The sequence below is a fragment of the Macaca mulatta genome, chromosome 2 (assembly GCF_049350105.2).
Source record: "Macaca mulatta isolate MMU2019108-1 chromosome 2, T2T-MMU8v2.0, whole genome shotgun sequence".
Lineage (NCBI taxonomy): Eukaryota > Metazoa > Chordata > Mammalia > Primates > Cercopithecidae > Macaca > Macaca mulatta.
Window position 1 is genome coordinate 117686683 of NC_133407.1, and position 1153433 is coordinate 118840115.

The 1153433-nt window shown below is 41.9% G+C and overlaps 2 protein-coding genes and 3 long non-coding RNA genes across 9 annotated transcripts; 3 read left to right on the top strand and 2 right to left on the bottom strand.

Moving 5' to 3' along the window:
* The first annotated feature begins 18431 nt into the window (after positions 1-18431).
* Positions 18432-959495, top strand: CACNA2D3 (calcium voltage-gated channel auxiliary subunit alpha2delta 3). 5 transcript variants are annotated; one of them, XM_015130679.3, is made up of 38 exons: positions 18432-18720; positions 19392-19473; positions 216099-216215; positions 290000-290059; positions 395343-395505; positions 456086-456217; positions 465770-465830; positions 465924-466074; positions 477918-477992; positions 521681-521770; positions 531170-531283; positions 648392-648470; positions 659971-660104; positions 707091-707108; positions 727211-727282; positions 728934-729014; positions 736205-736279; positions 761318-761401; positions 768749-768820; positions 769080-769141; positions 770526-770593; positions 775048-775093; positions 775250-775347; positions 777745-777838; positions 781114-781209; positions 786708-786829; positions 789669-789749; positions 859961-860022; positions 861331-861375; positions 874593-874655; positions 877678-877748; positions 894287-894362; positions 897285-897337; positions 898846-898901; positions 907644-907755; positions 958400-958512; positions 958734-958816; positions 959080-959495. In XM_015130679.3, exons 1-38 carry the CDS (start codon positions 18599-18601, stop codon positions 959170-959172), a joined length of 3276 nt encoding a protein of 1091 aa, XP_014986165.1. In that variant the 5' UTR covers positions 18432-18598; the 3' UTR covers positions 959173-959495. The 5 variants fall into 5 exon arrangements, with proteins under 5 accessions (XP_014986165.1, XP_077849296.1, XP_014986166.1 ...); XM_077993170.1 differs by having other exon boundaries at positions 958400-958510; positions 958729-958816; XM_015130680.3 differs by lacking the exon at positions 707091-707108.
* LOC144339250 (uncharacterized) lies at positions 604382-628208 on the top strand. The gene is made up of 2 exons (XR_013414075.1): positions 604382-605192; positions 626588-628208. It is a non-coding gene; the product is annotated as an uncharacterized LOC144339250 (long non-coding RNA).
* On the bottom strand, positions 784940-791212 carry LOC144339249 (uncharacterized). Its single transcript, XR_013414074.1, has 2 exons — positions 789371-791212; positions 784940-786917 (listed from the first exon to the last, which is right to left on the bottom strand). It is a non-coding gene; the product is annotated as an uncharacterized LOC144339249 (long non-coding RNA).
* LRTM1 (leucine rich repeats and transmembrane domains 1) lies at positions 808214-817927 on the bottom strand. The gene is made up of 3 exons (XM_028844256.2): positions 817773-817927; positions 814555-815151; positions 808214-808859 (listed from the first exon to the last, which is right to left on the bottom strand). Exons 1-3 carry the CDS (start codon positions 817777-817779, stop codon positions 808426-808428), a joined length of 1038 nt encoding a protein of 345 aa, XP_028700089.2. The 5' UTR covers positions 817780-817927; the 3' UTR covers positions 808214-808425.
* A 96418-nt stretch (positions 959496-1055913) lies between the features above and the next one.
* Positions 1055914-1066805, top strand: LOC114676142 (uncharacterized). The gene is made up of 3 exons (XR_003726994.2): positions 1055914-1056157; positions 1064313-1064422; positions 1066687-1066805. It is a non-coding gene; the product is annotated as an uncharacterized LOC114676142 (long non-coding RNA).
* Positions 1066806-1153433: the final 86628 nt, after the last annotated feature.

Here is a 1153433-nt window from a genome sequence, read left to right on the forward strand (position 1 = left end):
ACTGGTTAAGATTTCCAGTCCAAAGTTAAATACAAGTGGGAAGCCTTATTCCCAGCTGTAGGGGGAAATTATTCAATGTTTCACCATTAATATGATGCTATCTGTAGGTGCTTTTGGCAGATGATCTTTATCAAACTGAGGACATTCGCTTCTATTCCTAGTTTTAAGCTATTTTTAAAAATCTTAAATTTGCATTGAAGTTTTCAATTTTATTTTGCATATATTAAGAGGAGCACACCGCCCCCCCCGCCCTTATTCTGTTAATATGGTGAATTGCATTGATTTTTCACAGGATGAAACAATTTATGTTTCTATTATTTTTCAAAAGATAAAACCACTCTTGGTCATCATGTATTACCATTTTTTATATATTGCTGATTCAACTTGCTAATATTTTGTTCAGAGTTTTTGCATTTATGTTCATAAGGGATATTGATCTGAAAGTTTTTTCTTGTAATAATCTTGTGAGGTTTTTGTATCAGTTATGCTCATCTCATCAAATGAGGCTGGAATTGTTCCTTCCTCCTGTATTTTCTTAAAGTGTTTGTGTCTATAATTATTTATTTCTTCAATCTTTGATAGAATTTACTGTGAAACTACATGAACCTAGAGGTTTTTATTTGTCTTATTAAAATTTAATTAATTTTATAGATACAGGGTTTTTATATTTTCTTTCTCTTCTTGTTTCTATTTTGTATGAAGTTGTGTTTTTCTTTTCTTTTTTTTTTTTTTAAGATGGAGTCTCACTTTGTTGCCTAGGCTGGAGTGCAGTGGCGCAATCTCGGCTCACTGCAACCTCTGCCTCCCAGGTTCAAGCAATTTTTCTGCCTTAGCCTCTCGAGTAGCTGGGATTACAGGCGCAGACCAGCACGGCTGGCTAATTTTTGTATTTTTAATAGAGATGGGGTTTCACCATGTTAGTCAGGCTGGTCTCGAACTCCTGACCTCGTGATCTGCCTGCCTCAGCCTCCCAAAGTGCTGGGATTACAGGCATAAGCCACTGTGCCTGGCCGAAGTTGTGTTTTTCAAGGAATTTGTTCATTTAATTTACATTGTTGGCCGGGCGCGGTGGCTCACGCCTGTAATCCCAGCACTTTGGGAGGCTGAGATGGGCAGATCACAAGGTCAGGAGATTGAGACCATCCTGGCTAAGACAGTGAAACCCCGTCTCTACTAAAAATACAAAAAATTAGCCGGACCTGGTGGTGTGCGCCTGTAGTCCCAGCTGCTGGGGAGGCTGAGGCAGGAGAATGGCGTGAACCTGGGAGGCGGAGCTTGCAGTGAGCGCCACTGCAGTCCAGCCTGGGCGACAGAGCGAGACTCTGTCTCAATAAATAAATAAATAAATGAAAATTTACATTGTTGAATTTGGATTTGGTGGCATAAAGTTTTTCATAATATCCACTTACCATTCTTTTTTTTTTTTTTTTGAGACAGTCTGGCACTGTCGCCTGGGATGGTGTGCAGTGGCACGATCTCAGTTCACTGCAACCTCTGCCTCCCAGGTTCAAGTGATTCTCCTGCCTCAATCTCCCAAGTAGCTAGAATTACAGGCACCCACCACCACGCTGGGCTAATTTTTTTTTTTTTTTTAGTAGAGACGGGGTTTCACTATGTTGGCCAGGCTGATCTCGAACTCCTGACCTAGTGATCTGCCTGCCTTGGCCTCCCAAAGTGCTGGGATTACAGGTGTGAGCTACTGCATCCGGCCCACTTATCGTTCTTTTAATGTCTATAGGCTTCATAGGGATTTCTCTCAGCTCTCTCAGACCTTCTACCCTAACCTTAGACTTAGGAGAGTAGTTACATTTTCATGATGAATGCCTGGAGTCCTTTAAAGTAGGGGTCTCCAACCCCTAGGCCATGGACTGGTCCTGGTCCATGGCCTGTTAGGAACCAGGCCATACAGCAGGAGGTGAGTGGCAGGCGGGAGAGCATTACGGACTCAGCTCCACCTCCTGTCAGATCGGTGGTGGCATTAGATTCTCATAGGAGTGTGAGGCCTATTGTGAACCGCACATGCGAGGGATCTAGGTTGTGTGCTCCTTATGAGAATCCAGTTAATGCCTGATGATCTGAGGTGGAAAAGATTCATCCCCAAACCACTCCACCACCCACAGGTCTGTGAAAAATTGTCTTTCATGAAACCGGTCCCTGGTGCCAAAAAGATTGGGGGCCGCTGCTTTAAAGGTGTTTCTCAGAGTTATCTGCCCTGACACCAGCCTTTGGCGGACTGCTGCCTTGTAGTTGGGGAAAGTCTCTGCCTTGCAAATAGAGGAAGACCCTGTTTGCAATGGAGGGATGTTTGTCAACAACTTTGCCTTATCCCCAGCCTTTAGTACACCACCGCCATGTGCTCAGTGCAGACTGTGGGAGAGACTCAGCAGGTGAGCGGAGACTTGCTTTATTGCTCTATGAATGGGTGTGCTCAGAATTCTAATCTATCATGCCAGTTCTCATGCAGCCATCAAAAGTTCAGATAGTTTCCTTTTATCTCCATCTAAGATGAATGGATTTCTTTTGTACCTGCTTCTCCACCAAAGGTTTTGTAAGTTTCCAACTTGTTCTCTCTCTCTCTCTCTCTTTTATGAAACAGAGTCTTCTCTGTTGCCCAGGCTGGAGTGCAGTGGTATGATCACAGTTCACTGCAGCCTTCACCTCCCAGGCTCAAGCCATCTTCCCATCTCAGCCTTCCAAGTAGCCAGAACCACAAGCATGTGCCACCACACATGGCTAATTTTTATTTTTATTTTTTGTAGAGACATGATCTCCCTATGTGGCCCAGGTTGGCCTTGAACTCCTGGGCTCGAGTGATCCTCCTGTCTCAGCCTCCCAAAAGTGCTGGGGTTACTGACGTGAGCCATCACACCTGCCTGTTCCCATTTTTTATTGTGACAGTGATGGTCTTTTGAAATGATAACTGGAAGTCTGTTATTTGTCATTTGACTTTGCTTAAAATATTTTTCAGTAACCATACTTTATGTGATTTAAACTTCTCTATGTAATTTAACTTTTTTTATGACTTCTAGATTTGAGGTCACAGTTAGATAGGTGTTTCTCATTCCAAGTTTTAAAAGGAATTCTCTCATGTTTTCTTCTAGTATATTTTTGGTATTTGTATTAGGGAAAGGGAATTGTTTCTTTATATTCAAATCTTATATCCAAATGAATTTTCCCTGATGTGGGTGTGGTATAAACCAAAATTTAACTTTTCCAGATAGATATCTAATCGTCTCAACACCAAGCACAGTTCTTTTCCATTTTCACTGAGATTCTCCTTTAATCATATATTAAAGGCCTGTATGGTATTTATTGGGTTTATTTCAGGATTTTCTGTGCTGTTTTTGGTTATCGGTTTGTTTTTTGCTCTAATAATCTGTTCATTTTCCAGTATCACAAGGTTTAATTATTGACGCTTTATATTTTAATATTTGTTAGGTGTGCTGTCAAGTCAAATCCATGGCTGTAGTCACCCTAAAAGCAGCAGCAAGGGAATTCCTACGAGGGACTGCCTGAGATGGGGCCAGTTGGGATTTCAAAGAAAGAAGCACTGAATACTAGGATGATCAGTCCAGAGCATTCATTAGGGGAACTTGCGTATAGAGGAGTCTGCTGCAGATCCTCGAGTCAGACAGTGAGACAAGGGATGTTCTACCTAGGTGTGTATGCCTTGAGGGGGTCGGGTTATGGGGTTTTATATGAGAGTTTAAGGAATCTGGTTCAGGATGGGGGCTAGTATCTACATGTTTCGAAAAGGGTTATGTTTTCAGTGTTTTTGAGCAACAACCTGAGCAGCTTTATCAGTGCCCGAGAATGTTCCAGGCCCCTGGATGGGTTCAAGCCTGCAGGGAACATGCAGTCGGCCAGGTCACAGAGTGGTCAAGGCACTCTGCTTCCAGATCAGGACACAGAAGGAAAGTGTATGTGTGCCGCAGGGAGCTGTGTGGGGTTCACTGGGGAACCTATAGTAGGCAGTAGGCCTAGTCTTCCATTGTTACATTTCTTTTTCAGGATTTTCCCAAGTATGTTAGTTGTTTTTTCCATGTGAACTTTAGAGTCGTGTGTTCTAAAGCAAAGTTATTGATCATTTTTATTAAATCATTTTAAATGTAATTTAGAGATCACTGATATTATGTATATATTATCTAAGATAATGATATATTTCCTTTCATTCAGGGCATCTTTTCTGTCCTCTAATGGTATTTAAAATTTTTCGTACACATTTCTTTTAAGTTTGCCTCTAGGCATTTTGTCTTTCTTGTTACTACTACAGTATATGAGGTATTTTTTTCCCATTATATCTTCTAACTAGTTGTGGTATATATATGTATACATGAAAGCTATTAACTTCCACATATTCAGTTAGCACCACAATATCTGTTTAAATTCTCACACTGGTTTTTCAGTTGATTCTTTTTGATTTTCTAGGTGCACAATTAGACAATCTTCAAATAATGATAGTTTTATCTCCTCTTTCCAATTTTATGACTTTAGTTTTCTTTATTTTTTCCTGCTATCAAATTACATAGACTAGTACATTAAGTAGGTACATCAAGTAAGCACGTTATTTTATGTGAAATGATGAAGAGCTAGTTGGCATCCTTATATTGCACTAGTTTTGATCAGAATGCTTCTGGAGTTTCCTCATTAAGCATTTCAAGCTGAGATACATTTATGCTATTACATTAAGGGAGTATTTTTTTGAATCCTATATTATCATGTATTTTTTTGATTCAAGAATAGTTGCTGTCTGGTTAAAGGGAATATGACATACCTTAAGGGACTGATGAGAATCCAAGCTCTCCTTGCTGGGCCACAAATCATAATTGAGAGTTATGCCTTGGGAAGGTAATATAGATTACTTTCCTTATAACTATGATTTTACATTTGTTGAAGCTTATTTAATCTTTAACTGCCCATCCACTTAGCCTCATAAGACCTTTCTTTTTTATAATAATTATTGTTTTAAAATTTAGACATTGTACTGTTTATTTTTATAACATAATAAGTTGCATTGTTTAATTTACAATGTGTTATATTCTGTTAAGATATAATGAGAAAATAGTGGTGGTTAATAAAGAAGATGTGATAGATGTTGTCATTCAGTGTGCCATTTAAGATTAATGTGCATCATCATATGAATTATAGATATGCAATTCCAATGTATAATTTCAGTTGTGTTGTATATTCTGGGTTGTAATCATCACATAACTCAGTGTATCTATATATATTTATAAGTTTATATGCAAAAATATAAACTTGCAAAAGCAAAAACCAAACAATAAAAAAATTTTTAAAAGAATAGTTGCTGAATTTTGACAACTCTCTCTTCAGCATTTATGGAGATAATCTTATTAGTTTTCTTTGTTAATTATTAATATTATTTCAGGATGAATTATATTAAAAGATTTCCTACTATTGAACCATTCTTGAATTTTTGAATCAATCTTACTTCGTCATGATAAATTATTCTTTCAATGTGTTGCTAGATTCTATTTGCTAATATATAATTTGGGGATTTGTAGCACCGTAAGTGAGATGGGTCTATAGTTTTTGTTTTGTCTGTAGGCATATGTGTGCTTCCTTTATAATTTTTTATAATGTTTCTAATCATTAGTTTCTGCCTTTAACTTCACCTAGTCCTTCATTAAGCTTTCCTATAGTGCCCTTTTTCTAAATTTTGGGGTCAAATGTCTATTCATTGGTTGTCTTTTATCATTTTTATTGCTATAAACATTTAAAGATATGAATTTTCCTCTGAGTACTGCCTTAGCTGCATAACCTTTTATTTAGTCCTTAAAATATTTTTATTCCCTAGGAAACCTGCAATTTCTGTTTTGCATTATGATCAGAAAATACTGTCTATAGTGTTCATTTTTGGAGCTTTATTGAAATTTCTTTATAGTCAATTTCTGTGTTACACAAGCATTTGAAAAGAATAAATGTTCTCCATTTTTAGGGCAGAGTATTAAAAATATATCAATCAGATCTATCTCATTAATTGTGTTATTTAGAATTTCCATATTATATTTTTTGGTCCACTGGGTCTAACATGGTGAGTTCGTCTTTCCCAGTAATAGCATTTCTATTTCTCTAGTTTTTATGTCTGTTGTTCTACAGTATTTGATAAATAAATATTTATAAATATTATATCTTCATTGTAAACTCCATCATTTTAGTTTATTATTTTCCTAACCTAAGCTTATCTAGGTTTCAGCCACCATTTTAGTATCATAAAATGTTTTTCTTTGTCTTTTTAAATGCTTTTTGGCAGTAACTTTACCTTGTTTCTTATTTAAAATTACAATTCCTCCTTTCTTTTTGTTTGCATTTTTTTGGCTTTTCTTTGCCCTTTCTTTTTCCTCTGTGAATGATCTTGTTGAAAGTATGCTCTTTGTAACAGAACATAGAATAAGGCTTTACTTTTTGGTATTCAATTTGAAATTCTTTGTAAAAAGGAGAATTAAGTGAGACTCTGTTTCTACAAAATAAAAAATAAAATAATTAGTCAGGCATGGTGGTGTGCACCTATGCTACTCAGCTGGGTGCACCCACCTGAGTGCACCCAGCTACTCAGGAGAGTGAGGTGAGAAGATCGCTTGAGCCCTGGGAAGTCAAGGCTGCAGTGAGCTGTGATCTCGCCACTGCACTCCAGCCTGGGCGACACAGCGAGACTGTCACAAAACAAAACAAAAAGAATTAAACCCATCAAAAAAATTTTAATCTTTTTGGTCTATGTGGTATTTTGTTGGAATAAATCTTTCAGTATATGGGCTATTTTTGTTTTGTTTTGTTTTTTGCTTTTTTTCCTCTCTGTAATTCTTTCGATGTTTAGGAAGGTATGGATTTTTGTTCTGATAGTTTTAATTTCTATGATACTCTTAATTCTTTATTTCTTTGAGCAGTATCTATTTAACAATATGTAATGAGCTATGATAAGATTAAAATTCTCTCTCTCTCCCTCCGTTTTTCCATCCCATACCTAACTTTAGACAACAATGCCATCTTTTTTAGTGTTTAACATTGTGCCGTGAAATAATAAACTTTATAGAATTTAAATGATATCTTTTTTTTTTTTTTTTTGAGACGGAGACTCGCTCTGTCGCCCGGGCTGGAGTGCAGTGGCCGGATCTCAGCTCACTGCAAGCTCCGCCTCCCGGGTTTATGCTGCCTCAGCCTCCGGAGTAGCTGGGACTACAGGCGCCCGCCTAATTTTTTGTATTTTTTTAGTAGAGATGGGGTTTCACCGTATTAGCCAGGATGGTCTCGATCTCCTGACCTCGTGATCCGCCCATCTCGGCCTCCCAAAGTACTGAGATTATAGGCTTGAGCCACTGCGCCCGGCCTAAATGATATCTTTTGACACTTAGCTACTTCAGATGTGACAATCAACAACTTATCTTGCTCCTACCTTCTTTTCCTCTTTTACGTTTCCATATTTTAGATACCTTATCTCTCTGCATTGTCTAAGTAATAGTTACATTCTATTGTGTTCCCATAATCCACATTTGTTTGGTCTTAATTTTATACTGAAATACATTCATCACTCACCTACAGTTCTTTTGCTGCTGTTCTCCAGGCATCTCTTGTTGAGCTAAAATTTGTGTTTTTATAGCCTTTGCAAGAAGATCTCATGTATAGAGCATTATCTGAGATTTTCCTTGTTTACCACTATTTGTTTGAAGCCTTTACAGTAGAAAGTTAGTTTGATTGGATATAAAATACTTACGTCACACTTTTTTTTTTTCCCTTAAGAATACTGTAGGAATTACTCCATTATCTTTTGGCCTTCAATATTGTTATGCAGACTTCTGAAAGCCAGCCTGATCTTCCACTTATAAGCAACTTGGTACTTTTGCTAAGCTATCCAAAGGATTCTTTCTTTATCTTTAAAATCCAATTTCTTTCTCAAGGCTAACCATTCAGGATAAGCTTTCCCTAATATACAGCATGTCATTTCTCTATGTAGAGTCATGTTTTCTTATATTTCCATGAAATTTTCTTGAGTTATATCTTCAAATATTTTCTATATTCTTATTATCTTGGTTTCCTTCTTTGAAGACAATCATGCATATATCAAATGGCTTTGGCCTGTCCTCAATGTCTCATTTTCTAGCTATTATTTTAACTGTTCCGTTATTTCCATTTTATTTTGTTTGCTTTTATAGTTTCTATTCCCTTAGTTTTTTTTTTTTTTTCTGGTAGTTATTCTCCATTTCATCCTTTCCAATTTTATCTTTCTTTCTTTGCTGATTTCATCAGTTTTGTGTAATTCTTCCCAGATTCCACCAGCTTCTGTGTCATCCCCTCCTGTGCTGTCATCTTTGAGTTCCTGCATTTCTGTGTTGTGATCTTTCATCAGTGAGGAGGATTGCTTCTTATGCTCTTAAAGTTGGTGAAATCAATGGTTACAATTTTTGTCTGCTCCATAGTAACATTTTTTTTCTGATGAGTGTTCTTTGTTCTTTGGTAAGTGTTGCTATTCTTTTTATTTTATTTATTTTTTATTTTTTTTATTATACTTTAAGTTCTAGGGTACATGTGCATAACATGCAGGTTTGTTACATATGTATACTTGTGCCATGTTGGTGTGCTGCACCCATCAACTCGTCAGCACTCATCAACTCGTCAGCAGCTATTCTTTTCACATTAAAAATATTTACTGTACTGATGCTGGGCCAGTTGTTTCTCTTCTTCCTCCTCTTCCTTTTTCTCCTTTTTTTTTCCTCATCTTCCTCCTCTTTCTTCTTTTCCTCCTTCCTCTTCCTCCCCTTCCCTGTTCTCGCTCATTATTGAACTTCTTGATTTCCTAGGTTACTAACTTTGCAGGAGCTTTAAGTATGTGCATATGGATAGGACACAGTACAGGGGAACAAGCTGAGCTAGCCTTCCTTCATAACCCACAGACTTCCTCCTTTTCTGCTGTCATGACAGTGTCTCCAATGATTCTCCCACCTCAGCCTCCTGAGTAGCTGGGACTACAGGCGTACACAACCCCGGCTAATTTTTGTATTTTTTTGGAGACAGGGTTTCACCGTGTTGCCCAGGCTGTTCTCCAACTCCTGGGCTCAAGCAATCCTCCCACCTTGGCCTCCTAAATTGCTGGAACTACAAACATGAGCCACCACACCTGGCCAAAATTCAGCATTTAAAAAATAGTTGTTATCAGTGAAAACAACTCAATGAAGGGAAGGCTGCAAATGCATGCATTGTAAGGAGGTCAGGAGCCACTGCCTGGGCCATACCACCTGGTTTGGGCCTGCTAATGTGGTCATGTTTCTCAGTTTAAGAGACATGTATCACTTCCTGCTGATGGGACATCCACTCCAGCCCTAAAGAGCGACCTCTTCCCCTGCCTTGCTCTTTAGCTTCCATAGGTCTTCCTTTCCTACCAGGTTATGATTTTAGAAACAGGTGATCACATGCAAACCATCCTTTTGAAACATCTGCATTGTTTGAATGTTTCACATATTAATACCTCCTGACATACCATCTTCCACCCTACATGCTTTTTGTAAAGATTCCTCTGACAGCTTCAAAAACAGCGTTTGATGTGGCGTTGTTGTAGTGTCTTCCTTTTCCCTCCTTCTCCTCTTCCTTCAACCGGCATCCTCCCACAGGGATGTAACTGAGGATTCTCTTCAAAGAAACAGTTTCCCAGGTTCTCTTTTTCTTGGCAAATCAAGTGCTTTGGTAAAGGGTCTGTGTCTAGGGTAAGCCATAGCCTAGGAAGAATGGGAAGAGGCAGGACCTGAGCAGAAAAGAATTCCAATCTGCTAACCTCCCGCTCTTCACCCCTTCATGCAGTTGATGCTTATTGAGCTTCCACAACATTTAAGGCTTTGCTAACCCATTATGGTCATGTGATGAAGAAGGTGGACACATCCCATCCAGTGGGGGAGACAGTGTAAACAAATAACAAATAAATCAGTAGTGATAACTGTAAGGAAGAAAAACGAAGTAAGGTAACAGTTCAGAGGAGTGTGTGTGTGTGTGCTTCTTTTTCACCTGGGGTGTTCAGGAAAGTTTTCCCCACACAGGGGACTTCTGAGCAGGAATCTGAACTCAGTGAGAAACAATGTGGAGGAAGAGCAATCCGGGCAGAGGGCACAACACAAGGAAAGACCCAAGGTGGGAACAAGCTTGGCTTGTTCTGGAAACTCCAAGGAGAAGGAGGCTGGAGCACAGCAGGCAAGTGAGAGAGGGAGGGACAGGGAAGCTGCAGGGGTTAGCCAAGGATCTTGGGTGCTCTGGTAAGGAGTCTGCATTTGAATTTGAAACAGAAGCCATTGGAGGATTTTGAGCAGGGAATTCTCAGGATCTGATTTTTGTTTTTGAAAAGATGGCTCTGGTTACTGCGGGAAGAAAGATGTATTTGAAGGGGAAAAAGGAGGAGGGATGACCCAGTAGGAGTCAGTCACACAAGTATAGGGATAAAATGATAAAGGTCTGGGCCAGGCCACAGTGGTAGGGGTATGGAGGGAAGGGTTCCCTGTGGCTTTGGCACGCCCAGGCAGAGTGAGAGCCAGAGCGGTAACTGGGTGCTGAAACGCTTGCTGTGTTTGCAGGATGAAGGCAATAAATAATATCTTTTGAATACTTAGCTGCATTATCCCATTTCATCCTCCTTAGGTTCGTGTGGTGTCAGTTCCTTGTTATCTATCCTTTGCAGTTGAGAAAAGGGTGTTCAGAGAGGTTAGGTAACTTCACCAACATCACACAGGTAGGATGAAGGTAAGCCACAATTTGAACTTAGGTTTGTGTGACCCCAAGTCCATACTTCTGTAGGCTCTACACCTGTAAGAGAAGGCTTGTGCTTACAAAAAGTCCTCCATGGCTATGGGCATGAGAATCCTCCCAGAAGCTGATTAGAAATGTAGATGTCCCTCTGCCTCATGCCCCGATTTGGACTTCCTGAATCAGGACCTCTCAGGGTTTGAGAAACACTTCTGTAGGGGATCAAGGATTTTAAATGTCCTTCACTTTTCACTCTAATGTCCACTCCCTCCACTCTAGCCCACGCCCCACTAGCTAAACTGTTACAAACACTATGAAAAGCTGTATTCTTATTGCTTTGAATAAGTAATATATTCACATAGCTCAAAAAATCAAAATGAGGCCGGGCATGGTGGTTCACGCCTGTAATCCCAGCACTTTGGGAGGCCGAGGCGGGCAGATCACGAGGTCAGGAGTTCGAGGTCAGCCTGACTAACATGGTGAAAACCCCTCTCTACTAAAAATAGAAAAATTAGTCAGGCGTGGTGGCTCGCGCCTATAATCCCAGCTACTCAAGAGGCTGAGGCAGGAGAATCGCTTGAACCCAGGAGGCGGAAGGTTGCAGTGAGCTGAGATCACACCACTGCACTCCAGCCTGGGTGACACAGCAAGACTGCATCTGAAAAAAACAAAATAAAACAAAACAAAAAAAATTACAATGATATACATAGTAAACTGTCACTCTTACTCCTGTCTCTATCTCCTTTGTTCTCTCAATCTCTCAACATGGAATAACTATTAGCAGTTTCTTGTATATCTTCCATTGTTCCTTTAAGCAAATACAAAAATGTCTTCTTATTTTTTCCCCTTCTGACAAAAAAGTAGCATGCCATATACACTGTTATGTACTCTGCTTCTAAAACAATTAATATATCCTAGTGATGTTTTCATCTCTGTGTGTAGAAAGCCTCCTCACTTTTCAAAAACAGCTGCATAATATTGTATTGTGTAGATGTATCAGTTTCTTTAACCAATCATATACTGATAGTCAGCTGGGTTGTTTCCAGTCTTCTGCTCTTGAGGATAGTGCAGTGATGAGTAACTGTATATGCATGTCATTCAGTAACTGGTATCACCCAGATCTCACCTTGAATTGTAATAATCTCCGTGTGTCAAGGGAGGGACCAGATGGAGGTAATCAGATCATGGGGGCAGTTTCCCCCATGCTGTTCTCATGATAATGGGTCTCACAAGATCTGATGGTTTTGTAAGTATCTGGCATTTCCCCTGCTTGCACTCATTCTCTCTCCTACCACCCTGTGAAGAAATGACTTCTGCTGTGATTGTAAGTTCCCTGAGGCCTTCCTAGTCATGTGGAACTGTAAGTCAATTAAACCTCTTTTCTTTATAAATTACCCAGTCTTGGGTATTTCTTCATAGCAGTGTGAAAACAGACTAATACAGTAAATTGGTACCAGGAGTGGGGTGCTACTATAAGGATACCCAAAAATGTGAAAGTAACTTTGGAACAGGCAGAGGTTGGAACAGTTCAGAGGTCTCATAAGAAGACAGGAAAATGTAGGAAAGTTTGGAACTTCCTAGAGACTTGTTGAATGGTTTTGACCAAAATTTTGATAATGATATGGACAATGAAGTCTAGGCTGAGGTGGTCTCAGATGGAGATGAGGAACTTGTTTGGAACTGGAGTAAAGGTCACCCTTGCTATGCTTTTGCAAAGAGACTGGCAGCATTGTGCCCCCAACCTAGATCTCTATCGAACTTTGAACTTGAGAGACATGATTGAGGGTATCTGGCAGAATAAATTTCTAAGTGACAAAGCATTTAAGAGGAAGCAGAGCATAAAGTCTGGAAAATTTGCAGCCTGACAATGTGATAGAAAAAAAAACCCCAATTTTCTGAGGACAAATTCAAGTCAGCTGCAGAAATTTGTATAAGTAACAAAGAGCTGAATGTTGATAGCCAAGACAATGGGGAAATATCTCCAGGGCATGTCACAGACCTTCACAGCAGCCCCTCTCATCACAGTCCCAGAGGCCAAGGAGGGAAAAATTGTTTTGTGGGCCAGGCCCAGAGACCCCCTGCTCTATGCAATCTCAGGACATAATGCCCTGTGTCCCAGCTGCTTCAGCTCCAGCCATGGCTAAAAAGGGCCAACATACAGCTTAGGGCCGTTGCTTCAGAGGGTTCAAGCCCCAACCCTTGCTGCAGAGGGTTCAAGCAGTTTACATGTGGTGTTGGGTCTGTGGGTCCACAGGAGTCAATAATTGAAATTTGGGAACCTCTGCCTAGATTTCAGAGGATGTATGGAAATACCTGGATGTCCAGGCAGAAGTTTGCTGCAGGGGCAGAGCCCTCATACAGAACCTCTGCTAGGGCAGTGTGGTAGAGAAATGTAAGATGGGAGCCCCCCCACAGAGTCCCCACTGGGGCACTGCCTAGTGGAGTTGTCAGAAGAGGGCCACTGTCCTCCAGACTCCAGAATGGTAGATCCACTGACAGCTTGCACTGTGCACCTTGAAAAGCTGCAGACACTCAATGGCAGCCCATGAAAGCAGACAGGAGCGGGGTTATACCCTGCAAAACCACCGGGGTTGAGCTGCCCATGGCTGTGGGACCCCCACCTCTTGCATTAGCAAGATCTGGTTGTAAGATATGGAGTCAAAGGAGACCATTTTGGAACTTTAAAGTTTAATGACTACTCTACTGGATTTCAAACTTGCATGGGGCCTGTTACCCCTTTATTTTGGGCAGGTTCTCTCATTTGGAATTCATGTATTTACCCAATGCCTGTACCCCTACTGTATCTAGGAAGTAACTAACTTGCTTTTGATTTTACAGGCTCATAGGCAGAAGGGACTTACTTTGTCTCAGATGAGACTTTGGACTTGAACTTTTGGGTTCATGCTGGAATGAATTAAGACTTTGGGGGAATGTTGGAAAGCCATGACTGCATTTTGAAATGTGAAGACATGTGATTTTGGAGGGGTCAGGGGCAGAATGATATGGTTTGGCTCTTATGTCCCCACTCAAATCTCACTTTGAATTGTAATAATCCCCACCTGTCAAGGACAGGACCAGGTGGAGGTAATTAGATTATGGGGGTGGTTCCTCCATGCTGTTCTCGTAATAATGAGTGAGTCCCACAAGATCTGATGGTTTTATAAGCATCTGGCAATTCCCCTGCTTGCACACATTCTCTTTCCTGATGCCCTGTGAAGAGGTACCTTTTGCTATGATTGTAAGTTTCCTGAGGTCTCCCCAGCCATGTGGAACTGTGAGTCAATTAAGCCTCTTTTCTTTACAGATTAACCAGTCTTGGGTATTTCTTCATAGTAGTGTGAGAACAGACTAATACAGTAACTGTAAGATAAATTTCCAGAAGAGGAATTGTTGGGTTAAATGTGAAAGTATTTGCCATTTTCCTCCTTTTGAGTGAACCATTTTGCTTCCTCATCAGCAACATCTCAGCCTTTTAGCTGGTATTCCTTTCACAGTAGATATTTACCCAGATAGACCCAACACCCCCTTTACTATCCTGACATGAAATTCTGAGACAATATAACCTAATTAAAGTCAGAGTTTTAAAAAGACAATATGATGCCTTATTTGGTAATAGCAAAGAGAAGTAAAATAAAAGTAATTTATAATAAAATAAGAAGTATTTAACTATGTGAAATGCTTGTACCAGATTTAGCTACAAGATCTAATGACGTTATGAGCTGTTTGTGCTTGTGTGCAGACTAAGTGTGAATGCCACACCCCAAATGCAGACTGATTCAGGTGTGTGTGTTGGTAACTCAGGATCTGTGAGCACAGTTGCTGTTGGAGATTTTCCAAAATGAGAAATGGCAACAACAATAAATCAAACAAACCTCAAGCAACCAAACAACTTCTTGGTAAGGTTCTGAACAAAAGAGAAGACAACCATGCCTCTATTTATAATGTAATTGCATTCCTGGAAAATTTATTAAAGCCATGCAAAAACTCCTCTTATGTACAAAATAGCTTTTAGTGCTAGATTCAGATGGTTATAAATGGGGTTTTTCTCTTACCTGAATGTTCAGTGGGGTACTTGAAAGTCCTGGTATGGGTCTGTTCTGCCCCTATCCACTAAATGCCAGTAGCACCCCAAGTCATTATGATAAACAGAGAAAATCCCAACTAGCCCAGGCATAGTGGCTCACACTTGTAATCCCCGCACTTTGGGAGGCTGAGGCAGGCACATTACTTGAAGTCAGGAGTTCAACAACAGCCTGGCCAACATGGTGAAACCCTATTTCTACTAAAAGTACAAAAATTAGCCAGGCATGGTGGCAGGCCCCTGTAATCCCAGCTACTTGGGAGGCTGAGGCATGAGAGTCACTTGAACCTGAGAGGTGGAGGTTGCAGTGAGCTGAGATTGTGCCACTGCACTTCAGCCTGGGCAACAAAGCAAGACTCTATCTCCAAAAAAAAAAAAAAAAAAAAAAAAAGTCCCAGCTGTTCAAAATGCCCCCAAGGGCAATGCCCTCTTGCGCACCGAGAACCACTGCTCTAGGGGCTTCTCCAGAATCCCTTTCATATGCCAGGATTAAGTGAATGCCTCTAGAACATTCACTTCTGTGTCATCATCTTTCACTTCTGTTCAAACACCTCCAGCAGCTCCTCATTATTGCAGGACAAAGTGCGACATCCTCGGCTAGGTGGGACGGAGTGCATAGGTCTACCAATGAAAGTTTTATTTCTGTGGATTCCATGCTTCAACTAAGAGTTGGGTGTTGAAATGTAAGCTTTTGGGTGAAAATGGCAAGTAGCACCCAATGCCCTGGTACCGCATATGGCTTACTGGAAGGTGCTCCTAGTTCCTTATTCTCATGTAGCTGCAGGAACTCCCTGGTTCAAAGTGAGGAGATTCTCTTTAAGGGGTGTCTGTCTTTGGATAAGTGGCTAAATCCTTCTGGGCCTCAGTTTTCCTCTCTGTTAAAATAAGACTGCAAGACTAGATCGCTTACAGATCCCTTTCAGCACTGATTTTTGTGATTCTGGAAAGAATATTACAGTGTGTAAGTGGTAAGGCCCCAAATCTTTGGACACTTTGAGTTCTGAGTGTATTAGTATTAGATAAATATTTTTTATTTTTGATATACTAGGAAATGGTTAGCAGGATCCATCTTAAACGTAATGTGCATAATGTTCTCCCTAAGATAGCCTGTGTTACAAATGCTCAAAACACTGTCCTCCTGGGACTGGGACTTCCTGTGCCTGGCCTCTCATGCCTACTCTCTAGTTGCCCTGAAACAACGGCGAAATTCACCTGTGTCAGGTTGGCAATGCACAGTGACTTTATTATGAAATGTCTTCATGACCTTGGTGCCCAAGTGGTCTTCAGTATATAGTCCAGCAGTCAAGCGGTTGCTTAAATATGACTAAGCTGTATGATCTTGCCATGCCTCGATGTTCTTATCAGTTAATAGGCATAACAATAGTATGGGTGTCACAGGTACTTTTTCTTCATACACAGTATTTTTTTCCCCTTGTCAAAGTGTATAACTGTACACTTACCATTATGGTTTTTGTAGTAAAGCCTGTCCTCCTTGTAGTGTATAAACTCGGTGAGGGCAGGTCACCTGATTTGTTCACTACTGGCTTCCCAGCATGTCCTACTGTACCTAGCAATAGAAGCTGATTGACAGTTATTGACTGCATGAATGAGTGAAGGCATGAAGGGCTGTCATCATATAGAAAACACGTAGGCAACGGATGGTCTTACTAAGAGCATGCACTCACTCTTAGTTCATTCACTATGCTTTCATTTAGGAAGAACGATCCCGCTTTCTGACAGGAAAACACTTTTTCTCCTAACCCCCAATTTGAGGGTCCAACTCCTGGGACCCCTTGCCTCGGGGGTCAGGCCGCGCTTGGCTCGGTTTGGAAAGGGCTGGCATGCTTCCTCAGGCGGAGGGTATGCACAGAAGCAGAGAGTTCATTATAACCGGTTAGTCATCCAGAGAGGCTGTAGACACTGCCGTGGGCGGGGCGCACCTGGAGCTCCTGGAGTGGGGCCTGTTCCCTGCGTCGCCCCCCAATGTGGGAGCGAGACCTGCTAGAGCCCAGGGGAGGTCGAGTCTGCCCGCACTCGGGAAAAGCACCAAGAGCCTCTCGGTAACAGTCCTTCTCCCTTGCTGCCAACTCTGAGATCAAGCCCAACATCTGCAGGGGTAACTTTTTCCAGGAAGAACTGGAAAGGAGAGCCGGCCCGGATCCTAGCCGGACACCACCTGGCGGAAGCTGGAGCCCGCTCCTATTCACTTCCCTGCAACCTGAGGGTGCTGAGACCGAGGGCGGGTGACGGGGCAGAAAGCAAAGCCTCGGCTGCAGAAAGGCATGCAAATAAGAACCCAGGCGTCTGATGCGCTGGGAGCTCCGGCGATGTTAGGAGCGCGCTCCTTGCTAGGGTCACCCGAGTTGCGCTTGGCCCGGCAAGGATGACTCAGCCTCACTCAGGTCGGTCTTTACCGCCAGCCCGCGCGAGGGCTCCACAAAGTTCCCAATCACACCCCAGACCACGCACGGGGGAGAGGGGTTTGGCAAGCTAGGTCCCGGGGTGGGGGCAGCGGCGAGAGAGGCGGGGGAAAGCCTGGTTCCCCGGACGCGCAGGGGTTTCCCCGGCTTCCTTTCTCCTCGCCCCTGCCTCTGCGGGCGGCGAGAAGGTGCCTCCTCCGGCGCTCACTGCCTCCTGCCCAGTGCGGTGGGCGCCGGAGTGGGGAGCAGTCAATCCCCCAGGCTCGGAGAAATCTTTTATCCCGAAATTCAGGGTGTCCCTCGGTCAGGATTAACTCGGCGTCGCGATGGCTTCCTCCCAGCCCTGACATCCCGGTCCCGCCAGTCGCCGCAGCCAGGCAGACTCCCAGGGCAGCAGCCGCTAGGGAGCCCCGGGGCCTGGGTCGGGCACGCAGTGGGGCGGCTGCGCTGCGGCCAGGTGCCGGGAACCCCGCGCTGGTAGCACCCCCATCCGCACCTTCCTCTGTTCCGCGCCGCGGCCGGAGTCGCAGCTGCGGGCGGTCACGCAGCGCAGCCCTAGTCAGAGCCCCAAGCTCCCACCCAGTCCCATCCCCGGCCCGCTCCGCCCCAAGTGCGATCCCGCCTTCCGCCGCGAGCCCGTGCTCCTTTCTCAGATTTCTGCTTTTTCCCCAGGTCCCTCCCCGCAGGAAAATCGCGCGGTGGGGGCGGAGGGCGCGCCCCCTCTAGGCTCCGCTGCCCCCGACCCCGCCCGGCCCAGGGGCGGACTGGGCGCTCAACGCCCGCTCGTAGCAGCCGCCCGCAAAGTGCGGAGCGCCGCGCCCTGCCCTTGGCCTCCCTCCCGCGCCCCAACCCCCACCCCGGCTAGGGTCGCCCCGGCCCGGGGCCAGCCCGAGAGTCGCGCCCGCGGTGGCGGACTGCGGAGTTGTAAAGAACTCAGCGGCCGCAGTGGCCCGGGCGGGGCAGGGCGCGCTCCGCCGCGGCCAAGGACACTGGAGTTTGCAAGTCCCCGCCCGCGCGGCGCCTCCCGCCCCGCCGCCCTCCCGCCGCGGCCCGCCGGACTCCCGGGGGCCGCTGAGGCGGGGCCGGGCGGCCGCCGCTGCTAGAGGCGCGTCTCGCTGCCTCCTCCCCCGCCCGCCTCCCTCCCCTCCTCTCCTCCCTCCCTCCTCCTCTCCGCCCTCCCCGCCGCCCCACCCGCTCCTTTTTCTGCTCCCCAAGTGAGCCGGGCGCGCGAGAGGCAGGCGGGGCGGCGCGGAGCGGAGCGGAGCAGGCAGCCCCGCGCGCTCGCCCACCGCCCGCTCCGCGCGGCTCCCCGCGGCCGCTCTCGTCGCCGCCGCAGCGGGCGCGTCGGAGGGAGCTCAGCATGGCCGGGCCGGGCTCGCCGCGCCGCGCGTCCCGGGGGGCCTCGGCGCTTCTCGCCGCCGCGCTTCTCTACGCCGCGCTGGGGGACGTGGTGCGCTCGGAGCAGCAGATACCGCTCTCCGTGTAAGTGCCGGCTCCTGCGCCGCCCAGGGAGGGGACCCTTCCGCCTGCGACCCACTGTGCCCAAGTTTGGGCGCCTGCAAGTGCGGCTGGGTAGGACCCGCCGCGGGCGTCGGCCTCGCCGCTCGCACCTGCCTTTCGGGACCCGCGTCGGGCGGCGAGGCCGGTGGGATGCTCTGGCCCCTGCCCGCAGGTTGGCGAGTGAGATCTGGAGATGCTCACCTCAAGTGACGGCACCAACTTTGGAGCCTGGTTACCGAATCCAACTTCCATGGGCCGCTGAATTTCCCCCCTTTGCTCTCCTGCCGCCCCACTTCTTTTTTGGGAGGGGGGATGGGTGGATTTCTTCTGACTGCTATTTGCCAGGTGATGCCCAGTTTAGGGGGTCGAGTCCTCGGGCAATGATTCAAATGAAACTCAGTGGTCTTTTTAGAGAGCCTGGGAGACTTTGTGCATTCTTAACTCCGCGACCCCCCTTGGGCCCCCTCCCGCGCTGCGCTTTGCAGTTTGGTGCTGGCAGTTTCTACCAAGGCGCTTTTTTATCTTTTCTTCTTTTAAGAAATGTTACATCGCCCTGCTCCTTCAGCCATAGCCCCATGTGTGCGTGTGCGTGTGCGTGCGTGTTGACTGTGACACGGGTGTTACATTTCTTCCTGTGCCCCTTCTCCCCGTAGGGTGAAGCTCTGGGCCTCGGCTTTTGGTGGGGAGATAAAATCCATTGCTGCTAAGTACTCCGGTTCCCAGCTTCTGCAAAAGGTAAGGTTTCTGTGGTGGCAGGAAGCGATGATTTTTCCGGCACAGAAAATGGAGGCAGATTTAGTTTTCCAAACAAACGTGAGCCCCGAGCAGCATCAGTTATCAGAGGAGTCTCTGATCCCCGGGTTTCTTGGCATTGTACTGTACAGTGATTTCTTCCTACCAACCGGTTATTTTTAGATGACACTTGATTCTAAACACAAAGAAAAGCAGGATACTCACTCGCACTGTCCTGGCTGGGGCTCGGAAACTGAGTGTTTTTGCATGGCTCTCGTCTCCGTGTCGGTATTGCTGTTTCAGTGCCAGAGCAGATGCTCCTCGGGCCAAAAAATGCTAACTTCATCCAAGGGGCAGACTCAGTGCCTATTTTGTGATGCCTTTCACCTTTCATTGGAGGCGTGGGGTTCAGTGTATCAGAGAAAGACGCTGCACTATTGTTTGTCATCCCTGCAGTTGTACAATCCCATTATTCCCCAATCATCTAGACCCAGGGCTGGGATGCATTACATCATTACAGATAAGGAGAATGAATGTGGTTATCTTTCCACTCAGCTGCACTGCCGGGTAATAACCTATGAGAGTAGTCCACAAACTTAAGAAATGGGTCTGCATCCATGTAATTCTGGAGAGTAATAAGAATGGAGAATTGATTATTAGGTTCTTATCAGAAGCTGCATCAATTTTAATTCAAACAGGCAGCATTTTAAGCATAAGCTTAAAATTACATTGTGAGATATATGGTCCTTCGTTCTCCCCTTCAGAAAATAAAAAAGAGAAAAAAAAAAAAAAAAAAAGGACCGGGGAGGAGAGATTAGAGGCGTTCAAAGAATTTCAAGTTTGCAGATCAACAGGATTAATCAAAATATTCTCTTGATGATAGAAAATAAAATTGGCCTTTAGGGAATAATTCTCTGAAAATGGGTACAAATAGCTTAAATTGTTAACTTTTAAAGATTTTAAAATATGATTTTTGGGCCAATGTACCATATGTGTTATGCATGCTGCCTGGTAACCAAGTACGTATTTTATTTATGGCATTCCCCTTCAGAGAGTAGCATTTTTGGGGACAGCGTATGAAACAGTTTGCCACATGAAATCCAAATATCGTAATAAAGCGTTGGCCCACCATGGAATGATAAAAGTTTTTCTGGTTTAAAAATCACCAATAGCCTTATTCATTGAAACCTTATTCATTGAAAGATTGTTTGCTCAACTCTGTTGTTTGGGAAGGTGTTCTTGAATTATAGGCAGCTGGTAAACAGTTGAGGCTGTGAAATGCCCTTCTGGAAGATGAGAATTTACATACCTGTGGCCCATCTCAGCACTTACAGGAATTGCATAGGAATTGCCTCTTTCCCTAGTACCCTTTTAATCTGGACAAGTCTGTCTTCTGTTTTGGCATTTTGCCCACTTGTCAGATGTTTGATGTGATGAATTCTGGACTGTAGCATTGCCTGTATATTTTTCTTATGCTTTTAAAGAAGATAACATTTTGTATAACTTTAAAGAAATATTTCTCATCTGCATGTTGTAGTTGTAGCAATTCTAAAAGAATCCCTTCAGAGCCTGTTAATATTTTTGGTTTGTGCTTTCGTATCTTTTATCTCAAATTTTCTAGGAACACACAAAATATGTTTTTTTCTTTCTCTTTGAAGTTACACACACACACACACTGCACAAAACTCCATCAACCCTATTATTTGGTACTCTATAACAGCAAATTGGAAAAAGCTGAAATGCTTCTCTTACCTTCTCATCAGCATCCTTTCTGATACTGAATTCACTAGCCTTGCTTTGCTTTTGTCATGTTTGCAGCTTGACAATTGTGTAATTATTTCCAGCTGTTTATGGCTTTGTTATCATTTCTTGCTGCTGCCTGGCATTTTGTAATCTGATGCGAGGGAAAGGTGAGGTGTTGCTTGGCATTGCGTTCCGGGGTGGGTGTCTACCCTAGTCCTTGGTTTGGAATCTGCTCTGGGGGTCCTGAAATACTCACGGCTTTGGGTTACTTGGCAGGGACTTTCCATAAGTGATGGGGGAGCATGGTAGACACCTCAGGGAGCATTTTTCAGCTATCTTTGGGCTGTTTTGGTCCACTATCCCCCGCAAATGTTTCTGTATTTTTAAAATTAGCAAAGAACATTGGTTTAGAGAGTTCAGAGTATGAATGGGAATAGATCTGAGTGCTCAGAGTGTAGGAGACATAACATCGTTTGGAAAAACAAGGGGATAATTGCTTCTCTTTTGCTAATTCTCAAGTTTCTGGCCATTTGCATGAGGAATTACTCTTCAAAGTCAGAACTCGGTGCACGCTGCCATCATATCACTGTGTCCTTAACAATTAAGATGCTTTCAAAATGAGTTAGAAAATTTGGCTGGAAAATACATTAACACTGTATTAAGGGGACTCAAAGATGGCAATACTATGTTGTATAATAGAGTGTAATTGCTCTTTTAAGGCATGGATGTTTAAACTTGATTTTCAGTTAAGTAAGGTGTACTGTATACCACCATATAATTTTATGTATTTTGTGTAGTTTCACTAACTGACACTTCATGTTGTGAATCAATGTATGTTCATTTTTAGAATGGAAGTTTAGTCATTTTTGCCCTAAGGCATACACTTTACAAAATAGTTATTGTGAATATAAGTTAAATAATAATTGGCCATGCATCTATTTTAAGGTGTTTAGAGACTGGGAAAACTGCCATTTTGGTAACATGTTTTTATTAGGTGATCTAATTTGAGGTAGCAGTATTGTTACTGACTTCATCAATGTAAACACAAACATTTAGCAATGTACCTTGTCATGGCTTCAGAAATAAGAGTATTTTATCAGTTGTTTCTGTATTTAATACCATGGCTTTTGCCACTTTAGTCTATTATAATATATTAGGTATTCAATGCCAGATATCCCCTATATTTTTTTCTTCTGTCTTTACTGAGCACAGGAGTAGCAACCTGTTAGGTCCTTAGAAATAGGATAGTTTTGATTTTATAAAACGCAGTAAGCCATCTTTTAGGAAATTTGTTTTCAGTACAGAGTGGAAGACTGTGGGACTTGTCTATGGGTGCTGGAGTTCATCTTGAGGGGTTTTAGATGGTGTGAGAGAATAGCAGGCCCCTGGAGGACCGTGCTGGTGTGCCGCTGTATGCCTGTGTGCTGCCTTGCTAAGCTGGCAGATACTGCAGGGGTTTCCATTCACTTCAACTTTTAATTAAGTTTCCGATTTGACATATCCATGCCAGTCGGTATTCAGCTGCCTCTATCTTGCTTCATTTTCCCCAAAGAATGGACTTTGTTTGGTTCTTTTGGGGAGGCATAGTTTCATTACCGCTGTATTTTGGGATTCAGTGAGAAGCATTCTAGTAGGTCTGGGAACCTAGGCTGTTAAACTCAGTCTCCACACCTCTAACAATCACAATCAAAGGCATTAAACTGGCTGATTCTCATTTCATCCTCCTCAGGGATAATTGGATAGGAGCTGGGTTTTTCATTCTATTTAGACCTGCATTCAGGGAACCAATGTTCACAGGAATGAAGGGTTCCAGTTACATTTTCCAGAATCATGATGGTAAATACACAATGGAAATACAGGTAATGTGTGTCTCTGCCAGTAACGCTGGAAAAGAATTGACATTTACCTTGGACGCCTCTTGGAGCCCTTACCAAACACGCACGGCTTGGAATGCGCAGTTCGTTTTTTGCATTATCAACTATTTATTGAGAGGGCAGCTTTAATATATGAAGTTGATATCTCTTTCCACAGGACAGAGTCAGCAAAGTAAAAGGTTGGTGCTTTAAGCCATTTTTATAATTATGACTTTTCATCAATGTGGAAATCGATGGACTTTTAAATAATTGAATAGGTGTATTCACTTATCAGGAATTAGGTAGCAGTGCTGCTCGTGGGAAGCCCAGCACTCTTCAGCTTGCTCTTGTGGGGGAGGCGCTGTTTTGCTAACATTTTTTGTTGAATAAACACAGTTACTTGCCGTCCTGAATGATAAACGCATTCAACCTGTGCTGCTGATGCTGTAATTCATAGCATTACTTCAAATACTGGACTTTTCCTTAGCAGGTTATTTTTAAAAGTCTTGAAATCTCTGAAATGACAGTTTTTAATCGTTCAGGGCAGTTTATTGGTCTCACTAACACAATCACCCAGACAGTAGCAGAGCAGGGCAAACCAATGAGCATTCAGTTTCTGCCTCTTATGCATATATCTCATTGCACTTGTAGAGTTACTCATGGCCACTTGCTAACTGTCTAAGCCTCTCTTGCTCATTTTTTTTTTTCTTTTTCTTTCCTTGTTTTTTTCTCCTTAAAAGTTCTTTTCTGCCAGATACATTTCTACTTTGCCTTTGCTCCCATTAGGAACTGCTGCGGCCTGTGTTACTCAGGAGATTGACAGATGCTACTCAAAATTAAGGGAAAATGAAAATACAGGCATGGTTTTCTGGTCAGAGGCAAACATCAGCTTTTTATTCCCATGTGGGTATAATTTTGATTGATTAGCATGGTGATCGCATGCTGATTTTAATTAATTAATTGTAACACTAGTGTAATTTTTAGGCAAATACATGAATACCAAACCACCTGATAATTCTGAAATCCATTGGGCCTGAGCCGACAGTTACTGTTTCCAGTTTTTGATGAAGACTTAGCCATATGTCAGCATGAGCAAAAGTAAAAGAAATGCGAAACCATCACCCCTGGCACCTGTGGCCCTTCCAGGTGTTTCATCGCCCTAAAGTTTGACACACATATTCTTGGAGGTGCAGGTTTGGGATTCTAGCCTTCATCAGCCTTGGATTGATCTCCACTTGGTGTTTAGTGTTCCGACTTACACTGATCAGTCCGTGGTTTGGTGCGTTGGGCCTACCTAAAGAAGTGTACATTTTCACGAAGGAGTCTATTTCAGGCCTGTCGTGAATCCTGATTTACCATCGTAGATGCTATGATGCCAACAAATGGGTTTTTTCTTCACCCCAGCACATCTCCCCTGTCAGATGTGAGCAGCAGCTCTTTCAGGGGTCCCTCCGTCTTTTTTTAGTCACAGTGCTTGTTGGTACAGTCTTCGGGTTGAGACCACAGCATCTTCTACACAGGGAGTATTAGCAGATTGTGTGTTCCCTGGGACACTGTGATTTGACTTAGAGGTTTGCTGTGACCAAAACTGAGAAAAAAATAAAACAGATGTTATAAAATGCCAGCCTATGAATTAGCATATGAGATTTTTTTCCCCTTTAAATGTAATTTTTATACAAGAGACATCACGGCCTAGGTTTCATCTCGAGTGATTGCAGTGAAGCTTTTGTGTATCATTCAGTGAATGGAAAAGTTCCTAATGTCAGGCTTCTGGTAAAACTGACAGAATCCTTATCAGCCCTTTTTGGTCCATTAAACAAAATTTTGCTTCTCCTTTAAAGGAAGAAAATGATATGAGAAAGAGGAGGATGCTGGGTTTTTTTTTTTTGTGATTTTACTAAGTATTTAGTGACCAACAGACTCTGTCTGAGGTGGTTGTTCTGTAATGTAAAGCTGGACTCTAGGGCCCCTCGACAGCCCAGCACTTTGGCCTGTGCTTACAACTCACCCTTGGCAGATTAGGCGTTTGTATAACTGACGTGTTTTAGGGGATTTCTGTGTGCGTAGCCAGCATGCCTACTTTTCAGAAGGGAATTGTTTTTTACAAATACATATTTGAAAAGAGTCCAGTTCATTTCTAATAAATGGTAAACACTTCAACTTCCATTTGCTTTGAACAACACTCATTGGGTGCTCATTCCAAGGCTGCTTAAGGCATTAAATTTATAAGGTGTATTAAATTTATGTGTTGTATAGCTTTCTAGTTTCCCCAAATCAACATTATGAAAATAAACAACTCAGAAACCAAACTACTAGTGCACATTTCAAGGCCATATTGGAAAGGAAAGCATTATCTTTTCACAAGAAATGGATGGCTGTTCCTTCACTTTGTGCACTTTAGAGTGTTTATCTTGGCACCTGTTATTGGAAAACAGTACCCTCCCAAGGTTAAAAGGGCTGTTATGCATGTAAATGATCTGGACAGGCAAGGTGGGCAAGGCTGTAAATGCTGTGGGTTCACAAAACAGACCTTGAGTTTTCCATTTTAGGTGAAACAACTGCCAGTGGATATTCGGGGCCCGCACATGCCGTTACCATAATACTTATTAAGTGTGTGTATGTGCGCGTGCCCGTGTGAATAAAAATGGATGCTGTTCATCACAGAACGTGCCAGATAATGCTTGCTGATGGGGAAGACTGTTCTTGTCCTCTTGGGTGTTAGAGAGGCTGACTTGAGAGAATGAACCAGGGCAGTAGGACAGAACTGAGTCACTCAGTCCAACAGGCATGGATTTGTTCAGCGTCTGGGATTTTGTAGGCAGTTGGAATCTGAGGACTTGCTGAGATCAGAACTGGCTGCGTAATTTGTGGTCCCCAGTGCAAAATGCAGAATCCCTTGTTAAAAAATTATTTAAGAATTCCAGGATGTGGCAGCAGAGCCTCAGACGAAGTGCGGGGTCCTGGCCAAGCCTCCTGTGGGACAGGCTGTCCTTGTTTTGGCTTTCTCTTTTTCCTGCTGGATAGCTCACCCTCTCAGCTGTATTCATTCTAGGAGGCTTCCTTTGCCCACCTTTGTTCCATCTCCAATGAAATCATTTTCTCATTTTATGAGTAACAGGTTGAGAGCTTGGAGCATTTTCAAAGATTCACATCTTTGGAGATGCTGTGTTGTTAAAGGAAGGGTCATTGGCCTTAAGCGGTGGCATCTCTCTTTTTGTCTTTTCTGTGTGCATTTCCAATGTGGCCCTGGGCAAATTGCTTAATCTAATAGTAAAAACAGGTAGCACTCACACTGTAGTTTCTGCATTCCAGGTACTGTGATAAGCCCTTCACATACGACATCTCATTAAATTCTCCCAGTAACCTAATGAGGCAGGGACTACCATTCACCCTGTTTTACAGATTGAGAAGCCAAGGCTTGCAGAACTGAAGCAGCCTCTCCAAGGTGACTGAGCTGGGCTTCCAGGGTCTACACATCTGGCCACAGTGCTGTACTTTCTTGTCTTTGCATGATCCTTTTTGACCTCAGTTCCTATTTGAAAAGAATGTGCATAATACCTGTGTTTTTGATCTCACAGGTGTTTGGAAGGATTAAATGAGAAACATCTGGGATATTAATTCAGAAACAATTAAAGCGTGGGTTAACAGCTGAGACGGCATAGCCTTGGAGTCAGATGGGCTTGGATTTGAGTCCCAGATCTGACATTTCCTCTTCTGCATTGCCTTGTAGTTTAACATTTCTGAACCTATACCCTTAAATGAGAAAGGAGACCAGACCAGTACCTTCTATCGTATAGGCTGTGATGAAGGTTAAATGAAATAAAATATGCAAAGCACTTAGCACCGTGCCTGGCACGTTGCCTCCTGCCAGTGAGTTGTTGTTGTCATTCCTAGTTGCAATATACAAATACAAGCTCTTCAGATAATCTTCATTGAGCTTCTGTGGGGCCTGGCTGCATACATACCTGTGGACTTGGTGAATGAGCAAGTGCGTGAATGGGTGCCAGGCATTGGCATGTAGGCAGATGATCCCCAGCTGACCCCTGATGAGAGTACTTCAGAGCAGGAGGAGGGCTGCAGTGGCGGTGGCCTCTGTCAAGATATGCACCCTTCCCCTCGAGATCAGCTCCCTTCTCCCTGAGCATGGGGGGAGATGTCCAGAGAAAGCCCATCACCCAAGGAATTGGGGTTGCCACGTCTGCCCCACAGCCCAGAGTGAGGTCCTTATGCCAAGGGAGATCCCAGTATACCCAGCCATTTCCCCTGCTGTGGGAGCGTGTTCAGAAGCCAGCTGCAGGTGACCTCTAATCCCGATGCCCCCTTGGGCAGCATTTCAGTTATTTAGGACGATGTGTGGCACATGGGAAGCCTTGGTTCTCAGGCTATCCTCTCATTCATACTGTCCCACTTCGTTATTAATGAACAAGAGAGACTTGGAATTTTTGTCACTTTGATCCCATAATTAGTTCATAAAATTAAGGCAGTGTATGTTATGCACATTTAATGTGGCAGGGGCACAATGACAAATGCATTTATTATGTCCCCAGGGAGGTGGATTTTTTTTTTGCTTTCTTTCCCAAATCCTCCTAATCTTGTCCCTTGCACAGCAGAAGTGGGCAGCTGTAAGATTAAAATTTGCTGTTGCTGTAACATTGTGCTATAATTTGTGAAGCAAGGTGAAAGTTGGAAATATAGGGCAGGCGTTTGACTCTTTGTACATGTGCCATCCATAACGCCTTTTCCATTGTATTGTTTGAGGCAGAGGTGGAACAATATTGTAAAAAGAACAATAGATGTGGGAGACAGTAAATTCGCTGGATGCAGGTAATCTTCAGGCACAAGTCATAACATCCAGCTTTACTCTCAGCCTCCTACTGGTTTTCATTATTAGTGAAATGTCTATTAGTGCAACATGACCGCGTCATGTACAAACAGCTCAATGGGCATAGGCTTTTGCCCCGCTGACATAATAATAGTCATTTGACTTCTGGAATGGTAATGCCAAGTTTGGATATTCTTTCCTCTTGACTTTGGCCTGGGCCCCTGTTGGAATGCTATTGTCATCTGCCTTTATAATACAGAATTCACACACCAGCTCAGACAACACACTTCAGACAAATCATTATCTGGCAAGCAATAAAGGGTGTTTGTGTGCGTGCATATGTGTGTTTTATATACATGGGTTATTTCCCTTTGTTAGTAAATACTGGTAACTAATTAAAAATCCCAGAGTGTGTGGCCAAGTTTGAGTATTTCAGAACATCAGGAGCCACCTGGTCGCCCTGGAGTAAGATGTAATCCTCTCAGGAGAGGGCTCACAGCTCACTAATCTTTTGAAAAAGCCAACAGTACACATTTCCCAGAACGGGAATTTCAGAATTATAGAGCCATAGCTGGATTTTCTACTTGAACAGCGAGGTTTTCAGTTCTTTGCTTGAAACAAATGCTTTATGAATGATAGGAAAAATATATATAGACTTAGAAAGCAAAGGATTGACTTTTAAAAATCTACTTTTAAGGGAGGTGGCTGGTCTTGGGAAGGCAAAACTGTGTAGAGTTGAGGGTCTGAATCTGAGTGATGACAATCTGGGTTTGAATCGAGATGCTGCTGCTGACTGGTCATATGACCCTGACAGGTCAGTTGCTGAGCCTCAGTGTTCACCTCTCTCAAATGGGCACAATGGTACTAACTTCTAGGGTGAGTTAGATGCATGCAGGACGCTTGGCAATAAGTGACTCATGGGAAGTGTATAGAAGAGGTAGACTCTTGTTGTTGTTATTATTCTCAAGGAGTTGCTTCTACATACCAGCAAGTGTTGGTTGCTCAAGACAGTAGTTTGTCCACTTTGGGGGTTGTTAATGCCAAGCCATCTGGAGGCCTTGTTTTGAGACCTCCATCAAAGCTGCCTGTGACTCAGCTCTACAAGGGATTTTAGGCAGTAATAATAATAACAATAATAACAATGATGCAGGTGTTTTATTTGTGTTTTATGATGTGTGCTTTATGACATATCATTTAATTTCTCATAGCAACCCCTGAGGTTGGATCTGTTATCATCTGCATCGGTTTTAGAGATGCAGAAACGTCTTTAACATGTAAGACAGAGGATGTCACTTTGCCCAAGTCTACATGGCTCCACGAGGCAAAGGCAGACTGAGTCCGCAGCATGTGAATCCCAGTTCAGGTGCCTGGGTTGTTGTGGGGTCAGAGGAAAGGTATTTGGGGGATTTCTAGGACCAACCATTTATCCTTTGCATTGGCCTTAGTGTGGCATTGGCTCATCAGAGCATTTGGTGGAAACTTCTCCCCTGCCCTTAAAATTGTCCCCGTTGGAATTCGTAGTCTTGTTGCTTGGTCCTTGTCATTTGCTTTCATAATGCAAATTAAAAGAACTTAAAAGAGGCAAGAACTGGACCCTTAAAACTGGGCAAGAGGAGGGCTGGTGAGCCCTCTAGCTTTCTATACTTCTCCCTTTTTGTCATAATAATCTGACGCTGCTTATCTTTTAGTTGCCCTTGAGGGTCAGCCCTCCCCTCATGTGTTCTGACTCCTAAGATGCCTTTCTGAGAATCTGATTGAATTTGGTTAAGTTTTCCTTTGTGTATTCCCCATTATGGTAATTGATGATGGTATAGGAAAGCCAGTGTGGGCTCTGAAACTCTGAGACCAGATGGATCTGGCTTTGAGATCTGGCTGGATTCTTAGTGTTCAGGTCCTCAAGTTCCTTACCTGTAAAATGGGGTCATGGCAGGGAGGATTAGGTACGGAGGCATGTGACAGTCTTAGCACAGAACTGTACACCCAGGAAGTGCCCAGTAAATTTTAGCTCCTCTGTTTTTGTTATTCCTGTTCTTTGTCTGTCTTTCCTAAATGTTTATTGGTGCTTATTTTTTTTTCTCTTGATGAAGCCACAGTTCTGTTTTTCTGTACAATCGACAGCTAGCTTGAAAGCCACAGCCCTGGACTCACTAGGGTCAATTTTATTTTGCTTGGAATGAGTCTTGCAGGGCCTTCTGTGCCTCTGGCAGGTCTGGGGTTCTGGGTTGTGTGATATCCTGTGAACCCCTTATCTCCTTTGGTGGTGAGTGGGAACGGGTGAGGAGAAGGCTGATAAATTAGACCTTAAATTCCCCCAGGGCATGTTTGCTCTTTCTGACCTGGAGAGGGTCCCCCTGCGGCACTTAGCACAGAGCTGTCTATGGGGTGGTCTTCAGGGGTTGTTTGTATGTGGCCAGCACGAAGGTACGGATAAACAAAGGGAGGAATAGCTGCCCAGCCTTTTCCCTGTCCTTGCACGCTAGTGATGGAAATCAGAGCACTGTAGAGCACAGGCAGATCACCAGGTCCTTCACAGCCCTTTCCCTATTTACTCTCCAACGCCAGGGTTTTATGAGTCCCAGCATCAGGCATGGATGCTGCAAAAAATGGGGGCTGCCTTCCAGCTACAACAATCCAGCCCCAAAGCCCTGCAGGCAGGTCCCTTGCCCACAACCCTTGCAGTGCCAGCGGGGACTGCCAGACAACAGGACAAGCTGGTCCTCGGTTCTTTTAGCTGGCCGACCCCCTCCTTGCCCCTGGGAGCATCCCTGCCCATCTGGGTCACCACGCTGGAGGCATGGTAGAGTCTCCCCCAGAAGCATCCAGTTGGGCTGAGGGGTCCAGGCGCCTCTGCAGTACCAAGCTGAGCAGCTGCTGCGGGAGCACCGCAGTGCTGGGCGGGTGCACGAGGAGCACCAAGCGAGACTGATGGGGCCGCCGCAGCCGCAACCATCAACCTGGGGGAGGCAACTCGGCAAAGGCAATTAGGAAGCTGCTGCAGCTAATTCCATAAAGCGCTCGAGCACCACATTACCACTGATATTAGGGAGAAATGTGAATTTTAATTTCTGTTCCCTTCGCCTTCACATGGGGTTGAGGCCCTGCAAGCATCAAGATGTGTGCGTGGTGTTTGCTGTGATCTCACCTTCTCAGGGAGGTGCTTCTTTAATTTGTTTGTTCATTTGTCGTTTACGTCACTGGGGCTGAATTTCTGAGTCTGTGCTTTGGAGGTTACTGGGAGCTGCATAATCTGCCCACTGCAACATACCTGCATCATCCACAGAACGTTGCTTGGGTGATCTCACTGCTGCACCCTGCGTGGGGCCTGTCAGGCACCTTCACGCAGGAGGAAATCTTTAAGAGTGGCCATCAAGTGAGTTTGGGTTGTTTTTATTTGCATTTGCATTTGCATCCTGCTACAGTCACAGTGGTCTGCTCTCTTCCCCAGGCCCAGCCCTTGGATGTGCTAAGAACCTGCAGCAATGCACCCCTTGAGATGAGGGGAGACAGCTGCTGGGAAGTGGGAATTATATGGATTTAATGGGGATCAGTTTTGCCAAAAGACATTTCACTTCAGCCTCTGCCGCCTTGAGATATCAAGACCGAATAGAATATTGTGTTGTGAGGCTTTCGGAAGAGTCTTGCCTCCAGCGCCTCCCTGGGATGTGACTCCTTCGTGGAGCTGTGACTTCTGCTAAGCAGAGCATTTTGTGCCCTGAGTGAGCAGGATCTGATGCCCACCTTGCACCTTCCTCCTGAGCCTGACCTACTCATTTAGAAGGGGATGAGAGGACTTCGGAGAGGGGCAGGTCTTGGGAAACGGCCCCTTCCTCTGTGAGTGTGTGTCGGGGCTCAGTGGCCTGCCCCTGGTCTCACAGTGAATCAGAAATGGGCCGGATCTCGAACGCTGAAGTCCTAACTACCAGGCTTGGGTCCAGGCCAGTGTATTGAGGCCACCGATGGAAGAAGGGTTTCACGTCCCACAGTGGGCTTCTTGGAGGACAGGGGGAGGCAGCCCTGAGCCCCATGGCTTGTCTGCTCCCTGTCCCATGCCTTTCAAAGCTACCCAGCTGGTCTCCACTGGAAATCTGTTCTAGTTTATGCAAAAAGGTGTGTTTGTGAACTCTCCTCAGATTCAATTGCATTTGAGCCTGAATTTCACCTAGAGAAAATGTTCCTCCAATGCATCTATTTTTAACAGCCAAAATATTTTGTCCCAGTGTGTCATCAGGGCACATTCCCCTTATTAACATTATCTGTATAAGTGAAGCCGAAAGGAGACAGAACAATTAGTCAAGCGTTTACTGAACACTAATAACCTCTCTGGAAACCTGAAGCCTCCAACCTTCTTCTTTTCCTCAGTTGAGGTTCAGATCATCAAATGCTTTCTTTTGGGTAGAGTATCATGGTTTTAGGGGAATCTGTAGCAATCTTAACAGACTTCCAAGCATACATTTGCTTTTGTCTAAATGTTGGACATCCTTTTCTTTCTTCCTTCTCTCACTTCTTTCCTTCCTGCTTCAACAAACATCCATTGAATACTCAATGAGGTGTGCAGAGCTATGTTGGGCACCCAAATCCCTTTGCCGCTGCGTCCACCTTTCCCATCCTCACCCTGAGTGCTTCAGTGACAGCACACTGCTTGAGTTCCCTGCACACATCCGGCTGTGTCACGCCTCTGTGCCCATGCCCGTGCCGTTGTCCTGTTACACTGCCAACACTGCTGTCCTTGTCTGGCTTCTAAGCCTCAATTCTACAGGACGTCAGGCTGTAGAAATGTTACCTGGGGAGCTTGTTAAGATGCAGTATTTCAGGAGCCTGCTCCAAGAGACCCTGGCCCAGTAAGCTTGGCCCGGAGCCCCAGAACCTGCATGTGAACAGACATCTCAAGTGACTCTCATTTGGTGGTCCGTGGACCACGCTTTGAGAGACATTGTCTACATGTTGTCTCTGGGAAGGCTTCTGGCTTTCCCTAAAGAGACTCAGTCATTCCCTCCCTTCCATTCTGGCCTATGCACATCTTGATAGCTGGCCTGTGCACCTCTTCCCTCCTGGCCTGTGCACATCTTCCCTCTGTGATTTTGTACAAATCCGTGTGCTTGGAGGCTGTGTTGTCCTGGGCCAGAGGCTGGAGCTGCTCTTCCCCTGAGCCAGGTCTGAAGCATAGGCTGGCACAGGGTATAGCCTTCTTCAATGTGGGTGGCATGAATGGAGATTTTCCCTGCCATAGTAGTGAGGGCTTTGGAGCAAGCCATACATTTTATCTTTTAAGTCCAAAGGTACCCAGATACACGTCTGCTTGTTGAAGCAGTTTATTTAGAAATCACTGAGCACAGTTGAGTGGCCATTCTCCAATTTGTGAGATGGAGAGAAATTTGTTGACCTGTCACCGATGGCTTTTCTTCTTACCAAATAGGTTACCGGGACCTGTGGTTACTAGCCCTTTAACAGAAAATTGTTTAGTGAACATCAGTTTGAAAGACGCCATCTGCTTCATATAAAAGACTGCTCCTAATCTCCCTGGTGCAAGAATTGCTCCCTCCGGGGCCTTTTGGGCACAAAACTGTGTTTTTTTTCTAAGTCAGTGCCTTTCAAACTTCTTAAACTGTGGCCCGCGGTAAAGAATACATGTTACATTGCAACCCGTTACAACCTCACATGTGAAACATGTTTCATGAAACATCACTTAGCCTTATTCTTTGCAGTGTACTTTATTATATTCTATTCAACGCAAGTCGACTAGACTGGACTCTGTTGTACTCTATTTTACACTATTCTACTCTACTCTGTTTTCTATTCTGTTTATTTTAGAAGGCTGACTCTGACCTATAAATTGATTTCACAACATAATAAATGTGTTAGAAAAACCCATGCTCTAAATGTTACCAGGGTAAATTATAAGTCAGTTCAGTGATTGTGGGAGGTGCAGCATTGATCTTTGAGACCCGAGCTATGTTGTCCCCAGTAATAATGATCAGTGGTGATAGCTAATGCTTATCAGCCAGTCACAGTGCTATGCTGTCTGTATAAATTTCATTTCACCTCTGCCTCTGCAACAATCCCATGGGACAGGTGCTCTGATGGCATCATTTTCCAGAGGAAGACACGAGTTTATGGAGATGATGTGACTTGCCCAAGGCAACACAACTAGTAAGTGGTGGCATTGATTTGTGAATCCAGGGCTGTCTGAACATGAAGCCTGGACTCTCAACTGCATTTGCATTTGCCTCTTCCTTTGCCAGCAGCCACTTTAATTGGTTCCAAGTGTTAGCACTGGGCTGTGCAATGTGGAAGGCCAGAAAGAGGAAATTTGGAGATGGCGTGCTGGGGAGCAATGGGGAGGAAATGTGAGAGAAAGCGGGGAGAGTGGAAGAGGGCAGTCTGTGAAGCCTGGGGTGAGTGGTGGTCCTCAGAGCATCTGGTATTTTGTCTCTAGCACCTAGAGAACCTGCAGTGTTTTTGCATCTCTGTTATAGTGGCTGTCTCCTCCCTAAAGCACACACTGCATCTGCTGTTTGTCACTGTACTTGCTGGACAAATATTTGTTTTCACATCTCCTTCTCTGACCAGGGGTCATCGTTTTGAGGCCAGAAATGATGGCTTGCACTTCTTGGGATGCCAGGACCTGGCCCAAGGAGATGTCACCAGGGTTTGGTGACTGAGTGAGTGTATGAGGACATCCTTTAAGTTAATCCTCATAACTAGCCCCTGAGTCATATTCCATCTTCATTCTGCATTTGGGGAAATTGAGCCCAAGATCATGAAGTTAGTGATGGGAGAGCCAGGTGAAGGATCACCATCCCAGGTGAAAAGCTGACTATTATATTTGCATGTGTTTGTTTTTTGTTTTCTGAAGATTAATTTTGTCTTCTTCCACTTCCTCCTGAGGATTTCTCCTCTTACCATCTGGATCTGGTTTTCTGTATTTGATCCCTTTCCTTTTTGTTGTTTGGGCGGGATGTGGCTGGATCAGAGAGTCACTGGGCTGGAGAGGGCAGAAGTCTGGCCTGGCGTCTGGCTGTCCAGGTTCTAGCTCTGGCCTGACTCTGCTGAGCTGGGGGATCTGGGGCAGCTCGTTGCCTCTCCCTGGGCTTGCCTGCAGTAGAGCTCAAAGGTCAGCACAGTTCCAGAGGACAGCAGATCCAACCTCATTTCCCAGTGTGTTCCACCATGAGATGGGTGGCACTTGGTTCTGGCTTTCTTCTTTTCACTTTGTCCCAGTGTGCCCCCATCCCACCCACACCTGTTGCCCTGCAGCTGTCTGCATCAGGTGTCTCTGTGAGTGGAGGGAGGCATGCACGGGCTGCTGTCCCCACCTTGGGGTGCTGTCCAGCAGGCGCAGCAGACTCACACCTGCCCACGCTGTGCAGACAAGGCAGACTTAGCTGAATGGCCAAGAGAAGACTAAAGTCACATTCATGTCAGAGCAGGGAGACATGACATAGCATTTTGGCAAATTCTTCTCTGCATTTTTGCTGACATTATCTCCCAGGAGCCCTTGTACCATAGCCTCATTCTTAGAGTTGTGTATGGGTATGGAGTCATCCTTGAATGTAAAAGGCAAAAATAAAAGGGACTAAAATGTTTGACATATGATGAAGTTCTACGGTATTTTAGACGGTGAGTAAATTGGTATTTATATAACCTGGTATATTCATTTCCCCTGATCCACCCTCCCTTGAATGTTGACTTAATAACATGCCTGACTAAATGACGTTAATTGCTTTAAACTGCCAAATTAAAAAAAAAGCCAGCATTCATTCAACAAGTGTGGTGTGTTCACAGCCCAGACTGGAGGCAGGGAGGAGAACTGAGTTCTTTCTGGGGAGGGAAGGCTGAGATGTAACCTGAGAGGCTTAGGAGAGGGGAAACGCACATTTCAGGAACACTGGCTGCTTGGGCCAGACATAAGCAATGGAGCTGAGGGGTGAGGTTCCTGAAACTGAAGCTGGTCGTGGGTTGGAATCCTGGCTCCACCAGTGGCTTTAAAGCAATTTCTTAGCTTCTCTACTTCCCATTTTCCTCTTCCTTAAATGATTCCTATTTCATTGGATTGTCACGAGGATTAAATTGGATCATGAATATAGACTTTATCTCGGTGTCTGGCTGCCGTAGGAATTCAATGAATGGCAGCAACTATTATTTTAATTCTTGGCATCAAAGGTGAGACATCTCCTTGGGCTGGGTCCTGGCATGCCATCATTCCTGGCCTCAAAAAGTGACCCCTGGTCAGAGAAGGAGATGTGAAAACAAGTATTTGTCCAGCAGGTACAAAAACAAATACCAGATGCAGTGGGTGCTCTAAGGAGGAGGCAGCCACTATATCAGAGATGCAAAAACACTGTAGGTTCTCCAGTGCTCAGCAAAATACCAGGTGTTCTGAAGACCACTGCTCTCCCTGGGCTTCACAGACTGCCCTCTTCTACTCACCCCACTTTCTCTCACATTTGCTCTCCATTGCTGCCCAGCATGCCACTCCCAAATTTCCTCTATCTGGGCCTTTCACATTGCATTGCCCAGTGCTAACACTTGGTACCAACTAAAGTGACTGCTAGCAAAGGAAGAGGCAAATGCAAGTGCAGTTGAGAGTCCAGGTTTCATGTTCAGACAGCCCTGGATTCACAAATCAGTGCCACCACTTATTAGCTGTGTGGCCTTAGGCAAGTCACGTCACCTCCCTGAGTTGCACACCCACCCTCTGATGTCAGTGGTACTGCCTCATCCAGAGAATGTTGGTTCCCTAGAGGAAGACCTTTGTTTGGTTGGTCCTGGGCTCTCAGTTGCTACTGCCTTCGGAGTTTTGGCTCCTGTAATAGTGTCTGTCAGAAAATATTTGTGGAATAAATGAATGAGTGAGTGTGAAGAATGAATGAACACTTTACCAGCTGAGAAAACTGAGGCTCAGAGAGGTCACTGAGATCAAAAGAGACAAAACAAAGGTCTGCCTGGTCCTCAGCCGTGACCCTCAGCTAGTGGGGGCTCATTGGCGCCTCTCTGTGGTGCTATCTAAATTTCCAAGAGAAACACTGTCTGTGATCTGCAGGTGAAACCTGTGTGTGTTTGTGTGTGTGTGCACGCGCGCGCGCACGTGCATGCCTGAGAAGATGTGTCATATTAGATGTAGACTCATGGTTGTTGAGATGATCAGTTCTCATTCTTGGGTGAAATGGCATACTGGTAACCCTTCTCTCTTTGGGGGAAAATGTTCCCTAAAAGCTCTTATGTGCTGAATTAACCACTGAGTCCCTCTAGGATGTCGAAACAGCCCATACCCAAGGCTCCATTCAGAGTGCTTTTTCTGGGACTTAGTAAGGGAAAGGGTTTTCCATTGAGCTCCCTGTGTGTGTATCATCTTTGCCTTGTTTATTGCAATAGTGACTTTAGCCTCCCAGCCAACCTGTCCAAAACCTTCATTTTCCGAAGGCTATGAAACTTTGCTGCTCATCTGCTTTCTCAGGTCCTGTTTTGTGGGCAAGAATGCTGGGTTAAGAGAGGAAGAGAAGGAGAGGCAGAGGGGCTGAAGTGTGAAGAAGAGCACTTTGTGTTCTTTTTTAAAAAGTCCTTGAACTCAGTCCTTGAATAGTGCAGTATAAATTTGAGAGATGATGGCTATTAATACTTTGCTTCTTGTGTAGCAGCTTTTAATCCAGGATGTCAAAATACATCAATAACACATTCTTTTTCCATTTCTCCACTTCATTTGTAGGGAGGAACTGGAGAGCATCTCCAGAGAGAATGTTACTGCCTTGGTCCCCGGCAGAAGCATGAGAAAACAACCTGAATTTGATAGTTTTATCCATTCATTCATTGGTTTATTCAGCAAACATTTTTGCATCTTGCTACTCTGTCCAGGTATCATGCCAGCTCTTGGATTACAAGGACAAGCAAAATAAGATGGCACCCTCGTGGAGATTACAATCTCATGTGGGAATCAGACATATCTCAAAGAATTAGACTAATGCTTGCAAGTCTCCTTGCAGTTCCATGGAGGAATGCTGATAGCTCATGACCTGAAGGCCTGCTCTGGTCTGGGTTCAGAGGAGGCTTGCCAAGAGCATGATCCTCTACTGAGACCAGAGGGATGAGGAATTACTGTGACAAAGGTGGAAGAGGGGTCCCTGGACCCTTTGTGGTCCTGTGACCCTTTCCTGTCCTGGCCCAGCCTCACTCTCACTGCTCCTCCTTGTGTGAGTTCAGGGACTTATCCTGTACTTTCTTCTTGGCCCTTCGTTCTCTTGTTTCTACTGCCCCAGACTCCCTCCCTTGCCCCTATAGCAGCTTGTTAAATTCTCAGTCTTGCTAGCCTGATTCTTTATTTCAGCAAAGAACTTTTCAGTTCCTGCTATGCCATGGGCTCAGTGCTGGGCTCTCAGTTGCTACTACCTTCAGGAAGCCTTTTCCAACCTCTTCCTCTTTGTACCTCACTTTATTGATTGTAGATGACCTTGATTTCTAGTTACTGTTGTACTATCCTTGGGCCCTTTCCTCAGCTCCACAAGTGTTTCAAGGCCCTTTTCTCATCTTTGTTTTCCTTGTGGCTCCTTAGGGCAAAACCTAATGATGGTAATGATGATGATGATGATGATAATGATGATGATACACTACTACTTGTTGAACATTTAAAGTAAGCCCACATGGCATTCAGAATACCTAAGACATATTACCTCACTAAATTCTCACAACCCTGTGAGCACGCTACTCTATTACCATCCATATTTAACTGATGAAGAAGCTGAGGCATGGAGTATGTTAATTAGCTTTCCAAAAGCTACTTGGCTAGGAAGCGATAGAGCCACGATTCCACACTGGGCATTTTGACCCCAGTGTCTGTGTCTGTAACCACTATACTATACTTCCTTTCTCTCATGGCCTGCATTTGTGGAGTTGTATCTGTGAAAATGATTTTGCTAGTTAGGAACAGATATAAGCCATCCCTCTCCCTGAGTGTGCACAAGTACAACAACCGTGAGTGATAAGGAGTAACTAGCTAACACTGGTCCTCCAAGTACAGTGAAAAGCAGGTTGTGACTAGGTTTCTTTGCTCCAGAATTTGTTCCCATCACAGGAAGTAGGTAGCAAGGCTGAGGCACACACCGATTATACCAGCAACAACTGCTTGGTTCTGGCCAAATTCTTTTGTCCTAGTTGCTTTTCTTTCCAGGATTGAAGAAACTCCCAGGCCAGTTGTCATGTAAGTGGCTTCCCCTCAACACAAATGCTGAGTTCATTATTGCAGGTGGGGATTCTTTGTGTGATGGCACGGGCTTCAGAAGTGCTAGAGACAAGAATTTCCTTGTGTTCATGTATAAATGCTGGATGACCGCTGGGAAGAAATAATAACTATGATCAACTTGAAGGTTTTAAAATTATAAAGCATTGCCTATTCACTATGGAAAATTTTGGAAATAATGGATAAATAAAAAAGCAAGTAACAACAAACTGCTATTCCATTATTCTGGCCTTGTCATTGTTAATTTTTATTATTTTTATTTTTATATTTTTGAGACGGAATCTTGCTCTGTCGCCCAGGCTGGAGTGCACTGGCGCAATCTCGGCTCACTGCAAGCTCTGCCTTCCGGGTTCACACCATTCTCCTGCCTTAGCCTTCCAAGTAGCTGGGACTACAGGTGCCCGCCATCACGCCTAGCTAATTTTTTGTATTTTTAGTAGAGATAGGGTTTCACCGTGTTAGCCAGGATAATCTCGATCTCCTGACCTTGTGATCCACCCGCTTTGGCCTCCCAAAGTGCTGGGATTACAGGCATGAGCCACACAGTGCCTGGCCGATTGTTAATATTTTGATACATTTCTGTGAGTCTTTTTTCCTTTGCTTATGTGTGTGTGTATTTGCATATATGTATATGTACTTTGCATAAATGGGATCATGTTGTATCAGCTATGTTATAATGGCAAGATATTTTAAAGCAGATTCGGGCAGTACTGTAGGGATCACATAAAATACTTCTTTTTCATGTGATAGAAAAAATTCATCGTCTTCTTTGAAAAATTGGAATGTACCAGATGATACAAAAAGAAAAAACTTTCCAAATCTGAAGATGCAAGAATATTCACATTAAAATTTTGCAGCATTTCTTTTAGGCTGCTGAAAACTGAAATCAGATTGTCAACATAAAGTAATTTTGCATTTTCCCTCAACTTTATGTTATGAGCATATCCCCTATCAGTATTTTCCAAAATGGTTTGTGTTCTGGCTGCAAAACATTTCCCCCTGGGCATGTTGTGTGGCTGTGTCCCCTTGCCCCAGTGTGGAGCATGAAGGCTGTTGCCCAGGTTTCCCCCGGTGTAAACAGCGCTCTGATGAACATCTTTTCTGTCTCTGTCAGTTTGAGTCCTGATTATGCCCCTCAGAGCATCCTCATAAGGGGGTTCACTGTGCCAAAGGTGTGAACTTCATCAGCGCTCTCCATTCTTGCTGCCCTTTGTGTGTGTGCATTGCATGTGCATATGTGAAATTCTCCTCTTTGTTTCTCCCATAGTATCCAGTTCTGTGCCTGGCACAGGCTTGCCTGGGAGACCAGACAGATTTGGTTGGATCAAATGGCCTTTAACTCTTCCTTATATATACAAGATAATCAACATAAGGTGCAAAGCCAGGCTCTGGGGCCAGGCATACCTGGGATCAAATGCTGGCTTTGCTGCTTACTAGCTGTGTGGATTTGAGCAAAGTACGCAACTTATTTGAGTTTTAGTTTGCTAAGGGAGAAATAATATGCACTTATGGAGTTAGGATTAAGTGAAATAATATATGTCAAGTGCTTAGCAGATAATTGAACACACAGGGCTCAATAATGCCAAATGTTATTTTTTTAATTTTTACTGTTTATTCCAACCTTCAGGCTTTAGGACTATAGGGATCCCATTCATTTAAAAAAACTACTGCTGTTTTTAACAAACAGAATTTTAAAATATTCTAGAGATTAGTTTTGTGTTTAACTGCTCGCTGTGGTTTAGAGAGAGGTGTTAGGGTGTCAGGCTTCAATTTAAATATCGCTTTATAGGATCCCTGAAAGACTTTTAGATTTTAGATTGGCTCCTACCCTAGAAGACTGGCATGAAAAAGATAGACCAAGATCTCAGTGTTGGCTGGGACAGAGCAAGCTGTCTCCTTAAGCTCCGAAATGCAGTTGTTTTAGCAGTCTCATAAATTAAGGGTAACAGTAATAATAGGAATTAACAACAGCTAATTCAAATGCGGTAAGTTGCCAATTATGTAACGGTGTCTAAACCCTGGCGTACATGGAGATATCTGAAGAGGCGAGGTTGCACTGCGCAGTGTTAGGGGACCAGGGTGTTTTGATACCGGAAGCACCCTGGATGCGTGTGTGTGGATGTTTGGAGCCTGGTTGCCAAACCGCAAGCTGTTTGCTGCTAGCTTGAAAAATGGAGAGCTCTAGACACTGTAAAGAATTGTAGTTTTTTTCTTTTAGGGAAGCGTCCCTCTCAACCATTTAATATCACTAAGATGTCTAAGAAAGAAGAAGGATTTCAGGTACTTTCTGAATGGCAAGCTTGTTGTACATAGCAGAGCCTAGCCCTGCATGGCATATGCCCACATCCTGGGGGCTCCAGGATCTAGGTTTCTCCAGGCTGAGTCTGCCCTGTGCCCGTCTCTGGCACTGGTCATCCTCAGTACCCAGTGCAGGGCGCAGCTTCCAGAGACTGCATGAAGTCGACAAGTGAAGTAGACCAACAGGCAACTTTTTGATAGGGAGACCCCTGTCTGCTTTCAATTATGGAAGAGTCTCCACTTTTATCTTTTTCAGTATTGCTTCATCATTCCCTCTCTTCTCTCCTGGATGGATGTTGGGGCTTTTCATTTTAGCCTCCATGTCTCTTAACATCGCTTTCATATTTTCTCTTTATCTTTCTGCACTGCATTTTGAGGGGTTTCATCAATTTGCCTTTTTTCACCTAATTTTTCTTCAGGTGGGCGTAATCTCACTATTTTTACTTGTTTCTATATTTTTTAAAACCTCTATTATATTTTTCACTTCTATAATTTCTATTATGGTTGTCATTGTGTTATTTAAATAGGCCTTTTTTCTTGGTTCTCTGTTCAGGATGGGACAGCCCTCTTCCCTGCTATCCTCATTCCTGCAGCCTTGACTTCTGCCCTTGACCTGGTGTTGAACCCTAGCCCTAGGCTTTGTATCCAGTACTGCTACTTCTGGGACTTTCTGGAAGGCGCTGGTCCCTGGGTGTAACTGTGTTATGAATTTGTTGGCTAACTTCCTTCCAGTCTGTGACCTCCACTACACTCTAGGTGACCTTGGCCTCTAGTTCCCGAGCACAGGGCCTGATGCTGAGACTGGCTTGGTACATCCAGGGATAGTGGGGACAAAGGCAGGCCTTCTGGGAACAATGCTGTTCTCTTTGCCACTGCCAGGAGAGCAGGATGCTTAGTTGCAGCTGATCAGCTGGGTCTGCCCAGCCCTGCCCATACAAGTTCACTGGCAGGGGAGCAGTGTTTGTGTCCTCTCTCCCTCTTCCTCTGTAGAGGTTGGTGCATGTTTCCATTCCATGGGCTGATATAGAAATGTGGGGAAGAGGGGGGTGGCCTGCTGTGTCTCTTTGATGAGTGAGCTCCACCAAGTTCCCCACACATCCAGCTGGGCCCATGGAAGCTACAAGGGAGTGTGGTCTTTCTGAGCCACATGTGCACAGAATGTCTTAGGGGTAGACCCTGAGGCAGTCTTCGGGGTGTCAGTGTTAGGGCCCCTCTATCCCCACCGGCTCCTGGGCCCTGTTTCCCGCCTGCTATTGCCACACTTTGTCACAGGGTGGCAGCAAGAGGCAGACGCGGAGGCTGCACAGGGCTCTGTCACAGCTGTGGCCACTGCCAGGCTGCATGCCCGGCCTTCCTGGAGCTGTGGACAGATGTCCTGGCCAAGGCTGCGGCTGAAGGCCTTTTCTTACCTGCATGAATGGTTCAGCAAAGAGGGAAAATTTCCCCTTCCAGTGAATGAGGCTGATAGTATCCCTTGGTTTCCAGTTAGCCTTTTCTGAATCAGAAACCATACCTTTTTCAGAGGAACAGTGCACGCCTACCAAAAAAGATGAAAAGTAAATGTCAGAATGAGAGCTGGGGGTGAGGGGACAGCTGGGAATTCCCTCTGCACTGCCTGCTGGCTGTCACTTGGGCGTGTGGATTTGCTCTTCTGGGCCTTAGTGTCCCCATCTGTAAAATGAGGAGACCAGTCACATCCAAGTCGTGAGGCTGACGTGCAAAGTAAAGACCTTGAGTGTCTAAGGCCATCAGCTTGGCACAGAGGAAGTGGTGGCTTTTCTGACTTTAAAAACCAGTATTTGGCATATATGGAATTAGCAGACGAAAGGAATCAGAGGAGCCCTTGCTTGGAGAATTTCCCACTAATCTCTGGTAAAGGAGGGACCAAAACAGACCGCTTTCTTCTTCCCTCCTTTCCTTCCTTCATTCCTTCTTTGCTGTTGTCAGTGGTATCCCACAGTAGAAATGATGACAGACTTTGGCTCTAAACAACCTGGGTCAGAGTCTGACTCTTCCATACTCTGTGTGACATTGGGCAAGTTATGTAACTTCTCTGTGCCTCTGTTTCCTCCTCTGTAAAATGGGGATGCTTGTGAGATTTTGGTGAGGATTACAGTGTTAGTGTAGATAAAACCTGGAACATGGTAAGCACTGTAGTACTATTTGCTTTTATTGTCCTGCTTGACTCTCTGTTTGAGAGCCAAGGTGGGCTTTTCCAAAGGCTTCAGAAATAGTTATGATGGGAAGGTTTTTTTTTTTTTTTTCTTTTTGAGACAGAGTCTCACTCTATTGCCCAGCTGGAGTGCAGTGGTGCCATCTCGGCTCACCACAACCTCCACCTCCTGGGTTCAAGTGATTCTCCTGTCTCAGCCCCCTCAGTAGCTGGGACTACAGGCGTGCGCCACCACACCCAGCTAATTTTTGTATTTTTAGTAGAGCAGGGTTTCAGCATGCTGGCCAGGCTGGTTTTGAACTCCTGACCTCGTGATCCACCCGCCTCGGCCTCCCAAAGTGCTGGGATTACAGGTGTGAGCCACTGCGCCTAGCTGATGGAAAGGCTTTTATGCCACTGGCTTCCATGATGGCCCAAACATGCTCCTTGAGATGCCCACAGGCTCTTAGCTCCAGATGTCTCCTTCATTCTTGCTACCCTTCCAAATGCTACACACAGTGCTGGGATGCAGAGACCCAGCTGCGGTCCCTCCCTTGAAGAGCTCACAATGTGGAGGGATAGACACAGAATCAGACTTCAGAATGGTCAGAAACGCCTCCCAGTACAGGCTGCAGACCTAGGAAGAGGAGCCACTTGGTTAAATTTTGGGAGGCATCAGGGTGCAGGAGACCTCAAAAAGGAGGTGACTATGGAATCAGAACTTGGCGCTGGAATGGGCTTGCCAAGTGAAGAACGTGTTCCCCACTGGAAGGCAGCTTGGACAATAGCATGTGGCGGGGGGTGGGGGTTTGCAGTCTCACAGAGTCAGTGTGGCCTGAGCCCTCATACAGGTGCAGTGAAAAAGGAGATGGAGTTGGCCAGCAGGGCAGGAACCAGTGGACCACAGGTGGCTGTGTTTCCATGTCAGATAAGAAGCTTTCACCATGGATTGGGTGGAGGATAAAGGTAGGATCTGACCAGTTTTGTGCCTTAAGAAGACAACTCAGGCCGGGTGCACTGGCTTATACCTGTATTCCCAGCATTTTGGGAGGCCGAGGCAGGTAGATCACTTGAGGTCAGGAGTTTGAGACCAGCCTGACCAACATGGTGAAACCCTGTCTCTACTAAAAATACAAAAATTAGCGGGGTGTGGTGATGGGCACCTGTAATCCCAGCTACTCAGGAGACTGAGGCAGGAAGATCACTTGAACCTGGGAGGCAGAGGTTGCAATGAGTCAAGATCACGCCATTGTACTCCACCCTGGCTGACAGAGCAAGACTCCATCTTAAATTAAAAAAAAAAAAAAAAAGACAGCTCAAGCACCAACCAGTACAGATCACAGGGAGAAGTGAGGGATCCTGAGGGGAGCCAGACAGTCCAGTGGTGAAGGTTTTATACCAGGACAGTGAGAACTGGCAGAATGGGCACTGGGGAGATGTTCTGGAGGTAGAATTCATACTTGTCCCTGATATTTGTGGCCTCAGGGAGGGAGCAAAATCGAGATGTCATCAACCTGTGGCCCAACCCCTTTCTTGGCCATCCTCCTGGCCGTAATCACTATAGCAAGGGGTCCCATGTACACACACACACACACACACACACGCGCGCGCGCGCACACACACACACACACACGTGCGTACGTGTGGAGCCCTCAGCCTGCATATATCTATGCTACCACCACAAGCCACCTCTTGGCTACCTTGGTCCTAAGGTTGCACACATAGGCAGTGTTGTCTGCCCTCAGGAGGACCACCTGGGAAAGGGGCTTGCACAAGTCCTAGAAGCAAGCTCAAGGCAAACATTTGGTTAGGGACTTTCAGGATCCCTGAAAGTACTCGGAGTGAGGCATAGATGGGGAAGAGTGTGGGTTCCGGGTTGGCATGTCCCCTTGGCCCACAGATTCCTCCTCTCTTTGAGAGGATGTGGCTGGAGGAAGGAGACAGGAAGACCCTCTGATGCCTGGAGCCCAGGGCAGGGCCTTCAGTAGCTGGGTGGTCTCATCAGCCAAACAAGGAACACATGATGAGGAGTAGCTTGTAGGGCGAGGACAGCAAGCTTGGTCCCCAACGTGATGTGTTTTGGGTACCCACAGCTGTGTACCTCCAGGTTCTCTGGGATTTAAAGAAGTTTGGTTAGCGGGAAGATGGACAGTGTCTGGCTCTTGAATGAGTGCTGCACTGTGTACTATTTTAGTAGCAGAGAGGGCTCTCCTGAAGGATCTCTCTCTCTCTCTCTCTCTCTCTCTCTCTCTCTGTCTCCCTCTCCCTTCCTCCCTCCCCTCCCGCTCTGTTTCTCTCTATCTCTTTGTCTCTCTTTCTGTCTCATATGAAAACATATGCAAGCACACACAAGGACTGGTAACAGATTTGACCTTCTCTGGGAAAGTTCAGTTTTGGGGATTTGCTTCCCTCCATAGAAGAAAAAAAAAAAAAAAACCCAAAACTTCTGGTGGTCTCTAGGGAGACAAAACAAAAAAAAATGAAAAGCCCCTAGAACTCCAGTTTTAGGATGCAGTTTGCCTGCTGGGAACTGAATTTGTCATTTTCTAGTTTTTCCTTTTCAGTTTCTACTTTAGATGTTAAAGGTCTAAGTAAACTTCAGGAAATACTTTGGGGATTTTGAAGGAGAAATATATGAAAATGAAAGGCACAATGGAATCTTTTCATTCCAGGAGCAGGAGTATGGAAATGAATGAAACCCAAGTGGCTCTCCTCAGCCCCCTTCCCTCTCCTGAGAAGGGCAGGGGCTCCACAGGCCTGGACGCCTCATTCCTGTCTTGATTCTTCACCAGTGTACCTATGCAGTCTAAGCTTGGGGACATACTGGTATCTCTGGGAGCCATTATGAGGGCTCACCAAATAACTTGGGATATGGTAAATCCTCAATAAATGGTAATGTCATTATTATTTCTATTATTATAATTACTATAATTTAATTCCTTTAAATGGTAGAGCCATGGTCAAATTACCCTGGGAGAGGCATAAGTCATACATGAAAACAAAAATACTGCAGAGGAATAAACAAAATGATAATTACAATTGAGCCAGGAGGATTGGGATGTATTCTAAGAGGAGGTAACTCTTGGTGTAGCTGTAGAATTGGTGCTTAATACATGGTGGATGGATGGATGAGTGGGGGTGAATGGAGAAAGGGACAGAGAGATGAGTGAATGGGTTGGATGGATGGGTGAATGGATGGGTGGGTGGATGGATAGAGGAATGAATGGATGTAGGGATGGATAATGGATGGATGGGTAAATGGATGGATGAATGGGTGGATAGATAGATGAATGAATGGATGTAGGGATGGATGGATGGGTGAATGGATGGATGGGTAGATGGATGGATGGGTGGATAAGTAGATTAATGAATGGATGTAGGGATGGATTAATGGATGGATGGGTGAGTGAATAGATGAATGAATGGATGTAAGGGTGGATAATGGATGGATGGGTGGGTGGATAAATAGATGAATGAATGGATGTAGGGATGGATTAATGGATGGGAAGATGGATGGGTAGATGGATAGATAGATGAATGGATGAATGTAAAGATGGATTAATGGATGGATAGTTGGGTGAATGAATGGAATGGATAGGCGGATGAGTAGATGGATGAGTAGGTAGAGGGATTGATGGTTGGGGGAGGGAGGAAGAAAGGGATGGGTGAATGAATTTCCAAATGGAGATACTTCAAATAACTGTGTTTTTCTGCTCTCAGGAGCCTTGGAAAATTATTGGCTGTACTCCTGGGCAGTTGTTCTACCTCCTCACCTAAGTCCGTATATCTACTTGCTTTACCAGTGCTGGGTCAGCGAGCAAGGTCACCAGGGTACCTGGGGGCAGTGTGACCCCCATTAAGAGGGATGTTTTGTTGGAACAGTGCTGAGAGAATGATGTGTCCATGGACCCAGGAACATACTTGCCCCAGCACTTGGCATACTTATTCTTCTGTGATCCATACTGTGCTGCCTGCTCCTTAAGCCCTTCCTGTGTAGTCATACACAAAGCTACCTTCAGCCACCTTTTCTGGACTCTATCTCCATCCCTCTGCCTTTATCTCTCCCTGCCCCCAAGGAGAAACCCTGTTTTCTCAGCTATCCTCTTTCCCGCCTCTTCATTGTTGCCCATACTGTTCCCTGCTAAATCCTTGCAGAGCTGTTACTATTTCAAGCACCTTTGCAGGTCCTGCTCAAATGCCACCTCTTCTATGAAGCCTTTGCTAAGCTCCTTGAAGGGGTTAGGAATAGAAACATGTTTATGCTACTGTGATCCTGGTGTACACCATTCCCACAGGCTCTCCAGAATGTTGATCCAAGATTGACTTGTGTTTGGTTATCTGTGCCCTTTGGTCTCTCTTGGGACACTGAGCTCCTTCCTAGAGGTCAGGGACTCTCTGCTTCAGCTCTGTCTCCCATGTAGCCTGGCATCAACATGTAGTGCTTAATATCCCAGAACATTCTCATCTCAGAAGCGGGGACATTGTGCTGTGGCTGAGTTTATACTACATGCCACACCTGTGGATTTCGATCGTTGGGTGTGTGCCTGTTTCTTTAAAAGCTGCATTTCTATTGGCAGATCTTCTTATTTGATAGGGCTTTAAAATGATGCTCACTTTAAAAAAAAAATCCATGAGTGACTTTGTCTTCTCTTCAAAATCTTTGATTCAATGCATGTGAGCCCGTCTTGCACAGTCAAGCAAATAGTAGGTGCCTCAGATATTTCTAAAGGAATAAATGGATTTTTCTCAGAAGCCGTTCATTTGTCCAGCTCATGGTCCAGGGAGCAGTGGGCTGGGAGATGGACGCACTGAGTGGTAAGTGAATTAATCGAGGCCCCAGAGAGGGAGAGGCAAAGGCAAAATGAAACCACAGAATGCAATTGTCCTATCTTCCCTTGTTAATTTTTAATAGTGTTTATGGGACAGTAACACATGGGGAAATATTTTAGAGACATTTATACATATTTTAAAGTATGACTTATGATTGATCTTTTTAATACCAGAAGAATTTGTATTTAAGTGTGAGAAAAGAACTTTGTGGCTGTGTGACTCAGGGCTTATTCTTTGTGAGAAGATTTCCAGGGCAGCCCCTCTTCTTTTTGAACTTCTGGAAAGCAAGAGAGGTCCCCTGGGAAGGAGCTTTCTCTAAGTTGGATGCATACAGGTGACACTGTGATGTGGGCAGGAATCCAGGGCTTGGGAGAGCTTTATCACACTCGCTTCCTCATTGTATTGTGTAAATGATGAGCCACAGGCCCACTGAGACCCCAGTCTCTTTTTGGAGAAGAATGCAGACAGATTCTTCTATATTGAGGACCCATGGTGCAGAACATGCAGGGCACAGGGTATCAGGTTATAGAGACAGTTGGTAGCTCTGTGACCTTGGGCGGGTTAAGTCACTGTTCTGGGCCTGAGTGTCCACGTTTGCAAAAAACCTGACAGTGATCTCCTGGGGAAAGGTAAGATCATATGTGAAAGCTCTGACCACAGCAGTTGTTAGAGGAAAAAGTCAATGTCAGCAGTCTGCCTGAATCCTTTACTTGAAGACAGTGAAAGGAGACAGTTAGGAAAGGAGAAATGCACTTATATTTATTTTGCAGCAAAAATAAATAAATAACTGAGAAATGGGTGACCCCTGGGCTTGTGGGCTTATGGAATAACTCAAACCTTATTTATTCAGTCAACATTTGTTGAGTATCTGCCATGTGTTAGGTACCGTGCTTATGTTATTGTTTATGAATGTTGAACAAGACAAATACGGCCTCAAGGAATTGAGTTTGGGAGGAGGACTGGATGGATAGATGCTAAAGAAATAATACAACAAATGTATGGCTGATGAAGAGAAACCTTAAAGGAGCTGTGGCCCATCTCATGAACTTTTAAACATGACTCACAAGAAGTATATTTGCGTAGAAAATTGGTGTGTGTGTGTGCATGTGTGTAGCAATGGTTTTTCCTTGTATGGGCATTGCACTGGTATTTTTATTTTACTATTTTTTAAATGGAAGTTCTAACCCACTATTATTTTTTAAATGAAAGTTCTATTGCCTACTATTGGGTTGCCACTTGCAGTCTAAAAGCTTCTGAAGAACAATTCTTTTTTTTTTTTTTTGAGACAGGTTCTTACTCTGTCGCCCAGGCTGGAGTGCAGTGGCGAGATCTTGGTTCACTGCAAGCTCCGCCTCCTGGGTTCACGCCATTCTTCTGCCACAGCCTCCTGGGTAGCTTGGACTACAGGTGCCTGCCACTACGCCTGGCTAATTTTTTTTATTTTTAGCAGAGACGGGGTTTCACCGTGTTAGCCAGGATGGTCTCGATCTCCTGACCTCGTGATCTGCCCGCCTCGGCCTCCCAAAGTGTTGGGATTACAGGCACGAGCCACCGCGCCCAGCCCTGAAGAACAATTCTTAACCTTTCCTGCCACAGTTCCGTTGGTGCACTTCTCATAAAGTGAAATGCAATATAAAATCCTTCAGAGCTTCCATTTTGGGTAGCATTCACTCCCTGAATAATTAGAGTCTGAATAAGGTGGTAGACTATAATCAATAATTGAATTCTAGACCTAGTCCTCGCTTTTTAGCTGCAAAATATAGGCATTTGTATTGGCACGATTGCTAGGATTTATATGCATATTTTTAACTCCCAATAATAAGTGGACAAAATGACTCTCTCTAGCTAATTTTAATGCTCTTTTACATCCAGATACTTATTTTATTTATTTATTTATTTATTTATTTATTTATTTATTTATTTTTGAGACTGAGTCTGGCTCTGTCGCCCAGGCTGGAGTGCAGTGGCCGGATCTCAGCTCACTGCAAGCTCCGCCTCCCGGGTTTACGCCATTCTCCTGCCTCAGCCTCCCGAGTAGCTGGGACCACAGGCGCCCGCCACTTCGCCCGGCTAGTTTTTTGTATTTTTTAGTAGAGATGGGGTTTCACCGTGTTAGCCAGGATGGTCTCGATCTCCTGACCTCGTGATCCGCCCGTCTCGGCCTCCCAAAGTGCTGGGATTACAGGCTTGAGCCACCGCGCCCGGCCTCAGATACTTATTTTCTTTCTTTCAAACTCAAACACCTTTTACTAAGGTCCTACTATGTATCAAGTATTTTTAAAAAAGAGAAAAAACATAGCCAATGTTTGTCTAGTATTTGTTATGTTCAAGGTACTGATCTCAGCACTTAAATGTAATAACTCGTTAAATACTCACAATAACCTGATTAGGGAGGTTCTCTTATTATTTCCATTTTATAAATGAGAACCAAGGTTCATGGAGGTTAATTAATGGGCCCAAGGTCAAGTGATGGAGTTACATTTGAATCCAGAGGTCTCGGGCTTAGGAACCTGTGTTTTTAAATTGTGGGCTTTGTTAGCACATAGGTTAAAACAGTCTTTTCCATGCCGCAAATGCCCCTTACTCTTTTCCCCCCCTCGAATGATTATTGTTTCCCCAATTATAGCCATAATATGCCTGTTTAATTTTTTCTTTTGCAGGTAGCTTGTCCCAAGGACAGGCATCAGTGTCTGAGCACCTCTGCTTTGATCCAACCTCTGGGCGGATTTACCCAGTCTGCCCTTGTAGAGTCTGGCCAAGTGAGGTTTTGTCCAACCAGATTGTGAGATAACATGGTGTGATGTTGTACAGCCACCTTTAAAAAATCCGTGATCTTGTTGCAGATGTACAATTCTGTTCCGTCAAACAAACAAACAAAAAACCTGCCAGCTGCAATTGCCTCTTTCTCCTTCTGTGAAGTCAGTGTCATGTTTCCTACGTTTCAGTCATTCGGTTTTACCTTCATGGTTTTACCTGACACTTATTATTTTTCTGTAAATTGACTTACTTAAAAAAAAACTTCAATAAAATTATTTAAATGAAAACCTTGAATCAGTACTATAAATAAATGACATAACCATTATCACCTTCCATGGTAGAAGTAATTGCTATGAAAACAAAACGAGAACATTAAATCCTAGCTGGTTTTGTTTGCCTGCTGATAGCCATTAGCTCGAGGTCTGTCCTCTCTCTGTAAAATGGAATGTTGGAGAGGTGGTTATAGTGGTCTGGGTTTAGTGGTCCATGGTTTAGTGGTCAGTATGCTAGGCTATGCTGCAGTAATAAGTACGACATTGAAATCTTGTGACTTACCCCAGCAAAGCTTTACCTATGGGTCACACAAAGCCTGCCGGGCTCAGAGTACTCTCCAGGGTCGTGTCCATCCTGAATCTCCACTTAAGGCTGCAGGCTATATTCATTCTGGCTCCATCACCACATCATACAGCTTGTCTGGTGGCTGCAGAAAGGGAGGAGAGGCTGAGAATGCACCATCTTTACCTGCCTCGGCTCAGAAGGGACCACCTAACTTCTGCTCACGTCTATATGGCGTAGGTCTAATGTGAAGGGACAACGCTGGGAAATAAAGAAGAACACGTGAGTATTTTGTTAAAGGTAACCTTAAATACTACATCGAGATTTTGTTTTATTTTGATTTTTTTTTTTGTATTTTTCTCTTAACATAAGCAAAAGCATTGAAAACAAGTTATAAAGAGGAAAACTCTCTCATCGTGTAGATGTATGTTATTTAGTGTTGGGCCTGAGAACTATTTGCCATCAGCTCTCATGTTCAATCTGCAGGAATCTGTGCTTTAGCAGGTGCCAGCACCAAACCTGTGACCATGGGGCCATTGAGGAAGGTCATTCAGGAGCAGGGCAACTTCCTGGAACAAAACTTCAACCTGAACAAATTTTGTTTGTTTTGGAAAGGGATTCCTCCCAGAACGTTGATTTACCAGGGTTTAAAGATGCATAGAATGTCACTTTTATTGTTTTCATGTGATCTTGGCCTTGCCAACTGAGGTTTTACCAAACACGTTATTCTCTTTAGGAACATGCTAATTTTGTTTTTTGATGCTATAGCCTGGTTTATGTGCAAATGTTAGATCTCCCCAGCTAGAAGAAAGCTTCATGAGTATAGGAAACCCTTCAGCCTTCAAATTGCCCAGGGGTTCAGTCACCAGCAGTAGATCCTGAATTGGTGATCTGGGTGCAAATAGTTTATTTATAAGGCGAACCCACGAAACACCAGCAGGGAAGTAGGGAAGTGAGACAGGGACAAGAAGGACATCAAGAAAGCATATGCTATCAAGCCAGTTATTGTTGTGGACAACTGGAATTGTCATTTTCTAGGGAACTCTGGGAGCCCCTGTAGCATATACACCATGGAATTATCCCACCTACGGAGAAGGGAGCTGGGGCCTTCATACACTAATGCCACCAGTGACTGGATGAGAGCTGCTCCTGGGAGGATGTTCCTCAGAACTTCCTGCCCAGCTGGAAGGTGAGCGGATGTGGAGTGGAGCACCAATTGCATCTGCTACACCCATAGTGCCTGTAGGTCAGTTTTTTTGACTCCCCTGGGAGCCAGACTCCATGATGGCCCTCATTCTCTCCTGGTCTTCATGTTCTTGTATTGTCCTCTCCCACTCTGAATCAGGGCTGGTCCTTCCTGGCAGAAATGATGATGTGTGACTTCTCAGTCTTTGTCTTTGCCTTCGTGGAGCCAGCCACCATGTCATGAGAGGCTCATGTGGTTAGAAGCTGAGGCCCTAGCCAACTGTCAGCACTAACTGCTAGCCACATGAGGGAGCCACTTTGGAAGTAGATCCTCCAACCTCATTTAGCCTTTAGTTGATGGTGCTCCTAGCTGAGGCAACCACATGAGATACCCAACGCAAGAACTGCTCAGCTAAGCCCTTCCCCAATTCCTGACCCACAGAAACCATGTGAGATGAGAAATGATCATTATTTTTTTAAGCTACTAGTTTTTGGAGTGACTTGTTGTACAGTAATAGATAGTACATTAACTGTATTAGTCTGCCAGAACTGCTATAACAAAATGCCATAGACTGGGTGGCTTAATAAGCAACTAGAAATTTATTCTCTCACAGTTCTGGAGGCTGGAAGTCCAAGGTCAAGGTACCCTCAGGATTGGTTTCTGGTGAGGGCTCTCTTTCTGGCCTGCAGACAGCCACCACCTTTTTGTGTCCTCACATGGTCTTTCCTATGTTTGCAGGTAAAAGAGAACTCTCTGGTGTCTCTTCTTGTTCTTATAAGACACCAGTACCAGTAGACAGCTTAGGGCCCCAACTTTATGACTCCATTTAAACTTAATAACCTTCTCAAAGGCCCCACCTCCATTACCACTGGGGGTTAGGGCTTCAGTGTATGAATTTTGGAGTGTGTATAGGGGGACACAATATATCCCATAATGCTCACCGAAGTCTTGGATGTTTTGGAAGTCAACAGAGGTCTCCAGCCCCTGTGCTTGGGTGACTTCCTCTTTAAGTGAGGGGTAACAAGTCAAACAAAAATGTGACTTTGGTGGGAACATAAAGAAGAAACGGGCCGGGCGCAGTGGCTCATGCCTGTAATCACAGCACTTTGGGAGGACTAGGTGGGCAGATCCTTGAGGTCGGGAGTTCGAGACCAGCCTGACCAACATGGAGAATCTCCATCTCTACTAAAAAAATACAAAATTAGCAGAGCATGGTGGTGCATGCCTGTAATCCTTGCTACTTGGGAGGCTGAGGCAGGAGGATCGTTTGAACCCGGGAGGTGGAGGTTGGGTGAGCCAAGATGGCGCCATTGCACTCCAGCCTGGGCAACAAGAGCGAAAACTCCATCTAAAAAAAAACGAAACAAAACAAACCAAAACAAAAGAAGAAACAGGGATAAATTATCTGTGCAAAGACTCTTTTAGTGAGCAGCTTCCTTGTGATGATTACATGCAGAAGTTCTTTGGGGGAGGTAGGAGAAGCAAGAAACAAGATATAATTTTAAAAGGAGCTGCACTGTTTCAGAAGGAAATTGCCACCTAAGGTGGGAGGCATTGCAGCTTCCTGGTGCTGGAAGCACTGAAGATTGCCCTGTCTCCTGTGTTGCCTGTAGTCTCTGGCCTTAGTTCCTGCAGTCTGGCTACTTAGAGCTTTGTGTTTCTTTAGCAGGGGTGGGAGGCATTAGGAGCCCCTGGCCCTGTATTCCTGTGGCATTTTATTTGTCCTCTCTAGGGGGTGTATTTTCGAGCAGCAGCTATGAGGTCACCCTGGGTGCAGCCAGATCCCCATACCTGCTAATTTAGCTCCTTTGTGAACTATTTTATTTCAGATGCCTTCTGTGGAAATTTTGTTCCAGACTGACTTGAAAATGTTTTCAGTATCGATTCTCTCTTTGAACAATATAACCAGGGTTTGCCACTTGTGGGGGAAAAAGGAGGTCATCTTGAGCTTTAAGAACGGTATGAGGTGAGCTTCCTGTGTCCAGCCCACCCCAGTCAGAACAGTATGAGGTGAGCTTCCTGTGTCCAGCCCACCCCGGTCAGAACAGTAGGAGGTGAGCTTCCTGTGTCCAGCCCACCCCGGTCAGAACAGTATGAGGTGAGCTTCCTGTGTCCAGCCCACCCTGGTCAGAATTATGCCATGTGTCTTCTCTCCAGGATAAACCGACTTTTCCATTTTACATAAAATCGAATCTCTTAAATAACAAAGAATACCGTAGATACTGAACTGGCCTCTCAGGACTAGATGGACACCCTTAGTTTTTCATGGCTAATAACTGTTTTTTTCCATGGTCATGTTCCCACATGGACTTCACCCACAGTGCTTGTTTCTGTGTTGTTTGAGGTAGTGGGGAGAGAGCACTTCCTCTTGGGAAAATGATTTTCAGTTGTTCACTTAGCAAACACTTTTGATCCTGTTTTGCTTGAAACTTTGTATGCCCATCTGCATACATGCAAAAGAAATAGGCTCTCTGGGTCCTTCTTCTGTGATGATCATAAGTTTACAAATATTTCATTTGTCCTACCTCTGTGCCCATGAAATTGACTTCCCCGCCCTGCTGAAATTAAGTATTGTCGTATGACTTACTTTGGCCAGTGGAATATGAGTGGGGGTGATCTGTTTTATCTCCTGGAAGAAGCCTCTAAGAGTCACGTGTCTGTTCACACTGCCCAGCAATTGTTTTGTTTCAAATGCTAGAAGCTTTACCTCCCCTCCAGTTTCAATCATCCTTTTGAATCCAACCCTCTTTAAATTATTATTGTTTGCCTGTATCATTTATTTTCTGTTGGGATTTTGATTGATTCAGTCATCATAAAAACAGAACATGATCATTCAAGATAATTTAGAAAGTGGGGATGTAGAAATAAGTTTAAGAAAAAGAAATCCATAGTTTTATACCCAAACATCACTGATACTGACATGTGGTCATTTTTTTTTCCTTCTTGACTTTTCCTTGCTCAATACATTGTGCTTTAATTTGGTTGCAGTCATTTGGTATGTACAATTTTAGGTGCTTTCTCATGAACATTATATTTTACATGGTGTTATTACACATCATAAGGGTCCGTTTTAATAACTGTATAATAAATGATGCAGTTTAAGGAAAAGAATTCTAAACTTTAATATCATAAAAATTATATTCTGCATAGCTGAAATATATCCTGTGGTACAGGAGGGCGTAAATAAAGAAAAACAAATTCAATGAACCTTTCTCCAGTGCCTCCCGTGTGCCAGGCTTGTGTTGGGTGCAAGATACAGAAGCAATTATGACAGAACCACCAAGGTCCCTTGGGCTTAACACTGGTAAATGTTGATTTTGTATCTATTCCTCTTGGATTTGGTTGGATTTGTTAGCCACACAATTTTTTAAAAATCTAATTTGACCAATGAAATTTTCCTCTTTTGAAAACTAATACACAGAAGATTGCTCTTTTCCCTGGAGAGGATTCAAGCTTTTGCAATTTGGGGGAGATAAACTTTATTACAAAAGAAGGCAAAATTATGAATAGGAAAGAAATCACAACACATTGTTTAATCTAAAAGATAAAAGTATCATTTATATAGCAAACATACTACGAACATCCAGAAAATAGCATACAATTATTATTATTTTATAAATTGTTTTAATTAACTGCCTGGCAAGCTCTATAATCTTGTTTGTTTCTTCTAGTTTTTGGCTGAATGCTTGTTGATCTACTCTTCATATGATGATGATTTTGTAATATCGTTTTCTATGGAAAGAATAGGAAGATGATTCATTCTCTTCTGGCAGTGGTTTTCCACATGGTTTGCACAGGAGAATATTTTGGGAACTTTTAAGAATCCTAATGTTCAGATGCTCCCTAGGCCCATTAAATCAGAATTGCTGGGGCTGGGTGCAGTGGCTCATGCCTGTAATCCCAGCACTTTGGGAGGCCGAGGTGGGTGGATCACCTGAGGTCAGGAGTTCGAGACCAGCCATGGTCAACATGGTCAACATGGCAAAACCCCGTCTCTACTAAAAATATAAAAAATTAGCCGGACGTGGTGGCGGGCGCCTGTAATTCCAGCTACTCGGGGGGCTGAGGCAGAAGAATTGCTTGAACCCAGGAGGCGGAGGTTGCAGTGAGCCAAGATCGTGCTGCTGTACTCCAGCCTGGGCAACAGAGGGTAACTCTGTCTCAAGAAAAAGAAAAAAAAGGAATTGCTGAGACCCTGACATCAGTCAGAACCCCAGCTCTAGAATGGGTGATGGAAGTTTGATTTTTATTATTGGTGGTTTAGAAAAGTTTCTTTTAGCTTCACTACTTGTTACTGGCATTGTCATATGTGTTTTTAGGCTTGTCAAATCTGGGAAAACCTCTCTCCAATTTCTTTCAGAAGTAAGCTGTGAGACTTTACATTGTTTCAAGTTTTCTGTGCAGTAACTAATCTTAAATGTTCTTTGAATGGAAGACACTCATTAACCAATTTGTAATGTGTCCTCATTTTCTCGGTATTTTATGAGTTTTATGTTATTTTTCATTGAGATCAGTATTTTGTGTCAAAGGAGTAAGAAATTAAATTTCCTGAAGACATGGGATTGGATGAGACCATTTTGCCGAAAGAAGAACGTGAACAAAGGCGAAGTCCAGCAGGCGAGTCCAGTGTGGGGAGGCAGCCAGGTGCCAGGTTTGCAGCTGCGGGAATGCCATCGAAACGGGAGCCTGTGTGCAGGTGGGAAAGGGCCGTGTGCTGGCAAGTGTTTAGTAAGGGAGCAGTATGTTCATGAAAGACAGTGTCATGCCATGTTGAGATTATTCCCTTCACACACGTAAGAGCTGTGTGAATCCCACCTCTGCCAATATTACTAACCAGCAATGACCATACGGGGAAATAAATCGTACAGATAGCCCTCTGCACCCAAACCCAACCCATCTCCACTGAGCTTCTCCTTTGCAAGATCCTTACACTGCTATGGCCACACCAGTGCCACCTGCTCAAAAGAGAAGCATGACGGGCAAGTTGGGGTAAAGGAGACAGCAGTCTTAGCCAGTTGAGATTAAAATATCTTACTTTTGTTAATTTTACAAAAACATAGGCCTGTGAACACATGTTAGGTCCCCTTGGAGGGGCACCTACCAGGGAGGATCCCTGAACTGTGAGTGTTTTTAGTGTCACAGTTAACCCACCTTTGCTTCTGCGTATGAATTAGTAACTGAATGGCATAGTGTGCTGGGAAAGCTCAGGCTTAAGTGACAACAAGAGAGTTGCTGATGACAAAGTTCTAGGCCGAGAACCTTAAAAAGCAGTACAAACTTGTGTGCCCTTCTCAGCATGTTCATTGTATTTGAAATGACTGTTGCTTTTTTAGGTAGCAGCTTCACAACCTGTTCAATATCATGATATGAAAAGCATCACTCTTAGGTTGCCATCCTCTTTCCGTTGTATACCTTGACAAGAGAGTCCTTTAGGAAATACAGCAAAAGCTGAACAGAAGCCGGCCTAGTTACGGGTTCTGAGTCTCCTCATTTTCTGACACAAAACAGCAATGATTGCTCCTTGGGGAATGACCACTGTGTGCATTTATGCCTTCCCAGCCATATGTGCCAAGGTTTAGCAGCTCATAATCTGGTTTCACATTCCTGGTCTTTGCCATTTCTGAGATGTATGGAGCCCCATGAATCCTAGAGGGGCTTGGGTCATGGGCAGTGCTCTTCCCCACGACTTGTTTGAGACAAGGCAAGAGATGGAATTTAGCCTCAGCCTGAAGGCAAGGACACTGGGCCGGAGCCTGTCCTTCACTCAAGGATATTTGAGTGCCTGCTCTGTGCCAGGTTTGGGTTGTGTGTTGGGGATAGATATGTTTCAGTCACTCTTGCTGAGTAACAACATGCCCCCAAACTTCATTGTGTAAAACAACCATTTTGTTGTGCTCATGGATTCTGGGGTCAGGAATTTGGACACAGGAGGGGTGGCCTGTGTCTGCTAAGACCTCATCTGGGATGATGAAGGCTGAGGATGACTTGATGGCTGGGGATTGGAATCATCTAGAGACAGCTTTGCTCACATGCGTGTACTGGAACCTCAGCTGGGCTGTTGGCTGGAACCCTATGTGGGGCCTTTCCATATAGTCTCTGTCTAGTATGGTTTGGGCTTCCTCATAATGTGATGGGTGGGATCCAAGAGTAAGCATCCCTAGAGAACAAGGAAGAAGAGCTCGCTTCAAAAATCACCTGGCATCACTTCTGCCATCCTGGTTGAGTCTGTAGAATTCCACCTAAATTCAAGGTAGGGAAGTGGTATGAGTTTAAAACTAACATGTAGAATGGGAAATATTGCGTCCATTTAGGAAAAAAATGGAATCTCAAAGCATCCCATATTCTGCCCTTATGGAACTAATAACCTAGTAGGGAAGACAGTCCTGCCCCAGATCACTCAACAGGTATCTATTGAGCACCTGTAATGTGCCAGATTCTGTCCTAAGGATTCAGAGATACATAAGACAGATGGAATCCCTAACGATGGAGCTTGCCTGCTGGTACAGAAATGGATGAGGAGTAATGAAATTAACATATAATGTAATTTCAGGTAGTAAGTGGTATGAAGAACAATAAATAGGGTAAGGGGATAGAGAATGGTAGGAGGTGCTGCCTCAGACGGCGCAGTTAGAGAAGCCTCACTGATTGGTTACATTCTAGGCAAAGGGAAAAGCAAGTGCAAGGTCCAGAAACAGAAATATTCTTGGCATATTTGAGAAATGGTCAGAAGACCAGTGTGGCTGGAGCAGAGCCAGTGAGGAGGAGTGATTGAAAATGAGGTTGGAGAAGCATCAAGGGGTCAGATGATGTAGGGCTGTGCAGGTTGTGGTGATGACTTTGGATTTGACACTAAGTGCTTATAAGAGCCAGCTTTTGCTGAGTTATACTGCAGTAATGACCAAATCTCAGTGTCTGACAACAGCTAATTGTGATAAGTACTGTGAAGGAAAATCTCAAGGGAAACCTTAAGGAATGGCTACCTACAGTCCACCTTTTAACCAAGACCCACATGGTTGCATGACCTTCATGAGTTGGCCATGGCTCTTTTCCACGTCCCTTTCGTCCCAGGACTCTGGCTGAAGGCCATGCCATTCTCTGGGAGACCGCTGTCCTTGTAGCGGAAGGAAAGGGTGATGGTGGAATCCATAATGGCTTCTAAAGTTGCTGTTTTGAAGTGCGTGTTTCACTTCCTGCTCGCATTTCATTGGTGAAAATAAGTCCGCTGCCTGATAGCAGCGGAGTGGGGGTGATTAATTCTCTCACAGGGAGGGGTAGAAATCAGTTAGGTGCAAGCAACAGCCTCTACCTGTGAGCCAGTGGAGGCTTTTGAGTGGGTAATGACATAACCTAGTTTGCATTTGCAGAATATCCCATGCAGAAAACAAATGTCACACTGCAGCTGAAAGGACAGTGAGGAGGGAGAGGGCCATGGTGCCTTGGTCCCCAGAGTGACGGCATGCGGAGGCGTCAATGCATCTACCTCCAGCACCCCAGGCATGATGTCAGGTGCTGCAGGAGGTGCACCCCTTCTCACACAGACCACATGGTCTTGTCAGGCACAAGACCTAGGGAACGGCTCATTTCAGTACAGTGTGGTTGGTTCCTGGAGAGGGAGAGGGATCAGCCCAGGGGCCAAGCAGCCCACTGCGGGTACCTAACGCAGTCAGGAAGGTCAGGGAAGGAGATGGCCAGCCCCTCGGTGGAGATTGAACATCAAGTAGCAGGTAGCCAGGTGAAGAGGAGATGCTGGGGAGACAGGGGGAGGCCACTCCTGGCTGAGTGACCTGTACCTGCAAAGACTCTCAGGGGAGAACGGCTTTCTGTCACTGTTTCTGTGTGTGAGGGAAAGCAGAGGGTAGGCCCAGCTGTCCCCTGACTTCCCTGTGGGGCCTGGCTGCACGTACCCCCGCTCCCCAAACCCTCCAGGAGTTCTCAGTCTCTCCCTGGATCTTGATTCCACTGGCATGAAACCTGTGAGTCTCACCTTGAGAATCCTCCCTCTGCTGCTGCAGGGTGGGACCAGCAGTTCCCTGCGGTGGCAAGGGAGCTGTTCACACACTGAGTGAGCGGTCACAGCTGCCCTGAGCTCCACATTCTCCTCCTCAGGGGACTCCCTTGGAATTACCTTTGTCGTTTTATTTTCTCAACCCCTGTGTTTCCTCTGATCTTACTTATCTCTGGTCTTTTTGTCCAGACAGCTCTTAAGCCTTGGGAGGAAGCTTTTCCTCTGATCCCTTTTTAGGCCATTATCAAGTTCAGGGTGGGAGGGTAGAGTCACTGTTTTTCCAGGCCTTGCTGCATCCCTTAAAGGCCTTTGGAGGGGGCGCTTTGTGACCAGCGGGGATGGGGGAAGGATGGCTTGGTGCATCTGTCCTCACCCACTACCCTCTGCCCGCTCCTGCCTGCTCTTCCTCTGTGTGGCATATACAGTACTGCCCCCCTGAGCAGGACACTCCTCAGCGAGAGCCCCAGGCCTGACACTTCCAGGCTGTGTGGCCTTGATCAAGTTAGTTTCCCTTTTGTGATTTAGATTCCTCTCAGGCTCCTTGTGCAAACTCAACAGAAGAAAGTCTGCAAAGCTCTTAACCCAGGGCCTGGGCCATGCTAGGGGATCAGTAAGCAGTTTCTGCCACCTCTGTTACTGCTGCTTTCGCCTTTCCTTGTGGAAAAGAGAGAAGGAGCCAGAAAACTTGGGTTTTAGCCCCAGCTCTGCCTTAAGTAGCTAAGTAAACGTGGGCAGGATGCTTGACTTCTCTGAATCTCATTTTTTTTTTCTGTCAAACAAGATGAATGAATGGGATTGTTCTTTTTTTAATGGGGACTTAAATGGTGTGTAGGGGGACAGTTCTTTGTGTGGGACTGTGCACACTAAATGCCAGTTATCCCCCACCCATTGTTACAACCCAAAGGACCCTCCACCAAGTATTTCTCCATGTCCCTATGGGTTGGTGGTGGAACTGTCCCTGACTGAGGACCACTGAACTAGCTTACCCTAAACTTCACTCCTGCTGTGATGTCCTGTGTGGGAGGAAGAGTGAGGACGCAGTGGAGCAGGTAGACAGGGATGAGTTCAACAGGGCCCTCTGCTTCTGTGATGTTGGGACAGCTTCACTTCCTCTGAATTAGAAGCTTCTTGACCTCCACATATTGAGGAAGGAAGGGGTTTCTAACAAATGAAGAAACAAGCTGGGTACAGGCTTATGCCTGTAGTCCCCCTTTGGAAAACCCAGTTGGGAGGATTGCTTGAGGCCAGGAGCTTAAGACCAGTCAGGCAACATAGTAAGACCCCATCTCTAAAACAAAAAAAAGAAAAAAAGATTAGCCAGGTGTGGTGGTGCACACCTGGGGTCCCAGCTACTCTGGAGGCTGAGGTGGGAGGATTGCTTGAGTCTAGGAGTTTGAGGCTGCAGTGAGCCATGAGCATGCTACTGCACTCCAGCTTGGGAAACAGAGTGAGACTTTGTCTCTAAAAACAACAACAGCAACAACAAATGAAGAAACAAAGCTGATCTTGTGCTCCGGATCCCTCTTTGTCCCCTAGTCACATCTTATCGTTAATATATGATACCATGGGATGGTGTAGAGGCGACCATATGGTCACCAGAAATACACATTTGACCTCCAGTGGTGTAACCTGAAGTGTGCCATCCAGAGAAAGGAGTCTCAAAGGGAGGTGCCTTAGGCATGCCAATAAAAGAGGAGCCCAGACATGGGGAGAGTACAGCTGTGTGCCTGAAATACTTGTTGCCCTGTGTGCCAGGAACCCATGAGGTGGGTGGGGGCTTTGTTGAGATGGTTGGGCTTCGCTGCGAATATCCACGTAGAGCTGGCTGTGTTTCCTTTCATACTGTTTCAGTATTTCAAAGAGGAAATCCAAGGTTGGAGATGCAACTCTTGGGGACTTTTCTTTTCCAGTGGATGCTCTGTGGTCCTGAAGACCACTGGCAACCTAAGTCCATCATGTTCCTTTCCCATTTATTCTCCCGAGGCTGACAGCTCTAAATTATAATGCTCCTTGCTGAATACCATTAATCTTAAGCAAGCAACTTACTGCAAGTTATTAGCTGCTCGCCTTGAAATCCTTTGAATAAAGAAGAAAATTACCCTCCTGTCCAGAGCCCCTTGTTAATTGAATATGTGGTAGAAGAATACAGAGAGTGTCATTAACTTCAAGATATAAAGGTTTGTTGCCCCCTTTTTATTTTTATTTTATCCTTGGATGTTCATTTAATGAAATAAATTTGGTAATGTGGGGAAGATAATGTGGGGGAAGATTTTCTTTTCTTCCCCAGTAACTTTAATCACAGTCATCTTAGGTAAAAAGGTGTTAGTGATGCTATTGCCCGTGTGGTGCTTAATTTATAGGAGATGCATTTTGAAGAGTTTGTTGCACTTACCAGATAATTTTGTGAACCTTTTGGAACACTATAAATGAGTTTTTATGAGACTTCCATAACAATATTCGGCGTATCTCTTTGATGTGGAGAGAAGAAGATTGCAGACTTCATGGTCTGAAAAATTATGACATCTTTATTTACATTGGACTGATGACAGATTTCAGGTCATTTTTCCTATCAAAGATATCCTGATGAAAGTTAATATTTTGGGGAAGATTTTATGAGTTATAATATTACCTGGATTACAGTTTTCTTGAATTACATAAAAAAGTCCCTTGAGATTGTTTTAGGGAAAAGGATTCCACTTGTCTTCAGGTCTTGGGGGAAGCATCTTACTCCCTTTGTGGAATAAGAATTTCTATGTACAGAGTGTCCTGCTGATTCCTCTGCTTGCACTTAATTCCCTCAATCTTGCATTCTTACCGAGTTACTGAGTTATTCTGTCGAGTTATTGAGACAGCTGTGTTCCCCACTAGGTCATAAGCTCTCCTGGGGTGTTTAGATATTCCCCAACCAGGTATACAGTTGACCCACAGTAAATTGTTGTCAGTCAAGCTGTGTTCAATGGAAACATGTATGATTTTGCTAGCCCTGCAAAGGCACTGATTGGACCTGATACCCTCCGACTCTGATTAATGCCTCCCCAGCCTTCTGCTTCTCTCTCCAAGACATAGCATCTTCCAGCAGGTTCCTTACACCCCTCTACCATTTGTCATTGCCATACACTGCAGAACCTGGGAATTTGTAATGACTAAGCTCAGGCTTCGGAGATAATGTGTTCAACTTCACCAGCTCCCGTGGAGTCTTGGTGAGGTCAAGGAGAACCACATTTGGATTTTTGGGTCTTTGATTTAGTACAAAGCCAACTTTTAGAATCAGAGAGTATGAGAGGAGGGGTTGGGGTCTAGAGGTCATCTTGTTTATCACCTTCATTACTTGGGATACAGAGGAATGGATACCCAATGTAGTTAAGATGGACAGAGCTGCCTGGTGGGAAAGTGAGGTCCCTGTCACTGGAGAGGCTCCGGCAGAAGTGGAATGGAAGTCAATTTGGTGGTGACTGTTGTAGGAGGCTTTAAGTCTTGGGACAAGGCAGACTTAAGGGAGCATTAGAGCAGAAGACCTTAAAGGGCTCCCTATAGATTCTTATTTTGTCTAATTCAAGGGTGAGTGCAGTGTTTACAGATTCTTCTTAGCTTGTCCTTTTTTCTCCATAAATGACAGTCCCTTCCTTGTCATTTTTTTCCCATAGGTTCTGCTTCTTCAGTCCACTGTCTTCTCATTTTTGCCCTAAGCACTTTCCTTCACTCCTTTCTGCTCTGTTTTTGTCTACATTTTTCTTTCTTTCCTTTCCTTTCCTATATTTGACTTGTTAGTGAACCCTTCAGTAGAGCCAGCACAGGGCTGTTCTATTTGACTCCTTGTGATTGAAGGAGGAGATCTTGAGAAGAGGAACAGTAAAGTGACTGGTGGAAATGAGGTCAGTGGGAGCCTCTGCACAGAATCTGGGACACTAGGTTCTCCAGAAATGCTTATGGAATGAATGAGTTTGTAACTTCCATTCGCTTGGGCTAACATGATTTCATATTTGCATAATGGTGAGTAGGTTGTGTTTGGTAATTCCTGCAAAAATATCATTGGAATTTTCTACCTGATTGGAGTGCTTATCTTTTAAAATGCGAAGATAAGTAAACAGCCCCACAGTGATGTTGAATAAGTTAGGGTGATTTTGGGGTGGGGGTTGTTCGCAATTTTAAATGGGGAGCCCAGATCTGGAATTCACTTCCCATGATGCTGTGGGTACTGAGGAGCCACCTTAGGAGACCTGGATTAATTCTATTTATAGTCCAAATGAGATTCCCAGAGTGTTTGCCAAGGTCAGCTGACTTCTCAGCATTCCTGCCACTGTTACTGTGGCTGGCCTAGGAGCATGGGACCAGGCCACACCATTAGGGCAGGCTTTTTGACTCTCTGAAGTTTGTTTATGCAAATGAATTCACGATTGATGCAAATGGGAGAGATGGAAGGCCTCTTTAGGTGGTCTGGACCAGCATTCCATGGAGTCCAAAGGCTCAGCCGAACCAATTTGCAGGGTCTCATCTGTTTCAACACTCAGTGCTGGGAAAGTTGACCTGTAGGTGCCGCATCCCAAGGGTTCCGTTCTGAACTCTCACTGTCCTACATGGAAGAACTTCTGTGCACGGGCCTGAAATTCCCTTGCTGCACCATTTTATCTTTCTCGGTTTTATTCTGTATTGCATGGTGCTCAAAACGGTGAGATTGAAATGGATGTTTGAGGACACTGAGAATATGAAACGTGCCGTCAAAACTGGCAGGGGAATGTTGCTTATCCTGCGTCTGCTTGTGAGCTGTGTTAGTTGTGACACGAGAGACCCCAAGGGTCGCTGGTTTTAAAAGCACAAAACTGAAAAACTACAGAAGAAAACAAACAAACAAGCAGCTTTTCAAATTTCTTCAAAAGTATCAAGGCTGAAATAGGTTCAGTGTCTGGTCTCGAACCCGCAAAGAAAGTAACAGCCTGTGTGAGTCGGGTCTGTGCCTACCACAGGGCTGTGGCCTGTGCCCACAGACCCACTCAGCTCATGTAAAGGGATTTTTTTTGGATATAGTCCTTTTTTTCTGGGCTCCAGAGATTTGAAAATAAAGCTTCATGGTCCATGGAAAGGGATTGGGAACCGAGTTACATTTTGCTCGATGGGCCATAGACTCTTTGTTTTGATTCTGTTTCATGCATTTATTTTACAATTTATTACTGCAGTTCAACTGCACACAGACAATTGCCCTCATAGAGCTCATAGTCTAGTAGGAAAAACAGAAAGTAAATAAATAAATAAATAAATATTAAATGGTGACTCATGCAATAAAGACAACAGAGAACAGTGATAGAGAGTAGTGTGCATGCGTGCAAACATGCGTGTGTGTGCTTGTACATGTATGTGTGTGTGCGTGTGTGTGTATGCAAGTATGCGTGTGTGTGCAAGTGGGCGTGCGTGTGTGTGTGCAAGTGGGCGCACGTGTGTGTGTGTGTAGGTGGTGATGATGGATCAGGGAAACACTTCCTATATAAGGTGGAGAAGAAAGGCGTCTCTCTGAAGAGGACACATTTCAGCCAAAATCTGAATGGTAATGATTTTTCCAGGTCAAGAGTGAGGGGGAAATGGTTGAGCGTGGTGGCTCACGCCTGTAATCTCCGCACTTTGGGAGGCTGAGGTGGGCAGATCACCTGAGGTCCCCATCCTACTAAAAATACAAAAATTAGCCAGGTGTGGTGGTGGGTGTCTGTAATCCCAACTACTTGGGAGGCTGAGGCAGGAGAATCACTTGAATCTGGAAGGCACGGAGGTTGCAGTGAGCCGAGATTGTGCAGTTGCACTCCAGAGGGTGAGCCTCTGTCTCAAAAAAAAAAAAAAAAAAAAAAAAAAAAAAAAAAAAAGGTGAAGAGGAAAGGATTGCCTAGGAATAGGCCATTCTAGTGATAGGTACCCAGGCGGCTCTGCCAAGAGACCCAGAGAAGACCAGGATAATTCGCCCTTGGGGACAGTTGACCTTCAGAGAGAGGCTTCCACATCAGACCCAATAGGAGCAGAAGTTTGTGGATTCCCAGTACAAAATAAATTACTGAGTAAATGTCAACATATAATTAACAATCAGTGTATATAATAAACATATTCTTGATTCAGACGAGTCTTAATGGCTACATTTAGGGCCACTCGGAAGCACGGTTTGGAATGCCAAAATATTGCTGCTGTGGACCTCCTCTGTGTCGATCATTTTGCCCTTACGAGGGCCAAGAGATCTCCCTTCCTCCTTTACTGCCTCCCTCCCTCCCTCGTTCCCTCCTTCCCTCCCTTCCTCCCTTCTTCCTTCCTTCTTCCTTTCAGTTCAGCAGTATCATCCAAGGGCAGATCAGTGAGTAAACCCTTCTTCTATTGGAATCAATTTTGTTCAGTAAAAGCTTTTTATATGAAGTCTGGCAAGTGTGCATTTTAAAGCTTCTATTCTGTTTAAGAAACCAAATTTTCATCAAACTTGAACTCAGCTGGAAAGATGAGTAGATTTTATTATTTTGCCATGTCAATAGATTCCAGTCATTCTCTAGGCTTTGTCAGATGTTTTAAACTAAAAAAAAATGACAGATGGAGTAATTTTTGTGAACCTTACACTGAATCACCAGAGGCCTTATGTACTGATGGAGAGAGCCTGGACAGGGGCCTGACCGTCTAACTGGGGGAGGAGAAAGCATGTGGACCAAATGTTCCTGAAGGACCTTACACATCTGGAACTTTGAAGATTCCCTATTTTAGGTACTTTCACGGAAGTTTCATGGGCCTTCTGTTTACATTTTAAAGATGATGACTTTTTTTTTTTTTTTAGGAATAGCTAGATGATCGGGGAAGTTGCTTACTGAGGCTTTGTCATGAGACATCAGTTACTTTGCTGTGCCAAAGTGATCTTGATGGGTTACTGTGAGAGGAGCCCAAGGAAGAGCTTTGATGATTCTTAAACCGAATACTCGAGTGCTGTCAGGTACAGACTGCCCTGCAGTCTTTGTGGTTGCAGTTTTCTTGGGTAGCAGGGCTGACCTCTGGTGGTGGCATGATTCACTCTGGAATGCATTCAGAGCCATTGGAGGTCATGCTGCCCTAAGTAAATCACTGTCACTGAGGAAGGGCAGGTTGTTTACAAATACCCAGATTCCAAATATGAAATGTTTTATCTCAAACACTATTGGAAAAAATTATAATCTAAAATGATGATTAATTAAAACAACTCAGATGTCTCTTGACACTGAGAAGCACAGATGATTAGGTAAGGTGGGACTCACAAAAAGCTTAAAGGCTTAAACCGTTCAAGCTACCAGCCAGAGTGTGAGCTGCAGAGTTCTGGCTCAGTTCAGAATGTTTAGCTAGCAGGAGGTCTGCTTCTCCAGGACCATGGTCTGTGGCTCAAATGGCATGCCACTTCCATGGGATATCTTCCCACTGAACTTTGGATTATTCGAGGCTGAATTCCTTGATCTCTGTCTTTCCCCATGTCTGTCTGCCTGCTCCTTCTGGCCATTTTCCTCTGTCTTCTGTCCTTCTGTCTGTCTGCCTCTCCGACATTCATTCCTGTCTCTGGATATCCTTCTTTCCTCACCTGGAGCCTACGAAGGTCTCACTCTCTCCTTCCTCTTCTCCCAATCTCTGGCCATCTCCTCTAAATGGCCAAAGAGAAAGCTCTCATTTCCACGGATGGCCTGACCATGGAGCTGTCGAGCATTTTCCTTGCCAGCGCTCCTTTGCACAGCCGAGCAGTCCTTTGTAATGTTTGCCCTGCAGGTCTGCCCTGCCAGTGCCTCCTTCAGGCATTCACCACTCCATTCTCCCCTTCCAAACCCAACAATGCTGTTTACTCTCCATGGGCTGCCAATGTAAATCCACATTGAAAGGTGTTCATTTGATTTGGCAGAAAATGTGTTATTCATATTAGGCCTGTGCACTTGTTTTCGGTTGAGCGTTTGACATGTAGTCTTTGGCAAGCCCTGGTTGCTACACACAGCACTGCTGCAAGCTGCTTGCATGTGACAGTATTTTGGGCTTTTCCCCCCTCTGGAAATGTAGACTCTCCCTAAATCTAAAGACTCCCTCTCCCTTTGTTGTATGTTAAAAGGTGGTCTCACTTCCTGAATGGCCCACTACTTGTAGGTGGAGATGATGTAAACCCAGCTGAGCAAGTGCAGGCCTAGAACCCAACACTAAGTACATGGAGAAGGTGACTACTAATTCTATATAACATATTTTGTAGAGTAAAACCTTAGTTCTAGAATAAAAGTATGTGAATTAGATTGAAACATGAAACTCTTGATATTTGGTCATTTTTGACTTAACAAAACTGACCCTTTCATATGATTCAACCTACTAGTATTGAATGACTAGAATGCAGGGCGGACATTGTTTATAATAACTCTTTGCTTTCTGTTTTATTGATTCATTTATTCAAACCACATCTGTTGATCATATTTTCTATGCTGAACATTTTAGTAGGTATTAGGATTACAAAGATAAATCAAGTTTCTTTCCTTCTCTCTAGCCAGGAAGACCAACACTCAACCAAATCCAAAACATGTCAGGTGCTTCAAGAAGGGCCTCTCTGAGAGTGCTGAGGGCAAGATGGGGTGACCAGCTATCCTGGTTTGCCCAGAACTGTCCCAGTTTTAACACTGAAAGTCCTGGGCACTAAAAGAACTGGGACCAGTTCACACTAAGGGATGGGGGCATTTATGGCTTTTTGTAAAAATAACAGCTCTGTGACCTGAAACGAAGCCCATTCCTCCACCCTGGGAGAGGCAAGAAGTACATCAGCAATATAAAAGCTCTGTGAAGTCTCAGAGTGGAGAAAACTGTTTAATTTGTTTAACCAGAATTTCTCTGACTTATTTGATCTTGGAACCTTTTTTGTGCTTAACATCTTGTGAACATCTTTGGGTCCTCCCCTCTTTGTCCTTTGGGGAAAAATTACATCACTCTCTATCCTAAAGTGTACATTATTACCTTGTATTATTAGCCTTATCCATGACTTGGGCAACAATTAGTATTAAAATAGCCCATCACAAGAAATTTAATAATAATGCAATTTTAAAAGGTTTTTCAGAAGGTTGCTAATGTGCTGTGGAGGGTTATGAGTTTCCACAAGGCTGCTTTTTTTCTGGCTGACACACACAGAACCAGGCTGGTTGCTCACTCTTTCTGCAAGTGCATTTTTTGCACCAAAGGCAGAAGCAAGTTGTTATGGAAACGGAAACAGTCACCCCATCTGAGAACAGCACCTTGTTAATAATTAGAGAACATGGCTGAGCAAACTTCAGTGGAAATGGTTAATCTTTGCAAAGCACAGGTACATCTAAAAGACTGAACAGGTGTTGTTTGACCTTTGCACTTTCCAGCCCCAGAAAATTTTAATTTAGAAATTGCTGAAGAAGCTCAGGCTTTGAGTCTTTACTTACTTTACAAAAAGAAGTCATCCTTTAATATAATGGTAATTGCCTAATTTAAAATTTTAAAGATCTCTCCTAAGCTTATAGCATGTCAGCGTGGTTTGTCAACCCCTGTGAGCTTGTTAAAATGCAGATTCCTGGGCCTCTCTCTGGACCCACTGGGGGATGGTTTTGGAATTTGACTGCTTAACAAACTGTCCAAATGCGTTTGGTGCTAGCTAATTGGAGCTGGTCCTTGCTCTAGGTTAGGTGTCAGTAAACATTTTCTGTAAAGAGATGGGTGATAAATAGTTTAGGCTTTGCAACTCTGTGTCTTTGTAGTATGACAGCTGCCAGAGACAGTACATAAAGGCAGGGACATGCCTGGGTTCCAGTACAACTTCATGTGCAAAAACAGGCAATTGTAGGAAACTATGGCCCAATGGAGGAATTTGGCCATTGTTTGCTGATCCCTACTGTAGGATGTGCTAAGTGCTGCCGAGTTGTTGGGGCTTCCATTTTCACAAGTATTTGTGTTAAAAGCCAGCCACCCACACAGACTCCCCCTTCAGTCCTACCCAATGACAGGCAAAAAGAGAAGATGCCTTTGCTGGGTAAGGGGAGGCAGTTTCGAACGATTGTGTGGCAAACCATTCTTATAACCACAGTTGCTGAGATGAGTTTTAAGTGGGTTGGGATCTTCTTGCCACCTTTCTTAGTTGTGGATGAGGTGATTTCCTGGTTTGGGGTTATTACAAAAGTAGAATGATGAAATTGAATTATCTTTTTTTTTTTTTTTTTTTTTTTGAGACGGAGTCTGGCTCTGTCGCCCAGGCTGGAGTGCAGTGGTGCGATCTCCGCTCACTGCAAGCTCCGCCTCCTGGGCTCATGCCATTCTCCTGTCTCAGCCTCCCAAGTAGCTGGGACTACAGGTGCCTGCCACCACGCCTGGCTAATTTTTTGTATTTTTAGTAGAGATTGGATTTCACCATGTTAGCCAGGATGGTCTTGATCTCCTGACCTCATGCCTCGGCCTCCCAGAGTGCTGGGATTAGAGGCGTGAGCCACTGCGCCCAGCCTGAACTTGAACTATTTTGAAGACAAATCTCAGGTTTTTCTGAAAGGAGGAGATGGACATTTGGGAGTGGCAGTGTTGGTGGAGGCATTGATTTTCGAGGTATTGTTCCCTTGGTTTCTGCCTCATTTGCTGCTATGGGACTTTTGGTTGAGCTTCTGCTGTGTCTGGGGCTAGGGGCGTTCAGGTGAGGCATGCCCAGCTCCATCCGCACAGTTGGATTTGTGTCTATCCTCTGACTTCCCAGGACATTGAAAGTCTCTTCTTTGAGAATTCAGACAATTCAGTGACTTAAGTTTTCCTTGCCATTTTCAAGTGCCACCGTAGCACTGACTGTGTCATACACATTGTAGCTGGTTTTTCATTGCTTTTAAAATGCTTTTGAAGTGAAAGAGGGCCCCGTTGTGTAAGTGTTCATAGTTAGCATTAGCAAATGGACTTGGAGGGGCCACAGGGAATGTTTCCTCTGGCCCTCTGAAGATTTGCTGAGAAATCAACTCTCAAGAGGCAGATTAAGGGCCGGCGCAGTGGCTCACGCCTGTAATCCCAGCACTTTGGGAGACTGAGACAGGCAGATCACGAGGTCAGGAGGTTGAGACCATCCTGGCTAACACGGTGAAACTCTGTCTCTACTTAAAAAAAAAAAAATTAGCTCGACGTGGTGGTGGGCACCTGTAGTCCCAGCTACTTGGGAGGCTGAGGCGGGAGATGGTGTGAATCCAGGAGGCGGAGCTTGCAGTGAGCCGAGATCGCACCACTGCACTCCAGCCTGGGCGACAGAGTGAGACTCCGTCTCAAAAAAAAAAAAAAGAGGCAGATTAATTGGAGAAAGTGCATACACATTTATTTCATCATTGTTTTATGTTGTACAGGAGCCCTCGGAATGAAGACCCAGCCCCCAGTGGGGTGCAGAAGCTGATATACCATCTTGAGGTTACAGAAAAGATAGAGGCTTGGCAAAACAGGTCATTGGAGGCGAAGAAGAGGAATTTTGTGGTGCAGTAAATGATTACTAGGGAGAAGTCAGTGGGCTTGAAGAGCGCACAATGTCTGGGACAAAGTCTTTTGGGCCCAAAGAGTGGACCGTTGTTTGATATAGAAGTCTGTCCAGGTATGTTGGCAGACTGTAGTCTTCCTTCCTGAGATATGGGTTCAGTTAATGAAAACTCAAGGAAGGAACTGGAGGGAGTTGTTTTCTTCTTTGGTATATCCAGACTTTAGGCCGATAAGGAACTTCAGAGAATGCTGTGCATTGCCTAGCTTTGGGGGTCCTTTTCAGTTCAGCTCGCACAAAGCACTGTATTTCGGGGTGTCCATTTCTGAACCCCAACACACTTTTTCGTGTTCTATGGTGTTACAATGGCTGTGGAGTTCATTTGTCCTAAGCGTGAACATCCAACCAGATTACTGGCTTTTCTTCTTTCCTTGCTCCAGGATTCTGTTTTTCCAAATGGTTTGCTTAGTTTCAAATTTCCCTTTTATGTGTTTAAGGAACAAACGGTTCTCCTGGACCACAGCCATGAATGCCCTGACTCATTCTGCCTTCGATGTGTTTCTTTTCACATCCTTGAAGCTTTTCTTTTTGTGTGGCAGCAATTCCTTGCTGTTATCTTATTTTCTGATTTCTTTTGAAGGGATAATGATGGTGGCCAATTTGTGCCTTTTATAATGTTTTAATTCACGTGTGCTCCTACTAAAGCTGATGCTGGAAACAAATGGTATGCACACCTGAGTTGTTCTGATTTAGCCTTAAAATCTGTTTCCCGCACGAGTCTGTATATTGTGGTGTCATTAGCTTGTGTAGCTTTTTGATGTCATTGTCATCTCACTGTTAGCAATACAAAAACATTTTCTTTTGGCATATTTATATCCAGTTTCAAAACTACCCTGTATTTATTCGTTACCAGGTAATTTATAGTCTTCCTTTGTTGATTTTTTTTTAAACCTTGGCTTTTAGCAGTGCATGAACTTTGCCTAACCTACCGCCAGAAAGTGTTGCTTTCTCCTTTGGTTGAGGTTGGGGGAGTGCTCTGGAGGTGTTGCTGGTGATTATTTCAGGCAGTCCAGTGTGGGATTAGGGAGCTGGAGTCAAAAGTTAGAAGGGCCGGGGTTTCCAGTATAGTCCCAGACATCCTGGCTGGGTGGCCCAGAATCTCAGGCTCCTTCTCTGCAACTTGCAGATGATAGTAGGTTACTGGGAGGCAGCTGTATCAAATGCGTGTGAAATGTTGAGCTTATGCCTTCCAAAGAGTGAGTCCCCCATAAATGGTAGCTGTTAACATGATGCCAAGGAAAAGGTGGGTAAATCCATTGTATCTGCTCCACAGCATGAGTCTCTCCCTACAAACTCCACCTCTCCCAGCTCCTTAAGCATAAATACCATCTATCTAACTATGCCAGTTTTCATGAGCTCAAGCTATTTTTGACCTAAAATGCTGTGACTCGTTACAATTTCAGCCTTCAAATTCAGGGTTTTTTATCTGTGGCTCGTTATTTTGGGTCTTAGACCGATGTTATTTTACAAGAAAAATTTGGCAGGACGTCTTCAGTTTCCTCAGTTTCACTCCTAGTAACAGAAATGGTAGGTGGAACAGTCACATTTCAGGACTAGGTTGCTCCCCATCCAGGAGGGGTTTTATCCTCTCAAAAAGCCAACTCCTCGGGCTTTTTAAATGGAGTAGTTCACTTTGGAAGACTGTTGGCTTTGGCGAAGTATCCTGCCCCCACACTTGTATCCTGCTGTTATGAAGCTTCCTTACGAGTTTCATTTTTAGGAAACGTCTTCTTTAGTGAAAACCATCATATATGGTGATGATGCTGTTTCAAAAGTTGATCAAGGGCCTGAGACAAATGCTGTGTGATGGGTGCGGAGTGCTCTACTTCACGCTCTTCTGATTGCTGCTGAGGCGACGTTTTCTTAATTTCACTGGTTTCTGTGTGGTTGGATTCCTACTTCTTTGTCCCCTATATTTATCTTTAACCTCAAGTGAATGTTGCTGCCTTTGTTGTTCATGAGCAATGTACGCTCTTGAATTCCAGCTCTGTGAAATTGGTACAAAATGAGGTAAGGATAATTTTTTAAAAAGGATTACCTTGTTCAAAAATATTACCTTATTTTCACGGACCTGTCATCTGTTTCCATGGAAATAGAATTAGGAGATGGCTTCTGACGATCATTTTCAAGGCTGGCTCCTGATCCCCACTCCAGTTTCCATAGAGATGGAAGCAAAACTAGCAGAAGACAAGGTAAAAAGGAGTCTGTAAAGTAGTAAGCTGGAGAGCTGCCCTGCAGAGAGGAGCTGTCCAGACCCTTCTCTGGAGGTTACTGTATGGTCAGTTTGGTCATGAACCCTCAGTGATGCTAAGACTTGCTGAAAGCTCAGGGGTTAGTACTCAGAAAATAGCCTTTGCCTTAAGATGAGAAGCTCTGCTGTTCTCCATTCTTTTTTTTGTCTTTTAGAGTTGGCTTTAGATATGGCTTTACCCCTCCTGGGTACCTGCCTTGGCCTCCTTTCTGGAGTTGTCTCCAAGGCAGTTGAGACAATCAGGTATTGATTGCCTAGTCATTTTGGTAACTCTGGTCTCCCAAGGTGGACAGGAAGATGGAAGCCAGCTTTTGCCTACCCAGAGAGTCAGCCTCCCCGAGTCTCCACACTGGCAGAAGCCTTTGGATTTTCTGTCTGCTTTAGTAAGCAGATACACGAAGAAAAAGGCAAGGTTGAGTGGCATCATCACCAACTGAACTGTGTTTTGCTGTTTCTGAGGGCTGTCTTGGTTGTTTGCCTGGAAATTATGAAATTGGCTTTATACTCTTACTTAAATCCAGCCAGTCTGCATCTTTAACAGAACAGTTGGTCAGATGCTGGCTAATTGATACCATTAACAGAAATAATCTGTCAAAATAAAAACTGATGTCCTTTGAAGAAAGCAGTTTTAAAATAAATAATGATGGAATGGGATGGATGAATGGGATTTTCCTCCTTTGGATCCAGGGCTTTTGGTTCTGGGCTACAGAGGGGCAGAGTCTGGGACACAAACAGATGAGGCTGCCTAGTGAGGAGTTGGTTTTCGGATCTGTGGAAAGCCTCTGTTTGGAAGGCACTATAGGTGACAGCCTTGAAGCTTCATTTGCATAGCAAACATGTTTCTTTAAATTTAGCATCTATATTGATTTGAGTTGGTGGCTGACGGTACCCAGCACTGCCTCTGCCCACACCATCAACCTTTTTGGGAGGAGAGGGGTTAGTAGTGGCTTGAAGCCCTACCTTGAGAGACTGTACATAGCTCATCCTGAGAAGGTCCTGTGACCCTTATCAGAGGCCCGGTACCTTTTTGATTTTGAAAGAGGAAAAATGGGAAAGAGAAACAGCCATGACTTTGCTGAAGATTAAACTATTTGACTCAAAGTAGTAATGTGACCACTTGCATCGTCTGTCAATACCTCAGAAGTTGCCTGTGGGTTACTGACATGCAGAAAGATCTGGAAGGCTGGGCCTTTGGGCAGTCTTGCTCTCTTCTGGCTCTCCCAGAAGAAGCTGCTTCTGCAAGAACTCTGTAGCTACTCTTGGGAAACCTTTCTCCTGCGACCCAGCTAGATTCTTGGGTCTCTTGGTGTTTGGCTGAGATGTTCTAAGGCAGCTGTCTATATCCTCATGCCTCCTGCCCAGTGGTGGAAGAAACGCATAATTGGGGGAATTTTGCTGGGATTCCCTGCAAGGGACTGAATGTTTATGTTCCTTCAAAATTCATATGTTGAAGCTTAATTCATATTTATATGTTGCAACCAAATTTGTATTCATATGTTAAAGCCTAATCCTCAATGTGATGGTAGTTGGAGATGAAGCCTTTGGGAGCTAATTAGGTCAGGAAGGTGGAGACTTCCTGGTGGGATTAGTGCCCTTATAAGAAGAGAGATCTGTGAGGACACAATGAGACGGTGGCTGTCTACAAACCCGGAAGTGAGCCCTCACCAGGAACAGAACTGACCAGCGACTTGATCTTGGACTTTGAGCCTCCAGAACTGAGAAGTGTATGTCTGTTTTTAAGCCACCTAGTCTATGGTATTTTGTTATGGCAGCAGAAACTGACTAAGACATCTCCGAAAATTCTTCAGCAGGGTCTGTGGGTTGAACCCCTTTGTGGCCAGGGCTATCAGTGTCTATGCCTTGGAATTTCTTAGCCTTCGCTTCTGAGAAGGTTTCTTTTCTTCTTCTTTTTTTTATTTTTGCATTTTATGTCTTAGCTAATGTTCTTTTTTTGGTTTTCTTTTGTCTTTTGCCTTTTTTGTTAAATCTTATTTGGAAAGAAAAGGAAAATATTCGAGAAATGTGAGTGTAATATGATGAATGACCTTAGCTTGATGTAGTGACTCTACATTTCTGAAACCCTTGCCCAACAGTGCCAGGAGGTGAGTGGAGTACGTGAGGCTCTCAGTTGACCAGGTGGGAACCATGCTCAGGCCCATCTGCTGTGCACTTGCTGTGTGCCGTGTGTGACACCAAGTGCATGACCTTACTTTGTTCTTACAACAACCTGAGGAGGGAGACCTAGAGTGGGCACACAACAAAGATCTGTTGACTGAGTAAATGAGTGCTACCATCTGCATTTCACAGATAGGAATCTGAGGCTCATGACTGATGTCAGCCCAGCTCTATGAACCCCAAATCCCATACCCAACATCTCTGAGATACATGAACCTACTGCTGAAGCTAAAGTCCCACCTGGACTTCCCTTAGTCCAAGGAGGCCCAGGCCACAGAGCTGGGATTAGTCACTTCTCCCAACTGCCAGCCACTGCCCCCAACCCCAATCATTGTTAGTAGCTATATGTGTAGTTTCTGTCTTGTCTTCCTTGGAGGCCCAGGTCATATGTTGCCTATTCTTCTGAGTCTTCTAAGAACCATACCTCTCTTCTGCCCTAACAGGCCTGGCTGTTGTCCTGCTGATGTCCTGGGATGTACTTGGTCAGTGACCCTAGAGTTGGGCATATTGCGTGCACTAAGCCTGTACTTGCCTGCTCAACCTTCCACCCTGGGCAGCTTTTGAGGTTAAGGGCTATGTCTTGCTCTCTACATCCAGTGGGTGCTCAGTAAACATTTGCAGAAGGAGGCTACCTGATAAATGTTAACTTTCAGTAGATGTCTGAGCTGGTCGACCATCTGGTTGGCCTTGTCATGATGAATAACAAAGACTTCTTAAGGTTCCTGCCCCCCACCATATATAACAGGAGGCTTCTCTCTTCTCTGTGACTGGTGGATGGTTCTAGCCTGAGTGGAAACAGCTGACACTGAGAGTATTCACCCTTCACTTATTGTGAAAAAGGGTTTGGTTGCAGGGTCATTAATCAAGCTGTCAGGTAGAACATGAAGGTCTTATTTATTATATAAGGAGGTACTTTATAAAGAAATTGAGCTATGGTGATGAATAGATATTGGACACTAATTATGTTGCTGCTATTAATCAAGATATTCATATTTAGCAGTAATAACAACCGTGAGGGGTTGTAAAAGTAAATAAGCTTTCCCAAGGATGAATTGTACCATTCAATGATTAACCTCTCATTATGAACATTGGCTACTTACAAATTAGACTTGTAGAAAAGTTAGTAATAACCCTGCATTCAGACAATAGTTATGGGTAGGCATAACATAAGGAGACATTACTAATTATTTTCAATTAATTCCAAATATATTCTTGGGTTTAAAATGTGTGTGACTATTAAAATCTGTCCTAATGTAGACCTCCATTAGAAAATTTAAAGATTTTTTTAAGAGCTCAGAGAGTTAGTGACTTGCTTCATTTTCACAGCTGACAGGGGCAGCCAGGATTTGAGCCCATCACCTATACTTACAATTTTTTTTGAGGTGCTTTAACATAAATTATTTCATTTACTTTTTAAACAATTCTTGTGAGCTGGCCAGATTGCACATGCTTCTTATTGAAGAACTAATGGGTCACTGTTTGACATAGGCTTTGGAGTTGATTCCCTGTTTTGGCCCAGTTTTCTTGTGATAGGACCCCCTCATGGCATGATTGTAAGGGAGAAATGAAACCATGGGTGTCCTGGGAGAGCCTGACACATAATAAGCTGTCAGAACACATGAGCTGTTTTTAAAATTATATTCATAATGGTTTGAAGCAAATACCTAAATTTGGAAACTGGTTTTGATACTTTTAATAATCCGGTGGGCTTGAAATGTCGATAAATACACCCTTCTGGAAATGTATTTACAGGCAACAATATTTATCAAAGTTAGGTTTTAGATTGCCCCGGAGCTGAAGTTACAAAGTAATTTTAATGCAAAGACTTGTGTTGTCTGTGCTAGGACTCATGAAAAATGACAGTGTTTTGGGTAAGCCACTTAGCAGTGCAACCTTGTCCAGCACTCAGCGAGAACTCATCAGCATTCAGGAATCCTGTCAGAATAGAAAAATCCTTTGGCTTTAAATGAGATTTTGCTTGATTGGTATTTTTATTTTGGAAATCCAATTTGAGCTTTTTGTCTCACTTGATAATGAGTTTTTTGATAAATATCGTCACCCTTTATTGTAAGCATAAAGAAGAGGTAACAAATGGCTTTCTGCAGTGTGATACTGTAATAAATAAAATCAGATGCCGGGAGTCCACTCGTCACTGGCATAAATAAATGCATTCCTCCTCATTGGGCAGACAGGAACAGGATGTTGATTCTAAGTTTGTAAAACTTTGATTTCCATTCCTTCGAAATATCCAACGAATGGCTTTATTTTCACATCTAATATTTCTTATGTAGTCTGAAACAAATGTTACTACGTTATTTGATTTAGAGTGACTACATTAGATAACTCTACCAGTTAATTTGGTTGGGTTTTACTTTGCTATGGCTGAGTGCTCTACACTTGCTGTGGTTAGTGGTTGGGAAAGTGGGCCCTGGGCGATCACTTCCTCTCTGTGGGTTTCCACTGGGATGGCAGAAACTGCTTATCATGCCACAGGCTGGAAAATAAATCCTAGAAGCGCCATATAGCTCAAGTGACAATTTGAAAATAACAATCAGAGCCATGAATAGAAGCCGATGCACAAATTCAGTTAACAAGCAGAGGAACTAATCTATCAGGCATTGGGTGGAAAGTCTATTTCTGAGTTTATTTCACAGCACATTATGACAACATTTCTTTAAATCACAACTCGTCCCCATGTAAAAGATATAATCTACATATTCCTGTGGAAAATAATCAGAGACAAGGCTTTACTGTATTTGTCATCTCTGAAGTTGACCACGTTCTCCCCCCACCAAATATTTTTCATGCTGTGAAATGTAATTTACTTGACCCCAACAAAATTGGAATAAAACCCATCACAATTACCAGTGGGTAAGAAAGTGGAATTCAATTTGGGAGAATCGGGGCATAAAGAAAATCTTTTTTTTTCATTTTTTTATTTTTTGCTATTCGGAAAATATATGGAAAGAAATGCAGAGAGACTTTGAAATTCCATAGTAGTTTGCACCTAATTCTGGTTGATAGGGTTTTAGCATTTGGAGTGGTAGGCAGCTGTAGGGTTTGTGGTGGCCTGCCCCCTTGCAGGCTGAGTGGGAACTGGGGCCTGTGAAGAAGAGGTGACCTGTTTAGTGTCACATAACTGATTGGTGGCAGGGTAAGATCTGCATCCTGGCCCATATACTTGGGTGCTTTTTGCCAGTGTGCCTTTTTCCTCTCTAAAACTTTTGCTTTCAGGAAGCCCATAGATTGAAACAAAAGAAAATCTGTGTATTGTGTTCTCTCAGTTTCTAGGTTCACATTTTCCTGAGTTTAAGAAGAGCCTGGCCGGGTACGGTGGCTCAAGCTTGTAATCCCAGCACTTTGGGAGGCTGAGGCGGGCAGATCACCTGAGGTCAGTAGTTCGAGACGAGTCTGGCCAACATGGTGAAACCCTGTCTCTACTAAAAATACAAAAATTAGCCAAACATGGTGGCGCATGCCTGTAATCCCAGCTACTCGGGAGGCTGAGGCAGGAGAATCACTTGAACCTGGGAGGCAGAGTTTGCAGTGAGCCGAGATTGTGCCACTGTACTCCTGCCTCAGCAACAGAAGCGAAACTCTTGTCGGAAAAACAAAAAAAAAAAAAGAAGAGCCTTACTTTCTTTCATTTGAAGGAAAGTGGAATTGCCTTGACTGTGGAATCAAAAAGCAGGAATCACCTGCTTTTTCCAGGGCACACATTGCTGTGCATTTGTGATGGTCTTTTTGAATGAGACACAGCTGTCCCAGGTCAAGCTTGAAGGCAGGGTAATTGTCATGAGCACAAGAACATGTTGTTTTCTATCTCTCTGAGTGCAGGAAATAAGTACTCTTACAGAACTGGGAAAACAGAGTGATCAGCGATTCAGGTTGATTGGGGAAAGCTGGAGCCCTGGGGGTTCTGTCTGAACATTTGGCGCACACTTGACAAACCCTTCAGGGTGTGTGCTGCCTCTGGTCATTGCTGCAGCCCCAGACTACAGGTAGGCAATGTTTATATAATTGAGTGAATAGTAGCCACTTCCTATGTTTGTTCACTTACTCTGTGCTAAGGCCTTAAGCCCTCCCCCGTCCTCCCATCACCAATTTTAGAGGCATAGAAATGAAGTATTAGAGAGCCTGGGTCACTTGCCCAAGATCATGAGCTTAGAGTCCTGAAGTCTGGGTTTGAACCCAGGCTGTGCTTAGCATTGGCTTTAGGAGAAAAGGACATTTGTCTCACCCACCCCCAGAGCATACATAGGCCTTGGTGCAGTCCCCACCTAATTTTTCCCTTGCCTTCATGGCTGGCTGACACGTGAAATGGGCCATCCCGTGGGGAAGTACTTTATGGTTTATGTGGGTTATTATCATACTCGATGGCATTGAATCCATTTGGGGACATGAGCTTCTTGAGTTCTCATCTCTTGTTGGTTTGCATTTCTTTGTTTTTTCTTTGATTCAGAGTAGTGAATGTGGGTGAAATGGAGGGAAGTTTCCTCTGGAACTGAAATTCTGGAGTTTTCTGGAGCGAACAGTGGAATGTTGCAATGTTTATCTCGGTCAGCAACATTCTGAGGTGAGAACCCCAACCATTTCTAGTATTAGCGAGAGTAATGGCTTCTCAGTGACCAGGGACGTAGGCTAGGTAGGGAAGCCCTTATGGGAGGATTCATTTGGCATTGTGTGACTACCCCAAAGGTCTGAGCCAAAGGTCCTGTGCCTTAGAAGTGGGAGGGGTTTGTGTATGGTTCCTGTAAGTTCTGTTCATAAATGCTGAATTTCTTCTGTTGACAGGACAGTAATGAACCCATTGGTTAGAAGGTGAAGTAGTGGAAAAATCTGTTTCAATACCATAAGTTGTGACTGTTGTACTTTTCAGATTGCAGTTCTTCTAAATGGCTTAGAGAAGTTTCCAAGCTCTGCTTTGCCCTGACACATAAGCTCTTTCAGGTACAAAAAGAAATACTTACATCAGAATAGAACTTTTTTTTTCTGGCAGAAGAGGAGTTTTTGGAGCACAAAAAGGTTTTGGAGCAAAGAATTTTGAGAAATTCTACTTTAATTTTTTCCCAAGTATTTGCATATTAAGGGCTCTTAGAAGTCCTTAAAAAGAAGCCTGCTTAATTTTACCCTGGCATCTCCCAAACTTATTTAATATCTAAAATTTTAATTTGTCTGCAGCACACTTCTAGAATGGGGCTTTAGATTTTTAGAGGTCAGTAACATGATATCTAAAGGTTAAATTATGTTTATTCATGAACATATTATTCTATAGATTCAACACTAAATCCTGTAGACCAAGGGATCAACACACTTTTTCATTAAAGGGCCAGATAGTAAATATTTTGGGTTCTGTGGGTCACAAAGTCTCTGTTGCAAATACCTAACTCTGCTGTTGTTATGTGAAAGCAGCCATAGACAATACTAAATGATGGACATAGCTGTGTTCTAATAAAACTTTATTTACAAAAACAAGCAGCAGTTGGATATGGCTTGCAGGTCATAGTTTGCCAGTCCTGTGTTAGATCTGATGACTTGGTCTGCTGATCACACTGCTGCATATTCCATGCTGTTCCTCTGGATGTAATGCACACCTCCTCTTTGATTCAATAACCCTTACTCAGCCTCCCTAAGTTGCCTCAAGCATCCCTCCCTCAGAGGTCTTCTTGCATTCCAGGACAGAATGTGGTTTGCTCTCCCGTCCTCCCCCAGGTCTCTATTGTATCCTCTGTTCCATCCCTAAGCAACTGTGCTTCCATCAGTCCTTTCCTTACTAGCGCTGGCACCAGCTTTGAGCTCTTGGAGGGCAGAGACCTTATTACTAGTCTGTATCTCCAGCCCGGAGGATGGGCATGAGGGTGAGGATGGTGTACCCAGCAAGTCGCAGATATTCACTGTGAGCCTGGCGAATGAATATGATGTTGCAATAACTCGATACAGTGTTGTGTTTTGTTTGGATGAAATTTTAGAGTTAATAGTAAGTATAGCAGGAGGAAGTGTTCTTTTCAAATAGTAATTTCAAGTATCCCCAAAGACACAGATCGGTTGGGTGAATCTAGGGATGAATTCCACATCCTCCCAAGATATATGCATCTTGGGTGAAGAAAGGAAGAAATGAGGCTACTGTGCACTGTGGTAAATTATGCATGTAAAACAGAAAAGCTGGGTGAAAATGATAATTTAGGGGGCATTGGGAAAGTATTTGAAAGATCTGAAGGCGTATTTTTCTCTTTCTTTCTTTATGTATTAGAGATTAAATGATATAGACCTTTTTCTCTTTTCACCCAGGCCTTTAAAATATTTTTTTTCTGGTAATTTCTCTTCATACTACATGACTGCTCTAATTACATGTCTAGTTTTAAGATAATAGAACTGCATTTTTAATGTGCTCTCTGCTGTATCTGGATTTATGATATCTCTCCTTCCTTATTCTTCTGAAAAAAAAATTAACTGAGTTAATATTAAAATAAAGTAGGTGAATTAAAAGGGAATGAGCCTTTAAAATCTCAGATCCAACCCAGATGCTCACCAACGGCAAGACTCTCCATCTCTGAAGCCAGGATAGCCTTGCTCTTGCCTTCCTCCCTGATGGGAAGCCCTGCCAAGCTCTAGGTGTGGCCATGACCCTGAGTTGGCCTAGTAAGGAGGGAAAGGAAAGGCTGGCCTGATTTTCCCAGAGGTCTGAATGCCATTCATCTACAAGAGACACTGTGACCACTTTTTCTGAGTCTGCTGCTGGGAATCGGGTAATCTCTCAGCATTTTGGGCTCCTGCTGCTGCTGTCCCTGGGAGTGCTGCAGGACGTGGTGACTTTTAGAGTCTTGCGGGGAGAGCAGGTCCTATGTTGATGCCATTGCTGATGAATGGAATGACCTTGGAAGAGTCACCTGACATCTTGGCCTTCAGCCTTCAGATGACTCTTTCTGTGTCTGGAGGGATTGATAGGCCTCCTGGGCTCTCTTAGATGTTAGCAAATAAAACTTCATATACTCAGTTGAATACCACCATGTCTGTCTCTTGCTTTGATCTTATAGCAACTGGGTAGACAGAAACTACAGAGATTTTAAAGGCTTGACAATTGAAATAATTGAACACCACACTTGTGTTCTTAATTTTTTTAAAATACAGGCCCTTTCTTCAAGGAGAGCACATCTGAATAAAGGAAGTAGACACACAAACCCAAAACTGCAGGGCTGGAGGGTAACGGGATCTATGAAGCACTGTGGAGTGTGGAGGAAGGCATCACTAATTGTCTGTCTTGAATGGGGACTGGCAGTCAGGAAGGGCTTCTTGGGTGAGGTAATGATTGACTAGGGCAGCAGTCTCCAACCTTTTTGGCACCAGGGACCAGTGTTGTGGAGGATAAATTTTCCATGGATAGAAGGGGTGCAGGGATGGTTTCAGGATGAAACTGTTCCATCTCAGATCATCAGGCATTATTTAGATTCTCATAAGGAGCTTGCAACCTGGATCCCTCACACGCACAGTTCACAATAGGGCTCATGCTCCTGTGAGAATCTAATGCTGCCGCTGATGTGACAGAGGTGGAGCTCAGGTGGTAATGCTCGCTTGCCCTTGCTCTGTGGCCTGGTTCCTAACAGGCCACAGACCAGTACTGGTCCATGGTCTGGGGGTTGGATGTTTAAGAATGACCCGATGTTTATCATACAGGGATGGAGGGTGCCAGGAACTCTGATCAAAGGGAGTTGAACTCCCAAATAACTGTCAGGTCCCCAGACAGAGCATCAGGGGATCAACATGGGTATGTACTCCCCCAATCAGCTGCTCAAAACACTCCAATCTAGCTGTGGAACATACGTATACAGAACTCATTGTATAGACTGTTAAGCATAGGTCATGGTTGTGCTTTTTCCATCTTTTCTATTGTAACTCACTGTTATCGATTTAGAAACTTAAAAAAATAATAATAAAAAATAAAAACAACCGAGTAGCAGGAGAGGCTGTGCAGGAATTACCCTGTAAGGAGAGCACAGCCGAGGAGAGCTGTAATGATTCAGCACCAAGGACAGCGACATGCAACCTGTCCAGCGTCAGGACCTGGTAAATCCTTCCTTGGTGGTTCATGGGTGCTGAATGTGGTAAGAATGGCGTTGTCGGCAGAGTCTGTGTTCATGAAGTCCTTAGGACTGCACCCATGCCACGCTTGACCAGCCTAGGCTACGATGCCTCTTGACTAGTGACCAAGTGCCTCAGAGTCCGTGTATTCCTGTGATAGACCACTTGGAGTTGGAATCCAACCATAGGGTTGCTCCTGCTGCTGGAGCAAATGGGAGGCCATATTTGCTGGGTTTCCTGACAGAGAGTTGCCTCATGGCTGTAGTTTACTCTCAGCTCTTTTAGGAGAGATTTTCATGCATTTTTCAAGTCAAAGATAATGAACACAGGACCCCTTCTCTAATAGATCCACAAACCCCAAACTTCCAAATGGATATACATATTTTGCTTATCATTAGAATGGCATTAGTGGTGATACTAGCTGCCAAATTCTGTGGAATATGGAGTGTCACTCATTTAGTACTTGGCATACCCCTCTGATACCATTTGTGGTGTTTGTCCCCAGCATCTCAGGATAATGGATTTGGCCTTTGACTGACTTTGACAAGTTCATGGAATTTTCCCCACCTCACTCCTGCAATGCATCCAGCCTGAGTCAAAAGTGAAGCTATGGGATCTAAGCCTCAGGCACAACTCTGCATATTTTATTACAAGCATCAGCTAAAGTAACCCCTGCTTGAGAGAAATGAGGGCTGGAATTTATTGAAGCAATTCTTGGACTTTGTGGTTATAAATCCCAATCTTTTCATTTCTACTTGGCCAGGGTATTGACCAGCAAGCTTTTATGTAAGAACTTAGTTCCTAGCGGGACCCAGTGTGGGGAGCCATATTTGCTTGGATAGTCATAGCTGAAAGGATTTAAGAAGAGGCTTCCTATGAAACCAGCCCACTGATACTGTGTGTGGCATCTCCGATTGTGAAAGGGCTTGGGTGCTCCATCCGTTAATTAAGGTGCATAACTCTCCTCCATGGTAGATAGTCTTAAGACCATTTAGGGACAGGACCAAAGTCAAACACAAAGGCGGAAAGTGGTCTTGTGGCTCTCCAGACAAGTTTATTCCTTGCTATACCGTCCTTCCTTGTCCTTTGAGATCTAGAGCCCAGGAGGTAGGATGGTGGGGTCATCACCGTGTGGTGCTAGTTGAATATGCTGCGTGAGGTGGGACAGACTGGCAGGCTGGGCTTCTCGGGATATAGGATTGGCAAATTGCTGGGATGAGGGATGCTTGTTGCCTAGCTTCCAGAGAAAGTTGTCTGGAATTCTGATAGTTTGGAGAGGTCTGCTGGGAGTTCCTTCCCACTGGATTGGGCACCATTCACCAGAGGCCTGGTCTCAGCAGTCAAATCCCACACACAGGCCTGTCTTCCCCATCAGCTACCATTCAAACTTGTAGTGCCTTCACCTTAGATTGTTTACAAAAGGAATTTTTTTCTTATGTCATTAAAGTTAGTGAATGCACATAATTTTCTACTTTAAAAATTTTAAGCGTCACAACCCATCCTCATAAATGCTGTTTGCCCAGTTGTCTTAGTCTATTTGGGCTGCTGTAACAAAATGCCACAGACTGAGTAGCTTATAAACAACAGAAATTTATTTGTCCCAGTTCTGAAAGTCCAAGATCAAGCGAGGGCCTGTTTCCTAGTTCATTGATGGAGCTTTCTAGTTGTGTCCTCACACTGTGAAAGGAATGAGCTGGCTCTTCGGGGCCTCTTTTATGAGGGCACTGATTTTATTCCTATGGGTGGGGCCCTCATGATCTAATCATCCTCCAAAGGCCCTGCTTCTCAATACCATCACCTTGGGAGTAAGGAATTTGACATGAATTTTGGGGGCACACAGACATTTAGGCCATGCTCTACGGTATTCCTTACTGGAAGCAGGGTTATTAGAATGTGTCAATGGCAGGTGAGGTGAGGTACCCAGAAAGGGTGAATGTTTCTTAAATCTGCTTTCCTCTATAGAGGGGAGAGATAATGGAAGAACACAAGTTTAGGACCTACTGATGGTGGCTAAAAAGTTGTGCTCTAGGTGAGTGGTGTCTCACCCTGCCACCAGCACACACACCACTTTCCACCTTCCCCAAATTGAGAGTTTTAAAACCTCACATCATTGTACCTTTGATTTTTAGCCCCAGCTGAAATCTGTAAGCATGCCACTATCAGAGTTTCTGTCTATAGAGACCTTTGAACATGAGTCTTAAAGTACTCCTGCTGTTGTGCCTTCCCATCTCTTTCACAGTGACGCCATTGGTAGTGAGCCATTTTGCTTCCAGAGAAAGTAAATCTCTTTTTTCAATCTCTCCTTATAAGATTATAAGTAAAATACTCTAGATGCATTTTACAACCATTAGTTGCAACTGCAGAAGTGTTGAGATCCACTGGACAGAACACAGGGTTGGGGTCTGTAGAGCTGAATTCTAATTCTGACTCTGCTCCCTGGTGACCATATGATCTTGGACCAAACCTCTTTGGGCCTCTGTGTTCTCATCTGTAAAATGGGGATATCTGTCAGGAAACAAAAAAAGAAAGGACCCCCCCCACCCCCAAGAACTGTCATAAAAATCAAGTGGGATAATACTAGGACCTGCCGTCATATATGGTGTTGAGTTGCTGCTTGATCAATGTAGGTGGAAGCAAAAAAAAAAAAAAAAAAGGTGCCTTTCTTGAGTTGGATTTGTTTTAATCAGTCATGCACGATGAACCCACTCAAAGTTTTGAAGAACTCGTATGAGGTCAAAACACATTCCTGCTCTAGGGAAATGGAGATTAACCCTGAAGCTTAGATGCAGCAGCCTTTTCCATTTACTAAAAGAGAAGCAGAACTGGAGTGGCCTCAAAAAGTGGGGACAATGTTCTGGGACAAGCATGTAATCTTCAGTGACTTTTTGTGATGGCAGATCACATCAGAATAATGATTTTAAAATGAGTATGTTTCTGCCTTCTGGCCATATTTAATGTTCTAATGCCTTTTCTTTTAAAACATCATCAACAGCATCATCATCATCATCATCATCATCATCATATCTAATTTAGTGTTTTCAGTTTCATACCCATGCTGAGCAGTCCAAACCCCTAAATGGATTTGTAATCTAGTACCCAGGGAGTGCCTTGGAATGCCATGGGCTGTTTTTTGTCTGTGTTTTCAAGTTGAACCAACCGAGTAAATGGAAATCAGTGATACGGTCTCTTCTCATGTGTGTGCCTGGTGCTGGGAGTGGCATATTCAGCCTCCCTCATGGACAGTTTGGCTTTGAAGAGCTGAGCTTGGTGTTAGGCAGGGCTGGGTTTGGGCGTCAGGGCCGTGCAATTGGGGCGAGTTCTGTAGCTTCTTCTGGCCTTTCTTTTCTAATATTTGGGAATAATGATAGATAATGAGCCCTACCTCCACAGGGCTGCTGTGAAGAGAGAATGTACACAGAACCCAGATCTGGTAGTCAATGAAGGGCCCCGAAAGTGTTAACTGTTGCTGTTGTTGATTGTATTGCATAACAACACCAAATCCACCATGTCTCCCCTGAACTGGGAAGTGGGTGGGGGGTTCTGAGGATGCCTTGGCATTGAGGTGGTTTGTTTGGAGGAGGTTTGGGTTTATTTGGGACCTGCCAGCTGCCTTCTAGCACATTCATGGTCTCCCTGCAAGTTTTCTTTAGAATGTCTTGTGCCATCAATAATGAGGAAACCTGGGATGCAGTGCTTTTTTTTTTTTTTTTTCTTTTTAATTCCCTGTCAGTCAGCAGTGCCAACTGAATCAAGAGTGGGTGGCCCTTCATCCTCCCACTTCCAGAAAGTTCTTTTAATGACTGCTTGGGGGTGGAGGAGAAGACTTTTATTTTTAGCACAAGTGATGTGTTTTGACAAGAATATATCACTGTGGAGAGTTTATGCGAAAGGGGAAGCGCTTGCAGTTACAAATGGAGCTTGCCTTTCTTTCTGCAAACAGGGCATTGATACTTGAGTTTCACCATGCAACATGCAGGTGACAACATATAATTGAGGCAGGAGTGGTGTGACATGCACAGTATTCTGTGGTATAAATGTGGAAACCATAGAAGTAGCCAAACAGACTCTTGGGTTATTGAAAACTCAGACACCTAAGGGAGAAGGTAGTTGTCCACAGAGAGTATATGCTGTAGAGCACTGGAGGTTCAAGGTCTTGGATGGAGCAGGGAATGAGCACAAGAACCATGAAGCAGTCTTAACTCCCTACATGCTTTTCCCATATGTGGTGCGTGTATGTGTGTGTGTGTTTGTATTCATGCCATGCTGGCTGTAGATTGTTCTCTGGGCACAATCGATGCTGCTTTCCAGGTGATTCAGCCCAGCAAACGAGCCAGGGGTTACTAATGGCACTGCAGGTGGTGCAAGGGAAAGCGACTTCAAATGCAGCAGGTGTCATGGAGCTAGCAGAGCTGCTCATTCCTCAGGGACAATCAGATCATGTAGGAGACCCATGACAGGGAGGAAGAATTTAAGAATTACAACGGCAGTGAAATAATGTTAACTGCAGCCCTATTCGACTGCACAGGCTATCCTTCAAATGTCTTTTCCCCATGCCTGGGATGAGGAGGCTGTTCACGATTATAGTTTTTCAGCATGTAACCTTGGCCAGGCACTCTGCTAAATGATTCACTTAATCCTCACAAGAACCCTTGGAGAAGGGGACTTTTGTTATTGAACCCCTTTTACAGGTGAAGGCATGAGGCTCTCATGGTGAAGTGACACTCCCCGGTTATGTGGTGAGTTGGAACCTGGGTTTCAGCCCAGCCCAGGTTCAGGTTTCAGCTGAATATGTCCCTATTCCTTACAGTCCATGACTATGGCTGTGGGACGATTGAGGCTGCTTCAGGTGACCCAGCAGCAGAGTCATGCTGTGACCAATTATTCAGTGAGCAAAAGCAGGCAGAAGGGCTTTTTGCTCATTTTCTTGCAAATTGCATGTTGTAGCCAGTTCTTTTCCCAGGGTTCAGTTTTTCTGGAATTAGTTAGGGCTTCTCCTCTGTCTCTGACAGTGGCATTGGATACTATGATAATAGTAAATATTTGAATCCTAATTTCCAGGTGCTTGCTAAAATATTTTCAAATATTATCTCCTTTAATCTTCGTAACTGCCCTATTAAGCAGGCACTATGATTATTCCTAGTTAAAGGGGTTACTTGCCTGAGGTCTTGGGACCAGTGGGTGGCTGTCTAACCTGGGCAGCCTATCCGTAGAGCACTCACCGATGACCACTAGGCTGTGTCAGTCTCAGGAGGGATGAGCTTGAATGAGCTTGTTGCAGGAAGAATATTCTCCTTCGAGGCTAAATTACGACGTGTTGTTGAGAGTGTCAGCTCCACGGCCTGAGAGACCTAGGTTCTAATTCATTTCCTTAACTTATGGACCTTGTGGCAGTGGGCAAGTCATTGCTTCTCTGTGCCTCAATTTTCTCACCTGCAAAATGGGGAGAACGCTATCTACCCCACTGGGATGTTGAGAGCTCAGGGTCTGGCCCATAGTTGGATCTCAAACATGGAAGCTGTCGGAAAAACAAATAATGCATGTTCTCAGTCATATATGGAAGCTAAAAAAAATGGACCTCGTGGAGGTAGAGAGTAGAATGGTAGATACTAGGGGCAGGAAGGGTGTGTAAGTGGTGGTGGGGGATAAAGAGAGGTTAGTTAATGGGTACAAACATACAGTTAAAAGGAATATGTTCTAATGTTAGGAGAGTAGGGTGACTATAGTTAACAACGATGTGTTGTATATTTCAGAATAGCTAGAAGATAGGGCTTGAAATGTTCCCAACACATAGAAATAATAAATATGCAAGATGATGGATACCCCTAATACCCTGACCTGATCCTTACACATTCTATGCATGGAACAAAATATCACATTTATCCCATAAAATGTGTAAATATGATGTATCAATTAAAAATAGTAAAAAAAGAGTCATAATTGAGAAGCAGGGACATGATGATGGGACCATTTCCTTATGGCCAAAGTCAGAAACCAGCCCCAGATCTCCCTCCTGCCTGTCTCCCACCTCCTTGTCTTTCCAAAATTCTCTCTGGAATCTTCCTCCTGGCTCTTCCTTCCTCTCCTCTTGATTACCATGTGGATGGGGCCTGTCTTAGTCTGGCTCTGCTGCTATAACAAAATGCCTGAGTCTGGGTAATTTATAAAGAACAGAAATTTATTTTCTCATAGTTCTGGAGGCTGGGAAGTCCAAGATTAAGGCACTGGCAGATTTGGTTTCTCGTGAAGATGTATTCCTCATAGATGGCACTGACTGGGTGTCCTCACATGGTGGAAATGTGGAAGAAAGTGAACCCACTCCCTCAAGCCCTTTTATAAGGGCTCTCATCCCATCCTATGAGGGCAAAACCTTCATGATTTAATCACCTCCTAAAGTGTCCACCTCTTAATACTATCACAATGGCCATTACATTCCAATACATGGATTTGGGGGGACACATTTAGATCATAGTAGAACCCTCAACACTTACGTCTTCTGTGAAAGGGCCTCCTGCCTGGCTTTTCTCTCACTGGTTGTACCTACTCTGATCTTTCTCATATGGCCACCCATCCAACTTGGTCACTCCCATGCTAAGTCTTACATGATACCCTTTCAATTACAGCCAGCCCTTGAACCTCGGAGGACATCCAAATTGTTTGAGGGAAGTTTCCTAATATGCACATTCTGGAGTCCCACCTCCCAGAGGTCCAAATCATTTGGTCTTGGTTAGGCCCAGGAATCAGCTATCTGGCCGTTGTCCCAGGGCATTCTGATGCGTGTGATCTGGAGCAAAACTCTGACTCCTGAGAATCAAGTCAAGTTCCTTAACATGCCTCCCCACCCTGGCTTATTTCTCTGTCTGTGCCTTTGCTAGACCACCAGCTCTGTCCTAAGCTCACTCCCACCTATCTCTGCTTTCCTTTACACCTGGCTTCTCTGCGTTAAGCTTTAGCTCAGAGAGAGCCTGACACAGAGATGCAATGATAGACACAAACATCATATTATCTAATATTTACTGAAGGTATAGGTGTGGTGGTCAAAACTTCTACAAGTATTAAGGCACTACCTTCTCATAGCCCTGTGAAGTTGATACAGTTATAGTCCCCACTTTTGTAACTGTGGAAAGTGGGGTACAAGGAGGTTGACTAAGTTGCCCAAGGTCCTATGGGGCTAGTGAGCTGAAGAAGCTGCTCAGGTAGTCCACGTCTAGGGAGAGGTGGGGATGGTGGTGGTGGCAACCTTTCTTTGGACTTTTGTGGTGCAGCCTTGGGTTTTCACAGGTTTGGTGCACACTGTTGGTGTTTAGTGTCCAGGCTTAGGGATGCCAAGCATCCTTCAGTGTGTACAGCAGCCCTGCTTGTGGAGAATTGTCCTACACCCCTCATGAGTAGCAGAGATCCTGCTGGACATTTTTGCAAGTGAAAACCCTGTTCATAATTATTTGAACCCAGAACCTAATCTAAACACACATTTTAGAATTTCATATTTTTAATAAACACTGAATTTTCCAAGAGCACAACTGCCATTGATCATTGAGCTAGTGTGTTGGAGGAGTCACATCACCGAGGACAATGTTGGTGGCCATCAAGATAGGCTTGTGTGATTTGCATTTGTAGCTATTGAATTTTCCTGATGCTCTGTAGAGGCAGAAGCATCTGACTGTTTCGCCATGGCTTTCAGTATTGTTATGTCTAAGCATTTGTCTACTGAAATACCTATTACTTTATTATAAACCATTTGCCTTTGATTCTCTTTTATATAAAGGTTGGACATACTATTGATTAAAAAATATTATATGTTGATATTATCTTCATTTCAGGATAGTAAAGAAGATGTCACAAAGTGATTGGTTAAAAAGGCAGTCTTCATCAGATGAAGAACCACTCTGTACGAAATAAGGCCTCTTAAGGGGCAGGAGGGCAGTGAGTTCTGGGAAAGACACCTGATGGATGGATCTTCACAGGGAAGCTGTTAAGTTAAAACTTGAGTCTGGAATGCCTTTGCTAGACCCCAGCTTGCCTCCTGCCCGCATGTCACAGCCCTCCCATTTCTCTTTGAGATGTTAATTTGTTGCTATGAAAATTATCTTGTCACTGACAAACGGAATCTGGAAGAATCAGCTCTTCTTATAAAGTGGTTCCTATGGTATCTGCAGGGCTTTGTCAGTTTGCAAGTTATGAATATTTATGTTTCAGAAAAAAATCCTCATTTAAATTGCGTTTTCTGTAATTTCCCACTTAATTTCACACAGAAAATAATGATATTTCCAGCCTTTGCCTAGGTGAATGTCTTTGGAGATGGCAGTTTTTGCACATGGGCTCAAGGGGCATTGGAATTTACTGAATTCCAAACGCAGATGTGGTTCTGCTGCCCTGCAATTGCTTCTATGTAAAATACTGCATGCGTCCAATACATTATCGATGGAAGATAAATGCCAGACATGATTATGGTAAATTAGACCTTTTGCATTATTTATGAGATCCAATGTAAAATGTGTTTTACTTTCCCCCACTAATGTTTATATAAAAGCTATAATAGGACTTTTACTAAACAATTTTAAAATTTATTACACAAAGGGACAAAAGTTTTTCTTAAATTTTATCTTCAAAATTTAAAAAGAGATGGCATCTCCCTTTGTTGCCCAGGCTGGTTTTGAGCTCCTGAGCCCAAGTAATGCAATGCTCCTGCCTCATCCTCCAGAGCAGGAAAGGGCCAAGTTTTAAAAGACTGTTCTAGTCTCAGTTGTCCCTATCTCCTTTGATCAGCTCTTCAAGCGGAAAAGCGGAACTACGGAAAATGTCATGGGACACGTATTGGGTGGGCCTGAGAAGGGCCTTGGAGAAGTCGAGGCTTGGCGGGTGGCAGGAAATGTCTTCCTCGTGATCTCAAGTCTGCTGCCATAATATTTAAGCATCTGAAGGAAGATGTTGATGACCTGCTTCAAGTCCTCCTCTCCTTTCAGTTCTCAGGAAACTGTACTGCCTGACTTCAGTGTGGGTCCACCTCTGGCATCTTTATAGTAGCAAAACTTACCTGAAGTGTGTTTTGATTTTTGTTTTTGGTACCATCTTCTTTCTCTGGTTTGGTACTGATCTCTTGAGGGAAGCTGGGAGGATGTACTTGCAGGTAAAATTCCTTCCCTGAGCTGTGTGTGTTGGTTTCTCACAGCCAGTCATCATAATATCTCACACTTGTTTAGGAACTTGGCACCTTTTAGGAACTACTTCTGTGTGTGAGCGCCTTTGATCTGCAGGCAGCTGGGAGCTGCTGTCCTGTGAGCTGTTACAGGCTGTGAGGGGAACTGAGTGGAACAGTCGCCGATCCTTTCCATATTCTTCTCTCCATTTTTTGGTTTTCTGCACATCCTTTGAAGGCTACGTCTGAAATTCCTCCTTCCCCATTTCCTATCTCCAACCTGAAGTTAAAAGTTTCTAGCCTTTGGGTGTTAGAGACCACTTGGGGGCTGCTTTCTCTGTGAGGTGAAGCATCTCTGCTGGGGCTTTGATTAGGAAGGTGATGTTGTATGTGTCTTTGGACGTGATGAAAGTAAAAACAGCATGCGTGAAGTTCCAAGGAAAGTGAGAGTCAGAGGCCAGATTGCTGCCTCGTTCTTATCAGACTTGGCTTTTTTTACCTTAAAAGAGCCAAAAGGCTGGTTCTGTTCTGTTCTTGTGCATAACAAGGATGGGAGCAAACCACTGTCTGTGTGTGTCTTGTCTTTGTAATACCTAAAAGGGCCCCCATCCTCTAATAGGCTCCTTGTGGCTCTGCCAATCTGAGGACAAGGCCTGACGCAGTGAACCCGCCATTGCCTGCAAGGCCTGACTCCTGTGTGCCAACTTGAGCTTTCTAAGGGCAGTTTCATGGATCTTGAACCTTCTTCCTAGGAGCCACCTAGGGACAACAGCCTGATGTGACGCCAGAGCTTCTGGCTTCTTGTGGCCCCGAATATTTCCGTAAACCGGCTGGGATCTTTTGGCCAGGCTACCTCAACAGAGTATTGATGGGCCAGCCGCTCTGTGGGGCTCTGTTAATTTATGCCATTTGCCCACTTTTTATGCTTCAGTTCCTGTATGTTTGGACAATGAAATTAAATTGGGCAATTTTTAGCACATTAAACAGCTTTGTTCTCCTGCTTTGGCACTGAGCCTCATGTGGAATTGTTTAAAAGGAAGACACTCAGCTCGGGAGCACTGTGGGATTCAAGGTTTCCTATCTGTGGATTCTAGGCCATGCCACTGCCCCTCAGGGCCCAGGGGGTTACTGCCTCTCTGGGTTTGCCTGGTCGCGTCCTTGCAGCCCCAGGCTTTAGCTGGACCTCCCTGCAGCTAGACGCTGAGTGCATAGGTCTGGTTGGCACAGGTCATTCTCAGAAGCCTTTGTTCTTCCACGGATTTTTCTGGACTGAGTAATGGCTGTGGCTGGGAGTTCCTCGATATCTTGCTCCTTACATTTGTTGTGAAAAAGAAGGCTGCTGGCCTGAGGACATTTATTCCATTTGTTTTCTTCCTGTCCCTGTCTCTTTTCTTTTCTCATAATTTCTTCCTTGTAAACCCCTTATTTCTGGCCTTCACTTCTTGTTTTCCTTCTTCACCTTCTCCTTGACTCTCCTTCTCCCAAGGCTAATGATTGTATGCCCTATTTCAGTATAATTTTTGTTTCAACCATTTTTATTATATCTTCAAACATATACAAAATATAGACCAATAAAACACCCAAATTCAATAGTTACTAACTCTTTGGCAAATCTGGTTCCATCTGTATCCCTACTGCCCTCCTACCCTGTCCCTGTATAGTTTTGAAGCAGTTGTAAGGCATCTTGTCAGTCTACCTCTCTAAAAGAGGACTCTTTCTTGTTTTCTGTTTTTAAAATTTTTATTTATTTATTTTTGAGACAGGGTCTTACTGTCACCCAGACTGGAGTGCAGTGGCATGGTCTTGGATCACTGCAACCCCCACCAGGCTCAAGTGATCCCTAGCCTCCTGAGTAGCCGAGACCACAGGCATGTGCTTCCCGCCCCCTTAGCCTCCCCCTACTAATTTTTTTTTAGTTTTTTTTTGTAGAGACAGGATTTTGTCCTGTTCCCCAGGCTGGCCTAGAACTCCTGTTTTCTTCTTTTTTAGATGAGAGAATCTTAAGGGAGAACATCCTAGAGCCTTTGCTCTTCAGAGGCCCTTAATGGTCATTGAAAGAACATTTATCCAAGTGCAGCACATGAGGTAATAGCATGCAATAGTTAAAAATAGTATTTTGTATTTGTTTCCCTGAATACACTCGATTTTATGGCAAATTGTGTTGCTATTCCATATATGATATAAAGGTAAAGATAGGTAAAGAAAGGGAATCAATTTTAAAATAAAAATATTTGATAAATACAATATTTGCCAGGGTCAGAAAACTGTGATCTCAGGGTCAAATCCAGCCCACTGCCTCTGTTTTAGTAAATAAGGTTTTATTGGAACACAGCCTGTCATTTGTGTGTGAACTGTGTATGACTGCTTTTGTGCTATCCTGGCAGAGTTGAGCAGTGGGATGGAGATTGGCCTACAAAGTGGAAACTATTTACTGTCTGGCCCTTTACAGGAAAAGGTTTACCTATGGCATAGGAGGTCTGTGGACAGAGCAGGTATCATGACCTTGGCACATCAGTGGCTGAAGTCTGGAAAATTCCAGTCAGACCCAGCCTCTTGCTTTGTAGCTGATGTAGCTGAGATAGCTGAGATCCAGGCAAAGGAGGAGGTTGCCCCTGGTTACACAGCCCGTGGGTGGCTGGGTCCATCCTGAAGTCCCTAGTGCCATGCCCCAGGCTCTGTGCTAACATCTCTGAGTGTTACAGATTGGGTTTAGATTTCATGCTGGGTAGCTGTTCCAGAGCAGAAACAATTTGTGGTTTTCAGTAATTTCTCACAAAATGCTCTGTATTAAGTTTCTGTTGCCCCAGCCCCTTAAATTATTACACCAACTAGGAGAAAAGTAATTTCAAAGAAAAGGAGGATATTTGTGAAGTGGAATAATTTACCATCAAATAAAATACACCGAGAGCTTCCTAACATAGAATGCTGAGCTGATTTTTCTCTGTGGTATCAATTCTATCTCCAGCTTTAGTGGTGGATATCCAGCTGGGAGGAAAGTATCTAGGTAAAATAAAATGCAAACGATCTCTAGCATATATTTGTGATTTTCTCATTTCAGTATCCATTCCTGCCGTAATTGCCAGAGTAGAAACAAAGCTGCAGGGAGAACTGTTCTAGGGTATTTCGTTTCATAGCATTTGATTACTTAGGATTGAATAGCTTTGAGATTATATTGACCCTGTAGACTTGTCTCCTGTTTCCCTATTTTCTAAACATTTTAGACAAGTGCTTGGGGAAAATAGGAACTTTTTTGTTGTTGAGATTTTAAGACGAAAATGTTTCTTTATTTATGGTTCAAAATTGTTATTATTATATTTTGTGGGAGAAGCAACTTGCTAAAATGATTCCGTGGCTTACTTAGAACTACATTGTCCAATGCAATAGCCACAGACCCACACATAATGCTACTGAGCCCCCGAAGTGTGTGTGGCTGCTCTGAAATGAGACGCTCTGTAAATGTTAAATGAACCCTGGGTTTTGGTGACATAGTACAGCAAAATGAATGTGAAATCTTTCATAATTTTGGAATATTGATTATATGTTAAAATGATCACATTGTATATATTGGATTAAACCACATGTATCATTGGAATTATTTGCACCTGTTTCCTTTTACCTTTTAAAGCAGCTACCAGAAAATTTAAAATTGCACATTATAGTTAGCGTTTATATATACTTTGAAAAGTGCTGAGTATTGAGATGAGATAATTAAAGAAATTTTAAACAATTAGAGCCATGATGGGAAAGCTTGGCTTATTTGAATAGGAATATTGCTCTAATGTTGGAAGTTACGGTAACAAAAGAAACATAGCATTAACTCAAGAACTGTTGACTGATGGAAAGAACATTTTGTGTAGACTCCAACCCTTACGGGTCGTATTCAGTAAATGTTTACACCTTGAGGTGTCCTCAAATCACTTACAGGGAATTGTAAGATTATTTAGTAAATAGTCTACAACTGACTGTTTGGTAGAAGATTTGAGTTTGAGCCTCATTATATATTATACCCCAAATAAATTCTAGATAAAAAAAATAAATGTAAGGAATGAAATTATTGAAAGACTATATCATCATCTAGCCAAATGTGTATTTGATTTTCAATTTACAAGCAATAGAAGAAATTATAAAAGAAAACATTGAATTGACAACAGAGAAATCAAGTTTTATTCTTGAAAAGAAATTTGATAAAATAAGTTGGACAAAGGTATAAAAGCAGAGAACTCGTCCCAGCGATTCCTGACCCTTGACCATATACAGTTCAGAAAATGACATTTAATGCACATCAGAACTCTGTGAATTCAAATGAACTTATTCCTGCCAGTTTTCTGTTCATTAATGGGGTTGCCAGATTAAACACATTAAACTATGGGGCACTCAGTTACATTTGAATTTCAGATAAACAACAAATCATTTTGGATATAAACATGTGTCATGCAATATTTGGGACATACTCTTACTAGAAAATACTATTGTGTATATGAAATTCACATGTAATTGGGCTCCTGTGTTTTATCTGGCACCCCTAGCCTGGGAATCCACCCTACAATGTGCAGAATGGGAAGGGAAGCGTGGGAGTTGAGTAGTCATGTGACTGTACTTGGTGCAGGAGGGACCTGGGACCAGCTGCCCTGAAAAATAGGCTTTCAACCAATTGTCCCCTTTGACCCTGCAACTCACTACTGGCTTCTGAAATGTGGGGCACCTCTGTGTCCTAAGCCTGTTCAGGATTCTGTGAGGTCATCTGGCTCTCTCATGCTGCAGGCAGTTAGACTGGAAGAATCCAGCCCCAAGTCCCAGTTACCATGTCTTCTTCATGCCATCTTCTAAAATGCATGCATCTCGTTTGTTGCAGTTGCTTCCCCATTCCTTATACTGTGAGTTGATATACCCACTTTCTTCCTTCACTGTTTTCTAAAATGTCATTTTAGGGAGAGGAGAAAAGTGCTTGTGGTCTATTTACTATGATTAATAGAAAGGCAGCCTTAATCAGGACACATATTTTAATTATCCAGTTAATGCATGGATTCATTTTGGTTGAAAGAGAAACAATATATACAAAGTGAGAGTTCTGTTGATTCCTCAGTTGCTGGCAAAAAAACTCAGGAAACTGGGGATAATAGACATAGGTAAGAAGACTATATATGTCCCAGGAGAGTTCCAGTTTATGTCTGATGTCCTGAAAGTTATTAATAGTTATTAATTGTAATTATCAGTAGTGTCCCTCCTCTCCCCACTACTTGACTCTCCAAAGAGTCCATGTTTGGACAGGAAATTCTGCTGTCAGCGAGGCTTAGGGGAGCATGGATATTAAGTGCAGAAAGTGAACTCGCTGGGTCAGGGTTGGGAGGATTTTTCTCTGGAGAAAGCGACTGCATCTGGGGATCATGGCTGCTGACACACATGTAGAGCTTCTAGTCAGCTTTGGCTGCTGTGATGGCCAATGCTGCATGTCGACCATGTGGTACCCAGATAAGCGTGTGTCTTTATTTTATTTATGTTATATTTATGTTTATTTCTGCACGTGTCTTTGACAGGGTTTTTGGATGAGATTAGCATTTGAATCAGTGAACTCAGTAAAGTAGGTGGCTCTCCCCAATGTAGGTGGGCACCATCCAATCCTTTGTATGCCTGAACAGAACAAAATGAAATGGGAAAGATCCCCTTGTCCCCCTCACAGGGCGTTTGATGGGGGTGTGGCTCGCTTCTTCAGTGCCCCGCTGCTCAAACCACTAGGGGAGCATACAGACAGGAAGGCTGTAGGGCTCCGACCTCACGTTAGTATCTAGGGGTGAATGTTTACAGCCGAAGCCCCGGTGGGCATGTGTTATAGGGTGCTCCTTTAGTTTACCATCTATAGGCAGCTTGTGTTAGCTCAGTTAGACCCCCTACCTTGTCACAAGGACAAAGGGCTTTCTTTATCCTGGGTTCTTGCCTTGGTGTACTGGAAGAGTCTGATCATACATGACTTGGAGAATGAGAGCAAAGTTTTATTGAGTGAAAGTAGCCCTCCGCTGATGGGGCAGCCAGAAGGGAGATGGTTTTCCCCTGGAGGTGGGCCACTGGGTGGGTCCAGTTCTCCTTCAACTGCCCCGGCCAACTCCGCCTCATCCCACTGGTCAATGGCCTGCCGGTGTGCTGGCATCTGTCGGTGTGCTGTTCTGCCGACTTACTTCCTTGATGTCTTCTCGCTGTCTAGCTGCTTGCGTCGTCTTCTGCTGATGTGCCTCTCGATGTCTGGCCGCCTGCGTGTCTGCTTGCTAGGGTCTCAGATTTTTGTAGGCCCATGATGGGGGTATGGCGGGCCAGGGTCGTCTTAGAAAATGCAATATTTGAACGTGAAAGCAGGAGTGCCTATCCTCACCTAGGTCCGTGGGGGTAGCCAGGGACCCGCCCTTCTCTCCTCTGCACTTGCCTGTATGCTCCCGTATCAAAAAGGCAGAATAAGGAGGAACTCACCCCTTTTTTCTTGCCTCACTGTTTGAGCTGAGACATCTCATATCATTTTCTTTGGCTTGTGGATTGGGATTTCTACCATAGGGCCCTCTGGTTCTCAGGCCTCCAGACTTTGTCTGAATTACCCCACCAGGTTTTCTGGGACTCCGCTTTATAGATGGCAGATTGTGGGACTTCTCAGCCTCCATTATCACATGAGCCAATCCCTCATAATAAATCTCTCTCTCTCTCTCTCTATATATATATATATATACACACACACACACACACACACACATATATACACACACACACACGTTCACATATGTATGGAAATATTATATGTGGTGTGTATATACCATATATATCACCATATGTATATGGCTCTGTTTCTGTTTTCTGGAGAACCTTGGCTAGTGTAGGTGCCCAGTCCTATGTGCACAAACATCAAGGATAACCAGACCTTGAGGAAAGCCACCAATGTGAAAGAGAGAGGTCAGAACAACCAGAAATAAGGAATTCCAGAGAAATGGAGACATGGGGCCGGGCACGGTGGCTCACGCCTGTAATCCCAGAACTTTGGGAGGCCAAGGTGGGTGGATCACGAGGTCAGGAGCTCGAGACCAGCCTGGCCAATATGGTGAAATCCTGTCTCTACTAAAAATACAAAAAAGTAGCTGGATGTGATGGCACGCGCCTGTAATCCCAGATACTTGGGAGGCTGAGGCAGGAGAATCACTTGAACCCAAGAGGTGGAGGTTGCAGTAAGCCGAGATTGCACCATTGCACTCCAGCCTGAGTGACAGACCAAGACGCTGTCTTGAAAAAAAAAAAAAAAAAAACAGAAAGAAAAAATAAAACAAAAGAAATGGAGACTTGGAAAAGAAAAAATTGGAAAAACCAGCTCCTCAAAGATGAAAGAATGTATTGCAGGTAAAAAACAAGAACGGAAAGCTATTTAAAAAAAAAAAAAAACAGAATAAGAAAAAGGACTTGGAAATGAAAAGTGACCACTATATTATAAAAAATCTAATAGATGGTCTGGAGATAAAGTTAAGAACATTCCCCATAAGTAGAATAAAATAATGAAGACATGAAATTAGGTAAAAGATGAATAGGAAGCCAGGAGATTGATCTAGGTGGCATGACATCTGAGTAACCACGGCTATGTGAGGACAACAATAGACGGGGGAAAGTTATCACAGATAGAAAAAACAGCCTTCCAGAACTGATGGAATGTCAAGATGGGGAGGACTCACCTAGTGTAATGGGGGATGGGATTGGGTGGGTAGCCCCTATATTTAGTAGTGAGATTCAGAACACCAGGGATAGGAAGACAATCTTGAAACTTGCAGATAAAGAATCAGGAATTGGATTGGCATTAAAGTTTTTGACAGTATGCTGGAGCTAAGAGAAAATCTAGGACGGTATTGTCCAATCTAGACTTCTGCATCCTGAGACTCTCAGTCAAGAGCAGGGGAAGAGTAATGAGCCAACTGGAGCATGGGATCCTTCTCCTTTTTCTTTTTATTGAGTGAAGGACATTGGATCTAGGACACAGATAATCCACTGTATGCCCTGGGAAGTCCCCAGAAAGAGAGCTGGGCAGTAGACCCCATTCTGGGTAGAACAGGAGGAAGGAAGTGAAGTCTCCAGGAAAAAGGAAACGTAACTGGTAGATCGTCTGATATATTTGGGCAGTGATATTTCTAGGTTTCAAATAGATTTGTTACAGAAGCATTAGTGATAAGAGCATAATTTAGCAAGTGAAAAAATATAAATATAGATACAAATTTTTTTTTTGAGATGGAGTCTTGTTCTGTCACCCAGGCTGGAGTGCAGTGGCGTGATCTTGGCTCACTGCAGCCTCTGCCTCCCAGGTTCAAGCAATTCTCCTGCCTCAGCTTCCCAAGTGCCTGGCATTACAGGTGTGCACCACCACGCCAGCTACTTTTTTGTATCTTTAGTAGAGATGGGGTTTCGCCATGTTGGCCAGGTTGGTCTCGAACTCCTGACCTCAGGTGATCCACCCGCCTTGGCCTCCCAAAATGCTGGGATTACAGGTGTGAGCCACTGCGCCCAGATGCAAGTGAAAATATAAAGCAACTCATAACACTAGGAAAAACAAAGTTGTACAAGAAAGGAAATGTAACTATGGCATACTCCCCGGCTTAGCAACGAAAATTTCTGGCCAGTGTTTACATCATTGGATGTTTTGAAAATTATGATAACTCTGTTGGGGAGATGGCGGGAGAGGAAGTAGGGCGTTGTCGTGAGAGCTAAACCTTCATTTACCACAACAGGCATTACTTGATAATGCCTATAATTGGTGATATGCCATATTAATATTTATTATATTTAGCAACTTGGAGGCAAACACCAAGGTAAGGAGCTGAAAGAGTTGAAAGTAGTCCCTCTGGGGCTGGAATGGGGTGATACTGAGTCGGGGGAGGAGGGCACAGAAAGGGAGGTAAGAAAGGGCTGGGGTGGAGGATGTCAACGTAGTTATGTTAGGGTTGCCAGGTAAGGTGTAGGATGACCAGTTAAGTTTGAACTTCAGATAAACAGTGAATATTTTTAAAATTTAAGTATGCTCATTTGATATTTGAGATGTGCTTACATTAAAAATATATCTGGTGTTTATTTGAAGTTTAAATGTAACTGGGCACCCTGTATTAGTTGCTTAATCAATTTGGCAAGCCTGTGTTATATGTATGTATTACCTTGGTGAAAATAAATAGAATGTATAATTATTTATACATAGAAAAGGCTCGAAGATGATGTATCTTAGTTGTGGGCACTTCTGGGGTATTTCATTGGGAAAGAGGAGTGGTCTCAAATTCTCTTTTCACATTTCTAGAAATGTTCTGCGCCAAGCATATATTAATGTAAAGGTAAAGAAAGAGTCCTAGAAATTCTGAACAATGATAGTGCTGGCTGAGGGTGCTGAGGCCATGAGACATTGAGAAATGGTGGCTCTCTCTGTATGCTGGGGGGTGAGGTCAAACAGGTTTAACCCAGGGGAAAATTTTGAGCTGAGCTCAGATTACTATAAGGTTAGAAGATAAAACTCTATTGAGATGGTGTTTAAAAGAGTACTAGAGACTCTGTGTCCTGGGAGGAAGGTCTGATTACTACTGGCTTTTCCAAATTATAATGGTTCTCTCCCTACACGCATTCTCCTGAGACATATTGATCAGCCTTAAAAACTCAAGCAGTGAAACCCTGCCATGACCCAGCCTTGAGAGGGTGAGGCTAATGCTAAATTATGTAGCAGCCATGTTGCACTAAGCTATACCAGTAAGCTTAGTTTGGTATACCAGTAAGTTATACTAGTAGGCTTACTTTTATGCCAGTAAGCTATACCAGTAAGCTTGGGGTTTTTATTTCCTTCCTACATTTCCTTTTCCTTTTTCCTTTATTTAGGGGTTTGGCTACTTCTGATAAAAGAAGATTCATATAATAGCTGAATTAGTCTGGGTAACTAACTCTGATTGTTGAAACAAGTAACCCCTAAATTTCAGGAACTTAACATAATACAAATTTATTTCTTGCTCATGACCATCTGATACAGTTCTCTTCCAAGGAGCGACTTGGGGACCTGGGCCCCTCTCATCTGTAGGCTCCATTCTTCCCTAGGGACTTCCTATAGTCCCTGACAGGGTATACTCTGCCAGTCAGCCATGAACAGTGACTAGACACAGGGTAGGTGATAATGTGGTAGGAGCCAGGCCTGCTTCTGCTGCCACTCACTGGCCAGAATCCCTTCATTTGGCCTTAACTTCACTGCAAAGGAGGTTGGGAAATGTAGTCTTCTTGGGTGCTCAGATAGAATGGGCCATCTAGGCAGTGTCTGCCACAAGAGCTAATATGTGCTGAGTGCTCATTGTATGCATGGCAACAAACTGGTTTACATGTACAGTCTCATTAATGCTGGGAGATGCATGCTAGGGTCTTCATCTTCCTCATCAGAAAAGTGAAGCTCAGAGATATTGCCACTTGCCAAGGTCACACAGCTAGCAAGTGGCAGAGCTGGGCTTGCCCGTGACCTGGAACCACTGTGTGCTCTGTGTGATTTGACACCACTGTAACCTGGGTGGATACATTATGCTTTTAAGAGCATTTAAGACCAAGTTGAAAATCTCTCTTGGACCTATTGGTAGATTTTTTTTTTCATCTTGTATCTGAGGCTTGGAGCGATACATTTCCCTCCCTTGCACAAATCTGCTGCTAACCTTCCTGGATGAATGGATGTTGGTGTAAGATTCCTGGTAGCAGTCTTCCAAGCCAGCAGAGAGGAGAAACGTGCGTTTGTCTGAGTTACCTCAGGAATGTCAGGGACCGGGCTCTGTGCACATTCTACCATATGGGGAGCGGGCCATGGAGCGTGGTCACTAGGGAGTGAGGAGGGTGCTTATGGCAGGAGGGGAAAGTGATGAATCTTTTCTCTCTGTCACTTCATCATGGGAGCCGTGAGATAGGGCCACTTGTCAGCAAGCATTTCCACAAGATTACTTTGGATTAGCTTTCTCGATGCATCTGTTCTCATGATACTTATCCATTATCCGGAAAAGTGATCTACAGCCCAGCTGGCTGAGTGACTGCCTCGGTGTGAATCCTACTTCCTATATCCCCTGCCACTTGAGTCCAGTGATTCATGGCCCCTTTGGAAGTTTGAACAGCTCAGTGTTGTCGATTTGATTTTGTGATACGTTTCTTACTTTCTTCTAAAATGGGTGAGTAGTGAGTGTGTTCTGGTGCTCTGTTTGTTGTTTGATCTTGTTTATGGAACTGCCTTTTTTTTTTTTTTTTTTTTTTGAGATGGAGTTTTGCTCTTGTTTCTCAGACTGGAGTGCAGTGGTATGATCTCAGCTCACTGCAACCTTTGTCTTCTGGGTTCAAGTGATTCTCCTGCCTCAGCCTCCTGAGTAGCTGGGATTATAGGCTCCTGCCACCATGCCTGGCTAATTTTTTTGTATTTTTAGTAGAGATGAGGTTTCCCCATATTGGTAAGGCTGGTGTTGAACTCCTGACCTCAAGTGATCCGCCTACCTCGGCCTCCCAAAGTGCCAAGATTACAGGTGTGAGCCACCACACCCAGCCAGAACTGCATTTCAAGATGTGGGTTTGCTTCAGGTACCTCCTTGGTAGAGCTAATTTCCAGTAGCCCTGGGCTAGAGGGCACTTATGGTATGGAATTGTCGGTCTCTGAGTGGCTTCTGCCTTGGCCCTGGAGAGCCTGCAATTCTGACAAGAGACTAGGGAGGCACTTCTCCCACTCCCCACCCCATTTTCACCAGGTAGTGGGTGTCCAGGCCTAGTCCCTATGTAGCCTTGCTGGTGCCAGCCCCTTATCACTCTCAGGTGTCTCTCTTCTTGATGGAGTATAGCCATGCTGCTTTTGTTTTGGACAGGCACATCCAGTTCTTGTCTATACGGGTCTGCTTTCCTTGTTTTAGAGCATCACTGTGTAGGTGGTCATTAAAAAACTTTTTTTTTCAATTATCACAATATATTTGGTGTTGAGAATGTGGTGAGTAGGTATATTAGTCAGTTTTCATGCTGCGATAAAGACATACCTGAGACTGGGTAATTTATAAAGAAAAAGAGGTTTAATGGACTCACAGTTCCTTGTGCCTGGGGAGAACTCACAAACATGGTGGAAGACGAAAGGCACATCTTACATGGTGGCAGACAAGAAAGAATGAGAACCAAATGAAAAGGGTTTCCCCTTATAAAACCATCAGATCGTGTGAGACTTACTCACTACCGTGACAACAGTATGGGGGGAGCCACCCCCATGATTCAGTTATCTCCCACAGGGTCCCTCCCACAACATGGGGGAATTATGGGAGCTACAGTTTAAAATGAGATTTGGGTGGGGACCCAGCCAAACCATCTCAGAAGGGAAGTCTCAGAATGTGATCAGTTCGCTGGAACCAAGGACTCACACGATTTTTACAAGATTTCAAGATATGCGTTGAAATAATTGAAGACCCCAGAGGATGAAACAAAACAAGATTGGGAGTTCATTTGTGTCCTTAGAAGAGTTTTTCAATAAAGTCAGTTGTCCAGCCAGCCTCACCCTCCTGGCGCCTTGTGTCTGATAATCTTGCTGCAGACTCACACTCTAACTGGGGCTGGGTCTCATAGATGTGAGAAAACTTTCCACAGAACTTTTAGCTAATGAAAATAGAGGTCAAAAGTAATTATCCCTGTACTGATTCTGTAAGGAGTGAGGCTGAAAGGAGTTCACGCATTAAATTACATTTTCAGTGTTCTGTTCCAAACGTATGCTCCTTTACAACTTTATTTAAAGAAAAGCATAATGTGAAAGGCTTTTAACTCTGATGGAAGACAGACGGGAGCGGTAGTCAGTAATGGTGGAATCTCTCATCTCATTGTCTGCTCCAAGAACAAAGATTTTTCAAAACCTGGAGTCAAGCAGTTCCCTTGGATTACATTAATGGAACATAACCTTAATAGCCTCCTCCAGAGGGTGTTCTAAAGTATACGTTGGCTCTCTCGAAACGTCTTTGATCTTAAACTTTTTATTATTTTGCTGTGTAAATTTTCTGTGCTCTTTTTGCCACCACCATGTCATCAGATATCTAAGCAGTTTGTTTAGAAATCAGAATTCCTTTAGAGACGAGTGTTGCATGTGTATCTCTTTTAGTTTATGGGGATTTTTGAGAATGGATTTGGGGTAGATTTTACACATATTTATAGGGCATCTACTATATACTGTTCCAGGCCTTCAGGATCTCTCAGAGAACAGAAAAGAAGATCCATACCTTGGCGGGGCATATATTCAGTGAGGGGAAGGCAAGAAGCATGATAAGTAAGAAAACACAGCGTTTGTTAGAAGGTGATAAGTGATAGGGAAAAAGGTAGAGCAGTAAGGAGGACGTGGGGTGGTGGCGAGAGGGGTGTATGAGCCCAGAGGTGGCACCTGTGGCCCAGCCTGTGAGCTGCGACTTTCTATCATGTCAAACTAGGATGATGAGAAATTACATCTAAGGTTTGGGAACAATGAGGTGGCCTTCTTTTAAAAAAAAAAAAAAACTGTCCAGTAAGTTTAACCAAACAGTTCTTAGTTAATAAGATTGCCTAGTGTACGTCCTTGTAGGAAATTAGCAAATCTACTTTAAAAATCTATACACTGTGCAAAGTTGTGTGTGTGTGTGTGTGTATGCATGTCTGTAAGATAGTTCATACTGGTGTAAGAAAAAATATGTTTAAAAATCTGGGATTATGTGTGAACTTGGTAAGGCCACCGGCCTTCTGCAGACTTAGTTTCCTCATGTGTCAGACAAGGATTGGGTGCTGGAAGAGTAGATGAGGTAATGGACTTGGAAAGACAGTGAAATGCGGGTCATCACGTCCTGGAGGGAAGTGTCCTGGGATTGGCAATAATTCTCACAAGCCCTTGGGAGAGTTTAGTAAGTGTGTGGAGATTTGGTCTCCTCAGCCTTCTGTTGTTCATTGCTCCCCTGAAGGGTCTGCCATCCAGGTTTACTCTTGTGCCTCCCTGACCTGTGCTGAGACTGAGTCAGGCAGAGAGAGGTGGTGAGTTCTGGTAGTCCTTGGTAATGTGTAAAACACTCCAGGCTGCATCCTGAGAAGGGGGACTGGGTATGCATGTTTTAATGGAGGGATATGTTAACTGGACTGGATATATAATGACAGGGTGTACATGAATATTATTTAACTTTTAAAAGAGGTAGTATATATATGTTTTAAGCATCAAACAGTTAGGAAAAGGAACATAGAAAGCTCATCTCTCATCTCTTTTCCCTTTGTCCAAGTCTCGTTCTCCATCCAGATAGGTAATAATTGATATTAGTTTATTTATCCTTCTGGATATATGTATATGCAAAGACAAGCCACTACTAATATATATTCTTATTTCCCCCCAGCACACTATACATGTTGCTACAAGCTTTGCTTTTTTTCCATTTAAGAATACATTTGGAAGTCTTCCAATATCAAAGCAAACACTTCCTTGGTTCTTTTTATAGCTGCACAGTAGGACATTGTGTGTATGGTTGTTATAATATTAACCAGGTCCCTTTGAGAGTCCTGTCTTGTGCTGTAATCCACAGTGCTGCCGTGAATACCCTGCACATACATCATTTCACCTGTGGGCACTTTTATTTTAGGATAGATTCCTGGAAGTGGAAATGTAGGGATGAAGGCTGTGTGTGTTGGTAATTTTGATAGATCCTGCTAAACTGACTCTTAGATGGGTTGCACCAGTTCATACCCCTACTTTGGAACCTTACCCCTGAATGACACCATTACCTGCTCCTTAACTACGTGTATCCTTTAATGCAGAACTTAGACTCATATTTTTTATAAACGGAATACTTTCTTCCTACTATTCTTAATTGCTGTCCTTAGTTGACAAGGACTCAATACTTTCATTTTATTGTTCTCTGCTGTTGGCTGCTTTACCAGTGTACATAGACATCTATGAATTAATGCTTTGTGAAAGGGAAACTGTTATTTAAAGATATGTAAGAGTCATATTATAAAAATATAGTATAAAATGTAACTTTCACTGTCCTTAGTTTTTTATATTTTAGGTTTTTAGGTATTAGAATTGTTTAAAAAATAGAGAGCAAGGTGCACAATGAAGCAAAGGCACAATTGAAACAAGATGAGTTTATTTAGCTAGTAAGACTGCAGGAAGGTACAGAAATCTCAACTTTACCCACCTCTCTCTTGCCAAGAAACCCTGAGACACCTTGAGGAACTTAAGGCTCAGGAAATGCAAGAAAAATCTTGACCAATAACTAGACTAGTTTAGAATTGTGAACCCAAAAGTATCTGAGACAGGTCTGAGTCAATTTAGAACATTTATTTTGCCAAGGATAGGGACACACCTGTGACACAGCCTCAGGAGGTCCTGATGACATGTGCCCAAGGTGGTCGGGGTACAGCTTGCTTCTACACCTTTTAGGGAGACATAATACATCAGTCAATACCTGTAAGATGTACATTGGTTCTATCTGGAAGAGCAAGGCAACTCGAAGTGGTGGGACAACTTGAAGTGGTGTGGGGAGGGAGCTTCCAGGTTATAGGTAGATTTAAACATTTTCTGATTGGCAGTTGGTTTAAAGAGTTGTTATTATCTAAAGGCCTGGAATCAACAGAAAGGATTGTCTGGGTTATAATGATAAGGAATTGTGGAGACCAAAGTTTTACCATGCAGATGAAGCCTCCAAGTAGGCTTCAGAGAGAATATGTTGTAAATGTTTCTTATCAGACTTAAAGTCTCTGTTGATGTTAATGCTGGTTGGCTTTTCCTGAATTCCAAAAGGTAGGAGGGTATATTGAGGTGTGTCCGACCCCCACTTCCCATCAGGGCCTGAATTAGTTTTTCAGGTTAACTTTGGAATACCCTTGGCTGAGAGGGGAGGGATCCATTTAGATGGTTGGAGGTGGGGACACCTTAGAATTTTATTTTTGATTTACAGATTAGGAATGTCTGTCCTGTACTCAGAGCTGATAGAGGGAGAGGAGGGTTCAACTTCTGCCTTCAGGCTTCAGTTTCCTCAAGTGTGAACTGGGGATGCTGACAAGACTTGCCCCACAGGACATTTTAGAGGATTAATGAGATGATGCTGGCATGTGGCGGGTACATTCCTGGCCTCTGGAGGCCCCTCAGGGCTCCTAATTGCCCTTCTCTGTATGTGAGCTCATATATTTCCATGGTTCCTCACAAGTAGCCTTTAATCTGTGCACATCAGGTGGGCTCCTGAGCTGATGAGCCAAGGTCAGAATCTCCACTGTCAATTGTTTGTTGTGACCAATAAACCAGATGACCCCCCTTCAGTGACTGGGAAGGGGCCTGGAGCTAACGAACGCTTCCACAAATGGCTCTTGATCACTGAAACTGGGTCAAATTTCTTTTCTTTTGGAAAATGCCCAGGTAATTTGCTTCCTGAAAACCTAGTTTATTTTTTTTAACCTTTTTTGAAAGGCGTGTTAATAGGATAGTTTAAATAGAAATAAGAAAACCTCTTTTCTCCAGGCCTTCTCTGGTTGTTTTAATTAGTATATTTCTATAATGTTAATGTGGCTATTCACCAGTATGACTTTGAGCCATTAAAGGCCACCCCTCCTGCCTCAACCCCCAGGGAACATCGATAATACAGGAACAATTGCTCCCTGAATATTCTTCCTTGGTTGCAGTTCATCATCCTTTACTGGATGTCTCCATCAGTGTCTGTCTGGGGAAGATAACAGTTCCTTCTTTTTTTTTTTTTTTCCTGTGGTCCTCACCCAAGGAGCATGCATTTCCTTGCATTGCTCAAGGGATGGTGGCTGAATTAAGGAATTCCTTGTGGCCTGCCACCTTCAGGTTGGTGAATGCAGGGATGAGATGTGGAGCCACTGGTCTCATTTGACATCACAGGGTACAGAGTAAAATAGCATATTGTGCAATTGTCAGGTTTTCTTCTAAGAATGGGAAAAGATAAATATGGGGATTCATAATGCAGAACGACGGGGATGGAAGTAAAAATGAATCAAATGAGGGAGATTATTTATGTTCACTTAGATTGTTGGGGAGAAAGCTTATGGCATTGATACCTCTGGCCTGGAGTCCCTCTTGAACACCTTGCTGATAGAGCCCATTCAGTAGGAAAATACGGGGAGGAAAGAGGCCCAGGAGTCAGTTGAGTGGCTGGTCCACCACTGGGTTAACCCTACCATAGTGGGAATGCCCTGAACTTTGGCATTTTAAGTGGAAATATGGGGATGAAGGCACTTGCTGAGATCCCTTAGATGCTGGAGGTCAGGTCTTGTTGGCATGGGGCCTTCAGAGCATCTCCTGGGGACTCATAAAGACCACAGACCCCTCTGACAGGAACAAAGCTGGCAAATTCTCATATTCCAGACGACTCTCACTGAATTAATCAGTTTATTAGATCTACCACTGACCATGCCTCAATATCCAGCATTTACATTTTGTCAGTTACAAGTGTTTCCACATACCATATTCTTAATATTTTCAAGACCTTTCTTTTGATTGGTAAATACACAGAGGAGCTCTAAAATTGATCTTTGCATCACAGCCTTTGAGGGAGACAAGCAGAGGCCCCTTCTCCCTGGCCCCTAAGGGACAAGATCTAGAGCCAAAGGGCAGGACCTGGTTAGTACACAGTGGGCTGTCCCATTTCAAAAAAGTGGGCTGTCTACCTTCAAAGGTAGGTTGAAGAAGTGAATAGATTTTGTCTCCTGTGGCCCCCATCACTGGTGATTCAGTGCTTTTTGCTGCAGGTCGCGTGAGGAACTGACAGCGAGGTGTGGTTGGTGCTCCTGTTGTTTTAAACAGCTCAGTTAGGTGCTGAGGCATCCTGCCAGGGTGTGGAGAGGATGCCCCAGCACAGCCAGGAAGAGGCAGCTTTGAAATATCACTGTCCCATGCCAGTGTCTAGAAGTGACAACGTCAGACCAAAATGGTAACACTGGTGTTTTTATGTCTCGTCACACCAAAATACTGGTAGTAAGGGCAGAGTGAGAAGTGCTCACCATGGTTCTTCCCATTTGGATTTCAGAGGTTGAGAGCAGCAAGGGCTGAGATACAACACCCAGGCCCTTTGCCCTTTGGCTGGAGTCTTTCCAGTAAGCCTAATAGGGGAAGACAGTCTTGAATAAAGCAGAATACCCCGGAGTAGGGGTCCTCGGATGTGACATCTTCCAGGCATCAGTCAGCTGAGATGTGGCTGTGACCTACCTCATCCTGTCCTCTCCCGGGCCCTATTGTCCACACTCTCCAAGTTGATGTCAGCTTCTCAGGAGAGTAGCCATGGGAGCCTAGGGCCTCTTAGGTTGAGGAGACAGAGAAAAGTTCTGTCCCCATTTTATCTTCATTCAAATATCCTACCCCCCGGCTTTATTAAGGTATAATTGACAAAATTGTGTATATTTATGGTACACAATGTGATGTTTTGATTAATCTGTGTATACATTATGAAATGATTAAAGCAAGCTCATTAACATCTCCATCACCTCACGTACTTCTCATTTTTTTTGTGGTGAAAACATTTAAGATCTACTGTTACAGCGTTTTTAAAGCATACAATACAGTATTATTAACTATAGTAGCTATTCTGTGCAATAGATTTCCAGAATTCGTTCGCCTTAACTGAAACTTTGAATCTTTTGACTGTGTACCAGTCCCCTCATTACCTATTAAAATTATTATGCACATGTGGGTTTGGCCTTTTGATTTTAGAAGCCAAGATCTGGCTTGTCTTTGTTGTCTGGGTTTGCCATGCATTGCCCAGGAAATGTCCTCTTTTCCAAGTGAACGGAGCTGGTGAGGGTGGGAGGTGGGGCCATGCATCCTTTACTTTTTCATCTGTCACTCAGCCTCAGTACTTAGAACAGGCTTTCACATGGAATTTCCAAAGTCACCGGCTCACAAAATCACCCTCGTACTCTGGGTGTGAAATTTATTTCCTCTGTTCTCAGTTGCTGGAAGAGAAGTAAGGATAATGCAGGGAGGCATTCATGCCTGGAAACATATCCCATTCAAAGGCTAAGCTCTTTATTCTGACCTTTTTTTTTTTTTTGTGACTTCAAATATCCTTTCTCTTATGGAACGATCATGATTGTGGAAGGTATGCGTGTGTATGTGTATATGTGTGTCCTCTTTAATGTTCTTACTTTGTTAAATAAAAACCCAACAGTCTTGTGTTGCTCCCCCAAATTAGGTGATCACTGCTCTTGAATGGCTGAGCCCTTTGAGAGCTGTGTGTTCTGTTCCTATGTATCCTCTGACACTCAGCCTGCAATTGTAGTTGAATGTGTGTGGGGGGTGGGGAGCGACCAGGCAGAAGCACAGCTTGAGAAGCCTGACACCCACTCTTTGCAGAGGGTATTTTACAACTAAGGAAGCACAGGCTTTGAGAGATGGAATCTTTGTATTCTGAAGTACCAAGCTTTTTGGTATTAGTCTTGCAATAATATACTTCACGTTTCAATGATGTTTAAAAGTGCATGTTTTGATGATCTTTAAGTATTCCAGGTATATGTGTGCTTTCTATAATAATAAACAAAAGCCAATACTTGCATACTGGTTGAAATCTGGTGCTTTTTAAAGTTTGCATGGACGGGTTGTCATCCAGTTGCCATCCAGCTGTCCACCAGGTGTGTTAGGGATGGGCTGTGAGCACCAAAGTGCAGGCCTGTGGTGGAACTGATAGAGCAATATTCACATTTTAAACTAATTAGATGAGGAAAAAGCATTTCAAAGAAGGCGTGATGGCTTCTTGCCCTCCAGCTGGAAGGTGGCACAGCATAATTGGAGTTAGAAAGCTTTTTACCATCAGTGATTTAACTGAGCACACTTGAAGGACACCCAGGAGTAATGCATTAACTGTTTTGTTTTTGTCAAAAATAAGCCCAGGTGGAAGACAGGCCTCCTCAGCCAGAAAGTAAACCATCCTAGTAAGGAGAAATCAGGAAACAAGCCGTCTAACTCTTATTTTTTAGAGCACCTGCTTGTGTGTGCTTTGAGGATGCTGTGGGGCCAAGTTCAGCCAGGGCCCCTTGTTTTGTGGAGCTTCTGTTTGGTGAAGGGAGAGAAAGAAGAACTAAGTAGAACTCAAAGAGTAATTCCAGGTGGTGACAAGTGCAAGGAGAAGGTAAACTGAGGCAGTGAGTGCTGTTAGATGGTGCGGGGCGGTGAGAGGCAGCCCCCTGACTGAGGAAGGCCCACGGGAACTGAGAGACAGGAGCAGCCCAGGTGAGCAGTGAGCAAGGGAGAGGACTGCAGATAGGGCCTGGGAGGGAGGCAGGAGTGCACTTCTGGTGTGATGGCGAAGCAGCCGGAGGCGTGTTCAGCAGAGCAGTGACCTTATGGGGACAGGCAGGGTGTCTGGGCCCAGGGGGGCTGGCTTGGGAGCCTCTCCTGCCTCCTTCTTCCTGCAGCCTCAGCCAGGGGCAGTGTCCCTTCCCCTGGGTTCTGTCTGAGCTGCCTCCCACCTTGCCCTGGGCTAGGGAGATGATGGACACTGTAGTAGGCTGGACATGACCACCTGGAGATACCACGTCCTAATCCCTGGGATTTGTAAAGGTTATTTTATTTAGAAAAAGTCTCTTTGCAGGTGTAATTAAATATTGTGAGATGAGGAGATGACCCTGGATTATTTAGATGGGCCCTAAATGCTCTCACAAGTATCCTTGTAAAAGAGAGGCAGAGGGAGATGCAGACACACGGAGAAGAAAGGGATGTGAAGACAGAGGCCAAGATCGGAGTGAAGTGACTCCAGCCGAGGAGCGGCAGGGATGCCAGCAGCCACCAGAAGCTGGAAAGGGCGAGGAATGGATGCTTCTTTGGAGGGAGCCTTTGGAAGGAATGTGGCCCTGCTGACATGTTGATCTAAGATGCATGGCCCTCAGAATGGGGAGATAAGAAGTTTCTGTTGTTTTATGTCAACAGTTTGTGGTAATTTGTTACAGCAGCCCTAGGAAATTAATATACGCCCGAGACAGAGAGAGAGAGAGAGAGAGAGGTGTTAGAGAGGGAGAGAGGTGTGTTAGAGAGAAAGAGATATGTTAGAGAGAGAAGTGTGTTGGGGGGTGTTTTAGAGAGAGGGATGTTAGAGAGGTATGTTCGGGGGAGAGAGAGAGGTGTGATAGAGAGAGAGGTGCATTAGAGAGAGAGGTGCGTTAGAAAGAGAGGTTTGACTCCCCAAACTCCTGGAAAGCCCAAGGGTGATGGAGACCACCCTCCCACTTTGTGGGACTGTCCCCTTCACATCTCTCCTCTTTATGCTCCAACCAAGCCTGGCTTACAGCAGGGATCTCCCACTGTCACATCCAAGGGACTAGACTGGCCACCCCTTGTGGATGAGGGTGGTGCGCAGGTGGACTCTGACCACCTACACTGGCACATGCATAGGGCAGCTACATCCCTCTCAGCGGATGCTGCCCTGTGGGATGTGGGACCAGTGGGGTCAGATGTCTAGTTTTCTCAGACAAGCCTGAAAAAAATGGTTTGTTTTAAAACATGACCTGTCTCAGTATTGAAAGCTGGCTTAAGTTTTTAAATGTGCAGGTCCAATTTGACCCTAGGGTGAGGTGAAGCGTTCTGTTTTGTAACTTCTGTCTTACAGTTTTTATTTCTCCTAGATGTTAGCCTATTAACCCCACCCCCAACACATTTGTATGACTTGGAACAGGATTTTAGTCAGTGTGTTAGTCAGTGTGTTCTTTTTGCTGCTGTAACAAATATCATAAACCTAGTGGCTTGAAGCAACATAAATTTATCATTTAGTAGTTCTAAAGGTGAGAAGTCCAAAATTGATTTTATATAAGGACTGAAATCAAAATGTCAGCAGATCTCTGTTCCTTCTGGAAGCTCTAGGGAAAAATATATTCCTTGCTTTTTCTAGCTTCTAGAGGCTGTCCTTGGCTTGTGGCCTCTTCCAACAGTGGCATTACACCAGCCTCTGCTTCTCTGTCCTTCACTGTCATCTCCCTCTCTCTTATAAGGACCTTGTGACTACATTGAGCCTACCCAGATAATCCAGGATAATCTCCCCATCTCAAGATCCTTAATCCCATTTGCAAAGTCTGTTTTTTTCATGTAATATTACTTCACATATTCACCAGTTCTGGGGGTTAGGACATGGACATCTTTGGGAGTATGTGGTTCTCTCCACAGTTAGTGACCCATGTTTTCCTGTAGATCTCATGCCTTGCATATGAAAACCTCTTATGGCAGCCCTGTCTCCCTCTTACCCACTTCAGTGGGTGCTGGAGCTGCCTCGTACCAGCTCTCAAGAGCTGATCGTGCTTATCTTTTCCCAATTTTGCATGCAGTGAAGTGACTTCATGTCAGTAGCTTGAAGGTGGCCAGAGGGAAACTTGGAAATCAGCAAATGCTATGGTTCAGGGCTTCCTACCCCTCCCCCAGCTCTTTAACCTGGAAGAGCTGGACGCCATTGACTTGCACCTATTCATTTGGGCTGGGATTCCTGCCTTTTGGGATATCTGCTCTGTTTTTCTAGGGACTGCCATCTCATGTTTGGAGAGATGAATGTGGGTGTCTTAGAAGCATTATGGATGCCTCCTTTTGGAGACCTTTATTGACATCTGCCTGAATTCTGTAGGTTTGGATGGTGAACCATGTACCCCTTGGTTTTCCCTTCCTTCAAAGGAAGCTGGGGGATTTTTGCTAATTTCTACTTGGCATTACAATCTTTTATTTTTTTTTCTTATACAAGGGAAGCGTTACTTATGTACTGGCTTTCAGCAAATGACCTCCCTGCATAAGCATTTGGGGCTTATTTCCTGTATATTTCAATGTTAGGAGACCTTCCGTATCCCTCTCCGTGTTTTGACATGGATAGATGCGTGTTGGTGCATTTGTGTGGGGGATGTAGTCCTGTTGAAAGCTTGGTGGTTGTGCTCACTCATCATCTCCAGAGCCTGGTAGAATAGGGTATATCTTGAAACATGCTAACAAGGTGGTGGCAATTAATTAAGAATTCTTCTTAATTAAAAAAAAAAAACCACTATCTTTCCTTACTAACCGAGAGATACTTGTAGAATAAATCTTCAATGAAAACCTCAAGCCTGTTTTTGCACTTGGCATTTTATTGTGCCAACTGTGCCTTTTGAATCTCTAAAATTGTGTTTGCTCTTCTGTTTCTTAATGGAATTTCAAGCAACGTTTTGATTGAGAACTTCCATACAAAGGACTATTTAAAATATGACAAAATTGCAGTTTTTCCTTTTATGTCAATAATTGGTTAATTGTTTCTTGGTGCGTGCTAAGAAGGTGTCTTCCAACTTCATTTCAGTAGGGCCGCTCTCATAGGACCAGTATTTTTCTCGCATGGATGCAAGCGTGTTTGAGACATAATTGCTCTTATCAGTTAGGTTTTCAGTCGAGTCTTATTAATTGTGTGATTATTATCTAACATTCCCTGTATAGAGAAAGTTTGTTAAAATAAGTTTTTAAAAAATGAAAATTGACCAACATATGACTGAATTTACAAAAGCTCAGATGCTAATGTAGCACTAAAAGAATGACAGATGATCAGCCTAGAAAATGAAGCCACACTCCAATGTGACAGCTGGGTCCAAAAGGGCTCTTTAGTTGGAGGACTAGCAGGGCTCAGCATGTGGACTTCTGCCTTAGTACTTTTCCCACCATCCCAGCAGCCTCTTCCAGGCTGGGCGGCCTGGAGCCTCAGCAGCCACACACATGCTGCTTCCTCTGCATGAGGCCCTTCCTCTAGCTGCAGGTCTCAGCCCCCGTCGTCCCTGTCCCAGGAAACCTTCCCTGGCCACTGAACCACTTGTCTCCTCCTGTAGCTCTGGTTACAACCATGACACGTTTGGGCTGTCCCCTATTCTTCCCTGTCTGTTCTCCAGAGCCGGGGCTGAGGGTGTCCTGCTCAGCTGTGCTGTTGAACCCAGCACAGTGCTTAGCCCAGGTTCTTAGGGGTCATTCATAGAGTGCGTGACAGAGTGACTTCCTGCCTTTCCTGCTGCTGACCCTAGGCTCATCTAAAATGCTGAGGTATTGTGCTGAATTTGCCTATGAGGCCTTGGGTGGGAATGGAGGGAGTGAGGAAGTGGGTGGCTGGCTGGACGTGAGGAAGAGTTTGCTGTTCAACCAGCAGACATTTATCCTGTCTCCTCCATGCCAGGCACAGGCAAAGCGCTTTGAGTGCATTTCCGCATTTCATTTTCACAACCACCCCAACAGGTAACCTTTAATTTATGCTGTAGATATTAGCATCTCCCTGTGGCAGGCATTTTGTTGAGTGCTGGAGATACAGTAATTAAAATCCATGAGTCCTTGACTTCACGCAGCACATGCTCTAAAACGTTCAAATGTTAGAGGTGAGAAGGTGGGATTGTGAGAATGGTACCACCATGACTAAGAATTCCAATTATTTAGTTTCCACTTCAGATTACCAGCATATTTTATGATTATAGTTTATTCTACTTTGGATGTTTAAAGTTGGTTAATTCAGCCTCTTTCACAATTATTTTCACTAGGTACTGTCATAATTTTGAATATCTAACTTGGTAGCTTGCCTTTAACGAGAACCATTTGCGCTTGTTCCAAATGTGAACATTACATCTCTGAGAGAGTTAATCCAAATTGAAATCTGCTGAAATGCATTAATTATTAAATTAACATATTATAGATTAGGTCATTGTTTTGGGGAAGGTTTGCTAGCGAGATTTTTGTAATTTTTAAATTCCCATGCCAATACCCAAATTCACAGATGCTAAAGTCTTTCATACGAATTGGTGTTATATTTGTATATAACGTATGTACCTTGTCCCATATACTTTTTTTTTCTTTTTTATTTTTATTATACTTTAAGTTCTAGGGTACATGTGCACAATGTGCAGGTTTGTTACATATGTATACATGTGCCATGTTGGTGTGCTGTACCCATTAACTCGTCATTTACATTAGGTATATCTCCTAATGCTATCCCTCCCCCCTGCCCCCACCCCACAACAGGCCCCGGTGTGTGATGGTCCCCTTCCTGTGTCCAAGTGATCTCATTGTTCAGTTCCCACCTATGAGTGAGAACATGCGGTGTTTGGTTTTCTGTTCTTGCAATAGTTTGCTGAGAATGATGGTTTCCAGCTGCATCCATGTCCCTACAAAGGACACGAACTCATCCTTTTTTATGGCTGCATAGTATTCCATGGTGTATATGTGCCACATTTTCTTAATCCAGTCTGTCACTGATGGACATTTGGGTTGATTCCAAGTCTTTGATATTGTGAATAGTGCTGCAATAAACATACGTGTGCATGTGTCTTTATAGCAGCATGATTTATAATCCTTTGGGAATATACCCAGTAATGGGATGGCTGGGTCAAATGGTACTTCTAATTCTAGGTCCTTGAGGAATTGCCACACTGTTTTCCACAATGGTTGAACTAGTTTACAGTCCCACCAATAGTGTAAAAGCATTCCTAGTTCTCCACATCCTCTCCAGCACCTGTTGTTTCCTGACTTTTTAACGATTGCCATTCTAACTGGTGTGAGATGGTATCTCATTGTGGTTTTGATTTCCATTTCTCTGATGGCTAGTGATGATGAGCATTTTTTCGTGTGTCTGTTGGCTGCATAAATGTCTTCTTTTGAGAAGTGTCTGTTCATATCCTTTGCCCACTTTTTGATGGGGTTGTTTGTTTTTTTCTTGTAAATTTGTTTGAGTTCTTTGTAGGTTCTAGATATTAGCCCTTTGTCAGATGAGTAGATTGCAAAAATTTTCTCCCATTCTGTAGGTTACCTGTTCACTCTGATGGTAGTTCCTTTTGCTGTGCAGAAGCTCTTTAGTTTAATTAGATCTCATTTGTCAATTTTGGCTTTTGTTGCCATTGCTTTTGTTGTTTTAGACATGAAGTCCTTGCCCTTGCCTATGTCCTGAATGGTATTATCTAGGTTTTCTTCTAGGGTTTTTATGGTTTTAGGTCTAATATTTAAGTCTCTAATCCATCTTGAATTAATTTTTGTATAAAATAAGGAAGGGATCCAGTTTCAGTTTTCTACTTATGGCTAGCCAGTTTTCCCAGCACTAGCCAGTTTTCCCAGCACCATTTATTACATAGGGAATCCTTTCCCCATTTCTCGTTTTTGTCAGGTTTGTCAAAGACCAGATGGTTGTAGATGTGTGGTATTATTTCTGAGGGCTCTGTTCTGTTCCATTGGTCTAGATCTCTGTTTTGGTACCAGTACCATGCTGTTTTGGTTACTGTAGCCTTGTAGTATAGTTCGAAATCAGGTAGCATGATGCCTCCAGCTTTATTCTTTTGACTTAGGATTGTCTTGGCAATGCGGGCTCTTTTTTGGTTCTGTATGAACTTTAAAGTAGTTTTTTCCAATTCTGTGAAGAAAGTCATTGGTAGCTTAATGGGGATGGCATTGAATCTATAAATTACCTTGGGCACTATGGCCATTTTCACGATATTGATTCTTCCTATCCATGAGCATGGAATGTTCTTCCATTTGTTTGTGTTCTCTTTTATTTCATCGAGCAGTGGTTTGTAGTTCTCCTTGAAGAGGTCCTTCACATCCCTTGTAAGTTGCATTCCTAGGTATTTTACTCTCTTTGAAGCATTTATGAATGGGAGTTCATTTGTGATTTGGCACTGTGTTTGTCTGTTATTGGTGTATAAGAATGCTTGTGATTTTTGCACATTGATTTTGTATCCTGAGACTTTGCTGAGGTTGTTTATCAGCTTGAGGAGATTTTGGGCTGAGACGATGGGGTTTTCTAAATAGACAGTCATGTCATCTGCAAACAGGGACAATTTGACGACTTCTTTTCCTAATTGAATACCCTTTATTTCTTTCTCTTGCCTGATTGTCCTGGCCAGAACTTCCAACACTATGTTGACTAGGAGTGGTGAGAGAGGGCATCCCTGTCTTGTGCCAGTTTTTAAGGGGAATGCTTCCAGTTTTTGCCCATTCAGTATGATATTGGCTGTGGGTTTGTCATAAATGGCTCTTATTATTTTGAGATGTGTTCCATCAATACTGAATTTATTGAGCGTTTTTAGCATGAAGGGCTGTTGAATTTTGTCAAAGGCCTTTTCTGCATATATTGAGTTAATCATGTGGTTTTTGTCTTTGGTTCTGTTTATATGCTGGATTACGTTTATTGATTTGCGTATGTTGAACCAGCCTTGCATCCCAGGGATGAAGCCCACTTGATCATTGTGGATAAGATTTTTGATGTGCTGCTGGATTCGGTTTGCCAGTATTTTATTGAGGATTTTTGCATCGATGTTCATCAGGGATATTCGTCTGAAATTCTCTTTTTTTGTTGTGTCTCTTTGGTATCAGCGTAATGTTGGCCTCATAAAATCACCATATACTTTTTAAGTCATTTCTAGATTACTTATAATAACTAATGGAATGTAAATACTGTGCAAATAGTTGATACATTATATTTTTTAGCTTGTTTTTAAAATTATTATACTATTACTTTTTATTTTTTTTCCTGAAAAAAATACAGTTTTTTTGAGATGATGCATTCTTCTGTCATCCAGGCTGGAGTGCAGTGGTGCAATCATAGTTCACTGCAGCCTTGAACTCCTAGGCTCAAGTTATCCTCTTGCCTCAGCCTCCCAAAGTGTTGGGATAACAGGCGTTAACCACTGTACCTGGCCCTCAATATTTTTTATCAGTAGTTGGTTGAACTCACGGATGCCAAACTTGCAGATACAGAGGGCTGATTGTATTATACTTACTTATTATTTAGTTAAAAATTTGTATTTGTGAGAGTTTTTCAGATAAGCAGAACCAATATAAGGAATGGGCTTGTGCAGTTATGGACGCTGAGAGATTCCAAGATCTGCAGTAAGGAAGCTGGGGATCCAGGATAGCTGATGGTGTAGTTTCAGTCTGAGTCTGAAGGCCCCAGAACTAGGAGAGCTGGTGATGTATTTCTTTCTGAATACTGGTAGGCTTGAGACCCAGGAAGAGTTGATGTTTCAGTTCAAGTGTGAAGGCAGGAATAAGCCAGTGTCCTGAAGGCAGGAATAAACCAGTGTCCCAGCTCAAGGCCGTCAGGCAGGAGGAGTTTTCTCTTATTCAGCCTTTTTGTTCTATTGAGGCCTTCAACTGATTGGATGAGGCCTATGTACATTAGGGAGGGCAATCTTCTTTACTGAGTCTACTGAGTCGAATGTTAATTTCATCTAGAAACCCTCACAGACACACTGATAATGATGTTTGATCAAATATCTGGGTACCCTGTGTCCCAGTCAAGTTGACATATAAAACTAACTATCACAAAATTGTTTCTAATCCCACTGCAATGTCTTTATTGACCTTAGGGTCGTTTATAACACTCAGTTTCTAAACATTTGGGGAATTTTCTGTTTCGTAAGTTACTGATTGCTACCTTAATATCACTCTGATCAAAATTTATTCTGATTTCAATCCTTTGAACTTTGTGAAATTATGATATAAATGAATAGCTTATTGACAACTTTTCTGAGTCCCTATGTTTATGTTTTTTATTTTAAGCAGTACATGGTTAAGTGTTGATTTTTAAGAAATCTATAATATTTTTAACTTTTAGAGAATTTAATGTACTTATATTTAATGGAATTACTGATATGTTTGAGTTTAAATGTCATATTATTGTTTTTCATGTGTCCCATATGTTCTATGTTGCTTTTTCCTCTCCATTCTTGCTTTGTTTTGGATTAATTGAGCATTACATTTTTCAAATTTGTTTACCTTTACCACCTTGTTAATTAAATCTTATTTTATTCTTTTGATGCTTACCCTAGATATTACAGAGTGCATATTTAACTAGTTTAAGGTACTTTTACCACTGTATTCATATGTTGTTCAACAATGGGCATATGTTCTGAGAATTGTGTCGTTAGGTGATTTTGTCATTGTGCAAACATTATAGAGTGTACTAAACCTAGACGGTAGAACCTGCTGCACAGTAGGCTATAGTCTATTGCTCCTAGGCGACAAACATGTATAGCACGTTGCTGTATTGAATATTGTAGGCAGTTGTAACACAATGATAAGTATTTGAATATCTGAACATATCTAAATGTAGAAAAGGTACTATAAAATATGGCATAAAAGGCAAAGATGGTACACATGTATAGGAAAATTATAAATGGAGCTTGCAGGGCTGGAACAAGGCAGTGGGGTGAGGAGTGAGTGAATGTGAATGCCTAGGACATTACTGCATACTACTGTAGACTTTATAAATACCGTACATTTTATACAAAATTATTTTTCGCCCAGGTGCGGTAATCCTAGCACTGTAATCCCAGCACTTTGGGAGGCCAAGGCGGGTCAGGAGTTCGAGACCAGCCTGACCAACATGGTGAAACCTCGTCTCTACTAAAAATACAAAAATTTGCCGGGCATAATGACATGTGCTGTAATTCCAGCTACTCAGGAGGCTAAGGCAGGAGAATTGCTTGAACCTGGGAGGCGGAGGTTGCAGTGAGCCAAAGTCAAACCACTGCACTCCAGCCTGGGTGACACAGCGATACTCTGTCTCAAAAAAAAAAAGAAAAACTTTCTACCTTTAATAATAAATTAGCCTTAGCTTACTGTAACCTCTTAAAAGCTTAAATGTTTAAAGCTTTTTGACTCTTGTAATAACAGCTTAAAACACAAACCTATTGTACAGCTGTAAAAAATATTTTCCTTTTTATATCCTTACTGTATATGCTTTTTTCTATTAATTTTTTTTTTACTTAAAACATTTTTTGGTTTAAAAACTAACATAAACACACACATTGGCCTAAGTCAACATGGAGTCAGGATCATCAAGATCACTGTCTTTCACCTCCACACCTTATCCCACTGGAAGGCCTTCACGGGCAGTAACACCTGGAGGGCTGTCCTCTTCTGTGGTGATGATGCCTTCTTGTGGATACCTCCTGAAGGACGTGCCTGAAGATGTTTTCCATTTAACTTGTTTTTGTTTTAAACTAAGTAGAAGAAGTACACTCTAAAATAACATTAAAATTGTATAGTAAATACATAAACCACTAACATCATTATTTATTACCATTATCAAGTATTATGTACTGTACGTAGCTGTATGTGCTGTACTTCTATGTGATTAGCAGTGCAATAGCTTTGTTTACACCAGCTTGACCACAGACAGGTGAGAAATGAATTGCACTACAATGTTACAACACCTGGGACGTCACTAACTGATAGGAATATTCCAGCTCCATTATAATCTTATGAGACCACCATCGTATATACCATCTCTTGTTGACTAAAACGTTATGCAGGGCATGACTGTATATGAATATGTCAAGAACCTTGGAACACTTTCACTTCTTTTGCCTCTCTTGTCTTTTGTGGTGTTGTCATGTATGTCAGGTCTCTCTTGTTTTAAATTCCTATTAGATATTAAACTTTAAGATATAATTGTTCTTATTTCATACAAAGTGTGTTTAGATTCACCTACACATATACCTTTTTGATTGCTCTTTATTCTTTCTTATGTTTCAGATTTTCATAAGGGATAATTTTCTGCAAATTTCTATGGCGATACTTATGTCAGTTAAAAAAAAAAATCTGCCCTGCTTAGATTCCCGAAGCTTCCTGAATTTGTGACTGAATGTCTTTTATCACCTTTTGAAATTTCTTAACCACTGTGGTTTTAAAAAGTGCTACCTACCGGTTCTCTTTCTCGTTTTCCCTCGTGGGACTCCATGAAGTTAAACCTTTTCACAATATCCTCTGTATCTGTTTTGCAGTTTTCTATATGTTTTCCGTATGTTATTTTTATTGTGTGTTAATCTGAATATTTCCTGTTGACTTATCTTTTAGTGCACTGACATTCTTTAATATTGTATCTGATTTACTGTTAAACACATCTGTTGTGTTTGAAACCTCTTAATTTCTCAGTTCCAGAATATATTTGGTTTTTCTTACAGACAACAATTATTTGGTGAAATTTACAATCTTATTTTTTTGAACCTATTAATTATAGTTATTTTAAAGTCTGTGTCTGATGACCTCAAACCTGTATCACTGGGGTTCTGTTTCTATTATGCTTTTTTTTTTTTTTCCCTCTTGGCCCTGTGTATTGATACGCTCAGCAATTTCAGACTGAATGGTGGACATTGTACTTGTAGAGGCCAGGGTCTCTGCACTGATATTTCTCCAGAGATTATTTTCTTTAACTTCCGGAAAGCACTTGGAGTAGGAGCAGTGAGTTCACCTTCACCGGATTGGGGACTGAACTGACAGGAGCCTGGGTGTCAGTCTTTGTATGGCTGGTCTGTTTCTGATTTACCCTTACCGGTAGGGTGTAATTCTTCAGTAGTCCAGACTGAAAGCCTGGAGCATTTACCAGCATTTCTCAGTGTTATTGGCACTGAACTCCATTGTTTTTCTCCCCGGCATCGTGAGACTGATGATAGGTCTGTTTCAGTTTTCTGCCTCTTGATAGCTACTCTCAGTTAAGCTGTGCTGCCTCTCTAACCATGATACTTGTCCCAGGTAAGTATCAAATCCCAGGAAGAGGGAAATGGCTCAGACTGTGAGGTTATCCTCTCTGCAATTTCCCGTCTCCTGCCTGCTGATGCTTTTTTTTTTTTTTTTTTTTTTTTTTTGGAGACAGTTGCCCTGTTACCCAGGCTGGAATGCAGTGGCGTTATCACAACTCTGCAACCTCCCTGGTTCAAGCAGTTCTCCCACCACAGCCTCCGGAGTAGCTGGGACCATTGGCATGTGCTACCGTGTCCAGCTAATTTTTTATTTTTTGTTGAGACAAGGGTCTTGATATGTTGCTGAAGCTGGTCTCAAACTCCTGGCCTCAAACAGTCCTCCCACTTCTGCCGCCCAAAGTGTTGGGATTACAGGCATGAGCCACTGTGCCTGGCCTGCAGTTCCCTTCTTTTTAGGATATTTGCCCCTTGATTCCTGGCTGCCTTGGTAGCTCTGAACTCCAATTCCCATCTTCCAACCCTGCTAGTCCTGTAACACTGCTGAAAGCTCTGTTCAGCTTCTCAGCCTTCAGCCACGTGGCTTTGATTTATCCAGTGCCTCAAAGAGGAGAACAGTGTAGAATGTTGGGTTCACCTCAGGAAATTTCTGTTTGTTTTTTTTTTTTCCAGAAATTTGGCCTCTCAACTCCTGGCTGCCTTGATAGGTCTACAGTTCCTCCAAATACATATTATCTGTACTTGATCTAGCATTTCTAATTGTTCTCAGTAGGAGTGTTTGTCTGCTGTAATCTAGTCCATCATTGCAGTAAGCAAAATTCAGGGATAGCTTTTACTTTTAGTAGGAAGCAGCTACGTTTTGTAGAGAGAGCTCTGAGCTCAAGTTAAACAGAATGAATCTCCTTTGTCCTGGCAGACCTGCAGGGTCATTGTGAAGATGGCAGAACATGATGATGTGTAAAATCTGCTAGCAACATGAATAGAACAGTACAAATGTTACGGAACTCACAGTTGAAAATTAACCAAGGTCTTGGGGCTAACAGTATGTTGCTGTGTAGGGGCTGTGTTTTCACATTCGGGATCTGGGTGTTTGGAACCGGGAGAAATGTCCGGCACCGGGATTTTGCTATGTGCTAGGCCCCTTTTTGTGTGCTTCCTGGGGATAAGCTATTAGGCCACATTTAGTAGCCTCCTAAAGTTCACTAGTTTACCCAGCTCACAGTGTTTCATTTGTCCATGAAGTTGTTCACTTAGGGACAGAAGAAAAAATGACAAATTTTTAGTCTTTTAAAAGATTAAAATTTTGTTTTTTGGTGTTCCTCGGGAGAGTGAAGAATGGAGAAATTTTGCAAGGGGACAAGACAGAGCCAAGCATTTCAGCTATTATCCATGGCTTTTTTTGGGGCGGGGGGTGCAGAATCTTGCTGTGTCACCTAGGCTGGAGTGCAGTGGTGTTATCTTGGCTCACTGCAACCTCCGCTTCCTGGGTTCAAGCAGTTCTTATTAACGCAGCCTCCCGAGTAGCTGGGATTACAGGTGTGCACCACCACACCTGGCTAAGTTTTGTATTTTAATGGAGACAGGGTTTCACCATATTGGCCAGGATAGTCTCGATCTCCTGACCTCATGATCTACCCTCCTCGGCCTCCCAAAGTGCTGGGATTATAGGTGTGAGCCACCACACCCAGCCTGTCCACGTCTCTTTTGGTCACCTCCCTGCTCCCTTTCACCAAGCTTGACAGAAGCTGTTCTTCTGAGCTACCCAAGCTCATGTGAAGCGGAACTGACTTGCATTAGAAAGCAAGTGGAACTCCTTTCTTGGTTGAGTACTTTGTCCTACCATGTTCTTTGCATGGTCTTGGTCCAGCAGAGTTCTGTGGATCCTCTTCTATTTCAGTTTAATGTTTGTGTTTAAGGGATGTTGTGTGACCCTTTCCAAGACCAAATTTCTGCCTTGTAGCTTAGACACTAGGGACAGTAGAATAGTGGACTTTCAGAACTGCCAGAGACTTGATCCATTCTCCTGATTTTATAGATTAGAAAACAGGCCTGTTCAAAGGTTCAGTTTGGCTGCCTTCACAGGATGGTTTAGCAGAAACCTGGAATCAGATCCTGAATGTGCCACTTAACTGTGTGCAGTCTTATAGAGACGTCTAGCCTCCGAGTGAGTTTTGATTGTATGGCCTGTACAAGAATAATGAGAAGGATGAGAATGATACCTGCCTGTCAATGAGAATTACACAGAATGCATATGAATCACCTAGGCTGGGCACCACTAACTGGTGCTAAAAAGATTAAACAAATGTTTATTGACTTGCCAGACTGGGGTGGGAACATGGGCCCTGTCTTTGAGGAGGTGGCCACAGTCTAGCAGTCATCTCTTTAGCAAGTTCTTGAGGATTCTAGTCTTTTATTTCACACATGAAATTCAGACCTTGAAGTCAGAACCCTGAGAACAAGGACTTGTGACCGATTTTATCTGCAGCTTTATTCTTTCTCCCATTATTGCTCTCAGCAGGCCCCTCCTGATCTCCACCAAGGTGTGCACTATGGAAACTGGATAATAGCCTCAGTCTGAATTGGGAGATGACAGAATCACTGTTTCACAGAGGAGCATTACTGCCTATATTGTCAAGCATGGAGTCTGGGTTTTCAATTTGGGCTTCAGACGTGCCAGAGCAACACAGTGCCCTGCCGCTCTTCTCTGCACAAGCAGCTCACATTTGTTTTCATGGAAGACCCTGAGATCTTTCCCGAGGCCAGTTGCACCAGCGCATTTGTGTGTCTTAGATACCTCCAGGGCGCTGTGTGTCTCCTGTGGAGTCAGAGCTTCCTTTATGCTGTGTGGAAGATTCTGGAATGAACGCAGATGTTTCCTAAACCAACAACACTGCTGGCATCCAGTCTGGGAAAGCTTGATTTTCTTTCTTTCTTGTTTGGGTGCTTTGTTCTACAATGGTGATTCTATTTTCCCTGATCTTTGTAAGGCCTCTAGGGCTCCTGGTTTCTATGAACTTGAATGTATTTCAGCTAATTACATTTTTTATTTTTTATTTTTAGTAGAGACAGGGTCTTTCCGTGTTGCCTAGGCTGGCCTCAAGTGATCCTCTCACCTAGGCCTCCCAAAGCACTGGGATTATAGGCATGAATCACCACACCCAGCCGAAAGTTTCTGATAAGTTAAGAAACCTGTATGGAATTTGCTATTCGGTCCCCCTTTTTTTCTTCTCTTACTCTGTTTTGCTCACACGGCAGTTCCCCAGTTATACAAATGCCAGTTTCCCCCTAGAGTATCTGTTGTCCTGGCAAGCTTTTTATGTAATGCACCTAATTTACTGTTCTGGGGCTGTTTTGTTATATCTTGTTCAGGCCACTCATTTCAGTAGAAAGGGAAGTTTTGGTATTTGGACACCTGCAGGTTACAGAGGTCTTCCTTCCCTTCTTATCTTCTTGTAACTTCTTGTCATCTGTGTTTTTGCCACCGCAACATACGACGCTTCTAAATCACCCAGGGCAGGAGAAGGAGCAGCCGTGGGAAAATGTTATGCAAGTAGGAAGCGTTGCCAAAGGTAATTTTAAGTTTAAACAAAAAAGGAAAAAAAGTAAAACAAAAAGAAAAAAATAGACTTACGCACAGTGCTATTAAGTCATTTAATTGTTTTTTTTTTCCTTCTGTGTTTTAAGTATTTTAAAGCCATTAGCATTCCTAGTTTCTGGTTTTAAAAGCAGACATGAATTTAAAAGGCAGCATGGTTTTATTACAGGGCAATTATGCCAGATTTCGTTTTTTTCTTTGTTCTTGCTGGCAGAGTATTTCCTAGCTTCTTATTTAAGCTTCCTAAAGATGAAGATTTGAAGTTTGTGTAATTCTCCTTCTCGACTTACCTTACCCGTATCTGAGAAGATGTTTCGCAAACCTCATAAGAATTATGTAAGGTAATACATGTTTGAATTGGTAAATTGTGAGGGTCATTAATTTCTGAAAAGGCATAATAATTTCTGTAGATAATTTCGAAGAGAATATGATCTATGAATAAAAGGCTTGTCTCAGCACGTGCATAGTTTCTGAGCCAGAGTTAGACACGGGGGATTCTAAAGGCAAACTCTGTTGGACTCTGTGGGAGACAGGTTGCAAATGTTGAGCTTCATTAAGCATGTTATACTTACAGCTCAAGAAATGCAGTAATTTGTGTGAGAGATTATTCAGGCCACATGTCACCTCCACAGTCTTATAAAATTCCTTTTATTTTGCTAAGGAATCTAGATTTGACATTTTTATTTCAACAATATTTTATGTAGGTAGATGTAGATAAATCTCTTTACAAAAGGAGGAATTACAAATGCTAATTTATTAAATTGAGCTGTAAACATTTTCTCTGCTGCTCAATAGGACAAAATACATAAAGATTAATTAAATTATCAAAAATTTCCAAGCTTCTTTTTAATTGTGTAAATGGGGTCTATTGCCAAAAGATATCCAGCCCTGGTAAACATGATAGATGATGATGGGGACACACAGTGACTCGGATGGACTCCATTTCCAGGTTGTGCCTGAGTGTGTTGGCCGCAGGCTGTGGTTTACAAAAAATATCCCCTCTGCTAACATGTGAGCCAGGGTGTGTGGTCGTCAGCAGTTTGCTGCCATGTCTTTAGGGTGCTCCAGGGAGAGGATGAGGGCAGTGCTTTGGGGCTGGGGATAGGATCTCTAGGAAGTGGGTGGCTCAAATGTTATTACTGCCACATGTCTGAGTGTTTCTGTTTGGTGAAATCCAGGGGAGCACCTTGGCTGGGTAGAAGTTCTTAAGCAGGAGTTACAAAGCCTGCCTTCTGGTCCTCACTCTGCCAGCTAATTGCATGGAAGCACAGATCCACCATATCTGCAAGATGGGGCAGTGTTACTTATTTCTCTCTTTCAGGGTAAATGTGAGGTGCTCTTTGAAGTGATGATTGTTAGAGTTCCTTGAAAAACCTAAAGCAATGTATTAGTTAATATGTCGGTAAATTCATCAGATAACTCTGAGCATCTGCCAAAGAAACAGGCCCTGTCCTGGGCCAGCCTTATGAGCATTAGGCTCACACATGTACATAACCATGTTTAGTCATGCCATAAGAATGCTTTGAGGTGCTGCTAGAATGCCACCTTGGAGCTGAAAGGGATTTTTGCCCAGTTTGTTCACCCATATATTTCTAGTGTGTAATAAACTATTATTAGGTAATTTTATAAAAATTTGTTGAATGAATGAATGAATGGTTTTCACAAGTATTACAATAAATAACACATGGTCTTGTCAAGGCCAAGGTTATTGATTTCATGTTTGTCATATTCCACTCCGTAGAGGGAGACAGCTGCTTACTGTCCAGCAGCTGCATGGTGAATGGAAGGGGTGGTCCTGCGGCAGGGTGGGAGGGGAGTTCACAGGAACCCAGGCAGCAGGGCCAAGGCTATTGCACTGGCCCTTGGCGCAGCTGCCATTGCTTGTTCCCACATGGTATGGCTAAGCTCAGCCCCCGACTCTGGAGTCCATTGTCTCGTTATTTAAGCACAGGCATGTTTCACAGGAATGACCTCCTCTGTGGCCTTGGGGGCAGCCCCAGCTGTGTAAACACATGTGTATGTGTGCATATACTTTATATATATGATACACAGGTGTGCTGTGTGTGTGTCTGTCTAACATGAAGAGCTCAGCTGCAGATTTTCCCATCCTGGATCAGTCACTATTGCTGGCTTTATGCTCTCGGAATAGTTAATGAATCCCTTGAAGCTTGAGGGTTTTCAGCTACAGGGAGGTGATGATAGTACCTAGTTTATAGGGTTATTGTGAGCATTAAATGGGTTGTGCTCACAAGGGTTCAGAGTGGGTTGGGTGGTAGTATTTGTAAGAGTATGAGTGTCAGTTGTCACTGCTCTTATGTCAATACCACTTATTGTAGGATTACTATACTGGGCCCTGGGCTAAGAACCTCATGTGCATAATACTAATTTTAATAACACAACTATGAAGTGAGTTTTTAAACTCAAAAGAAAACATGTGACTTGCATGAGGGTTTTTGTTGCCTTGTTTTGGTTGAAAGAGCGTCCTGAGCCACACCCCTACTTTGAACACATTCCCCAACTCCACCATGCTTCCAGGGTCTGCTCCTTTTTTACCAGTTTAGGTTTTTCCCTGTGTGGCTCTTTGTAAGTCTTTTCCTAATATTGGATAGCCCATTCCTTGAATTGCAGCTGTAGAACACATGAACATTTTGATTTATGGTGGCACAGGAATCTATAACAAAGTTACAGACTTTAAATTATGTAATCTGAGTAGAAAGCCATATTGTAAACTATGCCCTTATTGTTTGCAAAATCTCACGCCCATCAATTGCCTTGGAGTTTGATTGATCTCCACTGGGTGCTGGCTGTCTGCAAAATGTTGTACTGGCATGATTAGTTTAACCCATCTCTACTCCCAAGGAGTTGTCAGTCTACTGTGGAGACAGCTAGCCAGATGAATAGTTATACACAATAAGGTGAATGCTCTGACAGTATCAGAAAGACAAATATGGTGGGCTAAGGAGAGGAAGAGTGGTTGGATGTGTTCAGGAAGGCCCCTCTGAGAGGGAGGCATTTGAGTAGAAACTGGGTGTTCTTTCTTCATTCACTCCACTTTTCTTCTTAGCACTTAATACCATCTGGTACTTTTATCTTCCACTCCCTTCCATCCCCAGAATATCAATTCTGTGCAAACAGGGGCTTAGTCTGTTATCATTTACTCTCGTATCACCAGGGCCTGGGTCGGGCTGGCATGATGTGGAATGAATGAATGATAGATGGAGCCATTAACTGGGAGCCACAAAACAGTCACCCACAGACTGTGGGCTGCATAGAAAGGGTTACCAGTTAAGCAAGGGTGAGCACCACACAGAGGTCACAGAGAGCCAGTGAATGCCACAGGGACAGTTCATCCGAACGCATAGAGCCTCCAGGCACCATAAGTGGATGCGTTCCGAGCACATATTTTTAAATGCTGCCTTGCCTTTTTGGCTTCTATGTCCTTCCACACCATTGGAAACACATCCAAGGACATAGCACTGGTGAAGTGGCACAGTGACTCTTTGTGCCTCACTTTCTGAAGGAGTATAGGAACATTCATTCTTTGGGACTGAACTCTTATAGCATTAGGCAAATGAGCAATCTGAACTACTTGGCATTCTAATCCAAGGAGGAGTTGCCTGCAAGCAAGAAATCTGAATCCCTTCACAGGTCAAAGAGAAGTTGGGGATCCTTAAGCATGGAAGGTTTAAAGTTTCTATTTGGTCATCATACAGTTTGTTTTCAATTGTCTTGTAGGGCTGCATTAGGAATGATTTTATCTAGAAGACAAAGGATACTGACTGTTGGTCAACAGTAAAACCAAATAAGTTTTCATGAACATTAAAAAAATATAACCTGGAAGACAGCCTGGGCATTCATCCTGGATATAGGAATGGACAAAGATTTCATGACAAAGACAGCAATAGCGAAAATTGAGAAGTAGGATCTAATTAAACTTAAGAACTTCTGCACAGCAAAATAAACTATCAAAAGAGTAAACAGACAACCTGCAGAATAGAAGAAAATATTTACAAGCTTTGCATCTGACAGACGTCTAATATCCAGCATCTCTAAGGATCTTAAATTTACAAGAAAAAAACAACCCCATTAACAAGGTGTGAACAGACACTTCTCAAAAGAAGACATACATGCAACCAACAAACATGAAAAATAGCTCAGTATCGCTGATCATTAGAGAAATGCAAATCAAAACCACAGATACCATCTTACACCAGTCAGAATAGCTATTATTAAAAAGCCAAAAAACAAAAAACAAACAAAAAGAAACAGATGCTGGCGAGGTTTTGGAGAAAAGGAAACACTTATACACTGTTGATGGGAGTGTAAATTAGTTCAACTCTTGTGGAAAGTAGTATGGCAATTCCTCAAAGAGCTAAAAACAGAACAGCCATTCGACCCAGCAGTCCCATTTACTGAGTATCCAGAGGAATATAAATTATTCTGCCATAAAGACACATGCATGCAAATGTTCATTGCAGCGCTATTCACAATAGCAAAGACATGGAATTAACCTGCATGCCCATCAATGACAGATTGGATAAAAAAAATGTGGTACATATACATCATGGAATACTAGGCAGCCACATAAAAGAATGAGATCATGTCCTTTGCAGGAACATGAGTGGAGCAGGAGGTTATTAGTCTTAGCAAACTAACACAGGAACAGAAAACCAGATACCACATGTTCTCACTTGTAAGTTGGAGCTGAACGATGAGAACCTACTTACACAAAGAAGAGAACAACAGACACTGGAACCTACTTGAGTGGGGAGGGTGACAGGAGGAAGAGGAGCAGCAAAGATAACTATTGGGCACTGGACTTCATACCTGGGTGATGAAATAATATGTACAACAAACCCCCATGACATATGTTTGCCTATGTAACAAACCTTCACTTGTACCCCTAAACCTAAAATAAAAGTTAAAAAATTTCTGGTCTTCCAGATCTTGGTTTCTAATACCATTTTCCAATAAAAGGAACCAGGACTACTTGGAGAAATGGCTGATTCTAGGATGAGGGCAGGGAATTTATGAATCTGGGGCATTCATAGTGTCCTAAAGTAAAAATGTGCTCAGCAAACCAGGCAAACACAATGATTAGTGTGTACTAGAGGGACAGAGGAGTCAACTGAGAAGGATCCTGTATTAGTCCATTTTCACATTGCTATAAAGAGATACCTGAGACTGGATACTTTATAAAAAAAGATTTTATTGGCTCACAATTCCACACGTTGTGCAGGAAGAATGATGCTGCATCTGTTCAGCCTCTGGGGAGGCCTCAGGAAACTTACAATCACAGCAGAAGGCAAAGGGGGAGCCAGCACTTCACGTGGTGGGAGCAGGAGCAAAAGAGAGAGATGGGGGAGGTGCCATGCACTTTTAAACAAGCAGACCTTGTGAGCACTCATTCACTGTCACAAGAACAGCACCAAGGGGATGGTACTAAACCATTCATTAGAAATCCTCACGCCTGTAATCCCAGCACTTTGGGAGGCCGAGGCGAGCAGATCACAAGGTCAGGAGATCGAGACCATTCTGGCTAACACAGTGAAACCCCATCTCTACTAAAAATGCAAAAAATTAGCCGGGCGTGGCGGTGGGCGCCTGTGGTCCCAGCTACTCGGGAGGCTGAGGCAGGAGAATGGCGTGAACCCAGGAGGCGGAGCTTACAGTGAGCTGAGATCGCGCCACTGCAGCCCAGCCTGGGTGACTGAGCGAGACTCTGTCTCAAAAAAACAGAAAGAAATCCACCCCTGTGATCCAATACCCTCCCCTCAGGCCCCATCTCCAATACTGGGGATTAGAATTCAACATGAGATTTGGTGGGTACAGAGATACAAACCATGTCAGCTCCCAGTGGTCAAAGCTGGAACAGTTTGAGCAACAAAATTAAGTGGTATTAGATTGTAACCCAAATTATAAAATAAATACTCATGATATGTATAAATAGGGGGACAGCAGACAAGGAATTGCAAATAATTTAAGTAGATGCTCTGGCCTCGAGGAGGTGGAGTATAACTCCCACTCCTCAAGTGTTGGCTGTGCACAGTGACTTTCTTCCAAAGAGTGCAGCATGGAAAGGAAGGGGGAAAAGAGTGACTTGACAGTGGAGAAACATGACAACCACCACCTCAGCCAGGTGATCAGAGTTAACATTTATAGTGAGAAGTCATGTTTATAGCATGCACCCTTGATAAGATGTGATAAGAGTGACACTTTACCTCTGTGGTCTTCCTCCCCAAAAGCCGTAACCTCAGTCTCATGAGAAAACCATCAGACCATTCCCATTTGAGAAATACTCCACAAAATACCTGACCAGTACTTCTCAAAACAGTACTGCTCAAAGCAAGCAAAGTCTCATAGAAACTGTCACAGACAACAGGAGGCTAAGGAGACATGACAATTAAGTGTAATGTGATATCCTATATGTGATCCTGGAACAGAAAAATGACATTAGGAAAAAATGAAGGCTATCTGAATAAAGCATGAACTTTAATTAATAGTCATGTATTAATATTGATTCATTAGTTGTGACAAATGTACCAATAAATGTAAGTGGATAATCACAGAGGAAACTGGGTATGGGATATATGGAACCACGCTGTACGGTCCTAGCAATTATTCTGTAAATCTAAAACTATTCTAAGATAAAAAAAAGTTTATTGAAAAATACATACTGAACTAAACTCTGGAATTATTGTCACTTTTGACTTAACAGCAAGACTCCAAGTCAACATGCCAATATGTGTTCTGTGGATGAAGATTGAGGCGTGGGTTAAAAAATCTTAGCTCAACATATAACAACTCTGTGCATAGATGTTGTCAAAGATGTAGAAGATTCTTGCCGGGGTCATCGGGTGACTCTTCAAATAATGCAAAGCTCATTTGAAATACCACTGTTCCAAGGGGGCCAAACCAAACAGGCCACACAACATGGTGGTCAAGCCGTGCTGCCCTGGGTTCATTCCAGCCCTGCGCCATAACTGCCAAGAGATTTTTGTACAAGTAGTTTACACCCTGAACTTCAGTTTCCTCATTGATAACATGAATATCGTAGTATATCATGCCATTGGCAGTGTCAAGGTTAAAATGAGGGTGATAGTGTCTGTAGAGCACTCAGCACAGTAGTTGGTACTCATTAGGTGTTCCCTAAAGGGCAACGTTGTTGTCGCCCGAAACGTCTTTTTTTTTTTTTTTTTTTTTTTAACATGCAAAACACATTCCATTAAGACAAGTCTAATGACTCTGCTTAATGGCAGTAGATGATGCCAGTGGCTACCTTGGTTTAATTTCAAGGGTAGGAGGACATTCTTCCCCTACAAAGTGTCTGTTATTAACACCTCTTGCAGTTCCCCCTTGAAGAATTAACTGTGCTAAATAATTTGTGTTAAATATGACCATGTCTCTTTCAAGTTGCTCATGTCCCTAGAAGGAATAGCACATCCAGTGTGAAGCGGCTTATACGGTTTGCCATGCAGGGGAGCCTTGAAACAGGTACGGCAGAGGCTTGGAGAGGGAGAAAGGGGCTCAGAGGAGAGGGTCAAACTTAGTTTACTTCCCAGACCCGCCTAGATCTGCCTGAGGATGGCCCTGTTGCTCTTTATCTAAGAAAAATTAGTATTGTATATTTCCTGCTAAGCTAAGTATCCACGCAGTTCGGATTTATCTGTATTGTACAAATGAAATACAGGTCCAAAGCAGTTTTATAGATTTACATGGTAAAAATGAATCTTGACCCAAGCAGCTGGATCCCTGGGACTTGGCTTTTATGAAGAGGAATGTTAGCTGACCCACCAAGACTTCGTTTAATGTGCTTAACTTTTTAATTGCCTTTTTTCTGCATCTCAGGAATTATTACATCAATTTCATTTACCCAGATTGAAAATCCAAGTGCTTGTGTTGTCAGCATGTGCTGCACCTCTGCATGCTGACTCAGGCTCAATTTCCCCTTGGCTGCAGTTTTCATCTTTTCGCTTTTCTGTTGCAGGATTTCTTCAAAGTTATGTGAGTTCTACAAGTTCCATAGGTAGAGAAGTTTAGGGGAAAAAATGGTTCCATGGGTAAATAAGTTTAGGAAATGTGAAACCAAGTTAAGCAGGCTTCTTTACTGCAGGACTTTTCAGAGCCTTGGTTTTGCTGACGTGCTTTGAGTCTCTGGGAGTGGTGTGGTATGGCTCATCTCCCAATTCCATGAAACCTGTTTTCTTGCAGCAGCCCTTGATGAAGAGGAATTAGTGTTCTGAGGTGCATACTTGAAAAACACTGCTCCATACATTTTTCCAATTTCTTCACATTCATCAGACTTGCCTTTCTATGTCCCCACATTGTCTGCAGCATAATTTGCATGTTATTAAATTTTTTCTCCATATCATTTTCCCTCACTGCCTCAGCATATGTTTGTAACTTTTTTAATAGCATGGCTGCGCCTCTGTGGAACCTTGGGTTTTATTTTAGTCACATAATCTATATTGGCATTGAGTTATTAGTGAGTTGTCAATCACCTGTGCATATTAAGGAGGCAGAAGCAAATTGTGGCTGAACCCTGAGGTAGAGCAAATCACCTCAATGATTATGCAAAAACACATCCAATTTGGCTCCTATAATTGCTTTCTATGGCAGTCCCACTATGTGGGCTTATTTTAATAGAAAAACTTGAGAGATTAATGCACTTGCTAAGGTATTTTCCTTCTGTCATCATAGAGCTTCTTATGATTGGGGAGAAAGCAGTAAATCTCAAGTTATCTGGTTTTTAGGTTGTCAGTTTTTATATGTGACAGTACCTGGCAGAGAAGTGGATACAATTAAGCAAATATGCCCTGTTTTTCCTGAGAAAAGGACAAATGACACAAAAGGTCATTTCCAATTTAAGTCTAAATAATGTAAAAGAGAGGCTTTGCAAGAGCTGCTATGAAGACCCCTAAGCAGAAGGCAGTTATCTCCCTAATGCAGTTTAAAGTGTCCGTGATGGGGCCAACTGAGACATGGTACAGTGATTCACATCCTCTGTCTTTCCTCCTGTGGGTCAAGGAAATTAATTTGCTCCTGCCTCCAAAAGTGCTATTGACCAAAACCATAAGCCATAGCACTAGTAAACTCATTTGAGGTCTTCAGATTGTTTTGAGTATTTTATTTATTAGCAACATATAAACCAACAGATGTGTTTATTGTTGTAAAATGTAACCATACTGTGGAAGTGATGTCCATAAATGTATCATTCTTCCTAATGATTGTCAAAATATTATTATTTCATATGTAAAAAGAAGTGGGTGTCTGGCCCTGTGGCTAGAATATAGGACATAAGGCAGTATTGTGTCAACTAAGTCCCAGCTCTGGGGTAGGACTTGGCTTGAAGTATTGCCAGGGCCTTTCAAAGGCTCTTGAAGAACAGGAAGAATTAGGCATTGAATTTTTGAGTTGCTTTGCTTTCAACTCTATAAACAAGAATGCAGTTATTGTATTGGTTAAATGTGTAAACAAATCAGTAAATATTTATAAGGTTAACCACTATCCCAAAGGAAGGGTATAGAGCAATGAGCCTAACCTTTTTAGCCTTTAGAAATGTTATAATTCAGATGGAGAGACAAGATATAAATTCACGGACAAAGTTTAATGTCAATTTGAGAATCAGGGAATGCTGAAGCAGCTCAAGATTTTCAGTAACTGTATTTGAAAAGCTCTGTTGTATCTGTTGTGACCCTTGTTGCCACGTGAGGTGTCCAAGCCAAAAGTGTTGGGTCAGAAAAAGGGAGATCATTGTGTGCTAAGGGGGTTCAGGAGGAACAAATGTGGTTCTACTGGGTGCCATGGTTCAGAATCATCACTTCACTTCCTAAAAAGCAGACAATCTGAGTTTGGCTCAAAAATATACTAGCATGGGAGATAATAAGAGTGTAGTGGGTAAATATCATGGCTTCACACAAGTCAATCTTATGTGGGATTTTGGGCAAGTTATTTATCTTAGTTTCTAATCTTCTCTTTACTCATCATTAAAATAGTTACGGTTAAAAAATGAAATGACTACAATAACTATCAACCTAGTTTCTATGAGAATAAAATCAGATAATACTTTTAAAATAAAATCACTTTACACTAGGCTAGACACTTGGTAAAGTCTTGCTAAGTATCAGCCGCTGTAATAATCACTGCAAATGACACCTGTGGAATCTTATTTCAGGCCAGGAATAAAGTTTGCATAGGGAATAGAAGAATATAGTTACATAACTTAATTTCTTTTTTTTTTTTTTTTTTTTTTTGAGACGGAGTCTTGCTCTGTCGCCCAGGCTGGAGTGCAGTGGCCAGATCTCAGCTCACTGCAAGCTCCGCCTCCCGGGTTCCCGCCATTCTCCTTCCTCAGCCTCCCGAGTAGCTGGGACCACAGGCGCCCGCCACCTCGCCCGGCTAATTTTTTGTGTTTTTAGTAGCGACGGGGTTTCGCCGTGTTAGCCAGGATGGTCTCGATCTCCTGACCTTGTGATCCGCCCGTCTCGGCCTCCCAAAGTGCTGGGATTACAGGCTTGAGCCACCGCGCCCGGCCACATAACTTAATTTCTAATGTGAAATATCATTTTGGCATTTATGACAACAGCGTCTGGGGTGGTCCAAAGTGTTAAAGGGGCCCTCTACGTAAGAGGGAGTTAGGAATGGTTAACCCATCAAGACAGGAGAAAAGAATTAATTGGTGATGGTCATATTAGGTGTATTTTTGTTGTTGTTGTTGTTGTTGTTGTTGAAGTGAAAACATCCCAGATAGGAGCCACCAAAGGGGCTGGCAGATCCCACTGGTTGGTTTTTGGAGGTCAGAATCCCAGCATTTGGGTTGAAAGATCAGGGATGAAAAGCAAGTCTGTTTCCTTCCAACCTACCCAAGAGAACAGTAATTACTAGATATAATAATGCTTGTCAAAGGCGGTTACTGAAAACCCTCTGCTGCTTCAGCATAATCAGAGAGACAGAAGTTGCAGGATGATTTTCCTTGTGAGAGGCACCTACTTGGAATGCTAACTAGGCAAAGTAAAAGGGATGTGGATCAGCATCCAACATCGCCTGCATTTTCCCCTAGTAAGTGAGGATGAGAGGAAGGAGGAGGAGGAAGAATTTATTTGACTTGTCTGTTTATGGTTCATGATGTGATTCCCCAAATTGATTTCAGGCTCTTCTTAATTCTTCTCGTCCGCTGGTTTTGTAAAGAGATGCTTGGAGGGACCACAGCAAAGTGAAGCCTGGCTTTTCCCAAGAGGGAAAGTTAATATTTCAAGAAATTTTGGAGATGTTGTCATGCAGGTACTTGGAAATATCTTGGTTAAAAAAATATTTACCAAGGCAAAACATACCTTAGGACCCAGTGCCAGTGGGATCAAAGTAAAATATGTTATCATCCAATTCACTGAAAAAACTATCTAAAAATAAATTTTGGAGTTTTGTTTTGTTTTGTTTTGTTGTTTTGAGACCGGGTCCCCCTTTATCTCCCAGTCTGGAGTGCAGTGGTGTGATCTCGGCTTACTGCCATTTCCACCTCCCAGGTTCAAGTGATTCTCCTGTCAGCCTCCCGAGTAACTGGGATTACATGCCTGGCTAATTTTTGTATTTTTAGTAGAGACGGGTTTCACCATGTTGGCCAGGCTGGACTTGAACTCCTGACCTCAAGTGATCCACTCACCTCAGCCTCTGAAAATGCTGGGATTACAGGCGTGAGCCACTGCGCCTGGCTAGAGTCTTCATACTTTTGTCTACTTTTGCTTTCTTTTGGGTGCCCTCAAAATAGAACTTGAATCCAGTGGCAAATTGGCCCAATAGCCAAGAGCCCTCTTGGGGTCAGTCTGTATCTTTGCTTTTATTTGCTGCCAAACATTCAGTTTCTAAGAGAAATATAAACACTTATCTAGAAAAATCTCAGTGCTGGCCGGGCACAGTGGCTCAAGCCTGTAATCCTAGCACTTCGGGAGGCCGAAGTGGGCGTATCACGAGGTCAGGAGATTGAGACCATCCTGGCTAACACGGTGAAACCCTGTCTCTACTAAAAATACAAAAAAAAATTAGCTGGGCGTTGTGGCGTGCTCCTGTAGTCCCAGCTGCTGGGAAGGCTGAGGCAGGAGAATGGCGGGAACCCGGAGCCGAGATTGCACCACTACACTCCAGCCTGGGTGACAGAGTAAGACTCTGTCTCAAAAAAAAAAAAAAAAAAAAAAAAAAGGAAAAATCTCAGTACTGGCCTGCACATGACTGGGCTCCCTGCCTGTTGGGCGCTGTTGTAAGCACTTCCTGAGCAGAGCTGTATATAATCCTTATAGCCTACAGAGCGGTAGGTTCTATTAGTATCATGAGTACCTCTGTTAGAGAAGAGAAAAGCTAGCACAGTGAGCTGGGCGGAGCTGGGATTCATACCCAGGCCATCTGGCTGCCTCCGGAGTCCACAGTCTAAGAAAGTGTATTAATCAGCAAAGGGACTCTCTGGTAACTTTGAGATGAAGACACAGCCTTCGGAGCAGAATCTCTGCAAACCGGGTCTTCTGGAGACCAATTCGGGTATGCCCAACTCAAATTGCACACAAGAGACTATTGACTGGTATGTGGCCTGCATGCTGGCTCACGTGGCTGTAGTCACATGGAGGTGGGAAGTGGAGGGGTGGATGCCAGACTGGCAATATCAGGGAAGCTCCTGTGGCATAGGTTGCCAGTGGAGGATAGGGATTAAGAGCTTGGCCTCTAGGACCATAGTCACCAGTCACCCAGCTTCCAGTGCTGAGTGTGTTGGTGGTGGTAACTGGTACATAGTTCCAACACAGTTGCTTTCTGTGTGATCTTGGGTAAGTTACTTCAACTTCCTAAGCCTCAGTTTTTCCATCTAAAATATGATGATGATAAGATCTGTGACATAGGGCTGCTGTGAGGATTCAGTGAGATTTGTATAGTAGTCCCTCTTTATCCAAAGGGAATACTTTGTTCCAGGACCCCCAGTGGACCTGAAAACTGGATAGTACCAAAACCTATATACACTGTGTTTTCCTGTACATACATACATACTCGTGATAAAGTTGAATTTATAAATTAGGCACAATAAGAGACTGACAATAACTAATAATAAAATAGAACATGCTGGGCACTGTGGCTCACACCTGTAATCCCAGCACATTGGGAGGCTAAGACAGGTAGATCACCTGAGGTCAGGAGTTCCAGACCAGCTTGGCCTACATGGTGAAATCCCAGCTCTATTAAAAATACAAAAAAAAAAAAAAAAAAAAAAAAAAAAAGGCAGGTGTGGTGGTGTGCGTCTGTAATCCCGGCTACTCGGGAGGCTGAGGCAGGATAATCACTTGAACCTGGGAGGTGGAGGTTGTGGCAAGCTGAGATCACACCACTGCACTCCAGCCTGGGGGACAGAGTGAGACTCAGTCTAAGATAAGATAAGATAAAAGTCAGCACCACTACTCTCGCACTTTGGGGCCATTATGAAGTAAAATAAGGGTTACTTGAACTCAGGCACTGCGACACCTCAACAGTCAATCTGCTTGCCCAGGCAGCTACTGAGTGACAAATGGGCAGGTAGCATATACGGTGTGACTACGCCGGACAAAGGGACAATTCAGGTCCTGGGTGGGATTTCCTCATGCAACTTGGAATAGTGCACAATTTAAAATGTATGAATTGTTTATTTTGGAATTTCCCGTGTAATATTTTTGGTCTGAGGTTGACTGCAGGTTGAAACCACAGAAAGCAAAATCATGGATAAGGGGGACTACTAAGAAGATATTAGCACAAGGCTTGGAACATGGTCAGTTGGATGGTGGAGGTGGTTGCTTTTGTTTTGCTGTTGCTGCTCAGGCAAGCAGGGAATTTTGAAGATGACTGACAGCAAAGTACCTTTAACTACTTGTGAAAATATGGAAGAGCTCTGTAGAAATTACTCTTCTCAATAGCAGAGATACAGGAGGAGTTTTGGGTCCGGGTGAATTGCACAGTCAGCCTCAATAGTTAGCCTCAATCTCAATTTCAGATCATAAACCATGTGTCCCTTGATTCCAGATCTCCTCCAAGATTATACCTTCTGTTCCCCCTCCCCAGCTCCCATGTGCCTTTTGCTTCATCCTGTGTTCTTGTGGAGTCCTGGAAGCCCAAGGCTGGAAACTACCCAGAAAGACAAGGGGTGCTATGGGAGACCCGCGATTGCGTGGGCTGTCAAATGTTTGCCAAACGGCAGCGGATGCCAGAAGAATCGGCCAAAAATGGAATGGGTGCCCTTGATTATATTTAGTGTGTAGTCTTCTGCAAATTCACATGTTTCCAAATTATTTTCAGCACTCTTTTGTTTTGTTTTGTTTTTGGTCCTTAGCTATTCATGACTTTCCTGATCTCCAAGCCCAGTTAGTGACCCACCTCCACAGCTTGGAAACCATGTGGGTTCGGCTATTGTTCATGTGTCTTTAACTTTGCAGCACACATGAGAATATTCCCTTTGTTACACTCATTCTTAAGGCCCGTGAAGCATTTGATAGTTCTTACTAAAACAGATCAGTTGTTAAGAATCAAAAGAGGAAAATCAAACAAACGAACAAAAACAAAACAAAACAAAATAACCCCTCCCTGCTATACATACAGCGCCTCGGAGGAGGCTGGCCAATTACCTGGCTCCAGGCTCCAGACTTAAAACAACTGAGCAAAAAAGTACCCGTGCTCTAACCCAGCCCTGCCAATTGCTAGCAGTGTGACTTCAGACACGCCACGGATCCCTCTGAGCCTCATTCCCCTTAGCTGGGAGTGGGTAGTGACACCAGCCTGCTTTCCTCACTGGATGAATATGGAGATGGAAATTAGAATGCATCTGCAGGCCCTTTCTGAATTGCAGAATGTTAGTCTGTAGGGGATACAGATATACAGGGAGTTTCCTGGCAGATACAGGAGTCCTGCTCCCCCGTCCTCTGCTGGAAACAGACCTGACCACTTGATGATAGCACCTTCTCCCTCAGAGCCTAGTAATGCCCCCTAGTCCTTCTCAACATAGAGCGACGTTGGGAGGAATTGGAGAAGTCCCAGTATCCAAGTACCACAGCAGTGAGGCCTTGGAGCGCCCAGCCTTGACAGTCTCCTCCCACTTTCTTTTGGTAGAAGTGGCCCCATGGCTATAGATGAGCAAAACTAGTCTGGGGTGGTGTGAGGTAGTGCCCCAAATCTGTGGCCTGGGAAGAGCAGCTGAGGAACTGCAAGCAGCTGGGGTTGGAGGTGATCTTGAAAAAGGACCTTTCCCCTTAGACTTTAAACTAATAGCAGTTAGTTGAATGAGACTGCATATGTGCAAACTGTCATCTATGAAACACAGTAATATTTGTTGTTATTAAATCAAAATGTCAAATGCCTTATTAGCTTTAAAAATGACATCATTCGTGCTGCAGACTCGCTGGCTGAGGAGTTCCCTGTGGCAGGAGCCAGGGTTCCCACTGTGGCCCCTTGGTGTGGGATAATGCCTGGCTCATAGGTAAGGGCTCAGGGTTTGTTGACTGATTGGCTGAAGGAAAACAAAAAAGGAAGCGTGCATTGAATATGCCAGTAATTTTCAAAAGTAAGTGTCCACATCCAATATCCAGTCTTGTGTGTATGAGATCACGTGTAGAGGTGTTTAGCAAACATTTTAGTATTTAAATCAGCCAGCAATTTGCAAGACTTTAGCTTCATTGTAAGCAATAATATATTTGGAACCTGTGTTTACAGTACTATCTATACATAGGTTTAAGCCTCATATAAATATTTAACAATACAATTAAAAGGTCATGCTTGTCCATGTAACTTCTAAAATCCTCTTGTTCATACCCTCTGGGATCTACTGAAGTTCTAGTAATTATATACTTTTGCCTTTTATGTGGAGGCCAGAACAAGAACTCAAGAAAAATTTAGATGACATTTGAGCAGCTTAAAATGTGTTGGGTGGGTTATAGCTAGGGTACTCTTTTGTTCTGATTTACCTAGGACAGTGCCAGTTTATACCTGTTGTCATAATTATTAATGTCACTCCCTTTCAATCTCAACGGTGTCTTTGGACAATATATTATATGGTCATTGTCATGGCCCACAAGTACATGGTCATAGCCTACAAGTATTAATAGCTGGATTGGAATAGCACACAGTCTTTTAATCTTTTTAAATTTTTTAAAAATTTAATGTTAAGTTCTAGGATGTCTTTTTATTTTTATTTTTTAACATTGTATGCAATTATGTATGTGTATGGGGGTGTGTATGGGTGTGTGTGTGTGTGTGTGAGAGAGAGAGAGAGAGAGAGAGAGAGATTGAGAGAGAGCGAGAGAGAATGAGAATGATTATTCCCTGGGGGACCCCCTGCTTGGACTCATCAAAAGGTGGCTTTTCCCGGACAGAGAAAACAGTCCTGGCTCTCACGGTGGCTCATGTTCAAGGGTTGAGGCTTTTGACCTGAGGCCAGGCCTGCTCTCCCACCATCCATCCAGAGCTTGGTGTTCTGGACTGCCTTCCACTTCACAGACTTGGCACTGGCACTGAAAGCACCTCGTGCTAGAGCATGGGTTCCATCAGTCAACTTTGGACCCTTGACATAACGCAGTTGTTGCTTGGTATAATGCGGGGTTCGAGAAACATAGCGTCTGTTCAGAAGGCCTGCCTTTGGGGAGGTCACACAATCTCTCTCAGTCTCTCACCAGTGTCATCATGAATGAATACTGATTATGGAAAATAGGCTCATCTAAACATTAAAAATTGTCACCAGTGCCCCCACCCCTTGTCTCATCTTCAAATGAAAATGCAATGCAAGAATGATTATTTTTAAAAGAATGTATTGTCAAGATTAATTTGGAGTTTGCTTCTCTATCATCATTATCATCTGGTATTCCCTGGAGTTCCAAGCAGTCTGCCCACTTAGGCCTCCCTAAGTGCTGGGGTTACAGGCGTGAGCCCCTGCCTATCTACATTATGAGAGCATGTAGCTATTACATACTATACTCTCCCTTATAATCCTCATTTAGTCTTAATGTTACAAACATCTATATATTTGTTGATCACCACCAGACATAACCTCTGTTGTTCAGCAATTGTGGTTGTTTTGAAGCTTACTCTCTAGTATATTTCTCAGAAATGGCTTGAAGGAACAATATTCCCTGAGTTCTTATATGTTGCCTGTGTCCTTTATTCTTGAAATTAATTAAAAAGTCCATGGCTCATATTTTCTTTCCTTGAGGATCTTAGATAGATTCCTCTGTTTTCTTTTTGCTTACATTATTTTTTAAAGTCTGATTATAATATTTTTTCCCTTATAAGTCACATGTTCTTTTTGCCTAGATGCTCAAACAATTTTTGCTTCTCTTTAAGGTTTAGTAATAAAAGTGGACATGTGGGCCGGGTGTTCACGCCTGTAATCCCAGCACTTTGGGAGGCCGAGGAGGGTGGATCACCTGAGGTCAGGGGTCGAGACCAGCCTGGCCGTCTTGGTGAAACTCCATCTCTACTAAAAATATAAAAATTAGCCGGGCATGGTGGCGGGTGCCTGTAATCCCAGCCACTTGAGAGGCTGAGGCAGGATAATTGCTTGAACCTGGGAGGTGGAGGTTGTAGTGAGCTGAGATTGCGCCTTTGCACTCCAGCCTGGGCAACAAGAAACAAACTCTGTCTCAAAAAAAAAAAAAAAGAAAAAAGAAAAAAGAAAGAGACCCAGGATATCTCAGAAAGCAACTCTCATAAATTTGTTAACACTACATGAGAACAACAGAAGAGGGAGCTCTGAAGTGAGAAAAGCAGCTGTGAACCAGCCTTGTTCCTAAATGTTTAGGAAAATTAATTTCACATAACAACAAAGTGTATAAAGGAATGGGGGTGTGAAACACCACACAAAGACAAAGTAAGTTGGAAGGAAGAATGAGCAGACTAACCTCTCTACATCAGCACAACAAAGAGACATACCCACAGAACAGATTAAAACCATACCCTGCTCCGGGTGTGGTGGTTCACGCCTGTAGTTCCAGCACTCTGGGAGGCCCAGGTGGGTGGATCACCTGAGGTCAGGAGTTCAAGATCAGCGTGGCCAACATGGTGAAACTTGGTCTTTACTAAAAATATAAAAATTCGCTGGACATGGTGGCACATGCCTGTAATCCCAATTACTTGGGAAGCTGAGGCAGGATAATTGCTTGAACCCTGGAGGCGGAGGTTGCAGTGAGCCAAGATCACACCATTGCACTCCTGCCTGGGCAACAGAGCAAGACTCCATCTCAAACAAATAAAAAATAAAAATAAAACCATATCTCACTATTGTCAAAATGAACTAAAACGTTAAGAAAGTGATACAAGATATGAGAGAACAATCTAAATCAAAACAGAAGAATCTCGGAAATGAGGTGACAGAAGTGAGGAAAGCATTGGAAATAAAATATATTTTAGATATAAAGATTAAACTAGAAGGAACACAAGAGCAAATAAACACAACAGATAATGCCTTAAAATAAATAGAAGGTAAACATTAGGAACATTGTAAATATAAAAAATAGACAAAGAATTCAAGAGAAAGGGACACGCTATTGAAGATAGGCAGAGGAGAGCTTGACATATGACTAGGCATATGTCAGGTACTAGGCACCCCTGAAAAAGAAAACTAAAGCAGGAAACCACAACTAGTACTTGATCTGCAGTTCAAGAGAAATCGCCTGGAATGGAAAGGAGTTGAAATTCCACATTGGGATGTCACATCTGAGAATAGTGACCCACAATGCCCAGCACCCAAGATGTACTCCAGCCTTGTTTCATTTGATCACTGTTTATATCTGCCGTGCCTAGTACCATGCGTGGTGCATGGTGGATGCTCAAACTACAGACCAAATATATTAATATTTGGCAAACAAAAGATTCTTGAAAACACCTAGGAAATGTAACAGTCTTTCCTTATGTAACAATAGTTAATTTTCCTTAACTGTGGCTGTTACCCTGGATAAGAATGGGAATGTTATTTCAAGCTGTTACGGACTCAGCTGTGTCCTCCCACCTCCAAAATGTGTAGGTTGAAGCTGTAATTCCCAATGGGGGAATTAGACTTATATGGTGGTAGGGTCTTTTAGAAGGTAATTAAGGTAAAGTTATGGGCTTGGTGGCTCACACCACTCATGCCTGTAATCCCAGCACTTTGGGAGGCTGAGGCGGGGTGGATCTCTTGAGGTCAGCAGTTCAAGACCAGCCTAATGAAACCCAATCTCTACTAAAAATACAAAAATTAGCCAGGCGTGGTGGCGTGCTCCTGTAATCCCAGCAACTTGGGAGGCTGAGGCAGGAGAATCCCTTGAACCCGGGAGGCAGAGGTTGCAACGAGTTGAGATTGTGCCACTGCACTCCAGCCCGGGTGATGAGCGAAACTCCATCTCAAAAAAAAAAAAAAAAAAAAAAAAAAACTAGGGAGGCCCTAATCCTAATCCAATAGGACCAACGTCCTTATAAGAAGGGGAAGAAATACCAGAAATCCACAGGTGCAGGGAAAAGACCATGTGAGGACACAGCAACAAGGCAGCAAGCCAAGGAGAGAGGCCATCAGAAACCAACCCTGCTGGCATCTTGATGTTGGACTTCTCAGTCTCCAGAACTGTGGGAAAATGTATTTCTGTTGTTTAAGCCCCCCAGTCTGTGGTACCTTGTTATGGCAGACCTAACTGACTAATACAGATTTTAAGGTTTGGGTCACTCTAGCAGATAAAGAACTATGACTAGTTGAGGTGCTTGCTGAAGGCAAAGGGAATACAGAATGGGTAGTGGAAGAAGGTAGTTGTTACTAACTGTGACCACGTGATCAGTTACAGAAATGAGGACTGTAATTGTCATGAATATTTTCATATTTGGTTATGAATATGTATGTGTGCAAGGCAAATATCTTTGGTTTCCTCCCTCTGTTATCCTCTTGTCATGTAATGTAAGATGTATTAAGTTTATATCATAGTATTTAAGTTACGGGATATCAAGGAGAAGAATAAACAGCATGCAAAGACTTTGCATCCCTTTCTGGTGTTGTTTTTGGTTCTACACAGGTTCGTTTTTATCATACTAGGAAGAAGTATGACCTTGTTGTTGTTTCCGTTTGGAGATTAAGCATGGTTTACAGAGATGCGTGTGGGTGCCAGGTTGACAAGGACTTGTGATGGTTAACTTTATATGCCAAATTACAGGACGTTCTTGGATGAGATTAATATTTAAATTGGTGAACACTGAGTAAACAGATTGCCCCTATAATGTGGTGGGTCTTGTCTAATCCATTAAAGGCCTGAGTAGAATAAAAAATCTGGCGTCCCAGAATGAGAAGGACTTCTCCAGCAGACTGTCTTTGAACTTTGTCCACATCAGTGGCTCTCCTGGGTCTCCAGGCTGCCAGGCCACATTTAGACTTGCCAGTCTCAGTAGTCATGAGAGCCAGTTCCTTAGAATAAATCTCTCTGTTTACGTATACACACACACACACACACACACACACACACACACACACACACACACACACACACACACACACATACACACACACACCCCTCATCCTATTGGTTCCGGTTTAACCCTAATACACAATATTCAACATTCTATACCAAAATTCTATTTTTTTTTTTTTTTTTGTGTGAGTGGGACTATTTCCTTTTTTGCCTTTTAATAATATCAAAGTGGTTCATTATGACCCTCAATAACTATAGACAACTCTTTAGTTACCTTTTTGTTTGAAAACAATTATGCCATGATGAAACTCTTGCTATCATGGTCTCCCCTGTGCTTTCAGTGGGTGGTAGAGCAGCCAAGAGTCCTCTGAAAATGTAGTGGGCAAATTCATTTGGTAGGGTTCTCCAGAGAACACTGTTTTTCTCTGAATCATTATGTGCTTTTGGGATACACTATTCGTGTGAAGTCTGATAGACTTGATGGAAAGTAGCTGTGATCAACTAGCCCAGTTAGTGTCATTGCCACAGTTTTCTCTCCTCCTTGATTTCAGGGCTGGTTGACTTTGTTCTAATGTACATGCTGGGATTTTCAGGCAAAACCCTGATTTTGTGGTCAGTGGTGAACATGTGGTTGATAAGTGACAAACACAGAACAATAAATCTGGCAATGTATTATCTACTGGACAATTGATGAGAGAGTAGATTTTAAGTGTTTTCACCACAAAAAAGTGATGATTATGTGAGGTAATGTCTGTTAATTATATAGTCTAGTCATATATATCTTTATCAAAACACCATGTTATACCCCATAAATGTATACAATTTTTTACTTAAAAATTAAATACTTTTTTTTTTTTTAAGGAGCAAGGACTTGCTTTGTCACCCAGACTGGAGTGGAGTGACATGATTATAGCTCACTGTAGCCTCAAACTCCTGGGCTCAAGCAATCCTCTCACCTCACCCTCCCGTGTAGCTGGGACTACAGGTGCATGCCACCATACTCGGCTAATTTTTGAATTTTTTTGTAGAGATAGAGTCTAGACTTGTTGCCCTGGCTGATCTCAAACTTCTGGGCTCAAGCAGTCTTCCCTCCATGGTTGCCCAAAGTGCTGGGCTTACCTAAAATAAATAATTTTAAAAAAGAACAATAAATTCATTGTATTTACAAAGGTGATAAGCCTGCAACTCCTAGGGGGCTTACAATCTAGGAGAGGAAAGACAAGAAGCAAATGAGCAAGAAAATATCAGACAGTGGTAAGAGCTGGGCAGAGAAAGAGGCAATGTGCCAGACAGCACCTGGGTAGTGACTTGGTTTGAGTGTTCAGCAAAGGTGGCATTTAATCTGAAGGCCAATGACAGGAAGGAGTAAAGATCTGAGTAAAGAGCATTCTTGGTAGGAGAAGCAGATGGTGCAAAGGCCTCGCAGTAGCACTAGCCTACAGGCTATGAGCACTGATAATCTCAGCCATAGACTCTCAGGGGAGAGTGGTCAGGGGTTATGCAAGTGACTTAGGCAGGGTCAGATCAAGTAGGGAGGTCAGGAGGAAGTTCAGCTTGGTTTAGTGCCTGCTTGACACTGATCTTGCTCCAGTGTTTTGAAAAGAGGTATGGGGTGAGATGGGGTGAGAGAGGGAAGCAGGAGAGCAGTGAAGCGTCTTCTGCAAGAGTCTTCCGCAAGAGTAGACTAAGGCCACGTTGCTGGAGGTGGGAGAAACAGAGTCAGTCTCTATCATAGTTGCAGGGTACCTCCAACTCTTTTATTAAAGTCTGTGTATTTGTATTTTAAAGTTAACAGATACAAGTATATCTGTATAACTGTTTTAATTTGAAGCCATAGATGATTTTGTTTTGAAGAAGATGACAAACCCAGGATTCCTTTTGGAAACATTATTACTGTCATCTGCCACTGTTTTTTGAGGATCTGCAGACTGTGGCATTGTAGTGAGTGAGAATGAGTGGGAATCTGAAATGTCAACCTATTTTGGTCAAAAGGGCTCTAGGAGCCTTCTCCTCTATACCAGTTCCATCTCGTCTAGCTCTTACGGTAATTTCACAAATGGTGTAACTTCATTGCCTTCCTAAACAGTGTTTACTTCTGGCCCTTGACATCTGTATCTTCTCACTTGAATCTAAATAAATATTGTTACCTTGGAACAAGAGTAAGAACTGACATAGAGCAGCATTAGTAATAACTGACCTGGTTCCCAGGGGCTAGTTAGATAAATATCAAAATGATACTGTCATAAAACGATTTCACTTAAAAGACAGAGTGATAGTGTGAAACTTGAAGACCTGCTGGGTTATAGCGAGGTCCTGGTGTTTTACTGTTCCAGCTTGCCTGTTGAAATCTGCTTGGTTCTAGTATTTATATGTTTATGTAATTTTTTATTCATGCAGTAATCGTTTTTTAGAAATTCTCCTTAATTGAGCTCCCAAGATACCACTATGTTAAGTATCTGGATCCCAGTGGTTCCAATTTCTCTTTTTGCAGAGCTCCTTTTTTTTTTTGTACAATACTTTCTCTGTCCCTCTCATTCCCTTTGTACTGGTTTGCTGAAACATAGGTAGATCCTTGAAGGAAAAATCTTTGTTTTCTTGCAGGATGGGCTGGTGATGAGATTGTCAGAAGTCTAGTCCTAGATTTAGGTTGGGCTTTTTGTACTGCATTTCGCACCAGAAATTATTTATAGTAATTTATTCATACTATTGATATACATGGACTTACTAGTAGAAAACAGCAGCCCTACTCATTACAGAAATGTCATGGGAGCATGGGATCAGTTGTGTCTCATTTCTGTGGCAAGGAAAGTAGGCTGGTGTCTTAGCTCACGTCCAGTAGGTTTTATTTTTACTCATTCTTTCCTTTGTTTTAGAATTGTTTAGGGACTTCTGTAAAGACTTTAACTGGTCAGTGATTATGTCACTAGGACTCAGTTGCAGTCCCTTAAAATTAGACATGTGCACACTCTGTGTGAGGACTTCGGTTGTCTCTCTCCTGTCTCTGGTCTCTGCAGGCTGCCTGCCCTGGTGCATGGAAGTGCCTTTGTGTGCTCTCTGCTCTGTTCTCCCCAGGGACCAGCCATATGCTATACCTCCCCTGCCGTCTCCCTGTGTCCCCCCAGGTTGTTTGTGGTTGGGCATCTGGTGAAAGCCCGCAGCATGCTTCCTGTGCTCCTACCATCCTAGAACCTGCGGTTGACCAAGGGCACCGTGAGGGGGTGTTGAGGTTGGGAAGTACAGAGGTAGCAGAAAGAGAAGTGCAGCAGGAGGATTAAGCCCCCAGGAAACATAGGCCATCTTTGCTTTCATCAGTCTTGGTCTTCATCTTAAATCATTTCCTGGCTTTAGCAACCTGCCCATACTTTCAGAGACTTTGCTGGTCTTTTTATTTTTTTTATTTTTTAAATTTATTATTATTATTATACTTTAAGTTCTAGGGTACATGTGCATAACGTGCAGGTTTGTTACATATGTATACTTGTGCCATGTTGGTGTGCTGCACCCATCAACTCATCAGCACCCATCAACTCGTCATTTACATCAGGTATAACTCCCAGTGCAATCCCTCCCCCCTGCCCCCTCCCCATGATAGGCCCCGGTGTGTGATGTTCCCCTTCCTGTGTCCAAGTGATCTCATTGTTCAGTTCCCACCTATGAGTGAGAACATGCGGTGTTTGGTTTTCTGTTCTTGTGATAGTTTGCTAAGAATGATGGTTTCCAGCTGCATCCATGTCCCTACAAAGGACACAAACTCATCCTTTTTTATGGCTGCATAGTATTCCATGGTGTATATGTGCCACATTTTCTTAATCCAGTCTGTCACTGATGGACATTTGGGTTGATTCCAAGTCTTTGCTATTGTGAATAGTGCCGCAATAAACATACGTGTGCATGTGTCTTTATAGCAGCATGATTTATAATCCTTTGGGAATATACCCAGTAATGGGATGGCTGGGTCATATGGTACATCTAGTTCTAGATCCTTGAGGAATCGCCATACTGTTTTCCATAATGGTTGAACTAGTTTACAATCCCACCAACAGTGTAAAAGTGTTCCTATTTCTCCACATCCTCTCCAGCACCTGTTGTTTCCTGACTTTTTAACGATTGCCATTCTAACTGGTGTGAGATGGTATCTCATTGTGGTTTTGATTTGCATTTCTCTGATGGCCAGTGATGATGAGCATTTTTTCATGTGTCTGTTGGCTGTATGAATGTCTTCTTTTGAGAAATGTCTGTCCATATCCTTTGCCCACTTTTTGATGGGGTTGTTTGTTTTTTTCTTGTAAATTTGTTTGAGTTCTTTGTAGGTTCTGGATATTAGCCCTTTGTCAGATGAGTAGATTGCAAAAATTTTCTCCCATTCTGTAGGTTGCCTGTTCACTCTGATGGTAGTTTCTTTTGACTTTGCTGGTCTTTTAAGGTCAGTGTTTGATTTAATATTCTTACTGAATCATTCTGTGCCCATTTTGTTTACATGTGGCTCTGAAATTGGCCCTTTAGTATTAAAGATTCAAAACTGCCCTGAGTTTAACCAACTCTTTCTTTTGCTCAGATCATCTTCATTTTAAAATACTATAATGACACTGTATTTTTAATTAATGAGTCTTGTGGTGTTAATTCTTTCTGAGAGCAAGAGAGTATGGGTGAGTCTCTATTAGTGTGTTCTCACCTTGCTATAAAGAAATACCTGAGACTGGGTCATTTATAAAGAAAAGAGGTTTAATCGGCTTTTGCATCTGTAGGTTTTACAGGAAGCATAGCGGATTCTGCTTGGCTTCTGGGGAGGCCTCAGGAAATTTACAGTCATAGCGGAAGGCAAAAGGGGAGCGGGCAGGTCACATGGCTGGAGCAGGAGCAAGAAAGAGAGTGAAGGGGGAGGTGCCACACACTTTCAAATGACCAGAGCTCATAAGAACTCACTATTGCGAGGACACCACCAAAGGAATGGTACTAAACCATTCATGAGAAATCCACCCCCGTGATCCAATCACCTTCCACCAGGGCCCACCTCCAACATTGGGGATGAAAACTGGACGTGAGATTTCGGTGGGACACAGATCCAAGCTATATCAATGTCTATTCCTGTTATATATGTTTTGATTTGGAGGAAGTGTTTGTGAGTTTGTGTATACATGTGTGCCTTTTGGAAGACTTCATGGGTAGTGAAATTAGAATAATCTACCCTCTAATCCAAGGACTATGTCATTCCCTGTTTTTTTTTTTTTTTTTTTTTTTTGAGACAGAGTCTCACTCTATTGCCCAGGCTGGAGTGCAGTGGTGCCATCTTGGCTCACTGCAACCTCTGCCGCCTCGGTTCAAGTGATTCTCCTGCCTCAGCCGCCTGAGTAGCTGAGATTATAGGCGCCCACCACCATGCCTGGCTAATATTTGTATTTTCAGTAGAGACGGGGTTTCGTTGGCCAGGCTGGTTTTGAACTCCTGACCTCGTGATCCATCTGTGTTGGCCTCCCAAAGTGCTGGGATTACAGGCGTGAGCCACTGCGCCCGACTGATTTCCTGTGTTTCTTACAGTGAGCAGCTGGTTTAGGTGTTGGATGGGCTCAAAAATATGTATTTTTTCCATTTCCCTAGAGAATGTTGATGCTCATAGAGACCACTTGAGAAGCACTGCTTTGGGGAGGGATGCTCTCCCATCAGATGGCAGCTTTGGGTTTGCCAGTGGTGTGTTTGATCTCTGGAGGATCATCTTCCGTTTCCAGATAGGGTACTGAAGACAGAGTGGTTCATTATCTCACAATCCAGCGCTTCCTCCCTACCCGTCCATTTCCCTTTCAAGGGGGCTGGCCTAGGGACCAGTGAGAACTCAGTCAATTAGCTTCTGATAAATTGTTGTTTCTTTTTAGAACAATACATTATATTAACTCTGTAGGAGTGCAATGAGGTATCCACCAAATGCAATCTTCCGGTAGCTTCTTTTGGTTATGTTTGTGTGCCAGCCTGTATTGATGGGTGAAGCTAGGGACATGGACAAATTACCGAACCTTTCTGAGCTTCAGTTTCCAAGTATGAAGATGAAGATAATAATGCCTAATACATAGGGTTCTTCCAAGGATTAAATGCTAAATGCTAAGAATAACACTTAGCATGTCGTAAGTGCTATATGAGAGCTAGTTGTTATGAGTATTATTGTTGTTTTTATTATTGTTATCAACCTATTTGAATCAAAGTAAAACTCTTCCTTATCAGAAATTCATAGGAATCAACAAGGAAGATATGGGAAAATGCTGTTCACAGCAGCGTGTACACACTAAGGGAGTCGGTGCAATTTCTGGGATGAGCGCAGTCCGTATCTGCAATGTGGAGGCTTTATCAGTGGAATCTACTGTGAAGAGCATTAATAGGACATCTTCCTGTCCTCCAGCCCCAGCTCAAAGGTGCTGCCAAATGCAGATAAAAGCACTGGAGTAACCTCAGTTGACTATTGTCTACCTCCTTAATCTCACCATCAGTGAAATTAATATTTGGTTGCTGAGGGGAGAGACAAACATCTGTAACATTTCCCGTGTGGATTGGCTGTTTGGTTTCTATTGCACACATTTTTCTCTCAGGTTAAAAACTGTTGAAACCCGATTTCCCTCTCTTAAAAATGGAATCATGTTTGATTTTACGGCAATGTTTATAGAGCTAAGGAGAGTTAAGAGTCATTCTGGCGTTAAAACTGTCTAAGCCTTTAAATAAATATATTGTTGTTATCTTGAAACTTTCCAAACTGAACTTGGAATTCACTCAGGCATCTTATAGAGCTTTGATACATCAGAGGGGGACAGTAATGATCCTGTAAATTCCTAACAACATGGGACCACTCTTGCAGCTTGCAAAGAACAGAATGAAATGCGGCATAAAGATTTGCACTGGCAAATGTCCACACAAGTATTAATCTACTTGCTACTTGAAGTAAGGTCCCAGTTACAGAAGATTTATTTTGAAAGAATTTTGTGTATCATCATCCTCTCTCCTCTGAATGATTGCATTCACCTCCTAACTGGTTCATCTTTCACAATTCCTGGGCTACCTTTCCTAAAACTGTTCCCATCAGCTCAGTCCTTTGCTTACAAGTCCAGCATGAGACTCCCATTGCTGATAACAAAAGTTCAATCTCTGGGCCTTTGTATTCCAGGTCCTTCCCTGTCTGCTTCCCACCCTACTTTATTGTTCTCCCCATATTCCCTGCTTCAGGCCTTTGCTTATATTATTTACTCTACCTAAGAGCCTCTTCTTCACCTCTGCTGCCACGTACTCTGGGAATCTCTCAAATCATCTCAAATGTCTTCCAGTAAAGTCTTTTCTAAACACATTACTTCCAGAATTAATTATTTTACCCCCTTGTATAGAAATGGATACATGAGGTTAATGAAGTTAAGTAACTTATCCAAGGTCACAGATCCAGTAAGTGTCAGAGTTGGGGTGGGCAATGAGACACATAATGAAAAAAAAATGCAAAAGCATAGTTGGAAAAAGGATGTCATTGTTAAATTTAGGGACAAAAAATTGGCTTTGTGAGAAATGAACCACTGGACTGTAACCTGAGAAAAGGTTGTATACACAGGATCTTGGAAAGGGAAGGTCCTTGAACCTGAAATTGGTGACACTTTTTCTGGGGGACCTGAAATCTTGTCACTAGGAAGGTGTGTGGTGTGGTCAAAAGTGCTATGTGAAGTCTTGTTGTGCCTGGAAGAGGAAGTCCTCAGGATTGAATGCCTCCCCTTTCTCTGACTGCTGATTAATATGCCTAGCGTTCCATTATTGGAACACTAAGCATGCAGGAATTATTTCCATCCTACTGCTCAAGGTCATCACCAAGATCTGATTTTCAGAATTCAAAAAATTGCAACCTCAGGCATAAATGGGCTAGGGCCATGTGATGAGGAATATGAGCGGCTTTTGTGATCTCATGATGTATAGGGGCTGTCCTGGATATGGCAGACCCTGATTATAAATCAGTAGGCATTTGAGTGAGGTAAAAAGAAAGCAAGTTTATTTGGGTCGTGTACTATTGTAGGTCTCCCCAAGTTTATGCTGCTTCGCAGAGAGTCCAGATTTTTCTGTACGCACTAGAATGTGATGAACGACACGCACCCGAGAAGTTCACATTAATGGCATTGTGTTCTCTGTTACTGACACCATCAGCACTGAAATAAAGAATGTTCTTCTCTTGTCAAGACCATTGTAAGGAGCTAGGCTCCGTCTCAAAAAAAAAAAAAAAAAAAAAAAACAAAAAACCAAGAAAACCAAAAACGACCACTGTAATTTACAGAACAGCCTCTACAAAATAAGCTGTCTTCTTTCCAGTGCACTTTCTTATCCAGAGGGTCTGTAGAAAAAAATAAGGAGCCTCTCTGATTAACAGGACACAATAAAAGTATGGAGGGTAGTTTTCCACATTATTTGTCCCACTTTTTGGGTCAGTGTTGGCACTTTATAAATCTGCGTTTGGCCCTTCCTTCATCCACTTGGACTGACTTTCAGGGTACAGTAAGCAGGGTCTAGTTATGACCAGTGAAGCAGAAATGCAGATTCAATGAGTAATTATTAAGAACTTTCAGAATATTAGCTGTTTCACTTGCTGCAGTGACTAGTGATGGAATAGTCCATTAGACATTTCTGTTCCTAGCAACTCCTGAGAATTGATTCCAATCTGAAGCAGCCAACCGCTTTGATCAATACCATAATTACTCTTATTGATGGATTGTTTTACAATGGTAGCCATCAGAGCAGTCCGTCAGCTCAGAAGGCACCAGAACTGTCCCCTGCAAGCTGTAATGTACGGCAAATATCTGATTCAAATCAACTTACTATTGAGGCCAGGATGACAAGCGTGAAATTAATTGTTCCACTTCATGTAAGACCTGCATTCTTCTTTTGAGAGAGTAATTGGTTGCTGCATGTAGCGTGAGAGCTGGGGGAGCTTTGCCTCTCTGCAATGTTTATGGACTTATTTTTTCCCCCACCAGCTATTTTTTTTTCCCTACACTTTTAGGTGTCAGCAGTGTTGCACAGCTGCTGTTCCTGCCGTTGTTGTTTTTTTGTACGTCTTGTCATGTCAGAGAGGATGGTTTTCTTCTAGAAAGGTTGATTGCAGACAGAGTAAATTTTTTTCATCTGAAAAGCTTATTTGTGAAAGAGGGAGTTTGCTGGCCAACATTAAAGCAAGAAAACCTTAAGAGTGTTTCAATGAGTATAAAAAAATAACTGGGCAAAGGGCAGTGGGCCCCCTGTTCTTCCATGGTTGCAATAGGCTAAGTTAGAAGGTGTGATCGTCTTGCTGAGCATCTTCCGAATACAGTTGCTTTCAGAAGCTTGTTGATGGAGAAATAATGAGGGAAATCCAGGTAGGAAGTTGAGAAGGACAATCGAAGAAATTAGAAAATGGGGATAGTCCAGTAGTTCCTGGTCATTGACCATTACGTTGGATAAAATCAAGATCCCAATAGAACTTGAGAGAAGTGTTTTAAGGTATTTTTATAAGTAAATACAAGTTCATAGCTGGTGCTGGAAGATAAAAGGGCTGTGGAAACAGAGGAGCATCAAAGCATAGTAACCATCATGGCCTCAGGGCTTTCTGAAACCCTGGGTTAGATGGCTATCCTAGTGGAGGCGGGGCTTTCTAGCACACCAGTACTTCTAGGAATGCTAATACTTTTTGTCTTAATATTTATTTATTATAGCATTTCGAAGTTGGGCCCTGTGAGAATTGATTATGGGAAAAGGGATTCTGTGGACAGTAAATTCCATATCCAGCCAGTATTTATTGAGTGCTTGCTGTGTGTAAGCACTGTTTAGGTCCTGGGGGTGACCCAAGTAAATGAGACTCTGAACCCTGAAGTTTACCTTCTAATGAAAAGCTTGAGAAGACAAACAATAACTGTATACTCAAATCTGTAAGGCAGTGTCAGATAGCGTTAGGGATGGTGGATGGCAGAGGATGGCAACCTTGTCTGATGTTGGAGAATGAAGTTCAAGTAAGAGTAAGGAAGGTAGATTTGACTTCAACCCAGCTCATAAGCCTGAAGCCATCTTTACCATTAAACTTAGTTTGTCTTTGAGCTGTTCTAGCAGCAGAGCTTTCCTTTATACTTTGGAAGGAAGAGATTTGATGCTATCAGCCTTCAGTGCAGGAAAAAGATCCAGCATAAAATACCTCGCTGAGAATGTTGGGGATGGTTTTAGAGGTAAGTGATTCTATTTCTACTTGGTCATGTAAGTGTTTGAAAGTATTGATTGAACACTTTCATAATACCTGAAGGGATCAGAAGTGATTAATAATAAATAACCTATGATAGCAAAACTCAGAGAATTTTAAAGCCCCAGACAGTGCTGGCTAGGGAGGAAGATTCTGTATTACTCAGTTGCACGTGATTAGATACAGCACATAACCTTGTTAACTCATGTCTCTGCCATGCTGGACTGAGGTAGCTGAAGTATTAACCTGATCATCATAATTTCCTATCTCCCATTTTCCGGTTTCTTTGGGGGAAACTTTTTCTCCTTCCATTTGATGCTGGGGTCCCATAAGCTTCAGCCACAATATGGGCAGGGGCCCAAGCTTGGCCCACCAATGCCTGACGTTACCCTGGAGATAGAGTTGGCTAAAAAGTGGGCTTGTGACTCAGGCTAGGCCAATCAGAGCCTTCCCTGACTTCCCTCCAGGAGCTAGTAGGAAAGATGTTATTTCCACCAGGTTGGCTAAGCTGATAGGATGAGAGTCTGGCATGGTGACATGGACCTAACTGGCTTCTGGGATGGCTGCTGATGAAAGGAAGTCAAGCAGAGCTGAGAGTTTTGATAAAGAGAAAAACAAACACAGCAGGTGCAGCTCTGATCCACAGTTGTGAGTTCTTAATTCTTTAGGTTTGCTTGTTTAAACAAGTATACAGATTTAATAGGAAAAAAAAAAAAACCCTCAGAAAAAGAAAATTTGAGATGTACTTCCACTTAATTAAGCCACACTGGTGAGATTTCATTTCTGCTGGATGGAGAGCCAGATAGAAATGCTTTTACCATGCAGTGGGATTGAAAAGAACTCTTCCAGAAGGGTACAGCTGAGCCAAAAACCAAGCCGCTTGTTCCTAGGACTCATGAGGCTCATACCATCGTCTCTGTAAGCACACTTATCATGACTGGAAGATCCCCTTAAGTAACTTTTATGATGACAGCATTGTAAATATATATCATAAAGACTTTCCGTGTAGGAAACATACAAAATTAAACGTCCATTTAGTTGAAACAGAAGCCTGCCAATACATTTATGTGGCTGCAAAATAGGGATTTCTGAGAAGAGTGACAAAATTTGCAGCTGCTGAAGCAAAGCCCTGCATTCTAGCCGTTGGCTTTTGCAATGCTCAGGAATTTTCAGGCGTGTTTATGGACCAGCTGCTCTGCTAAGATTCCATAATGTATGGGCAGAGGAAACTTGAATAAATATGTTTCCTCCTCCTCCTCCTCCTCCTCCCTGGGAATTCAGAATCTTTAGCCCTAACCTCTAAGAATTAAACCAAACAATGTTTGATGTTTATAGACGTGGAGTCAGCTATTTACTTAGCCACTTGAACCATTTGTCAAATGGAACAAGATGTGACAAATTTGTCTACTTTCTAAACAGAAACTGTATTTGTTTTATTGTGCAGAGATGTCACGCTTTGGAGCCTCTTCTACTGATCTCTTTTTTCTCTAGGAACTAAACCCCTAGAATTGACTACCTCAAATTCTTACCTTGGTTTTCAAGGCTACAAGGATGTGTCTCTGTCTTAATCTATTTTCTGTTGCTATAAACAGAATACATGAGACTGGGTAATTTATAAAGAAAATAAACTTATTTTTTACAGTTTTGGAGGCTGGGAAGTCCAAGGTCAAAGGGCTGCACCTGGCAAGGGCCTTCTGACTGTGTCCTAACATGGCAGAAGGCAGCATGCGGCAAGACAGAGGGAGCACGTCAGTTCAGGTCTCTCTTCCTTTTCTTGTAAAGCCACCAGTCGTATCATTAAGGTCCCATCTTGATGACCTTATCTAATCCTAATTACTTCTCAAAGGTTTCACCTCCAAATACTAGCAACATATGAACTTGTAGATTACATTTCCAACACATGAGCTTCGGGGGACACATTTAAATCATAGCAGTCTCCTTCCCCTCATGTCTCCTACTGTTCTCCCTAGTGCTCAGCAAGGCTGCGGCCATGCTGGTGTTCTTTCTTTTTTCCTTAAACATGCCAACCCCTTTCTGCTCAGGAGCTTGAATCTCACAATCCCTCTGCCTTGAGTGCTCCTTCCCTACTTTGCACACCTGGCTCATCACTCCGGTTTCAGCTCAGATATCATCTCCATTAGAGGAGCTTGCCGCAACCAGGTAATCTAAAGTCTTCTGCCCGGTAACTGTATCATGTGACTCCGCCTTATTTCCTCCAGATCAGCTTGTCTGAACTCTGAATTCATTTCCTGTTTGTGCCCTCTTTCTCCCCACTAGAATATAAACATCATGAGAATGAGGGAATAGTCTGTGTTATTGCCTGCTGTATCTTTGACACCTATGTCCTGGCGCATAGTAGATGCTCAGTTTTATTTCTATTAAGAATAAATGTCTAAAGAGCCTATGCATTCCTCAGAGCCATGGCACCATTTAAGTAAATTAAGCAATTTATTTTAGCGTCTCTCTTCATCTTCTCTATTATACAGGGTAAGTGGAATGGAATATTCACATGGATGCTTTGATTCTCATTTCATCCTTACAATACCTTTGGGAACTGAGGATACTCAAGCCCATCTTCTCTCCACATCTGGTGTCCAGTTTTATTTTGACACCCAGATTCCTTCTTGGCACCTGTTACCATGGGGAGGAGCTAAATTTGTAATTATGTATTGACTATCTTCTTCCTCTACCAGACACTTAGTCTTGGTCCTAGGATGGCTTTTATTAACTGCTGAATGCTTCCAGCCTGGCAGAGTGCTTGGCATGCAGTGGGTGCTCAAGGTGTTGGGGATAATCCTGAGGGCGGAACCCCTTATTCTGCCTGGTCTGGGCATGGGATTTTAGAGCCACAGAATCTCGCTATCTGAACAAATATATGCTTCCCCATGGCTGGAAGAACACTAAAATTCCTCATTCACGTGTGCCATTGAAGGGATAGAAGGAGACATAAAGTCTTTCACACCCTTAGCACTGGCAGCTCAAGTTCAGAAAGATCTCTGGTCTTGTGTGTTCAGGGATACAAAGTCATTCTACCTCTTACTACCCTTGGTGTGTCGAGGGGAAAGTTAGGATTATGATCCAAAATATACAGTTGTACTTTGAAGGACAATATGCTAGAGTGTTTGAAATCAGGTCAGTCCTGGAAAACATGGGATGCGTGGTCCCCATACCTCCCCTACTGGAATTGCACAGATTCCCCCATGGTGCCTGACTATGTCCCATCCTAATAAGCCAGTGAAGGCAGGAGGCTCTTTGCAGCCCCACGTGTGTCTCCTGGGGGCTGTGAATGCAGTTGGGGATAGGGGGTTTGGGGGAGGGAGCAGGAGTTTTGATTTTTTGCTGCTGCTCTCTAAGGCATTCTTCCATATTTCAGTTTAGCACATTCCCAGAACCCATGACAGGCTGCATAATTGCTGGACCGACATAAATCTATAGCAAGGATGGGTAGATTTTTGCTGATGTGTTTGCTTTGGCGGCAGGGCTTGGTAGACCATGTCTGCGTATCGTATCACAAACTCAGGCTGTGGTGGGACAGGGTAAGGAAAGCTATTTATTGTGTCTCCAAGGTCGTGATGTGAGATGGAGGAGTCGTAAAAGAAACACCATTGAGGCAGAGAGATTTCCCAAAGTGGGGAAAGTGGAAAGATGAAAGAAAACATTTCCTCCCATGATGGACCCACAAGAGGAAAGCTCAAGGTCGAAGGCAGGCATTTATTCCTCTGCATCACAAATATCTTTAATTTAAACATGCTGGTTAAAACTCAGACTTTGGGAGTTTTTCCCCATCGTTTCAAAGTTATGTAATTAAATATGCTCAGTGTTTCAAAAGAGATACAGAAAAATGAAAGACCTTACCAAATTGCTTAAAGAATTTTGATATATATTTTTTTAAATCCGTTCATTCAATCTGCAGACATTTGCTGAGCATCCGTCGTGTGATTAGCACTATGATTGGAGCTGGGGGACACCGGGGTAGTGAAAAGGCAGATGGTTCCTGGCCAAGCGGAACCTGTGGTCCAGCCAAGGAGAAGCCATTACTCAAGTAATTATGGTTTTCTCCTTCCAGCAGCCGCATGGCAAGCCACCTCCCAGTGCTGGCAGTGGAGACGATGTCTCTTTTTTCATTTCCTTTTTGTTTTTATTTTCGGTATACCTTTGACAAGTTTGCTTTAAATTTTTAATAATTATTGAAGTAAATAATTCAGGAATCTGCTTGCTGATAATTAGAACTTTACAGATCAGGATTTGGCTCTTGTTGATTCCCCCTACCCCAGGTAATCTCTGTGATGGATTTATAGTGTGACTTTGCAGAGAAATTTTGTTATACTTCTACGTGTGTGTGTGTGTGTACCCATAGACAGCTTCTACCACTGTTCTAATACAAATGAAGCGCATGCTATGCATCTATTATTGTGCAACTTGCTTATTTTATTGCCTAGTACCTTTTTATATTAGTTTTTGTTGATAACTATTAAGGTAGTTGGTTAACTTTTAATTACTGAAAGTTGTGCTTATTCACAGTCCTATTTGGAAGCTTTTATGGTGGCTACTGTGTAGAGACTTGGAATAGTAAAAATTAATAGATAGAAATAGTGTACATGTATTAAGTGCTTACTGTTTACCAGACAGTATTCTCTCACATGGATTGTATCATTTAATTATGAAAGCATCTCAGTGGAGTAAAGGCTATTTTTATTATGATTTTACAGAAGAGGGAGTCTGAGGCATGAAAAGATAAAGTAACTTGCCCAGGGTCACACAGTGAGGAAGTGATGCCAAGATTTGAAGTGAGGTGGTGCAGTGCCAGAGCCCAAGATCTGTTGGTTCTCTTAACACCTACGATTTCTGGGATATTAGATGGTAAATTCAATATATGAAGCAGTGTGTGACACGATGGTATGTGATTCACTGAGGGGCCAACGGGGCTGGTTTGTGGGTTTCTCGGTTTATTGATACAGCAAACACGTGTTGCGCACCTTTGGTGTAATGGAGTCTCTGCTAGTCCCCAGCAACACAGCAATGACATGGAACACACAGCCTTGCCTCATGAAACTCACAGTGAATGATGATAATGCTGAATACCATCTACATAAGGCACACATGATGTCTGTACCTGGCAGGGCTGGAATCTCATCCCCTGTGGCCTTATATGGTCTTTGGCCTATGTTTTGTTTCCTTTTTTTTTTTTCCTTGCATTTTAGGTGGCATTTGTTAAACTGCATTATTAATAGGGGTCCGTTGGCATAGTTGGAGGAAAATACGCCATCTCGTAGTGACAATGTTGCCTTCTATGTTATGTCTAAACAGGCAGAAGGGAGAGACCCAGCAGCATGTCTTGAATGCCAGTGTTTTATCCCCACTTGCTGCCCAGCCACAATATGGCAAATTTGCTATTCATCCAGCCCAATCATAATTAGCATAATCGGCTCTGGTGCCCACCCAGATGTGGTGGGTGGTGTCCTCGGCTGATTACAAAGATTGCAGCCCAGCATTTTGGGTAACTGCTCTTACTTCCTGTCCTTGTATCACTTCTGTGGGCTGATTTTTCTGCTCTTGTGTTGAAAAACGAAGTCATGGAAAGGTTCTCTTATATTTAATGTGTCTTGTGTAATGATGAAAGTGAAGCACAGTGTCTGTGATTTTTTTCTTTCAAAATCAGGAGACTGGTTAAGGACAGAAGGAAGTGTAAGTCACTCGGCTTTGAACTCTAAGCTGCATTCGTTTTGCTGAAGGCTCAGATCAAGGGAGCGTGCTCATCTCTTCTTCTTCTTTGGACCTAGAATAATCTTCCAGCTTAGCACTGGAAGAGGTTTAATGTCTCATTCGTTTCTTTTTCTTTAATTTTTTTCTTGGCTATTAACAGTAAAATAGAAAGGGAGACATCGATGATGTTGGCCAGACTTTTTATCCGCTATTTAGGTTTGTAATAGACTCAGTGCAGCTGGTGGCTTTATATTAGCTGCTGCGAGAGGTACAGGGTTCTTATTTATGTATCATTTATTTTGGAAACACTTAGGTAAATTACATTACAGCCTTTTACTTTTTAGTCAGTTGAACCAAACACTACCAAGTTTTCTTTCATTGCCAGAAAAACCACATTTTAAGAGATGCATTTGGTTTTTCTGTTCTTGTGATAGTTTGCTGAGAATGATGGTTTCCAGCTTCATTCATGTCCCTGCAAAGGACATGCACTCATCCTTTTCTACGGCTGCATAGCATTCCATGGTGTGTATGTGCCACATTTTCTTTATCCATTCTATCATTGATGGACATTTGGATTGGTTACAAGTCTTTGCTATTGTGAATAGTGCTGCAATAAACATATGTGTGCATGTGTCTTTATAGTAGAATGATTTATAATCCTTTGGGTATATACCCAGTAATGGGATTGCTGGGTCAAATGATATTTCTGGTTCTAGATCCTTGAGGAATCGCCACAATGTCTTCTACAGTGTTGAACTAATTTACACTCCCACCAACAGTGTGAAAGCATTCCTGTTTCTCCACATCCTCTCCAGAACCTGTTGTTTCCTGGCTTTTTAATGATCACTATTCTAACACAGGAACGGAAAACCAAACATTGCATGTTCTCACTCATAAGTGGAAGTTGAACAATGAGAACACATGGACACAGGGAGGGGAACATCACACACCGGGGCCTGTCGGGGTTGGGGTATAGGGGAGGGAGAGCATTAGGGAAATACCTAATGTAGATGACGGGTTGGTGGGTGCAGCAGACCACCTTGGCATGTGTATACCTATGTAACAAACCTGCACATTCTGCACATGTACCCCAGAACTATATATATATATATATATATATATAGAGAGAGAGAGAGAGAGAGAGAGAGAGAGAGAGAGAGAGAGAGAGAGAGATGCATTGTCCTTTTAAATAACACTTTTACATTTTGGTATGCATATGAAGGCAAACAAACAAACAAAAGGAAACAAAGTATATCTTTTTCTTTCGAGTTAGAACCCACTACTTGAAGGAGTTTTAAATTTCAGACGGACTTAAAGCCTTTTGAGGTTCAAGTTTAGTGTGCCACAAGCAGAACAGGCAGTTTCCTAGTTCAAAGAGGGAGGAACATTTTAAGACTTATAAAATGCTCAAAAGCCTACTTGGGTATCAAATAGCTTTCAAAGAAAGCATTTGATGGATGAAGGACACAAGGATTAGAAAAATATGGGCCAATTTTTTCTTTATATAATCACATTTAAAAGCAGTGGAAACAGTTCTTAGGTCTAGGGACTTAAATCAGTGACTTGGAAGTTTTTGGTTGTTGCCAAACCCAGAAAATGCCTGGTTTGGCCTGAAGAAGTGAGAAGTCCTTTACCAATCTCTGCTGTGCATGAAACTAACATGAGGGATGTTGGAACATGAGATCTTAGTGATGCTTCTTAGAATTGGAATTGGGTAGTGTGCTACCTGCCGTCCATAATAAATTTACAGATATTTTTCTAGTTGTTAGACAACTGAAATGGAAAATAAGGTTAAGAGAAATATGATGGGGCATCAAGGAATCATTTAAGAACTCTGATTTTCTGAGTTCGTGTGTTTTGGATTTTGGAGTTTTGTGTTGCCTGAAGTGAACTCTGCCCTGTGGAAAGAGAAAGGTGTTGGGTTATGGTTGTGGAGAACACAGGGCCCTCTTGTTGCATGGGTATCTTAGGAACACAGGCCCCGACCTGGCTTACATTAGGGTGTCCATGTTTACACCAAGGTCTTTCACGTATTCATATTTGCTGATGAGTAAGTGGGTGACTAAATGAATGAATGATTTCAGTAGCAGCCTAGTTCATGCAGAAGGAGAGAATTCAAGGCCGGAGGGAGTGATCTCAGCAGGTGGTGTATGCCCTTTCTTACTTTAGATTCCAATTTGGGAAGGGCCCTGCTGGCAGAAGGGCAAGGTGCTGACACTGGGTGTCAGCATCTGCCAGGTCTCTGCCAGCTCTTGGTTGCTAGAGACTGGCTCACTCCACCATCACTCAGGTGGCCCTTGGCACCCAGTCGGCAGAAGCTCGGGCACATGTCAGTGGTTTACAGGAGCAGGCAAAGCAGGCCCTCTTAGGGAGAGCATGGAGAGGACAGTGGCTTTTTTTTTTTTTTTTTTTTTTTTAAAACAACACTTCCCTGTCTTTTGTTGACTTTACCTTGGTGTGCCCTGAGCATGGAGCTCGGCAGTTTGTATACATTTTACTGTGAAACGGGGGGAGGGTATAGCTAGCATAACCAGGATGTTATTTTAGTCACTGGGGCTTAAGGCTGAGGCAGTGAGAAGAAATATGAGTTTTATTAAAAAGCAAATATTGCAGATGGTGTTTAGACATTTCCAAGTGTTACAGTGGGACTCAAATAATAGAAGTTTGAGAAACACCACTTTTGTGTACTCATTTGTACTCAGTGTGTTTCTGTCTTTTACAATTGACATTGTGTCTTGCAATGTGATGTTTGAGGTATGGAAAATGTACTCAGCCTCCTTAAGTAACCCTTTAGAAATGCTCTTTAGTGAAAGTGACTTGCTGAAATTGCAAAGGAGGCTATGACAAACCAGAACCTCCTGTTCTGGGTAACTCGTTACAATTTAAATACATGGGTTTAGAGGGATAATAAGTTCTCCATTGGAGGTGCAGGCTAGATTCTCTCTTCCAGTCACTGAGATGGGTGCTCATCAAGTTTCAGAAACATGTTACTGTGTAGTAGATATCCAGTACTTCATCTTTTTATTTTAAGAGAGTGAAAAGTATCCTTTCTGAACCAGACAGAAGTTAGTCATTGTTTTTCAGAACCTCAGAGTTGGATGTAAGTCTAAATTCGTTTGATGCTTTTCATACTGCAGGCTGATGTTAAGGTAAGAGAACACCCAATCCCTGGCTGTTTTAAGCTTTTCTTGTGCTATATATGACTGAAAACTTAGAAGATATTTCCTAAGTGAAATATAGAAGATGAGGTACCTGTGATGTTTTGGTGGCTGTGGGACAGGATATTCTAAGTGATTTTTCCAGAGCCCACTGCTGAGTTATTTTTTCCATCCTAAACACTTATGATTTTTCAGGGATTTGCAATTCATCCATATAACGATTTCTGGGCTTAAGCTAATGGCACTAAAACATTTCAGCCTGGGAGCAAGTGATGTTTTGGGGGTGTTTTTTTGTAATGTTTAAAATATGAATCTCTTTGGTTGCTCTGAGTTAGAATTGATGAAAAAATAAAGAAGGAAAAGCAAAGAAGTTAATGGTCTGAAACCTATGGTTGGTATGTGGTTCATATTCAGAATCAGAACAGCGTGCTGGTTTTGGCAATTGGGAATATTAATATTCTGAGCTGTGGCGTGGAAATTTGAAAAACAGGTTTAAAGAAGCAGCTCATATGACACATTTTTAATGGGAAAGAAGCCGCTGCCCACGTGAAAGAACTGCTTGTCTGTTCTGGGTCATACAGCCTTCGTGTGATGGCCATTCAGAAGTCATTCCAGCTCTGCCGACAGCATGTCCACTGGCCGCCATTGTGCGCTGTTACCACCCGCTGGCCACTGCCCTGAGGTGTGGACCCAATCTCATTTTGCCCTCACTGAGGCTCTGTGAATTAGGGGAAATTATTCTTCACCATTTTATTTATTTTTTATTTATTGAGACAGAGTTTCACTCTTGTCGCCCAGGCTGGAGTGCAGTGGCGCAATGTTGGCTCACTGCAACCTCCGCCTCCTGGGTTCAAGCTATTCTCCTGCCTCAGCCTCCTGTGTAGCTGGGATTATAGGCGCCCACCACCACACCTGGCTAATTTCTGTATTTTTAGTAGATATGGGGTTTCCTCATGTTGGCCAGGGTGGTCTTGAACTCCTGACCTCAGGTGTTCTACCTGCTTGGCCTCCCAAAGTGCTGGGATTACAGGCGTGAGCCACTGTGCCCAGCTGCCACTATTGTAGATATGAGAAAACTGAGGCCTGGAGAAGGAAAGGGACTTGTTCAAGGTCACCCAGCTAGTAAGTGGCAGAGGCGGGACTTGAACCCAGCCCTCCCCTTGTCTTCTAACCATTATGTCATAGGAAATAGGAAGCAGAGCACTTGGGAACAGTCACCTTGAAGGCAGATTAAGTTTGGTTCTGAAACTTAGTGGTGTGAGAATCTTCTGGAAGTTTGCGGCTTCAGAAGGGAAAGCAGTGGATGGAGAATCCCATGGAATGGGATTAGGTTGCTCTCCTTGTTATTTTTGGGCCAGGAGGACCTGACCTGGAGAGAAGAGTTCCTGTTGCTTGGTTTGGTTCTTTGCCTTTGGGATCCACTGACCCCATGCTCTGCTCAGCAAGGAAAACAGAGCGGTGACTGGAGCAGCCAAACCACAATTTGGGTTTGAATGATTGGTACAGGTACAGGTGAAAGAGGCCCCACCTGGATTTGAATTCCACTAGTGGAACCTTTTCTATTTCAGGGCTGCCATCCAATCTTGGAATTCTGTGGATATCAGAGGGGAGGAAATGTTGCTGGATCTCCATGTGTGTGGGCCCCTCTTTTATGATTTAGCATTTCTCCATCTCTTGCAGCCTTTTCCTAATTTATTTTGTTCTGGTGTGAGTTTTCTCTTTCTTCCATCCCTTTGTTTCATGCCTGTCTTCCTGTGTTTTAAAGGGGAGTAAAATAAAGAAAAGAGCACCTACTATGTGCTGCATACTAGGAGCTGGGGATGCAAAGCTAAACATTGTGGACCCCACCTTTGGGACTGCACATTCCGAAAGTGAGGCAGATGTGCCCACACGTGATTGGTGTGCTGTGATGGCAAGAGTACCAGCCACCATCATTGTGTAAAGCACGTAAAGAAAATCGTGCAAGGAGTAGAGGAACCTGGGCACCTAGGCTGGAGATGCAGACAGTGACCAGGGAAGATGTGGGGAAGGAGGTGCTGTCTGGTCCAGGTGTTCAGAGATGAATGGGAATTATCTTGGCAAAAAGGAGATGGATGAGTTTTTTAAAGCAGCTTTATGGAACAGTGTTAGGGATGGAAATCACTTGTTATTTGTTGTTTGTTTCATGAATTTGATTGATCAAAGACTCTTAAAAATACATAAAATACCTAAAGTGTCTGACACTTGAGGAAAAACCTTAATACATGGTCTCTGTTGTGTTGTCATTATTTGGCAGTAATCATAATAACATTTAGCAGATTTTGGCCCTGGGCAACAGACAAATAAAAGCTTTCCTTGACTTGTTGTACCGGAAGCTGAAGCAGCTAGTCTGGGTTTGAGCATGGGCAAAGCCATACATGAACACCATCTCATTCAGATCTTGTGATGCTTGAGCGTGAAAGCGTTTTTTTAAATTCTTCTCATGTTCAGCGTTTTCCTCAATTGTTAAATTGTTAAAGCAGCCTTTAGCAAACTTATCTATATGTTGAATTTGTAAATATAGAAGAGAAAAAGTTTCTTTTCTCTGTTTTAACAGACAACACTGTTTCATAGTTTCATTTTGGAGATTATTTAGCTTTGGCTATTGTTTTAATCTTACAAGCCTTGCCTTATATAAATATAGAACAGAAATACTATATAGCGAGTGTTGCAGGAATTAATTGACCTGGTTTACGCATTTGCTTGACACTGCTCTTGAATGTACCCCACAAGTTGGCTTCCACCATTGCCACCATTCAACAAGATGTTGACAGTCTTCATTCTTGAACCATAGCTTTGTCAGCCATCCATAGGAGACCCATTTCAGCTGCTGATGGTATTTCTACTCCTGCATAACAATTTAGGAGAAATCGAGTGGCTTTAAACATCTGCCATTTATTATCTTACAGTTCCACAGATTGGAAACCTGGGTGGGCTCTGCTGAATTCTATGATCATCATTAGCACAAGGCTGAAATCAAGGTGTCATCTAGGTTAGCTCTTATTTGCATGCTCTGGGAAGAATACTCTTCCATGTTCATTCAAGTTGTTGGCTGATCTCAGTTCCTTGCAGCTGTAAGACTGAGGTTTCTATTTTTTGTTGGCACTCAGTCCAGGGCATCTTGCAGCTCCTTCACGCTGCCCTCGTTCCTTTTGACACAGCCCCCATCCATCTTCAAAACAGTGCATTGAGTCCCTCTCAAGCTTCAGCTTTCTCTGATTTCCCTTTTTGTCACCCATTGGAGAAAGCTCTCTGTTTTTAAGAGATTTGTTTTATGTATTATTTTTATATAAAATCAGGAACAGTAAGTTTCCAAGAGATGTTGGAAAGAGGCAGGAGGGCTGCATCTCATTTACATTTTTAGAAGGAATTATTTCTAAGTGACAGCTGTTGGTAACAGAATGACAGTGAACTGGAATTGAGAGATGAAGGTTCAAGCCCTGATTTTGGGACCATGTGTCTGGAGAGCAGTGGGCACATTTTCTGGGCCTTGATTTCACCACCTATAGAATGAGACAGCTGGACTCTTGGGGTCATACTGTTTTTCTTTTCTTTTCTTTCTTTTTTTTTTCTCTTGTTCATGTGCTCTCACTCTGCCTTCCCCTCAGAGACCTTGCTCATCAACCGTCCTCTGTTCCCTGCTGAGCCTGGATGCGGTCCTAGAATCCTTTTGACATGGCCCTCCGGGAAGTCACCACCAACCCACTGGAGTTGGCACAGGAGATGAAAACTGTGTGTCATCCCAAGGCTCGAAGGGCCCGTTTCATCCTAAATGCTGTGATTCTCGAAATGAGAAATTATCATCTTCTTTGGCCAAAAAGACATCTATAGAAGAGCCAGTTGGCCTTTCCTTTGCTTGTCATACAGACATCTGGGGAGTGGGTTCAGTTTTCAAGCCACAAATTGAGGTGTGCAGAAAAAGTCACTTTCTTCTAATCGAACTTAATTTCTAGTTTGAGCCCTTGTTCTGCCAAGTTGTTGAAGTGAAATCCATGGATTTGTGGTGCTCTCTCTGGCTCTCCCTGGAGTTGTATGCAGTTCCGAGGACGCACGTAGAGCCAAGGCATGGTGGTGGAGGGCCCCTGGTGCTCTGCTGTCACCTGTCAGTGATGGCGTCTATGGAGACACCCTTGCTCCCAGTCACCTTTGATTTTGTCTAGGAGAAACTGGGCTGTGCTAAGTAACAAATTCACCCCAAAAGCTCGGTAGCAAATATAAAAGTTACTTTGTTGCTTAGGCAAAGTCCCCAGTGGCTGGGGCAATTCTCCTGGGAGTTGTTTATATAGATAGTGATCAGGGAGCTCACTGTTTTCATCTTGTTATAGATAGTGATCAGGGAGCTCGCTGTTTTCATCTTGTTTTAGTGTGAGGCTTCTAGACACCCAGACAGGGAAGAGAGGACTGGAAGTTTCTTGAGTGGCTCTTAGGTGCTGCGTCTGGATGAGACACTTACCTTCCCACATCCGTGGACTACAGCTGGACATGGGCCCCCCACCCCCTGGCCACAAGGAAGCCGGTGTGTTGGGAGTGACACATTAGGTGGGCATTACCAGTCACTTCTACAGTTGATTCATTTTGAGCCACTTTGTTTTCTTCTACATTTCGCCTCACCTACCTCAAGGCTGGAGCAGGTTAGCTAGCTCTGTGTGCTTCATTCCAACTGCCTGCAGCCAATGAGAGAAGCTTTCCATTCTTCCTGGACCTTCTGGGCTTAGGAAAGCTGTGGGGCCATCTATGGCTCTTTAGGCCACCTATTCCACATGCATGTCTTTAGCATCAAATGTGCTGGTTGTGGGAGGACCATGGGACCTTACTGGCTTCCTACCCTGCTTGGAGAACAGAAGTTGCAGGTGATCCCTGTTTTCAGGTTCGTTAAACCTATCATGGGGTTCTCCTGTTGCCCTCCCAGGGATGGGTGATGAGGACGCAGGGCTCCTTCCCACAGATGCTTGTCTCAGACACAGCTGGGTCTGGCTCCTTGGCTTCCCCTGAGAACTCTTCCCGAGCCGTGTGCTTATGACATTGCTTCACTTTTGTGATATTGCTTCATTTTTGCAACATTGCTTCACTTCTGTCATATTTTATTCATCAGAAAGAAGGCGCCAGGTCTAACCCACACTCCTGAAAAGGGGATTGCACAGAGGCACAAAGACCTCTGGTGTTTCCAGTCTGGGTAGACTGTCTCTCACCGCTGGGGCACTGGTGGGCACCTGTGAGCTGATGAGTGGGACCAAATGGCTCTGGCCACCTTGGACCCCATTCTTCTCAGGCTTTGTCTCTCCCCGAGCCCTGCACTTGACAACATTAAAAGCCATGCCTTGGACCCCCTTGTTCTGAGTCCTGTCATGGGCTGTGAGGACTGGTTGTCACTGTTCCTGGTGAGTGGATTGTCACTCGGCTCCAGCTGCACATCCAGCTCTTTCCCTGTTTTGCTCATGGTAAATGCATCACTCGAGAAGGGAAGGCGGATTTATGCAGTTCCACGTGCCCGATACAAGGATATCGTTTGGTGAGGAAACTTGTTGGGGAATGTGTGAAGGCCCTGAATTTGTTCTTTCCTCTCATCCAGCTGTGCTTACTGGCTGGAGAGAAGGGTTTGGATTTGTCTCCTTACTCTTGGCTGCTGGGCCCTTCTTCCTTTGTCGGCTGTTCAGAAGTGGGAAAATACATATTTTTTTCTCCCTCTCCTTCGCTTTCTCTTTGTCTCTGTCTGTCTCTCATGCACACACCCTCCATCCTCTGATCCCATTCTAGCTTCTCTGCTTTATTTCTCACTGATTGCTTTAATGCATCAATCACAGATAAACTAAATCATTTTCTGTTCCTTGCATTCTGGCTCTTGGGTGGTCCTAGTTAACCAGCTTTTGTAGGGCAACATTTCACCTTTGGTGTGATTCACATTAAAGGTGAGACTTGGACACTGTCTGAAGTGCAGGCAGTTTACTCTGGCAGCACTCTCACAACACGGACAGCAGGAACAGGCTGGTGGCCAAACCCAAGGGCCAGATGGCCACCCGACTGGGAGGGTCTCCATCTGGCGACCATTCTCGGAGTTTGAGGGATTCTTCCTCCTTTCTTACACCTGTACTCAGTCCAGGTCAGTTCCCAGGTATTTCTTTCATGGTGGGGCTTTAAGCTACTCTGGTAAGGGTGAGCGTTGTTTTAAGGTTTCTGAAAGTTGCATCTGTGCTAGATGGCCTTATTTCTAGGGCAACTAGGATTTTGGGGTCCAGTTGTCATAGAGACCCAGTAATCCCTGGGGGAGGGCTGGAAATCCCAGGTCAGGTTGCGTCATACTGCTAAGTGTGTAGGTCCTGTGAGATGTTTGAGTGGGTGTATGACTGTCATTAATCTTATAGCCATGGTATCTCTCATAGTATACTATAGTGTCTTTGTGTTAGTCTACTGGAAATGACCTTCTCTTATGACTCTAACATTTACCCCATTCTTTAAAAAAAAGTCTGCTATAAAGCAATATTTACAAACAGAAAACCTGGAAAATATACAAATATATATTTATCCATTTGTAGAATGATTTCTATGCATATATGTATAAGGAATACGGAAATGTATAAAGTAGAAAGCAAAACCCCATAACTTTATCACCTGACTGTAATCATTCTGATTCATTCTCATAGCTTATTTTTCTTTCTTTCATTTTCTTTTCTTTCTTGCAACTCTCTGATATGATGAGAGATCCTTGAGACCCACTTCAAGTGCAAGTCTCCTCAGACACCTTTTTATATAATTATTCCTAGCCAAAAGAGATGGTGTCCTTCTCAGTACCCCTAGAATGTTAGTGCTCCTGCTCATCACTGTGCGTTTGGGGTCACTGTATTAGTTATCTACTGTATTGCAAATTACCCCCAAAATTATCTGTTGTTGTATTGCAAAAGTTACTCTTGCAAAATAGTGGCTTAAAACAGCAGCCATTTACTATCACACAGTTTCTCTGGGTCAGGAGTCTGTATCCAGCTTTACTAGGTCCTCTGTCCAGGATCTCTGACAGGCTACACTCAAGGTGTCAGCAGACTGCGGTCTCACCTGAAGGCTTGGCTAGGAGGGGAACTGCATGCAGGCTCATGTATGGGCTGAGGGCTTCCAGGCCTTGCTGGCTCCCTCAGACCTTTGCCACATGGGCCTCTCTGTTGAGCAACTCGCTGCATGGCAGCTGGCTTCCAGCAGAGTGACCAGGGGAGACAGCAAGAGAACCTTTTTGTAATCTGATCTTGGAGGTGACATTGCTTCACTTCTGTCGTATTTTATTCATTCGGAAGAAGTCAGCAGGTCTAACCCACACTCATGGGAAGGGGGTTGCACAAAGGCATAAAGACCAGGAGGCAGTGATCACCGGGGTCCATCCAAGAAGTTGCCTGCCATAGACAATCCTGCTTATGAGCCTACAGTGGACTGCATGCCATCTTGGGCAGAGCCCTGCCTTGTCTTTACATGTCTAATGAGATCGTGTATCTTGTGCCTGATGGGCACTCAGAAACCCACTTTGCTGTTCCCTCTTTTGTCTCCCATAGCATGCACCCTCCTCTTGGCAGCCTCTGCCCCCGCCCACCTCTGTGCCTTTGCTGGATAAGTCATCTCATGCCTTCAGGTCTCAGGGTGTGCACCCCTCCCCTATGCAGGGAGTACTTCTTGACCTCTTTTATGCCATCAACCACTTTGACAGTCTAAAACTTAGATTTCTTTCTAAGAAAAAAAATTCAAGTTCAAAAAATATTTAAAAGGCATAGAATTATAAGGAAACTCGATTATAATGAAATACAATTATCAAAATATAAAAAACCCAGATTTGTGATATAATAATATACGTGCTTCTTTAGTAATACCTTAAATAGCAAGATGTGCAGCAGTCTTAATTTCAAAATAGTGATGAGGATGAATGCTGTTTTGAGATACTGACAGGCACTAAAAAGTGATAGGAAAGTATCTGATTTCTTTTATTTTGAGATGAAGTCTCACTCTGTCACCCAGGCTGGAGTACAGTGGCATGATCTTGGCTCACTGCAACCTCCGCCTCCCGGGTTCAAGCAGTTCTCCTGCCTCAGCCTCCCAAGTAGCTGGGATTATAGGTGCCTGGCTAATTTTTATGTTTTTAGTAGAGATGAGGTTTCACCATGTTGGCCAGACTGGTCTTGAAATCCTGACCTCAGGTGATCTGCCTGCCTCGGCCTCCCGAAGTGCTGGGACTATAGGTGTGAGCCACTGCGCCCAACTGGAAAGTATCTGATTTCTACTGGGGGTAAAGTTGCAGGTTCTTTTAATACTGATTTTATTTGTTTTTAAAAACTCAAAATTCAAGGAAATACTACAATTCAGTGAAAGGTTATTAAAAATCAAGGTTGGATTCTTTCTCTGACATCCTGAACCCCTGATTGAATGCCCCTCCCTGCAGGGATGGGTTGGCTGCCCACTGTACCCCGAGCCCTCTACTCTTCCCAAATGAATGTGCCCTAGGCCCTCTCCCACTGCCCCCTTGTTGAGGAGTGAATCGTCAGCAGGGTTCACACTGGAAAGATGAAGATGGGATGAGAGAGAAGAAAGAGCAGTTTGATAAGAAAATGAGGAAAGAGGCCAGATGCAGTGGCTCATGCCTGTAATCCCAGCCCTTTGAGAGGCTGAGACAGGCAGATCAGTGGAGACCAGGAGTTCAACACCAGCCTGGCCACCATGGCGAAACCCTGTCTCTACTAAAAAAACCCACAAAAACTAGCTGGGCGTCGTGGCACATGCCTGTAATCTCAGCTACTCGGGAGACTCAGGCAGGAGAATCGCTTGAACTTGGGAGGTGGGGGTCACAGTGAGCCAAGATCATACCACTGCACTCCAGCCTGGGCGAGAGAGCAAGACTCCATCTCAAAAAAAAAAAAAAAAGAAAAAAAAAGAAAGAAAATGAAGAAAGAGAGAGCCATTAGAGAGAGTCCATGCTGATTGTACAAGAGAAGTTTGGTATTTTGAGGCAGAAAAAGGAGGAATTGGGGAGGGGATGAGAGGAGGAAGCAGAGTGGCAGGGCTGGTGTGGGAGAGAGGATGGTAAAGAAGTTTTCCTGTGTGCGTTTCTTCCGGTTTAAGGTAAAGATCCAAATTGTTTATTTTCTGGCTACCCAACTGTTGTCTAAACCCATCTCTAGTCTAGAGCTACACCCTGAGGCAGCTTTCCTTGATCTAATTGCCCACCGATGACCAATGACGGATGACTGATGACTGTGCACTGTGGTTGTTTATGTAGATGGGGGTTGATGAGCTATGGCCCACTGCAGGCATGCTGCTTCTTGTTGTACATCTCCAGTTTTCAAATTCAGGGCCTATCCTCCTTCAGATGTTGTATTACTGGGCCCTGGTCCATGGCATGGAGGTGGCACATAATGACACAGACCCAGTGTACCATCCTATCCTTCAGGCCTGGGCCAGAGAGGCCCCCACATGCTGCCCTGCAGGACTGGGCTGCTGCCATTCGCATGAATGTCTGCCCTTTCCTCCCTTTTAAAAATCCTCCCAGTGCCTATGTCCTGAATGATATTGCCTAGGTTTTCTTCTAGGGTTTTTGTGGTTTTAGGTCTTATGTTTAAGTCTTTAATCCATATTGAGTTAATAAGGAAGGGGTCCAGTTTCAATTTTCTGCATATGGCTAACCAGTTTTCCCAATACCATTTATTAAATAGGGAATCCTTTCCCGGTTGCTTGTTTTTGTCAGGTTTATAAAAGATTAGATGGTTGTAGATGTGTGGTGTTATTTCTGAGGCCTCTATTCTCTTCCATTGGTCTATATATCTGTTTTGATACCAGTACCATGCTGTTTTGGTTTCTGTAGCCTTGTAGGATAGTTTGAAGTCAGGAAGTGTGATGCCTCCAGCTTTGTTCTTTTTGCTTAGGATTGCCTTGGCTCTATGGGCTTTTTTTGGTTCCATATGAAATTTAAAGTAGTTTTTTTCTAATTCTGTGAAGAAAGTCAATGGTAACTTGATGGGGATAGCATTGAATGTATAAATTACTTTGAGAAGTGTGGCCATTTTCATGATATTGATTCTTCCTATCCATGAGCATGGAATGTTTTTCCATTTGTTTGTGTCCCTTCTTATTTTCTTGAGCAGTGGTTTATAGTTCTTCTTGAAGAGGTCCTTCACATCCCTTGTGAGTTGTATTCCTAGGTATTTTATTCTCTTTGTAGCAATTGTGAATGGGAGTTCACTCATGATTTGACTGTCTATTATTGGTGTATAGGAATGCTTAAAACACCAAAAGCAATGGCAACAAAAGCCAAAATTGACAAAGGATCTAATTAAACTAAAGGAGCTGTTGCACAGCAAAAGAAACTGTCATCAGAGTGAACAGGCAACATACAGAATGGGAGAAAAATTTTGCATTCTATCCATCTGACAAAGGGTAATATCTAGAATCTACAAGGAAGTTAAACAAATTTACAAGAAAAAAAAAACATCAAGTGGACAAAGGATATGAACAGACATTTCTCAAAAGAAGACATTTATGCAGCTAACAAACATATGAAAAAAAGCTCATCATCACTGTTCATTAGAGAAATGCACGTCAAAACCACAATGAGATACCATCTCACACCAGTTAGAATGGTGATCATTAAAAAGTGAGGAAACAACAGGTGCTGGAGAGGATGTGGAGAAATAGGAATGCTTTTACACTGCTGGTGGGACTGTAAACTAGTTCAACCATTGTGGAAGACAGCGTGGTGATTCCTCAAGGATCTAGAACCAGAAATACCATTTGACCCAGCCATCCCATTACTGGGTATGTACCCAAAGGATTATAAATCATGCTGCTATAAAGACATGTGCACACGTATGTTTATTGCAGCATAATTTACAATAGCAAAGACTTGGAACCAACCCAAATGTTCATCAGTAATAGACTGGATAAAGAAAATGTGGCACATATATACCATGGAATACTATGCAGCCATAAAAAAGGATGAGTTCATGTTCTTTGCAGGGACATGGATGAAGCTGGAAACCACCATTCTCAGCAAACTAACGCAGGAACTAAAAACCAAACACCACATGTTCTCACTCATAAGTGAGAGTTGAACAATGAGAACACATGGACATAGGTAGGGGACCATCACACACTGGGGCCTGTCGGGGGATAAGGGGCAAGGGGAGGGAAAGCATTAGGAGAAATACCTAATGTAGATGATGGGTTGATGGGTGCAGCAAACCACCATGGCACGTGTATACCTACGTAACAAACCTGCATGTTCTGCACATGTATTCATTCCAGAACTTAAAGTGTATACACACACACACACACATATGTACATACACCACACACACAAAAATGCCAGTATTGATAGCCCAGCTACAGAGCTGACAAGAATCAAATTAGCATTCTTTAATGTACACGGATCCTGTGACGATACCTAATTCACTGCTATAAATGGACTTGTTTCCTCAATTCCCCAAAGCTTTGCTGCGCCTTTGTGAGGCTCCAGCGATGGAGAGATTGGCTGTGTCACTTTGATGACTCATTTAATTCCCAGTTGCATGAGTAGGATACACAAGTCCAAGCAGGGGTGAGGTGCGGATTCTGACTAACGGATGGAAAGAATTGAAACATTGTGAGTGAATTCAGTGACACCTTTCTGCCACTCATGGCTGCAGGCAGGTGGGCAGCAGTGACCTTCACTGTGTGTGTGGGAGTGAGGACCAAATGGGATGGCCCCACTAGAATGGATGCCCAAGGAGAGCTGAGTAATTTCCCTAGGGACTGAGGATTTATTAACTACTGGAATCCTGACAAGCTCCCTCTCTGTCTCTCTCTGGTACTATGCTCTTCCCAGAGATGACCTTGGTTATGCTGAGACTGCACTTAGCTTGCACTTTGAAAATGTAGCTTTCACTGAAATGCCTTGTCTGCCTGTGGCACAGGAAGGTTGGATTTTCAAGAACTTTCCATCTCTGTCTCCCTGTCTGTTACTGGAGAGCAGTATATAGTGCCAGCAGCCCTGGACCTACAGGCATGAGTGTCTGAGCAGAGCTCTGGGTTAGTCCTGATAATTGAAACCAGTTTGAGTTCTAGCGTCTTGTGCACAGAGCTCTCTCTGTCCTCAAAACGAGAATGGAGGGCCTTGTCTTAAGGGTTCGGGCTTTGAGTAGCTGCCTCAACCCCATGTGGTTGGTAGACTGTGATCGGTATAGGACATGAGATGTTGGTTTCATTGTTGGTTTTGGTGTAGCCTGCATCATTTTTACATGAAGTAAAGGTTCCCTAAACTGCATTTTATACCCTGAGTTTTCAGCGGTAGAGGCAAGCCTAGGCTGGTTCCACCTGTGGAGAATTCCAGCAATGATTTCTTTGATACAACTAGGCATAAGTGAAACCAACAAGGATGACTTGTTCATTCATTTAATACGTATTTATTAAGCACCTATGAGTCTTAGACCCAAGCTCTTTGCTGGTGGGGAGTAGGCAGAAACCCAAAAAAGTTCCTGTGTTCATTAAAGTTCTAATATAGTGTAGAGGGGACAGAAGTATGAGGGGCTAAACACTGTACTAAAAGAGGGAGAGTAAAGGAGTGTAGTCAGGGCAGGCCTCAGGGAGGAGGTGACACGAAAGCCTAGACTTGATTCTCCGCCACGGTCTGGAGCATGCCTGCCACGCAGCCTCGTATAGTTTCCCCCTCGAGTTTAGCAATAACTACCCTCCCAGACCCTGTTCTCTCTTGTGCACTTTGATCTCTTGCCTTTGAGCCTTTGCATTGCTGTTCCCTCAGCATCGTTCATTCCCTCTTGCCATCACCTTTCTTAGCTAACAATTCCTCCTCCTTTTTGGGTCTCAGTTTAGGCATCCCTTCCTCTGGGAAATGCCTTTAATGCTCAAGTCTAGGATGGAGCCCACTCCTGGAAACTGCCCACACACTCTATACTTCCCTTGCTGTGCTGTTGAGCACGCTACTTTCTTGCTTTCTTCCTTTATGAGGCTGTGAACTCCCAGAGACCGAGGACTGTGGCTATTTTGTTCATTCCTCTGTCTCCAGCATCCATCCTAGAGGCTGGCACACTGGTTTGTGTTTATTGAATGGTTTCACGTGCAAATCAGTACTGGCCGAGGCCCTGGCTCCTAAACAACCTGGAGTGGGGAGGAGGAGGGTAGCGCCATAGGGAAGTGTGGGAAGCAGACAGTGTCCACAGGTGATTCACTCATCTCCATTAGGCATAAGGTGATGTTGAGCAAAACAGTATCAGGAACAGGGCTCCTGCCCTCCCTTGCCACTTGGAAACCATGATTTATGACACAGGAAGTCATCACTCTATTTTTATGTAGATTCTTGCTCATTTTATGACTCACTGTCTCTTCTACTGTGTATCCACCTTGCCAAAAAACACAAGGCTACCTGCCTGTGTCAGAGCAGGTGGGAGCTGGGCATAGAGGCCTGGTAAACCCTCCTGGTGGCATAGCAGATCATGAGGGGAGGAGGTGATGGGCTCTGAGGGGTGCAGGCAGACTCCAGAGCACACTCAAACATGGCAGCTCTGTAATGAGGTGATCCTTCATTCCTTAAACCACTGAGCGAGAACTGTGCGAACAGATGTGTGCCCACCATGGTCACGTGGAACACCTCGGAGAGCCACAGAACGGCCAGTTGGTGCGGTTATGTTTTATTGATGTCATCCTGCCTCTGCACATTCTTGCTGCGAATCAATAAATTATATTTTATTGTATAGAATTAAAGCTGAAAATGATACAGCTTAAACTCTGTATTCATGCAGAATGTTAGGAGGTGAGCTGGATCTGAATCAGTGGCATTTCCTAGCAGTTACGAATGGATGTTCAGTCTCTGTGGGTTTGATGTGACCAATTGACAGGAGGTTCTACTGCATTGTACTGATAGGAGTTAACACTGCTCAGCAAATAGCACAGAGTGGAGGCTTCCTTATGTGTGTTAAAGCAAACTGTTCATTGCTCCCTCTCTCCCAACATTTATAGTATTAAAAAGGGAGTTTATTGCTTAAGTGGTCTCAGCAAATCAAAGCATGACCAACCAGAGCAGTGATGACAACAAAGTATATACTGACATAGAAGGCTTTTCTTCACATAATTTGTAAAAGGCACTTCTTCATAAAATGGTAAACATATGACAGAATTCCAGTTTATTAAAATGTATGTTCAATGTTGAGAAAAAAATATTAAGCTGGGGGTTTTGCAGGGTAGGTGGGAATGGAGAGTTGGTGGAATTGTCACTGAATTTTCTATTTCAAATATCTGTAATGTTTTTCAATGAATATTAAGTTTTGTACTAAATTAACATAGGTATATAGATGCTTTGGAATTGAATAAATATAAGCTTGTGATGCCACTTTATAAGACTAAGTTGACATGCTAACAGGCCCTTGGATAGTAGCCATTAGCTAAACAACAAACCATTAGGCATGAAGAAAGATGTGTCAAGGTAGGGACACCAGAGTACTATGTAGATCGTTCTGGCTCTCCAGCACCCTCATGAGTGGTTACATGTGCTTGTGGAGTTGAGAAGTGGAAACTTAGAAGTCTTCATGTTACTATCATGTACATTTCTAGACATCTAGCCTGATCTAGGAAAAGAAGAGACTGTACTTAGTGATGTTACTGTCCTTGTGATTCTGAAGTCACCAGTCTATGTGCTGGGCTCTGGGAATTTACAGTGTGGTAAGACGACATTAAAGCAGATAAATATATTAAGTGTTTTACAAGTTGTGATAAGTATTATGAGAAAGAGCACAGGTTTCAATGTGAGAGAATAAAATATGTCACTTTGTCTAGGAATTAGCCCTCTAAGAAGAACATAAACTTTTAGTTTTGGCTTTTTTTTTTTTTTTTTTTTTTTTGGTCATCAAATACAGTCATTATTATTTGAATCACAAACCCTATCATAGTAGTTAGCATTGTTTGTGCTTGTGAATAATAAAAGTCTGTTATCAATAGGAAGAAATACATGAGAAATAGGTCTTTATTCTTGAAGGTACATTTCGTTTTTGATGAAGCAGTTTCGTGCTTTACATGATCCTAAAAGAATTTTTACTTTAAAAACAAGAAAGAGAGATTGATTTGAGTTTTGAGCTAGCAGGACTTTCAAATGTGATTATAATTATAGGCTACAAATTGCAGAATTTTAGTGAGAAGTAATGTTGTCCAAAGAGAATTGATAGGGAAGGTGGTGTCAGTGAAGCAGAAAAGATGCCAGTCCTATTGTACCAAGTTCTACTTTCTGATCCTGGCAGGGACGCCAGCTGTGGACTGCCCTGGGGTAAAATCCCTCCCCTCTCTAGGGTCAGAACTCTTTTTCTAAATGGGAAGAAAGAGACTTTAAGGGTCCTCCCTCCATGGATATCTCATGATGCTGTGAAATGTTTTTGGTCACAGAATATAATGTGAAGTTGCATTTCTGTGCTCTTTTATCAAAATATTAAACATCAGAACAAGATATTTAATGGGCAAATGTTTTGCGCTTAGATACCTAACAGTAAAAGCAGATAAAATTCTTCAGGAAGTATTAACAACAAGAGGAGGAAATTGCTTTAGAGGCTTACTCTGTGTTTCTGGCTTTCATTGTAGAGTGATATTCTGGGGATGTGATGTAATCGGTGAGGTCAGAAAGCAAGTGCAATGTGTGTGTATGTGTGTAATTGCACAAGTTGGGATATCTCACTGGTGAATCACATTCCCTTTGTCCACTCAAAACCTGATAATGACAGTGTTATTCATGGCCTTCTGACACCAAAGGTGTTTCTCTGTGTAGACAGAGAAAGAGGCTGCTGATTTTTTTAAAACTACTACTCTGTCCCAGCACTTTGGAAGGCCAAGGAAGGTGAATCACTTGAGGTCAGGAGTTCGAGACCATCCTGGTCAACATGGTGAAACCCCATCTCTACTAAAAATACAAAAATTAGCCGAGTGTGTAGCATGTGCCTGTAGTCCCAGTTACTCAGGAGGCTGAGACACGAGAATTGTTTGAACCCGGGAGGAGGTTGCATTGAGCCGAGAATACACCACTGCACTCCAGCCTGGGTGACACAGTGAGACTCCATCTCAAAAAACAAAACACAAAAAATAAAAACAAAACAAAACTACTACTCTGATATATGTACTTACATATTAAAACATTTTTCCCTCTTAAATGGTCAAAATATTTAAAATGGTACAATTAAGTTTTGTACTGATGTTAATCTTTTAGTTTTGTAGCTTAGTTTTAATTGTATATTTGTTATATTGTTAGTTTTGTATTTGTTACATTGACAAATACACCACAGTAACATACAATGTTAACTTTAGGAGAAGTTGGGTGAAGGGTATATGGGAACTCTATTCCCTTTGCAGCTTTTCTGTCAATCTGGAATTATTTCAAAATATACCTACTGAAGGAAAAATTTTATTAAAATGTCTTAATTTTAAGGATGATATCTAATATACTCTGAGCAGTAAACATCTCTGTCTTGATGAATAGTGTGAGGATAAATGGTAAAAAATGAATTTTGTTGAAAGAGAACTCCTTCGGTACCAGTACTTCTTAATAACAATAGTCATCAGATTACCTGCTGCAATAATTTTCTTAAAGTCGGGGTCAGAGTAGGATATTCATTGCAGCTTTGTTTACAGGAATAAAAGATATTCTAAAATAAGGTATTGGCTACATAAATGACACCCCTTCAGTGTCCTGGAATGCTGTAAAGCAATAACAATGATGGTGTCCAATATATTTGACATCCATAGTGCTTTCGATATGTGGAAAAGTATGTCATAAAGGAGTATATAAATATGTAGCTACATACACAGGATGGATGGAAAACATCGTGGCAGGTTGCATACCAAAATACAAATTGTTGCTTGTAACTAGCTTGTGGGTTATGAGTGATCCTTATTTATGTTTTGCTTATGTCGGTTTCCTACTTTACCTATCATGAACAGGTATTACTTATTTAATAAAGAAAAAAATAAAAATTAGCATCCCCACCATCACCACACACATTTAAAAAGCAGTTACAGAAATCATTAATATCCTTTTTTTCAGATAGGCAATTAAAATGGTATGTCCATATGTAAATATTGTCTAAATTTTTTCCCTTAAAAGTAACCCTTATGGTTAGTTTTTCTTGAAATGCATCATCTTTTTACCTGCTCCTTTGATTTTCATTCATATTGCTGAAAGTGTAAATCACAGTTCATCAGAACCTGTTGTCGTTTTTGCTGTTGATGTTTTGTGGTACTGAGTTATCTGAGTCTGTAATCTTTTAAAAGAAAAGGTAAATGTTAATTACTATGGATTAGGAAAAAGTGTACCTCTCTCCAGCAACACAGAACAGAGCCTGGCGGGAGCAGTTGGTTTTCTGAAACTTTTATTCATAATGTATGCTATCTATTTGATAAGGTTTAGTGGTAGGCTTCTGACGTTGCCTAGAACCCAAACTGTGATCTTGGAGCAGGGGATGTCTGGTGGAGATAGTTACTCTGGGAATGAGAATGCTGAACAGATTTAAAGGGAAGTCTAGGGAAGGAACATTTACATTGATTCGCTCATTCATTCATTTATTCAACTACTGAGTAAATTTCTGTTAGGTGCTGGACACTGTGCTAAACATTATGAAATGTAACACTTACAATCCACTAAGGGAGCTAGCATGCAGATATTTAATGGTAAGTAATTATTGACCAAAAAAATAAAGTTTAAAAACAGCATTAGTTTGATGGAAAGCCCAGAAACAAACCCTCACAAATCCAGTCAATTGATTTCCAGCAAGTGTGCCAAGACCTTTCGGTGGGGGAAAGAAAAATCTTTGCGACAAATGGTGTAGGGACAAATGCATAGCCACAGGCGAAAGAATGAAGTTGGACCCCTACCTCATACCATGCACAGAAATGAGTCAGAAAACCTAAATGTTAGACCAAAGGCCTAAATTTAAGGGCTAAAACTATAAAGCTCTTAGAAGAAAACATAGATGTCATATTTTATGACCTTGGATTTGGCAATGGATTCTTAGATATGACGGCAAAAGTATGAGGAATGAAATAAAAAATAAATACATTGGACTTTATCAAAATTAAATTTTTTGTGCTTTCAAGAACACTATCAAGAAAGTGAAAGGTAACCTAGAGAAAGGGAGAAAATATTTTTAAATTATATCTGATAAAAGACTTGTTTCTAGAATATACAAAAAACTCTTACAGCTCAATGATAAAAAGACAACACAATTTAAACATGAACAAAGGTTCTAAATAAACATATATCTTCAAAGAAGATATACAATTGGCCAATAAGTGCATGAAAAAGTTCCTGAAATAATTTGCCTCAGGGACAGGTAAATTAAAGCCACAATGAGATAATAACACTTCACATCCGCTAGGATGACTGTAACCAAAAAGTCAGATACTAAGTGTTGGCAAGGATGTGGAGGAATCAGAACCCTCGTATGTTGTTGGTGTGAATGTAAAATGGTACAGCTGCTGTGGGAAACAGTTCAGTAGTTCTACAAAAAGTTAAATATAGAGTTACCATCTGACCCAGCAATTTCATTCCTAGGTATGCACCCCAAAAGAACAGAAAGAGGAGACTCAAATAGAGACTGGCACAACAATGTTCCTAGCACGATTATTCACAATAGCCAAAGGTGGAAACAGCCCAAATGTCCATCCACAGACGAGTGAAGAAACAAAATGTGATATATGTATACAACGGAATTTTCAACCTTAAAAAGGAATGAATTTTTGATACATGCTACAACATGGATAAGCCTTGAAAACATAATGCAAAGTGAAATAAATCAGACACAAAATGACAAACATTGTGTGATTCTACTTATATGAAGTACCTGGAATAGGCAAATTCATAGAGACAGAAAGTAGAATAGAGGTTACTAGGAACTGAGTGGAGGGGAGAATGGGGTATTATTTTTTTACTTTATTTTTTATTTCAGTAGGTTTTTGGGGAGCAGGTGATGGTTGGTTACATGAATAATTTCTTTTCTTTTTTTCTTTTTCTTTTTTTTTTTTTTTTTGAGACAGAGCCTCGCTGTGTCTCCCAGACTGGAGTGCAGTGGCGTGATCTCGGCTCACTGCAAGCTCCACCTCCAGGGTTCACGCCATTCTCCTGCCTCAGCCTCCCAAGTAGCTGGGGCTACAGGTGCCTGCCACCACACCCGGCTAATTTTTTAAATTTTTAGTAGAGACTGGGTTTCACCGTGTTAGCCAGGATGGTCTCGATCTCCTGACCTCGTGATCTGCCGACCTCGGCCTCCCAAAGTGCTGGGATTACAGGCGTGAGCCACCACGCCCAGCCGAATAATTTCTTTAGTGGTAATTTCTGAGAATTTGGTGCACCCATCACCTGAACAGTATACACTGTACACGATGTGTAGTCTTTTATCCCTCACCTACCTTACACCCTTTCCCCGGAGTCCCCATAGTCCATTATATCATTCTTATGCCTTTGTGTCCTCATAACTTAGCTCCCATTTATGAGTGAGAACATACCAAGTTTGGTTTTCTATTCCTGAGTTACTTCACTTAGAATAATGGTCTCCAGTTCCATCCAGGTTGCTGCGAATGCCGTTACTTCATTCCTTTTCATGGCTGAGTAGTAGTCCATTATATATATCACATCCATGCAGTGGAATACTATTCAGTAATAAAAAGGAACAAGCTAGAGGCATGCACAACACCACAGATGAATCATGAATGCATCGTACCGAGTGAAAGAAGCCAGACTCAAAGGGCCACATTTATTTTTATTTATACGACATTCTGGAAGAGGCGGAGCTGTTAGGACAGAGAAAAGATCTGTGGTTGCCAGAGGTTGGGGTTGGGGAATGATTGATTGCAAAGGGGCTCCTTGAGGGAATTTTCTGGAGTGATGAAATGGTTCTGCATCTTGGTTGTGGTGGTGGTTACACAACTCTGCATTTATCAAAACACATTAAATTGCACACCCCAAAGACTGCATGCCTAAAACATTTAAATGCATGCTTGGGGTAGAGGAAGGCCCCCAGAAAGGAGGGGGAGAAGGAGAAATTTTTATTTTAAAAATTAGATGTTTTGAAAACTTGTTTGCATTATGATAAAGCTGATCCCGTAATTTGGAAGCAGTATGAAATGGTAGAATAAAGAAACTGGGTTTTTGTACTTTCTAACAAGGGAAACCCTGATATTCGCCCGTGCTTTGGGAAATGATGAGTAAGAAAAACCAAGTAACAGCTGCCCCACAGTGACCATCTCTGCCACCCTGGGCTGTCGTTGTAGACACTGTCTTTTCGGGGGCCCATTTGCACCTAGTCTTGTCCAAGGATCAAGGAAAGTATTTCTGCCGCTTTCCAAAGAAGCCTCGCGTAACAAATGGGTATGCAACAAGGCATTTTGAGGGAACAGGTTCAGTTTAGGCCCGCTGGTGACGAGAAGACGTCTGTGCTGTCCCCATGAGCTGTGCTGCCCACCAGCTCTCTGCTTGTCCTCTCCTTCGAGTGGTTGCTCATTCTTCCCTTTCATTTGCTGCTGGAGCCACTGTGGGAGGAAAAAGAACAGAGAAGGAAAAATGCCAGGAGAAACCTTGCCTTTGTGCATGAAGCTGGTGGTGTGGGGAGTGCGGGGACTTGTTCCCATGCTTTGCATGAAGTCTGTGATCAAATCTAAAAACAACACACATGTGAGGTTCCAGGCCTTGGTCATTTTATAGATTTTCTGTCACCCTAGCGTTCTCTCCCTCACCGCACCTTGACGGGCATTTCCTGTGCAGGGTGGTGCTCATTTAGGGAAAAAAACAAATAAATCCACGCAGTAGATAGAGCTGGAGATTACCTGGACTCCTGCTGTGGAGCATGGTGATCATTGGCTCTTGCCCAGTGGCTGGTGGCCTTTGTGGCTTCTCTTGCTTTAGAGAAGTCAGGGGTTTGAAATGTGGGGAGAGACTGCATGTGGCTTTGTCTCCTACTTTGAGTGAAGCTACGCCAGATCATTGCCTTGCTTCTACCTCTTTTTTCGTGTTTGTCTACCTATTCATTCTCCTCCACCTATTCACTCGGCAAGTCTTTTGAAGAAATAAATCCATTTTGTACCAGTCAAAGGCTGCATGGATGATGAAGGGGAATGAGGAACAGAATGAGACACATCTTCAGTAGAGACACACAGAGAAGAGGCGATTAGAAAACCCTGGAAGTGTGGCGAGAGCTATGCTGAGAAGAGTTGGGGATGCCAAAGGTGCATGGAGGTGGTGAGGTGCGGTCTTCGAGGCTGGGGGTTCAAGAGGGTAGACCTGACTTGTAGGAGACAGGTAGGAGATGAGGGACTGTGGAGCATGGAGAGCTCTCCAGATGCCATGAACTCTGTGGGGCCTCTGTAAACCAAAGGTATCTGAAACAGGTCTCAGTCAATTTAGAAAGTTTATTTTGCCAAGGTTAAGGACGTGCCCATGACACAGCCTCAGAAGGTCCTGACGACGTGTGCCCAAGGTAGTCGGGGGCACAGCTTGGTTTTATACATTTTAGGGAGACATGAAAGATCAGTCAAATATACGTAAGATGTACCTTGGTTCATTCTGGAAAGGCGGGACAATTCAAAGTGGGGAGGAGGCTTCCAGGTCATAGGTAGGTAAGAGACAAACGGTTGCATTCTTTTGAGTTTCTGATTAGCCTTTCACTGAATGCACAATTTACAGGAATAGTCACTTGTGTTTTAGGTAGTCTAGCTTAGTGGAATAGTAAGGCAAAGGAAGCAATCAGATATGCATTTGCCTCATGGGAGCAGAGGGATGACTTTGAGTTGTGCCTGTCCTTTGTCCACAAAGAATTTCCTTGTGAGAAAACTGTGAGGGATCTGTAGCTTTCTATAAATTTTTGTAGTTATCTTATTTCAGAATAGAATGGGAGACAGGTGTGCCCAATGCAGCTCGCAGCTTCACTTTTCCCTTTGGCTTAGTGATTCCGGGGTCCTAAGATTTATTTTCCTTTCATACCTCCCTTCCCAAGTTCAACGAATGACTGGGCTTTGACAAAAGGGGAGGGAGTCCAGGGTGCCTGGAGCATGAGGAGAGGTTGGCAGGGTTCAGTTGGAGGCTGTCCCTCGGGCTGTGTCCGCCTTTGGCCAGCCTTGGAAGGGGATGAACTTTTGGGTGCACGCCCCAGTGGCTTTATGAAGTGAAAACTGGACATGGCAAGGCTGGGATGACATTTGGAAGACGCCTGGGCACTGGGGTAAGAGATAGATGTGAATTGAATTTGGCAGTCGGAATGGTCAGAGGTCAGTAGATTTCAGTGAAATCCAGTGGGAGAACCAACCAGGCCTTTTCCAGAGGATGATTTTTGCTTTCTTCCTCTCTCTTCTCCTCCTTTTCTCTCTCCCAGCCACCCTGATGTGTTGGTTATGTAGGAAGGTACAATTGGACTTGTTGCTTTCTCATTTCTCACCCTTGGCTCCCATCACATAGACCTAGGTCTGTTGGAGAGGTAAACTTACTAACCTAAGATGAATGAGTTTGGCCACAAGGAGTTCTGCATTTCCCAGGATAACATTTGTCTTTATTTTAAATCGTCAAAACAGCATTTAAGCAAGAACAGGGATCCGTGCTCGCTTTTATTCACTGTGTTTTCCAATTGCTCACATTATCCTCTAATAACGGGATGTGTACACGATATGATATAGAGGCCACTGGGCTGCAGAGTAGTCATTAGCTTTCCCTCAAAAATAAAAAGAGAGGCTGCCATTTGAATAATGATCCCTGGCTGTTTTCTTTGTACACGGGCCATTTCCTTAATTAGGTTTCAAGCTTCATCTCTCTTGTTTTTAGCTAAAAAGCCAACTGAGAGAAGGAGACAAATTGTATTGTGGGAAAAAAGAGAGAAATGTGTTCATGCGAAGTAAGGGGCAAATGAATAAAACGGGAGATTAGTGGACACCCTGATGTTCAAGCTGAGTTTGGCAGAGCTGGGCTTATGTCTGATTGAGCTCAGCATCTTTGGAGGTCAGGGGGACCTTTCTGTATACCTCAGGGAATACCTCCTCCACTTCCTACCTAGCGCTTTTCATCCAGGTCTCAGAATTTGTCTCTAGGGTCACCTTTCCCTTCACTTTACCTTGAAATGACCTTGGCAGCATATCTTTTAAACATGCACTCTTAGGAGTCAGACAGCCTGGATTTAAATCTTTCCCTTCTGCAAGCCAGCTCTGTGACCTTGGGCAAAGCCTGCCATTCCCTGTAGCCCCAGGTTGTCCTTTGGTGAAATGGAGCTGATAATAGTAGCTACTTCACAGGGTTGTTGTGGGACTAAACTACTTCATTTTTACGGGACGGGCTTGAGACAGTTCATGGGTTAGGGTGAATGCTCACTTAAGCTTAGGGCTGCTGTAGCTGCTGTGGCTGTTATCCTTCTTATTATGATTAGCCCCTGAAGGAGAGTCCTGGTGGGGAGTGTAGGACAGATGCAGGATTGTTACTTCATAACCCAACCCGCAGTTAGGAAAAGCAAGTCAGCATGCGGGGGCCATAAATTACAGAGAACATTGACAACCTCGTTTATATTTCCCCAGAATGCCATGTTTTCTCACCTGTTTTTAACTTCTGAGCTCCGTGAGATCCTGGAGATGGTTCCTATTTTGAGTCTGCTGAATATAGTGGCAAATAGCTTTGAATTTAGACTGAGACCTTGGTTCATAACCTGTTCCACCTTCTCAAATCAGGGTGCTTTGTGTTTTAATGTTGGTTCCCCCCCCACCAAAAAAAAAAAAAAAAAGGCTGAAGAAATGGTAACACCACTAAGCAGCTTTCCTGACCTCCCTAGGCAGGAATTCTTCTTCCTCACTCTCTCAGTGAGTGTCCCCTTACCCCCATTTCCAGCTGCCTGGTGCATGGGGGATATGGAGATGAGACCCACAAGTCTTTCCTTTTAAACTCAAATTGTGGTCCATGGACCACTAGCATTAGTATCACACAGAAGTTGTTAGAAATGCCAAATCCCCAACACCACCCCAGATCTGGATCAGAATCCAAATTTTAACAAAGCCCCTCAGGAGATTCATATGCATATTAAAACATGCCAAACTCTAGGATATCTCACTCCCATTGGGAAGATGAACCAGTGTAAGCCAAAGAGTATATACCAGTGAGGTAGACCAAAGTGTCGCCTCGGGCAGTGACCCTTGATCTGGGTATTGATGGATGAGTGGGAGTTGACTAGGAAGAGGGGAGAGTGAGGGCAAATAGAAAGATGGACTTCTACATGAAAGAGTTGGAGGTACAAAGCCAGTAGTGGCAAAATAATGTGACCTGCTTTTACTTTTCTCAGCTTAGTATTTATGGCTTCCAGGATCCTTTCCAGCACTCACACGGGACATGTGCCGCATTATGAGAAATAATTTTGAACAATGCAGAAGTGCTTTGTTTCCAAAATTCTTATATGTGAACTGCAGATTCATAAAACTGACAGACAATAGTTATTAGTACTTTGCAATGAGTTTGCTTCACTTTCAGATTAATTCCTTAGGATTCAGAAGGAAAGAGTAGGCCAGGTGCAGTGGCTCATGCCTATAATCCCAGCTTTTTGGGAGGCTGAGGTGGGTGGATCATTTGAGCCCAGAAGTTCAAGACCAGCCTGGGTAACATGGCAAAACCTTGTCTCTACAAAAAAAGTACAAAAATTAGCCAGGCGTGGTGGTGCATGCCTGTAGTTCCAGCTACAGCTACCCAGGAGGCTGAGGTGGGGGGATCACCCAAGCCCAGGAAGGTTGAGGCTGCAGTGAGCCATGATCATGCCACTGCACTCTGGCCTAGAAGGAAAGTGGAGGCCAGGTGCAGTGGTTCAAACCCGCTACTCAGGAGACTAGGTGGGAGGATTGCTTGAATCCAGAAGGTCGAGGCTGCAGTGAGCTGATTGCACCACTGCACTCTAGCCTGAGCGACAGAGCAAGACTCTGTTTCTTTAAAAAAAGGGAAAAAAAAGAGGAAAGAGTATGGATGGCCTTTGAAATCTTCCATCTGAGTCTGGATCCACAGTCTGCCATTTGCAAGAAGAAACGTGGGCCAGTTCGTCGCCTCTGCAATCTCTAAGTTTTCATTTGTGAGATGTACCTTTTGATACCTCACTGGCTTGTTGTGAGAACTTGCTTGGTTTGTAGTGGGAGTCATGAAATTCATGCATCTTGAACTTCAGATGTGTGGTTCCAGTATTTTTAAAAAACCAGTGCTTTGTAGCCTAATTGAAACATAGCAGAGGCAGGGAGGAGGGTACAGGGCCCCACACCACGCTCCTGGTCCAGGACTGTGTACCGTGGCACTACAGGGCCCCACACCACACTCCTGGTCCAGGACTGTGTACCGTGGCACTGGGACTCCTCAGAGAGTGCCAGCCCCGCTCCCCTGGCCTAGCCTCTCTCTCTTCTCTTGGCAAGGAGAGTGTTTGCGCAAGTCAACGTGCTTCTTCAGCTGGCCTGTACATCACATTTTCAAAGTTAATTTTCACTTTTGGTGTTTGGTTGATGTTCCAGATTTTTCCTTTTGCTTTCCTTTTTTTCTGGTTAACCTTTTGTAGCCCATCACGGTATTTTATGAAAGATGAATGGATTAAAGGAAGCGTAATGATAACAAGGAAATGGAACAGCTAGAAAAGCATTCAATTAACGAGAGAGCCCACGGAACACAAAATGAATGCAAGAAAAGGCAGATAAATTCTGGGCTCCTTTATTAAGTAGAATTCACCTTGAATTCAGAAAAGGGAACTTTTTCAGTAAAGGATTAGTGACAAGATTTGAAAAGCGTCCCCCAGGGAAAAAGGATTAACAAAAGGAGACATTATAGAATGAAATAGAAGTGAATTAACAAATCGATTTTCTGTAAGGGTTAGGGGACACAAGATTTATTTGGAAGATAAATATTTGGTAACTGAAACCTCTAAGCGTTTTGTTGCTGGTTTTTACCCAGTGAATCTGTGTGTAGTGAAAATCTTATGGCTGATTAAAGTGGAATGGTGGAGACCCCATAACAATGCTGTCAGACCTCCTTCTCTCTCAGCATTTGCTGCTCAGATGAATTTTTCCCCTCCTTTAGTAATTCAAAGGACTTTCTCTCTAATCGAAGAGGTTAGTTTAAAAGTTAAATGAGAATTTGGAACCAGAAGATAAAATCATTATTTTTAAACAGGGGAAGTTCTTTCTTTTAATAAGGCCTTATATTAGATATTTCTTTGTTTAACTTTTTAGCTTCCTGTGCTTCACCTGAGTTCCATGAAAGCATTTTTGTTGTTCACAGAGGAGTGTTTTGGGACTTGTCTTGTTGGTTGACAGCAGCACATGGCAGTTTACCTGGTGGAGGTTTCATAGGATGTGATGCCCCGTCACCAGGTGATGGACTTGATGTAGGAAGTGCCACCAGCAGTCTCTGCCACGTGGCCTCTTCTCCCAGATGGCCCCTTGCCATTCCAGAGGGTGTTGGGTTTCATTGTTTGACTCATTAATTTACAAAGGATTATTGATTTTCTAATGCACTATAGCTTCTTCGCCTTCAGGATGTAGGCTGTGCTGCTGAACGGAGAGGGGTGGAGCTTGTTAGCCCGTGACTTAATTCTAATCCGGTCCACTATTCGTCTTCATTCATGCCTTTTTCTCCCTGTTTCCTTCTGTTAATATGGGAAGTGGATATCTGATTATATGTTTGACTTTTGACTATGCTGCTTTCAGAGCATAAGTATGACCAATAATGTCATTGTCACCAATTCTGATTTTGGATGATCCATTGGGTCAGTGGGGTCTTTTTATTTTATTTTATTTATTTATTTTTGAGAAGAAGTCTTGCTCTGTTGCCTAGGCTGGAGTGCAGTGGTGTGATCTCTGCTCACTGCAAGCTCCGCCTTCTGGGTTCACACCATTCTCCTGCTTCAGCCTCCTGAGTACCTGGGACCACAGGCACCTGCCACCACGCCCGGCTAATTTTTTGTATTTTTAGTAGAGACGGGGTTTCACCGTACTAGCCAGGATGGTCTCTATCTCCTGATCTCGTGATTCCCCCGCCTTGGCCTCCCAAAGTGCTGGGGTTATAGGCGTGAGCCACCGCTTCCGGCCCATCAGTGGGGTCTTTTTAAAGTAACTTAACCATGCTGGGTGTGGTGGCTAACATCTGTAATCCCAGCACTTTGGGAGACTGAGGTAAGAGGAGCACTTGAGGCCAGTCATTCGAGACCAGCCTGGGCAGCAAAGCGAGACCCCATTTCTACCAAGAATTTGTTTTAAAAAATTAACTGGGCATGGTGGTATACATCCATAGTCCCAGCTCCTCAGGAAGTTGAGACCAGACGATCATTTGAGCCCAGGAGTTTGAGGTTGCAGTGAGCTGTTATTGTGCCACTGCACTCTAGCCTTAGTGACGGAGTGAGAACTCTGTCCCTTAAAAAAAAAAAAGAAAAAGAAAAAAGAAATGGTAAGTTAAGCCTGAGTGACATAGTGAGATCTTCTCTCTATCAAAAGAAAAAAAAAATTAACCAGGCATGGTGGTGCAGACCTGTAGTCCCAGCTACTGAGGAGGCTGAGGTAGGAGGCTCACTTGAGCCCAGGAGTTCGATGTTACGGTGAGTTATGACTGAGCCACTGCATTTCAGCTTGGTCAATAGAGCGAGATCCTGTCTCAAAACAAATGAATAAACAACAAAAAACAAACAAACAACAACAACAACAACAAAAACAAGCCGGGGATGGCGGCTCACACCTGTAGTCCCAGCACTTTGGGAGGCCAAGGCAGGCGGATCACTTGAGCTGAGGAGTTTGAGATGACAATGACCTATGATCATGACACTGACCTCCAGCCCGGGTGACAAAGTGAGACCCTGTCTCAAAAAAGTAAGTACAATAAATTACAATGATTTCATTCAGGGATAGGGAAAAGAAAAAGGAAACATATTTAACACACATGTAGGTAATAATTTTCATAGGAAATCATTTAATATTATGAAAGTTGCAATTAGTAGTTGGATTTTCCAAAGAAAATGTAGTTATCCTACCTATTGAAATAGTCCATGATTTCCTGTACTGGTTCTAGTTTTCCTTGTTCCCAGATTTTATCCTATCCCATGAAACACAGCAGGCACATGTGCACACATGGACACACACGCACATAACACACACTTGTCCCAGATTTCTTTGCGAGGGAGGAGGAAGAGAGTAGATGATTCCCTTGAAACGGTGTTGCTTTTAAATTAACCAGTGTTTGGAAAAGTGACACCTGTGACTCAGGCAGCTACGTGTCTCCCACCTGACCGTTGTTTAAGATACCTTATGTAGGTCTGATGTACATTATAGAATATATAATTTAAGAGAGGGAAAATAAAGTACTTCTCTAAAATTGAACTACAAAAGCCTGTCAGACAATTATACAGGAAACTTTAAACAGTTCTTGCCTCACGTTGTCACTTTTCTGATTCCTGATCTAGCATCTGCAAGTTAGCATTGGTGTGTAACAGCACCAAGCCGAGATGTACTGAAAACCCTGAGTCTTGTTTTCAGTTTTGCACCAAAGCTAGGTACTTCAGTGACACATTCTCCTCTCACTGGTAAAATCTTTCAGTCAAGGCTTCTTGCCTTACAATTTCTCCACCAGAATAATTCCAGCATCTCTGAGGTACAGTAAAATTGATGTGTGGCCTCTAGGATTGTTAAGTCTCTGTGTGATTGCTAAGGATTGAAGATTTGGAAGTGGTTGGTGTTGCTCAGGGGTCTGTATTTAAATACCCTTTGTTTGTGGAGGGGACTTTCTATCTTATCTTTCAGGTATTTGGAAGGTAGTGTTTTTCAGGTGAAGGAGTTACTGAGCTTCCATGGAAAAATTCAGCAAGGTCCCAAGTATAAGATGGAAAGAGCGCTTGGTGGATCTTCTTCTAATTCTTGATCTGGAGTTTGGTTTTCCAGACTGTTTGCTGAAAGCATCACTGCAGCTGAGCATGCATTCCTTCTCCACGTACTCTCACCTCCTAATTGCCTGTGAATAATTGTAAACAGTGAAAATGAGACTGCCTTTCCCAAAGTCTGATTAGCAATGAGGAAACCATGCCCATGTCCCAGTGAGCTTCAAGATGGGTTGACGTTTACTGCCCATCCCTGTGACCTCACCCTCTCCTGTCTGTCCACTCCTCCTTCATCTGTTTCTCTCTTCTTCCTCCTCCATCCAGTTGTACATGGAGGCATCTGCTTGGGGCTTTGGTCCTGGGACCTGTGATCTCTCCTCCCTGCTCTCATCTCCTCTTTCCACCTGTTGCCCTCTGTTATTGAGGGTGATCTTATTCCTTTTCACGCTACTTTTACTCCACGATCCTCCGAGTGTAAGGTGTGGGCACATGACATTTTCCATGCCTGGGAGTCTCTTGTCTCTGGTCTTTCCCTCTCCTATGACCTCATCCTTTCAGTCGTGGTAACAGCAGTTCCTCAGAGAGGCCTTTGCTCTCCATCTAACTTGATTTTTGTTAGAATCACAGGACTTGATGTTATTTGTCATGGTGTATAATGACATGTGTATTCTGTGCTTTTATTTAGTTGACATCTCCCCAGTAGATTCTAAGCTCTGGGTGGATGGACAGCACATTGTTTTTCTTCTCTGGAGTAGTCCTACCACTCAGCATAGTATCTGGCACATAGTAGGTACTTAGGAATTATTTATTGAGTAAGACATCAGTGGTTGACTTGATTCTATAGTCTTTTCTGACAACGTCAGGGCGTTGTTGAAAGTGAAAATTTTCTTCTAATTGTATTTAATTTCGTGATGGAAATTGTTTTGCTGGTTTGTTTACTAAGAAGAAATTAATTCAGAAGAGTTTCTTGTTCAACTGGACGAGTGCATATATCAGATCTCTCACTGGAGCCATCTTCAAAAGCCTATTTTTTCCAGCAGAGTGTGTTTGCACATATGCACTGTGCTATGAAATCTACGACTGGAGTCTGTGAGTTTGGTGGCCTTTCCGAAGTTTCAAAGCATGTTACCTCACTGAGGGTGTTAACTCTGCGAGCCTCAGTTTTCTCATCTCTCAGGAGTTGTGCCTGTCTGAGGAGCCGTTGTGAGAAGGCTATGAGGCGTGAAAACACTTAGGGGAGACCTGGCTCACAGGACATGCCCAGCTGTTATTAGCTGCTATCATGATCGATTAGAAGATGGATTTGGTGTGCATCTGCTGTCAGCCTCGTCAGTGACTTTTTTTCTTTTCTTTTTTTTTTTTCTATTGCTCAGTCAGTGCTGCTCAGCGGGAGGGATCGCCTTGTGGGGCTGCAAGAACCTCTCCATGGAAGAGCCCAGGGGCCACCGTTTGACATGCCTGGGACAGAATTTCAGCTTCCGGAGGGACACTGGGCTTGAGTCATCAGGGCTTGTGTTATATGCATTCAGTATAAAATGATTCTCCAACCCAGATTTTCTCAACCTCTGGACTCTTGACGTGTTTGGCCAGATAATCCTTTGTGGCGGGGCCTGCTCTGTGCTTTGCAGATATTTAGCAGCATCTCTGACCTCTGTTCACTGGATTCAGTAGCAAGTCCCTTTCTTCTCTTGAGTTGTGAAAACCAAAAATGTCTGCAGACACTGCCAAGAGTCCCTGCAGGACAGAATGGTCCTGGTTGAAGGCTGTTGCTTTAAATGAACCTCCCCTCTTCCTGGAGAAGCCCATTGCTTTATTGTCTTCACTACACCCACCCCATGGGTCTCAGCGTGTTTGTACGAGGGCCCTGGGTTGTCGGAGCCTTGCACGTCGCCGTTTGTATTTTGGTGGGCTGAAGGATGAGCTGTTTTGTGCTTAAACTTCCTAGGGAAATAATTTGAAAATAGATCCCTCAGGCATGTATAGGATGACCTCACTTTGATTGTAAAGAAACAATTACACTTATAATCTTACGTTTAAAAAAAGATCTGTAAAGATATAAATTGAGGAGTAAACTGTGGTATTTGGGAGAACGAGGATTAACATTTTTTCCCCTTCTATTTGATTACATCTACCATCTGATTGTTTTCCCTACAGTGAGTACATTTTGCTTTAGTAAGAAGAAAAAAGTCTCATTTTACCTTCCAATGTCTTAGGGGAGTTATCAGGGAGGTCAGGACATGGGCTATCGAATGAGCCTGCCTGGATTTGAATCACATCCTTACTTTTCTATTTTTCTCCATCTTAGGCTTTATGTTTCCCAATTTAAAAGCAATGTCACATAACAAATTTAGAAAACTGGAAAAAGTCATCCACAATTCTGCCACCATACACAGGCGCAATTGGAATTTTGTTGTGGTTCCTCCAAGCATCTTTTGCTGTTTTTTTTTTTTTTTTTTTTTTTTTTTAACATGGCTTTAATTATAAACACAACACACTTGTATAATTTGCATCTTTACTTAGCATTATTTCATGAGCAGATTTCTGTGACAGTACATAGTTGCATAGACATTGATTAAAATATTTATTTTGACATGGTAATATAGCAGCTGTGGACAAAGGCCAGGCTTGTTTGATGGGTTGTTTAATTCATGTCTTGAACATAAACGTGAGTCAGTTATACTCCTCTTTGCACATTATGAGACAAGACACTTATTATATTTTTATAACAGTGATTACTAAATTTCTTTGAACTTGACACTTTATATATTTTTAATCACACAAATAATACATGAACCTATGTTCTTTGCGAAGAATTTTAATAACCTAGTGGTACATAGGGAAAAAAATTATAGTTCCCATTAATTCTACTCTGTGACCTGTGGCCTGAAATAAAATTGCTTCCAGCTTAGTGTTTACCTTTCCTCAGTCCATTTGAGAAATCATTATTTATTGACACAACACCCAGAGAAACTCATACACTATAATTTATGCGTAGAGAACAGAACTGTCTAGTGGCATTGTTTCAGGAAATGTCCAAAATTTTATGTATATGTTTAACGTGCAGAAACCTTAAATCCCATGATGAATGTATACTAATAATCAGACAGTACACACGACTTAGTGACATAGACCAGCATTCGTCCATAGGCGTTGCCTGTCCCGACACTGTGTAGGAGGCAGTGGCAGATCACTGTTCACACACTGAAGGACTTTTTCCAGCACCTCTTGGAAGTGCACAGAGGTGCTTAACCTGTATCTACGGCCTTGGGAGAATTCAGGGGACTATAAATATAGATGAGAAAAAAATGACATCTTTTACTTTCACTAACCTCTAACCAAAATTTATGACTTTCTTAACTTACAAATGTAGATGACAAACCACAGCAGTGCCTGTGACTTTGTCACCAGCAGAAATCACAGATCTTTTCCTATGATGTCGTGGCTGATGTGGATATCTCCTTGCTGTTGCTCATCCTGGACACTGGTGATTAGGACTCTAGACTCACCACTAGATCTCATTGTTCAATGCACCCATGAAGAAACACCTGTGTTTCTGCATCACAAATGCACGTTTTAAACACTTTTGAAAACTGAGTTTTAATAGAATGAGTTTCTTTCCTATATGTCTTCTTTTTCGCATTAAGAAAAATCATTCTGAGGAAGGGCCCATGGGCTTCACTGGATACCAGAGTAGCCTGTGGCCTACCCCACCCCCCACCCAAAGCTCCGAAAATCTCCATTAAAGGCACATTACAGCATAATAATCAGGAAGATGTGGATGAATTGATCAATTTTCTTATATTTTCCTAAATAGATGTTAGGAGAAAAAAATATTGGTAGCAAGGTGATTTTATGTGTGTGTATATGAGAGAGAGAGAGAGAGAGAGAGAGAGAGAGAGAAGTATTAGTTAAATTTCTTAGTATTCTAGGATTCTTCAAACCACCATAGAAATGTCCTTATCTTGAGAATAACGTGTGGACTTCTATTAACTTCCTCAACTCCAGGTTTCCATTTCCATGACTACCAACCTAAAATGTATGAGGAATCAAGTGCTTTTGGTCACACGTGGGGTCTGTAGGGAAAAGCAGCTTTGAGTTCCAAGCCCTTGCATGGCTAAGGAACTGTGAGTGGAGAGAAGGACCTTGGCTCTGCTTCAGCTGGCTGGCATCTTGGTGAGCCAGGTGGGCATCTGTTCCTTATTGGCTCTGGCTGGCCACTGCCCTCTCAGGGCCTCAGGCTCATCCTCACACCTCATGAGGGAGATCATGGCGGTGCCTGATTGGAGGCTGAGTGCGTGGTGCCTGGAAGCAGCCTGGTTGCTGCCCAGCACATCAGTAGTTTCTGGGAGATGCGAGGCTGTGTTACTGTGTAAGTTAATTTCCTCAGGAGAAGGAGGATATTTAGAGACATTTTGTATCTAAGCCCCAGCATGTTCAAAGAACTGGACTCAGTGGGAGATTTCATATAAAAACACAGATTTCTGGCTTCTCGTCACAAACGGAAGATCGGGTAGCCGTGGCGTGCCCCCCGCTCCGCGGACACAAAGATTAAAGAAACCAAGAAGTGGCTGACTTCTTAGGGTGCGACGGAAGCTCTGCCGTTTGATGCCAACTCTAGACTGGCTCAGTTCCTCACCTGTTATGACCTGTCTGGCCTCTGAAGGCGTTTGAGTTAGTGGTGTCTGAAATGGATTATTTCTGGGTTCTTTTGTATTTGAATACCCTGATTTTAAAGATGTTGGGAAAAAGTGCTGGTGCGGGGCTTGGTGAAATATGTCAGAAAAATCATTTGATTCTGAAGTTGGTGACACTGAAATTTTTAGAGGGTTATGATGGTGTTTTTGCATCTCAGTGTAGGGATGGCTCTGATGTATAATAATACCCCCATTTTTAGTACTGTTTATGGTGATTCAAATTGGAAGGTCACCTGCTGCAATCTCCTGGAGGACCCGTGGGCTGCTGTGGGCAAATGGGAGGCAACGAGGTGTTTCCATAAAGGATGCTGATGCTGCAGGTCATTTTTCTTAGCCTCTGATATCGGCAGTAGGAAATTCTATGTCAGAATCTCCCCATATTTTCACAGAGGAAGCTTCGCAACGTGGGAAGGAAGACTCAGCCATCACCTATTCCCCAGTGAAAAGCTAGGGTCCAGCTGTGCCGTAAACCAGCGACTCTGTATTCAGTTTGGAGGTGATAGAGTTAAAGATTCATTCAGATGCAGGTTCCTGACTCTCATTCTGACTTTTGGCTCTGTAACTACAGAAACCATTTGAGCAGCTGCAAATAGTATTAGCTTTAAGCTTGTTACGGATCTTGCAGACTCATTCATTGATGGCCTTCGATTTCCAGGACATCTTGGATATAGAATTTAAAAGACTTTAGTTAAGCCAATTAACTTTTGTGGCGCCTGGGCAACTAATATTGTGTGCTAGAGAAGGTCATTGGTGTTATTCAAATAGCAGTTTTATTTGAGCTGGGATTAAGGAAGTCAGACAAAAGGTCTAAGAATTGTTTATAATGTATTCCTTTCTGTGTTGCAGTATCTTGGCCTTTAACATCTGATTCTGACCATAATTACACATACAAGTGCTTGGGTTATGTTATTCTTTCTGTAGATTGTGACTTGATTGCACCAGCTCTCAAGTATCCATCTTGCAGATTGTTCCCAGCCAAGTTTTAATCTGAAGTTTCATATGGCTGTGGTTTATCAAGCTTTTAACACAAGGTGTGGTGGTTAAGAGCATGAACTCTGAGGCTGCACTGCCTGGGTTCAAATCCTGGCTCCCCTGGTGATTTAAGCTGCTGTTTCCATAGTGTTGACTTTGAGCCATGGGTTCTATTCCTCAGGCCCTCCTTCGTCTGATTGGACTATGTGTCTAATTACTGCCAGTGGACCATGAGCAGAGCTGATAAGGGTCACGTCCAGGCTAAGGAGTTCAAGAAGCAGGTACACCTTCTCCACTCCCTCTCCCACTATCTGCTGGCTGAATGCGGAAGACTCCAAGGCCTGAGAGGAGAACGGAGCTGTTGGATGGGAGGATCCTGGGTCCCTGAGTCACTATGTGGAAGGCTACCTGATGAAAAGAACTTCCCATGGATGGTTACATGAGCAAGAAATAAACCTTTATTGTGTGAAGCCACTGAGATTTGGGGGTTATTCTTATAATAATGGCTAGTATCCCCTTAACTAATAAACTCCTTGCTAGTGGTATAACTTTGGGTAAGTTGCTTGATCTCTCTATACCTTAGTTCCCTAACCTATAAAGTGGGGGAAATAGTGTCTCCCCAACCCAAAGTGAATGCTCAGTAAATGCTGGCTGCTCTTACTAATAATATATTATTGTTATTGTGGTCATTCCTTCTGATTTTCTGGGAGCAGGAAAGGTGAATTATTTTCAGTTGGAACATCAGAAAAATGTGTTTGAAAAAAGTAGGCTGCAGAAAGCAATCCATATCAAGTAGTGCAGGCTTTGTACAGTAACATTTTATTATTTGCATTTGTGCTGTAGTTAAATTTGTTGGTGTGCATAAAAGACACTCATAAATGCATACAAAGAGATATTTCTTGTCTAGCATACATGGACTTGTAATTATTGTTTTGGCTTGTGGGGTTGTGAGGATGTATGTATAGCATAAACATTCTCATTTCAGAGCCTCAGATGCCCATGCAGGAATCTAGAGAATACTTAGGAATTGGAATTTTTAAAATAAGCATTGAGACTGTTGGATTTTGTTTAATAGACAGATTAATTCCCCAGTTTTAAAGCATTATGTGATGCCCCCATACGAGGGCAAGGATGGTTGTATCAATAGCTGTTATAGTAACTTGCCTCTGACTTAATTTCCTTTATCTAAAACAGGAATGTAATGCAGTATTCACACTCAGTTTTATACCATAGAGCTACAGTTTATGAGAGGCATTCGTCCAGTTGACTGTGTTGAACAGGAAAAGCTTATGAGACCTATCAAGATTTTTTTGAGTATAGACAGTAAAACAGGAGAGGAGAGATAGCCATCTTTTAATCCAGAACCTGACAATCTGGAAGTAGTGGAAATCTGTCAGAGACCCCCCATGGCAGAACCAGCTGCTCTGGGGCACAGCCTCCCTGGAGCTCTGGGATTTAGTTGGGCACTCTAAAGAGCTAGTTGGGAGCGTGGGCTCTGGGGGCACTGGGACTGGGACCCCCGATCATTCTACTGACAGTGCTCTCCTGAGGGGGTGCCAGAAGGCACCATGGAAAGTCATTTAGACCGCACCATTCCTCTCGTCTAGCTGGAAGTTCTTAAAAGCACGCTGAGGAAACTGTTGCCTTCAGTGTTGGTTCATTTCCATGCTTCTCACCCCACCAAGGAGGCGCTGCTTACAGATCGCGTTCTGAATTCCTCAAGCTGGATCCATTTGCCACGTTGAGCCCTGCAGAAGTAGGGGCTGAGCCGCTCCCTGCGTCCTCTCTGCTTCCTCTCTGCTTGCTCTTCGGGTTGCAGTTCAGTGCTCTGTCCTCTTCTCTCTCTTCATCATTTCTAAAACAGTCTTTTGTTCAGATTCAAATTGTCTCTTGTTCCTGTGGCTTTGACAGAAAAATTGCATTCCTCAAGGATTGTCCTCAAACTTCACTAGATCTGGAAGAGTGCAGCATTAACAATGGGTGTTTTTGACCTTGGAGACACTTGATTGGAATACCTGTGTGAAACAGAATTATTCACACAATGGGGCACTTTTCATTTCAGCTAGAAAAGTGTTCTTCTGTGGCTGAGAGTTCCATGAAGTCAGTTTTGTTTTTGTGATGGTTAAGAAGAAGTGGTCCTAACTTCAGTTTAAAGGATTTGGATGTGTATTTACTTGAAAACATAATTGCTTTGGAGTATTGTGTTTTGAAGTGACACCTTTGTATGCAATAACTGGGTTGAGAGGAATACTAAGTACATTTATGTCATAAGAAAATGACACTGTCTGTAAGGAGAGACTGCAAAATTATACATTAGTTTTTATTGCAACATCTTTAGTAACATATCTAAAAATTGTCTTCCCTCTGCCCCCTCAATGCACACATACAAATATGGACTTCTAGCAACCAATTTCTGCCAGAATAGAGTCCTCACCAAATAATTATTATTGAAGAGCCCTTGGAACCTTGTGAATGTATTAGAAAAATGCCATCGCCCAGAGCAACATAGGGAGCTAGTTGGTCTGTTAGGTTATAAATGTTGGTTGCATGTTTCATCTTATTGTTGAGGCAAAAGAATGACCTTTTCCAGAAATTTTAGAACAAATATTGAGATTTATTACCTTCTCCCATCGCCGTCATCATTTGTGAGTATTTTACTCTGTGTTCAGCACTCTGCTGCGTACTTTACACACTTCACATCATTTGATCAGCTCCAGAGCAGTGTGAGGGAGGTCTGGTCTCATCCACTTTACTGTCAAGGAAAGGACCCTGGTGGAGGCTCATCATCTTGTTACGTGGCTAGTACATGGTAACATTAGGACTTGAACATGGAACATCTGGCTAGAGAGTCCCTGGTCCTAGGCACCATGACAAACTTTAAGCTGGTGTTAGGACTGCTTGCCCCTAGCAAGTGCACCTTGGTGATTCTACTGTGATTTGAACCCCGGCCAGTAATTCTAAGCCAAGCAGGATGCTGCTACCAGGCTCCAAGTCAGTAGCACAGCAGCAATACTGACACAAATTCTTTCCACTGGACCCATTGTGGTCAGCTATCTTCACTAGGAGTAAGTTGAGGGAGACAAAGTAGGAACTACATCACTCTGTCCCCACTGGAGGGACATAGGATGAGCTTACATCTTACATGTAACCTAAAGAGACTGTCCCCTGTTTCTCTTCTCCCCTCCGCACCTCTCCTTGCTGCCCCTTTCTATCAAGCCTTGGTCCCAGATGTCCTACCTCATAATGACTTATGACCATCTCATTACATTACTAGGGTCCTTCATAGACTACGTCTTCCAGGAAGCAGGGAATCATATATGCTGCATAGGCATCCCCTTTTCTGGGAACTTTGACTAATCCATCATTTTACAACCCTTCCTGTGATCCTCTTTCTCCCTGGTGACTGTGATGGCCGGTCCTTCCTGTCCCTGGCCAGAGCACCCTTGCACATCTGGCAGAAGTAACATACCTGCATTGCAGACCAGTGTGCCCTCCAGAGGAGGCACACAGACCAGCTGTGCAGGATATGAGGGTGCAAGTTTACATAGAAATGATCCATGCAGCTCTGCGTCAACTTATTTTTAAATAAAATGAACCAAAAATAAGCCTCCTTTTACCCCAAGGGAACCACATGTGTTTGTCAACACATTCCCCCCATCTCCCTACAGCCTGGCACATGGTAAATGATTTGTAAATATTTGTTGAATGAAAGAAAATAGCAACATTTTCAGTTTAAGTTTGTTTTTTGTATTGGCATAATCCCATCTTAAATGATTGGGTTGATGAATTTATCTCTTGCGCTGTGGCTATTTCAGAGCTTGAAGGAATAAAAAGACCAAAAAAAAAAAAAAAAAAAAACCCAAAAACAAACAAAAAACCTTAGGGTGGGAACGTGAGGCTTCTTTCACTCTTACATAACAAAGCGACTTAAAGGGCTTGGACTATCTCTGGGTTGCTATCCCAGTGTCAGGGTTATTGGGGGATCTGGATTCGAGGATTTTAAGGGAAGTGCCAGAGGCTTGGGAGAGTGACAGAGAAGCAGCCCATTGGTTTCAGGTCGCAGACTTCCAGGCAAATGCTCTATGTTTTCACTTGGGGATGGGCAGGTCCTTGCTGTGTCATCTCCCGCCAGGGCCTTCTGTTAATCCTCATGCAGTGATTTAATTATGCCGACTCTAGAGGTGTAATTTCAGTTTTTGATGAGAAAATTTAGCCAAGAGACTGTGTTAACATGCACCCACTCTTTGGCTAATGCTGCTTCCTGCATTTGTCCTCTGCAGAGGGTATTTTTTTCCTGGTGCCAAGTGCACCCAGAGCCCCTCTTCCATGTTTGGCTTTTATCCTAATTAATTCTGATTGGCCAGAAGTCTCCTGACTGGAGCTCCCTCTCTGGGGGCTGTTCTAGGCGACTCACTTTTAGATACACCGTTCTCACATAGGAAAAAAAACGACCCAGACGTATGAACAACATTAAGTGTTCTGACAGTGAAGTAGTGCTTTTCTCTTGGTGGTGTTTGTGTGAAATGATCTGGCAAAATAGATGCTGCAGAAATAATGCATTTCTGTGTCTCCCTTCTCAAATGATAAATGTTCTTGGCTCACCACAGGATTTCTTGCCAAATGCTGATTCTGCTAACAGAAGGGATAGAAGCTTCAGAGGCTCTTTTGTGACAGAGAGAATACAAAGTTTCTCAGGCTTGCCTTTCTTCCACGTCACAAATGTGACACAGAATGTGTTTTGCCTAGACCCTGGGCCTGGCTAAATCCACAGGCTGCCTTGCTGGGGCATCTCTGGCTACTGCACCAAGCCAGGGTTAGGCCCAGCGAAGACACCAACATCATCCACCACCCTGTCGGCATTTGTCTGTTACATCGAGAGCTTCAGTTTAGGAATATGAAAACACAATGCTTGCTAGAATCCTCTGTAGCCAGGAATGTCAAGAGGGAAAAATAAGGCAGCACTAGGCTTGGGGGTAGTTCATTATGTGCAGGCACTGTGCTGGGGGCTTTGACCGACCTCATCCTGGTAAGACTGCAGGGCAGCCCTGGATGACGGACATCATCATCTCTCGAGTTCTGGATGAGGAACCTGAGGCTCAGGAGGTTAATGGCTTCCTTAAAGTGACCCAGCCAGCTGGCACAGAGTTGCTGTTGTCTGGCCCCCAGAGCCCTTCATGTCTCTCGAGGAGCCCTGCCTCTCATTCCTCTGCCTCTTGTGGCCTCTCCCCATTGCCGTCTTTCGAGTCCTGGCCACTGCAGCCTCTGACTTCTTTGTCTCCATCCAGTTTTGCCCCCTTTCTGTCTATTCTGCACACTGAGGTTATTCAAAAGCACATACCTGATCACTGATGTGATGTGTTCTACCCTCAACCCCAATGGTGGCTCCAGTTGTTGCCTGTCCCCACAGCCCCACCCACCTCCCCACATCAGGATGGGGTCCAAACTCTTACTCCTAGCGCACCACCCTTGATGACCTGGCCTCTGCCCACTTCACTGGCCTCATCTCTTACCAAAGTCATCCGCCGTGGCCATCGATGCCCCAGTGTGGTGGGACAGTGAGCACTTCCTTGAGCCCCGGGAATCTCTCCTCTGGACTTTCCTCCTTGCTGCTCCCTCTTCCTGGTGTCTTCATCCCGTGTTGCACCTCCCACCCCACCCCCAGCCTTGTCATCCTCAAAGAGTTCTGCAAGATGGGAGTCACTGCCCTGACTACCCTCACCAGACCTTCCTTGATGCTGCATCTTCCTTGCCTGTTTCCTCCTCAGAATATCCTAGCCATTAGCAAAGAAAGCAAAGCTTTCTTTAAATTTTTTTTTTTTTTAAATTTTCACATGTTTTTGGAGAGCAGGTAGTGTTTGGTTACATGAGTATGTTCTTTAGTGGTGATTTGTGAGATTTTGGTGCATCCATCACCCAAGCAGTATACACTGAATCCAATTTGTAGTCTTTTATCCCTCACCTGCTCCCCACCCTTACTCCTTTTCTCCCTGAATCCCAAAAGTCCATTGTTTCATTCTTATGTCTTTGCATCCTCATAGTTTAGCTCCCACTTATGAGTGAGAACATATGATGTTTGATTTTCCATTCCTGAGTTACTGCACTTAGAAAAATGGTCTCCAATTCCTTCCAGATTGATGTGAATGCCATTAATTTATTCCTGTTTAAGGCTGAATAGTATTCCATCGTATATCTGTACCACAGTTTCTTTATCCACTCATTGATTGACGGGTATTTGGGTTGGTTCCACATTTTTGCAATCATGAATTGTGCCACTATAAACGTGTGTGCAAGTATCTTTTTCATAATGACTTCTTTTCTTCTGCGTAGATAGCCAGTAGTGGAATTGCTGGATCAAATGGTAGTTCTACTTTTAGATCCTTAGGGAATCTCCACACTGTTTTCTATAGTAGTTGTACTAGTTTACATTCTCACCAGTAGTGTAGAAGTGTTCCCTTTTTACCACATCTACACCAATATCTTTTTTTTTTTTTAAATTTTTTTGATTATGGCCATTCTTGTAGGAGTAAGGTGGTATTGCATTGTGGTTTTGATTTGCATTTTTCTGATCATTAGTGATGTTGAGCACTTTTTCATGTTTCTTGGCTATTTGTATATCTTCTTTTGATAATTTAGACCGCAGGCTTTCTTAAACATCACTTTACTCGTTATTATGTGCTTGGTGTCTAGCACCCTGCCTGGCATGCCAGAGACACCAAGTGTAGTTTGCAGAACAAATAAATGGAGTGCTGGAGACAGGATGCAAGGCCATCCTGGCTCAAACCTTTCACCTGGTGCCATAGTCATTGCTTCCATTTTTGTTTTCCTCTCCGCCTTCCTTTTGTGTTTACAGGGACCTGTAATACTTTCTTAACTCCTTTTCCCAGTTGAAGGATGACTACTTTTACATGAAGCAAAAGTAGTTTATAGTGGCATCCTTGAAGCTATAGAAAATAAAAAGCCCCATTGCCTGCACAGCTGTGTGGAGAGGCAAACTCCAGGAGGAGAAGGGAGAATTTTCGGTATTTTTCCTCCAGGTCTTTCTTGGTACTTAGGGAGCAGAAGCCAGTTGGGAGCCTGCATGTGGCCATGGAGTAATTTCCAACTGAGGTTCCAGGGCCGCCTTCAGAATGGGCTTGCTTTTCCCTCTCCAGGTATTTTTGTTGTTGACAGCTGTGTCTGCTCCTTGGGGGAAGGCTCCAAGCTCGCCCCACAGAGGCCCTGTGGAGGAACCATCAACTCTCGTAACTTCACATGTGCCCTGGCAGCCTGGAGTAGCCGTTAAACCGCTGCGGCCCCGATTAACTGCTGATGTCTCCAGATTTTGGTATTTGCCTCTCTTGCCAAGTTCAAGTGACTGTTGGCTACAAAATCAACAAAACAATTGCTTTTATGGTAGCAAAATGGGTCCTCTGAAACAAGTTTGCAAATTTTTAGACCCTCAGTCACCTACTCCTCCACTCCCTTCCCCACAAGGTCAAAAGATGGACAGTTAGAAGAAAGACCCTGCTAGGTTTAGACCCTCCAACGAGTTGACCTTCAATGCTGGGTGACCCTCTCTGTGCCTCAGCTCTCCACCTGCAACATGGGGGGTTGTGAGGATTAGACAAATTAATAGGTGAAAAGCTTCTGGCGCCCTCCTGGGCCTGTGATACACATAGGACTCATTTTACTGACTTTCTTAGACTCTGGTAATGAAGACATGTCACTTAACTACAAAGAGTCTAATTGGGACCACATTCCCTTAAAGGAATCTGTTTATTAGCTGCCCGTCTTCTGTTCTAAATGTAACTACAACTTATATATATATTTGAATGTAAAATAGTTATTGAAAAATTAGAAAATACAGGTAAGCAAAAGAAGAAAGAAAAGAAATCACTTGTGATTGTACAGCTGGCTGTGAACACTTGGTGTATGTCCTCTTAGCAGTGTGTGTGTGTATGTGTGCATGTGTGTGTGAGATTAGTGATTTAAAACAAAAAGTAAGCGGTTACTGTCATATATTGTGACACTGTTTCCTGTATTCTTTGACACAGTTTGGGATGGCTATATAGAATTCTGTTTTACTGGAGTAGCTCCCGTCCAGTTACTGGAGGTCAAATTGCTTGGTTTTCTACTGTAGGTACCTTTTCAATGATTTTGATATATATCAACATCTTAAGTTACTAAGGGCTTTTGATTGATTAATGACTATCACTGGGTCTCTGTTCTTCAAAATCTTTTTTTTCCAGCAAAGTGAAAATTTCCTGGAAAGCGTAAGGCATTATATTATTCTGACCTGATTCCAGCAGGCATTAACATGTCTTGGAAGGCCAGAGTGCTTTTTGCTTATGAGATAACTTCCCCAGGATGATAAGAAAGTAGTATATTCTTGGCTCATTTGCAGGGAACACCTGTTGGTATGTGGCCTGAAGGGTGGGTACTCAGACTAGAAGAGGAGTGGAACCATGAAACTGCTCAGCTTATCCAGATCTGGAATCCACAGCTTGGCAAAGAGCTTTGTGCTCAGATTAGTTAGTGATGTTACAGGCACCAGTAGTCCTGGGAGACTGACAACCTGCCATAAAGCCAGGGGCTTCTGTTCACAGAGCAGGCTCAGAGGAAGTGGGATTAGGAAGATCTCATTGAAAACTTGGTGGAAAGTCAGAGTTACCTAAATCGATTCCCTTCTAGAAGCCTATTGGGAGAGAAACACATGCAAGTAACAGATGTGGGCCAGAATGTTGGGGCCTGGTTTAAAACCAAAAACTTCAGATAAAGATGAATTTTGAAATCCATTTTATTTTTCTTTATCTTAAGTCTCTAGATTACCTTAATTACAGAATTTAGACATTCATTTCACTGACTATAAATGTTAGACTGCATTAGTTTCATTTGTTTTACCCAGTCTTGAACTTTGCGTTTTTGGTGGTAAATCAGCCTTGGGTATAAGCTGGGTTTCAATGTTGGTTTTTGGAGCACATCTGGCGGGCAGCAAAGATCTCCTGGGAATTTTAGCTCCAAAGATTTTGGCTTCCATTTGAACTTAGGGATAGTCTCAGTGATTGTCATTGAAGTTTTATTCACATACCAGAGCACGCTGTTAGCTTGAGCCAGGGTTGGGCTGGCCAGAGCCCCACCTCCCAGGTCAATCCAGTCAACCTCCCAAGGTAATAGGGATAGGTAAAGTCACTCTTTGCCTTACTGTGTTTGGTGTTGCTCTAATAGAATACCGTAGATTGAGTAATTTACAAGAAAAGAGATCTATTTCTTCCAGTTCTGGAGGCTAGGAAGTCCAAGGTCAGGGGGCCTGAATCTGGCAAGGGCCTTCTTGCTTCATCATCCCTTGGTGGGTGGTAGAAGGGCAAGGGGAGCCAGAGAGCAAGAGGGGGCTAAACTTGCTTTTTTTTTTTTTTTAATTGGGAGAACCCACCCCTGATGGTTAATGTGGGTTCTTTTCTATTCCCTAAGCATCTCAGCTGGTTTGAGAAATAAAGGGAAAGAGTACAAGAGAGAGAAATTTAAAGCTGGGTGTCCGGGGGAGACATCACATGTCGGCAGGTTCCATGGTGCTCCCTGAGCCATAAAACCAGCAAGTTTTTATTAGCGATTTTCAAAAGGGGAGGGAGTGCACAAATAGGGCGTGGGTCACAGAGATCACAAACTTCACAAGGTAATAGAGTATCACAAAGCAAGTGGAGGCAGGGCGAGGTCACAGGACCGCAGGATGGGGCGAAATTAAAATTGCTAATGAAGTTTCAGGCACGCATTGTCATTGATAACATCTTATCAGGAGACAGGATTTGAGAGCAGGCAACCTGTCTGACCAAAATTTATTAGGCGGAAATTTCCTTGTCCTAATAAGCCTGGGAGCCCTACGGGAGACTGGGGCTTATTTCATCCCTTTGGCTTCGACTGTAAAAGGCGGCCACCTCTAGGGGGCATCTATAGACCTACCCTCAGGGCACATTCTCTTTCTCAGGGATGTTCCTTGCTGAGAAAAACAATTCAGCAATATTTCTCCTATTTGCTTTTGAAAGAAGAGAAATATGGCTCTATTTCGTCCGGCTCACTGGCAGTCAGACTCCAAGTCTTAGCTCCCTTGTTCCCTGAAGATTGCTGTTATCCTGTTCTTTTTTCAAGGTGCCCACATTTCATATTGTTCAAACACACATGCTCTACAAACAATTTGTAGAGGGTCCTGAGGCAACATTCATCCTCCTCAGTTTACAAAGACGATGAGGTTAAGAGATTAAAGACAGGCATAGGAAGTCACAAGGGTATTGATTGGGGAAGTGATAAGTGTCCATGAAATCTTCACAGTTTATGTTCAGAGATTGCAGTAAAGACAGGCGTAAGAAATTATAAAAGTATTAATTTGGGGAACTAATAAATGTCCATGAAATCTTCACAATTTATGTTCTTCTGCTGTGGCTTCAGCCGGTCCCTCTCTTCGGGGTCCTTGACTTACCACAACATTTTTTTTTTTTTTGAGATGGATTTTCACTCTTGTTGCCCAGGCTGGAGTGCAGTGGTGCAACCTCAGCTCACCGCAACCTCCACCTTCCAGGTTCAAGTGATTCTCCTGCCTCAGCCTCCCCAGTAGCTGGGATTACAGGTGCCCACCACCACACATTACTAATTTTTTGTATTTTTAGTAGAGACAGAGTTTCACCATGTTGGCTAGGCTGGTCTCGAACTCCTGACCTCAGATAATCCACCCATTTCGGCCTCCCAAAGTTCTGGGATTACAGGCATGAGCCACTGCACTCGGCCCCAGACTCGCTTTTATAACAAACGCAGTTTCTCCATAACGTACCTACTCCTGCGATAACAACATTAATCCATTCATGAGGGCAGAGCCTTCATAACCTCATCACCTCTTATTAGGCCCCATTTCCCAGTACTGCTGTATTGGGGATTAAGTTTCTAACACATGAACTTTGGGGGACACATTCAAACCATAGCAGCCTTATAGAACCATAGGAAAATGCAGCTGTGTCCTTCCTTGCATCTCCCTTGCATTGTAAAATTGCAATTACTGGGCAATAGGCTTCATCCAGAGAAGTCTTTTGTGTCTGCTGTGGGCCGTGGGAGCAACCACAAGGACCTGTCCTTGCTTCCAGGGCCACACAGTCTATGATGCCAGGAGAGAAGAGCACAGATGGTTTTGGGGGCTGGGGTGGAGCATGAAGCCTTTATGTGTTGGAGAACAGGACAGCTTTGGTGGGGAGAGAGGAAAGTCTAGATTAAAGGAATAAATGGTTTTTCAAGTGATGTGCAAGAGAAACTCATAAGATTTCTATGGATGTTTTCAGAGAGTGGGGGGAAACCTGGAACTACAGCTCATGATCAATTGTAGGACCATGTAAAGCGGTTCAAAACATCTAATAAGCAGTGTAGCAGATGTCAATCTTGGTCTAGACTCACATGGTCCAGAAATACAACTTCTTAATTTTTCCAGGATCAACTTAATGCTGAGAAACTCCAAGCTCTTGGGTCTAATATTCAGGTCAGAGGCTCTGGTGCCCATTTTGAGGATCTCTTCCCACTTGCCCTCTGCCAGTGAATAGGGGGGTGCTGGGGAGTCCATGTCTAGGTTCTTACCTGCCTGTAAGGGTAAGAGGAGTATCTTTGTTTTTTTTTTTTACTGAGACAAGGCCTTACTGTGTCACCCAGGCTGGAGTACAGTGGGATAATCATAGCTTACTGAAGCCTTAACTTCCCAGGCTCAAACAATCCTTCCACTTCAGCTCACCAAGTAGTGGGACTGTAGGCATGTGCCACCATACCTAGCTAATTAAAAACAAACAAAAATATCTGTAGAGACTGGGTCTCACTAGGTTGCCCAGGATGAGAGAGGGGTATCTTGCTGCTCCTAAAACACATGGCCAGATGCCTCCAGCCTCATCTCCAGGCTCTAAGGATTTTGTTTTAGTTTAAAGATCTGAGGAATTCTCTCTTTATATTCGTTGCTTTCCTTAGAGTTCCTCCCTTTGTCCTCAAACAGTAATCTCATTTCAGGATACCCAGTATTACTGCCTCAAAAGACTTGGACATTTGAGCAAGGAAGGGAAGTGTTTTGTGACACACACACACACACACACACACACACACACACCCCCACACCCATCCTTGAGTCAAGGAGAAACTGAGCCTTCCTGTTTACATTTTGAAGGTATAGGATGGGAGGAATGAATGGAGAGAAAATATAAATTTATATCTCAAAAATTATTCTGCCATTAAAATGTAACACATTTTCGTTTTCACAACTAACTCTTAAGGTCCCTAGAGCCGAGATAAGATGTGGAGCCCCTTAATTTCCCTGGGTAAGAGCTTGGGGTGAGAAATTAGTAAACTGATTCAGAGTTTCCCCACAAATAAGAGTAAATATATCTTCCCCAGCATCTTTAATTCTCCAGCTCTTTGATAACCAAGTAAATGTCATGCATTCATGTTGACATTAAAAGTGTTATAAACTTCATTTGGAAGGTTCCTATTAATAAACAATATTTGCTTCCACTAGGAACAAAATTAAATATTTAGTTAAACCAATTTTTGGGTCTCAGGACCCCTTTACACTCTTATAGAGTCCTGAGGACCCCCTGAGAGCTTCTGTTTATGTGGGTTACTTATATCTATTGATGTTTACCATATTAGAAATTAAAACCAAGAAATTCAAAAAGTGATTAATACAAGGATAAAAAAACTCATTACATGCTAACGTATATATTATTATATATTTTATGGAAAATAACAATACTTTCCAGAATAAAAAAATTAGAGGAGTGGCTGTTTTTCGTTTTGCAAATCTCTTTAATATTTGACTTAAGAGGAAATAAGTGTATTCCGTTATCTGCTTCTGTGTTCAATCTCTTGTGATTGGTTGCTGAAGAAAATCTGGCTTCACGTAGACATGCTGTTGGAAAAATGAGGTCTTCTTGGACCCTGAAAGGGTCTGAGGGACCCACAGGGATCACTTTGAGATCTGCACATTTAAACAGATAAACTACCAGGGTATGTGATGGGTTTTAAATGAAAAATTGTCTTTATTGAGAATTTGAGTCAACCATGGGTGAAATCACAGGTGTGTTTTACGTCACGTGTCTTGAACGTTGCCCTCTCTTCTTACAGAAATACAAAGAGTATGAGAAAGACGTTGCCATAGAAGAAATCGATGGCCTCCAACTGGTAAAGAAGCTGGCAAAGAACATGGAAGAGATGTTTCACAAGAAGTCTGAGGCAGTCAGGGTAAGTGCCTCTGGTTTGTGCCCTGTATCGCCTGAAGACACAAAGGCAGCTTCAGGGGATGGCATTGATGAACCAATCTCTCAAAGATAAAAGTTGACTCACTCATCTATTACGTAAATACTTTTATTTTTACAGTCTGGTTAGCCAGAAAAAGCAGTCACTAGGGGCAAAAACTGCCCTTTTCATAGAGAGTTCCTGTGCCAGTTTTATTCTGACAAATTTATGCCTTTAGCCAAGTTGCCACTAATTGTACAGCCGTACAGCATGGGCCTATAACTGTGTGATGCGTACACTAATGACCAAAAACCATTCAGAGGTACACTAGGGTTCAACTAAGCTCTAGTCTGAGCGTTTTCTTGTATCACTGTGTTTAGTGATTTTCTCAAATGGTTGCATAACATTTCAATCTATGAGTGTGTCATAATTGGTATAACTGTTCCTATATATTTGGATGTCTGAGTTATTTGAAAGTTTTTATTGGCCGGGCGCGGTGGCTCACATGGGTAATCCCAGCACTTTGGGAGGCCGACGCAGGCAGATCATCTGAGGTCAGGAGTTCATGACCAGCCTGGCCAACATGGTGAAACCCAGTCTCTACCAAAAATATAAAAATTAGCCAGGTGTGTTGGTGGGTGCCTGTAATCCTAGCTACTTGGGAGGCTGAGGCAGGAGAATTGCTTGAACCCAGGAGGCGGAGGTTGCAGTGAGCCAAGATCACGCCACTGCACTCCAGCCTGGGTGACAGTGTGAGACTCTGGCTCAAAAAAAAAAAAAAAAGTTTTTATTTAAGAGATGTGGTCTTGCTATGTTGCCCAGGCTGGTCTCAAACTCCTGGACTCTAGTGATCCTCCCACCTCAGTCTCCTGAGTAGCTGGGGCTACAGGTATGTACCACCAGCTCTGGCTTGCTTGCACGTTTTGACGTAAATAATGCTGCAGTGAATCTTCTTGTATATTCACAATGGACCAACCAACCGAGCACCTACTACGTGTGAACTGTTCCTTTAAGGACTATATATGTACTCACTTATATTATCCTTGTAACACCTCCATGATGTGTATTACTGTTATCCCCATTTTATAAAAGAGGAGTCTGAGAGGAAGACATTGAGTAGCTTCTCCAAGGTCACGTGAGGAGTGAGAGAGAGCTCCAGCCATAATAACCCCAGAGTTCACATTCTTTTCTGCCTCCTTGCCTTCAGTATCCTGGAGTGTATGTGTATTTCCTTAATGTGAATTCCAGAACACAGAAGACAGTTCAGAGGCTCAGAAACAATCTTCAAGGTTCTTTATGCATATGAAAGCATTTCTGTCCAGATAAGGTTGTGCCAATTCACAGCTGCTCCAGCGGGAATGGTGTGCACGTGCTTATTCTCTGAAATCCTTGCAAAAAAAAAAAAAAAAATACTGGTAACAGCATTGTCAATTTGAGAGGGGGACATATTGTTTTAGCTTGCATTTCTTTGTGAATCACAGAATTTTAGAGGAGAAAAAGGCATAAATATCTTTAGGTTCTGCTTCCACAATTGACAAAGTAGCCCTGGTGTCTGGAATTAGGGGAGCATTGGGAGGGGCGGGAGGAGGGGGCCATGCAGCATGCTGCCATGACACAGAGGTCCGGCCAGCACCAGAACCTAGACCTCACCTCCTTGAGGCAGTGGGTCCGTGTGGTCAGTGAGACATGGGCTCTGGAAGTAGTGGAACTGTCCCGAATCTCAGTTCTGCCCCAAGATGGGAGACCAGTGAGCAAAGCTGAGTAACCCCTGTGAATCTCTTTTTCCTCATTTATCAGCCTGGCGGCATTAGGAGAAGTCAATGATGTAATAAATACATGCTTACGTTTATTGAGTTCAGATGCACCAGCCCCTGTGCTAATCACTTTATGTGTATCATCTCATTCTTGCATCAACACTAGGAGTGAGACACTGTTGTTATCGTTGTCTTAGAAATGACCAAACAGGCTTGACAGGATGAAGTCATTTGCCCAGGTCACATGGGCAAGGCTCAGCAGAGTTAATTTTTACACCTAGGTGGTGGGGTTGCAGCACCTCTGTATTTATGTAAGGTGTTTATTTAGCTCAGTGTCTGGAAAACAGTAAATGTTCTGTAAATGTTTGCTGTTACAGCTGGTTAAAGGGCCTTCCAACCTGTGAACATCTGATAGGAGGTAGTCTTGGAGCTTCAGGAAGCACCTGGATGATGACAGGAGGGAACATGAACTGGGTTTAGCATCTTCGTATTGCCTAATTTTAAAACCTTTTTGTGTTAAATTAGTGAAGTTAAAAAAAAAAAAGACAATTTGATATGGTGGGTGTAGTTCCTTTGAGAAGAAAAAATAAGTTGCTCTGTTTAAATTGAAATGTTCCCAGGATAAAGGCAGCCAGATTCCTTGCAATGCGTATTCTATGTATTTTAAAATAAATGCACAGGCCTTCTGTAATCACGCTTGATGCTCAAGCCTGTAACATCTTGGTTAATTGGTCCAGTGTTACGTGGATTTCCCCATGCCCGTCTTTAAAGAGAGTTTGTATGTCACATAGGGGTTTAGTCTGGGGACAGTAGAGATGGGCCTGGTCCTCACTGTGAGCCATGTGGCTCTCTTGTTAACAGTCAAGACCCATATGCCATTTGGAATGAGATATCCCTTTGGAGGCCAGGGGAGCAGTGAGTGTGACTTTTTTCATATTTTAATGATACCTTGATTCTCCATTAGGAAAAGTTGCTGTTTGCCTGTGAGATTTGTGAACATTTGAAGAGCAAAGACCTCAGGTCCAAATTTGCCCATGGGTTTGCAGGGGAGTCATTATTTGTAGCCTTGCACTGGAATGCACCACTGTGAAACAAGGTGAGGTCCTTTCCCATGCCACCCACCTGACAGTGACTCCACCCCCCTCTTTTCTTTTTTCTTTTTCTTTTTGATTTCTTTTTTTTTGAGACAGAGTCTTGCTCTGTCGCCCAGGCTGGAGTGCAGTGGTGCGATCTCAGCTTACTGCAAGCTCTGCCTCCCGGATTCATGCCATTCTCCTGCCTCAGCCTCCCAAGTCACTGGGACTGCAGGCACCACCACCACGCCTGGCTAATTTTTTGTATTTTTGGTTTCACTGTGTTAACCAGGATGGTCTCTATCTCCTGACCTTGTGATCTGCCCGCCTCAGCCTCCCAAAGTGCTGGGATTACAGGCGTGAACCACCGTGCTGGGCCCCCACCCCCCTCTTTTCTAATCGCTCAGGAACAGAATAGATTTTAGGTTTGGCCCTATCACTCTGATGCTCCACACCTAGGAATCTTCCATTTCCAAGCCCCCCTCCCACTTCCCAAGCAGTTGGAGTTGGGTCCCAGGTTCAGGTGCCCCACCTTGTATTTCCTAGTGTGAATCAGTGGTGACTTGAGGGACATGTGTAAGAGAAACCTGGTTCACAAACAACCCTGATTTATTAACATTTCCATTGATGTATATAAAATATTTATGAGTCTGGCAGTAGCAATTTAGGAAACTGCAATAAGAACACCTGTAGTCTGTGAAAGTAGGTTCAGTTAGTACTGGGGGGGAAGAAATGGAGTACTACAGTAACCCCATCCTTTAATGTAGCCTGTCATCTCCTGCCTGTTAAACAATGTTGATCTCTTTCTCTGTCTCTTCTGGCTTGATTTCATCATTTTCCTCCATCACTTTTCCCAGTGATTAGTTGAATCAGAGTGATTTTATCATCCTCATCTCCTATTTGAATTACTCTCCACTATGCAATTATCCTATCACAGAAAGTCCTATTTTCTCCCCGTCAGATGTCTGAAGTAAATGTGAAACCTAAAGTGGCCTGCCCATTACATAACCCCTGTCATCTCATTGGTAATGGACTATATGTAACTTTTTTTTCAGGCTAGCAAATTATAAATAACCTTAGCTTCAGTAATTTCCATTAACATAATGATGCCATCATTATGGTAGCATTTCTTAACTAATATTTTCTAACTCTTTTTAATGCCATTGGTGGTTTAAGTAATTTTTTCACACCCACACAGGTTATTTGATACGGCCATGCGCCTGCTTGCTTTTGTGTATAGCAGTTGTGCCCTAGGCACCATCTCTCACCTTCATTGTTCAGACATATTTATGCTACCAAGCCCTCAATTAATATTGCTAAGCAATTTGTCAAGTTTTAAGTCCCTATGAATGGACAAGAAATGGAGTCCATTTGCTTTTAGTTCATCAGCATTTCAAGGGAGAGATCTCACATGGTGGACGTGGAGGGAAGGGTATGGACCAGTCCTCTGCCAACTGTGGATTCCCATCAGCCCATTCCTAAGTGACACCTGGAAATGCTTGTCTGTGTCACAAGTCAGAGCTCATCTTTGATATTGATGGAAGGCAAAGGGGAGACACCACTCCCCTTTCTCCTGAGTTGCTGTTGTTGAGAAATGGACCCTGATTTGAGGGGAAGGAGAAGGCAGAAGGGTTATATTGCATGACCTTGGTTATATGGACAGGCTGCCCCCAGCCTTTCCTTTGTCTTTCAAATTCGGCCCTTCATGGGGAGTATCACAAACTATCGATCAACTGGAAGCGTCATTTGGGGCTCCAGGGAACTCTGAGCAGGCACAGCCAAATGGGAAGAGAATCTGTAGGAAGTAACTGCGTAGCCACGGATATCTCTGATTGTAAGGATATACTTTGAGGACCAATTCCATCACAGCCAGGGGGATGTCATGATCCTGTAATTTTGGTGCGGTTTGTATCACTGAGATGAGCAGCACAAGAGAAAAGCAAGTAAACCAGGAAATAAGAAAAAGGACTTTGGTGAATTTATAATTTTATACTAGTATTCTCCAGGATGGTTTTCTAAAGGTGAATTCCTCAGAGTGGATTTTGCCTTTGGTTGCACCGAACAGCTCTGGGGTGGGCACTGCCTTCATCACACTGATTTGAGCTGGACTTAGGACGTCCTCCTGTTTTCCCAGGTGTTCCTGGTTTCAGGGCCAGACGCTGATTCAGAGGACCTTAGATGTCAGGCTATGCAGACTTCAGACCTCCACAAACTTCAACAGGTTTCAGAGAGGGAAGGGGCACTGGGGGGATTATAGGATAGTATCTGTTGTGGTAGCATTTCAAGCAAAACGTTACAATTAATTAGACGTGTCTAAAAGAATGAACTCTTCTGGGGAATGTGAAGAGATAGAAAACACAAGTTGTAGCTAGACCCACTCCATGATGAGCCAATTGTTTTCAAACCTTGGGTAAGATATTTAATAAATTTTGAAAGCACCCAGAAACTCACACCTGTAAATAAGCTTAATCTTGTTTCACTTATTTTTTTGATTTACATTGATAAAATGATAAATCAGGCCCTCGAAAAGAGTGTTTTGCTTAAAAATAAATACCTTTGCTCGTTGGGAAGAGCTAAAGGAGACTAGATTTTATATTAAATTTTCCCCCTTTCCTATAGTTACCTGCTGTTCATTGTGGAACTGATTCCCATTATAGCTGTACTGTGGAAAGTAATTGCTGTTGTACAGTAATTCAATTTCAGTGCATTCACGCATCAGTTCACCGATAGGGGTTTATCTGGAGAAACCTGGGACTTGAAAGCTTTTTATCAAGAAATTCCACATGCAGCAAGACATTTTTCCTAGGAAACGAATATCAGTATTTGCATTTAATAAACATTTACCTTCTCAGAAAAATGGATTTTTCTCTCTGCAGAAGAGATTTACGCCAATCTTCCAAAAAGCTAGAGGGTACTATTAAAGCAACTTTCTTGAGATGTTTTTTGACTGGCGCCTGTCTACGTACGTATGACTATAACATACATCAGTTTTATGGAAATATATACAGTGAGGCATGAAAACCAGGATGCGCCCAAGTAAAGCATACTCCATCCCCAAAATATAAGCTGTATAAGGAATTAATATCTATAGGGACTATATGAATACTTCTGGTTTAAAAACTCATCTGATCTATAGACATTGTGAAAATTGTGTTTGAGGCATACTTTCAAAAGGATTACATTGGAAATGAAATAATTGATTCTGTTTATCCATTTCAAAGTTAAGGAAAGGTTCTTAAGACAGAACTGATTCTTTTCTTTACATGTTAAGTCCAAAACAAGTTTTGGAGGTTTTAGGAACTGAATATAGCCTAACAGTGCCAGGATCACTTTAAGTTCTCAGGCAGTGGAGGTATATATGGCTGTATAGATCTAAAAGATTTTTGTTTTCTGTCTTGTTTTCATTTCTGATCTCATCTCAGAATTTCAAGGCTTGTACTTTGAAAGAGCAGTACATTTGTTTCAGAAAAAAATAATGTTTTCTATTTTGAGTCGCAGATAGAGGGAGGAGACTATTAATTTTTTATGTTGATGTATCTTGTGGTCTATTTGTTCCCTTTTTTTGGTAAACTGGGTTGCTTGCAAAATCGTACATATATATGTAAGGAAATTTAGAGCAGAAACCTCAAACCAGAAGAATCTTAAAAAAGAGCAACAGTCTGCATTCACCGGTTTTGATGAGGTCAGCGAACCATCTTTGGTTAATGGCTGAGAACAAAACCACATGGAACTGCGTGGTCTGCGTGGGTTTCACCCCAAAGGGGCCTGGGGTTTCCGCTAACATGCTTCAGTTTGAGCCAACCTGAGCCTCACAGCTAGGCCCAGAAGACTGCTCTCCCTCCCACGTTGAGAGGAAGCAACTTGTCCACCCCCTTGGGGGTATACGCTTACCAGTATATAAGCGTATATAAGGGAAGGAAGGGGAACTGCTGGACAACTTGTAAGTGCAGTTTCATGTCTTCTCTTCTCAAGCTCTCAGTTTTCTATCAGCCTCACATCTTCAAAGTTGGCTTGACTTGGTGGACCATATCGTGACTTTCCTGCTTATTCTGGGGGTGTTGGCCTGTAGAAAGCATTCTCCTTTGCGGGTAGAACCGTTGCATCAAACCCTCCTCAACTTCATGGTAATTTGTTTCTTTCCCAAATAATTGGACTAAACGCTTTCCATTTGTAGAGCTTTATGGAAGTCTTAGTTTTGTGTTTTCTATGTCTACCATAGAAGCACCCATGTGTTTTTTAATGCTTTTTGTTCTTACTTGTTATAAAAGTAATACATATTCATCATAAAAGAAAAAAGAGTGTGCAGAAAATGAAAAGGGGGAAAGAAAAGATCACAGCATGAAGAAGTAAGTATCAGATGGTACTTAATGTCTGTCAATACCTTTGTTTTTCAGCATCTTAGTTTCTGTCCCTACAGGTTTTTTTTTTTTCTATTTGTGCATGAGTATATAGATATATGTGGGTATATATAAACTTTTAAAACATCGGATTATTCTTTCTTGTAACAAGCTTTTTAAAAAATTACATGTTGGGAACATGTCAATGAATATAGATTTCTATTATTTTTCACAACTGCTTTCTGGATGTTCCAATCAAACAGATCTCTCTTAGTGAACATTGATGGCATCTGTAGTGCTTCACTGTTATAAGCAATAATTTGATAAACTCTCTTGCAAAGAAACTTTTGTCCATTTATTTGATGCATTTATTAGGATGTATTCCTAGAAGTGAAATTAAGACTTTGGGTGTATCTTGCCAGATTGTCCTACAGACAGTGCTATGCCTGCCTATGTTCCCACCTGTGTGGTTGGAGGGGAACTAGTTCCACATTGTCCTCCCTAGTATTTGACTATTATTAGTCTTTTGGCCAACTATTGTATCTCAAGATTTTTATTGTTGTTGTTTGTTTGTTTGTTTTGAGATGCAGTTTCACTCTTGTTGCCCAGGCTAGAGTGCAGTGGCCCAATCTTGGCTCACTGCAACCTCCGCCTACCGGGTTCAAGCAACTCTCCTGCCTCAGCCTCCTGAGTAGCTGGGATTACGGGCATCTGCCACCACACCTGGCTAATTTTTGTATTTTTAGTACAGATGGGATTTCACCATGTTTGCCGGGCCGCTCTCGAACTCCTGACCTCAGGTGATCTGCCCACCTCAGCCTCCCAAAGTGCTGGGATTACAGGCGTGAGCCACCATGCCTGGCCTCAAGTTGTTTTTTCTTTAATTACTCACTGTTTGGCACAGTGGGTCCCTCTGGCTCCTCATCTGCCTTGCACCAGGGTTTGAGGAAATTACACCATGTCACACAGAACATGGGCTTGCCAAAACAGAGAGATGGCCCAGGTGCTGATCGCCATCCTCCCACAGAGAGGAATGTGGGTAGAGGCACTCTGCTGGACGTGCTCGGAGGGGCCCTTCCTTTCTCCTCCCTTTCTGGACTGTATGATAGGAACAGTCCTGGGGAGGAGGGACAGGCTAACTAGCACTACGCTGCCTGGCTTTGGGGTGCCAGCTGTTTGGAGGAATCGGCTGGGAGCATTGGTGGTTCAGTACCCGGGGACTGTGGTGCGCAAGGTGTTTCAGTTACTGAGGGAGAAAGTCAGGAGTTGCAAGAGAATTGGAGCTTGGTGCAGCCCCTCTCACTGGGAAAGGGCCCTGTTCCCAGCTGGCTCATTGTCTGAGCACCCAGATTGAGCACCAGGGTCACTTTGATTGACTTTTCTGAAAGGTACTATGTAGTTAAGTTGACCATCTTTTTACATGTGTATTAGCCATTTCTTCTTCATTTCTATTTTTTATTTTCGTACACTGCCTAGTAATACCCTTTCCCCTTGTTTAACTGTACTATTTCTTTTCTTGTCCCAACTTGCCTTTACTCTGGCCCCAGTGCCTACTACAGTGCTTCATACTATAGTTATGTGCTCAGTAAATGTTTGTGGATTGACTCACAGGCCTTTGTCCTGGGGTCAGGATAACTTAAAGTGAGAGTGATATGGGTGGTATGGGCTACACCGCTTCCCTTTGGCCAGAGAACTCCTGAGTGATAAAGGCGAAAAGCCAAGTATTCGAGCCCAACTGCAAAGCAATTGTGGGATTCATGGGCTTTCCAGAATCCTCCACTGTTGGCTCCAAGCGAATGAACCTGGCACAGCAGTGTGGCACCAAGATGTTGGTCCCAGTTCTGATTTTTCAGAGTGTTATGTTGTTGGTGTTCTACACCAGGCCAGGTAGAAAACAATGCCACTTAATTTATACTCAGACCAGGCAAAAGCAATCTTAAAAGGTTTGTGGGTGGGAGGAAATTACGGTGGGTGAATTACTGATGCGTCACCATCAATAGATCCAAATGATAGAAGAAAGCCATAATAATAATAATAATAATGATAATAGAAGACCACTGTCTGTAATTTTATAAATTACCAGCAACAAATTAAAGGGTTTCAGAAATATTTTGAATGCATATTTAGTCTATTTAACTAGGGATGTGTTGGTGGCATTGGTTGTACTTTTTTGGTCTTTACTCAGTTTCCCATATGGAGGTGAGGAGCAGCTGGTCCTGCAAACAGAGTGAGATTATTTACATTTTCTAAATTAGGTTATGAGGGGAAAATGAAAAGATAGTTGGGAATTCATTGGCGTTTCATTGACACTGCATTTAGTGGAGAGATGACAGCGCTTGCGAGTAATCAGAATCTTTGTTAAAAATCAGCTGGGGTGTCATTTATTGCACATCCCAGGCTTACTGGCAGCCTGAATAGATGAACATGCAATGCTTTGTACTATCAGGGGTAAATGTGGATTTTTTGTTCTTGTGTGCTTTTTAATTGATTTGTGTGTGTGTGTGTGTGTGTGTGTGTGTGTGTGTGTGTGTGGTGTCACTTGGGAAGGAAAATCAGATCCTTGGGAATATACTTAGAGAGCCTCCCCTCACTGCATCCAGTGACTCTGGAGCATTTCGTGAGGCTGTAAGGCTGTTTGATGGGATTTATAGAGAGGAACTTCTCTAGGATCTCTGCAAAGCCCATGATGGATGTTGAAAGCAGACTCCTCATCCAGGTCACAGTTGGGAGTTGCTCATAGACAGCCCCACTCCAGCCAATGAGCAGGAGTCTTCCTACCTCAAGCAGGTGTCTCTGCAGACACTCAAAGACTGCTAACCCTAGCCCAGGTTGCGACCCTGATTTGACTAATGCAGGAATTGCCTTAGTGAAAACTCCAGGCTGGGCAAAGATTCTGGTTCTCAGCACTTTTACCCAGCCATGAATAGATGGATACCAGCTGCATAGAGATGATGGCAGCAGCTCCAGTCTGACTGGAGCACAGTCAGACTCATAGGGGAGTGGAGCCCTCCAGGCAGCCTCTTGGCCAGCCAGTGGGTGGCCTCTGTTAGGATGCCTTTTGAGCCAGGCAGCCTGTCTGCAAGAGGACTTCCCTTCAAAGGGCTCAGTGGATCCATTCCCTTGGTGTGCTGGGAGTCTGTCATTGCAGTCACTGTGGCCATGGTCTGGGGACAGTGCATCAGGCTTGCTGTGGTCCACATGGGGGAATTAGGGTTGGCCTCTGAGACCAGATGTGGTAGAGATGATTTTATTCTAGGGAAGTATGTTGGGTACACACGTGTTCGTAATGGAGGGGGTTGGCAGGAGTGTGGGGGTTGGAGGTTGACACATGAGCATTCATTCTCATGGGAATTTCATCATTGGAGATGGGGAAATAAAAAAGAATTAATCACATCAGAATTGTAAACCTGTGTCCCCCAGGTCAATCCTGGTTGTAGATACCTTTTACTTGGTCTGTGTGGGCTTTAAGGGGAAAAAATGAAATCACATATAAACATATGTAGTGATATTAAAATATCCAGATTTAAAGCTTGGAAAATGGAGACGTGTAGCCATCCTGGGCCCCCATGTCCATAGAACAGCAATCAACATCAGCATGAATGTCTCTGTTGGTTGATTTCCATGCAGCTCCCTAGTCGTTTATTTGCTACTCCGGCCCTGAGGAACATTGATTTTGCAACCCCTGCGTTCGTCAGATTAGGGTTAGCAGAGTCTTTGTGTATGTGAAGTAGGCAGCATACTTATAGCTTTCATAATTCCCCCACAGAAAGCCAGCTGGAGTCGTTGCCATTGTTTTCATCATTGATATCATCTCTGTTGTCATCATGATCATCACATTACTGAGTGCTTCTTGCTTGCCAAACCACTTTGCTATGCTTTGCATATATATTATCTCATTTAAGTGATACTTGTGAAATTGGATTTTAAAAATTCTTGGCTGGGTGCAGGGGAAAGACCATTTAAAGGTTTAAGGTAAGAGTATGCATTATAAGGGGACGTGGAATCTTTCTTTTTTAAAGTTCCTGAACTATCAAATGAGACTGAGATTTTCTTCACCTTTAACATTTGAGGATGTTTAGCTCTTGTTCAGCCCTCACCTATAAAAAGTTCTATTTGTTTTGTTGTATGTTTTCTCCCAATCTCAAAAAGGTTTGATTCATGTAAATAATTCCCAGTCTGGTCCCATTCATAGAATCGACAAACAAAAATCAGAGCTATCCCCTCCCTCCCTCAATTCGCCCTGGTCCCCAGCATACACTTTCCTGTAGCATGGACTGAGACAGTATTGGTCACGTGGAGAAGGGGATGAAAAATGCTCAAAGTGGCTACATTTGAATATGTGGCACTTATCTCTTTGCGCAGGCACCTTATAGAAAAAAAATTCATTAAACTTCGTTCTAGAAAAAAGAGCATTAAGCCTTCATCAACAACCGCACAAAGAGCTCACCATGGCAGGAATGGGACAATAAAGGAGTTATTTTAGCAGAATTAACAGGAAGAAATTAGCCCCATGTATCCTTCCTTTTTATCACAGTGTGGTGCATTTACATATTTTGAAATTTCACATTTGCATAGTCAATGATTTTAAATTAGATTCTCACATCTCCTCTCTGATGTTTGTCATGTGTACAACTTGTCTTAATAACTGAGTTGTTAGCATTTAAAAAGCAGTTATCTTATTATTGGCACAACCTTGAAACATGGCATCCAGCTACCCTTGCAATTTTTAAGCAGCTTTACTGAGATATAATTCACATATGTAGAGGACACGTGAGCATGCATGTGTACTTACTTATATGCCACTTTGAAACACATCCAATGTGTAAATCAAGTTCAGGTTCTCTGATTTATCTGGTAACCACAGCTGGGAATTGGATGGGGGAGTGATGCTTTGAACTAATGCCTGTCGGGAGTGGGATGAAGTGCTTATTTCTTTGAGAATTCCTGTCATTTCAAAGAGGAGAAATAAAAGCTTGAGAGTAGGGGTGCAATTTATGTGTCTTCTCTTCCTGTCCTGAGCTACCTTCATTCGTCCAAGGCCAGTGTGTGGGTGGGGAAGCATGCTCCCCTCACCTGCCCTGTCTTTCCTTGACCACCTGTCTGCTTTGTGGGCTGTAAGTTGTATCAGCCTGGGGTCTACGGGTTGGCTACTGTTAAGATCTAGATTTACAGCTGGCTCCCTCCCCACATGAAGTTTATATGCTATTAAGGGAGACAGGAAGGCTTTGAAATCGGGAGTCCTGGCCATGCCACCCAGAGAACCCAGGGAGTGAAGCCAAACCAGGTCCTGAGAGGTGGCAGAAGCAGAAGGAACAGCACGTGTGAAGCTGGAGAGGAAGTAGAATGTGGGATCGGTTGAAGGCATTGAGAGGAGGATGGAGTGGAGAGAGAGTTTGGAGAGGAGAGAGCAAGACAAGGGGTTCCCCCCGACTATGCTGTGAGGGCCCTGTGGTGTGGTGGGATAGAGGCGATCGATTTCATGTGTTTATTTGAATGTCTCCCTCACCACTTCCCAGGCCAGTGGTTGGTCCATTTAACTCTGCTCCCCAAGTTTCCCCGAGCAGTTCACACACCTGACTTGGTGGGTGCTGGGCGTTCACTGGAAGAGTTCGGGTGTCATTTTAAGAATACAGGAAGCGGTGGCAGGGTTTGCATTTCTGTGTCTACACTGCTCATTGGCCGCCTCCCCTTCCCTTTGTGTCTGGGGAAAAGCTGCCATGTTCCCTACTTTTCTCTGGGTATTGATTTATATGCACCTGCCCACCCTTAGAAAGTATGTCGCCTTCTCAGTGATCATAGGCTGCGGTGCCCTGTGATGGCTCCTTTGTTGCCTGTTCCTCTCTTCCAGCCAAATGCGCTCTGGAGACTGGAGAGCACAAATCTTTTGTACAGCCCACTGAGAGTGAAGCCCCCGGGCAGCACTCAGGAGGAGGGTGCTGGGAAGTGCAGCCACCTCTATTGTGCTGGGAGAAAGCCTGAGAAGCCTGTGTTTAATGGAAGCAAAGAGCCTGCTTTTTAATTTTCAGCTACATTTAGCAGACCAGTTCAGGATTGTCCTGTTTAGGGAATCTCCCCCGACATTTGGACACTTCGTGGGTGGAGGGGACCTCCTAGGAGCCAGCCCAAGGGGGATAGTCACCTGTTAATTCTCCGAGCTTGTGTTCCATTGGGTCTCACCTCTCTGAAGGTAGTTATAAGGAGACAGTGCATAATTTTGCTTACTTTCAGCAATGGTGGTGACCTCCAAGCACGCTCCCTTAGCCTGCTTCATTGGCCCCAGCAATTTAAGAAGGCCAGCCATGGGAATTACTTCCTCTTGTAGAAGTGGAAGTGCAGGGACTTTGGCCATGCCGTTTGTTTTATATGTAGACTTTTTAAAAATTATTTTTATTTTTTTTAAGACAGAGTCTCACTCTGCTACCCAGGCTGGAGTGCAGTGGTGTGATCTCGGTTCACTGCAACCTCCAACTCCTAGGTTCAAGTGATTCTCATGCCTCAGCCTCCCAAGTAGCTGTAATTACAGGTGCTTGCCACCATGCCCAGCTAATCTTTGTGTTTCCAGTAGAAATGGGGTTTCACATGTTGGCGGGGCTAGTCTTGACTTCTGACCTCAAGTGATCCGCCCACCTTGGCCTCTCAAAGTGCTGGGATTACAGGCTATTTTGTGTGCAGACTTTGATGCCCTTAGATGTTCAGTCATCTCTTGGGAAACAGGTTCACTTTGGAAGGGAGTGAACTGGGCTTTGGAGCTAGTAAGACCGGAGGTTAGCCATTATCCACTGACGGTGAGACCTGAAGCTCCTTGAGTCTCAGTTTTCTTGTCTGTGAAATGGACGTGTTCTCATGTTGCAGGGATTGTGACTCTCTGGATACGGCAGGAATGGATTTGAGGCTGGCTGCCTCAGACTAGCCCTGAGCCCAGGTCACACGATCCCTCCTTGAGATGGAAGCAGTCACACAAGTGACCTCAAAACTAACGTGAGGATCAAATGAGCACACATGGGCCTGGCTTGAGCCCACAGGTTACATGGCAAACACTTTGTAAATGGTCATTTATTTTTATTTGTAAATGTAAATAGTACCTTTTACAACCAGCAAAGTAGAAACAGGCTCTGGTTCGGGCACCAAACTCACTCAGCTCAGATCCTGTCCCAGTCATTTAATAGCTGAATAATCTTGCCCAATTTATGTAAACTCCCTAAGCTTTAGGAACCTTAACTCTAAGATAAGGGTTAGAATACCTACTTAATGGAGTTATTTTGAGGGTCAAATGAGAACATTGATGTAAAGTGTTTTAGCCTAGTGCCTGGCAAATAGTTCTACTTCCTAAAGACTAGTTACTATTATTGTGGTCTAATTATTAATATAATCATACAGAAAGTATGGATATGATAGAACACTTAATAGGAATATTTGAAGAGGTTTTAAAAATTCAGCTCTGGCAAATACTACTATTACAGGACAGGGGTCCCGATCCAGACCCCAAGAGAGGGTTCTTGGATCTCGCTCAGGAAAGAATTCAGGGCTAGTCCATAAAGTAAAGTGAAAGCAACTTTATTAAGAACGTAAAGGAATAAAAGAATGGCTACTCCATAGTCAGAGCAGCCCCAAGTACTGCTGGTTGCTCATTTTTTGGTTATTTCTTGATGATATGCTAAACAAGAGGTGGATTATTCATTCCTCCCCTTTTTAGAGCATATAGGGTAACTTCCTGACATTGCCATGGCATTTGTAAACTGTCATGCTGCTGGTGGGATTGTAGCAGTGAAGATGACCAGAGGTCACTCATGGCCATTTTGGCTTTCATGGGTTTTGGCCAGCTTCTTTATTGCACCCTGTTTTATCAGCAAGGTCTTTATGACCTGTATCTTGTGCCAACCTCCTGTCTCATCCTGTGACTTAGAATGCCTGACTGTCTGGAAATGCAGCCCAGTAGGTCTCAGCCTTGTTTTACCCAGCCCCTATTTAAGATGGAGTTGTGGCCAGGCACGGTGGCTCACACCTGTAATCCCAGCACTTTGGGAGGCCGAGGCAGGTGGATCGTGAGGTCAGGAGATCTAGACCATCCTGGCCAACATGGTGAAACCCTGTCTCTACTAAAATACAAAAAATTAACCAGCTGTGGTGGTGCAGGCTTGTAGTCTCAGCTACTCAGGAGGCTGAGGCAGGGGAATCGCTTGAACCTAGGAGACTGAGTTTGCAGTGAGCCGAGATCGTGCCCCTGCACTACAGCCTGGCGACAGGGCAAGACTCTGTCTCAAAAAAAGAAAAAAATGCTTCTGACACTACTATCTCAGGGAGGTAACCTAGAAGAAACTCTGCCTCCTCGGAATCGCAGGAGACTTGTCTACAGGGCAGCCCCAGTGGGTTATGGAGAGCTCCCATCTGTGTAGTCTTCTTGGGCATGGATGCCCTCCTGCTCTGCACAGGCTGACTTCCTCATCTGGGCTGACATCGGCTGGGCAGGGTCCCTGAGATGGACGAGGAGAGGAAAGTGAGGGTGGAACAGGCCTTGCATTGCAGTGTCTTCCTTGGGTACAGAGGAGGGGCTCCAAGGCTCTGCTTGGTCCTCTCACTGCCCTTGCTTGTTTGAGAGAAGGAAAAGCTGCAGGTTAAATGAATGTTTAGAGAGGAAAACTAGATTGGTAGCCTGAGCTTATTGGCCCCAGCCTGTCAGTGGAATGCAGGATGGTGTCCAGTGTGAGTGAGCTTCAGGCCGGTCCTTAATGGAGTGATGTCCCTGTGGGAGCCCAGGGGTCACACACTCATAGCTGTCTGACAATTTTAACAGTTACGTGTAATTTACATTAGAACAAATATAACTTCCCTTTAAAGCAAATGCATTTATTATATAAGCTGATTCAAAGAAACATAGTAAGTAAAGGTGAGGTGAGGAGGCCAGTTGCAGCCTGGTTTTGGAAGGCAGCTAGAGACTCCCTAGAATCCATCCTTAGGGAAAGGGACAGTTCAGGTGTGCTGGATGTGGTCACAAAAGCAGTGATCACATGGCAACCCACACTGATCTTGAGCGAAACAATGCATAAGAAATAACATAAGATTTATAGTACAGTAGCATCTGTATAAATTAAAAGCATATAAAACAGCCATATCCATTTTCTACAAACACATGCGCTGTTAAGGAGTCCATTGAATCCATTAGAGTGGGTGCAAGTGGGGGAGGGGAATGAGAGTAGAGGTCAGGGCTGAAGGAGAAAATATAAATCAAGATGGGGCCTTGCATGGACCAGTGATGATGATGTGCTAAGAGTATGAATAGCTCAAGTTTTTGTATACACACAGACATGGAATGAGACATAGACAGACAGACAGACAGAAATCCGCACACAGGGTGGTAGGCAGATATGGAAAATGGTGATGGTGTTATGCTGATGTTTGAGGTTGGAACAGTAGTGTACAGGTGGAAAGATAACATTTACAGTGAACTTTTCTTAACTGCTTTCCTTGTACCTGGCTCCCCACCTTGTGCCTAAGACACATCTTTGCATTCCATTTTCTCAACAACCTGGTGAGGTAGATGGTATTATTACCTCCTTTTGACAGATGAGGAAACTGAGCAGGTCCAGCATCACAGAGGGAAAGCTTGGCAGAGCAGATGCACGTCCAGTCTGTCCAGCTCCAGAGTCTAGATCCATCAGTGACATGGCTGCACAGCCTTCTTTGTCTTAGAATTCCTTTAAAATGGATGTACTTTTAACACCCTTTTTAATACCTGCATTGCTTAAGTTCTGCTGTCTCTACATTAGTGGAAAACTGAGTTGTCCTACAGTAGTTGTAGGCCCCGTCGAGAAGACTAGACTGGTCGTTTTCCAGTGGAGGGGGATTTATTGATGCCGCCCCTTTGCCACTCCTGATACTTGATTTTGTGCCTCTAAAGTTCCACGTCTTTTCGCTTTGTTTCTTTCTTTGTGTCTTTCGCTGCATTACCCCTATGTCGTTCCCTCCTCCTCCCCATTAATGAGCCAGCTGGTCAAATAGCCTCATTTCAAACAGCATCTTCACCCTCCCTTCTTACAATAGGTGGTTATATAACATTGGCATTCCATGTATGTATCTTCAAAGTGATTTATCAGAAAGATGCACAACTCCACAGGAGGCGGCTGAGTCACCTGGAATGCTTTGTAGTTTATTTCATTGTCCACAGGGGTAGATCAAGTCATGGACACCCCCTTTTTGGTTATTAAGACACAGGCTAGCACTTGCATCCAAAACGTTTGAGTGCCTTAAGTGAGCGCCTCACTTGTCTGGCTCAGTGGCTGTTGGCAGGGCTGTGTGAGTGCTCCCCGAGGACAGACAACACCAGTAAATCTTAATCACTATGGAGCACTATAGAAGAAGTAAACAGTTCTGAAACTGTGCTATAAATTGTCATCCAGTGATGATTCTGTTTTATTATGGAGGTTAAATTACAGCAATCACTGGCGCACAAAGGCGCTGCAGTAAGAAAACATTTGGGAACAATGTTTTTCTCCTATGGCTTGGGTGATGGGTGCACAGGAATAAAATACCATAACTTGTTTACCATGGGCCACAAAGGAAAATATGAACTGTAACCCACTGCCACATGTGTGCTCTTTTTCTTTTTTGAACCAAGCAGGTTGTGAGCATGTTGCTGTTGCCACAGGAAAAGGTGATAGATACACTTGACTTGAAAACAACTTTTAGCTATGTTTTTCTTCTTTTTATAGCTTCTCTTCTTCTCCCCTCCCTGTGCATGTCTGTGTGTCTATTTGGGTTAGGATGGGCTAGGAGAAGATGAGCCAGAGAATGACACCTGTCTTGAGCAATCAGTCGCTTACAGATACTGTCTTTCTGGCATTCCCCAGCGTGCCGTCCGAAGGGCTTGTTGCTTATGGGCCACTTGATTCATTGGTGAAGAAAATGGGCTGTGGGACCTCCTGGATCCAGGTTCAAGTCCTGACTCTGCCTCTTGATCTCTGTGTGACTTAGGGAAGGTCATTTCTCTCTCTCAGCCTCCAGATTGTCCGCTGTAAGATGAGAGCAGCGACTGCCCTGGCTCATGGGGCTTGAGGAAGGAATGGCCTGTAAAACATGTGTCCCAATTCTGAACACACACCAAAGCTCATTAATTCTTTTCTCTGGTTATCATTGTGCAGCCACAACAGCTATTAGCAGCATCACCACAGATATTCCAGCATCCCATTAGCCAGGTTATTTTCTCTAACCCTGGGATTATTTTGCAGTCTATGGAATGTATACATCAAAGCAACCAGTATTAATTCTGGAAATTTGGTTTGTTACTGCAGAGAGCTTATCATCCTCCATGATATCTGACTTATTTACAATGAAATCAAAATTCATTGGCAAGGCCATTGAATGGTCCTGGCCACACCTGCCTCTCCCAGCCCCTCTTCTGCTGAGTTCCCCCGGGGACCTCCCTCAAGCTCCGTGAACGTGCCAGCCTATTCTCTCTTCTAGGGTGCCCTTGCATGCACTGTTCTCTCTGAGTGGGATTTTCTTCACCAAAATCTGGTTCCTCCTTGGTATTCAGGGTTCCCCTTGGATTCTTCTCTTTGGGGCAAATTTCATTCCTTGGCCCTCTTGCCTAAGGTAGAACCCCTTTCACCCTACCCCAAATATCCCCTTCACTCCCCTAACACCTCTTGCAGCGGCCACTGTTCCCCTATCATTTTCTCTCATGTTGTCTTGTTTATATCTTTTCATCATAGAACTTATCTAAAATTACCTTTTAAGATATCTGGCTCTCATTTCCTCTCCCACTAGAACTTTAGCCCAGTGAGGAGAAGGACCGTGTGTGTTTAGTCCACCCAGGATAGTACCTCCTGTAGTGCAGACACCCAGGAAGTTCATGGAATGAGTGAACGATCAGTTTTTCTGATATGCCAGAGATCTGATCAGAATATTTTACCTACAACAGCATTGGAAACTCGAGTAACTTAAATAAGTTTTCTTTAATTAATAGCCTTTTAAAATATTAGGCAACAGCACTATTCTTTGTGAGTGAGTTACAGGATGCACTCTAGTGGGTAGAATTAAAACTGCTAATGGTACCGCTCACTCCTGTTAATTACAGGGTGGAAAGTCATAGGAGGTTTAATCATCAGACCCTAATTTTCTTGTGACTTTAAAGAGTAAATATTTATTGAATAACTAATTATGAATTTTACATACATTGATTTAAAGATGCTGGAGTTATTTCTTGGAGAAAAGATTTCTCCAAAGGTGATGAGTCATAGTGGTTATCTCACTTTTCAGGATGACAAAGGGCAAAGAAAAGCGACAGTACTCAAAGAGAAATGATTTTAGAAAACGTAGGTTATGGGCAAGTTTATTCTATTGTTTTTGAAAGAAATTCTTAGAAAAATATTGCTTCTACCAATGCTATTTTTCAGGTTTGTGCTGATAATGTTTCCTACCCACAACATTTTATTATGAAAATATCCAAACATGCAACACAAGTGAAACAATTTTGCCACACAAACACCCATATACCCACCATTCATTTCTGCCATTGATATTAAGTGTCCTCATTTTCTCACTTATCTGTCCATCTCTCTATCCTTCTAGCCATCCATTAATATATCTTATTTCTGGTGCATTTCAAAGTAAGTTGCAGACTTGTTACAGTATTTTTAACAATCCATTTGTCCGTGAAAAGGAAACATATTTTGTAAAGGTCAGGCTGATATAAAAGCCTAATATATTTGAAAAGAAATAAATACAAAATAAAACAGAAAATGTACCTTCTTCCAGTAGTTCAAAAGAATGGGAAGCAGAAAGGTTCATGGTGCTGTCCTGCCAAGTGGTGTTCCATGGTATGGATGTACTGCAGTGTATTTTTCCATTCACCAGCTAATGGACATTTAATGTAATGTGACTGGTGAAGTGGAGCTTGTTCCAAATAAAGTGAGCTTTTGGATTTCTGTGTTTCTCTGGTAAGAGATCCTGTCCTTTATATACAGCGTTCACTGTTCACTGTTTTCCATGGAGATCTGTCCCTTCCTGATCCCCAGTCCACAAAACTTGGATGGGGCAGATCCAGGTGTGGGCATGAGGCTGAGGCTTGTCTAATCAGAGGGTCCCCATACTCCTCACCACAGGGGTATGGGGCCAGAGCCGCTCTGGTCTCATCACTGACCTGATCTTGTCTCTTTCCATTTTCTCATTTACTCACTGCTCCCCACTTCCCTGCTCTGAAGCTTTGCACCTGCCGTCCCCTCACCTAGACTGCTCTTCCTCTAGATGGCCATGTGGCTTGCCCTGGACTTCGTTCTGGTCTCTGTTCAAATGTCAGTTCTCAAAGAGACTTTCCATGGTCACCTTCGCTAAGATAACTCTCTGGCTCTTTTCGTCACATGAGCTAATACTTCTATGTTGCTTAAGCACTTTGAGTTCCATTAAAGAAGTCCGGGTGAAAATGCTGCATTTGTTCAAACTGCCTTCAGTGTTTGTTCTCTTTATCTTCCAAGTTTCTCAACCCTTAGACTCTACCAGTGGCTGAACAGTCATCCTGATAGTAGAGCCTCCCAGGGTAGATCCTCTGAGCCAGTTCCTAGGTTCCAAGCTTTACTGCCCGTCTACTCCCAGCTAGGTAACTTGGTGGAGATTTACTGGGAAGCTGTGCCCAGAGACTATGTGACCTGGAGATTTGGCATAGAGATAAACTCAAAATTGTAGCACTCCAAGGGGTCAGGAAGGTTGGTTCACCCTGGCATCTGGTATACATAGGATGGCATTACACAGAGAATTTAAAGCTTGGGAGCGTGAGTTTGGCATTATTACTGCTCCTAGCATCCCCTTCTTTCCGAGCTCAAAACCCTGAGAGATTCTCAAGTGTTAGTAGCATATCCAGCAATTGATAGCTACTAGGTATTTAGAACCTTCCCCACTTCATCCATCCGCTGACTCTTACAGTAGATCCAAATCTTTATATTATCTTAGCTCCTGCTATGATACTTCCATAGTGTGTGTAACTAACTGCACTCCTTCAAGCTAGAGTGAGGTTTTTTTGTTGTTTTGCATTCTAAGTACTTGGCGTAGTGCCTGGGTCAATAATGATAGTACTTGTTGAATTAGTAGAATAATATATAACATTTATTAAGTGTTTCCAGTAACCAGGCATGGTTCAGATTTTGTTACATGTACAAGTTTATTTAGTCTTCACAACATTAAGGGGTAGATGTTGCTGTCTCTCCATCTCGTAGGTGAGGAAACTGATTCACAGAGCTATTAAGTTATTTGCCAAAGATTACACAGCTGGCAAGTGGGTGAGCTTGGACTTGAGCCCATCAATATCTATTTAATATTTATTTTAATCATATGTAAAAGTACCATAGCAATAGTATAATGTTACTGTCTCACCTAAACATATATTAGAATGTTTGTAATAGAACACCATAGGCCACTTATCGACTGGACATTTATTGGACCATGTTTGCATGTAAATATAGGCATTAGAGGGATTTAAAGATGAGTAAGGCAGCTTCAGGATCAGAGAAACTCCTACTGTTGAGTTAGTAATAGAAATCTACACAAAAAGCAGTCCTATGAGGCAGTGGATCTGAGTATGATTCTAAAGGCATAAGATTCTGTTGAAGTGGTGGAGATTGATGCTGGTGTGTGTGCATGGAGAGGGCAGGTGCAGGCTGGTTGGTAATGTCGGGAAGGATACAGTGGGGTGGGTAGGAGTAGGGGAGATCACCTCAGGTACAGAGTGATTGCTGACTTAGGAGCAGAACATCTTCCTGTGTGAAGCTGATGCTTCAGAGCTTGGAGTCTTGTGTTCCCCTCCAAACCAGTAGATTAGGTGACAAATCATTGATAAGAATGGCACTGCACAAATTACCGACTGGTTTAAACTTTGAAAACACCTCCTGAGTTTCAGGAGATAAAACTGACATCAATAACGAGAGTGTCTAAGGTGGTCAACAGCAACTGGTTTGAAGGTGATGAGATGTGTGATTTACCACTTGCAGAGGTGGCGAGATGCTTCCTGAAGCCTGATCTGGGCTGTAGCCACCCAGCCATAGCTCTCGAGCTGTGCGGGACTTGGCAGGCAGCCTTCTCTGAGCAGGAAGCACCAGCCTCAGAGGAGCATGGGGCCCGGGGAGGTCTGCCCTGGGTAGTTGCACAGAGTTTGCACGTTTGTGCCAAGACCCCTCATTTGCATCACAGGCCAGTGTGTGGGCAGACACCCTCACACACTGAAAACAGTTTACTGTCCTTGCTGCCCAAAGTGACTTTTCTTGAACAGTGAGCAGTTGAAACAGATTTATTGCATTAAGCAAGTTTTTAAACGTTTTTTTCCCTCTTGGGAAAATGTGTTTAACCTAGAGAAGTGCTTCTCGGCCTTCAGTGTGTTTAAGGCTTCCCCCGGAGGAGATTATTAAATGCAGATTCCTGGGCCCTACCCTAGACAGTTGATTCAGTAAACTTAGAGGTAGGCTGGAGAGTTGGAATTTTTTTTTAAATTTATTTTGTTAAGAGACAGGGTCTAGATCTGACACCCAGGCTAGAGTATAGTGGCACCATCATAGCTCACTGCAGGCTTGACCTCCTGGTTTCAAGGGATCCTCTCACCACAGCCTCCCAAGTAGTTGGGACTACAGGCATGTACCCCCACGCCCAGCTAATTTTTTGTAGAGATGGGATTTCACCATGTGGCACAGGCTGGTCTCGAACTCCTGAGCTCAAGCCACTCTCCTGTCTTAGCCTCCTACAGTGCTGGGACTACAGGCATGCACCATCACACCAAGCTAATTTCTTCATTTTTTTTGGTCTTACTATGTTGTGCAGCCTGGTCTTGAACTTCTGGGTTCAAGAGATCCTCTTGCCTCATCCTCTCAAAGTGCTAGGATTACAGGTATGAGCCACCATGCCCCATGGAGAATTGGAATTTTAAATTCCCCATCCCCTATAGCCCAAGAGGTCATGGGATCTCATTTAGAGAGGCCTTGAGCCAGAGTAGTGATTTCTTTTTTTTTTTTTTGAGACGGAATCTTGCTCTGTCGCCCGGGCTGGAGTGCAGTGGCCGGATCTCAGCTCACTGCAAGCTCCGCCTCCCGGGTTCACGCCATTCTCCTGCCTCAGCCTCCCGTGTAGCTGGGACTACAGGCGCCCGCCACCACGCCCGGCTAGTTTTTTTTTGTATTTTTTGGTAGAGACGGGGTTTCACCGTGTTAGCCAGGATGGTCTCGATCTCCTGACCTCGTGATCCACCCGTCTCGGCCTCCCAAAGTGCTGGGATTATAGGCTTGAGCCACCGCGCCTGGCCCAGAGTAGTGATTTCTAAAGAAGGACATAGGATACATCTCTGCACTGCAGGGAGTAAATATTGAAATATCTCTTTTAAAATGCCTATTTTTGTTTAAGTTTAGAGTATACGTGATAGAGCAGTAGTATATTATGATAATGTCCATAATCATGATATTTATACAGTATAATATTGTACATAAATATATCTTATTTGTAGGCATATGCTGACTTTTTTTGCTGATAGAAATATGCATTTTTAAAAATTCAGAGACAGTTTAAAGGAAGTTTTTATGAGTTATTTTGCGGCAAATTATCTCACCATGTCACAGATAATTAGAGGAAGTAGTGATAGAGTATTACAGTCTGCTTATTATTAGGGACTAACAAGCATCATTATTAAAGGGCACTGCTGAGTTAGGTTCCCGCAGCCTCTCTCTCACCTCTCCCGTAGGCTCCCTCCTCTGTTCCAGGGCACCCTGCAGTTACAGCAAGGAGTGCTTCGTCACCTGGTGTCTGGACTTCTGACTTGATTAGGAGTTCTTTGAAGGCAGAGCAGTATGTCTTTGTGCCGTTGGTGTCTCTGCTCCCACCTCAGTGCCTGGTTTCCCAAATGTTTGGTGATTGAATGAGGGAGGGAGGGAGAAAGGGAGACCTATCCATTGCTTTCTAACATTGTCCTTGGCATGCTGGAAACCATAAAGTAAAGCAAATTGTTTTCTGGCAATGAGAAATCATTTATCCCCATACAATTCTTTTCTGCCTCATATGCCATCTAAGCAGAAGGTTTATATTCCTCAGGCAACTTTTCTCTGGATGGAGACAGACTCACAGGACCTGGCTTGAGTTCCAGCTTGGCTGCTTATTAGCTCTGTGACGTCTGTGTAGAAATTGATTCTCCTCTTGGGTGGGGGAAAGGGAGTGTCTCAGTTTCCCCACCAGTACAGTAAATGAGTTGGAGTGACCCAACTGTCAGAGGTATGTGAACCAGAGCAACTCCATCTTAGGAGCTCTGTAAAATAAGGCTGAAACCTAAGGGCTACCTTCCTAGACGGTTAAGGCATTCTCAGTCACAGGATGAGATAGGAGGTCAGCACAAAATACAGGTCATAAAGACCTCGCTGATAAAACAGGTTACAGTAAAGGAACTGGCCAAAACCCACCAAGACCAAAATGGCTACGAGAGTGACCTCTGGTCATCCTCACTGCTGCTCTCCTACCAGCGCCATGACAGTTTACAAATGCCGTGGCAACATCAGGAAGTTATCCTATATGGTCTAAAAAGGGGGGACATGAATAATCCACCCCTTTTTTAGCATGTAATCAAGATATAACCATAAAAATGCGCAACCGGCAGCCCTCGGGGCTGCTCTGTCTATGGAGTAGCCATTCTTTTATTCCTTTACTTTCTTAATAAACTTGCTTTCACTTTGCACTGCAGACTCACCCTGAATTTTTTCTTGAGTGAGATCCAAGAACCCTCTCCTGGGGTCTGGATCGGGACCCCTTTCCTGTAACACAACCTCCAGCTGTGTCTGTTTTTCCTTCATAATTTTGCCTTATCTGAGTAGTACCTGTAGAAATGTTTAACAGAATGTTTTTCTTTACGTTTTCTTCTTTTATTCAATTTATTTTTTAAAGCAGGCTTTACAAACTACTGTCGAAGGGAAACCAGCTGGGCATAGAAGAAGATACCTAAGAGGGAGAGTAAATCCAAAGAGCCTTGCTCAATTTTGGCTCTGCCATGGACTGCAAGGCTTTCATCGGAGACCGGTGGTGAGAGGGCGGAGGAGCTGGGATGGGAGTTCCTGAGAGGCTGAGACATTGTTTTTCCTTGTCTCAATTAAGAGGCATCAAGGAGAACAGGAAAAGGAAGACTTTTTTTCTCTGTGAGGCTCAGTGTCACTTAATGGGGTGTCTAGCGACTACCTCTTGTCACTCCCCAAAGCACCTCTAAGCCTAACATCATCTCCACTGGCCTCTGCCTTTGCCATGGAAGATGCTAAGTCTTTGCAGTCTTAGACAGGACATGATTAGTTCCAGGTCTCTCTTGATGCTTTTTCTTTCTTTCTTTTTTTTTTTTTAATTGCGTGTGTAGAATCTGAATCAAAGTTTTGAGGGAAATCAGGTGTCGTTTTCTGTTAAATACAGGGAGCTGGAAATATCCCACTTGTGTCATGGCATCTGTCCTCCCATGCCAGGATTTATAGGTTGCTGCCCCTGAACCTCGGGACTGACTGGACCTTGCGTGGGGGCTGGGGGTAAGGGAAGAGGGTTGAAAAAAAGTTCCCATCCTCAAGCAGGAGGAAGCCATATCCTGGCTCAAGGTATTCGATGTCCCTGCCTTGAAGTTGGGGTGTTGTTAGTTCACACCTGATTCTTGATGATTCATTTGTAAGTGTCACTTCTTGAGATGACCGTAAAACATGGCATGGAGGTGATGAGATGGATAATAGGATACAGAAGTCTCCGCCAGAGCAACCTGGCCCACCACTGTCATCCAGTGTCTGGTCCAACTCAGCACCAGGGAGCGCAGCTGTCTGAAGAGATCCTTTTGGGCTGTTGGAATAGCCAGCATCCACGAGAATGACATGGAATTGATTACTCCTTTCGAAAACCAAATAGCCTTTGCCATAGTTACCTGTCTCCTCTTCATGATATGTAGATGTTAATTGTATTTGGGATCTCTGTGAATTTGTTTGACATGGCATAATTGTTACCTGTTATTCTTCTCATGTGGTCTTAAAAATTAATATACCTTCTTGGGGAAACAGTTTTAGGTTTACAGAAAAATTAAGCAGAAAGTACAGAGAATCCCCATTTACTTCTTTCCTGACCCCTCCCGTTTCTCGCATTATTAACATCTTACATTAACCTGGTACATTTGTTGCAATCAAACAAATACTGATATAATACTATTAACCAAAGTTTATAATTTCCATTAGAGCTCATTCTTTGTGTTGTTTAGTTCTAAGGGTTTTAACAAATGTGTAATGTCCTGTATCTGTCAATTACAGTATCATACAGAATAGTTTGGCTGCCCTAAAAATCCGCTGTGCTCTTGGCAACCTTTGATCCTTTTACTGTCTCTATAGTTTTGCTTTTTCCCTATAATTTTAAATAATTGGGATAAAATGTATACAACAAAGTTTCATTTTAACCATATTCAGTTTTTGAGTATACAATTTTAAGCATACGGTTTCAAATGCACATGTATTTTTAATGGATTTAGATTTGGGCAAGTGGCTAACTGTGAAGGTTACAAACGTGATGAAGAAAATGACAAAGCCAGACATATTGTTCATGGCGGGGGCCAATTGCAGTGTTGATGGAGTCTTGACCACAGGCAGCACTGTGCTGCATATTTTATATGCAAGGGCCCTGTTGGCACCTTATGCCTGCTGGACAGGCAGATGTTGTTATTACCCCCTTTACCCCTCACACATAGGAAGGAGCTGCAGGGCGGGAGTGGCTGAGGCCATCAATGAGAAAGCTTTGATTAAACCCCCATCTGCCCAACCCAAAATTTCCGTCTCTTCACCTGTGCACTTTCCTGCTGGCATGGAGACTTGAAGAAGTGTTTTAAATGCCCTTTGGGGGTGTAGGGGAGCTGTAGTATGAATTCCCTTTCATTTTGGAGACCAGCTGAAGTGGGGATCTTTACTCTGCCTTATTAATAAGTTCTTTAGATGGCAACTTAAGATGATGCCTCAGCTTTCTGCTGCTCATGTTTCTATCAGATTTGATGGATGCCTTGTAATGAACACCCTAAATGCAGAATCTACTTATTTCTATATGAAACATCAGATGTCTGTGGGATACAGAGAAAAGAATGAGATTGTGCTGTGTCAGGACCAAAATAACTTATGTTGGTTGACTTAAAAAAAAAAGAAAAAACCACCATGGGCTCCTTCTTCATAGAAGGCTCCTTTAGAGTCCAATTGCCAGGTGACCCCGTGGATCTGGTGAGATGATTCCAGGCTCCTGTCAGTCCTATCCCCAACAGAAATGGTGCTTCCTTGCCTGGGACCCACCGTGCATGTACAAATGACCTCAGTTTCCTTCCATTTGCTGACCTATTTGTGGGCCCTAGAAGGCAGGACCCTCCCATGGGGCTTGGTACACCATAGGCTGTTAATAAATGTTTATTTAATAAATGCACTTGTATAGGGCTATCTGATTTCAAAGCAGGCCCATATACAGAAAGCCACATCATACATTTATTTGACTCCTATGTATTTATGTGAATACAAAGAAGTTAATGTTTCTTAAAAAAATTCTAAGATTATTCTGCTCTTGGGTTCATTGGAGTGATGAGTTGATTGCATCATAGGTTTAATCCAGAACACCCAAGGTGTCAGAGAGGAAATAAATGTTCACTTCTTGACGGTAATCCAGTTTTCTAACCTCTCTGCTGCCCTTTGAATGGATTCAACATAGTCAATTATCATTCCTTTTGGAATTTGGCCCTTGTTGCTCTCAGCCTGAGTAGGTATTGATACGTTTTGGTGGAGTTCTTTTTGATTTCACTGGCTGGTATTGTAGCTGAAAGAGCTGTGATCCATGATTTATTGAAGCATTTTAACTGCAAGATAAAATATTTTTTAATTGACAGAATCTCCATACTCAAGTCAAAATGGGTAATTTTCTTATAATTTTATTGCTGATGTTCTGGTGTCTACAATATTGTGTTTCAAGTTAGAAAATGCATGATACTGTGAACTCAGCGGAGACAGCTATTTCTTTTTAAATGGAAATTCGAAGCACACTAGCAGGACTCTCTCGTTCACAGAAGAAACACTGCTGTTTCTTTGGCCGTAACTCACGTTTTTCTTATTCTGGGGATTATTGCAAATGGCACTAAAATTATTTGCTCATCTTTCTTTTCTGTCAAGAAGAGAGATGCTGTGTCAGAAACACACATAATTGAGACTGCTGCTTTTTTATTTTTATGTTTTGAGATGGAGTCTTGCTCCGTCACCCAGGCTGGAGTGCTATGGTATGATCTCCACTAACTGCAGCCTCCACCTCCCAGTTCAAGTGAGTCTCGTGCCTCAGTCTACCCAGTAGCTTGGATTACGGGTACGTACCACCGTGCCTGATTTTTGTATTTTTAGTAGAGACGGGGTTTCATTATGTTGGTCAGGCTGGTCTTGAACTCCTGATCTTAAGTGATTCTCCCACCTTGGCCTCCCAAAGTGCTGGGATTACGGGCGTGAGCCACTGCGCCTGGTTGACTGTTATTTTTTTGATTATTAGCATCCTGCAGTAGGAAGTGAGAGACTCTTGGCTGTGTCCCAGGGAGGGAGAGAGAAAATGGGTCTGGGGTGGTGGAAAACTAAAGAAAGGTATTTCGGGGACGGGGTGCTGAGTTTCTGAGCTGTTCTTGCAATTGCAGCTCTCAACTCCATAGTCACACTGTGGGATTCAAGAACAGGGACTTAAGAGGGTGGCATGAAGCAGAGCAAGAGGTGCCCACACACCCCGAGCCTGCTGAGACTGGGGATTGCATGCATCGTGGCCTGGCCTCCTGCAACCATTCGTTCTGAACGTTGCGCTTTCTCATTAGGAATCTCTCATTATGAGACATTCCTGAGAGGCGGCTCTTTTTAGGAATTCCGAAGCAAAGACTTCATCGAGCCCATCAGCAATACCAGCCCCATCTGTCACACCTCCTCACCACAGCCCTTAATGGCTCCCCTGACTCTGAGCCAAGCTGTTTGCTCCTTATCTTTTTGGAGCATTGCTGTGTTTATCTTTATTTCACTATGCTCCTTTAATTTTTGTCTGTCTAACTTTTCATTATTTGCTTCCTTATCTATACAATCTCCCACAAGCTTCTTTTTTCTTTTTAATTAGGTTTAAGCCTCATTGTACACAAAGCTTCCTGAAAAATCACTCTCCCCTCCGCCAGGCATCCATCACGTCTTCACATGAGAGCAGGCCCATCTTGGCTTTCTTGGGATATATCCGATCATGACTTCTTCAAGTTCTTAACTCAGTGTTTAACCTCAGTCCTCTTTCCTGTACCTGAGCATCAGGAATCTGGGTTCTTGTTCTCATTGTTCAGAGTGGTTGCTCACCTTCTATGTGTCTGGGTATGCTGGCTGCCATGACGTAAATTCTCTTAAACACATTCCTTGGACAGAGAGCCCATTTGTTCAGACACTGGTCATGCATTTGTCTTGTGTTTTGGCTACTGGTGCCTCTTTTGACATTTTATGTCCAAAGTAGGTAAATTCAATTATGCCTTCAATTCTGGCTGCTGATCATGGAAGACATCACTTACCTCCCAGTGGGCAGTGTTTCCTTCCCTCTTCCAGTTCAAATTCTGTTCTTTCAGAACTTGTATTGTGAGGGCATTTGAATGGGGAGTGTCTCCTCCTCTTTTTTTTTTTTTTTTAATTAAAAGCTATTAAAATAACTGTATTTTCTTGCTGATAACTCCAAATGGGTTTCTAGTTACACAGTGTTACTTTAGTTCTTATGTGTTTATTTAAATGGATATTTCAGATAAGTATAATATATTTTCTAATGGAGATTAATCACTTTTTCATTTTTTTTTTAATATTAAGCATCTATTGCGTTTTAGGTTCTATGCCAGGTCCCAAGATAGAGAGGTGAAGAAGACAGATAATGGCCTTTCTCTCTCTGGGCTTAAAGTCTGAGTGTCAGTGGGAGTGGAGAGGTACTACTGACTACTTTAGGATTAGCTTTCAGAGGCTTTACTGACAAAAGCGTAGGCTATTTTAGGTTCTTCTAAGCTAACTGCAAAATAGTTTACACTTTCACATTTTGTACATGCTTTATTGGAGCGTAGTTAGAAACATCTAGGAGTTTCAAGATGATGGGCTCAACTGTTCTGTTATCAACACCAGGCACATTGTATCCTCTTGCTGACAACCCAGGCAAATGCTCCACAAGAGTGAGCTTTCCAGATACTCGAAGCATCAACCTTGTAAAATATTGTGAAGTTTGTGGGACATATGTCTTCAATGTGTTCTCTACCTATCTGCTTACCTGAATGGTATTATAACTTATCATTTCTTTTGTGGCTCTGTCTCACGGCTTTTAACACTCATTGTGACACAGTCACTTGGTAAGGGCATACAGAGGCTGTTTGCTTCTGGGTCAGATGTTTCTAGGCTGCTTGGATTTTGGGATCTTGAGTCTGAATTTTTTTTTTTTTTTTTTTTGAGATGGAGTCTCACTGTGTTGCCCAGGCTGGAGGCGCGATCTCAGCTCACTGCAACCTCCACCTCCTGGGCTCAAGCAATTCTCCTGCCTCAGCATCTCAAGTAGCTGGGATTACAGGTACCCACCACCATGCCCAGTTAATTTTTGTATTTTTAGTAGAGTGGTGGTTACCCCATGTTGGCCAGGCTGGTCTCGAACTCCTGACCTCGAGTGATCCGCCTGCCTCGACCTCCCAAAGTGCTGGGATTACAGGTGTGAGCCTCTGTGCCCAGCCTTGAGTCTGATTGTTACACATTTTTCTGTCTCTTTTTTCCTTGTCAGCCATTGGTGGCTTCCCGCTGCTGCTTGCTGCCATTTTAAATTTTGCTGCATCTAAATGTGTTGTGACTTGGGAAGTCATATAAACAAGATTGTTGGAATGGTGTTCAAACTAATAGTCAAAGTGTTTGTGTTCTCTGTTCTTGTTGTCAGCTTTGTCTCCATGTTTGAAGGTTCTGAGTAACTAAGGGTAGTTGTGTTGTAATAACTTGAAAGCATGCTTCATTCAGTTCAGCAGTTTATATGGTTCCACTTTGTGTTTATAAGGTGAGAAGCTCCCTTTCTACAAGCCAGATGGTAACCTCCTCTTTAGACTCACTGCACTACCAAGCGCATTACTCTTTGCTAAGACAGTTCTTGGAACCCCTGCACTGGCCTCTCTGCCTGCCACCCCATATAATAGCAGGGCTGTGTCCTGTTGCCAGGTAACTTTTATAAAGCACATCCTACTTTTATCATTCATTGCTCAGCTGTCTCTCGGCCTCCTGGTGCCTTATGCAATAAAATGCATATGCCTAATCATAGCATTCAAAGATCTCTGCAGAATAGTCCGAAGCTACTCATCAGATTCATTTAAACCCAAGTTGGATACTTCCTCTGCAGAATCTGATTTCTCCTTTGTAGCACTTCTCTCAGAGTCTGCAGCAAATTCTCCCTCCTGGTCTTCATGACTCTTGGCGCTTTGCTTTTGACGACCTGTACTGCATGGATGCATGGATACATTTGCTTGTGTTATTTCCCCAGGTGATGATAGGCCAGGGCATTCTTATTTGTTCTTATAATCCGCTTGGACTTGGTGCAATGGAAAGTCAGACAGCAAAGGGGTCAGAGCATAGCAGGTGTACCTGATTTCTAGTCCTGAGTCTGCCTCTCTGTCCATCACTGTGCAAGCTAACTTTATTCCTGGGGGCCTCTACTGAGTTGTTTATAAAATAAAGGTGGTAGTAGCACCTACTTCATAGGATTTGTGTGAGGACAAGAGTCCTAGGGTACTGGTACAATTAAAGACAGTGGTGTGGTGTTGATGGTTGTGTATTATTAGTCCTCCTTGGAGTAGTAGTATTATTACCCCTGCAAGATATTCAATAAATGCTTGCTAAAGTGAACTGAACCTTAACAGTTTGCTCTGTGCCGATCACAGACATCAACCTGGGAAAAGTCAGTTGTAACTCAAGAGGTCACAACAAGTAAATCAGTGTGTGAAAAAGTCACAGACATAACAACGGCAGCTCCTGAGGTTTGGAAAGGCCCTTCCCAGTCGCATCAGGCACTTCTGGTCCCCCAGGGAGCAGTGGAGCCCACGCTGGATGGCACAAAGCCCCGGCAGTTTGGGGTGCTTCCACAAATTGCAGCATGCTCCCAAATGTCACCTTCAACTATGAGTAGACAGGCAGTGGGGCTTACTTTATTCAAGGAAAATATATACCAATGTTAGTGACAATTAACTTCCAGAAGTTTTGGGATACAGTCGTGGTCATAAATCTTGGTAAGTTCTGACCAATAAATTTGGTGGTTTTCTTAAACAATTTTTTTAAAATTTTAATTCTTGTGGGTACGTAGTAGGTGTAAATATTTATGAAGCACACGAGATGTTGTCATACAGGCATGCAGTGTGAAATAGGACATCATGAAGAATGGGGTATCCATCCCTGCAAACATTTATCCATTGAGCTGCAGACAATTCATTTATACTCTTTAAGTTGTTTTAAAATGTATAATCATTATTGACCATAGTCAGCCTGATGTGCTGTCAAATAATAGATCTTACCTGTTCTCTCTGTTTTCTTTTTTTGTACCCATTAACCATCCCTGCTTCCCCCACTAGCCAATTTGGTGGTTTTCTTGTCACCTTATGTAAGTCGTGCAGTCTTACTGGTAGAGCTATTCCCTCAAAGTCAGAAATAGCAGGATAGTTAGGGAAGCAGAATTTCTTCGTAGCTCTGAAAGAAATGCAGAGATGGAAACGTGAAATCCTTGGGACTGGTTGATGTCTTCTTATGGTTTGTAACCAGCAGCTGAGTGCAGAATCTCTGAGCCGGATTAACATGGGTTTGAATCTCACCTTAGCCCCCAACCAGCAGTGTAACCCTGGTTCAGCAGGTTTTGGTATAAGAAGGTCCAGGAATAGGACCTTTTTTTTAATAAAAGTATTTTTTATACTTTTTATCGCTGTGTTTTCCAGGTGGTTTTGATTATCATTGGAGTTTGGGAACCACATCTCTAAAGCAAGGCATTCTGCTGAGTTATCTAGCAGTTCCCACCCACCCCCTACTCTTTCCCAGTCATGCAGTAGCACAGAGTGATGTTTGAAAATGCCAGCCTCAGCCCTGCATCCTGAAATGACCTTGTGGAAACATTCCCTTGTCTCCTGGTGGGCTTTAGGGAAGGCAGTAGAGTAGGGAGATGAAATGCCAGAGAAATTGGCCAAACCACCTCCCTGCAGACTTGGGCTTCTTGCCACCTGGTCCTGGTCTGAAAGTTAGGCCAGTCAGCCTTGCTCCAGGAGAGGTGCAGAAGCCTCAGGAAAGGCCCCTCGGGGTGATGCTTGGTCCTGTACTGAGGAGAACTATTCTTCCATCTAGAAGTTCTTCCTGGCAGGACAGCTTTTTATCATGTTTGCCCAAGATTCCCATTACTCTTATTTGCCTTCTGTGTATAGCTTTGGCCATTATTTTCTTTCCCCTTTAGTGTTTACTCTGTCAAATATTTAAGGGCAGTTATCATGTCTCTTTAGCCAAGCTATACACATTCAAGGTCCTTTCAACTTCGCACATAAATCTCAGCCTTCCAGCCCCTCAACACCTACCCATACGTGCTGTGCAGTGTTTGCTTTGGATCAGATCTTGGAAGTGGAGGAATTTTTCTCCTTAGAGTTATTGGCATCAGTGTGCACTTTATGAGTCTGCTGCAAACACCCTCACACAGGGAATTAAGGAGACACGATCCAGTTTGCTATTGTTTTAAGGACAGCCCAGGGCCTTTTTGCCCTTCTGATGATATCTCTTTAAATTGAATTTGAGATATGGGCAAAAGTCAACAAGGACTAGTGTTTCAGTTACTTTAAAGCTTATAAAGTATGAGGGATTTTTTAAGGCCTAAAACCAAAAAAGGAAAAAAATGCAAATATAATTAAAAAAATGGCAAACAGTGCTGTGGTGAGCTGCAAGTCAAATGAGGTTCTGGTGGTTTTCATTCCAAGGGCCCCTCCTGAGTGTCTCTGGGTCTCTTTGTTGTGTGGTCAGTTTTCTGTCAGTGCTCTCACTTCTAAGCAAAGCCAATTAAATGAATGCAAAATTAGCCAAAAGGAAAAAAAAAACAGGCAAAATGATTTAAGTATTCAATTTAATTCCTCTTGTCATTCTACCTTGAGGCTGGAGAGTGGAATCTAAGACCATGTCTGATGGACCCCTTGGGCTACTTGGTTCTCATGTGTCTCTCCCTGGGCTTGAGTGGGATTCTAGCATTTACTGATACATATATTTTGTACAGCATAGTCTCTAAATGTAAGCCAGTGACTGTAGCTTTTGCTCAACAACAATAATAAAAACAAAAACCTTTTGCAACACCAGAGAGGAAAATGACTGTGTTGGATGTATTGAAGGATGGCTTATGCATTTTTATTCCTTCAACAAAATATTTATTGTGGATTTTCTCTGTCCTGTTTATATATCTTGGCACTTGAGATACCATTGTAAACAAACTTTATAGTTACAGCATGTGTGTGTGTATGGAAAATGGTAAGTATGCTTCAGAGAATGGAAATGACACAAGAGAGTGAGTGGGGTAGCCTCTTCAGAGTGGGAGATCAGGGGCCGTCTGTCTGCAGATGTGACAGTTTGACAGTGGGATCTGAATGGCCTGAAGGACGAGGCTGAGGAGATGGACAGGGCTGGATTATGTACAGCTTTGAGGCTAAGGTTGGGAATGTAGATTGTACTTGAAGTGCAACTGGAGGCCACTGAAGTGTTTCCAGCAGGAGGAGATGTGATCTGATTTCCGATCTGGGCACTCCGGCTGCTGTGTAGAGACCGGTCTGTAGGAGCTAGGGTGGAAATAAAGGCCAGCGAAGGGGCTCTGGCACTCATCAGTGAAGTGATCTGAAAATGGGGTTGCATCAGTAGAGATGGAGAGAGGTATGGTCAGGATATATTTGAAGTTAGAGTCATCAGGATTTGTTCATAGGTTGGCCACGGGGAAGCATGTGTGGGAGAGAGAGAAACGAATGATGCTCCTAAACATTGCTCTACAGCCTTCAGTTCTACTGTGGCCATGTTACGTTCGAGATGTCTATTACACATGTACCTGGAGATGTAAAAGATGCCATTGGATCTGTGAGGCCTAAGCCCAGGGCAGGAGTCAAGGCAGGAGATGGAGGCCTTGGAGGATTGACGTAGGGATGGTATATTAAGTCATGTGTCTAGGAAGAGGCTCCAAACAGGAAGAGAGAAGAAGAGCCCATTTGGACTGCATGCCCAGTTCACAGCATCAACTCGAGTTAGTCTGGAGACTCCAAAGTGCAAGTGCATGTGTAGCCGAGCTCTTCACTGCTGATTTCACTGATTGCTCTGAAGGCTGGTTATGGGGCCAGTGACCATGGAACTGCTAAGTCCTTGGTCAGTAGGGTATTTGGAGGTCCCCAGGACTGTCTGGACCAACCACATCCTGGATTGATTTTCTTGCGAATTGCAGACTTCCCGGCTGACGTAATCTGTGATGACAATCCCGCAATGTTCTGATTGGTGGGGTCGGGGAGAGTGGGGGCGGCTCCCACAGTGAAATTTGGACAGCTTTTGACGGAGCCAGGGTCAAAAATGTAGGTTAGTTCTCATTCACCAAAGAGAGAACTTACGGAAGAAAACTGAGTTGAACTTACGGGGTGGTGTTTCAGAATTATCCTTTTTGGCCCTCTCTGTGTGGGCTGCTATTGTCCATCTGAAACACATCGTTGTTGTGTTATATATGAATTAAAAACTGTTTTTCAGAGTTGCTTTTTCTCTTTGCTGAGAACTTCCAGAGTTCTGTGCCAACAGGAGGCCTCAGGTCACTGCAAAGACACTGCTGACTCAGTTTTTTGTACCTAATGAATCTTTATTGGCACCGAGGTCTAACCTTGACACAGTGTGGTGAGTTATGCCTTGGCAGCCACTCTTAGGCACTGCATTCCTGTCCCTGTGAAACTCTTTATAAATAATATGGGCTGGCTCACAGACGCTACCAGCACACAGAGCCTTCGAGTAGTCTTAAAAAATGGGAAGTAGATGGGATGGTGGCCTTAAAATATAAGGAGTGTTCGGCGTTAAGTGTTGATGAATATCACTCTAAAAATAGTGAACAATTTTTGTCAGTGCGGTTTATTGAAAATGGGCCGTATGAGTCTATAAAGTCTGTAACAGTGGTATTAATTTTAAAAACTTGCATTCCTCCATCATCAGTGTTTTTTAAAAAGCACTTTCAGGACTGATAAACATTCTTGATTCAGACTCTCTACCAGCACTTCCTCGTTTTAGCTTCTATGTCACTCTTCTCCCTGGGTTTTCTGGCAGGGAAAATTCTTCCTGGTACTTTGCAAAAATACAGTTGTATGAAGCTTACTTAGGGCCTTTGTTTTGCCATTTTGGAGACATATGTAGGATCCCCTCCTTGTGGGCTGCCATGACTGGGGGCTCACCATGAAAGGTGACCACACATGGCTCCTCCCTTAGCTTTGGTTCCTCTTGGGGTGATGTGATCGTGGTTGTTGACACCCTAGTCTGTGCCACACTGTGAGCTCTGCAAGTGCATCTTGTTCGCCACTCTGTTATCCGTGGCACCTTGTTGCCCAAAGCATAGGAGGGACTTAATGCGTATCTATTAAATGAATGAGACATGGTCAGTGGATACAGTTAAACTTAGAATAAACAAGTCATTGTGTGGACTCGAGCATATTGAATATCAAATCTTGCCTTTTGAAACACAAGTGCATTCCCAAAAAGCTATCATAAATTGATGTGATCACATTCACATCTTTTTTATTGAAATATAAAGTGCTCAACACCAGTTGCTGGTGAGGATGTGAAGCAATAAGAGCTCTTGTTCATTGCTGGCAGAAATGCAAAACGGTAACAGCCACTTTGGAAGACGACTTGGCAGTTTCTTATAGGACTACACATATTCTTACCATATGATCCAGCAATTGAGCTCTTTTGTATTTACCCAAATGAGTTGAAAACGTATGTCCAAAACCTGCAAGCAAATGTTTATAGCAGACTTATTCACAATTGCCAAAACTTGAAAGCAACCAAAATATGATTTAATAGGTGAATGGATAGGCAAACTGTGGTACTCCAGACAATGGAATATTACTCAGTGATAAAAAGAAATGGCCTATCAAACTATGAGAAGACATGGAGGAAATTTGAGTACATACTGCTAAGTAAAAGAAGCCAGTGTGAAAAGGCTACATGCTGCATGATTCCAACTATATGCCATTCTGGAGAAAGAAAACTGTGGAGACAGAAAAAAGATCAATGGTTTCCAGGGGTAGGGGAGAAGCAGAGAGGAATAGATAGAACACAGGGAAGTTTTAGGGCCATGAAACTACTTTGAATGATACTGTAATGTTGGACACATGTCAAAACCCATAGAAAGTACAACACCAAGAGTTAGCCCTAATGTAAACTATGGGCTTTAATGAATAATGATGGCTCATCAGTTGTAACATATGTGCTACATTAATGCAAGATGTGAAGAACAGGGGAAATTGTGTGTGTGAGGTGCAGGTGGGTGAGACAAGGTGGTATATGGGAGTTCTATTTTCTTCTCAATTTTTCTGTAAATTTAAAATCTCTCCAAAATATAAAATTAATTAAAAAGTGCTTTAGAAACAGCCTGTTTTGTTTTAACCACTAGGTTTATTTAAAAAGTATTATTTGTCTCTTAATTGAGAATTCATCCAGTTGTTGCTTTGTGAAGAAGAATATACAATTTTGTTTAAGGAAAGGACACCACCTCCCTCTGACTGCAAGGAGGTCCGGTTGTGACATTTTGGCATTAACATTCAGCATTCAAGTGAATCAAATCACTGGGTTCAAATGAACCACTCGATGTCTGCATGCCCAGGTTTTATCATCTGTAAAATTAGGATGATAATGCCTGAGGATACTTAAAATCAGAGTCCTGTGGAGGGAGAACTGGGGCGCCTCAAGGCCCTTGAGCAATCTGCCAGGCTGAGAGACGTCCTAGCGGGAGCTGCCTGGGCGAGGCATCTCCCTGCTGGCCATGGTTTCTTATCTGAAAAATGATCATGTTGTTCTCTCCAGCCCTGGAGCTTTGTAATTCCTATTCTGGTACTTAGCTTGGGAAATTGTCTATGAATCAAAAACACAGCAACTTGAGTATCAACCAGATGCAAACTAGAAGGCCAGTATTCAGTTATTAAAAGTCAAAACGTAGAGGGAAAAGTCCAGGAAGCAAATAGGATAATTAATTTTAATGGTTTATACTTGATATTTGTTGGCTGTGTTCTAGGACAATTTTTTTTTCCTTCCACCCTCCTTTGCTTCCTCCCATAAACACTTCCCACGTCCTTCCACTCAACCACCCTTTTATGTTGCAGGATATGTGAAAGGATATTATTATTATTATTATTATTTTTGAGACGGAGTCTCACTCTGTCGCCCAGGCTGGAGTGCAATGGCCGGATCTCAGCTCACTGCAAGCTCCGCCTCCCGGGTTTAGGCCATTCTCCTGCCTCAGCCTCCTGAGTAGCTGGGACTACAGGCACCCGCCACCTCGCCCAGCTAGTTTTTTGGATTTTTTAGTAGAGACGGGGTTTCACCATGTTAGCCAGGATGGTCTTGATCTCCTAACCTCGTGATCCACCCGTCTCGGCCTCCCAAAGTGCTGGGATTACAGGCTTGAGCCACCACGCCCGGCCGAAAGGATATTATTTACTGGATCTCCAGTAAATAATATAAGGCGCAGGGAGAGATGACGTAGTATATTTAGTATTTCATAACTATGCATTATGGGAGAAATGACCTTTTATTAAACAAATGTATTGCACTAGCTTAGAGAAACAAATAGAACATGGCTTCAGGGTCTATCCTCAAAATAGGTCTGTGCAAGCTCCCAAGTTCAAATGGGAAGTAACACTTCCCCAGGATCATGTTGCTCACCTTCAAGTAGGAATAAATGAAACTCTAGAAGATAATTGAGTTATTATTTCAAATATTCCCTGAAAACAAAGGTCTGGGAGATAAACTTTTGGGAGAGCCTGCTTAAATGTTGAACTGGCCCCTGCAGTATGAATTTGTCAGGCATGGGTGGAGGTCAGAGTGTGTGTTTTGGCATAGAGATAGAAAAGTCCCTGGCATGTTGACAATGTGATGACCAGGTCAAGTGAGTGAGCTGGCAGGTCCTAGACTGACACTAGGAACCCCACATAGCTTAGGCCTGGATGACAAAGGGTAATTTACGTCACGCAAGAAACCAATGTATCATATGGGAGTTCTCCAAGATATTTCCTCTGGAACACAAGTTCCAGGCGATACTCAGTGGAAATCAAGGGTTCCATGGTCAAACATATTTGAGAAGTGATTCTTGCTCCTTCATTATAGTTGCGTGACATCGATTAGTGTATAATTCTCAGATGTCTTGCAGTGAAGGAATCTGCTTAACTTTGTTGAAGCTGAAGCTGGCACTTCCCAAGCACTTAGTATTTGAAGATAGTATATATACCTTTTGCTTCACTTAAATCACCCACGATTTTCCAGACTAGCGAATTTCCCTGAAGAGATTTTGGGGCACTTCTCCATGCCATGAGGCCATCTAAGGTTTGGCAAAGGGGGTCATGCTCAGACCTCTGTTGTAGAGTTTCTGTTGGCAGGTGGAGGATATAGTAGGTGAATGACATGTATCAGGATGCCATTATAAGAACAAAAGGCAATGGCAACAAATTATGAGGATGCCAGGTGTGTTTTCAGCATCCTAGGCCAGGAGTTAGCAAACTATGGCCCATGGGCCAAATGTGGTTGGTCCCCCACCTATTTTTGTAAATAATGTTTATTGGAATGCAGCCATACCTTTTCTTTTATGTATCATCTTTGCACTGACACTGCAGAGTTGGCCGGCAAAGCCAAAAATATTTACCGTTTGGCTTTTTATAGAAATATTTGCTGACCCCTGCTCCAGGTAGTTGGTTGGATTGATTTCAGTCAGGCCAGAGTAAGAGAATTTTCTGTGTTATTCAGTTCTAGTTTCTTCAGACAGATGAATGAAAAACTATGTATGCAAACAAAATCGCAAATACTAAATTCTAGGAATCAGTTCTGACTTGAATTTTTAATAAAAGTGACAGAGACTGGGATTGTCAATCTGCCTTTTCAGCTCTAAACATTGCAGAGAACTGAAGACCTGTTTTCATTCCTGGTGGGCTCTGTTATCCCTCTTGTGGCAGGACTCAGGCTGCAGGGGTATCGAGAGGCCACCTTGTCCTGAGTTTTGGGCACTTAAGCTATCAGTCTTTACCTTTGGCCTGACCCTGGGCTATGTCATGACCCAGTAGGAATCTGGCTGCGGTTCTTGGCTCCTCTGTGCTCAGTTTCCTCTAGACATGTTGATACTGGCAGATGGTGCCTGCCCTGTCCCTTGGAGAGTAACTTTCTACACATATTTCTTGGGGCACATGTATTTATATACCATTCATAATGTAAAGTCTTGTGATGATAAAATATGTGGTTGCCCTGAAAAGTAGAGAGGGGCCGTTCAACTCCATCACTCCCAGAAGACAGATTTATATGGTCCAATCAAGATCTTGGCTGGCTAACACCCGGAATGTGTTTTATTTGGTTTTTCTATGTCTCATCCATATGGCTTTAAAAGATTCGAAAATGTAGCGTTTCAATGGTGTTAGAGTGTTTGAGTCTATAAAGTAAAAATTTCAAAAAAGAAGACCTTAAGAATGGTTAATATTTGTCACTGCACTTGTGGTAGCAAGTGTTAAAAAATTCCATACTTTCAGATAGCTGCACACAAAACATAAAAATGTAATATTTCTTAGCTGTGAAACATGCCAGTGAAAATGTTTACCATCTAATCATGAGTTGACTGTTGTTTTTATGGAAGGTTAAGTACCAAGGGAAGAATTCCACAGCATACCAAATAGGTGGTCATAAATGAAGTGGGCAGGTTGGTGTGGAACCTGTCAAGTGGGTTGAAGATACTGCATACCTGACTAAGGAGCTCTGGGTATCATGCCCAGGTCAAACAAAGCAGGCTAGCCTGGTGGACTGTGTGTCCTAACATCCCCAGCATGATCTGTCTGGTTTTTGATACTCATTGCAAAGGAAGTATCTAAGAATGATGAATTTTAGGCCCAGTTCAGCCTCTCAGATTTTGCTTATGAGCATATTCACTTTATTTTTTTTTTCGTTTGAGGCTCAGAAAATACCATTTACTTTGTGATTTCATGATGGGCAGAGACCTGCATTACAATCAGCGACATCCATGATGTTTGCAAAATTTGATTTTTTTAAACAGTATGAGGCACCTGTTGTAGCTAAAGAAAGCTTTGCATTTAAAAATGAGGCAGCTGTAGATGATGTTTAAAGACTAGGCTTGTGGTTGACTGTGAACTGACAGGTTTGGTGACCTTGGGTGGGGTCTAAGCCTCAGGTTTTTTGTCTGATATAATGGGAATGATAGTAGCTACCTTACCAGCCTTCTAGGCTTGTGAAAGTTATCCAAAGAGAGAGACAGGAGAGGATCTAAGAGATGCAAGCTAGTGGTTGAAGTGACAGACAGCTCCCTCTCTGCAGGAAGTCTCATGAAGTCTGGTGGAATTTTATGCGTGTGTGTGTGTGTGTGTGTGTGTGTGTTTGTACATGCATACATTTTACTCAGCATGCAGATAGGCCTGTGTGGGTTATGAAAACTAACCACCAACATGAGCGTAACAGCTCCTGGGAGCTGAGTGATTATGATATGCTCAGCACTTCCCATAACTGATTTCTCGTCTTTGCAGCAACACCACAGTTAGTAGGCATGGCACCCACCATAACAAATCACCACGCGTGTAGCAGCATAAGTCAATGCTGGTTTATCATCATCATCTCTAGTTCAGAGGTCCAGGCACAGCAGAGCCGGTTTTCCTGCTCTGTGTCTCACAAAGCAGAAGTCACAGTGTCGGCGAGGACAAAGATCTTGTCTGAGGCTCAGGGTCTTCTTCCAAGCTCCTTCAGGTTGTTGGCAGAATTCATTCCGTTGAGGTGATAGGACTGGGGTCCCCATTTTCTTACTGGCTATTGGCCAGGGTTTTGTCTCAGCCCTCAGAGGCTGTCTTCAAGTCCTAGTCATGGGGCTCTCTCACCGTATGGCAGGGAATCAATGGCTCCCATTTCTGCTTATATAACATCTTATATCACCTAATTGAGGGAGTGGCTATCCCATCATATTCACGGGCCCTGCCCACACTCCTTGGGAGGGGTGGCACATATTGACCAGGGGCATGGGGATCTTGGCAGACTGTGGAAGAGAATTCTACCTACCATACATCCTCGTTCTGCTTATGGGGGAAAATTTGGAGAGGTTATATTCCTAGCCTAGAGTCACAAAGCCAGTGCCGACAAAGCAGGGATTTGATTACTACCAGCCTTCCAGGCATGGTGCACCCCCATTTTATAGTATTGAAAGCATTGAGTGGGGACAGCTGAACAGCGGTGTGTGTCAAGCTTTGAGTCAACTGCAGCAGAGACCAGAACTTCTCAAAGTGTAGACCATGTACAAGTGTCAGTTCAGGAACTGTTGATATCGCAATGAGATAGGAACAGAAATTGAGTATAAGTGTTAAATATTTATAACAATATGACAATGTGCAGCTGGGTGCAGTGGCTCATGCCTGTAATCCCAGCATTTTGGGAGGCTGAGGCAGGTGGATCACAGGGTCAGGAGATCGAGACCATCCTGGCCAACATGGTGAAACCTCATATCTACTAAAATACAAAAAATTAGCTGGGCATGGTGGCGGGCACCTGTAGTCCCAGCTACTTGGGAGGCTGAGGCAGGGGAATTGCTTGAACCCGGGAGGCGGAGCTTGCAGTGAGCCAAGATCACGCCACTGCCTTCCAGCCTGGGCGACAGAGCAAGACTCCATCTAAAAAAAAAATGACAATGTGTGACATCAATCACTTTTGCATTTTATGGAAGTATTGGACTACAGAGCGTTGGAAAACACACACATACACGATGGGACAAAACAGAACAGAAAAAAACAAAAGCTGGCCCTTAACCACTTACAGTGCAAGCTGTCCTGGTGTCAAGAAGTTTTTCAATGCCACCGTCATCGTATGGGGCCCCAGTTCCTTGCACTCTAGAGTGAGTATATGATCCACCTGGGGAATATTCGAATATTGTCACAGTGGCCTCCTGGGTTAAAATAATAGCTGAGGTCTTTAATAACTTTTTCTGGTCAGTTGATCTTGCACATTTTTTTCTTGTTAGGCCAAGCTTGAGAACATCCAACCTAATTTTCCCAGGATTTTGAGCACCCTCTGAATCTGAATATTCAGAAACCCCTAATGAGCATGACTGTGTCATTGTTTATTGAGTTTATGAAGAAGCTGTCTTACTGGCCTGCCAAGCAGTCACATTTGCTTGGCCAAGTTGTCTCAAGGTTGTTTGGGTGGCAGGTCACCAAAACCCACAGGAAGCAGCATTATGACAATGAGGATTTGTTGGTGAAGTAACAGAGGTGTGTGATGGAGCCTGATGAAGTGAGGTTGGGTCCAGGGAGTGAACAGGATCTGAGGAAGTGGCCCTGCCCACTGGGTTCCTTCTCTTAGCACACTGGCCTTCTCTGGGCCTCTGCATACCACCATCACCGATGGCTGCCACTGTCTTCTGTTACCGATGGCTGCCCTTACTTCAGATATCCCACAGAGACTGATGGACATCTCTAACCTCCAATTCCAGATGGGGAAGAGTATCTGAAGAGACCGGCTCGGTTAGATGTCCACTTTTGAGAACATGATTGGTTAGGACATTATGGCGCCTGAGCCCCTGCAGGTGGGTTTTTAGCCAGCTCTCATAGAGGGGCAGACCCCAGAATGTCCATTAAAGCAGCCGATGTGTAGAGGACACATTAATATTCTCTCCATGTAGGGTGTGTTGATTAGCTTCCTAAGAAAAATAATTAGTAAAGACCTTTTTGACACTTTTGTAGCTCAAACATTGTCTGAAACATGGCGCTGTTTTCGTTAAGACCAAATATCAAAACAACAGGGACATATAATTTTATCTCTTTGAAAAATCTCTCCCTTCAGAATAGAAAGACCTTGAGCAGTATCTAATTATTCTTGTACCTCTTAATTTGATAGTTTGAAAAATGTTTTGTAGGCTTTAAGAACATTTATGGAAATTTCCTGTCCCTGCCACATATCAAATTGTTTAAATGATGGACGGCAATTTTATATCGAGCTATGATAATAGTATCTCATTTACTGCTGCTTCAGTGATTTCCTTTCCTCTTAACACATGTAGGTCAAGTTACTCCTTCAGCCTAAAAAAACTGTGAACAAAAAAGGATGGCAAATGGAAGAAAGCCAGTTATACAACAATTTTAGACTTTCGAAGTAAGACCGTTGCATTTCCCGTATTACTTTTCACTTGATTATACTGACTCTCTTCAGCTGTTTATTACAATATAGACCATAACTCACAGACTACACTTGTTCCAAACTAAATATAAGTGCAAAGAAGCGGAAAGAGGAAGGAGGTGAATGAAAAGTAGCATTTTTGACATCAATGAATAACCGTCAAGTAAATAATCATATTTAGCTTTTCGAAGCATTATATTTGACTAATAACATTTTGAACTCCTCTTGTCAGAGAAACTCAGATTTCTTAGTATGTACCATCTCATGCGTTCTCTTTATTTTCCATGGTAGATTGAAGACAAATTTTATGCTATTTCTGTCAGATAGGAGATAAATGGGGAAATGAAATGGTTGGCAGCAATCGCTGAGTTTTGTCATCTGAAATTGGATAGTAAAACTTGTGTTTCCTCAAACCTGGCTCAATTCACCAGTTCACTTTGTTGAACCATTGACATGACTCACAAATTAGACCTTTTGCTTCAAATGAAGTGGGGACCACTTCAAACATCCTGCAGTCCTGTCATCTTTGCTGAATCTTTAGTCAACAGACATTTCAGTGACTTCCAGGCTCAAGAAGCTCCACTCTGTGGCCTAGACAAACAAGTTCTGGACTTCAGATGGCTTCTATTCCAGCAGATAAGATGTGTCTATAAACCTCTCAAACTCAAGGTAGAAAATGTGTCGTGACATGAGGAATACACAGGTAAAGAAGTCATGAGGAGGAAGCCATTAATTCAACAAATGTGTTGAATGTGTGATGGAGATGGGGAACCACTGGCTTTTTCCTTTCCTCCTTCCCTTTCTTCTTCCCTCCCTCTTTCTCTTCTACATTCCTCCTATTTTCACTGAGTAATGACTGTATGCCAGGGGTTGGAGAAACCCAGGTGGATAATACAGTTTATCCAGCCAGGCACACTGGCTCATGCCTGTAATCTCAACACTTTGGGAGGCCAGGGCGGGCGGATCACCTGAGATTGGGAGTTTAAGACCAGCCTGACCAACATGGAGAAACCCTGTTTCTACTAAAAATACAAAATTAGCTGGGCGTGGTCGCACATGCCTGTAATCCCAGCTACTCGGGAGGCTGAGGCAGGAGAATCGCTTGAACTGGGAGGCGGAGATGGCAATGAGCCAAGATCATGCCACTGCACTCCAGCCTGATGACAGAGCGAGACTCCATCTCAAAAATAAGATAAGATAAGATAAGATAAGATAAGATAAGATAAAATGCAGCTTATCCTCCCAGAGTTCAGCACAATAAGAGAGGGATATACCATGGAAAGATAGGAAGATGCATTCATTGTTGAGCAGACACTGATGGAGCACCAGTATGCAGGCAGTACTCACCTAAGCCCAAGGTATCCAGGGATAGAAGGAGGGAAGGGTCTGCTTTGCAGCTGATGTTTGCAATATAATACAGATGAAGCATCTCTCTGATACAGATTTGTCAAATGTTGCAATGCAAGAGGTCCAGAACCCCAGAGTAAAGAGGCATTTTTCTGCTTTGGAGTATTCAGCAAAGTTTTCATGGGGCAGGGGATATTTGATTAGGGTTTTGAAAGAGGAGTAGGAGCTTGCCAGGCAGGGATGAAATGAGTCTAGTCAGAGACACCACATGTGGAAAAGACATACGTGCTTATTGTGGGTTTGAATAACATGCAGTGTTCAATGATGATGGCATGGGACTGACTTTTCCCACTACTCTACACTTCATCTAGAAAACCTCTTGAAATGAAAGAGAAGTTAGGCTTTCTTTTTGAGAATTAATGTCCCCAGGGCTAGAAAATAGTTTGCTCTGAAACTTGGAAAGCAAACGTAAAATACATTTTTTTCTCTGATCAGAAAATGTTTAAACCCATTAGGATGCAAAGATTAGGAGCTTAAATTGGATTCGCAGGAGATGTGCCAGCTCCACATACGTACTAGATTATTTTTTTGAAATGATGTAGGCACTTTGCCCGTAAACTAGAGTAGGGTTTCTTTATACAACTGAAAAACCAGGAGAGAAATCTTTGAGAAGAGCCTATGCATTTCACTTTGGAAATCACTGGCTTAAATATTCAGTAGACCTGGTTCCTGGACTTTGAAATCAGTTTTTCTTTACTTTTCTCTTTTTCCTTCTTTGCCCAGATGCTTCTTGATGAGAAAAAGGCAACTGTTTGCTTAACTCCATGTATATTTGTGTTATCCCAAATGGTTCTGCAGTAATGGTTAAAATTTTTAGAAATGGCTACAATGTTCATAAAGAGAAAAGCAACCTTAAATGGGAAAGGTGTTCCACATTCAAAGCAGAGAGCAAAGAAAACAAGGGAGACAAAGCAAACACATTTTGCACATAAATGTTGTGGCGGGAATCCAGGCACCTGCCAGGTGGAAGTTGTTAGGAGTGATAAAGTGATTATTGACTTCAAATCTGTCCATCGTTGCCTGCTCACATTTGATAAACTGCCAACTCTAATTCTCTTAGTACCAACTTACCTTTTCTAGTAATTTTCCACTCCCAACAGCTTTCCAATCATGTTTCTTAGAGTTTTTTTTTTTTTTTTTTTTTTTTAAACTACAGGATTAACCAATATTTCTGTGTGCTAAATTTTGTTCACTGGACTCACTTGATCCTCCACTAAGGAAGAGTTTTCTTTTCAGTTAAATTACAAAAAGGCAGACCACTCCTGTGAATGGCAGCTCTGCCCCTAGCCCCCTTAGGGGTATGGGGATCCTCTGGCCATCGTCACTTAAATGTCCCTGTCTTGTTTCAGGTGCCCTCCACCTTATGGGATGGAGGAAGAAAGCCAGCATTTAGAGAAAGGGAAACTGAAGGGTCTAGGTCTGACCACCCATTATTTAATCACAAGAAGTGGTTGTCAGATGTCCCTAGTTCAAAGGGAGTGCAGGGCTCATGAGGAATGAAACCATCAGAGTGGTAAAAACGCCATGGGGGAGTTAAGGCAAGAGGGAAGCACAGGCTTACAGGGTCTTGAAAGAGCCCTGACCACAAACTCTGCCCCTTAATTGAGTGCCCAGTAGAGCTCATCCCAGATTTTTGGTAGTCCTTGCCTTCTCACATGAACTTATTTTAAACTGGGACAGGACCTTGCTGCACCATCATGTTTTCCCAGAGTTTTTTGCGTTATATTCCTTCCTCCTGCCCCTTTGGATTTTTTTAACACTCCTTTGCTCTTTCCTGGCCCCTGACCTTGTGAAACGTTACCTGCCATCTGCATGGCCTAGAGCCTTGCCCACCTTGTCCTCTCGTATTTTGTGTATCTGTCCTGTGATTCACCGTCACTGTCTGCCTGTGGCTTATAATATTAGTTATCGCAAAGGGAAATGCACTGTTGGTGGCTTTCATTGAGTTAGCTGCACCTTAGCAGCTGTGACTTATTAGCATAGATTAGGCGGTTTGTCTTAATGAAGTATTGGTAAATGAGGGTAATTGTATAAGGAACAAGATATTATGAGAATATATAGCTGCAAGTTGGTATTCTGGATTTGACCTATTTTTTAAAAACAGTTATTATTTTAATGCTTATTTAAATCTACATCTGAGTTTTACCTGTAACATTCGTCGTACCAAGTACGCCTGTAATCTCAGCACTTTGGAAGGCCGAGGTGGGAGGATCGCTTGAGCCCAGGAGTTCAAGACCAGCCTAGGCAATATAGGGACTTGTCTCTACAAAAACAAGCAAACAAACAAAACTCAAAAACAAATAGTAGTTATTTGATTACCTATTTGTCTCCTTTACTATTTTGTGCAGTCTTCAAAGGGAGATCTTACTAGTCTTTGCTTAATAAATAATGTTTGAACTTAACTACCATGTGAGAGAAAGAAAGAGAAGGGGAGAGGGGGAAAAGGGGGACAGAGAGAAAGGAGGGGGGGGAGAGAGAGAGAGAGAGCGAGCAAGAGACTGAGCACAGAACAGAGACACAGAGGGAGGGAGAGAAAACCCAGGTAAGTCACTGATCTTTTCTGCTTCATGCAAACTTGAATTTCTATTATATAACTGGCATATATAGTGTAATCAGTTTAATAATCAGCATACCTCCTGCCCCAAGGTAATATTTGGAAGTAGGGTTCTCTTATAGCCATCCTTCTTGCTGTGTTAATCACCTTGCTTACAATCCCCCCAAATAGTGAAAACTTAATTCATATAATTGAAGTAATCACAATAAGTATGCATATATTAGTGTCTCAGGGATCTGACAGGTCACTGTAAGAGTTGTTGAGTTTCGTTTGTTTCAGGCTTGAGACCTTATGAAGGAGCATTGTCTTCTTAAAAAAAAAAACCTGTAAAATAATTTAATGACACAAACCTATAAAAAACGAAATAAAACAAAACAGTGGTATAGAAGAGGACTAAGTTCATTCTTCTGGTGGGTGGGATTTGCCTTGACAGTGATAGGGAGCCGTGGCTGTGCAGGCAAGCCCCCTGCATGTGCTCAGTGGTGTGGACACTGCTGTAAGTGACCGCTGGCGGGCCTGAGGAACTGGATAAGTCAGGGCCTTGACTTCTTCATAATCTCTTTCCCATTGTCCAGCTGCTGTCCCCACTGGACCACCAGCCTCTGACCACCCTGGGTCACCTTTCCTCTGACACCTCTTTTATTTAGGATGAATCTCAGGCCTTAGACTGATGGTCCAGGCTGGTCCCAGCTCTCCTCTCCACCCTTATCTCATTCTCTGCCCAGACAGGTATGCCCTCCATTCCCCGAGGGCATGTTAGCCTTTCCTACCTAGGACATCTGCCTTCTTTCCTCCGAACCTGCATCTGAAAGTTCATTCAGATTCTGTCTCTTCTGTGGTCTTCCTGGCCTCAGTAGTGGAAAGTCATCACTTTCTTGTTCAACCCTTATACCCCTAATAACTCGGACCTCTTATTTGAAGTCTGGCAAATAGCACTAGGCATAGTTATTATATTCATTATTATTAGATGTGACAAAACATTCCTACAGTACAGACTGTGATAAGTAATTTATAGCTCCCTTCTGTGTGTGGCCATGTTTCTTCCGCATAGTAGATGCTTAATAAATATTTTCTGACTAATTAGCTTCATGCCCCTTAAGATTAGATGTTCTTAATTAAACATATCTTCATGTAGCGTATGAGCAATGGGAAAATGGTTTTTGGAATGAGGTGGGCTATAAACAGTAATAAATTATTATAAGCCTTTCAAAATGTTGCAAATCTATAATCTTTTTCTCCATTTGGTATTTACTTACCCTAGCAGTGAGAACTCTTTTAATTAGCAGTATTCACATTTTAGCTTTGGATTGACCTAGAATTCTGCTAGATGCCATCAGACTTACAATTCTTAGATGCCAGTAGTTGAATATTCACCATGCAACACACTTCTAAGGATTTAAAAATTATGTTTAACTTACTTTTATCTCAATAATATTTATTTGGCGTTTCTTGTTCACAGTTATTGCAAATGACAGTAATTCAGCTAGTTAATCTGAAATGGGTCGTTGTGCTAAAGACACATAAAAGATGCTAATTAAGAATCCAATCCATATATAAGGAATGCTTAAAGGAGATTTCAGTCTCTCCACAGATTTGCCTAATCTTCTGGTGAGCGGATGAGAACTTTTCTTCTGTTCGTGTTGACTGGCTGTCACAGCGGCACATTCTGTGGAGGTGGATTGTACCCACTAAGTTATTGGTGGCCAAGGACTCATTGTACCCATTAAAGAACACCAAACAACATTCTACTCTAATATACTAAAGACACTTTTTTGGTAACAGTTTTATTGAAATATTCACATACCATACAATTTTCCCATTTAGAGTATATAATTCAGTGGGTTTTTTTTTTTTGGTGTATTCACAGTTGTACAACCATTACCACATTCAGTTTTAGAATATTTTCCTCACCCCCGACTAAAAAAAAAAAAAAAACAAAGAAAACCAATAAATACACTTTAACATTTATCCTTCAATCTCAGCATTCCTCCCAGCCCTAGGCATCCACAAATCTTTCTGTTTCTATGGATTTGCCTTTTTTGGACATTTCATGTAAATGAAATAATACAATACATGGTCTTTTATGTTCTTTGATTTCTTTCACTGAGCCTATGGTTTTCGGGAGTCACCTGCACTGTAGCACATCTCAGTACTCCACTCCTTTTCATTGCTGAATGATAGTCCATTGTATGGATACATTCCATTTTGTTGATCCCTTCATCAGTTCTTGGACATTTGGGTTTTTTCCACTTTTTGGCCATAATGATTGATGCTGCTTTGAACATTAGTGTATATGTTTTTGTTCTCATTTTCCTAGGAGTTGAATTGCTGGGTCATATACTAACTCTTGTATTTAACCTTTTGAATAAGTTTCCAAAGTGACCATACCATTTTACATTATTAGGAACACTTTACTATGAGAAAATAGGATAATATTGTACATAAGTGGGTTTCTACATTTGAAAACTACTATATTAAGTCACATTTCTGAATGTCTTCCATTGATTTTTTTTTCTAACAACTTTATTGAGGTATGTAGTTTATATATAATACAATTTTCTTATTTTAAGTATACAATTCATTGATTTTAGTAAATTTACCAAATTATATATGATTTTAGTAAATTTACCAAGTTGTTCCACACTGTGGTCATGGATGCACATCACATTGCATGCGTTTTCCTCTCTCCAATTTTCATCCCTCCAGTAAGATCTCTCCTCCTTTTGACATTTATTTGATCTATTCATACTCATTTAAATTTATGATTTTTTAGCCCCAGTAGAAGCTGAGCCAAAGGACTCAGAAAACTTTGTGGTCATCAAACACAAAATCAAGAAACTTCTATCACTTTATTTTTTGTTCAAGTATTGAGAGGTTCACACTCTGATATCTTCAATTTTGAAATCAAGAAAGCTCCAAGAAATTGAAAGGTTTTTAATAACATGTTTGGTGGAAAAACCTGGCCTGAACTGACATGTGGATATGTATAATATTTATTTATTATATTTAATATGAATAATTATTTGTCTACTATAGAAATGTTAATATTTGATTTTAGGGTGCTGGCCCCGACCTCTCTGGGGATGAGTTGTAACAAATACGTGTCATTTTACCTTTCTAAAATCCAAATAATCCTGACCTAGAGTAGCATGCCTGGCCCTAAGGGTTTCAGAGATGGGCTTGTGGGCATGGGTTTGGTTTTCTTAGCCAGCACCTCAGAGCGAACAAGCCATCAGCTCCTTTGGACTGTTAAGGGGAAACTTAAAAACTTAAAAGCCACTAAAGTTCAAATCTATTTTATGAATTAACTCCAGCTATGTGGAATTGCTGATATTCAACTGTTTTAACTCACAAAGTGGCATTTTTGTTGGGTTTACCATTTCTCTGTGTGTCTTTTTCACAGTGAAAGAAGAGGGTGGGTGGCAGAGAGGGGAGCATGGAGTATTGTGCTGGAACCAAGACTCCACTCTGGTCATGTCAGAGCCTTGGAGAGTTGCCAGAGTCCCCACTGCAGGATGTAGGGTGAGGAGGGGAAAATACAAGCAAAACACGATGGGCCTCCAGAGCCATGCACGGGGTGCAGATGAGCATTGTATAGACACCAGAGAATTTCAGTTTCTACTGTCAGCTTACTTCTGTGTAAAATGGGTTTAGTCCTTCTTCATTAGCTCTGTCTTTTCTTTAAAAAAAAAATCCTCAAATGTTTTATCACTCACATGTGTTCATACATCTGCTTATTTCTTTGTGATTTTGAAATAAAGTTATAATTAGGGTTGACAAAGGAGAAAGAATTGAAGCTGAGAGAGTCAAGTGTATGAATAACGTTCCATAAAAATTCAAACCCTGTGTGTAATTTCAGTTCATTACCTGGGCATTAAAAATGGGAGAGCCAGCTTATCCTTTAAGCTAGCTTCTCATCCTTGGAAATTTAAAATGCTAAGTTTGGTTCCAGAGGGTGAAAATGTCATTCCTTGAATTCAAGAGGAATGTATGAGAATTAGAATGGAAAAATAACAAAAGTGAGTTTCAGGCACATACATTTCATTCATAACACAGGCCCTTGTTTGACTCAGCCCCCTGGGGCTCAGAAGTTCATGTGCGCCCTATCATGCCAGTGTTGATTCCCTTGTTGCCCCATGTTTCAAGTTGGAACAGTCATCTTTTGAAAGTGTTGGGCAAAGTTTAGAGTCTTGGCCTCAGGATTTTATTTCTGCACTGGGGGAGGAAGGCTTCTTCTGAGGACCCTGAAGCTACCAGTGTGGTATTAATAGAAACCAGGGACTTGCGTAAAATGTTCAGGGACCAAAGTCAGGGGAATAGTCTTATTTTTCATTATTTGTTCTTGATTTCATTTGGAATAAGCTTCACATGTAAGTGCATGTGGTTGACTTTCCCTTGGAGAAGTAAAAGCCTGCTTGGTCCTGTTACACAGGGTCCTTCAGAAATCAGGTGACTCAGGTCATTTGGATTTTATTTTCAAGGCCCCTGGTATGTTATGAATGAACAAATGACAAAACAGTTGAAAACTGTGGTTTTTTTTTTTTTTATACTTTAAGTTCTATGCACAATGTGCAGGTTTGTTACATACGTACACATGTGCCATGTTGGTGTGCTGCACTCATTAACTCTTCATTTACATTAGATATATCTCCTAATGCTATCCCTCCCCCCACTACACCCCACAACAGGCCCCAGTGTGTGATGTTCCCCATCCTGTGTCCGAGTGATCTCATTGTTCAATTCCCACCTATGAGTGAGAACATGCGGTGTTTGGTTTTCTGTTCTTGCAATAGTTTGCTGAGAATGATCGTTTCCAGCTTCATCCATGCCCCCACAAAGGACATGAACTCATCCTTTTTTATGGCTGCATAGTATTCCATGGTGGGTATGTGCCACATTTTCTTAATCCAGTCTATCATTGATGGACATTTGGGTTGGTTCCAAGTATTTGCTATTGTGAAGAGTGCTGCAATAAACATATGTGTGCATGTGTCTTTATAGCAGCATGATTTATAATCCTTTGGGTATATACCCTGTAATGGGATGGCTGGGTCAAGTGGTATTTCTAGTTCTCAATCCTTGAGGAATCCCCACACTGTCTTCCACAATGGTTGAACTAGTTTACAGTCCCACCAACAGTGTAAAAGTGTTCCTATTTCTCCACATCCTCTCCAGCACCTGTTGTTTCCTGACTTTTTAGTGATCGCTCTTCTTACTGGTGTGAGATGATATCTCATTGTGGTTTTGATTTGCATTTCTCTGATGACCAGTGATGATGAGCTTTTTTTCATGTGTCTGTTGGCTGCATAAATGTCTTCTTTTGAGAAATGTCTGTTCATATCCTTTGCCCACTTTTTGATGGGGTTGTTTGTTTTTTTCTTGTAAATTTGTATAAGTTCGTTGTAGATTCTGGATATTAGCCCTTTGTCAGATGGGTAGATTGCAAAAATTTTCTCCCATTCTGTTGGTTTCCTGTTCACTCTGATGGTAGTTTCTTTTGCTGTGCAGGAGCTCTTTAGCTTAATTAGATCGCATTTGTCAATTTTGGCTTTTGTTGAAAACTGTGGTATGTTTTAAATATATACATTTCACAAATTTCTGCTTTTTAACAAAGCATGCCTATATTATATATGTAATTGGTCTCTTCCTAAGCAAATTAAGGATACAGTAGAAAGAAATTATAATGCACTGTAGGCTGTGTGGTCCAGGAAAGGGATGCAACTTTAAACAACTTTTCCTTCCAGTGCCATGGTATCTTTATGACTATATCTGTAATCCCTTCAGGAAATAGTGTGAAAAGTCTAAGTTTAAGGTCCTTTGAATTGGAGGCTTGGGCTCAAAGGCTTTCGGATCCCTAGGAAGGATCCTGGAGTTGCCCTGAGCTGGGTCTTCTGGGAGCTTCCCAGGGCAGTTTTTATTACTACCTTCATTGCTATGAGCATGTTTTCATCTTAAAGCCTTCCTTCACCTTGCATTTTCTTTCTGCTATGGCCCAAATCGGTTTCTCAATATAAGAATCTGGATATTTTGTCCCAAACTTCCATCCGTCCCACTGTCACTGCTCTCTGCACTTTGGCCCCCGCCCCGTGCTCTGAAGTGGTTCTTACACAGGTACCCTGTGGATCACTCAGTCATGTTTGATTAGAAAACAAAAACCCTTTAGGTTTTACTTTTTAAGGAATATCTTTAGGCATTTCAAGTAGGCAGGGGTTTAATAAAGGGAATTAAAGGCTTATTTGATAGAAAAACTGAGGGATGAGGGTCAGGGACCTGCTGTATGAGTTGACAGATCTAGGAAGTGCTGCGGTCGCAGGAAGCCACCACCAACGATCTCCGGTGTCTGCAGCACGAGTGGGTAATTCGTGGGAGTGTGTCTGAATGACTGACCAAAGATGCCTGCCATCTGCAGATGCCCACGTACATGCCCATCACTTCCGCTGGAGAATATTGGTTTCTTCTCTTTCGGTTTGCAGCCCTCTCAAGAATCTGACCTGGAGCCCTGCTGGCAAGGGAGTCAAGAGCATGTGGTGGTAGGCCTCCAGCGCTACCGTAGAAGGCACAGCTTAGATGGTACTGAGAGTCGGCAGGCACTCTCCAACACACACCCTTAGTCACAAGATTGAATGGACTTCACTTTTAAAAACTTTCGATGCTTTTATTGCCTGGTCTTACTATGAGATTTTATCATACCTGCTAGCCCTTCTTTCATTTAGTGTTCCTCCTGAGCTCAGCTCCTTCTCTGACTGTTGCTAGACACCCCCGGGAGGCAGCACCAGGTAGTGAGTAAGGACAGCAAACTATAGGTTGGTGCAAAAGTAATGACCTTTGCACCCACCTAATAGTTCCGTCACTCTGCCTTTTCCCTTATTCTCTATATCCTACTGGCCTCCAAGTCCTGTAGATTCCTCTTCCTAAATAACTTTCAGATGCTCTGTCTTCAATCTTTCTCCTTATTGTCTTGGATCACCTTTTGCTCATTTGAGAACATCTAGATAACATCAATAATCAATAATATTTTACTGCTTAAAACTCTTCAGCCTCCTTTCTCACTAGCTCCCCAGCCCCGACACAGGCTCCCCTCCACATAACCTTCATACGCCGAGCCACTCATAATTACCTGAACATGTCATGCCCTCTTTTGCCTTCTTTTGCCACTGCACTTGCAGTTCCCTCATCCTGGAAGGCCCTTCCTTTGTTTCCTGGGCTGGCTCTTGTCTTTCAGGTTTCAGTGTAGATGAGAAGCCTTCTTGTACCATCCGTGAGGAGCCTCCTTGTGCCCCGTAAGCCTGGTCTAATTTCTCCCTTGGTGTTCTGTAGAATTCCTTGCTTCCTCCTGTTAGAACCTTTATCATGTTGTGTTGCAGTTGCCTGCTCGTTTCTTTCCCACCCTGGACTCTAATGTGCTTGAGGGCAACAGCTGTGTCTTATAAACCTTATATTCCCAGACAAACACAGTGCCTGGCACTCAGTAGGGTGAATAATAGATATTTTTTTAATTTGTCCAACTGCATTTTGAGCACTAGTCATATGCTCAATGCTGCTTCGAGCACAAAGTGTGTCAACGTTTTGTTAGGGGATGGGGGTGACATCCTTGAGGAGGAGTCATTTGAGCTGCAGAGTGACCAATGAGGGGCAGCCAAACATACAAGGATCTAGGACAAGAGTATCCTTGGTCAAGAGAACAGCAGGATGACAGAGACAAGTTGATAGTGGTCTGGGGCCAGAAAGATGGCTGGGAGTTAGGATCTGAGGGTACTGGGCCAGATCAAAGGACCTTATTGGTCATAGTCATAATTAGTGGGAAGTCACTGGTGGGTTTCAAACAGGGAGCACTGCCATCAGAATTGTTTTTAAAAGGCTTTTTCTGGCAACCATGTGGAGAATGGCATCCAGGGCACTGAGTGCAAACTGGACACTTGTTAGGATGCTGAGGGTTTCCAGGGAAGAGATGGCTGTGGCTTTACTAGGAATGTAACAGGGGAGAGGATGACAAAAGTAGTGAAGCATGGGGTGTATTTTGGAGGGAGAGCCCACAGGAATTGCTCATGGATTAAGGTATTTGTGGAATAAATGGCATTAAAGCAAGTGGTCTCTCTGCCTCAGTCTCTGTTTCAGGTTTATCCTCTTCTAAGTTTTTTCAGCACTGCTACCAGATTACTTTTGAAGATGAATTAAAGTTCAGGTCTGATCACGTGGGTCCTATGCCCCGTGAGACCTCCCGCTGCATGCAGGCCACACACAGTACTCCTTAGCCTAGCTCAACACCCTTGCTTATCTGAGCCCCACTTGCCTGCCCTTTTGCACTCTCCCCCCTTCCCATTCCACACCTGCAGCTCTGCAGACAGGAGAGACTAGGCAGAGGAGGCTCCCACCCTGGAGCCTTTGCTGCTCCTTCGCCGTCACCTCTCTCGGTCACCTGGCTGACTTCCACTCATCCTTTAACCCCAGCTCACTGTTGCATCATTTATGAGCATTCCTGCACTGGTGCTCTATGCCCTTGGTTTTCACAGCGCTATAACCTCTCTTCCCTTTGGTTTCCCTTTGGTGTAAAGTTAGGATGGCATCTGTGCTTTGTTTTATAGAGCGGTTGTGAGGATTCACGGGATTCGATGACTAAAGCATGTAGGACAGCTTGACACATAGTCCAGGGAGTGTGAAGCTCAATACTTGCTCTTATCATCTTGTGTGGCCCTCCTAGCCCACGCCACGTTATCTAATTATTTGCCTCCCCTCCCAACTAAACTGTGTGAGAATGCCATTATCTTCATAGCATCATCCCCTAGCGTAATACTTCCCACATAATTAATCATCATCATCATCAGCAATAAGAGATAACATTAGTGGACATTTACTCTGTGCCAAGAACGTTGACTCAGAGAGGTATTATAAAGTTGCTGGAGACAGGATTTGAATTCAGGTTGTCAGACCTTGGGGCTGTTGCCTGGACCAACACAATATGTTCCTTCCCAAACCGAAGTTGCCTGGTAAGCATTTGGATGGATAGTTGGAAGGAAGGAACAACAAGGGAATTGGAACAGATTTTTCTCTGCTTCAAATTTATATAAAAATCCATCTTGAGAAGGTAAAGTCTGAATGGACATGGAAATTGTTAGTGTTATTTCGTTTTCAAGGAGAAAGAAAAATTTTCTTCCCTGGCCATAGTTGGGGCCTGGGGTCTAGGAGCTGCCTGCCACACTCACCATCCTGTCCAGTGTCTCACAGGTGCCATCTGTCAAAGGAGCTTGCTTTGGCAAACAGTTTAATTTCTGTGTTTGTGCCATTCTGAGGACATCAGTCAAACCCTTCCATAAAGGCCTTTGCCTCATTCCATTTTCAGCCTCACTGATCACAGATTTTACCTCTGGAGCTGAAAAAGAGAGTGGTGAATTCTGAAAACCTGCCCTTAAGGAGCAGATGCATAGCCTTGTGTTTTCGAACACAAGATTTGGAGTCCTTTTCTTGGCAGCAGAATTAACTTTCACATAACCTCCATGTAACTGTGAACTTGGGGAGCTGTTCCAAGTTCTCTGCATATGAGAGCCAACCGTGGGAGGCAGTGACTCTGTGAAGTTTCCTTGTTTCAATCAAGCTGTTTTATGCTGGAAAATCTTGTCTCTTCCTCTACCCTGTCTTAATAATATTTTACACTTGTGTGGAATCCTTTTGGAAATTTTTGTATATATGTTCTTACCAGATTCACACACTGAGGTACAGACTAAAGGTTATATTATTTGTGTCCATCAGATTAGAAAACCCAGGACTCAGTTAAGACTTACCCAGAGTCGGTGAGTAGGAAGACCTGGATTCAAACTCTTGTCCTTGATTTCTGAGACCTGTTCTGACTCTACTGTAACAAAATGTACCCCAAACTTAAACTTCTTGAGGCCTAAGACTCAGTTATGTAGTTATTGGGGTTCCGTTCTTGGTGATGTTCTTGTTACCTAATAAGTTCTCAACAAGTACTTGCTGAGTTAAACAGAAGTGATAGAAAAGTGATACAACCAGGAATGGGAACTCTCTGTAGGACAGATTTCCTTACCACCACCAACACCTTGTCATGTTGGCTGTGACTTATCTGGGGCAGATGTCCCTGTCTTCCTTGGCTAGTTGGGCAGTACCTTCAATACTCTGCCATTGTGAGTTCTAGTCAACACCTTCTGAGTAAGCCCTGGAAAGGTATAATTAAGGGCTGAAACAGAATTTTATTCACCGCAATCAGAGGCCTCGGTGATAGGAAAGTTTCTTTCATTTTGGAGAACAAATGTTCATCCTTCAGGTCAGCGGTCCCCAACCTTTTTGGCATCAGGGATCGGTTTCATGAAAGACAGTTTTTCCATGGGGGAGTGAGGGATGGCTTTGGGATGAAGCTGTTCCACCTCAGATAATCAGGCATTAGTTAGATTCTCTTAAGGAGCGGAGCGTGCAGCCTGGATCCCTTGCATGCGCCGTTCACAATAGGGTTCGTGCTCCTATGAGAGTCTAATGCTGCTGATCTGACAGGAGGCTTAGCTCAGGCAGTGATGCTCGCAGACCCTCCACTCACCTCCTGCTGTGCGGCCCAGTTCCTAACAGGCCACCGACCAGTACTGGTCCGTGCTGGGTTTGTGGGCTCATGCCTCAGATGACATAATGTCATAGTCCCCGTTCATTGTGGACTATCCCCTTGAGAAGTTAAAGATAGTTCCATTGTCCACAAAGGATATAGTGCAGTTACCTCAGAACTGAAGGGTCCTGAGGGGACTTTTTAAGTTTCATGGTTAAATAGCCTTGATTTTGATAATCAACTCTAAAACATTCCCAGGAGAGCTAAGTAAGCAGAAGAACGTTATTTAAAACACTGGGTCATTTGGAAAAATTCCTTGGGCTGAAATCAAAGGTTGTCTCTTCTTCCTACCTCTCCCTGAGCTGCCTTGGCCCTCGGGCAGCCCTTTGAATAAAGTTTGGCTGTTTCCATCTTCAGCAGCTCTGCAAATGTTGCACTTTGGCAAATGCAGGCTTAGATGTAGAATGTGATGGCTTTGGTTTGGAAATTGGCCATCCACACTGATAACGGGTATTAATTTAATCAGCCTCAAATTGATGACAGGTATCTCTTGTGGAAACAAAGATAATTTGTTATTGATTGTGATCGTGTCTTCTGATGTAAACTCCAGGCTTATTTTGTCTTGTAGAAGGCCAGTGTAGCCTTACACAATCTGACGGAGACAGGAAAGGGGAGGGGTGAAGGAAGGGAAGAAAGCTCCCCACACACACACACGATGTGTTTGCTCTATTGTTCTGTTACCTGCTTTCTCTAGAAACTTCATAGATTCGCTTTTATAATCCACTTTGAAATGTTTGCCATTGTTAAAGCAGAAGCAATTTTTGCAGCTTTCAGGCAGAAGGTCATTTTATACAAAATGTTCATTCATGTGCAACAAAGCTTATTTCTTCTACAGGAACAAAGAAATAATGAAGCCTCCTTAAAAGCTGTGTTTCTCCAAAGAAATGATCATCTTGATAGTTGGTGATTTATATGTGCCATTTCTATTGGAATCGAAAAATAAAAACATTTGTATCAATAAGGATTACTGAATATTATTAAGGTTTCAGCTATGACTCTAACTGCAGTTGCAGCATTGCAGGGTGGCAGGGAAAGGTGTGTTGGCTTTCTTCTTGTCTAACTGTGTCCATTTCTGCAGGTTTTTCATTTTGCCTTGGTTTATTACCTGATGGTCATCCAGTCATTGATGTAGCCTCTGTGTAGGTCCCGGAGCACTAGCTGTTTCCAGAATATTTCTCTTAATTGCTGTTTCCAGAACATTTTCATACCTCCAAAACTTTGTGTGAAATGTTCCTATTGGCTTGAATGTTCTTTCAGCACTTCTCTTTCTCCTGCATCCTTCCTGTTCTCCTTCAGAGCTCAGCTTAAATGTCATGTCTTCTGGGAAGCTTCCTTGGCTTCCTGACAGCATTCTTTGTCACTTGTCCCTTCTCATTGAAATAGCTATTTTCCTTGTGTGTCCCTCAACATTCTGTAAACCATCTTACGTTTTTTTCATGGATCACTGTTGGTACCCATCCGACACTTCAGGAAATATTCATCCAATTGCTCTAGCTACAAAGCAGCAAAGATTAATCTGCATTGTTACAGAGTGATAAAAAAAGCTCTATCCCAAGGACAGAGGGAAAGGAATCTCAACACCAGAAGGAATGAAAATGTAAATCTGAACAACTTAATTTCTCCAACGTAACAGTTCTTAAATGGATGATTTCTGACCCTTGGTACAAGACAAGAGTTTGAAATAAGTCCGGGAAACAAATCAATCTCATTTTGCCAGGGTTCCTGGAAACATCTTTTGATGTGCTAAGTGCCCTTAATGAGGGTAGAGATTTTTCATTTTAATCTGTGATTGATTGAGTTTGAAATCTGTGACTGTGGAGAGGACTTAGATCTCCTCTGTCTTCACTTCTGTAGACTGTCAGCACGTCAAGTTCAAGCCCTGCTGTGTAACACGCTGCTGGGATAGCATTAGTCCCAGGTACACACTGATGGACAAATGGTGTAACTCTTTCTCCATCAAACTCTTGCCCTTAAAGCAAAAGCCACTGAATCTAGGGTAACAGTTTAACCATGCCGCTCTGGGTATGGTTGTGATAGTAATTACTACTATTTCTTGACTGCTGTGGCCATTTTTCTACACATTGAACTCTTGTTGATTCAAAGGAAGAGTCATGTGATCTCTAACTCTGGTATTAATGACAATTCAATAACTAACTACAAGATAACCCTTTGGGTAGCCCAAATCCATGTTCATGATTATAGATTGGAGTTCCCCCCATTTGAGCTTAAACCTTAACTGAGAAAGAATTATGTATTCTTTCCAGAAAAAAGGCAGTAAAAAGCCTGGTATGAGTATTCAGTGTGTTGTTGCAAAACATTAAATGAAAACCACTAGATGTATTAAGTGCTTTGAAATCTTTATTAAATTCCAACAGCCCATTATAACAGCATTTTATAACCCAAAGCTTTTTAGCTTTAACATAAGAAATAAAAATAACTTTTTACATTGCGATTCCATATGGTTTTTATATTTCTGTTTTGTTTTGAGGATTTTCATTCATAATTGTCCCTTCCCCCCATTTTAGGGATTTTTGTTTGAAATTTTCTTTATTTGTACACAATTTGTTCATTGTGATGAAATCAGGAGTCCAGCAGTTAAGTTACTTTGGTAGTATAGTACCATTTTCCATTACCTTCCCACCTCTCACCGCGTATTTCTTTCTCTCCTTTCTCCACTTGTTAAGCCAAAATGGCCAGGAACAAAAACATGAAATACATGAGGACAAAAGAATCATTTTCTTCTTCTGATCCAGTTTTTACTTAGACATAGTGTCCGGTTTTCCCCTTCTGGCCCATGATGGAAAGTTTGACCTCTACCATGTCTTCAACGCTAGTCCTGATTTAAGTGTTGTGGGGAGGAAATGGGACACTGTGCATTCTGTAATGTTGTGTGGATATATATAGGGTCATTGTAACAAGAAATAAGATGTGATTTTAAATGAAATGCTTTAATATCCCTGCTATTCCCCTTGGCAGCTTCGCCTTCACCAAAGCTATAAGTACTATCTGTGGTCTATGGCTTCCAGCATTGTCTATTTATAAAGATGGCTCTTGTTTGTATTTATTTCACTAAAAGGCATGAGTTATATAGAAATATAAAAAGCCAGTGAAATGTGCATCAACTCATGAATTACGACCTTTTACTTTATAGGTGCTTTGTTCCAAGTCCAGGATGTATATTCCAGTGTAGTGTTATCATTTTTATTGAGTAAGGAAAAGCTTTGGCATTAAACAAGGGACAAAAGATTTGTGGACAATACTGCTGTTTTCTCTTACCTCAAAGCTCAGTTCTGAAGGCTGGAGTCTTCAAAGCCATTTTTGTTTCCAGTGTTCACGTTTAATTAAAAACCACATTCACAATTGTATAATCCCATCTGTGGACCTAAAAAAGGAATTCATATAAAAGAAAATTAACATTATTATTAAAAGTATACTGCCTTTATAACACGTATAATAGAGTAACAGTTTTCCCCAGGCTCACTGGCAGTTTCTTATATAATAACTAAAATATTAGCAAATTTAATGGATTTTTCTTACCTGCAAATTTGTTTTAAAAACATATTTCATTGGATTTAGATGATTATAATGACATTTGCTAAGGAAAGAGACGTCAATAATAGGCTGTTACTTTCTATTAGCAAGCATCAGAAATTGAAGTTTTATGGTCTTGACTTTGTTAGATGATGAATCAATGTATTTTAATTTTATTAACTGGAGAAACTTGGCCAGGCACGGTGACTCACGGGTGTAAACCCAGCACTTTGGGAGGCCCAGGTGGGCAGATCACCTGAGGTCAGGAGTTCGAGACCAGCCTAGCCAACATGGTGAAATGCCATCTCTGCTAAAAAATACAAAAATTAGCTGGGGGTGATGGCGCGTGCCTGTAGTCCCAGCTGCTCAGGAGGCTGAGGCAGGAGAATGGTGTGAACCCGGGAGGCGGAGCTTGCAGTGAGCTGAGATCACGCCATTGCACTCCAGCCTGGGCGACAGAGTGAGACTCCGAGACTCCGTCTCAAAAACAAAACAAAACAAAACAAAACAAAACCAAAAAACAGTAGAAACTTCTGTCCCCATGAATCTGTTTTCGTTTTTTTTTTTTTTTTTTTTTTTTTTTTTTTTTTTTTCTGAGATAGGGTCTCGTTCTGTTGCCCAGGCTGGAGTGCAGTAGTGTAGTCTTGGCTCACTGCAGCCTCTGCCTCCTGGGCTCAAGTGATGCTCCCACCTGAGTTTCACCGCTAGCTGGGACTACAGGTGGGCGCCACCATGCCTGGCTAATTTTTGTATTTTTTGTAGAGATGGGGATTTGCCATGTTGCCCTGGCTAATTTGGAAGTCCTGGGCTCATGCGATCCGCCTGCCTCAGCCTCCCAAAGTGCTGGGATTACACCACACCCAGCCTGTCTTAGGTAAATCTATGGAAGATGGTTTCCTACTTAAATAACATTTCTTTTAATTTGTTTAGCTTTGTGAGAGTGCTTTCAGAGGAAAGATTACTGTCCTTTGTTCTTTCCACAAGATGCATAGTTCTTGATGATGTGCCATTTTTCCTGACTGTCTTACACAACAGCTGAGCCTGTTTGGGGAGGGCATCCCCTGAGTTCACCCAGAAAATGTAGGCCTGTCTCCCATTGGCATCAGAGGGCAGGTTGGGACAACCTGGTGGGTGCTGTGTACAGGGCGTATCCATTCGAAGAGCGCTTTTCTGGGATACCCATTTGCTTCGTAAGAAACAACCATTACGTGTAGCTGCCGGTTGATTATCATTTCTTGAATCATGTTTCCTAAAGCTTTCTAGTGAGAATGATGGAAAAAATATCTTCATGGATCAAGAAAGAAATATGTGGGGTAAATTAAGTTTTAAAAAAGGCATGCAGTGCTTGCTTCAGCAGCATATATACTAAAATGGGAGCAATCCAGAGGAGATTAGCAAGGATGACATGCAAATTCGTGAAGAGTTCCCTATTAGGAAAAAAAAAATAAAAAGGCATGCGGCAAATTTAACTTGAACATGAACATAAAAACTTGCTAGCCGGTCAAATTCTCATGTATTTACTTCACTCAGCACAGAATGCAGTGTTCTGGTTGCTCTTAGTAGTTACTTCAATATTATCAGATGCTTTCCAGTGTTACCTTCTTATATTGTTACCTACTTTGTATTGCAGTGTTCATTGTTGAAATATACTTTGTTTTGCTATATAGGAATAGGTTACATAGTTTGCATGACTGTGCAGTATACATATACATACACATACACACATATGTAAATACAATATATATGAAATACATTTCATGCATACTGTTTTGTGATGATTTCAACTTGCCTATTATTTTCATCCTGTTCTCTTTTTTGTTGGTCCTACACGACTTTATTATTATTTTTACCTTTCCAATTCTTTACTTTTTTCAGTATTATCTGTCTTGATAATTGTGTAGTTTTACTTTATCTTTTGATCATTTAAACATTTTATCAACTTTTTTTCTCTAGATTCTCAGTGTGTAGACACCATTAAAAATCTACTTTTGTGTGTTGAAATAAATAAATGCTCAAAATGCATGATTTGTTTTGATAATGTAAGTATTCAGACATGCATAATATTTATACACATTCTGTAAAGCTCAATATATAACTGATTTCATGATACATGCATAGAAATTCCAAATCTATTACAAAGATTGAGAGAATATGCTCTCAGAAACACATAGTTTTCCTTCATTTTATCTATCACTGCCTGTCACTCATCTGTCAGGATCCACAATATTTTTGCAGATTGTGCCATGTGATCCCAGAAGGCTGACAAGCTTCATTGACTAGGGTGATTCTAGGAAGACGGTGACCCAATGAACGCGTGGGGCCCACTTACCTGATCTTTGTAGATTGTTCCTCTTCTTACTTTTCTGTTTCTCATCCCTTCCATCTTATGTCTTTTTTTCTGTAAAGAATTTTATGTCTTAAAGTGACAGTATTTTAGGTAGGAATACATAAGTTTTGTTTTTTGTTTTTGAGACAGAGTCTCACTCTGTCGCCCAGGCTGGAGTGCAGTGGTGTGATCTTGGCTCACTGCAGCCTCTGCCTCCTGGGTTCAAGTGATTCTCCTGCCTCAGCCTCCTGAGTAGCTGAGACTACAGGCATGTGCCACCACGCCTGGCTAATTTTTATGTGTTTTGTAGAGATGGGTTTTTGCCATGTCGTCCAGGCTTGTCTCTAATTCCTGACCTCAGGTGATCTGCCCACCTCTGCCTCCCAAGGTGCTGGGATTACCGATACGAACCCACCATGCCTGGCACATAGATTTTACAAAGTTAAATAAGAGTTGAGAAACCTTGGAGGTTTAATCAAGCGTCAGGAGTGAGGTGAGGAATGGGATGAATGTTATTTTTATTTTATTTATTTTTTTATTATTGTTTATTATTATTTATTTTGAGAACCAGTGGTTCTCAAACTTTAGTGACATCAGAACTACCTGCAGGGCTTGTTAGACCAGATTGCTGGTCCCCACCTCCAGAACTTTTGATTCGGTTCTGAATCAGAAAAACCCAGAAAAAAAATGGGATGGGCATTTCTACAAGTTCCCAGGTGAAACTGATCCTGCCAATGTGGGACGGCACTTTGAGAAGCACTGCTCTGGGGTCACCACTTTTTGTATTTTCAGGTGAGGAAACTGAGTCTCAGATAGAGGAAGGGTCCTGCTCCAGATTTCACACCTGTAGTGAGTTAGCATCTAGAAGAGGATGAGGACCAGGTCTCCTGGCTCTAGCCTCTGATGTTCTCTGGGGATTGTTCTTTGACCAGTAAAGGAAAAGCCCTTCCTGACCTTCTGATCAACTGAAGATAGTGTGGGAAATCACGTTTCCACCCTTCCCAAATTCCTGTCTGTGGGCAGCACTGTCTCCCGCTCGCCTGTCTCTTCCTTTGTATATCCTGTGGAGAAAGTGGGCTTTGGTGCTCTATACTGCTGCTTAAAGTTACCCGAATATATTTCAGCCTCTTCACTTCCGCATCCAATTCAATAATTATTCATGGGACATTTGTCTGTCGATGTGTGACCATTTAGAGATTAATATTAATGCCATCGTTTTTCACACGTGGCCTATTAAACTCAGGCCTACATTATGTCAAGAGAAAGCAAGTTAGAGACAGCATAGGATACAAGAGTGACCATGAGAAGATAGAAATGGTCAAATTTTTGCTTGGATCTAAGATTTTCCTTTTAGTTTGTTGTAATTTCAGTGAAATATTATTTCACCACATGAGTTTTGTGCAATATCCACTAGCCTGTATTTTCAAGGTGGGAAATATCTTCTTGTTGGCAAATTCAAATTAAAGTAAAAATGGACTGTCGAGGCGGAGCAAGATGGCCGAATAGGAGCAGCTCCAGTCTCCAACTCCCAGCGCGAGCGACACAGAAGACCGGTGATTTCTGCATTTTCAACTGAGGTACTGGGTTCATCTCACTGGGGAGTGCCGGACGATCGGAGCTGGTCAGCTGCTGCAGCCCGACCAGCGAGAGCTGAAGCAGGGCGAGGCATCGCCTCACCTGGGAAGCGCAAGGGGGAAGGGAGTCCCTTTTCCTAGCCAGGGGAACTGAGACACACAACACCTGGAAAATCGGGTAACTCCCACCCCAATACTGCGCTTTAGGAAACAGGCACACCAGGAGATCATATCCCACACCTGGCCGGGAGGGTCCCACACCCACGGAGCCTCCCTCGTTGCTAGCGCAGCAGTCTGTGATCTACCGGCAAGGCAGCAGCGAGGCTGGGGGAGGGGCACCCGCCATTGCTGAGGCTTAAGTAGGTAAACAAAGCTGCTGGGAAGCTCGAACTGGGTGGAGCTCACAGCAGCTCAAGGAAACCTGCCTCTCTCTGTAGACTCCACCTCTGGGGACAGGGCACAGTAAACTAAGACACACAGACACCTCTGCACAGACGCAAACGACTCTGTCTGACAGCTTTGAAGAGAGCAGTGGATCTCCCAACACGGAGGTTGAGATCTGAGAAGGGACAGACTCCCTGCTCAAGCGGGTCCCTGACCCCTGAGTAGCCTAACTGGGAGACATCCCCCACTAGGGGCAGTCTGACACCCCACACCTCACAGGGTGGAGTACACCCCTGAGAGGAAGCTTCCAAAGCAAGAATCAGACAGGTACACTCGCTGTTCAGAAATATTCTATCTTCTGCAGCCTCTGCTGCTGATACCCAGGCAAACAGGGTCTGGAGTGGACCTCAAGCAATCTCCAACAGACCTACAGCTGAGGGTCCTGACTGTTAGAAGGAAAACTATCAAACAGGAAGGACACCTACACCAAAACCCCATCAGTACATCACCATCATCAAAGACCAGAGGCAGATAAAACCACAAAGATGGGGAAAAAGCAGGGCAGAAAAGCTGGAAATTCCAAAAATAAGAGCGCATCTCCCCCGGCAAAGGAGCGCAGCTCATCGCCAGCAACGGATCAAAGCTGGACGGAGAATGACTTTGATGAGATGAGAGAAGAAGGCTTCAGTCCATCAAATTTCTCAGAGCTAAAGGAGGAATTACGTACCCAGCGCAAAGAAACTAAAAATCTTGAAAAAAAAGTGGAAGAATTGATGGCTAGAGTAATTAATGCAGAGAAAGTCCTAAACGAAATGAAAGAGATGAAAACCATGACACGAGAAATACGTGACAAATGCACAAGCTTCAGTAACCGACTTGATCAACTGGAAGAAAGAGTATCAGCGATTGAGGATCAAATGAATGAAATGAAGCGAGAAGAGAAACCAAAAGAAAAAAGAAGAAAAAGAAATGAACAAAGCCTGCAAGAAGTATGGGATTATGTAAAAAGACCAAATCTACGTCTGATTGGGGTGCCTGAAAGTGAGGGGGAAAATGGAACCAAGTTGGAAAACACTCTTCAGGATATCATCCAGGAGAACTTCCCCAACCTAGTAGGGCAGGCCAACATTCAAATCCAGGAAATACAGAGAACGCCACAAAGATACTCCTCGAGAAGAGCAACTCCAAGACACATAATTGCCAGATTCACCAAAGTTGAAATGAAGGAAAAAATCTTAAGGGCAGCCAGAGAGAAAGGTCGGGTTACCCACAAAGGGAAGCCCATCAGACTAACAGCAGATCTCTCAGCAGAAACTCTACAAGCCAGAAGAGAGTGGGGGCCAATATTCAACATTCTTAAAGAAAAGAATTTTAAACCCAGAATTTCATATCCAGCCAAACTAAGTTTCATAAGTGAAGGAGAAATAAAATCCTTTACAGATAAGCAAATGCTTAGAGATTTTGTCACCACTAGGCCTGCCTTACAAGAGATCCTGAAGGAAGCACTAAACATGGAAAGGAACAACCGGTACCAGCCATGGCAAAAACATGCCAAAATGTAAAGACCATTGAGGCTAGGAAGAAACTGCATCAACTAATGAGCAAAATAACCAGTTAATATCATAATGGCAGGATCAAGTTCACACATAACAATATTAACCTTAAATGTAAATGGACTAAATGCTCCAATTAAAAGACACAGACTGGCAAAATGGATAAAGAGTCAAGACCCATCAGTCTGCTGTATTCAGGAGACCCATCTCACACGCAGAGACATACATAGGCTCAAAATAAAGGGATGGAGGAAGATTTACCAAGCAAATGGAGAACAAAAAAAAGCAGGGGTTGCAATACTAGTCTCTGATAAAACAGACTTTAAACCATCAAAGATCAAAAGAGACAAAGAAGGCCATTACATAATGGTAAAGGGATCAATTCAACAGGAAGAGCTAACTATCCTAAATATATATGCACCCAATACAGGAGCACCCAGATTCATAAAGCAAGTCCTTAGAGACTTACAAAGAGACTTAGACTCCCATACAATAATAATGGGAGACTTCAACACTCCACTGTCAACATTAGACAGATCAACGAGACAGAAAGTTAACAAGGATATCCAGGAATTGAACTCATCTCTGCAGCAAGCAGACCTAATAGACATCTATAGAACTCTCCACCCCAAATCAACAGAATATACATTCTTCTCAGCACCACATCATACTTACTCCAAAATTGACCACGTAATTGGAAGTAAAGCACTCCTCAGCAAATGTACAAGAACAGAAATTATAACAAACTGTCTCTCAGACCACAGTGCAATCAAACTAGAACTCAGGACTAAGAAACTCACTCAAAACCGCTCAACTACATGGAAACTGAACAACCTGCTCCTGAATGACTACTGGGTACATAACGAAATGAAGGCAGAAATAAAGATGTTCTTTGAAACCAATGAGAACAAAGATACAACATACCAGACTCTCTGGGACACATTTAAAGCAGTGTGTAGAGGGAAATTTATAGCACTAAATGCCCACAAGAGAAAGCAGGAAAGATCTAAAATTGACACTCTAACATCGCAATTAAAAGAACTAGAGAAGCAAGAGCAAACACATTCGAAAGCTAGCAGAAGGCAAGAAATAACTAAGATCAGAGCAGAACTGAAGGAGATAGAGACACAAAAAACCCTCCAAAAAATCAATGAATCCAGGAGTTGGTTTTTTGAAAAGATCAACAAAATTGACAGACCACTAGCCAGACTAATAAAGAAGAAAAGAGAGAAGAATCAAATCGACGCAATTAAAAATGATCAAGGGGATATCACCACCGACCCCACAGAAATACAAACTACCATCAGAGAATACTATAAACACCTCTACGCAAATAAACTGGAAAATCTAGAAGAAATGGATAATTTCCTGGACACTTACACTCTTCCAAGACTAAACCAGGAAGAAGTTGGATCCCTGAATAGACCAATAGCAGGCTCTGAAATTGAGGCAACAATTAATAGCCTACCAACCAAAAAAAGTCCAGGACCAGATGGATTCACAGCTGAATTCTACCAGAGGTACAAAGAGGAGTTGGTACCATTCCTTCTGAAACTATTCCAATCAATAGAAAAAGAGGGAATCCTCCCTAACTCATTTTATGAGGCCAACATCATCCTGATACCAAAGCCTGGCAGAGACACAACAAAAAAAGAGAATTTTAGACCAATATCCCTGATGAACATCGATGCAAAAATCCTCAATAAAATACTGGCAAACCGGATTCAGCAACACATCAAAAAGCTTATCCACCATGATCAAGTGGGCTTCATCCCTGGGATGCAAGGCTGGTTCAACATTCGCAAATCAATAAACATAATCCAGCATATAAACAGAACCAAAGACAAGAACCACATGATTATCTCAATTGATGCAGAAAAGGCTTTTGACAAAATTCAACAGCCCTTCATGCTAAAAACGCTCAATAAATTCGGTATTGATGGAACGTACCTCAAAATAATAAGAGCTATTTATGACAAACCCACAGCCAATATCATACTGAATGGGCAAAAACTGGAAAAATTCCCTTTGAAAACTGGCACAAGACAGGGATGCCCTCTCTCACCACTCCTATTCAACATAGTGTTGGAAGTTCTGGCTAGGGCAATCAGGCAAGAGAAAGAAATCAAGGGTATTCAGATAGGAAAAGAAGAAGTCAAATTGTCCCTGTTTGCAGATGACATGATTGTATATTTAGAAAACCCCATTGTCTCAGCCCAAAATCTCCTTAAGCTGATAAGCAACTTCAGCAAAGTCTCAGGATACAAAATTAATGTGCAAAAATCACAAGCATTTTTATACACCAGTAACAGACAAACAGAGAGCCAAATCAGGAATGAACTTCCATTCACAATTGCTTCAAAGAGAATCAAATACCTAGGAATCCAACTTACAAGGGATGTAAAGGACCTCTTCAAGGAGAACTACAAACCACTGCTCAGTGAAATCAAAGAGGACACAAACAAATGGAAGAACATACCATGCTCATGGATAGGAAGAATCAATATTGTGAAAATGGCCATACTGCCCAAGGTAATTTATAGATTCAATGCCATCCCCATCAAGCTACCAATGAGTTTCTTCACAGAATTGGAAAAAACTGCTTTAAAGTTCATATGGAACCAAAAAAGAGCCCGCATCTCCAAGACAATCCTAACTCAAAAGAACAAAGCTGGAGGCATCACGCTACCTGACTTCAAACTATACTACAAGGCTACAGTAACCAAAACAGCATGGTATTGGTACCAAAACAGAGATATAGACCAATGGAACAGAACAGAGTCCTCAGAAATAATACCACACATCTACAGCCATTTGATCTTTGACAAACCTGAGAGAAACAAGAAATGGGGAAAGGATTCCCTATTTAATAAATGGTGCTGGGAAAATTGGCTAGCCATAAGTAGAAAGCTGAAACTGGATCCTTTCCTTACTCCTTATACGAAAATTAATTCAAGATGGATTAGAGACTTAAATGTTAGACCTAATACCATAAAAATCCTAGAGGAAAACCTAGGTAGTACCATTCAGGACATAGGCATGGGCAAAGATTTCATGTCTAAAACACCAAAAGCAACGGCAGCAAAAGCCAAAATTGACAAATGGGATCTCATTAAACTAAAGAGCTTCTGCACAGCAAAAGACACTACCATCAGAGTGAACAGGCAACCTACAGAATGGGAGAAAATTTTTGCAATCTACTCATCTGACAAAGGGCTAATATCCAGAACCTACAAAGAACTCAAACAAATTTACAAGAAAAAAACAAACAACCCCATCAAAAAGTGGGCAAAGGACATGAACAGACATTTCTCAAAAGAAGACATTCATACAGCCAACAGACACATGAAAAAATGCTCATCATCACTGGCCATCAGAGAAATGCAAATCAAAACCACAATGAGATACCATCTCACACAAGTTAGAATGGCAATCATTAAAAAGTCAGGAAACAACAGGTGCTGGAGAGGATGTGGAGAAATAGGAACACTTTTACACTGTTGGTGGGATTGTAAACTAGTTCAACCATTATGGAAAACAGTATGGCGATTCCTCAAGGATCTAGAACTAGATGTACCATATGACCCAGCCATCCCATTACTGGGTATATACCCAAAGGATTATAAATTATGCTGCTATAAAGACACATGCACACGTATGTTTATTGCAGCACTATTCACAATAGCAAAGACTTGGAATCAACCCAAATGTCCATCAGTGACAGATTGGATTAAGAAAATGTGGCACATATACACCATGGAATACTATGCAGCCATAAAAAAGGATGAGTTTGAGTCCTTTGTAGGGACTTGGATGCAGCTGGAATCCATCATTCTTAGCAAACTATCACAAGAACAGAAAACCAAACACCGCATGTTCTCACTCATAGGTGGGAACTGAACAATGAGATCACTCGGACTCAGGAAGGGGAACATCACACACCGGGGCCTATCATGGGGAGGGGGGAGGGGGGAGGGATTGCATTGGGAGTTATACCTGATGTAAATGACGAGTTGATGGGTGCAGCACAGCAACATGGCACAAGTATACATATGTAACAAACCTGCACGTTATGCACATGTACCCTACAACTTAAAGTATAATAATAATAAATAAATTTAAAAAAAAAAAAAAAAAAAAAGCAATCACTGTAACTATTGCAGAGCCTTCATCTAGATATGAGGATACCAGTTAAGTTTGCTATAATTTTCCAAGTTCAAATCTAAGATGGTGTCATTCTCAGCACACCATGAAATTCAGAGACAGCCTGAACATCAGCAAACCCAGAACAACCCAGGTGCTATCAAGAATCCAAGAGTCATAGATTCCTAAGACTTTATGATCAACAAAGGTCATGGAATGTTTTTATTTAACTATATAAAATGTTCAGAATTCCTAATTTTGGAAATTTCATGAGCTTCATATTTAGTCCAAAGACAGCTGGGAAAAAAACTTTTCATTAAAAACCCTTTTCACTGTTGGAAATTTGAAATGTATTGTACAGGAAAGCAAAGTGATATTTACCTATGTACATGAAGTAATAAAACTGTTGAGATTAAAAAAAAAAAAATAAAAATAAAGTAAAAATGATTTTGATTGTTGAGTAATTATCTAAATGAAGGCATCATGAAATGGGTTTCATAAGACTATTAATGTGTTGAACTTCGCTGGCTGAGAAGAATAACAAGAATTGTGTTCTTGTGGGTGCTGAGTATTCGTTTAAGTGATTGCTTTTTTGAGTTGCAGATTGTCACGGTGGCATTGATGGACCATAAAATGCACATAACTGTCACCTGATAATTACATATTAGAACTGGGTACAGAAAGAATTGACCTTGAATGTTTGAGGGAATTAAAATAAGTACTCTTTTCCAAAATATTGGGGAAGAAAGCTAGCCCACTTAAAGTTAGACTCAATTCAAGGCAATAAATCTTGACTAAGGGCCTTCTGTACCTAAGAATGCACTATTCTAGGTGGGTTTTGGATCTGCATTGGGCCTTAAGGGCCAGTATCTGAATTGTTATGTAAATGGATGCAGAATACGTGTGCATTTATAAATGTGTACATAACAATAAATATTTATTGGAAGAATTATTGATTGAATGATGAAGGCAGAAACCAAATGTTGACACTGATGTGATTATTTTCAGTTTCATGGGAGCAAAGGCATCAGGTCACAATGTATGAACCATGATATAATCTGTCACTTTTGGTCAGCGGGGAGATGGGGTTCAGGCCACAATTCTGATCCTTAATGCTTGTCTTCCATTTTTTTTTTTTTTTTTTTTTTTTTTAGCGTCTGGTGGAGGCTGCAGAAGAAGCACACCTGAAACATGAATTTGATGCAGACTTACAGGTAACTGATTATAGTTTGAGTTAAATTGTTTTGTGTGTTTCATGCCAAAGGAGAAGTACCAGGTATACCAGGAATACTGATTTTTCAGTGATTGGGAGGGAAAGACTTTTGTGAGGATGGTATAGAGTTCAGTAAATGTGCCTATCTTTGACAGGATTCTTAAGCAATTGTCAACCACTTTCTAACAATGACAATTATAATGGGTGATGCCAAACACTCACGTGTGTGTAATCAGATTTCAATAAACTATTCCCCAATTTAGGAGGAGTTAACTTGGTCAACTGACAATAATCACCAGATCTCTCAATGGTAAATTGATAAGATAGCAGAATATATCCAAACCCCACTTGGCTGGCTGCATTTTGGAATGCAAGTGACTGAAAGCAATACTGTGATGGATCTATCCTTGACTTGATTGGTAATAAAATTTAGAAATTAAATCATTCACTGATTTGAGATTCAAACATCCATCTCATTAATTTCTTGCAGTAGATCTTGCACCTGATCATGACATAACTATGTCTGATTGAGAAGGATTTTGATGTTGATGTGTATAGAAAACATAGTAAAGAGCAGCAAGTGAATTAAATAATACTTGGAGGTTCCAGCTGGGTGTGGTGGCTCACGCCTGTAATCCCACCACTTTGGGAGGCTGAGGCAGGTGGATTGCTTGAGGCCAGGAGTTTGAGACCAGCCTGGCCAACATGGTGAAATGCCATCTCTACTAAAAATACAAAAATTAGCTGGGCATGGTGGTGGACACCTGTAATCCCAGCTACTTGGGAGACTGAGGCAGGATAATTGCTTGAACCTGGGCAGCAGACGTTGCAGTGAGCTGAGATGGAGCCACTGCACTCCAGCCTGGGTGACAGAGTGAGAGTCTGTCTCCAATAAATAAAGAAACAAATAAATAAGTAAGTAAGTAAAACTTGGAGATTCCTTTGGGTCTCCCTGAACGGACTTTTATCTAAATTGGCACTTTGAGTTTTGTGACCTTTCCTCACCACTAGGAAAACAGAAGGAGCAAATCTTAAAGTTTGAACTTTGCTAGACGTATTTCTTTTAATGGCATGTGGTCACAGTTAGGAAATAGTGTTTACTTTCCTATGTTTCCATTTATATGGGAAATATAAAGGCAGACATAAATCATTAAGCACAAAAGAGATGGCAATACCAAAGCCGGCCGCCGGCTGCATGTCTCTCTTGAAGATGTGTCCTTATCATCACCCTCATCTGTGTCTTTTGCTTTGTGAATAAAACAATGCATATTCGAGTGAGGTGATCAAGGAAAGTTTAATTAAGGAAATATTTTCAAAGGTGTAGTCAGGGTTAAGTGAAACCAACATACAATGGTGTTCAAATAAACCAACAGGCAGTGGTGGCATACCCCAGAGCTAGCCGTACTTCTGGCCTGACGAGAGGAAAACTGGGGTTTCCAGAACTCAGGGAAGATGGCTACATGGAAAAATGATTTGATAGAGGAGTATGACCACCCATGGTGAGCTGGAAAGGGTGAAATTTGGGATAATGATACCCCAGTACTCTCTTGCTTTCTTATTTCTTGCCAGTACTCACTGTTGGCTGAATCCAGCTGTTGGTATGGTTGATGTAGTTCAGTTCAGAGATTGAGCTGGGTGAGGAAGGTTGAAGATGGTTCTGGAGGGGCAAACAAAAAACATCAAGTCCATCATCCACAGTCTTTTTAGGCATAATACCCAGCATTTGAAACAAATAGAGCCAGAGGTATAGCTAAGCATAAGAGGGAAATGAGGAGAAGCTCTGGGGATGGTTAGAACCATTGGGAGAGGAGTGGGCAGCTGGCCCAGCTCTTTGAGCAGAGCTGCTGAGAAGGGACAGAAGATAGTGAGAAGAACCTTGAATATAGCAAGAAGTACCTCACCTTCCTAAAGCCATACTCACTTCTCACACGATTGCTCCACAAAGATCTAGGGGCCATTTACTGGCCACATTTGTCTTCATTGAGCCTGATTTTCAGAGAGTTTAGACTTGTAGAGTGGGCCAGAAGGAATTTAATGGCAGCATCAGGAAGCACTTTGGCAAGTATGAAGATTATAAGGACCTCTTGAGTGCATTGCCCCGAGAAACTGTCTCACTTATCTCAGAAGTTCCTGAAGGCTTTTCAGGAATATTCTGATTTTAAGTGACAGAAACTCAACTCATATCAACTTAGCGTGTAACAATGAATAAAATAAGAATCCATGAGTCTACCTGATAATAAATAAACAGATAGATAGATTAAAAACTAGACAAATGGGCCAGGCTGGTGGCTCCCACCTGTAATCCCAGCACTTTGGTAGGCCAAGGCGGGCAGATCAGGACTTTGAGACCAGCCTGGCCAACATGGTGAAACCCTGTCTCTGCTAAAAATACAAAAATTAGCCGGGCATGGTGGCAGGCGCCTGTAATCCCAGCTACTCAGGAGGCTGAGACAGGAGAATTGCTTGAAGCCGGGAGGTGGATGTTGGAGTGAGCCGAGATCACGCCAATGCACTCCAGCCTGGGCTACAGAGAGCGAAACTCCATCTTAAGAAAAAAATAGACAAATGAGGAGGAACGTCTTAGAAGGCAACTAATGCATATAGAAGAAATGATTGAGTTAGAAAATTATGGTAATTAACTGAGGCAAGAATCTTAAGTGGATGCTAAAACTAGTTGGCAAAATTTTGGTGAAGAACAGGACACTTCGGTCTCAGACTGTTTGCCCACAAGTTACTCATCAATTACAAAGGGAAAAATAGCAATTTTATTGTGGAGAAACCTGATAGACACCACCTTAAATAAGTAATCGAAGTTAATGTCACCAATAATGAGACAAAGTGACATCAAGTGCCTCCAGATGTGATGACCCAGAAAAATATAACACACTTATGTACAATTCTTGCCCCAAATGTACAGCCTGACTGTAATCATGATGAAACATCAGACAAATCTAGATGGAGGAACATTCTACAAAGTAACTGGCTGGACTCATCTTCAAAAATGCCAAGATCAAAAAGGAGGAAGAAATGTTGAGGATTTGCTCCTAATTCAAAGAGATGAGGACACATAACTACTACATGCAATGTGTGATCCTGAACTAGAAAACAAAGTTTTAACATGGAGGGTTCATTAGAAAACAATGATGTATTAATGTTGGATTGTTGGATTTTCATCCCTGTACCGTGATTATGTTAAGGAATGTCCTCATTCTTTGATTTTTTCTGGCTTCACTGGTTCAACAGGAAGGAGTGAGGGTGTAGGAGAGAGTGAGAAACATTATTGGAAGTGATGACTGTTTTGTAAAATCTGTTATTTATGGCTCATGTGGTCAGTTTTACTGAGAGATAAGGGTTGGTGGGATGGGGCATGGGAAGGGATGATGTGGTTGACTTTTGGGGATTACTTATCCTTCAGTCGATGAAAAATGTTTTGTGGTTTTAGTTCAGCTAACACAGAGACATTCTTTTTTTGTCCATCTGAAGCTATTGTTATTTTCCAAGAGTGTTCTGATTTCCTGTTACGGCAGTTTTACAGTAAAATTCTGGTGTAGCACAAGTGATTCCCTCTGTCGAAGGGGGTGCTGTGACTGTGAAGGCAGCATTGGCATCTCTCTTGAAAAAATGAGGCACCAAGAAAAGAAGTCTCTAGTTTTTGTTCTCTTGGGAACAAGGAAAGGGAGCTAAAGTTTTCCTCCCCAGTCACCTGTTCTGTACATGTACAACAAAAGCATCCGAGGGTACCATTGTGGTCTGAACAGAAGAGTAGATGTTGAAATCCTCTGTTGATATGACAGTGCCATTCACACTGGTGCTCCGACCTCAGTGAACTCTTCTGTGGGTCAAGGTAAACCACATGCACTTTGGTGGAGACCTGTGAAAGAGAGACCTTTGATAAAGTAGATATGCATGGAAGAATTTGTCTTGGCTTAGATGAAGGTTTTGAAGCTACTGAAGCTTCTCTGCTATTAAGTGCACATCTGTTAACAGCGTGGGTGTCAGCCCCGTTGCCATTACTGAGGTAGCAGGTCTGTGTACCGGCTCTGAATTTATTACTATCATGGTCCATTAGAGCTGATCAATTGTTAATCAGGGTTCTGCTGACCTCTCAGCAACCCCTGGCAGATGATTGTTTTTATCAAAAAAATCTCAGACTGCCATCTGCTCACTGTGAAATAACGCTGAGAAGGAACCTACCCTGTTAGCTCAGGAGGAGTACGAGCTGGAAGTCTGTTTTCATACAGGAAGAAAAAAAGAGATTTTGCAAAATGTCCTAACCTGTGTAGTTTTAACTCACATTTTTCTTAGCTTCCTTCTTCCCAAAACAGAAAAGAGATGAGGGATCTGCCCCTTCTCTCACTTTAGACTAGAGACGTTGCATCATTGCAACATTCATGTGCTTCAAAGTGAAGAATTTGCTTTTCATTGGTAAAATAATCAGAAGTTACAAAAAGTTATACCTCCTTTATTATCACGATTTTATTTTCCATTTAAATTTCCCCTTGCAGTCTCTTCGGAGTTTAACTTTTCCCCCATTACCTTATGGCTTTGACATCTACAGCCCCGTCTGTAAAGTCTTTAATACGGCATTAGATTGTTAGTTCTTAACAAAAACTGTATTGGGGCAGAGGCAAAATATAGCTTCTGAAGGATAGGATGTGTGAACAAATCAAAATGCAGACTCCTCCACAGAAAACAGATGTGCTTGGCCTTCATTGGCGGGGTAGCTTGCTTGCTTGCTTGCTTTTTTTTTTTTTTTTTTTTTTTTGAGACAGAGTCTTAATCTGTCACCCAGACTGGACTGGAGTGCAGTGGTGCGATCTCAGCTCACTACAACCTCCACCTCCCAGCTTCAGGTGATTCTCGTGCCTCAGCCTCCTGAGTAGCTGGAATTACATGTGTGCACCATGACACCCAGCTACTTCTTGTATTTTTTGTGAATACAGGGTTTCACCATGTTGGCCAGGCTGGTCTCGAACTCCTGGGCTCAAGTGATCTGCCTGCCTTGGCCTCCCAAAGTGCTGGGATTACAGGTATGAGCCACCGTGCCCAGCCTGGCAGGGTAACTTTCTTGTGGACACTGGTGCCAGTTCAGCTGTCTGGTCCCTCTTTCTGGTGGCCTGTGGGTTCTAGATTGGCCTTCTGTTGGTGTAGTTCTTTATTCCCTGATATCTTCACTGGGTCAATTTTCAGTCATAATTGATAACAGAGGCCTTGTTATAACAGCATCTCTCTCCTTTTTTACTTTATACTGTGAATTAACATAGGCTTTTATTGAAAGATTGGTAGTTCCAATGAGAACAGAGCTTAAAAAATACCTTTTGTCTCAGTTATTACATGTGATTATTTTAGTCTCACCCTTATTATTTTGATGGCAACACCCAATTCCAGGTGGAGGAGCAGGAGACCCTAGCTTTGAATACCCAGCCATTGATGAATTTCCAGAAAATTAAGTCTATATATGTTCTAGTATAATTCAGAATGCCTTCCCCCTCGTACATACTCTTTCTGTTTGAGTTTTTCCACTGGCAGTAAAGAAGAAAAAAAAAGTCCTTTTGACAGTTTACTAAAAACCTGCTTATCTTTGAACCACAAACATATTTTCTTTGAAAGCTGTCTCAAATAAGTGCCAATTGCACAGAGCGGGTGCACAGAGAGAAAAAAATATATGGTTTTGAATTGTGTATCCTGCAGAAGCTTTTTCTATTACAAAGTTTTCTATAATAGTTTTTCTTTGCTGTTTTGTAAGTAATAGGGAAAAAGAAAAGTGTGGTGACATTCAGAGGGATAACAAGTATGGGAAGGGAAAGGAGCTGGCAGCATGCTTCCTCCTGGTCCTCACCAAGCTGGAAGAGCCTACCTTGCAAATGTAGTGGGCTGATTTCAAAGTTGGGGTGGGGGCTTTGGAGTTGAGGTGGTATAAAGACTGCTTGTGAGAAACCTCTGAGATAAGATGACTTCTGATACTTCCTAGAGCAGCTTACTCTACCTCCTTACCTGTTAAAATGGGAGCTTTGTGTTGAAGGAAACCCAGGAAAGGAGAGAAAGGGCAGCTCAGGAGCCCCAGCACTCAATGTAGAACTTCTTTCACCATCCACTAGGAAAAGAAAGCCTTTCTAGGAAAAAGGATTAGCAAGGACAATGAGAGAGTGATGTCAACAAGATGACTGGCTAGAAGCGCTTAATGCTTGTCCTCCACTGCCCTGCAAAGACAGCCACAACAATGAATAAACTGCTGGATTTTGATGAAAATAATTAAACAGGGCTGAAGTGCATCAAAGGAGTAACAGACACCCTTTAGACCACAGAAACCAGGATGGACACATAGAGAAGGGAAGTGCCTCGCTTCTGCTACCCCATCCCCAAGGTGGGATCAGTTCAAAACCAAGGAGTTGCTTCTCTCTGTGGGAAAAAGGTGAGCAAGAAGACTCCTGGAAGCACACATCATCGATGTGGACACTTGTAGTGCTCTCCACTGGGGACTCCTGCCGAGGGGCTCAGGTCAGCTGAGGGAGCTGGTTGGTGTCCACCCGACTGCACTTTCTCCAGAGAAGCAGCTGACACTGTGTCCTGTGCCCTGTGACCCATATGGGTACTGCACTGCACCATCTTTGAACCTGAACCACTGCTGGAGTGTGTCTGGCTCTGGTGCAGTTAGCCACAGCACCCTTTCATCCCTGAGGCTTTGTTGCCACCGAACCACCATTACCTGCTGGCTCACCATGCCTAAGCTGAGCTGCTGCTACACCCTACCCCAGGGGCCAAGCTGGTGTGGAGCTGCTCTACCTGCCCCTCCCAGTCACTATTGTGTTTCGCCCCTCAGAGCCTAAGCTGAAGCAGCACCCTGCATCCTGGGGAATCGGTGCCTTGTCTGCCCAGAGCAGTAAGGCTCTCTGTGCCTGAGCTAAAGAGGTACATCAGCTTCTGGGGAAATGGAGCCTTAGCCAGACTGAGCAGCTGCACATCCCTGGGCTGATCTGACATGGTATCCCACATCCCAGGGAAACAGGGTGTTGGTTGAGCTGGGACACCTTGCCCTGCTGGTTGAAGAACTGTAATACCCTGCTTCCCTAGAACTGGACTAGCCTTGCAGGGTATGAGACACCCCTCTTCTTGGGAAGTGTAGTCATCACTGTGGTGTTCCCTGCCTTCCAGGATGCAAGCAGCAGCTAGGCTTTGCCATTTTGGGTACCTTGTTGCTGCTGCATGTGTCCATACAGGGTCTGGGATGCTTCTGTCTCTCACCATATGGGGGGTCTAGAGTTACCACTATGAGGTAGGCACTTCATTCACTGGGGCCTGAATTGCCACTGTGGCTGTTGGCACTGGTTCCCAAATTGCAGCTTTACCTTGCTCTCTGGGCTCAAATCGTCAAAGTACCCCTTCTTCCTCAGGGAAAGGCCAGTTCTGTGTCCTGTCCCCCGGGGTCAGAGTCACAACTACAACCCAGCTCCCGGGGCCTGCCTCAGCTGCTTGGTTGTGCCTCAGAATCACAGATCCTGGTGTGTAGGCAATCTGCCTCCAACCCTGCCTTGGAGAATGAACCTTCATCTCAGAACCCAGGTGCCAGAACAAGCTCATGAAACCCTGAACCCAGGACTCCTGCTCCATGGATATTCTGAGAACCTGTACCCTGGAACTCAGTACTGCTGCAGCTGCTTGAGGGCTATGTCAGACCTGACATCAAGAGAGATCTCATCTAAGACTCACTGTTGTATGGAAGGAAAGAACAGAAGGACATCAAAAGCCCTTGTCACCAAGGACCCTGACAACCTTTGCTACCACCACCACTGCCCCAAACTCCTACATCCTAGTCTACTCAGACACCCACAGTCATTGCTGACATTGATCACAGCTGAAGAAGATTCACAGAGGATTTACGACTGCTTCTACTAGGAACTTAGAGTCACCATGCCCTACCCAATTGGCACAGTAAGACCCATCTGCAAGTGAAAATCTTTCCCTATAAAAGCCACTCTGTAAAGTTTGGAAGAGGTGATTGTTTCACCAGATGTGCAGACATCGGCCGGGCGCGGTGGCTCACGCCTGTAATCCCAGCACTTTGGGAGGCCGAGACGGGCGGATCATGAGGTCAGGAGATCGAGACCATCCTGACTAACACGGTGAAACCCCGTCTCTACTAAAAATACAAAAATTAGCTGGGAGCGGTGGCGGGCACCTGTAGTCCCAGCTACTCGGGAGGCTGAGGCAGGAGAATGGCGGGAACCTGGGAAGGCGGAGCTTGCAGTGAGTGGAGATCGCGCCACTGCACTCCAGTCTGGGCGACAGAGCGAGACTCCGTCTCAAAAAAAAAAAAAAAAAATAATAGATGTGCAGACATCAATGCAAGGACACAAGAAACATGAAAAAGCAAGGAAACAGGACATTGCCCAATTAACACAATAATTCTCTAGTAACTTACTCCAAGAAAAGAAAATTTATGAATTTTCTAAAAAGGAATTCAAAATAATGATTGTGAGGAAACTCTGTGAGATTTGAGATAAGACAGATAGGCAATTCAGTGAAATCAGAAAAAAATTCATGATCTGAATGATAACCTCAACAGAGATAAATATCATTAAAAAGAACCAAATAAAGGCGAAAGATTTATTCGATCTGAAGAGAAACATGGATGTAGCTGGAAACCATCATTCTCAGTAAACTATCGCAAGAACAGAAAACCAAACACCACATGTTCTCACTCATAGGTGGGAATTGAATAATGAGATCACTTGGACACAGGAAGGGGAACATCACACACCGGGGCCTATTGTGGGGAGCGGGGAGGGGGGAAGGATAGCATTAGGAGATATACCTAATGTAAATGACGAGTTAATGGGTACAGCACACCAACATGGCACATGTATACATATGTAACAATCCTGCCTGTTGTGCACATGTACCCTAGAACTTAAGGTATAATAATAAAAAAAATAAATAAAATAGAAGAATGTTACTTAGCATTGTTATTAATAAAGTATTATTCTGTTCTTAATAATTTTCTTATAGACAAACCACACCAATAGAACTAAAGAAGATACGTTCTTTCACCCGCATACTTGTTCATTCAATGTACATTTATTCCAAATAATCTTCAAAAAAAAAGTTCTCACACATCTTTGGATATGTAAGAAGTAGGGAAAGTAATTGAAAAAAAAAAAAAAAAGAACCAAATAAAAATCTTGGAGTTGAAGAATTCAGTGAATGAAATAAAAACTATAATAGAAAACTTCAATGGCAGACTAGATCAAGCAGAAGAAAATCTCTGAACTTGATGATAGGTCTTTTTAAATTACCTAGTCAGAGGGAAACAAAAGAAAAATGAACGAAGGAGTGAAGTCTGTAGAACTTATGAAATGCCATCAAGTGAACAAAGATTCATATTAGGAGAGTTGCAGAAGGATAAGGGACAAAGGTAGGAAGAGAAAGCTTATGAAATAATGAAATAATTGCAGAAAACTTCCAGATTCTTGGAAGAGATTTGGACATCCAGATCTGTGAAACTCAAAAGTCCCCAAACAGATTCAACCCAAAGTTGTTCTCTCTGAGGTACATTATAATTAAACTATCAAAAGTCAATGACAAAGAGAGAATTTAAAAAAGAACAAGAGAAAAGTGTCAAGTCACATATAAGGGAAATCATCATTAGAATGTCAGTGAATTTCTTAAGAGAAACGTTACAAGCCAGGAGAGAATGGGATGAAAATTTTAAACTGCCGAAAGGAAAAAGAACATCAGCCAAGAATACTATACCCATTAAAGCTGTCCTTCAGGAATAAAGGAGAAACAAAAGTCTTTTCTAGGCCAGCAAAGTTGAGAGAATTTATCACCACTAAACCTACCTAACAAGAAATACTTAAGAGAGTTCTTTGAGTAGAAACAAAAGGTTGTGAATTACTAATATAACAACATATGAAAGTACAAAATTCAGTGGTAAAGGTTAAGTCCATAATACTTCATTATTGATATGATACTCTGTAAATCATGTATATCTTTAGTATAAAGGTCAAAAGTCGAAACAGTCAAAAATAATGATAGCTACCATTAATTAAGAAATACTTAATATAAAAAGATGTCAATTGTTACATCAAAAATATAAATTGTTGGGAGAGGGCAAAAGTCAAGAGTTTTTATATGAGAATGAAATTAAGTTGTTATCAGCATAAAATATCCTATTATAGCTGTATGATGTTTTGCATAAACCTTATGGTAACTACAAAGCAAAACCTATAGCATGTATACCAATGATAAAGAGAAAAGAATAAAAATTTAGCACTACAGAAACTTACCAGATTACAAAGATAGAAAACAAGAGAGGGAGAAGGGAACAAAGGATTTATGAAGCAACCAGAATACAATTAATAAAATGGCAATAATAATTCCTTACCTGTCAATAATTATAATGAATATAAATGGATTAAATTATCCAATCAAAAGACATAGACTGGTTAAATTGATTAAAAAAATAAGGTCTAACTATATGCTACCCAAAGAGACCCATTTTAGCCTTAAGGACACACATAGGCTGAAAGTAAAGGAATGGAAGAAGATATTCCATGCAAATGGTAACCAAAAAAAGAGCAGGGGTGGCTATACTTATACTGATAAAATAGATTTTAAGTATGAAACTGTCACAAAAGACAAACAAGGTCACTAATGATAAAGGGCTCAATTAATCAAGAGGGCATAACATCTGTAAATATATATGCACCCAATCTGAGAGCACCTAAGACAAATATTAATTGACATTAAGGGAGAAATAGATAGCAATACACTAATAGTAAGGGACTTTAATATCCCACTTTCACAGATCAAACAGATGAAAATTAATAAGGAAATACTGTAATTGAACTGCACTTGAGAAAAAAATGGACCTAACAAATATATACAGAACTTTCCATCCAATAACAGCAGAATATACATTCTTCTCCAGTGCACATGGAACATTCTCCAGGACAGACCATATGGTAAGCCACAAAATAAGTCTTAACAAACTTAAGAAGATTGGAATCATGTCAAATATTGTTTATGACCACAATTATATCACACTACGAATCAACAACAGGAATATTTTTGGAAAAGTCAATAATATGTGGAAATTAAACAACATGCTCCTGAACAACCCAGTGGGTCAAAGAAGAAATCAAAAGGGAAATTTAACAATATCTTGGCCAGGCACAGTGGCTCACACCTATAATCCCAGCACTTTGGGAGATGGAGGTGGACAGATCACTTGAGGAGTTCGTGACCAGCGTGGGCAATAAGTGAGACAATATCTGCAGAAAATAAAACATATTAGCTGAGCTTGGTGGCACACGCCTGTAGTTCCAGCTAATCAGAAGGCTGAGGTGGAAGGGTGGCTTAAGCCTGGGAGGCAGAGGTTTCAGTGAGCCAATATTGTGCCACTGGACTCCAGCCTGGGTGATAGAGCCAGACCCTATCTCAAACACACACACACACAGACACACACACACACAATAAAATAAAATAAATAAATAAAAATATCTTGAGATGAAAGATAGTGAAGACATAACATACCAAAACCTATGATGCAACAAAAGTGGTTCTGGGAGGGAAGTTCATGACTGTAAATGCCTATATTAAAAAATAAGAAATAGTTCATATGATAATAAGAAAGATTTCAAATAAGTAGCCTTCCACCTCAGATAAGTAGCCCAACATTACACCTCAAGGAACTAGAAAAAGAAGAACAAGTTAAACGCAAAGTTAACAGAAGGAAGGAAATAATAAAAATCAGAACAGAAATAAATCAAATGGGGATAGAAAAACCATAGAAAAAATTAACTGAGTTTTTTTTTTGAAAACATAAACAAAATTAACAAACTCTTAGACTAAGAAAAAAAGAGAAGACTCAAATATATGAAATCAGAACCGAAAGTGGAGACATTATAACAGAAACCTCAGAAATAAAAAGCTTCATAAGGAGCTATTGTGAACAATTATATGCCAAGAAATTTGATAACCTAGAGGAAATGGATAAATTCTTTGTAAAACCAAGGTTTTGCCAAGGTTGAATCAGGAAGAAATAGAAAGTCCGCACAGAGCAATAACAAAGAGATTGAAGTAGTATTTAAAAACCTCCTAACAAAAAAAGCCCAGGACCAGATGGCTTTACGGCTGAATTAAACTACATTTTCAAAGAAGAATTACTACCAAAACTTCTTAAACTCATCCAAAAAATAGAGCTGGAGGGAATACTTCCTAATATGTTTTCTGAAGCCAGCATCACCTTGGTACCTAAACCAAAGACACCACAGTAAAGAAAACTACAGGTCAGTATCAGTATCTCTGATGAATATTGATGTAAAAATCATCAATAATATTTTAGCAACTCAAATTCAGCAACAAATCAAGAAGATTATGATCACAATGAAGTGAGCTATATCCCTGGCCATGCAAGACTAGTTTAGCATATGCAAATTAACCAATGTGATACTTGCATTAACATACAAAACCACACGATCATATAAACTGATGCAGAAAAAGCTTTCAACAAAGTTCAACATCCTTTCTTGATGAAAACTCTTAACGGTTTAGGTATAGATGGAAGGTTTCTCAGCATAATAAAGTTCAGTTATGAAAAACCCACAGCTAGCATCATAATCAATGAGGAGAAACTGAAAGCTTTTCTTTTAAGATCTGCTGTAGGGTAAGAATGCCCACACTTGCCATTTCTATTCAACATAGTACTGGAAGTGTTAGCAAGAGCAATCAGACATAAAAGAAATAAAAAGCATTCAAGTTGGAACAAAATAAGTAAAATTATCACTACTTACAGACGACATGATCCTTTATGTAGAAAACCCCAAAGACTCCACCAAAAAGCTGTTAGATCTCAATAAAGTCGCAAGATGTAAAATAAAGATACAAAAATCTCTTGTATTTCTATACACAAATAACAACCTAGATGAAAAATTCAAGAAAAAATTTCATTTCTAATAGCATCAAAAATAAAACCAGATGAAATACTTAAGAATAAATTTTACCAAGGAAGTAAAAGACATACACTGAAAACTATAAAACATTGATGAAAGAAATTGAAGAGTACACTGAAAACTATAAAACGTTGATGAAAGAAATTGAAGAGGACACAAATAGATATTTCATGCTCATGAATCGTAAGAATTAATATTGTTAAAATGTCTATACTACCTAAGGCAATATGTATAGATCCAATGCAATCCCTATCAAAATCCCAATGGCAATCTTCACAGAAATGTAAAAAAAAAAAAAAAACAACCTAAAATTTATGTGGAACCACATTAAACCCTGAATAGCCAAAGTACTACTCAGTAAAAAAACAAAACAAAACAAAAAACAAACAAACAAAAAAACAGTTGGAGGCATCACATTTCCTGATTTAAAATTATATTATGAAGCTATAATAATCAAAACAACATGGTCCTGGAAAAAAGCAGACACATAGACTTGTGGAATAGGATAGAGAGCCCAGAAATAAATCCAAACATAGGTGGTCAACTAGTTTTTGAGAAGGGCAACAAAAATACACAATGGGGAAAAGAATAGTCTCTTTAATAAATGGTGCTGGGAAAACTGGATTTCCATGTGCAAAAGAATGAAATTGGACCCTTATATACAAAAATCAACTCAAAATGGATGAAAGACCTAAATGTAAAACCTGAAACCATAAAAGTCCTAGAAGAAAATATAGGGGGTAAACTCCTTGACAGTGACCTTGACAGTGATTTCTTGGATGTCACACCAATAGCTCAGTCTACAAAAGCAAAAATAAATAAATGGGACTACATCAAACTAAAAAGCTTCTGCACAGCAATGGAAACAATTAACAAACATATTGGGAAAAATATTCACAAATCATGTATCTTCTAAGGGTTAATATCCAAAATTTATGAAGAACTCATACAACTCAATAGCAAAAAAACATGTAACCCAATTAGCAATGTGCAAGGGACATTAGTATACATTTCTCCAAAGATGACATAAAAATGGCCCACAAGTACACAGAAAGGGGCTCAGCATCACTAATCATCAGAGAAATACACATTAAAACTACTGCGCAATATCACTTCACACCTGTTAGGATAACTGTTGTCAAAAAGACAAAAAGATAAGTGTTGGTGAGGGTGTGGAGAAAAGGAAACTCCCGTACGCTGTTGGTGGGAATATAGATTGGTGTAGCCATTATGAAAAACAGTATGGAGGTTAGTAAACAAATTGAAAATAGAACTACTGTATAACCCAGAAATTGCTCTTCTGGATATATACTCAAAGGAAATGAAATCACCACCTCATAAAGATACCTGCAGTCACATGTTCATTGTACCATTTTTCACAATAGCCAAGATAGAGAAACAACCTAGGTGCCTGTCAGTGGACTAATGGATAAAGACACTGTGTGCATATATATATGTATATAGTGTGTATGTGTGTGTATATATATGTACACTATATATATTTCAGATTGAAGAATACTCCATTGTGTATATACACACACATTGTACAATGTGTGTACACATATATGCAATGGAATATTATTCAACCTTAAAAAAGGAGGAGGTCTTAACATTTGCTACAACATGGATAAACAGGGAGGAATTATGCTAAGTGAAATAAGCCAGACACAGAAAGAAAAATATTTCATGATCTCATTTATGTGTGGAATATAAAAAAACAAAAAAAGGTTAGATATATATAGAGAATAAAACATTCATTACCATGTTCACGATGGGAGAAAGGAAATGGGAGTTGTAGGTCAAAGAATACAAAGTAGCAAATATGTAGGATGTGCAAGTTGATCTAATGTGTAACATGAGAACTATAGTTAATAATAGTGTATTGTATTCAGGACTTTTGCTAAGTTAGTAGACAGATTATAGCTACTTTTGTCACTGGGAAGGGGGATAGGTAACTATGTGAGCTGATGGATATATTAATGTGTTCCACTATAGTAACCATTTTACTGTGTATATGTGTGTGTGTGTGTATATGTATATATAAAATACTTTAAATATACACAATAACATTTATGTTTTTAAAAAGAAAGGACAATGGAACAGCGAACTGCAGAGCAGAGCTGTCACCTACCTATACAGCATTTTTCTGCTGGAAAGTAGGGCTTTAGCCTTGGGGAAAACTGTATATTGTAAACAAGAGCAATGGAAGGGTTTAGCAGAACTACTTCCTGAGTGGAGGAAATGACTCTTCTCACTGGGGGTTTTCCTGAGTTCTTACTGAGCTCCAATCTGTCAGTCTCCACTTTGAGCAAGGTGTTGAGCTCCTAGCTGTGGGGCGATGGGAAAATGCAAGGAAAATCCAGGCCCAGAACTGGAATTGGTGTTTTTCACAGAGATAGGGAATTGGCTTTTGTGCAGTACACAAAATAGGGGTCACATCTGTAGGAGAAATAAATGAAAAGAGAAGGAACTTTCACATTTTTATGTTAAAATAACCACCCCCACAATCATCTAACTGATGAAAGCATGCCTATTGCTTTTGTTTTTTAATGCATATCAGCTTGGCAGGTGGTCACAGTGTCTTCTTCATCTTAAGATCTTAGATTAGATGTTTCTTAGTTAGGACTTGCCACATGTCATTTATTCATAAGACTAATGTATGAATAGTTTCCAAGGAATCTTTAAGCGTGATGATTACATCACACACCGGGGCCTATCATGGGGAGGGAGGAGGGGGGAGGGATTGCATTGGGAGTTATACCTGATGTAAATGACGAGTTGATGGGTGCAGCACACCAACAAGGCACAAGTATACATATGTAACAAACCTGCACGTTATGCACATGTACCCTACAACTTAAAGTATAATAATAATAAATAAATTAAAAAAAAAATCAAAGCTACTTCTCAGTTGTTACACACACACATCTGATCCAAACACATACTATCATTTCATTTGAGCAGGCGTTATAACTTGTTAATAAGGCCAGTGTTATGACTTTGAGCTTTGTGTTAACCAGTTATGTTATGCTCATGACCTTGACTATTGGTCAAATGAGAGTGGAAGAAGGGGCAGTGGGTGGAACCTCAGCTTGATCCAATAGGGAGAGCCTTGGCCTGGAGGTTAAGAAATTTAGGATCTAGTAGTTTCAATCCCAGCTGGACCATTTACATGCTCAAGGATCTGCTGCTGTGGCTTCTTTTCTCATCCGTAAAAGGATGCACTTATAATATCTAGGTGATTTCTTAAGATCTCATCCATCCCTCACATACTACGATTCATTCAGCCAATAGTTATTAATGGCCTCCTGTGTATCAGGCACTGTACTATGAATATGGCCCTGAGCTGGACAGAGAGATGCTGTCTTTCTTCTCCTAGAACTTACCGTCTAATGAGAGAGACAGATATTAAAGACATGATGATGTAAGTAATCATTTAAATAATTTAAATCAAATTTCAATTGTGATAAGTGACATGAAAGAGAAGTACAGGGTATTTTCACAGTGCATGACAAGGAGACCTCACCTGATTTGGGAGTTCAGGGTACCTTGGAGAAAATCCCCAAAGGGCAAGTCTGGATTGAGTGGAACTTCTGAGAGCTCCACTCAATATCTCCAAGCACAGAGAACACATAATATCTTAATTTTCCACAAGTGCAAAATTTAAATTGTCTAACAGACCAGGCAAAACCAAAATGGAGTCAGTCATGCTAAATGCCACATAATCAAACTGAAACTTTAAGGAATCAGACAGATACCCTGAAAGACTAGTTTTTTCCCTGAAAACAGAACATTCCAGTCTACCTGAGTTAGCAAAAATAGGAAGACCCCTCTGCTTTAACTTTTACCAAAAATATAACCTGTAGTAACCTGATGTTAACCAGTTGCCTTTTTTTCTATTGTTCTGTCTCCTTTTTCTCATCTTACAAAACTTATTGTTCTTCCATTGCCCAGTGAGAGCTCTCATTCTATTTTGTAGAATGGAGACTAGCCTGATCCATGAATTATTAATAAATGCCAAGTCAATCTATAACCAAATTTGTTGTAATTTTGTCTTTTGACAACTCTAATTACACTTTATTTTTGCTTCTTTAATGATGCTTATTGCTTCCTATCTTGTTAATTTTATTCACCTAAGTGTCCGTTTGTTGCTTAATTTAACATTTATTCAGAACTAAGTCCAGTTATAGGTTATGGGACTCCCACAAACTGAGAGGGGACCCTACCTCTCCAGGAAAGTTCTGTCTATTAGATAGGCATGTAAGCAAATGGCTATAATATAACATGAACAGGAGCTAACCAATTAAGAGCATCATGTGAGCTACATGAGGGTAGGACTGATTGTTCCCCAACCTTTATTCATTTATGTATTCTTTCAATAAATACAGATATGCTTCATTTTATTGTGCTTCGCTCTATTGCCCATCACAGATGCTGTGTTTTTACAAGTTAAAGCTTTATGGCAACCCTGAGTTGAACAAGTTTACTGGTGCCATTTTTTCGAACAGCACATGCTCTAGTCATGTCTTTGTGCCACACTTTGGTAATTCTCACAATATTTCCGACTTTTTCGCTATTGCTATATGTGTTATGGTGGCCTGTGACCAGTGATCTTTGGATGTTCCTATTGTAATTATTTTGGGGCATCATGAACCACACCCATATAAGATGGCAAACTTAATTGATAAATATTGCATGTGTTGGACTGTCCCACCAACCAGTCATTCCCTCATCTCTCTCCCTCTCTTCAGACCTATTTCCTGAGACACAAGAACATTGAAATTAGGCCAATTAATTAGGCCTACAGTGGACTCTAAGTGTTCAAGTGAAAGGAAGAGTCACATGTCTCTCACTTTTAATCAAAAGCTAGAAGTGATTAAGCTTAGTGAATGATTAAGCTTAGTGAGGAAGACCCATTGAAAGCAGAGATGGGCCAAAAGCTAGGCCTCTTGCACCAAGCAGTTAGCTAAGCTGTGAATGCAAAGGAAAAGTCTTGAAGGAAATTACAAGTGCTCCTGCAGTGAACACAGCCTTATTGCTGATATGGAGAAATTTTAGTGGTCTACATAGATCAGACCTGTCACAATACTTCCTTAAGCCAAAGCCTAATTTGGAGCAAGGCCGTTACTCTTTTCAGTTCTGTGAAGGCTGAGAGAAGTGAGAAAGCTACCGAAGAAAAGCTTGAAGCTAGCAGAGTTGGTTCATGAGGTTTAAGGAAGGAAGCCATCTCTATAACATAAAAGTGCAAGGTGAAGCAGCAAGTGCTGATGTAGAAAGTATAGCAAGTTATTCAGAAGGTTTAAGATCTAAGATAATTGATGAAGGTGGCTATAGAAAACATGTAAGGCTGGTGCAACAGCCTTATGTTTGAAGAAGATACTATCTAGGACTCTCCTAGTTAAAGAGGAGAAGTCGGCTGGGCGTGGTGGCTCATACCTGTAATCCTAGCACTTTGGGAGGCCAAGGCAGATAGATCAAAAGGTCAGGAGTTTGAGACCAGCCTGGCCAACATGGTGAAACCCTATCTCTATAAAAATACAAAAAAAAAAAAAAAAAAAAAAGCCAGACGTGGTGGCTTGCCCCTGTAATCCCAGTTACTCAGGAGGCTGAGGCAGGAGAATTGCTTGAACCTGGGAGGCAGAGGTTGCGGTGAGCCGAGATCTCACCACTGCACTCCAGCCTGGGCAACAGAGCAAGACTCTGTCTCAGGAAAAAGAAAAAAAAAGAGAGGAGAAGTCAGTGCCTGGCTTCAGAGCTTCAAAGGTCGGGCTGACTCTCTTATTAGGGGCTAATGCAACTGGTGACCTTAAGTTGAAGCCAATGCTTACTTACCATTCTTAAGTTCTTAAGAACCCTAGGGCCCTTAAGAACTATGCTAAATCTACTCTACCTGTGCTCTGTAAATGGAACAACAAAGCCTGGATGACTGCACATCTGTTTGCCGCATGGTTTACCGAATATTTTAAGCCTACTGTTGAGACACACTGCTCAGAAAAAGGATTCCTTTCAAAATGTTGCCTCTCATTGACAATGCACATGGTAACCTAAGTGCTTTGTTGGAGATGTACAAGGAGATTAATGTTGTTTTCATGCCTGTTAACGCAACATCCATTCTGCAGTCCATGGATCAGGGAATAATTTCAACTTTCAAGTCTTATTATTTAAGAAATGCAGTTAGTAAGGCTGTAGCCACCATAAATAGTGATCCCTCTGGTCTGGGCAAAGTAAATTGAAAACCTTTTGGAAAGGATTCACCACTCTAGATGCCACTAAGAATACTTCTGATTCATGAAAGGCAGTAAAAATATCAGCATTAACAAGAATTTGTCAGAGTTCTAAGCCTCATGGATGTCTTTGAGGGGTTCAAGACTTTAGTGAAGGAAGTTACAGTAGATGTGGTAGAAATAGCAAGAGGACTAGGATTAGAAATGGAACCTGAACATGTGATTGATTTGCTGCAATCTCATGATAAAACTTTAATGAATGAGAAGTTGATCCTTATGGATGAACAAAGTGGCTTCTTGAAGTGGAAACTACTCCCAGTGAAGATGCTGTAAACATTGTTGAAATGACAAGGAGGAATTTAGAATGTTTCACAAAGGTTCTAAAGGATAAGGCAGCAGCAGTGTTTAAAAGGATTGACTCCAGTTTTCAAAGTTCTACTGTGGGTAAAGTGCTATCAAACAGCATTGCATGCTCCTGAGAAATCTTTTGGGAAAGGAGGAGTGAATTGATGAAGCAAACTTCATTGTTGTCTTATTTGAAGATATTGCCACAGTCACTCCAACCTTTAGCAACCATCACCCTGATCAGTCATCAACCATCAACATGGAGGCAAGACCCTCCACCAGCAGAAAGTTTATAATTCACTAAAGACTCAGATGATCTTTAGCATTTTGTGTCAATAAAGTATTTTAAAATTAAGGTATGCACATTTTTTAGACATAATGCTATTGCACACTGAATAGACTATGGTATAGTATAAACATAACTTTTATGTGTACTGAGAAACAAAAAAATTCATATGATTTGCTTTATTGCAATATTTGCTTTATCGTCGTATTTTGGAACTACACCTGCAATATCTCTGAGGTATGCCCATATTCACTGAATACCTGTTACAATCCAGACATTGTGCTAAACAAAGGCAATAGAAAGATCCAAGTGAAACAAAAAACAGAAAAGAGCCAGGATATCACCTGTTTGATGTACAGTTACACAAACTGCTGCTTAGCTACAGTTTTGATGAGTGTTGCTTTTTATTTTATTTTGTAAAATTTGCATACAGTACAATGTGTAGGTCTGAAAACTTGAAGTTTGACTTGATAAGGAGAGTTCCTTTCTGCCCTCTTTGCTTTCAGCTTCCTTCTGTCCTCCACAGTAAACCATTCTTGTGATTTCTCACATCATAAATTAGTTTGATATATTCTTGAACTTTATAAAAAATATAATAGTATAGTACATAGTCGTTTGTGTCTGGTTTCTTTTATTGATCATGATGTCTGAAATTCATCCACAGTGTTGGATGAATTCCTCCTCCTTTTCTGATGTAAACATTGGGTGCTGTACATTTCCTTCTAAACAGTGCTTTCACTGTATTCTCCTTTCTCTCATTTTAATATATCCTGTTTTCATTGTCTTTCAGTTCAAAATATTTTCTAATTTTCTTTGTTAATGCTCCTTTTTAACCTGTGGTATTAAAGTCTTCAAATATGATTGTGGATTCATTTATTTGTTTAGTTCTAATGGATTTTCATTCATGTATTTTGAAACTCTTTTTATTAGGTGTTACACATTTAGGATTGCTTTGTCTTCTGGTTAATGCTATAATTTTATCTTTTAGATTTTATCTTTTATCATTAAGAAATATTCTTATTAGTGTGGATATTCCTGGTTTTGCAGCACTAGCTTTTATATGCTGTATCTTTTTTCTGTACCTTTACTTATAACCTGTCTGCAATTCTGGTCTTGTTCTTTTTTTTTTCTTTTTTTTTTTTCAAGTCTGAGAACCTCTGCCTTTTAGTTGGATGGTTTAGTCATTTACACTTTATGTAATTATTGATATAATTGGATTTGCCTTCTTATTTACTTTCTCTCTGTTTTTTGTTGTTGTTGTTGTTCATTTCTTTTCCTGTCTTCTTTTGAGTTAATTGAATGTGCTTTAGCACATCATTTATTTTCGCTATTGGCTTTAAATCTACCTTAATTTTTGGTATTATGTATCTTTTATATATGTTATAAATCTCATAATGTAACATTATTTTTGTTTTGCTTTTGATTTTGCTTTAAATGGCTGTCTTCTAAAGAAATTAATGTAAAGACATAGTAATATATTTACCTGCATATTTACCATTTCTGACACTCTTCATTCCTTCATATTGAGTTGAGTTTCCATTTGTTATTTCTCTTCAGCTTAAAGAACCCCTTTCAGCAATTTTTAATTTTTGCTTTGCAAGTCTAGTAGCAATACCACTCAGCTTTTGTTTATCTAAAAATATCTTCATTTTACCCTTATTTTGGAAGGATAATTTTGCTGGAGATAGAATTGTGAGTTGACAGCTAATTTTTTTTTTCTTTTAGCATTTTAAGGATGTAATTCCATTCTCTTCTGATCTTTAGGGTTTTTGATGATGTATCCACCAACATTTGTATCTTTGTTCTCCTGTATTCAGTGAATCATTTTTTTCTTCTGCTTTCAAGCATTTTCTCATTATGTTTGATTTTTAGTGTACTACACAGTGTGATAAGGATGTTTCTAGATGCATATATATATATATATATATTTATTTTTTTTGATGCTTGTTCTGCTTGGAGTTTGCTGACATTTTAAAATATTCTAACTATATTTGGAAATTTTAAAATAATTATTTCTTCAAAATTTTACTTGCCCTTTTCTCTTTATATTTTCTTCTGGAACTTAAATGACATATATGTTAGATTGCTTAATATCCTCACTGTGGCTCTTTTTATTTGTTTCCAATCTATAATTTATCTATAAGTTTATTAACTTTTTCTTCTTTAGTCTCCAATCTTCCATTAAAATTATTAAATTATTTAGTGACTGTTTTATTTCATATATTGTATTTTTAGTTCCTGGATTTTCATTAAATCTTTTTTTTTTTTTTTTTTTAGTTTCCATTTCTTTGCTGAAATTCTCCATGTATACACTGATTTTTTTAAGTCTTTGAACATACTGACAATAACTGTTTTAAATTCCTTCTCTGGTAATTTCACCATCTGGTTCCTTTCTGTTTCTTTTTACTGCTTTTTTCTTTTTAAGTCACTTTTTTTTTTTTTTTTTTTTTTTGAGACGGAGTCTCGCTGTGTCGCCCAGGCTGGAGTGCAGTGGCCGGATCTCAGCTCACTGCAAGCTCTGCCTCCCGGGTTTTTACGCCATTCTCCTGCCTCAGCCTCCCGAGTAGCCGGGACTACAGGCGCCCTTTTTTTTTGCCTCTTCACTTGTCTAGTAATTTCTTGTAGTATACTAGACGTTGTGTTACATGTTTTACTGATTTGTATACATTTACTTATAAGTTTCATCCATGTAATGTAAGTTTAAATCAATTAAATTTATACTAGGAAATAGTTTAAATCAATTAAATTTATACTAGGAAACAATTATTAAAGAGATGAAAAGGAGAGAATGATATATTACATAGCAGGGCAGCCTCCAGTGGTTTGATCTTGTACATTCTAACATTATATCAGCAGTGAGAACAGCATTGATTTATTCATTCCAAAAGAACTACACAAGGTCATCTTCTAGCTAAATGAGAGAGAAAAATGCATTTCTGTTACAGAATCTCAAAATGTAAACATTGTTTCTCAAAACCTTATAACTTTGACAACTTAATTGTATTAGTGCCATCCCCTGTTCTAAATCTGTATTAAGGTATTGATATTAACAAGTTTAAAGACAAAAAGTGCAACTTTACAGCAATGATAATTGATAAGGTTTTGATTGAACTGTCATTTTATTTTACAATTTAGAGGGAGAAAATACCATTATTTGCTTCTTCCAAAGTTGTCTTTTATTTGCCTGTGCAAAGTTTCCACATGAGTGACCTTCTTTTTTTCTTTGCTGCTTATGTGTTTAGAAACTCTGGTCTTTTTATTTCTAATTGCATGGATAATGAACAACTTGGAAAAACTCCTATATGTTTTCCCCATTGCCCTAATTTTTCTTGTTCCAACATTTTTTTTCTGTTGTGACTATAGGTCTTAATTTGTGGGTAATGGTGGCTACAGAAGTCTGAATTGTTCGTTTAGAAAGTGAATTCTTTCCTACCAAAGTCTTTGGCTCTTTTATGATTCTTTTAACTTTTTTTTTTTTCCAAACTGGGCTTTCTCAAAGCCTGGGGATATTTATTTTAAATAAATAGTTGTTTCAAACACATTTGTTTTAAATAATTCATTTTAAAAACAATATGTCAACAATTTCAATTTTATTAAATATTTCAACGAACAATTACTTCTAACGTTTATTTTTATTGTTTTTACATGCGCAACGTGATTGTGGTGTTTCAGACGTCAGACATTTTGTAAAGGGGGCATCTGGGGACACCAGAGCATTCTTGGCATATCCAAAATTATGGTAGATAAACCCTTCATGGTTCTGTTAATTATAATATTCAGAGTCCCACAGTACATTTCCATAAAACTTAGTGTTTCTTTCATTAAGATGGCTGACTGCAGAAATCATTGGCAGACCCCAGAAATTACCTCAGCATGTTTCTCCAGAAAATTCTGTGGCAGTAAGGGGAATGCCCTTAGGTTGTTGATTATTCACTAAGAATCTTGTGATCCAGGGATTTTCCAACTACTATTTAATTTTTAAATTAAACCTTGAATCTGGTGGCAATCCAGAAAGTAGACAACTCACCATAAATTTTCTACTCTTATTTATGTCTGTTAATTTACCTGATAGGAATTAGAGTTAATTATTTTCTACTTTCAGGTTATTTTGTGATGTAGATTTTCATAATATACATATCTCCAAGCATATGCCTGTGGCATGGTAATCCTAATTTCTTCCAATTAAAAATTATTGTATGACTAGCAACTTTAGGATATTTCTCTTTGTTGGTTAATAATACTAATAGGATATAGTAACACTGATAAGAGTAATAGACACCATTATTGATAATGTATTAAGTACAGGCAGTGGTATAAGTCCTTCACAGACATTATTTCATTTATTCTTCTCCATATAATCCTATGGGGTAGGTACTATTTTACATATGGAGAAACTAAAGATTGAGAGGCCAAGTGATGGACCCAAGGTAAGACAACAGTGGATGGACGAATCACACCCAAGTCTTGCTGGCTTCAAAGACCAGTAAGCCGTATTGCCTCTCAGGACCATAGATTGTAACACTGACCTTACTTTTCACCGGACAAAATTTTGTGAAGAAATAAATTGAAGATGAAACTTAGGGATTATTTGAAAGGTATGTCAAGTAATTCAAAAATAAATTTTCTAGAATGGTCAATTCTGACCCAGAAACACATGAAACAAACAAACAAACCCTCTAAACTAGATATAATAATTTAGTAAAAATGATTAAACATTGCTTTATTATTATTACAAATGTATACTTAAGGGAAACAATTTCTCATTTGGCAATTGGATCTATTCTCCACATAGCACGTGTAATCTTTTAAAACACAAATATGGTCAAGCACTTACTTGTTGACGCTTGCATGTTGCTTACACTTAGAATAAAATATTAACTCCCAGGTCACTTGCAAAGCTCTGCACACTTGCCCAAGATTATGCAGTGGATTGGCAGCTACCTCCAATGTTTTCTCGTGGTGTCTGCTCTGCTCCTGTCTCATTCCCTACCGTTTCTGGAGCCCCCGATAGGATTTTTTTTGGTTCCTTTTCTGTCTCCTCCAGCAAAATATAAGCTCTGTGAGAGTAGGCACCTGACTTCTAGTAGCATGTCCACAAATGTTTGTTAGAATCTGTTACATCCATAATGGTGACACAGTTAAAAGCCACAGGTGATTGGTTATCATCAGAGTTGTGAATTGTTAGTAATTCATGAAATTGTCATCTGTTTATTTCAATTAGAAAAAAAACCTGATTCTTTCTTTAAAAAAATACTTATAGCTTAATCATGAGATTCAATTATTGCTGTAAAATTCAACATTTTCATATACTGACAGGAGATCATTAGTAAAACAGTTGGCTTTTGTTGTTACTGATAATAAATTAATGAGTTTGCTGGTTTTCCTCATCTAGATGATATTTTTCTGCCACTTTATATGCAATTATAAATATATAACTATACCAATTAATTATGATCAAGGTAATTGATTGTATTTAATGGCTATTATATTAAATTAATATTTACCAGGTTATTTTATTAAACAGATCTATGCTTATAAAGAAAACATTTTTTAAATTGGAAACAAAAATTGCAAGGGAAATACACTCATACAACTCAAGTTTCCACTGTCAGGCAGGTGTCCACCCATCTCCACAGTCCCATACTCAGAGCTATAGACATAGTATGTCTTTGGCAGGCCGTCTCTTTAAAAATACAGGTAGGAATTCAGAGGGAGGCATAATCGGCTTCTAAGGATGAGTACTTCATAGCAAAAATTGTGTATGTGTTGAGGTCGTGCCTGAATATTTGTGTCAACCAGAAGGTATACTTCTAACATTATCCTCTTGGAATACCTTTAAAAGCCTTGAGAGTCGGTCTTTCATGGAAAATCCTAGATCTGACATTTCACTTGTTTACAGCAAAATAAAACAACAACAGCACAAACAATTGGGAACACAAAGCAACACAAAACGGACTTTCCTATGCTGGTAGTTATTAATGGAGGGTAAAATAATAATTTTCTTTTTTGGAGTATTTTCTTTAGTAGCCAGAGATTCTGAAGTTTTACTAATCAACTCTGTGAACTTGGGCAAGTCATATGTTCTTTCAGACTACGAACTGGGACTGGTTTATTTTCTTTCCTGATATAGAATTATCAAGTCTTTAAGATTCTGATCTTTTACATGGAAAGGATAGCAGCTATTTTTCTGTAGGTTGTGTGCTCATTCTTTTAGGAAATCTGGCAACTTCTACAGATACAGCATTATCCTAAGGGAAATAATGTCTGAGAATAAGATTATCTATTCTCTCCCCACCCCCTCAAATAAACATAAACTTTCTACTTTAAAATCGAAACAGGTAAATTCCAAGGAAAGGTTGATTGGATCATTCACACACAGATCCTGCAAATAATTTTATTATTTTAGATGACAGGGGTTCATGTTTGGTGTGTGTGGGGTGTGTGTGTGTGTGTGTGTGTGTGTGTGTGTGTGTGTGTGTGTCAAGGTTTTACTCCTGTCACCCAGGCTGGAGTGCAGTGGTGTGATCATGGCTCACTACAGCCCGGACCTCCCAGGCTCAGGCGATCCTCCCATCTCAGCCTCCTGAGTAGCTGGGACTATAGGCACATGCCACCACACCCAGGTAATTTTTACATTTGTAATAGGAGACATGGTTTTGCCCTGTTGCCCAGGCTGATCTTGAGGTCCTCAGCTCAAGTGATCCATCCACCTCAGCCTCCCAAAGTTCTGAAATTACAGGCATGAGCCACTGCACCCAGCCAAGGGTTCTTTTGATTAATATAAAAGGATTTTTTTTTGGTAATTTTAAGAACTTAACTTTCAAACTGCAATGTCTGTTTTACTCCAGATGTTAGTTTGCTGTCTAGTTGAAGATATTAATATTCAGAGCCAGATTAAACCTTTGCTTTGACTGACTTGGAAGTAATTCTGTCCTGCATATCGATGTATTCATAATCTCTCCTTCCTCAAAAGTTTCAGTTTCACCATGAAATGTTTTTGTGTGTGTATTTTAAAGCCGTTTGTCTTCTTGTTCTGTTTGAGATTGGCTGAAATGTAGAGGTCACTCTGATTAAGAGGAGGAAGCCTGGGCCAGAGGAAAGAGAGGAATTATAGCTTAAAGGCAGTATTTTTTGAAATCCAGGTCAAGAAGAATGATGAGCCACACACAGCTCTTGTCTGGTCAGAATGCCTCTTCGATTACAAGGAAATGAAAGAGGATTCCTTATGTCTGCCTCTGCTGTTTGCTGATTAATGTTCTGGATGAGGTAGATATTCACTGTTGAGAAAATGTCTTCTGAAGACAGAAAGACACAGATCTGAAACCTGGCTTTTTTTCTCACTAGTGGTGAGACTGGGCATATTTCTTATATGCCCTGTTTGTATAGTTAGGAAGAGGATACCCTCCCTACAAGGTGTCAGGCCCCCACAGGCCAGTTGATCTACATGAAGTATTAATATTTAGTACACTCTTTGGTAGAGAAGATGATCCCGATTTGGGTAACCTTTATCATTATTGTGGTCATTATTTTGACCCATACCCTTGAAATACAAAGATGTTGATTATAATTGCGTATTTAACCTCTACCTCCTTTGTGGACTGTGGCCTCCAGGGACCACATCTGCTTTCAGCCCTGTCAGCAGAGCTTAAGTACACAGCTGGCGTTCAATAACTATTTGAAGGATTGAATGGCGCAACGAAAAAGTGAAGGATCATCTCAAGAGTTAGATACGCAGTAGGATGAGAGTTAAAATACCATCTGCCAAAGAGAAAAAGTGACAATACTGCCAGCAGAATTGGGAGTCACTTCTGCAGTAGGAAGGCTGTTCGGTCTCGAACTTGAGCCATGTCAAGCCTCTTTGGACCCTTGTGGCCCACAGGATGGGGTATCCTGTGTCCACAGAGGGGCTGTGCTCAAACCCTTGGTCACACCTATACCCTCCTGGGTGTGGGTGGCAGACAGAAGCCCCCATCTTACTAGTCAGAGAGAACAAAAGACCCGGAACAGTTTCCCTGTGCAGTCAGCCAGTTTTGGAGCACCAGGCTAGCTGACTGCTCAGTTTCATTTTCTTGTTGTTTTACACAAGTACCTTTATATATGAGTAGAGAAACGCAAACAAGAGACTGCTGCTAGGACACCTTTTATACAGTTCTTCCAATTTCATTAATGGCCTTGAAGGATATCCCTCTTATAATTGCCACAAGTATCCTGCTTTTATTATTAAATACCAGTTGTTATATTCTATACTTCTTTTTGACTCTGTGTGCCAGTTTTTTCTGGGACCTTCTGAATTAAAAGTGACATTTAACTGTAGGGCAGGTAGTCTGAGAACATACTGTCCCACCGAAGTTTCCAGGAGCACCTCCATGCTCTTAGACATATCTTAGCAGTTACAGATGTCTGGAATCTGGGGCTTTATTCATTCAGCTCTTATTTTTTTTTTTTTGATATGGAGTCTCGCTCTTTTGCCCAGGCTGGAGTGCAGTGGCACAATCTCGGCTCACTGCAGCCTCTCCCTCCCGGGTTTAAGCAATTCTCCTGTCTCAGCCTCCTGAGTAGCTGGGACTACAGGTGCATGCCACCATGCCTGGCTAATTTTTGTATTTTTAGTAGAGATGAGGTTTTACCATATTGGTCAAGCTGGTCTCAAACTCCTGACCTCAGGTGATCCACCTGCCAAGGCCTCCAAAAATGCTGGGATTACAGGCATGAGCTACTGCATCCGGCCTAATCAGCTTTTTTTCTCTTCTCTCTTCTCTTCTCTTCTTTTTTGTTTTCTTTTCTTTTTTTGAGATGGAGTCTTTCTCTGTCGCCCAGGCTGGAGTGCAGTGGTGCAGTCTTGGCTCATAGCACCCTCCGCCTCCTGAGTTCAAGTGATTCTCCTGCCTCAGCCTCCCAAGTAGCTGGGACTACAGGCGCATGCCACTACACCCAGCTAATTTTTGTATTTTTAGTAGAGATGGGGTTTCACCATGTTGGCCAGGATGGTCTCAATCTCTTGACCTTGTGATCCACCCATCTTGGCCTTCCAAAGTGCTGGGAGTACAAGTGTGAGCCACCACACCCGGCCCCTATTCAGCTTTTAAAGACAACATTACTGTCAGATTAAAATCAGCAAAATTCTCTTTGGTTTACTGTCGTCTATATTGGACTTCATATGCCCCAACTTCAGCTGCAGGTTTTGACTTCGAATCTCAGTGACATCCCTGCCAGGTCCACTTCCAGTCTCAGGTTATCATTTGAGAGGAGTTACAGGATCTTGGCTCAGAATCACAAGGTGTGCCTTACACTTTAGACTGTTAGGCAGCATTCGGGGGTTATGATGATCAAATTTAATCCTCAGACCAATCTCAGGGGAGGAGACGTACTATTATTGCTCGTACTTCATAAGTGACCAAACTGACACCCAGAGAAGTTAAATAAATTACCAAAGTCACAGCGGGGGAAGTGCTGGACCTGGGATGCGAAATTAGCTGAGTTTGTTGTTGTTGTTGTTTTTTCTTGTGACCAGTGGGTAAACATTAGGCTTTCTGGAAAGCAGCTTTTGTTGATGAATATTTGCCACATTTTTCTTTGATCTGGTAGTGATGGGAAGTTGTAATAAATTTGGAAAACAGACTATCAAAGGTACAGGTTGAATTGAGTCAGGTAGGCGGCGTTTCTGTTTTCTTGCTCTATGGGGTTACAGCATGGTGTCCCGTAGTATTCAATGCTATTGCTCCTGTGTTTCCTGGTCACCCTCTAAATATGCGTGATGCTCTTTCCTGGAAGTTTTGCTCTGAGATGAAGCAAGAGGCACCTGTGGTCAGATGCTGGGGCAGTGAATGTGTTTGTCGTGTGTGAGAACATATCTATAATTGGCAGCATTTCTATACCAAGGGCCTTGTGTGCTTCTTACTGTAGAAGACAAATCTTTCCCTGGGTGAATATCTTTGTTTATTGTTTTCTTGGATGTACTTGCAAAAGAAAGGTTCTAGAATATTTTCCCTGAGGAGGAAAGATTCTAGAATATTTTTCCTGAGACTTGGACAGTCGGAGGTGCCTTGATACAGTCAATCAGACACACTGTGTTCTTGTGTTTGCTTTTGCTTCCTCTGCTCTTTTTTCTATTATCTTTCATCTTAATAGACTAAAGAGGGGAAAAAGGCAGAGCAGGTGACACCTGCTCCTGGGCCAGGAGGGCCTCAGGGGTCCCTTGGGAGTGTCTGCGGATGGGATTCTGTATATCCTTCCAGCGTGGCAGCAACCAGCTCTGGATTTGAAAAGTTGACCTGGACTTCACAGAGGGGTGGGGCAGCGGTTGTTGGCATGTTTGCTTTTTCTGGGAGAGGTAACTGTTTCCTGCTGCACGGTTATCCTGTTGAGGGTTGGGAAGCAGGGCACGTTGACGATAAGAATTTAATGAATACATATGAGAAGAGGAGATTCAAGCCACTGAGCAGTGTATTGCCCTAGGCGACTGCACATTTCAGGATGGTGAGATATTTAAGGGAGTATATTTCAGATCATCATGGAAGAAAAGATGTGCAAGAAGTGTTGGGATAAGAGCCCTTGTCCTTCCCTGTGTTTCCAACAGCAGGTGGGCGGTCCACCACACCGAGAGCCTTATGAATCACCTCTCAGTTTTGTCCATTGTCCTTGTTTTTATAATTCATTTGTAGCTTTAAAAAATATGATTAGGTCTGCCCTTGTGCTCGTTATTCCACGTGGCAGAGAAGACGTGTTTTAATTTATTCTTTGCGTCTAATTGTAGTGTCTGCATGTCAGGGTTCACTGGTTAGAGAGAGAACGAGCCCTGCTTTTGTAAAGCAGTTAATTGAACCTGGTAATGATGATTGCCTGCAGTCCCCTGGGGTGGTTCTGGTCCCTGGGCTTTACCCCTCATGGTGGTTTCCAGCAGCTAATGTGCTGTGACACTGAAGATTTTTCTAAAGGTAACAGCAATAGCAAATTGGAGCTTGTGTACTACAGACCCTAATTGCAGTAGTGTTAGTAACCTTTTCTGAGTTTGTATGCATCTTTGATGCTAGGGACATTTGAGGAGCATGTTTCCAATTTTGAAATGTTTAAGAAAATGTTTGGAATACAGGAAACAGACATAGGACCAGTATGAAGGATATAGAAAGAACCCCTTCCATATCAATAACAACGTCAAAATAAAAACTCATCAGTATCAATCTGCTGCAAAGAAACAGCAGAAAAATAGGTAACAGATACGAAGAGTGAGTTGACAGGAGTGGAATTATATGGACAAAGAAAAGATGCTCAATCTCACTAGTAATCAGGGAAAAGTAAATAAAGGCAGCACCATTTTACCAATCAGTTGACAAAATAATGAAGGTGGTGATGATGATGATGATGATGATGATGATGATATCAAATGTTGGTAAGGGCCTGGGGAAATGGGGTTCTTGCTGGTACAGCCACACTGCAGATCTGTTTTGCAGAAGCTTTTAAAACTAAAAACGCACAGACCCTACGCACCAGCAACTCCACGCCTTGCAATCTGCCTGCAGAAACACTAACACATGTGCACCAGAATGCAGTGTTGTTTGATTTAGCAAAAATTGACTAACTGCCTAAATGTTTGCCTGTGTGGGAAAAGCTAAAGCAACTGTGGCCTATCCATGGAATGGGACAGCAGGCAGAAACGTTATTCCTTCTAGAATGAAGCAATTCTACAGGTAATGGCTGGGATAATGCCCAGAGAATATTGTTAACTTTAACAGGCAGAGGCAGGATTCAGAATTATTTGTACAATATGATATAATGCAAATTAGAAGGGAAACTGATCTTATATATTTTGCATGAATAGCTGTATACGTCTATCATGAGATAGGAAAAAGTCTGTTGATGACATCTGGGAAGGGCCTGGAGTTAGCAGTGGCGCCAAAGGGGATATGTGCCTTATTTGGATGCTTAGATTTGTGTAAGGAAATTATTTGGGGGTAATCAAAATTGAATTTAAAACATTTTTAAGATAAAAAGAAGAAATGAATTAGAGGGTAAACATTCATTGGTGTCTACAACTTGTTTACAATAGTTTGCAACTTGGCATTTTTTTATTTAGGCCTCAGGATCCTGCCTGGGGTTTTGGGGAAAGTCAACTGAGACCTGTGTGCCTCCCTGTCCTTTGCACCCTCAGTCCCTAGTACCATGCCTGGCACAGAGCTGGTACTGATTCACTATGCTCTGAATTCGTATTGAGCTTGGAGAGCAATGCTTGTGTGGAGTGCTTTGTTGACTGTGGGCTGCAGGCATGTGTCAGTGATCAGTTATCATCATCTGCCTTATAGTCAGAAGAGTGCCCCTGGCTTCTGATTCTGGAGAGTGGACTCTGTACATAGGCTCTGGTGTTAAGCCTCCCTTGTTTTCCTGAGTAAAAAGTGCCTTAGCCTGTGTCACAGTGGGGATTCCATCCTTTCCAGCTTGATGCTTTTCTCTCTGACCTGCCTGGAGCGTTAGGAACTAGGCCCACTTCATGGGCCTGTGACATGCCTGGGAGCACAGGCCCCATATTCAGGAGGGTGCCATACTGGGTTTAATGCTCTTCTGTTGCCATCTTGAAATTCTTTTTTTTTTTTTTTTTTTTTTTTTTTTTTGAGACAGGGTCTCACTCTGTCACTCAGGCTGGAGTGCAGTGGCATGATCACGGCTCACTGCAGCCTCAAATCCCTGTGCTCAAGGGAGCCTTGTAGCTCAGCCTTCCCAATAGCTGGTACTATAGCTGCACACCACCATGACAAGCTAATGTTTTCTGGGTTTTTGTTTGTTTGTTGAGGTGTGTGTGTGTGTGTGTGTGTGTGTCTGTGTGTGTGTTTGTAGAGACAGGGTCTCACTTTGTTGCTCAGGCAGGTTTAATAATTTTTGAACAAGGGGCCCTGTAATTTCATTTTGTACTCGGCCTATAGATTATGTAACCAGTCTTGGTTAGAGTGAGCTATGGGACCTCCCCACAGCCAGGCTGCGAAAGGAGGCAGGAGCCCCTGGGGTGCAGGTGCAGCTGTGAGGAGAAGCTCCTAGCTCCTGGCTCTATGAAAAGCAAAACGTGCTAATGTTGATTGAGGTACGAAAGAAGCTCTTTATGACAGCATGGACTTTCATGTTTTTCAAAGGAGGCCACGGAATCTGTTGGTGTTTTTGCCCTGAGGACAAGAACCACTTCCTCCTTTTGTGCCTGGATGTACATTAGCCGATCACATTTCCTGATGGGCCTGAGCCTCTCTGAAGGAAAGCTTTACTACGTGACTTCTAGAGATGACGAGGCTTTTATCCTCTAATGAATGACTGTTTTGCATTCCAGTCAGCTTCTGAGCTGTAGATGGAGCCAGGACCTGGGGTGGGCTCTGCACTCTGGGGACGGAGCAAGTGACCAGGAGGCAGCACTTGGTCTGCTGTGGTCCATTGCACGTAGATTTCTCCGCACTGCCTCTGCTTATCCTTGCCATTCTCTCCCTGCATCCCTGCATCCTCCCATCCCCACATCATATATCTCCCATATCTGCATCTCTCACATCCTCTTCATCGCTGCATCCCCACATTCCTGCATTCTCCACATTCCAGCATCGTATGCATACCTGCATCCCCAGATCTTTCTGATTCCCGTGTCTCTGCATCCCTGTGTCTCCGCATCCCGTCTGCTTTGCTCACAGAGCTGGACCTGGGGGTACAGAAAAAGAGAAGAAGGACCCCCGACCTGTTCTGTCTCCTCCTTGAAGCAGCTTCAGCTAATGAAGGAACATGGATTTAGAAGTCAGAAAGGACTGGGTGTGGTGGCTCATGCCTGTAATCCCAGCACTTTGGGAGGCTGAGGTGGGCATATCACCTGAGGTCAGGAGTTCGACACTAGCCTGGCCAACATGGTGAAACCCCACCTCTACTAAAAATACAAAAAAAATAGCCAGGCGTGGTGGCAGGCACCTGTAATCCCAGCTACTCAGGAGACTTAGGCAGGAGAATAGCTTGAACCAGGAGGTGGCAGTTGCAGTGAGCCAAGATAGCACCATTGCACTCCAGCCTGGGTGATAAGAGTGAGACTCCATCTCAAAAAGAAAAAAAAAGTCAGAAAGATTTAATGTCAAAGACCAGGTGGCCATTTAATAGCCGCACAAATTCTTAGGCAAGTTACTAACTCCTCTGATACACAGGTTAAGGATAAAATGAGAAAGGAATCTAAAGGCTTAAAGTTGTTGAAGCATCTTCCCACTCTGCTGTTCATCTCCTTTTCTGGAATTTTCCACGGTATCCCCGTTGTCCCCTCTCCAACCCTCAGCTCTACCCCACCTGAACACCTGAGGATGCCAGAAATGGCCAAGGCAGAGTGGGTTCGGATTTTCTTCTGAAATGTAGATAAATCAATGAACTCACCTTTCTCTCGTGATCACTTTTCGGGGAGCTCAGGTCTTGCTTGTGTCAGTGAACCAGCACTGAGTTCCAGACTCCTCGGAAGCACCAGGCCCTGGCTCAGGCCCTAAGACTAGAGAAGGGATGAGTCCCCTGCCCCGGAGCGTCCCACTGCTCTGCCTTCTGACCAACAGAGTTAAGCTTTTGGAGGTCTGGCTCAATGAGTGATCTTGTTGCCCTTCCACAGACCTAGAGGGGATGTACACAGATGGGCTCTTTGGTAGCCCAGATTTCATCAGGGCAGTTAAAATCTGCATACTCATAGCCTCAGAGACATTAGCCACCTGTATGGTGCATTGGAAGTTGGTTGGTTTAGATAAGAGTTGAGTTGTTCCTCCTGGTCAGACAGTTCAATTTCATAACTCAGGTGTGTGTCCTGGAGAATTTTTCAGATAGGTATCATCTCTGGCTTGTATAGTGGTCAAGAGAAGAGGGGCGGGGCCCTTCTGTATCATAGATTCGCTGGTTGGAGAGAGCTGGTAGACACATTATTATTTTATTCTGAAGGTACAGGATATTTGCAAAGTTTACTTCAGGCACCAAACACTAATTTGAAATATATACATATGTTTAAGAATGCCATAAAATAGCAATAATTTTTATAGCTCTAAATTATGTTGTTGTTCTTTAGCCTTCCATCTTTGTTATAAACTGCACTTTAGAGATGTGTCATAATATTTGCCTTTCCACTCCTTTTAATGGGTGGGGATATTTTGGAATCAATTACACAGTGCTTTTGTTTCTCACATTAAATTTACCACCAGTTATTCCCTTAAATATTTTGAATACTGAAAATAATTTCTTAGGTGACATTAATTATGATGCACCTCCCTACTGAGCTATTCTTCCCTGGCAATATTAATGATAGTGTTTCAGCATTCCTGACTGGCTCTGTCATTAATCCATCATAAATACCAGCCCGAATTAGTGTGCACAAGTGAACTCAGTTGAGCAGTGAAATGTGTGTGCCACAAATAGAGGATAGATGCTGTGTCTGTCCCCTGAGGAACAACTGAACTTGTCAGCTGTCAAATCTGAATTCTTAATAGTTTTGTGTAAAAATGCATTCTTTGATTGTTTTTTCATTTTACAAAGTAATTTGTAACCACAGTTGGTGGTGATGTCTGTTTATAAAGTCTTATCCTTTGATTTCTTTCCATTCTGTTAAATCAGAAAATCCTTTCTAGATTCAAAGGTAATATGCTGTTAATGTGTCTGCTTGTACTGTTTCTGCCTTTGTGTCTTCCTTGACCCTTCCGTTTCTTTTCTCTCTCCTTCTCTCTTCCTTTCCTTCTTCCTCCTTCCCTCCCTCTCTCTTTTCTACCCACAGTTCTTTCTTTGTGTTCTGCGTACCCTTTCTGTGTTTTGGACTGCATTACCAGAAGGCAAGAACGAGACTGTTTACTTGAGTATATGTTTACTTGAGCATGAACTGGGATGCTCTCTGCCTGGTCATTTGGTGGTGTAGAGTGCCAGAAAGCCCTGCACATGTAGGTTATCTATACTTATCTGTTGATGGATAACATTTTTCATAAAACACAATTTTCGAAATGTGTTAACAGAGAGCAGAATTTAAATTAGCAAACATCTCGGACACACAGGCTTCTTCTTCTTGGGTCTCCCATCCAGAAAATGGCCGTTCATTTGGTTAAGATGTGCCGGGAGGGCCTCCTATATGCATGACATCATGCTTGGGGTGCATTCCCAGTTAGGGATCCAGGATTATTTATTTTCAAATTAAGATACTTTTAAAAATGAAAGAGGAGCTATTGATGATTATTCTTGGACAAGAGTTAGAAGCCAGAACTATCCTAGGCAAATGGTAGGATCGCCAGATACAATATAGGACACACAGTTAAATCTTAAATGTAAATTTAACTGTGCCTCCTGTATTTTTATTTGCTGAATCTGGCAACCTTATTTGCAGTCATAAACACATGAGCCATGCTCCCTGCCAGTGCGGAGTGTATAGTCTAGTAAGCATAACCCCCTCAGGCTCTATGCTGATTATCTAACATGTCACAACAGGATTCACAGGTTAATAACATCCCCAAGGTCAGACAGGTAGGACATGGTATGGGGAACAAGGGTTCAGGACCTGGACCAGAAATCCAGCTGCCTACAAAGCCCTTGTTCTCTCTGTGATATCCTCCTCCCTGACCAGCACTGTGGTAGCAAGGAGCATCTTTTGCAGGCTTTTAAGAGATTCTGCAGGGAAGTTAAGAGCCCTCAACATGATTTCTCCACTGCTAGATTTTCCAGGCAGCAGGAGGCCACCAGCTGTTTTCACTGTATCAAACCCAAAACATGTCAGGCAGAAAAAATGTCAAATCATTTTGAAAAATGTCTGAAGCATAATGTGCTTGACAGGGGTGAAATAGCATTGGCCATAGTCACGTAATTACTACCTCAGTGTTTGTTTACCATGCAGCCCTTTCTTCTTCCACTCGAATTAAATCAATCTGAGCAACAATGTGTCTTTATAAAACCCAGGTCTCGGCGGCACACAACAGTTAGACTTTCTCAGGTTCTTCCTAAGCGTGAAACTTGCCAGGTTGACTAAGCAACTTAACAGTTTCTTCCATGTTCATATCTTTAGACTAAACTCAGACAGACTTATTGAATTAAAGCAAATGAAGGTCACCTATTTTTTTCTGCAAACAATAAATGTTAAGATAGGATGAGGCACTGAGGTCCGAGATCTGATTTGAATTTAAGCTACAGCCAGACACCATAACATGACCATCCACTAGATGTCGCTGATGATTCGCACCAGTGCAGCTGCGAGTCCACTTATGGATGTTAAAAAAGTCTTTAAAAATGTTGGACCAGAGTTAAAAAATCTGGAACTTCGATATATTTCTTCTTCTTTTTTTCATCTTTTACTTTTAAATATATTCTTTGTGCCCATCCAAATGGGCCTTATTTCTGCTATCAACGATCTCTTTCTACCTTTCAAAATTTAGCAAAAAACAAATTAAAGAGGGTAACAAAAGTCTGCCTTATTTAAACCCTCTCACTCTTTGTGTCTGTTGCCTTTCTTCCGATATTTTTGTGACACGCCTCAGATGTCATTTCCTTGATGCGTTTGGTTACTCTGTATTAACATAATTTATCTAGTTACTGTAGAGTTCCTATATCCAATGAAGTTGATTTTCCTTTTTACAGATTTATACTTGATTTATTGTGAGGAAGGAAAAATCTGTCTTACTGTTGGGACTTTGCCCTTGACACTAGGAGAGATCAGATGCCTATTGTAGCCCAAGGAAGGTGAATCTTTGGTCAGCCATTATGGCTTAAAGACCCAAGCTGGTGCGATGTACCTGAAGGAAGATGCGATGGTTTGGGTTGGGGGTTATAAAGCCAGCACTCTCTGGTATATGGAATAAATTCTCAGTTGGGCAACAACAAAAGCAGAAAGACTGGCAGCTGCTATAGATTTCCACTCTTAATGAGCTACATTTTTTCCCCTAGAGCATGGCTAATATGGGATAGGATCCTCAAATTTAAAAAAGGAATGTTAAAAGGGAGCGAGATTAGCTTTAATCAACTAAAAAAAAATCATAAAACTAATTTGCAGAAAAACTTGAGACCCATGGAAAGTTCTCTTGTAAATATTATAATGGCAAGCAGTTTTTCCCTTTCCTTTCCATTTCTTTTCTCCTCGTTTCCTTCTTTTCTTTCTTTATTCCCTCCTAATTTTCAAATGGCAAACCTCCTGATTTGGCGAGGAGGGACTGGGTAGGTGAATGTCTCTGTATTTGATTGTGAATTTGGGCTAGATCCTGTTTTCACAGGAGAATGCTGGTATTTGTAGCACCCTCTTTAAGAGTGGTCTTAAGCTTCTCAGCTGTGGCTGAGGTTTCAGTGAGAGTTGAAAAGACTGGCAGATTTCCTAGGGGTTATATCATGATGGTGCTCTACAGACAACCGGATTGTGAATGGCACTTCGCCAGACTCTACTCAAGTCTCATGCCTACCCTTGGTACCCAGCAATATGAAGCCCCTAAAATGTGAAGTACTTGTCTTTTGCCACAGATTTTTCTCAGATGTTGGAATAGCATTCACTTGAGGTAATTTCTCTTTTATTTTTATTTTTGAGGTAATTTTTAAATAGTCTTCTATGGATTTCATTATACTGCAGAAAATTTAACATCCATGAAATAAGAATAACGTAATCGTAAGAGGTTAGATTTCCCAGTCATTGGGGGAAAAAAGGCTCCAATTCCCTGATTATAATCTAACAATCTGTTTAGAACAACAGGGAATGAATGCCCTATAAATGTGTACTTGACTATATTGGAGATGGAAATTGGAGAAAATGCCGCATCAAAACACAAAACACTTTCTGAGTTCCACCATAGTATGAATTAATTATATTTAATACGAATTATGTCCTTGCTGTGCAACAACTTTCTATGTAAATTGTGGGAAAAATGTGAAAACATTTCCAAGCCCCAAGCAAGTTTTACAATAAGCTGATATATGCAGATTTGTTATTATTTGCTAGGTGTCTCTTTCAATACAAATTATTCTGTGCAGATTTATCAAAATGTTGTATTGCTATTTTTTACTTTCAAAAATGTTCCTGATATGTTCCCTCCCGTGCAATCAAAGTGTTAAAAATATTGAGGTTGGGTCAGTAATACAGCTTTCATTGAGTTGTTGGGCTTGTTCAGAATTCTCTGTGTGGATGTTATGAAGATTGCCAGTGGATTATTTGGCTTTTGTAATTTATAACTCTTTGTCTCCAGAACTGACATTTGGAATTGATACCATCAAGTAACCAGTTTTATATCTTTGATTAAAGTTGCCAACTCAACGTATGCAGAAGTTGGCTTAATCCCAGATGTGATTTGGTTGCTTGATGGGTTTTGAGTATTCTGGATCCTTTGGATATGTCTAGGGTCTGCCCTGCACTAAGCTCCAAACCATGTGTATCCATGAGTCTCCTCCAGACCTGCAATGACTTTGACTTTTAGACTATAGTTAGTGCCTTAAATACATGAAGATTTTGTCATTAGAGGGTTTCTCTACATTTATTTGATTATTATTGTGGAAATTTGCTTGATAACGAATTCTTTAGTGCAGTAACTGATAACAGTTGACCCTTAAACAACATAGGGGGTTAGGGGCACTGACTCCTGCACAGTAAATAATTTGAGTATAATTTTTGACTCCCCAAAAACTTTACTACTACTAGTCTCCTGTTGACCAGAAGCCTTACCAATAAACAGTCGATTAACACATATTTTGTGTGTTATACGTAGTATATACTATATTCTTAGAATAGATTAGCTAGAGAAAAGATAATGTACTAAGAAAAATCATAAGGGGCCGGGCACGGTGGCTCACGCCTGTAATCTCAGCACTTTGAGAGGCCAAGGTGCGTAGATCACAAGGTCAGGAGATCGAGACCATCCTGACTAACACGGTGAAATCCTGTCTCTACTAAAAACACAAAAATTAGCCAGGCATGATGGCAGGCACCTGTAATCCCAGTTACTCGGGAGGCTGAGGCAGGAGAATCGCTTGAACCTGGGTGGCAGAGGTTGCAGTGAGCCGAGATTGTGCCACTGCACTACGGCCTGGGCAACAGAGTGAGACTCCGGCTCAAAAAAAGAAAAAAAAACAATCATAAGGAAGATAAAATATATTTGCTATTAAATGAAAGTGGATCATCATAAAGGTTTTCATCTTCATTGTCCTCACATTTAGTAGGCTGATCAGGAGGAAGAAGGCGGCTTGATCTTGCTGTCTTGGGGATGGCAGATGTGGAAGAAAATCCACGTATAAGTGGACCTGCTCAGTTCAAACCCATGTTGTTTAAGGGTCAACTGTATATATGTATATTTATAAAAATGTATGGTTGTGAAAATGTGGCTTTATTTTTATTTATTTATTTTAGACAGTCTCGCTGTGTTGCCCAGGCTGGAGTGCAGTGGCGTGATCTTGGCTCACTGCAACCTCTGTCTCCTGGGGGGATTCTTGTGCCTTAGCCTCCAGAGTAGCTGGGCTTATAAGCAGTGCCATCATGCCTGGCTAATTGTTGTATTTTTAGTAGAGATGGGGTTTCAGCTATGTTGGCCAGGCTAGGTCTCGAACTCCTGTCCTCAGGTGAACCACCGGCCTCAGCCTCCCAAAGTGCTGGGATTACAGGCATGAGCCACCGCACCTGGCCAACTTTATAGCTATATTAAAATATAAATTTCTAACTTTATCAAAATATGAACTTATAAAATACATTGATAAAATTGGTTGTTTAAACCTAATGTCCATTCACAGAGGCTCCTTAGATAAATTTCAGCCATAAAAACTGTAAGGGTCTATCTGTGGTTGTAATGGTGGAAAAAATATACATGCTATGTTTTCAGGCAACATGAAAACAATCAAAACTGCAAAATGCTTTGTATTTTTGTGGTCTCATTTTCATTAATGTGTGTGTTCATAGATATATGTCTAAAAGCCTATAAATCACCAGAATAGTAGGATTATAGCTATTTCAACATTTTTGATCCTTCTGAACCTTCTAATTTTTATATTATTTTTATTGTCAGAAAATAAATAAACTCTTTTCTCTCTGGGATAAACAAAGGTCTTATTATTATTATTATTTCAGATCTCTCGACTCACTGTGTGTTTTCAGATGCTGTTATCAATATATAAGTAGAGCAAAAAATGATTTTATAATGAGGTGAATTCTAGAATACAGTGTTTTTCTCCAAAATATTATAATTCATTTTAAAGAAAGAGGAAACGAAAAACATGCTCTTTCCCTAATTATCTGTGATTTTTTTTCCCTTGAAAGCAAAAGTACTGACATCGTATTCTAAGTGTTCAGTGCCAGGAGACCCATTTGATGTGTTTCTCCCCACCCAGGCTTGGTTAGGATTCTGTTAAGGTTTTATTGAAACACTACAAACACATTAAGAATGGGAGGCTTTCAGCATATGCATATTGCTGCTGCTCTGTATATATATATATATATATTTTTTTTTTTCTTAATCCCTGCAGGCATTAATTTTAAGAAAGCCTACTGGATTCAATTTATTTTAATTAAAATATAAAATGAATATGGAGTAAATGTTGACACTTTGGACAGTTTCCCTAACATGCTGTCTGCATTGTATCTTCTGAGTTCCAATCTCCATGTGTTTAAGTGAAGACCCAGGATGACTGGGTCTTGCTTTGATGTCATAGCCTTTTTCACCATGCCTTTTGGACTTCGGTCAAAAAAAATTAAGTGGTGAAATTCTTTTTTTAAAAAGTTCAAAAGTTTTAAATTTGGGTAGGCTAATACATTTTAATCAGAATATTATGGAGATGATATGATTCCAAGCAAAAAATGAACACACATCTACTTGCCAAATGAATAAGAAAATGACTCTCTGTTGAGCTCAACATTCCAACACTGGAGGTTGGAAGAGGAAGGAGCACAGGTAGCTCATTTGGGACCATGACTGTTGCTTATTGCAGTTATGACTAGCAGGGGATTTATGTACTTGTCCAATGTCTAGGTCTGTTTCCAGGGTAGATTCTATCAGGATGGAGACAGCATCTGTTGTCTTCTTCGTTGATGTAACTACAGGGACAAGCCAGTATCTGCAGCTAAATAGACATTTGATAAATAAATAAATATTGAATACATGAATGTATTCTGGAAATAGAGCTTTCATCTTCAGATATGTCTGTCAAGAATTAGCTTTCCTTTGATCAAGTATTCTTTTGGCTTTTGTAAAATTGAAATTTGAATTGTACAAAGTAACACTTGAATCCATCCTCCTTGAAAACCGTTAGAACATGACTGATAGTTCTAGTTCCAGCGAAGGAGGAGTATCTCCATTACCCCTTGCTTCTGCCTCTTGTAACTAAAACCATTGAGACATGACATAACAAACGAGCATGGGAAGACTTTGAAAGATGGGAGAAGACCGATGGCCTGTGGACCTTTGCACATGAGGGAACAGCATGGCCGTGGGTCCTCTGAGTTTCCTTGTTACTTCTTACACATTATGAACAGAGTGCTCCAGAAGCCTGCCACCTGGGCCTCTAATGGGTACAGACTGCAAGAAAAGCCTGTTCCTCCTAGACAAAGGACCAGGAAAAGGGTAGCCTAATAGCATAAAATATTTTGGGTGATATTCACCCAATAGCAGCCAAGTATCAATGGAAGTACTAATTCACCAACCCCGTGAAATGATCTTCGCATGCTCCTAACTAGCAGAAGCAAGCAGCATTGCTTCCATTCCCCCACCTGGTGGTGTCAGCGGAATTGAGCAAGGAGCTAATCTGTTCCCTGCCTGATGGAAGCAGACAGTGCTCAGGTTCTCCCACTGGGTGGTGTCTGCATGGCTGAGCAGGAACCCAGTCTTCCATTTCCTGCTTGGTGGAAGTAGGCAGCGCTCCTGTTCCCTTGTCAGAGTACTGTCAGTGGAGGCCACTAGTGAAACGAGCCTCCACCCCTGCCTGGCATCAGCAAGACTGAACAAGGCAATGCAAGTTGGGGGTAGTCAGCTTTCTATTTTCTTCCACTCTAGTGGTCAGCTGAGCTTACATTCCCACCCAGCATCAACAAGACTGAATATGGCAATGAAAGTTTGGGCTATCAACTTTCTTTCTCCTACGCCAGTGAGGAGCTGGACCTCCACACACACCCAGCAGCAGTGACACTAAATGGGATGTTGTAAAGCAGAGGTAGTTATCATTTTGATTTTGGCCCACTTCCAGTCCTCCACCAGTGTTAGTGGGGACCCATCTGGCATCAGTGAGACTAATCAAGGTTGTCTTGTTCAGGGCTCTTGGGTGGTCCTAGTTAACCAACCTCCCCAAGGACGACATTTCTTCCTTGGTTGATTTGCATCAGAGGTGAGTCTTAGGTGCTGCCGTCTGATGCGCAGGCGGCTTATTCTCACAGTGCTCTGACAGCATGCTCAGCAGTAGCAGGCTGGTGGCCTGGGCCAGACAGAGTCAGGGGTCAGGCCCGCCCAACCAGGAGGGTCTCCATCTGGAGACCATTCTCAGAGTTTAGTGGATTCCTCCCCCTTTCTTGTATTTGTATTCAGTCCAGGTCAGTTACCAGGTGTTTCTTTCATAAAGAAAGTTTAAGCTATTCTAGTAAGGATAAGCCTCGTTTTAAGGTTTATGAAAGTTGCATCTGTGCTAGGTGGCCTTATCTTTAGGGTAACCAGGACTTATAAGTCCAGTTGTCACAGAGACCCACTAATCCCTGGCTAGGTTGGAAATCCCCAGGTCAGGTTTCATCATATTCTAATGGACATGTAGTGTAAGCCCAGCAGGATGTTTGATTAGGCCTATGGCTGTCATTAATCCTATAACCACACTGTGCCTTTTATAGTATACTACAAAGTTGATGGGAGGTAGGGCTACTCAGCCTCCCTAGCCCCCATGTGAGTGGGACCCACTGGGTTTCCGCTCTACCTGGCATCAATGAAGTGGAACAAGGTAGTGGGAAACAAACAGTCAGCACTCCACTCCCTTGCCCTTTGGGGTCGGTAACTCACAATGGTCTTAGTTCTGCAGGGAGAGAAGGAACTTCCATATGCATTCTGCACCAACAAAGACTGTGTCATCTCCCCAGTCCTGCATACCTCTGGTGTCAGTGGAGTCCCATGGGGAGCTGAGCTTTTACCTGAACTCAGCTCTAATGGAGAGTTGAGCTTACACCCCTGCAACTCAGGGAATGTGAATTGTAGCCCCACGTTCACTGGGAAGATGTTAGCAGGGCTGAGGGGAGAGCTGAACTTCTACCCCATTTAAATGGAATAAGACAGTGTGACCCAGTGCTGCACTTTTGCTAAGGTAGTGTTGACAGGGCCCAGTGGGAAGCTAACATACACTCCCACCCAGCCCTTCTGCTACACCTTGGCAGGGGGAATGCCTGCAAAATGAAGAGATCAAATAGAATCCGAGTCCCATAATGTAATATCCAAAATGTCCAGGATATAATAAAAATCACTCACCATACCAGGAATCCAGAGAAATCATAACTTTAATAAGAAAAGACAATCCACATGAATCAGTAATGAATCAGATGTTGGAATTATCTAACAAGAATTTTAAAGAAGCTATTATATAAACACTTCAAGAAGCAATTACAAATTCTCTGCAAACAAATGAAAATTAGAAAATCTTAGCCAAAAATAAAAGTAATTTTAAAGAGAACCAAGTAGAAATTATAGAAATGAAAAATACAATCACCAAAATTAACAAAAATCCTCACAGGATAGACTCATTAGTAGAGTGGAAATGACGGAGGATAGAATCAGTGAAATTGAGAACAGATCAACAGAAATTATCCTAGAATTTACTCAGTTTGAAAAACAGAGAGACCTAAGGGATCTTTGGAATAATAACAAAAGAACTAGATTCACATCATCTGAGATCCAGAAGGAGAGAAGAGAATGAGACCAAAAAAGTATGCAAAAACATAATGGCTAACCAGACATACGAAAAAAACTTATCATCACTGGTCATTAGAAAAATGCAAATCAAAACCACAATGAGATACCATCTCACGCCAGCTAGAATGGCAGTTATTAAAAAGTCAGGAAACAACAGATGCTGGAGAGGCTACGGAGAAATAGGAACGTTTTTACACTGTTGGTGGAAGTGTAAATTAGTTCAACCATTGTGGAAGACAGTATGGCGATTCCTCAAGGATCTAGAACCAGAAATACCATTTGACTGAGGAATCCCATTACTGGGTATATACACAAAGGATTGTAAATCATTCTACTATAAAAACACATGCACACATATGTTTATTGCAGCACTATTTACAATAGCAAAGACTTGGAACCAACCCAGATGCTCATCAATGATAGACTGATTAAAGAAAATGTGGCACATATACACCATGGAATCCTATGCAACCATAAAAAAGAATGAGTCCATGTCCTTTGCAGGGACATGGTTGAAGCTGGAAGCCATCATTCTCAGCAAACTATCACAAGAACAGAAAACCAAACACTGCATGTTCTCACTCATAAGTGGGAGTTTAACAATGAGATCACATAGAGGGAGGGGAACATCACACCCTGGGGCTTGTCAGGGGTGGGGAGCAAGGGGAGGGAGAGCATTAGGACAAATACATAAGGCATGTGAGGCTTAAAACCTAGATGATGGTTTTATTGATAGGTGCAGCAAACCACCGTGGCACATGTATACCTATGAAAGGTATACATATCAGAAGAAACAAGACAATTATACTTAAAAAGTGGAGAGGTTTAAGGGACCTAAATGCAAGTAAGGCTTCTGCACTTCAGTAGAAGTGGTAGAACATCTGTAACAGTAGGCTCCAATGAATTATGCATACATATTGTCATACCTAGAGCAACCACTATTTCAAATTGGTAATTCTCTTTTTTGGCATATTTCAAATCATGGTAATACACTTGTATTCCTTCCAAAATGGGTAGTATTGGCTTGTGAGGATTTTACCTAAATGGTTACATACTCTACGTGGCATTCTGCAATTTGCTTTTTTATTCAATAGTTTTTCCAATGAGCCCTCGTAATGACTGTGTTTGCTACAAATGCACCACTTTATTTTTCTGTCCCTTTATTGAGAGACCCTTTCAAGACATTTTCCCAGACTTAAGCCATTACAGGCAATGCACAGTGGGCATGCTTGTTGAAGGCTCCTTGATTCCATGTGTGTGTTTTTGTTTTTGAATTTTTCTAATTAAAATAAAACCCCTTGGGTATTTTCCCCTGTGTTGTTTCCTTGGCTCATTCTGGCCCATCTGTTAAGTCAGATTCTTACAGCTCCCGTTTAGCAGGAATAGCTTTTCTGGAAATGTGAGCTCTAAGAGATTCAGATGCATTCCTGCATCATGGTAGGCCTTCAGCCAAGGGGTCCCGATATTGCCAGTCATTCCTCCTAGACTTCAAGGGTGTTAGAGAAATCTTTTCATAATGTCCAAGGAGCCCTGATTACCTACTGATCCATATCCTTGAGGATGCCTGGGGCCACAAGGAAATTTGCTTTGTTACTGTCTTCCTTTCTTTACTCTCTGTATTCATTGCAGCATGGTTGAACATGAACTCTTGCACTTCTCTGGTCAACCATGATGGTTAGGAAACCAAGTGGATGGTGACCAGAGGTGCCAACACTGCAGTCAGGTAACAAGGAAGACAGGCACTCATTGACTGAGAGTGTTTGCAGTTGGTGCACCGTCACGTGGCTGGGGGTGGGCAGGCAGTATGGATGCTTAGCAGTTCATTAATGAGGTAGGGGGATGATGCATAGAGATATTTACACAGTGTATATATGAGTTCTGTAGAGGCTTGTTTTAATGCAAATATTAGAAACAACTAGAGTCATAAACAATGAGTAATGATTGAATGGCTCACTAAAGTTTCTCTGAAGATGAAGGCTTGTTAACTCCATGAGAAGGGTTATAGAAGTGGGGAAGAGTCACTCCTTTATTATTACTATAATACTCTTTGCATGAGGAAAATTGGTTGGTTTCTTTTTTTTTTTTTTTTTTTTTTTGAGACAGAGTCTGGCTCTGTCGCTCAGGCTGGAGTGCAGTGGCCGGATCTTGGCTGACTGCAAGCTCTGCCTCCCGGGTTTATGCCATTCTGCAGCCTCAGCCTCCGGAGTAGCTGGGACTACAGGCGCCCGCCACCTCACCCGGCTAGTTTTTTTGTATTTTTTAGTAGAGATGAGGTTTCCCCGGGTTAGCCAGGATGGTCTCGATCTCCTGACCTCGTGATCCGCCTGTCTCGGCCTCCCAAAGTGCTGGGATTACAGGCTTGAGCCACCGTGCCCGGCCAAAATTGGTTGGTTTCTAAGTGAATCTTTCTTATAGCTCCCTTGTGGGCTACTTCCTACGTATGAAATAATTCATTTTAAAATGATATGTAAAGTATGTAAAATAATTGTAATAGAATTACATAGTGAAATAATTTAGAAGCCGATGTGTAAGGGGTTTTAGTTACTAATTTGTATTTCATGATATGTGTTAGGATGGGTGATTTACCTTTACCGACCCAAATAAGGACCACGAAGACTTTTACAAATAATTGTCAGTTCCAGAAACCTTTCTGCAAAAGTATTGCTTTGGGAAATCAAGATGACCTCTTATGGCAGATTTCAGAGCAACTCCCTGGGAGATGGAAAAGCTCTTTGAGAAATCAAAGTGTAATTAATGTACATTTCTTTGTTTAAAGGAATGACTGAATTGAATTATTATTAAAAGCATATAAGGTGGCCTGTCTTTTGTAGCAAGGGCATTTAGGTGACTAAATTATGATAAAGGGAGTATTGTATTTGTCAGCTATTATCACTCTAAATTTGCATAAAAGTAATCATAATAGTGAGAGACATTAAGTGCATTAATTATCCATTAAAAGGGTAATTTAGCAATCATTAAGAGAGGCACTGATAGATTGGTGATCATCTTTACAAATGATGTACTTGATCTAAGCTGTATATAACACCAAAAAGATTAATCTGCCATTTTTACTTTGGTAGAATATGCATTTTGTGTTAGTTTTCTGGAGGCTTCTGGTAAGAATTGAAGATTGGAATGAATGAGCAAGCATCCATTTTGTGCCTCCTGTAACTTTGCAGAAGATATGTGGGAGTACAAGTGCCCAATCAGTGGACCAGGTGTGGATTGATCCCCTTGGCTGGATGGGTCCACATTTCCACTTGCCATGTTGAGAAGTCTTGCCATTGTCTGAAGATCAGCAGCTATAAAAGCAGCCTCACTGCCCTCCTCAGTGTCCCTATCCCACTGATCCTATGGCAGTTGGGGGTGCCCACCTCCCATCTTCAGGATATCACAGCTAGCAGCCTAGAGCCACGTTTGTCCAGCTTGTCTCATGTCTTCTTTTGAAATGTTTTTGTCTCCTTTGAGGTTACTGTGCTTACAAATTAAGGAAACCCACTCAAGCTAGCCTACATAAAGGAGGGTGTGTGTGTGTGTGTGTGTGTGTGTGTGTGTGTGTGTAGATAGAGAGTTACCTCATGGATCTCAAGGGCAGCAGAATAATCAGGCCTCCTGAGGACTTCGGGCAGGGAAGAAGAGAGTTCTTAGCAACCAAGGCAGTCTCTCTCACCCACGAGCACCTGTGGCTTTCCTTTCAGCCTCTTTGCAGACCTGGTTTCTCTGCTGTGCCAGGAATGTGACTCCTGCCCCCTGAATTTCTGTGCCTTTTTGAGGCCAGTGCTGGCAGCCCGTGGTCTGGAGGGTTTGAGTCCCACTCCCAGATTTTTAGGAGAGAGAAACAGTGGCTGACTGTGTTTTCGTCATGCTACCACCCCTGGTTCAAGCAGCCATGGCCGGGGACAGGCTTGTGTTATAAAACGTGCCTTGGGGGAGGCAGTCACAGAGGAGGCCTGCCGGTGACCTCTGGGAAATACCCTTTCCTCCTGATGGGAGACTGAGTCCTTCCCACACATTAGGAAAGGACGAACCAGCCCTCACTGTTTTCCTTCCATCCCATCTACCCTCTCTCCTCTTCCCTGCCCCACAACTGTCTGAAGTGCTTCTCCAATGGGACATTTATATTGTGTCACCATCACATTTAATAAGCTGCGGTTGTTCTGATACTCTGATACCCACAAATCCTAATGTCCTGCTTGCATTCGGATGTTTCTCTGACCTCGCCTGGCCAACCTCACATTCAGTCCCCTCTGGACCATCACAGCACCCAGCAGGGCTGGCTGGTTGTGCCCTCACCCTTTCCTTACCCACACCCTTAACCATTCCTTGACTGGGATGCCCTGATCTCTCCCCTCTCTCGTAAAGGAGATCCAGCCAAGCCCAGTGGACCTGGGGTTAGCCCCGTAATGTAGGAATGGTTATACCTACCTTAAAGGATTAGTATAAACGCCACCAAGCTCTGACCTTCCTCCTGTGGGCTGACAGCTGTGTTAGGAAGGATATAAGCAGTAGTAGTTGGTTTTCTTTAAGGCTCAGATGAAACTCACCCACCCGAGGAAGCCCACCCTAACCATGTTCTTCTTTTCTATCTTCAAACTGCTTTTATTACCAAACAGCTATTCTGTAAGATGTACTGGTTGTCCTGAGCTCCCTTTCTGATTTGCAAACTTTTCAAGGGTAGGAATGGTGTCTTCTATTTCTTTTAACTCACTGCACTCAACACTCATTTCTTCATCATTAGACAAATGTGATCTAGTGCAATTCAAAAAACATTTCTAAGTGCCTTTTATGTGCCAGATATCGTTCATTGAAAAGATTATCCATTACCCAACAAGGGCCCATGGGCAGAATGAATAATGAAGAATGATATATTTGATTGGCATGGAAATGGCACAGAAACTGTTACTTTCAAGTCTCTACTTATGCATGGTTTTATACTGGCTCTTGAACAAAGAAAACCACAAAGACCTGTTTTGCTCAAATACGCTTAAATAATTTAAAAGTTTTTTTTGAGATGGGGTCTTACTACTATGTTGCCCAGGCTGCTCTGGAACTCCTGGGATCAAGCGATTCTCCTGCCTCTGCCTCTTGAGTAGCAAGGACTATAGATGTGCACCACCATGTCCAGCTCATATGCTTAAATTATTGATACAGACTTAAGTGGTGGCCACACCTAGTGCTCTCTGTAGGATAATTCACAGTACCCATTCCAATCCCCTCCTCCCCTGCCTCCTTCCCTTTGATCTCTCAGCCTCCCTTGCATCTCTGAATGCTCATGTGGCCTAGTTCTAGCCAATGAGATGTTGGCAGAAGCTTCTAGAGAATGCTTCTTCCATCACATAAAAGCATACATTTTATAAAAAGGACTCTTTACTTCTTCTCTCTTCTTTTGGCCTGGAGCACAGATGCTGTGCTTGGATATGTAGCAGCCATCTGCTACTATGAAGATGAAAGCCACAGACTAAAGATGGTGGACTAGGAAGATGGAAGCTGGTACCTCAATGATGTTCTTCAACAGCTCCGCCTTCCCTTAACTGCCCACTTCTGAACATCATTATCCATGAGAAAAACAACGGTCTTACTTGTTTAAGCCACGGTGGGGTGGGTTTTGTGCTCCTTGCAGCTGAATGCGCCGTCAGTGGACTGACGTTCTCATAGCAGCGTCAGATCTTCAGCTGAAGAGTGATAAGAATTAATGATGTGTGGTTCATGTAGCTTAATTCAGTTGCTCCCTAAGTTAGTCTTTATGCATTCGTTAATCCAGTCAACCATCGATGTGTCCATTCAATATGTGTGAACAGGCCAAGGGTCCTCCCTATGTACAGCACTCAGCAAGGTCTTCTGAGCAACAGAGGGGTCCCATCGTACCCGTTGCCAGCCTCTTCACGAGTTGCTATTGAGATGAGGGTCAGAGACTAAATGGGGACAAAACTCAAGATTTTGATTGCTTATGAAACCCATTCCACCATTTGGTAGTCTCTTGGGAATTTATGCTCCACATCTCTCTGGGTCTGCCTTGTCTGTAGAAATGGCTGTTAATACCTACCTATAAGAAAGGGCTAAATGGAACATGTAAAGTTGTGATATACAGGAAACTCCTGGCTCACAGTAGGTGCTGAGTAAAGTTAATGGAGAAAGTAGCAAAGGGAAACTCTTGCAGAACAACACCCTGAATAAACTTCTCTTATTTTATTGGTGAAAGAGACAACATATAGTTGGGGGATAAGGGGCAGCTTTATATGCCAGAAGCAGCCTCTGGGGAATTCAAGCTAGACCTGGAATTCTTCCATACAGTCAGCCATTTGCCTTTTCCTGTGGTTGTTTAGTTTTGTCATATGAAGTGTATGCATGTCTGTGTGTGGTGGGGTGGTGGGTGGGCAGGCACAGTAATGAGACAAAATTCCCTTTAGGCGGCATCTTAGATTGTGGTACATTTGTTGTAAAACTCGTGATTGGCAGGCTGCAGTTTCTGTATTTGGATCCCCACGTAAGTTGCTCCTTGCCCATAGCTGTTAATTCTTTTGGGTTTCTTCACTAGGAAGAATTAGGGAGATGGGACGGGGAGAGGACCTCCTGGATTGGGGATGCTTTCTTCCTCTCACCTGACATGTCCGCTGAGTATTTTCCTGGAGGAGCAGAGACAGATCCTTGGCCGACCAGCCTGGCTTCGTGCTCTGCTTCCCATCTGCAGACATGCCAGCGGGGATTTGGCATTCCTTCCTCACCGGGTCGGCTACATTGTGTTCAGCCTTCACATTCGTCTCTTGCCATGTCTTGTCTTGAATGCAGATAGAAAAACTTGGGAAGGAAAACAACGTTCACAGTTTCTTCCTTTGATTTGAGTCATCGGTCATAGATCAAAGTGACCACAAAGTCATCTTTGCTTTATAGAGTGCTATTGCAAAACATGCTGCTGTTTTGTTTTGTTGGGAAGAGCAGGGGGAGGATTTGGCTTTTATTTACTCTGATTCTCTTTGCTTCTGGACTTCCTCATTGTGTTGCTCAACATTTGCAGCAAACTTGAAAGCACCAGGGGATGGCCGCCATATCCCGGCAAGGCAAGGAAGGAGTGGAGACCCAGGCCACATTTAGTTTATCAAAGGCAAAGGGTATGATACTGCATTTCTCCCTTATCTATTTCCTTCTTCCTTTGAGCACTTGTCACTGAATTTCCTTGGTTGAAAATATTAACCAAGGTGCCCAGCTTTCTCCTAGCCAGAGAGGCCCTGTGATCCAAACCCGGCCTGTTAGACTCTCCCAGGACTTTAATTTGAGGAAAATGTCCCAGACACCTTTTTTTCTAGCATCTTCCTTACCACGTTAATGAACAGTTCCTGCTTACTTGGAAATTCAGGGTGGCCCTACTCCCTTATTTCTCAAGTCTTGGTTCTCCAGCTTTGTTGATTCTGTGAGGTCCCCTGTATGTTTTTAAAACATTCCCTCTTAGTTTAAGTTGCCATAATTAGTGTCTTTTGCTTGCAACCAAAGAACCCTGGTGATGCAGTGGGCCTTTTCATAAAACGGTCTATTTTTGGTTTCTTGTACTTTTCTCTCATTTCACCCATGGATGACTACCTCCTGATCTGATAAAGAAATCAAGGAGACCACATAACATGCGTTAGGGCCATATCATGCCTAACCTCTCCTCTCTAGAGGCACACTCAGAGCTGCCAGCAGCATGTAGCTCTCACTTTTCTCCGTTTTAAGTTAATGGTTGGTCTGAATTTTGAGGCCCTCAGAGCTGTCTACTTCCGAATAACAAGATTGTAGGAGCTTATGAGTCTTTACTCAGAACTTGGCTCATCACTCAGTACTGCTTTTAGAATTTCCTTATTAGAAAACCAAATTCCTTTTACTATTGCTTTAGAGATAAACATCCTCTTTCTTGGAGAAGGCTCTACCTTTCCAAGTGCAGCTAAAATTCTACACCCTCCATGAAGCCATCTTCTCCTCATTTCTACCCTCTCCTAACCCCCTTAAATAGAGTGAACCTCTGCCTGCCATGAGGGAGTCTCAGTCTGAACTAAATGTATCAGAGAATGCAAACTCCAAAGCCCGCCTGTAATGGGCAGGTTGCAGATGCAGGTCAAGTCAACCAGGTGTCCAATGACAAATGGTAGTGACTATGAGCCTCGGCTCAGGGATATAGGCAGGGGATGGGGCTGAGACAACCCCTCTCCAAGGTGGGCCACCATGGCTCTGCTTTAGCCATTGCCGTCCTGTGGAAAGCTAGGTCCACTGTTGCCACAGCTGGAAACCCAGATTTGGAAACAAACCATCTCATTTATTTAAAAAATGTTGACAGTGAATTGAAAGCTAAAACACCGTGCATGCAAACTTCACTACTCAGGCCGAGCAAAACATTCCTGCAACCTGAGTTCAGCCTGGAGTCTCAAGAATTCTTGACATTGAATACTCTTAGGAAACCAGTTCTGAGCTGTATTAATTCATAGATAAAAGCAACTTGTAAGAGAGCGTTCATAGAATAAATAAATATGTTTATGTACATGTGTATATACATGTTCATACACTTATTCTATGTATACTCTTTATGTATACATATCTACACACACACACATGCACACACACATACACATTCATATGATGGGAAGAAGGAGAAAATGGAGCATTCATATCTTTATTGCCAGTGATTATCTCTAGGAGGGGAGGAGGTAGGGAGTGTTGGGGACTTCCAGATTTTGCATCACATTTCTATAATGTGTGAGTTTTTAGTTATAGACATACCTCATTTTGGTAGTCAGGAAAAACAGAAAGGATCCATCCAACAAAAACAGAAAGGAGGGGATGGGCCAGCAGTTCTGTGCTTATGTGGTTACTTCCAGCCACTCCTTGTCCTAGGAGGGTAGATGTTTATAAGAACTCTCATGAACTTGTCTCAGAGCTCCCTGAAAGAGGAACTGCTTTATTCCTGTGGTCTCTCCAGTGCCTGTCCTAAAAGATGCCCTAGCATATAGGTGACCGTTGGAGTGTGGGCTGAGTGGCTTGAAAGAATGGATGAAGCAGGTGTACATAGCTTTGGCAATGAGGAATCCAGGAGCAGGTTGGACTGCCTGTGGGTTGCATCCACACATGTTCATAGAAGAGGAGAACATGTGTTCGGGAAGATGTCTTCTCGCGTTTTGCTGGACGATGTCTTTCCTAACCTGTACTTTTACAAGAGGCTTCAATTTCAACAACCTTCATGTCTCCTTACTGATATGCGGTCTTCCTTTAACATCCATATGTGATCAGAATCAGTGCCTTTATGTGTTCAGGTTCTCAGTTTTCAAATGTTGGCCAATTTGGTCAAGAACTTTCATGGGGGAAAATCCACAGAGCACAGAGAGGGAGGACCTCTCTCTGCACAGATGGGTCTATGAAGCCTCCCAAGGGATTTGCTTAGATAAGGACCCACAGGTGGTGAGGGGCAGAGGGAAGAAAAGAAGTGAGGTATCTGGCACTATGCTGCTGCCTTTTCTTTAAAAACTTTCAGAAAAGAACAACGAATAATATAACAAACATCAAGATTACCACCCAGAATTAATGGGTATTCACCTTTTATCATTTTTGCTTTTTTTGTGTCCTTTTGTTCCCTTAAGGAGTACTGCCTCTTTTTGACCAAATCATATTTGGTGTATAGTGCTAATGATGGGATTCCTAAATGACATCTAAGCAAGCCTCATGACCATGGTGTCTAATCCCTCTCAGAATCTAGCCTGAGGATGGTGTTTTCATCTCCCTATAGCGCTGGCAGTGCATGATATCTGACGTATCTGCCCCAGCATGCCCTTCCCTGGCCTCCCCCTGCTCCCCACTGAATTCTCCGCACCTCTGACTCTCCTGGAATTTCTGAGGCAGTTGGTAAATGGGCACCAAGTGAGTGTCTCTGAACTCTCCAACTCTCTGACAAAGCCTTTTCCATATTGCACGTCTTCAAGGTGGGATCCCGGAGGAGGGTACCCTAGAAGGAGCGTTTTTTAAGTGAAGCATTGACATCTTGTTAGCTACATCATAGGCACTTTTTTCAGCCAAGGAAACTGTCCGTGTTTTCAAATGTTGTGGACCAGGCATTATGAGCTCAGCTTCCTTTGATCAGTGTTACACAACTTTTCTGAGTGCTAATCTGTTTCAATTCAAAATAGATGAAAACTGCTACATGCATGGCAGCTGCAGGTTTTTGCTTTTCTTAAAAATTATCTATTTTAAGTAAAGAAAATCTGAGAAATTATATTGTGATGGATGAAAGTATTAACGATGAATTTGTTGCCAAGAAGATTAAAATTGGGAATGTACGAAAAGAAAAAAGAAGAAAAATCCTGGAAAAGCAAGTTGTCTGAGGCAAACATCAGGAGTTTCAAGGCTATTTCAGGACTGGTTCAAGTCTAAGAACCTCAAATGTCTGTGAGAGGAAGTTTCCAGAAACTAAACTATTTCCAGTGTTTTGTTTTTGTGTCAGTCAAACGTAGTATACACAGGGCTTGGAGGCCAGACCACAGAAGTGGTCTCATGTGGTGTGGCAGGGCCTCTGTGGCCTCAGAGCCAGGCAGAGCTTTTGTTTATTTAGATTTTTCTTGGCCTCGAGTGATGGCAGGAGGACAGTCATCTGTTGCTCCTGCTGACATTCAGGCAGGGACCACTGGTTCTGTTAGGCCACAGTTACACGTCAAAGCAAATACAGGCCAGAGAGCCTGACTTTCCTGTTCTTTTGAAAGTGATGCTTTGGCAGTGGGGGAAGAAAGCTACAAGGATTAGTCTTGTCTTGACATGTATTGCTGTGAGCCAACCTTTGGGCTTTTTTAGATGACATTTCTGGCCATTCCAGGATGGTAATTTTAATCTTGTCCTTGGAGTCTTGGTAATGGATTTATGTTCTTCAATAATACTTTTTGGAGAGAGTTCCAGAAAGAACTAACAATAGAAAAACCCTTATTTAGTGATAATATCAGTGGGAAGTGACAGAAAACTCCACACGACGTAGCACAACCACAAGGGAATTTACAAAAAGGTTCAAGGAGACATCTGGCTTCAGTTAAGGATTAATCCAGGGGCTCAGATGACACCAGAATGCTGCTTTTCTGCATCCATAGTTCACTCCCATCTTCCTGGGCTGGTCCATTCTCAAGCAAGCTGAGGTGTTGCAGTGCCAGCCTCACATCCTTCCAGATCCAAGCCCGGTGGGAAAGAAGAATCTGCCTCCCTGGCAGCTTCACACAAGGGTCTCCAAACTGAGGCTCATTGCCTCTGAATGGCCTGAAAAATTATCTAAGACGTATGTGAAGCTCAGAGCTAATGGGAGTGAGTAGGTGAGTACTGGCTGCTGAGGCCTGTATCAAGAGCAGGAGGGGGAGCCATCTCCTGTAGTCCCGTGTTTTAGACCCTGTTTGATCCAGGAATCCAAACAACGTCATCAGGACCTGAGCACTCTCTCTCTGTCTCTGTTTCTTCCTCCCCTGGGTTTCAGATAAGTTATGTTCCCATCAGTTCCCCAAATGAAGGTAGGAGAGATCTGGTTTCACCCAAAACACTGGAGGATAAAACAGAGGTAGGGTGAGGGATGGCAGAAAACCCAAATCTGTAAGTGTCCCTTACAAAAAAGTGTCAATGTACTAACAAGTGGAAAAACGAGTAAGTAGAGCTTCATGTTTTCACCAGTGTCCTCTGTCTCCCCCTCTGTGGGCACCAATACCCCATAATTAAACCACTCCAGGCCTCTATTGTGCTTGTGAACCCAGTGGACCCAGCTGTCTCTGTTGTCCAGAACTCTGGTCTTTGTGACAGGTGCTCCACTTATGCATTATTTTATCATTACAGCGTCTCATTTTCACAACTGCAAGGCACATTGCAGAAGAACATTTGGCAGGAGAGCCATACGTCGTTTGTGCAGAGATAGGTTCATCTGTTATTTTGTGTCTCTTCATGTCTTGGATTGACTCAAGATGAATCCAAAAATGGAACCATATAAGACTTTGTCTTGAATTTATTTATTTTAGAATGGTCAATGTCATTCAATCAACCCTCAATGAAAGACAAGAAATCCAAACTACTTTTTAATGTCATCATTGAACTGTAGTTTTAAATCTTCAGTTCTGTAGGCTAGGTTGCAATAATATGGAGTAAAGAAGCTGGATCCAAGAATCAACATGTGTTCTGCCACTAATCACACTCCATTAATACCTCTTATAGAGTGAATGGACAAACCACCAGAGAGAGAGAGAGAGCTCTGGCTTCATTTGATACAAACAGCATAAAAGGAAGAGAATTGCTCTTGTTGACTAATATTGAAGAATTGGCTAAATACAGGAATTTATCTCTATGTGTAGCTGAATATTTAGGGTTAAGACAAGTTTACTCCATTTAAGAACATGATGTGTTCACTTCATGTTTTCAATGAAAAATATTTGCTAATTTGGTGTTTTAAGTTTTGTTTCAAATGCAGTTTTCTTTACGTTAATTAAAATATAACCTCATTTGCCAATTTTAAGTCATTCTGTGATATGGTTTGGATCTGTGGTCCCACCCAAATCTCATATTCAGTCATAATCCCCAATGTTGGAAATGGGGCGTGGTGGGAGGTGATTGGATCCTGGGGGAGGTTTTTCATGGTTTGACACCATCTCCCTTGGTGCTATTGTTGAGATAGTTCTCGTGGGATCTGGTTGTTTACAAGTGCGCGTCACCTCCACCTACCTTCTTGTTCCTGCTGTGCCATGTAAGATGCCTCACTCCCCTTTTGCCTTCCACCATGATTGTAAGTTTCCCAAGGCCTCTCCAGAAGCAGAAGCTGGAAGGATAAAAAAAAAGTCCACTATGCTTCCTGTACAGCCTGTAGAGAAGCAAGGACCATTTAAACCTCTTTTCTTATAACTTACCCAGTGTCAGGTATTTATAGCAATGTGAGAATAGACTAATACCCTTTGTTTCTAAATAAATATATGTCCACAAGCTCTACTATTTGTCCTCTCTTTTGGGCATTTTTTATATAAATGTAATAATTGGAAACACCAGTTGTTTTTGGAAGAAATAATTATAATATTTAACCAATGTAATCCTTTTCTCACTCTTTGTAAGCTAAGTCAATCTACAAATCAGGTTCATGGTTCACAGTTTGCCACTGACTGGCTCTGGGGAACTAGGTGTGTCTCTGCCTATTATTAGCTTCCTAGGGTCTTCATAACAAAGTGCCACAGACTCAGTGGCTTAAAAACAACAGGGATTTATTATTTCATGGTTCTAAAGGATAGAATTCACATTCACAGATACCTAGGGTTAAGACTTCCACATATCTTTTTGAGGGGACACAATTTAGCCTACAACATATTGCCTTTCGGCCTCCCAAAATTCATTTCCTTCCTATGTGCAAAGCACATTCAATCCCAATATCTCTTCAAATCTTAACCCATTCCAGCATTGACTCTTAAGTCCAAAGTCTCTGCTCTAGTTTGAATGTCTGTCCCCTATGAATCTCATATTGAAATTTGATCCCCAATATTGGACGTGGGGCCTAATGGGAGGTGTTGGGGCCATAGGAGAGGATCCCTTATGAATAGATTAATGCCCTCCCTGGTTCAGGGGAGGGGATGAGTTCTCATTATTAGTTCTGGTGAGTACTGGTTGTTAAAAAGCACCTGGCACCTCCCCAACCCTCTCTCTCTTGCTTCTTCTCTCAGCATGTGGTCGCTGCACACGCTGGCTCCCCTTCACCTTCCACCATAGTAGAAGGAGCCTGAGGAACCTCTTCTTTATAAATTACTCAGCCTCGGGTATTCCTTTATAGCAACAGTAAGTAGACTAAGACAATCTCATGTAATTATAATCAACTCAAAAGGTCCCACATCTCATCTTCTAAGTCGTTTATTCACGTGTTAGGGAGACTCAGTGTGGTGCATCCTGGGACAAAATTCCTCTCCATTTGTGGATCTGAGAAACAAGTTATCTGCTTTTGAAATACAATGGTGGAACTGGCATAGGATAGACATTCCTACTCCAAATGGGGGGAATTGGAAGGAATAAAAGAGTCATGGATACCAAGTATGTTCACAACCCAGTAGAACAAGCTCTACTAGGTTTTAAGGCCTGAGAATAATTCTCTGTGGTCAAGGCTCCACCTTTTGGGTACCAGGCGCCAACCTCAGCCTCTTGGCTCTGCCTTCTCTGGCTTCTGAATCTGTGCCCCTGACTTCAGAGTCATTCTTCCTTCATTTTATCCTGTCTCTGTCCCTTTCAGTCTGGGCTGACAGCATTTCTGCTGATATAATAATCTCTTCTTTTTTTTTTTTGGAGATGGAGTCTTGCTCTGTCACCAGGCTGTAGTGCAGTGGCGCGATCTCGGCTCACTGCAACCTCCACCTCCTGGGTTCAAGAGATTTTCCTGCCCGAGCTTCCCAGGTAGCTGGGACTACAGGCACGTACCACCACACTCAGCTAATTTTTGTATTTTTAAAACCTTGTCAGTCTTCTACAAATGTCAAGTGGATTCATACCATTAGACGGAAAGATTCTTCACAGATTTTTCCTGGATAATCCCATCTCTATTCCTGGCTTCTCTTTAGGTGATTGATTGGGTCCACGAGTCACATGCCTAATCTCTCCAGAGGAAGTGTGTACAGTCACACTCTTGGTATTCTCTCCAGAGTATGCTGTCGCATTTTTTGCTAACTGGATAGGCTGAAAATTTTCAAAATCACCAAGTGTGGATTTCTTTTTGATTAACAATGCCATCCTCCATTTATCACTTTCCTCTCACATATCAATATAAGCAACAAGGAAAAACTAGGCCATACCTTCGGCACTTGGCTTTCAAATCTCCTTCAAGTTCATCACTTGTAAGTTCTACTTTCTACCCAGTGGTAGAACATAACTCAGCCAAGTTTTCTACCAGTTTGATACCAAGGCCAATTTTATGCCACTCTGTATCTCAATAAATACATACACACAAGCTCTAGGATTACCTCCAGTGCCCTTTCCTCGTGCATCCTCCAGTGTCTAACAACCTTTCCGCCAGTGTCCAATAACATGTTCATAATTTCCTTTTAGGGCTTCATTAGAAGTACCTTTAAACTTCCTTTTTCTAGCAGCATTCTGTTCATGAAAATATATTGTATTAGTCTGTTCTCATGCTGCCAATAAAGACATACCCGAGACTGGTAATTTATAAAGGAAAGAGGTTTAATGGAATCACAGTTCAGCATGACTGGAGAGGCCTCACAATCATGGTGGAAGGCAAAGGAGAAACAAAGGCACATCTTACATGGCGGTGGGCAAGAGAGCTTGTGCAGGGGAACTCCCGTTTATAAAACCATCAGATCTCATGAGACTTATTCACTACCATAGGAACAGTGTGGGGGAAATTGCCCCCATGGTTGAATTATCTCCACCTGGCTCTGCCCTTGACACATGGGGGGCATATTACAATTCAAGGTGAGATTCGGGTGGGGACACAGCCAAACCATATCATATGTGTCTTCTTTAAGATGATAGTAGCTCTTTCTACAGTTTTCTTTCTGCTCACACTGGAATTTTCTTTAATGTCTGTATTTCTCCCAGCAGTCTCTTTAAAGCAACCTAGGCCTTTTCTGTCTTGCATCTCAAAATTATTCCATTACTCAATCCAAAGCCACTGCCACATGTTTAGGTACTTGTCACAGCAGCACTTCACTTCCTAGTACCAAAATCTGTATTAATTTTCCAGGGCTTCTGTAACAAAGGACCACAAAGTTGTGGCTTAAAACAACAGGAATTTATTTCATGGTTCTGGAGGCTAGATGTCTGAAATTGAGATGTCAGCAGGGTGATGCTCCCTCTGAAGTTCTTGGGAAAAATTATCCCTTGCCTCTTCTGGCTTCTGGTGGTTGCTGGCTGTCCTTGGCATGCCTTGGCTTCCTGCTGCATTACTCTCATTTCTACCTCCCTCTCCATGTGGTCATCTTCCCTCTGTTTTTGTCTGTGTCTCTGTGTCTTCTTCTTTTTTCTTTCTTTCTCTCTCTTTTTCTTTCCCTCTCTCTTTTTCCTTCTCTCTTTCTCCTTTCTTTTGACAGGGTCTCTCTCTGTCACCGAGGCTGGAGTGCAGTGGCATGATCATGGCTGTCTGTAGCCTCAACCTCCTGGGCTTAAGCAGTCTTCCTACCTCAGCTTTCCAAGTTGCCGGGACCATAAGTATGCACCACCACACCCAGCTAATTTTTTGTATTTTTTCTACAGATGGAGTCTTTCTATGTTGTCCATGCTGGCCTTGAATTTCTGGGCTCAAGTTAATCTGCCTGCCCTCTTTAACCTCGCCAAGTGCTGGGATTATAGGCATGAACCCCTGCCCCCAACCTTCTTTTCTTGTAAGGACAGCAGTTATATTGGATTTAGGGCTCACCATAATCCACTATTACCTTTAATTGACTTTTTGCATCTGCAAAGACCCAGTTTCCAAATAAGATCACAATCACAGGTACCTGCGGTTAGGACTTCAACATATCTTTTGAGGGGACTTAATTCAACCTAAACCACCATCCCTCTGAGGACTTTCCATGTCCACATTCATGCAAACAGTTATCTTTTTGATTGTGATTGACAGAAACACAACTCAAACTAGCTTAGGCAAAATGAGCCTGTTTGGCTCTCATAACTGAAATATTCATGGGTAGTTCAGATTTCAGGCATGACCCAGTCCAAGGATTCAAACAATGTCTTGCTCTTGCTCTCTCTCTTACTCTCTCAATTCCTTCTTCCTCTGTCTTGACTTTACTCTTATGTTAGTTGTGTCCATGTGGTTGTCCCCACTAGTTTCTCAACTGCTTATATGCCAGAGGAAAGGACCTGTGTTTTGATAATATTTGCACAAAAGTCCTGGGCCCTCCTGTTATTAGCTCCAGCTGTGCAAAGTACCTGTCCCCTCTTGTTGGGGAGATCAATTTTATTGTGTGGTTTATGCATAAGTCACATGTTCTCTACTCGATCCAGAGGTGCAGTCAGTGATACCCAAACCACATGAGCTAAAATCATGGAAATTAGGGTATAGTTAGTGAAAGAAGGGGGAGAGCCTGCTGGGCAGGCTAGCACAGATGTCCTTCTAAATTCTTAGGTTAGAAGGGTTGAACTAGCAGGTCTGTAATATGGGTTCTAACAGTGCTGTGAATCTGCAGGCACCCTCCACTGATTCTTGGCCAAGTAATTGTATATAGTAGCCTTAACTGATCAGTGAAACACTATTTCATAAGATGTTTCTTTTTAAATTTATTTTTTGAGGACTCAACTTTAGTAAAGTATACTTTGCATGAATAAAATTCATACATTTTAAATGTACCATTTGATGAGTTTTGACAGATGCATTCCTTTATTTAGCCAACACCAAAATCGTTACAAAGGACATTTCCCTCCCTCACCCACAGAAGTTCTCTTGTACCCCTGTGTAGTCAGTCTTCTCACCCCACTGCCTCACTCCTGGCAACCACTGATTGGCTTTTATTATAGCTTTGCATATGGTATTTCAAAAATTATCATTTATAATTGACACATAATAATTGTACATATTTAGGGGGCACCATGTGATATTTCAATACATGTGTACAATGTGCAATGATTAAATCTGGATAATCAGCACATCCATCACCTCAAACATGTGTCATTTGTTCATGTTGGAAACATTCAAAATCCTCTCTTCCAGCTATTCAAAAATACACAATAAATTGTTAATTATAGACACCTTACAGTGCTATGGAACATTGGAACTTATTCCTCCTATATGGTTGTATATTTGTGTCCATTAACCAACCTTTGGCTATCCACCTCCCTCTTTCCCCACCTCTAGTAACCATTATTCTACCCTTTGCTTATATGAGATCAACTTTTTTAGCTTCTACATATGGATGAGCATACACAGCATTTGTCTTTCTGTGCCTGGCTTATTTCATTTAACATAATGTCCTTCAAGCTCATCCATGTTTCAGCAAGTGACAGAATTTCGTTCTTTTTTAAGGCTGACTTGTATATAAATGTGTATACATTCCACATTTTCTCTATTCATTCATCTGTTGGTGAACACGGGTTGCTTCCCTATCTTGGCTATTGTGAATAGTGCTGCCATAAACATGGGAGTGCAGATATCTCTTCAACATACTGACTTCCTTTCCTTTGGATATATACCCAGTAGGGGGATTGCTGGATCATATGGTAGCTCTATTTTGAGTTTTTTTGAGGAGCCTCCGTATTGTTTTCCATAATGGCTGTACTAATTTATATTCCCACCGACAGTGTATGAGAGTTCCCCTTTCTCTGCCTCCTCATTTGTTATTTTTTGTCTTTTTGATGATAACCATCCTGAAGTGAGATGATATTATGGTTTGGATTTGTATTTTCCTGTTGATTAGTGACGTTGAGCATTTTTTTTTAACACACTGACCATTTGTATGTCTTCTTTTGAGAGATGTCCACTCAGATCATTTGCCCATTTTTAATGAGATTATTTGTGTTTCTAATGTCTGAGTTTTTTGTATATTCTGAATGTTCATCCATTTTTAGATGAGTAGTTTGCAGATATTATTTTTTCCATTCTGGAGGTTGTCTCTTCACTCTATTGATTGTTTCCTTTGCTGTGCAGAAGTATTTTAGTTTGATATAATTCCATTTGTCTATTTTTGCTTCTGTTGTCTGTGCTTTTAAGGTCTTTGCCATAAAATCTTTGCCAGATCAATGTCCTGAAGCATTTCTCCTGTTTTCTTCTACTTATTTCATAGTTTCATGTTTAAGATTTAAGTCTTTAATTCATTTTGAGTTGATTTTTTCTATGTGGTGAGAGATATGGGCTTAGTTTCATTCGTCTACAAATGTATATCCAGTATTTCCAGCACCATTTATTAAAGAGACTGTCCTTTCCCTAGTGAATGTTTTTGGCACCTTTGTGGGAAATCAGTTGGCTTCATATAATTGGATTTATTTCTGGGATCTCTGTTCTAATCCATTGGTCTATGTGTCTGTTTTTATGCCAGTACTGTGCTATATTTTGAAGTCGGAGAGTGTGATGCCTCCAGCTTTGTTCTTTTTGCTCAGGATTGCTTTGGATATTCAGACTCTCATATGGTTCTATCCAAATTGTAGGATTTTTTTTCTGTTTCTGTGAAGAATGTCATTAGTATTTTGATAGAGATTGCATTGAATATGTAGATTGTTTTGGGTAATATGGTCATTTCAACCAAGTAATTCTTCAGTATATTCATGAGCCTAGGATGTCTTTCCATTTTTGTGTGTGTGTCTTCTTGATTTCTTTCATCAGTGTTCATAGCCTTCCTTGTGGAGATCTTTTGTTTCCTTGGTTAAATTTATTCTTAAATATCTTATTTATTTTTGGTACCTATTGTAAATAGGATTGCTTTCTTGATTTTTTAGTTAGTTTGTTGTTGGTGTGTAGAAATACTACTGATTTTTGTATTAATATATTGATTTTGTATCCTGCAACTTTACCAAAATTGTTTGTCAGTTCTAAGAGTTTTGGTGGAGTCTTTAGGTGATTTTTCTATATATAAGATCATCTGCAAACAGATTCTTTTGAAAAGTTTTGCATTTGTATTCATTAGGGATATTGGCCTATGGTTTTCTTTTTGTTGTTGTTGTGTCCTTGTCTGGTATTGGTAACAGGGCCTTATAGAGTGAGTTTGGAAGTGTTCCCTCCTCTTCATTTCTTGGAAATAATTTGAGAAGAATTGGTGTTAGTTTTTCTTTAAAAGTTGAGCAGTGAAGCCACTCGGTCCCAGGCTTTTCTTTATTGGGAGGTTTTTAACTACAGCTTTAACCTCTTTGTTTGTTATTGGTCTGTCTGAGTTTTCTACTTCTTCTTGGCTCAATCTTGATAGGTTGTATGTGTCCAGGAATTTACCCATTTCCTCTAGTTTTTTTCCAGTTTTTTGGCCTGTAGTTGCTTATAGTGGTCTGTAATGATTGTTTGTATTTCTGTAGTATCAGCCATAATTCTTTTTTTTGTTTCTCATTTTGCTTACTTGGGTCTTTTTTAAAAAATTAGTCTGCCTATTGGTTTATTAGTTTTGTTTATCTTTTTGAAAAGCCAACTTTTCATTTTGTTGATTTTTTGTTCTGTTGGTCTCAATTTTATTTATTTCTTTCCTTGTCCTAATTTGGGGTTTGGTTTGTTTTTCTAGTTCATTGAGGTGTATAATTAGGTTGTTTATTTGAAATCTTTCTAGTTTTTTTGATGTATGCATTTATTGTTATAAACTTCCCTCTTAATACTGCCTTTGCTGTATCTTATAGGCTTTGGTATATCGTGTTTCTGTTTTCATTTGTTTCAATAAATTTTTAAATTTCCTTCTTAATTTCTTTGTTGACCCATTTGTTGTTCAAGAGCATGTTGTTTAATTTACATGCATTTGTATAGTTCTGAAAGTTCTTCTTGTTACCGATTTCTAGTTTTATTACATTGTCATTAGAAAATATACTTGATATGATTTTGATTTTTAAAAATTTGTTGAGACTTGTTTTATGATCTAACATATGGTCAGCCCTGGAGAGTGTCACATGTGCTGATGGAAAGAATGTGTCTTCTGCAGCTGTTGGGTGAAATGTTCTGTAAATGTCTATAGGTGTACTTGGTCTATAGCACAGCTTATATTGGGTGGTTCTTTATTGATTTTCTATATAGATCTGTCCAGTGCTGAGAGTGGGGTTTTGAAGTCCCCAAATTTTATTGTATTGGAATCTATATATCCTTTGAGATCTAATAATATTTGCTTTACAGATAAATATATATGCACACAACCATATATACATGTGCTCTGGTGTTGGATACATACATATTTACAGTTTTTATATCCTCTCACTTAGTGATCCCTTTGTCATTATATAATGACTTTCTTGTCTCTTCTTATAGCCTTTGACTTAAAGGTCTTTTTAAAAATATATAAGTATAGGTACTCCTGCTCACTTTTAGTTTCTATTTGTATGGATATCATTTTTTCTATTCCTTTAAATCTGTGGGTCTTTACATGCAAAGTAAATTTCCTGTGGGCAGCATATAGTTGGGTTGTATTTTGTATCCATTCTGCCAGCCTGTATCTTTTAATTGGGAAATTTAATTCATTTACATTCAAAGTTATTATTTGTAGGTGAGAACTTACTCCTGTCATTTTGTTAATTGGTTTTTGATAAGTTTTTTTATATCCTTAGTTCCTTTCTTTCTCTCATTGCTTATCATTGCAGTTTGATAGTTTTCTGTAGTGATAATGTTTGATACTTTTCTCTTTCTTCTATGTGTATTTGCTCCACCAGTGAATTTTGTACTTTCATGTGTTTTCATTATGATAGTTATTGACATTTCACTTCCATGTGTAGCACTCCTGTAAACATTGTTTTGTAAGATTGGTCTAGTGATGATGAATTTCCTCAGGTTTTGGTTGTCTGAGAAAACTTTATCTTTCATTTCTGAAATATAGCTTTTGGGTATAGTATTCTTCGCTAGCAGTTTTTTTTTTCCTTTTACTACTTTGAATATATCATCCAATTCTTTCCTGGCCTGTAAGGTTTCTGCTGAGAAATCTACTGTTAGTCTAATAAGGGTTCCTTTATATGTGATTTGATGTTATTCTCTTGCTGTGTTTAGAATTCTCTCTTTGTCTGTGACTTTTGACAAATTGACTATAGTGTGCCTCAGAGAGGACCTTCTTAGTTGAATCTATTGGAGGTTTTTGAGCTTTCTGGATCTGGATGTTTATCTCTCTCCCAAGATTTGGGATGTTTTAAACTGTTATTTCCTTAAATATATTTTCTATGCCTTTTCCCATCTCTTCTCCTTTTTGAACTTCCCTAATGTGAACATTTGTTCACTTTATGGTATCCCATAAGTCCTGTAGGCTTTCTTCATTCTTTAATTTTTTTTTTCTTCTTCTCCTTTTTTATGGTCTGCCTGGGTTATTTCAAAAGATCTGTCTACACATTCAGATGTTGTTTTTCCACTTCATCTAGTCTGTCATTAAATTCAATTGCAATTTTTATTTCATTCATTGAATTCTTCATTTCCAAGATTTTTTTAATGTAATCTAAATCACTGTTGAATGCTTCCTTCAGATCGTGAATTGTTTTCCTGATTGTATAGAATTCCCTGTTTGATTATTTTATATCTCACTGAGTTTCCTTAAGATCATTATTTTTGAATTAGAGAAACTTAACAAGCAAACACATTCACATTACTTTATTACAGTAATCACTATAATTGTTCTTTTTATTAGTTATTGTTAACCTCTTAGTGTGCCTAATATATAAATTAAACCTTATTATATGTATGTATGTGTAGGAAAAACATAGTGTATACAGGGTTCAGAACCCTTGTGGTTTCAGGCATCCGCTGGGAGTCTTGGAACATATCTCTGTGGATAAGAGTGGTCTACTGTACTCTTAGTTTCTGTTCTGGGAGGTAAACTGCTCAGTTATGACCACATCCAAGTGCATACACTCCATTTTGGAACCCTCTAACACAATGCAAAAGTAATTGCCATGGAAAGAAATGGCCAAAACTGCAATTACTTTTGCATCAACCTAGAGATGTACTACTTTTCTATTGTTACATAACTCGTCAAGTAGTTTCAGACAACACTGATTCATTGTTTCACAATTCTGTAAGTCAGAAGTCTGGGTGGGCTTGGCTGATTTTTCTGCTCTGGATCTCACAAGGCTGAAGGTAAGGTGCTGGCTGGGCTCTTAATCTGGAGATCTGGAAAGATTCACTTCCTAGTTCACTGAGGCTGTTGAAAGAATTCAGCTTCATATGGTTATGGGACTGAGGTCCCCCCTGCCTTGCTGGTTGTCCTTGTCCCTTGCTTGTCCCCTCCACCTTCAAAACCATCAATCGTGTGTTGAGTCCTTCTTGTGTTTTGAATCTCTCTGACTTTCTTTTCTGCCGACAGCCAGGGAAAACTCTGCTTTTGAATTGGGTTCCCATCTCCGCATTTTAAGGTCAACTGACTCAAGACTTTAATTTCATCTGCAAAATACCCCTAGATTAGTGTTTAAATAATCAAGGGATAGGAATCTTGGATGGGGTCATTTTCAAGAATTCTGACTACCACAGTGGGTGTTGTATAACTTTTTTTTTTTTTTGGTGTTGAATCAAGGAGATAATTGGAAAAAAGATACTGAAAGAAGTCTCAAATTAATTGAGTTTTACACTGTTAAATTCAGGATTCTTTCTATATGATATCACTGTTATGCTGGTTATACCACCCATTGTTGTAAAGAAACCCACAAGCTAACAGAGAAAAGGAAAACAAAACAGTAATTATGCTGATGTTGTTGCCTTTTTTATTTTTGGAAGGAAGGAAAATTTGCTGATCTGAGCCAAGATTTTCCCCTCGATGACTGGCGCTGCTCAGTAACATTACAAGTGTTATTCATATATCGTGTTTATTTCTTTCGGGGGCCTGGGCAACAAAGTTTCTTACTTTTTAAAAAAAGAAAAATGGACTTAAACATGTGGAAAAGTTTAAAAGAAGAAGCTTAGTATGACTGATATAAAAGAGTTGTAAAAAGCGACCAATCTCATTATAATGTTGTGATTTCTAGGCTGCGTTGATTTTTGTTAGTTGCCTAACACTGTATAATTATAAGTATAGCTAGAAAAGTGGATGTCCTTCAAAACTTTGGTACAGTTGGTTGGGATTTTGTAGGCAATCCAGTGTTGAAAGGTTTGCTTCATCATTTTGTGGTGTTATCTTTGGGTTGAAAAACAAAGATCATTTAAAAAGAAAAGTTCAGACGGTCCTGCTGAGTTCTGCTGTACTGTGGCTTGTAGCCTACTTGCTGTAAGTACCATTCAGTTCTCAGTAGTAAGAATCAACTTTAAGTTACTTTTAAACTTAAAAGTAAATTTTTTTTGGTATGTTGTCTTTGAGTGAGAAGACCAGGATGGGATTTTTTCCATATCAAATAAACAACAATAGGGGTCCTGGCTGGCAAAAGGATATATATCATTGCCTCAGTTGATCTATCTCCAGGAAAATAAGTTCAAAGCAAAGCATCAAATTGTCTGAATGTGGGTCTAACCAACTGGGACTGGCAAGAGGCACCAACTCTGTGGGCTGCCCTTGACAGCCCACATGGGCTCCCTTCTGTGCTGTGAACTGTAAAGTGTGACCAGGGAACTGGGAAGAGTCTTGAAAATACATTAGTGCTGCCTGAACCCACTTAGGCTTCTGGAAGTGGAAAGGACACAGTAAAGGAGAAAGAGAAGCTCAGGGATTGCCAGGTAACAGATAGGGAGTCAGCAATGATGGGTCTCAAGTCTTAGCTTGAATGAGACTTGGGCAAGCCATTGTGAGACTTGGGGCAAGTTGCCTCATTTCTGTGAGTCTGGTGTCCTCATCTGCAAAATAGAGATAATATCCTGTCATTTACAGCAACATGGGTGAATCCAGAGGACATTATATTAAGTGAAATAAGCCAGGCACATAAGGAAAAATACTGCATGATTTCAGTCATATGTGGAATGTAAAAAGTTGTTCTCATAGAAGTAGAGAGGAGAATAGTGGTTACCAGAGGATGGGGAGGGTACAGGGGAAGGAAGAGTGGGAAGAGATTGGTTGATAGGTACAAACTACAGTTAGGAAGAATAAATGCTTATGTTCTATTGCATAGTAGGATGATTAGAATTGAGAATAATGTATTCTATATTTCAAAGTAGCTAGAAGAGAGGTTTTGAAAGTTCTTATCACAAAGAAATGATGAATGTTTGAGGTGATGAATATGCTAATTATGCTGATTTGATCATTACACAATGTATGCATGTATCAAAACATCACATTCTATTGTGTAAATATGTACAATTATTATGTGTCAATTGTACATTTTAAAAAAATGAGACAAAAAATGGAGATGATGATAATAGAAGTACTGCCTAGGCCTTTGGATGTTTCTATGAAGTGATACATAAACAGCATGTAGCAGGTTCTCTTGGAGGTGGCTGGCAAGATGGCTGAATAGGAACAACTCCAGTCTGCAGCCCCCAACGAGATCAACACAGAAGGCTGGTGATTTCTGCTTTTCCAACTGAGGTACCAGCTCATCTCATTGGGACTGGTTGGACAGTGGGTGCAGCCCATCAAGGGTGAGCTGAAGCAGGGTAGGGCGTCACCTTACCCGGGAAGTGCAAGAGGTTGGGGAACTCCCTCCGCTAGCCAAGGCAAGCCTTGAGGAACTGTGCTGTGAGGAACGGTGCATTCCAGCCAGATACTATGCTTTTCCCACAGTCTTTGCAACCTGCATACCAGGAGATTCCCTTGGGTGCCTAGGCCACCAGGGCCCTGGGTTTCAAGCACAAAATGGGGCGGCTGTTTGGGCAGACACCAGGCTAGCTGCAGGAGTTTTTTTTCATACCCAGTAGCACCTGGAATGCCAGCAAGACAGAACTGTTTATTCCCCTGGAAAGGGGCTGAAGTCAGGAAGCCAAGTGGTCTAGCTCAGCAGATTCCACCCCCCATGGAGTCCAGCAAGCTAAGATCCACTGGCTTGAAATTCTTGCTGCCAGCCCAGCAGTCTGAAGTCTACCTGGGATGCTCAAGCTTGGTGGGGGGAGGGGTGTCTGCTATTACTGAGTAGGCGGTTTTCCGCTCACAGTATAAACAAAGCTGCTGGGAAGTTCGAACTGAGTGGAGCCCACTGCAGCTTGGCAAAGCCAGACTGCCTCTCTAGATGCCTTCTCTCTGGGCAGGGCATCTCTGAAAGAAAGGCAGCAGCCCCAGTCAGGGGCTTATAGATCAAACTCCCATCTCCCTGGGAAAGAACACCTTGGGGAATGGGTTGGCTGTGGGTGTAGCTTCAGCAGACGTTCCCGCCTGCTGGCTCTGAAGAGAACAGCAGATCTCCCAGCACAGTGCTCAAGCTCTGCTAAGGGACAGACTGCCTCCTCAAGTGGGTCCCTGAACCCTGTGACCCCTGACTGGGAGACACCTCCCAGCAGGGGTCAACAGCCACCTCATACAGGAGAGCTCTGGCTGGCATCTGGTGGGTGCCCCTCTGGGACAAAGCTTCCAGAGGAAGGAATAGGCAGCAATCTTTGCTGTTCTGCAGCCTCTGCTGGTGATACCCAGGCAAACAGGGTCTGGAGTAGACCTCCAGCAAACTCCAGCAGACCTGCAGCAGAGGGACCTGACCGTTAGAAGGAAAACTAACAAACAGAAAGGAATAGCATTAACATCAACAAAAAGGATGTCCACACAAAAACACCATCTGAATGTCACCAGCCTCAAAGACCAAAGGTTGATAAATCCACAAAGATGAAGAAAAACTAGCACAAAAAGGCTGAAAATTCCCAAAACCAGAATGCCTCTTCTCCTCCAAAGGATCACAACTCCTTGCCAGCAAGGGAACAAAACTGGATGGAGAATGAGTTTGACGAAATTGACAGAAGTGGGTTTCAGAAGGTGGGTAATAACAAACTCCTCTGAGCTAAAGGAGCATGTTCTAACCCAATATAAGGAAGCTAAGACCCTTGACAAAAGGTTAGAGGAACTGCTAACTACAGTAACTAGTTTAGAGAAGAACATAAATGACCTGATGGAGCTGAAAAACACAGCACGAGAAGTTCGTGAAGCATACACGTGTATCAATAGCCAAGTTGATCAAGTGGAAGAAAGGATATCAGAGATTGAAGATCAGCTTAATGAAATAAAGCATGAAGACAAGATTAGAGAAAAAAGAATGAAAAAGAAGGGACAAAGTCTCCAAGAAAAATGGGACTATGTGAAAAGACCAAACCTACATTTGACTGATGTACCTGAAAGTGATGCAGAGAATGGAGCCCAGTTGGAAAACACTCTTCAGGATATTATCCAGGAGAATTTTTTCCCAACCTAGCAAGACAGGCCAATATTCAAATTTAGGAAATACAGAGAACATCACAAAGATACTTCTCGAGAAGAGCAACCCCAAGGCACACAATTGTCAGATTCACGAAGGTTGAAATGAAGGAAAAAATGTTAAGGGCAGCCAGAGAGAAAGGTCGGGTTACCCACAAAGGGAAGCCCATCAGACTAACAGCAGATCTGTCTGCAGAAACCCTAAAAGCCAGAATAGAGTAGGAGCCAATATTCAACATTCTTAAAGAAAAGAATTTTCAACAGAGAATTTCATATCCAGCCAAACTAAGCTTCATAAGTGAAGGAGAAATAAAATCCTTTACAGACAAGCAAATGGTGAGAGATTTTGTCACCACCAGGCCTGCCTTCCAAGAGCTCCTGAAGGAAGCACTAAATATGGAAAGGAAAAATTGGTACCAACCACTGGAAAGACACACTAAGTTGTAAAGAATATCAACACTATGAAGAAACTGCATCAATTAATGGGCAAAATAACCAGCTAGAATCATAATGACAGGATCAAATTCACACATAACAATAATAACCTTAAATGTAAATGGGCTAAATGCCCCAATTAAAAGATACAGACTGGCAAATTGGATAAAGAGTCAAGATCCATCAGTGTGCTGTATTCAAAGGCACACATAGGCTCAAAATAAAGGGATGGAGGAATATTTACCAAGCAAATGGAAAGCAAAAAAAAAAAAAAAAAAGTTGCAATCCTAGTCTCTGATAAAACAGACTTTAAACCAGCAAAGATTAAAAAAGACAAATAAGGGTATTACATAATGGTAAAGGGATCAATGCAACAAGAAGAGCTAACTATCCTAAATATATGTGCACCCAATCTAGGAGCATCTAGATTCATAAAGCAAGTTCTTAGAGACCTACAAAGAGACTTAGACTGCCACACAATAATAATGGGAGACTTTAACATGCCACTGTCAATATTAGACAGATCAATGCGGCAGAAAATTAACAAGGATATTCAGGACTTGAACTCAGCTCTGGAACAAGCAGTCCTAATAGACATCTACAGAAATCTCCACCCCAAATAAACAGAATATACATTCTTCTCAGCACCACTTCACCCTTATTCTAAAATTGACTACATAATTGGAAGTAAAACACTCCTCAGCAAATGCAAAAGAACAGAAATCATAACAGTTTCTCAGACCACAGTGCAATCAAATTAGAATTCAGGATTAAGAAGCTCACTCAAAACCACGCAACTACATGGAAACTGAACAACCTGCTCCTGAATGACTACTGGGTAAATAACGAAATTAAGGCAGAAATAAATAAGTTGTTTGAAACCAATGAGAACAAAGACACAACATACTAGAATCTCTTGGACACATTTAAAGCAGTGTGTAGAGGGAAAGTTATAGCACTAAATGCCCACAGGAGAAAGCAGGAAAGATCTAAACTCAACACCCTAACATCACAATTAAAAGAACTAGAGAAGCAAGAGCAAACACATTCAAAAGCTGGCAGAAGATAAGAAATAAGTAAGATCGGAGCAGAACTGAAGGAGATAGAAACAGGAAAACCCTTCAAAAAATTAATGAATCCAGGAGCTGGGTTTTTTTTTTGTTTGTTTTGTTTTTTTTTTGCGAAGATTAACAAAATAGCTAGACCACTAGCCAGACTAATAAATAAGAAAAAAGAAGAATCGAGTAGACACAATAAAAAATGATAAAGGGGATATCACCACTGATCCCATAGAAATACAAACTACCATCAGATAATACTAGAAACACCTCTACACAAATAAACTAGAGAATCTAGAAGAAATGGATAAATTCCTGGACACATACACCTTCCCAAGACTAAACCAGAAAGAAGTTGAATCCCTGAATAGACCAGTATTCTGAAATTGAGTTTCAGAATACTGAAGTTCTGAAATTGAGGCAGTAATTAATAGTCCACCAACCAAAAAAATTCCAGGATCAGATGAATTCACAGCCGAATTCTACCAGAGGTACAAAGAGGAGCTGGTACCATTCCTTCTGAAAGTATTCCAAACAATAGAAAAAGAGGGACTTCCTCCTAACTCATTCTATGAGGCCAGCATCATCCTGATACCAAAACCTGGCAGAGACACAAGAAAAAAAAGAAAATTTCAGGCCAATATCCCTGATGATCATCAATGAAAAAATCCTCAATAAAATACTGGCAAACCAAATCCAGCAGCACATCCAAAAGCTTATCCAACACGATCAAGTCAGCTTCATCCCTGGGATGCAAGGCTGGTTCAACATACATAAATCAATAAATGTAATCCATCACATAAACAGAACCAATGACAAAAACCACGTGATTATCTCAATAGATGCAGAAAAGACCTCCGGTAAAATTCAACACCCCTTCATGCTAAAAACTTTCAATAAACTAGGTATTGATGGAATGTATCTCAAAATAATAAGAGCTATTTATGACAAACCCACAGCCAATATTATACTGAATGGGCAAAAGCTGGAAGCATTCCCTTTGAAAACCAGCACAAGACAAGGATGCCCTCTCTCACCACTCCTATTCAATGTAGTATTGGAAATTCTGGCTAGGGCAATCAGGCAAGAGAAAGAAATAAAGGGTATTCGAATAGGAAGAGAGTAAGTCAAATTGTCTCTGTTTGCAAATGACATGATTGTATATTTAGAAAACCCCACCGTCTCAGCCCAAAATCTCCTTAAGCTGATAAGCAACTTCAGCAAAGTCTCAGGATACAAAAATGAATGTGCAAAAATCACAAACATTCCTGTACACCAATAATAAATAAACAGAGAGCCAAATCATGAGTGAACTCCCATTCACAATTGCTACAAAGAGAATAAAACACCTAGGTATACAACTTACAAGGGATATGAAGGACTTCTTCAAGGAGAACTACAAACCGCTGCTCAAGGAAATCAAAGAGGACGCAAACAAATAGAAAAACATTTCATGCTTATGGATAGGAAGAATCAATATTGCGAAAATGGCCATAATGCCCAAAGTAATTTATAGATTCAATGCTATCCCCATCAAACTACCATTGACTTTCTTCACAGAATTAGAAAAAACTACTTTAAATTTTGTGTGGAACCAAAAAGAGCCTGTATAGCCAAGTCAATCCTAAGCAAAAAGAAAACTGCAGGCCTCACGCTACCTTAACTTTACTACAAGGCTACAGTAACCAAAACAGCATGGGGCTGGTACCAAAACAGATACATAGACCAGTGGAACAGAACTGAGGCCTCAGAAATAATGCCACACATCTAGAACCATCTGATCTTTGACAAACCTGACAAAAATAAGCAATGGGGAAGGGATTCCCTATTTTGGTGTTGGGAAAACTGGCTAGCCATATGCAGAAAACTGAAACTGGACCCCTTCCTTACACCTTATACAAAAGTTAACTCAAGATGGATTGAGGACTTAAACATAAGACCTACAACCACAAAAACCCTAGAAGAAATCCTAGGCAATACCATTCAGGACATAGGCATGGACAAAGACTTCATGACTAAAACACCAGAAGCAATGGCAACAAAAGCCAAAATTGATAAATGGGATCTAATTAAAGAGTTTCTGCACAGAAAAAGAAAGTATCTTCGGAGTGAACAGGCAACCTACAGAATGGGAGAAAATTTTTTGCAGTGTATCCATCTGACAAACGACCAATATCCAGAATCTACAAAGAACTTAAACAAATTTACAAGAAAAAAAAATTCAAAAAGTGGGTCAAGGAAATGAACAGATACTTCTCAAAAGAAGACATTTATGCAGTCAAGAAACATGTGAAAAAAAGCTCATCGTCACTGGTCATTAGAGAAACGCAAATCAAAACCACAGTGAGATACCATCTCACCGCAGTTAGAATGGCGATTATTAAAAAGTTAGGAAACAACAGATGCTGGAGAGGATGTGGAGAAATAGGAAAGCTTTTACACTGTTGGTGGGAGTGTAAATTAGTTCAACCATTGTGGAAGACAGTGTGGTGATTCCTCAAGGATCTAGAACCAGAAATACCGTTTGACCCAGCCATCCCATTACTGGGTATATACCCAAAGGATTATAAATCATTCTCCTATACAGACATATGCACACGTATGTTTATTACAGCACTATTCCACAATAGCAAAGACTTGGAACCAACCCAAATGCCCATCAATGATGGACTGGATAAAGAGAATGTGGCACATATACACCATGGAATACTATGCAGCCATAAAAAAGGATGAGTTCATGTCCTTTGCAGGGACATGGATGAAGCTGGAAACCATCAGTCTCAGCAAACTAACACAGGAACCGAAAGCCAAATACTACATGTTTTCACTCATAAGTGGGAGTTGAACAATGAGAACACCTGTGCACAGCTGGGGGAACATCACACACCAGGGCCTGTCAGTGGGGGGGTGCCTAGGGGAGCAATTTCATTAGGAGAAATACCTAGTGTAGATGATGGGTTGATGGGTGCAGCAAACCACTATGGCATGTGTATACCTGTGTAACAAACCTTCATGTTCTGCACATGTATTCCAGCACTTAAAGTATAATAATAACTTTAAAAAGCATGTAGTAGACCACCTGGCATGCAAGTACTTAGCAAATGTTGGCTATAATTGAAGAAGGAGCTTCATTAAAAAAGGAAGAAGGAAAGATTAAGAGAGAAATAAGAGAAAGAAGGGGAAGAGGGAAAATGAGACCATCAGGAGCAAACAGAAGAAGGAGGCTGGTCTAGGTCACCAGGATTCAGTGCGCTTAGAAAAATAAATCAAGTTTGAATCGAACTTTTTCATTGTTCAAGTGAAGTTGAGTTCTCGGATATACACTCTCTGTTGCATGCTTCCCTCTGTGATGCTGAGTTTTTATATCATTTGGTTGAAGCTTTGGATATTGGGCCAAAGTAGCTTCCAGAATGCCTCTGTAATCCAGTGGTGATATTAATGAGGCCTAGGAAATCATTTTGTAGCCACTAGTCTTTTCATTTGTAAATTTATTCTACACTGAAGGTGTTAGCATCAAACTTTTCACCCTGACTGAGCACAGACTCTTGGGAGAACTGAAATCTAAGTAAGAGATTACCTCGCGCTGTGGGCAAGTCAGGGATGAATGAAGCAACTTAGGCAACAGAAATTATCCTGGTGGAGCCTGAGACCTGAGACTAAAGGCTGAGAGTGTGCTTCGGTCTCACCACCGAGCTTTGCTGGTGAATTATCTACCACCATAGCTGTCCCTTGTGTGAGCTGCAAAGGAAAGAACATTCTCTGTGTGCAACAGAAAGTCCTGATTTAATCCGGGGCAGAAAATCTCCTAGCTTTGCCAGTGATCTGCTTGTTAGAGAATAAAATAATTGAATTATCTCCCTGGGCAAAATTGCAAATGGCATGGAAAGTCTCAATTGCAGCAAGAGGAAAAACAAGAATAAGGGACTGTTTTGCTTTGTTCTGTGTTGAGTTTTTGGTACTGAATTCCATTTATTTAGAACAAATGAAGAAATCTTCTTTTAAGAAAGTTAGTCAACATACTTGGGAGGTCTCATCAGTTTCTTTGTGCTCTTCTTGGGATCATGGGAGAGCTGCTGAAGTTCCCTTCCCCCAAGATCAACTATTAGTCTCTGCCTATAATGCTGTCTACAATCAACCTTGCCCTAAGAGTCAAACCAAAGTTTTTAGTTAGGGCTTTATTGTTTACAATTAAACTGTTTGCCAAGTTATACTTCCCTCTCCCAGCTTTATTGAGACATAATTGACAAATAAAAATTGTATATATTTAAGGTATACAAAGTGATGTTTTGATATACATATACATTACAAATAACATACCCATCTTCTCACATGGTTACTCTGTGTGTGTGTGTGTGTGTGTGTGACAGAGAGAGAGAGGAAAACACTGAAGACCTCAACACATTTCAAGTATTCAGTGCGTTATTATTAACTATTATCTCCATGCTGTAAATTAGTTCTGCAGAACTTACTCATCATAACTGGAAGTGTGTATCCTTTGACCAACATCTCCCCCTTTTCTCCACTCTTAGCCCCTGGCAACCATCATTCTGTGTTCCTGCAAGTTTGATTTTTTTTTTTTTTTTTTTTTTTTAGATTTCACATATCAGTGAGATCATGCAGTATTTGTCTTTCTGTGCCTGGCTTATGAAACTTAGCATAATGTCCTCCTGGTCCATCCATGTTATCTCAAATGGTAGCATTTCCTTCTTTTTAAAGGCTGAATAATGTTCATATATATGAATATTATTATATTAATTGTATTATTATATAATATTCCTGTGTATGTGTATATATATCACATTTTCTTTATCCATTCACCTGCCAGTGCACGCTTAGGTTGTTTCCATATCTTGGCTACTGTGAATAATGCTGCAGTGATCGTGGGTGTGCAGCTATCTCTTTGAGACAGTGATTTATTCCCTTTTGATATACACCCAGAAGTGAGATTGCGGAATCATATGGTAGTTCCAGTTCTGTGTTTTTGAGGAACCACCACACTGTTTTCCATAATGGCTGTACTAACTTACATTCCCACCAACAGTATACAAGGGTCCCTTTTCTCCCCCTCCTCGCCAACACTTGTTACCTTTTGACTTTTTGATCCTAATCATTCTAACAGGTATGAGATGTTATCTCTTTGTGGTTTTGATTTGCATTTCCCTGGTGATTAGTGATGTTGATCACCTTTCCATATACCTGATGGCCATTTTTATGTCTTCTTTGGACACATGTCTGTTCAGGTTGTTTGCCCATTTTTTAACTAGGTTATTTGTTTTCTTGCTATTGAGTTGATATGAGTTTCTTATATATCTTGGGTGTTAACTCCTTATTGAATATATGGTTTACAAATAATTTTGTGTGGATTTGAGGGCAGTTTCACAAATTTCTGAGACATCAATAACTTTATTTTCTGTTAAAGGTCCAAGTCCCTAGTGTGATAGACCGTGGACCCCTGTTTCATAGCTGGTTGTAAAGAAGCAGTAGATACCATGGTAGTTTCATGGCTGGATACCCTCATCAGTGGGTAGAGAAAGGAGGCTTGGGCTTTCTAGGGAAGGTCAGCAGAGACTAGCCTAAGGCATGACTCATACTAGTCACTGTGGAGATACTTGTTGACCAGTAAATACTATCAAGATAACTTGGGCTTGTAGGAATGATACCAATAGATAATTCTCATGGGGTATTAGCTCATTTGTAAAGTGATGAGATGGGTATCTGGCATAGAGTACCTACAACCTAAGAGGAAAGAACTATCCTTATTTTTTTCAGATGGGGTAAATGAGGCACATAATGAATTAGCAGCTTGGCCAAGGTCGTTGTGGGAAAACTTAGTAAGTGGCCAAGCAGTGATTGGAAGCCATGCAATGTGAATCTAGGGCCTGGATATTTGTCCTCCAGAGCAGACTGCCTCCCATTAAGTGTATTTAAAACTTAACAGTCATCGCTTCCTCCACCCTAGCCTGCTTCTCTTCTTGTGTTTCTCCTCTCTAAGAACAGCCCCAGCACCCACTCACTGACACAAACCAGAAATTTGGGGAGTGTCTTTGATTTGCCATCTCCCTGGGTCTCCACATTAATCATTCCCCGAGTTTTGTCCATTGTTACATCCCCATTGTCTCTCTCATCCATCCATTTCTCTCCACCTCCAAGTCCACTATCTTGATTTAAGTCATCATCATCTCCTCCATGAATCTCTGCCTCCCTCTCCTGGCTTGTCCTCTGACTCCAGGTGTCTCATCTTCCAACCTGATGTTCACACGGAGATCAGATTTCTCCTAGAGAAATTTTTTAGACTTCACACCTGACCCTCACTGAGGTTAAAACTCCTGGTGGATCCTCCGTCCATGGCTGGAGCAGTTTTTCCCATGGTATACCCTCTTGTATTTGATCATTTCATGGGTGGTAGAGAGGAGTTTGGGCAGGATATTCACTTGGGATATTGAACTAACAGTTACTGTCTTTCAATTAAACCCTCTGACAACCTCAGGAGGAAAGTCTTAATTCACTGTTAATATGTCTTCAACATTTTTCTCATTTTTGCTTATCTCCATTTGTAACCAAGACAGAGCAGGCAGCTATAGTTAGCTAAAATTTAATGTCACTGATTATTTTTATTCTAGTTTTATGATTTCTTTTTACTTTATGGTGCATAATACAAGTTTTCCATTTTCTGGGAATGCTACAAAGTTATCTTTTAGAAGGAGTATATTTAAGTTTAAAAATAACAGCATAATAAAAAATTTTAATTAATGAATAGAGCAAGTGATATAATACGGTAACCCTCTTTGTATCTGCAGTCTCCGTTATCTGAGGTCAACCATGGTCTGAAAATATTACATGGCAAATTCCAGAAATAATTCATAAGTTTAAAACTGTGGCCAGGTGCGGTGGCTCACGCATGTAATTCCAGCACTTTGGGAGGCCAAGGCAGGCAGATCACGAGGTCAGGAGATTGAGACCTTCCTGGCTAACACAGTGAAACCCTGTCTCTACTAAAAATACAAAAAATTAGCCGGGCGTGGTGGCGGGCACCTGTAGTCCCAGCTACTCGGGAGGCTGAGGCAGGAGAATGGTGTGAACCCGGGAGGCAGAGCTTGCAGTGAGCCGAGATTGCACCACTGCACTCCAGCTTGGGGACAGAGCGAGACTCCGTCTCAAGGAAAAAAAATATATATCTATCTATGTATATATATCTATATCTATATATATTTCATGTCATTCTAGGAAGTGTGATGAATCTCACATCGTCCAATGTGAATCTTCACTTTGTCAGGTGTACCCATGCTGTCTACACTACTCACCCATTAGTCAGTAGGCAGCTCAGTTATCAGATGTGCTGTTGTGGTATGGCAGTGCTTATGTTCAAATAACTTATTTTACTTGATAATGCTTTACTAATAATTACTTAATTATTACTTATTGTTGTTAATCTCTTACATTGCCTAATTTAAAAATTAAACTTTATCATTGGTATGTATATATTAAAAACCCATCATATGATGGGTGATATGGTTTGGCTATATCCCCACCCAAATCTCACCTTGAATTGTAGTTACCATAATCCCCATGTGTTTTGGGAGGGACCCAATGGGAGGCAACTGAATCATGGAATGATTAACTCCATGCTGTTCTCATGATAGTGAGTTCTCATGAGATCTGATGGTTTTATAAGAAGCTTTTACCCCTTTGCTCAGCACTTCTCCTTCCTGCAGCCATGTGAAGAAGGACATGTTTGCTTCCCCTTCCACCATGAGTGTAAGTTTCCTGAGGCCTCTCCAGCCAAGCTGAACTGCGAGTCAATTAAACCTCTTTCCTTTATAAATTACCCGGTCTCAAGTATGTCTTATTTAGCAGCGTGAGAATGAACTAATACAATACAACTAATACTAATGGTAATAAAATAGGGTTCAGTACTGTCTGTGATTTCAGGCATTTGCTGGGAATCTTGCAACATATCCCCTGAGGATAATGGAAGACTACTTCACAGCGAAAATTGATCATAGCAGAAGAAATACTGAAGTTTTGGAAACTCTAATTATAGGCCTTTCTGGAACCTGCTTCCTGGTTGTGTTGCCAACCTTAACTCTTCCATATTTCCCTTATTTTAAATTGCTACTGAAAACGATGAAGTCCTGAGCTTGGCAGTGGCTCCCACCTTTTTCTCCCTCCCTTCTTGGAGACATAAGAAACCGATAAGAGAGAAGGCTAAACATTAGTCTGTGTGTCCTGCAGCCATAGAAATATCGTGACAGACACAATTTTGCTATACAGTTTCATGGAAAGAAGTTATTTAAGCAGTTATCACATACGTGGCCAAACACTTGAAAGCAAATGATTAAATGATGTATTTAAATGTCTTATAGTAATGCATGCTCAGTGGGCAGCTATTAGTCAAATTTTTATAGGTATTCATTTAATCAAAATCATACCATCTTTTGAATCTGGGAAATCCCGCTGAACTTAGCAGCCTGTTTTATCCTTTTGGAGTTGATTCTGTAAAAATCCAGGAGAATTTCTTCTCCTCTCAGTCTTTAGCCAAAATATGGGAATTGTGGGAAATTGCTCATCCCCAAAGTCCATGTACCTGCACAGGCTTACACAAGTTGAGTCTGTAATAGGACTTAAAACTCTCCTGTTGCAGCACTTTGGGAATCCGAGGCAGGAGGATCACTTGAGCCCAGGAGTTTGAGACTAGCCTGGGCAACATAGTGAGACCCTGTCTCTCTGAAAACAGAAAAAGAAAAAGAAACAAAGAGAGAGAGAGAGAGAAAGAAGAGAGAGAGAGAAAGAAAGAAAGACAGACAGACAGACAGAAAGAAAACTTCCTCCTGAATGCTAAAGATATGCTACAGGTGTTCCTCCTCAAATAACGGCACTGAAATCACTGACCCTCAGGATGTATTTCTTTGATTTTTCATCGTGCCTTTTCCTGGGGTCTGGAGGGAACATACCATTGCTGAGATGGTTCCTTGGTACAGAGCCATATGGAGCTGCAGCCCCTCACCATACACCCCACAGTCACAAGTTCTCTACTTCTTAGATCACTTCATTGTGTTTTCTTACTGCCTTGGGTCATCACCAATGTGATTTTTAGTTTCAGTTACTGAAATGACGGTCTTGTAATAAGAAAAATCATAAAAGCAGGGGTCACAAACAATTTAAAGAATATAAAATATGTATGAAGTTTTTAGTTGAAACACGGGCCTTTCCACAATGTAATGATAGTGGCTGGCCAACTTGGGCTGCCTCCTGATTTCTAGAGATATTTCTATTTCATCTCCATTTGGGGGTTCTTTTGGTGTAACACATGGGTTTGTATTTCCATTTACCACTGTACTGGATGGTGTTAAATTCCTGGAAAGCCTGGGAACAGACTCCAGAATCTGAAATGTCTGAAAGCTGAGACAGAACCCCTGGGGTCATCTGGTGGAAATTCCTTTTTGACAGATGGGGAAACAGAGATCTAGAAAGTTGAAGATTCATTCAGAAAAAGAAAACAATCCATAGAAGAATGTCCAAGCCTTCTCACTTACAGGCCTGAGGTTATTCCTCTCTATGATGACCACAGGAGTCCCTGGGTCCTGGGACGCTTTATAATTCTATATGTCTTTGTCTCTGTTGGGGAGAACCAGCAAGGTTTGGAGATTCCTGCTTCCTGAGGGCCCTGAATTCCATGGAGATGGACTGACTACACTTCTGCTAGTGCTTCTAGGAAGGGGAATGTAGAGGTCAAATATCAAAGAGTGGCCTGTGGCTAGGCTGCCTCTAGGTAATGAAACAGGAAGAACGTTTGATGAGAAGCCACACATGTATTTTGTCTTCCAAAGCTTTGGGACACTCACCAGCTTCCCTCAAACCTTCACTCCCCTCTGATGTTTCATTTGCACAGTCATAGTGGAGTTGTGTTTCCAGTGTGTTCCTGGGATGCCCTCAGGATTTCTTGGAAACCTCAAGCAAATGGTTAATTTGTGTGATCTCCATTTCTAGTCTCTGGAAAACCTGTGGCTAATATTCCACAATGGCCCTGGAATTTGGGGTGACTTCTCAGTGACCTGGCTTCCGTGGCTTCTCTGGCAAAGATCAAAGACTTCAAAACAGTTGGAGTGTGTGAAATGATTGGTAACTGCGCTCAGTTCTTCCACAGCTCTTTGTTCTTGCAAGCCCAGGCTTTACATCTTTTTCCAAAAAGTGTACACGGCCTTCATTTCTCCAGAGCGGTTGAAAAGCTAATAGACATTCTCATTTTATTCCACCCCTGACTACAGGCAACTCTATTGCTAGATGAGTTTGTCTGAATTCCATTTGCTTAGGCCTTATGAAGTGAATAAATTTGAATTAATGTGGAGCTTTCTGAGGAGGGGGAAGATATGCTTTGAGAGGTTAAGCAATGTCTGTGTTAGTTTATATAAATGAATCTTTATGGGTGCAAATGTACTTACACCACGTTACCATATTGGCTCTATTAGTTTATACAAAAATTTCATTAAGTGATGTGAAAATATACATATGGGGATTTCTACAATGATTTTTCCTTTTGAACAGCCAGATATTTATGTTCCTTTGGGTTTCATTGGCACACAAATATATTTTCCTTCTTAAAGGTAACACTTGGAAGAAATATGCATCAAGAAGTATGTATATAACAACTCAAATTCCCAACAAATTACATTTGCTGTATTTGGTAACTCTCTAACAGTGTTTCTTCCATAGTAATTAGAGAAGAATTGAGATGTCATAACTGAAACTGACGCTGCAGACGTAGTTGTTTCTTGGGAGCGGACGAGGGGCAGTGAGAAGCATTTAGCTTTTCTGTAAGTTGAAATTTTTGTTATTGTATTTTTATCTGTAAATGATTAGGAATGGAACTGTGGTGAGTAAACTCATGAATGTTAATATGACTATAGCTTCCGCTTCCATAACACTTAGTTATTCTATCCTTTATTACACTCTTACAGACTTTGATAGTTCAACAATTGGAGCTTTTAAACTAATGGAAGGCTTTCAACCAAGTAGAATGCCTTCATTACTAGCAAGCAGGGAGATCTGAATGTGAATTGAGGTGGTTTAAACCAATTTAAGGAAACATTTTTATAAAAGACTAATACCCATAATTTATGTTTATTTTCAGTTTTCTTTGATTTGAATACATTAGGGCAGGGATTTATATTATTTGTCTTCTTTTCACATGCCTCACCCAGTGCCCAACTGCATTAGTCACGATAGCTCTGATAACAAACAAACCAGAAACCTCAGGGGATTCACACATAGAAGTTTATTTCTTGCTTATGTAAATGCCACTGGGTCTGGGAGCTCTCCAGGCAGTTCTTTTCCAACGAGTGAGTGACTCAGGGACCTAGGCACCTTTCATCCTATAGTCATGTCATTTAGAAAATGTAGCTTCTGGAATTACTACAAGGGGAAGAGAGAATGTGGGAGACTCATAGCCCCCTCTCATGTACTTTAGATGGGAAGTGACACACATCACTTCTGCTCACAACCCATTGGCCAAACCAGTCACGTGCCCAACACCAATTACAAGGGATGCTGGGAAATGTAGCAGAGTGCATGGGACACTCTGTGAGCATTACTGTTCCCACCACCTTAACATGTCATAGGGGCCTAGCAAATGCTAATTGGGAGAATGAATGAATGAATGAATGAATGATGAATCCTTTTAAATGGCTTGGCATTGAGAGCATGCTATTGCTATTTTAAGTTACTTGAAAAAGGATTGAAAATTGCTGGAGGAATATTAACCTTGAGGGCTTTTTGCATAAGTTTGCACTTTTTGTATGCATTTGCTGTAAGAGCTTGTTGCATAAGTCTAAATGCCACACAATGATTTTTTTTGAGGTCCTGATGCACAGAGCCTAAAAAATTTTTGTTTTTGATCCTAAAGGCTTATAAAGCAAATAGCATCTTGCAGTTGATTAGGTGGAAGTGTTTCTTAACCTTCACAGGGTGCATGGTGGGAACGGACCTTGTTAAGGTTACATAGAAGGTTAACCTCCATTGACAAGACAAAATTGAAGTTGTTTCCTCTTGCCACAGAGCAGTTCCCCGATCTGTATTGTCAGCACAGATGAGTTTATTCATTTTTTCCAGAGCATTATCTTAAATGAATTGTTAAGGCACTAAATGGATTTACCTTCTTGTATTATTTTTTATTTTGATGTTTAATTTTTTATCCTATTTATTTATTGTCATATGAAGTTAAAACAACAACCACAAAAATAAATAGGGAAGTCTGAGAGAGAAAAATATCACAGTCTCGCCATCTTTCACCTTGTTTCTTAGTAGTTGTTGAAAAACCCCTAAGGAATGTCATTGCATTGTAATTTCTAATTTTTGTTTCCTTGATTTATGACATCTCATTTTTGTAACTTACTATAATTCAGATAATAGGTCAACTCATTCAAACATATTCAGAACACCTACTAAATACAAGACAATGTATACTATAGGTATATTGTAATAAATGACTGCTTTTCTATAAGATATTGTTAAGTTGAAGTTCTGGAAAGTAGCCCAGAGCAACCCACCTAGAGTAAGCATTGAAATTGTTCACATCAGATTTCAAGCATAGATTCTGTCACCTACTAGCTGTAGGACCTTCAGATGGTTATGTAATCACGTTGTGCTGCAGTTTCCTTATGGGGTGAGATGGGTAGGAGGGTTTGAGTAAGACCTCAAGAGACCCTAAGCAAAGAAACACTATGGTACTCCCAGAATATCACCCTTAATGTAACTTTAAATAACTGGCCATTAAAAAAAAAATGACACAGGAACTACATAACACATTTTTTTCAGATTTTGGAAAACTCTGAATATGTCTAGAACAAATTTTCTTTCTGTTCTATTCTTCTTCCTATTCTCCATGACCCCCTCCCCGCAAACTGCATCAGGTATAGCCTGTTGGAAATCCAGCACTGTACATTAGGCACACCAGTAGTAAGTTTACTTGTTGAGTTATCACTTTTTTTTCCCTTTAATCAGAGAGGCAGCTCTGTGTTGAAGACGCTAGGTAGTGACTGGAAAAGACATTAGGAAAATGTGTTACCTTGGTCACCAGGGATGGGCATCATGACCTTTTGTGATATGCATGCTGTGGCCTTGGTAGTCTCTTGCCCTAATTAACATCCTGTGAGAAATGTGAGAGTACATCACCGGGGCAACTGGACCACTGTGATATTAAGTGTGAGAACATTCTAAATGGCAATAATAATCATTATAATGAGGCTACATATTCTATGTCTATCTTTTAATTGCTTCTTAACTCTTCTAAGTGGAAATGGTGAAGTTATTATGATGTGGAAACTAGGAAGTGATTTATCTCTTACTTAAATTGGACTTTGTGCAGAAACCCTTTTTAGTCTGTTGTGAATTATAAAAGTGTGAGAGTTCCTTTAAAGAAGAACCATCTAGGTAGATAATTTGTTTTTTGTTGTTGTTGTTGTTGTTGTTTTTTGAGATGGAGTCTCACTCTGTCGCCTGGGCTAGAGTGCAGTGGTACGATGTCAGCTCACTGTAATCTCCGCCTTCTGGGTTCAAGCAGTTCTCCTGCCTCAGCCTCTCCAATAGCTGGGATTATAGGCGCCTGCCACTACACCCAGCTAATTTTTGTAATTTTAGTAGAGATGGGGTTTCACCATGTTGGCCGGGCTTGTCTCGAACTCCTGACCTCATGATTTGCCCGCCTCGGCCTCCCAAAGTACTGGGATTACAGGCGTGAGCCACCATGCCCAGCCCACTTAGATAATTGATTTTAAATACAATTTACTACTACTAATAGGCAACACCAAAAATATGGATTTGGCTTAGAGTCAGGGGTTATCATTATGCATGAAGTATAATGCTCTAAAACCCAAGTACCCTGGTTGAGCCCTGTTCTTTCACATTTTGACACTCAGTTTTGGATTCAGATTCATAGGAGAATTTTTTAACTTGAACCAAGGAAGTCTAGTTATCGGACACTAAAGGAACTCACTATAGGATGGTTGGTCTTGTAAGCTGGCTTTCTGGTTTGGACCTGCAAGCCACATGTTCAGATTCAACTTATGGTTCTTGAGTGTGAGCCATGTAGCAATTAGTGTCATTTACACTGATGATATTATATATGATATGTTAACTCAGAAAGTCCTTATGAAAACCCTCTATAGCATGGTACAATAGACACTTTTTTTTTTTTTTTTTTTTGGAGACAGAGTCGCCTGTCTTCCAGGCTGGACTGCAGTGGTGCAATCTCGGCTCACTGCAACCTCCGTCTCCTGGGTTCAAGCGATTCTTCTGCCTCAGCCTCCTGAGTAGCTGGGACTACAGATGTGCACCACCACGCTCAGCCAAGTTTTATATTTTTAGTAGAAACGGGGTTTCACCATGTTGGCCAGGCTGCTCTTGAACTCCTGACCTCAATTGATCTACCTGCCTCGGCCTCCCAAAGTTCTGGGATTACAGGTGTGAGTGCCCGGCCAATATACACCTTTTAAAGTCTTTGACAGACTAACAGTGACCCCCCAGCAGCCCCTTCATTCATGAGGGTGGGCCCCAATAACTATGTATGACTTGACTCCATTGCTTCCTGTCCTGTCCGTGCCACCTGCATTCCTTTCCTAAGATTTGGGAATTGCACAAAAAATTTCAGCCTATTCCGGGCTACTCTTTGAGCAGAAAGACATAGACAGGGAGAAGCTGTGAGTGAGTAGTTCTCTTTTGTTCTATAAACGAATGGGCTAAGTAAGCCAGTCTATAAAGAGAAGACTAGTGCAAACATCTGGAGAGAAGTAGAAAGGAGAGGTGAGAGAACTTTGCCCAGGAGTTGGATGGCTTTTTTGATTCTGGTTCCAGGCCCTTCCTGACAGCTGGTTGCATGTAGTCCTTTGAATTCCATCAAGCACTTCCATATCTTTAAGATAAATTCCATCACTTCCAAAGAAATGTCTTAACTAAAATGAGTAGATGTTGTTGATGCTTTTTCTTATGGGAGAAAAACTGAGATTCAGGGAAGCCAACATAATTGCAAGTGTTCACTGCAGTGGTGCTGAACACTTTGTCAGGACTCCAGCAACCCAAGTTCAATTAGAATAAAAAACAAAAAGAGAATTGATTGACTCACTTATCTAGGCGTTCTAAGATGTGACTGCCTTTCAGTATGACTTGTCAAGCATTTCACCAGAATCATTTGATCAAACTTCAGTCTTCCTTGCCAGCTCATGACTCTGTTTCTGTTAGGCCTTGTTCTCAGAAGAATGATCTCTGTGTGGGGCAAAATGGCCACTGGCAGCCCAAAGCAGCAGCAGCACCACATCTTGTGACCCTTGACACAGGGTGCAGGGACCTCAGTCTCCCAGGATCCCCAGCATTCCCTGGAAAAGGACTCTAACGGGCCAGCCTGGGTCATGTGCTCTTGAGTGGAGTGTGGCTGACAGGGCCGTCTTGATTGATAGTCCCTCCTGTAGTGGAGAATGGGGATTCTGGTTCTGAAACAAGGGAGAAGAGATGCTGAGCAGGCCAAAGCAACCTTATTCACAGCATTTGCCTATTTTTCTACCTGATTAGAGAGAGAAATGCTGCTTAGATGAGTGACGCACTTCCACGTGCTGTTTTTCTCCTTAGGTATTAGTCACCTCCTTTTCCTCCTACTCTAGAGAATAAGTCTTGATACAGATGACTGGGGATGAACTTATTCACATAACCTTATACCCACTATGATTCAAAAAGACAGTCCTGCACTTTGAGAGGCCAAAGTGGGAGAGCCCAGGAGTTTGAGACCAGCCTGGGCGACATAGCAAGACCCCATCTTTACAAAAAATGAACAAAATTAGCTGGGAATGGTGGCATGCACCTGTAGTCCCAGCTACTTTGGAGGCTGAGTTGGGAGGATCGCTTGAGCCCAGGAGGTTGAGGCTGCGGTGGACTGAAATTGTGCCACTGCACTCCTGCTTGGGTGACAGAACGAGACCCTGTATCAAAGAGGGGAAAAAAAAAGACAGTCCTTTGCAAATGTACTTCTGTCATTAGTAGCAGCAAGCATGGCACATCTTACTGTTGCTTGTGGACAAGTCCTGGAGTGGAGACCTCTGCTGTTGGATCCATATTATTAGGATAAGTATGTTGACACAGTTTTTGACACAAGCCTACTTATTCAGATCACATTTGAGGGTCTCCCAACAGCCAGGCCCTAGAGTTCCAACTATGAACAAGATAAAAAAAATTTCTCTTCATAGGGAGCTCAAGTTTCTAATGGAGGAGATGGACAGAAAGCTTAGGAACAATTTTTAGCACTTTAGGTATTGAATGCCATAAAGAAAAAAAAATGGGGTCATGGGCCTGTTGTTCAGTGTGGTAGCCACAAGCCATGGGTGGCTATTTAAAGTAAAAGTAATTAAAATGAAATAAAAGTAAAAAATCAGTTCTTCAGTCTGGTGACCTTTCACATGCTCAGGGACCACACGTGGCTGGTGGCTGTTGTATCAGACAGTGCAGGTGCAGAACATGCCCATCATCATACAAAGTGCTGTCGGATGGGGCTGGGCTTGGCAGTGCAGGAAAGGTCCAGGAGGGTATGTTTAGGAAAGGTCTTCCTGTGGAGCCAGCATTTGTGCTAAGACCTGAAGCCACCTGTACCAAGGTCTTGGGGAAATAGGCTTCCAGGCAGAATGAACAGTAAAGGCAAACACTCTGAAATGATAATGAGCTTTGTCTATTTGAAGATCCAAAGACGGCCTGTGCATCTGAATGAGTAGGAGAGGCAGGAAAGAGCTAGATTAAGCATGACCTTGGTTATTCCATACCAATGGGATGGGTTGCTTAAGCAAGGTAGTTTTATTTCATTTTAAAAGGATCATTCTGGCTGCTATGGGGCAGAGGGAAGCAAGGGTAGAAGGAGCACATAGGAGGACTTCAGAAACCAACTGATGAATGAAAGAACTGATGAAAGGCCCTGCCAGGCTGGGATGTCCATTAGTCTGATGTCTTCTTATGAGGGCTTTTTGGGTCATGATGGAGCCCTCAGGGGGTTCCTAGCTACCTTATGAAACCCCCGCTGCATCATGGCATTAGACTGAACAGCAGCCTGACTAGCCTCACAAGAGCCCAGGCCCTTGGACTCTACACAGTTCCCTTAACAGTTCGTCCTGACTCTCTAGGTCATAGCTTGGCTTACTAATGGCTGCCCTTAGCCCCTGTGAGCTCCTGCCATGTCCTCAGGCCACTGTAGGACATTGCTAAGCTGAGACTCTCCCTTCTTTCTTTCTTCACATTCCTTCAACAGTCTCTACTGAGTACCTGTTCTGTACTGTGTATTGTGTTAGATGCTGAGATTACAGTGGCACAGGAAGAAACGGCTATGATTCCTGCAAACATGTATCTCACACTGTAGAGTAGAGGCCCTATCAAATGAGTAATCACTCAGATAAGTATGTGATGACCCCTAGGATAAGTACTATATGGGACAGGCTCGTGAGGCTCCAAGATCCCGAGTCAAGGAGTTCAGAGGCAGCTGCCGTGGGCACATGATATAACTGAGCTGAATCCAAAGAGGAACCAGGATTGTGTGAGCAGAAGGTGGAGCAGGTGTCCTGGGCAGGGAGACCAGCATGGACAGAGACCACATGCATAGAGAATTATGGTGCATTGGAGCTACCAGCAGAGACCAGGGAGGCTGAATGGAGGGGACAGAGGGGAGGTGATGCTGGTGTGGCTGGCCAGGAGGGTAGAGGCCAGAGTGGGCAGGGCCTCGTCTGCCATGCTAAGGATCTTGTCTTGTGTCCTAAGACCAGTGAAAAGTCCCTGAAGGATTGCATGCAGGGAGATGGCCCACTCAGGTTGGTATTTCTGGAAGCTCACTCTGCCATAAGGAGATGATATTGAGGGGCTCAAAGTGGGTGCGGAGGGATCAGATGTGGGAGATGACTGTGTCTTCACCCTGCCTTGCAGCATTTCCCTCTGTCCTCCGCCTGTCAGCCAGCTCCACTGCAATAGTGACTGCTGCCATTTGTTGGAACCCTTGTAGGTAGGACCACATGAACTTGCTGGTATTCAACACTTTTTAACCCACAGAAGGGTAGTTTTATACAGTTCAATCTAATATTGTGTGCCAGGCACCGAACTGAGTGCTTTTGACTCTTTCTCCATTTATTCCTCTAGGAAACTTGACTATAATATGGGTGGTTATAAACCCATTTGATGGATGCGGAGCTGAGAGGCTATAGATAAGGAGCAGAGCTGGGGTTGGAACTCAGTGTACTGGAGTTAAACACTTCACTCCGTGGCCTTTAGAGTGAAATGCCCAGTGGCCGGCTAGGCCTGCAGAAAGCTGCACTGGAAGGCCTTCGTAAGTGGCTTGTTAAGTAGGCCATTAATACTTGCATTTGAATTTTCTCAGGCTGGAGATTCCAGATGGCTGGGAGAGGGATATTCATTATCTATTTTTTTTTAAAGGAACTATGACACTTGAGGGATTATAAATGAGTTAATGCAGTGTTAATACTTAGAAATATTCTGGAACAGATCATTAAAAAAATCAATTTTCATGTATGAGGAGAAAATGAGATTATTGAGTAGTAACCAGACGACACTGAACCTTTGGAGAGGGGCATGACTTAGTAGTAATGTATGTCACTTCCCCAGAGGACACATACACTGGGAGCTGGGTGTTTGCTTGGCTCATGTAGAACTAGTATTCCTACTAATTTTTATTTTTTTATCTAAGTTGTAAAAAGTTGGCCATCATCCCAGAGCTGGGAAGAAGAAAACAATAAGGAAAAAAGGAGAAAACCAAAACACATTAGGAACCTGCTGCAGGCACTGTGTGCTGACTTTTGTACATTGTATCCCATTCGATCACAGAAAGACCTGAGGAGGTCCCACTTCACAGAAAGAGAAACAGTCCAAGACTCGGAAGTAAGCACGGTTCCATCCCTGCGCAATAGGTTCCCATGCCCAGGCTCTCCGGGCCACTCCAGGCAGGTTCCCACTTCATGAATGGAATGCAGGATTGAATCCAGGCAGAGGAAGGTGTCAACAGAATCAGGAGGTCCACCTAATTCTTCCCCTGGCTTGATCTGACTTGCCAGGGAGAGAGTGAGATGGCTCTTCCTAGCTGGAGGTAAAACACAAAAATGTTTCCCTAAATGGTACAGACAAAGACAGCCATGTCTGTTCACTCATCCTCACGCCTTTCACTGAGGACCTCCGGGCACTGTGCCTGGTGCCAGGACCGTGGAGGTGAGAAAGGCTCCTCCACAGATGCTGGGAAGGACAGATGCTCCAGGAAACCAGGGATGCATAGGTGGCTGCCTGTCCTTAGGGAGCTCACCAGTGGAGTGAATACCATGAAGGAAAGGTCCAAAGAACCCACCAATTTCCCCCATGGGGAGAAGAGTTCAGAGGAAGCGGGGTTGCTGGGAAGGGGGAAGGCGTCAGGGAGAGTGGGAGACCCTTGAGCCCTGCAGGTGTGATGGAGCCCATCACTATGGATTCCTGGTACTGAGTTCTTACTTCTTTTCCTTCTGCTGGATTCTGTGATAGGAGCTGGGCATAGAGCTGTGAAGGAGTTCACAGTTACTCCACTTTACAGATGAGGAGACTGAGGCATGTATAAGGAATATATACATATCTCATTATCCTATCTATATTCTATATTCTCTCTCTCTCTCTCTCTCTCTCTCTCTCTCTCTCTCCCCTATTGGTTCTGTTTCTTTGGAGAACCTTTACTAATAGTCACTTATTGAGTGGGCACTGGCTTTGCTGATGATCATGTATTCTAGATCTATCTGCCAGGCTGGATTTTAGGAGTAGGACTTGTTCTTTGGTTCAGTGGCGCATCACTGTGAGAGAAGCTCAGGTGCACCTCTTAGGGAGTTTGCAGCCAGTTGGCTCTACAGCATGCATACAGGAAACAATGCGAGAAGGTGCAGGAAGAATTTAATTTCCATGTCAAAATGTGTGGAGCAGACTGCTTGCCTAGGAAACAAGCCCTTTGCAGTGGCACCTTGCATTTTTGTTATGCAACTTACCCTGCAGGAAAGGGAAGGAGAAGCTACCCTTGAAAACATGGTGTCTCAGCCTGGGCTGCACATTGAACTCACTTGGGGAGACTGAAAGAATCCTGCTGCTTGGACCCCCATCCAGGGATTCAGAATTCGTTGTTCTGAAATTTGGCCAGAGTTGAGAAGCACTGTCTTAGGACACCGACTTCTGAGATTAGGTGCTCTCACCTGGAAAGAGGGAACCAGAGCAGGGTTCAGAAAATGAGGGCTTGCAGGCCATATCCTGGTAGCTGCCTGTTTTTATAAATAAAGTTTTATTGGAACACAGCCACACCCGTTTTTAAAATGTATTACATTTGGCTGTTTTTACTAAAACAGCAAAATTGAATGTTGCAACAGAGACTGTCTGGCCTGTAAAACCTAAAATATTTACTATCTGGGTGGTTCTTTGCAGAAAAAGTTTGCCAGCCTCTAAACTGGAGAGTAATGTGTTTCGGAGGATGTAGGTGGTGTAGGAGAGGCTGGGCCACCAGTGAGAAGGTAACACCCTTTCCTCTGGTTGAGATACAGACTCAGAAACTTTCTCAACACACACAGGCAGTCACTGCCAGCCCACCAGGGAGGACACTCAAACGGAGCCTTTTTGCTGTCTAGGAGTTCTTCCTGTAGAATCTGAAGCTTTGCTCTACATGGTGATAGGAGCCTAGATGAACTGGTGATTAGGTCAGAGCAGCTGGATTCTACAGGGGCAGAGGGCGGGAGCAGTGGATTCCTTTCTCCGGTGGCACCTCTATCAGAACTGAAAATTACCACTTTCTGTGACAGTGGCCTTAAAGGAGAGAAACTCTGTAGGAAAGAGGGATGCCCAGGTGGCCCTTAGGGAAGCTGCAGAACTGTCAAGGTATCACAAAGGCAGGAACCTTGTTCTCTTCTTCTATGGTGATGGCACAGACTACCAATTCTGGACACTTCTGGAGTTATCTCTACCCTACTACTCTGGACTGACTCCTCTGTCCAAATTTGTGACAGAGGCCGTGCAACGATAGGACCATGGCCTCCTACAGCTTTCCCTTACCCCAGGCTATAGGAGCCATTACTTACAGCGTGAGCTTCCTCACCTCTGAGCAGCTTTCCTGGGCCTGAAGAGTTGATTTCGGAGGCAGTTCTGTGGAGTACAGGTCTTGTGAGAGGCCTGTGGATCAAATGGATTTTGACACTTTCATTTGGTCAGTCCACCAACAACTGATTGCCAGTTGTCACCGCACCAGGGACTGGGAATACAGCAGTGAGCAAACACAGACATGGTTCCTGAAGTTGTAAAACTTGTGTCATGGGGCAGTTGTGTATGGATAAAGGAATCACACAAGTACCGGTAAAGTGAGCCTCATGTTGCTGAAATGGATAGCTACATGCTACATTTTGGGAGTGCTCCATGTGACCCCAAACCCCAAATATTCAAAGTGTACATCATACATTCTCAGAAAGAGTTAAAGACTCTGATAAGTCCTTCAATGAATAAACCTCTTTGCCTTTCCTTAAACTCAGCTCTCCCTGTATTTGCCAAACTTTGTTCATTGAAAAAGAAAAAAGCCTGTTTCCTTGTGAGTATGCTGTAGAACGACTTCCTGTTGTACAGCTCTATCTCTGGACTTGCTGCACCTGGGGCTGCATGGAGGGGGCCCAGAGAGAATGAAATGCCCAGAGAGAATATGCTACTTTAATTTCCATTTACATTTAATGTCATTTTTGTAGTTTCTTTTATTAAGACAATGGCAGGTGGTACCTATGAGTTATAAATAAATACGTATGTGGGAGATAATTGCTCAAAACTGTTTGTTTGTTTGTTTGTTTTTTTGGAGACGGAATCTGGCTCTGTCACCTAGGCTGGAGTGCAGTGGTGCTATCTTGGCTCACTGCAACCTCCGCTTCCCGGGTTCAAGCAATTCTCCTGCCTCAACCTCCGGAGTAGGCAGGGACTACAGGTGCATGCTGCCACGCCCGGCTAATTTTTGTATTTTAGTAGAGACAGGGTTTCACCGTGTTGCCCAGGCTGGTTTTGAACTCCAGAGCTCAGGCAATCCACCCCTCTCGACCTCCCAAAGTGTTAGGATTTCAGACGTGAGCCACCGTGCATGGCCTCAAGAACCTTTTAGTGAAAGGAATGCTTGATCAAAAATGTTTGGAATCCCTGGTCCAGAAAACAATGTCCAGGTGCTTATTCTAGTATTGAGGACCTTCTCTGCCCTGGCCTCCACCTATTTTTGTCTCTGAACTCCCCATTACCACCCTCTCGTTCAGCCAATCTGAGATACGTCCTATTCCCTTCCCTAGTTACCAGCTCCTGTGCCTTAACTTCTCTTGTCTCCCTTCTTATCTTGGCAGGTCCTAGTCCTCCAATTTTCAAGGCCCAGCCTCGTGCATGTTTGCTGAAAATCCCTTCCAGTCAGAGAAGTTTTTAATAATTTCTGTCCCTTGAATATCTCACAGGATCCCGCTGCCTGGGTCGACCAACTACAGCCTGAAGGCCAAATCATTTTTGCAACTTTGTAATTTTCTGGTAAATGACTGGAGCACAGCCAGGCCTGTTTGCTTATGTATTATCTATGGCAGCTGTCATGCCACAACAGTACAGGTGAAGAGCTGCAACAAAGACTCTGAAGCCCAAAATATTTACTGTCTGACCCTTGACAGAAAAAGTTTGCGGCCCCTGCCCTATTTGAATTACTTTTGAATACTTACTCATTGAACCACCTTCTGAGCCTGGGCCTGGGCCAGTATCTGGTGAACAGCATACTTTGTCTCTAGTATTTTATATGTCACATTTTGTGCCCCTGGATTAGTTCTGTTGTGCCCCCATCACACTTAGTAGGTCATCAGACACACCCACAAAGAATTAAATTTACTCCGATGCCATGGAGAGCAAGGATTCAGAAATACTGAGGTGACTTGGACTAAACACGTCTTTTCCTGCATTGATCATATGGACAAAACCACTGAGCCTCATAATTAGAGCAATGCATTCCAAGGACTGAGAAATGATTCTTCTTGTTTGTACTGAATCAGCCTTTTCAAAATCAATACAGAACAGACAAATGGGTTTGGGGAGGAGAAGCAGAACACACAATCGTCCCTGGTAAATGATGAGCGCCATTGAACAAAATCATGCTTAGGCTTTCATCCCTATTTCATTTGCATTCTGGGCAGCGCAGATTATTCAATTAAATGGCAGTTTTGAAGCTGCTTTCAGAGAGCCTGTGCGTGAATCATTATTGCATTGTTCTTTGTCAAGCAGGCTGAGGCTTCATTTTGCTATTTTAAATAACTTCCAGTTCTATGAAATGATGGAGCGAAGGCTTGAGTTTGGAAAAGGTAGATAATCTGTGAAGCGCCTGGGTCTATGGAAGTTTAAGACTTCCTTTAACAGGGTGCTGGATTAGTTCATTTTCACACTGCTATAAAGAATACCTGAGGCTGGGTAATTTATAAAGGAAAGAGGTTTAATTGACTCACGGTTCCACATGGCTGGGGAGGCCGCAGGAAACTTACAATCATGGCAGAAGGGGAAGCAGGCACATCTTACATGGTGGCAGGCGAGAGGGAGAGGGAGACAGAGAGCAAGCATGAAGGGGCACACTTATCAAACATCCAGATCTCATGAGAATTCACTCACTGTCATGAGAACAGCAGGGAAAACTGCCCCCATGATCCAATAGCCTCCCACCAGGTCCCTCCCTTGACACCTGTGAATTACAATTTGGTTTACAATTCAAGATGAGATTTGGGTGGGGACATAGAGCCAAACCGTATCAGGTGCTGTGGGAAGAAGTGCTGCTGATATGTTTCCTAGAAAGCAGACTACTTAAAAGAAGGGGTCCTTCCCATTGGCATCGAGCGGTTTCATGGGCTGGTTAAGGTATTTCTGCACAGTAAGGAGTGCCATTGATTGGTCTTTCAGCAGAAAAGTTTGATTTCTTTTGTTTCTGGGTGACATCTTGCAGTGAATTTTGCTTTAAAAAATGGTTAGGGATGGAATTTATTAACTTGTGTTCTGTTTCTGCAAACTTTTTGAATTAATCAGAAAGAATTGAAAGGTCTTTTTTGACTTTAATTTTTTTTATTGAGGCATGAATTTCTATATGGAAAAATGCACAATTCTTTAGCATGCATTTCAATGAGTACTGACAAATGAATACACCTGAGGAACCCATGCATCACTGAGATAGGGAAATTTGGCCAGGTGCAGTGGCTCACACCTGTAATCCCAGCACTTTGAGAGGCCGAGGAGGGCAGATCACTTGAGGCCAAGAGTTCAAAATCAGCCTAGCCAACATGGTGAAACCCCATCTCTTCTAAAAATACAAAAATTAGCAGGGCATGGTGGCGCATACTTGTAATCCCAGCCACTTGGGAGGGTAAGGCAGGAGAATCACTTGAACCCAGGAGGCAGAGGATTCAGTGAGCCAAGATCAGGCCACTGCATTCCAGCCTGGGTGACAGAGTGAGACTCCATCTCAAAACAAACAGACAAACAAACAACCAGACAGGGAAATTTCCAGGACGCCAGGAAGCTCTCTTGTGTACCTCTCTAGTTGACTCTCACTCTCCCTCCCAGAAGCAACTCCTGAGTGCCATCACTATTGAATGATAATTTTGCCTGTATTAGAACTTCATATGTATGGAATCATGCATATGTATTCTTTTGTCTCTGGTTTCTTTTACTCAGAGTGTGTGTGAGATTCATTTATCTTTTGAATGTATCAGTAAGTGGTTGTTAAGTAGTAATCCGTTACATGAATATATCACAGATTTGTTAATTCTTTTACCTGTTAATGGATATTTGGGTTATTTCTAGTTTGGGGCTATTATGAATGGGGTTTCCATGAATATTCCCACAAATATTTTTGTGGGCATATGTTCTCATTTCCCTTAGGTAAATACCTAGGAGTGGAATTGCTGGGTTGTACGGTAGATATATGTTTAACTTTATAAGAAGCTGCAAAATGTTTTTCCAAAGTGTTCATACCATTTTATATTTCCACAAGCAATATATGAGATTTTTGGTTGCTCCACATCCTTGGCAATGTTTAATATTACCAGAATTTTTAATGTTAGCACTTCTAGTGGGTATAAAATGGCATCTGATTGGAATTTTATTTTGTACTTCCCTGATGACTAATGACATTGAACACATGTTGGTCTGCAAATTGACCATTCACATACTTTCCTTTGTAAACTGTCTGTTCAAATCTTTTGCCCATATTGTGATTAATATTTTCAGTTGAGTTACAGGAGTTTTTTACATATTTTGGGCACAGGTCATTTTTTCAGGTGTGTATATTATGAATACTTTTTCCTGAACAGTGGCTTTATTTTTGTTTTATTACTGGTGAATTTGATGACCAGAAGTTTTGAGTTTTCATAAATTCCAAATTATCCATTTTTAAAATGGTAAGTACTTTCTATGTAGCCTAAGAAATCAGTGCCTTCCTGGAGGCCATAAAAGTATACTTTCCTTTTGTTCTAGAAATATTACAGATTTAGTTTTTACATTTAAGTCGGTCATCCATCTCAAATTCATATGTGTATGATGTGAGTTAGAGAATGTAGTTTTTAGTCATTTGTTTCAGCACAGTTTGTTGAAAATACTGTCCCCACTGAATTACCTAAGCACATTCATTGGATATCAATTGACTGTATATGTGCAGCTTTATTTCTGGACTGTCCTTTGTTTCAGTGATCTGTTTGTCTGTTCTAATGCTAATACCATACTACTTTGATTAATTTGATTTAGAGGAAGGCCTAAAATCAGAAAATGTGAGTCCTTGGGCTTTTTTCTTCTTTTTAAAAATTCTTTTGAAAATCGAGGTTTGTTTTATTTATATGTAAAATTTAAAATCAGCTTTTCAATTTCTATTAAAAAGTCTTATATATATTTTGATTGGGATTTCATTGAATTTAAAGATCACTTTGGGAAGAACTTGCATCATAAAATAGAATTCTCCAATTTTTGAGCAAGCTCTCTCTCTCCATTTATATAAGTCTTCTCTAAGTTCAAACAGAAATATTTTGTGGTTTTTAGTACTTTGTAGTATACAGGCATTGCACATAGTTTAATATACACCTATTGTAGTTTAATTTATACCTATGTTATTCTATGTTATCGTAAATGCTATTATTTTCAACTTCAATTTCCAACTGTTTTATGTTAGTATGTTGAAATAAAATGGATTTTGTGTATTTATTTTGTATACTGTGAACTTGTTAACTCACTTTTAAGTTATATTATGTGAATTCCTTAGGATTTTCTATATAGACAAAATCTATATGGAAAAGTAAAGATAGGTTTTTATCCGTTTTCAATACCTATGGCTTTTATTTATTTATTTGTCTTACAGTATTTGCCAGGACCACCATTACAGTATTGAATAGAAGTGGTAAGACAACCTTGCCTTGCTCTGGATCTTAGGGAGAAAACATTCAGTGCCTCATTATCAGTATAATGTCAGATACAGGTTTTTTTGTAAATGCTTTTCATTAGGTTGAAGATATTTTTCCTTATTTCAAATTTCCTGAGGGTTTTTATGATTAACAAAAATTGAATTCTATCACATGCTTTTTCCTTATCTATTTGATATGATTTTTCTTCTTTGTTCTGTTGATGTGGTGAACTATGTTGATTAATCAAATATTAAACCAACCTGGAATTAATACCATGTGGTCATGATGTATTATCCTTTTATTTATAGGTGGATTTGATTTAAAATTTTGTTAAGATTTTTGTATCTAGGCTTATGAGGGATATTGGTGTATAGTTTTTTGCTTTTTGTTTTAATGTTCTTCTTTGGTTTGGTGTCAAGTTTAGGCTACCCTCATTAAATTAGATGGGAAGTATTCTCTCCTCTAATTTTCCAAAAGAGTCTATATAAAGATTGTTTTTATTTTTTTCTCATATATTTGATAGAATCCATCAGTTAAGGCATGTGAACCTAGCTAGAGTTATTTGTTTGTTTTATCATGGCTATTAATAGTGAAATATTTCTAGGACCAGTTATATTTTGTATTTCTTCTTGTGTCTGTTTTAATAATTTCTGTTTCCCAAGGAGTTTGACATTTAACCTACGATATTGAACTTATTGGCATAAAGTTGTTTGTAATATTCCTTTATCCTTTCATTGTCTGCAAGATCTAGAGTAATGTTTCCTCTTTCATCCCAGATACTGGTATTTTCTGCTTTCTTACTTTTTTTCTTAATCAGTCTAACTAGACTTTCATAATTTTGTTAATTATTTTAAAGAACTAAATTTTGGTATTATTTATTTTTTCCTGTTATTTGTTTTGTTTTAAATTTCTGTACTTACCTCTATTATTTTATTCCTTCTTTTAACATTGAGTTTCATTTATTCATCTTTTTAATACCTTGTTAAGGTAGAATCTTAAGGTAGACTATCTTGAAATTTTTTTCTTTTTATATTATAAGCTTTTAAATGTGTAACTTTTTCTCTAAGCTCTGCTTTAGCTGCATCTCACAAATATTGTATGTTGTTTTCATTATGCTTAATTTCAAAACATTTTCCAATTTCCCATGTCATTTTTTTCTTGACATATGTATTAATAAGCATTTTGTTTAATATCGACATCTTTAGACCATTTCCAGGTATCATCTTTTAATAAAATCTAGATATCAGTGATATTTTTCATATCAATATCATACATTGATTTCTAAATTTAGCCCATTATTATCAGAGAACATAATATGTGGATTTCAGTCATTTTAAAGTTATTGAGACTTATTTGATGGCCCAATATATGATCTAGAAAAGAATGTGTGCTCTGCAGTTGTTAGGTATGGAATTCTATAATTGTTAACTAGGTTAAGTTTGAAAGTAGTATTGCTACAGGACCAACCCCCAGTAAAATCCTGAGTGCTGAGTCTCTGTTAGACACCACTTCCAATGTTTTATTACAACTCATTACTAGAAGAATTAAGTATAATCTGTGTGATTGCACTGGGGCAGAACTCTTGGAAGCTTGCACCTGAATTCCTTAGGACTTTGCCTTATGTACCCCTTCCCTTTGTTAATTTTTATTTGGATCGTTGTACTATAATAATCTTTAAAAAGAACAAACTTTTGGTTTCATTGATTCTACTGATTTTCTGTTTTTAATTTCATTGGTTTCTGCTTTGCAAAATAAAAAATATACATTTTTTCTGCTTTAGATTTGATATGCTCTTCTTTTTCTAGTTTCCTAAAGTAGAAGCTTAGATGATTGCTTCTAGATCTTCTTTTCTCTTCTGATACATGTGTTCAGTGCTATAAATTTACCTGTGAGCTTTGCTTTTGCTACATCCCACACCTTTTGATAGGCTGTATTTTCATTTTAATTTTTAGAAAAATATCTTGAGAATTCTTTTGAAAGTATGTTGTCTAATCTCCAAATATTGTGGTATTTTTTTTCAGCTATCTTTTTTTTGTTATTGATTTCTAGTTTAATTTCATTGTAGTCTGAGAGCAGACACTGTATGATTTCCATTCTTTTAAGTTTGTGAAGATGTGTTTTAGGGCCCCTAATGTGGTCTATCTTGAATGTTCCCAGCAAGCATCTTTACATGCTTAAGAAGAATGTGTATTCTGCTCTTGCTGGATGAAGTATTCTGTAAATGTAAATTAGATCCAATTGATGGTGTTGTTCATTTCAACTATATTCTTACCAATGTTTTGTCTCCTGAGTCTGTCAATTACTGATACAGGGGCATATAAATCTTTAACTATGATAGCTAGTTCATCTGTTTCTCCTTGCAGTTATATCAGTCTTTGTTTCATGTATTTTAACACTCTGCTGTTAGATGCATACTACATTAAGGATTGCTTTGTCTTCTTAGAGAATTGACCTCTTTATCATTAAGTAATGCCTGCCCATCTTATTCCTTGATGATTTTCCCTGCTCTGAAGTCTTTTTTGTCTGAAATTAAACCAACTACCCTCACTTTCTTTTGATTAATGTTAGCATGGTATATCTTTCATCATCTCTTTACTTTTAATATGTCTATGTCTTTATGTTTAAAGTGGGCTTCTTATGGACAAAGTATAGTTAGATCTTGTATTTTAATCTACTCTGACAGCCCCTGTCTTTTGATTGACGTATTTATACCATGCACATTCAAGGTGATTATTGATGTAGTTGGATTTATATGTACCATATTTGTAACAGTTTTCTATTCACTACCCCAGGTCGCTCGCTCATGTGCTGTCTCTCCCTCCCTCCTTCCCTCCCCTACTCCCTCTCTCCCATCCATCCCTCCCTCCCTCCCTCCCTCCCATCCATCCCTCCCTCCCTCCCTCCCTCCCTCCCTCCCTCCCTCCCTCCCTCCCTCCCTCCCTCCCTCCCTCCCTTCCTTCCTTCCTTCCTTCCTTCCTTCCTTCCTTCCTTCCTTCCTTCCTTCCTTCCTTCCTTCCTTCCTTCCTTCCTTCCTTCCTTCCCTCTCTTACTTTTCTTTCTTCTACTCTTTTTCTGCCTTCTCTAGTTTTAATTGAACATATTATATGACTTAGTTTTCTCTCCTCTCTTAGCATATAAATTATGCTTCCTTTTACAGTTATTTCAGTAGTTGCCTTAAAGTTTGCAGTATGCATTTACAACTTATTTAAGTTCACTTCAAATAACTGTACACTACTTCGTGTGTAGTGCGGGTATCTTATAACTGAGTGTCTTGGCCCATTTGTGCTGCTACAACAGAATACCTGAGACTTTATAAATTCTTCTTAATTTATAAAGAAAAGAAATTTATTTTCTCTCAGTTCTGGAGGCTGGAAAGCCCAAAATCAAGGTGCTGGCGTGTTTGGTGTCTGGTGTGGGCTGCTCTGCTTCCAATATGGTGCACTGATACTGTATCCTCTTGAAGGGAAGAGTGTTGTTTCCTCACCTGGTAGAAGATAGAATGGCAAAAGGGACAGACCTTCTGTCTCAATCCCTTTTATAAGGACATCTAATCCTATTCATGAGGGAGGAGCCCTCATGGCCTATTCATCTCTTAATGACCACACCACTTACTATGGTCACATTGGAACACCTGAATTTTGGAGGGAACACATTCAAATCATAGTACAGAGTATTCCATATTCCTCCCTCCAGATTCTTATAACACTGCTATTACTCATTTCACTTGTCCATAGACAGTAATGTATTGAACAAGCTGTTATATGTTAGATTAGTTAAGAATAGCAAAATATCTACCTTCATTTATTCCTGCTCTAACACTTTTTTTTTTTTTAATATAAGACACGTCTCACTCTGTCACCCAGGCTAGAGGGCATTGGCATAACAATCATGACTCAGGCTCTAGTGATCCTCCTGGTTCAGCCTGCTAAGTAGCTGGGACTACAGGCAGGTGCCACCACGCCCGACTAATTTGCCCGACTAATTTTTTTTTTTTTTTTTGTAGAGACAGAGTTTTACCATGTTGCCCAGGCTGTTCTCGAACTCCTGGGCTCAAGCAATCCTCCTGCCTTGGTTTCCCAAAGTTCTGGGATTACAAGTGTGAGCCACTGTGCCTGGCCAAACACTTCCTTTCTTATTGCAGATGACAATTTCTAAACTATATCATTTTCCTTCCTTCTTAAGAACCTTTAATAATTCTTGCAAGGCAAGTCTACTGGCAACAGATTCCTTCATTTTTGTTTGCCTGAGAAGGTCTTTATTTCTCCTTTACTTGTGAAGGGTAATTTCATGGGATACAGAATTCTAGGTCGATGGTTCTTTCTGTGAACACTTTTTAAGTGTTTCACTCCATTCTCTTCTTGCCTGCATGGCTTCTGAAGAGAAGGCTGATGTAATCATTATCCCTGTTCCCCTACGGGTAAGACTATCCCACCCTCTGTCTGGTTTCTTTCAAGATTTTCTCTTTTTCTTTGATTTTATACAGTTTGAATATGATATGTGTAGATGTAAATCTTTGTAATATTAATTGCGTTCAGTATTCTCTGAACTTCCTTGATCTGTAGCTTGATTTTTATCATTAATTTTGGAAAATACTCAGCCATTATTATTTCAAATATTTCAGTTTCCATTCTTCTCAGTCTGGTATCCCATTACACATATGTTACACCTTTTGTGATTGTCTCACAATTCTTGGATATTCTGTTCCCTTTGTATTTTCTCTTCTTTTTGCGTTTCTTTTTGGGGAGTTTCTTTTGACACATCTTCATCCTCTGTGATTATTTCCTTCACTGTGTCCAGTCTACTAATGAACCAGCAAAGGTATTCTTCATTTCTGTTATAACATTTTTGATTTCTAGCATTTCACATTGATTCTTTCATAGAATATCCACCTCCCTGCTTATATTACCCATCTGTTCTTGCATGTTATCCACTTTTTCCATTAGCCTCTGGAGCATATTAATTGTAGTTATTTTAAGGTTCTGCTCTGTTAATTCCACCCACACCTGCCATCGGCCATCTCATGCAGTAGATTTAAGCACAGACTCAAGATAGATTACCTGTATTTGAATTCTGGCTCTCCTTATCAGCTGTGTGATTTTTTTGCAGGATGCATAAATTCTCTATTCCTAAGCGTCCTCATTTGTGAAGTAGGTATACTCATAAAATCCACCTCATAACATTGTTAGGTGAATCAAATGAGTTAACACATGAAAAGCACTTAGAGTAATTTCTGACACAAAGTAAGCCTTCTGTATATGTGAGATGATGATCATATAGCCTTTTGTAAATCATGCCAGCACACTCCCATTTGAGGGCTTTCTCCTTGCTGTTCTTTCTTGGATGCTTCCCTGATGCTCACACCACTGGATTTCTCCCCTCGTTTAATCTCTATGTGAGTGTTGCCGTTGCAGTGAGACCTTCCCAAATGCCATGTATAAACACACAGTCCTTCTGAAGCTGCTAATCCCCTTAACCTGCTGTATTATTTTTCCAAAGCAAGCGTGATGATCTGACATATATTTACCTGTTTTTTTTTTTTTGTTGATTTTCAGCCTCCTTCAACTTGATATAGGCTGCATAAAGTCAGGGTCTCTCTTCAAAATTTAAAGAATTAAAACGTTTTTAGGGCAGTTTTCTCTATATGCACATAAGGAAGTACTGTGTTGCCCCTTGACATTTATGTTTTCTAGGAATATTTAGTGACATTGGAAAATATTTATATAATGCTATCTCACCTATGCAAAAGCAGCCGTGGACAGTACATAAGACATAAAAAGATTATGTGAGCAGGTCAGGGTCCACAGTGTAGGGGATGGCACATGGCCTGTGCCCAGGTCTAAGTGAGTTCACAGCCCTCTTCCCTAAGCCACATGTAATGTTTGTTGACTTTGTCTTTCAGTATGAATACTTCAATGCTGTGCTGATAAATGAAAGGGACAAAGACGGGAATTTTTTGGAGCTGGGAAAGGAATTCATCTTAGCCCCAAATGACCATTTTAATAATTTGCCTGTGAACATCAGTCTAAGTGACGTCCAAGTACCAACGAACATGTACAACAAAGGTAAGACTCCCAGCCGCTGCTCCTTTTAGAAGGTGAAGAGTCAGGGGGTTGAGAAGCAGGGGCTGACTGGTTTGGGATATAGTTTTGTTTTGTTTCGTTTTTTTTGAAAAGCACAGTTATAAGCTGAGTGTGTCAGGTATCAGCTGGAGAGGTGAAGCATGTACCTGTTCTGCCTGGAACTTCTGGGCTTGCTGTTTCTCTGGCTGGTTGTTTACATCAGGCTCTCTAACATGTAGTCCAGGGGTTGGCAGTTTCTATAAAGGACCAGATAGTAAATATCTTAGGCTTTACCAGCCATAGAGTCTGTGTTGCAACTACTCAGCTCTGCTGTTCAGGCACAAAAGCAGCCAAATGTAAATTGTGGGCATGACTGTGTTCCAGTAAAATTTATCTACAAAAATACATGGCTGGATGTAACCTGCAGGCTGTAGTCTGCTGACCCCTGATGTGGTGCCTTTGTTTTCTTCTTCCAATTTGTGGAATGGCATTTAAGGACTGGAGAGCTCCTAGGGGTGCAATGGAAACAGCTGCGGTCTTTTCTCAGAGTATAAGGCAACATGGACCTTAAGAGAATTCCTTATGTCCAGGCTTGTGTGCCTCAAATCCAGTCTTCACATAAACTCTAGAGTTTATTTTTCCCGAAGTTCCCGTCTGCTGATTCCAGTTGGGATTACAGTGGCCAAGGACAGGGCTCTGACATCGGATGGACTCTGGTCAGACAGTGTGTTCTACTTTCTGACTGTGACCTTGGGCATATCACCCCATCTTTTTAGGTCTGAATTTTCTCATCTTACGATGTGAATCATAATCATATCTACCTCATGGGGGTGGTTGTGAGGGCTGAATGGGATGACGTTTATAAAGGGTTTAAGTTGTTTTCAGCATCTTTATCCTATTGTTATTGAGTAGTAGTTTGCTGTGCTTGTTCATACCTAAAAACCTTCTAAACAAAGAACTATCCTCCTAGAAAAATAAGCCAGAGTGTCATGGGATCTTCAAAGTAAAAAATGTGCCACATTGTTTCCCATCAAGGTTTCAAAGATACCAGGGGCCAGTTTCTGTCACAGCATCCAGTTTCCAGATCATACACAAGAGCTCAGTAGTCAAGAGCAAGGACTATGGGTTTAAGTACTGTTCTTCCTCTTGTGGGCTGTGTGATCTTAAGCAAGCAACTTTGCCTTTCTGAACCTCAGTTTCCCTATTTGTGAAATAGGGATAATGATACAGCCTCCCTCAGAGGGTTAGTGAGAGGATATGAAATGATGTATGTATAGCCCTTAATACAGCAGTACCATACAGAAAGTGCACAGTGCATTTTAGCTGTCGTTGTTTTTATTGGAAAATAACATGAATACCAATTGCACTTCTGAAATGTTCTAAGTCACTATTTAAGGAGCTGGTCAGTGATTAAAGAGATTCCAACTAACTGTCTCTGAAACGTTTTTTCTATGTGTGTTCTTTGTGGTTGGATACCTAATGTCTCCTTTCCCTGGTTTACCTGTTATCCATCCTCATGAGTCAGTGGAGGCAGTACCCCATTCATTAACTGTTCTGATAGTTACTGGGGATACCAAGGTGAATCAGATGCAACCCCTCCCTCAAGGGGTTCACAGTTCATTTGGGGAACAGACAAATAATGAGATAATTAGAACACAGTGTATCACATATTGGCCATAGTGTGGACAGCTAGGGGGCAGTGGGAGTGCCAAGGATGGGACCTGTCTACTTGTTCACATGGGCAGGACCACAGTTCATCTTTTTTTCTTTTTTCCTCTTAGAGAAAGTGATGCCAATCTAAATAAATCCCAGAGGGCTCTGGACTGGGGCATATCCTCTACCCTACTCTTTACTTTGGACTCTTCCTTAGAAACAAATGGAACCAAGACATAGAGGGCTGAGCTCAGCTTCGTTCAGTGGAGTTTAGTTCTCCAGAATGATCCTGTCACCAGATGAAATCCTAAATGAAACTGTCCCTTTTTGTGCAATGTGGCCAGAAGAAAGCCATCTTCTTGGCATTAAATATATTCCCAATTGAAGATGAAAAATTAACACGATTTTACAGAGCAATTTCAGACATAAAACAATTCAGAATGATCTTTTAGAATATGACAGCTGCTTCGAGGTTGCTTGAGCCATTAACACCATTATAGAGATTGAATTGCACCTCTAGCTTTCAAGGCTTAATTGTGCCTTTAATGGTAGTAACACGTAAGGGACCTGCACCACCGCTGATCACACACGCTATAGAATCATGCTTATAATGATCCCTAGACAGAATCTTCAGAGATAGTCAGATTTCTTGAGCCATGGGAGATAGATAATGATATTCAAAGTCATCCTCAGCAGCCCTCCTGGGATCTGCCCATCACCTCTGCCCAGTCCACTGTCACCCAGCCAGGCTGCAGGGCATGGACCAGGCCAGGTGTTCTCTCTTGTCTCAGCCAGGCAGTGAATCACTGCCCAAGGGCAGAGGAGAGGCAGGGATTTCAGGCAAATTCCTGTCTCCACTCTACCTAATTCAAACCAGCTCCTAACAGCCTTTTCTTTCTTTTCAAGCTGCAGAAATATATTTTATGTTTAGAAGGCCCTCCAGCTCAGATCTAGTTATTGATGACATGTACTCAAAACAAATGCTCGGAGATTGGTCACTGGCTGTGCTGTTTTTGGGTTAGAAATCTTACCCCCAACAAAGAAAACCAATACGAGGTCATTCTCTCCTTGCTGCTTGGACTTCTGTGGGCATATACAAAGTGGTTTGATACTTGCCTAGAAGCTTCTGTGATCTATGTTCTGGGGTGTCATTTTTAGTCCTAGATGAAGCTAGCTGGTAAACTCTGTTTTCTACACTCTGCTTTCTGCCTCCGTGGACGGGCCTGGCAACTAGGCAGCTCAGCCAGGTTCGTGCTTTCCTCTTTGGCTGAGGTGCCTTTCTCTTGAGCACTGAAAGAGACTGCAGCTTCGAAGTTGGTGATGTGGGCAAGCTGTGCCCAGGGGAACTCAAAGAGGCATATTCATAGAGTCTTTAGAAATGCATCTCAGGGCCCTCAGGGTGCCTGATGCAGCAGCTTTTTTTTATGAAACTGCTTCAGCAGATGTTTGCTGAGTGGCTGCTCTGGCATCCCCAGCCTGTGAGTCTTACTATTTCAGAGACTTTGAAGATGAATGGCTGATACCTTTAGAGCCGTAAATGACTCTATATCCTCTATGAGTAAAGCAAGAGGCAGGATGCTTTTGTGAGAACTGCTGATGATCTGGCAGAGAATTCAGATAAAGCTGAACTCTTTTAAGGACTTTCTCGACCAAAGTGCTATAAATTTTATATATATATACACACACACATTATACACACACACACACACACACACACACACGTACAAGTACATATACACATACACCTCATATGTATGTGCATGTTTCTCTATATGGGCAGGTCTGTGCATGTGTGTTTGTAAATATGTGAATGTGTGTGAAAGAAAATGCTGTGCTCTGAACCTATTCCTTCATTTCCACTTTCCACCTCTGTCCACCCAGGTGAGACCCCGCTTTTGTTCACTGAACACACCTTCCTCTTTCTTCCATTGTATTTTATTTCACTGTTTTTATTCCTATTATCCCTGTCCCTCCTTTCCTGCTTGTCCTAATGCCCATTCTTAGAAACCAGCTCAAATATAACCTCCTTAATTCCTTTTGTCCTGTGTGATGGAAGTGACTTTTGTTTATTCCTCTGCTCTAGCATGGCACTGTTCTGTGAACGCAGAACATGCAGTCTTTCTTTCTCTACTTCAGGTTCTCTGAGGGCAGAGGACCCTGCACACGCAGCCTTGGGCCCCCTTTATCCCTGCCCTCGCTCTTTACAGATGAGTTTTTCCCAGATGTTGGTTGGCGTGGAGACCGCTGGCGCCTGTGCCTCCTGAGCTAGGAGACGTCATCCAGGACTGTGGTGTTTTCATGGTTCTTATAAGCAACAGAAACAGAACCTGGCTGGTGTAAATAGCAAAGAAACTTTTTGAGAGGAGACTGGGTGGCCCACAGAGTCTTCAGGAAAGCTAGAGAATAAGGCCTGGAAACGTCTGGGAATGGAGGGAGACTGGAGCTAGAGTCACACCCAGATCCAACCTGACAAGCACCCACTGCCCCCAGGGTTGCCCCACTCTCACATCTGTGACTGCATACAATACCTGTGCCTCATTTTCCTCATCCATAAGCTGGAGATGACAATCATAGTGAGTTGCCTCGGGGGTTGTGCTGAGGATTAAACACTTAGAGGGGTGCATGGCACATGGTGTCCATCCAGGACTCAAGTGCTGTGATCTGAATGTTTGTGTCCTTCCAAAATTTGTATGTTAAAACCTAATCACCCAGGTAATGGCATTAGAAGGGGGGCCATTAGCAGGTGAGTAGGTACTGTAACTCCAAGACTGAGGGAACTTGTTGTCCAAGTGGGCTGTGGAGTGGGGCAAGTTGGGCAGATCCCAGCTGAAGTGGCAGCAGCAGTGGGAACAACTGCTCCTTTGTGGAAGTCAGAAAGGCAGTTATGGAGTCTGGGAGGGCTGGCCAGGTGGTGAGAGGCTGAGAGGCTGTGAAAGCCATCAGGTGGTCATGAACATGACAGTGACAGGTAAAATATGGCTGACAGCTTTGCCAGGAAGAGAGCCACTGAAGAATACTGTTTCCCAGTCACACTGAAGAAGAGGGAGAGGGAGGAGGCATCCAGGGCCTGGTTTGGAGAAAATCCAGAGAAGAATGGCACACGGGCCAAGACTGGATGGCTAACGTGAGAGTCCTTGGGCCTGGGGCCCTAGAGAGCAAGCTCCAGTGAGCATATCAGCCCCATGAAGGTGGGAACACCAGCATGATACCCAGCACGTGGTAGATGCTCCATAAATGCTTGTTGCAAGGTAAGGTAATGAATATAGGTTACAATTGAAACACTCTTTTCACTTTATTCTTGCACAGAGGAAGAAAAGACATAGGAAGTAACCCAATCTCAATTCCTCTTCTTCCTCCAGTAACGGAGGACATCCGGGAGAAGTAGGCTGAAGTGGCAGAGGTGAAGAGTAGATGTGAATTACAGGACACAGGCTAGACCACTCCTTCATCCTTTAGACTACCCCAGCAGGGCGCCCAGTCAGGCTGGGAAAACTGGGCTGCACAGCTACACTGTGCTCAGGGTCCAGCCCCTGAAAATGTAAAGAGCTCCAGGAAAGGGAAGACCTGTAACCACCACTGCAGAGCATGAGAAATCAATCTGTCTGTTACAATCCAGTAGGTTCTTCTAAAAAGCCCAAGAAAAGAGCAAAAGTCTGTCCTGGCTAACCCGGTGAAACCCCGTCTCTACTAAAAAAATACAAAAAACTAGCCGGGCGAGGTGGCGGGCGCCTGTAGTCCCAGCTACTCGGGAGGCTGAGGCAGGAGAATGGCGTGAACCCGGGAGGCGGAGCTTGCAGTGAGCTGAGATCCGGCCACTGCACTCCAGCCTGGGCGACAGAGCGAGACTCCGTCTCAAAAAAAAAAAAAAAAAAAAAAGAGCAAAAGTCTGATGAGATGGGATTGGGTCCCCTGCTTAGGAGCAGAGTATACAGGCTGCTGGAGGGATGGGCAGGGTTGCTGAATTTGGATTTGTCAGATGTCTCAACCTATTTTTCAAATGTTGAGCTTGATAAAACACAAAATGCATTTTGCCAAGCACTTTTCCCCTTAATTACATGTGTATATTTTAAGGGAAATTTAATCCATATGTTTCTGATTCGTTTACACGGAAATGATTAAAATGTTGTTTTCCAAGAGCTATTTGATGTGCAAGAAGGCTCACAAACCTTATAAAAAGCTGTTTAAAATTTTTTCCTTTCCCTTTGTTTCTTTTCCCTTCACGTGTGTGTGTGTGTGTGTGTGTGTGTGTGTGTGTGTGTGTGTTTGAGAGAGAGGGAGAGAGAGAGCACACGCACATAAGTGAACAAGACTGACTGACCCCAGGATGTCAGAAACAAATTCCAACTCGAAATGGATTTTCTTCTTGGGATTCTGAACTGAAGCATTTGGATTAGGCTCCAATCTTGCTTCCTTGTTGTCTCCCAGCCCTAATGGAATGTGATGGTGATGTGGCCATAACTTGGTATTGGGAGTCAAGATCAGAGGAATTACGCCAGAGCACATTGCTCCGGACCTGGAGAAATAACACTCAAGAACCTCCTCCTGCATGGTTTGTTGGTACCTACAGTCCTCAGCAAGGCCCCGGAAACTTTCCCAAGATGTAGTTTGGATTCCAGGAACCCCTGTTACAGCATATGATCATAATGGGACTGAGGCATTTGGTAAGAAACATACAGGATCGTGCCACTGAAGTAACTCCACAGCTGTCATCCCAAACTACTCATAGTTTTTCTCTTCTAGTTTGGAAATTATATTTTTATATTGCAAAATAACTATCCCTGACTTAAAATTCACAAGTTAAGTGGCTGAGTTCAAATTCTATTGGCAATGCCTCCATACTTCTGCATGTGTATGTGGCACACATGCACATAAACATAGGTCTGCAGAGATGTATATGTGTGTATGTATAGGTTTGTGTCTGTATTTTCTCAGAAGTTGTGTTAGTAGAAGGAAGGTGTGATGTGGCCCTTTGTGGCCCCTCAGTCCTACACTTAGGCTTATGTTTAGCCTGGAAGTTGCGCTTGATGAATGAGTAGGTGGATGGATGGATGGATAAATGGTTGGATGGATGAATAGATGGATGGATACATGAATAGGTAGATGGATGGATGGATGGATGGATGAATGGATGGATGAGTGGATGAGGGGTGGATGGGTGAGTAGATGGATGGATGGATGGATGGTTAGATGAGTGGATTAGTTACCAATAACCATGCTCTGCAGTGAGGACTTTCAGTGCATTATCTCATTGACAGTGACCCCATGTGTTATAGGCAGCAGTGGAGACCACCATTCTCCAAGGCAATTCTTCCACAGCCTCTATTCTAGAGTCAGGTCCAGGGAAGTTACCTGGGGCAAAGCTCAAAGGCATCACTTTAGGTACAGGTGATTCTTTCCCAAAATCCAAGTGAGAAAAGAGTTGATGCTTCCTGCCTAAGGCTCTCTGAAACACTGTTCCTGCCTTCTGGTCCCCTTTTCACCTGGGCCACTGTCCTGTGCCATCCCCATCATCTCTGTTCTTGTCTACCATGGGGCTCTTCCAAGATCTATCAAGGAGTCTTTGGAGAGTGACAGGCCTGCACTTGCATCCAATGCTATGAGTATCAAAGTGGTGGACTAGAAAGAGCATTTCACACTTGGGGCCTCTGTTTCTTCGTCTGTAAGATGTAAATTGTCATTTTGAGCATTAAAGAAAGTGAAGGTGCAGCATCCAGCAGAACACCTGGCACACGGAGGCATTTGATACATATTGATTCCTCACACAGACTCAGCTCCCAGCAAACCAGATGGATTACCCTCACTGCCCTGCCAAAAACATGCAGGGGATGCTCATCCCCAAGCCCAGACCCCTTCCCTTCAGCCCTGTTTGTAGAGTGAAGTGCAAACACGCTTGCAAACCAGCTCTGGTTTACTGCTCTCTTGTCCTGGCTACCCTGTTCCCCCTCTTCCTGGCCATGCTAGACCCCAGGACTCCAGACTCTCTGAAGACCTTTGCTTAGGCTCTGACCTCCTGCTGAGGGTACTGTCCTTTCTCCATTCTGGAAAGATCTGTCCTTTCCCGAGAGCCCAGCTCCACAGCTACTGTGCCTTTCCCTCTGGCCCTAGACCTCCTCTCCAGAACCATCCTCTGCCCCCTCATTTATGCCCCCCTGTGAGGGTGTTGTCTCTCCTTCTGTTAGATTATTCATCACATTGTTCAGCAGTTTCTTTTTCACTGCACTCTCCTGCCTTGAACTTAGGGGCAAGGGCTGTGTTTTTTTCATTCCCTTGGGACCATAGCAGAGAACCTGGAATAGAAAAGTGCTTCCAAGGATGTCGTTGAATTGAGCTGAATCCCCTTATTATAGGCCATCACAAATGGTTGTTTTAGCTGCGTGTTGGTTCTGTCAACTCTTCTTGTATTTAAATTTTGATTCTTGTTTGTTTCTGAAGACAGTAATTTTAGATGTATACCTGATGAAGTAATTATTTTCAGGATCTTCTAATGTGTTTGTATTTTTAATCTCTTTTTTCAAAGGAATGGGAATCCAGATGGAGTCTTGCAGTTGGATAGGAGCTGCACCTAGGCTAGAGAAATTCTGAAAGGTGGTGCCAGGAGCAGTAAAGGACAATGGGAGAGCAGGAATGATTACTAATAGTGTTTTATTTCACCCTGGTGCCCTGACATTTGTGAAAGGTCACAGTAGTAGTAGGGAGCTGGAGTTTGTAGGTGATTTATTTAAAAAAAAATGGCTTGGAGAGGTTTCAAGGTCATTTCTATGATAACTTCACGATCAAGCACTTGCTTTCTGTGTTTTGTCTGGGAAGGAGAAGGGTGGAGCCACCTTCAGCACCTTGAAAATTGCAGCAGCAAGTGTTGCAGCCTGTGGTGGCAGTCAAGTGTGTTCCAGTGGGTGAAAGAGATTAAGAGCCACTGTCCCTGGGCTGACTCAGTTAGTTATATATGCCACAGGTCCTCCTGTTTGAGAAGGGGATTGCCTTGCTGAGGGAAATGCAGGCTAGACTTCCAGGATTTATGAAGCACAGTAGAGACCAGTAAATGGTCTCAGGTGGCTCCCAGGCCTCCTCAGGAATGCTAGCCAGGTGCCCTGGCCAGCCATTGGGCTTGCTCGGGGTGTGTGGTATGAGTGTCAATATAATATATTCTTGCTGCCTCCATGCTGACCTTACTCCCACAAAAGGTTCAGACCATGCTTCTTGCTTATCTGTGCAAAGATAATGATAGCACCTATCTCGTGGGGGCTTTGTGAAGATAAAATGAAACAATGGCTGTTAAGCATTTCAGACTACTATGTAACAAAGGTTTACTGAGAGCCTCAATTGTTAGTATTGTTATAAGAATGATGATAGTGACACTGGGTCCCTCACAGTGGCATGGCTTATGCCTGGGAATATCTCTGATCCTGAGCCAGGTAGCCTTCCTTTTTCTCCTGCACCTTGGAAACCCTTTTATTCATGGCAGTTGTACGTCAAGAAATTCAGTGAAGAGAGGACAATGTGGAGGTAGAGTTGCGGGGTCAGGGGCGCACAAGCACCCTGGCGGGTGGCTCAGTCTTTGATACCTGTACCTGCTCTCCACCCACCTGCTCATCATGCACAGATGTGGTGAACCTCTGTGTGTCCATGTCCTACTTCTTGGGTGACTTTGCTCCCAGGAAGCTTGGTGTCTGTGTCAATGAAAGGCTGTAGGGCTTTGTATTAGTCCATTTTCACACTGCTGATAAAGACATACCTGAGACTGGGAAGAAAAAGAGATTTAATGGACTTATAGTTCCCCATGGCTAGGGAGGCCTCACAATCATGGCGGAAGGCAAGGAGGAGCAAGTCACATCTTACATGGATGGCAGCAGGCAAAGAGAGAGCTTGTGCAGGGAAACTCCTCCTTATAAAACTGTCAGATCTCATGAGAGTTATTCACTATCACGAGTACAGCATGGGAAAAACCTGCCCCATGATTCACTTACCTCCCTCCAGGTCCCTCCCACAACATGTGGGAATTCAAGATGAGATTTGGGTGGGGACACAGCTAAACCATATCAGACTTCAAGTAATGCTGTGCTTTCCTTTTGTTGGGGACTCTTAGAAGGACCTGGGGGCCCTCAGCTGTTTCGAAGCAATAGCTTCCAGGGACATAAAGACAATCTTTTCATTTTTTACACTATTTTATTCTTCCCAAATCCAAGCTGACGGAAACTTCTGTCCAGAGCACACTATCTACTCGTTGACCTTAGAGACACTCACCTGTGTGTTAGTCAACTGATGCCTCCATCAGTTTCTTTTCCTTCAGGTAACATTTTTATGGTGCTTACTATGTTCCAGGCACAATATGATCTCATACAATGCAATCCTACCCACAACTCATTGAAGCAGGAACCATTATTAATTCCCACTTTAGAGGTGAGAAAACTGAGGCTTAGGGACTTGCTCAGAATCACTTGGCTAGCAAAGTGGGCAATCAGCATGCAAGCCCAATGCTTTGGCTTTAGAAGCACCCAGGCTCCACACTGCCTCTCTATACTGTGCATCTCCACCATCCTGATGGCTGAGTTTTCAGCTAGCTATGTCATGCCTGTTTTTTGTTTTGTTTTGTTTTTTGTTTGTTTGTTTGTTTTGAGATAGAGTCTTGCTCTGTCACCTATGCTGGAGTGCAGTGGTGCAATCTCAGGTCATTGCAACCTCTGCCTTCCAGGTTCAAGCTATTCTACTGCCTCAGCCTCCAAAGTAGCTGGGTTTACAGGTGCGCATCACCACGCCCAGCTAAATTTTGTATTTTTAGTACACCATGTTGGCCAGGCTGGTCTCGATCTCCTGACCTCAAGTGATCCACCCGCCTTGGACTCCCAAAGTGCTGAGATTACAGGCGTGAGCCACCACACCCAGCCATCATGCCTGTTTATATGCACACTTTATATGTGCGGCAAGTGGAAGGCCCTGTTTTTGTCAAATTGTGCTATTTTCATCTAAGCATATGAAAATCCATCATAAATGAAAACTAGTCTTATTTTACATAAACACTTCCAATTTCTTCCCTTTATGAAAATAATGTTGCAGCAAAGAGTCGTTTTAAAAATGGGAGGCAAATTCTGCATCAGAATGCCAATGGATACCAACTGCTCACACATAGGGGATATTTCTGTTGGGAATGAGACAGTTCCACATTTAATCCTGCAAACTTGCCATACCAAAATATGTCTAAGAGAAGTGAGTAAGGAGGTGATGATGATTCAGAATGCAAAAAGGCTCTTCTCCTTGCCAGAAAGTTCACTGCAGCGTGTTTAGGAGAAGTGAATTCCTCCACTGTAGCAACTGGAATGGCATTTGCAAAGCTGGGTTCTGTGGGACCCTGCCACCTTCTATTGATTTAATAAATATTCGTGGAGCACCTCTAGCATGCCAGACGCTGCATGGGTGTGAGCAGGTGAGGTGAGAGATGAGCAGACTCTGCCCATGCTCTGTTGGAGGTTATTGGTCAGTGGGAAGGCTGGCAGGAAGTCAGCACACAGCTGGGCATATGATGTACCCGGAGAAAATGCTGTGGAGGAAAGGGTTGTGGTACAGTAAGAGTGTATCTCACAGCAGCTCAGCCTGGGCTGAACTGGAAGGTGGAGGTGGCCATGGGCAGAGGACATTTGGCTCTGCTGCCATCTGAAGGATGGGTAGGAAATAATTTAGCTAGGAGCTGGGGTGGGGTGAGAGGTGGAGAACATTGCAATGGGAGAGAACACACCACACAAGCTATTGGTAAGTAGTCCTTCACAAAATGTTTTGGGATGAAATAAGGGAGGGTGGTGCCTTGAAGAATCTACCACTCATGGCATTCCACTATGTGCCTGAGATGTTCAAGGAATATGAATTTCCACTGTAGAAAAAGCCGTTCATTTGGATGCATCAGCTTTTCGCTCTTATTTGATTATGGCATCCTTTTTATCATGGAACGTCTCAGAAGGTATGGGTGTTTCCTAGGACCAAGAGATTCTGCTGAGCTGGAACTCCCTGTGCTCAAGAGAAAGGTACCAAAGGTGCCCAGAAAGTGACAAAGATGCAGAAGAAAATGCATAGTAAAATCCGTGTGAGTGTGTGTGTGTGTGTGTGTGTGTGTGTGTGTGTGTGAGAGAGAGAGAGAGAGAGAGAGAGAGAGAGAGAGAGGATATAAGTGGTTGTATATGCAGAAGATTTCTGGAGAGATGTTCAGGAAATTAATAGTGCTGACTCTCCACTTTCTACCCTTCTGTTCAGTTTGAATATTTTATGAGGAACATGTGCTGCTTTTTTAGTAGTTGAAAATGAAAGAGCTAAAGAAGTTGAGTTACAGAGCTACCCATCTGCAGGTTAATTGTTCAGAGGACACAGCTATCTGATAAAAGGAAATACATCTACATGTATATTGTTACTTGTTTCCCAGGTGCTAGCTTTATCTGCTTTGTGGTGAAAATGGCCAACAGTGGTTTTGTTAGAGGTAGGAGAACGCCCAAGTAAGTTGTTTCTGGCAGTCAGTGCAGATGCTACCTTTGCAGGAGATTGTGTTAAGTATCATACTGTGTCCTTATGGTGGCAGTAGTTATTTTAAGATGAATGATGTTGGCCTGGGAAAAGAGAAATAGTTTCCCTCTAAAATGATTCTGTGATACTCTAATCATCCGCTGATGGGTGCCACAGACATGGGAATGCCCTGCCTCAAATATGAAGAACATTCTGCACTTGGGAAAAAGATATGTCAGTGCTTCCAAGGGTCACACTGGAAACTGGGATTAGAAGTGAGATTTTCTTGTCTCAGGAAGTGACTGTGCAGTCCCATTTGTTCTCTCACTGACATAACAGAGAACTTTCAAGAGGACTTTGTGAAGCGCCTGTCCCTGGACTTCAGTGGACCCTTGAGACAGGAGAGAGGGGCTTGATGGAGACCCAGGGCTAAGTTGCCAAGAAGAGTGCAGCAGCCAGTTTCCTCTGCTTAGTCCCATTGTTGAAGGCCACATCCTGGAGCCTGACTTGCATCAGGGACATGCGTCATTGGGGGTCTCGGCCAGGGGTTCTTTGTAGGCCATCTTCACTACCTGATGAATGCCTGGCAACAGCACAGGTGGACTTTGGGGGTAAGGCACCCTCTCTTAGGGATGTTCTCTGCGCAGGACCACCAGTTCCTTAAGATGACATTTGAAAGTTCACACCTCAGATAGGTGGGTTTCTAGTATAAATGACTTGATGGCCTTTCTTATTTCTGAAGACATCACAGGCTGCCCTGTGTGGCAGTGCCATTTCATCATCTCCAAAGTGCCACCGTCTGAACTCTCCCTTCATTCTTAAGTGACAGAGGTATTTCTGTACATTTCTGATGTTTTTCTTTTTTCCACCCTCACTTCATGGTGGTAGTTGAGTAGTTTCTACTTCAACAACTGCTGCCGTGCTGTTTCATGCCCACACATGTAGATATTTGCATGTCTCCGCAGGCATAGAGATGCAACACGCTGTCACTTTACCGTCTGGCAGGTGGACTAATCCACATCTTAGAGATCAGTAAAATGGCCTAGAGAGATTGAGGGTGCATAACTCTCAGACTAGAGGTAAAAGTCTCTGGGTTCCAAGTCTGGTTGCCCACTAGTACTTTGAAGCAGAGCCGCAGCGGTTGAATCCACGTGGCCACATCTTTACCCGTGTCTACTTTATTCAAGTCCCAGGCTGGATGTGGGGAAATTGGATCAAACCTGAGTTTCAGAGACTTTTCTGGGGTAGGGTAGGTTTTCATGTTCTCTACTCACTGCTATCAAAGGCAGAGTGAGAGGAGGGGAATTAGCAGAACAAAGTGCACCTGAAACCCAGATGAAGAGATGCTGAAGGGCTGTCTGTTGGGGCTCCAGGCTCAGGACCAGTCGGGGCACCTGTGATAGACCGGCACTAGCGAGATAGTGGAAGGTTCCCCCTGCAGGAGTGGGAGCCCCAGAAAAGGCGGAATTGGGTGGTGGTGATTTGCTTTTTCACAAACCACTTTACAGGAGTCCCTTCTAAGGATCACACGGAATTGGGTGGTGGTGATTTGCTTTTCCACAAACCACCTTACAGATGAGAAGACTGAGGCTCAACAAGGTTAGTTACTTCTCCAAGTGTGAATTTGGATCCAGGTCTGCCTGTCTGTCGTCCTAGCTGCTTTGCTTAGTGAGCAAGAAGCGACTCCCCTTGAGCAGTTGCTTGGCAGAAGCCCAGCCCCGAGGCTGTTCCTCACTGATGAAGAGGAAAGGTTTTCTTGGATCCGCCTGGTCAAAGCCAGATTAGAGTGTAGCCATGGCTAGTTCTTAATGACAGTTCCTGCAGCCCCGGCTGACCTCAGCCAGGAAGCATTGATGTGGGTATGCTAGTGGTTCAGATTTGAAACAATGTGTGTGATTGGTAAATGACATAGCTCCAAGACCCTCTCCCCAGTGCCTCTTGTCCACCCCAGCCCCTCCCCACAACCGAGGAGTCAGCATCGCAGATCACAGGCTGTGCCCACCTGCCGCACAGGCAGAAACACTGAGTATCACCCACGTGTACAGCTGTTGCATTCCTTCAGCTACAACATAATGTGGCTTACTGACAGTGAGCTCAGCAGTAGGTAAATGTGCGTCTTCTCTTCATGCCCTGCAGGGGTTCTGCCTCTTCTCTGAGGGGACTCCTGAGCCTCACAGGGCATCCAGGCCTCAGCTCATGTCTCCTGATGCCCCCATGGCTGCCTTGCCTTGGGCTCACCTTCCTGTTGCTCCAGCCCTGCCTCCCTGCTTGGTCTGCATGCCCTTGGAAGCTGGCTGACCAGGCTTCTGGGGCTGTCTCATAGCCAGTGGACCAGGACCCCACTGGGATGAGGAATGAGCCTAAAGTTGCCATGGGCATCGTAGCACAAGAGGTCAGCCATCTGCTTCAGCTTCGCAGCCCTCAGAACCCCTGGTGCTTGGGGGAGTCATTCTGGGGCTGGGCTTTCCTGGTGTCTTTCTAACAAAGCACAGTGGGCTCCCATAAGTATCGTGAATGGAGTATTTTCAGGGACTGACCACATCTGCAGAGGCTTCTTTAGATTAAAACAGGTTTGGGGATGGGGGTGGAATTTTCGCCTGCTAAATGCAGAGGCGGGACTAACACTGTGTGTCAGGGTGGTTACGTGTGAGGGTTTGGGTCCCATCCCCGCTCCTCCCTTTCCTGACTGTTAGGCTGGACAAGTTAGCCAACTCCTGTAAGAGTTCTGTAAGGCCTGAGACCCCTATAGCATGATGGGGAGGAGTTACCTGAGAGAAAGAATGATGAGGAATGGTAGAGAGACGGTGGGGGAAGTGAGGGATGAGGAAGCAGGGGAGAGAGAGAGAGGGAGAGCAAGAGCGAGCACCTGGGGTTCCCCCATGTCTGAGAAGCACCGAGATGAGGTCACACAGAGTCCTGGAGTCTTCCTCATGCACCTGGTACCCGTGTGACCTGGGCCACTCATCTGGGACCAGCTGTAGGCTCCTCTCGGCCTCAGCCACCCGACTTGTTTTTGTGCCTGGTATTCTTGATAACCTGATTCCAGAAATGCTGTCTGCTTATCCTGACACATTTTATTCTGGAGTTTTGGGTTTCTTTTCCTCTGTAGCTCATTCTAAGGAGTTCGACGAAGGAGATACTACCAGAAGTTGTTTCAACTGTCAAAATATGAAATATCTTTTGACATTTTTCAACCATTTTCCCCCTCCCAGGTGTCACTCAAGTTAATAAAACAGGAAAGAAGACTTGGGATTTGGTGGTCATTTGTTTTACTTATACAGGAAAAGCCATCTTCAGCCTATAAATGTGGATTCTGTATAGAATATTTGAAAATGACATTTAGTGGCTAATGTGAGGAGTTAACAAATGTACGTCCCTTGAGAAAGTGAGGGGAAAAAAGGGACTCAGGGAATGGGGGTGGAAACCTAAGAACCTCACAGGGTGTGGGGGCCCGAGTGCCACCTGCACACGGAAGGCGTGGTGATGAACATGCTCTGTACATGTCTGCCTGCAGGGAGGGGCCTCTAGGTGCCAACTGTCATCAGTTGACAGATGGGTGCCATTTGAGGAGACATGAAATGCCTACACATGTGAAGTCTGCTGAGTGTTGTGAAAGCCAGCCATTCAACACCTGTGGAGTTCAGCACTGAGAAAGGGGCTCCCCAGGGACCTGTTTCTAAGATGAGAGGTCAGTGTCCTGGTGTTAACAGTAATGACTCTTAGCAAGGCAGGGGCTGTAAGAAAGTGGGGTTTACAGAGATATGAGTAGGCCCGAACTGCCTTCCAGCCCAAATGCAATCTGGGGGCCACTCTGATCCCATTCACCCTCCACCATCTCACAGTGCTCTGGGTGACACCAGCGTTTGAGAGGCAGGGATGACTCTTTTCATATAATCAAAATCTATAGACTAACAGCCTCACTCCAGAGTGAATTGGAGATGAAGAAGTCAGACCTTTCAACAGTGTGGTAGGGAGTATTTTCTGAGCCTTGCCTCCTTTTCAGGCAACACAGCGGCAATGATAATATCTTTTCCTATTCTAAGCAGTGCCTTTCCCTAATAAATAGCTTAGTTGTAGGAGATATGTAATATACTTTCAAGTTGTACCAGAAAGAGCCTTATCTCCCATTTCCAGGCCTGTGGCATATATTTCTGTATAATGGATGGCCAACTTAGGAGGAATCATTTCATACTCTGTGTCTGAAGGGATGTGGTTTATACTAGCTCAGCTGACAGAAATCTAAGTCAGATGTCCGGATGACAAAGGATGGAGACCAAGATCTGATTTTAAATGGGCAGTAAGTATTAACTTGGTTGGTTGAAAAGTACAACATTATGCTGGCCCTGAATGGCTACGTTAAGGCCACTGGGGCCAGAGCAGTGCCAGCCAAGAAGTGAAGCAAAGAGTTTGAACACACCTATTATGTCAAGTGTCTGCATTAAGAATAAAACCTCTTAAGATGGCAGATTGCAATATTGTGGAAAGTAAAGTGGCCAGTGGAGACAAAGCTGGTCTTACAAAAGTACAAGTTACGCCTAGTGGTTCCAGTATCCTTCTGTATAGATACTTCGGACTGAAGTTCATTACATGTGCAAAGACTGATATTTAGTGAGTGTCCTAGTGCAGTTCTTCCTGGCCTTTCTCACATTATAACACTCCAGGGAACCAAGATGAGGCAACTCTGTCAGAAGTACTGGACCAGCACCATCTCCTTTCCTGAGAGCCAAAGGAAGAGTGTCTTGGCCCCGCAGTGGGAGGCTGGCTTTAGTGTTTAATCTGAGAAGCAGATGAAGCTGGGTCATCATGCAACTAATTTCTGGATGATACTCAATGTATTTGTCCCAAACAAAACAGCAGTTCTCAAAACCTAGAACTGACTCAGTCCACGGACAGCGTCAGGAAGGAGTAACCTTTTGTGCTGTAGAGAGACAACCTGGGGAGCCTCTGGACACCGGAGATTGAAGCAGAAGCTCTCATCTCAGTCACTTACTGATCAAAATCACTCAGAGAACTGCTGTAATTTTTCCTAACCCCTTTATTGAGATACAATTCACATAGCATACAATTTGCCTGTTTCAAGTGTACAGTTCAGTGGTTTTAGAGTATTCACAGACACTTGCAGCCATCAATCACCACTAAATTTTAGAGCATTTTCATCACCACACAAAGAAACCCTGTACTCTTTGGCTATCGTTCCCTTGTCCCAACATTCACCCACCCCTAAGCAACAACTGATCTTTTTGTCCCTATAGCTTTACCTTTTCTGGATATTTTAGATAAAAGTAATCATATTATATGTGAGCTTTCATGACTGGCTTATTTCACTTAGCACAATGTGTTCAAGATTTTTCCATTTGTATCATATATCAGTATTCATTTCTTTTTATGGCAGAATAATATTCCATTGTACATAAATACTACGTTTGGTTTATCCATTCATCTGTTGATGGACACTTGGGTTGCTTCTAACTTTTTGCCTATTATGAATAATGCTGCTAAGAACACTCACATTTTTGTGTGGATATGTGTTTTCATTTCTCTTGGGTGTATACCTAGAAATGGAATTGCTGGATCAAATTGTAACTCTGTGTTTTACTGTTTGAAAAACTATCAAAGTGGCTGCATCGTTTTTAACTCTCACCAGTAATGTATGTAGGTTCTGATTTCTTATCTGACTTTTTGTTGGAAGGGTAAGAAGTGGTTTTGATTTGTATTTCTGTGATGATTAATGATTTCAAGCTTCTTTTTATGTGCTTATTGGCCATTTGAATATTTGGAGAAATGTCTCTTTAGATCCTTTGTTCATCTTTAATGGGGTTGTCTTTTCATTATGGTGTTGTAAGAGTTTTTTATATATTCCAGATACAAGTCCCTTATCAAGATATATGATTTGCAAATATTTTCTCCCATTCTGTGGGTTGTCTTTTTACTTTCTGGATGATGCTCTTTGAAGAACAAAAGGTTTTAATTTTGATGAAGTCCCATTTACCTATTTTTAAATTTTGTTACTCATACTTTTGGTGTCATATCTAAGAATCTATTGCCAAAGCTAAGGTCATGAAAATGTATTCCTGTGTTTTCTTGTAAGAGTTGTATAGTTTTAGCTCTTACATTTAGGCTTGTGCTCTATTTGAGTTTTTTGTATATAATGTGAGGTAAGAGTCCAACTTCATTCTTTTGCATGTGTTGTCTCCAGTTGTCTCCGCATGGTTTGTTAAAAAGACTGTTCTTTCCTCCACTGAAGCAAGTCACAATTCCCTTGCAGAAAATCAGTTTACCATGGATACACAGCCTTATTTCTGGACTCTCATATCTATTTATTTCATCTATTTTTATGCTAGTCCTGATTGTTATTATTTTGTAGTAAAATTTGACATCAGCAAGTATGAGTCCTCCAATTTTGTTCCTATTTTTCTTTTTTTTTTTGAGACGGAGTCTCACTCTGTTCCCCAGGCTGGAGTGCAGTGGCGTGATCTCGGCTCACTGCAAGCTCTGCCTCCCGGGATCATGCCATTCTCCTGCCTCAGCCTCCTGAGCTGCTGGGACTACAGGCACCCGCCACCGCGCCCGGCTAATTTTTTTTGTATTTTTAGTAGAGACGAGGTTTCACCGTGGTCTCGATCTCCTGACCTTGTGATCCGCCCGCCTTGGCCTCCCAAAGTGCTGGGATTATAGGCGTGAGCCACCATGCCCGGCCTGTTCCTATTTTTCAAGAGTGTTTTGGCTATTCCAGGTCCCTTGCAATTCTACATGTATTTTAGAATCAGTTTGTCAATTTCTACAAAGAGGTCACCTGGGATTCTGATAGAGATTGAATTGAATCTGTAGCTTTTTTTTGGAGAGTATTGCCATTTTAACAATGTTAAGGTTTTAAATCCATGAACATGAGATATATATTTTTTTCATTTTACTTGGATCTTTAATTTTTCTCCAGTTTTGTAGTTTTCAAACTCTTTGTTAAATTTATTAAATTATTTCAAAATGTTTATTCTTTTTAATGATATTATAAATGAAATTGTTTTCTTAATTTCATTGTTGGGTTGTTTATGGCAAGTGTATAGAAATACAGTTGATTTTTATGTATTTGTATTCTGCAATCTTGCTGACTTGTTTATTAGTTGTAATAGTTTTCTAGTGGGTTTCTTGGAATTTCTATGTACAAACTTATGTAATTTGTGAATAGAGATAATTTTACTTCTTTCTTTCAAATCCAAATGCCATTGCCTTAATCTATTTTATGTTGCTATAACAGAATACCATAGAGTGAGTAATTTATATTGAACAGAAATTTATTTGGCTGATAGTTTCAGAGACTGGGAAGTCCAAGATGATGTCATTGGCATGCAACAAGGGACTTTGTGCTGCATCATCTCATGGCAGGAGGCTAAAGGGCAAGAGAGGGTGAAGTGAGAAGGGGAGGGAGCTAAGCTTATTTCTGTTTTCAGGAACTCACTCCTGTAGCAAACCACTATTTTGATAATGGCATTAATCCATTCATGAGGGCAGAGCCCTCATGACCTAGTCCACTCTTACAGGTCTCATGTCTCAACACTGTTGTATTGGGGACTAAGTTTCCAACACATGAACTTTGGGGGACCCATTCAAACCAAAGCACCATTTATTTATTTATTTGTTTGTTTATTTATTTATTTACTTACTTACTGACCTACCTATTGTTCTGGCTAGAACTACCAGTATAGTGACAGTTTTGTTCTTTGACACTTTGAATATGTTATTTCATTGTTTTGATGGCCTTTGTTGTTTCTAGTAAAAGCGTTAAGAGCAGGTACTTCTTTTCTTGTTCCTGATCTTAGAGAAAGCATTTAATATTTCACCATTAAGTGGGATGTTATTATTATTATTATTACTATTTTGGAGATATCCTCTATAAAGTTGAGGAAGTCACCTTCTATTCCTAGTTTATTGAGGGTTTTTTAAAATCATGAAAGGGTTTGGATTTTGTCAAATGCTTTTGCTGCATCTGCTTAGATGATCATGTGGCTTTTGTTTTTTATTCTATTGATTTGGTGTATTACATTAATTGATTTCCAGATGTTAAAACAACCTTGCATTCTAGGGATAAATCTTATTTGGTTATGGTGTATAATTCTTCTTAAGTGTTGCTGGATTTGGTTTGTTGGTATGAGATTTTTACAGTCATATTTATACAAGATAGCTCTATAGTTTTCTTGTGATGTCTTTGACGTTTTGGTATCAGAGTATTATTGGGCTTATAGAAGGTATTGGGAATTGTTCTCCTTTTTTATAATTTTGGAAAAGTTTGTGAAGAATTGGTATTTCTTAAATGTTTGATAGAATTTGCCAGTGGCCCTGGCTTTTCTTTTTGGATAGCTTTTTAAAGTTAATAATTCAATCTCTTTACTCTTTGTTTTCAGATTATCTATTTCTTTTTGGGTCGGTTTTTGTGGTTTGTGTCTTTGTAGGAATTGGTCCATTTCATCTAAGTTATTTATTTTATTGGCATACAATTGTTTTTAGCATTCCTTTATAATCCTTTTTTATTTCTGTAAAGTTGTTAGTAATGTGCCCTCTTTCATTTCAGATTCTGGTAATTTGAATTTTTCTTTCTTTTTGTTGTTTAATCTAGCTAAAGTTTTGTCAATTTTCTTATCTTCTTAGTGAATCATGTTTTGGTTTCATTGATTTTCTCAAATATTTTTTTCTATTCTCAATTTTACTAATTTTCATTCTAGTCTTTATTATTTCTTTCCTTCTTCTTGCTTTAGCTTTACTTTGTTGTTCTTTTTCCAGTGTATTAGGGTGGAAGCTTAGACTATTGCTTTGAGCTTTTTCTTCTTTCTTAATAGAGGCATTTGCAGCTATAAATTTTTCTCTAAGCACTGCTGTAACTGCACTACATAAGTTTTGCTCTCTTGTATGTTTGTTTTCATTTATCTCAAAATATTTTGTTATTTCTCATTTGATTTCTTCTTTGATGCACTGGTTATTTAGGAGTGTGTTGCTTACTTTCACGTAGTTGTGAATTCCCCAAATTTCTTCCTATTACTGATTTCTAATTGTATTGCATTGTGGTCAGAACATACAGTTTTGATTATTTCCACCCTTTAAAATTTATTGAGGTTTGTTTTATTGCTTATCCTATGGTCTGTCCTAGAGAATGTCCCACATGCATGTGAGAAGAATGTGTAATGTAATGTTGGGTGGAGTGTCTGTTGCGTCTAGGTGGTTTATAGTGTTTTGGAGTCTTTTATTTCCATATTAATCTTCTGCCTAGTTGTTCTACTCTGTATTCAAAGTGAGATATTGAAGTCCTCATCAGTCATTGTTTTATTGCCTATTTCTTTTTTCATCTCTGTCAGTTTTTGCTGCATGAAATTTGGTGCTCTATGTGTAGGTGTGTATACGTATATAATTGTTATACCTCCCAATAGATTTACTGTTTTATCATTATAAAATGTTTCTCTTTATCTCCAGTAACTTTTTTTTTTGTTTTAAAATCTGTTTGTCTCATATTACTCTAACCATTCCAGCTTTCTTGTTAATAGAACAAGAAATGTTGCTGTTTCCATAATACACTTCTTTTCATTTTGCTTTTAGCCTGTTTGTATCTTTGAATCTGAAGTGTTTCTCCTATAGATAACATATAATTGGTGCATTTTGTAAAAATCTAGTCTGAAAAATCTCTGCCTCTTGGATTATTTAATTCATTCACATTTATTATTAAGTATGATGTTAGCATAGCATATATTCATATAGCTATAGCACATATGTGATATAGTCTATAGTATATTAAAGAAATATATAGTATATCACATATATATATAATGGCATATATGTTTTAGTTCATAAGGTATATATTTATAGCTTCATTATATTAACCTTATTTAAAAACATATTTCTGAATATTTTTACTTATTCCTGTGGATTTCAGTTACCATCTGGATTTCTTAGCCGCATGTGTCTCTGCTCCCAACCACTTCCTTCATGCTGTTTTTGGCAAATATATTACATCTCTGTATGTTATAGACCCAACCATACATTGCATAATATTGCCTTATACAGTTGTTATTTAATCAATTAAGAAAGGTGAAGACATGTGCATTCATTTTGTTTTTCATGGTTACATATTCACCTTTTGGGTGATCTTGATTTTTGTCTTGTGACTTTGAATTACCATCTTGGGTTATTTGCTCTCAGCATGCAAAACTTCTTTTAGTATTTCTTGTAAGCCAGGTCTGCTAGCACTAAATTCTCTCAGTTTTTCTTTTTCTGTTAATATCTTTATTCTATATTCATTTTTTTAAATAGCTATGCTGGATATAGGATTTTTGGTTGACAGTTTTGTTTTTTGACACTTTGAATATGTTATTTCATTGTTTTAATGACCTTTATTGTTTCTACTAAGAATTCAGCTTTTAATGTTATGCAGTTTCACTTGTAATATTCTTGTGATGCGTCATTGTTTTCTTGTCTGCTTCCAATATTTTTTCCTTGTCTTTGGACTTCAGCTTTTTTTTCTATGATGTGTCTTTTTGTGTATCTATTTGCATTTATATGAATTGGAGTTCATTGCGCTTCCTGGATGTACAGGTTATTATTTTTCAATAATTTTAGAAAGTTTATATTCATTCAATATCCTTCAATATCTTTTTCTGTTTCTTCTCTTTGTTCTCTGCTTCTTGTATTCCCATCACCCTATGTTGGTGAATGTAAGAGTGTCTCACATCTGAGGCTCTGTTCATTTTTTCTGTTTTTTTTTTTTTTATTGCATAATCTCTGTTAATCTATCTTCAAGTGTGTTAATTCTTCCTCCAGTTCAAATATGCTGTTGCATCCCTCTAAAGAATTTTTTATTTCAATTATTATGTTTTGAAGCCCAGAATTTCCATTTGGTTCTTTTTATAATTTCTATCTTTTTATTTAATTCTCTATTTGATGTGATGTCATAATATCCATCTTTACCTCTTTATTATGGTTTTCTTTAATTCTTTGAACATATTTATAATAGCTACTTTGAAGCCTTTGTCTATTAAACAAAGAATAATTTCTGGTCACTCTCACAGGCAGTTTCTGTTGCCTGCTTGTTTTTTTCTTTGTGTATGTGTCATGTTTTCCTATTTTTTGCATGTCTTATAATTTTTATTAGAAACTGGACATTTTAGATAATATATTTTAGCAACCCTGGGTACTGGTTTCATCCTCTGGGGTTCGTTATTGTTATTTGTTTTCAGTGACTGGCTGGATTATTTTAGTGAGGTTTATTCCCTTCTCTGCCCACCTTCCCAGTATGAAGCCCCGGATACTGCTTTTGCTTTTCAGAGGGTAGTGCCTTGAATGGAGCACAGTCAACATGAGCTTGGTCTTTTTCCCTGGCCACACTAACCCTTAGGTACCCACAATTGTTTGTTTTTGTTTTTTTGAGATGGAGTCTTGCTCTGTTGCCCAGGCTGGAGTTCAGTAGCACGATCTCGGCTCACTGCAAACTCCACCTACTGGGTTCAAGCGATTCTCCTGCATCAACCTCCCAAGTAGCTGGAATTACAAGTACCATCACCATGCCTAGCTAATTTTTGTGTTTTTAGTAGAGACAGGGTTTCGCCATGTTGGTTAGGCTGGTCTTGAACTCCTAAATCAGCCTCCTAAAGAGCTGGGATTACAGGCGTGAGTCACCGCCCGGGACCAGGTACCCCCAATTGTTGACTGTTCCTTCTTTTTTTTTAAACAATGCCCTGGGGTATAAATTGCTCCACAGTCTGCTTTAATCAAATCCTTGCTCTTCTGAAGGGATATTTCTCAAGGCCAGTATTTGAGATATGTCCTCCTCCCAGCTGTCTCTTCCTCTAGATCTCTCCAGCAAACTTACCAGCCTACAGTTTAGATTATATCTCCAATGAATCTATCTGTCCCTTCCCAATTGTTTTCCACTACAACCTCCACTGTTTTCCAGAGTGTCCTTAGGCTTGAACTTATCCACACTCAGTTGCAACTGAAGTCAGTTCATTTGGGAAGAAATTTCGAACTATCTGTTTTATGGCCTGCTTTCTCCCAGGCTCCCGTGGGCACAATCTCTGAGCCACAGTTTTGGAGCTGGGGGTGGGGAGAATGGCATGATTCTCTCTTAGTGACATGTATGTTTAGAAGTTGAGTACTTAGCTCAGTGAAGGGGAGTAGTACCTCAAGTCTTCTCAACTTGCCTCTCCTAGTGTGGAGCGTTCGCCCTTCAAGTTTGGGCAAGAGCAATCAGGGTCCCAGTCTTCTCAGAAAGTCATGCCCAAAATAAAGCCTTTGAGTTCAGGCGTTAGGGATGAAGAGAGCCCCCACCTCTCAGCTGTACTTGCCCAGAACTTAGCCTCAGCAACAGGCAGCTGGTGGCAGGATGAGAAATGCCGATGCCCTGTCCCTCCTGGGGTGAATGCCCTCCAGCTGTGAACTTTGGGGAGAGAGAGCCCTGTGTTCTTAGCTGTATCAGCCTAGAGTGGAGTTTGTGTCTTGCCAAACCTGAATGATAGAGGGAGGGAGCAGGTCTTTGTTCCAACACCGTAGTGTCTTGTTGTTCTGACTGAGTTTTAGTAGGTTTTCTTGAATAAATGTTTCTTCATTTGCTATATGCCCTTAGGACCAATTTCAGATACTATAAATTGTTGTGTTTTTAAAATAACTTTCACCAGTTTCACTATGGAACAGGTCTGTGGAGCTCCTCACATTGTTGTGCCAGAAATGTTTAAGTTCTCAAGAAGCTTCTTAAACATGCACTTGCCCTTCCCCACTGTGGAAAGTCAGAAAATTTAAGATGTGGATAAGGCTTGGAAAGACCTAGGAGATGTTGGTGTGCAGCCAGGGTTACGGTTACTACTGTAACATGAGTGAAAGCATAGGCTTTGTATATGAGTCACAGCCCTGATACTTAACAGTTTGCAATATTGGGCACAGAATCAATTACAGATAAAAAGACAAAAAAAATGGGTATGAGAATAGTTTCTACTCCAGAAGGTTGTTGTGAGGATTAAGTGAGCTAACACTTAAAGAAGAAAATATTAAATATTACAATATATAACAATGTGTCACATAATGCTAATAAAATGATGATGATTATGTAGATGTAGTCTTTATATATTGGGTTATTCTTCAATTCTAACCACAACTCGGATGTTCTGGTGTCCTTTAGTATCACATAAAAGCCCAGAGGAAATGCCCCTCTTGTATCTGTATTTATCCTGCCCCATATTTTCCTTTATGATTGAAACACCAAACCTTACTTATTTCTTTTGATTTGTCCCAGAATGAACCTTACTTATTTCTTTTTTGGAAGGGTCAGTGGGTCTGGGCGAACACACATTTTTTTATGCCAAATATGTGTGAACCTTTCCTCTAATTATTCCTCTCCAGGAATTTGTGAGATTATCAAGCAGGTATCAGCTTGTGGGCTAACATTTCTGTCCTTGTGTAATTGCCCCTTAAACATGCAAATTCAGATGGAGCAACCCGTAGCTCGGAGCCCTAATGAAGAAAGATGTGACTTACTAAAAGGCTTTTCCGCCATTGTAGCTCAAAGTCATATTAATGGATATTAGTGTGGGGACTTAAATGGCATGATCCCATGTGGCCATGCTGGTGGAGGGAGTCTTGCTTGTGTCGGGAAGAGCAGGCCTAGAATCACCAACCTGATTAGAAAAAGAAAAACATCTTTAACCCTCCACTGATTCATACCTTTTGTGGTTTCATTATACCAGGGCAGCAAAAGTTCCAGAAGGAAAGTTCAGTGAGCCAGCACAGTGATGGAACTCAGTCCTCTGAAATGACAGCACTGGGGTGCCACCATGATGACACACCATGATGTGTCACCTGCCCAGCTACCTCTAGTGTTTTCTTATTTATAGATGTCCCTCCACACTTTTTTTTTTGTATAAAAGTGGGCTCGTGTGGTATGCATGCCCTTTTCTTAACAGTCGTGTTCGTATTCGTGGTCTTCAACTTGTCATTCTCTCTGTGCCCTGCCAAATAGAGAGGCAAGGGTGCCAGTCTTGGGTGCAGGCAGGCTCCAGGTGGGGTTCTGTACCTGTCACCCACAACCTGTATGCCTCGGACAAGTCATTCTGGGTCCCTGAGCTATGGGGGCCAGGACCAGGAGGCACTGTGCTACAGCCATTACAAATCTGGCTTTGAAGCCCCCAAAGACCTGGATTTGACCCCTGAGCAGGCTGCCATCAGCTGGGTGGACCTGGAAGATTCATCCCACCTGTTTGGCCTTCGGTTTCCTTACCTGTGAAGTGGGGATGACGTTCCTCGCATGTTGCTGTGAGCATTCAGGTTGTTCTGGAGAGGCTCCTCCCTGGCAGAGGTTTACAGGTGGACTGCTCTGAGGCTGGCCCAGTCACTTACTATAGAGTACAACTGGTCTTTGAATTTGGTAAATGTTGAGCTTAAAGAAAAACAAATGGCCGTATTCTTGTCATTAATCATCTTTCTTTATAATTCTTATTATTTTTATTGTTTTTTTATCCAGTTTGGGATGTTCAGTGATATAATTTGTTTATTGCTTTACTTTGGATATTTTAGATTTTGCAAGTTGCTGTCAGGAATTTTAGGAGTGTGTATTTGGGCAGGTGTATTTAGGGTAGGGGTGGGCAAGCAGACAGCTTCTGTGGCTGTAGGAATCTGTGTTGGAAATGGAGGGAGCTTGCTGCCAGGCTCCGTTTGCAGTCCATTGTAGACCCAGTCTTTCAGTATTGGGTGAGGTCCTAGATTCTAAGCAGCTTGCAGGGAAAAGCTGACAGTGCCCAGGGCAACGTCGTGGGGGATGTGAACATCTTAGGCCAGTGGTCCCTCCCGGAAGCCTTCACTTCTTGGGATTCCTTAGCACAGTTCAGTTTCTTTGTTGCTTCCTTCAGTGACACTGATGAGACTATGGGTGCCATCCATGCTACCTCCAGTGCCCTGTTCTTGCATGCACTGTACCATATGTTGTCACTGCTGGGACAGCTCTGCCCGCACTGCTGGTGGAGCTCTCCTGGCCCGGCACTTGGTGGGTGCTCCATAGTTGCTGGTTGAAAGATGCAAGTAGATTTGATGAGCCCCTTGGAGCCGGAGAAGCTGACACTATGTACCTGTGATTAAGTTGAGAGGGAATGGGAAAGGATTGTGTTTTTCCCGCTCTGAAGGGCACTGAGCACATTTGTGTATAGAGCTAATCAGAAGCAAACCTGGGGAAATTTTTCCTTCACTTCCTCACAAGACCAGCCCAGACTTGGCACCACATATCTTCAAAGTAAGATAGGAAAATTGGACTCAACTAATGTAACATTACTATTTTTGAAGGACTCATTATACACCAGGCACTGGGCTAAGTGCTTTAAATATATTATCTCCTTCAATTCTCACAGCAGCCCTCTGAAGATCAGCTCTGTTTCATCCCGCCTCATTTTATAAATGAAGAAGGGAACTCAGAGACGTTGTGTAACTGGCTGAGGGTCACACAGCTCATTTGTATGCTCAACCATATGCAATATTGCCTGAATGTGAAATCCTTTGTAGGAAATGAATATCTGGGAGATTGTGCTTTGTTGGCAGAGCTGAGAAAAGCTGTGTCCTGTTGTGGTCTCTCCCTGAGTCATACACACCGGCACCACTGAGACTGGCCCAGACGTCTCTCAGGGCTCAGGTGGGCTGAGCAGACCAGGGAATACTTTCCTCCCATGCTATGGTTTTGAGGAGATGAATCTTCTTTTGGTTTAAACAACACAGAGTTCAGGACACCCGGAATAAGCCCTTTAAGAGCCTGCAGAAACTTGGGCTGGCAACTGCCATGGCTTTTAAGATGTGACGGTTTGCTCTGTCTTGTGTGTGGTCGAGGATGGATTATCCGAAGCTGTGGGAACAGCTGACATGCTCTAGCAATTTGTTTGAATCTTGTTTCTGCATTTCCTGCTTACAGAAGAGGATTTTTACATACCTACTGATTGTAGATTATCATGTCTGCACACCTGTTGGGGATAAACTTGGGCCGGGACTTCCAGTGCTTCAGAATTGTGAGTAGTCCTGGCCCAGCTGCCTCTTGGAGGAAGTTGATAGGGAAGTATGACGGAAGGATATTCATAGCTCCCTTTAAGTGGCAAATTGAAAAAACCCACTTAATCAAAAAAATGGCTGAGGTTCATCATGTTTCAATCTCGTTTTGAGCTGCCTCTATACCCTCAGAAGATTTTTTCCCCTTCTGCAAGCAGAACTTTTGATTTCCGTCTGCATTTATCAGCTTGCAGTGAATAAGCTTGTCTCTGAGCCTGGCAATGAGAGCCTGGCTATGGAAATGTCATTCTGGTAAGGGCTGCATCTCTTGCCGTGTGGCAGAGTCCAGGAGAAGCAAAATTAATTATGTTTCTGTGACGTCCCAAGTTCGGAACCTCAGAAGTCATCATTCCAAGTCAGAGGGATTGGCTAGTTCCTGAGAAACTTGAATTGCTTGGGTGGAACCCTGACCAAGAGGACTTTGAGGCAGAGGAGATAATTTTAGAAATTTTCAACATTGGCAGAAATAAGAAAGGGATTTTTGTCTGTTCATTTGCCATGTTGTCACTGCACCAGTCACGTCAGTCTTCCTGTTCTAAACATAAAATTCCCGCTGGGGATGGTCAGAGTGCCTGGAGCAAGCAGAGCAGTTGCCTTTCTCATTTCACCCTTGGCCTGGCAGTCGGTGTCTTCCCTCTCCGTGTGCCCACCCTGCCTCTCTGGCCTCATTTTCTATCACTTGCCATCAAGTCTCCACAGTAGAGGGCGGCTTTCTGCCTGACCCCGTGGATGCCCTGCCCATTGGCTTTTTTTATTTGTATCAATGTAGGGGGGGAAAGTGTGGGGAAAAGAGAGATCAGATTGTTACTGTGTCTATATAGAAAAAGGAAGACATAATAAACTCCATTTTGATCTGAACAAAGAAAAATTGTTCTGCTTTGAGATGCTGTTAATCTGTAACTTTAGCCCCAATCCTGTGCTCACAGAAGTGTGTGCTGCATTGAATCAAGGTTTAAGGGATTTAGGACTGTGCAGGATGTGCCTTGTTAACAATATGTTAACAAGTACAGTTTTGCCATGTAGATACATGGAGTAGTGAAGTCTGGGCTTGTAGTATAACCATCAGCTGAATAGTGTACATTATACCCAATAAGGAATTTCCATCCCTCCCCACACTCCAATGTTTCCAGTGTCTATTATTTCATTCTCTGTGTCCATGTGTATGCATCATTTAGCTATCATTTGTAAATGAGGACATGCACTATTTCACTTTCTGTTTCTGAGTTATTCCACTGAAGATAATCGCCTCTAGTTCCATCCATGTTGCTGCAAAAGACATGATTTCATTCTTTTTATGGCTGAGTAGTATTCCATGGCATACATACCACATTTTCTTTATCCTGTCATCCATTGATGGACACTTAGGTTGATTCCATATCTTTGCTATTACGAATAGTGCTGCAATAAACATTTGGATGCACGTATCTTTTTGGTATACTGACTTCTTTTGCTTTGGGTGTATACCTAGCAGTGGGATTGTTGGATTGAATGATAGCTCTATTTTCAGGTCTTTGAGAAATTTCCCTACTGTTTTCCATAGAGGTTGTACTAGTTTACATTCCCACCAGGAGTGGAATAAGCCCTTTTCTCTGCATCTTCACCATCATCTTTTATTTATTTATTTATTTTTACTTCTTTTTTTTTTTTTTTTTTGTGAGCTCTGCCTCCCGGGTTCACGCCATTCTCCTGCCTCAGCCTACGGAGTAGCTGGGACTACAGGCGCCCGCCACTACGCCCAGCTAATCCTGACCTCGTTTTTTTGATGTTTTGATAATGGCCATTCTTACTAGTGTAAGATGGTGTCACGTTGTGGCTTTAATTTGCATTTCTCTGATGATGAGTGGCCATGCCCATTTCCTCCTCGGGGTTTCGGCAGACTTGCCCTCCTCCCTGCCTGACATCCCATCTGTCCTTTCTCCTGTCTGTCTAAACCCTGTCTGCTTTCAAAGCCACCTAGCCTCATTCCTGAAAGCTTCTGAAATCCTGTCAACCTTAGAGCTCTTACACAAATTGGTGGTGGAATGATGCAGTCTGTGCTTTACTGACTTTCTTGCATTGTTCTGAGTGTGCTGGTTCCTAGCTAGGTTGTACCATGGGCTAACATATTTTCTTTTTTTGAGACAGAGTCTCATTCTGTCCCTCAGACTGGAGTGCAGTGGCACGATCCAGGCTCACTGCAACCTCCATCTCCCAGGTTCAAGCGATTCTCCTGCGTCAGCCTTCCGAGTAGCCGGGATTACAGGCGCATGCTACCACACCTGGCTAATTTTTGTATTTTTAATAGAGATGGGGTTTTGCCATGTTGGCCAGGCTACTCTCGAACTCCTGACCTCAGGTGATCTGCCTGACTCAGCTTCCCAAACTGCTGGGATTACGGGTGTGAGCCACAGCACCCGACCATCTGATGTGTTTTCTGTCAAGCATCGTGCTCACTCAAAAGAGGCACTGCATAAATACAACACGATGTACCAGGCTTGAAATATTGGTGCTCTGAGGTCTTTAGGGAGGAAGGGTCATGGTGTGTACAGTTTGTCTTCCAGTGGTTTGAAATGGAAAATTGTGTGTGTGTGTGTGTGTTTGTTAATAGGGAGGGTGTGTAAATGTTGAAGCAAGTGGGATAAAGTGTTGAAAATAGGACAGTCTAGGAGAAAAATCAGAGGTGTTCTTTGTGCTGTTTTTATTCTTGAAGATTTTCTGTGCATTTGTGAATGTTTCCAAATAAAAATGTATTTATTAACCACTGTGGTCATCCTGGAGCCCTCTCTTGCACACACACACATCCTGTCCCACCAGAAGTCTGTCAGCTCCCTCTGCAGGACAGCTTCCATTGCCACCCTCCTTGCACGCTCTCCTGGTGACCACCGTCTTCTCTCACCTGGCTGGCTCTGATTGCCTCTTGAGTGACAGTTCTTCTTGCTTGCATCTCTGTTTCTGGACAGTCTTTTCTCCACATCTCAAAATAGCCAGGGTAGTCTTTTTTGGTTGCAGAATTATGGGTAGTTTTTAATTCTTCTTTTGTTAAAAATGTTAAAATTGGCAAATAATAATTGTGTATCGTTCAAGGTGGTCTTTTTAAAACATGCATCAGATTGCATCACGTCTCCACTCACAACTGTAACCTTCTGATAGAAGAGCTTCCCTGCCCTCCTGCCTTCTCAGAGCTCATTTCCTCCCATGCTCACTCTGTGCTATTCTTCAACATGTGAAGCTCATCACCACATGGGGATCTTCCCATGCGATGCTCCATCTGCCTGGAAGCCTTTCCTGCCATAATGGTATATGACCTCTCTCTCTTCATTCATCCACTTCATTTGTTGAGATGCTACTTCCTCAGAAATGCTATCTCTGACCAACTTCTTAAAAAAAAAAAAAAAAAGCCGGGCGCGGTGGCTCAAGCCTGTAATCCCAGCACTTTGGGAGGCTGAGACGGGCGGATCACAAGGTCAGGAGATCGAGACCATCTTGGCTAACACGGTGAAACCCCGTCTCTACTAAAAAATACAAAAAGCTAGCCGGGCGAGGTGGCGGGTGCCTGTGGTCCCAGCTACTCGGGAGGCTGAGGCAGGAGAATGGCGTGAACCCGGGAGGCGGAGCTTGCAGTGAGCTGAGATCCGGCCACTGCACTCCAGCCCGGGTGACAGAGCGAGACTCCGTCTCAAAAAAAAAAAAAAAAAAAAGATTCTGGCTGGGCACTGTGGCTCATGCTTATAATCTCAACACTTTGGGAGGCCAAGGCTAGAGGATCGCTTGAGCCCAGGACTTAAAGAGCAGCCTGGGCAACATGACAAAACATTGTCTGTACCAAAAATAGAAAAATTAGCTAGGTATGGTGGTAGACCCCTGTAGTCCCAGCTACTCAAGAGGCTGTGGTGGGAGAATCGCTTGAGCTAGGGAAGTTGAGGCTGCATGAGCTGAGATTGCACCACCGCGCTCCAGCCTGGGTGACAGAGCCAGACCCTGTATCAAAAATTAATAATAAAAATAAAATAAATGATTCCTCTCTTCTCTATCATTCCCAATTCTTCTCTGACTTTATTTTTTTGTGGTAGAAATGACCCATTTGCCACTACTGACATTGTTTTATGCTTGCCATCATTCCAGCAGAATGCAAGCTCCACGGGGGAAGGGCTTTGATTTGTTCTCTGCTGTATTTTTATAGCCTGGAACAGTGGCTCACATATTGTGGCCCCAGAACAACAGCATCAGTCTCATCTGGGAACTTGTTAGAAATGAAAATTTCTGGGTCCTCCCCCAGATCTACTGAATCAACTGCTCTGAAGAGAGTGCCCAGCAATCTCTTTTTTTTACAAGTCCTCCAGTAGATTCTGATGCATTTTAAAATTTGGGACTCACCGCTTTAAAATAGTGCCTCAAATAAAGTGAGTTCTAGGAAATATTTAAATGAATAAGCAAATATTCAGTGTCCTTTTGTGTCACATTGTCTACTTTTTTGTTGTTTTCTTGATTCATAAACTTATTTTATTCTATAAAAGCATAAGTTTTTCATTATAACAATGTTCATGTGTCAGTTTTGGACTTTGAGGATTCAAGGTTAAAATATGACTTCTATTTTTATTCTCTCTGTGCCTGCCATCTCCTTTGTTTTATGTGGATGTTAAGCTGTTATATCCTTGATTTACATTTCTAATAATGGCTGTAATTGAGAAAACAGAATATTGAGAACTCTAAATTATTAATAATTATAGAGGTATCACTTCATGCTGTTGAATATTTATTAAGAGAATATATGATAGCAGACTGTGTCCTGAGCTGGCAAACTGGCCCAAGCTGGAGTTCATATCAGGACACATTGTCCAGCTAAAAGTAGAAGCTGCAAGACGGACAGGTCACCTGTCAGGAGGCTGAATAATGTGTGATGTGACTAGAGCCTGTGCTGGTCAATTTGTCAGTGTCAGCTCTGAACTCATTCTTGTCTGGAAAACAGATGAAGTGGCCACCAGGTAGAATGACCCAAAATAAAAGAGGCTAAAAGGTTATTTGTTGGAAAATTAGAAGTTTCAACTTACAGAGGATCTCTTGGAGATTTCACTGCTAAGAGCTGTTTAGACGTGACTGTTTGTGGTTGTGCTGCATGTATTCTATCTAAAAATGTGGGCTTTCCACTTGAATCACCCTAAAGCAGCAAAAAGTTATTAAAAACATCCAGTGTTCAGCCTTGACCTCTAATCCTATGATAGAGAGCTAGTGAAAAACTGCTAGGCTGATATTGGCATGCCTCATACACGAAACAGGTCATTATATGTAGGGGGTAGGGGTGATAAAATAGACTGGCATTTATCAATGTGAAGGTGGTCGTCCTGGGTCGTTGGATAATAGGTTGCCCTTTTCCTTCTCTCTTCCTGCACTTTCTGGATTTTATGCTGTGAACATTTTTGTGGATGTGTTTGGAATATTCATGGTTAGGTTGGAACACTTTCCATTTGTTTATGAATTGAGATTTGCAGAGAGGGAGCAGGACAATCTCAAGGACGATGGGGACCCACCCCACAAGGGATTATCCATGCTCCTCTGATGGGAATTCCTCCAGAAACCAGCCAGGCCAGCAGCCCAGTAATGGGCAAATGTGGCCTCCACAGGGTGGCCGCATGTCCCCATGTCACTCTTACTTCCATGGCTCACTTTTCTGCTGCTCTGTGAGCCAGCTCTGGGTAGGTGGCCAGTGAACAGACTGGCCCTGGGCCATAACCAGCAGGCCCCAAAAGCAGAGAATGCCATGTGCTGGGGGAGCGATCCTAGCCAAGAATGGGGTGAGATGAGGACCCTGGGCATTTCTGAAAAGGATCTTTCCTCTGTCTCTTTCCCTCATTCTCTTCTCTCACTCTGATAGAATAGCTGAAGCCTATTCTCTTGTTATTATTAGAGCAGCTGCCACGCATCAGGTGTTCATGGGTGCCCAGCACTGTGTCACCTTTGGAGAAGCCCCTTCCCCTCTCCCACTCGTGAAATGTGGCCGTCCCCACCTCACCTCGGTAGGGGAGATGCAGTGCCAGGCGCCAGGCAGACTGTTGCACATGAATAAATGCTCGATAAATGGCTGTCACTCCTGTCAATAACAATGACTCTGTCTCAGTCCCATCAGGTAAGTATTGTTATCCTCATTTTACAGATAAGGAAACTGAGGCAGAGAGGGAGAGGGAGATGGAAGAAGGGAGGGACAGACGGGAACAGAGACACACAGAGGAGAGGATGCAGGCAAGTTGATCATCTCACGAAGAGCTCCTCTTTGGCCATGTGTGCGATTAGGGTTAACTTGTCCTGGAACTTGCACACTGACTCTGAGGGCAGAGGCACATTGTGTGGTGGTGAAGCAAGTGGGCTCTGGACTAGAGGGCATGGTGAAATTCTTGCCCTCACCTCTTCATGCTGTAGGACCTTGGAGGACATGTTTCAAACACACATACCCCATCCTTGCTTGCCTCTCTGTGAAATAGGGGTGTAATAGCACTCCCTCATTGGAATCACTTATTTAACAAACATTCAGTGAACACTTACTATGGGCCATGCCCTTGCAGGGAAACAGCCCCACCATGGTTGTATTCAAACAGAATCATGGCAGCAATTATGTTTTGAGTGCCTACTGGAGCCAGGCCCTATGCTGAGCACCATTTCTACTAAGTTACCCTGATGCTCAGGTCACAGTGGGAAGAAGACATGGGATGCACCATTTTACAGGGACTTGGGGGGTTCCTACCTGCTCATGGCCACTGGGGCATCGTCAAGCAGGGATTTGAACCTGGCTGTTTGCTTGCCTTGAGGTCCTCACTCCCTGCGGTTAGGCAGCACCTACACAAACTGTGTGAGACAATGCTTAGGAGGAATACTAGCGGCTCACTCCGGACCTGAGCTGGGCACCATGTCTGTGGGAGAGCTGCACCTTTGCCTTTGTTTCTGGCCCAGACTAGTACCTGGCTGAGACATCCCTGTTGGTTGCTGTCATCCTCCATGCAGACATCTGAGTGGGCTCTTGGCCCCTCTCTGTGACCCACACTGGGACCCTGGCTGTGTGCTCTTCATTCACTAAGATTTTTCACCCAGGAGTGCTCCACCCTGCAGAGTCACGTGAGTGTCCACCTGGGGAGTAGAACTCAGGAGGTGATCTGGGCTCTGGTATCAAACCTGCTGAGAACCAGCTTCGGACAAGTCACATCACCTCCTCAGGCCTTTTAGATTATTCAAGGATCTGCCAACCCTGCCACTGTCCACCCCATGGGCTGCTTCCTAGCACCCTGAGGTTGCTTGACTGAGAGCAATTTTGGCAAGTTAAATGATGTGGATGTTAATCAAATGTCATCATACTATCAGCTGATGAATCCCACACCAGCCTGCTATGAATGCCTTCCCAGGACACTGGACAGCTCTGTTGTGTTGTGTTCTGTTGTGTTGTATTGTGTTGTGTTGTGTTGTGTTGTATTCTGTTTCTCAGTCTCTCTTTCCTCCCTCTCCTCCAGTGTCCCTTGGGGGAGTCCTCATCCATTCATGAAGGAAGCTGTGTTAGGCATGGCCTCATGGCTAAGAGAAGAGAGAGAGCACCTGGGTCCCTTCACAGCCTTGTCCCCTGGCCTTGTGGGCTGTAATGCTCCTCTGACAACGCAAGGGGGATTTGAGGATTCAGGGAAGCAGGGAGAGAGGATGCCAAGCTTCTGGGCATTCACGGGGGCTACTTCAAGGGAAGGCCAGCTTTCTCCTAGCAGACTTAGCCCGTGTTCTGAGGGATTCACTGTCCTCCCATGCTGCCTTGTCTTCATTGCCTTTGGCCCTGGTGCAAAGGTGCAGAGAATTCTGGGGGTGCTCCATTGGGTTCTGTACAAGGTGCATCCATGTGCATGAGAGATCCCAGGCCCACCTCTCTTAAGGGGGCAGGACCAGAAGAGTCCATACTGTATGTATGAATTTGTCTTAGTTTTGAACTTTGGAAATGTGGCCCCAATAATTTACTTATTCTCTCTTTACATTGGTTTCTGTCAATAAAATGTGGTCAAGAGGACTTATCTCGTGACTCTGCTGCTAACTGTGTGACCTTGGACATGTTACCTGGTGGCTTATGTTCAGTTTCCCCATCTGTAAAATGACAATTACATTAATACTTACCCTAGAGTTGTTTTGATTAAATGTTAACATCCATCGCTGTATTAGGATAGCCCCTTGACACATCCTGAATGCTCAGTCGTGTCGGCCGTGTTCATGTTCCACTAGCTTCTAGTGGTGTCACCTTGGGCAAATTACTTAAGCCTTCTATGGCCTCAGTTTCCTCACTTGTAAGTGTGCATAATAGGACCTTTATCATAGAGACTTAAGTGAGCCACAGCATGAAAGTGCTTAGCTGGGCAAATGGAAAGTGCTGCATACATGACCAGTGTTATTTTTTAGGGAGATTTGTTATTGAAAGTGCCCCTATTTTTCCTTCTCCTGTGTTATTTCTTAATTCAAATGCAGCCTAGTGAATAGTTAATGGTGCCTTGCCTAGAACCATCAGTATTCTGTTGCATTTTGAAGGGGTGTGTGTGTGTGTGTGTGTGTGCGCGCGCGCATGTATGCTAAATGTTTACTTTTGCTTTGGGACATTTGTGTGGTGTGTACCCTATTTCCATGTGAAAGGCTGCATCTCTTTGCTTTCCTCTACTTTAGCCTTCCTGACCAAAGTCATGTCAATCTCAGTTGACCAGGTCCTTGTGGACACACACATGCCAGTGCTCACAGAAGTTAAGGGTGAGAATATGTTCTGAATAGTCATCTCTGTTTTCAAAACGTTATGTTTTCAAAGTTGGGAAGCTCAAAGGCTGGGGCAGGCAGCTCACAAATTGTGAGTGTGAGGGGCTCCTCCGCTTGATTAAAGAAATTTCTGAAGAAATGTGTTTAACTGGGAGACTGGTGAGATGTGTCAGAAAGTATTCTCCGAGCTAGTCAGTTTGTGGCCGGGTATTTTCGGACCAGTTTTGCAAAGCTGCTGACGAGCAGGCCCTGCTCCTGGGGTGGAAGAGAGGAATCGCCGTCCGTTCTCCCTAAAAGGAGAAAAATAGGTGAGACTGGAAAGTCTATGGGTAGGAGCGAAATAATCATCAGCTCAGTTTGCAGCTGTCTTGGAAGAGACAAGCTGTTGTTTCTCCCCAAGTGAATTTCTGCAAAGAGCAAATCCTACCAAGTGAGCCTCATCTCCTCTAATCAAGTGGTGGCCGGGCTATTGAATGTGATGATGGTCCTCAGCGTCCCTATCACTTGGCCTGTGAGGCAGAGCTGGAGTCTTGGCAGTTCATGGAAATTATGATCTCCTACAAGAACTTCCAATTCAGTGGCATCCTCAAACCCAGATGCCTCCCTGGATAACGGAGTTTCTCCCCTGGCTAACAGACTGATGACTGATAAATGTTCACCTCAAGTAAGAAACAATAGTGAACTGCGAGGCTGCTGCTAAGCTTTTTAAAAATAATTGACGTACCAAATATAAAGTTAAATATAATTTGCCATTGTCTTCCCCAAGATACCATGGGCATTTTGAATTTGATATTATTTTTCAGAAATAAATAATCATTTTCATCTGCTAATGTTGTGTCATGTTAAGGTAACATGAGAAATCATCAAACGGGACTCATAAGCCAGTCACTGTTCCATAGTATGCATTGGTCGGGCGTATGTATAATGGTCAGGTAAGTATGTAGTGGTTGGGTTCTGGTAGGGCTCTTTTCCTAGTTTGCAGATGGCTGTTTTCTTCCTGTGTCCTCAGACGGCGGTAAACAAGCAGACAGGAAGCAAGCTCTCTTATGTCTCTTTTTTTAAAGGCACTAATTTCATCATGAGTGTTCTACTCTTATGATTTAATTACCACCCAAAGACCCCATCTCCTAGTACTATCACATTGGGGATTGGGGATTATTGTACGTATCCCCACAATCTATGAATCCTGTGGGGGGGGACATAAACATTCATTCCATAGCATAGTGAGCTTATATGAAAAATAGGGCCTTTGCAGAAGTAACTAGTTAAGGATCTTGAGAGGAAGTCATACTGGATTTAGATTGGGTCCTAAATGTAATAACAGGTGTCCTTTTAAGAAAAGGGAGGCCAGGCATGGTGACTCACGCCTGTAATCCCAGCACTTTGGGAGGCCGAGGCGGGCAGATCACGAGGTCAGGAGATTGAGACCATCCTGGCTAACACGGTGAAACCCCATCTCTACTAAAAATACAAAAAAAATTAGCTGGGCGTGGTGGTGGGCGCCTGTAGTCCCAGCTACTCAGGAGGCTGAAGCAGGAGAATGGTGTGAACCCGGGAGCTGGAGCTTGCAGTGAGCCGAGATTGCACCATTGCACTTCAGCCTGGGCAACAGATTGAGACTGTGTCTCAAAAAAAAAAAAAAAAAAGGGAAAGACACACAGAGGCACATAGAGAAGATGGTCATGTAAAGATGGAGGCAGAAATGGGAGTCATGCATTTACAAATCAAGCAACAAGGACTGCCAGCAACCATGAGAAACTAGGAGAGGGGATTAGGACAGTTTCTCCTTGACAGCCTCCAAAAGGAACCAGCTCTGCAAACAGCTTGACTCCAGGCTTCTGGCCTCCAGAACTGAGGAGTAAGTTTGTGTTGTTCTAAGCCACCCTGATGGTGGTAGCTTTGTTATGGCAGCCCTTAGACACTGATTCAGACATGCTACAAAATAACTAGCCAGGGCTCTTCTGAGTCTTGTTAGGCAGTTTCTCAAGTTATCATCACACGGTACTGCCGGAGGAAGTGGTAAGCATCAAGAAAGATCATGAAGGATGAAGAAAGACTAAGGATCTGTCCTGAATTAGAGACTAGAGAGGCAGGCAATGTGTAGTCCTGGATTGAACGTAGGCCCAGACTAAGGACATTGATGAAATTTAAATAAGAGCTGTAGATTTAGGTGATGGTTTCATAGCAGTGGCAATGTTGTGGTTTTGATTCCTGGCTGTGGTTAAGTAAGAGGTTAACATTTAGGAAAGGGTGTGTGTGGGTTTTGGTTTTTTGGTTTGTTTTGTTTTGTTTTATAATTTTTGCAACTTTTTTGATGTTGAAATGTGTATTAGGGTTCTCTAGAGGGACAGAACTAATAGGATGTATGTGTATGTGAACGAGAGGTTTTTTTGGTGGCGGTGGTGGTGGTTGTTTTTTGAGACAGAGTCTCTCTCTGTCTCCAGGCTGGAGTGCGGTGGCACAATCTCGGCTCACTGCAACCTCTGACTCCCTGGTTCAAGCGATTCTCCTGCCTCAGCCCCCCGAGTAGCTGGGATTACAGGCATGCACCACCACACCCAGCTAATTTTTGTATTTTTAGTAGACATGGGGTTTTACCATATTGACCAGGATTGTCTCAATCTCCTGACCTTGTGATCCGCCCACCTTGGCCTCCCAAAGTGCTGGGATTACAGGTGTGAGCCACTGCGCCTGGCCTGAAAGGGAGTTTATTGAGGAGAATTAACTCACACAATCACAAGATAAAGTCCCACAACAGACCATCTGCAAGTTGAGGAGCAAGGAAGCCAGTGGTGGATCAGTCCGAGTCCCAAAACTTCAAAAGTAGGGAAGCCAACAGCGCAGTCTTCAGTCTGTAGCCAAAGGCCGGAGAGCCCCTGGAAAACCACTGGTAAACCACCAATAATCCAAAAACTAAAAACCATGGAGTCTGAGGTTGGAGGGCAGGAAGCTTCCAGCACAGGAGAAAAATGAAGGCCGGCGGACTCAGCGAGTCCACTTTTCCACCTTCTCCTGCCTGGTTTATTTTAGTCGCACTGGCAGCTGATTAGATGGTGCCACCCAGATGGAGGGTGGGTCTGCCTCTCCCAGCCCACTAACTCAAAATGTTCATCATCTTCTTTGCCAACACCCTCACAGTCACACCCAGGAACAATACTTTGCATCCTTCAGTTCAATCAAGTTGACACTGAATGTTAACTATCACAAAATTATTTCCTAATGAAAATTTAAAACAGTATTTCTATTTGTTTATAGGAAAAAGACAAGAGAGAATGAGGTTTTGGGGAATTATCTTGGTCATATTCATTGGAATTACCTTGAGAAGCTAACACGTCGTGTGTCCACTTTTATAGTGAAGACACAGGCTTCACCTGTCCGTTCCAGCCCTTTTCTCTTTACATTTGTGAGGAAGTTACATTTATTCTGATTAATACAGTTCCCTTCAAATACTCTGGGTACTAAAAGTCTCAGTCATGAAAACAGACCCTTCTACTTCTCCCTACTTGAAATGGAATGCTGTACTGCTGCGACAGATCAGAGAGATAGGCACATGGCTTGGTAAATTGATAAATGGAACAAAAAGGTCAGAGGGTGGTGTTAGGTTGTAATAATCCCATCTTAGTACAAACAAAATGTCTTTCCATCGATAGAGGAGGAAGTAAGCTGTTTTACATCAGGACTTTAACAGTGGTTCTCAATTGCATAGGGTGACTTTAATTTTCTTTCTGATCATTTGATTTTTTTAACAGTGGATATTTTTGTTAACCAATTAAGAATTTATCTTTTAAGGGAAAGAATGAAACTATTTTTAAAGGGTGATTTCTACTTCCTGCCCCTCCAAAAAGAGCTCTATGTCTGGTTTAAGATAAAAAGCACTACGTGAAGACTTACTGCAGAATTCTTTTATTATTCCACTCTCCTGCCATTTCGGGGCTGAGGCTTGGCCTCTGTCCCTGTTCTCGGAGGTGGCCAGTGTGACAGCACAGCTTGTGTTTTGGTGGTCCTGTCAGGCTAGAGGACCCCACTGAGGAATAGTCCTTGGCTCAGGACCTCAGTATTTTTTTAAAATACTCTTTGCATTTTCTTTATCAAAAGGTCTGTCTTGTCTTTCTCTTTGGCACAATTAAACAGATTTTAGAATTTGCAGTTGTGGGTCCTTAACATATTCACCCCAAGATGCCTTTGTGCATCTGTTATATATTTCCATATTGTTTTTGCTAATAGTTTTGGAGAGATTTAAAACATTTGAACCTTTTTTTTTTTCTTGCTTTAAAGACAATGTCTGGAGAAAGTTAAGGACCTAGAAAGTTATTAATTTTTTTTGTTCCCCTCATTGTACTGTGTAGTTAGCTGCTTTCAAAACAAAAGGTCTTGTTTTTCTTTGTCCTTCTTTTCTTTATAAATAGGCTTTGGGTTATTCAAGAGGATTGAATTGACCCTCTGGTATGAATTTTTACTGATCCCATATGCTAATTAACTATGTCTTATCTATAATTCAATTGAAAGAGATAATATCTCCATATATAAATGGTAAGTACATAATACATTTTGGAGAGCAAATATTGAATAACTTAATATTGAATTAAATATCTGTTTTAAGTGACATGTTTGCTGTTAAATAATTCTACCTTTTATGGTGGGCTATTATTTTGAAACAGGCTTTATTATTCTATCTTTACATCTTTTGTTATTGTTGTTCATTCCTCCAATCTTCTGATCTCACAGTGACCAAACTAGCCTTTTTGGTTTTTTATGTTTTTAAAGGTACAGATTCTTATTCTGTTACCAAGACTGGCATTGATTCTTATTCTGTTACCAAGAGTGACATGATCATAGCTCACTGCAACCTCCAACTCTTGAGCTCAAGGGATCCTCCCGCTTTAGCCTCCCAAGTAGCTAGGAGTATAGGTGTGCACCACTGTGCCTAGCCAAGTTTCTAAATTTTTGTAGAGGTGGGGGTCTTACTATATTGCCCAGACTGGTCTCAAACTCCTGGCTTCAAGCAATCCTCTCATCTCAGCCTCTCAAAGCATTGGGATTACAGGCATGAGCCACTATGCCTGGCCTCAAGCTAGCTTTTTAAATTTTTACTTTGAAACCCATGACCTGGCATCCTTGCTTTGAGACATTCCATGAGTAACAGAGTTTTCAGTTATTAAAAAAATTATTATATTTTAATTATGTAAATGCCATTGAAATAGCAACTTTAAATTGGCATGCCCATTAATTCATATACAAAATAAAACCAAGCTATTTAAAAATAATCATCAAATAGATCAAATGGTAAAATTGTGGAGGATTAAATACAAAAGGTGAATTGGATATTTGCTGCATAGATAGCATGTCTTGTTTCTAGTTACCTGCTGTAATAAAATTAGTCATCAAATGTGTTTGGACTCTGAAGTGTTACCAAGGTTTGATGTGCTGTGTACTTCTGGCCGTTTAAAATATGTTCCAACTAACAAACTGATAAAATAGAACATCATGATATACAAGTTTTGGCGCCTGTATTGCTAGAAGATCTTTCTGAATTAGTTTATTTTTTCAAATTTGAAAATAATAAAGTTTGAACTACTCAAAATTTTAAAAAATATTTCCAACTCTTGACTTTAAAGCATGTTCTTTTTAAAACAATTTCAGCTAAAATGTCTAAGTAGTTCTGTCCTTGAAGATTCTTGAAGCTCAACTTCCATTTCTGAAGGCCTGTCCTTGTCATATATCATTTTTGTAGCAGCTGGCTTATTCCACTCTTGGTGTACTTCCTGTTAAATATGTATGGCTTGCTGGGTTTTATTTTAGCAGCAGTAACATTTTCCTCTTTTTCATTGTTATTTGTAGCATGTAATCTGCTGGACTTGCAACATTATTTCCCACGAAGTACTTCTTTCTTTGTTTTTTTTTCTTTGCATCCCAAGAGATCTGTGTCTTGCCTTAAACTTTCCTTGCTGGTGACTGATACAGTTCCTTTTATCTGCCATGTAGTTTTAGAATGCTAACAAATTTCTTGTACACCAATATGGTATGGAAGTGCTTCACTTGGGGAATGATCCTGACCAATTTAAATCCCTTAACTGAATTAGTGGCTTGGTTAAGTCCTAGGTCCCTTGGGTTGTATGACCTCTGAGATGACTCTTTGGGTGTTTGTGACATGGAAACTTGGAAGAGTTGTTTATGTTTGTTGACCTTATCTTATTCTTCCCTGCGGTCTTTATTCTAGCACCCTGAATTTCTTTCAGGAACCCATCTTTCAGGGCTGCTGGGCTTGCATTCAGATCCAAGGCTCAATAGGTTTAAGCAGGTCGGCATGCCCCATCACCCTCCTGTGCTGACTGGTTCAGGGATGGGCATACAGTGGTCACAGTCCATGCAGTCAGAAGACATCTGAAGATCCCCTATTCTGCCTCGATAGAGTTAGGAAAAGATGTGATGACTGTAAGTGCTGTGGCAATTTTTGTGGTCCTATAAGGGGAAAGGCTGGAGATGCTGGACAACAGGGGTGGGGTGAAGGGCCTGGATGTGTGAAAGGAAGAACCTGAGCGTGGAGGCAGCCCTGCAGGATGCAGAAAAGAAATAAAGACAGAAACCAGGTCTCCGGTGAAGCCATGGGCAATCTCTGGATCATTTTCCCCACAAAGCCATTTTTACCCCTCATTTTTGTAGTTCCTTGGGCTAATATTTTTAAAGGTATTTTGAGTAGGGTGTGTTTGGTTGCTGACATTGGGAAGACCCCTAACTTGAAGAAGTAGAGAGCACTGACATAATTACAGTAGAAACGCCTAAGTAGCCTCCACCTAAGCAACTTAGTAGATTAATTAATGTTCTTCCTTTCTTCTCCCATTGATAAAACACTTTGGAGGGCTGGTGTCTAGAATGTCTAGACACCATTGTAGACAATCCATGCAGAATGCCTGCAGCTGGTAAACCTCCCCCAAGACTCAAAAGGTCATGATCGTGCATGTGAAGGCTGGCTAATTATTAAAAGAAGGTGTTTAATGTTTTTTGAAAATGACTCCTTGCTATAATCTTTTTTTGGTTAACCAACCAAGATCAACACATGCACACACACACACACAGAGTCAACCAGTTCCATTCTTTATGGAGTGGAGTGGATTATAAATGGAATGCCCATTCATCTTGGTTTGCTCAGGATAAGCCTAGTTTGTACTCTTTGTTTCTATGTGTTAATTAAAAGACTCCCACTTATTCTCAAAAGTGGTCCAGTTTGGATGATCAAACAGTCATCCTGGTTGTAAGTAGCTTAATAGAATTAAATTTGTACTCTTTGATTATTTTTAATGAGCCATTTATATGACAAGAGGAGGGGATCTTCAAGCACTTGTCCTTGCCACTCAGAAGTTAGGAGTTAGTATACAGGAGCTACACAGGTCCATAAACTGAGTCGTTTGGTCTCATTTAATTTGGCTCCACTGCTGTTGTTCAACAAGCCAAAAAAATAGTTGATAAAAGAATTTATAGGGTGAATGAGGTCCTGCACAAAGATGGCTGGAGTTTCCTTGTTAATAGTTCTTGGCTAACATTACTGGAAGTTGGCGTAATTCCTAGCGTGTACCATACCCTTTGGAAGCAGTTTAAACTTCCAGTGGTATAGTTCAGGGAGGTTTACAACCTGTAGATCTTCGCATGAAATTGAGCATGTACTTACAATGTTCTAGCCTTGAGAACCCGGGTCCCTGGCACCATGGCCATCAAAACCACCTCGGCACAAAATTGGCTTCCTCCCTGGAACTCCGGGAGGGGCCGGATCTCGTGTGAGGTTTGCTTGCAGATGATATCGCCCACTTCTTGGAACATCTTTCTGAACTTTCTCAGGCCCATTTCTGACTCCTGCTTACACTCTCCCGTGGGTAGAGAGCTAGAAATGCCCTTTGTTACGTGGCCACATCTACAGTTTTATGTTTTGGGGGCTGAGTGGATTCAGCAATTTGTCAATTGCAGAGCAGGAAGACATAAAGGATGTATTTACACTTTAAAGAAGAACCTCCCCCAACCCTTTTTTTTTTTTTTTTCAGAGAGACAGAGTCTTGCCTTTCTGCCCAGACTGAAGTGTAGTGGCACAAGCATGGCTCACTGCAACCTCAAACCCCTGGGCTCAAGCAGTCCTCCCACCTCAGCCTCCATAGTAGCTAGGACTGCAGGGATCCATCACTGCACCCAGCTAGTTTTCTAAAAAATAGTAATAAATGTAGAGATGGGGCCGGGCGCAGTGGCTCAAGCCTGTAATCCCAGCACTTTGGGAGGCCGAGGCGGGTGGATCACGAGGTCAGGAGATCGAGACCATCCTGGCTAACATGGTGAAACACCATGTCTACTAAAAATACAAAAAACTAGCTGGGCGTGGTGGCAGGCGCCTGTAGTCCCAGCTACTCGGAGGCTGAGGCGGGAGAATGGCGTAAACCCGGGAGGCGGAGCTTGCAGTGAGCTGAGATCGCGCCACTGCACTCCAGCCTGGGCGACAGAGCGAGACTCCGTCTCAAAAAAAAATAAATAAAAATAAATGTAGAGATGGAGTCTTGGCTATATTACGCAGGCTGGTCTCAAACTCCTGACCTCAAATGATTCTCCTGCCTTGACCTTCCAAAGCACTTGGATTACAGGCATAAGCCACTGCACCCAGCCTAAAACCTCATTTTCTTCATACAAGCAATGTGTTCATATGCCACCTGCCCCCCCACACGTTATTCTGGACACTGTTAAGGCCTTGGTGTGGAGTGACTGGGGAGGGGAACTGGGAGGAGCTGAGAAGCTTTGCTGCTCTGAACCATGGGAACTGTATTTCCCCAGTCCCAGCAGGTCATGGACTACACTCAGGACATCTCCAGTCCTGCCCAACACCTGAGTGATTAAGCTTTTCTCTAAGTGACTTACTCTTTATTTTCATCTAAATAAATGTAGCCACATTAGGAGCAAGAGATGTTGAGTATTACAAGTTAGATGTATTGGTTAAAATTTCTCCAACATCAAGAAATGCATAACTACTAAAATCTTTAAAAGGTCCTGTGTTCTACCGGAAATCACTGACACAGGAGGGAGGAGCCTTTTTCCACCCCTGGTTCAAGCAAGAGATCAAGATTTCTTTATTCTACTTACCCCATGGCTATTTGAAGCTCAGACCTCTAGCAGCAGCTCCTTTCCTAGGCATTTAAAAGCAAATTAAGGGACAGATGCCTCTATTACCAGACCTGGCCATTCTGATCCCCAAACCCAGTGTGTTCAGTAGATACCACCTTCTTCCTCACCCTGCCTCTTCCAGTTATAAAAACCAAGGCTCCCCAGCATTTCAAAGGATGACAGGGGATCCCGATCCAGGGAAAAGACTGTGTCTACACCATGTCACCATGACCATCTCCATTCCTACTACCACTACCACTATGGTGCCTGTTAAACCAGTGACAGCAGACCTGTGGGCAGGACTTGAAAGTGCAGCACGGCACAAAGGCATTCCTTTACCCTCCTCAAGGCCCACCTCAAATTCCTGCTGTGTTGGACCTGGCCCTGCAGTGATCCGTCTTCTCTTCTTCCTCACTCAGAGCTGACTTCTCCTAATTCATCTGGTGTTCCTCACCCCAAGCCAGGTTTTCAGGCTGGTGACACTGTGACAGATGTTAAAAGCAGCACATAATGCAAATTCCAGCTATACCTCAGTAAAGCTGTTTAACAAACAGAGAAAATTCCTTTTCCCTGCCCCCTTGGCTCCCCATCCAGACCTTCCTCAGAAGCAGGCTTACGGTTGCATATTGTCTCTCCAGTATAAATCTCATATTAGAGGCAGGAGAGTCAGCGCTTGGCCTTTTGCTGTTAAAAACAAACAACAAACCTGAACTTGCCCCTGTTCCCTTTTTCAAATGTCCATAATTCCCTTATTTCCCTGGGTGCGGTGTCTGGGCCCACAGCAGCTCTGACTATGTAGTGACATGTGATGCTGCTCCCCGTTCCTTTCCCACAGCCCTCTGCTGCCCACGTGCCCCCAGCTGCAGCCCTAGCCTTTCTTTGTCCAGTCTGCGGCTTCTATGTCTTCGCTCCAGCAATATCCCTGACAGCTCCTTAATTGCTACACGCATTTGTACCATTCCCTGGCAATTATATTTCAGACCCTGTCAGGGTACCTGCTAGCCTCGGGGTTGTGTTTATATTAAATATCAATAAAAAGCTGATAGCATCAGCCTAGATGGCAGGCTCACAAAATCATATTTTACTGGGAGCCAGGCCTGTCTGGAAGATGGAAGGAAGGAATGTTTAAATTTCTTTCTCTCTTCTGAAAGGTTACAATGAGAAGAGACTTTCCCCAGTGACTATCAGGAATGGGTTCTTGCTAAATGATGACAGCTGTGTACTCTCTAACTGGATGTTGTCCTTTATTGTAAATGACTTGTCATCTGTCAGTTCTATCCAGAATTGTTTCTTTTGTCCCCCCACCCCCACAGAGCATAGGACAAGACTTCAATTCCCATAGGTTTTTTTTTTTTAAGTTCTGGGTGATGGAATGGCTAAGAGTTTATTTGGCTTTACTTTATGAGGAGGGTTTAGGACAGAGGCCAAGGGTTAAGTGACTCTGAGCCCACCCCGTCTTGCATCCCCTGTCCCCTGCATCCCCTCTGCTGAGGGAGCCGTGAGAGCGGAACCCATGTTCCTCACTGGCTGTGTGGTGTTCGCTTGCTGGGCCTCGGTTCCCTCATCCTCCAGAAATAGTCTGGGCCTTCCCTGGAGCGGTGAGCGTGATGGAGCGTGAGGGGGCAGAGCAGCTGGCACCGTGTGGCACAGTGGCTCCTGCCAAGAAAGCCCCCCCTGGAGGTTTCACACCCCTAAATGTGGGTGGTCAAGAATACCACTTCCCTGTGGTTTCCACTCTTTCACACTGCTGATGATATAGTTCTGTCTATTGGAGACAGACGGGAAGAATGGCTTGAAGGGATTGCATTTTGAGGACAGTTTCAACAGGGGAATCATAGTCCAGTCCGCAAATCTATGACAAGACAGCTTTTTGGGGACACGTTTCCCTGTTGCAGTCAACAGAATTTCCCATTTGTGTGTGATCTAAGGGGCATGCCCCTCCCCTTGGCTCATTTCCCATGGTGTAGTGATTCTGCAGCATGGTTGTCCTGGCTTCCTTCTATGGGGGATTCCCCACATGGATGCTGGGACAGTGCAGAAGACAGCTTCAACAGCTGGCACAGCACCTGCCTTCAGTGCAAAACCTGGACCAACACGTGTTTACTAAGCATATCCTCTCTGTGTCCCACTGGCTTCTCTCCCTCTACCACCCTCATAGAGGCGCCCTCATGTACCCCATGGATGACTGCAGGAGCCTCTAAACACTCCCCTCCACCCTTCCAGCCTGCACCACCCCCTCCCCACTCCACCGCTTGGTTGCTCTCTAAATGGCAAAGGAGGCCTCCACTGCTCTTGAGATTGAAGACAGACTGTAGACCCAGGTCTACAAAGCCCTACTTGGTTCCCCCTGCCCCCATTTCCCACCCCAGCTTCCTTTTTATTTCCTGCATTCCAGGCACTTAGACTTCCTTTGGCTCTGCCAGGACCACTCTACAACCCGCCCACCCCATGCCTGTGCATTCTACAGATTCCATTTTGCAGATTCCATCTTCCCCCACTGGGCTGTGCACTCCACTAGGTCAAAGGCCATGTCTGGTTTTGCCCACTGCTTTGTCTCCAAATCCTAGCAGGTGCCTGGCACACAGTAGGCATTCAGTAAATATTTTCTGAGTGAATGAATAAATAAACAAATGCATACTATATCCAGTATGCGTGCTAAATGCTTTGGGAGATATTAGAAAATATGACATGATTTAATACTCTTTGGGTGGGTTGTTTAATAGTTGTAACAGTTACCAGACCATCCCGGCTAACACGGTGAAACCCTGTCTCTACTAAAAAAAATACAAAAAAAAAAACTAGCCGGGCGAGGTGGCGGGCGCCTGTAGTCCCAGCTACTCGGGAGGCTGAGGCAGGAGAATGGCGTAAACCCGGGAGGCGGAGCTTGCAGTGAGCTGAGATCCGGCCACTGCACTCCAGCCTGGGTGACAGAGCAAGACTCCATCTCAAAAAAAAAAAAAAAAAAAAAAAAAAAAAAAAACAGTTACCATGAAGGAAACAATCAGACAGTGTGAAAGAGAAAGCCTCAGCGAACTTGACCAGTGCAGATGTGGGTGTATGTTGGGAGCTGGAGGGAAAGTGGATTTGTTTTCAAAAGGGGTCCTGGGCCAGATCAGAATGGTGTGAATCCTCAGGCAGTGGGATTAATCTCCCTGTGATGAGTTTTCAAAAACTACTGATGCTTCTGGAGCAGGGTGGGTGCTCTGGCCGTGGTGTTTAGTACAGATTTTCAAGCAAAATGCTTGAGTTCCAAAGAGCTGCTGTGACAGTTTTGCAGCACTGGCATTGTTCCAGTATTTGCTGGTGGGAAAAGGGGGATTCTGAACCTTTCCAAAATGAGCTTTATGTCCTTTCCAGCCAGAGCCAAACCTCAGGAAGGAGTGGGTTCCTCAGCATTTTGTTAGAATGAAAAGGTGACGTAGTGATGGGGAAGTATCATGTATCAAAGGAGGTGTTTTAAATTAGTGAATATTAGCCGGGCGCGGTGGCTCACGCCTGTAATCCCAGCACTTTGGGAGGCCGAGGCGGGCGGATCACAAGGTCAGGAGATCGAGACCACGGTGAAACCCCGTCTCTACTAAAAATACAAAAAATTAGCCGGGCGCGGTTGTGGGCGCCTGTAGTCCCAGCTACTCGGGAGGCTGAGGCAGGAGAATGGCGTGAACCCGGGAGGCGGAGCTTGCAGTGAGCCGAGATCGCGCCACTGCACTCCAGCCTGGGCGACAGAGCGAGACTCCGTCTCAAAAAAAAAAAAAAAAAAAAAAAAAAAAGAATAATTAAATTAGTGAATATTAGCTTAACTACAGTCAATCAAATGCCATTTTAGAAATGGAAGCCTCTTGGAATGTGATTAAGTTCACTCTACAGTATTTTAGCCATGATTTTATGCCTTGTAAATGTCCCCTCTACCAGCAGACCTCAAGTCCAAATGCTGGTAGTGATGCAGTAGTCTCACTGGCCTGCTTTGCAGCAGAGAACCTGGGGTGGATGCATCCAGGAACTCTTGGAGGGGGACTCCAAATTGGTACCCAGTACTACTCTATCTTCATCCATCCTGTCCTCTTTAATGTATGCATATATCCCAAGTATTAAGTACTAAGATGCCCTGTCAGGGCCCCAAGAAAGCCTGAGGGAGCCCCCTCTTCTAGGGGTCACCTACTTATTTGATGATGGCTAGGGGAAGGCAGCCTCCTCTCCCTGCCCTTGCTTTCCCCCACCCTTGTGTACTGTCTGGTAGCCAGTAAATAAAATTCAAGTCTTCTGTTATCTAGGAGTTTTTACAGGAATTTAGCTAACTTTCACCTTGAACAAGGTAATGTACTATAGCAGTGCACTTCAAAGCTTTGGGGATAGATTTCCTCATCTGTAAAATGTGGCTAGGAAAAGTAGTTCTTGACTGCCTGGACCATACATAGTGTGTGGCACATTGTAAGTGCCCCCTAAGTGGTCATCTCTGCCACTATCATTATCAGCATCATCACGATTTCTGTGATACAATTTTCTTCTTAATATTTCTAAAAGAGACTTGTGAATGGTTTATTCCAGGAGAATGAGGAAGAAGAAATGCAAGTTTCTCCACAAAATTTAAAATATATGAAGGGAGAAAGACTATTTAAAGTTGATATATTTATGGCAAAACAAAATTCTAATCATTCACACGAACTCTCACCGGGGAATGAAGCCTGACGTGTAGCATACCTGAGGCAACAGGCTGAGGGAGACTAGAGCATTCTCTGGCATTTGCCAAGCCGTTTGCTTCCCAGCTCCATCTGGAGTGGTTCAGCACTGGGCCATGAATCCTCCTTGTCCCTCTGGTCCCAGGGCTGCCAGAAATTGGCTCCAGCTTTGTGAAGAGCAACCTGCATTTCATGTCTAGCATATCACTAAGTTTAGAGGAAGGATAAATGTTTGGCAAATAAACCTATTTTATAATTCAGCACATATTAAGGACTATTTTCCAATAGATATAAAGTGCTTGATAATTAGCATCAAAACTGTTCATTATTTAATCTATGATCTACTTAGAATGAATGGGAGAGATGTCATTTACTTGCTGAAATGGGAGACATGAAAACTATCCAACCATTCTCATCTTGAATTTGGTCCAACACACCACACAGAAGAAAACTCCTGCATGGGCTTAATCCCCAGACTCCCGTGCCTGCTATAATTTCATAGCTGGGAGGTGCACAGCTTTGAAGGCATTTAGGAAAGACAGAGATGCTTCCTCCAGCCTTGTTCAAGGCAGGCATCTGCACAAGGGCCACACTTTAAAAATCCTGTTGATTCTGAGCTGAGTCCCTTCCCTTCCATCAGTGGTTTTTGGGTAAATGTAGTTTGTCTCTAATTCTGTGTTAGCTTATAATTGTTCGTCCTCACTCAGATTCCCTAGAAGTTGACCCATATTTTGTGGTAGAAAATGGCAAGTTTAAATTAATACAGTTCTGCTAATAAATGGTATTGGGGGAAAAATCAAGTGTATATCAGATGACTGAGGTCTGGAGAGGAAACTCAAGCACTAAGGCATCCATGAAGTTTCTGATTGCCTGTCCTGCAAAGAGGAAGTAGGCCATACTTACTACAGATTTTGGAAAATAAATTTGATTTTGGAGCCATGAATGAGGGCATGATGGACCTTGGCATGAATGGAACACAGATTATGTCTGCTACAAAATGCATTCTTGGCAGGAAACTAGCATATCTGCTAAAATCCTTGCCACGGCCTCCCCACCTCTCCAGCCTTATCCAGTACCTTTCCCCAAAACACCAGATTCTTCCTGACTCAGGGTTTTTTATCTTGCTTATTCACTCTGTGTACAAAGCTCTTGCTAGCCTAGGCATTTGGGAGCTGGTGCCATCTCAGCATTCAGGTCATCTATATGACCTCTGGGAGGTCATCTTTGACCACTCAATTTGGGTAACCCGCTGCCCCACTTTCCACAGCCAGTGACTCTCTGGCTTATCCCATTTTATTTTCATTACACCTATTTCTACTTGAAATTCTCATTTATTTGCCATTGTTTCTCTCCTCCTCAGACTGAAATGTCAACTTCATTGTCTGGTATACTGTTGAATGTCTGATACAGTAGGTACTCAATCAATATTTGTTGAGTAAACAAATGAATGAAAGCGTCATCACAGTACCTTGCCCTGATAATTTAAGGAAGAGAGAAAGAGACTTGCCTAAAGTCTGTCCTGGATACTCTCAGGACAGCTGAACTGCTGCGGGTGGGGAGTTGGGGGCTTCCACTGTTCTGGGACTAGTGATGGGCGCTGGTGGCGTATGCAGTCCTCCCACCACACAGCAAGTTCTGTGCCTTGTCTTAGATGCCTTTGAGGAAGAGCCACTCTCATCTGGCTTCTACAGATGAAGGCACTGGGGCTGAGGAACATTAAGTCACAAGCCCAAGGCCATTAGCTAACCAGTGATAAGTGAGATCTCAGACCTGGGACGCAAGCTCCAAGGCCCGAGTCCTGACTGCCGTGCTGCTGTTGAGGTGCTGCCCAGCAACCCTGATGTGGAGAACATGGTGAAAGTTGGGAGCTCCTCTTGAGACCTTATTTATTTCTTTCTTTATTTTCTTTTCTCTCTCTCTCTTTTTTTTTTTTTTTTTTTTTTTTTTTCGAGACAAGGTCTCACTCTGTCACTCAGTCTGGAGCCCAGTAGTGCAATCTTGGTTCATTGCAGCCTTGACCTCCCAGTTTCAAGCGATCCTTTCACCTCGGCTTCTTGAGTAGCTGGGATTACAGGCGCCACCACCATGCCTGTCTACTGTTTTGTATTTTCTGTAGAGATGCAGTTTTGCCGTGTTGGCCAGACTGGTCTCAAACTTCTGAGCTCAAGTTATCCATCCGCCTTGACCTCCCAAAGTGTTGAGATTATAGGTGTGAGCCAGCGGGCCCAGCCAAGACCTTATTTATTTATTTTCTAATGAATGGAGTAAATAACAACCAGTATTTATGAAGCATTTTGTATGTGCCAGTTGCTGTGCCAAGTGCTTTACATGCATTAATTTGCTTGGATCCATGCGGGCTGACCATCTCAGGCACTGCTCAGGATGGAACGTATAACTAAAATACAGTAATAAGAGGGAGCACCTTATTCAAAGATGCAAAACCAATCTGGAAAGGTATGCGAGAGTGTGTAGGTGTGTGCAGAGAGAACGTTAGCCATGTGCCACACAAGAAGACCCTATGTAGCAATGTGCACACCACAGGCCAGAGCAGTTATCTGGGTGAAAATGAAAAAAGAAAACTACAAAAGGAGTTTGCTGTTAGGTTATATGATGCATTACAAAGACAGATCAGGGTTGTGGGAGGTGCTCTTCAAATATAAATTATAAATTTATCTCAAAGGTGGTGTGGAACTCTTACCCCCCAAACATCTGCTAGTAGTCTGTTTTAGTAAAAGCTGAACATCTGATAGATTCTTGACTGGCACTGGGGGTAATTTCATGTCTCAGAAGGTAGAGGAAACAGAACTGCTATTCCTGGATTATATATTGACCAACATGAATAATAAGTTAATGTGGATTGGATAGGAATGTTGGAGAAAATGACCATGTTATCCTGGAATTCACTTTATTGAGCAGAGTTCTGGGCATTGATACATATACTAGACATTCAGGAAAGTGATTTTAATCCAACTTAGGGCATTACAGGTAGGACCCATTGACAGAGGTCAGGAAGAATGGTTCGCTTAGGAAAATATAATATGGACATGAAAATCTGAATTGTTCCCACAAGAAGAAAAGGGTGAAAGCCTTGAAATATCCTTCGCTGGGTAGAAGCCCTGCTCTTATTAAACTCAGATTTTTAAAAGAATACATACAAACCATATTGTGTAGGATAATTCAGAAAGTACTGGGTTGAACAGTGGTCCCCAAAAGATACGTTCACGTTCTGATCTCCAGTGCCTGCAAATGTGGTTTCATTTGAAAATAGGGTCTTTGCAGACATTATTAATTTAAGGATCTTGAGATGAGACCATCCTGAATTTAGGGTGGTGCCTAACCCCAATGACCAGTCCTTCTGAGACAAAGTAGAGAGAGAGATTTGACATAGACACACAGAGGGGAAGGCCATGTGAAGATGGAGGTAAAGCGGAAATAATGAGGCTACAAGCCAAGGAGTATCAAGGATGGCAGGTGAGCACCTGAGATCAGGAGAGGGGCATGGAACAGACTCTCTTAGAACCTCCAGAAGGAAGCAACCCTGCTGGCAGCTTGGTTTTTAACTTTTTCTATCCCTAATTGTGAGAGAATCAATCTCTGTTGTCTTTAAGCCATCCAGTTGGCAGTATTTTGCTGCAGCTGCCACAGAAAGCTAATTCAGTACCTTAAACCTCTAAAAAGATGAAAGGTGGAGGTACAAGTTGAGGCTCAGATAAATGTGATGCCTGAAGAACCCTAAGTGAAGCAAAGGGGTCTTTTAAACAGAATTTGAAACAAAACACAAACAAGGAAAATGGTTCGTCTGCTACTCCACAGGTTGCTGTCATTTTCACAAGTGACCATAAGAAAACAAATCAGCTCAGCCACCATCGAGGGAACATGAGGCTGAGCTCTGGTCCACACTGCAGCATGACATTTGCCTGCTCCCCATGGGACGGTGGAAGGACCAGGGGACCTGGGTATATGTGGGGCATAGGCAGCATTGACTGTCCCGTGGGTTACTTCATTTCCACTCTCTGTCAGTGATGTTGGGAAAATCATATTTAACTTGTCTATTTTTTTTTAAACTTAAATACTCAGATGAAGGCTCCGTCTATTTTTTCTGTTTTTTCTTTACCTATCTTTTAAATGACTGTCACAATAGACAGCTATTTAAGATTTCCCCTTCTCTTAACATTGCTTGCTAAGCAAGCTTGTGAAATCGATATACTGTGATTATGTTACAAGCCAAGGTAAGCGTTATTTCAAATATTTGATCAAATGGGTGTGTACAACACAGCCCCCATTTTAGGTAGATTATATTTTTTAGTGGTTCTATTTCCAGTTATTCACCATGCCCTTGGAAAAATCGAAGCCCCCTCTTCTTGCAGAGGCATAATTTTAGAGCAAGATTTGGTGTCCAAATGAAGTGAATGAAACATCCTTAGTTTGCTTTGTATTTCTGAAGATGCTCACAGTTCCTCAGGGGGCAATCTTAGATTTCTAGGACCACCTGGAGGTCTGGGCACCAAAGAAACTACACTTAAGAAAAAAGAATTGTCAAAACTGGGCAAATCCCAATTGCCACACTTAAGAAAAAATAATTGTCTAACTGGAAACTGTTTGACTCCTTAACATGTTGAGACAGTGAGCTAAGGAAATGGAATTTTCGCTGCTTTTTGTGGAAGGTTTTTATGACACCGACATAATTGAGGCCATTGATGGAGGCAAGAACCATGGATTTTTCAGTGTCATTATTGTATTTGCATCTTTGTGGATTAATTTAAATGGGTTTTGCCGCTAGGGGTGAGTCACAGTAATTGTTATCAAGCTTAGACAGGAAAAAGAAAGAGCTCCATTTTCCAGGATTGTGAGGATAAAGTCCTCCTAAGATTACTTTGTGGTAAAAGACTGATTGGGTCATTTTCACACCCCCAGGCTATGATGGGGTTTATTACAGTTTACAAGAGTTACAGCATTTGCCCTTGAGATGGAATTCAGAACCCCAGTTACCTCAGTGATCTGAATGAATAAGGCAGGGCAGAGGTGACACAACAAGCCAGGACATCGTGTCTGCCCACTGGCCCTGGTGCCATTTTGTGGACTCTAGAGCTGTGCAGATGGATGTCCTGGGGCTGCCGCTGGAAAGGGGTAGGCAGCTGTGGAGGAGGGGAGGTGCACTGGGGCCATTCCTGAGTGTCCTCGTAAGTGGACCTGACTTATATGACCATTTCTAGCATCATGTTGCTTATTGTTTCCTCTGCAACTTGACGACTGGAGTAACCTCATCCATCCTCACCCTTCCTGTCTGTATGGTATTGATGAATCTCTGGAATGAGGATGTCACAGTGGGATTGCATGACTAGGCGTCCAGCAGGGAACTCTGGTGAGGGTACAGGGCTCTAGGCCAAGGGAACAGCCCCATTGATGGCTGTGTGAGTGCCTCTGGCCATTAGCTGTTTTCTGTTGATTTGTTTAACTTTCTAAACAGTCTCTAGGGTGGGTATTTTTTTTTTCTTTCCGTCTTTTATTTTAGGTTCAGGAGGTACATGTGCAGGTTTGTTATATGGGTAAATTGCATGTCACAGGGAGTTAGCGTACAGATTATCACCCAGGTAATAAGCATAGTACTCAATTGGTAATTTTTTGATCCTCACCCTCATCCTATCCTCCACCCTCAAGTAGGCCCCAGTGTCTGTTGTTCCCTTCTTTGTGTCCATGTGTACTCAGTGTTTATCTCCCACTTATAAGTGAGAACATAGGCTGTTTAGTTTCCTGTTCCTGCATTAATTCACTCAGGATAATGACCTCTGGCTCCATCCATGTCACTGCAAAGTATACAATCTCATTCTTTTTTGAGACCATGTATTCCATGGTGCATATGTATAGGGTGGGTATTATTTTGCCATTTTACAAATAAGGAAACCTCAGATCAGAGGCTTTGGCCCTTAGTAGCTGGATGTTTTTAGGAAAGTACCTTGTTTCCTGGTGCTGTAGTTTCCACTGCTAGAGAGTGGAGGAGAATAAGGGATCCAGCCTGCCTTGGAGGGCTGGGCTGCTGAGGGGGGATAGGAGATAAAGTAAGCACCACGCCTATACCCCAGGAAGGACTCAGTGAAAGTTTCTCCTCCTCCTCCTCTTCCTCATCATTAATAACTCATGTAATCATTCTCAAACTTTTCATCCTGACACTTGACAACTATTTCTCCTCTAAGAATGGAATGTTGCTTAATGTGGCATCATTTTGAAACAGGGTCTTCAGAGGTTAAAAAAGAAAAAGTGAACCATCACAGAGCATCCTCAGTGACCCACATGGCTTCAGCCAGTGTACAGGAAATACTTGTTTATTCTCCTTCTTTGTCTTCACTCTTATTTTTTTTCCAACTTTTATTTTATTTTATTTTTTTGAGACAGAGTCTTGCTCTGTTGCCCAGGCTGGAGTGCAGTGGTGCAATCTTGGCTCACTGCAACCTCTGCCTCCCAGGTTCAAGCTGTTTTCCTCTCTCAGCCTCCCGAATAGCTGGGACTACAGACGCCTGCCGCCACGCCTGGCTAGTTTTTCTATTTTTAGTAGAGATAGGCTTTCACCATGTTGGCCAGGCTGGCCTTGAACTCCTGACCTGAAATGATCCACCTGCCTCAGCCTCCCAAAGTGCTGGCATTACAGGTGTGAGCCACCACGTCTGACTTCAACTTTTAAGTTCAGGGGTACATGTGCAGGTTTGTTATATAGACACACTTGTGTCATGGGAGTTTATTGTACAGATTATTTCATCACGTAGGTATTAAGCCTAGTACATATTAGTTTTTTTTCCTAATCCCCTCCCTCCTCCAAACCTTCACCCTCTGAAAGGCCCAGCGTGTGTTGTTCCCCTTTCTGTGTCCATGTGTTCTCATCATTTAGCTCCCACTTATAAGTGAAAACATGCAGTATTTGGTTTTCTGTTCCTGTGTTAGTTTGCTAAGGATAATGGCTTGCAGTTCCATCCATGTCCCTGCAAAGGACATGATCTTGTTATTCTTTATGGCTGCATAGTATTCCATGGTATATATGTACCACATTTTCTTTATCCAGTCTATCATTGATGGACATTTAGGTTGATTCCATGTCTTTACTATTGTGAATAGTGCAGCACTGAGCATATGCATGGGTGTATCTTTATAATAGACTGATTTATACTCCTTTGAGTATATGCCCAGTAATGGGATTGCTGAGTGTAATGGTATTTCTGTCTTTAGGTCTTTGAGGAGTCGCTACACTGTCTTCCACAATGGTTGAACTAATTTACACCCCCACCAACAGTATACAAGTGTTCCTTTTTCTACACAACCTCACCAGCATCTGTTACTTTTTGAGTTTTTAATAACAGCCATTCTGACTGGTATGAGATGGTATCTCATTGTGGTTTTGATTTGCATTTCTCTAATGATCAGTGATGTTGAGCTTTTTAAAATATGATTGTTGGCTGCATGTATGCCATCTTTTGAGAAATGTCTGTTCATGTCCTTTGTCCACTTTTTAATGGGGTTGTTTTTCTTGCAAATTTGTTTAAGTTCCTTATAGATGCTAGATATTAGACCTTTGTCAGATGCATAATTTGCAAAAATTTTCTCCTATTCTGTAGGTTGTCTATTTACTCTGTTGACAGTTTCTTTTGCTATGTGGAAGCTCTCTGGTTTAATTAGATCCCATTTGTCAATTTTTGCTTTTGTTGCAATTTCTTTTGGTGTCTTCATCATGAAATATTTGCCTGTGCCTATGTCCTGAATGGTATTGTTTAGGTTGTATTCCAGTGTTTTTATAGTTTTGGGTTTTACATTTATGTCTTTTAACCATCTTGTGTTAATTTTTGTATACAGTATAAGGAAGAGGTCCAGTTTTAATATCCTGCATGTGGCTAGCCAGATATTCTAGCATCATTTATTGAATAGGGAATTCTTTCCCCATTGCTTGTTTTTGTCAGGTTTGTCAAAGATAAGATAGTTGTAGGCATGCAGTCTTATTTCTTTGCTCTCTATTTGGTACCGTTGGTCTATGTGTCTGTTCTCATACCAGTACCATGCTGTTTTGGTTACTGTAGCCCTGTAATATAGTTTGAAGACAGGTACTGTGATGCCTCCAGCTTTGTTCATTTTGCTTAGGGTTGCCTTGGCTATTCAGGCTCTTTTTTAGTTCCATGTGAATTTTAAAATAGTTTTTTCTAGTTCTGTGAAGAATCTCGACAGTAGTTTATTAGGAATAGCATTGAATCTATGAATTGCTTTGGGCAATATGACCATTTTAACAATATTAATTCTTATCCATGAGCATGCAACATCTTCCATTTGTTTCTGTCATCTCTGATTGCTTGGAGCAGTGGTTTGAAGTTCTCTTTATGGAGATCTTTCACCTCCCTAGTTAGCTATATTTCTAGGTACTTTTTTCTTTTTGTGGCAATTGTGAATGGGAATTCATTCATGATTTGGCTTTCAGCTTCACTGTTGTTGGTGTATAGGAATACTAGTGATATTTTGCACATTGATTTTGTATCCTGAGACTTTGCTGAAGTTGTTTATGAGCTTAAGAAGCTTTTGGGCTGGGACTATGGGGTTTTCTAGGTATAGGATCATGTCTTTTGTAAACAGGGATAATTTGACTTCCTTTATTCCTATTCGAATGCCCTTTATTCCTTTCTCTTGCCTGATTGCCCTGGCCAGGACTTCCAATATTGTGTTGAATAAGAATTCACGGTTATTTTTTAAAATCTCTGAACTGAAGGCAAGGAGTTATCTTTGGGCTACTGTAGGTGAGGAAAAGAGATTTGCTCATGGGATTCCATGGCAAAAGAGTAAATGATTGCCTGGTATCTGGAGAACAATCTTTGTGTTGTCCTTCTGTATTAGCCTGTTCCCATGCTGGTAATAAAGACGTACCTAAGACTTGATAATTTATAAAGGAAAGAGGTTTAATTGACTCACAGTTCCACATGGTTGGGGAGGCCTCACAATCATGGCAGAAGGCAAAGGAGGAGCAAAGGCACATCTTACATGGCAACAGGCAAGAGAGCATATGCAGGGGAGTACCTCTTTATAAAATTCCTTCAAAAAATGTGTCAGATCTTGTGAGACTTATTCACTATCATGAGAACAGCACAAGAAAGACCTGCCTCACCCTAATGATTCAATTATCTCCCACCAGGAATTATGGGAGCTACAATTTAAGATGAGATTTGGGTGGGGACATAGCCAAATCATATCACCATCCATCCATCCTTCCCTCTATTCATCTACAAGAGTTTTGGAGCTTCTGCCATGTGCTGGTCAAAGGGTACAGCAAAAGACCACAAGAGGTAGTCTGTGCTTTCACAGAGCTCACATTCTGCTGAATAGCAGAATTAGAGAGATTTAGTTATGTAATTTCAATTTATTTATTTTTTTTAAAAAGCAAACTTCTAAGTCAGGGCAAAGAGAAATAGAATAGGGCTATGTTGGTGGCTGAGGTGATTACAGTGAGAGAAAATACAGTTTTCCTATTTTTAATACCAAGTTCTGGCTCAGTAGGGGGAAAAGCAGGAAAATAATGCTAATAAGGTCTCTCTCTGCTTTCTTAAAGAGGATTATGTGATTTTCTCTATGGGATATGTGACATTGAAAGGTACAAATAAAAGGAAGTGTCTTTTAAGTAAGGAATCATAGTTAGAGGCTCCTGGGAGACTAGGAGGGCTCAGGCAGGAGGGGAATCCCCAGCATCTGGAATCCCCGGGAGCTAAATGTTTTTGAGGCTATAACTTTCTTCATAGCCTCCTGCAAGATGGAGTACCTCGTGCCAATATCTGCCAAGCGGTGTGGGAAATAAAAGGAATTTTATTTCACTTTGTTTTCTAATACACCCCTCTCTTTCTCTTTCTTTTTTACAGACCCTGCAATTGTCAATGGGGTTTATTGGTCTGAATCCCTAAACAAAGTTTTTGTAGATAACTTTGACCGTGACCCGTCTCTCATATGGCAGTACTTCGGAAGTGCAAAGGGCTTTTTTAGGCAGTATCCGGGTGAGTATCCCTGCATTGACAATTATGACTCAGATTAATGATAACTGGTAATGAGATATTTTTCTTTAGGGTTTGAGGTTAAAACTTTTCTGCCTTCTCTTAGAAGAAAATGAAAGATGAAGTGCAAACCTGTTGTCAGGGTGCAGGACAGGAGTGGCAAGGTGGCATCCACATGGGCATGCACACACATAGGACGTGATCACAGAACTCTCTGGATCTGCACCTTTCTCAGTAGAATAATTCACAGAGCTGTCACCACATGTGAAGAACTGTGGTGTGAAATGTACCTTATTTAATACTTCCGAACAAGAGTTTGACCTTATTACTAATACCTGCTATTACTGCTGTAATTATTATTATTGGGGAAAAGAGCAATTCATACTTGGGCAATTGAATTCTCACTAACAGGCATAAGAAATAGAGAATTTGAACAGGATTTGTCCACCCCAGAGCCGACTCCCCTTGCAGGAAGATGTTGAAATGGCCCACGCATCGCTGACGGCAACAACCCTCCGCAGAGGGCGCCCGCAGCAGCCCCAGCACCCCAGGCACCCCCAGTGGTGCGTATCTCAGAGGCTGTCCCTCATGCCTTTGGAACAGGTGTTCCTTCTGGAGCCTTCTCAGGCCTCTGCTTTGTGATAGGATTTTAATTCTGGCTTGGTTTGAATTCTAATTAAAAAGGGAAGTTTTAATTTTTGCTTACAAGTTGTGAAAACAGGACTCGGGGCTGCAATTGTGCCAACATCACAGCTGCAGAAATTAACAAGCTCAACCTAAAAGAAGGGGGAAAAAAACCACCCTGCATAATCTTGGAGCAATTAAGTGAAGCCTTTTATGTTTTCATTAAGTAAGACTAGGCACCTGATGGCTTCCCACTTTGAGGCACAGAGACTGCCGGCCTCCGCCTTGTGGAGTTGTTTGCCCCGTGCACAGCATCTGTCCCCCGAGAATTGCCTGCTGGGTCTCTGCTTCACCGGATTACAGAACATTTCCCAAGAGTCATGTTCAGCATAGCACGTGTGCTTCCTCCCAGAGCTCACAGAAATGTAAACAATAAGCATCCTATTACAGATAACGCCATAATAAACAGTGGGCGATTAAAGTTCCAGTGCCACCAAATTGCAATCTGCCTTGATACACTCAACAGAGAGCAAATCTGATGCAGATATTGCTGAAATCAGAGCCTGGCAGAGAGGTTGCTCTGCTTGGAAAGCCCCTGGGTGTCCACCCCTCTCACTATGTGGCATTGTGAAGAGGGCAACACAGATAAGTAGAAACCACAAATCACCTGTTGTCTCCGTCAACAGGGAGTCCTTAATCTATGGTCACTAGGACGTTTGAAAATAAAGGAAATCTTCATAAAAGATTTGTGTAATAGGGGAGATTAATTTACATACAAGGTTTTTATCAGTCAGAACAATTGGTTCAGCCATGCTTACTGTTCTTTTAGGACATTTTGGGCAGGATGTGGCTCTGTAAAATGCCTGCATAATTTCTATGTTAGTGAAGACATGGGCCGCAGTCTACCAAGGTGTTCCAATGCCTTGATAAATGTCATGTGGCCACTCAACTCTGTGCTTGGTTCTAAACACAGAGCATGCCTCTTGCCTCCTGGACATATGACTCAAAGAGTGATCATGAGCATTTTGTCAGGATGTTTTTCTTTTCAGGATGCTTCTTTCCATTGTTAGAGTGGTGTGGGTCAGTGGTAAGTGTGCCTGTTCTTAAGCAGAGGGAGTCTTTCTTCAGTCTTACTGAGTTCTGGCTTTGTACCCAGCCCTGTATGAGGCCCTGAGGATAAAATCATGAACTAGACAGAAGAGGTCCCTGCCGTCATCCAGCTCCCTCTTGTGGGGATATGCGTTTGTCGTGGATTTTGGTTGCAAGTGACAGAAACACAATTCCAACTACCTCCAGCAAGAAGCACACTTACTGGCTCATGTAATTTGAAATCTAGGGAGTGTGCCATTTGGGCGACCGCTGGATTTCAGTACTCAGCAATGACAGACTGGAGCAAAGTCATTTGGAATTTGAATCCTTCCTTTCAGCTCTCATTTCTGTCTTCTTCCATTCTAACCTTATCTCACTGGCAGGTGATCTCCTCATAATGGGGAGCAGGCCTGGCAGGATTTCTCAGTGGGTGTTCCAGGGGAGCAGAGGGCATCTGTCCCAGAAGCTTGGATGAAAGTCCAAGAATTAGCCTGGTCTGAGTCGCATGCCCACCCACCACTGATGCCTGAAGAACGGTGGGTAAGGTCAGCCATCCAATACCCTGGGGACTAGTCAGGATTATTGTGGCTTTGCCTAGACTGGAGTCCCCAAAGAAGGGGGCATCAGTGACTACCACAGGGAGGTAGACAGGCAAACAGATCATCATGGTACAGTGTGTTTCATGCTAAGCTAAGGGAAATAGAAGAGGCTGGGTGATCACTGAGAAGGATTACCAACTCCAACTCCTGGGATGAGAGGAAAGTTCTGAGAAGGAGAATTTTGATAAGCATTAGCCTGAAGGCCTTGGTGTGGTGATGATGTCCATTTCTGCATGGCTTCACACATAGGCCTTCACCAATTCAATGTATGTCCCAAGGGCATGTGGTAACTCTTGTGTCTCTCAAAAGGACTTTATGAGATGGTGGAAATGTTCTATATCCTATCTAATATCACGAATGTCACTGGCCACACAGGGGTAGTGAGCACTTGAAGTGTGCCTAGTGAGGCTGAGGAACTGAAATTTAAATGTTATTTAAAAATAAAATAATTAAATAGCCACACATGGTTGGTAGTCACCATGTCGAATAACATAATGCTGTAGGAAGAGACTTTTGAGTCTGATACCCAGTTTCCAAGGGACCAGCCTTAACTCTCAAGGCTTATATTGCAAAAAGGTCTTACTGAACAGGACTTCGTTAGGCTCTATAGTTCTTCTTTATAAAATGGGAACTCTACCCTGAAATCTTGAACCATCAGGCTTTCAATCCCTATCTCCTCTACTAGAATATTTGTCCCTAAGAGGACAGAGTCATTTGTTTTGTCCATTACTCTGTCACCAGCAGCAAGAATAACACATAGTGGGTGCTCAATATGTGTTTGTTGAATGAATGAATCACCTGTTAGATCAAACTCCACCAGATCTGTTGTCTCCCATCACACCAGTGGCAGCTGCCCTGTCTTTTCAGACAGAATAGAGCTATTGCCTCTTTGGGGAGCTGGTCCCCAGCTGCAGTCTGGTAGAGACTTGATGACTCAGCAAGGAACTGGCATAAATGCGGTACAGAGCCATAGTCCCTTTATATTCTCATTGATCCCTCTCCTCCAAGTCTTCCTAGTACCTTCCCTTTCCACCCCACTACCACCATGTCCTGGACACTGGACATGCCCATCTGTTGGCTATCTCCTCCTGAAGCTTTATGACCATCTCATCCAGTGAGTAGTGTTCTCCAGGCTCCCCATCTCCCAGGAGGCAGAGAATCAAAGGGCTACACAGTCATCCCTTTTCCTGTGAGCCTTGACCAGTTCATCTTTTTCAGCCCTCTGTGGGACCCGTTTTCTACCTGGTTATTGGCTGAGGCCACCAGTAACTGATCTATTCTTCCTGTTCTGGCCAGTTCTTGGCTTTATTTAAAATGATATGGCTGGCTGACAGTACCTACCCATGTACTCTTACCTACATAAAGAAAACTGTGTCTATACATCACAGACAGGTCACTGTCTAATCAAACACAGGACATCAATTAGGTTCATGCATGATTATAAGAAGCCCCAGTCCCTTCCCCAGCATCAGACTGTCACCTTTCTATAGCCATACACAGGGCAGTTTATTCCTGTAGAAGGCTTGGTAATTACAAAGGGCAGTGATTGTCTTATCTTCGCACCATGATTTGGCTGCCATAGGAAGGTGAAAGCTGGTTCATAGCTACAGCCACGATGAGGGAGCTGGACAGCTAAATAAAGAGCTCTCCTTAAGTTTGGACTCATCCATGCTGTTTGCTAGTATCAAGTTTAGGTTCTGTGCACAGCATTACTTTTTGTTTCTTCCCTTGGATGCCTTCCTCACCAGGCTCAGGTTTAGCAATGGGGAGAGTGTGATTGATATTAGGGTTCTCTTCCTTGGCTAGCTCAACAGGACTGCCCCAATAAAGATGATCATAGAGTACCATAATTTACAATTTTCATAGTAATTGTCTTGCTACTTCCTCATTTTTATGGTGCGTAATCTCTCAAGAGACATGGCATCTGGTTGAATAAAGGAGCTCTTTTTAGAGAAATGCATAGGCAGCTTCTCAAGACATTTTAAAGCCAAATTTGACTGCAGCTTGACTCACATTAGAAGCCAGCATGTATTTTTGACCAGATATTTTAGATCTAAAGTTAACTGGAAGGTATGTGTTTCAACTTTAAATTATGGGCCAAGTACTAAATATTTTTTTGAGGAAGGAATTGGGCAGAACTTAGGGATAAACCAGTATCTTCCACCTCTTGATTTTCCTTCTTTCCATATCTTTCTGGACTTTTTGCTTTCAAATAGGGAAGACAAATGCCATGTTTCAGTAAGATAGGCAGTATCTGTTCAGGTGGAGATAGTTTTTTTGTTTGTTTGTTTGTTTTTGTTTTTTTGTTTTTTCGAGAAGGAGTCTTACTCTGTCACCCAGGCTGGAGTGCAGTGGCACAATCTTGGCTCACTGCAACCTCTGCTGCCCAAGTTCAAGCAATTCTCCTGCCTCAGCCTGCCAAGTAGCTGGGATTACAGGCGCCTGCCAGCACACCTGGCTAATTTTTGTGGTTTTAGTAGAGATGGGACTTCACCATCTTGGCCAGGCTAGTCTTGAACTCCTCACCTCGTGATCCACCCACCTCAGCCTCCCAGAGTGCGTGTAATCCCAGCTGGAGATGGTTTGAATGTCGTTGGCAGTGCCACTGATGTTTTATGGAAAACACTGTGCTTTAAAGACAAGGGAAGCAATGGATGAAGATGCCTTTTCTTGAAGTGGAGAGAAAAGGAGAACATGGAGCAGAAATAAAATGACAGGGCAAAAAGATATTCAGATTTTTATTGTGCTATTTGTTGTAGTCCTTCATAGTTCCATTACAGTCTCAAACCTCACTGCCGCACAGAATTATGTTGGGAACATGCGGCTTGACGTTCAGTCTTGTATTAGTCTCTGTTCTCTTGGCCCTACTGTTTATTTTCACAAGCTAAAAGAGAACAGGAAGTCATAGGTTGTCTTAAATGAAATGAATTTTCCTCCAGTGTTAGTTTGTAATGCCTGTGGGAGAGAAACCGTGGGATATAGCAGTGTTGCACAATGATTCAAATGCACTCAAATTTGAGCGTTTGAATCTGTAGCAGAGATTTTGACATTATTTTCAGTTTCACATAGGGATTTGTGTACATGCTGAGGACCTTGTCCTCTGAAAGCTGAGGAAGACTGGCTGGCAATCACTGATGCTGACGATGAAGCTGAGAAAGCCCTTCTGGAGCAGGCGGAGTGGCAGTCTTCTCTGTCCCCGAACTGTAGCATTCCTCTTGTCTCGGGTTTCACACCCCATCCTACCTGAGCGGGATTCCAAAAGGCATACTGGCACTTCGCGAAATGATGTGGCTCGTGGGGGTGCTTCTTGCTTAAGTGATAATTCCTTGGATCTCACAGATTTAAGATGAGACAACTGTTACTCCTCTGAGTTTAGAAGTTACCTGAATATTTTCAAAATATCTGTGTGGACCAACAATGACATACTAAAAAGGTGATACATCCTAGGGGAGACAGTGCCACCTGGGGCAGGGTTTTCTCAAGTTCATTTTTTAAAACATTTTCCTGTGAGATTTTTGGAGGAGGAAGGACTCCATGGTTAAATCATCTTGGTAAATGCTACCACTGGGGTCTCTGTCATAGACATTCAAGATGCACTTGAGCAGGTTAAAGGCCCTTAGCTGTTCCTTACATCATGTAGAAACCAATTTTGCTTTGATTCACTGAACGCTTGTTAGCATCCTGTAGAACTCCTCACAAAACACACTATGGAAATGCTTTTGCAAGGAAGAGAACGATGGCTTGAGAATTGGGAGAGCCCATGTTAGTCCTAACAGGACATCTCAGGAAAATCTGAAGATTTTGGCCCAAATGTCGGATTTGGGCAAAATGACACCCCACTCCCCTGCCACAGACTCATTCAGCCCTAACTCTGAGTCAAAGTATGATGTTCATTGTTACCTGCAGGGCAGCTATGCCTGGAACTGCCTTGAGGTACTGTCTTCTTCCCTGCCCAATGTGTATCTCATATCCTGAGCACAAAGGGCGCAGAACTCACCGTTCCTGCTGCCACCCAGGCTCCTTTCCTCTGGCGGGGACGTCCCCTACACATGGCCAAACCAACCTTCCTTCAATTCCTTGAACAGGACATGTCTTCTCAGCCTCAGGGCCTTTGCACACATTGTTCTCTCTGCCTGGGATGTTCTTCTCTACCTTGTCACCTGCTTTTGTTTAACCCCTGCTTTTGTTTAACAAATCCTACCCATATATAGTGGGTTCAATAGTGTCCTCTCAAAATTCATGTCCACCAGGAGCCTGAGAATGTGACCCTACTTGGCTATAGGGCCTTTGCAGATGTAAGTAGGTAAGTTGAGATGAGGTTCTTATACTGGTTTAGGGTGACCCTAAATCTAATAGGATGGATGCCCTTATATAAGAAAGAGAGGATACACAGACACAGAGGGAAGGCAGCCATGGGAAGATGGAGGCAGAGGTTGGAGTGACACAGCTCTAAATTGACAAACACCAGGCATTGCCGGGAGCTACCAGAAGCTAGGAAGAGGCTAGCAAAGAGTGTCCCTTAGAACTTTTAGATGGAGCTTGGCTCTGCTGACACCTTGAGTTTGAACTTCTAGCCTCCAAAACTATGAGAGAATACCTTTCTATTCTGCCACTTACTTTGTAGTTCATTTGGTCCTCCATACCCGTGGATTCTGCATCTATGGATTCAATCAACTGTGAATGGAAAATATTCAAGAAAAAAATTACAACAATAAAAAATAATACAAATAAAAGCAATACAGTATAACAACTGTTGATGTGTGTTAGGTGTTGTAAGAAATCTAGAGATGATTTAAAGTATATGGGAAGATGCACATAGGTTATATGCAAATATTATACCACTTTGTATCAGGGACATGAGCATCCACAGACCGAGGGTGGGGGTTCTGGAGCAAATGCCCCATGGCCACCAAGGGACAAAGGTAATTTGTTACAGCAGCCCTAGCACAGCAGTGCATCATAATTCTCACTCTCAGCTTGAAGATGTCTTTCTGACGTTAGGGATTAGGGTCGCCTTTATCTACTAACATGCATCAGGTATTTCTCCTCTATGACATCTCCAATACCTGCGACTTCTCATCCAGTGTCTGCTTCCTTACTAGCTATGAGGCTTCCTGAGGGCAGGCAGGAGCCAAGTCCCTCTTTCTCCATCACTGCTCTATGTCCACTGACTGGCAGAGGGCTTGCCAGTTGGATGAAAATTGTGATTAGTAGACAAGATGCTCTGAGGTTGTCCCGTCCGATCCACTTTCATACTGGAATTGTATTCTTTGTTGGTTTTCCCAGCAGACTAATTTCATGTCAGCTTTTCAAAAAGCACCGAGTGGCTGAGCGTGGTGGCTTGCGCCTGTAATTTTAGCACTTTAAGAGGCTGAGGTGAGCCCAAAAGTTTGAGATCAGCCTGGGCAACATGGTGAAACCCCATCTCTACTAAAAATAAAAAAAAATTAAAAATAGCCAAGTGTGGTGATGGGTGCCTGTAATCGCAGCTACTCAGGAGGCTGAGGCAGGAGAGTCACTTGAACTGGTGAGGCTGAGGATGCAGTGAGCCAAGATCACACCACTGCCCTCCAGCCAACAGAGTGAAACTCCATCCTGGGGGCAGGGGGAAGCACCAAGCTTCAGCGTGCCTGGAATGAGAAACAAGCCCATATGCAAGGAAATGGTTTCAGCCTAAGTGTTGGGGCAGTCAAAGATAATAAAATACTTTCTGCTCCCCGCGGAGCACACAGTGATAGGGCTGTAATCTGGGGAAGGATGCCAGAGCCGGAAAATGTTGGTGGACGATCAGAGTATCGGCAGGGATGACCGTGGTCTAAGGTCACTCTCCACAGTTCAGTTCAAGAAACATCCACTGAACACCTCCCATGGGTCAACACATTTAAAAAACAAAAAATAAAAATTTCTCTTTATATCACATTCAAACCAGTTATTTGTGGAATTATAAATTGGAGCATTGCCTAGCCTCACCAGGGATATAACTTCACTGTTTATCAAGACTGTGCCATCGTAATGGTACCTGGCTTTATACAAAGCAGGTGTCAGATTTTTTTTAATTAATTGCATTCATGTCCCTTAGTGTACAACATCATGTTAGTTGTATTTTATCTTTATTACCTAATGACCTCCAATTTGGCAGTAGCTTCTTACACTTCTGTTTTCTGATTTCTTATGGGGAGTGTTTTTAAATTAGACACATGTGCAATGGGAAATGTAGGTACAAGAAGGACAGAACCCAATATCTCTTTGGATTACAGACTACTGTCTCAAGGTTATCTGTGTGATAATTTGGGGATGTTATCTTCAGCAGATGCCTATTATTAGCCCAGTGTGGTCCTTTAGAAAGCTGGCCATTGTTAATCGGAAAAAAGAATCTTAGTGCCACCAGCGGAGTCAGGATTCTCTCCTGTGAAAATGATATCTCTGTTTTTATTTTCCTATCTCCAAAGTCTCTGTTGCAAATCCTCCATCTCTGAGCAGAACTGGTGGTTGAAAACAGTGATTTTCTGTCTTATTTTTAAGCAGCCAATGCCTTTCTTTTCAAATGATATTTTATTCTTAAAAGCTAAGTGGGATATATCCTGACTAGGCTGCAAACCACAAGACTAAGGATGTTGGATCTGATTTTACACATGGGGAAAACTCCCTAGGCTTCAGGAGCTGAAATTCAAACTTTATTATGCAGCATAATGAGAGGCATTTTATTTCATTTCAGTGTGGAAAGCCAGGCCAAAATTTCTGATTTTAAAAACAGGAGTGAGGATGCAACAGACCTGTGTATATCCTTAGTTGGAAACATTGTATCTATGCTTTCAACCCCCCTGCTATAGACATTACATCACCTGGTCCAGGGATGGGGCCAGACTCTGCCCAGAGATCTATGGATGATCCCCCCAGGTCCAACAACTTTCTGGACAGTAAGAAATGACCTTCGCTACCTTGATCCCTAGCCAAGGGAAGGAGCTGGAGTCGCATACTCTCTGGAGGGACAGCACAGTCCTAAAAACATCTCCACTCTCTGCAGGCCTTTGGAGCAGCTGAGCTAGCGCTGTGTTTGCTATAGGGTTATGACCCGAAAGCTCCTGCCTGGATTTGGCGATGGAGCATGTGATGAGCCCCGGAGTTGGTCTTTGCATGTGATTTTTCACCCTGTCCATTCAATCAGCAAAGTAGAGCAGCCTTGAAATGCTATGAATAAATATTTGAAGTTTCTGGGTTTCTCATAACCCCATTTTTCTTCTAGGGATTAAATGGGAACCAGATGAGAATGGAGTCATTGCCTTTGACTGCAGGAACCGAAAATGGTAGGCAGTGGTCAGACCTCTTCGTTATTTCTCAAAGAGATACCTTGAAGAGAAGTCAGGATTCATTTTTACTTAATTTTTCCCTTGACCTAGGTACATCCAGGCAGCAACTTCTCCGAAAGACGTGGTCATTTTAGTTGACGTCAGTGGCAGCATGAAAGGACTCCGCCTGACTATCGCGAAGCAAACAGTCTCATCCATTTTGGATACACTTGGGGATGATGACTTCTTCAACATAATTGCTGTGAGTGCAGCTGTTTTGTGCCTTCTTTGCACTTGGGTTCATTTGATCTTTTGGCAGTGACTGGTTAACATTGCTCTGACTGTTAGATCCAGAGCACCTAGATGCCAGAATGTGAGACCTGTTTAGTCTCATGAAAGTTCACAGAGTCATGGACAGTGGAAGGGCTTTGGGAAATGCAGTTGAACACGTTGCCTGTCTTAACCTACCACATAGCCACACCATCTGAGAGAATGGCACACCAGATGTATTCCTGGGGAGCTGACATTTTCAGATTCTTGGAAAACAGACTTAGCAAGATTTTCACCAAACCACTAGAATTTCTCACATGGAAATTAACTTCCAGCTAGGTTAGCCTGATGATATTGATGATGATAATAATTAATAATAATAATGGCAATGAAGCAACTAAAATATGGAGAGTGGTTTATGGCTCATAGAACACTTTATTTCAACTTCTGGAAAAAAAGGCAGCATTTATTAAATGCCTGATTTTAATAAATGCCTTACTCTTCATATTTTTATTATCTTGGTTTTTCACAGCAACTCTAGGAGGTAGGGGGTGGTTTGGGCACATTCTCAAATGAAGGTGCTGAGATTGGAAGAGTGTCAGTAACTTGTCGAGGTCACAAAGCTGACAAGTGGCAGATGAGGGAACCAAGCCTGAGACAGGGCAGTCGTGTAGCCTGGAAATGACCACTTATTCAGGTCTCTATCTTGTCAATGAAAAGAGTCAAACTCTGCAAAATATTTGAAGAGATTTATTCTGAGCCAAATATGAGTGACCATGGCCTGTTGACACAGCCCTCAGGAGGTCCTAACATGCGCCCAAGGTGGTTGGGCACCTGTTCAGCTTGGTTCACCGGTGCAGCTTGGTTTTCTACATTTTAGGGAGACATGAGCCTTCAGTCAAATACATTTAAGAAATACATTGGTTTGGTCCAGAAAGGCAGGACAACTCAAAGCAGGGGCTTCCAGCTTATAGGCAGATTTTAAAATTTTCTGGTTGACAGTTGGTTGAGTTTCTGTAAAGAGCTGAGGTGAATAGAAAGGAATGTCTGGGTTAAGATAAAGGTTAGTGGATGCCCAAGTTCTTATTTGCAGAGGAAGCCTTCATGTCCTAGGCTTCGGAGAGAATAGGTTGTAAAATGTTTCTTATTGGACTTAAAGTCCGTATTGATGTTCATGCCAGAGAGGTGTAAGGAGGCATGTTCGCCCCCCGTTTCCCATCACGGCCTGAAACAGTCTCTCAGATTAAATTTTAAAAGAGCCCCCGTCTCCTGTGTAGAGGAGGAAGTCCATTCACATGGGTGGGTGGGGGTCTTAGAATTTTATTTTTAGTTTACATTCTCCAGTTCTTTTTCTTCTTCCCACTGATTATTTCGTATGATTTTCATCATGCCCCTTACGTTCCTCCTGCTCTCTTTCCAAAGGCTCATCACAGTGAGCCTGATTTCTGAGTCCTTGAGCACTTAGCCAAGTGCGTGTGTGTGGCGGACACTTGTTCTTTTGCATGAAAATAACACACATCGCATCTATTTGGGAGGTGGAGTAGTTGCTATGGGCAGTGGAGGCAGCATGGTGACGGGGGCAGAGCCTGGGTTTTGGAGTTGGGCTGTTTTGAATCGCATTCACACACATATGCTGTGTGTCTTGGGGCTAATTACTTTAGTCTGGACATCAGCCCTCTCAACTGTGAAGTGGGTGTACTCACCTTGCCCACAGGGTTGCTGCTGGGATCATCTGAGTTGATGCACCAGAGTCAAGCTGGTGCACAGGGCTCCTCAGCCAGTGGTGGGATACAAAAGAAGAGGGTGCTCTGAGAATGCTTACTGTGGTCTGCATGGCTCCCCTAAACCCCTGAGGAGAGTATATTGTCAATGGAGCCTTATGACTGGGCTGCCTTCTGCATGGGCATGTCACCCACTTGTGTTCTCCAGGCAGAGGGCCTGGGCCTCTAAGTGACATGAAGATGGCCGAGGGGATTGCCTGAACTAGTAACCTGTCTATACAGGCCTCTTCTGATCAGACTCTCAGAACAAAAGGTTCTGATTTTAAGAAATCCTAAAGACGAAAGGGAAAAGAAAGAGAACACTAAATTCCTTGGGAGCAGGGGTTAGTCTTGTTCATTCATGTGTGTATCCCCAGCACCTAGGCAGTGCTTGGCAAATAGCAGGAGTTTAAATATTTGTTGAATGAATAATCACCATAACTGCCTCCCATAGAGTGCTCACTGTGTACAAGTCAGTTGCTAAGTGTCCTGTGTGGATTATCTCATTGAACCCTCACCCCAGCCCTGTGCCATGTAGCATGGAGACAGAGGCATGAAGCCGCATTGAGTTACACAGCCAGGAAAGGTGGCATGGTAAAGACTCAGACATGGTCCAGCTTCACCTTGCACTGTTTTCTGAGCAGAAGTGAAGAGGATGTAGTTGATCCACTCAGCCATCTTATCATGAAATTATGTGGCCTCAAGGCATAGTTCTTTGGAAGACAACTTTCAGATAGTTAGAACTTTGGGTTTGCTGCCAAGTTACTATAGTTGCCAGCCTAGTGGTGAGAATGCAAATGTGGCTTGATCCCCACACATCCTGAAGCATTTAAAGATAAGAAGCAGCTAATTTGAGACTATCTTTCTTATTAATCTTTAATTACTCATTACAGAAGAATCAGAAATTCACATAATAAGAAGAGCTAACTAATTACATCCTGCATTCTTTATCAGTCAGGATTTATTGTTCTGTTAACAAAACCAATCGATTGAAATAATCTATGTAAGTTCATTAAGATATACAAACAGTGTCAACTCAATAAAGAAGAGAGGGTGATTAAGATAATTAAAAGTAGACATGCCAGTTATTATAGAACAGTTAAGAAAAAAAATTTTTGCCCCAAATTGTCCCTTTATATAAAGAAACCCATTAAAGATCCCATTAACCCTCACTGTACATCTGTTTGTTAATTTTCAACATAAATAATCAGCTTCAACACTATTTACATAATTATTTCAACAACTAGAAAGGCACTCTGAACTTCTTTATTTGAAGCCTTTATAGTAAAATCATGAACTTTGTTCCTCTAATGGATAAGAGAATGTATCAGATATGTTAGTGAGTTTATATTAGAAGGCCAAGGTCATAAAAGAACCATTAATTAACAGTAGTATTTATAGATTCGTTGCTTTTTAATGCAGGCAACATATGTAAAAATTTTAAACAATTCAGTAATGTTCTCATTTCTCTTTCATTTGGCACATATCCTAAATGTTTCTGTGTATATGAGCACACTGTCTTTTCACAAAAATAGATTCATATTTTAAAGAATATTTAGCAAAGCTTATTTCAATCAAATGTATTTGAATAACAGAGCATTCCATCACATTTTTTACTCAGAAGTGCTACAGTGAGGGCAGCGCATGCAATGCACTGAATGGAATGCATATATTTTTGCAAGGTTGGGTGTGCTTCTATTGAATAAAACCTAGAAGTGAAATTCCTGCACCAAAGGGTATGCATACAGGCACCTACCAGAATGTCTACCAAGCAGGGCATAATGTTTACACACTTACCAACAGTTCGAGGCTTCTAATTAATAGGAGATTCATAGCTGGCAAATTTTCATTTGCATTCCCTTGAATTGTCTCTCCCAATCCTAAGTGTGTTCTGCGAATTTTGCCTTGTTGAATTCTTTTTCTTTTTCTTCCTCCATCACCTCCTCCTGTTTCTGCCCTGACATAGTTGCTGTAGTAGTATGGTGTAGGTTTTCCCTCAGTCTGTTTAAAATGGTCACTTGTCTCCTGTGTAAAGGGCGACCTGACTGCAGGTTCTTAAAGTGCAGGGGGATGAGGTATTTGAAACGCCATCCAGAATGCCCTGCAAATCTGTGTGAGTGTATTGTTATCGTCGGCTGGATTCCATTTACGAAAGAGGACATTATCATTTCACCCTCCATTACATCGTCAGCCTTCCTTTGCTTGCCAGGTAGACGTTTGTGGAGATAGCTCAGTGTTTTAGAGGAAAAGTAAAGAATACAATATTTTCAATGCTGGAAGCCCTTGTGTACTGTAGGTTTTTGTTTGTGCAAATCTAATTCATCATTGCCACTTGATTTTTCAGTGCCATAACGGAGGATGGAGGAAAGAGATTTAAATAGGGGGAAAGACTTCCCTTGGCCACTTAAGTTCGTCTTTTGGTTTTGCATGTTTTATTAAATTCATTGTGAACTGCATGTTTAATATTATACTGAAAAGTTTCTGATCTTGATCTACCCAGAGTATAAACGTAAAAAGATAATGTTAAAACTTGTTTTAGCTTTCATGGGCAAGGTATTGCAAGATCTATCTAAAATGGACAAACTAACTGATTGAATTATGAAAGAATAGTTGAAATATGAGAGTAATTTTGTGCAGTTGAAGTTAAAATTTTAAGGTCAAACCACTGGTGCGTGAAGAGAGATGTCTCTGACAAGAGAAAAGGCGTATTTTTCTGATTCACTTTGAAGTCTAACTTCAAGCCATGCATTCAATTAGCAACATTATCATAAAAATGAGGGTGCTAATTCTGTCCGATGTTGAAATTTGAAAAATGACTTTACAGAAGCTCAAGCCATGCCTTAAATGAGCACAGTATTAACTGGGCAGATTTTGTTAAATCAATTTAAATGCCTCCTGTAGCCCATATTTGTGCCGACTTGAATTAAGAAGAGCATCATTTGTTAGTTCAAGCAAGAACTTTCTGATGCCCTGGTTTTAATTTGCAGATTTTCTTTAGAACTGTTTCTCCAATGCTTTGTCTGCTGTGGATTTGCTTTTTAAAGTAATCGATTCCGTATTAAAAGTATGAGGATAGTATTTTCTTTCAGTGCTCATTTGTTCTGTACTACTAATTGTGTCCAGTTGTGTTTCAAATTACATAAGATGCTTTTGTAATGCAAAAGATCCCTAGGATGGCTTGTGTTGGTGAAAATGTTGTGTTTTCATCTGCTTTATTACATAATCCCGACACGTTTTCATTCAAAGGTTATTTAATCAAAAGTGCACCAGTAAAACTATAAAAATATTTAATGGAGTCCCAGCAATTCTGCATCAGTTTCTTGCATTACATGAGCATGGCAGCATTTAATTCTATGGGTTTTTTTTTTTTTTTTTTTGGCCAAACTTTGGATTTTTTAAAACATAGCCACTTACTTCCTTTACTTTTTGTTTATTTACCTGTTTTTTGAAAGGGATAGAGATTCTCATCTTATTTTTTGTTTCTGTGCCAATTTTTTTTTTTTTTTTTTCTGGCTTTGTTCCTAGTCCTTTCCATCAGGCATTCTTACTTTTCTTAGTAAAAGAGTATGTTCATTCCATCTGAACATAAGGTCTCTTTTTCCTTTTGTTTGTGTGTTTTTGAGATGGGGGTCTCATTCAGGTATCACCCAGGCTGGAGTGCAGTGGTGTGATCACAGCTCACTGCAGCCTCCACCTTCCAGGGTCAAGCAATCCTCCTGACTCAGCCTCCCAAAGATCTCGGACCACAGGCACGTGCCACCACGTCCAAAAGGCAGAATCTCAGCAATTTCGCCTTTTTGTTTCTTTGTTCTATTGATTCATTCAACAAATAGTACTGAGTGCTCTGCATTAAGCATTGGGGCTGACTTCAGACAAGGTGTCTGCTTTCAGAGATTTAGGTTTTCTGTATGTGATCCTTGTGTGGGGGCTACTGGGAAGCAGGTCTCACAACCCAGTGTGGCCAGTGCAGTCTTGGAGAGGGAGTAGCTGGGGGACTGGGTGTCTAGAGCTGGGGTATATGCTGCCTGGGGCTCTGTGGTGGCTTATCAGAAGAAGTAGTGACTGAGTGGACACTTGAAGATAAGTAGGCTAGCCAGACATAGGCAAACGTGGTGGAACAGAGCAGGGAGAAAAGGAGGAAGGAGTCAATAACTGAGAAAGTGCCATTTGCGGGTGTAAGACCCCACCCCAGCCCCCAAGAAGGAGCTCTCGGTGTGTCTGGATCACATGGGAGTGCAGGTGAATGTGGAGGTGAGTGGATCTGGTGAGTGATGGTGAAATGAATGAGACTGGATGGAGAGAGGCAAGCCAGATCGAACCAGTCTGGTGGTTCAGCCAGGTGGAGCAATTGGGACAACCCATGGAGGCAGTGGAGAGACACAAAAATGAGTCTCAGCTTCAGGGCAGGGTGTTGAGATGCTCCCTAAAGCCACTCCCTGCTTAGGGAGGTTCTTTCCTCATCTTCTCTAGGTGACTGATAACCTTCTGTTAGACCTGAAAGCGAAATTGGTTTCATCTGTCAAGTTCAGTTTCTGACATTAGGTGGATTCCTCATTATTATCCAGAGCCCAAAGTCAGTTGTCCTTGGCTCTTTGGCTTTTGGGCCGTGATTCACCTGAGCCAATGTATGCTGGAATTCTACACTAATTTGGAAGCTCCTATGAACCTTGGTGAGAGGGTCTAGCCTATTTGCATTGCTTTTAGATCCTTCTGCAAAATGTTCTGGCTCTTCATTTAATGAAAGTTGCCTTTCCTATTTTAGATCATCATTTAAGATTCTCCTTGATCACTTTGCTGTGTCTGTAAAAGGGGAGATGTAGGGAATGCGCACAGACACTGGGCAAAAGGAAAGAAGAGGCATGTAATGTGTCCCTTGCCTTCAGAGTGGAGAGTTTGGAGGTTGAATGGAGACAGAGGGACAGTTTCCTTAGCAAGAGTTGTGGGATGTAGTCTAATACCTGAGGAAGATTGTGGGTTTGTCTCAAGCCTGTTGTTATTTTTGGAGGGACTGTTGCAGCATCACAGATAAGCACTATTTATCATAAAAAGGAAAGCCAAGGCCAGGTGCAGTGGCTCATGCCTGTAATCCTAGTACTTTGGGAGGCTGAGGCAGGAGGATTGCTTGAGCCCAGGAGTTCGAGACCAGCCTGGGCAACATAGGGAGACCTTCTCTCTGCAAATAATAATAAAAAAAAACTAGCTGGATGTGGTGGCATGTGCCTGTGGTCCGAGCTGTTTGGGAGGCTGAGTCAGGAGGATTGCTTGACCCTGGGAGGTGGAGGCTGCAGTGAGCTGTGATCACACCACTGCACTCCAGCCTGGGTGATACCTGAATGAGACCCCCATCTCAAAAACAAACAAACAAAAACAAACAAAAGGAAAAACAGACCTTATGTTCTGATGGAATGAACATACTCTTTTACTAAGAAAAGTAAGAAAAAAAATGGTTGTCATTTTACAATGATCATCATGAGCAAACTTAGCCAGTGTTTTATGTCCCCAGCACACAGTAGGTGCTTAGGGTAAATTCAGTGAGCAAATAAAGACGTGAAGAGTTCTGTGGCAGATGCCTTCCTACATGGGGATTTGCCAGTAAGCTGGCTGCACCATCTTGGCTCCCTGTCTGCCAAAGACCCCGGTCCCTGGGAGGATTCAGAGGGTGGCTTAGAGTGGGACAATGTGTGGCCAGACATCATGGGCTTGTCTTGGGTATGTAGACAGTGACATGTGCCTGATGACATGGCATCTTGTCCCCAACAAATGCAGATCCCTGCTCTCCAGAGAAGGCCAAGGACACATGCCCCTGTTCCAAAGAAGGGGTCACTTTGCATCACTGACATCACCTTCTTCCTTCATAGCAAGCTCCAGCTCTGGGTGCAGGGTGTTATCTGTTGGTCTTTCCCTCTATGTAGCACACATCACACTCACACATATATTCTCTTTCTTTTTTGTGCATTTGTGCCTATGCGCCTAGATGCCTTTCTCATTCTTATGTGCCAGGTTCTGTGTTGACTGTTATTTCATCCTCACAGTGAGCTCATGAGAGAGGTGCAGTTAGAATACCTGTTTCCCCAACACAAAAGCTGGGGCCAAGGTCACCCAGCAAGCATGTGGCAGAGTCAGGATTTGAACCCAGGCCTGCCTGCCTCAGTTGCTTTAGCTCTACCGTTCTACCCTTGTGAGAATCAGAAAAGGAAAGCCAACCAGGAAGGAAGCAGGGAGAAGAAAGCCTACAGCGTCCGAGTCCCTGTGTGCTACGTGGCAGCTTCTAAGCTCTTTAAAGGGTGAAAGCCGTGTGTCCATTTCCTCACCATGTGGTTGGTGGGCTGGACTGGACCCATTTCCAGGGCAGCCTGGGCCCACTCCTCTCTCCCTAAGAGACTCTTCCCATTTCCCAGAAATTTGCAAGAAGGACTAACCACTTGGGCAGGAAGGGCAAAGGTTAAGTACTTCTTTAGGGTTCAATCCTGGTAGTGCAGGGGAGTAAAAACAAATTGTAGAAGGAAATTGCATCTAACTGGTGATGATGTACATAGTATCGTTTTCTTCCTTAGACTATTGATATCAGATTATTTCATTAGGGATCAAGGAGAGCTATTTATAAGGCTGTTGTGTCTTAGGGCAAGAGGTGACCAAATCTTGAGTTGTAAATATATATGGCCCTTCCACATCATCATTTCACAAAATAGAAATCTAGAGAACATACATAAAAATGCAGAAGCTGAAGGATTTCCAAATAAAGGACTGCGAGGAGTCTGGAAGCAGTTCCGTGTACAGGGCATCCTTGGGGTCCGCCTTGGGAGGAGCTGTTGGGTAGTGAGAGGAGCATGCACAGCTAGCAGGCCTCCTTGGTACAGCTGCCTGGTGTGCAGTTCCCTTACACACATGGCTGAGCCCGGCTCCCTCTGGTGATACAGACCAGATTGCTCGGCATAGCTTTATCCTGATGCAGTCAAGGGAAATTAGTCAACTGCAAGCTTGGATGATGCCACTAACAAGCTGGCTGGGATTCAGAAGAGTGGATTCCTCCACTGAGGCCATAGCACACACAGTCATGGCAAGCATGGTTTTGATTACTGCACATGTACCTCCCTGATGAGGTCAAGAACTCCTTGGTCTTCTTGACTTTTAAATCCCCTCTGGAGCCCCCACAAGTATAGACTTTTATATTAGCAAGGCAGTTTCAGGTCTGTTGCCTCACTCAGTTTCTGCAGGGGCCCCTAGAGGGAGACTAAAAGGTGAATTAGTATCTTCTTATGCATAAGATTCTGGGATCAGAGTGGCTTAGCAGCTTCCCCAAGGCCACACAGTGAGTACATGGTAGAGACAGGACTTGGACCCAAGTGACCTGACTCCCAGCTCAAACTGTACAACCCCAGGAATCAACTTGGAGAGTGCGTATTAGGTAGCATGTCAATGAAGTGATTCAGTTTACCTGCAAAATGGAAGAATGAGAGGAAGTAAAACCACGGTGGGAACCTCAGGAAAGTTTTGGGCTCTAGGTTACAGAACAGGTGAGGAAAGGTTGGTTCAGCATACAAACATCTGATAATGGCATGTAAGAAACCTGGAGGAGGGTGGCTGCAGCTTTTGCACAGTAGCTCAACGTTGTCTTCGGGGGCCCACACTGGCTCCATCTTCCTGCTCTGTCTTCCTTGGGCTTTGCATTCCATTCTTTGTCTTGTAACCTCATAGTTGCAAAATGGCTGCAGCACCTCCACAATAGCATCCCAAGCAGGAAGAAAAGAGTGGGTATAGATGAGTTTTCCCTTAATGGCAGGAAAACATTTCATTGAATCTGCCCATCAAACTTTCCCTTATGTCATGATCATTTGCCCCTAACTGCAAGGCAGGCTATGAGAGGTTGTGTCCAACAGAGGGGAACTGGATGTCTGTGGCTGGCTAAGACCCTTTGTGGTTCAGGCCTTAGAAATCGGTGTACTGTCACCCTAAACCAAATGAGTCAGCAAGGGAAGTGAAGGAGAAGGGAATGGCTGTTTTCTCAGCAACTTCCAGGGTCAGTCCAACAGAGATTGAGAGCTTTGGAGGAGTTTTCCTTCATATTGAACTGTGCAGTTGCTTCTTGGATCCTGAGATGATGTTCTGTTTGTTGACTAAAAGTCATACTTCCATTTCTTAATGGCTAATGTCATAAATATATTTTTTTCTCCATGCCTCGTTAGAGGATATTTAAGCCCTCAAACCATTGGGATATTTTTTCAAACGCTTTTTATATGACAAAAAGATGAAGATGAAGGGGCACAAGGCTAACTGATGGGGAGATCTGGAGGTTTCGGGGCCAGAGAGGATGAGTTGGGGGCATTGAGGTGCTGTTGTCAGTGGCTGTGAGGTCAGACTGCCTGGATTTGAATCTGGACTCCACCACCCTCATTTACTCTCTGGTGTCTTTGGGCAAGTCGATCATTTTTGCTGTGCCTCAGTTTCCCCATCTGTAAAGGGAGAGTGATTGGAGGTGCTTGCCACATGATGCTAAGATAACCTGCAGATGAAGTTTACCTGCTGCCTGGATGCAGTAAGTGCTCAATAACAGTTAATTGCCAAGGTCAGTATGATCACCACTCCTGCTTGCTTAGTGAGGCTCTCTCCATGGGAAACCTGATGCATCCCAGTTGTTCTTGAGCAGCTTTAGGTCTAGCCCCTCTTTGACCTGTCCCTGCGGTGTATCCAGAGGGATTTCTCAAGCTCATCTCTTTATTTCACTCACTCCCTTGCTCATAGCCCTGCATGGTCCTCGCTGACTTTAGTTTTAAAGCGCAAACTCCCTAGGCCAACTTTGCACACGAGTTAGCTGGGTCTGGGAGAGATGGTTCTGTTCTCTTGCCTCAGGAGCTCCGGGCCTCTCTGACTGCTAAAGTAGATATACCATGACACTGTCATCAATCAAATGGTCCTCAAGCACCTACTGTGGGTCCAGCCCTGTGCTTGTTGCAGAAAATACACTGAAGGACCAGGCATGGGCCCTAATGGTGTCATTCCACTTTGTGGTGGGGAATCTGGCCAACAGATAATTAGAATTTACAGGGATTATATAGAAGAGGGACCTAACCCGGTGCCTAGCCTGCACCAGAGGCTGCTTCCCAGAGGAGGTGGGAATAATCTGACCTAGGAGGTGAACAGGAGTCAGCCAGAGAGAAGAGGTGCCAGAGTGAGAGCTCAAAGCAAGGGTCCCAGCATTGGAGGGCCTGAAGGAAAAGAGGAGACATGTCAGAGGACAGCAGGGAATAATGGCTGGCCAGGACAAGTTTTAGGGGAAGGCTGATGAGTAAAGATGCTAGAGTGTCAGCAGGACCAAGGGTCCAGAGCCTTGTAAAGCCCTGGGAACATTCATCTGCACAGCAATGGGAGCTGTAAATGGGATTGACAGGAGGCAACATGATCAGATGTGTAAGGACCAGCCTCCCTGCAGGGCAGAGAAGCAGGCTTGCTGAGAGCAATTAAGATGAGACTACTCACATTTTTGCTACCTGGTTGTGAGCTTTGGGCAAAAAAAAAAAAGGGGGGAGGTCCTATTCTGGATATTCTGGGATTGAAGTGATGGGAGTGCTGGTGTTGACAATGTATGGGAAATTGTGCATGGACAGTGCCCTGATCAGCACCCACATACCCTTGCAGAGTGACCAGGGAACATCAAGGCTTATTCTGTCCCCACTCATGTGTAAGCCACACATGTGTCCCTTGGTTCCATGAACCCAAAGACAGTAGCTGGAGCTGTATCCACGCAACTCTGGGATGCTCTTCAGCTCCCACCAGGACCATGGGCTGTTAACCATGCTCAGGGAACTGCCAGTGTCTGGAGGCAACCCCAAAGAATGGTCAGTTAAAAGGGTGCACCCTGAACCCTGCCATCTAACAGCATGTGCTCTAGAAGTTTCTCCTTCAGTCTGTAGCACATAATCATAGTTGTCTAGAGGGACACCCATGGGAGAGTTCACCTTCTGTGAATAAATGGAGCCTGTGATTGTGCTGCTTTTTGGGTGCGTATCTCCTTAAATTATTAAGAAGTACCCTTCAATTCCTTAATTAAGTGTTCCTTCTTGATTCTTTTCCTTTGCAGTATAATGAGGAGCTTCACTATGTGGAACCTTGCCTGAATGGAACTTTGGTGCAAGCCGACAGGACAAACAAAGAGGTAGGGGCAGCTTCGGGGAGCATTCCAGCCATGGTACACCCCTGTCTCCCTCATAGTGATTGTTTTACAATAAATCTGTCTTATTGAATGCACTGCCTTTCCATTGAGGCCCTTGGAGCCCCCATGTGTAGAATATTTATGAAGAGGCACAAAGAAAATCATGGCACTAAAATAATTACATTGAATTCAGAGGCTTACTAGTTCTGAAACAATTGCATCCACTTTTTGTCCTTGTACTCTAATAAACACAATGCTATGGTGTGCTTGATGCTTACTTTGACACTCTTAAAAGAATATGGCTCTTGCTGAGATTTCAAAGAAAATTGAACCCACTTGTTATTTCCCTTGTCCTTCTCACAGTTGATTAAATGGTCATTGGTATAACTGTTGGGGTAACTTGCCTGCTATTAAAGGTAAGCCTTACAAGGATAGGAATGCCGTCTGCTCCCTACTGTATCCTCAATGTGCCGAGCATTGCCTGTTCCATCAATATTGTGGAACAAAAGGAAGATATGTTAAAGGAGAATCTTACACAGTGGGATAGAGGTTTTCCCCTCCAGTTTTGGAGTATCCTAGGAAAATTTCTAAAGTAGACTTCTGTAAAATAAATCCTGTTTCCCTTTAGCTACCTTTAAATTTGTCGGTACAGCTACCGCAACCACCACTATACCACCACTGCAGGGCCAGTTGAAAATTTCACTTGAAGGTATAGCTGTGGCTGCAGCCATGTCACAGCTTCTGGGACTCACAGCTGCCATTGCCATGTTGATTTTCTGTACCTGACACACAGAGCTGCTCTTCCCCTGGACAGCAGACCTGCATGAGGTAGCTGGGGGCAATGGCCAGGGTAGGCTTTTGTGAGGCACATTCTATGTGCTGGAGAAAATCCCCTGGCTTGTACTGTATTGATGCTATCTTAGATGCAAGTAGTAGAAGCACTTAACTTGGGTATCTTTGAGGAAGTGAACAACAGAGGATTGGGAGAAATTCATTCCAGTTGGAACACAAAGTATAAAGTAAAAAATATACTAGAGTTAATAGCTGGGCTTCAGTTTGAGGGGAAAGAAGCACCATGATAAGCTTCATATTTAGGAGGGAGGAACCAAGTACACTGAAGTTCAAAGAACAAGTATAACCTGAGAATGCTCATTCATGGTATTGTCTAGGCTAAGGTAAGAAAAGTGACTTAAGTCTATAGCCACATTTTTCTAGAGAATTTCCCGTTGTTTGGCCATTGTGTAGGTGAAGATCTCATCCCTATTCCAATATTGTAATATTGTAATATCCTCCAGAGCCTCAAATAGGTGTTCAATCCTGGTGCTTGCAATGTTAAACAGAACAGACACTTAAATGATCAAAGCCTTCCTTCAGATTGCTTCCCAGAGGAACAAAGGACAGTATGATCTTTGGAAATAGGAAGTTTTATGAATGAAAAAAAATCATTAGAGGAAATGGGCTAATTTTAAATTGTCCTTGAATTTATGGATATTGAAGACTGGAATACTTTTGAATTTAAAAACTAATCTGGACTTCTTATTCTGCCAATATGGAGTAACCATATTCCAATGAGGTCCTCACCTTTATAACTAAGAAGCCCTAGACATAACACAACAAGCAAGTATAGGTTGAGTATTCTTTATCTAAAATGGTTGGGACTAGAAGTGTTTCTGATTTTTCAGATTTTGGAATATTTGCATTATGCTTACTGGTTGAGCATCCCTAATCTGAAAATCTGAAATCCAAAATGCTCCAATGAGCATTTCCTTTGGGTATGACCTTTGAGCATTATATTGGTGCTCAAAAAGTTTCAGATTTTGGAGAATTTCATATTTTGGATCTTGGATTTTTGGATTAAAGATGCTTAATCTGTATAAGAAGACTTGAAAAGGAGAAAATGAAATGTCTAGGGGCTTTGGGTCTTAAAGACAAAAGGGAAGTTCCTTGATTTTCCTGTTTGACTCCCATATATCCTGAATAGAGCGTTCCAGAATCTTCTCACCTGGACCAACAATAGGCACAGATTAAAAAAAAAAAAAATAGTCCCAGAAAATCTTGTTCCTTCTAGCCAAAGGACCACAGAAAATCTTTGTGACAACACTTGTTCTACTCTAGCTGAACATCAATGGAACAACCAATCCTACATGATTTCAGTGGGGCCAAATTAGAAGTTGATCTTTTGCCCCACGCATACCCTCTTGGTCCTTCTCTCACCTAGAATGACTGCTAAGAGAAAAGAGGAAATCGGATCCAGAGTCTCATAATATAAAATCCATAATGCCCAGAATGCAATTAAAATGCCAAGAACTGGGAAAATCACAACATGAATGAGAAAAAACAATCAACAGAAGCCAGTATTTACCTGAATTGGATGTTGGAATTACAAAATTGTTTTAACAAGCAATTAGGAATTCTCTTGCAACAAATGAAACAGTAGAAAATCTCTCAAAGAAATAGAAGTTATAAAATAGAGCCAAATGGAAATTATTGAACTGAGAAATACAACCACCAAATAAAAGCTCAGTGATCAGCTCAATAGAGTGAAGATGACAGCAGATAAAATCAGTGAATTTCAGGACAGATCAATAGAAATTACCCAATTTGAACAACAGAGAGAAAATAGACTGGAAAAAAATGAACAGTCTCAGGGACTTGAGGGACAGTAACAAAAGATGTAACATTAATTACATTGAAGTCATAGGAGAGGAGAGAGAGAATGGTACTGAAGAGGTATTTAAAGATGTATTGTCTGGAAACTCCCCCAAACTGGGTGAAAGGCATAAGCATACATATTCAAGAGGTTATGCAAACTCCAAATAGAATAAACCTATGTAAATCCATGCCAAGACACATCAAAAATATAGACAAGAAAAAAATATTGAAACAGCCAGAGAGAAAGGACACATTGCTTATATGGAACACGAATTTGAATTATATAGATTTCTCATATGAAATCATGAAGACAAGAGGTAAGTAGCATAGCATTTTTCAAATACTGAAAGAAAAGAACTGCCAACTCAGGATTCTATATCCAGTGAAAATATTTGTCAGGAATGAAGGAGAAATAAAGGCATTCTCAATGAAAGGAAAACTGTAAAACTGTTGCTTGTAAAACCTACCCTTAAATAATGTCTCAAGGGAATTCTCTAAACAGAAAAGAAATAAAAGAAAGCTTGGAAATTCAGAAAGGAGAGAAGAACATTGGAATGAGTAAGAAAATTACAATTAGAGTATCCTAATTGTCAGGCAATTCTTAAATTATGTTTGATAGTTGAAGCAAAACTGTAATACCATCTCATGTGATACCCAATGTTTATGGATGGAATACTTAAGACAATTATATTTTAAAAGTGTGAAGGATAGAGGGACCTAAATAGAAGGTTTCTATACTTAAGTGGAAATGGTAAATACTGATATGAGTAGACAGTAATAAATTACATATTTATATCTTAATACCTAGAGCAACCACTAAGAAAACAATACAGAGAGTTATTCTTAAGTAACTCATATGAAGGTAAGAAATGAGAAACAGAGGAATTAGAAAGAGGATGAATAGGAAAAAAATAAATTGGCAGACTCAAGTTTTAATATATCATTAATCACCTTATGTATTAGTCTGTTCCCACTCTGCTAATAAAGACATACTTGAGACTGGTTAATTTATAAAGAAAAAGAGGTTTAATGGACCCAAGTTCCACATAGCTGGGGAGGCCTCACAATCATGGCAGAAAGCAAAGAAAGAATAAAGGCACGTCTTACATGGCGGCAGGCAAGAGAGCATGTGCAGAGGAACTGCCCTTTATAAAACCATCAGATCTCATGAGATTTGTTCAGTATCATGAGAACAGCATGAGAAAAACCCACCTTCATGATTCCATTAACTCCCACTGGGTCCCTCCAATGACATGTGGGGATTATGGGAGCTCAAATTCAGGATGAGATTTGGGTGAGACACAACCAAAACATATCACCTGAAATTTAAGTGTTCTGAAGACCACCAATGTAAAGGCAGAGATTGTTTGAGCGGATTAAAAAAAACTCAAAACAAACATGATCCAACCATATGACCATATGATGACTATAAGAAACTCACTTGAGGCCAGGCGCAGTGACTCATGCCTGTAATCTCAGCACTTTGGGAGGCCGAGGTGGGTGAATCACGAGGTCAGGAGATCGAGACTATCCTGGCAGTCATGGTGAAATCCTGTCTCTACTAAAAATACAAAAAATTAGCTGGACATGGTGGCACATGCCTGTAGTCCCAGCTACTTGGGAGGCTGAGGCAGGAGAATCGCTTGTACCTGGGAGGGGGAGGTTGCAGTGAGCTGAGATTGCACCACTGCACTCCAGCCTGGGCAATAGAGCGAGATCCATCTCAAAAAAAAAAAAAAAAGGGAAAGAAAAGAAACTCACTTGAAATACAATGACAGATATGTTGAAAGTAAAAAAATGGGAAAAATATGTACAATGCTAACATTAATTTTAAAGTAGGAGTGATTATATTAATATCATATTAATATCATATAAAGTCTTCTTCAGGGCAAAGAAAATTACTAGAGACAAAGAAAGAGATATTTCATAATGATAAAAGGATCACTCCCATAGAAGAACATTATAATCCTAAGTGTGTTTGGACCAAAATACAATTTCAAAATACACAAAGCAGAAACTGTTAGAGCTGAGGATAGAAATAGACAGATTTACAATTATAGTTGGGACTTGTACATTCCACAGTTACCAATTGATAGGCTACTGTACAAAAAGTCAGCAAGGATATAGAAGAACTGAACAGCACCATCAACCAGTGAGATTGAAATGACATTTATATAGCACTCTATCTAGATAACAGGAGAATACACGTTCTTCTCAAGGACCCATGGAACGTTAAGCAAGATAAAACATATCCTGAGTCATAATAGAAACCTTAAAATTAAATCTTTAAAATTGTAGAATATAATTTTTGATGAAAATGGAATACAACAGGAAATTCATAACAGAAAGACAGCAGAAAAATCCCCAAACACTTAGAAATTAAACAGTATACTACTAAAAAAATACTTGGGTCAAAGAAGAAGTCTTAAAAGAAATTTAAAAAAAATATAAATCTGAATGAAAACAAAGACTACATATCAAAAGAGGTGGAACAAAGCTATAGCAATGTTGGGGAGAAATTTGTAGCACTATATACTTACATATTTAAGTTCTCTAATATTTGGAGTTTCTACCTCAAGGAATTAGAAAAAATCATGCAAAATAAAACTAAAGCAAGCAGAAGGGAGAAAATAATAAAGAGCCAAAGTCAACTAAATTGAAATAGGAAAACAGTAGAGAAAAATCAGTGACACCAAAAGCTGGTTCTTTAAAAATAAATCAGTAAAACTGATAAACCTCTACCAAGACTGATAAAAATAAAAAGAGAGGGGCAGGCGCAGTGGCTCAAGCCTGTAATCCCAGCACTTTTTGAGGCCGAGGCAGGTGGATCACCTGAGGTCAGGAGTTAGAGACCATCCTGGCCAACATTGTGAAACCCCGTCTCTACTGAAAATGCAGAAATTAACTGGGTGTGGTGGCGCACCTATAGTCCCAGCTACTCAGGAGGTTGAGGCAGGAGAATCGCTTGAACCCGGGAGGCAGAGGTTGCAGTAAGCTGAGATGGGGCCACTGCGTTCCAGCCTGGCGACAGAGCAAGACTCTGTCTCAAAAAACAAATTTAAAAAATAAAAATAAAAAAAAGAGGCCGGGCGCGGTGGCTCAAGCCTGTAATCCCAGCACTTTGGGAGGCCAAGACAGGCGAATCACGAGGTCAGGAGATCGAGACCATCCTGGCTAACCCGGTGAAACCCCGTCTCTACTAAAAAATACAAAAAAAAAAAAACACTAGCCGGGCGAGGTGGCGGGCGCCTGTAGTCCTAGCTACTCTGGAGGCTGAGGCAGGAGAATGGCGTGAACCCAGGAGGCGGAGCTTGCAGTGAGCCGAGATCCGGCCACTGCACTCCAGCCTGTGCGACAGAGCCAGACTCCGTCTCAAAAAAAAAAAAAAAAAAAGAGAGAAGACAAATCACCAGTATCAGGAATGAAACAAGATATGCCAGTACTGAACCTGCAGTCATTAAAAGGAAAATAAAATACTATTATAAACAGCTTTACACTCGTGAATTAACGACTTAGAAAAAAATCGATCAAATTCTCAAAGCCACAAACTACCAAAATTCAACCAAGATGAAGTAGATAGCTGGAATAATCCTACAACTATTAAAGAAATTGAACTGATAATTTAAAAGCCCCCTCTCCCCATAAAAAATCATTTTCGGGTCTGGATGCTTTCACTGGAGAATTCTACCAAACATTTAAAGAAGAATTCATATCAATTTTACACAATCTCTTCCAGAAAAATAGAAGCGTAAGGAAATCACCCCAGCTCATTTTATGAGGCTAGCATTTCCCTGACAAACCAAAGATAGTGCAGAAAAAGAACAATATTTCTCAGGAACTTACATGCAAGAATCCTCAACAAAATTTTAGCACTTCAAACCCAATGATGTATATAAACAATAATATGCTACCTCCAGGATTATTTTAGATATGCAAAGCCAATGTAACATCCATCTCGAATCAATCAATGTAATCTGCTATATCAGGCTGAAAATGACAACTCATATGATCATATTAATTGACTTAGAAAAAGCATTTGATTAAAAAACCCATTTATAATTTTAAAAATGCAAAACTTCTCAGTGCACTGGGAATGGGAAGTAACTTCTCCAAATTGATAGAGACCATCTACAGAAACCTACAGGTAACATCAAACTTAACAGTGAAAGTTTGAAAGCTTTTCCTCTTAAAATCAGGAACCGGTAAGGATGTCCACACTGACATTCAACAAAGTATAAGTTTTAGTCAGGCCGGGAAAAGAAGTAAAAGGCATATGGGTTACAAAGGAATAAATAAAACTTCCTATTTTCAGATAACATGATTACGTATGTAGAAAATCTCAAAGAATCTACACACACACAAAAAATATTATTTTATTTGTAAGACACGGGGTCTTGCTGTGTTGCTCAGGTTGGTCTTGAGCTCCTGGGCTCAAGTGATCCTACTGTCTCCACCTCCCAAAGTGCTGGGATTACAGGTGTGAGCCACCACACTTGGCCTCTTTATATTTCTTACAGTTACATGTGGATCTATGATTACTTCAAAATAAAAAGTATAATTAAAAAAAATCTGAAGTAGGTGAGGAATTCTTGAAGAGAAGCTTTACAAATTAATGTGAACAGTTGTATAATGTGTGTTAGGTTGCTTTAGTTATATAAAAAAGTACTGATTGTGGTTTACTTTCTAATGGCAGGAAGTTTTGATATTCTTACCTTATGGGTCTTTTTATTTGGAGAAAAGCTCAGATGACAAAGCATTTATTTTTTCATTAGTATCTGGGGATATGTTTAAATAATGCTGAGCTTCATTGCTTGAAACTTGAAACCAGTTTCCATTTTTACCATAAATTTAGTGTTAGGTCATATTCATTAGGACTTACTTAATTGCATGTGGCAGAGAGTACCTAATTCATGAAAAGCAAAATGGAAATTTACATCAGCTTCCCTAGCACCAAATTCCTGGGGTGGAAAAGTCTGCACCCAAAACCTTACAAACTGGATGTCAGGAGTCATCCCCTCTCCCCAGCGATCTCCTCTAGGTGTCTTCTGTGAACTCTGATTGGTTCTGCTAAATCAGGTGCCCATTCTGGAGCCATGATTGAATCTCAAGGGGTGGGGCAGCCTAGTCAGCAGCCCAGTTCAGGTGCCTATACCCATGGCTGAGAGGCAGGCCTTTGCTGGGCAGACTTGACTGGTTTTCCAGAAGGAAAATATTCTAGGCAACCATGACAGTGCCTATGAGATAGATGTTCCGTGGAAGTATGAATGAATGAATGAATTTGAGTAGAGAAGCCACCTGGGAGCGGATTGTGGTTGAAAAAAGGTTTTTTTTTTCACATCACTAGAACATCCACAAAACATTTGAAACAAAAGCATCAAACTCATTGCATTGTAATATAATCAGGGCCATCAGAATGAGATTGTGGGTGAAATTATCTGAGTCCAGGGTTGGCAGTTCTCACTGTCTCATTCTGTCTAAACACCCTGCGTGGAGCTTTGAGGCCATTTTCTCACATTCTTTGTGTAATGGGGATGGAGAATTATGACCTTCTGTATAAACACAGATAGAACTGGCAGTGTGATCGTCGATGCTAGTCTTCTGTCCAGAGTTAAATGAGTCTGACTAGAATGTGCCAAATCCTTTGGGGTGTTTCATTCTTTAATCAAAACATTCATGTGCATCCTGACAAGTTCTTATGACAGCCAAATACCCAAGATTCTTTCCTGCCCATACCTTTCATATCTTAGGATTGTTTCCCTGGTGGCCACTGCAGTGTTACTTCAAGTTAATGAAAGGGCGTGAAGGGGCTTCTAGAAGGTGACAGCTGGGATTATGATGTTGTGCACTGACAGCCAATTCAGGTTTCACAATACTCAGGTGACCCCCTGAGAAGTCAGAAGTAGATTATTTAAATTATAACAGCCTTTGATAAACTCCATTTAAAAATTTTGAGGGCATAGTGAGAGAATCTCAGTGAGTCTTAAAACAGAGGAAAAGGTTAGGGTAAAAGTGCTGGCCTTGATCAAACTGAGTTGTCCTGGAACATAGATTTCCTGAGATTTTGCTTGAAATAGCCCACAGCACACCATCCCTGAAAAGTGGGTCTTAAAATTCTGCTAGGTTTTTGGTTTTGTGTTTTAAAACTATTGTTTACTGTCTGGAGAGAGTTTTGCTTTGCTGTTTTATGTACCAAATAACTGACTTTTTTTTTTTTTTTCCCTTTAAGGAAAAAGAAACCATGACAAATTGGGTGAGCCTGGAGTTCAAATATAGAATTGAATGAGTAAACTCTCATCCTAATCTACTTCAGACCTTGTGAACCATTCATTAGACCTTAAAATGAACCTCCTGTGGTCTCTCTTGGGGGATCGCAGGGGAAGGGAGGGAGGAAAGAGAGTGATATGGTTTTTCTCTGATTTTATAATGAAGATGTCCTGAAATCCACTGAATTTCATGGCTCTGTTTAAGATTCATTTGTGAATATTTGTTGCAAAATCAGCCCATCTTAGAAACTCGTGTAACTCTCATCTTCTTTGGCAGTTTTGATCTTTTCTTATGGGATCAGAAGTCACTAAAACTCCATAATCTAACAAAAGTACTTGCCAGAGTTGCTGGATTTTCCCCTGTACTTTTCTTTTAGCCTGAGATTTGTCAATGGAGGCACCCTGGATTCTAAAACTTCCTACCTCCTCTGGCCTTATAGGTATAGAATATACAGTTTGTGAGTGATACTGGGGTGAGGGGTATGTTATGAATCATGAGCAGAAAGTAGCCCTTCTGTACGTGGGCAAATGTTGCCTGCCAAAACACCTAGGGAGATGAAGTTTGCAGAGAGAACAAATACCTGCTTTTATTCAATTCAAAACTAATAAAAGATAGTAAGAAATACCTCATGACATTTAAAAAGACATTAAAAATAACTTACATAGAGAAAAGTTGAGAACAACCTACATGTAAATAAATTCTAGATTCAGTATAATTTAACATAATATGACTCTAAATTATAAGAATAAAGTAGGTTTATATATATCACCACAAAAGAGTGATAATCATATATGGTTAGATAAAGAAATATAAATTTCAGAATAGTATGGTTCACGGCTTCTGTTGTTTGCTTAAAGACAGAAAGAAGGAGAGGAGAGGAGGGAAGGACAGTGGAGGGGAGGGGAGGAGAGGAGAGGAAAGAAGGGAGGGAAGAATAAAGGAACAGAGGGAGGGAAGGAAGATGAAGGATTCAGGAGGTACACTTGATATATTTTGAACTGTTAGAATGTCTTTACAATGAACCCCAAATCCTTTCACAATCATAAATAAAATATTTTAAATAAGTAGTTTCCTAATATTGAAATTAACAAAAATATTTAAAAGAAACTATTTTTGTGGGTCCGTAAATACCAGTTGTTTCCCCTTGATTGTGAGGATATAACTTCTGCTGATTTCCAGGTAGGTTTTCCCCTTTGCACATGAGCTGATTTGTGCTTATAAGCACAGGTAAGAGATACAGCTACATTTTAAATCCATATCACCTTACTGATTTAAATAAATTATAATGTAGCTATCTCACAGTGATTCAGATGATGCATAATGAAAAGTAATTCCCAATTCCTGTGTAGTAGCTTTGTAGATTTAAGGCTACACAAATAATCTAGGGACTGTTTCTATGTAAGATGTAGTGCAGAAACTATGCTCAATTCTTTTTTATCTTGTACTATATACTTATATCAATTTGATGAAATTCGTTTGTTTGAAAATAGCCAAGATACTACTAGGGAACTAACAAGATTAGCCAATATATGCCAATAAATTGTTTGGATTAAAACCATTAATATGATACAAACATTTTTCATTAATTTCCACTTCATTATAGTGTGCTAATTGTGAATTCCTTGTATGAGCCTAGATGTTAGCAAAATTTTTTGTTAAGGGTCCAATATTCTAGGTTTCATGGGCCATATGATTTCTGCTCTAACTACTCAGCTTTACAATTGTAGCATGAAGGCAGCCATGGGTAATACGTAAATCAGTGGGCATGGTTATGTTCCAGTAAAACTTTATTTAAAAAAATAGGTGGCAGGCAAAATATGGCCCATGAGTCTTAGTTTGCCAATCCCTGGTCTAGACTGTGGACAAGACTAGGAGAAGTCTGTTATTAAATAAATAACATACATTAACATCAGGTTAAAATCTTTCTGAAAGGTGAACATGGGAATTGGTAGTTGACAGCATGACTAGATTGGGTAATATTCCTTTACTCTTCTCATTTCAACTCTTTTGGCAAATGAGGATTTGGGCTGGATCTTTCCTTAGACTGTCCTTCTACCTTGAATAAACTTACCAATTAACCAATTTCTGATTTCTCTGTTCATCAGTATTTAATTGGAGGGCAAGAAGACTTGCATATATGTTGTAAATAGAGGTAGAGATAAGAAATAATATCAGTAGTAAATACAGCATTTTGCAATTTAGAAAATACTTCCTATTGGATTCTCATGATTATTACTAGTGTCATTTCCAATCTTTACACCTGAGGTCCTGGGGCCAGATGTATTTGTTGGCTGAGTTGACAGGCGATTGGATAGATGGAGAAGCTGAGAGAGTTTAAGAGACACATGCAGGTATACACAATCAGTAAGTGCCCAACCACATCATGAATACTCACTCATCTGAAGATGTCAAATACTATCCTATCATCTTCACTATCTGAGCAGGTAGAGTTACCTTTGTGGCATGGTTCAACCCCACATCATTCTTCTAAAGTCTTGTCCTATAGAGTAAATTCTAATTCAGATTTGTGTTTTGAAAGAGTATCAATGAATATGATGTGTTGGGACATTTATGTGATAATGTATCCTTATGGAGCTGTGATGCCCATCTTAGTAGAAAGGGCACAACTGCTTACTTGTATGAAATGTGAAGTGAAGACTAATACAATCGTGAGTTCATCCTTTATTTCTACCCATCTGGGAATCTCTCGAGGTTGTTTTATCTTGGAATTCTCTGTGGCTGTACATAGACAGGTCTGCTGAAAGCTCTGTGTGTGTGTGTGTGTGTGTGTGTGTGTGTGTGTGTGTGTGTGTGGTTGTGGATATGGATGGGTGTCCATACTCCTTGGTTCTGCCACTTAGCCAAGGAGACTAATGAAGTGAAAAGCTGGCTTACTGTGGCCTGGCAGTGACCTGGTGGTTGTGCCCCAGCTGTTTCTCCCCAGTTCCTACCAAGGAGATGCTATGGAGACTGAGACTGCTGCTTGTAAACCTTGTCCTCTGGGCCCCCTGCTTTCAGTGCCCATGCCTTTCTTTGCCTGTGACAACCGCTTGGGTCCTAGCAGCACCCATGCCTCACCTGAGCATCCTGTTGACCACATAGCCTGCCCCCTTCCTGAGGCTTCTTCCCTGGTACCCTGTCTTGATATCATTTTTTTGGAGCTTTGGGGTAGCATTAGTGAAACAGAGGTAGATATAAGAAATAATATCAATAATAAACATAGCACTAAAACTGATTTGGTTGATTTGAAACTGATCAAATCCTGAGACTCAGGGGAGTAGTATGTTCCCAGATACACTTATACCTTGTCATACATGTTCACACCTCACATACCCAGAACTCACTCATCCATTCACTACTTGGACTACTACAGAGGAGCAAAGCCATTTACTCTATATAAGGCTCCTTGAATGCTCACTCAGAGCCCATTTACTCTTGGCACACAATTTTAACCAATTTGGCTATTAACTATGAAGGGAAAGCAATTAGGTGAGGAGGGAGGGGAAAGTATCCAGAGACAGCTTTCTCTTTCAGCACTCCTCATCCGAGGAATGGTGCCACCCTGGATCCAGATCCCAAAACCTACACCTACAAGCCATTTTAGGTCCCTTCTTCAGTCTCCAAGTCCATTGATTCTCCCTCCCCAGTAATCTCCAGTCTCCTCCACATCTCTAGTCTAGCTGGACCTCCACAGTTACTGTCATCATTGTCTTCTCTCAGCATCTCAGCTCTAGCCTTGGTGCAGAGTTCCATCCTGCTGGTCCTGACCTGCAGTGCATGTGCTTCCACATGAAGCAGATAGGCCTGGGGAAGCACAGCTGCTTAGAGGACTTCCCTGCTTGCATTTCTTCATCACATTCCCCTTGTTGTTAGCACAATGGCAAACTCCCTATTAGTACCTAGAAGGGGATAAATCCCTGTTTGCCTAGGGGTTAGTCTCCATATGTGTGGGCTCTCAAGGACTAGTTAGTAAAAAACACTGCCTTTCACTCTCAGAAGCATCCCAGCTTGGATGGTTGGATCATTGGGCCCCCTCGTCAAGCCCTGCATGATATGCCTTTTGCATGTGCGTTCTCATCTCTTGCTAGTATGACCTCTTCCCACCCCTGGTCTCCACCAGCTTTCTCTTCCTCTTTCCTGATCCAGCCAAATAAAAATTCCTCTATTCTTGACTTCGTCTTGCATCCTCTTAAAACCAGGCCATTGCATGTGCTCTTTTCCCCTGTCTGGAACATGCTGTTTCTCTCCTTCCTGTTCTCCCACACTCCTACTTTGCCTAGTTAACTCTCATTTTCTGATCTCAGATAAAATAACATTCCCTTTAGAAATCTTCCGTTCCCGCCTAACAAGGGGCTCAGTGGCCCCTGTGGTCTACCCATGAGGCCACATGTGACCTGGTTTCTCACTGCCCTCCCCACCGGCCAGCATCTCATGGACAACATTGTGGTCACCACTGTCTCCATGGCACACAGCATAGGGCCAGGCTCTCTATATATAGAATTGAATGAGGGAAGAAAGAAGCACATCCCAGCCAATCAGTCTCCTGGCCAACCTCATCCCCTACTCCAAGGTTTTCCCTTTCCACCTGAGGTGAAATCTAATTTCTTCTTTCATTCGGGTGAGGCCTTCTTTCATTAGGATTAGGCCTTTTTTCATTAGGGGTGAGGCCTTCCTTCATTAGGATGAGGCCTTTCTGCCTCTCTCTCTACTAGCCAGTCCATGATCTTTTCCTACTCTGGGCACCCCACACCCTTTCCCACCTCCTTAGGGCCTCAGCACCTTGTGAGGTCGCAGCTGCAGGGTTATCTTCCCTGTCTCCCCTTCTCCATATCACCTTGCCCTGATTCTTGGGAGCCCTTAGAAGAGGCATTTCTTTCTTTCTTTTTTTTCCACTTGCTCCTTGACCTCTCTCTCCCATCGTCACCCCAACCTGAAAGTCTCAGTGGGCACTTGTACTCTGTGTTTTCTCTGCTGCATCTGTTAAAAGGGTGTCTAGCCCATTGAATGGGCTTAAGTATTACTGACCACATAGGTAAGTGAATGAATAAGGAAATATTAGATTTCTTTTCCTGCTATAGTTTAAAATGGTCTTGAGGGTAAAAGGAAGAGTGATGGGTGGGAAAACTGACAGCTGAAAGAGTAGGAGCTGATAGTCTGGTGTTTGGGGAAAAGGAGAAAAATAAAACTATAGATAAAACAACCAAGAAAACTCAGAACCCTAGATCCCGAGTTGTCTAGGGTTTTGCTGTGTTATAGCAACACACATATATCCCATTGCAGTTACTGTTCAGCACGACAATTTTTAGTCTTTGGGGTGAATTTAAATTCTCATCAGTAGTCTCTGTTTTGGTGGGAGAAGGTAATTTTAGAAATGGAAATGACTGATGGTTAAGATTTAGGTAACTACAGCTTTGAGTCCTAGCCATGGTGACCAGCCGTGGGCACTGGTTGTGTCACATCACACCCCTGTGAGCTGCCCTTTCCCATCTCTAGAGCGAGGATCAATACCACCTGGGGGCCAGGTGCGGTGGCTCGCGCCTGTAATCACAGCACTTTGAGATGCTGAAGTGGGCGGATCACTGGAGGTCAGGAGTTTGAGACCAGCCTGGTCAACATGGTGAAACCCTATCCCTACTAAAAAAAAAATACAAAACAACAACAACAACAACAACAAACGATGGACTTGGTGATGCGTGTCTCTAATTTCAGCTACTTAGGCGGCTGAGGCAGGAGAGTTGCTTGAACCTGGAAGGCGGAGGTTGCAGTGAGCCAAGATCGTGCCACCACACTCCAGCCTGGGCAACAGAGTGAGACTCCATCTCTCTCTCTCTCTCTCTCACACACACACACACACACACACACACACACACACACACAAACAGAAAAAAATCTACCTTGGCTTCAGATACATGTCCCGATGGACTCTGTTATTAAAGGGGATAACAGCTTTTAGAACATTTTGCCCAGTGCCCAGCATCTTAACAAATGTAATTATTTGCTTAAGTAATAGTGATGATGAATGCTTTATTGAGAGGTGTTTACATCCCAGATGGTTCGCATACAGAAAGACAGAGGATATAAAGGATACAGTGCAGTATCAGAACAAGCCTTTCCCAGGACATCTCTCCCAGGAAGATGAGTCCTTCTGTAGGGAGCTCTTATGTGCATACCTTACTACCAAGTCCTCTACCTTTCAACATGTTTAATGGAAACACCCAAACCATCAAGTTAGAATGTCCTGTTCATGATTTCACAAATATTTAGCTAATGATAATGGGGATTTTAGAATATGGCACAGAAATAGGTCCACACTTTGATTCACGCTCATGTCCTTGGCCATTAGTCAACATAGTCTCTGGGTAAAATGTGACGAAATTACCCAGAGTACCTGGACCACTCTGCAGACCACTCCTGAGACATGTTAGCAAAACACCGTTTGTGAAGCTCTGGGTTTTCGGGGCCAGCATCTAATGTCCAAAGAATTCTGGTTTTATACTAAAATTGATGTTATTTTTATGGCGGGTGACAATGATAGGAAGATATGAAAGAAAATGCAACTAGCAAGAGGTCCCACCATGCATTTTAAAATCGCGCCCTACTGAGTTGCTTGCAGGTGCGGCCCCCTTGGCTGTTCTATTTATAACTGACTGGAACATTGCGAATGTGATCAGGATAACAGGAATACAGTCATGCCGTCCCCTTACGCTCAGGTTGCCACTCCTGACTTTCCAAAGCCTTATTTTATCTTGCCTTTCATTTGTTCATCACATACTCTGAGGGAGAGGAAATCAAACCCTTGGATCTTATATTTTATATTAGATGAAATGAATCCAGAAAGACTTGCTCTGAATAAAAAGCTACTTAGAGAAACCATATTAAATTGCTATTTTTGTAGATCAAAAAATGGTCAAATGTCAGCAATTTCATGTGAATACAGCCTGACAACTCCGTGTTTCTATTAGGTGTTACTATGGTCAGGCCCTTTAATTGGACAGTGACCTCAGGTGTAACACATTAACCCACATGCTCCCCAATTTGTATTGTGAATTCCATTAATAGGGAGCTGAGCATGAGCATACATAAGTTTCTGTTTTTTCTTGCCTGTGCTTCACGTAAATAAATAAAATAAGTAATTAATAAGGGGAGGGGGAGGAAAACAACTCTGGTAGGCAAAACAATGGGCTTTCACATGCAGATTACCCCATCAGTGTGGGAAAGCAGCCTTGTTTCCTGCCCTCGAACTTTAATTATTTCTGCGGATTAAACCGTTGCTTTTGCCAAACCTGGTTAAAATGAGCTTTGAGAAATCACTGAAGCTTTTAGTGCCACGTGGCTTCACTCTGCTCGTTCCTTAGGTGTGGGTCTCTGTGCCAGGACATCTGAGCCTGCCAGGCACACGGGCAGACCCTTGGGGTAGAAGGTGGGTGGCTGCCAGGGTCTCTGCCTCAGCTGTGATCACTGAGCCTGGGGAGGACCATCCAGATGCCAGGCCCTGTGTTCTGCTGGCCAAGGACGCTGGCGGCATAAGTCTGCTGGCACAACTTGTGCACGGCCCCAGAGTTTTCATTTTTTTGCCTGGAACACTTTCAGACTGGAGGTTGGAGCTGAAGGCATCTCCCAGGAAGGAGCTGTTGTCTTGCCCGAACGTTGCCAGTTCTGCGGTTTCAAGCAGTGTTCGACTCACCTTCGTGGGGTCGGGGGAGGTGAAATGGCTTGGGAAGAAGGTCTGAAAAATAGTGGAAGATACCTCTGGCAGCTTTCCTCCCACCAGCCTAAACCCTCTGAGTTTCCCTCACTCTGGGTCATGTTGCTAATTCAGGAGCAGTCTCTTCTCCATTAAATTCATCCACTGCACAAAGCAGAAGGTATTTCTGCTTGTGTAACTGCCTCTTTCTTATCCTTAGAGGGAGAAGATGATCCTCCATCAGTAACACTTAAAAGATTAGCCTTGAGTCTAGCAGCTTTCGTGGGTATTTGCTACAAACTCTTGCTGGGTCAAGCTGGATTGACTTCATTGAACAGCCAGCTGGGTCTTGCAGGAGAACATGCGGCACAGATCAGTATGCCCCGGTTGGAGCTGAGTTCTCATTAGCATTCCACTCGGGGGTCAGAAGCCGAGTTACTGGCTTCTCCTCAAGGACCACTTTGGGGATCTGCAGATTGCTGAGTAACCAAGATAATGTGGTGTGCTGTGAGGCACTGAGGGAGCTGACTTATATAGAGAGCCTCCTGCTGTACTTGTTTTTGGCTTTTCTTCCTCCCCAGTTGTGATGAGCCTCCTGCTCTCTGGCTTCATTATGTGAGCGTCTAATGAGCCGGGAGTGGAAACTGTGGGAGGGAGCAAACATTTCACCAGTGCAGCCTGGACCTAGCTTCTGGAGCCATCCCTGTCATTACACTCCCTGAACCTGCACTTGAGCTTGTTGCCCAGACATTTCTTCACTTTCGATTCACTTTCATGGATATCAAATGTTTTGTTTTGGGTTTTCTCGTGATGTCCGGATCATGTGCCCAAAGTCTTACAGTCGGAATCGTGTGATCCAGAGTGGCTAACCAAGACCACACTCTTGCCACATTTCCATTGTTAGACACATTATGCTGGAGGAGACTTGGTCGACATTTGACTATGCATTTTGACTTATTTACATACTGAAATCCCGTTCTGGTTATCAAGGTGGTGGATGACCAAAACTTGGCTGGGCCTAAGAATCTTAAAGACAACATTGTTTTGTTTTGGTTTTCTTTGTAGAGATAGTATCTCACTGTGTCATTCAGGCTGGAGTGCAGTGTCATGATCATAGCTCACTACAGACTCAAAGTCCTGGTCTCAAGGGATCCTCCTGCCTCAGTCAGTCTCCTGAGTAGTTAGGACTACAGGTGTTTGCCACCACTCCAGGGTAATTTTTGGATTTTTTATAGAAATGGGGTCTTGCTATATTGCCCAAGCTGGTCTCTAACTCCTGGGCTCAAGTGATCCTCGTGCCTCAGCCTCCCTAAGTGCTGGGATTACAGGCATGAGCCACCATGCCCTGGACACGATTTTTAAAAGTATAATTCCTGGGCCCACCCAAAGCCTACTGGATCAGAACCTCTCAGCCTGGAGGCCTAGGATGTTTTTTAACAAGCTTCCAAAGGAATCAGTCTGTTGCAGTCTGTCCACCAACGTACTATTAGACACTATTGGGATCTAGCACAACCCCAAGTCTTATACCCCAGTCACCTGTAAGAAATTCTAGCAATTCTGCTTGAATTTGTTTGAATGTCATTACATGAAACTTCATGAGCATGTGCTTCTGGAGTCTGATTTAAATGTTTGACTCGTTTTTGGAGTTAAAATATTAAATAATTTCATGGTATGATATACCTTCTAAACATGTTTAGACGTCAAACATGATGTTTGACACTGGCTAATTTTAATAGCTAGCACGTCAAACTAATAGTTGTGAAAGACTGTGTGCCCAGTTACCAGTTAAAGAAAAACAATACCATTTTCTTAGTTAAGCCTTTAAGGACACTGGGAAATAAAACCAGGCACTGATAAACAATGGTAGGCATTTATGTAGAGAAAAAAGTGTCCACAAATGCACACAGTCCTCCACCACAGTGCCTGATTCCTGTCCCTGTGTCTGCACCAAGCCATAGTTGCCATCAGGACTGGCTACATAATTTTCAAGATCCAGTACAAAATAAAAATGCAGGGCTTCTTGTCCAAAAATTATTATGAGCTTCAAGATGGCCAACAGCAAGGCCAGGCATGATGGCTCATGCCTGTAATCCTAGCATTTTGGGAGGCCGAGGCAGGCGGATCACCTGAGGTCAGGAGTTAGAGACCAGCCTGGCCAACATGGCGAAACCCCATCTCTACAAACAATACGAAAATTAGCTGGGCATGGTGGCGAGCACCTGTAGTCCCAGCTACTCAGGAGGCTGAGGCAGGAGAATCACTTGTACCTGGGAGGTGGAGGTTGCAGTGAGCCGAGATCACACCACTGCAGTCCAGCCCGGGCAACAGAGCGAGATTCTGTCTCAAAAAAAAAAAAAAAAGAAAAAAAAGATAGCAACAGCAGAGCATTAAACCAAGGGCAGAGGCTTCTGAGCACAGAGCATGTGTGATTATACAGGTCACACACCCATGAAGCTAACCCTGGATTTGGACTCAAGTTTCTTAGCTCTGACAATAAATATGTTCTCTTTTCTACCTGTTTGTGGGATGCCTTCAAAAGAGTACTGACATAATAAAAGAGTCCTGAATGATGATAGAGGTTTTTGAAGTGAGGAGACTGAATTTTAGGGCAGCCTGTCTTTACTGTTTTTTAAACCAGCATTCAATTTATTTCCACTTCATATGCAATGATGTGAAAGTTTTATCTGACCGCTGGAAGAGGCAACATCTTTACCCACACTCCTCACGTTTCAGAAAGGACCTGGAATGGGACCCTTTCAGACACACCCACTTCATAATCTTCAATTCCAGACTTAGGTTGAAGCAGTGCAGTGTCTGCTGTTATTTAGACATTCTCGTCTAAAACTGGGGGGATTTTTGAGTGGTCCCTGTCTATTCGGTGTCACTATCAACAAATGTGTGGAAAGAAGAAATAACTGGAGATGCGGGCGAGCTTCAATCAGCCATGCCTTAATTGGTGAGTCAGTTGCATTGGAGCGCAGGCAGAATCAATTAGGAAGCTGGGCTCAGAGGGCACTGGCCCTGCGGCCTGCCCGGCAGGGAGAGCCAGTGTGAGGCTCCACAGAAGAGGAGGAAGCGCTGTGCCCCACCTTCTCCTCCTAAATAAGCCTCCAGGACTGCTGAGTTGCCCAAAAGTGCTCAACTGTTTTCAGTTCTTGTATTTTCCAAGAGTTCCTACTACCTACCAGGCTCTCTCAAACGCATCTGTCCAACCCCTTCCTTTCTTTCAAGGACTACCCCTCTAGAGTATCCTTAGAGGTCTCTCTGGCTCCCAGAAGACAAGTCCTGACTCAACTTCCTTCCTCTGTGACTGTGTCTCAGCATTAGTCTAGCTTTCTTGAAGGCAGGAACTATCTTTTCATCCATGTCTTCACTGTTCCTGACCTGGGGCAGGCTGTTCATTGTATGGTCCAAACTGGCAAGTTGGATGGTGGCTTCAAGGCTAAGATTTCAAAATGTGGAACACTTTCACAAATACAGACATGCTGGGAAGAGGAGCACATCCACAGCAATGATGCTTTGTCTGTGGAATGATGTTTTCTCATGTTTCAAAAGCCCACCAATTTCTTACAACACAAAACAATCGAGAATGTGGACAAGCAAAAGCAAGAGAATTATAAGTTGCATGTAGTTCGTTGTCACAAAGAACCAACTCTGGTATTTTTGTGTTTATCTTCAAGGCCATCATTTTATCAGATATGCATGCTTTAAAAAAAGAAAAGTTAAATTTTAATTTATCTAAATGTCTTTTTAAAATAAGAGTAAATTGGGATCGCCCTTACAGACCCTGAAATATCCTACTGTATTTTAGTTGGCTACATAGCATTCCAACCTCCTTATTATTGAAAATATAGCTTACTTCCAGGGTTTTTTATTTTTTGTTTTTTGCTATTATAAACAATGCTATGATGAGCATCAGTATATTAATATTCGGATTTGTTTAATTCCTTAGGATATGGGCCTGAAATTGAGTCAAATGGTATTTAACTTTTGCCCACATGTAAAACCTTTTATGTGTATTGATTTGCCCATTCATTCAACAAATATTTGAGTGTTTGTCTGCCTTAGGCTATGCACCATTAGGACTTTAGGAGTATAATGGTGAGCACGGAGATATTAAGTTCGGGTGGAAGAAGATAATAATCAAAGTATTGTTAGACCCAGACTTTAGACCCCAGTGATGCCAGCACTCACACTGACATCCCTCATCTCAGCCCTGCCTACTCAGGGGTCCTTTGGGATGTTAATCAAGAGTGTAAGTTACTTGTATCCAAAACCAAACTCTTGGCCTTACCTCCCCAAATCACACCTTCTCTTAGTCTTCCTCATCTCAGCAAATGGCAGTCCTCCCTTCCAGGACTCAGACGCCAAATCCTAGCATCACCCTTGTCTCTTCTTCCTGGAACCCACATCCCAATAGCCAGCAAGTCCTGTCACCTATGCCTTCAAGAGAGCCAGCATCTGGCCACGCTTTACCCACTCCACCACTCTCACCCTGGGCTGAGCCACCATCCTCTGTTTCCTGAATCTTGGCAGTAACCTCCTAACTGATTGCCCTACCTCTACCTTCCTCAGCCCCCACTTGCTCCCCAGCATCCAGCCTATTCTCCACGCAGGAGACAGAGTGCTGTGTGCCTTGTTAACGTAAACATCAGATCACGTCCCTTATGTAGTCAACATCTCATGAAGGCCGTACTGCTGTAGTAGTTTGCAAGGGCTGCTGTGATGAAGTACCACAAAGTGGGTGGCTTAAAACAGGAGAAATGTATTGTCTCACTGTTGTGGAGGCTGACAGTCTGAAAATCAAAATGTCAGCGCAGCCAAGCTTCCCCTGAAACCTGTAGAGGAATCTTTTTTGGCCTGCTTCTAGGTTTGGTGGTTTGCCTGAAATCTTGGTGTTCTCTGGCTTGCATATGCCTCATTCCTGTCCTCTGGCTTCACGTGGCATTCTGTGTGTCTGTCTTCACCTGGTCATCTTTTCTAAAGACACCAGTCATACTGCATTAGGGGTCCAACCTACTCCAGTATGACTTCATCTTAATGCAGCTAATTGCATCTGCAACAACCCTTTCAGTCCTCCTAGGACTGAGGATTAGGACTTCAGTGTATCTTTTGTGGGGGACACAATTCAACCCAGGCACTGGTTGAAACCCACATGCCTATGATGGTTCTAAGAAGTTTCAAGCTCCTCACCATGCATGAGGTGGCCCTTATCCTATTGTGGACTCACCTTCTAACCCCATCCATTCCCAGTCTTTATTGTTTACCACCATTTCAGACATGCTATGACTTTTCCAGCCGAGGACTTGCTCTGCTGTGCCTCGAATGCTACCTCTCTTCTTAGTGGGACCACTGTGACCACCCAACCACAGCAGCCCGTGCTCCCTGCTTCACTCTTTCTCACCCAACCCACCATACAGAACACTTGCTTCTTATTGTTAAGCTATTTTACTTTAAACATTTTTAAATTTATTTGGTGTCTCTCCCCACTATTGCCCCCACCCACTAGTATGTAAGTTCTATGTGGCCAGAGACTTTCTGTCATTTTCCAGTATATAGATCCCAGAAAAGTATGTGCCAGTCCTTCCATGAACATTAGTGTGAATCCTAGTGCGTATCAGAATTAGAGAAGTGAGTTTGTACTGAAGGCAGACAGGAACTGATTGACAGCTGTGTGGCATGTATAAATAACAATCTATAGGAGAAATCATTTCATATGAATTTGATGATATTTGCTCCAGCTCATTCGAGTGACTTTTCTTCTGTAATGCCTTCAGATTACGATGCAGAGTCCTTTACTAGCAGAATAAATTGAACTTTAATTCTGAGATGAGTACTGAGTCTGATCCATTTCTGTAGCTTAGATGAACTATTCCTTTTTCTTTATTTGAAGGCAGAACGTAGCAATGAATCAGGGGAAGGGGGCTTATCAAATTGCATTAGAATCAGGTAGTATTTTCACTTGACCATGTAATGTAACTTTATATATATATATATATATATATATATATATATATATATATATATATATATAAAATCTGTTAATCGCGTAATAACAACCAATGCGTTCCTCCTGTGGGCTTCTTGTTTTATACTTTCAGGGGATGGAGAGCAGCCTTTCTAGGGTTGAAGGAGTTATTTTCAATGCTATAAGAAGGTGGGAATAGTCGACAGAGGAAGTCTCTTTCAGCACAAGGACCCCAAAGCGCACAAAGCGAGTTGAATTCACAGAGGCTCCCGCTGGCTCCATTCCAGCCTGCATTTGTGATGCTGCAGCCCTGTAAATGTAGCCCTGTGCACACACACTGGAGCACTGTATCCCTGGATCATGGACAAGAAGAAGACATGGCCTGAAGGCTCCACTTCTTTTCACCCCCGCTCTAATCTCTCTTTGCTCAACTCTGATATAAAAGTCTAAATTAACATAATCATAGTATCCACAACCTTTTAAGCAAAATGCACCTATCTCCCAGTCCTGTGCTGCAGATATTCGCTTCGTGCTTGCCTGCATATTCCTCTGAGTCTCTTCAGACGCTCTTCACTACTTCATATGAGTTTTTGGGAAACATATTTTTAGTTTGCCTCAGAAGTGGAGCTGAAAATCTTTTCCATGTAGTCCTTGGAGCCAGAGAAGCAGTAAGTGGACAAAAACCCAATTTTAAGGTTTCCATTTAAATAGTATTTTGCCACTAAGAATGAACAACATTGGGGGATCCCCTGGGCAGAGGAATTGGCACTGTGCAAGGGAAGGACATACTTTCTGTATCTCCAGAGGGCATGTTCATGTCCCCCTAGATCTGTTTCTCCCCACCTCTTGTCCCAGAGGCCATGCAGCACTGTAGTTTCTGACTGTGGAATGGCCCCCCATGTGGCTGGGTGTTTTGTTTTGTTTTGTTTTGTTTTTTGAGGCAGAGTCTCACTCTCTGTCGCCCAGGCTGGAGTGCAGTGGTGCCATCTTGGCTCACTGCAACCTCCACCTCCTGGGTTCAAGCAATTCTCCTGCTGATGAGGCCGGACTCCCTGCGTCATTGCCATCCCCTCATGTATCCCCCAGCAACACTCTCCAAGTGATGATAAATTCCTGTAGTGCTGCTACACAGAACGGCCAAAGTAAAGTAACACTGACAGTACCAAATGCGGGCTAGGACACAGAGCAATTGGGTCTCTCATAGGTTGTTGGTGGGAAAGTAAAATAGTGCAGCCATTCTGGAAAACGGTTTGGCAATTTTCTCATAAATTTAAACATATGGAAACTGTGTGACCTTACCTATGACCCAGCAATCCCATTCCTGGATATTTACTAAAAGGAATGAAAAATTATGTCTACACAAAGACTTGCACATGAATGTTCCCAGCAGTTTTCATTGTAACCACCCAAACTGGAAACAACCCAAGTTTCCTTCAGCAGGGGAATGAATTAACAGGGTATGGTACATCCATACAGTGGAACAAAAAGGAAGAACTACTAATTTTAAAAAAAGCCAGTCTCAAGAAGTTACATACTGTAGGACTCCATTTATATGACATTCTCAAAATAAAATTATAGTGATAGAAAAATGATCAGTGGTTTCCTGGGACTAGGAGTGGAGGGAGTATAGGGCGATAAAGGGTTATTGCAAGGGAGTTTCTTTATGGTGATAGAACAGTTCTGAATCCTGATTGTAGTGGTTGTGACACAAGTCTATTATTGTGATAAAATTTCATAAAATTGTACACACAACAAAAAAATGAATGTGAAAACTGGTGAAATCCAAATGAAGTCTGTAATTAGGTTAACAGTATTATACCACTGTCAATTTCCTGGCTTTGATTATTATACTACAATAAAGATGTTATCATTGGGGGAAGCTGGGTGAAGGGTACAGAACTTTCTGATACTAGCTTTGCAACTTTTATGTCGGTCTATAATTATTTTTTTAAAAGGCTTTAGAAATTCCCCTAATAGCAGCTAATAATTCCTGAATATTTGCTAGTTTTCAGCCCTTTGCTCAGTCTGGCCCTTTGCTTATCTCATTTGATCTTCCCAACAGCTTTGTCTGGTTCATTCTGTTTTGCCCATTTTATGGAGGAAGAGATTTTATGAAAATCACACTCACAATAAAGAGTAGTATGGCTAGGTTTTGCATGCACTTGGCCTGGCTCTAGAATTTGTGTGTTTAACCACTGTAAGGTTTTTCCTCCCTTATCAAGCTTTGAGATACAAAGACTAGTGTAGACCATGCTGTGTGTAGACCACTTTGCTTGAAATCTCAGTGGCAGTGCTGAATGATGTGGCTTTCATTGTTGATGCTTGCCATGATGAACGTGACTCTTGCAGATTTAAAAGTGTCATGGCCCAGCCGGGCGCGGTGGCTCAAACCTGTAATCCCAGCACTTTGGGAGGCCGAGCAGGGCAGATCATGAGGTCAGGAGATCGAGACCATCCTGGCTAACATGGTGAAACCCCATCTCTACTAAAAAATACAAAAAAACTAGCCAGGCAAGGTGGCGGGTGCCTGTAGTCCCAGCTACTCGGGAGGCTGAGGCAGGAGAATCACGTAAACCCAGGAGGCAAAGCTTGCAGTGAGCCGAGATCGTGCCACTGCACTCCAGCCTGGGCGACAGAGCAAGACTCTGTCTCGAAAAAAAAAAAAAAAAAAAAAAGTGTTATGGCCAAATTTCTTTGCACAATAAAGTAATAAGACTGTGTTTAAAAGAATGCACAATCTATTGAAGAAATGTATAACTAGGGACCTTCTTGCCATAGAAGAGGCTTGCAGGGGATAGAGGCTAAGTAGTGTGGGGAGGTGAATGGAACCCATGACGCTGAGGCCATTGAGTTGTGATCTGGAGTCAATACTTGCTAGAGACCTTGAGGAACTTAACCTTTTTCATCTGTTTTTTTAAACTACAACCCAAGGACCTATGCCCCCTGACTGAGCAATTGAGGGAGTGCTATGGACTGAATCATGTCACCCCAACAATTGTAGGTTTAAGCCCTAATCTTTAATGTGGATTTGGAGATGGGGTCTTTAAAAGGACAGTTAAGGTTAAATGAGGTCATAAGTGTGTGGCTGTGAGCCAATATGGTAGCTGTTCTTATTAGGAAAAGAGGCATCAGAGATACACATGCACAGAGAAAAGGTCACTAAAAGACCCAGCGATAAGGTGGCCATCTGTATACCAAGGAAGGAGGCCTCAGGAGAAACCAAAACTGCTGACACCTTTACCTTAGACTTCCAACCTCTAAAACTGTGAGAAAATATAGATCTGTTGTTTAAGCCACTCAGTCGATGATATTTTGTTATGGCAGCCCTGGCAAACTAATACAGCGGGAAACTGAGATAGAATGTAATTGTGTTGGAAAAATCTCAGGTCCTGCTTGCCCATCAAGTGACAAGGATGACTATGGAAACCTGGCATCCAACCATGTTTCTTAGAAAGAACAAGTTCATAGCATGCTTCTCTTTCTTTATTGGCAAAGCAGGTGTTTCTCAAAAATGTGCTTGAGGAAACCATGTACATCATAGTACAGGAAACCATGTACAACATAGTTCTATGATGTGATCTTAACATGTTTGCTAATAGGGAACAGAGTACAGGGGGTTTTGTGGTCAAAGAAAGCTTAAAATGACAAATGAAACAAATTTTAAATATGCTTCTTCACTGCAGGACTTCTCAGAGCTTTTAAAATGTTCATGTATATTATGACTCTCTCCAAGAGTTAAATAATCTATTTTATGGCATTTGCAAAGCTTTTTCTAGGAACACCATTTAATCAAGTAAGTTTTGTAGGTGGTGATTTGGGAAATGTTGTTGTGTACATTTTCTTGGACTGCCATAACAAAGTACAACAAACTTGGTGGCTTAAAACAACAGAAGTATATTGTCTTACAGTTCTGGAGGCTAGAAGTTTGAAACCAAGGTGTGGGCAGGTCATGCTTCCTCGGAAGCCTGCAAGGGAGATTCTTTCCTTGCCTCTTCTAGCCTCTGTTGGTGGCCATCAATCCTTGGCCTTCCTTGGTCTCTAGATGCATGACTACAGTCTCTGTCGCTGTCTTCATATGGTCATATTCTCCCTGTGTGTGGCTGTGTCTCTTATAAAAACGCCAGTCATACTAGATAAGGGGTCCATCCCAGTGACTTCATATTAATTAATTATGTTAGCAATGGCCCTGTCCTAAATAAGATCACATTCTAAGGTACTGGGGGTTTGGACTTCAACATGTCTTTTGTAGAACACAATTTAACCCAAAACACCTGCCAAGTACTTTGCAATGATTGGGATACATGCCTTAAAATTTTACTTGATTATCTTTCATTTTTGCTTCTTTCAGGATAAGCGGCTCCTTTTAATTTTACAATCCTTAAAGCAGAGGATCTTAATTTGCAGTGTAGCAGTAGAATCACAATGCTTTAAAAAAAAAAATCCCATTTCAGTGCCCTACCCACTTCAAGACTCTGATCTGGTGGGAGCTGGGTGATGGGTGTTAATGCAGGTTTGTTTGAAAACTGAAGCATCTGACAGACTAGCTCTGACTATATCTGGCTTCTGTATTTCAGAATTTTCCAGGACGCATGTTTTGGATCTTTTTTACTTTCCTTTTTTTTTTTCTGAGACAGAGTTTCACTCTTGTCACCCAGAAGGAGTGATCTCGACTCACTGCAACCTCCGCCTCCCAAGTTCAAGTGATTCTCCTGCCTCAGCCTCCCAAGTAGCTGGGATTACAGATATGTGCCACCATGCCTGACTAATTTTGTATTGTTAGTAGAGAAGGGATTTCACCATGTTGGCCAGGCTGGTCTCGAACTCCTGACCTCAGGTGATCCACCCGCCTCAGCCTTCCAAAATGCTGAGATTACAGGAGTGAGCTACCACACCTGGCCTGGATTTTTTTTTTCTTTTTTCAAACACCTCTTCTCTAATCCCTGACTTTTTTTCACCAAATGTAGCATCGCCCTCTTTGCAAGTCTGTGGGCAGCATTTATGTCTCAGTCTTATCCCAGAATCCAGGAGAGAATGTGTCTGTGAGTGCTGTATCTGGGGGTTTGTCTTAATTGAGGGACTCAGCCAAGCCTCGTGCAGAAATAACCTTTGAGAGTTTGTGTCAAAGTCAGAGCTCCACCTGAGCAAAGTGTGAATACAGCCTCGCTGGATTGAAATACATGTTACACCTGACTGTACTCTGTGCATATAGTTCTGTGTGTGGGGATGCGTAGGGCTTAGGTATGTTTTTGAGTCACATGTTTCTAATTGTCAACCCTTTCTCAGACTGTATTTGTGCTTCAGGAGGTTATTCGAATGATCTTTGCTGAGCAGCTTTCAAATAACTGTCTCTCAATTTCTGCATGTCAATTTATGTCCCACTTCCAAAGACTCAGACTGTGAATGACTTCTCTCCACAGATAGGGTCACCTTAGCCAGGTGCTCTTTTTTCTTTGTCTGCAAGATCCTTGGTGTGTCACTTATAATCATTCAGCAGTGGAATCATTTTTCTTCTAAAATGCCGACTGGAAGGGCCATTTTGTTAATTTAGTGTGCCTGCTTTTGTGCTCAAATGAGGAGTTTCCATAAAATGAGAACTATGGAATGATGAGGCCTGGGGTCCAGGACTATCCAGGCTCTTTGCTGACTTGTTCTCAGAAAGTGGGTAGAGTGCAGAGAAGAATCTTTTCAAACTTGGATAAGAATTGCCATCTTTAATATGTGACACCACCTTGAAAATTCAGATTTTGGCAGGATGTGGAGAGAGAAGAGTGAAAAAAATTCAGTGCCTATTCCAGAATTGCATATTGGAGTTATGTGGCATTTTCTGTTTTAAATAAATGAATTCAGCATACATACTGTTAAAGGGATGTTTGTTTTATCTTTTGAAAAAGATCATGCATCATATTAACTTGTTCCTGGTGCTGTACACATTCGCACAAGGACTATATTAAAAGGAAGAGATTTAAAGAAAGAATGGCAGTGCCCCCATAGTCTATCCCAGGAGTTGAGATTCACACCAGTTCTGTTCATTCTGCTAGTTGGCTGTCCCAGGGTTGGCTTCCTTCCCCTTCCTCTGCTCCCCTTGGGAAGAGGAAGGGGAAGGAAATGAGGAAGAGAGGGAAGTGAGAGCTTACAGCTGAAAATCAGCAGAGCTGATAAGGTTTGTTCCATAGAGCATGCCCTGTTGGAGGAGAATTTCTTTACCCTAAATGGCCTGGTGTTTCCTGGTCAGACATCTTTGATCTGGGCTGGCTTCAGGGCCTTCTCCTGATTGACTGAGGAAACCCTCTCATGGATTCTCCCTGCTGTTGCTCTGACATTAATCATTTCTTTCTAGACTCATAATCATAGTCTACCTGGAATCAGAAGCAGCCCAAGGACTGAGCAACAGAGAAGAAGGCCAAGTTGGTTTTATGGAAGTAAAGTCAGGGAGGCCCGTGGAAGGCCTGAACCCCAAGTGAAGGACCTTCTCTAGCTCCCGCATTTATTATCTTTGTGAGGAGTATTATCCAGATCTCAGATGATTAGCATATTTTGCTGGTTTCTCTGTGATAGGAATAACGATTTCTTTCTAAAGTTCCTTTAAATTCAATTAGAGGTGAGTAGAGATATGTTAATTATACTCATGAAATCTACCGCCTACCAGGCCGAAAAGTAGATAAGGTCCAGGGCGCTGGGAAGAAGCCCTGATAACTGAGAAAGAACCAGCTCTGGGAAGGGATAAGACCAGCTGATGAATCTGAGGATGCCTACCTGCTAATCACCCCTTTTAAAACTTAGTTTTTCCGCCAGCTGAAATGACCTACCAGTCCATAGTGGCAGACAAGACTGGACCGCCTTATTACCCCCACAGTCCTGCATTGCTGGGATAAGCAGTCTGTGCAGAGGAGGGGCCCCTGTATTTGCTGGGGTTTAGGGATACAGGGAAGGGTTTTGGTGAACTGCTGTGAAAATGGACCACCCCCATGACTAGACATGACAAGCAGCCTGGCCACATTCACAGGTGGATACAAACAATAAATGTCAGGGGACTATCTCCACTCAGTGGATCAGAGTCACAGTGGATGTTTAGTTGACCTGTGACTTACAGCCACAGACGTCTTACAGTGGACGCTATGTTTATTAATTTGCATTTTTACCTGCTAGGTAGACTGTACATTTGCAAAGAGGTGTTTTGCTTCAGAAAAATGACTTGGATATTTTAACAAGCTATATCTTTAATCTTCCAACAATGAATTCAAAAAGGAAAAAAGTTTCTTGTATTGGTGTATCATAAAAGTCTTTGTTGCAGAGATTTCTCTGCTGTTTTGTTTCCCTTGGTAGTGACTGAATCTTAATTTTATGTAATGGGAGCACTCATTTCATGTCCTGAGGATGAAAATCCATGTTTCCATTTCTCGTGAATTACAGCTGTTTGGTTTTATAGCCTGTGAATGGCTCTGGGCCTCTCTTGCCTTGTTCTTTGAGGTCCATGTTTCTGTTTACTCATGGTCCACTGCTGCTAATCTAAGGGTCCCTGAGAAGGCTTTCTATCCCATATTATGAACCTACAGCCTGTCATTCCATCTTACCTCTGAGTCTTAAGGCCTCTTGATCCTTAAACAACCACTGCAGCCAATAACTTAGTGAACACATTAAATGCCTGGAAGTTCCTGCTGAGTCTGGCTCTTTGCTGCATTTCCAGACTCATGGTGTGCCGTGTTCCTTTTTCCTTTCTTTGCTCTGGATTCCATGACTTTGTTACAATTATTTGTATATGCTCTGTTTCCTCCTACCCAAGAGCCTTGGTACCTACAAACACTATTTCTCCACCTACAAATCTCATTCTCTAGCAGCCCTGCCTTTACTCCCAGGCCCTCCTTTAGTGCCTCTGTTTTATACTACCAAATATACTACCAAATCGCTATGAGCCTCTCCCTGATGGTACTTGCTACTCCTTCATGTAGCTGTGTGCTTGTTGATTGAGATCTCTCTCCACTGGCCTGTGAACTCTGCAGGAAGAGACCGGGTCTCCTCTTGTTCAATTGATCAAGCACAGCATGTTGTACTTGGTGGCTTCTTAATAACCATTTGATGACTCAGTGAATGTTGCAAGGATATTGGGATAAAATGTGTACCATGAGGAAAGGGAAGGAGAGTCTTTGGTAGCAAAGATGTGGGGCTAACATAGGCAGACTTCACTTAGACCAGAGGATGTTGTACCTAATGGGTGTCCTTGGAGCCCCTTCCATTGCTGAGGACAGAATTTGAATTCTCACTATAGTACTGGCCCAGGGCAGAGCCTGTCTCACTCAAGCATGAAACTCCTGCCTATTTCATCAAATTGTTCTAATGCCAATCTATCCCTCACCATGTTTCCTGTTCTTGGAGTAAATTCCAGACCAGGGTCTAGCAAGTGCTTCCCCACTGTGTTTACTTGTCACTTTGCCTGTCAGATTTTTGGAGTAAGATTTGCACCACATTTTGTGCAAGCTTCTTAGATGGCCAGATTATCACTTTTCTTCTTTTCCCTTTTACTTGGCCCTCTTCAGTTATTTTTTCTGTTCCTCCTCATTCCCCAGGTGTATGCTCAAGGAAAATAGAGAGGTAATAGAGTGTAAATGGTTAAGAATGGTGAATTTCTTGGTTCCTTAGAGAAATGGCCGATTCTAGGTTAGGGGCAGAAGATGAACAAGATGAGCCTGTAACCTCTTGCTTATTGTGGTAGCAGGAAGCTATCAACTACTGTATGGGGACTTGGTATCAAGCCTGAAGAGAAGTGGCTCCCACTGGCCAAAGATGGGGTAAATTAAACATCCCTCCACCCCTCCCCAAAAAAACACACAAAAATCATCAACATTTAGAAACATACGTGTTACAACCCATGCTGATACTAAAATGATGAAGCAGAAAAGTCACTGATGATACTAAAAAAAAAAAAAAGAGTGTGGGAGATTCTCATTGATCGCCTTTGGAACAATCTTTATTTTGAAAACCAATAAAGAAATGAAGGGCAGCTAACATTTATCCAATTTTCTTCTACAAGTGGTTCTTCAGCTGACTTAATAGTGCAAAAGAGGAAGCACTTCTTTGCAGAAATTGGTTATCTAATCAATGAAGAGAGATAATGAAATTAAAATATCACTATGGTGCAGCTTCTGATGAGTTAATGAATCTGGGCATTGGACATTGATGACTACCACCATTGCAAGGAGACTACTACTCATTTGTTGGAGGGAAGTAAAAACATCACGAATGAATACCAAATACCAAATAAATAAATAATATCAAATAAATAATTAAATATGTAGTCAAATCTGAATCCAGTCAAACTGCCCAATCTCACTCTCCATTTACTAAAATAGAGGGACAGAAAAACATGTTAAATGACACCTCAGGAATACAATCAGTAAAATCTGGATTCTGGAATGCTCTTCATGACCAACAAGTTATTTCAACAAAACTTGTGAGAAAAATAATGGAGCGGGAACTCTAGAATAAGAGACTTAAGAGATATCTCAACCAATCACAATGAGTAGATCTTATGTGAATCCTCATTCAAACTGGGTAACTCTGACATAAAGTGAAACATGTATTGTGGTTTGTTTTTAAAATGTTTACAGATGAAATAATATGATATCTGGGATGTGCTTTGCAATAATCTAGATGAGTATATTAGTTATCTGCTCTAGTGGAACAAATTACCCCTAAAATTAATAGCTAAAACAGCGGTCCTCAACCCACAGGCTGGTCTCTGGTTTGTTAGGAACCAGGCTGCACAGCAGAAGATGAGTAGTGGGCGAGTGAGCAAGCATTACCACCTGAGCTCTGCCTCAGATCAGCCAGCAGCAGCATTGGATTCTCCCCAGGAGTGCAAACCTTATTGTGAACTATGCATACAAGGGATCTAGGTTGTGCACCCCTTATGAGAATCTAAGTAATGCCTGATGATCTGAGGTGGAACAGTTTCATCCCCCGCTACTATCCCCCCGCTACCTCCCCACAACCCGTCCTTGGACAAATTGTCTTCCATGAAACCAGTCTCTGGTGCCAAAAAGATTGGGGACCATAGGCTTACAACAACAAACATTTATTATCTCATATAGTTCCTGGACTCAAGAACCCAGGAGTAGCCTGGCTGGGTTGTTCTGGCTCAGAGTCTCTAGTGAAGTTGCATTCGGGATGTAGGCTGGGGGCTGGTCTTCCGAGGGTTGGCTAGGATGGAAGATCTATGTCTAAGCTAATTCATATGGCTCTTGGAAAGAGACTTCAGTTCCCGGACAGCTGTTGGTTGTAAGCTTCAGTTTCTTACTCCATGGCACCTCCCCAGGGCTGCTTCCAGCAAAGCAGTTGGCTTCCTCCAGAGGGAAGTATCCAAGAGAGATCAGACAAGCAACTGTGATAGAAGCTGTAGTGTTACTTACAACCTAATCTTGCAGGTGGCATACCATCATTTCTATGATATTCTCTTAGTTGCAGAGACCAACCCTAGTGTAATGTAAGAGGGCCCAACACAAGGGTCTGCGTATCAGTGGGTGAGAATCTTTGGAGGCCATTTTGGAGGTTGGTTGCCAAAAGGGACATTGATGTAGATGGTGCCAGGGTATTGATAAAACAAGATTGACTGTAAATTGATAATTAAAATTTTTAATATAAAAAGTTTCTGGTAAAAAAACCACAACTTTTTAGAGACCAAATGCTTGGATGTAAGCCCCAGCTCTACCGTTTATTAGCTGTGAGACCTAGTCAAGTGATGTGAATTCATTCTCTCATTCTTAAAAGGAGGGTAATAAGAGTATCTACCTTCTGTCTGGGGATTGTTGTGAGGATTGAACTGATGAGTGCTCAGAGCGAAGGCTGGTGTGTAGAGGAGACCCGGAGAATATTAGTTGAAGGTAGTAGTCTCTTCCCTTCTCTCTTGGGCACTGTCTTTCTGCTGGGCCTGAAAACATGCCTGGACCTGGACCACCTATTTTCTAGAAATGCTTTTTTCTAACTTTTAAGAAGTGTATTGTGATTTTCCCTGGGAAAAGCTACCATTTATTTTTTATCTGATCTTCTCACTACATGTATGTCTGCCCCCACATGCTGCTAGAGGAAATGAGTGCAGTGTGAGTGTGCATGTGGAAGTGCACGTGCTTGGGGACACCTTTGCTCCCCTGGCCTGTATCTGCATGTTTTTCTAGAATATGGACCTTGCTACTGTCACTAAAAGGCTGTACCTCTTCTGAGAAGCTGCTTATAAGTCAACTATTCTTAGCTGTCCAGCACCCTTCTCTCCCCTCCTTTCCATGAAATCCCTCTGTCCTTAGAAAACCCATTTGGCGAAGTCAGGTAGGACTTTCCCCATTTCTTCTCACCACAACCTCAAGTTCAGACGTGGCCATGTGATCCAGACCTGAGTAAGTCAGAGGTCCCATTCTCTGGCCACCTGATTGGCTCAGGCCCAGACACACAACCTAAGTTGGCCTGATCAGAGTATTTCTGGGGACTTTTCTGATAGCAATATTGCTGAAACTGCTCTTGGGCAAAGTTGCCAGATTTTGCAAAACAAACAGGGCACTCAACTTTAAATTTCAGATAAACAAAGAATATATTTTTATTATATTCATTGTTATGTATCCAAAATTCAAAGTTAATTGGGCATCCTATATTTATCTGGCAACCCTAGCTCTTGCCAGTGGGCAGGCTGAGCTAGGAGGATGTGAGACCACTGATGTAGGCAGCTGTGTGCTCAAGAGCTTGCTGGGGGGGTGAAACCAAGTAGAGCCAGGAGATATAATAGAGAAGAGAGACTGAGCCCTGAGGCCCTCACTGGCTCCCCGTCCCTTCCTTCACTGACGCAGCTGCACTTCCAGTCTTCTCGTTCTAGGAGCCAATTACTTTCCTTTTTCTGTATGTAGAGTTAGGGTTTTTTAATAGACTAAAAATACAGTGCCATAAGGCATTACAAGCCACAAGTGCCCTACTAATAAGATTTAGTGTTTACTGAGTGCCTACTATATGCTGATCTCTGTATGAAGCACTCTGTCTACATTATCTCATTAAGTCCTCATAGTCACTGTGCATGGTATAAATGAAGAAATTTTTGGCTCAATTGTTTGTCTTCCATGAGGTTGTTATAATTATCTTACTACACATATGCACTATAATGTGAGTACAAAGATGTTTACTGTAGTAATGTTGAAAACATAAAATACTGAAAATTTAAGTTTTCACTAGTAGGGGACTGGTCAAATTAATGTTGATACATACATACATACGTACATACATATATATGTATATGCACACACACACACACACACACACACACACACACACACACACAGTGCCTTACAGGGTATTTGTTTACTCAGAGACTTGAATAAGAGTGGAAGAAATTCAGACAATTAAGTTTAATACCCATATGTAATTAAGCTTGGCAAAATACAGAGATCATTGAAACAAACACATTTTAATTGAATATAAGTTTTATAAATGCTACAAATCTTCCAAGTGCTCATACAGAAAATGTCCAAATTTAATTGTCCCTGGGGTCACATTTCTTTGCTGAGCTGTCCCAGAAATGAATGTAGCAACCACTGAGTGGGCAGTATGACTCCTAACCTGTGTCTCAGCACACACTGCTCCCCCATCCTGGGCCGTAGCTTTGCATTGAGTGCAAAGAACTGTAGGTGTGACTGTGAGGTGATGGTTTGATGCAGATGAGTGCACTGGCACCCACAGCACTGGTCTGCATCACATTCCCCCTGGGTGCTGACTATCAATACACACCTCTTCTGAGCTGAAGCATTCTCAGAGCTGGCACTGTGTTTGTAATGAACTGAAACTGACTTCTGTCTACCCTGGCACGCCGCAGCCACTGAAAACATTCTTCCTCCAAGAAACACATTTGAATCAAGTCAAGATTTCATGAAGTTCATAAAGGATAAATGGAGACCTTCGGAAATGTCAGAGAGACATGAAGGGTGAGGCCTACTGTGTACACACACTGCCATGCTATGCAGAGACACAACACAGGCCTCCTGTCCATGCAGCACTGGGCTTCAGCTTTTCCCAGGCTTTCAGGGGTTCACAAAGCCTAGTTTCCTAAGATGCACTGACAAGTCCATGTGACCTCACAAGAAGGAAGATGAGCTCTTGTTATGGCTCCTCTTGGAGCTGGCCTTGCTCACGGGCATGGTAATCATCATGTCCCTCCTTCTCAGCAGTTACTTGGAAATGTGCTGTGCTTTGGTGGAGGGACCGTTCCACTTTAGGTATTTCCCAGTTGTAGAGAATTGCCAATTCTGAGCTCATCACCATCATCTGCGTGAAATAATTAGTGCTTTTGCCATTGAAATGAGGATGTAGCTAATCTGACTACCTGGATGAAATAACATTCATTGTTCACACAGGAGATCTATCTTTTCTCTAATTTGGCACTGGCATTAAACAGCTGCTACCTTCAGACACATCAATTTGTTACACACACGTGAAGGAGAAATGGGGAATGGCTCAGATGCCGTTCTATCAGTGTCTGTACTGTCTCCCCCGAATTGCAAACAACTGGGTCTGCCTCCTTCCTACCAGCTTTCTTCAGCCATTCTGTTTTCTTCTTTGAGAAATACCATGTCACTTCTTCCCATGGGAATCAAATGACAGTCTGATTTATTGGAACCCAGGCTTGGTGGTAGCCATGTCATAAGATATGTGCCTTATCTATAAAATAGATTGGCTCTGCACCACCCTAACATCCCTGAGAGATTTGCCCCAAAGAGGCTCTAAAAGTCAGCCAAGGGAGTTCTCAGACTAAACAGGAATATGGGAGACTCATCCCAGGTTGAGGTTAGGGTTGGGTGTGCGTGTGTTGTCAGGAGGAATTAGATCAAGAGGAGGTGTCCAGATTTATATCAGATAATCTTGTGGGGTAATATCCAAATCAGCGGGGAGGACAGGTGTGGGCACACTTTGAGCCTCTGATAAAATGGGCTTCTGCACTTTGGGCTTGGAACACAGTAGTAGTGGGACCACAGAACCCTGTGAGCCTTATCTGGAAGTCTCACTGAGGAGTTTGGCATCAGAATAGGCGGCTGTTGGGATCCTGCTCATCATTTAGGCTGATAGGAGCCACATCTCTGTTTTAGGAGAAAGCAGGCAATCCTGTATCTGTTTACTGATAGAACTGAAAATGAAAGAGGCTCTACAGAATACTCTTACCTTTAGTGCCTTAATTTTAATTTTACAGTCAGCTTAAGCTACCTGACAGCCACAGTGCAAAGTGATCTATTAAAGTGAAGTCCATTTGAGACACCTGCACTGTAGCAGCACACCAGAATTCTGTGCTGCATGCGAATAGGGTGGCAGGGAGCCACAGACACCATCTTTCAGGTGTCTCCTCACAGGCATACTCCGTTGCTTCATGGGATTTCATTTACAAATCACAGATTCAAAAATACAATTATAAAGAATTTCAGGACAATAGTAGCAAAGCATTAAATCAAACACTGAGTCCTTCTGAAAACGGGACCCTGGGCCACTGCATATGTCACATCCCCTCAAAACCAGCCCTGCACAGGATCTTAGCTTTGCACACGAACCGAAAGTCTCTGCACCCACCTGCATGCTGTACTTTATCAGGGACATAGAAAGCTGGGCCCTGGGCGCTGGGAAGGGGCCCTATTGCATAGAAATTCAGATATGGGACTCAGCACTTTGAAATCCACTCTGCTGCCTTGAGCTTTCTAGTGTCCTTGGCCTACATGTAAAATAAGAATGTAATAGTACCTTTCTTTTAGGGGTGTTAGGAGGATCAAGCAAAGTAATGTACAAAAAGCATGAGGTGCCTAGCATACAGTTGTCACTCTGCCAGTATTGGCTGCCCTTGGAGGACTTGGTGAGGCGATTTCTGAAGCCTTCCCAGGGGGAGCTGCTGCAGCAACCTTTGTCCACTCCTAATGGGTACGAAATTCATGTCTGCACTATTTGAATGACCCTGATGGGTGTCATTGATAGATGGCCATTAGCCTTCCTTCCAAATAGCGGCTGTACTCCCAGCCAGGACCACCAGCTCTCAAGGGCTTGTTTTGTCCACTGATGTCCATTTGACACCTTGCTCTTGATTGGAAGGACTCAAATGTGTTTATTATAATTACATAGACAGGAAAGAACATGATTGCTATGATCACAGAGAGTCATCAGTATGATTCAACTAAACTGAATGCTGGTGAAGGAGAGGCTTATTTTACCGGGATCCTCCGCTGGCCTGAACGTTGTGGCTGTTTGTCAGAGATAAGCGGATGTGGCTGTGCTGCTGGCATTCGGGCACAGGGAGTGGTGCCGTCGGCGTGGGCTCATCTCCCCAGGCGTTAAGCTGCACTAATTGCTTTGGAAGCAAGGGTTTTTCCTGGGCAGCAGCATATGCTGCATGCGTCGCCTGAAGCAAAGATAAAGAGCCACCCTCCTCCTCCTTTATTGAGGTTTAATAATAAAATGGGACTGTCACCATTTCCAATAAACAGTTTATTTTAATTGAGAAAAACAATGAGAACTGGCCACCTTTTGGTACACAGCTGTTGAGCGTCTCCCTGACTTGGGTGATCTGGAGCCTTCTGTTCTGTAGCTGTGCCCTTGAGGTACTCGGGTCCTGGGGTCAGTGAAGTCAGCTACATGTCTCTATCCATTTAAGCAAACCTGGCCCTTAAAAGGCAAAATAAGTCCTTTTCTAAGGTCTGTTAGATTATAAAGTTGCAACCCAAGAAGTGGCCATAGAAAATGCTGGAGATGTAGTCTGTTTTAATTTTCACATGTTGAAGACAGTCCTTTCTTTTAGTGAATACGAAATGAAAGTCTCACTTTTTTTCCTGTCACCAAAATTCTTTCAGATGACTTTTTTTTCAGGTCCCCCAGGGAGAAGTCAACCCAGTATCCCCAAGTATCAGAGGGAAATGAAGGCACAGATAAGGCAGTGTCTTACTCAGGCTTGTAGAGAGGGTGAATGTCAGAGCAGGAATTGGAAGTCCTGCCTGCTGTTCAGAGGCACTGATGCTCTCGCTGCCCCACCCACTACTCGGGTGCTTTCTCATCCCCATTTCACAGCAGGCAAAATTGAAGCCAGAGAACTAAAGCCACTTGTCTTGGGGGTTCAGTTGGTAAATGGTATAATCAGCATTGGAACTCAGTCTCCGGACCCCCAGTTCAGTTTTTTTTTGTTTGTTTGTTTGTTGTGAGATGGACTCTCACTCTGTCACCCAGGCTGGAATGCAGTGGTTCAATCTTGGCTCACTGCAAGCTCCGCCTCATGGGTTCATGCCATTCTCCTGCCTCAGCCTCCCAAGTGGCCGGGACTACAGGCGTCCGCCACCACGCCCGGCTAATTTTTTTTTGTATTTTTAGTAGAGATGGGGTTTCACTGTATTAGCCAGGATGGTTGCGATCTTTTAACCTCATGATCTGCCTGCCTTGGCCTCCCAAAGTGCTGGGATTATAGGCGTGAGCCACCGCGCCGGCCAGTTTTTTTTTTTTTAAACCTGAGTTCATAGGGCGTGTATACCAATTGCCTCCACACAATAGCAATGATATGATGGCAGTAAACATAACAATTTCTGGATCTTACAATGACCACAACTGGGAGTAGAGAAGAAGAAATCTGTAGTGATGAAGATGATGCAGGGCAGTCAGCCAGGCCCCTTCCTTCACTTCCAGACACGACCCTTGGGGTGCACATGGTTGGGGTTGATCATCAGCAAAATCACAAATTCCTCCGTGCCATGGGTCGTCAAAGCACCGGCTGTTAAAGCCTTGAGCACTGAGAGCCTGCTGTGTATAAAGTGCTGTGTTCAGTCTAGCACAGGTGCGGTAAACGGATCGCACCATATAATGGCTGTGATTAAGAAGGGGAAGAGGGGCATAGAGGAGAAGAGGAAGATCATTTTAATGCAGGGGAAGCTTTCATGAGGTATGGTTTCGGTAGCCAGGGTCATTGGTTTAGTTGTGGTAATCATAAGGGATCTTTTCAATTGAGTGGCCCACATCAGCTAAAACTGGTTAAGCAGAGGAGCAAAAGTGTTGGTTCACTTACCTAAAAGGCCAGACATGCCTGGATCTAGGGGCTCAAGCCTTGTTGTCGCCATCCTGTCCTGGCTCCTCCATGTGGGCTTTGCTCTCGGCAGCTGTTACCTTCATTCAGGTGAGCACCTCCTGTGCCGTGGCAGGATGACTGCTGGCAGCCCTAGGCTTCCTCTCAGCAATCCGCATGAAAAGAGAGAGTCCTTCCTCCCACATGCCAGCAGAATTCCAGGAATTGGCTCACTGCCCATGCACGACTGTGGCCCTTGGGGTGGAATTCATAGACTGGAAAGGTCTGATAAATCGTCCCACTTCTTGATTTGGGAGGGCGGGAGGGAGAGAGACATTAGCTTCTCTCAAATCATGTGAATTATGGGTTGGTGGAAGAGAAGGAAAATCAGAAGAAGGGGAATTGATGCTGGGCAGGCAAAACTCGCACATGTCCCTGGGTCCAGGCCTTAGACCTTCCTCTGACTCACCAGTAGTCCATGGCTTGAGGGAAGGAAGGTCCATTTTAACCCCTGTCTCTGGGTCAGTGCAGTCCAGTCGCACTTTCTGCAGTGATGGCCATGTTCATTAATTGGCAGTGTCCAGTGCAGTAGCCACCAGCCAAATGTGGCTAATGAGCACTTGAAATGAGGTTAGCACTACTGGGGACTGTATTTTTAATGTTAGGTAATTTTATTGATAATTAAATTTCAATGTAAGTTCTATGTGTGGCTCAAGGCTACCTAACTGGACAGAGCAGCTCTTAATGGAGGACACATCATGGGAGATAGTTCCCTGGGAGACAAGAGCTGGTTTTGTGTAGGAGAGTTGGGCAGAGGGCTAAATGCAGCTCCGAAGACGAGGTTGGTGATCTGGGTCAGGGTGTGGAGGAGGAGAAGAGGGAGTTTGGACATGAGAGAGAGAGGAGAGAGAAAGGAACACAGAGAGTCCTTTATCGGTGGCATCATTTGGGAGTCCTTAACTTGAGAAAATAGTTTTTCCATCTAATATATGTACCAGGAAGAATCAAATTCACAACTGACGTTGTTATAAAAGCTAATTAAGGGGAACTCCGTAACATGTTGTTACATTTGATCTAAATGTCCAACTGTAAAACATCAACCATTGCCTGAAGTGCCACATAAGCTACACATAGATGAAAAGAAAAATTAAATATTGTGCAGGTTATTTTAAAAAATGCTGTGTAGGCTGGGCCTGGTGGCTCACACCTATAATCCCAGCACTTTGGGAGGCCGAGGCGGGCAGATTACAAGGTCAGGAGATTGAGATCATCCTGGCCAACACGGTGAAACCCCGTCTCTACTAAAAATACAAAAAATTAGCCGGGCATGGTGGTGGGCGCCTGTAGTCCCAGCTACTCGGGAGGCTGAGGCAGGAAGATGGTGTGAACCCGTGAGGCGGAGTTTGCAGTGAGTCAAGGTCACGCCACTGCACTCCAGCCTAGGGGACAGAGTGAGACTATTCTGTCTAAAAAAAAAAAAGAAAAAAGAAAAAATGCTGTGTTAACTTGCATGACTGAGTACAATTAAAGGCATTTGGCGGAAATGACATCAGGCAAATAGAATAAACTTGTAAAGGCAGAGTCTGGCCACAGCTTTGTGAATCTAGGGCCAGTTAATGACCAGCCTCTCAGTGAGCTGTGTGATAGGTGTTTCATCATGCTCCATATCCCTAGGTGGGTGCAGGAGGGTGTGGGGACAACCGCGAGTTGACACTTTCAGAGCCTAAGTCCTCATGGTGGTCACAATCCTGATTTCCACGGGGGGATGGTTGTTGATGAAGGCAGACTCCCGTCCTGCCCAACTGCAGCTGGGATGCCTGGCTTCCTTAGACTCGGTTAATTGCCTAGATTTGTTCACCAAGCATTCCTGGAGGACCTGCCATGCACTTGGCATCCTGATGGGCCTTGAGAACGGGGCAGGAAGAAAAGAGAAGCACAAAGCTTGGCTCCTGGCCCTGAGGTTTGCCTAGTTCCCTGGCCCTCAGCATTCCCCTCCCCCATCACTCAAGCCGTTTGATCATCCCCTGAAGACTTAGCTCCCACCCAGGAGCAGAGATTAAAGTGAGCATTCTGGAGCCAGACTGCCCAGGTACATGTCAAGCCCATGGCAAGTGCCTGGCATACAAGATGCTCAAAAAAAAAAAAAAAAAAAAAAAAACCACAACTTTTATTTTGCTAATTTAGAGAAACAACAGGTATACAGCAGAAAGAAGAAGGGCATTAGAGTAGGTGAAGCTGACCTGGATTGAAACCTGGGCCAGGCAACTAGGTGGTGTGTGTATTTGGACACAGTTCTTAGCCTCAGTCTCTCTATCTGTAAAGTGGCATGATGGAACCTCACATGATTGTCATGAAGACTCAGTTGCACTGTATTTTTTTAAGGGCCTAACACCAGGCAGACTTCAATAATGGTGGCTGCTCTGATGGGCCAGAGGGCAAGCAAGGTTGCTATGAAAGTGGAGCGGGCCAGGGAAGAGGGTCTTGTGGGTTGTATATGTGCCCGAGGTGAGCCACCAGTTTCAAATTCAGCCTCAATTCATGTTAGGCCCAGGTGTCATTCAAACCTTTTTACCATGAAGAACCCACCCAAACTTTGGAGTTCACATTGGCACCATCTTGCTGGCAGATCTTCTGTCCATCTCAATGACTGGGGGCTCCTACTGCTTCTAAGGGGACCCAGGGAGAGACAGAACAGCATCTTAGAACAATCAGCATGCCCTAAGATTTGTGTCTATGATCCATTTTGATTCCATGATCATTTTGGGGGTCCTAAGGCAGTGTGGCCCGTTAGACACATCATGAATGGGTTTCACCATCTGAGTGCTGATGGCATGCTTGGGGCATTGTTGGGTCTTAGGGCGTGGTAAGAGAAAGAAAGCCCTCCTTAGTAAGTAAATCATAGGTGGATATTTTCCATGAGCTCATTCTTCCTGCTCCTCTCCCTCCTGGTGACTCCTCCAGCCAGTTTCCCCAGCGGACAAAAGTGGGGATGCCTTTGGGGAGAGAATAATCCATTTCAATAGAAAAAGCAAGGGGTTCAGAATGCAGTGACTGGAAAGCAAAGCCAGGCCGTGGTGCCACCGTGGGTGTGGGCTTTGGGTGTGAGCTTTTGAGTCACTCATACATGCGTGTATTCCTGGACATGCATTGTGTGCACTGACCTGTTCCTGGGCATGAGCCTGAATTCGCTCTTGCACCTTTGTCGGGAAACAGAAATGTGTGTGGTTTGCATTTACTTTCTTTTGTCCCCTTTAATCTCCAGCTGATGCTGAGCTTCTGCAGAGCAAGAAGGGTCTTAGGGCCTACTCTGGAAGAACCTCACTCCCGTTCTCCTTATTCCTTGGAGCTCTTTTGGATTTCTAGCCTGTGTCTCTGTTGTTATAATTGTAGTTTTCATGTTGTCATCCAGTCTTTATCGCTGCTCCTTAGAGCTATCTACTGAGAACTTTCTGTGTGTATCATACTATGGTAGATATGAAGACAGAGTAATGCTGTATCTTAAGAAATGTCACAGTCTTGGGTGGCGATGGAGTTTAATTATGCAGTGCTCAGTGAAAGGTGGATCTGAGTACCTGATGGCAGCATGGAGTCACAAAGGAAGCATTCTAGGCTAGTCGCAGAGGCTAATGGTCTGAGAAGAGGGTTATGGCCATATGAGATTTGAAAAGTAGATGGGAGAGAGTGTGGCAGGAGAGCCAGAGAATGGATTGAGAGTGGGTTCCCAGTGGAGGGGTGCATATGCAGAGTCCTAAATGTGATCAGGAGTGGGAGAGTAGGGGTAGGAGAGAAAAAGAGTCACCAACAATGAAACTGGAGAGGAAAGTGGCAGTTTTAGATGAATTAAATACTTTTCACCAGAGTTCAATTGATTTTCTTCCTAAACTGTAACTGAAGCTAAACCATGAATATTGAAGGTGAATTTTACATTGAGTAAGTTCTTATGTTTTGAATGTAGAAGGAAAAAGTAAATTATGACTGGTTGGATCTGAGAATCATTGGTCTTGCCATGGCATACATCTAATTCATTCAAGGTTGGTGTTTCACATAACAGGACAGACACTAATGGATTTTCTGCTTTGTTGTTTCAGCACTTCAGGGAGCATCTGGACAAACTTTTTGCCAAAGGAATTGGAATGTTGGATATAGCTCTGAATGAGGCCTTCAACATTCTGAGTGATGTAAGTTCCTCTTTGATTTGCCTGTCCCATCCCCTGGAGAATAGATGGGTGTTGTTTTAAAAAATTGTGGGCCAGGCTGGGCGCTGTGGCTCAGGCCTGTAATCCCAACACTTTGGGAGGCTGAGGTGGGCGGATCACAAGGTCAGGAGATCGAGACCATCCTGGTTAACACAGTGAAATCCCGTCTCTTCTAAAAATACAAAAAATCAGCTGGGCGTGGTAGCAGGTGCCTGTAGTCCCAGCTACTCAGGAGGCTGAGGCAGGAGAATGGTGTGAACTTGGGAGGCGGAGCTTGCAGTGAGCCAAGATTGTGCCACTGTACTCCAGCCTGGGCCACAGAGGGAGACACCTTCTCAAAAAAAAAAAAAAAAAAAAAAAAAAAAATATATATATATATATATATATATATATATATATATATATATATATAAAATAAAATGTGGGCCAGCTGTGGCTGACACTGAGCAGATCTGCAGGCATGGGATGGGAGAGTGAGATTGGCTGGCCATTTAAGTCATCTAGGGAACCAGGTGCCAGCCAGTGAGGTCAAACCAGAGCAGAGTGGGGAAGAGAGAGTGCTAGGGTATGAAACCATGGAAGCAGCAGGAGCCAAATTGAGTAGCGTCGTAGAGACACTAATGAGGGCTTTGACTCTGTGTGGAGTGGAAAGCCACTGGGGGGTCTAGGCAAAGAATGACATAATCTTGAACTCAATAGCATTTTTTGGGCTGCTGTATTTAGAAGCAACTATAGGAGGGCAAGGACATTAAGTTATCTGGGTAAAGAAAATGGTGATTTGGACCAGGGAGATAGCAATGAAGATGTTAAGAAGCAGAAAAATAAAAACCACTCAAGGTATTTTAAATAGTAGGAGTTTAATTCAGGCAATTGATGGCCTAAGGGATGGAAAAGCTGAGAAACCAGAGAATGAAGCAATCCACAGATTAGCATCAGCAGGAGGTATCTCCTCTGTAGGGCAGGGGGTACAACAGGCAGGAGGGGTGACATCAGAGCCGAGTCACTGTGGCCATTCAAATAGGAACAGAACTGGGGAGGAGGCTACCCAAGAAGAACTGTGACCATAGAGGGAAGGATCTGACCTGTGGAAGCTGGAACTATGGAGGAGACACAGTTATAGCCAGAAAATGCCTATCCCCTGAGAGTGTACAGAAATTGCTTAGAAATACCTTGATTCCTTCCTTGCTTCCTTTCCCCTTTATGTGATCCTTGTCAAAACTGATGGGGAGCTTGAGAGCTGTGGTTTGCAGGAAGAAGGCATGGGATAGTCTGAGAACAAACAGGCACTACATGGAGCAACATCACCTTGAGGTGTCAAGCAGGAGCTGGGAGACCAGCAGAGGCTCCCAAGGCCTTGCTGCTGTTGGTCTCCGGGCGGCTCTGTAGGTCAGGCTGTTGTCATTTTGCAGGTGAGCAGGCAGAGGCCCAGGCAGGTGAGTCATTCACTCCACAGTGCATAACTTGTATTGTGGGTTAGTTACACCTGACTCCAAAACTTGAGTTTTTACTGCTCAGCTATACTGGCCTCTCAAGAAAGGCTAGGCCCTAATTTCTAGACTCTGTTTTACCAATAGTACCTGTTGCCATGAAGGTGACTATTTAGATCTCAGTCCTGAGCCAGCGTCATGACTGCAGGGGAGAAGAGAAAAGGAGAGAAGGTGCCAAGTCAACTTCCTCAGTACAAATTCAAAGCCCCTGTCACCTCATGAGCTCCAAGGGGCTGTTGGCTACAAGATGTAAACACTTATGTAAGAGTCCGTGTTTTGGACAGTACCTCTCTGTTGACAGCAAAGTAATAGTTTTAGTGACACAGCCAGCCAGGACAGAGGACTAGGCTGCACTTTAAATTCTGGTTTGAAACCTGGGCAGGTGCCTTCTTAGGGCTTGGGTCTCTGCATCTCAGCAGGCTCTTTCCAGGTAGTGATATTGAAAAGACTTGTCACAATTTGACAAGTCACTTTCATTTTATCTCAAAAACCTAGTGGTCAGAGCCGGGGGAGACTTCTCTGACCTGTGGAGTCCCTTGTTTGGAAGGCTGCCCTGCAGTGAATTTCTGTTTCCCTGTTCTCTGGCCTAAGTGGTGAAAGAGAAAGGGTTAGGAGATGGTTGTATGGTTAAGTCTGTGGTCCCTGGAGTAAGGCAGGCTGGGCTGAGAAGCCTGACTCAGCCAGAGTTTGCTGTGTGGCAAAAGTGTGATTCAGTCTCACCCTTATTTTCTTCATCCGTATAATGGGGATAGGAATTGCCCTGCACTGGCCATGTAAATTGCAAGGCCCCAGGCAAAATGAAAATGCAGGATTTCTTGTTGAAAGTGATTGAGAATTTTAAGGTAATGGCAGCAAAACGTTGAACCACGTGTGGAGCTTTCTCAGTGTGATCTTGTGCAGCTGTGCATGTCACACACCCATGAGGCGGGCCTGGTGGTCCCTTTCTCCTGGGGTTGAGAATCAGCCTGATGACGCAGGACCTGGATCCCATTCAGCAGTGCTGAGCTGGGTGAGAAGTGCCCGCTGTGACCACTGAGACCCCAGGTCTCTAGACACAGCTCCCACTACAAATGCTTTGGTTCTCCTTGCCCAAGTCCTCAGGAGTGTCTGCTGCCCTTCATCTTCCTCTGTTTTCTGTTCCTTGCCCTGGTACCCTTTCTCTGTCTATCCCTTCCATCTATCACCCTTGTTCTCAGACCCCTCTAAGACATTATTTCCCATAACATGCCCAGTTTAATGCTGCCCTGCCAAGGTACTCCCACATGGGGGTTGTGGTCAAGGTGGGGAGATGCCATCCTTCTCTTGCAGACTCACAAGATACTTGTGCATATCAAAGGCCTTGAGAAGTCCTGCAGTGAACAAACCTTTAAAAATGTGTTTACCCACACTTACTAACCCAGGAACACTTTATATCATATCATCATCTCCATATTGGCATCTTCTAGAAGTTACAGCTCACCAGCCATATTTTGGGGCATAATATCATTATATACTCCAAGAAGGTGTATTCACACTTTCACAGGGACTACTAAGGCCGAGAGAAATCACCAACACCTAGTGGACTTTTTTTACCCTGAATCTTTGTGAAGGAAGCATTTTTGAACAGGAAAACCCTCCATACCCTTGTAAAAACACCTCTGGAGTCTGGTCAGTCAGATAACCAGATAAGTTGAATGCAGATCTTGGAAAGCAAAAAGCAGAATAAATGTTTTTTAAAAAACACAATAGGCCAGGCGCGATGGCTCACACCTGTAATCCCAGCACTTTGGGAGGTCGAGGTGGGTGGATCACCAGAGGTCAGGGGTTCGAGACCAGCCTGGCCAACATGGTGAAATCCCGTCTCTACTAAAAATACAAAAAAAATGAGTCAGGCGTGGTGGCAGGCGCCTGTAATCCCAGCTATTCGGGAGACTGAGGCAGGAGAATCGCTTGAACCTGGGAGGCAGAGGTTACAGTGAGCCGGGATCATGCCACTGCATTCCAGCCTGGGTGACATAGTGAGACTCCATCAAAAAGAAAAAAAAAAAAAAGAACACAACGATAAATGTTACAGAATGTCACTGCTTGAGATTGGTTGGTGGTTAGCACTATATTTGAGTGCACATTTATCTCATAGGGCAAAACATTTCATATCATCTCTTGCCAGTGGGCTTTTAAATAGCTAAACTCTTTGACAAACACAGAGGTGGTTAATCTCCCATGAAAATGAAGCTTTATCTATTAATATTTTCTACTTCATCAATATAACCTTTAAGTGATATTATTATCTTCCCGTGTATTATGCCTGCCTTTGCAAGTCAATATGAAATAAAAAGTTACTTCTCTAACACACATGCACACGCACACACACGCGCACGTGCTTAAAATTGTGATTGTGGCTGGAGCTTAGAATGGTTCAGAGGTTACTATAATTAAATGGAGTTAATTCTGTCTTACAGTTACCTGCATTTCAGTTTCCGTATTTGCTTAGATGACTTAAAGGCTTGCAGTTGTTGATACAAATGGCTTTGAAAGGAGCATTCAAATAAACTTCTAAGCCCCTTCGAGCTATTGATCTCTGCTGCATTCATTAGATTCTGTCAGAACACAGAGCCAGTTTGCTACAGTAGTTAGCATCTACCTTGTCATGTGACAACTGCAATTATCGTTTTTGGCGATGAATGTGATCTTTGCAGTGATTACCTTTTAAAATTTTTTCTTAGCCAATTAAATAAAATTCGGTGACATTTCAAAGACTGTTAATCACAACCAAATGCTCTAAATGTCAGGATGCATTGAAAATTTCACTGCTAACTGATGAATCACTGAGCTAATTGTAGTTCATCATCAGGCCCTTGTCATTGTTATTATTATGGAAAACACTTTCATCACTCTCGCTATTCAATAAAAAAAAAGTTTTAGACAAATATGAAGAGAAAAGATATTACTCATCAAAGCATTTGAATTTAATTGCATTCTTCAAAATTCACCAACTACAGATTGCAGCAGAGAATACCAGGGACTCAACCAGAGAGGAAAGTAATGTTTTTAAATAAACAGCTCCTGGCAGCTCTTTATTCGAGTCCGCATTATTCAGATAGCTTCTTTTCTCCTCTCTTTCTTTCCATGTGTTTGGGAAAATTTTTCCAGGATATTTTCAAATGAGTTCATGAACAATGATGGCCCTAGAGCATTCTGGGGTTTTTTTCCCCCTCTGAAGCTTCTGTGACCTGAAGCATAGATTACTTTTATGCCTTGGCTTGTTGCTGGATTTATTTAATGGTGCGAAGGCTGTGTTTAATGCAGTCTCCCCAGAACATCTCCAGAACAACCTGTTGATGAGACCAGGCTACAAGGCTGTTTTTTCTTCTGCAGTAAGGACAGAGTCTTAGCAGCTTCCCAGAGTTGGAAGGACGGAGTCCAGATATTTATTGACACTGAAGTTTGGTTGAAGATGGACCTTTTAATGGGAGAGGAGGGAGGGGGCTTGGCTAGGATCAGGTAAGAATCCTAATCTTTCTGTTGAGGGTTGGCGAGCATAGCAAGGGAGACATTTTGAGGTCAGGGGTTCAGTCTTAGGGTGTCAATGGTCCTTTGATGCTTTCTATGGAAGAATTGATGGGTCTTTCAAGAAGTTCCTGGAATAAGCAATGAGGTTATTTGCAAGTTTGACCTTCCTGGGCAAGCATTTTCTGAAATAGTAAGTTACGTTGATAAAGACAGTAGAATAGTGGTCGCGTGGAAAGCTTTGTGGTGTGATAACTGGAGTTTCCAGGTGTTTCTACCTACTAACACGACAGTCTCATGGGCTGTGTCTGCTCATTAACTCAATTGCACATGTGCAGTCAGAGTTGCAGGGGTGGCTCCCAGGGCCAGGACTAACATGAGGAAAGTGTCTGGGGCACCACATGTAAGGAGCACGCACCCTCAGGCTCACGGCCCTGCTGACTCCCCTGTGACCCTGAAACCCTAAAAGGGATAGAGGAAGTAGAGGCAAGAGGAGGAGATGAACACTTTTGGAACCCCACCACCTATCCATTTGCTCACTGACGTTCCTGTATTACCGAAAGGCCATATTGTGTGCTAAATTGGAGAGTAGATTCTAGAGCTTGATGGTCTGGATTCAGATCCCAGCTATGTCAGATAGCAGCTGTGTCACCTGGGGTAAGTTAGCTCATCTCTCTGTGCCCTAGTTTCCTACCTGTAAAATAAAGATAACGATAGTGTTGCAAGACTTTTCCTTAGCTCCGCTAAAGACAGGATCCTTGTCACATGACCCTGAAAATTTAGGCTTGCAGAAGTTTGAAGAGTAAGAAAATTGGGATTTATTGGACAAAAAGGGAAAAAAGGGAAACGGGTACTAGTCCTGCTAGTACATGCTTCTTCCCACCTCACAGATTGAATTCCAGGTTCCTCACAGGAAGAGGAGGGACCAGGCTCCACCCCGCTGCAAATGACTCACACTTCTGTGGCTCCATCACAGTGCGCATTCTTCCCAGTGTGCAGGCTGGTTGGAGTTTTACCAAGGAGCCCCTCCCACCTGGCTGTCTCAATAGTACCTACCTCAGAGGCTAGTAAGGATTAAGTAAGTTTGTGTTAACACATGTAGCCTGGCATATAACAAACATTGAACGTTTAACCTGTGGTGTACCAACCACCTAAGGAGGTTGTTATTATCTTGTCTGTGGAAGAATGAAAGCTCAGGAAGGAAGCTTATCCCAGGCACACAGCTGTGTTGCTGAGATGACACCAAGTGCTTTCCTCTATGCCCTGTTACCCCGTGCATGATTTGAGTTGGCTTTGCTGTGTCTCAGTATGGCCATAAGGAAATTCCACTCATCCATTTATCTATTTATTCATCTATCCAGTTATGTATGGTCTTCTCTCAAGTTACTGCAACTTCAGACTCCACATCAGATGTCTAAGTGCATGAAGACTAGGCATTAATATCTTTAATTTGAGGCCGGGCGCGGTGGCTCACGCCTGTAATCCCAGCACTTTGGGAGGCCAAGGCGGGCACATCATGAGGTCAAGAGATTGAGACCATTCTGGCCAACATGGTGGAACTCCGTCTCTACTGAAAGTACAAAAATTAGCTGGGCGTGGTGGCGCTCGCCTGTAGTCACAGCTACTCGCGAGGCTGAGGCAGGAGAATTGCTTGAACCCAGGAGGCAGAGGTTGCAGTGAGCCGAGATGGTGCCACTGTACTCTAGCCTGGCGACAGAGCGAGACTCCGTCTCAAAAAAAAAAAAAAAAAAAAAATTAAAAAAATCTCTATCGGCCGGGCGCGGTGGCTCAAGCCTGTAATCCCAGCACTTTGGGAGGCCGAGATGGGCGGATCACGAGGTCAGGAGATCGAGACCATCCTGGCTAACACGGTGAAACCCCGTCTCTACTAAGAAATACAAAAAAATAGCCGGGCGAGTTGGCGGGCGCCTGTAGTCCCAGCTACTCGGGAGGCTGAGGCCGGAGAATGGCGTGAACCCGGGAGGCGGAGCTTGCAGTGAGCTGAGATCTGGCCACTGCACTCCAGCCTGGGCTACAGAGCGAGACTCCGTCTCAAAAAAAAAAAAAAAAAAAAAAAAATCTCTATCTATCTATCTATCTATCTATCTATCTATCTATCTATCTATCTATCTATCTAGATAGATAGATAGATAGATAGATATATTTAATTTGAATGCTTTATCAGCTCTCATTCACCAGTGGCCAGCCTGCAAAGCCAAGAGTAGCCACCATCCCTCCCCAGTGTCATGGTTTAGTAGATTGAACTTGCCAGGCACACTCCCACTGAGTGCCTTTGCACTTAATGTTTGCCCTTCCTGGAATATCTTTCCCTCAGATACTCACATCCTTCAGGTATAATTCAAATGTCACCTTCTCAGTGGTCTTCCCTGACTATGGTTTCTAGAGTTGCCCCATTCCATTTCCTGTCCTTCTTTGCTTTCTTCTTTCCCCACCCTTAACATCACCATTATCAAACATACAACGTAGTTTACTTATTTACCTTGTATTTGTGTGTCTTCCCAAAGAGAATACGAAGCTACATGAGAGAACGGATTTTTGTATGTTTCATTCCTAGTGCTGTGTGGGCACTTAGCAAATAATTTTAGAACAAATGAATACACTTTGCAGATTTTAATAGAGAAGGTTTTTACTTACTGAAGGTTGAAGATTTTTTGTGTGTTTCCCATCTCTCAGCATTGACATGTAATTGTGGGGTTTTTAAAGGACTTGGTGTTACTTTCAATTTGCATCATTAATAGCATTCATTAAGGGAATTTTTCACCCCGATTCCAGGGAAGGACATTCTTCTGCTCTGGCAACCATATTCAGTCACTCTAGCTGCCTACCGCCCACAAAGACTGAGAGCTTCTAAAATCTTATATAAAGCTGAAAGTTGAAGAAGTCCAGGGCTTTACATACCAGTGAGCATAATCTTAGAACTTCAGCATGCCATGCATACCAACATATAAACTAATACGTAAGTTTACATGCCAACAATATAAATTTGAAATGAACCCCTATTAAGAAAATACTTGGGCTTCTCAAGTGAATTGTCATGTTACTGACTTTATATGCCTAAAACCTCCTAGATTTTATTATATGCTGCATTCTGTACTCATCAGATCCACTCAAACTAGCCTCTTTTAGATTTTTGAAAGAGATACAGTCTCTTAGGTAGCCTGTTGCTTGTATAATGTGTCCCTAAAACATTTCTGTGCCAACTCCTTTGGGCTTATTTCCTAAAACACAGCCCATGCCTGAAGGTAAGAGAGGTTGTGCAATCCTAGACTCTTCTTTCCCACCTCGTGTATTTTTTGAAATCCCCCTGTGATTTGTATTTAGATCTATTGGGGGGGAAAAAAAAGCCAAGCTCGATAAAGTATTAAAGATGTGTATTCTGCGCCAAATATGAATGACCATGTCCTGGGGTACAGCCTCAAGGGTTCCTGAGAACATATGCCTAAGTTGTCGTCATGTTACAGCTTGGTTTTACACATTTAAGGGAGACAGAAGTTACAGGCAAAGACATAATACATGTAAAGTATACATTGGTTCAGCCTGGAAAGGCAAGACATTTCAAAGGGGTAGGGGACACTTACAGGTCATAGGTGGATTCAGAGATTTCTGACTGGCAGTTGGTTGAAAGAATTAAGCTTTGCATAAAGAGTTGAAGTCAGCAGGAAGAAATCCTCCAGTTAAGAGGGGTGTGGAAGCCAGCGTTTTGTTATGTAGATGAAGCCTCCAAGTGAGAATAGATGGCAAATATCTCTTTTCAGACCTTAAAAGATGTTAAACTCTTAGTTAAATCTCTCCTGGATTAGGAAAAGACCTAGAAAGAGAAGGAGATTCTCTAGAGAATGCAAATATCCCCCCCAGGAGAAGACTTTATAGGGCCATTTCCAAATAAGTTAAATAAATATATTTTGGAGCAAACTACCTTGATTTCCTTCAGGGCCTGCTATCTGCCTTTCAATGCTATGCCAGAGTCAGATTGCTACAAAGGGTCTGTTTTGTCAGTCTTATGATTGTGATTTTAACATTAGTGCTGATCAGTTCTCCCAAAACTCCAAAGAGAGGGGGTATAGCCAGGCATGTCTGACCCATCCCCCACTTCCTGGCATGGACTGAAGTGCTTGTTCAGATTTCTTTGGGATTCCCTTGGCCAACAGTAAGGTCTGTTCGGTTGGTTGGAGGGCTTAGAATTTTATTTTTGGCTTGAAGATCCAATTTGTCAGAGCAAATACGGTGATCTGTGTGGAAAGACTTTTTGTGTAGGTTGTTTTGGTGGTGGACAGTGTGCTCTTATTTTAAAAGGCTTTTTTAGCCCATGGCCTCATGTCTCTGATTTTTCACTGATACACAGAATTATCTGATGTGTATACCATTTTGAACTTATTTCTTTCCCTAGTTCAACCACACGGGACAAGGAAGTATCTGCAGTCAGGCCATCATGCTCATAACTGATGGGGCGGTGGACACCTACGATACAATCTTTGCAAAATACAATTGGCCAGATCGAAAGGTAAGTTGATGCTGATCCTGTCTGTGCAGTGGACTCCATTGAGAATCTTTACTGTAATCTCCAGCTTGTCCATGAATATTTGCCCCATGTAGACTTAATCTCATAATGATCTATGTGTCTTAATTTAATTTAATTTAATAATTGTCTTAATACTTAATTTAATACTTAATTTAGGAGAGCTAAATAATTAAACATGAGGCCAAAGTACATAAGAAAGCGGCAGTCTTTTATTGCAAATATGCACACACTCTTGGGCGAGGTTCTCCGGTCCTCAGGTATGGGGCCAGGGAAGTCACGCTGGCGCTCTCGGGTGAGGTTCTCCGGTCCACAAGTAGGAGGGGCCAAAGAAGTCACACCGGCTCCTGCCGGCAGAGGACTTTTATGCATTGGTACTGGAAGGGGGAGGGCAGTGTGCGGGATAAGGGCGTGATAGGGGCGTCTCCATAGGCGTGGCCAGGTAAGTTTCGATGTCTTCGGATTGATGTCACCTGGCGCATGCTCGGTTGATCTGCATCTTCCCAGGCGTGGGCTGCATTTTCCCGCGCGCGGGAAAGTTGGTGAGGAAGAACCCGGAAGCAACATGGATTGTGCCTTCTTGTTCACCTTCCTCCATCTTGTCCTTTCTCCCTCACCCAAACACTATGGTTTCTCAGCCTTGTGTTTTTTGGTTGACCAAAACTGAATACTGGCTTTTCTTGTCTTCAAAAACGAAACTTTTGGAGGAGAGAAGAAACTTATAAAGACATATGGGACTTATTCCGTGAAAAGATGCATTGTGAAGTGTGCTTCATCCATATTGGGCTGTGCTTTTTTTAATTTTTATTTTCCCTCGAGGCAGAGCTGCATGTTGAGCCCCACATGCAGAATTGAATGGTGAAATCGGCCATGGTAGCCCTACAGGCCTCTCCTTTACATAATGTGTTTGTATAGTTCCTCCCACGGCCCCCATTACCACCCAGAAACCTCTCTATCCCTCACTGCTGTTCCCCACCATTGTCAGAACTTATCTGGAGAGTTCCATGACATTCTTACACATATACATTCTCTTCTTTATGAACTTCCATGTGAGGGTGCAGGTAATAAACTCACATAAAAACCCAATACGATTCAGCATTGTGTTAAAGTGAGATGATGAGCAATGTCTGAGCAGTCATCTTTCTCCATTATTTGGAATGTTAGCTATTCAGTAGAGAATTGTACCATGCTGTAATTGACAATCTTCAAGACTGTAAAATCGGGAAATGAATTCAGGAGAGAGAAAAATGATCTCAAGGCTGGAATGTGATTCCTATAAAACAGTAGTTCTCAAACTTGAGTGAGCTTCAGGATCACCCAGAGGACTTGTTCCTCTACAACTTCTGATGCAGTAGATCTGAGTGAGGCTGAGAGTTTGCATTTCTAACTAGTTCCTGAGTGCTGCCGAGGCTACTGGTGGGGAACCACACTTGTGGAACTACTGCCACAAGAAATAGCCCAAAGAGTAGGGTTTGGATACTCAGCAGGCTTTGCCATATTGCTGCCCTCTATTGACTTTTACAAGGACCCATTTCCTCAGCTGAATTCAGTGCACAGGTGTGTGTTTCTTGGTTCATATTCTGTCTTAAAAACTGTCAATTACCAATCAATATTAAAAGTCAAGATATTTGTATTAGTCCATTTTCACACTGCTATAAAGAACTGCCTGAGAGTGGGTAATTTATAAAGAAAAGAGGTTTAATTGACTCACAGTTGTGCATGGCTGGAGAGGCCTCAGGAAACTTACAATCATGGCAGAAGGGGAAGCAGGCACATCTTACATGGTGGCAGGTGAGAGAGTGAGTGAAGGGGGAAGAGCCTCTTATAAAACCATCGAATCTCATGAGAATTCACTCACTATCATGAGAACTGCTCCCATGATCTCATCACCTCCCACCAGGTAACTCACTCAACATCTGGGGATTACAATTCAAGATGAGATTTGGGTGGGGGCACAGAGCCAAACCATGTCATTATTCTATAACGTTTTAAAGTTGTAGTTTCTCTCATAAGGAGTTACACCTGCCACTTTGGGGCCAACATTACTATGTGACAGGGCTGCTGATGGAGCTGAGCAGCAGCTGTCCCCATTAGGCAGCAAATGCATGCGTCCTTTGAACGTGACCCTCATCACCACTCTTCATTTCCTGTCAGCCCACTTCACTCATATGGTTTCCCTCCCACAGGTGTGGAGTTCCTGACCACTGCTCTAGGGGAACAGGTACTTGCTGTTCCCCAGCCTCTGGGGATTTGTTCCCTTCTTTTAGGTTTGCCCTGAGCCTTCCCTCTTCTCCTCCAGCCAGAGGCCATTTGTCCTTGCCTGAGCCCTAAACTCAAAACTCCCTAGGAACTGTCTTAAGGAAGTATAGCTTTGTGTCCAATACGATAATTGTTTCTGGACCTGTCTTTCATCTTCATTCTTTGGTGATTCCAAGAGAACAGGTTCTCTACTTCTGAGCAATCCTACTGCCTTTCACTATATCCCATCCTGCCAAGAAGTGTGGCGTAGAGGGCCTAGGGTACCTGCCTGAGCCCTTCCCCCTAGTGTTTATGTCCTGTGTAATCTGTTCACCTTCTGTGTGGGCAGGACCTGTGGCTTGTTTTTAAATCTACAGGATCTGTGGCTTTTAACCGATGGAATCTCATATAGGTGAAGGGTTTTGTTTCAAGTCAGCTGATTTTTTAGTTAATCAGAAGGGATATTATCTTGGGTGTGCTTTCTTTCTTTCTTTTCTCTCTCTCTCTCTCTCCCACCCCTCACCCCTTCCTCTCTCTCTCTCTCTCAATCTTTTAAGTTCTGGGGTATATGTTCAGGTTGTGCAGGTTTTTTATATAGGTAAACATGTGCCATGGTGGTTTACTGTACAGATCATTCTATTACCCAGGCATTAAGCCCAGCATCCATTAGCAATTCTTCCTGATGCTCTCCCACCCCACAAAGGTGCCTAGTATGTGTTGTTTGCCTCCATGTGTCTATGTGTTCTCATCATTCAGGTCCCACTTATAAGTGGGAACATGCGGTGTTTGGTTTTCTGTTCCTGCATTAGTTTGCTGAGGATAATGGCTTCCAACTCTAACCATGTCCCTCCAAAAGATGTGATCTTATTCCTTTTTATGGCTGCACAGTGGTATATTTACCACATTTTCTTTATCCATTCTATCACTGATGGGCATTTAGGTCAATTCCATGACTTTGCTATTGTAAATAGTGCTGCAGTGAACATACCCATGCTTGTATCTTTATAATAGAATGATTTATATTCCTTTGGGCATATACCCAGTAATGGGATTGCTGGGTCAAATGGTATTTCTGCCTCTAGGTCTTTGAGGAATCACCACACTGTCTTCCACAATGGTTGAACTAATTTACACTCTTGGGTGGGACTTATTTAATTGAGAGTCCTGGAAAGAGGAACTGGACCCTGCACGAGGGCAAAGAGACTCTTCCTGATGGTGTGATACTATAGGCAGCCTTGAATGTGAGATTGGCCTCCAGCTGACAGCCAAAAAAAGCCTGGACCCTCAGTCTTGTAGCGAAAAGAAATGAATTCTGCCAATAATCTAGGTGAGCTTGGAGGCAAATTCTTCCCTAATCAAGCCTGCAGATGAAAATACAGCCCAGTTAGTACCTTGATTGCAGACTTCTAGGATCATGAGCAGAGGACCCAGCTTGTTTGTGCCCCAACTCCTGACCCACAGAAACTGTGAGATAATAATAACTGTGCTGTTTTAAGCCACTACATTTGTGGTCATTTGTTATGTAGCAGTAGAAAACTAATACAAGAAGCAAGGAAAAGGGAGAAAGGGAAGGAAATAACTTACATAGCAATGCTATAAAGCATCCCCAAATCTAGTGGCTTAAAATAACAATAATTTATTATTTCTTGTGATTCTGTGGGTTAACTAGGTGGTGGTTCTATTTCACGTGGTGTCAGATGGGGTACCTGGTGGAGCTAGGAGCTTGACTGTCTGCCTCAGTTCTCCTCTCCATGGGCTTTCTCTCCGTGTGGTGTCTCATTCTCCAGGGCAACCCTGTGTGTCCACTGTCCTCAGTACAGTAGCCTGGATTACCTTACAGTGTAGCAGCTGGGTTCCAAGAAAGGGAAAGCAGAAGGAAGTTGGTGAACAGACCAGGGGAGCATTTGTGAGTGTCATTTGTAAAAGCCCCTTTCCATCCAACAGGGCCTTCCTCCAAGCAACTGCTTAATAAAGCATTTTAGAGTGAGTTGGAAGAAGGAATGCATTATTGGTGATTTAACTGTGAGCCTATGAAGGCAGCATCATGATTGCTTATGCAATGTGTCCCTTGCCAGTATTTCATTTCTGAGAACAGAAATGAGGAGTTATTTATTCATTTATTGGATGCCATTTACTTTTGCCTAATATCCATTGGTTATGACTTAACAGCAGCTCTTACACACTTGGAATAAAATATGAACTCCAATATGAGAGGAACTCGTTCCAGGACCTGCTCAAGAAATAAAGCTGCGTTCACTTAAATTAGAAAAATGGCTATGCCCACCATCTATGTAGTTGCTCTTCCAAGTGAACTAAAAAAAGGAAAAATCATGGAATTATTTATCATTACCTCCCCCTGATGCACAAGACAGAGAGGCAATAGCCGGATAGGTAAGAAAATAATTAGCCAGGTTATTTAAAGGAGAGGTTGGCAAACTGTGGTCCATGTGCCAAATCTGGCCCATTGCCTGCTTTTGCAGCTTATGAGTTATGAATGATTTTCACATTTTTAAATGTTCAAAGAAACAATATTTCATGACATGAAAACATTATATAGAATTCAAATTTCAGCATCCATAAGTAAGGTATTATTTTGACATAGTCACACCCATTTGTTTACTATTTTCTATGGCTGATGGCAGAATTGAGTAGTTGTGACAAAGATCAGATGGCCCGTGAAGCCTAAAAAATTTACTATCAAGCCCTTTAAGAATATGTTTTCCCACTGCTGATTTAAAGGAGCCTTTGAAAAATTTAGACCAACCAGCGTATTGCTGAAAGTCATTGAGATACCCTCAGAATTTCATGACTCTGCTGAATTCAACAGAAGATGGTAATGACGGTTTCTCCCTATTTTTCCACTGCTTTTTCTACTTGAATACACGATTATGTTAGTCCATTCTGCATTAGCATAAAGGAACACCCGCGGTTGTTGTAATTTGTAAAGAAAAGTGGTGTATAGGGCACATGGTTCTGCTGGATGTACAAGAAGTATGGTGCCAGCACCTGCTCTGCTTCTGGTGAGGGCCTCATGCTGTTTCCACTAATGGCAGAAGGTGAAGGAGGAGCAGGTATGTTACATGGTGAGAAAGGAGGAGGAAAGAGAGAGAAAAGGGGTGGGGCCAGGCTGTTTTTAACAATCGGCTCTCACATGAACTGTTAGAATGAGAACTCAATCATTACCATGGGGCAGCACCAAGCCAATCATGGAGGATCCACCCCTATGACCCAAACGCCTCCCACCAGGTCCCACATCCAGCATTGGTGGTCAAATTCCAACATGAGATTTGTAGGGGGCAAACATGCAAACTGTATCAGTTACACTAGCCAGATAATAAATGATGGAGGGCTGGGAGACTTGATGCCAAATACTCCTTTTCATGCTGTAGCTTCTCTTACCAAAATGTTTAGCAGCCCTTTCTCCTTTTCTGTAATGAGTAGTTCTCTTTTCTTTCACTCTCTCCTTGCTTCTCTATCAATGCTACCATCAAGACTGGGATATCTTACATGGTGATGGGGTTGACTAGAGGTAGAGTAGGCTGCAAGGCTGCTCAGCCTTGGCCTGGAATGTTGGAATGTAGGGTCTTTATAAATGCTAGACTTGACTGCCCCTTGAACCCGGTTTTGGTGGTGACACGGACACAGGACAGAATTTCACAGCTTTCAGGTCACTGTGGTAACAGTGAACAAACACCCTGGAAAGAATTAGGCTTCCTCTGCGGAGGCTTGGGAAATCAGAGTCTCCCTATCTCAGTCAGCTTGGGTTGCTATGACAAAATATCAATGACTGGGTGGCTTATAAACAACAGGAATTTATTGCTCACAGTCCTGGAGGCTGGAAGTCTGAGATCAGGTTGCCAGCATGGTCAAGTTCTTTTTGAGGCCCCTCTTTTGGGTTGCAGACTGCTGCCTTCTTGTGGTACCCTCACATGGCATTGAGTCGAATGAGGAAGCAAGCTCTCTTGTGAGTCTTATAAGGACACTAATCCCATTCATGAGGGCTCCACCCTTATGACCTCATCTAATCCTAATTACTTCCCCAAAGCCCCAACTCCTAATACCATGATCATGCAGGCTAGGATTTCAACATACAAATCTTTGGGAGACACATTCAGTCCATAACACTGTCTGTTACTGTGGGGGCAGAGTTGAGCTATCCATAAATTAATAACCCTTATTTTGCCTTGTGTTACACTTTAGAGAGTGAGAATTTGACCTGTAACTGTCAAATAAGAGAGCACATCCTAACTTGTTTCTACTGTAGGTAAAATAATGACATACTGCCTAGGTGTGCAGGTGGATGGTGACTCATCCACACCTGTTAGATTTCACTGCATGAACTGACCCTCACCTGCTTCTGATTTGAGTCACAGAAGCAGTACTAGAATGTTCTATCTACTTCTTCTTCATTTCCCTGAACCTGAATTTTCCTCAATTAGCTAATTTTTCTTCTTCTTCTTTTTTTTTTTAAACAGAGTCTTGCTCTGTTGCCCAAGCTGGAGTGTAGTGGCAACATGTTCTTGAATCACTGCAACCTCCACCTCCTGGGTTCAGGTGATTCTCCTGCCTCAGGCTCCGCAGTAGCTGGGATTACAGGCGTGTGCCACCACACCCAGCTAATTTTTATATTTTTTAGTAGAGGTGGGGTTTCACCATATTGGCCAGGCTGGTCTTGAACTTCTGACCTCAAGTGATCCACATGCCTCGGCCTCCCAAAGTGCTATAATTATAGGCGTGAGCCCTCACGCCAGGCCTACTTTTTATATTTTTTATAGAGATGGGGTTTCATCATGTTGGCCAGGCTGGTTTCGAACTCCTGGTCTCAAGTGTTTCACCTGCCTAGCCTCCCCAGGTGCTGGGATTACAGGCCTGAGCCACTGTGCCTGGCCCTCAATGAGAGAATGTTTTAAACCAATTTCTTATACTCCAATTTATAAAACAATACTAATGATAGCTAATTCCTACTGAATGCTGAGTGTCAGAGACTGTTCTAAATGCTCCATATGTATCTAATTCTCACAGAAACCTCATGAGAGGTATACTCTCGTTATCGCCTTTCACAGTTGAGGAAACTGAGGCATGAAGAGGCTACATTCAGAATTCCCTGACTTGCATTTGGTGGACCTGAAATGACCACTCCAGCACTCAAATGCTGAGCCTAGACCCTTAAGCAGGATGCAGACATCTTGAGAGCTAAACGAGGTAAAATGACCATAGGTCAGAGGAAGAGCTGTCCACACTCTATACATTGTCATCGGGACAGTAAGTCCATTTCTTTGGCCTCCTGCCCCCAAGTACAGGAGGGTCTGCAGAATGTCAGGAACTCCGTGATCTCAGAACCCACTGGGGCTACAGTCAGACAGCAAATTGTGGGGCCTCAGGATGAGGCTCTCTAGATGTGATTAAATGATTTTCCTCTTCTAAAAGGACAGGAGAACGTCAAAGGTGAATGCAATTTCAGTGCTGTGTACTGTGCATTTTATTTTCAGTTATCTCGAGAAAAAAATAAAAAGGCAAGGATGGTAGCTTTGAGGCCATGTGAGAGGCTCAGGGCTGCTGGAGGATCCTTGGTGACCTGGTGGGGACTGCAAGGAGGGCAGAAGCAGCTCTTGGTTTGAGGATAAAGGGATGCCCTTGATCATGGAATGGCTTGGGGGACCTGGCTTGGAGCACTTTTGGAACCTTGTTGGAAATGACTGTCCTTTGGGCTGGTGTCACATGCATCTCCGAGGAGGAGCTGACTTGGGGGTTTTGTGCCCCAGGCCTCCCCCGCGGTATAACTTGGAGGATAAAGCCTCAATCCAGCCTTACCCTAGTGGCCTCTGGGGTGCTGGAAGGCTTAGTGCTGCCTTGGCGCCTCTGAGGTTGTTTTCTAAAGTTCAGGAATCCCCTCTCTCCTGATCGTTCCATGGGGCATGTGCCATTCTGAGGGCCAGAGTTCCTGAGCTGATTCAGGGGTTATTCTTTTAAGAACCCAGCCTTTCAGTCATCTTAAGCAATTTGGGAGGAAGGCTTTGTTCTTTCTTCCCCATTAAACTGCATTGTTCTCTTCTCTGACTTTCAAATCATTTTACATAGCATTTTCTTTGCTGGCAGAGGGAAAAAAGGGAAGGAGGTAGCCGTCTTAGGGTAATGCATTCATGCAACAAGTATTTATTGAGGGCCCTCTGTGTCTTGCAGTCCATTGTAATGAAGCCCAGAAGTAGGGGGCTAAGACACCTCCCATGAAATCACATAGGACAAATAACAGATCACAGGTAACAGCAAGTGAAAAGATCAAATCATTTAATCATAAGTCTTCTGAACAAGACAAACAAGAACCTGAGACAGAGAATGGATAATGGCAGGTCTCCTAGACAGGGTGGTCAAGACAAGCCTCTTGGAGGAGAGCATGTGTGAGGGAGAGGAGCTGGATGGGGAAGGTATTCGTGGCAGAGGGAACAGTAAGGTGGATGTGTATGAGGAGCAGGAGGAAGTGCAAATGGCTGGAGCCCAGTGGACATGGGAACAGGGTGATAGGGAGGCTGGCAGCACAGGCAGCAGCCAACTTCTCTGGGCTTCAGTGGGCACAATGAGATGTTGGGGTGTGATCCAAGGGGGCAGTGAGGAGCCATGGGAAGGTTTTTTTTTTTTTTTTTGAGACCAAGTTTCACTGTGTCATCCTGGCTGGAGTATAGTCATGTAATCATGGCTCACTGCAACCTCCGCCTCCCAGAGTCAAGCGATTCTCCTGTCTCAGCCTCCCAAGTAGCTCGGATTATAGGCGGACACCACCACACCCAGCTAATTTTTGTATTTTTAGTAGAGACAGGGTTTCGTCATGTTGGTCAGGCTGGTCTTGAACTTCTGACCTCAAGTGATCCGCCTGCCTTGGCCTCCCAAAGTGCTGGGATTACAGGTGTGAGCCACCGTGCCTGACATATGGGAGGCTTTTGAATGGAGAGGAGTGAACTGACTGTTTTCAGAAGTGCTCTCTGGCAACTGTGTAGGGAGTTGGCATAGGAGACATGGACTTGCTTGGGCTGCATGTACCGATGGTATTAACTCTCCTCATCACAATTGATTAAAAAGGGTGGGGAGTGTAGGTGGTAGACCCTTTCACTTCTGTGAATGCTCCAAGATGCTCCTATTTCTCACTGCTATTTCATTCCAGGGGTCTCTTGGGTACTGACATTTCTCTCTTCTCTTTTTCCCTCCTTTCCTCTTCCTCTTTATTTCTCCTTCTCTGGCTGAAGTCACATTTGGTCCAAAAGTTTTGAGTGAGTTTGTGTCATTGCTGTGTTTTTTCAAGGGTGATAAATCCTAAAGCTGTCTCAAGAAAATAGGAACACTCATTTCTCATGGTCAGTCAACGGCATGACAGGAAAAGGCATTTTCAGTCGCTGTGGTGAGAGCTCATGCAGGTCCTCCCTGCAGCCGAAGGGGGAGTTGAAATGGTTCGTTGTCTCCGGTTTATTTTTAATTACTTCTGCTGATATTAGACATCTTGTGACTCCAGCAAGAAGAACATGACAAGTTAGGAATGAAGCCACTGATGCACGGCTGCTGCCAGCCATTGAAAAATCGCTTCATGTCAAGGGCCCAAGACAGACACGTGGTACTTCCCCTGTCATAGAAAATGTGGTTTCTCTCCCTGGGCTTGGCATTGGGGCCTTGGGCTCCATCCAGGTGCTGCTGACCTCAGAAAGAAGGTGGAAGGACAGTGTGCATTCTCTTCAGGTGACACCCACCATCCTCTAGTAAATGGCTATCTAGGTAGCCACTCTTAAGGGAAGCCTCCTCCTCTCCTGGTGTTGGGGAAGAGTCAAACACTCTGTTGCTTTAGCTCACTTAGTAATGCTTAGCCCCACCCAATGGGGAGCACTTCCTGTAGCATTCTTATTTTGCACATGAGGGAGCTCAGAGGATTTAAGTCCCTTGCCACTGAGCTCACAGCAATGAAACTGGAAGTCTCCAGTTTCATATCCATATCCAGCTGTCTCCATATCCACTACTCTCAAATTGTAGCACGTTGGAGTCACCGAGGGGTTGGCAGTGGGGGGACTTGCCAAAAGTGATTCGTGGGCTCCATTTTCTGCAGACAGGACCCCAGAATCTGTGTTCATAGGTGGCTCATAGACCATGTTTTGGGGTTATGAGGGAGTTTAGGGTGCCTTCTGGGACTTGGCAAAGAGTATTTGTCCAAGCCGGAGCATGTCCAGAAATGCCATTCAGTGTGATTATATTCCCAGTGAATTGGGCAGGGTCCAATTAGGGACAGGCACCTACCAGTTATTTGAACACAGAGAATTTAATGTTACAAATTGTAAATCAAGTTTTGATGAGATGAAAGGAAAAAAGAGAACTCTAGGTTATCTTGGAAGTAGCAATTGCAGGCAACAGCCACCACCTTAATAGTTGGTATGGGAGGAGGGGCAGAGGAAAGAAAGAGGTTATTAAAATTTAGAAGCTTGGAGGAGAAGCTCTATCAGGCTAGGACCCAGACCTCTCAGAAGGGCATGCCGGCTGGCAAGTGCTAAGGTCTCTGAGCTCAGAGGAGGGTCCTGTGAGGGTGAGAATCAGACTTTTTAGGAGGGAGTTCTGGGGTCCCTGAAGGAGATGCAATGAGACTGATTCTGTGAGTGTCGGGAGAGCTACCAACTAGATTAATTTACTGCTACTGGAATGAGCTGTCCATGCTGGAGTAAAGAAACCCTGCTAGGATGAAGGCGTTCGGAATGAGAATCCAATGGGAAGCAAACAGAAAGGTCCATCTCCTTCCTCCATGGATGCAACATCCTCCTATTGACCTTATTGGCCAGACCAGGCAGACCCTAGCCAGGAACAGCTGGCAAAGCAAAAACATGGTTTGCAGAGCCCCAGTGCCAGCCCCAAACCTAAGGGCCAGCCTCACAGAGTCTGGTCCAACGTGTGCTTGGTGCTGGACATGTTAGCTTACTGGCTGGAATATCCAGTAATGACTGGACGCTTGCTGCATGAATTCTGTATTATTTGCAATTTACTGATATGTCACGTTCTTATTTCCTAGGTTTTTATTTCTCTCGGACTATTGAGTAGGGCTCTTGCGGATATGGGCGGGAGGTCTGTGCTGCCTAATGGAAAAAGGGTAGTGTCTGGATGCTGACAATTTCTCCATCTGTAAAATGGGGCTAATTATACACACCTGGCAGTATTGTTAAGAATTAAACAAAATGATGTGCTCCCAACTCAGTGCTGGGCACACAGCAGGCACAGTCCACGATGGCTATATCATCATCATCGTTACCATAATTTTCAACTGCTCACATTGTTAAAATCTGTCTGCTGTAGTTAAAACATAGTTGTACTGCATGGATTTGGATGTGGGAAATAGAAGGTGCTCTTTTATCCCTGAATATGGATTAGTCTTACGTGGTCTTTTGGTTGACTTAGAAGAAGATTGAGGAATTCTACTGCATTTCCAAAACATACCCAGGTTTTTCTTTTTCACCTGTTTCATGAATAAATATATGTGCAGTATCCATTTTACCTAAACTCCTGGTATCTATCAAAATATACTGAGAAATATTTGACCATTTGGTGTCCTTAATTAATGATAAGTGTTAGCTAATGTTTATCAATTCAAATGAGTTTCAAGAAACAAGAGCCTGTCTGTATTAGTGAAATATAAAAAGGAGGTTTGAAAAGTAGTGTCACTTTTATATTATTTGTCCATTTTCTAGAGTAGTGATCAAGGCTCACACTACCTGGGTGGGTATCTAGGCTTTACTATTTCTGATCTGAGTGACTTCAGGCAAGTGATTTCCTCTCCTTGTGCTGTAGTTCCCTCATCTAGAAAATAGGGGACAAGAACCATGTCCCCATCTTGCAGGGTTGTTTTTGGGCAGATTAGTAGTGCCCAGTGTCTACTGAGTCCTTGTGGGGAGGCAAGTGCATGGTGAACTTTAGCAATGGAGAACATTATGACCCGGGAGACGCTGGACCAGGATCAGCAAGTGCCTCTGAGTAGGCAGCCTCAGGCAGCCTGTGCTGCTGTGAACACAGAGAGGATACAGACTTGGCATGGTAGATTTGGGAATGTGTATGGTCTGATGAGTGGGTTTCAAAGCACTTAATTCTCCTAAGTGACCTTGCATTATTTTCTTATCTCATTCTCTCCCTTGGCAAAACTCTCCCAGTAAGTGGTTGAATGGGAAGCCTCGCTGCAGCCTGTTTGTGAGAGACCATAGACTGTGAACTGGCTGGGACCCCAGTGAATGGTGGTCCCCTCCAACAGAGGCTCCTTGTCTGTGGCAATCAGAAACTGCCCAGTGGCATCCCAGGAGAGCCAGCCTGGCTGAGCCCCATCCTGGCTGAGCCCCATCCTGGCTGAGCCCCATCCTGCCTGTGCCCCATCCTGCCTGTCCATGAACTCATTAGGTGAGCTGTGCCTACTTTCCTGCCATTTCCTTTGTAGGATAGGCCAAGGAGGGGAGCTGAGCAGCGCTGAGAAGAGGGCAGGGCAGCCTCTCCCAGATAGGAAGAGCGCCCAGTGTGCAGAAAATTAGGGGCCCACAGGCCTGGCCCTACTCCCTGATATGTGCACATAAGGTGCAATCAAATTGCATGACTTCTCAATTCTCAGATGCATTTGTTTCACCAGAAGGAGGCAGGCACCCTGGCCTGTTCTCCACAGAGCAGTGGAGAAACCCTTCCCCAGTTAGAAATAGTACACAAAAATTGCACATAATTATACAGTTGGTGCATGTGGATGTATGTATATGCTATGTTATGATCACAGCCCAGGTGATAAACATATTTATCACCTCCAAAAATTTCCTTATGTCCCTTCTTTTTTGTTTTGTTTTTGTGATTAGAACACTTAACAGGAGATCTAATCTCTTACCAATTTTTTGGGTGCATAGTACCATATTGTTAACTATAGGCACAATGTTATACGGCAGTTCACAGGAACTTTCTCATCTTGTGTAACTGTAACTTTATACACATTCAACAACAGCTCCCCAATCTCTCTCCGCGCCGGCCCCTAGTAGCCACCATTTTGTTACCTACTTGTATAACTCTGACTATTTTAGATGCCACGTAGATGACAAATTCCACAGTATTTGTCCTGTGACTAACTTACTTCACTTCGCATAATGTCTTCCAGGTCCATCCATGTTGTAAATGGTAGGATTTCCTTCTTTCCAAGGCTGGATAAGATTCCATTGTATGTATATAAGGTCAGGCACAGTGACTCACATCTGTAATTCCAGCACTTTGGGAGGCCAAGGCAGGTGGATCATTTGAGGTTAGGAGTTCGAGACCAGCCTGGCCAACATGGTGAAACCCCATCTCTACTAAAAATATAAAAATTAGCCTGGCATGGTGCCGCATGCCTGTAATCCCAGCCACTCAGGAGGCTCAGGCGGGAGACTGGGAGGTGGAAGTTGCAGTGAGCTGAGATTGCCCCACTGCACTCCAGCCTGAGCAACAGAGTGAGTGAGACACCATCTCAAAAAAGAAAAAAAAATTCTGTTGTATGTATACACTAGATTTTCTTTATCCGTTCATTTGCCAATGAACATTGCATTGTTTCCATATCTGGGCTGTTGTGAATGGTGCTGTGGTGAACATGGATGTACAGATACCTCTTCGAGATAGTGATTTTATTTTGTTTGGACATATACTAAGAAGTGGGATTGCTGGATTATATGGCAATTTTATTTTTTAATTTTTTGAGGAATCTCCATACTGTTTTTCATAGTGGCTATACCAACTTACATTTCACCAACAGTGCACAAATGTTCCTTTTTCTCACCAACACTTGTTATATTTTGTCTTTTTGGTAATAGCCATCCTAACAAGTGTCAGATGGTATCTCATTGTGGTTTTGATTTGCATTTCCCTGACGACGAACAATGTTGAGCATCTTTCCGTTTACCTGTTGACCATTTATATATCTTCTCTGGAGAAATGCCTATTCAGGTTCTTTGTCCATTTTTAAAATCAGGTTATTTGTTTGCTGTTGAGTTTTAGGAATCTCTTATGTTAATGGAAATTAACCCCGTATCAGATAAATGGTTTATAAATGATTTCTTGGAGATGATACCAGAAGCACAAGCAACAAAAGCAAAAAATAGATAAATGGGACTACACCAAACTAAGAAGCTTCTGCACAGCAACAGATACAATCAACAGAGTAAAGAGGAAACCTATGGGATGGGAAAAAGATGCTTTGAAAACTGGAGGCTTCTGATACCAAAGATTCCCCCAAACCTCCAGTGACTCCCCGCTCAGTGCGGAGTTGAAGTCAAAGTCTCAGTGGGAGTCAGCAAGGCCTGGTGTGATGGGTCCCTGTTCCCTGCCTTCCTCTCAACTGCTGCCACCTCATGCCCTCTGCGCAGCCCACTGTTCTCAGGCGTGCAAAATACACAACTACTTTGGGGTCTTTGTGCTCCCTGTTCCCTCTGTCTGGGGCACTTTGCCCCCAGATTGCCACACTGACTTACTCTAACTTCCTTCATGTCTTTCACTTAGGTACCACTTTTTCAATGAGATCTACCCTACTAGATTTAAAGTTGTCCCCTGTCCCCTGATCTCCAGCTATCTTAGTCACTGCTTTTCTTTTACTGAGAGTAAAAGAAAATACTTTTCATCTTGTAAAAAATTAGATGAATAACACAAGGAAGTAAATTTTTGTTATGTCATCTGCTAGAAGTGGAACACTTTGTGAGCTGGGCACTATGTTTGTTTTCTCCCAAGTGCCCTGAGTGGTGCCTGGCACACAGTGTACGTTCAGAGAGCCTTTGGCAGGAGGGCATGAATGCCTGCTGAGCACTTTCCCATGTTTCCCACGAGCATCACTTCATTGATCCTCCCAGCACTTTTATGATGTAGATATTTATAGTATGTTCCTTTTGTAGGTGAGGAAACCGAGTTGAGAGCAGGTTAAGTAACTTAACTCCAAAGCCCATACCTTTCACCTGATCCCCAGTCCCTCCTCCTGGTCTGAGACTCTGAGAGTAGACAGAGATCATAGAAGTCTGCCTACGGCTTCCCTGTTGAGCTTCCTTGGGAATACAGAGAGCATCCAGGGACCTGGGGAGCGTTGCCAAGAAGCGTGTCCTGAATTTTGAATGGTGCTGGATGCACTTTCAGGAAAACTGCCACGGGGACAGAGAGGGTGACCTTGGACAGGAAAGGCTTTCAGGTGGTAGAATTTCCTAGCATCTTGAACATCTTCATAGTACGTAAAGCAGTGGTGATAATTGCTGTCATTATCTCTGCAGTGTTTGTCTTCTCTAGTAAACAACAAGATCAGTTCCTGTTTTGTTCTCCCCCAGAGCTTAGTGCCTGGCACAATGCTAGATGCCTAGGTGGTGCTTAGTAAACATTTGTGGAAGGAGATCAGAACAAGCAGATTTAGGTCAAAGCATGGTATCTGTATCCTCCCTGCAAGTCCCCAACTGCCTTGTGTATTTAATGGCATAGGCCAACAAAATAATGACTTACCCTTTGAATTCGATCCTGACAACCCAAAGGGAATGATTCCCAACTCAAAATCTGACCTAGTACTGATTACTTTTTCCATGTCATTGGGTCCTCATCACAGAAGAGCCTTTTGCTTTCTCTTTTTTTGAGACGGAGTTTTGCTCTGTTGCCCAGGCTGGAGTGCAGTGGTGCAATCTCGGCTCACTACAAGCTCCGCCTCCCGGGTTCATGCCATTCTCCTGCCTCAGCCTCCCAAGTAGCCAGAACTACAGGCGCCTGCCACCACGCCCGGCTAATTTTTTGTATTTTTAGTAGAGATGGGGTTTCACCGTGTTAGCCAGGATGGTCTTGATCTCCTGACCTTGTGATCCACGCACCTTGGCCTCCCGAAGTGCTGGGATTACAGGTGTGAGCCACCGTGCCCGGCTGCTTTCTAAGCTAACTTTATTGGTGGAGAAATCACATTTACACCTCATAAATGAAGCTCCTTGTTCCAGTAGATTTTGGGAAATCCTGTATTCTCCATAGGCTGGCCCTTACATTCTCTCTTCAAACATCTGGAGATAAAACCTGAGGCTCCCAATGCCAAATGGTTTTGGCCATCAACTGATTATCTGCCCTATTTACCTTACCTTAATCAGTTCCATAAAAATATGAAGGGAGGAGATTTATAGGGCTTAATGAACATGGTCCATGACTGCAGCCCCGAGCGCCAGGCCCTGGCTCCTCTCAGACCCTTCCCTCAGCCCAGAGCCTCCCACAAGAGCCTTTGTGCTCCCTCCCTCCCAAGACCTCCATGTGAAAGTCGAGCTTGGTTCATTGTTCGCTTTTTCCTAATGTGAAAATAGATTTTGTTCTATTCTGCTCACTCCTCGGGGATTCCTATCTAGAAAAGAAAACAGTTGAGGTTGGTGACTAATGGGCCTCTTTGGGGGAGGCTTGTATGAGCTGCATGTTAACTGTCCAGAGTGAATCCTGCTGCCTGCCGCCTGCCGAGCCTTACTGGGAAGCAAAGAGGCCCGTGTGGAAATCCGTGCTGGAATGTGAACTGAAAGTGAGATGTCGAGGGAGGATTAGCCAAACGGCCGGGAAGCCTTCTGAGGCCCTGCCAGACCCCGAAACAGATTTCCAAGGTGTGCTTGGATCTGGAGAGGGTTGGGTGACAAGTGTCTAGAGCCTTCTAGGTCAAAGCCTGAATTTTTAGCCCTTTCAACCCTTGTTTCTATGAATCTGACCCTCAAAGCCCATGAAAACTGTAGGGTTTTTAAGATTTGGATCACTTTAATTTTGCTTTCACATGATGTGTTTCTGTGCCTCGATGGGACAGAAACAAAAAACTGATGGTTTTAGAATTCAAAGAAGACTGTTCCGGTTCATAACTCCAAATGGGAGGATGTCTGTGTGAGCCAAGGACATACTTATTGAAATGTGTTTTGTCTCCACAGAGTAATTACCTTAACCCTCCTAAAGTATTGACCCTTTCCCTTCCTCTCGACTTAGGAAAGGGGCTATGTGCTCTTTTCATTAAACAAAACTTACAGGTACATTAAAAAAATCCAGAGAGAGTCCTCTTAGGGTTTGACAGCTGGCTCGCTAACATCAGAAAAAAGGGGTGTAGTGCAGATGCTGGGGTGTGGATCTCTGTTTCCACCTCTTGTAAGCAGAACACTTAAAGATTCCCAGTTTCCTGTTGCTGCAGTAGATTCACCAGAGGTGGTAAAAGGCTGACTTAGCAGTCTCTCCAAGCTCTCAAGAAAATCCCAGAGGAACGGCCCTATGGTTCACACAGACATCTCACAGGTGTGTGTGTGTGTATAAAAAATATAACTCCACATCTTCAGCGAAATATCTCCCCTCGATCACCACTTCTTTTCCTGCTATAGGCTTTCATAGTATCTGCTGTTAATATTTTCCTTAATGACACCATCATTTATAGTTAAAATTAGATATTAATTTTGGGGTTTCTCTGATTATCAACTCTATGCATCGTAAATTACATAAGGGCAGATATCATGTTCCTCTGGGTCACCAGTGGATGCCCAATGCTCAGTTTGTTAGCACATAATAGCTGCCTGATATGAAGTTGCTTCTGTGTGTGTGTTTGTGTGTGTGTGTGTGTGTGTTTTTTTTATAGATGAATTGGCGGGGGTGCTGGGAGCCTGTATGCTACTGCGGACTGAACACAAAGCATGTGCTTGCAGCGTTGAAATAACTCAAACTTTCATGGATGGAGCCTGACACTCCCTGGACTGGACTACCTGTGATCCCTGGAAGGCTAGCCTTGTTGACCAACACAAGGGAGAGTCTAAAGTGACTAATCTATTAGGACTAGCCACAGCCCTAATAGATGGCATTCAGTCCAGCAAGGTTTAGGCACCAAGTGCCTGACTTTGAGGACTGTGAAGGGCTTAGGAAGACCTCTTGGACAGGAACAGCCAAGAATTCCCTTAAGGTACTATTGGTGGCCCCATCCATACCTCGTTCTCCAAAGGCCCTCACCTCCTCCACATCTGAGCCCCTTCCTGCTCCCTCAGTCTCAGGCCAGCAAGTGTGTCTGCTGGGCTTGCCTCATGGTCTCAAGGATCTTGCTGCACTTACTTCTCTCCTGGACTCCAGGGCTGTTTAGGTCCACCTGGCTGGTGCTGTTGGTGGGAAGTGTAAGTGTACTTAGAAGAGACAGGAAAGGGAAATACCTTCTCAATGTTAATGTGGAAGAGGACATTCGGTAGGAATAACCAGGAGTTGGAGAGTCTTACATTTGAAGGTCAGAGAAGCTGAGTTTGATGACCAGCTTAGGCTTGTACTGTGTGATCTCAAACAAGCCACTCAATTTCTCTGGGCTTCTAATTTGTAAAACAGCCTTGCTGATAGTGGCTCCTTGTCAGTTTTGTGGCAGGAACCAAATGAGCAATAGCATGTGGCAGTCAGTACCTTTTGGTCCAGGAACCAGTGAGGGAAATGGGATAATATTCTTGAGGAGAGAGAATAAGGTGAATGAGTCAGGACACTCCCAAAAAGACCTTGATGGGATGTGAGGCCTCAGAATGTGAAAGTGCTTCAGAGGAACCCTCCAGAGCTCTCTGGAAGGATCCCTCTCTGTCGTCGCTGCGACTGATGTTTTCAATGACTTAGTTGTAGAGTTTACATCCAGAACTGACTAGCCTCTCTCTAGTTGTGTGGGAAGCTCTGTGGATGTTGGTGTCTTTGAGCCAGAGAGGGGGTTTGGCTTGTTCTAGAGGCAGTGTGGCACCTGCTGTTGTCTTCAGCCCTGTCTGGACCCCAGGGGCAGGTTGAGCCACGGTGTCCACCCCTCATGCCCTCATGGCCCTGGGCCTCTCAGTTATCTATGTGGTGACTTGGCCTTCCAGGCACCAAGACTTTGATCCACCTGAGTCAGGAGGTTTGTGTGAAACCCTTCCTGGTTTTCTTTTTTAAAACACAAATGGGATCTGGAATTGATCCCAGATAAGACATCTGCCTCTTAATTTCACTTCAGAGGGGCAGGATGACAAGAAAGGCGATGAAGACAACTAAATGCATTTATGATTTATGCCCCCTGTGATAAATCAATGAATGATTTCTCCCCAAAATGTGGTCACTGCCTGACTAACTCATACCAGCTGACACATCTGTGAGATGCACCAGCGGATGGGGGCTGAGCCCCTTCTTTGCCATGTGCACACCAGTCCTGGAACCCAGCACCCTGAGGACTGGGGCTTGGATGTGTGAGAGAGGGGGTCGTCTGCATGCAGTGTGGAAGATGGCTACTTCACTGCCACCTTCTCCTGCCTGTGTTTTCCCTTCTTGCGTCCTGATGGTGCAGTCATGTTCAGCCTGTCCTTGGTTCATCTCCAGCATTCCTTTCTGTGCTCGCCTTCATGTGTGGTGAGTTAGATTTTTCCATTCCCTAAAGGTGATTTGAGCAGGCCCAGTTCTCACCAGAGTCCCTCAAAGCAAGTGGGGAGAGTGGAAAATCACATTAACTCTTTCATTAACTCCAGCTGTGCTGAGCCAAATTGGAGATGGCAAAGAGGTTGCATTCCCAAGGGCCAGCTTCAGGCCTTCTGGGGTAGCTTTCTGGATTGCTATCTTAGATAGACTTTTTAGGGCCAGTCTGGCCAGTAAAGGGACTAGTGAATATAATCTGCCCTGCACAGCAAGGACAGTGGTGGCCCTGTGCCATGGGTAAGGCCAGTAGTGGCCCTTGGACAATGGGTTTACCATCCGTTTCCCCATCCGTTTCCCCGAGGTCTCTTTGTGTCCTGGATGCTTGACCTTGCATTTCTGAACTCAGAAAGCCATATCTACATGTTCCAAAATACTCTGTCATTTGAAATTTTCAGAAATCTGTTGAACCCTATTTTGGCTGCTTGGCAGCTACACAGCAGCTGGATTGCTTACTCCTCACCACCACTTCCCCCTTTTCAGCATCATCTGAAGCTAATTTATCCAGGAGTAACTTGGTTTTTGTGGGGAAATGTCACATTTTATTTTATAAGTTAACTGCAAATGAAACCGCCTGGTTCTACCTCTCATTTTCCTCTTGGTGAAAAATGTCTTTGTTCCACCATATTTTTGCCTTTCTTTTCACAAACTCGAGAAAGTCTTTGGCAGGTGCCAAAGCCATTTCATGGGCCTAAGACTGGGTGGTGAGACCCCCTGTAGATGGGAAAGGGCTGAGTAGGGGGACTCAGAGGCTGGTGCTTTCTCTAGGAAGCAAGCAAGGTTGCAGGAGCTCATCAAGGAGGGAGCATGGGGTAAACCTGTGGCTGGAGGTGGAGGTGCTGGCAGTGTGTTGGTACATATGGGGCTTTAGCTGGAACCCCTGATTCTGGGACCAGATTGCCCTGCTCCATGCAAGCTATGTAGAGAGGGAAAAATGAGCCAGCTAGTAAAGGTTCATTTGATGTTTCTGCTGTTCCTTCGTATTACCATTGTTCCAGCCAGAAATAATATACCTGCAGCTGTGTTTCTGTAGGACAATGGGGACATCTAATAATACATCGGGCTGACCTAAGCTGCCTTTTCTCCAGCAGTGTCCCAAGGGGAAGATATATACTCCACCTTTATGTTATCCAGGGGTACTAATCAGAAACCATTGCTGTGGAAACTACGTGTCGTGTTTGGTTCCCTTCTAGCAGGGAATCGTAAATTAAAAGGGAGCTTGATAGATTCCGCTTAATGCCAAAATGAAATCCTCACATACTTTGCTGGATATTACACAATTAGTTGACTTCTCAAAGGAGTTCTAATTATGCCTATGGAATAAGCTCAAGATAATGAAATGCATTCGTCTTTCTGGCAAAGCCGTCTGTCGCATAGCATGGAGTGCCGAGTCAGTTCTCCAGGGTTTGCCTTCTCGCTCAACGAACGAAGCTTTATTTACAGCCACAGAACTTGGAAATGAAATACGAAGTTATTTTATAATGTACTTATTGTTTATTTCCATTAGGAAAAACAGTTTTCCTCAGCTCCATATGCTGTTAAATGACCACATGTACAGTAACTGCACTAATCCCAAAACATAAAGATTTCTGCTCCTGAATGCATTAGACGGCTCATAATACCACAAAACCGGCCAGAGATAGGAAGAGACTACTGACAGGGGCCAAAAGGAAAGAGTTCTTTGGCCCCAAATTTTATGAACTGTAACATTAATACTCAGTAAGAGTATTACTGGGTGGGTGGGTACATGAATGGATGGGGGAGAAGATGGGTTTTTTTTTGAGACAGGGTTTGCTCTGCCACCCAGGCTGGAGTGCAGTGGATCACTGCACAATCACGGCTCATTGCAACCTCAAACTCCCAGGTTCAAGCGATACTCCTACCTCGGCCTCCTAAGTAGCTGAGACTACAGGGATGTGCCGCCATGCCCAGCTGATTTTTTTGTAGGGATGGACCATCTCACCATGTTGCCCAGGCTGAGAGTGAGTATTTGAATGGATGGATGAATAATCAGGGAGGGGTATAGATGGAACAGAACTAACTCAGAAAAATCTACCTTTGGATATATTATCCAGTATTTGATTGCTAGAGAAAATGATGAGGAAAAAGAGGGTTTGCCCCCTAATAATTCCTTATTTATAAAAGGGAAACTCAAGAATCTTTTAATTTCTCAACCAACAACTTTAAAAGGTAACAGCAAAGAGATGTAGGAAAAGTTGACTTGGAGGAAAATAGAAATGTCTTCAAAGATAGTCATATTCTAACAGCTTAAAATATGAGATAAAGTATAAAATAAAAATATATTCTTTATAAATAAGTCATTGGTGACCTAACACACTTAGAACAAAGCTCTGCCTAAATTTCTCTTAGCAGTAGATTGTTCCCTAACATATTAGCAAATGGAACCCAAGCCAAGAAGGAACCATTCAGAATGGCGTTCATGGAGTTTTACTTCCTCAGTTTCTATATTTAGAAATGAAGACGCTCTGTGTGCAGAGATCTGTCCAACCCCATTGCTGACATAGCGATAAAGAAAAGTCAGGGATGCCTATTAATTTCCCCCCTCTAATGTAAGGACTCATTAATCTCCTCTGATGGCTGCAGGTACCAAAGACATTTTTTACTGTGAGGTCACTTCCTCTCCAAATTTGTCCTTTAAAATATATATAGAAAGAAAGACCTTAAAAGATGTTAAACCACATTTTTCTAAGACAAAAGATCACTCTTATTTTGTGGCATGTGATTCAGGGTGACTGGGGGATTACCTGGTAGTATGAGGGGAACTTGGACCTGTATTGTCCCTTGCATGGTTGGAAATACTTTGTGCTATCAAATTCCTCTGTCTGGCTTGTCACCTGGGGCAGCAGAATCCTTTCAAGACTCTGCCCAGGTGGATGGCTGCTGAATTCTACTAGAACATTTGAGGGCAGTTCTCTGGCTCTAGGGTTGGATTTTCCTCCTATCAAAAGAGCCATTCATGAACTCTGTTGACCAAAAAGTTAGTTCCTTCATATTTTTAGCAGAAGCAGCTCACTCTAGCTTAAATTTCCAAAGATCAGGTCTTCTCATGTTAGTTACTCATCTGTATTCTGGCTGGCATAGCATAACTGGTGCATTAACACTGTTTGAAAACCCTGCTGATTGGATCATTTATAAGACATTCACGTAAAAGGACCCCACCTTGAACTATCTTTTTTCAAATGTAATGTTGGAACCCTAGGACCTCAGGATTTGAAGAAAACATATAAGAGTGAACTATATGAATTGGTTTTCAAGACTGACTTATGACACCTGCAGGTCAGTTTTGTGCATGTTGGATCCATAATCTGTAACCACCTTCCAAGGCAGAGGCTGGAAGGAAGTGGCAAGAAGAAGGTCAGATGCCATTTGTAGTGGATACATCTGCTTGCCATGGTTAGATAAACAGAATTTGATTTTATTCCTGTTCCATCAGAGACAGCATCCCTGCCATCACTCAAGCCAGGGTATTGAACCTTGAAAACTGATACATTGCCTATCATCACACAGATCGCTTTCTGCTGAGTTAAAGAAAAGACACAGTCTAGTTTGTTGGAAAATGGTGATGAATATTTGGACCACATGTTAAAAGAGTTAAAATAAGGTCAGGTGCCGTGGCTCACGCCTGTAATCCTAACATTTTGGGAAGCTGAGCTAAGGAAATCGCTTGAGCCTAGGACTTCAAGATCAACCTGGGTAACATAGGGAGACCCAGTCCCTACAGATAATTTTTTTAAAAAGCCAGACATGGTGGTGCATGCCTGTTCTCCCAGCTACTTGAGAGGCTGAGGCAGGAGGATCACGTGAGCCTGGGAGGTCAAAGCTGCAGTAAGCCATAATTACGCCACTGCACTCCTGCCTGGGCTACAGAATGAGACCCCGTCTCAAAAAAAAAAAAAAGAAAAAGTCAAAATAGACATTTTTATATTTGAATTTTATGTCAACATTCAATGGCAAAGAAGCAGATTTGACAAAAAGAATTTTCTTATTCAAAAATTCAGAAGGCTATTTATTATAACTTTGCTGTGTTTAAGAAAAACTATTTTAAGAGCAAATATCAGTAGGCCTTGGGATACAAGACTAAAATAAAAAAGCAAACCCTCTGAGCATGGGAGAGAATGCCTTAAATATTAGTAAGAAGTTAGGCCTAATTTTAAAAATTGGGTTAATCAGACATACAGTGCTTTGAGTTTTTTCTCTTTTCTCCGCACTGAGTCATTAGAGTATGTCTGAGAGGCAAAAGACCTGAGCCTTCATTCTCCATATGTACAATAACATTTAATCAAGTGCAAGCAGCCCTGCAGAGTTCAGGAGTGCTGCTGGAGCTAGGATGATGGGTCTAATACTCTAGGGACCAAAAACAATGAAGCTGACATGTGGGTTCACCTCCGCCATTGTTCAAGGAGGCATCCGTGGCCTTTTGCTGTGTTTAATTACAGTGGCAAAATCTCAGTCACTGTTTACACAGGCTTATTGCTCAGGTGTGGAAATGCACTCTAGGCTCACTTTTGGCATTTGCTTTGTATCAGGGAGTTCTTAGTCTCTTGAATTAAAAATATATTCATTCCATACCTTCTGGTGTTACAAATGTAAATATCTTCACCAAACCTACAGGGATTGCCGTAGTGGTAGATGGGTTTGTTACTTCAGCCACTTCACACAGGGGACAGGGATCCTGTGGGAACCAGTCAATTCTGTGGTTTCTGCAAATGTTCCTTCAAGATGGCAGTGGTCATGCAGTGTGCAAGGCCCTACAGTGTCCAGGCATCTAGTCTCTGTCAGGGCTGACCTCAAATGTGGGCTTTTCCTGCTCCAAGGCACAAGTGCCTTCTGTGAGATGGCATTTTTTGACGCTGCTCCGCCCCCCACAAAGTTCCTGTTACTCCACTGGAGACATACACCTTCCACATTTCAATAGCCTAGGTCATGTTCCTTTTTCATGTTTTCACATGGGATTGTATTCCTTTCCTTCTTGGCATTTACCTCTGATTCTTACATTCTCATTAGAGATGTCTGATTGTTTGGCTGCTTCCTGAAACTGTGAGCTCCACAGCCGAAGAGTCAGGGCTGGCTTCATGAGCATGCTACTGTGCAGTTACACAGGGTTCCACATTCAGAAGGGCCCCAGGCTTGGCTTCATGCTCTGCTATTTTCATCTTGAAATCCTTATTACTTTTCACAATTTCATTTTGCAAACCACATAGTCAGTCCTGGGTTGGGGCCATGTCTACTTCTATTGGATGTCCAGCACATGGTGTGTGCTCATGGAGCATTGTGTAGAGGAATGTTTCAGTGACAAAAGATGATCTCTTTTCATGAGGGCATGAAGCATAAAATCTCTAATACCTAATATCAAGTCAGGATGTTACATGTTTTCCTGGTGGTTCACGACTTAATCTCATTGTTTTCATAAAGTTTGGCAAATGCAGCCAAAATTGAATTAAAGAGACTTGCATATTATGATCTAAGAAAAAGAATTGGTTGCAAACTATAGGAAGTATAAAAGTGGACTGGTCTGTTGTTAATTTTTTGTTCTGTATTTAGAACCTAAAGGATGATGTTTAGAGAGCAAAAATGTTAATCGTCTTATAAAGAGTGCTAGACACTAATGAGCTGGGGCAAATACTGCATTAGACAAAGTATCCCTCAAATGACAGAGGAAGTTGGGACAATGACTGGGGCTCTTTTTTTTTTTTCTTTTTAATTTTTAATTTTATTTTTAAATTTTAATCTATTTATTTATTTTGAGACCAGGTTATGAGACTGGCTAATTTTTGCATTTTTGGTAGAGATGGGGTTTCACCATGTTCCCAGGCTGGTCTTGAACTCCTGGGGTGAAGCTGTCTACCCTCCTCAGCCTCCCAAAGTGCTGGGATGACAGGCATGAGCCACCATGCCCATCCTAATGACTGGGGCTCTTCTGAAATACAAAATGTGTTTTCCATTGTATTAATTCAGGACCAAGGAAACACTGAAACAACAAAATGTCCAGTTTGATTTCCCATCATTTAGCTGGGGAAACCTTGCTCTCCCCCACAGGAAGCTTGGCCAAAAAGTCTGCTGTAGAGTTCATCGAGGAATTGCAAGGCTTCGCAGTTCTATGCAGCGTGCCCATACGTTTTCTGTCACTTGTCTGATTTGGACATACATTTTCCCATTCTCCCCTGCCCGCCCAAAAGGTGACTGCCGCAGATTGTGAAGTTGGCAGGATTTTCCAGGCTGTGTCGGCACAAGCTGTTAATAAATTAGGTGCACAGAAGTGTGTTGGCAAGGCGTTTCCTCCTGGAGTTCATAGGCCTTCCAGAACATTTATGTCTCATTACAGCCCGTACAGCAGTTTATGCCCTAATAAATCAGAGAAGCTTTGCAGAGATGGGCTGAACCATAATGAATCTTTCTGTTGGCATTTTCCCTTTACAGGCGCAAATAATGGAGCAAAACCGCCCCATCTGGCCACTCTGTAAGAGAGAACTCACAGGGGGAAGCTGTTTTCTCAAGCATGACAAAAGGTCATCCCAGGTAGCAGGAGTGAGGGGAGGCAGCTAGGGCTGAGTGACAAGGCGGAATGAAGCCATTTATGAGCCTTTATCACTGTGATTATAGGCATTAGCTGGACTGTCAGGGTCCTGTTCTTTCTTCCTGTGATAGGTCTTGGTTTTTTTGATTTTTCACATTTAATTTTCAGACCTGTTTGTTGTCTTGCAAATAGCGCAAGCAGACACACACCCTCAGCATGGGGTGTGGACCTGCTCACTTTGATTTCTGTTTTATTACCTTGATAAGACGCATTCCTGGCTCACTGGGAACGGCTCCTGAGCAGAGTGAGGGGAATCTGCCCATGAACCCCAGACCAGCTTCTCTCTCCCTGCCTTCCTTCATGCATGTGAAGGCATATGAGAGGAAAGCAAAGTTAATATGGAAATTATTAATAATAATCTGGTGGTGGACAGAAATGTATTTTTTGAGCTAGGAAATCAACTTGTCTAGTGGAGGTTTACCAGTTGTAAACAAACAAACAAAAAATATAAATCATTTTAAAAACCGCACCTAGAAAGAAGCAAAAATTTGTTTTTGGTGCTTCACGCATTTTCACAAGAAGGCCCATCCTCCATTTTGGAAGTTAACATATATTAATCATTTCCTTTGTATCTAGTAGCTGGGGTCTCATTTCATTGGAGAAAAATTTAAATCTCATAAGTCAAAGAAACTATCTGATTGATTCCCTCCATTTCCAATCTAGCTGGTCTGCACTCCTGCCCTTTGCAGGGCTGAAGGGGAGCTTCAGAGACACTTGGGCTGCTTGGTTGTGCTCACAGAGAGGCTCTTGGGAGCCCATGAGAGTGAAATATATCCAGCCAGATCTATTTCTATTCTGTAAAGGCTTGGCTGGTGCCTCTTCACTAATCACTTTGCTGTTGGGAAGGCAGAGGAGAAAGCAAGTGAGGGAGTACATGATTTATCAAAAGTGACAAGGAGAACAGAGCTCCTCTATCAGCCCTCAGCTGCCTTCCTATTTATATAACACCTTTCCTTCCAGTGTTTCGCCCAGCAGATGGCCAGGTGAGGTTCGTGGTCTCTGCAGGGAAATACAGCTGCTCCAGGGCAGTAATGGGGGATCTTTTCGGCTCTCTCCCAGCAGAATTACGCAATAGTCCATGGAGGGAGGGGACAAAGTCATTCCCTAGATGAAGCAGCCCTGGAAATGTAGACTCAAAGCCAAGTGCTGCTTGCAAATTGGGAGGTTGCCAAGACCTAGCACCCTAAGACTCAGGGGTTAAAGTAGAATCCTGGAGGAGTTAAGTAATTGACCACAAGTGGGTCTGCCCGCATCTGCCCCTGCTGTAATGGGAAAGTCAGTGAGACTTGATGGGGTCACAAAAGCACAGCAATGTGTTGACTGAGATGATTGTGCTCTGCCAAGGGAAAGAGTCTGCCCTTCAAAGGGATTCTCCAGGTGTACTCTGAAAGTTCCCCGTTGTCCTACTTTATCAAGATCCAAGAACCAAAGGAGGTACTTGCCCCGCTTGAGATTTTTGCTCTGGGGTTGAGCATGTGAGTATCAGGAGACCTCATTTGGTACAGGATGTTGAACACACACAGCTGCTTTTTTAAGGTTTCCATTTGAAACTGGTTGAGCCATAACAGGTAATTAGCACCTTTGCTGTTGGATCAAGCGGTGCTTTTATTGGTTGGAGTTTCTTAATCAGGCTGGCTGCTTTGCAGTTTTTGGGAAGAGAATTTAGAGGGAAAGCAGGAATGCTGTATGTCTCAGAGGATGAGGCCAAGCTGAGAAAACAACCAGAGGGTCTGAGTTCAGTGCCCCAGACCCTCAGTGCCATATTCTAATCCCACCCTGCAAGTAAGTTCTAACCTCACGTTGTCCTTTTTCTTTCTCTGAGATCATGGGTAGACGTCAGAAATGGTTCTTGTATCCATACTTCTCTAAAGTGTGCTGATGAGGACTCTGGCCTCATTTTAGGGGTCGTTTCCAGAATGAAAACTAAAGATGAAATGGATTTGTTGGGAATAGTTTGTGCCATTGTGGACCTGAACACGTTGGTTGTTTAACTCAGCATCACATCTATGGATTAGTCAGGACTGAGGAAATGTCCTGGGAGCAACTTGTTTGGCTTTGCCAAGATGTCAGCTAAGCCACTTTCAAATTAGGTGACCTTGTGCAAGATGCATAAGGGATCTGTGCTTCAGCTTTCCCGTGTGTGAGTTAGGAATGGTTGTGTTCACTCTCTTTTAGAGTGGTTGCAAGGATTAAAGCAGATAGTGCCTGCAAGCCCATAGCATGGTGGCTGGCACGAGTAAATCCTCAGTAGATGACTGCTGTGATACCAGTGACAACGATTATGATGATGATAACGACAACGACATTGTTACTTTGGAAACCCAGAGTCCAAACACGTAGAAGCTAGTTCAGGAATGACAAGTAAATCTAATCTCACATGCCAGCTTCTGTTGATGGGGCGACTGTGTTGTACGAGATTCTGAGGCTACACATGGGCTCAGGGAGAGAGTGCTAAAGTCCTTTAGGGATATTTGTCTTTGGAGATGGAATCAAGGGTGATGCCACACATACTTCTGTCTTCAACAGCTGTGTAATCTGGGATAAATTCACCTCTCTTAGAGTCTAGTTTAAAAAATCCATATAATGGGAAATTTGGACCACATCAGTTTTCTTGGAAGTATTCAGCCAAATGTTAAAAAGTGTTGGGGATGGGTGTAGAAAAGATTATTTGAGTAGGAAATGCTGTAACAGAACAAGTTAAGGCAGGCTTCTTCATTACAGGACTTCTCAGTACCTTTAGTGTGCTGGAAAATTCCAAGAGAATATGTCATTCTTCCCAAAGTTACCTGATCAGGAAAACATTTGTTTTGCAAAGCACAAGTCATGAGGCTAGTGTTGCACAGAATGGATTTGGAGAAAGATGATTTTCAGGATCTGTTTTTCTCTCCAAATTAGTGAAATCTGTAAGTCTCAAAAACTTAGAGTTAATGACTGTACTGCCTCACCATGAACTTTTCACATGTTATCAAAAATAAAACTCCTTCTTTCAGGGCAGACTTAAATTACAATCTTTTATTATTTGAAACAGCTTTGAAAAATATCAAAGGTAGTATCTGGTAGGACACTAATCCCCAACATTTATAAACCATCCTGAATCTCAGCTTCAAGTGCAAGTTATTCTGATGAGTTTGGCACAACCTTTGGCTAAAAAGCTTCTTTCTCAATGTTTGACCTTCCTCTGTGGACTAGGGTGCAGTGAGGACCTGTGAGGTGAAAGGCCCTTCACTCTCTCCTCTCCACCCTGGAATCCAGCTGCCCCTTCACCTGCCAGCCTGCCTAAGAGGCAGAGGAAAGCCTTGTGTGTCTCTAGACTTAAACCGCCAGCAGCTGTGTCTTCCATGGCTGATGAAGCAGAGCAAGGGAGGCAGCCAGGATAGCCTAGGAAATCTCCAGGTTTGTGTTGATTTCTCATTTGTCATTAATAGTAATAGATAACATTTTACTTTGCATGGCATTTGTCAGCTGTCATCCCTGAAGGCTGTTGAAACTATTTGGGAGCAGTAATAACACTCTAGAATAACTTTGGGTAATTGTTCTCTTTTAGCCAGCAAAAGCTTTGAAGATGCTTGGAACACAAATACGGTCCCCAGGGTTCCTTTATTCTGCTGATGATACAGAGCAATATTTTTTCAAAGGGGCCCCACAGAACTTCAGCCTCATTCATTCATTCATTCATTCATGAAGGAGTTAAAAGAGGGGAGAGTGTAGGAAGTTAGAGTGAGAAGGGAAAGGAGGATGGAAGTTTGAGGAGAGAAACAGGTATAATTGTTGTGTTAGTAGAGCTGGGAAGATAATTGAGCAGGGAAAAGTAGAAGGATGACCAGCAGTGGGGAGGAACCCCTGGAGATTTTTAATTATAAATTTTAAGTGGGATTGGCCAACAGGGTTGTGTGTTTTTCTCTAGCCATATTTAGCTGCTTGGGTACAGGTACAAAGGAAGTAGAAGGTTGGGTTTAAAGAGTTGGGGTTCAAGCTGGATGGAAGGAGAGTTAATAGAATGGAGCGTAGATTCAAAAGGAGTGAGCCTTGGAATCTGAGGTGGGTAAAAAAGAAGTGAGGATAAGAGAGAGGTGGTAGACAGTGGAGGATCAACTATTTTGAGGTCCCAGTGTATGGGAAGTGAGCTGATGGTCTGATAGCTGAGTTCAGAAAATTAAGATTTTGCAGGAAATGCAATATTGACAGTGACAATGCCTCGGCTATAACCATGGGAGTAGGCAGTGGAAATGGTGTAGAGGACACCATTATTGAGAGAGGTGGTGTTAAGGAACTCAGAGGCTAGGATTTTATTATCACTAACAATGAAAACAGGAAGAGAATAGAAAGAGTCAGTGAGCCCACTGCTGAAGTATTCATGAGTGATTAGGAGGTCAGGAGACAGCAGCAACAAAAGGGCCATGGTTAGTTTAGCCTGACAAAAAATGCACCACAGGATCTGGCCTTTTTCACAGGAGGAAAGGGACATTTTTGGATTTGGCAATAAGTAGCAGAGAAGATACTCCCTTGAATTTACAGGCTGCATGGTATGCAGGGTTTGGGAGATAGGGCCATCACTTGATAGGAATGGAGGAAGCAGAGTTTTCTAAGGACAGACAGACATGGACAGCCAGATGGATCATGAAGGTGAAGATGAAGTTGAGGGTAGAGGTGGAAGATAAGGTGGATTTTGCTGATACTGAACCAGGAATGACAGAGGACACACACAAGGAGTTTGGGACAACAGAGGAAGGGCTGGACAGAGGCAGTCATGTGGGGATAAGGATCTGGGTGTTGAGGGCTGACCTGAAGGGCCTGACCTTTTCTGTTGACAGAGGAAAAAAATGGTGAAAGCCTCTCCTGGCCTCTAGGGAAGGGTGGTCAGTCAGTCTTCATCTTCTCTTCCTGAAGTTCATGGCTTAGGCAGTGGGCAGGGATGAGTCTAGGACTCATTTCTGCTCACTACAATGCTGACGCAGAGGGAGGAACCCCAGAGGATGAAGGCCATTGTGCTGCTGCACATTCCTGGGGTGCCACTCACATTGCAGTCTGTGTAAATGCACCCCCATAGTTGTGCTTGAGGTAAACTATGAGTAAAAAGTCTCAACAGTCAAAGAAGTTTGGGAGTGCACCAGTGCATCCCTCTGAAGAATGACCAAAGTAAAGGCTCTGAGAGACCTACAGCAGGCAGGCCTGTTCAACTTTGTTTGCCTCAGCATTTCCCAAACCTGGCCTCTCCATTCCTGAACACCATCCCTTCCAAGATGGTGTCCTGCACACCACTTCCACTGCCTACTGCCATGGTTATATCCTTGCCCTGGGATCATTTTATGTTTTCCACAGAATCCCTTTGATATTCTGCAGAGGTAGCCTTCTTTGGAACATGCTTGTGTAAGTGCTGGGTTTTCATTTCAGTGTGATCACGAGCTGACCACCCCTTACTTCCCTGAGCCTCCAGTTCCTCATCTTTGGTAACATCAACCACCCATGGTTGTTTTGGGAATCATGCATTAACACAGTTGAAAGACCTAACACGATGCTTGGCTTATAGCAGGTCCTCAATAAACCTTAGCCCCTTTCCTCCCCTTTCCCAGCAGTTCCTTGTGTATCCAGACATTGAAACTTAAATGGCAAACTCCATGTTAAAGGAGCCATGCTCTTTACATATAACAGAGCTGACTCAAGGAATGGGTTTATTGCCAGCTGTTTACACCTGGTGGGACATGTCACTTAGCATGGTGCCTTGGTCTCGATAAGACCTCTGTAGGCTCTGACTAAGTACCTGGGGACTGTTGGGTTGCTCAGACCCTCCTGTTACAGGACATTTATTATGGGGTTGTATGCAGGGGTGTGTGCTGGGCCGCTACCTGCTCGGCTGTGTACAGGGCAGAAGGGTTCAGATAAATGAGCCAGTGAGATGGCATCTGGAAAAATGCCCTTCTGCTGGATCTTGGTATCCAGATCTTTGGAACTGCCCTTCCCATGGGCTGGCAGGAATCCCAATGAGCAGAGACTCAATCCGCTTTCCCTAAGGAGCACTCCTGTAGTTCTGTCAGTCGGGGAGGGTCAGAGGTGCACTGTCAGCTGCCTGCCAACGAGAGGGGAGAGTGGCTTAATTAAACCTAAAAATAAACTTCAATTTAAATTGTTCTTGTAGGCAGAAGAAAGATAGATTGGCCTGGGCTAAGAATTTTGAGATCATCTCCCTCACATTTAACTTTGGCCCCCCAAAACAACTGGGGTAAAAGAATTTTTTGGCACCAAGTAGGAAGTCAGATGTCCATACTGCATTAGTTCTGGTTCAGCACATTCAGGGAGCTGGTAATTAGTTACAGCCTTTTAAAAGTCTCTCTTTAAACTCAAATGATGTGTGGCGTTTGAGATTCAGAAAGGAGTTGATATGTACGTGCCCTTGAGCACAGTCTCCCAGTGTTTAATAAATAGATACCCCTGGAACAGAACTTACCTGATTGACTTTACAAGCTTGTTTTCTTTTTTTATGCCCCCAAATATGTAACTTTACGTGCTAAACTTAAAACTGTCATAACAGTACTTGGCACCATGAGCCTTATACCCATTTACTAGAAGGTAACCTCAGCTGGCTTATTTTATTCAAGAGAGTCTGGTTTGGTAGTTCTACAGGAAGAGGGAAAATAAAAAGGAAAGGCAGACCTGAGCATATGTGATATATTCTAAGTTTTCTCTTTTTTTCACTTAAATGGCAAGATTTAGTCAATACTTGAACTAAGGCAAAAATAAGCTATCATCACCTGAACTTACAAATGGTACTTTTCAGTAAAAAGAACAGGTCTTTATTTCAAGACAAACAGATTGAAGTTCTCTTCAAATAAGCATTGTGATTTAACATTCCTTTGAAAGCAATGTATTGATTATGGATATATAGAGCGAGTAGATGAAAATTCGATTAATGCTTGAAACAATAATATTTGAAAAGTTTTTTTTTTTTTTTTTTTTTTTTTTTTTGCGGCCAGCGTACTTACTCTTCTAGTCTATATAACCAGGAATATGTTATAAATGTTTTATTATTATGAAATATTACTATCTTTGCCCAAGTTGATTCATTATTTGGGTGGGAACAGAGTCAAGTCTCTGAACCAAAGAGAATATTGGAATCTTGTTGTAGTGACCATAGGATTAAAGTTTGATTGATTAAGCTGTGGGAGGAGGAGAGAGAGTAATTTTAATCTTAAAAATAGATACTCATCAGAGACAAAGAAAGGGCAATAGACCCACTATTTAGGAGGGAAAGTTGAGTTACCTTTGGAGTCTTGAGGGATACATGTGTGATGAGAGAGAGAAATGAAGCAAGAGGTGACAAATTCACAGAACAAAAATGTCGATTTTTTTTAAAAAGGCACAAGGAAATGATGGAGAGAGTAGTAGATGGGTCTTGTTTTTGGAGACTTCTTTCAAATAGAATGATCTGAGTCTAAGGGGTCTGGAAAAAGTTCCAGGAGCTTACATCCCTGGGAAGGGAGGGAATTTCTAGGCAGTAGGTTTGCCCTCTATTTTAGACAGCCCTTTCTATAATAATTTAGCTTGATATTTCCAAGAGAGAAGTAATGGTGTGGTTATGGAGAAGTTAAAGTGCCTTCTGCTTTAAGAGTTGGTGATTGTATGATTTCAGGTCTGCTGTTTACATAGAAGAAGCTGACAAGAAGGGGGACTGCAAATTGAAGACAAGAGAGAGCTTAATAGGAAAGATAGGACATAGAGGAAATCCTGAAAATCTAACCACACCTGAGGGAAAGGAGCACAATAAGTAGATGATTGGCCGGGTGTGGTAGCTCATGCCTGTAATCCCAGCATTTTAGGAGGCCAAGAAGAGCAGATCACAAGGTCAGGAGTTTGAGGCCAGCCTGGCCAATATGGTGACACCCCATCTCTACTAAAAATGCAAAAATTAGCCGGGAATGGTGGCACACACCTGTAGTCCCAGCTAGTTGGGAGTCTGAGGCAGAAGAATCGCTTGAACCCGGGAGGCAGAGGTTGCAGTCAGCTGACAGTGAGCCGAGATCACGCAATTGCACTCCAGCCTGGGTGACAGAGCAAGACTTGGTCTCAAAAAAAATAAATAAATAAATAAATAAATAAAAGTAGATGATCAAGTTAATTAACTGCATAAACATTTCTTTGTTTGGTAAAATTTGCTTTTTTTCCTCAGGTTTAAAAGTTAAATGACAGTGGATTAAAGGCAGAAACACTGGCGTTATGATTAGGCAAGTGTAGCAGTGGTAGCTCAATGAATGGTCTGAATTGGAATCCTAAGGAATTTTGTTTTCTACAACACAAGATTTCAAAATTCAGGAATAGATTTCTTCTTTGTGGAGAGTGATCTTTCCAAAAAACTAGCTCCTGGATTCACTGATTTTTTGAAAGGTTTTTTGTTTCTCTATCTCCTTCAGTTCTGCTTTGATCTTAGTTATTTCTTGCCTTCTGCTAGCTTTTGAATGTGTTCCCTCTTGCTTCTCTAGTTCTTTTAATTGTGATGTTAGGGTGTCAATTTTAGATCTTTCCTGCTTTCTCTTGTGGGCATTTAGTGCTATAAATTTTCTTCTACACATTGCTTTAAATGTGTCCCAGAGATTCTGGTATGTTGTATCTTTGTTCTCATTTGTTTCAAAGAACATCTTTATTTCTGCCTTCATTTTGTTATGTTCCCAGTAGTCATTCAGGAGCAGGTTGTTCAGTTTCCATGTAGTTGAATGGTTTTGAGTGAGTTTCTTAATCCTGAGTTCCAGTTTGATTGCACTGTGGTCTGAGAGATGGTGTGTTATAATTTCTGTTCTTTTACATTTGCTGAGGAGTGCTTTATTTCCAACTATGTGGAATTTGGAATAAGTGTGATGTGGTGCTGAGAAGAATGTATATTCTGTTGATTTGGGGTAGATATTTCTGTAGATATCTATTAGGTCCACTTGGTGCAGAGCTGAGTTCAATTCCTGGATATCCTGATTAACTTTCTGTCTTGATCTGTCTAATGTTGATAGTGGGGTGTTAAAGTCTCCCATTATTATTGTGTGGGGGTCTAAGTCTCTTTGTAAGTCTCTAAGGACTTGCTTTATGAATCTGGGTGCCCCTGTATTGGGTGCATATATATTTAGGACAGTTAACTCTTCTTGTTGAATTGATCCCTTTACCATTATGTAATGCCCTTCTTTGTCTCTTTTGATCTTTGTTGGTTTAAAGTCTGTTTTATCCGAGGTTAGGATTGCAACCCCTGCTTTTTTTTATTTTCCATTTGCTTGGTAGATCTTCCTCCATCCCTTTATTTTGAGCCTGTGTGTGTGTCTGCATGTGAGATGGGTCTCCTGAATACAGCACACCGATGGGTCTTGACTCTTTATCCAATTTGCCAGTCTGTGTCTTTTAATTGGAGCATGTAGCCCATTTACATTTAAGGTTAATATTGTTATGTGTCAATTTGATCCTGTCATTATAATGTTAGCTGGTTATTTTGCTTGTCTTCCTAGCATTGATGGTCTTTACAATTTGGCATGTTTTTGCAGTGATTGGTACTGGTTGTTCATGTCCATGTTTAGTGCTTCCTTCAGGAGCTCTTGTAAGGCAGGCCCGATAGTGACAAAATCTCTCAGTATTTGTTTGTCTGTAAAGGATTTTATTTATCCTTCACTTATGAAGCTTAGTTTGGCTGGATATGAAATTCTGGGTTGAAAGCAGAATGAATATTGGGCCCCACTCTCCTCTGGCTTGTAGAGTTTCTGCCAAGATATCTGTTTATCTGTTGTTAGTCAGATGGGCTTCCCTTTGTGGGTAACCTGACCTTTCTCTCTGGCTGCCCTTAACATTTTTTTCTTCATTTCAGCTTAGATGAATCTGACAATTATGTGTCTTGGAGTTGCTCTTCTCGAGGATTATCTTTGTGGTGTTCTCTGTATTTCCTGAATTTGAATGTTGGCCTGCCTTGCTAGGTTGCGGAAGTTCTCCTGGATGATATCCTGAAGAGTGTTTTCCAACTTGGTTCAATTCTCCCCGTCACTTTCAGGTACACCAGTCAGACATAGATTTGGTCTTTTCACATAGTCCCATATTTCTGGGAGGCTTTGTTCATTTCTTTTTACTCTTTTTTCTCTAAACTTCTCTTCTCACTTCATTTCATTCATTTGATCTTCAATCACTGATACCCTTTCTTCCACTTGACCAAATCAGCTATTAAAGCTTGTGCATGCATCATGTAGTTCTCGTGCCATGGTTTTCAGCTCCATCAGGTCATTTAAGGTCTTCTCTACACTGTTTATTCTAGTTAGCCATTCGTCTAATCTTTTTTCAAGGTTTTTAGCTTCTTTGCGATGGGTTCGAACATCCTCCTTTAGCTCGGAGAAGCTTGTTATTACAGATCATCTGAAGCTGCCTTCTCTCAACTGGTCAAAGTCATTTTCCATCCAGCTTTGTTCCGTTGGTGGCGAGGAGCTGCCTTCCTTTGGAGGAGAAGAGGCGCTCTGATTTTTAGAGTTTTCAGCTTTTCTGCTCTGGTTTCTCCCCACCTTTGTGGTTTTATCTACCTTTGGTCTTTGATGATGGTGATGTACAGATGGGGTTTTGGTGTGGATGTCCTTTCTGTTTGTTGATTTTCCTTCTAACAGTCAGGACGCTCAGCTGCAGGTCTGTTGGAATTTGCTAACAAGGAATGATTTGGTTAGCAAAGAACAGAGAGTCCAGAAGATGGAGAACACGGGCGCGGTGGCTCAAGCCTGTAATCCCAGTACTTTGGGAGGCCGAGGCGGGTGGATCACGAAGTCAGGAGATCGAGACCATCCTGGCTAACATGGTGAAACCCCGTCTCTACTAAAAATACAAAAAACTAGCCGGGCGTGGTGGCGGGCGCCTGTAGTCCCAGCTACTCGGAGGCTGAGGCAGGAGAATGGCGTAAACCCGGGAGGCGGAGCTTGCAGTGAGCCGAGATCGCGCCACTGCACTCCAGCCTGGGTGACACAGCGAGACTCCGTCTCAAAAAAAAAAAAAAAAAAAAAAAAAGAATTACTTGTCAGCCAGGCAGCCCCTCTCTTGCCCTTTAAGATCCAAACTCCTCTCTGTCTGAGTTCCCTTCCTCTGCGGTCCCATTGGTCCCTTTCCTTAGCCTTCTTAGGGCTCCCTTAGGCTCCATTCTGGAAGGGGAGGGGCCGTGTGACTTTTGAATGCCCTGGGTGTAACAACTGTAAAATAATTAGCTCTTTAGGGCTGCGAAGACTAGCCTGCTCTAGGCATATTCTTGTGTATTACATATTCAAAGAGGCTCTCTCTCTTCCCAAGTCTACTCAAAGCATCCTTTTCTTATCTCACCTCAGATAGATGCCAGAGAGGCTGAGAGAATAGGAAAAAGTTCAGGGCCTACTGAAGCAGAGACTGAGAACTCCATATCCTCTCTGTGTGCATCGGTCCCAGGGAGAGCTGGGGCAGCAAGGGGTCCACACATGGTCAAGCTGCTTGCAGTTTTCCAGATTGTGGTAGGCCTCCATTCTTTGTGCAATGTCATATACCCTCTGCCTGAGATGACCCCTTATCTCTGTGTCACACTCTTACTCATCCTTCACAGCCCTGCTCAGAAGTGCCTTTGTTTCTGGCAGTTGTTGACATAGGAAATAGATTCAGGTCCATGCAGACCATTCTTTGAAAACGTGCTTCCCAGTGGGTTCAAGGTCAGCAAAATGTCAGACCTGATCAGTGTTGAGTAGGTGAATCATTTCTTTCAAAGGCAAAATCATTTCTTATTTTTAAATAAAATGGCAGAGCTACTGTGAATATTTTCCATCGTGAATAAAATTACCTTTTTGGCAATTGCCAAATTTGCAAATTAATTCAAAGTTTGACACTTTTAAAATGCTGAAGCAAATCGTTTTATTGCTTGAACCAGTGTAACAGATCTGAGTGAACATTTTTGTTGCTGTTAATTAAATTCTAAAACCTGTGCTTTATGAAAACCAGTAACAGCGGAGATACTTTTAGTTCTTCTTCTTTCCCATATGAGCAAAATATAATTCCCTCACACAAACAACTTTTGTAAAGGAGGATTGTAGGGCATGGTTGGGGGAGGTTGGAATTGTAAAATAGCCTCCAAATTCATTGAGAAGCTAAAAAAAGAAATGGTTTACTAGGGAAAAATAATCACCAGCTATGTCCCTGGATCAAATGTGTAGATACTTCCAAAGAATATACATTCACCTAATTGTGGAAAAGGAGAAGCTGATAATCTTGCTCAGCTCAACAACACTTCCTTTTTATTCTAAGGTTTTGTTCTCTTGGCTACCCAGATGTTTTTCATTTTTCCGGGTGTGTTTATATGTTTGCAAGTTTCTGAGGCTGTGCTGATGAATGGAGTTTTTATTGAATTTTTATGTAGCTTTCAGATAGTAAAAATGTGCTTAAGCTTCTTCAATATGCCCCCTACCCCCAGCCTGGGTCTTGCCTGAGGAGAGACTTATTCTACTGTCTGGGTATCCTCAGGGTTTCCCTGGCCTGTGCCTCCATATGCTACTATAATTAAGATATTTGCAAAGGGGAAAAATGGCATTTGTGAATGTAGTGGAAGGATCGTGAGCTGCTGGACTCAGTGTTGTTGGTCTTCTCCTTTGATGTGAGAATTGACGCAGGAGAGGCTGTCCTCCCTGAGTACTCCCATTGTGCCATCCTATACAGAGACACTGTTTACTTTCCGATTGCATTCAAGACCTTTGGATGCTTGGGAGGTTTTTCGGGGTTATAGCTATATTGCTACATTTTGAAAATGGAGTTATAATCAATAATGGGTAGAAGTGAAAGAGCCCTTCCTCTGAGCCCTGGTTATTCTCCAGGGGTAGATGAGCACTCGCTCTGTGTGCCAAGTGTGGGGCTGGTCCCGGGGCTGACAACACAGGGGAGAGGTAGACACTTTTCTTGATTCATGGAATGTTGACTCGAAGTGTGAGAACTCTGTTGTTAAGAGAGAGAACATGGCTTTTTCATTGATTATGTAGTGGCTTTTTCCCCTAAAATCTGATAACTATACGTAGTTCCCATTTTTTAAATTTTCCTCTGTGTTATTATCTAAGGGGAGATAGAGATAGAGAGAGAGAGAGAGAGAGAGAGAGAGAGAGAGAGAGAAAGAGGAGAGAGAGGAGAGAGAAAGTAGACAACACCTTGACTTGTGACCATATCTCTCAAGTCCGCTATACCATGTCATCATGTGTGTGGATAGAAAGAATAGTGAGACCAGGCACGGTAGCTCACACCTGTAATCCCAGCACTTTGGGAGACTGAGGTAGGCAGATCATTTGAGGTCAGGAGTTCGAGACCAGCCTGACCAACATGGTGAAACCCCATCTCTACTAAAATTACAAAAAAAAAAAAAAAAAAAAAATTGGCCAAGCATGGAGGTGCATGCCTGTAGTCCCAGCTACTTGGGAGGCTGAGGCAAGAGAATCGCTCAAACCCAGGAGGCGGAGGTTGCAGTGGGCCGAGATCGCATTCACTGTACTCCAGCCTGGGCGACAGAGTGAGACTACGTCTCAAAAAAAGAAAAAGAAAGAAAGAATAGTGAAAATATTAAACAGAGGTGGACATGATGACATATAGGGTAAGATAGAAGGTCAGATCTGTGGAGAAAAGTATTTTAACATTTAAATGCCTATATGATGCAAGTTTTTTTTTTTTCCTTTTTGAGACAGAGTCTCGCTCTGTCACCCAGGCTGGTGTGATGCAATGTCGGCCCACTGCAACCTCTGCCTCCTGGGGTCAAGTGATTCTCATGCCTTTGCTTCCCAAGGAGCTGAGATTACAGGCATGCGCCACCACACCCGGCTAACTTTCTTATTTTTAGTAAATATGGGGTTTCGCCAAGTTGGCCAGGCCAGTTTCAAACTTTTGGTCTCAAGTGATCTGCCTGCCTCCACATCTTAAAGTGCTGGGATTACAGGCATGAGTCACCATGCCCAGTCCCTGATGCAGGCTTTTAATTGGTGGACAACTTAGGCTCAGAGAAAATAAGTGACCTGCCCAAAAACAAATATGAGGGGGACTTGGAATTTGAATCATGTGTGCATGATTGCAAAGTGTGGTGTTTATACTGGCTACCTCCTTTTGTGTCTCATTTATACCAAACAGAACACCACACACACACACCACAAAACCCTAGTAATGTCATGATAACAAATAAAAGTATTTAAATATAAATATGAGAAGGAAACAGAGGCATAATTATATGCAGACTTAAAGTTCTTCTTTATGTTGTATATCATTAGAACATTGAGAGTGAAATCAATAAGGAATAGAATTAGCCCGGGTTTGGTGGTTCATGCCTGTTATCCCAGCCCTTTGGGAGGCTGAGGCTGGTGGATTATTTGAGGCCAGGAGTTTGAGACCAACCTGGCCAACATGAAAAAACCCTGTCTCTACTAAAAATATAAAAATTAGCCAGGTATGGTGGTGCAGGCCTGTAATCCCAGCTACTTGGGAGGCTGAGGCACAAGAATTGCTTGAGCTGCAGTGAGCTGAGATGGTGCCACTGCACTCCAGCCTGGGTGACAGAGTCAAGCTCTGACTCAAAAAAAGAAAAAAAACATTAATAAGGAATAGAATGAAAGAATTACAAGTTCAAAAAGTGAATATAATGAATGCCTTCAGAATGGTCTTTAAATATACCCTATTTTATAAATACATCTGGAAAGCTACAGATAAATACATCTGGAAAAGAAGATTAAAATCTAATCTTCCCACAAGGTCATCAGTGTGATTCCCAAGCAGTAGGCTTGGGCTGAGCACTGCTTGGAGAGATCGAGTGGAGACTTGGTGTGTTCTTACCATTCCACCATCCACTACCTTCTCTGAAGCCAAGTCAGTCTTGATGACATTTCTGAAGCTGAGCTATTAATTTTAACTTCTGAGTTGATTAAGTTTTATGACAAAACAGCACAATGAAAATAGGAAAAGCAAAAACTGAATCTTGCTTATCTTGCAAAAGCAACTAGATAAAGGTTCTCATAAACAAACCAATATAGATTGTATCCTCTTCCCCTTCATTCACACCCCCTCTACAAAGTTTCTCACTGACAGGAATAAAAAGGAATGAGACAGAACTAGGAATTCACTTCTGAAACAGAACACTCAGCATCACAGTAGTAATGAACTTCATAAATGCCACCATTCTTCTGCAGCCTCAAGTTACTAGGAGAGAACTTGCCTGAGATGGCAGCTCCCTACAGATAGAGGTCTGAGTTCTCTCTTTCCCTGGGTAGGAGGTCTTGGAGCTAGCTTCTCTGTGTGGACTGCCTTGCTATGTCTGGAAATAAAAACACAAAAACAGATATACAGACAAAAGCTTTCAATGTGGGCTTGGTCAGCAGTAGGAAGTAGTGATTGCAAGCATGGATTTGGAGTTCAGTGCACCAGCATTTGATTCCAGGCCTCGCTATTTGTTAGCCCTGTGACAGTGGACAAGCTCTCCAGGAGTAGTTTCTTTGACTGTAAAATGGAAATTACCAATACTTATGTCAAAGGTGGTGAGCACCGAAATGATGCACACAACAAACACAGTATGGTACTTGGGGCAGGGAAAGTGACCCCTTGGTATTCACTGTCACGCTTCCGCTTCTTCCAGTCTTAGGAGCACTATTGCCACCAATACTATGTTTCTCAGGGATGCCTTAAAAGGTATCACAAACTAGATGGCCTAAAACGATAGACATTTATTCTCTCACAGTTTTGGAAGCTAGAAGTCTGAAATCAAGGTGTTGGCAGGGCCATGGTCTCTCTGAAAACTCTAGAGAAGAGTTTGTTCCATGCCTTGCTCCTAGCTTCTAGTGGTTGCTAGTAACCCTTCGTGTTCCTTGGATTGTGGCAGCATAACTCCAATCCTTGCCCTTTTTCACATGTCCATCTTCCTCTGTGTGTCTGTGCCCAAATTTCCACCTTTTTTTTTTTTTTTTTTTTTTTTTGAGACAGAGTTTCACTCATGTAGCCCAAGCTGGAGTGCACTGGTGCCATCTCGGCTCACTGCAACCTCTGTCCCCCAGGTTCAAGCGATTCTCCTGCCTCAGCCTCCCAAGCGGCTGGGATTACAGGCATACACCACCATGCCGGGCTAATTTTTGTATTTTTAGTAGAGAGGGGGTTTCACCATGTTGGCCAGGCTGGTCTTGAACTCCTGGCCTCATGTGATCCGCCTGCCTTCGCCTCCCAAAGTGCTGGGATTACAGTTGTAAGCCACCATGCATGGCCAAAATTTCCATCTTTTTATGAGGATACCAGTCATTGGATCAGCGACCACCTAACCCAGTACATCCTCATCTTAACTTGACTATATATGCAAAGACCCTGTTTCCAAGTCCACATTTACAGGTACTGGGGATTAGGACCTCAACATATCTTTCTGGTAGACACAATTCAGCCAACAGCAAACACCACCTTTCTTTTAGGCTGGAGGGAGTCTTGGCTTCATTCTGGATCAAGCACATCATCTGAAGTTACCTGTTTAGCAGCTGCTGTGTCTTCTCCTCTCCACCACTGAGTAGACACTGCAGACAGTGCTAACATTTGCTTATTGATTACTTCATTGGGCTTGTTCTGTCTTATTTTCCCTTAGTGCATTTCCCTTGGTGCAGTTTGAATAGATAGTGTAGGTATCTGTTCAAATGGCAAGAGACACTCTTACGTTTCACATTTCTTGTGAAACCCAGGAGACAGCATACAAAATTAAAAACCATTATTAAATATTTGTCATGTTCAAAAAATATCCCATGTTAGGAAGTTCTCAGGTGATCACAGAAATTGTGAGAGCAGCCCAGTGGCTCCAGCAGGTTCAGGGTTAGCTGGCTGGTGTGATTCTCAGTCAGATAAAAGGAGGGTCTACAAAGTCGCCTCCCTCTTCAGTCTCGTTTACTTAATGCATGCATCCCACTGCTTGGAGTGCAGGAAACTGTAGAAACATCTGTTTACCTTCAAATTCAGCAAGACATGAAAACCCTGACTTTGATTAAATGTCACCTTACAGTCTATCAACTCCTGCATATGCGTCTTGGCAGCTGGGACAAATATGGAAAATGACGAGGCTCCAGAGAACAAAAGCCTGTGGGGCATGTTTCTGAGGGTGGTTCAGCAGCTAAAAAGTGCAGAGGGATGGATTTCCTGAGGCCAGAAGGACATGGACTAGCTCTAAAAATGAGAATGAATGAAATCGACAACAACAAAAAGAAAAACCCTTTAATTGAATGAATGAATCAGAGGTCCTCAAAGTTTTTCTGCAAAGTGCCAGAGAGTGTTTTAGGCTTTACCGGTCATTGCAGTCTGTGTTGCAGCTACTGTCTGCTACTGTCGCATTAAAGCAGTCATAGACAACATGTAAATGAATGGGCATAGCAGTTTTCCAATAAAACTTTATTTGCAGAAACTGGCAGTGGGCCGGATTTGGCTTGTGGGCTATAGTTTGCCAACCCCTGGAGAGAATCAGTCAATCTGATTACTTTCCTTCTGAATGCCTTTTTCTAGAAGCTGTATATTACAATGATTAAGAAACAGATCCTGGGGAAAAACACCCCTCTTCAAATCCTGCTGTTGCTCTTGACTAGCAATGTAATCTTAACCTCTGTTGTCTCATCTGGGAACATAATACCCCTATAATGTGCTCAGCATGGTGGCTGACATCGTCCCTACCTAGTGACTGTTCATGGCTAGCTATTAGTACAGACAACTGCAGAAAGACTTCTTGTTCGTAGAGACCACCCCTGGTCATTTTGTGTTTTGGGAGTTGTTTTCTTTGACTGTCACCTGATTCTTTCCTCCACCTCATCAGGTGAAAACCATCACTCTCTCATCTGTGCTTTCCTACTATAACCATTAACTTATATACACATGTGACTCCTTGTAGACTGTGGGGTGCTCGTGGGCAAGGACTACCCTTATGCTTCTGTACCCTATTCCTGCACCTGCCCTGAAAGGGGATCAGTAGGTGCTTGCTGCATTGTATGGCTTTTACAGAAATACTTTTACCATTGCAATTTGAATTGTCTCAATTCTCATAGCAGGACTGTGTTAATTCAAATAATGAAACAGAGCAATCTCCCTATCTAGCTAGACCACAGTTTGCTAAAATACAACCTATGGGCCAAGTCTGGCCTGCTGCCTATTGATATAAATAAAGTTTTATTGGAACACAGCCATGCCCATTCATTTACATATTGTCTGTGACTGCTTTTTCACTATGTGGCTGAGTTGAATAGTTGCAACAGAGACCAAATGGTGCACAAAGCCTATATATGTTTACATATATGTTACATATATATATTTACATATATACATAATATATGTTAGCTGACCCCTGAGCTAACAACCTCTTCAATAGTACTCTGAGTAGCACTTGTCATTAAAGTGCAGATGGTTCAGATTTTTGCAGGAAGGATATAAATTTTTTAGTCTATCTCAAGATTCATAGTCAAAGGTTAAAGTAATGTTAAGATTGAATCTACAAAACAACAGGAGGTAGGAGATAGAAACCAGGTGTGAGTTTGAATGTCTTCCCAATTTACATTGTATTAGGTTTTCGATACTCTATAATTTAGGCTTAGTACATAGCTATGTTTCCCAAACTGTGGGCCAGGGTGCCCTGTGGTATGCAGCACAATCACCAGGCTCTGCAGAATATTTTACATTTCCAATGAAAGTACAGCATAGCAACACTATTTGACATCTCATGAATTAGCAATTTCAGTGGATTATGCTTTCTCCTTTTAGTGATGTCATAGCTTTGTGAAGATGGGTTTTTGGCAATTGCTGTGATTAAAAAAAAAGTATTATATAAAATTAATGTGGAATAGGAAATGAGGGTTGGTGTCCAGTCTGATTTCAAGGCTCGAGAATTTGTGCCTGATCTATCAGGTGTAAATATGGTTGTTTAAGGGTGATATAAAATATTGTTACTTTTTCAAATGCCTATTGAGTTGTCAGGGCATAACCACTTAATAAAAAGCGCTATTAGATATTTCTTTTGACCCAGAGTCATTGTAAATCAAGAAAAATTTGGAAGCTTTGATATATGGTCTTTATAGGTGGCATACCTGAGTGCTAAGAAGAAGCACTTAAAGTATTCTGTTATTCAAATCGGATTTTTCTTTCTTTCTTTTTTTTTTTTTTTTTTTTTTTTGAGACTGAGCCTCACCCTGACACCCAGGCTGAAGCAGAGTGGCGCCATCTTGGTTCACGCAGCCTCTGCCTCCCAGGTTCAAGCGATTCTTCTGCCTCAGCCTCCTGAGTAGCTGGGACTACAGGCATGCACCACCACGCCTGGCTAATTTTTTTTTTTTTTTTTTGCACCTTTAATAAAGATGGGGTTTCACCATGTTGGCCAGGCTGGTCTAGAACTCCTGACCTTGTGATCTGCCTGCCTCAGCCTCCCAACGTGCCGGGATCACAGGCGTGAGCCACCATGCCCAGGCGAATTTTTACTTTTCTTGGGACACATTTTTCTAAGTATTTTTTAAGGAGATAAAACTTCTAGTAGATAGAAGGGGAAACAGGAAATTGATATTCTAAAAGGTAGGTGGTTGATAAGCCCAAGAGTTTTGGCATAGACCAAACCAAAAGGAATCACTTGGGTTCAGCTATTTCAGTAAAGGATAATTGAACACTTATTGCATGTTGGCGACACAACACTGAACAGAGAGGGATGTGTTTGCAAGAATCATGGAAAGAATCATTTTGACAGAGCAACTTGGTTTTCTAAACCCTTGTGAGTCCCATATCTGGCTGAATTTGATTTTCAAAGGAGGTGTTGAGTGCAGAGCTTTGCAAGCTCTTCCTAATAAGTCACATTGGTATTAGATATACCCTGTCACTAGAATGACTTTATTACTAAGAATGATTCTTCTGAATACAGACTTCAGACAGGTACTCTTTGTCTCAGAGACACCTTAGCCAACAGGTTTTTTTTTTTTTTTTTTTTTTTTAACTCATGAGTAGAACTCTGTGAATCTACTTGTCTTTGCATCATTATTAACCAGAATGTTCTTACTTAGTGATACTATTTCCTTCTCCTGGTTTTATTATCTTTCATGTTGTATAAGCAATATAATATGTTTTATTATTTAAAAGAATCACACTGGCCTTTAAAAACAGAAGAAAAGAATTAGCAGGTGAGTAGCAAACATGACTCTTTGTCCCCAAGAACACGGAGCTCTTATTTCTTACTTTGTATTAATTGTTCAGATATTCATCATAAATGTCCTGTGTCTCCCAAATTACCTAATGATATTAGCTCAAATAGAAACCATTTGTATCCATAAGGAGTCCCTAATTTATTTCCTTTTTTTCCTTGTCTCCATACTCATTTTTTATTTGTTACCTTTTTCACTTTCTCCTTTTCTTGTGTCTTTTTTCCTATGAATGTTATGGAAGGACAGGAAGGAAGGATGAAGGGAGGGAAGGAATGAATGAACAAATGAAGGAGGGAAGGAAAGGAGGAGAAAGGTAGATTATTCAGTGAGGTTTCTATTTGCATCCTTTCTTCTGCTTGGTTGAGTATACTTTACTTCGCCAAACCTCAATGTTTAGGTCTGCATTTATAATGACAGTAAAAAGGGCTCTGAGGACAGTCGTAAAGAGTGAATGAGATCATATACATAAAGCACGTGATGTGGTTCCTGACACAGAGAAAGAGCTCAAAAGCCATAGCTGCAATTTTTAATGCTAATAATTGTAAGGCTGGGTGCGGTGGCTCACACCCGTAATCCCAGCACTTTGGGAGGCCGAGGTGGGAGGATCTCAAGGTCAGGGATTCAATACCAGCCTGACCCAATGTGGTGAAACCCCATCTCTACTAAAAATACAAAGATTAGCCAGGCGTGGTGGTGTGCACCTGTAATCACAGCTACTCAGGAGGCTGAGGCAGGAGAATTGCTTGAACCCAGGAAGAGGAGTTTGCAGTGAGCTGAGATTGCGCCATTGCGCTACAGCCTAGGCAACAGAGTGAGACTCCATCTCAAAAAAAAAAAAAAAAAAAAAAGAGTGAATGAGGTCATATACATAAAGCACGTGACGTGGTTCCTGATACAGAGAAAAGAGCTCAAAAGCCATAGCTGCAATTATTCATGCTAATAATTGTAGTGATAGTCGCTGAAACCAGCAGTTCATTTTCAGCCTTTCTTCTGCTTCACTTAGCAGCAGCATTTAACACAATCGATCTCTCCCTCTCCTTGATTTACTTGACTGCCAGGATACTAAGGCCTCTTGGCTTTGCTCTTCTCATGAGCCTCCTCTTCTCAGCCTTCTTTTAGTTCCCTCTCCGTTCTTCCACCCCACATGCTCCAGGCACAGTGCTTGTTGCTACTTTCTCCTCTATCCACATTTATTCCCGGGGATGGTGTGATCTGATCCAGGCCCATTTCTTTCAATTCCGTCTACATGTTGACAACCCCCAAATGTGTATCTCCAGGACAGACCTCTTTCCTGAAGCTCAGGATTGCGCATCAAATTGCTTTCCTGCATCTCTGCCTGGATGTCTAATGGTCATCTCAGACTTCTCATGTCCAAAGTTCAGCTCCTCATCTACCTCCCCAGATGGTTCTTCCCTCAGCCACCCGCAGTGTGTTTGAGAGTAACACCCTCCTTCTCGCCGCACAGATCGGCAGCTTGAAGTCATCCTTGAAGCCTCTTTCTCTCTTAACCCTCAGCGAGTGAATTAGTCAATCCTCGTGGCTCTACTTCCAGATATACTGACTCTGACACACACACACACCCCCTACCCACTGGTCCAGTCACATGAACACTACACTAGCTTCCTAACTGGTCTGCCTGCCTCCTTGATACCCCTTCCGCTATCATCTGTTTTCAACACAACAGCCAGAGTGATTGGTTTAAAATGCATGTTAGCCCCTGTTTCTCCTCTACTCAGTCCTCTGGTGGCTTCCATTTTCTCTGAGTAGAAGCTAGTTCCTTAGAAAGAACCCATGTCTCTTTCCCTTCATTCATGTGTCTCCAGCCTCCTTACTGCTCCTGAGACAAGCCAGGCACCCTCCTGCCTCTACAACTTTGCACTGGTTGTATCATCTGCTTGTGATATTTTCCCCCAGATATCTGCACATCCAACTATCTCATCTCCTTTAAGTCTGCCCACTTGTCACTTTCTCTGTAACATCTACCATGATGACCCACCGTGCCCAGCCAGTAATATTAATTTCTATTGATCCTGTCATCAGATTTATTTTCCTCTCCCCTCCACTAACTCTAGTGTTCTCCATTGACTCTGGTTCTAAAACTCCAAATACTTTTCAATTTGATTAATTTTTTTCTCCCATAGTAATTTTACTTACTACTTTCTTACATACTTTATAGTTTACTTAATTATAGTGTTCATTATTCCTCTCCAATAGACTGTTTGCACACAGGGATGGGGATCTTTGTAGCTTATTCACTGATTAAGTCCTGACTACTCATAACAGGGCCCAGCGCAAAGTAAATGTTCAATAAATATCTGCTGAATGAATCATTATCATCATCATCATTACTTTTATCATCTCATTTGTGTGAACTGCTTATTTTTGCCTATATATTCCATGGAGTATGTTATCTGGCTAGTGGCATTAGTATTGAATAGCTATGGTTTTTAGACGATTAACTAGACTAAGTATCCTTTTAATCTGGTGGCCTGTGATTTGATAACCTTACACTCATGCTAGGAGGATTTAGGCTAATCTTCCAGGAAAGTTACCTCTGAGGGGTAGTGCAGCAAAGCCCCACTCAATTGAGGGCTGTCCTTCCCCCTTATCCTATGATTTATTATTCTATTATTCTATTTTATGGTGATGTGTGGCCTACAAATGGCAAGGAAGTATGAAGTTTTTTGGTTGAGCTTTTCTCTGGTTGTGTGTGTGTGTATGTGTGTGTGTGTGTGTGTGTGTGTGTGTGTGTGTGTGTGTGTGTGTGTGTGTTTGAAGATGCCTTTAGAAGATGTTAGCTGTCTACTCTAATGGGGTTGGGCTTTGTCAGTTCTTAGGAGAAGAGAACTGGTTCCCAACCCGCCAAAGCCTTCTAGCACCCATGATGGCTCACCCCTGTGTGAGAGAAAACGAAGCTGCACTGCAGAGTTTTATGTGCCTTTGAAACACTGAGGCCATGGAAATAGCCTTTCTCTTGGCTAACAGTGTGGGCCTACACTGCAATGACTCTTCTGCTCCCCTCCCCAAAATATTCTGGTCAAATTTCAGCAGCAGCCAGTCCCTTTGCTACCAGGAGACTTCCCAATGGCTCGAAGACTCCATACAAACAGCTGATATGTGTAATCAACAAAGGAACATATTGTGGTGACTCACTTGCTTAGTTTCCAGCTGCACATCCAGGCGATATTCAGTCAATGAGGAGAGAAAGAGAGGGGCAGTGATGGAAGACTGACCGTATTTAAATTACTTGCCTAGAGGAGGTTATCAGAATGCCAAAAAAAAAAAAAAAAAAGGTGCCTAAAGTATATTGCCAGCAGACAGCTTAGAAAGAAAAGTAATTACAATAATCTCTAATTCAAAATCCTTAGTTTATTAACATGAAAATGAGCAACTGCTGAATTCCTTCAGACCCCAGTGACTTGGAGGGGAGCCAGCTCTGGGGCCTTTGTGAGTGAGGATGTGTTGCTGTCTTTTCCTGTAGGACATAGTTTTTAATTTATCTACTGTGTTTTTAGTAAGATGTTCACATGTGCAGTATTTCATTTATTTGTCTTTTCAGCTTCAGAAGCTTAAAGAGAATGCAGTGGATGCCTCCACTAATTGTTCTTTCTCTTTTAATTTTGACTCTGTGAATAGCCCTCAAGTTATCACAATGCCATTTATTACAAACCGCTGATAACTAGTTAAAGTAATTAGTAATATTAATTTCTTTCTTTCTTCCTTTTTTTTTTTTTTTTTGAAACAGAGTCTCGCTGTGTTGCCCAGGCTAGAGTACAGTGACATGACCTCAGCCCACTGCAACCTCACCCCTGGGTTCAAGCGATTCTCCTACCTCAGCCTCCCAAGTAGCTGGGACTACAGGCATGCGCCACCGTGCCCAGCTAATTTTTGTATTCTTAGTAGTGACAGGGTTTCACCATGTTGGCCAGGCTGGTCTCAAACTCCTGATCTCAAGTGATCCACCCACTCTGGCCTCCCGAAGTGCTGGGATTACAGGCGTGTGTGAGCCACCACACCCAGCCAGTAATATTAATTTCTGTTGACCCATCAGACTTGTTTTTTTCTTCCCTCCACTAAGAATTCCTTTTAAGTCATGCCCCTTCAGGTCAGGAGAACATTTCAGCAGAAGGCCACCCCACATCCCCTCTCCTTAGTCCACCACATTTCTGGACACTGTGCCTGCAGAGGGAGCAGGGGGCCCTGAACTTGTGTGACAGACTCAGGGCCTGGGTGCCCAGCTCTGGGCTCACATGCTCCCTGCTTGATTGCTTGCTTTTCTTTTCTATTCTTTTCTTTTACTTTCTTTCTTTTGTGTTCAGAGTCTGGTGACTCTCAAGACACTAGCTACAACTGAGCTTCCATTTAAGTCTGGATCCTACCCAAATTTCTTAGAAATTCTCAAGCCTCAGTTCTCTGGACACAACCCATCAGCAAGCAAAATGGATCCATGCCCAGTTACCTGTATCAGCTCACCAAAAGGCAGGATGGGCTGTAGACCAGTTACAGGTTTCCTTCATTCTGTGGGTAGATGTGTACGTCTCTAGCAGCCTTTTTGGAAAGAATGCTTGTATTCTACAGATGTCTCTGCCTTGGCAATTCTGTTCAACTCAAAAGTAGTAATCTATCATCCTCTGCTGAGAATTTACCCAGCAAGTGCCTGACCAAAAAAAAAAAAAAAAAAAGCCATTTAGTTTCTGCTTCCACACGTGAAATGGCTAACTCTTTTGAAGTGAGGCTTAGGGATTGAAGAGCTGGATATCAGATACCTGGATTTCACAGACCAGTAAAATGTAAAAAACAAAAACAAAAAACAACAAAAAAACCCAAAGTTGTATAGTAACACAAAGCTGCAGGTTTTAATTTTGCTTGGTCAAGATGTTAAGAAAACCAAAACAGAACAACTATTATTTATTATCTCATCATCTCATAGAAAAATGGGCATCTTAATACTAAAGTGTGGGATGGTCATTATAGGAATAAAAAGTAATCCTTTGAATGAAATACAGTCATGCTCTGCATAACGATGTTCCAGTCAATATGAACCACATCTACAACAGTGTTTCCATAAGATTATAATGACGCTAAAATATTCCTGCCACTAGTGAGGCTTCAGCCATCCTGACATGTTAGTGCAACAGATTACTCATGTGTTTGTGGTGATGCTGGTGCAAACAAGGCTGGCACCTATAGTCATATAAAAGTATAGCACACACAATTATGTACAGTACAAAATACTTGACGATAAACAACTATGTTACTGGTTTATTTACTCTACTGTACTTTTAATGTTATTTTAGAGTGTAGTCCTTCTACTTCCTTCTACTTATTGAAAATAAAATTTAGCTATAAAACAGCCTCAGGCAGGTCCTTCAGGAGGTGTCCAGAAGAAGAAATTGTTATCGTAGGAGATGACAGCTCCTGCCTGTTATTGCCTCTGAAGACCTTCCAGTGGGACAAGAGGTGGAGGTAGAAGATGGGGATATTGATAATCCTGACCCTGTATAGGTCTAGGCTAATGTGTGTGTTTGTGTCTTTGTTTTTAACAAAAAAGTTTAAAAAGTAAAAAAAAAAAAAAAATTTAAAAATAGAAAAAAGCTAATAAAGATATAAAGAAAGAATTTTTGTACAGCTGTACGATGTGTTTGTATTTTAAGTCATGTTACCACAGAAGAATAAAAAAGTTAAAAAATTAAAATTTTATAAAATAAAAGTCATAGTTAGGTTAGATATTTATTATTAAAGAAATACATTTTAAAAAATAAATTTAGTGTGTAGCCTAAGTATATAGTACTTATAAAGTGTACAGGAATGTCCTAGGCCTTCCCATTCACTCACCACTCACTCACTGACTCACCTAGGGCAACTGCTAGTCCTGCAAGCTCCATTCATGGTTAGTGCCCTGTATAGGAGTTCCATTTTTAATCTTTTATAGCACACTTTCTGATATCTTTTCTATGTTTAGATATGTTTAGATACATAAATACCATTGTGTTACAGTTGCCTACAGTATTCAGTAGTCACATGTTGTACAGGTTTGTACCCTAGGAGCCCTGGGCTGTCCCATATAGCCTAGGTGTGTAGTAGGCTATGCTATGTACACACGCTAGGTGTGTGTAAATACATTCTATGGTGTCACACAACAACAAAATCTTGTAATAACACATTTTTTAGAATATAGTATCCTTGTTGTTAAGTGACATATAAATGCACATGTAACTTTATGTAAAATACTGTACACACTGATTTTCCTCATTTTGCCTTGGACTGGTGAAGGCATGCTCTCCTAGATGGGCTACCCTGCCTATTGGCATTTGGTGGCCTCGGGAACAGTTAACAGGACTATTCAGTCCTCCCACTGCTCAAATCCTGTGATAAGACAGCTAGTGGATGCTTTGCATTCAGCATACTCAAAATACTAAAACTTGAATTCTCAAGTAGCTCCTTTGAAAAAGGGCCTGAGGTATTGCTAGCTGTATTTGGGTTCCTTCCCTGTAAGGGGATCCACATGTTTACCCCTCCTCTGTTTTCATTCCCTTTTCTTCTTTTGTGTCTTCTGATACCTTTGTTGTATTCTTTTTGTTTTCAGAAATAATAGAAAAATATAAGGCGGAAAATAAAGTTTTCCTATGAATGTATTTCATAGGGAATGCATAGTTAAAATCACAATGTATTAATTTCTAGCCTTTTTTCTATAAATGCTTTTCACAAAGTGAGAATCATTCTACATAACTTTGTGTCTTGATCCTTCTTCCCGGTCTGTCATGTCATTATCACTTTGTTATATCATAACATTTTTTGTTTTTTGAGATGGAGTTTTGCTCTTGTCGCCCAGGCTGGAGTGCAATGGCACGATCTCGGCTCACTGCAACCTCTGCCTCCTGGGTTCAAGTGATTCTCCTGCCTCAGCCTCCTGAGTAGCTGGAATTATAGGTGCCCACCACCATGCCCAGCTAATTTTTGCATTTTTAGTAGAGATGGAGTTTTACCATTTTGGCCAGGCTGGTCTTGAACTCCTGACCTCAGGCAATCCACCTGCTACAGCCTTCCAAAGTACTGGTATTACAGGCATGAGCCACCATACCTGGTTTAAAATATTTTATAAAAACTTGATTTCAGTGACTGAACAGCATTCAAGTTCAGTTGTTTTTTTTTTTTATTTCTCGTTACCTTTTTTTTTTTTTTTCAAACCATCATCTTTGTGCATATCACAAGTTGTTTCTAGGATGCATACATACAAATGCATGAGTGGTTCCAAAGTTGAGTATTTTAAAGCTATGGATACCTGTTTGTGAATGGCCCTCAAGGAGAGTTCTATTAATGCACATCCCCATCAGCAATGTACCAGTGCTGTCTTCCCCTTGCCTGCTTGTTGTTGCTAGAGATGAACTTTTAAAAAACTGTAGCCAACATGATAACAGAATAAGTGGAACCTCTTCTTAATTTGCAGTTCTTTCATTACCAATAAGATTTTACAGTCATTCATATTTTCTTCTCTGTGAATGACTCAAGCCTTTTGCCTCTATTTGTTTTAAATTGAGTAATACATCCTTCTCCTTATCATTGTTCACAAATAATTTTCTCTGTTATTTGCCTTCTGATTTTTATGGTGGTTTTGCCATGTCAAAGTTTAAAAATGTTGTGAAGTCAGATGATCAGATATTCTTTTTTATGGCTTTTGCATTGACTACTGTTCCTGAAAAGGCCTTGGTTTTCTTGTTTTCCCTTCTTTCTACATCTTATTCTCATCTGTCTCTTCACTTCTCTCCCCGACTGTGGTACTAGAGACTGGGAGAGAGGTGGGAGGCATGACCAGGTTCAAGGAGTGGGTTGTGTTCCTGTCTGGCTTCTAGTAACTCCACCATTATATTCAGATAAAAATCTTCTTAGTAGCTTCCATTCCAGTTGCCAACAGTTGGAACCTCACAAATAATTGTTGGTGTTATTTGGACCAGCGGCTCCCTAGGTTAGCAGATTGGAGAGGGCTTCCTGCAGCCTTCACATTTCATCTCAAGATGGTGGGCTGGAAGGTTCCTCCATTCCAGCAGCTGTGATATTCTGCATGGCAGGGGAGGAGGAGTCTGCTTCCTACTACACTGACATTAGGAAATTATTTTCAAATGCCTATGAGGCCCAATGCTATTTACAATGCATGGAAATAAGTTTGACTTCCTTCATCAACTGATTTTGTATTTCACTTTGTTTGCTTTTCCTTATCGTAGGATGTTTCCTTAGGAGAGGGTTTTATTTATCTTGTTCAGGATGTGGTTATCTCAGAGAGGTGTGTGGTCAGGGAATGTGGTGGTAGTGAGTACACGGAGGAAAGAATGGCACAGTTCCACTGTCCCCCACTCACTTTCTTCTTGCTCGTGGTTGGTGGCTGTGTGTGCACCTACCATCACCACATCACTTAGCAAACCCAGTTGTCCTGTGGTTCCACTTCATGGAAGACCCTATTCTCTGCTGCAGCACTGAACCCTCCAGAAGACATTTTAAAGAATGCTAAAATGGGGGTAAGCTCATAAATTAGCCAGCAGTATTATGTTAAAAATCATCCTTGCTTACTTCCCATTGTCTCTCGCCTGCTTCTTACAAGTCCAAGAGTATGCACAGAGTTTTTTGTTTGGGGAACCCAGTAGTGAGAAGCAGTGTTTTTGATCTTGTTGTTTGTTTACAAGATTTGGGGGTCCCTAGCTTTAGCACTCTGGAGCTCTCTTAAAAAATCAGATTCTTGGTCAGACGCTGTGACTCACACCTGTAATCCCAGCACTTTGGGAGGCCGAGGCAGGCGGATCACTTGAGCTCGGGAGTTCAAGACCAGCCCAGGCAACATGGCAAAACCCTGTCTCTACCAAAAATACAAAATATTAGCCAGGCATGGTGATGCATGCTTGTGGTCCCAGCTACTCGGGAGGCTAAGGTAGGAGGATCACTTGAGCTCAGGCGGCAGAGGTTGCAGTGAGCTGAGATTGCACCACTGTACTCCAGCCTGGATGACAGAGACCCCATCTCAAAAAAACAAAAACAAGCAAACAAAAACATCAGATTCCTGGCTCTGTTTCTGAAGTTTCTAACTCTGGGTCTGGCGTCAGACCCAGGTATCTGCATGTCAGCAAGCACCCAAGGTGACTTTTATCCACAGTAAAGTTTGAGGACCACTGCCTTAGGGAACCCCCTTCATTTGGCTGAACAAACTTTAGAGCATCAGCTTTTCTAAACCTACAGTTTCCAAGGACAAGCAGAAATCCCTATCTGACCATTTTGATGGAATCCTCAGTCCCAAGAATACATGTTCACTGCCCTTTCTCCAGTTCTTTTCCTCTTTCCTGTTTCTTCCTTCCCCCTAGCTTCAAGGTGCCCCGCACTCCTGTGGTTGGGAAGGAATGGAGCCATGTGCACACTTAACTGATTTTTCATGCATTCCAGAGAGAGGGAGTTGGAGCAAGAGGGCTATAGGCAAGATACTTCTAGTCCTTTTCTAACTACCTTCTATGCATTCAAATCACCCATTTTAATGGATGCTAAAGCTACTGCTGGGAAGAGGGTAGGAGATGTGAGGAGGAAGAAGCTTAGCTAAATATCTTGAAGAGGGAGCAGTTAATTTAGTTTTCCCTTAGCCAGGCTTATTTTTTTTTTCTTCCAGTCTCATTTCGCCGGTGGGCATGGTATCTTCACTGTTGGCCTGTCATTCATTCTTGTTTTTAAAATTATGCACAATATGTTATCTTAGCAACACTTTGCACAAACAGAAAATAAGGTTTATTGCCCATTTTTTTAGCTCTCAATTGTCATTTTTGCTGCTCTCTCTCCTTACTTTCATTTAAAACGATGAAATAATATTTCAAACAATCCAAATAATATTTTCAAGCTATTTTCAGATCCTAGTGACAATTGACTACTTATGGGTGCTTCCCAGGAAACTGCCTGTCAGTGTAGAATTAAAGAACAACAATAGCAGATTTGTAACCAAGGGGTAGTCTCAGGAATGTGAATAGCAAATTGGGGGTGTAGGTTTGGACATCAGGGACTGGGGGATGGTTAACTTATTGACACACAGGGATGATGTTGTTTGTTTAGAAAGGGAGTCACAGTTCAGCTTTCCTTTGAACTTTTTCAAAAGAACTGGCTTCCAGACAAAGGGAAATAGAATACAGCTAGAGTTGTCTGTTTTCATAAACTTTGAACTTGCTTTGTTGCCAGTCCTGTTTTTAAAACTTGCCTTAGAAAAACATAAGGCACATTTAATATTCTGCTCTGAATGATCTTGATACTCATTTTGATATGTTTTTTGTCCCCATTGATTTTGAAAACGCTGAACACCACAAATATTTGACATTCGGAAGGGCAAGCAAGGGATTAAAACTCAATCTCTGCCTCCTGCTTGACATCATCTTTGAAGAGATGAGAACATTCAAGTAAGCGGAATTCTTACAGTAGGAATAAAACAGGATTAAAACATTTGGAAAAGGAGATGCGATGTGACTGAGGGAAATGTGAACAACATAGAAATAACAAACACATTTGCCTAACACTTTTCATCTCTTATGATGCATTTTATAAATTGGTACCTGGACAATGGCCTGCCTATGTATTTATCTCCCACCCTGTGTGTTCTCCCCAAATATAACCATTTATAGACATACAAGGACGTATGGGAGAGCGAGCTAAAGCTTGTACAAATCACTAGCAACCATGTGAATGCAGGCGGCCCTGCAAGGATTTTCGAATGGAATTATTGAAATCATAGGAGGCATTTAGGTAAGAAGGGTGTAATTACCATTCTTATTTAGTGATTACTGGTGCTGACAGTGTGCTTCATTGAAAACATAGAGGAAGACCCTGAACCTGCTCAGAAGTCTTAAGACGAAAATAAGACCAAGGCATCAAGGCATGACAGAACCCAAGTCATAGGGAGCTGGTGGCATCTGGTTTCCAGTTTCAAAAACTGTTCCTTTGGCCCCATGCCAGCCTCTCTCTGATAGGATGCTTGGGAGACATAGCAGGCAAGAGAGGATCAGGAGGAGGAAGAAGCCTGCACGGGATGCTGGAGGAGCAAGGGGGAAGGGGCTGGAGGGCAGAGGGAGGCTCGTCTCTCCAGTCCCAGGCATCCGCTAAGCTCCTTCTCTAATGAGGCAGAAGAGTGTCCCACGCTTGTCATGATTAAGCAAAGTCTTTCCCTCCTTTGGGAAACAGCCTGCTTCCCACCTAGTCACTAACAAGTTGCTCAGAAGCCAGTGTTTCCTTCTGGCCCCTTCTCCTCTCCCCTGTGACAATGTATGTCTCACTCTTAGTTTTGCGTCCTGCTGCCTTGTGTTTATGTCTTACCTTCTCCATGAGACTAGCAGCATTTTAATATAAGGGCACACCCCATTTATTGTTATATTTCTCAGCAGTGGTTCTTTTGAATTGGGACTGTATCAGACGGAATTTTGGTTCCAGCTCTGCTATATTCCTTTGGGTGAGTGATTTAACCACTCTATGCCTCAGTTTGTAGTCTACATAAAATAAAGATAGTAACGTTGACTTCATCCTGGCTGCTGTGAGAATAAATGGAAAACACTTAATATGTGCTAAATAATATTAGTTTGGTTTTTCTTCTATCACTTTGGGCCTCACCACACAGTAAGGGTGCTTACTGGACTGTTTATATTCTTACTAAATGAATAACCCAAACTATGCCAACCCAAACAACCATATTAACCATGAGATTAAATCTTGTGTTTGTGTGGGTGCTGATGTGCTTTTAACCTGTGTGTGACACAGATATATACAAGGTTGTCCCTTCTGGGTTTCCTTAGGGAGCATAATCCACTTCTAGCATTTATTATCTACTTGCACTACCTAGTCATAGCCCCTGGCTAAGAGGAAGCTAACAGATTTGCCTAGCTATTACAACGTGTAACTGATAGATCCAGAATTTGAATTCAGGATAGTCTATAATAACTCCCAGCTCATTTTCACCTTCACGACTCATGGAACATCTCAAGTGTTTGCTGGGTGAGTGCTAAGTAATCATTCTCATCCAAATGTGGCTTTTCTCACTGATACTGATTTCTTTGTTTATTTATGCTCCCCTGTCTAGTTTCCTCGTATTCCAGAGCTGACTGAGCTGCCCAACATGGTGGCCATCAGCCACTTTTGGCCGCTTAAAATTCACATTTAATTTAATTAAAATTAAACAAAATTAAAAATTCAGTTCCTTGGTTGCCAGATTTCAAGTGTTTTAATAGTCCCATTAGCTGGTGACAACCATATCAGCACAAATGTATAATATTTTCATCACTGAAGAAAGTTCTGTTGGACATTGTTTCTCCAGAGGATGTCTCAAATAAGTAACAGTCAAGACGTCAAGTTTTTATTTTTAACATGTATCGTTATACCCTTAGAATTTTATAATTTATGATACTTGAATAAATAACCAGTTGGTAGAAGAATGTTAAATAGTTATACTATAGAAATATTAAGCTTTTATTTAGTTGAGTTTATCCTATGCATTGGGCTCTGTGCAAAGTGCTTTCCAGGAGCTGCCTCATGTAATTGTCATGGCAGCCCTGTGAGACAGGAGCTATCACTAGTCCCTTTGTATAGGGCTGGAAGATTACTTGCCCAAGTCTCAGAACTGTTCAGGAAAAAAACGAAGACCTAACACCAATTCCTTAGACTCCAGAGCTATAGCCTTAGCCATTGCACTGCCTCCCCCTGAGAGTCCTAGCATATTCTCAAAAAGTAAGAGCCATCAGTAATTATTCTAAAAGCAGAGGCTACAGAATTCTCTGTTCTAAATTTAAATGGAATTGGGCCATAGTGGATGAAAGAAATCAGGTTCTTTTCATGAGTGCTTGTCAAGTGCCTCTGATTCCTACAAGAAACCAATTTGGCCACTGATCTGAAGTTTCTTTCTAGGCTTTACAAGTCATCTCTAATCCTATAAGTTGTCTTTATTTCTACCAAGTAAGATGTGTGCACCCCACCAAAAAAGATCATCTAATGTTTGAAAGTGAATCAGAAGCAAATTATATGAGAAACTGGTTTGTGTCATTAAAGCTCTGAAAACTAGTGATCTTAATGAAAGTAAAATCAACCCTACCATGTACAGGAAGCCTAATAGTTGTTTGTAAGGAATTTCAAGGAGTCTACTGAGATTTCCCCCCAGCATCCTCTCTATACCTAATATACCTAGCTCCTGTTCACAAGATGTGCTTGAAAGATGTAAATATGTGTTATAAATGTTTATTCCCTACAAAAGGTCATTTAAAAGTTTTAGGTTGTAGGAATACAACTACCTAGGGAGGTAAAATATCTCTACAACATGAATTACAAAACACTACTGAAAGAAATCAGAGACAACAACAAACAAAATGGGAAAACATTTTATGCTCATGAATAGGAAGAATCGATATTGTTAAAATGGCCATACCACCCAAAGCAATTTATAGATTCAGTGCCATCCCTATCAAACTACTAATGTCATTTTTCACAGAACTAGAGAAAACTATTGTAAAATTTACATGGAACCAAAAATGAGTCTGAATGGCCAAAGTAATCTTAAGCCAAAAGAATAAAGCCCGAGACATCACACTACATCACACTGTAGTATAGACTTCAAACTAAACTACAAAGGCTACAGTAACCAAAACAGCATGGTATTGATACAAAAGCAGACACATAGACCAATGGAACAGGTCAGAGAACCTAGAAATAAAGCCACACACCCACAACCATCTGATCTTCAACCAAGTTGACAATAACAAGCAATGGGGAAAGGACTCCCTATTCAATAAATGGTGCTGGGATAATTGGCTATTTGTATGCAAAAGATTGAAACTGGGCCCCTTCTTTTCACTATATACAAAAATCAACTCAAGATGAATTAAAGACTTAAAAGTAAAACCTCAAATTGTAAAAACCATAGAAGAAAATCTGAGAAATAACCATTCTGGACATAGGCCTTGGCAAAGAATTCGTGATGAAAACTCTCAAAAGCAATTGCAACAAGAACATTGACAAGTGGGACCTAACTAAACTGAAGAGCTTCTGCACAGCAAAAGAAACTATCAACAAATTAAACAGACAGAATAGGAGAAAGTATTTGCAAACTGTGCATCTGACAAAGTCTAATATCCAGGGTATCTATAAGGAACTTAAGGAACTTAAACCACCCCATTAAAAAATGAGCAAAGAACATGAACAGACGCTTCTCAAGAAAAGACATACATGTGGCCAACAAGCATATGAAAAAATGCTCAACATTACTAATTATTACAGAAATGTAAATGAAAACCACAATGAGATACCATCTCACCAGTCGGAATGGCTATCATTAAAAAGTTAAAAAATAACAAATGTTAGAGAGGTTGCAGAGGAAAAGGGAATGCTTATACACTGCTGGTGTGAATGTAAATTAGTTTAGCCACTGTGGAAAGCAGTTGGAGATTTCTCAGAGAACTTAGAACAGAACTGCTATTCAACACAGCAATCAAAGTACCAAAAGAATATAAATCATTCTGCCAAAAAGACACATGCTTACATGTGTACTCCTTTCGACAAGAGCAAAGACGTGTAATCAACCTAGATGCCTGTAAATGGTGGATTGGATAAAGAAAATGTGATACATACACATCATGGAATACTACATAGTCCTAAAAAGAATGAAATCACATCCTTTGCAGCAACATGGATGCAGCTGGAAGCCAGTATCCTAAGCAAATTAACATAGGAACAGAAAACCAAATACTGCATGTTTTAATTTATAAGTGGGAGCTCAACATTGAGTACACAGGGACACAAAGAGGGGAACAATAGATACCGGGGCTTACATGAGGGTGGAGGGTGGGAGGAGGATGAGGATCAAAAAACTACCCACCCGGTATTGTGCTCACTACTGGGGTGATGAAATCATTCGTACACCAAACTCCAGTGACATGAAATTTACTCATGTAACAAACCTGTACATGTACCCCCTGAACTTAAATTAAAAGTTGGAAGAAAAAAAAAAGGATTAAAAAAAAATAAAACAAAAGTTTTAGGTTGGACAAGGTGCCACAGAGTTTATTTATATTAACCTACATGTGATTCATTTTATCCATTTGGAGCTAGAATTTACCTATAAGAATTTTACAGGCCTAATCCTACTCAAACAAGCTAAATGTAAAAGTAGTTTCTAGATTCTTGGGTGGTATTACATTTTTTTAAGGATAACTAGTGTCCCTACAATTGGAATGGTGGCCACCTTTTGTTATTCAGATGTTTAGTTTTGGACGAAAGTATTCCTGAAAGCATCTTGCTCAGCGCTGGCCAGATAGTGAAGGTTCAATAAACATTGGCTATCCTCCTACCAGGTTTTGAGTGGAATGACTAAAATCCCCCCACAATTATCCCATCTTTGCAAGGTCTCCTTTTCCTTTCAATGTTTAGGAAGAAGGTGCCACATGAAAAGCTGTCGAGTTTAAACCTTGTTCATACCTTCACACTGATGTTTTATGATGAGTTTCACCCAAGCGCCAGGTTGCAAAATGTCGGCAAACTCGCAGTAGAGCCCAAAGGAAAGCAATGGTTAGATAATGAAACAAGGGCTTTGGGATGTAAGCAGAGATATTAACAGAGAGCCACATTTGTTTGCAGCACTTTTAACTACTCAAAGAATCTTGAAGTGACTTAATTTGTAGTTCAGACCCCTACCTCTACCCCCAGGTAATCACAGAGGTGATGAAAAATACTACATGCTCTCTTTCTTTTCCTAAGCTCCCTTTAATCTTGATCTTTGAAAAGCAAGTGGTTTTTCTTGTGCAAACAGCTTCATAGAAATGTCAAATCTGGCACCCACAGTCTATGCTGAAGGGGAAGACTTGGTACAAAAGGCTCAGTGCTCAGGGCCCAGGCTTTGAAATGACTCCAGCTGTATTGCCAATGCAAATGCAGGAGGGGAAAAATTACTGGAACAAATTGAAAGGTTATTCAGACTGGAATTTAGAATCTCAATAAAAAAGGCTTTTATAAGCCAAAGCCCTTGGAGTAACCGGATCATTTAAAAATACATCTTTTCTGCATTAAATGTAGTGTGACAGCCGCATTAGAAATGCTGCAGTTTAAGTATGTTCCTTAAACATTTTTAACTGACTTGTAAGGACAGCTAAAACCTTCTATTGGGGGGATGCTGGATCCCCAGTTCATACATAGTTTCCATTTCTTTATTTTTCCCTGTTTTTTAAATACCTGGCTAATAGGTTTTTGCCTTTGCCCTGTGTTGATGGCTGCAGGCTCAGGGATCTCTGTGAGCTGCATGTCTTGATAAAAATTTGTTGAGCTAGTCATTTTGTTTTTTGACTTGCCAGAGAACAGTATTCCTGATCACTCAGACGTTGGTGATTAGAACAGCACAGCTGTATGGGAGTGGAATCCCTTTAACAAGAGGTGTTTAGGCCAAGAGACACAAATGTTAATATACCCCATCTAACATGAGGCAGTGACTCAGATGTGGGACTCCTTCCTATTGTTCAAAGTCTGTTATTTCATGATCTTTTGAAAGATATGATCCAAGCCCATATTGTTGGTGTGCATGGCAGTTTTCTATCCCTACCTCCCTCCTACCCAACACTGTTACTTCCCTGACCCAAATAGGAGATTTTCCACCCCCACCCCCATTTCTACAGGGAAACAACCCTGTAGAGAGTGGAGAGTGCATTGAAATCAAAGTAATGGACTTTCTTGTGGGGCTTTCTGCATTCTCTGAGCTCCGCTGGGTACAGAGCTAACATGGACCATGGAGTGTAGCTGGCCCAGCCCCTGCACTGGCATCTGCATGGGTCTTCCTGCCTGATTATTTCCAAAAATTGCTCAGTCTCCAAAAGATTAAGTTCATTGTTTTTAATTTGTGAAATATTTCAAATGTACTGAATATCCACTATCTGGATTTAGCAAATGTTCACATTTTGCCATATCAATTTCAACTCTTCGGCCTTATTTTAAATCCTCACTTCCTTTCTCCTTCTCTAGGGGTCACATTATTTCCTTTCCCAGCAAAGTCAGCTCTTGGTGCTGCCAAATTATATTGTTTGTGTCGGTGTCTTAGGAGTTACATCACTGAACTCGAATTATAAGGTAACTTATCTCTAGCCCATTCTAGATTCCTCACTTGTTGAGAAGAAAAACTTGGCCTTTGTAAAGCGGTTGTCCCCAGCTTCAGTAACATGCCAGTGCTGCAATTGGTTCTCATAGGTTTTTCGTTGTTGTTCTTATTTGCTCCTTTGTTTTGAGTGAAGGGATGACTTCACAGTAGAAAAATCCAAGGACTCAAGGATTACAGATAACACATTGACAGCCTTTCTTCTTATTGAGGTTCAATACTTTTAATGAGTATTTAGCACAGGATTGTAGAGTAATTTAATTCAACAGTTTGGGCCTCCCAATGTTCCTATAACTAAAAGCTTTGAATTAACCCTGTTTGATATCTGATATAATTATAACATAATAGGGCATCTTCCTGGTTAGAAGAGTATAAGTTGCTTCAAATAATGTACTGATCCTAACTTAATGAATTTTGATTTGCTATGTGGATATGTCTGAAGCCTTTTGTCTTATTCATACTAGAAACCAGACTTCGTCTGAGACAAGCACTTCAGTGACACTGACTGTCATGGGTCATAAAGTGATGATGGAGATGCTGTGCATGGCCCGTCTTCTCCTCGTATAGTTCTCATAAAATAATAGAGTGATCTGTCTGGCTTCTGTGCTCCTTTGAGGCAGCATCACTAGCCCATATGGTTTAAAAACCATCTTGTTCACACATCATAAGGCCAAATCAACTAGAGACGCCTCATTCCCACATAGAAGTCCAGTGTTTCCATGGATCCAGCATTCCTTTGACTAGAAGCATTTTCATGAAGACCTAGCAATGCACTATTTTGATGTATCCAAGTAAAATCGTCTTTTAACATAAGGAGATACCTTCTTGCATTTTCTTCAGCTAAGATGGAGTTTGGGGATAGCCATGCATCGTGTTCTGCTCTGGGGATTGACATTTCAATAGAAGGTTAGCCTAGGGGCTTTATCCCAACATTTTCTTCCCAAAGTAGTGGCAATTCTTAATAGTATTGTTCACATAACATTAACAATGCATGAAGCCACCATTCCAATGCTTGCCTAGGGTTATGCCTCAGTCACCCCTTTCTCTTTCATTCAGGAACATCCTTTAGAATGCAAGTGGATGGGTGACATATTAGTAGAATGATTAGCATCTGTCTTTATTTGTTAAAAATGGTATCTATCCTCAGACTTTGGTGCTTGGACTTTCATGAGTGACATGTTGCCATTGAGACTAGCTGTCCTTGAATAACAACACCTCAGTAGACTGTAACTTTTACTGAAGTGCTATGGGTTTGGTTGTCTTCAAAAATGATCTTGTAACTGATTGTCAAGGCCATTGTGAGAATTGATGCTCTCCAGCTTTAGGCTCTCACTCTCAGGGTGAGGAGCAGTGGGAGGCTGCCTGATCACATTTAAAGCTCACAGAGGGAAACATTTTTGCACTGACTGTGCCAGAATCCCATGCTCTGTGGCCAATATAATGGATTTCATTTGGGGCCCTGCATAGGCCAACTGTCATGATATGGTTGGGAAAGTTTCCATCAGCTACTGTGAGATCTATCACTCTGTTCCCTACCTCTGTTTTTGGCTTCTCCATTCCTGGTCACATTTTATGAAGCAGCCAACCATCCAGATTGGGATTTCATGCTCTGCTGCACTGCTGCCCAAGTTATTTTTCTTACAAAGGCCTCCTTTACAAAGTCCTTAATCTAAGTAATGCATAGAAGGTGTATTAATGGGTAGCAAGTGAAAGAAGGCAAGAGCCAGCTACTTCCTGAAAATTATTGTCATTAGAGCATTTCCATGAAGGCTGAACAATTCATTAGGGTGAGTCCAGGCAAAAGCCCCATCCCCCAAAACATATGTAATGAATTCAGATCTAATTGGCCATGGTCCAGTCTAGTTCTAAGGGACATTCTTGGCATTTTGGAGGTCAGAAGAGAGGTTTGATTTGAAGTTTGTTATGTATGTTTCCCACATGTTATATTTAAGTATGTTCGTTATGTTCATTGGATGTTCCCATTGGCTTATTAGTTCTGGACAAAAGTTAGATATATTATTCAACCCTGGCTCATCCTGCCATCAATCCAATGCCTCAATGCAAAAGACATTCACACCCTTGTCCCAATACATGAAAGGGATTCACAGGGCAACCTAGGATTTGAGTGGGAAGGACGCCTTGAATGTGAGTGATGGTTTCAGATTGACATTGGTTTTGTTGGCTGGAAAGAGATCCTGATTCTTTCATCTGTGGAATATTCTTTGTAGTCCCAGTATCAGAGTGTGGCTAATGTCTCCAAAGCTTTACCTGGAAGCCGTATGATGATAAAGGCTTTGAGTAAGTTGGGCTGTCCATAAGCTTTTGCTGACTGTTGAATTTCCATGGTCTGCCCATCCAAGAATTTCACTATGTGGGGTAGCTTGAGGGAGAGGGAGATTTCTGGGGCAGTGGTTGCCTGAGTTTTTATTTGCTTGTTTCACTTCAGCAGAGGAGTGAGAAAAGTAAGTGGCACATTGAGTTTGTGTATAGAAGGAGCTGTTTATCTGATGGAAAGGCCCTTCCAAATCCTGTTTTCATTCCCTTTTGCCTGTTGGAGTTGGAGTTAGACCCCCTTTATAATAATCAAGACTGGGTTATGTGACTTTAAGTCCACCTATATCCACAGAGGCTAGAGATAGGCATTGTTTAAAGCTTTCAAGTGCTGAACAATGAATGCAGGTTATGGTTTGGCAAGGTAATTGTTTATTTGAAACCAAAGTCAGAGATATGGGAGACATAATTTAAAGAACTCAGGGGCCTTATATTCCTGGCCTTGAGTCAATCAAAGAACATTAAAACTATCCAGTGAAACTTTTCTGGATTTCTAACTGAAGAATCCATTATAATTTACTGGTCTTTAATCTCTGAGAATGAGAAGTAGCTGAGTGGTATCACATGATATATACAAAGGTGTTATCGAATTTGATGGCAGGCCAAAACTGTTTTGCCTGCATGTTCTAATAAAACATGGAAGTTTCAAGTCAGTGAAATAAATTTTAAGGTTTAGATTACGAGCTGTCTGGCCCACTCTGTAGAGCTACCAAAGACAAAGTGACAGAAAAATAACCCTAATAAACACTTCTTCGAAAGGATGGAGTTGAACAGGATCCTTTTGGTTGCAGACCTTGTGATTACTGCCAAATTGTTTGTTTATAATAGGTATGTGTTGATTGAGCAGAGATAAAGCTGGAATCAGCATTGAATACCCCCAGCCTTGGCCCAAGTATGCAGGAGGTAGAGAATTGGGGCTATTTGGAAAAGAGACAGATAATTAAATCTTTTAGAGAAGAATGCTTTTGAATGCGTATTTGTAAGTTAAGCCATAATTTAAATGCCCAAATCCTAGGCGGCTCCAGAATTTCCTCCAACATCTGAATTCATGGTGGAGGGGTGAGACCCTGACAAGCCTTGACAGACTTTTAGGCATTCCTTTATTTTTCACCAGACCAGTTTGGTTTTGACCTAAATCTTGGTTCTTACGTTTCTCTCTTTTTCTGTAACCCTATTGATTGATAAGACAATTTTTTTTTCTTTTGGTTTTCCACTAATTCTGGTATGATAAGGTGAGGCCAATTTTAAATAACTGTTCTTTACATCTGCTCATCAACCATAAAACCTAATTCTATACCCATCTTCACTTTTTTTTCAAGATGGAGTCTTGCCCTGTTGCTTAGACTGGAGTACAATGGCTCAATCTCGGCTCACTGCAACCTCTGCTTCCCGGGTTCAAGCAATTCTCCTGCCTCAGCCTCCCAAGTAACTGGGACTACAGGTGCATGCCACCATGCCTGATTAATTTTTTTTTTTTTTGTATTTTTAGTAGAGATGGAGTTTCACCATATTGGCCAGGCTGGTCTCGAACTCCTGACCTCAAGTGATCCACCCACCTCAGTGTCCCAAAGTGCTAGGATTACATGTGTGAGCTACCGCGCCCAGCCTTCATTTTTAAACTCTAGTTGCAGACTGCTTAATGTCTTCTCTCTCTCTCTCTTTTCTTTTTTTCTTTTTTTGAAGAGAGAGACTCCCTCTGTTGCCCAGACTGGAGGGGAGTGGCATGATCTCGATTCACTAAAGGCTTAGCCTCCTGGGTTCAAGTGATCCTCCCACTCAGCCTCCCGAGTAGTTGGGACTGCAGGTGCGCACCACTATGCTGAGCTAATTTTTTAATTTTTTTGTAGAGACAGAGTCTCACTGTGTTACCTAGACTTGTCTTGAACTCCTGACCTCAAGTGATCCTCCTGCCTTGGAAGTCTTATCTTTTAAAATCTATCACTAACCAGGCATAGTGGCTCACACCTGTAATGACAGCATTTTGGGAGGCCAAACTGGGATGGTTGCTTGTGACCAGTAGTTCAAGACCAGCATGGGCAACATAATGAGACCCTGTCCCTACAAAAAAAATTTAAAAATTAGCTGGAAATGAGGGCATGTGCCTATAGGTCCAGCTACTCAGGAGGCTGAGGTGGGAGGACTGTTTGAGCCTAGGAGTTTGAGTCTGCAGTGAATATGGATTGCCACTGCACTCTAGCCTGGGTGAAAGAGCAATACCCTGTCTCTAAAATGAAAATAAAATAAAATCAGTTGCTTACTACCTGGTAGAGGTACTATTTTCCAAACCAACAACAAAAAAATATCTTTTGTTTTCACACACACTCATAGGGAGAGAGGTGGGTGTCAAAAATCAGAGAATGGACTCATTCATTTGCTAAATATTCATTTGTTCAGGCATTGAGCAAGTATTTGTGGAGCACCTATTGTGTACCAGGCATTGAATTAGCACCTATGAATAGCACAGGTGAACAGTGGTTCCTGAGGAGTCAGGAAATAAACCCTAAATAAAATATTTAATGGCAAATTGTGGTAAGTATGATGAAGGGAAAATCAGCGTCTTGAAGAGAGATTTGTATTAATGAGGCTAGGCTGATTTGTGTTGCTATAACAATAATAATGAATATGAAATCTAAATGACTTAACAAAAATGAAGATTTATTTCTTCTCACATTCCAATATGATGCAGATTGGGTAGTTCTATTGGGATTTGAGGGTCCAGTGTCCTTCTGTCATTGGTGCCACCAACTTTAACATGTGGTCTTGACAATTAATGGCAAGAGGGAGAGAAAGATTGAGGCAAATTGCACAGGCAGGTTTTTAGCCAGCTGGGAAGTGGGTATATCATTTCTGTGCATATTCCATTGTCCAGAATTTAGCCACATGGACCCACCAACATGACTACCAGGAAAACTGGGAAACACAGTCCTCCTGAGTACATAAGAAGAGAAAATGGGATTGGTGAACATCTTGATTTTAATGGAAGATTTCATTTAGACCAGAGGCTCCAAGAGGCTCTCCCTGTAGAAATGATGTTTAACTGGTAATTAGAATATTAATTGTTAGCCGCATTGAGTGTAATGGGAGTACATTACATTTTAAGTATGTTTAGAGACCTTACAATCATTACTATAGATTTGCTACCAGTTGGGAGGATATTACTTAGAATATTTAATTAAATCTCCTTACCTACAATTGAAAATGTTAAAAAGTCAGAGGCCCAGCTGAAGAGGCAATTTAATTACAATCGGGGTAAACGGAGCAACCAGTGTAACTGTCATTCATCCATGGCTATGTAGCATATTTTGATAGACAGTAATTGAACTCTTGCCATCAAATAACAAACAGGGGAGAGACCGTTTGATTCGTGGGCAAAGGCCAAACTGTGGACTCACAGAGGGCTGAACTCTTATCCTAATTGTGCCGTAAAATAACGTGATTTTTTTCAAGCCAGCTTACGTCTCTGAGCCATCTTTCTCTCGCATAAAGAACAAGAGTAATAGCCACTGTTCACTGGATACCATGTACATAAGACTGTGCCTCAGCACTCCACATTGCCTTACTAAATGACATACAGGGAACAGCACCCTCAGAAAAGATCTCTTGCACTGGTTAGGATGAGCCAACTTCAAACATCTGTCACCTGGAGACAGAGCAGCTCTGGAGCTGGCTAATTCAGCAGCTCAGAGTAATTTTTATAGCGATACTCTCTGCCATTCTCAACATGTAAACAATGACACCATCATAGTCTCAGGTGATGGCAGCAGTTTGAGGAGACACCAGCAGACTTTTCTATATCTCTTTTTATCTTATAAAAGAGGGAGTTCTTCCCTATCCCCACACAGGCACCTCTGTAGATCCCATTGGCCAGAAATGGGTCACATGCTTATGCTGGAACCAATCAATGGCAAAACAGATGGGATTGCCATGATTAACATAGACCAATCGTGATTCCACACTGGGACTTGGGAGGAATCCTCCTCTCTGAACATAGAAGAGTGGATATCTGGACAAAGTTGGGACGCAAACAAGGAGAAATAGGGATGATGTTAGGCAGACAGTTGGCAGTACCTGCCCTTCCTCATCTGCTGCTATCAGACCACCTAAGCTCTCTGACATGCTTGCCACTTGGAGTAGCTCCCTCATAGCTTTCTGCAGACAAATATAAAATGCGGAAAGCTAGATAAAGGTTGTCTTCCTCCCGTCCCTCCCTTCCCTTTAAATGCTATGTGGTGAATATTAAACTTACCAAATACAGCCTCTGTTTTAATGCAAGAAATAATAGAGACAATTTTGAGTAGGAGGAGGAGCTGCCTTGGGGAGAAGGCCTACTATTATAAGAGGGCTCTAGACAGCCTGGTTAAAATTCTGACTCTACAACTTACTTGTTAGGTGACCTCAGGCAAGAGTGTAAAGCTCTCAATGCTAGTTTCTTCATCTGTAAAAATGGAGATTATCATCTTGATAAAGCCTACCTGTATTCATTTCCTGTTTATGTTGTAACAAATTACCACAAATGTAGTGGCTTAAACAACTCCGTTTACTATCTGACAGTTCTTTGAGTCAGAGATCAGATGAGGGTCTCACTGGGTTAAAGTGAAGGTGTCAGCTGGACTGTATTCCTTTCTGGAGATGCAAGGAGAGTGATATGGTTTGGCTGTGTCCCCACCCATCTCTTGAGTTGTAACTCCCACAATTCCCATGTGTTGTGGGAGGGACCTGGTGGGAAGTAATTGAATCCTGGTGTCAGGCCTTTCCTGTGCAATTCTCGTGATAGTGAATAAGTCTTGAGATCTGATGGTTTTATAAGGGGGCGTTTCCCTGCACAAGCTCTATTCTCTTGTCTGCCACCATGTGAGATGTGCTTTTCACCTTCCACCATGATTGTCAGGCCTCCCCAGCCGCTTGGAACTGTGAGTTGATTAAACCTCTTTATTTTGTAAATTGCCCAGTCTTGGGTATATCTTTATCAGAAGCATAGAAACGGACTAATACAAAGAGAATGTGTTTTCTTGCCTTTTCCATTTTCCAGAGGCCGTCTGCATTTCTTGGCCCATGGCCCCTTCCATCTGCAAAGCCCAGCACAGCCAGCTTAGTCTGCCTTGCACAGCAGCACAGACTCTGAAACTCTCTTCTGCTTTAAACAGCCCTGTGGTTGCATTGGCCCCATGGGATAACTGGCCCTATTTTAACATCATCTGATTAGCAATCTTAATTCCATCTGCAACCTTAATTCCCCTTTGTCATGTAACATCACATAATCACAAACTTCTAGACATCATGGGGACAGGAGTGGGGGAACACAGCATTCTGCCCACCATACTACCCATAGGAATGCTGTGATGATTAGGTGAGATAACTTCTGTCATGGCTTAGAACAGTGTCAGTCACATAAGCAAATGTTCAGTAATTGTCCTTCGTGACCCCATTATGTCTTATCATTTCATGAGTTTGTTTTATAGGGGAACAGGCTATTGGGGGTTCTGTCTTGAGGAAGCATCTGATGCTACTTTGCTCACTGCTAGAAGTGATGATAGAAGGACAGAGATCTTAGTGAGAGCCAACTCCTTCTTGCTTTCTAAAGCCAAAGCTCAAGGTCTGAGCTCTCTTTGGAAGTATGTGATTCTCCACAGAAAACATGTGGTTTGGGCAAAGCCAATTTTATGAGTAACAAGAATGAAACAAACTGGGCAAGATCCAAGCAGATAACATTATCCTCATAGAAAAGTGGCCAATAGAAAGAGGTTAAGAGCCACCCTTTCCTGGATCATATTGTATAGCCTGTGTAAGAGAAGGAGTGTAGTTAAGATAATGGACGGTGGAGTTGAAATTCCTCTTTTCTTCTCCTTATCTGGATGACCTAAAGCCTTAGCTTCCCCATTTATAAAATGGGGATAAAAATAGTTTCTACCTCAAGAAGAAATGAGGTCTGGATAAGTTCACGCAACCTAAGTGCTTGGCACAAGGAGGGCCTGGCAGAAAGTGCTAGGTCAGAGATAACTCTGGGATGTTTCGTACACAGTAAGGGTCTCATTGCAAATAATTAAAGTTGAGAGAGCCGCTCTCCTGCCTGGCTGGGGCTAAGGAGTCTGTAGCCTTAGAGTATTATGTTCAAAATCCTACTCATACAGTTAAATCTTAGACTGAATGTTTATTCCATTAAACTTTCCCTCCAGATTGCATCATATGTAATTACAAGATGAAAATATTGTGTGGAGAATGTAGCCATTGTTCAAGTTTCACATAAGTGATGATGGTTTTTGAATCTTCTTGGTGGGGAGGAGGTTAGATTTGTTGGTTGAGGTGGATTGTGACAAGTGGGCAGAGGGACAGACAGCAGAAAGCTGGGATTTCTTGGTCGGAAAGAAATATGTTGCAGGTCCTGGACTCTGCAGGAGTTATATCTTGTCTTGGGCTGTTTTCATCCCACAGCGGGAATAACTAAAGATAAAGACAAAGATGATGAAAGACAAGATGATATTTTAATGTCACTGGGCCTGGAAACAAGGGCGCTATTGTTTGCAGACAGCCTTTATTCATCTGTGAGAGATTAGCAATGGCATTAATTTATTCAAGATTACAGTTCAGAAGCAAAGTCATCAAAACTGAAGCTCTTTCATTTATGGAGCACGTTGTACCTCTGGGATGGAAGGGGAGTGCTCTGGGGCCAGGGCATCCTTCAGTGTGAGTTATCTTCATAGGATGTTTTACTCAGAGAACAAGCCTTAGGATTCAGCTTTTTCAGTCCCATAGCCACTCTCAGGATTCCTTCATGGACTTGATATACCCCAAGACTCTTCAGATTCCCAATGGTGAGAGCAATGGCCGTGCTTGGAAAGTGGAAATTGGTAAGGTCAGTGGGTTTCACTTAGAGCTACTGTGATTCAGCCCAACTCCTCCAGCTTGTTTCATATGTTTACACTCTTGACAAAAATTTTATAGTCATAGACTCTTTCCTCACTAGACCACCTCTTTGCCTCTGGATCATCTACACTCACGGCCACAAGGATGATGATAGCACTGTGTTAAAAGGAAATGAAATCGATAGCAAAGAGATAACTGCATTCCCATGTTTATTGATGCCTTATTCACAATAACCAAAGTATAGAAACCATCTAAGTATCCATCAACCTGTGGATGAGTGGATACAGAAATTGAGTTTTAGTGATATAGGAAAATCCAAACTCAGTTTCTCTTATAATACTTTTACAACACAGAACACTTCTGTGATCCTGGATGTCTGAGTTTTTTCTCCACGCGCCAAGCAATCAATTGTCTAGCAGGTTCTCCGGTGGATACCAGCTGGGTGTCCTCTAAATCAATTCATTTCTGACACTATCTACCTGGAGACAGGTTGAGGACTCTGTCCCTCAAGACTGCCCCTACTTCAGAGGACAGTTGCAAGTAGTAGATTGTCACCTATACTTCTGATCGACCAGCTGTGAATTAGGGGGTTCCCACAACCTCATCCTTGAGATCTGTTAACTTTCTAGAGTGGGTCACAGAACTCAGGGAAACACTTTACTTATAATAAATGTACACATTTATTATAAAGGATATTACAAAGGATACAGTTCAACAGCCAGATGGTAGAGATGCACAGGGCGAGGTATGGGAGAAGGGGCACCACGGAGCTCCCATGCCTTCTCTGGATGCACTACACTCTAAGAACCTCCCATGTTCAGCTGTCTGAAACCTCTCAGAACTCAGTCTTTTTGAGACTGAGTTTTTATGGAAGATTCATTATGTCCACTTGTTCATCAACTCAACATTCAGCTCCCTTCCCCTCCCCAGAATATGGGGGGACAGGGGGAGGTAGAGAGGAGACCTGAAAGTTCTAGTCCTCTAATCATATGGTTGGTTCCCTTGGCAATGAGCCTCCATCCTGAGGCTATCTAAGGACCCTCAGCCACAAGTCATCTCATTTGCATACAAAAAACACTCCTGTCACTGGAGATCCAAGTATTTTATGAGCTCTGTGTCAGGAAACAGGGAGGAAAACCAAATACATATTTTACGGTATCACAGTAGCAGATGTGTAATGGAATATTATTCAGCCATAAAAAAGAGGGAAACCCTGCCGTTGTGACAACATAGATAAACCCAGAGAACATTATGCTAAACCAAACACAGGAAGACAAATATGTTTAATCTCACATACGAACAAGTGGTTGCCAGGGGCTGGCAAGTAGGGGAATTGAAGTCATGTTGATCAGAGTACAAACTTGCAGTTAGAAGATTAATAAGTTCTGGGTATCTGATATACAGCAGGGATGGTGATAGATGTGTTAATTAATTTGATTGTAATAATCATTACAACATGTATATTTATATCAAATAATCACATTGCATATCTTGAATATATTCAATCTTTGTCAATTAAATATTTTAAAATAAAAACACAAACTTTATTTTGAAATAATTTTAGACTAACAAGAAATGTAAAATAATACTATGTTCCCATGTACCCTTCCCCAATTTGCCCGCTACTGATAACAGTCTTGTATAAGTGCAAACCAAAAATTATGTAAACCGATCTCATACCATTTGGAGGTTTATTTTGCTAAGGTTGAGAATCCACCCAGGAAAAAGAGACACAGGCCACAGTAGTATGTGTGGCCCATACTTTTTCTGAAGAGGATTTTGAGGGCCTCAGTATTTAAAGGGGAAAAGTGGGCAGGAGGGGAAAGTTTAAAAAAAAGAGGGAAGATGTGTTCACAATCTCGCGAATCCATATGTTGCATGTGAAAAGGAGGGGGTAGACGTCACAGTCAATTATGTATTCGTCTTACACTCAGTAAATCTGCACTTTACATAAGGGAAAGTAAACAGAGTACAGGAAGCTGTCAAATATATACATTCATCTCTGGGTGGGTAGGGGAGGATTTCTGGTCTCCTCCTGTCCTCTACCTGTGAGCTGTTAATTTACGTTGTTAGGGCGGCGCCTGTCGAGACATGAGAACTTCTATCTGTAGCTATCAGTTTAGGAACAAAAATAAAGGAGTTTTTGGGTTTTGTTTTTCCATGTCTCAGCTTCCAAGCTAAACTTTACCCTTTGGGCATAGGAATTGGGGTCCCAAGATTTTATTTTTCTTTCACATAGCATAATAAATTAATGTTTTAAAGACTTTGTGTGGAGCATTTCAAAAATGCATGTGATAAGGGACGCAAAACTTAAGTGTGTGGCACTTTTTTTTTTTTAAACAAATTCCCTCTCCCATGTTAAATCATAGCATCAAAACAGAACCTGCCAGGACCTTCAAGCTTCCTTCATCATGCCTCCTTCTAGTCATTCTGTCCCCTACAGTAACTACTTTTCTGACTTCTATCTCCATGGGTTACTTTTACCTGTTATTGCAGCTGAACCTTATGTTACATACTCTCTGGTGTCTGGTTTCTTTCACTCAGTGACATGTCTTTGAGATATTGTGTGAGCCAAGGGTTTGTTTTTATCATTGTTGTGTAGTACTCTGCTATGGACATATCATTACTTATCTCATCTACTGTAGATGGACCTGTAGACTCTTTCCAGTTTCGGCTGTTTCAGATTATACTGCCACATCTTCTATTGCACACTTGTGTATACATTTCCGTTAGGGAATATCCAGGAGTCAAATTACCACCTCAAAAGGTATACATGTGTTCTGCATAAGAAAATTCTGCCAAACACCTTTCCAAAGTAGTGGTGACAAAGGGCATTTTAGTTTCTCTTTGCCAACATTTGTAGTCCTAAATGTTCTTAATTTTCACCATTCTGATGTGTGTGTGTTTGTGTGTGTGTGCATGCATTGTGTGTGGTGTGTGTGTGCGTGTGCATGTGTGTGTGGTGTGTGTATGCATGTGTGCATGTGTGTGTGATGTGTGTGTGCGTGTGTGTGTTCTGCATGTGGGTGTTTTAGTATTTATCATGTTAATTGCCATCCCTGTAATCACTAATTTTGATCAGTTTTTCATATGTATATTAGAAATGTATATGAAATACAGATATTTATTTATATATTGGCTATGCCTATGTATTTTTTGTGAAGTGTTCAAGATTTTTGACAATTTAAAAAATCTCATGATCTGCTTTTTTTACTTATTGATTTGTAATCATTCTTTATGTATTCCAGATACCACTCCTTTATCGGATATTTAGACTGAAAATATCTTCTCCCACCCTGTAGTTTGCTCTTTCTTTTAATGCTATCTTTTGATGAACAGAAGTTTTTTAAAATGTTGGTAAATTTCAGTGTATTGATCTTTTCCTTTATGGACAGTGCTCTTTTATATACAATTTAAGACGTATTTTCCTACCCCACCCAATGGTGGATGATAGTCCACAATATTATATTTTAGAAGCTTAATTATTAAGCTTAAATTATTAAACTTTATTATTAAAATCCATCTGGAATTAATTATGGCTTATTTTTCTCCACATAGTCAGTTGATGCAGCACAATTTATGAAAGAAACTTTTTCTCATTGGATTATAGTAGTACTTTTTAAAAATTAGGTGTTTTTCTTAGATACTCTGTTGTTATGCTATTGGTCTATTTATGTTTGTACTCTATTTTCATTACTTGAGTTTTATGTAAGTCCTAATATTTGGTAGTATAAGTCTTCCAATATCATTTTAATTCTTCAAAATTGTCTTTGCTCTTCTTGGTTCTTTGCATTTCCATACGAATTTTAGAGTCAATTTGTTGATTTCTACAAAATAATCTGCTGAGTCTTCAACTGCGATTGAGTTGAATATAAAAATCAACTGAAGAAGGATTGACATATCTTTATACTGTTGAGTCTTCCATTAACAGTCTATCCCTTCGCTTATTTTCTTTCTGTAATATTTTGCAGTTTTGGTATTAGATGTCTTACACATTTTTCCTAAGATTTTTTACCAGGTATTTGAAAGGCTTTGCTGCAATTATATAAGACAGAGTTTTTTAATTTTTTGTTTTCTAATATATGAAAGCCATCAATTTTATATTGATCTTGTGTACAATGATTTTGCCAAGTTCACTTACTAAAAAGGGTTAATGATGACTATATCTTTTTTGATTTTCTGTGTATATAATCATACTGTGTTTGAATAGTGGCTGTTATATTTCTACTTTTCCAATCCATATACCTTTTATTTCTTTTTCTTACCATGTTACACTGGATTTCTTTCTTTCTTTCTTTCTTTTTTAATCTTGTTATACCACCAGTACAATGTTGAAAGAATAAGGATAAGCACATATTCTTACCTCTTTCATGATCTCAGGATGAATGCTTTTACTATTTTTACCATTAAGTCTTATGCTGCTTTTGATTTTCATACATATTCTTTTTAAGGTTAAAGAAGTGTTATTCTGTTCCTAGTGTGGTAAAAATGGATGTGAATGGATGTTGAATTTTATTGAGTGCTTCAGGACCTATTAAAATTATATAATTTTTTCTTCTTTTTTTAATGTCATGGATTACATTGTTTGATTTTCAAATGATAAAGTAACTTTACATTCATGGTATTAAATCCAACTTTGTCATAATATATTAAACTTTTATATTTCACTGCATTTGACTTTCTGCAATTTTAAGATCTTTGTGTCTATGTCAAGACAGATATTGGTCTGAAAATTCCCTTTTTTGTAATGCTGTTTTCAGCTTTTTTTATTAGGGTATGCTGGCCTCAAAATGAGTTGGGCAGAGTTTCTTCTTTTTATATTCTCTGGAAGGATTTGTGTAAGATTGTTATTTCTTCCTTAATTGTATGGAAGAATTCAATAGTGAAGCCACAAGGGACTGTAGTTTACTTTGAGGGAAGATTTTTCATTATAGATTCAATCACTTTAATAGATGTAAGGCTATTCTGACTTTAACATTTCATCTTGATTCAGTTTTAGTAAGTTGTGCTTTTTGAGGAATGTGTCCATTTCCTATAATTTTTCATGTTTATTGGCCTAAAGTTGTTTATAAAGTCCCCTCATTTCCTTTTTCACATGTAAAAGATCTGTAGGGTTCTTCTTTTGTCCATTTCCAATATGATTAATTTGTGTTTTCATTCATTTTTTTCTAATCCATCTTGCCTAGGGATTTATCAATTTTATGGATTTTCAAGAAGTAACTTTTTGGCATTGTACATCTGTTTTCTGTGTCATCGATTTCTATTCTTATTTTTTTATTTCCTTTCTTCCACTGTCTTTGGGTTAAATTTGACCTTTTTTTAGCTTGCTAAAATGGAACCTTAGATCATTGGTTTTCAGCCTTCCTTTTTTATTATATGCATTTAGAGATACCAACTTCCCTGTAGTTGTTTTAGTAATAGTTCACTTTTAGATATCATATTTTTATTATCATTGAACTCCAACTATTTTCTAATTTTTATTGTGAACTTTATTTAAAGTGTATTATTTAATTCTGAAACAATTGAAATTTCACATTTTCTAGTTAAAATATTATGATTTTTAGTTTATTCCACTGAAATGTTGAATACCTTCTATATTGTGTCCATCCTTTCAAATACATTTAGACTTGCTTTACAGATGATCATACGGTATGTTTTGGTTAATGATCCTTGAGCACTTGTAAAAAAGATGCATTCAGCACTTGATAAATGCAGTGTTCCATATATGTCAATGTGATCAAATTGACTAATTGTAATATTCAGATCTAGTCTCTACTGATTGCTCTGTTTGCTTATTCTATCAGTTGGAATTCCCCACTATGATATTGTATTTCTCTCTGTCTCATTTTAGCTCTGCTTAACATTTCAGCTTTTTGGTTTTATATGTTGTTGTGTGTGTTATTATCATTATACAGATTTAAGGTTGTCATATTTTTCTGTCAAATCAGCTCTTTTATTATTACATCTATTAAAACATAGTATCATTTATAATTACATTGTGCTTTACATGGTTTTAAAGTAAAAAGAAAAGACAAGATATACTAAAAAATAGTGGCTGTTCAATGTAATTATTGTATAATTTAATCTTACCTATTATCTTGCTATTTTTCTTATCTGTTTCTAGTTGATTAATCTAAAAAAGGCAAAATATTTCTGTTATTCAGTTTTGTCATCTATTAGCTTGTTAGTAAACATTATTATTTACTTTAGTGATTACCCTAGAGATTATGACATTTATCCTCAATTTGTTAGAGTCTATATTATATTAGCACTTTTCCCACTTTCCAGATAATAATGCACATACCTGAGAACAGTTTACCTCGATTTAAGCTCACCTGTTCTTGGTGCCATAGCAATCCTCCAAGCCACGATTATTGTCATTTTAAATAGAGAATATTTAATGAGAGTGACTCATATAGTTTTTCCCCCCTTTTCTGTGTTATTAATTTCTGCCTGCATTACCGTGCTCCCTCCTGGGATCATTGTTCTTCTGCCTAAATTATTTCTTTAAATTCTGCTGATAAATGTGTCTGAAAATATTTTAATTTTGCTCTCATTTTAAAGAATGTTTTTAATGGGGTACAGAATTCTGAGGCTTACATTTTTTCAGCTCTTTAAAGATATGTTCTGTTGACTGGGCGTGGTGGCTCATGCCTGTAATCCCAGCACTTTGGGAGGCCAAGGCGGGTGGATCACCTGAGGTCAGGAGTTCGAGACCAGCCTGGCCAACATGGTGAAACCCTGTCTCTACTAAAAATACAAAAATTAGCTGGGCATGGTGGTGGGCACCTGTAATCCCAGCTACTCGGGCGGCTGAGACCAGAGAATGACTTGAACCCGGGAGGTGGAGGGTGCAGCGAGCTGAGATCACACCACTGCACTCCAGCCTGGGCAACAAAGAGCAAAACTCCATCTCAAAAAAAAAAAAAAAAAAAAAAAGATGGGCTTCCCTCTGTGGGTAACTCGACCTTTCTCTCTGGCTGCCCTTAACATTTTTTCCTTCATTTCAACCTTGGTGAATCTGACGTTTATGTGTCTTGGGGTTGCTCTTCTCGAGGAGTATCTTTGTGGTGTTCTCTGTATTTCCTGAATTTGAATGTTGGCCTGTCTTGCTAGGTTGGGGAAGTTCTCCTGGATAATATCCTTAAGAGTGTTTTCCAACTTGGTTCCATTCTCCTCGTCACTTTCAGGTGCATCAATCAAACGTAGATTTGGTCTTTTCACATAGTCCCATATTTCTTGGAGGCTTTGTTTGTTCCTTTTTATTCTTTTTTCTCTAATCTTGTCTTCTTGCTTTATTTCATTAAGTTGATTTTCAATCACTGATATCCTTTCTTCCGCTTGATCAATTCAGCTATTCAAACTTTGTGTATGCTTCACAAAGTTCTCGTGCTGTGTTTTTCACCTCCATCAGGTCATTTATGTTCTTCTCTACGCTGGTTATTCTAGTTAGCAATTCTTCTAACCTTTTTTCAAGGTTCTTAGCTTCTTTGCATTGGGTTAGAACTGGCTCCTTTAGCTTGGAGGAGTTTGTTGTTACTCACCTTCTGAAGCCTACTTCTGTCAACTTGTCAAACTCATTCTCTGTTCAGTTTTGTTCCCTTGCTGGTGAGGAGTTGCGATCCTTTGGAGGAGAAGAGTATTCTGGTTTTTGGAAATTTCAGCCTTTTTGTGCTGGTTTCTTCCCATCTTTGTGGATTTATCTACCTTTGGTCTTTGATGTTGGTGACCTTTGAATGGGGTCTTTGAGTGGACATGCTATTCCTTTCTGTTTGTTAGTTTTCCTTCTGACAGTCAGGCCTCTCAGCTGCTGGTCTGCTGTAGTTTGCTGGAGGTCCACTCCTGATCCCGTTTGCCTGGGTATCACCAGCAGAGGCTGCAGAACAGCAAAGATTGCTGCCTGATCTTTCCTCTGGAAGCTTTGTCCCAGAGGGACACCTGCCAGATGCCAGCCAGAGCTCTCCTGTGTGAGGCATCTGTCGGCCCCTACTGAGGGGTGTCTCCCAGTCAGGATACATGGGGGTCAGGGACTGACTTGAGGAGACAGTCTGACCCTTAGCAGAGCTCAAACGCTGTACTGGGAGGTCCACTGCTATCTTCAGAGCCACCAGGCAGGGACGTTTAAGTCTGCTGAAGCCACACCCACAGCCGCCCCTTCTGCCAGGTGCTCTGTCCCAGGGAGATGGGGGTTTTATCTGTAAGTCCCTGACTGGGGCTGCTGCCTTTTTTTAGAGATGCCCTGCCCAGAGAAGAGAAATCTGGCAGTCTGGCCATAGCAGCCTTGCTATGTGGCAGTGGGCTCCACCCAGTTCAAACTTCCCAGCGGCCTTGTTTACATTGTGAGTGTAAAACCGCCTACTCAAGCCTCAGCAATGGCAGACGCCCCTCCTCCCAGCAAGCTACAGCATCCCAGGTGGATCTCAGACTGCTGCTGTGCTGGCAGTGAGAATTTCAAACCAGTGGATCTTTGTTTGCTGGGTTCCATGGGGGTGGGACCCGCTAAGCCAGTTCACTTGGCTCCCTGGCTTCAGCACCCCTTTCCAGGGGAGTGAATGGTTCTGTCTTGCTGGCATTCCAGGCACCACTGGGGTATGGGAAAAACTTCTGCAGCTAGTTTGGTGTCTGCCCAAATGGCCGCCCAGTTTTACGCTTGAAACCCAGGGCCCTGGTGGAGTAGGCACCAGAGGGAATCTCCTGGTTTGCAGGTTGCAAAAATAGTGGGACAAGTGCAGTATCTGTGCCAGAGTTCCTCAGGCTCAGTCCCTCACGGCTTCCCTTGGGTTGGGGAGAAAATTCCCTGACCCCTTTCACTTCCAGGGTGATGTGACACCCCACCCTGCTTCAGCTCACCCTCCGTGGGTTGCACCCACGGTCCATCCATTCCCAATGAGATGAACCGGGTACCTCAGTTGGAAATGCAGAAATCACCCACCTTCTGTGTCGATCTCGCTGGGAACTGCAGACTGGAGCTGTTCCTATTCAGCCATCTTGCACTATGAAGAAACTGCATCAACTAACAGGCAAAACAACCAGCTAGCATCATAATGACAGGATTAAATTCACATGTAACAATATTAACCTTAAATGTAAGTGGACTAAATGCCCCAATTAAAAGACACACACTAGCAAATTGGATAAAGAGTCAAGACCTATCATTGTGCTATATTCAGGAGACCCATCTCATGTGCAGACACACATAGGCTCAAAATAAAGGGATGGAAGAATATTTATCAAGAAAATGGAAAGCAAAAAATGGCAAAAGTTGCAATCCTGATCTCTGATAAAACAGACTTTAAACCAACAAAGATAAAAAGAGACAAAGAAGGCCATTACATAATGGTAAAGGGATCAGTGCAGCAAGAAGAGCTAACTATCCTAAATATATATACACCCAATACAGGAGCACCCAGATTCATAAAGCAAGTTCTTAGAGACCTACAAAGAGACTTAGACTTCCACACAATATTAGTGGGAGACTTTAACACCCCCCTGTCAGTATTAGACAGATCCGCGAGACAGAAAATTAACAAGGATATTCAGGACTTGAACTCAGCTCTGGACCAAGAGGACCTAACAGATATCTACAGAACTCTCCATCCCAAATAAACAGAATATACATTCTTTTCAGCACCTCGTCGCACTTACTCTAAAATGGACCATGTAATTGGAAGTAAAACACTCCTCAGCAAGTGCAAAAGAATGGAAATCATAACAAACAGTCTCTCAGACCACGGTACAATCAAACTAGAACTCAGGATTAAGAAACTCACTCAAAACCACACAACTACATGGAAACTGAACAATCTGCTCCTAAATGACTACTGGGTAAATAAGGAAATGAAGGCAGAAACAAAGATGTTCTTTGAAACCAATGAGAATGAAGACACAATGTACCAGAATCTCTGGGACACATTTAAAGCAGTGTGTAGAGGAAATTGATAGCACTAAATGACCACAAGAGAAAGCAGGAAAGATCTAAAATTGACACCCTAATATCAAAATTAAAAGAACTAGAGAAGCAACAGCAAACAAATTTAAAATCTAGCAGAAGACAAGAAATAATTAAGATCAGAGCAAAACTGAAGGAGATAGAGACATGAAAAACACTTCAAAAAATTAATGAATCCAGGAAGGTTTTTAGAAAAGATCAACAAAGTAGACTGCTAGCCAGACTAATAAAGAAGAAAAGAGAGAAGAATCAAATAGATGCAATAAAAAATGATATAGGGGATATCATCACTGAACCCACAGAAATACAAACTACCATCAGAGAATACTATAAACACCTCTACACAAATAAACTAGAAAATCTAGAAGAAATAGATAAATTCCTGGACACATACACCCTCCCAAGTCTAAAACAGGAAGAAGTCAAATCCCTGAATAAACCAATAACAAGTTCTGAAATTGAAGTAGTAATTAATAGCCTACCAACCAAAACAAGTCCAGGACCAGGCGGATTTACAGCGAATTCTACCAGAGGTACAAAGAGGAGCTGGTACCATTCCTTCTGAAACTATTCCAAACAATAGAAAAAGAGGGAATCCTCCCTAACTCTTTTTATGAGGCCAGCATCATTCTGATACCAAAACCTAGCAGAGATACAACAAAAAAAGAAAATTTTAGGTCAATATCCCTCATTAACATTGATGCGAAAATCTTCAATAAAATACTGGCAAATCAAATCCAGCAGCACATCAAAAAGCTTATCCACCACGATCAAATCAGCTTCATACCTGGGATGCAAGGTTGGTTCAACATATGCAAATCAATAAACGTGATCCATCACAAAATAGAACCAATCACAAAAACCACATGATTATCTCAATAGATGCAGAAAAGGCCTTTGTCAAAATTCAACACCCCTTCATGCCAAAAGCTCTTAATAAACTGGGTATCAATGGAATGTATCTCAAAATAATAAGAGCTATTTATGATAAACCCGCATCCAATATCATACTGAATGGGCAAAAACTGGAAGCATTCCCTTTGACAACCAGCACAAGAAAAGGGTGCCCTCTCTCACCATTCCTATTCAGCATAGTATTGGAAGTTCTAGCTAGGGCAATCAGGCAAGAGAAAGAAGTAAAGGGTATTCATATAGGAAGGGAGGAAGTCAAATTGTCTCTGTTTGCAGATGACATGATTGTATATTTAGAAAACCACATCGTCTCAGTCCAGAATCTCCTTAGGCTGATAAGCAACTTCAGCAAAGCCTCAGGATACAAAAATCAGTGTGCAGAAATCACAAGCATTCCTATACACCAATAATAAACAAACAGAGAGCCAAATCATGAGTGAACTCCCATTCACAATGGCTACTAACAGAATAAAATACTCAGGAATACAACTTACAAGGGATGTGAAGGACCTTTTGAAGGAGAACTACAAACCACTGCTCAAGGAAATCAGAGAGGACACAAACAAATGGAAAAACATTCCATGCTCAAGGATAGGAAGAATCAATATGGTGAAAAATGGCCATACTGCCCAAAGTAATTTATACATTCAATGCTGTCCCCATCAAGCTACTACTGACTTTCTTCACAGAATTGGAAAAAACTACTTTAAACTTCATAGGCAACCAAAAAAGAGCCTGCATAGCCAAGACAATCCTGGGCAAGAAGAACAAAGCTGGAGGCATCACACTACCTGACTTCAAACTATACTACAAGACTACAGTAACCAAAACAGCATGGTACTGGTACCAAAAGAGACGTATAGACCAATGGAACAGAACAGAGGCCTCAGAAATAACATCACACATCTACAACCATCTGATCTTTGAGAAACATGACACAAACAAGTAATGGGGAAAATATTACACATTTAATAAATGTTGCTGGTAAAACTGGCTAGCCATATGCAGAAAACTGAAACTGGACCCCTCCCTTACACCTTATACAAAAATCAACTGAAGATGGATCAAAGACTTGAACGTAAAATCTAAGACCATAAAAATCCTGTAAGGAAACGTGGGCAATACCATTCAGGACATAGGCATGGGCAAAGACTTCATGTCTAAAATACCAAAAGCAATGGCAACAAAAGCCAAAATTGAGAAATGGGATCAAATTAAACTAAAGAGCTTCTGCAAAGCAAAAGAAACTATCATCAGAGTGAACAGGCAACCTAAAGAATGGGAGAAAATTTTTGCAATCTATCCATCTGACAAAGGGCTAATATCCAGAATCTACAAAGAACTTAAACAAATTTATAAGAGAAAAACAACCCCATCAAAAAGTGGGCAAGGGATATGAACAGACAGTTCTCAAAAGAAGACATTTATGCAGCCAACAGACATATGAAAAAATGCTCATCATCACTGGTCATTAGAGAAATGCAAATCAAAACCACAATGAGATAGCATCTCATGGCAGTTAGAATGGAGATCATTAAAAAGTTGGGAAACCACAGATGTGGCAGAGGCTGTGGAGAAATAGGAAAGCTCTTACACTGTTGGTGGGAGTGTAAATTAGTTCAACCATTGTGGAAGACAGTGTGGCGGTTCCTCAAGGATCTAGAACTAGAAATACCATTTGACCCAGCAATCCCATTACTGGGTATATACCCAAAGGATTATAAATCATTCTATAAAGACACATGCACACATATGTTTATTGTAGCACTATTCACAATAGCAAAGACTTGGAATCAACCCAAATGTCTATCAATAATAGACTGGATAAAGAAAATGTGGCACATATACACCATGGAATACTATGCAGCCATAAAAAAGAATGAGTTCATGTCCTTTGCAGGGACATGGATGAAGCTAGGAACCATCATTTTCAGCAAACTATCACAAGAACAGAAAACCAAACACTGTATGTTCTCACTCAATGAGGTGAGCAATGAGAACACATGGACATTGGGAGGGGAACATCACACATGGGGCCTGTCAGTGGGTGTGGGGGCAGGGAAGGAATAACATTAGGAGAAATACCTAATGTAGGTGACAGGTGGATGGGTGCAGCAAACTACCATGGCACATGTATACCTATGTAACAAAACTGCATGTTCTGCACATGTACCCCAGAACTTAAAGTATATTTAAAAAAAGTTATGTTCTGTCATTTTAGGCCTTTCTTATTTCTTTTGAGATGTTCAATTGGTAGTCTTATTGCTTTTTAGTATGTTTTTTTCTTTAGCTGACTTTAAGATTTTTATATACTGTTTAGAATTTGTATTATGATATGTGTAAGAATGTTTTCTTTTGCATTTATTTTACTTGGAGTGTGTATATCTTCTTGAATCTGTGGCTGGAAGTTTGTCATCAGTTTCGTAAAATTTTTGTCTCACTTCCTCCAAATATTTCCCTTGCCCCATTCCTTTTTAAAATTCTTTAAGAATTCCAATTACATATCAGATCTTTTGACCAGATTCCATATTTATTTTTTGCTTCTTCTTCGTTTTCTATATACAGTTCAAGCTGGATATTTCTAATGACTTCTCCAGTTCATTAATCTTCTCTTCTGTAGTGTCCAATCTTCTGTTAAATAGATATGATGAATTCTTAATTTTAGTCAATATTTTCAATTCTAGGAATTTCATACAATTCTTATTTATGCTTTATCTTTTCATCTGTTTTCTTCAATATTTTGATCATGGTTATTTTAGAGTCTATGCCTCATTTCTGTAATATCTGGATTACCTGTAAGTCTATTATGTCTTTGCTTTTTTTTTTTTTTTCTCTTGACTTTCAGTTATCTGGCTCTGTTTCTTGGCATGCCCAACAATTCTCGATTGCTTGCCTGATAGTGTATATGAAAAATTGTTGGCTTTGGGTGTTCTTTTCTTCCTCTTAGAAAGAATAAATCCTGTGGCGGGCAAATAGAATACAGGCAAAGTATCTTGATCTAATTACAACTTGTTTATTTATAATTTGTCCTGACTCTGCAGGCTTAGCCATTTCAGAGGTTTCAGCGGAAAGCTTGTAGTTTCTACATGTGCTCTCTCCTCCTTGGTGAGGGCTTAACTTTAAAATTTGATTTCCCACCATTTTATGATGGTCAGGTTCTCTGCTTAACATTGCAGTCTTTTAGCAACTGCTTTCTACTTGGTTTTATTGAGTCTTACCTAACACATACATAACTTAGTCATTATCAAATACATTAAGGAAAAATTGTCTGCAGAACACGGACTTACTTCCCTAGAGTTTCCTTTTCTTCCGGATTTTTTCTCTCATGTTACGGCTTTTTCTGTAGCCTGAACCCATTTTTTTTTTGTCTTCATCTTCTAGCGAGGCTGCCACTAATTCTAGATTGTTGTGTTCTGTTTGGCTTTCATGACCTGCCTCGGCCTCCCAAAGTGCTGGGATTATAGGTGTGAGCCACTGCATCCAGCCTCATATTCTTCCCTATGAATTGGCAAATGCTATGAGAGGGGAATGGGAGTGAATATAGATAGGTCTTTACTCCTTGTAATTATTTTCACTGTAGGATCTGGTGGCACCTTCAAGCCCTCATTGCCCTTTTTCTTTTTTGTAGTTTGTCCAATGTTAATAGATGTTCTCAGTATTAGGATTCATCTGACAGTACATAGTCCGTCATAGCTAGAAGCAGAATTTCTCCAATTAATACTTTTAAATTTATTTGTAAGAGTTGCTTCATTCCGGAAGCTGGGCTCGGTTGGTTCTCACTGATTGTGCACAGTCATTGAGTGGTGGCAGACATCTGGACGCAGCTTTGTCAGTGAAATAGCACAGAAATGCCAGCTTTCCTCCATTCGAGTGTTATCAATAAGAGTATTGCTTTTGTCTCTGTTCAGTCGTAAAGTGGTTCTTCCCGGGGTATGAAGTTCTCTGAATGCTAATTATTAATGGTATTCTATGTTTTAAAAATCAGTGTTTATGGGCCGGGCATGGTGGCTCACGCCTGTAATCCCAGCACTTTGGGAGGCCGTGGCGGGTGGATCACGAGGTCAGGAGATTGAGACCATCCTGGCTAACACATTGAAACGCCATCTCTACTAAAAATACAAAAAATAAGCTGGGCGTGGTGGCAGGTGCCTATAGTCCTAGCTACTCGGGAGGCTGAGGCAGGAGAATGGCATGAACCCGGGAGGCAGAGGTTGGAGTGAGCCGAGATCACACCACTGCACTCCAGCCTGGACAACAGAACGAGACTCCGTCTCAAAAAAGAAAAAAAAAATAGTGTTTATGGAGGCCTTTTTATTTTCATTTAATTTTATTATTCTTTTACCAAATATGTGATGGAAGTTTAGAAAGCCATAGTCCCACTTAAAAAATTTACACTGCACATTATTAGCATACTAAAGCCATAGACCTGCGTCTTTGACACTTACATGTTCAACTTTGCTGTCCAGGTACTGAGAGCATAGTAATGAACAAGACACAAAATATCCCCTGGGGCTACTGAAATTGCCCAGAGAATCAACCCTGGTGGCACCCATATCCGTGCACAGAAGACACGTTTGTGAAACCCTGAGTTAAATTCGTCTCTATAGACAACCACTGGGCCTTACTTCTGCTTCCAGTAGTCACTGGCTCTGTTGGAAAGGCTAGCTAGAGCATGCAGATATGGAAGCCTGACTAATGGAAATGGTCACTTTGGAGTGTTTTGCCTCTTCTGGGGGAACAAGTTAGATTGAAACAGAATTTTTTTTTCTTTCTTTTTTTTTTTTTTTTTCTTGAGATGGAGTCTCGCTCTGTCGCCCAGGCTGGAGTGTAGTGGTGCGATCTTGGCTCACTGCAACCTCCTCCTTCTGGGCTCAAGCAATTCTCCTGTCTCCACCTACCAAGTAGCTGGAATTACAGGCACACATCACCACGCCCAGCTAATTTTTGTATTTTTAATAGAGATGGGATTTCATGATGTTGGTCAGGCTGGTCTCGAACTCCTGACCTCAGGTGATCCACCCACCTTGGCCTCCCAAAGTGCTGGGATTACAGGAGAGAGCCACTGTGCCAGGCTGAAACAGAATTATTTAACATAGCACAGTGAGTGTGACCCTTGACCATATATTGCACATCTTTCGACAAGTGTTGCTGCATTACCGAAACAAAATTAATTTAAATTCTCTTTAAATGCATCTTTTGGGTTGATTTTCTAATTTGAAACTGTCAAGAGATCAAGTAACAATGTCATCATAATGAGAAAGATGGGGAACTGTGCTTTAAAGACTGTCAGCCCATTTGATCTACCACACAGAACTAGGTTGGTAATTACCCTAAAAAAGTCAACTTACCAAAAAAAGAAGAGTCTGAAGAGTCAGTGATTGCATATAAATCTGTCTTATGATTTTATGTAGTTACAGATCAAAATGATTGTTATATGGGCATAGACACACACCTGTATGTACATACTTTCTTCACATTCTCAGACTCACATTTCTTCTAAATAATTAGGAAAGATATTATGCAAAGTCATACTGCCTTCTGAAACGGACACTTAGAATCTTCGACATTTTATACCAAGCACATGACTATTCATGTTATTGGCATGCATAATTGACCCTTGACTCGATCATTCTCATTCAGTAGGTTCTTCTGACCCTCATACCTTGAGTTGTTTTTAAAGACTCTACGTACCCCAAAAAGTTGTTGATGACTACTTATGTACATTAAAGCATCAAAAGCAAAATAAAATGTAAGCATGCTTTTCCAGGTCACAGTTATTTACACCATCAGCTCTCTCTTCAAGGTCACGCTGTGTGCTGATTTCGCATTTGGTCCAGAACATATCCAGGGCTCATCTTGGCCCTGGAAGAGTCAGAAATGTCATGATGAAAGTAATGGTGAAGGATTTGAGAGAATTCTGTCTTTACTGGGGCAGAGTAACCCCCCATCTTAAGGAAATACCTACAAATTCCACCCTTCCAAAATTTCGGTTCTTAGCGGCACCCGGGATTCTGTAACTGTGTGTTAAAATGTCTGAGTTCTCCGATTTTAAATGAGGCAGTACTGTTCAAAGGCAGGTAATGTCTTCTGTGGAGACAGGTATTTAGATAAACACTTCAGAACAAGCAGAAATGTACAGGGCAATGGCGTGGATCAAAAGCATCACCGTGTAATTGAAACTGACTTTGTATTGGGTTCCTTTAGTGCCAAGGCCCTTTTTTTTTCTTTCTGAGAGCAACATTTTCCCTCTTATCTTCATTTATGCCTGTGCTTCCTTAATCATCTTCAAATGTTTGTGGGTTGATGTTCACATGTCCTCATTCTGTTTTTTAAATCTCATTTGTTGCCGTTTTTCTCTTACAGGGAGAGGAAGTATTCTGTTTAGGCTATGTGTTTAAGGGTGAAAAGTGTTTATAGAATCTTCATCTGTTTCCCTTGAGCCTGATATATTTGATGACATCACTCTGTAATTTTGCATGATTTGGACAGTGTGAAGCACACAGGGCAGAATGTTCAGGACGGCAAAGAGAACATGTTTTTGTAATTAGCCAGAGAACCCAGGCTACAACTTGCGATCCTTGTTGAAAACGTGCACGTACACTTACAGATGCAATGAGAGAAGGCTGTCCTTGCTAATGTGTTCTTTGGTGGCCCAAGACTGACTTTAAGGGCTGTTTGGTTTGAATGCTTGTGTGTGGACAAGACACGGGTCTGGGGTGAGAGTTCAGCTTTTGAACTCTGGGTTAAGAATTTAATGGGACTAGGTCATTGATAATGGAGATTTTGGAGACATTTAAATAAAATCTCCTTGTGTTTGGAATTTGGGGATAGCAATGGAAAGTCATATTAATTTTGTGTTAATGAGTGTTCAGTGAATAAATATATGCGTAAGCCGTTTCCCCTCTGCCTCGTCGTTCTTTATTGATTTCCCAATATTCTCTCATTCTCTCAGTCTGAAGTAATTATTCAGAGCCTCCTTAGGAAGTCCCACTGAATGGCTGAGCACTTCTATTTGAGATACCATTCACCGACTGCTGACGTTTGGGGCATCATTTCCTAAGGCTTCCACATCGTGGTCATCAAAGTTTTATGTGGACCCTTGAAAAAGTTAGAAGGTCAGAGCACAGAAGAAAGAATCCTAATGAAGATTTATGAAATGTCAAAATTTAACAAATCTAAAATCTAGTTTAATTTCAGCAAGAATGACAGCTTTGACTGGCTTGTACTTAGACGTCGGCGGAAGTAAAACTGATCAGGACTTCTAAAGTGGGAACTCACTGGGGACCATCCCCACAGGTTCTCCCACGGTGATGCTTAGGCATCCGTCCTAGCGGGAAGAAGTCATTTGGTAGAAACCTTGTAGAAACCTTATGTTTCACCTAGGTGGGACACTTGCACCTTGAGGGCCTTGGACGAATAAAAGGGTTAACCCCAGTGTTGAACGCTACTTAACTATCTCTGGACTTTTGTTCTGTGTTCATGGATTGAGTAATCTTAATGTAAACAGGCACCTCAGCAGCTGTGTCCCCTTAAGCGGATTTTATTTAGCAGCTGAGTTACCCACGTCACTTGGCAGTCATAGATTTTCAATTTTTCCTTGTGCCAAGAGGGCAGCTGGAATGATTCGAGTACTCATTAATTTGGGAGAAATATGAGCTGTATAAGGCAGACAACACGAGTCTTCTGTATGGTGTTGTACCAGGATAAGCAGATCAGGGTAGAAGCAATTTGCCCTATCCCAAAGGGGCCCTAGGATTTTAATAAACTGGTTATGAAAATTCTATTTCTTTGCAATTTGAAGCAGCTAATTAGAGCCTGTAATTTCTCTCCTATAACGAGAGTGGATGAAGGTTAACGGTAGGCCTCCTGGGCGCTTTCACATTCATTTACAGAGAGAAATCAGGTAACAGTTGTAGCTAATTAGAGCAGGGTATTAAATATTTAGTCCATCTTGATTTAACTTAGAGAACACATGCATGTTGTTAGGGTATGGAAAATGATAAAGGGAAGTTAAATTTAATTTTTAATCAAAGATAAACTTAAAGGCAGTATAATAATTTTAGCACTGACTACCCTAACCTGACAGCCAGAGCGGCAGTTGCCTCCAGCGGTCTGAACTGTCAAGATAAAGGAAGATGATGTCGATTTAATTTCATCAGTGAACACGTTGCCCAAGTTCAAACAGCTGGGATTTATGCCATCTGCACAAAGTACAAAGAACTCGATTTTTATTGTAGCAGTGACATAAAAAAAAAAAAGCGTGCCTTCTTGATGTTTCAGAATTTGGAGTTTGAGTTTGGATGCTATGAGTACATATCATTTGGATAATAGTTTGGGGGAACTGTCCTAAGGAAGATATCGCATTCATAGGCATTTTTAAAAGAGAGGATTTGTGTCTGGCGAAACTGTTCCCTGGAAGGAAATTGTTCCCCAAGAGGCTGGGCAGGCTTAGCAACGGGGTAGCATTGTGTTGAGTAAAGTCTGACTTTGCCACAGACTGATACCTTAACTGTTGCATGCTGAGGACAGTAAGTCATTCTTCTCTTGTCATACCCAACTCAAATGATCTTCCTAAAGCGGGACTCAGTTAAGTCAGGACATGCATATCAGAAAGAAATCCACCCCATGACTGCTTTTTCCCTCAGGGCCTCACACAAGGGTAGAACATCTTCACAATGAAGTCAGTTCACAGGAAAGCTCTCAGGACTACTGCAACTTCCCTGGAAGCAGACGTTTAGGAGGCCAGCATAATACAAAAAGGGCAAAGATGTGGGGAAAAGATGAAAAGGCTAATAAAAATAGAAAGACTCTAAAAAGTAACTCTAAGGTGTACATCCCTCTAACTTCCCTGATTTATCTTGGTCCGTGACACCCCATCACTACTCTGGCTGTTTCATTTGGGGATGCTCGAAGTATCTTTGCAGATCTGTAGGAAATAAATGGCAACTCACAAAGACCATCTGATTTTGCTACATTGTCTTCCAGTTGCCAGTTATTACAAAATGGTTTCTGAGGGCAGTAATCCTTTGGAAATGCCTGTTATTGGGGAATAATAACTGGTTGTCAGAGCATTAACCGTCCTCGGCTTCACTCTGGGCTATTATATAACAAAAGAATGAACTGGTGGTGAGTCTGCCAGGTGTATTAAATTATATCATGCATTATAGAAGTTCTGTGATGGGGATTAGCATCCAGAAAAGACTATCAGAAATTGCCAAACTCATTATCTGCTGAAGCAGGAGACTGGCCTCAGGCCTGGGGATGCAAGGTTTGAGTGTAACCATTAAGGCATTACCTTCAGTCCTTCTCTGCCCTAGCATGGAGACAGACAGGAAGCACATCAGCATTTCTTCTCTGTTCTTCAGCCACTGAAGAAAATAAAAATATGCTGTGTTACCCAGAGTAGCAGCAAAGCTGTATTGACAATGAATTTACACATTTCCTCAACTTCTTAATGGCAGAACTGCCTCTTAGGCAGTCTTCTATAGTCACAGAATGTAGTGGATCCTCCTAGCACTTTCAGGATCGAGATTTTGTTTCCTGGTACCCTTAGGACAATAGAGATGGATGGTGAGCCTTCAGAAACCATCACCTCTGGGAAGCTCTGTCCCCACATCTCATACACCCACAACCACTCCTATTTACACATCACATTGTGCTCAGGACACATTTTGGGTCAGAAGTTTTCCAAAGGGGCAAAGCATGAAATGAAATGAAGGTTGAAGTCCCTTGGAAATAAGCTTTCCACTGCAAACACACAGATAAATGAGGACTTGCCAGTTCTCAGCAGCTCTGGATGACCCTTCACATTGCTGTTGGTCTAATCCATTGTTGAGATAAACTGCAGGATGGTAGTACTTCTAATTAATTTTCAGTAGAACATCTTTATGCCTGTGAGACCCTTTTAGTAGCACATTACCTCTATAATCTATGCTTCTACTCTTAAGCATCTATACTTAAGACATGCATGATGTATTTGCTACCTAGATATCATCTATATGAAGTTGGGGATTGGGTCACCATTATATTCCTAGTACCTTACTCAGAGCCACATAGGCGATCCTCTGTAAATGTTTATTAAGTGGAATTGAGTGGAATTTTTTTCTTAAAAATACTTTTCTTATAGAAAACAGCATTACCTGTTAATTCTAGAAAATTTGATATAGTGGCACCAAGATGGCCAAATAGGAACAGCTCCAGCCTCCAGCTCCCAGCATGAGTGGCACAGAAGACGGGTGATTTCTGCAGTTCCAACTGAGGTACCAGGTTCATCTCCCTGGGGTGTGTCAGACAGTGGGTACAGGACAGTGGGTGCAGCCCAACAAGTGAGAGCTGAAGCAGGGCGAGGCACCGCCTCACCCGGGAAGCACAAAGGGGAAGGGAATTCCCTTTCCTAGCCAAGAGAAACTGTGACACGCAACACCTGGAAAATCGGGTCACTCTCACCCTAATACTGCGCTATACCAAGGGTCATAGCAAATGGCGCACGAGGAGATTATATCCTGCGCCTGGCTTGGGGGATCCCATGCCCATGGAGCCTCCCTCATTGCTAGCACAGCAGTCTGAGATCTGACTGCAAGGTGGCAGCGAGGCTAGGGGAGGGGTGCCTGCCATTGCTGAGGCTTAAGTAGGTAAACAGAGCAGCTGGGAATCTCGGACTGGGTGGAGCTCAAGGAGGCTGGCCTGCCTCTGTAGACTCTACCTCTGGGGACAGGGCATAGCCAAACAAAAGGCAGCAGAAACCTCTGCAGATGTAAATGTCCCTGTCTGACATCTCTGAAGAGAGTAGTGGTTCTCCCAGCATGGAGTTTGAGATCTGAGAAGGGATAGACTCTCTGCTCAAGTGGGTCCCTGACCTCTGAGTAGCCTAACTCAGAGACATCCCCCACTAGGGGCAGACTGACACCTCACATGGCTGGGTACACCTCTGAGACGAAGCTTCCAGAGGAACGATCAGACAGCAACATTTGCTGTTCAGCAATATTCACTCTTCTGCAGCCTCCTCTGCTGATACCAAGGCAAACAGGGTCTGGAGTGGACCTCGAGCAAACTCCAACAGACCTACAGCTGAGAATCCTGACTGTAAGAAGGAAAACTAACAAACAGAAAGGACATCCATACCAAAACCCCATCTGTATGTCACCATCATCAAAGACCAAAGGTAGATAAAACCACAAAGATGGGGAAAAAGCAGTGCAGAAAAGCTGGAAATTCTAAAAATCAGAGTGCCTCTCCCCCTCCAAAGGAATGCAGCTCCATGACAGCAATGGAACAAAGCTGGACAGAGAATGACTTTGACAAGTTGAGAGAAGAAGGCTTCAAACAATCAAACTTCTCAGAGCTAAAGGAGGAATTACGAACCTAGCGCAGAGAAACTAAAAACCTTGAAAAAAGATTTCACGAATGACTAACTAGAATAACCAATGTAGAGAAGTCCTTGAATGACCTGATGGAGCTGAAAACCATGACACGAGAACTTCATGACAGATGCACAAGCTTCAGTAACTGACTCAATCAACTGGAAGAAAGGGTATCAGTGATTGAAGATCAAATGAATGAAATGAAATGAGAAGAGAAGTTTAGAGAAAAAAGAATAAAAAGAAATGAACAAAGCCTCCAAGAAATATGGGACTATGTGAAAAGACCAAATCTACGTCTGATTGGTGTACCAGAAAGTGATGGGGAGAATGGAACCAAGTTGGAAAACACTCTGCAGGATATCATCCAGGAGAACTTCCCCAACCTACCAAGGCAGGCCAACATTCAAATTCAGGAAATACAGAGAACAGCACAAAGATACTCCTTGATAAGAGCAACTTTAAGACACATAATTGTCAGATTCACCAAAATTGAAATGAAGGAAGAAATGTTAAGAGCAGCCAGAGAGAAAGGTCAGGTTACCTACAAAGGGAAGCCCATCAGACTAACAGCGGATCTCTCGGCAGAAACTCTACAAGCCAGAAGAGAGTGGGGGCCAATATTCAACATTCTGTTTTCAATCCAGAATTTCATATCCAGCCAAACTAAGCTTCATACGTTAAGGGTAAATAATATCCTTTACAGATAAACAACTGCTGAGAGGTTTTGTCACTACCAGGCCTGCCTTACAAGAGCTCCTGAAGGAAGCACTAAATATGGAAAGGATCAACCAGTACCAGCCACTGCAAAAACATGCCAAATTGTAAAGACCATCAATGCTAGGAAGAAACTGCATCAACTAATGAGCAAAATAACCAGCTAACATAATAATGACAGCATCAAGTTCACACATAACAATATTAACCTTACATGTAAATGGGCTAAATGCTCCAATTAAAAGACACAGACTGGCAAATTGGATAGAATTAAGACCCATCAGTTTGCTGTATTCAGGAGACCCATCTCACGTGCAGAGACACACATAGGCTCAAAATAAAGGGATTGAGGAAGATGTACCAAGCAAACAGAAAACAAAAAAAAGGCAGGGATTGCAATCCTAGTCTCTGATAAAACAGACTTTAAACCAACAAAGATCAAAAGAGACAAAGAAGGCCATTACATAATGGTAAAGGGATCAATTCAACAAGAAGAGCTAACTATCCTAAATATATATGCACCCAATACGGGGGCACCCAGATTCATAAAGCAAGTCCTTGGCGACTTACAAAGAGACTTAGACTCCCATACAATAATAATGGGAGGCTTTAACACCTCACTGTTAATATTAGACAGATCCACAAGACAGAAAGTTAACAAGGATATCCAGGAATTGAACTCAACTCTACACCAAGTGGACCTAATAGACATCTACAGAACTCTCCACCCCAAATCAACAGAATATACATTCTTCTTAGCACCACGTCACACTTATTCCAAAATTGACCACATAGTTGGAAGTAGAACACTCCTCAGCAAATGTAAAAGAACAGAAATTATAACAGACTGTCTCTCAGACCACAGTGCAATCAAACTGGAACTCAGGATTAAGAAACTCACTCAAAACCACTCAACTACATGGAAACTGAACAACCTGCTCTTGAATGACTACTGGGTACATAATGAAATGAACCAGAAATAAAGATGTTCTCTGAAACAAATGAGAACAAAGATACAACATACCAGAATCTCTGGGACACATTTAAAGCAGTGTGTAGAGGGAAATTTATAGCACTAAATGCCCACAAGAGAAAGCAGGAAAGATCTAAAATTGACACCCTAACATCACAATTAAAAGAACTAGAGAAGCAAGAGCAAACACATTCAAAAGCTAGCAGAGGGCAAGAAATAACTAAAATCAGAGCAGAACTGAAGGACATAGAGACACAAAAAACCCTTCAAAAAAATCAGTGAATCCTGGAGCTGGTTTTTTGAAAAGATCAACAAAATTGATAGACTGCTAGCAAGACTAATAAAGAAGAAAACAGAAAAGAATCAAATAGATGCAATAAAAAATGATAAAGGGGATATCACCACCGACCCCACAGAAATACAAACTACCATCAGAGAATACTATAAACACCTCTACGCAAATAAACTAGAAAACCTAGAAGAAATGGATTATTTCCTAGACACATACACCCTCCCAAGACTAAACCAGGAAGAAGCTGAATCCCTGAATAGACCAATAACAGGTTCTGAAATTGAGGCAATAATTAATAGCCTATTAACCAAAAAAGTCCAGGACCAGATGGATTCACAGCCGAATTCTACCAGAGGTACAAAGAGGAGCTGGTACCATTCCTTCTGAAATTACTCCAATCAACAGACAAAGAGAAAATCCTCCCTAACTCATTTTATAAGGCCAACATCATCCTGATACCAAAGCCTGGCAGAGAAACAACAACAAAAAAAGAATTTTAGACCAATATCCCTGATGAACATTGATGCAAAAATCCTCAATAAAATACTGGCAAACCGAATCCAGCGGCACATCAAAAAGCTTATCTACCATGATCAGTGGGCTTCATCCCTGGGATGCAAGGCTGGTTCAACATACGCAAATCAATAAACGTAATCCAGCATATAAACAGAACCAAAGACAAAAACCACATTATTATCTCAATAGATTCAGAAAAGGCCTTTGACAAAATTCAACAGCCCTTCATTCTAAAAACTCTCAATAAATTTGGTATCGATGGAACATATCTCAAAATAATAAGAGCTATTTATGACAAACCCACAGCCAATCTCATACTGAATGGGCAAAAACTGGAAGCATTCCCCTTGAAAACTGGCACAAGACAGGGATACCCTCTCTCACCACTCCTATTCAACATAGTGTTGGAAGTTCTGGCCAGGGCAATCAGGCAGGAGAAAGAAATAAAGGGTATTCAATTAGGAAAAGAGGAAGTCAAATTGTCTCTGTTTGCAGATGACGTGATTGTATATTTAGAAAACCCCATCATCTCAGCCCCAAATCTCCTTAAGCTGATAAGCAATGTCAGCAAAGTCTCAGGATACAAAATCAATGTGCAAAAATCACTAGCATTCTTATACACCAATAACAGACAAACAGAGGGCCAAATCATGAGTGAACTCCCATTCACAATTGCTTCAAAGAGAATAAAATACCTAGGAATCCAACTTACAAGGGATATGAAGGACCTCTTCAAGGAGAACTACAAACCACTGCTCAATGAAATAAAAGAGGACACGAACAAATGGAAGAACATTCCATGCTCATAGATAGGAAGAATCAACATCGTGAAAATGGCCATACTGCCCAAGTTAATTTATAGATTCAATGCCATCCCCATTAAGCTACCAATGACTTTCTTCACAGAATTGGAAAAAACTACTTTAAAGTTTATATGGAACCAAAAAAGACCCCGCATTCCCAAGACAGTCCTAAGCCAAAAGAACAAAGCTGGAGGCATTACACTACCTGACTTCAAACTATACTACAAGGCTATACTACAAAACAGCTTGGTACTAGTACCAAAACAGAGATATAGACCAATGGAACAGAACAGAGCCCTCAGAAATAATACCACACATCTACAACCATCTGATCTTTGACAAACCTGACAAAAATGACAAATGGGGAAAGGATTCCCTATGTAATAAATGGTGCTGGGAAAACTGGCTAGCCATAAGTAGAAAGCTGAAACTGGATCCCTTCCTTACTCCTTATACAAAAATTAATTCAAGATGGATTAGAGACTTAAATGTTAGACCTAAAATCATAAAAACCCTAGAAGGAAACCTAGGCAATACCATTCAGGACATAGGCATGGGCAAGGACTTCATGTCTAAAACACCAAAAGCAATGGCAACAAAAGCCAAAATTGACAAATTGGATCTAATTAAAGAGCTTCTGCACAGCAAAAGAAACTACCATCAGAGTGAACAGGCAACCTACAGAATGGGAGAAAATTTTTGCAATCTACTCATCTGACAAAGGGCTAATATCCAGAATCTACAAAGAACTCAAACAAATTTACAAGAAAAAAAAAAAAAACCCATCAAAGAGTGGGCAAAGGATATGAACAGACACTTCTCAAAAGAAGACATTTATGCAGCCAACAGACACATGAAAAAATGCTCATCAGCACTGGCCATCAGAGAAATGCAAATTAAAACCACAATGAGATACCATCTCATACCAGTTAGAATGGCGATCATTAAAAAGTCAGGAAACAACAGGTGCTGGAGGGGATGTGGAGAAATAGGAACATTTTTACACTGTTGGTGGGACTGTAAACTAGTTCAACCATTATGGAAGACAATGTTCCAATTCCTCAAGGATCTAGAACTAGAAATACCATTTAACCCAGCCATCCCATTACTGGGTATATACCCAAAGGATTATAAATCATGCTGCTATAAAGACACATGCACATGTATGTTTATTGCAGCACTATTCACAATAGCAAAGACTTGGAACCAACCCAAATGTTCATCAATGACAGACTGGATTAAGCAAATGTGGCACATGTACACCAGGGAATACAATGTAGCCATAAAAAAGGATGATTCGTGTCGTTTGCAGGGACATGGATGCAACTGGAAACCATCATTCTCAGCAAACTATCGAAAGAACAGAAAACCAAACACCACATGTTCTCACTCACAGGTGGGAATTGAACCGTGAGATCACTTGGACACAGGAAGGGGAACACCACACACCGGGGCCTGTTGTGGCGTGGGTGGAGGGTGGAGGGATAGCATTAGGAGATATACCTAATGTAAATGATGAGTTAATGGGTTCAGCACACCAACATGGCACATGTATACATATGTAACCTGCACGTTGTGCACGTGTACCCTAGAATTTAAAGTATAATAATTTAAAAAAAAAATGTGGCACATATACACCATGGAATACTATGCAGTTATAAAAAAGATGCTTTCCTGTCCTTTGTAGGGACATGGATGCAACTAGAAACCATCATTCTCAGCAAACTGTCGCAAGAACAGAAAACCAAACACCGCATGTTCTCACTCATAGTTGGGAATTGAACAACGAGATCACTTGGACACAGGAAGGGGATCATCACACACCGGGGCCTGTTGTGGGGTGGGTGCAGGGGGGAAGGATAGCATTAGGAGATATACCTAATGTAAATGATGAGTTAATGGGTACAGCACACCAACATGGCACATGTATACATATGTAACAAACCTGCATGTTGTGCACATGTACCCTAAAACATAAAGTGTAAAAAAAAAATTCTAGAAAATTTGTAAAAAACAAAAAAAAGTAGATACTGGGAATGAAACAGGGATCACTTGTTATCCACCCTCTAGAGATTATGGCACTAGACACTTTTTGCATATATCTTTCCATTATTTTTCCATGCATGTGTATATATATTTGTGTGTGTGTGTGTGTGTGTGTGTGTGTGTGTGTGTGTGTACACATACACATAAATGGGATCAGACTGTATATGGGGCATTTTGGAACCTCTTTTGTTCATTTAGTGATGTCTTTCCAAGTCATTAGCAATCAACTTTACCATTATTTGTGATGACTTCGTGAAAGTTCATGATTAAATGTACTATAATTTAATCCCCTTCTGTGATATATTTAGGTTGTTGTAATTTTTCTCTAATGTGAACAGTACTGCAACATATATTCTTTCTGCTAAATCTTCATTTCTTTATATGATTGTTTCCTTGTGTTGATTTCCTAGAAGTAGAATTGCTGTGTCAAGGGTTATGCACATTTAAAATATTTAATAGATGTGGCCAAGTGATTTTCAGAAAACTTATGCCAATTTACATTCCCACCAGCAGAAAGGATATTTCCCAATGCCCTTGTTGTTAACACATCATTTTCAATTTGATAGGCAAAAACAAACAAAAATACTTCAAACCTTGTATTTGTATTTGTGCTTAAAAGTGAGCTTGGACATCTTGTTCTCTGTCTTTTGTTTGTTTTTGTTGCCATGGGTAGTGCTTCTGGGATCTGCTGGTTCATGCACTTTGCCCTGTTATTGTGTTCTCATGTCATAATGTAGCAATTAAGAAAATGAGCTTTGGGGTCCCACATGCCTTGAAAAGGTCCAGTAGCTATCATTTGCCTGCTGTGTGACCTGGGACAGATTCTCACCCTTTGCAATCCTTGGTTTGTTCAATTGTTAAATAAGAATGATGACAGTGGGCCAGGCGCGGTGGCTCAAGCCTGTAATCCCAGCACTTTGGGAGGCCGAGACGGGCGGATCACTAGGTCAGGAGATTGAGACCATCCTGGCTAACACGGCGAAACCCCGTCTCTACTAAAAACACAAAAAATTAGCCGGGCGAGGTGGCGGCGCCTGTGGTCCCAGCTACTCGGGAGGCTGAGGCAGGAGAATGGCGGGAACCCGGGAGGCGGAGCTTGCAGTGAGCTGAGATCTGGCCACTGCACTCCAGCCTGGGTGACAGAGCGAGACTCCGTCTCAAAAAAAAAAAAAAAAAAGAATGATGACAGTGACCACCTCAGTGCAGTCATACCATGTGTGGTACCAGGTTTGGGGCTGATGTTCAACATGCTAGGTTTTAGTACTTCAGCCCTCATTTAATCCCTCTATTTCTTTTAGCATGTTCTTACTCTTTATACCATGATGGATTATCCCCACTTAGCTTAATTGTATGCAATAACCTTATTCATTTTTGGGGTTTTTGCTATGGATTGGCAGTTGGGAAAACAACAGTAAACAAAACTAATGTATCTCCATCATGAAGCTTATTTCTGTGTGTGTGTGTGTGTGTGTGTGTAGGGAACAGAATATAACAAGAGGACAGACAAAATAACTGTAAATTACACCATGTGCTATGCAGAAAACCAACAGAGGCTAAGACAGAGACTAAAAAGGGGAACTTATGATAGATAAGGAGAGGGGAAAAGGTCTTTTGGAGATGGAAAGTTCAATGATAAGACCTAAAAAAATAGGAAGGAGATAGCTGTGTTAAAATATCCTAGTGCAGAGCAGGCAGGTGGGCAATATGTGCAAAGGCCCTGTGGCAGGAGAGAACTTTAGGTGTCAGAGGAATTTTTTACAAGTCTAGTCTGGGAAGAAGAGGGAGGGTAGTTGGGAATTTGGCAACTGGGGCTGAGTAGGGGGGCAAATGGAGGTGAGATTACGAAACAGGGAAGGGGCCAGCACATTTTGCATTTTATTTTAAATACGGGAATGTCTCTGTAGAGCTGTGAGCAAAGGGGGGATCTCTATCCTTTTTTTTTTTGAGATGGAGTCTCACTCTATTGCCCAGGCTGGAGTGCAGTGGTGCAGTCTCGGCTCACTGCAGCCTCCGCCTCCTGGGTTCAACCGATTCTCTTGCCTCAGCCTCCTGAGTAGCTGGGATTATAGGCATGCACCACCACTCTCAGCTAATTGTTTGTATTTTTAGTAGAGGTGGGATTTCGCCATGTTGGCCAGGCTGGTCTTGAACGCCTAACCTCAGGTGATCCATCCGTCTCAGCCTCCCAAAATGCTGGAATTATAGGCGTGAGCCACCAATCCCAGCCAGAGGAACTCTATCTTATTCCTGTTATAACAAGCCCTCTCTGGGGCTGGATAGCAGTGGAAGAGCTCAGGTAAGAGTTCCACCTGGTTCTCCAAGTGAGAGGCATTGGTGGCTTGGACTAAGAAATTAGTAGAGGAAATAGAAGTTACAGAATTGTATTTTAGCAAGAAGGTTCCAAATAAGTTATTTCTGCACTCCATGTTGTTCACTAGGACCATTTTTAACACCTGCTGTCATTAGATATTGCCCAGTGCTCTGAAGGAGTGAGTTTCCAGGTGGCAGATAATCTGGCTCCTCTCTTCAGTGTAGTAGGGTACTGGTAACATGTCCTCAAATTTACTCTTCCAGGAAAAGCTCTAGTCTCCCAAAAAGCCTTGTTTAAAATGAAAGATTGCAGAATTTCCTGCAGTCCACAAGAGCCATTGGCTTTGACCAGTCTCTAGACTCCCAACGGAAGGAAACATATTTTGAAAAAGTCAACTGAGTTCCAGCACATGGTATCTTTCTCCTCTCTTGATCTGCATGAAAAATGCTGACCCGAGAAAAACAACAAACAAGCAAATAAACAAAACTATGAGGGTGAGGAAACAAGATAGAGGCCAGCTCTCAAGACCGTTTACTTTATTCTCTCTTAAAATACATTATTCCTCCTCTTGGTTTGCATTTCCCTGATTTGTTTGCTCCCTTGCAGAGCACCCTTTGCCATCATCCCTATACATTTCCATGTAAGTTCTGCCTATGGGTTTATAGCTTCTCTACTGACAAGAAGTTCTTTGAAGACAAGAATGATCTAGGATCCCATGTGATCCCACCTTCTTCAGCCCTTATCTGTCACAATGCCTTTTTCTCCCATTATTGTATGACCAGTACTACTTAACTTTCCTTGCTTTTCTCTTACATGTAAGACTTGGGCTGGCACAGTGGCTCACATGTGCAGTCCCAACACTTTGGGCGGCCAAGGCGGGAGGCTCTCTTGAGCCCGGGAGTTTAAGACCAGCCTAGGCAATATGGCAAGACCTTATCACTACAAAACATACAAAAATTGGCCATGTGTGAAGCTGACACACGCCTATAGTCCCAGCTTCTTGGGAGGTTGAGATGGGAGGATTGCTTTGGGCTGCAGCGAGCCGAGATCATGCCACTGCAGTCCACCCTGAGTGACAGACCGTCTCAATAGGAAAAAAAAAGACTTGGCAGAGATGGAAGAAAAGAATATGGAGGCACTTGGGGAGGCCGAGGCGAGTGGATCACCTGAGGTCAGGATTTCGAGACCAGCCTGGCCAACGTGGCAAAACTCCATCTCTACTAAACATATAAAAATTAACTGGGCATGGTGGTGTGGGCCTGTAATCACAGTTGCTTGGGAGGCCGAGGCAGGAGAATTGCTTGAACCTGGGAGGCAGAGGTTGCAGTGAGCCAGGATCGCACCACTGCACTCCAGCCTGGGTGACAGAGTAAGAGTCCTTCTCAAAAAACAAGCAAACAAAAAACATGGAGAGGGCCTGCAAGGTTATTTCTAGGAGCAAGCAGTTGGAGAAGTCATTGGGATTCTTTTGGCCTCAAATATTCATCTTACCAGTGCACTATGCTTAGAAAAGGAATAGGATGACTTTGCATTTACATGATCCTCCTTATCAACTGGAGCTGGGGCCATAGAGTCCAAGATTGCATGTGTCCTGTGCAGGGAAACCAAGCTCTTTGTGGGGAGAGTGCAGTAGTGACCCAGTTCTGGAATGACAGAACTATTTACATATAGTTTTATATATGTATAAAGAAATATATATATTTTCTTCATATTCCTTTGTCTTCCCCATTCTATAAAAAGTATTTCAAGAGCTTACAACTTCCACAAGGGCAGAGACCATATGGATTTTTTCCTCCCCATTGTGCCTCCAGCATGGAGCAGGATGTTTAGTATCTAGCAGGTATTTCCTGCTAGATTAACTTAAGTTAATACTTAATGGATGAAAGGCTAGATGGGAGGGTGGGTGGATGGGAAACATAAAACAGAAAAGGTAACACAAGTCAGTTGTCAGTAGCAAGGAGAAAAGGACACCAAAGACAGGGGAGCCACAGCACACCTGGTCTCCGATGGGGTATTTGAGCCCTCTGCTTGAGCCAGTTTGCATATGCAAAGAGGGAACCAGGACAGCTGTACAAATCACGGTCTGAGAGATTAAGATGTAATGATTGCTTCAGATAAAATACAACTCATACTGACTGAAGGTAAGAAATAAACTTTCCCTGGGGCTTCTCAAAAAGAAGATAATGGTTGCCCCAAATTCTCAGGAACATTGACTTGCTTTGCCACCCCATTCACCTGAGGCTACTGCTCACTGAAGTCCTACTGGCAGCTTCCTACAGTAGGGTCTTCAGCCGGGAGGCATGCTTCCATAGTGGGAGTTGAGGATCTTGGGTTAGTAGAACCCCTGGAAGGGCAAGAGGTTGGTATACAGAGAGTGAGCTTGTACAGATCACCAAAAACCCATGAGTCATTCTGATATGTCCTTACCCCTTCCACAGGGAGCTATGTCCCTACCTGTCTGCCTTTTGGAGAATCACAGGCAAAACAGAGCGAGCACTGTCCTCAGCAATATCCTTGCAGTTGTCTGACGAGTCCTTGACTTTTCTTACTGACAGAAGTCCCAGAAGGCAGTAGGTGAGGTGACAGGGAAACTGCTATTTTGGACTAATTCCTAGTGACAGGGAGGATGGGTTGGGAAAATATAAATGACAAGAATCTTGGGAAAAGGCAACTGTGCTAGCTTAGAATTCACAACAGCTGTTGGTTTTAATGAGTCTGAGAATGATTTGGGCAGAATCCAAAACTCCTGACTCCTCGACCTGTAACCTGCTGCTGTGCTGCTTCTCCAGGGTGGCACGAGAGGGGACACTGTGCAGATGCATGTGGCTTCTTACTGTGGGGCTTTGGCCCCAAATCCCAATGAGAACATCACGAGGACTCCAGCTGCACCCAAGACCAAGTGGGTCTTGGTCATGTACCCTGATGTGGGCCCTTGGCGTCTCACTGATCCAGACGCAGGGGGAGGCAAAGGGAGACAAACTCAGAGTAGGGGTGGATGGCGGGAAGGGAGAGCATTAAAGGAAGAGATTTCTCTACGGCCTAAAGAGACAGACCCAGGTCATGTCATCAGGCTTCATACTCTCAGACCTTTACCTGTTTCTCTGTTCTATTTTTCTCTCTTTAGGGTCTAGGCAAAGAGCACGTTTGGAGATTTCCTCTTAGAAGACCCCTCTTCCTTTGCAAAATTAATCCTCCCCTGCCACTCAAGTCCCAAACATTTTACTCTATTTGATCCATTTCACAACAGCCATTTAACAACATCATTCTGGTTCTATGATGTTGACCAATTTACAAGTAAGGAAAATGAGACTTACAAAGATCAAGTAACTTGCTGGGCAAGGTGGCTCACACCTATAATCCCAGCACCCTGGAAAGCTGAGGTGGGTGGATAGCTTGAGCTCAAGAGTTCAAGACCAGCCTGGGCAACATAGTGAAACCCCATCCAAAGAAAAAAAAAATAAGAAAAATTAAAAAATAAGACTCTTCTTTCACCAGGCTCCGCAATGCCCTCTTTGTTGCAAATCAGGGATCCATGTATGTGTTGGTCTGCTTTGGAGTTTTCTTTGCTGGTCCATTGGATGATTTTTGTATTTGTATACTAAAGCCACACTGCCTTAATTGCCATACTTTATAATAAACCTTGATAGACAGTGAGGTAATTATCCTGCCTTGTTCCTATTTTTTTAAGGAGAGTTTTTGGATATTCTCATTCCTTTGTATTTTCATATAAATTTATTTTCTTTTTTAATTTTTTTTTTGGAGACAAGGTCTCTGTCTGTCACCCAGACTGGAGTGCAATAGTGGATCTCGGCTCAGTGCAACCTTGACTGCTGCCCCCGACAACTCAGTCTCCCAAGTAGCTAGGACTACAGGCGCGCACCACCACACCTGGCTAATTTTTGTATTTTTTGTGGAGATGAGGCCTTGCCATGTTGCCCAGGCTGGTCTCGAACTTGTGGGCTCAAGCAGTCTGTCTGCCTCGACTTTAAACAGCACTGGGGCCGGGTGCGGTGGCTCATGCCTGTAATCCCAGCATTTTGGGAAGTCGAGGCGAGTTGATCACTTGAGCCCAGGAGTTCAAGACCAGCCTGGCCAACATGGCAAAACCCCATCCCTACTCAAAATACAAAAATTAGCCAATGTGATGGTGCATGCCTGTAGTCCCAGCTACTTGGGAGGCTGAGTCATGAGAATTGCTTGAACCTGGGAGGCAGAGGTTGCAGTGAGCTGAGATCGAGCCACTGTACTCCAGTCTGGGCGGCAGAGTAAGACTGTGTCTCAAAAAATAATAAATAAATAAATAAATAAATAAATAAATAAATAATCAAGCAACTTACCCCAAGGCCTCACCGCTCATTTGAGGGAAGACTCAGATTCTGAACATGGGGGTATCCAATTCTTAGCCCTGTTTGGTAACCACTGCTTTCTGCCAACTTGTCCACCCACTCAGCTCTGGCTTCCATGAAATGATGCCATCTGTCCACTGTTACAAAGTGTATGGAAAAGGAGAGATTTCCACTGAAAGCTGCTTGGAATAGCAACCATCGCATGGCTATTTTAAGATGTGATCTTTTCCCCACTAGGGAATCCCTGAAGCAGGCAGTTATTTAAAATACAGTTGGCTTCAATCTTTGCATAGCTTCCATCTAGAATCAAGAGGCAGGCACCTAAGAAGAAATATTATAATACTGATCATCCATCCATGGGAGGCCTTGCATAAGACACCATTTTTCTGGTCCCTGACTATGAGGCTGTAATAACAAAGACCAGAGCTTTTTCATACCTCCATTTCCTCATATGTTATCACTGAGCTTCAGGAGAAAAAGAAATCATGGGAATTGAGCATAGAGAAAGTAAAATCTCAGCTGATTGATAACAGATCAGTCTGGAAAAATAGAAAAGTGTTGAAAATGGAGTCGCAATGAAGGAATGAGCTCTATGCTGATAAATTCAACTATGTCCCGTGCTGACTTCCTTTAATTTCCCAAATTTGTGAAAAGAAGGATAGGAAAGGTGGGTAACTAATATTCGTTGAGAATACTCCATGCCAGGTACTGAATTGGGCACAGGTGCCTCCTTCTGCTCTCACATCTATGTTTCAGTTTGGAAGTAGAAATAAACATAAGTAAACTAATAAATCATTAATGTAACTTAAGAATATACTGAGTATCATGAAGGAAACTAAAGGGGTGATGAGGATGAGGGTAGCTGGGGTGAAAGAGAGTTAGCCATGCAAACAGGAGGTGAGGGGCACTCCAGGCAGTGGGAGAGGTGGATTGAAAGACTGGAAAGCCAGAAGGAGTTGGTCATGTTTCTGGACCTTCCAGGGCATCTTAGCTGTGGTGTTAGGAGTTTAGAATGTATTCCAAGTACAATGGGAAGGCACTGGAGGGCTTTAAGCTAGAGAGTGACACAGCCCCATGATGTTTTATGAATATAACCATCGCCATCCCAATTTGTGGAACAATTTATTCCCCTTGACATAAGTCAATTTTCTGATCTGTTTTTGGTTAATTTAATGGATTTACACATGTTAGTTGCCTTTTTGTTCATGGTATTGAATCTGTCATCCTTCTTGAAAGATGGGGCATACCTATGAACAAATGGCTGTCACCACTTGATCTCTCAGGGTTTCGGAGGGCAAGGGTAGCAGGATGGGGCTTCTGAGCCATATAAATCCTAGGCCATGTAGTGTCCAGCAGCCTGAAGCTTGGAGACAGGTTTCTTTCAGGATCCCTAGTATCAGTAGACAGGGATTTTATGGTATTGGCCAATCAACAAGTGTTTGAGTGCTGGCCCTGTGCCAAGCACTGTGCTGGATTCTACAGACTCAGTTCTGTCTGTCTGTCCCTTCTATCCTTGCTCCTTTACATGTGGCCATGCAAAGGCTTCATGATGTGATGTGCATCATAAAAACCCAAGGTCCACAGTGATGCCTATTCTGTCTCAGGGCTCCTGATTTCTCCACAATGTCCCTCCATGTAGAAGACTCACTTCTGATATGACTTTTCTGGATCTGAATGTGAATAGCTGATATCTGGTCGGCACAAAACTGTCACAGAATGGGCATATAAATGACCAAATGAACTTCTTTCTCAATTTAGTGGGCATATCCACTAAGAGGGCCCATCTTGATCACCCAAAGAAACCATTTTGATTTTGAGGAATTTATAGTGCAAAATACGAGAGATTTATAAGACAGGGATTCTTAACCTGGGAGCCAGATGTTCCTAGACAATCCAGATCTGGGTTTTGGTGGAGGAAATGCCCCAGCCCTCATGAATTTTATCTGAAATTGTGAGTATATAGCCTTTGGATTTTGTGGGGAGGGAGTAAGGGGTAGGAGAAGGTTTATAGCCCCTGCCAAGTTCTCAGTGGATCCTTTGACTCTCCAAGGGTTATAAAAGTTGTAATTGTTATTATAGCTCTAGTGCTCCTGATTATGTTAGAAACTGCCAACTCCGTTATCCTTGGTATTGACAGACATCAGTGATAGTTTGTCAAAACCCACCCCGTGAAAAATCCCATTCTTCACCCACAGGAGTCAGCTTCCTCTTCAACCAAACTTCTGGGCAGGATGAGGGAAGTATCTATGGATGGAAGACTTGGCTTTCCTTGGCTCCCTTTGTTTGATTTCACTGCAGCAAGTTATCTGAAATGCGAGTGGGATGCAACTCTAACTGAATGGAATTTGATACTTCTGACCTGTCCTTGCATCCATTGTCTCATTTGCTGTTGATCACCAATGTGAGGTGGGTGGGTGGAGGATCCCCACGTTGGGGGAGGTGCAAGTACAGCTCAGTAGGTTTAAATACTTCACTCAAGATCACCAAGCCAGTAAGTGCAGCATTGGACCCACCTGGAACAAATAATACTTGGTTGTTTTAAGAATACCTGGAATTTGTTTTAGTCAGGTATAACAAGGTACACAGATACAGAAATGATTGTCATGAAGGAAGAAGTATATTGTATCCATGGTTTCCTAGAAGCGGAAGGCATGCCATACCATGAAGGGCCACACAGGGAAGTGCCAAGGCAAGAGTGGGCAGAGAGAGAGATCTAGAGGGAAGAAGCCTTTATTGTGTTTTCCATGGGAAGAAAGAGGCAAAGCAGGCCAACCAGGCTTATCATTGGGTAGTCAGTCGTCTCAGTGGGCACTGGGGTAGAGGGACTGCCCCTAGTTGTCTGCTACCTGGTCCTGGGGTGATTGGGCAGGTGGTATGACCTCGACTGTGAGAGCCTGATGGAGGTAGGTGATTGGAGGTGTGGGCTGTGGATTGGTTGGTTTGTGTATCAGAAATGCACTTGCAGGCCAGTTGCTTACTATCTCCAAGAATTAGCTAACCCTAGGAGGGGCAGTCCCTCCAAGGTTATAAGGCCTCAGACATCAGAGCAATAATAGTACAGAAAATCCAAAGACATGGTTAATATACTGGCTCTGTCCCCTGAACGAATTCAGTGAGGCTGGACAATCTAATAAATTGCATCACACACCTTTGAGGATGTTTGCAGCCTGACTTCTTACTGCTCCATTGAGCCGTGTGTAATCTCTTGTGTTCCGTTGTACCAACTCCAGGTCATAGTCTCTGGGTGGCCAAGAAACACCTGTCTCCTTCACCTTGACAAAACACATGGCCATAAAACTAGACTTTTATCCCTTTGGCCAGAAGATTACAAATAACAATATTTTTTTCTGAATTGGAATTTTTTTTTCCACACATGAGGTATCAGGCACTCGTGCTTGGGAAAAAGGAGATTGTATAGACTCTTAGAGCGTCCCCAAGGTGACAGTCCATTTTTCATAATGATCTATGATATTCGTTTGTTGAAATTTTATTACTTTTGTAATTTAATTCAATTTATCCCATTTTATTGCTTGTTCAGGGTAGCGTTACCATGGTTGCCTTTCTCTTCCTTCTGGATAAGGATGTTTCTTTTTTTATTATGAGCATGATGGCTTCTAGATTAAAGCAGCCTGCTCAATATAACTGTTTCCTTTGGAGTCAGCCTTCTCTGAGCCCATCTCTACTCTTGTAGAATTTTCATGAAGATAAATATTGGCAATGATTTATGAAGCATTTATGTGAGTAATCAGGTTCCAACCCTTATCTTCTTCTTAAAGATTAAAGATTTTATTCAGAAATGCTTCTCTGTACCAGAAATCACAGAAATAAGCAAATAACTATGAAAGTTCATTAGTAATATCTTTTGTGAAGATATAGATTAAGAACATATTCATTAGCTGCAAATTGACTTTAAAACATAAAGGAGACCCCTTTCTAAAGCGAAGTCATTCATCATTTTGAGAAATCCTGGAAGTATTTTAGGGAATAACTGAGTTGGGCAGTGAGTCCAAAAGGACATGAGCAGGTGAGAGGACAGGAAGATGACAGGAAGGCAGAGAAGACAGGAAGGCATGCCTAATACGGAGGCTGCCACTTAGCTAAATTAAAATTTAGAACCCATGAATGTGGGAATCCATAGGTAATGAACAGATTTGATAGCAAATGACATTGACATAAATAATTCATATAAATTGCTTGCTTTTAAAGGTAGAAGGAATGGATTTGTAGTTAAATGTTTTTTAAAATAAAAGATTACCTTCTTTTTTCTATAAAAGTATAGACTGTTTTTTGAGGCTCATAAGTGCTCGGTCTCCAAACCTTCCTTTCCTCTGCCTCTGGGAGCAAGAGTGGAATTATTGTAATTCCAAAGATTGTGAAGACCCAGCTCAGCAGTTACAGACAACAGGCTACAAATCTGCCCTTTCTTGGGGAAGGAGGAAAGTGTAGTTAGCTAATCCTGCTTGCCAAGTCCGGCTGATATCTCATGATCCTGCCTTCTTCGGTTGACACAAGCTTTTTAAAAAATGTCATTTTGATCCAGCTTCTCTATTTTTTTAACCACCCACTGGATTGTAAACTCCTTCAAGTTTTGCCTCAATCCTTAGTAAACTGTAGGAATAGCTTTCCTGGAAATGGCTCCAGTGATTTCTTAATGTTTGGTCTCACTTAGACCTCATATGCTTGGTGGCATTTTTTTAAAGTGTTGGCCTTAGCCCACCTGTGTCAGATCCACCATGGGCATTTTAAAAAATGTATATCCCTGGGCCTACTTCATTCTGAACCTCAGGAGGGTGGGTGCTAAGACTCCACCTTCGACATGTGATTCAAGGCCCCTGGTGATACTGATGCCTTGTGAAGTCTGAGGACTCTCACTGCCCTGGCCAGAGCCACTGTCATCTCTCACCTGGAACATTGCAGTGGCCTCCTACTTACTACCTCTGTTTCTACCCTTACTCTCTGTGGCTATGGATGGGACACGGGCATTCAGAATTATAAGATTATCATAGGATAATGGAATGGGCAGTCAGGTTGAGTTCATGTTCATGAACCTGTGCTTTCCTTTGGTTCATGAACCTGTTCATGGCCTATGCTCTACCCTGCAGCCAGAATGATCCTTTTACATTATGTATCAGCTCATGTGAGACTTCCACTCAGTCCCTCCTGAAAAAAAAGAAAAAGTGACTCGCAAGGGTCCGTGTGATGTGGCACCCATTGTATCTCCAAGTTAATTTCCTGCAACCTCTGCTAGGTGACTATATTCCATTAACACAAGCCCCTTCAATATCCCTGGAGCTTCCCTGTCACAGCGACCTTGTACCTTTTGTTCCCTTCACCTGGAATGCTCTTTCCCATTAGCTATGTGGCTTATTCCTTCTCCCCCACTCCATTTTGTCTAGATCTCTGATCAAATATCATCTTATCAGGAAGACCTTCCTGTCTTCCTTTTCTAAAAATGCAGCCCCCTATCACTCTCCATCACCTTACTTTGCATTATTTTCTTTATCAGCATTTAATCCAACAAATACATAAACATTCTATATGAATTTACCATTTGTTATGTTTCCCTCCCAAGAAAATGTGAAGTCTCTGAGGGCAGAGTTAGTTTTGTTTATCCATGGTAGTTTATCCAGGACCAAGAATGGTCCCTGGCACATGGTAGGCACTCATGAGTTACACGTGATAGATGACAAACTGCTACTCTTGGACTCTCTCAGAAGCACAAGGCTTTCTTCATTATTGAAGGGAGATCTGCAGGCAGCAGCAGCCTATTTTTTGTGTGTGCAATTGCCCCATATAACTCTCCTGGTAGCCACTTCCCTCCCCTAATTTTAATGGCTGCAGAAAGGAGAAAATTTGATTCATTATCTTTACAAAGTCACTATATCTTCCCCAAAGGTTAAGAAGAAGGGTACCCCTCTCAGTTTCTGATGGGGATTGCATCTATGTGAGTAAAAAGCATAATTGCTTTTTTGAAAAATCTGGATGAGTTTTTTGTTTGTTCCATTGGGGAAATTTTATATTAAGTAGATTAAAGTAAGTGACTTTGAACTTTGAAAGTCTACATCTTAACGTTTTATTAAGCTTAATTGGGTTCGTAGAACATTTAAAGACCATCCAAACTTAAGTGGGAGATCAAAATGAGCGAATAGGCTGATGCAGACTTCTTTTTACCCCTGCCTTTGAGCTGCATTAATGAAAGTGGTGCGCTCCATGCCTGCAGATGATGAGCATGAAAGCCTGGCTTTCCAGGGAGATCTGGTGTAGGCCAGAACTATGCCACAGCACCTTCCCATGATTGTCTGTGCTGTGTACCTGGCCTTCAGGACCACCCCAGATCTGGGTCTGCTTCACACTCACTGCATCAGAAAAGTAGCTGGGCTCAGGGCAGACCACTGAAAGTTTGTTATGTGGTGCTTCCTAGGGAAGAAACTCCAGTTGTTGGAAATAAGATCCATTAGGGTATAGAATCTGTTAACGATGGAAATTGGGAGCGATTTGACTGTTGTTCACAGAGGTTTTGCACTCAGTTAAATGAGCAGTGGCGTAAGGCAGCACTAACTGGAATATGCAAGGCCAGGACGTAATTTCCACATGTCATCTCTTTTTTGTGTTTGATTTTCACTGCAACGTTTATTCTTCCTGTGTCCTAACAGAATTGTTCAGGAAATAGCAATGTCATTACTTTCTTTTCACTTAAAATGATCTTTAATTATTAAAGCAATGCTAGTTTATTTGTAAAATGGTATAAAATTTATGAAATAAAAAGTGTGAGGCTGCTTTTAGAAAAAAATAGAATTTTGTGCTACACAAAATGCACAACTTGCTTTTCACTTTTACCCGTGCATCATGGATGAGGACATAGCTGCTGGATAGCCCACTACACGAATGTGCCATGAACTTTTAGCCAGTCAGCTATCAAGAAAGACTTAGAATTTAACAGTTTTTGACCTTTACAAGTTATGAAGGTGAACATCTATGTACTCTTAATTGTGTATTTTTGAAAATGTCTGAATCTGAATTCTAGGGCTTCCAGAAAATATGTACTCTCTTCTACAACTTCTGTCATTTTTGTTGTCTCTTAGTCCCTGTAAGCATTTTATTTGTTGTTCCAGCTATAAGATAAATGCTTAGGGGTGGAATTACTATGTAAAAAAAACACACAAATATAAAATGCTATTATTAAATTTCTCTCCAAAATATTTCCTACTTTAAACTACTTTAAAGTAAAATCTCTTTTCTTCTGTGGTCAGTTGAAAGGCATTATTATGAGAGATGTAGGGTGTGAACCCAGCATCCTTTGATTATGTTTATTTTGTAGGCAGGCATGCAACAAGTCATTTTCATGCCATTTCTGCTCAGATAAGGAGGTCAGTGTACTGGGAGCCAAGGACTACAAATCAATGGAAATATTGAACATTGTTCTGATTTTCTTTCATAAGCAATAAAATAACATATAAACCAACAAAACAAATATAATACCCATAAACCCCTCAGCACATTACCTGACCCAGGGGATGGTGCTGATTTTAGTAGCCACCGTGGTGGTGGTGGTCGTGGTAGGACTGTGCTGGTGAGGTAGGGGACGTGGTGATGGTTTTCATTATTGTGGTTATTGTTAGCACAATTATTCTTAAGCAGCCATGTCTGATCTGAAGTTTGGCGCGATCCTACTGGTTTTCCAAACAGGATGCCGTCTTTTAAATGAGGAGTTATAGAAGTTTTGCTAGTGATTCACAGTATTGTTCTGGAGTTTTAACTATGTCTCCAAGAGAACTCAGTTTATATGAAGGTTCTTCATCTAGACAGCAGAGGAGGCTGATACTCACACACCTTTGCTCAAAAATATGGGTTGTTCTGTATTGGGTCTTTGTTTATAACGATAGACTCATTGCTGCATTTCCACAGAGGCATCTCTTATGTTTTCTTGCTTGCCAAGGAGCCAGTGGGGATACAAGTTTTTATTGGTCTAGTGTTTCCCCTTTAAAGAGCTTAAATTTGAAATTAAAGACAAAGATTTATGAGAAAGCATGGGTCTGGTCTCAAGAGACTTGATTCCAGTTCGTCCTGGATTCTGTGTGTGCTGGCTCTGGGCCTTGGAGCTGGTTGGGATCTTCTGTATTGACCAAACCAGCATCTCCCAAAGGTTGAAAACAGATACCAGTGCTATCCTGAGGTCTTAGAAGTCCTCTCTCATGAGATGAAACTTTGATGAAATTAAGCAAAACACTGTACTTAACTGGGCCTCAGTTTCTCCTCTCAATCAGAGATTCTCAGTTAAGTGCTGACAGTAGACAGGCATAGAAAGTGAACAGAGGGTGCAGCTCTATGAAGCAGGGTCAATGGTAATCACTTTTGGCAATATGAGGCTGGATCTTTGCTTTTTTTTTTTTTTTTTTTTTTGAGACGGGGCCTCACTCTATCACCAGTCTGGAGTGCAGTGGCACAAACTCGGCTCACTGCAACCTCTGCCTCTGGGTTCAAGCAATTCTCCTGCCTCAGCCTCCTGCGTAGCTGGGACCACAGATGCATGCCACCATGCACAGCTAATTTTTTTGTATTTTTAGTAGAGATGGGGTTTCACCTTGTTGGCTAGATGGTCTCAATCTCCTGACCTCATGATCTGCCTACCTCGGCCTCCCAAAGTACTGGGATTACAGGTGTGAGCCACTGTGCCCAACTGGATCTTTGCTTTCTGTTCCCCCCAAGAGAAGCCAGAATCTCCCAATTTAAAAAAACAAAACAAAACAACCATATCCTCACTCCCAAATGTGACTCTGATGGGAGTGGTGTGGAGAAGAGCCAGAGGACTGGAAAGAGGTCTGTCTGCCTGCCCATCCACCCGGAAAGCCCCCTTGCAGGAGCTATGATAAATAAAGTCATGGTCTTACCAAGCACAGATGAGCACAGACTGACATTCCCTAATAATAACGTGCATTTACATATCTCTTTAAGTTGGGAAGAAACCATTACTTCACAACTAGCCTTCAAGTTATAATGCCCAGATTTGAGGATATGCATAATTAAAACAGAATATTCATTTTTACAATCCACTGTAAGCATTTATATCTTTTTATGTCTCCATGTATTGAGTATCAATGTTCCAAGTGCAGTGCTCCATCAGGGCCCAGCCAGGTAAAGGAGACATCCCTTCCTTCCCTCGTCAAGTGGATACCCTAGCAAGCAAATTGACTTCACGGACCAGCTACACAAAATACTAGCTAACCACAATTGTAGCAAAGGCTGGGAAGGAGCAGTAGGAGCACTTGACCCACCAGACTAGAGGAGCTGGAAGGACATCACCTGGTAAAGCCTTTGATACCACCTGATGAGTGTCATTCATCTAATGCCATGTCTTCATTGACCTCAGTCACAAAGAGGTGGCCACAGGCTGCACATGGCCCATCAGAAGGATTTTGTTTGGACTGTGTAGTGTTGACCCACATACCATTTTAAATTGAATTAAAGGATTTTAACCTTTTCATTCCTTATATTTTTTCCATTTAACCTTAAATACCATCTGGCAGGTAGGTCATGCTTTGTTTCAAAGAGTTCTGACCTCATAAGAGAGGGTTGAGAAACCAATAGAAAATAAGAAAGCCAGGTTTTTACATATGTTCTTTGCTCTTCAGGAACCAAAAGCTTAGGAAGACTAGAAAGATTCCCCATAGGTCTCCTGGCCACAGGCTGTGTCTCTCATCTCAGTTAATTATCTTCTAATATCATGCCAGACACCACAGATGGTAAGAGAGTGTCTGCAGCCTGTCCTCACCATTGGAGGGAAATGTTGAGGGTCTTTCAGGGGCGTTTTTATTCCCAAGAAGAGCATACTCTGCATTTCCTGTGTGAATGGGGAAAATGGTTAGGGATTTGGTCCAGACTTAGATGATACTTGTCCATATGTGTGAAGCAAGCCCAGGCCCATGAGGCTGCCAGTCTCCCATTCCCAGTTATTCTTCTCTGTCATGACTTGCACACCGAAAAACAGCCACCACCAGTGCCATATGGTTTAAAAGATCAAAGACCCCTGCTTTGAATACATTTTTAGCTGACTATACTTCAGATGTCTTAAATATGTTCCTGCAGATGGGAAGCATGGAGCATTAAAGAGGTAAGCCACATGTGTGTGAGCCATGCATGTGATCTGCGCAGGATGGCAAAAAGTGAATGCCACTCAGCCATGCGTTTGTCTTCCTTTCAGGTTCGCATCTTCACATACCTCATTGGACGAGAGGCTGCATTTGCAGACAATCTAAAGTGGATGGCCTGTGCCAACAAAGGTGGGTCTTCCCAACGTGCTTGGCTCTGAATAACTTCCACCTACTTTTTCAGAATTAGGAATATTCATGAGAAAGTAGAGAGTTCTAATAATTCTAAGGTAAAGTCTGGGTATATCTAAGTGATTACTGATAGACTTGAAATGGTTTCTTCCAAATTATGGGGGTTTTTTTTGTTTTTTATTTTTTTGTGGACAGAGTCTTGCTCTGTTGCCCAGGCTGGAGTGCAGTTAACACGATCTCAGCTCACTTCAGACTCTGCCCCCCCGGTTCAAGTGTTTCTTGTGCCTCAGCCTCCCAAGTAGCTGGGATTACAGGTGTGCCCCACAATGCCCAGTTAATTTTTGTATTTTTAGTAGAGACGGGGTTTTGCCATGTTAGCCACGCTGGTCTCAAACTCTGGAGCTCAAGTGATCTGCCCGCCAAAGTGGCCTCATTACAGGCATGAGCCACTACGCCCAGCGCCAAATTTTGAGGACATAGTCAAGTGGAGTGGTTAAGTCTTTCCATTCTTCTGATTAGTAGCTGAGTGGCCTTGGGAGAATTACTATGGCAGAGACATTTACTGTGCATCAAATATCCATATGCTCTCTCATCATTCGCAGCCTTCTTGCATATAGGTGGGGACTTCAAGACTGGTTCTGGCCAATAGGGCGTGAGTGAAGTCAACCTGAGTCATTTCTGGGCTAAAGCATTTGAGAGCTAGTGTGGTGGTGTTGGTACTCTATTCTGTTCTAGTGAACTCTGAAGGTACATGGTCCAGACAGAACAGTCATGAGATGCAGCAGCCTTCATTAGCCTGGGTCCCTGAGTGAACACATGGAGCAGATGACTTTCACTGTCCCTTGCCTCTGCCAACCCACACTGGATTATAAATAGTGTTCATAACAAATAAACTTTTGTGTTGAGCCACTGAGATTTTTAGTTTGATATGTTCTTATAGCATAACTTTACCTATATTACTAATTAAGTTGGTCAACTTTAACTTGCCTCAATGTTCAAATACTCAAAATGATAACGGTAATAATAATTCTTCCTTTAATTTTTTTAACTAACAAAATTATTTATATTTATGGCATACAACATGATGTTTTGAAGTATAAGTACATTGTGTAATGACTACATCAAGCTAATTAACATATGTATTGCCTTACATCTTTATAATTTATTTGTGATGAGAATACCTAAAATCTATTCTCTTAGCAATTTTCAAGTGTATAACACATCGTTATTAACTATGGTCACTATGTTATACTATATATCTCTTGAACTCATTCCTTCTGTCTAACTGAAAGTTTGTATCCAGTTCTTCCTTTGGTTCTTATTAATGAAATGGTGCATATTAAGTGCCTCGTTCAATACTAGGACATAAGAAGTGCTCAGTAATCATTAGCTTTTTTATATTCATAAGGTTAATTGATTACCAATCCCCTGTTGCATGTCAGAAACAAATAGTTTGGGGACAGCACTGGAAAGTCAGTAATAGGGCTGCCCAGTCTGTGAAGGCCTTCTTTTCATTTTATACGCAGCCAAGAAGGCAAAGCGTAGCAAGTTAATAGGTGGGAGAGTCCAGACTCCTTGTATCCAAATTGAGCAATCACTCTCCACCAACTATGGGCAAGTTACCAAACCTATCTGGGTAGGTCTGAGTCATGTCATCTACAGAGCAGAGGTGGTGACAATACCTTCCCCTCAAGCATGTTGTGGGCATGACATGATGCCATATAAATAAAGTTGGTAGCTTGGTCTCTGGTATGTAAGTGCCCTGAGTTATTCTCTCATGTTATGTTGATCTCTGGGTCCTGTTTGCCTCCCTTCTGAGGCTACAAGCTCCATGAGAGCAGCCTTTGACTCTGATTTCATCTTGGGTGCTCTGACAGAGCCCAACCTCGTACCACAGCGTGTGCTCCTTTGATGTCTGAAAAAATAGGTAAGTTGACTCTAAATCCTAATGAAGGAAGGCAGGTCCTGTAGCACAGTAGATTGGGATTGATAGATTTCAGCAGTCTGCTTTCAGTGGGTCTCCCAAGCCATCCTTCATAAAAGCTCCAGTGTTTGGACTTTAGTGGAGAAAAGAGGACTGAGTAAAGGCTTTGTGGGTCTGCGCTCCAGTTTTCATGACCTAAGACAAAGTTGTTTTAGGTGCAAGCCACCAAAGTTGTTCCCTGAAATTTAAAAAGGCGTTTTGGAGAGAGAGGGGAGTGACTCAGAACCCTGGTGGGAAGGGAAGCTTGGGTCTCACAAGGGAGAAGGAAGACATGTTTTTGTTTTTCTATTCCTTCTCAGTTTCTTCTGACATGTCCATGGCATTCTTACTTCTCTGTAGGTAGACCTTCCCTACTATGGCATGCATATAGCCAGGAATGGCCACCCCGTATCATGCATGCTCATCCATCCACACAACAATACTGTGGGCAAGGCACAATATAAGAAAGCAAAATGTATATCTTTTCCATTCAAGGCTGACTAGCAAATCTAAAGTCTAATTTCACGTCCTCCCTCACCCCCTCACCCCCGTGAAGAGATTATGGTACCCAGCTTGGGCCAGTTCTTTCTCCCTGCTGAATTGGGTGTGGGCAGAGAAAGCCCATGGAGAAATAAGTGCTCTGGGGGACTCAGCACTGTGGATGGGAGTGTGGGAAAGTTCTCTAAGAATAGGTGAACAGGCAGGCTCTTAAACCTCCACCCATCTTTCCCTTTGCTTGGCATTTTCTTTAATTATCTGCTTTTATTTGAACAGTCTTTTAAGCAAGGCTCAGTTTCCTCATCTGAAAAAGGAAGGGCTGCATGGAAGTTTTTAACATATCCTTGAAGCTCTAAAATAACACATTCTACAATTGTTTTCGTTCATTGTCTGGCTTGCTTCACTAAAAGGTGTCAATAATTCTACTTGTCTCAGAGTTATACATTTGGCCTCCTTTCAGGGAGAGCTATAGGAAGAACACAGGCAGAGGAGATGGAGGCCGAGTAGATCCCAGAGTTCCTCTGAGTGAAGAGGCCTTTCTTGAAATTAGTTTTGGAACTTTGTTGACATTTAAAAACCTTGAGTTAGCTATACTTTTCCCATTTTTTCCTTTATTCTGTGGTCTTGAAAAAAGTTTCTTTCCATTTTTAAATTTAAAAAAAAAATTTCCTGTTATTTCTTGCCACATCAGATTGCAATTCTTCCATCAGCTAGTATGCATTTAGTCATGGGTTATTGTTTTTACCACTGTCTGTGTCCAGCTGATGAAAATTACTCAAATTGAAGTCTTGTCTTAATCAACTAATATTACACCATAATTTAGTTTTAGTCATTGTTTATAAGAATTTTCGAGGCATCCTTTTGAAGACAGTTTAGTCAACTCGGAGTATTTTAGGGCCCGGCTATAGAATATTGCCTTTAGGATTTATAAGTTATGAGTAGCAATGCAGAAAATCCAAGGAGGTAATAGTAGCTGCTTGGCTGGACAGGCTGTGGATTCCATGATAATTCTCCTTCCCTTCCTGTCCACATCCAGTTATTTCCCTTGCTACCAGAGTTAGCCCCTCTCGATAGTTTCACCTTCCTCATTCTGCTTCTATGTAAAGAGCCTTGGGAATGTCACTGTTTGCCGCTCTTCAAAGTAGCAATGCCATCAAAATGTGATATTCCAGTCATCTGTGCCCATATAAACATTGGCTTCACGTTGCGTCAGTTAAGGGGTTTTGGACCACGTAACATCGGTGAGCAAGTATTCTTCTATGGTCATTAATTAAATCATTGTTTATAGTCTCAGATTGTTATAGTATGGAGGCAGCATAACATTTTTCATCTCAAGTGTCATGAGGTCCAGAGGGCCCCCTTACATATTTTCAACCTGACTCGGCCAAGTTCTGCAGTGAAATGAAGCATTAGCATTCAGGGCCCCAGAGCAGACCCAAGGAGAGTCCAAGGAGGTAGAACTAACCCACCGGGCCTGACCACAGAATGACCCTGGGAGGGAGCAAGAATCATGAGGGCTCTCACATTGTTGCTGAGTTAGTGGTCAAGGACCTGCTATCTGTGCAGGACTTCTTCCTTGGGAGTCTGGTAGCCATGGAGACAGTTCTTAGCCAGCAGATCTCAGACACTTTCCTCTGGAAATGAATGTCTGGGGACATTCGTACCCCCCTTGCAATAGTTCTCTGCCTCCTCCAGTCTACCAGCAAAATCCAGGGAGGCCTAGAGCTTGTGAGTTTATTTCATTTTATGCATAAGTAGGTCCTGTCTTGAGGGAACCAACCCTAATGAGACAAAGCAGCAAGCCATTTTAAATACATTAAAACAATCATTGCCACTGTAGAATGGCTGGTGGAATTTAAAGTTCTGTGTTCACACTATTTCAAAAACAAGTGAACTGGAACACAGAAAAGAGGGCCGACTACTGACTAGCTCAGATATTTCACAAAGCCATGGTGACCTTCTCTAACATTCAGTATGCCAAGATTTTAAATAAGCACTGGCTGATTCTCCTTCAAAAATCACAGTTAATGGAGTGTTTTCCAGCTGTGCAAATAAAGAAGGGCCTCCATGTTTGGGTTCTCAACCGATCAGTCATCGTCAGGTCCAATTGAAATGCCACATGTGTTGTCGTCTGCTTAGCTTACCCCTTTTCTGTGGGCTAAAGGTCATTCTCTCCTTACTTGAAAGAGAACTGGTGGCTTGAGACTTCCTGGAAGGTCCAGCTCCCAATCTTTTTTCAATAAAAAGATTCTTAACCTCATTGTATCTTTCCACATGTAGTGTCCCCCAAAAGATAGCTTCACATTTATGAGGCCGGAATGGTCATAGGCGGGGGCAGGAGAAAAGTGGCAATTAAAACATTTTGCTATTTCAAGACAGGTGAAGGAAGGTACAAACAGCAGCTATTTAAAAAGCTTTTCATAGTTCATTGCACACATTCCTTAGAATCAGAGATTTTGAGTGGCGATGAAGATGGTGATGCTTGCTGTTATTGTAAAACAGCAACTAAGGATGGCAGGCTGCTCACTAAGTGCCAGGCATAGAAAAGAATACATCTGTGCATTACCTCTTTTGATCCTTCCAAAGGCTCTTGAGGTACTGTTATCATCATTTTTGTCTACAGAGAAGGAAACTAAGGCTGAGCGAGACTAGCATCTTGTTCCAGATTACCAGCCAGCAGGTGGTAGAGCTAGGATTCAGGCCCAGGTGATCCAAAGCCCCAGCCTGAACTTTTCACCAGATGTGAGGCTGCTTCTCTTTGGAGAGGAGAAAGCTGTGATTCATAGATAACTCTTACATATCTCTCTTCATTTGAGGTAATCTAGGAAAAGAAAACTAGAGGGTGAGAAAGGACTTCAATGTGCCATAATTAACAAAGGCCAGAGCTGGGATTTATGCCCAGCCTGTATGTGCTGGAAATGGCACTGCTTCAGCTTGCACAGTGGTATGGTTCAGGTCCTGATGTTTCAGAGTTGGGGACGTTAAGGCTGTAGATAAGATGAGACCAGGAGAAACCACGGCAAAGTGTGATGGGAGCAGCCACAGAGCTATAGGAAAGAGACAGCATTCCTATTTCCCCAGAGTGTACCTTTAGATTATTTTCTTCTTTCTCTTTTATTTTTAATTTGGAGTTAGAAATTAAAATGTAGTCATAGTCACAAAGGAAAAGATATGTCCCTTGCTCTGAGGCTCAAGCTGATTTTGAGAGCTCTGCTCAGGAGTGCAGTTCTCCCACCAAGGCCATTGGGCTCCTTGCCCTTGATGTCCATTCTCTCCAACATCATGAATATGGGCTCTTCTGCTCTCAGCACTCAACAGGCCTCTTGCTTGTTTTTTGTGAAGTCAAAGAAGACAGGGAGGTAGGAAGCTGTTTATAAATTATACATTTTTCTATAGAAATAAGTGGTTTTTTTTCAGTAGTGTGTGATCTTGACAGGGAGGAGGAGGAAGATGAAACAGAACACAGTATTGGGAGCGTCTTCCAAGAACACCATTGCTCATAGGGAATGCAAACCAGGGAAGCCACAGCATCACCTTCACTGCCCTCCTAAATCTCATTCTTACCCCAGCACCCTCTAGAGACTGAAATTTTGGTACTGGCTCTCAGGTTCTCAGCCTGCCTTGCTTAAGGTGGAAAGAGTCTTTAAAAAGACTCAAAGACTCAAAGGACTCAAAGGAAGCTACACCCATCACTCCAAAGATGGAAGGAGGACCTCACTATATGAGGTAGACAGCTAGGATCTGCCCTTCAAGGACAGACTCCTGGTACCCTCAGATCTGGTCATTGCAAAGTGGAGTATTTAATGATTCACCACAGGAGCTTCTCGTGCTCAGGCAGCTTTGAGGCAAAAGACTCTAAAAATCCCCAAGGAAGGGTGGTAATATCTCAGAAACACAAAGCACTGCACTGCATATGGTTTATCACATGCAGTATTTGTAACCCAGAGTTCACAGAAGGAGCTCTGCAAGGGAATAAGGTAAATAAATTGATGTTGTAGAGAAAAATGAGCAGACCATTTGTAATAGGTGGCTAATTTCAGCATTAATTGCTCCTTGGTAATTACCGAATGATTGCTGATTCTGTTTTCTTACATGATATATGAAGTTCGAAAAAGCACATTAAAAAAGAGAATAAACATTCAAGACCTAGAATTTAACAGGAAAAAAACAGAGGGAAAGGGAAGGGAAAGTGGCCAGCTGAGAGAATACAGAGGGAAAACAAGGGAAGTGTCTATGGTTACAGCCAGATTCCAGCCCTTAGCGATTTCCTATTATCAATCATTTGTTAACTAAAACTTATACTAAGACATTAAAAAAAAAAAAAAAAGACTCAGAAAGATTTTAAATGTTAATGGGTTGGAATCAAATATGCATAAGCTTTGCAACATACATTGTTATTGTTAATATTATTTTTAAAATTTTATCTTTTCTTACCTTTTTATACATCTGCATCCCTAGTCTACATAGTGAAATATAAGTTGGAACTATAGACTGGGCTTTGAGTAGAACTTTGTTATTGCTCACTGCCGAAACCTCAGAGGACAGTCATATATTGCCCCATCCCCATCCTCAAAGTTCCGCAGCTACAATACACAAATAGCCCATTAGAGTTACCCTCCTGGGGTAGGAGCTCGGAGCATCGCTCCTGTCCCTTCCCAACAGCAAAAGATGCAGTGTCTTCAGTGGTTCAGAGCAAAGGCTTTGGAATCAAATGAACCTGGATTCGAATTCATCCAGGACAGATTACTGACTCTGAGTTTGTGTTTCTTCCCCTACACGGTGAGCATATGCATCGGGCCATCGTGAGGCCCACATGCAGAAAGGCAAGGTGGATCCCAGTAAGACCTCAGTGAATGTTCCTGCTTTACTAATGGCTCCTGCATACCTGCCCTCCCTGTTCTGGGAATACTGCTCTCAACAAGGTGGGGATTTTTGAATCATTTCATGGAGCTGATATTCCAGTTAGAGAGAACACAATAAGCAAGTGAGAATCCAATGATGGATGAGTCCTCTGAAGGAACTGATGCAGGGTGAAGGGAGAGGAAGTGACTTCAGACAGGAATGTCAGGGAGGGCCTCTCTGAGCTGATCCCTGAGTGACAAAAAGGAAGCAAACATGGAAAATGGGATAAAGGGTGTCCCAGGCGGAGGGCAGCAAGTGCACAGGCCCTGAGGGGGGGAACATGGTTGGCATGTGAGAGGCGGGGAAAGAAGGCCAGCAAGCCTGAACAGTGAGCAAGAGGGAGACAGCAGGGATGAGGTCACCCAGGTAGGTGGAGCCAATTCAGGGAGGGTCTTGGAGGTCAGGGTAAGACATCTGGATTTTATTTTAACTCTAAATAGAAGCTATTGTAGGATTTCAACCAGGAAGATGATGATCTGCTGCGACCTTTTATACAATCTCTAATGGCTATGAGGAGGTTAGACAAGGAGGAGAGGGATTTGTGGGGAGACTCTTGTGGACTCTGGGTGAGAGATCATGGCATCTTGGAGTAGTGAAGCAGTGGAGATTGGGAAGTGAGTTTAGATCTATCTTAGAGATAGGATCAGAAGAACATGCTGGTGGATTACATATGGGGTGGGGTGAGGAAAGGATGGATATCGAGGATAATTATGTTTTGGCCTCTCTGGGCAGTGGTGCCATTTTCTGAGATGGGAATGACCAACTGGGAGAGGAATGGATTTGGGAAGGGAAGTCAGGAGTTGGCTTTGGATGAGTTCCGCCTGAGAATTCTGCTAGTTATCCCTGTAGAGGTGTCGGGTATACAGTTGACCATGGGTCTGTCACTCTGGAGACAGAAGTCAGCTTTCTGTAATCTTTTAGAACCTTGGCTGTGATAAGCAAGACCAAGTGGGGATGATTTCTCAGCCCTGTCCTTTTCCAAATGTATGGTTGTTTTTCCCCAACTCCTTCTCTATGCTAATGACCTGTCCCTCCTACCCTCCTCCTTAAATTCATCTTTCTTCCCTTGGCACTGTTTTGGAAAACCCAAGTCAGGGAGCTTTACTGCTGGCTTTGAGGATTAGATGTGAATACAGACAACCAAGAAGAACTCCTACAAGATGCTGTCTGGGCCCAGGAGCACAGGCGCCTAAACAGAATTATTTGACACTGCAAAGTGCTCATCCCTGTATCCTAAAGGTCCAGAGCTATTGAGCTGTGTCCCCCTCCTTCAACATGGTAGCACCCCTCTTAGCTTGTCCTCTGTGTCAAGACCCTTTATGTAGAGCCCAAGATTTGCCTACTAAAGAAAAGGTGAAATATTTTCTTTCTTGTCAAACGCTGAGTGCAGCCTCCATGCTTGGAGAGATGATAACTATGGGTGTGGTGTGTTCCCTGTCCTCTGGCAAACCTTTTTAAAACCTGTCCTTTCCAACCATGCCTCTAAGAGGAACCACATAGGAGCATTGCTAGAGCAGCATCCTAAATGGGTCTCCCTAACTATGGTGCCTGATGGCTGAGAGAGGTGAACATAGGCCCTGCTCCCAGGTCTCAAACTAGGACAGAAACTCACAGCCTATTCCTTTGGGGCCCTGTTTCCCCTGGGATGGGAAAGGCTCTGGCCCAGTCCAGGAGGGTGGGGCAGGCAGGAGTGACAATGCATGCTAATTAGCACTATGCAGAGCTGTCATCAGGAACCCAGAAGCCACATGGTCCCAACCTGGTTTGGGGTCGGCACACCAAATTCAAACCAGCTGGCCTTTGTTTAGAAATCCTCTGGGTGCGTCCCGACCCTTTCTGGACAACAGAAAGGCTGGTATTTCCTTATCCTGAGCCCTGTTTTAGTCACTAAGAGATTCTATAAACTCTGGAGCTAGTGCTGCGATGGAGCTGGCCTCAGAGGCACACATACTCTCTTTAATTTGTTTGGTGAGTAGAAGCTGGTATGAGCCTAAGATCCTTATTTACAGGCACGGGGAGGAAACAAGAATCTGTGTCCATCCTCTGCTTGAAATCCTTCCTGTCTACAGGATAAAGTCTAAACTCTTTCCCAAGTTCTGTGTGACAGTCTTCCTGCCCATTTCTGTCATCTTATGTCATCCTGTCTCTACACTCTCTCTACCAACTCCACCAACTCCTTAACTCCAGCCATTCTGAGCTATTTTTAGTTCCTAGAAGGGGCCTGATTCTCTCTGATTCTGGGTCCTTATTTATACTCCTTGTTTTGCTGGACACTATCTTTAATCCCTCTTCCTTTGGCTAACTGGTCCTCATCCTTCAGGTTCCAGCTACACTGACCCTTGCTCAGGGTAACCACATTTGATTGGCTGTACCTGTTGTATGTTTTAGCTTAATGTTGAATGTACCATTTTGTAATTGTTTACTCAGAACTGCCAGGCCCCAGGGGGGCAGGGGTCTTGCTCACCTTGTTAATCGCTGCTTCTTCAATGCTAAACACCAAGAAAACCTTCAATCAATGTGTGAATGAAGGGCTCGCTCCAAGGGATCCAGGCCTGTGTTCAATTCACCCTTTCCCTTTTAACATCTCCTAACCCATAGCAAAGCAGATGTGACCCCGAACTCTTCATCAGTGCAGGAACATAGTAGTGCCCTGGAACTCAAGATCAAAATGGCGTCCCCAATCATAAGACAACAGCATGTTGAGAATGTTTCTGTTGCTTAGAAGTCACGTCTACCCGGCCGGGCGGGGTGGCTCACGCCTGTAATCCCAGCACTTTGGGAGGCCGAGGCGGGCAGATCACGAGGTCAGGAGACTGAGACCGTCCTAGCTAACACGGTGAAACCCCGTCTCTACTAAAAATACAAAACATTAGCTGAGCGTGGTGACGGGCGCCTGTAGTCCCAGCTACTCGGGAGGCGGAGGCAAAAGAATGGCGTGAACCCGCGAGGCAGAGCTTGCAGTGAACCGAGATCATGCCACTGCACTCCAGCCTGGGTGAGAGAGCAAGACTCCATCTCAAAAAAAAAAAAAGAAAAGAAAAGAAATCATGTCTACCCAACATATATAAAAGGCAGCGCTGGGGACCACATCATGATATGACCACATCATGATATGACAAATTTCAGCCTCAAACATACAAAGGGCAAAATTCAGTAGAAGTAAAAGGGACAAATTAAGAGACTTACAAACCTAGACTCATCATCTGTATTTGCTACTTGATGCCTGAGAGAGCATAGGCAAAAAACATATCTCCATCTGTATCAGTCATCTTATCTTTAAAATGGGCACAGTCATCTGCACTTAAACTTGTTGTCACAAAGAAAAGGGACAACATTGATCAAGTGTTTAGCAAATTTCACGGCACTTAGCACTCAAAAATTAATCATAACTATTGTTATATTTGTAAAAATGAAATAGCCTTTAATTTTTGTGGTTCATAGTTTTTCCCTTGGAAATAGACTCACAAAAGTGAAAAAATAAGGTTACAAAATGTCATGTAGAAAGGACTCTCATTTCTGCCAGGGAACACACACACACACACACACACATACACACACACAGTGTGTGTAAACATATACTCTGTGTGTGTGTGTATATATATGTATATATGAGGGAGGGTGGTGTGCATATAAAGTCTGGGAGGATATTCTCCAAAGAATTAACAGGAACTTCCTCTGGGAGATGAGTTTGTGGTTGATTTTAATTTTATTACGTTTGCTTGACTGTATTTTCTAACATGACCTTACTAGTCATAAAGTAGGTGATGGGGGAGAGGAACTAACATTGAAAAGAAAAATGGGAGAGAGGAGCTAACATTGAAAAGAAAAAAGAAAGAAACTAGAGACCGTCCTAGCTAACATGGTGAAACCCCGTCTCTACTAAAAATACAAAACATTAGCCAGGCGTGGTGACGGACGCCTGTAGTCCCAGCTACTCGGGAGGCTGAGACAGAAGAATGGCGTGAACCCGGGAGGCAGAGCTTGTATCAGTCATCTTATCTTTAAAATGGGCATAGTCATCTGCACTTAAACGTGTTGTCACAAAGAAAAGGGACAAGAAAGCGTGGCATATGCATACTCCCAGTTGCAGGTCTTTCGGTCTGTTACTAAATTTGGCCCTCCCTTGGGTTTTGGCAGGATTTTTTACTCAAATCTCCACCTTGGCTGACGTGCAGGAGAATGTCATGGAATACCTTCACGTGCTCAGCCGGCCCAAAGTCATCGACCAGGAGCATGATGTGGTGTGGACTGAAGCTTACATCGACAGCACTGTGAGTCCACGGGGCCCTGGAAAAGAGGCTGAGCTTTACCCCCATCCCTAAATTGTGTTAATTCTAGAACATAGCAACTGTATCACTCGTATTTTTTGGGTTCAGTGGCACTTTTCTTGATTGTATGTATAGTGTTGATCACCTTGACAAGCAAAGTTGGTGAATAATCATAATGTACTAGAAAGTATGACATATACTTCAGAAAGGTAGCTGGTCTGTGCAAAAGAAATCACGTTTTGCTTGTGTCTTTTCTAGTTACTTCTATGCTGCTTTTTCACATGTGTTCAAATTCTGTAAGTGTAGCAATGATTACAAGCATTCTTAGATTCTGTCCTCACCATATGTGAGCGCTAGTCCTGGCAATGAATCTTTGTGTCTCAATTGGGAATGTAACCAAAGCTTAGCTCTAATAATGAATTGGGGCCACCATGGAGGCTGCAGTTGCATTTTCTTCCCATGCATAAGTGAGAATATGCTTGAATGGTGGTTCAGTAGGCACTTGATTGTTGTTTGAACTCTGGCCATGGGCCCATTCTAAAGCCGAATTCTAAGCAGCAGATTCTGATGCCGAATTAGCTGAAAAGGAGGAGCTTTGCCAGTCATCAAGTAATGGCTCAATGGCCGGGTTTCTTATGTAATCTCAGGGTGATTTTTCATAGTGATAATGAGTCTGATGGGAGTGGTGTTTTTCATTTATTGATTGTAAATGTTCTTACAGGGCCTCTCTCCAGTCATTTTTGTTGGGATTAACATCACATTAATCACTGTAACCCAGACACAGCTGTCCTCCAGAGTGATCTCGATGGCTGTCATGGGTCAGCTTTTTTCTCCCTGGGCTCTCTCATTCCTGCTGCACTTCTGGCAGCTGCAGGCAAACTCAGGGCAGGAAAAGCATGTGGGAACTCATTTCAGGGGACACCATGACACAGGCCAGGCCACAGCAGCCTGCCCCGTCTCAGTCTTAAAGTATGCAATGCAGCCCTGGAAATACGAGTGTATCTCCTTGTCAAAAAGGGAGACTCCTTCCCCAGGAAAAGTCATCTTGAATAAAGATGGATGTTGATCTGAAAAGCCTTCTCCGATGCCGGGGAGACTGTGAGCTTTTATCAGCTTGAGTCTGTCCCCAGTTTGGTTTTAAATCATGGAAACAAAATGAGCTGCCCCATTTATGTTGGCACCGTATTAACAATAGCAACCATGGTGATAACTTCATCTCTTCTTATTTGTTGTTGGGTAAGGCAGGAAAAATAGGAGTAAGGAGGAGGAGGAGTGTGGCTAGCTAGTATTAAAGTAACCAGATCACTCAGTGGTTTTGTGTACTACAAACCCCAAAGAGCCAGTTTGGTCAGTCATTTTGTTTGTTTCATCAATTTAAAAATTATATAAGACACATTTTCTATAATTAAAACGTGGTAGTAGCACCTGGATAGACAGATCAGTAGAGTAGAAGGTCCAACAAAATCAACTACATATGGGGATATAATATATAATAGAGGTGACGTCTCAGATCAGTGGGGCTAAGATGGGCTTTGTAACAGATGCTTTTGGGAAAATCAGAGCCATTTAGAGAAAAGTAGAATTAGTTCAGTCTTCACATCATACCCAAGGAAGAAATCCAAGTGGATCAGACGTCTAAATTGTAAAACATGAAACCATTACAAGCACTAGAAGAAAACCTGGGTAAATTTCTTTGTGACCTGCATTCTGGGAAGACTTTCTAATAATGACTGCAAAATCTACAGGCAATAAGGAGAAAGATAAATAAGTTTGACTACTTAAAATAAGAATAACAACAAAAAAATTTTGTAAGCCAAAAACACATCATAAGCAAAGCCAAAAGACAAATGATAAAATAGGAGAAAATATTTGTGACATATAGCACACATGAAGAATTAATAATCTCCAATATATAAATAACTTTTTTAAATTGAGGAGAATCCCCCAAAATTGCTATAGGAACAAAATGAGCAAAAAAACTGACAATTCACAAAAAAGAATAAAAAATGGCTTTTAAACATAAGAAAAGATGTACAACTTCATAATAAGAAAAATGCAAATTAAACTATAATGAGATACCATTTCTCACCCATCACAGTGGCAAAAACTAAAAGCTTAACCATGCGCTCTGTTGGTGAGGCTATGGGAAAAGGGACAGTCTTATTCACTGATTGTGGGAATGCCAAATGGGGCAATCTCTATGGAGGTTAATTTGCATTTACCCTTTGACCCAGCAAACTTCTAAGAATTCAACCCTGTAGATGAACCTCTAACAGCACAAAAATATATATGCACAAATTTGTTCATTGCAGAATAGCTTGTAATTTCAAAATATTGGAAGTTACTTCAATGCCCAAACATAAGAGATTGAATAGACTATGGTACCTACACCTAATGGAGTCAATATTAAAAACAAGAATGAGAATGACCTTTATTAGTTGATAGAGAGTGGTTTACAGAATATACTTCTAAGTAAAATGAGCAAAATCACATATAGCATACTACTTTTTGCAAGAATTATATATAGCATACTACCTTTTATATAAGAAATGCGAAAAGAAGATAGATGTGTAATTACTTATTTTACAAAAAAAAAGAAGCAAAAACAAGAAACAGAATAAACCACAAACCAACAGAACTGGTTACCAACAGAACTATCATTCCCTTCCCAAGCCATCTCCTCTGCACCACCTCCCACATCTTGTTAGCGTCCATTGGCAGACCTTTGTCCTACATCTTGTTAGGATGTGGGAGGTGGTGCAGGGCTTGGGGAGAAAATGACATATCTCTGAGTATACCTTTTTGCACAGTTTTGACTTTTGAAAGCATATTAATGTTCTATGTATTCAAAAATTAAACAAGACTGGGGGAAAATTAAAAGTGAATTCAAACAGAAGAAAATGAATCCAATAATATTGCAAGTGAATAGCAAAATTTCTCAGAAAGGGAGGAAAAAAAGCTTTAGAATATAGTAGTACACACAATATTAAATTTTGAACACAATACTTTCATTATCTACCCCTCTATCTAGGGAGGAAAAAAGAACTGCAAATAAATTCTAAACTCCATTTGGTGTCATTTGTGGTAATATGGTTACAGCAATTCTGAATCTATTTTGTGAGTATGGTGGGATTGGGCAAATGTGTAAATGCTGAAGACAGGGGATCTGCCTATGGGATTAGACTTGATTGAAAAATCCCAACTCTGTCCTTCGAAAGGACCTACAAGCAGTGGCACCCAAGTAGCAATGAGCCCATCCAGTACCCAGATTCTGGCTTCTAAAAAACAGTCCCCACTAAGAGGAGCCAGGGACCCTTAGAGTAATTGCTTATTCTAGGGCTGCAGCAGAGAAGGTACCAAATAGTAATAATGATGATGACTATAATAATAATAAGCCTGGCATATTTTGTGCCAGAAACTAAGGAAGTGCTCAAAACAATAATGTGGTCATGTCAAAAGGACACAGGATCAGCATGAAGAGGCTCTCATTGGTCAAATCTGGGACAATTTGAGCATCAAAATAAGGAATGACAATAATGGCTTGTAACTTGTTGAATAAAACAGAAATCCACAAGTCCTTATGGATAATAAATAACTAAACAAATCCCAAACAGATGAACCAGATAGGTAAGTAAGTGGGTGAGAAGGGTCCAGTGTACAATGGAGTGCGACTGGTAAATGAGGAGGGAGTGATGGAGTTGGAAAATCACTATTTTGCAACCATTTTGGTAAAGACCAGTTAGGGCAAAGGTCTGTCAGTGGATGCTAAATCTAGGGGGAAAGTTTGATGATGAGCAGTGTATTTTTATGATCTCAAAATGCTTCCCTAGACTTTTCATTAGTCATGAGGGGGAAAAAGTAGCACCTGAACAGTGGGATACCATGTACACTGTCTTAGTATACTATATATTGGATGAATCTCAGCAACATCTTGAGTGGGCCCTCAAAATTAGCATCACCAATGGAGAAGCAGATGGACATTGTGTGCCTGCAGAGAAAGACACATCACACTCGTGTATTGTTTTGACCAGGGACACATAACCTGACGCTCACGGCAGATATAAGCTCATGAAGCAGATACAGCTTTGCATTAATACGATGTCTTGCTTTAGGTAATGTTCATCACTTAAATCGGTCGTTACATTAGATTTGCTAATTACATACAGATACAGGAAGTTAGAGGGAGAACCCATTGCTACTCAAGCTTTTGCACTAAAGAACTTTTGTGACCACAGAGCCAAAGTAGATGGTCTGGGGCAGATCTGGGTATGTAGTTATAGAGGAAAGTCTCTGAAGTCTTTTGCTTTATCTTAAACATTCGCATAAAATTTACATTCTGTGCCATAGTCATTCTTATTTACTTTAAAATAAAATAATATTTCAAGTGGCCCATTATTAAGTAAACTTTGTATGCCAAGATGACAAAGCTCATTTATTCTACTTCTTAAAGAACTTTTTGAGGTTCATAAAACTAAACCCACAGAATCAGGTTATCCCTAAAATGATAGCCAACATTGTTGCTCTGCTTCCCAAGGTTCTGTTGCTGTATCTTTGCAAATTGCCCTGATAAATAGATCTCCTGGTAGAATGTTCTAAGGGTTCCTTCTCTTCGTGGTGGTGTTGAGCAACCTGTCAGGCCAGGAGGGACACTGGGGAGTCTGTCTTCCTCTTTCTTAGGTCTGCTGGGTGAAGAGAAGGCAGCTGCTGCTTCAACAGGTACCTCTTACCAGGAAGCAGCAGTTTCTTCCAGCTCTTCATCTGGACCTGGATTCTGCCAGGACACAAACAAACAACAACCACCAAAAAAAACCCATCATTTATATGGGATCAAAATATGATTCATATGGTGAACTCGTCTGCAGAGTCTAAATTCTGAGATGCTCACCAACTTTGGAACCACCCAGAAGATCAAAGGGGAGATGAGCAATTTTGAATTCATGACTGTCCTGACACATCCAGGACAGTTCCAAGCCAGCATTACCCTAAGGTGACCCAGCTTGCAGTAATGAAAGAGACTAGACTCCAGGAGCACTTGGCATTAGGGCTGGTGATTGACTCCATTTTAGTAACCTGATGTTTTGTTGGTATTGGTAGCTCTGGAATTTTTTTATTATTATTTAAGCATAGTTATCATCTACCTTAGTTTATTTACTAAGGGCACTGAATTTAGATTAGAACAACATCCCAGGTTTGAGTTGCATGCCTTCTCCATATTCGCTCTGTGACTTTCAGCCAGTTACTTAGCCTCTTTAAGTCTGGTTTTCCTCATTTCTAAGATAAGAATACGACCTGCCTTCCAGGGTTCACTCTAAGGATTAAATGTCTATGCATGGTGTGAATGCAGTAAATACTATTTATTGTCATTTCCCAATTTTAGGAAACCTAGTGTGAGTGTATTTCCTGGGCTGAGGGAAGTTTTAAAAAATACTGGATTCTCCTTTCTTTGAGCTGGGTCTCACATAGTAACTACAACATTATTGATACCATATTCATAATAGAACTTGGTAGTTAAGTCTGATGAGTATCTTGGAAAACGTTGTTTGTTTAAAGATACTCTTTAATTCTTTGGAATTCATTTGGCTGTAATTATGTGCTGTGAGCCAGGCACTAATGTCTGGGGGTTGGTGCCTGGGTCAGTGTCCCCAGAAAACATTGGTATTGTGCTGCACTAGCCAGGCAAAACCTTTCACCCCTAACACCCTTACTGAGGAGAGCCCTTGCTGAATTACACAAGGAAAGGGAAATATGGTAGCAGCCCTCTTCACCCTTTGCCCATTTGCCCCAAAAATACTTGCTGCCGACAGTTGTGGCTGCAGCGGGTAACCTGAGATAACTTTGCCAAGAAGTATCTCACTTTTATTATCATTTTTCTATAAATATTCTATAAGGAGAATGATGTCTTCTGTTTCCCAAAACATTCTGTTTTTAGTAGTGGTATTTACATTTACAAAATATAGAAATTCTTGATCGCTAAAAATGTCAAATCCTAGAGAATATTACATTCCTACACATGATGTTAACATCATTCTCAAACAGTTGTTGGCCGAAGATTCATTTGATGAATCTGATTTTTCCAGAATAAGCGATTCTGATGATTCAGACAATTCTGATGTTAGTTCTGTTTTAGAAATAATTCCAAGAACAGTTTTTATATTTTATTTTCACATTGAAAATCAGTCAGATTTGCCTCAACCTCAAAAACCGTGTTTATGCAAAATTAAATTAGTGCTGGCAGCGAGCTACACTTTTTTTTTTTCTAAACGGAAAAAGGGTTAACTGGCCACAGCTTAAACTGGCTCAGTGTCAGTTAAGCACCCTTGGCAATGCAACCATTTGTGCATGTCGCCCATAGCACCCTGGACACATGATCTGGAAGGCCATTCTGGTGCACGAAGCATATGTCTGTTCCCCATGCCTGAGTTGCAAAAGCTTACTTGAAGTCAGTTGTCTTCATTCCCAAACCTATTGATGCCAGTGGTAATTTTATCATAATTGTATAAATGAATTAAATATTAGTTAAACCAACACATTTTAAGTATGAAAAGAAAGTCATTGCTTCTATGAATCTGTAAATGAATGCCTTGGAAAGACTCTAAAGAAAGTTGCTAAAAAATTACCACTGTGTTGAATATGGGCAAAGCAACCATAAAAAACCAAGGAGGAAAAAAAACATCTTCCCTGCATTCAGAGAAAATTGATACTTAATTTTTCTTTCTTTCTTTCTATAGGGTAATTTTCCTTGATTTGTTTGTGTCATCCTTGGGTGATGTGGTGGATCTCAGGGCTGGGTTAGTGTCTGCTTTTTGTCTTGTTGTCTCTTAGTGGCCTCGGGCAGCTGTGTACTCCAAGAAGGAGAACAGATCTTTCCAGACACAGAGAGGGGCCGCTAATTGGTGTGTGAGCAGCTGTGATTTCCAGCTAGAAACAACCAACGCACTCCCGTTATGTGGGTCAGCATCGCCTGTATGGCTCTGCTAGTTCTCTACTGCCCTTTAACAAATCAGCACAGACTCAGTGGCTTTAAACAACACAAGTGTATCATCTCCAGGTTGCCATGGATCAAAAGTCTCAGCGCAAGTTAGGTGGATCCTTAGCTCAGGCACTCACAAGGCTGCAAGGAAGTGCTAGCTGCACTGCAGGTCTCATCTGCAACTCAGGGGCCTCCCCCAAGCTCATTCAGCTTGTTGGCAGAATTCAGTTCTGTGCCCTCATAGGACTGAGTTCCCATTTTCTTGCTTGCTGTCAGCTGGGGACCACTCCCAGCTCCCAGAGGCCACCCAAAGTTCCTTGCCACGTGGCCCCTGTAGGCTGTCACACAATGCTGTTTGTTTTCCTCCAGCCCAGCAAAAACACATCTCTCCGATGCTTCACCTTCCCTTAAAAGCTTCTTCCATTAAGTCAGGCTGACTCAGGATCATTTCTTTTTAAATTAACTCCAAGTCAATTGATTAGTAATCTAATTATATCAGGGATATCCCATCAGCTTACACTCAAGGAAAGGGAATTTGATGGGGCATGTACTTGGGGCAGAAATCTTGGGGGCTATTTTTGAATCTTGCCTACCCCAATAGCCTGTGTCCATGCGGTCTGGTCTGAGAGGGAAAGATAATGCTGGAAGAATATGCAACCATATCTCCTGCAAACTGTCAAGAGAAGGTTTTAGGATAGCTATGTCCATTCTTCATCATAACATTTCTACTTAGCACTGATGTTTCCCAGAGGAGCCTGGTTCTCTTTGTTATATTGCAGTCTGAAAGGAGCTATGATTCCTTTAGGAATCAGAAGACCTGTGACCCTGCTGATATATATTATTTCTACTAAATACTAAGGAAGTAGGTAAGTATTTGTTGACTATCTAGTACGTTTGGACACTTGTACCCAAAAGATGGCTTAATGTGGTCTGACTCTTCTTTCTCTGTAATTATCTGGGTAGTTAAGGAAAAGGAATTCCTCTTTGCTTGACTCATCAGTTTTTGTGGCTGAAAACCCAGCAACAATAAATATAATTATAAAACTGATTTAATGCTTAAATAAATAGCTTAAAAATGACCCATGAGTATGGTGCTTTCCCTATTATACATTGATTCATAGTTTAGGTTCTGGACAAGTTCAAGATAAAAGTTTAACTGTGAACAGAAGCTGAGTTTGGGTTCTTGCACATGAGAGCCAGCCATTGCATTTAACCAATTCTAGAATCAGAAACTGACAAAACTTCCTTTCAGGGCCCATTCTCCCTGCTTGTTGCTACCAGTCTGATTAAATATTCTGTTTCCTGCTTGGCTGTTCTGTTCAATTTGTTTTCCTGGTGAAACCCAAATAAATGACTTAATGTTAAGAACATTAATTATGTTTAATCTAATAAGATCTCATGTATTAATTGACAAAACAGCAAACACCAGAATTCTGAAATTCATAGGCCTCTCATCTGAATACAAGTCATGCATAGTCATTATCTCTTAGGTGCAGAGCAAAAAGTCATTAACAATGGAATTTGTTCCATTTTAAAAGCAAATGACTTGTGCTTTGGAGTTGGGTCTTAATCAGCTTGGGAATGCTATTCAACTTGCTGTGCAGGGTAGAACCAGTATCAAATCAAGGAAGCATCAGCATTCCTGATCAGCCCCTCCAGGGGAGTTTACACAGACCACAGTGACACGCAGAAGGGAAGCAAAGAAATGTTTTAGAAACAGTGGGAATGTGACCATTTAAAATAATGAGAATTCATTATCAAGCCCTCTTGCCCCTCCCATTTGCTGGTAATGCAATTCAGTAGGCAATTTGTAGGAACTTTTCAAACCAATTTAGTTGCATTTGCAAATTGGACCTGTATCCCTCCTCCTCACCCCCCACTAAGTTCAACTTGGAGAAAACACTTTGCATTTGATAAATAGCACATTTGTTTCAGTTTCCCATCTAGGAATGGCACCTAGGCCATTTAGGAGTCGTTTGGGTGATTACTTTAAGCTCTTACTCTTACTCTTACTGCCTAGAAGCAATTAAACAGGGTCAAAGCCATACTAAGGATGTTGTTGGGCTTGGAAATGGAATTTACAGTATTTTTCCAAGACACTGCTGCATATCAAAGAAGTTCAAATCGTCAAAACAAAGAGACACATGTAAAGAGAAACATAAACCATCCTGCTGGGTTGTGGAACAGAGAATGCCATCTGCATTACATGGCAAGGAGGAAACTGATTATGTTGGGACCTCTATTTCATAGCAGATGGGTTCATTAAATTTAATAGCCTCCAGAGCCTTTAGAAACCGTGTTAAAAACATGTGGAGCATGCTGTGACACTTCACTTCTGGCCCCACAGTCATTATAACTCTGGCACAGACTATAAATATTACGGTACTTTATTTCCATTGAAACAGATTACTATTATGAGTATTTTTTCCAGGAGATGTTAAAAATATGAGTGCATTCCTGATTTTTGGTACCACTTATATCCATCCAAATATTTTCCTCTTCCATTTGATTCTAGAGTTTTCTATTAAACAAATTTTTTTTCTGAGTTCAACCTTGTTTTTTATTTTGAGTTGGTATTATAAAACTATGAATTGATGATATAAAAATATTAACTTCAGAAAAGATGTCGTAACACTCCATATGTATGACTGTCAACTAGTAGAAAAGCTTAGGGCTAAAAATGAAAATGATTTCTAGATTTCAGGTGTTTATTGTTGTTTCTACTTTTATGGATTAATGATTTGCATCTGTCTGTAATGAAAGAACAGCCGATATCCTCTGCCATATACAAATGGATAAGAGCATCTAGCCTGAATAATCATACAGCATGATAGATTATTCAGCACTCTTTGTTTACAAGTCACAGCTTCCAGTACAAAGTGGCAGTGGTCAAAAAGGCAATTTGATGATTCTTGGAACCAGGATGTCTATGCAGTTCTGTCTTGAGGCGTGACTAGATTCAGGGGTTGTATTGGTTTCATCTCACATTGCTATTAATATAAATAACTACCCGAGACTGAGACTGGATAATTTATAAAGAAAAGAGGTTTAATTGACTCAGGTTCCAGAAAGCATAGCTTGTATAGAAAGCATGGCTGAGGAGGCCTCAGGAAACTTAGTCATGGGGGAAGGCAAAGGGAAAGCAGACATATCCTACATGGCTGGAGCAGAGGAAGAGAGAGAGTGGGGAGGTGCTACACACTTTTAAACAATCAGATCTCGTGAGCACTCACTGTCAGGAGAACAGCAAGGGGGGATGTCAGTCACCTCCCAGCAGGCCCCTTCTCCAACATTGGGGGTTACAATTTGACACAAGATTTGGGCGGGTACATAGACCCAAACTGTATTATTTTGACTTGCTCTTTGACTCTTTTTTTTTTTTTTTTTTTTTTTTTTTTTTTAGTGGAGTCTCACTGTCACCCAGGCTGGAGTGTAATGTCACAATCTTGGCTCACTGCAACCTCTGCCTCCTGGGTTCAAGTGATTCTCCTGCCTCAGCCTCCTGAGTAGCTGGAATTGCAGGTGCCTGCCACCACACCTGGCTAACTTTTTGTATTTTTGGTAGAGACAGGGTTTCACCATATTGGCCAGGCTGGTCTCGAACTCCTGACCTTGTGATCTGCCTGCCTCAGCCTCCCAAAGTGCTGGGATTACAGGTGTGAGCCACTGCTCCCGGCCACTGTTCCTTGACTCTTATTGGCTTAATTCCCAGACAGGATTGCTCTACATGGTGCCAAAAATGGCTCTACTGTTTTTGGTATCTAACATAATGTTAACTTTCATTACGTTTATAACCCTTAATTTGTTTGCCTTTCAGCATTTATATTGAGCTTATGATAGATAGGCCTGTTTGAGTCACAGCCAAACATTGTGAGATAAGATGGACCTTTGACTTAATGGCCTGAATCTCATGGAGTGAGGAGAAATCAATCCAAAAGGAAACTGATCCTGGAAAGACTGAGAGGTACCAGAGTCCTGCACAGAACTTGTTGGTAGAATCTGAAACCAGTCCATGTCTAAGATCATGTACCATATCAGCAGGGTATTAATTATGATACCATATTGTTAAGCTACAGAGCCCTTTAGTTAAATGTCTTTGTGGACCCTTTCATATAAAGCACATAGAAGCAGAGGTCCTCTGGTAGGCATTGGGAAATGCAGACAGGAAGCCCAGTTGCTTGGCCATATCCCAGGGAGGCTCTGAAGCATTGTTTTCATCTTTCCTGGCACTGCAGAGCCTAGGTAGTATTCTAAGTAATCAGGTGTCAACCTCTAAGAATAGTAGTATAGGATTCTCTGCTTGTGGATTCTCTGTTGTACCCTTAAGTTTACAACAGAGTGCTGGGTTGAGTCCAGTTAGGAAAGATGGCTGTGGGAATTGGGAGGTTGTGTCTGTATTCAAAGATCAAATTGAGGAAGTTATTATAGTAATATGACTATATTATCATATTTTGGCCTTATTGTTCTTCATCACTTCTGATGATCAAACACTGGCTCATTGTACTTCTGTCACCTCTTAGAAAGCATTGGCTCTAGGCAAGAGAACCCACTAAAGCTGGGAGAAATTTACTGGATGGCTCAGGGGCAGCCCCAGGAGGGACAAGGACCATCAAGAGCAAGAAGCCACCAAGAACAAATGACTACTCTTTCTGTTCTTTCTTCCTTCTTCCTTTGTGCTTTCTTCATGTCCCTCCTACCTGCCGCCCCCAAATCATGGGTGAAACATGGTCTCCTGGTCTCCTCCAAGTCCTGACTTTACATAATGCCCCAGTTTAAATCCAATAGGGATGAAATCAGTGTGTGTGTGTATCTGTATCTGAGTTTACATTTCTTAGCGAATTATATACACAACTCACTCTAGCCCTTGATTCCATTGAGGTCAGATGTCCATCATTTATACAATCAGTTATGGCCCAGAAGGCCAAGGGATAGAAACAGATCAGCCAGGGCTATGGATAACATTTTCTAAGAAAGAGGTCTGGAGGCTGGCTGCAGTGGCTTATACCTGTAATTCCAGCACTTAGAGAGGCTTAGGCAGGAGAATTGCTTGAGCCTAGGAGTTGGAGATGAGCCTGGGCAACATAGTGAGACACCCCATCGCTATAAAAAATAAATTGAAGAAATCAATCAGGCACAGTGGAATGTGCCTGTGGTCCCAGCTACTCGGAAGGCTGAGGTGGGAGGATCACTTGAGCCCCAGAGATCAAGGCTGCAGTGAGCCATGACTGCACCGCTGCACTCTAGCCTGGGCAACAGAGTGAGACCCTGTCTCCAATTTAAAAACAAAACAAAACAGCAACCAAACAAAAACAAAACAGCAAAACAAAACAAAATAGTAACAACAACAAAAGAGGCCTGGATAGGAGGAAATGCCTAGAGTCTGAAGGAGTTGGCGTTTCTAGACCTCTGTCTTTCTGTCTTGAGGTTTCTGTAAGTTACAGCCTAGCTGGGCTCTGATCCTAACTCCCAGGAGTTGGTCTTCTTTCCTGTTCTCTGAGCCCCAGGCTCACATCCTCCTTTCAGCCCCAGTGGACCCAAGTGTCCCCGTAGCCTCCCCCTGGCCCCACATCCTGGAGGATGCTGCCCTTCCTCCATACACTATCCCTGCTGTGTGGGTGGTGGGAAGCCCCCTCCCTTGTGCCTTCTGAGAGCTGAGGAAGATATTTTGGCCAACACAACCAAATTTGTACTGCTTTTCCTCCACTTCGTGGCCTAGATATTTGGGTAACTTAAGTTCTCAGAGCTGATTCTCATGCTTTGACATGGTTTAGACTAAAATGAACACATTCCTCTTATTACCAGCATGAAGAACAATTAAAATAATCCCAGAGAATCAGCCTGTGGTTTGATATCAGCTGCCAGTTTCTCTTCTGTTACTGTACACAGGGTTTTCTCCATGCGGAAGGTTTCATTCTTTCACCTTTACTCCATAAGAATCAGTGTGCCAAATATAAATGTATTGTCTGTGAGGCCGTGGCACAAAGACACCATAGGTAAGAACATTTCACCTGACTTGGCCTCTTAGCCTGCTTCTATTTAAAAGTAGAAGAGAATCACTCTTGCCTCCCCTGCTTTCATGACCTTTCACACCCACTTGTGAGTGAGGTGGCCATTTAGGGCTCCTCCTAACCTTATTCTGTTGGTGACACATGCTCTTATTAGATGTACAGAGCAGACATGACTCAATCTGTCTCTCAGTGCAAGGTCCTTAGGGGAAATTTCTCTCTTGTTCTGAACAAAGAAAGGAAAAGCAAAGCCAGTAGTTTATTCAGGCAAAAGGAACATGGTTTTAAATCAATTTTCATTTTGTTTAATCTAAAAATCTGGAACATCAACATCTTTTCTGGTTGATAGAAACAACTATTAAACACTCTTGTCATTGATTTCTCTTCTGAAGTGATCAAATTAAAGGCAGCCCAAGATGAAGCAAGGCTGGAGTACTCATCCTACAGTCTGTTTCTCTGTCACTTAGCCAACTGTGCAAGGAGCAGTTGTTTCCATGGAAAGATCCTTCCTTTGAGGAACATGGGGTTCAATGGACCCTCATGGTATTCCAATAGCAGGGACCAGTGGGAAACACTGTCCACACACCTTATAAGGGCAGGGACGTCTTGAGACCACATTAGATGACTTTTTCTGTCTGCCTCTGGAAAATATTTGAAGACCCAATTTGAAAAGGTTTAATAAATAATTGAGTTATTGTAATTGTCAACTAATAAGTTAGAGAATCTAAAGGCTCACTGCTGGCCTAAGTAGGATCACCACTGGCTTAAAACCCTCCAGGGGAGCCTAAATTCAAAGCATTTGAAGCCCTTGATGACCTGACTCCAGTGAACGTCTCAGTCTTCTCTTTCAACATGGTGGAAGACAAAGGGGAAACAGGCACATCCTACATGGCTGGAGCAGGAGCAAGAGAGAGAGTGGGGAGGTGCTACACATTTTTAAACAACCAGATCTCGTGAGCACTCACTCACTGTCAGGAGAACAGCAAGAGGGGACGTCTGCACCCATGATCCAATCACCTTCCAGTAGGCCCCTTCTCCAACATTGGAGGTTACAACTTGAATGAGGCCTTTCCCCATTCCGTGCCACCAGCCAGCCTTACCCTGCTCACACATTTATAGTCTCTAGAACCAACCCTGTATTCTCTCACACCTAGACCACTGCACCTGCTGTTCTCTCTGCAGGAAGTGGCCTCTTCCTCCCACACCATTCAGAAGCCTCTGGGCTTATCCTTTGTCTCAGTTTCATCATCTCCTCTGACCTCCTTGGATGAACCTCCAGTCTAGAGTGGGGCATTGATGGCATGTTTCCAAAGCATGTGGCACCATCCTAGAACTTCTTGTACTATTATATTAAGAAGTCCAAATTAACTTTTTCCCACTGAACTTTAAATTCCTTGAGGAGAGAGATGGTGTCTGGTTCACTGTCGCATCCTCGGTATATGATGAGACACTTAGTAGGTATATGTATAGAATCAGGTGTATAAATCTCATAGACTCAGAGATCCAAAGGCTGGAGGGCATGTGAAAATATCTACATTTGATAGCTGTTAGATAAGAATGGCATCATCTCCAACATTTCACTCAGCATGTAGCATCCTTGGCATCATCTCCAACATTTCACTCAGCATGTAGCATCCTTGCTCAAGGCCATCTTCATTAGGCGTATGATGATTGGATGCATCTTCACCATGGGACTGGGCTTCTCTGTCAGGTACCCAGCACCACCAATCCGACAAAGATTTTGCCACATTCATCAGAAAGGTCTGAATTCATGTGTTCATGGTTTGAGGAGCTAGGATAATGGTCTTCTGACATATCAGCTCTGTCATTATTAAGATAAAATTGATGTTACTTTTGTCCACTGTTATAACAGAAGGGCTTTTTTTTTTCTTTTTTAGACAGAGTCTCCTTCTGTTGCCCAGGCTGGAGTTCAGTGGCACAATCTCAGCTCACTGCAACCTCCACCTCCCAGGTTCAAGTGATTCTCCTGCCTCAGCCTCCCAAGTAGTTGGGACTGCAAGGCATGTGCCACTACACCCAGCTAATTTTTGTATTTTTAGTAAAGATGAGCTTTCACCATGTTCAACAGGCTGGTCTTGAACTCCTCACCTTAGGTGATCCACCCACCTTGTCCTCCCAAAGTGCTGGGATTACAGGTGTTAGCTACCACGCCTGGCCGAGAATGGAATTTTTGAACAAGATTTTGGCAAGATCGGAATCAAATCTGGCTGTCGAGTATATAATGGGCATTCAAGAAATCCTTGAAAATAATCCCTTACAGTTGTGCTTTTAATGTGCTTTTTTCTGTATTTCCCCCAAGTTCTTACCATGGTCAATAATGTCTCACCATTTCTGGCCATTCTCCCTCACTCTCAGAACATCAGCTGTGCTGGTCACTTTTTAGTTGCCTGAACAACCCAAACTCTCTTCCTCCCCTGGGCTTTTGAACATTCTTCTCCTTCTGAACTGGAAAGACTGCCCTGCTGCTCTGCTCCTCTACTGGGGAAGAGGCTTTTTTCCATGTTTCTTGTTTCAGCTAAAATGTGTCCATTGCCTTTCCATCTCAGGTCCCCTATAGGTTTTCTTCATAGAAATTATAATCTTCTAGAATTATCTTAATTAGGTGCTTTGAATTTTCCTTCTCTTTAAAAATTCTTGTTTTGTCTATCTCATGAACAGTAACATAAGGACCAGGGCAGTCTATGGTGTGTCTCTATAACCTGATACTGTGCCTAGCACAGAGTAAGTACCCAGGATGAATTCAGAGAGGCTAAGTGGCTTGTTCTCAGTCCTACCACCAGTCTTCACTGTGCACTACAGTTTGTTTGTTTCTGCCTGTCTACACTATACTTTTCCTAAAATGGTACAATGAGACCCCAATAATTACAGAAGAAACAATATAAAGAATATTGCTACAACATGGATGGTGGTACTAAGAGAGAGTCTAAAATATTGTCTCCAAAATGCATGTGTCATATTTATCTTTCCTTTTGAAAACCTAGCTGAATGATCAAGTTTAGGTCTGAAGCAACTGGTTTTTATGGATGCCACCTTCATCTAAGCAGCAGTTACTGATTTTGAAGGAAGAACAGGGACATTTGGGAGAAGAACAAGATTTCTGCAGTGCTCCTTTTCTGTGCATGTTGCTAAATGCAATATGTTGGGGAGAGGGTTGATTGCTTAAGGCATATTGTTTACACTGTATTACTTGGGTCTGATGGAAAAGTTCCTAACAGTGGTTTTCTTGCTAAAAATATGGTTTATGGGGGAAGTGTGGAATGTGATTTTTTGGTGGGACATCATCATGATTTAGGTGGACTCCAGAGAAACTTGATATTGGGAGAGGCCAGGAAAAATATGCAGGTCCATGAAGCTTCTTTAGCATTAGCCCTCAGTTCTTCATCATATTGTCAATGCTCTCTGCTTTTAATTACAATCCTTATTCAAGCCAAGCTAATTGCTCTGGGCCAGACTGGAAAGGAAAATTCCCAGAAAGCCTGATATCTTGATAGAAAGGTAGTGAGTTTCCTGAAGAAGATGCTAAGCAATCCTTAATGAATTAGCATTTCAACTTTTGTAACAGTATACTAAAGGAATGGGGGGTTGGAATCATAGATTTTTGACAGCTGTTTGCCATCATAGCACTTGACAATCTGCTTCTTATTTAGTTTTCTGGTATGTAAAAGCATGAAATTCTCAAGAAGTATTGATCACTGTATGACAATACGTATATAACAAAACTGTATTGTATTGAAAAAACTTTCTTTTTAAAATGATTTTACTATTTGGTTACTAAAATGTGTAGGTCTTTTTATTTAGAAAATGTGGTTTTGTTAAACATAAGTTATTTAAAGGTTAAAATAATCTTAATTTTAACTATTAATGTTATTAAGAACAGATTTGCAAGCAAGTACAACTGAATGCAAACAGGAACAAACTTGGAAAAGAAGATTAGTGACTGGGAATGCAGAGACACAGCAAGGGTTGTGCCTTGGCCACAGTACATACATTCACAGAGGCCCTTTGCTATATTAGCAGAGCCAGACATTTTTGTAAGGTCTGGTGATTTCCCCAGACTTCATGGAATCTAGATTAAGTCTACCAATTTCCCATTTCTCTGGAGATGATAATCCAACATAGCACTGAATTAGGAACACTCAGAATGTATGGGCTTGATGGTTCTCTTATTAAGCTGGATTGCCCTTCTCTGTCTGTAGGTGGTCAGCAAACAGGAGAGTCTACTCTTTGGCCATCAGTGTTCTAGGGACACTTGCAGAACCAGATGTAAAGTTACCTAGTTCAGTGGATACAAGACATCCACTGAGCTAAAGATTAGTCCCTATGCTGGCCAATAGGATAAGTTTTCATTTCTAGGAAATACAGCTTAAGTCCTTGCAGTGAACAATCCAAGCCAATTAGATAATTTGTACACGTTAAAATATTTTTAGTAGTTATTGGCATCCTCCAACCTTTAGCAGTGAGGCTGTAACAAGTCTTAGGCCAATTCTGCCATCTATGCAGATATTTATTACCAAGTATGCACAAAAGCCAACTGTTTTAAAGCTCAGGGAGGTTCCAGCTCTTTATCCTTTAGGTGTTCTGATGGCCCCTTGCATCAAAGCAAATGCACTCTTTGCAAGAATCAGCTAACATTCTATTTGGAGTCAGGTAACTGAGAGGCCTGAGTCAGTGGCTGAAGGCAAGACTGTTTAAAAATCTGGCCAGGGGCACTATTTCTAAAGATAGAGCTCCCAAAGTACTTATTTGGGTGCTTGCAGAGAAAGGCAAGGTTCCTGCAGCATATTGAACCAATCCACGGAGTGGACATGTCCAATTTTACCAGTAAGAGTTCACTTCTAATATCCGTTTTGGTAATTGAGAAAATTTTTGGTGTTGGTCAGAGATCAATAGTTATAACACATGTAGCCATTTGGTCAAATACTAGCTGGAAGGTATATTCCTAATAAGGTCAATTTGACCATTTTTGATATGTAGATTAAAATTAGCACTGATATGTTTATCAAAACATCTACACTGAAGTATTCTACAGTAAATTGCATAGCATATAACAATGCTGTATTGTTGACTGTTAAGGTTTCTTTTGTGAAATGGAAAGAATAGTGGTGGTGATCTCATAGAGTTGTGAAGATTTAAAAACATAATATTGTTTAGCACTATGCCTCGCCCATGTTAAGTGCTCAATAAGTGCTAATCATTATTATGTAGAAATTCAGAATAACATGATTACTTACTATTTCATACAGAGTTTTTGTGGAGTGAATTCTTCCTTCCTTTTATTTTAGACTTGCCAAGTTCTGACACTCTCCAAAAGAGAAGGAGAAAGACTGGGCCATGCATATGTTTCCCTTCCCAGCAGAAGGGCATTCAGAGTCGCCTTCACTCTTTGCAGTCAAGACCCCTGCTGTAGGTCATGTGTCTATCTTGTCCTGCCTACAAGCATCATGCCATGCTTGAGAAAAAGAAATAATTCTACTGAAGCCATCACCTCTCCTTGTCTCAGAAGACTTTATGACTGTATCACTTAGAAATGACTAGAGTAAGAATCAAGAAGCTTGAGAGGAAAGGCTGAGCTGTGCAAACTGATGATGCACTTCAGAAGCATCCTTCCCAATGGTGGAGCAGGGCAGGTGTCATCTGAGTAGCACACCAAGAATAACTGGGGTACTAAGAGCTGCCATTATGCGGCAGGTAAAACACACACCAAACCCTGTGCTAAGAGCTTTTTCATGTGGCAGGTAGACCCTATTATCTCCATTTACTTGATGAGGAAGCTGAGGTTTAGAGAAATTGAAGATTTTGCCTAAGGAAATGGGATAATTCGTGAAACAAATGGAATTCAGCCCTGGGTCTTGTGCCCGGGTGTGAGACTGTATTCTCAGATTCCATGTTACATGCAAGAAGGTCTCCTGCATATGTGTGTGTCCTCTGAGGCTGCTTTAAGGAACTGCCAAAGTCTTTAGAATGCCTAATGGGAGATTAGAAATGTTGTTCCAGTTTCCAAAAGTTTGAGTTATATTACCTCTACTGAATTAAAAAAAAACCCATGGTACCCACTTTGAGATATGAAAACACTGGAGCCGGCCAGGCGCAGTGGCTTACACCTGTAATCCCAGCACTTTGGGAGGCCAAGGCAGGTGGATCACTTGAGATCAGGAGTTCAAAACCAGCCTGGCCAACATGAGGAAACCCCGTCTCTGCTAAAAATACAAAAATTAGCCAGGCATGGTGCCGTGTGCCTGTAATCCCAGCTACTCGGGAGGCTGAGGCAGGAGAATCACTTGAACCCAGGAGGTGGAGGTTGCTGTGAGCCAAGATCGCACCACTGCATTCCAGCCTGGGCAACAAATAAATAGACAAATAAAATAAATAAAATAAAAATAAATAATGAAAACACTGGAACCTAACTTGTCCTGAATTATGTTTCCCATAGCCTTGGCAACCCAAGATAGGAAATTTTAAATTTTGCAACACGTATCTCTTACATGGAGAGTTCTCTGTGCTATATTAAATGACAGAAGGAAAACTCAGCTCATCACACTTGTAAAAGAAACCACAGCATTCCTAGGTTTAAATGTTGAGTCATAACAATTCCATTTGATGGGCTTTTAAATATCTTGGAATTTGCATTTTGAATGTGTTATACATCACAAAAGGATTTTGATGGTGTTATCACAGCAAATACTGTAATCACATCCTATAATTTATATAACGCCAACTGCTGTCAGTATGTCAAAAATCACGAAATACTATTCCTGTTGCACACAACTTCTCTCCTGAAGGAAACTGAGGGTCCTGAATCAAATTCCTGAATCAAAATTCCATTTTTAATGACTTTGTATGGTAAGTCTGTCCACTGTGAAGGGTAGTCCGGCAAGTCAAGCAGTGGGTGAATACGTAGATCAAAGCTTCATATACTCAGTTGAACAAGCCAAGGTGTCCGGAAGGCAGGCCAGGGCAGAGAGACCTCTGAACGGAAGCAAGTTTAGCAGCCTGGGAACCCCTGCATCGCAGAGTGCAGCAGTGATCTGCGGCTCATGCTGGAGGCCTTCCAGGAAGCAGGCCAATTAACCTCGGGGCTAAGAGTTGTGTCTTTTAGGAACCTTGCCTCTGGTCTGAGCTTCTGTACCCAGACTACTCTAGATGGGGGCCGGAAGGAGAAGCCATGACATTGTCAGACTTTTTTTTTTTTTTTAATAACTGAACTCTGTTTTGCTCCCCCAAATAGTCACTTTGTCTTATTAAAGAAGAGATGATCAAATGTAACCACATTCCTCCATGCACAATTATTTGCAAATGTTCACCTCCAAATCAGTCTTATATTCAAACATAGTACCAAACTTCTGCAGGAAAGGAATTGGGACCATCAAGATGTGAAAGGCATAGGGAGTCCAGTGCAGAGTTGCAATGAAAGAGGGGAAGCACCAAAATGTTCCGTAGAAGAAGATGGGACAAATGAAAAGAGCAAGTTTGCCTCCTGAGAGAAGAGGAAGCAGCAGACTTCATGAGCATGCAGGGGACCTGACCCCAGATGGGCAGAGTGACAGGATCTTTTCAAGAGCAAGGATAGCTCCTGTTTAATTTCATGCTATTTGCTCTGCCACAGTGTAAACCTCTGCATCTTACTAAAAGGCCACCACATTTTCACAAAGGCCTCCAAGAGTGGTTTTTGGAGGATACCATGGGAAGTTTTAGTTTTGTACCTCTCAACATTCTTGGGAAGGGGGCCAGGGAGTGTGCATTAGGATGGTGAGGTAGTTTAAAACAGAACAAATCTAGCAGGAGCTCAGAACCAGAGTAGCTGCACACGTGTAAACACCATCCTTCCCCTAGGACCCCAGTAGCCACCAACAGAGCTATGGAGCTTCTTCCTACATGAGATTGGTTGGGGTAAGTTACTGTTAGTCCCATTGTTAGAATATCTTGGCTGAAAGATATGTTTCTGCCACATGTTCAATAGGTTATAAAATGGAGTAATTTTAAGAAGAGTCAGAAGATGTCCGTTTTGATTTTTTTTTCTCCCCTACTATGTTACGTAACATCTGCTCCTTAGCTTCTCCAGTTGAAGAATGGGAAGATTGGTCTGCATTAGGAGATCTCAAAAATCTGACATCCAGCCATGTGTGAATTTCAAGCAGTCTGTGATCCCTCCCATCACAACTTGTACATGCGCATGTCTTATTATTTCTTTTTTTTTTTTTTTTTTTGGTAGAGGAGGCTGTCATTCTCCAAAATGTTAAGAACTACGGGAACAGATCTCTTAGGCTTAGTCTAGCTATATGGGCCTCTCTTGTTTTCTTTTGTTGTAAATTGCTTCTCTTTGTCTACCTAAATGACAAGCAAAATACATGAATTATTTGCTGTAGGGAAATTCAGAAGCCAACAAGCCTGAATGCAAATCCTGCATGACATGTCTTATTGTACAGAAATGTCAGTGACTTAGGAGAGAGACAAATCCACTGAAGACAGGCTTGGTTGGTACCAAAGGATAGTGGCCCAGAGCCTTGTTATATCTTGTTCCTGGTAAATGAGGCAAACACTATGTCACCTGTGTCTCACTTTGAGACACAAGTCCTGTTGATTCCACTCTCAGTATACATCTCAAATATTTTCCCTTCTTACCATTAGCAATGTGCCATCTACCCTGTCTCCTGCCTGGAACATCCCTGAAGACTTCTAAGTGGTCTTTTGGGTTCACTCTTACACTTCCAGCTTTCTTCCTGCGATTATTTTAGTTCCTGGGAGGTGAGTACCCAGCCACCCTCTGCCATCATGGTCCTCTCATTTCCTGGCTAACACTCACCTCATCTTTATGTTTCAAATTACAAATCCCTTCCCTAAGTCCTCAAATAGAAAGGGACCACCTATTACTGTCTCATAGAACCACTTCTTGTTCTTATTAGCACTTAGCACAGCTTCTTATTATTACATATTGCTTGGAGTATTTTTAAGTTATGCATGGTAACTCTAGAGTAAGGGTCACTAAAATAAAGTCTGGGTCACTAACTGACATTTTTTTTTGTTTACCACTCTGTTCCCAGTACCTAACACAGTAACATACAAATGGTAATATGGATGAATGAATGGTAAAATAGTGGCCACTTGGGAGAACATGATTTTATTCTTGTTATAGTTGAATCTATTTACCTAATGCTTCTACAGTCCTTTAAGCCTCTTTTTGAGTACTCCCTCTTCTGCAGTCCCTCCCTACACTGCCATGGGTCAGTTATTATAATATACAGTATGGTTATCTTTATTTACTACTGTGTCTCTTCACTTTGTAAGCATCCCAGGACTGAGTCATGTCCATAGTCTTCCTTGGCCCAGGCTTTATAGATGTTTAGTAGGTAAATACATAGCAAAGAACTATATTATTAGTCCTGATAAGTTTAAATCTTTAAAAAAATGTGAATGTAATGCATTTATCACTCAGCTATAACTTAGTTGATAAACAGCATGTAATTTCACACTCATCTGATTTATCCATGGTTAAAAAAAACACACAACTGATTTTACATATGGAATGTTGAAACTGGGAGCACATACAGTCACACCTCAGAGAGCCTGCATCTTATTTATCTTTGCATGTGGCCCACATACCCAATACTCCTATCAGTGTTTGTCGTGTGAGTGAATGAGTGCATGAATACATGACTTCAACTTGCTATCGCTTTTGATATTAGATTTTCAAATTTCCCAACATGGTGATATGGAAGTCATTGTTATTTGAAATAACTCTGTGTTTGTTACTCATTAATTTTAGTTAGCAACAAAATGAAAGATGAAAACGACCAAATTTTACGATTCCCACATGTTTCAGAGCTTTTCTCTTCTTGTGGGTGTTTCCTGAACACATATATTTGAGGGAATATTTAGTACTCATAACACATTTAAAGACAATTGCCTTGAGTTTCAGAGCAATTGAATTCTGAAATAGTTCATTTGCGTTAGTGATGGGTGACCAGCTATGCAGATAACAATACAGTCTGATTCTGTTGGTGTAAACCACCTTATCAGTCAAAATTAATTGCTTCATAAAATCATTTAAGCCTCCTCATGTATTAACTTAGATCACCATTAGGATTTTTTTAAAAATCTAAATCATGATGTATCTTTCATTTTTCTTAAGAATCTGGACCAGAAGCACGATTGATTTCTTCACATGAAACTGGAAGGTCGCTGTTCTAGGGGAGAAAGAAAACTTTTCATCTACCCTTTTAGATTCAGTGACCAAAGCTGATTAATTAAACGACAAAAACAGATTATTAGGAGAAAGGTTTATTTCATATGCACGTGGGCGGCCACACAAAAGAGAAGTGGAAACTTTAAAAATTCGTTAGGCCTTTGAGTTTATATACTATTTTAGCAAAGGGTAATAAATTATGGAGAAGTGACAAGACAAAGGAAAGGGGGTTTAGGGTTCTAGGGGTGGCACGTTGTGGGAAGGTAAACAGATAGGTTAAACAAATGGATGATAAGGATTATTTGGTAAAGTTTGCTATGCAGACTAAAGTTAGTGCTGTTTCCAGTGATAAGAGTGATTGCCTCTTCCTGGTACAGGAGAGGGGAAGGCAGACACCTTCACAAAAAGACATTTGTGTCCAAATTCTAGGCAGAAAAGGGAAAGGACACAGAATTCCTCCTGCATCTGCTGTTTTTCAGTTGCCTTCAGCTGAAAATAATCTTTATGACAAACGGGCATATTTTGGGGTGGCATATTCTGATCCCTGTCACTGTTCATAGTCTTCCACTTATTAGCAACTTCCTACTCCTTGCTGTTGGCTTCTGATGGCCCCCATTTTATACTGCTCTGCCCCAATACTGGTACTGCATTTATATAAATTTCCTTATTAATGATCATCCTGCTGTATGCTGTGACTTCATATTTTCTTTTATCTTTTAACTGAGTAATCTCATCTGTCAGTCATGATATTACTGTGGGTCATAAGGGTTTGAAAACCTTTTACCTTTTTTGTACCTGTGTTGGATATGGTAATCTTAAGGAAGGCTGCTCCTCAATATAGCCTGTTGAGGTGAACATGTTTAACTGATTTCCCTAACTGGTTTTGTCTAATATTCCTTGCCTGATTGTTCAAGAAGTCTCACCACCAGTCCGTGACTAAGTGTGGGGGAAGATCTGTCAGGGCACCCAGACACCTTAGTGCCCGAAGTCTCTAGACGTCTTCTTTGCGGTAATTACCTTCCTCTTAATATCCATTCAAGGAGCCAGTCAGAGGTGTCTCAAAAAATCACTTTTGAAACTCCCCAAATGAGGAGGAGTGGAAAGCCTGGGGATACTGAGGAACTGACCTTTGTCCCTTTCAACTCGGTGCTATCAGTGACCACACACCAGAATTTCTAAGGCTCCTTGACAACTCAATGGACATTGATGAAAGAAGTTTGAAGACTGAGTCTCCAGCCTTTGCTCTGCCATGTGCCCTTATATAAATCACTTCCTTTTTCTGGGTCCAAGTTTCTCTACTTCATTGGGTCAGGTGCTATATAATTTATATTGTGTAACAAAGTTAAAGTGGTGATACTGTGAATATTTAAAACATTCATGTGAAGATAATCATTGCAGTCATGACTCAGTGGGTTGAATTTGCCTACTCTAAGTATTCTTAGATATTCGCTTCTGAAATGTTTCTCCAGAAATTCTCAGTACCTGTTATGTAGGAGACATTTAATAAGTTCTGTTGAGTGAAAAAAAAACCTTACCTTTCCCTGGGTTCATGCATTGTTGATTGAGCAACCAAAAATAACGAAAAAAAATTGCAGCTACATTTACTGAATGCTCACGGTTGGCCAGGCACAGTTTAAAGAGATTAACACATAACTGTATGTCAATAATATTTCTAAATGAAGGTAACATTAATAATTTATTTAAATATAAACATAGCATTAAGTGTAAATATATAACAGTCTTATGAGATAGGTATTATTGTTATCCCTATTTTCAGATGATAAAACTGAGGCATTGAATAATTGAATTACTTTCCCAAATATCTATTCCAAGATACTTGTTTAAAAAAAAACCCTGTCTTTTCTGAGTAGACTGCAAATGTTTAAAAATAAAACCGGTAAGTTATTGGAGGATGAAGACGTTTGCCCTTTACCTGAATAATCCCTGGCTTGTCCTTTGCTGCAACTTTGAGTAGCATGATGTTGGAATTCCTTTATGGTAACGAAGTGGAGATTCCTGACACTGTAAAGGTATGATCATGGGCTTGGTGCCGAATAAAGTTTAAGAGCACAGCCAAGGCCCAAATTCTTCTCAGATCTGTGTGCACTGCCATATTCAGAAAGTAAATGGGAAAATCCGTGAAGCTACTTCCAAAATCGAACTGTTTTGCCAAGCTTGCTTTCTCTGCTCTTAATTGTGAACCCAGGGTTATTTGGATGGAAAGTTCGTCTATGTCTCTGTTTCATTTACTCATTACTCATTAAACTGCTATTTAGTTCTAGGTATATGAGTTGTCCGAGCTTTCTCTAAAACTCCTCTAAACCAAAAATGGATTGTGGCAGTGTTCAGTGATGCCAGTTTGGCTCACATCTAAAGTGAGCCCGAGCTTAAAGTGAGCTGGGGTTTGAGGGGTCTCCAGGTTAGGATGAGCAAGTTAAGGTGACACAGCCTGTTTCAGGGGCCAGAGCCCGTTCCTCTGTTTTAAGATTCACCCTCTGTGTTCTCCCAAAGAATTGCAATATGGTGCGATTGGATAAAGAGTCAAATAAACCTCTTGTATAATGAGGAATGATTTCACTTTCCTTCCTACTTAGGTATTTGTGTCACTTATGGAGTGATTCCTGGATTACAGTTTCCTGTCTGGAGTGTACTAGAGTAGTTAGGAACACAGGCCCTGGAGCCAGAGAACCTGGTTTCAAATGCTTGCTTTGCCACTTAGCAGCTGTGCCGTCTGAAACTGCTTGCATAACCCTTCTGTGCCTTTTATCACATACAAAAGGGAGATAATGATAGATACTGCGTGGCTTGCTTGTTGTCAGGGTAACTGGTGTAGTGTCCTTTCCTGGGGACCTGCCTTCTCCCCTCTCATCTGCATGTGCTGTGGCAGCCAAAGTAGGGTTGCCTGCTGTTATTGCAAGGCAACAGTCTAACATGTACATATTGTTTAGCATCCATGTGAAAAAGAAAAGGTTCCCATGAGCCCAGCTGGTGAAGTAAGTGTGCAGAGAAGTCTGGGGTAAGGGTGTATGTGACCTGTATACAGCATGCAGGTGTCATCTAAAGGTATTTGTTTCACAAACTTTAAAATCAGCTAGGGCCAAATGAAACCCTTTAGGTGCACCTGCTAGGTGCTGGGAATTTCTGATGCCTGATTATGCCATTCACACCTTTTCCTGTACTCCAGAACTTCAACAGCTAGAATAGGAGTAGAACACATCTCAATCTCTCTATACCTAGAGCTCACCTTCCAAGTTCATTGTCACTTGCACCTCTGGAGCCTGATCATGCTTGAGCCTGAGCCCCTGGTGACTCACTGAGCTGGCACCGCCACTGTGTGCCCTCCTACAGTCCACCATCCAGAAGGGGCTTTTCTTTCTTGGCCATGCTCAGGGGTGTCACTATTGCTAGGCAGTGTCAGTCAAGGTAAAAGGGATTGTGGAGTCTCAGGTTGAGTTTGGCCTGAAAAGCACCGTCTCCACAGTCAGAAATTCTCACTTCGTGGTATCTCCTGCTGTGCACTATTAACCAGCCCATTTGCCTATTGGTACTTGATTTCCCTGTTTGATTTTGGCACCTTCTTTGTATTTTTATTTAACTTTCTGTTATGGGTGGTCTATGGATGTTTCTCCAAGAAGAGTTTCTTTCTCTGAGCTCTGCTCACTCAGCAGAATGCCTCCACATGACAGATGCCTAGGAAACATGTCCTAATCAATTGATTCTGTCTTAGGTCCATCACCAGGAATTTGCTAACGTCCATGTGCATATGACATTATATGAAGACTGATACAGAGCTGGGTTATACCCATTTGTTATTCTTTCTCAATGCTCAGTAGGAATATAAAGGGTTGCCAGAGGGTATGAGAACCACCTTAGACCATGAGAAGCAAGGGCAGACGTATTCAGAGCAGAAGCAAGGACAGAAATATGGAGGCAAAATAACAAGGAAGAGAAATGCAAGCTAAGTTCATATGTGATTAGACACTTTCCATTTTTAGCCTCATGGCTTACATTTGCATAATTCTTTTAAAAAGAAAAATTAATTATTTATGACTCTAGCTTTTAACCAAACTGTGCATTTAAAGTAATCACTCTGGGTAATTTAAATAAAATCTTTTCTGTAAACAGTTTATGCTCATTAGAATGAGAAAACTGTTGGTTTATTCAATTAAAAGGATATTATTGCCAGTTTGGATTCTCTCTCTTTTTTTCCACTTCAAAATAGAGGGCAGTCACATTGAGACAGATGGGACTTAATTAAGTTGTCTCAAAAGTAACCAGATTTTGCTTTAAAAAAAAATTTACAGAGGACAGATTCCAAAAGACTTTTCAAAAACCAAATCACCATTTTAGAGCTCTGAAGTTTTTACCCTTTACTCTGATGGACAGTCAGTACAAAAATAAGTTTGTTTCCTGGCAAGCATGTAGGACTTTTCACATGAGCCCAGCAGCAATCAGAGAAGATGGTTCTAAGCAAAGCTCTCCCCTACTGTGATCTCTAAAGAATGCAAAAACAATGAACCTGCTTGGTGCTTCTGTAGGTTACACCATTCACTATGGTAAAGAGGCTTTTCCAAAGAAGCCATCTGTATTTTCAGGATATTATTATCTTTTGCTTACTGGTTAGTTCCCTGAATATCCATGGTTTGTGACAGCTCCTGGGGAGTGTGACACCTGAGTGTTTTCACAGAACATGGCAGGTGTATAGCTCTGCACTGAAGGGTGAGCAGGCAACTGATGCCTGAGGTCTATGGTTGGCCCTCCTTTGCTGTAACATCAACAGTGTTACAGTAATTCTGATTGAATTGGGATCAGAGGGCCCTCTCACTCAGTCCCTTTGGTTTACATGTGGCACGCAGAATTGTGGGACTCCTTAGAGCAGAGTTCATGAACCACTGGAATAGATAATTTATAATATGTTGACATAGTGAATCAGGCTTCTTTGGCTGTGACAGAATTCCAGGTTGGCCAGACTTGTATGATTAAGGAGAATCAGTGGAATCATAAAACTGAAATGTCAAACTATAGCACTATCTTCAGGTATGGCTAGCTCTGGGTGCCCAAATGCTGTTCAGGAATCTGCCTCTTGCCATCTCTTGGCTCTGTTTTCCTCTTGTGTGGTTTTATTTTCAGATGAGGCTTTTTCCCCTGTGTGCAGTCCAGATCGTCATCAGCAGCTCCAGATTTTTATCCTACTAGTGTAGCCCTCTGCCCTCAGAAGAAAGAAATCTCTTTCCTCATGGTTCCAGCTATAGCCCTGGTGCCCACACTCAGGGCTTCTACCACCTGCTCATCTCTAACTGAACCAGTCATGTGGTCAGCAAGGTGGAGAGTTCTAATTGGCCAGGCAGGAGTCACGTGTCTACCCTTGGATTTAAGGGAAGGTGGAGTCAGCTCCTTCCAACTGCAAAATCTGAGAGTACGGGCTGAGTTTTACCTCAAAGGCAAATCAGAGTGCTGTTGCCAAAAGGAGGGACAGGTTCTGTGCAGGCAAAAAACTGCTGTTTTCTACAGACTCCTTTTAGATAGAACAGCCTATGAGTCTAAGCAAATCCTGTTACTTTTCTTCTGCATCCATGGAGATTTTGTTTAAGTCCAGTGATGGAAGACCTATACCTCTGAAGAAAAGAAACTGATGTTTGTGTAAAGGGGAAAAGGACTGGGGAGTGAGGGAGAGTAGAGGAGAAGATGACAGAAAATAGAAAACGCCAACCCATCTCAACCATCCAAAGTTCAGTCATCTTTCTAGGAAGGAAATGAATAAATTATATTTTTTCCTGTCATCTTAAATACTTGTTGGTTTACCACCCGATATCTCCTGTGATAAGTGAAGTGAGAGCCAAGACTGTAACAGGTTTTATCCCTCTACTTCCTGTGCTCCATGCAACGGTTTGGCAAGCGTTCTTTAAGCTCTTATTTCAACCAACTTCTGTATAAATGCCCAGAATTCATGGCTGTTTGAGCTACTTAAGCTTTTCAAATGTAGGCAATGGGGATATATCTGTGCGAAAGGTTTAATGTTAGATGGTTTGGCCTGTGTGGCCCAGGCATGCCAAATCTTGATCTCAAATGTCTTTCAGAGAGAGACAGAGTAACAGGGCCAGGTTAGAGCAGCAACCACTCTTGTTGATGATGGGGCAAAAGCCTCTTATAGCCCTCAGCTAGAATGCCAAAGGAGGAGGCCATCCCCCCGACAACTTGCTTTGTCTAGGTCATTGTAGTGCAGTGGCTTTGTAGAGAAAGCTGGGTTGTATTTGTTTGTCAGGTTTTACTAATATTGATGTAATAAAATGAGTTAAGATGTATTTCCTTCTTTATTTTCTAAAAAAATGTTTTTGTAAGATTACTATATTTCTTCTTGAATGTTGGTTAGAATTCATTAATGAAATTATTTGAGCCTGGAGCTTTCTTTGTGGGGAAGTTCCTCTTTCCAAACTCATTTTCTTTTGTAGATATAGGGCTATTTAGATTTTTTTTATTTCTTAATATCAGTTGTTCTCATTTGTGTTACAAGGAATTTGTTCATTTCATGTGAGTTACTGATTTATTGGCATAAAGATGTTCATAATATTCTCAGATTTCTTTTAATGTCTTCAAGATCTATGGTGATAACTCCTCTTTCCCTAATATATAAGAGCAAATTTTATATATAATGATCACACATATATACATGCATGTATCTATGTATTTTTTTTAATTCTTTTTCTACGTTATTTTGAATTGAATGTTTTAACTTCCATTTTATCTCCACTTCTGACCTAGTAGCTACACCTCTTAGTTGTTTCTTTTGAGTGGTTGTTCTGTTGTTAGTTATTTGTACCTTTAACTTCTCACAGTCTACCTTACTTATAGTGAAAGAAACTTACAAGAGTATACCTGCAATGCCCCCCTTTCATACTACATGCTATTATTAAGATACTTTTTACTTCCACATATGTTATAAACCCTACAGTACATTGTTTTTATTTTGCTTGAAATAGTTAATAAAGTGAGGAAGGAATCTTATATTTATCCACATGTTTTTCATTTCTGGTGCTATTTATTCTTTTGGATATACTCAAACTTCCAATTGGAATAATTTTTCTTCAGTCTGAAGAATTTCCTTTAATTTTTCCTATAGTTCAGCTCTGCTGGCATGAGTTCTCTCAGATTTTTTTTTTTTTTGGTATGAAAGCATTTCTATTTTGCCTTCTTTTAGAGTGTTACTTTCACTAGATGCAGAATTCTAGTTTACAGTTGTTTTCTTACAGTGCTTCAAAGTGGCTGCTCTAGGATCATTTGGCTTGCATTGTTTTTGATGGGAAGTCACTGATAATTCTTACTCTTCATCCCCTAAACCTAGGTGCCTTTATTTTATTAGCTGCTTAAGATTTTGTTGTTATGATATGTTTTCAGCAATATTACACAGTGCCTTGGTATTGTTTTCTTTTTGTTTGTTTTTCTTGAGATTCATTAACCTTCTTGGATTGGTGGGTTTATAATTTTTATCAAATTAAAGATATTTAGTCATTATTTCTTCAGATATTTTATTTGTTCTTCCACTGCTCCAAAACCATTCTGGACTGTCAATTGCACATGTATTCATCTGCTTGATATTATCCTACTAGTTATTGAAGTTATTTTTCAACTTTTCTCTGTGTGCTTCATTTCTTATTGTTTCTATTGCTGTGTCTTCAGCCTGATTACTTCTTCTGCCTTGTCTAATCTTTTGTTATACCCATGCAATGACTTTTTAAAAATTTTAAGTATTGTATTTTTAAACTTTAGGAGTTCCATTTGGTTTTGGTTTTTATTGGTTTCTGATTTGGCTTTTAATTTTTATTTATCCCTTTATTGTGTTCATGTTTTCTTTTAAATCTTTTATTATATTTTAGCTGCTAATTTAAAGACTGTGTTTGTGAATTTTATCATTTCTCTGTATATGTTACCTATTGATTGTTTTAACACTTATGAGTCACATTTTCCTGTTTCTATACATAGTAATTTTTGAGCGGATGATGAGCATAATGACATTGTGATGGTGGGCATTATGTTTATGAGTGTATAGATTTTGTCTATTTTAAAGGAATGTTGAGTTTTGTTGTGGCAGTCAGTTAACTTACCTATATGTCACCTTGGCCCTTACAAAGCTTGTTTCTAAGCTTTGATTAGGTGGGTATGGCATATCTTTCACTCTAAGGCAACCATTTTGTTACTCAATTATTTAGAATCCAATTGGCATTTGGATTTCTCTAGTTTTTAAATGTGAACTTCAGAAGCAAATCTGCCTCTTTGAGGTTTGGGCCCAAGAGCCACTGGTAAGACCTGACTTTCTATACTAAGAGAAAAAACTCCCATTGGATTGCAAACAGCCACTAGGAAATACTGATATTTGATAAGAGTTACTCTATTTCATGATTTAATTGTAAATTAATCAACAGCATGAAAAATTCCACTGAAAATACACATAGATTTCAAAATTCTAGGAACATGTGTTTGGCAGACTGTGCTTGAAGATTGCCAAACCCCAGACTTGGGGGCTGGGGAGCAAAATGTAGTTTGAGAGAATCAGCAATCCCAGCATATTAATAGACCTCCCTTTCACACAGGACCAAAATAAGCCTGTGGTATGGTTGTCAGTGTGTCAACAGGCTTGAGTGGAGAACAAAGCTCTCTGTAGTCTACAAGCAGACCACTTCATTTTTATTTTTACCTTGTATTCCCTTCATTATCCATTAACAGATTACTTTAAGTTTTTAGGGCAAGACCAGCCAGACTATTTGATTTGATGATACTATCAGATCAAAAAACAGGCTTTGGAGTCAGTCTCAGTGTCCTCATCTGCAGAGTAAAAATGACTGTACTTGAACCCTAGAGTTCTCAGGGGCCTTTCTATGAGGATGCATAGATCCCTTAGCACCTGGCCTGCCGTGGAGTAAGCACTCGACATAAGTGAGTTCTCATTAGCCATTGGATCCAGTCTTGACTTTCAGAAGTGCTTATGTGCACAAAGAGAACTAATATCAGGCAACACATGGCTTTGCTAGTTCTTTCTCTGACCCAGTGAACATAAAATATATTTACTGATGGGCCAAGATAAAAACAATATGTAAGAGAATAAAATGTTCATACATTTTCCCAAGAAAAGAACTAGAATCACAGCATTCTTCACAGACTAGAATCATAGAGCCGAGAGTACCCTGAAGGATTCCCTAATCAGGAGCATCTCACAGAGGACTCTCTGTCTCCCACAGCTCACACCTCTACTCTGGACTGGCCGTTTACTGTGTTCACGTCTGTGAGACACAGACTTCATGGATAAAAGAGCTACATAGTCACTTACTTTTATTTAATAGCGTATTACGTTTTTCATAGGAGTAAGGAAATGGAAGGACAAAATTTAACCTTTGAGTTTACGTAGAGATAGGGATAGACGTAATCATCATTGCTGCCACAAAGCTTCCTGAAGGCATCATTTCATCAGCTGTATAAGCTGTTTTCAAGAGCAACAGGGAACCCATTCTTCTGGAAACACTTCTCCAGAGCTGTCTTCTGAATTATGCCCCTAAGCCAGTTAGTTAGAGCAACCAGTTTTCTAACATGGGATTCTTTAAGATCATCTTTCAAGTGACCCTAGAAGAGGAACTGTTGTCATCAGACCACTTGTGCTTTGCTAAATGATGCTCTCTGTCTTGAAGGCAGCCATTGGTAAATTTACACTGGAACAAGCTAAAGCGACATTGTGTCTTTTGTTTCTAGGGTAAGTTCTAGATCAACAAGAGACATAGGGCTGTCTTTCTTCCCCTGGCTGATAATAAACTGAGACAGTGTTTCCCAGGAATGTATTTCTCTTTGTTCAGGAATGTTCTAACAGTAACCATGCAGCCAAGGAGATAGAAGAATACAATGATGAACCTGGCATTTGCCCTTGCTGTGGCCACCTCCTATTGTACAATTTCAGTAGGTGGTAGAAGCCCATGTCACTGTGATTAACTATCTTTAGGGAAGCTTCTCTACACAAAGCCACTATTTTGAGAGGTTTGCAATTCAGCCATAAAATCTGAGGGCAGCATTTAAAGTTGTGGAAGATAAGACAGTGTCATATGGTATCATATGGTTTTTTTGGTCCCCCCACCACCCCCATTTTTGAGCCATTTCACTTTTGCAAGTTCTTTTTGAATTTTTTTAACTTGAGACATAGCAAAACACAAAACATGATAAAAATATTCAAAGCACCTTACTGATTGTGTGACTTCTTGAGTTTGTAATTTCCTCTAAAGATGAGTTCCAGAGCTTTCGCACACCTTTTTGTCATTCTCTCAGTGACTCCCTTAATAAAAAAGACTCATAAACTTTTTGATAGCTATGTGATGTTCATATTAGAGCTCTTATATCTAAAAAGCTGTTTGCAAACTAAAACATTGCTATGCAAATGTAAAGCTCTATTATTGTTAAGTAAAAATAAGTAAGCCAAATAAGGAAGCAAATATAGACTCTAGGGAGTTGCTTGAGAAATCTAGAAGATCTGCTTTGTAATAATATATTTTATCCTAGAAGATCCCATCCCTTTGATAGGTGCCCCTCTCCAACTGTGAAAAATCCCATGAAAACTGTGACACTTAAAATATTACTCACTTCAGCTACTGTATTATAAAGTTATCAAATATTATCTGTCCTAACAAATGCATAGCTTTGCTGCTTTTTGAGCATTAAACTTCTCAAACTTTGTAATTCTTCATTATGGCTACCAAAAATGTTAAAGCTATTTTATCCAATGTCTTTACACAGTGTTATTTTCTGTGAAAAGAATGGACCAGGCTGGGCATGGTGGCTCACGCCTGTAATCCCAGCACTTTGGGAGGCCGAGGCAGGTGGATCATGAGGTCAGGAGATTGAGACCACCCTGGCCAATATGGCGAAACCTCATCTCTAAAAATACAAAAAATACAAGAAAAAAGAAAATTAGCCAGGCGTGGTGGTGTGCGCCTGTAGTCCCAGCTACTCAGGAGGCTGAAGCAGGAGAATCGCTTGAACCTGAGAGGCAGAGGTTGCAGTGAGCCGAGATCACGCCACTGCACTCCAGCCTGGGCAACAGAGTGAGACTCCATCTCAAAGAAAAAAAAGAAAAGAATGGATCAGAGTTTAGTAAGAAGAATACCACCTCTTCCACTACAGCATGTGTGTCTGTAATGTGAATTAGCTCCCACATAATTGGTAAATAGAGAATGATGTTACAAGACAGAATTGCATTGGGTCATATGACATTTTTCCTATGCTGCTAGAGTTTTGCACCACTAAGGAAACAACAGGTGAAAGCAGAGTACACCAATCCAGTAGCGAGCAGCAGCCTGCAGAGAGGTACGTTTCAGCACACAGAGTTTTTCACTTAAATCTCTTCCTCTGGGCTCCAGCTGGTCCCATGTTCTGTCTTGATGTGTTCCCTGTTTGTTTCACCCCAGACTTGAGCCTTTTGCCCTTGCTCCATTACTCAGCTGCCTCGGTGCTTCCTTAAACCTCCTGCCTTCAGGTTATTGACTCCTTCTTTAAAAAATGATAAAGTAATTTAATGTTTTAATCAAAACCTTAACATGTCATTTTAATTGTGCTAATAGTTTATGAAAGTTGTGATTGTTTTTGTTTGGTGTTCTAGTTACCAAGTTTCTAAGAGTTTGAGCTGTCTATCCTAATCCTATTTTTCCCGTAAGTTCTGTTATTTTTAGTGTGCAGTTTTACAGAAGGTGAGGTTTCTCACTAATACGTATCATATCATAGCAGAAATGCCTGGAGTTGTACTTATTTCACGCTCATTGTTGTTTTTATATTATAGACCAGGTCTGTGGCTAAAAAATATGGCACCAGCATTTTGCCTCCAGCTTTGTGAGTGTGTAGACTGCATATTTACTTGATTCTGCCACCTTTGATATTTTTTGCTGTGACAAAAACTGTTTATATACTCTTCCCACTGCAGACATGGAGGATGACTGAAGATTTTGTTCACTTTACAATGAACAAAGTGTATGTGTTGGGGGAAGTTCTTTCTGTTTGTCATTCTTGGGGGCCCAGTATTTCAGTTAAGTTGCTACACAGATTTCTTCGTGGTTCAGCAGTTTGTCAGATCTCTGCAAGTTCTCTCTTGAAGACATCTGTTGAGTGAAGTAATGGCTTCACTGCAGACTCTTGAGTTTTCAGTAATTTTCTTCTGAGGGATTTTCATGCCGCCTTTTATAGGGAATATGAAGACCCTTTCATCTTTTTGGAGAGTTTCAAGTTCTTTGGCTCCCATCTCCCCTCGTGAGGTTTTCCTTGGAGGACCATTCTGGCCATTATTGACTCTCTGGGTTCTCCATGTCTATAACCTGCCAAACAGGCTCTCTGCCTCACACAGCAAGACCTATGTCTGTCCCAGGTGGCTGCAGAGCCAGGTGACGGGAGGCTGAAAGGAAATATCAGTACCTTCCTCTACTGCGCCCCCATTGGTACTTCTCTTCCTCTGTCCCTTTCCTCCCCTAACTTTCTCGGCATAGTGTTTCCTTATATGGACCTACATTGGCTCCAAGCTCACAATCTCAGAGGAATTACGTGACATGCATAAATTATGAAACATTTTTGCAAATTAAGTTTTAATTAAAACCAGCAGCTTAGAGCATCCAACTGGAAGCAGTCACAATGTTGAAAAGTGACACTGGTAGGGTGGGAGTTCAGGAGAAGGTCTGAGTGGCTTTGCATCCTGTTTGGATATTTCCAAAATGAATGCTGCAGAAAAAGGCTTCCTTCCGTATCAGACCCTTCTTTATCTACACTGCTGCCTTCGACGAATGAATCCCTTTATGTCTTTAGACTCTGGACTGCCATGGGGACCAATATAATTTTCAAGCAGGAAATACAAATGCATCCTCATTGTAGTTTTATCTGGACTTTGCCAAATTTCCATTTGGTTCTACCAATCTGCATTCTCACAGAGAACTGGCAGAACCTCCAGCTCCCCCACATTGCCAAAACTCCAATTCAGATCACTTTTCAGCCGGATGATCACCCAAAATAAGGCTGAAGAATGACAATTTTAATTAGAACCTTATTTTTCAGATACAATGCAGAGTGCAAGCCTGATGAGAAATGACTTCTTATTGTGAGAATTTTCAGAACATTATAATGAGCAAAATGTCTGGGGCCTTCCCTCCACTGATACTCCTTAGCTATATGTAACGTGAGACTTGTTCTGGTCTGCCCATTAATAATCCACATTTTTCAGCATCTCAAAGAATGTCTGCCATCAAGTGAGTAATTTATGCAGGCTTGCCTTTCATCTAGGCAGGGCTGTACTGCTAGAGCAAAAACTCCAGATCTTTTCATTCAAAATTAAGTTTGAAAATCTGACCTTCAGTGACCAGTCCACATTGCTGCTAACTGATCTGGTGTGGTGGACGACGTGGTGCTCTCTGTAGACCTGCAGCAGAGCTAGCCACTTGGCCATTCAGGAATTTTGAAGTTTAATATTCTCTATGCCTTTTAACTCTTTCAGACCCTGGGGAAGGCTTATCCAGATAATCTGTATTTTAAAATTACTGGAATATCTCTCTTTTTTTTTTTTTCTTAGAGTCTCACTCCGTCACCCAGGCTGGAGTGCAGTGGTGTGATCTCAGCTCACTGCAACCTCTGCCTCCCAGGCTCAAGAGATTCTGATGCCTCAACCTCCTGAGTAGCTGGGACTAGAGGCGCCCAGCAGCATGTGTGGCTAATTTTTGTATTTTTTATTAGAGACAGGGTTTCACCATGTTGGCCAGGCTGGTGTCAAACTTCAGACCTCAAGTGGTCTGCCCATGTTGGCCTCCCAAAGTGCTGAGGTTACAGGCGTGAGCCACCGTGCCCGGCCTGGAATATCTTTAAAAATGATAATACATAGTGTTGGCTTTTGGGGGGTGGTACAATGAACATCAGAAAGAGAGAACCTTGGTCAGAGTGTAACTTGGGACAGCTTTTCTTGAGAGTATTTGGACTGAAATGTGCAATACCCTTTGGCCAATAATGCACCTTCCTGAAAAGTTGAGAGGGTGCTTAACAGTTTGACTGCGAGGATGTCCATTACCGTGCCATTCATGTTAGTGACAGCCTAGATCTCTAATAATAAGGAATTCAGTAAGTAACTTATTACATATGCAAATAATTTAAATATCATGAAGTCATTTAGCATGAAATTAATTGAGATCAGTGGTGGATATTAGCATCATAGGGAGCTTTAAGTGTCTTTTTTTGGCCTTTTATATCTAATTTTCTACCAAAAAATGGCATTGTGTGATTTTTAAAAAGAAACACGTAGGGAAGTATATGTGTTGCCAAGAAGGGTCTTTCTGTTCATCTTTTCCTTGCTTTTAAACATACCGTTGGAAAAGAAAAAAAAAAAAATTGAAGTCCCATCCATACCCCAAACTAGAGATTGAGAAATCACTTAAATTATATATGTCCTGGTAAGATAATACCCAAATTCATAAAAGCAACAAAATTTGGAATACGTAGATACTATTTTACCCCTAAGTTTTTCCAACAAAATTGGAAGGACTTACTGATATGCAGCAAAAATTAGAATGAGGATATGAATAGTTTTAAAGTAGTAAAGTCAGCTATGTTTGTTTGCTTTTGTTGACCCTGTTTTTATCTTATCTTCCCCCCTGCAGGGTTCTCTCTCTACCTCTGTTCCTACTCTTTCATCCTCTTCCTGCTTCGACATCACCATACTGGCAAGGGGTTAGCTGAAGCCGTGCAACTAGGGGAGGTCACTCAATTAGGGATTATGGAGTAAGGAACAGGGTGCCCACATTTAAAGAGCTAGAGAAGGAATATGGAGTGAAGGAAGTAGCACACTGGCACTCATGGGAAAGCCGGGATAGGGAGGGGAGAAGATTCCAAGGAGAAGGGTATTCAGAGAGATACCTTTTGTCTCCTTGACCTATCCAATATTATTATAAAGACCAGAATAGCTTCTAGACTTTGGAGAAATATGATCCCCTATGTGTTTGTAAGGAAATTTCATGCATAGCATTGGAAATCTTTTGAGGAAATTACTCCTGAGTATTTTTGAAGCTGAGCAAACAGTTATGGAAATATTTTGTTGAATCCCTTTATTTGTACAAGTAAAATCTCATTGTGATCTGCCATGGTGTGTACCTAAGAGATGGCCAACTGCAAGTTTCTATGAAAATAATAAGAAAAATTCAGTTCACTCAAGATGCTCGAATAGCTTGTACTGAGCTGGAAGCCATTAGAAGCTAGGAACCGTGGATGTGGGGTTAGAAGACACCATGGGTGCTGAGCTCTGCTGCCTCACTGCCATGCCCTCCCTGCTCTTGGCTTCACTCTCAGGCCTATTTGATTATCTGTCCCCAGTAGTTTAGTTCTAGGTCTTTCCTCCCAGATTCTAGTCAAGAGGAAAGCTAACAGGGGAAAATGGGAGAGGGGTGTAATTGAAAAGTCTTGATTAGGTCACACGTCTGCCCTGAGCCAATTGCTGTGGCCAAGGGAAGGTGATGAGTTGACAGCTTGGTTCTGGGTAATGTCCACATCATGGGGCTTGGCCTTGTACCTAGGGCAAGGGATGCTCTGAAGGAAAGGGGTTAGATAATGAACGTAAAGAGACAAGTGTTCTAGATTTCTCATCTGTAAAATTGTAGTGATAACACTATTTTAGAGATAGGAGTCACACTTTGCCTAATGTACCTTGCTCAGACCCTATCATTTCTTCACTAACCAACTGTGATGTAGCAATGGCTCAATGAGAGGGGTTCGGATACCAGGTCTGTAGGGTCACCTGTGGACCATGAGGTTGGTGATTAGTGTAACCTCTCATATGCTATCAGATTGGAGCCAGCCCTAAATACTCTGGAGGTTACGAAGTCAAGGGATAAAAACAGCACCTGTTATGGGCCAGCTGTTTTTGTAAAGACTCGATATGCATTAGCTCGTTTAATCCTCACATTAATCTCATGAAATAATGTTATTACTACTATTTCACAGATGAGACCTCTAGAGTTCAGAGATACTATATTGTTGTCCAGGTTCTTATGGCTACTGAGTGGTAGAGGTAGTATTTGAAAGCTGGTCTACCAAGCTCCAAGGCACTGTTTCCTTTATTGCTTCTTCCTTTCTTCCTTATTTCTTCTCCTTCCTTTCCTTCTGCTCTCCTTTCTCTCTTTCTCTCCCTCTTTCTCTCTCTCCTTCTCCCTTCCTTCCTTCCTTCCATCCTTTCTCTCTCTTTCTTTCTTTTTTCTTTCTCTTTCTTTCTTTCTGTCCCTCTTTCTTTCTTTCTCCTTCTTTCTTTCTCTCTCTCTTTCTTTCCCTCCCTCCCTTCCTTCCTTTCTTCTTCCTTCCTTCCGTCCTTCCTTCCTTCCTTCCTTCCTTCCTTCCTTTCTTTCTTTCTTTCTTTCTTCCTTCCTTCCTTCCTTCCTTCCTTCCTTCCTTCCTTCCTTCCTTCCTTTCTTTCTTTCTTTCTTTCTTTCTTTCTTTCTTTCTTTCTTTCTTTCTTTTTCTTTCTTTCTCTTTCTTTCTTTCTTTCTTTCTTTCTTTCTTTCTTTCTTTCTTTCTTTCTTTCTTTCTTTCTTTCTTTTCTTTCTTTCTCTCTCTCTCTCTTTCTCCCCTTCTCCCCCTCCCTCCCTTCCTTCTTTCTTCCTCTCTTCCTCCCTTCCCTTCCCTCCTTCTTCTCTCCCCTCTTCCTTTTTTCTTTTTCTCTCCCCCCCGATCTTTTTTTTCTTTCTTTCCCATTTCCCTCTTTCCCTCCTTCCTTCTTTTCAACAAATATACACTTAATTCTTACCTAGGGCCAGACATAGGTCTAGTTCCTAGGAATACAACAATGAATGAGATAGATACAGTCCCTCGGTAGACCTTATATGGAGAGGTCATCAAAAAACCTGAACAAGTAAACAGGAAGATTATAGAGGGCAACAAATGCTAAGACAGGAATAAACAAGATGATATTATAGAAAGACACTTGGGGTAGAGATAATAACACCTGCCAGGAGAGGTGCCATCAGAGCTGAGATCTGAGAGATGGGAAGGGAATCAGTGAGGCACGTAAGTGAGGTAGTCAGAGAATTGACATGGAGTTGTGGGGACAGAGCATTAAGCAATCTGAGGAAAGAGCCCCACAAAGGCTTTAAGGCAAGTAAGACTTGAAGGACGGGCTGCCAAGTACCAGGCTTATACTTTCAGATTATTCTGGGTGCCATGTAAAGGAAGGATTAGATTGGAAGGCAGGAGTGAACCTGGAGAGACCAGATGAGCAGCAGTGGTGGCTTGGTGTGGGGTGGCAGAAGTGGATGGACGTGAGACAGAACCTGCACTGCCAATTCTTAGCTCATCAGAGACCCCTTGGCATAGGTTGTAGAGTTTGAGCCATTTAACAGAACTTTCTTTGCTCTATAATAGAGCAGGGATCTTTATCCACATTGCTTAATGAAGAAGAATGGAAGATTATACATGCAAGCATCCACAAGGAAAAAAATGAACACACAGAACCTTAGCAGCAAGCAGGGATTGATCATTCATTCATGAGGCCCGAGGCAAAGGGCCAGTTTTACAAATGGAATAAACATATGTAGGCCAGGCTTTTTTTGTTTTACACAGTTGGCAGGAAAATACTTTGTTTCCTATTTGGTCTTTACATATTTCATAGTGAAATGTGTTGTTTTGATCAATAGATCTTTAATTGGAGTTTTATATTTGAAAAAGAGTCCACTCAAGTTTGGAACGTCGTTGAGCTACAGCACTAGATGTCCCCTCGATCACCCCCATGGCTCTGTGTGACACTCTGAGGTGGAAATGAAGTGAATTAGGAGAGTTAAAACAAAAACATGTCCCTCTGCTCGGTGGGTATTTTTGTTTTTGAAGTAAGTTTATTGGGGCCTCAGAGCTCTTCCTCAGATCTCCTTGTGCCTCACCTGTTGTTCCTCACAGGTTGCCTGTGCTGGCCCCACCTCATCACGTGGGCTGTCCTTGGTGGGATGTCCATGACTGAGTTCTGGGCTCTCGCTCTCCTCTGTCTGCACTCACCCCTTCGGCAACCTCATCTACATGCAAACAGTAACCAAGCTCAGGCCTCCCCCCGGGACATGAGCTTCGTATTTCCAGCTGCCTGCCCTACACCTCTGCCTGCAAGCCTAAGAGACATCTGGAACTTTTCTTAACTTTAGACAAAACTGGATTCTTGGTGTTTTTCCTCAACTACGCTTCTCCCATACTCATCTTCTCAGTATGCCTCTCGCATAGTCATCTTCTCAGTAAATGGCAGCTCCATTTTTGCATTTATCGAGGCCAAACCTTGGTCGCATCTTTGATGTCTCTCCTATCATCATCCAGGCTATCATCTTGATTCTCAACTCTACCTAGGGTCAGACTATTGCCTGCTGCTGCCTCCACACCACCAGTGTGCACTAATCCTGTTCTCCCTCAGTTTTTTTGTTTGTTTTGTTTTGTTTTGTTTTTGAGATGACATCTCACTCTGTCACCCAGGCTGGAGTGCAGTGGCGTGATCTTGGCTCACTGCAACCTCTGCCTCCCACGTGCACGTGATTCTCCTTCAGCCTCCCAAGTAGCTGGGATTACAGGCACACTCCACCGTGCCCAGCTAATTTTTTTGTATTTTTAGTAGAGACAGGGTTTCGCCATGTTGGCCAGGCTGGTCTCGAACTCCTGACCTCAGGTGATCTGCTCACCTCGGTCTCCCAAAGTGCTGGGACCACTGGCGTGAGCCACCACACCCAGCCTCCGTCAGTTCTTATCTAGACCATTCAATAGCCTCCTCACCGGTCTTCCTTCTCAAATTCTGTCTTTGTTGCTCTCTGGCTTTGTGACCTTGTAGTTTGAACATCTGCAGAATTACAGTAATAATAGAACTTACCTAATAAGATTACTGTGAGTTTTCAATAAGTTAATATAGGTAAAGCACTTCGAATGGTGGATAGCATGTCACAGCTATCATAATCACCTGTCATTACTGCTGTCCTCAATGTCCTAGTGCATTACTGTCAGCCTTAAGATAACCTCATAGGCCAGAATGACTGCTAGAGCTCTAGCCATCACAGCCACCTTCTTGGCAGCAGGATGGAGGGAGTCCTTTTAAAGACACCATCTGGAAAAGCCACATCCATGCATATCTCATTGGCCATGACCGAACCCACTTAACCGCCCCTATCTTTAATAAAGTCATTTAGTTGAGCTTGGCTAAAATTGGGGTTTCTGGTACCAAAAAAGAAAAGCGGCATGGCAATAACTTTGCTACCAATTGCAGGTATGTGGTACTATGAAGGCCTGCGAAAAGAGCATATGACAAGAAAGGGTAAACAAGTCTTCTTTGAGACACAGACAACTGACCAGAGAAATAGGTGTTTGCCAGGCAAGTGGAGAGGAGTCTTAGGAAGAGTTCCAGGATGAGAGGACAGAAGAAATGTATGTGACTGGAGAGGGCATGGACAATCTTCATGCTGTACCATTCACCTGATACACCACATGTTGAAAACCATGGTGGCTGGGTTCTCTGTCCTCCATCCAGACTCTTCCATAAGGAATGATGCCAGGATTTCTCATCCCTGCTTTCTTTTATGGGTTGCCCAGATGGAATGGCCCATGAGGTCCCCAAGTCCTTTGGGGGTGTGGGTTTGTGCTGCTACTGTGTAGTCATGTGAGAAGTAGCACTGGTTGGAGCAGATGTGGGTCCACACAGAGCCTTGTCCTTAACTTTCAACAGGAACATTTCCTGACTAGGTGACCTTGGTTAGATACTTAACCATTCTAAATATTGTCTGTTTCCTCACCTATAAACTGAGAAGATACAAATATCTAATCCCGAGATTCACTACAAAAAGCAAAAGAGCTAAAACTGATCAAGCATTTAACCAGGTACCTGGTTTAAGGAAAAAGTCCAATCAACAGTGAGTATTTCTGTTACTGCTGTCACCTTTATCTTCATCATTTCCTCTCCTTCATTCCCTTCTGAATACACACTCTCCATGTTTGAATGTGAAGTTTCACCTGAAATGTATCCTGCACCCAGCTTTTCCTTAGGAGTGTGTAAACCCACACAGCACACCACAACTTTTTTCTTTATCCTTCTTTTGGAAAAATGACTTGAGGATGTATTGAGTTATACAGAGAATCTTACAATCTGCGTTGTGGGCCAGGAAGGAACCCAATGCTGCCTGTCCAGACCCCTCATGGAGTAAATGAGGAAATAGACCCAGCAAGGCAAAGCCTGGTTGGCAATGCCTGTGACAAGGTGGCTTTGAAGAAGAAAACATCTCCCCTGTGTGTTGAGGAAGAGACGTCACCTCATCTGGGGCCTCATGATGATGAGAAGTGCCCAGGCTGGTTTTATGCATATCCAGGAGTCACTGAGACAATCACTCATAGACAGACACCTATACCAGGCATGTGGGAATGTAAGTTTCACATCTATTCCTCTAGCAGACATATTTTTCTCTCGAAGGCCATCAGCTTGGGTGATTAACATGGTGGTGGTGGGGTGTTGATTCAAAGATTCAAGGCAGTTACCCTGATTATCTTTCCTTGGCATCAACTCTGGGCTTATCCTAGTAATAAGGTAGCTTATTTAACAAGGAAAGTACCAGTTACAGGTTAGAGGACTTCACACTACATATGGGGAAGATGCCTTCTCTGCCCTCTTGGAGTTTGTGACCTAGCAGGACAGAAAGGCATTACATGAAAAAATTGCATAGTCATTGGAGTTGTGCTCAGAACTATAGAGAAAAAGCACAGGAAATGTTTTGCCATTTCTTATTTATAACAAATGCTGCTATCTGGTTATAATATTCTTTCTTTATTTGTTTCTTTATTTATTTTTTGAGACAGGATCTCACTCTGTTGCCCAGGCTGGAGTGCAGTAGCACTATCAGGGCTCACTGCAGCCTCAACATCCTGGGCTCAGGTGATTCCCCCCACCTCAGCCTTCTGAGTAGCTGGGACTACAGGCATGTGCCACCATTCCCGGCTAATTTTTTTGTATTTTTTGTAGAGATGGAGTTTTACTATGTTGCCTACGCTGGTCTCAAACTCCTGGACTCAAGCAATCTGCCCACCTTGACTTCCCAAAGTACTGGGATTACAGGCATAAGCCACCGCACCTGGCTAGTGATAAAATTCTTTCCAGTGAAACTCAGGCATGACTTCAGGATCCTTCTCAACATAGCCTTTCGTCTAGCCATTCCTAATTAGTCAGAGCTGCTTCTTGAGGCAAAACCGATGCCCATCCAAGACCTGGCCATTCCTCAGCCCTCTTTCCATCATCCCACGTTACAGACAAGCACACTGGCCAGAGGCTGGAAGGCCTGTGCCTCAAGACTTGAGCCAGAGGCCAAAGCGGACCAGGTATCTGGCTGGTCTGGCCCCCAGGGCAGGGGCCTGCACGCAAGTCATGAATGCTGGGTGGTGATGTGTTGGGGAGCCAGCTCTCAGCAGCAGCATCTGTGGCCACAGAGGATCTGATGTAAATGTGTACTATTCTGCACTGAGACTCCTTCAGAGAGGTCCAGCCAGCTGAGGGCATCACAAGCTGTAATTTACATTATTTCAAAGCTCCAGTAGGAAAGTTACTCTTTGTTCTCCTATGTTATTGCTTGAGGAAAATATATGTTTTGCGGGGAGGTTGAGGGCAGTCTTAAACTGAGGACATCACCACAAAGACCTGGTCTGTCATTTTCCTTCCCAGGATTTCTTCCCATGTGCTTAAATGGATGAGTCAAAAAGAGGTGTTTCCTGCTCAACAAAGATAAAATTGAGAGAGAGAGAGAGAGAGAGAGAGAGAAAGGGCAGCTCTCCTGTCAAAGAGGCCTGCAAAGTCCAGCAGTTTGTGCAGAGCTTCACTTTGGTATTTATTTTGCACTCCATCAAACATTTGTCATACTCATGGCCCCTTGCTTTCACAGGACATAGCTGTGATTCAGCACAAACACTTTCCTAAGAAAATATACATTTTTCCTTCCACGATGTTCATGTATCCAAGGTTTCTTTTCTGTTGTGTGAAAAGATGTTTAATATTTGAGAAACTTTTTTAAAAGTGATTCCTCATTTTGAACTCGGTTTCTCACCTCGTGGTCCATTTTTTTCTGAACTCTTGAAAAGCACTGGAGGAGCTCATGAGCTTCCTTTTTGAATAATTCAGCCTTAACTAGGAGGAATGAATCAGGAAAACATCCTCATATTTCTCTCTTCTTAAATTGGGAGACCTGTGTAAGATAAAAGTGTTGGAAATTGAGTGTTGGAGAAGTTGGAATCTGCTTTTCATAGACATTCTCAATACCATTTTGGAGACATCTCTGGGATCCAAAACATCTTGTTTGTTTGGTTCTGCTCTTTGTGGGCTCCATCCATAGGGGCAGGGGTTTAGGACAAGTTTAAGAGAGCCCTGTTCTTCTTGTGTCAGAAGAGAAAGCATTCTTCCCACATTAAAAAGAATGGGGAAGTCTGATGATTCAAGTGGAGACCTGAAGATGTCTGATTTAGTTGCTTTGTATTTTCTAGCACTTCTGATGCCATAAACTCTAGAGAGACAGAGAGCAAATTTACTGTCACAATTCCCAAGTGTTTGAGGTCTTTATTTATGTGTGAATTGAGTTGAATTTGTCTGTTCTAAAGTCAGGCAGCACAGTCCTGTGATTCTTTATCTATGGGACATTGTATACTTACTTAACCTTTAAGTTCCATTTTAGTTTTCCTCTGTAAAGTAGGGATACCTAGCATTAGGTTGCTGTGATTTAATGGAATAATACAAGGACGTAACAAAGTGCCTGGTGACAAGTTCATACTTGATAAATGTTAGTCCCTATGATGAAAAATAAATCTTGGTAATGATGTCATTCTTAGATTGAGTATTTAATACATGGATAATGTTAATTCCATTCCAGATTAGAAAAATGCTTTTCAAAAACACTGCATGCTATAATGGCAGTCATAATACTGTGGCGTTAAACCGTAGCCTAATAACTCTCAACACAGAAATATAGACAAATACATCTCGTAAATGTTCATCTTTTTCCACATACCTATTAATTTCAGTTCCTTGCCTGTGCCACTGGGAAAGCTGTTATGTCTTATTTTATGGACTGACTGACTGTCTTTTCCTTGTTCTTAGAACATCAGCTTTACTTTAAATGCACAAATGCTTGTGCATACTCCCTTAACCACCAATAAAGGGAACAGTTAATGTGCTACAAAGCAAGAAAAATTGACTTTAAAAACAAGCATTTTTCTAACAGTCTTACCTTTATATACAGCAGGGTTTCTCAACTTTGGCACTATGGATATATGGGCTGGGCAATTTCTTTTTGTTGGGGACTGTCCTGTGCATTGTAAGATGTTCCACAGTATCCCTTGGCCTCTACCCTCTAGAAGCCAACAGCTCTCACTCCCTTCCCTTTCACCCCCTAGTTGTGACCACCCCAAATGTCTCCAGATTGCCCTCGTCCAGTTGAAAACTGCTGGTTAAAGGAAGAAGGAACTGGGTCATGGAATTGTGCCCTTGGGATCACTGGACAGAAGAGCCTCGGTTCCAGCTTTATAGGAACTTATCAGCTGCTTTGGATCTGGTGATTCCCAAAACACATGCTGGAAAGCTCGTAGATTAACTGTTGATACCACAAATTCAGAAAGCAGTTCAAATAATCAGCACTGTAGTTTTGTTGTGAAAAATAACTTGCTTTACCTCTATTTCACTCATCTCCCCATTTTGGTTTCTCTATTTGCAAATGGCAACAAAATGAAGTTTTACCATTAATCTTAATTACTTATATAATGATCAACTTTTTTCTTTTTTGTTTTGTTTTGTTTTCCCCCTTCAGCTCCCTCAGGCACAAAAGGTAAATTCTCTTCTGTCACATTCCAGTCACCCCCAGAACTCACAAGTCATGCATGCCTCCATGGTGTTGTACATTTGGCACTGTTAATGACCAGTGAAATGGTTTTCTTCCACAGCTTCAGAAACCTGAAGTTGAGCAGGAACAGAGAGGCCAGCAGACTCAGTTGTCCACTGCTCCTTTGCTGAGTTACTCCCTCCAAAGGACCCTATGGTGGCCAGTGATTGGGAGATGAATCCATGCCCAACTCTTTCTCTAAGAATTATCAAATAATAGGTCAATAATAAGTTTGGTGCATTCCTTCCAACATAGCATTCCAGGCCTTCTCTGAGATAATTTTTAGGGACACAAATAATGTGAGTAATTTGTAAGGCATGGTAACCAAGTTTAAATTCGGGGCTCCTAAGCCAAATCTCTGAAAACTCTTCTTGGATTTTATTAATTATAAAAATCAGCAGCTCCTTTGCTGGCCTCATCATCCCAGAGACCATTAGAGCAGATTTCTTGCCAATGGCCAGACCCTTTCACTGGTCTTCATTGTCTGAGATGATCTAGTTCCACCATCTAGAATGTTCTCTGTCCAGAAAGACTCCATGTGGTTGCAGGGATGGCTTTGCTGTGTCACCCTCGTAGCATGTCATCGTATCCTAAGGACATTTATGTCATAAAATATGTCACTCAGTGCCTGCTGCATTGTTCTTGTGTGTTTCACAAACATAAGCAAGACTTCTGGAAGACACAGCAAGTTCTGGGGGCCTGATGTTGTGTTTCAAGAGTTAAGGTAGGGCGTCACCCTGAAATTTAAACAGCATCTCCTAAGCTCTCCAGTTTAGAGCAAAGATGATTTGGTTCCTTCTCATTGAGAGAGAGCACAACTGCTCTACTAAAGACAGTCTGTTCAGACCATATGGACAACCAGAGGCCTAGAAATCATTACACAATTACTCAAATATATTTGAGGTATTTAAACAAGGCAAGACATGCTAGTGTGTGACTTGGCTTGTGGTAATGTTTGATTACACTTCAATGCCATCACAAAAGGACTGAACACTTCATTAAAAGTTAAAGTATTCAAGGCTCACAATAGCTTCCAGGGTAAATAAATGGTCAGAATTCCAGATTGTTTGGAAGGCTCAATGTCTTTGATAGGACATGCTTTCTTAATTACCTACATTTGAATTTTTTTGATAAAAAGACTTCACAAATTCTGTGCCTAAAAATGGACCAGCTTCCACTTATTGACATTTATTCATCAAATTTCCACCAATGTATATACAGAGTATTCCTGTTATAGAAAAACTTCATGAATTGGAGGTGCCATCAGCCATAGAATTTTATTTTATTTTATTTTATTTTATTTTATTTTATTTTATTTTTTGAGACAGAGTCTCTCTGTGTCACCCAGGCTGGAGTGCAATGGTGCGATCTCAGCTCACTGCAACCTCCACCTCCCAGGTTCAAGCAATTCTCCTTCCTCAGCCTCCCAAATAGCTGGGACTACAGACATGCACCACTGCACGTGGCTTATTTTTGTATTTTTAGTAGAGACAGGGTTTCGCCATGTTGGCCAGGCTGATCTTGAACTCCTGACCTCAGGTGATCTGCCCGCCTCAGCCTCAAAATGCTGGGATTACAGGCATGAGCCACCGTGCCCAGCCAGCCATAGAATTTTAAAACGAAGTTCAAAACAAAGCAACACAGAATATAGAAGAACAAGTGTTGCTGGGCTATGTAATTCTTCAATAGCAGTCACTTCATTGCATTAGCTTCTTCTGTCATCATGTATTGACTCACATCATATGCCCTGCAAAATGGAACATTTTATTGTGGTCATATAAAGTCCAGAGTCAAGGAAGATGCCTCAGCTGGCTTCTAATTTTTTTTCCCTGTCTCTGAATGATGTCAGACATCCCAAGGGACTTGTTGTGTAGCCCTATGTGAAAAGGAATAGCTTTGCCTTCTTTTCCTATCATGGCTAGAAATTGTCTTTTTTTTTTAAAAATAGAGAAAGGCACTTACCTTACAGAATATTAAGAGATCTATGCGACATGGTTTCAGAATCCTTTGGGGGTAGTTTCTGGGAAATTCAGCTCTTTGAAGAAGGAGTTTGAAAATAAACCTCAGGTATCTAGGCTGGAGGGTAAGAGGAGTTGAGGGAGAGGTGCACCACAGGTTGAAGGCATCCTCCCGAAGCCTGCAAGTCTTCACCTGGTGATGTACTAGCATCCCTGCCCGCAACTCTCCTTCCCACTCCTTCCCCAGTATTACCTCAGTGACACTTGCAGAGGCCTTTGCTAGAAGAATGAGGTTCTTGCAAATGTCAACTTTCCTTAGATTTACTGTCTTGCTGCTTGACCAGCAAAGGAATGTGGTGGTTCCATTTTAGCCTTCATCCACTTGTTACCATGGGTGAGTTACTTAACCTCTCTAAGCCTACATGTTTTTATTTATTTAAGAAGAATGGTAAACTAACTTTCCACTTTTGTTTTGAAAGTTACTTCTCTTACCTGTTCCTCACACAGAGCCTAGCATATGCTAGACCCTCAAAATGTAGAGTTCTCATTACCACTTGGCTTAACTTGACCCCTGGTGCTTCAGAGCACATCAAGAGAACAGTCATACGTGAGGGTTGGTCTGGGACCTCTGCCCAGTGTGTTGTGATTCTGACTCAAGCCTAATGAATAACTAGGAGAGGGCAAAAGAGCCCAACAGGTATGGGTGCCACCCCCATTTCATTAGAAACTCTGTGGTTGGGCCAGGCACAGTGGCACACGCCTGTAATCCTAGCACTTTGGGAGGCTGAGGCAGGTGGATCACGAGGTCAGGAGATCGAGACCATCCTGGCCAACATGGTGAAACCCCATGTCTACTAAAAATACAAAAATTAGCTGGGCATGGTGGCACACACCTATAGTTCCAGCTACTCGAGAGGCTGAGGCAGGAGAATTGCTTGAACCTGGGAGGCGGAGGTTGCAGTGAGCCGAGATCACTCCATTGCACCCCAGCCTGGTGACAGGGTGAGACTCCGCCTCAAAACGACAACAACAAAACTCTGTGCTTGAACTGACTGCACCTTCTTCATGTAGTCAGAAAGAAATGGAGATTGGTCTTGAAACCCCAACAAAGCAAAAACATGTAGGGAGAATTGTTTTGAGAGGTTTCTTCCTAATGCCTTTGACGTTACCCATAGATTTCACCCATCTGTGGCCATGATTCTAATGAGCTCTTTCCAAACCCCTGAGTTTGTTGTTCCAGGGGTGAAAGAGAGGCACCCCCAGCCGCTACAGCTTTGGCCTACTTTTCACATGAGGTCATGAGCGCATACATTGGACCATATGGTGTCTGCATTTGTGCTGTGTTTTTGTTGGAATCTGACTTTGTATCATCTGCAACTATTTTCTCTATAAATATTTTAAATAGTTATGTCTCTGTAAACATACTTATTTTAATCTCTTGGCTGATCTGCAACTAAAAATGTCCCATTTGGATGTCCCTCTTATGTGTAGCAGCCATTAAATGACTGTTGTCTGTAAGTTATGGTTTTCATGATTCTAATATTTTGAGGGTCTTCCAAAACTTCTCTTCTAGTGCTTTATGACAATGTTTTAGAACAACAATTTGAAAAAATATATATTATTTTTTCTATGATTCTTAAGCATCTCCAAGATAATTCCTAGACTCTATAAATTTCAAGCCTTGATATAAAATTGGAGTGGCACTAACTGGTGATGAACCTGATAAATATTAAATATTTTTCCCAAATATGGAGGCAGTGTCCTGAAGTTTTGGCTAAAAAAAAAATGTAGCAATACAGATGCAGCACTTTCAAGGCATCACAAATTCATTCTTCTGGGTAGAAATTGGACCAGTTTCTCTGGTGGATTGATTGTCCCTGAATTCAGCAGTGAAGAGAGGTCTATGTATAAAAAGGTCTGCCTTTTTAAAATTCTTCTTTACTTCTACAAAAATGTCCAAGAGATCTGATTTTATGATAATAACATAGCGGAATTACCCAAAGCCATTTACAAATGTATGTTCAATGGTAATACTATTGAACAAAGTAGTCCATTTTTCTAGCTGCATTTTTCTTCACATAGGTTCTGTCTATAGGAGCTAAACATCAGTTATTCGCTGCAGGATTAATTTAATCAATATAGGTTTAATCAACGTAGAGTGGGCCTTGAATGTTTAAAGTCAAAAATACTCCTCGGGGAATTCCAAATGTGCCTTTTTATGTGGATGAACATGTCCAGACCCTGGTACCCTTTCCCTTCATTTTCTGCTGCATCCACACAATTTCGGAATTTACCAAAGACCATTTCTTAAAGGTTTCCTAGGTGCTCTATGTCTTTCCTGACACCATATTAGTTAATATCAGCCTGAGAATTTTGAGTAGGCATAAGCATTTTTCACAAAACCATAGTTAAAGCAAACCACATCTCTAATCCTGTTTGGAACAGCAATTGATGCATTCAGGGCTGCGCAGTATGGCAAAATGATCCCTATTTAACAGCCCGACGGCGTGTTTTGTTTCCTGTTAGGAATAGCTTAACTTGCCTCCTTGAACAAACACAGCAGGGTTCAAGATCTGTTGTTCTATGCCTGCTGTGATATTCTGTGCTGCTTAACTTGTATGAGGACTCAGGAGTGCATAAATTAGCTTCTTAAATGGAGGTCGATTTTTGGTCTTTCTTTCAGGATGGAACTGTTTTATTAATTTCTCCCCCTGAGTGCAAATGGCATCCTGAATCTATTTGCATTTTCTTTGTTTCCTTGTTTATATTATATTTTGAAGGAATAAATGGAAACATTCATTTTTCTAGAGTCTTTCTTTCTTTCTTTCTTTCTTTCTTTCTTTTCTCTGTCTCTCTCTCTCTCTCATTCCTTAGGTACAAATTTATACAAGTAGAATTTGGCGTAGCTCTTATCTCAGGGTAATCAGATTTCAGCAATTGCGAGGCATCATTTATCATTCTTTGCCTCATTTGACTTCTATACTCTGAACAGTTGAATTAACTGTCACTGAAAATAGAAAATTGAAAGTTTGCAAAGCTGCTGTTTTTGTAGAACTGCAGGTCTAGTGATTTTAGTGTTTCATTACAGTTATATAACCATCTAAATTGATGCAAATGAAGTACAAAACTGAGAACTGATAATGTTTACATTTGGTTCTGGTTTATGATTCATTTGCTTTTACCTGTACTTTGCTTTGCATGTAAACTATTATGTCTTGTTTTGAAAACCCTGTTTTTCTCCTTATCATTTACCATTTTATAGTATCATGTAAGGTACTTTTTATATGCATTCCCAAGCTGGGGCTGTTAAGATTGATATACTTACAGTCTGAAAAATGATAGCAGCACAATGGGCTACAGTTTAAATTACTGGATCTATTTTGTGAATAAAGCCACGGCGCTAGAAACCAGAGAGCAAGTCTAGTCACTTCAGCTTTTCCCATGGCCAGTGTGAGAGGCTCTGTGGAAATCTGAGTGATGGCATGTTGCTCAACACTAACAATGGTTATATAACTGAGTATTTTGTTTTCTGCCGTGGTTCTGTATGAGTGTGTCTGTGGCAACCCAGACAGGCTGCTCTGCTGCTGAGGAAGGAGGGGAACTTTGCAAGTGTACCCATGTGAGTCTTGGCTGACCCCTTTTCCATGGCCCTGTCCAACTTAGCACTTGAGACCATAAATTAATGAATGCAAGACCCTCAGATTCAAAACGCTTGGCTTCCTAATGGCAGGATAGCCAGCAGGGCAGCACATAGGCACTCCAGCCGAAGCTACGAAGCTACGTGTGGGTTCCTGGGGGGCCATGGAGCTCCGTTTGGAAGCAAGATGCTATTTGCATTTCTTTCTTTCTTCTTTCTTTCTTTTTTTTTTTTTTTTTGAGACAGAGATTTGATCTTATTGCCCGCACTGGAGTGCAATTGCGCGATCTCGGCTCGCTGCAACCTCTGCCTCCCAGGTTCAAGTGATTCTCTTGCCTCAGCCTCCCGAGTAGCTGGGATTATAGGCACCTGTCACCATGCCCAGCTAATTTTTATATTTTTAGTAGAGACAGAGTTTCATCATGTTGGCCAGGCTGATCTCCTAACCTCAGGTGATCCACCCGCCTCAGCCTCCCAAAGTGCTGGGATTTCAGGTATCAGCCACCGTGCCTGGCCTGCTATTTGCATTTCTTATTGAAAAGAAATAATCTGTTCATGTCAAACAACCTCATAGTGTGTGTCTACTTGTGTGTGAAGGGAAAAATCAGGGTTTACTCCATTTTCAAATTTATTTGAACATTTGTAGTGTTTATGTACTATTTTTATGCTTTATATACTATTTTTCCTGATTATTCAGGGAAAAAAACAAAGTAAAAACAAAAGATTCCATTTTATTATTAACTTTTTTAAAAGTTTTTTTAGCTTTTACACTTTTATGCATGAAAATTGATAAAAGCCTTCAATAAAACATTACCACTACATATCAATAACTTGCACACTTTCAGCCTTTGACTCAATAACCTTCTTTTGCAGAATCTTGCCTAAATTGGTCAGTGACTTGCAATTTTATTTGTAATGAGGAAAAGAAGAGCTAAAATACCTGAAATGAGAAAGTGGTTGAAAAAGTCACTGAACTTCCCAAAAGATAGAATATTAAGAAGCCATAAACAAAATCATAGTTCAAAAGGATATTTAATAATGTGAGAAAATACATTATTTTAAAATCAGAGTGTAAAATTTTATGTACATTATGCTCCTGTTGTGTGTGTGCGTGTGTGTGTACAAGCAGATGTACAAAACTCTATTGGAAAGAAATGCATAGCCATGTTTAATAGTGGCTATTTCCTAGTGTTAGGATAACAAATATTTATTTTGTTTTCTTAATACATTTTTGCATATTTCAAATTCTGTATGATGAGCATATATTATTTTTATAAGTAAATGATTATATTTGTAGTCATGAACTAATTGTATTACTCATAAATACACTAAATGAAATAGACTACCAAGAGTTAACCTAACAATTGTCTGCTAAGCCCAGCTCTCCCAAGAAATAAACAAATGAAAAAGTGGGAAACCCAAACTCTGTTGTAAAAATACACATACATAACATGCATTGATTCTTGGTACACACAGCTATAATCAGAAGGACAAAGGTTTATAAACAGTAGGTTGTCTTACGTGGGACAAGTCTAAAAGTACCTTTGTTTACCAATAATCCTTATTTTCTACCAAAGGTGATCTACCAATCTTTCTACCAATCTTTAATCAAAGGCTCAGTCCATGTCAGATGCTTAGAGCGACATTGATCTGAGCATGGAAAATCCACAAAAAATGGCAGGTGTGTGGTTAAACCATGGAGATCACCCACCCTACCTGAGCCTCAATTGGTAGGTGTTGCCTATCCTCCTCACACCTCTGGTTGGGGGAAGGGCTACCTTGGTTTAAAAATGGAAAAAATGAAGCAGGGTGAAAATGACATCTGCCCAATTTGCTATTTGGGGACTGTTGTACCAAGTTGTGTGACCTCTGGTATTGCACTCATCATTGCAGAAGGGATGCATTCCACTCCTACAGGTGAGGCAAAGGAGCCCATTGCTCTTAAGACTAACTTGAGTCAGCTGGACATGGAATGGAGGCCCCACCTGCCAGTTCTCATTGGTAACCTTGGACCAGGGTACCATCGTCCTGAGCCTTGGTTTTTCTTGTTTTACTGGGGTACAGACATGTCCCTTACGGGATTTTCCTGAAAGTACAGGAACAGCACCTGCTCGGGGCCCATCCATCCACACCCCGTGCTCAATGAGAGGTAGTGTTGGCCATGGCAGGGACAGTAATATTATTAATAATGCTAGCAGCATTACACCTTGTTTAATACAGACACATTTGATAAAGTAAAAGCCGAAATGGTTTCTTTAAAAAATAGGCAAAAAGAACTTGGTGTTAGATTGAAAACCAAAAATTGATTTTACAGTTCCTTACATCTCAATGCTTTCTAGTTTCAGACTTAATTTTTAGTGTCTTAGAAATCCAGTGTCTTCTTTCAAAAATTCTCATTTATTTAAATATGTGAGTGTTTTCTATTTATTTAAATCAAGCACAGTTAGAAAGTATGACTCTCTTAAGGTGCTAAAACAATACAAACTGTACTCACAACATTGCTACAATGAAACTGCCTTTTCTTTTGAATATTAAGGAAACATCTGAATAAAAACAATAAAATATTAAAAGTTGTTTTCATCTCAGTTGTTCTTACATCCCCAAAAATATAAAAATACCCTTCTTCCTTCTACATAGAAGGGAAGGCAGAGGATTGAGGAAAGTTATTTCATAAAGCCCTTTGAATTGGAATACCATGATATTAATGTCAACATCACCAATATTTAGCCTGGGTGGTCTTGAAGAGGACATCACAGGACACTCAGTGTTCTGTTTCCTTGCTTCTAGATACAATTCTGTAGGTCATTTTTATTGACACAAAGTTGATCTTGAACTCAATGAGTTGGATTTTCATTTTGGGGTCTCTTCCGTATTTCTTGGTAGATTTAGAACACCTGTATCCATCACTTGACACACGGGGTGTTTCCTGAAATCAACAATGCATGAATCTACACTTTACGGCCAAGGCATTGGAAGAGGCCAGCTAAAGAACAAGTTAAAGGACAGCTGCCAGTATCTTAATGAGATAAAGAATTAAGCAACCCAGGAAATAAACATATTTTATTTTCTGATTGCATTAGAGAAAGATGACACAAGAACACCATTTTAACACTGAGGTAAATCAGATTCAATACAATTTAGTTACTAATTTGAAAACCAAATCTGTGTAAAATATAATAAATGAAATCTGTATCAAATCAATGTCAAATCATCATCAGTGATTTTAATCTGACTTTATTAGTTCTCATAGGAAGGTATTTCCTGTGTGGAAGATATACTAGATTAATACAATGAGTTACTCAAGAGAAAACACGCATACCATGCATGCATATGCATAGCTTTTCTTTACTTTTTGGCAAAATTTTTTTGACAAATCTAATTTTCTGACAAAATTTGTCTACCTGTATTGTTTGTGCACATTAAAACTAAAAAAATTAATTATTTTAATGAAGAAACTGCCTTTCAGTTTTTCTTAGTAAATTGAGCCACATATTTAATGGTCTGGTCATGTTCGACTGCCTGATGCTTTTTCCAGTCATGTTATTCACTGGTCACATCCCCAATTAATGGATATATATCCATTACAAACCCAAATGTAGCCCACTTCCATGAGAACTGAAGGAATGGCTCCGGACACACTGCCAGACATCTCATGCCAAAGGATTCGACTGAAATGACCCTCTGGGGTAAACTGGAGCAGTTGTGCAATCCTGTACATCAGTGCTACCAAGAAGTTAAAAAACAAAAAGTTAGATGTTTATCCCTTCAAATTAACTAGAAGGATTTTGGAAAACCCAACCGAGTTTCATGAGGTAGAAAATGTCAAGCAAAGACTAATGCCATGGTATGGATTTTCTTTTTCCAGAAATGACTCACAAAATTGAACCACTTGCTGAATCATGAGCCCTGTGTGCTTGGATGGGACCCATCCATATTTGCCCAGGCCTGGAACACATTAGATGATTTACAGGCTGGGTACTTCTGAAGCATCTGTCCCTCCTTCCTAGACTCCCTTCCTCTATAACAACTTCCTTCCCAATGTGCATCCTTCCTAATCTCCTTTAATATTTATGATCATAATATTATAATTAACCACCCCCCACCCCCACCAACTGCTTTCATATTATTTAACTGTTAAAACCAAGATATTTCGATCATGGGATAAAGGAAACATGTCTTCCTATTTTGTTTATGCAGTTCAGGAGACAGATGAAGTTCAAATCTTTGGATTTCGAAGAAGCATAAGAGTTTCTCTGGCCTAGTCTGGAATGGTCTTTATGGGATTAATTGCACTTGTCAGATGTCCCAGGCACGGTGCTAGGCACTTTATGTCTATAATGCACTTAATGCTTCTAAGAACTCTAAGGACTTTTCCTATTTAAAGGACGATTTGCTTGATTGCAGCCTCCTTTACTACACTTTAATCTCCTGAGGACCAAACATGGCATTTGTCTTTGCACCCCGAAACAGGAGACTGAGGGTGGAGTGGTTACTACATGGGCTCTGGCATCAGGTAGACCAAGACTCAGATCTCTATTCTGTTTTCTGTACCTGGAGCAAGGTACTTTGCCTTTTTAACTCCTTCACTTGTAAAATGTGCATAGGCACTTGGAAGGTCTTTGTCAGGGTTAAATTTAAGGCTAGAAGATGCAGAACATTCACAGCAATGTTTGGTAACAAGTGACAAATGATATTTGGCAATGGATATGGAAAGGTAGGCGTGTGGGTGGATAGACAGAAGGAAGGATGGAAGGATAGATCAATAAAAATGACTCAGCAAGTTTGAGTAACCTTCTCCAGCATGTTAATGCAGGTCTGTTTGCTTCTGTTTGCTTGTTACTCTTTGTCTTCTCCGTGCTGCTAAGCACATTGCAGTGTTCAACTAAGCTGTGTTTTTTTTTTAAGTCCTTTTCCTTTATCGGTGTAACATCAGCTGGACATTGTGCTCCAGCTTCTCGGCACTTCCTTACAGTCTCAGTCCAACCACATTGATATAGGCAGAATACACGAAGATATTCAGTGAAGGAGCCATGAGCAAGGAGAGGCTGTACGATGTGAAAGAGGGAGCACTAACCCCAGAGTCTTGCCTGAATTCCGATACTAATTTTCTGTGCCTTCTTTCCTCCCTGGGCCTCATTTATGAAATAAATTAAAGCATAGTGTTGGAATAAATTCATGTAAGGACCATTTGCTGAGCATGTCTTGTGTACCACGCTCTGTGCTAAATGCTGTGGATGAAAAGAGGAATCTTTCCCAGCTTCTGCCCTTGGAGTTCACAGGCTCTACACAATTCCCAGTACTTCTTCCAGCCACAGTGTTCAGTGACTTTGCTTCATTAATAGTTTGCACAAATTTTGGTCCTAGATGGTATCTTTGGTTGTAGAATAAATATGATTATCTTTGTAGTGAAGTTTGAGAACATCTGGTTCTCATTTCCACTTAGTTAGGGAAGGTTTTATGGAGGAAGCAGCATTTCAGGGGGTCTTTAAACAAGGAGAAGGTTTTGTCCTAGGGCCCCAAAGCTCTGACAGTTGCCTGTGTTTTCAGGCATCTATTTGGAGGTGTCTAAACCACGTTTGTGAAAATATGAACATTTGGCCACTATGGGGGGTCAATTATGTGTCATGACTCATCATAAATATTGACCAAAATCCAATGCCTCATGATAATTTTCATTGTCATTTGTCCTGGGCATTCTTGAAATAACCAGCTTATACCCAAATAAACCAACAAAGCAGTTTCCAGGACAGCTTTCAGATATGTTAATCAGTGATATTCTTATGACTATGGCTTTATTTATATATGTTCCTGGTCAAAGGCAGTATCCTCCCTCTATCTAGATGGTTACTCATAAAACATATTCCTTGCTTAATGACATATCCTAGAATCACTGGAACAAAAGGACAGAATATCAAAATGTTCCTGAATAATAACAATTTTATGAGAAGAGGACTGTTTTTAGATTCTCATATAGATGTTCCAAGATTGTCCAGCATTATATTCACAAAGTTGTCTTCAGTTTGTTAAGAAGAGAAAGAGAACAAACAAATTCAACAATTTAGCTCATACAAGATGCAGTTAAAGTTCAAAGAAGGAAATCTGTTTACTTTTGTTTTTAAACAAGTTAAAATGCAGTGAAATCTCATAGAAGAATACAGAATCTCCAAATCTCAAATGCAAGTAATAACGATTCAGTAAGAAGAGGGAAAATGTTTTGGCTAAAAGCAAAATATCTCTTATGTAGCATTCTCAAGGATTTAGTGACACATTTTACCAAGACAATCAAGTGAAAAGCAAGAGGACATGTTACTTGAAAGGTTTACTAACTTCTTATTCTTGTTTCTTATTCTTATTGTAAAGTCTCTCAATTAAACCTCTCACAATCAGCAAACCTCAAGATTATCACTAACAGTAGTGGAAATCTAAAGAATATGAGAGTAAAATCCACAGCCAGAGTCAGATGATGTTAACATTAGCCAAGTAGGCAGTATCAATATTGTGGTCCCTTTCCAGGCATGAGATGCAATAGGATTTCCTTGCCCCACATTTCAGTGGATTTTCACCTGTGTTATTCCTCCAACGGGTGTCTGTATCTCTACTGGGGGTGTGTCTCCAGAGAAAACATCCTCCTGAACATGCCCAGTACAATCTTACTAGATTCTTTCCCTGACGTGTCTGCCCAGTGTTGAGGATAAGAGATGTTGTGATGATGGAAAGGGGTGAGAGATTTGGGGGTTGTGGAGGTAGGTGACCATTGAAAGGTTAGGTACAGAAGACTTTTTTTGGCTGGTGGAGGAGGGAAGGGTGCAGAGGTTTTGTTTGGGGAAGGTATCTAAATTGCCACATAGTCTGCTTACATTCCCTTTTCCGGATGTACGTTTCCCTGCTCTTCGCCCTGGTGCCCTCACAAACTAATCATACAGAGAGTTGTTCTGATGGCTTTCTGTTGTCTTCCTCTCTCCTTGCCATGGAGTGTGCAAACTGCAGGACATAGGTGACATTTCTTCCCACCTTCACCCCATTAACCCTATTATGTGCTACCCAGAAAATGGCCCTTAAGAATTCCCAAGTCATTGATAAACTTAAGCTCATGGGGAGAGGCAAAGGTGCCAGGGAGTTGGTGTCCCTTTTGTTCAAGCTGCGTTTGAGAAAGTGGGTGTGAAAGAACCTCTCCTTTGCTGTGCTTGCCTGTCACATTCTCAGATTCTGCATATCTTTTCTTCTTCTTCTTCTTCTTTTTTTTTTTTTTTTTTTTTTTTTTGAGACAGAGTTTCGCTCTGTTGCCCAGGTTGGAGTGCAGTGGTGTGATACTGGCTCACTGCAACCTCTGCCTCCCGGGTTCAAGCAATTCTCTGCCTCAGAATCCCGAGTAGCTGGGATTACAGGCGCCCACCACCATGCCTGTCTAATTTTTTGTATTCTTAGTAGAGACGGGGTTTCACTGTCTTGGCCAGGCTGATCTTGAACTCCTGACCTCATGATCCACCTGCCTCGGCCTCCCAAAGTGCTGGGATTACAGGCGTGAGCCACTGCGCCCAGCCCAGATTCTGGGTATCTTAAGGAATCAGTGGTTCTCTTTTCATAATGTCTCATCTGATTTATAGATGTGCACAGCTGTGTTTCTTCACCTCTTAGAACTACTACTTTTCTGTCAAGGCAAATGTTGTCAGACCTAATTATTGATACCAGCCAGCCTTTGCCTCAGTTGGGTAGGTAACTAAATGGCATCAGCTGGCATTTAAATACCTTTTTTTTAGTTTCTGAGATGGAGTCTCACTCTGTTGTCCGGGCGTTGCACAATGGCGCGATCTCGGCTTGCTGCAACGGTCACCTCCTGGGCTGAAGCAGTTCTGCCTCAGCCTCCCAGAGTAGCTGGAATTACAGGAGTGCCCCACCACCATGCCCAGCTAATTTTTGTATTTTTAGTGGAGACGGATTTTCCCCACATTGGCCAAGTTGGTCTCAAACTGCCAGCCTCAGGTGATCCGCCCGCCTTGGTCTCCCAAAGTGCTGGGATTACAGGCGTGAGTTACCGCGCCTGGCCCCTAAGATAGGTTTTTGTTGGTAAGGTCCATACTCTGGAAACGGCTTTTTGTCATCCAGGACCTCATGCCTGCAATTTACCCTGACGGCCACTAGATGGTAGCAGTGTCTTTTCATAGAGTGCAGGTTGAGGTTCCTCACAGGTGCTGAAAGGAAGACGGCAGAAACACAGCTGCGTACTCACAAGTTATACACACACATAGAAAATATTTATGTATTATAGTATTATACATTTATATTATTTACTAACATAATCAATATGTTGATCAATGTTAATAAAGCAAAACACTAATGTAAGAGGAGCAAAATATAGAAGAAATATGATATTTGATGAGAGTTAGTGGATTAGCTTTTGTTCTTGACTTGGAGCCAGTCCTGTATCTGAGCCGAGTTCACCATTTGTGCACAACCTTCCCTTTAAGCCCAAGCCTCCAGGGCTGAGCAGATCTGGCAGGAGGCTCCACTGAAAACCACCTGGCAGTCCTCAAATGGGCTGCCAAGAGTGCTGTCCTTGGCTTGCTCAGATGCCTTCCAGGTCCAGCTTGCCTCCTTTCTCTGCAGCTTGGCATTCACCCCCAGAGGCTTCCAGCTGCAGGAGAAATAGAGGCTTCTGCAACCAGCCCTGGCAAGCTTTCTCTGAATAGAGATATGAAGAAGGCAACCCAAACAGCTGTCCTTCAAAGGTGGAGGCTGCCCAGGCAGCAAGCACATAGCCACAACTGCTACCCACTATGGGGATCCACTGGGGAAGCAGCCAAACTTCTACTCATTGTGAAGGCTTGACATAAAATTCTAGTGACAGTAGTCTTTTGTACCATCATAAAGAGTGGTCATTACCATCAGTATTCGGGTACTTTGCAGGTACCTAAATTTCTTCCCCTGTGGGAAAGACACGCAACCACCCATCTTGGGAATGTTGGTACCCTTTTCCCTTTGACCTTTTTGGCCTTAGAAATTTCTCCTTTGTGTGGATTGTACATGGCACTTGGGACCACCTCAGTGGGTGTCTAGAGCTGCCTAGGTCATTTATGGCCCAGATTGGCACTTCTAAGAGTCACAAATCCATTTCATGCTCATTGGAGCTAAAAGAAAAAACTTACTGGCTCAAGCAACGCAATAATGGAAAAGGGCATTGGTGGAATTGATCTTGGGAATGAAGGCATTCAGGGATTGGCACCCTCCCGCCCTTTCCCTCTTTTTTTTCCTCCCTCCCTCTTTCTCTCTCTCTTCTCCATCATACACAGAGCATGTGCGCGCGCGCACACACACACACACACACACGCACATTCATCTCTCCTCCTCTCTGTGGGTTTGTTTTTTTCAGTCTCATTGCCTCTCTGTGTGGCAAGGGGACATGGCTGCCAAGCTGACGTTCTTATAGCCATTCACAAGGGAGAGTAGGGAGTCTTTCCCATTTGCTGCAGGTCGGAAAAAGAAAAAAATCTCAGGTAGCCTAGCCTGAACTGCATGCCTAATTAATAAACTTACCAGTGCAGCTCAGGCAGAGTGCGTGTGTGCACACTTGTGTGCATGAAGTGCTCTGGTTAACACAGCTTGGGTTGGCTGTCCATCCCCACACTCAGGATGGGAGAGCTTGACTGCTAAGAAACCCTGTGGTTGGAGGGGATGAAGACGACTTTCCTAAAGGAAGCAGGTGACACCTACAGAAGAAGGAAAAGAAAGGGGCCAGGCAGTTTACAAGATGTCTACCCCTGCATTGTTCCATTTACCAATATCCTTAAGTATACAGCAATGGAATGAAATCGCTCTGCGGCAGACTACTTTCTCCTGCTTTTGTTAGACTGGCTTTCAGGAAGCATTCTGCATCTGTCATATAAACCCTGACAGATATTGATAAACACCAGGCATTTTCGCTTTAGTTCATGCTAGACCTGGAAAAGAGAGCCTCTCTGCTTGCCGAATGAGAGCCAGCATGCCATCCCCAGCCAGTTCTTCCTCTGCCATGTTAGCTTTTCTTTCTCCCCTGGCGGACTCTAGGCTCCTTGGGGATAAGACTCATGCCTTATTTCTAGTTGTCTTTCCAGCACATGGCATGGAACCTGGCACACAGCTGATGCTCAAGGAGTGTTTATTAAGGAAATCAATGAGTAAGTGACTAGGCCAGCAGCAAAATGGATGGATTCACAAGTCTTGTGTTGTTATGCTCTCTGGGGTCATGTCCTAGGGCTGGCCATGTTGCCAACTGATGCCATCAGTGGGAAACTAATCAAGCATTAAGGAGTAGGCCTGGCATGACCACGTGGACCTTGCACATGAGTTCGAATGCATATTCATATGAGCCTACATGCATGATTAACTTGGGAAGCTGACAGGAAGCAGTCAATCTGTTGAGCAAGTTTGGGTTTTATAAACCAGATGTTCAGTATTATTATTCATCATTTCCTTTGATACCCGAACGGTCCCCATTATGTAGCATGAGAAATGAAGGATATGGAATAATATACACTTATTATACAACAGAGCACCACAGCCACAGATTTCGGAGGCCTGCTCAAAGCCTGGGCAAGTGTAAGTGCACAGCAGTTCATTTTGAGATTCCCGTTTGGACTTGAGTTAATGGGATTTTGCCCAGATGGACCATGGTGACCCCCCATCTCCTGCTCCTATCCCTTGGAAAATGAATGTTGACTCTACATCTGTGTTTTTCTTGGAAGCCAGATGTATGAATCATAAGCAGTGCTCTTGCCTCAGTAGCAGCTACAGGTTGGGGGGCCACAGAAAAGCAGGGACCCCCTAGTGTGTTGGGAGACAGAGGGTTTCTGGCCCTGGTTGGCTGCATAACTTCTGCTTGGTGGTCTGGGAAAAAGAAAAAAAAACTTGCCATTGACTGCTATTTCCTATGACAAGAGTATAGAATGCCTTTCAATCATAAAGTGCTTACAGTATAAATGAACTTGCAAATTGATGTGTTTCTCCAGGAAATGTTTAAGATTCACAGAGTCCAGACCTATGGGGACTGGGAATGATGGAGCTGGTGGGTGCAGAAGAGAGTCTTAATTTTTTGCAAATGGTATTTCCGTGTTCCTGCCAGCCCTTGTTGCCGTGATGATGAACTGGTATATATAGGAAAGCCTACGGGTGAGGGTTCTGGCCAAGCCAATTCAAATTGGGGCCAGAACTACCCCTAGGAGAGGTCCATGAGATCATTGGCCCATATGTGAACTGTTGCCAGACTGAACTCACTGCATTTCCTTTGTTTACCTGGGGCTGGTTACAAATGAATGGTTTCAGTACAAATGCAATATTATGGGTTTCTTATTTAAAGTAATGATGCAGTAATTACATTTGGAATTAGCTCCTGAGTGAAGTTGATACTACATTCTGGATTAATATTTTGAAGTTAGTTTCTTATAATCTTGTCTTTGTGCCAGGACAATTACTAGTGATTTATAACTGATTTTTACTGGTTGGAGGAAAAAGGCTTCATTTCTCATTATTGTCAGTGATATGTTTTTATTTCATCCATGATACATGTTGGCACTGCTTGAAATTTGATTTGAGTTGCAAAGTGGAAGTTGTCCAGGGTTATGGATCAGCTCAAATCAGTTTTCTTTATAGCATTAACAATTAATCAAGGAGTCAGAATATGGGAAGACTTCTAATTCTAAGAGAACTATTTACCATGGGCTGGTTCTGCCTTTGAAAATGTCCTTGCAGGTTTCCAATGGTGGCCATAGTATGCTTTGAGTATTTTAAGCAAGATGTTAGAACCATGTTCCCCAAAACTGTTATAGACTGTATATATTGGTTGACTTGGTTCATGGCAACACTAACAGTCAGCATCACCTCATAGTTAATATTTTTTGTTGTTATATTGATGAATTAAATTTTGTTTACATATTCTTACACCCAAATTAGGATGCCCAAAATAATCACTTACATGATTAGCATGTATATTATTAGTCATGATTCTCTAGAGATATCCTATAGAGCTAGAGATAGGCTATACAGATAAGGTGGGGAAGAATTTAGTTTAAGGAATTGGGTTACACAATTGTGGGGCTGGCAAGTCTGAAATCTGTAAGGCAGGCAGGCTGGCATGCTGGAAATTCCAACCAGAGTTTATGTTGCACTCTTGAGTTTGAAGGCAGTCTACAGGGAGAATTCCTTCTTTTGAGGGGGGCCTTGTCTTTTATTTTAAGGCCATCAATGGATTGGATGAGACCCACCCACATTATGGAGGATAATCTTCTTTACTCAAAGTCTACTGATTAAAATGTTAGTCACATCTAAAAAAAACACCTTCCTAGCAACATCTAGACTGATAGTTGCTCAAACCACTGAGCACGATGGCCTCGCCAAGCTGACACATAAAATTAACCATGTCACCATGAGTTCCCAGTCCTAGATAGACCAGGAGAGTCTTGCTTCATTTTACTTGTCATGGAGGAATATAGGCCTATCTTGATATCAATGTAAAACTAATAAAAACATGGCCCCCTCCACCCCTGTTGGGATATTTTTTCCAACACCTGCCAGCTTCTCTTAGCTGTCATGATTATTGATGGAAATGAAGTGGAAAGGATTGCCCTATACCAATGCTTCTTGCATTTTAATATACATACGAATCATTAAAATAATTATTCACATTCAGAGTGTTTGGTATGGGGCCTGAGACTATTTCTAACAAGCATTTAGGTGCTACAGGTGCTGCCGTCCTGGGTACTGCATTGTAAGTAGTGACATCCCACAGCTCTAATAATCTATTAGAAGAACAAGGCAAAAGAAAGACTAAGTTTAATGACCTTTACTCAAGTGACCAGCCAGTCAATGGGGGCTTCAGATGCTTAGATTTTAGGATCTTCTCTTTATAATGCCTCTTCCCAAGGAGATTGAGGGAGCGACACCTGATTATTCTGTGGAACTAAAGCTATGGAAGAGAAGTGTCCAAACATCAGAAAACACACTAGGTTGAAGATAGTGGATTCTGGTTTACAGATTGCGTCACTTGGGGGCTTGAACAGCCTGTGAAGCCATAAGAACTTGCCTGGTCAATTTTGGTGCCTGTCAGCAGTGCCTCCAGCCTTAATCTCGTTTTGGACTCTGCTACTTACTAGCTGTGTGACCTTGAAGGCAGGGAAAAGAAGCTGGCATCCTTTGAGCACTTCCATATGCCAGGTACCATGCTGGGCAGTTTTCTATTTTGTCTTCATGGCAACAGTGCTGGGGAATAGTGGGCATTATTTCATATGAGCACGTGGAGACTTCACTAGTGCTGTTAGGAAAGATTCAGAGCTGAGATTCAGAACCAGATTTGTCTTGGGCCAAAGTCTACCATGTTCCAAGACTCTGTTTCCCTATTTGTTTGGGACAGAGTAGGGGTTCCTGCCTGTCTCCCAACACTGTGTGAAAAGCAGGTGCAATGGTGTGTCTCCATGTGTCTGTAATCCAATTCAGAGGTTTAAAGACACGGATCACATGCTGTATTTCAAGGGCCACTCTTTTTATTTATTTATTTATATTTATTATTTTTATTTTTTTTTGAGATGGAGTCTTGCTCTGTTGCCCAGGCTAGAGTGCAGTGGCGCTATCTCGGCTCACCGTAAGCTCTGCCTCCCAGGTTCACGCCATTCTCCTGCCTCAGCCTCCTGAGTAGCTGGGACTATAGGCGCCCGCCACCACACCCGGCTAATTTTTTGTATTTTTAGTAGAGATGGGGTTTCACCGTGTTAGCCAGGATGGTCTCCATCTCCTGACCTCGTGATCCGCCTGCCTCGGCCTCCCAAAGTGCTGGGATTACAGGCATGAGCCACCACGCCTGTCCTCAAGGGCCATTCTTATAAGAGAAATGATGACCTTCTTCATCATGATTTTAGAAGTCAGATGATAAAGTTATTATTTAATTTTGTTTTTGTTTTATTTGTTTTCCATCTGGGACTGGCATTCAGAGACCCAGAGAGGTAAAAGGACCTTGACTGGCTGCCTTGGGGGAAATAAATGCTTCCAGATTCTGTTGTTTTTAGCAGGGGCAACTCACCAGACCCTTTATGCACATGCTTTCTGATCCTCAATATTTAGATTAAGGAGAAGCACTCTTATGAAACATAAATGTCTGGGAGGTAAAATAGTAAAATAAACCTGTGCCAATAAAATAAGAAGAATCAGGAAAATCCAAGCAAGGCTCTATTTGAACCAAAGTGGCTGAAAGCAAAGAACAGATCTGCTGGAGTGACTAACGACAGCTGATTTGTTTCCCCAGCAGGGGGCTGGGACTGCCCTCTGCAAATCCAGGAGATACATTGTGCTCCCTGCTCCATTGAAGGCTTGGGTGGGCACTGGTCCATCTCAGCAGCCCCTGGTCTGGAAAGGACATGATTGTCAAGGGGGCGGCCTCCAGAACTGTGGTTTCCAAACCATTCCCTGGTAACTGGCTTTTCTCTTCCATCCAGCTGACTGATGATCAGGGCCCCGTCCTGATGACCACTGTAGCCATGCCTGTGTTTAGTAAGCAGAACGAAACCGTGAGTACAGTGGCTGAGCTTCCTGCTTGATGCTAGGAGGGTGGTTTTCTCAGACCCCCTCTGACTCCAGCTCTGGTGACTTTTGATTTTTAAGCATAGGATGTATGTCATTTTTCCTTATTGTTTGATCTTGCTGTTAGAATCACCAAATCAAAAACAGATGAGAGGAACCCAGGCTGGCGTCATTTTAGAGTTCGCAACACCTTTCCAAAGTTTAAGTATTAGAGGACCAGAGGAGAAAAAGCCCCAGAGACCATCCTTGATTGTGGTGCACTGACCACTCTCATTTATAGTTACCAGCCTTTTATTAGTTTCCTAGGGCTGTTGGGAATGAAGTGCCACAAACTGGGTGGCTTAAAAAATAGACATTTCTCCTCTCACAATTCTAGAAGCTGGAAATCTGAAATCAAGATATTGGCAGGGCCATGCTTCCTCCGAAAGTTCTTTTTTTTTTTTTTTTTTTTTTTTTTTTTGAGACGGAGTCTCACGCTGTTGCCCAGGCTGGAGTGCAGTGGCACGATCTTGGCTCACTGCAAGCTCCGCCTCCTGGGTTCACGCCATTCTCCTGCCTCAGCCTCCTGAGTAGCTGGGACTACAGGCGCCCGCCACCGCGCCCGGCTAATTTTTTGTATTTTTAGTAGAGACGGGGTTTCACTGTGGTCTCGATCTCCTGACCTTGTGATCCGCCCGCCTCGGCCTCCCAAAGTGCTGGGATTACAGGCTTGAGCCACCGCTCCCGGCCCCTCCGAAAGTTCTAGGGGAGAATTTCTCCTTGCCTCTTTCAGCTTCTCGGGGCCCCAGGCATTCCTTGGCTTGTGGCAGTGTCACTCCAATCTCTGCCTCTGTTTTCGTGTGACCTGTTCCTCTTATGTGTTTCTCTGTGTCCTTCCCTCTTGGAAGGAAATCAGTCATGGGATTTAGGGTCCACCCTAAATCCAGGATGATTTCATCTCAAGATCCTTAATGATTACATATGCAAAGATGCTATTTCCAAATAGCATTATATTCTCAGGTTCTGGGTGGACATGAATTTGGGGGGACACTGTTCAACCCACCACAAAACCTTAAAAAAAACAATGGCCTTTCTGACATTGGAAAGTTTTAGCAAATCACAATGGTTACGTGCCTTGGAAAATGGGGCTCTGGAGGCCTATTCCTTCACCCTGGTCCTCAGTTGGTAAAAGTGTTAGGGTTATTATATATTTCTCTGGCTATTTAGTCTCTCTCTCCTGGGCACCAGATGGCAGTGTAAATGGAGAAAGCAGTTAACATACTGTCTTTCCTGTAAAAAGCTTTCATAAGAGAAACTGGTGAATGTTTAGAGCCCTTAGCTGCTGAAACTCTTGTGTTTCTTCAAATCAATGTTTCATTTTCAAGACAGGAGAGGGAAGCTATTACAGTGTCTTGGTAGGAGTATGCGTTGGGGACTGTGGTAGTTAACGGTTGGCCTGAGAAGCTCTCATTTTACCCAGTAACATTTTAGGTAGAGGGTGGGGGATAGAAGAGACCGTTCTTGGAGATATGGGTTAATCCTCAGTCTCTATCAGTTTGGGGAAGGCACCAGGCAGACGGTATGTGACTTCTCATGAGATTCTGTTTCTTTTGCCAAGTTAACTTACTGTTATTATAATTCAATGTTTATTTTCGACAGAGATCGAAGGGCATTCTCCTGGGAGTGGTTGGCACAGATGTCCCAGTGAAAGAACTTCTGAAGACCATCCCCAAATACAAGGTAATGAATGACCTAGTCACTCACTGAAATCAAAGCAACAGAGACACCCAGAGCCTTGTTTTCACAAAATTTAGGCTTCAAACTCTACTTTGGAGCGATGTTTTTGCTCACCACTATTACAACCTGTTAGCTTGTCTTTGTACCATCTGCACGGTTATTTAAAAGGTTTTTTTTTTTAATTTACAATGACTTGCTGTTTTTCTTATTTATCTCCTCTAACCTCAGTTTAAAGAGTCAATGTTATATCGTAAGTTTTGACGTGATCATTGAGTTTTTCTGATACACACACGATACTGACATGACTGGTTTGCCTTTTAAAAAGATAGTCCAGAGAGTTCTTAGATCCCATCCAGAAAACTCTCCTATTTCCTGGTGGGCACTCTTTGGAAAAACAAATCAAAAAGTGGGAGGGGGATGCCCTTGAGGCACAACCCAGGCACACAGCACTGCCCAAGAGTGCTCTGAATGTAGGCGTGAGCATGTGCATGCCAGAGGCATCAGAGAGCAGCCTCCACCAGATCTGGTTGATTCCTGCACAGGGGCAAACACCACATTCACCCTCTCATCCCCCAGCACCAAGCAGACTGGCTAGCTGGTCTCCATTTCTGGCCCACTCAGATTAACGAGGGTTCTCTTTGTCTTCATCTAAAGGGAGCCCAGGAATCAGGAATTATTGGCTGCCAAGGGCTTCTTTCTTAGCACCACCCTCCCTGATATGCTGGGGCCTGATTCACCACAGCTGTCTAGGGGGACCTAGGCTTTCCTGGGCCTCGGGTGGAGGCAGGCAGTGGTTAGAGCTTGACTCTGCAAGTTCCTGGCTCCATCATTGATGAGTTGGGTATGGACGAGTCCCTCCTATCCCTCGTTCCCCATCTGTCGATGGTGACCACCAGCTTCATCCACCAGGGCTTTTGTAATTGGAGTTAAGTTCCCAGAGGCATGAAAGGACATTTCATTGATCCAAACCCATAATAAATGTTGGAAACTGTAGTTCCTGAGAAATTGAAAGTCAAGGATGGAGATAAGGGCAGACTTTGAGGCCCCTAAAGATAGTGGACTTTACTTTTGATGAAATCGCGAGACCTAGGTGTCCAGAACTGCTGGCTCAGTTTCAGAAAAGGCATCCCACCTGTAGAGAACATTTCCAAACAATTCTTGAGCCTCTTATTTCACATGAGGAGATTTAGAAACCTAAGCACTGGGCCACTACTTGATACATGTCCAATAAATCAAGAAAGAAGGAACATAACAAGGAACCAGTAACAATTATCCTTTGTGTCAGTTTCTCCAAGCTTCCTCTAGCAGGCAATGTGCAGAGCTCTTTATGGCATTATCTCACTTACTAATTAGACATTACAGTCACCCCCATTTTATAGTTAAAGAAACTGAGGCACGGAAAGCTTAAATATCTTGCCAAATCTCACACCTTGCAAGCAGGAGAACCATGACTTTTTTCCCCCCTCCTTTTTTTTTTTTTTGTTTTTTTTTTTTTTTTTTTTTTTTTTTTTTTTTTTTTTGAGATGGAGTCTTGCTCTGTGGCCCAGGCTGGAGTGCAGTGGCACCATCTCAGCTCACTGCAACCTCCGCCTCCTGGGTTCAAGCGAGTCTTCTGCCTCAGCTTCCTGAGTAGCTGGGATTACAGGTGCACGCCACAATGCCTGGCTAATTTTTGTCCCTTTAGTAGAGATGGGGTTTCACCATGTTGGTCAGGCTGGTCTTGAACTCCTGACTTCGTGATCCACCTGCCTCAGCCTCCCAAAGTGCTGGGATTACAGGCGTGAGCCACCGTGCCTGGCCAAGAACCATGATTTTAACCTCTGTAACCATAGCGCTACCAAGAACAATAAGAGCAATGACAATTGTAATAATAATAATTAAAATAAAATAATAATAATAACTAAAATACACTGAAACATTTATTGAACTTCTTAGTATGTGGTTGGTGTCATCCAAAGTACCTTATATGCATTATTCCTATTGAATTCTTACTACATTCCCATGAAGTGGGGACCCTTTGACCTCATTTTTACTTAAGGTTGCTTGAAATAACTTTCTCAACATCATTCTGCTAGTAACAGATGAGGGAAACAAAGCATGGGAATAGAGGAAGAAGATCAGCTATAGAAAATTAACCAGCAGTGCTTGAAATGCAGGCATGTGTGTTTTGTGCTTTTCCAAGGGTCAAGCTGGGAACCAGAGATGTAGATGTGGCGTAAGTTAAGCTAGGGTACCCTTCCCTCTGGTTCCCATACAGAGCCTTGTGAAAGGGGTGTGTGTCAGCCAGGGACAGCCATGGCCAAATGGGCCTCTCTCATCCAGGAGAGGAGAGCTCCAGGGAGCAGAGTTCAGGTCGCACCTTGCCCTCCCGATTAACACCTTGTAAAGATGAGTCAGCTCTTGGCTCTTGGGGTTTTCCCAGAAGATAGAATTCTTTCTGTCTCCCTTAGCTTCATAGATTTTCCCACAAGCAATCAGACTTCCTGTAATTTTTATTAAGAATTCCAGACACCCCAGCAATAATTTCCAGACACCACGACCTCTGTTAACATAACGAGCCATTTTATAATTGGGTTCACTTCATTAGCCCAGTCTCTCCAGTTGGAAGGGAAGTGCCTCCTTTCCCCAGGCTGTTGGACCATGCGGCTCCTGGCCTCCAGGAGAACATGCCTCTGGTCCAGGGCCCCTTTGGCAAGCCCAAGTACTGGAAGGCCTTGTGTCCGATCTGTTCTCCATTACTCCATGGGGCTGTACATTAGAATGGATGGGAAGACTGGTTCTATTTTCGATGAAACCAAAGTTAGCGATTTCATCAGTGTATTGATTTGTGGCCAAAAACTAATGCTGGATGTTGTCATATAAGCTTTTAATTATTTGAGAGACTCATCCACAGAATGTGTTGTATTCTGAGATGTGGTCAGAGCTGCCCTTCCTACGTCTGTTAGGATATAGCTCTATGCCATCAACCAACACACAAAACATTCCGATGTTATTTTCTCAGAATGCTTACCTGGGGAGGATTTTAACCAGTTTCTGAATATCAGGAAGACTTTCTCAGGCACAGGCTTAAGAAGAACTGGCTGTGCATCTGCTGGAGCAAATCGGCTTCTCCTTTCCAGCTCATTTTTAATATTTAGTTGGAATTTTCAAGATGAGCTTGGTAATATTTGAGTAAAACGGTAAATGTCTTAAAGACACAAACTAACTGAATGCCTCCCGCGTGCCTGACTTTGTGCTAGGGACTGTAGAAGTCAAAGGTAAGTGAGGTGGCCCCTTTCCCACAAAGAGCTCATTCTGATGGAGAAAGTACTACCTCCAGTTATTTCTGTTTTCTTTTCTTTTGTTTCTTTCTTTCTTTCTTTCTTTCTTTTTTCTTTTTTTTTTTTTTTGAGACAGGGTCTGGCTCTATTACCCAGGCTGGAGTACCTGTGGCATGATCTGGGCTCACTGCAACCTCTGCCTTCCGGGTTCAAGCGATTCTCCTGCCTCAGCCTCCAGAGTATCTGGGATTACAGGCACCCACCATCGTGCCTGGCTAATTTTTATATTTTGTATTTTTAGTAGAGATGGGGTTTCACCATGTTGGCCAGGCTGTTCTCGAACCCCTAACCTCAAGTGATCCACCCGCCTCAGCCTCCCAAAGTGCTGAGATTACAGGCGTGAGCCACCACGCCTGACCACCTCCAGTTCTTTCTAGGACAAATCAGAGTACGGAAAGAACTACGTAGGGTTGAGAGGCAGAAAAGTGAGAGTACCTTTTTTTTTTCTTTGAGCCTCATTCTGTTCCCCAGGCTGGAGTTCAATGGTGCAATCTCAGCTCACTGCAACCTCCGCCTCCTGGGTTCAAGCAATTCTCCTGCCTCAGCCTCCCAAATAGCTGGGATTACAGGTGCCCACCACCATGCCTGGCTAATTTTTCTATTTTTAGTAGAGACAAAGTTTCACCATGTTGGTCAGGCTGGTCTCGAACTCCTGACCTCAGGTGATCCACCTGCCTTGCCCTCTCAAACTGCTGGGATTACAGGCATGAGCCACTGTGCTTGGCCAAGTATAGCATTTTTAGGTGCTAGGGTAAATATAGTGATGATGGTATGGAAAGGACGAAGTAAAGTGCAGGTCAGGAGAGCCTTTTTACAAGAGATGAGCTGAGGATGAGCTTATAGCATGGGTGAGGATTAGCCACAGGGAGAGAGAAGGAAGGGTTCCTTGGGTAGCTGACACTGTGCGAGTAAAGGTCTGGCTAGGAGAGAAAATTGCAGGGGGATTGCTGTTGCCGTATGCTTTGAGTGACAGTGAGTGAAGGGAGGCAGGGTTGGGTACTCAGGCAAGGGCCAGATCCCAGGGAGACCTGATGGACAAGCCTGTGGATCTGTCTTACACACGGAAGAGGTTGTTAGTGGCTGTTACAAAGGAAAGCAACATGGTCAGAGTTACCTTTGACTTGGATCAACCTGGAGGATGGTTTTGTTGGGGTCAAACTCTGAGGCAGGAAGAGCAGTGAGGACCATTGTGGAAATTTATTGAATTAATATAATAGTGGGACAGTTGGGTAGCAGGATGGAATTGGAGCAAACCTGGAGAAAACCATTAGTAGGATTTCATACTACTGATGCTGTAGTTTCTAACTGGGGAGTCTGTGTGGATGGTGGTGCCGCCCTACTGAGAGAGACAGGAGGAAGAGCAGCTTTACAGAACTCCGCTGTGACTGGATGAGTCTGAGGTGTCAGAGGGATGGCCAAAAAGAGATGACCACTACTCTGTTGGATACTTGGTTTGCCACTGAAGGGAGAGACCGAGGCCAGAGCGTGGATCTGGGGAACAACAGCACAGATGTGGTCACTGCAGCTTATTGAGAGAGAGGAGAGCTAAGGCAGACAGTGGGTCCTGGGGACAGAATCTTAGGGAAAATGAGTACTTGAGGAATGGGTGAAGGACAAAGATCCTGTGAAGAGGAGGAGGCCCAGGAGTGTGGTACCTGGAAACTGAGGGAATAGTGTCGAGGAAGAGGAAGCAATGGGCTAAGAAAAGTAGGAAGATTTGAGGGAGAAAATCCTGTAGGGTTTGGCAATGAAGAGGCCCCTGGCAATCATAGAGAAAGGGATATCCATGGCATATTTAGTGGTGGAGGGAGAGAAAAAGCAGAGTGCAGTGGGTTGAGGCATGAAGGGGCAATGAGGAAACAGAGATGGCAGTTGGTTAATGAATGCGGGACATTGGCATGGGAAGATGAGCTCAGCTTCTGCATTCTGGGGGAGGAAGCACAGAATTTAGCTAAGCTATGTAGAATCTGCACTAAATGCAGTTTCTTTCGTTGTTTCCCTACTTCCACCTTTTTCTCTTTCTTCTTTCCCTACTCATCTTCTCTCCATCCCAACCACCCCGCCATATATTTTTAACCACATGATAGGACCTTTGCCCTCATGGAACTTACATTCTGGTAGGGGAGGCAGGCATGAAATAATCAAGTCTTGATTACTTATACTCAACCCCACAAATAATAGATTATTATAATTTTGATGAGTACTATAAAAGAAGAGTACAGGCATTAAGAAGAATCCTGCCTTCTTTTGAGTATTGCTTCTCACAAGCAAAACAAGAATCAAAGTAATGTATATTAGAAGGTGCTGAATACATGAGCTGACTATAAAATATTACTTGTTTTGTTTGAGTTTGAATTCCCAATCAAATACCATTTTTGTCTTGAATGGAAAAAGCCAAACTCTCAGAGGTTTTTTTTTTTTTTTTTTTGACCCCTCCAGTCCATCTTAAACTGAAACATAATAATGGTAATTAATGCAGTGTTGACTGTCTGACATTTTTCCAAGAGACAAGATGAAAGAGATGATATACATCTCAAAGGATAGAAAATCTCTGGTTTATCTTTCACAGCATAATGAAATATACTTTTATCATTAGAGTCAAGTAGAATCTTATTAAGACTTGCTGTGCAAGGTAACTCCAGGAGAAGATGTCTGTTGCCCTTGACTACCACGTGCATATTTGCTTTATGTAATGCAACGGAAACTTTTAATTGCCAGTGTTAAATTCTCTGAAGTTAATTTCACATCACCTTGACGTTAAGCTAACAAGCAGACAGGGTCATTCCTGGTTTGTAAACTCTGTTGTCTGGATCATTTAATAGTATCATATTCAAGAATGTGAGTGGCAGAGAATTTAAAGAAAATTAACAGTGGGGCTCAGAACTGTGAAATAACTCCTCAGAAAAAAAAATAGAGAATTTCTTTTTTCTTCTCCCCTTTCACTGCTCTGGCAAAACTGGGTTACATTTTCTTTCTTCAGAGAGACAGATCAGTATGGATTTTATGCCAGAGGCCGTTTTAATACATGAATGATTTGTAGGTAAATTTATTGTAGCCAATGGGTGCAGTCAACTGTGTAATAGAAATATTGTCAAAAAGCCGGGATTATTATTTAAATAAGTGCAGTGTTAAATTTGATTACATACTTTTTAAAGCTAATAAAACATTTCATTGCTCACAAACTATTTCCCATAGTCCCATTTAGTCAGAAAACATAAATTAAGTGAGGCTCTGCATAGAAAATTACCCAGGCTTTGTGTTGATGGAAGCATGCATGGAAAAGCTAGGCAACCACACAATTTGAAGACGAAAGGATATGAAAAGGGTTGCCAGGCTCCTGTGTAGGCTGGGGCATGGGGACACTTTGTATTTGAATCATGATGGAAAATGACAGCCTAGGGGAGCACCAATTTGAGATGGCCTCTGTGGGCATGGAATTATAGAAAGTCTAGAAGTGAGGCAGCGTGGGGACCCCGCTTTCTTTATTACAGGCAGAGAGAAGACACCTCCATTGATAAGGTTCTGTGCACTTGGACATAGGGTCTTTCCAGAAACATTAGCCACTTTCTTGTTAAAAAAAAAAAAAAGTAATTGTTTTTGTTTTAAATAAATCAAAATAAAGCCCTTGGATGCCAATGTGGGGATGTGACATTTTAAATTGTGCTATTTGTTGAGCTTATCCTGTGACAGGTCTTCATTTCCACCAAATGTCAAGGATCAGTGCCTTGCATTCATTTTAATGAAATATTGTGCTGATAAGGGTTATGAATGCCAAGTTTAAGCTGTAAATTACTAAATGCCGGGCTGCTTTATGCTTTGTGAATTCACCAGGGAGCAAGCTAATGAAGGTTTCTTTCTTGCTTCCTCTTACAGTTAGGGATTCACGGTTATGCCTTTGCAATCACAAATAATGGATATATCCTGACGCATCCAGAACTCAGGCTGCTGGTAAGAGAAATTATGTACTTCTGCATTTCTGCTTTTATGATTTTGAAAGATTTCCTTCAATTCAACGAGGATGACACTTTGCTGCAGTTTTCACTTTTCAAAAACTGTTCAATTCATAGCATTGTAAAGATCGTTATAGAGTTTATAAACTGGTATTTTGACACATAATATATAAATAACGTTGGATAAATATATTTACCATGATGCTTTTGTATATAAAGCCATATATGTCTATATGCATTTATTTATTTAGCTATCTCACATCTGCCAACATGTGGAAAAAATGTTTAACTCTAGACAGCATGAAACCTATCATAATGAGTCCCTTTATGTAATACATGGACACTCATACTCCAGCTCTAGACCCACTTACTGCAAGTCTAATTTGACACAATAAATTAGACCCAAGATCCCTGGAAATTTATCACGATGGGATTTGCCCCCAAATTACATTGCTTAAGCCCAGTGCTTCGTGGATAGAAGCTATTCAACAGCTTTTTTGTTAAATCAAAGCAGCTGAGATGTTTCTCTATTTCCTGCCTATGTCATATCCAGTAGCATTGCTTGGTAAACTGATGTGTAAACCACTTTCTTTCTCTCAGTATCATTTGTACTGTCTCTGAAGTGAGTAGGGTTAGGCCAAATCCAAAACAGCCCATGGTAGCATCAACCCACATCCCTGGGCAAGGCTGCCCTTGGAGCATTGGCCATGAGTGTGCCACATGTTTGCCACCCCTGAACTAATTGCAGTGTGTTGAAAAAAGGACATCCCTTTGGGTTTGTGTGTGCTTATCAAATTTTTTAAAAAGATACAGAATTATAAAGAGTAATGCAGTGAACACTGTTTTTTAAAGTTAAGAAAGTGTAGATCGTTTTCTTTAGCAATCAGCAAACACACACGCACCTGTATGCACACACACAAATGCATACATACCCATCCACCCCACCCGTCTTTTCCCATTCATCAGAATGAGAAAGTAGCGGCATTGCCTGCTATGCAAATGTTTGCTGGCAAAGCATTGTGGGGACGAGTCCACTTCTCACTTGCATCATTGTTTAGAAACAGTTCATGTGAGAGCTCCATCATCATCCAACTTTACTCTAATCGCCCTGGTATTAATGGAGTCATGACCACATCATGTGGATGCCATATGCATGCTTTAAGATGGGCCTTATGGTAATATTCAATTTCAACAATCTTTTTATCAAAAGAGGACTGAATTAACTAGTTGGCTAATTCCAAATGTAACTCAGAATTATTGAAAAGTCTGATTGAAAAAGTGGCTGTCTTTTTAAAGACATTTAAGTCCAAAGACATATTGAAGTTTAAAACTCTTTGCACATTACCCATCTCCAGGTTGCCCAGTTGGCATCATTTGTTGGAAGCAGGAAAAGTTACAAGTTTGTGTGACTGAGTTTGGGCTCCTAATGTGTATTTATTCCAAACTGGAAAGGAACAGAATCAATGAAACAATCAAACGCAAATCTTCTACCAGTAAATGGATTAATTTCCTGTTTATCATTTCCTATCATTTAAAGGAAAAATGAAATGGAATCAGATGTCAGAAGTCACCAAGGTAGCATCCTTCTCTCTGTGGCAATGGACATGATTAGCTGCCCGCCACACAGTCAACTCACAGTGTGAACTGGTCCCCCCAGTGCTTTGCCAACAAACATTTGCCTAGCAGTCTTTTGTATCTCCTGGCCCTGCAGCAAATGGTGTGTTTGTAAATAGTCCATCTGATGCACTCTCCAGAGCTGTGGCCGCTGAAAGGGCAGCTGAAAGGCTCTTGGAAAAGCAGACCAACCCCGTCAATGCTGTTCACCTCCTAAGAGTATAGATACTTGTAAACACATGCCATTGCTGTTCTTCTGTTGACACATCAAAAGTGGTAGTGGTTGCTAGGGTGAAAAGTGGTGGTGGTTGCTAGGATTTCGGCCACGCCATACATGAGGTGGCCCAAACAAATGCCCCATATTCTATTTATGAGAACCCAAACCATATGAACCATGTTGCAGTTGATCTGTGACAAAAACATAAGGAATGATCAGACCAGTTGGTCATCTGTCCTATTCATCTGTCTCTCACCCTGAGGCTATCAGATACTTAGAAGAAGTTTAGGGTGATACCAGCCATTAAGCATTACATGAATTAACCCATCTGAATGTGGTCAATAAGTGTATGTTGACTCTGACTTGAGTTCTGCATTTTCCTTCTGAGCAGAAGACGCAGCAAAGTGGGAGGGACTCAATTCCGGCATCACACTGTGAAACTCAACTCCTAGTCCCGCTACATCCACACTATGTGACTTCGGGCAAGTCACACAGGCTCTCTGAGCTGCACTTTTCTTTTGTAATCATGCCATAACCATAGTGCATAGATCATAGCTTGTTGTCAGAGTAAATGAGATAATGCAAGCAAAGGACCTGGTGCGGAAAAGCAGGCCCCAGGATATCTCAGAGGCAGTAGTGGTTATTTGGACATCTTGTTTGTGTTTATTTTCTATTGTTCTGTCCTCAGCTTCTGTAAAGGTTGGAAGAACATGGTGGTAATGGATGCTTAAAGAGGTAACCTAAAGAATACTTTTTGATTATTCAGGTTATTCAGGTTTTTGTGATAGACATTGGGAAGGGATCGTGTACATACACTCTCAGTTTTCTTTTTGGTTCTATGGCAAGCTTGGCCAACTGTGGTCTAGAAGACAAGCAGACAACTTGTACTAGAGGTTCTATGTGAGTTCTACCGTGTGAAGAAACCAAGGTTGTTTGTTTATTTTAAAGGTAACAATAAGAATAATACTAGCAGCCACAGTAGCTAAAGAATGATAGCTAAGAGTCAGCCAGCATGAATATCTGTGGCTCTGGCGTGCACAAGTTCTTCGTTCATCTCTGTTTTGTTCACTTATCCCTCCTTTCCCCCTTCTCCTTCCTTAACCACCAGCCCCCTCGAGTAGGGACTCAGTAGATGAATAAGTGAAGGGATCCTCTAAAACCAGTTTCATTTTTACTTACTTTAGGTTCTTCTGGAGGGTGTAAATGACTTGTGAACTTACCCTGGAAATCCAGTGTCTTCATGGGGCGTAAATCCACCCTGGCCAGAGCTCTCAGGCATGGCTAGGAACAGCCAGCTGCTAGCAGCCTCTCTAACTAGCTCAGGCAGGGAACCTGCATTCAAACTCCATTTGTCTCCTCCCAAGCCCAGCCATCTAATCGAATCCTTATTACAAATGGACGATCCCCTTAGTTCTGGCCAAGGCCACCAGATTAGCACGGTGGGTGTGAGTGTGGGGTTGTAGCCAGCATGGGAAGGACACAACGAGCTGACTTAAAATAACTCCTATTCCCTCTCCATCTGCCATGGAGTTTGTTTCGGGCCCTCCAGCCAGAGGAAAGAGGTGGGTTTCTCCGAAGCACGATACCAATATTTTTCTAATTTGTCCTATAAAATCTTTCCCCTGAATTTAATGTTTGGCTTGATTTTATCCAGTATTTTCTTTAATCTTGTGTGATTTGGGTGTGAATCATGAAGTGTCTCCAAGAACAGCTCAGACATAGGGGCCTTACTCAGCAGACTCACTTTGGTTTAATTGGCAAAGCTGCTGAAGCAATGCTTCTCTGCAGTCTCTGGGCTGTCCTTAGTCCTCCTCCAAGGGTTTCTCAGCCTCTCTGTCCTCGCCACCAGTTTGTGAATTCCTGATAGATTAACTGATGTTGGTTCAGCAAGCGTTGCCCTTGTGCCTGGTGTGGCTCAGTCCTGTGTTAGACTGAAGACTGATAAAGTAATCTTCAAAGGGTCCAGGGGGCTGCAGCATGAATGGGGACAGACACCTGTTCTCAAGGTGGGGAATGGAACAACAGCGCAGCAAGAGTGATTAAATGCTTTTGATCCTGAGAAATGCTTTTTGAGTTGTGATGACGCCCCTGGAATGTTTGTTTGTTTGATCGTTACCACTTGTTAAACATTCAGGTATGGTTAAAACTAGATTTTGTTTTCTTGCTTTTTATAATTCCTTTGTATTTGAGAGCTTTATGAGTTTTTCTTAGAATGTGGAGCCCTGAATAGATCTCCTTTTCTTTTGCCCAACGGCAGATTGGGTTGAGATTTTGGTCATCCATCTGTCCCTACCTTTTAGAATAAAGGGACAACTAAATTGATTTCCTTCCCCCAGGGAGGAGGTCTGGAATGTGGACCTGGTCAGACCGACAGGAGAACACAAAGGAGGTTCCCTTTCAGCAGCCGCAGCAATGGCAGGGTTCCACCGAGGAGCCTCGGGCAGGCAGGATTTAGGACTCATTTCCATGAAGCCTGCATTGAAATTGGCCAAAAGCTGTTTGTTCTGTGTCTGCAAACCCAGGAGATGGGGAAGGATGCTGTAGAGTTTTCATTCTGGAAGAAAATCTGTCAGTCACATGGGTCACATATGTGGGAGTGGATGAGATGGAAGTAAAAATGATGGAGAGAAATTCACGTTCATTCCTTCAGAATATACTGGATGTTCACTATGTTGTAGACTTGAGCAAGCTGCTCAGAGAGGTCACAGTGTGCCCTGCCTCAAATAACTCAAATAGGATGGATAAGATATGTGTATCAGTAACTGTGGACAGTAGAGAAGATGCGCTTTTGATTTGTTTGTTGTTGGTGGTATTAGTATATTTTTCTAACATTCACTGATTCCTTTTTATAGGACAGGAACAATTCTAAGTGTTTCACATGTGTTAATGCTTTTGATCACTGACTAATTGAATAGCAAGCCTAGGATACTATGTGCCTTGGAAAGGCCTAGAGGCTTAAGGGAAGGATGAAGGGAGGGGACGTCCAGGTGGGAGATCCATCTAGCAGCAGCCTGGAGTTGAAGTGAGGACAACTGTGAGTACTGGGCTGAGCAGCTGGGCTTCCCTAAGACAAAGGTAGATATCCCCGTGTTACAGACGGGAAGCTGAGACACTGAGTCATAAGGTGACGTCTCCCAAATCACACAGCTAGAAAGTACCAGAACCCGGACCCTTAACCCCAGTCAGTTTAGATGTACTAAGTTCACTCTGCTGTGTGGGTTCTTCAGGAAATGGGAGGCAGAGTGGTTGGAGGGTGGGAATGACTGGGATGCCTGGTCTCTGCAGCCATATGGACCAATACCAAGATAATCATGGGGCGATGACTGTCAGAATCTGTCTAGACTTAACACTGTCCAGTAGGAATATAATGTGAGCCACAGACAGGAGCTGCCTATATAATTTCAAATTTCCTAGGTGCCACATCTAAAAGAATACAAAAGAAACAAGTGAAATTAAATTTAAGAATATATTTTATTTATCCTAGCATATCTACAATTTCAATGTTTCAATATATAATCAATATAGACATTATTAATGTGATATTTTACATTCTTTTCATGCTAATCTTTGACATCTGATGTGTATCCTACATGGCACATCTCAATTCAGACAAATCACATTGCAGATCCTCAAGACCCACCTGTGGCTGTGGCCCCCATAAGGGACAGCACCGGTCTATAGTGTGACCAGACATTTTGGACCCTTCTAGATAAAATGGATTATAGGACCTCCTCTTTCCTTAAAGTGGGTTAGAGCAGGCTCTATTGCCACCACCAGCCTTCACTGTGCCATCCTGGAAGTCTGGGCCAACTTCCAGAGTCAGTGGCCAGTTAGCCTCCTCTGCTGTGGCCACCACCCCTCCCTCCCAGGCTGTGGCCTCTCCAGCATCCAGGAGTGGCAATGGGAGGTTGCCCAGAATTCAAGGGGCCTTGACTTGATTGCCAGGGCAGATGAACTCCATAGTTTGGCCTGGAAACTCTGGCTATTCTAGCCGTGTAGGTTCACCCCTAAGCCATCTAGACTTCCGCAGACAAACTGTCATGGAAGCCAGTGGGTGGAAAGCAGTAGCCACACTGGGTGAACCTGAGCACTTAGGTCATCTAAATCAGAATGTGTTGACGCGAAAGCCATTTCTGTTATTCTGGAAAACTCAGATGAACTCTTGAACAAGTTTAAATTTTACAGATAACTGCGTCATCTTCCTAACCCAAGAGTCCTCGCACCCCCTCTGGAATTTGATATTGCTGTTTCCACCACCAGCTCTCCACAGCCTGGGTTCCAGCGTGGCAGTAGCTTTTCCCTGTGTCACTCTGGACTGTCCTTGCCCCATTCCAAACATGGATTCTGCTTCTTTGTTCTTGTGGATGCCTGGGCAGTTCACATTTGCTAATGTGCATTGGTTATAGATGGGCCGTCATGGAAGGTTATTAAATCCATGGATTGATACATGGACATGCTAATCAGTGTAAATGTTCTCACACTTTAGTCCTCTTGTATGGAACTAACTGGACATCCCCCATGGACACATGTGAATATGTGTTAAATGCTAACTAGACAGTGCATATCAAATATCAGTTTAAATAAGGGTTTAAAAAGGTAGGAGCACTTCTAGAATCCTTATCTGAGTCCAACTGACTTAGTTCAAGCAGTGGGCCATGGGAAGAGATTCTGTATAATTCCAAAGAATTTAGATGTGAAATTCAAATGGAATTTTTCTTAACTATGCAATTCCACAACTGAGGAAATAGCGGGTCCTTTCGTCCATTCCTCAGAAACCCCAAGCTAGCTCCTTCCTGCTCCAAATTCTTGTGCCCAGCTCTTCTTTACCTGAAATCTTGTTCCAGGTACACCTGTTACTGGCATTTTCTCATTGTCTGCTTCTTAGCTCGATGTCACCTCAGAGAACCATCCCTACACCCACCCAGAGGAGCCATGCTCCTCCTCCATCACTCTCCATCACGTCCTCTACCTTAGTTTTCTTGAATCACTTACCACTCTTCAAAAACGTCTATTGTTTAACTTCTCCCCTGTGGTCCTTTGTGAATAGCTGGGACTTTGCTACTACACAAAGGGGGTAGTCAGTAAATATTTGGTGAATGATCTGCAGGATGTTTGACTGATGCTGCTGATTAGATGTCTGAGTACCAGTTTCTTACAATAAATGAGAAGAGCAGGTGACACGTGTTCATTCACCAAACATTTGTTGAGTCCTTGCTACATGGAGTGCAGAAACAGAACTGTGGTTAGTTAAGCTCCCTTTTTTTTCCACCCCTCCCTATCCCCTCCTGCTTTTCTGCAAGCATTCATCAGAAGTCCTTGAGTCCAGCACTGTGCTAGCTAATGGAGACAGAAGCAGGTAGAAGGAGTCTCTGCCCACAAAATCATCACACAAAGCAAGGGTTCCCCAGTGGTAAGAGGGACCAAGAAGAACTATGGGCTCACAGACCAAGTGTCTGCTTTTCCTTAGGGGAAGGGTGCCCTGAGATGCAGGAGGGCTTCCCAGAGGAGATGGGGGAGGACTGTACTCAGCAGATACCCTAAACTCTCCCCAGGATCACTGACCTCAGGCTAGACCAGGCATGACTTTCTCTCTCTCATCTCAGGACTACGCATTCTGCCGGCCACAGCCTATGGGGGTGGGGGGATGGGGAGTTGGGCCTAGCATTATTCACAGAACTTTCGGTGGTCCCCAAATGCAGGGATCTGTTGCCAGCCTCCTGGACCCCCGCTCTCAGGCTGCTGCTGAACTGAAAGAGACTGCCCAGTAGGTGGCGCGCGGGCACCGCTGAGTACCCGGTCCCCACGCACAGCCAGCCCCTGCCAGCGCACGTTCTCAGAACGGAGCCCGGGCGACTGCAACCTAGGCCTGGTCTGAGTCCATTTCGTTTAGTTTCAAAGAAAGAATTAACAGAGGCTTAGTAAGTGTATCTGCTCAGAGGAGGGCGTTCTCTGAGAAAAAATAAACAAGACTGTGTGACCCCACGTAGCGAGCCTGTTCTTTTGGAAATACATCATTTGGTTTAAAAAAAAAAAAAGAAAGAAAAAGAAAACAGAGCCTTGTGTGCTTTCTTCCTGATGGAATTGGTGAGGGCACCGTCCACACTGCCTGGTCTGAACACAACTGGACGCGTTGCAGCGTTGAGGGGAAGGCTTACACCTGGTGACCCTGGGGGTGAAGTCAGCGGGTACCTGGGTTTCTGTGGGGTGGGAGCTACGCCCTTTCTGCAAACCTCGAGAAGTCAAACCCACAACTCTTGTGACTAGGTGTGTGCTTGGACACTCAAGGATCGATGGGGTTTGGAATCAATCCCACAGGTTTTTTGTGTGTGTTTTTTTTTTTTTTTTCGGACAGTGTGCTTATGAATCCCCTCTGGGTGCCAGGCACCACAGCACCCAGGCGACCAGGAATCACAACACTGCCCTCACCACGGGTCTCAGGCCAGGCCCTGTGCCGAGAGCCCTGGGTGCCTTGCCTGGGTCAGTTCTCATTGCCTCGTGCATGGAGTGTTCACCACAGAGGGGTTGACTGTACGTGAAGATGCTCTATATATGATTTTAAAAATTAAATTAATAAATACATGTTTGGAGGGCAAAAAAGATATTCCCTGATGCTTAGGCCAAGGAATGTCAATCAGAACGTAAATTCGGGTCAGTCTTCAGAAGAAAAACCAAGACAGCTGTAGATAATTACCCGCCTCTGGGCGCCCATAGATCTTCTGGGTCCCTCTTGCCAGCAAGGAACTCCTGCTTTGTAGGACGATGTAATGTCTTCATAAAATCAAACTTATTCAACTGAAAGAATGTCCCTGAATGCTGAAGCTGTGTCCTCAGGTTCTTTGACAAAATGCCAGGTTGGGCTACAGAGCCTCCATCAACCTCTCCAGACAACATCCCCCTGGCCCCAGGACACCCACCTGTATGGAACCCAGCAGTGGCCCCCCTGCTCCGGGCTGTGACTCTGGAGTCTGCCGAGTCGGGGACACTCACAGGAAATGGAGAGAGGGGAGGGGAGTCAGGCTGTATGGTCACTCCCGTGTTCTCCGGAACTAGCTGCATCCCGTCTAAAGCCACATAAGCCTCCTCCTCTCTGGGCTCCGGCACCTGCTTCTCCCTCTGGCCCTTCATGCAGACGGGTGGGAGTGCCCCGCTGTTTCTAACTTCAGGGTGCTGCACCATTTCCTGTTGTTCCCCACACCCTGCCCAGGCCTTTCCAAGAGCCTCTTTACTAAACCCTCCTTAATTCGCCAGCTCGTGTATACCACGTGCTTCCTGCTGTGGCCCTGAGTGATACGAAGGTGAGAATACATGGAAGGTTTGTCTTTTATAGTCATTACTCTGCCAGGAAAGAAAGAAAGAAAGAAGAAAGGAAATAGGGAAGAATGCAAAGAAAAGGAAAGGAGGGAGAGAGGAAGGAAGAAAGAGATGGAGGGAAGGAAAAAGAAAAAAGGAAGAATGAGAGACCCTCCGTGAGTTCCTTTGTTGATTCATTCATTCGTTATTTATCTACCATTGTAGTGGGAGTGGAGAATTTCCATATTCCCTTCCAATAAACCCCGCTTCTGCGCAAGTGATTAACGATTGTTACCTGTTGCTGACAACCAGAGCAGCCTGACTGATCCAACCATGAATCCCAAAGTCTGGGAACCACTGGTGGGTGTGGCTCTGACCCCTGCTCTCAAGTAGCTCACAGTCTGACACGACCTCCCGCGGCCCTGTCACCCCTCCTTTGTAAAACTTTAGTCCTCTCAGCCTCCCCTTCACCCTCAGAGGGGTCTGTCCCCATTCCTCAAGTCTTTTTGCATGGACCTTTGAGTCTGGGCTCCCCACTACATTGCAGAAATATCTTAACACGTCTGCTCCTCTGCGCTGCAAGGAGCATGAAGACACTGATGAAGCCATGTTTTGTTCAGATTTGTATATCCAGGGCCTGGCGAGGTACTTGGCAAAGGAGGTGGAATGACAAATAAATGACGAGAGAAAACCCGTGTATAGGAAATTGAGCACACAATGAAACAATATATTATCAAGCACCACGGTTGAAAGTACTGACAAGAAGGAGAATTTATGAAAGGACCTGGTGTCTCGCTGTGCACTGGGTAGGTAGGGAAGGCTGCAGGGAGCTGGCTTGCAGCCTGTAACTTTGAGGCCACAGTCTAGCACACCTGGGAGCAGCAGAAGGCCTTTCAGATAACCTGGATGAGTTACTTGCTCATTTGCGTGTGACTGGAACCCTTCCTCCCTTCCTTTGTCCTCCCATCTTCCCCTCCCTCCCCCGCTCCTGTCTTTCCCTCACATGGCATTTGTCTATTGAACACCTGGCATTTGACAGACACCCTATTAGATGCCAAAGATCTAGTGATAAAATAAAGCAGATAGAATTGTCCCTTTATTTGGTGTTTTCATTCTCATAGAGAAGATAAGGGTTTTTAACGTTCATAAATAAACTGATAAATATAAAATACTACATAATTTGGATAAGCTCACCAAAAGAAACAAAGATCTGAGAAAACAAAAAGTAGGGAGAGGTACCTGCCTTATTTAGATGGTCAGGGAGACCCTTTCTTAAGGATGATGGTTTTTTGGTTTGTTTGTTTTTTGTTTTTGAGACAGTTTCGCTTTGTTGCCCAGGCTGGAGTGCAGTGGCACAATCTCGGCTCACTGTATTCTCTGCCTCCCAGGTTCAAGCAATTCCGGCGCCTCAGCCTCCTGAGTAGCTCGGATTACAGGCCCCTGCCCCCATGCCTGGATGACTTTTTGTATTTTAGTAGAAACAGGGTTTCATCATGTTGTCCAGGCTGGTCTCGAACTCCTGAGCTCAGGCAAGCCACCTGTCTCGACCTCCCAAAGTGCTAGGATTACAGGCGTGAGCCACCGCGCCTGGCCAGGATGATGTGTTAAGCTGAGTCCTGGGGGATGAGAAAAACTGTGGAGACTGGTCCAGGCGGAAGAAACTGTATGTGCAAAAACCCTGAGGCATGGGGATGGCGAATATGCTGGGTTCTGGAATCTGTTCATAGATTTAGGCCAGATTTTCAAAGAAGGGTAGGTGACCCAGGTTTTGTTGACAAATTCCTATTTGAGGCTGCATGTCGCGAAGTAGTTGCTGGTACTGCCCCATTTCCTCTACTCTGCCCTGACCATTCCTGTACGTGTAGCATGGCTCATACCTGCCAGCACCTAGGTGAAGGCTTTCTCTGGCTTCTGCAGTCCTCTCTTCCCAGGCATGCAGCAGACCAGACGTGACAAGGAATTAGCATCCCTCAGTCAGACTGCCCTGCTCAGGTGGGGTGTCTCTGAGGTGTGTGTTTTACACTGGCTTCCAGAGTGCCCTGATGGGATTATGCCACAGTTGCCCACAGTGGTAACATGCTTGCACCAGGTTGGCTGCCCTCCCACTTCTGAATCACTTTGCCATGTCCCTGCGGGTATTTCCTGGAAATCCCTGTCAAATAAAAACTTTGCCCTTGAATCCTGTTCTCAGGGACTTCTTCTGAGAGAATTCAAGCCAAGACACCAGCAGTTGATATGTCTCTGCAAAACTTGATTTGCTGTAGACTAAAGCTTCAAAAGTAGTTTTGAGTGCACTCACATAGGCTTTTATATTAACACCATGGCATTGAGCATGCTTCCCATTCTATTTCAGGCCCCTGAGCATGTATTCCTAACACACCAGCCTGCTTGGAGAATCCACATTTGCTTGTAGAAGTACCAAAGAGCCTTGGCTTTATGCTATTAATAACTGAGAGTAGGCATTTTAAGGAAATTTGATTTAGAGATAGGATTCTCGGCTGCTTTATTATTTGAAGAAAGGATTTGATGAGGAAAAGGCTTTTCTTTTCACTGGACACACTCTGACCTTTGTTCTACTAGATTAATTTCATATCTAGAATGCCCCATCTTGGATGATGAATTAGCAATAAAAACCTCATCAAAATGTAATTACAGGCGAAGTGTTGAATAACGATCTCTTAAAAATTCCTATAGATTTGTCTGCACCTCCTTCCCCTTGTGGGGGAAATGAGCCTCAGCTGCTAGCTACTAGCCTCAGCTCAGGAATGCAGACCCTAGCCCTATTGCTAGGCTGGGATGTGAGTCCTGGCTTCTGACATTGCCCAGTGTCATCTAATTGATCAATTGCTTTTCTCCATGTGATGCACATCTTTATATAATTTAAAGGACCATCTCACCGGGGGTAGGAATACACAGGAAGTGGGAGCTCAAGGCAGAATGAAACACTCTCCTCCTCCATCTGTGGCAGCCTGCTGGGGGGAGAGAGTTATTAATTAAAATGTTAACTGCCCAGACAATAGCAGGCAGACAGCTTGGAGAAAGCCTGAGAAGCAGGCATTGCATTAGAACTTTCATAACTGCAAATTCCAGGAAAGTTTGTTCCTCCTTAAAATAGGAAACAGAGCCATCTGCCTCTAAGAGGAGACTTGACTGGGCTGCTTAAGTGATGTTAGGGCTTTCCCAAAGAGCCCGACTTGTTTGTTTCCAGGGAGATGGACCTGACTGAGAGATAACCTAGGCTTACCCTCACTCTGTTGCGGGCCCTGTAAAACCCTACAGCTGGATCTGACAGCAGAATATCCAAATGATCCCAACTGGGTAAATGCCCGCATTCATTTGAATAACTGAAGAATTCAATCATTTGAATGCCAATGATTATTCCTCTGGGAGTTTACATTTTAGAAAGACCTTCCATCTGAATCCCCATGAGAGCATTAAATTGCTATCTAATTAGCAGTCCCAAATTATATATATTTAAAAGATAATTAAAGGTTTGAAGGCTGTTGGAATAACTGGTTATACATTTAAATGAATCACTAGAAATTTGTTAGTAATGTGTGGAGTTTTCTTTTATTTCTTGCTCCCCTCTTTGAAGTTCAGTAGACCCAGCCTCGCAGGGTTAAGTCTGGTAGCAGTAAGATAAAGGCAGATGTTTTTAATTACTTCAGCTCAAACCTCCAAATAATTATAAGCAGCTGTCATTTTTACATAATCCTAAATGATAAGACCCAAAGAATGCAAATAAAAATGTTGAGACCGTGGGCTTTTTGGCACAATAATTTAATCCCTGTCACACCACTGCACTGACCATTGTACTTCTTTGAGGAATGTGCTCTAACAATTGTACGCTTAGGTGAACTTTCATCATCTTATGATAGGCACATCTATTTCCAAACACATCTCCCAGGTGCCATTTTTACATTCTCTGTGGAGGTTGCTAGGCAAAGGGAAACGCTAATACATTTGGAAGTTTGAGGCAAGGAAGGAGCTTTGCTAAGCCAAGCAAGGTTTTTGTTGAAAGTTCTTCTCAGCCTCACTTGTCCCTTTCTCCTAGAGATGGAGTCTACCCCGTGTGTGCCCCAGTGGCCCCCTCCCTCCATTATGTAGCATGATAGAATTGTCCCTGGGAGCATTTCTTTGGCCTGTTGCTGGGGTTTTTATTGGCTCAGCCACTTCTGTGTACCAGCTAACCAAGGACAGAAATCCCAAATGACAGACTGACCTACCAGCTCCAACCCGGTAGGCTCTACATTCAGGTCTTAAATTCCATGCTTTTGATGCCTGTCTCTTCCTGGAAGGGCAAGGGCCTCTTGAGGAGCAAGGCAAGGGGACATTTAGTGCAGCCACAATGGCTTCTCTCCTTTGGAAACAATGACTATAATACCAAAGTCCATAAGATCAAGGCAGGCAATTCACCCCAGGCAGAGCTGAAGCCCCAGTCTGCAAGAGACAAATTTAGAACATCAGCTGGAAAGTAGATGCACACGCACACACACACACACACATTCCAAATTAGATCGGCAGCCCGAGGATCCCTCTGCTAAGGAATGCTCAGGCTGGATTTAAATTGGGACTGGGACCTGGCTTGGCAGAAATGTGGCCCAGCAGAAACAATGGCCCAATGAGCTAAGCTGGATTCCTTGGGAATGGGGAATGGAAACAGATGAAAGAGGAGAGACGTCAGACCAAGGGTTTTTCTGGAATATTTAGAAGCTGACAGACATCACAGAGTATCGTTACCTCTCCACAGTGAAGAAATGAAGAGATTTTAGAAATGTATCCTGAATATTACAACCAGTTAAAATATTCTGATTCTTCCAAATGCCTGCTTCTCCCAAGGGGCCTCTCCTGGAGTTTCTACGTTTCTAGCTGCACTCCAGGAGGAGGATCTAGTAGTAACTGGGAGGGGCTGGGACTTTTATCTGACTCCCAGGATTGCTGCAGGTTTTTCATGAATATGGGGTTGGACTCCCATGTTAATGAAGCCCATGTTTATCCAGGCTCAAATACAAATATAAATATTATGATTGTATATATTTAAAGGGAAGATTCATTTGAGCGTTAATGATTTGAAATTCACCTTTGCTCAGTATGGAATTCTAGGTACCTGGTTAATGGTGACTATAGGTCACCTTGCTGTCATCCCCTTCCTGCGTCCTCAGGATACATCTCAAGTAGGCACTGGGCAGTGATTTCAGCTCCAGACTGGGAGGCTCACTAGTCCCTGGTTCTCCATGGAGCAGTGCTGTCTCTGAGGTCAGATTCTGGGGCTGAAATTCATCCAAGCTACTTAACCTTCCTGACCTCAGTTTCCTCCACTGAAAAAGGAGAACAAAAGAAATAGTGCCTACTGCATGAGACTGTGATGAGGACTGAATGAGTTAATGTTTACAAAATGTCTAGAACAGGCCAAAAACATAGGTCATTGTTATGCACGTGTTTATTAAATGAATACATAGACTAATTTGTTCATTTACTCAGTCCACTCGTTCATCACATGTTCATGGGAACCTGTTCTTTGCCAGGCATTGTCCTAGGCATGTGGTCCAATGATGGACATGAAATAGTCTTTTTACCAAAGATGCTTGGGACCTAGTGGGGAAACAGGCAAGTAAGCTAATAATTTGCAGTACAGCCTGACCTGGTCAGGTCAGGCAGACTTCCAGGAGGAGTTGAAATCCTGAGGGGTTGGCAGAAATTGACCACCACCCTAAACTGGAGTGAAGAGAATTCAGAGAACATGGGGTGGCATGTGCAGAGGCCTGAAGGCAAGAATGATGATGACATTTTTAGCAGCCGGCTCAGTCCAGCTGGGGAGTACAGTGAGAGGCAGGGAGTGGCAAGAAAGGCCAGAACAGCAAGCAGAGGCCAAGTGACAGGGACTTGTGGAATTCTGGGCTGTTGGGTGCCATCATCTAGGGCAAGAGGAGCTAGGAGGATTCCAGCCCAAGCAGTGATATGATCTGATTTGGGTTGTGAAAGAATCCCTCTGGCTGGACCCTGGAGAATGGATTGGAAGGGTTAGAGTACAGGCAGGGAGACCACTTAGGGGATGCTTGCTTGTATCAAGGGCAGAGCTATCACAGTGGCTGACACTAAGCTGATGGCAAGATTGATATGATCCAATTCCAAGAGACATTTAGAAGATAGAAGCAATGGACATGGTAGCTTAATGGACCCTGCTTGCTTTGCCTGGCTTACTGCCACTTTCTCTGATTATACTCGCCCATTCCAGCTCCTGCCTGTGTTTCCATGGTCACAGGCAAATATAAGACCCAGAGAACTCAGCCTTGCAGGGGACATTTGGCTGTCCTCTGAGTTATGAATCACATCAGAGCTCCCTTGGGTTTATTCAGACCAGCATGCATCCAGAAACATTTTTAAAAAGACATATCACTGTAATTGAGAATCACACACACACACAAAATCAAAACTGAGTATTTTGCTGGATCACCTGTCCAGTGGAGAGGATGGACCGATGATGGATGAGAACCAGCTCAGTTTGGTAGTCGGAACACAGCTGGGGCTTAGAGCATATGTGTACAAAGTGGCCACATGCATATTTATACTGTAAAGCACAGTATCCTCAGAGGGGGTGCAAAACAAGGGCCACCCCAGTTGAGAAAGGAGAGAGACTCAGCCAGAAGGATCTGGGAGATTTCTTTCATGGAAAAGGTGTACACAAAGATAGAGCCCTTCATGTCTTTTCTTCTTTCATAAGTATCTTCAACAATTTTTAGTAGGGAAAACAAAACAAAATAAAGCTATTAAACCAAGCATCTCCCTAAATAAAATTACACACACACACACACACACACACACACACACTCCTGATGAAGGCTCAGCATTCTGTTGTTGGTTGTTGGTTGATGCTATGACAGGCATAATCAGGTAATGGCAGTTGACTTGGAAGAAAGAATTTCTTTCCCTCTTGCCTGCATCCCTTTATTAACTTCACTTGCAAATTCATTGCCAGCTTCCTGCCCTGCTTGTCGTTTGGCTTAAAAACCTGAAGTTGAAGGCTCTCTCTGTTCCTCAGCCATCTCTGAGATGGTGAGACTAGAGTTCACTCCCCCCAGGGACTGAGTTAAGGAGAGGCATTGGAAATGGGGTGACAGGATATGAGTCAATGGGCCCGAACTACTGACCACAGGAGGAAAACCAACAACAGAGAGAACTCCCTCTTCCGCCATGGTTAGCTGCGGCATCGTTCAAAAGCTAACATTTTGTAGTGTTGATGGATACTACTTTGAGATTTCACTTGAGCGAATAAGGAAAGTCAATGTTTTTGCAGTTTCAAAACTAGAATCAGTTAGTTGTCCCTAATTGTCCCTCATATTCAAAACAGTCTGATGGCTCCACATACCCAAGAGTCTTTTGATACGGTCAACTGCTCAAAGGAATAATGTCAAAAGAAGTTCTGCAAATTTTTTAAAAAGTTACCTGCCAAATGTCACAGACATACTTTCGAATTATAGAGGTCCTCTTTTTTACCCTGGATAGTCTAATGACACAGCGGTATCTGAAGACTTTTATGAACTTGGCTTTGGAAGAAGGCATATATCCATGTTCGGGAACTCAATGCAGCCCTCTCTGAAATTTATTTCGAGGCTGTCTTGCATCTGACTTTTGTCGAGTAGACTTTAGAGAGGGTTTTGTTTGCCTCTAAGTGCTCAAACTCGTCAGAGCAGAGGCCCCCGGGTGCCCACATGGGTCTGTATTTTGCATGCCCGTCTGTGTGTGTTCCTTCTTCTTTGCCCGAGAGGATTCTTTTCTCAGCATCACTCGCTTACCTACAGCAGAGGTCTGGAGTTGCCACTCTCCCTCCCTGCTTTCAGAGTGCCCTGTTCTGTGTCCCACTGCTGGCACAAAAGCTTCCTCCCAGCTCAACTACTCAGCACTATTTTGATTTTTCTATCTAGCTTGCTATTGCAAGACCAACTAGCTTTTTGAGAATGGGAGCTTAAATCCAGCCTGTGTGGTGAGCATGTTTGACCCACAAAAACAGTGGTGGGCTCAGCTGCCTCCTCCCCACACACAGTGCTGTGTGTGACTCATGGCTACCCAGAGGACACTGATTAAGATAAAGGTCATTCCGGTTTTCAAAGCAGCCTGTTAATTGTTGTTGTTGTTTTTGTTTTGTTTGTTTGTTTGTTTTTTAAATACCAAAGCTGTTTTAGTTTTACAGTGATCAAAAGGATTTTGTAATCATACTAAGAGAGCACATACAACTTTTCATCTTTGAGACGCTTAAAAACATTAATTAATAAGAGCACAGTACCTTTTAGAAAAAGGAAAGGGCTTGTTGTCTTGACATGCCCAGTTGCCTCCTTCCCACCTTCCTGCTGGTTTTTGACACACCCTCATGACCCTTTTTCCCTGCAGTGTATCTGAGCTTCTCATCTTTCCGTGACATGTAAGATCACATCTCCGAACAGAGGCTCACTGGCATTTTTCTCTTGGCATAATGTCTATGTCATCCCATTGGGCATCTTGTCTAGAGAAGTCTGGGCTATCGTGGAGTCACACATCCAAGGAGACAGCACCATTTTGGTGGAAATCCGAGCTGAAATGATATCCTCCTGTACCACAAGGGTTCCCTGAGGCCCTGAGATCGATATTGGTGAAATTAAGTAAGATATTGTAAGTTGGGCATCAGCATATTGCTGCTTACCTCACTGCAGCCACTCAGTTTATTGTAGGTGTTCTCTCTCTCTCTCTCTTTTTTTTTTTTTGTTTCTAAGGCAGTCTCTGTCGCCCAGGCTGGAGTGCAGTGGCGCGATCTCAGCTCAGTGCAACCTCCACCTCCCAGGTTCAAGTGATTTTTATGCCTCAACCTCCAGAGTAGCTAGGAATACGGCACACGCCACTGTGCTCAGCTAATTTTTGTGTTTTTTGGTAGAGATGGGGTTTTGCCATGTTGGCCGGGCTGGTCTCAAACTCCAGACCCGCCTCAGCATCCCAAAGTGCTGGGATTACAGGCGTGAGCCACTGTGCCTGACCTCGGCCTAGGTGTTCTTAATATGACACTGATTCTCCTATCCCTGGCCAACAAGCTCAGTTTCAGCGCAGGCCAAATGAGTCAGCTGGTAACAGAGACAAGATCGGCTAGTGGGATTTCACTGCCAGTGTGATTCTGTGACTGTTAATGGATCTTCTGGGTCCAGTCCCATCAGCAGTCGCCATCTGAACCAAGGACCTGCATTAGCCAGGAGAAAAGCACCTCAGGGGAGGCAGCGCCGAGGGCCGGTGACCACCAGACCGCAGGCTCAGAAACAAGGTTAGGCCAGCTGCACCATGATGCCGCTGCCTGTCAGCCACATCACCACGTGACCCGCCCTTCCTGGGTGCTGCGTTTTCCCATCTCTGAAGCGGTTATCCCTCACCTGGAGTTGGGAGAATGAAATGAGACACGTGCTGCTGTTAGCACAGAGCCTGGCACCAGAAACATTCACCCTTATGATGAATGATGGGAAATGCAGGGGGAAACTGCCCAGAGGGGGAATAATCACTCTTTTATTCTTTTCTAAAGGCAGTCACTTGGAAAGCAGAACAGATTAGTTGCTACATTTTATAAATTCCTTGTTAGGGAAACAACTTTGAAAAGTAAAAACAGTAACTGATTCAAAGTACTTTTACCCTTTGGGAAAGGGCAGAATGGCAGGTGCCGCCCCCGGTATGGTGTTAGTAAGGGCAATAAACACTTTGTATACTTTTCCTTGTTTTCCAAATTTTCACCAATGAGCAGTTATTACTTGGATAAGAGGGGGAAAGTAAGGAAACAACAAACGCTCAAAGTACTTAGATTGTGACTTCATGCCCCCCACTTCCCGCTACTGATCCCCAAGGGAGTAGGGGCTGACAGAGGCCACTGGGGCTGCCTTTCCCCGGGGCCATCTCCTCTCAGTCTGTTGCAGCCAGAGGCCTTGGTGTGCAGTTGGCAACATGGAATCAAAAGGGAGGAGGCCCTTGCTCTGCCACAGGCCCCCCTGGCCTTCGCCTTGACCTTGAGACAAATCAGCACCAAGTCAGGTCGAACAGCCTCCTTAAAGGAATTGGGCTATTTATAAACAAGATACTGTTATGAACCCCTTTACCTGTGAAGGAACTTCCTACCTGGGGGTGAGCTGCATCGGGGCAGGGGCTGCCGCACCTCATCAATCAGTATCAGCCGTTGTTAGTACTGATCGAGTGGGCGTGTTTTCAGGCTGTATTTGTTGAGACACAGGATATGCTGGGCTCCTTGCTAAACCATGTTTATACCCTAAACCATGTTTATACCCATTTGCTTCTTAGTGCAGCCCTGTAAGCTGAGTGCCCTTACCTCCATCTTACAGATGAGGAAAATGAGGCACAGAGACGTGCACACCCAGCCCCAGACCACACAGCATGTAGAACTGATTAGAATCCGAGTCTGACTCCAGGGCCCTGGTTTTAAGCACCCTTCTAAATGGGTTCCCTTGATGAAGCCTGATTCACTGGTAGTGAACTGGGATCAACAACATGAGGGTGGGAGCTCATTCTCCCTGGGTGCCTTTTCCATGCCCTTCAAGGCTTGCCCAGGCCTGTCACAAAGCCTGAGAAATATTAGGTGTCCAACAGTATTGTGGAATGTGTAGGTGAACAAATGAGTGAATGAGAGAAAGAATGGATGAGTGATCGAAGGAATGGAGTGCCCTGTGGCCATTGGTCCTTATCTCTTGCATACAGAGGAGTGAGGCGTACCTACATCCCTTCACCTGAAATGGTCTCTTGAGCCTGAGGTAGAAGAGAAGACACAGGGCTTTAGAGGACATCGTAAAGGTCTTCACCAGCTGAGGACTGCGGCTGCCTGGGAGAGAAACATCTGCCCCAGATAATGGCTGGCTGTCAGCCCTCGGCCACACCCCATGTCTAGATGGCATTAGCTTTGGGCAAAGTTTCTTCCTCTGCAGTTGGAGATCTCCCCTTCCTTCTATCCCCTTCCTTCCTGTTGGCAGCGTGGAGTGGCACATACAGTTTATCAATTACTAGCACACACAGCATTTGTTCCACAGAGGCTGCATGGACGTGTACAGCTGATTTCCTCTGGCCTTTCCCAGAAGAACACAGAAAGAGCAAAGGGATTTTGTTTTATTTAAATCAACATGGCCATCGCCTTGGTCCAGCCCATTGTGCCTCCAAAGTCAGTCTGTAGGTAACGCAAAAGGGTGCTGGTATCCAGACCATTAAATACGGCCAGGAAGGCTCTGGGCTGCAGGCAAGTCCTGGTTCCAGCTTGCTCCGCGGATGGGTGCCCTCTTGTCCCATCCTGCTAGGCCAAGGGCTTGTTTGTGTGTTCCCCACATCTGGCCTTTATTTGAAACTCCACCTCAAAGTATTCTATAGCACAGAATATCTTTCCTTATTAAATTCTCCCCCACAGATTTTTTTCATAAAACAGGCACCAAAAACTACAAACCTACCTGTGGCTCTCAAAGTATCTGTTTATAAACCTTTGGAAACCGTTTGCAATTTGTTAATCACATTTTCAAAGGAAGTTACAGATTATAGATACACTAACAAATGCCATACACAATGGTTAGGCCCCGGTAACCAACTCCTCACTCAGAAGAAGAGGGAGTTGTGGAGCCGAGGGACCTGGGATTTGTCCCCTTTTAAAACTGCATGGGAGAGGGGAGACTGGGCCTGGGAGTTGGACATTTGAGAATTTAGTTCTTTTTCTGTCACTCATGGGGGTAAGGGGTGAGGGTGAGTAGCCAAGGAGAGATCAACTGTGCTCAAACACAGTCGTATATCTTGGAGAGTAGTGAGGCATTTTATAAATCACATGTTCCTCGATAATCATGAAAGCACCAATGTTTGTGAATACTTCACATAACATGTACTTTAAAAGCAGTTTATTTGAAAAGAAAAAAATAAAGGCACTAAATATATATAAGTTGGAATTCTGTTGACTACTCAATGCTTAAGATCCAGGCCAGCTTTAAAAAAAAAAAAAAAAGCCTTTAAAAGGGAAGGGGGATAATGTGGAGATAAAGTATTGATATACAAAACATCCAAGAATTTCAGGTACAACCTGATCCAGGTGCATATACCACATTTTCAGGACTCTCTTCATATCCTTTCTCTGCTTTCCCTGCACTGGCTTCATGCCCAGTAAGACTGTCTCCAAGTAGTGGCAGAGATGACCATGAGCTATTCGAAGTTCCCATCCTGGCACCTTAGCAACACCTCTTTTTCTGGATAAATCCAGGAATGCATCCCAAATTGAATCTCATTTGAATTTGTGTGGGTTAGGTACCCACCTCTGAACCAGTGACATCCTGGAGTGATGTGGACCTCCCTCGCTGATCAGGCCACATGACTGTATCTTCACTAGAATTATGCTTAATGGGAGTGGTGCCCAAGGAGTTCCCTACAGGAAAACCGAGGTGATTAACCTGGAAAACGTGGGGAATGGGTGGTGGCAGGACAAAGCATAGGAACCTTCCTGATGGAGCGCCACTCTCTGGCCTTTTAATGTACTTTCTTAGTAAGGGAAAAGAGGTAGGTGGATTTAGGCTTAGTACGTTAGAGTTGTCTCATAGCTCTTGGCCTGTTATATCTATGCAACAGCCCACTGACTTTTCTCTCACTCAAATTAATCACTCTGCTGCATGACTGTTTATATTCTAAAGGAGCTTATTCTTTAATAAAGACCCAAATGAAAAGTCTTTCAGACCCATTTTCCATACCTGGCTAAGCAGACATTGTAGAAGGGCATTCTTAAACAGTATTCCAGAGGAAGTATCCCTACCCCCTATCTGTAGCTTGCCATGAAATTAGATTATAGAGACTTGCTGGAATATGGTGTCTCATGGGCTAGTATGATGGGAAATCTTTTATTCCATCACTCTCTAATCATCCCAAATATCTTGAATACCTTTTTGGTGCAATGTCCTGTATTTATTGAGAGATTATAAAAAATGAGTAAAGACATTTGGGGAGGATCAGAAGTCAGTAATTATCTGCTGATTCCACCTTTGCCAAATACCATCTAAAATGACTTGGGTTCTTTAGCACAAGTATGAATTTTTCTGCCAGGAGAGTCTTCAGTTCAAACTTGTAAGCTACACACCAGTTAGAGACATATGAATGTGATTGTCTGACACCATCATAGTCAACAAACAGCTTCTCTCTGCCTATGGTTTGCAGAATGGTGGCCAGTAAAATTATTGAACGGTCTTCTTCATTTCAGGAAAATGAGATATTAACCAATTTTAATATCAATGAGCGTGTCATTCCACGAAATGCATGACTCTCAGGAATCTTGCTAGCTGAATATTAAAAGATTTTACTGTGTCTGGGAATGTGCTTGCCATTTTACATACAATACCTCATTTAATACTCTCAAGCTTTCTTTGCCATTGAGGTACTATTGTTTTTACCCATTTGCAACTGAGGAAAGAAGCTTGGAGTAGCTGGATATGAGTGGTGTGACATGGCAGAGCCACTGTGACCTTCTCCTCTGAAAAAGATGCATGGATCTTTTTTTTGAGGACGAAGGAGCATTTGTTGCTCTGGAGCTTGTAGTCTTTTTTCAAAGCTCTTTCACAGTGGTTGAAATAACATGAGACTTAGACATGAAAATTTAGACAGGGGCTGGTGGTGGGTGGAGTGTCCTCTGCCATACTAGCTATGCGATCTTATTTAAGTTGTTGCTTAATTTATTTAACATGTGAGAGCCTGTTTTCCCAAATTCATTATGGGCAATAAATTGACCTTCAAGAAGCAGAATTAAGGATAAACTACAAGTAAGTCCTTGGGAAAGAATGAAGCGCTGTTTAATTGACTTTGTATCTTTAGTGCCTTGCACTTAGTAGGTGTCCAATAAATGCGCATTGAATAAATGAATAAAGAAGCACTTTGAAGTGACCAAAGAAAGAACTTCCTCTGAATAGACAGTTTAGATCCAGCATCAGGCTACCCGAGAAATTATGAAAGTTCTGCCTGTGAAGTTCACGATCTGGGCTGTGTGAGTTTCTGGGGTGCCTAATAGTTTCAGTAATGGTTCTTAGGCAACAGAGGTCCAGAATGACTGTCTGACTCTAAGTCCTCAGGGGGACACGACCATCCCTCCCTGCACTCCTCCACACTGAGGGGCAAGGCACCACTGCTGACAACTCCGGTTGGTCTCGTTCCTGTTCTTTCTGTTCAGCCCAAGACTGCATCTCACAAGGACCAGGGCTTCCATGCACACAGGAACTTTCCTTAACAAGATCCAACTGCTAATCTGCTATTGTTTACAGCGGCTTCTGAGGGAACCACTTTCCTTCCCCTTCATCTGGAGTGGATCTGATGTCATAAAACTGGCCGTGAATGTCTGTTAATTGAAAACCTAAGAGTAGGGGGTGGGCTCACCATTGATCAGGGTGGTAAGAGCCCACTGGCCATAGGAGGCTAGGCACCATCCTAGATAATGGTGAGGAGGGGGAGTCTCCAGAGAGGTCGCAGAGTTCCTGAAATGCAGTTGACAGGTAAGAAAAGAGTGCATGCATAGACACTTGGCCCTGTTTGGCACCACAGTGGTGCAAGATCGACCCTGTCTGGCCCTCCCCTCATCGCACTGGGGGTCAGTTTATACTTGTCTGGTTCAACAAATGGGTGGCAGTTTTCTCCTTCATGCCCAGTGTGGCCTCAGCACCTGTCTCCACAGTAGCCAATCAGTGTCCAAAGTGGCAACCTATGGTTTGGGGGTCTTAAAATACTTAGACTGACCCTGTATCTTACTTAGAACCTTCCAGTTAAATCAAAAGATGACCAATCTGGAGAGAAAAGTGAAAAAGAAAGCAGTATGCATGCATATATATTTTTCCAGTGTGCCATTAACCATATCTGATGAACGTGTAAAGGGGTTGCTAATCCTTAGCCTGCAGCAGAGGGCAGACTTTCCTACATTATAAGCACCCACAACCAGCATGAAAGGCCTCAAGACACAAGAACGTCCAGACACAAGAACGTCCGGTCGATAAAATGGTAGGCTTGCAGGGTGACTAACACCAGTGATTTAGGGGAGAAAACTAAAACCACTTCCCCAGTTATTCATGCACTCATCAGCTTTTCCGGAGAAATGCCCTAACAGCCATTAAATCTGGCTGTGATTCCCAATACCCTCGTCTACGCCAGGTAAAAGAGCCGTGCTTAGTTCAGTACTGCTGTGGCCAGTGTGACAACAAATAGATGGTTCCGTGTGTCTGCAAAATGCCACCAGCATGCTGAGCCCAGCCCCAGCTGTGGAGATCAGTGCTTTTGCTACCTAGCTAAGGAGTGCAGGTAGGTTTGAGACAAAAGGTAGAGGAGGGAGAATTATAAAGTATAGGGGGATATGACTAGATTTTTGGTAAATGTAAGTAAGAAGCCCTTTCTCGTATCATGGATTGAGTTTTAGCAGCTTTGGAATACACACACACACACACACACACACACACACCATTCAATGAGAAGACAAATCCAACTGCTAACTAGTCTGCTATCATTTATAGAATTTACGTTGTTTACATGTATACCGTATATGTGTATACACACACACACACACACACACACACACCCCATTCAAGGAGGGGACAGATTTTCCTTTGCATCTCCTTTCCTTCTTTCCACACCCTCTGCACTTTGTTTAGGAATCCAAGAAGTCTACAGGGTAAATTCATATCAAGCAAAGAGTTAACTTTTCTACTCTCCCAACTTGGAGCAAATGTTTAGAGGCAGCTGACCTTGACTTTCCTGTCATTAAAAGTCCCTAGGACTGTCACCCTGCTGGGCTTCTCACCCACATCGGTCCCCTCCGAAACCCTGTCCGTGAAACAGGACTTGGGAAGATAAAGATTGCCCTGGCTGAAGACTTCATGGACTTTCATTTTTCTTTTCTTTTCTTGTTTTTCTTCCCCTTGCTAGTATGAAGAAGGAAAAAAGCGAAGGAAACCTAACTATAGTAGCGTTGACCTCTCTGAGGTGGAGTGGGAAGACCGAGATGACGTGGTAAGTGATTTGTTTTCAGGCCTCGTGGAGAAGGAGCTGCATTGTACCCACTTCTGTACCTGGGGCGATCCCAGGAGTTGGCCAAGAGGCCCACTGAAGGGACACCTGGCCACCATAGGGACGTGGAGACGTGGAGACAATGGGCCTTTGTACCATGTGTGGAGTTTTATAACTCTCCGGCCGGTCAGTCCGACCAGTTGCAAACAGGCCCGCCACCCCAGCTGCTTGTGCAGTCTACTAAAACCATCCCCTGGCGGACGCCGGTCCCCTCTGCAGCTGATGACTCCAGCCTCCTTCCCAGTGCAGTGGATGGCCCCTGACATCTTCAGTGGAATCTGGCTGGGCAATAGCAGGCTCTGCCCGGTGCAGTCAGTGCCTGCAGGCCAAGCAGGCAGGTTCCTGTGCAGCAAGAATTCAACTGTCAGGACCTCATGGGCACAGCCCTTGTATTCAGAGTACAGCCCAGGGCTCTGCAGGCTCACTTTCCTCCTGCTTGGTAGGCTGCCCATTTCCTGTACCTTCCCAGCCTTTCATTCTGCTCCGGCCTTGCTGCAATTGCACCCCATGCTTTTTCCCACATAGATTCAGCCTATGGTGCTCTATCAAAAGCTCTCCTTATGCCCATGACTTAACCCTGTCAAGTCTTCTTGGTACTTCCTCAATAAATCAGATTTGTTAGACACGGCTGCCTTTGTGTGAATCCAGGTGGACTCTCCTTAATTAAATCGTAACTTCCCAGGTGTTTCCATCTGGGTCCCTACTCTTCACTTTTTCTTAGGGTGTCTCTGTACCGAGACCACGTTTCTCTGCCCTACCCACCCCCAGATTCGTCTGGGGTCCTTTCTTAAGTTGCACTGTTGAGTTAGCATTGTTTCCATCTCTCACTGCATCCTGCTCTCCAAAGGGATGTTGAGGAGAACCGTTTGAAATCCCAGACTGGGTTCTCATGCCTTCCAGAACATGAGGCCAGCATCACGGTGCTTCTACTGCAGCTTTCCTTCTTTCCACACCCTCTGCACTTTGTCACCAGCTCAACTAGCATAAATCTCTCATTTCCATCCTTGCCCGTAAAATGCGAGAGCCATACCTGTTTTAGAAATGTAACCTCTTTTCTTCTTCATCTGCACTAAGTCTACTACTTAAACCCAAGTTTAGACAAAATAACTTTGCCATTTGATAAAAGCTCCTTCCTCCTCCATACCCTTTTCCCCGCAAGCCAATGGCCTGACAGTGTCAGCTCAATAGCATGGTCGAGTTTTCTGTCTTCTTGCTCCTTAAACACTGTCACAAGGATCCGGTCAGTTCAGGTTTGTCCTGCACCAAATGTGCCCAACCTGGCTTAGCGCAGTTGTGAGGAGTGCCACTCAGGTGTTAGACTCCTGCCAGGTTCAAATCCCACCTTTGCTGCTTGCCAGATGTTTGGCTTGGGTGGGTGATCATGCCTCTCTAGACCTCAGTTTTATTTTGTGTTCTTTGTTTTATTTTTCCCCAAGAAAATGAGTGTGATGACAGTTGTCCCGACCTCATAGAGCTGTTCTGAGGATTAAATGTATTAATAGATTGAAAAACAGAAAAGTACTTGCACCGTTCTGGGGACACAGCATTCTACAAGTGGTATCCATTATTAGTATTATTCTGACTTATCAGTCCTCAGGGGACCCTGTCATGAATGAATGTCCTGTGGATTTATAGTTGCTATGAATCTTTGGAGGGGACTTTCCATTTTTGCCCTTCCTCTTCCTTCTTCACTTTAGCTGTTGATTTATTTTTGTTTGTTTGCTTGTTTGTGACCTCACTGAATCGTCTCCCTTTTTGCGTGCTACTTGAAGAGATGTATGACTCCGCTTACTCCAATCATCACCTGTGCCCCAGCTAATTTTCAGTGAGCGAATGTCTCCTTTAGTAATCACAGTTTGGGAACACCTTGTATCTCCTCATCCTACTTTCCTTTCTTGTTGGAGCCACAGGCATCGGATTCGCAGTCTCACATGCATGTTTTTCACTTCCACCTGACACCCAGGACTGCGTTCTCTCTGTCCGACTTCAGAGTTCCTGTGTTTCAAGCGAGTCCGGTGCTTTTGTTCCACGCAGATTGGTCTCTGGTTATCTCTTTGGTTTGAGTCTCTTTCGCCTTGGAGTATGGTGCATTTCTTCTCTATCAACATATTTGACTTGGGAAAACCCAAACCACCATTTCTCTCCTGGGGATTTGCACATCACTAATTGGAGAATTCTGCAATCTACAGAAAGCATCATTGTGAAGTCTGCACAAAATCTCACATGTCCATGTGCTGGGCATTGGGGTTTGCACCTGAGTAGCAGAGGACAGGGTTTAGATCGAAATCTAGGAAAGACCATGTAAGCACAGCCCACTGAGGAAGAAGCAGTGGAGTCTGCCCGGATGCAGAGAACTTATTGGAAGGTGAGTTCTACTTCTCTAGGAAGTAGGCTCCTGAATTTAATAACCACAGTTATAACCTGCATACTTCCAAAATTGAAGTAAGTTCATATATACTGTTAAAATGCATATAAAATAGACTGGCTAAAATTAAAAGTAAAAAAGACAACAATTTAAAATTATTTAGAGGAGTATGAGCAGGACTTCTGTCCCACTCTTCAGGATGAGTTAGGCATCAGGTCAGGAATACAGTAAATAGAGCAGATCTTTGGGGTACTCATGTGCCAGCAGAGGATTTTGAGACATGCATAGCCCAGTCTGAATCGCCAGTGTAGATCCCCTCTGGGAAGGGAAACTTATCTTAAAAATAGCGTGTATCCTTTGGTTGTAACTTTTCAGAGATGGCACAAGGAATTAAAGATGATTTTTTTGTTTTGTTCCTATTAACTTTCAGTCATTCCCAAGCTTTCCACATTGAATGTGATTATATCTACTAATAGAAAAAACTCATATAAATAATAACTGCCATATATTAGCTCTTCCTATACACCAGTACCATTCTAAGTGATATACATGAGTGGACTTATTTATTTCTCACAGTAAACCTATGAAATGGGTGTTTTTGTTTTCTCCATTCTATAGGTAGAGAAGCTGAGGTAGAGAATGGATGTAATGGCCTAAGGACATAGAGTGTGGATTCTAACTCAGGCAGCCTGGCCCACAGAGCCATGCTCTTGACACTTGGATATTGCATAGAGAGAGCCCTTAATTCCTTGAGTCCAGGAGTCCTTGAAGACTCTATTTCAGTGACGCATAGTATATGGGTTATCTTCCTTTCGGGGTGCAGAAAAGATGGGAAGTGCCTTGCACGTAGTAGCTGCTAAACAGATGTTTGTCTGCATGGTATTGTTGTGAATACTGCCCCATAGATTCTGCTTTGAATCTAACTACAATGCCTTCCGTTGTGGTATAAGCCTTTTTTCCCCTACTACCCTCTAGGCAACTACATTGCTTCATACCCGTGATGACTCTGATGGAAAATTTCTCCGGAGTCTTTTTTGCCTGAAGCCCTATAAGGCAAAAAAGCCTTTTTCCTGGGGCATATTTCTGAGACCTTCTGAGAATCATTTATTTGATTCTTTTTTATACCCTTCCCAGAGTGTCTCCAGCTCATGCTTGAGCTCTGGACACCCAAACTAATCACAACACTCCCCCACCTGCTCCAAACCCAGGCTGACCCATAGGGGAGGAGGAAGAGAGAGAGAACATTGTACAGGTTCTCCATGCCCAAGTCTGTTTTCCTACGCTGGTTCAATGCTTGCTTGGGAATGACAGACCTGTTTATCCACTGTGTCTCCCTTCCTCTCTAATCCACCAGCTTGTCCATGGTTGCATGTCATTAGGGGTTTAGAAATGCAGGCTGCCTGTGCACCAGAAAGGGTGAGACTCATGTTCTAATGTGGACAATGAGCCACCATTAGGAGCACGAGCTATCATTCCATAATCATACACACAACTTAAGGTGGCCAGTGAACCTCTGGGGAAAGCTGCTTTAATGAGCTGTAACATGGCCGGTCAGAGTAGCAGGCTAACAATGAAACAGGAAACATGGCTTCCAGCTGTAACGAGGTTGGCAGGAAAGTGGGTGTTTTGAGTGGTTATCCAAGCAGCTGCAGCTTCAGCACTGCAGAAGAGAGATTCACCAGGGGCTCTGGAGAAGCACATCTGAACCGGACAGTGCAGGGCCCAGGGGAAAGGGTAGTTCTCAGAGAGTGGAGAGGCTATCACTGTCGCCAGATGAGTATTTTCAGCTTGAGGAGATTTTACCTCTTATTTTAATGAGTACACTGTGGTACAAGCTGCTTTAATGTCCACTGCATTATCACACTTGCAGATGCCTGATATCTGATATGGAAAAATCAAGGTATGCCACTGATGTTTTAATTTGCCTTTCTCTATGTGTTAAGTTGAACAGCTGCACATGGGGTTTTTAATGACTACAGAATATGCGAACATATGGGCACATCAAAACTTGTTTGGAAATTTTCCTCTGCCAGGCCGTTTGCATTTTTCCAGTTGTTCACTGTCGTAAATCCAGGCAGTGGCAAGTTCAAAGCAGCGAACATCACACCTTCCCTGCCCTAGGTGGGGACAGATTGCGTTGCTCTTCCCCATCACTTTGGCCTGTGTTCAGGACTCCTCTGCCATCTTACAACCTAGGGGTGCCACTGACTGTGATTCTGGGCAATTTGCTCCTTTTCTCAGGCCACAGCCTCCTAAGATAAAAAAGTGACATTTCTAGAATGCTCCAGCCTCACAATGCTGTATTCTCACAGGACAGTCTATTAAATCATCAAACTCCCTTTCTTCCTCTGGCAAGGAGGAGAAAACCACCTTCCCGTCAACCCTAGATCATAGTACTTAGAGCTTGTAGAAGAGTCTGCCGGGAAGTTAGGACCTCAGACTATGACATGGTCAATTTTTAAAACATTTTATTTGGTGTTTTAAAAGCTCAGAAATACTATATGATTTTTATATTAATGCTATAAAATATTTAATTTTGTCCAAGTGCTTTCTCTTCTGATTTGGGAAGCAGAGGTTAAGAGCATGGGCTCAAGAGGCAGAGGCCTCGTTACCCTGGGCAAACTTCTTATCTGTGTCTATTTCTCCACCTATAAAATGGGGATAATAACAGCACCTCAGCAGATAAGTTTGAGGGTTTTAAAATCTGTGCCTGACACACAGTAAGAGCTCAGTAAGTAGTATCTCTCAGTAGTATCTGAATTTCATAGGAATCTGATGACCTCCGTTTTTATAGCACCTGACAGGATCCCTCGGGTCTGGGAGTCCTCACTCATGAACACTTTAGACAGAATGAATGAACAGGAAGAAAGTGAGCCACAGAGAGGTCACGGGACAGCTGGCTTGTGTCAGTGGCAAAACTTGAACATTGATATCATGATTTACCTCTTTACCTGGGGCTGTCTCCGTTTTGGTCTATGCAAACCTACAGGCAGTTAAGAGCAGCAATTTTCAATGTGGGGAGTTGGAAGAGAGGTCACAAAATCCATTTAGTGGTTCATGAGCAACATAGCAGCGAAGTCTACTAAAATAGGAGATGAGAGGGGCATCATCAGAGTAAGAGGTATTTCTTACACGGTTAAAAGTCAAAAAGTTTACCTTGGAAAGGTAAACATTGAGCTTGGGCATCTGCGTCAAGCAAACTCAAGTCCGAATCCTGATGCCTTAAGCTACTGAAAGGTGTCTGACACTAAGTGAAAATGAGGAAGATGGTAATGAGGATAACGATGATAAAGATGCTGTTGACTATGGTGTTGGTGATGATGGAGGATAGCTAACACGTATTGAGTGCTTAGGAGGCACCAGGCACTCTTCTAAATATTGACTCATCAGTCTTCACTACAACTTAATGAGATGGGTGCTGGCATTAGTTCCATTTTTCAGAAGAGAAAACTGAGTCACAGAGATGGTAAGTGATCGAGATAGCCAAGATCGTAAAGCTCTGGCTCCAGAGTCCATTTCTTACCTACAGTGCCATCCTACCTCACAAGTAGGTTCAGTAAGTATAACCTGTTTTCGTTATGATTTCAGAAAAGAGCAAGACTAAAGGAGGCACCAGTGACCCTGGCCTTGGACACTCCCAGACCCCCATGCTGATTGTTCTGTGCTACTGGGAGTTGGGGGCGGGGTGCCATGGAGACACAGAGAGGCTTACCTCATCTCTAGTTTGCCTGGAGAGTGTGAGAGGAGAAGGTCCCAAATGGCTTTAGGCAGGCACCAGAAAGAGGAAAAATGAAAACCATGTTAAAGATAAATCGAGCCGTTCTTTAAAAGTTAGAAAGTAGACTTAATTAGGACCAGCTCTCCATGTCCAAAACCACAAAAGTTAAAATGGGAAAATATTTCCAGAAATGCCCATTATGTGTTGTTAAAAAAAATCTAGAGTAAAATATATGTTTTATTTTATACATGCCTCCAGCTAAAAATTATGCGTTTACTCACTCACACTGAAGATGAGATTGCAAACCCAAATCTACACAGCCTCGAATCAAATTTAGGTTGCTTGCTAGTGTTGCAGTTTTCTATCGGCCAGATCTTACTCAAGCTCCTCAAAGGAGAAAAGGGGCAAAGATGAAAAAGACAAGAGAGGGGTGGAGAGAGAACCTTTCTTGACAGGCTGTGGCATGTCAGCGTTTGCTCCTATTCCATTAACTGGCCTTCTCTGTCGTCTTGCCTTGGTGCCCATGACGGCACATCTTTCATCACCGTGTCTGCTGTCCTCCTCTGAACTCATGGAAGGGCCACATGTAATTAGATGAGGTCAGCCGGGGGTGGGGGAGGAGAGCCAGGCTCACTGCTCCTAAACAGGACCTCCAAAAATCAGATACAGGGTCGCTCCTGTTCACTGCCTCATCAGCAAGGTCATTAATTGACCCAGATTTCTCAGGGAGCATTTAAAGATGATTCATCTTAGGAAAGGCTAACCCCTGTCTTCCAAATGCTTGGCCTTTTTTTTTTTTTTTTTTAACTACTGTGTAGGAAAACGTCTTTAACTCGATTATGTTTTGAAAAGTGATTTCTCCATGACAAATCAGTACCCTTTTTGAAAACGTACCTCGTCCCCAGAGACGTTCTTGCTCTGCATTTTAGCAGGTCTCCAGGAGTTCACTCTCTGACTCCCGGGATTCGTCAGTATTGTCGAGGCTCTTTTGTTATTGTCCTGAAGTTTACACGAGCTCCCCAAATTGAAGATGAAGGTCACTTATTTATCGTTGTTCGCCTGTCTCCCATTGTACACAGCAGTTGGGTGTTTTTTCTTCAGCTCTGTTTTTGAGGTATAAGGCTCCACGGCACACTGAGGATACAAGGTGTCCAGCTTACATGATAAACCAGGGAAGAACTAACACACTTTTCTTTTATCATTTTAGTTGAGAAATGCTATGGTGAATCGAAAGACGGGGAAGTTTTCCATGGAGGTGAAGAAGACAGTGGACAAAGGGGTACATTTTTCTCAAACATTTTTGCCGCTTAATTTAAAACAAACCACTGTGAAAAATTAGCTTTGAAAGCTATATCTGGAATAAATATCTTTCGCTGAGATCATTTTTCTCTTGTCTTTACTTATCTCAAACAAGATTCATGTAGTACTGTTAACCTGATCATAGTGTGTCCATTTATTTTTATTTATTTCTGAAGACGTCACTTAGCAGACTAACCATGTTTTCTTTTCTCTACGACTTTTTTTTTTTTTCAATCTAGAAACGGGTTTTGGTGATGACAAATGACTACTATTATACAGACATCAAGGGTACTCCTTTCAGGTAGAGCTGACCATAATACATGGACATTCCATCAGACCCATCAGTTGTGTTTGTACAAAACCTGCTGACACTCTCAGAGCTCATCATCTGAAGATAACCAAACACCCTGCCAAAAGGCTGGAAAGAGTGAGGAAGGGGCTTTTCCCAGGCTGCTTTTGTTTTCCAGAAGGGGGGGAGATGGTTCAGGCTCACCTAGGAGAACTCACTCAATCTGCCGTGGCTTTGCATCTCATTGTCAAACAACTATGCTTTGGGGGTTCCCGCTAAGGGTGAAGACAAGTGCAGAGGTTTACCAGGGTCCTTAACCATTGAACTTGCTGCTTTGTGAGTTCCATTTCACCTTTTATTTCCATGACCAAAAAAAAACAATCCTTCAAACCTGGAGGTGGCATATCCATCCCTACATGTTGTGCCTCTGTTTCCATTTCTCTGAACTGTCCCTGTGTGCTTGTCTACTTTTGAATCCTGTTGTTTCTCTTTGTAACAGTCCTGAAAAATGGCTTTGCCTCATTGCCTGCTTTCAGATGTGTATGTAGCATTCTAAAATTTCCCACTACTATTAACTTAGTGTTGTAATTCGTTTTGTAAAAATTTATTTCAGTAGGCCTGCTTCATGTTCCTGAACTGGTGTCTCAGGGCTAAGGAGAGAAGGAGTTTACTGACTATAGAATAATCTGAAAAATAAATTCTAGCATTGTTGTCCTAAACTGCCAAGGATCATGGGTGGATTCCATGTGGAACCAGGAGCAAACAAGGAACACATGAGCTGCTAAGTGGGTTTGCCAAGTAGTCTTTCTAAAGTAAGAGACTGTGTTTTAAAAACATAGTCTCTTGCTTTAGACAAAAACAGAATGGATCTTAAATCAAACCAGTGAGTGTGAAAAACCTATTAGACCAGGGAGAGGATTGGGCAAAGAAGCCTGCAACACCAATGCGATTACACTCATGTGGTAGAGGAAGTTTTTGGTTTTGCCCTTGAGAAGGGGTCAATTTCCTGAGTCCCAAACTCTAGAGGATGGAGAGACCCATCTCTGGCTGAATGCAGGGCAAGGGTGTATAAAGAGCAGGGCGCATAGTCCTTGGGAGGGCATCTGAGAGAAGGGCTTGCTGGAAGGGCGAGCAGTTTGCCACAACTCTGAAAACACAAAGAGTAGCCAATTGCTGCTGGCATTTCCAATCAGAAATGACTTTGAAGCAGCTGATTGAACCTAAGAAAAACCAACACCAGTGATAATCAGTGGGGTTTTGAAAGTAAACAGTTGGAAAAATTGTTTACAGATTATAAAATGGAAATGTGAAAAATGAAAAATTAAAAAATGTTAGCCCACAAGTCTATTCGAGTTGATGCCAGGGATTTCAAGATCTGCTTTGTCTCTCTGCACAGTTTAGGTGTGGCGCTCTCCAGAGGTCATGGGAAATATTTCTTCCGAGGGAATGTAACCATCGAAGAAGGTAGGATGCTGCCTGGCTCGTCTTATCCTTTGGTGTGGGCAGAAAGCTCGGGAGCCAGCTATTGAGTTAGCTGAAGAACTTGTTCATCTGTCCACACCTCTGACCAGTCCCTTGGACATCCCACTCAAACAAATGCCTACTTGATATTCTTAATACCTTCTTCTTCTCTGTTGTGCCTAGAATTCAGAATGGCAGGAATTCTAATTCAGGGTTGTGATTTAATTTACTTATATTCTGCTTTCATCCACGATGCTATTGACTGTGAGTTACTCATAGTTAACAGCTTTGTGGATGAAAGCAGAATATAAGTAAATAGGAATCATCCCTCAACTATATTCTTCTCATACATAAAAATTGGTACTTGGGAGAAATACAAATTTATGAAATAACTCATGCCCAGGGGAAACCATGAAAACAGAGATATGAGAGCCTTAGTCTGTCCTACACAGTTGAGCCACATATTTCACTTGTGTTTCATGGCACCCCTGGCTGCGATGGGAAATGTGACCATTTAAATGATTTACATAGGTCAGAGGGAGTAAGTAGCACCTTGAAGTTCCCAGACCCTCTTGTCTTCATAAAGCACAGAGGCACAGTAAACTCTCAGCAAACAGGAGCAGTTGTGATAGCTCTTTAAATTTTAAAATTGCTGTCACACGTGCTGTCCTTTTCTTCTCCCAACTACCCGGTAGTTCAGAGAGGTTACCTGTCCCAGCATTAGGAGCTCACGGGGTGGTAGACATCGTCTCTGAAGGGCCCCACTCCCTGAGTTGCCTTGAGTGACTCACTTGCACATTAGGTTTTGCATATCCACAGAGAAGGAGTTGGCCCAGAGCAGTAGTCTTTCTGGATATCCATAGGGAGGACAGTCAGGAATAGGAAGGTCAATTATAAGCCAAGTTTTAACTGGTCAGAACTGATTATACACGCATGTGGTGAGCTTCCGGAAGCTGGGCCATCCACAGCGCTCTCAGGTGATGCCACAGGGCATGAGGAAGAAGGTGAATGTTCCCTGAGACGCCAAACTCCTAGATAGCCTCTGGTTTACTGCCAATGGTCCCTGCCCATGTTGTTTCAGGGATGTTGGTTTGTGCTTCCCAAGTAATTGTGAGATTGTATGGGGGCGGAAAGGAAATTAGAGGGGCTCACTGTGAGCTGGGCAGAACGCAGAATGTGCCCACCAAAGAGCTAACCGTGTGGTCTCTCTTCCCAGAGACACACCAGAGAACACAGGCAACTCTGACTTGGGCAAGACACTCTCCAGGATGTGTTCTCAGGATCATGTTTTCACTTCTAGAATTTTCTGGCTCTATGGGCCATGTTGGCTCTGTGGACATCACTGCCCATTAAGCCAGAAAATTCATGTCTAAGCCATGTGAGGTCAAACTGAAGAAACAACTCATGATCAGAACAATAGAAGGAGAGGTTATTAAGGGATTAATTGCCTCTCCTGGGTCTGTTCCCTTGGTCAATCTTCAATACATGGGCCTGTCCCTCCCTTCCTCTCTCTCTGTCTCTCTCTCTTACACACACATACACATACACACACACACACACACACGCATGCATGGAGACACAGATACACACAGTTGTTTTGCATTGTCTTTTGGATTCTTTTTCAGTCACTATCTTCTTCCTGTATGTTCCACAGCTGTGAGGCTAAACGGTCACATAGAATTTCAGAGCTAACTGTAACCACTATGCAAGAAATTAGCTCAAATCCTCAGCAAGGGGGAGAGTAGCTGCTTATCCACACAAATGAGGTCATATCTTCCTCTCTGTGTTGGTCCTCTGTAAATAAAAAGACTGACAATCCTGCCAGCTTTGCTGAGTAATAGAACTTAAGAAAGTTGCTTCCCCTTGGGCCAACTAGTAGAGGGTCTCATCATCTCCAGGAGCCATGGTGTGATTATTGTTCTGTTCTTGGAGAGGGAAGGAGTTCCTTGGGGTTGGCAACCACACTTCTATAGGATCTTCAATAAGGAATAACTCCCTACAGAATGTAGGAATTTTCCACATGCTTTGCCAATGCCAGAGATTACAAAGATGGCAAATAGGTAGATTTTGGTCAAAAATATAAAAAGTCATTACCGAGATTGAAGGTATGGGCTATAGTTCTACCTGCTGAAATTGTTTCTTTTATGAATCTTTTAATCTTTTTCAACACTTCGTATCTTTTGTTGTTGTTGTTGTTGTTGAGATGGAGTCTTGCTCTGTCGCTCATACTGGAGTGCAATGGTGTGATCTTGGCTCACTGCAACCTCCGCCACCTCCCAGGTTCAAGTGATTCTCCTGCCTCAGCCCCCTGAGTAGCTGGGATTACAGGCGCGTGCCACCACTCCTGGCTAATTTTTGTATTTTCAGTAGAGACAGGATTTCACCATGTTGGTTAGGCTGGTCTCGAACTCCTGACCTCGTGATTCGCCCTCCTCGGCCTCCCAAAGTGCTGGGGTTACAGACGTAAGCCACTGTGCCTGGCCACTTTGTATCTTTTATTTGTATTGCACATGGTAATTGTTCAACAAATTAGAGCTTAGGTCATTATTGTCAGCAGTTCAAATCATCAGTAGATGTGATTTTTATCAGAAGGACCAACATCAGAGGTGAAAGAATAAGAGAACAATTAAATTTCCTTGGTGCCCTAGGAACCCAGAGAAGAAACAGTCAAAAAGATCTTCCTGATAGATCTCATTTCTTCTGAGTTTCATTTATAGGTCCTGTGAAATACAGCCAGAGAGGATTTTGTGAATGATGTTGGGAGGATGGAAACTGCAGCTAGAAAAACAGACTTGACACCCTTAACCCAGTTTTCTGGGAAGGTACAGTCCCTTCTCAGGGACTTTGCACTTGTTATTCCTTCTGCCATGAGCACCCTCCCTGTCACCTACATGACTCTTCCTTGCCTCATTCAGGTCACTTTCTCAGTGAAGCCTTTCCTGACCTCCATAGTTACAATGGTCTCTTTCTTTCTCTTTCTCTTTCTCTCTCTCTCTCTCTCTCTCTCTCTCTCTCTCTGTCTCTCTCTTCCCGGCGCCCCCCTCTTATCTCTTGGTCCTCCCTGTTCTTGTTCCATGTTCCCTTTTCCTTTTTAGCCCTCGCCACCATCTGATATGCACTCAAGTTAAATTTTAATATAATTTACTATCTCTTTTCTGCCAGTAGAAATTAAAAACAATGAAGGCAGTGATTTTTGTCTTGTTTTATTCACTGCTATATTCTCAGGGCCTAGAATCATACCTGGCGTATAGCAGATGCTCAGTAAAATTATAGAAAAAAGAAAGGAATGGGAGGAGGGCAAAAGGAAGGAAGGAAAGTTGTTTGGTTGGGAAAGCAAAAAAAGAAGAAAGGCTGCACAGATGGATGGATTGCACTAGGGACTAATCCCTATCCCATTTAACTGTTTTCTGGCACTTGTGAGTGATGCAGTATTACTTGTATCTCATGGTAGATATAACTGAAAGAGCTGACATGGCATCCCCAAGGTCATTCAGCCTATAGGTGTTGGAGCCTGGATATGCCCACTTGGATTATATGTTCATTCTAATGTATTCTCTATTTTCTGTAGAATCAAGCAGAATTGTGTGATAGGTCTAGTATTTTGCTACTTCTTTTACAGATTTGTATTTGAGAAGGAAACTGGAGTCCTGAGTGTAGTAAGATGCTATCTGTCATTTAAGAAACTAACTTCCCAAAACAGGCTGTAAGCATCATGGGAGTTCCTGAGGTCATCATTCAGAAGTGTATGTCTGCTGATAACCCATTAAGATCAAGCCACTTAAAAGTGCAAAGAAACAGTAATCCTTGCAGAGATAGGATGGTCTGGAACCTTCTCTAAAAACTCCCAGATTCCCTGCAAGCACCAGCTCCCCTAGTTTTCTTCCCAAAGGATGACCATTTTCACTTAGGATCCTGTAACAACTAGCAATCTTTGCCGCTCAAAAACAGTTGAGTATTGACGACTTCATATTGTTCAACCTATAGTTTCACCCTCACAACCACACATCAATTAGGGACTATTATTCCTGCTTTTCACATGAAGAAACTGACATTCAGAGAAGTAAAGTAACTTGTTGACATCACACAGGAGGTCAGTGGCCTAGCCCAGTTCCCAACTCAGACTAAATGGAGCACCAGAGTGAGTGTTTCTAACAGTCCTGTTAAGCGTCTCCCTCCAGACTCATTTGTGTATCCTCTGTCTTCAAGGGGTTAAGGTTTTCCTGGGATGAACAGCCAGGGAAGGTAGCTGTGCTGGCTGAGTGAGGTGGAGATAGGGAGAGAGTCCTGCCTGGAAGGGAACTCGTTTATTTTGCTCAGAGTCCCTGCTCCAAGGCAGGTCCCTTAGGGTTGATGTCTACCCTTAACCCACCCCACAGCCCTACCCTAGAATATCTGAAGCACACAGGAGGATCGGGGAAGTGGTGCTTACTCATGAACCCCTTCTCCTTGACCCCTAGGCCTGCATGACTTAGAACATCCCGATGTGTCCTTGGCGGATGAATGGTAAGAATTAAACCATCCCTCCTTGACTATGGCATCCTTCGTTGCCCTCTTTGATTCTGCATGGTTTGTGCTCCCTTGCCCAGTTTTCCTGGTTCCAAGGCAAAGGAAGCTGTAAATATTGACATGCTCTTCTTTTGGGCCATGTCATGTTCTTAGGTCCTACTGCAACACTGACCTACACCCTGAGCACCGCCATCTGTCTCAGTTGGAAGCGATTAAGCTCTACCTCAAAGGCAAAGAACCTCTGCTCCAGTGTGAGTATGCCTTCAAAAGTGTGTCATGTTTTCAGGGGTAATGGTGGGGAATGAACTCAAAACTATTTTTTGGCCTCAGTTTTTAAGGGAAGCTTTGCTTTGGCAGAGATTATCAGTCACATGAAATCCAATCAAATATCTGCTTCCTGTAGGAACAGGAGAAAGAATGTGGATTTTGGAAAATTGCACAGAATCCCCAATCCTGGTTTAACTATTTGCACTGGGCTTTGTCCCCTTCTGAACCATTTAGTCAAGCAACTGAATAGGATGGAAATGTTAGAACTGGAAGGGACTGTAAATATTTGCTCATCTCCCTCATTTTGCAAATGAGAAACCAAGGCTGGAAGTAGGTTGTGTTTCATTCAAGGCTGTATCTAGGTCTCCTGGTTCTCCCAAGAATGGGGTCACGACAGGGTCACATAGCCTCTCAGTGTGGTACATGCTGAGTGTCCTACCTACCAAGCATCCCCTTCTAGGGGAGCTCAGTGAGTAAGAAATCTCTCAGCTGGTGCAAAAGAGACAGGAAGAGCAGCAGCAGCCCGGGATGCCCCTCAAAAGCAGGAGCAGACCCTATACTCTCACAGGATAACTCTAGTAGCTACAGTTTGGGCAGGGGGAGAGCCACCAAAACTGATCTTGATATCTGCCCCCACCTCTAAACAAGCATATGTATTCAATGACATGAAAAGTGCTTTACATACATAATCCTAAGAGAGGTTTAAGGAGATTATCCAACTACTAAACGACATCTCCATAGAATGGATTTACTTTTCGGGATATGCGCTGGTGGAGAAAGGATCAGATGGATATCCTACAAGCCCAATATGTCATTGTCTTTGACTTTTTAAGGACATATTTAAAAAACAAAAGTATAGAGACAATATAAATAATACATTTGTAGTCACCATCCAACTTTACGCAGTCTTAATATTTTACCATACTTACTCCAGGTGCTTTTTAAGGAATGAGACATTACAGATAAGGTTGAAGTCCCTGGGTCCTTGCTCAGCCTCATTTCCCTCCCAAAGAGAATGACCTTCTGTATTTGTTCATTAGTCTCAATAATTTAATGCTATTCCTACATATGTAGGTATCTATAAACAATATGTAGCATCAATTTTATTATTTTAAAATATATATTAAACTTTATATGTATGGTATATTATATGAATTACTATATATAATATATACAATATGTGCATAAATATATATGTACTACAACTTATATTTTCACCCATTATATTTTTGAAATTTGTGTTGATCATTCAGCTTTAATGCATTTATTTGCATTACTATATGGAATTCCACTACATAACTTAATATATTCATTGTCTTACTGATGATAAGTTATTTCTAGCTTTTGCTTTTCAGCAGAGCTCTTTTTTTTTTTTTTTTGCTCCTAGTCAAGGTGAGGACTGGCCTGTCTCATGTGATAATTAGTTGTCCTCCTCTGCAGAGTGATTTGAGAGTTCTAGGATGCCTCTCCTAGACTTATCATATGCTCCCATTCCTTGGCCTCTTCCACAGAGCTCTACCAAGAGTCCCTTTGGATGGGAACAGACATTCTCCTTTAAAATGAAACGATTCTTGACCGGGCGCATTGGCTCATGCCTATAATCCCACTTTGGGAGGCCGATTCAGGCAGATCATTTGAGGTCAGGAGTTTGAGACTAATCTGGCCAACATGGTAAAACCCCATCTCTACTACAAATACAAAAATTAGCCAGGTGGTAGTGGCCTGTGCCTGTAATCCCAGCTACTTGGGAGGCTGAGGTAGGAGACTGGCTTGAGCCTGGGAGGCGGAGGTTGTGGTGAGCCGACATCGTACTACTGCACTCCAGTCTGGGCGACAGAGTGAGACCCTGTCTCAAAAAAATAAGCAAATAAATAAAAATAAAATGAAACAGTTCTTAAATAGAAGGAATCACAAAATAAGAATCCCAGTGGTTATTAAGCTATAGTATCTCTTTCCCATGTGACAACAGGCTGAGAATTTCAGGGTGCTCAATAATTTCAGTTTTAGGAGAGGACAGAGATGGGGATGATGACAGCCAAGTGTTCAAGGAGTACTGGCCTGTGGCCTCCAAATCTGGGACTCAGCCTGCTGGTCCGTGGCAGGAAGCACACAATGGGGTGAGAAAGCAGGAAACGGAAGTGTGAGACACCCAAGCCTCTCAGTTGACTACCTTCTTGCCCAAATGCTTTGGAGGCTCCTGTGTTGCAGGCATACCGGGTGTCAGAACTGTTTCGTATTTTCAACTGGTGGGAACTTAACTCATAAAGCAACACGCCTCATGAGAAAGTAGCCTGCAGACACTGTACAGTGAGCCCATGAGTGCCTCTCATGCCCCTCTTCCAGCCCTGCCAAAGCATCCTCTTGTCTGTCCCTCCCAACAGGTGATAAAGAATTGATCCAAGAAGTCCTTTTTGATGCCGTGGTGAGTGCCCCCATTGAAGCATATTGGACCAGCCTGGCCCTCAACAAATCTGAGTAAGTGGTTGCACGTGTCCTCCTTTCATGGCCATTTCCTCACCAACACTCCGAAATATGGTTATGGTTTAAAGAACTAAACTGTTTTAGGAGCCTGGTGTTAAAGTTCTTTAATTTTCCCCCAAGCTCCAAACCACAAGAGCTAGAGCAGATTAGCGACTCGGGCTTGGATGGCAAGCTCCTGGCTTTGACATATAATTTGTTTGAGTTTTAACGTTACATGAAATTTGGTACGCTGAGGTAGGGTGACACTTCCGAGAGAGAGGGAGGCAGAAGGGAACTTCGTTTCCTGCCTCGCCACAGCTCTCTCTACTTTGCAGTCTTGAGGGAGCTTGGGATCTGGGCCAGGTTAGGTTGTGAGTGGGACGGAGAAGTGAGAGCTTGATTTCATAGGGTGTCAGATATAACCCTGTGGTTTTATTTCTGAAGTGGAGGGTGGAGGGGCTGCGGGCAAGGCTGTGGTAGTTGATATCAAAGACTAGGATGAGAACTGCTTTAGCAGCTTATTATTATCTCTTTACTATTCTTAATTTAAGTAGAGTATTAAAGATTAAAAAGAAAAGGAAGAACCATTCCTTTTCTCTTATATCTTCATGTGTTACATGATTCATTTCTCTCTCCACTTTCCTGTTCTTCCTTTGTTCGTTCCCTCCTTTTATCTTCCCTTCCATCCTGTTTCTCTCCATTTTTCGATTCAGTATTTCATTCCCTCATTGTATCTTCCCTTCCATCCTGACATTCATTCTGTTTTCATTTTCATTCATTCACTCATCAAGTCTTGACTGTGTGTCTGTTATGTGCCAGACTCTGACCGAGGTGTTGGAGAAATGGAGAGAAACCACACAGATAGAGCTCTTAACATCATGGCACCCGTGGTATATAGTGTGCTGTATTATTAAGAATCATAACTGCTTTGAAGGAAAAGTAAAGACACATAAAGTGTAACAGATCTAAAGTGGAGGAGGAAGATGGGAACTAGTTCAAGGTTCAGGCAGCATTCTAGGAACAGCACATACAAAGGCCCTGAGATGAGAAAGTATTTGACACATTGGCAGAATTTAAAGAAGGTGGACACAGCTGACATATAGAGGATAGACTGGAAGATGTCAGAGGATGAGGCTGCAGAGGGGCCGCATGGCTCAGGACCTTGAGAGTCAGGTTAAGGATTTTGGATTTTATACTCAGAGCACTGGAAGATCACTGAAGGATTTTAAGAAGGGGAAGGAAATGATCAGATTTGCATTTTACAAAAAGATCTCTCTATTGCTGTGTGGAGAACAGAGGGTAATGGGGTGAGAACAATAGTAAAGGTTCCTACAGTTTTCCCAGGGATTTGTGACTTGGACCAGGGCAGTGGGCACAGAGAGAAGAGGTCCACTTGTAGCTTGCTTCAGAGGCAAGGTCCCTAGGACTTGATGATGGGTTTGTCATGTGAGGGCAGGGAGGTTGAGCCATCAAAGATCATTCCCAGGTTTATATCATGAGCTATTGGACAGATGGTGCTATTTGCTAACACAAGAGACACTGGGGGAGGATCACGTTTAGGGCTGGGCATGGCCAGTCTCTCTTCTAGACATCATAAGCTTAAAATGGCTGAAAGTGTTCCAAATGGAGATGTCAGGTACGCTGTTTAATATGCAAAACTGGAGCCCCAGAGAGACTGCCATTTTCATTATTAGGGGTGTCTTTGGACTGCTTGCCTTCATGGCATAGATCTTATTTCCTGGGAAGCTGGCAAATAATTGAGCCCGTCCTGGGGTTTCTTTCTCTAGTGAACCTTGAAGTGTTTCTTTTCAGCTCTCATGAAACTCAAAATCTTGAGCAAAGGTTGCTGATTCATTCCTAACACATACTAAAGATTTCCAAAATGGTAACTTGCTTTGTAGTCCACATCTGTAACTGATTGGACAGCCTGGCTTTCCAATTTGGTGTAGGCTACAAGCAGAAATGCATAGTGTTGGTTTTTATTCAGCCCTTAAATACTTAAAGGTAGCATCCACCACTTTGACTTTCATCAAAGATCAAGTAACCAAATGACCTTACTTTGAAGATAATGTGGAGAATGCTTTGGATCAAATTGCTAGTAGCATTTAGGACAGAGAAACAGGCTCAAGAATTGGTGTTCTCTTCATACATTTATTTTAGGATAAAATTATGTGTTTGTGGGCCGGGTACAGTGGCTCACGCCTATAATCCTAGTACTTTGGGAGGCCAAGGTGGGCAGATCATGAGGTCAGGAGATCGAGACCATCCTGGCGAACACGGTGAAACCCCGTCTGTAGTAAAAATACAAAAAATTCATCTGGTGTGGTGGCGGGTGCCTGTAGTCCCAGCTACTCGGGAGGCTGAGGCAGGAGAATGGCATGAACCCAGGAGGCGGAGGTTGCAGTGAGCTGAGATCGTGCCATTGTACTCCAGCCTGGGCGACAGAGCCAGACTTTGTCTCAAGAAAAAAAAAAAAAAAGAAAATTATGTGTTTGTGGAGAAAGGCCATTTGCTTTTTGCACAGGAGAAATATGCCTTGCAAATCTCCTAAAGAACACACTCAAGCATATAAAATTTGCCTTGGAAGTTGAAATAAAATGATATTTAGTGAATTTTTATATTAGTTTTCCTTGCCAAGGCCCTTCTTAGAGTTCCTATGTGTAGCCTCCTACAGAGCTATCGGAAGAAGCCATTTATTTACATATCTCTTTGGGGTTGGTGGTGAGAACAAGGCCTGTGATCTGGTAGAAGTGATAAGCAGGTGCCCCCACAACTGTGTGGATGTCAAAACCAATTCCAACCACGTGGAATTCCAGGCTGTGGGATGCTGCAAACTTGGTTCCGTGGCTCAGTTGCTTTAATGGCAGATTCCACAAATGATCTCAAGACCAAGAATAAACTTGGTAGCATTAATGCAAAAAGCTAGTCCTCAGCCCTAATCCTTCCCATTCTTAGCCTGATCTCTTTGAACTTGCACCCAGAACCTTTAAATAAAGATGTGTGTATGGTTGGAAGTAGATTTTTTCCACATGCTGCTTTTGTTGGCAGGAAGTTCTTCATTTTTCCTGCCAGTATTACTGTGAAAACTTTTGTTAGGGATACAAGTTGGCAATCTGTGCGTGTGTGTGTGTGTGTGTGTGTGTGTGTGTGTGTGTGTGTTTCTATAACTTCTTTTAAAGTTCAAGTTTCAAAACTACTATTTGGTAAAACATTCTGTGAATATTAAAATGCAATGCATTATCTGCTTACTGCCTAGAGGCCTTCCTCTGATGTCCACTGTTCTGTTTCAGGAATTCTGACAAGGGCGTGGAGGTTGCCTTCCTCGGCACTCGCACGGGCCTCTCCAGAATCAACCTGTTTGTCGGAGCTGAGCAACTCACCAATCAGTAAGTAGGAGGGATCCTCTACAGGGGCCCAGGGAGCTCCTGAAATGGAACATTCAAAGGGAAGCTTATTTCATTTCTGGATTCCACTACTGGTAGAAACATAATTTAGGCCACTCCAGGCCTATTGAGATTTTTCTTCTCTGTTCTACCATGGGGGCCCCAGCATGTGCTTTCACCTGCCTGTTAGCCCTTCCACCACCCTTTGTTCCTCACGCTTGTTGTTGGCTTCTGTCCACTGTCCTGGAGTCCTCTCCCGCCCTGATGAGTCATTTCAGAACTCTGGGAGGTGGTGTGGCTGCTAGGGGAGCCGCCAGAGGGAGGAAACACTCATCTTGTAACAAATGGCTTCAGGGTATTCAGCTGTTCTGCAGCTATGCTGAGGAATTCCTCCTGCCTGTACAAAAATCAGTGTTCCAAGTCCTGTTTGTTTGTTTATATTTTACTAATAAACCTCTGTGCCTCTGTGCTTAGCCTGAGGGGCTGCAGAGCTCCACACCCAGGAGTGGGCCCTCTGGGGACACTGGGGTTTGACAGTGTCTCCTTGGACTTCCAAAGAGACCTGGATGGATGGTGGGCAGAGAGTTTCCGGGTCTAGTACCCAGATGTTCAGCCCCTGTATCTTCAGAGAGCCACAGGCCCTTAACGCATCAAACTGGTGTTTCACCAGTGCTAGTAGGTAGACGGTGAAGTCTTTCCTGAGTCTGTTAATAAGTTTTTTCAATTTATTTTCTCTGAAACAAGAGAGATTGTTAAGACATGGACAAATGGGTCCCAAGATTCAGAAAGTTTGAGAGTGGTTTGCAAGTGTATGTGTGAGTGCAGAGGTTACCACAGAACATTATACCCCCAACCTTCAGGGTACCTGGAGGTGAATAACCAAGCCAGAGGGTAGCTGCCAATTTGAGAGGGGTTGGCTCATCAGGGGTCCAAGGAGGCGGTGCTTCCTTGGAACTTGACAGTGCTGTTTGCATCTGCTAAATGAGGCCCTGACACCCACCATATAACCTTACAAAACCAAGTCTGGTAAATGACGGATCAATCGATGTTTAGATATTTTGAGAGACTGGCTTTGAATTCTGTTCCAGGACTTTGACCTTCTTGATACTCACGTTTATCATCTATGAAGTTTGATTATAGTTGCAACTTGATTTTTAAAGCCCTTTTTAAGCATTTTACCACCCCCGCTCCAATTGCTTTTCCAGAGGGCAAGTTCCTGGGAAGGGCTAGAGGTGCTGAGATACACGTTACCTTCTCCTGTTAGGATCCAGATAGGCAAGAGGAGACAAGGGAATTCTTTTTCTAATACTCAATGAGAAAGTCTGCTGCTGGTATTGAGACTGCCACAAGCAAAGCTGCAAAACAGTAACAATAAAACGTGACACCTTGCTGGTCTGATAACTGTGTTATTGTGACAGATTTAAAAGACAAAGGACCACAGTAAGGATGCTGGGAGGTATACCTGGCTTATCTCACTTGGGTGTCTTCATTCTGTCCACCTGAAAAGTGAGAGCAATGATCTCTTTTGGTTACTGTGAAGATCCAAAAAAATTATGGATGGGCTGGGCACAGTGGCTCATGCCTGTAATCCCAGAACTTTGGGAGGCCGAGACAGGCAGATCACTTGAGGTCAGGAGTTCAAGACCAGCCTGGCCAACATGGTAAAACCCTGTCTTTACTAAAAATACAAAAATTAGCTGGGCATGGTGGTGCACACCTGTAATCCCAGCTACTCGGGAGGCTGAAGTAGGAGAATCACTTGAACCCAGGAGGTGGAGGTTGCAGTGAGCTGAGATTGCACCACTGCACTCCAGCCTGGGCAACAGAGTGAGACTCTGTCTCAAAAATAATTTTTTTTTATGGATGAAAAATTTCTTTGGGAAGCTAAAAATTCCTACAACTATGTGTTCTATTCTCTGTGGCATTACGTGACCCACAGAGTGGGTACTCATTGACAGTTTGGATGGATGAAATCTTCTGTCTTCAAGAAACTCCTGTCCTTGCTTCATATAGAGGCACCTTGACATCTATTGTCTTAAGATCTTACCTGCCTATCCCTTCCCATCAAATGGTATTTGTCAAGATTCAGCTATTTGGATACACTCTCTAAGCCAGGCTGAGAAAGTTTTTAGCATTTCTGACATTTGGTTTAGTTTTTGCTTTTGACTAGGGCATGAAAGGCAGAGCTTAAAGTATTGGGCAGAGAACTTGATAATATAAAGTTGCTACCCTGCAATTATCTCGTACTATCATCAGTCTCCTACACTGAGATTTCATCCCATACCCCTGCCACCTGCATTTGGAAGTTGGTCAATCATACTGAAACGTGGCTGTCACCCCCAAGAGTTATAATACATTCTGTGCCTTCAGTACAACCTCTCACATCACCATGCATATAGCATCCAGTGATGTTTGCCTTCATAGCATACAACCCTGAGTTTAGAGGGTGACCACTTTACCCCTGCCCTTTCAACCACTGAGAACAAAAGAAGCTCTGGCTTTAAGAATCCCATTTATTTGTTAGAGCCTGTTTTCAGTGTCCATAACACTCTTTCACATATGGTGTTACGTAATTCTGATAGAACCCTGGTAAAGTGCAGCATTTTTATTGTTCCCATTTTGTAGATGAGTAAATGGGGGTCAGAGACTCAATTATTCACTCAAAGTCACCCAGTTCTTCCCAGAACCTAGAGCAGCCTGACACACCACTGCAGTAGCTCCCAGTATCCAGGAGGAGACTTTCACCTTACCCAGAAGGATCTTTCTTCCTGAAGAACATTTTTGGGATTCTGTAAAATCAGGTCGCTCCTTCCCGTTTCCTCCAGAATCGCTGCCCAGTAGTTGGCAGAGGCCTCCAGGGTTTCCCGGCAACTCAGTCCTTTCACATTGACACCAGGGCTAATGGGGATCAAGTACTACAGGCTCCTGCTGGCTGGCCTGGGTGCCAGCACTATCCCGGGCAGCAGGGCACTGGCCACCCAGATGTTCAGCGTTCCAGATCTATTGCCAGCCACCCACAAAGCCTGAATGTCACCATCTGAGGACCACTTCACACCTTCTAACCGAGCTACCATCTCATCTACTATGACTCTTGACAAAGGCCCCCTGTGGCACCATTAACCTGTGCTGCATAGACAGGGCACCTCTTAGCTGTAATGACCACTGAACAGACCTGCTGGGAGTGCGAACACCTTCTGATCAGCCGTGGCTGCAGCTGTGTGTGGAAAGCAGCAATGTATCCTGCTATGGGCCAGGCAACAGAGGCTCTTCCTCACACCGTCCAAGTCAGGTTTATGAAGAATTTCATGTCTAGCGAAAGAAATGAAAAGGCTAAAATTTCAGTGTTCCTGACGTCTGATGACTTTTAGATCAGGAAACATTATCACTGAATACAGCAGCCTAAGGAAGAGCTTGTCTACCAAGATGAGCCTGGAAGTCCTGACGTCCAGCATTCTAGATAGCACAGGGGATCTCCGCACTTTCTTAATCTTGCATATGACTCCAAAGTTGGCCTTGGCCTTCTGAATGAGAGAAGAGTGCTTTTTAAAAAATTTTCTTTTAAACATTTTTAATTTCTGGAGAGTCATTTTGTCAATAAGAGTCAAGACCAAATGCAAGCAGCTATGCTATGTCAGACCATTTTTGACCTACAATTACCAGTTCTAGGAGCACAAAATTTTATAGCAGTATTAACAAAGTAGAGCACTCATAAAGATGGCCATACAGACAAAGGAATTTGAAAGAATTGAGAAATTTTATTTTTGAAGATATAGGAAATTGTGTTTAATAATGGAGGAGCTCTTATCTGGATATGAGATTAAATTTATCTTGTGATCATCAAGCATATACCAAGCGCCTGCTGAGAGCCAGGCCCTGATAATATTGGGAAAAGGAAGGTCCCAGACCTTAGGAAGGAGTAAGGACATGCTAATACAAGTTATAGGGAGGTAGATTCCAGAGCTATCTAAGAACCTGGAGGGTGACCTCCAATGGCATGGGCCTCTTCTCTAAAAGTAGGCACTCCGTCTTTGGCAGAGGTGAAGGGAACACTGGTTAGACACACCCTGCAACTATAGAATGCTTTCCTGAACTGGGTGCCAAGTTCAGGAAACCAACCAGTTACAGCCTAGCATGAAAATTTCCCTCCACGGTCTTTGCAATCCAAATCTACGCTGCAAACTGCTGGGTTGAAAGTGGTGCCATTTCTGCTTCAACTGATGGCCTGTTCCCTACCTAAACATTATCCCCTGATTGGTCTCCCTTCCGGAAAAATGTCTGCAGCAGACTGTGGCCTAACCAGGCAGTCGTTCCCCCACCGCCTGGGTTGCACTGTATCAGCTAAGATAAGGCACTTCAGGTCCTGGAGAGCACATGTGAATCTCTAGAGGGATGTCAGGTCAATAATCATGCCTTGGGACTTGAGTATGCTTAAGGCTCTGTGAAGAGTGCACACATGTGAACAAATCTCCTGTCTTCAGAAATCTTGGGAGGTCTGGGGAGGGGATATGATGATTGTGGAGGCCAAAAAATAAATAAAAGGCTATATGAAAGTTACCAAGAGTGTGGGGGCCCAGGGTGTGGCAACAGCTTGCATGTGTCTCTGTGGATTCATGGGGTAGATGGTAGATGAGGCGCACTTTGAAAATGAGTGTGATTTGGAGAGGAAAAGATGGAAAGAAGAATGCACCTAGCCTTTCTGATAGACAAGCTCTCTGTGCAGAAGGCAGGGAGTCAGTAGAGGGCAGGGATGCACACAGGGGGCATGAGCAGGCCTGTTTGTCCAGAGAGGAGGCAGGTGAGGAAAGAAGGGTGTAAAGATCTCAGTGTGGGCTCACATTTACTTCCTTTGCACTTTTTCTGAGAAGCATGGCTTACCTTCTTTACACTTGCTCTAAGAAGAATGAGATCTACTTAAGAAGTTGATTCTCCGCTGGGCGTGGTGGCTCAAGCCTATAATCCCAGCACTTTGGGAGGCAGAGGTGGGCGGATCACAAGGTCAGGAGATAGAGACCATCCTGGCTAACACGGTGAAACCCCGTCTCTACTAAAAATACAAAAAAATTAGCCGGGCATGGTGGCGGCCACCTGTAGTCCCAGCTACTCGGGAGGCTGAGGCAGGAGAATGGCAGGAATCCGGGAGGCGGAGCTTGCAGTGAGCGGAGATCGTGCCACTGTACTCCAGCCTGGGCGACAGAGCGAGACTCCGTCTCAAAAAAAAAAGAAAAAAAAAGAAGTTCTCCCAAGGGTATCAGTATATATGTTTGGGTTTTAAAGGCAGACAAAGCTTTACCCACTCAGAATCTGACTCCCAGAGCTCTGCAAGATATTTTTGAGTAATGTGGGTGCCCAGTGTTAAGTCAGGCCCCCTGTATACTGAGAAAGGCAAGTTGGGGTTCTAAAAGTGAACACTGGTTTTACGTGATGAAGGCTGTCGGGGTGCTCCAGGCCCACCTTTACTCTGCTGAGTGATGCACGTTCTTCTGATTCTTTTCCACTTCAAGGGACTTCCTGAAAGCAGGCGACAAGGAGAACATTTTTAACGCAGACCATTTCCCTCTCTGGTACCGAAGAGCCGCTGAGCAGATTCCAGGGAGCTTCGTCTACTCGATCCCGTTCAGCACTGGTGGGTGCCCTTGTTGGAGGCGGGCTCTGTCTGTCTAGTCCAGTGGGTCTGGGCATTGTGTGCAGGGTGTCGAGCAGCTGCCTGAATGCTGAAAGGAACCAAGTTCAACCCTCAGAGCCAGTGCTGAATATTGGGTCAGCCCTGAACCAGTGACCTGTTCCGTAAGCGTAATAGCCTCAAGGAAAAGGAAGGTTTTTCCTTTACCAAATTATGTAAATGTATTTCAGGAAGGAGGGCTGATGTTTTGCACCCTATGGGATTTTAATACAGACTTGTCAGTCAATTTTTTTAAATGTTGTCATGGCCCCACTTAGAGAAAATTAAAGCATCCCTTGCCAGAACCTTCAGTGAGTCACATCCCTGCAGAGGTCCACTGTTCCCCATTTGAACTGAATTGATTTAAATTGATATGCCAGACTAAGGACTGACTTTGTATAACCATGTGCTCTCTTGACAGGAGCCTGCAGTCACCAATGAGAGGCATGTAGCTGATTGGTTTTTCAGTCCTAAGAGTTTATGATATGATAGTATAAAAAATTAAAGTTACCTGCCTCCAAAAAGAACTGAATGCTATCTTATTTCAACTAGTTTTAGAAGCAAAGCATACTGGAAATGCTTAAGTTGTCCTCGTTTTTTTTTCCTTGCCTCATGCATCTGGTGTTTTGGGTGCTCACTCTATACTGCTTATTGCAGAAACTTGAGAGATGAATGAAACCTAGTTCTGTAAACTTGGGTTGCTCTGGAAAGTTCAGTCTGTAGTTATATTTTACATATATCAGTTCCTTTCATATTAATCTTTTACAAATACTCCTAACTCAATCCTAAGGGAAGTTCTCCAGTGTTTGTGCCCAATCCCCCTCCCTAAGGCTTGGTGCTTTCTCATTTCCATGACTGAAAATGTTTTCAGAAAGGGTGCTTTTGAAATTTGTAGAAAACAAAGAGTGCTCATATAATTGGTTGAGTGGACTCATTAGGAAGACAGTCCCTCATCAATGGGCATATTTAAGGAGAGACTGAATATTATTGATTAGGTTCTTTGCTGATTGGGATTTCAGACTACATTTATCTCTTAGATTCTTTTCAGGTCTAAGATTCTTTCGGTCTGTGTTCCTTTGCTAACAGACCTGTATGTATGCCTGCCTGTAGTTATGTGTGCTTTCTGAAATATAAATTTCCAGGTGTCTGAAGCTCTTTCTTTTTCTTTCTTTCTTTGTTTCTTTCTTTTTTTTTTCTCACTCTCTCTTTCTTTCTTTCTGTCTGTCTCTCTGTCTTTCTGTCTTTTTTTGAGACAGAGTCTTGCTCTGTCACCCAGGTTGGCGTGCAGTGGCATGCTCTTGGCTCACTGCAACCTCTGCCTTCTGGGTTCAAGCAATTCTCCTGCTTCAGGCTCCTGAGTAGCTGGAATTACAGGCACCCGTTACCATATACAACTAATTTTTGTATTTTTAGTAGAGATGGTTTTTCACCATGTTGGCCACACTGGTCTCTAACTGCTGACCTAAAGTGAGCCACCCTCCTGGGATTCCCAAAGTGCTAGGACCATACCTGGCCTGAAGCTCTTTCTTTATGCTTGTCTGCACCATACTTTATTGCTGAAAATATCAAGAGACAGTGAACTTTTTCATTCTGCTGCAGACCTATGAATAATAACATTGTCTTCTATCAAGCAATCTCTTAAGACTTCCTTTTTACAGTCCTCTAAAGAAAAAAATAGAACTTAGCTTGCTGTTCTTCTGATTCTGGAATCATCGAGTTAACTAAAGCTGTTGTTGGATTGGTTTTGGGTAACTGGGATTTTCACCAAACTTTCAATGTAATGGTATAATGAAGTGAGTTTTACCTTGTTCATGACAAAGTTACAGATGACGTAACATCTTAGGACATTTCATAATCCCCTTAGAGTCAGGGAAAATCTTAAAAATCACCAACTACAAGTCTCTGTGGTTGAGCTCTCTCCAATTTTGTCTACTATGTATTGAATACCTGTGCAAACTAGAAAAGAAACTGGTTTTTATTGCTGCTTAAACTTGGGCCAGGAGAAAATTTCTCATTGCTTTGGTCATAAGTGTATTCAAATTCAGGTTTGACTTTTCCCTGCTTCTCAATTCAATTGGATTTCATCCAACTCACATTCATTGAGCACCTTTTAGCAGGTGGGCATTGGACTAAATTATTAACTCCAGGCATTCAGAATTTGTGCTCAGTATCTTTTAATTCATGGATATTGGAACCATTGCTGGTAATTGAAAATCTCTTAATACTAATGCCATATTGTTGCCAGAGTAATAATAGTTTGGAGTGAAGATTATGCCCTAGCTCTATCACTGTTTAGAATAATTTTGCCCAGAAAAACTGGGCTCGAAGTTCGAAATTACAATTTTATAGATCAGTAAAGATTTAACCAATGAATCAGAGCTAAAGTCGCCAACTCGTAAAATAATTTCAAAGCCCTCATACATCTCTTCATGGCTATATTTAGACAGGCAGTGTAAATATGACCACTGACACAAGTAAAGACTGCAATTTGAAACCACAGATTACCAAAAAATGTGGTCCCTCGATGGTGGTCAATGGTTTCGATGTGAAGAGGCTGGATGTTCCCCAGTGCACTGGTGGTCATAACTCCGCTCGCTGGTTCCTTCAGCTGGGAGGACTCGCAGCACTGCACTCATGGCCTGGCAGCGTAGGCAGGACATCCACACCCCAGAAGACTCTGGGGCCTGGGACCGAGCCCCGGAACAATTTGCAGAATTGGTGACTGTGGACCGATATGATTACTCTCTTAACGTGTACACTGTAATTATCTTCATTTTTGTTGTGGTGTTTTTTCTTTTTACAGGACCAGTCAATAAAAGCAATGTGGTGACCGCGAGTACATCCATCCAGCTCCTGGATGAACGGAAATCTCCTGTGGTGGCAGGTAAATAATGGATTCAATCCATGAAGACAAAGTAAGCATGGTGTCCATTCATCTGGTCAGTGGGCTGCTTCTACGTAGCACGCTTATCCTCCAAAAAAGGTTTTCAAAGGAGAAAACAATTTTAAATTACTTCCTTCTCAGCTTGGTGTCATCTCCTTCAAACCAAGACTCTGACAGCTGGTGGTGGTTGATGTGAAAACAGAAAACTTTCCCAGGGTTTCTATCCTTAAACTGAGCCAGTAAGAAATTGTCAGTACGTGCCGAGGAGAATTTCTCGATGGTAGGTAGCATGTTCATTCAAAGTAAACTCCAGATCTCCAGCTTCTGTGTCATTAGGATGACAGTGGGCATACAAGGAAATTGCAGGTTTGTTTTAGGCAAACACAAACTGAAATGTGCCCTTCTCCAGAGAGACTGAGATTTTCATCCCCCTAATCCCCCTAGGGAATTAGAGTTAGCTGTATCTGCAGGTGCTGGGTTTGGGACCAGGGGAAAGCCAAAATATTACATGACTGAGAGTCTCAAATTGTCAAAGAAGTCCTGTTTCTAGCTTTTTCCATTTCTCTCACTTTTTAGGAGTGTCAGCAGTTGTCTGTGGATGGCCAGGGGCTTTCATTGGTGGCATTTGGCCTAAAGGGCTGGCAACTACCAAAAAGCCCTCTTTGAAGACAAATGCTGATACAAAAACAAGGCCTGAGGGTGTGTCTGGCACATGGTTTATTCTGATCACTTTGGAGCCGTTGGTTGATGGGTGGATGATATGCTCCAAGCACCGTCCTGGTATTGGCTGGGTTTACTAAAGAGAGCGATTTTTGTTTTCCAGCAGTCTCCCTCAATAAGTTGTACTTTAGGATGACTTTGAACATCTACTTCTGTGTCTTCACATACTGAATATTTGTGGGAAGGAGTGCAAATGGAGCAGATGGAGGAGACCCGTTTGAAGTGGTTGTTCTTTGGCGAGGAAATACTACTCCCCCCCCCACTTTATTTCTGACTTGGCCTATGTATAATTGTATTAGTAGGGTTGAAAGATCTGGGGATAGTTGCCCTGGTTATTCCTGAGTTACTGGGTATGGCAAGGATGACAGCCTTATGTATCTGACCTGTGGCTCGTCTTGAACTAAACAGACCTATTCTTAATCAGCCAGGAGATATGGGCTCTGAGGATTCACAGTTGCTGTCTTCAGATTTTGTCACTTAATGTCTCATGTTCCTTGAGGAAAGTGGGAGACAGGATCATTTAACTCAACAAGATTTATTTATGCTTAAAGGAGGTCAGACTTGCTTACCTCCAGGCTGGTCCAGCGAGCTAATTCTGAAGGCATGTTATCTCCCGGGAGCTGAGGCCACATGCAGCAGCTGTCAAAGACATGGTCTGGCCAGAATATCTGGTCGTCTGTTTGCAATTTCTTTTTAAAGCCCTTTCTTTGGGTTTCTAGTTTAGTCATCATGAAGGATGAGCCCTAAGGTCACTGTGCCTGTACCAGCCACCTCTGTCCAAGTTTACAAACTATGCTCACATGTTTCCAAATGCCTTACATTTCATAAATGCCTATTTGGCTGAGTATGGGTGAAACGTGGTCTGAGCCTGAACACCATGTATCCAGTCTAGAGAAGAAAGCGCACTTTCCAAATGCTATGCCGGTCTATTGTCGAGTTGCATCGCCGGCCGTAGACCACAGGCAGGTCACGAGACACAGTTTGGTCCACCCTGAGTGGGTGGAGAAGGCACCCTCCTATTTACTGCTTCTCTGTGTATGCCACATGGTCCCCATTTTCAGAAGACAATTACAGAGCAAGGCCAAGAAGCAAGGTCATTTAAAGAACTGTATTTAGTCCTTACCTTTTAGAATTGGTGATTATTAAGCTTTTTCAAACTTTGTTTGATAGACATAAGATAAAACAGAATTGCTTGGTTTTGATGTTGAAGCCTGCTGTGGATGCAGCCCCATGAAGGCAGTGACCTCAGGAAGACCTCTCTGTCTCCAAAAACAGAGTGGCCTCTTCAGCGCCCCCGCCCCAAGTTTTCCTGACCCTGACTCAACCATCATGTCACAAAGTTACCAAAGTTAGGTTTGGTAACTTTCCTCTGTGTATTTTCCTCAAATTAAGTAGACACTGTTTACCACTCTAAAATTAAAAAGGCCATTTTAATTGGGGAAGAAGCCTTGTTTTGGCAGATGAAGATGAATATGTGAGCAGGCTTTTCTCCCATCAGTGTGTCCCAACAGCAGATGGGAGACAGCCGACTTGCAGGAATGTTAGGTTTCAATGAAATCCTTGTGTTAAAGTGGAACTCCTCTGAAAGAAGAGGTGTACAACTATGCAAATAATTATCGAGGACTCCTTGGAAAGGCCAGCCTCACTCCCAGGCCTGACCTGGTCATCTCATGTTCATTGGCTGTGTATGTCTGGGGTAGAAAGAGGTTTCTTTGTTTTGTTTTCTTGTTTTTTTGTTTTATTCTCTTCTTTCTTTTTCTGTGTTTTCTTTTTTAAACAAAAACATTTAGATACTCATCTGTCAATGACACCTTTGAAGAAAGGCCGGTCAGACTGGGCAAGATTCCATTTGTACGCCAGCCTTAGTGCATAAATGGGCCCCATCCATCTTCCCGGCCTATGACATTGCTTACAGTCCTTCTCTTGAGAAGCCTGCCAACTCTCCAGCTGCCACCAGAGCGCTGCATTTTCTTAATTGCTTTCCCACTGCACAGGAAGAAGTGGTGGGACTCTCCCTTTGGCCTACCAAGTCTCGTCCTAGCCCTGGAACCTTCTGTTGTGTCAGGTCCCTCATCCATTATATTATTGTGACTGGAAATGCAGATCTTGGACTGTAAGGTCCACACAGTTTGTCACTCACTCTACAACTTGCAAAATGTGCGGTCTTGGGTCTCTAAAAGTCTATCTAAAATAGGCTTGGGATTATTACCTCCCCTGCCTTCCCCTGTGTCAATTCAGGGATAAAATGAGGAAACAAACAAGAAAATTATTGGATAAGAAAGAAGAATAAAAATGCTAGAATTTAGGATAACCCGTTTTTATCTGAAAGTTGGTGGCATATTCATTCATTCGATAAATAAATATTTCCTGAGCCCCTGCTTTTGCCAGGCACTCTAGCTATAAAGAAATAATAACCAGTGTCTTAGTCCATTTTGTTTTGTTATATAGCACAGAATGAGTAATTTTTTTAATTTAATTTTTAAGTTCACGGGTACATGCGCAGGTTTGTTACATAGGCAAACTGTGTTATGGGGGCTTGTTGTACAGATTATTTTATTGCACAGCTGTTAAGCCTAGTACCCATTAGTTATTTTTCCCGATCCACTCCCTCCTCCCACCCTCCACCCTCCATTCGGCCCTAGTGTGTGTTGTTCCCCTCTCTGTGTACGTGTGTTCTCATCATTTAGCTCCCACTTATGGGTGAGAACATGCAGCAGTTGGTTTTCTGTTCCTGCATTAGTTTGCTAAGGATAATGGCCTGCAGTTCTATCCAAGTTGCCGCAAAGGACATGATCTCATTCTTTTTTATGGCTGTGTAGTATTCCATGGTATATATGTACCACATTTTCTTTATCCAGTCTATCATTGATGGGCATTTAGGCTGATTCCATGTCTTTGCTGTTGTGAATAGTGCTGCAGTGAACATACACATGGAGGTGTCTTTATGATAGAAAGATTTACATTCCTTCGGGTATATACCCAGTAATGGGATTGCTGAGTGGGATGGTAGTTCTGTTTCCAGCTCTTTAAGGAATCGCAACACTGTTTTCTACAATGGCTGAACTAATTTACACTCTCACCAACAGTGTATAAGCATTCCTTTTTCTCTACAACTTCACCAGCATCTGTTATTTTTTGACTTTTTAGTAATAACCATTCTGACTGGTGTGAGATGGTATCTCATTGTGGTTTTGATTTGCATTTCTCTAATGATCAGTGATATTGAGCTTTTTTTCATATGCTTGTGAGCCACGTGTGTCTTCTGAGAAGTGTCTATTCATGTCCTTTGCCCACTTTTTAATGGGGCTACTTGTTTTTTTCTTGTAAGTTTGTTTAAGTTCCTTATAGATACTGGACATTAGACATTTGTCAGATGCTTAGTTTGCAAAAATTTTCTCCCACAGAATGGGTAATTTATACAGAAAAGAAATTTATTTCTTATAGCTATGGAGGCTGCGAACCCCAAGATCCAGGTGTCCACATCTGGCAAGAGCCTTCGTGCTGTGTCATCTTATGGCAGAGGGTGGAAGGTAGAAAGCGAAGACAGCACACACAACAGAGGAGAAAGGGCAAAACCTATTTTGCCTTAACTTATTGTTGACTTGAGTTTTATAAACTACGCTGCTCGTGGTAGTGATTCTTTACTTTGTTCTCCCTAGAGAGACCCAGCCCACTAGTCCAATAGTCATAGGCACTGCATCTACCATATCAGGGTAGAAATGACCTGGTAAGAAGAAATGCAGGGAGGCAGAATTGAAGCAAGAAGGAAGGTGTGGCCCTGCAGGAGACTTCTTCCCCTTCCCAAATTGTTTGTCTGACTTCCCTGTTTATCTTCTAGACCCTCCCTCTGACAAACACAAAATACCCAATCCCAATATTTGTTAATGATTTCGGACTTCTAGAGATGTTTAAAATATTGAATAATGAAATCTGAGTTATGTGCACTTGCTTTAAAGTGTACCTTTTAACATACCAAAATCTAAAATTGCTCCTAAAAATGTTTCATTTTGATTTCTTAGATAGTTTTGAACTCTTTAAGGGAAAAGACCCAATTATCTTTTTATTCCAAGTGCCAAGTACAAGGGCTAACATACGGTCCATGTGGGAGAGATATTGGATAAATAAATGATTCAAGGAAGACGGGCTTCATTTTCACCTCCCATATGTAGGTACCTATTTATTGACCGGATAGTGGAAACATAGTACTTGGCTAAAACTCTAAGACAGATAATTACTCAGTAGCTAAAACTCCAGTCCATACTATAGTAATATTATATTGATCAATATGAATATTTTAAGGAATAGAAAATTGTTTTGTGTCCCATCCCAAAAGCAAACTTGTTGGACCAGTAATCTCTGCATCAGTAGATGTCTTTTCTGAGGTCCAGGCATTTAAGGTGATGCTTAGAATAGCTAATCTGATTACATCAGCAGAAAAAAAGGAGTATAGACACCAGAGACACTGGTTTCTTACAGAAACTGCTCTTTTTAAACAGCCATATACCTTTTTAAATTTATAAAATTCAATGAATTTTAGTAAGTTTGGGAGTTGATTTGCAAGAAACACAGAACACTAGATCTGTTATTGGGGAAATCTGAAAATGTGGGCTATGTGGTCTCATTTGCATAATTCAGGGCAGTGTAATGAAGGGGAAGATCCCATTTAACCAGCTAATTAGGAAAGGGATTGATTAACATCAGTGATCATTAACTGTTGCCAAGTATGTGGTATTTAATCTGAATGCAGTATTTACTATGGACCCTTCATTAGAGTTAGGTGAATAATGCTGGCAAAGTGTTCTAGGCAAAAATTTAACTTGTCAACATTCCTTTGGTGGGATCGCACATATTTGGTATGTAGGAGTTAACTAGTATGTCAGAAAGTGTGTATCAAGTCGGCCTGGATAAACCTCTAGTTTTAAATATCTGAGCAAGGGAACTATTTTATTTTGGCAAAAATGAAAACTTACTGATTAAACCAGTAGTTTCCAACCAGGGGCGGTTTTGCCCCCAGAGGACATTTGGCACCATCAAAACCCATTTCTGATTGGCACCACCGGTTAGGAGGGTGCTCCTGGCATCTAGTGGGTAGAGGTCAGGAATGGTGCTAAACATCTTGCAAAGCACAGGACAGCCTCCACAACAAAGAATTATCTGGTTCATGTGTCAGTAGTGCTGAGATTGAGAACTGTTGGGTTAAACTGACAGGTAAACTTCAACTCAGTGCTTTCGAATTCAGTGTTTTCCCTTGTAGACTAACAGTCTTGATTCATTTCTTTATTTTTAATTAACTCATTCAATAAATATATATATTGCACCTACAATGTTCCTAGCACTGAGGATACAGCTGTGAACAAGTACCCCAGAAGGCACTGTGGAGGGCATTGGGGGATTGTCAATTGATGACAAGGGCACTGTTGGCATCAATGTCCAGAGACTGGGATGACAGCTTCCCAATGAAGGATTGTTCCACACAAATGCTGCAGCACCCTCTGAGAATGCTGAGCATGGGCAGGTTGCTGCCAATGGAGAGCTTCCATTTGTGTGGCAGATACAGACAAGTATTGCAGGAATGAGAGAGAAGAAGTGAAGAAATGAAAGAGTGGGAGGGAGGGAGGGAGGAAGGAACAAGGAAGGAAGGAGGGAGGGAGGGAGGGAGGAAGGAAGGAAGGAAAGGAAGGAAGGAAGGAACGAAGGAGAAGGATTTCTAGTAGTGGCAAACACTCTAGAAAATGGAGCAGGATTAAGAGATGAAATATGGTTGGCAGTGGCAGAGGGGAGAAGAAGTACACAGCCATGTGCACATGGTGTGTGGTAGGGCAGCGCCTTTCCAGGTTGTGGGGTGGTTCGAGAAGGCCTCCCTGATGAGGTGACAAGAATGGAAGTCTGAATCATGAGATGCATACTGCAGTCATCATGCAAAGATATATAGGAAGAGCATTCTAGGCAGTGGGAACTAATGCCTCCAGTAACCTAGAATGAAATTCCTCATCCATGTGTCCATGTTCCACGTGGGTGCTATGAGACCTGAATGAGTCTCTTGGGTTTTGGGGGTAGTTACCAGGATCTACAACCAGAGCTGATGAGTAGGTGGGTAGCTGACCCAGGGAAAAGTGGGAAACCCAAGGCACATCTTTGCTCTGAATGTCAGCTATGAGGTGGGACTTTTTATGTGTGTGTTTGACATTTTTATTAAGCTAACAAATGAATACTATGCAGGGACAGAAGCAGGTCTAAGCCAGTAGGACTGACAACAGCAAACTTTATAGTTAGTGAGGTTAGTGAGGTAGCTATAGGTCACGCTTTTTTTAAAGTCTGCAGCAGAGTTTGAGAGTGAGAGCTGGACATTAGAGCAGCTGCTCTGCATACCACAGAGTAGCCAGTGACAAGGGCATGTTGAGGATTATTGCCCCAGGAATAAAAATAGCCCCGGGTTTTGAGAAACTGGATCCTCTGTGCTCACTCTCCAGGACACTTGCGCCCAAGAGTTACTGTCCCTTTCTAAACTCCTCAAAAGCCCCAGCGTGCCCTCCACTCAAAAATGAGCCGCAGAATTTTGGGGCAACACATCCTCATACCTGCTTGTGTGTTCTAAATCGGCAAGTTAAGCCACTTCTTTTAGAGGTCATGGTGGGATGTGAACATTAAAGACAGTGTGAGCTGAGTATTTATGAGTGAACACAGGCCATCCCCTTCCCCAGGCCTCGCCCCTGTGCCTTCCTTTTCACATGTGTAAGTGGAGGTTGTTTGGTGCTGAGGTTGGATTTCTAACAACCTCATTTTTTAAAGGTGGACATGTATTTTACCATGAGAGAAAAGGAAAGGAGTTAACCAATATTGGAATATGTCTCATACCCAGATTCAGTCTTGCTTTTGGGGAAGCCTCTGATTCCCGTTGAGAGAAATAAATACGTTTTTATGTACATAAAATTTTTTTGTAAACGCTTACATATGGGTGGGCAATAATCATTAGCTGCTAAATTATTGTCGCTCTCTTCATTAGGAATTACCATATGTTACGCCCATTACTGCTCACTAGTCAGTGCTGTTTCCTGTTTTATGTTATTTTTTCTGAAAACTTGCATATCGGAAGATTATATTAATAGTATCTTGACATGTTCTGTATTAAAACTTTGAAACTCACACTTTCACATACCTGTGCCTCAGAGCTGAGGTTCACAAACTACAGCTCTAGGAAACCACTCATGTACTTTCTCTATGGACTTGTCTATTTTTGGACATTCCAGATAAATGGAATCATATAATATGTGCCCTTTTGTGACCAGCTTCCTTCACTTAATGTTTTTATGATCCATCCACGTTGTAGCCTGTATCAGTACTTCATTTTTAAATTGCCATATAATATTCCCTTGTATGAATAGACAACATTTAGCATATCCATTCATAAGTTGATGGATGCTTTTTTAGCTGTTAGTAATGTTGATACAAGCATCCATGTACATGTTTTTTTGCAGACCTATGTTTTTATATTCTCTTGGGTACACACCTAAAAGTAGAATTATTGGGTCATATGGTAACTCTACGTTTGATATTTTGAAGAACTGCAGAACTGTTTTCCAAAGCGCCTGTACCGTTTTATAACACCACCAGCAACGTATGAACATTCCAATTTTTCTGCATCCTTTCTAATACTTACCATCTGTCCTTTTTTATGTTAGCCATCCTAGTGGGTGTGAAGTGATTTCCATTTCCCTAATGACCGAGCATCTTTTCATGTGATTACTTGCCATGTGTATATTTTCTTTAGAGAAAGGTCTATTCAGATCCTTTGCCCATATTTAAATTAAATTAGGTTGTCTTCATATTGTTGAGCTGTAAGAGTTGTTCATATATTCTGGGTATAAATACCTTGTCAGGCTGGGTGTAGTGGCTCACGCCTGTAATCCCAGTGCTTTGGGAGGCTGAGTCAGGTGGATTGCTTGAACCTAGGAGTTCGAGACCAGCCTGGGCAACATGGTGAAACACCACCTCTACAAAAAAATACAAAAATTAGCTGGGCAGCCTGGCAGGCACCTATAGTCCCAGTTACTCAGGAAGCTAAAGTGGGAGGATAGCTTGAGCCAGGAAGGTCGAGGCTGCAGTGAGCTGAGATCATGCCATTGTACTTCAGCCCTGGGTGACAGAGTGACACCCTATCTCAAAACAAAAAAGAAAAAGCAAAAAATCTTGTGAGCTCTCCAGTGCCTGTTTTTGTAGGCAAAGTGGTATTGAAATGCAGCCATGCCCATAATGTCTGTGAATACCTTCTTGCTAAAATGGCAGAGCTGAGTAGATGGAGGGGTAGAGACCATGGAAACTACGAAGCCAAAAATGTCCTCTACCTGCTCCTTTACAGAAAAAGCCTGCCAAACCCAACTTCACATGAAAATATGTCACCCAGTCTATTTAAAAGAACAACAAAAAAGGCTGATTTGTTCACTCACCTTTTTCAACATGTTTCTATACAAATGAAGTAGATATTTAAATCAGAGGTTATGTAAGTGGATGCTGAAGACAGAGCGTCATGTATCAGAGGTTGTCCATTGGTTGTGCCTAATGTTTTTGTCTATGTGGTTATACAGAAATTCCAATCAAAGATCCTAAGCTTTCTAAAAATATATGTTTTCATTATAAGTCAAGACAATGATTTAGTTAATCTTCACTCTAGCTTATAAATCTCTGAACAGTGCAATCAGCATAATGCTTGGTGGAACATTGAAAATGCCCTCACATGCTTTGGTGGAAAACAGTTTATGGGATTTTTTTTTCCCCAACATGGCTCATGAGAGATTTGGGGATTTATTTAACCGCCTTTATCCAAGCAAATCTCCTCGTGACCTTGTTGGGATTTTGATCTCAGTTAAGACTAGAATATATATGACTCATGCTAAGTAAAGGGCCCACAGAGGATAGACAAGCTGCCATGAATTTCCCTCGCCTGGGAAGAAAGGGATGGGCATGAGCAGAATCTGCAGCAGAAGAGTCCAAGCTTGTCCAACTTGTGGCCTGCGGGCTGTGCAGCTTCAAATGTAGCTCAGCACAAATTCATAAACTTTCTTAAAACATTATGAGTTTTATTTGTGTGTGTGTGTGTGTGTGTGTGTGTGTGTGTGTGTGTGTGTGTGTTAGCTCATCAGCTATCATTAGTGTTAGTGTATTTTATGTGCGCCACAGGTGGAGAACCCTGGGGCCCTCCAACATTTACAAGTCAGGGAGATGAGGGAATCAGCAAATGAGACCTAGGAGGGTTGGACAGTGAGGTCAGCTGAGAACCAAGTCAAGGGAGACTTCAAGGAGAAAGTGATCAACGTGGTAAAGAAGACAATTCTTCCAATGTGGCCCACGGAAGCCAAAAGATTGGACACCCTTGGCTAAACCCTTTGACTTGACTGAAAGTCAAGTACATGGACTTTCTTGCCTGAGGAAAATGCTTTGATCAGTGTCTGGTAGGAAAGGGACAGTGCTGATCAAAGGCTTTTTATTCCCAATGTCTCCCAAAGTTTCACTTACCAAGAACTCCTGGGTTCTCTTCTGGGTGAGAAGATCTGCATGAAGTTAGGATAAATGTCTGAATGTCATTCTCACCTTGAGGCCAAAATACACAGTTATACGTGACACAGCTCAGGCAGATGGTCGTAGGTAATTGTCTTTCAAAATAAAATTTCAAAATGAAAACATAGTGTATGGTCATAGTATATGCTTTACTATTCTTCCACCAACTTCCAGATTTTATATGATATAGTCAGGTTTTTAAGTGAAAAGTATTTTGTTACATTATTTTATTTGTGTGATGCATTACTCATTCTTTTATGCTATATGCTCCTCTCCCTTGCTGTTTCCCATTTTCTCTGGAACCCACTCCACAAGGAAATATTACTCATGAAGGTCACCAGTAATTTCAGTAACTTCCATTGTTCTTTTGTCTTAGCCTATTAGCAGTGCTTCACCATGTTGATCGCTTTCTCCTTGAAGTCTTCCTTTACTTGGTTCTTAGCTGACCTCACTGTCCAACCCTCCTAGGTCTCATTTGCTGATTCACTTATCTCCCTGACTAGTAAATGTTGGAGGGCCCCAGGGTTCTCCACCCGTGCTCCCATTTACTCTCAAGGCTTTGAACACTATTCATAAACTGGTGATTCCCAAGCTAGACTTTTCTTACTTGACCATACTTGTTTATTCAGTGTCTTTACTCTTTCACTAATAGGTCTATCAAATTCAATAGATTCCAGGCTGAAGTCCTGATTGCATTCACACCCTCCCCCTCTACCTTTTCTCCATAGCCCTGATAATTTAAAATCCAACTCAATAATTCTCATTATCTAATTAGTCCAAAAACTTTGGAGTCATTCATTTCTTTTTTTAAAAATGCATGTCATCATGGATAATATTGAATGTACTCGAAAGTAGACAGAAAAAAATATAATGAAATTCCACATATCTTGTGCCCAATCCCAGTAGCCATCAACCCTTGGCCACTGTGTCCTTCAATTTGCCAATCCACAACCACCCCTCCCATATTATTTTAAATCAAATCTTAGTCATTACATCATTTCATTCATAAATATGTCAGCCTATGTCTTTAAAAGATAAGGGCTTCTTTGTATTTTAATATAGCAATACAATTACTGTACCTAAAAATAATGATTCCTAAATCTGTTACCTAGCCAGAATGTAAATTCTAGTTGTCTCAAAAATGCTATTTATTTTTTACAATTTGTTTGAATCAGGATCTTCTTCCTCTTCTTTTTCTCTTCTTCCTCTTCCTTTTCCCCCTCCGTCTCCCCCTCCCTGTTTCCTCCTCCTCCTCCTCCATCATCGTCTTTTTTTTTTTTTTTTTTTTTTTTTTTAAGAGATGGGGTCACGCGTTTTTCCCCAGACTGGTCTTGAACTTCTTGACTTGAGTGATCCTCCTGCCTCAGCCTCTTGAGCAGCTGGAACTACATGCATGCGCCTCTGTGCCTGGCTTTGAATCAGGATCTAGAAGTCATTCTTGACTCTTTCCTTTTCCTCCTACCTACAACCAATCTGCCTATTTCTTTTAGTTATGTACAGAGTCTGACCACTTTTCAGCACTTCCACTGCTCCCTCAGTGGGCCACTCCACTTTCATCTCTGCCATGGATTGTTGTAGATGCAGCAGTTTCTACCGCTTCCCCTGTCTTCTCCCAACCTTCGCCCCTTCATTTTATTCTTCATAGGAGCCACAGAAATCATGTTAAACATAAGTAATATCATATCACTCTTCCATCCAAAACTCTCTATCGACTTCCTAATTTACTCAGAGTTAAAAGCCAAAATTCTCACAGAGGTCCAGGTATTAGTTATCTTATGCCAAAGCTTAATGCCTTAAAGCTATAGACCTTGTAGCTACCAACATTTACTATTGTATAGCATCTGTGAGTCAGGACTCTGGGTGCAGCTTAGCTGAGTCCTCTGGCTCAGGATCTTCCATGAGGCTGAAATGAAAGTGTTGTTGAGGGTTGCAGACTCATCTGAAGGCTCAACAGAGGAAATGATTTCACCGTCACTCACTCATGAGATCATTAGCAGGATTCAGTTAGCTCCTCGTGGTTTGTTGGGCAGAGAGACTCAGTTCTTCACTCATTGTTGGTCAGAGACCTTTCTTACCTCCTTGCCACATAGGCTTCTCCATAGGGCAGCTCATAGTGAGCTAGTTCACTTCGAACAGGACAAGCAAGAGAGAGCGAGCAAGATAGAAGCCAGAGTTTTTTGTAACTTAATCTTAGAATGGATATCTTGTAACTTTTCCCATATTCTGTTTGAAGCAAGTCAGTAGGTCCAGCCCACAGTCAAGGAGAGGGCATGAGTACCAGGAGGCAGGAATCATTGAGAGTTATCCTAAAAGCACCTGCCACAACCTGTAAGTCCTACATGATTCGACCCCTATTAGTCTCTAAACTCAGCTTCTTCTACTTCTCCTTTACCCACTCAACCACAGCCACACTGCCTCCTTATTCTTCAGTCACACCAACCTTGCTGCTACCTCAGGGCCTTTGCACCTGCCATGCCTTTTCCATGGGACCTTTTTCCTCCAGATACCTTCACCACTGGATCCATCATTTCCTTCAGGTCTCTGCTCAAGTATTTTCTCAGCAGGGACCTTCCTGATCACCACCTGTAAAATAAAAACTCTTCCTCCTCCTTATCCCCTGTGTTTTCTCCTGCTCACATCTGCTTGTTCACCACCTGATATGATGTGTATTTCTTTATCTTCTCCCTCTGCTAGATGTTAAGTTTCATGGGACAGATATTTTATATTTCTTGTTCACTCCTTTATCCTTAATACTTGGAAAAGGAGAACATCCTACTATATGCTACATTGTAGACAGTCTTCATCTTTAATGAATGAAGACAGTGGAGTCTCAATGGGAGGTATTGTAGAAGTTAAATGGCCTCAGATACACTACGTACAGGAAAGGGTGATTTTGCTCTGATTTTTTTTTAAACTCAGTGTCTCAGTGGAAGGCATATCAGCATAGGATGGGCAGTGCAGACTATTGCTCTCGTCCTTGACACCCCACTCATCTGTTTCAAGGTCACACCTCTGCTCCGTTTGTTTTGTATTATTTTTTTTTTTGAGACAGGATCTCACTCAGTCACTCAGACTGGAGTGCAGTGACTGGAGTGAATCACCGCAGCCTTAATCTCCGGAACTCAAGCAATCCTCCCTCCTCAGGCTCCCATGTAGCTGGGATCATAGGCATGCGCCACCACATCTGATTGATTTTTGCATTTTTTGTAGAAATGGGGTTTTACTATGTTGCCAAGGCTGCACCTCTGCTTTAGATAGTAGATATTCCTCCTGGAGACTTAGCTATCCTTGAGCAGTATTCCTAATTTCTGGGGCCCTCGTAACTTTTCTCGTCTTCTGTGGATTAATTTGTATTTCAATGGGAAATACTTAATGGCTAGCATCTTAATCTAGACTCTGAATTTCTCATTTTTCTCAAATACTTTCAAGAGAGTGTGACTGAGTTTCTTCCCCTCTCATTCGGAGACTGTCTTTTCCAGCCCAGCAGAGCCATAGATGATGAAAGGGTTCTTATTTCCCCATTTTGCCTTGGCTCCTTCAGCTGTCCTTCTGGTTTTGGTGGGACCAGAGCTCTGGCAGTGTCCTACTGGTTGGTGGTTGGGTTTCTTTTCCCTGCCATGCTTTAAGGTAAGTGTTGGCAGTGCCAGGAAAGGATCCTAACTCTGAATTCTTCGAACCTGTCAGGTCCTGAGAAGTGCTTGGGTGTTGGCCTTGGGAAGACTTGCATCCAGATTCTCACTCCACCATTTACTAGTGGTGTGACGTTGAGCGAATGACCTAAGCCATCTGTGTCTTCGTATGTAATGTGGCAGTACAATACCCACATGTTTTGGTTACTGTAAGGCTTAGAGAAAATCAAGTATTATGCTTGGAAAATACCTGGCATGAAATTGAGTGCTCAGTAAATGCTGATAATGGTGCCGTAATTGTCCTTATCCAAATACTTAGTGTAATAATGTCATAGTTTTGATATTGTGGTTCACCACAAAATGAACAAAGAATGGTGAGGATCAGGTTGTGTTATCTATGCTAACCCCATCTCCTGCAACTGCATTTATAAGCTTGCAATTAATTCTGTGCATGACTTTTGTAATGTTGCTTTCCTTTCCATGCTTCCATTTCCTCTGTAAAATAAGGACATGGAACTGTATCAGAGTAGCAAATAGGTTTAATCTCTTATGTCAACTCCAGTTGATCAGTAGTGGGTACCTGGAAAGCAGATTAAAAAAAAAAATTCTGTGGCCTTGTCTGGGCTCAGCAGATAACTTTGTCATGATCTATTAGCAATGTCTGCAATGGATAGAAAGGCTGGTGGCAACTATTCTGAAATTCTCCAGACCTGGACTAAATGCTCTCTAAGACCCTTCTCAGATCCCCAGTCCTCTGATTCGTTATCAAGGTCTTCTTGATGGGCCTTTGTAGTTGGCTGACATGGTATCCTGTCCACCCAAATGAATATTCAGTGTCATTGGAGTAAAACGTAGATACGAGTAGTTCAGTTAAGAATCTGAAAGGGATTATATATCAGTAAAAATAAATAAAAATTTTTTAAAAAGAATCTGAAATGGAAGTGGTTGATTAGGCAGCTGCTTCTCTGAATGGGGTAGGGGTTTCTTTGAGACTGCATTGCAATTTGAGTCTAAAAAATAAAGCATTTTAATCAAAAGAGCAAACAGGATGGTTCCCTAAAGTCATGCATGCAAATCATAGCCCAGCGATGCCATGTGGAGTCGGAATATCATTTTGTGTAGGTTTCTGTCAATAGCATTTAGCAATGGATACACGGATGGGTTTTCCCAAACTGGAAACAGTAATTTCCTGACCTGTAATAGAAAGCTATAGGTTTCTAACAGTTGTTGGATAATTATGTGAATGTATGCTACAGATAGATGATTTTAGAAATTGATTTAACCACTTCCTTTGATATTTAGGATCTAAGATAAAGGTATCTTGTTTCAGGGGTACTTGGTTAACTCAAGCAAGGAGATTCAATTTGCACGAACCTTCAGGAAGAAATCTGTGTGTGCATCACTTTTTAGTCTTGCTATCTTTGTAAGGAAAAATGAAACCCTTAGTAATCCACTGGCATTTTATAATCTTAAGCAAATGATTCTACCTGTAGGGTCAGGGATATTTGCCTTATTTGTAAAAGCTTTTCAGATATAGAGTTGATTCTAGGTCTTCTTTCTCCAAAATCTCTATGTCAGAGTACATTTTTCCTGCCCCCTTTTATTATGCCTCACTACAGACAATGACAATATCCGTTTGTGAGTTTATGATCCCTGGCAAGGCAAAAATCACCCATCTGGAGTCATACTGTTCTACTAAATATGATGAAAGAACTATATTTTTAGTTTTCTCAGAAACAATCAACACTAAACGTGATTTTTGTCCATAGTGTGCCCTCAGCCAGGCTCTATGACAAAAGGACATTTTTATAAGGGAATCTGTGAATATGACAGCAGCAATAAACAGCTGAAAATAATCTATGAGGCGTTTGCAAATTACCCCTCATGAGCTGTAGTGGTTGTGAAAGATAATTTGTGGTTCTCACAGAATACCCTGCAAATTGGGTCTTTCATCTGCAATGTTTTTCACAGTTAAAACATTTCATTTCTCATATTAACAAATGATAACTCTGCATTTGTTAATCTAAACAATTTGATTTATATTTTTTTCTGTGCTGAGAAGCTGTTGACATTTCAGGGTAAGTAATTATTTTCATTGCCAACTGCTGTTTGTGGTGACTGTAGGCAAAAGATAGAAATCTGAATATAAGTATGCATCATTTTAATCATTTTCCTTAAAGACTGCCCATAAAGCAGGAAGTCTGTTTGCCCGAGTTATCATCTGTACTTAGAAATCTAAAAGGATATGAGTGTTGACAAGCAAGGATTCTAGTCACGTTCAGGGTTTTCTGTGGTGGATCAGAAACTCCCTCATGTAATCTCTGTGGGTAGGGGGACTGGGTTGACCTCCACTGTCACCAAACCTCTGGCAGGGCCCAGTGCACCTGCAGATTGAAATCACTGCAGTAAAAGGAAGCATGCGTTATTGGCCTCAGTAGCTCTCAGCTAATGTAGTATCTGTTCGAGTGGCTCATGGGTGTCAGGATTACACAAGAATGCCTTGCACCATGCCTGGTACACAGTACACAGCGTGAGCTCTGGAAACATCTGGTGAAACTGGGATGACGTATAAAAACATATAAAATTCCTTTCTCACACTGCCTTCTTGGCCAACCATCCTCAGTCCAGAGCCATGGAAAGAAAGGTTTTTTTCACTTGGAAAGTAGTCACTACGTCCATAAAGAAGGATGTTGAGCCATGTCCACTGAGTGACCCATGGAGAGGAGGTGCCAGGGCCTGGGACAGAGCTGATGGATTGGCAGGCTTTCCTTGGGGTCTTTCTTTGATCTACAATCTAAAGTATTTCAGTTTCTTTTGATATTCAGAAAAAAAAAATTACCATCAAAATTTAAACTTCATCCCCTAGAAAAATCATCTGGCAAAATTGCTGCTCCAGAAAGGTGGTCCATCTTTAGCCTTGGGTGTGTGGGGCCCACATTAGCTATGAAGCACCATGGCAGGTGTAGATTGTCTCTGTGGTTATTAGAGGTGCGTCAGTGTGAGACCTGCACAGTAGATGTGGTAGGTTCACCCGTTTCCCTGCATCTGTCTGATATGATAGATGTGATAGATACATGTGAACCTTCCATTCACATTTCAGTGAGAGAATGGACTACTGATTTAGGATCCAAACCAATCATTACGTGGCCTTACGGAGTGAATGTAGAGCCAGTACCCTGAATGGCAAATGTGTTTTATCCTTTGAACCAACTCCAGTTGATTAGTTCTGGTTGCCTACAGTGCTGTCTTGTGAAGGCATCTGTGATGCTGAGCTAGGAAGAGTGCTGGGATTGATTAGCAATGTCTGTCATGGCCTCTGGATGAAAAACTGGCCCTATATTTGCCATTCTCTGCTTTTAACATGTCCATAACTCCTCTGTCCTCTCTTTTTGTGTAAAATGATTTTAATACTAACAGGTGACTGTGAGCATCATGAGAGAGAACAGGTAGATTCCACTTTAAGAAAACCTAGCATGAAAAAATGCAAATTTACAAAATGGATAAATCTGGAGCCAATTATTTCTATTACAGAAAGATTCCATGAAAGGTTCCTTTAAATAGCCAGCTCCCCTACTGCATTAAAATGATGATTCAATTTACAAAAATTCACTTTGCATGCAACTCTTCAAGACCATGTCTGTGGAGTAAAGACAGCCACACCTGATTTTTTAAAACCATGGCCTACATAACATTGAAGATAGCTGCCGCCACCTATCTTGAGTCTCTTGGTAATTCCCACTCTCTGCAGTCTTCCTTCTTACTCCTATCCCAGCGTGGGGAGTAGACGATCTGGGTGGTGGACAACAGCTGCTGGCTTCCACCCTGACACGGCTGCGTTTCATTAGTGGGTAAACTGATTGCTCTGAGTATGTTTATATGTGGGTGTGGTTGTACAACTCTGTGCACTCTGTGTGCTATGTATGCAGATACAGATACACAAAAGTCATTATCTCGCTCTCAGCCCAACCTAAATTCATTCCTGCTGTAAGAGTTCTAAATGGAAGGTTCCAATCCCTTGGTGGATATGGCCTTTTGGTAATATCTGCCCCAAATTCTGGCTCCCCATCCTCTTTGTGTTTGTTTATATGTTATTTACCCTTGCATTAGAAAAATTCCCGAGACTCGGGGCCTGAGTCCTATTATCCGGACATGGAATCTTCCTCTTCCTCTGAGGCCTACAAAGCCCCAAACGATTTTCTGATTTAGAAAATGAAATAGACTTTGACTCTTGGGGCAAGCTATGAAATTCCCAACCAACAGACACTCCCATTAAATACATAACATATACAACATCTGAAAGTATCACTGATCCAGCATGAACTTGAATTATAGAGGCATTCGGTGCTCCTCGGGTAAGATCACCAGCCTCTTCCCAGGCACTCAGAATCGGGCAGTTTTCCAGTGGACCATAAAGCTCCAGGAATGCTGACTGGCATGTGTGTTTGAATTTCGGTTGCTCTGTAAAAGGAACTTAATCCACAGAAGAGTACCTGGAAGAGATGGCATCTTCCCTTTCTCTGTGTGTTTTACCCCCACATAGAATCATCATCATAACTTCTCAGGCCCAGAGCACAAGTTATCATCTCTATTTTGCCTATGGTATTTTTTAAATCACAACATAAATTCCTCCCCAGAAATATTTTTTACAGACACATCTTTTTTTTTTTTTTTTTTCTTTTGGCAAAAGCAAAATGAGACTAACAGTAAACACATCAGCCCTACTCAGACACTATCTTCTGGCCTGCAATGACCAATCCTGTTTGAGACAAAAGCTCTCAGGCTGGTGAGCTGTCAAATCGCTCTTTTTCTTCCACCTTCCCAGGATCATTGGTTTGCACCAAGGGTCCCCCATGGTACTGGGCTGTGATTGCCGCATAGGTGCAGCCATAGATGGCAGCTGCCAACATCATGAGACACACAATCCCACACACAACCCCAGTGATGATGACGGTGGCAATAGCATGACGCAGGTTGGCAGGCCTTGGCTTGGGTTTGAGCTCGCACTCCAAGAGGTCTCGCTCCCCCGAGTTGTGGTTCTCAGAAGGCCTCAGGACCACACCGTGGGTAGAGCCGGGCCGCTGAGGCTGCGAGGACTCTGGATCAGGAGCAGCAAGAGGGCAGGGCTGGTACAGCTCATGAGGAATCCTAAGGAGGTCCTTTCCCTTCCAGGTGTCTGGTGATCCACAGATGACACCGTCTGTTATTCCCCCTTTAAAAGACAAAAGCAAAGGACAATAACAGAGCCTTGATACAACAGAGTTCCAAAATCCTCTGCCTGCAAAAACTTAGGCAGATGGAATTTATGAAGTACCATTTTTTTTTAATCCTGGAGTCAAAGAATGTAACAACCATATTTTATGATTTTAAGATTCCTAAATTGGCTAAATACTAAAAATGCCACACACTAAATTGGCAATTACTTATGACCAAGAATTCATTAGAAGCCCAGTAACCTTCATGTTCTGCAAATGCTCAGAGAAAACAATGCAAAAGCGGACAAGAAGGCATGTTGGGGGCCAATGGTGAGCACGGCTGCCCACTGCATTCCTGCCACTCACGGCCCCAGTGAGCCCCACAGACAAGAAATCTTTCGTGTACCAGATTCCTGTTGGAAATCTAAGGAAAAAATAAAATAAATGTGCGTTGTTGTGCTGTTATGTGTTCATTACAAAGATCCTGTGTGTCTCAACACTGTTCAGTGATGCCAAATGGAGACATGGAGTGGTCTTGGAGTGATCTGTGGATTTGACAATACTGGAAATTTAGTTCCTGGAATTAGGTATCATGAATGTGTCTCCTCAGGCCTCAGAACATTTACGGCTTTGAGTACTGAACTTTCTAATGGGTTATTAAACCCAGTTTCCCTTCCCTGCAAGGTGATGGATATCCTCAGGTGTGTAGACTGCTGTTGGTCACGGGGAATTTGGGTGGTCAGTCATTCCTTCCTAGAAAGAGCACTGAGGTAGCAGACTGAAGTCTAGTCTAGTGTGACCACTGATTTTCTCTTTGGCTTTGGGAAAATGCACTTTGCTGACTAAATTTTCTGCCATGAAAGCATCCTATTTGTATCCAACTTGATGGTTTACAAAGCACTGTTAGATAAGTCCTAATACTCCACTCTTGTAGGTAACTCTTGTCCGGACTCACAGAATTCGTGAGTGGATGAAACAACATCCAAACCCAATTCTCCATCCTCCGTCCAAGTTTTTTCCACTGCACTCACTGCCTCGCCACTTCCTCCTCTCAGGAGCATTGTGAGGTCAGAGGAGTGGGCAGGATGGCCCTCGGCACTGTCTTCTAGGAAGCCTTTGAGTGGACAGAACTGCCACATGACCTGTGCCTTGGCCCTTTCAGGCTGCCATAAGCACCTCCCCTAGGCCAGCTGAGAAGATTGGCACTGCTGTTAGCAAAGTTAGATTGGAGGAGATTCTTAGTACACACAGTAAGTGAAATATGAAATTATACCAGAAAGACATGCAGAGGGCATCACTTCAACATTATTAGCACCCTCCATTGCGTGGCACTTCAGAGTTCTAGGAATGCTTTCACATTTATTCTCTCTAAGCCTACAAGATAAGTCCTAAGTGGCCCTGTAAGTACATAGGGCCTATCTTGCAGTGCAAGGATTATCAGGTGGCCCCAACACACCAGGGTAAGCGGCAGTGGCAAAATTCAACCCATTTCCTTTTTGCTGCCACTGCTTAAAACTGAATCACCTACCACCAGAGTCTCTTGGATTCCTCCTGGCTTTTCTAGCAATCCTCTGAGGAAACAGTCCCCACCTTAAAGCAGAAAGATAAAAAGGGAATTTCTTCCTTTTTTGAGCCACTGATTTTCATGAGGCCAGAGGTTCAGAGCAGCTGCTCCAGATGAGTTCAAAGTGCCATTGAGATTAAGGATTCTTACCTCATGGACCATTTCATTCCTCTGCACCTGACCATAAGAGCCTCTTCCAGGAAGTTGGTTGCAAGACAAAAAGGTCAGAGAGACAGAAATGAAGTGATGGGGCATTGAGAAGTAGTCATGATATTTCATCCAGCCAGAGAGCATGGAGACTTCTACAAGGGGAAGCAAGGCCACCTGCCAGGGGGATGGACAGGTTCATCAGCTGACTTCCACCTTGACTAGGGTGGTTTACCCAATCACCCCAGACTTAAGAACTGCTTCTCTCCAGTTCCAGACTTTCTGCCATTCAGTATTAGGGTGGGAGCCACAGCCTCTGGACCCAGAGCCAAGGAAATACCCAGACTAGAGCCTGGGACATAGCTGGAAGGCAGGGGCTATGGCTGCCAAATGCTCTATGGTCTCCTGTGCAGGTGATCCTCAGCCAGGATGCAACTCCCACTCTCCACCATTTCATGGGCCGTGACCCCCTAGCCAAATCTGCTGATTATAGCCGGAGGGTCCCACATCCTTCTAGATTCATGTAACTGACAATGCAGGAAGCTCCAGCTTGCCAAGTGCTCATTGTTCTCTATCTGATCACTAGTAGCTCTTCACCTCTGTCTTGGGAGAAACTAGATTCAAATCTTGAGTCTGAACATTACTTAGCTGTGCAGCCCTGAAAAACTTCCTTGACCACATTGTGCCTCTGCTTGCTCATCTGGAGAGTGGGAGACGAGGATAATTAAAATTCACTTCCCAAGATTGCTCTGAGGACTCAGTTGGATAAAATATGTCAAGTATTTAGCATAATACCTAGCTCAGAGTAAATGTTTAATGAAGTGAAGATGACTTGTTTACTAGTAAATAGAGAGGAATAGTAATCATACAATCTGTGTGCATATTTCTGTGGAAGAGATATTATTATGTATTCACCAAAGCACATCTTTTTGCTCTTAGGCCAGCAGAAAGACTAAATTTTCCCACTTTTTGTGGTCCATTTGGGGCCATGTGATTGAATTCTGGACAATGGAACCAATTAATGCCACCTCCAGGCCATAAAACCCCAGTGTAATCCGCCATGCATTTTGTTGCCACTTGGGGATGACCTTAGAGGCCACGTGATAAAGTTGGTGGCATCACAAGCTGGAGGGGGCTTATGTCCCTAAATGGCTGCATGGAATGCAGACCCTGCCCCCATTTCCCTTGAACTATGACATGAATGAGCAACAGATTTTATTGCACATATAACTAAAGTCTGGGCTAGTCTGTTATGTCAATTAGCCTGCCCTTTCTAATACCTGTAGTGTTTGCATTTGTTTATATATCTTTTTTAAAAAGAAGACCTTGACTAATATCTGTTCCCTTATTTTGCCTGTATTCAATATATCTATAATCCGACTGCCTCCCGTGTTTGGCACGTATTTGGATTTTTCCTAGTTATGTTGGGACATCCAGGTCTTATTACCCCAAATCAATTTTTGCCTCTCTCCGAAGAAAAGCTGTGATCTGTGCTCATGCAGCTCTGTTGGGAGGGAGTGTTGAACTGCATCACAGAATCTGAGGACCGGAGTGGGCCGTAGGAACTCCCTGGCTTAAAACTATCAGTTTCCCTCTGGTGACACTGAGTGCTAGTGAAGTTGTCCTGATTTTCCCAAAGACCACCAGCAAGTTTGTGGCAGAGTAGGGCAGAATGCATCCCATCCCAGGTTGCTTCCAGTGCCCTAGTCCTGGGAACTGTTTTTTTTTAAATCAAGAGATGTTCTTTTATGAAAACTGTCTTTCTGTATTGGGCTGGCCTGTGCTTACGATTTGATCCAGAATACAATAGTTCAAGCCACTTTACCTGTAGATGTAAACAATTTATTTGCAACCTCTAATAAGAAAGATGTTGCCATAGTATGTGGCTGCTGTTGCTGGTTGGCTTGAATGCCGACTGGTTATTGATTATGTAGTTTGCTGTTACATTGTTGAGAAGGATTTATTCAATATCATAAGTTTGAACCCATGTTGTATTCACCCTAACCTCATTCCTGCTGAGAACCGCTGCAACCATGCAGACACTGTTGATTCCCTAATTCATGTCTGTAGCTCCAACATCTTCCTGAGCTTCAGGCTTAAATATACAACCTCCAACTCAACCATTCCCCATGGATCTGTACAGGACATCTCAAACTTGACATGCCCCAAGTTGAAGTCCTAGTTGACCACCTCCCCAACACACTCACTCACTCCCCCCAGTCTCCTCTTTGCCCCTTGTCAGCTGAAGGCATCACCATTTACCTGGTTATCACTGCAGGACAAATCAAAATAGACGTTCCCATAATTATGGTCTTCTCTTAATCACCCACTCCAACCCATTAGCAATGTCTGTCAGTTCAGTATTCCAAGTATCTCCCAGCATTGATCAGGTCTCGCCACCCTGGTTTGGGCCACCATCATCTTCGCTGGCTGACTGAAATCACCTTCTCCCTCATCTCCCTGGTTCTTCTTCTGCAGCCTTTGGTCAGTTCCCCCAAGAGTCTACAGAGTGACCTTTTACATTGTAATCAGATCATATTGTTCCCTTGACTAAAACTCTTCAAGAGTTTTCCATCTCACTTAAAGTCCAGGCATCTTGGACTTCTCTGCACACTTCTGCATGATCTGGCCCCCAAGTACTGGTGTTGTCTTGTCTGTGTCCACTCACTCCCTTCCTCTGCACTAGCCACTGTCTTGTCTCTCTTTTTGTCCCGCAGCCAAGCCAAGTTTTCCCCCTCATCAAGCCCTTTGTGCTCACTATTCCTTCCCCCAATTATCTCATGGCTCATTCCTCCGCAGTCTTTGGGCTCTGCTCAGCCATGTCACCTCCTTGGAGACATCTTCCCATCCATCCTATCAAAAATGAGACCCCCATTCTATCACTCTCCCCTTCCCCTGCCTCATTGTTTCTTAGCACTAATTACTATTCTAAACATGTATCTTTATTTATCATCTTATTTAACATCTGTTTCTACTACCAGAATGAAATCTCTATGAGGTTAGGTACTGCCATCTTTTCAGTGGCTGACATACAAAAGGCACTCAAATATAGGAATGAATGAATCATGCTGAGAGCTAGAAGGAGAGAAGCACTGTGAAGTGGAGGAAAGAATGTCGGGTCAAGACCCAAAGGCCATGCATTCTGTTCTCACCTGGGCTTCTGCTCTGTGATCTTGGGCAGGTCACTGAACCTCTCTGGGACTCTGTTGCCTATTGACAACGAGGGTTGGCAAACTTTTCTGTAAAGAGCCAGATAGACAACACAGCCCCTGTCACAACTACTCTGCTTTTATAGTGCAAAGCAACCGCTCATTCAGTATATAATGAATGGGCATGGCTGTGTTCCAATAAAACTTTATTTACAGAAACAGGAGATGGACTGTGGCCCTGGGGCTGTAGTTTGCTAACCCTGGGTGGTTTCCAGAGCCCCTCATCTTTAATAGTCTGAGATCTCTTGCTTTGCTCTTGTCATCGAGTTAAAGAAATTGTGAGTAACTTTAGAGAGAGGCCCTGTTGCACCCAATTTCAGTGACAGTGGTGTTTGCTAAAGCAGAAAGGATAATTTTAGAGAATTACAGTTGTCAAATGGGTAGAAGCAGACAAAGAGAGAAAAATATCCCAGAGAGAGATAACCACACCCATAATTGGAACACACTTGAAAATAAGAGTTTCGTGCTATTTGGGGTTGAGCAGTTATTCAGGTGGTGATTGAATGTCCTCCTTCTTAACAGCATACTCCCAGATAAGTAACTTCATGTTGTATTAATTAAACAAGTGAAAGTTATCTCCATGTAACATATTTGTAGATTAATTTAGATCCTGAATTTAAACACCTTCTAATGACTCACTTTTTTGCCATACCGTGAAATGGCACTGATGTGTAAAAGCTCAAATCCATCCCTTACACACTCCTCCACATTCTTTCTAATGCAGAGAACAGATGAGATTCATCCTAGGCTGGTAACACACAGATGGGGGGGTTCCAAATAGACATGACTCACCTTTATAGATAAATTTCTCCAACCAGAGTTTAAGGCCAAGCAAGTGGCAATTGCATTTCCAGAGGTTGTCCTTGAGAAATAAAAGCCTCACACTGGGCATGGATTCTAGGAGCGCTCGATCAAGCTGCTGAAGCTGGTTTTGTTGAACCGCAAGTATAGTTAGGTTCTCCCAAGTCTCTCCCAGGGATGTGGGAAGGTGGCTTATGTTGTTTGATGACAAATCAAGCTCCCTCAGCTGAGGGAGGGAATGGAAAAGTCTGCTTTCCAGGGAAAGGAGTGAATTCTGGGTTAGGTTTAAAACCTGCAAGTGCTGAAGCCCATGGAAAGCTCCAGGGGCCAGATCTGAAAGGGAATTGTTGGACAAGTTTAAGGCCGTGAGCCATGGCACTGACGTAAATGCAAAAGCAGGAAGATGGTGTATCTGATTATCTTGTAAATGCAGTGTTCGAGTCTGAGGAGGTAAATGGGAAGGAATTTCAGCCAGACCCTGCTGGCTGCAGTCTACAAAATTTGTAGATGAGTGACATCGGCACTTGTCTGGGCACCCATATACCACCTGGAGCAGGACAATCACACTGGAAAACAGGAGCAGTTCACCTACAACAAACAGAAAGAAATTGGGATAGGAACCAGTTTGGGAGGTGTGGTATCAGCACTTTTTCCCCTTTGAATTTACAGGTAATGTGCTTTCCAGCCAGGTAAGACCTTCTACAATCTGGAAGAGAGGTTCTGTCACTCATCATCTTTAGTAGAGCCGGGCTGGACAGAGTACATCCCCAGTGTCAGTAACTACTGCAATCTTTGTGCCAACTATTGTTGGAAGCCTTGAGAAAAGTACTCAGTGTCTTCTGATTCAGAAGATGGAAGACTTAGTGATATCAAATAGAAGAGTGAAAAAAATATTTGGGGGATATATGCCCTTTGTAGGCCACAGCAGAATTATGTGGGGCCAGATGTGTAAAAGAGTGATAGAGGATTTCAGATATCCTCATTTCTGTAAAGTATGCAGCAGAACAGTGCTGTCTAATACAACGTTCTGTGATGATAGAAGTGTCCTGCATCTGCTGTCCAGTATGGGAGCCAATAGCCGTGTGTCGCTATCGAGCTCTTGAGATGGCACTACTGCAACCAAGGGACTGAATTTTTATTTGCATTTCATTTTAACTATTTTAAACAAAAATAGCCACATGTGGCTAATGGTTACTGTATTGGATAAGGCAGATCTAAAACACTGCTACATATTGATATCCATTTTTGCCGTTGTAATTCCATGAACAAGGATAGTGTCTGCTGCTTTTTTATTCAAGATTATAAAAATATAGAAAAGCATTAAGAATAATATAATGAATACCCCTTTTCTATAACAGTTCTGCAAGTCATTCATGGGTTATCATACTTCCTTGATTCTTTTTCCTTTTAACTCAAAAGAGCAATGCATGACTTACGCAGTTGAACTTACTTTGATTCATGCCTAATTTCTATTTTCCAGCATAAGCCCCTTTCCTCACACCATTACTGATGTATCTCTCCAGACAGTTTAAAAACAATCATTAGTAATGACAAAAATAGCAAACAACCATATAGCATACAACTACCATTCTAAGTGCTTTATAAATATGTATATTAATTAATCCTCATAACCTTGTAAATATGGTTCCATTATTACCCCCTTTTGAAAGATGAGGAAGCTAGGCACAGAAAAGCTGAATCACTTGCCCAAGTTCACATGGAGAATAAGTATTATAGCAGAGCTGTGATAAGGGCCAGGGCTGTCTTCCTCCCTCCAGAGTCTGTCAGAGTTCTTATCTGCTGTGCTCTGCTGCCTGTCAAATACACACACACACACACGCACACACACACACAAACACACACACTGTTTTGCATAACACTTTTTAAAAATCCAAATAAATGTAATCATCAACATGTCTCAGTCTGCAATTTGCTCTGTTCACTCAAAACTGATCTATCCACATTGATACGTGGAAAGCTAATTCATTCCTTTCAACTGCTGTAGCATATTCCATGGTGAGACCATGCCACATTTAGTATTAATATTTACCCCCACTCTTATGAGGGGTAGTTGAGCTGTTGCAGTTTTTTTCTTCATTCTAAATGATGCTGTAAAATAGCATCCTTGTTCAGACTGCCTTGGCTGTGCAGGAACTGGGAGAGGGTCTCTGGAATCCAAAGAAGTCTTCTTACAGGGCTCAGAGAGGAGGTTAAGTTCACATTTTCTTAGATACTGCTCTGTCATTCACCAAAGTAGCTATAACACTCCCTTCTGGTTTTTTTCCTGAGACTTGAATTTCAAAATATGGGAAACATCTGTCAAGGGCATTTTATTATAAAGCGGTAGAGGAATTCGTTAGGCCACACAATAATATTCAAAACTCAAAATAGTTATCTACTCATAGTTGAAGCTCTTGAAAGGGGCTTTGTTTGCTCGCTTGCTTGCTTGCTTTGGGCCTCAACTAGGGAAACACAGTGTGGCTGTCATGCACTTGAGCCTTTTCCCCTTTCTTCCTTAAATTCTCTAGTGAGGCTAACAGTGCTCTAGGGCAATAGGGAAGATGTTTAGAGAGCCTTCTGAAAGAGATTCTTCTCAGTTTAATTTAGTTCAAGGGATGCAGAACATCACAGTCCCCTTCCCCTTTCCAGAATATCAAAGAGCAAAACCACTGTTTTCCTTTCTATAATTTTGCAAATAATCTAAATGACTCCTTTCAAAGCCAAAACGTCTTCCCCTCAGTAATGAACGGACACCCCTCACTTTTAGCTGCGGGGCTCAGGTATTAATTAGTTGCAGGAAATTAATTCTTAAACCAGAGAATATGTTTGCAGCAGAATCCACTAATCTATTAATGAAAGGCTTGCCTCTCTGAGATTGTAGCCAATTTGTTCATTCTTTCTTTGGTTCCACGCTTCCCCTCAAAGGAATAATATATGAACTCCAACTCCAAGCACCATGTTTTCTATGAAATGGCCCGTGACATGCCAACTGCATATTCATGTCATGGCTGCATACATTTCTTTCCACCCTCTTCCTCTGCACCCAACATGCACAAACATAAATCCTCCCATGCAGAGACATTTTTCATATCTGTCCAGTCTTTTAAGACAGACGACTTGAAAATAGATTTCCCATAGATACCTTTGTGAGGGGATCCCGTCTTTCTCCCAGACAAGAACTTTTCCAATGGGAATTGATCAGGGCTCACCTTTCATGACTGAGTCTTCTCGGGCGTCCTTGCTGACCTCGTAGACCCCTTAATTAATGTGCAGAGCAACACACGAAGGGCATGGCAGACTGGGAGCCCAGCTTTACATTCAGTCTTTCTGAACCCTGCCCTTGCTTTCCTTCAATGCAGAAAACAGTTGTTGCTTTCAAAAGCCCACTTATTTAAGCAGCCCTTCCCCTTGTCTCCATCTGGCTGGGATCAGTTTCCATAAGAGGATCTTGGGATCATGCCCCTCTTCTTTCTTAAAATGTTGGCCTCCCCAGGATCATCCCTGACTTTCCCATTCAGATGATGAGCCGCATAAAGAATGTTTGTCAAACCTTGGTGAACAGCTGTAGCATTCAAACATGACCCCAATGGCTCGGCCTTTTTGATTATTTAATCTGCTTGAAGTACAGGGCACCAAAATAAAACTGCCTTCTTAATCCGGCCGTGGCTTCTGAATTCTGTTGACTTATTAACCATGCTGGGTCACCCCTCATTGGGTTGGGGGATGCCGGACGGGACCCTCGACCTGGGGGTCAAGGAGCAGAGCCCGCAGAGTGTGTAATATGAGGACAAATTGGCCTGCTGGAGGCTGACACGGTTTGCACAGTGCACTTCTTTGGTCATCGAAGGCTTATTCAGCCAACATCTGTGGGGATTAGCTGTGTTGACAGGGTCTTGATGCCCTGAAATTCATAGCCATGGTTTCCTTTAGTGGACATCACAACCTTCCTTCTGGTGCCACAAATACTTCTCAGCTGCTGCCTTGCTTGTTCGCTGCCCCCACACCCCGCCCATTCCCCAGCCCCCCAGTCGAATTGACCTTTTGGTTAGTGTGACTTTAGAAATACTTCTTAATCTTTCTTCGTTTCCCTGATGCTGAGGTCCTGGCCCTGCCCTCATTTTTCACATATAAAACCATAAAGCCGCCCCTGTGAGCATCAGGCGTCGGTCAACTGTGACTGTTCTCTAATTGAAGCTGCAGGGAACTTTCCCACCAGGGACTGGAACCGTTTCTTTGAATGTGCAAATCCCCTGCCATTTGCTGAGGTGGGGTTTCAATGCCTGAAGCTGCTCTTCTAGATAAAACAAAATGTTCTAACTGTGTGTCACTGTGTGTACGCTTTTATGGAGGCAGCATGAAGTGCAATCCCGGGCTCCAGGAAGTATAATTGAGCCATTGGGTTTGGGCTCTGGAATCAGATGGGTCCAGAGTCAGTATTTGGCTCCACCATCACCAGCTCTCTGTCTCCAGGCAAGTGACTTGCCCACCCAGAGCCCCATCTCTGACATGGGGACAACAATAGCCCTCACTTTACCAGGCCATGCCCAGGATTAAATACGGCAGTACCCATCATGGCCCAGAGTGTCTTCCTAAGTGTTCACAATTTCCCATGAGAAAGGCTTCCAGGACTTTCATGCTGCTAGCATCTGAGGACAACCTGGACTGGTCAGCAGGAGGGATGTCCTGAGGGAGGTCCTGACAGAGGGCCATGGAACCTGGACCCTCATGCCACTCTGCAGGTACAGAGGGAAGAGGCCTGTTGTGAATGGAAGTTGAAAAAAATCAAATTTTGATGATTTTCAATAGCCTGTACTTTGTGGACTCTTTCATCATTTGGCCAAGCCCCTTCTCACCCCATAGAATCCAGTATATTCATCCTGCCTCTTCCAGAAAGCCCACATTACCCAACCTGCCATCTTTGTCCTTCTTTCCAGCATGTTTTTGAGCATCGCAGATACAAAGGGGAAATGTCAGGTGTAGGTGACAAAGCAAGTCAGGTGATGAAGAGCCACTTAAATCTTAAGAACTCAATGATTTCTTCCCTCCTTCTTTCCAGTCCCTCCTTCCTATCTGTTTCAAGTGCACAGCATTTAATGATAATTTCCATTATTAATGGAAACACATAACCATTAATGGCCCCCATTAGCATTCAATCATTAATTCATCATAACACAACAAACACTTGTGAACTTAACGCTCCCTCTAAGAACTAGAAAGTTAATAATAACTCATATCTACCTGTGTGCCTCTCTCTTTCCCTGGGATCAGAAACATTTTTTTGTGAAGGTCAGATAGTAAATATTTTAGACCTTAAGGGCCATCAGTCTCCATTGCAATTATTGGACTCTGCTGTTATAGTTTGGAAACAGCCAAAGACAATACATAAATCAATGGGTGTGCCTGCATTCCAATAAAACTTTATTTACAAAAACAGGTAGAGGCATAGATCGGCCCACAGGCTGTGATCTGCAAACTCTGGTTATGCCATCCTCTAGCCACTGCTCTCACTAGTCCACCACCCCACCTGTCACCCACCCCCAACTCCCACCACCCAGGCAAACTTACCCACTCTCCTGTGGCCTCATCTATCAAATGAGGGAATCGGGTAAGATGATCTTTAAGGCCTTCTTATGTTCAGAACCTTGTCATTCTGGTCAAAAAGTATAAATGGGATTGAAAGGCACTGTACTTACCAACTTTAAGGGGGCTTGGACAGGGAATTTAAATACCTCTTTAGGTTATAGTGGAGATATTTAGCTGTGTCTATAAGGCCCAACTGGGATCCAGATATCTTAGACTTGGGGGCCTGAAAAAGATGAATCTATTGACAGCATAAGTGGATGTTGGAGGTCAAGACCCTGGCAGAGAACCAAAGGCAGTCAAGGACACTTCTGGTTAAAAGCTAAATGAAGAAGCACATTTTCATGCTGTTTATTCTCTAAAGTTGTGTGGTCCTGGGAAAATCCCAGGCTCTCTGAGCATCAGCATTCTATCTGTAGAATGTAGATAATACCTACCTCACCGGAGGCAGGGAGGATCAAGTGATACTTAAGTGCCTAGCACATATCTGGTAGAGCAAGAGATCCAAAGTGGCATCTTGGCCAGGCATGATGGCTCACACCTATAATCCCAATACTTTGGGAGGCTGAGGCGGGCGGATAAATTGAGGACAGGAGTTTGAGACCAGCCTGGCCAACAAGGTGAAACCCCATCTCTACTAAAATACAAAAATTAGCTGGACATTATGGTGGCCTTCTGTAATCTCAGCTACTCAGGAGGCTGAGGCAGGAGAATCGCTTGAACCCAGGAGGCAGAGGTTGCAGTGAGCCAAGATCATGCCACTGCACTCCAGCCTGGATGACAGAGTGAGACTCCTTCTCAAAACAAAACAAAAAACAAAGTGGCATCTCCTATTAGCAGCATGGATTTATAGACCTCAAAGAGTCTGAGCTGGCTGCTCCCACCTAAAACACAAATGTCCAGGAAACTCGTAGAGAAGCCCCGGAGTTGATGGGTTCCTGGCAACATCTGCTTACTGCCCAGGAGTTTTTTTTTTGGTTCTGGTTTACTCATGCTGACCCCAATTGGGGGTTAAAAGATGGACAATGCACACATGGCCTGCAGTGCCCCCCGGACACTTGGATGTGGAGGCTGATTGATTTATTCCGTCTGACCTCAGCCAAGAGAACAAAGGGAGGGTGTGTGATATGCATGCTAATACTGGGCAGCGCCTTCTGTCTCTCCCTCCCTCCCTCCCTCCCATGGTGAGCAAATCCAAGAGATGGCAAGACAGCCATGCTTGCAAAAAGAGGAACCAAGGAGAGATGCTGAATGTCAGCTCAGGCCAGAGCCACTCCCTAAAGAGGAGAACTGTACTATGAGGGGCTCCTGGCCCCAAAACCTACCAGAACCCCAGTTTCCCACATGGGAGCTAGCTGCAAATGCACCCTTAGAGTAAAACTGTGTTTATAATCACACTGAGATTTCAAGAATTTCCAAGCTTCTGAGACATATTCTTTTGCCCTTTTTAAGCCAGATTGTTTTCTAATATGTTAGTCTACTTACCATTTAATTTCCCTGAAATGAAAAATCAATGATTATTAACCCTGAAATAAAATTGACAGTGTCTTGAAATCCAGCATGTAATAGCTCTTTCTCCCAGGCAACCTTATACAGGTATTTAAAGAATAAAGGCCAGGCTTAGTGGTTCACGCTTGCAATCCTAGCGCTTTGGGAGGCTAAGGTGGGTGGATCACCTGAGTCCAGGAGTTCAAAGCCAACCCGAGTAACATGGTGAAACTCCATCTCTACCAAAAATACAAAAAATTAGCCGGGCGTAGTGGTGAGCACCTATAGGCTGAGCTACTTGGGAGGCTGAGGTAGGGGGATCACCTGAGTCCAGGAGGTGAAAACTGCAGTGAGCCGAGATCACACCAGTACCCTCTAGCCTGGGCAACAGAGTGAGACCCTGTCTCAAAAAATAATAATAATAAACAAATAAAAAGAACAATTAGAACTAAATATACCCATCTGGGAGAATATTCATAATAAAATGTGAGGCAAAATAAAGCAATTTGAATAGGAAGCCTATTGTATAATCCCATTTATATTCAAAAAAGTGTTAGAGATGGAGGAATTAACCCTATAAATATGCATTGGTTTGTCTGACAATGGAATAAGTGGGAAAGGTCACTCACCAAACTGGTAATGCTGATTACTTGGAGGGGAGACTAAAGAAAAAGAGGGAAAATAAACATTTTCTGCCTATACTTCTGTATATTCAACTCGCTACAACAAAAATTATGTCTAAGAAGCAAGTAAAGGCACATTTCCTTTACTGGAATATTTGAGATGTCTTATCTTCCAGTGACTAGCTGAATTATCTGTATAAATATAGCATGCTTAGAGTTTGCCTCCTCTCTCATCAAAAGGATTAGCCCCAGAAGTAACATCTGTCTTTCTCTGCCAAGGGTCTCAATGTGTGATGAGTCCTTATAACAAATATGAGCATTTCTCCCAGTTGTAAGGTCTGCCTTGGTAAAGTCATGGCCAAGTGCTCCTCCATCCCTGTCAACAGGCTCCCCATCCAAACCATGTGGTATGGTGATCTAATGCCAGGGAAGGCAGCCAGGCCTAGTGACAGCTGCAGCCAGGAATAGTGGGGAGGAGGCCCTTGGCACCACAAATCCATGCAGAAATTTCATTTGGTTAGGAAGAAAGTTTGACATTGGAGGCATGTAGATAATAGTGAAAATAGTGTCCTAGGAATTGTGGATGACCAAATGGCACCCAGGTACACAGTTTATACAGAGCTATTTTAAAGTTTTATTATTGTCTTCTGTCCCTCCCATCCTCCCTACCTCCCTCCCTCCCTCCCTCCCTTCTTCCTGGACCTCTGCCTTTGGATTTACTATCCTATAAGACATATACAAATAAGAAACATAGAAAACTAGGAATATATTTTAAAATGACAATCCTATCAATCACGTATTTAGTGCTTACAATGGGGCACATATTGCTAATAATTTGTATTAAAATTATGCTATTTTAACAAATAACACCGAAATCTCAGTGGTTTAACAGAATAGCTCATTTATTTCTCTTATCACAGTCTAGTTCAAGTTGACAGGGACCTGGGCTCCATGCTGTCATTCAGGAACCCAGGCTTCTTCCATCTCGTGGCTGTGACCTCTTCTTGGCTCTCAGAGCCCTCTCCATCAGTTGGAAAAGGTACTTACCACTTCTGCTCACATTCTATTAGCCAGAATTAAATCACATGACCATGTCTAACAGCAAGAGATGCTGGGAAATGTTGTCTAGCAGTGTGTCTTGGAAGAAGAGGAGGCATAGCTATTGAAGACCATAGTAGTTTCTGCCTGCACACTTTATTGCATTATCTCACTTTAAAGTAACAAACAACTCACTAGACATTAAGTTTCAAATGACCTCTTTGTTTCCCATACTTTCTTCAAAACCCACATAATAGGTTTATTAAGTAAATGGTGAATGAATGAATGAAGATGTTACTATTACTTTTTTTTTTTTTTTTTTGAGACCAAGTCTCACTCTGTCATCCAGGCTGAATTGCAGTGGCCTGGTCTCGGCTTACTGCAACCTCCACCTCCCAAGTTCAAGCAATTCTCCTGCCTCAGCCTCTGGAGTAGCTGGGATTATAGGCACACACCACCATGCCCAGCTAATTATTTTGTATTTTTGGTAGAGACGGGGTTTCGCCATGTTGGTCAGGCTGGTCTCTAACTCCTGACCTCGGGTGGTCCACCTGCCTCGACCTCCCAAAGTGCTGAGATAACAGGTGTGAGCCACCATGCCCATCCAAGATGTTACTATTACTTTTAATATAAATTACAAAACAGGGACAGAGAAGGTAAAAACTTGCCCAAAGTTTCCCACGTATTTGTTGCAAACACATGGATTGTGAGTACCAACGTTTGGTACAATATTAAGGGAACCTATAGTTGTATTTGTTTTAAGCCCTAAGGTCATTTTTTATACAACCCATTGTTTTGACATTAAGATGTCAAATTTAATTATCTGGAAGCTCTGATTCAGGAGGTGAGGACACAGTTCCCTCTTGCGCCATTCAGTGGAGAACTAAGGCTGCCATATGTTTTCTCTAGTAAGAAAGTGGGGAGGATATGTTCATCTCCTTGTTTTTTCTTGCCCTTTGGATAAGGTAAGAATTCAGGTTCAAGGAATGCCTAGGGTTATTCCGTTTACTGCATATGAATATCAGTGGAGTTTGAACTCCCTTTAGCAGGCCTTGAGTTGCCTGATAAAATTAGTGGAGTAGTGGGTTTGAAATGTATGCCTCCAGCCTCCCTAAAGCTAAGAAAGACAGTGGCCAAAATGTTTCTTTTCAGCATTCACATGTCCACAGAGCCTAAGACTTAGCCAGGTTCTGTGTGGACTAGAAAAGGCATAACATACTGGTTCCTGGTCTTCATAGAGCTTACCAGTCTGTTTTGTTTTGTTTTTTGTTTTTGTTTGAGACAGAGTGTCGCTCTGTTGCCCAGGCTGGAGTGCAGTGGTGCTATCTTAGCTCACTGCAAGTTGCAACTCACAACCAATGATGTGAGTTCCATCATTGGTACTCACAATCCATGTGTTTGCAACAAATACATGGGAAACTTTGGGCAAGTTTTTACCTTCTCTGTCCCTGTTTTGTAATTTATGTTAAAAGTAATAGTAACATCTTGGATGGGCACGGTGGCTCACGCCTGTTCAAGTGATTCTCGTGCCTCAGCCTCCCGAGTAGCTGGGATTACAGGCAAGCACCACCATGCCCAGCTGATTTCTGTATTTATTTTTTAGTAGAGACAGGGGTTTCACAATGTTGGCCAGGCTGGTCTCAAACTCCTGACCTCAAGTGATCCACCCGCGTGATCCACCCGTCTTGGCCTCCCAAAGTGCTGGGACTACAGGCATGAGCCACGGCACCCAAGTCTGGAGGGTGCTATTTAGCAGTTTTCTTATCACCTTGAACCTGTTTTCCATGAGAAGACTGCATGTGATTTTGTTTGAACAAGGTAGGATTTCCCTGTCGCTGTCTAACTCTTAGGGAACCAGTTCAACTATCTAAGTCTACCTCTGGGGTAGACTTGCATTTTGGGGGTTAATCCTTCCTACACTGTCAGGGTTAGAGACTTCCCATTCCAATATCTTCCCAATGTCAGCCTTCCAGCATTCAGTTTTCCTGCACTCAGGACATGTGTGAAGATAAAGATACATTTCAGATAAGTATGATTAAAGGTAATTAGTGAGCTCATGCGGCTGGTGGAATAAACATAGGCAGATGCTGGTTGACATAAAGTTAATGAAAGAAACAAATGGATCAAGAAACATGGCAGCTTAGGAAGCCTGGCCAAAGCCTCACACTGACACGTTGTTTTACTTAGATCTTTTGATTGGCTACTTTTGTCTGTGCCCCAAGAATATAAATTGGAATCAAATTCATGTTCATGTTTGATTGTTTGCTCATGTTAACACATAAAATGAGTGTTTTTTGCAGTTCTTGTTGTTGGATTTTTCTTTGCTTTTGTAATTTTACTATAACATGATAGTTCAGTTTCTGTAATAGATTCCAATGCACATTTCATATTTTTAAATTATAACTTACTGTATGTATATCACGAAGCAATAACAAGTCTGTGTTATGCTTTCTTCTCTTTAAGGTTTGTTCTATATGATTTCTTTGATATATAACTTGAAAATACTCTGGAAAACAGTTTGTCTTAAGCAGGACTTAGATTGTAGCCCACATTACACATCCTGAACTTCAGGAATCCCCTTTGTGAGTCCAATCATTTCATTTTAGAACAGTGTGCCTGCTAAACACATGGAATCTGAAGTGAAACCATCTAGGCTCAAATGCTGCTTCCAACATTTACTGGCTGTGTGACCTTGAATGAGTTACTTAACCTCTCTGGTCTTCAACTTTGTCATCTGTGCAAAGGAACCCAGCTTGCAGATTTACAGAAGGGTTAAACAGTTTTTTTATCACGAGAATCATAGCAAAAAAAAAAAATGCTTTTGCACATAGTAATATACTTTAGCTAGTATCTTCTATTATTGTGTCTATAGGTATCAACTAGGTACTTAGATTGTATCTTCTTGAACTAATCTGCTTGGCACAAAAACAGGCAAGTTAAATGCAAAGGAGTATTCTGCCCGTGGACAGAGCTCCCCATCTTTTCATATTATAAAGCCTTTGTATGTGTGCCTAGAATCAAGTGCAGTCTCAGTGAATTTGTGCTCTACGTATCTCTGCTTGTCATCAAAACCGCTCCACAAGGGAAAGTTGGTTGTTAGTATCATGCAACTACCCCTTTCATGTGGGATGTTTGTTAGCAAAATAAAGGCCCTGCCTTGACTTTGCTGCAGCCTCCATTCAGGTTTATAATGGGCAACTTCCCCTTCTGGTGCAATAGTGATGTTCTCATCTTTTCTTTTTATTTCAAAAGTCCCATTTTGGGCTACCTACTGCATGCTCATGCTGTAATTGTTTAAGGCTTCCCTGTGGACCTTGTCTCCAGTCAGCCTGTCGCTGGTAGGAGGCCCTCTTTCCCATCCTTGCGTAATTAGAGAAAGCATGTAGTCATCTCCCCAGGGCTGCTTAGCTTTCATCATGAAGCATGACTATCAGAGTTTTGAGGTTGATAGGAGTGGAAACATTGTGTTCAACAAGCAAGCTCCTTCATGTGTTGTCAACGTTTCATTTGTGATTCTAATTAGGGCTGAGGAGAAAATAAACTTCGTGTAAGGCTCTCACTGCTATGGCTGATGTTTATAAGTTCCTATCCATGGCCTCTAGTTGCCCCCACCACGAAGGCCTCTGGAAAGACAGCTGAGTGCCGCTGTGTGTGAGGAGGTGCTAAGGTGGTTAGGTGTGCTGAGTGTGAGCAGTGCCCGTGTTCACCTCTTAGAGACTGGTGTTTCTCTATTTTTGGTGCTTTCCACTTCTCCTGAAGGTGAAAACACCCTTACTTAAAAATAAGGTGTGCTCAAGGGACTGTCATTCTGGACCCCTTTGTGTGTATTCTTTCTTTATGAAAGAAGTAGCTACTGAGTGTTCCCTACCTGCAAAGCTCTGTGTTTGAGAGTGTCACGGGCATCAAAATAAGACACAGCTCAATGAATGGACCTACAGTCCAAATGGCCACTACCATGTAGAAAGGGGACAGAAACTCATTATACCGCTATGCAAATACAGTCGTCCCTCAGTATGAGACGGGGATTGGTTCCAGCACCCCCACATATACCAAAATCTGTGCTTGCACCAGTCCTGCCTGCAACTGGCCCTGTGAAACCCGCTTGTAGGAAATGTCAACCTTCCAAGTATCCAGGTTTCACATTCTGTAAATTATGTATTTTCCAATCTGTGTATTAGTGGACCTGTGCAGTTCAGACTCGTGTTGTGCAAGGGTCAGCTGTATATGAAAAAGTACAGCCATTAAAAGTGCAAGGAAAAAAAAAAGTGCAAGGTATATGGTTCCGTAAGAGAATGCAGTCTGGCAATTCAGCCTGAGAGGTTAGGGCAGGCATCCCCAATGGATGTTATAACCAGGCTGAAATCTGAAGTACGACCCAGAATTTACCGCAGAGAGGGGAAGAGACGAGGGCCATTCCAGGTAAAGGCATGGCATGTGTTATGCTGAGAGGCCAGTGAGATGGCACCGCACCTTAGGGGCTAGCAGAAAGTGGGCATGGTCACAGCACAGAGGATGAGGGAGGAGCTTGGGCAAGCAGGTGCTGGAGAAGGGGTGAGAGGCTGGTTGCTGTCCCCCACCTCATCTCTCAGTCACTTTATTATTAGTATTGAAAAGCCTTGTCTCACAACACATACACTTTCGCAAGACTGCCACTGTCTGCTGTTCAGGTCACAATTAGAGCCCTGAAGTGCACCTCGCGATGTGCTTTGGGAGGCATTGTCGTTCAGAGGTAATATTCTTTGGCAGCTCCACCATCCGACCATAACCAGAGAAGTGCCTCTTGCTGTTTTCTGTATGCTTCTCGGAGGATGTAGAGAGGATGTTGATTTCACAGGCATTATGAAATCCCCATACACGTTTCTCAGATCCTGAGCTTTGATGTAGAGTTTGCAGTTGTGGGCAAATCCTTTCTGCATGTGTCTAAGGGGCAGCAGAATGGAAGAGTTGCATTCTCATCACATCAGCGCCTGTGTCCAGTGCAGTCAAGGAAGAACCAGCCTTGCTGGGGCTCCGATGCTGCCTGGATGGGACATAACATTTCCTCCTGTGAGTTTGTGTATATGTTAGTGCAGATGCAAACCCTCCAGCAGACCAGAAGTGGCAAATGAGTGTTTATGTCCTGCAGCTACCTGCTTTGGGGTCTCATGGCAGCCTTGCTCAGCAGCCCATGGGGACATCCATGGCCTCAGAATCCTTTCTAGTCCAGTGCTTGAAGCAGACAGGATTAGATAGCCAACTGGTGGCACCATGCTAACATAATCCTAGTTGGTGTTCCTGTAGTATAGATCCTTGCCATTTGCAAGTTTGACTAGCCCAAATGCCCCTAAAGTATATAATACAAAGCCAAGTGTCATTTTGCTGAGGGGAGAATTTGAATCATGCCCTGGGAAGCTATTGACCAAGCCCCCTTACTTACCCCCACCCCCAAATTCTACATCTTGATGTAGACTCAGTGTCTTCTCCTTGTCCTGTGACCATGGTAATTTTTCTACAGTGATAAAAATAAGTTTTTATTTTTTTAAATGTCTTTCAAGTGAAACACAAAATTTGAGAGCATGTTGAAAAAGTTGTTATGGTCTGCATTTGCACAGGAAACCCATGGCTTGTGCTAGAAATATGATTCTAGAAAAGTTGGGGTTGAGTTTGGGCACATGGACGATCCCCATTAGTGTGCCATGGGCAGTGGATATGCTGTTCCACCGAAACTGTCCCAGGAGAGTATGTGCATTGGCCTGCAGAAATGAAGTGCTTAGTCCAAAGGAAGTTGATCTGAAAAGGATAGCACACATTCGACAGCAAACTGAGACCAAGAGGAGACTGTGATTCTACCTCTCCATTTGGGATAATGAGGCACTGTTATTTAGCAGCTTATTATTTGGTTAGTTTTTCCTCTGTCTAGAAATCCAATTTGTTGGACACAGTGCATCCTTAAATTCCAGAAGGTCTCAGACACAGGGTGCTTTACCTGGAAATGATCATGTTATTTCTCCACCATTGCAAGGTAGGAACTATTATTTTCTACATATTACTAAAGAGAAAATTGAAATTGATGAGACTGACTCACTTGCCTGAGACCCAATTTCTAAGGGGCAGAGCTGGAACTTGAACCCTCATCTGCCTGACTTCAAAGCCTTTGAACTACTCTGCGTTTTTATCTCATCTTATTCTTCCCAGTCCCTTCCCCTGGCATGTGGAGAAAAGCAAAAGAAGGGCCAAGACATTCACCCTTGTAGGTTTCTGCTGCCCATTTCTTCAGGGGGGCAGGGCCACAGGGAAGAGGGGAGCCTGCTGTCTGTCTGCTGTGGCCAGGGACTGGGCAAAGTGTGCTGGGGCCAGAGATGGGGAAAGCAAGGCATGTTGTGCAGAGAGCTAGCAATAATCTGGTCCATCCCCCAGAACGGAACTATCAGTCAGATCTGGGACACATTTGTCATGGCTGTTTCCCTATTCAGAAGCTGCCCCTGCAGGCCCACCCTCTCTTCATTGCTGGGCAGGAGGGAGAGAACTCCCTTTGATCTATGGACCAGTAGCAGGAGAAGCATGGCATTTCGTGGGCCTGCTCCTGCCCCTCGGCCCACACGATTGTTTGGACAACCACATGAACAAAAGCTGCTGGGCCATGCTTGCTTTAGAGAATCCAGAGTCTGAAGATAGAGCATGCCCTGGAAGAAAGTGAAAGTGGAAGGACCGCTCCCTTTCCATGCTGGAATTCTAGGTCATAATGCAGAGGATAGGATGCCTCTAGGACTCCCATCTGAGCAGATGAGCATCTCAAAAAGAGGGGCGGAAGATGGAGAAAGTGGAGCTGACCTTACAGCCTTCCCACTGGACAGCTCAAACTTCTGTAGTCAGGAAAGAACCACACACTGACCACATTGGTGTCCGGTCTCAGACCACAGCCCCACACTCCCAGTAAGAGGCGTTTGCCTGGAGACAGATTAGCTTACTTTTGAGATATGTGCACAGTTTTAAAAGTAAGATGGGTAGCTCTTGGGAGACTGCAACTGTTTTCTACTTATCCTCCTTGAGAAAGGAAGGTTTTCGAGTCAAGTAATTCTGAATAGGGAGCAACTGTCTTCTAAAAATATATTCAACTTCCCTGTAGTATAGTATACTTTGATGTATTAAAATACAGCTCATCCCACTCAAGTTACTGCCTCGGTGCCTAATGCTGTAAAATTAAACTATTCCTCACTGATATTTTATTAAGCTCCACCAACAGTTCAGACACAGACATTTCACAGAGCTTCGGGCCATATGTTTTATTTGCTGTCAGGGTGAACTCTGACACCAGTCCGTAAAGCCCCCTCCCCATGTCTTTCTATAATGCAGCATTTTCAAAAACCTTGCTACAGGCTACTCCCAAATTGTCACTATTGGAAGTAAACATCTCTAGTTTTCTGGGTGCGAATGCCTAAAAGGACCAAAAACAAGCCAAAAAAAAAAAGGCTCTTGTATGAAAAGCCTTTGTACTCTGGACATTCCCTTTGCATTTATTGTGTGCTTGATATTATTCGGTTTATTTTTGCAGGGGAAGGGGGCTTTTTTTGGTGGAATTTTCCTGAAACCCATATGCAAAAAAGGGTATATGTTTATGGACAATGAGTTCACCTTCCTAGCAGGGAGCCAAAGGTATCTGTACGTTAGCATCTTGAAAAATAAATAGATATAGCCATAAATGCCGATCCTCTTAACAAGACTAACTTTGTCATTTAATAAGGGAGATTATTTCATAGATTTAAAACCAGTTAACACATTTAAACTTGATAAGACAAGGCAATCCTGGTATGTTTCCTGTTCTCCAGTGATTAAAGCAAATCGAACACTGGACTAGGGGAGGTTTTCCATGGTACAAGTAATGCCGTGAATGTTTCTCCTGGTAATGCAATTAGGAAATATTGGCCCCAGTTAGTGTAACTTAAACAAAACATGTTGTCCTCGTCAAACTTGTTCAAGTTGTTAAACAGGCAAAGCCTTGTCCAAAAAGTAAAAAAACAGGGGCATATAGTGTTTCCATGGAAACTCTGTTAAAATACTGATTTGTGGATATGATCATAATCAACCCCATAATCTAATATGACTGAATTAAATGAAAAAGAATCTCAGTTATGAAGTAAGCCCCCTGTGTGAGAGTATTCTTACACATGCAGAAAACATATGGATCCTGACGGACACTATTTTCAAACTACTTATTGGCCCAGGGATGGGGCTTTAAGACTCCAGTTTCGTCTGTCGTTTTCTTCCCCCTCCATTCATTGTTCATCGTTTTTATAATGCCAGGATTATGTGGGTGAGCAGTAAATAAAATCTTAACAACATTTGGGTTTTTCAATATCTATCATTGCTCCCCTCACAATGCCCCATATTGTTTTCATTGTCTTTTGTGACAAGACAACCCATAATATTTAATGGTTTGTGGGATGTTACAAGTTTAAGTTTTATTAAAGTAATAATTTCTTCCTGCTAATGGGATCTTGGTAGAATTCTAACTGCGGGGGTTCGCATGGGACATGAAGCCAAAGGCTAGGGTGAGTCCCTTGGGTCTGGGGAGAGGTTTCAGGGACGTTCATTGGCCTTCTCCCTGCCACACAGTTGTGCAGGTCTGTTTGCACCTGTCTCAGCTGTAGTGAAAATGGAAACTGCTCGCCATGGGGTAAACTTCAGCCTGGTAAAATGGCAAAGACGGCTGCCTTTCAGTAAACCTACTTGATTTATTTGAAAATCATTCCATCCAGAGATCATCACAAGTGGTATTCTTGGGATCAGTTTCCTTCTTGCAAAAATGTGTCCTCAGTCACGCAGGAACTTCAAATAGGATTTACCAAGCAAGTATTGGCTAGAGCCTGGCAATCCTTTGTACCTTAGCCATGGCATCTCAGAGCATCTGCAGAATGACTTCTGCAACAGGGAAGTGACACAACCATGTATCTCTGCACAGGTGTGTCAGTGCTTTTCATACCAGCCCATAGTCCCTTGAAGGTCCCAGCATGGCTAAGACTCACCTTCTGGACAGGCAGAGTCAGTCAAAGCTCAAAGATTCAGACTCTGGCCCAAGAAATAGGGGCTGACCTCTCCCCTGAGTTCTGCCATCCCCTCCCACAGTGGCAGCAGCCTCCACAAGTGCATGCACACCCTCTGATGTGGGCACAGGGAGGAATAAGCAAAGAGGGAAATAGTTTTAGGCCTGAATCTTGGTGCTGGGACCTTGAATCTGATGATTATATGCTCCTTTTAATGCATCTCTATTTCTAAGTAACTCGGTTTTATAGCGAGCTAATATATGAATGCAGTTTCTAAAATTTAAGTCATGCTGAAGATGTTTCAAAAAGAAAAATAAAAAACCAGAAGCCAGGCATAGTGGTTCACGCCTGTAATCCCAGCAACTTGGGAGACTAAGCCAGGAGGATCATTTGAGGACAGGAGTTTGAGACCAGCCTGGGCAACATAGCAAGGCTCCATCTCTTAAAAAATAAAAAATTAGGCCATGCGCAGTGGCTCATGCCTGTAATCCCAGCACTTTGGGAGGCCGAAGCAGGCGGATCATGAGGTCAGAAGATTGAGACCATCCTCACTAACACGGTGAAACCCCGTCTCCACTAAAAATACAAAAAATTAGCCAGACTTGGTGGTACACACCTGTAGTCCCAGCTACTCAGGAGGCTGAGGCAGGAGAATCGCTTGAACCCGGGAGGCGGAGGTTGCAGTGAGCTGAGATTGTGCCACTGCACTGCAGCCTGGGTGACAGAGTGACACTCCATCTCAAAAATAATAATAAAATAAAAATTCAAAATTAACCAGGTGTGGTAGCAGGTGCCTATAGTCCCAGCTACTAGGGAGACTGAGGCAAGAGGATCACTTGTACCCAGGAGTTCGAGGCTACAGTGGACTGTGATCATGCCACTTGACTCCAGCCTGGGCAATAGCAACATGCTATCTCTCTAAAAAAGTACATGAGAATAATAACAGTGTTTTTTAAAAATGAAAAAAATCCTGCCCTGATCCATCATTCCCAACCCCTAGTCTCACTTCCTAGAGGCCACCACTTCCAACTCTCTTAGTGTCTCTATTTCTCACTGGCAAGTTAAGATTGCTGTTTTTTAGTTAATTTTAGACATTGTATATTTACTTCCTTTAAAAATGGTGCTTTGGACTTTTTACACCGGCTCATCCTGCCCTCTCCCTATTCTACCAACATGGTTGTATGCCCATTTCATTGTTTGTGATTAATTTGTCAGTGAATATATTAGTAGGACCATCTATGTACATTCTCTGTTGGGTTAATAGCATGGTATGTGTTTTCTTTTTTATGATATTTTACCCTGGATTAGAAAATCCCCTTGTCTTCTTATGCTTAGTTTTTCTTTCTACCCATCTCAAATTTTTCCCCCATGTATTTCATCAGATATCTCAAATATGTATTATTACTATTTTCTAAATGTTTGGTGTTTCTGCCTATTTCCTCTTGCTTTGGTAAGAACTCCCTCTCTGTGTCATCCTGTTTCAGTCCAGACTGATAGCTCTCTAGGTCTGCTGGGCATGCAGGCACCTAATACTTCTCTTCCCTGTTTTTCTCTATAATCTCCCCCTTCTTCCTAAACCCTCATGCCTTCCTTTTTTAACTTAATTTCTCATTTAGGTGATGAACATTTTCCAGTAGTTTACTAAGAAAGGGTAGTGAAATTTCCTCTGACCTTGTAACTCTGAAAAGGTCTTGATTCCATGCCTTCATTTCCTAACCATTTGACTGGACATAGAATTCCTGGCTGAAAATCATTTTGAATTTTGAAGGCATTGCTCCGTTTTCTTTTGACTTCCTGTGTTGTTTAGGAAGTCTGATATCATACCATTTCCACATCCTTTGGTAGGAACAGATTTACCCAACCTCCACCCTAGAAGCTTTCTGCATGTTCATTATGCCAAGAGGCTGTGAGTTCACTTCATTCATTGTGCTGAGGAGCTACGAACTCTTTTTAGAAGTGCATATCCTTCAGTTCTAGGAATTTTCTTAGATTACTTTTTAGGTCTTTTTGTTTTATTATCTGCCAGGGTTTCTTTTCCCTGTATCTTTCTACTTTTAAATTCATTTGTATATTTTGACTTTTATTTTAAATTTCCCGGAATATTTATTTATTTATTTATTTGAGACAGAGTCTCCCTCTGTCGCTCAGGCTGGAGTGCAGTGTCGCGATCTCAGCTCACTGCAAGCTCTGCCTCCTGGATTCACGCCATTCTTCTGCCTCAGCCTCCCGAGTAGCTGGGACTACAGGTGCCCGCCACCCTGCTCGGCTAATTATTTTGTATTTTTAGTAGAGACGGGGTTTCACCATGTTAGCCCGGATGGTCTTGATCTCCTGACCTCGTGACCCACCTGCCTTGGCCTCCCAAAGTGCTGGGATTACAGGCCTGAGCCACTGCACCCGGCCTCCCAGAGTTATTTTTTTACAGCAGCCTTTTCTTGTTTCAAAGACACAATAACTTCTTTTATCTCTGAGTATATTGACTGTAGCTAGAGCTGGGTGTGTGTGTGTGTGTGTGTGTGTGTGTGTGTGTGTGTGTGTGTGTGTGTGTGTGTGTTTGCTGTCTCCACTGTAACACTAACTCATTTATTTGTCTGTTAGTTTTTCTTTCTTTTTTTCCAAAGTTAAGGCTCTCCCCAAATGTCTGTAGCCTAGTTCACATTTAAGAGTGAGGCACTAAAATACAGATTGAAAGTTTCTTCACAAATAGACTTTACTGTTGGGTGAATCAATGAAAACTCAGCCAAACTGGAGAATGGGGAAGATGACAGTAATTCTAGGGCTTGTTTAGGGGATATAAGCTTGTTTGTCAGCATCTGAGAGCTGGTCAGGGAAAGGAAGGTTAGGAATTCCCATCAATTAGCATGCAGGTATTCATTTTCCCAGTTCAGCCCCTCCTCCCTACCTCATCTGAACATTAGCACTTTTTCAGGAATATATAAATTGGTATCTGTGGCATGTGCAGCAGAATACATGGTGTTGATACCTGCTGGTATTGTGCCCTCCAGTCTGCCTGTGGCAGTGATTAGAATTGCCAGGGGATCTGGCTCTCCAAGCCTTACTCTGTAGTATCTTGGCCTTGAAAGTGGCCAAGTAGGGCCAGTTGTCCCTATCATCAAATGCCATATCTTTTTTGACCTCTGTCTCCTGTATCCAGCCCAGGCATGTATCTCTTTTTCCCTAGGTGCCTATGAATGTCTCCAGAGCAAGAACAATGTCTTTTGGGTGCCTACCCATAGGAAATACAGACTTTGAGGAGGCCTGGACTTCTTTCCATGCCCTCCCACTTATTAGCACCATAACCTGGGGCAAGTTATGTAAGTTCTTCAAACTTTAGTGTCACTGCCTCTTAGCCCACCCAATGGAATCTCAGGCTTATCCAGTGTAGTCACTCCCCATCCCCACCAAGTGCAGGTTTGACATTGGTTCCCTATCACTACCCCATTAGGTGTCTATGGGCACCCTTGCTTTTCTCAAGATTATAGGTGTCCTGGGACATTGTATGTTGGGAGTCAGGGACCAGGCAGGGTTTGCAGCATGCAGAGAAGTTACTTCTGCCAGGTAGTCAGTGGGCAGTGCAGCAAAGCTGGGGTAATGCCAGGTGTAGGTAGGGTGGTAGATGGCGGGGACCATCCTCGTTGGAATGAAGGAGGAGGCCTGACCTCTGCCTCAGCTCCTGCTCTTCACAAGAGTTCTTTGCCACACTTATTTGCCCAGCTCCTTCCAAACAGCAGGAAAACGAGTACCCTGTCTCATTATCGCATTTCCTTGGTTCTAAGATGCCATCAATAGAAGTGGAAGCTTCTAAAGGAATGAAAAGCAGTATGCATTGATGTGCCTGTACTGAAAGCCTCTCAGTTCTGTGGAATTCCACATCAGTAGCTTAGCCTCTCATGTTCTTTCCCTGCCCCCTCACTTTGCTTGTTAATGCTTACCTCCCACCCCTAGCTTCAGGCTGCAGATTAAAAACCTTTTCTCCCCCGATCCCCAGGACTTGGCTGAGTGTCCCCTCTTATACTCCTGTACCATCCTGTACGTGTCTTCAGACCACCACAGTGGTTATTGTTTGCATAATATCTGTGTGCCTTCAGAGATTTTAGCCAGGAAACACCTGAGCGGTCACATCCTTCACTGTGTCCCCAGCACAGAGATCCTCAGTCAGTATTTGTTGGATGAAGAGAATATAGAAAGGGGAAGAAAATGAAAGGAGAGGGGATATGAGGGCCATTACGAGCAGGAAAGAAGAGAAAGCCTCTTAGGAACAGCCCTTCCAGTGGATAAGAAAAACTAAAAGTTTGACTTAACGAAGAACAAGAGTAGGTTTGCTTTCACCACGGCCTTGTTCCAAAATGCCAAATAATGACAAGAGAGCCATCCTTTCATGGGAGCTGGCTGCAAACCTGGGGGGAGCTAGCATTTTGCCCAGCCTCGGAGAAATATGTTGCTTTGCTCTCTTCTCCACTGGATGAAAAGAATCCAATCCTTTCTTAAACACCCGAAATCATGGAAGAAATGAAAGGTAAGACATACAACTTTCGAAGCAGATGTGGTTTATAAAAAAAAAAAAAATCATGGGACCATTTAGTCCCTAACTAAGAGTACTCTTAAGGCATGGAGCTGTAGTGTGAATGATCTTTATCCGTGATTGTAACACTGCGTCGATAAAAAATAGTTAAGTATTGTGAAAAATTAATCTGCCTGTGACCATAGTGCATTTAAGATGATTAGAATTACCTGGAGAGCCTTAGGCAAGTAATCAGGTCATCATTAATCTTTTCTGGAACCCCATAGTGAAAGTGATGTTCCATTCTAGGAAAATACCATAATACCAAAACTAACAATTATTGAGCTCTTACTGTGTCCCAGACACTCTGCTTGATCTAATATTCATCATCATAATCTTAAAGACTGAGCAGAGACAGGTTAAGTAACTTGCCTAAATCCCTTCCACAGCAGGTAAGTGGGATCACTGGATTCTAACTCTGAGCCCACCTTTACTCTATGCTGCCTGTTAACTTTTTCAGTAGACTGAGAAACAGAAGGAAAGGGTGGAATAATCTTCCAAGCAGTGCTAATGCAAACCTAAGAGACAGAAAACAAAGTGTATAAGAGGCTATAGTTAGGACTTGCTGAGCAGGGAGAAAGAAAAAGAATACCAGGATTCCAGGTGCTCTCAGCTGGCATCTGCTAGTGCAGGATACGACTTCTCAGGAGGCACTGAAGCATTCTCCTGTGTACCTGCAGGAGAACCTATACTGTTTAGTCTGTGGGTTAACAGCATATATCCACAACATTTTGAGTGCTAGATGTCCCCACAAGGGCCTGGTGCCCTGGGAATAGGCCTGACTATAGTATGGAGATAGTGGAGACTTAGTAGCATGCAAAGGAAATTTTTGCTCTGGCTATACCCCATGAAAATAAGAGGTCCTGACTCTATCAGTCAGGACTTGGTCTTGGGAACAGAAGTTACCCTATGTATTCCAAATATGAAGGGCTTGGATACTAGCCCTTAAGGGAACTAGAAGTTTTGCTCTGGCTATATCCCATGAAAATAAGAGGTCCTGACTCTTATCAGTCAGGACTCGGTCTTGGGAACAGAAGTTACCCTATGTATTCCAAATATTAAGGGCTTGGATGCTAGCCCTATGGGAACTAGAAGCTTTTATAATCATTGCAATGTGGGGGGATGTGGGTCAGGAAGCATCCATGTAAATGGTTCTCTAGCACTCACTTGGGAGCTGCTTCAAACCTCACATCTGCCAACAAATTTGCCTGCAACTGCCTCCAGAGCAACATGGCCTCTGTCTCTTTGCTGCCTTCTCAATCTAGCACTAGCTCCTTATTGGCAAATGCTCATCTGGAACCACACATGGGGGAGTTTCCAGGAAATGCAATCTTGGCCTCTCTCCTTCAATACAGAGCAGACCTTCTACGGAGGAGGTGGTGATGTACAATTGAATATCACCCATCAAGTGCTCTCAGCCTTCATATGACCTCAAATTACAATGACATTCTATTTCTCCTTTCACCCCCAGCCCACTTCCACCTGGTTGTCTTGACTGGAGGTGGTGATGTCCAGTTGAATATCACCCATCAAGTGCTTTTGGCCTTCCTATGACCTCAAATTACAATGACATTCTATTTCTACTTCTCCTTTCACCCCCAGCCCACTTCCACCTGGTTATCTTGACTAGGGAATGAGATAGGAAACTTTTTGCCTGGGAAAGTATGTGTGGTGTGAGCCCAAGGTCTATTCCAGGTGACTTCTTAAGAGCCCATCCAGATGAGTAATTCTCTCACTATATCACCTCACACCCGACCTCAGTAAAAACTGGAAGATTCTTGTTAATTGTCATTAGAAAGAAATTAAAATACTCCCAAGAGGGTAGCAACTAGGCCCTTCTTGGACATATATGTGTTTGCCTTCTTCATTGTCCAGAACTTGATTACTAAGAGCAGTTCAAGGGCCTATGTACATTCAACTAGTATGGGCAAAGGTAGCATCTTCCTGCAATGGTTTCACCATGAGCATCTCTGCATGATCAGCTAACTTGGTACAACTGGATGATGGTTATGGTTGCGAGGCATACTATGCTGGAAGGATGATGAGGCTCCTTGGAAGGAATACTAAGCTTCATGAGAGACACTTGACATGAAGTAGGGAAGGGCACCATTCATGCCACAGATTTGCCTTTCATGCCCATGCTGTTGTCAGCTATTGTATTTGACTGTCTGCATGGAGGTGCTTATGTGATGGATCTCTATACATGAAGATAATTTGCACATCTCCTACCAACCTAGACTACAGTTGCATCTGTCGGGAGTTGTTTAACGCAGGCAACAATCAAATTAGCTTTAGCAAAATCAGTAAATTAAAGGAAGTTGATTATTTGATTAGTTGGGATGGTTGGAAATTCATTGTCTCGTAAGTAAAAACTCCATAGTTATAACTGGCTTTAGGTACAGTTGAATCAGGGGTTCAGCTGAAATCACCAAGTTTCTCAGTCTCTTGTTTTACTTTTCTTTGTGTCAACCCTGTTCTCAAGCGGACCTTCCTCATCCAGTACCCCCAGTATTCATCTGAGCAGATTGACAAACTCAATGGAAATAAACCCCCTCTTTCCTAAAAGTTTCAGTTCAATGCCCTGGGACTTGTTCTCCTTGGTATAGTTTAGGTCATTGCCTATCACTTTGGCACAGGAGCATAGGATGCATCCCTATGCCTAGTGTGTGGAGGGATAAGCCTACACAAACCACATAGACTGGAATTGGAGTCATAACAGCTCCACAAAGGGAATGGTGTGTGTGTGGATAAGGAGGGAGGGTTTCTGCTGCTGGAAAAAGGGGACATGCATGCTCAACTGGCAAAAGTAACAGCTGTCCATTATTCCAGCTCAGCTGGAGTTCAAATTAGTTTGAGCCATCTATGAATCATGTCAGGCAAGTTGCTAGCCTCTTTGGACTGCTCATTATTGGTTTATGAAATAAGCAGGTTGGGTTCAATGGCCCACTCCACCATTCCAGCTCTGAGCTTGTGTACATCTACCCATTGATGCCATACCCAAGGGGCAGCACTGGAATCAGGGTACATTATCAACATTCTCAAGCGCATTGGTCACTTATTTCAGGCCTCATTGTGTTGCAAACAGTAGCCTGAAAAACCTCCCAATATTGCTGGTCACAGTCTCAGAAAAATTCAGAACTGATTTTGCAGGGGCACGCTCCACAGAAGTGACTGTGGTCTCTGCCACAGATAGATGCATCCTTAGGCTCCTGGATGGAAGCTTTTTTTAGCCTGTGATTCTTTCTGGAAACTGGGCCCCTGCCAAGCTCATCTGGCATGCTGTGCTCTGGGTAGAAGTAATTATTTTTATGAGGCATTATTCATGTCTGGTCTACCTGAGGGCCACCCCAAATAATGTTTCTCTAGCTATTAAAGGCTTCATCAGGCATGCAGAGTCTCTAGTAGTTTCCTTTAGGGGAAAAGAAAAAGATTCCTCTTGAAGTCTACCACCTCCAATGGCAATTTGCTGCGCATTTCAGGGCCACGCTAAGTGGTTGGCACCTGAAAAAAGGGCAAAGTCTTTTTCTTTTAAGTGCAGCTGGAAAATGGGAGTCAAGTGAAAGTAGGGAACTGGGAGAACTATTTCCATACAGCTGAGGTAGCTTTCTTGTTTTGTTCTGAACTGGCAAACTTCAACATGCTCAAGCAATGTTTTGTCAAATTTCTTAAATGCTGAATGTGGCACTGGCCCAAATGAATGTAGATGTTATTTTAGTGCTGGGAGAGATTTATTTTAATGTACAGATGCAGCCACTACAAAGGCCCCTTTTAATCTACTGAGGGCTCTGTTCCCTGCTCTTTTACTCTTTGCAACCCCCTCCTCATTTTAGGGAACCTGTGTATGCTGTGAAATTGCAGTGTTCCTTCCTTCCCTCTTCATCTTGCAAGGCAGCGATATAATGCTGACAATAATTATAATTAAGATGCTTTGTGCAAGAAGAAGCAGTTTGCAATGCTTCATCCTGTTTCCCAGCCTACCAGCAATTCAAAGACAATGCTGCTTGATCAAAGAAAATATGCCAACAGGAGAGTGGACCTGCACAGCTCCAGGCTGTGGCAGGGCAGCCTCAAGAGAAGCTTTACCTTATCTGGGATCTGGGTTCTCTACTCAGGAAAGGAGCCCATTCTTTTACTGCTCGGCTGTGAGATGGGAAATCCATCAGTTGAGCTGAGCCTCAGATACCAATATCTTGCACCTTATTGGGGCCAAAATAAACGGGAAGGGACGCACAGAGGAAGCATGGTGACATGTGAGGTTTGCCTGAGCCAAGTCTGTGCTTTCAAGGCAAGAGCAGGGGAGGAGAGCCACAGACAAGATGGGGTGAGAGGGAGAAAAAAGAGGATATTCACTGCGCTCAGTGGCAGAGGGGAAGCTGAAGCCAGGACAGTCCTCAGTCCTCTCACACCCAAGGCTCCTTTTTAATAATCATTTGTAATATCCCCTTTACTATCTCCAAATGAAATTCATAGAAAATGTAACTTGTTTTCCTATATGCTGCCAAAAAAATCTACAGACTGTTCCAACTATAATATCAAGAACTAGTTGAGAGTTGTTTATAATAGGAAAATATATATTGTAATACATAAATTTTGGGGCACAACTACAAGATAATACAGAATAAAGTAGCTAGATGCTTGTGCTGCACTTTGGTACAAGATCTGTCAATGCAGTGGCCACTGTGTAGATATTTCACCCACAAATCCTGCCCCCTTAGTTGGGGGATACCTCTGAAATAGCCAAGCGGCAGACAAGATAAAGGAGACCCATCTCTCTCTTTCACAGCACTATAGTAATGTTTCTAGAAAATTCCATGTGCAAGACATACTTTGTATTTGCATATAAAACAGAGTTCGGCTCAAGACCAGATATGGATTATGCTTCCCAAGCAATCGATACCATTAGGGACACGGAACTGTTCTTTGGTGCGGGGCCCAGGGGCGGGGGAGGTGGGCGGTAGCTGCTGTCCTGTGAATTGTAGGACTTCAGTTACTGTGAACTTCGAAGCATCTCTACAGACTTCCAGAACAGACCCCTAGGGGGTGACGCAGCCCCACTGAGAACCACAGGAGAGCCTGGGAGCCACAGGGCGGCTGGCTTTGAGTCAGGCGTGCAGGGCTCCAGTCCCAGCTCCAAGACGTCCTAGCAATTGCACAGCCCTGGTTAAGTTACTAACCACCCTGTACCTTTTCTTTAATGGAGAAAACATCTTCTCCTTCGCAGGATAGCTGAAGAGTTAAGATAACACAGGGTGGGTACCTGGCCCAGAGTGGGCCCTCAGTAATTCTATTTTCTGTCTTCTTAGGATCAGCTGTGGTTATTATTTTAATTTAATTTCAGTTTTTTGGAGACAGAGTCTCACTCCATTACCCAGGCTGGAGTGCAGTGACACAATCTCGGCTCACTGCAACCTCCCCACCCAGGTTCAAGTGATTCTCCTGCCTCAGCCTCCCAAGTAGCTGGGACTACATGCGCCTGCCACCATACCCGGCTAATTTTTGTCTTTTTAGTAGAGATGGCATTTCACCATGTTGGCCAGCTGGTCACAAACTCATGGCCTCAAGTGATCTGCCTGCCTCAGCCTCACAAAGTGCTGGGATTACATATGTGAGCCACTGGGCCCGGCTGGCCAGCTGTGTTTATAAACTGCCTCCTGCACCCCTGTAGGTCCTATACTATTTCTTCCCTCTGTAACCACCTTCTTAGAGACCAAGGATGTTGGCTTTGCACTCTGCAGCATCCCTGTGGGCATGGGTTTCCTAGAAATTAAGCCTCCCAGGGCTCTGAACTCTTTGGGGCCCTGCCTAGTTTCCCAGGAGCCTCCCCAGTTGTCTTATTTCTTCAGAGTGAGACCACAAACATGAAGGGTCTGGAAGCTCTAGAAGATGTGGTGAGCATCTTAGGAGCTCTTTTTGGGCTCTCAGAAACAGATCAGTTCACAGATGTAGGAAACAAAAAATAAAACATGAGGCAAAAACTTGCCAGAAAACACGTGGACTTAACAATCTCATATTAAGCAGATGAAATGTCCATCTTTTCTACAGGGCAGGGTCATTCATTTTTGAAGTAATTTTAGGTGAGTCCCTTTGGCTCATTCATTATAGTGATTTATTTTCTGCTTCTATTCTGAAGTCAGAAAGATTTGGGTTCAAATTCTGGTGCCCGCATAGTTCCCCCCAGCTTCCAGATGGGAAACCTCTATCATCTGTTTTCCAGCCCAGCCACTCCAAAACCTCCATGCGCTCAACTGTAGAACAGAGGGACAATGACAGTATCTGTCTGTGAGGATTCCACGTGCTCTTTGGATGTTCTACAAACTCAGCAGCGTTGGGAATGTTCTGGGTGGTTGAGATGACACCAGGTCTGGCTTACCTGTCTTCCAGCAATAAAGGAGGAAACTTTTCACAGGGATTTGAAGCCTAATGTTTTTGAAGGTGACATGGAGTCTGCAAGGCTTAGAAGGAACCTGAGAACCAGGCCGGTTGATGAAATGGATCTGGGACCTCTGGTGGAGGGATCTTAGCTCTTTAGTGGATGGACTGTTGAGCAGGGGTCATTCTCCAGTCTTGGAAAAACTGTATGGAGACTCAGCTACCGGGGAGGAAACCAGGATATGGATTAATGCATGTATTTAATGTACATACCCGTTGCTGTGTGTATGTATGGGTGACATTTATTGAATATTTACTATGTGCCTGGCACTGTGCTAGGCTCATGACATACATTAGCTCAGTTAAGGCACAAACCTATAAGATGTGCATCACTCCTGTTCCCATTGTGCAGATGAGAAAACTGACTCTGAAGGCATGCTGCATGTACATGAAACAGGCAGGACTCCGACCTAAGTTTGTTTGAAATTTTCCAATCTGGGAAGGAAGCAGACACAGATAGTAACTAAGAAACTGCTAAAGTGGTGGGGCCTGGTTATGTTACCAGGGGGTCCTCGCTCACAGAGCTCCCAAGATGGTGGCGAGCCGCTTCCAAGGTGGTGGCAAGCCTTGTGTTCTCTGATCTGGGGTTCTTGGCCTCACAGATTCCAAGGAATGGAATCTGGGGCCATGCGGTGAGTGTTACAGCTCTGCTAGAAGCCGTGCGTCATGGAAGAGAACCATGGAACCCAGCGACTAGTGTTCAGCTCGATTAGGACGAACCCAGGCACTTAGCCATGCAGGAACAATGGCGAGCCTCTAGCCCGATCAGGAGTGGCAATGGGCGCCTCACTGGGTCAGGAGCACAGCGGACACCCTGCTGGTTCTAGAGAGATGGAAGGCAGCGGCAGGTCTGTGACGGAGGCAAACAGTAGTGATGGACTGCAAGCGAAAGTTCAGCTTGAGCTGTAACAAACATGGACCAGAAGAGTGCAGTTGCAAGATTTAATAGAGTGAAATAGAGTGAAAACAGAGCTCCCATACCAAGGGAGGGGACCCAAAGGGGGTTGCCATTGCCGGTTCGAATGCCTGGGTTTGTATCCCGATCCTTGTCCCTCTCACTGTGCTCTCAGGCAATAGATGATTGCCTATTTCTTTACCTCCTGTTTTTGCCTAATTAGCATTTTAGTGAACTCTCTGATTGGTCGGGTGTGAGCTAAGTTGCAAGCCCCGTGTTTAAAGGTGGATGCGGTCACCTTCTCAGCTAGGCTTAGGGATTCTTAGTTGGCCTAGGAAATCCAGCTAGTCCTGTCTCTCAGTAACACTATGGCTTATTACCTATAGAGGTGAGACTCGTGAAATTCCCCACCCTCAGTACAGAGAGCACTGGGCCAAGATCATGGGACACAACTGAAGCTCTTAAGCATGGTGGTCAGATGGCCTATGCTATGCATAGAGAAAAAGTACCAGTCATTCCAACGGGGCCTCAGAAGTCCTCATTCTCTCAAAGCCACTTCTTGCAATACTTGGACGTCCACAATCCTTTCTCTTTTAAAGGCTTTTGTCCGTGCTAAAAGTCCACTTACCCAGGAGCTGGGAAGAAGGTGACGATTAAGCCGTTGTGCTGGTTGTTTCCCCCCGACCATGAACACTTGGGGCAGCCCCGGGCTTCTGCCCCTACCAGCTTGACAGGCTGTGGGAATCACTGGGAGTGGGTGAGGGGGGTGCACTGGAACTCAGTGCCCACAACCCTAGGTTCTCTTCCAGGATCCGCCCCAAGCAGACCTGAGGAAAGGCCTGGGACTTGGAGTCTGAGCAGCCTCTTGAGGTCATCCCCTTTTGCTAAGTGCTCCATTGTTTATGTTCTTGTGTCATGAACAAGCAGAGGCCACAGATTTCAGCCCACAGATTTCAGGAGTGCCATCAATGGGGTTTTATTTGAATTCAACCTAATTTCCATCAGAAGTCTTCATTATCCTAGTAGGCAAGAACTTTCCATGAATTCAGTGTCTCTCTGCCTATTCCCAGGGTTTACCTGAGGCTGAAGAGAGAGGGGATTATTTAAGCATGTCATCATGCAGGCATTTCCTGAGTCACCCAGTCCCATCTGGTCTTCTATCATCAGTCCAGGCACAGGTCAGTGCTATGGCCTCCTCATTCCAAGGGAAGGTCACCTTGGAGTCAGTCAGCAGCTCCCTGGGTCTCACTCTGAAGAGCCTGCGGGAGCAGGGAACCCTTCCCCACTGAGCTGTCTGTCTGTGGCCTCTGGGAGGCTGTCTCCTTTCTGGCAGTAGCAGGGCTTAGAGTAGGGATGCTCTCGGATTCTTCCCAGCAGTAGGAGAGAAAGGACTGTGTAGAGCAGAATACTCCTGTCTGCTCTGGGAGTTTCCAGAGTTAGACCCAAGGTAGGAAGGCAGATGCCTGCCCAGACATCATGGTGCACATATTTCTCTTGGGGTCTACCAGCTCCTCGGCTTCCCTTTGATTCTCTTCCCTTTCCAGTCCAAATCATCTTTCCTGGGCAGCTTATTCAGGGGGCTGGAGGTAGGGTGTGGAGAAGACAGGGTACAGATAGGACAAACTGGCCCAGGCAGTTCCCCTGTTTTTCTTCCTACCCTGAGATTCCCCAGGCCTCAGCTTTTGAGAGTCAAAAATCCAGAATCTGCTTCTTAGTTCTCTGGATTCCTGTGTGTCCTCCCTTCCCTGAGGCCTTAAGCATGGAATGCTTTAGCTGAGGGAATGGAGAAAAGCCAGGGGGTGCCAGGAATCTCCGGGAAGAAGTACAACTGGATTTCAGACTTATTTCTCAGAGAGCATGAGAGGCACTGATTAACCTCCTTGTGTCTGGACCACGGTGCATTTGCTCATTCATTTACTCATCTAGCTTTTATGGAATGCTTTCTGGGCACCAGCTATGCTTAGGGAATATGAGAGGTGAAGAGAAAACTTCCCCTTTACCTTCTGAAGTTTTGCTGAAAATCAGCTGACAAAAGACAGATTAGTAGGAGAAAAGACATACAAAATATATTCGAATGTATGTAACGTGGGGAATTGCAGGAGAGTGATTACCCAATAACCCAGTGTGGTACAGAAGCTTACATATTGAATATACATTTTTCATGGGGACAGGGGAGAAGGGGACCCACACTGGAGGAGACGAGTGGACATTAGGGAAGGTGAGGGGCAGAGCTGCACAGGAACAAAGGTTGTCTTATTATGCAGATGATGTCCCCCAGGTAATCTCTTGGAGCTGCTCTCAGAAGAATAGCTGAAAAGTCTGTCTGGGCTGGTGATGACTCCCACTCTCTTCTCTGGTCATTGTTCTTTCCTGGTTATTTGATGAGATTTCTAGGGCAGGAGTTTAAGACAATTACATTTCTTTTGGAGAAAAAAAAAAAAAAAAAAAGCTCTCTTGGTCAGATGAGGATATTCCAAAGAGAGTCCCTCCCTGCACTTAGGATAAGAGGGGGAACAAGACTAAGCTAGAGGAACCTTGATTCTGAGGCAGCTTCTAAGGTCTTTCAGCATGTCAAAGCTCCAGTCTTTGGGATATCATTCTTTGAGTCCCAACAGAATGTTGGTGGAATGGAGAAATGTGCAAATTGAGGGACACTGAGATCAGACAGCCTGGCTGTCCCCTGAGGCCTCTGTCTACTGAGGGGGCTCTTTTGGGTGTTGGCCCTGCTGAGAAGGAGTTGGACTTGGCCTGCCAAATCAGACAGGAAAGTGCCAACGCCACCTCGCAGCCCACCTTCAGGAGACCTGACCAGCTCAACCCACTCACAAAACCAGGTGAGAGTCAAGGAGCAGTCACGTAACAACAGAAGATGGCTTTTCCAGCCTCACCATCTGCCTGATGAAGGGACAAAATTGGTATTCTTCACTCCAGGGCTGACTCCCACATATTCTAAGGTCCTGAGATTCCAGGAAATTAGAGGGAAAAAGTGTTTGATTACTCCAGAGTGCCGTCTGCCCCTCCTTAATGTTTCCCTGTCTCCTCCCTCCCCTCCCTACTCATAATCACCTCATGTGCAGCTCTTCTGAGAGGATCTGCATTGGGCCAGGTCTGCTACAGCTGGTCACATCTGCCACCCAGGTGTTTGACTTTGAAGTGGGTATCTCCCTGGCCAGAGGGAACCAGGCCCAGTGGCTTGCCTTGCCAGGCTGTGTTACTGCATGAGCAGACTCATACGTGCATGGTCTTCCCTTGGCTCTTACTGGTGTAGCCATCCTTTCCATGTTCAATGAGTTGGAGATTCCAGGAAAAGAAAGTGATGGTCTTATTGACCCACCACCAAGGGGACAGTTTTGCTGTGGCAGGCTACCCCCAGAATTATCACCAGTTTTTGTTTTAACCTTCCTGTCTTTGTCTTTTAAAGGCCAGGAAGTTCAGCTTCCTAACTTGCATGGACCACATGGTCTTAACATTCTCAGCCTCTTCAAACTCATTACCAACCTAGAATTTTGTGCACAGCCAAAAATGCTTTCTCTACCCTCCCTCTTCAACTGGTCTTAGGCTATCATAAATTCCTGCTCATCCTACAGACCCTGTCTCTTTAGTGGAGAGTTCTTTAACTCTACCTCCAGTTTAGGTAATTAGTTCTCAGAGTAATCTTAAGGTAATAGCCTAATCACGTAAGCAAATCAGTCATCATTACCTAGGGGAAGACAGAACCAATTTGAATATTTAGATGCATTAATTGGTGCAAATATTCTAGGGTGTTTAGGTAGTAAATGACTTACCCTGATACCTCCAGTTTGCATTTTATCTGACAGAAAAGAACACCGGGAGCACACTACATCTTATAGTTATGGAAACCTCTTTGCCTTTGCTGTATAGGTTGAAAACAGGGGTGAAAGTAACTTCTTAGTAGGAGACTTGAGGCCCATAACTTTTTTCTATGACCCTTGCTCTTCTCCAATATCAAGTTTGCAGGGTGTTATTAGGATTAGCAATAAAGTTTTTTAAGCTTCTAGCAGATACCTGGCACATATTAGAGGGCTTCATAAATGGGATTAATTATTATTATTACTACTGCTATTATTACTACATGATATTCCTATGAATCAAGTTATAAAATAATTTTCTATTTTTTTTTTTTTTAGAGACAGGGTTTCTATCCCCCAGGCTGGAATTCAGTGGCACAATCATAGCTCAATGCAGCCTCAAACTCCTGGGCTCAGGTGTTCTTCCTACGGAACTTAGACTGTAGGTGTATGCCACTGCACCCAGCTAATTTTAAAAAATTTTTTGTAGAGATGTGGTCTCACTCTGTTGCTCAGGCTGGTCTTGAACTCCTAACTTCAAACAATCCTCCCATCTCAGCCTCCTAAAGTGCTGGGATTATAGGTGTGAACTACCACACCCAACCATAAAATGATTTTCATCATGGAATAAGTCTTAGGTAATTTGGAGACATATCTGGTGAGCAGAGAAGTATGCTTCATTAAATAATTTATTTGGAAGCAAAATCATGTTCAAATTTATCAAACTAATATGACAGAGCCTTGAGATCTGGTGTGTGTGTTAGGAAGGGCTGGTGGGGAAGTGCTGTATCTGGCCAGATTGAGATGCAACTCATGGGTCTTTGGCAAACTCAGGGGTTCCAGGCTTCACCCAGTCAGGAGGGGTTAGAAACAAGATCATACTTCTCCATCCCTGGCACCCATTGCTCCATGCAAGTCCATCTGTCATCTCTCACCTGGTAAGATGAGCACTCTTGACCCCTATGCAGTCCCCCAGACACAAACCATGCATCCCAGCAACTTCCCCTGTAGATTTTCCCAAAGCACAAATCTGTTTGTGTCTCACATCCTTCCCTCCCCTGCTGAGAACCTTTTCATTGCTCTCTCTTGCTCTTGGGACAGAGTCCAAGCCACATGGATGTCAGAGGTAGATCTCTGGAGAGAGCAAACTCCCTGAGAATAATTGATATCTCCATCCACATCGCATTCAACCACCCCGTGTGTTTCACAAGCTCCCTGCGCTGGGAGCTTCTCCAGGTACAGGGAATACAGCAGTAAACAAAGAGCCTCAACCTCTAGTTGGATGGGGATGAAACACAATAAATAAATAATATAAAATGTCACTTAATGTCAAATATTGATAAATGCCATGAAGAAGCAGGTTTAACTGCTGACAAGAAAACCAGCAGAATATTCCATGTATCGGATGGGTGTGGTGGCTCCAACCTATAATCCCAGCTGCTCGGGAGGCTGAGGCAGGAGGACTGCCTGAGCCCAGGAGTTAGAGATTGCAGTGAGCGGTGATTGTGCCGCTGCATTCCAGCCTGGGTGACAGAGCAAGACCCTACCTCTATTTTTTTAAAGAATATTTTTAGCTCAAAGTCAGTTCATTCCCTACAGCAGTAAGGGAGAATACAACCTTGATAGTCATAGAAGTGTCTCAGAAAGGGGGAGCCAGGTGGATATTTACAGCATTTTAGAGTCTGACTGGGCAGGTCTTCCAATGTGGGGATCTGGTTGGGATTGGGACCTCTCCCGAGTAAAGCAATAGTTACTATCTTTCTGGGCAAGGATTTTCTAGAACTAATAGCAAAGTCATGAAAGTCATGTTGATGGAGGTGGCTTTGGTCCCCAGTCCTAACAGTTAAGCTGCAGGATGCAAACTGTCTCAATTCTCTTAGGGCTAAGTATGCAACAGAGATCAGCCCAGGTCATTGCCTGGGGATGTTCTGTATGAGCCCCAGCCTGGAGCTGCCAGATTTAGTAAACCAAAAATATTTTATCTGCCTGGCATGGTGGCTCACACTTGTAATCTCAGCACTTTGGGAGGCCAAGGTAGGAGGATTGCTTGAACCGAGGAGTTAGAGACCTGCCTAGGTAACAACATGGCAAAACCCTGTCTCTACAAAAAACACAAAAATTAATGAGGCATGGTGGACATGCCTGTAGTCCTAGCTACTCAGGAGACTGTGGTGGGATAATCGCCTGAGCCTGGGAGGTCGAGGCTGCAGTGAGCCATGATCACGCCACTGCACGCCAGCCTGGGCAACAGAGCAAGATCTTGCATCAACAAAAAAAAAAAACCCTTTATCTGGCAATCCTATTAGAGTGCTGTCAGTTTTTCAAATGAACTGTCTATATATTGAGTCTTGTGTTTCACAAGGTACTAGTTGGGCCAAGCTGAGCTCTGCAGTTCCCTGGAGACTGTGACACAGGGTGGTGTTCAGTTCACCACAGTTCCCTCTCAGCTCTGGAGGGAATTTGAGTTTGGGAGCTCCACAGGGCACTCAGGTCCCTCGAGGGAGCTGGGTGTGCTTGGACAAGTTCTTCCCCATCTCCGTGCCCTGTAACATGAACCTGACAATCAGAGGGTTTGCAGGCATCCCTCCAGCTCTGTGGACTGCCCACGTGGAGATTTTAGTGCTATTTTATATTAAATACAGTCATAAACATCTAACTCAGAGATGTTTGGCAACTGTATGTGGCTGTTCTATTATTGGTTTGGAAATGTTTAGAAACTTGACCCCCAATTTTGTTATGGTCTCTTTGGTAACTGTTATTAGGTGGTGACCTAATAAGAAATTATTAACTAGGGAGCTATAACTTGGAAGCTTATAATTTTTTAAAGGACATTGATTTGTGCAGCCCTGATTAAAATACAATGAAGCCTGAGGCTTAAATGTTTCGTTCTGAAAGGTTGAAAGGGTGGGAATTGACTCTAAAAATGTATTGGCTTGAAAATTTTATTGAAATAATATTATTTGAAGAGCTTTGTGAGCATAAAATGATCTGACAAAAACTATTTGATGCTAGCTCCGGCAGCCTGGGAAAGCTGAGGGAATATAGGTTTCTTCAGATGAAGTCTGGAAAAATGCTTCCAGATTACCTCAGGGGTGAAAAGAAAATTATTATTCCATTCCACAACCCTGCTAATTCTTTTCAACATCAATCCAGTCAAGTAATTAGAACCCAAATGGAGGAAACATTTATAATTGTCATTTACTCTACTTACCGAAGGTGGCTGTTTTGAGAAGCTCTGACAGGACAGAAAAAAAAAGTGATTATGAAAGAAATGTATGGCCAAATGGATCAGGCCTTCCTACACACATTCCCAGAAGCCAGTCACAGGCAGCAGGTAGGGATGGTTACAGATTAAAATAGGCTTCCTCAGCAAAGAAAATCTTCTGCTATAGCCTTGTCCATGGAGTGATAATGTGAGCTATTTCTCCTCCCTCTCTGTCACCACAGACATATATCATGGAGCTCTTTGTTATTTAAAAGCATGTATAAGAAAGATTACCAGCCCCCCATACTACAGGGAATACTTCAGAAGTGAAACATGCAATCTTTTAGGGGTTACATTTAAAATACCTCCTCCCCTTTTATCATTATATTTCTTCACTTAGACTAGGCTAAAATATGAGATGTTTCTGCTGCTGTGAGAATTTTTTTTTTCTAATTTCTGAAATAATACCATAGCTTGGAGATTAATGTTCAGGCTTTACCAAGATTATAACAAATGCATATTGCTTTGATCTAAATATTTCTCCAAAGGTTGTTGCTGATCATTCTCCCTTGCCTATAATATTCTAAGAAAGCTTTTGAATTTGCCAGCCTGATCCCGAGGGGGACAAGAGCGCAGCTGCCTTCCCTTCCTTCCCCCTCATCTTCCCGAGGATACTCTGTTCTTAGTTTTGCCCAAATTAGTCCCAGGATTTCAGTTGTCTTTTTTGTCCAACATTCCATCATGCAATTCATTAACATCTTCACATGAAATATTTAACAGATGAGTTATGTCCTAATTCACATTGCAGTTTTAAATTGTTATTCATGTGGTAAGTCATTTATCTTGGACACCAACAGACCTCTGGAGTGGGCTCACATTTGATGTAAAGAAGGTTGGAGTTATTTTCCTTGATGCTCCAGAACAGTGGCCTTATTCCAAACCCTGGGTTAATAGTGAAATAGTCCCAAAAAATGACATTCAGATTCATTGTTAGTTCTACTCGCAATTAACTGTTTTGAAAACAAACAGAAGAAAACATTTAAACAAACGTGGCTTGGGTAATGGCTATTACAGTTGACCGTTAATTAAGACAAGTTGGAATCCAAACGTGCCAGGCCTTGTTACTATCACTGCTAGCAATCTTTGCCATGGTGCACAAAGAAATAAAAATTCAGAGACTGTCAAAGTGGGGGTGAGACTGGGTAAGAGGTATTAACCAAGCTGTGTAAAAATACCCAGTGCCCTGATTAAGAAATATGACCACCTAGAAGGTTGATGATCTGGATGAGCATTTATTTGTATAATTTGGGTTTTGGGAAAAGTCACTTGACTCCTAAGAGATGAAATACCTGGGAAATCCTTAGCAGGTATTTTATTTATTATTAACTTATTGTAGTTGTATTTCCTCTAATGAAGCTACAATTTTCTACTATATTCCTACCCATGGAATCTGTTGGAAGAAAATATCCTGTTTGTAGAACAAGGCAATGCAAGGCAGCTCTTGAATCTGTTTCTCTGCCTGGACATCACAATGAAATAATTGTCCACATTTGCAATTGTCCAGCAGTAGCCAGGTCATTGAGAAGTTTTGTGGGCAGGTGGTCTGACTGATGTGCACAGGAAGCTGATGGCACCAGTATCATGGACAGCAGTCTTCTTGAGTTCTGTACCCTGACCTTTCTAACCTTGTCCTGAGTATGCATGAATGATCACAATTCCAGAAGGGGTGAGTGACAGGGCATCTTCTTCTGTTTTCATTTGCTTTTAACAGAGTGGTAGAAACAGGGTAACTTGTAAAGAAAAGGAATTCACTTCTTAAAGCCTCTTCTCAGAGGCTGAGAAGTCCAAGTTCAAGGGGCCCCCCGTGGTGAGGGCCTTGCTGGTGGGGGCTCTGCAGAGTCCCAGAGAGGCACAGGGCATCGCATGGTGAGGGGACTGAGTGTGCTCACTCAGGTCTCTCTCCCTCTTCCTGTAAAGCCACCAGTCCCACTCTCATAATAACTCATTAATCCATTAACCCATTAATCTATTAATAGATTAATCCTTTCATGAGGGCAGAGTCCTCAGGACCCAATCACCTCTTAAAGGTGCCACCTCTTAATACTGCTGCATTAGGGGTCAAATTTCAACATGAGTTTCAGAGAGGACCAACATTCAAACCATAGCACAGGTTTTGAATGGTGGAGCACACCTTTCCTTAATCCTGAAGGAAAAAGATTCATTCTCTAAGAGCCTGCTTGGCTGATAGCATGACTTTGTAATGCATTTACTCACTGATATAACACTCTAAGGAACATTCCTAGTAGTGGACAGTTTGCCTTCATCATAGGTGAATTTTCTGCTCACTCTCAACATAATTGGCATGAAAGATATATTAGCCATGAAACACAAGAATAAAGAATAAAAGCTCTAGGAGCAAATCACAACATGAATGATGACAACGCTATCAACTAGTTAGAGTGTTTTAATATCCATGATTTTATTTACTCTCATTGATTTTTGTCCCACAAAAATTCTGTTCAGAAGCTAGAGCTGGTACAACTCTATTGGTGGAGACAGAGAAGTAAAGTGACATACCCAAGGGGACACAGCAGTGGTCTCAAAAATGGGATTTGCAATCAATTCTCCCAGCAAAACAATTCCTGATTGGAGTTCACTGATGGTGGCAGGATTGTTTTTCTGCCTTTTGGATGAGCTCTCTGTATGTATGTGAATATATTGTATGGACTGGAGGGCTGGACAAATGGAAATAGGGGTGTTTGGGTGAGCTTGTGTGCCAGGTATAGTGAGCACTATTTTACAAACCGGATCTGTGCCCCTCCAGTATGTTGCAAGTTGAGGCCAACCCCAGGGAAAATTATTTCTAAATGAATACAATATGAAAAAAGTTGTTTTATTTCTAATTTTATATGTAACATTGTTATTTCGTGAGTTTCAGATTACACTTGAATGCATGTCTATTAACATGATATGAGATGCATGCATGATTTCATCTTGAATGCATTAAACATAATAGCACTGCAAATGTAATTTGTAGTCTCAAGTTTTATAAAGCAAAATAAATAAATCTTGAGGGTGGTGGTTGCATTGATTTCTTTAGGGTTCATTCAAACTCATTACCAACTTCCCCTTGCAAGTCCAGGTTGTCTCATGCTGGCAGTCCTGTTTGCTCTAAACCCCCTATACCTAAGTCATCTCATTTCTTCTACCTCTGGGGAGTGGTAGTATGGACAGGTTTGTGGAGAACTGTACCTTCCATCCTTAAGGAGTGCTAGGGTCCAGTTCTTTTCTATGGTTCCTTCTAGGATCACTGGTCATCTTCCAATAGAAGTCTCTGCAATGATGGAAATGTTCTAGATCTGCATGGTCCAGTACCGTAGCCTCTAGCCCCCTGTTGCTGTTGAGCACTTGACATCTAACTAGTGTAACTAAGGAACTGAATTATGACTATTATTTAATTTTAGTTAATTTTTATTTAAATAGCCACATGTAACTAACGGCCACCAATTTGGACAGCACAGGATCAGAGCATTCTAGCCTGTCCCTAGATTCAAATATGCTGATCACTGGCATTCTGCAAATCAAATGGTCTATGTGTTTTGGAGCTTAGATGATGCCCTGCGTTCATTTCTGTCAGCTCTGGGGATGCTGAAGTGTGAATCTCTCTTCGGTGATTTGACTGCTCTCCCCAGGCCTCTACCCCTGGCAGTTGTGTCTCTCACATCTTTTTCTCAATACACCTATCACCCAGCATATACTGGGTTTCTGATAAACATGGGAGAAAGGACTGGAAGAACGGAGGGTAAAAGTAGATAGGAAGGAAGTTAAACAGTTGGGAAAAGAGGAAGTCTGGAAGGAAGATACTTTATTGAAGTTTCGATATCTGTGGTCAAGCCTTCTTAGAGTATTGAGAGGAGTTATGAGAACAGTCACATGGATAGTTCAAAAGAGACGTCAGTGCTTCAGATGCCTGAATATTTCATATGAAAAGATTCTGGGCTCTTGGAGATGACAATTCTTATAACAATAATTTTGCTGTTTTGTTGATTTCCAAAGACCTTCCCAGCATCTTGGGGTCACTGTCCTAGGAGGCTTACCCCATACTGGCACACTGGGAAGGATCCTATGGGATAATATTTTCTGGATTGGTTGTGTTCCTGGGTGGTGCGTAAGATATCAACAGATGCAGTTGTGTAAAGGGACTTTGTCTCTATCTATGTGATGAAGATTCCCAGCAGGGAGGGAGCCCTGGGGCATCTGTAATCAAATTGAAGGAGCACTGTGACCTCCAGGGAAATATGTTGATGATTTTCTGGACTGTCTAAAACATTACAAACCCCGGGAATGGTGATTTTATTTTCTGTAACTCTCCTTGGGACTTGAGTTTCACAAAAGCATTTGCTGTCTTTGTTTTCCTTATTAAATTAGCAAGGATGACTTAAATCAATATACTGTTACGGCTTGAAATGTTGCTGAAAGAACAAAATAGATGGGCTTGACAAATGTCTCAGGTTCCATTTAGGTTATGTGGGAGCTGAAGGCAGAGAGTGGGATTCGCTGAAGTAGTCGTGTTTTCTCTGATAAAGGTCGAAAAAGAAAAATGTGGACCAAAACAAAGGAAAATAGTGAAAGAAAGCTACACTTCTGTTTGTGGCAGGTGATACTTGGTTTTCTAAATACAGCTGGCCATAGGATTCCCTTAAGTATTTTTGTTGATTTGCTTGTTTGTTGGGGGAGAGGGATATTCTTATTTTTTTGTTGCCTTGTTTTTTGCACTTTAAATCATTTTCACACTTAAGAAATAATTAGCTCAATCCCATTACTCTCAATCTCTTACACTCATTCTCCCGTTTCCCATTTTACAGACCCTTTCCCTAGCACTTCCTCTGCAAGCTTTCAGAGTGGACTTTCTAAAAATATAAACCTGGTCCTGCCACTTCGATACTAAAGACCTTCAATGGCACCAACAGCAGATGTCAGAATACTTTTTCTGTAAAGGACCAATATTAAATCACTGAGGTTTTGTGGGCCATGCAGTCTCAGTTAAAACTACTCAGCTCTGCCATTGGAGTCATAGACAGTATGCAAACCAATTAGTGTGACTGTGCTGCAAGAAAACTTTATTTACAAAGAGGGGCTGGATTTGCCCATTGGACCAATCTCTGGCCTACAAGATACTCTTGAAGCTTTGGCCTGACATTCAAGACCTTTTGCCATTTGACCTCAGCCTGAGCAACTGGGTCCCCGTTCCCATTCTTCTCAAGCCTCCAAACAAATGATGGTCTTTAAAAAGGTCCTCTCCCTTTCCCTCCCTTCCTGTTTCCTCCATTTGGCTTGCCATCTTCCCACTGTTCTGTGAGTGGGCTCTCCATGCCTCACCTTACACAAAGCTCTCACCAGTGCCCCCAGGCCAAGTCAGCCCCATTCTTTGCATGCTCCAGTTCTTTATGCTTCTAGTGTAGCTTTTACAATGGATCTACTCCTCAGCTAGACATGGAGGGAGCTTAGTACCCAGTGTAGAGCTCAGTACCCACTGAACAAATGGTCGTGAAGTTGATCCATCAATGAAATTGTGAGTCTCTTAATCATAGGAGAGTATGTTAACTTATGGGTAAAAGAAAACACTGCAAACCCCAGATATGCCACAGGAAGCCAGGGGCCAGTGTTACTGGAAAGGGGATGAGGTCAGCCAGCAGGAGCACAGCTAGGTCAAAACTAGCAGAACAGTTGCACCCAGGACTATCCAGGAGCCCTTGGGCAACAACTTCATGGCACAGGAAGGGGTGTGAGTGAGGAGGGAGGGAAGCAGTGTCTAGTTCAGGGCATCAGGACCAGGACGAGGATGCAGCCCGCTGGAGAGGGATCAGAGAGAAGCAGCCTGCATGATTAATGGGATGGAGGGACTGACTCATGAGGAAAGATGGAAGCGCCCCAAGGAGCTGGGGTAGAGGACCGACAGGGGCAGATGAGAGCAGGCTGCAAGTATGTGAGATGGATAAACACCCAGAGGGGAGCAGCTGGCTTCATCAGGGAGGTGAAGATGAGGGCTCAACCAGAGAACGGGGGTGGGGGTCTCCGAAAGGGCATCGGGAGACTCATGGAAGCTCAAGAGATGACAGGTGGGCCCGGGACAGCTCTGGGCTGTTGGAGGGAGAAGCACCATGGAAAGGCTACCCTGCAGTGACTCTTCCATGCAGTCCTGATGCTCTACCCTGTAAGGCCTTGCAGCTTGCCCTTGGCTCTGAGACGTGGCCTTAGCCTTACTCTCTGCCTGACAGCCTGGCGGGGGCTGGCCGGGGGAGCACTGTGGGAGGGGAGCTGTAAAGAAGCACACAGAGGAGGACACATGAACTCATTTCCCACCCTCCTCTTAGATACCAGTTATTGGTTGTCACAACAATTTCGAGGCCTCTCCTCTGAAGTCAGTTTTCAGCCAGCCCCTGCCTGTTTTTGGTGAAACCGGAGATACTTGTTCCAAGCCCAGCACTCACCCCCGCCTGCCAGTGCATCTGATCAGAATGCAGCCCGGACCCTGTTTCGCATCCTGCACCCTGGCCTGTCAAGCATTTGGAAGATGAGATTTATTTGAAATGCAGTCAACTGCCATCAGACTGAAGATCAGCTTCCTTCAGGCATTCTCTGAAACGTCCTCCAATGCCGGGAAGAACAGCTTGTGTTGTGTAGTCTGGCCAAGCGGCCTACATCACAGTAGATCCCCAACAGCTGATTTACTAAAGCCATCCTCCACCTTGGCTGTGCATGAGAATCATCTGGGACACTTATAAAACGTACCCAAGCTAGCCACATGGCTCACACCTGTAATCCCAGCACTTTGGGAGTTTGAGGCAGGCAGGTCACTTGAGCCCAGGAGTTAGAGATCAGCCTGGCCAACATGGTGAAACTTCATCTCTACAAAAAATACAAAAATTAGCCAGGTGTGGTGGTGCACACCTGTAATCCCAGCTACTCGGGAGGCTGAGTCATGAGAATCACTTGAATCCAGGAAGCAGAGGTTCATCTTATTTTTCTCCATGAAAACGGAGAAAAATTTTCTCAGCAGTGAGCTGAGATCACATCACTGCACTCTAGCCTGGACAACAGAGTGAGACTCTGTCTCAAACAAACAAACAAACAATTCACACAGCTGTTACTCTTCTATATTTCTCTCTAACTGCTGACTATAATACCACTTGAAAGTTTTTTTAAAAAGCAAGCATATACTAATGGGTCATCTGTGTAGTCAGCATCTTGCTGGGGGCAGGGGTTCAGCAGGGAGCAAGAACAGGTCCTCATTCTTGAGGAAGTTGTGGTCCAGAGAATGAAGGACACTCACGGCAGAGCAGAATGATCCTGGGGCACCGACATGGTGCATTTCAGAGGCTTTTCACATTCTGCACGTTGCAGCCATGCACTGCTCTAGTCTTTATCCTAGAGTCTGAAATTCCAAGTCCAAACACAGATGGCAAATCTTTCCCAAGGTACACACCCAGTTAACCTTTACTCTCAGGGCTCGCTTCAACAATTTCTTTAGGAAGTAGAAATGCCCTTGATAGTTATCAGGGTAACAACAGCCCAAGACCTTTATGAATCTCCAAGTTCCTGAAGCCAGCACAACAATGATTACCCAAATGGGAGGTCCCATATAGTGGCACGCAAAATTTTAAGAGTATTTAAGTGATTTTTTTCCTTACAATTGTGTATTTCTTTTGATGGGTGGGTGTTCCAGTGTTATTTAGGTTGAATTACTGTAGATCTTTAAGCAAAAGGAAGAAATGTGGAAGAATAGATAAGAGTATTGGTAGTATGCAGATATGGCAAAAATTGGGAGGTTGTGTGCAGCGGACTAAAGTTTGCAAAACTGCGCTGGGGTAAATGACGTGCTCCAGGGAATTCAGTATTTCCTGTAGTCTCATTCTGCCGAACGCCTCTCAAGTTTTCCTACCATCTGAGGAGCATTTTGCCCTTTTACCATTTTACCTCCTGAGATGGTTTAAAGTCTTTCAAGTGGTTTGGGCTTCATGAAGAAAAATAAGATGAACTTCCTCATGTTATAGTTTTGAGGTTCCACTAAACTTCACTTCCCTAAGTTCCAAGTCACATTCTTAACCTCTTCTCTTTTTGGCTGTTTCTGTCACTAGAACTAGCATTCGGGGTTGCTTTAGGAAGCTTTTCACAGACAAAAAAAAAATTACATAATTTTACCAGAGTTCCATGGGAGAGAAGAACCTTGAGATGTGGACTCTAGGAGGCCAGTTAAACTAAGTCACGTTATAGTAAAGTGACTCACTTCTGAATACCAGCCTCATGACAAGTGCTTTTCAAATGTTACGTCTCAAAAATACATGCAGAGTACACATTTTAGACATGCAAGTTCAAACAGTAATAGCTGATACAGGAACTGACGCGATAGTGATCTTTTGAATTTTTTTTCTTTCCTCTTCTCAGTTTGTGTTGGGGTGGGGATGGGGCAGGGGTGCAAGTATATGAATTTTAGAAACGCCAAAGTAGCATGTCTCCATAGAGCCATCTACACTGTGCTGTTTGTTTTGTGTCGAGAGTTCTATGAGTGCAGGTAAACTTGAGAATTCTTTACCTGAGAGATAAAATGTTTTAGTTGTATGCTTCACTGTACATTTGATTTTATATGCTTTTATCAGCTTCTTGTCATGATGGATAATTTTCAACGATAATCTTAAATAATTGTGTAAAGGGATCACTAATGCCTTGTTTTATTTATAACTTGTCCCAGCTGTAGGCATTCAGATGAAACTTGAATTTTTCCAAAGGAAGTTCTGGACTGCCAGCAGACAGGTAAGTTATAATCGGCATCTTGAAGCATTAGCGACACTGTTATTATACAGGTGTTCACATTTGGGTACCTGGAGCCTAAAAGTGCCAGATTTCCGATGAATGTTTGTAAAATGAACTGTCGGCTGCTCAGATTACCTTTCATTTCACTGCAAAGTAAAGGGCTGTCAGCATGTTAGACACCACATGCTGAGCAGAGCAGGGAATTGGCTCCTAGGAACAGTTTTAATTGTGGGATCAAGATAGTGACCTTCCAAAGGAGTTTTTCTTTTAAGTATTGGGGCCTTTTGTGTGATTTTCATACTGACTTTCCCCTAATCGCATGGTCATGCCTGGTTACTTGTGAATCTCATTATCAAAATTGTGAAACCCTTTACATAACTAGTTTCTCCAAAACATATATCTGACTTCTTTGTTCACAGGGTCTACCTTGGAGAACCTGGGAACATTTTTTTCTTTTTGCTGTGCTCTCTGTGCTAAGTCATCTCGGTGGTATTTGTTGTAATTTGGTAGAAAGGGCCACTGATAAGTTGCTTCCATCTGCCGAAGAATAAATGTTAGAATCGTTTATCATCCCTTAAATTAAAATACTTTAGGAAACTATAAACTAAGCAGACAGACAGGGGTTTTTTAAAGTCATTGAGAATTAATGAATTTTAAATTAAATAATTATATAATTATATTTGTAGTTACCAAAAGATTTGAGATCTTAAAAATATGTCATTACTATTTAATGACAACATAAAGTAGATAAAAAAGAGCCAACTCCCCCCTCAATTTTTTTTTTTTTTTTTTTTTTTGAGACAGTCTTGCTCTGTTGCCCAGGCTGGAGTGCACTGGTGCGATCTCAGCTCACTGCACCCTCCACCTCCCTGGTTCAAGTGATTCTCCTGCCTCAGCCTCCTGATAGCTGGGATTACAGGCGCCTGCCACCACACTAGGGTAGTTTTTGTATGTTTTAGGAGAGACGGGGTTTCACCATGTTGGCCAGGCTGGTCTCAAACCCCTGACCTCAAGTGATCCGCCCTCCTTAACCTCCCAAAGTGCAGGGATTACAGGTGTGAGCGCCTGCCCCCCCACCAACTGTTTCATCCATCTTTTATTTTACATTACTCTTTGGAATTGATATTGATTCCAGAGATGGTAGACAAGACACATCATGGAGCATTCCTTTTCAATGAAATTGGGTATTTGAATTCTAGCCCATGACTTGGATAGCTTGTCCTTAAGTAGCTCAGTGGCAGCCACAGCAGACACTGGGATGCCCAAGGAACATAGTAACACATTTCCCTCTGCTTTTTGCCTTCACAGTGTGCCTCCCTGGATGGCAAATGCTCCATCAGCTGCGATGATGAGGTAAGATGGCCTCCTGGTCCTGTTTCTACCCCTGTGGAGAGAAGGTGACAGATGGTGCTTTATGACCGAGGGAATGCCCTTATAAACGGGGCCAGGTTGACACATTGCACTGGGCCAATCTAAAAAAAAAAATAATCATTTGCTTTATTTGCTTTGTTTCTTTTTTGTTGTCATTCCCCACCTCCCAGCAGTTTATGACAGCTGGAAATGTGCTTTAAATGTCTCATGGACGGCACTACTGGAATTTTGACATTTTGTGGGAAATAATACAAACTGCTACTGTTTGAAGCTCACATTACAATTCTCAAACCTTTTTCTACATGCCTTAATCTCTTTCCATCCTTGTAACAACCCGTGAAATAGGTAGGACTTGTTGACCCATCTTGCAGATAAGAAAAACTGAGGATCAGAGAAATTAAGTGACTCAGCTAACTTCATGTAATAAGCAAACAAAAAATCTAGGAGTTAAAAACTTTGAAACTCAGAATTTTTCTTTGTAGCATACTGCTTCTCTCCTACAACTCTTTTCTCCTCTTTTCTTTTCTCTCTTTCTTTCTCCTCTCCTGTCCTCTCTGTCTCTCTCTCTGTCTCCTCTTCTCCTCTCCTCTCCTCTCCTCCACACCCCTCTCCTCCCCTCCCCTCCCCTCCCCTTCCCTCCCCTCCTCTCCTCTCCCCTCCCTTCCTCTTCCCTCCCTTCTTCTCCCCTCCCCTCTTCTCTCCTCTCTTCTTTCTCTCTCTGTCTTTTGGGAGGAGGGATTTTAAATCCTACACATGCACAATGGAAGAAGCAACTGTGCCACTACCCAAAGTGCTTCCATCTGCCTTGTGTTTTTGTACCATACCATCCCATACCCTCTGCCCCATGGAGCAGGCAGAAGCATGGTGGCCTTTTCACTTTCACTTCTCCCGAGGTAGCCTTTCTCTCTGCATCAGCGAAACAGCAGTCGATATGTAAACCAGACCTTATAAATAGTCACATATTTATATTCCTTCTGGTTATCACGAGGACTTAAGAAATCCTAACCAAACAATTTCAACCCAGAAAACGTAGATTAGGAAGTAGATTTCAAAAAAGTGGACAAAGGAAAAACAAGTAAGGAAATATAAAAGGAAGTCCAGGATGAAGTTAAAACAAAATGCTAGGTCCCAGAAGATCTGGCTGCTGGTTAGAAAATCATAATTGTTGTATGAGTCACAGTATCAAAAAAAAAAAAAAAAAAAAGGCCAGTCAGCAAAGTTTTCTGCAGAAGCCCAAGTTTTTGCGATCATCAGATCAAAACTAATTTCCCCTTAGGAAAGAACACCCTGTGAAGTTGTATGGTCCACACCCTTTTCAGCAAGTTCAGGGAAAATTTTCGTGGGATAGTCAAGTGGGCCTCAAGCCTCTCCCATGTCTTTGAGACATTTATTGTCTTACTGGAATGCTCAGCTCAAGAACACCACAACTCAATAGTAATAGTGATTGATCAGTGTCTTGAAGCCCTATGTTAAGCTCTTCACTTGCACAGTGGGTATAATTATGAATTCCAATTTTACAGTAAGAGGAGAGAGGATGGTTAGTTGGTTAGTTGGCTGATTGTACAGATGGTTGGATGAGTGGCTGATGGCTAGGGCAGTAGCTTGGATGGTTGGTTGGCTCATTGGTTGGTTGGTTAGGTAGTTGGTTGATTGATTGGATAGATAGTTGGATAGTTGGTTAAACAATTTTATAACTAAAGCCAGAGACAGTAATCTTCCCAGAACCCACACTGCCTCAGTGCATCCTCATATAAAAACAAGTAGAAATGGATTTCCACTTAGAGTTGGAAGTATCTAATATATGTTCATTATTCACTGACTGCTTTCACAGATGGTCTAACATGGTGGTTAAAGGCAAAACTATTTATACTGACTAGCTTCGAGTTGTGAGTCTGACAGTAATAAAATAAGTGACCTTGGGCAAGTTTCCAAATCTTTCCATGCCTCAGTTTTCTCAACTATACAATGGGAATAGGAATATCCACCTCACAGAGTAATGGTGAAGAATGAAGAGATAAGATACGAACAATGCATGGTATGGCTCCTGGAAATGATAAGCATTCAATGAATGTTGGTTATAAATTAAAAAAAAAAAAACTCTGAAGATGTTTTCTTCCAGGATGTTTGGTTTCAGGTTGCTGGATTTGAAACCTCAGACAGCAATGGTGTATACACTTTGGGCAAGTGACAATTTCCCCTGAGCATAGTGAGCACGGGCTGTGACCTCTTGCTCACTACTAACGATATTCTTTTTAGCTACTGTTGGGATAAACCCCCATTCAAATGTCATTTAAAGGTCCACATGCTTTGAAAATTAAGCCTTGAAGTTGCCCTGATTTCTGAACTTGATCTGATGCTCAAATGTCCTGAGTTTGTACTTTGAAGCTGTCATCCATTGTCCTGTTTGACTGTTAAATTTTGGCTCCAGGCAACCAATTGATACTGTTTTAAATAGAAAAGTTAGCCCTGCCTTCTCACCAAGGCCCCTTTCCATTGTTTCAGCAGGCTCTTGCCATGTGTTATTCTCTTTTTTGTAACTTTTAATTAGGCATATGAGACCATATTCCTCCTCTCCCCCAACTGCCCTCAAATGATCAGGTCCCCATTAAAAACAGCTGTGGGGGCTCATTAAGTTCAGTGCTTCTGGCTTCTCCATTGCACTTATGACCTGCCCAACTCCCTCAGGCTTATCAGACAGGCTTAGCCTTAGATCCACTCCAGCCCCTTTGTCTCCCCCATCAATGTGCTCTCTGGGCCTTGGCAGGAGTGCCCTGGCTGGTAGGTGGAGCCAGTGTGCCAGATGCTCTGCCATCTTGTAGAGGTGCATCTTTGGTTGGTCCAGTCAGAACCTGAGCCATGTGACTTGGAGGGCCTGGCTATGGGGCTGACTTTTAAGGAGCTCCATTTCACCCAGGGTGAATGTTAACTTCCGAGCCATTGAGGCAACAGTTTACACACTCACTCCTTCCTTCAAGACATCTTTACCAAGCCCTTCTTAGGCACCTGGTGCCTGGCTGAGCACTGGGCAGGCAACCGGAAGCAAAGTCAGAGCTTACTGGTTAGCAGGAGAGATAAACTTATATGATCATCAACTGTGATAAGTCCTGCAGAGTAAACCGACATGTGGTAGTCAGAGAAGGCTTCTCTGAGGGGGTAACATTTAAGTCAACTAAAGAAGGAGATGACATTGAAGACAATTCCTGAAGCCCGAGAAGAGCTTTGCAAGCAGAGAACACCACTGTAGAGGCACCAAAGTGGCAAAGGGTCATTGTGGTCAAGGAAAACACAGTTAGCATTCAGGACAGAAGGGAGGAACAAGGGCCATGTTCACCTCTGATCTCAGTCTGACCTGTAGGTGCTAGTGTTTCCTCACTGCGTTCAGTCTCTTCTTCCACTCACCTGTGCAACACTTCTCATCGCCTGATGAGAGTACCAGGAGTTGGCAAAGACGGTGGAAGGTGAGAAGGTGTCTCCTACTGAGGCATTGGAAGAGGTGTGAGGGCAGTGAGAGGATCGAAAACTTCATGATCAAAATCAGCTCTACCCTTTCTTGTTCCAAAGGAATAGAGGCTAATAACCCCTATTAAAAAATCTCTAAGACTTTTTGAGGCCTTGTAGGCATTTCCTCTGGCATCAGAAAGACCGGCTTGAATTATGTGACAGGAGGACGAGAAGGGCTGCCTCCAGGCAGCCAGGCGCCTGCCTGCATGTTGGACCGCTGATCGCCTGCCTGCATGTTGGACCTCCCAGCTGAGCCAGAGGGTGGGTTTGAGGATCATTTGAATAGCGACGGAGGACAGGGGGGCACAGGTGGCCCCTACCAAGCACATCTTTCCCAAGTAATCCCTCTGCAATACATTTTTTCAAAAGACAGTGTTTTTGATATGATCGTTAGTTAATGAAAAGATAGAGCAAATGATGTGAAATAAGTGTCAAGCATATTCCACAATGGAAATATTAGGGATTGGATCCTGAGACCTGGAGAAAAGTAGCAAGGAGCGGCACCTTCCTGTGCCTGAGGTAGAGAGATTCAGGCCCCACTCGCAGATGCAAGAACCTAGTGTGTGTGTGTGTTTCTCTCACCCTCTCTCGCCACAAATGAAGACAACAGGCAGGACAATACCAGGTTTCTAAGTGAGTTGTTTCACCAATCAAAACAAACAAAAGGCATCCTTCCAAACAAAAGGCAAAAATCAACAAAGATCAGCCGGTGGCCAGGACCTCCTGCTATAAACTATGTAACAACTTTCCTTTCTGAAAAACTGTGAAGTTGTAGCATTAGGATACTTGTAAAAATGAGACATCGTAGGTGACCAATAAACATTTGCTGAGCAGATGGAAGCCTGTGTTCTTGGAGGACTGACTATGCACTAGGTACTATGCTTTGTACTTCACATGCACCCTCCCATTTAATCTTCTCAGCAACATTATGAAATAGTTGTTGCTATCTCCATCTTTCATATCAGAAAACAGATTCCGAGTGTTAGAAAGACTTTGTTCGAGGTCACACCGATAGCAAATGTCATAGTCTCTGATTCTCAAACTGCTGTCTTAGCCTTTAGGCTAGTACCCCTTCCAGGTACACAAGGTTAGTACTGCCATTTGTCACTCCCAGGCACCCTACCCTTCCAATCTGTGACTGCCCAATTGCCATGGCCTGGGTTTAGGCTTTAACTTCAGGTATCTATCTGATCCACCTCTGTGACTAAGAATCAGACTTCTCAAGGCCGGGCGCGGTGGCTCAAGCCTGTAATCCCAGCACTTTGGGAGGCCGAGACGGGCGGATCACGAGGTCAGGAGATCGAGACCATCCTGGCTAACACGATGAAACCCCGTCTCTACTAAAAATACAAAAAACTAGCCGGGCGAGGTGGCGGGCGCCTGTAGTCCCAGCTACTCCGGAGGCTGAGGCAGGAGAATGGCGTAAACCCGGGAGGCGGAGCTTGCAGTGAGCTGAGATCCGGCCACTGCACTCCAGCCCGGGCTACAGAGCAAGACTCCGTCTCAAAAAAAAAAAAAAAAAAAGAATCAGACTTCTCTGAGTAATATTGAGCCATCCGAATAGTTGCAGGAAGATGCCTTTTTGAAAACATCAGCTTCCCTCTGTGCTTTCCACCCCACCCTTTAGTGCTGCATTTTTAAAACAGCCTCATCCCCACATGTTTTGCCAAAGGTATATTTGTGGAGTAGGTGCTTACATGTGTCTGTTCGAGCTCCTAATTTCTCCAAGCTTTTCAGCTTCTTAGTGCACCCTTGGGGCAGGGTGACAGAGAGGCGTCTTCTAAGATGTTGGGCTTAATTTGGGAGAAAAGGGTAGCACAGTGAGGGAAAGCTGAGAAAATAGTTCCCCTGTTTCCTTTTATTGGACAGGCCATATGGAGAAGGCAGCTGAATATTATTTATTGTAAAGTGACATGGAATAAACAATTGATCAGACTGGATTCTAGCTAATTCTGTCCTGATTTATCCATAAACGCAGCACTCTGACTCCCTAACTCCAATGGGCTTACTCCACTCCACTCTACTTCTCAATAATAATTTAATCCAAGTGGTCATTGACAGGGAGGTCTGTTTAGAAAGTCATCTTGTCACTCAATTTGCCTTTTAATGTTTACAGTTAGACAAAGTAACAGCAGTGTCTATAAAGAAAATGTGGCTCACACCTGTAATCCCAGCACTTTGGGAGGTCAAGGCAGGTGGATCACTTGAGGTCAGGAGTTTGAGAGCAGCCTGGCCAACATGGTGAAATCCCATCTTTACTAAAAATACAAAAATTAGCCAGGCATTGGGGTGTACACCTGTAGTCTCAGCTACTGAGGAGGCTGAGGCAGGAGAATCACTTGAACTTGGGAGGCAGAGGTTGCAGTGAGCTGAGATCACACCATTGCCCTCCAGCCTGGGTGACAGAGCGAGACTCGATCTCAAAAAAAAAAAAAAAAAAAATGCAGTGGCACCTTTCAGATTCAGTGACCAAGGTCTACATCGATGGCATAGCACCCTGCCTTGGACTTGTAATTTTCTTCAGTGATTTGTAAATCCCAATGTCGACAGTACCTGTTTCTTACTTGATATGGTGTACAAGTCTTTTTATACTCAGTGTGACCTTGAAATTCCAAGTTAACCATAAACAAGTATGGTAAGGCATCTTCTCTGCTGCCAAATTTCTGTCCTGGAATCTTAATATAAGAGGGAAAAGTTGACTTAAATAGTGTTAAATAGAAGCATGGTACAAGAAATAAATACCAACTGGTACTCAGTGTAGAAGAAATAAATGCTGTTCCCCAGCCCATGCACAGGAAATGTGGCTACTTTGCTGGGGAATTTGTGAGGCCCAGTCCAGCCACAGTGGCTCACGCCTGTAATCCCAGCACTTTTGGAGGCCAAGGCAGGAGGATCACTTGAGGCCAAGAGTTCAAGACCAGCCTGGGCAACATGGTGAAACCCTGTCTCTATTTTAAAAATACACAAAAAATAGCTGGGTGTGGCAGCATATGCCTGTAATCCCAGCTACTCAGGAGGCTGAGGCAGGAGAATCACTGGGAGGCAGAGGTTGCAGTGAGCTAAGATCACGCCATTGCACTCCAGCCTGGGCAACAGAGTGAGACTCGGTCTCAAAAAAAAAAGAAAAAGAAAAAATAAGTGGCCCCCTTTGGTGGAAATGGAAGCTTGGGCATGTTGTCCTTCAGGAGCCCTGGCCAGTTCTCCACCTTGTTCCTCTTCTCATCATTGTCTGCCACGATGTAGAGCAATCTTACCAAAATGAGTGGTTCATTAAGTGTATTTTTAGACTGTAGCCTATAATGGACTTATTTTTTTCTTCCATAGATTATTCCATAGCAAGTTGCAGATATGGATAGAAAAATCCCCCTAAGCTATGTCTTGGTTCAGATATTAGCTTAAGAATTGCTATGCCCAGGGAGTCTAGGAACCTATAATTGGGGTTGATACTACTTGACCAAACTGACCCAGACGTCAGTCACTTTTATTGTTTTTACTTGCTTTCACCCACAATAATAACACCCCAGACACTTGGTACATTGATCTTTCTGCCATTTGTTGTGGTTTCCTTTGGTAGCAGGTATCAGCCAAAATCTGTCTTAGATATCCATAGAGTTTAGATATAGATATAGATATAGATACACACACACACACATTATATAAAGGGATTGGTTTCAAACAAGGAAAGCCTTCCTTGAGCAGGCAGCATCCCTAGACCCTAACTGTGTCCTGCTGTCTTTTAGAAAGTAAGGGTGGGGGTCAGCCAGTAGAAGGAGTGTGGGCTTTGGAGTCCCATAGCAATGGACTCAAGTCTCACTTGTGTATGTGTGACCTTGGAGAAGACAACACCTCTGGGGCTCAGTTTTCTCTTCTTTCCAAGAGAAAAATCCCCTGCTTGACACTGTGAAGTAAGGTTTGCATGAGTTGATGTCCTCCTGTAGCTGCCATCCTCCTATTCTTCTTCTTACATTCTTATTGTTACTATTATTAGTGACAGTCATGTTTTATGAAAAACCTCTTTGTGTGATAGTTTTCATCTGGTATTCTCCCAAGGTGGCCACTCCCCTATTTTTGCAGCTTGGTTTTCCAAGTTCTGAGTTAAAACGGTGTTTGCCCCTGCTCCAGAGCTCTCAGCTCTGTTGCTTCCACACCAGAAGTAGGAGTGGGAGGGAGCAGGGTAGACGCCTGAGAAGTGAGTCTTCTGATCTCCATTCTACTGCTGCTGGCTGTTATGAGGAGCATTATAAGGAGGGCCTCGTTTTAAGAAGAAAGGTCAGATTTCTTTACAGGTGACATTGTTTACTTACCACAGGTCAGGAACCCTGTACAGGGACTGTGTAGACAAGGTATAAGGCTAGTTTTTTTCAAGTGGCTTTTCTTGACTCTCTAAGTCAAGTTTGATTCCTTGGTAAACACACCATTCCAGTCAAAGCCTTGGTAAAATAACCAGTTTCTCCAATTGTATTCTATTAGAAAAGAAAACAGATTCTTACTGCACTTATGCAAATAACTATATTGCCATAAGTTAAGATACTCTCAAATAGTTTCCAAATTCTGGTGAAACCAGGTAGAGAGAAACAAATATACTCTAAATTTTTTTTGCAGAAGTATAGTTTACTCAATTGTTAAAAGCTGTAAATAACTCAAAAGAAAATTTCCTTGGCCCTGGAAAACAAAAAGGATCAGCAATGTTTTAAGCAAAAAAGTGAAAGAAAAAATATTACTTCAGTTTTTGATTAGTTCAGTTCATGCAGTTGACTCCTGTACTGCTTGAACAGAACTCCTGTTCTGTCATGAACATTTCAGCTCTCTGTGAGAGTCCTGAAAGTTTCTTCCTCTAATGTCACAATCTCCAACGTTATCAGAAACCTGCATTCAATAGCACCTGTCAGAGTTCTATAGTTGATTATAAACCATCTTTTGAAGAAGATTAAAACAAGACAACAATTGTCTGTGGATGATAAAAAGTCTTAGGACAGCCACTATTAAAGTCACAGTTGATAAGGAAATTTGGTTACTTCTGTGGCATCCAAATTTTACATAACAATTATAACTATTAACAACATACCCTAAGCTATGTTAGAATTATAGGAGCTTCTTATAATTTTGGAACACATACCAATAACACAACTATACAAATATATCCCAAAGAAAGCCAAACACTATTTCACATTTGATAATGCTTCCTGTTATGATTTTTATACCAAATAAGCCAAGTTTTACCTTTGCATTAGTGTACTATTAATGTTAAATCCAATTCTTAATAAAACCTTATAGACAAATGTATTCAATCTTAATCAGTTTGACCGTAAGGTAAGATTTTCATAAACCTTGTATAACCCTTTACTTTTTTTTGTGAAAGAGCAGTTTAGTGTTCTGAGAAAAACCTGTTGTGCTTTTATTCCAATGTTTAATTTACAGAAAAACTGAATAATACCTCTTTAACTTTAGTCAATGTCCACACACAGAATTTCTTTTACAATTAATTTTTTACAAACCTTCCACAAGTCATTCAAACTTTTAGCTTTATCCTGACTTAAAACAGTCCTTTAACCCTTTAATCTAGACAGAAAAATCCACATTCCTATGACTTCTTATAATCTTTTTACCAAAAGTATATTCTACTTTTCTTATACACCTTGCATGTAGAACTGTTTCCTGATAGTCTCAAATACACATTACAGTGTTAACTCTTAGCAACTTTTACTTTTGGTAAAAACCTTGGTAAGCAAGGGATTTTAATTATGTACTAGGTGCCGAGCCTAGGACACCAGAAGGTCTGACTGTTTCCAGCATAGCTGGAGGGCATGACTCTCCACATGTCCCCAGGACTTATCTAGAATCTCATGTTCCAAAATAGGTAAGCTGAACAATTTTCAAAAGTCAAAGAAGCAGTTTATGACCTTAAAATATTTAGCGAAGCTAGTATCTGACTTGCATAATTTAGACCAGATGTTTATATTTTTGAAAATATTTTATCAACAATCTTTAAAGCTGTCTTTATTTTCCAAAGATTACTAAAGTCACCTGAACTAAAAGACATTACACTTTTTACTTTTTGGACAATACTTGATTTAAGCACCTATTATTTGTAAGCCAATAAATCAAAGCTCTTTTATATTACACATACAACACATATAAATACACCAGCAGGCAGAAGTTACAGGATTCATTTCCTAAAGTGGGAATTGAACCCTGAACCCGTGCTGCCACTGTGAAAAGAGAAGCACAGTCACATGATTATGAAGTCACGTTTCCAAGGACATGCAAGACAATAGGGAAATGTCATCCGGTTTTGTTTTTTGTTTTTTGTTTTTTCAGGGATGTGCAGCAAAGTTTTTAACTGACCAGTTTGCTGCACGCTCTTAAACAGCGGGCTTATAGGAGTCCTAGGCTCGCACTCTATCCTAGAGTACCCCTCTTTCCCTCGTTTATAACAAAACAATATAGGAAGATACACACAGCACACCAGAATCACCACAGTTTAAGACTAGCCTCACAAATCCTTTTTCCCACTAATCAAAACTTTACAGAGGATTTTTACCTAACAGAGGATAAATCCTTTACAGAGGATTTGTACCTAAACAGTGATTTTTTACCATTCATTCAACTTGTTGGGAGAAGGAGAGAGAGAGAAAGTGGGCTGGGGAGAGAGAGAAAAAGAGGCTAGAAGTCTGACTGGTAAGAAATTTTTACCATTTTATTGGCATCCCAGGATTCTGGGTTCCCTTTCCCTGAGCGGCCCTAGTGACCGGGCTGGCTGGACCACAGCCCTGGAAGCCAAGCTGCAACACAAAGGAAAATGATTTTCCATTCTGGCTGGAGCAAAATACATGTGACAAAACACAGACATTAGCCCCTCTGCTTAGCACCCAGTATCAAACTGGCAAGGCTCATACTTGCCCCCCATTGGACGCCATCATTTTTAATCCAGCCTCTGACCAAGAGTTTCAACTTGTTGACTCTGGGCAAGATGATGGCCCTGGGTAACAGAAAAGATAAGAAAGGGAAAGCACAGAGAGCAAAGCATTGCCTGTGGCAGGGTGGGGAAAGTGAAGAGCTCAGGGAGGCCAGAGAAAGACCCGCCTATTGCAGCGAAACTGAAAAGTTCAGGTGACCACTTGTCAGTAGTGAAGGGATCTTTTCTGGCAGTCCCATCAGCTCTCAAGTTTCCCTTTTTGGGGGGAGGAAAAATCTCCCCACATCCTGTGGTCCTGTACATGCCTAATCCTGTCACCCATAGCCCTTAGCAACAAGTGCAAGACAGATTAATCCGAAGAGAATAGTAGTTAACATTCCATAGTGCCAAACCCATTCTTAGCTGAGCGAGACTTTACTGACAGGGGCCTCTAACCCCTAAATCCTAGGAATGACTCTAACCTTCCTAAGTTGAGCCTTGAACCCAAGTTTGATGAAGTGTCCTTGCCTTTCATTAATAGGAGCCTTTAACCCACCCTCCCATGGGAGAGACTCTAACTCCCCTAAGTTGGGCCTCTAACCCAGTCCCATCCTTTATCCAGTTAGATGCACCCCACTTACCCAAAGCCAATCAGTTGGTGCATGCAGATGATTTTCCTTTGGGTCGGGGATCTCTTCAGTATCATCCCTTTGAGATTCACCAGAAAGATGTTACTGGAAAGGGCTCCTGATCCAGACCCCAAGAGAGGGTTCTTGGATCTCATGTAAGAAAGAATTCAGGGCAAGTATATAGAGTAAAGTGAAAACAAGTTTATTAGGAAAGTAAAGGGACCAAGAATGGCTACACCGTAGGCAGAGCATCCCTAGGGGCTGCTGATTGCCCATTTTCATGGTGTTTTAAAATTGTAGGCTAAACAATGGGTGGATTATTCATGCCTCCCTTTTTTAGACCAATAGGGTAACTTCTTGACATTGCTGTGACATTTATACATTGTCGTGGCGCTTGTGGGAGTATAGCAGTGAAGACGACCAGAGGTCACACTCATCACCATTTTGGTTTTGGTGGGTTTTAGCCAGCTTCTTTACTGCAACCTGTTGTATCAGCAAGGTCTTTATGACCTGTATCTTATGCCAACATCCTATCTCATCCTGTGACTTAGAATGCCTTAACTTTCTGGGAATGCAGCCCAACAGGTCTCAGCCTCATTTTCTGCAGCCCCTAAAGATGGAATTGCTCTGGTTCAAATGCTTCTTTCTGACAATGACATTCAGATCAGCAAGGATACAGAGTTGTCTGTTATGACCCCATGTAGACTAGATTAAAACTCATTGTAGTACTAGTATAACCTAAGGCACTGCTGTCCAAAAGAACTTTCCACCATGATGGAAATGTCCACAAGTGTAGTCACTAACCAGAAGTAGCTGTGGAACCCTTGAAATGTGACTTGTGTGACTAAGGAACTGAATTTTTAGTTGCATTAATTTTAATTCAGTTGAAATTAAATTTAAATTTACATAAGGCTGGTGGCTACCATATTGGAAACACAGCTCTATGAGATTGCTTCCATAATGCTATCTCCTGACAATGGAGAAGGTTTATCAAGACTCCCTCCAGGACCAAGGTAGTGTCCCTGAGGCCAAGAGCTTCTTCAAATAGCAAGGCTGTGAACAGGTTACTCAAGTAATTCATCTGATCCCTTTGTATAACCGTGAGAAACTCTGCCGTTCACCAGAGCAGCCAACTCTTTTATAAAAGGTGCTAGCAGGGCTTTTAATTTTCTGTTGATTTTGCACAGTCACTGTCTAGTAATAAAGGACAGACTTTTCTGACCAACTCACTGCTGCCCTTTTGTGCCTAACCAAAACCACCCCTGTGGATAGGCAAATGTCCCAGAAAACATCAGCCCCGTGGTGGCCTGGAGCTGGGCGGAATTTAGCTCAGAGTAAAGATATGTTACAAATTAAATGTTGCAGTTGGTATGTAAAGCTGCAATAAATAGAAACTGAGTTACATCAAGGACGGAATTAAACCTTAAGTTTAAACTCCACAGCACTGTAATTAAAACTTAGCCTGTAGCAAATCATTCACTTGAGATTAAAGTAGTGTGGGGGAAGCAGAGGTTTGGCCTTACCTTGCTTTCTACAATTTATAAGTCTGAGCTACCAAAAGCTAACAGCCCTGCCCCCAAATCCAGCTCCCAATTAAAAACACAGTTTGAAAACCTTTAGGAGGCCTGAGGGGCCCCTTTAACAGAAGTCTGCCCCTTCCCCCCTGCCTCAGTCTATGAACAAATTAAAAAATATTACCTGGTCCCCTGATGGTCCTCTGAGCTGACACGGTGTTTTCATTAATACATCATTAGAGTAATGACATTGTGCTGGCGTTTTGCTTTCAAAACAGCCTGCACTTCAACCGCCAATACAGGCTCAGGGGCTTCTGAGCACCTTGTTCCTGGGAAATATTATTCAGGTCATATAAAGAAAAAAAAAAAGGAAGACAAACTGTAATTCATCATTTTTTAATGCATATGCTTTTTATCCGAATCTGGATCATTCAAGACTTGTTCAGTGTTTTATTTTTGTTTGTTTGTTTTGCAAAGTAAACACCAGGGTTATCTTAACCATGGCCTTAACGCCTAGAGCCAGCAGGCTTTTGCAATTGCCTAAAAACAATTGCCTTCCAAAAAAATAAGTTTATCTCAGGTTGGAAGTGTGTCATTCTGTTTAAAAGCAGTGTGATGGCCCGAAGTTGAAGCTGTTTTTTTTTTTTTTTAATGTTCTAGACTGTGAACTGTTACCTCATAGACAATAATGGATTTATTTTGGTGTCTGAAGACTACACACAGGTGAGTGAAAATTTTCTACCAACTCAAAGTAAGGAGCTCAGAATGTGCTTGGGTCAGGGGGAACAAATTATGGTGTTAAAACTTTGAGACAATGATCTTTATTTAGGAGGTAATAGCAGGAGATTATAAAACCTTATTTCCATCCCTCTAAGAATGCCACAGTCTGCTTCTCAGCAGGCCCCAAAGAGTTTTTACCTCCCAGTGGGGGGTGAAGGGGGGTGACAGTGCCAGGGTCTGTTCTCTCACTCATAAAATGTTCAATTTATAGAACTCTTAGCCAAAGAGTTGTCTGTGCCACATAAAGAACTTTTGCCTCGAGGGTGGGGTGCCTTAAATGGTTTGGGCAACTGTAAGGTTTTTTTCCTTCCGATATTTCATCTTCGTATGTGTGCACACACATACACACATATGTTTCTACATAATTTTTGTTTATGGCTTTCTTTCTGGATTTTGCTTTTTAAAAATCAGTTATCTGAGTTCAAGGATTAACAAGTTGGGCTCTCAACACCAAGGGACAAGGATCCAGAGATGGAAGAGGAATATTGTTCATTTGACTGCACCATGTGCAGTGTAGGGGTGGGAGGGAGAGAGATGAAAAGAAACCAAGCCGTGGGCTTGAGCACAGAAATCTCCAATCTACCTGAAAATCAAAATAAGAGTTACAGTCAATGGTACTGTAATAGAAAAACAGGTTTTTCCATTCAAATTTTCTGCATTAAAACTTTTCCTGCAATTAGAAATTGCATTAACATATAAAAAAAGGTAGACTACAAACAAGTTCAACAATGCATATAATAAAGTAACACCATCAGAGGAAAAAGGTGGTTTCTAATGTTAGCTCTCTTCCTTAACTAGTTTTGGGATCATCAGCAAGTTCCTTAACTTGTCCAGACCTCTAGATAGACTCTGTACAATGAGGATGGTTGACTATGTAAGATTGCTTCTAACTCAAATATTTGAGTATACTAATACATTGTAATGAAGTCTCTTTTAAATCATTTAAAATTCTTTAGTAGTCAGCAGTATGATAGGTTCACTGCTTAATCAATTAGTTAATTGTCCTTAAGTGTGGCTTCTTAGGGTCTGAAATGAATGGTTTGATGATTTATAAACAGGCTCCAGGAAACTTGAGGAATTGTGCTTTCATTTCCTGTCTTATTTTACGAGAATGTTGTAGGATTTTTCAATGCACCTTGGTTGCACTATTGAGACTCAAAATGCCCATTCCCGGTCTCCTCTGATGCTGAACGTCACTAGACATGGGACAGTCGATGGACATTAGATAGGATAAATGGGCCCATGAAACAAGGCCAGTCCCTGAGACAGCAGGAAAGTCCTTTGACCCATAGTTATATGCCCTTTTGACTGGGAGGAGGAACATAAGCTTTCAACAATCTATGGAGCAAGAATGCAAATTAGTTGCCTGGAAGGGGGAGCTCTAGTCTTCTGCTCTACTCCTGTAGGGCTGAGATAGGAATGATCCCGGGGCTCAGGAAGGATGCAGTGGATGTCTTCCAGGGGTGAGTCCTGGACCAGTCAACAAATGAAGGAAACAGTGACTCTGTTTCAGCCATGAGCAGCCATGGCCACTACAGATACTCTGCTCTTTCTCTCCATGGAATAAGCCTGCAATAGACCCAGTGAACTGCCAGCCTGCCAGCCTGCTCAGCCTGGGCTTGTTTGATGTTGTCTGACTTCCTGTGCCCCAATTAGGATAATTCTTCTTCATCTAACAACCAGTTTCATTGAAACTGGCATATTACACGCACGAAATACAAATGTCCTTCTTGCTCCTAGCAGTAGTAGACGCCCACAGAGTTTGCAAAAGTTTCCAAGTTTCCCTGTAGTGAAAAAGGAAGTGCTCAATATTCAGTCAGAGAAATGTTGTTTCCTTCTTCCTCCTTTTCTCCCCCTTTACATTTTGCCAAAGTTTATATATATGTCTTGCTGCCTGAAAACTCCCAGGAGTGTGGTTGAGGTCATTCAGTTAGTTGCAGTGGAATTGGCGTTTAGTTAATACAAAGCCTAAGGAATTTATGTCATTTGGATCCTTATTGCAGTGCCCTCCACCCATCCACCCACTCACAAGCTACAAATCTTCAGAGCACGCAGAGTAGAGATGGGACTTCTCTGCTGGTCAACGCTGGCTCATTTCAGCGTGTTGGCAGAAGGCTGTTGCTGCAGGCTCTGTTCCATGCACTGCATACGCCCTCCCCCATGGGACACCTTGCATTATAGTGGCTCCAGAAGTTCAGAGGGCATGTATGAGGATGTTAATTCTTCATTCCACCATTCTAAGTTTGCAAATCTTGGCCAGCACCAAGAAGTAGACTTACAAAAACATCAGCCTGGTGGTGGGGAATGACTGCAAAGCTTTGAATGACCTTAAGACAGCCTCAGGTATGGGGGTAGGCCATTAGAAGTCTGATTGGCCACGCTGTCTCCTCAAGGGACTGGATAGTCTTACTCTTGGTCAACATGTCAACTGCCTATGACAAAACGAAAGTGATCCTCAAAAAGTGATTCTGAGAAAGGACGGATTCTCAACTGCAGGAAATTTATAGGGCTGATGAAGTGGACTGCTGTATTTCCCTAAACAGGTCGTCCAGGAATTATAAACAATTCTTTTTATTAGTGCCTAGGAAGCCCTCTCATAGCCTGTTTCTGCCTATATGAAGTAGTATTTTAATCACAAGGGATTATGTGCAGATTACTACCTACTCCGTCCAAGGGAGTGAGGGGTGTGTGTGTGCACATGTGTGTGCATGCATGTTTTAATTTCAGCATTCCGCATGGGTTATGCAGCCCCCTCCCACGTACCATGGAAGCGTTCACATCTGCTCACTCGTTTGCTGTGTAATCCCCTAACTTCTCATGACTGTTAAAACCTTTTCCACTGTCCTGAAAACCTGCCTTTTGCTTCTGTCAGTTCCAGGACACAGACTGTGTCCCTTTTCATTTCTTCTCTCCTGTTTGGGCACATTATTTATCTACACCTCCTCATATGTCTTCTTCCCCATAGACTGGAGACTTTTTTGGTGAGATCGAGGGAGCTGTGATGAACAAATTGCTAACAATGGGCTCCTTTAAAAGGTAAGGGTTTTATGGTCCAGTGCGTTCCCCCCAAAAGTTTTCCTAAATAAAATCAAACAAACCAAGGTCAAATAAAGCAAGCCCAGACTTGACCCCATAGCTGGTTTTTACTTGTGTTCATGTTCCAAAAGATCTCGCTGAAATTCGATGCCTCTTGCACGAGTGTTAGAGTCTTAGAAACTCAGCTCACAATGAGTTTCCTGTTCACCCAGCAGAGCATTTATTGGAGGCCAGTATTGAGGTAGGAGGCTGCACTGTGATGTGATTGTGTCAGTCTGAAGCAAGTCACTGCAAAGAAGTAGGAAAGGTTTTCACCTGGCCAGAAGGGTGGAGTGTATTTTGTCTCCCATTGATGAACCTGGGAAGCTTCCTAGAAACCTGGAAGTTGGGGATGAAAGGTGATATTTAGAGACTTCTTGATGTTGTTTTAGAAAATCAAGTGAAAATTCTCACAACCTGCTCTTGATGGAGGTAAGTTTAAGTCTGCTTCTGGAAGAAAACCTAGATGGTGCCAAATTCCATAGGTGGCAGAGACTGACTCCTCATCCAGGTGTAAGAACTCTCGCTGATCCTGAATAAAGCTTGTGTAGAACAGCTTCCTTACGGCCCCATGTCCCTCATGGGCAGGCCAGCCATGCTTTTGGGAACACCTAAACTTCTGGGAAAAGCCATCATCCCATGAGATCAGGTGTTAGAATGTCTCCCTGGGGGTTTGTGCTGTCTCCCTTCCCTTGGCCTACCAGGAAGAATGTTAGCCTTTGAAGTGGTGCTTTAATGGGCATATTTGATGCCATTAAATATATAATGGCAGGAAATCCAAGGATGGCCCTCCAGCTTCCCTGAGAGATCCATTGCACATCGGTGGCCAGTGGGTAGGCAGGCCCCTGGTTTATTACTCCCCTGCAGCTGAATGGCTAGGAAGTGTTAGCTCAGGAAATCAGACATTTAAGCTAGTCAACAAGACCAACTGAGCACTTTGCTGAAAGCAGGGAATTCAAAAATGATGACCCAGTTTTTGAAATTCCATAGCTTGTTTGTGCCAGAAGGGAGGGGAAAAAAAGAAATGATATAAAAAACTGGCCTAGCACCAGCACTTCTGCAATCTTGACACGCTTGCTCTCAGGCCTGCCTGTAGCAGATCGTCCTCTCCTGCTCCCTTCCCTTTAAAAAAAAATTCAAGTACAGTTTTCCTCTTTGCCAGGAGTCATTGTACACATGCTTGAAAACTCTGCTTGGATCTGGGCTGGAGTGGCTGTGGAGTTTTCCACCACTTCTTCAAGCTTCCTGCAGCAGCTCCTGGCCTGCCATCCAGGGCACCACTGACTTTTCCTATCTTTATGTGGATGTGTGCATTTGTATCATGTTAACTTGTTTTCAACTTGGTGGGAGAAGGAGACAGAAGATGAAGAATAATCGCACACGTGTTTCTCATTTGAAAGCACATTTTTCAACTTCTTTAACAAACCTATTTTTTCCTCTGCCTCTTGGATACTCCTTTCAAACTGTTCGGTGGGAGAAAGAGAAAGGCTGTAATGGAATTTTGAACCTCTAGTCTTCTCCTTCGTGTGGGTGAAGTACAGTTGGCATGCATCTAGAACTTCCTTTTACAATAAGAATAGCCAACATATTTGAGAAAAAGGAAGGGCTGGGAACTCAGTTATTACAGCAACTGCTGTCATCCAGGAGCTAGCTGACAAACCTCCTGGGCTTCTTTGAAGGGCCTCCTCACCGGGGCCAGTAGAGCATTGAGAGTTTGAGTTTTGGAGTCAGACACACTGGGGTCAAATCTAGGCTCTGACATTACCAGCTGCTTAATTTAGTCAGATTGCCTCTCCAAACAATGGTTTCTCTACATGGAAAATGAAGATGACAATAATTACTTCTAAGAGTTGCTGTCAGAGCTAGTGATATCATAATAAGCATAAAGTTCTTAGTGCAGAACTTGGCATGTATGAAGAGCTCAGTTAGTTGTGAACTGCAGCTGTGATTTTTGTTGTAGAACCTTGCTCTGTCTTGAATTTGCTTTCCACTTGGCACCAGATACTGCTTCATCTACATTTCTCTCCCTATAGGCTTCCTGTGACACTGTATGATGGGTCTCTAGTGTCGGAGGACCATAGTCCTTGCAATCACACATTCGTGCCCTTGCCCTTCCCAGCATGCAGTGCTTGCTCAGGGCATAAGGTTGACAGTCCTGTCATTCAGAGAAGATCTATATTTCAGAAGCAGTGAAAGGATATAGTTGGCTGTAACTGACAGCACTCTGGGTCAGAAGTCACGTACCATATTGAATTGAGCCCACCCCCAAACATGGGTTACATGAGGCTGCGTTGCTTTGGTGCTGTGGTTAGCTCAGATGAAACTCGAGATCAGTTTACTGTGCTGACCCCTCATCCCAGCATCTTGGACAGTACTGAGCTGGCCCTCAGTTTCTTTATCTTAGGCTTATACCCAGTCCTAAAGAAACAAATTTCAGGCCGGGTGCAGTGACTCACGCCTGTAATCCCCCAGGACTTTGGGAGGCAGAGGTGGGTGGATCACTTGAGGTCAGGAGTTCAAGACCAGCCTGGCCAACAAGGTGAAACACTGTCTCTACCAAAAATACAAAAATTAGCTGGGCGTGGTGATGCATGCCCATAATTGTAGCTAATTGGGAGGCTGAGGCAGGAGAATTGCTTGATCCTGGGAGGCAGAGATTGCAATAAGCCGAGGTCATGCTACTGTACTTCAGCCTGGGTGACAGAGCGAGACTCCATCTTAAAAAAGAAAGAAAGAAAGAAAGAAACAAGTTTAATGCACGAGAGCCCCACAAACCATCTTCTCCAGAAAGACAGAGCTCCAAGAGGAGAGCACTGCCACCTTTCCTAACCTCCCCTTTGTTTCTCTCCCTTGGTCACTTTGCTGCCTCTCTCCAGGGAAGCAAGGCGATGCTTGGGAAGCAAGGCAATGCTTGGGAAGCAAGGCAATACTTGCCTAGGTGACAGCAGACCTTTCCCCTGACTATTCTGACCACTCACCTCGTGACCCATTGGCTGTTCCACCTGACAGTGCCATCAGAGGGAAAAAACATCCACTTCTGGGTCTGTAGTGCAGGTGGAAGGAAAACCACTGATTTATGTGAACAAATTAACAACTTGAAAGAATTTTGAGAAAGTCTCACAGCAGCATGTGAAACAATCTAAGAGGCAAATTGGCCGCTCTTGGGCACTTTAGTTGACTCTTTGACCTGACTCTATCTAGCCAGCTTACATATGACCTAGTATCCAGGATCCAACTCACAGAACAATAGCTTCAGCAGCATGATGGTAATAATCATGGCTGCCTTCCTGAGCACCCACCAGACTCTAGGCTTGGGTTGTCCTTGACAGATCTTACCTCTTTGCAGGCTTTCCAATAACTCTGAGACAGGCATAAATAGGACCAGTTGCATAATTTGCAGGGCCCAATACAAAATAAAAATGTGAGGCCTTATGTTCAAAAACTGTCAAGAGGTTGTGTTTTTTTTTTGTTTTTTGTTTTTTGTTTTTTTTGAGACAGTCTCGTCGCTCTGTTGCCCAGGCTGGAGTGCAGTGGCGTAATCTCGGCTCACTGCAGCCACCGCCTTCTGGGTTCAAGCGATTCTCCTGCCTCAGCCTCTCAAGTAGCTGGGACTACAGGCGTGCGCCACCATGCCCAGCTAATTTTTGTATTTTTAGTAGAGATGGGTTTTCACCATGTTAGCTAGACTGGTCTCAAACTCCTGACCTCAGGTGATCCCCCCAACTTGGCCTCCCAAAGTGCTGGGATTACAGCATTTTGCTTGCTATATCCCATGAGTCACCACGCCCGGCCTCTTGCAACTATTAAGAGAAAATCTAGTCTCAAAATCCTTTCATTAGAATTTGTTTACCCCCGGTAATGCAAATTCAATGTTGTCATGTATCCAGGGAAAAGGGGGAAAATACAGCCTGCCATAGGAGTCTTCTTCTTTCAAGGTTCCTGACGGGGCCTTTGTTACACTCTGGACTTGAAATAAGAAGACTTCAGGTTGAGCACAAGATTCTCCACTCTGTGTTCATAGACAGTGTCTTCAGCCTTTCTGAGCCTGTTTCTTCATTACCAAAATAGGGACCTCAATGGATTTTCTGAGAATTAACTAAAATACAATATGTTAAAATACTTTTCAAATTGCAAAGCCATTGCAAACAGGAGATAAGAATATCTTTTGAGTAGAGTTTCATATGTCTGCGTTATTCTTATTTTCCAATTTTCTCCTGTTTTGTTTTGTTTGTTTGTCTTATTTTATCATGAATAATCCCCAAAGGATAGTTACTACATAGCAGTTACCTTTACAGCACAGCGTTGGGGTGGATTCGTGGACCTGAACTCTCTTGTGCATTAGCATCCCCTGGGAACCTTTAAAAACACTCCTAGGTTCAAGCTGCAGCCCAAGAAATTATATATTAAGTTGATTTGGGGATGGTGCCCAGGCACTTGTGCTCTTTAAAAGCTTCTCTGTGATTCTCATGTATAGTCAGCATCAAGACACCAGGTTAAAAGCATGGCACCAGTCTAGCTACTATGCTCTTAGGAGTCACCTGATCTCTGCAACAAAATAGGAGGAAAATAATTATTCAAATACCTACAAGTGAGGGATAAATGGAATGATATGTGAGTAACTGAAGTGTCCCCAGCTTGAAGGTACATACGTGCCTACAGCCCACCCTCCTGAGCGTGGGCACTCAGCCTCCTTCCTGGATGTCTCCCATTATGACCACAGGGGAGATGCCTGCAGAGCACAGTCAGCTGGCACAAATGGATCGTATCACAAAGTGAGAGCTCCTGGGGGTCCTCTCTGATCCATGACTTCCACCTTTCTCTGTTTCCTCTGTTCTTTCTCCTCTTTCTAGACTTCTAAGCAATGTCTGAATCCATCTCTTCCTAGAGGGAAGAGCCCCCAGCCCATCTTTTGGAGGTCGATTTCTTGGATTATCTTCTTGTTCCTGCATCCTCCCCTTAGGGTGTGATGGGAGGGGCCCCCACCTTCAGTGCCTTGATGGTGCTTGTATTAGTCCATTCCCCCACAGCTATAAAGAAATACCTGAACAATAAGAAAAAGAAAGAAAGAAAAAAGCAATACCTGTGACTGGGTAATTTACAAAGAAAAGAGGTTTAATTGGCTCACAGTTCCACAGGCTGTACAGGAAGCATGGCTGGGGAGGCCTCAGGAAACTTAGAACCATCACGGATGGTGAAGGAGAAGCAGGCATGTCTTTACATGGCTGAAGCAGGAGGAAGAGGGAGGAGGGGATGTGTTACACACTTTTAAACAACAAGATCTCATGAGCACTCACTCACTCACTATCACAAGAGCAGCACCAAGGGGGGAAATCTGCCCCCATGATCCAATCACTTCCAGTCTGCCCCCATGATCCAATCTTGGCCCCGCCTCCAGCATTGTGGGTTAGAGTTCAACATGAGATTTGGGTGAGGACACAGATCCAAACCATATTAGCACTTTACTCTCCTAGAAGCCCCAGGGTGGGACTGGAACTACTGATGCTAGGGCAAAACACTAAGCATATAGACAGCAAGGATAACACTCTGGGTTAATCTCAGGTAGGGCACCTTGCTCCAGCAAAATATCTAGTAGATTGCTAGTAAGACATGAAAAAACAAAGGCTCTTCTACCGTTGTCCAATTCCTCTCCTCCCTTTCCCCTGTAAGTAATGTAATACATCTTGCCTGAGTTCCACATAGCTGGGCACCAACCTGGATATGAAGTGCCATTTGTTAGACAAGAGGCACAAATATGACTTTTAGGACATTTGAGCCAGGGAGACTGAAGGGAAAGTTGGAATGAGTTCAATATGGAGCCCAAGGAAAGAGCAAGAGCCTTCAAAAAGCGGGTAAAGAAAGAAATCTTCACTGAAGGATGAAAATGTGGCTGTTATCAAATATCCAGAACTTGAGGGTTTACCCTGGGTTTTTTACTTTTACCAACATCCTTGTGATTTCTGGAAAGACCAAAGGCTCTTCCCTTGTTCTTTGTCTATCTGATTATGCTCAAGGTCAGAAAGACCAGTGGAGCATACCTGGCCCTTGGCTTGCTGGAAAATGGACTGCTCTTGAATAACTTGTTTTTGTTTTTGCTTTTGAGCCACTAATAGTACCTACCTTTCATGGCCATTGTCTTATCTGTCTCTCCCTTTTTTTTTTTTTTTGGTTGCAACTGCTAGTGTGTGTGTGTGTGTGTGTGTGTGTGTGTGTGTGTGTGTGTGTGTTGTTTTGCATGGTTTTTCTTGTTTTTCTGCTGTGCTTGGTGCAACACACTTCAGCTTTTACCCCTCCAAGGCCATTCATATTTTCCCTAACGGATCTGGCAAATGTCCTTGTCACTGCACCCCACAAATGTTCATTAACATGGATGGCTTGTATGGAATTCCCTGTGGCAGCCTCTTCTGCTATTTAAATCACCTTTCTAAAAGGAGACACATCCAGGTAGACTCCAAGACTCATCATTTCTTATCATTTCTACTCCTGTCTCTGTATAGTGGGACTTGGGAGCTTTTTCCTGTCTTTGGTAATCACATTACACTTCGGCGAGTGCCCTGGCCTTGGAGTGTAGAGAGTGTTAAAGGAGAATTCTGTTATGTTTGGATGGCTGCTCGCCTTTAAGGCCAACTGCCCCACTGATGTCTAATACTCAACAACTCATGTAATGAGTGTAATGGCTTCTTGGCTTCCTGCTGACCTGACCATGTCCTCAGAATTATGCTTTGTCAGAGGTGGCATTGAAAGGAACAAGGAAACAGATTGGCTTGGACAAGTATATTTCTGGGCCAAACTTTCTGGAATGCAGAAACATGGAGCTTCCAATGAACCACTCTTTAAAATCCAAAAGCTGCTGCTCAAGCATCCCCAGTTACAGCAATAACATTAACTGCCCTCATCTTCACCATGCAGTCCGTCTCATTTGTTGGATGTTAACTATAGGCAAGGCATTATTCCAAGCAGTTAACATGCATTACCTTAATTAATCCCCATCACAATTCCATGAAGTAACTACTATTATTATTTCCATTTGACAAACAAGGGACTAGAAGTGGAGGCTCCCAGCAACTTGTCAAGCTCTCTCACAGGCATGAGTGAGAAGACAGAATTTGAACTCATGTCTCTCAGATTCCAGAGCATGTGCTCCTGATCACCATTCATGTCTTCTCCATAGTTGGAGCAGACTAGCATATCTTCTACAGAGATTTTTCTTTTTACATTCATATTTGCTCTGCCTTAAGAGATAGTAAAAGAAAGTCTTTCTTTCTTTCTTTCTTTCTTTCTTTCTTTCTTTCTTTCTTTCTTTCTTTCTTTCTTTCTTTCTTTCTTTCTTTCTTTTCTTTTCTTTCTTTTTTTTTTTTTTCCCTTGAGACGGAGTTTCGCTCTTGTCACCCAGGCTAGAGTGCAATGATGTGATCTTGGCTTACTGCAACCTCCGCCTCCTGGGTTCAAGCAATTTTCCTGCCTCCACCTCCCGAGTAGCTGAGATTACAGGCGCCCACCACCATGCCCAGCTAATTTCTGTATTTTTAGTAGAGAAGGGGTTTCACCATGTTGGTCAGGCTGGTCTCAAACTCCTGACCTCAGGTGATCCAACTGCCTCAGCCTCCCAAAGTGCTGGGATTACAGGTGTGAGCCATTGCGCCTGGCCAAAGAAAGTCTTTTAATCAAACTTGGAGTCCAATGTATTAGTTAGGAATTGGTCCAGCCACAAATAACAGGAAAATCCAAATTAACAGGGACTTAAAGAACATAGGAGGTTGTTTTCATCTCTTATGGTAAGGAAGTCTGAAAATACTAATTTGGGACCCTCATGTTACAGACTCAGGACCACAACTTTTTCTTCTACCTTTCTCCAAGATGGCTTTTAAGCTCAAGGTTACCTCATTGTTCAGTGTAGCTGCTGAGCCCCAGCCATCACATCTGCAATTCAGGCTTGCAAAAGAAGAGTTCAGAGAGTTCCAAAAGGTCCAGAAGGCCAAGTTTCAAATTACTTAATTAACATTTATTTAAATAAATGCTTTAAATAAGATTTTTAATGTGTTAAGCAGCCTCCCGTATAATATTTGTGCTTAATCACTTGGCCTCACCTCACTCCAAAGAAACCTGGGTAATGTGCATATTGAAAAGTTAGAGTTCTGCTCACCGGAAGAGGAGAATAGTTATTGTGAAACTACTGATAGTCTCTACCACATCCAGCAGGCCCGAATTTGCTTCAAACCATACGAGTCCTCTGGCTTCCTCTGATAACCCCTTTGGAAATCTTTGAGTGATAGGGCTGTATTCATAACTCTTAGTCTCCCCCACCCCAAACCCACATGCCCAATGCAGTCCTGAACACAAATTGTCATAGCCACCCTCTAACCACCTGTCCATGTGCCTGCCTGACCCCAGACAATAGAAGTAGGAACACTCTATAACACCTGTTGGGTTTTACCAATAATAATCATGACAGCAGCAATACCAATACTCAGAGGTACTGACATTTATTAAGCCTCAATGACATGCCCCACACTGCCAAGTGCAGTACAGGCATCATTATAGTGTAGTTGCTATGAAATGTAGACCTGGCTTCACCAATGTGGCAGAGCCCAAGGATGCTCCCCCAGAATCAGCTCTCTTGCTTCAAATGGGTTTTGCATTAACTCATTCCCAAAGCAGAATTCAGCTTTTTCCTTCTAAGAAGGCAAAAGAAATTTAATATTTTCAATATCGAATTAATTGCGATTCCATTTTCCCCATCAGTTTAATAAGTGAAGCTAATTTCCATGGGAGGGGCTGCATGAATGGGCAAACCAGCTGGCAGCTACATGCATTTCCTGGGCACCCATGAATTTTATTCCTTGCCCCAGGAGCAAAGCAAATGCAGTTGGTAGAGCAACATCCACTCTGACTGGGGACAGGGACTGTCTTGATGCTGGAAGGTTGTTAGTCTCCCCAGAGCCCCCTTCTTTCAGAGGACCCCATCTTCTTGGCTCTCAGGCACTTACACTTGTTTATCAAATCAGTGCTGCTCTCCAGGACAATGGGAAACTCTGTTCATACTTAAGGTTTGCAGGTGGCAACTCCTATTTGGTGAGTCAAGGAAGTACCCCTGAATATGTCCAGACTGGTACTAAGCCCTGGGAGGATGTGTCTGGGTTTTAAAGTGGAACCAACCCAAATGTCCATCAATGACAGACTGGATAAAGAAAATGTGGCACATATACACCATGGAATACTATGCAGCCATATAAAAGGATGAGTTCCTGTCCTTTGCAGGGACATGGATGAATCTGGAAACCATCACTCTCAGCAAACTAACACAAGAACAGAAAATCAAACACCGCATGTTCTCACTCATAATTGAGAGTTGAACAATGAGAATACATGGATACAGGGAGGGGAACATCACACACCAGGGCCTGTCAGGGTGTGGGGAACTAAGGGAGGGATAGCATTAGGAGAAATACCTAATGTAGATGATGGGTTGATGGGTGCAGCAAACCACCATGGCACATACATACCTAGGTAACAAACCTGCGCATTCTGCACATGTATCCCAGAACTTAAAGTATAGTAAAACAAAAAATAAAATAAATAAAGTGCAGTTCCTGCCTGCAAGCTACTTACAGTTAAGGTGAAAGAGGAAGAAACAACACAAGAAAATGCCAGTGAGATATATCACATTCTAAAATTCATGGCTGGCAAACCTGTTTGCACATTAGAATTCCTTGGAGAGCTTAAAAAATAACTTATACCAGATCCCCAACCCAGACTAATGAAATATTGCAGATAGGTGAGATGCTCAGGTATCATCATGTATAAAAAATTACTTTGGCCCAGCTCAGTGATGGATGCCTGTAATCCCAGCACTTTGGGAGGCCGAGGTGGGGGAAGTGCTTGAGGTCAGGAGTTCGAGAGCAGCTTGGGCAACCACCTCCAGCACATGAGACCTCATCTCTTAAAAAAAAAAAAAATTAGCTAGGTGTGGTGACATGCACCTGTAGTCGTAGGTATCCAGGAGGCTGAGGCAGGAGGATCGCTTGAACTGAGGAGTTGGAGGCTACAGTGAGCTATGATCATGCCACTGCACTGAAGCCTGGGTAACAGAGCAATACCCCATCTCAAAAGAGAAAAGAAAAGAAAATGTATTTGAAGTTCCCTAGGTGATTCTAAAAGGCAGCCAAAGTTGAGAATCACTGTTTTAAACAAATGCCAATGTGTATGCCTTAGGAATTGAGAGCGAGTTTACGTCCCATTTTCCAGATTCTTCTGATGAGGCCTCATCCCCACGAGATCCCTAAGGAGCAAGATATCTGCCGAGTAGCTGGTACTATAGGCATGTGCCACCACGCCAGGCTAATTTGTATTTTTAATAGAGATGGGATTTCACCATGTTGGCCAGGCTGGTCTTGAACTCCTGACCTCAAGTGATCGGCCCACCTTGGCTTCCCAAAGTTCTGGGATTACAGGCATGAGCCACCACACCTGGCCTTTAATCAATTAATTCTTATGGTTACTGTTCTTATTACCTGGGTAAAATGCTGATGGAATTAATATCTCAGTATCTACAACTTTGTTTCTCTTTATCAACTTCCATTGATGAAAGGTATAGATTTGGTGCCAACCAGATCCTCTGCTTAATCTACCAAATGAGTGACGCTTTCTTGTTGCTCCCCAGTCAGTGTTCAGCAGTGAACCCTGAGAGGTCCTAATAGCCTGTGTGAGGTTTATTCTTGGCTAATGATGGGTGCTCATTAGTTAAGTTGTTTAACTAATTTCCAGTTGGAGGGCTCAAGGGCAGTAGGACCGGGGTTTTGTAAATTCACTGCCTCTGCTGTGTTAGAGACACTGCACTGATCTTAAAGAACAGTGCCATCTCTGCAAGAAGTTGCTGTGGGATGAGATGGTGACTGATACGAGCAGGAGAGAAGGGAGAGCACATTTTGGATCTTCTATTAGCACTCCTATCAACAGGTTGAGCTTTCTACTTTCCTGGCTTTCTGAGATGTAAGAATGAGTAAGGGCTTCCCATGGCGACAGTCTCTTTGTTAAGAATTTCCTGTGTTCCTGCCCCATGCCTTTTCAATTGCAAGTTGAAAGCTGCCCCCAGAGGACACATTTTATAGCGCAAAAAAAGAAGACATATTTTTACATGCTACCTTAGTGAGTCATTTTGCTTCTCAGACTTTTCAATTCGGAATTGCTTAATTATGTCCCATGATGGATCTCTATGTCAAATGCCTCCCTTGTCCTGTTTTTAGGGCTGTATTTGCAGACATTAAGCTGTTTCAAGATTGTTTTTAGGCCAGTTGTTTAGCCAAAGTGAGCTAATTTGATGAATCATTACAGGAAAATTACCTGGCCTCATGGTACATAGTAGGTGTTTAATAAATGTTGAGCCCCACAGTTGCTAACCAGCCTAAATTAGCCAGCCTAAATTAGCTGAGCTTATGCTGTTAAAATGCAGCCTGCTAATTCTTAGAGCAAATATTTTTCTTGGTCAGGATTTTTGTCTAGTTGGAAAAGAACAGGATCAGCAAAATGGCTTTAAACATATCTTAATGTCAAGAGTTTGTCATCCAAGGCTCTACCCAGCATGGGTGTGGGGCTACCAGGCTTTGTTTGCGTTGCTTTGAGCTGCTTCTTCAGAGGCTGTATCTGCCTTCTGTGAAAGTTTAAAGTTTCAAAGTTCCACCCATCCGTGTGGGCACACAGTGATGCTAATGATAAGGTCGGTTGGAGTGGCCTGGTGGTGATGTCATGGGGATTAAGGCATGTTATCTGTAATAAGAATACACCCCCACTGCTGAGTGCAGCTGCACACAGCACCAGCCTTGGGCTGGGCATGATTCTCAGAGCTGATTTTAGAGTCAAATGAAAGCAGGCAATTATCATGTTCTTTAACTATAATCAGCCGAGCAGGATACAGGTAGCCGCAAAATGGAGTTATTTAAAACAGTAACAAAATCACTTCAAAAAGGGTAATAATCTGGAAGTCTCTTTCTGCAACATCTAGTTAAAGCTGTCCAAGTGTGGAGAAGATGGGGAAGGCTTATTTTGTAACCTCCTCAATGGCAATAGTATCGGGAAAGCCTCCTTTTGAAATAGAGGAGTGGGGGACAAGGGGAGGGAGAGCCTTAGGACAAATACCTAATGCACATGGGGCTTAAAACCTAGATGATGGGTTGATAGGTGCAGCAAACCACCATGGCACAAGTATTCCTATGTAACAAACCTGCGCGTTCTGCACATGTATCCTGTAACTTAAAGTAATAGTTAAAAATAAATCAATAAATAAAAGACAGGAACCTTGGCCTGGGGGCTGCCCCGGAGCAATTTAGTTTAGCCCCAACACGTAAACTAGAGCCTTTGAAAATGATCCAAGGAGAATCCTGAGTTTCCTGCCATCTGTCAGAGTAGTTACCATGGTAAGAGGTATTCACAAGCACAGCCAACTGGTCCAGTCTGGCCTGGTGACTCCTCATTAACCCTTCAGCTTGGGTTGAAAGTTGATTCTGGACATTGGTTATGAGACCTTATCTTGGGCAGCGTTTCTTGTGACATTCCAATAAGACCCTGGGCTGGGGAACAGGTCTGAAGTCTAAGCATTTCTTAGAATCTACCAGAGCCTGCTTCTGAGCAGAGAGCAAAAGGAGGTGGATTCAGCTTGGCCCCCTACTACATCTGGCTCTGTCACCAGTGATCTATGTGAACTTGGGCATATTTATTTAGGCTGGCTAAGACTTGGTTTTCTCCTCTGTAAAATGGAGATGATTATAATCTATCTTGTAGGGATGTATATAGAGGAGTACCTGGCTTTTGGTTGCTAAACAGAGTTCAGTAGACATCAGCTGTTGTTATCATTGCCCTCCGCTAAGAAACCCATGGACAGAAGTTCCTGCATCGTCTCTTGGTAACACCAGCACAGCTTCTGATGGTGTCCTTGTATTGCAGTAGCAAGCATGGATTTTGCTCTGCATTGTCTGTGCCAGTGAGCTAAGAACACCAGGAGCCTTGTTCATCTTTCAGCCAGCTGGGTAATGCCTGTGTCAATTCCCATTGCATTAAACACCAGCCCATTAATTAGTAGTGGCAATGAAAAGATACCAATAATTATAACAGCAGCTATAGCCGTGCTTCCTGTTGAATACTTCCTGTCTAGCAGGCACTGTGCTGAATGTAACACATAGATAACTTTCTTTAACCCTATGACCACCCTATAAGGTAGACATTATTCTCACCATTTCACAAATAGGAAACTGAGGCACCAAGAGGGTTAAGAAGACATTGTTATAAGTGGATGAGTTAGGATTTGAGCTCAGGTATTACTGACTTCAAAGATTTTCACTGTGTCACACTGCCTTCCCTTGAGCCTTTGGGAACAGCGCAGCTTTAAGAGCCCAAACGCTAACAAAGAATAAAATCAGTCTTCTGTTGTAAGAATCTTAACAAAGTTGGCACACTTAGAGCATTTTTTAGTGTACTTCTACACAGCTGGTTATTTAGATCTCAGAACGTCTCTGTAACTGTTTAATAAGTCAGGAAACGAAGCCTTTGAAGAGTATCAGCAAGCTGCTCAACAATGCACCCTGGAGACTGAGCGCGGTGGCTCATGCCTGTAATCCCAGCATTCTGGGAGGCCGAGGCAGGCGGATCACAAGGTCAGGAGTTTGAGACCAGCCTGGCCAACATAGTGAAACCCCATCTCTACTAAAACTACAAAATTAGCTGAGTGTGGTGGCATGCGCCTGTAGTCCCAACTACTCCGGAGGCTGAGGTGGGAGAATCGCTTGAACCTGGGAGGCAGAGGTTGCAGTGAGCCGAAACCACGCCAATGCACTCCAGCCTGGGTGACAGAGAGTGAGACTTCATCTCAAAAAAAAAAAAGAGAGAGAGAGAATGGACCCTGAATATGCGGCAGGACCAACTTTTGAAACCATGGCCATCCTGCATCCATGGCTATGAGACTCCAAGTACATGCATGTTCCTCTCAACCCCATGCTGCCTCTCACCAGGCTCTGGCACATGTTTTAGCTGTAGAGACAGCATTGGGCAGTGGGAAAAGGATAAGTCAATACCAATTCTTGCCAAATGCTAGAAAGTCCTTGCAGGGGTACCTGTAGAAATCTCCTGAGTGAGGATGGAGATCGTGGCATGGCGGGCCAGTCAGGGACCAATTAGAGTTGTCCATTGTGGTCTGCAGTTGAGTCTGTGACATATCCCGGTGTCTGGGTTAGTGCTAGGACTGTGTCAATGGTGAGAGCATTTCTGTGAGAAGTTTGTGCGGGGACATCCCCAAGCCTAATGTTTGGCTGATTTATGGTCTTCGTTTCTGTTTGTATAAACAAAGCTTCAAAGCTTCTTGCTTGCATCTGTGTAAGGAAAAAGCCAGAGGACGGTGAAGAAATACTCTGGTGAAGAAAAGACCTTGAGGACTGGCTACGTGACCACTGGTATCCCCTTGGGCTTTGCTGCCCAAGGAGTGCTGTGTGCTGCTGCTGGTTAGGAGCTGGCTTTCATCTTTCATTTGGTCAAATGTGGCTGGTTTTCTGCTTGGTACCCACAAACGACTGTGTTTAATCCATTTATCAGTAATATCCGTAACTTACTGTCCAGATAAGGAGGCCTCCAGATCACATTTTGCAGTTGGCCCCTTTGTTCTCAGTTGTGTCGTCATCTGTGTAACATTCGTGCAATCAAGCAATCATTTATGCATTCACCCTTTTAAAACTGAATGCCTTCTGTATGTTGGGTGCTGTACTAGGTGCCAGAGGTAGGTGTGAAACAGAGCCAACACTAATCCTGCTGCATGGAGCTTTTACATCTAGAGGTCTTTCCAACACAGCAGTAAGTGCACTCAACATTAACCATTGTACTATTCTAGGAAGGAATTCCTATGGGGAGAATTTCATCCAGTCATGTAGAAGCACATGTATTAAAGTGTTTAAAATCTCATCTGGCAGTTGTTATGTAACTCAGGCTGGACTTTACGTGTCTCTCCTTCGGGGTGCTAGGCATGGTGGGAGGGGATGCCGAAGGGAAGGTGGGAATGCCAGACTCCTTTGGCTATACCTTTCAAGCATGGGATAAGGTGTTCACGCCATCTAAATACTGGAACATGTATAGGGGCAAAGAGGGAGAGCTTGCCCCGTCACCCCCCGAAGGTTTGCTGAAAATGAACTGACAAAGGGCAGGTGAACAGGAAAAAAAGGCACACAAAATGTATTTTAATATGGACAACACGGGGAATCATAGTAGAATGGTTACCCAGTAACCCAATGGGGTACAGATGCTTAAATGCCCATCTTCATAGAGGGAGGGGAGAGGGGGAAATAGGGCTACTTGAGGGATAATAAATGACTTTGAGGGGGAAACGAGTGGGCCTACTGCTCAGGCAATGTTTAGTAAATAATTTCAATGGAAGTTGAATGGGATGGAGAGCTGACAATGGTTGGGGAGAAGTTGGTCTGGGCTCTAGGTGTGGTGTTTAATTTTCAGTCTCTTTCTCTGTGATATGAGTTGTAATCTTCTCTTCTCTGGTGAATGAAATGTCAGGAAAGGCAATTGTATTCCTCTTTGGCAGATCTGGCTTTTAGGTAGAAAAGGGAACTTCAGAGAACAGCTTCATCCTGTGGTTTGGGAGAGACAGGATTAAGAGACTGTGGGGTAAGGGAGACAGGGAGCAAGGTCGGAGAAACCTTGAGACTGCTTCATGTCGAAGCACCATATTTTAGGGTAATGGTTTCTGAGTCCCAACACATGCTACCAGAAATTGCCATTCACTTTTCCTTTGTAGAATTGTTGGTGGGGGAATTAAAGTACATTGAATAATGTTAAAGTAAAACATTTTTGCAACTGTGTAAAGGTCATAATGGGGATGAAAGCTTTACTTTTATCACCAATGTAGGAAAAAAAATGTCCACTTTGTTTCATAAGCTATGCTGTTTTCAAAATAAGATACATTCACTCTTATGGTGGTGACAATAAGGAGTAGGGATTACAATTAGTAAGCCACTGGTTTCCCACACATTGTCAATGTGCAGGGCTTATCCTGGTCCAAACCTGCTTCCTGGTGCTTGAGAAACACAGAATCCTGCCATGTTTTATCCCAAAGTGGCTCTTCTTGGTTCTCCTGTCCCTTGGAGACATGGCCCAAGTAAATTCCATCCGGGTCTTAGAATCCAGTTCAGAACAGCACATTCCCTTTGGAATATCTTGCTCAATGCAGACCATCCTTCTTCAGACCAAATGACTGTTACATCAAGTTAGATGGGTCCTCATCCCCTTCTACCCTTCCCGACACCTTTGTTCCCTTTGTTCTTCAGATTCCAAGTAATAACATGACTGTGCCTCCAGCACTGGCCTTTGCTGGGCTCCTTGTTCATCATCCACGTTAGAGCTGCGTGGTGTTTGTCACTGTTGCCCTTGATGATAGTGACTGCTCACCTTGTAGTACATAGCATCAGTTGGTTCCCATGTTTTCTCATTTAGCGAAGCTCCCTTCCATTTTTCTCCTGTAGAATTACCCTTTATGACTACCAAGCCATGTGTAGAGCCAACAAGGAAAGCAGCGATGGCGCCCATGGCCTCCTGGATGTAAGTACTATGCTGTCACCCAGAAAACAGCTGCATATTTCTGTCTTTCTCCCTGTCTGAGTGTTATCTTCCTCTTTGGAGTAATCAAGTTTATCTTTTTGCAAAATCAGGAACATTTTGACTTTACTCATTAAAAAAACACTTCAGGCCAGCCGCGGTAGCTAACGCCTGCTATTCCAGCACTTTGGGAGGCTGAGGTGGCTGAATCACTTGGGGTCAGGAGTTTGAGACCACCTTTGCCAACATGGTGAAACCCCATCTCTACTAAAAATACAAAACTTAGCCAGGCATGGTGGCATGTGCTTATAATCCCAGTTACTCAGGAGGCTGAGGCAGGAGAACTGCTTGAACCCGGAAGGCAGAGGTTGCAGTGAGCCAAGATCATGCCACTGCACTCCAGCCTGGGCAACAGAGCGAGCCTGCCTCTCAAAAAAAAAAAAAAAATTAAAATTAAAAAATGTCACTGCTGTTTCAACTCAAATCCAGTGATCATATGAGTGAAAAATGGGTCTAAAGCCTTTGATGGATTAATGCAGCAACCCCCTTGTGATGGATAGAAAAAGGGAGAAGTTTTGTTAATTCTCCCATTTGTATGTAAAATAACTTGGTTTTGTTCAACAGAACTTTTCCTTTTAGTTTGTAATGGAGTTGTGAGCTTGTGTCCTAATTCCCATTTTGATCACAGATACTCCCTCTCCCCTAATCATGCCACCGGGTTTCAGCATCGTTTTCCCTGGAGCTGATTCCTTGGTGATGTCACAGATGAGGATCAATCAGCATAGCTATTGTGCCATTAGAAACTGGCTTTCAGATGGCCAGAAATTAACTGTTATCACTTACTCCCAAATTAAAAATGTAATTTACAATGCATAGACAATGTAAATTTGGCCAGCAATACCTAAAACCACAGAAAAAAAAAAAAAGATCTAGTGTACCTCTGGATAGTCTGTCATATGTGTTTAAATATAACCCTTACAATGCTATTGTTTTGTAAATACCAAAAATTAACCTAAAATTTTGTTTGAAACACAACGTTTAAAAGCTATTTTGGCTTTAAAATATATATACTTTCTAATTTGCAGATGTAAGATGTTACAAGGGGATTATTTAAAAACCAAATAATTAACACGGTTCTCCTACACTGAGGGAGCAAGAAATGATTCAGAGCTGGCCCATTTGTGAGAGGCAACTAAAGGGACGAATATTTTGAAAAATACAGCTTTTTAGTGAGACTCACTATGTCTTTCTAAACCCAACTCCCCTAACCTTAGCATGAATAGTTCCAGACATTAAACGTTCCTAAGGTATGTTTTCATCATTAGATTTAAAAGCTTAGTGGCTTTATGCTTTTAAATGATAATGTGCATTTAAATTTTTTAATTCCATATTTGCATAATCCCTTTGTTTATTCATATATTGAGCCAATGCCTGGCACGGAATGCCTTCCCCTGGCCTCAGAGCGAGCTGCCCCTGCTACTGCCCTCTTTCCCCCTCAACTTCCAAAGCTTCCTTAATCCTTTTATTTACTCTCTTCTCCCCCTGACCCACATTACCCATCCCAGCAGGTACAAAGACACAACATTGTCCCATAGTCTGACCACGCCGGTCTTTTTGAAAGCAAGATGATTATTTTTCAAGCCATAAAATGTAATGGCAGAACCGCAGGACTGCAAAGTGTGGTTTCAGGAAACTGTTAAAAGTTCACATCCTTATCTGACCCTAATCCTGGCGGCCCAGAACCCTGTGATTCAAGGAATGATGTGGAAGCACTCAGTCGAATCAGAGCAAGAGATACACCAAGTCTGAAATCTGGGTGGGCTTGGAAGAGCCTCAGCATTGTTGTTGTTGTTGTTCTGCACATTTACTTTCTGGCCGGACTGGGAAAGTTTTGAGAATGATTGGGGGCATGTAAATTTGTTCTTGTTTCATTTAAAACTGGATAATTCCTCCATTCTCACTTCTAGTTCTTATAATTAAAATGCTCAGAAGGTGGGATTAAGCAGCTCTAGCTGCAGAGCCAGGATTTGGCATGCATTTCACTTCTCTGATATCTAAAGGCAACCATAGAAGGTTCTGAGATTCTTCTGGACCTGACATCTGGAGCCCAGAGCCCGGGATTTGCTAGTGTCATTGCCTGTCTCTCAAGTCCACGCCCCAGTCACATAACTGGCATAGCTAGGTACAAAGAACCAACTGAGGGGGAGACTTGGTATTTTCCAGAATTCAGGAAATTGAATTATCCACATAGGAAATATCACAGAGTAAACAATCCAACTGCTTTTTTAAATTAAAATATTCTGAAATAAAGATTAGGCTTTCAATGCCTTCTTTTATAGAGTGAAGGGGATTTTCAGCAAGGATAAAATCACATGTTTATATGGTTATCATTTTTTTCAAGTCCAAATATGTAAGTGTGAAAAAAGGCAGCTTAAATCCTACATAATTCATGGACGGCATTAAAATCAGGTGTACGCAATTTTTGCTTATTTTAATGAATGACATACAGTGATGGAGAACAGGGAATCACCTTTCCAAGAGGCTGCCCTGCCAATTACCATTTGAAATTAGTTATATGATTCCAGCCCCCTCAGCATTAAGCTTCAAAATATTAGCCCCTAGAGGGTAAAGGTTTAAGCATCGGGTGCTGAACTTCCTTTTTCCTCCTACTGATAACCCTTGTATTAGATCAGGTTTATTTTACTTGTAAATCACATCTCACTGGAGTGGAGTTCAAAGTTTTAAAATGTTGGTTTTAGGATACAGTATCCAACAATTTTCTTCCCTTAGCTAGAACGCCACTGTTTTTTAACATGGTATCAATCTCTCTAGAAGAATAACATTGTCCTTATGTAAAGCCCTAAATTAAGCTACAAATTTTGTGTGCAATACATTGTTTTTAATGTACTGAATTCTTCTCTTCAGCCTTATAATGCCTTCCTCTCTGCAGTAAAATGGATCATGACAGAACTTGTCTTGTAAGTAAAATCTGCCTTTTTGAAAAGGATTAATATTTTCCTTTTTGTATCATAAAGTGAACTTAGAGATTGTGAGTCATGCCTTCAATAACCGTTAGATTCCTAGTGCTCTCTCTTCATTGAACAGCTCAAAATATTGAACACAGAGACCAAAAATGATCTTTTATTAAGTGATTCATGATCACTCCTTTGGCTATTATGTCATACTTTAGCAGATTAACAGTTTGCAGTATACAACTAAATTTACTTATTGTGGTTACTGTTCAATTTCACATGGATGTCTGGCTGTTTTGACTGCAGCCTGGGTGGGCTGTGGTCAGAAGAGCACACTGCTGTGACTGTCCACCAGGCTACTTTGGCTGCCTTGGCCTGTGCAGGAATGGGAGATGTGTGAGATTGTCCGCTAGGGCTGGGGGCTTCCTCAGGTGTGATTTCATTGTTTTTCCTGTCAAACTATGGTCTTATTTGGAGGTGCTCGTTGCATCTATGACTTAAGTAACACTTGAAATGGCACAAAGATGAAAGTCTTGACTTTCAGACTAGATATTAGACACATTACAGAAACACTGTGTCACACAAAAGGGAAGAATTTCATAGATGAACATGTAAACAAGATGGTTTAAGTTGCACCAAACTCTCTCATTGTTATTTCCCCTGCTTAGACTCCACTTCTGTGGGTTTGAGGCAAATTTCATGCCATTTGATGGATAGTCACTGTCCTCTTAATTTAAGGCAACCTCTATTAATTTAATACAGTTTGTGAATTCAAATGGGAAGTAAATTCTCCATATACACATGAGGCAGAGAAAGAACCTTAACAATAATAGTGGGATTTAGATTGAGAGAGAGCTGCTAGGAATAGTAGCCATAAGCCTGAAAAACAAATGACCGAATTTTGATCTCTCTTCATCTATTTGGAGGATAATTTGTATTGTTTTTGTATTCTTTACCAGCCATTGAGAAATGTTGATTTTTATGAGGTTGCATGAGACCTAATTTCGTAGAGAGAAGTCTGTTCCACCTCCCTCTATACACACACACACGGAGGGGGCTTAAACAAGTTCAAGTAGCAGTATTCATTTTGAAAGCATCTTTCATTACTATAGATCATAGTCTTGGCAGAGGAGAATATTCTGTCTGTATTTCTGAACTAAGGGAGGAGAAGCTCATTAGACATTGGCTTTTTACTGTGGAATCAAATTAGATGATACTAAGATTGAATAACTGGTGAACAATAACGAGGAAAGTATTTCAGCCTATACAGCAGGTTATTCCTCATCTAGGAATCTTTGAGTCCAGGTGAACCTGGCTTTGGGGATAAAATAGCCTTTCACAAGAAAGATAAACCCCAGTGAATATTCAGTGATAACTCAGCCAACTGTGTTGATATCTGCAAATTGTGATGTTCTCAAATGAGGTAAGCGATGCTGAAGAATACAGAAAGTCACTGTTCTGTGATACAGGCATGGATGACGAAGTAACATTGGGCTTTTCCACGATCTGTTTAGGTTCCTGGTGGAGTTTAACCTCTGCAGTTGGTGGCACTCCGATATGACAGCTAAAGGTGAGCGGCAACTGGTTTCTGTTTTCCAGCTTGGAGGGATGAGGGCTAGGTTCATCGGCTACTTTTCATCAGGGATGTGCTGGCTCAGAAAATTCCCCAGGACAAAGTGATGATTTTTCAGCTCTGTCAGCAAAAAGACACCCTTTGTGCTAAGTGCTGTGCTATCTAGTCTGACACAGAATTCCACAGGCTTCATTCAGCCCATGTTGAATGTACATCTTGACCTGTTTCCTTAACTAAGGCTTTGAGGTCATACATTGCACAGGTAAATTCTTCAGAAAGCTCATGGGCAATGCTGAAATAGAAGAGAGACAGACACACTGCCTGTGTCTCAGGCTAAATGAATGATTAGCCATTCTATTTTCATTTTCACTGTTACCCTCATAGAACATAAATCTGATGACATTCCTCTCCCTCCTCAAATACCTTTGATGATTTGAGGAGGGTGTAATTAGTAGAGACTCTTGGAGGCATGGGTTGTGGAGTTAGATCAGAATAGGTTTCAGTCCCGGCTCAAGGTTGACCTTGGGCATGTCAGCTGATCTGTCTCCAAGGCTCAGTTTCCCTTTGCTAAGCACAGTGGGGAAAATAATATTTATCTTAGGAAGTGAGTCTGTGTGTCTGTGTGCATGTGTGTTTAATGCTATGAGAAATCATGTTACGTGCTGACCACAGTGACTGAAACATAAGTCCTCAAAAAATAGTAGCAATACCGCATGTTCTCACGTATAAGTAAGGTAAACATTGAGTAAACATGGACACAAAGAAGGGAAAACAGACACTGGGGCCTAATTGAGGTGGAGGGTGGGAGGAGGGTGAGGATGGAAAAACGACCCATTGGGTACTTCGCTGACTACCAGGATGCTGAAATAATCTGTACACCAAACCCTCAAGACATGCAGTTGACCCATGTAAAAAACCTGCACATGTACCCTCCACACCTACAATAAAAGTTGGAAGGCAAATCAATAAATAAAAGAAAGTATCTGTAATTATAACAGTGGTGACACTACGACCATGACAGTGATGATGATTGCCTACAAATCCAGTGATCCTTAATGAACGCTGGCTCCAGCAGTCTGCCCCAGGCCTGCCCACTCACGTGCTGTTTCTCAGATACACTCTGTTCTTTCTTGCCTTCATGCATTCATGTTCATTTTCCCACCTGGGAGGCCAGGGACTAGTAGGCTATTACCATTCTTATTATTTCTAACTATCTGTCTTTTAAAAAAGAGATTGATTAGTCACATATCAGCATTTCCCCAGATGCTGGATCTATTTTAATCTAACATTCTCTTTCCTTTCCCTTAAGATCCCAGTCTGTGAGGATTCCCTCAACTCCCTCAGGCAGAATGAACATTTTCTTCTTGCTCCTGCCCCAGTCAGCTCATGCGTTATCCTATGTCTTCTTTAACATTATTGCCTCACTGTGTGTGTTTTGCGCTAACCTAGCATTTCTTGATGGTAGGAGCTATGTTTTAAATATTGTTCTCTCTTAACATCTAACTGGTGCTGAGCACACAGTAGGTGCTTTATCTTTGCTGATTCAATATCCTAACAAATCTTTCTGGTGCTAAGCAGACCATTAGGGTCACTATAGTCATGGCTTTGTAACTTACAAATAGGCTCATTTTGCTGGAATCCAAGAACTCTCTGATTTCTGCTTAGAACATGAGATGGAGCAGAATCTGCTGAGTGAGTCCTGCCCCTGCTGATGCCTGCATAGTTCACTCTCTGATAACTGGGAGCCTAATCCATGCCTGTCCAGGCTTGGCTCTGCCGTGGGACACTGACAGCCCAGTGGAGCAGGGCCCCTGTGCTCTGCTTGCATCCACACACACGCACATTGGTCTGGTGACCCCCAGGGCTTGGACTCAGTTCTTGCTCCTCCCTGCTGGGTTGGGTACTGAGTGACAGTGACTGCCTCAAATCCCACTTGTATAAATTAGCCTGAGGACATAAACCTGGATGGGAGCAAAGGTTTCTATGATAGGATGATCATCACCAGGGAATTTATAATTGCAAATACTGGTAACATTTAAATGTCTAACAATAAAGGCTGTTTTAAAATAAATTGCAGCCCATCCACAGAAAGACAATTTATTCTGTTTCTGAAAACTTTTTGATGAAATTAAGAAATGCTCATGAAATTATAACAAAACAAGACAAAGCCCAAGATACAAAACTGTATATACACAAAAACACATAAAATGGTGGGAGGAAGGAGATAGGGAGCTAATTAGGGTCAGCAGTTGGTATGGGAAATAGGGAGTCAATAAACAAACACCAACATATGAGTTAGGCGAAGAGGACTGTCTTGTCCCCGAAAGGAAATTTTACCTGTAGTGTCAACTTGCTTTTGTTGAAATTGCACATGATTTGAAAAAAGAAAGATGAGGAGGGACCTACTAAATGGACACTTGGCTATCTTTTACCATTTGCTTTTCTTATTTGACTCACTTTTCCACAGTTTTACTAATAGGAGTGAAGAGAGATAAATGATATTTTTTTAAAATAAGAAAATCAATAGAAGCCAAGAAAATGGGTTGCAAGTTGGTTAAATGGCTGCTCTCTCTGTGGCACCAGTGACCTGGAGACAAATCCCCTCTCCCTCTGAATCAAACTGTGAGCTCTCAGAGGCCATAGCAGCTTTTGAACTTAGTGGTTAGGAACCCTGGGTAGCCTTTCTCTGCTTCTTGCTTGCTGTGAGGTTCTGGGCAAGTCACTTGGTCTCTCTCGGCTTTGGTTCCGTTTGTCAGCAGAGGAAACAATAGACATAATGTGGCTGTGAGAAGTGGATTAAGCAATGCATGCCAAGCCCTTGTGCAAGTACGCCATGCATGGTGGGTGGGCGCTCATGCTTTGGGTGGTGGCGGTGGTTTTTTTAACTGAGATGTCTGGTTATTTCTTAGGAGTTTGCACAGGGCTGAGGGCAGCAAGCTTGTTATTTTCAGTGGTTTACTTTTTGGCATTCTTCTTCATACCTAGGGAGGACGTTCCCTTCTCTTCGTGTCTGCATTCACTCCCACTTCCCTCATCCTCACCTTGACCTGTTTCTCTTTTCCGTGACCTGCCACCACAGACATCTAGCCATACTGTTATTTTGGTCCTATGGATTCTAGAATTGTTACTGAATGCCATTCACTATGATCTTTGCCTAGAACAGTGGTTTTCAAATGGGGGCAGTTTTGCCTCCCAGGGGAATGACTGGAGACATGTCTGCTGTCACAGCATGGGAGGGAGGGTTCTTACTAGAATCTGGTAGCTAGAGGCCAGGGATGCAGCTAAATATCCTGCAACACACAAGACAGCCCCCATAACAAAGAAATATCCCACTCAAAATATCAATAGTGCCACTGTTGAGAAACCCTGGCCCCGACTGAGGGGTGCAGAGTAGGGGACAGTGACTGAGGGAGCAGGGTGTGATCTCTGCACCCGCGATGTTGAGAGATAACTTGTGAAGGCTCCCATTCTGCAATTTTGCCACCCCCACCCCAGCTGGACCAAAAGTGGTCCAGTTTTCAGCTGAAAGGAATAATATGGTGCTTTAGTTCTCTATTTTCTGTCTTAAGGAGCTTTGTAGAAAGGACCCTGAATAGATCATTTCAGCATGTCCTCTGACTCCACTGCCAGACTGTGAGGCCTCCTTTCCACAGACTACAGAGAGACCTTGTCACCTAATTGCATCGTTGATGCATGGTGTGCTGCTACATAAGTGCTTTGCCATTTCCAGAGAGCTGGCACATAGATTATCTTCAGATCCGTTCAACATACCTGAGAGGTGGGGACTGCTAGAATTTCCTGCCAAGCCTCTCTGAAGCACCTAAGTCAGACAGCTAAGAGGCAATGGACTCAGACCTAAGCCAAGACCTCCCTCAGCTAATGATGACAGCGAGAGCCGCAGCTACTGCACTGGAATTGTCTCATTCCAGCCGACAGCCCTCTGCTGGGCATCATATGACTTTTTCCATTTTATGGATGAAGAAATGAAAAGAAGCAAAGGTGAACTCATTCATCCACAGGATTGCTGTCATTGGGATATCTTATTAAATGTAAATATAAATCCCAGACCCGGCATAAGGAGGGAAATGTGTCAGGCACCATATGCTATTGGCTTGCAAGGTTTCTTCATTCTAAATTTACCATTCCCTCACTAGATAAAGACCCTGAGCTGAGACATACATCTTTGTTTTAGTTAAAAATGGAATCCATAATTACACTGTTTATCTGCTCCATTTCCTTAATGAAGGGGACTGTGGAAGCCCATTTCTGCTTGATTATCACAAAGGTATCATTTTGGTGAAGTTGCACAAAGAGAACAGAGCTTGCTGGCACCCGGTTGTGAACAGGGGTGCATTCACAGAAACAAAAGAAGAGGAAGGCTTTTCAAATGGCAAATCTATTCATTGCCAATTGTCTGCACATAATTACTGTGAACCCAAGTCAGTTATTCTCATCAGGGACATTTGTTGCTAAGGGAAAAGTAAAGAAATTCACTTGTGCGGATGCTCCCTTGGGTGCTTCATTGTGAGTGGGTGATAGGTCATGGTGACATCGGCGTAACTGGGACAGGAGGCACAGCAGTGTGGGCTCCAGGATGTGAGGGCCAGGCTCACATCTGGACCCCATCACTCACTGCAGTGTGACCTTGGGCGAGTGTCTTCATTTCTGAGCTTTAGTTTCTTCATCTGCAAAATGGGACAGTAGCAAGGACTTGCTTATTCTGTGGTGATGAGGATTTTGCCCATGCTAAGGGCCTGGCACAGGGTTTGGCATGTAGTAAGTGCACAGTTAAGATTGATGGTGAAGGTGGTGGTGGTTTGCTGTGTGAGTTAATGATGATTGTGATGAGTCATTCTCTGTGGGACCCACGGCAGGCAGTGTCTGCTTCTGGAACCTCATTTTTCCCTTCTGGAAAAAGAAGGAGTCAGCCAGACTGAGCTCAGTGATCCTTGACTACCTACAGCTTTGTAAGATGTGAGTTCTGAGTGCCTAAGACTTAAAACAGTATCCAATAGGGCCAGGCATGGTGGCTCACACCTGTAATCCCAGCACTTTGGGAGGCCAAGATGGGCGGATCACTGAGGCCAGGAGTTCGAGACCAGCCTGGCCAACATGGTGAAACCCCTGTCTCTACTAAAAATACAAAAAAACTAGCCAAGCATGGTGGTGCATGCCTGTAATCCCAGCTACTTGGGAGGCTAAGGCAGGACAATCATTTGAACCCGGGAGGCGGAGGTTACAGTGAGCCGAGATCACACCACTGTACTCCAGACTGGGGGACAGAGTGAGACTGTTGTCTCCAACAACAACAACAAAAATAGTATCCAGTAGATTGCAAGCAGCCTCGGTTATTGGTTTGAAACTCCATAGATAAATAATAGTGACTGCACATATATGTGGTGTTTTCCATAGCACTCTAGACAAAGTACGTTCTAGCCATGTTATTTAAGTTAAATGTGACCATGGCTTTATAGGATAATTCACGTTTCCCAAAAGCACATCAAGCAACTTCCAGCCAATAGTCGTGCTGCAAATAGACCCAACGGTTTATCACTATATCAGCATGGAGTGCCCTACGATTGTCAAAGGAAAAAGAATTTCATCCCCAGAAAGGATCAGAGCCAAATGAGTCTCACCATTGAGAGTACTGGACCCATTCCATCGTAACTGGGCCCAGACAATTAGAATTAGAGATGGTGCAATTATCAGGCTTATTCAAATCACGTGTGCTGCCTATCTCAGCCTGACCCAAAGACCTTTCTTATTTTTTTTCATTGGCCAAACTTCACAGAGCAGTTAAACATACACACGCTGGAGCCAGACAGCCCAAGGTCAAATTTTGGTTCTGCCACATACTCAGTGGATGAATTTGGGCAATTTACCCTCGTTCTTTTTCCTCCATTCACCATCTGCAAAACAGATAACAACTGTTCATACCTCATAGTTTATTTTTTAATTTTGTCATATTTTACTATTAAATAAATTAATACATATTAAGCAGGATAGCATCTGGAACGCAGCAATTTCTCCACCAATTTAGCTGTTATGCCATCATTAGGTTTTTATATTCCGTCTGCATCCTTGTGCCGCTTCCACTTATAACCTAAGCTATTGTATACTTAAATCTTTATTTCGTTTCAACGGACTCACTTTTTAAAATTCAAATAATTTAACTATGAAAAGAAAGTTTTGTAAACTGAAAACCAGAATGATTTGCCATACAGAGAAATCAGTTGTGAAAATAAGAACCATGAAAATAAAAAGTGTGACCAAATTTTAGCCAGATCCTATGAGCTTTGTGTTTGGCCTCTTCAGCTTAAAGGGAGAGGAGAGCAAATGAAAGGAAGGAGTGTAAAAGATAGAAAGGTGGTAGAAACTCCCTACTGTCAAACAAAGATGTCCTCCTTACTAAACAGAGGCACTGAAAAAGATTTGGGAAGAGACTGATGTTCCCACCACGTGGCTCTTCTGTGTTGTTACTGTTGGGCCTGGAGCACCTAAAATTCACCTTACCCTCCACCTGAAAGGCAAGAAAGAAGTGTGTCATAAGGGACAGAGATTCTCACATTTTTTGGCCCATCGTATTCTATTTTATGTTTGAAAACACTATTCAGGAGAGTCATTCTTGTATTCAGCAGGCATTTAATGTTCCGTCCAATGAGCTAGCATCTTGGGGACAAAGGGACAGTGTTTGGAACCTGGCCTTTCTGGAGAATGACTACCAGCACTGTACAATCAGTGGAGTCAGGAGTCAGAGAGGCAGCCATTTGCTTGCCTTTTCTACCAAAAAGTGATGGTTCAAAAAGCCTGACTCCATGAAATAGCACAAGTACGGCAGGAGTCACGATGGTGGTAAAAACATACACTTAAGCAGGACTCACAGCATGACAGCTACTGTCCATGTAATTCATTTGATTCTCAAACAACCACACAAGCTTGGTACTGCTATTCCCATTTAGCTGATGAGGACACTAAGGTGTAAAACGGTTAAAAGCTCACCTGCTGTCGCACAGCAGTGGCAGGATTCATTGCCTGGAATTGGTGCTTTTAGCTGCTACAAAACTAGCCAGCCTCTGGCCTGTGGATGGTAACACTTGCTAATGAGTAGCATTTCATGAAGGCTGTGTGTATGCATGTAGGTGGGCAAAAGTGCGTGCATGCTTCAGTCTGCTAAGAGCTGTACATGCTTTTGTTCATTTATTCCTCAGAACGATCATTTCCCCTTAATGTCAGCGATCAGTTACTGAAAATTCTATATTCTGAGTGAAAGAGCTGATGAAGAGTCTACTTCCTTTTGTTTTAAGTAATAAAGATTAAATGCATTGTGCTCCAACCCCAAACCCTCAACCAATTTCCTCAAAATAGTTAAACCTCAGTGAAAAGCCTACATATAAGAAACCATCATGTTAGGATACTACAAATGCTTAGAATCGCTTCCTGATCACCCCACAAGTGTTTGGTTGTTACCCTACAGTTGTTTTTTGTGCAGTAGCACTGACGGCTCACTTAGTGCCAGCAGCATCCCATATGGACAGTGGACAAAACATCTCCCTGTAGTTCTGCCCACCAACCAGTTATATTTGGAATGTAACATGAGACTTTGTTCACACACAGTTTTGTTAAAATCCTATTCAATTTTGGAATTGTAAATGTAAATACATTTTTTTTTCCTACAAAAACAATAACTGAAGGCTTTGTACAAACTGTGGTATTGGAAATCTATAAGCGTTCTCTTGGGGGAAATGCTAACAAGTAGACCTCCTGTGAAGAGTACCTGTACTACTAGCATCCCCATTTTACAGATGAGAATGGTGAGGATTCACTAGAAGTGGCAGAGCAGGGATTCGTACTCCAAACTTCTCTTACTTCAGAGCCTTCATGCTTAACCACTATGCTGTAGTGTCTATCATTATTGTCATCGTTATAATGTCACAGTGGCTTCATTAGAATGATACTGTTATCTTTGTTATTGTTGCTATTATTATTATTATCATTATTTGACATTTACTGAACACTCACTATGTTTCAGGTACTGTACTTAGTCAACATACATTGTTTTATTTACTTCTCACATCAACTTCTGATAGAACTTGATTATCCTCAATTTACAAATAAGAAAATTGAGACCTAGTGAGGTTCTGGATCTTGCCCACTGGACAATCAACTGCCAAGCCTCTACTGAGCACCTACTATGTGCTCATCCACGTACCAGGGTTATTTAGTGCTTTAAAATTGACATGGCATATTATTGGACAAAGAGCTTCATAATAGTAGGATTTGGTTCATGGCTGTGCTTCAAAGACATTACGTATTTTACTATTTCATATTTCAATTTTCTTTCTATAATAAAACCATGCAATTGTATCATGACCTTTGTCTCACCCTAAATAATATGGTATAACTTATACATTTGTTCAGATATACATATGTGTTGTTGCTAAGTTTGAGTAAGTCTGAGGTCAGAGACCCGGTGACTGATGTTGTCCCAGAAATTTGAATTCTTGTGATGCATAAATGATAGCTGATCAAGCCAACACAACTGTTGGAGGAATTATAGCTTATAGAGTTGCTTGGCAGATGAAATCACTTGACTAATTAGAAAATAATGCATTATGCTGTGCTAGAAAAATCACAGAGCAGCAGAAGCAGAACTGTGTTCTGGGTTGCTGTGGGCTGCCAGTCACAATATTGAGCCTGTGCCTTGCATTCTTTACCTTTTTTTTCCCCCTATCCCTACAGCCCAGAAATTGAAACAGACCCTGGAGCCTTGTGATACTGAATATCCGGCATTTGTCTCCGAGCGCACCATCAAGGAGACTACAGGGAATATTGCTTGTGAAGACTGCTCCAAGTAAGCCATTCCCCCACCCTCTAACCCCCTACACCTTTCTGCTCGGCATAGAACTTTCCCAGATAGGTCTGTGTGACTTGCAGGCACAGTTACACCAATAGAAAACATGGCTGCCCTCTTGTGTAAGGAAGTATTTCTGTCAGCTTAGAAGAAACACCACTTGGCTTTATAATTCTAAACGCTGGGAAGCATTCAGAATGCATGAAAATACATCCTGCAGTATAGGAGATGTGTAGGTCAGTTTGTTCATGTTTTGAGAAAGTTCTTATTGGTGCTTTCTCAATTGACAGTTGGCAATTTGAACTGTGTGTTCGAGAATGTCCTTATGTATCTTTACTGAAGGCAGAAGCCTTCAGGATTTACCCAAACCTGATAAATTGGAAATGTTTCTTGGTGATTGAGTATGCATTTCCCTGATTGCTAATGAGATTGAGCCTCTTTTAATGGTTTTATTGGTTATTTGGGGTTTCTGACCTCTTTATTCCAATTGGGCAGTTCCCGAATGAGTGGTTAGATCTATTCTTATTGATTTGGGTGTTCTTTCTCTTTTGGATACTATTTCTTTACAATCGTATGCATTGTATGTGGGTCTTCCTATTCTGTGGTTTGACTCTTTACAGATGCCTTTTTTATTTATTTATTTTTTTAAGAGACAGGGTCTTACTATGTTGCCTGGGCTGGTCTCAAACTCCTGGGCTCAAGAAATCCTCCTGTCTCAGCCTCCCAAGTAGCTGGGACTACAGGCACACAGTGCACAGAATTTTTCTTTCTTTCTTTTTTGTTTAAGTAAGTCTAGTCATGGGCTGAGTTCCCACCTATATGCAGATCTGTTTCCAGATCTTATGGTTTGTTAATACCTATATATAATACCATATCTTTTAAATTATTATAGCTTTATAATATGACTTGGTATTTAGGAGAACAAGCTCCTTTCCTTATTCTTCTTATAAGTTTTCTTAATTATTCTTGACTCTTTACTCTTGCATACTTATTTTGGAACTAGCTTGTTAATTTCCACGAATTTTTTTTTTTTTTTTTTTTTTTGAGACGGAGTCTCGCCCAGTCGCCCAGGCTGGGAGTACAGTGGCGCAATCTCAGCTCACTGCAAGCTCCGCCTCCTGGGTTCTCGCCATTCTCCAGCCTCGGCCTCCTGAGTAGCTGGGATTACAGGCACCCACCACCACGCCCGGTTAATTTTTTTTGTATTTTTAGTAGAGACGGGGTTTCACCTTTTTAGCCAGGATGGTCTCGATCTCCTGACCTCATGATCCACCCGTCTCAGTCTCCCAAAGTCCTGGGATTACAGGCGTGAGGCACCGTGCCTGGCCCATTTCCATGAATTTTGATAGGGTTTTGATTAAAATTTCTGTAAGTGGTAGGTCAATTTAAAGATAATTACTATTTTTTATAATAATTGGACTTCCCATTAATAAACTAAGTATGTCTCTTTAGTTACATGCCTTTTCTATGCCTTTTAATACAATTTTATAACTTTATATATTTATACCTACATACCCATAGTTTTTCTTCTATCATAAATAGTATATATTTAAAACTACTTTTCTAATTTGTAAGTACTAGTATATGAATGTATCACTGATTTCTGTATATTGAATATTGTATCCAACACACTGCTAAATGCTCTTTGAGATTGACTTGTTTGTGTATGGATGCTCTTGGACTTTTTGCATAGACCATAATATCATTTGTGAAACGTTTACTTTCTAATCTCCATACTTAATTATTGTTTTCTGTTTTATTGCACTATACTTCTGACACATCGTTAAATAGAAGCAATGAGATTAGGCAACCATGTCTCATTCCTGATTTAAAGGAAGTGCCTCCAATAATTACATGTTAAGTATGTTTGCTAAAGGACTTTTTTATTGTCATAAAATATAAAGAATATAAAATTTACCATTGAACCATTTTAAAGTGTATAATTCAGGAGCGTTAAGTATATTCACAATGTTGTGCAACCATCACTATTAATTCCATAATTGCTATAGATTTTTAGTAGTAACAATTTATGAGGCTAAAGAAAACTTTTGTAAGAGTTTTTGTTGCCATTGTTATTGTTGAAATCTAAATGGATGTTGAATTTCATAAGAAAGTTCTACATCCATTACAAAAAAATTTTCCTTAATTTGTTAACATGTTAAGTTACATTAATATTTTTAAAATTTTAAATCATGAAATATATATATATACATATAAAATACTTCTAAGTTTTCTTGGTTATTCTTGACTCTACTCTTGCATACTAATTTTGGAATTAGCTATTAATTTCTATGAATTCTGACAGGGTTTTGATATGTATAATATATGTATTATATATACATATCATATGTATGTATTGTTTGTATATTTCATGATATCTATAATCATGTATATGTCATGGTTTTATTTTCATGAAATAAATATATAATGCATATGTGTATGTATTGGACATAATACATGTAGTATATATTACATATGTATAGTATGTATATATTACATACTTTGTATGTAGTATATATTATATATTAATAGTATATAGAATGTGTAATGTGAAAATATACTTGCTTTTTCAGGATAGACCTTCATTGTCATAAACAGGCCAGGCGCGGTGGCTCACACCTGTAATCTCAGCACTTTGGGAGGCCAAGGCGGGTGTATCACCTGAGGTCGGGAGTTGGAGACCAGCCTGGCCAACATGGTGAAACCCCGCCTCTACTAAAAAATACAAAAATTAGCCAGGCATGGTGGCAGGCACCTGTAATCCCAGCTACTTGGGAGGTTGAGGCAAGAGAATTGCTTGAACTCGGGAGGTGAAGGTTGCAGCAAGCCATTATCTTGGCATTGCACTCCAGCCTGGCAACAGAGCTAGACTCTGTCTCAGGAAAAAAAAAAAAAAAAAAAAAAGTAATAATATTTTACACATATTGCTGAATTCAATTTACTTACACCGTGAACTTTTTGTTTTTATGCTCAAAAAGGAGAGTGGTAATACGTTTTCTTCCTTGCACTGTCATTTGGCTTTCCTATTAAGGTCATTTTATTGCCACAAAATTACTTACAGTTTCCCTCTTTCTGTAATATCCGTAGCATTTTATATAAGATGGAATCCAGTATCTGTTTCTTGAAGATTTGGTAAAACTTATAAAACTATTAGTGACTGGTGGGATTTGTATATGTGTGTTTTTTCTTGTGTGTATAAATTTACAACTATGAAATTACTTTCTTTTGTGGTTAGAGATTTCTGGATTTTCTTTTTCCTTTTGAAATGGTTTTGGTGATTATATTTCTTAGAAAACTGCCTATTTCACCTCATTTTTCAAGGTTATTGCAGGCATTGTTGATAGTGTTTTCTTTTGATTAAAAATGTTACTATATTTGTGATTTTGCCCCCTTTTAAAGCTTGTAATTGATCCTCCCTCTTGCTCCCTTTCCTCTTGCCTCCTTCCCTCTCTCTCCCTTTTCATACTGCCAGAGATATGTTTGTTTTATCTTTCTTCTATGATTCTTGAGTTTACATTGTTTTTTATTTTCTAATATTTTGTATTTGATGCTTAGGTTTTCAGGTTCATTTTATATGTATATAGATATACCTATAAGCATATATATGTCTAGGTATACATTTCTCTCTGCATTCCAGTGCATCTCTAAATTTAATATATATATAAGGCCTTCATTCTTATTCATCTCTAACGAGTTTCTAGTTTTTACCATTTTTTGATCTGTCAATGCTTAAATCATGTTTTAAAATGTCCAAATATATGGGATTTGAGGCCATCTTTTTTATTATTGAAGTCTAATTAAATGGCCTTGTGGTCTGTATAACACATCTATTTTAGTGTTTGTGGAAACTTGCTTTGTATTTCCAGTCCTTGTCCACATGTTTTTGAAAGCAAGTTATATTATCTAATAGCTGGGCACAGGGATCAATGTGTGTCCTTTGGACAAAGTATACAAATTGTGTTTCAAACCTACCTTTATTTTCAGTCTATTTTAGATGTCAGTTAATCTCTCACCAGGCTTATGGACGTTTTTGTGCCATTCAGTTCATTTTGCTTTCTATATTTTGAAGTTATGTTACCATGGACATCCCTGTTCATGATTATTATAGCTGCCTAAGAAATCATTCCTGTTGTCACTATGTAATAACCGTCTTTATACATGAAAGTGCTTTATGTCTTAATGTCTATTTGTTTTGTTAATAGCAGAGGTACATTAGCTCTATTTTGGTAATATTTGCTGGCCATGTTTTCCCCTTTCCCTCCATTTTCAACCCTTTTTCATTATTTTGCACTAGGATTTTGTTTTATAAACAGAATGTAGCTGGATTCGAAGTTTTTATTATTTCTGTTATCTGATAGTTTAATCTTTAAAAATTTATGGTGCTTACCAATAAGTTTGGAATATTTCTACCATCATTTTATATGCTCTGTATTCCTCATGTTTTTTCTTTGTTCCTTTCTTCTTTCTTTCCTTCCTTCCTTCTTTTCCTTCTTTCCTTCCTTCCCTCCCTCCCTCCCTTCCTCCTTCCTTCCTCTCTCTCTTTCTCTCTCTCTCTTTTCTTCCTTTCTTTCCCTTCAGTTGGATTGATTGGGTTTTCTCCTTTTTTTTTGGTATTCTATGTAAAGTACACACTATTCCTTTAGTAGTTACTCTTTGCCTTTTTAACATGTTTCGATTGGTGAGGCTCTCCTCCCTCCTCCAGAGCAAACAAAAGCTTAGATTTTGTTAAATTGAATTACCTCCCATCTCTTTCATATAATATTTTCTAACCTTCTAGTTCTACTGTTTTTAACCCATGAAATAATAATTACTGTTGTTGCTGCCTATAGTAAATAACATGTTTACCTGCATTTTTATATGTTTATAGTCACTTTGATTTTTTAAAAAAAATTGCTTTTTGTTTTACAGTGCTTTAGAAGTTTTTCCAAGAATGATCTGAGAGTGATAAATTATCTCATTCTTTGTCTAAAATCCCTAATTTAGTATGTACTCAACAGTGATGATTTATCTCCATAGCATCAAAATTAAAATATTTTGAAGATATTCCATTGTCTTCTCACTTTTATCCTTGTACCTTTGTAGGTAGTCTGAACTCTCCCCCTTCTCTGATGGCTTTTACAGTGTTCAGTCTCTCTCGAATGTTCTGAGGTTTCACTGATGTGATTCCAGATATAAATTCATTTCTATTTTGTATGTGCTTTTTTCTGGATAATTTCTTTAAACTTATATTCCAGTTCACTAATTTCCTTTTGATCCTGTCTGGTCTGCTGCTGAAACAATCTATTGAGCTTTTTATTTCTAGATGTTTCGTTTGCTTCTCTTAATACTATATGTTTCTTTTATACAGTCTTAGTCTTAGGTTCTCTGTACCAAATTATAAAAAACCTTTTAAGATTGTTCTAATAGTTTAAATTTTAGGAGTATCAATCCTCATTTTTCTTCTTTCTGCGTTTTTCCATGTTAGATTATTGGCTCATGTATTTGTCATTTTTAACTGTGAATTGATTTTTACTATTAAATATTATTTATCGGGGAACAGAATAGAATTTGAGTTTTTCTTCACTATATATTTGCATTTTGGCTTCTATCATGTATCCTATTAGTAACGACGGCCTGGGAATAATTGTTATGTAAGTTTTTTGTATTTAGGAATTTGTGTACCATATAATTAGAGTACATATTTTTCCTAAGCAGCATGTAGTTTAGACTTGAAGTTTGATTTCTCATGGGCAATATTGGTTTTCCTATTCAGAGCCTCAGAGAGTGCCAGATTATCCATTTTTTTCACTTAGCAGTAAATTTACAAGTTAGCTTTTAGTGTCTTCTCTCGTAAGATCTTTTGTATTTAAACATGTTTGTTTTGTTGTACTATTTCATCTAGTGTGTCTGAGTGTTTAGGGCAAGATGGCTTCCACATTTGCCCAGTCTACCATGTTATAGTTCATTCTTCTGACTGGGGACATTCTAGATCCACCACAAGAAAGTACTGAAGTGTATGGTTCGGTGCAGGAGCCTTGGAAGCAATGGGTTCAGAATGTGAGTTTTGACTTCACTGATGACTAACTCTGTGACCTTGGACGAAAACCTTAACTCCTTGAAGTTCTGCTTATTCCTGGGTGATTTGGGGGGATTAGAATAGTAAGCATATAATGGCTTGTTATAGGAGTGAAAGTGAGAAAATGTATGTTGTGAATTTAGCATAATGCCTGAATCAGATTAAGTACTCAGTAAACAGTCACATGTAACATTTGTGTAAGGCTATGGTCTGAATGTTGGTGACCCCCAAAATCTACATGTTGGAACCTAATCCCCAATGTGATAGTATTAAGAAGCGAGGCCTTTAGGAGATGATTAGATCATGAGGTCTCTGCCCTTATGAATGGTATTAGTGCCCTTATAAAATAAGTTTGAGGGGGTCTGTTTGACCTTCCATCATGTAAAGACACAGCTAAAAAGGTGTTATCATTGAGTCAGAAAACAAGGCCTCACTAAACACTAAGTCTGCTGGTGTCTTGATCTTGGGATTCCCAGCCTCCAAAACCATGAGCAATAAATTTCTGTTGTTTATAAATTACCTACTCTGAGGTATTTTGTTATAGCAGCCTGAATAGGTGGAAACACATAACACCAAATATATAAAAAAGTTTTTAACACCTGTAAACCATTCTGCTAAAATGTGAATATTTCTTTCCACTGTCTAATGTTATTTCACTACCGTAGAATTCTCTGTATAAAAAGGTATAACATATATGTCTCAGATATGATCACAGGCCATGTGTGATGGAAGGGTTGTTGACAATTCATGACTGTATAGTTTTGTGAGATAGACGCCGCTGGTTTTATAATGATTGAGAACCTTTTTGACCAAATGGATACTGTACCCTCAGTCATCATAACTACAAACTCTGTGAGGTGGCCAGTATCCCTTAGTGAATCATGAGCACAATCATATTTAGTAGAGCAAGTTAGGGTTCTTATTTCTATTCTAAGTGAGAAAACCAATAGAACTAAGATAGGACATTGCTAGAGCCAGCAGTATTTTTCCTTATTAGAAATCATAATTAGAAAATAAAGAAATAAATGCAGCTGGATTAAAGAAAGTGACCAAAGATTTCAAACTAAAGAAATGACTACCTTTCATTCAGTAGGAATAGGAGGTCATTGCATTCGTGCTGTGATCTAGAAACTGTGCTGGTGCTTTGGGGAATGCCAAGATGGATAAGATACAAAAGTGAAGGCTGGGTGCAGTGGCTCACGTCTGCAATCCCATCACTGTGTGAGGCTGAGGCGAGCGTATCACTTGATGTCAGGAGTTCGAGACCAGCCTGGCCAATATGGTGAAACTCTGTCTCTACTAACAATACAAAAATTAGCCAGGCAGGGTGGTGCACGCCTGTAATCCCGACTACTTGGGAGCTGAGGCACAAGAATTGCTTGAACACAGGAGGCGGAGGTTGCAGTGAGCTCAGATTGCACCATTGCACTCCAGTCTGGGTGACAGAATGAGACTCTTATCTCAAAAAAGAAAAAAAAAAGAAAAAAAAAAAACAAAGTTGAAGTTGAAGAGATTTATATCAGTCATGGCTAGTTTGTTTCAACTCTCTAATGACACGCTGAGTTGAAGACTCACAGGAGATTGGGTAGTAAATGGAGTAAGGCCTTACACAGTGTGCTAGCAGCAGTGAAAAAACACTGTAGCCATTGGAGGATTTTCCTTTCCAAGCTTTATTTCAAGACCACCACCTGGCAGCTCAGTCACATACTGCAGAAGCATAACAATAAAGCCCCAGGAGTCTGGGTGGGGAGAGAAATGAGGACTTGGGCTTTTTCTTTTTTTCCTTTTTTTTTTAAGTAAACATTTGATTGAAGGATAACACCTACAGAAAAGTGTCCGAACTGTAAATTTGCAGCTTGATTAATTTGCATAAAGTGAGTATTCCTGTATAACCAGCACCCTGGTTAGGAAGTGAAATAACATTACAAGCTCCTCAGAAGCACCGACCCCCACACCTGCCCTCCTGTAAGGGTAACCTCACTGACCACAGGATAACCACTCTCTTGATTTCTAACATCATGGATTGGTTTTGCCTGTTTTTTATATTGCTAATTTGTGAGATGGCAATTTGGTAGATAAGATATGAGGGCTGATTTATTAATGATCTTGAAGGAGGTCTCTAAGGAATTCACTCAGAAAACAAAATAGGGTCATAGGAAGAAAATGTAAAGATAGCTCAGGACTTCAGTAAACTTTTCTTGATCATCTGGTTGCATCCCAGACACTGGGCTGCACTTTGAGGAGGCAGTGGTGAATGAGACACACAAAATTCTTGCCCTCACGGAGGTTGCAGATGAGTAACCAGGCAATGCCAATACTCCATGGTTAGTGCCATGATTAGAGAGTAAATGTTACATGGGGTCACAGAAGGAAGGCTTAGGTGGTCAAGAAAAGCTTCCTGGAAGAAATAGCACCTAACACAATGCCACCAGGGTGAGGAGGAGTTGAGTACGCACACCCAGGCAGAGAGGGGAGCATTATGGAGATGAGAGAACTTGTGGTTTGGTCAACACATTGTTAGACGTTCCAGGAAGCTGAATAGAGAATTGTGGGTGAGGACAGATGACAGAGGGGACAAGGGCTGATCAAGGCCTAAGACTTGTTGCCCTTTTGATCCTGTCGAAGAGAACTAGCCCTTTGAAGGACTTCAAATGCTAACTACCCTGACACCAGTATGGAACCACCGAAAGGTTTCAAGGAAAAGGGTAAAAATGATCAGATTCCAGATGATGGGAAAAATGACATGGTGGCCTCTTGAAACAGAAACTCCTCATTCAGACAGCCATTTGCTACCCCTTTGTCCCTTCCTTCTCTCTCACCGCTAAGCACGCACACGCGCACACACACACGCACAGACTGGTCCTAACAAAGCAAACAACTCACTTGTTTCTCTTCCTCCTCCTCTTCTTTTTAGAGATTAGAAATTGACAGATCACTGGGGTAGCTAGTTGAATGAGAAATCAATTCAAGACTACTTTTTTTCCTAATCCAAAAATCTTTGTGAAGCTTTATTATAAAATTATGATTTAATGTTTATACAATATAAAAAAGGAGCCATAACCAGTTTTGTTGAGTGCTTTTGAAAAGTGGAACCTTTTATTCTTGTCTTTTGCATATTCTTTTCTCTTTATCCCTCCTTGCTCCATTTTATGAAATACAGTTTATTAGAAGATATAGTTGAGTATTTATCAAAGTATTTAGGAAGCTATTGTTTGGCATTTTCTTTGAGCTTCGTATTCTCAGAATGCAGTCTATTAAGGAGGAAAATAATGTTATTTGATTTTTGTTGTCTTCCTCTTCTTGATGACCCATAGATGTACAATAGCCAGCATGATTGATGGTATCCAGAATGCTGAATCTGTACCTCTGCTTTATATCTAATTTGCAAAGAAATTTATCAACCTTTCCCTGGAAGGAATGAAATTTTTCAGGTCTAGTTCTCTAAGACAATTACTAATTTTTGACCAACTTTGTAGGTAACTTCAGGTCAGGGGCAGTGACATTCAAAAATAACACAATTCTGTAGCGTTTGGCCAGGAGTGCGCTGGAAATTGAGTTTGGTGAAAATTATAGTATTTCAGAAATTACGCAGTAAGATCTTTTTCATAGGAAAACATCTTGCCTTCCGCAATGGCACATACAGAACCGTGTCCATTACAAACTAGTCTGAAGGCAGCGATTACTTTCCTCCACAAGCAATGGCAAACCATAGAGCAACAATCCCAAAGAACTGAGCACTTCCCACGGGAACAGGCCTCAGCTGCAGTTTGCTTTTGGACTGTCATTAACAATCTGCCCATCTCTTAGAAGAGATCCACTGATCCTGATATCTAAACATTGTGCTAGAACTAAGTAAATCATGTCAAGTGGTTCTACCCATATAGCAGAAGTCTTTTCGGTCTTCAGAAATCTTTGAAGAGCAAAGTTGAGCTGTGTCCTACTCCATTTCTGTGTCCTGTTTCCAGAATCATTAGATGGTTTCGTATGGAAAATACATCAAGAGGTGACTCAGTTGCTCTAAATAGAAACCTTCAAATTGGCAACTCCACAAGTGGACATTTATGTGTCTATAGCATAGACAGATCTATTATAACATAGAGGGACAGTATGTAGTGTTTTTAAAGGGATTTTCAAAAATATAGGGTTTATTAAGAATGCAGGAGCCTAAAAGAAAATAAGAATTTACATAAGAATGTCATTAGGGTTGGTGGTTTGGCCGCTCTAACCAATAATTTTTGTCATCCAATACCCCACTGATTATTAAATTAATCTGTTATTCAAACAGCAATCGAAAACAACTCAGCCCATATTTTCTGGGCATTTGTGACTGTCAACAAGTTGGACAAAATTGGAATCTAGAAAGGATGTAATGTTTTACTATTTTCCAGTATGTTTCTTTCCTTCTTGATTACCCAGCCCCCTTTGCCAAGAAAGAGATTCACAAAGATTTGCTTAGAATCAATTGCAAAATAAATAGTTAGAACCGGTTAAGAAAAATAATTAACCAAAAAAAAAACTTTACACACATGTAACATTTTCATTTCAACATTTCAATGTTGGCAAAATATTAATTTCTAAGGTAAATTAGATTTTTGTTTTTGTTTTTTAGTGTGTGCTTTTTTTGTTAGTATCACTCATCACTTCTCATAAAAATTATATTGCCATCGGTTTCGCTTTGAGATCTGTACACAAGCTTTGCTCATCTTCCTGGAAACCCCAAAAGCTGTGGCTACAGTTTTCTTCTCTCATCGCTTCTCCCCACGCACCTTTCATTTATCCGCTAAGCTGAAAGAAAGTAATTGGTCTCGAAGCTGTGTTGACATGTTTCGTGGGCTACAGTTCAGAAAACCATAGTTCAGAGATTCCATTTTCCAACGAACGACTCCAATTTCCTGTTGAGGTCTCAAGCTGGGTGGGCGATTTACCGCAAGTCTTTAGACTGTTCTCAGTGAGTGCCCTGCAGGTGTTTCTACCAAGTGAGGCTTCTGGAAATGACCTGTATAATGGATCCATTGCACAATAGGGACACAGCGTTTTCCTTGAGTAAAGGCTAAGAAGGTGGCCTCTGGGACTGAACTATGGTCTGGGCTACCACACTTACTAGTGCAAAGATCTTAACACATTATTTAAATGCCCTGACCCTCAGTTTGCTCATCTCCAAGAGGGGTATAAACATAGTCCATGCCTCTTAGGATCTATGTGTGGGTTTAAAAGAAGATGTATTACTTTCATACTTAGCACAGTCCACAAACCCATCTGTGTTGATAGGGATGCAGGAAAACCACAGGACTCCTTACTCGAGATTTCTCAGCCTTGAAGGTAAAACTAATAGTTTCAGTCAGGAAAAGTAGATGGTGAGGTTTTTTTGCTCTGATGAGACTGTCCTAGATAAAACAGCTCTTGGATTTTTGCCACTTCCTGGGTCCACTTGAGCTCTTGGTTGAAAAGAAATTTGGAGTTCTGGATCTGGGAATACACACACTCAACAGTGACCAGATCCTTCATTACACAAATTAGATACAGACTTTGCCAGTGGGAGTACATTAGTGTCATGAATAATATAATTTGTAGGCGTTAAAATGTAAGTTTTTTAAGCACTTAACTTGCAAGCATATGCTAATTTGTTGAAATATTTTTGTATCTCCTGCTCTATAGATTCTTGCCAAACTACCATACTCCCATCTTGTTTAAAACATGTGAATCAATATGATTCATTTTCCCATGAAAACTTTCCACTCTACAGTGAGAGTAGCGCTAATGGTCATATTCTTCCTTTTGGAGGTTGAGGGCTCTGCATCTTATTTTTCCCAAGTTTCCCTTGTGTCTTTCCTTCTTTATATCTTGCCACGTTGGGTGGTAATGCACAAAACTGTGAATTACCCAAGTCAAAATAGTTCCTATGTCAATTCTACACAGTCACGCCCAAGCAGCAGTAGAGGAAAACCAGCCGCATCCTCCCTGTATTTTCTTGCCTCCTTTTCTGCATCTCAGAAACATGGTAGAAGTAACTTCTGCATCCTAAAAACAATTTCTTTCCAGCATTAAAAATGTAAAACATGACTATCACATTCAAAAGTTTTTCAATGATTTGTCATATAATGTTGAGGCTGTGCTAATCACTCTTTAATACAAGTCTGCCTTCTTTTTATATTATGGGTATGGGGCTAGGTTTGAATAATTCAATGCTAGCTCTTACAATGAATATCCCAATGAGTGCTATATGTTTATGGTTGCTAAAATCATCTTGGCTTTAAATTTTAAAAAGGGGAGGAAGAGGTAAATGCTTATCCTGGGCACTTTATTTTGAATTGTTGAAATAGTGCCATAAGATGAAAGTGGGGTCCAAAGGTACTATAATAATTGGGATTAAAACCTCTGGTCAGTTTTTCTACCTATCCTTCCAAATCTCAGTTCAAGCATTTTACTGGGGACAGGGTTTCCCTGATTTTTTTTCTCAGATGCTCAGAGGAAAACGTGCCCTATTTCCAGACTCAAGGATGATTACAACTTTGAGGATCCAGATAGAATGGATGTTGTTGTGTAGGTGTTGCTATCTTTACTTGCTCTTTGATAAGCAGTGTTTGGAGGGTTTTAGTACAGGAAATGTTATAAATTACTGTTTTCCCTCCTGAGTCCATGATATAAAATGAGAGGGGCGCATGTCTATAATGACTAGGCAGGTTTCTACCTGACATGAATTAGTCTCACAAACAATTTCTCATTTGTACATTTCTTAATGTGTGGGGAAGAGGGGTGGGAGCACATGGAAGTTTGACTGGGCTCACAACACAGTGAGGCTTTCCTCTTCCATGCCGGAGGGTAGGAGACCAGCAGAGCCAAGGAATATTTTTAGAATGTTTATTTGCATGGGGAATAGAGGCGTGCAGAGCTGTATCCACACTATTGACGTTTGCAAGTTGCATTTCTGCGGTGCATTGTCTCCATCCTGGTGGTTGTTTGTGCTGTGACTCCCTCCATCCCTACCTCAAAGAGCAGTCTGTGTTTCCCCCTTGCTCTGCCCAGTACTGCACCTGAAGTGGCTTAGCAAGTTGCCAAAACCCTATAGATGTGTGTTTATTAACTCTCCAGCTTGCCCTCCATTTGTTTAGCTTGGAAAGAGTTTATATATTCCTATGGGTATTAAAAACCCATCTGATGTATTAAAGGAGCTCAAAGGATCAAAGCAGAAATGCTGTCTGAAATGCAGCATGTTGAATATAGATACGAAGTTTCTAGACACAAACCACTTTTTCAAGGGACATCCTGTATACTCAAAAAGAAAATTCATTTTTTAATGATCAACTCTTCTTTGGGACTTGAATTTTTTCTTTCTCGTTAGTGACCGCCCACCTTTTGGAGCATCTCTCATGATTTTGACAAGAAGACCACTTGGCACCCCAGGGTGGAGACAGTCATTAATTTCAGTATGTTGTTCATGCCTTGGAAGATGTAGCCCAAGAAGCTTAACTGGCTAATGATGAAGCTTCTTAGTGCATCTGAAAGAAAATGGGTGGAGAGGGTACAAGATGAGGATCAGAATCACCTATGATCCAGAATAATTAGAGGTGTAGATGATCAAAGTCAGTAGGATGTGGGAGAAATTATCAGGATAAAATCATTATATCAGATGCATCTGAAAACATTGCTGTACTGACTTTTAGAAAACAAATTATATATTTCATGGGTGATTCCATTTCTATTGAAGTAGGTTGCCCCTGCAATCTTGGATTATTTCAGTAGATCTAAGCCTATATGAGAATTCATGTGTGATTACTGTTTATCGAATGCCTACTTTTCACAAAGAGTTTTGTGTTCATTTCCACATTTATTGTTTTTTCCATTTTTTCCACTTCATCTGCCTTTCACCAAGGAGGAACTTGAGGCTCAGAGCAGTAAACTCTCCTGACCAATATAACAGAGCCAATACATGCTGGAGTTGAATTAAGTCTGGATCTGCCTGACTGAAAGCTGACAGAGAATTCCTGTTGGCATCCACATGAATGCCCCTCTGTCGTGATACTAGTCATCTGTGTAGCCACATCTCAGATTGAGTTCATCTCAAAATCAGGGTTTGCTTTGGAAACTGAAAATTCTCTGATCCACTTGATCTAAGGGAAGAAATCTACAAGCATCCAGTTTGACAGGAGCCATACACTTCTCAATGCCAGTTTCATGCAAATCTCCATTAGGTGTACCCAGGGTTCTCTCACAACACTTTCCACATTACTATTTAATCATCTCTTTCTTAGTCTTCCTCCCCCATCAAACCAAATGAGGTATGTTGAAATAGTAGCAAAAAATACTGGCTTTGGCATCATGAAGACCTGGGTTTCAGATCTCCGTGCCATCAGTTCCTAATTGGGCAACCTTTGTCAGCAAATCATTTCCCCTGTTAGTTGCCATCTGCGCCTCTGTAAAATGAAGATGTTAATAGCACCTACAGGGGATTGGCTTGATGTAAATATTACAAGGTATTATAGAAAAACCGGTGCCTGGCATTTACTTGGCGCTCAATAGCTGGGAGGTCTTATATTTAATTCATTGTAGACAGGAACATGTCATGTTAATTCCTGTATTCCTAGCACTTAACATAGGACCTTGTGTATAAAGTAGTGCTCGGAAAGCTGTTGATTGAGATGAGGTTTCCCAAGAGAATAACCTTGTAAAGTGTGATGGGGGGGGCGGGGGGTAAGCGGGTGAGGTAGGGCAGGGGTTGTGTGTAATTCTAGTAGCTGAGACACCTGTTATTTTGTGTGATATTTAAAAACAAGTATCTGTTTTGAAAACAACTAGAAGCTGAGATTCCCAAGAGCTGAAAGGCAACTTTGTGATTTTCCTTAGGAAAAGAGAAGGTGGTCCAGAGAAGGGAGGGGGCTTGCCTGAGGTCCTACAGGGAGGAAGCCCAGTAGATAGTCCTGATGCTTACAAATCTTTCTTCACATCATTGCATCTCCATAGCTGATAATTTTGAAATATCTGTTAACTAACAAAATATGTAAATAAATATTTGTTTGAAGTAGGATAAACATGATAAGTAACTAATATAGTATATAGGATATGCAATAAGAATTAAGTCTCTGCCACCCATAACCCCCTGAGTTCTCTCCTCTAGAGGAGCAACCATTGTTTCCAAGACCTAGTGTATGCCTCTCCTTGCATAGATGGCTTATGCACATACAGGCGCTTAGGTATATTAAATGTTTTGCAACTTAGGAATGATAACATTGTGTATATATTGTACCTTACCTTTTATTTCACTTGATTTTTCTGAAACTATCATGTCATTTGTGTGTGTGTGTGTATATATATATCCTTGAAGTACCTGAAATGTGTATATATACCCTTAAAATATATATAATATATTTTTATATATTTAATATTATATAAAAAGTGTGTGTATATATATATATATTTAAGGTTGTATGAGGTTCCATTTTGGGGGATGTTTTCATTTAATCCAGCTTGGACTTTATGTTGTTCCAAAGCATTGGCCACTTAACTCTAAGCAGAAGGGAATATCTTTGTATAAGATGCAATTTATCTATACACTAAATTGCTAGAAGAATTGCTGAGTCAAAGGGTATGCACGTTTATAATTTTGATAGATCCTTGGGGGAAAAATGCACTCTGGAGATGTGAAACCAAATTGTTCTTCTACCGATTTATGAGAATATTAGTTATACCAACATTTCATAACATGAGATGTTTTGCTTTTTTCCAGTCTGATAGATGAAAGATGGAATGTCATTGTTGTCTTCACTTTTCTTTTTATGACCAGATTTGAACACATGTCATATGTTTTAAGATTATTTATATTTCCATTTCTATGTACTCTCTGATTATGTCCTTACCTCTCTTTGTCCCTTAAGTTGTTAAGTCTTATGTTGTTAGTCTTTTCTTTTAAGGTGCTAGACTTTTCTATTGGGTTTATATAGTAAGAAAATTAACCATTTTTCCTATATATTGCATTAAAAACATAGCTCATCATAATTGTTTTCCAAATACAAAAGTAGTACTGGCTTATGGTAGTGTTAGAGAATTATCTGTAGTCTCATCATTCAGCAGTAAAACTACTGATAAAATTTTGGTGTACTTGCTTCCATGCATGTTTTCTGGGATTTTTTTCAGAAATAGAAAAATATTGTAAGTACTATTTTATAACAAGCCTTTCTAAACTTGAAATATCATAAGCATATTTCATTGCCTCTAAATATTTCTGCAACATAATTTCTTTAAAAAATAACCACACAGTATGTGTATTTACTAGTTTCTTTAACCAACACCACTTACACTCTTAATATTTGGCAGTATAAGCAATGCCATCATAGATGAATGTCTTTACTCTGAAAACTCTGTATATTTATGTAGTGACTCCTTCAAGTATCAATTGCGAGAAGTAAAATAGTTTGGAACCATTCTTTATTAAGCTAAATCTCCATCAGAATTAGTTACAAAGTACAGACATGAATGTCATTTTTTTTTTAAAATTTCTTTCTCTGTTGCCTATTTGGGGACATAAGATATGACTTTTATAAAGAACAGGTATTTCAAGTGGAGATTATTTTCCAGAACCCTTCTCCAGGAAGATGTAGTGCCAACCGAGAATGGCGTCTAAGAGGCCTCAGCTTTTATTTCTCATATTAAGGTGCTAGGAGAAGCCTGTTTGTAATTTAAATTGTAAGAAAAACAGAAAATACAGTAGTGATAGACATGTTTATACATTTAATGCTTTTGTTAGTAATTATTTACAAACCTCCTGATACTATAAAAGAAAAGGTATTGACTTTTCTAGCAGGGTGCCGAGTTAATTATTTCAACTTAATAATGAGCAACATTGAAATGACATTACACAGGCCCGTGGAGGGAGTTGCAGAAAAATGAGCTTCAGAAATACGTTGTGAATGTGTGAGCATGGCTATAAGTACAACTAATCAGGAAAATTAAAGCAACATGAAAAATTGTTGAGATTAATGGACGCTGATTAAAACAGGATAAAGTGCTCAGGATGTATAAAGTCACACAGTTCTCTGAGCAGGTCCATGTGTTCCAGAATGCGTATTTCAGTTCACAGTAAATCTCAAATGAATTATGCTAATACTATTGATTCTAACCATTTCCTGACTGGCCTGTTTATCTCTTTTTATGTCATTTCTCCATTATAAAGGATATGGGCTTCAAATGCATGCTTATCAAGCTCCGAAAATTGAATTGGTATTTAAGAAAGGAGGCAAAACAAATAATAGGCAATCTTGTTTGCTGTGTTTAGAAACTGAGCAGGGTAGGAAATAAAAAGAGTTGAATGGTCAGGGTATTTAGGTTAATTCTAAAAATGCTTTCAGGCTGTGGTTCTATATGTTATGTGAAGTGGTGAATTCAGACAGACTGTCTAGTAATTCATGAATGAGGATGGATATTAAAATGTGGTAACCCCAGTGATGTAGATGATTCAAGAGAAAGGTCTTGAATACATGTTCACTTGAATTCTCCATGCCCTTTGCTGTGTAGATACAACTTCAGTTCCGCCGGGTGTTGCCTGTACAGTGGTCTGATGTTGTATTCACAAGTAAAGTTCGACAGGGTAAAGGTAATGACTGTGCCAAGGGCACCTGTACCTGTGGGTGATTTCATTAAACCACTTGGCATAGACTATTAACCATAAAATGAAAACACCCTTGGCCAGGCGCGGTGGCTCACGCCTGTAATCCCAGCACTTTGGGAGGCCAGGGTGGGCAGATCACTTGAGGTCAGGAGTTTGAGACCAGCCTGGCCAACATGGTGAAACTCTCTCTCTACTAAAAATACTAAAATTAGCCGGGCATGATGGCACGCACCTGTAATCCCAGCTACTTGGGAGGCTGAGGCAGGAGAATCACTTGAACCTGGGAGACGGAGGTTGCAGTGAGTTGAGATTGCACCAAGCCACACACACAAAACCCTTGTGTTTTATTTTTATTTTTATTTATTTTATTTATTTTTGATTTTGATTTTGATTTTTCGGAGACGGAATCTTACTCTGTTGCCCAGGCTGAAGTGCAGTGGCACAATCTTGGCTCACTGCAACCTCCACCCCCTGGGTTCACACCATTCTCCTGCCTCAGCCTCCCGAGTAGCTGGGACTACAGGCACCTGCCACCACGGCCGGCTAATTTTTTTTTTTGTATTTTTGGTAGAGACAGGGTCTCATCGTGTTAGCCAGGATGGTCTCAATCTCCTGACCTCGTGATCTGCCCACCTCGGCCTCCCAAAGTCCTGGGATTACAGACGTGAGCCACCGCGCCCAGCCTATTTTTTATTTTTTTGATACGGAGTCTCACTCTGTCACCCAGGCTGGAGTCTAGTGGCACAATCTCGGCTCACTGCAACCTCTGCCTCCTGGGTTCAAGCAATTCTCCTGCTTCAGCCTCCCGAGTAGGTGGGATTACAGGTGTGTGCCACCAAGCCCAGCTAATTTTTGTATTTTTAGTAGAGACAGGGTTTTACCATATTGGCCAGGCTGGTCTCGAACTCCTGACCTTGTGATCCACCCACCTTGGCCTCCCAAAGTGCTGGGATTACAGACGTGAGCCACTGCGCCCGGCCATGTTTTATTTTTAAGACAGTCACTATGAGCAAAGGAATTTGACTTTTCACTTTAGAAAATGACACTTTTTTAATTTTTTTCTTTCAGAATATTTAGCAGTAGTTCCTAAACACATGACTAGGCTCCCCAGAATCATCTGGGGTGCCTATAGAAGTGTGTGATCCTGGGTCTCAGCCCGGACCACCTGATTCCCAGTGGCCAGGAGGAGAGTCTGGGAATCTGCACTTTGGCCAGGTTTCCCAGGTGATTCTGATGCATGGCCAGGCTGGGAAACCTCTGCAGGACCTCCTCGTGTATAACACAACAGGACATGACAGTAATTTCCTGGATTTCATTACCTAAAGCTAGACTCTCTCTTTTGCATAAACTAGGAAAAAGTGAACAAATAAGACAAAAGAAGAAGAAACTAAGGGTAAAGTTATACTAAAAGTTTCATTTTCTCCCCACCCTCTCCAGAGATCTAAAAGTTGTTTGAAGTGATGCACCACCATGGCGTGTTCTGGGCCACAATTAGGAGATGTGGTTAAAACACAACTGGCTGAAAGAAAGATGGCAAACCTACAGCTTAAAGTTGAATGTATGGAAAATGAGTGGCAGTTAAAACGGGATGAGGAATCATAATTGAGCTGGGAATCAGTGCTTCAGGAAAATCTCAACCAACTCCCTCAGACATCAGTGGCACTTTTGAGAGGAGGAATTTCAGAACTTTTGTCCTAGGGTCTTGGAGAAAGCAGTTAATACCTCCCTGCAAGACGGTGGGCCCAAGATAAACCAAAGCCAGGATGCAGAAGTCTGCCATTGCCATCAATTTAGAGAGAGTAGAGAGTAAACAGCAATGGATTTCTCCAGATCACTACCTCTGTGATTTTTAAAGGATGAGACAAATTAATGGTTTAGGTATAACGACATACATCTTCCCTCTCATTTTAGTGTATGTTTTATTTCTTTTTATAAATTGCCCTCTGTGATGTCACTTCTCCCCTCTGAAGCAATAAGTTCGTTTGCTTTCCCTGGCATTAACCATATTTTTAAAAGCAAAAAAGTGTAAGGTACAACCCTGCTGCTTTTAGATGAAAGTAAATATATTTTATTAAATGTATTCATTTATGCAGGTTTCTGCTCCCTGTGAACACATGTGAAGACAAACACTGCAGTGAGCACCAGGGATTCAAAATCAGATAAATCGGAGTCTTGCCCTTGAGTCTGCAATCTAGTTGTGTAACCTTCCTGAGAAGTCACTGTATTTTCCTAACAACTTATTTTGCCTTAAATTTAGGACTCTCTGTCTCTTTCACTAACATCCATGATAAAGCAATTGCTTCTAAAAGTTGTGCTGTTTTATCCAAATAGACATGAAATCCTCAAGCAACCAAAGTCTGTAATAGTTGGAAAATTTGGTTGTGGTACCTAGAACAAGCAGATCGAAATCCATGCTAAGGCCCATGCATGTGTCTATTTTCATTTAAACCTTTTCTTTTCTCCTCCTTAGTTATTAAGGTGAACATAGCAGTTAGCATATTTCATCCTGCAATTTTCACGCAGGAGACCCATTTTGCCAATGGGTTTTCTATGGAATAATAGCATCACCAAATGCCTGAAGTAGTTAGGGCCATGGAGCCAAACACATTTGAAATGTGTTGTATATCAATGTACGAACATGCATTCACAGGCATCAAATGCTGTAGATGCACCTTTGAAGTTGCATCTACAGCTTTGAACAGAAGTGCTATATATACATATAAAAGCATGAAATGTGGTATATGCACTTACAGATACATAACACTGTTATTCCTTATTCTTCTTAGAAAGAAGACCTAACAATTAGAAATTGTTAGGCTTAGAAAGAAGCCTAACAATTCATGTTAGGCTATTAAAGACTCTGAGAAGACCTGCAGTGAAGAAACATGTTGAACTCTTTTTAACCAGGAATTCACCAAACATGTAATCAATATAAAACACGGAATAGTTCCATAAAACCCACCTTGAGAGGCACTCAGGCTAATAATATAGAATGGATGAGATAAAAGTCAGTCATGGCTCTTGAGATAGTCATAAGATAGTAAATGCCTTGGAAATAATGCTAAGATAAGTGAAGTAGCCAGGATGCTGTATGTATACACTGAAGATATAAATATTAACCTATTGGTGTGATTATTAAGCTAGGAGGTTGGGGGGATGGACTAGACTAGAGCTGTGTGCCAAAAAGAAGGGCGTCATCAGCCGTGGAACTGGGATTGTGAAGCAGAGATGCTGCCCTGCAACTTTGGTTACAAGAACCAGAAAGGAAGTACATGTTGGCTACCCTGAAAGATCATTCTAGCATCTTCACAAAACACATTTCTTGAAATAGAAAAACCTAAAAGAGGCAGAAGCACTCATTTCTCCACCTGTAGAAACCAACGAACAGCGAGTCCCATGCCCGGACTATGATGTTCATCTTCAGAAAATGCCCCCAGCCAGCCTGCAGCACTATGCTATTGTCTTATCCCAAACGATGATTCAGAAATTGACTACAGGGAAAAGACGCAGAAGAGTGAGAATTCAGAAAAAACAAATTGAGGCACAGATCTCTTTTTGACCTTTTAATGGTCGTTGGAAAAGATTAATTGTGAAAAGTTTTCTGTGGTAGTGTGGCAGACATACAAAATTAATAAGAACAGTGAAATGAACCTGTGTACCCATATGCAGCTTCAACAATTGTCAGTGTTTTATCTTGAAGATATAATTTATTTGATAACTTTTTCGTCTTTGGCCTGTGGAAGCCACTTCAACTTGGTCCTTGTGACCTTTTGACAGTACCTAATTAGTCCTTGATATTAGTCTTTATCATTTCCTTGGGTTCTGCATAACAAGATATTACAGGCTTGTTTTGCACATTTTCTGCCTCAGGTCTGGAATCAGCCATTTTCAAGGGAGCCTTGGTTTTGTTTATTGGGAAATACTACTTAGAGACCACAATCTGGGCCTAAGTATTCATTACTAATGGCTTTGCCAAAATCTTTTAAGTCTTTTTAGGAGTCAAAGCTGGGAAATATATTTTTGTTTAGAAAGAGACAATCAATCAAGTGCTCCTGCTAATAGTTCTACTCCAAATCAAAATTGCGTGATTTTCAATTAGCTTCTTTGATTCACACTTGTACCTTGTTTAAGTCTACTCTGGCTGCTATTTTTAAAAACATACCGTAGGCTGGATAGATTAAATAGTAGACATTTATTTCCCACAGTTTTGGAGGCTGGGAGGTCCTAGATCAGGGTGCCAGCACGGTCGGGTTCTGGTAAGGGCTCTCTTCTTTAGTTAGTGAATGGCCTTCTTGCTGTATCCTCACATGATAGAGGGAACAGATTCGTCTCTGGTCTCTTCTTAGGAGAACGTGAGTTCCACCATGAGGGCTCTACCCTTATGACCTCGTCTAAAGCTAATTACCTCCCAAAGGCCCTGTCTCTAAAGCCCATCACATTGCTGGTAAGAGTTTCAACATATGACTGGGTGGAATACAATTCAGCCTGTAGTATATCTCTTTTTTCTCTTACACTAAAAATCTCAGTTCCTAACCATATTAGCATAATAATTATGTAAGCTACAACATACAAAAATAATTTTCAAATGTCAATATCAATATTGTTGCTAACAGTAGCAAAAATACTCAGTGTTGTTTAAGAATTCTTTGTGGTCTTTTTTATTTTTAGACTCAATCGCACGATGGAAATAGTTTGGAAAAAAAACAAACAAACTGTGTTTTAAAGTAATTTAAAGCTGAGTACAGTGGCACACACCCATAGTCCCAGCTACTCAGGAGGCCAGCTAAGGTGGGAGGATGACTTGAGCCCAGGAGTTTGAGGCTGCAGGGAGCTATGATCATGCCACTGTGCTCCAACCTGGGCAGCACAGTGAGACCTCATCTGTAATAATAAAAAAACCACTTGAAATACTTTTGCTTTGTGGGGTTACTCCAACAATTTCTTATACAAGAGGGTTCTTTCTTGTTATTTTGGATTTGAGGAGTGCTTTTTCAGTTATTTAAAATGTGTATGCACATGGTGTCAATGCCACAACCACACAACCATAGAATGAAGTAATTTAGAGCAGCATCACTTTCATTTCCCAATCCTTCATCCTTTGTTCTCTCTCTCCCAATAGGTAATCATTTGTGTTAGTTGGTTTAGCTTTTTATTTAGCTGTTGTTAAAATATAAGAAAAATGGGCCGGGCGCGGTGGCTCAAGCCTGTAATCCCAGCACTTTGGGAGGCCGAGACGGGTGAATCACGAGTTCAGGAGATCGAGACCATCCTGGCTAACACGGTGAAACCCCGTCTCTACTAAAATACAAAAAAAATTAGCCGGGCGAGGTGGCGGGCGCCTGTACTCCCAGCTACTCGGGAGGCTGAGGCAGGAGAATGGTGTGAACCCGGGAGGCGGGGCTTGCAGTGAGCTGAGATCCGGCCACTGCACTCCAGCCTGGGCAACAGAGCCAGACTCCGTCTCAAAAAAAAAAAAAAAAAAAAAAAAATATATATATATATATATATAAGAAAAATGGACATGTATCCATTTTTTTCATTTCTTTCACAAAATGAAGCATATCATACATACTCTTCAGCACAAAGATGCCTTTCTTCATATTATATTATATGCCACTGATCTTTCCTCATAGGGTTGGCAAATGAGATTTCCCTCATTCTATTTAACAGCTGCATAGTACTCCATTGTATAGATATACAGTTGCTTCCTCAGTCTCCTACTCATTGCCTTTCAGGTTATTTCCAGCCTTGTCTTATTACACATGATCTTGCAATGAACAGCTTAATGCTTATATAATTTAACATTTTGGGATAGATTCGTAGACATGGGATTGCTGGGTGAAAGGGTAAACACATACATACTTTTTCTGGATATTGCCAAATTCTCCTCCATGGAAGTTGTATCATTTTGCATTTCTTCTGGTAATGTATGCAATACCTGTTACTCTTTAGACTTGCCAGTGGGAGCATTATCAAACCCTTGGATTTTTTTTCCAATCTACAGTAGATTTAAAAAATGCTAAGTTATTGTAGTTCCAGTTTTCATTTATCTTATTAGAAATGAGAGTGCAGTTGTTTGTACATGTATTAGAAATAATTCTTTATAATGAAATGTGTTGCAAATGATTTTCTAAAGCTTTTCTTTGCTTTTTTCAAAAAATCATTCTTTGGTGTTTAAAAACTATGTGTTTATTATTCATTTTCTATTTCATTGCCTATTGTTTTGATCTTATTCTATTTTCTTTGGGTTTATTTGCTTCTTTCTGGTTTCTTAAGGTAAAAGCTTTGATCATTATTTTTAGATCATTTTTATTCTCTAATAAACATTTAAATCTATACATTTCCCTCTAGGAATGGTGATATTCCATGTGTTTTGATATGTTGCCTTTTACTGTCTTGTAGTTTAAATATTTTCTAATCTGCTTTGTGATTTCTTTTGACGTGTTATTTAGAAGTGTACTGCTTAATTTTCTAATTATGTTTGAAGAATTTCTATATACTTTAATATATTTTATTCCTACTTCAACTCTATTGTGGTTGGAAATCACATTCTGCATGATGTCAGTATTTTAATGTTTTTTAGATTAATTTTATAGTCAAGAATATTACTATTTTGGTAAATATTCCATGTGCATTTTAAAAGAATGTATGTTTGCTAGTTGTTAGTTGAAATAGTCTATAAATGTCAATTAGGTCAAGACATTGTGTTGTTGAAAGCTTCTATATTCTAATTTATTTATGGCCTAAATGTTTGATAAAGTACCAAGAGAGATTTGTTAAAATTTCCAACTACAATTGTGGATCTTCGTATCTCTCCCTTTAGTCTGTACATTTTTGTTTCATTATCTGAAAATTTGTTATTAGGTGCATACACACATAGAATTTTTATGTCTTCTTGATTATCTTATTTTTTATCTTATTTTCACTGTTAGAATATGGCCATCTTTATCTCTGGTGACATCCTTTGTCTTTGTCTGATCTTAATTTAGCCAAACCAACTTTCTTCTGCTTAGAATTTGCATGTTACATCTTTTGCCATCTTTTTACCTTCCACTTATCTGTGTCTTTATATTTAAGTTTGCCTCTTTGAAACAGCATATGTTTTGGTCTTTCTTTTTAGTTGTTATTGATTATGGTATATTTTACTGTATTTTTATTTACATTTTTAATTTACTTGTGATAAAATTGGCTCCTTTTGATATAGACTTCTGAATTTTGACAAATACTTACAGTTGTATATTTGCCACCACAATCAAGATATAGCAATTCTATCATCTGAGAAAATTCTCCTTAGGTGCATTTGAGGTCAGTCTATTCCCAGTCAATCCATTCCCCCAACCACAGCTCATTGGAAACCATGATGTTTTTGTAACCCTACAATTTGGCCTTTTCCAGAATGTCATATAAGTAGAATCATACAGAATATAACCTTTAAAAATCTGACTTCTTATATCAGCATAATGCATTTGAGATTTATTCATATTATTGCTGGTATTCGCTGTATAGATGTATCATATTTTGTTTATCCATTATCCAGTAGAAGGACATTTGGACCCTTTGGAGTTTTTGGTGATTATGAATAAAACCACTATAAACATTCACATATAGGTGTTTGTATGAACATAGGTTGTCATTTCACCTGAATGAACCTGGGAGTGGGGTTGTTGGATTGTGTGGGAAATGTGTGTTTAATTGTAGAAGAAACTAACCTCCAAACTGTTTTACATAGTATCTGTACCATTTTGCCTTCTTGTCAGTGCTGTTGGGGAGTACCAGGTGCTCCTTATCCTTGCCAGCTCTTGGTATTATCATTTCCTTCCTTCCTTCCTTCCTTCCTTCCTTCCTTCCTTCCTTCCTTCCTTCCTTCTTTCCTCCCTCCCTCCCTCTGTCCCTCCCTCCCTCCCTCCGTCCCTCTGTCCCTCCCTCCCTCCTTTCCTTTCTCCCTCTCTCCCTCCCTCCTTTCCTTCCTCCCTCCCTCCCTCCCTCTCTCCCTCTGTCCCTCCCTCCCTCCTTTCCTTCCTCCCTCCCTCCCTCCTTTCCTTCCTTCCTTGCTTCCTTCCTTCCTTCCTTCTTTCTTTCCTCCCTCCCTCCCTCCCTCCCTCCCTTCCTTCTTTCCTCCCTCCCTCCCTCCCTCTCTCTCTCTCTCTTTCATTCTTTGCTACCATTCTTAAGGGTACCATAGTGGCATCTCATTGTGGTTTTGCACTTCCATGATGAATAATGATTTTAAGATTCTTTTCATGTAATTTCTTGTGATCTACATCTTATTCAATAAGATATCTGTTCAAATGTTTTGCTCATTTTAAAAAAATAGGTAGTTTGTTTTCTTTTTATTGAGTTTTTTACTGTTGCAAATTTTTTGTATATTCTAGATACAAATCCTTTGTAAAAATATGGCCTGCAGCTTGTCTTTTCATTCTCTTAATAGTATCTTGCACAGGGCAGAAAGTATTTTATTTCATTGAAATCCCATTGATTGACTTTTTAATGGATTGTGCTTTTGTTTCATATCTAAGAAATCTTTGCCTCACCCAAGGTCACAAAAGTTTTTCTTCTATGCTTTCTTCTGTAAATTTTATACTCGTCAGCTTTATATTTAGGTCTGTGATTCATTTGGAATTAATTTTTATACATGGTGTGAGGTACAGATTAAGATTTTTATTTATTTAGCATTATGGATATCCGATTATTCCATTATCATTTGTTGAAAAGACTGTCATTTCTCCACTGAATTGCCTTTGAACCTTAGTTGAAATTCCAGTGACTATGTATGTATACATCTGATTGAACACATTTTAATTTATCTATATGTCTATCTTTTCTCTAATATAAAACTGTCTTGATTATTATAGCATTATATTAAGTCTTGAAATCAAGTAAGAAGAATCCTTTCTTTTTCAAAATGCCTTTGGCTATTCTAGTACATTTGCCTTTCCATGTAAATTTTAGAATAAGCTTGTCTAGAAATATTTTGAGAAATCTGCTGGGATTTTGTTTGAAACTGGGTTGATTATATAGCTTAGCTGGGGAGACCTGACATCTTAACACAACCAAGTCTTCCAATCCATAATCATGGTATAACCGTCCATTTATTTCGGTCTTCTTTGTTTTTTCATCAGTATTGTATAGTTTTCAATATAACAATTTTTCCAGTTTTTAAAAAAGTGATACTTATTTCTTGTACGTTTAGTGCTATTATAAATGATACTTTTTTATTTCAATTATGAACTGTTCATTGCTAGTATTTAGAAACATGGTTGATTTTTCTATATTTATCTTGTTTCTGAACTTTTCTAAACTAATGTATTAACACTTGCTTTTTTATAGCTTCTTAGACTATTCTATGTAGACAAGTTATATTGTATGTGCATTGAGATGGTTATATTTCTTCCTTTCCCATCTGTATGCCTTTTATTTCTTTTCTTTTCTTTTTTTTTTTTTTTTTTTTTTCTCTGTCTTCTTGCACTGACTGGAACCTCCAGGGTGTGATGGTGAATAGGAGGAGAGTGCCAGCAGACACCCTGGCCATGTTCCCAATTTTAGAGGGGGAAAGCTGTTAAAATTTTATCATTAAGTCTAATGTTAGCTGTTTGTTTATTTCAACATCCTTTATCAAGTTAGGGGAGTTCCTTCTGTTCCTAATTTCTTGAGATTTATTTCTCTTTTATCATGAAAGGTTGCTAAAGTTTGTCAAATATTTTTTCTCATCATTTGAAATAATCATATGGACTTCTTTAGTCTTTAGATAATTTTTGAATCTTGAACTTGTCTTGGATTCTTGGGGTAAACTATACTTGGTCATGATATGTTGTTCTATTTTATATTATTATATTCAAATTGCTAATATTATATTGTGGCTTTTTTGCTCTATGTTAATAAAGTCTATTGATGTATAGTGTTTTGTGCTTTTTGTTTTTGAGACAGAGTTTCATTCTTGTTGCCCAGGCTGGCATGCAGTGGAATGATCTCGGCTCACTGCAGCCTCCACCTCCCGGGTTCAAGTGATTCTCTTGCTTCAGCCTCCCAAGTAGCTGGGATTACAGGCACCTGCCACCATGCCTGGCTAACTTTTTGTATTTTTAGTAGAGATGGAGTTTCACCATGTTGGCCAGGCTGGTCTTGAACTCCTGACCTCAGGTGATCCACCCACCTTGGCCTCCCAAAGTGCTGGGATTACAGGCGTCAGCCACCGCGCCTAGCCTATAGTGTTCTTTTTATAATGCTGTCATCTGGTTTTGATGTCAGGATGATGCTAGCCTTATAAAAACACTTGTGAAGTGTTCTCTCCTCTTTTATATTCTAGAAGATTTTGTGTCAAATCTGTACTATTTCTTCCTTAAATGTTCAGTAGAATTCCCCAGTGAAGACATCTGAACTTAGAGATTTCATTGTAGAAAAAGTTTTAACTATGAATTCAATATCTTTATTTATGATCATTGAAGTTAGCTATTTTTTCTTGAGTGAGCTTTGGTAGTTTGTGTCTTTCAAGGAATGTCTTTAGTTAATCTAAGTTATTGAATTTATGAGCATAGAGTTGATTGTTTTGTATTTCCTTATTGCTCTTTTAGTGTCTGTAGAATCTGTAGTAATGTCCTTTCTTTCTTACTAATAGTTTTAGTTTATGTCTTTTCTCTTTTTACTTTGTAATAGATAAAACAGTCTAAAGGTTTATTAGTTTTATTGATCATTTAAAAGAACCAGCTGTTAGTTTGATTTCTTTATTGTTTTCTATTCTTAATTTTAGTATTCTCTTCTTCATTGTTTTCTTTGTCCTCCTTGCTTTGAATTTTACTCTTCTTTTTTCTAGTTTCTTATAGTAGAAACTCAGAATATTTGAGGCCTTTATTCTTTCTAATATAAACATTTAATATTAGAAATTTTCTCTGAAGTACTTCTTTAACTGTATCCTAAAATTTTGATATGTTTTATGTTACACTTTTCATTAAATTCAAAATATTTTCTCATTTTCCTTGTGACTTCCTCTTTGACCTTGAGGTTATTTAAAGCTGTATAGTTCATTTCAAAATATTTGAGAGTTTTCCAGAAACTTTTCTGTTATTGATTTGGAGTTCAATTTTATTATGGTTTGGGAGCATTCTTTGCATAATTTTAATTGTAAAAATTTGCTTTGTGATCCAAAGCATGATCTAACTTTGTGAATATTCCATAAGAACATATATATATATGTTCCATATGTATGTGTGTGTGTATATATACACACACGTATGTATATACGTGTGTGTGCATATGTATATGGTGTTGTTGTTAAAGTTTTCTATAAATGTTAATTAGGTAAAGTTGGTTTCTATATTCTTACAGATTTTCTACCTATTCTACTTTTTCTATTCATTACCAAGAGAGGAGTGTTGAAGTCTCCAACTGTAATTGTAGATGTGTTTATTTCTCTTTCAATGTGTATTCATTTTTGGTCTCATTTATTTGAGGTTTGGTCATTAGATACATACACATTTAGGATTGTTATGCCTTTTTAGTGAATTGACTCCTCTGTCATTTTGTGATATCGCTTTTTACACTTGTAATATTCCTTGTTCTGAAGTATACTTTGTCTAATATTAATATGGCTACTGCAAGTCCCTTGTGACTAACTTTTCATGGAATCTTTCCCCATCTTTTAGCTTTAGTCTTTTTAATATGCTTATAGTTAATGTATGTTCTTATAGATAGGACATAATTGGGTTTCACTTTTTAATCCAGTATATCAATCTACCTTTCAATTGGTACATTTGGGCCGTTTATTTTTAAACAACTTGCCATATATTTAATGTAGAATATACTGACCATATGTAAAATGTACATTTAGAAAATTTTTAACCAATGTCTATATCCATGAAACTATCACCACAAACAAGATGAGTATATCCATTATCTCTAAAAATTTTTTTCTTCCTCTTTGTAATCCCTCCCACTGGTTTCTCTCCACCTAATTCTATCCCAAGTTATTACTGATTTTCTTTTTGTCACTATTGATGAGCTTGTATTTTCTATAATTTTATGTAAATGGAATCATACAGTATGTATTCTTTTTTGGTCCAGCTTCTTAAATACCATTTAATTATTTTGAGACTCACTGTGTATTATAGTTAAGAGTTTATTCCTTACTCTGATAGGATTTTGATTAATATTGCCTTTTGTCTTTAGAATATAGAAATCAATGTAGAGAGAACTGACATCTTAACAACACTAGGACTTCTAGCCTAAGCTCATACTCAAGCTTCCTTCAAATTCTAACAGCAATGATTCACGGTTTTTGATAGTATATAGTTCCTGCACATCTGTTGTCAGATTTATCTCTAAATCTGTAATATTTTTTGCTATTTAAGTAGTATTACTTCATTTTCCAACTGCTTTTTGCTACCAAAAAATCCAATTTGCTTATCTATATTGAATTTTATATCCTGCAACCTTTCTAAGCTTCCTTATCATTTCTAGTAGTTTTTGGTAGGTTTGATTACATTTCCTACAAATATGAACATACAGTCATCAAATAAAGATAATTTCTGCCTTTCTTTAAAATCTGGATGAATTTTATTTCCTTTCTTGCCTTACTGCACAGGCTGTAACTTAAAGTACAACGTTAAGGAGAAATGGTAAAATCAGACATGCTTTTCTGTTTCTGACCTTAAGGTAAAAGTATTTGGTCTTCCATATAGGCCATTTATTTTTAATGCAGTTACTGATATTATTGGCTTGAAATCTAGCACTTTTCTAGTTGATTTCTGCTTGTTCGTCCTCTTTTTTTTCTGCCTTCTTTTATATTGACTATTTTATGATTCCATTTTTTTTTTCCTGCTATTGGCTTATTATTTATATACTTTTAAGCTTTTTTTTTGTATTGGTTGTACTAAGGTTTACAATATACATCTTTAATTGCTCATTGTCTGTCTTCAAATAATATTAAACTGCTTCAGTTGTAGTGTACTTACCTTAGGATACTATAATCCCAATTCCTGTCTGTCATTTTAGCCCAGTCAGTATTTCTTCAATCTATTTTTTGACTCATTTTCTCTTTACTCAACTCTGGGATTCTAAATACTTTGTTAGACTGCTTGGTACTACTTTACTGCTTACTGAGCTTCTGTTCATTTGTGTATTAACCTTGTTTTTCTCTTTGTTCTCCAATTTGAATGATTTCTATTGACTTGACTTCAAGTGTACTGATCCTATCTTCTGTTGTATTCAGTCTGCCTTGAATACCATTCAGTGAATTTTGGATTTAAAATATTTTATTATGTTTTAAGATTTGCATTTGGTTTCTTTATATAGTTTCCATGTTTCTGCTGGAATTCACCCATTTCATACCTCAATATATCCACTTTTTAAAGTTTAATTAACATATAAATATATTAATATATTATAAAATATAATATATTACCATTATCTACTAACTCTAATACCTGGGCCAGATGTTGGTCTATCTTTAGATTGATTTTTTCTGTTGACTATTTTGTCACATTTTACTATGTGACACAATTACTGTACAAGTTTCTTCACATGTATAGTCAGTTTTGTACTTTGGATATTGTGGATGGTACACTGTAGATGTCCTGGATTCTGTTATATTCCTCTAGAGAATGTTGAGTTTTATTGTAGCATGCATTTAAATTACCAGTGTATCTCCTTGCTCTTTTGGTGGCCTGTTTTTAGGCTTCAGAAGGTGATTTTGTTTCATTTTTGCCTCTAGCTCTGGAATATGGTATTTAGTTCTTAAAACTTTTCTCCTTTATCATGTACAGAATTTATCTGTACTAGTTAGTAATGATATATAGGTGTTAACGTTTCTGAATTTTTGAATTTTAACTTTTAAATAACTCTTTTTTATTTAAGAAACATGCTGATTAAAGAGAGTTGGTGTCAAATCCAAATAATCATTGCTCAAACCAATACTGCATAATTTTTCCCCTGTGTTTTCTGCTAGTAGTTTTATAGTTTCTGGTCTTACATGTAAGTCTTTAATCTACTTTGGGTTGATTTTTGTACATGATGTGAGATGAAGTCCAGTTTCATTCTTTTGCAAGTGGATATCCAGTTATCCCACACCATGTATTGAACAGACTATCCTTTTCTTGGTGTGTATTCCAGTAAAAATCAATTGGCCATGTATGTGTAGGTTCATTTCTGGGCTCTTTATTCTGTTCCATTAATAGATGTGTTTATTTCTTTGCCAGAATCGTGCTGTTTTAATTACTATAGCTTTGTAGTATAGTTTGCAATTATGTAGTATGGTGTCTCCACCTTCATTGATTTTTACTTATGATGGCCTTGGCTATTAGGGACTTGTGATTTCATATGGGTTTTGGAATTTTTTTCTATTTCTATGGAAAATGAAATTGGAATTGTGATAGAGATTGCATTTAATCTGTGGATCACTTTGGGTTGGATGGACATGTTAGCAATATTGATTTTTACAATATACAAATAGAGGATATTTTCAATTTTTTGTGGCTTTAGTTTCTTTCATCAATGTTTAATAGTTTTAAGTGTACAGGTCTTTGACCTCCTTGGTTAAATTTACTCCTAAGCTTTTTTTGTAGCTATTGTAAATGGGATTGTCCTCCTGATTTCTTTTTTGCGTAGTTCATTGTTAGTGTACAGAAATGCTAAAAACTACACATTGGTCTGGGCAATGGTTTTTTGGGTTTGACCCCAAAAGCATAGGCAGCAAAAGCAAAAATAGACAAATGAGATTATATCAAACTGAAAAGCTTCTTCACAGCAAAGGAAACAAATTAACAGTGTGAATAGACAATCTACAGATTGAGAGAAAATATTTGTAAGCCATATACCAGAAAAAGGGTCAGTATCCAAAATATTATAAGGAATTCAAACAACTCAACAGCAAGAAAACAAAACAATACAAAAAAACCCAGTTAAAAAGTGGACAAGGGACCTGAATCAACACTTTTCAAATGAAGACATAGAAATGGCCAATAGATCTATGAAAAACATATTCAGTATCAGTAATCATCAGGGATATACAAATTAAAACAACAATGAGATATTATTTCACACCTGCCAGACTAGCTCTTATTAAAAGGATGAAAGATAACAAGTGTTGACAAGGATGTGGAGAAAAGCAAACCTTTGTACACTATTGATGGGAAATTAAATTAGTATAGCGAAAACTGTATATGGAGTTTCCTTAAAAACTGAAAATAGAATTACTGTAAGATGTAGCCATCCTACTTCTGGATATTTACCCAAAAGATTTGAAATCAATTTTTTAAAGAGATGTCTGCACTCCCATCTTTATTGCAGCACTTTCATAATAGCTAAGTTATATAATCAACCTAAGTGTTCATCAATAGATGAATGAGTAAGGAAATTGCAGAATAAATGCCCAATGGAATACTATTTGGCATTAAAAAAGAAGAAAATTCTGTCATTTACAACATCCTGGATGCAATGGGAGAACATTATACTATATGAAATAAACCAGACACAGGAAGACAAATACTGCATGTTCCCACTTACATGTGGAATCTGAAACAACTGAACTCATAGAAACAGAGTAGCATGGTAGGAACAGAGGCTGAGGTAGAGGGAGGAATGGGGAGATGATGTTTGAAGGGAACAAAATCTCACACAGGAAGAATAAGGATTTTTTCTGGAGTTCTGTTGCACAGCATGGTGAGTATAGTTAATAATAGTGTATTGTACATTTCAAAATTGCTAAGAGAATAAATCTCAAATGCTCTCACTGTGAAACATGGTAGTTGAGGTGATGGATTTTGATATGATTTGGCTGTGTCCCTGCCCAAATCTCATCTTGAATTGTAGCTCCCACAATTTCCATGTGTCATGGGAGGGACCTGGTGGGAGGTAATTGAATCATGGGGGTGGGTCTTTCCTGTGCCACTCTCATGATAGTGAATAGCCGCTATGTAAGACGTCCCTTTGCTCCTCCTTTGTCTTCTGCCATGATTGTGAGGCCTGCCCAGCCACATTGAACTGTGAGTCAATTAAACCTTTTTCTTTTATAAATTACCCAGTCTCAGGTATATCTTTATTAGCAGCATGAGAATAATATAGATATGTAAATAATCTTAATCATTCCACATTTTATTCATAAATTATAACATCACTTCATGTCCCATGAATATATACCATTATAAATTGTCAGTTTACAATAAAATAATTTTTTAAATTATAAGGTCAAGATTCCCCCCACCCCGCCAAAAAAGAGGGTTAGCAGTGGAGAGAGCTTGTGGAAGAAGATAATGGCAATAACTAACTGAAGTCTGTTAACAACCTGGAGAAATGTGAGGCTTTTTTTGTAAGGAGGAAGCAGTGATGTGAAAGCCAAATATTTTAGTGTTATATTAGGAAGGGATCTTAGAAATCACTTTTGAGGTAGGAAAACTAAGAAGAGGGAAGGAACAAAACACTTCTCATGGTGATTTGTCTATTAATTTCACAATGGGAGTTCAATTCAAGTCCATTAGCTTCTGAACCAGTCGGCTTTCTGGGAGGTTATCTCCCACCTCCATTTTTTTCTTCCCCTTTATTGCATACTGATATTCTCTGTGTGGATCAAGTATACGCTGAATGAGAGAATAGTTCTCATTTTTCTTGTGAGATTTTTTTTCCTATTTAGAATACAAAATGCTTTGTTCATGTCATGCAAAATGAACAAAATCCTTTGTTCATGTAATGCAAGATGTCCAACCTTTTATAAAGTAATTCTCAATGATCAAAATTTTGACAAATCACAAAAAAAAAAACCCAAAAATCCTTAGAAACACTAATTTAAAAGTCTAAAACATTGCCTTTCATCCAGTGTTTCTGGAATACATCTGTCTCTCTTCAAACTTTTCCCTGGCTATAGGTCTCTACCACAGTACTTACACTATTCAAAGTGAATAATCATGCTATATTGTGATAAGGGACAGTTGAATAAGGATGGGAAGTTTTGGCAGCATTGACTTCAGAAGTCAGAACCCAAAGTATAGCAGACTACATGATTTGTTTAGTTATTTCCCTGGGATATTAATTCAAAGCTACAAGATATATTATTCAGAAACCTTAGATAGAGTCAAAGTAGGAAGGCATGAATTCAGCTTTTATTTTAATCAGCAAAAGTGTATCAAGCTCCAATCGTAGACCAGGCAGTGATACAGCTGATGTTATAGAGAGATTCAAAGAGGATTCGTTCTGGGGAGAACTCACCCCAAGGATATACGGTAAAAATGAGTACATAGAAGAAGACAGCAAGGCCACTAAGGAGGGATTTCATTGTTCTTTCAATTAATGATCCTGGAAAAGTGTCACTCTGGTTTTAGTTTTTCTGGTGGTCAGCAACTGAGACTATACATGGTTCTTGGTTCTTATTAAAATGTGATTCCTACTCATTGCAGAACATTGAAAAATAGAGAATTGTGTAAAAAATAAAGGAAAAATCACATGCCAGCTCATTACTCAAAACTAAGAGGTGGAAAAGTTGCATGCTCAGGCTCTGAGGCCAAATGGCCGGGGTTGGAATCCCAGCTCCACATCTTATTAGCTCCGTAACTTTGAGCTGTTGCCTCATCTGTAAAATCAGGATAAGTAGAAGGATTTAAATGATGTGATATTTCCCCCTGCTCTTTTTTTATATGCAAAACTGGCTTCATATTTAGTTCCGTTGTTTTCTTACCATTAACATAGTACACTGAACCATTACATTTGTTAAGGTAATGCAAGATGTCCAACCTTTTATAAAGTAATTCTCAATGATCACAATTTGACTTTGCCAGATCACTTAAAGGGAGATGTTTAACTTCCCAGTGAATTCTTTATACTTTTAAAGTGTACGCTTTTATTCAGGCTTCCTGATGATTCATTCTGAGGCTATTCTGTTTTGCTAAATGAACCCTACAATTCACATGGAGATTGTGAAAGACAGTATAAAGATATAAAATAGAAGATTAGAACTGAGAGTTCTAGGTAATATTAAATTATCCCTTCGATGTAGGGACAGATTCTCTTTTCTCTGTTTACCAGAGAATCATTACATTACTATTGCCCAAACACATTGCCACATGAGATGTTGTTGTATTGAAACAGGAGAGTTCTCTGACCCCCCTCCCAGAAAGTGCAGCAGGGGTGTGGCTTGTCTGTTCCGGCTGCAGCTGCTGCTCAAACCCCTTATGGGACAGGGAGCATTCTGACAAGCAGATGCAGGAGCCGAGGTAAGTGCTTTTAGGCTCCAGCCCCACAGTGGCATCTAAGGTTGTGTGCCTGCGACTCTGAAAGCCCCAGTGGGCATGCTATAGTGCTCTTTTAGCTCTGCTGTCCACAGATGGCTTAAGTATTAACCAGCTTAGTGCCCTCTTGGTACCCAGATTCTTGTCCAGCATCCAGGAAGAATCAGGTCACATACAGACTTGAAGGATGGTGGATATGAGGATTTTATTTGGTGATAGAAGTGGTGCTTAGTGGGATGGATGGGGAGCTGGAAAGGGGATGGAGTGGGAAGATGATCTTCCCCTGGAGTTCAGGTGTCCCACACCCAATCTCCTCTCCAGCTGTCCTCAGCCATAATCCTCTCAACATTCAGATGCTCCTTTTCTTCTCTCCTCTGCCAGGCTGCTCTTCTGTTTATCTGCTCGTCTGCTTGTGGAGCCTGGGGCTTGGGGTTTATATGGGTACAGAATAGGGGGGGCATGGTGGATCAAAAGGCAACATTTGGGTGCAAAAACAGGAATAACTGTTCCCATTTAGAGCTGCCAGTTTCCAAGCTTGAGGGTGGGGCCTTTGCCAGGGACCTGCCATTTCCTTCCCAGTATTTCCTTGCCTCCTGTCCATATCCGCATGATGGGTGAGATGGCAGGCTCTATTGTCTGATAGCTGGAATCCAGATCATACCTATTATCTGTGCTATCTTTTTTTTTTTTTTTTTTTTGAGACGGAGTCTGGCGCTGTCACCCAGGCTGGAGTGCAGTGGCCGGATCTCAGCTCAAGCTCCGCCTCCCGGGTTCACGCCATTCTCCTGCCTCCGCCTCCCGAGTAGCTGGGACTACAGGCGTCCGCCACCTCGGCCGGCTAGTTTTTTTGTATTTTTTAGTAGAGACGGGGTTTCACCGTGTTAACCAGGATGGTCTTGATCTCCTGACCTCGTGATCCGCCCGTCTCGGCCTCCCAAAGTGCTGGGATTACAGGCTTGAGCCACCGCGCCCGGCCTATCTGTGCTATCTTAAAGCAAAATGAGGTCTAATTATTGAAGTTCCTTGCAGAGTTGTGAAATGAGTCCATTTTAGATAAAGACCATCACACAGTGCCTATATAGGGTAAGTGCTCAGTAAGTGGTAGATGATGTTGGTGGTGATGGTGATGGTGATGAGGGTCATGATGATGGTGGTGATTAGTTATATAGACTGTAAGGGATGAAACAAAGGTTAGCATCAAGCAGGCCTAGCTTTGTAGCGTTTCAATACTTTGAGATTTGATGTTTCTTTAGGATTTGGTAAAGTTGTTTAACTTCTCAATGCTTGAATGTCTTCATCTATAAAATGGAGAAAGTGATATTTCTTTGAGTTGGTGTGAAGATTAAAGGGGAACTGCTTAGAAAAGCATTTGGCATTAAGTAAACACTCCATAAATGTTAGCTATTATTGTCATTATTTATAAGAAAAGACATTGTTTCAGTGAAAATAGTTAACAAACTCCTTACTCTTCTTAAGTGGATTAGAAGAAAAATGGTTCATGTCATAATTAAGAAGATTTACTGAAGACCCTAGTACAAAGAAAAAATAAACTTTGAAAAGCTAAAATGATAGCCAAGTTTTAAAAATATCCTTTGTTGTGAGCTCTTTTGAGATTCCCTTCCTCTGGGATAAGAAAAGAAAACTGGGCCCCTCTCCTTTCATTCCATGGGGCTTTCTCCCCCATATTTCAAACCCAAAATACGATTCCTTGCCATCTGTCTTGGGCTGACAATGCCAAAGAACCTCCTGCCCAGGTTGTTTTCAAGATGTGGATAGGCACCATAAATCTCAATAAATCCTCGATGGGCTGAGGATGAGTGGAAGTCATTATCATGGCTCTTACTGATGTGTTCTGTCTACAATAGAATAAATACCACCATGGGACACCACCCTTCAGGCAAAGCATCTTTCTGGCTTTTTGTGTGCCTTCCCCATCAGCAAGTCACAAATGGAATGCCATAATGTGTCTATTGTATACATTTTTGAATACATAAGTATAACAAAGAGAATATGCTGGTCCAATTTAATCTTAGCACTTAACTATGAAAACACAGCACACTTCCCACACTCGTGAAATGGAGCAGAAGAGGCCTATATCAGCTTGGTTCTTGGCAGGCCATCCAGGGTAAACCTGGTGTGAGCCATGCTTATGGCTTCTAGGGCAGCTCCCTAAAGCCTAGATTTTCCAACTGCAGGATGATTAGGCAATGTAGTGGCGATGATACGGAATTTAAGAGCTTACCACTTAATATTCTTTTGTTTACGAATGACAGAGGCTCAACTCAAACAAGCTTAAACAATACAGGGAAAAGTTGAGATGTAAGCTTCAGGTAGGGCTTACTTAAGTTTCCCAAAGGTTAAGACCAAGATCCAGGTTTTCTGTATGCATTTCCCAGCAGGCACTTCCATTCATGAGCACAGGAAAGCTGCCAGTGGCTCCTGAGGCTGAAAATGTCTTTGTGTTCATGTGTTTGGAGTATAGATAAGAACTCTACATTTCAGACTGATTGAAATAACTTAGGTTCAGTACCCATCTCTGAACCCATTGCTTTCTCTAGAAGAAGGAATTAATTGTACCAATCCACTTAGGTCTAGACAGCATGCCTGGACAGGGCTGGCTCCTCAAAAGCACCTGGGCTGCCTGAGGGAAGGGTGCAGTCCTTCCCAGAAGGAAGGTATTTCTACCAAAAGAAGGGAGATTGGATATCAAAGAGAAACTTCTATAGAAGGTCAGACAAGGCTCTTTGTTTTCTGAAAGTGGTTGTGGACCTTGAAGAATGGTGAGAATAAACAAAAATTCTGGGCTGCTTAAACCTTGTACTATATTCTGTGAAACTCATTTGCCAAAGAGCTTGTGCTACTTTGAATTATATTTTTATCTTTCATTTTTTGTTTGTTTGTTTTTTGAGACAGTGTCTTGCTTGCTCTGTTGCCCAGGCTGGAGTGCAGTGGCATGATCATAGCTCACTGCAGCCTCAAAATCCTGGGCTCAAGTGATCCTCCTGCCTTAGCCTTCTGAGTAGCTGGGACTACAGGCAGACATCATCATACCTGTCTTTTTTTTTTTTTTTTTTTGGACACACAGCCTCACTATGGGTTTCCCAGGCTGGTCTCAAACTCCTGGGGTTAAGCAACCCTCCTTCCTTGGCCTCTCAAAGTGCTGGGATTACAAGCATGAGCCACCACACCTGGCTATATCTTTTACCCATTTTCTGTTGTTATTCAATGACGTGTAGAAAGCAAAAATAAAGGAGGTCTCTGCCTTGCTCTCAGAAGTCTAGTAGGAAACAAAATTACCCAAATTAAAAAACAAAATATTAATAGCTGTCTGCCTGGTTACCTAGAGAAAGATGGAGGGAAGGAAGATACTAGCTGGCCTACTCACTATACTGTATTGATGATTAAATCAATTCCTACTGCCACCAACCTGTAGAATTGGAGGCATCTTTCCTTCTGACTTTTGATTTGAGCGCCTATTGGGAAACTATTTTTTTTCTTATTTGTTTCATTTATGGCTTCTTAATGTGTGTGACCTCTGCCTCCCAACTGACATTTACAGAAGCCTCTCGTTGGATCTCACTTTTAAGTGCCCTAGAAGGTAACTCTTCCATTTGTTTTCCTGGGTTACCAAAAGAGAATTTTCTATACACTCCAAAGCTTACAGTTTTGAGACTATCCTTTATGTAGCCTAGAGTGCTGGTGTCTGTCCTAGTCATTTCCAGTGTAGCAGTACAAGGATGGCAAAATCGCTGTGAGCATTTAATTCCACACGCATACAGAAGGCTGTGGATTTTATGTGGGTGATACAGGTACCTACGCCATGTCATGGGAGAATGGAGGAGGACATACTTCCCTTTGAGAATGAGGGCTTCGCGGAGAAAGTGACATTTAATAAAACTTTTAGAACTGAATTGGGGTTCTCCAGAGGTGTGGGAGGAGGTGGCTTCAACAATCAGAGGCTTTGCTGGTCCCTGAACCAGCGGCATCAGCATTGCCTAGTAGAAGGTGAGAAAGGCAGAATCATGGGCCCTACCCTAGACCCACTGAACAGAAACTGGTATTTCAGCAAGATTCTCAGGTCATCCATAAGCATTCTCAGCTTGAGAAGCACAATTCTAGACCAGTCAGTCTTAGCCTTGAAGGACGTTGGAATCACTCCAGAAGCTTAAAGAAAAAAAAATACATATATATATATATACACACACACACACACACATATATATATATATACACACACACACGCATGCCTTGGTCCTTCTTGCAGGGATTCCAATATAATTTATTTTAGGTGTGGCCATCAGTAGAAAAAAAATGCAAAATGAAACAAAACAAAATGCTCTTCAGGTGATTCCAGCGAGCAACCAAGGTAAGAATTAGAGCTCCGTCTGGGTCTCAGCACTGTGAGAGAAGCAACATGGTGCACTCAGGGGCTCGTGGGTATGTCAGCAGCATGGATGTTGGACAGGAAGGTGGCTTTGGGGGTGAGATGGTTGAACACATCAGGCTGGAGAGAGAGCCAGGTAGAACATAAAGGGCTTGTTTGCTTCACTCAATGCAGACCATCGGGTAGATGACAGGGGCTGTAGAAAGGTATAAAAAGAGAGATAGGGTGTCAGCCTTGCACTTGGGAAGGACCACTTCAAGAATGGGTCATGGCAGGGAGACCGGCTGGAAGATAAACCTAACATTTTGTGGATTAGCAGGGTTGGCTTCATAATTGGCTAGGCCAAGTGCAAATAAAAGCGTGGGCTGCTTGTTTAGAAAGCAAGAAAAATGTGTTCTTAAAGGTATGAAAGGTTACAACTTTTCCTTCTTTCTGTGGTCTCTCTTGACTGCTCATGATATTTTTTAATTTGCCATTTTAATATTGTGCTCCTTCAGACACAGGGCTGCTCATTGGCCAAGTGCTTAAGGAGTCCTGCCCAGTTACCTGACAGGGTGTGCGGCTCAGTGGCCACAGAGCTTCTCCCTCCCACTAGCCACAGGACGGAGGTGCCATGTCCTGGCTGGAGGAAGGGACTGAATCTCCCTTTGCCAGGGGCTCGCTGTCCTTACTCATGCGGGACAGCCAGTCCCCAAGAGATTTCAATCTTTGCATCAGATACCAAATATACTTGGGTACCTGGATCAGGGTGGGCAGGAGGTTTGCCCCTGCTAAGTCACCCACTGAGCATGCTGTGGCACTGCCAGTCACTCCCAAGGCTTGACCCTCTGCATGCCTGGCCCAGGCCCAGCCAGGTGCAGGTGAGGTGAGGGGCAGGGCTCTAGTTGCTGGGCTGAGTGCAGGAGAGGAATAGGTAGCTGGGAACACCCTGGGGAGATGAAGGAGAGTGTAACTGTATATGAGCAAAGGCTCAACCACCCCCTCCTCACAGCCCTCCTCTCTCTAATCCTATGCATGCCCCATTGGCCTCTGGACTTCACTTATATAATACAAATTCAGAGATAAAATTGAGAATTTTAAGAGAGCCATGCCTGCAGAACACTCAACTCCAAGTGACCAGCCCTTCTGATAGTAGGCCCCTCTGCAACTACAGTAGTTGCACCCATAAAGCTGGTCCTGTAGGATGGAGATGGAAGGATGGATTTGAGAGACATTAAGGACATAGTCAAACCAGGGCATGGCAATGTTCAGGGAGGAACATGTTGAGAGTTCATTGGAGATCTCTGGCTGTATGACTGCATAGAGGGTGACACCATTAAGATATATAGGGAAACGGGAGAAATGATTATGGGAATGGGGACAGGGGCAAGCTTTAGGGACCGGAGAGCACTTCCTTTGTTCCAACAGAGAATCATCTGTCTTTTCTCTGATTTAATTGCATAGGCTGGCACTTTTAGAACAAGAATAAATAACAGAGGAAAGTGAGCCTCCTTGCCTTCTTCTGACTCTAATTAGCCTGCTCTGAGTGTTCTATCCTAAGCATGATGCTAAATTTGATTCACAAATGGGTGCTTTCTTCTGTTCTTTTAAGAATTTTTTTCAGGGATGGGTTTTGTGTCCAGTGTCTTTTAGGCACCTATTGAACAGATCCCACAGCACTGGCTGTTTTCCAAGGCTGTATAGGGTGTCTTACATTAATAGATTTTCCGGAATGTGAACTGGATGTCAAGTGGGGATTTTTTGTAGTCCCAGATTTAGGGGAGGACAAGGTGACACTATGTGCCACAAGTTCTAGAGTTGGCTGGCACTAATTTAGAGTTGGAAATCCTCCCCCAACCCCCTGCTCCCACTCTAAGCTCATTTGGGTTAGAACATGGGCCTGCCTTTTGTCTACCATGTGAACACTGATCAGGGCATATCCAACAAGAATTTCAGTATTCATGGAAAGAGGTATTTCCCTCCACCAGGTACTTTTACCCTTAGGCATGGGTTATGATCCTGTGGTCCCAGCTCCTCAGGAGACAGAGTGGGAAGGATTGCTTGAGCCCAGGAATTCAAGGCTGCAGTGAGCTATGATCACACCACTACACTCCAGCCTAGACGACAGAGCAAGACCATGTTGAAAGAAAGAAGAGAGAAAGAGAGAGAGAGGAAGAGGGAGGGAGAGGGAGAGAGAGAGGGAGAGGAAGAAGGAAGGGAAGGGAAGGAAGGGAAAGAAGGGAAGGGAAGGAAAGGAAAGAGAAGAAAGAGAAAAAAAAGAACTGTTTCATGTTTCTATTTTTATTAAGCTGGGACCACTCAATAATCTTGTTCATTTGCATTTCTAGGCCAATCCTCACTGCAGCATGCTATATTGCTTTTTCAGTGTCCTGCTGAAGTTTAGTTACTACATTTCATTTAAGATCATTGCATCGATAATCAAAAGGAGAAATTATTTGTGTATTTCTCTTCCTGTCCACCTCCCTCCTACTGTCTCATAATATGACTATCAAGTTATGCTAGAACACATACAAAATAATTAAGTTTTCCTTTGAATTTAAACAGTCACCAAATATTTGCTCTCAACTTATGGGCCCGGGCCCATGTAGGGAAATGTGGTGCTTGCTGGGGCAGGGCCACTGGGGGATAGGGCCAGTTTCCACCTCCAAAGAGAACAGGATCCTGATGGAGAGCCACAGTCACGTGCCCCATCCAGCTGGGGAATAGAACACTATGAACAGGGCAGTGCCAAATTCATTAGCTCCCTGGGACTGACTCACTGGCTTTCATTTTATCTTTGGATAAAATCTGGAGAATCTATATAAAGGGTAAAAATCTATAAAGGGTGAAATACATCAGTCTAGGGTCAAAACGTTTTAAGATTCTATCCTGACCAAATATTTTTCAAGCCACAGTTTTGTACCCATTTAATGAAAGGCAAGCCAAACAAGCTCTCCACATGTGCAATCCTGTGGTCCTCGGGGGATCTTATCCCTGCGTTCCTCCCCATCCTGCCTGCTTGTTCGGAGGGAGTACGAGGGAGGCATGGTGATCACTTTCATCATTTGGTCAGGAAAGCCCCTCTAGGAAGATAGTGTGCGGCAAATACTCTGTCTTGTCGGGGGAGGCTGTCTTGAAATCGCATCATCTTTTTCCCTCCAGTTCTTTCTCGGTCTGTAGTGAATGGGAAAGGGAGGACTGGATTATTTCAGTTCTGGCAATGGATACATCAAAATTGCTTCCCTCTCCCAACTCCCTTTCCCTCGAGGACCTAATTTATTTCACGCATTTTGACCTATCCCTGCTTAGAAACAACCGCTGTGATTCTCTGCTGAGGCATTTCCCTCCTCGCCTTTTTTGGCCCCCAGGCAAACCCACCAGGCCACAGCCCCTCTGACTATGATGTCAGCCTGGCTGCTGGGCCCAGCTGGATGGAGGTGTGTTTTATGAAGTTCAACCCTGCACCCTGGGCCATAAATACACATTGTACACATAAATGTACAGCTAACATTGCCCAGGCCCCTCCGAAGCACCATGTTAATAAGCAGACAGTAAGTCTTTAAAATATGGAAAAGTAGTTAATCTTTCCGCTGGCAAATCTTTTGTAGGGGGTGGCTTTTCTCCTCTCAGTGTAGCTGCTTGCAGGGCTTTTCAACTCCTAGGATTTGGGAAAGAAAGAAGGAAAGTTGGTTGTGGGGCTTTAAAAACAATATCTTGCATTTGCTGTCATTAAGCATCTGTAGTGAGGGATCACTCTGGGTCTGTCCTCAAGGAGTTTGAGCTCTAATCATTCCAGCACGAGACAGACAGTCTGCTGCCTGTGGCAGAAGAACCGCACTAGCCTGGGCTCTGGAGGGCTGCAGCTTTGGGCTTGAACCTCTGCTCTGCCCCAGTTACTCTAGGTACTTAGTTTTTTGTTTCCCCATCTGTAAAATGGGCATAATTTTGTCTTATTCGTATAGCTGTGGTAAGAGTTTACTTATCCTCGTTGAGTTTCAGTTTTCTCTTTTGTAAAATGGGCTTGACCCTCACAGTTCACTTTATAATTGTTTTAAGAAGACATTAATACATTCTCCTGGTAGAGAACTTCAGGGTACAAATGGAGTTCAAGTCTCCCTTGACAGTTACTCCCTGTCACGGTCCTTTCTTCAGAGGTAACCACTGTTGCTGGTGTGGTGTGTAACCTTCCTGACCTTTATTTATACATCCATGCATTAGTTAGATAGATAGGTAGACAGACAGATAGATAGATAGATAGATAGATAGATAGATAGATAGATAGATAGACAGACAGACAGACACACACACATATAAAGAATTTATAGAAATGTGTCTTTTTTTTTGTACTCACTTTATGTATAAATGCCAAGTACTTACCAGGCAAGTAGTCCTAGAGGTTACAAAACAAAAAGGCTTACCAAAAAATTAAGATGCTCAAATCCCTTGGCTGAGTGAATTCATTTAAAGCATATGGCTAGAAGCAAGGGGAAAGAGGGCAGAAGACCTCCCTCCCCGTATCCTGTGTTATGCACTGTTCCTCTGTTCTCCTCTTCTCTCTCCCATCTTCCCTTCCTTTCCCTTCCCTTGTCTCCACCCTCTCCTGCTCTCTTTCCCACTGATGGTGTAGCGAGGAGGACCACACTTGAGAGTTCTCAGTCTGGAACAGGGCCTCAGCAGGCAGAAGGTGCTTGCAGCCAACACACACTTGCCTTATTGGAGAGGTGCAAGGGCAAGTGTGTAGCTTGCCTGTAACCTCCTGAGGCAAGTGATCACCATGCCTCCCTCGTACTCCCTCCGAACAAGCAGGCAGGATGGGGAGGAACGCAGGGATAAGATCCCCCGATAAGAGCCACGACATTTATCTGTGTGTCTCAGGCAGAGAATGTATGTTGCCAGTGAGTTAATTTAAGGATGACCCAGGAGAGAGCTATCAACCTAGAGATGACAAGGTCTGTGCCTTAAGAATTGAGTGCATTTAATTTTACGTGGTCCTTCCCTTCCTTCTTCTCTATAGGAAGACACTTCATATGTTCTTCCTTTACTATTTCTGTTCAACTTGCATACGCTCTACTTGTTGAGTCCATTTACTCTAATCTAACATGAGTCATGGGTCACTTATGTGCTATCTATACCTAATACATCTTATAAGTTTTATCCGTCTCATTTATTTTTCATGTTTCTCTGTAGCAGAATTGAATGTTCTTAAATAAATAGTCCTAAATATTCTTTTTTTTTTTTTTTTTTTTTTTTTTGAGACGGAGTCTCGCTCTGTCTCCCAGGCTGGAGTGCAGTGGCCGGATCTCAGCTCACTGCAAGCTCCGCCTCCCGGGTTCCCGCCATTCTCCTGCCTCAGCCTCCCGAGTAGCTGGGACTACAGGCGCCCGCCACCTCACCCGGCTAGTTTTTTTTTGTATTTTTTAGTAGAGATGGGGTTTCACTGTGTTAGCCAGGATGGTCTCGATCTCCTGACCTCATGATCCACCCGTCTCGGCCTCCCAAAGTGCTGGGATTACAGGCTTGAGCCACCGCGCCCGGCCTAAATATTCTTAAATACTCGTACTTTATGTATAGTTTTACATTATTTTCCCACTCACCATCTTGGGTCTCCTTTCATGACAGTAAACAGAGATCCTCTTTACCCTGTCACCTGGTGCCAAGAAGACCACCGAGTGGACCTATTCTTGCTTATTCAATCATTGCCCCAGTGTTGGACATTTAGGTGGGGTTTTTTTGTTTGTTTGTTTTTGATTTTTTGTTTGTTTGTGTTTGCTTTTTTTCCATTTCAGTGAACATTGCTACCAAGAGCATCTACATGACTTCTTGGGTTCTGAACAAGAGTTTATTTTAATGAGAAGTAAAACTACAGAGAAAATAGGGTATAAAAGATTTCCACTATAATAATAACAAATTGTCCTCATAGTAGCTATAAAAGTTCACTTTCCCACCCGTGGTATAGAACAGTATTCATTTCTTCAGACTTTCTCCATTATTTGATATTATCGTAGATTTTAATTTTTACCTATGTCCTAATCAAATCATTACTTTCACTTACACTTCTCTAATTTTTAGTGAGATTGAACCCCCTTTTACCTATTTGTTACTCATCTGTGTTTCCTCTTCTATGAATTGTCTCACGAATTTCGATATTGAGTATGGCAATCAGCTGCCCTTCCCTTTTTTATAAAATCCAATTTTTTATAATTGTCCAGACTATTCTCCATATTTACTCTTCTGAAAGAATCTTAGAATCACGTTCTCAAATTCCATTAAAAAACCTATTGACATTTTTATTGAAATTGCTTTGAATTAAAAAGTTAATTAAGAGAGAAATGACATATTTAAAGTATGAGTGTTCCTTTCCACCACCATTGTACTTCCCTCCAATTTTTAGCTTGTGTTTTTATGTTCCTCAGTAAATTTGCATCATTTTCTTCATAAAGGCGTATGTTTTACTCGATTTATTCTTGGGCATTTTATAGTGATTATTGATACTATCAATGGTTCTTTATTTCACAAATATTTTTCATTGGTTATTGCCAGTGTCAGGCTGTGGTTTTATATGCTGATTATGTAACTAGCCAGCTTGCTGAGTTCTTTTATTAGTTCTAATAGTTGGTCAGTGGGTTCATGTGGGTTTTCTATGAACACAGCAATATCTGTTCTTTGGGTGATTGGGTCGAATTCACCTGGGGGTAGATTCTCAATGAACATTTCAGTTTTGTTCATGGCAATTGGTCTGCTCATGATTTTTATAGCTTGGCCAAATGTAGATAATTTATGCTTTATCCCCAAAGGCGTGTTTCCTCTAAGTTCTCAGATTGTTTACAATGCTATACAGAATAGTCACCAAAAAATGTTTAAAATGCTCCCGTATCTTTCAGGTTATAATGATACTTTGTGACTTAATTTCTTGATCAGGAGTGCCAAAGTTGATTTCTGTCAGTAAGCTTTTAAACCAGAGTTTGATTCTGTTGGTTATCTTCACAGTTTAATTTTTATTTTATTCTTCTGCCTTTATCATTTCAAGTTCTGTCATTGATTCAACAAATATTTACTGAGAAGTTGCTCTGTCCCAGGCACAACTCTAGGTGCTAGAGGTAACTAATAACCTCAGGCAGTTAGATGCAGCCTTGTTACTTTGGAAACTACAGTCTTTTATGAGGGGCAGACAGTAAACAAGAAAGGAGAAAGATACAGAAGGAAAGTTTTGAGGTCATTGGTGTCCTTGGCAAGAACTGATTCAGTTGGAGTGGTGAGGACTACAACCTTGTTGGAATACAATTTGTGAAGGAGGGAGAGGTATGAAGAGAGAGAGTTGGGGGGAGAGAGAGAAGGATTATAGATCATTATTTTTAGGACTTATGGTATAAAGAAAGATAGAGAAACGGGATGGTCGCAGGAGGGAGGGTTAAGAGACAGTTTTGTTTTTCCTGAGCTGGGAGATGTGACAGCATGTTTGCCAGCCTCCAGGAAGGGCTAGTAGATGAGGGAAACTATTTGTGCAACCGTCACTTATCTCTTCTTTTCCACCAGTCACATCCTTGAAGAAGCCTGAGAGATAGGCTTTGCAGAGGGACATTAATACTCAATCCAGTGGACAAGAAGGAAGACAATGTATAGGGCACAGGTGCAGGTTTATCTTCTTATTTTTCCAGCTTCTTGATTTGAAAACTTAGTCAAATATTTGCAACCTTTATTTTTTCTGATGAAAATGTCTAAGATTATACCGCACAAATTTGAATCTGGGCTATTATCAAATCTCAAGGATTGATGAAAGGTATTTTTTAACTTTTAATTTTCACTGTTTATATCATTTTGGTATTAATTTCTAATTGTACTCTACCATAAAAGAAGAATGTATAATCAATACTATAGGTTCTTTGGAATGTGTTGCATTTCCCTGTGTTTGAAAATAATTTATATTCTGTGTTGTTTATATCTGAAGAGTTTTGGGTCCATATTTTTAATAGATCATGCTTTCAGAAATCCCTTTTGTTATTTCTTTCGGTTTGTATACTACTATCATTATGTGAATAAATAATCATGTTTTATCTTGTTAGTGGATTATAATTCTTTTCGGTATGAACTGTTTTATTTATTACATTGTAATGATTTTTTACTCTGAATATTTGTATATTACTACTAAACCTGAACTTGTTTCTTTTTTGTTAGCATATTTTTGATATATTTTCCCCTCCTCCTATGTCATTCTGTTTTAGGAGTGTTTGTGGCAAACAGCATAATGTTTGTAAACCCAATTTAAGAGTCTTTGCTTTTAATATGTGAATCTAACAACCTCACAGTTATTGTGATTGGTAATAATTTTAGGTTTATACTGGCAGTCATGTGTGTGTGGGGGGGTGTTTAATTTCTCATGCTATCCAGATTTATCAGGTTTTAAATACTTTTAAATATTTTTTCAATGATTATTCCTAATTTGAAAATATAATTTTCTTTAAATGTCTACGGAGATTTAGAATCTATTTTTCTCTGGACATGACATACCTTTGACTCTCTTTTTTCCTCAAAACTTTAAATATATTACTCTGTTTCTTCATCTTCAGTACTCCCACTGAGAAACTGGTTTTATTCTCATTCTAAGTAATTTGTTTCTAGGGAAGCTTTTAGGATTGGTCTGTATCTTTGAGGATAGGAAGTTTTTTACTCATGTTTCAGTGGGCCCATTCATTGAAAAGAATTGGATTTGTTTTTTCAGTGCAAAAAATATTTTCTCCCTTTGGATCTTTTATGTCATATTTTCATCTCTTCTCCTTTATTGTTCATCTGGCAGACACACTTGGCTTAATCTTCTAGTCAGCCATTTGTTCTTCTGAGTGTTTTGTGATCTTGGTTTTGTGGTTTTCTTTGAGACTCTATTAACCTGCCACCTCCAAGGTAGAAATTATGGGCTCTCTGAAGAGAGATATCTCAGGTAGACTATATTTATGTTGATGGGCAAAATCCATTCAGAAGAGGCCAATTGCTGGAGTAACATTCTTGCATAGGCGAGAGTCTAGTGTTAAAGAGGGAAGATAAAGCAGATATAGATATAGTTAGATATAGATATAGATGGAATGAATTAGCAAAACAGTCAGCAAGATTGAATATTTCTCTGAAGCCAGATGTAGTTCTAGACAAGAGTGGGAAGGGCAGAGAGTAGGTGTCCCAGTGTGGATAGTGGTTAAGGCATTGAGGAAACATCTTTGCACAGTGGCAAGCCCTGTTCCCTACTACAGATGAAGAAAATGAACATAACTGTGTGATATTAGATGGGCATTGGGCATTTATAGAAAAGAAGTCAATTGTGTTGCAGTCTCGGAGGCATTCATGGATCATTCAACATAGGAGGTGACAACAGGTTTAAAAAGGGGGAGTTCCTTTCCCTTCTTTATAACGTCCCATAAAGCAGAAGAACTTTTCTTCATTGCATGATTTTAGTTCACCATGGTGATATACTCAAAAGAATGGAACAAATTTATTGCAAGAAAGGCAAATGAAGATAAAACCTTTGGAGAGACTGACAATTTTGTTAATGTCCATTTGTTAAGTTAAAAATCTATTAAACTGAATTTAATGAAATATTATGAAAAGTTATGTGATAGGGGTTATAAGCATGGAGTTAAAATTATTTAGCTAATCTGTTGGTTCTGGAAGAATATGAGATTTTGATCCCTCATTTGTTCCTCCAAAAAGTCAGTATTGTTTTGTGTTAAAGGATTATTTTATAGTGTCTTTGTCACTTCACCACGTTGGGCAGTGTGAGAAGGAGGCACTGCCAAGCTTGCTTAAGTTGGACTAACTATACTGATGGATCAGAAGGTCAGAGCAGCTATACAGCCTTGGTTCTTACAGAACTTGTGCTCTGGGAAGTGTGGGACCTCATAAATGACTAGCATTAATCTCATTCTAAACACTGTTCCTGTATACTGGGCAGACATCGTGCAAAGCAGTATAAGGAAGGCTCTAAGAAGTTCACTACCTCCTTTGCCATTGGTATGACATAGTTTCACTCTATCCTTGGGGGAAGGAGGAGAGAAAATGCCACTTAGAGGAACATCAAATGTAACTTGGGGTAATGTTTAGGCTCTGGGAGAAGGAGATTAGTCTTTGAAAGTCTCACTTCTTAAACTTTGGGAACAGGTGATTCAGCCAACTGTGACTCTTGTGTTTTGTACATACAGCATTTCAGTCTTTCCAAGGTGAGTTGTATGAGCTGCATGTCATTATAGCTATTGTTTTCCTAGTGAAGCTAGGTATTTATAAGTGAAGAGCCTCATGGAGAAAGGTAACAGTAGTAGTAAAACAGTCTCCAAAATTTGCTTTACAAAATATGGTAGTTGCTACCACCCAGGAGAGAAGTCTTCCTCATGACTCTTTAATTGACGGATAGTAAATGAGTGTCTCACTACCTCTTGTTCCAACAGGTCCTTTGTCATCCAGCAAATCCCAAGCAGCAACCTGTTCATGGTGGTGGTGGACAGCAGCTGCCTCTGTGAATCTGTGGCCCCCATCACCATGGCGCCCATTGAAATCAGGTATATCCTTTTGTGTGCAGGTCCAGTCACTACCACGGAAACCAGTAAGGGGGATCAATAGTAAGGAAACCTGGGGGAGAAATATTAGAGAAGGAAAATTACATCCTTTCCACTGTTGGAGAGAGAGAGAGTAGTTAAGAGAGTTGTCATTACCAAGTTTTGACCTCTGAAATGCAGAGTAGAAAAAAGCAATCCTTGGAAACATGCCTTAACTACAGTCAACATAATGAATCCCTTAAGTGTGAACGTCTAAAGGCCCAGAAGATCAGAAGGCGCCCGGAATCTTGTCATGGCTTCCATCCTGAGGTAAGTCTGAGAACTGTTCCTGTTTCCTTTTCCCATCAGAATCACCATGAGAGTCTCACACTGGTCAAAGAACTACAGCTGAAAAGTTTACTCATGAGAAAATAATCCTTTTCAGTAAACTGAATCCGCACATCATCTAGGTCCCAGAAGACTTTGTTCTTACATTAGAGATGGGAGAGAGGTCTGGGGAATCCACATGGTTGGAAAGTTGAAGGTGTCCTGGAGTCCATTTGCGTCTAACCAACCCCTGCCTTTCCCTGTAGGAGAATGCAAGGGAGTGTGGGGGTGCGCCGAGTCTCCGGGCCCAGACAGTCCTTCTTCTGCTCCCTCTGCTTTTGATGCTCTTCTCAAGGTGACACTGACTGAGATGTTCTCTTGGCATGCTAAATCATGGATAAACTGTGAACCAAAATATGGTGCAACATACGAGACATGAATATAGTCCAACCATCAGCATCTCCTCATGATTTTAAACTGTGCGTGATATAAACTCTTAAGATATGTTGACAAAAAGTTATCTTTTTACTTTGCCAGTCATGCAAATGTGAGTTTGCCACATGATAATCACCCTTCATCAGAAATGGGACTGCAAGTGATAGGCAGTGTCCCTTCTGCTTGAAACCTATTGAAACCAATTTAAAACTGTGTACTTTTTAAATAAAGTATATGAAAATCATAATCTCCATGTTTGGATTTGATCATCACTTTATTGCTAAGAATACCAACTGAAAACAATGCATGGGAAAAAGGTCCCCATTCTAGAAACCAGGAAATGATGGCTGTTGGCAGAGCCTTTGTTCTAAAGCAGATTCTAGGCACATATTTAACAATTGTTTAGATGCTTCACTCTCAGTTATAAAAATATTTATAGAAGTAAATCAAAATACCATCTACATGGGACGAGTTTATTACATAGAACCCTGAATTTTGTTGAACTAAACTTCAATGAAAATCATAATTTGGATGCGAACACAAGCTTTCATCATATTCAAGTGGTGAATTATTTGGGAATAGAAATAAGTCATAAATCCTAGGAATTTGGTCTGAGGAGACTTGAAGGAGGAAAAGAACAATGATTATAAATTTGGCTTCTGGCTTTCCCCATAAACAAGATATGAAATTAGATCTCAAGTATTATAAGAGATGAAACTACCCAGACATGTAAGCATTTCTAAACACTGGCTCTTGACCCAAAGAAAACAGATTTCATTGGATCATTGTTACTAAATAAAGTGGAATAATTTCCATGCCTAGGCAGAGTAGAGAATGCCTTACTTTATAGGACAGACATCTACAAGTTATCCAGAGAATCCTACTTAAACTCTTTTAAAAAGGGGCACATTATCCTCTTGATAGTTTAGAAAAACTGATGTCACTGTACTGCTTTATACTAAAAGGATTCCACAACATTGTTGTAACTTTTAAAATTACTATGCCTCCAGTGCTGTTTGTTCTCAACGTAACAATACTGTAACAGGCAAACTTGCCAAACTTTCAACAGCCATGGGGCTATAGAATTGTGACAGTTGATATTATTCACTCTGTGCACTTGGTAAATGAATAAATTCATTTGTTGCTCATACAAATATAAAGATATATTACATTTACACTGATATATTGATATCAGATAAGGAGCCACAATTTATTAAACTGGAATGATAAGACTCTTAAACCCATAAAGTCACAAGTATAAAGACATTCTATTTATGCCTGAGGTGATGGCCAGAGGAAAATTGCGCTTAATACTAAGAAAGATGAATTTATCACAGATCTAGGTGATTTATAGAAAAATTTAGGTGATTTTAAAAAAGAGCAAGTTAGGGGATTTATAAGAGAGAGAAATCATATTCTAATTAAATTTTAACAAAAATAACATCACATAGCCTATGATTCCCCATTACAGTTCTTAAAAACTGGCAACAATAAGTCAAGCATATTATGATATAATGCTCATAATTTAATGCAAATGATGCAAAATACGTGTAATATAATTGCGTATAATTCCACTCCCAGTCTCATTTTAAACGATGGAGTAACATCATTTTTGTTAAACTGTTTATGGCATAAATATAGCATCCTTGAGTCACACTGTGCCTCATGCCCTTATCAGGGATTACATTCGTGTAACTGACCCACCAGGCACCTCTGTTTGCTGTTCTCACAAGAGCTCCAAGCAACTGGACATTCTATTTATCTACTTGGAACTTGAATAATTTTCTCCAACTTAATGTGTCCTAAGCACAACTCATGATCTCCCTCCATGAAACTTTTTTCTTCCCACTGACCCAACTCCAACCACAAACCTTGGGGCCACCCTATTTGCGCTTTCCCCCGCAGCCCGCCTTGCATCAAGTCTCATGAGCTCCAACCTTCAAACACCAAACCTGACCACCACTTTTCCCAGCCCTGCACTGCTGCCATCCTCTTCCCAGTCACTACCCCCTGTCCCGGGTCTCTGAAGACCTATGTCCTCATTGGTATCCTCTCTTCCACTGTCAGCGACCACCCAGTCCCACTCCACGGTTGGTTCTCCACACAACAACCAAAGTAGTTTTTCAGAAACAAGTATCTGATCCTCGCCTTGCCCAGTACAATTAGAAAAGCATACACATCCCTTACTGTAGTCCACAGCAGGGGTTCTCCAAGTCTTCTGTGTGTTTGAATGACTCAGGGACCTTTCAAAAATCTCTGGGGCAGGCTGGGCACGGTGGCTCAGGCCTGTAATCCCAGCACTTTGGGAGGCTGAGGTGGGCAGATCACCTGAGGTCAGGAGTTGGAGACTAGCCTGGCCAATATGGTGAAACCCTGTCTCTACTAAAAATACAAAAATTAGCAGGGCATGGTGGCGGGCGCCTGTAATCCCAGCTACTCGGGAGGCTGAGGTGGGAGAATCGCTTGAACCTGGGAGGAGGAGGTTGCAGTGAGCCGAGATCGTGCCACTTCACTCCATCCTGGGAGACAGAGCAAGACTCCATCTCAAACAAACAAACAAAAACTCTGGGGCAGAACCCAGGCATTTCAGTTTTTGTTAAAACTCCCCAGGTGATGTTAATATGAAGCCAGGTTTGCATCCACTGAGCTATGGGGCCTACAGGGCCTTGGCTCTGGACTCTTCCTCCCTTTCCCACGCCATCCTGTGCCGCTCTGTCCCAGACCCGCTGTGCTCCACGGCTCTGCCTCCAAGCCTTTGAAAATGCCAGGCATGGTCCCCACTCAGGGCTTTTGTTCTTCCTGTGCCCTCTGCCTGGAGGGCTCTAGACCCTGGTCTTCATGCAGCTGCTCCTTCCCAACATCCAGGATCCCTTCAAAAATTCCTTCCTCAGAGACCCCTGGTACAGCTGCTCTTCTCCCCCACTCTTCTGGTTTTACTTTTCCTTTATATCAGTATCTGGAATCATTTTATTTTCAGTTTCAACTACTGTATTCCAGCTCCGCAAGGTCAGGGACTCCTCTGTCATTCGTGACTTCATCTCCAACTCCCAGAACAGTGCCTGGCCTATAATACAACTAAAACCACGAATAACAATGGCAAAGCTAGCACCTACTGTTTACTGTGATCTGACTCTCTGCCTGGTGCCATTTGAAGTGACTTCCTTGTTTAACTCATGGGATTTTCACAGCACACTTAGGAAGTAGATGTGATTCTGATCCTCATTATACCGATGGAGAAACGGAGGCACAAGGGGTAAAGTAATGCTCCCAAAGGTGACATGGTTGGAAAGGAGCAGAGTTGGGATTAGAAACCAGGCAATTTTGCTTCTGAGTCAGGGCACTCAGCCAATCAAGTACTTTGAATGGATGAATGAATTGGCAACAACTTTGTACTATGACATATCCGCGTCTCCTACCCACTGGTCTTATTGCCGTCTCTCCAAACTGCTTGGCCTCAACCCCCGCTCTCTAATACGAGCCTGCCAACTCACCTCCCTGAGTGCGGCTGCTATTCCTGTCCTCCCACTTCCAGGCCACTGTCTGCTGCCCAGCAGCCCTCCCCTGTCTTCATTTCTCCACATATCTCACTTAGAACACACAAGCCACAATGGCACTTTTGTGGCTACCTGAGCTGCTGAGCGCATGTGGGCTGCCTAGCATACCTGGGCAGACCAGTAAGCACCCTGAGACATATTCTTTCCTGAGTCGACTTCTGTCCCACTGTCCCCAACAAATATTTCATAGTTTCTTCCCTCTCTAGAGTATGTTGTCTTGCTAAAATTTGCAGTAGGAGATTTCTGTATGCAATATTAATATGACTGATACCAAACATATCCACAGGTAACTTATCAGAGAACTTTTTATTAAAATGTACAGTTTACCACTAATTAATGTGATATAGTGTAATAGAGCATTATATAGCACAGTTACTAAAGTTATAGGCTGTGACATTCAATACAGTTTGTAACAGATTCAGAAGGCATCTATAGCTAATCATAGTGTAGCAACATTCTTCCTAAAATACAGAAATATTTCATATATGTATGTATATACATGTATAATTATAAAATTCATTGTATGTATATACTAGGTAAAATTCATAAAATTATAGTAGAACAATTGCAATACTTATTGAGGGTAGAATACTAAAATGCAGCATAGACAAGACAATGCAATGATACCTCCATGTGTCCTAAAATTAAAGACTGGCCAGCTCCATGTGCCGTCCTTTTATGAGCAGTATCGAAAGGAACACAGAATTAGAATAACGTAGCACACTAAAATAGGATTGTAATGGTGTTGGTAAAAGCTATTTAATGTGTGAAGTAGTTTAGGATGAGGAAATGTACATTATTATTTAAATTATGAACAATACAGCACTGTAGAGGATAATAATATAGCTCTTGTTATAGGAGACTGTATAGTTTAGTAAAATATTAAAATTATAGGCAGAAAGAGCACAGCTTTATTACTATCAATATTGGAGGTCATAATAATTTAACAGACCCCTGAGGGCCATTTGCAGTGTCTGCAATTTGGAAGCTTTGCAAAGATGTCTCTAATTGGCACATATCTGCTGGAGAGTCAGCTGGGGGCGTTTCTACTAATATGACTTCGTCACACACATGCAGCTTCTAGTGACGAAAATTCCTGCTGGGGACTTTGCAGGCATCGTATCCCTTAATCCAGTGGTTACAGACCTAGACAACATTGCCCCGTGGGGGTCATTTGGCAATGGCAGAAGACACATTGTAGGGGAAGGGGCAGTGCTACTGGCATCTAGTGGACAGAGGCCAAGGATGCTGCTAACATCCTACAAAGCCCAGGACAGCCCCCGACAACAAAGAATTGTTCGGCCAAATATTTCAACAGTGCCAATGTTGAGGAACCCTACTCTAATCCTTAAGGATTATTAGGGATTTTGTCTTTACGAATTAATAGAGGCCATTAACCTTCAGGATCCCCATTGACATCTAAATTGTGGAGGTTGACTGTATCAATGTTGGGAATCTCTTCCATAGTGTAAGAGAGTCAACTACAGATTGAATAAAATAGCAATCTAGCTACATTATATCTTAAACTATTCAGATGGCAGCCCCCTTCTTGTTATCCAGGCCTCAGCAGTTTTCCACCGAACACCCAGGAATGCTCTCTCACTGCCTACTGTTTCATTCACACCACGGTACTCACTTGGATCTGTCATTTTCTCATTTACTGCCAGAGTCCCCTCCTCATACCTTATGTGGCAGGGACTCATCTGTGTTGACTGTTGTATCCTCAATGCTTGGAGTAACTTCCCAACTTCAGTGACACCCAGAAAGCATTCGCTGAATGAATGAATAAACCATCCACACGATATTATTTATCAAAACCTTCTGTTTACAAGGTACTATGCAGAGCCCTTTACAACATTTCATGTAAATCTTGGGACCACTAAATCTTGGATGCACTCAGTCTCAACAAGCAAGTTACCCAAAGATACTAGGGCCGGTGAGAAACAGGGCCTTACTACACGCTTTTACCCTTAACCATAACAATATGCAGCTGGGTACAATAGTCCCATCTTATATCAGACACCAGTTCCCTCTTCTAGGTAGTAAGTCAAGATACCAATACTTTCTAGTTTAGGATATTATACTATGCACTAATGCTAATATACTGCTAATGGTCCCAGAGCATGTGTTCTATTCACTTAGCCACCTGTCAGCTTTCCCCACATCACTTTCTTTTCATGTGATGTGCTATCATCAAGACTCAGGAATAATTCAGCAGCATTTGGACATTGTAAAGGCATATAAAATAGTAGATTATATCAATACTTGTGTTGCCTATGATTAGAAACACCATATTGTAATATGACACGATGGCTTCATTTTTACTACATTCAAAATACAATTCTTTCCACTCACATGCACATTACAGGCAATGTAGGGTTGTTTAAACCAGGGATCGGCAAACATTTTTCTTAAAGAGCCAGAGTAACTGGGTTCGACTTAGTGGGCCTTTTTGTCTCTGATGCAACTATTTAACTCTGCCATTACAGCTCCAAAGCAGCTATGTTCTAATAAAACTATACTTAAGGACACTGAAATTCAAATTTCATATATTTTTATATGCCAAAACTATTATTCCTTTGAGATTTTTGGTTTTTTTTTTTTTTGCAAGTATTCAAAAATGTAAACACCACTGTTATTCTGTGAGCTATAGAAAAGAGGCAGCAGGACAGACTTGATATGTGAGGCCTAATCTGTCAATCTCCTGATTTAGAATATCGCTGCTGCCAATTTTTGAAGCTCTCATAATATGATGAGTTAGGAACATCCTTGCAACATTACAGATGTGTACACTAGAATAGTGTCAGTACTATGGATATTGGAAGTACTGTACTACAAATGTGACTCTAATTTTTACTTTAACATCACAAAAAGTAGCATTATTTCAAACGCTGGAAGTACCCTAGTATAATCTAATGACTTACAGTCATATAAATTTTAATATAAACAGCATAATTCACTATAGTGTGCTAGTGTTACTGCTACTTGAGTTGTAGGGCAAAAGGTATAGGTTGACATAATGCAGTTCAGTACAATATCTTATTTCTGTTCCCACAATTATATATAATAAAGTGAAGCATAAAATCACATTGCTTCTGCCAGCATTGGCCACCTCAAAGCACTTACTTTCTTTAGACTATGCTGTAACATGTGGTCCTAAACCATAGTATTGTGTGTAATATTACTGCTATATCCTACTATGGTAGGTTGTCAAAATCTTGTTAATAAAAATTCTACCATAAGATCCTATACTAAACAACCCATGTTTTAATTATCCTAGCTCCAAATGGTCAGAGATAAACTAGTAAAGAGAGAAATATTTGAGTGGCATCTTTTAAATAAGATACTGTCACTCATGGCGTAATGTGCCCCTACTAGCCAGAGCATCAAGAAGAGTCCTAAATTATAGTCATATTGTCCTTATATTGAGAAACGATTCAATATTGTCCTTGAGCATGCTATTTAGTTATGCTGCCGCACAATCTTCAAGCTCTAGCAGTCACTGCGGGACAGAGATGAGGGCATTTGCTGAGTTCTGACTGTGGAAAGCACTTCACAATCATTATGTGACGTAATTCCTCACAGTCAAAGCTGGCTCAAGCCATGAGAAGGCATGCATTGCAGATGATAGGTCTAAGGTTCAGAGAGGTTACACTCCTTGGCCAAGTCACAGAGGCAGTGATGGACAAAGCCAGAATTTGAAGCCAGTCTACTGATCCCAGAACATGTGTTCTATTCACTTAGCCACCTGTCAACGTTCTCCACATCACTTTCTTTTCATGCCACGTGCTATCATCAAGACTCAGGAAATGCGGCCGGGGGCGGTGGCTCAAGCCTGTAATCCCAGCACTTTGGGAGGCCGAGATGGGCAGATCACGAGGTCAGGAGATCGAGACCATCCTGGCTAACATGGTGAAACCCCGTCTCTACTAAAAAATACAAAAAAACTAGCCGGGCCTGGTGGCGGGTGCCTGTAGTCCCAGCTACTCAGGAGGTTGAGGCAGGAGAATGGCGTAAACCCGGGAGGCGGAGCTTGCAGTGAGCTGAGATCCGGCCACTGCACTCCAGCCTGGGCAACAGAGCGAGACTCCGTCTCAAAAAAAGAAAAAAAAAAAAAAAAGACTCAGGAAACAGCAATTCCATTCAGCCATATTCAAGTGTACTGTCTATAATACTGGTCCAGATTAAGAATTCCAAATCCTAAAATCCAAACTCCAAAATCTGAAAAATTTTGAGTGGTGTCATGATGCTCAAAGGAAATCCTCATTGGAGCATTTCAGGTCTCAGATTTTTGGAATAGGGATGCTGAACTGGTAAGTATAATGTACATATTCCAAAACTTTTTTTTTTTAATGTGAAATCTGAAGCACTTCTGGTCCTAAGCATTTCTGACAGGGAATACTCAACCTGTACCATCATTACTACTGTATTATTCCATATACTGTTTTAACAGAAAGATCAGCAATATTGCCAATCCACAACATAGCGCCACAATGCCCCTCTATCATCTATTTCTGCAGCAATAGCATTATTATATTCCATATACATTTTTAAACAATAACACCACCTTCCCTTGTACAGAATCCTACCTTACTTCTAGTTATGAGAACAATACAGCTGCTATGCTAATGCCACCTGTAGTTTTAGTAGCAACAACAAAAGTGCAATTATGGAGCCCACTGGTCTATACGCAGTGTATATTGGATCTGAGAAACCACCTTTGTGACTGCAGTTTTACAGGGAAATAAAGAAGCATCACTACTCTTCAAAAGTAGGACTTTGGACTGAGACTTCTCCATTTTTACATGCAAATGGCCAGACACACAGGAATCTCTCAGGTTCTATGCCATCTCTGATAGTGGAAGTAATCCTTTTGCTATACCATTCTATATGATGGTCCTATGATGTTAGCATTTGTGATGATATTACCTGTAAGCCACGTCATACTTACTTTCAAAATGGAAGCAGTTCTGCCAATATAATAACCAGTGTGTCGTATCTATAATTTCAGCAAAAATACTAACACAACCATGCTAATTCTTACATAGCAAGTATTTTCTGAAGAGAGATACTACTCAAGTATGTACTGAATTGGTACTATTCCAATGTATACTGAAATGATAATGCATTTTAGTTTAGTTTCTGATTGAATACACATAAGAGTCCCAATATTTATAATTTATAGATTTATACCAGTATTATATGCTCTGCTGTCTGTATTTGTCATCAAACATGTTGTTATTTTTTACCATAATATAGTGCAAAAAATATAATGCATATAGACAAGTGCAATAATACATGAATAGTGTGCTGTGCAGAGCGATCTACATTGTTTGCATTATTAGTAGGAATATTATTATGCTCCACTATAATATGCTTTCTCTAATACCAAGGTAAAGAGTGATGTGAACAAAATTTTATTTTTATCATTTTAGACACAACAGTGATATCATAATGAATTGAGATCTCCAAAATGGATGGCAACAGTTACATTCATGGAGCTAGCTATATTGTAATTATTCATCATCTGCTTGCTGCTAGACAATATGTACTAAAATATAACGTGCACCTTTCCTTAACTTGTAGCAATAACAACAATGGATCTGCTAATAATTTTGGTGTTATTTTAGTTCGTGTTAGTATTATTTTTAGTTTTAGTGTTGTTATACTACAATATGTCATGTTCGACATACTACTCTAACACTGCCAAAAAGAATATAATGAATATTATATAATGCAAAGTCTTGTTTGAGTCACAGCTTCACGACTTACTCCTTGAGTGATTTTGTCAAAACATCTGGTAGATTTAACCCTCAGTTTTCTCATCTGTATGATGGGGTTAATAACAGAACTCATCTCACAGTTGTTCTGAGGTTTAAATGGAACAATATATCTAAATCGGGTAGCAGTTCTAGTTGCACAAGATACCAGGATGTGGTATACAGTAAGTTCAATAATTTTTAGCTGGTACTCTTGTAATCATTTTTACTATTATTTTAATACCTCATACTCATTCTGGTAATAATACTACTACCAAATTACTTAGAAACAATATCACTATACACAGACACACACACACATATATATCCAATTACAGGTATTTGGACCAATTTTTTAAAAACAAAGTTACTATATCACTTTATGCTATACTGAACTCCCCTCCTCTCTTCTGGTTTAAAACTACTAAGATTGCTGTAAAGTTGGAAAACCAGTGGCTTATAACAAGTGTTCTTAACCTTTTTGGGGTCAAGAACCCCTTTGAGAATCTAAAGAAAGCTACAGCTCCCTGGAGACATGAGACACATCATACTTTGCACTTAACATTTCAGGGATTTCAAGAACATTTGAAGAACTTTCTAAGAATATACATTTCTCTTTTTTTGTATAAATGTAGGGGATATGAGTACAGTTTTGTTACATGGTTATATTGCACAGTGATGAAGTCTGGGCTGTTCCATTTCTTTTTTTTTTTTTTTTTTTTTGGACAGAGTTTCACTCTTGTTGTCCAGGCTGGAGTGTAATGGCACAATTTCAGCTCACTGCAATCTTCCCATCCCAGGTTCAAGCAGTTCCCCTGCCTCAGCCTCCCGAGTAGCTGGGTTTACAGGTGTGTGCCACCACGCCTGGCTTTTATATTTTTAGTAGAGACAGGGTTTCACCATGTTGGCCAGGTTGGTCTCAAACTCCTGACTTCAGGTGATTCACCTGCCTCGGCCTCCCAAAGTGCTGGAATGACAGGTATGAACCACCGCACACAGCCTGGGCTGTTCCATTTCTAAGCCTCACCCTCGATCTACTGAATGAAACCTGTCCCTGGGCTTGCTAACAGTCTCAGTGCAGTAAGAGTTTAGTAGGTAGGAGGTGGAGGGGTGATTATAATTAGAGTTGAAAAGGCAGTGGGAGGTGCGGAGGAAATACACTTCACTTACAAAGTTCTCGATTAATTCATGACACAATCGATACTGGACAAAACATTTTGTCTCTTTTCATTTTATAAACTGTTGAATTCTTTAAAGCAATTATTTTTTCTTTTTTTTTTTTTTTTTTTTTTTTTTTGAGACGGAGTCTCGCTCCTTCGCCCAGGTTGGAGTGCAGTGGCCGGATCTCAGCTCACTGCAAGCTCCGCCTCCCGGGTTTCTCCTGCCTCAGCCTCCCGAGTAGCTGGGACTACAGGCGCCTGCTACCTCGCCCGGCTAGTTTTTTGTAGTTTTTAGTAGAGACGGGGTTTCACCGTGTTAGCCAGGATGGTCTCGATCTGCTGACCTCGTGATCCGCCCGTCTCGGCCTCCCAAAGTGCTGGGATTACAGGCTTGAGCCACCGCGCCCGGCCTAAAGCAATTATTTTTTCTTAGAAGTACTCCCAATTTGACATATAATTTCAAATTTCCCACATTTTCTTAATTTATTTAATGATGGATGATAGGTAAAAATAATGTATATATGCAAATGAATTAGGTAAAGTAATATTTCTGATAATAAAGGCATGCATGCTTCCCAGATGGGTAGGTGTTTTCTCAAGACCACACAATACCAGTCGCTACTATTGACCACTAAACTGGGGCTCTACATCTGTGATCGCACAAGTTCTCACAGTGAACTTGTGACACAGACGTTGCTCCATTTCACAGATTCAAAACAAACGAGATCAAAAACAAAATTGAAGCTAAGGGGTTAAGTAACTGGAAAAGGTTACACAGCTGGTGAGTCTGGAGCCAAGATACCTCCTCAGGTCGCCTGTGCTCTTTGTGTCATAAAGTACATGCTTAAAGTTATATCATGATGATCCTCAGCTGCAGGGAGCTATGACAGAAAGCTCTTATTTCAGCAACCAAAAAACATGCCAGGAAAGTGAGAGAGAGTGCGAGGGAGACAGTGAGAGAGAAGAAGGCTGGTGCATAATGTTAAAAATATGCAAGGTTGAATTCAAAGCAAAAGCAGCAAAATGGGCACAACTTATTAGCAAAGGAAGCCATCAAAATGTCTAAAGCATAAGTATAGGGAATAAAGCAGGTTATAAAGATCACAGCATGGGGAGACCTTAATTCACCTCTCTCAAAACATGACAGGTCAGTAAGGGTGATGGGGATTAATTAACTCAATTAATAATACAGACCCAGTTAAGACATACTAAAGGTGATAATCTGCAAGTGCTCTCTTCCAGTGCCAACATGACATTTACACAACATAACCACATCCTTCCTTTCCTTATTTGGTCATCCATCTTGTGAGGGTGCGGAGTACCTGGGACGGGCACTGAGGGGAGCCCTGGATTACTCTGCTGGGGCTGCTACAACAAAATGCTATAAACTGGGTGGCTTAAACAGTAGATGAGTTTCTCACACTTCTGGAGGCAAGAAGCTCCAGGTTTAGGTCCAACAGTGTCCGTTTCTGATGAGGGCTCTCTTCCTGGTTTGCAGATGGCTGCCTTCTCACAGTGTCCTCACATGGTGGAGAGAGCAAGCCACATCTAGTGTCTCTTGCTCCTGTATAAGGCCACTTTCAGCTCAGTTCTATCAGATCAGGGCTCCAAACTTAAGACCTCACTTCACTTTAATCACTTCCTTGAATGACCAATCTCCAATACACATGGGGGTTAGGGCTTCAACATATAAATTGAAGGAGGGGCTACATTCGGTTCATAACACCTTTCATTAGCAAGAGCCATTCTTTGAGAATTCTCTTCTCTCTACACACTCAGAAACCTTCCCAAACCCCGTTCAGGAAGATCAGTCCCCTCAGTCAATATGTCTGTCCCCTAGAGTGATCATGCATGTGCATCAGTGAATTGCACTTTTATCAGAGTTACTTTGATATTCATGTACTAACAATTCAATGGTAGTCAAAATAACAGTAATAATGATAATAATGAGGAGTGGGAGGAGGTTGAAGAAACAATACTATTAAGCACAGAGCTTAATATGTGCTAAACACAGTGCTAAGTACTTAACACACATAATCATCACAAGTCTTTGAGACAGACGCTACAATTCTCTCCATTTCACAAAGGGTGCCAAGGCACACAGAGGATAAGCAAGTTGTTGGAAGTCAAAAGGCTGAACCTATTCCAGCGGCTCTTGCTCTGAACAACTGCATCTCGTACCATACTTACACTGCCACTATTCCTTCCTGCTGAGCCAGACTAATTCCCATTTTGGACAAGAAGTACATAAATAAATGATGCCTCAATCCAACTAGCTCCTTACAAATTTGTCAATTAAAATAGTGTTGCAGCCTTCAAAGGCCAAATGATGTTCCAGCCCGCTAGGATATGTGCATTCCATAGTTTTCTTCTTCAGAGAGTACATAATTCTTGAGGAGCCCTCTGCCCACTTACGAAGTTTACTAACTGGATCCTGAGTGGGGAACTGACTTCTTCAACTCAAGGCTGGGCTGAGTGTGTCAGGTGGAGATCTAGGAAGCTTCCATGACCTTAAAAAGAATGCCACATCTTTCCTGCTGTACAGTGAAACAGAGTCTGGTCTGGGCTACAACGATCTTTCCACCTGTCTTAGCTGTAGAGGGGAAAGGAGATTCCTTGCTGTAGTTACTTGGGCAGCATAATTTGGGTAGATTTCTAAGTGGCTGCAATGTCTTTTCGTTTGCCAGGGTGGTGATGTAAAAAGGTCAAGCCAGTGATCCCCTCACACCTGGTTTGGCCAGCACAGGTGCTAATAGCCTAAGGAAGTGACACCCCAACTATGCCTCTCAACCCTCCTTTGCACTTAGCCACTTGTGGACTGGGATCCCGCGGCACTGCCTTTTCCACTGCTCATCCTTACAATATTAAAATCATGCACAAACTCCCTTCCGCCCTTAATCATACCCAGCTGACTAAGCCTCAACTTCTGGTTAAAGGCAGATTTTTGTTTACTCTCTGCCTCCTCCAAGCAGCTAAACATGGTTGGAGCAAAACACACAACTAGCTCACTAGTCACATTTGAATTCATGATGGCACATCTGTTTCAAATGGGCACTACCCACGACCTGATGCTCTCACTCCACTTACACTGTATGTCACTTTCTTGATCTCTAAAACACCTACGTCATACCTTCCCTCTCCACCTCTTCAGCTCATTACCCCATCTCTTCAGTGTAAGCACTTGTAGCTTGACCAGCATCACACAGGGGTGCCGCCATCTTCCCACAAAACCTACTGACCTGCCTCATCTGTACTTCCTCTCTCAGTTCCCTCCTCTGATGCCCTCAGGCAGTGTCCCTGTGCTGTCAAAAGCAGTCTTTCTTCATGTGCCCCCTCCTGCCCCCTCTCACCTCCTCAAGGACTTTGCTCCCAAGTTTATAGAGTTGATACCTCCCTCTTTTGCATCAGTAGTCCTTTCCCCTCTATGGGATCATTGCCGAGCACACAGGCAATCCTTCATGCTTTTATTTTAAAAGACCCTCTCTCTCGAGTCTCGTCCTCTGAACATCACTCACTTTTTTCCTCCTGTCCTGCACAGTAAAACTCCTTCAGTTACTCTCCAGTGCTCCCAGATTATGCTTTCTAGTGACATTCTTTCCTCAACAGACACCAGGGTGGATTCCTTCCCCACCACAAGAGGGCTCTTCTTGAGGCCACCAGGAGCCTTCGTGAGGCCAAGTCAGATGTCTGCCCTCCCACTCTCATCTTACTGATTATCCCAACCATGAGTTCTTGAAACCCATTCTCTTAGCTCTCCTGCACCCCTGGCTCCCTCAGTTTCCTATTACCTCATGGGTGCTCCTTCTCCCTCCTAGCTGGTGATTCCTCCTCTCCCCACCTTCTTCCATCTTGGCATGCCCTAGCACTTCGTCCTGAGACCCCTTCTCTCTCCACTGCCCTCCCTCCCTAAGTCACCTACGTGCTGATGACTCCCCAGTTCACCACTGCAGCCAAACTCCTCCACTGAGCTCCAGACTCATAGATCCTGCTGTTACTTTACTTCCCCACACGCATATACTAGAGGTGTCTCAATCCTTTTTTTTTTTTTTTTTTTTTTTTTTTTTTTTTTAGATGGAGTCTTGCTTTGTTGCCCAGGCTGGAGTGCAGTGGTGTGATCTTGGCTCACTGAAACATCTGCCTCCCACGTTCAAGCAATTCTCCTGCCTCAGCCTCCCAAGTAGCTGGGATTACAGATGCACATCACCATGCCCAGCTAATTTTTGTATTTTTAGTAGAGATGGGGTTTCACCATTTTGGCCAGGCTGGTCTTGAACTCCTGACCTCGTGATCTGCCCACCTCAGCCCCCCAAAGTGCTGGGATTACAGGTGTGAGCCACTGCACTCGGCCAGAGGTGTCTCAAGCTTAACACACTCCTGTTTTCTGTATTTTCTCCTCCTATCCAGCTTCTCCCTATTTTCTCATCTCAGTAAACAGCTTCACCAGCCCCAGCACCATCACCTCGTAGAATAAGCCAAATGATTATGAATCAGCTTTGACTCCTCTCTTCCTCACCCCACGTCCAAACTCCCGGAAAGTCCTACTGACTATACCTCCAGAACGCATTCAGAATTGTTCTGCTACATTCTAGCTCCACCACTAGCCTTAGTAGAAGCCATGAGATTCCCCCCAATCCCAGCAGCCTCATCAAGGCTCTCTGGGCTGCTCTCACTGCCCCACTCTTGTCCCTGAAGTCATCTTCCTCATGAATAACAGATGTGCTGTGTCACTTGGCTCATCTTCCAGCTTACTTTGAAAAGAGGAAAAAAACATAAGATGGATCAATGGGTGAGTCAAAAGATAGCTGGGTATATGATAAAGAAAATTCAGTCAAATGTTAGCTGTGAATTTAGGTGATAAATATATGACAGTTCAATTGTAAAATTCTTTCAATTCTTGTGTATATTTGAAAATTTTTCATAATAAAATTCTGAGTAAACTTTAACACAAATCTTCCCATTGTACTTAAGAAAAAAAAAATCCAAGCTGTTTCCCTGGACTTTGAAAATCAGTAGGCTCTTCTCCTGCCTTCCTGTCCAACCTCCCAGCAGCCACCGCCCTTCATCTGCAGAGGGCTTCGTTCCAGCCTTCAACACGCCAGCCTTGCTCCTGCCCCAGGTCCTTGGCACTGGCTGTTCTTCTGCCTGGAACGCTCTTCCCCAGGGCCTCCTCCTAGATGGCACCTTTTGTTGTTCAGGTCTCAACTGATATGTCATCTTGTAAAGAAGCACTTTCTTGGCCACCGAAGCTCAGTATCTCCCCAGTTTCTTCCTATCACATGACTCTATTTTATTTTCATTGGAGCACTTACCATTCCCTGCCTTTTCCTGTCTTCATCATCTGTCTTTAACAATGAAAATATAAGTTCTATTAAAAAACAAAAAACAGAGTTTGGTCTTTAATTACTCTTGTGCTCCAGTGCTCACTACATGACTGTGAATAAGTAATTGTCACAACAGCTGCCACTATGAAGCAAGTATAAACATCCTCATTTTACACAAGAAGCTTAACCTCAAACAAGGAGACTTAAACCCCAGTCTCCTTGTTTGTAAAGCAAGGATGTCAGTACCTACATCATTATTGAGAAATTCCAGGGCTTGCATTCAAAATAGTTTATTTGGTCATTTCCATTTGTTACACATTTATCATATTCCGGGCACCATGCCAAGATTTAATTTAGCCTCAAAAGGTCCCTGTGAGGTTGATATTGTTCCCATTTTACTGAAGAGAAAGTTAAGGCATGTGGAGATAAATTCAGGGGCCCAAGGTCCCAGAGCCAGTCAGCAGCAGAGCAGTGTTCATATCCTGCTGTCCATCTTGGTAACCTCTACACTCAGCTGCTCACTGTGATTTGCTACCAAGCTCACCAAGCATGTAAGTGTGGACGCCAAGGCATACACACCATTTCCTTCTTCCCTGGTTTTATCTACACCATCCCAGGGTCCTCCATTGATTGCCTTTGCCTGGCCTGTTCATTCCTTTCATGGAAATACTTTTTTTTTTTTTTTTTTTTTTTTTTAGACAAGGTCTTGCCCTGCCACCCAGGCTGGAGTGCCGTGGTGTGATCTCAGCTCACTGCAGCCTTGACCTGCCAGGCTTAAGTGATCCTCCCACCTCAGCCTCCCAAGTAGCTGGGACGACAGGCACATACCGTATACCAGGCCAGGCTAATTTTGTATTTTTTGTAGAGACAGCATTTTGCCATGTTGCTCAGATTGATTTCAAACTCCTGGGCTCGAGTGATCCTCCTGCCTCAGTCTCCTAAAGTGCTGGGATTACAGGCGTGAGCCATTGCATCTTGACTCTTGCTTTAACCTGTCTATACAACACACGCCATTGGGGCTTAGCAAAAGGAAACGTCCAAAACACCTTCTGCAAAGTCATCAATGTTTTGTGTGAAACGAAGACTCTTTCCTAAGAGCGTTCAGGATCCAGTAAATCTGAACGTTTAGAAGGACAGCCCTGGATTAGCGTGAAGGAAAAGAAGATCTGCCCAGGCCTGGAAGGAATAATGGTGACAGAAGTAAGAAGAATAACAGGAAGTGATGTTTGTTATGTGCTTCTAATGTATCCAGGATGTCACTAAACAGTCTGACTGTGCCCAGTGGCCAATGTAATGGCCCGGCAGGGTGTGAAACAGTTGGCCTCATTTCAAAGCCCAGCACCTTACTCACCTGCAACACCAACTTTGCAGCAGGAACTCAGAGCCCTGCCCTTCCGGCCTGTGTCCTCTCTCCAGTGCAGTGAATGCAGCACTGATGTTGCCTGACGATGCTAGAGAGGAAGTCGCTTGAGGTGAGGGGAACACCCTTGCTTCCGTATTCCTGTGACTCACACAGTGGCTGGGACAGAAAGATCTTCAGGCAACCACCCACTCAAATCCATCCCTCCCCTGCCCACCTCCCGTGTCCAGACCCTCCCTTACCATCCCACCACCTCCTCACTGGAGGGACAGCCTCCGGTGCCATACCCCGCCCTCAGAGGTAGGAATAAATCGTTAAGTTAGATAGATGGGAATTTGAGCCCTGGCTTTGTGATTCATAAACTGTGTAGCTTTGGCTCAATTCCTTAACCTACCTGAAATACTGCTGTCTTCTCACCTATAAACAGGGTTAACAGAAGACCTCACTACAGGATGATTGTGAAGAGTAAAGGACAGAAAGTAGGTCAAGTGTAAAACTGGTGTCTGACACACAGGAAGCACTCGCTAACACAACCCACTATTTGCAGCCGAGGTATGGATGCTATGCAATAGACATACATTTTACTCACAGACATCTTAGATTATCTCGTGTTCCTGTTAAAAACCTCAAAGGGCTCCCTGTGTCTAACAAATAAAGCTCAAAGTCCCCTGGGCGTGGTGGCTTACTCCTGTAATCCTAGCACTTTGGGAGGCCGAAGCAGACGGATTGCTTGAGGCCAGGAGTTTGAGACCAGCCTGGGGAACATAGCGAGACCTCCGTCTCTACCAAAAATACAAAAAATTAGCCAGGTGTGGTGATGCATGCCTGTAGTCCCAGCTACTCGGGAGGCTGAGGCAGGAGAATTGCTTGAACCCAGGGCACAGAGGTTGCCGTGAGCCAAGATTGCCTTACTGCACTCCAGCCTGGGCAAAAGAGTGAGACTCTGTTTCAAAAAAAAAAAAAAAAAAAAAAGCCTCAAGACCTTAGCTGGTAGCCTTGTTCTGACTCATCTTACCCTCCCAGAACTCCTGCAGAACCAGCTCTCGTGCATCCCCTCCCTGTCGCCCACAGACTCCAGTTTGAGCAGCGAGGTTCTTGTCTGAACCTCACACTGCCCCTTTCCAAATCAGCAATAAAAATTCCCAACCACATGGTAGGCATCTTAAGTGGATGCAGACCATTGCCCCATGGACACGTATGAAAACCGTTTTGGTGAAAGCCTGTGGCAGGAGGCCTGACAAACACCGTGGAACTCTCCTAATGAATTGCAGTTTGGAACTAGGACTGCTTTTTGGTTTTAGAAAGAATGAAATTATTCCAAGGTCTGATGATGGAAAACCGTCTGGTGTCGGGAGGTGATAGGTGCTGTAGAATAACAAGAATATGAAAGGACAAGGTTTTGGAAGAAAACTTCTAAACCCACCAGAATTAAAGTGCAGCCTTTGTTTGTAAACTCTTAAGATTATGGGTTTAGAATTAATTTGAGTTGAATCCTTTCCAGTTACCAGTAACCTAATGCTTGGGCCCATTATGCAATCATGACTCAGTATGTCCTTCAGAATGCCACTTTCAAACACGGTAGGAATTAAAAGACAGACTTTGTAAATATTTGAAATTGCCAGTTTAAGATTAATTTGATTCATTTGTTTGCTGGTTGGGTGTAACTTATGAGAGTTGGAGTTTTTCTGTAATCATATATATCACTCATGAGTCTTTTAAAGAATTCATTTGGAAAAATATAGAGAGGAACTTGGTGAATCCACTGCTGAAAATATTATTAGTAAGTAATAATAGAGAAAGGGGGAAAATAAGACAGAATAAAATATGCTCCTGTTGTGTCAGGTAAACTTCCCAGCCTTTTTTTTTTTTTTTTGAGATGGAGCCTCGTTCTGTCACCCAGGCTAGAGTACAGTGGCACAATCTCGGCTCACTGCAGCCTCCGCCTCCTGGGTTCAAGTGATTCTTCTGCCTCAACCTCCCAAGTAGCCGGGACTACAGTCGCGCACCACCACGCCCGGCTAATTTTTGTATTTTTAGTAGAGACAGTGTTCCACCATACTACCTAGGCTTGTCTCAAACTCCTGACCTCAGGTGATCCACCCACCTCGGCCTCCCAAAATGCTGGGATTATAGGCATGAGCCACCACGCCTGGCCTAAACTTTTCAGTCTAAACACCATAATTTATAGATGTAGACTGCTGTATTTAGTTATACTATTGTACCTAATTTTTGAAAATAGCTTTATTAAGATACAATTCACATACCACACAATTCACTCATTTAAAGTGTACAGTTCAATAGTTGTTGTATGTTCCCAAAAAGAAACCCCATATCCATTAGCAGTCACTCCCATTTCCCTCCTCCTCTCCACCCCCAATCCCCAGCCCTAGACAGCCACTAATCAACTTCTTGCCTCTATAGATTTGCCTGTTCTGAAATGTCTGGTATCTTTCACTTAGCATAATGTTTCCCAGGTTCATTCATGTTGAAGCATGTAACAGTACTTCCTTCCTTTTTTTATTGCTGAATAATATTCTATTGTGTGTCTCAACCACATTTATCCATTTATCCATCAGTTCATGGAAATTTGAGTTGCTGCTTTTTGACTATTATGAACAATGCTGCTACATTTGTACACAAAAACATTTGTGTACAAGTTTTTGTGCAGGCATGCTTTCATATCTCTTGGACAGATACTTAGGAATAGAATTGCAAGATCACATGGCAACACCATATTTAACATTTTGAGAAACTGCCAAACTGTTTTTCAAAGTGGCTGCACCATTTTACATTCCCACTAGCATTGTGTGAGTATTTCAATTTCTTCACATCCTTGCTGTTACTTGTTATTATCGATATCATTTTTATTATAGCTATCCTAGGAGGCATCAAGTGGCATTTTGTTGTGGTTTTGATTCGCATTTCCCTAATGGCTAATGATGTTGAGCACCTTTTCATGTGCTCATTGGCCATCATATATTTTCTTTGGAGTAAGGTCTGTTCAGACTCATTGCCCACTTAAAAAAAAGGGCTATTCTTTTTATTGTTGAGTTGTAGCAGTTCTTTATATAGCCTAGATATAAGTCCCTTCTCAGATTTAAAATTTACAAATATTTTCTCCCATTCTGTGGATTTACTTAATTTTTTAAAAATATTAAACTCTGTTGCTTCCTTCTTAGGATTTCTAACAACTCTCTGGCTTAAATAACCCTTTAACTTTTCTCTGTGGATGTTTTCAAGAACTTCAAACCTCTTGTCCATAACTGAACTTCTTATCCTCCTTTCTATTTCTAGATCTACTTCCTTGTAAATCTTATCTATTCAGCCAATTGGCCAACCAAGACAGACACTAATTCCTCCTAATTCTTCTTTCTTTTCATCTCTCCCCTTCAAATAGCCTCCCACCCCCAACCCCCCCAGATTCTGTCAAACACCAAGTAGTGTTGTTTAATTTCTGCCTGCAGTCAGGTCTTTGAAATTGTGCGTTCTGCTACATCTACTGTGAAAGTAGGTCATGTTTTCATCATCGTTCTTCCGAACTTTTTCAACAGCCTCATTCACAACCTTGTCTCCATTTGGGCCCCTTCTAAATGCAAATACAAAGATGATACTTCCGTGGCACACTATAGACTAACAGTTACAAGCACGGGGTCTGAAGCCATACTTCCTTACTTTAAGTCTTGGCTCTACTATTTAACTTCTCTGTATCTCAATTTCCCATCTGTAAAATGAGAAATGATAATATAGGGTTGTGTGAGGATTAAATGAATTATTATATGAAAATGCTATGAACAGTGCCTTGTGTGAAATAAACATGTAAATGTGAGCTAATATTATTATAATAATTAGTTATTTTTTTAAAACTATGAATTAAATATTTTCCAAAGTTTTCTTTTTTTTTTTTTTCTAACCTACAGAATAAAGTTGGAATGTTTTGCTTGGTACATAAGGCACTGTGAAACTTCCATGATTTGCAGTATGAGCTGAGAAGAAGTTACCATGACTAACAAAATCCTTAGAGCAGTTTTATATCTTCCCATTTCAAAACGTAACACTGAGTTTAGAATTGTCAGGTCTAACTGCTTTCCAGGTACTGTTGTACTACTACCACTAGTGAACATGTGCTAATGGGTAGAGTAGCAAGCATTTTCTATGTACTGCCACCTTAATTCTTGATTCTCTGAATTGCTATGCCCAGCTTCAGAGTTGAGAGAAATGAGAGGGTAAGCCTATTGTCCAAGATCATACAATGAGGAAGAGGAGAACCCTGGAAATGGTCCCCAATTCTCTTGCTTTCCAAGTCCTAAGCTCTTGGCCCTGCCTCAGGAAATTTCTGAAGAGGTATCCACAGACAGACGTTCTCAAAAGCAGTGTGGGAAAGAATTTCCAGTGCTTGTTTCATGTTTATAATTCCTGAACAGAAGAATACATCTTCCATCTGGGAAGTCTTTACACTATTATCCAGACATCTGAAAATTCCTGGGACTATTAAATTGTAAATGTAGCTTCTGAAAGTTCTTGCTTAACAGAAATATAATTCTTCTTGGGGGTAAGTGTCTTCCTTTGCTGGCTAGACTACAGTTGATTAACTCATTTGGCTGAAGTCAATGGGTCTTAGACCCAACTTTCTTCTTTTCCCAGACAGCTCCTTACATATGGTGAGGGACTAGGGGAGGGTATGAGCAGTCAGAAGAGCCGTCTTTCTCTTTGAGACATAACTAGGTATTCAGGAATTGATGAGTAACTCAGGGCCACCATCTTCACATGCCGAGGCAGCACATTCTTAACTGTGAGCACAGGAGGTCTTCATTATCGGAAGATAATTGGTACTGGAAAACTGCGAATTAGCATGAGTCCATCAAAACTTAGGACTACATTTTCAAAATAAATGGTAAAAGACAGTTACTTGGGACTTTAACTTGAAAAACAAAGCTGGCAATTATGAAAACAAGTTTATTTATTTAACAAAGTACAGGGCTAGATTATAATTCTACTGTTTTAGAAAATACACAAGAATTGAGTGTTTTTTTCCCCCATTTTCGGACAAAATTTTATAAGAGGAAAATTCAATTTGCCTTGAACTTTTGTGATATTGTCATAAAGTCTCTGTCTCTCCATCAGTCTCTTTCTCTCTCTCTGTCTCCCTCTCTCTCTCTTTTCCAAAATTATTCAAAGATTTCATAAATTTTCCTGAGGGCTTCTCTTAATCTTAACCTTTGGTATTCAAATCATTCTCCTTTAAAGCCCCAATTATATCCTCAAATCTGGTTGATTTTCTCTTTTGGTTTAACCCTAATTCTCTTTGGTGCATGGCTTTGGTTATAGCTAACTTGATTCTTCAACTCTGAGGGACTCCAAGAACTACAGCGTCAAAGTTGGCAATTCAATTTTCGAATTTGCCTTGTATTTACATTGGGTTGTCTGATACTTACATTATACAATCACCACCATGAGACAAACCAACAAAGATGTTGACCGGATGGGTTGAGACAGGAAACGGTGTTGAATGGAGAGGGCTGTGTGAGAGGGGACCATTTTAATGATTAGTATTTTAAATGTGCTATGCCTTTGCTTTCTTATGCAAACTCATACTTTTGGCACTTCTGATGTGACTCTCCCTTTAATGGCATATGGCTTTCCAAATCCCAGGCACAAAGATCCATTCTGAACTCGGGTTACCTTGAAGGCCTTCATATTATGCAGAGTTTGCTGAAATCCAAGCTTGCTCCATGACCAACAAGGCCCAGCTGGGTTTCACAGCCCCTCTATTCTGCATCTTTATCTTCATCACATGCTTTGCCCCTTGCTCACTCTGCTGCAGCCACACTGGTCTTCTTTATTCCTTGCTAAGCCCTTTCTGGCCTCTAGACTTCCACCCTGTTTGTTCCTTCTCTCTCACTGAAACTTCTGCCTCCCAGGTTCAAGTGATTCTCCTGCCTCAGCCTCCTGAGTAGCTGGGACTGCAGGTGTGCACCACCGCACCCAGCTAATTTTTGTATTTTTAGTAGAGTTGGAGTTTCACCCTGTTGGCCAGGATGGTCTCCATCTCCTGACCTCATGATCCACCCCCTTGGCCTCCCAAAGTGCTGGGATTACAGGCCTGAGCCACCGTATCTGGCCTGTTCTTTCTATCTTGAACACCTTTCCCATCATCAACTCTCATCCTTCAGGTGCAGTTCACTATCAACTTCTTGGAAGACTTCTGCTGACCGCTGCACTTCAAAAGGCAATATTCCCCTCAGTCACTCTTTTGCACACTCTTCTGCTTATCTCCTTAACAGCATTTAATAAAATAAATAGAGATCTTGTTTCCTTTTTTGTTTCTGTCTCTGAGTCCCGGGTATGTTTCAGAGAAGCAAGAACTTTGTCGAATCCTCCTTCAAACACGCAAAGCCCATCTTGAACTTTGCTAAGTGGAAAGATGCAATTTACAATTTGCAAAGAGCTATATGGGAAGAGCTTAGGAGCAGAGCACCCAGACTCCCTGATTTGAAGAATTTAATCAAATCTTTCCCTTGGGTCCATTGGAAGAATCTTTGCTTCTTCCTCCTATATAGATACCAACTGAGATATTTTAGACTATGGGGAGAGCTTCACAGAAAGATTTCAAATATTAGAGATTAAATACAAAGGAAGTTATTAATTTATGTACATTCCTTTGACCTAAGAATTTTTCCCTTATCAAATTAATTATCTTATTTTGCCACTGAAGGGGAAGAGGGATAGGAGAAGTGGTATGGGACTCATGGGTCATGATTTTTGTCAACTTCTGCTCCAAGGTCTGTAAGGTTTACTTCAAGGGCAATTTTTCCTAAAGGCTAATGAACATTGGGAATATCATGAGAAAAGTAATTCATGAGCCATACTGGGTGATCCAAATCAAGTTCTGGTTGGTGCCAAAGGGAGATAGTCTCTAAGTCCTTGGAACAAAGGAATGGTAAAACTAAACAAGATACAGAAAGATCAGAAATCCGTATTTTCCATTGCTAAGACCTCAGAAACCTATAAAAACAGTTGTTTTATGGGAACACTTAGCAAAGCACTGCCCAAGTCCATTTTAAAGTCCCAAAATCCTTTGACATATGGCAATCATTACGTGTGCTCAGCTGTCTATCTTGCACAACTCTTTCTTCTTCCCTCCCTCAAGGAAAGCATTTCTGAGGCCCTACATTTACCATATTTTACAAGAAGCACTTAGCAGCAGCGAGGCTCAAAAGCAGTCTCAAGAAGACTAGCCCCAGCCAAGGATGCTGGGAGCACCAAAACATTTTTCTCAAGATGGAAGCCTTGAGGCAAAGCTGTTTCAGATTAGAAGGGGTATACACTCCTCGTTGGGGTTTTACTTTAGAAGAAGGTTTAATGACTCAGATGTCCTAGGAAGCAAAGTGGAACACATTGTCTTGCTTGGCCCTTTCCAAAAGCATGAGGATATGTGGGCCTCATTGGCCTGTTAGGTTGTGTTGGAGTTTCCTGATGATCAGGTGATGGAAGCGACAGAAAAACAAGTCCAGGTGCACTGTTCAACATGTCTCTGTGGTTCCCTTTGCTTCAAAGATGTGCCCTATTCTTCAGCACCAGCATACTCGAAAGAAGGTATTCCTGAGTTCCTGGAAGAACAGGTGGATGCTTTCCCCCATAGACATCTTCCTCTGGCCTTCCTGTGGGAACAGATGGCAGAACATATCCATGCTGTGTTCTTGGAAAAACCTCCCCAATGCGGCTTTGATGTGGTTCTTCTCAGGAAAACCATCCAAAATGTCCCAAGGAAATAAAAATAGTTGAATCCAACTGTGTAAGGCCATGCGGCCCAGACTCGGCTCTGCAATAAACTCTTTGAGAGCAGTAATATACACCTGTGTTTATCTTTTTGCCCAGCATTCATTCACTCTTCTTCTAATAAAACGCTATTCTAATTTCTCACTCCTCACTCAGAAACCACTTCGTTTTCATCATCAGCTGAGTAGTTTATGGGGAATTGACCCACTCCAAGTTCCAAGAAGTGATGTCGTCTGAATGTTTGTTTCCGCCTAAAATGTTGAAATCTAATTCCCAATGTGATGGTTTTAGGAAGTGCAGCCTTTGGTGGCTGATTAGGTGAACAGATTAGTACTCTTATAAAAGAGGCCCCAGAGAGCTGCCTTCCCTTCTACCATGTGAGGAACCAGAGAGAAGGTGCCACCTGTGAATCAGAGATCGGGGATTCACCAGACACCGATTTTGACAACGCCTTGATCTTAGACTTACCAGTGTCTAAAACTGTAAGAAATAAACTTCTGTTGTTTAAAACCTACCCGGTTTAGTGTATTTTGTTATAGCAGCCTGAGCAGACTGAGACAAGTGCAAGCCTTGATTGGCTTAAGCCATCAATCTCCCCAACTTATAGTAGCAACAATGATAGATTTAAGGAGAAGCCTGTGACTTAAGAAGCCAGTTGAATGCAATTATTTAAGGCCGTGCAGCCCAGACTCACCTGATGAGTGAGAGAATTACTTCCAGGATGTGCAGTAGTTATGCAGCAACAATGTCTATTCCTATGAAGTTCATGGTTTAAGGACATGAAGTCAGAAGTTTTTGCTGCTACATATGGACTCCCTGTAACGGCTAGGAGGGTGACTGTGGCTAATGACACTATAAAGGAAATCACATCCTGGGAATGACATGCTTTGGCCACCTGGATTAAGCCTTGCCTGAAGCTATACTTTGAACTTTTCCATTACCTGAGCCAATAAATCTTTTTATTGTTTAATCCAATTTAAGTTAGTTTTCTGTTGATTATAGCCTAAAGAAATCTAGCTGATAGACCTATATAAAGCTAACTGCTGGGTGCAGTGACAAGCACGCTGGCTTAAGACTCCAGAGACCCGAGTGCAAGGTCTCACCCTTCCCTTAAACGGCAGCATTAGTTAGGTAAGTCCCTTCTCTCCTCTGAACCCAGCACCTGCAAATGAAGTAGCTGGAGTAGAACAGGATTTCCCAAACTCTAGTCAGGCAGACGAGGCTAGTCAATGAAAACACGTCTACCAGCCCTCAGTTTTGAAAGAAACATAAGGAATGGCTGTAAGTTTTCATAAAGTTAAATGTGTTTTATTTAAAGGACTACCCTTTATTATGAGACTATAAAAGTATAAGGATAATGTTTATTTTATTTGTATTTTATGCTCTTAATTGATTAAAGTAGAAATCATAAACTTTCTATAGTTCTTTCCGATTTAAGTCATCCAATTGTTTCTCCTTCATGAAATCTCAAAATCTGGAGATCCCTAGGCCAGATAATATTCTAAGGAAACCTCTAAATATTTTTTTAGATTCAATAACTTTTCTATTTTATAGGGATATGTATTCAACACATGTAAATAATTTAACAGAATTCAATGCAATTTAAAAAGTAATTATAAAATACTTAAAGTTAACCATAGTTATCTGGATACTGAAGATACAAATGTCAAAGAACCATTCCCTGTGGAAGGATTTTTCTTTTTTTTTTTTTTTTTTTAACTTAAGGAAGGAAGGGGTTGGTTGTATTGTGCTTATTTTCTTTTTCATTTAGGTGTAGATACTGTAAATGTTGTCAAAAGTTCTTCCTTTGTAATTCTTTAAAATCCACAATTATCAAAAGACTGAGAATCTAATTCTCATTTTTATACAGTTGTCCCAAGACAATAGTTGACTATTTTTCTTCTCAGAGGAAATCCTCTCCACAGCTACAAAATCATTATCTACTTCTCTAGGGGCTTTATTCCACATTCCTGGAGTGAGTTTTAGAAAGCTGGTTTAGAAAGTTATAAATCTTTTTCTGTTTCCCTGAGATAATTGTCTGAATGTGAAGATTTACTAATATGTTTCTCAGCCTTTATCCCCAGCTCACAATCCTCATCACATCATGACTTCATAGCCAACTCCTTTTAAATTTTAGCTTACTTTGGAGGTAAGGGAAACTCCAATCTAGGGGATAAGATAAAAATCATGGAAAGATGGCAAGCAGGTACTCCTGAAGTGACAATTTTTTTTTTTTTTTTGAGACGGAGTCTTGCTCTGTCACCAGGCTGGAGTGCAGTGGCGGGATCTCCGCTCACTGCAACCTCTGTCTCCCGGGTTCAAGAGATTCTCCTGCCTCAGCCTCCAGCTGGGATTACAGGCATGTGCCAACATGCCAAGCTAATTTTTGTATTTTTAGTAGAGACGGGGTTTCACCATGCTGGCCAGAATGGTCTTGATCTCTTGACCTTATAATCTGCCCGTCTCAGCCTCCCAAAATGCTGGGATTACAAGCATGAGCCACCACGCCCAGCCTCCTGAAGCAACGATTCTGCCATCAAAAGACAAATCCCACCAGCCTATAAAGAAGGGAAACTTAAATTAAAACTCTAATTGATTTGAATTTAAGATTCAACTTGATTCTGGATCTGAGGACATGAGAGCTATATTTTTAATGTTTTTTCTTAATTTATCTTTTTGAAATTTGGAAGCAATCACAAGTTACAGAGTTACAAATAAGGTACAAAGAGTTTTTTCTCTGAACCATTTGTGAGTAAGCTGTCTGCCTGATGTCCTGTTGCCATGCAGTGGCTTTCCTAGTATTAAGGATGCCCTCTTACATAACCACAACAAAACCATTGAAAGCAGGAAACTAACAAGGATATCTCACTACCATCTAATCCTCAGATCCCATTCAAGTTTCACCAATAGTCCCAATAATGCCAATTATGACAAACTGATCCATTTCAGAATCGCATATTAGATTTAGTTGTCACGTTTCTTTAGTCTGGAAAAGTTGCTCAATCTTTCCTTGACTTTCATTGTCAATCTTCCCTTGACAATATTTGAGAGCTGTGCAAAGAGTGTGTGCTGTGAGGCTCTGCCTGTCTGGCTTTGCATTTCCTGGCTGTGTGTCCCTAGGTGAGCTACTTCACTTCTCTGGGCTTTAGGTTCCTCACCACCAAAGTGGGAATGGCAGTGCCCATAAGAGGGTTATTGTAAAGATTACAAATGGGCATCAGCATACCATGGCACCTAGTTAGAAGATCATAAATCTCCCCTCCAACATGGGAACTGGCACGGTGAGATCAGCACTGAGATTTTCAAAGTTTTCCGACATCATGAGCTTTACTGTTACTTTAGGCACATTTGGTTTTCTGAATGTGGTGCAACCAGAGGGCCCATGGCTGACCATCCCTTTCGTGTTTGCATTTGAGATCCAAGAGCAGGCCCCATCAATGAAAGAAAAGCATTCTGCATGCCACGCCACATGAAAAACAGCTTCAAAATGAGTTATAAAGGAAAATGTGTTCCTGGACGGCATGGGAAGAACATTTCATGGTTAAGCTAGACACCTCTGTTTGATGTTCAAGGGTCTTATCAACTAGATGAAGAAGAGATGGTAACACAAGAAAACAGAAAAGAATCGAACATAGCAAAGAAAGGAAACTCCAAAGTTGGCCTGTCACTCCTGGATGAAAGGCTAAGTCGTCTGCTAACATGCAGCCTGTGGTTAGCTGGATGTCAACGCTGCAGACATGGAGGATGACCTCACTGGAAAACAGAATGACAACCCTCCTCGGCCTTGGGAATATGTGCACTAGACAAATGATCTTGATTCAGCTAAGCTAACTTACAGATGATATAAGCCCAATCAGTTCCTCATTTTTCATGCTAATAGATGCAGAGTCAGCCTGGGAAGGGGGAGTGAATGAGGGTGGCTGCTGGCCAAGTCCCCTTCAGAAGATCCCACTAGCCAACAGAGTCTCCTTGAAAAGATTTTCTTGTCCCAGAGAGCAGCCAACTTTTGTGAACTTGAGCAATAGTCATCATAACAAAACTCTAGGTTATCAAAGCAGGCATGTGGTCCTAGAGCTTGCTGCCGTGGAAGGTGACTTCTGACTCCACACAACAAGAAGGATTTGGGTTTGCAATGGACTCAGAGACACTTCTTGAAGGCTCCCCGACTCAGATCTGAGCATCTCTGTCACTCACCCATGGCTACTCTTCCAGCCTCTGACACCTGAGACCTGACTCCATGTGAAGCTAGCAAAACAGCAAAATTTGGTATTACAGTCCTGATACAAGCTTTTTATAGTTCACAAAGTGTTTCCATATTCATGATTTCATCTGTCCCAACTCTGTGAGGTAGGATAACCATGTATTGCTGTCTCTCTGTCCCCTCAGAGACTAAGAGATTGAGGCTCAGAGAGGCTAAGTGATGAGCCCCAGAACACATAGATAGGTAATGGGAGAGCTACGATTTGAATCTGGGTCTATCACCAGAGTGAGTCCACGCCCTCTCTATTATGCCACAAGCGTCATACCTCAATTAGTGAGGTTTATGCTGTCTTTTTTTAAAAAAAGAATTGAATCACTACCATCACCTAAGATCTCAGATGTGGCTGAAAAACAAAATTATGAAAGTCATCCTAATGTGGTAGTCAAACGTGAGGTCCCTGGAGCAAGCCAGTACGGAATTTGGAGGCCATCAGTTGCCACATACGCTTGGCTCACCAAAAACAGCCTCAGCATGACGGCTGCTTAGAAACTTAAAAGGAGGACGATGGGATGAGAGTAAAGTGGAAATCTAATGGGAGTTACCAGCAGGGTTGTACTCTTGTCCCCACATCCCTTTGTTGCTGGAGTGACCCACCCTTCATTGAGGTAAATCCTCCAATATGTTGGCAAGACCCCCAGGCTATACATTCAAACACATTCATTATCATATGGGAAAGATGCATGTTTGTTTAAAAAGTCAGGTTCTTTAACTTCTATGACTCTTACAACTTCCTAAAGGCCCTCAGGCTCTTTGCTGAGCTGAAGAACAAAATTAGGCTTAATATGATCTAATGTGAAGGTCTGAATTATGCCTTGAATATACTTTCAGGGAGATGAAAGGACCAATATGCTTATAAAGTTCTATTACTCTTTAAAAAAAAGACTTTTAAAATTTTGGAAGTACCTCCTGGCTAGGGAAAGGATTAGATGCCCGACTTTTAGTTCATTACTTCTGATATAAACACCCGGTATGCCCCGTGTTCGGCATCAGCTGACTGTCTTTACACAAACTGAACATATGCAGGGCCTTGGGCCTTTGTCTCTGAAGTCAGTTTAATGACTAGGGCAAAGTGAGATGTTTTGTCTGATTAAAGGCTCTGCTCTTCAAAGTCATACCTTCTTCCATTTGGGAAATGACAATGTTTATGGTTCCCGTTCCCAGTTGGTGGATGGACAGAGTGGGTAATGAGCAAATCTCTCTCTGTGCCTGAAAATACCAGTCCTGGTTAAAAAGAAAAAAAGAAGAGGTCCACTGGCCCATATGCTGGGCAAATCGCCCCTGACTCTTCCATACGATGGAAGCCCAATGACATGTAAGTCCTTATTGCCTTATTGGGTGCTATCTATCAGGCACAGGCACCAGTTGTATGAGTAAAAATAAATGCAAAGGCATGCTGCTTGTATTTTAAAAGTATTTCTAATTTTAAAAAGTAACATCTTTATTACAGAAATTTGAAAACTACAGAAAAACAAAACCAAGAAAAATCACCCATGATCTTGGAATCCAGGGATCAACCTATTATCGTCTTGTTATATATGTTTGTATTATTCTCCAAGTGTTTATTACAAGCATTTAAAAAAATGTGACCTTGTAGACTTCGTGGCTTTAATTTTTTTCACTTGTCTATATATTGGGAATATTTTTCTAAATCAATAAATATAGATCTATATCATCATTTTTGGTAATTCTATCATGTGGATATATTATTTATTTTAATTTAATTAACCAATGTACAATTATTGGACATGTAAGTTGTTTTTAATTTTATAGTATTACAAAGGGCTAATTCAAAAAAATTCCTGTACAGGAATCTTTTCTGAGTATTTCCTCTGGATAAATTTGTAAAGGGAATACACATTTCTGATTTGACATTTACTGTTCAGTCAGCAGTCACTCACACTTGGTATCAGGAATATATCTGGGTTCTTTTTTTTTGCATTCTGATACACACAATATACAATTTTCATGTTTTTTTTTTTCAGTTTTAGAAGCACAATGATACTGTTTTTCTAACTGGCTTATCTGAGTCCACATGAAGATAAACATGCTTTAACTGTGTGGATTAGCCATCAATAGTCTCCTTATTGAAAATTTCTTATTCAAGCTTTTGTTTATTTTCTATTGGGAAAATAAGTTGTTGCATGGAAAGTTATAGTATTCACCCATCACATACATTTGTCATTGTCATTTGTTTCTGCTTGTAGTGATTTTTTATGTTCCAAGTTTATATAAATGTATTTTTATAATTCTACATTTCTTCATGGTTTCTGTGTTTGCTCCTATGCTGAGAAAGGTTTTCTCCATCCCAGAGGCAGAGGGTAACTTTAATTGCTTCCAATTTTTAAAATGTCTCCTTTTTTACACTTTATACTAATCAGTTGGATCTTATTTTTGTCATTTATATTTTTAAAGAGTAAAAAAGGCAAGATGTCTTATAATTTATAAAACTATTGATCAAGAAAGGTAAGATAGTGTTCAACTCTCTCTTTTTCTGGCAGCAAAAAGACAAACTATCATGATACAAATGCAAAACAGACCAGACTGAAAATGTCTTCTGTATTGTACTAAGATGTTGTGCCCTTAATGAATTAACTGTTAATTCATTGTCTTGCTAAATATCACTTCAGCAATGGGGATTGACACAATTTGATCCATCAGCAAGAAAGGGTGTCCCTGTGAACATGAAGAGCGAAGAGTTACAGTGTTCAGACACCTTTCATACCTCTGAGCAGTCTTCTTGAGACATGAACGGGTCAGAGAGAAAGTTGTGCATTTGTGGAATAGGCTGACCTGTGTTGGACATGTGATGAAGTAAACTCAGCGAGGACATCCTGAGACGAAAGGACTTGAGCAGAACTTGGAAGATTGGGTGGATGTCATTGGGTGGAACGAAGGGAAAAGGAAATCAGGCAGGAAACCAGAGTGAGCGAAGATGCAGAGAAGAGGGCCTGACAATGACAAAGTCCATGATCCTGAAGGGAGTTTACTGTTTGTTTTGTTTTGTTTTTTTGTTTTGTTTTGTTTTTGGGACAAAGTCTTGCTCTGTCACCCTGGCTGCAATGCAGTAGCATGATCTCTGCTCACTGCAACCACCATCTCTTGGGTTCAAGCAATTCTCTTGCCTCAGACTCCCAAGTAACTGGGATTACAGGTGTGCATCACCAGACCTGGCTAATTTTTGTATTTTTAGTAGAGACAGGGCTTCGCTATGTTGGCCAGGCTGGTCTTGAACTCTTGACCTCAGGTGATCTGTCTGCCTTGGCCTCCCAAAGTGCTAGGATTACAGGTGTGAGCCACTGTGCCTGGTCTGCAGGGAGTTTACATTTTACTCAATGTTTAGACAGGTTTTACTACTTGTTTCTGAACTTCAATTTTCTGTAAAATGGGGAAACTATATGAAGAGTTTCCCTTTAAAAATTTCAGCTAGTATTACTTAATCAAAAATGAAAAGGGTGTTGATTGGTTTAACTAATAGAATAGGCCAGGCATAGTCTTCCGGTGTGGCTTAATCAGGGAATTTAAACGACATCAGCAAGACCTCGTGCTATCCATCTTCAGGTTCTGTGTCATCTCTGCTGGTTTCATGTTCTGGCTCCATGTGATGGCAAAGTAAACAAATAGCAGCTCCCTACCTACATCTTTTTGGGTTTAACTCCAGGAACTACTCTGATTATATTGGATCATATGCCCATCTTCAAGTCAATCCCTGTGGACTGTGGTCAGGGTGATAGAACATCCTGATTCGCCAGGCCTGGATCATGAGTTCCATTCCTAGAGCCATGATGGAGGCCAACCCAAAACACATAACCTGAGTGTCAAGGAATAGTGTTTCTCCAAAGGAAATGTGGGCTACTGCTCCCTAGAGAAGAAAGGGAATCTATGCTGATCAGGCTAAAACAGCACTCCTTTAGATCAGGAAGCTTAATTTTTTTGATTCTGTACTTAACCCTCTACAGTTGATGTATTAGGTATCATCTATCCCCACATTACAGATGACAAAATGAAGGTTCAGAAATATTACATTTCCCCAAGTTCTCCCAGTTGATAAAAACCATGGCCACAGGTCACACTTGTTCTTTCAACTCCAAAGCAAAACCTCAGTGAAAACATAGCCAAGGCTGCTTTCTATACCAGTCTTCTTTAGGATCAAGCCTGGGTCAGGCAGCTGCTGTGTCAATGTCTGACTGGCTGACCGGGACACACTGTGGTCATCTTCACTCTGAACCCCTCTGACTATCCTGAGGACAGACTGAGTGAGCAGCCAGCTCTGTGTCTACTGGGGCTCTGTAGGGATTAATGACTCTGAGAAACTGACCTGACAGGTGTAAAAGGGACATTTCTAAATGTACTGCCTTCTGCTGCTGGCAATCTATTCAGGAGTCAAAATGAAGGAAGATGACAAATTAGCCATTTTTGCTCCTGTGTCACAAAGCTAATAAATCCAGTTTATCTATCAGTTGGTGTTGCCTGCTAGAGACAAGACTAAGTATTTCAACAGCTTGTGTAATGGTTGTTAGGCCAGTAACAGTTCAAAACTCTTGTTTTCCAAAAAGATCCAATTCACATTTGAACCTAATATGGCTGGTGGGACCTTAGTGTTAACAAATACACAACCCATAATTACTTTCATGGCCGCAGGGTACAGTGGCCAAGGGCACTGATTTTACAATCAGATAGACTGCAGAGCTATCACTCACCAGCTCTGTGATCTCCCTGGGCCTCCAATTCATCATCTGTAAAATGGACATAGGTAGAAGTACCTTCCTCACTTAGTTGGCTGTACATCCATTTCTATTTTATGCTTTGTTGATACTTACTATACCCAGCATGTGTCATGCACTGATCTAGGAGAAGGGGTACAGAGTAGGCCACATGGTCCAGCTTCTGCCCCCTTATACCTTGAAACTTTTTAGGAATGCTATTAATGCATCAAGATCATACTGAACATGCATATTAATCAATGAATCAACCATATACATCTAAAATTTCTAACAGTGATAAGTGTTGTAAAGAAGAGAAAAAAGGTAATATGACAGTGGATAATTGGGAAATGTGACCCAGTGATAAGACGACTAGGAATTAATCAGGCAAAGAGGTAGATTGATTGTATCTTTCCCATCCCTTTGTATCTATCTTATCCTTGTCCTTTATAATGTGCCTGCAGCCTTCTCATCAAGCAGTAGAGCCTAGTTCTCCATTTCATGAATCTGGGCTAATTTTGTAACTTACTCTGACTCTAATTCCCAGGCAAAGAGACAGAACTATGGAACCAATATCCAGGAGAAATAATAGACAATAAAAACAAATCCAGAGAGCATTAGATAATAGGATTCTTAGACATGGGCTTTTATTCAAAAAGATAATATCAAAAATTTTAGCAGGCAACAGGAAATTATAAAATAGAATCAAATGGAAACTCTAAAACTCAACTATAAAGTAACTGAAATGAACAGTTAAACTGCATTTTAGACACAACTGAAAAGTGAAGTGGAAGATCTCAGCGAGATAACTACAATGATGCCTGGAGAGATAGAAGAATGGAATGCAAATTCCACCAGAGAACAGAAAGACAGAATGTTTACTAGTGCATTCTGTGAGGCTAAAATAGTCTTAATATCAACACCCAACAAGAGCATTATTGGAAAGAAAATTATAAGCCAGTCTTTCTCATGAACATAAATGCAGAAATCTTAAGTAAACCAAACCTACTGATTTATGGGAAAGATAACACATCACAGCCAACTTGGGTTTGTTCTAGGGATTTATGGGTGTTTTAACATTTGAAAATCAGGCCAGGCACGGTGACTCACGTATATAATCCCAGCACTTTAGGAGGCTGAAGCTGGCAGACCACTTGAGCCCAGGAGTTCAAGACCAGCCTGGCCAACATGGCGAAACCCCATCTCTACAGAAAGTATGAAAATCAGCTGGCTGTGGTGACACACACCTGTAGTCCCAGCTACTCAGGGGGCTGAGGCAGGAGAATTGCTTGAACCTGGGAGGCAGAGGTTGCAGTGAGATGAGATTGCACCTCTGTACTCCAGCCAGGGTGACAGATCTTAAAAAAAATTAATCAATGTAAGTCATTGTATTAACAGTATAAAAGGGGAAAAAATAAGCACCTCAATATATATTTCTAAAGTGCTTAATAAATTTCAGCACCTATTCATGATTAACAACTCTTAGTAATCTAGGAATAGAATGTAACTACTGTCATCTAATCAAAGTATCTACATGAAACATATAAGATATATTATCATCAATGGCAAAATGTTAAAAGCTTTCCTTCTGTGATGGGAAAAGAGACAGGAAGACCCGTTAGTACCACTTAATTCTACATTGTCCTAAGTGTCATGGTCAGCACAAAGAGGAAAGGTAAATAAATGCAATTTAAATGAGTAAAAGGAAATAAAAGGCGATTTTATTATTATTTACAGGTAAAATAGATATACATGTATAGAATCCAAAAGAATCTACAGACAAACTATTAGAATGAATTTATCAAGATTCCTAGATGCAAGGATAATATGAAAGGAATTTCTTGCTTTTCTATCAACAATTGACAGTTACCCAACATAATTTAAAATTTGCCATTTATAATAGAATTTAAAGCATCAAATACCTAGGGGGTAAAAAAAAATTCAAACAAATCATGTGTAAGACATCCATACAGAAAATCATAAAACATTGAGAGTTAAATTAAAGGAAATCTAAATAACTTGAGGACCACACAAACATGTGTAGTCTTCATAGATCAGAAGACTTAATATTTACAGAGATTGATCCAGTGATCCATATAGTCAATGCAATCCTAATCAAAATCCCATCCACTTTTGTGAAAATTGACAAACTGATTCTAAAATTTATGTGGAAATGCAAAGGGCAAAGATAAGCCAAGACAATTCTGATGAAAAAAGTGGGAAGATTTGCTCTACAAAAGTTAAATGTACAGTCCACAAGACAGGGTGGCAATGGCACTAGGACAGCCAAATTGGCCAACAGCAGAAAAGAGAGTGTAGAAACAGAGCCCTACAGGTGTGGACACTTGACTCATGACATAGTGGCACTGCAAATCAGTGCAGAAAGCCAGTTTCAATCATTTGTGCTGGGTCAACTTTGTTTTCTACATAAAAAGTTATACATTGTCCAATAAGTTGTGCTGGGTCAGTTTGCTTTCCTTATTTTAAAAAAAAAAAGAAGTTAAACACTATAAAACATCATACACAAAAATCAATATTAGGTGGGTTGTAAAGCAAAAAGTAAAACAGTAAACAACACAAGATAGCTTCTAAAATACAGTATATACAGACATTCTATATAGAGAATGTCTTCATGACCTTGGAGTAGGGAAAAGTTATTTAAACAGGACACAAAAGGCATTAATCACAAAGACGAAAAGTGATAAAATGTACTCCATCAAAAGCCACCCTTAAAAGAATGAAAATGTAACAAAATACAAGGTATTAACAACACATAATTGACAATGTATGTTTTGACGTACATAAAGAAATCTTAAAAAAGAATAAGATTACCTGATAGAAAAATAGCCAAAAACCTCTACCTCATCAAAGAGAATATCAAAGTGGTCAATAAACACACAGAGATGTGCTCAACCTTCTTTGTAAACAGGAAAATATTAATTAAAATCACAATAAGTTTCCATGACACAATCCATCACAACGGCTAAAATTCAGAATTCATATAGTAGGAAGTGTTAGAATGGATGATAACCAATGGGAACTCTCAGGTGCTGTCTGTGGGAGTATAAATTAATACAACAATTTTGAAAAACCATTTGGCATTGATTACTGGACTTTATCATACACTTACTATATGACCCAGTAATTCCATCCCTCAGCATATACTCAATAAAAGTGTGAGTGTGTACCCGAGGCACGTGCAGGAATGCTCACAGAAGTATTTCCTGTATGCTCAGAGATAGAAACAACCCAAAAAAGTCTATCAACATTAAGATGCATAAACAAACTGTGGTGTATTTCTAAAATGAAATACTGGCTTAGAACAAAGACAAGCAATTAACTATATCAGTTAAAATGAATCAACATGAATGAATATCTGAAGCACAATGACGAGTGAAAGAAGCTTGACTCAAGAGAATATATACTGTGTGGGTGAGCTTATTTAAAGGTGGAACAACAGGAAAAATTATATCATTTAGCAATGCATGTTTAACTGATAAAACCATGAAGGGAGAAAAGGAAAGGATTTCCATAAAGGCCAAGATAGAAGTTTCCCCTGGGACAGGAAGAAGGAAGTAGGCATGAGGTGGGCCTCTGGGGGCTTGAAATGTTCTGTTTTTAGGTGTGGTAATGGCTACCTGGGATTGTGCTTAGTGATAAATCAGCAATCTGACATTTCCAATTAGACACTCTTCTGTATTTATTACATTTCACTATGAAAATGTTACAAGTAAGTCACCAATATCGGATGGATGAGAACCATTGGCCTAAATTGAAACAAAGAATTTGGAAAGTGTTCTAGACCATGAGATTTCTTAACTTGCTCTCATACCCCTCCCGGCAAGAACTTTGAAAGGCTACATATAATCTTTTACCTTCTTAATCTGACAACTAACATTTCTCAACATGTTAAAATAGTTTCAGCATATTAGAACTATTAACATTTTAGCATAAAGATGTTTTATCATTCTAAAATACATCCAATGGAATAGAAATATGAACAAGAAATTTTGTATTTTTCCTTGAAATTGCATTCTACTCACCTTCCTATGAAATTTTACACTAATGTGCTATGCTTCTGTGTTTAAAATGCTCTTACTGACCTATCATAATTCGTGACATAAATATGCATATAAACTAGAGTTTAGAATTTCCTGGATTTCCTGTGACCTTAAACTTAAAAATAAAACTCTTCTGGGTTGAATTATCATTATGAATTACTAATACATAATTGATGCAAACATAAATATAAATTTCAATACATTGTCAGACAAAAATGTAAAATTTTATGGTCATTTCATCTCTTAATGAAATGCATAGGGGTAGGTTTATGGGACATTCATTAAAGAAGACTCTATGGGCATGACATTAGAGCACCTTGAGCTGTTCCTCTGGCACCCTGGAGCACTACACCTTGGTTGGTGCACCATGGCAGGAACAGAGGTTGGCAAAAGACAGGCCCTTTCTTTGTAATGGAGCAGAAGAATTACTGCACAGAGGCAGGTGGGAAAGGTACACTGGTATGGTGTCTTTTATGAGAACTGCCCTCCATGACTCCATGGCTTCACCTGATGTTTTCTCTTCGCCTGGAGCCTGCTAGGCCACACAGCCCACATTTGCATTTCCTTCCCGATGCACACCCTACCTGGGATCCCAGAGTGCCCCCCAGCAGAATGAGAGATCGAGAACACACCTTTCATATGCTTCCCTTCCTTCTCCATCTCAGGTCCCACTCCAATACAGTGTTTCCCAGGATCGCCGTCCAAACTGACTACTTGCACTAGAATCTTTGTTTCTGCATCCATTGACGGGAGAACTTGAGAGCACACCTGCCTCCACAGCAGTGATCAAGTATATCACTTTTAGCAAAGAGTACAGTGGAAGCTGGGGAAGTAGATTCTCCTAAAACTCGCTGCGCATATATATACCACTTGGGAAAAACTTGTGTACTTCAAGGGTGCACAGAACCCAGTTTGAAGTCACAGAGATCCATACCTCTGGATAAGGGGCAATTCCATGCCCTCCTGCTTTGAAAGCACTGATCATAGGCCTTTGCGAGAAGACAGCATCTGTATTAATGGATACTAAGAATGTGAATATAATTTCTACATTATAAAAGGGGTTCTTACTATTGTGATGAGAATTAAGGGCTCCAGGTTACAGTCCCAGCCTGATTGTTGACTTACTTATGCTTCTACCCCACTTTTCCCCCTAGTTTCTCAATGTAGACAGTAAAAGAGTTAGACAATAGCTGATTTATTTACAGATAGCTGTGTCTCCATTCTCTTTGATAAGCCCAGATGAATATGTGTTCAAATACCTCGCTACAGATAAGAATGAGAGACCACTTTGGCTCAGGAGGTAGAGAGTTCTCTGCCTCTATAGTCCTTACTTAGGTTCAGTGTGGGGTGGTTCCTTATCCTATTTAACGAAACCACTGGGGCCGGGTGCGGTGGCTCACATCTGTAATCCCAGCACTTTGGGAGGCCGAGGTAGGCAGATCACTTGAGGTAAGGAGTTCGAGATCAGCCTGAGCAGCATGGTGAAACCCCATCTCTACTAAAAATAAAAATAAAAATAAATAAATAAATAAAAATTAGCCAGGAGTGGTGGCACATGTCTGTAGTCCCAGCTACTCAGGAGGCTGAGGCAGGAGAGTCGCTTATACTCAGGAGGCGGAGGTTGCAGTGAGCTGAGATCATGCCCCTGCACTCCAGCCTGGGTGACAGAGCGAGACTCCATCTCAAAGAAAAGAAAAAAAAAAACAAAAACCATTGCTATGTCCTAGATGTAAATCAAAACATATGTCCTGAACTTTTGGAAAATGTTTTTATGGGAATGGGCCATTGCTAATGCCATCTTACATAGCAGAGACACATAGAAACTATATAGCATAACATAACAACATCACACAACATAGCAACACCATACAACAAAACCATCCTTTTTTCTGCATGTGAATAAAACTCCAATTTCTCAGCCTCCAGTAAACTTTGAGCTACTCAAATGGCCCCCAAGTGTCCTGCACAAGGATTATCACATGGCATATGTTTAATAAATATTTGTTGAATTAAACACACCCAGCATTTGTTTCCCATCTTTAGTTGCAGCTGTCTGTTGATATACTCTTGGATTTTCTTCTATCTTAACCAGCAGTTCTTGATCTTTCTTGAGTCAAGGATCCTATTGAGAATCTGATGAAAGCTATGAACTGCCTACCCAGAGAAGGTACACATTTGTACAGGTACACACTCTTTCAAGATCTGTAAACATGGACCCCGGAAATCCTTGGGCCTCTGGTAAAGAACTTCTGTTGTAGTGCTAAGACATCATAACGTCTCCTGATTGGCACTGGTTATATGGAGGGCAATTCTGAGAGGGACTTGAAGGCTCTTGCTTGTCAGAAGGAAGGAACAGCATGTGCCTTGAAAGGGCATGTGGCAGCTCAGTGCCAGGTATCTGACATCATCTTCTAGATTCATAGGCTCATTTCTCAAACACACTCCGCATCCCCTCATCCCCTACACTTTCCCTCCAGGTGCCTACTTTACCTAGAACGTCATGTGCTCTCACGGGAGGTAATAGAGATGAGACCCGGAGCCCAGGAGAACAAATCCTTGGTCAACCTCCTGCTATAAATATGCCACCTCTTACAAGTTACTTAATCTTTCCTTGCCTGTTTCCTCATTGGTAGAACAGGGATTATCACATTCTATAAAGGCACCTACCTCATAAAAGAAGTGTTACAAGGATTAAACAATGCAGTACAACTCACTTAGCATGGTGAACAGCATCCCAATCACACTGAATAAATATTCATTATTTTCTAACTGCCTGAATACCTTTCTCTCCAGACAGAGCTTCTCATGGGGACTCTGTGTTTCCCTGTAAATAAGAGTCAATACATTCCTTTTCTATGTCCTCGAATGTGATGACGTTGTCTCTGTTATTATTGCTTTTCTCAAAATGATTTTTGTTGGGTGGTGTTGCAACAGCCCAGGGCTCACCCCATTGTACAAAGTGAATCATGCATGTAATTGAAACTACCTTTTAAAATATTTTAGATCCCCAAGAAGCGGTAGCACACATGGCTTTGGGTACCAAACAGGAAGTGTAATTATTTTGTATATCTAGGCATCTATACAGATGACTCTCTGCCTCTAGACAACATCTTCTCCTTAGTGGTGAGTGAGGGGTTGTGGAGAATTCAGAAGTGTTCTCACTCCGTCCTGTTTTAATATTGACCCTCAAACATTTTTGATGCAATTGTAGAGTTCTATCTGTCATTTTGCTTAGCACATGTAGGTGATGAATAGGTGAATAATACGTTCAATTGAATTGATCCATATAATCAGACCACTGAATTTAGCATTATTAAATTCTTAAAATGGTCTGTTTTTAGAACTCACTGTTGAGGAGTAATAGATTCATAACAGAATAATGGGAACAAAAATAATTTACCTAATTCAAGAATAAAGTTTGTTTCTGGATATGCCAAAGGATTAATATTCAAGGAACCAAGAGACCAAATAGGAAAAATTAAACCACCTAATAAAAAAGATATAATTAATTAATTCACAGAATATGAAATACAAATAATCAAACCTATATGAAAAAGGGTTCCTCTCATTAAACAATGAGATATGAGTTCAATGGTAATATATCCTTTTTATTTATTGGATTGGTGACAATGGAAAAGATTTCCTGTTATTCAGTGTAGGTGTGCAGTTGGCATTTGCTTACAGGCACTTTCCTGCACTGTTGGGGGATGTAACACGGAGCCTGCTTTCAGAAAGATCTTTCACAAATATGACTCCAAAGCCTTACAATGCTCATTGGTTTTGGATTCAACCAATGGACTTTTAACCTGCGGAAAAAATTGGCTAAGTGTACAAATATACACACACAAGGATGCTGATCACCAGGACCACCCTGCCATGGCTTCATACATTAGGGGCTCTCCTGGCCCTCCTCCAGCAGCCTTGCCCTTCTTGTCAGGGTGAGGAAGCCTCATATCAAGGAGTTGTGCCTTCCTAGAGCCTGTACCCCCGCCCAGAGACCACACTTCAGGTTCACAGGGCCTGGAATTTTCTCTGAGCTCCCACATCCATCTCCTGAGGGCATTCAGCCTATGAGGTGGCTGTTAGGAGGCTGTGTAGACAGAATTTGAAGATGTGGCCTGGAGATTCACACATGTCCTTGAGAGGCCCCTCATTGCACCGGATGAGCTGAGGCTGGGAAGCAGGTGCAGGGGCCAGGGCCACCTTGCCGTGTTCTGGCACAGAGCTCAAGGGGTCCAAAGAGTCTAAATTTGAACCCAGCCCTCCCAAGAATAAAGTCATGATTATCATGGTTGGACAATAAAATGTTTTCTCACCTAATGGCTTATAGGTGACTTTGTAACTTTAAAATATTTAGACCCATGCTATGTCAGCCTTCATTTGTACTCTTCGACCAGGTTGCAGATTCACAAATGTTTAGGTAGGTCTGCTCATCCCAATTCCATTTTAACAAAGGTTAGTAGCAAATTATACTAATTGACATGGAAAGAGCTTCTAAGCTATGTCAAAGGGAAAAGGATCTAAAACATGTGATCCAATTTGTGTGGGGAGAGGAGTATGAAAATGAGTACGGATATATTTGGGGGAATGTGTATTTGCTCCCCATTTACAAGCAAAAAGATCTGAAAGCATTCAACAAAATGAGGATAGAGGTTATCTCTCAGTGGTGAGGAGAGTAGGGGGCCAGGACTTGAGGTAGTACCGAGCTTTCTAGTTTTTCAACAATGAAGGAATTATTTGTGAAATACAGTAAATATTAAATCAAAAATACAGATCCTCAGTAGTTGGTCCCAGCCAGTTTTCTAATGCGGTTTCAAGATGCCTTCGAAATGAACAAGGACGGACAACTTTGGCTTTCCAGCAGGGTTCCCGGGTGCCATCCCCAGCTTTCAAGGAATATCATGGAGAAGGACGTCTCTCCTCCCCAACACGTGGCTCCTAGGGGTGACATAGAAGTGGCCAGCTGAGCCACAGTTCTCAGCTTTGCACACCACTTCTCATGCCCTTCTTGCCATCACAGCTGGCTTTGGTTTCTGAACCAGAAAAAAAAAAAGGCTAAGAGTACCTCTCAGGATTCTCAGAGGTGAAAGGCATGTGGGGTCCAAGGTCCCCCATTCTGACCTGGAGCTGCTGGCTTACCATTTAATTCATGCCCACTCACGCCTTGATCCATCGCTGGGGCAGGACTTCTTTCAACAGAGCCAGAGTGGAGGCGGCATAGGTGAAAGTAACAGAAGAGACTTTAATTAAGTTCTCCTGGGTTGCGGGGTCTGTATAGAGCCGGTAGAGAAGAACGGACCCTACCAGGCTGTTTTCTTTCCTGGGTGCTCACAGCCTGAGTAATACTGTTTAAAGTTAAAACAAAATGCTGAGGCTTAATTTGTGTCGACTTCCTACAGTCTGTTTAGTATATGAACTGCTTCTGTAACTTGTTGGGTGATTTTGAAGACTGGCCACAGAGTATACTGTCCGGATGACATTTCAGCTTTTTATTACCAGTTTTACTTTGAAAACAAGCAAAAAAATATGGTATTAAACTAATCAGAGACGAAAACTTTTATTAGTGGAAAAGGGATAAAGAAACCCACACAGGCATCTTTGTGACTTTTCTGCGCTCATGGGCTGGCTATTTCAAGTGTTAGTTGTACATAAATGATTTGGTCTAAGATGCTCTAGATGGCCCTCAAAACTGATTATAGCCTATGAAACAAGAAACATTTCTCCATTCGCTGAGTACTGAGAAATGGTGTGCATAAGTTAGTGGCCACTGTAATACATACAATTTGAAGAGCAGATGGCTTGGAGTTAACTGCCTTAGTATTGTTATCTAAGAAAGGTGATATCCATCAAGACCAATGGGAGGACTAAAGAGCCAATTTGATGAGTTTCGGAAAGGAAGGAGGGCCTGGAGGGCGGGAGCATGTGAGAAAAATATGACTGCCATAACCATATAGTTTAATCCATGGAAGGTCCACGTTCCATTGTAAATGTCTTGGGAATTGCTACTGCTTCAATAACACTCAGATACAGCACTGTTAATTCTATGATTTTGAGCAAATCACTTTGCCTCTTCATCATTTTGACTTCTTCATCTGCAAAATGGACACGATGGTACGAATACCTCAGAGAACCATTGTGAAGCACAAACAAAAATGGGAATGTAGGCCGGGCGCGGTGGCACACATCTGTAAACCTAGCACTTTGGGAGGCTGAGGCAGGCAGATCACTTGAGGTCAGGAGATCGAGACCAGCCTGAGCAACATGGTGAAACCCTGTTTCTACTAAATATACAAAAACCTAGCCGGGCATGGTGGTATGTGCCTGTAATCCCAGCTACTCAGAAGGCTGAGGCAGGAGAATAACTTGAACTCGGAAGGTGGAGGTTGCAGCGAGCTGAGATTGCGCCACTGCACTCCCACCTGGGTGACAGAGTGAGTCTCCATCTCAAAAAGGGGCTGGAGGGAGGGGAAACAAAGTGAATGTAACATGCATAATTACAGAAAAAGCAAGTCACAAACCCCCCTTTAATACAAGCTCTTTTAACTCTTATTATTAGAAATAATATAATTAGCCTAAAGTTAAGTAGACTTCAACCCTAAGCATAGATGACACATACTCTAATTCAGATCCACATTAGATCAGTATGTGCCAGGCACTATTGAATGCGTCTCATTAATTCGTTCCTAAAGCATGAACTTTCCATATCACATAGCAATTAAAGGATTATATGAAAGAAACTGTTCAGATTAGGGTCAGGCCCCAAGCAGATGGCTCAGTGCATGCATCTTGCTGTTAGGGAAGAGTGAGTGTACCCTCACTAAGCAGTAATGATTGATCTGTCCCATGGAAATAGGTAGGTTGGGTCCAATGATGCTACACAATGCAGAGGCTCAGTTGATTAATGATCTACCAAAGCCCATGAAGGGACCAATAATTAATCTTGATTGTTTTCATTGACGATAAGAGCATTGTCAATTCAGTTGGAAAAGACGACTGCAAAGGGGTGTGAAACATTGAAACAGAGACAAATGTTACATGCCCAGAAGCCAGCTTTCTCTCCAGCAAAAGGAAGATATTCATCATAGGATTGCAGTCACCCCAAGAGAAAGTCTTCAGTATAAGGGTTAAGAGAAAACTAGCTTTCTCACAAGTTCATAAAGCCATGCCCAAGGGGACAATAGAGGCAGAACTGTTCTCTAAAAAGACAGGGCCAAGAATTAATGAGGGATTCAGCTAGGGCCAATGGATCCAAAATGACACAGGAACCATGGCAGTTAATTGACATTAACAATGCCTGGGAAGCAGCTCTGGAAGTATCATGGAATAAGCCAAGAGAAAACATGAAATAGGAGTCTATGTAGGTCTAGGTCTAGGCACATCATACAAACTGGGGTATGTGAGAAAAAAAATCTTGTTTACCATGCCAAGGACAAGAATTCAGAGGCATTCCAGATTTCAAATCTGGAAAATAAACATTACATAAGAATCAATGGTTGAGTCAGCTGCCTAAAAGAAAAGATCAGATTTAGGGATGCTCATTCCTTTCCAGTTGGGCAAGATCAAAGTCTGTTCATCACTTGTTCACAACATGACTAGAAAGTAGTGAATGGCTCACATGAAGTCAGTATTGTATTGGCCTCTGGGTACCAGCTCAGAGGAAAAATAATGCATTTATATCCACCCACGGAATAAATATTCACTGAGATATTTCTTGTATTTATATAAAGTTTTATATTAAGAACAATGCAACCATAGAAATAAAGGGCCGAGTATCTGAAGTCAGTTTGATTGGAGCTTTATATAACCCCCAAACATTCACTCCTGTCATATTTCCTAGCGCACGTTACTGACATACCACCCAATGAACAGTAATATTTGCATTAAAAAATGTTCATTCACAATCTTTTTGCCACTGGGGCTTGGAAAATCCTCAAGTCTAATCCACATGCCTGCTCATCTGACTTGGAATGGACCCTTTTTATCATCTCAATTATTTTAGAATCATTTAGGTTTTCTTTAAGACCTTTGCTAAAGAAAAAGGTCCAGGCAGGGATCTAAAACCATCGAAATAGTCATAGTCACATGTGTTAGGTGGCCCAGATAAAGGCTGGGATATTGCAACACAACATCAGTGCTACTCCAACATCATTAGCTGACAAAGATAACATTGCTAGTTACTCAAGCACTTTAGGTGAAATCCACCAGAACAAACCAGAACAAACCAACTAACCAAAACATCTGAAATCCACAGATGAAAAGTGTCTAAACTTCCTTTCTAACCTAGCTATGGATTCTTAGGAAAAATAATTCCTATTCTTACCGGAGTAAGTTAGGTAGACTTAGGACTGCAAAGATACCTGGGTGGAGGGCAAACATTTCTTCAAAGCTATAGCGATATAAATCAAGTATTTTCTTTTGTGGAAGACCTGGGAAGGTTATATCTACACTAACAAACAACCTGACCCCCCCCAAAAAAATCTACATGATGGGAAAATTATATATATACACACACATATATTATATATTATATATATTATAATATATAAATTATATACATTATAATATATAAATTATTTGTAATATATAAATAATATATATTATATATATTATAAAAATCAGGGAGGGAATATATAATATATATTATAAAAAACATATATTATTTATATATATTATATGTATCCTCCCTTCCTGATTTTTTATTTGGCTTTAGGACTAGAAAAAGATTACCACACATGTTGAAGATCTTGGAAACAGCCTCTATTGCCAAATTGAACTTGTGTACATAGGCAAAGCACACCAATCTTTATGTTTGCAATTTTGCTTGAAAAATCTGGGTACTTCAAATTATACCCAATATTTCCTCATGAATTTATATCTTGATGTGTTTAAAATGAATTGTAAAGAACAAACATCGAGGCAATGAACAGTCTTGTTTATTAAACATTGCTGAGTTATATTTAAAATAAATATAATGGGCTGAAGGTGGAGAACTCCAAGTCTAAATCGCCTGGGTGGCTTTCCCTGCAGGGTGGTCATTGGTTGAAGGGGCTGCTGGGATGAATGGCTCTCCCACAGTCTCATCTAGATCAACACTAGCCAACTCCCTTCCTTGCCAGTGTCCCTCAGAGTTGTCTGGTGAGCATTTCTGACACTACTAACTTCAAAGGCATTTTCTTGAAAGCATGGGGAAAGAAACTACATGCTTTAAGGGAGTGAGACTCCCTTAAAGGAAGGAGTTGTGCTTTTATCTCTGAGAAAAAGTTTCCAAACACTCTCCCTGTATGCGCAAACGTTCTGGGTTACTATTGAAAAAATGAGGTACATTTATTTTCTCTGCCTTTTTTGTTGCTTTCCTACAAATATCGATTATTTCTAGAAATCCTTATCCTGGGCATCATTTCATGAGAGTTTTACAGTAACCCAATGAAGAACCTAGCTCAAATATTTGTATACGTCCTTTACAGTGGAAGAAAGCAGAGCACACCCAGGGTCCATGGCTTGCTGAGGCTTCGAGCCCAAGGGACAAAAAATTAGTAAAAGAATCGAGCCTCCTGGCTAGTAGTTTATGATACTGGCACAGCAATGACCCATCAAGACTCCCAGACTATAATCAGGCTACAGTGAGACTCTTAACATTCTCAGTTGTCTGTGGCTACTTTCAGAAGAGCACAGAGAAATGCACAGAGAGCCTGGAAACCATTTGTTTCCTGGCTGCATTCTTTAAACACCACCATAGATGGATGCTCTGAGATGCCATGGAACAGGCTTCAAACAATTGGTGATCTGATCTGATAGCCGGACTTCTAAATGAACTCAAAAAATAGTATAAAGGTTTTCTGTCTTAAATGAACTGCTTGCACATTTTGGATTCAGATTCATATGGGAATTTCTACAAAGTTTTTGACATGGCTGTGCTTGCTTGCTTGCTTACTTGATTGATGGATTGATTCATTGAGGCAGAGTCTCACTTTGTAGCCCAGGCTGGAAGGCAGTTGCGTGATCATGGCTCACTCTAGCCTACACCCCCCGGCCTCAGGTGATTCTCCCACCTCAGCCTCCTGAGCAGCTGGGACCACAGGTGCACCACAATGCCCAGCTAATTTTTGTATTTTTTGGGGTTTCACCACGTTGCCCAGGCTGGTCTCAAACTTCTGTGCTCAAGCCATACTTCCACCTCGGTGTCCCAAAATGCTGGGTTTACACATGTGAGCCAAGGTGCCTGGCCTCACTTCATTTATTTAATTCTGCAGTATTTTGTTTTGGCAGTGGAGGGAATCAAGTGTGTATCACACTTTATGCTTAGAACTGGTGTATAAGTGTGTAAGAACTGATGTGCAAGAATTGGCATAAATAATGCGGACCTGGTCCCTGACTTCATAAAGCTTGCCTTCCAAACCAGCACTGTCCAATAGAAATAAACTGCAGGCCAAAAATGCAAGCCCCCCAGCGTGCAACTTTAAGTTAAAAAGCAAAAACGAACAAGATAAATTAATTTTAAGAATATCTTTTATTTACCTCCAAATGTACAAAATACTATCATTTCAATATATAATCAATATAAGAATGTTTAATATAGTATATTATATATTTTGCTAGTAGCTCTTCAAAATCAAGTTTGCATTTTGCACTTATAGCACATCCCAATGTAGAACAGGCACATTCCCAATGCTCAATAGCCACATTGCACAACACAGGTCTAGAAAGCGTATGGACAAAAAATAAGGACACTTTCAAAACAAGTGCATGTAGTGAGTTATGCCAATATGGAAAAACAAGGGTCTGATAAGGGGAATCATTTGTGGGGATGGATAGGGATACTGTAAAGAGGCTGGTCTTCCTGAAGGGATGACTAGTAAGCTGAGATTTCAGTTTCCTCAAATATAAATTAGAAGAATAATTCTATCTGCAGCCTTTCATGCTTGTTTGTGGAGATTAAGGAAATTATCTAAGTAAATTTAACAATAAGGAATCAAGTCTGAAATCACTGGGATAGCTGATATCAATCATTTTTATTTTTCTAAAATTCTAGAAGGTGCGTTTGGTACAGCCAAAATATGTGCGTACAACATGAGATTCAATGGCCTTCCCATGATATGAAAAATGTTCAGTTTTGACTTCAACAAAATAATTCCAGTGTTTCCTTTAGGCTCACTGGGGACAGGCATGCAAGGAGGGGCTAGCTCTTGAAGGCATTTTGCCACCAAGTGATACAGAAGGACATTTCCCTGATGGGTTGACCCCCGTGGGTCTCAGCAGATGGTTGACTTGAGTGCATGCTAACCAGGGGCTAAACAAGGACTGGTTCTAGGACAAGTACTTCCCTCTCCTCATCCTATTCTGGTCATTCTTGATGTTTATTAGAAACAGGAGAGCTGAGATTTCTTCTTTTCTCATGGTAGGCCAATTATCTCAAAGAATAACACAAAATTCATGATGCAGAAATAGATTTGATAATCACTATGTCTACCTCCCTTCATCCGTGTTAGGACAAAAACACTGGTCCAAATATGTATCTGTTCACTAGCAGATCCCAGACTAGAATGCAGAATCTCTACAAAATTACCAGCCTTCTCCAGAATTCACATGAAAGGTACAGCTATTATATCTTACTGTAACAAGTATAAGCATTTATTTTAAAAAACATGTTCCCCAGACACTTCTCAAAAGAAGACATACAAGCAACCAATAAACATGAAAAAATACTGGACCTCACTAATCATCAGAGAAATGTGAATCAAAACCACAATGAGATACTGTCTCACATCAGTCAGACTGTTACTAAAAAGTCATAAAACAATAGATGCTGGCAAGGCTGTGGGGAAAAGGGAACACTTATACACTGTTGGTGGGAATATAAATTAGTTCAGCCACTGTGGAAAGCTGTTTGGAGATGTCTCAAAGAACTTAAAACAGAACTACCATTTGATCCTGCAATCTCTTACTGGGTATATACTCAAAGGAATGGAAATCATTCTACCAAGAAGACACATGCACTTGCATGTTCCTCACAGCACTATTCACAATAGCAAAGACACAAAAACAACCAAACAACCAAGGTGCTCACCAATGGTGGACTGGATAAAGAAGATGTGGTACATATACACCATAGAATACTATGCAGCCAATAAAAGAACAAAATCATGTCCTTTGCAGCAAGGTGGATGCAGCTGAAGGCCATTATCCTAAGCAAATTAATTCAGAAACTGAATACCAAATACCACATGTTCTCAATTCTAAGTGGGATATAAACATCAGGTTCTCATGGACATAAAAATGGCAACAATAGAAACTGGAGGTTGGGCACGGTGGCTCATGCCTGTAATCCTAGCACTTGGGGAGGCCAAAGCGGGTGGATCACAAAGTCAGGAGATGAAGACCATCCTGGCCAACATGGTGAAACCCCGTCTCTACTAAAAATACAAAAATCAGTTGGGTGTGGTGACACGTGCCTGTAATCCCAGGTACTTGGGAGGCTGAGGCAGGAGAATCCTTTGAACCAGGGAGGCAGAGGTTGCAGTGAGCCGAGATGGCACCACAGCACTCCAGCCTGGCGATGGAGCTAGACTCTGTCTCAGAAAAAATAAAGAAAGAAAAAAGAAAAAAAAAAAAAAAAAAAGAAGAAACTGGAGACTACTAGCGGGGAAGGGAGGAAGAGGGGAAGGGTTGAAAAACTTCTAATTCAGTACCTGGGTGATGGGATCATTTGTATCTCAAACCTCACACATGTGTCCCCGAATCTAAAATAAAAATTGAAAATAAGTAAACTTGTTTCCAATGAAGTGCCAAAGCCTGAGTTAGATGTTTTTTGTTTGCATTAAATTAATTCTTCTTTCTTCTTGTGGGTGCTTTATCATTATATTTCCATTTGGAGGATGGAGGACGGTTAAGGTTGAAACATAGAATGCTCAGAAAGATCACTGGGAGGGACAGCTAACTACTCAAATCGATGTTTTGACATGTTTTTTGATTTGGGAGGTTCCTGAAAGATAAATACACTGAAAACACCATTCTCCCAAAAATTTTTGTTTTTCTTTCTCATGTTTGAAATGCTGACACTCTAACAACTATATTCAAATTTCTCCAAACTTTAAGATGTTAACATTCAATTAATCTTCTAAGCTATCAGAGTTTTCCTTCCATTCGGCTCTCTGAGAGTACATCTCACTCTAGAGAAAGCAGGATGTTTGTAAATGAGTCACCATTTAAGCCATATTGTCACTACTCGTGCTAAGTGTGTACTTTTTTCTATGGCATGGGTTCAATCTCTCTAAATCCTATGTTATTTTATGCAATTTTATTAGCCATTCATTCAGGCATTAATTCATTCCATCAGTGCTAAGCAAGCATCTTCTCTTCTTCATGTGAAGTAATGATTAGAGGAGCAGAGCAGATGCCAGGCAAATCCAAGCACTGGCCCTACAGAGTCTACATTCTCCCAAGAGAGACAATGTTATACCAAGAGTTACACAAACAGATGCCCGAGGACCAGCAGTGCAAGCAGCTGAGGAGGAAAGTCCCAGGCTGCAGAGATAATCACAGGGACATAGTTTAAATTGTGAGGAAATGTTGCCCAGGTGCCAGGTGATATTTTGGCTGGGACTTGAGCCATGAACAAGAACAAGTCTGGCAAAGAGAGGGTGGGAGAGCATTGAGGGTGAGGCAATGGCAGGAGCGGAGGGAGGTCTTAGGCAGACTAGAGTTCTGTGAGTTGAAGTAACAATGGAAACCATGCAGCCAGGGCAGCAGGGGCGGAAGGGAAGAGTGGGAGAGAGGTCAGGCGCTGGGTCATTCAGGGTCTCAAGAGCATAAGAGGCTTAGATGCCCTGTAAACACAATGGAAAGCCACCAAGGGTTAATCCAACTGATAGTTTAAAAAGATGGCTCAGAGGACAAGAACTATCAGAGGCTCTCAACTCTGGGGAGAATTTTTAAAAAATACTGATGCCTGGGACCTTCCTTTAACCAATTAAATTGGGATCTCTGAGATAGGGCCAGTGTTCTTAGATTAACACCCAGGTGTTTCTCACATATAGCCAGTGCTGGGATCCACTGATTTTATGCGTGAGAAAAAGTGGATCTCCCACAGCACAGGAACTGTTTTTTGTTGTTGTTGTGGTTGTTGTTGTTGCTTCCTCTGCTGGCTGGGCTGCATTTAGTACAAAGAAAAACAATTAACTTAAACTTCTCACACTGATGTGGGTGTTCAGTTTACACTGAGTAATTCAACCACAAAAACATTCTAATCAATGGCCAAAAATGCAATCACTTTAGTCTGATGGAAGTCAAAGGGGGAAAAAAGTCTGAGTAATAGAAACAGCCAGCGATATTAATTGCATACCAGCCAAAAATAACATTGTTCAGTGTGCCACACCTCCGCTGTGTACTCTTGGTTGGAAATATGTCATTTGCTATGTACACATCAAAATATTCCTGCTAAAGCCCTATTAGGAAACTATTCCGGGCCATGTGGAATCAGTTAAGCCCCACAATGCTGTGAACTACTGTGTTGCTAAGCTGCATGAGCCGTCCTCCAGCTAATGAACCATATCATTAACTACAGATACCTCAAATAAAAATGCCTAAAAGGCGGGCATGATATACACAATAAATAAAAAGGTCATGATTTGCAAAGTGGCCGGCTCATTCTGAACCAATTGTCTCTTGTTTTTCTGGACTGTAATTGGACACATTAATTTGATTTATCACACTGGGCTGGGAAAGATCTTGCAGTTTGCAGAGATTAGAGAGTTGTGAAATCCATGACCCCCAAGTGCTTTCACCAAGTGCAGACAATGCATTTCAGATTGGGTTTATTATTGAAGTGACTATTTCCAAAGAGAAAGACAAATTGCAGCGAATAACACTCTCAAAAACATTTTCCAGCCATTTTCCAAAATGACACTCTGGTTTAAAGGGAAGAGCTAATGAAGCAACTCCTGTTACTGCTAATAAAATCAAATGAAAATGCATGAATTATTTTATTTAATGATAGTAATTGTCAAGTTCTTTAAGTAATGCTAACTTTTTAAAAGAACAAACAGGCTGGGCATAGTGGCTCACGCCTGTAGTCCCAGCACTTTGGGAGGCTGAGATGGGCAGGTCACCTGAGGTCAGGGGTTTGAGACCAGCCTAGCCAACGTGGTGAAACCCCGTCTCTACTGAAAATATAAAAAATTAGCTGGGCGTGGTGGAGCACGCCTGTAATCCCAGCTACTTGGGAGGCTGAGGCAAGAGAATCACTTGAACCCAGGAGGCAGAGCTTGCAGTGAGCCGAGATAGCACCATTGCACTCCAGCCTGGGTGACAGAGTGAGACTCTGTCTCAAATAAATAAATAAATAAAAGTAAAGAAAAAACAATCTCCATTGTTAATATATTTTTTAACAAAGATGTATGGATATTTATCTTTTCTTCTTTTCTATGGCTTTATGTATGTGTAGCTGACTTTTGGATATATATGTATGTATGTAACAAGACTCCCAAAACCAATCAAATTAATTAAATTAAATTCCTTAATTCCTATCTATTAGGAATGAATAAAATTATAGAACAGAATGCATAATTCCTTAATTTATCTATCAAATATTCATAGGATGAAAATTAGCCTGTTAAATGTATCAGTGTAGCAACAGCAAATAAAAAAAAATATGATAGCCTGATGATTCTCATTTTATAAATGATCATCAGTAGTCAAATATCAATTATTTACTGGTCATAAGAAAAAAAAAAGAGAAACAATATTAACCAGTTTGTTCAAAATCAAGGGCCAGTCTGTACTAATGTCGGAAATGAATAACATTAATAATGACCTTTTTTTTTGAATGACTACAATGCGCTGGGGGCTTGGCATCTGGCAGCATCTCCAAAGCACCTCTTTACACCCTGTGCTAGCCCAAACTGGGAGTTCTGGGAGGGCAAGGACCAACATCTGCTTTGTATACAGTGAATCCTTTTGCCTGGCACGTTGTACGTGTTTAATAATATTTGTTGAATGATGGACTGAATAAATACCTTGGGTCCAAGGCTTTCCAGAGATTGAAAGTGAGCTGAAGTGTTTTCATTTTTTTTCAGATTCCTTAAATAGTGAAAAGGTTGAGAAGATGTCATGGTACCTAAGACCTTTTCATAAAATCTCCTGCATCCTCCTCCCTCGCTGTGAGGTTGTATGTGTCTATGGTGGCAAAACTCTAAATGCGTTATGCTTTATGACTATGAGATCTGAGCCCAAGTCCTCATCCCTCTCTGTTCTCCCACTGCCCCTGACCTGCCCCATGACAGAGGTAGGGAGACTGACTTGGACTCCACCTAAAGGGAGTTTTAGAGCAGCTCAATCCTACAGAACGGTCTTCCCAGAGGCCTGCCTTTGACCCAGGCCCTGTGCCTGATGTACCCCGCAGGGTTTTATGATCTGATAATCTGGAGCATTATCACCATTTCTAGGGCAGCTTTAGCCAAAAAGACATGATCTCTTTTAGTAGAAAGTCCCATTAAGCAGATGGACTGGGAAAAGGATGGTATTGGTGATTTGCAGAGAGGAGTGGGAACCTTATCCCAACAGAGTAGGAACCAGGGTTATAAAGAGGGAACCCATCCAAATGAGTACCTTTTGGGGGGTAAAAGAAGGTGTTATTCATTCCACTGGGACAGGAGGCTAAACCAAGGCTGTCATCTGAGGAGGTCACATGGTGAGGTTTATTTTGTGTTTTGGTTCCTTTCCATTTAGTGTGTCTTGCTGTGCCTTCCTGGGCACTGAAAATCACATTAGTTTGTTGGGTCATGAACTCTTTACGGATCTGGTGAAAGTCGTGACCCTTCTCCCCAGGAAAATGCACAAGTGCAAAGACCCACAAAACAGTGCTTATGATGTCAAGGAGTGTGTGAGCCATCTGACCCCCATTCATGGTCCTGAAATCAAAGACCCTGTAGACTCTGATGTATCTTTAATGATTTTCAAAACAAGTCTTTTACACCAGAGTTTGGCACTCCACTTCCCCTATGTTTTTTTTTCCTTCCCTTTGCTAAACCACAATGTTACCTTTGCAGACAGAACATTAGACCAACATACTAAGCCAAGGGATGCCAAGCCAGTGGTTTTCCAGAGAAAAGAGCCACATGAAAGCCCCCTGAGCTGCATCCCCCGTATTTCTAACTGTTTTGTGGTTGGGGAAGTGGAGAAAATAACAGCCAATAGGTATCCAAGCTAAATTTACAGAGGGGATAAAAGCAACCAAAATGATAAAATCTCTCCACTTTTGGAAATGCAACAAATACTTGAATCCACTGAAGAACCAAATTATATTCATTTTGGTTTTATTAGAGGATTATATAATCTCCAAATGTACAAGGAATCTTCAAAAATAGTAAAAAAAAAAAAAAAGATTAGGGAAAGGTTACCGTCTCAGGGAATCCTCCCAAGAATGCGGGGAACATTTCCATCAAGTTGAATTGGAATCAATAATTGCCTAGAAAATGTCTCCTGGAGCGGAGCTTGCAGTGAGCCGAGATCGTGCCACTGCACTCCAGCCTGGGCGAGAGAGCGAGACTCCATCTAAAAAAAAAAAAGAGAGAAAAAAGAAAATGTCTCCGGGAAGCACAGTGGTATTTAATTAATAGAGTCTTCACTCAAAAGGATAGTGCGGGGCAGCTCTGCCAAGTCTTTCTCACAGAGGAGGTGGCAGTGACGTTGACTGGGTGCAGAGTCCATGAAGAAGAGGGATCATCTGTCAGTTCAGCTTTTATTTTTGTCTTTCACGGGAAATATTTTCAGTTGCCACGAGTAAACGCTGGAGTCCCAAATTAGAACTTCCTTCCTTGCCCATAACCTTAGGGCCACATGAATCTTCTACCCACCATTCCTCTTCAGCTGGGCGCTCCCCATAAAACAAACAGGAGATGTGCAATTGACTACCCTTGTGACAGGGCCATGCATGTGAGAGGGGACCCCATGGAGGCCTTATGTTTCCTGCCACCTCGGACACCTCTGCTCTTGAAAGTTGGCTGTCTGGCTGCAATTCTGTCAATAGCTGAAAGACAACCTCAGTTGTTGGCTAGGTACGTGTGTGCATATGCATGGGCTGCAGAGAACAGAGGTCTGACAACCTTGAGTATGCCCCCTCCAGACAACACCCAGAGAAGCAGGACTGTAAGAAAACAGGGGACAGTAGAGGTTAGCTGGTCCTCCAAACAAAAGAGTAGGATCATTCTCATGGTTTAGCCCATCTCTGGATCAAAAAGCACATGATCATTTTGCAATCTGTGAAATAACCCTGTTCAAATACAAATAAAAATAGACATGAAAACCTTTAGGCAAACCATTAGTGGAGAACTAGGTATACACATGGCGCCAATGAATTATTCCATAGACTTGCACCTCATAAGAAGAAAACCTCTCACTGTCACTGTCTTAAGTAGAGATTAATCTTGACATATGTCATGGTGGGGCCACCAAATATGACATGCCCCAGCAAGATGCAGTATGAAGTACCTGACATCACTTATAAAATGAGCATACTGAAAATGCTAAAGGGATTGTAATCAAGTCTTTATATTTAACCTCCAGCTTATTGGAAACAGAGATAAGGGGACAGAGGAACAAGTTTATCAATACCATGAGGAACCAATTAAACAAATCCAGAAGGTGGGACAGTCTACAGCAGGGGTCCCCAGCCCGTGCGCTGTGGCCTGATACCAGTCCGTGGCCTGTTAGGAACTGGGCTGCACAGCAGGAGGTGAGTGATGGGCCAGCTAGCATTACCAACTGAGTTCCACCTCCTGCCAGATCAGCCATAGCATTAGGTTCTCATACGAGCAGGAACCCTACTGTGAACTGTGCGTGCCAGGGATCTAGGTTGTGAGTTTCTTATGAGAATCTAACTAATGCCTGACAATGTGAGGTGGAAGTTTCATCCTAAAACCATCCCCCTCAACACTCTGTCCCTCCAACCCCACTACCTGCCCCCATCCCTGGAAAAATTGCCTTCTACAAAAACTGTTCCTGGTGCCACAAAGGTTGGGGACCACTGGTCTATAGGACAGTTGGCCTGGCCCCTTTAACAAGTTTAAATGTCTTGGAAAAATGAAGTAAAGAGCCAGGTGCGGTGGCTCATGCCTGTAATCCCAGCACTTTGGGAGGCTGAGGTGGGTGGATCACCTGAGGTCAGGAGTTTGAGACTAGCCTGGCCAACATGGCAAAACCCTGTCTCTGCTAAAAATTACAAAAATTAGCCAGGCGTGGTGGCAGACACCTGTAATACCAGCTACTCGGGAAGCTGAGGCAGGAGAATCGCTTGAACTTAGGAGGTGGAGGTTGCAGTGAGCCGAGATCACACCACTGTACTCCAGCCTGGGTGACAGAGTGAAACTCCATGTCAAAAAAATAAAATAAACAAATAAATGAATAAATAAGGGTGGTGGTGAGGATCTGTTGCCATTAAAAGAAACTCAAGAGAAACAATAATCTAATAAAATATATGACTTTGATTGAGTCTTAAATGGAACAAAGCAGTTGCAAAAACATTTGGGGACAGTGGGGGAAATGGGAAGATAGACTTGGCTTAGATGATATTAAGCAACTGTTAATCTTCTTAGGAATTATACTGATCTGTGGTATGTTGAACAATCCTCCAGGATTCATACTTAACCGTTTTAGGATAAAATGTCTTGATGTCTGTAATTTACTGCAACATACTACGGAACAAAAATTAGATGAATCAAACATGGTAAAATGTTAACAATTGTTAGAGGAAATGGTCTGTGAGTGTGAGCAATATCATGCTCAACTTTTCTGTTTGAGAAAATTTATCAGAAGTAAAAGAAAAAAAAGTGCGGAAAAGTGTAAGAGAAAAGTATAAGAAAAGTGCGGGCAGCTCTGCCAAGAGTCTTTCTCACAGAGGAGGAGGTAGTGACATTGACTGGGTGCAGAGTCCATGAAGAAGGGGATCATCTGTCAGTTCAGCTTTTCTTTTGCCTTTCGTGGGAAATATTTACAATTGCCACGAGCAAACTCTGGAGTCCCAAATTAGAACTTCCTTCCTTGCTTGTAACCTTAGGGCCACATGAATCTCCTACCCACCATTCCTCCTCGGCTGGGTGCTCTTCTTCCCAGAAGAAGGTCAAGATGCAGAGAGGGATGGGGAAGCTATTACATCTATGTTATAACCAGGGAATGCTGCCAGAGAGAACACAATTAAGTGTGAGTCCCCTTCCCCTTTAAACCTTTCATAGCTCCTCATTGCCCTTTGGTTGAGGTCCAAACCCCCAGCACAGCCCTATGTACCCTACACCAGCAGGTCCTGCCTGCTTCTCCAGTACCACCTTGTGCTACCTGCAGCCCCATCATTGTGTCAGACTCTGTGGTTTCCTCTCGGGTTCTCTGTGCCCATGATTTCTATCTCCATTACTGGGTTTTGCACACATAGTTCCTTCCTTACAGAACACACTATCAATGCAGCTCCACCCAGCTCTACTCAGTCCTGCCTCCTTTCACGTGAAAGAGGCTCAGACCACTGTCTTTGAGATCTGCAATACATGGAAAAATGAAGAAATGTTTCAAAAGGGTGACAAAAATCGCAGCATTTAAATGTTTAATTTAACAAGTTGGATTATGTCATACACACGGATGTACTCATATTACAATGATCATATGTACATATATGGGCATTTGCCAATAAGGTCAAATTTAAATTTGAGGTTCTTTCTGAGGGTGAAGCCAGAGTTAAATCACTTACTCCCTCTCCCCCATCCCGCAGTCATCCCCTGCTAATTTGTCGTGGGCGATGTATGTTCTTGCTCCCTCTTTGGACTCTAAGCTATGCAGGGTGGCGTATTCATTTTCTATTGCTGTTGTAACAAATTACCACAGACTTAGTGGTTTAAAACAACATAAATCTACTATCTTATAGTTCTACAGGTCAGAAAGTTTGCATGGATCTCACTGGGCTAAAATCAAGGTGGAAGCAGGGTTGCCTTATTTTCTGGAGCCTCAATCTGTCTCTTGCTCATTTGGGTTGTTGGCAGAATCCAGTTCATTGAGGTTCTAGGATCAGTTGCTGGCTATAAATTGAAGGCCATTCTCAGTTTTTTGTTTGTTTGTTTTTTGTTTTCCTATACACAGGGTCTCTTCCTGTCATTCAGGCAGTAGTACAATTATGGCTCACTGCAGCCTCGACCTCCTGGGCTCAAGTGATTCTCCTGCCTCGGCTTCCCAAGTAGCTAGGACTACAGACCCACACCACCATGCCTGGCTAATTTTATTTATATTTTTGTAAAGAAAGAGCCTTGCCATATTGCCCAGGCTGGCCTCAAACTCTTGGCCTCAAGCAGTCCTCCTGCCTTGGCCTGCCAAAGCACTGGGATTATAGGCATGAGCCACTATGCCCGGGCTTATTCTCAGTTTTTAGAGACGACCAAATTCCTTGGCTGGTGGTCCCATTCTTGCATTTCAATGCCAGAAATAGCAGGTTGAATCCTTTTCATGTTCTGTTTCCCTGTGTGAAGCTGAGACAGGTTCTCTACTCTTAAGGGCATTGTGATTAGATTCAACCCACTTGGAAAATCCAGGATAATCTCCTCATCTAAAGGACCAAAACTGTAATCGCATCTGCAAAGTTCTGTTTGCCATGTATGGTAACATATTCACAGATTCCGGGGATTAGGATGTGGATATTTTTGAGGGACCCTTATTCTGCCTATCACAGGCAGAGACCAGAATTTTCTTGTACTATATGATAAATGAATTAAATAGAAAAACAACAAGTACAGTAGAATTTTAAAATCCTAAAATATTTCCTTGAGAAGATTGATAAAAGTGAATAAACTGCTACTAAGAAGAACTTTGAAAAAGAAAGGGAAAGTAACAAGAAAGAGAAAAATTTCACCACAGACCCTACAGATATTAAAAAGCAAATAGTATGATACAACAAACAGCCTTGGGCCAATACATTTGGAAATTTGGTTGAAATGGACCCATGCCATGAGATATGCAAATTATGTAAACTGACAAAAGAAGAAACAGAAATGTGAACGGTTTGGTATCTACTAAAGAAATGGAATTCATTATTAAAAACCTCTCCACCAACAAAACTCCAGGCACAGAAGACTTCATTGGTGCCTTTTTCCAAATTTCAGGAAAAGGTAAACTAATCTTGTACAAAGGCTTCTAGAAAGTAGAAAAAAAGAGACTCTTGCCTAATTCTTTTTGTGAGGCCAGCATAAACTGATTCCAAAACCTAAGGAGTTGTAAGAAAGAAAAACGACAAACTCTTTCCTTCATATAAATGTAAAAATGTTGCAAAATATTAGCAAATAGAATCTAGCAGTATATGAAAAGGATAATATAGCATGACCAAGTGGGGTTTATTCCACATATGCAAGAGTATTTTAACATTTGAAAATAAATAATTGTAGTTCAGCACATAAACAGAAAGTAAAAACTAATTTAATCATCATCTCCATAGATGTATGGAAAAACATTTGACAAAGTTTAACATCTATTCAACATGAAAAACTCTCTGCAAACTAAGAATAGAAGGAACTTCCTTGACTGGATAGAAAAAAATCTACAAAGACCTGCGGGAGTCATCATGCTAAATGGTGAGATATTGGAAACATTTCCCCTAATATTGGGAAAGAGACCAGGAGATAGATTCCCAATTAAAAGGAAGGCAATAAAATTTATATATGCTTACATGGAAAAGACTCCAAGGCATATTAAATTTTTTTAAAAAGTCAACCTGATATATGTAAGCTGTAACTATATGAAACAGAAAAATAAAAACATAAATATTTAGTTTAATTGAAAACATTCTGGAAGGGTATGTCAAAAACTGCCAACAGCAATTTCTTCATGGAAATAGAGGGGATCCATGTTTGTGTATATGGAGAATGGCAGTGTTTGAAGGGAATCTTTTTATTATGTTTCCTGTATCCCTGTATGACTTGAAACAATAGAATATTCATGTAATACGATTATAATAAAATAATACAATATCAGATCTTGCTCTAAAAAGAATCTTATTCTGATTGAGGGATTTCCAGGCAATTAATACTTCTGTGATCTATAAAAATGTTTCCTTGTGAGTATTGACTTTGGTGGAGGAAATTGAGAAACCAGCTGCTTATTTATGTAAAATGAACAAACAAAACCGTGGTTGTGATGTTTCTGATTGAGGACACCTCCCACCTTATGGGCATCTGGAATATGTAGCTAGTTATCTGTGATGGTTCTGAAATTATTCTATTTTAACCAACAAGTGTTTTTATCGCTGGTGGCAGCAAAGGGACTATGACAGCCAGAGCAGAGGGTGCATAGAGTCAAGTATTTGGGACAACCAAGCAAAATAACCCAGCCCTTGGTCTTATTCATTGTAACACAGGAACACAGTCCAGGAACAAGTTCTTTTCTCCTCCATGCAGGTACAGCTACAGTCTGGTTCAGAGGAAGGCAGATTCTAGCCACGAATGAATGGGGCTGTGGTTGCTCATCTCTAATTAGATTTGGCTTCAGAGGCCAGGACACTGACAAGAGCTTTTATAATCAATTTCCAGGGACAGAAATTGGCTGGTTCTCAGCCCTGGGGCCCTTGGAGCCACAAGCATAAGGAATGCTGGCTATTTGTGTTCTACCCAAAAGGTCACATTCATGCCTCTTCTTTCCAGACAGGCCTGGCAGGTACCAGCTTTCAGAGTCCTGCTGGACAGCCAAACAAATTTCTCCCTTTTTCCCTTTAATGACTTCTAAATACAAGTCCAATTTTTAGTGGACCTGTATCCATTAACCAAATGATTAACACAGAGTAGAGAAGACAACAAGAAGAAATACGCTTTGTCTTCAAAGTACGTTTGAACATTTCATGTTAATTACCTGTGCCTTCAGGGTTTCTTTTGGATGGTGTGACACGTCTTGGGATCTTAGGTTCAGAGGATGACATGGAGATCAATCTTCCATCCCTTTAAATGGATTCTGCCAAGAAGACAAGATTGGATTAAAATACTTTACAAAATTTTCCGATTATATGTTTTGCCATGGACATCAAACTAAACAATGGAAACAATGATCCAGGTAATTTGATGTGAAGTTCTTTTCCTTCTTTGCCATTTGTGTAGACGTGAGCATTGCATTACCCCTTACATTCTAATCTAATAACGTCAATCTGGAAATCATAAGAGCTTCCCACATCCTCTGTAGCTGCTCTGATGAAATTCAGGAGGGCGGGAATAAAAAAAATCTCACTTCCTGGATCAAAATCTACCCTCCATAGCCAGAATACATCTCTTTGTAGATTGAATATCTCAGCATATGTCTGTGGCTTTTGCAAGATGTGTACAAACCTGACCCACTATAGGACTGGATTGGGCAGAAGCACTGTGTGTCAGATGACATCTCCGAGAGCCTTCCTGAGGCTAAGTGTTTAAACTAAGGGACAGTAGAGGAAACTGAGGGTGGTCTTCCTTAAGCATGAGTCAGCTTTGTGGTGATCTAATTGGTGTTCCTAGGGATATGAGGTGGTCCGACCAAATTGATCTAGACACCCTTTTCCCACTGGCAAATGCACAAAAACTAGATGACATAATTCACAGGATAGGAAATTAGGAGCAGATAGGAAATGCACACCAGACTACTGTATTCCTTCCAAAGGGAATGCACATATTGAATGGATTACTAAGGAGGATCCTCGAAGTTGGCAGAGTCAATTCGTTCAAGAGATAGCAGCAGAGGACTGGAGAAGATGATGGCCAGAGCAGAAAGGCAAGGAACTTAACAAGTGGAACATGACCAGGGCTCATTTGTTTCTCTCATTCCTTGACTTTCTGTCCCCTCTGTATGTTTGGTAATATTGTAATTCAACATTGACATGTAGGCTAATGCAGCTTGCTGTCTGAACATCCAACACTGGGCTAATGTCTTAATTATTTTCCATTGCCTGTGACAGATTTTTTTTTTCCAAAAACTTGAATGAAAGAAATTAAGTTGAAGCAAATTACTTGTAACCACCCAGAAATTTGGGCTTATGGAAACACTTTAGAGAAAAGCGGCAAGAGTAGGTTTTGCCTTTGTCTGTCAAGTCCCAGCACTTTTCTAGTGCAGTGGGGAACTGTTCCCTTCCCTTTCGAACCAGGAAAAAAAATGTATTTTTGGAGCTTCATGACTACACCACACTAGCCAAAATTTACTCAGCAGTGTCCACAGGCAGCCATGTCTTTCAACACATCCTCTTTTCCCCTTCTTTGCAAAAACATTGGAAAAACTATAGATAGCCTTGTAATAGAGACATTTTTTTTCTTGAAAGTAAGGCTGACAAATGTAGCATTTCCGCAGCTGCCCCACACCAGTGGAAGACAAAGTGAGAATGACATCCGTTGCGCAGCTAGAATTGTGAGCACTTAAATTTCCCACAAGGATCCAAGCATTGCGTGACACCAGGCGAGCATGATCGAAATTCCCCAAATTGTCTCTTTTGAGATTAGCTCAAGTGAGGATGCAATAGAAGCTTATCCTGATGTGTGTGGGTGAAAACTTATGCCTGGGGGACACCTACTCTCTGGTGTTGTTCCTAAGGAGCATATAACCATAAAAGAGGGTAAGCAAAGGAACTGTGATTTCCAGGTCCTTAAATTCTTCAACGAACCATGTTGGGTTGATCGCAATGGCTCTGTGAATCTTCTTTTACTTCCTGAATTGCTTCCAGAGCATGGCATGGAGGAGTGGATTGTGGCTCAGATCTGGAATGGTAAAATATTAATACGTGGACTCGACCAGTAGACTAATCCTGGTTCTATATGAGAGAGTGCTCTTTTTGACTCACTGCAGCTGGAGGGCTTACAAGGGAGAGAAGTGAGATAGATCCTCATAGTCTCCTTGGAGCCATGCCTAGCCTGGGAGGTATTATCATGTGTGGTTAAAACTGAGCTAGTGTCAAGCCAACTAAGATTCTCATGTGCTCAGAAAAAAGAGAACCCTGGACAAATAATCACTTTAAGATTGGTTCCGTATTTATAAAATGAGAATGTTAACTACTTCATAGGATTGTTCTTAATGTTAAAAGAGATAATTCTTAAGTGCCCAATTCACTATTTGACACACAGTAATTGCTCAAAAGTTCTCTTGATTATCACCAAACCAGAAACCTGGGGAAGCAGCTGAGCTTTTGAATGAGCAGCTCTGCATTGCTCAAGCCTATGGGAATCAGATATTTTGAGCCCAATAGGGATGCCTGCGTTTTGATACTGGGAAGGTTTTCTAAAGTCAGCATGATTTGTACAGGATGGGTTCCATAAATAGAGTCTAATATTTGGAGGCATGACGTGCACATGTCGCAGGTGATATTTTTCAAAGGAATCAGTGGTGCGGTCCAGGGCATGATTTGTAGCCTGTCAGTTGTAAGAAGCTGCAGAGTGTCCCGAGTGGAGTCCTGATAAGAGAGTGTAGTTAGAGGCTCATGAACATGATTAAGCACCTTCCACTTACTCTCAACAGAGACTTAATCAAATACAATGTTTATTTCCTTGACCACCTTTGCCAAAGCTGCAGAGATTCTGAATTGTTATTGCTGCAATTATTAGCAATAATAAATGATTCTAGGAATGATGTTAGGAATTAAATTAGCACTTGCAGAAGCTTAAAAAAAAAAACTATTACAACGCAGACAACATTAGTTTTTCTCCCATCTTCCTGAACTGGCGGTGGAGGCCAACTATTAATAGCTGTACCTCAACTGTATAAAAAATCCTCTGCCTATTCTATCCACCCTTTAATGAAAAGAAATCCTCCTACAATATTAGAATAATATAAAGAGGATGAACAGCATTATTCCAAAAGTGAGGTGGTAGCGTAGAGTGATTACTGTTTATCTCTGTTTCAAATTTTCCATAATGAAATTTTGCGGAGGAAAAGCTGTGGATCACAAAGATGTTCATTTAAACCCTATATGTGCTTTTTTTTGTTACTTAATTTTTGTGTCTTAGTTTTTGCATCTGTACAATGGAGGAAGTAACACTCCCACCTTGGGAGGATGACATGAGACCACAAAGATATTAGAAGTGCTTGATACAATGCCTGGCGCCTGGAAACATGGTCAGTAAATCGTAATCATTATCGTGTTTCAATTTATTATAATTATTAATTTACTTGAAGAAACAAATCCAAATGAACGAGATAGGAAAATAAATGCACTTTAAAATGTCAAAATAAGAATACATTAGGATGTAAAATGGGAAAACATTTTATTCTCTGAAACGTAAATGAGGGATGGCTTATTCAACATGGAGGGTTTTACTCCTACATGATGGTGGGCAATTAACCCAGCCTTTCCCCATGAGTAAGCTCATCTGATCCTTCCCATTGGAGTAGGTCTGACAGGCACCACCTTCTCAATTTGCAGGGGAAGAAACTGAGCTCAGAGAGGTGAAGTTTAGATCAAAAATTAGAATGGGGACTACAGTCCAATGCCTTTCTCCCCGATATTTTATGCAGAATTCTAGAGGGGCTGGTGGGATCCATTGTGAAATTTATGTCCTACTGCAAGGGGACTGGGGAGCTACAGTCCAGCACTTATGCAGGGCTGCATTTCCTGGGAGGCAGACACCTTTCCTTAGCTGAAACCGACTCTTTGGATGTCAAACCACACGTTCAAAGTGCTGAATCCATCCAGAGGGTGTGCCTTTTGCTAATGCAGACTAGGGACTGCTGTTGGCCAGCTGGGTCCTCAGCCAGTCTGTGCCCCACACTTTACTTCCAAGATTCCCCTTGTGGAGTGAGCAGGAGGAAATTTAGTTTTTTTTGTTTTTTTTGTTTTTTTTTAATAGCAATACAATTTTTCCATTTTATTTTTTTCTTCTTGTTTTCCCTTGGGGTATGAAATGGTGATGCAGGTTTCATGATTATATGTGTGTGTATGTGTGTGTGTGTGTGTGTGTGTGTAACTTTTGCATCCTGTCTTTAAATGTTTTTATTAGGTTTTATCTAATATGAAATGCTTCTATCAGTTAGGGTACTTAAAATATTTATTTTCCATCCACATTGTTCTTCATTATTTACAATTCAATGACTTGAGCTTATTTGAGAACTTTATCTCACTTCTCAGACCAACATTCAAGTTGTTTCTATAAATAAAAAGCCTGAGTCACTTAACTTAATTTTGCAGACTCCCCTACATGAAGTTAAATGGAATAGTCTGAAGTTTTCTGGTATTAATCTATGATTTTATTTTAAGTAGTAGTATTATGTTGCCATCTTATTTTAATCTCTTTTTACTGTTCCGGGATCACTCTTGAAATACACAAGGTTATCATAATAAATGATAACTCTTAAGAATGCTAAGGCTTCTCTAATTTCGGCTTATTTTTATGAACACTCGGGGCAATACTGTTTGGTTTTCCTAACCTTATCATTTCAAACCAGCTGAAGCCGCAATAGGCTATTTGCGATCCTGAGCGATGAGGCCATGCATCCCAGAGCCTGGCGGGTCTTGACTTGGCCAGGAATGGAGTTAGTCTACATTGAGCTTTGCTCTTGATGAAGGATGTTGATGTAAGTCAGAATTCTCTTAGAAAAAGCATGAAGTAGCATTCCCACCCTGTAAATGTACTTTCTCTTTCAAGTATCTGCGAGTCTGACAAGGGAGCTCGAATGCATTAGAGGTGATTTCACCAAAAGGGTTTGTGAAAACGTAAAGTGCAGAGACTGGACTGGGTCTTATCCCCTGTTGTGTTCCCCTCCCTACTCAGCACGGAACTTTGCAATAATAAAATCCTGATTAATGTCTTCTGAGCTGAATTCAAATAGCTACTTAATAGCCAATAGAATATAACAACAACCGCAAAATGCTTGGGAAAGAATTGGGGGACAGAACATGGCTTTTAGGGGAAAACACCGTTTGTCTATCTCTTCATTCATTCATCCATTCATTAATTTCTTGCTTTGTATCTGAAAGGTTTTAAGGCATTGATGATGAAAGACTTGGAGGCGGTAGCACATGAGCTAGGATCTGCAAAATTGGTAAAATTTGGGATAAAGAGGTAAGAAAGAAAGGGCAGGAGAAACTGCATTTGCAGAGGCAGAGGCTGCATTTTGAAGGCTGGGCTTGAGGAAATGTGAGAGATGTCCTTCGGCTGGAGATTGGAGACCATAGAAAGAAGCAGTGAACAGAGTTTGGAAAAGGAGGCTGAAGTCAGTCACAGCAGCCCTTGTATGTGGTGCCATCCCAGGGAACTGATGATGAGTAAGGGGGTACAGCATAGTCTACCAGACTCAGTGGGCAGGCAGTCCTAGATGCAAAGGGCAGCTCTGGAGACATACTATCACTTTTCTGACTCTTGATGCACTTGTAAAATAGGGTGCTAGTAAAGATGTGAGAGCATCGTGCAGGTTAAAATTGGGTGCCACAGACAGTGACGACACTCAGTGGATGCTCATTAAGCATGAGTTTCCTGTTGTTCCTATCCCAAGCAACTCTGATCAATATAGTTGTGTTCTGCAATACATACATGGTGTTTATTAAATACATACAAGGTGCATGTTAAAAATACATCCTAGATATGTTTCTACATAGCAAAATATTTGATTTAATTTCTTACAACTACAACATGCAGTTGGTTATTCTCAGAGTTTTCTGGTTATTTCTTAATTAGTGGTATTATGTTTCTTTTCTTAGCAAACTCCTGGCTTGTCTGTTGTTTGTCCTGCACCTACGATCTTCCAAATTTATCCGTCTGATCCATGTATGCTCACCCATCCCAACGCCTTCTACACAGCCTCCCTGAACATGCACAAACTTTTTCACACATATCAGTTTCATTTTAAATTGACTGCTTACGCCTTCAGATAGAAAGGCTACAGGTAAGCTTTGACTACTTACGCCTTCAGGTAGAAAAGCTACGTGTAAGCACTACTTCCATGAAAATTTAATGGACAAAAGGAGAAACTGTCTTTGTTACACGGGTGCATTTTAACTTATATTTTAGCATTTCACTTTTTCTGAAGAGTGAAACTCAGGCCCAGTGTGAAGTTTTATCCACTGTGACCAGTGTAATATTTATTTTTGTATTTCCCTGCATTTAATTTATTGCTAAATGGAAGATGCTTATTTAATTGGTCACATGATAATGGCATAAATGTTAAATGCTTCGTAAGTATTTTAACCATTTATATAATCTTAATCAAAAGCTGTGACTGTGGTGCTTTTATCAATATTTTGATTATTTTATTTTCAGACACATGGCAAGGCCAAACTTCCCTGCTTCCTAGAGGTTAGTAAAGTCAGAGGATTTGCTTTGGCCAACGAAACCTGAGTGGAAATGATGTATGTTGCTTATAGCTGGAAGCCTTTAAGAGTCAGGGAGTGCAGTCATCCTTCAGTATCCACAGAGGATTGGTTCCAGAAACCCCTGCTGAAACCAAAATCCATGAATGGTTAAGGTGCTTATATAAAATGGGGTTGTATTTGCATATAACCTATGCATATCCTCCCCAATATTTAAAATCAACTCTAGATTACCTATAATACCTAATACAATGTAAATGGTATGTAAGTAGGTATTATCTTATATTATTTTATTTATTTATTTATTTTGAGACAGAGTCTCACTCTGTCACCCAGGCTGGAGTACAGAGATGCGATCTCAGCTCATTGCAACCTCCATCTCCCAGGTTCAAGCGATTCTCCTGCCTCAGCCTTCCTAGTAGCTGGGATTACAGGCATGTGCCACCACGCCTGGCTAATTTTTGTATTTTTAGTAGAGACAGGGTTTCACCACGTTGGCCAGGCTGGTGTCAAACTCCTGACCTCAGGTGATCTGCCCATCTTGGCCTCCCAAAGTGCTGGGATTACAGGCATGAGCCACTGTGTCTACCGTATCTTATTTTAAAATTTGTATTATTTCCATTGTTGTTATTATTTTTTAATATTTTCCATCTGTGGTTGGTTGAGTTGGTGGATGTGGAACCCGTAGATACAGAGGGCTGACTGAGATTTGCCAAATCTCCTTCCCCTGACGAGGTGACTGGTGAAGCTCCAGATGGCAGAAACTCCAATGGCTGTGTTATTTTCATGGGCTGGACCCCCAGCCACACCAAGGAGGACATGTAGCTTGAGTGGGGAGTAAATCTGTATTGTTGTTGCTTAACTTCTTTTGTGAGATACTTATATGCTCATATGCAAGGAGATCCTATTACTTTTTATCCTGTTTTCCCCAATGATAACATCTTGCATAACTATAAAACAGCAAACAGAAAATAGACATTGATAAAATCCACTGACTTTTTTCACATGTCACAAGTTTTACATGTACTCCTTTGTGCATGTGAGCTTGTGTGTACTTAGTTCCCTGAACTGTTGTCACATGTGTGATAAAGAGCAGAGCAGTCCCCCCATAGGATCCCAAGTGCTACCCTTTAGTAGTCACAGCCACCTGCCTCCCTTCTTCCCTCTCCCCGACTCCTGGCAACAACTAATCTGTTCTCCATAGCTACCTGTTTGCCATTTCAAGAATAGATCAATAGAATCATACAGTATGTGACTTTGAAATTTTTTATTGTAGTAAAATATATACAACAAAAAAATCTAACAATTTTTTTTTTGAGGCGGGGTTTCACTCTTATTGCCCAGGCTGGAGTGCAATGGCATGATCTCAGCTCGCTGCTACCACCACTTCCCAGGTTGGAGCGATTCTCTTGCCTCAGCCTCTGAAGTATCTGAGATTACAGGTGCCCGCCACCATGCCCAGCTAATTTTTTGTAGTTTTAGTAGAGACGGGTTTCACTATGTTGGCCAGGCTGGTCCTGACCTTAGGTGATCTGCCTGCCTCGGCCTCCCAAAGTTCCGGGATTACTGGCATGAGCCACCGCACCCGGTCATCATTCTAACCATTTTTAAGGATACTGTTCAGTGGCATTAATTATATTCACAATGTTGTGCAACAAAATATGTAACCTTTTTTTCCACTTGGCACAATTCCCTTGAGATAAATTGAAGTTGTTGTGTGTATAGACAGTTCATCCATTTTTCTTGTTTAGTAGTGTTCCATGGTACAGATACATCACAGTTTGTTTAACCATCTACCCACTGAAAGACATCTGAGTTGTTTCCAGTTTAGGACTATTATGAATGAAGCTGCTATGAACATTTATGCACAGAATTTTGCATGAACACAAGTTTTCACTTCTCTGGGATAAATGCCCAGGAGTGCAATTGCTGGGTCATATGGTAAGCACAGGTTTGGTTTTTAGTAAGAAATTGCCTTGCTGTGCCATTTCGCATTCCCAACAGAAGCTTTGTAGTTTGAGTCCCAAAATTTGGGGGTTTTTTGTTACTGCAGCATAACCTAGCCTGACTAATGTATTACTAGATCATGTTCTTTGCACGGTCAATATCTAGTCACATTTAATTTCAATTATGAAATAAGAGGTGCCTTAATTAGATTTTCTTTCATTCATTTACTTGTTTATTCAATGAATGGGTTGTTTATTAAATACATACTATTCTTGGGAACATGCTATGTACTGAGGATACAATAGTGGTAAAAACACTTTTGATATAGCTCAGTGTCTACCAGGAAAAGAGGAGGAAATGTAGACAAAGAAAGCAGAAGAAAAGACAAGGGAAGTGGTGCTACACAGGAGCAGCACATGACACCATGATGGCAATACAGCAGCACCAATGCAGGGGCCAGGTTGGGAAGACAGGGTTTTGGCCAGCAAAGGAGTTTCCTGAGTAGGCGATGGCTGAGCTGAAATCTTAAGGTGAGTTAGCTAGGTGGAGGAGGCAGGTAAGGAGGTGAAGGCAGAGGGAGCATCCTAGACAGATGGAATACCCAATAAAAGCTTTTTGGGGTCCAGAGTCTGGGTTATTCATGAATGTAAGAATGAAGGTGGCTGGAGCAGTGAGAACATGCATTGGAGAAGCGTAAGAGGGGACCAGCGACCCACAGAAGTCAGAGTGCCCAGGACCACAGAGGCCACACTGGAGATATGGAGCTTGAGGGTCAGAGCAATGGGAATCTCTGAAGAATTTTAAGCAATGAGGGTTATGTAAGCATATCTGAGCTTTCAAAATGTCACTCTGGTTATTGTGTGGAGAGGAGATGTATGGGAGGCCCGTGAGGGTGTGTAGAAATGGCAAGTGCCTGAAATTATAGGGTGCCATAAAGACAGAAGAGAAATCAGTATGGAATTCTCTCACACCTCCCCTCCTCGAAACAAATCCCACCCTCCAGGCATGTAATATAATAGATAATAAATCGGGAATGTAATATGATAAAAATAAGATGATAATGAACAGGAGATGATCAAGGGAGAGATGAGATGCCTTATAGAATAGACCCGAGTCTGTTGCTAAGTACATTAAGCATGAAAAAAAAAATGTGGAGTCTGGGAGAGGCATGTAAAATCACAGTAGGATTGCAATGAACAACTGATCTTAGGTGGAAGGGATTTAATGGAACCAATGCTTATCCTATACTGTAGAGCACATAATGAGTATTGTGGACTGAATGCTGTGTATTCTCCAGATTCTTACGTTGAAATCTTATGCCCTAATGTGATGTTAAGAAGTGGGGTCTTTGGGAGGTAATTAGGAATAGATGAGGCCATGAGGGTTGAGGCCACATGAATGAGATTACTATCTTTATAAGAGTTCCGAAAGAGCTCACTTCCTCCCTTCCGTTAGGTGAGGACACAGCAAGAGAGTGCCATGTAAGAACCAGAAAGCGGGCCCTCTCTAGACATGAAATTAAAACTGCCAGTGCCTTGACCTTGGACTTCTCAGCTCCCAGATCTGTGAGAAATAAAGTTACATTGTTTAAAAGCTATCCAGTTTGTAATTTTAAAAAAATCACACTCAAGATAAGACAATGAGTTGAATATGAAGAAATAGAAAAGGTGAATGTCTGGGTGTGTTCGCATGGGAAAGGTGGCCTTATGGCCCCCTTGTTCAATGAACTTACTTTGTCAATTACTTTCTCTTTGGTGTTTCTCATGGAAATGTCAAGGATCAGGTATATTCTCCCTGGGATTCTATGTTATTTCTGCCTCAGAATGCTTAACAAAGCCTAAACACGTCTCTTTTTTATCAAAGCTCAGAAAAAATACTGGGATGATAACGCCCAGTGCTTGAGTGTCTTAAAGGAAGAAGAAAAAGAAGAAGAAGATGCCTGGGAAGTTTGCCACCAGCAGCCTGGCACTTCCTCATCCTAAAATTTGGCTGCTAATTTCTGCTGACGCTCATGGAAAATTTCCCAAAGACTCTGCTCCTGAATGAATTGAAAGCCTTTGAGTTGAGTTTGTATTCCTTAACCTGTACCCTGTAAAAGACGGTAGCCAAGTAATGGAACTGTAGTTAATAAAACAGAGAGATAGTCTCTCTTCTGGAGAGATGGAAGACATTCCTGTTTGCCTCGAAAATAAGCCTCTTTTCCTATCACTATCCTTGTAGATTTGACAGTCCATGCCCAGCACTCTTCTCAGTAAGCATCAAGAGCAGAAGATAGTCACTTAGCAGGAATTGTGCAGGCTGCAATTCTCTCTTCAAGGAACAGTTTGCCAGGGGAGCTGCCCATGTTGGTTACATTTTGTTAGTTTCCACCCACCAAGCAGTCACTTGTGACAAAGAAGCTCCTGTCCTTTACTGAATTTGGTTCCAGGCAAATGAAATGATGCCTTGCCACTCTCTGGCAGACAGAAGTAGTTTCTCAAGATAGAAATTCAGGCTGCAGAAGTGAATTTAGGGGATTTAGGGTGTGGGGTGTGTGTCGGGCTTTTGAGTGTGAGATGGAGCATGAAGAGTGTAAGAATGTGCTGATGCTCAGGGCATTGAGGCCACTTGGAGCTCCGAGACCTGAGTATCTTGATTCTAGGAGCATCTGTCATTTCTTACCCACTCATTCAACAATGTTTACTGAGTATCTGCAACGTGAGCCAGACACTTTTCCAAACAAAAGAGACAAAAATTGTACCCTCACGTAGCTTGCATTATACAAGGGAAAGAAAGATAACCAAATAGTATAATACACAAGTAACTTTCTAACTATGCTAGGAGGTGAGAAACACTATGAAAAAAAACAAAAACAAAAACGCAGTGCAGAGTGAGTAGAAGAGGGGTGTTGGCAGGTGGGCAAGCGGTGGCATGAGGAAGATGGTTTGAGCAAACCTCGTTGAGACTTGGAAGGGTGATGAATTAGCCAAGTAGCATTTGCAGGAAAAACACAGTAGGCAGAGAGAAGTGCTGAAGCCAAGATTCGAAGGTGGGAGCCTGCCTGGCACGTTCACTGAATAGCAAGGAGGACAGGGAGTAATGGGAGGAGTATCAACACATAAAGTCAGAGGACAAGTGGACCCCAAATCTTGCCAGGCCTTGGAAAGAATCTGGCTTTTCCTTGCAGTGAAACTGGGAATCACTGGAGGGTCAAAATCTGATAAACTATGTATCCTGAGGTCAGGCGTGGTGGCTCTTGGCTGTAATCCCAGCATTTTGGGAGGCCAAGGGGGGCAGATCATTTGAGGTCAGGAGTTCATTATCAGCCTGGCCAACATGGTGAAACACCATCTCTACCAAAATACAAAAATTAGCCGGGCGTGGTGGTGTATGCCTGTAGTCCCAGCTACTCTGGTTTATACAGACTCTGGAATTCTCTTACATCTCCCCTCCTCGAAACAAACACTCCAGCCTGGGCAACAGAGTGAGACTCTATCTCAAAAAATAAATTATATATATACTATGTATTTTGTGTTGTTTTCCTGAGACCATTCCATAGGGCATGAGCAGAAGCAGCACAGAGCTCTATCAGGAGGGTACAGCTCTAACTTAGGAATGAGGTGAGCATGGATTGGACTGGAATTGGAGCAAGGGAAGTGGTGAGAAATGGCTGAATGCTGGATATATTTTGAAGATAAAGTCAGCAGGATTTTTTATGGGTTGGATGTAGGAGAGAAGAAGTAGAATGTAGAAGATTGTAAGGATTTTGGCCCGAGCTGCTGGAATGAGGGTGTTGCCATCAATTGAGCTGGGAAAGGCAGCAGGTAGAGCAGCTTTTTCAGAAAGATCAAGAGTAAGTATGGGACATATTGAACTTGTGAAGTCTATTAGACTTCCAAGTGGAGGCAGTGGATATATAAGTTTGGAGTTTGGGAAAGAAGTCTGGTCTTGTGAAAATGGGGGTTGGTGGTATATAGCTGACATGGGACCATCAAGAAGAGTATAGAGGGAGAAAAGGTGAAGACCAAGGGCTGAGCCCAGGGCACTCCAACATTAAGAGCCAAAGGAGATAACACATGGCAGAGCACATGTTGCATGTGCATGACACAGAGTCAGTGTTCAATGAATATGACCCAGGATGGCTATAATTATTATGGTATTTATTATATCCGTAAAGACTGCTTGTTTTGTTATGATCTAAATTAGAAAATGATGATCTCAAATATATTTTTTCAGGAGCAACAAGAGTGACAATTCAGATCCCCCAAATTCCTCGCTGTAACATAAATGGATAATTATTAAAATTAGGAGGAAGGTTAAGATTACCTAGAAAAACCGTTTTTCAAATTTTTAAAGTGTGGCAAGCTCTGTGCTGGTCTGAGAAAGGGCACAGAGAAGACTGCTGTCCTCAGGGAGTGTGCAGTCTAATGGGGAGACACAGAACTGTGTATTAAGTGTTCTGGTTACAAAAAAGCACTTTCAGAATAAAAGAAAATAAAATTTAATTATGGGTTTATTGCTTAGGATAAGGTAAGTGCAGGTGGATATGGGCACTTATTCATATGTATAGGTCAGTACCTATGCATGGTCACTTGCTTTTGGAACACATAAACACGTAAGGAATTTCAGGATCAGATGATGGAACTAATGGAAGCTGAATAGGGGTTGTAGAGACTGGGGTGGGAGCAGAGGGGCAAGTTCAATGATGTGTCAGACTGAAAAAGTCTGGGAAACAATAGAAAAGAGTTTTCAAAGAAAAGATAGGTCCCACCCAATTGTCTTTGATGTTCTGCCAGCTTCCTTCAGAATCCCACACTCATTCACTTTGACCTGAACCTCTGGCTTTCACCAGGATGAGGAAAATACTTTGATCTACTTGAAAACGGGGTCTTGGAAAGGTGATGAGTTTCCAAGGGGGTTCTTGGCAGAGAGTTCTTGTGGGCTGCCAACCGCAAAGGCAATTTGGGGTCCTGCTGCTATTGGCCCCACAGTAGCACCTCGGTGTGGTCTGTATAAACTCGTGCATTATTCTCAAACCCTGAATCAAAGGGAGAATTTGATATCCGGGTGGAAAGAGGCATTCCCATTGGAAACTCTGATGTCACAGTCAAATGCGCTACCCTTCACAGTTGGGTTCCCCATTTGACAGCAGAGGCTTGAAACAGAATCCTTTTTGAAATCAGAAGAAAGGAACATGTTGGGCTGAATTTCAGGAAATGCCCTAATGATGAAATCTGGGAAATGGCAAACACGTATAACCAGGGAAGTGGTATGCGTCCCAAAGCTTGAGTCATTCAAAACCATATTGGAGACATCACTGGAAAAACGTTGGGGGAGAAGGGGACTGTTTTAGTGGAAAATCTGTGAAGTCCCCCCACAGCGTTGTAGTGGCACTTTTCTGAGTATTTGACAGGAATTGGCTTCTAACTATACCTCGCTTTCCTCTGCATAACGCACTATCTACAGCATAAATCAGGCACGCACACACTTTCCATTTCGCTCATGTCCCAGGCATCATTCTCTCTTCAAGTATTGAACCAATTCTGAAAACAAAAACAAAAAACAAAAAACAAAACAGCTTTAAGAACAAAATATGATAAATATGACAAATAAAAATAAAGTATAGTTAGTTACAGATCAATTTTACAAAGGCAGACACATGTATTATCTCATTTAAACCACAGTTCATCCTCTTGGTGGGCATTCTCCGTTTGTGGGTGAGATCACTGAGATTTAATGAGGTTATGACTAGTCTGAACTTCTGACTTCTAAACCATTCTTGTGGTTATTCCTGCTCCACTACTCCACCTCTCAAGAGAATTAAGGGAGAAAAATTCCTCTACATTTATAAAGACATGAAATTTCATTAAATTATTACAGGAAAATCTATAGTTTATTAGAAGACAAAGGTACGCCAACATGAACTCCATCGGTTACCAAAATAATTTTTTTTTGTTTGCTTTTAAACCTAATCTTTCTTCCTTGCTCTGGAATCCACATAAGATGAGGTCTTTGTTTGCTCTGAAACGAACATCCTTATAAATCTGTAATTCACACGCTTTCCTGACTCTCCTTAGATCAACAGTAACCTCTTTCCTCGGGGCATCTTTAATTTTTCTCCAGTGGATGTTTCCTCTACTCTACAAAACTGTTCAAATCGTTTCCACCCCAAAATTACTCCTGCCTTTTGTCACATTTGTTTCAACATCCTTACCTTTCTCTCTTACATCCCTTTAACTTCCGAACTTCTTTACAATGAAGCACACACCACATTTCCCCATTATTTTTTCTTTAATGCCTTACAAACTAGCTTCTTCCCTATACTCTCCTGAGATGTTCATGGAAGGTATAATCAAGCTAATGACATCATTTTTGTCTGCTGAGCTGACTACCACAGCCTGTTTGACACATCCATCACTTGGTTTTAGAAACATAGTAACTGCCTAGTTCTTCTATTTTTTTTCCTCTATCCTCTCTTATAAATAGACATTTAATAATGTCCATTCTTCAGCAACATTATTGCCCATAAAGACTCTTTCATTCCCAAGGCTTGACTTTCACTTCTAAATGCATGACACCCCCCAGTCTAAGTCTCTTATCCTAAAAATTCTACTGAAATTTGGACCTTGCCTTTGAAATCCCCACGCAAAAGACCAACCTGAAGGATTTACCAGCCACCTTTGATTCACTACCGCCCAAACTGAGACATTTTCCATGACCTGAACTTGGTAACACCATTTCAAAACTGCTGGTCACCAGGTTCAAATCCTTAAGTCATCCTTGCTCCCTTCTCACTTCTCATGCCCAATTGTGCTATTCACTTCCCTATTCTGCCTCTGAAAGGTACATGCATTCCTCCTTTTTGCTTGGCACTGTCCTACCCCAGATGCTCATCATTTCTCCCTAAGCATCATTTCTCCCTAAGGGGAGATGACAGCAATGGCTAATATTTAAAAGACTGTACCATGTTGAGGAACAGTGCTGAGCAGCCTGTGCACATCCACAGCCCTGGGAGTGAACCACTGCTGTGAGCCCCTCTTTCTAGTGGGGAGACTGCGGTCCAGAGGGTGAAATGTTTTTCTCAGGTCACACCATGTGCACAAAGTATAGCCATGACTCAAATACATTTCAGAGTCAATGCCTGAGCTTCTATTCCCAAGGCATATTGTCTCCCAATAGAAATAACAAAATCCACATCTTTCAGACTGACCATCAAAACTCTACAGAATATGGTCTTCTCCAACCTTCCCCCCAACTTTATCTTCCAGTTTATCCCTTTAGTCTACTCTAGGCTACTACTATTGCAAAAGATGATCCCTTTATCTACATTGTTTACCTCCTCTTCACATCGACATTTGAGGTTCATCTCAAAACACATATCCTCCAACAAGACTTCACAGATATTCCCACTCAGAATCAGTCTCTCCTTATCCCCACTCAGAATCAGTCTCTCCCCATGTGCCCTGCATGTAGTTTGTTTCAGTACTGTAGCGATGATTTACTGCACGGTGTCACTTGAGTGTACATGTATTCATCTCACCTGTTCACATCTTGAATACAGGGCCCATGTGTTACACCTCTCTGTTATATTCATGTCCCCACCTCCCCACCATGCCAGTAGTGCCTGGCATGTGACAAGCCTTCAACAAATTTTAGTAGAACTGAACAGCAAGCTTGGGTATGGGTGGGGGTTGGATTATTCATAGTGTGTACAAGTGGGAAGTGAGAATGTCACCCTGGCCAGTCTATTCCTGAGTTACCACAGATCCCAAAAGGTCTTCAGGCTTAACCATTCATATAACACAGCCGGTATTAGGAGCAAGGCTCTCTTCCAATTAATAACTGAAGTCCAGTGTTCAACTTCCACAAAGCGTCTACTCTATAATTGGTATTAATTCCCTCAGAAGTAATTTCCACTGTTCTTCAGCTCCCCACCAACTAAACTTGAGTATCAATGGTGGTGAAAATAACAATGACAAAAGCTACCATTTACCAAAGTTTACATTTATAAATCTCCGTTTGATCTTCAAAACCACCTAGTGCAATAGATACTACTATCATTCCCTTTTTCTGAATGAAAAGATTGAGGTTCAGAGGGGTTGAGGAACTTCCCAAGATCACTAAGCCACCAGGAAGTGATGAGGCCGGATGCAATTTGACACCCACACTCTTAACCACCGAGCCTCACCATCTCTCTAGAGGCCTGAAGTTAATAAATTTCAGTTTCCTCTCCTCTCCCCACATGACCAGAAGACTTGAGACACAGAAGCCTTGGTGCAGTGCTGCTGAGCGTTACCCACCCCCTGCTTTGTTTTTGCTTGCCTGTGCACAGCCAATTTTACAGCCGGGCTGCTCATGTGAAGACGTCCACTCACCTCCTAGTCATCGTTAATCCCCTCATTAAGCAACCCATGAGGAAGAAGCAGTGGGAATGGCCGTGGCTCTGCACAGGTTGGGCTCTGTTGGAGATGGGACATGAAATCTTTGCACGCCACTGGCCATGAGTCATTGGGAGACTGAGCTGTGTCCCAGAGAGGATGACAGGAAACCGCAGGCTCTGGCTCCACTCTTGCGGTGACAGTCTTTGAGAGGCTGGATGACCATGGTGGTTCAGCTGTTCCCCGATAGCTGCCTCCCCACCAGTGCTGGACTGTGTTTGTCTTGGCCAGTTGGAATGTGGAATCCTTCCTGGCTCAGTCAGTGCTGTGGAAGGAGACACATCCGCTTCCCAAGTCTCCACCCCCCTGCTCCAGCTACTACAGCCATTTTATACAACTCCTTCCTGCTGTTTGGAGACATATTTATGGGCAGTTGGGACACAGGGACTCTTCTCCGTGGCAACAGCTTCCCACCAAGCCAAGCAAACTTTGAAGTGGTCTTGGTTCCTGAGTGAGCAGAACATCTATCGTCCAGCAACAAATGCCCTTTTGTTTGGCTCCCAGTTTCACGACCTCTGTGATGTAAGATGGTACCTTCAACAACAAACCCAACGAGAAGTCTTTCATTCTTGTGTTGACATAACTTCTTTCTTGATTCATTTCTGTCCCACTTCATGCATGGATCACACTCACCATCTGAAAAATATAGTATCTGTCTTTTTCATTAAGAAAAAGAAAAGGTTTCATCAATGCATTTAGCTGTCAGTATGTACATTGCACTGTGTGATGCCCATAGAAGGGCATCTAGAACCTAGGGGAGATTTCAACAAATATATGAAAAGCTGGGGAGAATTGCATTATGGTAAAAATGACTGGAGTTTGGCCTTAAACCAAGTCCTGAATACAAGTCTCCTTTCTGCTGCTGAATAACTGGATGTCTCCTTATTTGCATCCATAAAACAGATGAACAAGCACCTCTGCCTCTCAGGGTTGCTTGTGAAGACCAAATGAGACAATGTCATATCAAGCACTTGTCAGAGTCTCTCACACGTAATTAACACTCTGTAAGTGGAAGCTGTGATTATTTCTCATATTTAGGATGTGGGGGCATGTACAGGACATTGTCTACTTTATAAATGTCTCTTCTTCCAAAAAGGAACTGTACAAAGTTAAGACAGAAAACAGTTTCAGATATCCACTCAAAGCAAGGATATGTACTTAGAACTGAAGCAAAATCTTTGCTAAGATATCTATAGGAATTGCTAAACATAAATCATTCAGGTGGTCTTTTTAAAATGTGGTCTGAGTTTATCCCCTTTTGGGTCAAAGACAATTGTCAGAAAGCTTCTTTACCCAGCTTTGCAACCTCCCATCTGCCTCCAGTTAGGCAAGTGGTCAACTTCTCTACATTTAGGGCACACCAAGGCAAGGCCCTGAGTTACACTCCTGTCACAAACCCACTAGGAATGACTTCATAGCTGGACATGGCTTGTCCCACAGAAATTCCAGACACAACACTGTCCAAAGCATTTAGGCCTTGCAGACCACGAGATTGTATTTTAACGTGTCACTCATAATCCTGATTCTCCCTCTCTCCCTATCTGGAAACTCACATTTGCCTCTCAGGTTGCATCCTCTACGCTTTGAAAACACTGAGTGATAAACACACTGACTCCTCTGTTCTGGGAGGAGGCTTGCTCTGGCTAGGCCAATTTGAACTCTGAGCCACAGGCACTGACTTCTGAACCTTCTCTAATGAGTCTGTTTGGTGCCTTACATATTTTTACCCAAAGATAAGATCTGTTCTCATTTTCTCTAGATCTATTTATGCATCCCTAATAAGCAAGATGTTGTAAAAAAAAAAAAAAAAAAAAGCAAGTTTAGATGTAGTCTAAACACTTGAATGTGTAGCAGCTGCAAGCTTACCTGTTTGAACTCTGTTGATGAGACTTCTCCCAGGGAGGACATAGCAAAAGGCAAGGCATTCAAATCATGAGAAGTACATAAAGATGGGGTTTTTGGTTTTAGTTTTGGTTTTATTCCAAGCAAAAAGACTAAGCTCAGAGAGCATAATATCTCCATTCTTCAAGGTCATGGCCAGGCCCAGATGTTTTTCTCTTTGTCCAACATTTGTAGGCTCCTCATCTCTGGTCTTAGATGCATACCGTATAGACTTGGCTTCCTTTGAATTTCCTGCCATTAATAAGGCCCAGGGTCAATATAAAATATGTATTGAATATCTAGGCACATTTTTTTCAGGCAATATTAAAATTAGTCTCTATGGAACATAATGTTTGATGTACTTGGAAAAGGCTACTTTGTTTTATAATATGTACCTCCGAGGAAGTCAAATATTTTTATTCCTTGATTCCTTCCTTCCTTCCTTCCTTCCTTCCTTCCTTCCTTCCTTCCTTCCTTCCTTCTACTCTTCTATCCTTTCATCTATTCATTCATTTCTCCATTAACATATTTTTCACATTTATGTCAAGTATCTACTGTGGGCCAAGCAGTGAGCTAAGTATTAGAGATAAAAATAAGTCTAACATCCAACTTGATTTTTAATCTTGTAGGGGAGAGAAAGTTAAACTGGGAAAATGATGTAACCAAAGTATAAGTAAAGTTCACTGGGAGAGTCAATAAAGTTCACTGGGAGACACATGGGGGGAGAATTTGCTTCTAGAATAATTAGAGCTGGGCTTGAAACTGGCTGTCTCACTAACTAGCTGTGTGGCCTTGGGCATTACTTAACTCCTGTGAGTCTTAGTTTCCTCATCTTAAAATAGGTATTATAATTACTGGGTATATACCCAAAGGATTATAAATCATGCTGCTATAAAGACACATGCACACGTATGTTTATTGCAGCACTATTCACAATAGTAAAGACTTGGAACCAGCCCAAATGTCCATCAGTGATAGACTGGATTAAGAAAATGTGGCACATATATACCATGGAATACTATGCAGCCATAAAAAAGGGTGAGTTCATGTCCTTTGCAGGGACATGGATGAAGTTGGAAACCATCATTCTCGGTAAACTATCACAAGGACAGAAAACCAAACACCACATGTTCTCACTCATAGGTGGGAACTGAACAATGAGATCACTTGGACACAGGGTGAGGAACATCACACACCGGGGCTTCTCGTGGGGTAGGGGGAGTGGGGAGGGATAGCACTAGGAGATATAACTGATGTAAATGATGAGTTTATGGGTGCAGCACACCAACATGGCGTATGTATACATATGTAACAAACCTGCAAATCGTGTACATGTATCCTAGAACTTAAAGTATAATTAAAAATACATATACATATTAACCAAAAAATTAAACAAATAAAAATAAAATAAAATAAAATGGGGATTATAGTAGAATCTGTTTCATTGGATTGTAGTGAGGATTCAGCGAATGAATGAGATAATCATAAAAAGGGTTCAGCGCAGTAGTTAACTTCTCTATGATTAGAATTAGTGATTCTGTCTAGGAAAACCTTACAGAAGAGGTAACATTGGTCTTAATCTTGAAGAATGAGTAGGAACTTGAAAGGGGAGAAGAACATTATAAGTAGAGGGAAAACCATGTCTAGGGCTGGAGTCATGCATATGTGTGACGTGTTAGGCAGCAGATGGTCAGTGTGGTCAGACAGCGGGGATGTGTGGGATGGGAATTGAGACTGGACAAGTAGGACAGCTGGAAAAGGACTGTGTATTCCATGGTTAACTAAATGCTTCAGACAGGAAACAATGGAATGTAGCATGGTAGTTCTCGCTCCAGAAACCAGAGACTGAATCCTGGAAGGAGGGAGATGGATAAGAAGCAGTTTCTTAGCTGTCCATCAGCCTCCTAAGGTTCACATAGAGCTTTCAGCTCTGTTGTCCATCCAGCAACCCTCAGGTATTTTCCAGTGTAGGCTAAGGTATTTGGCAAAAGATTCGGGAGACCATCTGCCTTCCTCTTCTTCTGCCACTGGTCCACTCTGATGGTGAAGGGCTGAGAACTGGGAATTCTTGCGTCTCCTCATTCATCATCATGGCTGAGTCTAATGGGATAACGGTTGAACAAGAGGGTCTTCAAGGTTACCCCCAGTTCTGAGTCATGATTCCAAGTTACAGGGATTCACCAACCTCATAAGATAAGTAATGGGCCCAAGGTCATACAGCCAAGGAGTAGCAGAACCAGGATTTGAGCCTAAGCTGTCTAGCTCTAGACTCTGTACTCTTAGTTTTTGCCTTACACTGTCTCTATTCTGTGCTCAACCATTTTGCTCAGGCCAATGATCACATTTCCCTACTTTCTGTTGTTCTCAAGTTTAGACTTAGAATTTAACTTGGGAGCAAGTGGGTTTTGTGGTCTGTTTAATTAAAATTCTAGAACACAGAGTTCTCAGCAGAGGTCTTGCTCTGGAAAGCATCCTGGGGACTGAACCTCATGCAAGGCATGGGAACACTTGCAGCAAAATTTTCCCTGTACCGTAGGCTGGCCTTTAGGAATGGGGCTCCTGGAGAGGAACTTGATTGGCCTCACTACTCCTCTTGCCACATGTGGGGTGGCCAGATTCTATTCTTTTACAGCACAGGTGAGGATGAGGAAGTGTGCGTGTGTGTGTATGTCGTGTCTTGTGTTTGGAGGATTGTCCATAATGGAAGTCCACAAACGTCAATCAAGGCTTCTTTTTCTTTTTGGATGTTTATAGTGTGGAGGTGATATATCCTGTTTTACATTGTGAATGGTATTTCTAAATACTTTAAAACAACGCTTATTATCAAAGGCAAAAAGGATGTGCTTAAAGGTAATAACACCTTATTGGCTTAGAGGCACCTCACTGGCTTTAAAATGCTTTCTTGTCCTGGAGTGTAAACGTTATTGGCTTTGAACTCACTCCCAAATTATGCAAAGCTTTTGTCCCTCTCTTGACTGCCAAATGTTTGAGCCCCACTTCAGCAGTGTCTTGTTGAGAGGCCACACTGCCAGAGACCCTCAGACAGCTGTAAAATCTGACAGCCTGAGTGAGGGAATCCAAATCTGTTTCTTATTGAGTAGCCAAGATGGCTGGGTAACTCCACAGCCAGTTGTAGATCACTTTTATGGACCGCAAGGGATGTGTCATCTCAGTAGCATCTGCACAAAGTATCTTCTTGGATGATTCCAGGTTGAGGAAGGGCCAGGTGTGGCTGTATGTTTTTGTGAAACCCCTCACATGTGAACCAAGTCCACTGCTCAGCACATTCTGGGCTTTTCCAGCATCTCTTAGATGGTGAACCTGGTACCTCTTGATCTTTGAAATTCAGGAATCAACTTAAAAGGTAACTTTCTGGTGCTAAAGCACATCTCTCTCCTTCTAATGCTGAATTCACTTCATTATCCAAGCCCTTTGGTCTTTTACAGTAAATAATTATCCACAGCTGTTGCAAGTTGGTTTATCCTCCAATAAAGGTCAGGATGGCTGACTAGACATCAGAGGAAAAACTTCTAAAATTTGGTGTTTAGACTAACTTACATCTATGTTTATCTCTTTTGTGTTTGTTGTAACTAAATAGGCAAGTGCGGTTTGTGGTTAAAGCATGACCAGGCAACCTGGATGTCATGGTTTTCTTTCTAGTTCTTTAATTTTGATGCATGTGGAATTCTCTCCTCCTTTGCTGCCTCAATTTCTCCAGCTGTCACACATAGATCAGCATTCAAGGGTTTCTCTCACAGACTTCCTCGGGGGTGTTGGGGAGAGTAATGGGGATCTGTTTGTCCATATTCTAAGAAACCAAATACTAGAAACTAGTTCTCTTTATAAGATCCAGGGAAGGCCAGTCCACCTCCATTGCTTGACAGATCTCACCTAAAGCTGAAATAGTCACAAACTAAAGTTTGCTGGACCATATAATGAAGCTAGAAGTACTCCCCAGGAAAGTTTACCTTCAGCACCAGGAGGCCAAAGAAAGAAAAAGGCCCCACGTCCCAGGAAATGGGACACACTGGTGCATTTCCATTTGCCAGGAGAACTGGAAGGAGAGGGAAAGCTTCTGCCACGTACATTTCCAGATGGGATTTGTGGGCTTGGCTCATGGTGGGGCCCACACAAGCTCTCCAGCTGTGTCCTGGGATCTCTAGGAAGAGGCCTAGCAGCAGGATGAGGCAGGAGACGTCCTCCCAGGGATAAAAATTTATTAGGATAAAACCTAATGCAAACACAATTTTCTCTGGAAACACCAACAAGAGGAGCAAAAGAATAAGCAAAGATGATTCCAAAGAAAATGAAAGCGATTGCGATTAATGGTTAGGGAGGAAGGGAGGAAACTATAGGCCAGGAACAAAGAAGAAGAAACCTCTGAAGCTTGCTACAAAGGGAGCTCTTGACCCCCTAGTTGAAGTCATTATTATTTCATGCCTACCAGGGCTGCCAAACAGGTCTCTCTACACTTGAGCTCTGCTTTTTTGAAGAATACACTCTCATCGTCATGTTGATTAGAGTACAGACTAGGAGCATGGTATAAGGTAGAACCTTTTGGGATCAGATAGACCTGGAGCTGTACAAGTTATTTAACTTCACTGTGCCATAATTTCCTCGTCTGTAGAATGGGGGTATGATACTACCTGCCTGAAATGCAATCATGCTTGTGAGGTACTTAACACACTTACCCCTCAATAATGATACTATCACTTCTCTTAGCAGTATAGTTCTTTCACACCACTTCCCTGCTTAAAACCCTTTTCGTGACTCCTCACAGCCCATGGCATGCATAAAGGGTGAGCAACTTTTTACAGTCAATGGCTCCACCTTGCTTTCTAGACCAGAGCTGTCCAATAGAACGCTCCACAACAATGGAAATGTTTTTTATCTGTGATTTCCACTCTGGCAGCCATCAACTGCAAGTAGCTACTGAGTACTTAAAAAGTGGATAATATAATTGGGGAACAGGTGTTTTAATTGCATTGAATTTTAATTCATTGAAATTTAAATAGCCATGTGGGGTTAGTGGCTACTATATTGGACAGCACAAGGCTTAGACTTCTATATCTGCTTCAGAAAGCCTTCACTCTAGCCAAATGGAGTTTTTCACTTCTTGCTTTTTTGCCTGTAAGTCTTCATGCCTGCAGAGTGCTGCATACGGCTGAGTGGTTTGTGCATTGCAAAAAAAAAAAAAAAAAATGGTGGGGGTGGCCCAGAGAGCCAGAAAGTGGAAGTTGAAATTAAGCCAGCCCTTGCAGGAAGGACAAGGCATCCTTTTCTAATTCACCCACCCAGAAGGGAACCTTGCTCTAAGGTGCCTTTAGGTTAGCAGTGTGCCTCTGTACCACCCCACCTTCTTATCCCCTCTCTGGATGAAGCCAGCATGCCTTTTGGGACTAGCCCAAATTCCTGCTTGCTTACAAAGCTTCTCCTTCCTCTGACCTTCCAGAACTTTCTTTCCTCTATGAGACGTGGCAGAGGCCAGTAGTTAAGTGTTCAGTATGTGAAACCATGTGCCTAGCTGGAATCCCAGCTCTCTCACTTACTTGGTGTGTAACCTTGGACACCTTTCATCTCTCTAAGCCTCAGTGCTCTTAACTATAAAATGGGAATGACAACAATAGTGCTTCTCTCATAGAAAGGAACTAAAGAATTCTAATAAGTAAATGACAATATGGTTAAGTTCATAGCATGGTTTCTGGCACAAAGTGAGCGTGGATTGCATGTTTATTTACTCATTCTTTCTTTCAATAAATATTTACTGAGAATCTACCATATGCCAGCTGCTTTGTCAAGCTCTGGAGATCCAATAGTGACTAAACATGGATAAGATCCCTCCCTGTCTGGAGGTGTATCTTAAATGATGACACAAACTGTAGAACTACAACTGGGACAAGTCCAAAGGAAAGATCCTTAGTGCTATGAGAGCCTGTTTTAGGTTTTATCTGACACAAGGAGGTCAAAGAAGGCTTTGCTGAGGATGGCATGTTTGAAGTGAGATTGGAAGGAAGATAAATAGGTGTTGATTAATTGAAGAGAAGAGAAAAAGGTGTTCCAGACAGAAGGAACAGCATAGGCAAAGGCCTTTGCTTGGTGGGGCTGGAAATTTCCCAAAAGGAAAGAAACAGAAAGAATTGGATGGGGCATGGCATAAGACCAGGCTGTAGTGGTTGGAGGAATGCCCCGGGCAGAATCTTGTAGGCATGCAAGAAAGAGCAGAGGAATGATATGGTCTGCTTTGCTTCTCCGCAAAATCTCTCTAGTTTCAGTGTGAAGAATCAATCAGAGAGTAGACAGGGTGGAAGCAGATCTGGAAGTCACCGCAGCTCTCCAGGCAAAAGATGATGACGGTGGAGGAAGAGACCAAAAAAAAAAAAGTCTGGATTTGAAAGTTATTATTATCTTCCTCTTATCCAAGAATTAATGACATGCTAGTTTTTGATGGCTAACACAGTTTTGTATTTCTATTTATTCAAGTCTCCTATGACCATCTGAAATGCCCTACCCTGGTGCCCCAATTAGAGGATAAGATCTTTGTAGGCAAGGGTTGTTTTCATGTTTCTTTGTAAAACTTACCTAAGCAAAGCAGACCATGCTGTTCCTCTTCTCTTTCTTCTGTGCCTACACGCTGCTTATAGTAACTGCAAAAGGAATAACTGCTAAGCCATTTTCTAAATTTCATGAACCAGTGAGAGGGACAACAGTATGAATGGATGAAGACACGACAGATTGCGGAGTACATAATAATAGAAACCTCTTTTTCTCTTTGTTGCCAGGGAAACCAGTGCAAAAACTAATAAGGGGAAAGAAACAGACTCACAACTTCACTAGAAAAGGAGGAAAACTTCTTTTCCAGGTGGGCAAATCTTACCTGAAGGAGGTGAGTAAAACCAGCGTAACAGTACTCACCTCCCAGGGGTGTGTATACATACAATGAAAGACAGGATCTAACACTGATATTCATGTGTATTCTACATGCAGAAGTTGCTCTTATTGTTGATCGAAACAACACAAAATAACTGAGCTCTTTCTTCCTTCTTCTCTTCTCAACTTCAGACTTTCACCTTAGCTTTTTGTTTTCAGGAGAAAGCAACAAAAATTCCAACATAAGGTAACCAGAAGGAAATTGCTCTGTCAAACAACAAGAGTGAAATGTGGTCCAGCACCCTGGTCTTCTCCAGGAATGTCCAGGAGCTCAACGATGTCATCAAGAATAAAACTGTTTTCTGCTTTCTGTTTTGCACAGTACTAGGCTCAAACCCAAACTGGTTCCCCTGAAGGTCATAAGGTAAATAGGGCAGCCCCCGTAGGATCTTGGCATGGAAGGGAAAAGCCCCAGAGCAGCAAATAGGGTGATATCCCTTGTATTTCCCCAGAGAAAAAAATGAAAAACTTCTTCCCATGCCATGAACTTAAAACTCATCCCTTTCAATCTGATTGGGCCAACAGAGGTCACATTGCATCTTCCCAGACCAATCACAGCCGCCATGAAAAAATGCCATGTTCTGATTGGCTTAGACCAAGAGTTACCGCTGGGACTGGGGATACAGAGGCTTCCTGAACAAAATTGGGTGCATTCAGAAGTAGAAAAGGTAATCAAGTATGCCCTTATAGTAGTGAGCTACTTTCTAGAAAAATGAGATGCCTTGTAATTCACCAAAGTTACACTTCCTTCATCCATCCATTCACTCACTCACTCAGGGAATATTTATTGGGTGCTGATTCTGCGCCAGGGACCAGGCAAGCTTATTCAGGCACCTCAAGAATTTTTCAAATACCTCTGCACATATTTTTCATTCACTGGCCACATATGGAGGCAAGTAGCCATATAAATAGACGGACGTATTCATGTGGCACATTTTCAAAAACCCACGCTCCTAACACTCAGTTCTCACATTCAGATCTTCATAAATCTGGATTCCACCGGGACCAGGTCACGATATCATTTTAGGCCATTGTCAAGAAGGATTTACGATGGTTGTTTGCATGACCCAACCATATGCTGTGGCTGGGGAAATACTCTGGTTAGCCTGCTTTGACGTATGTATTGATGACAAAGAAAGTTACACCACACCACAGGAAAAAAATAACATGAAAACACTCCCAAATCTGTCCGTAAGCTCCCTGTAGAAATAATGACCTTCCTGGTAAAATCAAGAGATGATTAAAAGTAATTAATGGATACTTCTCAAAAAAGACATAACAATCAGAGGATCTGGAAGCCAGCTGTCGTAACATTTCTTGAGAACAAGGTGCATTTTATTGGCTTCATGAAATGCATGCCTTCAGCCCCACAGCAGAAGGCCAGGAAATGCAGATCTGACCCAGAGATAATGCCAGTTTTCTGTTCTTATATCCTTTCAGCACAGAGCTTAAGTCTTAGAAAACAAGGTGCAATTTTCCGAACTGACGTGATGTTTTCTTGTGTGTGACCTGACAAATGTGAGTGCCTTACTTCGTGATCTGAGGGAACAGGCCCCTTATCTTCACAGATACAGCAGTCACTCGATTCTAGAATGAAGCCAGGGAAAGAAGGAAGACAACAATTCATTGAGCCTTGGTTTCCTCCTCTGTAAAGTAGAATAATACTATCTATATTGCATAAGTGGATATGAAGATTAAATAAAATACTGACCATATAGAATATTAGCAAGGGCAGGGAGTGGGGAGAGGGGTTGACCATAAAACAGCAGCTTGAGAGAAGCTTTTCGAGTGATGAAACTCTTCTCTATCTTGGTAATGGGGGTGGTTATATAGCCGCATGCATTGTCAGAGATCATAGATCTCTACATTGAAAAGAGTGAATTTTAATTTATACAAGTGAAAAAGTAAGATTCCCTAACACATACTTTTAAATTAATAAATCCCTAACGGAAAGCTAATTTTTAAAAAATTACAGTGCCTAGCTTCAAAGATGTAATAGTTTTGGGGGACAGATGTATAAAATATCAGCTTTCTCACCATTTCCATGAAAGGTCTCTTCGTATACACTCCGCTCTCTGACTGCAGACTCATCTTGCTCCTGCTCCCAGTTTGTTCAGATTTACCTCGTCCCCTCCTCATGTGCTGTTCCCATTGCCTGGCACAATTGTCTCTGCTATCCCCTTCATTTTGTTAGTCCTGACTTGCTTCCTATATCTCAGCTTAGCCACTTCCTCTTGGAAGCCTTCCTGGAGACCTCCTCCCCAGGCTCAGGTTCCTGCTTCTCTTCTGTGCTCCTCAGCACCTCCCACCTGGGACTCTGTTTACCTGCCTGGCATCACCATAGACTGTGAGGTGATGAGGGTGGGGAGCTAAAGTCTTGTTTGCTGTTGTATCCCAGCATCCAGGACAGTGCAGGGGCCATATGAGGGCGTAGAGAAATGTCTATTGGGTGGATGGATGTGTGGGCAGGTGAATGAAGGCTGGAGAGGTTATAAGTGAGGAACAGATAAGGCCCGCTTTGACATCTCAACTTAATCAGGATTCTTTACCTTGACAAGGAACAGGAGCCAACTTGAACAAGCTTAAGCAAAATAGAAGATTTACTGACAGGATATTGAAAGAGCTCTGGAACGAAATCATCAATGTGTTACATAAGAACCTGGAACCATAAACTAGATCGCCACTGGAAACCCAAGTGAATTGTTTTCTCCATCCCTAATTTTCATTTTTTTCCCCTGCAGATCACCTTCATTGTTCTCTGTGCCCCAGTTTTGTTCTCTCTGTCCCACGTGTACATTTTGGAAAAAGATTACCCAACAAATAGTTTTCTTCCCTTCCGTGAAGGAAAATAGCCCAGACTAATCAGCCGTTTGTAAATTCCAGTGACCAAATCCTGGAAGGCAGAATCTGATTGCTTCACTTTGGGCTGGGTCTTTGCCTGCCCATCAATCAGCTTTGGTCAAGGTGTGGAGTCCCACAGCACACACATGGCTGCCATAGTTAACCCATGTCTTAGAGAAGTAGTATTGTTTTGGGGTTGAGCAGACACTCTAATTAGTGATCACTGCTTTCACAGACAAACTCATTAAGGTAATCCCCCTCAGGGTCATCTGCTGGTGTTCATGCCCTTGAATGTGGGCAAGACCTGTGATTTTTTTTTTTTTTTTGAGATGGAGCCTTGCTCTGTTGCCCATGCTGGAGTGCAGTGGCATGATCTCAGGTCACTGCAACCTCCGCCTCCCTGATTCAAGCAATTCCTCTGCCTCAGCCTCCCAATAGCTGGGATTACAGGTGCATGCCACCACACCTGGATAATTATTTTTGTATTTTTAGTATAGACGAGATTTTACCACGTTGGCCAGACTGGTCTCGAACTCTTGACCTCAGGCAATCTGCCCACCTTGGCCTCCCAAAGTGCTGGGATTACAGGCATGAGCCACCACGCCCAGCCCTGTGATTTTCTTTTAATCAATAGAGCATGACAAAGGGGACAAAATATACATGATTACATGTATATAATTATATAATATAAGATTGTAGCACCAGTCTTGCTGGGGTCTCTCCCCAACTTGCTTGCTTTGATGTGCCAGGTGGTCATGTTGGAAGACCCTCCATGTCAAGGAACTAAGGGTGGCCTCTGGTCAACAGCCATAAAAAAATGGAAGTTCTCAGTTCTACAGCTTCAAGAAACTAAATTCTCTCAACAACCTCAATTAGTTAGAAAACAGATTCTTACCCAGTCAAGACTTGGATGAGACCATAGCCCCAGCCAACTCCTTGATTGCAGTTTTATGAGACTCTAGGCAGAGGACCCAGTTAAACAGTTTCTGGACTTCTGACTTACAGAAATTGTGAGATAATAAATATGTGCTGCTTTGAGTGGTTAAGTTTGTGGTAATACTGTTACACAATAATAGAAAACTAATACAATTCCACAATACTTTTCAACTAAAAGTACTCTGAGAAGATTCACAGGTTCTCAGTAAAAACTTGTATGGCAACCTCTGAATCAAGGTCACACTGTTCTAGATGGTCAAAGGAAGGCATGGTAGCTATACCTGACAGTCAGTTGAAGGGGTGTCCCAAGCCCTAGGCAGGGAATCTCCACTTATACAGTTTAGGATATTTAACTTTGATCCTCCAGCTGCTGCCAGGATACTGATATATTCTACTGAGAAATTTACTCTCAGAAGATCTAGAGGTGAGCTCATCTGGGGGCTTTAAGGTATCATATTTAAGATGTTGATCTCAGGAATTCAAAAGAGTAGTGAGCCCAGAGACAGCAGGTGAGTGGCTCAGAGAGGAATGTGAGAAGAGCAGGTGAGGAAGGGCAAGCAGACATCTACAACTGTGTCTACAGTGTAGCTTTGCTCTACCTGAACTAATTGTGCCCTTAAAGATAATGATCTTTGGTGCTGCTAAGTTGGGTGTGGGGAAATGAGTCCTCATCTCTCATTCTCAACTTTAGTTACCGTAGGTGGCTAGTACACCCGTCATGAAAGGTACCTGGCCTCTTCTTCATGGAGTAGGCAGTTTTGGCAATGCTGGAAACATCCACACCATGGTTCTAGACTTTACTGATAAAAGTTGCTTGTGATATTGGTCAAAAATCCAGATTTCTGGACCTTTCCTCTAGAATTTCTGCTTCAGTATCGCTAGATTGATCCCAGGAATCAATGTTTTCACCATCAGGGAAGTTTGGAAAACTGCCGTACGTTAGTGTTTATGGAATCTGTCCCCTGTGATTGCAATAGTTCTTGCCAATGTTAGAGAGGCCATGGTGGTCTAAGATTGGAAAATGATGCATACCTACACATTCTGCATTGAAGGCTCCGAGACTAGACAAAGAACCACTGATGCCCAAGTAATCGTGTGGTTGGGCTCTCCAAGACTGAAACAACCTTGAAATCTTATTTGCTTTAGGGTCATGATCAAGGACAGACAGAACTTGACAGTCTCTCTTGAACAAATGGGCCGGGAAGGCTCCTGGCAAATAGGTGTTCCATACCCCATAAAACCACATGGTTGTCTGGTCTCCAAGGAGCATGATTTACACAAACACAATCAGTGAGCCAAAAGTAATAATAGAGGAATAGAGTTCTTTTACTCCTGTATTTTGGCAATAAGAAAGAAGATACAGATCCTTGCAATACTTACTTCCATCTCATTTCTTGTCTTAGACCTTCCCTAAACCCTGAAGTTACACTGGAACCACCCCAGCCCCCAACACATACACTCACACACACAGCACACACTCACAAAACACACACATGCATGTATACCCAACATACACACCCTACATGCACATGTTTGCATGCCCTTGCTGTGTTCTGAAGATGGCACTTTGCTTTCCTCCCTCCTTTTTCACTTGATGTCTTATTGTGGAGATTGACTCAGTTTCTCCCACCCTTTATGTCAGATTCAGTCATCCTACCGATGGTGGCTAAGAGGTAGAAATGGAGGCTGTACCCGTAGGATTCTCTCTACTAGGCTAGGGGAGAAAAGATGAGCCTGGGAATACTCCTTAATCCATTTATCCTATCGCATGAGTATTATTACAGGCAGGTGAGAAATCTGCCTGCTTAAAGACAGAACTTTCTGATCCCCTGGAGAAAAGAAAACTAAAACTGTTCTTTTCTTTCCATTAGACTGTGAGCTCCACAGTAGGTGGCCCTGGGCCCTGTGATCTGCACCTCACTAGGACCTAAACCATGCCTCATACTTAGCACAAAATCTCCTAGAAGGAATTATTTGTTGGGTAGTTACTATGTAGAGGTAAGTAATTTATATGTATTAATTAAATTTTGCTTCAATCCATATCATTGCAGAGTATAAGTTCTAACACAATACTAAGAGCACTCTTAAATAGTTACCTAATTCTTACCAAGCGCTGTTCTGAGTTAACAAATATTACCATTTGATCCTCACAGAAGCACCATGAGGCAGATTCCATTATTATCTCTGATTTTACATGTGGGACAAGCACAGAGAAGCTCTGTTGCTTGGCACGTTTGCAGTCTGCAAGTGATGGAAGCTTTTGGGGATCCAGTCCAGCTCACAGTCCCTGGTCTCAGCTGATGTTAGCCTGTCTCTCATGGTATTGTGGGTCAGAACACATTCCTTGGATCTAGACATTTGACTCTGCATTTCTAGCTACATGAGCTGGGGCTGCTTACTTAACTCATTCAAACCTTAGTTTCCTCAGCTTGGCTGGGCATGGTGGCTCACGCCTATAATCCCAGCACTCTGAGAGGCCAAGGTGAGTGGATCGCTTGAGGTCAGGAGTTCAAGACCTGCCTGGTCAACATGGTGAAACCCTGTCTCTTGACTAAAATACAAAAATTAGCTGGGTGTGGTGGCATGCACCTGAAGTCTCAGCTACTTGGGAGGCTGAGGCACAAGAATAGCTTGATCCCAGGAGGCAGAGGTTGCAGTGAGCCTAGATTGTGCCACTGCACTCCCACCCGGGTGACAGAGCGAGACTCCATCTCAAAAACCAAACCAAACCAAACCAAAACAAAACAAAACAAAACCAAAAAACCCACCAAACCTTTGTTTCTTCAACTGGACGAGAAGTTAATAGTGATTCTAAACTCAAAAATTGCTGTGATGACTAAGTTAATACATCTTTCTAGAATAATCCCTGGCTTGAATTAAATCTTCATGAATATAGCTAATATTATTAATATTAGCACCTTTTTGCTAATGAGAAAACAGGACCAGAGAGGTTAGTTCACTTGCCCAACGTCACACAGTTCCTCAGTGGTAGATATAAAGTGGAAATCCAGGTTGGTCTGTTTTTCTGCTGTGGATGAGAGGCAGTCTAGCACACCTTGTCACTATGTTTTTCTTGCGCTCCAGACTGTGAAAGCACAGTAAATTTTTTTCATGGTTCATTTCTTCTTAGCAACTACCACTCCTGGGTAGATCCAGCTCCCAAGGACACTGGACAATCTAGGAAGTATATTTCCAAATCTGCAAATCATCAACAGAATTAAATCTAAATGTCACATTACATCCTGTCCGATATCTGGTCTTCCCTAAACAGACATAAAACTAAAATCTTTTTGGATTGCTTTGCCATTTTCCAAAGCATTTCCCAGACTCTTTCTTCTATCCTGCCTTCAAAGTCCTGCATTAGGCCCTCTCCCTCAAGGGCAGCTTGGCATGGGCTATGGTTCAACACATGTGGTCTTCAGTCTACTTTTGCAAGACGGGGTTCCTCAGGCATTCTCTGCAACATATGAAGCCCCAGAGGGCTGAAACTCAAGTGCGGGAAGCCAAGGCTCTGAGGGGCACCTGCAGCTCATGAAGTAGGTGGCTGATGCAAGCAAAGGTATGTCCACCCTGCCTCACAAACTCCAGATTGCACAACTGGGAACTGGAGGGAGATAAACTGAGCCCAAATGAAAGGAGCTCTTTATTTAATTTCGTGGAGTAAATTAATCTAATCTTACCTCCCCTAAAAGTGAGATGGATTAAATTCTCAATTGCTTTGAATTAATCTCTAAATTGCTTCAAGAACGTATTTTATAAATAACAAATTCATGGTACATTACATAGAAAACAAGAGACGTTAAAAAAGTCAAACTGGCATTTTTGTATAACTTTGATTTTTTTGTTGATGTCTGTCTTAATCTGCTGCTATAACAGCATATCTGAGACTGGGTAATTTATAAAGAAAATAAATGTACTTGGCTCATGCTTCTGGAGGCTGAGAAGTCCAAGATCAAGGGGCCTTATCTGATGAGGGCCTTCTTGCTGTGTCATCCCATGGCAGATGGGCAAAGACAGGGTGAGAGAGAAGGGGCCAAACTCATCTTTGATCAGGAGCTTACTTCCACAATAAGTAACCCACTCCCATAATAATGACATTAATTTATTCACAAGGGCAGAGCCCTCATGACTTGATCACCTCTTAACGGTCTCATCTCTCAGCATGGTTACATTAGGGATTAAGTTTCCAACACACAAATTTTGGGGGACACATTCAAACCACAGTAATATCACAAAGAATGGCCATAGTTTCCAACAAAGTTATCTGACATTATTTTGGTATAAGTTTTCTGACTCAGAGAATTGTTTTTTCACTGGAGTAAAATTTCAGTGACACTCTATTTGCATAAAATTATTAATAAATACCATCTCTTTGTCAATTAAAATGAAAAATACTGCTGTTACTAGATCAGAGTATTTGATTTTGACAAGACATGTAATGTATACGTTGTCTAGAGGCTAGGAATATATCTATGTGGTTTCTGCACTCAGAAATCAGGGCCATCATAAAGAAGATCACCTTGACAAGCTCCACGGCATGTTTTTATTAGTATTTCCTATGTCTGTGGTATAGGAGGAAAATACACCTATGCCTACAAATCGAATTGCATTGACCTAAAATATTGATTGCATATTAAAAAGTCCAAATTAAAACAAAAGAAAACAAGTTGAATTTACAGACAATTTTCTCAGTCATAGATGGATTCTGTCTTATTTTTATTAGTTGATGTGCGTTTTAACAAACCATTTAAAATTCCTAGTACTATTAAGATGTCTTTTCACATGCCTGTGACATTACCTGGGAGAACTCAGCGACGTGAACGTGAAGCTCTAATATTTTATGATTCAAGAATCCAAAAACAATTTGTTTCCTAAAAACAACCAAAAAAGAGCATGTTTTAAGAATAAATAAATAAATATATAAGTGCATCATTGGGATATTGTATGGTAAAGCTAGCCAGGGCAGATCTTTCTGTGATGTTAATCATTAGTTTCTGATATATCTTGTGATTTTTTAAAACTCATTTTCTTGTATTTAAAATAAACTTATTTAAGACACAAATGTCCTGCTTAAGCTTACGTACTTTGGGTGTTTTCAGTCAAACGTTGCATTATCAAAAATTATTTCTCTATATCTCTGATAGTTCAATCTATTTTTAAAATTGCCTTCCTTGTCTCAGAGAGAAAACTCTTTCTCCTCACATTCCAACAATTGTTCCGTGACAGCTCAGTGTTTGTTGGAGACAGGATAAGGATTCTGATAGATCGACCCGGCTTGTACCTTGCAGTGCAGGCTCTTGCCTGTCTGCTGGGACCTAGGGCCGGTAGAGCTGTAACTGCACAGAGAAGACTGCCTGCTTCTTACAGGCTGGTTTTCAATGTCTGGGAGAGTTTAACTCTGCTCTGCATCTTCTGCCTCAGCTGGAATCCTACGTGTATCCTATCCCATTCCTACCAAACCAGTTTAGAACACCAAACATACCCCCACAGTTTGACCCTTTTTGGCAATCTTAGAAACTCAAGCATAGAGTTCAGAGAAATGTGAGCACCTGTATGAAGGGAAGATGGGTACAAAGGAATGAGTGGGGGTTCCTCTTCACCATCCCTAAAACTGTAGCAGTATTTAGCGGCATCACTGATAAGGCCGGTCTCAGAACTGTGCAAACATCTGCCCTGCCTGGCCTCTCAATGAAAAAGCTTCTACCCTTTAACAGATATTTCCACAAACTCGCTGTCCACCTCCCTGTTACAGGTTAGTAAACCAATCAAGCCTTTTATTTGAAAACATGAGGCGACAACTCCTTAGTTAAATAATAAAGAAAATTCAAGATACCAAACACACGCCGAGGAACGAAATAGCTACATCAGAATAACAGATTCTGAGGCAGCATCAGATTCTTTCTGGGCATGTACGCAGTTTCAATTGAGTGTTCATTTTCCCTGCAACTCAATTTTCCATCCTGAGTTAAATGTCTAAAGGTAGAAGACAGACAAAGAGATGACTTTCCGGGGTTCCTTCTAGCTTCTAGATCTTGGTGCCTAGAGTTTAAATTATTTTGTTCTTAAAGTGGAACAGCTTATATCTAAAACATTAAGTGTATGATACAGCAGAAGAGTTAATAGTCCTTGAATTTATTACCTCCTTCCCCCTTTCAAGAAATATCTGACATTCTCTTCCAGAGCAGGGGTAATAACCTCATTCCTCTCAGGATCCACAGTGCTAGGCTTAAAGTAGGGGTCTAGCATATCCTGAACTGACTTGAAATCACACATTTGGATCACTTAATAGTTAAGTTCCTTACAAACCTTAAGCATCCAAAGAGGGCTGAGGATACATGTTTGAAATAGATTATTTTTAAACGATGTAGATCTATGCATCCTGATGCAGATAGATCTCTAAGAGATCTGGAGGAAAAGAAAGTATGGAACAATACTTTCATCATATGATTCGGATTATGTTGTTTAAAAGAGAAGTAACGCCAAACTATTTGTTCCTTTAGGTCTGTATCTCTGGATGCAGATGTATTAGAAAAGCAGCAACAACAGGAACGCTATCCAACGCACTGACGGCAGCCTCTAGGAGAGGATGGACTTGGAACTTCATCTGACCTTTGTGTTTTTAACAACCAAAATTTATTAATTCAGGACTTGTGTTTCTAAAAGTAAGCAAAACGAAAAAAGGAGGTATAACAAATTTCTTATCACCAAGAGAATTCAGAAAAAAATAAGTAGATAGGTCAATGTTACATAGTTTATGAAAGCAAGGTGGAAATGCATAAAATCAGAGTGCCGTGGAAAGAATAATGTTGGGGCATTTTTCAAATGCATCTTGTTCTAATGTACTCTGAAAGGTGGTATAAATTAGCAGAAGTCACCCTAATGCGCAGCAAATGCAAAAGTAGTGGCATTTGAAGGAATCACTTATTTTAAAAACAAATCTTAAAGGAACACGTTTAAACAGAAGTTAATGTAGATGTGTATTTACATTGAAAAATAATTTTCATTTTTGAAATACATTTCCTTTTTGGAATTTAATAAGCAGGTGAAAGGGATTTAGACTACAAAAGGAAAATTCAACTTAAGTTTTAAAACATTTGATGTTAATGGTTTTTGTGGGGATTTGAAAATTATCTAAAGATTTTGATGAAAATCTCTCCACATGAATATTTAACAAAACATCTACAAAGAGAAATTTTGTCTTGGTTGAAACTGGAATTTTTCCACTCACTCTATCAATATCTTTTTTCTTTATGATTTTGTTTAATTAGTATAATATTATTTTATTGTGAAACATTTCATGGCCACTGCAGAAAATCAGAAAGTACAAAAAGCAAAAAGGAAAAAATGAAAATATTCATAATTTAACCAGAAATAATTATCTTGGATTATGTTTTTGCTAACCCTCTTATGCATGTATGTATTCACATTAAAAATGATATTTTTCAAAAACAATTTTAACTTAATGCATTGGAACATTTTTCGTGCTATTGATTATTAAATATTTTAAAACTTGGAGACAAGAAGGCATCCTGTTTATCAAAGTTCTCAATTCACTCAATAAAAATTCACTCAATAAAAATCATTTGTAATCTCAAATCACTCACTTCATTTGATCCTCCCAAAATCTGGTGAGGGAGGAGGTGCAGGCACAGTTGCAGGGAATAGAGCCAGAACTGTTAACACTCCTGGTGAGACAGCAAAGTCAGAGAGTGTCCACCAAGTGTCACTTGGACACAAAGCGTCCAAGTTCATAATCAGCTGGTGAGTAAAGGAGACAGGACCTGACCCCAGACCTCCTAATAGTAAATCCCAAATCCCCCCTTCTGGACTATCACACTGCCATGGCTTTCTCCCTTGTACCATTCAGGATTCTGTCCAAATGGAATCTCCTCAAAACCCCTTTCCTTTCTCACCTTGTTCCTTGCTGTGTCTGTGAGGACCATGACACCAACTTGGTTTCCACCTGTAGCCCAGCACCAAGCACAGCATCCGGTACATAGTAAATGTTCAACGAAGGTTTGCTGATTGAAGACTACTCCATGGCGCCACTGGCTCTCAACACGACCACAGTTTGGAGAGTTGTCAAAAGAGATGACGAACATAGGCTCTGACAAGCTGGCATATCTGTTTAGGTTAATCTGAGTAAACAGACTGAATCAATGTACTGGTTGGATTAAATTAAGTTCCCTATTTTCATCTCTGGGGAAAATCAATAAAACAAAAGAAGATTGTGAGAAGCAGATAAAACAACCATTATTGAACTAAAAATCCCCAAAATAACGCAGCTGATTTTTCTTAAAGTCTGTTTTAGTGAAGAAGCAAAAAGTTAATCAGTACTTTTATACGATCTAAATAACCAAATGACAGAATAACCAGACTCTTGTCACTTCCTAATCAGCTATTTCTATGTGTGTGATAGAAAATATTGGAGTACATCTTTGCAGTTTATTTATTATTAATTACTGTCCTTATAAGAATGGACCAATAGGAAGGCCCCCTAGTGGTGAGTTACCGATTACATCGCTTTTTGGTTGGCACATTGAAAATTTTTAACTAAAAACAGTCCTGTACACGGCTGCATTTCTGTTTAAGCAGTATTTGTTAAAAGCACTTTTTTTTTTAAAAAGAAACAAGCTTTTCTCACAAATGTCTAAAAAGTTCTACCTTTGAAACATTTAGTCTAAGAATTCTTCGTCTTTCTCATGTTTACAAGCATAAGTAGTTCCTATATAAAGCTAAAGGAGGGCAAAACTGCATTTCTCTGTCTATCTTCTTGACTACTTGGTCTATTTTAAACTTTTTCTTTTTTCTAACTATTTTCCCCAGTAATATTCACCCAAAGAAATGTGTAGGCACAGTATATTACTATATATTTCATACTGAAATGTCTTTATTAATAACTTTTCTCCAACTTAAGTTAGTCTCACTAGAATAGTAATATAGCTTTAAGTTGATACATTTGAAAATAATTTATTTGAATATATGTTTATTTAAAACAATAACTGGCTTCATTTTCAAAAATACATGTACAATTTAAATACTGTTGGGGCAAATGTGATGTCACCAGGAATTATAATACTGAAAGAAGTTAGTTCTCAAATCTTAAAAACAAAGCAACAAAAACTCAACTTACAGTTTTTAAAAATATAAGATATTTTTACTTTGAAAAATAATGTCAAACTGTATACATTTTAAATATATTTAATTAATATTTATTCTAAAACCCATTTTCTTGAAAATGAAATGTAATATCTAAAGTCTTTCCTGTAAGGATAATTATTGTTTTCTGCATTGAGTGGAAACATTTTAATGATCCTTTTAAAGGATGCAGTAAAAACAAAACACGCAACCTTCAACTGATTCCACCTTTGTATAAAGTAACTCTTCTTTTGAGATTCACATTTCATCTGCAGACTGATATGATGCCATGGCATTTCAGGAAATGTAAACACAAACAAAAGATAGTAATGAAAAATGAGCGACTGCTGGGTTTTATTTTGTTATTCTAGTACTCTTCCTCCAGTTTACGCTGCTTATTTTCACTAAACTTTGTTATCTCGTTTTGCGTATTGTATTCCCTTCAATAAATGAGTGGTTTTGATCATTTTTCAAAAATGAAAACGCACATAGGCCATGTATACTCATATTTTTCTGAACCTGGACAGAACTATGCCAAAGAAAAGAGAACACATCTTTCTCTTTCCAAAACATAGCTGTGTTTCATTGCTAAATTTTTATACATCATAATTTCTAGAGACCTCTTCGTAAATTGTCATCAGCAGAAGGTCATTCTGGCCATTTGAATTATTGTGAGATTTTTCATGTACACAAAAAATAGAAAAAGGCTTCCCATTCAGGTATTTCAGTCGCTTTCCTAGTTTTGGTTGATATGATATATTTAACATTGGGGCCATTTAGAGATCACTTGTGACTCAATTAAGGCAAGAATGAAAAACATTTCTTTAAAAGTTCCTTGAACTCTTAAATGGTATTCCTATCTCCTCCTTCTCCCCTTGCCCTTTTGTAGGAGATGGCATGTTACTATGAAATATTACTGCCTTGCTTTGGCAACTTTATTTTGGGCTTTAGTTGTGGAGGAAGTGGAAAATTTTAAATATTCTAACCAAATGGATTAAAGAGATCACCTCTGTGCTTCCTTTGCCTGGGGTAAAAGGTCAACTCTCACTCACTTCCAATCTCCTACTTTCCCCCAGCCAGTCGGCAGTCCCCATGCCATGTTGCATGTATGGACGACAGGCCTTGAGGTCTTTTCTGTTAGAATATATAATCGCCCAGAGTTAGAAGTGGAAAATGGAAGCCTCTGATCATATGCTCATAAAAGGCAATTTCAGTGTCAGACCAGTGGACTGAATAAATATAGAAAGGATTTATTATGAAGTTCTGTAGTGATGCTGGCACCAGCAGCAAACTGCTGGGCAACATTCTGTAGCCAAAATCCAGGAACAAGCACAAACATTGAACCACTGTGTTCTCAGTAACAATAAGGAGAGTGGCTTTATGATTGGCTGGCATGGCCACAAAAGACACATGCTGGCATGTTTCAGGACATAAATGATGGACCTGCTGCTGGGAGTTTATAATTATTTAATCAAACCCAGACTGCAGGACCTGGAGACACATTGTTGTCCTCCCAAGAGTGGAAAAAGGACAGAACTCAAACATTGACAGGCTCCAGGGGGACCTGGAGGGGTCTGGGATTGTGGAGGTGTGTGCTTTCCCTGGCCAGCCAGAGACCAGCCCAGGCCCAATAAAGGGTCACTTCCCTTGGGCTACATCTCCCTTGCAGCCAGAGCTGGTAGGAGCTGAGTTACCCATCATCCTCTTGATGTGCTGATGGAAGTGGAATTAATTATATCTCCTTTCATGGAAGGAAACTTATGTCCTGCTCTGAACAGGAAACCACTCATTTGATCCAACTCTTTCTCCAGCACACACACACACACACACACACGCGCGCGCGCACGCGCACACACACACACACACACACACACACACACACTTACAAAGGACTCCTGCCAGCTGCTTGCATTGTGTGTACATAGTTTTAAATCCTTGAAGACTAAAAAGCTCCACTCCATTCAACCCTCATCCCTGCATTTGGAGAGTAACATGATGGACATGCTGTGGTCATGAAACATCCCATGGCACTGGATGTTTAGGGATGGGAGTCTGGGGTGCAACTGGACTTTGTGCTCCAAATCAGCCTACAATTCCATCCCAGCCTTATGGAAAAAGAAAGTTGGGGATGGGGATGGGATTGAGGCTTTCACAAGCAATGATTGTGCGTTTTGGTGGAAAGAGAACAAATTACTAAATTAGATTAGCATTATATTTCATTCCTAGCCCCTAAGAGATTTAGAAATTTAAATAAGGTACTCTATTGAATTCGGTTGTTACATGTAAACTTTAAGTTTCTATTTTAATGCCGCAAGAAATAGTGCATGAACTGATGATGTCATGAGGGCATGGATTTTTTTAAGGGATATTAAGTTAAAGCAAACTGGCATTAGAGAAAATGAATTCAATGTAATCTTGATGTAACTAATCAAAGTACCAATTCTTGTATTTCTCTTTCTGTACAGAAATGCTTTAAAGAGTGGCTACTACCAGCCAAGCAAACAGGAATTCCTCCCTATTTCTTCCTCTTTGCAATCCTATGTGTAATCTTCACACTTGGGATACTATAAAACATTTACCGTTATCCAAATCGATATTTTTTTCTCTAAATATGATTTTTTTCTTTAAGTAACTATGAACATTGTACAAGTGGCACATGGATACATTTTCATTGTAAATAAAATGGTGAAAGAAGTGAGAGCCCCCTCATTGCCCCCACTTTGTGGTTCTACTCCCTAACCCCAGAGGTAGCCATCATAATAGATTGGGTGTGTAGATTTCTTTCCCCCATATGTTCGTTCTTTCAAAGGAACAAATTTCAAAAACAAAGTATGGAAAATATTTAACCTTCTGCCACGATTATTAGGTTTTGATGTTTAAGAGGGAAAAATGCCCAAACACATAAAAGTGGAAAATCCCCAAACAATTTGGTAAGATATGCATTGTAGATTTCTTCATTCTGAGAAGTCCTCCAAAGGTTTGACAGACATACTTTTGAACATATGTAAAGACATCTCCACTTTTAGAAAATAAACTAAAAATGAGGTCGATTTAAAAAAAAAATACAAAATCTTTTATCAGTTTCCAAAGGAGGGAAAAAGAATCAGAAGGAAAAAAATTAAACCATATTTCAACTACTCATGTCTTATGTTCAACCAGTTTTGTCTTTTTTTTTTTTTTTTTTTTTTTCTGCAGTGCACTGGCATAATTCTCAAACAGCTTCAGGAGTTTGGGGATTTTAAACACAGTCTCTTGCCATGATATAAATGTACATTTAAAAAATTGTTTGTTTTTAGCTGGCATTTTAACAGAATAATAATCTTCCTTTATTCCTTCTTTATATACCTTCAGTAATGCTAAAATAGTGTATATAGCAACTATAATTAAACAAAGATGTGGACTTATTTTATAGGTTGCAGTCAACGTTCTAATTTTGTTTTATAAATGAATTAAGAGGAATTTAAGCTAGCAAAAGAGGTTGAGATGATGGTAATGAACAGTCTGCTTAAGTATAAAATGATCAAGCAAACACAGTAACGAAATTATCCAGAGCATCTTGAATCTTCCCTTTGATGCCCTATGAAGATCCATGGGAATTTCCGTGCTCATGTTGCAAGCACCTCCCCTGACTAATAACGTATTGTTTACAGTTGCTAGCCTGTGCTGAATTTCTGTAAGGGCATTAATTATCAAGAATGCCATTTTCTATTGCCTGTCTGAGTAAGCTCAGAAACAGGACGACATTTTAAATACACCTTTAGGCTATACTCTGTCTTCGCATGATGCTAAATTCAGAGAACAAAGGACAAACCAAACTAAAAAACCACCAAGCCATTTCCTTGGCACCACATAGTCAACTAACCCAGCCAAAGTATGGAAGGCTCACGTTTTATTTGTTGTGTGTGTGTGTGTGTGTGTGTGTTTTTAAATGAGATCCAGAGAGAGAGAGAAAGAGAAAAGAGAGAAAATTCTGTAGCAAGAAGACACATGGTAATTCTACTTAGAGGGTGCTGTGGGTGAAATGAAATACCCAGTCCTTGCCCATGAAGAATACACAGCCTGGTACAGAAGACTAGATAAATTGCATAAGATGAAAACATAATTCTGACCACAGTCAATAGAATGAGATTCATACAGTAAAGTTCTAAAGAAACTTCATGGAAAGAACTATTTCCATGGTGTGTGTGTGTGTGTGTGTGTCTGTTGTGCTGTCTGTCCATCTTTAACAGGAAAATGGAATTGAGTGATAGTTCAGTGATTTTCAACTCAGCCATTTTTCTTATTTTAAAGAAAGGTTTCTCTAAATATTAACAGCTTCATTAAACACATTCCCTCAATAAGCATTTCTTCAACAATTGTAATGTTCCAGCAATATATTGGTGAGAGAAGTAACAATAATCAATAGGACAGGTACAGTTTGAAGGACATTTGATAGAAAAGGAATATGAGGCCCAGTATAACATGTTCTGACAATAATAATTTTAATCTGGAAATCTTCCTATGCATTATTAGTGTTGCAGGGGAGTTTGAAAATAAGAGGGCAGTACAGAGATGGAGAGGGCTCACTCATCAAGTTTGGGAGGCAGAAGGTAACAGAGGGGGACACTCGAACATGGCAGTAAGTGCAGGAACTCTTACAGGTGGACAGGAGTTATCAAGGGAAGGGACGAGGGGAGGAGCTAAGCTGGGGCACATGTAGAGGAAGTCCAATACTCACATCAATGGGAAATAATGTTTGACCAGTGTTATTGTTTTGTTTGCTTGCACAGCATAAGTCGTACTTCTTTGTCCTTTTCTGGAAATCATGAATGTGAATGTCATTTGCAGCATGCATTTGTATAGCGGATGGAAGTTCTCCATGGACCAGGCTTTCTCCAAGGTAAATCACTGCTATAACACCAGGATAGACAACCACATCTGGCTCTGAATGGGTGTCAGTAAATATAAATGTGGAAGTGTATCCACCGAGTACAGTCAAAATGTGATTCCCTTTAGTTTGAATTCATTGTTGCTGAGTTTACTGAAGTAAAGGGAAAGAATTCTCTACAATTTTCTATTCTGGTACCACAGGAAGTAATTAAAACCCCTACTTGAGGGGAATATCTGTTTTGGGCCTTGATATTGTCATGTTGTTGCGTAAAAAGAGTTTGGCGTCAGGATGAATTTCAGAGGCCACAGGCCAGTGAGTGTATCCAGTCCTGTTGTTGGCCCTACCTTAGGTGGGTGAACACATCTGCGGAGGTGTCAGTGGGTTCTTTAATATCACCGGGCTTTTCCTCAAATGGAGAGAGACTTGTTGAAAAAGATAAGAAATGTTTTTGTAAAATTCGCCTAAATGTGGCTCCTTTCTTTATTAGAAATATAGTAGTTTCATTTCAAAGGAGAAAACTCTGTTGCCTGTTCTTCAGTGTTGAACAGCTGAGGTGGCATTTATGGGTTCTAGATCAATATTATAAAGTTAAACATGAACGCTGATCGTCTTCTTTTAGCTTTAACCAACCAGTGTAGCTAATTGGCTGAACTAGACTTTGCACTGAGTTTCTTTTGAGTTAAAGGAGAGCTGGGTGAATCTTCCCAAGAGAAGAACATCTCAGATTTCTGCCCAAACTCTGACCTACCTCATTGCTGGAGGCTATTAAAAGAATAGAAAATTTCAACTTTTATAGCATGAACTTCCTTTAGGGCTTCCAGTAAGACTTCTGTGCAATACCAGCCATAAAGGAGAAGGGGAAGGAAATTGGAAAATAAGGGCTAAGAAACTAGATAGGGGATGGCAAGTAAATATCAACTCTGATTGATTAATGGTTGCTGCTAGGAGCACTGGGTGGGAAGGATCAGAAAGTTGCATCTGGGGTCATTGGAAAGAGCACCATGATTGATGATCACTGTCTGCCTTAGCTACAGAGCGGGATATAGGCCCGGATGCAATGACTTGCCCTCACCAATAGTTGATAACATCCCTCTGACTCACACGTCCTATGAGTCTACATAGGCAGAATTTTCATTTAGAAATAATAGATACTTTTTCAAAGATATAAGGATATCAAAGATTGCAGATTATAGAAAATTAGTGGCCCAGACCAAGCCCTTTCTTTAAGACTGCTGAGTCTACTGGGGAGGCCAATAAGCACGTAACTAAATAGACTAGAAGACCAAATATAGGGGTCCAAAAGTGACTAATTCTAAGTAGGTTTGGATGTGGTTTGTCCCTGCCAAAACTCATGTCGAAATTTAATGGCCAATGTAGTGCTGTTGGGAGGTGGTACCTTTAAGAGGTGATTAGGTTTTTTTTGTTTTGTTTTGGTTTTGGTTTTTGTTTTTTTGTTTTTTTGAGACAGAGTCTCTCTCTGTCTCCAGGCTGGAGTGCAGTGGTGCAATCTTGGCTCACTGCAACCTCTGCCTCCCGGGTTCAAGCGATTCTCCGGCCTCAGCCTCCCAAGTAGCTGGGACTACAGGCGCATGCCACCACGCCTGGCTAATTTTTGTATTTTTAGTAGAGACAGGGTTTCACCATGTTGGCCAGGATGTTCTCAATCTCTTGACCTCGTGATCCGCCCACCTCGACCTCCCAAAGTACTGGAATTACAGGCATGAACCACCGAGCCCAGCCGGTGATTAGGTTTTTAAGATGGATTTCTTGAGAGGCTGGGTTAGTTTTCCTGGGAATCGATTTGTTCTCATGAGAGACAGAGCTTCTCCTTTCTTCTGCTTTCTGCCATGAGTTGAAGCAGCTTGAGGCCCTCACCAGATGGGCTGCCAGATCTTGGACTTCCCAAACTCCAGAACCATGAATGAAATAAGCCTCTTTTCTTTAGAAATTACACAATCTTACATATTCTGTTATAGTAACAAAAATGGACTAAGGTAGCATGGGGAAAATGTTCTGGAAAGGAGGGAATCAGAACTTGGCTTTAAAGGTTGAATAGTGGTCCAAAAGGCACAAGGGACAGAATTCCCTGCAGCAGGAACCCAGATGAGCAAAGGCCCTGAGATGGAGAAGGTCATGGTACATTTGGAGTCCTGAATTTGCTGGAGCAGCAGAAGAAAACAGTGAAGTCTTGGAGGGACAATGGAGGTGGAAGAGGGAGCTGCAAACATAGCCAGGACCTTAAGAACTACAAGAATTTGAATTTTATTCTCTAGGCAATGGGGAGCCATGGAAATCTTTGAAGCAGAGGAGTGTTCTACTCAGAACTGTTCTATTAAATGATTATTGTGCAGCGGGGTGGAAGCTGGATTAGCAGGAGAAACCCTGGAGACAAGGAAATTCAATTTAAAGTCTACTGCAAGAGGTAAGGAGGGCTTGACCAAGGTCAGGGTCAGACGCTCTAGAAAGAGGAGGTTGGGTACATGCCCCTGTGGGAGGGGAAGCTAGGGCAGCAGTGGCAGCCATCTCTTGTGTTCCAGGCCAGCAGGGTCTCTCTGTCAGTCCCAGACCCACACTGTGCTTCAGTAGGGGGCAGGAGGGCAAGGGATCTTGCTCTGGGGGAACAGGTCAGCAGGCTTCTGTTCTGAGAAAAATATGGTGACCTTTATCTTTTTCCTAGCGCCTTGGCACCAACATGACCCTGACCGACATTTTACTTTTTAGTCATGGCTGTACTTTTCCATTTAAATAAGATGCAAGCCCAGCTCCATGGGGATTCCAGGGAGTCTGGAAAGGTGAAGTCATCTCCTGCCTTAGGATACAGCAGGCACATTATTGCTCTGTTTTCAATCCTAGAATCTGGAAGTTGGGGAGGATCTTAAACATCCCATCTGACTTCCCTTGGGCAAGAAAGAAAAGTATGCAAACAGACCATCAACAGTGCCAATGGGCCTCTGGTGGTGAGGAAGACACAGAGGTTTGATGTGGGGAGCAGGGGAATAAAACTTCATGCTCTGTCCGTACTGTGGCTGTCCTTAAACCACAGCTACAACAAAGAAGCCCATGTTTATTAGGCTGTATTTGGGGAGGGAAGCAAATTGGCACTGGATTGTCTCAGACCAATAAAATATTAAATTACTATAGAAATAATACCTTGTCATGAAAGGCATCCCCTTTCATGTTAATACTTGCGTATCAAATTAGGCTAATGCTCTATTAGGCTGTTACAATACTGTGCTGATCTGGAGAGTGAATGAACTTAGATATGCATATTAGTATTTAGCTAAAGTAATACAACCCACAGCCAAATGCTCCACTAACTATGAGCCTGATGTTCCTAACATGGTTGTAATTTACTGCAAATGTCTCCTCCAAGTCAGTGTCCTTAGGAATTTTTATTGTCATAGTCCCTCAGTGTCAGGTCTTCCTGCTGTTGACTTAAATCATGGACATTTTAATCTATATTCAGATTCAAAATTAAACACATTTTGTAGCATGCTCAGATGGTTCTGATGTTGTACAAGGGAATGTCTTTATTCCTTTGAGACATCTGGAGCTGGCCACCAGTCCATGTGGCCAATCCCTTTCTTGCCCTGTCCAGATGTTCCGCCTTAAAGAGTGTTGCTATGTCTGAAGCACACCAGCCTGATTCAGGAGCTTAGTATGTGGAAAGAGTCAAAAGGTCTCTTTTCACAGATCCGTTGTTCACTGCCCCTTTCCCGAAGAACAGGGAAAGGCTATGAGGAGGATAGAGTGACTGAGCCTGTCTCTCTGTCTCACTCACAGATGTGGATATCCATCTAGGCTTTCTTTTCTAAGCCCTCTGCAATCCATCCTGGGGTGGGGGTATTTGTAGTACAAGGACATTATTCTGAAATCTGTCAGTCTTCATGTTAAGTGGATTCTGATATGTTCACGCCTTGCTTATTTTAAAGTAAATTTATGTGTGGTCATAAGAGTGTTCTGAGACAGGGAGATTACTCCCGGAGCCATTCACTCTCTCAGAATGAATGGAAAGTGGGGCAGTTTGGCTTGGCAGTTCCTGAGATGGGAGAGTTCCTCGGGGGCGTTAGCCACCTGTCCTGGTAGATGAAGGGTCTGGGACTGGTTAGACCTGTCCTAGTAGCTGCAATCCTACACAGGATTCACCTAGAACAGTTGTACCCGAACTATGGACTGTGGACCAGCAGCACCAGCATCAACCAGGACTAGATTAGAAATGCCGTCTCTGGTTTCATCCCAGATCCCCTGAATCAGAGTCTTCAAGCATCAGGTCCAGGAATCTGTATTTTTAACAAGCTCTCCAGGTGGTTTTATGAATGCTAAAGTGTGAGAAGCGTCAATCTAGAATGTGGAGTTTGTCATACCCTCAAACTATGGTTCAAATCAAACTTGCCCATCGCCCCGATATAGTCATTGCCATGACAGCCTCTTTCACTTCCAACCTGTATGTTTTAGAAACTTAACCATGAATGAAGCCCAAGTTCACATCCTTTCTCAGCTCCTGACAGTCTTTCACAAGCTGCCGGGATTCTTCAGAATTACTAGTTTAAAATATAGGGCTGGGAATATGGTATGGAATTAAACATAAATACATTCCATAGTCAAAGACTCATGACACCCACAAATGTGCTGAAAAAGATTTATTTTCAACCAACAATATTTTACATTTTGATAAACTGTTTGAAAAATGTTTCTAAAGCTTATTATAACAGATCATGTCATTTTCTCTGCTTACTCAGTGGAGTAAAGGGTAGAGCTGACATTGCTCCCATTTGATAGAAAAGGAATCTGAGGCTCAGTAGAACATGTTCTGAGAATAATAATTTTAATCTGGAAATCTTCCTATGCATTATCAGACTTCACACTGGGCATGGCGGGTGGATCACCTGAGGTCAGGAATTCAAGACCAGCCTGGCCAACATGATGAAACCCTGTCTCTACTAAAAAAAAATACAAATACAAATACAAAAATTAGCCAGGTGTGGTGGCACATGCCTGTAATCCCAGCTACTTGGAAGGCTGAGGCAGGAGAATCACTTGAACCCGGGAGGCAGAGGCTGCAGTGAGCTGAGATCACACCACTGCAATCCAGCCTGGGCAACAAGAGCGAAACTCCATCTTAAAAAAAAAAAAATTTCAAAACCTTTCTGGTGGAGTGCCTTGCTAAGGTCCACAGTCAGGAGGAAGGCCTGTCTATTGAATCAGATTAGTCTGTCCTCTGGCATTCCATCCATGGGAACTTTCAACCCCACATAAAGTGGGAGGTCCAATTCCCACACAGGCAACAGGGACAGAAGGGGTACATTCTTCATTTTTTGGAGTTCCACCAGGCACCAGGACCATCTTTCAGTGAGCAGATGACCCAATACCCCACTGGAAGCCCAACAGTGTTTTGATTTTAATGACTTCTAAGCTGAAGATGTCCCAGTTAAACCAAAGCTGGGCAACCACTCAGCAGTCGGTTAATACTTAGACCATTTAGTCATTTGAAACAATGCAATTAAGGATGAATCATGGCTCAGTAACCTAAACAAAATCAAATTAACAAATGAGCAGCACTCCCTTTGGTCTGGGAGGCTAATTCATAACCTCCCACCTCAAAGTTCCCTGAACCTTTTATAGATTTCAGAGCACCCAGACTCTGAACTCCTTCCCATTTCAGCACAGACTCAGTTGTGGCTCCTGGGTATACAGCTGATGACTAAAAGGAGAGGGCACTCTGAAGGGGCTGGCCGTGAGCACTGATATTATAGGGAAGTGGATATTTGTGTAGACATTGGGATCGCACAGACTACAATGTGAGTCCCAGCTCTACCCTTTACTACTAGCAAAGTGAATTTGGATGAGTTATTTAATCAGTTTTCCTGTCTGAAATATTGAAATAAGAATAGTAACTTGTGTGTGTGTGTATACAAGTATGTGTATGTGTGTATATATATGTGTGTGTGTGTGTTAGTGCATCTATATACATATATATATATAACCACACACACATATACTACACATTATCCAGTAAGGATAATTATTAATCTGTTATGCTTTTGAATCAAGTCTAAAATACCATTACAGAAGCATAACTCATTACCAGATAGCTTCCTACACTAGATGTAAAACTCCAGTTTTCCAATGTGGTGAAACCCCGTCTCTACTAAAAATACAAAAATGAGCCAGGCCTGGTGGCCTGCGCCTGTAATCCCAGCTACTCAGGAGGCTGGGGCAGGAGAATCACTTGAACCTGGGAGGTGGGGGTTGCAGTGAGCTGAAATCACACCATTACACTCCAGCCTGGGCGACAGAGTGAGACTCCGTCTGAAAAAAAAAAACAATAAAACAAAAAAACAAAAAACTCCAGTTTTCCTCTTGATATGAAACTATGATAATTAATGTATTTGAAACTGGAGATTTCAACAGGATCATAGAAACCTGGAATGTAAAAGAAGTTTACCTGGGTTTTTTTGGGCTTTTAGTAATAATTTCTATATTTTAACTTTTGTGGGTACATAGTAGGTGTGTATATTTACGGGGTACATGAGGTGTTTTGATATGGGCATGTAATGCACAATAATCATATTATGTAAAATGGGGTATCAATCCTCTCAAGCATTTATCCTTTGTGTTACCATCAATCCAATTATACTCTTTTAGTTGTCTGAAAATGTACAATTAAATTACTATTGGCTATAGTCACCCTGTTATGCTATCAAATACTAGAGCTTATTCTTTCTATTTTTTTTTTTTGTACCCATTAACCATCTCCATCTCCCTGGCATCCTCTCACCACCCTTCCCAGCCTCTGGTAACCATTCTTCTACTCTCTTCTCCATGAGTTCAATTGTTGTGATGTTTAGATCCCACAAATAAATGAGGACAAGCAATGTTTGTCTTTCTATGCTGGGCTTATTTCACTTAGCACAATGACCTCCAGTTCCATCCATGTTGTTGCAAATGACAAGATCTCATTCCTTTTTCATGACTGAATAGTATTCCATTGTGTGTAAGCATGATATTTTCTTTATCCATTCATCTGTTGATGGACACTCAGGTTGCTTCCAAATCTTGGCTATTGCCAACAGTGCTGCAACAAACGTGGGAGTACAGATGTCTCTTCAATACACTGATTTCCTTTCTCTGGGGTACATACCCAGCAGTGGGAATGCTGAATCATATGGTAGCTCTGTTTTCAGTTTTTTGAGGAACCTCCAAACTGTTCTCTATAGTGGTTGTACTAATTTACATTCCCACCAACAGTGCACGAGGGTTCCCCCTTCTCCACATCCTCATCAGCATTTGTTAGTGCCTGGCTTTTGGATATAAGCCATTTTAACTGGGGTGAGATGACATCTCTTTGTAGTTTTGATTTTCATTTCTCTGATGATCAGTGACGTTGAGCATCTTTTCATGTGCCTATTGGCTACTTATGTCTTCTTTTGAGAAATATCTATCCCAATATCTTTCTCCTTTTCAAATTGAATTATTAGATTTTTTACTATAGAGTTGTTGAGTTTCTTATATATTCTGGTTATTAATCCCTTGTCAGATGGGTAGTTTGTAAATATTTTCTCCCATTTTGCGGTTGTCTCTTCACTCTGTTTTTTGTTTCCTTTGTTATGCAGAAGCTTTTTAACTTGATGTGATCCCATTTGTTCATTTTTGCTTTGGTTGCCTGTGTTTGTAGGGTATTGCTCAAGAATTTTTTGGCCCATACCAATGGCCTAGAGAGTTTCTCCAATGTTTTCTTGTAGTAGTTTCACAGTTTTACAGATTTTTAGAACTTGATCCATGGAAACGTGGTGACTTGTCCAAGTTTGTGCCATTTGAGACAAAAGTGTGAATGGGATCTGTCCCCATCCAGCAATCAACTTCTCTTCAAGACAGAGAGAAGCCAGCTTTTCCCATCTGAAAAGTAAAATGTGTTCTCTACAGCAGTACAATTCAGTAGAAATATAATGTGAGTTAACATAAGTAATTTTAAATTCTCTAGTAGTCACATTTTAAAATGTAAAAAGAAACAGGTGAAATGAAGTGTAAAAATATGTTCTATTAAATCCAACATACCTAAAATACTACCCTTTCAACATATAATCAATATAACATTTATTGATGACATATTACACATTATTTTTGTACTCCATCTTTGAAATCCAGAGGGTGTCTTACTCTTAAAGTACCTCTCAATTCAGATGCTAAGTTTTCATCAGACATTTGATCTGTATTTAGATTTCAGAAAATTTACAGGCAAAAAGATATATTCCCATACCCAAGTTATTCCAAACATACTTAAAGCTTTCCAATATATAATTTAGTATTAATTTTTGAACTAAAATTAATTAATGTTAAATAAAATTTAAAATTCAATTCATCAATTTCACTAGCCATACATTTCAAGGCTACATTTGTATGGCTACATTTCAAAGGCTGGATAGTCACATGTAACCAGTAGTTGCTGTATTGGAACACACAGCTCTAATCTCTTCCAGCCCTAAGATTCTAAGCCTTGAGGAACATTGCTATAGTCGCCTACATAAAGATGATCTAAAGATGGTGATGGAGGCTGGGTGTGGTGGCTCACACTTGTAATCCCAACGATTTGGGAGGTTGAGGCAGGCGGATCACCTGAGGTCAGGAGTTCGAGGCCAGCCTGGCCAACATGGTGAAACCCCGTCTCTACTAAAAATACAAAATTAGCCGGGTGCGGTGGCACATGCCTATAATCCCAGCTACTCGGGAGGCTGAGGCAGGAGAATCGCTTGAACCTGGGAGGCGGAGGTTGCAGTGAGCCAAGATCACGCCACTGCACTCCAGCCTGGGTGACAGAGAAAGACTCCATTTCAAAAAATAAATAAATAAATAAATAAAAATAATAAAAATGATAATGGAGGAGGTAGATGGCTTGCCTGGAGAGATGACAGAGTCACCATTAAGAGCTCTGGCCCTTGCTTGGGTGAACTTGGCTGAACATCTTGTTTAACCTGCCTGAACTCCAGTTTGCTCACGCATGAAACGGGGATTATAACAATTACTTCACAAAGTTACCAGAATGGTGCACATGCTACTGAATGTAAAGTGCTGAGTCCAGGACAGGCATAGCAAGTGCAGAATAAAATGTAGTCCAACAGTTTCTGAACAGACAATTCTACATTTTTGGTTGTTTCCATTTAACGAACATAAACACTTTACAAAGAGCTTGTGCTTGATAGAGGAGCCACCGCAATTGCCTCTTAATCTCTAGCCATGCTCCTTAGACCCTAGGAAACGTTCCCCCGATAGCTCGCAGTTAGAGAGAATCACTACTAGGTGATGTGATGAGGCTAAATGCTCTTTTTTGACACACTTTTGCATTTGCTGTTCCCTTTTCCTGGAATGCCCTTCGTGGTTCCCTCTTTTTTGCCTGGCAAATTCCTACTCATTTTTCAGAACCTAGTTCAAAGACCCTCTTGGGACTCCTTCAAACAGAATTATTCAAATCTTCCAAGCATTCTCTCGTTTATATACTTCAAAGAAATTGAATTTACTTCAAAAAAAGAAAAACGCAGTTTTCAAGGGACGGGGAGGAAGAATAGTAGCAATAGTAAACAATAACGATGTCTGTTAATGTCTGGCACTTTACATGGATTATTTTATCCAATCATAATAACAACCCAGAGAGAGGTTATATGATTCCCCTTCAGAAATGAGGAACCCTGGCCAAGTCAGTCCAATTTTAGAGTCCCATTTTCAACCACTGTGCAGCACACACTTGCCATTTTTGGATAATGTGACAGACCTTGCTATTGCCTACCTCAAAATCCACTCTCCTTTTTTTCTCAATAAGAGAACTCCAGATTTGTTTGAGGTATCAATGTGCCCAGTTAAAGAAACTCATTTCCCCAGACTCCCCTGAAGCTCAGGGTAGTCATGTGACCCTTATCTGGCCAATGAAATGTAAGTGCAAAGTCCACTGTGAAAGGCTCCTGGGGCAGATAACTCTGGAGAGGACTTTGTTGCTTATCATTTTTTTCTTGTTCTAGCCTAAAGTTTGCACCCGATGCCTGGACTCAGAGCAGCCATCTTGTGGCTGTGAAGTCAAGAGAGACACTAGAAGGATAACAGGACAGGGAGCTAGGAGGAACCATGGTCTTTGAAAGACTTTCTATTAGGTTACCAATATTAAATCTATTTGATTCAGCCACTACAGTCAGATTTTAGCGACAAGCAGCCAAATGCAATTCTAGTTAATAAAGAGAATTTAGAGCCAGCCAGGAAACCCATCAGGCTACATGTGATTCCTTCCTCTTCACAGATTGCTACTTATTAGAATCTCTTCTAATGTGGCATTTGATGCAGGAACTTAGCTTTGTCATTTCCATGGATTGGACAAGTATCTTTTCCTCTTTGTACAAACTGATTTTGTCACCACCAAGACATTTCCCAACGAGACAGATTTTCTTGGCTGACTGAGGTCATTCTTCCTGGACGACCTGCAGAGTTTCCCACAAATAGCACAGAGATTCATCTGGCAAAACTAAAACTTACATGATCACAGTGGCACAGATTCCTGCCTATCTTTCAGGCCAGAAGTCAAGTTGCATGGAAACCAGGAGCTCAGAGTTTCCAAAGCCATCAAACAGTCACCTACAAATTAAGGTTTTTTTTTTTTTTTTTTTTTAAACACAGACATGCTCATTTATTCCTATGTTGTTTGTGTATGTCTTTGCCCTACAGTGACAGAGTTGAGTGGTTTCAACCGAGACTGTACAGCCCATGAGACCTAAAATCTTTACTATCTTGATCTCCACAGAAAAAGTTTGCTAATCTCCACCTTTAGAGCAACTAGATATGGAAAAAAGACATGACAGAGACTAAACAATAAGAAGAAATGACAGCTCCAGCCCCCTTTTACCCATGGCAGCCATAGTGCCAATTAGATTCTTGCTACATTCTGGAAGGTGCATTTGAATGGTCTATTTTGTGAGGATCCTGAGGGCCCTTAACAACTTTCCTGAGGTGACATTTAGTGATTGATGAAGCCAGGATTATAACCCAATTCCGTCTGCATCTGAAGACCATGATTTTAGTTATTAATCCTTAATCATTACATTATATTCCTCCTCTTAAGCTTAATTCAATCTCTACAGTAAATACTGAAGGTGAAAACAGAGAGTATTTTTTATGTATGCATGTATGTATGTATGTTTGAGACAGAGTCTTGCTCTGTCACCCAGATTGGAGTTCACTGGTGTGATCTCAGCTCACTGCAACCTCTGCCTCCCAGGTTCAAGCAGTTCTCCTGCCTCAGCCTCCCGAGCAGCTGAGATTATAGGCACCTGCCACTACACCCAGCTAATTTTTTGTATTTTTAGTAGAGATGGGGTTTCACCATGTTGGCCAGGCTGGTCTCGAACTCCTGACCTCAAGTGATCCACCTGCCTCGGTAACCCAAAGCGCTGGGATTACAGGTGTGAGCCACCGTGCCTGGCCAGCCAGAGAGCATTTTAAATTTCCAAATGACTCTGTGGAAGAAGGAAATTTACTTAGCTCAGACAGGTCCACAACATAGAAGGATAGGTGCCCCCAAATGTGGGGAGAAGAAAAAGAGATATGGGATCCCAAATGGGGGGAATAAAAGTACTTGTGAGAATGGAAGGATCGATTTCTCTGCTCAAACAGGGCTACCTTCACTGTCAGTTCAGGTGCACGGGCTCCCCAAATTGCGTGCCTTTCCCTGGGTGACACAGCACCTGAAGTGCCACCATTAGCCCTTCAACTGAAGGACACACTATCAACAAAGGAGGGTGCCCATCTAGTGGGAAGCCGCTGCAGGTCTGAGTCACAGGACTTAGTCTTCACTCCTCACCCTAGCTCCGTGCAAGATATCAGTGACTACGATAAGAATGAGATGACTTCATGCTTGAAAAAAGAGAAGCAGTCAACAGATGTTAAGACAGAAGATCTGTGATGAGGCCTGGGAATTTGTAGCATATTTTTAGCCCAGGCAAGTCATACTGTAGGGGAGCACATGTGGAAAGAGCTGAGAGTGTTTGAAGACTTAATGTTAGTCTAGTGTGAGCCACTGGAAAAGGTAATTTGGTCTCTGGTGTGAATTGAGATATGGTATCCAGGGCATAGGAGACAGTAACTTCATGAGGCAGAGCACACCTATTATGTGTGTAAATTCTAGAAACTAGCAGTTGAGAAGGTGGAGGTGAAGGATGTGAGGGGTCTGGAGACCAACAATTGTCCATTCATCCCAAAATTTTGAGAGCAGGCTATATGCAAGGCATAAGGGTCTTTATTGGATATGCAAATGATTTTACTTTTGAGCAGGGGATACAGATATTAAACCAATCCTCACACAAGCATAGAATTAGGAAGCATGGGCTGTATAATAAGGGAAGGGGCAGAGTGCTGAGGCAGGGGGTAATAGGAACCCTAAGAGAGATTGGTTGTCTGGGAAGGCCTCTGAGAAGGTGACAGTTTAAACTAAGACCTAAGAGGTCAGTGGGAGGCAGCCTCTCAGTAAGTGGAGGAAGAGCATTTCAGGAAGAGGGAACAGCAAGGACAGAGGCCTGGAGGTGGGAAAGAGCCAGTTGGGAATGGAGAGGAGAGTGTAGCCAGAGCTTCGTGAAGAAAAGGCACTGTTAAATTTTCAGGTAGGGAGGAGGATGTCGCAGGGCATTAGGCCAGTTAGAGAATTGGGTTTCAATCCAAGTTCAATGAAGTGTTTGAAGCAGGGACAAGATAGGATTATTCATATTTTCTGCTTTGGCTGCCATGGGCATTAGAGGAGTCAAAATATCAAAATATTGAGGCTACTGCAATAATCCAGATGAAAGGGGATGACAATAGCACTGAGCAAAGGCTGGAAGGCCTGGAGAGCTGAGTCCTGGAGAAACAAGTCTTAGGAAGGAATAGCGTGCTTGCCTTCTCATCTCCAAGGAGCTTGGATGTGAAAGAGGGACTTACTAGACTTATCCTCGGTCTTGCCCAGGAAAGAATAAGTAGCAGTGGCAGGAAGCTATTGAGGAGGAGGTTTCCACTCAACACACAGAACTTCCAAGCAGGCAGGCATATCTGCTCACAGCTTGGGCTGCCTGGAGAGCAGCAAGTGTGCTAAGACTGGAGATCTTCACTCACAGTCTGGATCCTGCCTTCCGAAGCATATTGCAGGTGAGGGCTTCCAAAATGTTATTCTACAGCCTTACAAAATCCAGAAATGCTCTGGGAGCAAACAGTTCCATAGTCAGTTAAACATGAGACGTATGGTATGCTCGGTACCTGTCGGGGGTCGCCTCGTGCCTCATCGCGTTCATCAACAGCACTGAGAAGTCCTGCTGCTAGGAAATGAACTCAGCAAAGTTTAAGCCAGCACTTTTCAAACTTATGTGGCCATGGAACTCGATGTGTACCTGCCTGTTGATATTCTGTGAAACTAGTGGTCCCTGGAATACCCTTCAGGGAACATTACTGTAGAGAATTTATATGTAAGTTGAAAGGTGGATTCTAACATTTCTCGCAAGCCTACAGTCTGAAGTTCTGTGTTAGGTCTTATTGATTCTTACAGTTTCCTTTCACAAGTCAGATATTTCTGATAGGAGAGGAGTTCCAATGTGGAGAATCATAATGCATGTCAACAGTGTTGTCTGTGGATTTAAACCTTATTCTCACACTGACTAGGTCAGTGTTTTGAGTGCTCTTCAATCTCTATGAATATCTGTTTCCTCATTTGTAAAATGGGAAAAATATTAGTACCAACCACAAAAGGTTGTGGGGATGCTTAAATTAAAGGACAGTAAGCATTCAATTATCAGAAGCATAAAATCAGGAAGGCATAGCCCTGGGGGTTACCATTACCCAGTAAACCAGGCCAATGGTTTTGAAAATACAGGATGCACCCAAATCAGCACCAGCATCCTTTGGAGGACATGTTACCGCACAGGATGCTAGGCCCTCCCCAAGACCTTCTGATACAGTGGGCCTGAGGTGGGGCCTGAGAATTTGTACTTCTCACAAATTCCCAGATGATGTTGATGGCTGCTGCTGGTCCAGGGAGCACACTTTGAGAACCACTGGACTAGATTGGTTTTCAAAATATCTGCAAACTCCTTTCTACTCTGGCCTACAGGATCAGCTTAATTTATAGGTTAATGAGACAAACCCAGAATGACTTTCATGTTATGTAATTTCTTTCTTGGGGCCCAAGCTTGTCTTGGCCCCTTCCTCACCCCTTCCCCACCCCACAGGTGCATTAGTGTGTATGGGGAAGGACACAGGAAGTGCGAACACATTCCAGGACGGGGAGGATCATGCCGGCCTGCACACGGTGAGGCTTCTTCGGTACAGATGCACTGAATCAAAGACCTGTCTCCCATTTTCCCTCCAGGCCTGGCTTGGCTCCTGGAGAGGCAATTAAACTTTGGTTCCATTTTGAATCTTTTTCCACCCAGTTAGGAGCCTCTCTGGAGGATTTTTCTCCTTTCTGGGAGCTCCTAAAAAGACAAGCCCATTTCTTTGGCTTGTCTCCGTTATTCCCAGGGGTTTATGCATTGAATTTTTTTTTAAATATCCACACTTTATTTGTGGATTCAAAGTGGTTTTGCAAGTTCTGACACTTTTCCTGGTACCATGTTGAAGACAGAGGCTGAGGAGGAGATGATCTGAGGGGATGCAGTATTTATGAACTACAATATTTTCTAAAAACAGCTGGCATTTATATAAACAAGGGAACTAGGGTTTTTAATAAGGTAACCTCTCCGAGTTTGGCATTCAGATAGAAAACATGCTTATTGTGCTTTCCTTGCACGTAGGGAATCTCGTTGAAAGTACCCGGCACTCAGACAGTATTTTTGTAAACAGTGATGATTTTAGTCTATGGTGAATTCTAAATTAGACACAACATATGCGATATTGTAATATTTAATAATCTCCCTCTGTTTATTTTCGTTTAAGGAGTGATAAATGGCAATGTCATCTCTGTATCATATCGTCCTGAAGGACTTTGCTGTGACAATTGTAATGTGGTGCCTGGAAGGGTGAAGGAACCACATAAAGTGCCCAGAGCAGATGGCTGATGGCTGGCTCCTCGCTGGTGCATGCCCACTCTCCCCAGCCCCCAAGTCTCTCACCCCCAGCTGGATTCCTGTCCTACCATAGGAGCTTTGGAGCTTCCAACAACATGCTAATATTTTCTTTTTAAATAACAACATCACTTTTCTGGAAGCCCTAATATAAATGGCTTCTACTCTTAAGTCTCCAAGAAGAGATGCTGAAGGAATGGCTGGAGATACTGGAAGATGCTGGAAGAATGGCTTCTTCAAAGGCAAAAGAATCGCAAAAGGGCTTATATATCAACTGTATGTAAACTTGGGCAAGTTGTTTAGACTCTCCACCTGTGTTTCTTCACCAGTGAAATGGGTGGTGGTTGCAGGGGGGTTGCTCACAGAGAATACTTTCCTGCTGGGTCTCTTGAGAGAGATGAAATGAGATGTTGTCTGTGATATGTCCAGAACACAGTAGAAGCTCAGAAAATGGTAACTTCTTTCCTTGGCATTTCATTTGGTTTCTCATTTCCTCACCATCCTCTCATGTGCTCTGAAATCATGGTTGGAGTTTTCATAAATGGTTTTACTGCATAGTTTTAAGAAACAGCTTGTTTTCTGAGCTTTGAAGTTCCCAAGAGACACACAATCCTCTAGCCAAGCTCATACACTAAGACTCATCCACGTGAGTCATGGATTTTCTCTCTAGGACCTGAGCATGGTGAGTTCATTTCAACATCATCTTAATCTCATGTAACTTACAGTGGTAGAATCAATAAAACCCACGTGTGATGGGAAGACCACAAATCTATTTACCTGTTTGAATCAGGCAAGTACCTACCCTGTTGGTGCTCTCATTAAACTTCTGGGAAAACACTTTCCACACCTGGAAATATGAACTGGAAATCTCATCATGAAAGATTTTCTTGATAAATCCCAGGCATCACTACATTGTGATTCTCAGGAAAATTTGACCCTTCTTTGTTTTGGTCTGGACTAGAGTCAAAAGCATTTCTTAAATGAAAAATCATTTTCAGAAGTCTTAAAAATGTAGGGCCATTCATTCCAATTGCCACTGGATCTTTTTCATTGTGCTAGCCTCTTTATTCGTAGCATTTTCTTTAAAAAAAAAAAAAATCATGCTCAATTGACATGAGGCCAAGTTGGTTGACTCTGGGAAAAGAAAGTATTGTGTGAAAGAGGAGATTACAGTTGTTGAGAGCTGAAAAAAGTGTAGGAACTGAAAATGAAGAAAACAGCCTGGAAATTATGCTTGTCTGTTTTTTTTTTAAAAGACAGGATTGAATATGTTTTCCAGGCCCTTGAGTTTAATTAAAGTCAAAGGAATATTTCAAAGGTGAGTCAGAAAAACAGCAGGCGAGACAGTGCAGTGGCCAGGATAAGAGACTATGGAGAGTGTTGTGGATAGACAAAGCCAGAAACAAGGAAAGGAATGGACAGGAAAGCAGGTGGAAACAGAGAGACAGACTGCGGGAAGAGGGAAGCAGAGAAGAGGGAAGGGGATTGGGGGGAGAGTTTAAAATGTTTTCATATGTAATGTTAATATATTTTTCTTCACACCAATGCAATCATAAAGTAAATTTTTAATATTTTTAATGGAAAAAGGCGCCCCTTTTTAAGCTGATTGCTTCCTAACCCAAACCAACCCACACCCCATCTTCTTCCTCAGGACTATGGGCCTCCGTGAAAGACCAAAACTGGTACCAGACAGAGTACTCCAGTGGTTCAGAGCCACTTGGCCCTCCAACTGCAAAACTTGAATGCATTTTAAAAGCTTTATCACACATTCTTTACACAATGTTTTTGAGAAATTCCTTAATAGGCTAAAAAAAATTGCTTTTATTTACTGATGCTTATAGCCCGTCTTGCAAAATGACTCAACCTTTCTCTCTGGGGCAATTTATCCTCCAACCTTTTATCCCTGATAAATTAACCATTATAATCAGACTATCTAGCTCAAGCATTTTGGGTTGCTGTGTTATTTTTTTTAAAAAGCAGAGGGAGGGGTGGGGGAGGACCAACCAACAAACCAGATGTGGTTGTCTCCAGTTTCAGTTGTTAATGTACAATAAGTTGCAGGTTTCTTATAGTTCCTCCAGGGTAAATCACAAACAAGAATTAGCACATCACCAGCCCAGCTTCCACTCTCCAGCCTGTCTGTTAAAAGTTAAAGTGAACAACGGACTTAAATATCAAAGGCATATTGCCCCTAAATGAGCCGATCAGCTCCACATACAGCTGGAAACAAGAGCAAGGGATAATGTTTTTCGATCAATGGGCAACTCTTTGAAAGTTTTAATTATACATGGTAACCATTTATTTCAAGCTAAATAAATTTTGCCACTTCTATGTGGGTGATACACACTGCATGTCACCCAGCCTAATCTCTATCTCAGTCTGCAACACGGGGTATAAAAATTATATGGATACTATGTTCTAGCTTCTTTTCTGTTATTGTGTCCATCTCTTAAGGGAATGGCAAATGCTTGCCATATAATTGTTTGAAGAAATCAATTTTCTGAGAAAGAAATCTGTTTGGGTTGACCTGACAAGACAGATTAGAATTGGTGCCCTCAGAATTGACAATCTTGTTACTCATCTATGAGGACTGTTTTCCAGGGAAGAGGTGGGCAGTCTGGTTTCAGGCATCAGGTTTGGGGAGAAACAAGTTTGTTATCTGTTCCTGTCAGGGAGATGATGGCCTGGATCCCAGGGGTTCAGGCTCTGGAGATAATTGCAATGAATCATTTGTGAGGCAAGCCCTTGAAGCTTCTGTTCTGTGTGATGCAATCTTCCTCACCCATTTGATCTCCCACCCTGCAAGTGATACATCGCTTCCTCAGACAGGGAGATACAGTGGACAGTGTGGATTTGTTGGGCCAGAACACAATTGCCCTTAGGAAACTCCTCCTCCTTCCCTCTATCTATGAGCCCTACTCCTTCTCCCTACAGGATGAGGTGTGATGACTGGCCCAGTCATGGTCAAGAGCCATCCCTCGGGTGAACTTCTAAATGGGATTCAAGGTGTAGCATGCCTATCCTTCCACAGGACTCCTGTATTCTTTGGAATCAAGCTCAGGATTGGAAATCGGGGATACAGCTAGTGAGGAAATGTAGCCCAGCCTTTGAAAACAGACACACCTACCATTCAAGCAGTTGAGTGACACTGTGCAAATTACTCAACACTCTGAGCCTCACTAATCCTATAAGTCAAATGGGGACAATATGTGCCTGGCAAGGCTTTTTAAAGAACCAAGTTACCGCATGTAAAGTTTTGGAAATACTGTAGTTACTAAAAAGTAATAAATGCAGATATAGTCATATACCAAACTAGTAAGCCTCCTCAGTCAGTGATGATAAAATGGGGTCACATTTATGTTTAACTCCCAAATGTCCAGGATCCTAATTCTGAGTAGTGTGGTAGCTCTGCCTTTCCAAATACCATAAAGTTTTCTCTGTATTTCCCTAATTGCTCTCTCCTGTGTGTTCACAAAATGATCTGAGAACATCTGCAGGTGGGATCCTCATCAGGTAGTATCCGCCACATTTTTCTCTCTTTCATTGTCACTGTCAAGGGTTCCCCTTCTTAGGTGACCAGAGTCCAGGCCAGGGATGTTGTCCCTAATGTTCTCTTTATCGTTGCTCCCTAGGGTGACCCAGTGGTGCTGGGTCCTGGAGGCAGTGAGGAACTACCTGGGCCTCCGATTCATTTCTCGTTTCCTAAAGCAACTCAGCAAACTCCGAAGAATCAGCAGCATTCAAGAATAACCCCATCTCCATTATTCTTCACCCTTCAGAAAACAAAATCTGCCCAACGTGACTGAATAACACCAGCTCTCGAGATAGACAACTTCTTCAAATTCGTGGTCATTTCTCTCTACACTCACCAAAACCTCCATGGCGGCTTCACATGTCAGAAACCTGAGACTCAGTCTTGGGCAGGTCACACATGGTATTTGAGTCAGCTCTTCATTTATCAAAACAAACCCAGAGTGTAGAACCCACCCACAACCAGTGACCACATGCTTAGAGGACAGAGAGATGGATAACATATGGGTTTGCAGAGGTCAAGTGGCCTCCAAGGAAGAAGGTGAATATGATTTGTTGGAGAGCACATAAATCAGCTTCTTCCCTCCTCCCTTTCTTACACATGTCATGTGATATATAGGTTTTCCTAACAATAAAAACAAATTATGATGATAACAAGGTCAAAGTATAGCATTTATTATAACTCAGTTTGTCTTTATAAGGAAATACAGATACTAGGTCAATAAATAATTTGTGTATGTATTGAAATTATCATCAATTGATATTACATCTTAGTATTTAAAAATATATATAAATTCCTTTTTGTAATATCAAACTTTAGACACGTGTAAATAATTAAGCCTCTGTTAATGGAGTGGGGTCAGAAGGTAGGTGCCTTGGGAAACCTATTTAATTTTCACAAACAAAACGCTGACAATAAATACTAATATATTAACATATTAAAACTCGCTTGGAGTTATCTTTGCAGCCCTTCAAATCTAACTTTGTGCTGTGGTTGAGAAAATCTGCTCACTAAATCTACCAGTAAATGGCTAGTTGTGCACCAGTAAGGTTTCAATAAAAACTCTGCATGAAATGGGTCTCACACTTACAGCAAAATGAATCTGAAACAATTAAGAAGGGATATAAGGTCCATGGTGCTATGAAAGGCTAACTTCAGGAGGCGGCAACCAGACACCCAAGGAATATACGGCACATTTCATGGAGCTCACCCCTTCCAGCCACAAATGGCTGCTCTGTATAGATGCGGCTGAAGGTTCTTCACTCTAATGGTGAGCCCCAGACATTGATATCTCACCAAACAACAGTTTTTAAGAAATTATTACTGCTTCTGCATTTTCTCTTAATTTTACTAGTCTTCCATATCCGTCTCTGCTAAATTAATACTTCTCTATTTGTGGTATTTCATCTCTATTGAGAATGTATGACTGCTGACTGCGTCACCATTTCAAATGAATGAAACTAGATTATGTCTGTTTCCTTAATTCCCTTAATTTTAGTAGACAGGTGGTCTCCAGAATGCCCTCCAGGGCTGGATAAGGGAAGAAGGCTCTGAGAACTGAGTCTGGAAGTCTGACCAGGCCTACTGAGCAGGGGAGGACTGAAAGTGCCCAGGTAAGTTTTTCCTGAAAGGGTCTAGGGTGAGGACGGAGGGGTGGGGGGAAACGCAGCAAATCTGGAAGAAACCAGATGTCTTCACTGACCAACTCAGTTCAGAGAAATTATTTAGTAACACTAATTTAGGAAAACAAGCAATAAAAGTTCTATTAATATTTTGATGTGAAGTGTTTATTGTTGTTTCAAGCTTTTAATTTTGAAATAATTATAGATTCACAAGTAGTTGTAAGAAATAATACACAGTTATTTTAGTACCCTTTGCCCAGTTTCCCCCACTGGTGACATCTTGCAAAACAGCAGTACAAAAAAGCAAGATACTGACATTGATACAGACTAGATGTAGAATACTTACATCACTACAAGGATCCCTCACATTGTCCTTTTCCTAGCCTCACTTCCTTCTTTGCTATTCCCTAGCAACTACTAATCTGTTCTCTATTTCTATCATTTTGTCATTTTATGAATGTTATAGAAATGGAGTCATACAATTTGTAACCTTTTGAGATTGGTTTTTTTTTCCTTCCACTCAGCATAATTATCTGGGGAGTCATCCGAGTTCTGTGTGTTGATAGTTAATTCCTTTTAATTGCTGGTATGATATGGATATGCCCTAGTTTGTTTAAACCATTGAAGGACATTGGGGTTATTTCCAGTTTGGGATTTTTACTATGAATAAGAATGCTATAAACATTCATGCACAGGTTTTAGTGTCAACTTAAGTTTTGATTATTCTGGGGTAAAAGCCCAGGAGTACAGTTGGTGGGTCAATGGCAGTTACATGTTTAGTTTCTAAAAAAATTGACAACTGTTTCCCAGGTGGTGGTAACATTTTACATTCCCTCCAGTCGTCTATATGTGACTCAGTTTCTCTATATATTCAACAGCATTTGATTTCAGCACTATTTTTTATTTTGCCGATTCTGATAGGTATGTTGTGATATTTCGTTGTGGTTTTGTGTTTTCCTTATGGCGAATGATGCTGACCATTGTTTTATGGGCTTATGTGACATTTGCATATATTCTTCAATAAACTGTCTTTGCATATATTTTGCCCATTTTCTAATTGAATTGTATGTTTTTAGTGTTTTTAATATATTCTAGATGCCAGTCATTTAGTGGATATGTAGATTGCAAGTATTTTATCCAAATCTGTACCTTGTATTTTCATTCTTTTAAGAGGGTCTTTTGAAGAAAGAAAGTTAAACATTTTGATGAAGCTCAACTTATCAATATTTTCCTTTTACATATTATGCTTTCAGTGTTCAATCTAAAAATGTTTTGCCTAGTCCTAGATCTTGAAGATTTTCTCCTATGCTTCTATTCTGAAAGTTTTACAGTTTTACATTTTACATTTAAGTCTGTGATCCATTTTGAATAAACTTACACATAATGTTTGTGGTTTACATCAAGGTTTTGTTTTTGTTGTTTGCCCGTGGATATTCAATTGCTCCAGTACCATTTGTTGACAAGACTATTCCTCCTGCATTGAATTGTATTTACATCTTTCTTAAAAATGAGTAAGTTGTACTTATATGGATCTATTTCTGGGTTCTCTATTCTGTTCCATCAATCTATATGTTTATTCCTTTACGAATACTACCAGTCTTGATTCCTATACCTATATAATAAGTTTTGAAATTGAGTAGACTGATACCTCCTACTGTATTCTATCTGCTCAAAATTGTTTTGGATATTCTAGCTCCTTTGCCTTTCCATGTAAATATTAGAGTAATATTGCCTATTATCTACAGAAAATCTTGTTGGGATTTTGAATTAAGCTTAACATTAAACACATTTAAATTCATTAAATATGAATTAAACATGCATATAACTTTGGAGAGTATTGACATTTTTACTGTTTAGTTTTTTAATTCATGAGCATGATCTCTCTCCTCTTTTATTTAAATTTTTTTGGTTTATTTCATCAGTGTTTTTTAGTTCATTGATTTCTGTTCTTATCTATATTATTTCTCTCTTTCTGTTTGCTCTGCGTTGTTTTGCTCTTCAATTTTTACATTTGGGAGTTTAAATTGTTTAGAGTTTTCTTGTTTTCTAAATTAAGTATTTAGTTCTATAAATTTTCTTCTCAGCACTGTTTTAGCTGTGATATACAAATTCTGATGTGTTGTGTTTTCATTTTTATTTAGTGTTTTAAAAAAATTCCCTTGAGACTTAATCTTTGACCCATGAATTATTTAGAAGTAAGTTGGTTAGTTTCCAAGTGTTTGGAGATTTTCCTGTTATCCTTCTGTTATTGATTTTTAGTTTTATTCCATTGTGGCCAGAAAATAAACTATGTATTGTTTCAATTATCTTAAAATTGTTAAATTGTTAAAGCTTGTTTTATCTTCCACAGTATGATGTATCTTGGTATATATTCCATAAGTGCTTAAAAAGAATGTGTATTCTACACATGTTAATTAGGTCGTATTAACTGATTGTTGCTAAATTCTTCTATATCTCTGCTGATTTTTGGTCTAGTGTTCTATTAAATGCTGACAGAGGAGGTGTTGAAGTTTCCAACCATAATTGTAGATTTGTCTATTTCTCCTTTCAGCTCTGTCAGTTTCTTGCTCACATATTGCAGCTATGTTGTTTGGTGGATGCACAATTAGAATTGCTATGTCTTCTTTGTGGACTGACTCCTTTATTATTACATAACATTCTTCTTTGTCTCTGGTAATTTTATTTGCCCTGAAGGCTACTTTATCAGATATTAATATCTGATACTCTATCAGATATTAATAGAATTGAAGAAGTTACTTCTGCTTCTTTTGATAAATGTTTTCATAATATCTTTTTCCATCCTTTTAATTTCAACCTACTTAGATTGTTATGTTTGAAGTTTTTTGTAGAGAGCATATAACTGGGTCATAATTTTTCATGTTTAATTTTAAGATAATTATACATAATTGTGGAGTATGTGATATTTTGATACATACAGATAATGTATAATAATACAACTAGGATAATTGATATATTCATTATGTCAAATACTATTTCTTTTTCTTTTTTTTTTTTTTGAGATGGAGTTTCACTCTTGTTGCCCAGGCTGGAGTGCAATCTCGGCTCACAGCAACCTCCGCCTCCTGGGTTGAAGCGATTCTCCTGCCTCAGCCTCCCGAGTAGCTGAGATTACAGGCATGCACCACCAGGCCCAGCTAATTTTGTATTTTTAGTAGAGAGAGGGTTTCTCCATGTTGGTCAGGCTGGTCTCAAACTCCTGACCTCAGGTGATCTGCCTGTCTCGGCCTCCCAAAGTGCTGGGATTACAGGCGTGAGTCACTGCACTCGGCCTCAAATACTATTTCCTTGTGTGAAAACATTAAAAATTCTCTTCTAGCTATTCTGAAATATAGAGTAAATTATTGTTAACTGTAGTCACCCTGCTGTGCTACAGAACACTAGAACTTTTCCTCCTAACTGCAATTTTGAAACCATTAACCAACCCTTCCCTATACCTACTTATCCCCCTATACTTTCCAGCTTCTTGTAACTACTATTTAACTCTATGCTTCTAGGAGATCAACCCTTTTTGGCTCCTACATATGTTAGAACACGTGGTATTTGTCTTTCTGTGTCTAGTTTATTTCACTTAACATAATGTCCTTCAGGCTCATCCATGTTACCACAAATGACAAGATTTCATTCTTTTTTATGGTTGGATAATATTCCATGGTGTATACATACCACATTTCATTTGTTCATTGTTCTATTGATGGGCAACTAGGTTGATTCCATATCTTGATTATTACAAGTAGTGCTGCAATAAACATGGGGGGGGGGCAGATATCTTTTTGATATATTAATATCCTTTCCTTTGGATATATGCCCAGTGGTAGAATTGCTGGATGATATGGTATTTATATTTTTAGTTGTTTGAGTAACTTCCATACTGGTTTCCATAATGGTTGTACTAGTTTACATTCCCATCAATGGTGTGTAAAACTTCTGCTTTCTCTCCATCACCAGCACTTGCAAACTTTTATGTTTTCATAATAGTCATTTTAACTGGGATGCTATGATATCTCATTGTGGTGTTGATTTGCATTTCCATGATAATTAGTGATGTTGGGCATTTTTTCATGTATTTGTTGCCATTTGTATGTCTTCTTTGAGAAATATCTATTCATATCATTTGTCTGTTTTAAAATTGGATTTTTTTGTTGCTGTTGTTGAGTTATTTGAGTTCCTTACACATTCTGAATGCTAATCCCCTGTTGGATGGGTAGTTTGTAAATATTTTCTTCCATCCTGTAGGTTGTCTCTTCACTTTGTTTCCTTTGCCATGAAGAAGCATTTTAGTTTGACATAACCCCATTTGTCTATTTTTGCTTTTGATGCCTGTGCTTTTGAGATCTCATCTAGAAAGTCTTTGCCTAGACCAATGTCCTGAAGCATTTTCCTTATATTTTCTTCTTATAGTTTCATAGTTTGGGGTCTTATGTTTAAGTCTTTAATCACATCAAGTTGATTTTCGTAATGGTGAGAAATAGGGATCTAGTTTCCTTCTTCTGCATATGAATATCCAGTTTCCCCAGCACCACTTATTGAAGAAACTGTCCTTTATCCATTGTATGTTCTTGGTGCTTTTGTCAAAAATCATTTGGCTGTAAATATGTAAATTTATTTCTGGGTTCTCTATGCTGTTCAGTTGGGCTATGTGTCTGTTTTTATACCAATATCATGCTGTTTTGGTTACTATAGCTTTGTAGTACATTTTGTGTGTGGTGCCTACAGCTTTGTCCTTTTAGCTCAAATTGCTTTGTCTATTTGGGATCTCTTCTGATTTCATATAAATTTTAGGATTGTTTTTTCTATTTCTGTGAAGAATATTATTATTATTTTGATAGTGATTGCATTAAATGTGTAGTTTTCTTTGGCTAGTATAGACATTTTAACAATATTAATTCGTCCAATCCTTGACCATAGGATAACTTTCAATTTTTGGTGTCCTCTTCAATTTCTTTCATCAGTGACTTATAGTTTTCACTGAAGAGATCTTTCACCTCTTTGGTTACATTTATACATAGGTAATTTTTTTGCACCTGTTGTAAATGGGATGGCTTTCTTGATTTTTTTTTTCAGATGGTTTGCAATTGGTGTATAGAAACGCTGCTGACTTTTGTGTGTTGATTTTCTATTCTGCAGCTTTACTGAATTTGTTTATCAGGTCAAACAGATTTTGGTGGAGTCTTTAGGTTTTTCTAAACATAAGATTATGTTGTCTGCAAACACGGACAAGTTGATTTCCTCATTTTGTATTTGAATGTCCCTAATTTATTTCTCTTGCCTAATTGCTCTGAATAGGAGTTTCAGTACTATATTGAATAAAAGTGGCAAAAGTGGGCATTCTTGTCTTCTTTCAGATCTTAGAGGAAAGGCTTTCAAAATTTCCTCTTTCAGTATGATGTTAGCTGTGGGTTTGCCATTTGTGACTTTTATTGTTTTAAGGTATGTTTGTTCTATGCTTAATTTGTTCAGTTTTTATCAAGAAAAGGTTTTGAATTTTATTAAATGTTTTTCCTTTGTCTATTGAGAAGATCATGTGATTATTGTCCTTCATTCTGTTGATATGATCTATCACATTTATTGACTTATGTATGTTAAATCATCCTTCCATCCCTGGAATAAATCATACTTTATCATGGTGTATAATCTTTTTGATGTCTGTTGGATTTGATTTGCTAGTATTTTTTTTTTAGAACTTTTGTGTCTATGTTCATCAGTGATATTGGCCTGTGGCTACCTTTGTTTGTCCTTCTCTAGTTTTGAGATCAGGGTAATGCTGGCCTCATAGAGTGTGCTTAGAAGAATTCCCTTCCTTTCATTTTTTGGAAAAGTTTGAGAAGAATTAATATTAATTCTAAAAGTTTGGTGGAATTCAGCAGCAACACCATCCAGTCCTGAACTTTTCTTTGTTGGGAGTCTTTTTATTACTGATTCAATCTCATAACTTGTTATTAGTCTGTTCAGGTTGTATGCATACAGGAATTTGTCCTTTTCTTCTATGTTTTCTAATTTTTTGCATATAGTTGTTCATAATAGTCTCTGATAATCAGTTCTATTTCTGTGGTATTGATTGTAAAGTCTCCATTATAGTCTCTGATCTTATTTATTTAGGTCCACTTTTTTATCTTAATCTACCTAAAGGTTTGTCAATCTTGTTTATCTTTTAAGAAAACCAACTTTCATCTCACTGATTCTTTGTGGTTGTATTAGTCTCTATTTTGTTTAGTTCTGCTCTGATCTTTATTTTGTTTTCTCCTTCTATTTAGCTTGAGTCTGGTTTGTTCTTACTTTTTTCATTTCTTGAGTTGCATTGTTAGGTTGTTTATTTCCAATACTTTTTTTGATGTAGGCATTCATTGCTATAACTTCCCTCTTAGTACTTCTTTTGCTATATCCCATAGGTCTTGGTATGCTGTGTTTTCATTTTTGTTTCAAGAAATTATTTAAATTTCCTTCTTAATTTATTGCCCATTGGTTGTTCAGGAACATGCTGTTAAATTTCCATGTGTTTGTACAGTTTCCAAAATTCCTTTTGTTACATATTTTTAGTTTATTCTAGCTTGATCAGAAAGGATACTTGATACAACTGATTTTTAAAAATTTGTTAAGACTTGCTTTGTGGCCTAACATATGTTCTATTCGGGAGAATGTTCCATGTGCTAATTAGTAGAATGTGTATTCTGCAGCTGTTGGATTAAATGTTCAGTAAATGTCGGTTAGGTCCATTTGGTCTAGAATGTAATTTAACTCTGATGTTTCTTTGTTGGTTTTCTGCCTGGATGATCTGTTGATTGCTGAAAGTGTGGGTGTTAAAGTCCCCAACTAATATTGTATTGCAATCTATTTCTCCCTTTACATCTATTACTATTTGCTTTATATATTTGATGCTTCAGTGTTGGGTACATATATATTTACAATTGTATCCTTTTGCTGGATTGACCCATTTATGATTATTATACAAATACCTTCGTTGTCTCTTTCTACAGTTTTTGACTTAAAGCCTATTTTATCTGATATAAATATAATTACTGCTACTCTCTTTTGGTTTCCATTTGCATGGAAAAAGATTCCATAAAAAAGGTATATATAAAAGGTATCTTTTTCCATCCCTTTAGTTTCAGTCTATGTGTGTCCTTCAGGTGAGGTGAGTCTCTTATTGGCAGCATATACTTGGGTCTTGTTCTTTAATCATTCAGATATGTTATCATTTTTAATCCACTCTGACAATTTCTGTCTTTCAGTTGCTGTTGTGCAGGCTATTCACATTTAATGTAATTATTGATATGTTAGAGTTTAAGTGTGCTATTTAATTTTTTGTTTTCTGTTTGTTCTGTTTTTCATTTCTCTTTTTCTAAAAAGCCTTCCTGTGGATTAGTTGACATTTTAAAAATAACATGATGATTTATCTTTGTTTTAAATGTATATTTTTGTATAGCTTTGAGTGGTTTCCTGAAGTTTTACATTATATGTACATAACTTATTACAATCATTGTAACAGTTCTAGTGGAATATAGAAACCCTACCCCCTTTACCTCCCCTTTTATAATAAAATTGTCTTAATATAAAATGTCTTAAATATTTCCTATACATACATTTAGAACTGCATTGAATACTGTTAGAATTTTTGCTTTTCTGTCAAAGCATAATTCATAAATCCAAGAGGAGAAGGAAAATTTATCCATATTTTTACTCATGCAGTTGTTCTTTCTTTTTTCTTCATGTTTGGAAACTTCTCTTATCATTTCCTTTCTGTTAAGAGAATTTCCTCTAGTTATTATTTTAGACTACGTCTTTTGGTGACAAAATTCTCTTAATTCTGCCTTCCTATGAAAATGACATGATTTCCTTTCCATTCCTGGAAGAGTATTTTTGCTGGATATATAAATCTATATTGGTATTTATTTTCTTCCAGCACTTGGAATATTTGGTGCCACATCCTTACATCCTCCATGGTTTCTGATAGAATTTACAGTCATCTAAATGGTTTTTACTCTGTACGTAAGATGGTGTTTCTTTATTGCAGCTTCTACAATTTTTTTTGTCTTAGTTTTCAGAAGTTTGATGTGTTTTGGATTTCTTTGGGTTCATTCTCTGTGGGATTCTCTTAATTTTTGAAACTATAGGCATATGTCTAATGCCAAATTAGAAAGTTATTGATCATAATTTCTTGGAGTACTTTTTAAGTCTTGCTCTATTGTCTTGGCCTTCTGGGACTCTGATGACACAAATAGATCTTTTGTTATAGTCTCACAGGTTCCTGAAGTTCATTTGTTTTAAGCTTATTTTTTCTCCATTGTCCAGATTAAGTAACTTATATCCTTAAGTTTGCTGATTCTTTCTTCTGTGCCCCCTATTTTGTTTGCTGATTCTTTCTTAAGTTCTATCCTTAAGTTTGCTGATTCTTTCTTCTGTGCCCCCTATTTTGCTATGAAGCCCATCCATTGAAATTTTTGTTGTTTGAAAATTTCAGTTATTGTTATTATTCTGGATATTGTTATTATCCAGAAGTTCCATTTGGTTCTTCTTTATATTTCTTTTCTGAGACTTTTCTATTTCTTCACTGGGACTTTTCATTTTACTTTAAAAAAATTGTTTTAAGAATATTTTTAATTGCTCTTTGAAGCATTTTTATTATGACTGCTTTAAAATCCTTGTCAGATAATTCTAATATTTCTGTCATATTCATATCTCTATTGATTGTCTTTCTTCATTACAGTTGAGATTTTCTCAGTTCTTAGTATGCTGAATAATATTTTATTGAAACAAGGTCATTTTGGGTATTATGATTCTGGACTCTATTTAAAACTTCTGTTTAAGCTCTCTCTCTGTGTGTGTGTGTGTGTGTGTGTGTGTGTGTGTGTGTGATGCCACTTCAGCAGAGTTAGAAAGGGACTGTCTTCTTTGTGCAAGGTTGGGTAGGCATCAAGATTTCCTACTTAGTCTCTGTTGTCACCTGAGGAAGTAAGGTCCCTTTATGACTGCTCCTGGCTCCTCACCAGGCCAACCTCGTGAAAGGAGCAAGAGTGCTTCACTACTGCTCCCCATGTGCCCTCCACTGACATTATGGGAGAGTGACCTCCTTGCTGCTGAATGATGGTGAATGTCCTGATTCCCCCCAAGGCCTTCTCTGATACCACTCTAGTGGAAAGTAGAGGTGCTTCATTACAATGTTTTCTTTGACATCATAGCAGGGAAGAAGGAAGGTGTCACTGGCATGAGTTCTGGCTTCCTACTCACTCTTCTCTGACTTCACTTCAGCAAGGGTGTTGAGATGCCTTGTCACATCCTGGTAAACATCTGGAGTCCCTACTCAGTCTTTCCTAGCAAGAGTGGGGTTGGGGTCTCTGTTTTTACGGTGATGTTTGGCTACAGTAGAACAGTTATTGTCTTAAAGTATTCTGTCTTGGTAGGCCGGCTGTCCCTTTTGTGATATCTTGGTTAGAAAATGGGGCTTTTGTTTATAATTTTTTTATTTTTTAATTTTGATCTGTGTCTATTGATTATTGGTGTTTCTATGCTACTAGTTTCTTCAGCTTCAACTCCAGGATAAATGAGACAAAGAGAAAACCCAGGGAACTCACTGCCATTTGAGACCCAAGGTCTCCAGCTGGTTTGTCTTCTTATATTCACCTTACGCTTATTTTATATTCAGTTTTTATTTGACTTAATTGGAGAAATAATGAAAAGTATGTCTATTCTTTTTTCCTGGAAGTGAAAGTCTCCTGGTTTGTTCTAAAATAAATATTTGCTTTGCCAAATGGATGGGTCACTTAAATGCAGATGGTGAAACTAAACTGGAAAACAAAACCAATTTCAATAAAAATTTAGCTGTAAGATGATTTTGTAAACTTAAATGCTATGTCTCTAATTTCTCTAATTTTAACATGCAACGAAGGACTTACTTTTTATTCTAGAATCTTTTTTCTGAGTTCTGATGGCTAAATTTAAAAGGGCACTTTTTAGTGCTGAGATAAAAATACATCCTGGGATTTAAGTAATTCAGCTACATCCTGATTCTGGTGCTAGTCTTTCATTTGAATATATCTTCCTCAAACCAGTATGTACTGAGGGTCTATTTTGTGCTCAGCTCTATGGTAGATTCTTGAGATTCAACTTTGAGATGGCCAGATAGTCACTGCTCTTCTGTACCTAAAAATCTAGCACTGTGTGCTTTTGAGCTCTGCCAACAACTTCCTGTGACATCCTAGATAAATCTGTCTTTTTTTTTTTTTTTTTTTTGCTTTCAGTTTAAAATCTTTAAAATGAGGTTGATGGGTTAAACTAGAATCTGTTTTGGGTTACTAAATCCATTGAGAGTATGATTAAAGCCATGTTCTTCAGAAAAATGTTGCATGCCTGTCCAAATATATAACATGTACACATAGTGTTACATAAAATTTTTCAGGATTCATTGTGAATCATTAGGTTAGAAATTTCTCTATTATTTGTTGTCCAAGAGACCTTTGAATTATATCATTTTATGCTTTTAAATATTATACAAATTTCTTGAGACCAGAAAGCAATTATAAGAAAACTTGCTGGAATTCAGGAGTTGTTCTAAACAATTTATATGAACTTTCTTACTTTATCCTCATAGGAAATTTTATTAACCAGATATAATAAATGATTAAACTGTAAAGGAACATTAAAGAGAAGATCTTTTCTCTTATATACTTATTAGTATGAGTCTAAAGGGATATGTTGTACGTTATAAATTGAAAATTAACAAAATTCTTAAGTTGAAATTTCCTAAAGGGGTGATATAAAAATAGGAATTGAGAGACACTAAAGTAGGTAAGGGGATATTAGTCATTTGTAAAGGAGAAATATTTATCAATATATAAATATTTATAAGCTTGAAGCATTGTAAGAAAAAATAAAAGTATGAGTCCTAAAAAGTTTGAGGCTTAGAGAAATATAGTTAGTAACTTACAAAATAGGCTTCTAATGAAAAATAAGAAATTATCTTTAAAATAAAAATTTAAAAAGATACATTTAAGAATCATGTTAACTGGCAGAAATGTGCCTCAATTAATTCAATATTATAAATAATACGAATAAAATAAACATACTGATCAGAAGACAGAGATTCTTAAATTAAATTAAAACAAAAATCAAAACACGACCCAGCTATATAATGTTGGAAAAAGATACACTTCAAGTAAAAGGACAGAGAATCAAGAAAAATAAAGGATAGAAGAAGATATGCCACACAAATATGAATCAAAAGAGCATTTCAGATATGCAAAATTTAAAAAATTACAGGGAATGAAGAGAGATGCTGCATTTAAATTTTAAAAACAATCTACAAGCATTCACAATTTTGAGAGCAAAATACATAAAGCAATGTATGACAGAAACAAGAGAGAGAAGTAAAAAGTTATTGGAGATTTTAAATCATTGCTCTCAGAAACTGATATACTATATCCAATCAACATAAACTGAAATGGAGAAGATGACAATAAAATAATTACTAAATCATACACACAAATTTATATAGAACTTTGCAGCCAAATACATAATATACATTTTTGTTCTAGAATACATTTATCAGTCACAGAAACAGATCATATGCTACAGACCAAGGAAAGTCTCAATATATTCCTATTGTCTGAATTCTAGACAATATTCTCTAACTTCAACGTAATACAATCTAAAATTAATAGAGTTAACTGAAAAAAATATTTATGTGTCTGAAAACTAAGAAAAAGCAAAACAAAACAAAGTCCACTACCAGGTAGACCTTGGGTAAAACAAAAAACAAAAGGAGGAATTGCAGCAGACTTCTCGCTTCATGACAATGAAAGCCGTTTGTGTCAGCATTTGTGGGATGTAGCTAACACAGCTCTCAGAGGACAGTTTATAGCTTTGAATATATTCTTAAAATAAAGATTGAAAATAAATAAGCTAAGTGGTTTTTTAAAGATGGTAGAAAAAGGAAAATAGAGCAAGCTTCCCCAAATAAGAAATACGGCAATATGAAGATAAAGACATAAATTGATAAAATGGAGATGAGTATAACAATAAACAAAGACAGATCTTAACAAATAAAAGTCAGACTTTTTAGATGACTAATAAATAACCCTCTCTGGTATCAATTTTTTTCAAAAAATAGGGAAAAAAGGAGATGAAATAAAGAATACAGAATAAAAATAGAGGCAAATTAAATAATATCAGTCATATTCTAATATATTTGCAAACCTAGAAAAAAAGCTTATAAAAATGTTAAAATGTCCATAAACCTGTATGATTTAAATAAATTAAAGTGCTAATCAATTCACTCCTACTCCAAAATGACACGCATAGAGGGTTTTAGAGATGAAGTAAGGAATATGCAGTTGTTATATATGTTGTCCTAAAAAGTCAAAAATGATGAAATCTGGACAGATTATTTTGTGAGGATAGTATAATTCTTCTTCTTTTTTTTTTTTCAAGAGACAGAGTCTCACTCTGTTGCCCAGGCTGGAGTGCAGTGGCACAATCTCGGTTCACTGCAACCTCCGCCTCCAGACTTCTAGCAATTTTCCTGCCTCAGTCTCCCGAGTAGCTGGGATTACAGGTGCACACTGCCGTGCCCGGCTAACTTTCTGTATTTTAGTAGAGACGGGATTTTGCTGTGTTGCCCAGGCTGGTCTTGAACTCCTGAGCTCAGACAATCCACCTGCCTCAGCCTCCCAAGGTGATAGGATTACAGGCATGAGCCACAGCGCCTGACTGAGGCTAGTATAATTCTAATAGCCAAGTTACACGAAACAAGTACTTGACAAAAATAATAGTACAAGTCAACTTCCAAACTTAATTTTTAAAATCTTCAATAAAATACATCCTATTTATTTCTGAAAGTATATTAAAATGATCATGACTCAAGGATGACTTAAAATAAGAAAACCCAGCAATATAATTCAGCTTCTTTTTAATAGACTAATAGAGTTTAAGGTCACAATAGTGATAGAGAAAGCATGTGGTAAATTTCAAAATGGGGAAATGAGGATGGTTAATGGGTACAAAAAATATTAATAGTTAGAAAGAATGTATAATACCTAGTATTTGATAGCACAACAGGGTAACTATGGTCAATAATAATTTAATTATACATTTAAAAATAACTAAAAGAGTATAAATGGATTGTTTGTAACACAAAGGATAAATACTTGAGGGGATGGATACACCATGTTATATGATGTGATTCTTTCACATTGCATACCTATATGAAAACATCTCATGTCCCCCATAAAAATATACACCTACTATGTACCCATACAAGTTAAAACTAAAAATTAAAACATTTAAAAAAGTAAAAAATAAGTTCAACATCCATTTCTGGAAAAAAAAAAAAAAACTTTAGAAAACTAGATTGTAAAGGAACGTCCTTAATCGAATAAAGTTTATCTATCAAAATTCATTGAAAACATCATTTTAATGAATAAGATTTAGAGGATTTTAGAAGCATTTCTTTTCAGGTCAGGACCAAGAAAAGAATTACCACCATAACAACAATTATTCAAAACATCTGGGGCTGCACGGTGGCTCATGCCTTTAATCCCAGCTGTTTGGGAGGTCAAAGTGGGTGAATCACTTGAGGTCAGAAGTTTGGGACCAACCCAGCCAATGTGGTGAAACCCCGTCTCTACTAAAAATATAAAATTTAGCTGTTAGTGGTGGCACACACCTGTAATCCCAGCTACTAAGGAGGCTGAAGCAGGAGAATTGCCTGAACCAGGAAGGCTAAGGTTGCAGTGAGCCAAGATCATCATGCCACTGCACTCCAGCCTGGGTGACAAAGTCAGTGAGACTCTGTCTCAAAACAAAAACAAAAACAAAAAAACAAAAAAATTTGGAAAGCAATAAGAGAATAAAAATCAATAGCAAAAATATTCATTATATAGAAATCCACAGGAATCAGGAGAAAACCCTTAGAATTAATAAGGGAGTTTGGCAAGCTTGACACAAACAAGAATAAGTTATAAAAACCACTAATGTGCACCTACTAAAGCAAATTTCTATTCAAAAGTATAATAAGAAAATATAAATTGTCAAATTTTCTACCTTGTGGCTGGGTCCAGTGGCTCATGTCTGTAATCCCAGCACTTTGGGAGACTGAGGCAGGCAGATCACCTGAGTCAGGAGTTCAAGCCCAGTCTGACCAACATTGTGAAACTCTGTCTCTACTAAAACAAAATACAAACAAATTTAGCTGGGCATGGTGGTGGCACCTGTAATCCCAGCTACTTGGGAGGCTGAGGCAGGAGAATCACTTGAACTCAGGAGACAGGGGTTGCAGTTAGCTAAGATTGTGCCACTGTACTCCAGCCTGGGCAACAGAATGAGACTCTGTCTCCAAAAAAAAAAAAAATTCTACCTTGAATTATCAACTAAACTGGATTTATCTCTTAGCTAACTTAATAAAGACTACACAGGATCTTTATGAAAAATGTTACATTTTATTCTAGGACATAAAAGAAGGCATACATAATGATCATGCCCAGGGTTGGGTTAATTCAACATTAGAATGCTATCAGTGTGTCCCAAACTAAGTTGAAAATTAATTCAATCCCGAGGGGGGCGGAGCAAGATGGCCGAATAGGAGCAGCTCCAGTCTCCAACTCCCAGCGGGAGCGACACAGAAGACCGGTGATTTCTGCATTTTCAACTGAGGTACTGGGTTCATCTCACTGGGGAGTGCCGGACAATCGGTGCTGGTCAGCTGCTGCAGCCCGACCAGCGAGAGCTGAAGCAGGGCGAGGCATTGCCTCACCTGGGAAGCGCAAGGGGGAAGGGAGTCCCTTTTCCCAGCCAGGGGAACTGAGACACACAACACCTGGAAAATCGGGTAACTCCCACCCCAATACTGCGCTTTAGGAAACAGGCACACCAGGAGATCATATCCCACACCTGGCCGGGAGGGTCCCACACCCACGGAGCCTCCCTCATTGCTAGCACAGCAGTCTGTGATCTACCGGCAAGGCAGCAGCGAGGCTGGGGGAGGGGCGCCCGCCATTGCTGAGGCTTAAGTAGGTAAACAAAGCTGCTGGGAAGCTCGAACTGGGTGGAGCTCACAGCAGCTCAAGGAAACCTGCCTGTCTCCGTAGACTCCACCTCTGGGGACAGGGCACAGTAAACTAAGACACACAGACACCTCTGCACAGACGCAAACGACTCTGTCTGACAGCTTTGAAGAGAGCAGTGGATCTCCCAACACGGAGGTTGAGATCTGAGAAGGGACAGACTCCCTGCTCAAGTGGGTCCCTGACCCCTGAGTAGCCTAACTGGGAGACATCCCCCACTAGGGGCAGTCTGACACCCCACACCTCACAGGGAGGAGTACACCCCTGAGAGGAAGCTTCCAAAGCAAGAATCAGACAGGTACACTCGCTGTTCAGAAATATTCTATCTTCTGCAGCCTCTGCTGCTGATACCCAGGCAAACAGGGTCTGGAGTGGACCTCAAGCAATCTCCAACAGACCTACAGCTGAGGGTCCTGACTGTTAGAAGGAAAACTATCAAACAGGAAGGACACCTACACCAAAACCCCATCAGTACATCACCATCATCAAAGACCAGAGGCAGATAAAACCACAAAGATGGGGAAAAAGCAGGGCAGAAAAGCTGGAAATTCCAAAAATAAGAGCGCATCTCCCCCGGCAAAGGAGCGCAGCTCATCGCCAGCAACGGATCAAAGCTGGACGGAGAATGACTTTGATGAGATGAGAGAAGAAGGCTTCAGTCCATCAAATTTCTCAGAGCTAAAGGAGGAATTACGTACCCAGCGCAAAGAAACTAAAAATCTTGAAAAAAAAGTGGAAGAATTGATGGCTAGAGTAATTAATGCAGAGAAGGTCCTAAACGAAATGAAAGAGATGAAAACCATGACACGAGAAATACGTGACAAATGCACAAGCTTCAGTAACCGACTCGATCAACTGGAAGAAAGAGTATCAGCGATTGAGGATCAAATGAATGAAATGAAGCGAGAAGAGAAACCAAAAGAAAAAAGAAGAAAAAGAAATGAACAAAGCCTGCAAGAAGTATGGGATTATGTAAAAAGACCAAATCTACGTCTGATTGGGGTGCCTGAAAGTGAGGGGGAAAATGGAACCAAGTTGGAAAACACTCTTCAGGATATCATCCAGGAGAACTTCCCCAACCTAGTAGGGCAGGCCAACATTCAAATCCAGGAAATACAGAGAACGCCACAAAGATACTCCTCGAGAAGAGCAACTCCAAGACACATAATTGCCAGATTCACCAAAGTTGAAATGAAGGAAAAAATCTTAAGGGCAGCCAGAGAGAAAGGTCGGGTTACCCACAAAGGGAAGCCCATCAGACTAACAGCAGATCTCTCAGCAGAAACTCTACAAGCCAGAAGAGAGTGGGGGCCAATATTCAACATTCTTAAAGAAAAGAATTTTAAACCCAGAATTTCATATCCAGCCAAACTAAGTTTCATAAGTGAAGGAGAAATAAAATCCTTTACAGATAAGCAAATGCTTAGAGATTTTGTCACCACTAGGCCTGCCTTACAAGAGACCCTGAAGGAAGCACTCAACATGGAAAGGAACAACCGGTACCAGCCATTGCAAAAACATGCCAAAATGTAAAGACCATTGAGGCTAGGAAGAAACTGCATCAACTAATGAGCAAAATAACCAGTTAATATCATAATGGCAGGATCAAGTTCACACATAACAATATTAACCTTAAATGTAAATGGACTAAATGCTCCAATTAAAAGACACAGACTGGCAAACTGGATAAAGAGTCAAGACCCATCAGTCTGCTGTATTCAGGAGACCCATCTCACACGCAGAGACATACATAGGCTCAAAATAAAGGGATGGAGGAAGATTTACCAAGCAAATGGAGAACAAAAAAAAGCAGGGGTTGCAATACTAGTCTCTGATAAAACAGACTTTAAACCATCAAAGATCAAAAGAGACAAAGAAGGCCATTACATAATGGTAAAGGGATCAATTCAACAGGAAGAGCTAACTCTCCTAAATATATATGCACCCAATACAGGAGCACCCAGATTCATAAAGCAAGTCCTTAGAGACTTACAAAGAGACTTAGACTCCCATACAATAATAATGGGAGACTTCAACACTCCACTGTCAACATTAGACAGATCAACGAGACAGAAAGTTAACAAGGATATCCAGGAATTGAACTCATCTCTGCAGCAAGCAGACCTAATAGACATCTATAGAACTCTCCACCCCAAATCAACAGAATATACATTCTTCTCAGCACCACATCATACTTACTCCAAAATTGACCATGTAATTGGAAGTAAAGCACTCCTCAGCAAATGTACAAGAACAGAAATTATAACAAACTGTCTCTCAGACCACAGTGCAATCAAACTAGAACTCAGGACTAAGAAACTCACTCAAAACCGCTCAACTACATGGAAACTGAACAACCTGCTCCTGAATGACTACTGGGTACATAACGAAATGAAGGCAGAAATAAAGATGTTCTTTGAAACCAATGAGAACAAAGATACAACATACCAGAATCTCTGGGACACATTTAAAGCAGTGTGTAGAGGGAAATTTATAGCACTAAATGCCCACAAGAGAAAGCAGGAAAGATGCAAAATTGACACTCTAACATCGCAATTAAAAGAACTAGAGAAGCAAGAGCAAACACATTCGAAAGCTAGCAGAAGGCAAGAAATAACTAAGATCAGAGCAGAACTGAAGGAGATAGAGACACAAAAAACCCTCCAAAAAATCAATGAATCCAGGAGTTGGTTTTTTGAAAAGATCAACAAAATTGACAGACCACTAGCCAGACTAATAAAGAAGAAAAGAGAGAAGAATCAAATCGACGCTATTAAAAATGATAAAGGGGATATCACCACCGACCCCACAGAAATACAAACTACCATCAGAGAATACTATAAACACCTCTACGCAAATAAACTGGAAAATCTAGAAGAAATGGATAATTTCCTGGACACTTACACTCTTCCAAGACTAAACCAGGAAGAAGTTGAATCCCTGAATAGACCAATAGCAGGCTCTGAAATTGAGGCAACAATTAATAGCCTACCAACCAAAAAAAGTCCAGGACCAGATGGATTCACAGCTGAATTCTACCAGAGGTACAAGGAGGAGTTGGTACCATTCCTTCTGAAACTATTCCAATCAATAGAAAAAGAGGGAATCCTCCCTAACTCATTTTATGAGGCCAATATCATCCTGATACCAAAGCCTGGCAAGGACACAACAAAAAAAGAGAATTTTAGACCAATATCTCTGATGAACATCGATGCAAAAATCCTCAATAAAATACTGGCAAACCGGATTCAGCAACACATCAAAAAGCTTATCCACCATGATCAAGTGGGCTTCATCCCTGGGATGCAAGGCTGGTTCAACATTCGCAAATCAATAAACATAATCCAGCATATAAACAGAACCAAAGACAAGAACCACATGATTATCTCAATAGATGCAGAAAAAGCTTTTGACAAAATTCAACAGCCCTTCATGCTAAAAACGCTCAATAAATTCGGTATTGATGGAACGTACCTCAAAATAATAAGAGCTATTTATGACAAACCCACAGCCAATATCATACTGAATGGGCAAAAACTGGAAAAATTCCCTTTGAAAACTGGCACAAGACAGGGATGCCCTCTCTCACCACTCCTATTCAACATAGTGTTGGAAGTTCTGGCTAGGGCAATCAGGCAAGAGAAAGAAATCAAGGGTATTCAGTTAGGAAAAGAAGAAGTCAAATTGTCCCTGTTTGCAGATGACATGATTGTATATTTAGAAAACCCCATTGTCTCAGCCCAAAATCTCCTTAAGCTTATAAGCAACTTCAGCAAAGTCTCAGGATACAAAATTAATGTGCAAAAATCACAAGCATTCTTATACACCAGTAACAGACAAACAGAGAGCCAAATCAGGAATGAACTTCCATTCACAATTGCTTCAAAGAGAATAAAATACCTAGGAATCCAACTTACAAGGGATGTAAAGGACCTCTTCAAGGAGAACTACAAACCACTGCTCAGTGAAATCAAAGAGGACACAAACAAATGGAAGAACATACCATGCTCATGGATAGGAAGAATCAATATCGTGAAAATGGCCATACTGCCCAAGGTAATTTATAGATTCAATGCCATCCCCATCAAGCTACCAATGAGTTTCTTCACAGAATTGGAAAAAACTGCTTTAAAGTTCATATGGAACCAAAAAAGAGCCCGCATCTCCAAGACAATCCTAAGTCAAAAGAACAAAGCTGGAGGCATCACGCTACCTGACTTCAAACTATACTACAAGGCTACAGTAACCAAAACAGCATGGTACTGGTACCAAAACAGAGATATAGACCAATGGAACAGAACAGAGTCCTCAGAAATAATACCACACATCTACAGCCATTTGATCTTTGACAAACCTGAGAGAAACAAGAAATGGGGAAAGGATTCCCTATTTAATAAATGGTGCTGGGAAAATTGGCTAGCCATAAGTAGAAAGCTGAAACTGGATCCTTTCCTTACTCCTTATACGAAAATTAATTCAAGATGGATTAGAGACTTAAATGTTAGACCTAATACCATAAAAATCCTAGAGGAAAACCTAGGTAGTACCATTCAGGACATAGGCATGGGCAAAGATTTCATGTCTAAAACACCAAAAGCAACGGCAGCAAAAGCCAAAATTGACAAATGGGATCTCATTAAACTAAAGAGCTTCTGCACAGCAAAAGATACTACCATCAGAGTGAACAGGCAACCTACAGAATGGGAGAAAATTTTTGCAATCTACTCATCTGACAAAGGGCTAATATCCAGAACCTACAAAGAACTCAAACAAATTTACAAGAAAAAAACAAACAACCCCATCAAAAAGTGGGCAAAGGACATGAACAGACATTTCTCAAAAGAAGACATTCATACAGCCAACAGACACATGAAAAAATGCTCATCATCACTGGCCATCAGAGAAATGCAAATCAAAACCACAATGAGATACCATCTCACACCAGTTAGAATGGCCATCATTAAAAAGTCAGGAAACAACAGGTGCTGGAGAGGATGTGGAGAAATAGGAACACTTTTACACTGTTGGTGGGATTGTAAGCTAGTTCAACCATTATGGAAAACAGTATGGCAATTCCTCAAGGATCTAGAACTAGATGTACCATATGACCCAGCCATCCCATTACTGGGTATATACCCAAAGGATTATAAATTATGCTGCTATAAAGACACATGCACACGTATGTTTATTGCAGCACTATTCACAATAGCAAAGACTTGGAATCAACCCAAATGTCCCTCAGTGACAGATTGGATTAAGAAAATGTGGCACATATACACCATGGAATACTATGCAGCCATAAAAAAGGATGAGTTTGAGTCCTTTGTAGGGACTTGGATGCAGCTGGAATCCATCATTCTTAGCAAACTATCACAAGAACAGAAAACCAAACACCGCATGTTCTCACTCATAGGTGGGAACTGAACAATGAGATCACTCGGACTCAGGAAGGGGAACATCACACACCGGGGCCTATCATGGGGAGGGGGGAGGGGGGAGGGATTGCATTGGGAGTTATACCTGATGTAAATGACGAGTTGATGGGTGCAGCACAGCAACATGGCACAAGTATACATATGTAACAAAACTGCACATTATGCACATGTACCCTACAACTTAAAGTATAATAATAATAAATAAATTAAAAAAAAAAAAAAAAAGAAAATTAATTCAATCCCAATTAAAATTCAAGGTTTTTTTTTAAAAAAATAGATTCTAAAATATGTATGGATAAATAAAGGTCTATAGATATTAAATAATGTTTTGAAAGAGAAGAGCACAAAGATTTTTCCTGCCAGGTATTAAGAAATATTAAAAAGCAGTAGTAATTAGGATAGTATGGCAATAAAATAAGGGCAGGATGAAAGACAAAAAGAGCAGATCAGAATACTCATGTGGACTCCTGGGTGCCTCCAGGAACTTGGCATATTACAAAAATGGCATCACAAATCAATGAGAGAAAGAACTGATTATTTGGTAAATAACCTCACTCTATGGAAAATTAAAATTTAATTGCTACCTTCCTTCAAATAAAAAATAAACTCTATATGGAATAAGAATTAAATGTAAAAGTTAAAAGTATAGAATTAATGAAGAAAGTGTAGACAATATCTTTATGACTTTGGAATAGGAAAGGATTTCTTAAGACTCCAAAATATAAATTATAAAGAGAGAAACCAATGACTTAGCTCAGGCATCAAAATTAAACATTGGCTCTCAAAGGTGACCAAGTTAACAGCCAGGGGACAGACAGCCACTCCAGGAGGTGAGTACTACCCTTGCTCCCACTTTACAGATGAGGACAATGAGGTTAATTAACTCTCCCAAAGTCCCACAGCTAGTTAAGTATAGAGCTGAGATTGGAACCCTGATAACCTGGCTGAATCCAATCTGTGCCCTTAACTCTAGTTACACAACCTTCTGGGATTTTTCTTGCTGAGGTCAAAGGAAGAGACAATGTCAGGGAAGAAAGGGTCAACAATGTTAGAATACTGCAAAGATAGCAAGGAGAGGCTATTGAATTGAATACTCCAGTGATTTCTGAAAACATCGTTTCAGGGAGGGGCGAAGATGAAGGCTATACTGGGCTTGTAGGGAAATGATCAGCCAGTGAGAAAACTCAACTGTTGTGGGAAGTCAGGGACCCCAAATGGAGGGACCAGCTGGAGCTGTGGCAGAGGAACATAAATTGTGAAGATTTATGGACACTTACCAGTTGCCAAATAATACTTTTATGATTTCTTATGTCCATCTTTAATCTCTTAATCTTGTTATCTTCGTAAACTGAGGATGTACGTCACCTCAGGACCACTGTGATAATTGTGTTAACTGTACAAATTGATTGTAAAACATGTGTGTTCGAACAATATGAAATCAGTGCACCTTAAAAAAAGAACAGAATAACAGCGATTTTTCAGGAAGACAACCATAAGGTCTGACTGCCTGCATGGTCGGGCAAAAAGAACCATATTTTTCTTCTTTCAGAGAGCCTCTAAATGGATGTGCAAGTAGGAGAGATATCACTAAATTCTTTTCCTAGCAAGGGATATTAATATTAATACCCTTGGAAAGGAATGCATTCCTGGGGGGAGGTCTACAAACAGCCGGTGTGGGAATGTCTGTCTTATGCGGTTGAGATAAGGACTAAGATACATCCTGGTCTCCTGCAGTACCCTCAGGCTTACTAGGGTGGGGAAAAACTCTGCCCTGGTAAATTTGTGGTCAGACCGGTTCTCTGCTCTCGAACCCTGTTTTCTGTTGTTTAAGATGCTTATCAACACAATATGTGCACCGCTGAACATAGACCCTTATCAGTAGTTCTGCCTTTGCCCTTTGCCTTGTGATCTTTATTGGACCCTTATCAGTAGTTCTGCTTTTGTCTTTTGTCCTGTTCCCTCAGAAGCATTGGTCTTTGTTAGACCCTTATTAGTGGTTCTGCTTTTTCCTTTGAAGCATGTGATCTTTGTACCTACTTCCTGTTCTTACTTACACTCCCTCCCCTTTTGAAACCTTTAATAAAAACTTGCTGGTTTTGAGGCTCAGGCAGGCATCACGGTCCTACTGATATGTGATGTCACCCCTGGCTGCCCAGTTGTAAAATTCCTCTCTTTGTACTGTCTCTCTTTCTCAGCTGGCCAATACTTATGGAAAATAGAAAGAACCTATGTTGAAATATTGGGGGCCGTTTCCCCCAATACTCAGCCTTGTAAGCTCTAACTCTAGAAAGTTTAAAAAGGACCCATCTTTTCTTTTTCTTTCTTTTTCTTTTTTTTTGAGATGGAGTCTTGCTCTGTTACCCAGGCTGAAGTGCAGTGGCACGATCTCGGCTCACTGCAAGCTCTGCCTCTCGGGTTCACGCCATTCTCCTGCCTCAGCCTCCAGAGTAGCTGGGACTACAGGCGCCTGCCACCACGCCCGGCTAATTTTTTGTATTTTTAGTAGAGATGGGCATCTTTCTTCTTAATATAAGCCACTGTAGTGTTTTGGGGTTTGCGTTGTGATAGTATATTTTTAAAATTTTTTGGATAATGCTATTGATTGTGAACAAAACAACAGTTATAAAATTCATGATCCTTACTCTCCAGAACAGATTCTTCACAAATTCAGGATGTCTGGCGAGTTATGGCCAAAGCCATTCTCAATAAATTGGTTTTCAAACTAGCATCTCCAACTAATATTTTCCACAGTGTGCAACCCCCATTCTTGTTTGCAGCAAGGCGTTGGAATGAAACCATACTCTGTTTGTTCTCCGGCTCACATTATGACCTGCTATAAAAAGAATTAATATTCATAAATCTTTTTTACTGCACTAATCTCAATGTTTTAAAGTGGTGATTACCACCTGACATGGGGGCAGGCCCAAGACTAAAAGGAATCTTCAGAGAGCACAAGACCCTATTCCCTCATGAGTGTTCAAAGAGGAAAGTGATGGAAGGATTCACATGTTGAAACTGGGCATAAACATGAACATTTTGAGGAGCTTTCTATAAGATCTCTAGATATGTTGGGGTAAAAGTGTCCTGACATTTTTTTTGGTAATGTCTGGGAACACAAGCAGGAGTATTAAGCATGGGTTATGTAACATGGAACACACCACATGGCTAACCTTTTTTAAATTGTCCAGATGGGTCCTACAGTTTGAAAAGCTTAAAAATGTCTCCTGTTATATCCATGTTTTCTGTAATTAAAGTTTCCTCAGATTCTGACAGCTGAGCAGTAGATTGGTTTCAACTATAGCCAAATCTACTAAGAGAGCCCACTGGCTTCATAATCCTAGCCAAGGAGAGGTAGACCTTGTCCAACAGGAAACTGAACATGCTGGAAACCAGAATAAAATGGCACATAAAAGCAGGGAAACTGGGGAGAGAATCATTACAGGCTTTGCATATGATTCTACTGGGTTAGTGCAAATGTGATTGCAGTTTTTGCAATTACTTTTAATGGCAAAAACTGCAATTACATTTGCACCAATATAATAATTAGAAGAATAAAAAAGGATGGTGCATGTTGTTGAAGATCCTTGTTTTCAGTTCAGGGTCCAGGGTTATCAAGATTGGGGATGTCAACCAGGAGGAGGACTCATTCATTCAATAAATATTTATTGAATTTCCATTATGTCAGAGAGCACCAGGCAAGGCACTGGGGGATGTAACGGTGAGCATAGCAGAGCTTAAAATGAAGAGGACAAGATGGATAAAGAATGAGAAGAAGGAAAGTACAATCTGAGATAAATGCTTTTAAGAAAAGTAATAACTTTAGAGAACTAGTAAAGGAAGCTAATCATGTCTTGGGCATCAGGAAAATTCTAAAGAATTTGAAGGAACAGCAGTGGGATGGAGAAGTCATTCTAGGCAGAGGAACAAAAATGTGCAAAGGCCCTGTGGTGGGAGGGTACAAAGAACTGGGAGGGAAAGGGAGTTCTCTCTGGGGTCAAAGAGGGGAAGGAGTTGAGTAGTGAGAGGAGAAGAAAACAAGGTAAGCATCTATATTTGCTCACATCCCTCAACTTACCACAGCTTGAATTCTTCCACATCGCTTTTCTGACACTGCTGCCACCCAGTTCATCAGTGACCTCCATAATGCTTACCTTGGTAGGAGCAGTTCGGTTCTTATCTCACGTGACTGCATGGCTGGGTGGAATCAGACAATGCTGCCCACTGTCAACTCCTGAGACTCCCTTCTCCCACTTCCTAGACTGAGTCTTCTTGGGTTCCTTTCAAGGAGTGTCTTGGCCCAACCTTTAGTTGTTGACCTTCTCCTGCATCCTGTTTAATAGATTCTCTTCTTCTTTATGTACTCCACTGTGTCCATTGGAGACAGTGGGACAACCCCACTCTGTCCCACAGTTGTTCTCATCCATGGGCTAATGTCTGGGTTTGAATTATTCCCCAAATAGGCCCTGATCAGGAAATGAAGACAACATGACTGTGGAGAAGAGAGCTGGGAAGGGAAGATGGTCAATAACTAGTGCATTCTAGGCCGGCTTCCCAGTAAGTGAGTAGAGTTAATTCTGCTGAGGATCTCTGGGATGGGATGGAGAACACACCCTTCAGAGTGATCCTGCCTGAGAGTTGAGGGACCCAGGGTATTTAAACACAACTACAGACCATTAGACATCATTGGTTAGGAGGTGCTCCTGGAATATGTTAATTCCAGCAAGAGGAAAGCATCAGGCACGGCAATACAGGTGTTGGCTATTGAGAGTTGAGTTGAGTTGAGTCTATGTGCCTTGAGTGATGAGGATGGGAGAGTGTGGGTTGGGCTGAACAAATTCACTCCAGCCCTTTCAACCAAATGTTTTAAACATGCCATTGCCAGGAACACTCAAACAGATGAAAGGACATTGGAGGAAGCAGCATGAGAGCAAGCTGCAAACTGCAAGCTGCAAGCACCAACTGGCTATCGGCACGCATGAAGATCAGATGGCTAACTCAGTTGGTAGAAATGCAAGGTCATGCCCCATCCCACTCTCACCTGCTTCCTGACTTTCTATTGCAGTGAATAGTTCCATCCCCTCACAGTAATCCGGATCAAAACTCTCGGTGACATCCTTGACTCCTCCCTGTAACTTGCCTCTCACATCTATTCAGTTGCCAGATTCAATAGACTGTAGTTCTTGAACACTTTTGAAATCCATCCACTTCTCTTCATGCCACCACCACCCTGGTGAGACTGCACTCATCTCTCACTTGGACAGCAATAGCTGACTCCTCTTCTTCCATCCCCACTGCTCTGTTTCTGAAAGTGAGCCTCAATCCATTCTCCACTTGGTAGCCAAAACTACCTTCTAAAGTTCAAATATGATCAGATTAGTTCCTTGCTCAAACCCCTTCAAAGTCTGCATCCCTGCCTTTCCAGAACCCACCTTTCCTCCCCAGCACCCACCTCCCTTGTATGAGGGGTCTGCATGACCTGGCCTGCCTTAACTTCCTGGGACACACATCTCATTTTCTTCTTTGTGAATTCATGCTCCAACCAAAGGGAATCCCTGGATGGGCTCCTCCCTTCTGTCCTCTGGACCTGGTTTATGCAATTCCCTCTGCCTGGAATGGTCTTTTTTCCCCAGCCTCTCTGAATCTGGGTAATCCTACTCACCTGGTCAAAACTCACAAGGGACATCACTTCCTTCAGGAGGATTTCACTGATCCCCAGTTCTGGGCAAGGTGTCCCTTGTCCCTTTCACATATCTGTTGAGTGTGGACTCTGATGAACAAAAGAGACCACCAGATTCTCCCTAGGGAGCTCATTTCCTGATGCCCAAGACCTCCAGTGTCCTCAACCCAGAGACAGGTCTGTGGCATACACCTGAGAGTAAGGGAGCCAACTGAGGGTAGGATCAGCTCTGAGATGTTCTCAAAGCAGGGAGGAGGCCTGGGGTGCTGATTGAGGAGCTACAGATTCCTCTCCAGGAAAGGGAAAAAGGTGCTGTGATGGTTAATATTAGGTGTTAACCTGATTGGACTGAAGGATGCAAAGTATTGTTTCTGGGTGTATCTGTGACAGTGTCGCCAGAGGAGACTGACATTTGACTCAGTGGACTGGGGGAGGAAGACCCACCCTCAATGTAGGCGGGCATCATCCACTTGGCTGCCAGTGTGGCTAGAAAAAGCAGGCAGAAGAGGGTGAAATAAGCTGGGTTGCAGAGTTTTCTGGCTTTTATCTTTTTCTGTGCTAGCCGCTTCCTGCTCTTGAATATCAGACTCCAGATTCTTTGGCCTTTGGACTCTTGGACTTACACCAGTGGTCTGCCAGGGGTTCTCAGGCCTTTGGTCACAGAATGGAGGCTGCACCATTGGCTTCCCTACTTTTAAAGCTTTGGGACTCAGACTGAGCCACTGTTGCCTTCCTTGCTCCTCAGCTTACAGATGGCCTATTGTGGGACTTCATCTTGTGATCGTGTGAGTCAATTCTCCTTAATAAACTCCCTTTCATACGCACATCTATCCTATCACTTCTGTCCCTCAAAAGAACACTGACTAACACAGGGGCCCATTGCAGTTGTGCCTCTATGGTCCCTGCAATAGTTCTATGTCAGGTGGCAGAGCTTCTGCAACCTGGAGCTTCTTTCCAGAATGCATTTCCTTGACAGACAGTGATGCACCTGCTCTGACAGGGATGGGACAGGGCCAGGAGTGTTAGAAAAAAGAGGCAGGACAGAGCTGAGGGAAGCAGCAGTACCTGAGCCCTCTTTGCCAGAGAGATCCAGAAAGGGCCACTCCCCCAGCAGTGTCAGCGCAGAGGCTGGAGTGGGAGAAACCGTGTAGTCAGGAGAATAATAGCCCCAACCCCGCTCAGCACATTCTCCAAAAACATGTTTTTTCAACAAAACATTTTAAACACTGCATTGCCAGGAGCATCGAGGTTGATAGAAGAACATGAGGGGAAGTGGCATGAGAGCAAGCCTGTGCTCTCTGCTACAGAGACAGGAGCCAGACGTGCCTTTTCCATGTGTTCATTTCCAAGTCCCAGCTGGTAGGCCACACGACAGCACAGGCCTGCTCTTCGTCAATGATAGGTCCTCACTCGCTTCATTTTGCTAGATCTTCAATTTATAGCTTCACCAAGCTGGCTTTCCTGGGCTGCAGACTCAAAGAGCCTTCTGCCTAATGACAGTTTTATTTGCCTGTCTTTTGTAGATTTCAAATAGAAAAGATCTTACATTGGGCTTGTCTTTCACCACTAAGCCTGCTTCTCCTCTGCTTTGCTATTCCAGTGAATGTCTCCACCATCTACCCATTTGTCCAAGTGGGAAACTTGACCAGAGATCCTCAGTGCCTCCTGTCTGCCTCACCTCCCCATATCCAACTGTCACCACATAACTTCCAAACCGCCCACTTGACGCCCTGCCTCTTCCTCTTCCTGTGTTGAGAATACTACCTCCCCTCACCTGGAAGACTCCAATCACCTCTGCTCCCAGCCTGGCCCCTCTGTGGTGCCTGTGGCTCCCCCATCTCCAGGCTAGTCTCCACCAGAGATCTGGAGGGATCTTGGGTATGTGAACCTTCAGAGAGAAAGAGGGAGATGAGGGTAGAGAGGGAGGGAGAAAAAGAGTGAGAGCACATTACTATTGCTCCCCTCAGGGTGCCTTGGGGGACTGGGAAAACCCTTGAGTGGCTGTTGACAAATGGCAGCAGGCCCACTCAGGAGGCTGGTTTTCAGAGGAGAGGTGATCATCACATGATGTTTAGTGAAGATGAGCTCTAAGAAGGAAAGCCTCAAGGGAATGGGGGAAACTGGTGCTTTGAATGCTCTAGAGCCTTGCTTTTCTATTATTCCAGAAGCCTCTTAAAAAATAGCATACTAACTGTGAACAACAACACTAATATGCTGTGGCAGAGAAGGTCAGTGCCGTGCGCGAATTTCTCAGGGCCTGTTATCTCTGCTCATCATTTTCTCGCACACCATTCCCGGGGTGCATTCACTCCAAGCAACCTGAACCTGAATGTCTTTATAGGTGAGCCTGCTGGAGCCTACCTTGCCTGAATGTACTAAGAGCCAAGGTGTCTGGGAGTTTATATCCCTCAGGGACAGCCCTTAACGAGCCACCTCCCTCTGAGCTGGGTCTGCATTGTTTCCAGAGCTCTCTGGGGGATTCAGCCAAAGCCATTTTTGGTGTGACTTTCTTGATATCTTTGCTTCCCTTATTTCTGGCTTCCCTTCCTCTGGCTTTTCCTGGGATCAATTCCCAATAAATCTCTTTCCCATGAATCCTGGCCTCAGGTTCTTCTTCTGGAGAACTCAGCTCTGGGCACCAGGCACAGATTAAGCACTTTCTTTCTTTTTTTTTTTAAAAAAGTCTTTTAATTTTTAGAATTTTAAAAATTTCAATGGCTTTTGGGGTATAAGTGGTTTTTGATTACGTGGAAGAATTATATAGTGGCGAATATTGAGATTTTAGGGCACTTGTTACTGAAGTAGTACATGTTGTACCAAATATGTAGTTTTTTTAATCCCACATCCTCCTCCCACTATCCCCCTCCTGAGTCTTCAAAGTCCATTGTATCACTATGTATGCTTTTACATATTCATAGCTTAGCTCCCACTTATAAGTAAGAACATACCGTGTTTGGTTTTCCATCCTTGAATAATATACTTCACTTAGAATAATGGCCTCCAGCTCTATCCAAGTTACCACAAAAGACATTATCTTGTTCCTTTTTATGGCTGAGTAGTATTCCCTGGTGTATATATACCACATTGTCTTTATCCACTCATTGGTCAATGGGCACTTAGGTTGATTCCATATCTTTGCAATTGCAAATTGTGCTGCTATAAACATGCTTGTGCAGGTATCTTTTTCATATAATGACTTCTTTCCCCTTCGGTAGATATCCAGTAGTGGGGTTGCTGGATTGAATGATAGATCTACTTTTAATTCTTTAAGAAATAGCCTTACTACTTTTCACAGGGGTTGTACTAATTCACATTCCCACCAGTAGTACTTAAGTGTTTCGCTTTCACCATACCCATGCTAACATCTACTGTTTTTTGACTTTCAGTAATAGCCATTCTTGGAAGACTAATGTGGTGTCTCATTGTGGTTTTAATTTGCATTTCCCTGATGATTAGTGATGTTGAGCATTTTTTCATATATTTGTTGGATATTTATATATTTTCTTTTGAGAAATGTCTACTTATGTCAGTTGCCTACTTTTTGATGGGATTGTTTCTTTCTTGCTGATTTGCTTCAATTCCTTGTAGATGCTGGATACCAGTCTTTTGCTAGATGCATAGTTTGCAAATATTTTCTCCCATTCTGTGGGTTGTCTGTTTACTTGTGATTATTTCTTTTGCTGTGCAGAAGCTTTTTAATTTGATCAGGTCCCATTTATTTATTTTTGTTTCTGTTGCATTGGCTTTTGGGGTCTTAGTCATGAATTCTTGAATTCTTTGCCTGGGCCAATGTCAGAAGCATTTTTCCAAGGTTATCTTCTAGAATTTTTATGGTTTTGGGGTCTCAGATTTAAGACTTTGATCCATCTTGAGTTTATTTTTGTATAAACAAAAATGTGAGAGATATCCAGTTTCTTTCTTCATGTGGCTAGTCAGTTTTCCCAGCACCATTTATTAAATAGGTTTTCCTTTCCCCAATTTATATTTTGTATGCTTTGTCAAAGATCAGTTGGTCATAAATATTTGGTTTTATTTTCGGGTTCCCTATTCTGTTCCATTGGTCTGTGTACCTACTTTTATACCAGTACCATGCTGTTTTGGTAACTATAGCCTTGTAGTATAACCTAAAGTCTGATAATGTAATGCCTTCAGATTTGTTCTTTTTGCTTAGGATTTCTTTAGCTATTGAGGTTCTTTTTTGCTTTCATATGAATTTCAGGATTGTTTTTTCTAATTCTGTGAAAAACAATGTTGGTATTTTGATGGGAATTGCATTGAATCTGTACATTGCTTTGGGCAGTATGGTCATTTTCACAATATTGATTCTTCCAATCCATGAGTATGGGATGTGCTTCCATTTGTGTCTTCTATGATTTCTTTCAGCAGTGTTTTATAGTTCTCCTTGTAGAGATCTTTCATCTCCTTGGTTAAGTTTATTCCTAGGTTTCTTTTTTCTTTCTTTTTTTTTCTCTTGTAGCTGTTGTAAAAGGAATTGAGCTCTTGATTTGATTCTCAGCTTAATCATTATTGGCGTACAGCAGTGCTGCTGATTTGTGTACACTGATTTTGTAACCTGAGACTTTACCAAATTGTTTATCAAATCTAGGAGATGAAACACTTTCTAGGCATTATTTTCTCCATCGCATATAGCCTATACCACAAAGTATCCTCACTTTACTGATGGTGAAACACAGGTTCAGAGACATTTGGTAACATTTCCATCTCACAGCCAGTACCCGGGAGAGCTTGGGTTCCAACCCAAGTCTGAGCGAGCTCTTGGGCATTTTGTTGTACCACGTTTTCCCTGGGGAACTTCCTTCTACACACATACCAAGAGTGTGGTTATTGTGGGGAGTGGTCCCAGGAAACAGGTAGGAGGAGTGAGGAGAGTGCCACAGGGAGAGGGTAGGTTCAAGCTGGCCTCCACAGTGGGGCTTGCCCACATGTAGCTGGGGCTTCTGAGGAGTGTGTAGACAGTATCTCAGAATTGTATGCCTGAAGGACAAAGGAGGGGAGTATTTATCCTCCATCTCTGTCTTCTGCTGGTTAAGGGATACCCATAGGTTACCCTTAGGTGTTAACTTCCTCCCAGTGAAGGGAGCGTCCACGAAGGCTGTGTGCAGGAGCTCCCAGCAGGCAGCATGTGAGAGTGCTCTCAGCTACACCTGTGTTGTATGGCTGCCACAGCAGTGACTGGATTATTATGTGGTCAAAAGGATCTGGGGCTGGATACAAAGGGCTTCCAGAACACACCTTTTTTTACTGTCTAACAAAATCATTGCGTTTTAAAAAGCACCTGCATTTTTAAAGCATACCAAGCCCCGGACTAAACACTTTCCACACTGGGCAAGTCAATACCTGGGCAAGCACTGCTATTATTCCCATTGTACATCCATGGGAACCGAGGCTCAGAATGGTGAGGTGCCTCACTTGTGGCATGTGGCATTGCTGGGACATGAGCTCGGCCTGCCCATTCCCAGCTCCTTTGCCTCCCTGCCTCTCCCTGCTGCTCTGCAGAGGCCAGGCAGCCACTTTCACAGCCATGGCAGCCTTCCACGGGCTGGGCGGGCCCCAGCTCCAGGCTTGGTTCTTACGTGGGGAAATCTCGCCAGAAATCCAGCCAGGGACCGGATGGCGTCTTGTAATTCTCTGTATCCCCCAAGCTGCCTAGCACTAAATAAATACTTGCTGACTGATTGACTCATTCCGGCCCCGCTTCCAAGTTTCCTTGGGCCCCTTCTTGAGGCAGCCTGGCCCCCACCCTGGCCTTTTGGACTCCCCCATTCCTACCAGCTCCCAAAGCCTGAATTTGGCAGTGGAGGGAGTGTTGCGTTTTGAGAGATATGAGCTGGTGACAGAAGGGGCTTGGCAGTGAGAGTGGGTGGGCAGTTGAGCTGTGAGAGGGGTCTTGACATTCCTTGTCCCAGAGGCCTCAAAGCAACCTGAAATCAAGAAAAATGTGCGTTGATAACTGCTGAAATATTACGGGGAGACCACATAATGTAGCAGTTAAGGCCGCAGGCTCCAAATCAGGCATCCTGGGTGCCAGTGCTGGCTCCAACTATCCAAGTATCAAATTACTTCTCTGTGCCTCGGCATCTTCAACTATAAACTGTGATCATAATAACCACCTTGTAGGGCTATTGCTTGAGTCAAAAATGAATTAATATAATACCTAGTAAGTGGTAAGTGCTCTATAGATACTAACGGTCATGGTTGCTATTACTGCGTTACCAGCATTTATAACCCTGCAAGGTCAATTTACCACTCGCATTCTACAGTTGAACAAACAAGATTCTGAGAAGGTAAATGTCTTGTACAAGTACTAGAGTTTAAATTACAATGAGGGTTGGACTGACTCTGTGCTTACACATTTTAATCATTTATCCATTAGTTATTATTTCAGTACTAATGAGATCTACTTGTCATTATTTTTCATCTTTTTTTAAATTTTTTTTTTATTTTTATTTTTTTGAGATGGAGTCTTGCTCTGTTGCCAGGCTGGAGTGCAGTGGCACAATCTCAGCTCACTGCAACCTCCACCTCCTGGATTCAAGTGATTCCCCTGCCTCAGCCTCCCAAGTAGCAGAGACTACAGGAGTGTGCCACCTTGCCTGGCTAATTTTTTTGTATTTTAGTAGAGACAGGGTTTCACCATGTTGACCAGGATGGTCTCAATCTCCTGACCTTGTGATCCGCTCACCTCAGCCTCCCAAAGTGCTGGGATTACAGGCATGAGTCACTGCACCCAGCCTTTCTTTTCTTGTTTTTTAGAGTTGGGGGAGTCTCACTATGTTGGCCAGTTGGTCTTGAACTTCTGGTCTCAGCCTCCCAAAGTGCTGGGCTCACAGGTGTGAGCCACCACACATGGCCTGATTGTCCATCATACTTTGAAAACAATCATTAGGAGAAGGCTTCTTGAGGGGAAAAGGAATTAAGTTGCAGGCAGTAAAGAAGCAGCTCATCTCAGATTGGCTGGCAGGATACTTAAGTGGCATCAGTTGAAATCAGGTTGTTTAAAATCAGTTCAGATATTCCAATGTAGTCATTTCATAAACCTGCAGGATTGGGTATTGGTTGTAAAAATCTCATTTGTAACAGTAAAATTGTTTTGGCTTGAAGATCTATCAACATATAATATTTGAGTTCTTGTTTGAGATTTAGCTAAGGTATGTCATGTTTAGGTCAAAAGTAGCCTGGTTAAACCAGCTGCTCCATTCTCTAGAAAGTAGTTGATCAGAGAAACGGCATCTTGTCGACAGTAGGGTGATGTTCTAAAACTATAAAAATCCTGGAAGGCAACCTAGGCAATACCATTCTGGACATAGGCATGAGCAAAGATTTCATGATACAGATGCCAAAAGCAATTGGAACAAAAGCAAAAATTGACAAGTGGAATCTAAACTAAAGAGCTTCTGCACAGCGAAAGAAACTATCAACAGAGTAAACAAGCAACCTATGGAATAGGAGAAAATTTTTGCAAACTATGTATCTGACAAAGGTCTAATATCTAGCATCTATAAGGAACCTAAAGAAATTTACAAAAAACAAAAAAACCCACACGACCCCATTAAAAAGTGGGCAAAGGACATGAACAGATACTTCTCAAAAGAAGACATGCATGTGGCCAACAAGCATATGACAGAAAGTTCAACATCACTGATCATTAGAGAAATGCAAATCAAAACCACAATGAGATACTATCTAACACAAGTCAGAATGGTTATTATTAAAAAGTCAAAAAATAACAGATGCTGGTGAGGTTGTGGAGAAAAGGGAATGCTATACACTCTTGGTGGGAGTGTAAATTAGTTCAACCTTTGTGGAACACAGTGTGGCAATTCCTACAAGACCAAAAGACAGAAATACCATTTGACCCAGCAATCCCACTGCTGGGTATATACCCAAAGGAATATAAATCATTCTATGATAAAGACACATGCAAGTGTATGTTCATTGCAGCACTATTCACAACAGTAATGACAAGGAATCAACCCAAATGCTCATCAATGATAGACTGAATAAAGAAAATGTGGTACATATACACCATGGGATACTATGCAGCCACAACAAAGAACGAGATCATTTCCTTTTCAGGGACATGGATGTAGCTGGAGGCCATTATCCTTAGCAAACTAACACAGGAACGGAAAACCAAATACCACATGTTCTCAGGTATAAGTGAGAACTAAATGAATGATGAGAACACGTGGACACATAGAGGGGAACAACACACACTGGGGCCTGTTGGAGGGTAGAGAGTGGGAGGAGGGAGGGGACCAGGAAAAATAACGAATGGATACTAGGGTAAATACCTGGATGATGAAATAATCTATACAACAAACTCCCATAACACATGTTTACCTATGTAACAAACCTGCACATCCTGTACATGTACCTTTGAACTTAAAAGTTTAAAAAAAAAAACAGTAGAGGTATATTATGATGGTTCCTTGGGATTTACAATCATGAGAGGTGCAGGAGTGAGTCTGTAGTGGTACAGGAAGTCTCCTTGCAGTGCTGTTTCCACCCCTACTCATTGACATCCACAGAACATGCACAACTTTCTAAGTGTCCTACTTCATCTTCAGAACAACAATCCTATGAAGAAGGGAGTTATCCCCATTTTACAGATCAGGAAACCAAGGCCCAGAGAATAGTAATTTTCTTATGACCACCCAGCCAGTGAGTGGCACAGTCACTACAAGAAATTTGACTCCACCTTTTGTGCCTTCAATGCCTACCACCACTTTATTCTTCATGCTGAGCTTGAAAATGGACCTCCCTGTGGTCCCCACCAGCTCAACAGGGATTACACATAGGGAAAATGTTCTAGAGTGGGATTTATAAAACTCGAGTAAGGAAGAACAAGATGCTTAAGGGAAGTAACATCAGATTTAATTTCCTTCCTAACACATGCTATGTATTTTTTGCATGCAAACCCATGTAACCTTTATTGCAAAACCTCAAAATGAAAATTGTCCATGTTGATGGAATTGGAAAGGTAACCCTAGCAACATCAAATGGTTTGGACAAAACCCCTCGTTATGCATCTGGTACAGTCAGGACTGGGTTTCTTGACCTCCAATCTCAGGGCCACTTCCATTCTACCAGATCTGTGTTGAGGCTCTGAAGGAAGGTATATTTATTCCACCTGTTTTTAAAGCTAGGTTTTATTATTATTGGTATGGTGAGGCCAACAGAACACAAGTGGACAGCCATTGAAAAGATAGTTTGTTACTCACAGTTCTTAAGAGGAGGGGCATGCTACACCACACAGGGCCACACAGGAAGCACCAGGGTCCATCAAGGGGCAGGAGGAGCAAGGGGAAAATATGGGCAAGAATCTTTATTGTTGTGGCTTTTGGAGGAAGGAATGTGGGAGGCAGGTTAAGCAGGTTTAGCACTGGCTGACTTAAATAATTTTGATAGGCTCTGGTACCTGGACCTAGGGAGATTAGGGTAACAGGATAATGGCCCAAGTTTGAGAACTCAGTGAGAGCCTGATAAAGGAAGTGGTTGTGTTAGGTTGGTTCATGTATGGAAGATATTCTCCTGGGAGTGATGTTTGCTATCTGTAGGAATTAACTAACCCTGAGAGGGGCAGATTTTCCAGTTCCAACAAGGCCCCAACATGTCAAAGTATCAAAATAAAATACATGCTTAATGCACCACCCTTGAAGAGAGTAGAATTATGGGTGTCCTTATAAGAAGAAACAAGCAGAGAGTACACAATAAGGATGGATGGATGGATGCATGGATGGATGGATGGATGGATGGATGGATGGATGGATGCATGGATGGATGGATGGATAGATGGATCAATGCACCAACAAATATAAAAGTTTATCGTCCCTGATGTTCATCATACAAGTTTAACAGGTATGATTGTTTCAGAGAACACCTCCTATTTCAAGATGAGGGATAAAACACAGTCACAAAGCAGGCTTCATGGGATGCCGGACAGGCATTTCATCCATTGCTCCAAAATGAAGACCCTGCTAAATGATGTGCGGGGAGAGTTGTCCGCATGCAGCTGCCCCTCTGGGATTGCTCGTTAGTCGTTATTCCCCATAAGTCTGCCTCCCAGACATCAGAGCACTGCTGGTTATAAACATGAAGTCAGTTCTTTTCCAAAATCAATAAGAAACTTTTGACCAGGGATCCGCATTGACTCAGAGAAAAGAATAAGGATGCTAACCAAAGCTAGAAAATAAAAATCTCTGAATGGGTGCTTTCATTCGTCTGTTGGCAAGAAACACATTCAAGGAAACCAGGTTGGTTCTCAATTCCCTTCTTAATAAATTAAAAATAGCTTCTTCTGATACTTAGACACATGGGCCCCAAATGGCCAGGATAATCCATTAGCTCAGATGGAGAAAGCACATTTCTCCATCAGTAAGTTGGACTCATCTTGCCATGACCTCCAAACTCATAACTAACTCATAACTACACTGGAAAGAGTGTTGTGTTTAAGCCCAGTCCTGCTAAATTCACAATTTGAATCCCCCTGAACCTCTGCAATTGGTGTTTTTCCTCATGGGGTATTTCTATAGAAACCCATCCCCAAGACTAGCTATTAATTGGAGAAGGTTTATTTATCCTATAGGTTTGATAATCAGTCATCAGATTTCAGCACTTGTTTTGTGGGATTCCATTTCATCACTTGCTACAGTATATATTATTATTCATTATATAAGTTTGTTAACGGTGTATTTATTTGAGTGAGTCTCCCTCTAAATAAAGGGGCCTTATAAAGTTTTTTTTTCAAATAAAAGGTTTATTTTTACATCAGCTATTTGCTTTCCTATGCTAAACCTCCGTTGAAGGCTCTGAGCCGCATGCAAACCAAATTCCTGCCTTTCAGGCCAGGATGGGGCTATTGGAAGGGTGATAAAAGCAGCTGCATGGGCCCTTCAGCAGATTCGGTTTTTTTCAGCCCTGTCAGTCACTTTCTCTTTGAGAAGGGAACAAGACGGCTGGTAGAGATTAGGAATGGTAATGTAAAGGTTTCTACCTACTGCATAAAATTCTTTCAAATTAATGCAAGCATTAAATTGTCAATGATTTTTCACATAAAGCAGATATTAAACTGTGCATGCCTGCTGGTGTTGATATAAAGTTTTGTCAACATTTTTGGCACATGGGGCCTGAGCCTGGGGGTCAAAAAGTGTTCTTAACCAAATTTTGTTGTTTCAGTTGCTTTTTTTACACTCGTGTGTTATAACTCCAATGTGCATTCTTTTCCCAAAAAATGAAATTTGGCAGGCCATTAGTCCATAATGTGGTCTAATGCCTTTGGGTATTTTTTTTTGAACATGTAAATGGCCAAGATATTTAGGTTTTTGAGGTTGAAAAACTGTGCACACACTTTTCACAACTTTTTCGGCTGTATTTAGTATGCATATTTACTGCACACATGTAGTATGCGGTATGCCGATTAGATTCAAGATTAGTTGGGAAAATATACAAACGCCTGTTCACAGGGAGGACTTCTTCGAGGAGTCTGAGCTGATATGTCTCCTTGTTTTTACTGGGGACTAAGGGGTCGGGCTGAGGGATCAGTGAGTATGGAGGCGCCAGCCCATTTCTACTCCTCCTTAGCGCCGGAAAACCCTGACCATGACAGCCATCGCTGAGCCTGCTGGCCAGTTCCCTAGCAGGGCAACATTGAAAGGGAAAGGGTGAGCATCCAGGCCTCTCGTCTCTGTCTCAGTACCTTAACTTGTACCGACGCCCTGTGAACACTAATCCTGGGCTCTTCCCTACACTGAACGACCCACGGACAGAATCTGCAGCAAATACTTTGAGCATATAAGAAAACACATTAGAGCTGAATCCACTGTTCAGATCATTGAAAACTAGCAGTTATTACCTCATTTGAAAGTAATTTTTAACAATTAGCTTAGGAAAGTATTTTATAATTTTTTGCTAGCCTTACACAAACTAGAAATTTCTCATATAATCAATTAAATCTGGCAGCATAGCATCAGGCACTCATTAGGCTGGGCTGCTTGAGATTCATGTACAATTTCTTCCTTATGGTGATCTGCAGGAGTTTTTAAACTTACACTGGGATGCTGGCAACATCCCCCAAACATCTCAGACACATTGTCTCTCTGAACCTGAACTTCTTAAATGGTGGTTAAACATGTTGTCTGCTTTAGTTTCCTGTCTATCTTCATCATGAGCCAGCACCTGTTTCCAATAAATTATACACAGAACTGTATCAGCAACACCTTGGCAACAGCTGCCACCCTTAAAAGCAGAGTGCCCTTGAGGACAATACACCTGTGAACACACGGAGTGTTTATTTAGCTGAAAGCCAAAACTCTAAGTTACATAAAGCAATTATCTAAAGCCTAATGTATGCCCATTATTAACACAAAATAACCCTGTTCTTAAAAACCAGTAAAAATCTATTTAAAGGATTTTTCCAAATCCCACTGAAATTTGTACGCAACTAGAGACCTAGTCTTAACCTGGGACTTAAAATTCTAATGGTGGGCAAGGCAGAGGTTTGTGTGTGTTATAATATGCTTAGCTCATGCTTGGAATTTGGGGCATGGCATGCATGGGTGGCATAGCCAAAGCCTCAGACTATCGAGCAAGGACATGTCTATTTAAAATAATCCTTGTTACAAGTCACTTAAAAACATTTTTTACTATGGTCTAGAGGTTAAACAAAAGAAATGGATTGTTTCATTTTGTATTTCAGTAGGGGACTAAATCATCTTAGATGGCTTTCTTTATTTGTACAACCCACCTTAAACATATGGTTCATTACCTAATAGTATTACCTTTGGGTAATGGGGTTAGCAATACGCTAAATGAAAATGGAACCAGCATCAGGTAAAGACCTTCAAACTTCCATCCTGCCATGTGAAATATATGAACAATGAAAATACCAGCCCAATATAGTACCTACAGCACACAGTTCAGTTTCTAGAGTGTTTGACTGTGGCCCTTTTGAGAAATGGCACCACAGAGTGTACATTGTTGAGCAATAAATAAGAACAGGGTATAGCTCTTGTCTCTCCCATCTTGAAGCCTCATGAAATCTGAATGATTTTTTGCTTAGAGTCTATAATACGTTAATCCCTGTCTGATATTTCCTGTTGATGTTTAACTGATGGACCTATAGTCACTGAGGTGCAAATGTGTTTTAGCACTTCTGTTTGGCTGAATGCAAATGCTGTGGAAGTAACCGCTAATGAGTATTACAGCTTCCAGCTTGGACCATGTCACTGTCGGTTCACATATAGTACACATGAATGAGCAGATGCCTGAAGCCTGAGAATTGGACTCCATGGAAGAAAGTTTCCAAACAGCAGGTCTGTGTCTTATGACAAAGACCATCACATGTCAAGCTTTCCTAAAACTGGCCGTGTGGGTGACAATGGGTGAGGCTGCGGTAGGTTGGGGAGAGACCTAAGAATGTGACACACCGTGGCCATAACTTGTTTATTCTCCTCTTTGCAACTTGTTGGTGCTTTAATTTATTTCATAGCTATTTTCTTAGCTCCCATTCCAGACTAAAAGCTGGGGATGCCAAGATGAATTAGACAAATGACTGTTTCTTCTTGCTGGATTCCAAAGACCTCTTGTGTGTGTCTGAAGCATTGGTGAGGTGAGATCGAGGTCCTAGCAGTGACCTGTCACCACGGGTATGGTTAGTCGGGAGCAAGTCACCCTCCCTCTTTCCGGCAGTTCCCCCCAACCCCTGCCGCCCTTGTAAAACATAGAGATCGATTCCTGTGGCATCTACCTCACAGAAATGACATGAAACTCAAATAAACGAATGCAAATATATCCTGCCCATTTCAAGCTGAGTCCTTTTGGGAGCCCTTCACTTATTGAGCTGTAATAGCACTATGGTTCTTTCTTTCGGTGAATTCGCTTGTTGTAAGTTTGAAGACTCAACATGAAACTCACAAAATGCAGCCACAGCAGTGGTTTCATTATCAAAACTCCAGCAAGCATTCCAGCCAGACTAATTCCCCACTGGATTCACTTAATGTGTAAGAAGATCTTTTAGCCAGACTTTGCTGGGGAAGAAAAAAAAATTTTATATATATATATATATAAAGAAAATTATGAAAAATGTGTTTTTCTTTTCTAACCAGTACTGTATTATGCAAATTCGAGGCTCTCTTTACACAGATTTAAGACTTCCTTCTTTGATTTATTTTCTTGATTAGAGGTCCTCACACACAATTACATGTAAACGTGAGAGGCACCCAGTTTGGATTCCAGACCAGAAGAAATCCAGGAATGGATTTTAAAAGGAAAGCTGGTTCCCATCTCCCTGGAGAATTTATCTTTACCAAAGGTCAGCAAATTTAGAGCTGCTTTGGTAATTTACCACGTGTATGGGAAATAAGTTGTGAGTACAAGTTTGCACAGAAGATAAGATTTGCTATGTTTTAGATAAACTGGTTTTTGATTATTGAAAGGGTAATTCAAAAAACATTTTAAAATCCTATTGGTTTCTCTGCCTGCTTGTCAGATTTCCCATTGGTGATGAAATCCTGCCAAGTGTAGATTTAGTGCTGGTCATGAAATGAGACCTGGCTTGCGGTTACTTGATAATAACTGTGATAATAAATTCATCCATTAATTTCTTTCCTGTTTCTCTACATGGGTAACATTAAACCAAGATGTTATGCTATTGGATGGAGAGAATCACTTTATTCATACGTGTGTGTGTGTGTGTGTGTGTGTGTGTGTGTTCACTCACATTCTCTTTGGAAACTTTATTATGCTGCTAACTCCCAAAGACTACATCTATTCTTCCTATATAGTATGTAGAGGATAATGCTAAGGTTTGAAATGAGATGCCTGATCTCAGATCAGCAAGGGTTATTAGAGACAGTGACAGGCTCTGTGGTCATGGACAAATATATTAAAACTGGATTAATAATGAACATAATAAACACAGTAGCTTGTATATGACTGATGAGGCAAAACTTGTCCTCATCTTCAAACTGTCCCACAGATTAATGAAGCTGGGACCATAGAGTAAACAATTGCTAGCTTTGTTGTTATTGTTGTCTGCATGGTTTCTGTTTCCTTTTTTGTTTAGGTTATATTCATGTTTAACAAGAAAAAATTAGATCTTTATAAAATACTTTCTGTTGCTTTTGGCCTGAGAGAGTTTATGCACCTTCTGGGGCATATCTAGATGGGCCATGTTCTTCTTCATGAATGGCTGAGAGGCTCACATGTGACACTTTATCAGATTTAATGCAGATTTATCAGCATTGTAATGCTTCAGATTTACTATATCCCACACGTAGCAATGAGACAAGCTTGGCCTTTCTGCTTGCATGTCTTGAAACAGGTCAATGAATCAACAATGATTTGTTTCCTCCTCCTTTTTCCTTCTCTTTATCTTGAAAGGATGGAGAAGATCGAGAAGAACAGGAGTGATTTTTAATTGTGATCTTTTTGTGTGGGTGATTTATTGAAACACTCCAAGCTTGAGGTCCTGAATGCCTTTTTGCTCACTCAAAGCAACAAGGGCAAACAACAGAATGATCTTGGTGTGTAAAACTGTGCTTGTTTGTGTGGGATTTGGTTTAAACTTGTTTTGAACTACTGGTTCATTGTTTAAAAATGCACACCTGCACAGAACCAGTTGTGGTTGAAAAGTTTATTAGCAAAGAATGTTGGTCAGTTCCTGGAAATCCTATATCAAGAAGTGTTATGGTTTTTGTTAAGAATGTGATTCCCCAGGCCAGGCGCGGTGGCTCACGCCTGTAATCCCAACACTTTGGGAGGCCAAAACAGGCGGATCACGAGGTCAGGAGATCAAGACCATCCTGGCTAACATGGTGAAATCCCATCTCTACTAAAAATACAAAAAATTAGCTGGGTGTGGTGGCGGGCCCCTGTGGTCCCAGCTACTCGGGAGGCTGAGGCAGGAGAATGGCGTGAACCCGGGAGGCAGAGCTTGCAGTGAGCTGAGATCACACCACTGCACTCCAGCCCGGGCGACAGAGCAAGACTCTGTCTCGGAAAAAAAAAAAAAAAAAGAATATGATTTCCCTTTAGTTACCAAAACCAGTCTAATATCCAGCTTCAGCAAGGAAGTTTGGAGGAGAAAGAACTCAAGACAGGAAAAGAGTTCAGGAAAATACCCAGGAACACAGGGAAGCAAGGTCAGGCCCAAGACTGTACTCTGAGCTTAGTATCAGTGTAGGGTTAGGGCATGAGAAGACTCTGAATGTTCTCCCAGGAATGGCAGCTGATGTCTCAGGTACAAGAAGATAATGAAGGTGGGAGATGGTTTTAAAAACTGAGATGCAGCCAGGCGCAGTGGCTCACACCTGTAATCCCAGCACTTTGGGAGGCCAGGGTGGGCAGATGACCTGAGGTCAGGAGTTTGAGACCAGCCTGCTCAGCATGGTGAAACCCCATCTCTACTAAAAACACAAAAATCAGCCAGGTGTGGTGGCACGCATCTGTAATCCCAGCTACTTGGGAGTTTGAGGCAGGAGAATCACTTGAACCTGGGAAGCGGAGGTTGCAGTGAGCCAAGATCGTGCCGCTGCACTCCAGCCTGGGCGACATAGCAAGACTCCATCTCCAAAAAATAAAAAAACAACAACAGCAGGAAAAAAAAAAACAAACTGAGGTGCTTTATGACTGCAAACTAGGCAGCCTAAATAAGACTCAGCCCTGATATTTTTCAAAGCTTGATGGGTAGAAATGGGGGAAAGTGGCCTTTTAAAGCTTCATGCTGGATCCCTATTACTATCCCCAAGTTCAGAGACAGTAGGCTTAAATTCATCTTTGTCTGAGTATAGGAGGTAGCATGAACAATAGTTTAAAGGGCATTTTTTAAAAATTTTAAGTTCAGGGGTACATGTGAAGGTTTTGTTACATAGGTAAACATGTGTCATCGGGGTTTGTTGTACAGATTATTTCATCACCCACGTATTGAGCCTAGTACCCATTAGTTATTTTTCTTGATCCTTTCCCTCCTCCCACCCTCTGCTCTCCAACAGGTCCCAGTGTGTGTTTTTCTCCTCTATGTGTCCATGTGTTCTCATCATTTAGTGCTCACTTTTAAGTGAGAACACGTGGTATTTGTTTTTCTGTTCCTGCATTAGTTTGCTGAGGATAATGGCCTCCAGCTCCATCCATGTCCCTGCACAGGACATGATCTCATTTCTTTGTTTGGCTGCATCATACTCCATGGTGTGTATGTACCACATTTTCTTTATCTGGTCTATCATTGATGGGCATTTAGGTTGATTCTATGTCCTTGCTATCGTGAATAGTGTTGCAGTGAACATATGCATGCATGGATCTTTATGATAGAATGATTTATATTCCTTTGGGCATATACACAGTAATGAGATTGCTGGGTCAAATGGTATTTCTGTCTTTAGGTCTTTGAGGAATCACCACACTGTCTTCCACAAAGGTTGTACTAATTTACACTCTTGCCAACAGTGTATAAGCCTTCTAAAGGGCATTTTCGTTCCGCGAAAAGAAACTGAGCTCTTCATCGGATGTGGGACATTTAGAGACCGCATGGGGCCAAGGGCTCTGCATAACAATGTCAAACTTTCTTTGGAGATGAAGTTATAGGAACAGATTATGCTTTCTTTTAGAATATTTTGCCATGATTTTGTTTGACATGGGTTTTAGCAGAGTACAGGTTCAGGGTAGAGGTACCTCCCAATAGCTGAGATGTGCTGGCTCCTTCAGCATGGTGACTTGCAGGAAGTCAGTGACGGGGGACCCTAGGAAGTCTGTGGATGGGTTCTGCTGTGTGCACTTTAATCCCCTTCTGTTTTCCAAAGGCTTTAGTAATCTCTTGTTAAATGACATGGTCTGAACTTAGCTGTGTGTCAGGGAAATGAGAGATGGGCCTGGCTTCATGTTTGGGGGAATAGTAGGTGGGACAAGAAAAGTAACCTGGGCAAAGTTGGCTGCCACATGAGAAAGGGAAGTAGAGATTCTGAGAGAAATGTGTCTCTCAAGCGGAACCTGGAAAAAGGTGAGAATCCATAAGGTTAAGTAGGATCCTCATAATTGCAGTGTGGAAGGGAAATAGGATGCCTGATGCTGGGTGTTTATGAGGCAGGAGAGAGGCAGGTGGTTGTTATAGGCATAGACTAGAGGCAGATTTCCTGGCCCGCATCCTGACATCACTGCTTCCTACCCATGTGGCTGTGGGCAAGTCATCTAACCTCTCTACCCGTTTCTGTGTCTGTTAAAATGGAGATGATATAAGTACGTACCTCAAGAGGTTTAAATGAGGCTTAAATGAGGTAATACATGTTAAGTAGGCAAAGCATTTGGCATAGTATCCAGAATGTCAGAAATGCTCAATAACTTTTATTATTTTGTAATAGAAGTTAATAGAATTTAAATCTTTACCACTACAACAGAAATAGGCATGACTGTGGGACTTGAGAAGGGAGTTAGGGATAAGACAAGGGTCAGGCCGGGCGCGGTGGCTCAAGCCTGTAATCCCAGCACTTTGGGAGGCGGAGACGGGCGGATCATGAGGTCAGGAGATCGAGACCATCCTCGCTAACCTGGTGAAACCCCGTCTCTACTAAAAAATACGAAAAACTAGCCGGGCGAGGTGGCGGGCGCCTGTAGTCCCAGCTACTCGGGAGGCTGAGGCAGGAGAATGGTGTGAACCCCGGAGGCAGAGCTTGCAGTGAGCTGAGATCCGGCCACTGCACTCCAGCCTGGGCGACAGAGCGAGACTCCGTCTCAAAAAAAAAAGACAAGGGTCTCCTACCCCACACACAATGCCTGACATATAGTAGATACTCAATAAATTTTTCCCAAGTGATAAATCATGCAGAACAGCTCTTTAATATAGTGAGCTGGGACTCAGCTTCGCTTACCAAGCCATTTTTCCATCCATTTTCTGAAATACCGAGTAGAAATAATTTGATTATCTCTCTAGGTCTGTTAGGCCAAGATATATAAATAGACATTCTAGAATACAGGATATAATCAGATTGATTCTAGATTGTCATTATACATGACTCTTAATTTTTATCCTGACCTGTACCCTTGCCTAGAACCTCTACAGATACTGCTCTGGTTTGGCCTGTTTATGTCAGAGGGCACCCCATCAGCACGGGAGGATCTGTAACAGTCATGAATGAAAGTATGGCATGCAGCTAGGGTAGCTGATTTCCTTTCCAGATCCCATGTGAACATTCTGGGATGATAAGGTCAAGGGAAAGATGTAGAGGTATAAGCAATAAACAGAGGCAAGTGCCACCATGTTCTCCACGCCATCCCCTGCCACTGGCATGGGACAGCAGCTAGAGGTAAAGCAAGGGCTACTCTTTAGAAGACCATGAAGATAAATTTGCACACCATTCAATACCAGAAAGAAGGGAAGGGAAGAGGGAGGAAACACACTTACCTTTACAAAGCCAGGCTATCACTAAAACATTTTTATGCACCTGTTGTATGTCCTACACACTCAATTGTCAGGAAGGTATTGTCCCACTCCAAACGCGTGAGTAAATGGACACTGCACAAGCAGCCCAAGTCAGACAAGCATTGGGTTCAACTCATGTCTACCTGTTCCCAAAGCCAGGGCTCTCTCATTGCTCTGTGTTGCTCTCAGAAAGTTCAGTAATACCGACACCCTCACCTGGGTATTCATTCTTTCTCCCACACTTTTCTCCCCACTCATCTGTGACCCTGCCTCTCACTGTCTCATACTTATAAGGCACACTTAGTCATATGACCTTATAGTTTTGGCTGATTGTTATCAACCAAGTTTTTAACACTTTGTATGCCATAAACTCTTTGAAGGCGAGGACCATTCCTTACTGAGAGATGTGTCCCCCTGAGAGCCTGTCATAGTACTTTCAAAATAGCAGGTGCTTAATAGGTAATTGTTATCTGAGTTGTGATACATTCAAATAAGCAATAATTATTGAGCTAATTGTCATTTCATGCCATGAGGTTTCATAAAACTGGATTGGATAATGAGACAGAGAAAGGCATTATGGAATAGAAGCTATTCTCCCTTACCATGGGCCCCTATTCTGCATCTAAAATATATGAAACTTTGTCAGGGTAAAAGAGGAACAATCCTAAACCCCTCTGGGGAAGAAGGAGGGTAACAGAACATGCAAGGTGGAATGTTCGTTCTAAAGGGACTTGTCTAGGCCCTATTCTTTGGGAGAGGGTTGGGTGTGGGTCTTAGTTGATCTATGGGGAATATCTGGATTTTCACATGTAGATTTGGCTGTAGTAAGAATCATTGTAGATCCCAATTACAGTTATTGTGTGAAATTAAGTTGTATCTCTGAACCATACGTGTTAACTATGTTATCTCCAAATGCAGAGCTTTGATAATTAAGGAAAATGAATTAGTATATTTTAAATATCTTTTGTTTGCTAGACACTATGCTAGATGTATCTCATTTAATCCTTCAATAGCACTGGGAAGTAGATGTTATTTCCATTTTCACAGGAAAACATTGAAGTTCAGACAGGTTCTTGCTGCTAGGGAGTGGTAGAGCTAGGATTATGGACTGGTTCTTTCATGGAAGAGAGAGTCAGAGATTGGCTGGGTGGTGGTAGGGTGTTAAAAATAAAGTTGTGAACATTATGAAGAGCAAATGTGAAACAGGAATGTGGATACATTATGATTAAGCACTGAAAACAATTATCCAGTGATAGTGGGGCTTTTGTCCATATTGGAAGCATGTATTTCATGCATAAAATTTGGAAATACACATATACTATGATGTAGCAATTCTATTTTACATCTCAGTATTTAGTGCAAAGTATTTATGGTGCAGAAAGACTTACAAATGAGCATAAGATAGTATACTCAAAGACTTTTGTGGTAGCATTTCTGCAAGAGTGAAAAACAAAAAAACCAACCAACTAAGCTAAGTCAACCAACCAAACAAAAATTCTTAAAGGTCTATTGATAAGAGAAATTAGAGGACAAAATTTTCAAGGAAATAATAAGAAAAATCTCTTAGTTTAGTAGATCATGAGTTTTCAGATTGAAGGAGGCATCAAGCTTCCAGCAAAATGAGTACAAAATTACCCAAAACTAGGTACATTATCATAAAAAGTTTCAGAACACCACTATATAAAACAAAACAAAACAAACAACAAAAAACAATTTCCCAAAAGCCTGTGGAGAGAAAAATGAGTATTTTATAAGCGATTGGGGTTCAAAATGGCATTGTTCTTCCAAAAGCAGCACTGGGAGATTAGACAACAATTTAGCATTGCTGACATGTGTGACCATGTTGAGATAAGGTAAATAGTTCTCTTGGAAAGTTTGGGAATAAATTATTGCTTGGTAGATGGAAGTCTAAAGATAGGAAAATGTGAGGCAATTATCAATTTCAAGAAAACCAAAAAGTTGTATAGAAAAAGTCATATAATTGACTGGGTATGGTGACTCACATCTGTAATCCCAGCACTTTGGGAAGCCCAGGCAACCCATCACCTGAGGTTAGGAGTTCAAGACCAGCCTGGCCAACATGGTGAAACCCCCTGTCTACTAAAAAGCAAAAATAGCCAGGCATGATGGCGCACACCTGTAATCCCAGCTACTCAGGAGGCTGACGCAGGAGAATCACTTGAACCCAGGAGGTGGAGTTTACAGTGAGCCGAGAATATGCTGCTGCACTCCACACTCCAGCCTGGGTGACAGAGTGAGACTCTGTCTCAAACAAACAAACAAACAAACAAACAAAAAACAGAAACAAAAAAAGAAAAGAAAACATTGTAAATTCATAGTACTGTAAATGTCATGAATGAACAGCACTTACAATTATAACTTTAAAAATATTTAACCATACATTATTACATTACTATATTGGGACATTGGAGAGAGGAAAAAGTTCATGTATAGAATGGGGTGAAAATGGAAGGTGAACTAATTCTTTTTCTGTTATAGAAAGTCAATCAATAATATCTAAAACTAAAAAAGTCAAGCAATAGCAGTATATGTATATTATGTAGAACACCAGAAGAAATCATCTTTGTGGGAAGGGGATGCAGGGGTGAGGAGGGGAGCTGCAGAGAACTGCTGCTTTTATCTGAAACCTTTATCTGAAAGCCTTGCTGCTCTTTGCCTTTTTAAACTATCTATGTCTATTACTTTGATTTAAAAAAAATTAAACTAAAATGCAAATCTATTGCATGTTTATTAGAAATATTTGGAAAATAAAGTATAAAGATGAAAACAAAAATCATTTGTAATCTACCACCGAGACATAACCAGTGTTAGTACTCACACATATGATCTTCTAGTCTTATTTTCTTTCTAGCTAAACACACTTTGATGAGCTCACAGCATTTAAGTTTTGTAGGCTCCTTTTACTATTTGACATTATATTATTAACACATTAACATATTCCTATGCATTAAAACACATTTTGTAGATACCAGTTTTGATGTCTTTATAATATTCCAGTTTTGTGGTTGTGTGATTATTTAAAGATAAATTTCTTTGCTAGACAGGTGCATTGCTTCAATCATTCAACATCATAAACAATGCTGTGATACATATCTTTATACATAAATTGTTGCTATTTTGGTAATTATTTCCTTATGATATAACCCCAGAAGTTTATAAGAATTCTTAAATTAGTATTTTATTAAAGGACAAAATATGCTATCTTAGCAGAAAGAAATAAGAAATATCCAAAGAGCTAATTAATTAAATTAACTCAGATTTTGATCATGGAAAGCATAGAAAAACATATCCAGGGACTAATAGGGCTTACTTTTTAGTGCAGATTTTAGAAATATTATTAAAGTACTTTTATGGTAATCTGGAAATAAATGCACAGATTTTTAAATGTAAAAAAACTTATACAGCTCATTGACCACAATGTTTACCTCTGCCGAAGTTCTAGGACTAGAGATGGTCATCAAGAGAACTTTAACTTTGTCTAGAATATTTGAACGTTTTACAAACAGAATGAATTGAATTGCTATGTTATGTAATTTAAAATATTTATTTCTTTATATAGATCTCTCTTTTAAATGAATAAACCTTATACCCTCTAGCCTCTAAGCATGGAAATAACTACTCATATCTTAAGGTGATTTACATAGTTGACAAAAGACTTTCAACTATCTTATTATTTATCACAGAATCCCTGTAAGCCAGGCATTATTGTCTTTTAATCTGTAATGCAGACATACACCTTAGACAGTATAAGTTAAATTCTCAAACTTCCTTCTGCTGTAGAGCCTGATATTCAAGAAAATGGTCAAACCTTGTTTTCTAAAAGCCTCCCCTCTTCTGTTACCATACAGCTTATGTCCTTCTTCCTTTTTTTTTGAGGAAAAAACCCACCTTCTCCACAGGGCTGTCCCTGAAGACACAACCCAAATGGATCTCCACTCACTCCTTCCCTCACTCATGTCTTTTTGGAGTGCTTATTATGTTCCAGACCTCATGCTAAGAGATGAAAATACTGCATGTTCAAGACAGACAAAATCCCCGCTTTCCTTTGTGTGGCATGCATTCTCTTTAGGGAAGCAGAAAACAAAAGTTAGAAATATAAGCTAAATGAAAATTAGTGCAATGAAGAACATAAACTAGAGTGATGTGTTAGAAAGTGGTGAATTGCCGGGAGAATGACTTTAGATAACATGGTTAGAGCAGGCTTTCTAAGAAAGGGTCATTTGAGCAGAGACCGAAGGATGAGAAAGAGCCAGGCATGAGGACAGACATGGGCATAGGTGGTGTAATACAGAAGTAGGGAGCACGAAGACTAGAATGCAGAGAGGAGCTCATAGATTCAAGTGACCAGGAAAAAAAAAAAAAAAGCTGTGACAATAATTGTACATAGTTCAGATAGAAATTGATCATACCATGACCTGTTAAATATTTGTGTTTGCTATTTCACATGTAATAATTTTAACCGTAGACGCAGGCAAGAATGTTTATTAAGCACCGGCTCAGGGCTGCCCAACTGACAACCCCCGGGGATGCCACTTGTCCTGTACTGATGTGAATGAGGGTCCCTGCAGCTTTGTCACATGGCAGTATTGCTGAACATTCTGCTAAGCACTTGACATGGATCATCTCATGGAATCCTTATGGCAACCCAGGGTGTAGATATTATAAATGTCCCCACTTTAAAGAGAAACTGAGACTAGGTGAGCTTAGGGAACTTGCCCAAGGTTATATAACAGATTATGCAGCAGGCAAGCAGTAAAAGCATTTTTAACGTAGGTAGTCTGACTCCAGAGCTATTCTGCTTCATGGTCCCCTTCTGCCGTTGATGTTGCATCTCATGAAATTCATATAAATTCTGTAAAGGCAGCAAGTATGCATTCTACTGTTTGAGACAGCTGCAACACACTCAACAGAATGCTATACTCCTAATATATGCTGAGTATTGCTTATTGACTGATTCTATGGAAAAAATTGAGTATTAAGTCACTCATGAATGTGCAAAATCCAGAGAAAGCAGAAATGCTATGATAATGGATGAACTAATGATCTCATTGGTATACACTTTTGGGAACTCACCTAGAAACCCTTCCTTACGGTCACTTAAAATTCCCTTCCTTAGGAAATAACTCTAGGTCTGAAACTCAATCATTCTAAAATGACCTTGGATACATGGAATAGAAATAACATCTTGAGATGTTATTCTAATCAATTCCTTGAGAATTATGTAAGTCAGAATCTGAGAAGAAGGTTTTTGTGCTGCATATTAACAGGGAAAAGAAGTCAATAAGACCTAATATTTCATCAAAATCATTGGGCCACCTCTAGGAAAGGTCAAGTTCATGGTGAACTTTTTCTCCATCTTTTAAAATAAAAAATAGTAAGACTCATTCCAGTGATCCCAGGACTTTGAGAGGCTGAGGTAGGAGGAGCGCTTGAGGCCAGAAGTTTGAGACAAGCCGGTGCAACATTGTGAGACTCTGTCTCAAAAAGAAAGAAATTAAACATAGCAGGGCATGGTGGTGCACACCTGTAGTCCTAGCTACTAGGGAGGCTGAAGTGGGAGGATCATTTCAGCCCAGGGGTTCCAGGCTGCAGTGAGCTACAATCGTGCCACTGCACTCCGGGTTATGTAACAGATCAAGACTCTGTTCCAAAAACAAAACAAAACAAAAAAAGGAAGAAATTAAGGAAGAAAGTACATGTACATTTTTGTGGCAGATAGATTCTTATGGTAGCAGCCCCACAATCTCTGCCTCCTGGTGTTCATGCCCCGTATGATTCCTTATCCTTGACTGTGGGAAGGAAGGATTCATGACTTGCTTCTAACCTATAGAATGTGGTAATGATGGCAAGATGTAAGTCATTACGTGTACATGATTATGTGATTATGTTACATTAGATTGCAGCACCTGTATTGCACATGCATTCTCTCTCTTTTTCTCTCCCTCCCCCTTCCTCTCTCCCATGTTTGCTAACTTTGAGGAGTCAAGAAACCATGCTGGGGAACCCCACACAGCACAGAACTATGAGGCAGCCTGTAGGATCTGATGACAGCCAGAAAGAAGCCCTCATCCTAGTTGCAAGAAACTGAATTCTGCCAACAACCTAAGTGAGCTTAGAAATAAACCCTTATCCATTCAAGCCTCAAGTGAGACTACAACCCCAGCCAAAGCTTTGATTGACATCGTGTGAGACTCTAAGCAGAGGACCCAGTTAAGCCATGATTGAACTCCTGACCCACCGAAATTGTGAGATAATAAATGTATATTGTTTTGTTGTTTTAAGCCACAAAGTTTGTAGTAATATCACTACATAAAAATAGAAAACTAAACATTGTTCCATTGAGGGAATTCAAATTCGAGGTACATCTTTGGAAACAAGCTTTGTATGAGAAGGTATAAAATTGGAACACTTGCCAGTGTATTGCTCATGCTAGAGATGAAGGTCAAAGGAAGCCATGCCCCCTGCCCCGTAGGACAGCCTTGACCTTTCTGAACCAGGATCCTTTTGCTCTCACCCTATGGAAGTGTTGAAATGTCAGCTGTGTTTGCATGTGTGAAGGGATCTTACACAGAGGGCCCATGTCTCAGAACATGCACGTGGTGTTTTTACAGCAAAAATAATGTTGATTTGCAGGACCTACATACGTAGGGTTTTACTAGAGCACAGAGGCCTTAGAAAAACCTCCCAACCCAGCAAGGTTGTGTTTTCTTTTCAAAGAAATACAAACCAAGCTTAATTTAAATCAATAGAGAAGGTAACAGTGATAAAAGGGGAAAAAAATTACCTAAGCACAGGATAACAAAAAAGAAAGTGGCAGTCAACATATATGAACCTGGGAGAGAGAAAGTGCAACTAGAATTTAGGGAGAACTATTCCTTTTTCTCCTAGAAATGTGCTGATTTGCCTTCCTATTAGGAGGTCCTAGCTGAGTGCCTTTTCGTTGAAAGGATAGCATGTACACTGTACACGCCAGCCACTTGCTTATTAAAGGTTCCTGTTCTCTTTCCAGCACCTGTAGCAAGAAGTGGGATGTTCTGGATTGGAAAAGAAACAGCAAAATACTAGCAAAATAGCTTAAAGGGAAAGCTATAAGAGAAGATGAAAACAGCTTACAATGATCCAAAGGGAAGCATTAAGGCAAAGAGGAAATGTTAATGCAGGCTAAAGACAAGTCTGGGAAGAAAATGAAAAAATTCCCCTAATGGGTGATTCGAAAACAATCATGAGGATGATAATAGTTAAAGAAAACACCAGTAGAATTAAGCAAGAATATTGAAGATAATTTATTAACACATTGGCCTGGCACAGTGGCTCACACCTGTAATCTCAGCATTTTGGGAGGCCAAGGCAGAGCTCGCTTAAGTGCAGGAGTTCAAGACCAGCCTGGTCAACACAGCAAGATACCAACTCTACAAAAAATAAATAAATAAAAATAAATTACCCAGGCATGGTGGCACACACCTGTAGTCCTAGCTACTAGGGAGGCTGAGGTGGAAGGATCACTTGAGACCAGGAGTTTAAGGCTGCAATGAGCTATAATTGTGCCACTGCACTCCAGCCTGGGTGACAGAGCAAAACTGTCTCTAATAAAAAAATTATATTGGCTTCTTCACTGAGCTAAGTTTTCATTCATTTAACCTATATTAGCATACAATAGCTTTTATAGTTCCTTCCAACCCTAGAAGGTAAATAATGTTACTAATTCCCATTTTACAGACAAGACTGAAAGAGGTTAACTTGCCTAAGTCACATGGATAGAAAGTAGAAGAGCTGAGTTTTGAAGTCAGAACTCTCTGATCCTAGTTTTCTCACATTTAATGCAAGAAATCTCAAGTTCTATGGTATAATAGAAAGAAAATGCAGGGCACTGTCTATGTTAAGAAATACCCATGTGCAAATGGGAAGAAACGTAATGAGTTATTCCTGGGGGCTGAGGTGCCGGCGACTGCAGAAAAGTATCCCTGTGAGATGAGAAGAACAAAGGAACCCAAGACATGAGCAGGAATAAAATAGTCAGAATAGTGGAAAATGGATCCCTTGTTCTTTGATTTAAAAATTACTTTTCTAACCATTGTGCCAATGTTTCATATAGTGAACCAAAGAGATGGCCTGTGTCAGAATCACCTGGGAACTTTGTAAAAAGTGAGATCCCTGCACCCTGATTCTGATCATTTATGTAACGAGTTATTCCTGGGGGCTAAGGTGCATGGCAATATCCCTGAGAGATGAGTAGAACAAAGGCACCCAAGACATGAATGGGAGAAATGCTCTTGGAATAAAATAGTCAGAATAGTGGAAAACAGATCGCTTGTTCTTTGATTTAAAAACTACCTTTTGTAACCATCGCGTCTGTGATGATTAATACTGAGCATCAACTTGATTGGAATGAAGGATGCAATATTAATCCTGGGTGTGTCTGCGAGGGTGTTGCCAAAAGAGATTAACATTTGAGTCTGTGGGCTGGGGAAGGCAGATCCACCCTTAATCTGCTGGGCACAATCTAATTGGCTTCTCACAATCATAAAGCAGGCAGAAAAATGTGAAAAGGGAGATGGGTCTAGCCTACCAGCCTACATCTTTCTCCTATGCTGGATGCTTCCTGCCCTTGAACACTGGACTCCAAGTTCTTCAGTTTGGGGACTCGGACTGGCTCTCCTTGCTCCTCAGCTTGCAGACAACCTATTGTGGGGCCTTGTGATTGTGTAAGTTAATACTTAATAAACTCCCCTTCATATATATATTTTATATATATAATACATTCTATCTATCTATCTATCTATCTATCTATCTATCTATCTATCTATCTATCTATTAGTTCTGTACCTCTAAGAGAACTCTGACTAATGTAGATTTTGGTACCAGGAGTGGTTCTAGAGGAACAGAATATTAAGCATAGGGTTTTTAATTGATTTTGGGGTTTCTGGAGTTCGCTGCTTAATATGATTAGACCCAAAAATGCTAAGGACTCTACTTCTAATAGTATAGAAAACACTGATAGACTTTGGCATGAGCTGTTTAGAGAGTTATGCAAAATCAATGCATTTGACACTCCTGATTCACCTGTTGTGAAAGGCAAGGAGTTTAATGACTCTGTGCTACCTTTGACCATATCTGGAGAACCAAGGAACATAATGGAAGCTGTTTGGTTGCTCCTAAGTTTGGTGGATAAAGTGATGAAAGAAAATGATAAACTCAGGGATTCTGTCTCTCAGCTTTATAAGCAGATACTGAGTCTCAAATCTGCTAAGATTGCCCCTGAGTGAGAGTCTTATCTCCTGTAAAGAAAGAGCTGAAATTGTGGAAAAACAGACACAAGCTCTTATCATGCAAGTGGCTGATCTGCAATGAAAGATGCATGCGCAGCCTTGCCAGGTGTCTACTGCTAAAGTGAGGGCATTGATTGGAAAAGAATGGGACCCTGAAACTTGGACTGGGGATGTGTGGGAGGACCCTGAAGAAGCTGGGGACACTGAGTTTGTAAATTCTGATGAACCTTTTTTGCCAGAAGGAACAGCTTCCCAATCCCCAGTAGTGGCAACATCCCTTCCCTGACCCATGGTGCCATCAGCCTTTCTACCTTTGTCTGAGGAGATAAACCCTGTGCTGCCTGAGGCAACAGTGATGGCCTGCCCTGAGGCACTTGCCAGGCAAGATAATGTTGATTCTCCTCAGAAGCTACCTCTAACACCCCCATTTGCTTCTAGACCTATAACTAGAACTAAAGTCCTGGCGGGCCCCTGGAGGTGAGGTTGATAGTGTGACCCATGAGGAGGTGCACTACACTTGAAAATAACTGTTTGAGTTTTCTAATTTATACAAATAGCAATCTTGAGAACAGCCATGGGAATGGGTATTAAGGGTATGGGACAATGGTGGAAGGAACATTGAGTTGGATCAGGCTGAATTTACTGATTTGTGCCTACTAAGTCAGGACTCTGCATTTAATGTTGCAGCTCAGGGAGTTAAAAAATGTTCTAATAGTTTATTTGCTTGGTTAGCTGAAATATGGATTAAAAGATGGCCCACTATGAGCAAGCTGGAAATGCCTTATCTCCCTTGGTTTAATGTAGAGGAAGGGATCAAAAGGCTTAGGGAGATTGGGATGATGGAGTGGCTTAGTCACGTTAGACCTACTCATCCCAGCTGGGAGGGTCCAGAAGATATACCCTTGACCAATGTCTTGTTAAATAGATTTGTGAGGGCAGCACCCGCATCTTTGAAGGGCCCTGTAATTGCTCTTCTCCTGTAGAGGAATGTCAGATCTAATGGTGTGAACTGCAGTCACTCAACTACACAATTTAAATACAATGGGAATAATTGGATCCTAAGGTGGCAGGGGCCAAGTGGCATCATTCAACCATCAAAGGCAAGGTGGGCGTAGCTACTATAATGGACAGCAGAGGCAAAGTGGCAATCAGAATAGTCCGACTTGTGTAGAGCTTTGGCATTGGCTAATTAATCATGGTGTTTCTAGAAGTGAAATCGATAGAAGCCTACGGCATTCCTACTTAAACTATACAAACAGAAAACTTCTAGGTCGAATGGACAACAGACTAATTTGAATTATAAAAACAGAGAATCACAGCCCCTCAATCAATTTCCAGACTTGAGCCAGTTTACAGACCCAGAACCCCTTGAATGAAGAGGAGGCCAGATACCCTTGAGGAAGGACCCCACTACATTACTGACAATTTATGCAGTGAATCTTTCCCCCATCCTTCCCCCAAGAAGACCTCCAGCCATTTACCAGGGTAACTGTGCATTGAGGAAAGGGAAATGATCTGACATTTCAGGGACTATTGGACACTGGCTCTGAGCTGACGTTGATTGTAGGGGACCCAAAATGTCATTGTGGTCCTCCAGTTAAAGTAGGGACTTATGGGGGTCAGGTAATTAATGGAGTTTTAGCTCAGATCTGACTTACAGTGGGTCCCTGGACTCATCCTGTGGTCATTTCCTCAGTGCCAGAATGGATAATTGGTATAGACATACTTAGCAGCTGGCAGAACCTCACATTGGCTCCCTGATTGGCAGGGTGATGGCTATGATAGTAGGAAAGGCCAAATGGAAGACATTAGAGCTGACTCTACCTAGAAAAATAGTAAATTGAAAACAATATCACATCCCTGGAGGGATTGCAGAGACTAGTGCCACCATCAAGGACTTGAAAGATGCAGGGGTGGTGATTCCCACCACATCCTGATTCAACTCTCCTATTTGGCTTGTGCAAAGACAGATGAATCTTGGAGAATGGCAGTGGATTATCATAAACTTAACCAAGTGGTGACTCCAATTGTAGCTGCTATACCAGATGTGGTTTCATTGCTTGAGCAAATTAACACATCTCCTGGTACCTACTATGCAGTCATTGACTTGACGAATGTCTTTTTCTTCATTCCTGTCCATAAGGCCCACCAGAAGCAATTTGCCTTCAGCTGGCAAGGCCAGCAACATACCTTTACTGTCCTACCTCAGGGGTATATCAACTCTCCAACTTTGTGTCATAATCTTATTCAGAGAGACCTTGATTACTTTTTCACTTCCATAAGATATCACACTGGCCCATTACGTTGATGACATTATGCTGATTGGATTCAGTGAGCAAGAAGTAGCAAACACACTGGATTTATTGGTGAGACATTTGCATGCCAGAGGATGGGAAATAAGTCCAACTAAAATTCAGGGAGCTTCTACCTCAGTACAATTTCTAGGGGTCCAGTGGTGTGGGGCCTGTTGAGATAGTCCCTCTAAAGTAAAGGATAAGTTGCTGCGTTTGGCTCCTCCTACAACCAAGAAAGAGGGACAATGCCTGGTGGGCCTATTTGGATTTTGAAGGCAACACATTCCTCATTTGGATGTGTTACTGTGGCCCATTTACTGAGTGACCTGAAAGGCTGCCAGTTTTGAGTGTGGTCCAGAACAGGAGAAGGCTCTGCAACAAGTTCAGGCTGCTGTGCAAGCTGCTCTGCTACTTGGGCCATATGACCCAGCAGATCCAATGGTGCTTGAGGTATCAGTGGCAGATAGTAATGCTGTTTCGAGCCTTTGGCAGGCTCCCATAGGTGAATCACAGTGGAGGCCTCAAGGATTTTGGAGAAAGGCCCTGCCATCTTCTGCAGATAACTACTCTCCCTTTGAGAGACAGCTCTTGTCCTGTTACTGGGCTTTTGTGGAAACTGAATGTTTGACTATGGGCCATCAAGTCACCAAGTGACCTGAACTGCCTATCATGAACTGGGTGCTTTTTGACCCCATCTAGCCATAAAATGGGTCGTGTATGGCATCATGTTTCATCTAGCTAATCAAAGAGATGACCTGCAGAAGAATCACCTGGGAACTTTATTAAAAGTGAGATCCCTGCACCCTGATTGAGATCCTTTTTAACAAGCATTGACCTGGGTACACACTAAAGCTAGAGAAAGATTCTGCACTGGTATGTAAGCTGAGGAATGCTACTTACTAGGAGTGATGGCCATAGTAATGGGGTATGTTTTAGTAACACTTATAGGAAGCTGAGCTTACTGGGGAACCCAAATCACATATTTACCTGACCTAAATCCATGGCACAGGTAAAGTAAAGAGGAAGAAGAAGGAGGAGTAGAACAAGGAGGATGAGGAGAGAGAAGAAGGAGGGAGGAGGGGAAGGAGAAGGAGGAGGAGAAGGAGAAGAAAGAGAGGAATAAGTTGACATCACCTATCCTTTCATTCCTACCCTAAACAAATGAATGAAGGAATGGATGGGACATGCTATAAGTTGACAACATATGCACCTGGCCTGGTCTCCCTGGATGAAGCTGTAGTGAGTGGGGGTGAGAACAACATCAGCACTGCCAAGTGTCTACAGCTAGAGCAGGAACATGGCTGATGGAGGATAACGCATCACCAGTGACCAAGACAAAGGGAAGTCTGAATGGACCGTCAACTTGGGGGAACACCTGTAAGATGCCCGAAATTTGAGAATTTCTGTAACCAAAAGATCTATATTCTCAGGATCTGTATTCAGGTTGTTCTGCATACAGCATGACTTCTGGGAAGAATGTCAGAGGTAGGCTGCTCAGGAGGTTGTGGCCTGCCTTCTCTGCATCTGTCAGCTAGACAAAAGGCATGGAACATTGGACTTCACCCTCTTTACTTTTATGCTTTCTTGTGAAAGGGCAAAAAGCAGACTGCAGATGAACCCAAGAGATGACTATGGAATCCTTTTCCTTTCTGTCATCTCTGGAGAAAGACATTTTATCCCAGCATCCCACAATCTCTCTTACTACAGACCATTACCTGAATACCTGCAGCCCCTCTACTTCCAAAGGCATCCTTGCAGTGTGTTCGCTGTTATTACTTTTGCCAACAGACATGAGACTGAGAATGATATTTCTAAAAATAAAATGGTTCCACAATTGCACTACTTGTCCCAGAATCATACTACCTCCTGAAACAGAGCTGGAACACCATTCATAGCAACTCCCTTATTGCCAGGAGATTTGTTTTCAATGCACCTGACAAGTCACATGCAATTCATCCTCAAAGCCTACTTGTCAGGGGAATAAATACCAGTGTCAGAACTTCCTGAGAAATCTAGTAATGGAAAAGCCTTTAAGGATGAACAAATTAAATTCTGTTCTAACACCGGCAACAGAAGGAAAGCAAAGTGAAGAGGTGCAGAAGAGCAAGTCCAGGTCCAATTTTGGATAAGGCTGAAGATGAGTTACACTGTTAATGCAAAACAGATACACAAAGCTTTTTCAGACAGCAGATGCCCAGGAAAAGGAGGCTAGTCTGGGAATGTCTTGCAGCCAGGAGAGGTCCCTCTGCTTCTGACAATTAGAAAATTTTTCATGAAAACATCAATCCCTAGAAGTTCATTGTAGAATCATCTTTGCACCTACTTTTGCCACCTGTGTCCTGGGGTCATTTCTCCAGGCGTCCTATCCCAGGGCTAACATGTGTGCACCCTAACTTCCTCATCTTGTTTTCACCTCTGCATTTCTCTCTAGTGCTGTTAGACCAAACAGATACGCTCTAGATGACCACTCAATACTTCAGACTGGAGGCTTCTCCAAGCCAACATGTTAGAGGAGCTCTAGAAATCTAACAGTGTAATGGTTTCCATTAAATACTGAGTCTTGCCCTGTAGGGATGGAGCCTAGAAATTCATAAATTATGTAAGCTAAGGGCTTTGCTGATGACTGATAAAATCAGATTAGCTGCTTTGAGATAAGGATGAATTTGAAACAGAATTTCCTCCTTTGAAGAGACAGCGACAAATCTCTTTGATAGGTCTGCATGTCAAGGGGTTTTGTTTTTGTTTTTGTTTTTAGAAAATTTAACAGAATCCTTTGTTAGGCAAAGTAAATGAGACTGGCTTAGGTTATGAACTAGTTTTTTTTTTTTTTTCCAAAAAATGTTTATTTGTGTTATATTATTAAAGCCATACAAATTTTGTTTTTAAAAGCAGGAAAAAATTCACCCATAATTCTAACAGTCCAATAAAACCTGACATTTAGAGCATCTCCTTTCAGGCACGTTGTTGTATGAGTATGCATATTTCTACAGAATTGAAGTCATATAATATGTAGATACACATATACATACATATATATGAATATTTATATATTCATTAAAACCTGATTCTTAATGGCTATATAATACTTCATATTCTGTTTCAATTTTTGATTACTGCTTTAGGATACTTATTCCACCAAAGGGTACAAATAGTTTTAAGTAGCTTAATATACATTATCAGATTTTTTCCATAAATTTTTATTCAATTAGTAATCCTGCCAGTAATATATGGAATTTTAATTTTCTTTTTTGGGCTGGGCATTGTATTAGTCTGTTTTCACACTGCTGACAAAGACATACCCAAGACTGAGTAATTTATAAAGAAAAAGAGGTTCAATGGACTCACAGTTCCATGTGGCTAGGGAGGCCTCACAATCACGGTGGAAGGCAAAAGGCACATCTTACATGGCAGCAGGCAAGAGAGAAAATTAGGACCAAGCAAAAGGGTTTCCCCTTGTAAAACCATCAGATCTCGTGAGACTTACTACCACCTGAACAGTATGGGGGAAACCACCTCCATGATTCAATTATCTTCCACTGGGTCCCTCCTGCAACATGTGGGAATTATGGGAGCTACAATTCAAGATGAGATTTGGGTAGGGACACAGCCAAACCATATCAGACATTAAAAACTTGTAAGGAATTCACTTAATATATGTCAGTATTTTCCAAAATATTTACTAATTTGTTAGGTGAAAACAGGGTCTCATTGCTCTTTGAGTTGACTCATGACATTTATTGGTTTTTAGGCTTTGAAATTACTTTTTTGTTTTTTAAATTGAAGTAATGCATAAAGAGTTTTGCTCTACTTTTCCCTGGTTGTATAATTTCCTAATTCACTACGTGAGTAATTATGACTGGTATAACAAAGAGTGTGTGTTTTGAAGTAAAAATATGTTTCTTGTTGTAACCAGAATAATTCCCTAGTCACATACAATCTAGTACTAGTGCAGTTTCTCATTAAACAAACAGGACAGGCGGCAAGGTTAATAGTTTTAAAACATATATCCACCGTTAGTCTTCTCTCTTAGAGAACACTGTTTAAAAGATCCAATTTGTAATCCATGCTATTACTTTTTAAAATTCCTTTGCTTTATTTATGTATTTTTCAATAATCACTGCTTAAAAGCTTCTTACGTATTCTCCCCTCTCTTCATCACACACTGCATCCAACATCTCACACCACTTAGTGCTTGCCTTGTGTGCCACAGCCCCTTTCCTCCCAGACCTCCTGTCTTACATTCTTCTATCCCTACTTCAAATTTGGAATCACTAAAGTCTAGAATCAGGTTACCAAAGAATGCACTCTGGCTGGTAAAATCATCAGACCCCCACGTGTACATTGATATCTCTTTTCACACAATGGCTTTTTGAACCCTACTAGCTGTCAATATACAAATGAGGCTTTGCAGCTCACCATCATCATTTGCACAACATATTCCTGACTCAAACTGAGTTAGCACTTGTCGATGCCCACAAGAGTAAACAGTTAAAAAGTAATTATGTAGTGCCCACCATGTTCAAGGTATTGTGCCACATGCTCAAGAAGCAAGAATAAGTTGCAAAGATGAAGATTATCTGGTTCCTGCTTTCTAAGTACGTTCAGTTGGAAATAAGAAAAACATAAACATGGGGAGAAAAACCCTACCTGTCAAAAGAAAAGGTAATAATGATGAAATTAAAGAGAAATACGTTTGAAAAATAATAGCCACTAGACTAGTGCAACCAAGACTGCAACACATATTCTCCCATCCTCTTTTTTCAAACAAGATACATCCATCCCAAATTGAAAGATATGGCAGTAAGGTCTCCAGCTTCCAACTTTTCAATGTAGTCTGGGTCCAGAGAAGGTGGCCTTAAATTTTGGATTCACCAAATGTGGTTTTGCTGTCATGAATAGAGTTGCTACATGGTCTACAATGGAAGAAGCACTCATTTCATCTGTTGTTTATTGAGTGTGGCAGGCACTGTGCCATCCACTGGGGATAGCTGTGCACAAAACAGAGATGGTCCTTGCTTTCCAGCAGTTTCCAGGGCATGTATTTTGTGAACTGGCCTCAATATTAGCTCTGGTTGACCTTGTTTTCCCTTTGCCTAATCTTTCTTCCTCACTTCTAAGTCTTTAGCTTTTTCTGTGTTGTATGTTTCTTTGTAAGATGCCATAAATTCCCAACACAAAACTGAATATAAACAACAAATGAAAGTTTCCAGTTAGTCATGTGCCAGCATTTCTTGCCTTGTACTTGATCAGCTACTTGAGGACAAGGGCTCTGTCTCCTTCATTAGAACATAGTATTTATCTTTATGTTTGTCTTCATACTCAGCACTGGATGTGGTATAGTGCTCAATAAATATTTGTAGATATAATTTGTCCCACTGTAATAGTTTCTTTTTTTTTTTTTGAGATAGAATCTTACTCTGTCTCCAGGCTGGGGTGCAGTGGTGAGATCTTGGCTCACTGCAACCTCTGCCTCCTGAGTTCAAGCAATTCTCTTGCCTCAGCCTCTCAAGAAACAGGGAATACAGGTGCGTGACACCATGCCCAGCTAATTTTTGTATTTTTAGTAGAGACAGGGTCTCATCATATTGGCCAGGATGGTCTTGATCTCTTGACCTCGTGATCCACCCACCTCAGTCTACCAAAGTGCTGGGATTACAGGCATGAGCCACTGTGCCCAACTGATGGGTACTGCGCTTGATTAAAAAAATAGTTCTGATCGAGACCATCCTGGCTAATACAGTGAAACCCCTTCTCTACTAAAAATACAAAAATTTAGCCAGGCGTAGTAGTGGTTGTCTGTAGTCCCAGCTACTCGGGAGGCTGAGGCAGGAGAATGGCGTGAACCTGGGACACGGAGCTTGCAGTGAGCCGAGATTGCGCCACTGCACTCCAGTCTGGGAGACAGAGCGAGATTCCGTCTCAAAAAAAAAAAAAAAAAAAAAAGTTCTGTAATCAGGCAAGGGGTGATGAACTAGCCTAAGTAAAGTATTTGCACAGGAAGTATTGGGTTTTTACAAATAAGTTGGATTATGAATAGATAAAAGCCACCTAAAACTGATAACTTGACTTTCCAGGAAAAAAACAGTTGCTCAATAGTTCGTTATAATCACTGAGAACCAAGATAAAAATTGTCTCACTGAGAGATACTTTTGTTACAGACTCTCACTGAAGCTCAGAATCGGATGAAAAATAGGAGTGTTGTAGAGGTAAACTGAATAATTCTGTCTTGCCCAGTTTCCATTTGACACTCAAAGAGAAAAAAATTAGGAATAAAAAGGTTTGCTTTTTCTTTGGAAATGATCCTTCTCTGGTCTGAGTTAGCAGGCAACACTGCTAACTAATGAAGCAATGTGGAGTGGTCAACAATCAAAGATAATGTCTATAAGACTCCTCCTTTGGGTCTGGCCCCTGATGGGTACTTTGTGATGTAATTACTGACAGTAATAGGGTGGTAGATGACCCAGGACGTGATCACCATGGCATCCATCTAGTGAGCGTGAGTGGGCATTTCTCCTGTCTATGAGGGAGACAGAAGAATGTTGGGGAGGCACAAATGAACAACCACACCAAAGAAGAATTCTGGCTCCAGAAACTGGGGAGAAGCTCATGGAGAAGGTCTTGGAGGTTGAGTGAGTTAGACAGCCAGGCAGAGACAGAAGGATGGGCATTAGTGCAGGAGTGGGAAGCCGTGAGTACCAAGGCCTGGTGATGGAAAATGTGCTTAGCTTTTGGTTAGGCAGGTTGTATGGCTGAACCTTTGAGGTGATGTTGAAAGACCAAAGTATCAATGTATTTTGAGACATATGTGTGACTGAATTGCATGCTCTGGTTCCTCACAGATGTTTAGAGCCCCATACAGCCAGATCCAGGCCAGGGTGCGTATCTCATGCATTTCTTGTGGGCCCTGGGGGGAATCACACGGAAGTATGCTCTTTCCCCTGTCTTCCCACCTCCCACCCCTGCCTCCCCCCATCTAAGCTAGGACAGTTTCTACACACCTCCTGGGAATGGGAGAACTAACATTGTTATCTCATTCATGTGGACTAGTGGTTCTTAAGATATAGTTGCTGAAATCCTAAGGTTCCTTTGAAAACGCCTCATGGCTCCTCTGAAATACAGTGTAAAATAATCAAAGTGGGGAGGGAGTGGGAGCAAACACCTATCCCCCATGTTAAAGACAGCAGGTCAGCATTAGTCTGTTTTATATATTAGTCCTTTGCATAATGTTTTCTCTGGGAAAAAAAAAAAAAAGGATTCTATGCCACCAAAACAAACAACAATAAAACATTTTTATATCTGAAAAATTTTGAAAACCACAGCAAACTTGTGGGGTTGAGGGGAGGGAAGAGGGAAGAGAAGAGACAGGAGAGGTGAGTGTAAAAAGGAGAGATGTGAAAGGCTAGGTATCGATATCAATTGCCAGAATGATTGCATTTATTAAACAATAGGAATTGATTTAAATTTGCTTAGGCAGAGGAGGAAAGTTCCAAATCTACAGCTAAATGTAACTTGGAATTTTAAGACTGTCACCTTCTGAAAGAAATGAAAGAATCTACTGCATGGAAATATGGGAGAGAGAAGAGGCATTTCTCTTGGCTTGAGCAAGCTATAAATAGGCAAACTTCAATAATAATAAATCTATAATTTATTAAGATAATTATTATTTTAATCCATATTTCTTTCAAATAAGGAAACAAGTCTTAAAAAGTTAAGTAACATTCTACAAATCTCACAGTTGGTAGTAATAATAGGGGTAATTAATAAACTTACAGATGGCTGATAGAGATCATGTAACATGTTTCCAACTGCTCCAAGTCTACTTTCAAGGGCAAACACTGGCTATGGGACCCAAGATCGCTTGGTTATATTGGAAAATTCCACAGGAAGAACTTCATTCATCCACCACAGCAACTGAAATCTTTGGATCTTTTGTTTTATGACTCTTATCTCCTGTCTCCTTTCCCCAATGGACTACGATATAGTTTTTAAAGCAGTGAGATGGATGAGATATGCCAAGCTTTTACGTGCAAAAAAATGTGGCTAATGGGGTTGTAATTACATCTTAATTATTATCAAAAATTTCTCTGTATGCCAATCACCCTCAAAGCTTCAAATAAATATATTAAAACTTTTATCTTAAAAAAAGGTTTCTATTTGTAATCAAATATTCTATTCCATATAGTTCAGAGCCAATATCTATTTAGTTCTTTTTTTTTTTTTTACCCCTAATCTCTTAGTCTCAGCTAACTTATTTTTTAAATGGACATAATCAGGCCTGCTTCAAAGAGTGGTGCAGCAATATTAATGTACATGTCTTTCTCCTCTACCTGATTATAAAGTTCCCAAATGGAGCAGTTGTCTCATTGAGTTAATAAATTATTTCACTGGATTGAAGTTGTTGTTTTACAACTCTAAAGGTAAAGTGTAGAGGTAAACTGAATAATTCTATCTTGCCCAGTTTCCATTTGACACCCAAAGAGAAAAAATTAGGAATAAAAAGGTTTGCTTTTTCTTTGGAAATGATCCTTCCCTGGTCTGACTTAGCAGGGTTAGGCTCTACGGTTGGCTCCCCAGGGTTTAAGGTCACAGCAGTTTCGTAGCTGAGCACTGCTGGGGCACACAGCTCTGATTATGGTAAGGAGCTGTGGCCAACAGGAAGAAAGATGAAACAATGACATAAAAGGGAAGGAGGAAGGGAAGCAGGAAAGAGGCATAAACACACAAGAACGTACATGGACAAACAGAGCAAAGGAGCAAATGATGACTGTCAATGGCAAGGTCCTTTCTCATCTCAATTGTTCTTGTGCTGTTATCACCATGGAGGTTTCTCTGCCCTCAGCATCCTCCAACCTCCTCTTAGGATCTGTGGGTACCTCTTCTCCATCTTCTCCTGCTGTCCTAGGCTGAGCTGAATTCAGCTTCTGTGCATTCTGCACTTTATATGCTTCCTCCTCCTTCTGATCTGTATCTGCAAATTCCTGCCACATGGAGGAAGCCCGGTCAGTGCCTGCTCAAAGGTTCTGCACCTCCCGCAGATCCAGGGTGGAACCTGAGGAGAATATACCTCCTGGGAGTGATCTTGCTTCATCTAAGTTCTATGCAACTGACACACAGTAAACTGTTTGAAATAAGTCTTGGTGACATCTTTATTATTGTTCAGAATAGCTACAGGTGAATGTTAAAAGCCTTCTTTTTGCTAGCTGCACTGTGAAGTGGTTTAGTCTGAACAGAATTGAAGCACACATCTCAGGCATGGTTGTGGAGAGTGCTGAGTCATTTTAATGAAAGTCACCTTCTAGCTCCAAAGGCCCTTGTCCACCTGGTCTGCTAGTCCGGGAATTCTCTGCAAGTTGGCAAGAGCAAAACCTCAATGGCCTTGAGCTGTAGTCCAGTAGAATCCCTGTGTGGTAATTGCATGTCAAAAGGCAGCACGGAAGGCAGAGAGAGGGGGCGCTGAGCACTGTTTATTGGTTGTTTGAAGTTGAAACACTTTTCATACAAGTCCTACAGACCTCTCTCCGTCTGCCTTACTGACAGATCACCCAGGGTAGGACCCAATCAGATCACTGTCTTCATTACTGCATCCTTCTCAAGCACGTTACTTGTGACGATGTCCAAGGCTTGGCAATATTTAACCAGACAGCAGTATTAGGGCGGGGCCATAAAGAACTTGGCTCAAGCCTCCCTTGCATATGGGGGAGGGGGGCTGCCAATCTGCAACCACAGTGATATGGATACATTTAGAAGGCCCACGGGTTATCCAATCACATAGAGAATTGAGTCTAAAGGGACTCTGAGCTGTTAATTGTCAAGTTCCCTTTCAGAGGAAAACTTTTAAGAATAATTTCCCTTGGGTTGCTCTTTAAAGTAGAAAGTCTGTCTAGAACAGAATTTCTCAACCTTTACATTATTGATGTTTAGGGCCAGATAATGCTTTGTAGTGGGAGGAGCGGGGCATTGACCTGGGCATTGTCCTATAGGATATTTAGCAGCTTCCCTGGCCTTCACCCTTTAGGTGCCAGTAGCATCCCCACTCCCCAGTGGTGACAACCAAAAATGTTTCCAGACATCCCCAAATATTCCATGGGGAGCAAAATTGCCACCAGTTGAGAACTACTAGTCGAGAAAATAGCAATGCTTATGTCCAGCTATGAAATGAAACACAGAGCTTAAACTTCACACCAAATAGTTTGAGCTACCCTGATTCCCAGTCTACTTGTGCTTTTATAAGACTTCAAACCGGTTACACCTATTCCTAAGTCTAATGCCAGATCACCAAATCATTCTAAGCTATCCAAGGTCATTGGATCCAACAGACTCAATGTCTCCCTAGGGATAATGTTGGCATATATGAGAATAGCTTTTGCAGGCTCATCCACTAAATCAACAAATATTTATCAAACAATATGTCAGGTTGTGGGGTTTTGAAAAGATCTACCTGAAACTTCTAAGGAGATAAAGCCCCTTTCCCATCTAAAAGGAAAAAAAACCCCACAACAATACATTTTCTGTAACTGCCAAGAAATTAGCTCTTCTGCACTGTTTCTGGACAATTTTGTCACCTTTTATCCTTGGACTCAAATCCTCCCCCTGCCTGTTCAGGGGTTCACTCTCTCATCAACTTGATATCTTGCAGTTATCGTAATTGATAGCCTTTCCCCAGATAGCTGGGTCCAGAAAGCCAAAAACAAGGGTAAAACCATTGATAGAATGCCTGCCATCTGCCAGATACTCTTCCAAGCATTTCACACACACTAACAACACCTCTGATCAAAAGTTAGCATTAGACAAGCTCATAGACAAAGAAACTGTAAACACAATCATGAGAAATAGGAGAAAAAAAATACGTGCAAAATTAGATCACGACCTGAGTTGGTAGAGGAAGGATATTAAATAGGGAGGTCAACAAATAAATTATTTTCCATATATGCCTACAATTTAGGGTTATAGTAGGACTTTGGGAACTCAGGGGAAGGGTAGGAGGTGGAGAGGGATAAAAGACTACAAATTGGGTTCAGTGTTTACTGCTTGGGTGATGGGTACACCAAAATCTCACAAATCACCACTAAAGAAATTACTCATGTAACCAAATATCACCTGCTCTCCAAAAACCTATGGAGATAAAAAAATTTTAAAAATATATTTTAATAATCTGGAAAGTGACCTTTTGCCCTTAAAAGTTACTCCTTCCTCCATCCTTGTTACACTAGCACTTTAGGTATTAGTCTTCTATGCCCTTTACACATGTGCCTTACCTCATCATGAGCTTTCTCTGGCTTTTCCTCCCCATCCTTCAAGAGCAGGGCTCCTGGTTTATCCATCTCTGCGGATCCCCAGTGGGTGTTCAGTACTCTGCACACCACTGACTCTTGGTACGAGAGCTGCACTCCATTTGATGGGTAAGTGAAGTCCCCTCTTTTAGTCCTATTCATTATTGTGACTTCCCCCTGCTGATGTTGGACTCTCAGCCCAGCTACCATCCTAAGTGGGGCTACTTCCTCAGTCACTCTCTTCAAATTGGCCCTGGAGGAGAATAAACTGGAATATATAGGCTTGATTCCTAGTTCCAGGACCATATTACACCCAACAATTGTTTCATCGTAACATGCTTCTCAAGCAG

Coding starts and splice junctions, on each gene's coding strand:
- CACNA2D3 (XM_077993172.1), top strand. CDS start 18,599: ATGGCCGGGCCGGGCTCGCCGCGCCGCGCGTCCCGGGGGGCCTCGGCG. Junction 216,216..289,999: donor AGAAGTCTGAGGCAGTCAGG/GTAAGTGCCTCT, acceptor TTTTTTTTTTAG/CGTCTGGTGGAGGCTGCAGA. Junction 736,280..761,317: donor ATCCAGAACTCAGGCTGCTG/GTAAGAGAAATT, acceptor TCCCCTTGCTAG/TATGAAGAAGGAAAAAAGCG.
- LRTM1 (XM_028844256.2), bottom strand. Junction 808,860..814,554: donor GGAGAAATTTATCTATAAAG/GTGAGTCATGTC, acceptor TGTCTTTTAAAG/GGGGAATAACAGACGGTGTC.